The following is a 953634-nucleotide window of genomic DNA, read 5'->3' as shown; positions in this document are numbered from 1 at the left end:
TGTAGGAAAGTGTCAAAAGCCTTACTGAAGTCAAGGTAGACCACATCCACAGCCTCACGACCATGCTGGGAGAGGGGATGGGGAGAGATGGGGTCAGGGTTGGGGTTGGGGACAGGAACAGGGCTGGGAACAGCAGCGGGAGTGGGGATGGGAACGGGGCAGGGTGATGGAGCTGGGAGCCAGGACTGGAGCCAGGAGCAGAGCTGCAGGTGGAGCCGGGACTTCAGCCGGTGAGGGGGATGAGAATGGAGCTCTCCATATACACGTATAACCCTCCAGTCCTACCAGTACAAAAGCCGGATGGTTTGTACCTAGTGCAAGACCCGAGAAAGGTTAATGAGATAACACAAAAACGCCACCCTGTGGTTCCTAACTCTTACACTCTGATGAGTAAAGTTCTTTATGAGCACGAGTGGTTCAGTGTTATGGATTTAAACGATGCCTTTTGGGCATGCCCACTGGATCCTGAAAGTTGGGATATTTTTGCATTTGAATGGGAAAGCCCAGAAACAGGGTGGTACATACATATGGGGTGGTACATACATTTGGAAAAATTTGGGAAGGAAGGGGTTTAATAAATAGCAAGGGAAAGGAATTGGTCCATGAAGAATTAATTAGAAAAATTTTGGAAAATCTAGTACTACCAGAAGAGATTGCTGTGGTGCATGTGAGAAGACATCAAAAAATAAACTCCCTAGTTGAATGGGGAAACAGAATTGCAGATGAAAATGCTAAAGAATCAGCCTTGCAATTAGAAGTAGAAATGAAGCTGCTTCTTTTACCTGAAATAAAACCTCCACCTGAAAACCAAATATTCAGTGAAAAAGAAATCAAAGCCTTCAAGGAGCTAGGAACAAAGGAAGCAGAAGGACGGTGAGCTCTCCCTGATGGCAGAGAAATGGTAAATAAACAAATAACAAGGGAAATTTTAGCTGTTCTACATCAAGGAAGCCACTGGGGAGTCCAGGCGATGTGTGACTGTATTAAGAAAATATGTATGTGGAGGAATGTATACCCCAGCTAAGCAGGTCTGTAATAGTTGTATAACATGCCAACGAGTGAATAAGAAGGTTCTGTGGAAACAACCTCTGGGTGGACGGGAGCCAGGACTTTGACCTTTTCAGAGCATCCAAGTAGTTTTTACTGAATTACCTCAAGTGGGTAGACTTAAGTACTTGCTAGTGTTAATTGACCGTTTGTCAGGATGGGTGGAAGCTTTTCCTTCAGTATCAGCAACAGCTAGTGTGGTGATAAAGATAGTCCGGAAAAAATAATCCCTAGATATGGGATTGTTGAAAATATAGATTCAAATCAAGGAAGTCGTTTTACTTCATCTATTCTACAAGGATTAATGAGAACTGTGGGAATAAAATGGGAGTTTCATACTCCATGGCATCCTTCCTCCTTTCCTCCTCTGGGAAAGTGGAACAAATTAATCAGACGTTAAAGAAACAGCTGTCAAAACTGGTTTTAGAGACTAAACTTCCCTGGACAAAATGTTTACCTTTAGCTCTTCTCAGAATTCAGCCTGCTGCTAGGAAAGTTATAGGAGTTTGCTGCTGCTTCGTGGGAATGCACAATGTAAAGACAAGCTGCTTCCCGGATTTGCATGATGTGGGGGAGGAGGGGGGTGAGAGGAGCCAATTTATAGATTGATATTCAACGGAAAAGCATTGATTAGGGTATATGTGACCAGATGTAAGAAAGAGTGGTTTTGTGGGTTTTGCGAAGAGATGTTACATTGTATAGGAGGAAGGAATGTGGCGTTGAGATATGCTTGAAGTGGTAAGAAAGCTTCCCAGACAACCTTGTAAAACGCAGACAATAACCACGCTCCTTAGTGCAATTAAGCAAAAATCACGGTGTCAAGTCAGATAAGGGAAGAAATATTGCCACTTAACAAAGAAAAAAAAAAAAAAAAAGTCATGAAAAACTTGAAAAATAATAGGTAGCAACTGAGGTTGCCTGGCATTGCAATTTCAAATAAAAATGCTGCTTTGCTGAGATCCTTGCCTGAGCCTGTTATTGGATACGGAGCATTTCCCACAGGGGGTGCCACGTCCCTTTGCTTCGCAGAGGCCGCTCGGATGCTGTGCGTGGGATTTTTGCTGGAAGCAGCAGCGATAACGCAGGGCTGGTGCTGTGCTCGCACCCTCAAGGACTCTGCTGCTGCTCACATGGCTCCAGACACCCCTGGGCAGCTGAGCTCCACCAGGCTTTTCTCACTCCTCCTCAAAGGGCAGGGGAGGAAAATACAATGTAAAAAAAAAAAAAATAAAGAGAAACTCAGAGCTTGGATCAAGAAGCAGTTTAATGAAAGGAGAAGCAAGCAGAGGCCCCGCAGAAGCAAAAGGAGAAAATTCTTCTGTGCTTCCCCTCAGAGAGTGATTTTCAGCCATGGCTTGGGAAGCAGGGCCCCAGCAGCAGTGCTTGGGGGGGTACACATATTTCTGTGAGGAGAGTCCCCCTTCTCCTTGCCCACCTTGTAGTGCTGTGTGGGACATGCAGCAGGGAGCAGCCCTTTGGGGGGGAGGTTGGGTCATGGCCTTGCCACTGCCCCCTCCCCAGGCTATGGATTTGGGGGACCATGGGGGCTGCACCAATGCTGTTCTCACTCCAAGAGCACAGCACCATTGGGAGGGTGAGCTCTGTCCCAGTCAGACCCAGTAAAAGGGGACAGAGCTGGGTTCTGACCCCACAGCCCAGGGGGATATCCCATCCCACACTACCTCCTGCTCAGCCACAAAAGCAGGGGGAATGAGGGGGAGGAAGGGGATGCTTGGGGCTGTGTTCATCCTCCCAAGCCAGGCACATTGAGCTCTGCCTGCCTGGAAGTGGCCACCCACTGCTGGGAAGCACTGAATGAGCTCCTTGTTCTGCTCCGCTCACCCCCACAGCTCCTGCTTTACACCGTGATTACACTGTGACCTGGCTTTGTCTCCAGCCCGGAGCTCGGGTACTTCTCCCTTCCCCATCTCATGGTGGGGAGAGGTCGGTGAGCAGCAGGGGACACGGAGCTGCCTCCTGGGGCTGAGCCCCAAAAGGGGGGAGCTGGGGCTGGCTGCAGGGTGCTGGGCTCAGCCTGCCTCCAGGAGCATCCCCAGGGGCAGGGGGCTTGGGGTAGCCCCTAGCACAGAGGGAAATGGCTCCGCACAGATCAGGGCACCGCGGCACAGAGGAAAGACACCAGACACAGACCCAAGGACAGGGAATGCTTTTTATTCAGACCCACGGGAGAGGACGGGTGGGTCCGTAACAGACTTTTCCATTTCACAGACCATTTAACAGCACAGACAGCAGTGCACCCACTGCTACAGACCCACTGGGGGGGTCTTCAACTACATTTGTTCCCTGTACGAGCAGCACCGTTGTGAAGGTTTAATACTCCTCCCCTTCCTCCTCTCCCTCTCCTTCCACCGAGTCCACCCCCACCTCCTCGTAATCCTTCTCCAGGGCGGCCATGTCCTCCCTGGCCTCCGAGAACTCCCCCTCCTCCATGCCCTCCCCCACGTACCAGTGCACGAAGGCACGCTTGGCATACATCAGGTCGAACTTGTGGTCCAGGCGGGCCCAGGCCTCGGCGATGGCCGTGGTGTTGCTCAGCATGCAGACAGCACGCTGCACCTTGGCCAGGTCCCCCCCGGGCACCACCGTGGGAGGCTGGTAGTTGATGCCCACCTTGAAACCCGTCGGGCACCAGTCCACGAACTGGATGGTGCGCTTGGTCTTGATGGTGGCGATGGCGGCGTTGACGTCCTTGGGCACCACGTCCCCGCGGTACAGCAGGCAGCACGCCATGTACTTGCCGTGCCGCGGGTCGCACTTCACCATCTGGTTGGCTGGCTCGAAGCAGGCGTTGGTGATCTCGGCCACCGAGAGCTGCTCGTGGTAAGCCTTCTCGGCCGAGATGACGGGGGCGTAGGTGGCCAGGGGGAAGTGGATGCGCGGGTACGGCACCAGGTTGGTCTGGAACTCGGTCAGGTCAACGTTGAGGGCCCCGTCGAAGCGCAGGGAGGCCGTGATGGACGACACGATCTGGCCTATCAACCGGTTGAGGTTGGTGTAGGTGGGCCTCTCGATGTCCAGGTTCCTGCGGCAGATGTCGTAGATGGCCTCGTTGTCCACCATGAAGGCGCAGTCGGAGTGCTCCAGCGTGGTGTGGGTGGTGAGGATGGAGTTGTAGGGCTCCACCACGGCCGTGGAGACCTGCGGGGCCGGGTAGATGGAGAACTCCAGCTTGGACTTCTTGCCGTAGTCGACCGAGAGGCGCTCCATGAGCAGGGAGGTGAAGCCGGAGCCGGTGCCACCCCCGAAGCTGTGGAAGACCAGGAAGCCCTGCAGCCCCGTGCACTGGTCAGCCTGGAGGGAGAAACGGGGGGGGGGGGGGCATGATTAAGTTGGGCAGCAGCAGAGCTTGCTCCTTCCTCTCTTATGTTCTCTCACAATGACATTTGGGGGATTTCCAGAAGCAGAACACAAGCCACCAGGCCAGGGTGAGCCTGACTCCTGCTGTTGGAAACCTTTGGAGCAAAAATCCCCTGGGGAAGCCCCTCTGCCCCCAGAGGGTTTTTGGGGGGTGGGGGGGCACTCAGCCCATGGCTCTGCTGCCACCCCCACGCAGCCTCTGGGGCTCCCAACGCCGCTGAGTGCAGCTGGATGCGGCCGCAGCCAGAGCCGAGGAGGAACAAAGAAGGAATTGCAGAGCTCAGCACCGCCGGGCGCCTGGGGACGCGGCGCTGTGGAGCAGCTCCAACGCCCCAGCTGCGCCGCATCCCGCTGCCAGCCAATGGCAGCCGCTGCAGAGCAGGATTACCATTAATTAATATATTAAGTCTAAACACAGCCTGGCTAGTCCTGCAGGAAGGGCGAGACCCAGAACCGGAGCCTTTGTCCTCATCTCACCACCCACCGGTGCCCCCCGCGCAGCCCCCCCCCCGGCCATACCAGCTTGCGGATGCGGTCGAGCACCAGGTCGATGATCTCCTTGCCGATGGTGTAGTGCCCCCGCGCGTAGTTGTTGGCCGCATCCTCCTTGCCCGTGATCAGCTGCTCGGGGTGGAAGAGCTGCCGGTACGTCCCCGTGCGCACCTCATCTGCGGGACAGCACCACGCACCCCGTTAGCACCGGGCACCCCCTCGGCACCCACCGCCCCCCACCGCGGCTCCCTTTGCTCACCGATCACCGTGGGCTCCAGGTCCACGAAGACGGCCCGGGGCACGTGCTTGCCGGCCCCCGTCTCGCTGAAGAAGGTGTTGAAGGAGTCGTCCCCCCCGCCGATGGTCTTGTCGCTGGGCATCTGCCCGTCGGGCTGGATGCCGTGCTCCAGGCAGTACAGCTCCCAGCACGCATTGCCGATCTGCACGCCCGCTTGGCCCACGTGGATGGAGATGCACTCGCGCTGCGGGGACATTCATGGTGCTGCGTCACCCCCCGTGGCCTAGCTGAGCTCCCCCCTACACCCCACCCATGTCCCATTCCCCCCCTCCAGCTGCAGCCCCAGCCCATGCCCCCCTGGGATGCTGCCCCCCGGAGGGGCTGGTGCTGAGCTGCCCATGCCAGGATGGGGCCGGATCCTGCCCAGCCCCATCCTATTGTTCTGGGGGCTGCAGGGGGCTCAGCACCAGGGCCACACCCAGTGGGGGGGGGGGGACTCAGCACCGTCCTGCCCTGTGGGGCCGTGACCACACCCAGCGGGAGATGGGAGCCCCCAGGGTCACATCCTGCACTCCCCACCCCATGGGGACACTGCAACAGCCCATGTGGGCTGAGGGCTCAGCACCAGGGGCTCATCCTGCCCCGGGGGGTCCTCATTGAGCCAGGGACACGCCCAGGGCTGGACTGGGGACCCCATCCTGCCCCCAGTGCCACACCCAGTGTGGGACACGGTGCTCAGCACCCGGGGGGGGCTCATCCTACCCCTGCAACCAGGACCACACCCAGAACAGGCTGAGGGCTCCGCACCAGGGGCCCGATCCTGCCTAATTTAAGAGGGGCCACACCCAGAGGGGGCTCAGCACCGAGGGCCCGATCCTGCCCTGTTGGACCGGGGGGGGCTCAGCCCCAGCCAGGGGGGCTCCTATTGAGACCCATCCGCCACGAGCCACACCCGGGGGGGGGCTCAGCACCGGGAGCCCCCTTCTGCTCCCTTTAACGGGCCCCGGGGGTCCCATCCTGCCTCATTTAACCGCAGCCACGCCCAGTGCGAGCTCAGCACCGGGGGGGGGGGGCTCACCCTGTCCTATTTAACGGGATCCGGGGGGGTCCCATCCCGCCCCGTTCACCGGGAGCCGCACCCAGAGCGGGCTCAGCACCGGACAAAGGGCCCCGATCCTGCCCCGTTTAACGGGGACCGCGCCCCGAGCGGGCTCAGCACCGGCCGGGGGGGGCCTCATCCTGCCGGGGGGGCCTCATCCTGCCGGGGGGGGGCCTCATTACGGGCTCGGCAGCTCCGCCGGCTTCGGAAGGGGGGGGGGAACGGGAACAAAGGCGGCGGCTCGGGGGTCCCCGGCGGGGGCGCGCACGGCCCGGGCCGATCCCGATCCTGGCTCCGGTGTCCCCCCCCCCACCTCGGTCCGGTGCCCCCCCCCCCCCCGCGCTCACCATGGCGGCTGCTCGGCTCCGGGGCTTTCTCACAGCACGACGCTGAGGCGGTCGATGTAAGAGGCGCGGCGGAGCCGGCGGCTGGGAGCGGGGCTTTATAGGGCCGGGACGGGACGAGGGGGGGGGACCGGGGCGGGGCGGGGGGGGGAGGTGGCGATGGCGGCCATTGGAGGCGCGGGGATGAGGCAATGCCCCCCCCCCGGAGCCGCAGACAAAGCCGGGCGGGGCGGGGGGGGGAGGGGGGCAGGGGGCTGCGGCGGGTGCGGGAATGGAGGGGGGGGGACAAGGAGGGGGCAGCACGGCTCGTCGCGACGCTGCCCCCCCCCCCTCCTGGTCCCGGTCCTGTCCTGTCCTGCCGTGCCCCGGCCCTGCCCCGGGGGGGGGCATTTTCCGCCGTGCCCTGGTCCTGGTCATGTCCCCGGTGCGGTGTCACCAGCCGGGTGTCCCCGGGCCCCGGTGCCCAGCTATGGGGGTGGCCCCAGCCACGGCTTTGTCCCCAGCCCTGGGGTGTCCCTGTCCCCATCCATGTCCCTGTCCCCATCCCCGGCCGTGTCCCTGTCCCCATCCCCAGTCACATCCCTGTCCCCAACCCTGGCCGTGTCCCTATCCCCAGCCCTGGGGTGTCCCTGTCCCCATCCCGTCCCTGTCCCCGTCCCCATTCCCGGCCGTGTCCCAGTGCCCCGGTTCCCAGCCACGTCCCGGCCCCCGGTGCCGCCGTGGCCCCGTGCCCATCCCCGCTCCCTCCCAGCCGCCTCTTTGTGTGCCACCCCCGGGGGGGGCCCACCGAGAGGGGGGGGGGTCCTGGGACCGTTCCCAGACTCTGCCCCGGGAATGGCCCCGGCACCAAGTGGCAGCTGCTCTGCGGCAGCTGGTGGGGGGGGGGCACAGCTGGGACATCGGCCGCTCGCCCCCCCGAGCCCCCCCCGCCGTGCCACTGTCCCCCCCACCCAACCCCAGCGGTCCCTATGGGGTGGGGTACGGGGGGGGTGCCGGGGGTCGTCCTCCAGGGCTGGCCTCAGCTGCTGCAGGTGGAGCTGCCAGCATCGCCCCCCCCCCCCCCCCCCCGCGCTGAGAAATCACATTTTTTCTCTGCATTTCCCGCATTACGCGGATTTTTGGGCAGCTCCAGCTCCCTGTTCCCACGTCCCCGCCACCCTCCTGCCCCATGCTCTGCCCCCCCTCTCCCCCCCAAATTTTTTGGGGTGCTGCTAAACCAGGGCAGGGAGCAGGGAGGGGCTGGGGCTCCCCCCCCTGCCCCCTCCCCGGTAATATGGGGCTGCAGACAAAGAGGAGCCGCGATTTGGGCATCGCCCACTGGAACAAAGGCAGCCAGGCTGTGCCCCCCCCTTCCAAAGATTGGGCTCCCCCCGGGTTGTTCATGGGTGTTTGGTGCTCCATGGGGGTGGTCCTGTCCCCCCCCCCATGGGAAACGTGGTCCTGAGCCCCCCAACAGCTCCAGGCTGGTTTTTTTTTTTGGGGGGGGGCTCCCCTTCAATGCCTCCAAGCCGTGGGCAGGGGGGGGCTCAGCGGGGCGCTGGGTGGCTCGACCCCCCCCCAGGCGATGCAAGGTGAAGGGCGAAGGGTGCCGGGGGGGGGGGGGGGGATGTCCCCCTCCCAGACCCTTCCCATCATTAGGTATGGGAGGCCACTCGTCTCCGCGCCGACTGCTGCCAGGCAACTGGCCCTGGTGGCGGGGTTGCTAGGAGAGCGGGGGTGCTAGGACACGGGCTGGGACCCCCCGCTTGGGACCCCCCCCCCCCACATCCCCCTCCCCACATCCATCACCTTGCAGGGCTGGGGGTGCCTGGCGGGGTCGGGACCCCAAATCCCCCAGTGTTTTGCTGCAGGGGAGGGGGTGACCCCATCCCTGACCCCCCCACACACACTGCCTGCCCCCCCCTTTGCTGCAGTGAGGGGGGGGTGATACCATTCCTTTACCCCCCCCCCCATGGCATGGGGGGACCACCAGCCGTGGGCCCGACGCCCAGCCCTATGTGCACTGATTGAGGGGTAAGGGGGGGGCTGGCCCCTCTCACTGCTGTCCCCCAGCTCCCAGCCCCCCTCCCCAGTTCTCAGGGCCCCCCCCCAGGTCCCAGCCGCCCCCCCCGGCTGCTTCCCATCCGCCTGTGCTCTGTTGACTGTTGGTAGCAGCGCGGCAGCTCCTGGTGACTGTTGCTGGGCCCCCGCCGTGTTTGCAGCCCAGGAATGACCGAGCACAGAGGCCATGAGACCCCCCCGAACCCCCCCTCCACATCTGGGTGTCCCCATGGGGACCCCATGAGCCAGCCCCCCCTCAGCACCCAGCCCCGCTCCCCCCACCCAGTGCAGCCCGGAGCTGAGAAGCCAGCGCTGGCTCGGGGCCGGCTGAGGTTTCCAGCTCTGTGTGTCCCCCCCCCGTGCCGCCAGCCCCCCCCGGCTCTGTCTGTCCGTCTGTCTGTCCCCTGAGCATCGATGTGACGGGTTCGCTCAGACGGACGGACGGGGCTGCTCCTCGCCTGGGTGCAGGATGGGGCCCTGGGGTGGTGGGGGCATGGTGGGGGTGGGAGCACCCAGCCTGCCCCCCCCCTTCAAAGAGCTGGGTGTGGGGGGCCCCCCCTGAGCTGCTGGGGACCCCATCCCCATGGGGGGGCACAGTGTGTCCCCACAACCAAGGTGCTCCGTGCCCCCCCCCCCCAGCAGTGCTGGCACTACAAAGCCCCCAAGGGAGCCACAACAGAAAGGACACTGGGGGGGTGGGGGGGGTGAAAGGGGCAGGGGGGGCAGAGCTCGGGGGGGGGGGTCAGGAGACGAGGGGGGGGGCTGCAGGGCTGCAGCGGTGGCGGCGGGGGCTGCGTCTGCTGGGCGTGGGGAGGGGGCTGCAGCCGCGGCACCGCATTGCGGCAAAGCCTGGGATAAAGGCACGGGGAGGTGGCTGCGGGGGGGGAGCCGAGGGGGGAACCGGGGGGGGTCAGAGGGAACCGGGGGGGGAGCCAGGGTGGTGATGCCGCAGCTGGCACATCCCCATGGGGGGGGGGTTCCCATCTCAGGGGGCTCCGGTGGCGCTGGTTTCGAGGGTTGGGCAGCATGGGGGGCACTGGGTGCTCCGGCCCCATGCGTGAGACAGCACCAAAAATGGGGGGGGGGGGGGGCAACGGGGGGGACAGGGGGCACCCAGTGCATGGCACTGAGAAGAGGGGGCCGCGCACAGCCTTGGGGTGGGGCAGCACAGGGGGTCCCGGGGGGATGTGGGGGTCTGGCAGGGTCCCGCTGCTCTCAGGACCCTCCCTTGGGGTAGAAGGGGTGGGGGGCACGAGGCGGTGACCCCGCTGTAAACCCCAGCACGGTGGGCGGGGGGGGGCACAGGGGCTGCCGCGTCCCCGGTCCCTGGGAATTTGACCCCGAACCGCGCCCGCCCCAGCCCAGGGCCAGACGCCGGGGTGCTGTAGGGCAGGGCGGGGGGGGTGGAAGCGTTGTGTGCCCCCTCCCCCCCGGCCCGCCCCACGGGAACGGCCCCGGAGGGAGCGCCCCGGGGGGCTGGCGGCGGAACAAAGGCGGCGGCGGCCGGGAGGCGGCGCGGGGGGGCCCCGAGGGGCTTCCCACGGGGGCGGGGGTGGGCCAGGGAACAAGTTCAAGGATGGAAGACCTCCTCCGAGGTCTCAGGCAGCCCAGTTGCATGATAACGACCCCAAAAAAGGCTGTCCGCGCAGGTAAAGGACCAGCAAGAACTGGTGTGGCTGCCCAAGTCTGAAAAAGGAAGGATCAGAAGTTCAGCAGCGAGGAAGACTCCTGGCCTTCATCAAAAGACCACCAGAGCACCCCGGACCACCACCCAAGGACACCAGTACGCATGCGAATAGGGGGCGGGATCTTATGGTAATGAGTCTTCGGATAACTCATGAATATGCAAAAGCCTTACTGGGATGAATCTGTATTTGTCCCACTCATAAGCACGCTGCCCGTAACCCGTGGTGCGCAAGCTGGGGGGAGTTATCCCCCCAAATTAATTTGGCACCCCCCCAGGTGGGACCCTCTCTGTCCGGCTGCGGGACCTGCTGAGGACGGGACTCCTCTGGGCGCCCCCGGGAGTTCTCGGGAGGACTCCCCTGCTCATTCAGATCACCCCAGGGACAGACAAGGACCATCACAGACGGATGGGGTATGTTGGAAAATGAGGGGATACCTGTAAGTCGTGAGGAGATGTCCTAGGCCAGGTAAAGAGGGGGATGCTGGTGCTCCCCCTGGGTAGGGAATTCCCATAAGGTAGTAGCAGGGTACGTGGTATATGGCATGTTCTGTGGAATTTATGAAATATCTATGAAATAAGATTTCATATGAAATCTGTGAAATAAGGGAGTAGCAGAATAAGGGCTGTGGAACAGTAATTTGGGTTCTCCTGGCTACAACAGCAGGAGCTGTGTGTGGCATTGCCCTAAGTATTGTCATCTGTTGTAGAAGTCCAGTATCGTGTATTAGCATTAGACTTATAAGGGTTGATAAAGATCTGAGGCAAACGGTTATTGGTTCATGATTCACAATACACACGAATTTGATTATTGTTCTAAGTGATATATTCTAGTATGAATAAGTGTAAGGGGCCTCTTTGTGTGATTGTGTGACTGTGCTGTGAGTGAGACGCAGCACCGCGACTCCACTATGCCACGAGGAATATGGCCAGAGAGGGATGAAGTGTAAGAGATTGAGAAAAGACATCATAATGGGAAGAATTTTGAGTGCTATCGATAAAAAGATCCCTCTGGGTTATATCTTGGCCCATTGGAAGGACATTGGTGGGCCACCTGGAGGAAATGTTAATCATGAGACCTTAATTAAGTATTGTAACCAGTGGTGGACATAATGGAGACAAAAAAAATCAGGGTCCAGACTGGGGAGACATTAATCTAATGTTGGGGGAGATGATGGAAACAGAAAAGCAGCTAATTCTTAAGACAGCCTGAGTTCATGTATGAGCTCAGATTGCCAATGGGACCACTAAGAGAACTGTAGACTATTGCATTACCCTGATCGACCCCCACTGAGACCCTAATCACCCCAGAAATTATAAACGGTTACACAAATACCAAAATCTGATTAAATTGGGAATTGAGAACTGATTCTGAAAGCTAAAAGTCATTCAACCCTGTATAGTATCCAACAAGGTCCGAAAGAAACCCCTAAGGAATTTTTGGATCAACTTTGAAATGCAATGAGAAAATATATCAGTTTGGACCTGGCTTCGGAAGACAAACAGAGTTTGTTAGAGAGAAGTTAAAGGTTAGTTTTAGCAATTTTAACCTTAAAAGTATTTGGTAAGGCAGTCTTTCAGGTATCGGGGTTATCTGATGCTTTTACCCAGGTATAAGGAGTCCGCCCTTTCTCTGACATTCTTTCTGCCACCTCATTAATCAGGAGCACTTGGAACAGTCCGTCCCACTCAGGTTGCAGCATTGATTCTCTCCGTGTCCATATCAGAACCCAATCTCCTGCTCGGAATGGATGGATCAAGGCTTCCGAAGGTGGGGTTTGAGCTAATGATCCACAGGTCCTGAGAGATGACAAAGAGGATGACAGCCCGAGTAATCCTTAAGAAAACAGTTATTAAGAAAAGCATCTTTTGTCTCAAATTGAGGTACTTCGTTCCCTTTGTCCAGGTACAGCAATCCAAATATTTCATGTGGTGAAACTCCCACATCTTTTCTTGGTGCAGTTTGAATTCGGAGAAGTGCCAAAGGTAAGCACTTTGTTTGGGGAAGCTGAGTTTCCAGAACTTAGTCAACTGCTTCTTTACTTTCTGATCCTCTCCACCCTTCTAGAAGAGGAAGGATGACCAGGAGCATAAAATTTCCACTTAATTCTTAGAGTCCACATTAGCCCTTGCAATATTTCTGACATAAAGTGATTTCCTTGATCAGAGTCAATATTTTCAACAGCTCCATACCTGGGAGTTATTTGTTCTAGAATTACTTTAGCTACTGTGTTCACACTGAAGGGAAAGCTTCCACCCACCCTGACAAATGATCCACCAAGACTAATAAGTGTTTAAATCTGCCTGCTCTAAGGAGTTCTGTAAAATCTACCTGTACATTTTGGAAGTGTTGAATTCCTGGTTCTCACCCCCTTTGGGCTGATTGCAGATAATTTTCCTATTTGCCTTTTGACATACTACATAACTCTGCAAATTTATTCAGCCAGAGTGTATATAGTCCTACACATAGGTATTGCCATAGCACAGCATCACACATTGCCTGAATTCCCCAATGACCCTCTTGATGTAAAACAGTTAATAGTTGCCTCATTAGCACTTTATTCAACGTTTCTCTCCCATCAGGGAGTATCTATTTTCCTTTGGACTTTGTGACTCCTAATTCCTTAAAAACCTCTTTCTCTTAAAACTTTTTAGTTCTTTTCAGTTTTGGGTATGGGTAGCTCAACAATTCCCTGAATCCTCTCTGGATTTATTTATTCTTCTAGATGCCCGAAATGCTTGACTTCTCTTTCTACGAATTTTAATTTATTATCCAATACTTTCAAGCCCCGTTTTCCCAGAAAGTTTAATAGCTTGTTAATGTTTTCTCCTGTCCTGACAGTAAAAGATCATCCCCGTATGGGAACAGTAACGCCTCCTCCAGAGGTTGGAGTTAATCCAAAATCTTTTCTAGAATTCACCCAAATAAATCAGTGACCCCCAGGTAAAATTGTCTGTATTGCTGCTTTCACCCCGTTTCAGGATCTTTCCTGAAAAAAGGCGAATATACCTGTGCTCTCAGCAAAGAGAGCCCCTCAAATCCCCCCCAAATTCCCCACCCGCGCCTCCCCTGACTTTCGAACCGGGGGCGGGGAGGGGCCTGGAGGGGCGGGGCCTGGAGGGGCGTGGTGGGCGTGGCCCCGCCCTCCCCGTGCCCTGCCCACCGAGGCCCCGCCCCCTCCATATAACGCGCGGCCCCGCGGGGCCCCCCCCGCGATCTTCTCACCGTGGCTCCCAGGCGACCGGCTAGTGAGCGACCATGGTGAGGAGGGGGGGCCGGGGAAGGGACCCCCCCCAGTGCCCCGAGTGGGGTCGGGCTCCGTGGGCTGCGGGCCCCCGCGTGCCTCCCGGTAGTGCGTGGGGCCGGGCCCCGAGGGGGGGCCGGGGTCTCGCGTGTCCCGCGTGGGTGCAGGGGCGCGGGGGCCGTGGGAGGCGCGGGGCCGGGCGTGGGGAGGGGGAGGCTGGGGCAGGGACCCCCGGAGGGGCTCGGTCCCCGTGGGCTGTCCCGGGGCTCCCGTCCCCTTGGTTTTGGGGCGCCCCGTGTGGGTTCTGGGTCTGCTCCCCCCTCCCGAGACTGCGCACCCTGGGGCTCCCCAGGTAGGGGGGAGCCCACCCCGAGAGCCCCCCTGTGGGGTGCGGGCTCCCTGGTGCTGGGAGCACTCCCCACGGGGGGCGGGGAGTCACGCGTGGGGGCAGCCCCCACGTTTCGCCCTGCTCTGCCGGGGGGGAAGCCGGATGGGACCCGAGGGAGGCTCCCGCTAGCATCGGGGCCGTGCTCCCAAAATCTTCGGAGTTTTCTCTCGCCCTGCCCCGAGCCGTGGAACCGGCACCGGTGGCGCCGCGGTGCTGCCGTGAGTCAGGGCTAAAAACGGGTAAAAGCCCTGCACCCAGCTCCCTCGGGTGGGCTGCAGCAGGGGGCAAACCGAATGAGCCCCCCAAACACCTCTCCTGCGCCCCGCAGCGCGAGTGCATCTCCATCCACGTGGGCCAAGCGGGCGTGCAGATCGGCAATGCGTGCTGGGAGCTGTACTGCCTGGAGCACGGCATCCAGCCCGACGGGCAGATGCCCAGCGACAAGACCATCGGCGGGGGGGACGACTCCTTCAACACCTTCTTCAGCGAGACGGGGGCCGGCAAGCACGTGCCGCGGGCCGTCTTCGTGGACCTGGAGCCCACGGTGATCGGTGAGCAAAGGGAGCCGGGGTGGGGGGCGGTGGGTGCCGAGGGGGTGCCCGGTGCTAACAGGGTGCGTGGTGCTGTCCCGCAGACGAGGTGCGCACGGGGACGTACCGGCAGCTCTTCCACCCCGAGCAGCTGATCACGGGCAAGGAGGATGCGGCCAACAACTACGCGCGGGGGCACTACACCATCGGCAAGGAGATCATCGACACCGTGCGCGACCGCATCCGCAAGCTGGTGAGGGGTCCCATGGGGTCTCTGGGGGTGGGTGCCCAGCCCCAGGTGGACCAGATACAATGGGAAGCGGGAGGAGGAGGCGATGAGCACGTCCTTCTCGCTCCATCAGCACGCTGGGATGCATCATTTGGGGAGAACACGTGGGGCTGCCCTGGGGGGGCTGGGACAGGGGAGACAGGTCCGGGCTGTCCCCTGGCTCCGGGCTGTCCCCTCCCCAACGCCTGCCCCAGGGCCCTGTCTGAGCCTGGTGCCAAGCCCGGCTGTGCTGTGGTCAGGACAGGAGGCTGGGACCCTGTGGGCAGTGCAGCCCTGGCGTGGGTGCTGGGGTGGGTGTGGTGGTTTTACATTGCTGGGCAGCTTGAACTCCACCACGGCCGCTCTCTCACTCCTCCTCCTCCTCAGAAGAGGAGGGGGAGAAGAAAAGGAAAGAAACAACTCATGGGGTGAGATAAGGATAATTTAATTAAAGGAAAAAATATGAAAAAAATAAAGGAAAAAGCAGGGCATCAACACATGGAGCTGTAGTTCAGGGGACAGACGTTTCCACAATAGCCCACCCCTCCCTTCTTCCTTTTCCCACCTTATATTGCTGAAAGAGACATCGTATGGCATAGAAAACCTTTGGTCGCTTTAGGACAGCTGCCCTGGTGATGTCCCCTCCCCACCTCTTGCCCATCCCCAGCCTGCTGGCTCTAGGGGGGGTTAGAGGGAGTCCTGATGCTGTGCCAGCACTGCTCAGCAGCAGACACAACACTGGGGGGACACCACTGCTGTTCTAGCTCCACGTGCAGAGCACAGCGCTGCATGGGCTGCTGCAGGGAAAGTTCACTCAGTCCCAGCCAGACCAGCACTGTGGGGCTGGTTGGACTGGTGCGGCTGCCCTGAGCTCTTTGAACCTCGGTTCCCACGCCGGGGCCAGCGCCGTGGTTAGCCGGACCTGCTGTGCCGCCGGCTCTGCCCTGGGTGCTCCTGGCACATCAAAGGCTGCACCACGCTGCCTGCGGGCTGGCTCCAGACACGAGGCTCCAGCTGCCTCTGTGCCAGGGCACGAAGCCATGGCTGACCTGCTCCAAACCCCTTCCATCTCTCCTCCTAGGCTGAGCAATGCACGGGGCTGCAGGGCTTCCTGGTCTTCCACAGCTTCGGGGGCGGCACCGGCTCCGGCTTCACCTCCCTGCTCATGGAGCGCCTCTCGGTCGACTACGGCAAGAAGTCCAAGCTGGAGTTCTCCATCTACCCGGCCCCGCAGGTCTCCACGGCCGTGGTGGAGCCCTACAACTCCATCCTCACCACCCACACCACGCTGGAGCACTCCGACTGCGCCTTCATGGTGGACAACGAGGCCATCTACGACATCTGCCGCAGGAACCTGGACATCGAGAGGCCCACCTACACCAACCTCAACCGGTTGATAGGCCAGATCGTGTCGTCCATCACGGCCTCCCTGCGCTTCGACGGGGCCCTCAACGTTGACCTGACCGAGTTCCAGACCAACCTGGTGCCGTACCCGCGCATCCACTTCCCCCTGGCCACCTACGCCCCCGTCATCTCGGCCGAGAAGGCTTACCACGAGCAGCTCTCGGTGGCCGAGATCACCAACGCCTGCTTCGAGCCGGCCAACCAGATGGTGAAGTGCGACCCGCGGCACGGCAAGTACATGGCGTGCTGCCTGCTGTACCGCGGGGACGTGGTGCCCAAGGACGTCAACGCCGCCATCGCCACCATCAAGACCAAGCGCACCATCCAGTTCGTGGACTGGTGCCCGACGGGTTTCAAGGTGGGCATCAACTACCAGCCTCCCACGGTGGTGCCCGGGGGGGACCTGGCCAAGGTGCAGCGTGCTGTCTGCATGCTGAGCAACACCACGGCCATCGCCGAGGCCTGGGCCCGCCTGGACCACAAGTTCGACCTGATGTATGCCAAGCGTGCCTTCGTGCACTGGTACGTGGGGGAGGGCATGGAGGAGGGGGAGTTCTCGGAGGCCAGGGAGGACATGGCCGCCCTGGAGAAGGATTACGAGGAGGTGGGGGCTGACAGCGTGGAGGGCGACGAGGAGGGGGAGTACTAGTGCCTTGTCTGTTCTGCCAGCTGCACCACGAGCTGTTCATTAAAAGCCCACCTTGCATCACCCTGCCTCTCTCGCTTATTGTCCCTACACACTCTGCGTCACGCTCACCTGGGCAGGACCCCCCAGGTGATGATATTTTGGGGGCTTCCTTGTGGGTTGGGGCTTTCCTGCAGGCTGGTGGGAGGCACCTTGGGTGGGTTACACGGTGCTGGGCTGTCTGCACAGCGCCTGGACTGGGGGCTGAGCCCTCGCCCGTGCCATACGGTGTCCCTGGGGCTCCCCGTAACCCTGCTGTGCTGCCACACGAGGGGGAGACCCTGGGGGTGACCCCTGGGGATGCTTGGAAGCCCCACGGTACCTCGCACCCTGCCCCTAATCGTGGCCGGGGCTGTCCCCAGATGCCCTCCAGCACCAGTCCTTGGTCCTCAGATGCCCTCCAGCATTGGTGCATGGGCGGGGAGCAGGATGCGGCCCTGAGCAGGGCTGGGTTAGCCCTGGGCACTGATGCAGACGGGCCCTACGTGGCGTCGCAGCTCCTGGGCTGCCTGGCGTCGCTCTGCGGAGCCTGGGGGGGCTGCTGGGCTTGGTGGGGAGCGGAGACCCCCCCCCGCAGCACCCGGCCGCTTCCCGTAAAGCACCGCCCTGCTGCAGCCATGCCCGGGAAGGGGGAGGGGGGGATGGAGGGGGGCCAAGGCCCGTTATTCAGCGCTGCCCCTGTGCATGGTGGCTCTGCAGAAGCCAAGTCACGGCCCCGGGGGGGGGGGGGGGGCGGACAGGGTGCCCCCTCCCTTGGCTGCTGGGGACACTGGGGACAGGGCCTGCAGCGCTCTGGGCAGGGGGCACCCAGCTGGGGGGGGGGGCTCTGCGGAGCCTTGCAGAAGTCCAAATGGGTCTCCCTTTGCAGCCCCACGTGGGGGGTGGCAGCAGTGTCCCCCCAGCCCCACCCCACACTATGTCAGGGACCCCCCCGCGATTCCTTCCCGTGCACCCCCCGGCACCTCTCCTGCACCCCCGCACCCCCGCTGCTCCCGGCCCCGCTCCCCGCGCATCCCCCCCCCCACACACCCGGTGCCATCGTTCCCCGCGCCCCCGGGGCGCTCCCCGCAGCCCGAGGCGGGGGCGGGCCGCGCTCCCCCCTCCCGCAACCCCGTCCTCTCGCTACCGGAGCCCCCCGGCGGGGCGGAGCAGCCTCCCGCTATAAACGACCGGAGCCTGGGGCCGCCGCCGCCTCCCCGCCGCTGCCATGGACCGAGGCGGCCGCGCCCCCCCCGCGCCCCGCCGCGCCCCCGGGGTCCCACCGGCCCCGGTCTCCGCCGCTCCCGGGCGCTTGGCGGAGGCGGCGGCCGCAAGGGGAGCGGAGCGGGCGGAGCTGGCGGCGCTCAACGATCGTTTCGCGGCGTTCCTGGAACGGGTGCGGGCGCTGGAGCGGCAGAACGGGGCCCTGCGCTCCGCCCTGGGCCGCGCCGCCGCCGCCGCCGCCCCCCGAGCCGCGGGGCTGGTGCAGGGCGAGCTCCGGGGGCTGCGGGACCGGCTGCAGCGCCTCGGCCGGGACCGCGATCGCCTCCAAGCCGAGCGCGACGGGCTGGCCGCCGAGCTGCGGGGGCTGCGGCAGCGGTGGGCGGTGGGACCGGCACCGGGGGGGAACCGGGGAACGGCCCGGGAGGGGCGGCGGTGGGGAGTGGGGGGCGAGGGGGGATGCGCCGGGGTGGGCACCGGGGGGTGAACCGGGATAGGGACCGGGGGGGGAACCGGGATGCGCTGGGTAGGGACCGGGAGTGTCCCGGTGACAGGGACGTGCGCCGGGATGGGGAGCTGGGGGTGCCCCAAGGAACATTGGGGTGGGCACCGGGGGGTGCCCCGGGACGCCCTGGAGAAGGCACCGGGATGGGGGTGATGGAGACACCCCGGGAGTGAAGTGGGGATGGGGACGGGGGGCGCCGGGGCTGTTGGGGAGGGGACCGGGGCACGCAGCGGGGTGCTCTGGGGGGAACCGGGGGTCTTTTGGGGAGGGTCCAGGGGGTGCAGCCGGTGTGCGCTGGGGAAAGCTGTGGGGATGCACGGGGGAGGCTGGGGGGGAGCGAGGGACTGCGGAAGGGTGGGGCCCAGGGCAGGGCGCAGGGTCCCCGCCTTGCAGGAGGGGACGCACTGGGAGCAAACTGGGACGAGCACTGGGAGGAGGTGGGGCCAGAGGTGGACCTGGGCCCCCCGGGGAGGAGCAGGTCCCAGTGAGGGATCCTATAGGGCTGCAATGGGGTGGGGGCCCTGCCCCAAGGCACTGCAACAGGGACCGGGGTGGGGGACCCCAGGGATCTGTGGGTTCTGCGGGGTGGGGGTGGGCCTGCCTGCAGCTGGGGGGTGCGAGGGGGGGACCTCAGGTTTGTGGGGCCCCTCTTCCTCCTCCTCTCCCATCCCCTGCACTGTGCAGGGGGACCCAGAGAGTGGCAGGCTCAGGGTGGGGGGTCTGCACCCCTTCCCCCTCCTTCCTTCTCACCGCTGCTGCCCCCCAGGCTGGAAGATGAGATGCAGAAGCGGGAGGATGCGGAGAAGAGCCTCGTGCTGTTCCGCAAGGTGAGCGGGTGGGGGTCCCCGTCCCCCACGCACCCCACACAGTCCTGAGCCTCTGTGCAAAGTCTTGGCGATGCACCGGGTGCCCCCCAAGGGAGGGGGGGACATGGTGGGGGTCCTGGGGGTCCCGTTCCTTTTGTATTCCCCTCGGCTTAGCCTGGACTCTCCTTGCAGGACGTGGACGACGCCACGCTGTCCCGCCTGGAGCTGGAGCGCAAAATTGAGCTGCTGATGGACGAGATCGGCTTCCTGAAGAAGCTGCACGAGGAGGTGGGGGCCAGGGCTGTGGGACGGCGAGGGAGGTGGGACGGGGGGATGCCGGCGTGACCTCCCACGTGCCGTGGCACCCCAGGAGCTGCGGGACCTGGAGGTGAGCGCGCAGAGCCAGCAGGCGGAGGTGCAGGTGGAGCTCCGGCAGCCGGACCTGACGGCCGCGCTGCGCGACATCCGCACCCAGTACGAGAGCATCGCCGTCAAGAACCTGCAGGAAGCCGAGGAGTGGTACAAGTCGAAGGTACCCGGGGACATGGGGGGGACACGGGGAGGGGGCGGGATGCCCCCGCAGCCCTGACACCCCCGCCCTGGTCCTCGCAGTTCGCCGATCTCTCAGACGCGGCCAACCGCAACCACGAGGCGCTGCGGCTGGCGAGGCAGGAGATGAACGAGTCCCGGCGGCAGATCCAGAGCCTCACCTGCGAGGTGGACGGGCTGAAGGGCATGGTGAGCACCTGGGGATACGGGGGGGGACACGCAGGGACCAGCCGCAGCCCCCTGCCGCCCCTTCTCCCCCCCTCCCCGCAGAACGAGGCGCTGCAGCGGCAGATGCGGGAGATGGAGGATGAGTTCGGGGTGGAGATCGGGAGCTACCAGGACGTGGTGGGGCGGCTGGAGCAGGAGATCCAGCACATGAAGGAGGAGATGGCGCGGCACCTGCGCGAGTACCAGGACCTGCTCAACATCAAGATGGCCCTGGACATCGAGATCGCCACGTACCGCAAGCTGCTGGAGGGCGAGGAGAGCCGGTGAGGGGCCGCGGTGGTCCCGCTGGGGAGGGCAGCACTCGGGCTGGGACACGAGGGAGGGAGCAGCACCCGTGGCCTCGTGTCCCTGTCGACGCTGGGAGCCCTACGGGGTGCAGCCATGCGAACCCTGGCCATAGAACAGGGTCACCCCCCACCCCGGTCACCCCCTTGTTACGGAATTTAACTGCTCCGCGCCTCGCTGCCGCGCTCGGAGAAGTGCCCTGAGAATTTCTCGCTGCACACACACAAAAAAACAAGGCCAGGCAGGGGAGCTGCCCCAGCCCTGCTGCCACCCGAGCTCCTCCCGCAGCCGAGGGCTCAGCATGGGACAGGGTCACCGCGACCCCCCCGCACCCCCCCTCACCCCCCTCTCCCTCCCCAGGGCCACCTTCCCCCCGCACCCCGCTGCCTCCTTCAGCACCAGAAGCTCAGGTGAGGGCTGGCCGGGCTGAGGGGGGGAGCCCACATTTGGGGGGACGGGGACCCCTGGAGGGTGCAGCTGCATCCTTTGGGGCCGTGCCCCCCCCCCCCCCAACCTGCACCCCGAGGTCCCGCTGGGGGGCTGACGGCTTCTCCATGCCCCAGTGCTTGAGCTGGAGCCGGTGCCGAGCCCCGTGCGGAGGATGCTGCTCATCAAAACCATCGAGACGAGGGACGGGCAGGTAAGCAACGGGGGGCTGAACCCCCCCCCGGTGTGGGAATGACCCCCCCGGTGCGGGGCTGACCCCCCAGATGTGGGGCTGACCCCCAAATTCTCCCCCCGCAGCAGGTGGTGACGGAGTCGCACAAGGAGCGAGCGGAGCCCAAATGAGGAGGGGGCTCCCGGTGCCTCCCCCCGGTGCTGCCCCCACCGACGGAGGCCAGAGTGGACCCCCCGGTGTGGGCCGGGGAGCGGGGCCGCCCCCCCGTGCCCCCCCCCCCCCGTATTTATCGCTGGTTCTCGCCCTCTGGTTCTCCCCGTGCCGCCGCCGCGGGCGGATTTTCCGTTGTACCGAGCGCGCCCCCCCCCACACCCCGCCCCGGTGCTGCCCCCCCCGGGGGTGGGCAGGGGACAGGGAGGCCCTGGGGGGGGCCGGGTGCTGCCCCCCCCGTCGTCCCCGTTCGCGCTTGAGCGGCAAATAAAGGCTGGAGCCCGGAGGCGGCGCTGTCGGTGGCGGTACCGGGGGTCGGCACCGGGACCGGGACCGGGGACCCTTCCCCATCGGTGTTACGCGGCCCCCCCGGGGGCGAGGAGAGCCGGGTCCTGGACCCCCCCGGGACGCCCCCGTTCCCCCCGGGACCCGCTCCGGCCTTGGGGCTGTCCCGAGGCTGCTCGGTTCCAGCCCGGGGATGGGGCTGGGGGCGGCACCGCTGCGACCCCAGCCCCAAATACCACCGGGTCCCCCCCCCCGGGGCTGCGGGGGGAGGGCGAGCACGGCCCGGCCAGCGCCCCCCCAACCCCACCCATCCCGGGGCATTTTTTTTTTTTTTGGGGGGGGGTCCTCAGCCCACCCCTAAGCCCCCCCTGCATCCTCAGCAAACACACGGAGCGGTGAAGGCAGGGGGGTGCCCCCCCCCGCAGGACCCAGGTGTTTGGGTGCTGCCCCCCCACCCCATAACTGTGCCCCCCCCCCCCGAGCCGTGCTGGCCCCTGTCCTGCCCGGTGAGCAGCGAAGCGGGGTCATGGGGGGGGAGGGGGGGCACGGGGGGGGGGTCAGACCCTGCCGGTGCCGCGGTCCCTTCCTGGGCCGGGGGCACCGCGGGGGGGGGGGCGCAGGGACCCCCACAAACCGCGGGGGGGCGCCCAAGCTGCACGGCCGGGTCCGCTCCTTCCCCAGGAGAGCGCATCCACGCTGCCAGCCCCCCCCCTCGAATGAAAGCAGCACCCCAGGTACGCCCCCTGCCGCCCCCCACACACACACGCTGCCTTGGGGGGGTCGTGCCGGGGCTCAGGACCCCCCCATGCCCCCCAGCCGCAGGCACTGAGCCCCCCAGAGCATCCTCCAACGTTGGTTTGTATGAGGGGGGGGTTAAGGGACAGGTGCCAGTGCTGCCCCCCCCCCCAAAAAAAAATCCCCCCCCCACTGTCTTGCCCTGGGGTGTCCAAAGGGAGCTTCTTCTGCATGCTCACCCCCCCCAGCCGCATGTGGGGCACCCACCAGGGGGGTGACAAAGTGGGGGGGGGGGCGAATGCAGCGCTGGCTCTGCCCAAGGCTCAGGTGGGGTGCTCTTGGGGGGGGGGGGGGGGGAGATGGACGGACCCTGGGTGAGGGGAGGGAGACCTGGGGTCAGAGGGGGAGCGGGGAGAGGGGCAGGGGGGACATTCCCTGGGGAGGTGGAGGGGACTGCGTGGGGCAGGGAGGTGGGGGGCACCCTGGGGTGCCCCCCCCATGCCGGGGGTGTCCCACGCAGAGCTGTTCGCTCAGGCTTTCCCCCCGCAGCGTGTGCCCCTGCTGCCGCAGGACCTTCCCAGCAGGATAGGTGCTCAGGAACCTTTGGGGTCCTGGTCCCCCTGTGTCCCCCCCCCCCCCCCTCACCTCCCCCAGGCCCCCTGCAAACACCCGGGGCAGCTGTGACCACGTCCACCCCCCCCCCGGGGCTGGGGGCTGCCCCCATGGGCACCCCCACGCTGCCAATAAACTCCTCTGTGCTGCACCTTGCTGGGGGGGTCTCTGTGGGTGCTGGGGGTGTTGGGAACCCCTGCCCTCCCCTGCACCCTTGGATGCTGTCCCTCCCGCCCCCTCTCCCCCCCCCCCCCCCAATGGCCAGGCAGTGCCCACGCTGGGGAGGCTCGGGGTTGTGGTGTGGGGGGGGGGGCATTTTGGGGCATCCTCCTGCCACCCTGGGGACCCCAAATGCTGCCAGGGCACGCAGTGGTCCCAGCGTGCTCCCCCCCCCAAAAAAAGTGTGCATGGTGAAGGGGGGGGGGGCCCTTCGCATCCCCGGGGGGGCCCTTCCCATCCAGCATGGCCCAAAGCTGCCCGTTCTCATCCTCGCCAGCAGCCCCAAATTTGTTACCAGCACGGTGGTGACGGGCAGATGGGGCCAGCACCGAGCAGGGGGGGGTCACTGCCCCCCCCCTCGGTCCCCAGTGTCCCCCCCCACGCTGTCCCCAGGAGGCAGCAGCCGCGTCTCCAAACCCAGCGTGGTTTATTGGGGGAACACGAGCCCAGCGATCAGCCGCAGGGTTTGGGGATGGGGGGCTCCGGGGGGGCAGACGGGAGAGCACTGGGCCCCCCCCCAGTCCCCCCAGTGTCCTTGGGGGTGCTGGCATGCGAGGGTGCGTGGAACACAATGGGGGGGGGGGGGAATCACAGGATTTGGGGGTGTGCTCGAGGGGCATTTACACCTGGGGGGGCTGCTGCGTGCACGCGGGTGTGCAGGGAGCCGCTGTGCGAGCGTGCACGCGGGTGTGCGCGGGGTGGGGGGCACGGGGGGGGGGCTGCGAGGTGTTTGTGCACATGGTGTGCGCGTGGGGCACCAAGCCGGGGGGGGGGAGGCGTGTGTGCGCGCGCATGGGGGGGATCCTCGTGGGTGTCCCATCACCCTGGGGACGTTTCGGGGCGCGGACAGGCCGGTGGGGGGGCCGTGCAGCAGAAAGTGCCCCCCCCCCCTGCACCACATCCTCGGGGGGGGGGGGGGGGGGGGGCTCAGTCGGGGTAGATGATGAAGCCCGAGAAGGTGCTGTACTTGTTGGTGTTGCCGCCGTGCACCTTGCCGCCGTCCAGCTTGACGCAGACCTCGTCGCCCACGTCCAGGTGCAGGATGACGCTGTTGCTGGCGTAGTCGTAGTTCTGGTCCGCGTCCTGCGCGATGGCGCTGGCCCGCACCTGGGGGTGCAGCACCCACCCCCCCCCCCCCGCGTCCCCGGTATAAGGAAGGGATCGGGAACAGGGTGCTGAGATGCTCCGTGCCCACCCACCCTCCCCGGCCCGCTTGAGGCCCCCCACCCCGGCCATCGCCACTCAAGGTCGTGCCGCACATCTGCGGCAGAACTGGGTGAGGGACCCCAGCATCGCCCCCCCCCGACCCCCCAGCAGCTGGCAGGGACAGTTTGCCCCCCCCCCACACAACCCAGGGTCCCCCAGGATGGGACAGCCCCGCAGTTGGGGCTGGGTCTCCCACCCTGCTTGGTCCCAAAGGGGGACAGAGAGCCCCGATGCCCCCAGGAGCCAGTGGCTGTCCCCTGCCCCGTGTTCCTCTTCCTGGGGGGGGGGGGGGGAAGAGGGTTTTGGGGGCACCCAGGGAGAGGGGGGCAGCTCCCAGCGGGGCGGCGGAGCTGGCATCGACCGCAGCAGATCGATGCTCGTTTATCCCATAATAAATGGAAAACGTCCGGGGCGAGGCGGGGAAGGGAGCTGCCGGCCGGGCTGTGAACAAAGGGACCAGGCGGGGGGGCACAACCGGTGCCCCCCCAGCGCTGGCCAGGCAACCAGGGGCATCCATCCTGGCTGGGGGGGCACAGCCGGTCCCCCCTGGCTGCAGGCAGACCCCGCTCCCTGCTGGCTCTGAGCCCCCCAGACCCGGGGGAGCACAAATCCCCTTCCCCATGGTGGGAGTACTGGGGATGGGGGGGGGGCACGGGTCTGGGGCTGCGGGTGCTGTGCTGCACCCCAGGGTGGCTCCAGTGGTCCAGGGAAAAGGGATGGGGGGGAAGAGGAATGGGATCGGGGGAATGGGATGGGTGGAGATGGGCGTGGGGGAATGGGGAAGAGGGAACGGGGACGGGAATCGGGAATCGGCGTGGGGAATGGGGGTGGAGGGCGTGGATGGGGGAAATGGAACGGGGGAAATGGGGTTGGGGGGAGCTGGGGGTGGGGGGAGCCCAGAGGGGGGAATGGGGTGGAGGAAGCAGGGTGAGGGGAAACCAGAAAGGGAGAACTGGGATGGGAGGAAACAAGATGAGAAAACCGAGAGAGGGGAACCGGGATGGAGAAGCGAGGAGAGCGAGCAGGGAGAGCGGGGATGGGGGCAGCCGGCAGCGGGAACGGGGCCGGGCAGGGGAAGGGACGGAGCAACAGGGCTGGAACAGGGCAAGGGGGCCGGCCGGGGGCGAGCGGGGCACCGGGGGGGAGCTGCCTGGGGGTCCCGGCCCCTACCTGCCCGTTCTTCATGAGGTCGGCCCACATGCTGGTGCCATCGCCGCCGCGCATGAGGACGTGGTAGGTGAAGAAGTAGATGCCGGGCAGGGGGCAGGTGAACTTCCCGCTCGACGGCTCGTAGTAGTTGCCCACGTTGGTCACCACGTCGTCGAAGCGCAGCACCTCGTAGCCCTCGTGGGGCTTCCGCAGCCCGGCGTAGAAAGCAATCTTGGGGCTGTAGAAGGAGGGGATGTACCCCCCGGGACCCGGACCCGGCGGTCCCGGTGGCCCTGGCCGGCCCGGTTCCCCCGGCGGTCCCCTCGGCCCCGGTGGCCCGGGGGGGCCCCGTACTCCGGCACGGCCCTTGCGCCCCGGCTCACCCTTGGCCCCCGGCAAGAAGGGTGGTGGGGAGGCGGGGGGCAGCTCGGGGCCGGGGTAGGGGTCGCAGACCATTCGGCAGCTGCCCAGCATCTCGTAGTGCGCGGCCGCCTTGGAGCTGTGCACCAGCAGCGGGATGGCCACCAGCAGCACCAGCACCATGGCCACGCCGACGGCCGCCCCGGCCACCCGCTTCCTGCGGCTCAGCCGGGAGGCGGCCAGCGCCAGAAGGTCCTCGTCGCCCTTGGGAGCGATGGTGGTGCCGGGGGGGCGGACGGCGCCCCGCCGCCCGCTGAGCCTCACGCCCCGGCGGGGACCGGGCTGGGAGAGGGGATGGGGAGGGACGGGGATGGGGACGGGGATGGGGATGGAGGCAGGGATGGGGACGGGGATGGGGAGAGCAGAGGGAATGGGGACAGGAACAGGGCTGGGGACAGGAATGGGAATAGGGACAGGAATGGGAATGGGGACGGGCACGGGACTGGGACCGAGGATAGGATCAGGAGCGGGGATGCGGCTGGGGCAGGGACTGGCGCTGGTGATGGAGCCGGGGCTGGCACCGGAGCCGGGACCGGAGCCGGGAGCAGAGCTGCGGGTGGAGCCGGGACTTCAGCCGGTGAAGGGGACGAGAGCGGAGCCGAGGATGGAACCGGGAGCGGAGCCACCGACGGAGCCGGGAGCGGAGCCGGGAGCCGGGACGGGGCTGGAGCCGGGAGTGGAGCCGGGGCTGGAGCCGGGAGCGGAGCTCCTGCTGCAACCAGGACCGGAGCCGGTGTCGGAGCCGGGACCGGAGCCGATGATGCAACCAGGACCGGAGCCGGTGCTGGAGCTGGTGATGTAACCGGAGCCGGGATGGAGCCGCCGCCGCCGCCGCGCCGCGCGGGGCAACTTCTCGCCAAGTTGCCCGGGAGCGGGACCCCCTCCCCCGGGAGCGCCCCCCCCGGGAGCGCCCCCCGCTGCCCCGCTCTCCCCGGTGCGCACCGGCGGCGGCGGGGCCGGGCAGCGCCTCCCGGGGCGGTTCCGGCGGGGCCGGGGCTGTCGGGGCGGCCCCAACCGGGCCCGGGGCCGCGCCTCCCGGTGTCCCCCCTCCCGGTTCCCGGTGGTCCCCGGCCCCCCCCGCATCCCTCCGGTGCCCTCCGGTACCTGCCGCCCGCGGCGCCGGGAGCCACGTGCCGGGACCGCCGCCCGCGCCGCGCCGCGCCCGCAGCCCCGCTCCGCCCGCCCCGCTCGACGGCACCGGGCACGGCGGGGGCGGGGGCGGCGGGGGGGGGGGACCAGAGCGAGAGGAGGGGGTGTCGAGTGTGCAGGGGGGAGGGTGCCCGGGGGGGCGCAGGAGGGGGTGAGAGTGAGCGTGCGGGGAGCTGCTGGTGCAGGGGTGCACGCGGGTGCGTGGCCGGGGTGCGCTGGGTGCAGGGGAGGTGCTGGGGCAGGGCTGGGGGGCTGCATGGGGGGGGGCACGCGTGTGTGTAAAGGGCTCAGCGCGTGTGTGCGTGGGGCTGTGTGTGTGCAAGCTGCGTGTGCAAGGAGCGTGTGTGTGCACGGAGCTGTGTGTGTGTTTGCAGAGAGCTGTGTGTGCAAGCAGCGTGTGTGTGCAAGCAGCGTGTGCATGTGTGGGGCTGCGTGTGTGCAAGCTGCGTGTGCAAGCAGCGTGTGTATGCACAGAGCTGTGTGTGTTTGCACAGAGCTGTGTGTGCAAGCAGCGTGTGCATGTGTGGGGCTGCGTGTGTGCAAGCAGCATGTGTGCACGCAGCGTGTGTGCAAGCAGCATTTGCGTGCCGAGAGCTCTGTGTGTGCAAGCAGCATGCGTGTGCGTGCTCAGGGCTCTCTCTGCACTGGTGCGTGTGCAAGGTGTGCGTGTGCAGGACATGAGCACACATTTGCCAGGGCCCTGCTGTGCGTGTGCACTCCTTGGTGTGCGTGAGACGGGTGCAGGGGTGTGAGCGTGCGTGGGCTCAGGGGCACGGCTGTGTGCACACTGCAGGGGGGCTTGGAGGGGGGGTCACGCAGCCCCACGCAGCCCCACGCAGCCCACTGGGGTCCCTGCGGGCAGGTGGCCACTGGCCCATTTTCAGGGTGCTTTTGGGGTGCCAGGGGGGGCACACTCAGCTGATCCCCAACCGCAGGGACTCGGGCAGAGCCCCCGCACCCCGGGGGGCTCCTGGGTCCCCCCGCTGCGGGCACAGCACAGGGGGCAGGATTCGTCCTGCAGCCCTCCGCAGCGGGGGCATGGGGGGAGCTGATTTACGGCTGCTCTTTTCAAACCCTGCCTGAATTTGCTCCTTTATGCAAAGCGAAGTCTCGCCCTCCGCGCTCGGGGAGCCGGGGCTGCTCCCCGCGGCCTCGCCGCTGCCTCTGCACTGCAATTAGAGAGAGGAGCGAGGTGCAGGGGGGGCAGCCCCGCACCCCCGTGCCAGGAGGGGCTCCGTTCCCCTTCGGTGTGCAGGGGCCACGCGTGTCCTTGCAGGGGCAGCATCTGTCCCTCCACATCCGTGTGCGCGTGCAGGGATGCGAGCTGTGTGTGTGTGTGCATGGGTGTGAGTGCATGCACTGTGCGTGTGCATGCGTGTGCATGCGTGTGAGCAGGCACCGTGCCTGTGCACACACGTGTGTGCGCGTGCACATTGCATGCTGGCGTGCGGGCGGTGGGAGATGCTCCCGCCGTAGCGCCCCGCGCGTAATTTATCCGTGCAGTTTTTAAATTTGCAGGCCTGGCCAGCTCCCTCCAAAGGGCGCCGATCCATCAGCCGGGATCTCGGATGGATTTATGGGCCCTTTATGCGGGGGATCAATGCAATCCTGAACCGCCCGGCGATGTTTGTGCAACAAATTACAGCGGCGGGAGCAGCTCCCCCGGCGGGGACGGGGTCCGGGCGCGATCGATTCTGCCCGAGCTGCTCCCCGGGGACGGGGACGCCGGAGTCCCACCGCCTCCGCCACCGCCACCCCCCTCCGCCGGCTGATCTTAATGAGCAGCAACAGTGAATTAATTAGCGAGGCTGCGAGGGGAAGCCCGAACGCTAATTAGCAAGCGCCAGGGGTTCGCGGGGACTGGGTGCCTGGCCAAAAGGTCCTCGCCCTGGGGACACGGGGGGACACTGGGGGGCCTGGATGCTCCTGGCCCTGCCTGGGTTCGGGGGGGGGGGGGCTGGCACCTGGTGCTGCACCCCAAGGGGGGCAGCTGCGGCCCCCAGCACCAGCTGGCAACGACAGCAAGAAAGGGGCGGGAGGGGAGAGCAAACACGGATGGTAAAAATAGAGGCGGCGGCGGAGAGAAAGGTCAGCCCCGGAGAGAGCGGCAGCAAGGAGCCGAGGGGGGGGGAACGGGGGGGTTCAGGGCCAGATCCTGCCCTCAGCTCCCAGCGGCCAAAGGAGGCGGCTGGGTTTGGGGGAGCTCAGCCCCATCCAGCCCCACAGTGGTGCTGAGCCCCACACCGGGTCCTGCAGGTGCCAGTGGCCGTGGTGGGGACATCCCGAGTCCCTCAGGGTGCACGGGGACACAGTGGCCGTGAGCCCCCACCCCACAAATGCCGCCTGCTGCTCTCGCTGCCCCCAGGCCGGATCAGGGACAACGCTGCCGGGGGCCATTGGGGGATGACGGGGATGGTGATGGACACGTCCTGGACCGCAGAGCCAGCAGCTCCGGGGACAAGAGCTGGGAGCACGGCGGGGACACCGCGGGGAGCCGAGCCCCCGGATGAGAGCCGGGGATGGCAGCGGCCGGCGGAGCGGCGGTGCCGGGGAGCAGAGCATGAATAAATGCATGAAGCCGCAGCCCCGGGGCCGCGAGCAGGGCCAGCAGTGCTGACAAGGGGGGGGCCTTGGTGCAATCGTCCGGCGGGCGCAAGCACGCAGTCACCATCTTCCTCCACAGCTCCTGAGCACCCATGGGCTCGTGCGGCGATGTGCGGCCCTGTGGGGTCGCATCCAGCCCCCGTGCCTGGTCCCCAAACCCCAGTGCTGGACGGTGCGTGCCCAGCACACGGTGCATGGTCCATGATGCGCTGCGAGCTGGAAGAGATGCACAGGGCATGGTCATTTTGTGTGGTGCACGGTCGTGGTGCGTGGTGCACGCTCATGGTCATGGTGCACGGTCATTGTGCGTGGTCCATGGTGCGTGACGCATGGCATACGGTGCACGGTCATGGTGCACGGTGCACGGCGCATGGCCGTGCATGGTCCATGGTGCAGGACGCACGGTGCATGGTCTTGGTGCACGGTGCACGGTGCACGGTCGTCGTGCACGGTCCGGTCCCAGAACCCGGCACACGGTGGCCGGGGGACGTCCCCGTTCCTCTCCCCGTGCCTTCGCCGCGGCGCTTCCCTCCCAATTACGGCGCCGCGCTGGGACCAGCAGACAAATTGGCGTGTCAGCGCCCGCCGCGCGGGCCGGGAGGGAGCCTTGTGCAAATGAATATAGATTGGCTGGAGGCGCCCGGGCGCCGCGCGCTCCATCCAGGGCATGTTTGCAATAAAGCCGGGCCGCCGGGCCGGGCCTAAATTGGATGAAAATTGTCCTTGAACGGCGACAATAAACCAGCAGCGGGAGGGGGGGCTGTGGCTGGGGGGGCTGCGGGGGGGATGCCCGGTGGTACCGTGGCTCAACAGGTCCCCAGGGCAGCAGGAGTGGCCGAGGTCACCTCGTTGTGTGGTGCCAGTGGGGAAAGTGTCACCCGCTGCCCGCATGGGGGGTCTGGCACTGTGTCCCCCCCCCCTCGGTGTGCTCCAGACCTGGCCAGGGCCCCCCCTGCACCTTGTCCCCGGTGCGCACCCATCCCTGATGTGCGCCCTGTCCCCATCGTGCGCCCTGTCCCCGGTGTCCCCAGCGTGCTCCCCGTGCCCCAGCACATCCTATACACCGGCATCCCCCTCCTGCTCCCCCCCCCCGCCCCCGGGCTCATTAGCATCTGCTGCTAATTGCTGATGAGGCGGCAGGGATGTTATTAATTGGGCATGGCCCCGGAGCAGCGCGGGGCTGGTGGCTGTGCAGGGCTCAAGACAGGGGGATTTAGGGACAGGGGGTGGGTGACACCAGGGGGGGCAGGGTGGGAGTCGTGCCCCCCCACCCCAAGGCAGCCACCTGGGCTCACCCACACCCCCTGCTCCATGGGGCTGGTGCCGGGGGGGGGTCCCAGCGAGGAGGGGGGGGGGCAGCAGCCGTCACCGCAGCGAGGGGACAAAGCGAGGGGATGTCCCTGGGGAGCCCGGGGGCTCCCAGCACGGGGAGGGGTTGGGGGGGGGGAATTCACAGCCCCCCCCCACGGCCCCCCCCTGGGCTGAGTCATCGCCGGGGCCGTCCATCACGGCATGGCAGCGCGTGCGGAGATGGATGGCTGCGGGCCGCCCCGGATTAATTCTCTGGACAAGCGGCATTTATTAAGGATTCCGGGGACGTCGGGCGGAGAAATCCATCCCGGCCAGGCGGCAATTAGGCAGCCGGCGGGGCGGGCGGCCGGGCCGTGGGGTCCCTCTCGCCGTCCCCCCCTCACCCCACGGTCCCCCTCCCCGCTCGCCGTGGGGTCCCCGGCGTCCCCGCGGTGGTCTCCGGCCGGGGGCTCGCCCCCATCCCCGGTGTCGCGCCCCACAGCGGGGGGCTCATTGCAGATTCGCCTCATGCCTACCTGAGCCGGGCGCTGACAAATAGACATTTAAATCAGACAATTAGCTGGCCTCCACCGCTGACATTTTTAATGTATTAATGTGCATCAACAGCTAATACATATAAAATTCCCCTAATAACAGCACTTGGGTAAAGGGGCTGCTCTGCAGCCCGGCGCTGGCAGTGATGTACGAGTCCGGAGGGACTCCGGCCCCGGAGTTTGCATTAATTACCAGCAAACTGACAAGGCAACGTGACATTCGGGACCGGCAACGGATGCCTTCCACCAGCCTTTCTCCGGGCGCGCGGCGCGGCTGCGTGTTCGGGGCGCGTGCACGCACACGCGTGTGCACCCCACAGGGTGTGGGATGAGCGGTGTTGGGGGGTGTAGGGGACGTGTGGGGGTCGCTGCTGGAGTTGGGGGCCTGCGTGGGGACCTGCGTGTGCGTGGGGACGTGAGCGGGTGTCGGGACACACGTGTGCAAGGGGACACGCGTGTGCAAAGGGACACGCGTGGGGACCAGAGCGGGTGGCCGGGAGCCTTCGGTCCCACTCAGGACCCAGCCCACAGGGGGCAGCCCCCCCCCCAGTTGGACGCCCCCCGAACGAGGCAATGACAAATGCTTCAATTAGCGGGAAGGCTCCGAAAATCGATGCCTTAAACGCCGGTGGCCCGGGCTGATCAATGGCTCCAATCACACCCAAAAACGGGCGTCGTGGTGGGGGGGGGGGGGGGGGGGGCACCCCGAATCCTGCTGCTGGGACACCCCCGGAGCCCCCAGCCCCAGAGGGGCCCCAGTTCCCAGTGCTGGGGGGGGGTTGGTGACGACACCAATGCCAGGAGCGGAAAGGGGGGGCCCCCCCTAAACCCCCCCAACCCCATCGACCGCCCAGCTCCATGCACACGAGAGCCAAATTTGACATTTTTAAATCCAGATACTTAAAGAAATCAATCCAGCAGGCGAGCCCCCCCCGCGTCCCCCCCCCTCCCCACTAGCATCGATCCCACGCCACAGCACGGTGGGAAGGGGGAGGTTGGGGGGGGGGGGCACACAGTTACCGGGGGAGGGGGCAGCTGGGAAAAGGGGGTGTCACGCCCTGGTCCTGCAGCCCCCCCTCCAGTGCATCACCCCCCCAAAAATCGCCCCCCCCCACCCCAACAAGGGCGCAGAGCAGCCAAGCGTGGGGCTGGCCCCGCTGGGAGCCGCTGTCAGGGAGGCAGCCAGGCGGGGTGGGCAGCGGGGGGGGGGGGGGCCGCTGTCAGCCCTGATGGGCAGCTGATGGGGGGGTTAAGGGGGGGCTGCAAGGTGGGGGGGGCAGCATCTCAGCCCCCTCCCCGCATCCTGGGGCTCCCCTGGGAGTCAGGAGCCCAGCATCCCCCCCCCATCCCCGAACCACGCTGAATTGAAGCGCAGGGGGGGTGCACCCGTGGGGAGGGGGGGGGGAATAAAAGGCGAGGAGGGGGTCACCGCTCCTGGCCCCCCCCCCGAGCCCGAGTCCTCGCTCAGGGAGCGACTGAGTCAACAGCGCGGCGGCGGGGGCCGTTAATAATGAATGAGCCCAAATTGGAGGCCGCAGCGGCTGAGCCGAGCAAACACGGCGGCGGAGGAAAAAAGGGGGGGGGGGGAAACTGGGGGGGGGCTGGAAAGGGGGGTTGGAAGATGCTGGGGGGGGGGGCACAGCCCCAGGAATGAGCGCAGATGAATTCAGGGGGTGAGGGGCTGGAGGAGGCACTGTGGGGTTGGGGGGGGCACTATGGGAATGGGGGGGCACCATGGGACTGGGGGGGCACCGTGGGACTGGGGGGGGCACCGTGGGACTGGGGGGCACCGTGGGTTTGTGGGGGGCACTGTGGGACTGGGGGAACACTGTGGGACGGGGGGGGCACTAAAGGATTGAGGGGGGTCCCCACCCCATGTCCCCCATTCCTGTGAGGGGGGGTCCCCACCCCATGCCCCCCATCCCTGCGGCGGCACCGCGGCTCTGCCCTTTGCCCAGCACCGTGGGGGGGCAAAGTCCATACCGGGGGGGGGGGGAGCGGAGCCACCCGTGAGCTCTGCGGGACCGCGGGCAGAGGTGGGTCTGGTGGGCTGGGGGGGGGACACATGGAACTGGGGGTGGGCGTGCAGGGGGCTGGTGGGATCAGGGGAACCCGTGTGGGTGCTGGGGAGTGGGTGTGTGGGACCCTGGGTGGGTGTGGGGGAGCTGGGGGGGGGCACAGGGGGGCTGGGTGGGTGTGAAGGGGCTCTGGGTGGGCACAGGGGGTCCTGGGGGGTCAAAAAGGGGTCCTGGGTGGGCACAAAGGGGTCCTGAGTGGGTCCTGGGGATCTTTGGGTGGGCACAGAGGGTCCTGGGTGGACACAGGGGGTCCTGAGTGGGTCCTGGGGATCCCTGGGTGGGTTCTGGGGATCTCTGAGTGGACACAGAGGGTCCTGGGTGGGCACAAAGGGGTCCTGGGTGGGCACAGGGCGTCCTGAGTGGGTCCTGGGGGTCTCTGGGTGGGTCTTGGGGATCACTGGGTGGGCAGAGATTGTTCTGGATGGGCACAGGGGGTCCTGGATGGGTAGAGGGGGTCCTGAGTGGGTCCTGGGGATCCCTTTGTGGGTACAGGGGATCTCTGGGTGGGCACAAAGGGATCCTGAGTGGATCCTGGGGATCTCTGGGTGGGCACAGGGGGCCGTGAGCAGGTACACAGCTCCTGGGTGGGCACCCACAAGCCCCGACTGGGCATGGGGAACGCAGAGGGGTCTGGCACTGGCTGGGAGCCCACGGGTGGGGGTCCCGGCATCCCTGAATACCCCCAACCTCCCTCTCCCTCCTCCCGCAGGACGCCGGATGGCGATGCCGTGAGCCCCACGGGGATGGGCAAGCGGCTGCTGGTGGCCTACGGGCTGTGGGCGCTGGGGGGGCCGCTGGGGCTGCACCACCTCTACCTGGGCCGCGACAGCCACGCGCTGCTCTGGATGCTGACGCTGGGCGGCTTCGGCGCCGGCTGGCTGGGGGATTTGTGGCACCTCCCCGGCTGGGTGGCCGCCGCCAACGGGGCCGGGACCCCGGGGCAGCGCGTGGGGAGCGTGCCGGCCCTGAGCGCCCTGCGGCTGGCGGGGCAGGTGGCGGTGGGGACATATTTCGGGCTGGCGGCGGCGCTGGCGCTGCCCTGGGTGCCGCAGTTGCTGGCACAACCGCTGGCCGTGGGGCTGGGGGTGCTGCTGGTGTCCTCGGTGGGCGACCAGGCCTCGGAAGCGCCCAGCATCCTCACCGCGGCCTTCCTCGCCTCCCTCCTCTTCCAGGGCCGGGTGCTGGCGGTGCTGCCCTCCAGTTTGGCCGCCAGCATCGCCGCCCAGCGCCACCGGCGCTATAAACGCCCCGGGGTGCCCCGGCCGCGGTTGCCGGCCCGGCTTTACCACCTGGGGCTGGCCTACTTGGCCTTCGCCGCCCCGCTCGCCTACGGCGTCCTCAGCGGTGCCGCCGGGGTGCTGGGCGCCCCGTTGCGTTGGCTCGGGGCCCTCCCGGCGCTGCCCCGCGCCGTCACCGAGCGGCTCCTGCTCCTGCCCCTGCGTGCCGGCCGCATCCTGGCCGAGCTGCTGGGTTTCGTCAGCCCCCAACCCAGCGGCTGGAGCGAGAGGAGGCAGCGAGCCCACAAGGTGCAGGACGCGGTGCTGGGGGTGTGGGGGGGTGAAGAAATTAAATAGGGGGGCACGGGGTCTGGATGGGGTGGCACGGGGTGCAAGAAGCTGGTATCGGGGTGGTTGGGGCTGAAGGGGTTGGCTCAGAGGCACGTGTGGCCCCCCCAGCATCCATCTCACCCCCAGGTCCTGGGCATCCCACCCGGCGCTGCCCCCGAGGACGTGCACAGGAGCTACCGGGAGCTGGTGAAGGTCTGGCACCCCGACCACAACCGGCACCGGGCCGAGGAGGCCGAGAGGCGTTTCATCGAGCTGCAGGAGGCCTACGAGGTGCTGGCGGGGCCCAGGAGGGCCGCGGGGGGGTGACGGGGTTGGCAGACCCCTGCCCGCGGAGACCAAAGGCTGAGGAAGGGGATTCTGTAACACGAGGATGGCTTCGGGCTGCTGCTGTTGTGTCTCTGCTTGGCGCGATGCGGTGCTGGGGCCGGCACCCTGCAAACCAGCACAGGGGGCGTCCATCAGCCAAGGGATGGATGGATGGATGGATGGGGGCTTGTGCAAACCTTTGCACCAGGATCTGTGCAAAACGTTGCACCAGGGGCTGTGCAAAACATTGCACTGGGGTTCGTGCAAACCATTGCATGAGGGTCTGTGCAAACTATTCCACCAGGTCTTGTGCAAAACATTGTGCCAGGGTCTGTGTAAACATTGCATGAGGGTCCGTGCAAACAATTGCATGAGGGTCTGTGCAAACCATTCCACCAGGGCTTGTGCAAAACATTGCACCAGGGCTTCTGCAAACCATTGCATCAGGGCTTGTGCAAAACATTGCATGAGGGTCTGTGCAAACCTTTGCACCAAGGGCTGTGCAAACCATTGCACCAGGGTCCGTCCAAATCATTGCACCAGGGTCTGTGCAAACCATTGCACCAGGGTCCATCCAAACCATTTAACTGGGGTTTGTGCAAATCATTGCAAGAGGATCTGTGCAAACCATTGCACCAGGATCTGTGCAAACTCTTGCACCAGGGTTTGTGCAAACCATTGTACCGGGGTTCGTGCAAATCATTGCATGAGGGTCTGTGCAAAACATTGCACAAGGGTCTGTGCAAAACATTGCACTGGGGTTCATGCAAACCATTGCAACAGGGTCTATGCAAACCATTGCACTAGGGTCTGTGCAAGCCTTTGCACTAAGGGCTGTGCAAACCACTGCACTGGGGTTCGTGCAAACCATTGCACCAGGGCTTGTGCAAAACACTGCATGAGGGTCTGTGCAAACCTTTGCACTAAGGGCTGTGCAAAACATTGCACCAGGATCCATCCAAACCATTGCACCAGGGTCTGTGCAAACCATTGCATCGGGGTTCGTGCAAACCACTGCATAAGGATCTGTGCACACCGTCGCACCAGGGCTCGTGCCAGGCGCTGCAGAGGGCTCCGCGCCCCACTGGGTGTCCGCAGCCAGGGCCTGACCCGGGCGGGGCCGTTGGTGGCGGCCCCGGGTCTCGAACCCGCGGCCTGTCGAGCTCCGACCTGGCCGCCCCGCCGCTCGTCACTTTCCGGAGCGCGCTCGGGCATTTCCGCCGCGGGGCGGAGGCTCTCGGCAGTTTCCGTCCACGTTCGGCGCCGGCCGCCCCGCCCCGCCCCGCCCCTCGAGAGAGCGGGGAGGCGGGGCGTCGCCACGGCCGGATCCGATTGGCTCTCGAAGGAAGTTGGTCACGCCCCTTGCGCGCGCGGTAGGCGGGAGAAGGCAGGACCCGCGCGCCCGCATTGGTTGTTGGGACCCCTCCCGCCCCGCGCGCCTAGAACCCCTCTCATTGGTCAGACACACTCGGCCCGCCCCCCGCCTCGCTTCCGATTGGCTACAACCGAAGGAAGGCGGGCTGAGCCGAGCCTCTCCCTCCTCCTCATTGGCTGTCACCCTCGAGGGGGCGGGAGCAGCGAGGCGGCCCCGAGGCGCTATTGGCTGCGGGGACGGTGCTCGCGTCCCGATTGGCTGGCGCGGCCTGAGGGCTCCTGCCGGGCCGCGGCCCCCGCCCCCCGCCCCGGTGCGCGGCGGCGGCGGCGGCCTCAGGCCCGGGGGGGGCGGCGGCGGCGGCGGCGGGGCTGGGAGCGCCCGGAGCCCCCGGGGCCGCGGCCGGTGAGTGCGGGGCGGCCGGGAGGGGGTCGGAGGCCGGGGGGGGGGTGTCCGGGAGCGGCACCGGGGGCACCGGGAGCGGTGCAGGCCCCGGGTGGGGGCGGGGAGGGGGCACCGGGGGGGGCTCCCCGCGGCCCGGCCCTCAGCGCTGCGCCGCTTCCGGTTGGGGGGAGCAGGGGGGGAAGCTCCCGGTGTCCCCCGTACTCCTCAGCCACCTCCCGGTGCCCCCCGGTCCCCTTCAAGCCCCCCCCCGTCTCCCCGGTCCCCTCCCGGTGCCCCCCGGGACCCCCCGGTTCCCCCCCGTTCCCCCCCATCCCTCCCTACTCCCCCTCTGCCCTCCCCGGCCTTCCCGTTTCCTGTCCCCGGTTCCTCTCCGGTGCCCCCCGGTCCCCTCCCGGTGTTCCCCGGTTCCCCCCCGCTCCCCCCGGTCCCCCCCCATCCCTCCCTACTCCCCCTCTGCCCTCCCCATCCCTCCCGTTCCCCATCCCCGGTTCCTCCCCGGTCCCCCCCGGTCTCCCCAGCCCCCTCCCGGTGCTCCCCGGCCTCCCCCTGTTCCTCCCCGGTCCCCCCCACCCCCCCCTCATCCCTCCCCGGTGCCCCTCTGCCCCCCCCATCCCTCCCATCCCCCATTCCCATTTCCTCCCAGTTCCCCCCAGTCCTCCCAGCCCAGCACGGAGCCGCTCCGATGCCCCCCATCCCGCAGGTGCCGTGGTTTATCCTCAAATTCCACCAATTATCATCAGGGCCCGTTTTTAATTACACCCTCACGCTTCTCCTCGGGCCGCCAGACCCGAGGTTTTGGGTAAGAAAAGGGGCAAAAAGGGCTCTCCGGGATCACGGCACCGGCCTGGCCCCGGGGGTTACGTCGGGGGAAGTTTTCGCCACTTTGGGTTGGGTTTTGAGAGCCGGCGTCTCCCTGCACATGCTGCTTGCTGCCTTCCCTTCCGAAATACTGCAATTTCTTCCTGTTTTTAGGTGATTTGGGTCAAAAGTGACTCCTGATCTAAAGGATGCGTTCACCCTCTTAGAGGTGAAACGGTTCTTAATGGTGAAGCCGACCCGGGATGTTCAGTGGTGCTGGGACTCGAGCAGAAAGCTGGCACGGGCGGTCCTAAATAGCCAAAACACCTCAAAACGCCTCAAAAGGACCCGGGGCGAGTTTTCCTGCAGCCCCGAGGGGCTCGCTGAGGCTTGGGGAAAAGGCAGGTGGGCTACGTGCCGAGCTTGGGGGCTGCGCACAGAAAGCAGCAGCGCTTGGCCGGAGCCTTTCCCTCCTGCCTCGTGCCCGCGGTGCTGTGCAAAGGACCCAAAAAACCCGACAGCAGCCCCCCGGGGCCAGTTTTTTTGGCTACCGAGCACGGAAAAACCGCGTTTATCGCGGGTAGGCACCGGGCGGGGTGCCGTGACGTCCCGGGAGCGGGTACGGGGCTGTTTTATCACCCCAAGTGCCCGGCCCTGCTTCCTTGCGCTGCCCGAGGAGGCCCAGCTCGCTCACGGAGGCGCGTGTGGGAGAGCTGCCGACGCTCGGCCGTGTGAGGATTTAAACAGAACGCAGGCAGCTCGTTATCTCTGAAGTTAGGTGCTCGGTTTGTTCCTGCACAAAATAAGTGGCCTCAGGAAATACTAAAAAAAAAAAAAACAAACCACCAGCAAACCACCACAAAACCCCCGAGCCTCGAGAGTGAGATCAAGAAACCGTTTTATTCGGTCCTCTGTACCGCACGGCTTCACGATCCTTGTTGGTGGAGGCGGCTTCGGGAAGCTGCTGGTCCTGATTTGGGGGGAAAAAGCCCAAGAATTGGCCATGTCGGGTTTGTTTTGTGTCGCTGGACACTTTGCAGCGCGGGGTGATAACGCGGAGAAGTTGGCTTGAGGTGACCGAGGTCTCTGATGCCCCGGAGAGGTGCACGGCTGTGGGTTGGCCTCTTCCGAATTTAACAGGAATTTGCTGAGGGGGAAACCCACAAAACTGAGTCTCGGGGTTCCCACGCTGAGCACGTTCCTGGATTTTTGGTGTAAATGTTGATTTTTTGGGGGGCATTTGCTGAAAACCGAGCGAATTCCCCCCTTGTGCTGTCTTACGGGGCTCTGGCACCGTCCTCTGGGCTCCCTGAAGATGGATTTCTGCTTGGGAGCGACGACACGTTGCAAGCAGAGCCACTGCTGGTGCTTAATGCGTTGTGTGCGCTCCCAGAGCCTCTTAACGAGCTCGATCACTAGGATTAAAATAGCGTGGCGAGGGACTGCTTAGCTCGGGAGCTAATTAGCCGGACGCTCCGCGCAGCGCGAGCCAGCCGGAGCCGGGCGCGAGGTGCACAGAGGGGCAGAGCCCTCCCAGGGAGCAGCTTTTTCCCCCAGAACGCCGGATTTCTCACCAAAACCACCGTGGAGCAACCCCCAGCCGCATTTCTCACCGCTCGTTTAATTTCCCTTTCCGACAGGGAGCTGCCGAGTGCGGCAAGTTGACGGGAATGACCCGTCTAGACGGAGCGGGAGCAGCCCGGAAAGCTGATGCCATGGGCGGGGTGCTTTAGAATCGGTTCTCCTTTGCCGTGCTGGCTGGGAAATCGGGGAGGACGTTTCCCCAAGCAGGTGGGACGTGTCGCTGCGTGCGTTTCCACGTCGGCTCGGCGAGGGGCCGGCCGTGGCGAGGGGTCCCGCAGCACCCGGGGGCTTCCTTCGCGCCCCGTCAGTGCTTTCCTTTCGCCCTGCAGGTCGGTTTCCTGCCGCCTTTGTGCTGCTCCTTCCCCGTTCCTGCGGCCCGACGCGAGCTTGCCGTTGCCTTGGCTGCGGGCTCGAGGTGAGCCCTGCGGACGCTCCGACTTGGGATGAATCCTCAGCCTTAATTGCATCACCGAGGAGTGAGGATGCGCCCTTAGATCCTCGCCAGATCTGTCCGAGGCTTTTTTGTTTCCCCAGCCTTTTGCTTTGCCCCGTTTGCGCGCAGGCAAGGCTTAGTCTGGAGCTTGCCAAAGGCTGGTTCGGAAGCTGCCGGCTGCTGCTTGTTTTCCCCCCCCTAAGACTTAATTACCGCTCGTTTTTCCCCTTTGAAGTGGGTAAAAGTGTATTTCCTGGGTGATAAGGCGCAGTAACTTCAGACAGTCGGAGATCTCCTGATAACTTCTGCTCTGGCAACTCTTTTTACAGCCGCTTTCAGCCTTTGAATGACTGAAGCTTTGCTTTTCCTTTGCTTTTTGGGGGACGGGCACACCAGCAGCCTGCAGGCGTCCCTTTCCTGAGCTGAGTTTGAGGGAGTTCACCTCTGCCAACACGGCGTTTTCTCCTTCTTTGTGCTCCCCTGCTCCCTCCTGGGTTAAAGCCCCCCTTCCTTCATTAAAAACAAACACAAAAAGTGCAATTATCAAGGAGGCTGGTTGCATGGGTGCGGTTTGCGGTGCGGGTCGTTGCCTTCGGGTGCTTTAAAAACTGCAAGTGATGGGCACAGAGAGCGTGGAGCTGCGGTGCTCAGACCTCCGGTGCCCCGAGCTCCCCGCAGCCCCTCCTGGCTTCACTGTGGGGCCCAGGACGCACCCGAGGCTCGCGACCGGAGGCCGAGCGCTTCCTGCCCGTGGCCACAAGCAGCAAATTTAAACCTGGCCGGGCGCACGACCCGGTGCACATCGGCAGCACCCGGTGGCCTTGGCCTGTGCCGGGTTTCCCCGGGTGCCCCGTCTTCTGGCACAGGATTTCAGGCAGTGTCAGAGGTGCCGTTTGGTGTCCCGAGGCAGCAAAAGAGCTGATGCTGTTTAACTCCCCGGGCTGGAGCAGGTAAAGAATTCTTCTGCAGCCTTTTTTGCACCGGCAGCGAGCATCTGCGGCCTCCCCGTCCTGTGCTCAGCTTGCCAGGGTTGCTGGCCGGGAATAACTTCTGAGCTCCCGTGTGTTTAAGAAAGGAAGGCTCCAGGTACACAAAAACCCTATTTTTAAATTAAAATAGGCTCAGCAGGTCCCTGCTGGTGAGCCGTGGGTGTTGGATGAGCGTCGCTGCGTTCCTCGGGGTCATAAACCGTGTCCTGAGGACGGCCCTAAAAAAATGATCCTGGCCGGGGCGGGTGGGAGTTGAGCTTCTAATTGTTCCTGGAGCAAATTAGGCGTGTGTTTCTCTCTCATCGTGTTCCCTGATGGCCCCACCAGCAGCGTACGAGGTCTCTCGGCCGCGTGCGCCTCGCAGCTTGGCACGGCCGGGCTGTGCCTTTCCCTCCTCGCCACGAAGGCGGCCGGGAGGCTTGGCGAGGAGGGGCTGCCTCCTTCCCGGAGCTGGGAAGCTCTCCATTGTTTCCTTACACCGAGTGGAGCGCCCCGGTGCTCTTTGTTTAACCTGTCAGCTCCCTTGGCGTGCGCCTGCCCTCGCTGCTTCCCCCCGGCTCCGCTCACCCTCACGGGTGAAGATCCGCGCCCGTAACGCCACGCAGAGCCGTCCCTGCAGCGTGGTTTTCCGCTGAAACCAGCGGGGAAAACGTGTGAGCTCTGCCTGTGTGCACGGGAGAGATCCGAGGCTGCCGTGGCACCGAGCCCAGGATCCGTGCTCCTGGTCCCCCTCGGCTCGTGGCTCTTCGTGAGCCCGGTGGTTGTGCGGTGCTCTTTGGGCTCTGAGCCCCCCAAATCTCCCTGGCCATAAGGTTTTCCTGGCGTCCCGGGGTGCTGCAGGAGCTCCGGGTGAAGCCTGTTGAAACCCTGCGAGTGTGTAGGGAGCTTGGTGCTTTGTGTTTGATGCTGCTTCTGCAGCGCCTGGTACAAAATACACTTATTTTTCCTCTGAAAAAGCATCAGCAGGATGATTTTGACAAGCTGAGAGACTTGGGGTACGCCTTTGGCTAGTTCAGCAGCAATTTCTTACTTCCTTTGTTGTGTGTTTTTTTTTTTTTTTCCTCCTTTTCCTACTCAGAACCCAAGAAGACCGACACCAACGGCAGCAGTCAGGCGGCGTGACAAGGAGCTGCTTTTCAGAGGAAGGAGCCGCGGTGCTCTGCTGGCCTGTCAGCACGATTCTGACAACTCCAGACCCTGCCTGCCCTCGCAGCTGGGATTTTGCCATCCCAAACCAGATATCTGCCGCTTCCCGCGTTGAAACAAGGCGGCGTGTGAATTGCAACTGCCAGCTACGGTACTCGAGGGCAAGGACTCTTTTTCTTTTTTTTTTTCTTCTCTCTCTTTTTTTTTTCTATTTTTCCCCCCCCGTCTTGTGTAGCTGGACGTTAGCGCAAACACGCCGAGATGTCTAAAAAGCAAAATCCGAAAGGTAAGATGCGTGCGGCTGTGGTGCAGTCAAAATGCCAATAAACAGCACGATTGATTCCGAAGTTATCAATTAGGGAAGGGGTTAATTGCTTTTGCTATGCTCCCTTCCAGGCTGCTAATGTCACTTGACAGCTTATTGTCACTCTCGTGGTGACACGGTGCAACCTGTTGGGTTTGCTGACATTTCTAGCAGCGTTTCAGGTGTCCAGCTGGACAGTTCTGTTGGTAATATTGCCGCGCCTCCGCTGTCAGAAAGCAGGAGAGAAAGATTTTCAGCGGCTGAGGAGTTGCAGAGCCAAACTTATTATTTTCTCCCCTCCTCCCTGGGGTCCCCAGCGGCGGCCGTGCGAGGCTTCCCCTCCCCGGCGTGCTCTCGGGGCGGCTGTGGGATTAAATCTGCCGAGCTTCACCCCGTCCCCTTCCTTTGCCGTTGCACGTTCAGAGGCAAAGCTGCATCGAGCAGCTTATTTCAGCGAGGGATCTCAGCTGCCACACGTGAAGCATTAATTCCAGGGAGCGCGGGGAGGGGTGGAGGGTTACGAGTTTCTTTTTATTTGAGCCGACTGCTAATTAATAATTTAAGGCGCACGGGTTTGACAATTCGTGTCCTCTGCCTCAGGAGAAGAGCTTTTGTTCTCTGTAGATTTCCTTTCTCCGAGCAGCTTTGGCGTAGCCGCGGTGCCTACCTGAGGAGCCCTGCTGTCCTCTGACAGCTAGACCCGGGCATGATTTGAAGCAATTAGCAGCAGTTATGGAAATTACAGCGCGGGGTGATTCTTGAACGGCTTTTAAAATGCTGTGTCTGTGGCTGTGCTTTCGGAAGCCTCGGTACAAGTCGTAACGAAATTGCCTTTTCCCAGCTGCTGGACGTGGAGCCCGGCAGCTGCTGGTGCTGAGCACACGGGGAGAGAAAATGCTCCTTGGGGGGCAGGGAGGAATTATTGCGGCCGGGCAGGGCAAGGGAAGAAGGTTCTGGGAGACTGCTGGGGAGGGACAGGGAGAGCTGCTGCCGTGCTGGGCCCGGCTTTGGGGTGCTCCTTTGCTGCTCACGGTGTCAGCGTGGTGCTGTGGTGTTTCCCAGCCCTCTGTGAGGGCCTGGGTTTGGGCAGGTGAGGATCGCCTCTTCGGTTGCTCTTTCTTCTGAAGGCAAAGCAAAAGCCGTGTGCTGCGTAAGAGAGGGCCGGAGAGAGGTGTTGAGAGGTGCAGAACGAGTTTGAGCCGTGGTAAATAATGCAGCAGGTTTGAAACCGAATCAAGAACCCACCTGCTGCTGCTGCCGCCTAGAAGAGCCCCGGCCCTTTGTGAACCCCTCAACTCATCAGAAGGGAAAACGCTTCAGCCTGCAGCCCAGGCGTGAAATCAGCCCTGTTCCAAACCCGTGTGCGCACCCACGCGTAGCTCCATCCCCTGGGCTGCGCCGGACGGCTCCTCTCAGCCCTCACCCACTCGGTAAGGGGCGATTCAGAAATTCGGAGGGCAGGTAGTCTCCGTGATGCCAGACTGCTCAATAAATATTTTTCCAGCGTCTGGGAGATCCGTTGGCTTAGTGATCCGCGGTTCCCAGCGCTTCTCTTCCCCCCCCTCCCAGTGCCAAGCGAGCGTGTTCCCTCTCATCCCCCCTTCCGACTCGATTAATTGATTTGAGTGAAAGCAGCACCGGGCTCGGGAATGACTGCTGACCCCGGGATACAAAGCAATCACATAAATCTTGTTTCCGGACATCAGCCCGCGGCTGTAGGCGTGCCAGGTGCCTGAACCGAGCGGCGCTCGCGCTCCTGCTCATCTGGATGCATCGCGGAGCCGTTTCGACGGATGAGAAATCGCCCTGTGTGAGTTTCGGAGAGGGGAAGGGTCTCTGGGATCGGTCGCTGGCAAAGGAGGTTTCAGCCAGAGCAGCGGGGAGCCTGCACGGCGGAGTGAGGAGTTCCCTTTGAATCCTTTGAATCTCCCCCTTTGTTTACCCGCACGACACTCGAGGAGGAGGAGAAGCTGTTTGGCACAACCTGGCTGCTCGCTGTGTGCTCAGCCCATGCCTGGAGGACTTGGGGCAAAACCCACAGAGCAGGAGATCTCCACGCCGCTCCGAGTCGTGCAGGGAACACGGAGCTGGACGTGGAGCACATTTTGTAACCCCATAAATCCCCTCCTGGCTTGTGAGGGGCTGATGCCGGGAGCCCGTGGGGGCTCTGGCCGCATCCCTCCGTCTCCAGGTTCAATTTGATTTTTCCATCCCCTGCGTGCGGATGGGAGCCAGGTGGGGAAGGGCAACGCGGGCAGGCTCCCCAAAACTGCCCCACTGCTCGTGTGCTGAAAGCAGAGGCGCTGCCCAGCCTCGTGCTCGGAGAGCCGCCCCACAGCGCGTTCAGCCTGTTGCAGGCAATCTTTGTTTTAATTCCTCGTTCAATTTTCCCCCTCTTCCAAGCCATCAGGCCTGTTGCGTGGGATGCAGCATGCGTTGGTGCATCACGGCGTCCTGCTTCTGTCCCTCTCAGGGGGGAGATCTCGGGGTTGCAGGTCCCCCTTGTGGCCCCGATCCCTTTCCTGTGTCAGGTTTGGACTCAAACACAGCGTGCATGCTTGGGCCCTTCAAACCGATCTGAGAAATTAAGCAGGGTTTCTTGCCTAGCAAAACCCTGCCGTGCAGCTGCCACCTCCTCGGGCTGCCTTTGCATCGCGTGGCGCTCTCTTTGGGCACTGAAATAGTTTCCACGGCAGCTGCTGGAGGCACCAAGCCCCGGTTTTTGAGTGGACCCTGGCAGCGAGCGATGACGGAGGCTGAGCAAAGGGAGTTCATCGGCCAAGCACAGCCCCTCGCGTGGCTCCGTGCGTTTTGGTGGCAGGGAGGGCTCGCAGATGCGCACGGTGGCGGCGTTTGTTCTCCTGGATGGTAAGAGCAGGCAGAGGTAGCTGTCAAGTCCTGCAGGAGACCTCATTTTTCTTTTGTTCTGCATCCCTGTAAAGCACGGCGTTAATTTCTACCCGGCAGGTGCTGGAACACTCGTAGTTTTGCTCAATTAGATGTCAACAAAACATATCGGTGGCAGCATCCCGAACTGATCCCAAGCAGACCGGTGTTGATTCCACCCCAGTTTCGTACTTATTGCCCTCAAATTCACGGGGAGAGAGCTTAGCCTTGGTTCCTCTGCCTGTTAGCAGGAGCTGTGCCACGTGAACAAAGAGCAGGGCGCAGGGACGGAGTTTTTAAGGAAAAGCAGCACGCTCCGGGCTGCCAAACACGAGCTGTGGAGCTCGAAGTGCAACGCCTGGAGCCTGGGAGCAGCAGAACCACAAACAGCTCCCACGGACGTGATCTTTTAAACAGTGTTTCTTTCGGAAATCCTGATTTACCTGTGTTTTGGGGTATTTTCATCTACGGATACGCCTGAAAGAGCAGGCCGGTGGAGCGAAGGGGTTCTACCTCGCCCTGAGCAGGAGGATGCTTCAGGTGCTTCGTGTTCCGTGGCAGAGCTGTGCCTGGCAGAGCCGGCATGGTTACCACCGACCTGAGAAGCTGCAGACCCCGTAAATATTTCCCAATTTAACCAAATCTCAGCTGCACTCCAGGCAGCGATGCTGGGGCTCCATGAGCCCGGCATCGCTCGGAGCAGGGCTTTCGGTGCTGCCGTAGCAAGGAGGCTTTGGGGGGCCACCACACTTGGCCCGTGTCTGCCCCAGGCTGTTCTGATTGCTGGCTGCCAAGAAGCAGAGCTTTCTGAGGGTGTAGCTGTAATTCTTGCACGTGTCTCGTGCAGGAAGGGCTAATTAGCAGAGTTGCAGGAGGAGCAGACTGAAAGAAGCCAGCAGCACGATATTGGGTAGGGTGGATTCCTCCTGGTGCCCTCGGTGTTCCTGTTGAGGAGGAACGATCAGGCCGAGAAATAGCACTGAAACGCAGCAGTAAAGGACGGGGGATGAATGATCTCTTGCCACCCCGCTTTTCTGGAGGATACAGCTGGGAACACAGAGGCAATTAAGGCCGTTAGCGTCGCCCCTGGAGTTTATCACATCAAATCACCGGGGTAGCACCGCGTGGTGCCGGCTTCGAGGAGCACAGCTCAGCCCGAGCAGCGGAGAGCCTCGACACGTCGGGCACAGTCAGAGCCCTGGCGGTGCTGAGGGGCTCTCTGTCCCCGCTAAGATGTTCATTCCCCAAATCCCAGAGCCACCAGTGGCAGCCAGGATGGTGTCGGCGAGGACGTGAGCGCTTTAAATTCCGTCTACTCTTGCAAGTAGCCGCTACCACGAGAGACCCGAGCGCCAGCAGCCCTTTTAATGATGCCTGGCAGTGCTCCTGGGCAATATCAAATGTATACGGCGTAGTCTCCGTTGCATAATTTTTGCATGATAAACGTTTTCTCACCAAGGAGGACTCGGGCCGTGGCGGAGCGATGGGGAGCTGGAGAGGCAGCTGGGAGCGCGGCGCTGACAGGTCCGGTGCCCTGGAAGACCGAGCGCAAGTAGAGATGTGGGAGGGATGGGATTGAGAAGGTGCTGCTGGGGGGAGCCAAGCTTCATCTTCCCTGGCACCTGGGTCCTCGGTGGACCACTCTGCGAGGAGGGTTCTGAAAAAAGATTGCGAATCCTCACTCGGCGATGGGAATCTGAAGGCCATTTACAAGATTAAGGGCTGCAAAGTTGGGAGCTCAAACTCCTGCGAGCTCCGGAAACTTGAGAAAATCTTGCTCATGGGGCTGCAGCGGGTGAGGATGGAGCGGGGAAGAATTTAACCGTTCATCTGTAGCCTTAATAAGAGCCTGACCTTTCCATCATGCTCACAATTCTGTCACTGTATTTGGAGGCATCGCGGTTTAAATGCTACATCAATGTCTGGGAACCGCGGGAGTCAATGGTGTGTCTCAACGCCACGTACGAGTTATTTAGGGGAGGTGAGGGAAGGAACGTGAATCAGCAGCTGGGTACAGCAGGCTGGGCTACGGCACAGGGCAGTGACCGGGCGAGCTGCCCTGTCCCTGCCGGTGGCCCTGTCCCCGGGCAGTCCCCGGAGCCACCGAGCATCTGCAGGAACCCGGCTGAGGAGCTCGGCAGGAGGACCCCGGCCTCGTGCCCGAGCTGGTGCCCTTGTAGGAAATCTGCCCTCGGTGCTCTGCGTGCATGGGAAGTCCCTGGAAAGGGCTGTAGGGGCTTGGAGCAGGAGGTGGGGCTGCTGGGGTGTCCACCCGTGATCTATTTTGTCCCTTTTTTTGTAGCAAACCTGAAATCTGGGCTGCGCAGACCTTTGGCAGCCAAATCCAGCGTGGGTCTGGGATCCCAGCCCCTCGTGGTGCTCTCTCGCAGCAGGGCCCGCGGATTTCGGCGACCTTTGCTCGCTGGCAGGGAGCAGAGCTGTTGGCGATGGCCGCCTCAATTGCGGGTCTCTTTTGGAAAAGAAGCATTACCTTGGAGATCGCAGCTGGCGGGGAGCGCGAGCGGCTGAATCTTCAACCCCATTTATCAGGCTGCTTGCCATTTGTACCTCCAGGTGGAGGAAATTGGTGAGCGCGCTGCTCCAAGGCTCTCGCGCTGAGGCTGTCATTAACTCTTTATTACTGGGCTCAGTAAAAGATTAATGCAGAAACAGGGGGGGTGGAACGGGTCGGCCTCAGCGAGGCTCTCTCGCGGGCCAGCCCTGCTGGGGCTTGTGTTTGTTGGCTCACGGCTCTGCCCCGTGGTTGGTGTCAGAGTTTTATTGGCTTCCTGAGGTCAGCGGGGCGTTGGCACGCTGGGTGCAGCCGGGATTACTTTGTGGCACCCCGGCTGGTGAAACAGAACCTGGTCCTGGAGCGAGGCTGGGACGTCACGGCTGGTTACCCTCCGGTAACAGGAGCGGCCCGCGGACGCTGTGCGCCTGTAGGATTTCAGCCTCCTCCCCGGCAAGGCAACCAGCCGGGGCTGACCTCGCTTCGTCTCCCTCCAAACGCCTCCTGGTGCCTGTTGTTCAGAAGACAGCCTCCCTCTCCTTTGTCTTCACAGATCCGTCTGGGTTTATTTTTGATGTGCAGTCCAACACCGTGATGGCCCAAGGAGGAACCTTTGAAAACATGAAGGAGAAGGTAAATGTGTCTGCCGAGACCTGAACTCGCCACGTGCTGTGGAAGAGCTCGTGAACGCTGTATCTTTATCTGCTCTCGGAGGTGAAATATGCTTCTGTCTGGGAGCTAACTGCAGTTCTGTCAAAAGCAAAATTTTATTCAGGCTAAATCGTCCCGGCACATTAAAGTTTTATAAGGAAGTCATCAGTTAAGGGTTTCAGACTGCTTGCAGAAGGGTCGCTGCAGGCACAGCGCGGGGGAAAGCGGGTGGTTTACGTGTCACCTCTTCCCTTCCCTCTAGATCAGCGCAGTGCGTGCCATCGTCCCCAACAGGAGCAACAACGAGATCGTCCTCGTGCTGCAGCACTTCGACAACTGCGTGGACAGAACGGTGCAGGCCTTCATGGAAGGTAACCGTGGTGGGTTTTTTGGCTGGCTTTGTGGCCTCGGGACTCGGACCTGCCCTGTCTGTGGACCTTTTTTGGGAAGCAACAGTGCTCGTGCAGCTGGGGCTGTGTGTAAGTGCCCCAGTTGGCAGGGAGCTCTTGGAGCTTCCCAGCACGCCCAAGTACAGGCTCTGCACAAAGGCAAGCAGCAGCCAATTCCTTCCCAATTTCTGGTGGTGTTTGTCCATCCGGGGGTCAAGGCAGAGAGAAGTACTCGATAGCTCGTTAGGTAATGGGTGTTAGGTGTGCAATCACAGAAACTCTTGCTCTTGTGTGCAAAACCAGGCATGTCTTCAGCTTCCAGAGTTGCTGTCTGTGCTTTGTGCTGTGTTAGATGGGTTTTCTGACCCTGCTGGTGATGCTGCCCCTCGCTTTGCTGCTCTTGTTGCTGTGCTGACCAGCACAGACAGCCACACGGAACCCATGGAGGCTTTGGGCATCCTGAGCTGGGGTCCCTGGCAGAGAAAGCTAGCGGGTGTCTGACCCCGACCTCGAGCTCAGAACTGCTCCTGCAGGGCTCTGAACACCCAAACCTGTGCTGTGACAGAGCCAAAGCAAGGATGTTTGTCTGGAAACAGCTGGCCTGTGTACTAAGGGTGTAGTCCTCTTCGGGCCAGAGCAAAAACGAAACCGATCCTTTTGTTACGTCAGCCAAGAGAACTGAAACTGCTGGGCGTAGGAAGTGTCACGGCTGGTGCCAGGTGTGGAGGTGCTTCCACGTGAAAGGGCTGGAGGCAGGTGCCTTGTCCACCGCTCACCTCTGCCTTTTTGTTTTAGGCAATGCCAGCGAAGTACTGAAAGAGTGGACTGTAACAGGCAAAAAAAAGGTAATGCCTTTAAATATACTTTACTAAGGTATTTATCTCCTCTTTTATTTTTTTTTTTTGAGGATGAGGGAGGGCATAAATCCAGGCTGCAGAGAACAGCAAGCATTCCTCATAATTTCAATGAGAAAAGAAAGCAGAGAACAAACGTGTATATTGATGGTAGCAGAGCAGACTCCCCGAGACGCTCACTAGGTTTTCAGGTGCCTCACCATTCAGGGCAATGATTTACACGGTAACTTCAGTGCAAGTTGTAAACATCATCGTCTCACCCCATTTGCATTCAATTTAGTTGTCAGGCACATTGTGGTGGGTGCAGCAGCGGAAAAAAGGCTTCGAGACTTACTGCCCTAGCGATAGCTTTTATTCTGCTGACCCTCCGCAGGACCCCTAATCCACACTCCCAGCCCCACGCTGAAGTAAATCTTTCTCAGGTCCCTTTATTTCCACAGAGCTCTGTAATTCACTGTTCGGATAGTCGTGCAGTTCCATTTTTCATCGGTAACCTTTGGAGCTGAACAGTTGCATTTAATGCTGAGGTCTGTGGAAATATATTTCTGTGTCATGTAAGCTTCCTCGCCTGTTTTGCCTAGTTCTCTGCTCAGACCCCTGTGAAACGGTTAAATAAAGATTTGCAAAGTTCCAGGACTTGATATTATAATGTCTAAATCCACCAGGGCAAGAATCAAATCGTAATTATTCAGAAGGGCTCCTTTGAATTCTTGAAAAGCACCAGAATGAAACGGGGAGGGAGAAACTGCGACTGCACAGCCACGTGCTGGGAAACGAGGGAATTTTTGTCAGAGCGAGGACTGGAATAAAAGAAAGTTCTGCCTGGCTGCCGCAGAAAGCTCTGGGAGCTCCCCCCGAGCGGTGCGGGGCTGCTGCGGGTTGTGGCCCCAAATCTCTCCCGTTGCCCATCGGTTACGCAGCCTTGGTCTCGCTGGCGCACCGCCAGAGAGGATAACGCATTCGTGTCGCGTTAATGCCCCCGTATCTGTCCTCATTGTGGAATAAATCCCTCCGACTGTTAATAGGATCAACAGCCAGGCTGGCCGAAAAAGCACTTAATTCAGCTACTTTCAGCCAGTAAGCATAAGCTTAATTTTCCCTTTAGGAATTAAGCTTAACGTGTTTTTGTTTTTTTTTTTCCTTTCTTTCCCCACTTTGTGGCATGGATGCCTAATCCTCAGAACAAGAAGAAGAAAACCAAACCGAAACCGCAAGCCGAGCCGAGCCCTGGCCTCGCAGACCCCGGGAAATTGGTGCCCACTGAAGAGGAGCCGTCGGCGGACTCGGAGCAGGGTGGGATTAACGGTTACCATGTGAACGGCTGCGCCCACGACACCGAGTCTGTGGACTCGCTCAGCGAACGTTTGGATGCGCTCTCGGTTGATGCCAGGGAGCTAGAGGATTGCGAGTCCGCCGCACCAGCCATGCCTGATAGAACAGGTCAGTCTCTGTAGGGTGCCGCAGGAGACGGGCACCGAGCGTTTAAAGAGCAGAGGGCTGCCTCTTGCCCGTTGGGTTCCTTTGTTTCGGGTCAGCTCTGGGTGCCGAGCTCTTTGGACGGCTCTTCAGGAGCGAGCAGCTCGCCTCGCTTTCTGCTTTCTGCTCGCTGTCGTAAAGAGGCGGTCAGGGCTCTGCTGTCCTCCTCGCGTTCCCCTGTAAACGAGTGTGCTTTTCTACAGCAGTGCCTGAGCTAGAGAATGGAATAGCAGGCTTTGACACAAAATCGCTCACCATGCATCCTTCCCAGAGCCCTTCATCTCTTAGACAGCGGCCTGAGCAGAGGAGCGCTAGCAGGTCTCTGTCCAGATCCACGGCGAGCACCTCGGCTCCTGCCTGCCTGCCCGGAGCGCGGCTGGACGACGTTCCCGTCTCACCTGCTAACAAGAAGCTCGGTAAGGCCCTGGGGGGGGTCTGCACCCTCTCCGGTGCCACGGCAGGTTGCTGCTGGCCAAATTCTCACCACCTCTTCCACGGTGTCGCTGGCAGATAGCGGTGAGGCGTGCTGGACTTTGATTTTAATGCAAGCTAACGTGCTTCGTATTATCTGGCCACCGACTCGCACTCTTCTCCTCTTCTCCCCTACGCACAGTGGGGAATCTTGACAGCAGTTTAGCTGTAGTGCCCGGGGCAGCAAACCCATGTGTGTGTGAGAAGCCGGGGAGGAGGCAGCCAGTCTCGCTGCATACGTTTAGCCCATTCTTCTGCGTGCTCCCTCACCGAGCCTTTAGGTTGTTTCTCATCTTTTGTGAGAATTTGTCACGAGGCCAGAAGTTTGGTCCGGCCCCGTTACAAGAAGTGACAGCCTCCTTCCACCACATTTTTTTTCCTCCTTTGAGTGCTTTCTCCACAGCTGAGTTCTTACAATAACAAGGGGGGACAGGAAGGACCTCAGAGACCCCGATTGTGCTCACAGTTATTATACTTAGCGCGGTGAGACGCGGTGGTGGTGGTTCACCTTGGTGCTGCACTCCAAAGCTGTAATGAGCAGTTGTTAATGGAGCTTGGCAGGGGGCAACTGCACTCCAGCAAGCTGCGGAGGGCTCGGGCAAGGTGCTGCGCCCTGATGGTGAGCTGAGACGCAGAGACTAACCCTGGCAGCAGAGAGCCAATCCTCTCGTCTCCTGGGCTGAGGAAATAACCTTCTGTACAGATTTAATTTTAGCTCCCGAGATACTTCTCTTCCCCAGGCAAAGAGCCGATTCACTCAGTGATGCTGTGTGCTGGTCTTGGGAGCTGAATTCGCTTCCCTTGTTTCCTGTCCCTAACACATGCAAGAAAAATCTCTATTTTTTCAGACAGGGTCTTCTGTGAAGCTCTTTTATTTATGATTGCAATGGCAAGCGTCCTGCAAGCAGGAGCACGCAGTAGAAGTTTATCATAACCTTATATTATTCCCTATTACCCAACACCTGATTTCTCCCATTTCCTCTTTGGCTGACTACTACAGGCTGACACATATTTTTTTTTGGCTGACACAACCTACTCGACGCACTTCTATACCTTATATGTACAATTTAATTTGACCAACTGTTAATTTCTCTGTTTCCTTTTCTTTTTCCTTCTTCTCTCGTGACTAGAGGGCCCGTGATTTTTGTTTTTACTGATTTTGTGCTGCTCATCCTGTTGTTCTTAGCTATCCTTATTTTGGGACAGTGGGACCTTCCCCTTATCTGCTTAACGTAACTCCCCACTGCTGTGCCACACAATCACTGTTGGATATGCAAAGTTAGTGGAATTTTCCACTGCAAAAACACCTTCTGTTGCAAAAACACCACTTGGTTTCTCACACACGGAAGCGGCTCAGAGATGCATTTGGTGTAAGTACGGTGGTAGGACAAGGAGTAATGGCTTTAAATTAAAAAAGGGTAGGCTTAGATTGGATATAAGGAAGAAATTCTATGATTCTCATCATGTATTTGAAAATGTGGCCATCTCTGCCCACTGAAGGAAATTCCACAAGCTCTGGAAGCTCTTTCCTAAGCAGGAAAATCTCTAGGGCCGCCCCTGCTGAACCTAGTGCCTTTGTGCTGGGGAAGGAAATTTTTAAAACCAAGCAGTGCACGGTGTTAAAATAAGAGGGAAAGCCATCTCTTGATTTATCCCTGGTGGGAGGATTTAGCAGTGTGATTGACACGGCTGTTTGAGCTCTCCCTGTCTCTTGGTAGGTTCTAATATTGAAAAATCAGTGAAGGATCTCCAGCGCTGCACCGTTTCACTGGCTCGGTACCGGGTGGTGGTGAAAGAGGAAATGGATGCTTCCATTAAGAAGATGAAGCAGGTCTTTGCTGAACTGCAGAGCAGGTAAGTAAAATGTAGGAACGGATCCAGATGTTGAGGATTAAGATCAATGGGTTTGGAATAGGACTTCAGCTTTCCAGTCAGCCTAATGGCATGCTGGTGTTTGCCTTGCTGGCCAAGCGCCGTTCTTCAGCGTCTGAGAGCTCAGCATGTTGTAAAGAATAAGCTGGAGTCTAAAGTCCTGTGCTCTGCAGTTTTTAGAAGCCTTCTTTGCAGGCAGCTTTGCCAGGCCTGCGTTTGAGCTGTCATCCCCCTTGTGCAGCAGGAGGCTAAAGCACCTTCGAGGCTTCGGTGTGTCCGTCCGGGTCCTTGACGATCTTTGGCACTGCTTTTGTCCGAGAGTTAACCTGGCACCATAAAGCCATCTTAGACACAGATAAGGCAAGGAACTCTCCAGATAACTGCTGGCTGCTAGGTGCTGGAAGGAGAGGTGTTGGGAGCAAAGAGTGCGGCAGCTTGCGTCTTTTTCAAAACAAACATTTATATTTGACGTCTTCAAATGAGGGTTCAATAGAACGTGGAAGAGCAGGATCCTTCCCAAGGCATAAATACACAATAAGGATCATTCTGTAGAGCATTACTTCTCCCTTTTTAAACCAAGCTCTTAATACTGGGCACGATGTTCCCTACGTGTGTAATCAGGTCTTTTTAATGAACGTTTTCATTGTTTTGGGTAAGTGCTTTAAGGTGATATTCCAAAAGTCCTAACATCAGATGCACTTGCTGTCCTGGCTGACTGAGTGTATTAGTGAGAAGTTGTTCTTCTTGGTTATACAAACGTGATTGCTTTTCGTGGAGAAGTATTCATAAGAAACTGCACAGAGAGTTCTCCTTGCCTGGAGTGAGTAATATTTGACAAGTAACTAAACCGCTGCTATCACGCCGAAGGATTAGAGACTTGGCAGACGTGCAAATCTGTGTCAAAAGCTATCTGTGTCTGTAAACTCTGTGGCCTCAGAGGCAAGAGTGTTTAGTGGTAGTGATGTAAAGATTGCCGAATTCTGAAGCCCTTCAGCGAACTTGGTTGTTCAGCCTGGGCTTTTTTTTTTTTCCTCCTGCGTGTACTTGTGTTGAACTTTGCTACCAGGAAGTGCTCTCCTGGAGCAGAATGCTGCCCGTGCATTTAAATTCAGCATGTGCTAAAAATAGTGACAAAGAGTGTTTATGGAAGACTTTTGAACTCAACAAAAGAGGTGAGAGGGAGAGGGAGAGGCAGGGTTGGTGGTGTCTGCGTGCCCTCCCCTCTGTTTTGATGCTTTCTAACACTTGTGGTCTCCGAGCCAAAGCTGGACGAGGAGCTCCCAGCCCCTCTCGTGCTCTGGAAAAGCTGTGGCAGGAGGGGATTTTCCCCGCTGATGGCTGAGAGATTTGTAGCCCTAACTCGGGTGTGTTCGTATTCATATCAGCCCCTGCTGATAGTGGCTGCCGAGTCACGACTGAGGCCGATTCAGCGTCACCGCCGCACGCAGTGGGTTCTGCTGGGTTTTATCGGCCTCCCAACCTTACAACATCACTAAAAACCCTCCCTTGCTTCGGAAAATGTCATTCTGCTGGTTACCGTGCCCGGCTCTGTATAAGCAATCCTCGCCCTTTGGCTTTGTGTTATCACCTGCAGAAGGCTTGCTTCACGTTCGGCGAGGTTAAAGACCCAAGTCCAGGCCCGCGGCGCTGCTCCCATAGGGCGGGCGGGCGAAGCAGGACGCGCGGTTCCGGGAGCCGGCCTGGCACGGGGCCACCGGGAGCCTTTTCCCCTGGCACGGGGCCACCAGGAACCTTCTGACAAACACCCAGCAAGGCACCGGCCCCACGCAGCCCATAGGCAGCCCTCTGCAGTTAGGGCATTCAGGAAAGATTCACCTTCCTTTTCCCGAAAGTGATGCAGCTGCCGGTGAGCTGAGACGTCATTTGTTCCGTCACAGCTTTCTTTTTTTTCTCTCCCCCCCCCCCACTCCTGACCCAGAGAACAATTAGTGGATTTTAAAACCCCGTGGCATAGGACGAGATCCAGCAGTGAAATCCTCTTGCTGAATCACTGCTCCGGCTGGCGTCCTACCAAAGGCAAACCTGATTTAAAGGCAGGTTTGTTCATCTGAAACAGGAAACATGAGAAGCAAAGCGGGGACCGTTCCAGCTCCTGTGTGTCACAGACGTAGCTCAGGTGTCCTTTTAACCAGCGAGGGCTCCGGGCTTCATCCCCTCGCCAGAAACACGCCGTGGTCAGACCTGCACCGAGGCCAGGCACACGAGACATCTCCGAAATCCACCCCGAGGGGCAGGGGTGGGTTTCCTGCTGTGCGAGGATTTATCATGCAATCATAGAGTGGTTTGTGTTAGAAGGGACCTCAGAGCCCATCTGATCCCAAGCTGCTGCCGTGGACGGGACCCCTCCCATGGACCTGCCCCCAGCCCCATCCAGCCTGGCCTTGGGCACTGCTGGGGATGGAGCAACCTGTTCCAGTGCCTCGCCACCCTCAGAGTGAAGAATTTCTTCCTTTTATCTAATGTAAGCCTGCCCTCTTTTACTTTAAAGCCATAACTCCTTTTCCTATCACCCCACCCCCTTACAGAGTCCCTCCCCAGCTTTCCTGCAGCCCTCTGGGCTGGGGGATGATGGGGTAACCTGAATGAGGGAGTCCCGACAGTCCCCAATTCCCAGAATATTTTTCCTGCAGGAAAAATATTTTCTTCTGGCAGGGAAAGCAGCAAATCAGAGCCCCCCCGAGCCTTTAGGGTGGGGTGGGTGAGCTCAGCGCTGCACACCGAGGTGGGCACGGGGCCGAGAGCCCCTCTCCTGGCGGCTGGGTCTGAGCCGAGCACTCAGCTTTATTTCATCTTCGGCAGCTCCTGGTTCATCTGCTGCCCCTCTTTCTTCCTCAGCTCCCTTTCTTTGAGCCCAGCCCTTCTGGCAGAGGCAGGTTTGTGTTCCTGTCCCGGGACAGAGCAGCGCGGAGCCGGGGGCAGGCGGTTGGGGCAGCGGGGAGCAGAAGCCCTGGGGGGGGCTTCTCGGGATGGAAGAGAGCCGGGGGCTGCTCTGAGTCACTCGTCACGCAAAGCTCGGGCTGAGCAACTTGACCTCTGTTCCTCAGCCAGCCCAACTGTAAAATTGGGTAAAGGCCTCCAGCTGAGCTCTGCTGAGTAAATTAAATTACAAAGGGACGCAGGCTGGAAGCTGTGCCGGGGTGCGTGTGGGTCTGCCTGCGGGAGGAAGCCCGAACCAGCCCCTGGAACGCAGGCACTGGCTCCCAGGGAGTGATGTGTGCTCAGGGAGGGGATGTTTATGGGGTGGGTAGCGTGGCCAGCCTGTTCCTGCACCCGGTTAATGGTCGTGGCCACGCTCGCACCCTTTCAACTGCAGCTCCAGGGGATTCCTGTGGTGATGTGGCCCCGGGCAGGCACCGGGGGCATCTCCCTGGACCCTGCCCTCGCTTCTGCTGTTGTGGAGCCAGGTCGAGCTGCGCTGGGGACGGCTGGAAACAAGGTGAAGCCTTATTAGCGTAGCTTTTGACACGCGCTGTTGTATTTGCGCAGTTGGGCTGAGAGTGCCTGACCTGGATCAGGCCCCTGCTGTGCTCCGAGCAGGAACAATTCCTGCCCTGAAAAGGCAGATGGACAGAGCGATAAATCAACAGAAGCCGCCAAATGTCAGAGCTGCTGTTCAGAGGGAATTGTTTAAATTGATCTCGCTTCCATCCTCTCTGACATGCAGAGGAGCGGGAGCCGCGGCTCGAGTTTGCATTTCAGCTGCCCTGTGGGTTCCCTTTCAGGCAGCCGCTAAAATAAATACTCTTCCCATCTTCAGGCAAACCTTTTCTCGCTGAAAAAGCCCGTGGCCTGCGCCAAAGGGCTGCCCCTGTGCTTTGCTGATATCGCCCTCGGTCTAATTCAGTGTCTGCACTGCAAGCAGCAGAAAGCTCACGCGTACAAGGCGAGCTTTGCTGTCACAGCGCCGTTCCCTCGCCCTCTCCCATCCCTCTCTGGGATGGGGGAGAGAATGAGAAGGAAATGAAAGGCTGTGGGTTGAGACAGAGGCAGTTTTTTAGGTCAAGAAAGGAAAATAATAATGGTAATAGTACTACTGCTAATAACGTGCACAAACAAGCGATGCACCATGCCATTGCTCACCACCCGGTCCCCCTAACCCAGCCAGCCCCCTATATTAATTCCCAGCCTGACCCCATAAGGTACGGAATGCCCCTTTGGCCAGTTTGGGGTCAGCTGCCCTGGGTCTGTCGCCCCCCCAGCTCCTTGCTGCACCCCCAGCCCGCTGGCAGGACAGCGAGGAGCTGAAACGTCCTTGGCTCGGTGCGAGCACTGCTCTGCCACAATTAAAACATCGGGGTGTTATCAAGGCTGTTCTCATCCTGAATCCCAAACACAGCACCGTGACAGCTGCTAGGGGGAAATTAACTCCCTCCTAGCCGAAACCAGGGCATATATTTAGAGACCAGGAACTGAAATGAACGTTACAGGCTGGGTGTTGAACATGTTGAAGCCGCTGGTGGTGGCCAAGGGGAGGTGAGCTGCAGCGATGCCGCCGGCACAGCTGAGGATTTGCTGTGGGAGGCGCAGTGCAGAAACATTTCCAGGGAAGGTGTGAGTGAGGGGTTGGATTCCTTACGGTGCAGAACAGCAGCCACCAGTACCTGGCTCTGGCCGGAGTGGGAGCACTGGTGTTTCCTCTCCCATTGTAACTCCGGTCACTTGGTGGGACCGGAGCCCTCCTCTTCAGGCTGCGAGCGAGGGTGTTGCAGAGCTCCCTGCCCTGCCCTGCCTTGCTGGCAGGCTCTCGGTCGCCCAAACGTGCTGAATTTGGTAGCTGCACGGCTCTGCTTGCACAAAGACTGCTGCTGTGACACCCGGGGGAATCACGGTCTCGTGGCAACGGACACGCTCGAGGCACGCGGAGCCTCCTGGCGAGGGGCGATGCTTCGCTGTGACCCCCTGGGTGCTCCCACCCTGGGTGAAAAACCCTTGGACCGTAAGAGGTGGGTGGTGGGCACTGCTCCCGGGTCAGCCCTGCAGCCTTTTGGGATCGGCAGCGTGCGCCCTGCCGTGAAGTGGGGCAGAGCACCCGAGCTGGGGATTCTGGACGCTTTTCTAGGTTTAATTAACTACCGAGGCTGTAAGAGTGAAGCAAGGCAACCAGGTGGCTTCACAGTGGCTGCTGTGGGGGAAGAGGTGCCTGAATACCCGGAGCCGAGGATCCCATCCTGCCCTGCTGGTCGGTGCCCTGAGCAACTCTCCCACGAGCTGCGCCCTCGCTTTGCTCTGTTAAAGTCCAGCGGCACGGCTGCCGTTCCCTCTGCCCTTGCCAAGTGGCTCTGACTTTACCGGAGTAAGGTGACCACGCACCCAGCTGAATTTGGGGAAGGCAGCGCCGTGCTCCGCGCTGACCAGAGCAAGTTTTGTGCCAGCAGAGCCTGCAGCACCGCTCGGAACAAAGCCGGGCTGGCAGCGGGCTCCTGCTGCCCTCTGTTGGTCTCTGCTCGCTGGCCAACAAACCCAGAAACCGCCACCGCTGCGCCTCTGCCGTAGGATCTGGTGTCCCCTTTGTTTGGTTACTAAATCCTTTTCCTTTCTCTGTTTTTTTCCCCAGCCTTATGGATCGCGAGGTGGCGTTGCTGGCTGAAATGGACAAAGTGAAAGCAGAAGCAAGTAAGGCTCCAGCTTTATTCCAGCACCCGGCGAGCTGCAGGTGCTGCTGCGCCCTAAAGAGGCAGCCCCCCGAGGAGCAGATTTTGGTTTATTTCCTGCTCACGTTGTTCTAAATACGGAGTGTGCTGCGCAGCCAGAACTTGCCCTGTACCTTGAGCTATCTGATCAGATTGTTTGCTGCCTGACATGGGTCACAGCCTACGTGCTCTGTGCCCCCGTTAGAGGGGGGGGATGAGCTGCACCCTTCTGACAGCCGTTGCTGAGCACTTTGGCATTTTGGGCAGCTGGAACGGGCTTTGTCAGCCTGCCTGGTGCCGTTAGGAAGCTCCACGGGGACACGGCACCAACCCCCTGAGTCCAGGAGGCCCCGGGGAAGTAGTTAGCATGGGGAGAGGAGCGAGGCAAAGCTGCTAAAGCTGCGTGTCGTGCCCGTCTCCGAGTCAGCTCCCAGCTCAGGTTCTGTCTGCGTCTGGAGACGCGAGTGGCTGCGGCGGGGGGAGCTGGGGCTGCTCTGCAGCTGGCACGGGGCTGTCCGTGGGGGCTGTGGGGCACCTGCTGCTTACCAATAAGGGGCTGGGGCTGCTCCGGTGTCGAACTGAGCTGCGATCTGTTCTGCAGTGGAAATCCTGGTGAGCCGACAGAGGAAAGCCGAGGCCCTGAAGAAGATGACTGATGTGGCGGTGCGGATGTCGGAGGAGCAGCTGGTCGAGCTCAGAGCTGACATAAAGGTGAGCTTCCCGCTCTGCTCCTGTCTGATCTAACCTGATCTAACTCTCACCCGAACACAGCACACTTTTTTTGTAACCTCCTGGGTTCTTGATGCTTCTGGGTGCAGTTCTGTGTTGTGTGCAAGGCTTTCCTGCTCTCCGTAGCATCCAAAAGCGTCACCAGCGCTCTGCATCCTCCTGTCTGCAGCCACGCAGCAGGGCCTGGGACCCTGCATCCCAAATCTTCACTCTTAGCATGTTTTGTGTTTATAAAATACTGACTTCAGCCAGCAAACGACCATCCAAACATTAACCCCGGTGCGTGCAGTTCAACCTTCAGCCATTGTGAACTGGCACAGGGGCCAGGAACGTGGCCAAGCTGCAGCTTTGTCCTCGGAGCAGTAGTGAAAACCTCCCGCTGGTGCAGGCTGACCTCTGCCTTTCCACCTAGCTCGGAGAGCCTGCCTGCTGTGCATGAGTTGCTTTTATATTCTGTAAAACACTTCTGCTCGCCGGCACACCAGCTCCTGTCACAAGAGGTCAGTGCGAAGTTGCGTGAAGGATCAATTAAACTCCGGCTTGAAAACCGAGCTGCTGTCACCTCTGTTCTCCTGCAGCACTCGCCCCTGTAGCAGGATTAGTGCAGCCGAGGAACCTGTTGCCTCTGAGCATCCAGAGCAGAGGCCTGCACAGCGCTGGCTGCAGACTGGAGCTGCTGTGAGGCTGCAGCTGGGCTCCCGGGGCCCGAGGAAGGCTGTTTGCATGGAGGAGAAAGTCATGCAGGATAAAAATCTGTTCATTGGTTTCCTTAAGTCCTTGTAGCCGCCTGCCTTCTCAGCCGAGGCTTTTCAAGCAGCTCAGATACCCGTTACTAGGCCAAAACAGGAGAGCTTTGTCTCCGTCTCCCATTCCTGTGCTCTGTAACTCGGTGCCCGGGCTGAATTAACGCGTTTTCTCTCTTTTCTCTGAAGCACTTCGTGAGCGAGAGGAAGTACGACGAGGAGCTGGGCAGGGTGGCGCGGTTCACCTGCGATCTGGACGTGCTGAAGAAGAGCATCGCCTCCTTCGGGCAAGGTGAGCGGGCTGGGAGCCACCAAAACTGCACGTCTGTCCCCAAAATGTAACAATGGGAGAGGAGTCGGCTGCGGGACAGCCCTCCCTTGCCTGGGGCTCTGTTCTCCTTCCTTTCCCTGTGAGCTGTGCCCCTTTAGGGTCCCCACAACAGAAGTTTAATCTTGCCACAAAAAGCTCTGTTGCTGTTCAAGCCTTCGGCTCCAGCCCCGAGCTGCCCCAGCAGCAGCTGGGGGGGGCGAGTGGTTGGGTTCCCGCGTGCAGAAGGCGAATTTTGGGCTATTTCTCTTCCAGTTTCTCATCCAAAGAACAGCTACTCCACCCGCTCCCGGTGCAGCTCTGTCACAGCCGTGCCCCTGAGCAGTCCCAGCGAGCCCTCTGCTCCCTCCAGCCCCGCCTGTGCCTCTGCCTCCGCCTCGAGCCTTACCGCAGCGAGCAAGAAACCCTCGGCCCCTGCAGAGGCAGCAGCGCTGGGGGCCACCAGCAGCCGCCCCCCCCAGCCTCCCCGAGAGGTACCCGCACCCCCAGGGCGGCTCCCTCTGTTTTGGGGGCACCGGAGCTGCCCCCGTCCGCCCTCGCTCACCCTCCCACCCTTTTCCCTTCCAGGCTGCTCCGGGGAACAGGCGCCCAGGAGCCACTTTCAGGTCCCAAGGCCAGCGCCACCCCGGTCCCCCCGCCGCCACCGGGAGACCCAGCGGGAACCGACACCGGAGCGGGCCGGGCCAGGCGCACGGAAAGCATCCGAACCCCCCGGGGGGCCAGCCCCTGGGCAGCCCCCGCCGGCCGCAGCCCCCGGAGCCCGGCCCCGTCCCCCCCAGCACGCACAGCGCGGGGCTGCCCCAGCGCAAGCCCCGAGCCAGCCGCCAGGAGGGAGCCAGCTCCTGAGGGCACCGCGCTCTCCCCTCCGGGCCGGCGAGGGAACAAGACTGTAGGAAGCTCCTAGCTAGAGTTGATACCGAAGGAAAGTTTACACTTCTCTGTTCTCAATGCCACGGTTCGGTTGGTTTTTTCTTTTCCTTCTCATCCCTTTTTCTTCCCCCCCTCCGTTGTCTGCCGTGTTCTCACGCCTGTGCTGCGCTGTCCCCCTGTGTTCAGCCCTCCCCACGCTCCCCTTTCTTCCACCTTTTCCTCTCCCCTCCGTAAATCCCTGTGGCTCCGACCCCACCATCGGCAGGGGGGGGGGCCCAACACAGCCCCCAGCCTCTTTTTATGTTTCCTGTGTGCCACCACTGGGGGCTCACCTCGGAGGAGCCCGTGGCAGCCCCGGCCTCGTGCTGGCAATGAGGCTGAGCGCTGCGAAACGGGGGCTGGAGGTGGTTTTGGGGGAGCCGGGGGCTGCATTTTGGGGGGTCTGGCAGAAATCCAGACCCCTGCCTTCAGGGCATGAGGGGGGGGACGCGCACCCAGTGTTTGCACCCTTCGCTCCTCTCTCTTCTTGTTATGTTTGGGGGGAAATCTCTTCATTTTATTCACTCCCCCCCTTCTCGCCTTCCCCTTCCTTCCGCGGCCTCTGTCCCTAAATTAAATTTATAGCAATATCAATTAGCAGAGCTAATCCTAGGCGATACCAGGTGGGAAGCGTGACGGGTCCTCCTTTAGCCTTGTTCGAATAAAGACGTTCACGTTCACCGCTGCTGTCCGTGCCGTGCTACCAAGGACGGGCCCCTCTGCCCCCCTCCCTCCCCCGTGTGACAGAACGGAGCCGGTCCCACCTCGGGGGGGCTTTATTGGGGCAGGGGGTGGTGCCGGGGGGGCTCTGGTGCCCATGGGGATGGCACCAATGTGAGGGGCTCCTGGCCAAAAGCTTTCCTGTTTTTTTTTTCCAGCCCCTGTTCCGATGGGATGTGTGAGTGCAGCGGCACTGGGAAGGGGATGGGGGGGCCCAGAGGGGGTTGGGGGGGATTGGGAGGAACCGGGCACACGCTGGGGGCTGGTGCTGCCCCCCCCGGGGCTGTAAATTCCCTTCCTGCCCCCCCCCGGGGCTGGCAAGTGGCAGGGGGGGGCTGCAGCCCCGGGATTGCCCCATTCCCTGGGAAAAGCCCCGGAGAGGGGAGCGGGGAGCCCCCTGCTGGCCTCCGCGGGGCAAGCAGCACCTCCAGGCTGCTCCTATGCAAATATATGCAAATTAGGCAGCGGGCACCCGCGGTGCCAATGGGGAGGGGTAAAAATAATTGAGGGGCACCACCCCTCCCCCCACAGCCCAGGAGCTCGGGGTCCTGTGTCCCCACCCCAGTGACAAACGCGGGCTGGAGTAAAACATTTTATTTCCTGCAGCCTCCAACCCCTGGGGGAGGCCGGGGGGACGCCCCCCAGCACCCGGTGTGGGGCCGGGGGGGCCGCACAGAGCAGCCCCCACCCCCTCCTCACTGCTGGGCCAGCTTGGCCGCCTCCGCCTTGATGAGCGCGATCAGGTCCTGGTTGATGAGGAAGACGAAGCGCAGGCTGGCGATCTGCAGGAGGGGAGGCAGGGGGTGAGTGAGCCCCCCCCGAGACCCCTGAGCGTCCCCCCCGGGACCCCTGAGCCCCCCCCACTGACCTCCACCACCGAGTTGTTGTTGAGTTTCCACTTGTTGCCCCCGAGCACGGGCCGCCCGTCGATGTAGATGGGGCGCCGGCCCTCGTTGGCGATGAAGAAATCCCCGTTGTTCTTCAGTTTGATGACCCCTGGAGGGGGGCAGCAGCGTGTGAGGGGGGAGCACACCCAGAAACCCCCCCCCCAAAAGCAGCCCGGCCCCGTTCCCACCTTGCTTGCGGGAGATCTTCCAGGCCGGGCCCTCCAGCGCCAGGTCCACGTCGATCTGGTTGTCCTTGGTGGCTCTGCCCAGCGTGATCTGGGGAGGGGGGAGCGAGGGGAGGCTGGGGGGGGGCTTCCGGGGGCTGGGGGGGGTTTCCCCTGGGGGGGGTTTCCCCTGGGGGGGGGGCTCAGCCCCGCACTCACCTCCCGGGAGCGCATGAGGTAGCGCACCATGCGGCCCCGCAGCACGGCCAGCGTCTGGCTGTCGAAGTCTGGGGAGCTCATGCCTGGGGGGGAGGAGGGGGAAGATTTTGGGGAGGGGGGAGCAGACGGATGGAAGGACGGACAGACAGATGGAGGGACGGACAGACAGATGGAAAAACCGGCTGCTCCCAGCTCTCACCCGTGATGCTGTCGACCAGCACCTGCCACTTGTGCAGCTCCTGCTCCAGCTGCCGGATCTCCCGCTTCTGGCGCCGGTCGGCCACGGTCAGCTCTGGGGAGAGAGGGAGAAGGGAGCTGGGGGGGGGCACCTGACCCCCAACGACCCCCACCAACCCCCCCCAGAGCTCCCCGTGCTGATTTGGCCCCCCCCCCCAGCTAATTTGGGCCACCCGGCAGCATGGCCAGGAGTGGGCTGCACTCACCGTGCTCCAGCACCTCATCCCGCACGTCCCTGCAGAAGAGAAGAGGCAGGATCAGACACGGCCCCCCCCCAGCACCCCTGCACCCCCCCAGCACCCTCCTCTGCCCCCCAGGACCCCCCCAAACCTCACTTCAGCTTGCTGTCATCCAGCATGTCCTCAGCGTCCGAGAAGTTGAGCACTTGGTCCCCTTTGGGCAGCGGCTGTACTGGAAGGCGCAGGAGGGGAGGGAGTGAGGGGGGCAGAGGTCGAGGGATTTTTGGGGGGTGTGGGGCACAGGGGGGGACACACGGGGCACGGGGGGGACGCGGGGCTCACCGGTCTGGTCGTCCAGCAGGTAGTACTGCTTCATGAGCTGCCAGTGCAGCTGCAGGGCCTTGGCTGTCCGCGAGGGGTAGAAGACGTCGGGGTGCTTGTGGAGGAGCTCCTGGAAGGTGTCGAGCGTGGGCTGGCTGCTCTGCAGGGGGGGACAAGGGACATGTGGCACCGAGGACGCCCCTCAAGAGGGGGAGATGCCAGCCTGGAGCCCCCCCAGCCCATAAGAAACCCCCCAGCCCTGCCGTCTCTTACCGATCCCACCTTGTTCAGCAGCTGCTCCTCGGCTTTGCTGAACAGCACCTTGCTCTGGATGGCGGCGATGGCCTCGGGGTGAAGCTGCCGCATGGCCTGGCAAGCCAGCCTTGGGGGGGGCGTGGGGGGCACAGAGTGAGAGCCCCTGCGGCCCCCGCTGCCCCCCCAAGGGGTGGCGCTGCCCCCCCAGGCCCGGCCCCGTGCTCACTTGGAGATGATGGGGTCGTAGAGCAGCGCGTACCAGCGCTCCTGGATCTCCCGCAGGTTGAAGCGGCAGCTGAACTTCACGCCCAAGTGCACCGAGGTGAGGTCGTTGGTCTGGGAAAGCCCCCAGGTGAGGGCACGGCTCCGCCGGGGGCTGCAGAACCCCCCCCACACCCCCTCCAGGACCCTGGGGAGAGAGCCGGGGCCGTTACCTGCAGCACGGCGTTGATGAGCAGGAGGTCATCGGCAGGTTTCCAGCGGCCCAGGTCCTTCGTCACCTGCAGGGGCTGCTTGCTCTTCTTCATCCGCTTGGCGAGGCCGGGGGTCGGGACGGGGCTGGGCGCCACGGGGGCGGACACGGACTTGGAGACCTGGGCGGGCAGTGAGGGGCGTTGGGGGTCTCTCCAAAAACCCCAGGTGGCCCGAAATGCCCCCCCGCTGCCTCCTCACCTTCTTCTTCTCGCTGGAGGAGGGCTCACTGCCCGAGCAGCGCCCCGGCTCCACGCCGCCGGCGCCCTTGGCCCGGCTGGAGGACTTGGCCAGGCTGCTCTCTACCAGCTCATCGTCGAATTTCTTCCTCTTGATGAACCTGGAGGGCACGAGGCGGCTCTGGCTCTGCCACCCCGTCCCCTTCCCGGGGCTGGATCCAGCCCTGTGCCCCCCTGACCCCCCCCCAGCCCCCCGGTACCCCGGTACCGTACCGTGAGGAGCTGCGGCGCTTCGGGATGGCGCCCGAGGCCTGGGCCAAGCCCCGTTTCTGCCCCGCCAGCGACTCCTCGTCCTCGGAGCGGCTCGCAGCGCCCGACGCCATCAGGTCGGGGGACAGCACCTCTGGGGGGGGGCAGGGGGAGACGGTCCGCGGCTGGAACCGGGAACCGGACCGGGAGGGAACCGGGGGGGAGCTCGGAGGGGCTCGGACCCGTTACAGGGGCTGGGGGGGGACCGGGGGAGACCGGGGAGGGGACAGGAGGTCGGGGGGGTCGGGGGGGTGCCGGGGGTGGATCGGGGGGGTGGGGGAGAACACGGGAGGGACCGGGGGGGGGGGCGGGGAACCGGGGAGGTGCCGGGGGGACCGGAGGAAACCGGGGAGGTCCCGGGGGGGCTCGGACGGGCTCGGACCCGTTACAGGGGCCGGGAAGGGACCCGGGGGGGAACATGCGAGGTCCTGGAGGGGGGGGCGGGGGGGTCCTGGGAGGGCCCGGGGGGGTCCTGAGGGGAACCGGGGAGGTCCCGGGGAGCACCGGAGGGAACCGGAGGGGACCGGGGGATCCTGGGGGGGCCAAGCGGGGTCCCGGGGGGATCCCGAGGGGATGAGGGGGTGCGAAGGGCACGGGGGGGCACCCGCGGGACCCCTCGGGCCGCGGCCCGGCCCCGCTCTCACCATCCCCGGGAGCGGCGGCGGCTCCGCGACGGCCTCGGCCTGGGCGCCTCCATGGACGGGCCGCTTTCGGGTGGCGGCGGAAGCGGTTCTGACGTCAGCCCAAAGGCCGCGCGTGTCGCCAGCCCGGCGCCATCTTGGGTCAGGGCGCCGCCATCTTGCTGGAGGGCAGGGCCGCGCCCCTGCTTTCCCCGAGGCGCTGTTGCCGATGGGGCCGACCGGGGGGGACGGGGACAGGCCCGGGGACAGGGGCACAGGGCCCCCGGTGTCCCCACAATGAGGGCTCCGCGCGGCCCCGGCAGATGACACGGCCGCACCCATCATGGCCGCTCCCAGAGCCCGCCGCCACACCCATCATGGCGGCGCCCACCCGGGCCGCTCCCCCGCCACACCCATCATGGCCGCTCCCAGCAGCCACATCCATCATGGCGGCGCCCACCAGAGCCACCCCCAACATGGCAGCGCTGCCCCCCCCCACACCCCCCCGCAGCCCGGGACCCCCCCCGGCTCCTCCCCGCTCCCCGCTGGGACCTGGGACCCCCGAACCCCGTCGGGAGGACCCGGGGGGGGCTCGAAGGGACGACACGGGGCGGGGTCGGGGGGGGCTGCTCCGTTTATTGGGTGGCATCGGGCGACGCTGGGCGCTGGGCAGGCCCCGGGGGCAGGGGCGGCCTCGTAGGAGGGGGCGCTGAGGGGTCCGGCTGGGCCCAGGGGGCTGAGGGGTCCTGGGGACGAGGCAGCCCCTTGGGGACACGCCAGCCCTTGGGGACAAGCCAACCCCCTGGGGACAAGCTATTCCTTGGGGACACGCCAGCCCCCTGGGGATGAGCCATCCCTTGGGGACAAGCCAACCCTCTGGGGACAAGTTATTCCTCTGGGGACACGCCAGCCCCTTGGGGACAAGCCAGCTTTTTGGGGACAAGCCAACCCTCTGGGATAAGCCAACCCCCTGGGGACACGCCAGCCCTTTGGGGATGAGCCATCCTTCTGGGGACACGCCATCCCCCTGGGATAAGCCAACCCTCTGGGGACGAGCCATCCCCTAGGGACAAGCCAGCCCCTCACAGGATGGGGCCATCCCTGTAGGGCCGAGCTGTCCCCTTGGGGACAAGCCATCCCCCTGGGGACAAGAGACAGCCTACAGCAGAGCCATCCCCGGGGCCCCTGTCCCACTGCGAGCAGTTCTGGGTGTGCCTGGCCGAGGCAGGCGAGCGCTGGCACACACACACACGTGTCCCCACGCGTTGCCAGAGGGTCCTTCCCTGGGGCACGGCCAACAGGGCCGAGGGGGGCTCCGTGTCCCGCGTCCCCCCGCTGGGGTTGGCGGCCCCAGGGCTACGCCGAGCTGGGGGTGACGTGCCCGTCGCTGGCCTCGCTCCAGTTCACGGCCCACTCCTTCCTCTGGATGGTGCCCATCTTCTCCTCGCGGTACTGCTGCCGCTCCTCCCGCGGGATCTTGACGGCGTGGTACTGCGGCACGGCCGGCGGCGCGTAGCGTGCCCGGCGGAAGAAACCAAGCTGCGGGGAGCAGGGGGTCAGCCCCAGGGGCTGGGGGCAGCCTCGGGGGGCTCAGCCCCACCGGGCGGCATGGGCAGGCAGGCGGGATCGGGTCCGGCTCCACATTCTCACAGCTCTGTGCTTCCCCCAGATGTCACCACGGGGGCATGCACGTTGCAGCGGCGCTGCAAACCCTCGCACGTCTGCGTGCCAGCACGGCACGGCCTGGCTCAGCACTGCAAACCCTGGCACGGCCATGCACCAGCAGCACCGCAGGCTCCTGCCCTGCCACCCCGCCGCTGCAAACCTTCATTTGGTGCTGCAAACCCTGGCACAGCCACACGCCAGCCCTGCAAATCCTCGCACACTCGTGCACCAGCACAGCAAACCTTGGCACAACCACGCGCCAGCACTGCAAACCCACACACACTCATGCAGCAGCACTGCAAACCCTCGCACAACCACGCACCAGCACTGCAAACCCTCGCTCCCTGCTGCCCTGACACTGCAAACCCTCTTTCTGCCCGCCCCACTGCTTCAAACCCTCGCACAGCTGCATGCAGACACCGCAAGCCCTCATCCCTTCGCCTGGGCACACTGCACTCCTTCGCACACCCGTGCAGGGGGGGCTGTGCGCCCGTGCGCACCCGTGCTGGCTGCTGCCGGCCCGGGGAGCCGGCCCCGCGTTACCGCTGGCCCTCCAGAGCCTGCTTGTCCGCCTCGGAGGGCTGCAGCCTCCGGCGGGCCCGGTAATAATTAGTGGTGTAGCGGGAGGTTTGGCTGCTCCGCTTGAAGAAGCCGCACTGGGGAGGAAGTGAGAAGGTGAGGCTGGGCACGGCACAGCACGGCACTGGGCATGGCATGGCACAGCAGTGCCCTGACACCACGGCACAGCATGGCACGGCGTAGCAGTGGCCCAGCAGCACGGCGTGGCATGGCACGGTACCAGTAGCATGGCACGGCCAGGGTTGTCCAGCATGGCACAGCACCCTCAGAGCACCCCGTGCCACAGGGAGGGGACACGTCCTGCCGCAGGGACCCCGTCCCCCTCGCTCACCTTCCAGAGGATGAAGACCAGCAGGGCCAGGACGAGGATGCCGGCCAGCACGGCCAGGAGGATGACCCACCAGGGCACGCCGCCGGCCACCGCCACCCCAGGGTCCAGGTAGATGGTGACGGGGATCTGGGGACGGCAGCGTGGGTCAGGGGGTGGCGGGGAGGGCGCCGGGTGCCGGGGGCGTGGGGTCAGACCTGCGTGGAGGCGTCCTTCAGCACCAGGTTCTTGATGGAGGAGGTCACCGAGACGCTGGCGCGCACGATCAGCTCCACCGAGGTGACGGCCAGGAACTCCTGCAGCGGGGGCACCACGGGGCAGGGCTTGTCCTTGTCCCCGTCCCCATCCCCGTCCCCTGTCCCCGTTCCCTTTTTACCTCCAGGAAGGTGCTGTTCCAGAGCCGCCCGCGGGCGGTGAGCACGGCGGCGCGCTCGAAGCTGTGCAGCGGGCAGCGGAACGCCAGGCAGCGTGCGGTGCCCTGGGCACAGTCCTGGGGGGACATGGGGGGGTCACAGCGTGGCCACGCACCCCAGGACCACCCCAGGACTAGGAGCACCCCATAAACATGAGCACCCCGATAGCAGGAGCACCCCAGCCCCGCTCACCAGTGTCACATTCTTTTTCCTTTCTGCAGGCGCTGGCACCCGCCAGGACCCCGCGGCGGGCGCTTCGGTGAGCTCAGTGTCCCCTGGTGGCTCCTGGGGGACAAAGGGCTGGCATGGAGAGGGGACAGCCCCCCCTGCGCCCACCGTCCCACTCCACCCCCCCGCCGTACCAGGGCCAGCAGTAGCGGGTTGGCAGCGGGGCTGCAGGACGCCCGCGGCCCCGGTGCCGCCGCCAGCTCCAGCTGCAGCGGGTACAGCAGCCACTTCCCATTGCTGATCTCGTGGGGCCACTGCAGCGTGAGGAAGGCCGAGCCCAGCGTCTTCAGCGACTGGCCCCGGTTGGAGACCTGAAGGGGATGGGGTGTGAATGGGAGCCGGGGGGGGGGGGGTGGTCGGGGGGCACGGCTGAAACCCACCCCAAAGCCCCCCAGACTCACCGTCACCTCGAAGCGCACGGCGCTGCCCACTTGGCTCTCCCGCCGCACCGCGCTCTCGCCCCGCACCACCCCGCCGAAAAAGAGCCGGGGGGGCACGGCCACGCTGCGGGGACACAGTGGGGGGGCTCAGGGGGATGTGGAGAGGAGGGGGGGGCCCCCCAGCCCCCACCCCGCTGCCACTCACCCCGTCACCGAGAGAGGCAGCTCGATGACCACGCGCGCCCGAGCCACCACCGGCTCCAGCCCCGGCTGCTCGCTGATCCTGGGGAAATTATGGGGGTCGTGGGGGGGGGGGCATCGCTCTGAGACCCCCCCAAGCCACCGGCGGAGCCCCCGCCACCCTCCCCAGCTCACGTGGACAGGGCCAGCTCCACCGCCAGGTCCGTGGTCTGGAGGGTGATGCCCAGGGTGCTGAGGATGAGGTAGAAACGCACCTGGGGGCACAGGGCGAGGGTTGGGGCCGGGGGTCCCGGGGGAGGTTGTTGGGGGGTGGGGGGGGGGCTCAGGGAGCTGCACCCACCTGGGCTCCACGTTTTAGGGGGTTCCCCAGCTCGCACTCCACCTGCGAGCCGTTCTGGTTGGCGAGGCAAACCACCGGCTTGTCCTGGGGGCAGAGAGCGGGGACCTGCTGCGGGCACTCCCCATCCCCAAACCCCCGGAACCAAACCACCCCAAACCCCAGCACCTCTGGGACCAGACCCATCCGAAACCCCAGCATCCCCAAGGACCAGACCCATCCCAAACCCCAGAAACTCTGAGACCAGCCCTATCCCAAACCCCAACGCCTTTGGGACCAGCCCCGTCCCAAACCCTAACACCTTTGGGACCAGTCCTGTCCCAAACACCAGCATGCCCAAGGACCAGACCCATCCAAAACCCCAACACCTCTAGGACCAGCCCCGTCCCAAACCCCAGAACCTCTGGGACTGGCCCCATCCCAAACCCCAGCATCCCCCCAGAACCAGCCCTGTCCCAAACCCCAGAACCTTTGGGACCAGCCCCGTCCCAATCCCCAGCATCCCCCAGTACCCTCCCTGTCCCAAACCTCAGCACCTCTGGGACCAGCCCCATCCCAAACCCCAGCATCCCCAAGGACCAGACCCATCTGAAACCCCAACACCTCTGGGACCAGCACCATCCCAAACCCCAACACCTTTGAGACCAGCCCCATCCCAAACCCCAGCATCCCCCAGTACCCTCCCTGTCCCAAACCCCAGCCCCCCAAAACTCCCCCCGCATCCATCCCCATCCCACCCCCTCAGCACCCTCAGGCCCATCCCCATCCCTCTGCACCCCTGCGCCCCCCAGGTCCATCCCCACGCACCCCCAAAGCCCCCCTCCCTCGCCCCCCCGCCCATCCCCTGCCGCACCGAGGGTGCCCGGCCGTCATAGGGGCGCACGGCGGAGTAGGGCAGCTCCTCGGGGAAGGTGGCGGTGAGCACGGCCTCGTGGGCATCGTCCCCGTCCCGCTGCGGCTCCGCGGGGTCCGAGGGCAGGTTGGTGACGTGGATCTCCAGGGCCACGTCCTTCTGGTCGCTCATGGCGAAGATGGCAGTGCCGTCCTCACCCCTGGGGGGGGTTGGGGGGACAACAGCCCCCAGTGAGCCCCCGCCGGGCGTCCCCTCCAACCCTTTGGGGTGAGGATGTGTGGGGTGGGGGGGGGGACGCCCACCTGGGCAGGGGCACGAAATCGGCGTCCCCCAGGCGGGCGCAGAACTGGAAGTGCAGCTGCAGGTTGCTCTGGCAGATTTTGTCGTCCCCGCAGCCCTGCTTCAGAAAGTGAACCTGCGGGGGGGGGGGACAGGGGACACACACAGCAGGCTCGGGGACACCTCGAGGGTGGCAGAACCCCCCCCCCCAAAGCTGGCCCCGAGCGGGACGGCTCCTCACCTCGGTGCGCTGGCTGCTGGGCTGCTGGGGGCTGAGCACGGGGGACAGGGGGGGCAGGGCGGCCCCCCGGCTGTGCCGCGTCGCCCCCCGGTTGTGCCGTGTGGCCCCCCGGCTGTGCCGTGCCGCCCCGGCCCCCTGGATGCCGTAGGCGAGGGTGACGGCGATGGGGCGCAGCTTGTCACGGATGCTGTCCTGGGGACAAGAGAGAGGGTGAGGGAGAGGGGGGACACGGGATGGGGACAGGGGGGGGGACAGGGATGGGGATGGGCTGGGAACAGGGATGGGGATGGGACAGGGATGGGACAGGGATGGGAAAAGGATGGGACAGGGACAAGGATAGGGACAGGGATGGCACAGGGATGGAACAGGGATGAGGATGGAATAAGGATGGCACAGGGATGAGGATGGGCTGGGGACAGGGATGGGGACAGGGATAGGACAGGGATGGGGATGGGATGGGGACAGGGATGAGGATGGGATGGGGATGGCACAGGCGTGGGAACAGGGACAGGGATGGGATGGAGACGGCACAGGGATGGAACAAAGACGGGGACAGGGATGGGGAAGAGGACAGGGGTGGGACAGAGTTGGCACAGGGATGAGGACAGGGAAGGGGAAGGGACAAGGATGGGGACAGGAGTGGGATAGGGATGGAGACGGGTTTGTGAATGGGATGGATTTGGTGACGAGGATGGGGACAGGGACGGGGACAGGATGGGGATGAGGACAGGGACATTGACGGGGACAGGGACGGGGACAAGGAGCCACCTGGAGCTGGAAGGTGGCTTTGACGCAGGTGCGGGCGTGCTGCCGGGGCAGCTCCACGGTGTCGGAGAACTGGTGCTCGGGGTCCGAGGGACGGCGGCCGAGGAAGGCGACGCGGGGGGCATGGCCCAGCCGCCGCCGCTCCGTGTCGGCATCGAACACGTACTCCAGCACTGGGGGCGGAGGGACGGGGCCGTGCCGGGGTCCCCCTCACCCCACAGGGGTCCCATCCCCTCTGTGGGGGACACGCAGCCCCCCAGGACCCCCCCAGCCACCCGTCCCCACTCACCGAGGCGGGGGCTGTAGCTGGCCGGGCTGGCCGTGTAGCTGAAGCAGGCTCGGATGTCCACGCTATAGGGCCGTGGGGCAGAAGTGGGGTGAGACGGGGGGTCCCAAAACCCCCCTCGCCCCCTCCCCGGCCACGTGGCACCCACCAGACGCCCTCCTGGTGCTGGCAGTTGCTCTGCTCCAGGTCGATGTTGGGGGGAACCAGAGAGACGTTCCTGGAGACGTGCACCACGGGGCGAGCCCTGCGGGGTGGGGGGAGCACGGTGGTGTCGGGATGGGACCCACTGGGGGCACCCCCACCGTGAGCAGCCCCTGCACGGGACCCCCCGGCTGTGCCGAGGGATGGGGGGAGCCTGAGGTGGGGGCGTGGGGGGAGCTGGGGAGGGGGGATGATGCTTAGGGACAGGGGATGCTGTGGGTTAGGGGATGCGCAGGGATGGGGGATGCTTGGGGTTATGGGGTGCTTGGGATCAGGGGATGGTTGGGGTTACATGATGCTTGGGGTTAGGGGATCCTTGGGGTTAGGGGATGTGCATGGATGGGGGATGCTCAGGGTTACAGGGTGCTTGGGATCGGGGGATGCTTGGGGTGAGGGCATGCTTGGGGTTAGGGGATCCTTGGGGTTAGGGAATGCACAGGTGTGGGGGATGCTCAGGGTTATGGGGTGCTTAGGATCAGGTGATGCTTGGGGTTAGGGGATGCTTGGGGTTAGGGGATGCACAAGGATGGGGGATGTCTTGGGTTAGGGGACCCTTGGGGTTAGGGGATGCTTGGGGTTAGGGGATGTGCATAGATGGGGGATGCTCAGGGTTATGGGGTGCTTGGGATCAGGGGATGCTCAGGGTTAGGGGATACTTGGGGTTAGGAGACGCTTAGGTTTATGGGATGATCGGGATCAGGATTTGCTCAGGGACAGGGGATGCTCGGGGATAGGGGCTGTTTGGGATCAGGGGCTGCTTGGGGATTTGGGCGCCCTGTTTGGGGCTGGGGGTGCCCGTGGCGGGCGCTCACCTGTACAGCACCACCGTGTCAGAGAGGGAGCCCACGAGCAGGTCGGGGTAGAGGTTCCCATCCACATCCAGCCCCCCCGAGAGCGCGTACCCAAAGGCTGTCACCCCCACGCCCTCCCCATCCAGGACCTGGGGACAAGGACGGCTGTGAGGCTGGGAACCGGCAGCGGGGGACACCGGGGAACTTCCCCCCCCCTCTGACCCCAATCCCTCACCTGCGCCGGCTTGGCCACGATGCCCAAGTTGCTGCCGTGGTAGATGTAAACCTTGCCAGCACCATCAAAGGGGGCTCCCACGGCCAGATCTGGAGGGGAAGAAGCGGTGAGGGGGGGGGACGCAGCAGCACCCGGGGACCCCAGAGCCCCCCCCCGAAGCGCCCCTCACCCTCGAAGCCGTCCTGGTTGAGGTCCCCGGCAGCGCCCAGGGCGATGCCGAACATGGAGCCGCGGGTGCCGTTGAGGCGCAGGGGGGCGGCGGCGTCCCAGTGCCCCGCCGGGTTGATGTAGACGTAGGCGGCCCCCCCGATCTCCTCCTTGCGCTCGAAGAAGTGGGGGGCCCCCACCACCAGGTCCATCCAGCTGCGGGCACGGCCACCGCGTCACCCCATTCTTGGGGCCACCGCGCACGGCGGCACCGCGGATCCCCGGCACCGTGGGCACCGCGGGCACCGTGGGTGCCCCCCAACCTTTAGTGCCCCCCCCCACCAGCCTCACCCATCGCTGTTGAGGTCCAGCACGGCCAGGGCGTAGCCGAAGGCGGAGGTGAGCTGCTCCCCCCGCAGCACGGCCTCGGGCACCAGGCGCTGGGCGCTGTCGCGGCGCAGGATGAGCACGGCGCCCGTGTGGTTGGCGCGGGGGGCGCCGCTCACGAAGCTCAGCTCCTGCCGCCGCGTCAGGCCCGCGCCCGAGTCCACCGAGAAACCTGCGGGTGGGGGCGTTTTTTTGTTCTTTTTTATTATTTTTTTGGCGTTGGGGGGGTTGATTTGTACCCGGCCCCCATCGCCGTGCCCCGCCCGGTGCCCTCTGTCCGTCTCCGTCTCTCTCTCTCTGCTCGGCTCCCCTGCGTGGCTGGGGGCTCTGGTGCTTTGGGGTGGGGGGGCACGGGGATGGGGATGGGGTTTGTGGGGGGGTCCTGCTCGGCTCGTGCCTCAGTTTCCCTGCTCTGTGCTCCATATTGTCTGTACTTGTGGGGGGGGTGGCAGAGGTGGGGGGTCCTGGGTCCTCTTCCATGGTGAAGATGGTGAGGGGGGGGTGAGGACCAGCCCCCTCCCTTCCCCGCATGGCCAGAAGGGAAGATTTTGGGCAGAGAAAGGAAGATTTTGGGGGCAGAGCAGCAAGACCTGGAGCGCCCAGATCTCCCTCCCCAGCGGATGCAGAGCCCCCAGGGCCTTGGGGACCCCCCACCCCTGACCCCATGCAGCAGTGGCAGCACCGGACCCCCCCCCAGCAGCACAGCCCAGCCCGTGCCCAGCCCCCCCAGCCCTGCCACAGCCCCCCCAGCCCCCAGGCACCCAGCAGGATGCAGCCCCCATGCACCCCCCATGCACCCCCCCCATGCAGAAACATCACCGGAGGGAAAAGCACAAGGACCTGGGATGCGGGGGGGCCACGCCAGGCTCAGCACTCAGGTGGGACCCCCTGGAATCCCCCCCCACACCCAGTGTCCTCCCCCCAAGCCTGGCGGTGCCCCCACCACAACCCCGGCACAGCGACAGGACACACGGCCACAGTCAGGGCATGGGGATGGGGGGGAGCTGGGGGGGGGGCACAGGCACCGCACGGACCCAAAAGGGTCCCGGGGGCTTTGGGGGGGGTGGCACAGGGCAGGGGGGCAGGTCACAGCCACGCGTGTGTTGGGTTGGGTGTGCAAGGGGCTGTGTGTGCACGCCTGGGTGTGCAGAGGGGGGGGGCACGGGGTGATGGGGGGGTGCAAAGCTGGGTGCGTGCACACGCGTGTGTCTGCGTGTGTCTGCGTGTGTCTGCGTGTGCCCAGAGGCTGCAGCAGCTCCGCTCTCCTCTGCTCTGCACAGACACGAGGGGGGGGGACACCAACACAACACGGCTCCGGGGAGGTGGCACACGGGGAGGAAGGGGGGGGGGTGGCTCCAAAGGGGGGTGGCACACGGGGCCGCGGCGGCGCCGCGTACGAACCCAAGTAGCTATTCTGGGGCACGTCGCCGGCCGCGCCGGGCACCTTCTCGTTGGGGTCGGGGCTTTTGTAGACCAGCTGGTCGGGGTCTGAGCTATCAACGTTTGTCACAAACAACAAACCTGCGCCCGGCGGGCCGAGAGAGAAAGAGAGGAGGGGGTCAGGGAGGGCGCCGGGGTCGGGGCAGGCTGGAGCCGGGCTGGGGGGGAGGACCGGGGGGCTCCCCACGCCGCGCCGGGCTCCGCCGTGCCCGTACCCAGGTAGCTGTTGGCGGGCACGGGGATGAGCGAGGGGTCCTGGTCCTTCTCGCCCCCCGCTTCGTAGGGGCCGTCGTCGTAGCGCAGCGGGTCGAGGGAGCTCTGGTTAAGCAGCTCCACGCGCAGGTTCCCTGCCAAACCGAGGAGGGGTCAGAGGGGCTGGGGGACCCTCCCGGGGACCGTCCTGCTGCGCCGGGGACAAGAGGGGTGCTGGAGATGTCGGCTGCCCCGCAGCGCTGCGAGCACGGGGGGGGGGTCCTGTCCCCATGGGGCATCCCAAAGCACGGGCACGCGGCCGTGAGCACGCACACAGCCCCACGGCTCACCCAGCACCCACACGTGCACCCCACACACACGCGTGTGCACCCACAGCGCACACACGCTCACCAGCACGTGTGTGCAAACCCAACCCACGTGGACACGCACCCCGCTCGCGCCCATCGCTGCGCTCGCACCCGCACGTCCCCCCCCGGGGCGCCTGCCCACGCTCACCCTTCCAGTTGTAGGTGCCGGGGGCCCCGAAGAGGATGTAGTGCTGGTCGGGGCTGAAGGCGGCGGCCAGGCCCTGCTGGCAGAAGCCGAAGCGGTCGTGGCCCTGCGGCCGCCCCTCGCAGAACTTCCACTCGCCGCCGTCCAGCTCGTCGCGCACCCGCAGGTCCTGGCTCAGCACGAAGCAGCGCCCGATCACGTCCCGCGTCTCCAGGGGCTGCCGCACCCGGTTCCGCGCCTCGTACAGGTGGGCGCAGGTCTGCGAGCAGGGGGGGGCGTCAGGAGGCACCCCCGACACCTCCCCGCTCCCCACCGGTGTCCCCCACATCCCCCCTCGCCGGGTGCTCACCACGATCTTGCCGCCGGCGCCCTGGCTCTTCACGCTCACCCCCAGCCACTGGTTCTCTTTGCTCTCTCTCTGCAGGTCAACTGGGAGGGTTTGGGGGGGGGAGGGCAGCGTCAGCACCGTCATCCCCGTCCCCCCCCATCCCCTCTGCCCCCTGCGTGGGGGGGGGGCCGAGCACCTCACCTCCCTCGTCGATGGGCACCCGCCAGCAGTCGGAGAGCTCGGGGGTCAGCGGGCAGGCGAAGAGCCCCCCGGTGCGGTTGGCGGCTTGGCTGGGCAGCGCCGGCGCCAGGGGGGCCCCCACCAGCAGCCTGTGGGGACGGGGAGCCCCCCGTCAGGGCACGGGCGTGTGGATCTGTGCCCCCCCCCCCCCTCCCAGCACTGCCAGCTTTGCACGCTCGCCCCCCCCAAGCCCCCCTCGCCGCGGCCCCCTGCCCGCCGCCCCCGCGCAGCTGTCCCCGCGCTCCCACCCCGATTTCACGGCTGCAGGCACCGCGTGTGCCCAGCTCGGTGCCACGGCCCCAGCACGGCTCTTCCCAGGCCTTGGAGCACCCCGGACCCCCCTGGTCCCATCCCCCTGACCCCCCCCAGCCCTCCCAGGTCCTTTGGGGAGGGGTCTCAGCCCCGTCCCGCTGTGTCCTGAGGAGCGCGGAGGTGGCGGCTCCCCTGTGACCATGGGGCACCCCCCCGGCCTGTCCCCAGGGGATGGTGGCCTCAAGACACAAAGGAGCCCCGGGAGGGGACGGAGAGGCAGAGCTGGTAAAAATAAACTGGAATTCACTCAAAATAACTCGGCAGCAACATGCCCAAAAAAGGAGGGAGCCAGGAGCAGGCACGGGCGCGTCCCCCCAACCCGGGCAGTGCCCGGTGTGCCCGGGCCAAGGCTCCAAGTAAGGAGCTCGGGGCTGAGGCTGCCCCGGGGAGATGCTGGGGCTGGGGGGACCGGAGGGGACGAGCAGGGGGACACCAGTGCCGGTGGCATGGCCGGTGCCGTGCCCGTGCTGTGCCCAGTGCCTGGTGCCATGCCCAGTGCCCGGTGCCATGCCCGGTGCCACGCATGGTGCCGTGCCCGTGCTGTGCCCAGTGCCATGCCCAGTTCCCGGTGCCGGTGCTCCGTGCCCGGTTCCCGGTGCCATGCCCGGTTCCCGGTGCTGGTGCCATGCCCGGTTCCCGGTGCTGTGCCCAGTGCCCAGCTCCCGGTGCCAATGCCATGCCCGGTTCCTGGTGCTGTGCCCGGCACCCAGTGCCAGTGCCATGCCCAGTTCCCGGTGCCGTGCCCAGTTCCCGGTGCCGTTCCCGGTTCCCGGTGCTGGTGCCGTGCCCGGTTCCCGGTGCCGCGGAGCACAGCACGATGCCAGCAGCTCCACAAGCACCTGCCGGGAGCTCGGCCACCGGGCAGGGCGCACCGAGGGCCCGGCGGCGCCAGGAATGTCGAGAGGGCGGCAGCGGGGGCCGGGCGGCTCCCACCGGCGCCACCGCGCTGGCGCCACCGGCCCCGACCGGGGGCGCACCGGGCAAGGGGTGGGGGGACAGCGGGACACCCAGGGGGGCTGCGGGACCCCCGGGGCTCCCCCCGCTCGGCTCCTCGCCTTCGTGCCCCCCCCCGGGGCCGGCGGCTCCCCTGGCACGCGGGTGGGCGTCCGGCGGCTCGGCACCGAGCGGGGCGCGGAGGCGGCGGGGACGGGGCTGGGGCTGGAGGGGGGGGGGTCCGGCGGCGGAACGCGCGTGTCCCCCCCACCCCATCCACCCTCCCCAGCACCCCGGGGCTCCCTCCCAGCACCCCGCTTCCCTCCGAATGACCCCGGGGCTGCTGGAAGCGGGGATGGGGAAGGGGACCGGGGGGTCCCCGGGGCGCAACACCCCCCCCCCCCCACCGGGCGCTCACCAGCTGGCCGGCTCGGGGCTGAGCTGCCGGTGCAGGGCCACCGAGAAACCGAAGAGGCTGCCCTTGGCGCCGTCCTTCAGCAGGGTGCTGCCCGCGTCCAGGTTGAAGGCGGCGCTGCCCAGCAGCGCCAGGCAAAGCCAGGGCAGCCACCGCGGCCCCGCCATGGCTCCCCGCTCCCCGCCGCTCCCCGCCGCTCCCCGCCGCTCCCCGCCGCTCCCGTCCGTTCCTCGCCGGCCGCTCCCCGCCGCTCCGGTCCGCCCCCCGCCCCTGCGGACCCGGCTGGCGGCCAGCGCGGCCCCCGCCCCGCGGCGAGTGACAGGCAAAGAAGGGGGGGGGTGGAGGGACACACACGGCACGGGGACAGGGCTGGGACAGTGCCCGGTGGCACCGGGAGAGTGCGCGGGGGACGCGCCGCGGGGATGCTGCAGCGCCGGGAGGGCGCAGCGGGGCGCACCGGGGGGGGGGCACAGCGCGGTGACACGGTGTGGGGACACTGCAGGGGGGCACCGTGGGGACACCACACGGTGACACAGCTTGGGGACAGGGCTGGGACACTGCACGGGGAGAGCACACGGGGACACGGCACGGGGGTGCTGCATGGGGACACGGCACCGGGACACACCGTGGGGACACCACGCGGGGACAGGGCACCGGGACACACCGTGGGGACACGGCACGGGGACACCCCACGGGGACACGCTGCCGTGACACCGCGTGGGGCTGCTGCAGTGGGCACGGAGCGGTGACACAGCACGGGGACATGGCACGGGGACATGGCACGGTGACACGGCGATGACACACCACGGTGACACAGAGCGGTGACATCGCACGGGGATGGCTCACCGGGACCCTACACCGGGACACAGCCCCCGGCCGCATGGGGGGGGGGGGCTGGGACCCCCCCAGTGCAGTGCCCAGCACCCCAAATCGCCCTACACAGCACCCCCCATCGCCCAGCACCCCATATCACACCGCATGCCCCCCCCCCTTTTCACCCCCCACATCACAGCCTGCCCCGTTACACTGCACCCCAGCACCCCCCCACTTTGCAACCCCCCTGGGTGGGGGGCACCCCTGGGTGGGGGGCACCCCCCCTCTAACAGCAGGAGTAGGACCCACACAGGGGGGTTGGAAGCGGGCAGGGGGTGCGCAGCGGGTTCAGGCCCCCCGGGAGCGAGCAGCCCCGTGCCCCCGCAGCAGCCCGGGGGGGGCAGTCATATTTTCCAGCCCCGGGGGCTATTTTTAACCATCGCCGCTCCCCCCCCAGGCCCGCGGAGATGGCTGGGAGTTGGCCGCGCTGCTCGGCCCTGCGGGAGCTGCGCTGACCTCTTCTTCCTCCTCCTCCTCCTCCTCCTCGCTGCTGGCCTGGGGGTGAGCTGGGGGAAGGACCCCCCCACCCCACAACTCCTGGCTGCCGTCCAGGTCCCCCCCCCCGAGCCTCCAAATCCCCTCCCGATGGCCTGGCCACCGTGGGAAAGAGGAGGCCACTTCCCGGGGAGGGCAGAGAATGGGAACGGGAATGGGAAAAGGAATGGGAAGAGGAATGTTAATGGGAATGGGAACGGGAACAGGAATGTTAATGGGAAGGGGGACGTTAATGGGAACAGGGACGTTAACGGGAACGGGAACATTAATGGGAATGGGAACAGGAATGTTAATGGGAATGGGAACAGGAACGGGAATGTTAATGGGAATGGGAACGGGAAGAGGAATGTTAATGGGAGTGGGAATGGGAACAGAAACGTTAATGGGAATGGGAACAGGAATGTTAGTGGGAACAGGAACGTTAATGGGAATGGGAATGTTAATGGGAACGGGAACAGGAATGTTAATGGGAGTGGGAATGGGAATGGGAACATTAATGGGAATGGGAACATTAATGGGATTGGGAACAGGGCTGCTCTGCACCAGCGCCCCCCCCGGCCCCCTGCCCACCCCTGGCTTCTGCCAGCCCCGGCCACCACTGCAGGAGGAAGAGGAGGAGGAGGAGGAGGAAGAGACCCCCCAGGGGCCCTTTTCTGCCCCCCCTGCACCCAGCCAGGCTCCCTCAGCCTCCCCCAGGCTCTCAGCCAGACCCCTATAGCACCCCCAGCCCCTATGGGTCCCTGTAGCCCCCCCTCAGCCAGACCCCTATGGCCACTACGGGCCCCCCAGGCCTCCACTTGGGACCCCACAGCCCCCACCCCAGGCCCCTGTGGGTCCCCACAGCCCCACCCCAACCCCTATAGGTTCCTTGGGCCCCTAAAGAGCCCAGTCAGACCCCTAGAGAGCTCCTTGGGCCCTATAGCCCTCCCTACAGTGCCCAGACGGACCCCCGTAGTGCTCCTTGGTCCCTGTAGCGGCCCATTCAGCCCCCTATAGTGCTCCTTGGGCCCCTATAGCACCCCCTCGGCCTCTATAGGGCCCCATCAGGCCCCCTATAGCGCCCTCTAGGGTGCTATGCCCCCTCCACACCCCTATAGCGCTCCTTGGGACCCTAGAGCACCCCCTGGGCCCCTACAGTGCCCCATTAGACCCCTATAGTGCTCCTTAGGCCCCTATAGCGCCCCCCCCCCGCCCGGTCCCTATAGTGCTCCTTAGCTCCTATAGGGTCCCTTCAGCCCCCTATAGTGCTCCTTGGGCCCCTATAGCAGCCAATCAGCTCCCTATAGCGCTCCTTGGCCTTTATAGGGCCCAATCAGGCCCTATAGCGCCCTCTAGGGTGCTATGCCCCCTGCACACCCCTATAGCGCTCCCTGGGCCCCTATAGCACCCACCTGGGCCCCTACAATGCCCAGTAAGACCCCTATAGCGCCCCTTGTCCCCTATAGCGCCCCCCCCCGCGGCCCCTATAGCCCTCCTTGTGCCCTTACAGCCTCCATCTGGGCCCCTACAGCGCCCCACCAGCTCCCTATAGCGCTCCTTGGGTCCCTATAAGCCCCCCCCACCCCCCTACAGCGTCCCCCCCCCCGCCCCTATAACGCTCCTTGGGTCCTTCTAGCACCCCACCAGCTCCCTGTAGCACCCCCTGGGCCCCTATAGGGTCCCATCAGACCCCTATAGCGCCCCTCCCGGCCCCTATAGCACTCCTTGGGTCCCTATAGGACCCCCAGCCCCCTATAACGCCCCCCCCCACACCCCTATAGCACTCCTCGTGCCCCTATAGCACCCACCTGGGCCTCTACAGCACCCAGTAAGACCCCTATAGTGCCCCTTGGCCCCTACAGCGCCCCCCCCGGCCCCTATAGTGCTCCTTGGGTCCCTATAGGACCCCCCAGCCCCCAGCCCCCTATAGCCCTCTATAGCCCCATATAGAGCCCCTATAGCCCCCCCCAGCCCCCTATAGAGCCCCCCCCAGCCCCTATAGGACCCCCAGGCCCCTATAGCCCCCTATAGCCCCACCCACCCCCCTATAGCGCCCCCCCCCAGGCCCCCGCCCCCCTCCCCTCAACTCCTCCCCGCTCCCGTCATGCCCCGCGGCGGGCCGGGCCGGGCCGGGGCGGGGCGGCGGTGACGTCATGACGCAGGGCGACGCACGGGGGGCCGCCATGCTGTCCCGGCTGCTGCGGGAGCACCAGGCGCGGCAGGGCGAGCGGCGCGAGCTGCAGGGTGAGCGTTACCATGGCAACCGCCCCGCCCACACACCCCCCCCCCCCCCGCGCCGCGCGCCCATTCGTCGGCCGCGCCGCCAGCCGCGCCGCCCCATTGGCCCGCGGCGCTGCCAATCGCGGAAGGGAGGAGGAGGGGGGGTCCGCGGCGGTGCCCTGGGGTGGAGGGGAGGGAAGCGGGGCGTGACGTCACGGCCGCGCGGGCGTGACGTCAGGCGGCGTGGCGCTGACGTCACGGCGCTGACGTCGCTTTCCCGCAGAGCGGCGCCGCAGGGAGGCGATCGCCGCCGCCACGCGCCTGACGGAGGCCCTGGTGGATCACCTGAACGTGGGGTGAGCAAGGGGACACCCCGGGACCCCCACCCCCAACCCGGGAACAGCCCCCCCATCACCCCCCAATAACACCCCCATCACCCCCCCATCATGACGTCATCCCCCCTTTAACCCTCATCACACCCCCCATTATCCATTAACCTCCATCAACCCCCATTGACCCCCCTCACCCCCCCATTACCCCCAATCACCCCTCACCCCCCGTTAACCCCCCCTTGACCCCCATTACCCCATGTCACCCATCACCCCCCGATTAACCCTCCCTCCCTCTTTGACCTCCATATCACCCATCACCCCCCATTGACCCCCATTAACCCCATATCCCCCATCACCCCCTGTTGACCCCATATCACCCCTTACCCCCCCATTGACCCCCATTAACCCCCCCCATTGACCCCGTATCACCCATCACCCCCCATTGACCCCCATCACCCCCTGTTGACCCCCATATCCCCCCTCACCTTTCATTGACCCCCATATCACCCCTCACCCCCATTAACCCCCCCATTACCCCCATATCCCCTATCACCCCTTGTTGACCCCCGTTGACCCCCATTACCCCCATATCCCCCATTATCTGCATATCCCATCACCCCCCATTAACCCCCCTCACCCTGTTGACCTCCATATCCCCCATCACCCCCCGTTGACCCCCATAACCCCCCCCATTACCCCCATATCCCCCCTCATCCCCCATTAACCCCCCATTGACCCCATTACCCCCATATCCTCCCTTTACCCCCCATTAACCCCCCCATTGACCCCCATATCCCCCATTACCCCCAATTAACCCCCCATTACCCCCATATCCCCTATTACCCCCCATTAACCCCCCATTACCCCCATATCACCCATTAACCCCCCCATTAACCCCATTAATCCCCCCATTGCACCCATTACCCCCATATCCCCCATTACCCCCCATTAACCCCCCCATTACCCCCATATCCCCTATCACGCCCCATTGACCCCCATGAACCCCCCATTAACCCCCCAATTGACCCCCATATCCCCCATTACCCCCATATCCCCTATCACCCCCCATTAACCCCCCATTACCCCCATATCCCCCATTTACCCCCCCATTAACCCCATTAACCCCCCCATATCCCCCCTTACCCCCATTAACCCCCCCATTACCCCCCCATATCCTCCCTTTACCCCCCGTTAACCCCCCCATTGACCCCCACATCCCCCATCACCCCCCACTAACGCCCCTCCCCCCTTATTTACCCCCCACACCCCAAATCTCCCCCCCCCGTAACCCCCCCCGACCCCGCAGGGTGGCCCAGGCCTACGTCAACCAGCGCAAGCTGGACCAGGAGGTGAAGACGCTGCAGGCGCAGGCGGCGCAGTTCGCCAAGCAGACGGGGCAGTGGATCACCATGGTGGAGAACTTCAACCAGGCCCTCAAGGTGGGTGCGGGACCCCCCCCGGGGACCCCCCCAACCCCTCTCCAGCATCACCTTGACCCCCCCCTTGTTTTTTTTTTTTTTTTACACCCCCCCAAACAGGAGATCGGGGACGTGGAGAACTGGGCGCGCAGCATCGAGCTGGACATGCGCACCATCGCCACGGCGCTGGAGTACGTCTACAAGGGGCAGCTGCAGCCCGCCTGCTCCTGAGCAACCCCCCCACACACATTTTACCCCCCCCCCCCCCAAACCGAATAAAGCCGCGGCGAGGGGCGGCGCGGCCCCGGCTGCCCCCCCTAAGCCCCCTCATCCTCTTTAAGGCTAAACCCGGCTCTGAGGCCCCTTTTTCTCCGGACAAAAGGCGCCTTCGGGGCGCTAATCCTCAAGGGATGGGGAAGGGGGGGGGTGGCAGCGGGTCCTGTGTCCCCCCCCCACAACCCCTTCAGGCCCCTATGGGGCCCCCAGGCACCGGCTTTGGCCCCAAGCCCCAGGGGAGGAGTGGCTGCAGCCGCCCCCCCCGGCTCAGACCAGCGCCGTCGCTGCTGCTGCCGCTGTGCCTGGAGCCCTCTGCCCCCAAAGGTAGGTGCCCCCCCCCCCGTACCCCCCCCCATGGGGCAGCTCAGCCCCTGTTTGCCCCCCCCCAAGCGCTGGGGACCCAGGGTGGATGCTGGCTGCTCCCCCTGACCCCATAGGGCACTTTAGGGGGGGTCCTGCCTTGGGGGGGCACCCTGGATCCCCCTGTCCCAACCCCATAGAGAGTTGTTTTTTTTTTTGGGGGGGGGGGGGGGGGGGGCAGCGTGGCACCACAAAGCCCCCATAAATAGGGCTGGGGGGGGCACAGCCCCATAGGGCTTCTATTTGGGGGGGTACAGGACACAGACAGGGCATGAGGGGCCCCTCTTTGTGGGTTGGGAGCCGGGGGGGGGGGCACGGGGGTGTCCCTGTGCTGGGCTGGGGCTGAGTTGGGGTGGGGGGAGCAGCTGGGACCCCCCCCCCAGATCACGGCCAAGTGCTGACCCCCTGCACCCAGCTAATCCCTGTCATGCTACAACCTCGGGGGGGGTCACTTAGAGCACTGGGGGGGGGGGCAGCGGGGCAGGGACCCCCCCCACGTACCCCAGGGCACTGGGACGTGGGGTGGGCACCGAGCCCAAACCCCCAGCACCCCCCTTTGCAATTTGGGGGGGGGGCTCTGACCCCATGGCACGGGGCAGGGCCCCCGGGGAGCGGTTTGATGGGGGTGGGGGCACAGCTTTGGGAATCTGTGCCCGGCCTCGGGGTGCAGGGATTGAATTTGGGGGGTTGGGGGGGGTTCCCCACAGGCCCCCCCCCCCCGTCCCTCCCCACCATGTGGCCGTACCTCTTGCTGGCGGCGCTGGCCTGGGCGCTTGGCTGGCTGGTGCGGGACCGGCGGCGGCTGCCGTGCGTGCAGGACAAGCACGTCTTCATCACCGGCTGCGACAGCGGTTTTGGCAACCTGCTGGCCCGGCGGCTGGCCCGGAGGGGCTACCGGGTGCTGGCAGCTTGCCTGACCCCAAAAGGGGCCGAGGGGTTGCAGCGGGGTTGCGCCGGGCACCTCCGCACCACCCTGCTGGACGTCACCCGCTCCGACAGCATCCGGCGCGCCGCAGAGTGGGTGCGGGAGGAGGTGGGCGAGAAAGGTGAGGATGGGGGGGGGGGGTTGGGGGGTAATATGGGGGGTGTTATGGGGTGTAGAGAGCTGCCGAGGTGTTATAGGGGAGGATAAGGGGGTCCTGGTGGGGTGTTATGGGGTGGGGAGAGGTGGTAAGGTGTTAAAAAGGAGGATGGGGGGGGCTTGGGGGAGTGTTATAGGTAAAGGAGAGCTGGTAAGGGGTTATAGGGGAGGATGGGGGGGGTGTTGTGGGGTGGGGAGAGCTGCTGAGGTGTTATAGGGGAGGATAATGGGGTCCTGGTGGGGTGTAATGGGGCAGGGAGAACTGGTAAGGTGTTATAGGGGAGGATGGGAGGGCCTGAGGGGATGTTATAGGTAAAGGAGAGCTGCCAAGGTGTTATAGGGGGGGATTGGAGGTCCTGGGGGGGGCAGGTTATGGGGCAGGGAGAGTCGGTAAGGTGTTATAGGGGAGGATAGGTGGGTCTGGGGGTGTTATAGGGCAGGCTGGGGGGGTCCTGGGGGGGTTGTTATGGGGTAGGGAGAGCTGGTAAGGTGTTGTAGGGGAGGATAAGGGGATTCCAGGGGGGGCTATGGGGAAGGGAGGGCTGATAAGATGTTATAGGGCAGGCTGGGGGAGTGTTATAGGGTGGGGAGAGCTGCCGGGTGCTATAGGGCAGTATAAGGGGGTCCTGGTGGGGTGTTATGGGGAAGAGAAAGCCAGTGAGGTGTTATAGGGTAGGCTTGGGGGTCCTGGAGGGGTGTTATAGGGCAGGCTGGGGGGGCTGGAGAGGTGCTATGGGGCAGGACAGGGTTGCAGCAGGGGATCTGACACGGGGCATTTACAGGCAGCGGGGCAGAACCCGGCTGCCCTCCCCTAGGGTGCCCTAAAGAAGGACGGGGGGGCTCTGGGGAGGGGACGGGGGGGCTGTGAAGCACCGGGGGGGGAGCATGAGAGCTGCTCCAGGGGCTGGGGTCCTGCAGGGCTGTTACGGGGCGAGGCTGGGGGCCCTGCTACAGCCACCCCTATCCCCCCCCACACACACCCCCCAGGGCTTTTCGGGCTGGTGAACAACGCGGGGGTGGCCAACCCCATCGGCCCCACCGAGTGGATGCGGATCGAGGATTACCGGCAGGTTTTGGCCGTCAACACTTTTGGGGCCATCGAGGTGACGCTGGCGCTGCTGCCGCTGCTGAAGCGGGCGCGGGGCCGCGTGGTCAACACCTCCAGCGTCCTCGGCCGCCTCTCCGCCAACGGCGGCGGCTACTGCCTCTCCAAATACTGCATCGAGGCCTTCTCCGACAGCCTCAGGTGGGTCCCCAACCCCGTGACCCCCCCCCAAACAGTCCCAGACCCCAAACCCGTCCCGGTCCCGTAATGGGGACCCGCATCGCCCGCAGGCGCGACATGCGGCACTTTGGGGTGAAGGTGAGCATCGTGGAGCCCGGCTTCTTCAGGACGGCCGTCACCGACCTGGGGGGCATCGAGGCGGCCCTGCGGGGGCTCTGGGAGCGCCTGGCCCCCGAAACGCGGCTCAGCTACGGCGAGGATTTCTTCCACAAGTGTGAGCAGGGGGCGGACAACGGCACGGGCTGGGGGGCACCTCCGTGCACCGGGGCGCACCAGAGCACACGGGACCCCGGCGGGCACACGGGACGTGCCTGGGGCTGACCCTAACCCCTTCCCCATCCCAAATTTCCCCCCCCCCCCCCCCCCAGACCTGAAGGTGCAGCGGCTCATCATGAACGTCATCTGCGACGCCGACCTGGGCAAGGTGACCGCCTGCATGGAGCACGCCCTGGGCGCCCGGCACCCGCGCACCCGCTACAGCGCGGGCTGGGACGCCAAGCTGCTCTGGCTGCCCGCCTCCTACCTGCCCGCCTGCCTCGTCGACTTGGCCTTGGCCCTCATCCTGCCCAAGCCGGCGCACAGCCAGCGCTAGGCGACCCCCCCTCGCCGGTGCCCCCCACCCCCCTGTGCTGCCAATAAAGCCCTCGCGCCGTGGCGCAGCGCCTTTCCGGCCGTATCGGGTGTCCCAGTGCCTCCCAGTTCCTTCCTGGCACCCTACTGGTGCTCTACAGCATCCTAATGGTGCCCTACAGCACCCTTACGAGGCGGCTGCTGCTTGGGGAGGGCACCACCTGGGGGTTAATCCCTCCCCCCCCCTCCCCAAATCCAGCCCCACAGCTTTAAGGAAGCTTTTTGTTTTATTTCCCCCCCCCCCCGCGCTGCCCCCCCCCCCCAGCCCTTGTTGGCACACAGCAAGGGGGAGTCCGGTGGCGGCGACCCCCACCATGGGGAAAGGGGGGGGGGGCAGGGGGGGGGGGTGTTTGGCACGTGGAGCCCCCCCCCAAGTGGGGGCCGCGGTGCCCACGCCGGGGGCTACATGACCTCGTAGCCGCTGCGGATGCCCTTCATCAGGCAGCAGGTGAAGATGATGCCCAGGATCTGCGAAGGGAGAGGGCGGGGGGGGGTTGGTCCCGGTGCCCCCCACCCTCCCCACAACTCACACACACCATGAGGGGGGGGGGGATCCCAGCCCCACACCCACCTCGAAGAAGGCAATGCCCAGCGCAACGGCGGCCACGATGAGGATGTTCTTCTTCATCCAGGCTTCCATAGCCGGCAGGCAGCCCTGGGGAGCAGAAAGGGGGGGGCTCAGGGGCTTGCATCCCCTTCTGGGGGGGGCTGAGCAGTGCCGGGGGGGGTCCTCACCTTCTCGTAGACCGTGGCGGGGCTGGGGTGCACGTTGCAGGTGGTGGTGTTGATGCGGCAGCAGGAGTGGGGCACGGTGTCGTTGGCCCTGAACTGCTCGATGGTGCCCCAGTCCGTGTAGTTGCTGGCTCCGCAGCAGTGGAACTGCAGGGGGGGGGCACAAAATAAGATGGGGGGGGCATAAAATAAACTGGGGGGGGGGCAAGAGCAGGGTCCCCCAGCCCGCGGGGAAGAGCTGCTCACGTCCTCCTGGAGCTTGTCCACCGCCTCGGTCAGCGGCTGGTCCTCGCCGTACTTGCGCATGGTGTCCCACAGCCCCTCCTCCAGCTTCGAGCGGACCTGGGGGGGGGGGACAAGACACACAGCCATGGGAGGGGGGGTCAGGACCCAGCTGGGGAGAGGGGGGGCACCTAACAGCAGCTCCACGCCCCCCTCCCCACCTTATCCTTGAAGACGTAGCCGGCGATGGCCGCGGCGATCTCCACCAGGAAGATGATGCTGAGCAGGACGGCGAACTGCGGGGGGGCAAAATCAACACGGGGTGGGGGTCAAGACCACCCTCGACCCCCCCCTACACCCTCCAACCCCCTTGCCCCCCCCCTCACCGTGGTGACCATGCAGTAGCTCTCCTTCCAGGCGCCGCAGCAGCCGAAGAAGGAGACGAAGAAGATGATGATGCCGACCACCAGGATGGCCACGGGGCTGCTGGCGGCGGGGGCGCTGCCCACCACCAGCGCCTTATTGAGGGCCACCTGCGCGTAGATGCCGATGGCCACCAGCGCCACGCCGCATACCTGGGGGGGACACACACACATAGCTTTGGGGGGGGGCACAGATTCCCTGCCACCCCCCCTACAGAGCCCCCAAGGGGGTCCGGTGCCGCCGAGCATCGCCCCGGGGTTGGAGGCTGCCCGCGGTGGGGACCCCATCGCTGGGTGTGTGTGTGGGGGGGGGGTTCAGTGGTAAGGGGGGGAGGGCTCAGTGGTAAGGGGGGGGCCACCACAGCCCGGGGGGGGCGCGTTGGCGGCTATCGGAAGCTCTGCTTCCGGCCACGGTGGAGGGGTGGAGGGGGGGGCCCTGACGCCAGCTCCGCAGCCGGGGAGGGGGGAGGGGGGGGGGGGGACGCGGCCGGATCTGGGGGTGGCCACGGGGACGGTTCCTGTGCCCCCCCCTCTCCAAAACCCAGGCAGAGCCAAGCGAGTGCCCCCCCCTCTCTGGAGCAGAGTGCAGCAGGACCGGCTCCATCCCCGTCCCGTCCCCCCCAGCTGGGCCCCCCCCGGCCACAGCTTCCCCGCCGAGGGGGGGGGGTCGGGCTCAGGCCCCCCCCCCCCCCCCCCCGCAGCCGCCGGCGCTGTTTGCTCGCTGGGTGTGGGTAAACAGAGCCGGCCCCGCCGCCCGCTGCACAAACACTCGGAGCTGCGGGGTCCGGGGGGGGGGGGGCTGGCGCCTGTGTCCCCCCCCCAAAAACAAAAAAAAACCTCTCCACCGCTGGCAAACGGCCGAGCCCCCCCCCCCTTGGCCCCGCGGGGTGACTCAGCCCAGCGCGATCCGGGTGGGACCGGGACGAGTCAGCCCCGGCCGCGGGGGGGGGGGCACGGGCCGGGCCGGGACAGGACGGGAGGTGCCCCCCCCCCCGCCCCCGCCGGCCGTTGGCCTCCTCGTGCCTCTTTCCTCACCCCGACTTCCCCAAACCCGCGCTCTGCGCCCCCCCCTTTTTCCCCCCCACAACCCCAAACCCCGCGTGGGGACCCCAGCCCGGAGGCAGCACCCGGTGGGGGGGGGACTTTCCCTGCACCCCCCCTCCCCCCCCACCTTCTCAGCCCCGTTGTGTCCGGGGGGGGGGGGGGGGGGGGTGACCCCGTCCCGATCCCGGTTTTTGGGCGGCCCCCACCAGGGCGCGCCTGCCCGGCCCTGCCCCGTTACCCCTGGAGCCTACTGACGACGGAACGGCCACGGTGCTGCCCGGACCCCCCCCCCGCACCCCCCCCGCCACCCCCTCCCGGTGCCCGTGACCCCAAGGGGGGGCTCTCGGGGATGGGACGGGGGGAGCGCAGCGAGGGGGCGGCGGCTGCTGCCCGCCGGGGTTCCGCTCGGTGCCCCCTCGGGGGGCTCGGTGGGGAAGATCCCCCCCCACCACCACCACCACCGTGCCCGGTACCCCCACACCCCTCACACCCCCCCGGCTCCCTGCCCGGCCCCCCCCCGGCCCCGCACTCACCCAGAAGATGAAGTTGAAGATGAAAACCAGAAACTTGACGCACTTCATGCCGCCCTCCAGCGCCATGGCGAGTCCTGCGCGAACCGGCACCTCGCAACCGGCCCCGCTCCCGGTGCCCCAACCCCAACCCCAACCTCACCGACCCGGGACCCTCCCCGGGACCCTCCCCGGGACCCCAAAGACCCCTCCCGGGACCCCGGGACCGTTTCACCCGCTCCGCTCCCGGTGCCGCCGCCCCCCCTCCCGGTGCCGGTGCCGCTCCCGGTGCCGGTCCCGGTGCCGGTCCCGGTGCCGCCGCCGCTCCCCCGCCCCGGGCGCTCACCGGCGCCGCTGCCGTCGGTGCGCCCTCGATCATGTGATGGGGCTGGCGCCAGTCAACAGGAAACCCCGGTCCCGCCCCGGTCCCCGCCCGGTCCCGCCCCGGTCCCCCCCGGTCCCGCCTCCCCACCCCCCCCCACCCCCGCGCCCCCCGGCCACGAGCGGCGCCGCCGGGACAGGACAGACACGGGGTGGGTGGGGGGGGTCACGGGACGGGACACGGAGCTTTTAATGAGCACGCGGGGACAAGGACACCGGGGGGGGCCCCCGAGCTCGCCCCCTGTCCCGCAGCCCCCAGGGTCCCCGCTGTCCCCTGTCCTGAGGTCTCGGTCACCGCCCCGTGGCACCGGGTCCCCGCTGTCCCCTGCCTTGGTTCCCAAAACCCCAAACCCTGCACCCTGGGGTCCCAAGCACCCCGGTGTCACCGCCCCAAACCCTTTGGTCCTCGCTGCCCCACGCTCTGGGGTCCCGGCCACCCTAAACCCTACTGCCCCCCCTAGGACCCCGCTGTCCCCACGTCCTGCACCCTGGGGTCCCGGCCACCCTGGTGGCACCGCTCTGCGTTCCTTGGTCCCCGCTGTCCCCTGCCTTGCACCCCAGGGTCCCTGGCCACCCCAGGTCCCTGCCACCCCCTGCCCTGCACCCTGTCCCCCCCCCGCACCCATGGGCTCACAGCCCGGGCACGGCCACCAGCGCATCCAGCACGGCCTCCAGGTGCTGGGGGTGCACGTAGGCCACCAGCCCCCCCCGGTTCGCCCAGCGCTCGGCCCCCACCACCCCCTCCGCAGGGCGGTTGTAGAGCAGCTCGGGGGGGGGACCGGTGTCACCCACCCGCCGTGCCCGCAGGGCCTCCGCCAGGGCCACCGTGCCCCCTCCCAGGGCCCGCAGGATGGCGTGGGGGGCGCAGGCGTCCCAGGCGAAGGTGCTGCCCTCGGAGAGGACGTAGGCGTCCGCCAGCCCCAGGATGACGCACAGCATCTTGTAGCCAGCACCGGCGGCAAAGCGGAGGCGGCCACCGCAGAGGGGGTCCAGGGCCGCCCGCACCCCCGGCCCCTCGGCCCGGCTCAGCACCACGCGGGGCGGGGGGCGCGGAGGCGGCGGGGGGCTCAGCGAGCACAGCCGGGTGTCCTGGTACGCGACGCCCCAGTGGTACCGGCCCTGCCACCTGCGGGGACGGGGACACGGGGTGAGCTCCGACGCCGCGTCCCGCAGCGTGGGTCTGTCTGCAGCAGGGGTAGGGGTGGGGGTCCGCGGTGCCCCCCCCGGTGGGCCGGTACCTGTGGGTGAGGGGGTCACGGCGGAAGAAGGGCTCGTTGATGACGCCCAGCACGGGGCAGCCAGAGCAGCGGTCGTAGGCCCCGATGAGCACCAGCGCCGAGCACAGCCCCGCGGGGGAGATGCCGTCGACGGGGACCACGTCCTCGCGCCCTCCGATGTACTCGTTGGTGGAGTCTGAGGGTGCAACCACAGCCGTCAGTGCTCAGCCACGGATCGGGGTGGGGGTCCCCAGCCCACCCCTGTGCCCCTCTCTCACCGATGGGGTCTATCCAGATGGCCAAGTCCCCGGGTGGGATGCTAAGGGCCACTCCATCCAGCGCCGCGTCCCCCAGCACCACGTCCCGGTGCGCGGCGGCTGCCAGCAGCTCGGCTGCCGCCTGCTCGGGGGCCAGCACGGAGCCCAGCAGCGCCGCGGTCTCGCCGACCGTGCCGCACACCCGCACCGCCACCGTCTCCCCTGCCGGCACCACGGCGGCGTCACCGAGGGCTGACCCTCAAGGGTGGTGGCGGTGGCGGTGGGGAGGTCCCGTGCCCGCTGCCCCCCGACTCACCCTGGGCATTGGTGAACTCGTTGGACTCCTCGCCGCCGATGTGGCCCTGCAGCTCGGGGAACTGCGGGCAGATCGGGTTCAGCGCGACCCCATCCGGTGCGGGGAACCCCCCTCGACCCCCCGGCGCATCCCCTACCTCCGTGCCCAGGTCGTGCTTGATGACCTCCTGGATGAGGACGTCCGCCAGCGTCTTGAAGTCCTGCAGGAACCGCCGGTTCTTGTCGGCGCCCGTCTTTTCAGCCACCAGGAGCTGGAAGAGGGGCTCCTCGTGCCGGCACAGCCGGGCGATGTCGGCCGCCTTCTCCGAGGCGCTCACCAGGGCCTTCAGCAGCCCCGCCATGCCTGGGGACGTGGAGCTCAGCGGGTGCCCACCACGGTCCCGCTCCGTCCCCCCGCGTGCCCCCACGGCACGGCCCCACGCATCCCCAGCCCCTAATTGCAGGGTGCCCAGGGCTGCATCCTGCCTGGCCTGGCAGCGTGTCCCCAGGGTGGGGACCGGGCTAAAATTAACGTGAGTGGCAGCCAGAGGCGCCCGCGGCACAGAGGTGGGGACGTGGCCGGGGACAGGCATGGGGATGGGGACGTGGACGAGGACGGGGATGGGGACAGGGACAGGGATGGGAACAGGGACAGGGACAGGGAAGGGGACAAGGATGTGAATAGGGATGGGGACGGGGATGGGGACATGAATGGGGACAGAGACGGGCACAGGAACAGGGACGGGGACAAGGATAGGAACAGGGACAGGGATGGGGACGGGGACGGGGACGGGGATGGGGTCATGGACGTGGGGCTCTGCCCCCCCAGCCAGGTCCCAGCTGCACCCGGGGTGAACGGGGCCGCACCCGGACCCCCCCGGTTCTCCCCCCCGCGGGAAGGGGCCACGCAGCGATACCCCCGGAACCGGGGAGGGGGGGGAGGCACTGTCCCGGGACCCCCCCGCGTGGGACCCTCCCCCGTTCCGAAGCCTTTCCCCGGTGCCCCCGCGGGGATCCCCCGCGCCCCTCCCGCTGCCGTTACCGGGCCCGGTGCCGCTCTCCGCTCCTCCGGGGGGGCCCCGCTCGGCGGCGCCGTTGGGGGGGGGCGGGGCCACCGGGACACGTCACGGAGCCGCCTTAACCCCCGCGGTTCCGCGCGGGACCCGGTGCCGCGGGGGGGGTCCCGCCGGGGGCTTCCCAGCGCCGCCGCCGCCGCCTCCGCTTCCCGCTCGCTTCCCCCCCGCGCCGCCCACCGGATGATGACGTCACGCCGGGCGGTGATGTCATCGCCGCGGGGAAACCCCGGGGACGGCGCCCGGCGGGGCGCTACCGGCGGCGCAGCCTCTCCGGGACCACCCCCCCACGGGCCCGACCCCGCCGGGGACGGAGGCTCCGAATCCCCGGGGGTGCGGCGGGGCCGTTTCCCCCCCCGGGCCGCGCGGTGGCGCCCTCCGCCCGGCGCTGAGCCGCGCTCCGGTTTTACCGGCGCCGGTGTGAACGCGGCCGCTCCGGAGCGGCTCCGCCGCGCCCCCTGGCGGGATGCGTCTGCGCCGCGCCGCCGCCGCGCAACCGGGACCGCGGGGCCGCGACCGGGACCGCGACCGGGGCCGCTCGCCCCGCACCGGGAGCGCCGCCGCCACCCACCGGGAACGGGACCCGGGGCGGGTCGGGGCCGGGGCAGCCCGGGAGGGGACTTTGGGGGGGGCTCGGGGAGGGGGCGCCGGGCGCGGCCGCGCCTCCCCCTTGCCCTCTCCATGGTTCTGATGGGGCCGGCACCGGGAGGGAGCGGCCGGGCCCCGCCCGCCCCGAGGGGTCCCGCCGGGAGCCGCCGCGCTGCCCGGGACCGGGCGGGGTGAGCCGTGCCGGGAGCCGCTGCCCGGGGCCGCCCGGGGCCGGTGTCCCGGTGTCCCGGTATGCGCCCCCCACTCCCGTTCCTCCCCCTCTTCCCCGGTGCGGGACCGGGCGGGGAGGGGGCGGGGAGGGGGGCGGGGGCGCGGCCCCGGGGCCGGTTGCGGTGGGGGGGGGGGGGGATGAGCACGATAAGGACCGGGAGGGGACCGGGGCCGGGGCGGGGGCGGCTGAGGACACGGCGCGGGAGGGGCCGGGGGCGCGGGGGCGCGCCCGGGGGGTCCCAACTCCCGGCAAGTGCGGCGGGGCCGGGCCGGGCGGGGCCGGGCGGGGGCCGGGCCGGGCCGGGCGGCGTGCGGGGCGCGGCGGGCCGTGCCCGGTGCGCGGGGGCCGGCGGCTCGCTGGTGACAAGCCCCTGCCAGAACCTCTTTTGTGCGCCCGCAGCCAATCAAGGCCGCTGACGACACACTTCACTTGGGATATAAAACCCCGGGGCCGCCGCCGCCGCTTTTTCTCCCCCCCCCCCCCGCGGCCCCTCGCCGCCCCGCTCCGCGCCCCGCCGCCGCCGCCGCCGCCGCCCCGCTCCGCGCCCCGCTCCGCGCCCCGCTCCGCCGGCCCGGGCCCGGCGCGCCGCGGCGGGGGCCGGCGGGGAAGGCCCCGGGATGGCCCCGGTGCTGCTGTGGCTGCTGGCGCTGGTCGCGGGGGGCCCGGCGGACGCGCAGCCCCCCGCCGCCGCCGCCGCCGAGCCCGCCTGCCCCGTGTGCCTGTGGCGGCGGCACAGCAAGGAGCTGCGGCTGGAGAGCATCAAGTCGCAGATCCTGAGCAAGCTGCGGCTGAAGGAAGCGCCCAACATCACCCGCGAGGTGGTGAACCAGCTGCTGCCCAAGGCGCCGCCGCTCCAGCAGATCCTCGACCTCCACGACTTCCAGGGCGACTCGCTGCAGCACGACGAGTACCTGGAGGAGGACGAGTACCACGCCACCACCGAGACCGTCATCAGCATGGCCCAGGAAAGTCAGTGCCGCCTTTGTTCCGGCCGCAAACTTCGCCGCCGGGCCCCCCCCGGCCTCTCCCCCCTCTCCCCGACCCCCCCGCTCCCCGCGGCCCCGGCTCCGCGCCTGTAACTTTCCGCGCCGCGCCGGGCACCGGCGCCCCCGGGGCTCCCGCTTCCCTCCCGGGGCTCCCCCGCCACCCCCGGGGCTCCCCCGCCTCCCGTCCCGCTCCCCCCGGGGCTCCCTGCACTCCCCCGGGGCTCCGCGGCTCCCTCCGGGGCTGCCCGGTTCCCCCCGGGATTCCCCGGCCTCCCCCGGTTCCCCCGGGTTTCCCCGCTCCTCCCGGGGCTCCCCGCACCCCCCGTTTCCCCCCGGCATCCCGGGGCCGCCCCGTGCCCAGCCCCGGGCACCGGCCCGCAGCCCCCAACCCGCCGGCCCCGGGACCGGCTCCGGGCAGCTCGGAGGTGGGGGGTTCGCGCACCTCGTGGGGCCATGGGGCTGGGGGGGCATCACGGGGACACTGGGGACACGGGGACGTTGGGGACATGGGGACAAGACAGCAGAGCCGGCAGCCACTTCAGGGCACTGGAACCAGGGACTGGGACCAGCTGCTGGGCACTGGGGCTCTGCACTGAGCACCAGGTACTGGGTGCTGGGGCTGGTGACTGGGTGCTGAGAGCAGGCACTCAGTGCTGGGACCAGGTACTGGGTACTGGGACTTAGCTTTGGGTGCTGGGACCAGTGAATGGATACTGGGACCAGTGACTGGGTGCTGGGACCAGTGACTGGGTGCTGGGACCAGGCACTGGGTGCTTGGACCGGGCACTGGGTGCTGGGACTGGGCACTGGGTGCTGGCAGCAGGTACCAGAACTGAGCACTGGGACCCAGCGATGGGGACTGGGACACGGGACTGGGACCTGACGCTGGCACTGGGCACCAGCACTTGACACTGGGACTCAGCACCGGTGCAGGGACCGGCCTCGGGGTGCCGGGCCCGTTTGTCCCCTGGCAGAGCAGCCCCAGGCCCCGCAGCTGGGGGACACCACGACACGGTGACGTCCCGGTCCCCAAGCCCCACGGGGACACCGGGTGCCAGCAGCGCCCTGCCGCAGCACGTGGCAGCAGGGTGACAGCGGGGTGGTGGCAGGGTGACAGCGGGGTGACAGCAGGGACTGCGCGGGGTCCCCACTGGGCTACGGGGATGGGACAGAGCGCGGGGGCTTCGCATCGCCGTGACATGGCTCCGTCTGTCCGTCCATCCATCCGTCCATCCGTGGGTGCCTGATGTGGGGAGGGGGCGCAGGGCTGGGGCCGTGCTGGTGCGGAGAGGTGCCGGGGGAGCGAGCGTCCCCCTGCTGAGTCCCGGCCCCGCTCCACCTGCTCCAGCCGTGGGTCGAGGCTGCCCGGGACCCCCGGGACCCCCGTGGCGGGGGCCGGGCCGGGCGGGGTGTGAAGGCCGAGCGGAAGGGAGGGAAGTGTGAGGCGCTCCCCTCCGCCAGCCCCCTGACGAATTTCCTTCCCAGGCATTAATAGACTCGGGCGGCTTTGAAATTTTATTACCCATAAAATTGACAACACGCTGGGGTTTTCCTCCCCGCTCCGCGTTAACGCTCACTCCCCCCCCCCCCGGCCCCCTCCTCCCCTTAACAGCTCGGGGGCCCCCAAAATAAATACCAGAGCGCGGCCCCTCCTCCCGGCGTGTGGAGGGGTCCCGCGGCCCCGGCCCCAGCCCCGCAGCCGGATGCGCCGCGGGGCCTGGCCTGCCCCGGCCGCTGCCCCGGCCCCTCGCCGCTCCGTTATTATTATGATTTTTCCTCCCTCTTTGCCTCCCCGTGGCAATTGTGTGGGTTTTTATGGTTCCTGAACAGAAGGAGGGAAAAGGCTTTATAGGCAGCAGAGCCATAAAGCTCTCGGGTTCCCCTCGCCCGCCCCGGCCGCCCCCCCCCACCCCCCGCCCGGGTTTAATCCAAAGCCACAACCCTCCACAGCCCTCACCCCCCCATTTTTTTTTTTTTTTTTTAACTGCAGAAGAAACCCGGGAAGGTTAATTGGGTCCTAAAACCATTTATGGGCTACCCCTGACCCCCGCGACCTCCGGGGTGGAGGCAGCTTAATGAGGGGCGATGGAGGCCGGGGCGCGGGGGGCTACAGCCCGCGGGCGGGGGGCCAGGGGGTGCCCGTGCCAGTGCTGCCACACCAGCACCGGGGCCGCTCAAGGTCAGGGGGGACCGGGGGCCGTGGGACGGGGCTGGTGGGGATGGAGGCACCGCCGGCACGTGGCCCGCTGCGGGGCGATGGGGTGTCCCTGGGGCGTTGCGGCAGGCGAGGGGTTAAGGGGACATTTTGGGGAGGGGGAGCCCCAAATCCCTCCGGGTGCCTCCGCAATGGGAACAAAGAGCGGGGCGGGGGGCTCGGGGCCGCCCCCCTCCCGGCACATACTCAGCTGTGACCGGTGTCCCGGTAACCTTTATCCCCCGTTGCCACAGCGACGGGCCGAGCATCCTGGCACCGCCGCAGCCCCGTGCCAGGAGCAGCGCGGCGTGGCAGAGCCGCTGCGGCCCCCCCGGCACCCTGAAGCCCCAACACCTGGGAAGCCGGGATGAGCCGGTGAGAGGCTCGGCCGCAGCTCCAGGGTCCTGCACCGGCTCCAGCGTTGGTGTCTCTCACCTGGAGACCCTACAAAAACACCCCCAGTGGAGCTGTCCTTGCCGCAGTCCAGCTGCGGCGAGCCTGGAGCCGACCCCGTGAATCCACCGAGGATCTCGGTGTGGGACCCTGGGGACCGAGAGCCCCTCGGGGCTGCCACCGGCACGTGCTGGGACAACGTCCCGCCAGCCACCGGTGGCGAAGCCGCCAGGGCTCGGGGGCACCGCGTGCCCTAGGGAGGGGATGGGGCAGCGCAGGGGGAACATGGTCGGGGCCGGTCCCAGGGGAGCGCGGGTTTAATAGGGGGCTTGTGCGCAGCAAATTGCTGGGAGGGGTTTGCGCGGCGAGCGCCCGCGGCCCCCCAGCCCCCTGTCACTTTGGTTTATGTGAGCCGCGGCGGGGGGGGAGCGCGCGGGCCACATGGCGGATGGATGGCATTCCCGGGGCTGCGGCCGGTGTCGTGACCCCGATGTGTTCGGGGAGGCCTCGCGCGCAGCAAATGGCCCCGCGCTGCAGCTGGGTGCTATTAAACCTGACCGGTGCGTGGCAGGGGGAGGGGGGCTGCTCGGGGAGGGCGGGGGGGGGGGGGGGGGGGGAAATTCCCAGCTCAATTTGACACAGATGTTTGGCGAGCGGGGAGGGCGGGCGCGGGGCCGCATCCACCCAGGGTGCTGCCGCGGGGCTGGGGGAGGGCGGCTGGGTGCTGGGGGTGCGGATGCTTGGGGGTTCCCGTCCCCAGGGAGGCCGCTCGCCCTCACCCCCATGCCCAAAAGCGTTGCCCAGGGCAGGGGTGGTGGTCCTGCCGTGGTCCCAGGGCGAAGCAGCCTCCCCAACAGCTCCAGGGCCCCTGCACTGCGCCAGGGCGAGCTCAGCACCGCGGGGCCCCTCTTGGCACTTTGCTGCGTGTCGAGCTGCCGCCCGCCGGGACTGCGGGCACACGGCGGGGGATGCTGCGGGTCTGCGGCCGGGGGACGTGCGGGGTCTCTGGTGGAGGCTGCTGCAGGTCTGTGGTCGGGGAGGCTGCGGGTCTCCACCCGGAGGAGGCTGCAGGGCTCCGTCTAGGGGCTGCTGCGGGTCTCCGGCTGTGGATGCTGCGGGTTTCCACCCGGGGGATGCTGCGGGTCCCTGACCGCGGGCAGCAGGAGGCCAGGGGATGCTGCAGCCCCGGCTGGTGGCTCTGCAGGTGCTCCAGGAGCAGAGCCCCCCGCCCCGCTCAGCCCGGCCCCGCGGCCCCGCAGGGGATCATGAATCCCCGGTGACACAGGGTCAGGGGGCAGCCCCGGGACCTTATTGCGAATCGAGGGGAAATGACCCCCGGGGGCGGCCTCTGACCCGACCTTCAACTCCTAATGACCGAGGAGGAGTTTACACCGGCCTGCGCGCGGGAGGCCTGGGGCAGGGGGGGCGCCCAGGGGTGCCGGGGGCTCGGTGGGGCGCAGCCGGGGCCGCCCCTGACCCGTCCTTCCTCCCGCAGCCGACCCCGTGGTGCAGATCGAGGGCAACCCCCACTGCTGCTTCTTCAACTTCAGCCCCAAGATCATGTTCACGAAGGTGGTGAAGGCGCAGCTGTGGGTGTACCTGCGGCCGGTGCAGCACACCTCCACCGTCTACCTGCAGATCCTCCGCCTCAAGCCGGTGACGGAGGAGGGCAGCCGCCACATCCGCATCCGCTCGCTCAAGATCGACCTCAACTCCCGCATCGGGCACTGGCAGAGCATCGACTTCAAGCACGTGCTGCAGAACTGGTTCAAGCAGCCGCAGAACAACTGGGGCATCGAGATCAACGCCTTCGACCCCAACGGCAACGACCTGGCCGTCACCTCGCTCGGCCCCGGGGCCGAAGGGCTGGTAGGTGCCCGCCGCGGGGATGGAGCCCCGGTGGGAGTTGGGGGGGACCCGGCCGGCTCCGGGGAGCTGGGGGGCAAAGGAGAGGAATGGGGATGGGTGTGGGTGGGGAGGGCAGCTCCATGGGGCTGGTGACAGCTCTGCGGGGATGATGACAGCTCCATGGGGATGGCTCTGGTTCCATGGGGGTGGTTCTGGCTCCATGGGGGTGGTTCTAGTTCTGTGGAGCTGGTTCTGGTTCCATGGGGATGATTTTAGCTCCATGGGGATAGTTCTGGTTCCGTGGGGATGGTTCTAGCTCCATGGGGATGGTTCTGGCTCCATGGGGGTGGTTCTGGCTCCATGGGAGTGGTTTTAGCTCCATGAAGATGATTTTAGCTCCATGGGGTGGTTTTAGCTCCATGGGGGTGGCTCTGACCCCATGGGGATGGTTCTGGCTCCATGGGACTGCTCCCAGCTCTGTGGGGACAATGACAGCTCCGTGGAGCTGGTTATGGCTCTGCTGGCTTCGTCACAGCTCCAAGGGGCTGCTCACAACTCCATGGGGACAGTGACAGCTCCACAGGGCTGGGGACAGCTCTGGGAGCTCCATGGGAGCTGGAGCAGTGGCACCACAGGGCTATGGGGCCTCAGGGCTATGGGGCTGAAGGGCTATAGGGCTGCAGCCAGGGCTGATGCTCCGCTCTCCCCCCAGCACCCCTTCATGGAGCTGCGGGTGCTGGAGAGCAACAAGCGCTCGCGGAGGAACCTGGGGCTGGACTGCGACGAGCACTCGACCGAGTCGCGCTGCTGCCGCTACCCGCTCACCGTCGACTTCGAGGCCTTCGGCTGGGACTGGATTATCGCCCCCAAGAGATACAAAGCCAACTACTGCTCGGGGCAGTGCGAGTACATGTTCATGCAGAAGTACCCGCACACCCACCTGGTGCAGCAGGCCAACCCCCGGGGCTCGGCGGGGCCCTGCTGCACCCCCACCAAGATGTCCCCCATCAACATGCTCTACTTCAACGACAAGCAGCAGATCATCTACGGCAAGATCCCGGGCATGGTGGTTGACAGATGTGGATGCTCTTAGACCCCCGCTGGTGCTGCCCCCTCCGCCCCGGGCCCCACGTCCAGCCAACAAACTCATCTTTTCTTCCACTTTTTTTTTTTGTTGTTGTTGTTATCGATTTTTTTTTTTTAAAGATACAAAGAACAAGCGTTGAAATTCCTTTGAATGTTGGGGAAAGAGAGCGAGAATAATAATAATAATAATAATAATAAAAAAAAAAAAATCCGGCAGAGAAACGCTGCACCAAACCTGCGCTTCGACATGCATTGTGCAATAAGCAGACCGACAGAGAAGGGAGGGGGCGGCCCCCCCAGCACCGCCACCGCCCCGGCACCGGCACCGGCACCACGCGGCTCCTCCACCGGACACCTCTGGCCCCAGGGGAGAGCAGAGGGGAGACGGCAGCGGCGCAGAGGATGAGTGGAGCCTGTGGGGATGGGGACGCGGCCGTGCGCCCGCGGCGAAGGCGACATCCAAGGCTGACAGCGGGGAAAAGGCTCCTGCCCCAGTTCCCCTCTCGGAGCGAGGACTGCAGGATCCAGCCCCGGGACGGCTCGGCCACGTGGGCGCAGGCGGCAGGTCCGGCCCGGGAGGAATCCGTCTCCCTCCTTTAATTTATTTATTTATTACGGACCCTCCTGGCCGGCGCTCTGCCATGGGACGCCCCAGGGTGCTGCCTCCTCCCCGCCTTCGCGCCACCATCGCCACGCCGGGCACCACGACAGCAGGGCCAGCGCAGCCCTCGAGGCCCCTGCGTGCCCCCAGCCCTGTGCCACCCACAGCTGGAGGGGTCCCGGCTGCCCCCCCCGGCCTACTGGAGCGGATCTGGCCCCAGCGGGACGCAGCCGGGGGGACTCAGGGGGACGCGGCCGGGGGGGCGGCCGCGGTGCGGGGTTATCTGGAGGCGGCACCGGCCAGAATTGGACGGAGGCTCTGGCTGGGGAGAAATTCCGCTTATGCGGCACATTCGCCTCCCCCTCTGCCCTCGATGTTTGGATTATTTTCGCATGAGAACAGGATCCTGCTTTCTCAAGAGTTCATCTGCCCCTGCTGCTCCGGCGTCTCCCCTCCGCGGCCGCAGTGATGCAACCGGCCCTGGCGCCAGGCGGCCGCCGGCCCCGCACCCCCCCTCCATCCCCCACGCACCGGGCACCCCCGCGCCCCCCGCCCCCGGACCCACGGGATGGAAGCCGCCGGCTCAGGGGCAGCACGAGGAAGACCCCGGACCTCGTCCCTAGCACTTATCCAAAGGGTGCCGGAGCGCCCTGGCCAGGCGCCGTGCCCCAGCCCTCCCACCCCCATTGCAGCACCATGGGGTGGGGGGCACGGGGAGAGACCCCCATCCCCGGCTGGGCCATCCCCATGCCCCACGCAGCACTTAGGGACAGCTCAGGGGTCGGATGCGCGCCCTGGCCAGAGGACTCGGGATGCTCAGCACTTGTCCCCCGCTCCATGTGCCCCCCAAGCGCTTACAAGGACGAGGCTGCCCCGGAGCCCCCCAAGCACTTAGGGCCCGGAGCGCGTGGGGTTCCCGGGGCTCAGCAGCCACTCTCCAGCCTCAGTGGCACGAGGGAGGTGGTGCAGGGCTGGATACAACCTGTGGGATCCGCCAGCGCTGACACCAACCTGGCTGCGGGGCAGGAGGTCGGTGCCGCAGCCCCAATCCCTGCTCTTCAGTGCCTTTGGGGGCTGCCAGCGCCGCCTCCGGAGCCGGCAGGGGGATGGGGGGAAGCAGCGTCCCGCAGCACCTGGGGGGCTTGTCCTGGAGAGGTGGCACTCAGAGGGCATTTTGCCAGTCCCCATCGTGGTTGCAGCCAGCACCCACCATCGTCACCTCGTCCCTCTGCGTACGACACCGCTGGATGTGGCCGCTGATTGAGGATGCGCTCGGGTGGAGCTGGGCGCCGGGAAAAAGCCAAAATCTGCTTCAGAGTGAACTGGAAAGGGTGCGGGGCCGAGCGTGCTCCAACGCTTGTCCACGGCTGTTGGAAGAGCCTCAAGCCCCGTGCAGCCACGTGCAACGCGCTCGGCACAACGCGGCTGCTCCCCGGGCACCGCTCACGGTGCTGCCCACGAGACACGGGGCGCAAAAGGTGGTGGCACCGGGGCGGCCAAGCCTGGAGCCACGCGAGGCAGTGGATGGGAACCACGGCCCCAAAACCCGGCCCCGCTCCCACAAAAGCCCCCGCGCCCACCGGGGTGCCGCGGCAGGCAGGTGGCGCCGGAGAAGAACTGGGACCAGTGCCCCGCGCTGACTGGTCCCAGCGCCGGACCGAGGGCAGCAGGCTGGGCGGCGCAGCCCCGGCAGTATGTTATTATTTACACTGTGTATTGTTACTGTGCGTAATGTCCTAGGTTATTTTTGTTCGTTTGTTCGTCGTTTCGTTCTGTTTTTTAATTGGGTGCGGGGGGACGCGGCGGCGACTTCGCGAGGGCGATGGCTCAGGACAGAGGCCACGGGAGGGAGGGGGGACGTGGCGGGTTCGAATCGCATGACCAAAAGGCCATTGGTGGTCGGGGGGGGGGGGATGTTTTTTAATCACATGACCAAACACAGCACTTGAACATCAAAAAATAAAAATAAATAAAAAAATATTTAAAAACAATACAAAACATAAATAAATCGGAGCATTCAGAGCTTTCAGCTCCCGTCCCGCACCGGGGGCTCTCACGTGCCTGGAGGTCCCAGCCCTGCTGCCAAACCAACGCGGGTGCCACAAGCCACCGCCGGTGCCACGGCACCTGGGGACAGCCCCGTCCCCACCAGCCTGCCACGGGCACCGGCGTTGCCATCCGGCGGCCACCGGAGGCTCGGCTTGGCCCGGAGGGCAGGAGCGAGCAGAGCCTCTGTGCTGAAATCCTGCATCAGGTGAGGGTCCCATTTGCACTACGGAAAGGAGAGGAGGAGGAGAGGCTGGGTACAGGATCCCCTGCGCCGTGCAGCCGAGGTGCTCCCACGCCTGCGCTTCCTCATCGCAGTTTTCCCTGTCCCCGTGCCACCAAATCCCCCGGGGATGGGGGCAGCACGAGGTTCCCCCAGCCGGGGCTCAGTCCCCTTCCTCGTGTTCTTGCCTACCTCAGGGGCTCCGGATGACACCCGAGGCTTTACTCGCAGCACCCATTTATTTTCTGCCCTGGGGACAGGCGGGCACGCTGCAGCCTCCTTAGGGACATGCTGCACCCCTGGGAGGAGGACGCAGCGTGGCCACCGCTCACCCGTGGGAGAATCGCGCACGGATGCGGCCGAGCAGGAACCGAAAGCAGTGGGCACGCCGGCGTCCCTGCAAAAAGTAAAATAAAATAATAATAATATTTTGGGAGAAGCGACAGAAAAGGCAAAAAAAAAAAAAAGCAAAAAAAAAGCTCAGTGATCGTCTCAGTTACCGTGTTGTATAAATCACGTTCGTTCTGTATCTTGCGTTAGTCTCTGGTGTATATGCTAACCGTTGCTTCTGTCCCAGTTCCTTCCTTTTTTTTTTTTTTTTTTTTTTTTAGACTTTTTGTACAATAAAAAAACTATATAGCCAAAAAGAAGAGAGGAAAAAAAAAAGGGAAAACTGCTGAGAAACGCGTTTCGCTTGGGTTCCTTGTCACCATGATCCCTCTGCACGGCGCCCACCAGGACCCCAGCTCCACACCCAGGGATGCTGCAGAGGGGGCCCACATGGCCAAACCCCCCACAGACCCAATTTTCCTGCAGGAGCCACCTCCCACCCCCCCAGTGCCACTCGCTGGTGGAGGCACAGGAGGCTGTGGGGAGACCCCATCCTCCAGGTCCTCGTCTCCCTGCCCCGTGCCGGGACCACCGCTGCCTCCCCGTCCCCGCTGGGCTCGGCTCCCATGCTGCGTCCCTGCGTCACCGCAGCCCTCCAGCACCGCGCGCCCCGTCCCGCAGCCCCCCCATGTCCTCCCTCGAGAGCCTCTGCCTCGATCCAGCGCCCCCAGCCTTGGCTGGCTCGGGAAATATGTTTCCTGATGCTTCTCATTTTTCCCACGCTCCCTGCTGCCGGCCGCGGAGCAGCGGATGAGAGGGGAAGAAATCCGCCCTAACGCCCGCGCCCCGCTCCGTCCTGGTGCCAGAAGCGCGTCTCCCCCCCTCTCCCCAAACCCTCCCCAAACATTTGCCTTTGTGCTTCAAAAACCACACTGAGAAACAGCCAGGCAGCACACAAACACCCCCAAAACCATCCGAATGGGTTGGGAAGAGGCGTCCCCATCCTGCCAGCGTGGCCCCGGCCTCTCCTCGCCCCAGCCCCGCTCCTCGGCGGCTTCGCCCCACGGAGGGGACGCCGAGCACGTGGGCGCCGGCGGCCTCCGCTGCCTCCGCTCCACGCTGTAAAGCTGAGATTTACAAGTGGCCGGAGGAGCCCAGAGCTGGGCAGCCTTTATGGAGCCTCATTAGGAGCTGCAGGTATGCCGAGAATGTCGCAGCTAATTACAGCTGGGCTCGGCGGGGGACAGGGGTGCGCAGCTGGGGGGGGCGCTGGGGTCGCCGGCCGCGGGGCCGGGACGGAGCCGCGAGGTTCTTGGCACGAGCGGGGCCCAGGCGCGAGGGCTCAGCTCCAGCACGGAGCCCCGGGGTCGGGCAGGTCCCAGGCCCCGGCGGCCCCGTGGAGCTGCGCCGCTTCCCGGCTCTCGCGCTCCCTGTGCCGGAGCCAAGGTCCCTTCCCAAAGGCCTGGGGATGCACTCGGGGGTTGCCGCGTGCCCCCGTCCTCGCTGCCCTGCTGCTCCCCGGCTCCGCTTGCTCCATCGGAGACTCCCTGAGCCCAGCCTGGTTGTAGGCAGCTTTAGGCAAGGCTGAGGTCCCGGCCATGCACAGGGCGCCAAAATCTGGGGAAGAAACCCACCCAGTCTCCTCTGGACCTGACTTTCCCATGGGTGAAGCTCCTGGAGGGCTCCAGGACCTGCACAATGGCACCGGCACCGAACCAGAGCCTGGGGTGTGATGTGTGGCACCAAACACTGGTGGCAGTGAGGTCCGGGGCACCCCCACACCCCCACCTGCCCGCTGCCCCCACGCGGGCACCGCGAGGTCCCGGCCCCCTTTGTTTGTTTGTTTCGGGGACGATGTCAAGAGTTTAACGAGCGCGCGCCTTTGTTCCGGTCACGTCTCCCCGAGGCTGCACCCCACATCAGCGGCTCCCCGGCCACCGGCTGACCTAGTTCCGAAACCCAGGGCAGGGCTGGGGCAGGGGGGGGGGAGAGAGGGACAAATTAGGACAGGGACGTGCAGGCGACCACCCACAGCTGCACCATGACATAATATGGCTCCCTAACCTTCCCCTCCGCTGCCTAACAAGACTGCCCGCACGCAGCATTCACAGTAATTAAACCATCAACAGGGAGCTTGGCTGGGATCCACCGACCTCGCCACGTCCCGGGGAGATGCCGGCGCGGGGCACGGCGCAGCGGCAGCACCGGGGGGACCGGGTGGCTCAGCCCTCGGCCACGGCACTCGGGGATGGGACTGCGGGGTCCTTGAGGTCCCTGAAGTGTCCCATGCTCAGGCACGGGGCGGTGAGTTCCTCATGCGGGGTGTTCCCCGTCCTTCCCTGTCCCCCAGCGGATGCATCCATGGAGCCTCCGCTGCAGCAGGGAAACCTCGGGGGGACGACGGCACCCACCGGCCCCGACACCTCGCCACCGCTCAGGAAGGGCAGCGCTTGGGTTCCTCGGGGCAAGGAGCGCAGAACCGGTGAGTCTGGAGAGGGAAAGCGAGGTCCTGGCACGGTGCAGGAACCCTCCTGCAGCCGTGGAGAGGCTCGGCCGTGGGCTCAGCCCCGCGCCCCCAGCCCCACGCAGGGGCTCACCGGCCCCACGGCAGCGCAGGTGGGGGGCAGCCCCTCCGCTCGCCCCTGCACACGCCGGGCTGCACTCTTTTGTCCCCTCATTTCCCTGAATTTAAACAAAAGACGCTTCCAACCCACCCAAGGAGGCCGCGGGGAGCAGAGCCGAGCGCCGCGGGGAGAAGGGGCGCTGGCACCGGCTCGGGACTGAGCCCCCCGCGCCCCGAGCCCCCACCTCCTCCGCGGCCCCCACACTGCGCAGCCCCACCGCTGCTCCCGCCCCCGGCCCCCCCAGGCCTGACCTATAGTCCCACTCGCATTTACAGCCCAAGCGTCTGCTGTGAAAAGTGACTTCATGCTGAATTTGGGCACTGCACGGCGTTACCAGCTCTCACGCTGCAAGCCCCGGCCCTCCTTTTCTTTCGCTCGCTTTCCCACACTTTCCCCCGCTCATTGTGTGCCCGCTGCTTTTTTTCTTCGCCTATTCAGCCCAAATTAGTCACGAGCAGCCCCCAGCTTGGAGAGGAAAAATAAATTAGGTGGTGTTTTAAACACAGTGTGATTGGAACGATTCTCCCCTGCACCCAGGAGGGGAAAGCCCGGCCTTTGAAAGATGCGGCGTCCTCCACCAACAGCCCCCGCGCACGGCCCCGGGAGCGGGCTGGGGACGCGGCCCCGCGGAGCTCACCGGGTTGCGGTGCCACGGCCACAGGAGGCTCAGCCCCGGCCAGGGGAGAGGATGGGGAGAAGCCGCACCCAGCCCCACACCACGGGGAAGGACGGCGTGGGACATGCAGCCAGGCACCAGGTCCCCGTCCCTGCTCCGGGAAGGGGACGGCACCGGGATCCCTGCGTTTGGTTCTCGGCGTGATGAGGTTGGAAGCCTGGAGAAGCAGCAGTGACGAAGCCTCGGATGCCAGGAGAGCTCTGCCTGCCCCTCCTCGCCTCTCTGACCACCCGTGGCTCCCGGCACCCACACCAGCAGCAAAGGGAAGCACTGGCCCTGCTGTCCTTACGCGCCTCGGTGGCTCTGGCTCCGCTACCACCGGGTGCCAGTCCCAAGTCCTGCCCCCGGCTGGAGCAGCAGGGTGGCTCCGGTGGGGCAAGAGGGGACGAGGAGCTGGGGCAGGCCGGGAGCAGGGGCCAGGAGCAGCTTTCTTCAGGGCCGTGGTGCACCAACATCTGTCTGTCTGTCCGTCTGTCCGTCGCAGCCCCATCCCTGCAGCACGCTCCGGCCCCGAGTCAAAGCGACAGACACCAGAATTGCCTTGGAGAAGCAGTTTTATTATGAAACCAAGAACGAAATGCAGTGTTTGCCCTGGCACACTACAAAACATCTCAAGCATATAACGAGCAGAAGGATCATGAGCCAAATAGAAAATACATCTTACAAAATCTGACATAAAAAAACCAAACCAAAACAAAACAAAACAGAATAAAGTTATTACATTAAATCGGGAAAGAGCAAGGGAGCTTTGATTCACTCAGCCATCGACAACCCAAGACACCACGACACCCGGACCCCGTGGCTTTTAGCTGCCCTTTGGGAAAGTAAACAAACGTCCAAGGTATTGCTTAGAGTCACTGAGGGCGCACACAGGCAGTCAGACTGCAGACATTAGTGGAACAGAAGCAGTTTGAAGACTTCTACGTTAAAAAATATATATATATTGCTTATTAAGAATCAGGTATAAGCCTCTGGAAAGCTCCATTTGTACACGCATCCGCTGTTCTCTGGCATCTTAAGGGACCAAGCATGGACAACGCAAACGCCTTTCCCAGAAAAGGTTACAGTCAGAAATAAAAATCCTACAACTTCAGTAAGACTCCAGACAACAGAAGGATTTCAGCCAAAATGCCCACCCAAAAACCCAAGCGGAGGCCTGGACCTCTGCTTATACCTGGGGCCGAGGTATCCGTGCGAGGGAAAGCACTGCACAAGGTGTAGCAGGAACGAACGCTTGCAACTGGAACTAATTCTCTGGGTACAAAGAAGGAAGAACGGGCACCGGGCGGCTGCTCTCGCTGCCACGGCGCTGCCGGTCCGACAGACACTGGCCTCGGGCTCTACTCTTCACCGCCGTGTGCCCACAGAAGCCACCCCGAGGAATTGCTCGTTACAGCCCCCTAGGAACGGAGGTGCCCTCTGAAACGCCGCAGCAACAGCGTGCGCTTAACAGGCTGCAGCAGCGCTGCCTTCCGTGGGACCTGGCCAAGGTTTTGCCCCACAACTTGACTGCAACGGCCCCGGGTAACGCAGAAGGAACTGCGTTGGATCAGAGATCTTCAGCCCTGAACGCAGGTCCTAGGGCAACAGCGGTGCCCTCCCACGCCCTTCGGCAGCTCGGAGAAGAGCGAGGCTTCTTCAGCCAGTGTGCGAGTCAGCCAGCTCGCCAGCTGCTCTGAAGCAAAGAGAGGAGAAAATGAAACCCAGCCTGAGAACACGCTCGGACAAAGGGATTCTGGCGTTGTGTTTAAGGAGAGAAATGTATCGCTGACCTTAGCGGGACCTGGAAAACGTGCGTGAAACGCCAGGAGCCCCAGAGGGCTTAACAAGGCCGGATAAATGAAGTGGTCAGGACGGGCTCTGTCTGCAAGCACGCTGCTACTTTTCCCTCCTCGTTTTAGGACACCGGTCTCGATCTAAGGTTAACCGGCAATTCCTGCCCTGACAATCCCCGCTGGCCTCACCCTGGGAAGGAAGGGTGAAAGGAAGGTGGAACTGCCCCGTGTGCTGGCTACCAAAGCGCAGCTCCTCCGTTTCTGAAAACACCAGACCAAATCCTTCCCTGCCGTGCAACCTGCCGGGGCGCAGAGCAGAGCCCACATCCCACGTCGTGCTCTCCCGACGAGGTGTCCTTGTCCCAGCCGCCGGGAAGAGACCGCGACACAGCCGAGCCTCGGGGCCCGTTTTCACAAGGTAAAGGAGGAGAGGACCAAGAGATGGAGGCAGCATCGAGACAGCAAACACCAAACACTTCCAACTGCTCCTCGCTCCAGCAGCAATTCCAGTGAATTCTTAACCTAGAGCCGTGCCAGAGACAGCCGGGGAAGGACCAGGCTGCAGGGCTTCGGGCTACCAAAGATGCAATAAGAACAGTTCCTTCTTTTTGCCCTACTTCTTTTTTTTTTTTTAAAAAAAAAACAACTTTGTAACTTGAAAGAGTAAGTAGCACAATCATACAACTATGGGGGGTTCCCTGTCTACTCATCACTAAAACCTAGAGGAACAGAGTGTGAGAGAAAGTGGGGGAAAGAGGAAGAGTATGCACGCACTCGAGGCACACTGCAAGTGGGGGGAAGCTAGGGAGGACCGGCATCAGACAATCCCAAAGCGCTCTGCTCTTTTCCTCTTCTTTGCCTGTAAAAAATAAATAAATAAATAAATAGAAGAAAATTCAAGACCAAGACCAGCGAACGAGTTCTTCTAAAGTCTCGCCCAACCTGGTGGAGGATTTCCTACCAGCCCGGCGTGGGTACGGCAGCTCCAGCCCCTTCCTGAGCGCGCCGACACAAAGCCCGTTGGAGGGGAGGTTTTGTACCGCGCTTGGCAGGGAGCTATGAAGGTTTTATTCTAACCCTGGGACAAAGAGAGCCCCCAAATCCAGTAGCAGAAATATACAGTGCCTGAGATACAGTGCTGCTGGAGTCACTTCATCTTGCTGGCAACGCGCTACAAAAGGGTTGAGCTGGGAACAATGCCTACTTTAGAGGCCTAGAAACCCTTCCAGGCAGTGGGGAGGTGGGAAATGTAAAAGGGCAAAGGGTTAACACTCGCCTATTCATGGAAAAGGTGAGAGGGACACACTAAAACGCATTAAATATACTATTGCGTCTCTCAGATATGCCTTTAAGCCGATACACGAGGGGCGTATAAATCTTAATTTTTAGCAGGATAAATAGCCCGGGGGCAACAGAAGCCCTAATCAAGAATCTCCAGGGGAAAGGTGCATTTGAGTGCACACAATACTAGTAAAAAGACCTTTTTGTTCCAGGCACAATCTCCAAGTGACCTAACGGAAAAGCATGGAATCCCTCAGCCCAGCCGCCCCCTCCGCGCGGGCCGCGGGGGCTCATTCTCCCATGCTCGGCAGCAGGCTGGGAACGCGCGGGGCGGCGCCTCGGCAGCGAGCTCAGAACGGCACAAAAAAGGCCCCCGAGCCCCACCTGGAGCGCCGAGAGGGCTCTCGGGGAGCACACCAAACCCGCTGCCGGTGTGCCCGACCCCGCAGCCACCTGGTTGAGTGGTTCCCGAGCCCCTGCAGCTCGTCCTGCCGCAGCCTCGTTTGTTAATGAGCGGGTCCCCGTCTGGAAGGAGCCCCCGTGCCCCCAGCATTGGGCAGCGCTCGATGCCTGCGCTAGGGAGGGTGGCTGCGAGCCCCCAGCTGCATGTGGGGCTCCCCACAGCTCACCGGGAGCTCCCCGTGTCAGAGGAGGACGAGCTCGCGTGTAGGGTGGCTCAGGACGATGTGAAAGCCTAAAACAGCACAGAAGTGCCCTGAGGTGGTTACAAATTTAAAAGATGGGCCAAACGCACAGAAGAGAGATCCGCCGAGGGGACGGAACAAAGCAGGGAGGAGAAAAGCTGGAAACGGGGTCAGGATCTCGGTCCTCATTATGCTCCGGGGTCTCTGGGGTTTTATTCTCAACGAGCAGAGGGCCCAGAAGCATCCAGGCCACGGGGAGCACAAGGAAGGGGAGCAGCAAGACGCCTGCGGCGGCCGCTGCCCATCCTCTCGGGAGGGGGATTTTACCTCTGTGTCCTCTGTAGCTCCAGCCCCGGCTGAACTCGTCACGATGCCGAACCGTTCCTTCCTCTTCTTCAGCTTCTCGTCTTCTTCGCTCTGGCACAAAGAAAAATGGAAATTTATTTTGCTGGCAAGGCCCCGAGGTACCCGTGTTTATGGTACTCCTCCCCCTGCGCCCAGAGCAGGACAGAGATGCCCAGGCTGAGCCAGATCTCGGCACAGGGTGCTCACCGTGGGGGCTCTGAGCACCAGTGTGATGCCCTGGGGCAGAGCAGACCCCAGGGGCTGGCCCTGGCTGATGTTTTTTTCAGGTGATCTCCCGCCTGCTGCACTCGATGCCCCTTCTCTTGGAAACGTTTCCATTTGGAGATGGAAGCTGGGCACTCACCCCATCTTCCCAAGTCCCATTTAATTTATTTCCAGCCTGAACGAGCAAAACCCCCACTGACATTTCCCAGAGCCTTCCCATCCCTGTTTTCTCGAGGTTCTCCAAAAAGCCCGGAGGCTTTTTTTTTTTTTTTTTTTTTTTTTTTTTTTTAATCTCTGCTGCCATCACCCACGCTGATGTCCTCATCAGCGCTAATAGCCCAAGCCATCATCGCCCTAAGAGCCTCACCGCATCCATTTTCTGTAGATTTATCCCCTCGCTCTGGCCTCTTCCAGGTTTCTGCAGCTAAGGCCGGCTGATTGCTGTGCTGCTGCTGCAGTTCCTCCTCCCTCCCCTGCCGTTAAGTGCATTTCACAGCCTCGCTCCCCGACCCTCATCTCGCCAGCCCGGCGGGCGCACGGCCTCCCGCGGCCGTTTCACCTCCTCGCAAACCGAGGGCTGCCAACGTCACCGCCCGGGCCTCCAGACGCACACAGGGTGCAACGAGGACCACAGGGGCGTCGTTTTAAGGAGAATTTTTAAAAACTGCCTCAAATCCCAGTGCTCCACCAGGATCAGCTGCGATTCCCTGCAGGGCTGAGGGACTGAACCGGACCTGGAGCCGCTTACAGCGCAGGGGGGAGCACAGCGAGCAGCGGGGTTTGGCCCTGGGTACAGCTTTGGTATGCGAAAGGTGTGATAGATGTTAGTAAATGTGATTTACCCCTAAAAGAGGAGTGGAAACAACCTGCCCACGTCGGCACCTGACACGAGGGACACCGAGGAGCCCAGCGGGGCTGACGCAGAGCGGGGCCGGGCACCCCGAGGCTCTCAGGAGCCCCAGCTCTGCAGGAGGCCACCAGTGGCCACGGTCCGGGTGGCACGCTGCCTTCCTCCTGCACATTCCCTTCCTCCCGCACGCTCCTTGAACAACCAAATCCTTGCCAAACAGCACTGCTGATGCTGCAGATCCCGCTGAGCCAGCGGTGTCCTCAGCTCACCTGCCCTCCTGCCTACCCCGCAGCCAGCTCCGGCTCTAACCCCACCTGCGTCCCCCCGCCGGGATCCTCAGCACCCGAGCACCGAGGGCCACGCTCGATGCCTCGGCCGGCCCCAGGGCTGTGGGTGAGCACCCGGGGGTGCCCGACCCAGCACCCTGCCCTCCTTGGGGCAGCGGCCCCAAAATCAGCGAGGCGCGAGGCTCGCGAACAAAGGGCACGGGGAGGGATCACCACCACGGGAGAAAGTTGCTCTCGGGAGCAGCGCAGCACGCGCCACGGCCACACAAAGGAAAACTCCAGCCCTGCCCTCGGCGGCGGCGAAACGGGGCCCTAAAAATCGCCGCCGGTGCCCGCGGGCCCCAAAGCTGCTTCGGCAAAGGCGAGCGCTGTGTCTTTAAAGGAGGCTCCCAGGGACCGCAGCGAGCTGTAGGGTTTTATTTATTTTTTCGGTGAGCCACCCCCGCCCCTCCGCCCCCGCCAGTGCCCTGCAGGGAAAGCACACAACGTCGCCCTAAATCAACACCGTCCTAATGATCTCGCTCACTTGACCCCCTAGCACGACAGTGTCAGATGCAAACACGCGTACAATAAACTTCACTCCATCTTTAGCTTCTCGCTGACAGGTTTTGATTCATGGGGTGCTGAAACCCATCTGAGGAAAATTACCTCTATCAAAACGCTGCTATCTCCGCATCTATCAACCCCTGGCAGTGCCCCGGGGCCGTGCTCCGGCGCGCAAATGGGCGCACCAGCATCTGCGGGGAAAGCTGACCTCTCTGGCAGGATGTCAGATTTATTTTCTAACCTTGCTATTTCTAGGCTTGTTCTCCCTGCGCTCACGCCACGATAGTTATTTTGTAGTTTGTCTACAGAACGGGGGTGGGGGGAAGGAGAGGAAGAAAGATTGTACCGAGGGACTCCACGGCCCGAAGCTAAAACCTCTCCCGAGGCTGGGGAGCAAGGGAGCGCTCCCGTGAGCATCGCGAGCTGCTGGCACGGCGCTGCCTGCAGCCCCAAGGCTTTCGTTTGGGGTCGTGGGCTCCATCTGTGGGAGCATCTCAAAGCGAGCAGGGCCACGAGGCGAGGAAGCGGGGCCACGAGGTGAGAAAGTGGGGCCACGAGGCGAGGAAGCGGGGTCACGAGGCGAGGAAGCAGGGCCACGAGGCGAGAAAGTGGGGCCACGAGGCGAGGAAGCACGGCCACGAGGCGAGGAAGTGGGGCTCAGTGCTGCTCTGAGCACCTCGGGCTTGCAGCAGCCCTGTGGTGAAGCGAGGCGAGCTGAGAAGCCCCCGGTGAGCCCATGAAAGGTCCCAGGGGCAGCTTGGGTGGCACAGCTCCGGCCAGCACCCATCGCACCCAGCTGTAGCCGCTCGGGTCATTTGTTCCCAAAAGCTGGAAGGATCCATTTAAACATTGGACCCCTTTAAACACTGGACCGTTCCCTCTCTCCTGGGAGAAGGCAGAAGTGCTGCGGCTGGTGCTGGAAGAGTTAATGCCAAAAGGCATTAATTCATGGTTTCCATGGTGCGCCGAGCAGCTCTGGCACTCACCGCTGCCCTGCGAGCGGAACAGATCCGCGCTTGGGGCAGGGAGAGCACAGCTGGTTACCTTTTCAAATGGCACAAGCTCCCCGAGCGCTCAGATCTCCTCTGCCCCCCGGGCTCAGCACGCCGCCAGCAACGCCCCGTGCGGAGGTGGCGCGGCAGCGGCGCTCCGCTGGGATGTTCTGCTCCACTCGCCTCCAGGACCCAAACTCGTCCCGAGGGGAAAGCCCCAGCGCCCGCCTCGTTCTTAGCGGGCAGGCCAAGGTTGATCCCAGATCACTTAAAAGCTTCTCGTTGCCTTTCGTGGTCAGGGCAAGGAGCGGGAGCGCTGCCCGCAGCCCCCAGCGCCTGTTTGGGCATTCGGGCTGCTAATAAATGATTCACCGGGAGCATCTCTGGTCTCTGCGCTGCACAAGGTGCTGCAGGGGATGAGGGCAGCGAGGCCCCTCCGTCTCTTAGCACGTCCTCCTCTGCGCTGGCAGCATCCAGGCTCGGGCACGCAGATCGCACAGCAGCTGCTCCATGCGTGCGCTGTGAAACGAGGCTTCGGGAGCAGCGCCCGGCTCATCGCAAGCACCCAGGCAGGGGAAAAATGAAGAACCAGCGTGGCTCTTCATGGAATATCCCGAGTTGGAAGGGACTCATAAGGATCAGCAAGTCCAGCTCCTCTTCGGGAGGCTCTGCACAGATTCAGAACAGGCAGGAACCAAGGGGAAGGTGAGGATGCACTGGAGATGCTCCACATGTCCACATACAGCCACCCTGCAGCGTGACCACAGCTCGCTGCTGTGGTTTGGGACCTGCCACGTACCAGGTAAGGCGACCACCTCCTCCAAAGGGGCACGGGGTGACTCCTTTGGTGCACCACCACCACGTCGGAACAGCCAGGCTGCTGCGAAATCCGCCCCCAGGCCAAGCTTCACGCTGCGCGGTCGGAGCGCTTCGCTCTGCGCAGATTAGAGCAGCCCCAGGAGAAAAGCGCTCTGAATCTGCAGATGAACCCTGGAGTGTCCTCATCACAAATGCGGGGAGAGAGAGAGAGAGAGAGAGACACGAGCCTCCTCCGTAATCACGCCCTCGGTGTTTTCATCCGCAGAGAAAGGCAGGGTGTGTGCCCACATGTGTGTGAGCCGGGCCCTTCTGGTCACTCTCCTGTATCTCGCTGCAGCATGACGGATGGCAGGATGAAAAGCAGAGCCCCGAGGCTTTCAGGCGATGGTAGATTAATGATGACATGGCCTTGACCTCCAAAAGGTAAAGGTTATGAAACACTCAAGGGTAACTGGGCTTCCAATTTCATACCCGGAGGGTGAATGACAGCAACTGATGGTTTTATTCTCAGAAACACTCCAATCCTAGGACGCGCAGCTGTCACCCACCACCTTTTTGAAATTCATCTCAACGTATTTATTCCTCCTGCTTCTTTCTCCGTGCAGGCTCTATCTGAGCGCTCCCAAGTCCTTCTGGAGCCTCCATCAGCCAGAGGCACGAGGCGATGGGGAAGCCAGAGCCAAACAGAAGCGCTCCACGCGCGGCTGGTGGCCCTTCCCACCTGGACCTGCGAAACTGCTTTCACAGGGGCCAGGGTTTGGAGCTCGCGGCAGTGGGACACGCGTTGAGACCAGCACGGACACTCACAGCCCCTCTCCAAAATAACGCCAGCACGAGGACTCCACGAGGCTCAAATATCCGACACAAGCTCCTATCCAGGTCCTTACACAAACAGCGCGTTGGAGAGACCCGTGATGCCGCCAGCACGAAGGGACAATTTCTAAAAATCGCAACTTGTTCAAAATTACACCACTTACGCAGATCCAAGGGCCTCAGTGCATGCCAGAAACATTAAGCACGGCTTTATCTGCAAGGAAAACAGATCCAAACCCCCAGTGCCAGAAGCACAACTCGGAAGCATCCCACTGACTGCCTCGCAGCAAGCCGAGGGCGACTGCAAGTTCCTCCTCCAAGCACGGCAGCATCCAGTGTAGCTGCTTCCCAGTGGCCTCGCAGGATTTACATGTTTTACACGTTTGCTGCTGCCTTTTCTGGAACTAGATTACAGAATTAGCCCACCACGTCACCTCAAGTTAAAGTAAAGCTTGATCTTCTGCCTTGCTTCACCTGTAAAAAGCTTTCTGTATCTGCCTGGGATACTGGTGTAGTGCAAAAACGAGCTGAAATCTAAGATCTTCATTAACAGAAGGAGATGGAAAAATTAACGGGCATCGGTTATTTGAAATGCTGTGCCCAGCTCTGGCTGTACACCGGAGAGGTCCCCATTTACTCATTCACACTAACGAAACTTGAGTGACTTGGTGGAGGGCTTCCTTACGGCACGACCTCGGTTCTCAGCAGCTTTTTCAGCTTTACCCAAGCTGAGGGCACCAAGCGGCTGCAGAGCTGGCTCCCGGCCCCTTCTTCCACCACCCAGCTCAGACAACAGGTCGGCAAGGCAGAAAATGCAGTGGTTTCCTGTACCTCGCGTTGAGCAGAGGGCAGGAGCTGGAACAGCCGGCAGTTCTGAGGTTTTCCTGTGTCAAGACAGCGCGGCTCTCACAGTTAGAAGTTTATGCTCGCCCCAAACGGGATCAGCGGGGGAGGAAGACAAAAAGTCACAGACAAGTGCTAAGAGTACACCTGCAGCTCTCCCAGCGCTTCAGTGCCGGAGTTGAAAAGCATTCTTCGACTTAGACGTCAGAGATGAAACAAACATGTCAGGAATGCCACATGGCAAAGTGAAGGAGACACACTTCAGGTGCACCACAAGGCAAAAGGCCTCGGAAGGGGCTTTTCATCTCTTTGCACCCGCTGAACGGCATCTTAAATATCATAAGGCACTTCCAGAGCCTCTTCCGTCCTGAAGTTCGCTCACCCCGGCGTGGGAAGGCTGCTCCACGGCCCCAGGTTTAGGAGCCTTACACCTGGCTCTGAGGGCAGAGGCCGGACAGGGTGAAAGCTGCTCGGCACCCCAGAAGAGTTTTCCCCCCGAAGAGTCCAGCTGTTATTAAAAAGGAGCAATCGGGCGATGACTGAACACGATTTGAATTGCACATTAGCCCCAGATTTAAAAAAAAAAAAAAAAAAATCCATTCTATTCAAACCCAACGAGCGCAAAAACGGCAACACCCCACGGCAGCGTTAACCCTTCCCCGGCAAGCAGGGGCTCGAGCCCACGCACCCCGGTGGGGCCACGCCGAGCACGCCACGACCTACCAGCGAGCCGAGAAGCCTCCCGTCGTGGCCAGGTGCTCACCACGGTCAGATTTACAAGGCAGAAGGAGGGGAAATTCCAGGGGGGTCGTGGAAGCTCAGTGCATGTGTGCCCGCCGTGGCTGCTGGCGGCACGCGGCACCGGAGTCGCGCACGCTCCTGCTCCTGGGGATCCCGCTGAACGCTGCCTGGTTTTGAGGCGAAGGCGATTTTATCTCCAGGATTTGCACACAGGCTCCAAGGGCTGGGAAGCCAGGCGAGTGCCTGCCGCTCCTCGCCCCGAGGGGAGAAGATTTTTTGGTAATAAGCGAGATCCTGGTTTGGAGAGAGAGCAAAGAGCTTCCTCCTGCTACCCGCAGGCTCCCAACACATCTGTGGTGACTTTGGGTCCTGCAGGCACACCAAGGTGCTGTGGGAGGGCAGTCAGGATGTGTGCGGGGCATCCTCATGGTCGGTGGCCAAGGCAGGGATGAGCAGCACGGCCCCACTTCCCTGGACTGTGGGCGAGGCAAGGACAAAACGCTGTGGAGACGTGCGGCACTGCTAGGTGAGATTTCAGGGCAGCAAGATCCCTACAGAAAGACCCAAGAGCAGCCAAAGCCCCTAACAGGACCACCTCGCCTGGGCAGCCAAGTTCCATGGCAAAGAAACAGATCTTTGGGGAAAACTAAGAAAAGGAAGCATGCAGACTGCCAGCCTCCATCCAGCACCTCCTAGAGCTGCTCTGAGAGGATGCTCCTCAATTCCCTGCGCTACATCTTCGGGCTTCTTGCAGCCAGAGGAGATAAAAGGCGGTAGCTAAAGGCACCCGGAAAGTACCTTACGTTTGATCTTTTATGGTCACTTAATTTGGTTTCTCCATTACTGCCGAAAGCTCGAGGTTCTAGCAGAGCTCGAAGGGCAATCTGGTGACAGCGCTGCCGCTCCGCAAATATTTGGCTCCAGCCCATCCCTAGGAGTTGTTAAATCTGCCCAGTTATTCCCCAGAACTCCGACCCGCAGCCAGCTGCGCTCCAAAAAGAAGCTGCTTTTGGCCCCGCGGGATGAGCTGGGCTGCTGGAGGGCCTAAGACCGTGGCCCACTGGTGCTGAGCAGGATTTCTGTGGTGCTGCTATAAGAAGCTCTGCGCCCCCACCGAAGGCTCAGCGCGGCGTCACCGCAGGGCCCAGCGCTGCTGCGGTGCTGAAAGAGCTTCGTTAATCTTCCGAGAGCAGAAGGAGCTGCTTGAGTTATCTTAATTAAATGGATTAGATGGAGAGGAGGGGATCCTCAGCAGAACTTCCCGAAGTTTAATTCAGCGGGAGACATTCCTCACGGTCCCCCTTCGCACCCTCTGCACACACACAGCGCACACACGCACTCCCCCGTGCATTTCACAGGGCTTTTTTTTTTTTTAATTTTAAGCTGTTTTTACTTTTGTCCTCGGCCGTGAAGAGGGGTTAAGGGGAAACCTGACTTTGTTTCCCTAGCTGCGATTCGAATGGGTTGTGGAGGGCCGGAGCGGGAGCCGGCTCTGCCATTCTTCCCTGGCTGCTCCTCCAAATTCCTGCAGCCAAATGGTTCAAGAGCCGCTGAATGGCACACATAATGACATCATTGATTGAACCATAATAGAAGGGAAAAGGGGGGGTGGGGAAAAGATGTATTTGTGTTACAGACAAAAGCTAAGTTCTGTTTCACAGCAGGGACCAATGAAGAACCAGATGACTGGACAGAGTGAGGTCAGAGAGTCCCCCCCAGCATTGTCTTCCCTTTGAGCGAGCCCTTCGCCACTCCCTGAAGGTTTGTTAGGGACGCAAATCCTTTTCAAACGGCACCAGGGATAAATACCAGATCAGGAGTCCTGCTGACCTCGCGCAGCTCTCTCGTCATTTATTTTTAAAATGACATCGTGGGTGTGTGTAAGTGCGCGTAAAGGGCCGGGGTGGGGGGAGCGCTGCGCAAGGGGCGATTGTAAACACCAAATTACTGCAAAGTTGGAGCCTGGCAGAAGCCAGAGGAGGCTGCAGGGACGCTGGGGGCTCTCCGCGTGCTGCAGGCACTGGGTTTGGCATTTCACAAGGGCCTTCTCTCCATCGGGACCGGGCTGGTTGAGCAATGTTTGTGCTCGTCCCCGCAGCACGGCAGGGAGCACGGAGGGCAGGCAGCTGCCAAGGTTGCGCTGGAAGCAATGTTCGGGGCTGCTTTGGGTGCTGGTTTCATGCCCTGCCTCGGCTCAGGCTAAAAATACCCCAGGGTTTCTATTGAGCTGCAGGAAGATAATGCAAACCGCAGAGCTAGCAGCTGTAGAAGGGCGCCCGATGCTCTCTCAGGCCCGGCCACAAAAGTTTCCAGCACAAAGAGGAAAGAGCGAAAGCGCCCAGACCCTGCACCAAACCGGGAGCGCTGCGCCTGTAGAGCTGGGGGAAGGCTCCGGGGTGGTTCTGCTCAGCACCTCCCGCTGCTCCCTCCTGCAGCACGAAGCCTCTGAGCCCCCTTACCCGTGCCCTGCGTTCCCGGGGGCACTGCCCACGCTGCGGGGCCGCGCCAGCCCTGCCTGCTGTAGTTTATCCACGAGGACAGCGAGAGTGGAGGGGCCAGCAGACTGAAGGTCAGCCGTCCGCGCAGCGCTGCCCTCGCCTTGCAAAGCCTCTGCTGGACAAAGCGGGGAGGCCGAGAATTAAAGCTCCTGGCAGGGAAGGAACAGAACCCAGAGCAGAGCAAGGAGGGAGAAGGGGAAGAGCACGACGTGCACGAGACCCGTGCCGCTGCTGCCCAGGCAGGTGAGGAAGCTGGAGGCAGGACCTGAAAGATGAGGCGAGCTCTCAGCCCCTCGGGCTGAACAAAAAACCTCCCTGCAGGCTTCCAGGGACGTGGCCAGAAGGCAGCAGTGTCTCTGCTGGAGCTGCCCGGGGCAGAGCTTTGCATTCCTGCACTGCTCTGTGCCTGCAGGCACACGGCCAACACAACACGGTGAAGTTCAGCTTCCACCTGGGCAGTGTGGCTGCCCGTTTGCTGCAGCGCTCCCGAGCCTCCTCGTACTTTGTGCAGCACCACCGAGCTTTGCACCTCGTGAACACGCTGCTTCCTGGTAGCTTGACTCAGTCACAACCACGGGAAGAGAGTAAAACCTTCCGAAGAGCAATGAGTACTATGCCACGAAAATAGCAAACACCTGTGGAGGCAGGAGACCTGGGTTTATCTCAAGGTTTTAAGATTTGCCTTGTTCGGAAGGGATGACAACCCCTCAGAGGGCGTCCCAGTCCAGTAACTGTGTGCCAAATTCACCTTTATTCCCCTGCATGGGAATCAAGCCGCACACAGCCAGCGGCTGCGAGCCTCAGCACCCACATCTGCCAGCTCCAAAGCCCTCCGGGACGTTTCTATGAGCTGGCAAGAGGAAAGAAAAGCAGAGCCCAGGGCAAGGAGGCCACCCTGAGAGCAACCAGGGTGAGAGTCAGCTGGCGTGGTGGGTGGCCACACTTGTTCTCAGCGATGAAGGCAAAGAGCAGCGGGACAGCAGAGCCTTTGAAGGCACCGGGCATCTCCCAACACAGACCGCGTGCGGACGCCGATGACCAGCAGCCTGCCAAACGTTCCTTGACAGCAGCTGACACGCAAACACCATTTCTCCAGAAAACACCTCTGAATATCTTCTCTGCTTGGCTGAGTTGTCAAGATCTTGTTCTCCCCAGTGCTTGCACGATGAAGAGGCCGTTTCTTTCTCCATGTGCAGCGACGGGAGCTGTTCGGGTCCGTGGCACGCACCTCTAGATGACCTTTAAGGTCCCTTCCAACCCAAACCATCCTCTGATTCCATGACCTCTAGCTCGTTAGGATTGCAATGAGATTCTTCCTTCCAGCAACAAACCCAGATGGTTTTTCTCCCCTGCGTACAGTCTAGAGTTATTGAGGGGCTGCAAGGGAAAAGGCTGGCTGGAGAGAAGTTCCCATTTGCCTTCTAGGAAAGCTGATACCGCTGCTTCCTTGCACAATCCCATCCCACGCCAGCAGGACCACCAGGGAGCAGGACTAGAAGCCACAGCCTCATCCCTCATCCCAGAGGGGACTATTGCACTGCCCTTGGCCACGGCGCGTCGGGCCAGCCAAGACCACCACCAAGCCCCTCCTGGGGAAGTGGTTGCTTTGTCTTCAATGAAAAACCCCAAAAGCAACAACATACAGGCCTGCCAAGACTTTACATTCGCCCTGTAACCTCAGATGTTTTTTTTCCATGGGGTTACAGCCCTGTGAAGGTTTGGGTCTGTTTTCAAGTGCACCAACAAGGCACGGGCTCATGCTGGCCCTGCACAGCCCAGTGCCCCCCTCTGCTCCCCCAGGCAGCTTCCCACACGCACCTTCGTCCCCAAAAGGTGACAGCCACACGGACGAGGGCTGGGATTAGGAAAACAACAACGCTGAGCCCAGCACGCTGCCCGGGAGGGCTGCCTGGGCACAGAACTGTTAAAAACCACCCAAAGCCCACCCGTGACACAAGGGGAGCAGCAAAACCCCCCCCTGCAGCAGGCGGCAGCGGTGCAGCTCCCTCCTGGGTGACCCCAGAGGGGGGGGGGGGCAGGGGCAGCAGAGGCTGGGCTGGCAGCACCCTTGTGCTAAAACGCCCGTGCCTGCCAGCACTATTCTTCACCTTGTCACTTCCCATTATCTTAAACCAACAGGGCTGCATTCAGCTGCTCGCCTTGGAAAACAGCGAGGGCGCTTCGCAGGGGCCGGGGGAAGGAGCGGAGCGGGCGGCGGGGCCGGCTGCACGCGGTGAGCGCGCGTGCGCAGAGCGGGCAGGGGTCCTGCCCCGGCCCTCCGGAGGCTGTAGAGGAACACGAGCTCTTCGAGGATTTCCACAAATCCTCACGGGGAGCAGCTGGAAGCCCTCCAGCAGTTACCTGCGAGAGCATTGAGGCTGGGGTGCCCCCAAACTGCTCTCTCCCTCCTGGAGCCCGAGGCTTGCCTTCCAACATGCAGTTACCCATCTGCAGTCAGCTTTGTTTAGCAAAAGCTACCGCAAAGAGAGGCACCGAACACCTCAGCCTTCCTCGGGCCGCCTGCTGATTAAGTCCTCTGTGAGCATTCCTGCAATTAGCACGGGCTAGCAGTTTTCTGGACAGTCTCCCTGCAGAACGCCAGCCCGTCAGCTTCGACGCCGCACGATTTTTGTACCAGGGTCTCTCTGACTTTGCTTCCACGCATTCGCGCGACTCTGGCTGCATTCTTTTATTCTGACCTACTTTCTACTTCCTGCAGGACTGCTGAAAAGTTTCTGTGACATGCAAAAAAACCCACACACGTGAGGTGTTTCAGAGGGCTTTGCTTTCAGTTCACTTTTTAAACCAGGACTATTTTTAATCTTCCCCCCGTGTAAATCCAGCTGCCTTAGTTACCACTAGTCCAACTCAGAGGGAGATTGAAAATCCTTTAAAAATTACCTAAAGCGGCTTTTTTAAATACCTAAAAATATTAAGGTTTAAAAAACTTAACGTCATGGGAATTTCAGGGCATGTAAAAGAGTCCTGAATGTGGCACCGGTCACAGCACACCAGCTCCTCCGTACCTGGCAGGCCGTGCTGCCTGTTCCATGCATCACAGCGATGCTATCGCAGAGAAAAACTTCTTGAAATTGTGTTTATAAAGGAGTGCCAAGTGCTACATAAACCCATCCCAACAGCAGGACTTGTAGCGTGGTCCTGAGGGGGAAGGACGCGTGGGCAACATCCAGACAAAGCGATCGACATCTCAGGAGAAGGCCTCCTTGGCCACCAAGGGGTCGCAGCACGCTGAAGATGTTTTTCTGGGCCATATTTTTATGTATTCTAATACATAAGAGGGAAAGAGGAATTAAAATGAAGACCACAAAGAGAAGGGCCTGGGTTACAACCCAGAGGAGACGGCACTCCTTCACTCCGTGCCCCAGCAGAGACTGCGTGGGGAGCAGAGAGGAGAACAACGGAGACATGGAGGTGACGACAGGCAGAAGTAGAGAGCTCAAGGAAAAAAATTATGCAGGGACACGTGGCCTTGCAGAGCTCCTGCTCTGCCTTCAGAGTGACAGCAAGACTCGTTTCTTGAGCACAAACCAGCCACGTAAGCCAGTTGTACATGGTGGCGCATGCATTTTTGAGAAGCACAACATCTGTCCTAGGAACAATCCCCGTCCACCAGGCCTTTCCCCTCCCTCCTTGCCAACATCAGCACTTCTCCCCACCACCACTCTCTGCTTCCTTGGTGGTTAATAGCTTCTCATCCGGGGTTGGCAGGGGGTGCTTGGAAAGATTGCTGGCAGAAAAATTATCCAGGAAAAGGATTCCTCCTCAGCACGTTATTATAAGCTTGCTGGAAGCCAAACAATTAAGGCAATTGTTTTCTCTCTCTCATTTAGATATTTTGTATACACACAAACTTTCTGCTGGTCGACTGACCCCTGCTCTGCTCCACCACCACACCAACGTCACGCAGTCAGCCTGCCAGCTCTCTCCGGCTAATCTCAGGCAGCGAGCGCAGCAGTTCTCATCTGCCCCACGTAAAACAAGCTCTCATTAACGAGAATTAAGGCAGCATTAATCCAGAACCCTGACCGACAGACGTATTAAAACACAAACTCCTCCTAGCCACGGGTCAGCACCTTTAGATCGGGGGGGATACTTCAGCACGCGGTACTGCTGCTGCTGCTCAGGACCCCAACTGCTCTCGCGACACGTCCCGAGGCTCGGTGCCCCAGCTGTGAATTGGAAGACCTGCAGCTGGGCGCAGAGAAGTTTTTCGAGGCGAGACACGGCTCAGGAGGCACGCTGCAAACAGAGAAACTCTCCACGTGGCCGCTCCTGACCAGCCCGCCCGAAAAGCCACCAAGGCGACGATGAGAAAAATGAGGCAAATCCCCCAAAGCGTTGGGAGAATTGGGTAATTCCCCTGAGATGATGGGAAAATCAGGCAATTCCCCCACGAGGATGGGGACACCGTGAGCACTCGTCCCCTCGGGGCAGGAGATCTGCAGGCAAGGAGCCTTTGTCTGCCCGCCGTCGAGGACGTGCACCGGGACTCCTGACTGGAGTGACCTTGGCGCAGCCGCGTCACCTCTCCGCCCGCAGCCCCGACCCGAGGAGGGTTAATCAGCTAATTGTTTGCGAGGCACTTGGAGACCTCCGCGTTAAAGGGGAGATAGAAAAGCCAATTATTTTGGTCATCTGCTCAGATTGGGAAAGGTATTTGATAACGTGATCCTAAAGGTGGCAAGCAGAGCTTTTATGTTATCCCAAGGGCTCTCGCTGTCCATTTGGTGCCAACGCTTCCCCGGCGGGAGACTTACGAGGCTATTTTATACATAAAGAGCGAGCCTTCCCCTCGGAGAAACGCTTCTGAACCACGACCACGACGCAGGCAGCTCCCTCTGCAGCATCCAACCCTGCATATAAAACACGCAGCTAAACACCCTCCCCTGGGGAGCGGCGAGTTGGAGTGTTACAGGGAGCAGCTGCCGTGGAGAGGGAACATTTACAAGTGTGGGGGGTTAAGTACAACTAACAGGAGTCAAGGGATGGTAGCTTCAGGTCAGAGCGTGCGCTTGAACAGGAGGCCTCGGAGGGGAGAGTTAGTGCTACGGGGAGATAAACGCTTGCTTGATTTATTTTAAAAATTAATTTGATGGCCTCGTGCTGCCTTGAGACAAACGAGCACCTGCCTCTGCGGCTCGAGCGGAGCCAACCTTTCTGTTCCGCCTGCTCTCCTCGCAGCAACCCGGGTCTTGCTTTCCCCTTCAGGCAGGGAGGAAGAGGATTTTAAACTTGAAAGATTTCTACGCTAGAGGGCTAACGGAGGGGGAAGGGGGGTTCAAAGCTACAGATGAGTTCACAGCCACTAACGCAGCTCTGTATTTGCTCCCTGCTCACAGCAGGCCTGAAATCCCCCTTAGCTACGATTCTCCCCCCCAGCATCCCTACCCCTCCCCAAACCAATTTGAATAGGAAATGAAGTGTGGCTCCGTGGAGACAATGGTTTATTGTAAAGTTTTTTGCTGCGACGCACGGTATAAAAACCTGCCAAGACACATGTAAACATTCGCAACTGCCAGGCTCCTCCGTAATGAAAAGCTATAAAGAACACCCAGGTGGGAAGCACAATACCACCAGCTAATTAAAGTAACCAATAATATTCCTCCCAGGAATGCAGGAGTGTGTTCCGCTCAGTGGGAGAAGCCACTTCTAAGCCCATGAACTCGGCTTCCTGGTGGAGCAAACAAAAAAAAAAAAAAAAAAAGAAAACAAAAAAAAGGACACGGCGCGGCGAGGCGGGCGCTGCTCCGCGGAGCGCGGGGCGCACAAAAAGCCGAGCGCGGGGCAGCCGGGGGCTGGAGCTGAGCTGCCGCGAGCTGAGCTCGTTGGGGAGCTGCTCAGGGAGCTCAGACCTCACGTTTTGTTTTTTTTTTCGGGTTTTTGGCGTGTGCAGGGGCCACGGGGCAGCTCCGGCACCCGGCTCCTTCCCCAAGCCCCAGCAGCACGAAGCTGCAGCCGCACAACCCCGCTGCGGGAAGGCCACAGCCATAAACATTGACAAGGCATATATCCCTCCTGAAAAATGGGAGCTCCTAGTGACAGGGTTAATGATGTTTGAGCAGCCTCTCACCCTGAGCTCCACATATCCCAGCGTTAATGCACTGGCCTCCTTCCCCCACCCCCAAAGGGACAGGAGAAGGAAGGGGGGGGGGGGGCGGGAAACAGCGACCTCCAATGCCAGATATTTTCTACATCAGTGAATTCCCAGGGCCGGTAGAATAAAGCAGAACGCTCAGAGATGGAGAAGCAGGCAGCAAAAAAGGTCAAATCCGTCCCCCCGAGGAGGAGAGGGGCTTATTTCGCGGGGCTGGAAGGAAGAGAAACCTCCCCTCGCTCTTACCCTTTCCAGCTGGAGAGGAGAGGTCTCCATGCCAACACCAGGCAGCTGTTAGGACCGGACAATCCTTCCTCACTCCCCACTATTTCTGAGCACTGCTGCGGCACGAGGGTCATTAAAGCCCGGAGGAGAAGGCCATTTGTGACCGGGCAGCGCGCGGGACGCTGCGCCGATCTCAGAGCACGCTGATCCTTCCCTGTCTCACCCAAACGCACCACCCTCAGCTTCTCCCCACCCTGCCACAGAAGCTGTGCAGGCAGGGAGGGCATTACCACGCCGCCAAGCACAGCATTCCCTGCACACACACACACCCCAAAGCCACCCGTCGGGCTGGAGGCCAAGTGCGGCTCCATCTCCTGCCCTGCCAACAGCTCCGACACACCGAGGTGCTACACACGAGGACCGGAGAGCCCACGGATTTCTCCCTGGCAAAATAAATAGCTTGAAGACCGAACTCACCCCCCTGCAAAGCTCATCTCATCAGTACTTCAGAGTTATTTGCTACCAGGGAGCTCCGGACTCCTCTTTGTGGAGCTCGTTACCTCGGTCTTTACAGACTCGGCTCCTACCCCAACCAGAAACGGGCGCTTACGCAGCGCGAGTCAAATGCCCGAAACCAAACCAATTTCACAGCCTGCCCACCAGCGTCAGTTCCCATGCTTTAAGACGAACAACTTTAAAATTCAACGCCTCTATCCACCCATCATAACTTCCTCAAAGCCGCGTTAAAAACGTCTCACACAAAACAAACCGAGGATGAGATAAGGAAGCGCCGCTGACAGAACTCCCCCGGGGCCTGGCGCCCACACGGCTGCATGAATAACAAGATGTAAAAGCAGCACGAGGGCTCTGAGCATCACCGGGTGCTATGGGATGGAGCACTGGGCTCCTCTGGAGGTGCAAGGAGTGTCCTGGAGGCCAGTGCACCTTACCTTCTTGGAGAGCGAAGAGACATTCAACCCAAATCTCTGAGCCCTTTCCTTTAATTTATCCATGTTGACCTATAAAGACACAGGAAACGATTTATGGTTTAAAATCACCACCACTCGAGTAGCAGCAGCAGCCCAAAGCTGGCCCGGTGGCTCAGAACACCCAAAAGGATAAACCCCAGGGTGGTGGCCCCCTCCTGAAGGAGCAGCTGCACCTGGTACTTGTCCTGTGGGAGTCCAGCCAACACAAACAAGAATTAAATGACCTCTCACGCAGACTTGCCCATACTCCTGGAAATTATCACTGCTCTCTGGCTGCCACAGGTTTAAGAGATCCTTGCTGCACCCTCGTTCTTCCCAAACTATGAAGTCACATCTGACCAGGTCCTGTGACCGAGCAGCTTGCCAGCAGAGCACCCAGCCTCGCTGGAATCTCCCAGAGAAGGGAGAGCCACCCTTACAGCTCTTGTCCCTAGCACCACAGCTGGGCACCGACTGCCAGGGAGAAATCCACAGCGTGAGCTCTGCAGAGGAAGCCCTGGTGCTGTTCTGCCCCTCAGACGTTCACGCAAAGTCTTTTATGCCCCTGGCACAAGAGAAACCCAGAACTCTGCCCCGGGACAGATCTTGGGGTGCCTTAACGCTGCTCCCCTCATCCTCAGGCCGGCACCAAGCCAGCTGCACCGTGCGACCACAGCTCTCAGCCACGCACACTCCGGTGCCTCCTGCTTCGACCTGGACAGCAGGCAAAGCAGCACTGGCACTGAAAATGGAGTAATTTACTACGGGTCATTCGTACTTTCCATTCCAGAAGCAGGATTCAAGCAATTCAAAGTCAAATAATGAAAACGAGGCATATGGAAAAAAAATCTGAGTATCCACCCACATTTCTGGCGTTTCATTCTGCGATCAGCTCACCTGAGAGCACTGTCACAGGAGGCAGCCAAATACTACAACGGGAGGGGAACCCACCCGAAGCACAACATGCAGGTGGGCCTCCCCACTGCCCCTCGCTCCGTGCTGTTCTCGGAGCATTTTGATGGTTCAGGTCACCCCTGCAGACGGGAACTTCTCTGCACAAACCACAACCCACGTGAGGAGCCTGAGCAGCGGTAACCCGTGAACAAGAAGCGTGTCTTACCGTAGGTTTGCTGTCTGCAGAGAGGCCTGAAACGAGGAGGGAAACAAAAAAAGAAAACCCAGTTAGAGAACAAGCAGCCAGAGCAGCATCCTATCTGACAAGAGGCGCGGTGGAGTCGGTGCTGCCAGGAGCACTTGCCCGGCACAGACTCGTAAAGAATTTCTGTCCCACTCTTCCCAGCTTTACCTCTGCTCTCCAAATTCTTTTCATCCCCAGGTCAGTTTTTCCCACCCACAGAACCACTGCCATCCTCCCACCTTGCAAAGAAAGCTCTGACAATTGAACCTGGCGTTTGAAAAGAAGCCCAAGGACGTTCGGCGCCCCGATCAGGGTTACCCCACACCTGGCTGGCGTCCTCCAGTTGGGTTGGGGAGTACAAGACGCTGACAGAAGTCTGAACTACCAAGAAAACCCCACCTGCATTTCATCCTGAGTCTACAATCCCTGCTCAGAGCTTCTGGGTGTGGGCAGGAAGAGGGACAGAGAGTGAAACAGCCTCCACCAGCTTTTTTTTTTCTCCCAGGAATAAATAAATATTTGCAGTGAGGTCACTCCATGAGTTAGTTCTGGTTCACCTTCTCACCTTTAGTCGAAACTGTGGCCAAACCAAACCTGCAGAAAGTAAACAGAGCTTAGTCAGACTCAGGCACACGTAAGGCAGGCAAGCATCTAACACGTCGAGCCTTAGCTTAACAAAGCAGTTTTCCCTTCAAATACTTTTCTCAGGTGTAATTCAGGCAAACAGGTTTGTGCACAAGAGCGACTGGAATCCAGTTATTGTTGCCTCCTGTAGCTACTGCAGCAACTCCTCCATTTACTGTGAACAGCAATTCCTCACTTACTTCAGAAAAACAGCTTCAGTGCCCAGAAAACTAGCTGGATCATCAGCACTGAGCCAGTTTGGCCTTCCCCTGCCCTGTCTCTCCAGCGTAACTTTAAGCAGCACTAGAAATTTCACTGGTACTGAGCACTCCAGTGTGACACAGCCCGGCTTTGACACGCGTGTCTCCTGGCTCACAAGGAGCATGACCTCTACACACGTCACAGCAAGTGTCTGCAGACCCTTGAGGAAATCCATCCAGTTTGTTCAGGCTGGAGGCAAATTCCACCTCCTCCTTCACGCTAAAAGCCACCTCCACATCACGCCAGCACAGCCTGCCACTGCCAGATGTGTCCCAAGAGGTCTCCTCCCGAGCTAAAGCAGGGAAGGCTCCGGGCGTGGACTCACCGAGCTGCACGCGCTGCCTTCTTGCTCTCCAGGCTCACGGGCACGTTGAAGCGTTCAGCCCTCTTCTGCATCCTCTGGAGGGAGAAAAGGAAAAAGAACCCAGTGAGAAGAGAGAAGATTTGAGGCGTACAGAAAGAAAGCAGGAAGAGGCACACGGGAAAGGCAGCGGATGGGTAATGCTTCCACGTGCCCTGCTGGGCCAGCAGCGTGTGGCCTGGGAAGGGAAAAATCCCCTCCTGTGCCTGCAGGTAATGGGGGAGCTGCTGCAGGCACCTGGAGCCATCCAGGAGGCCACCCCATAACCTCCTGGATGCATGCTTGACCAAAGGATGCTCTCCAAGTCCTAACGAGCTCGGTCCAAATAATAAAGGCACCTTTCAGAAAAAGGTGCAGCCGGCTGCAAGAGCAAACAGCTCCACTTCTGGGCTCTGTTTGCACAAGAAAAAGGGGTTTTATTGCCCTTTACTCAGGGAGCGCTCCCAGGACAGGACAGGAGGCGTGCCAGAGGAGAGCAGGGCCGGGGAGCTGACGGCAGCAGATGACTATTTGGAGGTGCTACGAGGCTGCAGCCAAGCTGAAGGCTGGTGTGCCAGCAGCAGGCGGGAGCGCTCCCCTTCCAGGGAAGCCCCTGTGCCAGGGGAGCAGCGCTCCTGGCACGCGCTGCAGAGGGAGCGGCTGCGCCGGCCCTCCCGGAGGCAGGGAGCAAGCAGGCGGCACAACCAGCTCGGCTGGCTCCCAAAAAAAAAGAGGCAAACAAGATTTCTTTGGCTATGCAAAAGGCCAAAGAAATATGCTAAGAGAAGAGATGGTGGGGGGGGTTTCAGGGACCTTATTTATTTGGCACAAGGTTTTTCATGAGACCGCCGCTATTCATGCTGTTGGCTCAGCCTCGCAAGCAGAGTTTGTCATCAGCAGCACAATTTGAGGCAAAATTCAGCTCTGTGGAAAGGATTCAGCCTACTGCAGGCAAGGCTTGCCTGGACCACAGCACACTGCCCAAGAAAGAGAAGCTCAGAGGTGTCAGAAGTGCAAGCGTTGCACCAACGAGCATTAAATCCCCTTAAAAGCTTAAGGGAAATATTTAACATTTCATTATTACACAAGGGCCCAGAAATGTGTTGGGTGCTTTAGAGGTTAGAGAAACAGATAGCATTTGAACGGAAACATTTACTTTAGCCGAAAGCACAGTGAGGAGTGCAATAAACATTTGCATCAAAACATAAATGTTTAGAGAAGACGGATTAGGAACACCACTCCTAATGGTGCCGGTACCAAAGAACTTTTTACTCGACTGAGAAAAGACAGACAGAAAAATAAAATCTGTTAGCGCTCAGCTCCAAACCAATTTCCCCATTCTGACACTCTGAAAACATCCGAAAGGAAGACTCGACCCGCTCCTGAAAGGGCTCTCCACCATGGAAAGGCCACCCCGGATCAGAGAAAGGCTCCCCCTACCCCAAAACCCTGCCTGAAGCTGATCCTAAAGGCCACAAGCAAGGCAGGGAGGTGCCACGGTTGGGTTGATGACGTCCTGACTTTGAGCTGAGCTCACATTTGCATTCACTTAACCCCGATGGGCTCCTTCCTGGGATTTGTCTCCCTGCTTCACAAAACCACGAACATCTCTTACAACTGCAGCAGCCAACATCACCGGCCACAGGTCTGAATCGTGCACTGTACGGGCAAACAATTCCCTTTTTTCTTCAAAAAAAATGTCTATATAATATAATTTTGCTGAAACCTATCCAATCCACACAACCCAAAAAAAAAAAAAAAAAAAGTGGTTTTCCTGTGAATAGGTTCCACGGAATTTGGGAGGAAAAACAAAAAACAAAAAACAAAGGACAAGAGTGCAATTTCAGCAGGTCTGCTTAATTGGTGCTTTACGCAGCTATGGCCACGGGCAGCCCCGAGCCCCAGGGGACACGGCTCCTCCAGCACCACGTCCAGCTCACACCAGGTACCACACTTCTCTTCCCTACTCCTCCAGCTGAGGTCCTAATCCTCCGCTTGCGCCATCGCCCCGGTTGCTGTGGAAATGGCCGTGTCCCAAACAGAAGATTAGGGCTCTGAAGTCGTGGCGAACAGCAGGGAGACAAGAACTGTGTTTTCCTACCGATTTCTTTCTCATGGAGCGTGAGCGGAAAACAAGGTGTGGGAGGGGGGATTAGGGAACCAGAATCAGGGTCTTGAAACCCGAAATTTCGCAAAGTTCTCCCAGAGGAATCGGCAGCTTCTGAGCGTGTTTGGCTGAAATAAGCCCAGCAAATCTCAGTGACAAAGTTCCAGGGGGAGATAAGGGCGATCTGTTAGCTCATCCCAGTGCCTCCCAGACTGATTGCGCCCTGCGGCCGCACCCTGGAAGCTTTGCAGCTTTGCCTGGCTGAAGCAATCGCCCTGAGGGATGGGGATGTGGCACAGGGGGGTGAGCCCTGCTGCAGAGCTTTTCGTGCTCCTGATAGCAGGAAGGGAAGCACAATTTATGTGCTAGAGTAATAACAGGGGCAGCTCGAGGCTTTAAAATCCAAATCTGGGGATGCTACGGGGCTACTACAGGGCTAAATCCACCTGGGAGCCACTTGGCCTGTCCCCAAGCTGGAAATATTGAGGTAGGGTCAGCGGTGGCTGGTGGCAGGCAAACGGCAGCCCCCAGCAAGGAAAGGGGCACGACCAGACAATTGAGAGAGGCATTCCTTAAAGCCCCATCAAAAACGGAACGTGCCACGGGGGCGCCACCCCGCTAGGTCAGCCCGCAGCCAGCGACCGGTCGTTAGTGTAAAATCAAGCCAAAAAAAGCAGGGTTACAGTGGAAACGCTGACACAGCCCCAGCAACGCACGGAAGAGCCTCCGAAGGAAGCGAGCGAGGAGGCCGACACCTCACAGCGAAGAGGATGGAGCAGCAGAAGGAAACCTTACCTCCATCTGCGAGATTTCTGAGGTTATTTTCACTACTTTCTTTTCTGTGTTCCTAGAGGTGTGGGGAAAGAGAGAGATCGGTCAGCAGGGCTCCCACTGGCTTCCTCTCGTGCCTCAGCAGGAGAGGGGTCGGGGTTCTCCTCCCAGCCACCCACCTCTGGCTCCCCACCACCCCCAAATTGCTGAGGGGCTGTTCCCAAACCGCCAGCAGCCCTTGTAGGGGCAGGCTGAGAGCCCAGGTACCAACGCTGGGGCACGAGGTCCATAAAACCTCTGCGTTTAGGGCACACAAGGAAACACAGAGCGGTGAAGGCGCAGCCACTGCTCCTCCTCCTAGCCAAATGAGCGCCTGGAGCACTCCTGAGCCCCTTCAGCAACGATGGGAAACGAGCCCCCAAAGAGCAAAAGACACAAGAGCCACCCTCAACACCCTCACCCGCTCCCAGCAAGGCTTGGAGAAGAATTATTTCTATTTATGGTGAGAGAAGCACCCTGTGACTGCAGCGGGTGCTGCAGAAGCTTCTCGAAACCTGGGGGGACAGCACAGCGAGAAGCCACAGACCCGCACGCCCAGGAACAACCTCCTGAAGGCTCTTAACAGCAACACTCGGCTCTTGTTAGAAGCCCAAAGCCTCGACTGCCTGCCCCGAGGAGCTTTATTCCTTTACGGCCCTGCAACACAAAGGCTCGTTCTGTTCTAGTTCATGGGACAGCCTCGGGCAGCTCTCCCCAGGTCAGCACCCGCACCCGGCCCGGGCTCCGTTTCAAACACACACTCCTGAACAATGAGCAGCTGACAACAGCGGGACCGGGAAAAAGCCCGCACGAAAATATAATGGAGGGGGCGTGCTCCGAGGTTTATGCTCCGAAAACAGAGCTCGGGCTCGAGGGGGAGGAAAACAAAAGAGCAAGAGACAAAGTTCGGAAGTTCCCAGGCTAAATGAAACATCCTCCTCCTCCTCCAAACAACTCCCATAAAACAGTGGGGCACAGCCAGCCTCATTAAGGCCTCCCATTTAGAGAAACGCGCTGCTTTTGTTCCAGATTCCCGGACAGGTTTCTCATTTTATGCCCTGAAAGGTAGTAATGGTTTAATAACACTTTCACAGGAAGCAATTCGGCCGGGGCCGGGCGCGCTCCCAGCGCAGCGCCGCGGGTGCAGGACGCCCCCTCCTGCCCGCACAGCACCACGGCCCCAGCACCCCAACCCAGCATTTGGGGTGCACCCAGCGCCCCATTACCACTCGGGGCTGAGGCTCCCTGCGAGCAGGGATGCCCAAAACCACGCGAGCTCCGAGCTGCTTTCAGCCCAAGCTCTGAGACTGGGCTGTGCCAAGCTCGCGCCACCACCCGCAGCCTCAGAAGCGACCCCAGGAGCTGCCCTCGCTGCGGGAGCTGCGACCCCTCCGGCCTCAGGGGGTCTCAGGAGGCTCACGAAGAACCCATAAATATTTGGAGGAGGGGGAGCACACCCTCCCACACACCCCTCGCCTTACAGCCACCCCCCCCAGGTTTGTTTTGGCCCCCGCAGAGAGGATAGTTACACGTCGGGCGATTTTACGGGAGGCTCCTCCGCTTTGACGGGCGGCTCCGCCGGCTTCTGCTCTTCTTCCTGCCGGGGAAGGAGTCGAGAGGAGGTCAGGAGGAGCCCAGCACCCCACAGGGAGGCTGTCAGGGCTCGTAACTCTGTGTTCTGTGGGGACGTGCCTCCATTTCAGCCCCCGAGGGCTCCTGTAACGTGTCACAGCAGCGGGGGACACTCCACATCCCCAGGGACAAGCACCCAGCTCCTGAGCACAAGCGGCTGCCTCATGGCTGAGGGAAGGGAAGGGAAGTGTGCTCCGAGCCCCCTTCCTCCTCCCCAGCCGTGCCTAACTCAGTCCACGAGGCACTACATGGAGTATTTCTCACCATAAATATTATATAATGGTAAATATTGTATCCAAACCCTGACAGGGTTTGAACAACACTGCTACAGACACGGATTTATTTATTTTTTTTAACACCCCAAAGCCAAGCCCTTAGCACAAGGCCCGGGCTTCGCAAGACTCAGGAAATAATTGGAATGAAGCCCTCGGGCTGGCAAGCAGGGCCAGCAAACACCCAAAGCACACGGCTCCCGATGTCTCGTGCTGCTCTAGGAAGGCTCAGTGCCCTTCTCCCACCGAATGTGTTTTGGGACACTGGGGAGAAGCTCCCAGGTGCTTCACACGTCCTCGTGGGGCCATGTGCTTGAACATCACCATCGACAAAAGCATGAGGTGACAGCACGGCTCCTGCTGAGCCCGGGCAGAATTCCCCCCTCCGAAGCAGCAGCCACGCACGGAGCCCACACGCACCTCCAAAGCCCAGCTTTTCACACACCCTGCACGCTGACGCAGCGACGCTGAGCCTTCAGCATCAGAACTGGGCAGTTTTGACCCCCCAGTGAGCCGCAGCAGTGCTTCCCAACGGTGCCTGGCAGCACTCGTTGCAAGGCAGCCTCCAGTTCTGCCCCCTCGTCCCAGCGCCCTCCCAGCTGGGCCCGGCACAGCGAAACCCAACACGGCCACCCAGAGGCCGCGTGCCGCCAGGCCAGCCCCAAATTTACCTCTATTTCTTCTCCCAGAACGTCTTCCTCATTGGCTTCTTCTTCAGCTGAAGGGGAAGAAAGAAACAGACTAATTAATGATGAAAATCACTCGATTAATATCTGGCCTCTCCGATAAGGCCACTGTGAGTGTTTGATTCACAAAATGAGGAGGGGAGAGGCAAAACCACAGCAACGTGCCCAAACAAAGCCCAACCCCAGGAGCTCTCTCGCCAATGCCAACCCCGAGCAGCAGCCACAGCCTGGGGGGGCTCTAGGAAGGAGCCCCCGTGCCCATGAGGGGGGTGAGGGGGGGCTGCGTCCGTACCGTGCTCCTCCAGGTAGGCCTGCAGCCGGTTGATGAGATCCTGCTTGTTCCCCTTCGCCTCCAGGCCGCGGGCCAGGCACTCCTGCTTCAGCTCTGCCAGCTGCGACGGGGGAAGCTCCGATTAATTAGCGGGCGTGATTAACGGGGGACGCAGCGAGGGGAGAATAATAACAAAAAAGGGGGAAAACGGCGCACAACCGAGGCAGGTTTTTAGCAGCCCCGCACGCTGAGCCCCCCCACCCCCGCCTTTGCTGCAGGCGCCCCGGTTGCCCCCGTTGCTCCCCGGGGCCTGGGGGTGCAGAACGGCCCGGGCGGCCTCAGGGCGGCGGGGAGGGACCCCGAACAGCCCGGGGGGGGCACCGGGGAGCGGCACCGGCACCGGGAGGCGGCGGCGGCTCCGCACACAGCCCCGTGTGCCTGCGAGCGCGGCACAGGCCGGGAACCGGGCCCCACCGAGCACCCCCAGGCCCCACCAGGCCCCACCGGGCTCCCAACCGGGGCCTCCCACAGGGCCCAGCGGCGGGAGGCGCTGCCCCAGGCCCGGTGACGACCCAGAGGCGGCGGCTGGAGCCTGAACCCATCGGCCCCGGGCCCCCCGAGTGCTGGCGGGGGTCAACGGCCCGGTAGCGGCCCGGTGGAGGCGGCGCGGGCCCCGCCGGTACCTTCAGCTTGTGGAGCTCCACGGGCTCCGCCGCCATCTTGCCGCCCCCTCAGGCCGCCGCCGCTGCCGCCGCCGGCCCCGCCCCCCGCCGGCAGCCCGCCGCCCAATCACGGCCGCGCTTCCTGGACCGGCGATTTCAAACTGCCGCCCAACACCGCTCCCGCCGATTGGAGGGCTGCCCCGCGGCGCCTGGCGCTCGCTGTTGGTTCTCCGGCGCGAGGGGGCGGGGAGGAGGTTCTGACGGACGGGCAGAGCGGCCAATGGAAGTGGAGGAACGGCGGGGAGCGGCCAATGGGGGTGGAGGGTCGGGAAAGCGGACTTCCTGGAGACGAGGCCGGGCCGGGGCCTGGCAACGGGGCCCGGGGCCCTGCGGAGCCGCCGGGTGAGGGGGGGGCGGGACCGGAGGGGGACCGGGAGGGGGGAGGGGAAGGGACCGGGGCTGTGGGGGCCGGGAATGGAAGCACCGGAGGGAGCGGGGCCTGGGGAACCGGGGGAAACCGGGGAACGGGGAGGCCGGGCCCGGGGAACCGGGAGGGGACCGGGGGGGTCCGGGAGGGGGGAGCGGGGGGCACCGGGGCTGTGGGGGCCGAGAATGGAAGCACCGGAGGGAGCGGGGCCTGGGGAACTGGGGGAACCGGGGACCGGGGAGGCTGAGCCCGGGGGAACCGGGACCGGGACCGGGACCGGGCCCCGCGGGGGTTTGCGATCGTTCCCCGGCCCCCCCGAGCCCCGGTGCCCGGTGCCCACCTCAGGGCAGTGCTGCCGTTCCCCTTTGGGCCCGCTGCTGAGCCCCGGGAGAGGAACCGGGAGCCACCCGGCAGCGGGCCCCAAACTGCGGGGATTTGGGGAAACGGCCCCAAAAGGCCGCTGAGAGCCCCGTGCCCACGGCAGGATGAACGTCGGCGTGGCGCACAGCGAGCTGAACCCCAACACGCGCGTGGCGAGCAGCCGCGGCAGCTGGCTGGCCTACGGGCTGGCGGTGGGCGCCCTGCACGTCGTCCTGCTCAGCGTCCCCGTCCTCAGCGTCCCCGTGGTCTGGACGCTCACCAACGTCCTGCACAACCTGGTGAGTCCCGGCCCCGCGCTGCCCGACCGGGGCTGCACCGGCACCGGGCACGGTTCGGTGTCCCTGGGCTATGGAAGGTGACGGCTACTGCGGGCACTGAAAAAAGGAGAGCACAGAAAGGGGGAATCTGGGGTGCTGGGTCCAGCTCTGGGCTTCCCGGTACAAAACAGACCGGGATCTCCTGGGAAGGGTCCAGCGGAGCCCACGAAGGTGATACGGGGCCTGGAGCATCTTCCCTAGGAGGAGAGGCTGAGAGACCTGGGGCTGTTCAGCCTTGGGAAGAGAAGACTGAGGGGGGATCTCATCAATGTGCTTAAATATGTGAAGCGTGGGAGACAGGGATTTGGCCAACCTCTTCTCAGAGGCCTGTGGGGACAGGACAAGAGGCAACGGCCACAAAATGGAGCCCAGGCAGTTCCGCACCAACAGGCGAAAGAAATTCTTCACAGAGAGGGTGCCGGAGCGCTGGGACAGGCTGCCCAGGGAGGCTGTGGGGTCTCCTTCTCTGGAGATATTCAAGGCCTGTCTGGAGGCCCACCTGGGCAGCCTGCTGTAGGGAGCTGCTTTGGCAGGGGGGTTGGTCCCGATGAGCTCTCTCCCCTTGCTCTGCCTCGTGTCCAGGAGCTCGCACAGCCTCGGAGCATCCTGAGCTGGGCTTCACTGACGTCCTCCCCCCCCAACACCCGCAGGTGATGTACTTGCTGCTGCACACAGTGAAGGGGACCCCGTTTGAAACCCCCGACCAGGGCAAGGATCGCCTCCTCACGCACTGGGAGCAGATCGACTACGGGCTGCAGTGCACCTCCTCGCGCAAGTTCCTCAGCATCTCCCCGGTGGTGCTGTGAGTGCCGCGCTAAACCGGGCAGAGAGGAGCCAGGCGGGGGGCTGAAGGGGGGCTTCCAGCGCTGCTGCCGGCACAGCTCAGCGCATTCAGCCCCTGCACAGACAGGTCCCAGGGGTTGGGAGGTTTTCCCAGCTGAGGCGCTGGGGTTTTGTACAGCAAACAGCAGCGAGCACCCCAAAAAATCCCCGCCCTGCCCCCGGGGAAGCAGGGCAGCGCAGAATAACCCGCGGGCTCCCTCTCTCCCCCCCCCAGGTACCTCCTCACCAGCTTCTACACCAAGTACGACCCCGCGCACTTCGTGATCAACACGGCCTCCCTGCTCAGCGTCCTCCTGCCCAAGCTGCCCCAGTTCCACGGCGTGCGGCTCTTCGGCATCAACAAGTACTGAGCCCCGCGCCCACCGCCCCCTGGGGCTGGGCGCACCAGCTCCTGCGTGCAGGGCTTCCCACGAGGGTTTTGGTAAGGTTCCTGCGTCTCCTGAGGGCTCCTCCTGCTTTGCTGGAGATGCGTGAGCTGGACGGAGCGAGCCGGGCACGTCGCACACACACCCCCCACACTCCCTTGTGACCCCGTGGCGGTGGGGAAACACCCACGAGGGGAGAACTGTCGACCAGTGGGAAGAGCAACCACCCTGTGCCTCCTTCATCCTCGTGTTTTGTCCAATTTGTCCAATTCCACCGTCATAAAGGCCGCACAGAGCAGAGCAACATCCTCACAGCACAGCCCCCAGCCAGGAGAACACCCGCAGCCACCCCACAGAGCGCCTGGAGCCAGCCCCCCGCCCCGCAGAGGAGAGGCACGCTTCTAAACCGTGCTTCAAGCTGGGAAAAGTGGTAAGAAAGAAGAGCACGGCCGTTAAACCCCAGCTGCTCACACCTGGGAGTACAGAGGGTGGCAGGACGCAGGCAGGGCTCTTTTACGTGACTTCATGTAAAAAGAAATCCAAATAAAAAACGGCTCCTGGTCCTCAGCATTAGGGGGAGGTGCCGAGTGTCTCTCAAACCGTGCAAAGCTGAGGCTGGAGAAGTAAAACCATCGCGGCTGAAAGCGTGCAGGGAGCCTGGCGGCGGTGCTGAGGACGGCTGCGCACCGTGAGCACAGCGCCCGCGCGCTGCAATCGCTGTATTAATAGAAAGGGGATGTGCGGGGTATAAACAGGGGTGAGCGAGCAAAAAGAAACTGGTTTAAATGCAGCACGGAAAGTGCTAGAAGCTGCCTGGCCCCAGAGCTGCTCTGCCCACGCCCCTCTGCTGCCCCGCAGGTGTTTTGGGGTGCGCGTGGAGGGAAGGGGCAGCAGCCCCCCTGCCATGGGCACCTGGGCTCCTACAACACCCCCTGAAGAGACCTGGGGGGGGTCGGTCCAGCACGGCCCCCGCTGTGCCCCCCTGGGGGTTCTGTGGCGTCGCTGCCTCCGCCGCAGTTCCTCCTGCTCACCCCAGCCCCACCAGCTCACAGTTAACTTCTAAACACACAGATTACCTTAAAAAAAAAATAGATTTTTTTTTATTTCAAAGAGCCCTTGTAGTGCCCGACAGAGCACGGCCTCCCCCCGCCCAGGGAGCACCCCCCCCAGCACCCGCGGGGCGCTCAGCGCTGGAAGGGGCGCCGCACCTTCTTGCGCCTCTTGTGCTTGGCGTCGCCCTTGGGGGCTCCCCCCTCGGTCCTCGGCGGAGCCCCGGCTGCAGCCGCGGCCCCCGGGGGGGCTGCGGGCGGGGGGGGCGACGGGAAGCCCCCGGGCATCGGTCCTGAGGTCCCCTGGAACACGCGGGTGAAGAAGTCCTGCAGGTCGGCGGCGGAGCTGGGGCTGCCCTTGGAGGCGCTCCTGTTGGCAGGAAGGCGGCGTCTGGGGGGGCTCCTGGGGGGGGCCAACAGCCCCCAGCCCCCCCAAACCCCTCCCACTCCACCCCCCAGCAGCAGCCAGGCCCCGGCGTCACTCCCCGCTGCCACCGGTCCCCGTCCCGCCACCAGCACTGACCTCTGCCGCCCGCCCGTGCTGGCGCTGCGCGCCCCGAAGGAGATGTGGTAGGGGACGCGGTGGGTGTCGGGGCAGATCCCCACGCGCTGGCAGCCGGCCCACTCTGCGGGGAGACACACGGCGTCACCGGGGGCTCGCCCTGACACCCCCGCGGGGCTGCAGGACGCGGCGGCGGCACCCACCGGTGATGTCGTAGACCTTGCCGTCCATCATGGCCAAGTAGGTGATCTTCAGCCCCAGCAGGCTGGACTCGGCCCAGAAGTCGCCCTCCTCGGCGGGGTGCAGCTGCCCGCACTCGGCGCAGTAGCGGGCGCTGAGCGGGTCGCGGTCCAGCTCGAACCTCCTGTGGGGCCGGCACCACGTCAGCCCCCGCCGGGGCAGCACCGCGGGCCCGGGACGGAGCCCACAGCCTGAACACCTCAACCCTGAGTGGGGTTGGGAGCCTCGGGACCTACTTGTGCTTGCCCTGGCACTTGCTGCACATCATGGTGTTCATGGCCTCCTTCAGGTCGTCCTGCAGCCTGCTCAGGAACTCGTTCACGGACCGGCTCAGCTCGCTCTCCGCCATCCGCTTCCTGCAGCCACCGCACAGGGAGAGAGACGGGGTCAGAGCCCAGCAGTGCGGGGCTGCACGAGACCCCTGTGGGGGGACGGGGCCACGGACCCGGTGCTCTCCCCGCTCCCCTGGCAGAATGACCCGGTGGGGCTCCAGGGCGTGAGGGCACCCCCGCAGCCCCCCGCCCGCCGCCCCAGCCCACTCACATCTCGTACTCCTTCCTCCTCTCGGGGTTGCTGACGATGTCCCAGGCCGCCCGCAGCACCTTGAAGGCCTCCTCCGCTCGCGGGTGCTCGTTCTTGTCCGGGTGGACCTGGGAGGCGCAGGGGGGGCTCAGCGCCGCGTCCCAGCGGGGCCGCAGCTCGCCGCCAGCCCCCGGCCCCCCGCTCACGCACCAGCACGGCCAGCCGGCGGTACGCCTTCTTCAGCTCGGCGTCCGATGCCGTCGCCTCCACGCCCAGCGCCTGGAAGGGGTTCAGCTCCTCCTCGGGCACCTCGGCCATGGCCAGCAGGCGGGCCACCTCCTCCCCGGAGCTGGCGGCCGGAGCCCCTCCGTCGAGGCCCGGCGCCGCGTCCCCCGGCCCGCAGCCTGTCCGTAACTCCCCGGGGGGAGCCCGCCACCTCCGCAGCCAGTCCCGGAGGCGCTGGCAAGTCCCGGCCACCCCGAGCAGCCCCCACGTCCTGCGGAGGCCGGTGGCGTCGAGGAACGCCGCGAGCCGGGTCCGGCCCAGCCTGGCCACACCGGCGGCCACGGCGCGCCAGCAGAGCCGCAGGCAGCCCAGCAGCAGCACAAGGAGCAGCAGCAGCAGCGCGCACAGCATCCACAGCAGCCGCCGCGCCACCTCCGCCCCAGCCCGCAGCCCCCGGGCCGCCCGCAGCCACCCGCTGCGAGCCCGCTGGCCCACGCGCCGGCCCCAGCTGCGCACGGTGCCCGGTGCCGAGCCCAGCTCCCCGGCGCCCAGGCGGCAGCAGGAGCAGAGCAGGCGGCCGCCGGCCTCCGCGCACAACCTCCGCGCCTGGCCCAGCGCCGCCTCCAGCAGCGCCTTCAGCCGGGCCAGCTCCTCCGTGCGGGCCCCGCGGCTCCGTTTCCTCGCCGGGCGCTGCCTCCGGCCGCCCTCCTCCTTCTCTTTCTCCTTCTCCTTGGGGGCCGAGCGCGGCCGCTGGCGTCGCCGGGGTCTCCGGGGTCCCTTCCCCGCGCACCCCGGGTCCTCTCCGGTTGCGTCCTCCTCGCCCTCCTCGGCCTCGCGGGGTGGTGGCGGTGGCGGACGGTGCTCGGTGGCGGCGCAGCGGGGGCAGGCGAGGCCGCAGGATCCGTCCCGGGCCCGGCACCGGCAGCAGCCCCCGGGACCGGTGGTGGAGCCGTCTCCGTCCCCGTCATCGTTGCCGTCGTCTTCAGTGGTGGCGGCCGCCGGTCGCAGGCCGCAGCTCCCGTTCCAGGCGGCGCTGCCCGGGGGGGCCCGGCCGCCTCCCCCCCCCCCCCCCCCCTCCTCCTCCTCCTCCTCCTCCTCCTGCCCCGGCCGCGGGCGGCTCCCGGTTCCCGCCGCCGCCCCCCTCGGCCTCGGCCGCTGCCCCGCGGCCCGGCGGGGGCTGAGCCATGGCGGCGGCCCCGGGAGTTAGGTCACCGCCATCGCCCCTGGGACCGGGAGCGGAGTCAGCGGGGCTGGGGGGGGAACCGAGGGGGAACCGGGGGGAACCGGGGAGGGTGGGGGGCGCTACCGGGGGTACCGGCGGGGGAAGCGGGGGCTGGGAGCGGCCGCGGGAGGCAGGCCCGGGGCGGCCCCCGGGGCCCCTTCGCGCTCCCCGAGCGGTGCCGGTGCCGGTGCCGGCGGGGGGGGGGTCTCCGCCTCCTCCCGCCCCCCCCCGGGTCCCTCGCGCGCCTCACTTCCGCCTTCCGCCCGCCCGCCGCCGCCGCCACGCTCGCTTCCGGGGGCGTGGCCAGGCCCGGTTGCGTCACCCGCGTTGGCACCGCCCCCTCAGCGAAGCCCCGCCCCCATTAACCCCTTCGGTGCCGGGCGCGGAGTCGCCGTCCCGAGCTGCCCCCGGGCGGGGCTGGGACCGGGACCGGGACCGGGGCCGGGCTGTCCCACGCGTGTCCGTGCCCCCAACGTGCCCGCGCTCCCCTTTTGTGCCCCTGCCCCACGGCAGGTCCCAGCCCCACGACGGGCTCTGTCCCCCACGCGTGTCCTCAAAACCACGCGTGTCCGTGTCCCCACACGTGTCCGTGTCCCCACGCGTGTCCCTATTCCCACGCGTGTCCATGTCCCTCGTGAGCTTCTACCCCCAGCGCGTGTCCGTGTCCCCCACGCGTGCCCCTGCCCCATCCCCACGCGTGTCCCCTCCCCACGCGTGTCCGTGTCCCGCGCGTGTCCCCGCCGCCCCCCCTCCCCGTGCCGTGCTCCCCTTCCCGCTCCCATCCCGGCCCCGCCGCGGCTCCCCCCGCCCCGCTCCCGCCCCCCGCCGCCCCCAGCCCCGGCCCCGGCCCCGCTCCCTGTCCCGCCCCGCACCGCCCCCGGCCCCGCTCCCAGCCCCGCTCCCGGTCCCGGTCCCGGTCCCGGCCGTGTTTGAGCCCCGCGGCCGGGCCGGGTCCCGCCGCCCCCGGAGCGGGTGAGTCCCGGGACGGGGCCCCCGCGCCCCCCGCCCCCCAGATGTGCGGGGCGGGGGGGAGTGGGAATCGGGGGAGGGGGGTACCGGGGGAGGGGGCTCCCCCCGCGCGCGTTTCCGCCGCCCCGGGGCCGGGGAGGGGGCAGCGGGGGGGGGGGGGATCCCGGCGCCCCCCAGCGTGGCCGCCCCGTGCGCCCCCAGCCCGGCGGGGATGGAGCCCGGAGCCCCCTCGGTGCCGCGCTGCCGCCTGGAGCCGCGGCCCCCCCTCGAGCCCGGCCCCGCCGCGCTCTGCGCCCTCGGCTGCCTCCTCGGCCTCGTCTGCGGAGGCTTCGGTGAGTGGGGGGCGCACGGGGGGGGGCCGCACGGTTGGGGGAGTCGAGCGGGGAGCGCCGTGGATGGGGTACGGGGGGCACGGGCAGAAAGGGGGCATCGGGGGACAAGGGGTGCTGTGGGGGGACGGGGCGCAGGGGATGCTGTGGGGCACAGCCCGGGGGGGCAGTTTGGGGAGGGGGCATGGCCAGAGGGGATGGCCCAGGGGGAACCGTGGGATGTGGGGGGGGGCACAGCAAGATGGGGACGTCACTGGGGACATGGCTGGGGGGGCACAGCAAGGTGGGATGGCACCAGGGACGCTGTGGGAGGTGGCCGGGGGGGCAGCAAGATGGGGATGTCACTGGGGTCACTGTGGGACGTGGCTGGGGGGGGCACTGCAAGATGGGGACATGAACGGGGACATGGTTGGGTGGGGGTGCACGGAAAAATGGGGATGTCACTGGGGACACTGTGGGAGGTGGCCGGGGGGGTACAGCAAGATGAGGACACCACGGGGGACACGGCTGGGGGGCACAGCAAGATGGGACAGCACGGGGGACACCGTGGGATGTGGTCGGGGGGGCACAGCAAGATGAGGATGTCACCAGGAATGCCATGGGATGTGGCTGGGGGGGGTACGGCAAGATGGGGATGTCACCGGGGACACTGTGAGACTTGTCCAGGGGGGCACGGCCGGAGGGGTGGCACCGTTTGCAGAGCCCCCCCCTCGCCCCCGTCAGGCTACCGCTGCTTCAAGGCCATCATGTTCCTGTCGGGGCTGCTGCTGGGCTCCGCCGTCATCTTCGCGCTGTGCTACAAGGAGCGGGTGCTGGAGACGCAGCTGAGCCTGGAGGTGAGCGCGGGCATCGCGCTGGGCATCGGGGCGCTGTGCGGGCTGCTGACGGCGCTGGTGCGCAGCGTGGGGCTCTTCACCACCGGGCTGCTGCTGGGGCTGCTGCTGGCCACGGCCGCGCTGGTGGCCACCGCGCCGCTGCTGCAGCCCCAGAGCCCCTGGGTGCCGGCGGGCGGCCTGCTGGGGCTGGCGCTGCTCTGCGCCCTGCTGGCCCTGCACTGGCAGAAGCCGCTGACCGTGCTGGCCACGGCCGTGTGCGGGGCGGCGGCGGTGGTGGTGTGCGCCGACTACGTGCTGGAGGCGCTGGCCCTGGTGCTCTACGTCTACGACCGGCTGCGGTTGGCGCCGCCGGCGCCGCTGTGCTGGTACAGCTGGGCCGTGCTGGGAGCCTGGCCCGCGCTCAGCGTCCTCGGAGTCCTCGTGCAGTGGAAGCTGACGGCCGGGGGCTGCTCCCGTAGCGATGGTGAGGGGGTGCGGGGGGGGGAAAGGGATGGAAATGGGGGTGGGAAGGGGGACGGGGATGGAAATGGGGGTGGGGATAGAGGTGGAAATGGGCACAGGAAGGGGAAAGGGATGGAAACAGGCAGGGGAAGGGGGATAGGGATGGAAATGGGGGTGGAAATGGGGATGGGGTTGGGATGGGATGGGGACTGGGATGGAAGTGGGCACAGGAATGGGCAGGGGAAGGGGGAGAGGGTTGGAGATAGGCATGGGGATGGGGATAGGGACAGAAATTGGATGGGGTTGGGATGGAAACGGGCACAGGAAGGGGAAAGGGATGGAAACAGGGATGGGATGGGGACTGGGATGGAAGTGGGCACAGGAAGGGGAATAGGATTGGAAATAGGCATGGGAATAGGGATAGGGACAGAAACGGGGATGAGGTTGGGATGGAAATGGGTGTGGGAAGAGGGACAGGGATGGAAGTGGGGTTTGGACAGGGACTGGGATGGAAATGGGCACAGGAATGGGCAGGGGAAGGGGGACAGAGATGGAAGTGGAGGTGTGGATAGGGATGGGGACTGGGATGGAAATGGGAATGGGGATGGAAGTGGGGACTGGGAAGAAAATGGACATGGAAATGGGCAGGAGGAGGGGGATAGGGATGGAAATGGGCACGGGAACGGGCAGGGTAAGGGGGATAGAGATGGAAGCAGACATGGGAATGGGAACAGAGATGGAATTGGGGATGGGAATGGGGACAGGAATGGGCAGGGGAACGGGGATAGGGATGGAAATGAGGATGGGGTTGGGATGGGGACTGGGATGGAATGGGATGGGGATAGAGATGGGAGCAGGCACCACGCTGGGATGTGCCCAGCTGGGAGGGTTGGGATGGGAAAAGAGGGGAGAAAGGGGGCACCAGGGCGATGGCAGAGGTGGGAGAGCCGGAGATGACAACGGGGAAGGGGACAGGGATGGCGATGGGACCGGCGAGGGGGGGGGGGGAAGCCACCAGGGTGGGGCCGGAGGTGGCCACGGGGACGCTGAGGGTGCCGGCGGGGGCCGGGGCTGAGCCCCCTCCCTGCTCAGCCATCCTCAGCCGGCGCCAGAAGCGGCTGCAGCTGCTGCGCATCCGGCAGAAGGAGGCCAAGCGCCGCCAGAGCCCGGCCCCCCCCGAGGGCACCTACCGCCGCAAGCCCCCCCCCGTCAAGCGCTACGCGGGCGACGTGCTGGCCCCGGTGAGCGCGCACCCACCTGGGGGGGGGGGGGTCGGGGCAGGAGGCACCCCAAAACCTCCCCCCCTGACACCCCCGTGTCGCTGTGTGTCCCCCCCCCCCCCCCCATGATCCCCCCAGAGCTACATCCGGAGCCTGCGGGACCGGCAGCTGGAGAGCGCGCCCCCCCCGGCCCCCCCGGGGCCCCCCGATGACGACTGCGGCTCCACCGTGCCCCTCACGGCCCCCCCGCCGCGCGGCCCCCCCTGAGCGGCCCCGGGGTCCCCACCGTCCGTGCCTTGGGGCGCTGCCCCCCCCCCATTTTGCTGTGCCTGTCCCGTAACCAGCCCCGTGCCCCCCCCCCCCGTGTCCGTCCCCCCACCCAGCAGTGCCTGCCTGGCCCCCGCGCCAGCCGAGACCTCGTACAAATAAAGGCCCTCGTTTATTTTTGCAGGACCTACCCAAACACTGTGCACACACCCCCACCCCAGGACGCTCCCCTCGAACAGAAAGATCTTGGGGGGGGGGGGGGGGGGGGGCAGGAAAAAGCAGCACTGAAATGGGGGGGGCGGGGGGGCTCTGGGGGGCTGCTGTACGGCTGCGCCTTGTCACATATTGGGGGGGGGGACACAGGTGGCAGGGACCCCCCCCACGGCCCCAGCTTTGAAAAAATGGGGGCAGGGAGCACTGAGCACCCCCCCAGGGCCCCCCCTTGTGCCCCCTGCCCTTCAGCAGCTCCCTGCACACTGACACCCACCCTGCCACGGCCCCCCCAGCACCCCCACCCCTTAAAACCCCATCCAGGAGCCCCCAGCCCCGCAGACCCTACAGACCACCCCTCCCCCGAGCCCCCCACGTCCCCCCCAGCCCCAGTACAAACCAGTCCAGTGAACTGGCACCACCCCAGCACCCCCCCCTGCAGGATCGCCCCAAACACAGCCCCATTCCCTGGGGGGGGGGGCACAACCCGGGCTTGGGGGGCACCGTGCCCATCCCGCTGCCCCTTCCCACGGGGACCAGAGCCACAGGAGCCCCCCCCCAACACATCCTGGGGGGGGGATGGGTTTTTTTGCGCGGTGCTGCTGGCGCTGTCCTTGTCCCCGAGGAGCGGCCGGAGGCGAGCACGGGGCCGCTGCCAGCCCCGGCCCCGCTGCCAGCATCACCCGGGAAATAGGGCACGGGGAGGGGGGGGGCACTGGAGGCCGGGTGACCCCGCTGTGACACCGCCTGGTGGGACACAAAGGCGGCTCTGTCCCAGCGCGCGGCCCCAACGGTGACGCCGGCACTGGCACGGCTGGGGGTGGAGGATGAGGAGGGTGAGGAAGAGCCCCCCTGCCCCCCCTCCCGTCCTCCTGTCCCCCCCCCAGGGGGCTGTGAGCAGGGAGAGGCAGAGCCCGCGCCCGGCGCCGCGTCACTACTGCAATTTTATTATTGCGTGGTGTTTAAAAACCAAGGGGGGGGGGGGGGGGCGGCAACACAGCACGGGGGGGGGGCTGGGGAAGGAGGAAAGGAAAAGCCACGGCCCCCGCCCCGCCCGCAGCACCACCGGCCCTGCGCCCCCCACCCCCGGTAAAATTAAAAAAAAAAAAAAAAAAAACAAAAAGGAGGAGAGAGGTGTCGGAGAGACGCCGAGTTCCTACCACCGATAGCTGGGAAATTAAACCGACAAAAAAACGACCAAAAAAAAAAAAAAACTGTTCTGGAAAAAAAAAAACAAAAAACGACACCGGAACAAACCCCAGGGGCCCGGCGCTCAGTGGGGGCACCCGGCCCTCGTGCGCCCCCCACCCCCCCCTGCTTCCCACCCCCCTCCGCAGCCCCTTACAAGTCCAGCTCCAGGTCCTGCAGCTCCTCCTCCAGGGCTTTCCGCCGGCCCAGCTTCTCCAGCTGCTCTTTGGTGGGCTGCTTGATCTCGCCGGAGTCGAGCCTCTGCTGCAGCTCCTCCACCTGCCGCAGCTTCTTCCTCAGGCTCTTGATCTTCTTGGCCTTCTCCGAGGCCGCTGCTTCGCCGTCGGCGGGGCCCTGGGCGCCGCAAGCCGGCTGCGGCGCGGCCCCCGGCGCGTCCCCCCCCAGGGAAACCTTCTCCAGCGAGTGGCTCAGTTCGTCCGTCTCCCGCTCGCCTTTCTCCTGCTGCTGCTTCCTCTTCTCCTTGCGTTTCAAGTTCCTTTTGGCCGCCTTGGACAGTCCGCTCTCGCCTCCCTCCGCCTTGCCGGGCTGCTTACCGGGCGGCGCGGCGGCCTCCAGGCTCAGCCCCGGGGGCAGCTCGGGTTTGCTCTTGAAGAATTTGACGTATTTGTTCTCGTACCTGCGCGGAAGGAGAGGCGCTGACCCCCGCCGAGCCGCGACCCTCGGACGCCTCCAGCCCGTTTCGGCCCCCGTCCTGCGCTCTGCCCCGGCCCCGCCGCCGTCCCCGGGCCCTTGGGGGGGTGGGGGGGGGGCTCCTGGCGGCGCAGCCGGCCCCGCGGGCGGCCGGATACGTACCGTGAGCGCGCGGCTTACGGGCTAAGGGGGGTCAGAATTGCTCGGGCACCTGGAAAGAGACCGAGACCCCGAGACGTAACCCGGCTGGGGCGCGCCGGGGGCGGGCTGGGGGCTCCTGGCTTCGCCGCGCTCCCCCGGGAGAAGGATGGGGGGGGTCAGGGCACGGCACGGCGCCACCGCCCGGGGACCCCCACCCTGGGATCCCCCCCTCCCCACGCTCCCGGTGCCCCCCCCCCGGTGCCACACTTACACCGGGACCTCCTCCTGCGGCACGTAGCCCTCCTTCACCCGCCGCTGCTTCCGCCAGGTGCCGTCGGGGCGCTGCGTGGAGGCGATGTACTTCCCTGCGGGGGGGGGCCGTGCTGTCGGTTGGGGGCCCCGGGAGACCACCGGGAGTCCCCCGGGACCCCCCCTTACCCCAGGAGCCCCCCGGATCCCCATCCCTTAGCCCCGGGAGCCCCCCATTCACCACCCCCCAGCCCCGGGGACCCCCTGGAACCCTCCCCCTGCTCCGGGAGCCCCCCCTGAAGCCCCCTCCCCGCTCCGGGAGCCCCCCGGTGCCCCCACCCCACCCCCGGGAGCCCCTCGGGCACCCCCTGTGCCCCGGGAGCCCACCGGGACCCCAGCCCAGAGACCCCCAGACCCCCCCATCCCCTGTGGGGAGCCCCCCGGGACCTCCCCCTCCCCCTGGAGCCCCCCACCCCGCCCCCCCCATCCCGGTGACCCCCCTCATGCCCCCGCCCCCCCTCCCCGGGAGCCCCTCGGGGCCCTCCCGGTGCCGGTGCGGCGCTGGGGGCACCCGTACAGCCGGTAACGGGCCGAAGGGAAGGGCAGGGCCCAGCCCCGGGGTGCCGGGGGAGGGCGGCGGGGCCGGGGGAGGGTCCCCGGGAGCACCGGGCCGGGCCGGGCCGCGCTCACCGGTCTCGTCAGTCACATAGGGAGTCGCCATCTTGCGAGCGCGACACACTTCCGGCCTCCGGGCCCCGCCCACCGGAAGTGGCGGCGGGGAGGGGAGGGAGGGGAACGGGAAGGGGAGGGGAGGGCGGGCGCCGCCGCCGCCATCTTGGTTTTAAAGGCGCCGCGCCCCGCTCGGGGGGAGGGAAAGGGGGGGAGAGGGAGGGGGGAACCGGGCCCCGCCCCGCCGTGACGGGGAAGGGGGGGGTGGGGGGAGGGGAACCGGGCCCGCCCCGTGCCCGCAGGCCCCTGAGGTTCACCCGGCGGCGCCCCCAAAACCGCCACCGCCGCACCGCGATAACGGCGGCGGGGGGGGGCCGGTACCGGGGGTGTGGGGGGGGAGGGGGCAGAGGCACCGGGGGGGGCCGTGCCCGTTATCCCCCCCCCCCCACCAGCCCCGGGGCAGGCAGGATGCGGCGCCGCCCGCCCCCGCGGGGATTTCCCCGGTGCTCCCCCCCCCGGGGCCGCCTCCCTCCCCCCCCCACGGGGGCGCCGCGATCCGGGGCCCCCCCCCCGGTTCCCCCCCGGTTCCCTCCGGTCCCCCCGCACCCGGGGGGGGGCCAGGAAGAAAGCACCGGGGCCTCAACCCACTGAGGGGGGGGGGCGAGCGGGGAAGGTGCGCCCCGAAGGGAGCACCGGGGGGGGGGCACCGGGGGGGCTCCACGGAGCCAGCAGTGAACGACGGCGGCCGTGGGGGGGGAAACCGGGAACCGGGTCCCTCCCCGCCGCCCTGCTCCCCCCCCGGGGGGGCCGTGGGGCTCCGGGGCTCCCCCCCCCCACGGGGCTCTCCCCCCCCCCCCCCCCCCGCCGCACGTGCGCCCGGTGCCGCCCCGCCCCGCCCCGCCGGGCCGTGATGTCAGCGGGGCCGGGGCCGGGCCGCGGCGGGAGCGCGGGCACCGGGACGGGGCTGAGCGGCGGAACCGGGACCTGAGCCCAGCCCGGCCCCGGCAGGTACCGGCACCGGCACCGGCACCGACGGGGCGGGCAGCGGTGGGATGGGCGGGGACCGGGTGGGACCGGGTGGGACGGAGTGTGGGGGGGAAACCGGGACCGGGACCGGGATGCGTCGCCCCCCGCCCGGGGGGAGCCGAACGGCATCGCGCGGACGGGAACCGGGAGGAACCGGGACGGGCACGGATCGGGAACGGGGCCGCCCGCGAGCACCGGGCGAGGAAACGGCGGCACCGGGTGAGGAACGGGAAGGAAGCGGCGCCGGGGGGGCACGGCCCGGCTGCAGCCCGGTGCCGCCGCTCCCCGCCCGGTTCCCGTTCCCGGCCCCGTTCCCGGCCCCGTTCCCGGCCCCGTTGCTCTCGGTGCAGCCCCCGGGCGCGGCGGGTTCCGGGACTCCGAGCTCCGCTCCCGGTCCCGTCCAGGAAACCGAGCACCGGGGGGTGCGCGGCGGAACCGAAAGGCCCCGCCGGGCAAAATGGGGTGTCGGGGCGGGGGGGTCCCCGCCGTGCATCCCGGCCCCGCCCGCCCCGGTGCTGGGCGCCGCCGCCTCCCACCTGCACGCCCCGGAGCCGTCCCGGGGCTCGGTGCCGCCCCCTACGGGACCGACGGCACCGGCACGGGCTGGGGGCGCCCCCCGGTGTCCCCCCCCCCCAAAACGGGGCAGCCTCGGGTGTGGGCGGCCCCGTTCATCCCGGTGGTGGCACCGGGAGGAGGAGCGGGGGGGGGGGGGGCTGCCCCGTGCCCCCCCCGCGGCCCCGCTCCGTGCCCGTTACTAAATAAGGGAAGCGGCCGCTGCGCCGGGGGGGGGTCCCGGGGGCTGCGCCCGGCCTCGGGGCTCCCCGGGGGGGAGTCCGGTGTTGGGGGGGGGGCGATGGGGGCCCGCAAAGCATCGTGACGCACCCAAGGGTGCTACAGGCGGGGGCGTTCGGGTCACGTTTGGGTCACATCTGGGGGGTTTTGGGGTGGGGGGTGCCGTGCGTGCCCCCCTCCGTCACCCCCAGCCCTGGGGGGGGTGGGGGCCGCCGTTACCGGCTGTGCCCCGGCCCCGTTTGCCGCCTGCTCCCCGGTGCCACGCAGGGGGCAAAGCTCAGCCTTCGCCCTCGGGGACGGCGCCGCCGCGGCTGGGCGGCCCACGGGTGGCACGGGTGTGGGCGTGGGGCTGGGGGGGACACCGGGGGCGAGCGTGCACCCATGGGTGGGTGGCACCTTTTGGCGAGCAGCACCCATGGGTGAGCAGCACCCGTCTGTGGGCAGCACCTTTGTGCAAGCAACACCCACGGGCGAGTGTGCACCCGTGGGCGAGCGTGCACCCATGGGTGGGTGGCACCTGTGGATGAGCAGCACCCATGGGCGAGTGTGCACCCGTGGGCAGGCAGCACCCATGGGCGGGTGTGCCCCCTTGGGGGGGGGGCCACCCACGTGCCAGCGTGCACCTGTGGGCGGCTGTCACCCGTGGGCGAGCAGCACCCATGGGTGAGCAGCACCCGTGGGCGAGCGCAGGAGCCGGATGCGCACCCCGCAGCGGGCCGCACGCAGCTGCGTTGGGGAAGCGTCTGCCCACGTTTTTTGTTGTTTTTTTTTTGTTTGTTTTTTTTTGTTTTTTTGTTTTTTTTTTGAGGGGGGGGGGGCACACGCACGTGCCCGGGCGCCGCCACCCACGTGCCCCCGCTCCCACCCACGGGTGCACCCGGCCGCCCGCGCGCCCTCCCCGCGGTGCCAGCGCCCGCCGTGCCGGCGCCTGGAGCCAGGCGCTGCCATGAATTAGTAATGGCCACGGCGGGGTGGGGAGGGCCCGGGGGGGGCCGCGCGAGGCCGGCGACGCCACGCTCAGCCCCGGGGCTGTGGCCAGGGTGGGGTGGGGGGGTGGCCGGTACCACCCCCCCCCCATCCTCATCATCCTCCCCACCCCCGGTAGCGGCAGTGGCTCGAAGCCGGTGGCTGTCCCCACGCTAAGGGTGGACCCCCCGCTCTGTGCCCCCCCCCCCATGGGGCTGTGCTGGGGCAAATGGTGGGGTGAGGGGCAGGGGGGTGAAAGGGGGGGGTCCCCGCTGTGCCCCCACCGCAGCCCTCGCCCCGCAGGCCAGCTGGCAGCCATGGAGGAGAGCCCGGAGTGGGGCACGCTGAGCCCCGAGGAGTTCGCCCACCTCCAGAAATACCTGGACTGTGAGTTTGGGGGGGGTGGGGGGGGGGACACAAACAAGGGTGGGGGGGGGTGGGTGCAGCACCCCCCCTGTGTGCACACACACCCCGGAGCGGCCTCACGCCCACGCCTCTGCCCCCAGACAGCAGCAAGAAGGTGCAGGACGTGCTGCAGGACTTCTACGGCGACGGGGCCCTGTCCCAGCACCTGCAGGGAGAGGTGGGTGCCGGGGGGGGGCTGGGGGCCGCACGCTGCCCCCCCCCCATGTTCCTACAACCCCTTTTCTTCCCCTTCCCAGTGCGTGGACTTCGAGGGCTTCAGGCTGTTCCTGCAGAGCTACCTGGAGGCGACCGACGTCCCCGAGGCGCTGTGCCGCCACCTCTTCATGTCCTTCCAGAGCACGGCCCCCGGGCAGCCGGGTGAGGGGCCGGGGGGAACCGGGGGGGGGGGACAGGGATGGACACCGAGGGGGGGGGCCACGGGGCTCAGCATCGTCCATCCCGGCAGGCAGCGGCCTCGTCTGCGTTAACGACGTCTCCTGCTACTTCTCGCTGCTGGAGGGAGGGCGCCCCGAGGACAAGCTGGAGTGTGAGTAGGGCCTGGGGGGGGGGGGGGGGGGGCAAGGGGGGGTGACCCCCGTCTCACCCCCTTGTGTCCCCCCCCCCCAGTCACCTTCAAGCTCTATGACAAGGATGGGAACGGGCTCCTGGACAGCTCGGTGAGTGGTGGGGGATCGGGGGGGTGGGCACAGGATGGGGAGCAGGGGGGCTCAGGATGGGGGGGCTCAGGATGGGGATCGGGGGGGGTCAGGATGGGCCCCCCCAGCCCTTTCCTGACGCTCGGTGCCGCAGGAGGTGGAGCGGATCATCACCCAGATGATGCGGGTGGCCCAGTACCTGGACTGGGACGTCACGGAGCTGAAGCCGGTGAGCGGGGCTGGGGTGCCAGGGGGGGGCTCCCCTTGACCCCTCGCATTCCCTGTCCCCCCCCCAGCTCATCCCCACGTCCCTCCCCCGCCCAGATCCTGCAGGAGATGATGCGGGAGATCGACTACGACGGCAGCGGGACGGTGTCGCTGGCCGAGTGGCTGCGCGGCGGCGTCACCAACATCCCCCTGCTGGTGCTGCTGGGCCTGGAGGTGGTGAGTGGGGGCTTGGGGGAGGCTGTGCCGGGACCCCCCCCAGGCAGCTCTGACCCCCCAGTTCCCTCGGTTGTCCCCAGCACATGAAGGACGACGGGCAGCACATGTGGCGCCTGAAGCACTTCAACCGCCCGGTGTACTGCAACGTGTGCGAGACGCTGCTGGTCGGGCTGCGCAAACAGGGGCTGTGCTGCACCTGTGAGCGGGACGGGGACGGGGTGGGGACCGGGATGGGATGAGGATGGGGTTGGGATCAGGATGGGGACTGGGATGGGATGGGGACGGATGGGGATGGGGACTGGATGGGGTTGGGATCAGGACAGGGACTGGGATGGAATGGGGACAGGAATGGGGTTAGGATCAGGACAAGGACTGGGATGGGATGGGGACAGGATGGGGTTGGGATCGGGACGGGGACTGGGATGGGATGGGGATGGGGACAGGATGGGGTTGGGATCAGGATGGGGACTGGGATGGGATGGGGACGGATGGGGATGGGGACTGGATGGGGTTGGGATCAGGACAGGGACTGGGATGGAATGGGGACAGGAATGGGGTTAGGATCAGGACAAGGACTGGGATGGGATGGGGACAGGATGGGGTTGGGATCGGGACGGGGACTGGGATGGGATGGGGATGGGGACAGGATGGGGTTGGGATCAGGATGGGGACTGGGATGGGGATGGGGATGGGATGTGGGTGCAGTGGGGACAGGGATGGTTGTGGGATGGGGATGGGGACAATGTTGGGATGGGGACAGGGACCTGGTAGGGGTAGGATGGGGATGGGGATGGGACAAGGACAAGATGGGGACAGGGACTGGGTGGTGTTGGGATGGGGACAGGGTTGGGATGGGGACAGGGACCTGATGGGGGTGGGATGGGGACAGGACTGGGATGGGGATGGGATGGGATGGGATGGGATGGGATGGGATGGGATGGGATGGGATGGGATGGGATGGGATGGGGGAGCAGTGGGGACAGGGGTGGTGGTGGGATGGGGATGGGACAGGGAGGGACTTATGGGGACAGGGTTGGGATGGGGACAGGGATGGGATGGGGATGAGATGGGGACAGGGACCAGGTGGTGTTGGGATGGGGATGGGGATGGGATGGGATGGGATGGGATGGGATGGGATGGGATGGGATGGGATGGGATGGGATGGGGGAGCAGTGGGGACAGGGGTTGTGGTGAGATGGGGATGAGAATGGGACCTGATGGGATAGGAGTGGGCCAGGGATGGGAATGGGACAGGGACCTGATGGGGACAGAATGGGGACAGGGACAGGATGAGGACAGGGACGGGATGGGGATGGGATGGGGACAGGGGCCAAGAGGTGTTGGGATGGGGACGGGATGGGACTGGGGGGGGCGCGGTGTAATTGGGGCCAGACCAGGCCCACCCCCAGTGCTCAGCCCCAGCTGTTGCGCGAGGCCCCGCCCCCTCCAGCTGTGCACGAGGCCCCGCCCACTTTGGGGGGCGGAGCCATCACACAAGCCCCACCCACCTCGAAGCCTATTGGCGCCCGGCTGGATGTGGCGGTGGTGTGAATGGCTGAGGGGGTGGGGACTTGCAGAGTGTGGGCGTGGCCTCTCTAAGCCCCACCCCCTCTTTTTTGGCCCCGCCCCCAGTCTGCAAGTTCACGGTCCACGAGCGCTGCGCCCGCAAAGCGCCCCCCAGCTGCATCAGCACCTACGCCAAGTCCCGCAAGGAGGCCGGCGTGAGTGGCGCCCGTCTGTCCGTCCGTCTGTCCATCCATCCGTCCGTCCGTACATCCACCTGTCCACCCATCCGTCCGTCCATCCGTCCGTCCATCTCCGTCCATCCGTCTGTCCATACATCCGTCCGTCTGTCCGTCCGTACATCCACCTGTCTGTCCGTCTGTCCATCCGTCTGTCCGTCCATCTGTCCATCCGCCCATTCCGTCCGTTCGTCTGTCCGTCCATCCGGTCTGTCTGTCCATATGTCCGTCCATCCATCCATCCATCCATCCATCCCGTCCACTCGTCCGTCTGTCTGTCCATTCTGTCCACCCTGTCCGTCTGTCTGTCCACCTGTCCATCTGTCCGTCACCCATCCGTCTGACCGTCCATCCTGTCTGTCTGTCCATTTGTCCATCCGTCCATCTGTTTGTCCATCCATCCGTCTGTCTGTCCACCCATCTGTCCATCCATCCCATCTGTCCGTCCATATGTCCATCTGTCCATCTATTCATCCATCCATCCATCCGTTTGTCTGTCCGTCCACCCATCCGTCCACCCCGTCCGTCCGTCCGTCCGTCCCCACCTGCCTGCCCCGTTGTCCTGCCCCATCTCATCATCCGCCCGTCCGTCTGTCCATTTGTCCCCCCGTCCATCTGCCCACCCCTCTGTCCGTCCATCCACCCCCCTCCCCGTCCGTCTGTCCGTCCGTACCCCCCCCATCCTTATCCCCCCCACCTGTCCTCCCACACCCTCCCTGTCCATCCCTAACCCCCCCGTGTCCATCTGTCCACCCGTACCCCCCCCACCCTATCCATCCTCATCCCCCGTGTCCGTCTGTCTGTCCGTACTCCCCCTGTCCGTCTGTCCGTCCATCCACGCTGCCCCCCCCCCCCCCCCCAGGTCCAGGCCCACGTCTGGGTGAAGGGCGGCTGCGAGGCCAGCAAGTGCGGCCGCTGCCAGAAGAAGATCAAAAGCTTCCAGAGCCTGACGGGGCTGCACTGCGTCTGGTGCCACCTCAAGGTGGGGGGGGGGACACTGGGGTAAGGGGGGGGGGCACGGGGGGGGCCGAAATTGGTCCCGACCCCGCGCCGTGCCCCCCAGATCCACGAGGAGTGCCTGGCCACCGTGCCCCCCGCCTGCGACTGCGGGCTGCTGCGGGACCACATCCTGCCCCCCTCCGCCATCTACCCCGTGGTGCTGGTGAGCCTGGGGCTGGGGGGGGGATTTGGAGGGGGGGGGACGTGGCCGTGACCCCCCCCGGGCGCTCGCAGGAGCGGCAGAACAGCCAGAAGGACGGGAGCGGGACGCCGGGGGAGGAGGGACCCCAGGTCTTCACCACCCCCGAGGGACAGGCGCTGCGGGTGAGCTGTGCCCCCCCCAAAAAAAAATATCCGTGTACCCCCCCAAATATCCCTGTGCCCCCCCTCCATGTCCGTGTCTCACCCCCCCACCCCGCAGGTCAGCCCCGTGCCCGACACCCACCCGCTCCTCGTCTTCGTCAACCCCAAGAGCGGAGGGAAGCAGGGGGAGAGGTGAGGGGCTTGGGGGGGCGCTGGGCTCACCCCTGACCCCCCCCCAAAGACAAAAAAAAGGAGAAGGGGGAGGCTGCCCCCCCCCCAGCCCCCCCAGCCCAGCGCCCCTCTCCCTCAGGGTGCTGCGGAAGCTCCAGTACCTGCTGAACCCGCGGCAGGTCTACAACCTGCAGCAAGGAGGACCCAACCCCGGGTGAGGAGGGGGCTGCGGTGGGTGCTGGGGGTGGGGGGGCAGCTTTGTCCTGACCCCCCCCACACACACCCTCAAATCCCCCTCCCCAGCCTCAATTTCTTCCGGGACGTGCCGGATTTCCGCATCCTGGTGTGCGGCGGGGACGGCACCGTGGGCTGGATCCTGGATGCCATCGGTGGGTCCGGCACCCCCCGGGTAGGGGTCAGAGGTGCCCGGGACCCCCCCCAAAACCCCCCCACAACATCCCCTGCCCCTCCTGACCACGCTTCTACCCCCCAGACAAGGCCAACCTGCCCCGGCGGCCCCCCGTGGCCGTGCTGCCCCTGGGGACCGGCAACGACCTGGCCCGGTGCCTGCGCTGGGGCGGAGGTGAGCGGGGAGCGAGGGGGGGGCCCCGTGTGCCCTTGTCCCCCCCCCCCACCATCCCTACCGTGTCCCCCCAAACCCCCAGGCTACGACGGGGAGAACCTGGTGAAGATCCTGAAGGACATCGAGGGCAGCAGCGTGGTGCAGATGGACCGCTGGCACCTCCGGGTGCTGCCCGCCAGCCCCGCCGAGGCGGGCGACCCGGTGCCCTACGAGATCATCAACAACTATTTCTCCATCGGGGTGGTGCGTGGGGGCTCTGTGGGGGTGGGCAGGGGGTTTATGGGCGGGGGGCACGGCCTCAGAACCCCCCCATGCCGTGCTCTGCGCCCCCCTCCCCAGGACGCCTCCATCGCGCACCGCTTCCACGTCATGCGGGAGAAATACCCCGAGAAGTTCAACAGCAGGTGGGCGCCGCGGGGTGGTCCACATGGGGGGGGCACGACCCCAAAACGTGCCCCCCACACCCTCCTAACACGCCGTGCCCCCCCCCCCAGGATGAAGAACAAGCTGTGGTACCTGGAGTTCGCCACCTCCGAGACCCTCTTCGCCACCTGCAAGAAGCTGAAGGAGTGCCTGAGCATCGAGGTGAGCCCCGGCCCCGCGTTAAAAAACAAAACAAAAACGAAAAAGCTAATATAGCAAATGGAAAAAACAAAGTTCTAACCGAAATATGAAATATAACACCAAATTCAAGCGTGACAAAAGCCAGAATACTGCTTGCAATATAGACCACTGACCGGGTCCTGGAGGGCATTGTGCACTCTTTGCCTCTGGTGATATGATTGGGTGTGACATTTTGGCCATTAAAGACAGGACTTGTCCAAGGGCTATTCACTATACATGAAGCATAACTTTAGTGGCTCCTTTCCTTTCCTTTCCTTTCCTTTCCTTTCCTTTCCTTTCCTTTCCTTTCCTTTCCTTTCCTTTCCTTTCCTTTCCTTTCCTTTCCTTTCCTTTCCTTTCCTTTCCTTTCCTTTCCTTTCCTTTCCTTTCCTTTCCTTTCCTTTCCTTTCCTTTCCTTTCCTTTTTCCTTTCCTTTCCTTTCCTTTCCTTTCCTTTCCTTTCCTTTCCTTTCCTTTCCTTTCCTTTCCTTTCCTTTCCTTTCCTTTCCTTTCCTTTCCTTTCCTTTCCTTTCCTTTCCTTTCCTTTCCTTTCCTTTCCTTTCCTTTCCTTTCCTTTCCTTTCCTTTCCTTTCCTTTCCTTTCCTTTCCTTTCCTTTCCTTTCCTTTCCTTTCCTTTCCTTTCCTTTCCTTTCCTTTCCTTTCCTTTCCTTTCCTTTCCTTTCCTTTCCTTTCCTTTCCTTTCCTTTCCTTTCCTTTCCTTTCCTTTCCTTTCCTTTCCTTTCCTTTCCTTTCCTTTCCTTTCCTTTCCTTTCCTTTCCTTTCCTTTCCTTCTTGATGATTATTTCTTTCTCAGACACGTGTATCTAAGACTGAAGTTGGAACCAAAGGGATTATTTATGACCATCTATAAAATGTTGCCCTGGGGACGGCACTGAGTCCACTTTCCCCACTCTAAGTCTTCAGAGTGTACTCAAGCCTATAATTCCTACGTATTCAAGTATAATCCCTATTATTTAAGAATTCCTGTTACATTAGGCAGGCAGGTTTAGCCACCTACTTATAAACACAGATCCAATCCCTATTTATTTCCAACAAATGGGATCTGCCAAAGAGATGGAAAGGAGGGTGCGGCACCACCATGCGCCCCCCACCCCACCCACCCTGCCCTGATGTCCGTGTGTCTGTCCCCCCCCCCCAGTGCTGCGGGACCCCCCTGGAGCTGCGGGGAGCGCTGGCGGGGGTGGCGGTGCTCAACATCCCCAGCATGCACGGAGGCTCCAACCTCTGGGGCGAGACCAAGCGGCCCCTGGGCGAGGCGAGGAGGGCGCCCGGCACCGAGCAGCCCCCGGCCATCACCGACGCCGAGACCCTCAAGACCTGCGTGCAGGGTGCGTGTAACGGGGTGGGGGGGTGAGGATGGCTCTCCCCCACCCTGGGGGCTGTCCTGAACCCCCCCACACACCGGTTCTGCCCCCCCCTAGATTTGAGTGACCAGCGGCTGGAGGTGGTGGGGCTGGAGGGGGTGCTGGAGATGGGGCAGATCTACACCGGGCTGAAGAGCGCGGGCACGCGGCTGGCCAAGTGCTCCGAGATCACCCTACGGTGAGCCTGGGGGGGCCAGGGGGGCTGGGGTGGGGGCGCGGGCTGTGCCCCCCCTGGGGGTCCGGGGCTCGGGTGCTAACCGAGGGGGGGCTGCTTCTTGCAGGACGCTGAAGCCTCTCCCCATGCAGATCGATGGAGAGCCCTGGATGCAGCCACCCTGCACCGTGCGTGGCCCCCACCCCGTGGGGCTGGTCCCCCCCCCAGCCCCCTCTGCGCCCCCCAGCCCCTCTGACCCCTCCCCAATTTCCCCACGCCCCCCAGCCCAGCCCTCGCTTTCTCCCTTGCAGATCAAGATCACCCACAAGAACCAGGCGCCGATGCTGATGGCCCCCCCCCCCGCGCTCCTCCAGCTTCTTCGGCCTCAAGAAGGGCCCCGTGGAGGCCTGAGGGGGGGCTGGAGCCCCCCCCCCCCCCCTCCTGCACTGCGCCCCAGGCGGGGCCCACGGACCAAAGCCCTGAGCAGGGGCAGGCACCTCGCTGCCCCCCCCCTCCCCAAAATTGCACCCACGGGGTGCTCCGGGGTGGGGGGCAGCTGGACGGACCCCCCAGGGGCATTTGGAGGGGGGCTGCGCCATGCCCCCCCCCCCCCAATATCCCTGTGTGCCGCCCCAGCTGGAGCCCCCCACCTGGCTCCCCCCTGTGCCCTATTTATTACCCCCCCCCCCCGCATTTCAAGTGCCTCTTGCAGTAAGAAAGCCGGCGGCCAGACGGGCGCTGGGCTGTGCCTCTCCTGGGGGGCTCAGCCCTGGCCCCCCCGCCCCCCCCCCATGCAACCAGACAAAGCAGGGGCAGAGCTGAGCCTTATTCGTGGCACCCAAGGCACGAGGCCCCCCCCGCGTCCTGGGGGCTCGGGCCAGGCGGGGGGGGCACAGTGCTGGTGATGGGGGGGGGGGGATCCCCGCAGCCCCTACACGGTGTTGGCGCGGAGCAGGGGGCTGCTCTCGCCGCTGGGGGCCCCCCCGAAAACCTGGCGCAGCAGCAGGCGGAGGGTGGCACCGGGGGGCAGCCAGCCCCGGGGGTGGGGGGCTGGGGGGGGCCGCGGCCAGCAGCGGGCTGTACTTCACTCGGCTGGGGGCAGAGAGGGGGTTAGCGGGGGGGGCTGGGGCTGGGGCTGAGCTCCCTGTGTTGCGGTGCCCCCTCCCCATTTTGCAGTGTCCCCCTATATGTGTGGGCCTCCTCATATTGAGGCGCCCCCTCCCCATTTTGGAGTGCCCCCCCACGTTGTGGTGCCCCTCATTTTGTAGTGCCCCCCCATATTGCAGTGTCCCCTCCCCATTTTGCAGTGCCCCCCCCATGTTGTGGTGCTCCCCATATTGCGGTGCCCCCCCAATATTGCAGTGCCCCCCCATGTTGCGGTGTCCCCTCCCCATTTTGCAGTGCCCCCCATATTCCAGTGCCCCCTCCCCATATTGCGGTGCCCCCCCAATATTGCAGTGCCCCCCCATTTTGCAGTGTCCCCCCAATATTGCAGTGTCCCCGCTGCATTTTGCAGTGCCCCCCATACTCCAGTGCCCCCTCCCCATTTTGCAGCCCCCCCCCCCACATTGCGGTGCCCCCCCCAGCCACGCTCACCGGTAGGTGTATGCAGCAGTGCCCAGCGCAGCGGCGATCAGCACCAGCCCCACGGTGAGCGTGGTCCTGCCGGCGGCCGGGGCAGCTCCTGGGGGCAGAGGCAGCTGAGCACCCCTGACCCCCCCAACCCCACCGCCTCCCCCCTCTCCGGTCCCGGTCCCGTTCCCACCTCCGACGGCCACGCGGGTGCTGGCCACGGCCAGCCCGTTGCCGTTGGCCAGGGAGACGTTGAGGCAGTAGAGGCCGGACTGGTTGAAGTCCTGGCGCAGCACCAGCTGGCAGCCGGGCGCCGGCGCCACGGCCGAGCACGTCTGCGACTGCGCCGTCTGGCACTCGGCGTCCGCCACCACGGTGCACACCTCCTCGGGCAGGCTGGTGGGGAGAGGGGAAGGGGTCGGTGGAGCCCCCCCCGGCACCCGGCACAGCCCCACGGTGTGGGTCCTGCGCTGCCCCCCCTGCTCGTGCTCATCGGTCCCGTGCCAGCCCTGGGCACTGCCTCCAAGCTGGCCCTAGCTCGCGGTTGTGGTCCCCACGCTGCCTCAACTCCGGGACATCGTGTCCGAGCCCCATGGCCTGGATGTGGTCCCCATGTGGTCCCCAGTTCCATACCAGTGTCCCCAGCCCATCCCCAGTTCCACACCAGGGTCCTCACCCTGTCCCCAGTTCCACACCAGGGTCCCCACCCCATTCCCAGCTCCAGACCAAGGTCCCCCCCATCCCCATCCTCTAACCTGGGTCCCGTTCATCCTCCCCGAGCCATCCCCAGCCCTGGCACCATCCCCACGCCATCCCCAGCTCCGGTGCGTTGTCCCCACGCCGTCCCCAGCTCCAGCCCCAGCCCCCAGCTGCCCTCACCTCCCCTCGCACGTCACCGTCAGCTCCACGCTGTTCCCGCTGCCCTCGGGCACCACGGGCACCACCTGCACGATGGCCACGCTCTCGACTCCCTCTGCAAGGGGACGTGGTGTCAGGGCAGGGCCGGCCCCTCCGGGTCCCCCCCCCCCGGTCCCCGGCACTCACGGACGATGTTGAGCTGGGCGGAGAAGGTGCCGTAGCGGTACAGGATGCAGCCCGTGGGCTCAGCCGCCGGCGCCTGGCGCTTCACCAGTGCCAGGGGCTCGCCGGGGGTGGCCGTGGCTCCATCCGTGGCTCCATCCGTGGCTCCTGCCGTGGCTCCTGCCGTGGCTCCTGCCGTGGCTCCCACTGTTGCTCCCACTGTGGCATCTTCTATGGATTCAGCTGTGCCCCCAGCTGTTGCTCCAGCTGTGGCTGCCACCACGTCCCCAGCCGTGTCCCCAGCTGTCACCGCGCCTGCAGGGGACCCCAGCAGAGAAACAGCTGGAGAAGGGCAGGAAGGGACCGAGCTGTCCCCTCACAGGACCCCCGAGACATGGCCCGGCCTCCCCTGCCCCACGGGTGCAGCACCCACCTGCAGCCACGGTTCCCCCCGCAGCCACGGTTCCCCCTGCAGCCGTGGGGGCCGCGGTGCCCAGCACGTCCCCAGCTGGGGACACAGAGGCGAGGAGCAGGGGCTCTGCAGCGGTGGCAGCAGGGTCCGTAACGGCTGCTGCGCCGGCCACCGCGGTGCTGAGCGCCAGGACAGGGACAGGCTCGGTAGCAGCAGGATCCGAAGGCGCAGCCACTGATGCCTCCACGGGCTCCACTAGCTCCCCAGAACCTGCGGGTGCTGAGGTGCCAGGTGCCGCAGCGGTTCCAGGCGCCACGGCGGTGCCGGATGCTGCAGCAGTGCCGGGTGCCGCGGCGGTGCCGGACCCCATAGCGGTGCCGGCGGTGGGACCCGCTGGCTGCGTGGCCGTGGGTCCCTCCGAGGGCGCCATCCCGGTGGTGGGGTCCACAACGGGGGGCACGGAGGTGCCGCAGGTGCTGAGCGGGATGGCCGCCTGCAGCACCAGGTGGGCGGTGAAGGACCCGGCCTCCAGGTAGGTGTGGGTGACGACGGCGCTGCGGGAGATGAGGGTGCCGCTCTGGTCCCCGAAATCCCAGGAGTAGGAGATGTCGGCGTCGCGCAGGTAGCGGCTGGGGTCGTGCAGCTGCACGCTGAAGGCCACGGGGTGGTTGCGCACAAAGCGCCCGTCGCCCACCGCCTCCATCTGCGACACGTCCACGGCCAAGGGCACCTGGTCTGGGGTCACGCAGGCGCCGTCAGCTCGGCTGGTGCCACCGCGTCGCCGTCGTCCCCGCTGCGTGCCCGGCACCTACCTGTGATGCTGAACTGGGTGCTGGCGCGGCCGATGGGGATGAACTTCTGGCTGCCGCGGTAGTGGTAGACGACCACCTCCATGGTGTAGGAGCCCAGGGCCACCCCGTCCGTCCCCACCGTCAGCTGCGACGTGGCGCCATCCACCACCTGCCAGTAGCGCCCTGCGGGGACAGCAGGGCTCAGGCACCAGCCACGGGGACACCGCAGTGCCGGGGAGCGGGGACACGGTGCTGGGGAACAGGGGCCTCACCCCACGTCCACCACACGTAGACAAATTTTTCACGTTTGCCCCAGGCGCTGCGGGGAAAGGGCTGCCCGTCGGGGAAGACGCCGTCCGAGCCCTCGGCCAGCTGCTCCGGGAAGACGGGGTCACCCTGCGTGACGCGGCTGCCTGCGGGGAGCAGACGCTGAGCTTGGCGCAGGGGCGGCCGCGGCCCCCACCGGGGACGGGGTGGGGGGCGTCAGGCGGGCGCTGACCGTTGACGGTGCAGTTCTGGCTCCACACCACGCGGCCGTCGGGCAGCGCCGTCTGCGTGCTGGGGAAGCGCAGGGCGATGGAGAAGGTGGCCTTGGCGCCCGCCATGGTGGGGGCGTCGTTGCTGATGTCGAAGGTGACGTCGCCGCCTGTCGGGCACGGGTTTTGGGGTGGCTCAGGGACCATCGCCACGGGCGGCGTCCCCGTGCCGCCCCGTACCCACCTCGCCAGCAGTCCCTCTGCCGCGCCGTCCCCTCCTGCCACGGCCGGTACAGCCCCGAGTTCCAGCTCCGGAACGCCGCCGGCCGCCCTCTCCACGTCTGGCTCCGGCCACGGCTCCGGCCACCGGCTCCTGCGGGGGGAGAAGGGCCGAGGACACGCGTGGCACCCTCGGGGCTCCCGGCAGGGCCCCCTTTCGGAGCCCCAGGGGGGACACGTGATGGGCTCAGGCTGCGGCGCGGGGCAAAGCCATCACATGGCGCTGGGCGCTGCCCAAAGCCCCTTCATGTGACTCTCAGCTGAGCCGGCCACAGCATGGGGCGAGCGCTCCCCCCGCGCCCCCCGCTTGGGGGTGGGCAGCCCCCGGCGCCCATCTCAGCCCCGTCCGCTGCAGCGTGGGGACCCCACGGGGACGCGCGAAGATGGGGACCCCCTGAGCAGCCCCTGTCCTGGGGGCTGCCCCCCACAGCGGGACGGGACCCCCGTGCTGGCAGGGGGGCACACCCAGTGCAGACCCCACCCTGGGGGGCCACAGGGGCTGATCCTGCTCCCTGCCTGCTCCAGCTGCAGCAGGCTCCCAGCACCATTCCCTCGCTGCTCGGGGGTCCCCAGGGTACCTCTTGCAGCCGGGACCACCCCACGGAGACCCCCGTTTCCATCGGGCCCCCGGCAGCTGCAGCCCCCGGCCCCACTTACGGTACTGCGCCGTGGCCAGGGCCAGGAGGGCCCCCAGCAGCGCGATGGCCCCGTGCACCCGCATGCTCCGGCCGCTCTCTTCTTGCCTCCTTGCGCTCAGGCTCCCGGGAGAGGCGAAGGCAGCGGCGGCGGGGGGATAAGAAGGGGTCTCCTTTGCATAGCCCCTCCCCGCAGGACGGCCCTGGCGGGGCTGCGGGTGGGCACGTGTGTGCACGTGTGTGCATGCGTGTGCACACGTGTGTCTATGCGGCCCCGCGCTTCCTCCTGGCCCAGTCACACGCTCCAGGACATGGCTCCGAACGGGCAGGCGGGGGCTCGGGGCGGGCTGGGACCCCTCCGGGGGGCTTGGGGCAGCTTCTCCCCTTGCCCCGTGGCTGCCACTGCCCCACGCTCGTGGCACCGCGGTGCCTGGGCCGGGTGCTGGGTGCAGCCGGGAGCTGGGATGTGGCCCCCAAGCCCCCCACGGGATGGGGCGCACCCACTTGGGACCCCCGTCTGCTTTGGGGTCGTCGCAGGTCTGTCCCCAGCACAGCCCAGGGCAGGACCTCGGGGTCCTGACAGTGCCCTGGGGTGGTGGTGGGGGGGAAATGGGACCACGTGTGTGGGGCTGTGTCCGTGGGGCCGTGTCCGTGGGGCCGTGGGTGTGACGTGGTGTCTGTGGGACTGTTTGTATGTGGTCTGTGTGTGACACGGTGTCCGGGGGACCCTGTACGTGACCCCGTGCCCATGGGGTCGTGTCCGTGGGGTGGTGCATGTGATAACACACCCATGGGCCCACGCCGTGGGGGCTGTGTGTGTGACCCCGTGCCCACGGGATGTGTCCGTGGGACCACACGTGTGACACGCTGTCTGTGGGGCTGTGTCCGTGGGGTCACGCGTGTGACGCTGTGACCGTGGGGTCATGTCTGTGACACCGTGTCCGTGGGGTCACGTGTGTGACGCCGTGTCCGTGGCATTGCGCCCACGGGGTCGTGGGGGTGACACCACGTCCGTGACACCGTGGCACCGTGCACACAGGACCGGGGGCGACCCCCGAGCCCCCCACCCAGCCGCGGTGCCGTGGGGGGGGGGAAGTGGGGGGGGACACGCGGTGGGGCCCCACCCGCTCGTCTCCTCCCGCTGTGCAGCGCCCCCCCGCGGCCGGCTCTTGCCCCTTTAAGGCATCTCCCGCGCCGCCCGCCCGCTCGGCCAATGGGGCGGCGCGGGGGGCGTGGCCGCGGAAGGCGGGAAGTGGCGGGGGCGGGGCCGGCCGCGTTGTGGCGCGCCGCGGGCGAGCGGCGGCCGCGATCGTTTCGCGCCCGGCCCGGGACCCCCCGGGAACCCCCCCCCCGGGACCGGGCCCCCCCGGGGCTGCCCCATGGAGAACTTCCAGAAGGTGGAGAAGATCGGGGAGGGCACCTACGGCGTCGTCTACAAGGCCCGGAACAAGGTCACGGGGGAGGTGGTGGCGCTGAAAAAGATCCGCCTGGACACGTGAGGGCACCGGGGGGGGTTACCGGCACCGGGGGGGGGGGGTTACCGGCACCTGGGGGGGGGCTCAGCTCGGTTGCCCCCGCAGGGAAACCGAGGGTGTCCCCAGCACGGCCATCCGGGAGATCTCGCTGCTGAAGGAGCTGAAGCACCCCAACATCGTCAAGTCAGAGGGGGGGGGCGCTAAGGGGGGGGGGGGGGAACGGAGATGGGGGGGGTCCCTGGGGGAAGGGAGGGACCGGGGAGGGGATGGGGGAGGTGGAGGTGGAGGAAGCGGGGGGGGGGGAGAGCCGGGGGGGAGGGGACACCGGGGACACCGGGGGGGGGGGTGTTGGGAGGGGGGATGCAGGGGAGGGGGTGGGATTTTGGGGGGGGGGCGCCGAGGGGGTGGGATGTGGAGTTGGGGGGGGGCACCAATGGGTCCTTGGCTGGGGGGGTGGCTGGGATCTGGGGGGGGGCAGTGCTGGAGGGTGGGGGGGGTGTGGAGGCTGGGGGGATCAATACTGGGGGACTGGGGGGGCAGTAGGGGGGTCTGGGGGCTGCGGGGGGGCAGTGGGGGGGGTCTGGGGGGGTGGGGGGGCAGTGGAGGGGATCTGGGGGCTTGGGGGGGGCAGTGGGGGGGTGTCTGGAGGCTGGGGGGATCAATACTGGGGGGCTGGGGGGGCAGTAGGGGGGGCTGGGGGCTTGGGGGGGCAGTGGGGGGGGTCTGGGGGCTGCGGGGGGGCAGTGGGGGGGGGTCTGGGGTCTTCGGGGGGCTCTACTGGGGATCTGGGGGGGGACAGTAGTGGGGGGGGGCTGGGATTTGGCAGTGGGGCAGTACCAGGGGCTGCAGGCTGTATGGGGGCAGTGCTGGGGGGGAGGGGAGCAGTACCAGGGGCTGGGTGCTGGGGGGGGGGGTCAGGGGGGTGGCGGTGCCAGCCCAGGCCCCCCCACACACACCCCCCTCCCAGGCTGCTGGACGTGATCCACACGGAGAACAAGCTGTACCTGGTCTTCGAGTTCCTGCACCAGGACCTGAAGAAATTCATGGACGACTCCTCCCTCGGCATCGCCCTGCCCCTCATCAAGGTGCGCGGGGGGCTTTTTGGGGGGGGGAATGGGACACGGTTAGGGGCAGGGGGAGGCGCTGACCCCCCCCCCTGTACCCCGCAGAGCTACCTGTTCCAGCTGCTGCAGGGCCTGGCCTTCTGCCACGCGCACCGCGTGCTGCACCGCGACCTCAAGCCCCAGAACCTGCTCATCAACGCCGACGGCGCCATCAAGCTGGCCGATTTCGGGCTGGCCCGAGCCTTCGGGGTGCCCCTGCGCACCTACACGCACGAGGTGGGCGCGGGGAAAAAGGGGGGGGGGGGGCGAGAAGGGGACGGCCCCGTGCCCACCGTGTGCGCCCCCCCTTCCTGTGTCCCCCGCCCCAGGTGGTGACGCTGTGGTACCGGCCCCCCGAAATCCTGCTGGGCTGCAAGTATTACTCCACCGCCGTGGATATCTGGAGCCTGGGCTGCATCTTCGCTGAGATGGTGAGGGGGGGTCCTGGGGGGGGCATGGTTGAAGGGGAGCAAAGCCACGACCCCCCCCGTGGCGGCAGCTGCCACCCATGGGTGTCCTCGCGTTGAGGTCGTGTCCTGGTGGCACCTCGGGGACGCCCTGGGATGTGCACTGGGGACACCAAGGGTGGGGGGATTGTGGTGGCACCCTGGGGACACTGAGGACTTGTCTTGGGGACACTGGGAATGTGCCCTGGGGACAGCAAGGGGGCTGTGGTGGCACCCTGGGGACACCAAGGGGGCAATGTGGTGGCACCCTAGGGACACCCCGGGCACCGGTGGCACCCTGGGGACACCATGCTCTGGTTTGGGGACACCCTGCAGACAAACCAGGATGTGCCTTGGGGACACTGTGGGCTCTGTGGTGGCACCCTTGGGACACCCTGGGGATACCAGGACCTACCCGAGGGACACCACAGGGACACCCAGGACCTACTCCAGGGTCCCCTGGGACCTACCCCAGGACGTGCCCAAGGGACACCCCAGGGACCCCCAGAACCTACCCCAAGGACACCCCAGGGACCCCCCAGAACACACCCCAGGGACCCCCAGGACCTACCCCATCCCCCCCATCCCCCTGTCCCACCCCCTTTACCCCCCCCCACCCCACCCCTGACATTTCCCCACGCGGGGCCGGCACCCGCCGCAGGCAGCGGGGCACAAAGGGGGCTGTGTGGACACCGGGATTGGGGGGGGGGCACGCGAACAACCGGCATCATGTGAATGAACCCCCAACCCCCGCCCCGCATCACGGGGCCGGTCACGAGTGGGGCGCGGGGCCGTTTGATCCCTGCCCTGCGGGGTCCCCTCACCCTAACCCCAACCCCTTCCCGGCGCCGAGCGCTCCCCCGTTGACCCCCAAACCCCCCCAATCCCCCCCCGTTGACCCCCAAACCCCCCCAGTCCCCCCCATTGACCCCCAAACCCCCCCAATCCCCCAATCCCCCTCGTTGACCCCCAATCCCCCCCGTTGACCCCCAAACCCCCCCAATCCTCCCCGTTGACTCCCAAACCCCCCTTAATTCCCCCCGTTGACCCCCAAAACCCCTCAAATCCCCCCCGTTGACCCCCAAGCCCCCCCCAATCCCCCTCGTTGACCCCCAAACCCCCCTCCAATCCCCCCCGTTGACCCCCAAAACCCCCCCAGTCCCCTCCGTTGACCCCCAAACCCCCCCCAATTCCCCCCGTTGACCCCCAAACCCCCCCAATCCTCCCCGTTGACCCCCAATCCTCCCCATTGACCCCCAATCCCCCACGTTGACCCCCAACCCCCCCCAATTCTCCCCGTTGACCCCCAAACCCCCCTTAATTCCCCCCGTTGACCCCCAAACCCCCCTCCAATCCCCCTCGTTGACCCCCAAAACCCCTCAAATCCCCCCCGTTGACCCCCAAGCCCCCCCCAATCCCCCTCGTTGACCCCCCAACCCCCCACAATCCCCCCCGTTGACCCCCAAACCCCCCCCCAATCCCCTCCATTGACCCCCAACCCCCCCCCAAAGGTGATGCGGCGGGCGCTGTTCCCGGGGGACTCGGAGATCGATCAGCTCTTCCGCATCTTCCGCACGCTGGGCACCCCGGACGAGGCCGCCTGGCCCGGCGTCACCGCGCTGCCCGACTACAAACCCACCTTCCCCCGCTGGGCGCGCCAGGACCTGGGCAAGTTGGTGCCGCCGCTGGACGAGGACGGCCACAAACTGCTGGCGGTGAGCCCCCAGCCCCCGGGGGGGGCACCTGGAAAAGCTCCGACCCCCCTCAATTCACCCCCATCCCATTTTTTTAATTTTTTAATTTTATTTATTTTTTTTTAATTTTTATTTTATTTTTATTTTTTTAATTTTTAATTTTTTTTTTTCAATTTTTATTTTTTTATTTTTTTTATTTTTTATTTTTCTATTTTTCTACTTTTTATTTATTTTTTTATTTTTTAATTTTTTAATTTTAATTTTTATTTTTTATTTTTATTATTTTTTATTTTTTTATATTTTATTTTATTATTTTTTTATTTATTTTTTTTTATTTTTCGCCCCCCCAGCAAATGCTGCACTATGACCCCAACAAGCGCATCTCGGCCAAGGCGGCGCTGCGCCACCCCTTCTTCCACGACGTCACCAAGGTGGTCCCCAACCTGCGGCTGTGAGCCTGGGGGGGGGGCTGGCCCCGTGTGTCCCCCCCCCCACCCCACAAGAACCCAGCGAGGAGCCCTCGGCCCCCACGTGCGGAGGTGACGGCGCCGGGACCCCCCCTACACGCTCTGGGACCCCCCCACACGCTCTGGGACCCCCCCCCAGCTCCCTGCTGGCCCCCCAAGGACTGCTCGGGGCAGAGCCCCCCCCCCTCAAGGACGCAGCCCCCCCGGAGAGGAGCCGCCCCCCCCCAGTGGCCCCCTCCTCACCCAGGCTCTCGGCACTTACGGCCCTGCTGGGGGGGCCCAGCGCCTTCACCTCCCCCTCCTCTTCCTCTCCCGTTCCCGCAGCGCGGTTTTTGGGGGGGGGAGCCCCCTGCGTTGTGTGCCCCCCCCCTCACCCGTTTTGTCGTGCCGCGGGGTTTCCTCACTGCCTTTTGTACCCGATAAAGCTCCGCGTGCAGCGCTGCCGCCTCTGCTCGGGAGGGTGGGGACACGGACATTGGGGGGGGGTCTGCGCCTTCCCCCCCTGCTGTGGGGGACCCCCCAGAATATGGGGCCCCCCCAACCCCCCTGTGTGTGCCCAGCCCCCCCATGTGTCTATAGGGCCGCTGCGTGGCCACCCCATATGTGCCCCATGGGCCCCACCCGCACCCCCCCCCCCCCCCAGGGCCCTACAGGCCCGTATGTGCCCCGCAGACCCCACAGGTCCTGTCTGTGCTCCTGAGTCCCTTTAAGGGCTTTGTCACCCCCCCCAGTTCCATACGTGTCCTGCAGGTCCCTATAGGGCCTACACATTCCCTGCAGTCACTGTAGGGCCCATACGTGCCCCCGCCCCGGTCTATAGGGCTTGTATGTTCCCCATGGTCCCTGTAGGGCCCTTATGTGCACCCAGGTCCCTGTAGGGTCCATCCACGTTCTCTGCAGTCCCTGTAGGGTCCATGTGTGCATTCATAGGGACCACACTCCCCCCAGAATCCCTAGAGGGCCCGTACATGACACTCAGTCCCTATAGGTTCCATATGTTCACCATAGTCCCTATAGGACTTATATGTGCCCTGCAGTCTCCATAGGTTCCACATGTCCCCCGAGTCATTATAGGGCCCATACACATTCCCAGGTCCCTGTAGGGCTCATACATCCTCTCAGGTAGGTCCATACAGGGCCCATACTGGTCCCTATAGGGCCCCTATGTGACCCCAAGGTCCTTAGGGAGTCTGTACAGGTTCCCAGGTTCCTATAGGGCTCATAAGTCCTCTCAGGTAGGTCCATACAGGGCCCATAACAGTCCCTATAGAGACCATATACAACACCAAGGTCCGTATAGGGCCCATACATGTCCCAGGTCCCCATAGGGCCTGTATGTCCCCCAAGGTGGGTCCCTACAGGGTCTATAGTGGTCTCTATAGGGCCCACACATCCACCCAGGTAGGTATATATAGGGCCCATATTGTCCCTATAGGCCCCATACATGACCCTAGGTCTCCACAGGGCCCATACACACCCCCAGCTCCCTATAGGGCTCATATGTCCTCTCAGGTAGGTCCATACAGGGCCCATGATGGTCCCTATAGAGACCATACGCAGCACTAAGGTCTGTATAGGGCCCCAGATCCCTATAGGGCCCATATGTCCCCCATGGTGAGTTCTTACAGAGTCTGTACTGATCCCTATAGATGACCCCGGTCCCTATAGGGCCTATACATATCCCCAGGTCCCTATAGGGCCCGTATATCCCCCTAGGTGGGTCCCTACAGAGTCCATACTGGTCCCTATAGGTCACCCTGGTCCCTATAGGGCCCATACACACCCCCGGGTCCCTATAGGGCCCATATGCCCCACAAGGCAGGTCCATACAGGGCCCGTACCAGTCCCTATAGGGCCCATTTGTGACCCCAGGTCCCCATAGGGCCCATACACGCCCCCAGGGCCCTACAGGGCCCCCATATCCCCCTGCTGTGTCCCTATAACGCCCACCCCGCCCCTATAGGGCCCCCACGACCCCCGGGGGGGGGGGGGGGGTCCCGAAGGCCCCCACGTGACCCCCGGTCCCCGCAGGCCCCCATTGGCTGCGCTGCGGTGGGCGGGGCCGCTGACGCTCCATCCTCAGCCCCGATTGGGCGAGCCGGGAGGAAGAGGCGGGTCCACCGCCCCGCCGCGCGGCGCTGATTGGCCGAGCCGGGCCGCGGTCCCGCCCCGGGCGGGGAGGGCGGGGCCCAGGCGCTGTTTGTGTGCTCGGGCCGCGACGGGAGCCGGGTCCGCCGCAGGTACCGGGGGGGGGGGGGGGAGGGGCTGGGCCGGGGCCGTGACCGGAACCGGAACCGGGAACCGGAACCGGAGAACCGGAACCGGAGAACCGGGGCCTGGCGCTGTCTCCGGGCCCGTTCTGGTGAGGCCGCGGCCGCCGCCGGGCCGGGGCGGGGACCCCCGGGGCCCTCCCGGTGCCGCCGCTCCCTGCCCGGCCCCGGGGGCTCCGTGACCCGGCGGTACCGGGGAGGTACCGGGGAGGTACCGGGGAGGGGGGTGCGGAGCGCGGCCGGTCCCCAGCGGGTCCCCCCTGAGCCACCGGGGCCGGTACCGGGGGGGCCGCCCCGGGAGGGCTCCGGTGGGGGCGGGCGGGGGGCGCTGCCCCGGTTCGGCGCTCGGTACCGGGGGCTCTGTGCGGCCCCCGGGCTGCCGGGGGTGTCCCGGAACCCCCCCCGGTGCTCCTCCGCCATGGGACCGGTGCTCCCGGTGCCCCCGGTGCGCGGCCGGGGGTTCCCGGCGGTAACCGGGCCCGGTGTACCGGGGGGGGCCGAGCCGTGCTCCCCGCTCCTCCCCCCGAGCCTCCGCCGGGCCCGCGGTTGGGCCACAGCGGGGCCGGGTGGCACCGGAAAGCCGTTACCCCGCGGGGCTGGCGCAACCCCGGGGCCCGCCGGGGGCTCCCGGTTCCCCGCCGGTGGAGCCCGGCCCCGGGAGGTGCCCGTGGGTGCCCCCGGTGGGCCCCGGGGCATCGCCGGTACCGGGAGCCGGGGGGTGCTGAGCCCCCGGGGGGTGCTGGGGGTGGGAGGGGGCACTCTGCGCCCCGCCAGCACCGGGGGGGAACGGGAACCGGAGGGGAACCGGTGCCTGGTGGTGTCCCCGGTGTTGGCTCTGCGCTGTCCCCGTCCTGCTGCCGGTTTGTAAATCCCTACCGGGGAACCGGAGAGCCCCGGGAGGGGATGGGATTGAGGGGGGGGGAGATTGGCCCTAAAGAAACCCCAAAGCTGGCTCAGCCAGGCCCCCGAGCTGCGGGGCTCCCCCGTGCAGTGACCCCTCGGTGTGTGCCGGGGACCCGCCAGCACCGGGGAGGAAACGGGGAGAAAACGGGAGGGGGAAAATTAAAAAAAATAATAAAAATCAAACCCAAAGCGGGCTGAGGAACTCGGAGGCCGGGCCGGGAGTTTGTGCAGCCCCTCCTTGGGGCGGGCAGGGAGGGAAGCAGCTGAGGAATCCGCGCTGCAGCCAGGGGGGAGCAGCCCGGCCTCCGGGAGCCGGGGTGGGGGGGAAGCTCCTGGGACCCCCCCCGGTGCCGGGATCACCCGCGAGGAGCCCGCGTTGGCTGCGGGAGCTGCTCCCCGTGGGGTGCGGGGTGTTTGCACCGTGCTGACGGCTCTGCTCTGCTCTGCTCTGCTCCCCTCGCAGCACTGCCCAGCGGATCCCAGCCCAGCGGATCCCAGCCCAGCGGATCCCAGCCCAGCGCCCCGCTCCGTGCCGCGGCGTCGCTGCCTTCCCCCCTTCGCAGGGCGCGCGGCGCAGCAGCAGCAGCAGCAGCAGCCCGGCCATGACCAGCAGAGGAGCCGCCAGGCCGAATGGGCAGGCCCAAGCTAGCAAAATCTGTCAGTTCAAGCTGGTGCTGCTGGGCGAGTCGGCGGTGGGGAAATCCAGCCTGGTGCTGCGCTTCGTCAAGGGGCAGTTCCACGAGTACCAGGAGAGCACCATCGGGGGTGAGTCGGCCGCGGCACCCGCCCGCGGGGCACGACGGCACCTGGGGGCCACGCACCGGGGACTCCGAGCTCCTGGAGCCGCTGTCTGTGTGCGTTTTGCCTCGCACCGGTTTTATTTCCTTCCCACACGAGCCAGCGTCGGGCTCTGAGCTCGTGCTGGCGGCTGCGAGCTGTGGATGAGCCACGCGAGCGCTTTTGGGGAGAGCCCCCCGCAGCCTCCTGGTGGGGCCAGGCTCTCAGCACAGTCCCCACGCCTCGGTTGTGGTCTCGCAGGGGTAATTCCGTGAGGCACAACGCAGCGCCTGGCAGGAGTCCTGCTCATCCCCCAAAAAGCCCCACCGCTCGTGTGGAGCAGCTCCGTACGCTCCTGGCAGTGTCTGAGGGGCTGTGGGCTCCCCCCACGCCCAACTCCACATCCCCCAAGGTCTGGGTGGGGGCAGGCAGGGCACTGGGGGTCTGCATCCCTCCCCCGGGGCCGTTTGGGGGCAGGCAGGGTGCTGGGGGGCGGCCGTTTGAAGCTAATTCTCTTCTCCCTGCCTCCCCCCAGCGGCGTTTCTCACACAATCCGTCTGCCTGGACGACACAACGGTGAAGTTTGAGATCTGGGACACGGCCGGCCAGGAGCGGTACCACAGCCTGGCCCCCATGTACTACCGGGGGGCGCAGGCGGCCATCGTGGTCTACGACATCACCAACCAGGTGAGCGCCCCGGGGCAGCGCCGCAGGCTGGGGGGGGGTCCTGGTGCCTCACCAGGGGGTCCCGGTGCCTGGTGGGGGGGGTCCCGGTGAGGTGCTGCCTCCAGACTCGGCCTCGAGCCCCCACCTCTGCTCGCAGGAAACGTTTGCACGGGCGAAGACATGGGTGAAGGAGCTGCAGAGACAAGCCAGCCCCAGCATCGTCATCGCCCTGGCTGGCAACAAGGCCGACCTGGCCAGCAAGCGCATGGTGGAGTACGAGGTGAGCGCCGCTCCCGGGCTCTTTGGGGTCGGGGACAGGGTCGGGGACGGGGCCGGTCCTGCCCGTGGCCGCCGACCCCTCAGCCGGGTGCCGGTGTCTGTTCCAGGAGGCGCAGGCCTACGCAGATGACAACAGCCTGCTGTTCATGGAGACGTCGGCCAAGACGGCGATGAACGTCAACGACCTCTTCCTGGCCATCGGTGAGGCTGGGGGGGCTGCAGGGGGGGGCCTATCCAGGCTGTGTGGGGCAGAGTCCTTGGGGGTCCTGCCCCACGGCGGCTCCGTGGCAGGGGGGAGCTCGGGGGGGCTTTTTCCTCCCTGCGAAGCATGAGGACAGCCGGGATCTGCCCGTGTGGGTGCATCCCCGTGGTGCTGAGCACCTCCTGACGCCCCCCCCGCCTGTCTGCCTCCCCCCCCCCAGCCAAGAAGCTGCCAAAGAGCGAGCCCCAGAGCACGAGCGGCGCGGCGGGGAGGAGCAGAGGCGTGGACCTTCACGAGCAGAGCCAGCAGAACAAGAGCCAGTGCTGTAGCAACTGAAGGGCGGCCGGCGGCAGCGCGGGCGAGGAAGAGCGAAGCCGTTAACGTGTCCCCCCCCCCCCTCCACCCCAGTCCTCCACACCCCCTCCGTACCGGCACACTGAGACCCGTCGGCAGCAGCCTCTCCCCCCCCCCCCACCCCGAGCTCCGTCTAACTGCACTTTTTAACGCTTCAGAGCCGCCGCCGCAGCCCCCGTTACCACCCGATGGCCTGGAACCAGCCGGGGACTTAACTTCCAGAACCGAACTCTCCTTCACTTTGTATCATAGGTGCAGAGAGCGACCTGACTCCCCTCCCGCCCCCCCCACCCTGCGCCCCCCCCCTCCCACCTCCCCTTTTGCTTTGGGAAATCCTGCTCGGTCCCTCGGGGACGCCAGGAGGCGGCCGCGGCGCCCTCAGACGTCGGCTTTGTGGTGAGGGGGGGTCCGGAGCAGCCCCCCGCGGAGCGGCGTTCCCGAGGGGGCTGCCGTGGGGTTATTTTTATTTTCTTTTTATTTTTTTTTTCCCCCTCTCTTCCCTCTTTTTTCTTCTGTTTCGCTGCTCGTGGGTGGGGGGATGAGGGGGGGGAGCTGCAGTGTCCTTACCTTCTTCCTCGGTGGCCTTTCTTTGCTGGAGGATCGGAAGTGCCTGGGAACCTGTCACAGGGGGAGGGGGGACACAGGGGAGCCCGCGGGGACCCCGAGCTCGCCCCCCCCGCACCCCCCGGTGGAGCCGTGCCCGTCCCCGCCACCCCCTCGGCGTCCCCCCGGTGATCCCGGCACGGTTGGGGGGTTTGGCACCCCCGCGCTTTGCCCGTCCCCACCCGGTTGGCACGGTCTCCCCCCCCCCCCACTGGGGGCACCGGGTGCTCCTCGGTTCCTTTCCTCCCGTTCCCCGGGGACTTTTCCCGGTGGGGGGGGGGGGTGACCCCGTGGCCGCCCCCGGTTGCGTGCGGCACCCTTGGGCTGGGGCCAGGCGCCCGCGGCCCCGTGGCCGTTGCCCTTTGCCTTGGCTCCCAGCCCAAAGCTGGCAGCAGGGGCACCCGGGGCTTGGGGGGGGGCATCCCCCAGACCCCCCCAGCACCCCCCACCCCCTCTCACCCCCCTGCACCCCCTTGTCCACCTCCCCCCCCCGGCACCCCCAGGCTCCCCCCCCCGGGCTGGCAGTGGGGTCCCGGGGATCCCCGGGGCTGCCTCCAGCCCCCGGAGCCCCCCCCCCACCAACCGGGCGCCCCCAGCCCCCCCCCCCCGGGGGTCGCTGCAGCTCCCCAGGGCCTCCCTCTCCTCCCCCCCCCCCCTTCCCCTTTTTTCTCCTCGCGTCTCCGGTTCGGTTCCTGCCGTGCCCCGGGAGGGGGGTGGGGGTTGGGGGGGGTTGCGCCGCCCCGGTGGCACCTCCCGAGCGCGGTCCCGGCCGCGGCTGCTGGCTTCGCGGTGTATTTAATGTAAGTAAAGGACAAAACCCACAAAAAAAAAATCAAAAAAAAACCAAAAAAAAAACCAACAAAAAAGGAAGAAAACCACCCAAAACGCTCCGTCTGCTCCCTGGGGGGGGCGGGGCGGGGGTGGGGCAGGGGAGGGGAGGGGGAGGGGGAGGGCGGCGGGGCCCCGGTACCGGAGCTGTTGGAACCGAGCCCGGCTCCGCATCCGGCAGCGCCCCGATAGCGCTTATCGGGGGCACCGGGCGGCGCCGCGCCCCGCCCCGCCCCGCCCGCTGCCGCGGCCCCTTTAAGGCGCGGCCCCCCCCCTCGCTGTTTGAGGGGGGGAAAGGGGCGTGGCCGGGGGGGGCGAGGCCCCGCCCCTCGCCCCTCTCTTAAAGCCGCAGAGCGCCCCGAGAGCCCCGGTGACGACGCAGGTGCGGGGAGGGGGGGGAGGAACCGGTACCGGGAGTAGGGGGGGGGGGGTGTGGGGGGTGTGGGGGGGTCGCCCGCACGGTCCCGGCCCCCGGGGGGCTCCCGGTGGCCGCGGGAGCCGCTCTCACGGCGCCGCTCTCCCCGCTCAGGTCCCGCCGCGATGCTGCTGCTCCGCGCCGTTACCGGGCGCAGGTAGGAACCGGGCTCGGGGGTCCCGGTGCCGCCCCCCCCCAACCTCCCGGGGGTCCCGGGTCGCCCTCAGCGCCGCTTTTCCCCCCTCCACCGCAGGCTCCCGCTGCCGCTGCCCCGCCGCGGCTGGTCCCGGACGGGCGCCGCCCGCTTCGCCGCCGGTAGCCCCGGCCCGGGGGGCACCGGGAGGGCGGCCCCGGTGCTGGCGGCGCTGCTGGGGCTCGGCGCCGTCCTGGCCTACGGAGACCGGAGGCGGAGGGTGAGGAACGGGGAGGGGGAGAACGGGACCGGGGGAGGGACGGGAGGAGGAAGGGGGGGGGCGGGAGGGAACCGGGCGCTCCTCGGTGCCTGGGCTGCCGGGACGGGGGGTGCCGGGGGGTCCCGGGGTGTCCCGGGGGTACCGGGATGTCCTGGGGGGACCCGGAGGTACTGGGATGTCCCGGGGGGTCCCAGGGGTACCAGGGTGTCCCGGGGGTACCGGGATGTCCCGGGGGGTCCCGGAGGTACCGGGATGTCCCAGGGGTACTGGGGGGTCCTGGGGGTACCGGGGGGCGCCGAGCTCCCGCTGACGGAGCCGGGGTCCCCCAGACCGCCCAGGCTGCCCAAGCCCCCCGGTACCCCCGGTACACGCGGGAGGAGGTGGGGCGGCACCGCACGCCCCAGGACCGGGTCTGGGTGACCCACGGCACCGACGTGTTCGACGTCACCGACTTCGTGGAGCTGCACCCGGGGGGCGCCGACAAAATCCTGCTGGCGGCCGGCGGGGCCCTGGAGCCCTTCTGGGCCCTCTACGCCGTCCACAGCCAGCCCCACGTCCTGGAGCTGCTGCGCGAGTACAAGGTGGGCGAGCTCAGCCCCGAGGAGGCGCCGCCGGCCGCCGCCGCCACCGGAGACCCCTTCGCCGGGGACCCCCCCCGGCACCCCGGGCTGCGCGTCAACAGCCAGAAGCCGTTCAACGCCGAGCCGCCGGCGGAGCTGCTGGCCGAGCGCTTCCTGACGCCCAACGAGCTCTTCTTCACCCGCAACCACCTGCCGGTACCGGCGGTGGACCCGGGCTCCTACCGGCTGCGGGTGGAGGGGCCGGGGGGCCGGGCGCTGTCGCTGTCGCTGCCGGAGCTGCGCAGCCGCTTCCCCAAGCACGAGGTGACGGCCACGCTGCAGTGCGCCGGGAACCGCCGGGCCGAGATGAGCCAGGTCCGCCCCGTCAAGGGGCTGCCGTGGGACATCGGGGCCATCAGCACGGCCCGCTGGGGGGGCGCGCGGCTGCGCGACGTCCTGCTGCACGCCGGCTTCGAGGAGGAGCGGGAGGGCGAGTGGCACGTCTGCTTCGAGGGGCTGGACGCCGACGCCGGGGGGGCCCCCTACGGCGCCTCCATCCCCTACGGCCGCGCCGTCAGCCCGGCCGCCGACGTGCTGCTGGCCTACGAGATGAACGGCGAGGAGCTGCCCCGCGACCACGGCTTCCCCGTGCGCGTGGTGGTGCCCGGCGTGGTGGGCGCCCGCAGCGTCAAGTGGCTGCGGCGGGTGGCCGTCAGCCCGGCCGAGAGCCCCAGCCACTGGCAGCAGAACGACTACAAGGGCTTCTCCCCCTGCGTGGACTGGGACACGGTGGACTACAAGACGGCGCCCGCCATCCAGGAGCTGCCGGTGCAGTCGGCCATCACCCACCCGCGCCCTGGGGCGGCGGTGCCGGCGGGGGAGCTGACGGTGAAGGGCTACGCCTGGAGCGGTGGCGGGCGGCCGGTGGTGCGGGTGGACGTCTCGCTGGACGGCGGGCGCACGTGGCGGGTGGCGCGGCTGGCGGGCGAGCGGCCCCCGCCGGAGCGAGCCTGGGCCTGGGTGCTGTGGGAGCTGCGGGCGCCGGTGGCGGCGGGCGCGGAGCTGGAGATCGTCTGCAAGGCGGTGGACGGCAGCTACAACGTGCAGCCCGACAGCGTGGCGCCCATCTGGAACCTGCGCGGGGTGCTCAGCAACGCCTGGCACCGCGTCCGCGTCTCCGTCCGCGACTGAGGGGGGCCCCGGCCCCGCCGCTCGCCCTCCCGCCGGCCCCGCTCGCGTGCGCGGCCCCGCTGCCGGCGGCTCGAAGGTCGGCCCTTTACGGCCCCCGACGTGTGAAAGTGGCTCCATAAAGATTGCGCAGCTTTTATGGACTCGCTGCTGCTTCCCGGGGCACGGCCGGGGCAGCGCCGCCGTAACGGGGCCGGGGATGGCCTCAGGGGACCCCGCAGAGCCCCTGTAGCCCCCAGCAGCCCCCCCGTAGCCCCCAGCAGCCCCCCCCATACCCCCAGCCCCCCGTTTCTCTGCCCAGATAGCCCAAGACCCCTGCCCTCCCCACACTGTCCCCTTGCCCCCCCTGGCCCTTTGGGACCCCAGGTCCTGCCGAGACCCCAGAGCCCCCCAAGGACCCCCCAGGCTCCCTGTCCCCCTCCAACTGCCTCTAAGCCCCCCCCGGGCTTCCCATGCTCAGGGGGGCTCCATGGAGCTCCCCAGTCCCTGTGGACCCCCCCGGTCCCTGCGGAGCCCCCCCAGTCTCCGTGGACCCCTCCCTGGCCCATGGACCCCCCCCGGTCCCTGTGGACCCCCCCCTCCGGTCCCGGGGGCTCGTTCCTGGTCCCTGTAGACCCCTTCTCAGTCCCCATGGACCCCTCCATTCCCCGTGGACCCCCCCCCAATTCCAGTGCCCCCCCTCCCCCCATTCCCGGGGGCTCCTTCCCGGTCCCCGTAGCCCCCCCCCCAGCCCCGTGAACCCCCCCCAGGTCCCCATGGCCCCCCCGTTCCCGGTGTCCTCCCCCTTTCCCCGCAGCTCCCGGGTGTTCCCTCAGCGTGCCCACCTCGGGCAGGGCGCGGGGGGGTCCCGGTAGCCCCGCTACCCCCCCCGCTACCCCCCCGCTACCCCCCCCCGGCGCCGCTTCCCCCCCCCCCCCATCCTCACCCATCGATGCTCGCTGCCTCTCGGCGATCGACTCCTCCCCCTGCCCCCCCTCCCCCAATCGATGCTCTCGGCGCTCGGCTGAGCCCCCCCGCTGCCGGCCCCGCTCCGGCCGCCCCCCGCCTCCCCCCCCCCCTTCACTCCACCGCCCCCCCCCCTCACCTCCCCTCTCCCCCCCCCCCTCCCCGGCTGCTCGGCGCTCGGCTGCTCGGCCTGGCTGCGCGCGGGGGCCGGAAGTGGCTCGGGGCCGCCGGGGGGGCCCGGGCCCTCCTCAGGTGAAGCCGCCGCCGATGGAGCCGCCGCCGCCACCGGGCCGCTGAGCCCCCCCCCCCCCCCCCCTTCCCCGTAACCCCCCCCTCCCGTCCTCCCTTCCCCCCCCGTCCCCGCTGCTGCTGCTGAGCCCCCCCCCCGTCGCGCACGGGTCGGGGGGGGCCGCCCCGAGCCCTGCCGGTGAGGAGGGGGGGGGGGAAACGGGGGGGGATGGGGGGGAACCGGGGGGAACCGGGGGGGCACCGGGGGGGTGTGGGGGGGTGGGAGGGAATGGGGAGGGTGGGGGGGGGCTGGGGATGAGGGGGGGGCTCCGGGGGGGTCCCGGCACCGGGGGGGAGTGGGAACCGGGGGGGGGTCCTGGTACCTGGGGGGGGTCCCGGTCCCGGTCCCGGTCGTGAGGCTCAAGGAAACGTGGGGCGGGGGGTTAGGGGGGTTTTGTGGGGGCTTTTTGGGGGGTCGCCCTCCCCCCCCAGCCCTCCGGTGCCGTTTTCCCGGGATGGGGCCGGGGGGGGCCACCCGGGGGTGCAGCCGCCGGTACCGGGGCTCACGGGGGGGGGCTGCGGGCACCGGGGCTGCCTCCTCCTCCTCCTCCTCCTCATCTTCAGCCTCATCCCGGTCCCGGGCCGGGGGGGCCACCCGTGAACAATGAGCAGCCCCCGGCCCGGGGTGGGGGCCACCGGCTGCTGCGGGGGCTTGGGGAGCGCTCCCGGAGTCGGTTGGGGTTGGGGTGGTTTGGGGCTGGGGCTGGGGTCGGGATCTCCCCCTTGTTCCTTTCCCCCCTTTCCCGGTGCAGCTTTTGGGAGCTGCTCACCCCCCCCCCCCCCCCCCCCGAGCCTCGTAGCGGTTTTTTGGAGCGCCGGGCGCGTGGGGAGCGGTTTTGTAACGCGCCGCTTGCAGGCGGGATGGGGCGAGGAGGTGGCACACCGGCACCGGGACGGTGGGACAGTGGGACGCAGCGCTCCGGGCAGCACACCCGTGTGTGGCCCCCCCGGTGCCAGACAGAGCCCCCCCGGCTGCCCCGCGGACCCATCCCGGTCCCTTCGGGCGGTTGTGCCGTGGGGTCTGTCCTTAGTTTGCTTCCTAATTGCCCTGAGCGCTGCTGCTGCTTGTCCCCGACCACGCTCTCGTTGGGGTTGCGGCGCCCTCGTCCTCCTGTACGGCTCCCCCGAGCCCTGGGGTGCTCCCTGGGTGCTCCCCGACTTCGTTCCGTGGCTCGACGCCTCCTGTGTTGTGAGTTCCCGACCCGTCCCGCTTGTACGCATCCTTGTGCTGCATCCATTCTGCTGCCGGGTTTTGTCCCCCTCAGCTGGGCAGCGGGGGCTCACGGAGACCCCAGCCCCGGTGCTTGTTCCCCACTCGCAGCTGTGGGATCAGCTCCCGGGGCAGCGACGTGCGCCCGTGTCCCGCGGGGCCCTGCAGGGCTCCGTGTGCGCCTCGGCTCCCCCGGCCACGGGGCAGGGCCGGCACCGGGCTTCCGAGAGCTGAAAAGGACTCCAGAGACCCCACGAAGGCATCAGGAGGAGATAGGGCACGGGGCACAGCACCACGAGGACGCCTCCCCTCCTGCCCCCGGTGCCGTGTAACCATCGGCGAGCTCCCCTCGTGCTGTTGGGCCATGGAACAGCAACGCTCAGACACGCAGCTCCTGTTTGTGGGGGTCGGCGCCTCCCTCCTGGGGTCTGCAAGAAGATTTCTGCCCGTCGGCCGGAGCAGGTGCTGCAGAAGGAACTTTTTTTCTCCCCCCTTTTGCTGCCAGGGGAGTCGGAGGAAACGCGGCTCGCCCTTTCATCTCTGGCAGGCTCGGCCGGGCTGTTGGTGGCGGTTATTTATTCGCGTTGCGGCGGTGCCTGGAGGGCACGACACGGATTGAGATGCTGAACAAAGAGGTGGGAAAAGCTGGCCCTGGGTTGGCTCTGAATTCAAACTTCGTCGGAGTCGCTGGGCCCCGGGAGCGTGTTTAAGCCCAGCGATTCCTCACCGTGCTGCTCCGCGCTGCTGTTCCCATCAAACCAAATCGTGTCGGTGGCCAGGCACGCTGCGCGTCCCGTCCTGTTGGCCTCAGGAGCACTTCCAGTGCGGGAGGAGCTTCTCCCATGCGGTGAAAATTAGAAAAAAGTAAATAAAAAAGGAGCATCTTTGAGCGGAGATGTGCTTGGTGCAGGCTGCTGGCCCTTGTTCTGATCGTGGATCCGAGGTTTGGATCCTCAGAGGGGTTTTTTCCTCTCCGTCCTGTTTCAGCAGGCGCTGGTCTCACCTAGGGCAGGAATCGCCGCCGTGCTGCTCGGCTCCTGCTCTGATCCCCCCATCGGGGTGCCGGGGGGCAGAGCGGTGTGAGTGGTTTGGTTTTGGGGTCTGTGAAGTTTTCCTTCCCGTCTCTAAAGCATCACCCAGACGTTCCCGGTGCCGGGCGGCGTTGTTTCGTGCCGGTGTAAACGCCCGAGGGGACTCGGGGTCTCGCCAGCCTCGGGAGGCTGCCGGCGGCCGCCCTTCCAGGCAGAGGACCGCGTGAAATCCGTAGGTTTTTTTTTTTTTTCAGCAGTGACACTTCATCTTCCCGAATGATAAATTCCAAAACACGGAAACAATGGGAGCTGCTTTCTAATGGATAAAACACGCCGCAGAGCCCCGCTCCCGGCCGGTTTGCTGCTGGCCGCGGGGCCACCGCTGCCACCAGGGCTCTGCCACCGCCTGGCCGCTGGGCTTTGAAGCCTCTCCAACGACACCAACTTTTCCCTCTTTTATTTTTTTTAAAGTTTTTTTTTGAGCAGCCGGTTCGTTCGGCGCGCTTCTGCTTGCAGCGAAGGTGGAAAAAAAGCCCTCATGTTGGAAAATCGGCCGCCGCTGGTGGAAACAAGGCTTTGGGAGACGAAACGGCGGGGACCTTTACAGGGCTTACTCATCCTGACCCCGAGGGAAGGCTTTGAGGTGCTCGCCCTGCGCCTTCCTCCTCCTCCTCCTCCTCGCCGTGGGTGCCGGGACGTTACCGGGGCTGAGCCCTGGGCCCCTCAACGTGGCTCCGGGCAGGGTTTGCGTTGGCCCCGCTGTTCAGGTGCTGATCCCAGTGCTCGGGGCTTGTCCTGGGTGTTCGGAGGTGGCTCGAGGGAGGAATCGAAGGGTGGCAGCGGGCTCTGCCTGGCTCCCCTGGGGGGCTCCGAGGGTCTCCTGCAGCACCGGGTGCTGGCACGGTGAGCAGAGCCCCGGTGCCTCCACTGCTGTTGGTGTCTTCCCTCTCTGCCAGCACGAAGGGTGTTCGCAAATTGCTTTGTGCGGAGACAGAGGGTGGTTTTATTTTAAACTGGGCTAGTTCTGAGGATTTTATTTCTTTTTTTTTTTTTTTTTTCCTTGAGCGTGGCCACTTGGGGAAAAGTCCCCGTTTCGGCAGGGAGGAGGGCGCCGAGCTGCTCCAGTTCCTGGAGAAGTCTGCGGGCAGCATGGCTTTGTCCCCAGCTTTCCACCCGGGTGGGGTGTGGGGTCCCCCCCGGGCTTCCCAGCCCTCCTGGGGCGCTTTTCCAAGGGGGAAGGCTCCCGGAGCAACGGGCACGGGGCCGTTCGCCGGCCGTAACCTTAATGGGACCGCTCGCGTGGGTAGGGAGCAGGAGTTGCAGAACCTGCTCCTTAACTCGGTTGCGTTCGGCTGATTATCAGCTGATTACTCGGAGGGAAATTAATTTCTCAGACCAACTCCTCGCTGCCCAGGTCCCCAGGGCTGCCCGCTGGCAGGAACAGGGGGCTCAGGGGCGATGCAGCGCGGTCCCCCGCGTCCTGCAAACCTCCGCCGAGGCTCATCCTCAGGGTGGTCGCTGGGCACCAGGTCCTGCTTTTTAATTTAGTGCGTTCTGGCTGCAGAACAGAAGAGAGCAAGGGCTTTGTAAATCAAATTGATTTTTGTTATCACGTTGCCTGCCCTTTGTGCAAAGCAGACGGATCTCTGAGCGTGTGCCTAGCTGCAGAGGAGCAGAATTACGGGGTCGGCAGAGAGAAAACTGCAGGATGCACCTGAAACCACAGCTACCGAGCAGCTCGGGGGGGACATCCCACCTGGAGCAACCTCACCGAGGGGGCGGAAGCAGAGCTCTGAAGCCCTGAGCGGGGCCGGTGCCATGGAGCCGCCACGCTGGGTGCTGCCGGGACGGGCACAGGGCAGCATGGCAAGAGCCTCTTATTCCTAATTAACACAGAACGAGCAGCCAGGCCCGGGGGTTAATTAGCCGAGGCTGTTGTGAGAAGCAGTTGTGGTTAAAATTCGGCTTTTATGGGGCTCCATGCGAGAGGGGCGACCAATTCCTTCCCCCTTGGAGGAGGCTTTGAGCTCCCCGGGAAAGGCTCCGCGCCCTTACCGGCCCTCTGCGGGGCCTGAGGAGTTTGTGCTGCTCCTCTCCTCGCGTCGCCGTTATTCCTCTTTTTTGGGGGATGATTCCTCTCTGCAAATTACCGCGTTTTTTAATTGTTCTCGGCAGCGAACGCTCCGCTTCGGGACGTGTCAGCTGCCAGTTACCGCGAGCGCGAACCGGCGAGGCTCGTGTTCTTAAAACTGCGCCCGTTGTGGTGTTTAAGCAGCCGAGGTAATTGGCGAACACGAGCCGTCTGGATGTATAAAACGTTCATTATCTCCGTGGGGTGCCGAGCAACAAAACACAAGGCAGATTTCCCTTTTATTTTAGCGCAGCCTTCGGAGGGGCTGTGGGTGCCGCTTGGCGGAGCGCCGCGTGCGGCTGTGCAGCCTCGCTGCCCCCAACCTCGCTGCTCTCGGTGACAAAATGAAGCCAAATGCGATCCCCACGTCCAAGGCTTCATCTCCCTCCCGTGGGCACCAGGATGTCCAGTGGATGCTCCCCACGGGCGAGGGAGAAGCGAGTTGTCCGTGCAAACTGCCCCGTGGCTGTTTGTCCATCTGGCCAGGCGCGTGTTGCACGGGTTTGGCTAGGAGCGAGCCCCATCGGGGCTGGTGAGAGGTCGGAGGGGATGGTGGTGACGTCCCGGTGGTGAAGCTTTGCTGGAGGAGCTCGGGGAGAGCGAGGTGGCTGCTGCGAGAGGCCACTCAGTGGGAGGAAGAGCACCCGAGGCACCTCCGGAGGCAAGCCCTGACTCAGCTCTGCTTTCTCTTTCAGCAAAGTACCTTAAGGATGGATATAGAAGACTGTAATGGCCGATCCTACATATCTGGTACGTCTGATCGTGGCATTTGCCACTTCTTTGGGCTTGCTAATGTTTTAAGGCGCTGGGTTTTGCCCTCTGGCTGTAAGCTGGCCTGGTTGCTTTGCCCCAGGCTGTGCTGTGGTGCTGAAGAGCCGTGGCTGGCGCGTGCCGTTGGGTGTCCGGGGTGTGCCAGTGCCCGTGGTGTAACAAACAGCTGACTGCAGAGTCGTGGCTGGCCAGCCCTCGTGCTGAACGTGTGCCTGTCTGTGTGTGTGTGTGTGTGTGTGTCTGCTGTTGGGGCGCTGTCGCTGAGCTGGCACGAGGCTGGAGGTGAGATTCAAGCTGGGCAGGAAGGAAATTTCCAGGGCTGAGGGCGCAATCCTGGGGCCGGGGCATCCGAGGGCTTTGCCCCCACTTCCCACTCCTGTACGGTCTCACTGCGCCCAGCTCAGGAGCGTGCGGGGGTCTTGAGTGTCGCAGGTGGTCTCAGCCGTGCCTTGCCTAGGAAAGCAAAAGCTGCTTTTTGGGGTTTGGGGGGGCTTTTTAGGGTTTGGTGCCCCGGGAGGATTGCTGCTTGCAGCGTGCCATCCCCTCGGTGCACTGGGCTGTGCTGGGACGTGTGGGGTTAGCGTACGGCCCGATGCAGGTCCAGAAGTCGTGCAGCCAGCAGCAGCCCAGCAGCAGCCCACGGGTCCCTGAGAGGCAGGAGGATGCAGGGATGGATCGCTCGGTGAGGATGGAAGTGAGGAGCTGAGGAGCATTATGAGGGAGGGAGAACCCCGGCTGCTCTAATGAGCGGTGGCTGGGCCTTAACAGAACCACACAGGGACCTTGCACAACGCCCAGCTGCATAAATCACCTCGGGTCCTGCCCGTCCCACAGTTCACCCTCACCTTTCTGTGAAGATTTCCCCCGGTCCCCAAAGGATCCACGCTTGGGTTTGGTGCTTGGCTCTCCTCAGAGCTGCTCCTGCTGCCATTCACTGGGTTTTTGGTCTCTGGGATGCCTCCGTTAAGTTAGGAAATGCTTCCCCTGCCGTGCTGGGGGGCTGCCCAGCTCACTTGTCTCTGATCTCCACCGAGCAGAGCCGCGTCCCCCCGGTGCTTGCACGGGGCTCGGATGCGCGCGGGTGAGCTCGGTGCCGTGCCGTTGGCAAAGCTTCAGCTTTGCTTTTCCCTTGGGAGCTTTGTGGGCGAGCTGCCCCCTTCCCTGCGCTCCTGGCAGCCCAGAAAGGAGGCGGCAGGAGAAGCCTTTCTGGACAGAACCTGCGTCCCTTCCCGGGGCTGGAAGTGCTGGGCTTCGAGTTCTGAGCGGCTCGTGGGGCTTGGAGGGGATGGGACCGGTTGCCGGATGGGTGAGAGGTGAGGAGAAGAGCCCCATGGGTTGTCCCCACCAGGGTCAGATCTTTTTTTTTCCCCCAACAGCCCTCGTTCACCTGGCCCAAAAGCAGGGCACCCCTGGGCCCAGCCACATGGGGCTGGGGTGGTCCTGGAGACGATCCGCTGCTCATTAGGGCCAGGGTCAGGGTCTGCTAATGAGCTGCTTTTTCAGTTGCTGAGCTGTGGGGCTGAAGCTACTGGAGGAAACGAACAGCAGAGCTCTCGAAACTTGTTTCTGCGAAATACGTTTAATTAAACGAGCTCTCTTTAAAAAAATAAAAAAATAAAAGTTGACGTTTGTCAAGTAGCGAGGTAACCGAAAGCCCGGAAATTCTTAAAGAAGGTGAAATCGGGTTTGTGTTGTTTTTTTTTTTGTTTTTTCTCCTGGTTTCAGTCCTTTACAGAAAATAACCCCGTTGTGAGAGGGCTCTGGTGGAGGCAGAGGCTTTACACAGAGGGGCAGGAGTGGGGTGGAGGTGGGCGAGAGCCCCCCGTGTGCCGCTGCCCCTCGCCCTCCCGGCACCGCAGCGTGTCCCCGGTGCCTGAGAACGGGGCCGAGCCCTCGAAGCTCCTCGGAGAACCGGGCAGTGGCCGGGCAGCCAGCCCGCCTCACACACCACGTGCAGCCTTCCCCTCCTTCTTGGAGCAAAGGGGACGCGGCCCCGGCGTTTCTGGAGCCTGAGAGGTCGTCAGAGAGGGGAATTGCTGCTGAACGCAGGCACCGCAGTCACACCTCTCCCGCAGGAGCCTCCCCGTGATTGGGGTCCCGGTGCCAAACCCTGGGAGAGCCCCGTCCCCTGCTGTGGGGTCAGCGCCCCCAAAACCTGTGGTTTAATTGCTGCCCATGGGGCAGGATGCAGCCGGTTTTCTGCCACGGGGCGAGGAGGTTCCTGGCCCCACAACACAGCTTTGGCACCGGGGAGGCTGTCAGCAGGATGAGGGGCGTCCTGGTGGGCTCAGCCCCGGTTTTGGGGAGGGCTGAGCGCTGTGATCAGCTCGGTTGTCCCCTGGTGCTGCCCTTCAGGAGCCGCTTTGGGATCTGGAGGAGGGAGCTGGGTGAGAGCCGAGCTCGGAGCAGGGAGCTGCGCATCCCACGAGGCTCAGGGGGAAATCATCATCCCATTTCTGGGCCTGGGGACCCCACCTTGGCACCCCCACCGACACAGGGGGGTCGGAGCCCAAGTGGCAGGAGGCTGCGGAGCCTGGCGTTGGGGGCGGCGCCGCTCTGTGGGCACCGGGGGCCCCTCTGGGTGACATTTGGGGTCCTGAGCCCGAGCGGCGCAGCCCGGCTTCCCGCTCGCCGTGCCGCCTGCCTGTAAAGCCCCGGCCGCGTCCCTGGCTTCCAGGAATCGGCTCTTCCTGGAAGGTGAGCGGCCGCGTCCTCCCTGCCAGGGAGGCGCCGACATGCACGCGCGGCCGCCGCTGTTTCCAAGGAGTTGGCTGCGGAAACGCTCGGGGGCTCTCCGGCAAGGTGGAATAACGCGAGTGGAACGGGAGCAGGGGAAGGATCCCGGCCTAACCCGGCGCTGATTCCGCTCGCTCTCGGCGTACGCAGCGGGGAAGGGGCGCAGGGGTGGGCACGGGGTGCCCGTGGGGGTCTCGAGTCTCTTTTGCAGGTAGGGAGAGAGGGAAGGGGAGCGCCCGAGCCCCCCTGGAGGCGTCTGGTGAGGTGTGCTCGGGGCGCAGCTCCCGATGTGCGGCACCGAGACCCCTCCGAGAGGCTCGGTCCCCAGCTGGAGCAGCTGCTGGGGGATCGGGCTGCAGGATGTGCCCCGTTCCCCTGCGACCAGCGCGGGGCCGTTCTCAGCAGGGCTCCTTGTTCAGCGGTCTCCTAACCTCGTCTCGCCTCCCTTTGGGGTGCTCATGGCTTGGACCGGCCGGCAGCAGCCCCACTCGAAGCCACCACAACCCCGGGAGGAGGGAAAACGTCCCCAAAGGGTGCCCTGGGGTGTGCGAAGGGGCACGGTGGCTGCCTGCCCGCGGGCGTTTGCCCCCGCTGCTCCCCGTGCCCAGCGGGGCTGACGAGCTCCACGGCCCCACAATCACCAGGCGATGGGATGAGCTGGGCTCGGAGCGCACCGAGGGAGCTGCTCCAGACGTGAGCCTTCAGAAATAACATTCCCAGCTGTGCCGCCGGAGACCGTGGAGCTTCTGCACTTTTCATCACGAAGCGCTTTGCCCTCCCCGTTCGTGCAGCGCGGCCGGGGCCACGGGGGGGGTGGGGGGGTGGTGGCAGCTCCTTGCGGGCAGCGTTGCCGCCGTGTTCGCAGCGTGAATGGGCAGGGGCCTGGCTCCAGGCACGCGCCGATGGTTGTGTCTGTGGCTGAGGGGTCCTGAAGGGTCCTCTCCGTCCGTGGCCCCTGCCCGAGGAGTGGGAAGGGGGCTGGGGGAAGAGGGCTCGGTTGGGTGAGGGCAAAGCAGGGCAGCCTCGGGCCTCGCTCACGTCTCTCCCCCTCCTCCCTGTTCCCAAAGGCAGCGGGGATTCCTCTCTGGAGAAGGAATTCAGCTCGGCCATCGTGGGACCCGCGGTGAGCACGCCCAACAGCCAGCACTCCTCCCCGAGCCGCTCGCTCAGTGGTGAGTACGCCGGCCCCGCGGCGAGCAGCCCGTGGTGTCCCCAGGCCTGACATAATTCTGGCTGCCCTCTGGGACGGGTTTCTTCTCCTTCCCCGTCTGCTGACTGAATTCTCTCTCTCTTTTTTTTTTTTTTTTTTTTTTTCTAAAGTGAATGAAACTGGTTTTTAGATTATATTTAAGAGCCGCCCTCAGTAAAATAGGTCTGACTGCAGAGCTGTCCCGGTCTGTCCCTCGTTATTCCTGGCACGCTGGTGGGAAATGGGATGTTCCTGCGGGTGAGTCCAGCAGGGCTGACAGAGACCGAGCCTGGAGAGAGGCTATTTACATCGCAGCCTTCTCAGGGCACCAGTCAAGTTTCCATGAGCCCTGCATGCTGCTAAGTAGTGTTGACGCACGAGGAGAAGGAGCGCTGAGACGAGATAAGTTGGCAAGTCCCGCTTTGAATCGTGCTCTGTGTGCAGGAGCGAGGGCCGGGCGGCTCTACCCGCTGACTCGCTAATGCCTGAAGACTGGCACTGCTTTGATCTCCCCTCTCTCCCAGCTCCTAGCAGATAATTGCGCCTTGCTTTTCCGTAGCAGAGGGGCTCCCCCGGGATTTATCCACGTGCTCTCCCAGCACTCGGTGGCTGGGACGTCTCGGTTCGGTCCCGGCGTTACAGGGTGGCTCGTTCTGAACCAGGATTAAAAAAAAAAACACAGCAAGTTTTCCGAAGGGGTAATGTGAATTACCTCTGTTCCCATTTTTTCCCCTTTTATTGCTTACTATTTATTTTGCATTTGCCCTATAAAAACGCTTCGAAGCCCTGCGAAGAAATTAAATCTCAGATTTTCCGCAGAGAACCGTTGAGAGAGAGATAAGGCAGCCTTTTCGCTCCATCAGAAGCAAAAGGAATCGAGCACGTGGACTGGCTGAAGGGACAATAACGAACCCTTCCCCTTTAACAGCAGGATGCTAGTGATGGTATTGCCTCTGATCTGACTTGACTTCACAGCTGGTTCATCCAGCAAGCATCGTGCCCCAGAGGAGCAAGAATATTATATAACCTGTTCTGCCAGCAGAGACTTCTCTCCAGCGAGACCGGACTCTGCATTGGTTCTGAAAGGAGAATTACAGAACAATAGTTGGCCTCCCTTCTTTGCCCAGGAAAAAAAATAAGTCCCTGGGGGAATGGGGAAAAAAAAAAAAAAAAAAGAAAGAAAGAAAAAGAAAATCAAAGTGCAGCAAACGTCAACTCATCCAGGCAGCTCCTGCCACCGAGAGAGGAGCTTTTCACTTCGTGTTTGTGCACGGAGGCGTCCGTTTGCGCTGGGGCTCCTGGATGCTCCCAGCGGAGCGTGGTGGCACCGGCCAACAAAGAAAGAAAGAAAAAGTTCTGCTTCCCCCAGGAATGCTTCAGCTGCGGAGCCTCCTCCCGGGCTGCAGCCAGCGGTGGCTTTGGCCAGTGGCTCGGCAGCCGGCCTGCGAGCTCCTCTGGTTGCCAAAGCGGGGTGTCCGCATAGCTGCCGTTGCTGAGAGCCTCTCCGGGAAGGCAGCATTGTCTGCGGGCAGCAGGGGAAGGAGGGCAGCGTGTGCCAGAATTCCTGGGCTCCTCACCCTGCAATAAACTCCCCGCGGTCTCGGATGAATCACTTCCATGCTGCTGCTCCTCGCTAATCCCCGCTCACGAAGCCGTACCTAGCTCCGAGGAAGAGCCGGGGCCCCACTGCGCCGGGGGCAGCGCGAAGGGGCCTTTCCCTCACCGAGCGGGCCCCCGGTTGCCCCTGGGGGTGCAGGAGGGCTCCCCGAGACGGAGACAGCAACGGCAACGGTGCTGGCACGCCGGTGATCGCACGGCCTCCCGGTAAGCAACGCCGAGCCCACCGGGAAGGATCATCCCCGCCTCAGCCGGTGCTGGAGTTGGTTCAGGGCCCCCTCCGCTTTTAAAGGTCAAACCCCGCGGCTGGGATCTTACCGAGGGTCTCCTGAACCCCCGTGGGGCTCTGCGGCGTGGAGCCAACCTCCCGTGCGCCCCGAGCCGCGGGTGCAAGCCCTCTGCCTCCCACAAAGAGCTGAACAAGCCCCAGGGGTCGCATCAGCATCGGATCTGGAAGCTTCTGGGATTTCTGTGCGGTTGTGCTCGGGCTGCTTGGTTCTCACGCCTGTCTCCACCAGGCAGCTTGGACGCCGTAATCTCCTTCCCTCCAGGCAGCAGAAGTCTCCTTTGTGTATATAAAGTTCAGCTTCCTCCAGCCCCCACAGTTCTCCTCTTAAGGGATTGGGAAGAGCCTCCTGCTTTAAATGGAAGAAATAAGAATCTGATATTTCAAGGGATTCTGTAAATATTTTGTTTAAGCCTGCGGGCTCAGTGCATTGCCATGTGGGTGACCTGGATTCGGTTTCTCTCCCGCACCGCCGCCAGCCTCCGGCCTGCCGGGACCAGCGCGAGGGGAGCAGGTAGCGGCCGTCCCGGAGCCTCCCGGGGGATTCCCTCCCGCGCTCGGGGAGGGAGGAAACTTCCCGATCCGATCGGTTAAGGGCTCGCTCTCCGAGCAGGCAGCTCCTCGCCGAGGGCACGGCGGCTGAAACGCGGCGTCGGGACGGAGGAGAGGAGCTGTCCTCCCCTCCCTGCGCCCTGCCCGCGCGGAGCCGTCGCCGTCCAGCAGCTGTCCTCTGGGGGCTGGTTTGATTTGTGGCATTCCACCGCGCATCGGAGCGGCCGGGAATGTAGGTCACGGCTGGCGCAGCCACCCCGGTGCCGCAGGAGGAAGGAAAGGTAGCGGCAGGAGGGGCCTTGCTGCGGCACGGCGCCGTCCCCGGGTGCTCCTCAGGCTCCGGCCCGCAGCAAGCAGGCGCTGGACGCGGTTCTCCTGCGCCTCCCAGCACCGTTCCCCTTGGCCTCGCTGCTGCTGCAGGGTCAGAAGCTCCCCGGGGTGGCTGCGTGGGGCCACCTCCAGCCCGTGGCTGTGGGACCTGTCCCCGGGGGCTGACATCGCCCCTGCCCAGTTCCCTGCTTTGTCACCCGAGCGCTCGGGGGCTCCTGGTGGCCAAGGGTTCTGCAGGTGGCTGCGCGCTCGCTTGCCGCTGTCCTCTTTGTGTCTGTGTTCTCCGTGTAAATCCCTGACGGATCCCAGGTCTTTAGGCAGAGATGGGAGCTTGGAACTGGAGGTTTGCTCTAGTGAGAGGGGATTTGCCGGCTCTAGGAGACTCGTGCTGGGCGCTCTCTGCCAGTAAATGTTGAGTCTTTACTGCTTCAGTGTCAAAATCTGGTGTCTTCTGCTTCCTCTGAAGTACTCGAACAGCACAAGTGCTTTTTCTTTCACCCTCTGTCTTTGAATACAGGGAACAAAATGTTGTTTTTTTTTTTTTTCTTTGGTTGGTTGCCTTACAGGGCAGGATGCAAAGCAGCAGTCCTTGGGGTGTGCAAACAAGTTGTCCAGCCCATAACCTCTCGTGATCTGTGCTCGATGTCTGTTCTTAAGTAGCCAACAGGACAAGAAGATGCGCGTTTGCCACAAACAAGGCACTTAGCGCATCAGCAGCATTTATTTTAGGAGTGAGCCTTGCCTAAGCCGTGCTCCCAGCCTCTTAAACTCCGGTTTTCTCCCCTGCCCTGACCGCGCTTTGTCCTTTTCTGCCTGCCCGCAGCAAACTCGATCAAGGTGGAGATGTACAGCGATGAGGAAGCCAGCCGGCTGCTGTCACAGGACGAGCGGATGCTGGAGAAGGAGGACAGCGTGATCGTGGAGGACTCGCTCTCGGAGCCCCTGGGCTACTGCGACGGGACGGGCCAGGAGCCGCACTCCCCGGGCGGCATCCGGCTGCCCAACGGCAAGCTGAAATGCGACATCTGCGGCATGGTGTGCATCGGCCCCAACGTGCTGATGGTGCACAAGCGCAGCCACACCGGTGAGCGGCGGCCCCGAGGCCGGCTGAGCGGGCAGGGACGGGCTCGAGGGGGGCTGCGGGTTCCTGAAACCGGGTGCCGAGCGCCCGTGGGCCACGGCAAAAGGTTTTGGAGCAGGGTTTCAGGCGCTCCTCCCGTCCCGCAGGTGAGCGGCCGTTCCACTGCAACCAGTGCGGAGCCTCCTTCACCCAGAAGGGAAACCTCCTGCGCCACATCAAGCTGCACTCCGGCGAGAAGCCCTTCAAATGTCCCTTCTGCAACTACGCCTGCCGCCGGCGGGACGCGCTCACCGGCCACCTGCGGACGCACTCCGGTGGGTGGCCGTGGATGGGAAGGGGAGGAAGAGGAGGAGGAGGAGGAGGAGGGAGGGGAGGAACACGCGGAGAGGGAGCAAAGCCAGGGGGCTGAGCCCAGCTCCTGACAGCCTGCGGGTTCCCGCGGCGTGGCCGAGGGCAGTGCCTGGGCCTTGGGGAGGTGGCTGGGGGCTGTGCTGGCTGTTGGGGGTGCCTGGGAGGCTTCGTGCTGCTGCCTGCCAGCAGTTCCTGGGGGTTATTGCATCTCTTTCTTGTAAAGATAAATGTTTAATAGATTTTATTGAGTCAAGATAGGTCCCACCCTTGGGTGTGCCCTGCCCCAGCGAAAACGAGCACCGAGGGGTTTTGTTTGTGCTGTTTTGACATTGTCCTTTAGAAATGTGACATTTGAGATGTGGTTTTCACCCTCGGGTTCCGTGATGTAACAGCTGGCTGGGGCCGCGGGTGGGAGTGAGGCGCGCCAGCGGCCCCCCTGCCTCGCCATCGCTTGCCCTTGATTTGCGCGCCCGCGCGCTTCTGCGGTGCTGCCGGGGCTTTTCGAGGTGCTGCCGGTGGCTTTGAACACCTGCGGCTCCCTCCTCGCATGGAAATGAGTGTCTCGTGCCCTTTCTTTAAGGGAAAACCGGCTGCTCCGATGAGCCCCTGCTCATTGCAGCTTGCTCGGAGCCCCGCAGCCCGCTCCCCCCTTGCAGCCCCCATTTTTTTTAGGGTTCTGCCCCGTGCCCCTTTCTGCAGGATGCGATGCTGCGGGTTTTAGCTCCTATCTGAATCTTCCCACTTCACAGCTTCTCTGGGGATTTATTTCCCCGCCCCTACACATCCAGGACCCTCCTGGAGGTGCAGGAGGGAAATTGGAGCAGTTTTGTCCCCGGAGCGTGGTGCCAGGGCTGGGAACGGGGCTGTTTGCTCTCACCTGGCGCCTGCGTGGGAGGAGGCTCGGGGCTTTTGCGGGAGCTTTCCGCCCGCTCTCTGTCGTCTCTGGACATCCCCTCTGCAAAGGGAAAAATCTGCTGCTGGGTGCAGGACCCTTTTGGTCCCGTGCCCAGTCCTGCAGCCCGCGCAGAACGCAGGTGGCGTTTCGATACCAAGGTGATGGGAAGAGTCTGTTCCTTCCTGGGGAAGGGCTGAGGTTAACGGCCTGGGGCTTTGCCAGTTTATGGGGACAAAAAGGCAGGGAAATCCTTTCCCTGGAATCCTTCCTTATCTTTAAGGGGAAAAAAAAAAAAAAAAGAAAGGCTCTGGTTGTTGGAGGCAAAAACCCTGCTGTCATCAACTCCGGAGAGCAAAGAGCGCCTGCGTCTCCTCCTGCCCTGCTCGGAGGCTGAGGAAAGCCAGACCCCGGTGACAGATCCCCACCACGCACGGGATGGATGAGCCCGGGGCAGTCAGCTCCATCCCTCCTCCTCCTCAGGCAGCGCCGCGTGCTCCTGGGAGGAGCTGCCGGGCTTTGGGCATCGCCCGACGGGCTCTGCGGGGGTTTGGGGCAGGGGAGGGCGCTGGGAATCGCCCCCTCCGCTGGACGGGCTCCAGCTCTGGAGCTGGAAGGCTCCTGGTTTCTGGAGGGGTCCCGCTAGGAAGGGGGTCATTTTTTGGTGCATTTAAACACTCCCCGTCCAAGGGCAGCGAGCTTGGGCTGTGGGTTCGGGGACTGAGCCCTGCTGGGGCTGAGGTCTTGCAGGGAGGATACGTGGGGCCGGCGAGACCGCGCTCGGAGCCCTGCCATGAGCTTGAGGGGCTTTCTGCCAGCTGACGAACATGCCTCCACGGACCCTGAGCCTGGCCTGGCACCAAGATTCGAGGCCGTTCCTGGGCCCCGTGGGATGAAATCCCCCCCCCCAGGCTGTGCTTGCCCCCTGCCTACGGCCTCGCAGGGCGCCCAGGGCTGGGCGCTCAGCGCCCCTGGTGCAGGCTCGGGGCTGCCCCAGCCTCTCCCCACTGCCAGGCACGGCAAGGGTGCCTGCGAGTCCTCGAGCCGAGAGAGACAGAAATGGGACAAGCCCTCGCAACATATCAACCAGCAATTAGTCTTTACTGGAGCTAATTATCGAGAAAACCTTCGCTTCATGTGGATTTCACAGGCAGAAGTCGAGCGGTTCCCCTGCCCGGGTGGAAGGCGGCGGGGCCGGCTCTCCCCTCCCTCTCCCCTCACCGAGGCGTCTGCGTCTCCTGCCGTCCCCACGGGGGACACGGCGGCTTTCATCTCGGAAGATGTGCCGTCCAAAAAAAGTGAGGTATTAAAATCCAGATCAAACGCACCGCGTGGCTCCGAAATAGATCAGAGGCTGCGGCCCCCCTGGGACGGCTGAGCCGAGCCGCTTGTCCCCGGGGACCCCTCTGCCTTTCAGCCCTCTCTGCAGCCCCCGAGCGAGCGATCCTGGGGCTCGCCGTGTGCTGCGGGCAGGAGTGTGGGGCTGCCAGGAGGGCGTTGTGAGCACGGGGTCGGGTGGTTTTGTTGGGGAGTAACGAGACCGAGACGTTTATTGAACCCTGACCGGTGAAACTGAGGTGGTTAATGAGAGAGGATGGAATCTGGGGCCGAGGCTCCAGCATCTGGGGCGTGGGGTTTGAGGAATCATCTCCTAGCGCAGGTTTGGGTGTTCTGCTTGGAGCCTAGCGGTGTCCTTGCCTCCCTTGGGACTGGAGTAAACCAATACTGGGTGGCTCTGTGACACACGGGGAGGGCCGGCAGGGGAGGTTTGTGCTTGCCAGCGGTTCCTCTGAGCCGATTTCCAACCTGGAGCTTCTGAGGGGAAACGTGCGACAGCTCCAGGACCTGCTGCGGCTCGGCCGGGCGGGCGGCACCACAACTCCCTCTGCAAATCCGGGTGCCGGAGCTGGGGCAACCGAGCGCTCCCCAGCAGCCCCAGAAGGTGCTTTTCAGAGGCAGTTAAAGGTTAAACCGCAAGCTGCAAAAAGGGCAAAAACAACCCTTAAAGCTGACGGGAACAGAAAGAGCCCGGTCTGGGCGGGCAGCGCGGCTGGGGCACGGGGGCTGGAGGGCTCCGAGGTGGCCGTCACCGCGCTGCTGCTCGCCCCTGACAGCGGCTCCCGTCCCGTGGTGGGGAGGAAGAGTTTGGCATTGCTCCTGGCACCACGGGGGGCTCATCCTTGCCCCTTCCCCCAGCCACACACTTGAGGATGCCTCCCCTCTCCGCGTAGGTGCTGCCCTAACACGCTCGATTCACAATCACCCGGCGAGCGGCACAAAACCCCGGTGTCAGCATCTGCGTTTCCCCGTCCCCATGCAGACGGTGACCCCGAGTCGTGCTGGGAACGCGGGCGGCTTCCAGAGCTGCTGCTGCCCCCCCCTTGGGAGGTGCCGTGGTTTGTGGCTGCGAGCGGCCCAACGCTGAAGGTGCTCAGCCCTCCGCGGAGCAGCGCCGGGCCCGCAGCACGTCGCGGCTGCTCTCCTTTGTCTGGCAGCCAGCGGGGCTGCCCGCCGACCTTGGGTGGCGGCGGCGATTTGCAGGCAGAAGTGAGAAAATGGGGAGAGACGAGAATGAAAATGCGTCTGACAGGCGGCTTCTCACGGCTCTGCGCGGCGGCCAGGCGCTGGCCGAGCGCTCAGCGGCGGATGGAGGGCGAAGAAATGCTCGGAGGCGGTCAGGAGGCCGGGGGGGTTTCCAGCTGCCCTCCCGAAACGCCGCCTTTGCCGTCGGGGTTTTACCCGGCGCTGCGCAACGTGGACGGGCAGCTGCCAGAAACCCGCGGCCCTGATGTCTGCGGGAGCAGAGCGCAGATAAAAGGCAGGTCAGAGGTGGCTGGCTGCAGCCGAGCGGCGCGGGTCTGATTTATTGTCACAGCCTCCATCCGTCAGGAGCCGTGCATCTTCCCCTGCTCTCTGGCAGGGAGCGTTGGAGGAGGAGGCAGGTCGTCTGCCCGGCTCGGCCCCTCCGTTTTGGAGTGACCAGGAGGAAAGCTGGGCTCGCTGCCGGGAGGTGGGGGTCTCCTTCCTGGCTCTGGAAATGGTTTTGAGCGTGCCGGAGAGCCGGAGGCACCCGGGCCCACGCTCTGCTGATGGTTTCGACAAAAATGCTTGCGCTCGAGGTGCCAGAGCAGGGCGGGTTTGGTGCTGGTGCCTTTCTGCACGGCACAGCTAGATGGGGCGCTGCGCCACCAGCTGCCCTGCCTGCAGCTTCCCTCACCTCCGGACTCCCTTCCAGCCCTTCCCGGGCTCTGGGGTGAGGTGGCTGAGGCGGCTCGGCGGCGATTTCTCCGTTCTCATGGCCAGGCTCTCGCTTTCGTGTTTTGCAGTCTCCTCCCCCACAGTCGGCAAGCCCTACAAGTGCAACTACTGCGGCCGCAGCTACAAGCAGCAGAGCACGCTGGAGGAGCACAAGGAGCGGTGCCACAACTACCTGCAGAGTCTGAACACTGAACCGCAGTCGCTGGCCAGCCAGCAAGGTCGGTACCGCGGCGTCTGGCAGCCCCGGTGGGCGCTGGGGGTGGGAGACCACGGGGTGGGCTCACCCCCAGCACCGTGTCTGCCCGCTGGGGCTCTGCTTCGGGCTCATCCTTCCCAGCAGAAAAGGGGGAGGCGGAGAGCCCAGAGCCCTGGGGCCGTGCCCCCGTGGTCGTGGGATGAAAGGCGCTATGCGTGCGTTGGTCGGAACAAGTGCAGAGAGTCACCTCCCTTCTCCGTCCCCGTGCTGGCAGCCAGGCAGGGCCAAACCCCCTGAGCAGACACGCTCCTGTCCCGCGATTCTAGTGCGAGGACTCCCCAAATGTTTTCCCTAAATAACAAAGCACAATTACACCGCTGTGATGTAGGGAATTTACCCTCGCGGGCAGGCTCCGTGCGGCTTGGAAGCGCGTTCCTGCTCCTCCACGGAGCCCGGTGATGGCTTCCTGCGCGTGCTGCGCTGGCGCAGGACCAAACCCGGTGCATTTCTGGCTCCTCGCCCTGCTGGAGCCAGACCTGATCCCGCCAGAGCCGCCGGGACTGGGGCGAGGTGTGTCGGGTAGGGCCGCGCAGAGGCGCAAAGCAGATGAGCTGGAACTGACGGCACGGGAAGGGAAAAGCCGCCTTCGCCAGCGGCAAAACGGGGCCGGTCCCTCCAGGACGGCTTGGAGAGGCAGCAGCAGAGGCGGCGAGGGTGCTTCAGCCCCTTGCATCGGCTCCTCTCGCCCTGGCGCAGCCTCGAGCCTCCGGCCGGGGCCGCAGGGTGCCCGTCCCCCTCGCCCCGTCCCCGCTTGCTGGCTGACCGGGTTCCCCTTGTCTTGCCAGGTGACGAGATGCGAGACCTGGAGATAGTGCCGGACTCCCTGCTTCACCCCTCGTCCGATCGGCCGACGTTTATTGACCGGCTGGCGAACAGCCTCACCAAACGGAAACGATCGACACCTCAGAAATTCGTGGGTAAGGGGCTGCCCCCTTGCTTCCCGGGCAGACAGGAGAGGAGGGCGAGGAGCAGCAGCCCCCCTGGCTGCTGGGGCCCCCACGGGCTCAGACTCTGCACTTGGGCACGCCGCTGCCGCTCGCATAGCGCCTTTCATCCCCACGGGGCTGTCCCTGGGCTGGGAGGGACGGGATGGGACCGGGACCGGGACCAGGACCGGGAGGGGGTCCCCGAGGCCGCCCCACCCGCTCTGACGCCGTCTCCTTCCTGCAGGGGAGAAGCAGATGCGATTCGCCCTCTCCGACCTCCCCTTCGACGTGAACGCCGGCTTCGAGAAGGACGTGGAGATGGTCTCGGCCCACCACCCCCTGGACCCCTCCTACGGCAGCTCCCTGTCCCTGATGGGAGGCGAGCACCTGCGCCCGCTCCGCCTGCCCCCCACAAACTGCATCTCGGAGGTCACCCCCGTCATCAGCTCCGTCTACACCCAGGTCCAACCCCTCCCGGGCCGCCTGGAGATGCCGGGGAGCCGGGAAGCCGCCGAGGGGCACGAGGACGTGGCGGACGGGGTGCAGGTGGTGTACCGGGGCCGGGAACCGGGCGTCGTTTCGCCCAGCAACGGCTGCCAGGACTCGACGGACACGGAGAGCAACCACGAGGAGCGGACGTCGCAGCTGCCGGCGGGGAACTGCGCCAGCAGCCGCCAGAGCCCAGCCTACGCCAAAGAGGACCCCAAGGTGCCGGAGGGGCCCCCGGCCGCCCGCTCCACGCCCAGCTCAGCCAAAGACGCCCTGCGCGTGGTCAACGAGGACGGGGAGCAGATCAGGGCCTTCAAGTGCGAGCACTGCCGCATCCTCTTCCTCGACCACGTCATGTTCACCATCCACATGGGCTGCCACGGCTTCAGAGACCCTTTCGAATGCAACATCTGTGGCTACCACAGCCAGGACCGGTACGAGTTCTCCTCCCACATAGTGCGGGGCGAGCATAAAGTCGGCTAAACCCCCCCCAATCCCAAACCCCGAGCCCCCCACCCCCAGCCCGACCCCACTCCTCCTCTGTCTCTAGCTCAGCCCCTCCACCCTTAGGGCATGGAACTGTTGGTTTTTCTTTTATACTCCTTTGCACTGACTTTGGCTACAAAAATATTTAAAAAAAAAATAATCAATAACTAAAAAAAAAAAAAAAAAAAAAAAACCAACCCCGGAGAGGGGGAGCTCTTAACAATTTGCCTTTTTATAAATGGAGTTATTTAAATATTAACGGACTTTTTTGTGCTTTCCCCTCCCTCCACCTCCCTCCGTTATTTATTGAGCTGCTTAGTTTCTCTTTTTATAACTTTTTCCACCCCCAAAAAGTCTCGCTTGAATTTCTGAGACTGGTCCCACCCCCCCACCCCCCCCTCAACACCCCATCCCGGCCCCGTGGCCGGACCCAACCTCACACTAGGTGCTAAAACCCCCCCCGGGCTGCCCCGCTCCGGCCGCTCCTGCCCTGGGGGTGCCGGGGGGGGGCTCATCATGGGTTTAACACCGGGGCGGGGGCAAAACCAGGACCCCCTCCTCCCGGCGGGAGCTTTTTCGGCCCCCCACCCCGAGCCCAGCCCCGTCCCGGGGGGCTCGGGGTCACTCCGAGAAATGAAGGAAAACCAGAGCCCGGTGGGGCCGGGGCGAAGGCTCCGCTCTCCCTGCGGTTCCCTCCTCTTCCTCGCTGCCCCGGCGTCCCAGCTCGAGGGGCCCTGGGGGGGGGGGAGCTGCGTTTTTGGGGGCGATAACCAAAAACGGCGAGCAGGGGGGGCGCCGAGGCCCCCCCAGGCACCGAGGTCGCTCAGCAGCAGCTCGCCAGACTGCTCTCCTGAGGTCGAAACCAAAGGCTGTTCTTTTTTCTACGAAAACAAACAAAACCACCTCACGAGTCGGCAACACCTGTTGCCCCGATTTGTTCTTTTTTTTTTTTCTTATTTTTTTTCTCATTTTTTCTTTTTTCCTTCTCTTTTCTTGCTTTTCCGTCGGTGGTGTTCGTGTCCGGGACGGCGGCACCACGGGGACAGCTCCGCGGAGCCCCCCCGGGACGAAGCTTCCCCAGCTTCGGGGCTTCAGGGGGCAGCCGCCTTTGGGGGGCTTCGGGGGGCTCAGGAGGGGCACTCGGTGCCGTCACCCCCTCCCCGCCGTGCCCCCCGTCCCCAAAAGGGGCTTCAGAAGCAGAGCCAGGAGCTCGGCCGCCCCCGAGCTCGGCCTTTTTCTTTCCGTCTCTTTTTCTTTTACCCGTAAGAGAGTCTAAGACAAATGTAGGAATTTTTGTAAACCTCCAGGTCGCTTTACTCCTGTAAATATCTATATTTTTTAATCAGATGTATGAAGAACAAAACGATGATGTGCAATACCCCGCCCCTCCCGGCTACGGCCGCTCCTTCCTTTCCCGACGAGTTTTCAGTTTGTAGAGCGTTCATGATGGATTTGCTGTCGTCTCGGTTTCCCCCTTTTTTGTGAGGTTAGACTCGCTTTTGGACAAAAAAAACACCTCCCCCCCCACCCCCACCCCCCCGAGCTCTTACCGCAGCAGCTTTTTGTATCTGTAAGATATTGTAAGTACCTATTTGTGTAATGGAGATCTACTACTGTAAGTTTTGTACTGTACTGGCTGAAGGTCTGTTATAAATAAACCGGAGTAATTTAACGCCCCCCCCCCCAGACACATCGCTCCTGGGGGGCTGGGGTTGGGGCTGGGGGGGTGCTGGGGCTGGGGGGCAGGACCAGGGGGTCCCTCTGGGGTCCCTCAGGGGGCTGTGGGGGGAGCACAGGACCCTTGGGGCTTCCCCCCCCCAACAAAGGGGGGCTTGGGGGTGGCTCCCCCCAGGCTGGGGGCTTTTAGGGGGGTGGGGCCCCCCCAGGCTGGGAGCCCCCCCAGGCTGGGGGCTTTTAGGGGGGTGGGGGACCCCCAGGCTGGGGGCTTTTAGGGGGTCGAGGGACCCCCAGGTTTGGGGGTTGGGGGGCTCAGTGCAGGGGGCTGTGGGGGGCGCAGGGCTCCACGGGGGGGGAGAGCCCCGAGGGTCCTGTGCCCCCCCCCAGCAGGAATGGGGGCTTAGGGGGGTGGGGGGCTCCCTGGGGTGGGGTTTGGGGGTCTCGGTGCAGGGGGCTGGGGATTGAGGGGTCCCTGGGGAGGGGGGTGCAGGACCCTTGGGGTTCCCCCCCCGAATTGGGGCTCAGGGGGGTGAACTTGGGGTCGGGGGGCTCCCAGGTTTGGGGGGGGGCTCAGGGACGTGGGAACCCCCAGGTTTTGGGGGGTTGGGGGGGGACTCGGGGCTCTCCCTGCCCATCTGGGGGGGGGGTTGGGGGCTCCTGGGCCCCCCCCGAGGGCTGGGGTAGGCGCAGGTCACGTGACCCCCCCCCCGGAACCTCCCCCCCTCCTTCCGCATCCCCAGGACTACATTTCCCAGCGTGCCCCGCGCCGCGACCGCGCTCTCACCACGCGGCGCGCGCGGAGTCTCACCACCCCCCACGCACCGCGCGAACCCTTCCGCCGCGCCCAGAACAAAAAGTAGTCCCGGCCCCTCCCCCGCCTCCCCGCCGCACCGGAACCTCGGAACCCCCCAGAACACCCCGGAACACCCCAGACCCTGCCGACAGGGCCGAGCCGAGGGGCAGAGAGGGGCTCGGAGGGGCCGGGCCGGGCGCGGGGCCGCGGCGGGGCCGCTTCCGGGCGGAGGGATCCGTATATAAGGGCGGCGGCGCGGCGGCCGGGCCCTCTTTCGCCGCCCCGGCAGCGAGATGGTGAGGGCGGCGCGGCCGGGGGGGGCTGGGGGGCTCCGGGGGGGCTCTGAGGGCACCGGGGGGGGCATCGGGAGGGGCAGGGGGCGGCATCGGGAGGGGCAGGGGGCGGCCGGGGGGCGGGGAGGGCCTGGGGGGTCCGGGGGGAGCCGGAGCGGACCGAGGGGGGGGGCCCTGAGGGCCGCGTGTGGGGCACAGGAGGCCGCGGGGGGGCTGGGGAGGGGTCCTGGGGGGTAAGGGGGGAGGTGGGGGGGGCGGGGGGGGGTCGTGGGGTGATGGGGGGTAACAGGGGGGTTGTGGGGGCTCCATAGGGCGAGGGGTGCAGCGGGGGGCCGGGGGCGTTTGGGGGTGGGGGGGGTCCATGAGGGGCGGGGGGGATCTGGGGCAGGGGTCGATGAGGGGGGGGGATTCCTATGGGGGAGGAGGGGTTATGGGGTGGGGGGGATGTGGGGGGGTGGTCTTATGGGGCAGGAGGGGATGGGGGGCTTCCTGTGGGGCTGGGGGGGTCACTATGGGGTGGGGGGGGGCCCTGTGGGGTAGGTAGGGTTCTGGGATTGGGGGGCTCCCGGTGGGGTGGGGGGGGGCCGTATGGGTTAGGGGGGATGTGGGGTTGGGGGTCCCTGTGGGGCTGGGGGGAATATGGGGTTGGGGGGCAGAACGGGGCTGTGGGGGCACCGCTGGGGTGCGGGGGGGGACTCAGGGGGTCGCAGGCTCCGGGCTTCATCCCCTGCCCTGCCCTCGCAGACCAAGAAGAGGAGGAACAACGGCCGGGCCAAGAAGGGCCGCGGCCATGTCCAGCCCATCCGGTGCACCAACTGCGCCCGCTGCGTCCCCAAGGACAAGGCCATCAAGAAGTTTGTCATCAGGAACATCGTCGAGGCCGCGGCGGTCAGGGACATCTCGGAGGCCAGCGTCTTCGACTGTAAGGGCAGCGGGGCGGGCGCTGGGGGGTGTCCCTGTGACATGGTTCCTCCCGCCCAGTAACGGGCCCGACCCCAGTCCCAGCGGGCGGCTGCGGTGCCAGCAGCCGGGCACTGTCAGCACCTGCAGGTTCTGTGTCCCCCCCTCATCACAGCCCCACAACTGCCTCTCGTCTTCTGCACAGGGATGGGATGCGGTCATAAAATAGAACAGAATGGCCTGGGTTGGAGAGAACCTCAAAACTCACCCAGCTCCAGCCCCCTGCCACAGGCAGCGATGCCACCCGCTAGGTCAGGGTGCTCAGGACCTCATCCAGCCTGGTCCTGAGCACCTCCGGGGTTGGGGCATCCCCAGCCTCTCTGGGCAGCCTGTTCCAGCGCCCCACTGCCCTCTGAGGGAAGAATTTCCTCCTATCCTCTGATCTAAATCTCCCCTCTTTTGGTTTAAAACCATTCCCCCTTGCCCTGTCAACGTCCAGCTGAGCACAGAGTCGCCCCCCAGCTTTTTATAAGTCCCTCGGCCCCCCTTGGGCATTTTCTGGGGGGATCAGAGCTGGGGTTGACCCCCTCTGTCCCCCCCCAGCCTACGTCCTGCCCAAGCTGTACGTGAAGCTGCATTACTGCGTCAGCTGCGCCATCCACAGCAAGGTGGTGAGGAACCGCTCGCGGGAGGCGCGCAAGGACCGGACCCCCCCGCCCCGCTTCAGGCCGGCGGTACGTATCGGGGGGCGTCGGGAGGGTGGCCCCAAACGGGGGGGGGTTTGGGGAATGCCCCCCCTGCATCTCGCTGACGCTCCCTTTTCTCTTGCAGGGCGCAGCCCCGCGACCTCCCCCCAAGCCCATGTAAGGAGAATGCAGCTGGAAACGTCCCCAGGCTGAAAATGTCCCCGAGTGCAGCCTGAATAAAGGACTTGGCTCCAAACCTGGCTCTGTGCCTGTCGGGCTGGGGGGGTGGGGGGGGGCCGCGAGTCTCTATGGGGTCAGCACGGGTGTTTGGGGGGGATCCACGGGGTGTTCTGGGGGGGGGCTTCTACCCCCCTCCTCATGAGGGGGGTCCTGGTCTCGCTCCAGAGATGTGCAGAGGGTGGGGGGCTGCAGAGTGCCCCTGGTAGTGAGTCCGGGGGGGTGGTGCTGGGTCCCCCACCCAGTCCTGCAGGTGGCTGGGGAGGTGTTGGGGTGTGTGTTGGGTCGGGGGGGGGACGCCCCCGGTAGCCCCTGCCCCTGTGGGGCTGCTCGGGGAGGGAGGGGGCCGCGTCTGCCCCAGGGGCTTCTCCCTGGGTCCAGCCCGGGGGGGGGCAGCGCCCCGACCCCCAGCAGGGCCGGGCTTTGCCGGGGGGGGGCTGCAGCTGGACCAGCCTCTGCCGGAGGGGACCTGGGGGGGGACCGAGCGGGGTCTGGGGGCTACGGCAGAGCCGAGCCGCCCCTGCTCCCCCCCCCCATGGGTCCCGGGGGTGTCTCCGCCGCTCCGGGCCGGGCTGTCCCGGGGATGGGTGCCCCGCCGCCCCCGCCCCGCCCCGGCTCCGCCCCGCCCGGTCCCGGTCCCTGCCCCGGCCCCGGCCCGCCCCGGCGGCCCCGCGCCAGGTGCATTCCCCCCGCCGCGCCCGGGCACGCCGCAGCCCGCCGGGCCCCGCTCCGCCGCTCCGCCGAGAGGCGCCGAGGATGGCCCGGCCCCGGCCCCGGGCGCCGCCGCCGCCGCTGCTGCTGCTGCTGCTGCTGCTGCTCCGCGCCCCGGCACCGGGCACCGGGCAGGCAGGTGGGCACCGGGCACCGGGAGCGCTCGGGGGCACCGGGCAGCTCGGGGACACCGGGGCGCACGAGAGGAGCGGGGAGCTGGGGGGGACCGGGGCGTGCGGAGGGAGCGGGAGCTCGGGGCGCCGGGGCCGGGGAGGGCACCGGGAGCGCTCGGGGGCACCGGGGTGCGGTGGAACCGGGAGTGCCCGGGAGGGTCCCGGCAGCGGCGGGGACGGGGCTGGTTCGCGCTACCGGGTACTGGGGGGGTCCCGGAGCAAACGGGTGGGAAAGCGGACCCGGGGGTGCGGCCGGTGCCGGCAGCCCCCAGAGCCCCCTTCCCCGGGACCCCCACCCCGTGCCCGGTGCCCCGACCCGGGGGGAGCCTCGGCCCCGCTGTGTGCGCCCAGGGGGGCTCCAGTCCCGGCACAACGCGCGGGGCTCTCCCCGTGCCCCCGTCCCGTCCCTCCCGGCACCGAGCCCCCCCCGCGGTGCAGGCACCTGCGCCCCCCGCAGCTGCCGGGGCTATTTCGGGCCGTGCCGGGATCCGGCCCGGGGTGGGGGCGGCACAGCCGGAGCCCCCCGGGACCCCCCGGCCCCGCCGCTGCGGGAGGGTTGGGGCGCAGCTCCCGGAAGGATCGGGCCGCCTGGGAGTTGTTTTTCAACCCCAAAAGGAAAACACCGAGGGCAGGACGCGAAGGTGGGGCCGGGCGCGGCGGTGGCGAACGTGCGAGGTGTGCGCGGTGCCCGCAGCCCCGTGGCGGCACCGGCACCGGCACCGGCCATGTGCCGCCGGCCCTGCCCCGGGCTGCTCCCGCACGACGGCCGCGGTGCCGCGAGGACCGGGGGGCTCTCCGGGACCGGGGGGCTCTCCGGGACCGGGGGGCTCTCTGGGACCGGGGGGCTCTCCAGGACCGGGCGCGCACCAGCACCGGGTGCCGGCTCCCCGGGGTGCCGCGGGCGGCTCCCGCTTGGGGACCCCGCGGTGCCGGTCCCGGGGTGCGCAGCGCCGGCTCCGCGCCCCCCTCCGACCCCACCCGCAGCCCCCCGGTCCCGGCTCAGAGCCCGGCTTTGTTCGGAGCCGGGATCCGGCCCCCCGGCAGCGGCCGCCCCCGCGCACACAGCCCCCTTTGTGCCGCCCGCGGGACCGGGGGCAGGAGGTCGGGGTCCCCGGTCCCCTCCCCGCCTCCCCCAGCCCCCAGCGGCGGGGCCGGGCCCCGGTGCTATTCCTGGCGGGGGGCCGGGGGGCCGCGGAGGCACGCGGGCAGATAGCAGCGGCGTGCCGGAGCTGCCGGCGGGGCCCGCGCTGATAACGCCCGGCGGGGCCGGCGCCAGCCCCCTCCCCGCCGCGGGCAGGTGCACGCGGGGGTCCCGGCCCGAGGGGGGCCCGTCCTGGGTCACCCCCCCCCAGCACCGCACGTCCCCGGCCCCCCGCTGCCCCCCGGGGCCGGCTCTGCGCCTGGGCACCCATCTCAGCCCCCCCCCCAGCGTTGGGTTGGGGGTCCCAGCCCCTGCCTTGGCCCTGCCCCTCCCCGGGCCGTCGGGGCTGGGGCCGTGCCCCCACGCAGCTGGGACCTTTTTATAGCCCCTTCCCTATGGAAATAGCTCTGCTGGCGGGGGGAGGCGCGGGGCTGCTGCGGGGGGGGGGCCCCGCGCCCCTTCCTGCGCCTGCACCGAGCTGCCCGTTCTCTGCACCCCTCCCCCCGGGGGGGCGCGGGCCCTTATCGGCCCCCGCGCTGGCCCAGACAAAGCTGCCATTGACCGCCCCGCGCCCCCCCCCGCGGGGCCTGAGTCACGTCTGGGCCCGGGCTGAGCCCCCCGGGGGTGCGGGGCCCCCCCCCTCCCGCCGCGTTTCGGGGGGCTCGGCTCCCCCCGTCCCGCTCTCCACAATCGCCCCTTTGTGCGGCCGCGGGGAGGGGGCCGCATCCTGCCCCGCGCACAAAGGGGCCCTGTCTGCCCCGGCGCGGGGGGGCAGGGGGGGGCCGGGGAATCATTAACCCCAGAGCCGAGGTTTTGGGGGGGGGGGGCCGGGCCAGGGCCCCTCGGTGCCCGCAGGGATTTCGGGGGGGCCGGGCCGGGAGTCCGAAGTCCGGGCGTCGCGGGAGCGCCGGGAGGGGGGGGCCCTGCCCGCGGCACCCGCCTTGCGCAACCCTTGCCCGGCCGGTTCGGGCGCTGCGCAGGGGAGGGCGGGGACGCCGGGGGGGGGGGGACGGGGACACCGAGGGGGGGGCACCACCATGGAGGGGACGGGAGCACCCTGAGGGCATCTCCATGACCTGCATGGGGGGGGCACCGTGGGGGGAGTGAAGGGGTCGTGGGTAGGGTGGGAGGGACGGGGGTAAGGCGACAGGACACTGGGGGGGGGACATGGCAATTGGGGGGGCACGGCCACTGGGGGTGGGAGAGGGACCCCGTGGGGGACATGTCCAGGGGAGACACGGATGTGGCCATCGGGTGGGGAATGTGGCCAGCACCGGGGGGGTCGTGGCCAGCACTGGGGGGGTCATGGCCAGCACTGGGGGGGTCATGGCCAGCACTGGGGGGCACAGGGGGTGCCCGGTGGTGCCCGCCCGTCCCCACAGGGCACCCAAATGTCCCCACCCGCAGTGTGCGCGGGGACGCTGAACGGGCTGAGCGTGACGGGAGACGCGCAGCACCAGTACCAGACGCTGCACAAGATGTACAACAACTGCGAGATCGTCATGGGCAACCTGGAGATCGTCCTCATCGACCACACGCAGGACCTCTCCTTCCTGCAGGTGAGGGGGGGGGGCGCAGGCACGGGCCCCCTCCCGCCCGCCGGCCGTGGGGGCTCACTGGTCCCCGTCCCGTCCCCGCAGACCATCCGGGAGGTGACGGGCTACATCCTGATCGCCATGAACGTCTTCGCCTCGCTGCCGCTGCAGAACCTGCGCGTCATCCGCGGCACCCAGTTCTACGAGGAGAAGTACGCGCTCTTCGTGCTGCTCAACTACAACCCCAACACCACGCACGCCCTGCGCCAGCTCGGCCTCAACCAGCTCACAGGTGGGACCCGTGGTCCCCGTCCCAGAGCCGCGTTGTGCCCCCGTGGTCCCCGTCCTGGAGCTGCACCGGGCCCCCCTAGTCCCCGTCCCCTTGTGGTGGTGCCCCCTGGTCCCCAACCCATTACAGTGCTGACCCCCCATGGTCCTCTGTCCCCATCCCATTGTGGTGCCATTCCCCACTGCCCCCTGGTCCCCATCCCATTGTGGTGATGTCCCCTGGTCCCCATCCCATTGCAGTGCCATCCCCTGCTGTCCCCAGTCCCCATCCCATTGCGGTGCCATCCCCTCTCGCTCCCCACACTGCGCACCCCGATCCCGCTCTGAGCCCCCTGGGGCTGTACCCCCCTCCTAGTTTCCCCCCCCTCCCTGATAGCCCCCCCGGTGCGGGGCAGAGCTGGGGGGGCACAGCCCCAGCGCCCACATCCACTCCCCGCAGAGATCCTGGCCGGTGGCGTCTACATCGAGAAGAACGAGCAGCTCTGCCACGTGGACACGGTGGAGTGGCGGGACATCATGCGGGACCCCCGGCTGGAGCCTGTGGTGGGGGACAACGGCAGGGCATGTGCGTGGGGGGGGCACGGGGGGCTGGGGGGGGTCCCACACCCCGGGCTGATCCCCCTGCGCTTCCCACAGGCGCCCCGTGCCACGAGAGCTGCGGTGGGCACTGCTGGGGGCCCGGCCCCGAGGACTGCCAGAAATGTGGGTACCGGGGGTCTGGGGGGGTTTGGGGGGGGTCCCGGCCCGGGTCCCGCTCACCCCCTCCCTCCCCGCAGTGACCAAGACCATCTGCGCCCCCCAGTGCAACGGGCGCTGCTTCGGGCGGGCGCCCAACGAGTGCTGCCACGAGGAGTGCGCGGGGGGCTGCACCGGCCCCCGGCAGACACACTGCTTTGTACGTGGGGGCTGCGTGGCTGTCCGTCCGTCTGTCCCCCCCCCCCGCATGTCTGTCTGTCCGTCTGTCCCCCTGCATGTCTGTCCATCCACCCGCGTGTCCGTCCGTCTGCGCGTGGATGGGGAGGGGCCTCGCCTGCGTGCCCCTGGGGTGGGCATGGGGCAAGGCTTCCCATGGGGGGCGGGGGAGCTCTGTCCGTCTGTCCGTCTGTCCGTGCGTCTGTCTGTCCACGTGTCTGCTGCTCTGTCTGTCCGTCAGTCTGCCTGTGCGTGTCTGTCCGTGTGTCCATCAGTGTTCTCCATCCTTCTGTCTGTCTGTGGGGAGGGAGCTGATCCACGCGCCCTGGTGTCTGTCCCCAGTGTCCGTCTGTCCGTGCTCCCCAGTGTCCTTCTGTCCACCTGTGCGCCCCGGTGTCCTTCCATCCGTCTGTATGCCCCAATGTCTGTCCCCAGTGTCCATCTGTCTGCCCGTGTACCCCGGTGTCCTTCTGTCTGTCTGTGCACCCTGGTGTCAGTCCCCGGTGTCCGTCCATCTGTCCATGCGCCCCGGTGTCCGTCTGTCTGTCCGCGCCCCGACGGCCCCGTTGCTGTCCCCGCAGGCGTGCCGGCACTTCAATGACAGCGGGGCGTGCGTGCCGCTGTGCCCCCAGCCCCTCATCTACAACAAGCTGACCTTCCAGCTGGAGCCCAACCCCGACACCAAGTACCAGTACGGGGGCATCTGCGTCCGGAGCTGCCCGCGTGAGCAGGGCGCCGGGGGGGTGCCGGGGAGGGGGGAGGGCTCTAAGGGGGGCTGGGGTCTAACCATGAGCCCCCCCCTGTCCCCGCAGATAATTTCGTGGTGGATCAGAGCTCCTGCGTGCGCGCCTGCCCCAACGACAAGATGGAAGTGGAGAAGAACGGGCTGAAGATGTGCGAACCCTGCTCGGGGCTGTGCCCCAAGGGTACGGGGAGGGGGCTGCGGGGCTGGGGGGGGTGCAGGGGGGGGGCAGGACGGGCCCTGACCCTCCCCATCCCGCAGCCTGCGAGGGCACGGGGGCCGGCAGCAAGTACCAGACCGTGGACTCCAGCAACATCGACACCTTCGTGAACTGCACCAAGATCCTGGGCAACCTGGATTTCCTCATCACCGGCCTGGAGGGGTGAGCGGGGGGGGGCACGGGGGGAGGTCAAGGGGTCTGGGGGGCTCGGCCCCCGCTCAGGCTGACGGCTGTGGCCCCGCAGGGATCCCTGGCGCAACATCTCGGCGCTGGACCCCGAGAAGCTGAACGTGTTCCGGACGGTGCGGGAGATCACGGGTGAGGCGCGGGGCTGCCGGGGGGTGTGAGGCTGCTGGGGGGGTGCGGGACCCCCCCTTGAGCCCGGCCCGGCCTCCCCCAGGGTACCTCAACATCCAGTCCTGGCCCAAGCACATGCACAACTTCAGCGTCTTCTCCAACCTGGTCACCATCGGGGGACGGAGCCTCTACAAGTGAGTGCCCGGCCCCATGGCCCCCGACACATCCCCTGTCCCCTGTGCCCCCCATCCCTGTGCCCCCCATCCCTGCGCCCCCCATTCCTGTGCCCCCCATCGTTCTCTGTCCCTGAATCCCTTATCTGTGCATCCTCCATCACCCCCTGGCTGTTCCCTATTCCCACATCCCATTATTCTCACCTGTCCCTGTGCCCCCCCCCCCATCATTCTCTGTCCCTGAATTCCTCATCTGCATGCCCTCTGTCACCCCCTGACTGTTCCCCATTCCCACATCCCGTTATTTTCCCCCATCCCTGTGCCCCCCCATCATTCCCCGTCCCTACATCCCTCATCTGCACCCTCCTCCATCACCCCCCCATCTGTTCCCCATTCCCCCATCCCATTATTTTCCCCCAATTCCCCCATCCCGTTACTTTCCCCCATTCCCCCATCCCATTATTTTCCTGCATCCCCCCCATCATTCCTGCCCCTACATCCCTCACCTGCACATCCCCATTCCCCCATCCCATTATTTTCCCCCACCCCTGCACCCTCCCATTATTCCCTGTCCCTCCATCCTTCATCTGCACCTCCTCCATCACCCCCCGGCTGTTCCCCGTTCCCCCATCCCGTTACCTTCCCCTGCTCCCCCATCCCCTAATTTCCCCCCCGTGCCCCCATCCCCTTATTTCCCCCCATCCCCCTGACTCCCGGCCCCGCAGCCGGGGCTTCTCGCTGCTCATCATGAAGAACGAGAACGTGACGTCCCTGGGGCTGCGCTCGCTGCGGGAGGTGAGCGCGGGCCGGGTGTACATCACCGAGAACCGGCGCCTCTGCTACCTGCACACCGTGCAGTGGGCAGCGCTCAGCCGCCGCCGCGCCGACCTGGACATCAAGAACAACAAACCCCGCAGCAAGTGCCGTGAGTCGGGGCCCGCCCGTGTCCCCTGCCCCCCGGGATGGACGAACGGGGGAAATTTGGGGGTGACTGGGGGGCCTGGGGCCCTGCGCTGAGCCCCGTTCCCCCACAGAGCAAGAGGGGAAGGTGTGCGACCCGCTGTGCTCCGCCGATGGGTGCTGGGGTCCCGGCCCCGAGCAGTGCCTGTCCTGCCAGCACTACAGCCGCCGCGGCGTCTGCGTGGCCTCCTGCCACTTCACCGAGGGGTGAGGAGCAGCCAGGGGTGGGCACCGGGGTGGGCACCAGGGGGGGGATCAACCCCAGGGGTGGGACACCAGGGAGGGCACTGGGATGGGATCAACCCTACAGGAGGGTACCGGGGTGGGATTAACCCCAGGGGATGGACCCTGGGGTGGGCACGGGAGTGGGATCAACCCTACAGGAGGGTGCCGGGGTGGGCACCAGGGTGGGATCAATCCCAGGGGACAGCACCCAGCGTGGGCACTGGGGTGAGATCAATCCTACAGGAGGGCACTGGGGTGGGATTGACCTCAGGATGGGCACTGGGGTGGGATCAATCCCGGGGGATGGACCCTGGGGTGGACATGGTGGTGGGATCAACCCTACAGGAGGGTGCCGGATTGGGCACCGGGGTGGGATCAACCCCAGGGGACAGACCCCAGGGTGGGCACTGGGGTGAGATCAACCCTACAAGAGGGCACTGGGGTGGGCACTGGGGTGGGACAGACCCCACGGAGGGCACTGGGGCTGGCAGGACACCAGGGTGGGCTGGTGGCACCGACCCCGGGGTGCTGGGGTGGGCTCGCTGGCGACCCTCACCCTGTCCCCCCCGCAGGGAGACGCGGGAGTTTGCCCACGGGACTGAGTGCTTCGAGTGCCACCCCGAGTGCGAGCTCATCGAGGGCGGCATCACCTGCAACGGCTCGGTACGGCTGCGCCCAGGGACCCGCAGTGGGGGCGTCCCCGAGGGTCCCCGACGCTTTCTCACCCCCCCCTCACCCACCCCACAGGGTGCCGATACCTGCACCCGCTGCGCCCACTACCGGGACGGGCCCCACTGCGTGGAGAGCTGCCCCGAGGGCATCCTGGGCGAGCGCGGCCCCATCTACAAGTACCCGGACGCCAGCCGCGAGTGCCGGCCCTGCCACGAGAACTGCACCCGGGGGTGCGTGGGGGCCTGGGGGGGATGGTTGGGGGGTGCCGTGGGGGTGCACGGGTCTCATCCCTGCTCTGCCCCTGCAGGTGTGTGGGGCCGCTGCTGCGGGACTGCCTGGGGGACGCCCTGCCCAGCTCCAGGTACCAGGGGGACTGGGGGGACTGGGAGGGGACTGGGGGGCCCTGGGGTCGCGGTGTTGTGCCGTGCTGTGCCACACCAAGCGTGGAGCTGTGTGGCCCGGGGCTGTTTTGTGCCACGCCATGCCGTGCTGTGCCATGGCACACTGAGTTGTGCTGCACCGTGCTGTGCCATGCTGCCCCGTGCCATGTCAAACCAAGCTGTGCCATGCTGCTCCATGCCGTGCTGTGCCAAGCCGTGCCATGCTGCACTGTGCCATGTCACACTGAGCTGTGCCACGCTGTGCTGAGCCGTGCCCTGCTGTGCTTTGCCGAGCTCTGCTGCACTGTGCCATGCCGTGCTGTGCTGCACTGTGCTGTGCCATGCCCTGGTACGTCGTGCTGTGCCATGCTGTGCTGTGCCATGCTGCCCTGTGCCATGCTGCACCATGCCATGTCACACCGAGCTGTGCCACGCTGTGCTGTGCTGTACTGAGCTGTGCCATGTTGTGCTGTGCTGAATTGTGCCATGCCGTGCTGTGCCATGCTGTGCTGAATTGTGCTGTGCCATACTGCACCGTGCCACATCACACCAAGCTGCTCTGTGCCGTGCTGCTCCATGCTGCGCCGCACTGCTCAGGGACTTTCCCTGCCCATGTGGGTGCTCGGGGCAACCCCCCGGTGCCCTCCTGTAGGGTTGATCCCACCCTGGTGCCCCCCCGTGGGGCTGGGGCATCGCCCCCACACCGGGGATGACCGTGGGAAGCGCGTGGGGCACGGCAGCAGCCAGAGCTGAGCCCCATCCCCCCGTGCCCAGGAAAGCCCCCACGGTGATCGCGGTGCTGGTGGTCAGCGGGCTCTTCCTCTCCTGCTCCTGCTTCCTCCTCTCCCTGCTGTACTGGCGCGGCAAGAAGATCCAGAAGAAGCGGGCGATGCGGCGCTACCTGGAGAGGGGAGAGGTGAGCGGGAGGGCGGGGGGAGACAATGGGTGTGGGGGCTTTGCCCTTTTCCATCCCTGTCCTTTTCTGCCTCTGTCCACCCCCATCCACGGTGTCCATCCCTGAGACCCATCCTCACCCCTGTTTGCTTCCATCCCCCTCGGCCCCGTCCCTGCCTCTCGGTCCACTCCTCTCCATCTCCATCCCCGTCTCCGTCCTGCCCGGGGCAGAGCCTGGAGCCGCTGGACCCCAGTGAGAAGGCCAACAAGGTGCTGGCCCGCATCTTCAAGGAGACGGAGCTGAAGCGCCTGAAGGTGCTGGGCTCCGGCGTGTTCGGGACCGTGCACAAGGTGAGAGGGGGGCTTGGCCCGGGGGGGGCAGCGGGGGCCGGGCACGGCGCTCACCGGGGCGTCCCTGTTCCCGCAGGGCATCTGGATCCCGGACGGGGACTCCATCAAGATCCCGGTGAGCATCAAGGTGATCCAGGACTGGAGCGGGCAGCAGTCCTTCCACGCCGTCACCGACGTAAGTCGGGGGGGGCTGCAGCCGATCCCCTCCACGGGCCGGATCCTGCCCCGGGCGCATCTCACGGAGCCCCCCCCTCACCTTGCACCCCCCCCAGCACATGCTGGCCATCGGCAGCCTGGACCATGCCTACATCGTGCGGCTGCTGGGCATCTGCCCCGGCCCCCAGCTGCAGCTGGTGACCCAGCTCCTGCCGCTGGGCTCCCTCCTCGACTACGTCCGCAAGAACCGCGACGGCATCAGCCCCCAGCTGCTGCTCAACTGGTGCGTGCAGGTGGCCAAGGTGAGTGCCCCGGGGTTGGGGGTGCCCCCCATCTCCCCTTGGTGTGTCGCCCCCCCTCGAGCCCCCAGCCCCGCTGACGCCGCCCCGCAGGGGATGTACTACCTGGAGGAGCACCGCATGGTGCACCGCAACCTGGCCGCCCGCAACGTGCTGCTCAAGTCGCCCAGCCAGGCCCAGGTGGCCGACTTCGGCATCGCCGACCTCCTGTACCCCGACGACAAGAAGTATTTCTACAACGAGGTCAAGGTGGGCACCTGGCGGGGACTCTGTGGCCCCCGTGTCTGCTGTGCCGTGGGGCACCCCCTTTGTGTGTGTCTCCAAACCCCTGTGCCATGGGGCACCCTCCTTCTGTGTCCCCGAATCCCCTGTGCCACGGGACACCCCCACGCCATGGGTCCCCAAATTCCCTGTGCCACAGAGCATCCCCTTTCTGTGTTCCCAAAACCCCTGTGCCATGGGGCACCCCCACTCCATGGGACCCCAAGACCCCCTGTGCCACAGGGCATCCCCTTTCTGTGTCCCCAAAACCCCTGTGCCATGGGACACCCCACTCCCTGTGTCCCCCAAACCCCTGTGCAATGGGACATCCCCCCTTCTGTGTCCCCAAATCCCCTGTGCCACAGTGCACCCCCACTCCATGGGTCCCCAAATTCCCTGTGCCACAGGGCAGCCCCTTTCTGTGTCCCCAAAACCCCTGTGCCACACTCCATGTGTCCCCAAACCCCCTGTGCCATGGGACATCCCCCCTTCTGTGTTCCCAAAACCTCCGTGCCACAGTGCACCCCTGTTCCATGTGTCCCCAAATCCCCTGTGCCACGGGGCACCCCCCTTTGTGTGTGTCCCCAAATCCCCTGTGCCATGGGACACCCCTATTCCATATGTCCCCAAATTCCCTGTACCACAGGGCACACCCTTTCTGTGCCCCCAACCCCCCTGTGCCATGGGGCAACCCCCTCCACATGTCCCCAGCAGGACAGGACACCCCATCCCCTCCATTCCCCTGCACCGTGGGCTGTCCCCTCCCTGTCCCCATGTCCCCTGTGTCCCCCCAGCCCCTCACCCACCCGTGCCCCCTCCCCGACCCCACTGTCCCCGCAGACGCCCATCAAGTGGATGGCGCTGGAGAGCATCCACTTCGGGAAGTACACGCACCAGAGCGACGTCTGGAGCTACGGTGAGCACGGGCGCCCCGCCGCCCCCCTCCCCGGCCCCCCGCCACCCCAAGGGGCTCACGGGGGGGGCCGTCCCCGCAGGGGTGACGCTCTGGGAGATGATGACCTTCGGGGCCGAGCCCTACGCCGGGATCCGGCTGGCCGAGGTGCCCGACCTGCTGGAGAAGGGCGAGCGCCTCTCGCAGCCCCAGATCTGCACCATTGACGTCTACATGGTGATGGTCAAGTGTGAGTAGGGGGCTCGGCCGGCTGCTGGGGGGGGTCCCAGATCGCTGCCCACCCCTTTGTCCTGCTCTGAACCCCTGCTGTGCCCCCCCCCCAGGCTGGATGATCGACGAGAACATCCGCCCCACCTTCAAGGAGCTGGCCAACGAGTTCACCCGCATGGCCCGCGACCCCCCTCGCTACCTGGTGATCAAGGTGAGCACGGACCCCCCCAGACCCCTCCCCAAGACCCCCCCAGCTCTCTTCCCGCGGCCCCTCACGCCCCCGTCCCGCAGCAGGAGAGCGGGGCCGCGCCGCCCGCCGAGCCCCCCACCCTCAGCGACAAGGAGCTGGACGAGATGGAGACGCTGGAGCTGGAGGAGGAGGAGCTGGACGCATCCTTCGGCCTCGCCGCCGGCCTCTACCCCCCCCGGCCACGGGGCAGCTGCACCCGGGTGAGCCCCCCCCCCGTGCCCCCCACCCCAAATGCCCCCAATGGGGTCCAGCTGCGCTGGGGCTGGGTCCTGGGGCGCTGCCCCATGGCCCCCCCTCATCCCCCATCCTCTTCCTCGCCCCCCTGGGACCCCAGCCCCATTTCCACAGTGGGGGGGGGCCCCCAACCCTGTGCCCCGTCCCCGCGCCCCCAGCTCGGTGCCAGCCCCCCCCCCCGTGTCCCCTCGCAGAGCCCCAGCCTGCTGAGCCCCCCCGCCGGGTACATCCCCATGAACCAGCCCAGCCTGGGCAGCAGCCGCCAGGTACCGGGGGGGGGGCAAAGGGGTGACCATGGGGGGGGGGGGGGAAGGGATGATAATGGGGGGGGGTGGAAAGGTGACCGTGGGGGGGCAAATAGATGACAAGGGGGGGGCGAAAGGATGAAAATGGGGGGGCAAAGGGGTGAAAATGGGGGGGCAAAGGGATTGCCATGGTGGGGGGGGGCAAAGTGATGACAATAGGGGGGGAAGGGATGGCTGTTGGGGTGGGAGGAAGAGGTGACCATAGAGGGGGCAAATAGATGATGATGGGGGGGGCAGAAGGATGACAGTGGGGGAAAAGGGGTGGCAATGGGGGGGCACAGGGATGACAAGGGGGGGGCAAATGGGTGACAGTGGGGGGGACGACAAAGGGATAACAATGGAGGGGGGAGAGGTGACCATAGAGGGGGCAAATAGATGATGATGGGGGGGGCAAAAGGATGACAATGGGGGCCAAAAGGGGTAAAAATGGGGGGGCAACGGGATGATGGGGAGGGGACACAAAGGGATGGGATAAAAGGGGTGACCCCAGTGGGCAGAGGAGCTGGAGCTCTGGGGTCAGAGCGGGGGCCGTGGGGTCACCCTGGGGTGGCCGTGGGGTGTCCGTGGCGGCCCCCCCATCACCCCCGTGTCCCCCCCCCCACCCCCCCAGGGCACGGTGACCCGGCTGCCTCGGCGCAGCCGCCAGGAGTCCGTGGGGCGCACGGTGTCGGAGTCGTCGGAGGGCCGGGGGACGGCGTCGGAGCTGGACCTGGCGGAGGGGCTGTCGCTGGCGGGGAGCCTGTGCCGCAGCCTGCGCTCGCGGGGGGACAGCGCCTACCTGTCCCACAGGGAGAGCTTCCCCCCCCCGCCCCCCAGCTCCGAGGGCAGCGAGGAGGACGCCAACGGATACGTCACCCCCAGCTGCGCCGGGAGGGGTGAGGGGCACGGACCCCCGGGGGGGGGTCTTGACATGGCGGGGGAGTGGGGAGGGGGTGTGCTTGGAGGGTGGGGGTGTCCTGACCCCATGGGTGGGGGGCTCCTGGTCTCGTGGGTGGGGGGCTCAGCAATGGGATTGGGTTATGGGGACCCATCCTTGTAGGGCTGGGGCTGGGGGGGCCTCCAGCACTATGGGGGGGGTCTCCTGACCCCATGGGTGGGGGTCTCCTGTCCCTATGGGTGGGGGTCTTGCCAACAGCCTTAGGTTAATGGGACCCATCCTTGTAGGGCTGGGGCTGGGGGGGCCTCCAGCACTATGGGGGGGGGTCTCCTGACCCAGGGGTTGGGGTCTCAGCAACACCTTTAGGTTAAGGGGATCTGTCCCTGTAGGGCTGGGGCTGGGGGGTGTCCCGTCCCCTTGGGTGGGGGTCTCAGCAACACTTATGGGTTATGGGGACCTGTCCTTGCAGGGCTGGGGTTGGGGGGGTCTCCTGTCCCCATGGGTGGGGGGGTCTCCTGACCCAGGGGTGGGGGTCTTGCCAACAGCTTTAGGTCATGGGGACCTATCCCTGTAGGTCTGGGACTTGGGGGGTCTCCTGTCCCCTTGGGTGGGGGTCTCAGCAATGGCTTTAGCTTATGGGGAACCATCGTTGTAGGGCTGGGGGGTCCCCCAGTACTATGGGTGGGGGTCTCCTGTCCCCATGGGTGGGGGTCTCCTGTCCCCATGGGTGGGGGTCTTGCCACTGACCTTAGGTTAAGGGGACCCATCCTTGTAGGGCTGGGGCTGGGGGGGCCCCCAGTGCTATGGGTGGGGGACCCATGCTCGGCACCAGCCCCGGGATCAAAGCAGGGGCACCGAGGGTGGGATCTGGGGGGGGGGGTGGCTGCTTTCTGACCCCCTCCCACCCCCACAGACCCAGAGCCCGCCGGGGTCTTGCTGCCAGACGCGGAGGAGGAGTACGAGTACATGAACCGGCGCCCCGGGGCCCCCCCGGGAGCCCCCCCCCCGCCGCGGCCGGCCTCGCTGGAGGAGCTGGGCTACGAGTACATGGAGGTGGGCTCGGAGCCGGGTGCCCCCCCAGAACCCCCCCCCCAGGGCCGGGGGGAGGAGGAGGAGGACTACGAGTACATGAACAAGCAGCCGCGGCTCAGCCGCTCGCTGGGCAGCGTCGGGGGGGGGCCGGGACCCCGACACGAGGCTGGGCCCCCCCCGCCCCGGCACGACGGCTACACCGACATGCGGCCGGGGGAGACCCCCACCCCGGCCCCCGCCGAGGAGCAGGGCTACGAGGAGATGGAGGCCGTGCTGGCTCCTCGCGGCCCCCCCTGCCCCGGCTGCCGCGGCCCCCCCGGGCCGCCCCCCCCCGGCTGCATGAAGCCCCTGCGCAGCCTGGAGGCCTCGGACTGCGCCTTCGACAACCCTGACTACTGGCACAGCCGCCTCTTCGCCAAGGCGGACGCCCAGAGGACGTAGGGGGCCCCCCCGGACCCCCCCCCCCAGCTGTTTACACTGGATATGAAGGAGCCCCCCCAGCCCCTGCCGGGTGGGGGGCGGCAGCTGAAGCTCCCCGGGGGTCCCAAAGGGTGGGGAGGGGGTCAGGGGGGGGCTGATCCTGACCCCCAGCCCCAGGGGGAACGTGGGGGCCTGGGTGTGTGTCCCCCCCCCTTCTGCTCTGCCCAAGGGCCCCCCCCAAGCACTCCTCCCCCCCGCCCGTTCCAGGGTGGTCCCGGGTGCAGGACCCACGGCGTCTGCCCTGTCTGGGGGCAGGGGGCTCAGCTTTGGGGCCGTGACCCCCTCCTTTAGGTCTGGGGTCCCCCTTTTAGGCCATGATCCCACTTAGGGGCTGGGGTCCCCCTTTGGGTTTGGGGTCCCCCTTTGGGTTTTGGGTCCCCCTTTGTGGCTGTGACCCCCCCCTTTAGGTCTGGGGTCCCCTTTTGGGGCCGTGATCCCCCCTTAGGGTCTGGGGTCCCCCTTTGGGGCTGTGACCCCCCCCTCTAGATTTGGGGTCCCCTTTTGGGTCTGGGGTCCCCCTTTGGGGCCGGGGCCCCCTCAGCTGCCGCAGGCGGGACGTGTGGGCAGGACGGCCCCAGTTTGCCCCATTCCCTGCTGGAGCTGGGCGGGGGGTTGGGGGGGCACATTTTTGGGGTCCCCCCCTGCAGCACACCCCGGCCCGGCGGGCTGGGCTGGGGTGCCCATCCTTAGGGCCCCCGGTGGCGGCCAGGCCGGGGGTGTCGCCCCCCCCCCCGCTCCATGCACTCCGTGGGCTGCTTTCGGGCAGGGGTCGGGGTGCGAGCGGGACCCCCGCGACCCCCCCCGTTTGGAGCCGGTTCTGGTTTGAAAATGCACAATAAAGGCAAAGGGACACGGAGCGTGCTGGGCTATGGGGCTGGGGGGGGGGCATGGGGCTGGGGGGGGGCGTGGGGAAGGGGCTGGGGTATGGGGCAGGGGCCGGGGGGGTCTTGGGGCTGGGGATGGGGGGGGGTCCTGGGGCAAGGGCTGGGGTGGGGGCGTGGGGAAGGGGCTGGGGGCTTGGAATAGGGGCTGGGGGGGGTCGGCAAGGGCTGGGGGGGCGTGGGGAAGGGGCTGGGGGCTTGGAACAGGGGCTGGGGGGGGCAGGGGCTGGGGGTCCTGGGTCAGGGGCTGGGGCTTTGGGGGGGGGTCTTGGGGCAAGGGTTGGGGGTGGGGGGACAGGGATCGGGGTCCATGCAGGGGCTGGGGCTGTCCCCACGGGGCTGGGACCGGGGCCAGGGGAGGGGGCACCCGGGGACCCCCCCCTCGGGCAGCGCCCCCCGCCCGCCCCGCGCTGCCCCTGCCCTCGTCTCCCCCCGCCTCCACGCTCTGAACTACACTTCCCATCACCCCCCGCGCGCCGCTTCCTCCCCCATCTCTTCTCATCTCTCGCGAGAACCGCGGCGTCCCCTGGGAATCGGAGTCTCCGCGGCCGGCTGCGGGCCGGGGCCGTGCGCGCCGCGGGCGTTGCCGGGAGCTGTAGTCCGGGGGGCGGGGACTCGGCTTCCCAGCGTGCCTCGCGCGGAGCCCGCGCTCCTGCCCTGCTCGCGCGCTCGCGCTCGCGCTCCCCGGGGTCTCGGCGGCGGCGGGGGGGGGACGGGGACGGGGCCGGGACCGGGGGCGGCGGAGGCGGCCGGGGGCGGCTCCGACCATGTCGGGCGAGGAGGAGGCGGCCGAGCTGACGATCGCCGAGGACCTGGTGGTGACCAAGTACAAGATGGGGGGGGACATCGCCAACCGTGAGTGCTGGGCCGCGGGCGGCGGGGGGGGGGAACGGGAAAAGGGGGGGGGAAACGGGGAGTGGGGGAGGGGAGGGGGCAGCACCGGGGGTATTGGGAGGGGAGGGGGGGGACGGGGAAGGGGAACGGGGAGCGGGGGGGGAGGGCCTGGGGCGGGCGGCGCGGCCTAGTGCCCCCCCCCAGTCTGTCTGCCCCCGGTGGGGGAGGCGGGGGGAGAGCACGGAGCCCCCCGGGCGTTGTGGGGGGGCTGCGGGGTCCCGGGGGGGCCGCTCCCGGTGTTCCCGGTGCCCCCGGCCCGGCCGCGCTCGGCGGGCGCTGCCCGCACGTGGCCTCCGCGCCCCACGTGCAGCGGGGGGGGGGGGGGGGCAGGGCCCGGCGGGCTCCCCCCGGGAGGGGCGGGCGGGGGCAGCTCCGTGCGGCCCCCCCTGAACCGGGCTCCCCCCGGTGCCTCCGGTCTTTTGTTAAGGGATCGACCCCCCCTCACTCCCCCCCCCCGGACCGGGACCCCCCCCGGGGTCATTCCCCTCCCCCCCCCGGCTCGGTTTTCAAGGTTTCTTTTTGCTGCATCACCCCCGTTGCTCGCTGCCCCCCCCCGGGAGCTGCCGGCTGCTCCCCGTGCCCCCGGGACCGGCGGTGCTGGGGGGCTCCGGAGGCACCGTGCCCCCCCCGGGCTCCTCGGGGCGCCCTGGGATCGGGCTCGGGGGCATCGCTCAGGGCTCGGGGCCCTCCTGTTGGCCCCGTTCTGCTGCCCCAGGTGTCGGTACCGGGGGAGTAGAGCCCCCCCGTGGGACCGGAGCCGCTCCCTGGTGCCGTGGCACGCGGCCTTTAACACCGGCACCGGTTTGGCACGTGGAGCGGCCGCCCCGGCTGGCAGCCCGGCCCCGGTGTTTGTTTTAGCGGAGCTGGGGAAGGGCAGAGGGAACCGGGGCAAAAACATTCCCTGGCTGGCAGCGCCCCGGGCTCTTGGTGTGTCCCCGGGGCTGCGAGGGGCTCACGGCCCTACACGAGGCACCGGGGAAGGATGGAGCACGGTTACGGGGTGCTCCGTGCTCGCTGCTGCCCGGTTTGGTCCTGGATGCTCTGAGGAGCCCGGCTCTCTGCTCCTCTCCCCCCGGTGTTTGCCTTAACGCTGTCGTTTTCCCCCTCCCTGTGTCCTGCCATCCCCTAAACACCTCCCGTGCGGGAGCATTGTGCTTGGGAGCGTTCCCAAAACGTGTGGAGAGGTGGCCGAAAGCACCTGAAGGCATCGTGCAGGGGAAAACTTTGGGTTTGGCAGCGTTAAGGAACCGATAAGAGCCTGTCCCTGTAAACCCCTCCTCGGGTATTTGTGCAGCACGCGCCCCGTCGCTGACAGAAGCTCCCACAGAGGGGAAGCGCTTCCTGGAGCAAAACAGTGCACGGGGAGGCTGCGAGGACACCGGGACCTGAAAATAAATGTTAGTGTAAGCCTCGAGTCCTGGTGGAGCGCCCCGGCTTCACGAGGAGGAAGAGGGGAAGCAGCAGCTGGGGGCTGCGGGGAGCCTGCGGTGCCGTCGAGGTGCGTTGGCAGGGGGAGAACCACGGGGCCGTCCCGCAAAGCTCCGGGCACGCCGGAGCCGAGAGGCTGCCGGGACTCGTAGGCACCAGAAGACGTGCGAAGAAGGCAGCAAAACTCGCCCTGAGCTCCAGCGAGGCGTCCCCCGCGTCAGCTGGGCGCCGTGTCGGGGCGCAGAGCACGCGCCCTGCCTCAGAGCCGCGGTCCTGCAGCGTCAGGGCCCCGCGGGACGGGCTCCGGGCCCTCCGGTCCCACGCGCCCGCAGCGCTGGCCCCTGCCCCTTTGATGTGCTGCGCGTCTCGCCTCCCCGAGTCGTTTCCAAACCTGTTTCTGGAGCTCTGACTGGGCTGGAAGGAATGTGGCAGAGCGCTGTTCCTGCTCGGCTGCTTTCAGCCGGGCTCGCTGCGTGAGGCCGCGGCGCTTCACCCGTGCAAATCCCGACCCAGCTCTGTTTGCTCGCGCTCTTCAGGGCGAGGGCTGGGGAAAGGCAGCTCTCAAAAACACCAAATAAACGTTCAGACGGGTTCTTGGTGAAAAGCTGAGTGGAGAATGTCGCTCCCCACAAAAAACGGCTCCGTCTCTTGCCCCCGTGGCGCTCACTGGTACCGCTCTGAGGGCTCCGTGTCTGTTTCTCCGCAGGGGTCCTGCGTGCTGTGGTGGAAGCGGCCAGCTCGGGGGCATCGGTTCTGTGCTTGTGCGAGAAGGGAGACGCCATGATCATGGAGGAGACTGGCAAGATTTTCAAGAAGGAGAAAGAAATGAAAAAAGGTGAGGCCTGCTCCAACGCGGGCGCCTCGGTTTGGGCCCGGTGGGTGCCTGCTGTGAGGGGGCAGCGGGGCAGGAAGGGCTGCTGGTTGTTGTTAGAACTGGCCTGCTGCTCCCAGAGAGCCCCTCTCAGCCCTGCTCGCCCTGCTCACACCATCACCAGTGAGCCAGAGCTTCGTGTTATCTTGCTCCCCAAAATGAGGGGCACTGGGGTCAGCACTAACCTGGGAGCGGTGACGTGGTGCCACCTGAACGCCACCCAGCTCCCTGCATTGTGCTCTGGAGGCTTGGGGTCCCTTCTGCAAGTGTCTTGTTGCTGGGGATCTGTTTTATTTGGTGGGTGTCTGGGTGAAAGGAAGAGCTGGTGCAGGAACACACCACGTGCTGCAGTCCTGCTGCTTTGGGGCTGGAGGAGGATGCAACGGGGCATTTTACACAGCTTTAAAAGACCCTAAAACCTGTTCACACTGCACTGCATGAGGCCGCAGGACTTCACGGGGTATTTCTGTGTTTTCTCTTCACAGGTATTGCCTTCCCGACGAGTATATCAGTAAATAACTGCGTCTGTCACTTCTCCCCCTTGAAGAGCGACCAAGACTACATCCTCAAAGACGGAGACTTGGTCAAAATGTAAGCGTCTCGCTCAGGTTTCTCGTGAGTTGCCTGCTGGCATCAGGGCTTTGCTTTTTAATCCTGCTCGGTGCGTTAAGTACTTCCCCGACGTGACTAATTGCAGAATCTAATAGCTAGTCAAGCTTTTGAAACATGCCTGCGTCGGGGAATACTTGGAGGAGTCACACAAGTTTCCCCAGCCATTAGGCCCCACCTGTAATTAACTCTCTTTGTGTTGCAGCGACTTGGGAGTCCACGTGGATGGCTTCATAGCGAATGTAGCACACAGTTTTGTCATAGACGCCTCCAAGGTAGGTTTGTGTCACTCCTGCAGCTGCTGCCTGGTGTGCAGCCTAAAGGAGAGAGCAAAGAGCTGACGGTGGGGGCACCTGGTTCTACAGCAGAGCCTCGGGGAGGCGGCTGCTTGGGTTCCCGAAGGATCTGGTGTGAAAACGGAGCATTTTGGTAAACCCCTCGGTCCCCTGGAAGGCGAGGGCAGGCGCGTGGCCTCAGCAAGGTGACAAAGAGTTGGGGACAGACCAAACGCGGGCGGCGCTGCAGCGAGGTGCTGGGAGTGTCTGCCCTGCAAATGGAGGTGCTGCTGTGCGCTGGGCAGGTTTCCCTGCCCCCTCTGCTGGCCGCGCTGCTGCCGTCGCCTTCCCAAACCCGAGCACGGGGTGGGGATGAGTTCCCCGGCCCCAAACACCCGTCCCTGCCGCCTGCTTTTCCTGTCCGAGCGTGCCTGGGCACACCTGAGGCAGATTTTCTCACCTGGGGCTGAAGGCACCTGCTGGCACGGGTGGTTTTTGGCCCAGGCCTTCGGTCGGGTGTTCTGGAGGTGAGGCCAAGCCACGCTCCTGCAGCCGGCTGTGGGAGGCACGTGCGTGGAGCCATCACGTAGGCTTGGAGCAGGCTTTTAGCTGGAGTTTGGGGAGGAGAACAGCGGTGTGGGTCTTTGGAGTGGTTTTTCTCCTGTGGAGAGGACAGAAAAATTTCCTGAGATGCACTGGGAGCCTTTCCAGTCCCTGTCCCCGGCTACACAAAAGACTCGTTCAGTCTTTGACAGCGATGAGCTTGTACGAGGGTGTTCGTGTTGAAATGCAACGAGAAATAATGGAGAAATTCAGCATGAAATAGGGGAGAGCCAGCGTGGTTGTGGCTGCTGCTCACCTGCTTTTTGAGCAGGGGAAGGACTGAAAACACAGCTGGAAGTCAGGAGCTCCCCCACCTCTGAGATCCCCCGCTCTGCTCGGGGGGGTGTTTGGTTACATGGAGGCTCTCCATCAGTCAGCAGCGCGTTTTTGCCAATAAGAGGTAAAAGAACTCAGCCCCAGGAGCCTTTATTTTCCCCTTCTTGCAGGAAAACCCTGTGTCAGGCCGTAAAGCTGATGTCATCAAGGCAGCTCACCTCTGTGCTGAGGCCGCTCTGCGCCTGGTGAAGCCTGGAAACCAGGTGAGCGACGGGGGGCTGCGGAAATGCAGCTCGGACGGGGCGAGGAGCTCCGGTCTGGGCACCACCTGCACCACACGGCCACTTTGGGTGGAAAAATAAAGGTTTCAGCCGAGCCTGCAGCAGATCCCCTGAACGGGGCTGCCTTAAACCTCCCACTGCGCCGCTCAGACGCCTCAGCGGCCGTGGGCGTTCTCCTCTTGTCGCCCTGTTGCTATTCCAGACGTGCCTGGGTTTCTCGTAGCTGCCGGTGTCATCTCCGAAAGGGAGGGCTTGTGAAAAGGCGCCGGGTGCAAGCAGGAGGCTGAGCTGACCTCGCGTTCCGTGCCATTTTTGTTGATACGGGGTTAAAAATGGAAGCCTGGCGCCGCTTCTCCTGTTTTCGGAGGTGTCAGGGCACCGCTCGGTTTATCACAGAGCGCTGTCAAGTGAGAAACCTGTCGTGGCCGTGCCTTGGATTTTATTCCCTTAATGTGTGTTTTCGTGTGTTCTTCATCCAGAATACACAAGTGACAGACACGTGGAACAAAATCGCCCACTCGTTTCACTGCACGCCGATCGAAGGTGAGGCCTGAGGGGCGGCCGAGGCAGGGGTAGGGGTGTTGTAATTAATTACACACGGCCGAGATCCCGAGCTGCCCCGTTGGGATCCTGGGAAGCCCACGCTGCCTGCAGGTCCTAGGCACGCCGCCTCCAAACGCAGCCGCCTTTGCTTAAAAATCGATTTCAAAACTTCCAAACTATCCACCTTCAAAACGCTCTGGATTTTTTTTTTTTTTCTTCCTCTGTCCTTTGTTTTTGGTTTTGCTCTGTTGTGAAAGATGCGTTAATCTAGGAACAGCAGCCGTGGGCTTCCCGGGCTGGTAGGTGCTGTCCTGGCTCGGGGACTTCCCGCTGACCTTGGGCAAATCGCTTGGCCCTCGGCTTCAGACTTGGCTGCTCGCAGTTCAATCCCCTTTAGAAAATGCACAAAAGAGCTCGTTTGTAACACGGGATCCGTTGCAAAAGATGCCCATAGAAGCGCAGGGTATGTAATTTCCTCCCTTGCAGCTCTGAACTGATCCATGTTTTCTTCACAGCCTTGATAACGAGCGGGGGGAAGGCGCTGGGGTGGCTCCTCGATGAAAGGAGAACGCTGGGCTCTTGTTTGAAAGGTGGCAAGAGCTGAGCTCGACACTTGGCACGTGCAGATGCTTTTCTGCTAGTTAGTGACATCACCAACAAGCGGTTTCCAGCCGCGATTAAATTAGCCCATTATTAGTTAAATTTCCTGAAATGCCAGAAAGCTGGTGCGTTCTTGCTCGCTTTGGCCCGGCCTCGGAAGGTCGCTGCCCCGTTCCCTGTGTGGGATGGCTTTGTGGGTCTCTGTGCTCTCTGCTCCTTGCTCTGAAAAACCGTGGCAGGAGCCGCAGCGAGGAGGCGGCTGCTCGCGCTGTCGAGGGAGTTGAAGCAGCCACTGTTTTGGAAACAGTCAAGAGCCGTAATTATCTAGGCACTGGCAGCAGCAGAAGGCCCCAGCTGATGAAAACAAACGGAGCTGCTGGTGGCTGGGCTCTCCTTTCCCTCTCCCCTCTCACCGATGGAGCTGTCCTTCCTGGACGAGACGTGTCCCGGGATGAGCAGAAAGGGAGAGCGAGTTGAGCCCCCAAATGTGCCCTGAGTGTGGTACAGCCAGCACTGAAAGGCTCCATTAATTTGACGTGTTTAAAAACACCCAGGAGTGTTAAAAATGTGTGCTCACGGGCTCAGCTCCAGCCCGTTATGAGTGGCTGGTGAGTTGGGCGCTTCACCGAGGAGCAGCGGTGCCAGGAGGGGTCCCCAGCTCCTGCGGGGCTCACAGGGGGTTTTGGGGAGCTCTGTGTCCGCTGACATGCAGGGACAGCCCCTGACCAGGTGAAGCTGAGGAGCTTTTACCACCCCAGGCGGTTTGTGTGGCTGTTTGCTGCACCCCAGAGCGTTGATAACGCCAGGCTCCAGCGCAGCTCGGAGGTGTTAATGGGTTCTCTTATCGCGGCAGGGATGCTGTCGCACCAGCTGAAGCAGCACGTGATCGATGGAGAGAAAACAATCATCCAGAACCCTACAGACCAGCAAAAGTGAGCATCACCTCGGGGGTTGCTGCTCCACGGTACCTGGGAGTGGCGTGGCTCGGGCTGGGGCTCCCATTTCTCACTTTTTGGCTGTGGGGTCAGGCGGGGAGGGTGTGTTTGCACGTGCTGGCTGCCTGCTGCTGCCACGGGGTTTAACCAGCAGGAAGAGCGCTCCCTGCACGAAGCCTGGCTTGAAGTCTGACCCAGGGAGGCAGACTTGGGGGTTGTTACCCCCCTGGCTTCTGTTCTACGTGAACGTGCAGCGTGTCTCCGGGTCTGGGGCTTGTCCTGAGAAGGAGAGGCTGCAAGGCACCGACCCGACGCTCCTCGCTGGCACCTGCGAGCATTCTTGGTTTCCGTCCAGTTTCTCGAAGGAGTCCCCAGGAGTTGCAGCCTGTGGCCTTAGAGGCTGCCAGCGAAGTAGCCAACTGTTGCTCGTGGTGGCCGTGGGTGCTCGTCCAGCAGGAAGCGTGCCAGGGCTGTCGCTTGTCTCGCAGAGGCTGCCAGGAGCCCACTGCGTGGTGGGGGCTGTCAGGAGCATCTCGGGGTGGCTTTGGACTGACGAGCTGGATGCGTCCTTCTGCTCCAGCAGCTTCTCCCCCACAGGGGTGCACTCAGGGCTGGGTCTCAGGCTGAATATTTAGAGTTTAGGGGCTTAAATCTAGCACTTGGCTCACAAGATCTGGGGTGTAGGGATGTACCGGGGGGCTCTTGGCCTGCTGGGACGTGACCACGAGCTCAAGGAGCTGGCACTGAATGTGGCGTCACCTCCCCTCTCTGGGGATGGAGCTCCTTGTCCTGGGCAGGAAGAGCACTGGCTTGCTGTTGTTTTTTCTCTGCCAGCCTGTTGCTGATCAGCTCTACGACCTGGGACAGAAATCTTTGACTTCTGTGCCAGCTTTTGCTCTTCTGGTCGGGGACCCGCTCACTTCGCAGCACCCTGGCGCTGCCTTGTGCTTGCAGACCCTCGCTGGCTAAGCCCAGCGTGGGCTTGTCGGAGGCACTGTGGCTGTGTGGGAGGTGTTCTCTTCCCTGTTTGCCACTTTTTGACTCACCAAACCTTTTTTTCATCCAGGAAGGACCACGAAAAAGCAGAATTTGAGGTCCACGAAGTTTATGCTGTCGATGTTCTTGTCAGCAGTGGAGAGGGAAAGGTGAGTCAGGTGCTCCCTGCCCGGAGTTCTCTGTGCACGTGGCTGGATTTGAGCACAGCCAGCGGTGCTGACAGCCCGATCCGTGTGGGGTCTCGCTCTGCTTCTCTTTGCATGTAGCTTTTTCCATCAAAAAAAAGTCAGGGCAGACTTTTACTATCAGCATCCTGGCCCGGGCAGTCCTCTGGCAGAGGAGCTGCTGCTCTGCCCCCTTCCCACTCGGCTCTGTTCGCATTTTCAGGCGAAGGACGCTGGGCAGAGAACTACGATTTACAAAAGGGACCCCTCCAAGCAGTATGGCTTGAAGATGAAAACCTCCCGTGCCTTTTTCAGCGAGGTGGAGAGGCGCTTTGATACTATGCCATTTACTCTCAGGTATTTGCTTTTATTCGTGACCTCCCCACGTGTGCGGAGTTGGATTCTGCGTGCTCTTACAGCCCCTGCTCTCGGTGTCCGTCACGGGGGGGTGGCAGCCTCTGCTGCTTTACGTTGGGGTTTGCTGTACTTGAGCCAAGCAGTGGGCGGAGGAAGGATGTTAGGGGCTTAAGCAGGAATCCCAGGCTCAGTCTGAGGATTGGAGAATCTCCTGTGCCCTGTGTGGCAGGCAGGGAGCCTGGAGTTGTGGCTAAAATAAAAGAGGAGTGAAAGCAGTGCCAGGGTGCAGCGTGAGGAGGGGAGGCAGCTCCAAGCAATTTTTACGTGTGATTAACTCTCAAAATAAGGAAGCAACGTCCACCTGACAGGCTCTCTTTGTCCTTAAATCCTTTTCCACTCTCAGAGGGCAGTAGTTCACCCGGCAGGTGCCTGCTCTCACCAACTGCAGCGCCGCCGGGGGAGACACAAGTGAAGGAAGTCCCCAGCCTGACCCCGAGGGCAACGCTGAAGCCTGCGGGGTGGGATCTGGCTCAGCTGTGGCTCCTTTTCCTCTGCAGGGCATTTGAGGATGAGAAGAAGGCCAGGATGGGGGTGGTGGAATGCGCCAAACACGAGCTGCTCCAGCCTTTCAATGTCCTCTACGAAAAGGAAGGTGAGTGCTGCCGGTGGGAGGGCTAGGGGCCGGCTGGGGGTGCCCACAGAGCCGACAACTGGTGGTCACTTCCCGAGGCTGGTGACACTGGGGCTGGCTTTGTGGTGGCACAAATGCCAGGGGTGCAATTCAAGAGCCCTGGCATCCGTCCTCCTGGAAAAACTTGCTCCCCGCTGGCTTCTGGGCCTTGTTTTGGAATCGTTCCAGCGAGGAGATGAAGTTTTTCATGGAGTGATTCCTGGGCAGGAGGAGAGGTTGCCAGCTGAAGCCCTCCGGTTGGTGTAGGGAGCAGGCTGGAGGGGCCATGGGGTGCTGCTGAGGTTTTGCCCTGGTCAGGGTTGGTCTGAGGAGCCCCCGCAGGGTGGTTTTGTAGCTGTGATGGTTTGGGAATGGAAAATGGGACAGGAACTGAAACAGCACCAACGTCTGCCCAAACAGCCAGCGGGTCAGGTGCCCGGGGGCTGGTAGTGATGCCCGTTTCTGCTTTGCAGGAGAGTTTGTTGCACAGTTCAAATTCACAGTGCTTTTAATGCCCAATGGCCCCATGAGGATAACAAGTGGCCCCTTCGAGCCTGAGCTCTACAAGTCGGAGTTTGAGGTGCAAGATGGAGAACTGAAGGTTAGTTTAAAAAAAAAAAAAGTTTTCTTTTAAATTCGTGGGTTGCCCTGTGTTTCTGCCCCTCGGGATGAAGGTGGGTACTAAAATCCAGGAGACTGGATGGAGAGGGGGTGAGCAGCAGCTTAAAAAAGGAAAAGCTCAGCCCCTGCAGCCAGGCTGCCGGCACGTCCGAAGGCAGCAGTAAGTCGTGGTGCAAATCAATGGCTCGTTGCAGCCCCGCAGCACCAGCAGAAATGTGTTTTAGCCCAGGCTGGGCTCTTATTTCCTGCATCGAACGCAGGCTTCAGCTCGTGGCAGCGGTGCCAGCCCCTTCCTAGGAGCTGCTGAGCAGCCCCGACAGCTGCCTCCAAGGCCTCGTGCCTCGGGGGAGCGCGGGGCTGCGGCATTCCCCGCTGCTGCTATGCCCGTTAGGACTTACCACCATTCCTTCGGGGGCTGGCGGCGCTCCTCCTGCTGTAAAGGCATTTAAAGCCCTTTATCTCCTGTCAAAAACAAAAAAAAATAGTTTGGCTTTCTAGTTTCTTACGTTTCCTTCCTGTCTCCAGGCCCTTCTACAAAGTTCTGCAAGCCGGAAGACCCAGAAAAAGAAGAAAAAGAAGGTAATTTGGTCACGCTTTGTGGGATTGCTGGCACCCAATCAGCAGCACCCAAACTTCACCAAGTTCCCGTGTGGTTGTGTTTCGGGCTCGCCTCAGTGCAGCGCTGAGAGAGCAGAGGCTGGTGTTCCCCTGCTGTGGGAAGAGGCACCCTCGAGGCACCCACGCCCTCTTTTCCTCCCAGTGAGGCTCCTCGGGTGGGCTCCCTCGCAGCTTTGTGGTCGCTCTGCCCCTCACCGGTGTCCCCAAACATGTCCCCGTCCTGACAGCTGCCCTGGGTTTGTTTCCGCAGGCCTCCAAGAACGCAGAGAATGCCACCACGGGAGAGACGGCGGAGGAGAACGAGGCTGGCGACTGAGGGGCTCCCGCTCCCTCCATGTAGCACCCACTTCACACACACACTCGCCCCTTTTCCCCCCCTCCCAAAAAAAAGAAAAAAGAAAAAAAAAAAAAGAAACAAAATCTAGCACTGTTTGTCTCTTACGACCAAACGACAAACAGTCTGGACTTCCCACTGACAACAACCAGCTCCTATTGACTTTGCCAATGAGGGAGGATTCTCTCAGCCACTTCAGACTACTTAAAAATAAAGCAGGAAAACAAAATGAGGAGTAAAAGCTAGTCTATATCCACTCTTTCTAACCTTTTATACTACTCATACTTAAAGAGGTGAACAGCTAAGCCGTTCCCAGGGAGAGGGAGTGCAGAGAGCTGCTTGCTTTCTCCTTCTGCCTTCTCCCTTTTTTTAATTTCTCCCTTTACAGATTTTATTGGAGGAAAAAAACAAAACAAAACTGATTACGCCCGAGAAAAAGTGACCTGTGTTTAGTGATATGGTACGCGCGTACGGTGTAAGGTGACCTGCCTCGCAGCGCTATCTCAGCTCCTCCCCAGCCGCGTAGGCATTTCTGTCTGTTACCTTGGGGCAGAGGATTTCTCACTTTCTTTTAGCCTCTAGATTGTACGTTTCTCATTGGAAAGCCACCAAATTTTGTGTCCCCTGTGAGACTGTAGGCTGTCCTGTCTACCGCGCTCTGTCTCTGCCTTGGTTTACGTATAAACGCTCTATTTTTTAATACACCGCTGTGGTGAGCTTGTTTTTAAATTGACTGCCCAACCTGAAAGGAAGCAAATCGGCATTCCCCACCTGACGGCTCTGCGGAGGGGCAGGAGGCAGGCGATCTGTTGGCCCCGGGGCCTGTGCCTGCTGCTCTCCACTTTGTTTAAATTCCCTGATGCCCTGGGGTGTTTTATTCTTCCTCGTGGCTGGTTTCCATGGCCCGTGAGTGCGTTCCACTCTTTTATGTGTGTTGGCTCCTGGAAGGACGTCCTGCCTGCACGCGCTCGTGGTGGCAGGAGGCAAGGGAAATGCTGCAGCAGACTCGGGCTTGAGTCCAGCCGGGGGTACCGCTCTTTTCTAGTGGGTCTTCTGTTCTTTTTTTAAAAAGAAAAAAAAAAAAAAAGCTGATTGAATTTCATGAATTTGAACGTGTGAGGTGTTTTTATGTACCAATACCTGCGGATCGGGTCTCTGCTCCCTCTCCTGGAGGTGATTTCGGGAAAATCCCAGCTCCCAGCCAGCGGCTGCCCCCGGGCTCCTCCGCAGGCACCGCTCTTCCTGCCGCCAGCTGGGGCCTGCCTCAGCGCCACACGTGCAGATACTACCAAAGCCAATAAAAGAATAAACGATGCGATAACTTTTTTTCCTGATTTTTCCACCTCTCTGCTCCTCTTCTCCCCCCTTCAGCTCCCTGGGGGCCCGGGGGCAGGTTGGGGAGGGGGAGGAACCCCAACCTCATTCCCCAGCAGGAATGTTTTAGGGTTTCTTTTGGGGTTTTTAAGCAATTTTCTCTCCCTCGCCTGCTGAGGGGGGGCGGCGGGCCCAACCTTTCACCTCAGCCCCCGCCCCAGGTCTGTGCACCTCTGGGGCTGGCTGGAGGTTTATTTAATTTTCTACTTTAAAAAAATAACGCTGAACCTCTTGATACAAGACAAGAACCCACCCAATTATTTAAAATGTGGGAAATCTCCCGAGAAGCCCCCCCCGCACCGCCTCTGTTCCCCAATAACCCCCTGACGGGTGTGGGGGGGGCGGTGGCTCTCTCCCGCCGTGCAAAATGGCGGCCGGCGCGCGGACTACATCTCCCGTCGTGCCCCGCGGGGCGTCCGCGCCTCCCGTCGTGCCCCGCGCAGGGGGCGGGGACTCGGCGCCCGCCTATAAATAGGCCCCGGCGGGGGCTCCAGGCCTCTCTCGGCCGCCGCCATTTTGTCGGCCGCCGCCGCCGCCCGCCTCCATCCGCCGCCATCCGCCGTTGGAGCCGCCGTTAACGCCGCCGCCGCCCGCCGGGACTGAGCGCGGCGGCCCCGCGCCGCCATGAGGGCCAAGGTGAGCGGCGGGGGGCGGCCGATGGCGCCTCGGAGCGCGACGCGGCCTCGGATGCGGCCTGGGGGGGGTGCTGGGGCTTGGGGGGGGGCTTTGGGTGCTGAGGGAGCGGGGCAGGGGCTGGGGGGGCTGGGCCGGGGGGGGTCTGGGTGCTGGGGGGGGGTGTCCCGAGGGGGGTCCCCAGGTGCCGGGGAAGGGGGGGGTCCCTGGGGGGGGTCCTGGGGGAGGGGTCCCTCAGTGCTGGGGGGTGCCGGGGAGGATGGTCCCCGAGGGGGTCCCTGGGTGCTGGGCAAGCCCTAAGGGGGGTCCTCTGGGTGCTGGGGGGTCCCTGAGGGGGGTGGGGGTCCCAGGTGCCGGGGATCCCTGGGTGGAGGGTCCTGGGGGGTTCCTCAGTGCTGGGGGGATGCCGGGGGGGATGGTCCCCGAGGGGTCCCTGGGGGGTGAGGGTGTCCTGAGGGGGTGGCAGCAGGGGATGGGCCCTGAGAGGGTCCCTGGGTGCCGGGCAGGCCCTGAGGGGGTCTCCATGGTGCTGGGGGATCGCTGAGGGGGTCCCGCGGTGCCGGGGGGGGTCTTTGGGTGCTCGGGGGGTGTCAGGGTGGGCAGGGTCCCGGGGAACCGGGGCTGTCTGTGGGGGATGTTCCGGTGCCCCTCTTGCAGCAGGACCAGGAGCGGGTGCAGGGCCCGGGGGTTGCTCGGGGCGCGTTGGGCTCAGGGGGTCGGAGGGGTCCGGGGGCTCCGCGGGGCTGTGTCAGGGGAACCCCGGGGGTGCCGGGTCCCGGCCGCGCTCACTCACCGGCTGCTCTCCTCTCTCCGCAGTGGCGCAAGAAGCGAATGCGCAGGTAGGTGGTGGAGGGGGGGCTCCCGGGGGGTGCTCCCCGCGGGGCCCCGGGCCTGGAGCTGCCCCTTCCGCGGGGCCGAGGCCCGGGAGGGGGGGGATCCCCGGCGGCACCGGCCCCGTGCCCGGTGTGCGAGCACCGCTCCGCGTCTGTCCCCTAGGCTGAAGCGCAAGAGGAGGAAGATGAGGCAGAGGTCCAAGTAGGCGCCGCGCCCGGCCCCGGAGCCCCGGAGCGGAGGAGCCGCGGGGGAGCAGCACGGGGAGCTGGCGGCGGGGCCGCGTGGGGACCGGGGCTGCGCTGTGTAACGGCCCCGGGGCCGCCAATAAAGCTTGGATGTGTTCGTTGGACGCGGGCTGCTGCTGCTGTTGGGGGGCGGGGGGGCGCCGGTAGGGACCGGGGGGCACCGGGGGCAGGGACTGGGCACCGGATCCCGGGTGCTGGGGCCACGTGGAGGAGCACGGGGGTGGCGGCGGGCGGGGCCCGGAGCGCTCCAGGCCGGGGCCGGTGCCGGGGGTGGGTTCGGGGCCGGGGGGCGGCGGAGCAGGGCCCGGGGGGGGGCCGCACCGGGCCGGCGGCGCGCGGCTGTGACGTCACGGAGCGGGAAGAGGAGCGCGAGCCCCGCGCGGCATGCCGGGAAGTGCCCCCTGAGGCTTGTTCCGGGTCGCCCCGGAAGCACCATAGAGCGCTTCCGGCCCGGCGCAGAGCGGCAGCCGGAAGGGGCCGCTCATTGTTGGCGCTGGAGGACCCGCGAGGAAGCCGCGAGCGGGTGAGTGCGGGGCCGGGCCGGGCCGCGCCGCACCGGGCGGGGCCGCTCCAACACCGGGGGCCGCCCCCGCGCCGCCCCCCGGGGCCTCGAGGCGGCCGCGGCCGCTCCGCTGTGAACCGGGCCCCCCCAGGCCGCGCTCCGGGCCTGCCCCGGGCCTGCGGGCGGTTGCCATGGTGACCCGGGGGGGGGGAACCGCGCCCCCACCGCCCCTCCCGGTGCGACCGGGCCCGGGCCCTGCGGGGCGTCACGGGCCGGCGGCCACGGTGCCCCGGCGGCTCCTGGGTCCCGTATAGGCCGCCCTCATGAGGGCACCGGCACCGGGCGGCGGCCGCGCGGGGCTGCCCGGGCTCTGCCGGTGACTCCCGGAGCCCCCCGGGGCCGCACCGGGCCGGGCCGCGCCGTCTCCTGCCCGCGGTGCCCGGGGCTACCGGGGGGTGGGGGCCACGGTGCCCCCCGGTGCCGCCGCCTTGCGCTCACCTTGCCCGCCCCCCTCCCTCCCTTCCTCCTTCCCGCAGTGCCCCGAGGCCGGCGGCCCCCGCGGCCAAGATGCCCGACCGGGACGGCTACAACAACGGCGGCGGCGGCGGCGATGAGGTGGGCGCCAACGCGGACGACATCTGCCGCGACTTCCTGCGCAACGTCTGCAAGCGGGGCAAGCGCTGCCGCTTCCGGCACCCCGACATCAGCGAGGTGACCAACCTGGGCGTGCGCAAGAACGAGTTCATCTTCTGCCACGACTTCCAGAACAAGGAGTGCGTGCGCCTCAACTGCCGCTTCATCCACGGCACCAAGGAGGACGAGGACTGCTACAAGAAGACGGGCGAGCTGCCCCCGCGCCTGCGGCAGAAGGTGGCCGCCGGCCTCGGCCTCTCCCCCGCCGACCTGCCCAACAGCAAGGAGGAGGTGCCCATCTGCAGGGACTTCTTGAAGGGCGACTGCCAGCGGGGCGCCAAGTGCAAGTTCCAGCACCTGCAGCGGGACTACGAGTACGAGGCGCGGGGCATGGCCGCCCGCGAGCAGGGCCTCGGCACCGCCGTGCGCCGCTACGACGCCATCTACGACCCCGACCGCTACGACGACCACGAGCCCGTGCTGAAGCGGCGGCGGGTGGACGGGCTGCACTTCGACACCTACGAGTACAGCTTCACCAGCCCGCGGACGGTGGAGTACCGGCTGCTGGAGGAGGAGAACATCATGCTGCGCAAGCGGGTGGAGGACCTGAAGAAGCAGGTGAACAACCTGATGGCCACCAACGAGGTGCTGCTGGAGCAGAACGCGCAGTTCCGCAACCAGGCCAAGGTGATGACGCTCAGCTCCACCGCCACGGCCACCGAGCAGACTCTGGCCCCCACCGTGGGCACCGTCACCAACTACAACCACAGCATCGCGCAGACGCACACCACGCTCAGCAGCCAGGCCCTGCAGCCCCGGCCCGTTTCCCAACAGGATTTGGTCGCCCCCGCCGGCGCCCAGGCAGCGCCCCCGGCCAACGCCGCCCCCCCCATGAACCCCGAAATCACGCCGCTCTCGGCCGCCCTGGCGCAGACCATTGCCCAGGGCATGGCCCCCCCGGTCTCCATGGCCCCGGTGGCCGTTTCGGTGGCCCCGGTGGCCGTTTCGATGGCGCAGCCGCTGGGGGGCATCACCATGAGCCACGCCACCACCCCCATGGTGACGTACCCCATCGCCTCGCAGAGCATGCGGATAACGGCCATGCCCCACTGACCCCCCCGCAGCGCCGCCCACCTCGGGGGGGGGCGAGGACAGGAGGCAAGCGGGAGCCGAGCCCCAGCGTGGGATGGAGAAACTGGGGGGGCTCGGGGGGGGGGGGCACAGGAAATGGGGTGCCCCCCCGGTGGGTGGCCACAGCCACCGTTAACCCCGAGCAGCTGCGCGTGGGCTTCAGCGTGGCGGCGAATTCAGGGAAATGGGGGTTAACGGGGGGGGGGGCACGGGGTGTGGGGGCCTCACGGTGACCCCAGCCCCTCTGCTGGCCCCCCCCAGGACAGAGGGACAGCCGCGAGGGGGGAGCCTTGCTCTGGACTCAGCCCCCAGCTCGGGGGGCTGTGAGCCCCAGCACCGGGGCTCGTGGCACGGCCGGGGGGGGCAGCACCCTGTCCTGGTGTTGTGCCCCCCCCCGGCCCGTGTAATGTTTTCGGCTATTAAAGGACGCGACCTGCGTGCGCTCTGCACCAACGTGGGAGTCAGTGGGGGGAGCAGGGCTGAGGGGGGGGGCAAAGAACCGAAAGGGGGGGGGCAGGACTTTGTTGGGGGGGGGGCAGGACCTTTTGGGGAGGGGGTTCAGGGCCTGGGGGGGGGTGTTCAGGGCCGGGGGGGGGCTCAGGACCCGGGGCTGCCCCCTCCCCGCAGGCCCTGAAGCCGCGGCCCCACGGGCGCTCCAAAAAAGGGCAAATGGCGATATGGGCAGGAATGCAAGAATTATGGCCGGGGGGGGCACGGGCGGGGTCCCGGGAGGGGAGAGATGGGGAGGGGAGGGGAGGGGAGGGGGGGAGCGGTGCGCCCCGAGAGCCCCGCCCCTTCCCCGCAGCGCCAATCAGCGCGCGGCACTCCGGTCCTTGGCGCCAATAGGGAGCGGGGGGCGTGTCCTGCGGGGAACGGGCGTGGTCTGTTGGAGGGCGTGGTTGTGGGCGTGGTCACCGACTGCCTGGGGGCGTGTCCAGCGGGAGGGCGTGGCCAGTGTTGGCGCGATGGAGCCGCGGGGCGCGGGTTCGGGTCCCGGTCCCGGCTCCGGTCCCGGCCCCGGTTTGGGCGCGGCGGCGCTGGCGGCGCTGGGCCGGCGGCTGCTGTGGGCGCTGCCCGCCTACGCCGCGGGGCTGCTGGGGCTGGGCGCGGGCGCGGTGCTGCTGGCGCTGGCTCTCTACGCCGGCTGGAGGCGGCGGCGGCGAGCCCGGCAGCGGGGGCTGAGCCTGGCCGCCCGCCTGCAGAGCGACGAGGAAGCGGCCGTGCGAGCCGCCGCCGCCGGGCTGGGAGCGGCCCGCGGGGAGCTGCCGGCCTGGGTAAGCGGGGACCGCCCGCGGGGACCGCCCGGAGACGCTGCCTGCGGCGGGAGGGCGGCGGCTGCGGCCCCGGGGCGGGGGGGCCGGTCCCGTTCCCGGTCCCGTTACGGTCCCGTTACGGTCCCGGTCCCGTTCCCGTCCCGGTTCCGTCCCCGTTCCTCTTCCCCTTCCTGGTCCCGGCCCCGGTCCCCTTCCCGTTCCTCATCCCGGTCCCTGTCCCCGTTCCTCATCCCCGTCCCGGTCCCTATCCTCATCCCCATCCCCTTCCCGTTCCCCTTCCCGTTCCCCATCCCCTTCCCGTTCCCCTTCCCGTTCCCCATCCCCTTCCTGGTCCCGGTCCCGTTCCCGTTCCCCTTCCCGGTCTCGTTTCCCCTCCCCGCATCTGCTGCGCTGCCCCCCCCCCCTCCCGTAGCCCCCCGCCGCATTGCACCACCCCCGCTCCGACCCCGATGTCCCCCCCCCGGTTCCGCTCCCCCCAGGACCCCGCTGCCTCCCCCCCCCCCAGCCCCACCCTGTGCCCCCCCCGGGGTGCCCGTGCCCGCAATCCGTTATCTCCCGCGGCTTCCGCCGTGCCGTGACTCACGGGGCTCGGGGGGGGGCCGCTTCCTGCCTGCCTGCAGCCTGGGGCGACCGCAGAGACCACATCCCCCCCCCGGGGGGGCTGGGGGGGGGCCGGGACCCCCCCATATGGCACCCAACGCGGTGCCCCCCACCCCGGGACCCCCTGAAGGAGCCGGGCATTGGGCACAGCCCGGGAGGGGGGGAGAAACTGAGGCACGGGGCTGGCGGTTACCGACCCCCCCGCGGCACCGGGGGCCTCATAAGGTGCCCCCCCCCCAGGTGAGCTTCCCGGACGTGGAGAGGGCAGAATGGCTGAACAAGGTGAGGAGCACGGCCCTGCAACACCACGGCCACCGCCGTCCGGCTGGGCGCTCATCCCCTCTGTCTGTCCGTCCCTCTGTCTGTCTGTCTGTCCATCTGTCCGTCTGTCTGTCTGTCCCTCCGTCCGTCCGTCCTGCAGGTCCTGGCCCAGGCCTGGCCGTTTTTCGGGCAGTACATGGAGAAGCTGCTGACGGAGAGCATCGCCCCGGCCATCCGCGCCTCCAACAGCCACCTGCAGACCTTCACCTTCACCAAGGTGGACATGGGCGAGAAGGTAGGAGGGGGCTGTCCCCCTGTCCCCTTGTCACCCCCGCTCCTCCCCCCCCCCACGGCCCCCCTCCCTCACCGCTGTCTCCGCAGCCCCTCCGGGTGCTGGGGGTCCGGGCGCACCCTGGCACCCACAAGAGGCAGATCCTGCTGGACCTCAACATCAGGTGAGCGGGCAGAGACCCCCCCCCGTAGCTGCTGGGGCTCCCCCTCGTTATTTGGGGGGGGCGGCAGGATGGGGGGGTCCTGCTAAGGCCCCCCCTCACCACGTCCCCTCTCCCCAGCTACGTGGGTGACGTCCAGATCGACGTGGAGGTGAAGAAATTCTTCTGCAAGGCGGGGGTGAAGGGCATGCAGGTGAGGGGGGGGGGCTGTTTTGGGGGCTGTGAGGTGGAGAGGGGGGGTCTGCATCTCAGCGCTGCCCCCCCCAGCTCCACGGGACGCTGCGGATCATCCTGGAGCCCCTCCTGGGGGACGTGCCCATCGTGGGGGCCCTCACCATGTTCTTCATCCGGCGCCCGGTGAGTGCCCCCTCCGGGGGGACCGACAGCCCCCAGCCCCCCAGACAGGATGGGGCTGGGGTCCCCCAACCCCTCTGCCCCCCCTCAACCCTTCTGACCCCCCCAAACCCCCTCTAACCCCCCCCAAAACCCCAGACCTTGGACATCAACTGGACGGGCATGACCAACCTGCTGGACATCCCGGGGCTCAGGTGAGCCCCAGTGCTACGGGGGGGGGGTTCCCAGCCCCCAGGGCCGTGCTAAATCATGTCCCCCCCCCCTCCCAAACCGTGTCCCCCCCCCAGCTCGGTGTCGGACACGATGATCATGGACACCATCGCCTCCTACCTCGTGCTGCCCAACCGCCTGCTGGTGCCGCTGGTGCCCGACCTGCACGAGGCCGCGCAGCTCCGCTGCCCCCTGCCCCGGGTACGGGCTGTGTGGGGGGGGTTTTTTGGGGTTTTTGGGGGGGTCCTGGCACCCATCTGACCCCCCCCCTTGCAGGGCGTGGTGCGCGTGCACCTCCTGGGTGCCCGGGAGCTGCGCAGCAAGGATCGGTTCATGGGGGGGCTGGTGGAGGGCAAGTCGGACCCCTACGCCGTGCTGCGCGTGGGCACCCAGCTCGTCACCAGCCGTGTGGTCCCCAACGAGCTCAACCCCACCTGGGACGAGGTCTACGAGGTGAGGACCCCCCCCCCGTGCCCCCAGCGCGGCCCCCTCCCCCACTGTGTTGGTGTGTGACCCCCCCACCCAAAATGTTGGGGGGCTGTGGGGACCCCTCTGTCCCAACCCCTGTGGGGTTGTGGTGTGTGTGGGGGGGTTTGGGTGGCCTCTGGTGGGTTTTGGGGGGTGGGAGCACCCCGAGGGGACCCCCCCGTGGTAATGCTGGGCCTAAGGACCCCCCCTACCTGTGCCCCCCCCCCTCAATTCACCCCGTCCCCCCCCAGTTCATCGTGCACGAGGTGCCGGGGCAGGAGATGGAGGTGGAGCTGTTCGACAAGGACCCCGACCAGGACGACCTCCTGGGCCGGTGAGGGGCTGGGGACCCCCGGGGCTGCAGCCCCCCCGCTACAAAAAAAAAAAACAACCCCCCCCCCCCAAAAAAATAAACCCACCAAACCCTGAGCTCACGGCCGCTCCCCTTCCCCCAGGATGAAGCTGGATTTCGGGGAGGTGCTGAAGGCCAGGGTGCTGGACGAGGTGAGGAGGGGGCTGCGGGTGGGATTTGGGGAGGGGGAGGGCACAGGGGGGGGCCGTGCTGACCCCACTGTGCCCCCCCCCCCCAGTGGTTCCCACTGCAGGAGGGGGGCCAGGGCCGGCTCCACCTGCGCCTGGAGTGGCTGACGCTGCTGTCCGACGCCTCCAAGCTGCCGGAGGTGAGGGGTTGAGGGGTGGGGGGGCCGGGGGGGGGCTCTGCCACGCTTAACGCCCCCCCCCCATCCCGCTGTGCCCCCCCCAGGTTTTGCAGAGGAACCGCACGATCACCGCCAAGCCCGACCCCCCCTCAGCAGCCATCCTGGTCGTGTACCTGGACCGGGCGCAGGAGCTGCCCGTGAGTGGGGGGGCTCTGGGGGGGGGGTCAGGGGGGAGTTAGGGGGGGCTATGAGGTGCCCCCTGACCCCCCCCCACCCCCCAAAAAAAATTCCCTGCAGATGAAGAAGCCGGGCAAGGAGCCCAACCCCGTGGTGCAGGTGTCGGTGCAGGACGTGACGAGGGAGAGCAAGGTGGGGGGGGGGCACAATGAGGCCCCCGGGGAGGGGAGGGGAGCTGGGGGGGGGGGCTGGGGGGGGTCCTCTCACATCGCACCCCCCCCCAGGTGGTCTACAACACGTGCTCCCCCGTCTGGGAGGACGCCTTCCGCTTCTTCCTGCACGACCCCGCCAACCAGGACGTGGACATCCAGGTGGATCCCAGCCCCCCCCAAAAAAATCTGCCCCCATTCCCCCCGTGCTACCCCCCCAAAACCCTGCCCCCCTTCCCCCCGTGCTTCCCCCAAATCCTGCCCCTATTCCCCGTGTGCCCCCAAAATCCTGTCTCCACTCCCTCCTGTGCTCCCCCCAAAATCCTTCCCCCAAATCCTGCCCCCATTCCTCCTGTGCCCCCCCCAAAATCCTGCCCCCATTCCCCCCATGCTGCCCCCAAATCCTGCCCCTATTCCCCTGTGTCCCCAAAATCCTGCCCCTGCTCCCTCCTGTGCTCCCCCCAAAATCCTTACCCCAAAATCCTGCCCCCACTCCCCCCCACACTCCCCCCAGACTCCTTCCCCCAAATCCTTCCCCCATCCCCCTGTGCCCCCCAAATCCCATCTCCATCCCCCCCACGCTCCCCCAAACTCCTCCCACTCCCCCAAAACCCTTCCCCTACACCCCATACCCCCCCCAAATCTTATCCCTACCCCCCCATGCCCCCCAAAACCCTTCCCCCAAATCCCCCCCTACCCCCCCGCGCCCCCCCCACATCCTTCCCTCTCCCCTCACTCTCCCCCTTCCCCACCCCACCCCCTTTTCCTCCCCGTTCCCCCTTTTCCCCCCCTTTCCCCTTTTTCTCCCTCTCACCCCTTTTTCTCCCCTCTCTCCCCGCGCCCCCCCCGTGCCCCCCCCGTGCCCCCCAGGTGAAGGACGACCCCCGGCAGGGCTCCCTGGGCTCCCTGTCCCTGCCCCTCTCTCGCCTGCTGCAGGCTCCGGAGCTGACCCTGGCGCAGCCGTTCCCCCTGCAGCACTCGGGGCCCTGCAGCCGCCTCTACATGAAGCTGGTCCTCAGGGTGAGGGGCTCGGGGGGGGGGGGGGGGGCTGGAGGAAAAAGGGGGGGGCCCTCCTCACCCCGCTGACCCCCCCCCCCTACGCCCGCAGGTTCTTTATCTGGACGCCCCCGAGGGTGGTGCCCCCCCCCCGCCGGGCACGTTGGAGGTCCCGGTGGGTGCCGATGGTGGCACCGGGAGCGCACGGCGGCCCAGTAAGGCCAGTCCGGACCCCCAGTTTGGCAGCGAGGTGGGGATGGGATGGGAATGGGGGGGGTGGGAAGGGGGGCAGGATGGAGCTGAGGGGCTGGGGGGGGTCTTTGGGGGGGGGGAGTGGGGCTGGGGGAATGGGGACAGGGTGTGGGGGGCAGGACCCCCATTGTGCCTGGTACCCCAAAACACCGTGTCCATGTCCCCATGTCCCCCTCCCCGTGTCCATGTCCCTGTCCCCGTGTGCCCCCCCCGTCCCCGTGTCCCCCCCCCAGGCCGTGCTGCGGATCCACCTGCTGGAGGCCGAGGACCTGGTGGCCAAGGACAACTTTTTGGGGGGGATGGTTCGGGGCCGCTCCGACCCCTACGCCAAGGTGCGCGTGGCCGGCCGGGCCTTCCGCAGCCGCGTGGTGAAGGAGGAGCTCAACCCCCGCTGGAACGAGATCTACGAGGTGTGGGGGGGGTCGGGGGGGGGTTGGGGGGGGCTGTGACCCCCCCCAGAGCACGGTTGTGGTGTTGGGGGGCCCCTCGGTGACCCCCTCCCCATCCCCAGGTGGTGGTGGACAACGTCCCGGGGCAGGACGTGGAGTTCGACCTCTTTGATAAGGACATTGATAAGGATGATTTCCTGGGCAGGTGGGTGCTGGGGGGGGGCTGGGGGGGTCTGGAGGAGCTGGGGGGGGGGCGCAGCAGCGGTGGGACCCCCCCTAACCCCCCCAATTTCTCCCCCCCCCCACCCTCCCCAGGTGCAAGGTGCCGCTGCGCCGGGTGCTGAGCAGCCGCTTCGTGGATGAGGTAGGAGAGGGGCTGGGGGGGGGCACGGGGGGAGGTGGGGGGGACACCTGGGGGGGGAGGGGGGCACACGGTGGGGGGGGGTCTCACCCTGCCTCTCCCTCCCCCCCCTCCCAGTGGCTGCCCCTGGAGGAGGTGAAGTCGGGGCGCCTGCACGTGCGGCTGGAGCGCCTGGAGCCGAGCCCCAGCGCCGCCCTCCTGGAGCAGGTACGGGGCTGGGGGGGGCACCGGGGGGGGGCCCTGAGCCGGGCCCATCCCCCCCCTCATCCTCACCCCCCCTCATCCTCACCCCCCCTCATCCTCACCCCCCCTCCCCATCTCCCCCGTCCCCCTTCCCGTGCACCCCCCCTGTCCCCATCCCCACCCTCACTGCCACCCCCCATCCTTCACTGCCCCCCCCACCCTCCCTGTGCCCCCCCCCATTCTGTGCCTGCCCCCCCCCTCCATGGTGCCCCCCCCCCAGGTGCTGCACACCAACAGCCTCCTGCAGCCCTCCCGGGGCGAGGAGCTCTCGGCCGCGCTGCTCTCCGTCTTCCTCGACCGCGCCGCCGACCTCCCGGTGAGTCCTGCCGGGGGCCTGACCCCCCCCCGGACCCCCCCGACCCCCCACCCCCCTCGGTGCCCCCCCCCCCCAACCGCTGTGTCCCCCCCCCCCAGCTCCGCAAGGGCTCCAAGCCGCCCGCCGCCTTCGCCAGCCTGGCCGTGCGCGACGTCTCCTTCAAAACCAAGGTGGGACGGGGGGTTTGGGGGGGTCCGGGGGGGTCTCAGTGGGTCTGGGGGGGTCTGGGGGTTCCTTGGGGGGGGGTTGCTGACTGCTTCTGCCCCCCCCCACCCCCCAGACCTGCGCCCCCAGTGCCGAGCCGGTGTGGGATGAAGGCTTCTCCTTCCTCATCAAGCGGCCCCACGTGGAGGTGCTGGAGCTGCAGGTGGGTGCCCCCCTCCCTGGGGGGGGAGTTTGGGGGGGGGGGGGTGAGTGGGATTGGGGGGGGGGTCTCTGAGCCGCTGTCGCCCACAGGTGAAGGACGAGGGGGGGCAGCCCCTGGGCTCGCTCAGCCTCCCCCTGCCCCAGCTGCTGGCGGCCGAGGCGCTGGCCCTGGACGGGTGGTTCCCCCTGGCCGGGGGGGGGCCCCGCAGCCAGGTCCTGCTGCGGGCACAGCTCGGGGTGAGTGGGGGCATTTTGGGGGTGTGGGGGGGGTGGGGGCACAGACAGCACCTTCCTCACCCCCCCCTGTCCCCTCTCGGCCCCCCCCCCCAGGTCCTGGTGTCGCAGCACTCGGGGGTGGGGGCCGGAGCTGCCCCCGTGCCGGGGGGGGACCCCGAGCCCCTGGAGGCGGCGGCGGGGCAGGAGGAGGAGAGCGGGGCCGGGGGGGGGACCCTGCGGCAGCGCCTGCCCCCGACAGAGAGGTAGGGCTGGGGGGGGGGGCAGGGGCACCCCTGGGACCGGGATGGGGCCGCTCAGAGCCTCAGCTTCTCCCCCCACCCTTTTGTGTCCCCCCGCCAAAGCCGCACGGAGCAGGAGCCGGGGGGGCCCCGCCTGCAGCTCACGCTCTGGTACCACGCTGACGAGCGCAAGCTGGTGGCCATCGTGCACGGCTGCAGGTAAGCACGGAGGGGGGGTTGCTCAGGGCAGGGACCCCCCCCCCCAGCACCGTCACCCCCCCCCCACACCGAAATACCCCCCCCAGGCAGCTGAAGGCGCTGTCCAAGGAGCTGCCCGACCCCTACGTGTCCCTGGTGCTGCTGCCCGACCGCAGCCGCGGCACCAAGAGGAAAACCGGCGTGCAGAGGAAGACCCTGAACCCCGACTTCAACGAGAGGTGACGGGGGGGGCCCCCTGGGCCGGGGGGGGGCTGCCCAGCCCGTCCTGGTGCTCCTCACCCCCCCCTGTGCCCCCTCCCCAGGTTCGAGTGGGACGTGCCCCCCGAGGAGGCCGCGCGGCGCAAGCTGGAGGCGCAGGTCAAAGCCACTGGGTCCTTCATGTCCCGGGAGAAGGAGGTGCTGGGGAAGGTAGGGGGGGGGCTGGGGGGATGTGGGGGGGTCGGGGAGGGGGGGTTGGGTGGGTTCAGGGGGGTGTGGGGGGGCACAGAGCCCCCCCTGAGCCCCTGCTCTCCCCCAGCTCCATCTGGACCTGGCGCAGGTGGATTTGTCGGAGGGAGGAACCCACTGGTGAGTGTGGTCGGGCTGGGGGGGTCCTGGGGGGGGGCAATGCCTTTATCTTCTGCCCCCCACCCCAATTTCATCCCCTCCATCTCTCCCCCCCCCCACAGGTATGAGCTGCGGGATGAGCGGAGCAGCCCCTAACGCGCCCCCCACCCCCTGCTCCCCACTGTGCCTGGGGCCATGCGAGGGGTGGGGGGCACTGGAGGGGGGGCTCATCCGGCTGCCCCCCCCCATCACGGCCCCCCCGCCTCGCCACTGACCAAAGAAGCCGGGGTGGGGGCCCTGCAGCCCCCCCACCCCCCCGCCTGCGCAGACTGTTATTTATGTCGTGCCTTTACCCACCGAGAAACCTCCCCCAGCACCCGGGGGGGGGGACGCAGGGGTCGTGTGTGCCCCCCCCCCCAACAAACTGCTGGGAGCTGCTTTTGTCAGAGCCGCCCTCACCGCTGCTGTGCCACCGCCGCGCCCCCCCCGCGCTGCCTTTGGGGGCTGCGACCCCCCCACGCTGCCCAGCAAATAAAGGAGGGAGGAGATGGGACGGCCGAGTCTTAATGGGGCCATGGGGTATGGGGGGGGGCACGGGGGGGGGGCTCTGTCCCATGGGTGTCCCCTGCTGGGGGGGGTCCCTACCTTGGTGCCACTTATGGGGTGCCAGCTTTGGGGGGGTGTCTTTGGGGTGTCCCCATGGTGGTGTCCCTCAGCGGGTGCCAGTATTGGGGTGTTCTCTGTGGGGGTGTCCTTTATGGGATGCCATCACCGGGATGGTTCCGGGGGGGGGTCCCCAGCTCCATGTCCCCATGGGGGTGTCCCTGGGGGGGTGCCATCACCGGGATATTCCCTCTTGGGGTGTCCTTTAGGGGATGCCACTGTTGGGATGTTCCCTGTTGGGGTGTCCCTTAGGGGATGGCAGCGTGGGGATGCTCCCCGTGGGGGTGTCCCCACCTTGGTGCCCCCCGTGGGGTGCTGCCCTTGGGGGGGGGCACTGTTGGGGGGTCCTTATCAGGGTGTCCCCCAGGGGGTGTCCCCCATGGGACCATCATTGGGGTGTCCCCATAGGGCTGCCCCCCACCCCCTATGGTTGGGGTGCCCCTCCCAGGGGGTGTCCCCCCCACCCTGACCCCCCCCCATCGGGAGGTGCCCCCGGCCCATCCCCCATTGGGGTCCCCCCCCCCCCGGGTGCCCCCCCCGGCCCCGCTCGTTGCCCATCTATAGGCAAAAAATCCCCCCCGGGAGAAGGGGCGTGGCCTCCCGTCGCCCCGCCCCCCTCATGCATAATGCATGAGCTCATTACCGCGCCGTGACGTCGGCGGCTCTCGGCCAATGGGCGCGCGGTGACGTCGGGGCCGTACAAAGGCGCCTCCCGGCGGCCGCGGCCCAGTGCGGGACCGGGACCGGGACCGGGAGGGGGGAACGGGACCAGGAGCGGGACCAGCACCGGGAGCGGCGCCGCCATGGTGGGGAGCGGGGCGGCACCGGGGGGGTTAACGGGGGATGGGGGGGGGGACCGGAACCGGGATGCGACGGGCGGGGGGCGGCGGGCACCGGGCGGGGGGGTGATGGTGATAGGGGGGTGATGGGGGGGTGGGCGTGGGGCGGGGGGGGGCACCGGGACCGGGAGCGGCACCGGGAGCGGGCTCGGGGCTGGCACCGGGCGGGGGGCCCCCGACGGCGCGGGCGGTGCCGGTGCCGGTGCGCGCTGACGGCCGCGCTCTCCCCCCCCCCGCAGTGCGACTTCTCGGAGGAGCAGACCGCCGGTGAGTGACCGGGACCACCGGGACCCCCCCGGGACCCCCCCGGACCCCCCCCCTCGAGGCCCGGCCCCGCCGCTCCCCGCGCTTCCTGCCCGCCGCCGCCCGGGCGGGTCCCGGGGCAAAGTCGCTGCGGGGCCGGGGCGGGGGCCGGGGCCGCACCCGGGGCTGGGGGGGGCTCTCGGGACCCGGGGGGGGGCTCCGGGCTCGGGGGGGGGACACCGGGGGCCGGGGGGGTTCCGGGGCCTCTTGAGCCATTTGCCCTTATATGGGCACGGCGCGGGGCCGGGCCGCGCATTCCTGCGGGGCGGGGCCGCCCCGGTGCGGGGGGGGGGGGGGCGGGAGGCGGCCCCGGCCCTTCCTGCACGGGAGGGGCCCCCCCGCGCTCCCGGAGCCCCCCCCCGCGCTCCCGGAGCCCCCCCCCGGCCGCTGGCGTCGGGTTCCCGACGGGAAACCGGACCCCGATGGGAAACGGGATCTGGGCTGGGGGGGGGCTGGGTGCAGGTGGTGGGGTCCTGGGGGTGCGGGGGTCCCGGGGGTGCGGGTGGGGGGGTCCCGTGGTGCCTGGCCCCATTGGTGCTGCTTACAGCATCCTAGAGCTGCAGCATCGCAGCGGTGTGGGGTATGGGGTCCCGGAGGTGCACGGGCCATAGGAGCAGGGTCTGTAGGAAGAGGTTATGGGGTCCTGTGCGTGCAGCATTCATAAGGGATATGGGGTCCCATCGATGCAGGGTCCCTAGGAGCAGGTTATGGGGTCCCAGAGGTGCAAGGTCCCTAGGAGCAGGTTATGGGGTCCTGTAGGTGCAGGTTATGGGGTCCCATAGGTGCCGGGTCCCTAAGAGTAGGTTATGGGGTCCCGTAGATGCAGGGTCCATAGCAGCAGGTTATGGGGTCCTGTATGTGCAGCAGGGTATGTGTTCTCCATAAGAACAAGTGATGGGGTCCTTTAGGTGCAGGTCATGGTGTCCCATAGGTGCAGGGTCCCCAGGAGCAGGTTACGGGGTTCTGCAGGTGCAGGGTCTGTAGGAACAGGTTATGGGGTCCTGTACATGCAGCATCCATAGGAGTAGGTTATGGGGTCCTGTAGATGCAGGTTACGGGGTCCCATAGGTGCAGGGTCCCTAGGGGCAGGTTCTGGGGTCTCGTAGGTGCAGGACGCTGCAGCACCGGCTCCCACGGGGTGCACGGTCCCGTGGGGGTGCCCGGCTCCCCCCTGACGCGGGCGCCCCGCAGAGTTCAAGGAGGCGTTCCAGCTCTTTGACCGCACCGGGGACGGGAAGATCCTGTACAGCCAGTGCGGGGACGTGATGCGGGCGCTGGGCCAGAACCCCACCAACGCCGAGGTCATGAAGGTGCTGGGCAACCCCAAGAGCGATGGTGAGTGCGCCCCCCCACCCTCCCCGTACACCCCCCGACCCCCCCGGGACCGCTGCCCCCGGCCCCCACCCACGGCGCTCCGTGTCCCCGCGCAGAGATGAACCTGAAGACGCTGAACTTCGAGCAGTTCCTGCCCATGATGCAGACCATCGCCAAGAACAAGGACCAGGGCTGCTTCGAGGACTACGTCGAGGGGCTGCGGGTCTTCGACAAGGAGGGCAACGGCACCGTCATGGGGGCCGAGATCCGCCACGTCCTCGTCACCCTGGGTGAGCACCCATCCCCCTCCCTGGTTCCCGGACCCCCCCCCCCTTCCCCAGTTTCCCCCAGGGCCACCCCGAGGTGACCCCGTCGCCATCCTGCAGGTGAGAAGATGACGGAGGAGGAGGTGGAGCAGCTGGTGGCCGGGCACGAGGACAGCAACGGCTGCATCAACTACGAAGGTGAGCGCCGGGCCGGTGGCCGGGGGTCCCCGGGGGGGGTCCCAGGGGGCTCAGCCCCGTTCCCAAGCCCTCCCTGACCATCATCTCCTTCCTTCCTCCCAGCGTTTGTGAGACACATCTTGTCAGGGTGAAGCCGCAGGGGTACGCCTCTTCCCATCCTCCGCTCCCCCTTCAGTTACTTACTTACCATTTTTTTCCTCCCTCTTTTTTTCCCTCATTTAATTTTTTTCTTCTTTTTTTTTTTTTTTACTTTTTGGGTGGAATTTTTTTTTTTTCTTTTTAAGCAAAGAAAAAAAAAAAAAAAAAAAAAAGCCTCCTGGTTTGCGCTCTCGCCCCCTTTCCCCCTCGGTGCAGCCCCTGCCCCCCCCGCATGCCCCTCTGCATGGAGCCGCAGCCGTGCCCGCCCGCGGGAGCCGCAGCGCCCGGTGCCGCCGCCTCTCCTCCTTCGTCTGCCTGGGGTCTGCTGCGGGCTCCTGCCTCTCTCCGGGACGAGGGCTGGGGGCGCGGAGCCCCCCCCTCACCCCGCTCTTTCTCCTCTCTCTGCAGAGCTGGTCCGGATGGTGCTGAGCGGCTGAAGACCTCCGAACCCCCCCCGTTCCCCCCACCCCACCCCCCGGTCTGGGTTTTGTGCCTTTCCCCCTTTTTTTTTTTTTTTTTTTTTTTTTCCTTTCCCATTGCCCCCCCCCAGCACTGCTGAGCTCCCCCCACGCCCCCCCCCACCGCTCCAGCCCCACCGGCTAAGTTATTGCTCCGCGAATAAAGAGGCGGCGGAGAGATGCTGCGTCCTTCAGCCTGTGTGTGACCCCCCCCAAGCAGCCCCCTGCCCCCCCCCCCACAAACCCTGCCACTCGAGGCCGTTTCTTCCCGCCCCGGGGACTTGGAATTTTATTTTTGTTATTTAAAAAAAAAAGGGAAGGGGGAGAGAGGGAGATTGGGGGAGTGGGGAGGGGTTGGGGGGGGGGGACAAAAACAGAAAAGGAGCTGGGGGGGGGTTGTTGGGGGAGGGGGGGAATGCCCAGTTGCCAGGTGGGATCGGAGCTGTCTCATAAATAGCCGGGGTGCAGCAGGGTCCCCGGCCCGCCCGGGGAGACCAACACTTAAATAAAATCCGGGACAATCATCATAAAAAAATACCAAAGCGGGGGGGTGGGGTGGGGGGGCTTCCTCTGGGGTCTTGCGGGGGCGGGAGGGGCCGGTCTCCCCGGGCCTGCGGCGGGGGGGCGCGGGGTGCAGCGTCCTCGGCCCCGGGGGGGGGCTCACTGCGTGGGGGGGACGGGGGTGGCCGTGCTGGGGCTGGGCGCGATGGGGTCCGTCTGCAGGGGGGGGCCTTGATCTGCACGGAGAGAAAAGGAAAGGAAAAAGGGGGGGGGGGGTGGTCACACCTGGGGGGCGACACAGGGAGGGGTGCGAGCGCACCGCGTAGCCCACCGCCCATGAGAAGGTTTGAGCGAGGCCCCCCCCACCCTGCTCCAGCCCGATGCGCATGGGTGTGGGGATCCCTCCCCGCCATGAGTGACCCCCCCCGACCCCCCCGAAGCCCCCCACCCCCCCAATGTCTCACCTGCGAGGAGGCCGGGGTTGGGAAGGAGGCTTCCCTGCACGGCGGCCACGATGGCGGGGCTGTGCGCGGCGGCCGAGCCCCCCGCGAGGTGCGGCAGGGCCAGGCCGGGTGGGTTAGGCGGGGGGGGCAGCCCCCCGGGCGGCATGCTGCTGGCCAGGGCCCCATGCAGCGGGAGGGCGGGCGGGTTAGCGGGGAAGGTGGCCCCGATGGACTCGGCTAGGGGGTTAGCCATGCTAAATGGGATGGCGGATGGAGGCAATCCGAAGGGCAGGGCCGCGGGCGCATTACCGGGCACGGCGGGGTGGCCGCTGCCACCGAGGCTCCCAGCCAGGCTCTGGGACGGCGGCTGCTGCCCGGGGAACGGCGCCGGGGCTGCGGGAGAGCAGGGAGACGTTAAGGGAAGGACTTTAGGATCACCTGGGCCAACCCTCCCCCTGCCACCAACGGCACCCAGGCAGCAGGTCCAGGCTTTCCTTGAACGTCCCCCAGGAACAGGGGCAGGGGCAGGGACACCCCCACCCTGTGCAGCCCGCTCCAACACCCCCCCACCCTCCCTAAAATCTGCCTCCTCATTCCCAACCCAAACCTTCCCCAGCACCACCTGAGGCCATTCCCTCTCCTCCCATCCCTCACCATCTGCAGCCCCCCCGCCCAGCTCCCCCCACCTTTCCTTCAGGTAGATGGCGAGAGCATGAAATTGGGGAATGGGGGGGGAAAACCATCAGGGCTGAGACCCCCCCCCAGCCACCCACCCACCCACCCCCTCGGCACCCCGCTCACCGTGCGGGATGGCCGGGCCAGGCTGCGGGGCGCCCGGCGGCGGGGGTGGCTGCGGCGGGGGGGCCCCGGGCAGCGGCTGCCCCCCGGGCTCAGCGGGGGCCACCATGGCGGGGGCGGGCGGCGCGCCCAGAGGGTGGGCGGCGGGGGCCAGGGGGGTGCCGGTGGCGGGCAGGGGCTGAGCCCCCGGCGGCAGGGGGGGCGGCTGCTGCTGCTGCTGCTGCTGCAGGTGCTGGAAGTGCTGCTGGCGGGCGCGCATCTCCGCGTACTTCAGCTGCTCCATGTGGAAGGCCTGGCGGTCCGCCAGCAGCTGCTGCCGCTGGTATTCCAGCTACGGGGAGGCACGGGGGGGGTCAGCAGAGGCTGCCAGGGTGTGTGTGGGGGGGATGCTCAAGGTCTGCGCCCTGCTCACCGCCTCGCGCTCCCGGTCCATGATGGTCTCGAGCTCCTCGAAGTGCCGCAGCTTGATCTCCAGCTTCTTCATCTGCGTCTCCACCAGCAGCGCCACCAGCGACTTGATCTTACGCTCCTCCACGGCCGCCAGGTGCTGAGGGGATGGGGTGGGGGTCAGCACCTGCAGGAAACCCCCCCCACACACACACACAGCCCCCCCCGAAAGCCCCCAACCCGCACCTTGGCCTTCACAGCAGCTGCAGCCAGCGCGGCGGCGGCAGCGGTGGAGAGGTTCCCCTCGCCGATGTCCCGCTCCACCTTCGCCTTGCGCTCGGCCTCGGGCTCCGGTGGCTCCTTGGGCACCTCGTCCTGCGCCTCCTTCGCCTCCTTCTCCTTCTCCAGGTCCCCTGCAGGGGACAGGGGTGGTCAGTGAGGTGTGGCTGGGGGGGTGCTCTGCACCTCCTGCCTGGCCAGGCCTCCTCTCACCTGTGCCATCGCTGTCGCCCTTGTCCGACTCCTTCTCACCCTCCAGCTCCTTGCCCTTCTCCTCCTCCTTCTTGGCCATGTCCCCCAGTTTCTCCTTCACCTCCTCCTCGGCGGTGCCATCCCGGGGCTCCTGGGGAAGGGACCAGACCCGGCTGTTTGCCCCCCCAATTTCCAACCTCCAGCAGGGCCCCACCCTGCGCCCCCAGCCCCGCTACCTTCGCCTCCTTCTTCTCCTCCGCCGGCTGCGCCTCTGCCCGCGCCTCCTCCGTGCCGCTCTCCTCTGGGGACACAGGCACAGGGTGAGCCCCCCCTGTGCCAAAACCCATTGCACAGAGCCCCCCCAGCACCCCCAGGCGGTACCTATCCGCTCGGGCTCGTCGGAGGTGGTGCCGGCGATGCCGCTGCTCTCCAGCCCGAACGCAGGGTCGGCTTTGCCCGTCACCTTGGCCGCCTCCTCCACCTTGCGGACGTGCGCCTCCACCAGCGCCGTGGGCACCTCCTCCTTCATCTTGGAGAACTCCTCTGCCAGAGCAGCGCGATGCCACCCATCAGCGGGGGGCTGAGCCCCCCCCCAAGAGCCAGCCCCGCTCCTTGGCACCGCACAGCCCCCCCGGAGGTGTGGGGGGGCTCGTCCCGTGTCCCATGTCCCAGCTCCCCATCACCGCCCGCGGCCCCACGCCGTGCTGCCCGTTCTCTGGCAGTGCTCGGCCCCCTCTTGCCTCCACCGCCCTGGGGGGGTTCTCGTGCCCCTAACGCCACGGCCGACGGCCCCCCCGGGCTCCGACCCCTGCGGGGACGCGGCCACATTACCCAGCGCCGACTTGGCGGCGGCGGAGGCGACACGGGGGTCGACGACGGAGGCCAGGAAGGCGACGGTGCTCATGACGGGGTTGCCGGACTGGCTGAAGGGGATGGGCTGGTAGGCCAGGGGCCCCAGGGACGCCTCCGAGTCCTCCAGGTAGGGGTCCTCGATGGGCAGCCGCAGGAAGTGCAGGATGCACTCATCCTGCGTCCGGCTGCCCACGTGCTCCGACACCTTGTTCCAGTCGTCCTTGTACATCTCCAGGGCCTACGGGGTGGGGCGGGGGGGCTCAGCGGGGCTGGGTGGCCCCGTTACCAACGCTCCCTCCTCCCCGGGACCCCTTCCCAGATCCCTGGCTCACCTCCAGCAGCAGCAGCGTCTCCTGCTCCGTCCACTCCCGCGTGGCGCTGGCGGCAGCTTTGCTCTGTGGGGGTGAAAGAGGGGGGTGAGCGGCGGGGTGGGGGCACAGGGAGGGAGCAGGGAAGGGGCCGGGGCCCCCACCTTGGAGGGGACGTTCTTCTTGGTGTACATGTCGGTGCGGAGGCCGAAGTTCTGCATGTCGGCCGGCTTCTCCTTGCTCTTGTCGGGGAAGTTCAGCATCTGCTGCGAGGCCGAGGTCTGCTGCTGGGGAGGAGAGGGGACGTTGGGGGCACGGCCGGGGGGGCGGCAGGCCCGAGAGGACGCAGCTCCCCCCCCCCCTCCCCATCCCCGTCCCTCCCTGGAGACGCCGCAGTGCCCCGTCTCGTCACGGTGTCCCCCCCGCGTCCCTGCTCCCCAGGGCAGGGCGGCATGCGGGGCGCGAGGGGGAGGAGGGAAGGAGCCTTCCTCGGCCAGCGGCGGGGGGACGGGCCCCATGCAGCCGCCTACCAGCTCCGGCTTCCCTTTCACCGTCTCGGTGACGAGGTCTTCGATCTCTTTGCTCTTGCGGCCCGTCTTGGCGTCGCCGTCGCTCTGCCGGCCCTGAGGCACAGACAAAGCTGTGCTCAGGCCCCCCCCCCCCCCAGCCCCGCTCAAAACCCCAACCCTAACCCCCCCAACACCCCCCCCCACGGGGACCGGGGAAGGCGGACGGGACGCGGAGGCGGCGGGGGACCCTCGTTGTGCACCCACCTGGGGCGTCTTGGGCTGCAGCGGCACCAGCCCCGAGGGGGTGTCGGCCAGGACGTGGAAATGAGAGGTGGGCGGGGGGCCCATGGGGGTGGGCCGGCTCTCGGCGTCCACCTGGTAGTTGATGAGGCCCCACTGCTCCAGGAAGGCGTGGACCCTGCAGAGGAGGAAAAAAGGGGAGTGTGTGGGGGGGGGGCTCAGAGGTTGGGGAGGGGGCGGCTGCCGCGGGCCGAGCCGCGTGCAGCGGGGGCCAAACGCACCGCATGATGGCACAGACGTCGCCCGCCAGGTTGCGGCGGCAGGCGGTGGAGGTGAGGTACTCCTGCGGGTTCAGGCGGTACGTGTCGATCATGAAGTTGCGGTAGGCCAGGTATCTGCGGCAGGGAGGGGGCCGTGAGCACGGCGTGGGGCCGGGGGGGCACGGAGGGACGGGGCAGGGGGGGCTCGGCCTCACATTTCGGGGGTCTTGGACTTGTTCTTGCCGTTGAAGAACTCGGGCAGGGCTCGGCGCTCGATGGCGTGGACGCTGCAAGGGGGAGGCACGGGGAGGGGCTGGCACCGCGCCGCCAGGCTGGCAGCGGGGCACCGGCCACGGCCTCGGGGCGCCCCGTACCTGTTGTAGTCGAACCAGGCGGCGTAGCTGGGGATGATGATGTGGTGGGTCTGCTCCGTCACGTTGTCCTCGTGCAGGTCGGGGTTCTTGGCCTGCTCCCCCTTGCTGCCGGTGCCGTTCTCCTCCTCGTCCTGCGGGACACGGGCGCCACGTGGGCAAAGGGCCCCGACCCCTCCTTCGCGCCCTCACCGAGCACGGGATGGGGATGGGGTCCACAGCATGGTTTGGGGTGGACGGGACCTTAAGGACCTGGTTTGAAGCCCCCCCTCCATGCACAGGGCCCCCTCCCACCAGCCCGGGCTGCCCACAACCCCGGCCAGCCTGGCCTCGAGCACTTGCCAGGAGGGGGCAGCCACAACCAGCTCCAGTAACAGATCCATTTCTCACACCTAACCCCCATCTAACCTTTCCTTTTGAAGCCATTTCCCCTCATCCTATCACTACAGACCTCGGGGAAAAGCCTTTTACCACCTTCCCTATAAGCCCCCTCCTGCAGGGCCCCCCCAGAGCTTTCTCTTCTCCAGGCTGCACAACCCCAGCCCCTCGTCAGAGGACAGCTGCTCCAGCCCCAGAAGCAGTTTTGTGGCCTTCCTCTGCACACCCTCTAATACGCCAGCAAACGGGGCCTTTTTGTCCCCAGAAAAGGCACAAAAGAGGTGACCATCCTACAGCGATGACCCTATTTCTGGAGTGGGGAGCATGGTCCTTGGAGAAGGGAAAAGGGTCCCTTGGGCAGGGAAAAGAGACCTCACGGGGCTGCTGTCACCGAGGGCTGGCACAGCCCTGTGGCCTCACCTTGCCGGCTGTCTCCATGCTCTCGTCCTCCTGCTCATCTGGAAGAGAGGACACGGGGGCAGTTTTGGGCACCGCCGGCGTGGCAGCACCAGGGACTGGCCGCAGCGCCCAGCCCGAGGGGCTCGGACTCACCCAGGTCTGTCATGGTGCCCCCCTTGACGGGCGCAGACTCCGAGTCCTTCTTGGTGTTGACTGCAGCAGAGGGAGGAGGCGCTGAGCGCTGGGGTGCTGGGACAGGCACGGCCCCGTGGGGACACTGCCGGCCCCGGCCCTGACCTGTTTTGGGCAGGGTGACCTCCTCCACGTTGGGGACGGGCGAGGGCTCGTCCATGTCCTTCGTCAGGTCCTCCTGCTCCTCCTCGCGGTGCCCGCGCTTGGACTTGTTGTAGGGGGTGGAGGGTCTGTGAAAGCCAGAGCCCCCCAGCCCCGTCAGCACCACAGCCGGGCTCCCACAGCCTCTGCCCTGGGGCTGAATCCGGCCCCGTTGCCCCCCCAGGCTCACCCCTTCTTAGCGTTCTTCTTTTTGGCCTCTGGGGTGGGCGAGGGCGAGGGCGAGCGCTTCCTCTTCTTGTAGTTGCCTCCCTTCTTGTCCCGCCGGTCCGAGTCAGGGCTGTTCACCTGTGGAGGACGCAGGGATCACGAGGCACAGGGCTGGGATCCCCACACTGCACCCCCAGGGCAGAGCCCCCTCCCCGTGCGTCCCCCGGGGGCAGCCGCCCCGCTCTGACCTCATCCGTCAGTGTCTTGGCCGAGATCTTCTTCCTGCGGGCCACGGGGCTCTTCTCGTCGGTCACCTCGTAGTCCTCCTCGTTCATCCACTCGTTGAAGGTGTCCGTGTCCAGGATCCACTTGGCATGGACCTGCGTGCGGGGCCCAGACAGATCGGTGACCCCCAGGGTGGGCAGGGGACGGGGGGGGGGTCCATCCACAGCCACCAGCTGGGCCTGGGGGTCCCCATCACCTTGCGGGGTTTCTCCGGTGTCGGGGCGTCCTCCACGGAGGCCTCGATCTCGTTGGCCGGGATCCAGGTGTCGTAGCTGCGGGTGCAGGGGCAGGGGGTGAGCGGGGGCGTCCCATCAGGCTGCGGCCACGTCCCCCAGCCCCAGCACGGAGCGGTGGCTCCCCGGGACCCCTCCGGGACCCCCTCACCTGTCGGGGTAGTAGCCCCAGTGCAGCAGCACCTGCTTGTCTCGCTTCATGACCGGCCGCACCCACTCCTCTGCAAGGCACAGGCAGAGGGCACGGTGCTGGGCACGGCCCCCACCACGGCTCCGACTGCCCCTGGGGGAGCTGCCCCGGTGGCCAGGCACAGCCCAGCCCCCAGCACTGCCCCCCCCGATGTTTCCCCATCAGTTCTGAGCCCCCCAGGCTCGCACCCACCTTCCTCCAGGTTCCCGGGGACGGGGCAGACGACGTGGGACGCGTTGCTCTTGTCCTCGGTCACGGTGCCCTGCAAGGAGGGGGGAGCACAGGGCTGAGCACCGCGACGCAGCCTCGGATGGGCCCCCCCCACCCCAGCGCTGCCACTGACCTGGTGCCTCTTGACGATGTCCTTCAGCTTGCTCAGCAGCTTGGGCTCAATCTCCTGGTGCAGGAAGATGTTGGGCCGGGCCAGGCAGTTGTTCTGGGGATGAAGAGCAAAGCGTTGAGCGGGATGGGGGCAGACTCGGGGGGGGGGGGATCTCCGGGGGAGGGGCTGGGAGGGGAAGCACCCCCTTACCTGCACCAGGGATTTCTCGATGGTCATGAACATCTCCACGTTGCGATCCATCCGCGAGGGATTCTGGAAATCGAAACGCCGCCTTATTGGAAGAAAAGAGCGACTCTCATGAAAGCCACAGCTCCGGTCTCCTCGTCAGCCAGCCGCAGCCTGCCTGGCGGGGGGGGGGGGCCTGAACCCCCCCCAGGGCTCCATGGCTGGTGGGGGGGACATCCCCCAGCACCTGCTCACAGAGGTGGGAGCCCTATGCACAGCCCAGCCCAGGCAGCCACCGAGCTGGGGCAACCCCCAGTGCTCCCACAGAGGGGATAAAAGCTCTGTCCCCCCCCTCACCCAGCCCCCACAGCTCCCACCCCAGCCCCCTCCCACTCCCAGCCCCCCCCAATGGGGCGCGGTGGGTGCTCACCATCCTTGGTCGCTCTTGAACTTATAGGCGGCTGCCAGGATGTGGCACAGGGCTCCCCCCGCCTTGAAATCCAAGAAGCATTTGATCTGTAACGGGAGGAGAGGGGTCGGGGGGGGTGCACGGGACAGCCCGGGGCACCGGGAGCTGTCACCGGTGCATCGGGGACGCCGGCCCTGGGTCACTGGGGCTGTGATGTGGATGCTGGGTTGGGGGCTGGGGGGGGGCTGCCAAAAAGCCCCCGTGCTGGGGGGCTGGCCCCGGGTCAGCGGGGCGCTGTCTGCGGTCTGGCGCTGTCCCAGGTGGGGGGCAGCTGCCAGGCAGGGCACGGCCCCGGGGTCAGCGGGGGGCTGGCCCCGGGCTGCTGGGGCACAGACCCTCAGCGGGGCATCGTCACCATGTGGGGCCAGGGTCCCTGCGTGGGGCCACGGTCCCTGCGTGGGGTTAGGGTCCCTGTACCTGGCACTGGCCATTCCAAGGCCATTGTCCCTGGGTTTCTGTCCCCAGGCCCCCGAGGCGCTGCCCCCGTTCCCGGTGTCGCCCCCCCGCCGTGGTGCTCCCAGGGGCAGGGGGGCACCGTCCCCACGTCCCCACATCCCCACATCCCGGTGTCCCCGTGTCCCCAGCCGCCCTCCCCGTGTCCCCGGGCCGCAGCCCACGGTCACGGAGGCGCCGTCCCCGTCCCCGCTGCCGGGGGGAGGCCGTGCCCGGGGGCTGAGGGAAGGGGCGGGGAGGTGTGGGGGGGGTCCCGGGCGGGGGGGGGCCGCCTTTGTGCGGCGGGGGCTCACCGGCAGCTTGGTGAGGGGCGCGTTGCTGACGTGCTTCCCGAACACCTCCTCCTGGAACTGCAGCAGCTGCACCACCAGGCTCGACAGCGACTTGTTGGTGGGGGGCTCGGCCTGGATGTACTGGGGGGGGGAAACGGGGGGGCGGGGGGGGGTGGTCACGGCCCCGCCGCGGGCCGCAGCCGGGGCCTCCCGCCGAGCCGGGCCCGGGGGGCGGCGGGGCCGTGACAGGCCGGGCCCGCGGCCGCCGCCCCCGCGCTACCTTCTTGTAGTTCTTGCCGAGCCACAGCCGCACGTTGTCGAACTGGCTGACGGTGTCCGAGGCCTCGTAGTACTTGACGTTGGGGCCGCCGTCCTTCTTCCGCACCGCCATCTTCCAGCGGGCCGGGCCGCTCCCCGCCGCGCCGCTCCCCGCCGCCACCACGGCCGCGCCGCGCCGGTAGCGCCGCCTGCTGGACGCAAAGTGCGTAGCGCTGCTGGGCGCAAAGTGCGTAGCTGCACCGCCGCCTGCTGGGCGTAAAGTGCGTAGCGCTGCCGGGCGCAAAGTGCGTAGCTGTACTGCCGCCTGCTGGGCGCAAACTACGTAGCGCTGTGCTGCCGCCTGCTGGGCGTAAAGTGCGTAGCGCTGCTGGGCGCAAAGTGCGTAGCTGTGCTGCCGCCTGCTGGGCGCAAAGTGCGTAGGGACGCACCACAGACTGCTGGACGTAAAGTGCGTAGCGCTGCTGGGCGTAAAGTGCGTAGCTGTGCTGCCGCCAGATGGACGTAAAGTACGTAGCTGTACCGCCGCCTGCTGGGCGTAAAGTGCGCAGCAGTGCTACCGCCTGCTGGGCGCAAAGTGCGTAGCACTGCTGGGCGGAAAGTGCGTAGCTGTACCGCCGCCTGCCGGGCGCAAAGTGCGTAGCTGTACTGCCGCCTACTGGACGTAAAGTGCGCAGGGGACGTACCGCCGCCTGCTGGGCGCAAAGTGCGTAGGGGATGTACTGCCCCCTGCTGGACGTAAAGTGCGTAGTGACTGCACCGCCCCCTACCGGCCGCAAAGTGCGTAGCGCTGCACTGCCTCCTACCGGACGCAAAGTGCGTAGAGCCTGCGCTGTCCCTTGCTGGACGCAAAGTGCGTAATGACTGTACGGAACCCTACCGGACGCAAAGTGCGTAGTGGCCGCCCGGAGCCCTACCGGCCGCAAAGTGCGCAGCCTTGCCCCGCCCCCTCCCGCTCCCCCCCCCCCCGCTCCGCGCCGCCGCTGCCCGCTCGGTACCGGCGCGGCCGCGGCGCCCCCTGCAGGGCCGTGTCCCGGCTGCGCCCCCTGCGGGCCCACGGGGGACAACGAGCGGGGACGGGGGGGGCGGGGGGGAGAGCCCCGGGGCGGCGTGGGGCGGATCGGGGGTCCCGGGGCCGGGGCCGGGGCCGGGCGGGGCCGGTTGGCGGCTCCGGGCCGGGTCTAGGCGGAGGGAGGCGGAGGGAGGCGCGGGAGTCACGGTGGCCGAGTGGTTAAGGCGTTGGACTCGAAATCCAATGGGGTTTCCCCGCACAGGTTCGAATCCTGTCCGTGACGCGAGCGCTGCTTTTGCGGGGGGGCCGCGAGCCCCGCGCCAACGGCACGGGGGGGGGGCTCGGGGACACCCGGGGGGGGGCTCCCACCCCCCCATCCCCTTTTTTTTAACGGAGGGGGCAACGGCGCCGAGATCAGGCCCTGGGGGGGGGGCTGGGGGGTTACCGGAGCCCAGCACGGGGGGGGGCAGCCCCCAGACCCCCGGGGGTGCCGGGGTCGGGGCAGGGGGAGCCCCCCCCCGGTAGGGGGCTGGGTGCGGAGTTTGGGACCCCCGGGAGCGGACGGAGACCCCGAGCCCACGGGTACAGCAACCAGAACGGCCTTTATTGGGGATGGGGCCCGGCCCTGCCCCCCCCGGCACGGGAGGAGAAAGGAGCGTAAAAAACCAACGAAATGGATGCAAATAAATTAAATTCCCAACAAGTAAACGAAACCAGGGGCTGAGGGGCCCGTCCGCGGTACTTCAAAAATGAAATAGGAGGGGGTTGGGGGGGTGGGGGGGGGGATACAAACAAGAAAAGGGCGAGAAGTACAAAAAAAAATACAGAACCACAATCACGAGTGTCCGCAAACACCAGCAACAGCGGAGGAAGCCGAGCTGAGCACCCATGGGTGGGGGCAGCGAGAGGGTGGGAGCCCCCCCGGGTGCCAGGGGGCTGCGGGATCACGGGGGGGCCAGGCTGGAGGAGAGCTGGAAGGGCAGGGCCCGGGGGGGCTGTGGGGGGCATGGGGGCAGCTCAGTCCATGCCCGGGGCAGGTTCTCCCCCCTCTGCCCCTCTCCCCGCCAGATTTGCCCCCCAGGTACGGCGTGGTCGGGGGGGGGCAGGAGGCCAGGCCAGCAGCACAGCAACAGGGACACTTCTGAGCACGGAGGAAAAAATGCGGAGAGGGAGATGAAGCCCGAGGAGGATCGAGGCAGCGGCTACGTGAGAGCTGCCGCCGTCCACAGCACCACAGCCACGGCACACGGAGCCAGGGGGGCAGTGTTCCCACCCCGGGGGGGGGCAGCAGTTATTTGGGGGAGGTTGCTCCTTCTCTCTTCCCCCCGAGAGCCACGGAATGGGGAACGCTGATCTGCAAGGGGCAAAGACGGATGGGCTGCACGGTGTGGTCGCTGCTGGGCCAAGTGTTTAAGTAGCATTTACCAGGGGCGTTTAATCATTTCGGCTGGGGAGCAAGAGGGTGGAGGGAGCGGTGCCCTAACAAACCGCGTCTGTGAGCGGGGGACCCCAGCGGCTGGGACCCGCTGCCCCCCAGTCTCTGCCTCGCCACCTTCCCCCTCCTCTCCCTCAGCAGCACGGAGCGTTTCTCTTCCCGAGTCCTTCAGATTTCCTCCACTCCGTGGGCGAAGATCATCACCAGTCCCGGCTCCAGCACCATGTCCTCGCCCATGTGCTGGTTCTCGCAGGCCATCACCACCACGGCCTGCTTGCCGGGGATGCGCTTGGCCACATAGTTCTCGTAGTAGCGCCGGTTCATCTGGCGCGTCTCCAGCGTGGCCAGGCCCTGCGGCCAGTTCCGCTCGTGGGCGTTCTCGATCAGCTCGTTGATGATGGACGTGGGGCAGCCGCTCTCCACCAGCGAGCGCTTGATGACAGCCTGCAGCACGGCATCCGGCGTGGAGATCATGCCGCCCCACCGCGTCACCCGGGCGGGCTGCAGGGAGTTCACCCACCTGGGGACAGACGTGGGGACAAAGCGTCAGCACCGCCGAAACCGAGGAGCTGCTCTGGCCCCGCTCTGCTCCGCCCTCAGGAGCTGGGTGGAGGGGGGTTGCCAGCTCCAATTCCCTCCGTTCTCACCCCAAAACGGGAGCCAGCTGCGGCATTCAGCTTTGTCGAGCCCTTTCTCCCTCCCAGGAGGGAGGGGAAGGACGGCTCAGATAAGGAGTTGCTTCCTCCTGCCTTTCTCAGAAGGAGGAAGGAATCTGGCAGCTTCCTGCTCCTGGACAGGATGCAGGTGGCAGAATAAAAAAGGTCAGGACCCGATTGTGCAAACAGCTCCTGCGCCGCTCCCCGGCACAAACACCCCAAAACTGCCCCTCGCCTCTGCGATGGGAAGGCACACGAAGAGTTTTCTTCTCTCACAGCTCCTTGGCCCCAGTGGGCCTCCCCTCCCCTGGCTGAGTCACAGCCAGCCCCCACCCGAGCCGCGGGAAGCAGCACTTACTCCAGGATTTCGTTGTATTCGATGGTCTCCTCCAGGTTCTGCAGGTTGGGGTTGACGCTGCGGATGGCTCGCATGTAGGCCTTGAGCAGCTGGATGTCCCGCTTCTGCGAGGGGAAGAACACGGCGGGGGTTGGGGCAGGCATCAGCGCTGCAGCTGGGGTCAGGAGAGCAGAGCCCAGCACTGCAGGGGGTTAAACTCGCCCCTGCCCCTCGGCTCAGCTCCCTCCCCGCAGCTGGAGGCTCTCAGTGTGCACGCTGTGCACAAGCTGCTTGTGGTGGCACAAAATCACTTGTGGTGCACAAACTGCTGCCCACGTGGCTGAGCCTGACCCTTCCCGGGGGGACACGAGCACTTGGGTCCCACCACGGGGTCGTCCTCAGCCCCCTCGGACCCACCTGCTCCGCCAGCTGGTGCTTGTGCTCTGCTGAGGTCTTCTCCAGCTCAGCGATCCTCGTCTGCTGCTGCTGCACCACGGACCTCAAATGCTTGATGCAGTTGTGGTTCGGCAGCTCATCTTTGGGCATTTCCAAGCTGCAGGGCGTTACAGAAAGGTGGAGGCCCCACATTAGGGAAAGTTACGCACCAGAGCACTTGGCACAAGCACGTCAACAACTTCCAGAACAAATCCGTCTCTGCAGACTTGCCAAGAGGCCCAGGAAGCCCGGGCAGGCAGGTTTAGGAGGGGAGGACCCCGGGAACAAACCTCCACCAGCCCAGCAGGCAGTGGGACTGCTCTCTCAGGTGATTGGGGTTTGGCAGCCATGGGCCTGACCCTGTCCAACTCCATCCTAGGAGATCCGATCGTCTCCGAGCCAGGAGCCAGCCACCACCCAGCTGGGTGCTTACAGCACGGGAGTGGGAAGGGTATCGGCACCGGGAGCACAGGGCAGAGCAGCCACCCACTGCTCCCAGATCTCAGAGACTCGTAGGAGGGAGCAGAGCTGATGCTGGAGCTTGTCCCGGGCTGGAAAGGCCCTGGGCAGGTTTACAAAGGCTCCAGCACCCAGTTTCCAGAAGCCAACCAACACCCGAGCCCCGGCGACAAGCCGAAGAGCTGAGGACTTTGAACCAGATTTAAAAGGAAACGGGTTTGGCTCAAAATCCTTCTGCAGTGCCTCGGCCTTCGCAGCCCTGCTGCCCCCAGGGCTCAGTGAGCACAGAGCAAAGGGGTGCGAAGAGCAGACCCAGGCTCCGTAACCATTTTTCCTTTTCCTTTCCTTTTCCCAAGGCTGTCACCGTCACTCTGCCCTTTCCCTGTCCTCCTGCACGGGCCATACGGAGGGAAGAGACCGCAGCACCGCGCCGCACCAGCACCTCGAGGCCATCCTCACCCGCATCCCTGCTCGCAAGTCACCGGGCGCTTTGGATTGTGCTCGCAGTCGTTGAGGTGAGACATCAGGTTGTCGAGCCGCACCACGGCCGTGCAGCCGAAAACAGCGTTGTCACAAGTGATCTGCAGCTTCGAGAGCATGTTCCGCATGATCCGCGGGACGGGGCGGAGGTGGGCGACCGTCACCACGCTGCGGTCCACGGGGCACGTCTGCTGCTGGGAGAACCACTGGGTGATGCAGGCATTGCAGAAGGCGTGCTCGCAGTGAGGAGCCTGCCGGGAGAGGAGCAGAGGAGAGCCCCGCGTCACTCAGACCTGGAGAAACGGGGGGCAGAGCCCAGGAATTTGCTGCCTTCAAGGCTGCTCAGGAGCGAGTCCTGAGCCCAGCTACAGAGGCAGCCCCTGCACAGCTCCAGGAGGCCGGTGCCCAACCGAGAGGCTGCTCGGTGTGTGTGAGAAAAGCCTGGGAACAGGGAGATTTAGGCAGCACGTTCTCAAAAGAAGATTTAAATAAATCTGGTTAAGCCAGGACTTTCCCTCCTGCGCGCCGGCCTGTGATCGTGTTCACATGCTGACACTCTTTTTTTTTTTTTTTTTTAATTTTTATTTAAATCAAAGCTTGTTCTGACACCACAGATCCCCATGGCTGGAAGGTGCCAGCACCACTTCAGCTCCGACAGGTCGCGGCTCTGCGCGCTCCAGCCCATGGGCACAGCTCGAGCCTCGCCACGCAGCCCTCGGCCTCGCCGGGATCCCCGCGGGGCAGCCCTGCACGAGTCACAGCTTCTGCGATTTGGGTCATTAGTGAGTCACGAAGCTGCAGCAAGCACGAGTTTCAGATCAGATTAGTCCTATTTGAATCCTTTTTATTTCTAATGAGGCTGGATTCATGCAGAGGGTGCCAAGCTGCTCGACACGGCCACGGCTCTGCTGCTGCAGGAACGCCTCTGGCAGAAAACGGAGCCTGAAGGGCAGGGCAGGGCCTGGGGCACTGAGTCCACGCAGAAGCTTTTGGCCCCGCTGCTGCTTCCTTACCCGTGCCGTTACCAGGACAGCGAAGGACCCACGGAGCTCAGCAGACGCTGTGCGTGGTGCCGTCCGTGTGTGTGTGGATCGAGACTTCCAGAAGCCTGGGGCTGCAATCGGAGGCTTTTCAGCAGCCACTGTCCGTGCTGAGATGTACACCTACCTGAACTGGCTCCTCCAGGACCCCGCTGCAGATGGGGCATATAAGGTCTTCATCAACATCCCCCTGGAACCGTGCTACATCATACCCCATTGCTCATCACCGACGCCAGAACCCTGCAGGGGGAGGAAGAATACGAGGGGTTAGGAGCTCACAACGTGCCCAAATCCCTGCCTTCTCCACCCAGTGCCGCAGACCTGGGCATGGCAGGAGCCCCCAGCCCCGTTGTGCTGCGCTGAACGCCCGTTCTGACGCACTGCTGGGGCTACATCTCCCCCCACACCTTACTTCTGAGCCCGCTGCAGCTTTCCTGCTGCTTGTGCTTCGTTTTGCACAGCCCTGCTCGGTGCGCAGAGGGGAAGGCAGCACCGAGGCAGCACGGGGACAGCCCTGAAAGCTGGGCACGGCGCTGGGCTGTCCCGGGTGGCAGAGGAACCGTGGGGACGGGGGCACTGCTGGCACCCGGCTGCCTGGTGACCTCGGCTGGGAGCCCCCCGCCCCACCACAGAGCTGTTGGGGGCACGCAGCAATGGGACCAGCAATGGGAGCAGCCCCACAGCCCCATCCCGGCCCCACAGCCCCATCCTGGCCCTGTTCTTTGCCCCCTCGTGCTGCCACGGAGCGACCTTGAGCTCTGCCCCACACACCGGCAGTTACGGCTCCTCTGCAGCTCGTCCCCAGGGCCCCACAGCTCCCCTCCCTCCCCTCCCGTCCCACCGACATCAAAGGCGGCAGAAAACGGTCGCGGCCACGCAGAGCCACAGCTCCACGTCCCCACCCCACCACAAAGGAGCCGCCAGCCAGGTGCACGGGGGGGACCGAGGAGGCTCCGAGGCTCTGCAGCCACCACGGCAGCGCCGCCGGCAGGAGCTCAGCGCGCTGGGGACCCCACCAGACCCCAGCCGAGGGGCTCAGGCGATGCCACGGCCCTGGGGAGCTGCTGGGGGACTGGAAGAGGGAGGACACGAAAAGGGGGGGGCACAGGTAATGGTCAGCCCTTGGGACCCCCCCCAGACATAAGGCGACAGAGCGGGGGCTTTAATCACCTCGCAGGGAGTCGGGGAGGCAGGTGAATTACCCCCCCCAGGGAAGTCAGCCCCGCTCGTGAGGGATTTTGCCCTTCCCCAGAGCGAGCACAGACAAAAGGCTCCTTTGAGAGGCTGGGGTGGGGAAGCCCCGGGGCAGTTTGCAGATAACAGGATCAACGGCTGCGGGCGGGAGGGAGAGCGGGTCCCCGAGGAGAGGATCGGCTGCTCCCCAACCTTCCCACGCCCCTGGGGGGGTGGATGCTGCTCCCCCCAGGAAAGGAGGGACCCAAATTCCTCTCCTCTCTTGGCGAGCTGCTCGCACTGCTCATCCCAGCGCCTCCGACACCTCCACGTGGGGTCAGAACCAAGTGGAAGGGCAGGTGGATGTGGAGGGCCCAGCACAGCTCCCCGCTGAGCCACTGCACCCCACAACCTGCTGCCCCCCACCCCCCCACCACCACCCATGGGGGGGGGACCACACAGTGCAGCTGGGGCTGCTCCACAGAACCCCAAATTTTAGGGATTGGAAGGGACCTTGGAGAACCCAGCCCAATCCCCCTGCTGGAGCAGGAACACCGGGATCAGGTCACACAGAAACACGTCCGGGGGGGTTGGGATGTCTGCAGAACCCCCGGGCAGCCCGTCCCCTGCTCTGCCACCCCCACCGTGAACAAGTTTTGTCCCACATTTAGGTGGAACCTCAGGGCACAGCACAGGGGGAGGAGAAGCAGCCAACCCCCCCCGATGGAGAGCCTCCAGCCCCTGCAGCTCAGCGCTCCACGCTCCGGGGTCACCACGGCTCTGAACCCTACGGAGCTCCACGAGGGGCCGTGCAGGGTCCAGGTGCCCACGGGGAGCTGCACGAGACCCTCACCAGCACGGCCACCACCGGCCCCAAGCATCCTCAGGGCCGTGCTTTCTTCAGCTCCAGCCTCCAGGCCTCTGATGCCCAGCCTGAGAAAGCTGGGCAGGATGCGGCCGCCTTCACATCCACTCGGGAAGAGGAGCAGAGGGCGAAACGCGGCCTCCTGAGATCCAGCCCTGCCATCTGCCAGACAGAAGCCCCAGCAAACCTTCCTCCAGCACGACGTCGGCACCTGCCCCAGCCTGGGAGCCTCCGAATTCTTCTCGTGCCTTGCCCCAGCGCTCCCCCTCCTGTGGGCTCGGCAAGGAGCGCAGGAGAGCTGGAAGCGTCGGCAAGGCTCGAGCAAGGAGGAGCTGGAAGCCCGGGCTCCTCCTGCTAGACCCAGAGGTGAGGCAGGGACCTGACCCCGGGCCATGGACTCATCCTTCCCGGGCTCAGCAACCTGCAGGACGGCCCCGGAGAAGGCAGCGGGTGGCTACCACCATGAGCAAGCCCGGCTTGCGCGGAGCTGCTCAGCACGAAGGATGATTCACGGGCTGCAGGGACCAGCACAAGGAGCTTCGGCACCGCTCCGCGAAGGGCCAACGCCAGGCCATGGAGCCAGAGCTCCTGCAGCACGGCCAAAACAAGACACGGCAGAGGAGTTGGCTGGGAAGCCAGACGAGCCCACCCTGAGAGCAAGGCGGTGACAGGCTGCTGCCTGTGATCACACCTGGCTGCAGATCGAGCTCCTGCCCTCGCCAAACGCGCGGCTCCTCGACCCCGGCACCAGCGGCCTCCCCGGGGCTGGGCAGGGAGCAGAGGCTGGGGACAGGACAGGGCTTTGGCCCGAATTACAGCAAAAGGCAGGGACCTTCCCCACGTCCCCCGCTGTCAGTCTGCCTCCTCAGCTCACCCCCTGCCCTGGGGGCTTCCCGTTCCGCACGCTGCCCAGCTCAGAGACCGACGGGATCAGAGAGGAGATCAACAAGTCAGAAGGACTCTGGTGTTCCTCACAGGTCCTTCAGGGCCCGCTCCTTCCCTTGAGGGAGGAAGAGGAGATGAAGAAGGCAGCTGGAAGGACCTGTGCTGCTCTGTCCCCCCCCGACACAGGGAAATGGGGGGGCTGCAGGGCAAGGCAGGCGTCGCCAATCCCCTGCTGTGGGTACAGGGCACCCATCCCCTCCAACCGTGGGGGGTTGGAGGCTGAGGAGGGAAGCCTGGGAAAGGCCAGCGCTGGCCAGAATCCCTCAAGAAAGGAAAAGCAAACAAAGGGCATGGGCCTCGATTTGCCCGTGCTGGGGGTCCCCAGCGCCCCTTTTCTTAGTGCCCCCCCCCAGCACATCACGGCCGCCAGGCACCATGGCAGCTCCGCAGCCGCGATTGCTCGCGAGAAACCTGTTCCGTGAGCAGCGTTTCCATCGCCCTTCCCAACCCCATCGGCTTCGGGAGCCAAAAGAAATCAAATGAGAACCAGAGAGCGAAGGGGAGGGGCAGGGAGGGGGAGAAAAGAGCCCAAGGATGGGGGGGGGGGGGGGGGGGCAGCTCCGTGGAGACACCGCTCCGGCGATCGTCCCGGCGCCGTGGGTGTCCCGGGGACCACCTGGGGTCCTCCCGGTCTCCCTGCCGCGAGGAAGCGCCGCGCATCCCCCGGGGGCTGTGGGGGTCCTGAGGCGGCCTTGCTGACACTGGGGGGTCTCCGAGGTGGGCTGGGAAGGTTCCAGAAAGCTTCAGGGAGGCAACGAAAGCAGCAGCTGGCTGCCAGCCCCCGCGGCTGCGGCTGGTGAGGGCGGCTCCTGCCCCCCGCTCACAGCACGGAGCGAGGCTGGGACGCTGCTGGTGGCACGGGGGAAGACCTGGGACATGGGGGCAGTGCGGGGGCTGCCCCGTCTGCTCCTGGCAGGGGGCTCCCGGCCCCAGCAGCTCCCTCATTGCCCGCTTTATGGCTGGGAGATGCAGGCTGGGGCAGGCACCGTCCTGGCACCAAAACAGGGCGCAGAGCCCAGTGGCAGAGGCACCGTCCCGTGCTCAGCACCGGTGACCCCGGGGAGGGAACTCAGCGGGCGCGGGGCCGGGTTTGTGGCACTGCCCCGACTGCGCCTCCACATCTCCGCAGCTCCCCCTTTTGTTTGTGTTTGGCTTGCCTGCACGGCTTCGTGGTTATCCCAGGAATTTCTGCCATCTACGAGCCACAAACTTACAAAATAAAATAAAATAAAATAAAACAAACGCTGGCAGAGAGGAGAGCGCACGGCTCTGCGGCCAGGGCAGCACCTGCCCGACCTGAGACCCCCAACAGGAGCCACCCGCTCTGCCTGCACGCCACGCGTGTAATTAACCTCCCGCTAATGACAGCGCAGAGCCCCTAATTGCTGCCGCAGCCGGCTCCCGGGGCACGTGCAGCTTGGGGCAACTCACGCCCCGCACGCAGGAATCCTCCGGTCCCCAAAGCTCCGTGTGGGGGACGAGGGAACGGCCACGGACAGAGCAGGAGTTGGGTGTGATTGATTTACACAACGCTAACGAGCGCCCCGATTCTCGCTTCCTAATCCTTCCGAGGATTATCCCCGCGCTTCCAGGGAATCACCAGGCTCGTGCAGGAACTCCGCGCTTCCCCGGCCTTCAGCAGGACCAGAACCTCGCTGCAGCACCCACACCTGGAGCAATCCACGTCCCCCGGGCCTGGAGCTTCTCACCCGTGGAGGTGTTCCCTTTGTCCGTGCAGGCGTTCCTTCGAAGCGTTTTATCCGCTCAGCAGAGGTTGCAGCGAGGGCTGGCTGCGATCCACGCGGGTTCAGTGCCTGCTGTTGTGATTCGAGAGGCCACAGGCGAAGCACACAGCGAGTAATGACTAACGTTTTTAATTAAAAGCCAAAAGCGTCGAGAGCACCAATCTCAGAGCTCTTTCCATAAAGATTTCTCCTCCTGCGTGGCTCTTCTCTGACACTGGTTTGTGTCCAAAGAGAAAAACATCCCAAAGGAAAACAAATCTGAGAAAAATATCCCTTCTTCCCCAAAATAAAGGAAGCTTTTGCCCAAATGCACACAGACAAACGAGATCAGAAGGGAGCGGGTCCAACCATCCTCCTCGGCTGTCTGAGAGCAGGAAAGCGCCTCGGCTGCCAGGCCCTGCCCCAAGATCCCACCTTGGGGTCGTGTTTTGTAGCTGGTGGAAGGACGGGGAGGTGCTGAGGGGCTCCTGATGCTCAGTCCCTACTGAACTGGGGCCACGCATACCCCGCAGAATCTCCTGATCCTGGCCAGCAGCACGGTGCTGGAGCACCCACAAAAAAAAATAACATGAAACGACCCAAAAAGCAAAGCCAGCTGGCAGCGCCTGCGAGCCGGGACCCTGCAAACCCAAAGCCACATCCAGAGAGAAGGAAAGCAGGAGGAAAACCTTTGGGAAGCAGCAGCCAGGGGCGCTCTGTCGGGGAGGCATCATCCGCACCCCCCGGGTCAGGCTCACCCATAAAACCAGCACCCAGCACCCAGCTGGTTTTATGGGGCCGGACGCAGCACCGAGGTGCCAGTGACCCGGCTGATCCTGCCAGCCCTGCAGCCCTGTAAAACACACCGGGAATCAGTGAGACTGTGCCTCAGAGCAGGCAGCTGGCTGAACCACTGCCACGGCTTCGAGAAGAAACCCCCTGTTACTTCAGGAACATCCAGGCCCTGCCTCCCACCCCGCTCCTGCTGCCTCCCTTCCCTCCTTCCCTCCCAGCCTGACTGAGCCCAGCCACGGCTCAGGAACCGGAGGCACCGCGCTGCCCCTCATGGGATCCCCAAGGGGCAGAAAGAGCAGGCAAAAACCCACGGGGAATGCCAGGAGAGCACCCAGAGCTCAGCACCTCGCTGTGTCGGGAAGGAAGGAGCCCTCGTGGCACATCTCCCCTGAGCCCTTCAGCAGGACGGGAGGGAGACCCGCGCCCCACCTCACTGCCCGGCAGGAGGAAGGGATGCACACAGGATGCGTGCAGACAGATCTCGGGCTTTGCTCCTCCTGCTGTGAGCTCTGAACGCCCTCCCCACTTCCCCACACGTCCCCTGGCCCGAGCTGCCTGCGACAGCAGCTCCTCCCTGCCGGCAGCCGGGGCAGGAGCCGCGCCAGGTCCCGAGGCTCGGGGTACAGCTCCTGCTGGAGGCTGCTCGCGCCACCAGCCGCCCTGGCACAGCCGGCTCTCCCCCGCTGTCGCTGGAGCTCTGACACATCCTGCAAACCCCACAGGTCACCGAGGAATGCGGCGCGGCTCGCTGCTGCAGCCCACGGCGTGTCTCCAGGCCAGAGGAAGAAGTCACCTCCGAAATCCCGGAGGCAGGAGCCCAACGTGCGCTGCGAGGCCCCACGCCTGCCTCCCGTCAGCAGGGGCGGCCGCCACCGCGAGCAGGACCCTGCGACCCCCAGACGTGGGGCAGCCACAGTGGGCTTCCCTTCGCCGGAGGGGTGGAAGGAGCCACGTGCTAACAGCGGGGACCTGACGCTTCGCTCTGAAGCGTTTGGATGCGAGAGGTCTCCTCACAGCTGGGGAACAACCCCACTTCGCAGCAGAACAGCGAGGACTCCTGCTGCCCCTCAGGAGCCCCCCAGGAGCCCCGGTGCCCCACGAGCTGGCCCCGCACCAAGCCCAGAGGAGGCCGGGAGCACCGAGCGGCGCGGGGCTCGCTTCCACCTGGAGCTGAGCAACTTTTGGAGGCCACTTTGCATCGCCTCCGGCTCCCTGCCAGCCTTCGCGATGCCTCCGCGCGCTCCGGGTCCTCCGGGAGGTTTTGTTAACGAAGCGCCTTCCCTGCGAGTCCCGGGGAAGCTGCCTCTGCGGAGGGCACGCTGGAAATTCCAGTGTCTGCCCGGCTCCTTGGGGAGCACCGCGTGAAAGCAGGGCTGCAGAGATCAGGCAGGGGCAGTTCTTTAAGCCAGTTTGGCAGGACTCTCGGAAACCTGTTATCCTCTGGAATTTAAGGAAGATCTTGCCGTTTCCCCGCAGACAAAGGCTCCTTAACGGCCTCAGAGCTCGAGGCGAGCCCTTTGAGCCTGCTCAAACCCTCGCACGGCCGGGATCTCGAAGCGGTGACCGGGTGAAGGCGCCAGAGCAGCGGCCGAGCAGCCTCCAGGCACGCAGACCCAGCGAGGCCTCTCTCGATACCAGAGCCGAAGCTTTCCAACGATCGAGACTCGAGCGATACCCACGGAGGGCAGCCCAAAGCCCTGCCCAGGAGGCGCCGTGCCATAAAAGCACCGACAGGACACCGACCGCTCACGTGCCTGAGGCTCCACGTGCACGGGGAGAAACTCGGCGCCCGCGCAAGGGGAGCAGAAAAGTGGGTGAAAAGCCACCCGATTTTTACCTTCCGCGGCAGAATTCCTCCCTAAGCAGTAAAGAGGCAGGGCCGGGGCTGGGTTACTCTTTGCAGGGAGCTGCTCCCAGTGGCCCATCTTTTCCCCTTCCTCCTCGTACAGCTCAAGCTGTCATTCTTCGAGGGCCAAGAGTCGCTGCCGCAGAGGAGTCACGAGGCCACGCGGGACGGATCTGGTCACGGGGAGAAAAAAAAAAAGAGAGAGGAAGGAGAAATGAGCAGGGTGAGAACAACGGGAAGGCTGCGCCCCTGCCTCCCAGCTCCGAGGCCCTCTCCCTCTGCGAGGGCCGGGCCTTTGGCCGCACAAAGGGACCGTTCCCCACGATGGGAAACCTGCGTTCCCAAAACACCTCTGCAACACTCCTACAATAACCCTAAAGCTCTGCAGAAACGATGAAAAGCCCGCACCACGACCCCGTGTGCCTCGGGCCGAGTCATGGATCCCCTCGAGAGGGTCGGGGAGGGCGCCCTGAGGGATTTCTCCCCCCTCTGCCCCCCTTTGTTTCACGGGGGAAGCCCGGGAGCCCCGATGGGGCCGGGAGCCCTCGCTCGTGGCTGCGAGCTGAGCGCCGCCACCGCCTCCCCGTGGCACCGCGCCGCGGAAATTCCAGCCCTGGGCCAAAACGCCGCTCGCCTCGGCCCCGAATGGAAGGGGATGGGGCTGGGGGGGGGGAGGCAGCCCGCGGGGCCGCCCCGTCCGCGGGCAGGGAGGGGAACGGCTGCCCGGGAGGTAGAGGCTCTGCTCTGCCCTTACGCAACGCCGCTAAAAATAACTCCCCAAATGCCACCTTCGCATCTCCTGACACAAATCCAAGGTTTTTTGGTTTTTTTGTGTGTGTTTTTTTTTTTTTTCGCACAACTCGCTGCTGCCAGCGGTGCGAGGGCTGGCGGCGGAGCTGGGGCTGGGGGAGCTGAGCAGCCCCCCCGGCAGCTCCCGGTGCCGTAGGGAGCGCGGTGCCCGGTGCTGGGCCTTTCCGCGGGCTGTGCTCAGCGGGGACCCGGCCACGAACGGGGAGGCCCCGGGGCTCACGGGGATGCCGGCCCCAAAGTCGCCGGTGTCCCCCGGCCCTCAGCCCGGCCCCAACACCCCCGTTCCTCCCCCCGTCCCCGTCCCTGCACCCGTTCCCCCCTCCCATCCCCCCACCGGCACCCGGTCCCGGCACCCCCGCACCCCATCCATCCCCGCAGCCCGGTGCCGGTTCCCGTTTGCCTCCGTGCATCCCGTTACCGGCACCCCCCCCCCTCACCCTCCCCACCCCCCACCCCCCCCGCTCCCCGGCCGTTCCCCTCCCCCCCCGTTCCCTGCCCCCTCCCCCCCCGTTCCGCGGAGCCCCCCGGCCGCTCCCCGCCGCCCTTTGTCCGCCCCGAGCCCCGGAACCCCCCCGGGAGCCGCGGGGCCCCCGCACCGGGAGGAGGCCGCGAAGCGATCGCAGCCCCCGGGTAGGCCCCGGCCTCGCTCCCGGCCCCCCCCCCGCGGCACAACCGGGCCCCGGAGCCCGCCCGGTGCCGGTACCGGGGCCTCGCCCCCCCCCCCCGCACCCCCCACGTACCGCCCGCACCGGGCCGGCTCCGGGACGCCGCGGGCTCGGGCCCGGCCGCGGCCGCCGCCTCCTGCCCCCGCCCGGCCCCGCCGCGCTGCGCCGCGGCCCCCGCCCCGCCGGAAGCGCCCGCCCCGCCGGAAGCGACGCTCTGGGAGCCCGGGGCCCGGAACTCGGTGGTCGGGGCGGCCCCCGCGGGTGGGAGGGGCGGGGGGAAGGCGGGGAGGGGGCGGGGTTTGCGGCGTCGCCCCGCCCTCAGTCCCGCCCTCTCCGCCTCGCCATTCGCTGTCCTCGCGGGACGTCCCCCGCCTCCCGCGCGCTGATTGGCTGCCGCCGGTGGCGGCCGCTCACTTCCGGGAATGCCCGCGGCGGCGGCGCTCGGGCAGGTCGGCGGCCGGCGGGGGCGGGGGCGGGGCGCGAGCGCCCCCCGGCGGCGGGGCGGGGGGGGGAGAGGCGGGAGGGGGGGGGGCGGGGCCGGGTCCCATCCCGGCAGCGCCGCCCCGGGGGGGGCCCGGTCCCGGTTACGGCGCCCGAGGGGCCCCGGGGTCCCGCTGCTGCTCCCGGTGCCCCCCCCGTGGCCGCGGGGCCGGCCCCACCGCCCCATCCCCGGTACCCCCCCGGTGCCCCCGGTTCCCCCCCTCACCCCGCTGCCGCCCCCCCGGTGCCCCGTGCCCATCCCCGGTGCCCCCCCCATCCTCCCGCACCCCCCCCGGCCCCATCCCCGGTACCCCCCAGCCCCCCGGTGCCCTCCCCACGGCCCCATCCCCGGTGCCGCCCCCTCGGTGTCCCCCCCCCGCCCTCCCGGTGCCCCCCTCGCCCCCCTGCCCCATCCCGACGTCCCCATCCCCGGTGCCACCTCCCCGGTGCCCCCCCTCGCCCCACTGCGGCCCCCCCGGTGCCCCGTCCCCATCTCCGGTGCCCCCCCAACCTCCCAGTTCCCCCCCCTACCCCCGGTGCCCCCCCCCGGTGTTCCCAATCCGGTGCCCCCCGGTGCCTCCCCCCCTCCCGTCCCCATCCCCGGTGCCCCCCTGTCCCCCCGGTGCCTCCCCCATTTACCCCCTCCCGGTCCATGGCCCCCCCATCCCCGGTGCCCCCCCCCGGTGCCCCCCCCGGTGACTCCCCCGTCCCCGCAGGGCCCCCGCCGGCACCATGAGCGCCGAGACGTTCGTGAAGGACATCAAACCGGGGCTGAAGAACCTCAACCTCATCTTCATCGTGCTGGAGACAGGTGGGGGCAGGGGTGGATACAGACCAGGGACCCCCCCGTACCCCCCAGGGGACCCCCCCCGCAAACTGACGGTGCCCCCCCCAGGCCGGGTGACGAAGACGAAGGACGGGCACGAGGTGCGGACGTGTAAGGTGGCCGACAAGACCGGCAGCATCAACATCTCGGTGTGGGACGACGTCGGGAACCTCATCCAGCCCGGGGACATCATCCGCCTCACCAAGGGGTACGGGACGGGGTTGGGGGGGGGCTGGGGGGGGTCCTGTCTGTGACCCCCCCCCCCCCATAAACACACCCCTCACGGCCCCGTCCCCGCAGCTACGCCTCGGTGTTCAAGGGCTGCCTGACGCTGTACACGGGGCGCGGCGGCGACCTGCAGAAGATCGGAGAGTAAGGAGGGGATTTGGGGGGTGGGGGGGTGGTTGGGGAGCTGGGGGGTCATGGGGGGGTTGCGGGGGTCCCACCGCCCCCCCCCCCGTGCCCGCAGGTTCTGCATGGTGTACTCCGAGGTGCCCAACTTCAGCGAGCCCAACCCCGAGTACGTGGCGCAGCAGTCGCAGAGCAAAGGCGTGAGTTGGGCTCGGGGATTTTGGGGAGGGGGGCAGGGGTGTTTGGGGGGGCTGGGGATGTTTGGGGGGGGGCAGAGATGTTTGGGGGGACCACCCCCAGCCTGGCCGCCCCCCAGGCTCCAGCACAGCCCCGTCTCCATCCCCGCAGGCCCAGAACGAGAGCTCCAGTCCGGCCGCCGCGCAGAGCAGCCAGGGCCCCCCCGCCGCACCCCCAGGTAGGGCAGCACAGCTCCCCCGGGGGTGCACCCCCCTGGCCATCAGCACCCCCCAATTCCCTCCCCACCTCCCCAATTCCCTTCCCACCCCCCAACCTCCGTGCTCTGCTTCCAGCCCCCGACAGCCAGAACGGGAACGGGCTGAGCCCGGGGGGCCCCGCGCACCCCCCCAGCGCCCCCGCGCACCCCCCCAGCGGCCGCATCACCCGCAGCCAGCCCGGACACCCCGGCACCGCCAGCGGCCCCGTCAGCAACGGCAAAGAGACGCGCAGGAGCGGCAAGAGATAACGGGCCCGGACCCCCCCAGCCCCCCACCCGTGGGCCCTGACGTGGGTCCCGGCCCCCCCAAGCTCCTGCCCCCCACCGGGGGCTCCCAGCCTCCGGTAGCCACTGGAGCGAGGACGCGGCCGCCCCCGCTCACCGGGGGACCCCTGCCCCGGGCTGGCCACGTGCAGAGTCCTGGGCACGAGGGGCTGAGCCGCTGGGCTCCCGCCCGCAGCCCCCGGGGGGGGGCACGGCCCTGCGCCCCCCCGCACCCGGCTGCCCCCCGTCTGGGGGCTCTGCTGGGGGCGTTAATAAAGGTGGAGCTCACGCCCGCGCCTCGCCTGCTCCCTGCCCGCGACGCCCACCCTGTGTGGGGGGGGGGCAGGCACCCGTTCGGGCCCTCCCCCCCCGCGGCCCCTCCCGGGGCTGGTTCTGTGCAGCGCCCGGTGACCGTTGGCCCCCCCGGTTTGGGCGCAGCACACGGCGCAACCGCGGGACGGGGACGGGGACGGGGACGGGGACGGGGGCCGGGCAGCGGCGTGTCCCCCGGCCCCCGCAGTCGGCACAGCGCGGCCCCCCCCCAAAAAAAAAACACTCCACGACACCAGGTGAGCCCCAGGGGTGGGGGACGAGACCCCCCCAAGGCAGCTGGGGGGGGTCCAGGCTGAGCCCATGCAGCACCCGGCAGGGTGAGGCCTCGCCGAGGGGTGGGGAAGGTTGGGGACCACGCACCCCATGGTGGTGCAGGGGGGGGGCACCCATGGGACCCCGTGCTGCAGGGGGGGGGGCGGTGGGTGCCAGGTCCCAGAGCTGGGGGGGGTTTCCTGCCCCCATGGCATCCGTGAGTCCTGGCTGGAAGGGGCGGACAAGCCCCGTGGCCCCCCCACCCCGTGCCCCCCCTGTGTCCCCATCCCTGCACCGTGGTTCCCCCCTCCCCAAATTGTCCCTTGGGGGGCTTGGGGGGGGGGGAGGCTCCTCCCTGGCAGCAGGGTGGGAGCTGGGCAGGGGGCAGAGCCATGCGGGGGGTGCTGGTGGGGACACGGGTGGGTTGTTTTTTTTGGGGGGGGGGCACGTGCCCTGCTGGGGGGCGGCCAGGCTCCCCCCGCCGTTATCGCCCCGTGCTGTCAAACATTAACTCCCGGCACAAACCTGCCCTGGTTGCAAAACCTCCCTCAAGGACAAGTGGCACCGGGTGTCCCCCCCCCCAGCACCATCACCCCCATCCCGGGGTGCCTGTCCCCATGGGGGGGGGATGTGCACAGGGCTGGCAGCTCGCTGCCCCCCCAAAAATCCCCCCATCCCATGGCCCTGGGTCCCGTGTGGGGACGCGTGGCCCCGAGCCGTGCCCCTGCTGCCTCCTGTTGCTTCCCAGCCGCCCCCACGGGCGCGCAGAGGGTGCGGAGGTGGGGTCCGGGGGGGGTCCCCAGGGGGGAAACTGAGCCCTAAGAATGCGGGGGGAGCCCCCCAGGGGGCTGGGGCCGCAGGGCTGGGTGCTGCCTGTCCCGGGGCTGGTGGCAGCATCGTGGGGGGGGGGGGATTTTGGGGGCACCTCTCCACAGAGCATCGCGGGCACCGCGTCCCCGTGGCGCAGCGCCCTGATTCCAGCCCCGATTCCAGCCCCGATTCCAGCCCTGTCCCCCCCCTAGGACCCCCTAGGACCCCCCAGGATCCGGCCCCGCCGCCTCCTGCCCCCCCCCCCTCCCCAATGGGCCCCGGCCGGGTGCTGGTGGGCTGCCTGTGGCTGCTGGCGCTGCGGGGGGGCCGGGGGGAGCCTTGGCCGTCGGCGCTGCCGGACACGGACACGGACACGGACACGGACACGGCGCAGGAGTCGGGCTACTACCTGCAGCAGCTCTTCAGGCAGTACGGCGCCAACGGCACGCTGCCCTTCAAGGGGCTGGCGCGGCTGCTGGGCAGCCTGGGGCTGGGCCGCGTGCAGGTGGTGCAGATCCAGCACGAGGAGCTGGGCCACGGCCACGTCAGCCACCTCGACCTGCTGGAGGTGCAGGAGGAGAAGCATCGCCACCGACACCCCGCCTGGGAGCACGGCGGTGGCAGCGGTGCCGCAACCGGGGGGCGCCCGCCCAGGTACCCCCCCCACCATTCGCCTCCTTCATCCCCACCCCGTCCCTCCTCTTCGGATCCGGGGCTCACCCCCTGCCCGCTCCCCGCAGCCCCGAGCCCCCCCGCACGGAGCCGCCGCCTGCCGCCGAGCCCCCCGGCCCCGGGGGTGCCCCTGGGGGCGGCGGGGGCCCCGTCCCACCCCGGTGGGAGCAGCCCGGCCTCAGCCTGCTGGGGAGGGTGCTGGGCTTGGACCACTCCGGCTACGACCACCCGCATGATGACGTGAGTGGGGCCGGGGGCTGCTCCCGGGGAGCCCCCGCTGCTCCCCGAGATGCTTCTTTCCCCCTCAAACCCCCCAGCCGCTCACCGCTGGGTTCTGCATCCCCCCCCCCCACACACACCCCGCAGTGCCTCAACGTGACCCAGCTGCTGGTGAATTTTGGGCTGGCCTCGGTGTCCCAGCTGACGCCCGAGCAGTTCACGCTGCTCTGCCCGGCCCTGCTCTACCAGATCGACAGCCGCGTCTGCATCCAGCACCACGATGAGGTGACGCTGCCTGCCCCGGGGGGGGGCCTGTGGCCAGGTAACCCCAACCCCTCCCTGGCCCCCCCAAGTCCTGCGTTGTCCATCCCCTGGCTCCCCCCTCCTGCATCCGGAGCCCTGGCTCCCCCTGACCTCTGCTCCCTCCATCCCCTGGTCCCCATCCCCTGGTCCCCATCCCTATCCCCATCCCCATCCCCTGGTCCCCATCCCCATTCCCTGCAGCCCCCCTCCCTGCACCCCCAGCCGCCCCCCCTCCTACCCCCACCCCCCCGATTTTCCCATTACACATTCCCAGTCCTGGGCTCCCCACCCCTGCACCCCCGAGGGTCCCCCCCCACCCTGCATCCACCCGTCCCCACATCCCCATGCCCACGCCGTGGCCGTGCCCATCTCCCCCCCCCCTCCCGCAGCGCTGGGCTGGGGGCTCCTGGCCGTCGCCTTCGTCAGCCTGCCGTCCGCCCTGGCCGTCGGCTTCGTCCCGCTGCTGAGCCGCGGCTTCTTCCGCTCGCTGCTGGCCTTCCTGGTGGCGCTGGCCGTGGGCACGCTCTGCGGGGACGCCCTGCTGCACCTCTGGCCCCACGTAGGTACCCCCCCGGTGTGGCGCGGGACCGCGGGCCGGGGCGTGCGGGTACCCTGAGCCCCGTCCCCCCCCCCGTGTCCAGGCCCAGGGGCGGCACCAGGAGACGCCAGGGGAGCCGTGGGCCATGGCGGTGCTGCAGGGGCTGGCGGTGCTGGGGGGCATCTACCTGCTCTTCGTGGTGGAGCTCCTCCTGGGGATGCTGCGGCGCGGTCGCGAGGCCACGGTGAGAGCCACGGGGGCCAAGAAGGGCACGGGGCTGCAGCCACGTCCCGGCTTCACTCCCGACACCTCCGCTCTTCCCCCAGCGACACCCCCCCGGAGAGGCCCCCGACGCGGCCACTGGGGTCCTGGCCCCGTCTCGCGGCGGTAAGGACCCCCCCTCACCCTCTTCAGCACCCAGGGACCCGGTCCCCGCACCCACCCCGTGCTTCTCCCACCGCAGGGGCTGAGCTGCGATGCCTGACGGCCCCCGACCCCGAGCTGGAGCCCAAACCCCACGGCCCCCCCCACGGACACTCCCACGGACACTCCCACGGCCCCGCACTGCCCCCCAGCCCCAGGGCCACTGACCTGGTGTGGATGGTGGTGCTGGGGGACGGCATCCACAACCTGACGGATGGGCTGGCCATCGGTGAGCGGCACGGGGACAGAGCACGGGGCTGCTGGAGCACCAGGGTGTGGGTGCACGGGGATGGGGGTGCATGGGGATGGGGACATGGGGTGCACAGGGACAGGGGTGCATGGAGATGGGGTGCACGGGGACAGAGGTGCACAGGGACAGGGTGCATGGAGACGGGATGCATGGAGACAGAGGTGCACAGGGGCATGGGGTGCATGGGGAAAGGGTTGCACAGAGACAAAAGCAGTGTACAGGGACAAAGGTGCATGGGGACATGGGGTACACTGGCACAGGAGAGGCAGGGATGCATAGGGACATTGGGTGCACGGGGACAGGGGTGCACAGGAAAAGGAGGACATGGGGTGCACAGGGATGGGGTGCATGGGGACGGATGCATGGGGACAGGGTGCACAGGGTATGGGGTGCACAGAGAAAGGAGGACATGGGGTACACAGGGACATGGGGTGCACGGGGATGGGTGCACAGGGACAGGGTGCATAGGGACAGGGATGCACAGGGACATAGGGTGCATGGGGACAGATGCTTGGGGACGGGTGCACGGGGACATGGGGTGCACAGGGACAGGGGTGCATGGAGATGGGGTGCACAGGGACAGAGGTGCACAGGGACATGGGGTGCACGGGGAAAGCAGTGCACGGGGACATAGGACACATGGGGACGTGCTCTCTTCCCGCAGGTGCTTCCTTCTCCCACAGCCTCTCCAGTGGCCTCAGCACAGCGCTGGCCGTGCTCTGCCACGAGCTGCCCCACGAGCTGGGTAAGTGCCTGCCCCCCGGCCCCCAGCACCCCCTCCCCAGCTCCCCAGCCCTGCCACCCACCCTCCTTGTGCCGCAGGTGACCTGGCGGTGCTGCTGCGGGCGGGCATGGCACCGCGCACCCTGCTGCTCCTCAACCTGCTCTCGGCCCTGCTCTCCTGCCTGGGGGCGGCGGCGGGGGCGGCCGTGGGGCAGAGCGCGGCGCACCTCACCCCATGGATCCTCACCGTCACCGCCGGCACCTTCCTCTACGTGGCCCTGGCCGACATGGTGAGGGGGCAGCCGGGGAGGGGGGCAGCGGGGCCGGGCCATGTCCCAGCCCCGCTGAGCCCCCTGCTCTGCCCCCAGCTCCCCGAGGTGCTGCGGGGTCCTGGCGAGGGCACCTGGGGCCACTTCGTCCTGCAGAACGCGGGGTTCCTGCTGGGCAGCGGCATCATGCTGGGCATCGCCCTGGCCGAGGGCCACGTCAGTGCCTGGTTACAGCCCTGACTGGGGGGGGTTTGGCCCCGCTCGCCCCCACCCCACCAACTGGAGAAGCGCGGCCGAGCTGGCGGGACCCTGAAACGCACCCCCAGGACCGGACTTTCTCCCCTCCACGTGAGACCGACGGTCCCGTCCCCCAGCCTGGAAGTTTGCAAAGCCGAAACGCCTGGAAACTGACCTGGGGGGTCTCCAGGCACGGTGCTGCCGGCCCCCAGCCCCTCGGACCCACCGGGAGGAGATGGGGGGGCTCAGCCCTGCCCCACAGCCCCTCCTGGGGACTGGGGTGCCCAGTGCGGGGTGGCCCCGAGGTGCTCGGCCCCCGGCTGTGGTGCCAAGGCCGAGCGCGTTCCCCCACCCTGAGCTCCCTGACCCAGCCCATACCGGAGGAAGGAAGACAGGAGCGGGGGAGTAGAAGCAATAGCATTTTAATAAACATAATTGATTCAAAGCCACAATATGAATAACAGGACTTGGTCGCAGCTTACATTGTATAAAATAGATCAAGTCTGAATGCTTTTTTCTTTTTCTTTTATTTTTTTTCCTTTTTTTTAATTTTTTTTTAATTTCTTTTTAGTTCTTTCCCCCCCCCCCCTCCCTCCCCAAAGGTGATGCAGGATTTCTGAAAATACAAGTATGGAACATCCGAGACAAAAGTAACCGCTCACTAGGCTCACGCGTGGGTAAGGACGAGGCCGACAGGATAGCGTCTGCGCTGCGGGGACGGATGGCTTGCTGGGCTGATTTCCTCGATCTCCCACCTATCCTCTAATGATCCCTAGAACCACGACGGGGCGGGGAGGGGGGGGGGTTGAACGGCTTCGTGTTTCCCTTGCACGAGTAGAAGGGATTTTGCTTGCTCGCTCTGATTTCCTCTGCCCAGAGACAAGTGCTTCGTTTCTCAGGACTGATTTCGGGGCTCTCTGGGGCGCCTGCTCTCAGGACAAGGGCGAGCAGCCAGCAAGCTCGAGGGGACATGGCTCAGAGTTTGCCCACCAAGGCACCCGGCACCTCGAGGCCACCGTGACAGCCCCAGGGGGATTTCATACTTTTAAAATTATTATTATTATTATTATTGTCTATTTTTAAATTGCACATCAAAACTCTACCCTACTTGCGGCGGGTCTCTGCGGGGCGGGCGCGCGGGGCCACATCTGGGAGCAGAGCCGGTCCCACCGCCTGCCCGGCCCCGCCAGGCAACGCGTTTGTGCTTTAAACCAGTGGTCGAAGGAAGAAGCACCTACAGAGGGAGGGGAGAAGCCTGGACCCTGGAGGGCACCGGGAGCGTCCCTCCAGCGAGGGCAGCGGCGCCTCGAGCTGCCGGCCTCGCCTCTCCCTCCCTGCCCAAGTTACAAAGGCATCCACGTTATGGGTCCCCAGCAAGAATGACTGCCAACGGAGGCCCTGCTGCTGACGAACAGCAGCACGGCTGCATGCTGGTTTTTGCTCAGCAGGTTCCACATTTCAGTGCACTGGAGGGGAAAAAAAAGGCCGGGGAGTTAAAGTAAAAAGTACCTTCAGAGGAGATGGAGCAGCTGCTACAAGCGAGGCGCACGCAGCGCCGGGCTGGGGCAGGCGATTTGCCCGGCGTGGACGCGGGCAGCACCCGCCCTCGCTCAGCGCCTTCCCGGCTGCGGGGCCCGGAGCAAGAAAGCGATTCTGCAGGTGTGCGCCCCAGCCCGCTTATTGCAAGAGGTAGGTGTGAACAGTGCAGAAAGACACAAATTAAAACAGCTCGGAGTTCCCTAACCACCTCGCAAACGTGCTCGGAGAGACTTTGCCCTCCCTGCGCTGCCTCTTCCCGCTGCAGCCCAAGCCAGGCGCAGGGTGCCGGTGCTGGGACACGGCCAGGAGCCAGCAGGGGACACGGGAGCGCCCCCCACCAGGCTCGTCTCGCTCCAGGGCATCTGTAAAGTGCGGGTGCCCCCGGGCACGTGGAGCAGCCAGGCCCCTTCCCCGGGAACAACACCCAAAGCTCCCCACGAAGGTCTCCGAAGCAGCCCCAAAACCAGTGCCAGGGGCTGTGCGTGGGGGGCAGCCCCCGGCCGACCAGACTGCGCGGTCGCACCGGTGCCACAGCACGCGCCCAGCCCCAGCCCTGCTCACCCTGCAGGCAGACTTCAGCCCCTGCCGAGGGCTCTATTGCTTTGGAGACGTCTGGGGAGCGGCACCGCCGAGCGCCCGCTCCCCATTTGGCACAGCCGTGGCCCGGCAGGGAGATGCTGAGCAAGCCCAGCTCACCCAAGACCTCCCCATGCCACTGCGGTCACCCCGGACGAGCCAAGGGCAGAGGAGCCACACAGCAGGGTGTTGCAGCAGCCAAGGTGCTGCAGCAGCAGGGCCCCAAAATGTGCCTGGAGGGATGGCCGCATGGCACAGCCCGGGGGGGCCGCGAGGCTCTGCTGGCTGCAGCGGGGAGCGAGGGCTCCAGCTCTTCCCTTATGCAGGACAGATGAGAAATGAAGCAAATCTTTCTAAACTCCCTTCCACGTACGTTGAGGAGAAAAACTAAAGGGGAAAACTGACCGGATGCCTTTAAAAGGATTCTGAAAGGGGTCTTGGAGGACTCACAAATCTGTAACGCTACGAAAGCCCCCAGTGAGACCCGTGGATCCACGCACCCAACGTCCCCTGGCCAGGCTGGGCAGCGCTGGGGCCAGGAGCCCTCTCAGCAGCACCACCAGATCCTCCCTGCTAACAACCACCATTTCTCAGCATCCAGCCCAAAATCCAGCTTGCTGCTTGCCACTCTGAGCATGCGCTCGGTCCCAGCCCAGGGCAGAGCCCAGCCTGGTGCCAGCGGCACCTACTGAGCGGTCCCAGGCACCAAGAGTTTGGGAAGAAGCTGGAAAGCCGCTGCCCTGCTGCCTTGGGGGTCTGGGAGGGGGAACACAGGCTCCAGGGAAGGACCAAGGGCTCAGGAACCCTCACGGGACGGCCGAGCCCAGGGAGCTGCCAGCGAGCGGCCCTGCAGCAAAGCATCACCTCCAGCCCCATTGCTGGAGCCAAGTGCTGTACGGAGCACGTACCAGGGCCACGAGAGCCTTTTGGGGCCGAGAAGGACAAGAGCTGGCCCCAAGCACCAGCCCCCTCCAAAGCACCTCCCAGCCTGCCCCCGGTCGCATCCCAGCGCGCGCGGGTCCGTAAATCCAGTGAAAGCAGCCGTTTTGGTTAGTACCTTCAAGTAGGAAAAAGGGTTCTCAGGCCCAGTGGTCAGGGCCGTTTGCTTTAATGCCCTCCAAACTCCGCAGCCCCCCCAGCCCCCTCCCCGACACCGCTCTCCTTTTCTGTTGGGGCGCCTCCGCACCCCCCCACCCCCCCTTCCCAAACTGGCCACTTCTCACATAGTGCAAAATTCAGGAACAGAACAAGGCCATCAGCAGCGAGACCCCCGGCCGCCCCCTCCCCGCCACCTAAGGAAGGGGAGCAGGGAGGGATCGGGGGGGCCCCCTGTGCCCCCAGCCCCACTCCCCAGCCAGGCACCGACCGGGCTCTCCCCGACCCAGTCCGTGCCTGCTTCCACGTCCTGGACCAGGCTCCTGGGGCAAGGACCAGACGGACAGATGGACAGACAGACAGCCCCTCACGGCTCCGGCCGCAGCAGCACGGCGCAGCCTGCGCCCCCCTCACCATGGGGCTCCGAGGACCCCCGGGAACCGAGCACGGAGCAGCAGAGAAAGCACAGGTTTGGTCTGGCCACCAGGAGCTCGCTCCTTACAGCTGCAGGGAAAAAATGAAGATAAGAGAGGAGGGAAGGAGCCCGGCAGCACGGGGCAGAGCCGAACCCACCCCGGGACGCGGCACACCGGCATCAGGGAAATCCACCGTCACGCACCGCCAGCTGGGCCAGAGGTTTCCATGCGTTTACTTTATTGTTTTCAAGTTGACGAACAATACCGATAAGACTGGATCAAGTAAGGCTATTTTCCTCTTTTTTTTTTTTTTTTCCTTCCTCCTTCTCCTTTGCATCGGAAGGGAGCTCAGACATCGCCCAGACACACGGGTCCGCACGCGACCCACCTGCACGCACACGCACGCGAGAACACCAAGACACAGAAGAGGAAGAGTCGTTTATACCTGACTGGTGATGAGGTCTGTCCTATCGTATTCAAAGAAATGTTTATGTGCATAATATACAGAGGTGCAGCATTTACACATAGGATATTGTAAAGACACAGAGCTTGCTACAGATGCCTTCAAGTCCTCAGGGACGCGTCCCCCTTCCCCACCCGCCCCATTTGGGGCCGGGTCTGACCCCGCTCCGGCACCACGAGGGCGTTGGGCTGAGCGGCGCGACTCGAAGCCGGCCGGAGCTGCCCCCCGTGCCCCCGGCCTCACGCGCCAGCAGCGGCGTACGTTACCCCGCGCTGCGCGGCTGCTCCTGCCGACGGGTCGCCCCGGGCGGGGGGGGCTCGTCCTTGCTGGGGGTTTTTTTTTTGCTCCTTTCGAGACGCGCCCGGTGCTGCTGAGCCCAGAAAAAAGTCAGCCGGGAGAAGAGGTTTGAACAGCTCCTTGCATCCTTGGAGAGAAACAAAGAAACAAACGAAACGAAACGAAACAAAAGAGGAAAGAAGGAAAAAAAAAAAAAAAAAAGAAAGAAAAAAACCCCAAACCGAACAATCCACGTGCTCATGCCAGTATTTCGAATGGAAGGGGTTGTTTTTTTTTTTTTCCTTTGGTTTCTTACTGAAGGCAAAGGTGAGAGCGGGCTTGCAGTCTGCACGGGTCGAACCCGACATTCACGGCTGGGGGGGACCCTGGGGGTCCCCTCCCTGTGGTCCCTGTGGCGGGGGGAGAGGAGCAGCCCCGGGGGCCCTCGCCGTGGAACTCGAATCGTTTTCAGGCTGCGGGGGGCGCGGGGGGAGCCCCCCAGCCCCGCCACACAACACAAAATCAAACCAAAAGGTTGTTTCTTGGGTCTTTGCGGTTTGTTCTTTGTTTTGGTTTCTCGGTTCTGACTAATACTTTGTCTCGCGTGCTCGGGGGAACCACGAGGGGCCCGCGGTATGCACAGGAGTCGCTACGACACTCAGAGTGTTCAAAAAGCAAACAGAACTTGTTCCTTTTTTTTTTTTTCTTTTTTTCTTTTTCATTTTTTCTTTTTTTTTTTTTTTTTCTTTTAGGAGATTTATCTTTGTTTTTAGTGCTACTTTCAGATCTGCCAGATTCCAGCCCCGGGATGTGGGTGGTGGGGCCAGGGACTGCGCATCTGCATCTCGCTTTTGGTCAAGGGCTCTGACTTCGTCGGGGACTGGGTCGGGGCAGGAGGGACGGGGCTGTTACATCTTCCTAAAGAAAATAAATCCAACTCGCCTGCAGCTCGGGAACAGCAACAACAACAAAAACACCAACCTTCTCCTCATCATCGTTAGGTTATTTTTGAACTCATTGAAGTGCCCGTCAAAGAATAAAGCCAATCGTAGCTTCCCTGGACTGCCCTCGTCAAGGAGGTTACATTCAGTGTTTGTCAGCAGTTTATATGGCTCAGTCGGACCGCAGCTCTCGCAGCCCGTTTGTCTAGCAATGGCAGTGCAAATACACCTTTTGAGTTGAAATGTATTTGTGCTGTTTTTTTTTTTTTTTTCTCTCTCAAAACACAACTTCCCTTTGTTCATTCATTCCCTAGAAACAAACTTCTTTTTTTTTTTTTTTTTAAATTAAAAATTAAAAGATAAAACCAAAGACACTCTCTTATCCCTTCCGCTCTTGCTGCTCTCTATCCCGTGGGATGCTAAAGGGAATCCAGACTCATGCTTTAACAAAAGTGCTTATTACTTGAAGCAAGTGCTTTGGACCAAGGGGGCGGAGAGAAACTTCCTTCTGGGGGGGGGGAACAGAGGGACGGGTGGTCCGGGGCCTGCTTATTCCAAACCAAGATGAACAGCTTTAGGGGGGGGGGAGCCGAAAAAAGTCACTGCTTGGTGAGAGCTACACCAAACGGATGCCGGGCGCCGAACAGAACGCGAAGCGGGAATGGTCCAACTTTGGCATAAAGGTCCGTGGGGGGGCTGGGGGAGCCCCCGCTGCCGCGCCGGGCACGGGGGCACCAAGTGCCGAGGCTGGGGAGGGAGGCGGGCAGGGCAGCGGAAGTTTCCCTCCATCCCTCTTTACAATGCACTAGGGAAACCATCACAAATCTCGTTTAGCAAAATAATGCATTATTACCAAACACTTTGATTATTACTTAAATTGTCAAGCTGTGCTGTCAAATGTATACAATACAGCGTTAAAGGAGAACAAGACTGGTACCTGCAAGGAAACTGGCCGCACTTCCCCCCCGCCCCCCGTGTCCCTCCCGTGTGTTCCCAGACCCCGGATGCGCTGCTGAAACCTCATTTCACTCCCTCCTCATCATCATCATTATTATTATTATTAATAAGACACAAGGGGAGGGGAGAAAAAAGTCCTCGCCAAGAGCAAAGAACACGCGTACGGAAAGCATGGTGCTGCAGAGAAGAAATGGAGAAGCCCTTACGGAGATCACATTGATTGTCTCGTCATAGTTTTAGTCGTCGCGTTGAGTGAAAGGTAACGCCTTGTAGCACGGAAAGAAGGCAAAAAGAAAAAAAAAGATTGGGTTTCTTCTCGTAAAAAAAAAAAAAAATGAAAACCACAATAACGCTCAGAAGAAAAAAAAAAAAAAAGAAGAGAGGGGAGAAGGAAAAGCAGCAAACTCCGTGTGCTCTGAGGAATTCTCTCACCCTGGCTACAGGAAAAAAGCTGCGAGCGGAGGGGACGTCGGCACCCGGCCCGCGGCAGCCCGAGCTCTGCCGCCGCCGTGCTCGGCCCGGCTCGGTGCCACCGGTGCCATCGGCCACGGGCGGGCTGCTCGGCCGCGCCGTGCGCCCGGGGGAGCGCGTTAGCCCTTGAAGACGACGGCTCAGGACTTTGGACCCATTTTCCCAGCCCGTGGCGGGAGGGCGATGGCCGGCAGCAAGGAGCCGGAGAGACAAAGCGATGCCGAAATCCCTCCCGGAACGGGAACGAGCTGCAAGAGGCAAGCGCGGGCTCGACGGCCATGTAAACAAGTCTCATTTTCCAGTTCTCCTCTGTAGAATACTGAAAAGGGTCTCCCAGAAGGACCTTTTTATTCAAGTTTCGTGAGCTCTGGTTCCGAACTGAGGTATTCGGTGCAGAAAGGTTAACACTTTCTTTCAAGCCGGAGGATCGGGGGTGAGTGGGGAGGGGTCGGCCGCCGAGCCCAGCACTGAGTGGGGGTGAAGGAGCGAAGCCCCTGCGGGAGCAGCACCACCGGCAGCACCCCGAGGTGCTGACAGCAAACCGGCCCCAGGTGGGGAGCAGCTCCTCCACGAGTCACAAAGAACAAAACGCAACCAAAAACGCTCTCATCACCCCCAGGCCGAGACCGGCGCCTCGTATTTGGTTCGGAGGGTTTGGCTTTGGTACAAGCAAGCCGCGGTGCGACGCCGGCCCCAAGGCCCGCCAACATAACGGCACCACAACGCCCTGCCCAGATCCACCTCCGTGCCACAACAACCGAGGATGGACGGAGCAATGAGCCGGGTCAGCGACCAAAACGCTTCTCCTAGCGCCACACAAGGCTCGCGCGTCCCCGGGCCGGGCGGTCGACCGACCGAGAGGCACCGGACGGACGGAGAGAGGAGGCTGGAGCCTCCCCCCGAGCCTCCTCCCTGCTCCCCTCCTGCCCGGAGGAGGCTTTTTGCCCTGTCAGCCCGTTCTCGATCTCTGCACCCCGGTCTTTGGCTTCGAACGGACTCGTGGTATGGAGAAAGAGCATTGGTTTTGCACATGGTACTGTTACAGTAATTCGGAAGGAAAAAAATAAAATAAATTGAAAAAAAAAAAAAATAATCCAAAACAGTGCAACATTCTCAAATGCTTCAAACCTGCATTATAAATATGATTTCTAAAATTAAAAAAAGAAAACCCAAAACAAAAAACAATGATCCCACATACACGCACGCTAGTAAAACCTGCCAGGATGCTGCATTAGAAAAATAAACACAGACTTACTTAGGGTTGTGAATAAGGACTTTGAAGTGCATTTTTTTTCCCTATTTAAAGGAACTAAAGGAACTAGAACTTTCAGATTTTTTTAGTGATTTTTGTTGTTTTTTTTTTTAAAGGTAAATGCTCATTTTTAAAGGTAAATGCTCATTTCTTTATAAATAACTCTTTTTTTTTTTTAAAAAAAAAAAAAAAAGCAACACTGACTTTCGCATGGAAACAGCCATGCAACAGAATCATAGAACAGAACATCATGAGCTGGAAAGGACCCCGAAGGATCGTCAGTCCAACTCCAGCACAGAGAACAAAAATCCAAAAAAGAATCGTTTCTTAGGATCCAACATTTTGCTGAGGAAAAAAAAAAAAAAAAAAAAAAAGAACAAAAAAACAACAGAATCCCTAAAGTGCCTGGTGGAGGGAGGGAGGTTCCAGCAGCGCATCCGCGGCGAGCAGCCCGCGGGGTTGGGCAGCAGCACCCGTTTTTGCATAAAAATGACAGCTGCCAAAAGGATATTTTAGTGTCCCAGGTACAGTAGATCTTGATTCAAGTGTTTGTATTGGAATCGAAGGATGAGCGTGAGAAAAGTGACTCAGAGAGAGGAGCAGTTACAGTGGCACTTGGCCAGGAGCCAGCGCCCACCCCAGCGGCTGCGAGGCCGTCCAGTTCCCAAATCCCCCCCAGACCCCACCAAGAGTTCAGGCTTCCCCCTCCCGGCCGGCAGCGGCGCGGGGACACCGCCACCCTCGAGGGCAGGGGACTGGGAAGATTTTGATCCACCCCAAAAGCTGGGAGCCAAATCCCCTTCCCAGGCCACCGGATGGTCCCAACCGGCTGCTTTTTTTTTTTTTCTTTTTTTAAATTTTTTGATTTTTTTTCGCATTTTGGTTCTCTCCGGCCAAGGAGCCAGCAGCAGCCCGGAGGCCACGCAGAGATGGGAGCGTGCGTTTGGAGGGGGGGGGGACTCACAGAGCAGCGCCGCCAACTGCTCGTCACGCCAATTAGCAGCTTCGGCACCGCACCGGCACCCCGGCAAGAAGAGGAAGAAGCGCTGAACTCTTGGTCTACCCGGCCACGCTAGAAGGCCTGCCCAGTCTTGTTCTCCTTTAAAGTGCCCTATATTTATAGAATTTCTAAATAAATATAATAAGATATTAGGTCACCCATAGTTTAAGCTACTCCGAGTAACAGCCGTCTAAGCCGATGGCATTGTGCCGGTCCTTGCTGTAGGGGCAGGTGCTGCCGTTGGGCAGGGCCCCGCAGGCCGCGGTTTTGGCTGCAATGCCGCAGTTCTTGAGGAGGTTGAAGCTGAAAGAGCTGATGGCGTCTTTAGGTGGGAAAGGCTTCATGGTGGAGAGGATAAGTGCCAGGCAGTCGGCTACGTCCTTGTTGGGAGCGCATGCCAAGGCTGGGGTATGACCTAGGACAGAGCCAGCGGTGAAGGCGGTGCCGGTGTGAGCCAGGGCTGCCCCCCCCGGGACCCCCAGCCCACGGCCCTGCTCCTGCCCCGCATGTGGATGGACCCACGCTGCTTGGGCCTTCAACAGCTCTAGGCCGTGCTGATTTCCAGACAAGTCTGGACCCTGAATTGGATTGCTTTGACTGGGGTGGGTTTTATCCCCTGCGTGGAGGGGCTGCAGCTTCCGTCTGCCTTTAGCTCTGAGGAGCTGCTTCTGGGCACCGGCAATCCTTGCAATTTCAGCGGCCGCTTTGAAGCGTGCCAGGATCAGCAGGAGACGAATTAAAAAAGCCTCAGAAGCCCTGGCAGCAGGGCAGACGTAATGATACTGCTCACAACTTAAAGCTATTCCAGCAGAGCAAAAACTCTGCTGGGAGAAAAAGCTTCTGGCTGCAACAAGCAGCTTCTGCCAACTCGCAAGTGAGTCAATAGCTTATCAGTGGCTCAGCCAGGGCTGGTTTTGTGCCTGCCCACACCTGACGGGCGAGACCGACAGCAACCAGAATGCACGGGGGTAAAAGATGTATCTGAAACCCCTGTGGGACCTGGAAACACTTTCCCCGGGGATGATGGCACACCAGCCTCCTCACCCAGGCTGGGAACGTGGAGCTCGGCCGCAGAAGGGATGGGAAATCCTCCCCGTGCCAGCCGAGCGCCTCGCCTGGCAGCCCCCGCGCCCCGAGACACCTCACAAGACCCGGCTACCCACGGGGGGCACGCACCTTCTTCATCCACAGCCAGCACGGTGGCACCTCTGCTGAGCAGGGCCTGGACGACGGCGGCCAGCCCGTTCCGCGCTGCGATGTGGAGCGGCCTGGGAGAGAGGAGGCAGCGGTCAGGGCACCGAGCAGGGGCAGCAGCCGGGCTCTGGCTCCACATGAGCAGCCAGATCGGCAGCAGGGCCACCCCCTGCACCACACACTGGGCAGGCACTCCAGGCACAAGTGCCCTCAGCTCTCACCACATGCACAAAGCCATAACACACCTCCTTCCACTCTCCCCTCTCCTCTTTCCCCTCTCGCCCATGCCTCACCCCCACCAGCCAGCCCTGTGTTTTTCCCTCACTGGTGCCAGCTGTCCAAATACTCACATCTGCAGAGCACTGTTACTTGCATTGATAAGGCCAAGGTCTTGGGTTTCCCCCAGGATCAACAAGGCACACTTTTCATGACCCTGGAAAGGAGAGAGAACTGTTTATAGCGCACGATCAGGAAGGCAGGGGTCGCAGATGGGACTCGGCTGCTGTCTGAGCAGAATATTCGACCCCCTGGGATTCAGAAGCATTCCCTGAACGTGTCCTTCTGGAACAGTTTACCACTTCTGAGGGCCTGAAAAGAGAGCTGCTGTCCCCTCCACCTCCTCCTTTGCAGCGTCTCTTTTTTCACACTGGGCACCCTGATCACAAACCTCCTGCTTCCCCCATGGATGACACCGAGCACAGAGAAGGGTCCACAGAGAAAGTACAGACCAGTGCTACAGACTAAGCTGCTTAAAACTGGATCAGGAGCATATGTACAGACCGAGACAGGCAGTCAGAGCAAGCCCAGGACCCTTGCCTCCACGCCAGCAGGGCAGGAGGCTCCCCCCATCGTGGTTTCAAAGCTGCAGGTGATGGTGACGGCAATCGCGGCTGTAAGCGGACGGCTCCTTACCTTGCTGCAGGCCAGGTGAAGAGCTGTGTTCTTGTTGACATCCAGCACAGTTATATTTGCTTTTGCTTGATACAGCAGGAACTCTGAAACAAGGAGGGACAGCTGCCATGGAGAAGGTGCCCAGCTCCCAAAGGACCCAGTGACAGAAGAGGCCCGGGGGGCTCACAACACACCCCAGGGAAAGCTGCTGCTCCATCAGGATGGTTGGCAGCCCTAGGAACAGCTCAAAACACCACATTCCCCACACAGTAAATCTTCCCCTCTCCCCAGGGAGGTGCCAGGTACTGAAGCAGGACACAGACCACGGTGCTGTGCTGCAGAAGCACGCTTCCCCAAGTGCCCGGGGAAGCACCCACCGACCACGTACCGACTGCTGCGGTGTGCCCGTTCTCTGAAGCCATCATGAGGGGAGTCCTCCCCAGCTTGTCAGTTGTGTCCACCTCAGCTTGGTGGCGCAGAAGCAGCTGTAAACCATGGATGTTGTCTGCAAAGGCAGCAGCGTGAAGGGGTGTCCTGGGAAGACAAGAGAGCGCGTAAAGAAGAGGGCCCAGCACCCACCCCAGCAACACCACCCAGGCCTACAGACACCAGAGTCCTCCCGTGCCACAGGAAGAGCAGGAACAGCAGGGATTGGACGTGGCCATTCCCTCCTGCAGCCACCCCATAGGGGCTCACACCCCAGGCAGACCCCGAGGCAGGTCAGGAAGCGGGGGTGCTGCTCCCCTGGCCGACCACACGCATGGTGGGAACCCCAAGGAGAGCTGCAGGAGTCACAGCCAGCAGCACTGGGGACAGGGGCGAGAGAGGGACAAGTCCGTGCTCACCTTCCTTTGGCATCTCTGCTATTAACAATCTTGGCACCTAATGCTTCCACCAGCATTTCAGCAGTGCCGTCCTGGTTGTTAATTCTGCAGCGGGGACGAGAAGGAAAGTTAGATCAGGGCTGAGCAGCATCAGCGTGTCTGCAGCGGGAGCAAGCAGCAAGCTCCTGCGGCACAGTAGTGCAAACAGGAGCTAGTCTGGAGCTGTCTGGGTAAAACACCCTTCATCCTTCTTGGTGCTGGTCAAGGAAACAGCACCGCGTTGGAGCAGCCTCACCCATCCCTCTGTCAGCCTCCTGCCCCTGGCAGCTCCCTCCAGCTGAAAGCCTGAGGGCATGGGAGCCTGGTACTCGACAGCCCCAGCCGTGCTGCGCAGACAATGAGATTGCTGCTTTACAGCTCCCGGGGGCCCTCCAGCAGTGCAGCGACCACCTCCCTGCCACAGGGGAGCTGGGACAAGCACATCGTGTGACCCAGAGCTGCTGCTGCCCAGAGAAGGGCCCCTGGTACGCAGGGCAGGGTTTGGAGCTCCTCCTTCTGCAGGCTCCTGCCCACTCAGACCCCATAACCCCTCTCCCACGTCACCTGGGTGAGAAGAACCCAGGGCAGGTCCCCGGTGCCACTTACACTGCACAGTGCAATGGAGTAAAGGGATTTCCTTCTAGGTACGCAAATGGATTGTGTTCAAGTAACAATTCAAGACAATCTTCATGCCCTGTGAGAAGAGAGGGACATAAACGCATCAGTGCCCAGCCTGCGATGGAACAAGAAGGCACCGAAGGCCTCTCCCGCTCTCCCCATGACCAGAGGGAGGCCCCAGGTACCATGGGGTGAAACTGCCCTAACACCATGGGGTGTAACTGAACAGGGGGCTGAGAGCGCCCCACTCCCCTCCACTGTGCACTGCCCCTGCCTGAGCAGAACGCCAGAGCAGAGCACAGCCAACGTAGCGAATCCTGCACAAGGGAGCACAGGAGCTCGGGACCAGAGTGCCCAAGCCCTCCCTTGCTCCAGCACAGGCAGCAGTTCTGTTTCCTCTCTGGCAGCAAAGCTGCTGCACCTCGGGAGGTTTATAACCCCACGCCTTCTCCTGAGGCCACACTCCTGGCTTCCCCTTGAAGCGCTGCGACACCCCCTCACGCTGCTGCATCAGTCCCCCCAGGGCGAGGGCCCAGTAATCCTATAAATCTGTCGGTCCTGGAGGAAGCAGCAGCAGCTATTCTGCAATGGCTGTTTTCATACTTCATTCCTTTAAGGAGCTTGGCAGAGGGAGCAGAACTCCCCACGCCCCTCCCTGGTTTGTGCTGTCTGAATTCACCAGGCTGAACTCAGCGCTGGGCTGACGGCCCCCAGAGCAGCAGGGGACAGAGGGACCAGAGGGACACCCTGGCTCTTCCTGGCAGTCGTTAACAGACACGAAGGCCGAGCCACCATCATCTTACCAGCTTGGCAGTGTCACTGGATTGCTCAGGGCACAGCCACCACGGAGAGAGAACAACCCCCACACGCTGCCCCAACCACACCCAAAGGCAGTTTTACTGCGTCCTTCTTTACAGCGCGTGTCCCAGAACACCACTAGAGCTTTTTGGTAGAATTCCCTCCTCCCCGTCGGTAGCCAAAGCAGAGCAGAGCTGGGAAGGGGCCCAGCCTGGGTCCTTACCGCTGTACGAAGCCCAGTGCATCGGTGAGTAACCGCTATAGTCCACCACAGAGTCCAGAGGGTCAGTAGAGAGGGCTGCCTGCAGCAGGGTCCTCAGGATTTCTAAGTGTCCGCATGCCGAAGCAAAGTGGATCGGGGTGCGGCCTTTGAAATCCCGACACAGAACGAAGGCATCGTGGTCCAGCAGGGCAGCCAGGCAGTCCTCACAGCCCGTCACAGCCTGTGGCCAGGAGAGAGGAGCAGGAGGTCAGACCTCCTCCTCCAACCCGTTAACGACAGAACCAGCCCCTTCTTCCACAGCTCCCTCCTCAAACACTGCGCTTCAGGAAGGGAAAAGGGGCACTTTCACTCAGGACTCTCACGGCAAACAGAAACCACCTCCTTGTCCTCCAAGCAGACCCCACGCAGGAGGCCCCCAAGCAGAAGCTGTGGGACTCCGGGCACCCAGAGATGCACTCACCCCTCGATGCAGCGCGGTCCTCCCCCTCTTGTCCGCTGCGTCGGCTGTGGAGCCCTTCTCCAGCAGGAGGTGGACACAGTCAACGTGGCCGTTCATGATCGCCAGCATCAGCGGGGTTCTGCACGGGGGGGAGAGGCAGCAGCAGGGAGAGTGGGCTGGGGCAATCAGCTGGGCTCCAGCGCTGCCCTCTCCTGCCCCCGCCACCCCACAGCACATCCCCGGAGAAACCCCGGCCGCACTCACTGGCCGTGGATGTCCATGACGTCGGTGATGTCTGCCCGCTCCCCGCTGTCTATCAGGAGGTGCAGGGAATCGGTGTTCCCGTTGGCAGCTGGGGAAGACAGGCGAGGAGAGGAGTCACACACACACACACACACACACACACGGCTGGGTTCCCTCTTTCCAGCCGCCGCCGCAAACCAAAGGAACGGGCTCGTGCTCAGCAGCCAGGCACACGTGGCTGAGCGAGCTCGTTACGGGGTTGCTAAGCTACAGCACTGATCAGCACGTGCACCGGCAGAGCTGCAAACACGTGCGTGCAGGAGCCGCCAGCATCCTCCCTGCTACCCACTGCTGGGCTGCTTGGACCCTTGGCTGCTCCGGCTCCAAGCATCGCCCTCAGCCTCATCCCTGCACAGCAGCCAGGTGAGGGGCACCCCCGGCACCCCCGGGCTCTGGCCACGCTCCCTCACCACCCCCGGCCCCGTCTGCCCTCCGTTACCTGCGGCGTGGAGAGGGGTCCACTTCCTCTTCCTCTCCTTCACCAGGGCGGACGCGCCGTGGCTGGTGAGCACCTCCACGCACTCCGTGGAGCCTCTCTCCGTGGCGAGGTACAGCGCCGTCCGCCCCTTGTGGTCCCGCACGTCGAGGTTCACGAGGGTTTCGGCAAGTGTCTTTAGGGCTTCACAGTGACCATTATAGGCCTGAGGACAAAGCAGGCGACGTCAAAGCAGTGCCCAGAGAGGCTGCAGCCAGGAGCCCCCGCGCCCCCGGGATGAGATCCTGATCTCCAGGTCCCTGCAGCCCATGCCCCCCGCCTGCACTCCCACCCCACGCAAAGCCCTTGCCCAGACACAGACGAGGGAGGTGGCTCCAAACAGCAGCAACCAGAAAGTCCTGGAAAGAACAAGGAGTTTAAAATATGAATCAAAGGGATTTTGCCCACTGGCCTGTGGGGAAAGCCAGTCCCAGGCTGCTGCCTCCTCTCCTCCTTCGCCCTGTGCAGCTCTGACAGATGCCCAGACCCAGCCCATGCTGCCAGGGAGCAGGCACCTCTCCAGGACACTGCGTGAACCCCAGCCCAGAGTCAAGTGCCCTCTGCTACCCTGGGGCCGGGCCAGCTGTACTTACAGCTAAGTGCAAAGGGCTGACTGGAATGGTGCTTTCCACATCCTCCAGGCAGTTAAAAGACATTTCCAGGAGCTGCAATGGCAAAACCATGAGGTCACAGGTGATCCCTGCAAACAATCTTGGAGGCTTTCACACACACCCTGTCCACCAGCGGGCTGCAGAGGCACTAAGGAGCAGCTCACCTGCTCCAGAACAGTTGGCATTTCAGGTCAGCACCTGCCTTAGCCTGGCTTTGGGCCCTATACAGACAGCCACGTCCCTGCTACCCAGAGGCCTCTCCCCTTCTCGTATGATTTCCTATACCCACATGGCTGTAAACAGAGCTACAAGGCTTTTTCTGTACTGCGAGAGCTCTTCCTTGGCACAAGCCTCCAGGTTTTCTTTTAAAATCCCAGCCTTGCTGTGTTGCCAGGGTTTTAAGCAAGACATCCACACGTCCCCCTTGCCAGGTAACAAGGCTCCTTTCTCTCAGGCCCAGGTCTTTCCTCTGTGCTATTCCCAGCACAAAGGCTCCCCACGAGTCCCTGAGGTTTTTCATTAAACCCATTTCCCTTCTGCCTGGGCAAACACTGCCACTGCACTGCCTGCAACGCACACAGTGACACTGCAGGGCTGGATGAGTCCCTTCTGAGGGACCTTCCCCATCTCCTGCCAGCCCAGAGGGTTTTCTCACTTACTCACCAGCTCAAGGTTCTGCCTGTTGCCGTACGCAGCTGCATAGTGGACAGCAGTATAGCCCTGCTTGTCCCGGAGGGATGGGTCAGCACCATTATCCAGCAAGAACTCTAAACAACTGCAACGAGCAAGAGAACGGGAGAATAAGAAAATGGGGAGATCAGAGAGGGAGAGCTTTGCAGGCCCCCCCACGATTTGATCCGCGAGCAGATGCTGTACAAATCCCTTCAAGGCATGGAGCACACGCACACCCCCTGGGGAACCTGGCAGTAGGACCAGAGCGATGGCCAGGTTTGCTCAAGAGATCAGCAAATGCTTCCTCCAACACGTCACTGCTCAGCTCAGAGCAGGCAGAAGCGAGGTTACTTCTAGCGGCCGCATGCAGGGCCCGGGGACAGGGTAAACAACAAACCACGGCCAGGCGGGGCTGGCAGCGACTCACAAGAACGCCTCCTTCAGCCTGGACTCCTTCAGCGGCTCCTCGTCAGTGTCATGGCTGTTTCCTGAATGAGTCTCTGCTCTGGAAGGTCAGGGGCCTGCATCAGTTCGCTGAGCATCCCCTCCTACTCATCCTCCTCTCCACAAGGCAGCAGAACATCCCCTCCCGCCTCGCACCAGCGCATCCAGCCCAGCGCCGAGACGCACTCACCTCCTGTACGTGTCCGAAGCAGCAGCATAGTGTAAGGGGGTACAGCCTTTACAGTCAGCCTCGTTAATACTGGCTCCTGCAGTGACCAGTGTCACCGTACACTGGTAGCTGCCGTTGGCAGCTGCGTAGTGCAGTGGAGTCCTGCAAAGGGGAAAGCAGAATGGGGCTTAGGGGCATTGCTTGGCACAGGGGGAGAAACCCTACAGGCACCACGGCAGGAGCCGGGGAACCAGCCCCCCCCAGCTGCTGAGCTGCACCCTGTGCTGGCTCGAGGCTTTGGGTCGGCTGCTCCTTCTGAAGAGCCAGAGCCCTTGGGGCATGAGGGGAGTTCAGAAAGCAGCATACGCAGGGGACCGAATCCAAAAAGCTCCCTGGAGGTGGTGTCGTGCCTCCTGCTAACAAGCCCAATCAACCAGCCTGCCCAGAGTCAGAGCTGGCATCCTCACTCCCTAAAGCCCAGCTCAGCCCCGCACCTTGCCGTAAGGCTTCAAACACCAAGTGCAGCAAAGGCCTTGGGAAGGTCCCAGCCCAAACCCAGCTCTTTCTGAGGCTGGAGGAATCACCTTGGCAAGGCTCCCAGCATGCTTACCTTCCAAATTTATCTCTCCTCCTCAAGTCAGCACCGCTGCTCAACAGCAAATTAAGACATTCAACGTTCCTGCAGGAGTTAGGGAGGGGAGTTAGACACAGAGGAGAAGGGAGCGCAGCAGAACACAGACTCCTCCTAGTTGCAGACAAGACAAGCTACACTTCTCGGGCACGCAGCCTGGATGTGCCGAAGCTCCATTCAGTCTGTCATCTCCAGGCAGCATAACAACCACAGCCATGGCTGGATGCTGCTCGTACAAAGCTCTTCCCTGCTCTCTAGTGAAATAACCCTTCCAGGCTTCCTGCCTCGCCAGCGCTACCCTGCACTGCGTGGAGCTCTCCGACAACCAGGCAATTACAGAGAGACATTTGCTGTGGCATTAGCGCAGCTGACGTACTGGATTTTATGCTACAAAAAAAAATAAATAAATAAAAAAATCTAGGATTTCTGGCTTCTGCGTCACTGCTTTGTTCCTGCTGCTAAGGCCGGGTGAGAGCGCTGCACGGCGAGGGCCGGGTCTGTCACCAGCTCCACGCAGCCGAGCAGGAGCGAGGTCCCTGGCAGGACGCTGCCCCTCTGCCGTGCCGCTGCGGCAGCGCTCGTTTGCAACACGCCGCGTGAAATCAAACTCCCTGGCACACAACACGAGGCATTTGCACAGCCAGCTAAATCCCCGCTGCTTTTCAGGCGACGGCTTGTGACCCCTTCACAAACAGCCAGCCGAGGAAGTGTTTTAGCCCCGTCTTAAAGAAGGGTAAACAGCCACAGAAGGGAGAGGCTGGGACACGTCGCAGCAGCAGAACAGGGCCAAACGGTTTCCCTCTCCATTCCTGGCTAGGAACCTGAGTCTCTGCTGCCTCCCACATCCACACACCGCACCCAGGGGTCTGCCAACCCTGGCCGAGCACTGCACTGGGCTGCTCGTGCCACGCGCTGCAGCGCACGGACAGAGAGCAGGGTCGGGGCTGGGGGCAGGCAGCGACGCTCCTGCCCCAACGCGGGACCGAAGCCCTGGGCACGGCTCACCCTCCAGAAGCAGCAGCGTGGAGGCAAGTCCTCCCAAGGTTGTCAGGTGTGTTGATATCGAAGCCTGCGGACAGCACGTGCTCGTTGCTCAGCGAGGAGACGATACTGTACAACTGACCTGCGGGAGGGGCAGGGGGTCAGGGGGCTGCGGGGGCTCTCCCCAGTGCCCCCCCCAGCAGGGGGGCAGCCGAGCCACTCACCTGAGGAAAGTAGCTTACGACAACAGTCTGAAAATCCAAAGAGAACAGCTAAGTGCAGAGGGAACATGTCGTGGATCCCACGCCTGCCAGGGGACGAGACGGGGTCAGCGTGGATCGATTCCGCATCCTCCAGCCCGGGGTGGGGGGAGAGGGTGGAATTGTTTCCTTACCTTGCAGTGTCAGCACCATTCGTCATCAAAGTACTAATTAGCAGCTCGTGGCCATATCTAGCAGCAACGTGGAGGGGGGTATTGCCGTATTTGTCAGCACAGTCAATCTCACTGCCTGGGAAGGGAAAGCCAAACGCTGGTGAGTGGATTCTGAATTCCAGCCCCAGGCAGCGACCCGGCTCCGAAGGGGACTCGAGCTGCAGCAGGGAGGGACGAACGAGCAGCCCTGCTCCGATGGCTGTGTCCCATCTCAGGGACACATTATTGCTGGTAACTTGAGGCCATTCTGCACTGTGCAGAACTGCAAACTGCTGTCTGTGCTGGGAGCCCGCGTGTATCCCGCCGGCACAGGCATTAGATCTCCCCCCGTCCCCAAGGAGAGGATGTGGTAGCCCCCCCAGGTCCCCAGCTGAACCCTTGGGGTGCCTGCCAAGTCCGCAGCCCTCTCACAGGAATATTGTCTTTCAGGCTGGACGCAGAGCAGGCACGTTCTTCGGCCCCAGCAGCTCTGACCTGGCTGGAATTTCAGTGCCCTGGTTTGCACTGCACTGCCCTTGGGAGCTCCTGTGACCTCCACCACCCTCACCAAGCACAGGGCCCTCCGCAGCAGCCCCAAGAGCACAGAAGTGAATTTGAGAGGTAATTACAGAGCTCTGAGACCCTCTGAGCAAACACCCAGGTGGAGGCAGGTGCTGAGCAGCACAGGATAAGGAGGGGGTAGCCCGAGGCTGAAGAAGAAGCCACTCACCATTCTGAATGAGGATCTGCGAACGCGTGAACCGCCCGTGGATGGCAGCCATGTGCAAGGGGCTCTTCCCTTCCTTACTCTGCAGAGAGCAGAAGCGAGGCTGAGGTCGCATCGGGCTCCTGCCACCACCCCAAGCTCGGCCCTGGGGCAGCAGGGCCCCGCGACCCCAGCCCAGGGCTCAGCCCCTCAGCACCAGACCTGAAAGTTGACGTCGGCCCCGTTGTTCACGAGGAGCTCCAGGCACAGGGCCCCGTTGGTGGAGACGGCAGCAAAGTGCAGAGGGGTGAAGCCCTTCTCGTTAGGCTGATTGACGTTGGCGCCGTAATTGACCAGCTCGTTGGCCACGGCATCTTGGCCCATGTAACAGGCGATGTGAAGTGCAGTGTTACCGAAGGAGTTCGGTTCGTCGATCTGCGGAAGCAGCAAACCCAGAGGATTTGGGGATTCAGGAGGGAAAAAAAAAGCAGCCAAGAAGCAGCCCGTGCTCCCAACACCCCCAACACTCTCTCCCATCTCTGGGCCAGCCTGCCCTGAGCCCCCCAAGCCCCCACACACGGGGCTCACCTCCACGCCCAGCCTCAGCAGGTGACGCACGACCTCGATCTGGCCGCTGGCTGCCGCCGTGTGCAGCAGGGTGTAGCCCTTCTTGTCCTTACACATCACGTCGGCTCCCCGGGCCACCAGCAGCTTCAGAACTTCCAAATGCCCTGTTTGAGAGATGGGGGTGAGAGCCGGGGTCCCCAGGGTGTGGGCACAGCGGCGCGGGGAGCACCGCCAGCCTCGGAGGCGAGGCCACAGACAACAAGGGAGAAGAAACCAGAGCGATGCCCGCAGGGAAAACCTACCCAGAAAAGCTGCCCAGTGGATGGGCTGGCGATCCTTCTTGTCGCAAGTACTCAGGCTGGCCCCTTTGTTTAACAGCAGGTTCACCATCTGGATGAGGAAAAGCAGTGAGGGGGGCAAGGCCGCCGCTCCCCCCGCTGGCCACGGCGAAGGCCGGACCCAGGAGGGGACCCACGCGGGGCCACGGCGCCCGAGCCCACGTCACCGACCTCGAGGTGGCCGCTGTGCACGGCGTGGTGCAGCGCCGTGCGGCCCGTGCGGTCCGCGACGTTGACAGTGCTCAGCAGGGGGATGATGGCCTCCACGCACTTGGTGGCCCGGTTGGCAGCGGCGACGTGCAGAGGCGTTTGCCAATACTTGTCGCGGGCATTGACGTCTGCCGAGTGCTTCAGGAGGAGGTGAAGTGCTTTCTGGCAGGACGAGAGGAAAGCACAGCTCTCACCCGGCCCCCTGGGACCTGCAGGAGCCCCCGGCAAGGTGAGGGGGAGCTGCAGCTCGGCCCATCTCCTGCTTCCAGCACACGCCGAGCTGCCCGGGTCCACAACAGCCCTGAGAGCCGGCACCGAAACTGCTCTGCACGCTCACAAGGCTTCTCCCTGAAGGGAAGGACTGGTTTTGCTTTTGTGTCCCCAATGACACTGGGGAGCCCGTGTACGGCTGTGGTTCAGCATGTTATCACAGAGAAAGGGGGAGAGGAAAAGACAGCGAAAAGACTCCAGGAATGAGCAGGGAGAAGGGAAAATAGCCCGGCTCAAACACCTGTGTGAACCCTCCAGCCCTCACGCAGGCTGCTGCAGCCCCGTCTGGCTGCTCCCAGTGCTCCCTCCAGGCTGGAGATCAGCACGAGGGACTCGAATGAGCCAGACTCGTCCCACCCCAGCACAGCAGCGAAACGTGGCTGCACAGGGGCAGTGGCACAGGAAAAAGAAGTCTGATTTAGCCATAAATGAGTGCTCATCCATGAGTCCGGAGATGTAACGCACCCAGGGGGACAACAACGTAACCCATTGACCTGTATTTTGTAATTATTTCCCCCTTTTGCTGGTAGAGGCTGCTTGCTGTAACCCCATTTCCCTCCCGAGGGGTCGCAGGCTGCCCACTTCCAGCAACCCAGGCTCCCAGCTCGGCTCTTCCCCAAGGGCACACTGCTCCCCTGCCTGCTGGGAGCAGCACGCCCAAGCTGCCAGGCAGCACGCACTGCCAGGGAGCAGGCTGCGAGGAGGAGAAGCCCTGAAGCACACTCCTGCAAAAGCCTCCCCTGGGTCCGAACCCCCACCAAGCACCCAGGGGAAGAACAGAGCGAGAGGCGGCTGCAGCGCCTCTGAGCTGGGGCTGAGGAGCAAGGAGCGTGCTGGAGCTCCAGCCTGACGGCCAAGCAGTCCCGGCTTGCTGAGCTCCCGTGCTCCAGCGACCCGCAGGAACTGTCCACACATGTTCAGAGCCCACAGCAAACGCCCTCAGCAGAGCTTTACGCGAACGTATTTCATCTCGTGTCTGCTGCCAATTAAGAGAATTCATGAAAGCAGCCGATGTGTGGTGACTTGCCCTGCTCGTAAGATTCAGGGCTTCTGATTGCCTGGCTCCAACGTGACCGCAGAGTTGCTCGCTCCCAAGTAGCTCAAAACAGGACAAAGTTAAGTGGGATGAAGTTAAGCCCACAGAAGCTAAATGTCGGGAAATCTTTCAAATGAGATCTGTTGGAATCAGCTCCCAAGAGACGGGGCGAGAGCCCCTCAAAGAAAAGTAAAGCTGGATTAGACAAAGCCCTTGGGAAAGGGGACAAGGCAGGGAGGAGGATGCTGTGCGGAAAATCCACACGTAGCTCCTGAAGGATGGAGGGAAGGGAACCAAGAGGATCCTCTCCAGTTCTCGTTTTCAGCCTCTGAATTACGAGTTCATCTCTCCGCTTCAACGAGAACACCCAGCCCAGCTGAAACCAGGCAAGATGGAAAGGGGAGAAGCACGGCCCCCTCCTCCTGTCAGCGCCCAGCGCCTCCACGCAAGGAGCCGATGAAGCCAGAGGCACAGCAGAGGGAACCTACCTCGTTACGAGAAGCCGCAGCGCGGTGTAATGGGGTGAGCCAGACAGTGTCCTTTGCGTTAACGTTAGCACCTGAGGAGGAACAAAAGGAGAGGGTCAGGGAACAGAGGTGACCAACTGCCCCTGCTCCACAGCAGGTCTGCGGCCACCTGAGACTCCTGCCGGGCACCAGCACCGGTTCTGCTGCACAAAGGGCCCCGTGCTGGGCTTTGGGTGAGCACCAGCCCCATGGAGTGCACGGGGAACAAGCTGTGCCCCTTGGAGACTGCGCCAGTGCGCTGCACAGGATGCAAGGCAGAGGAAAGAGACTGCATCTCCCAGGCTGCCGCTTCCCCACCGAGCCAAATAACCCCGGCAGAGACCCGGCACGCAGTTCTGCTCGTTGCTTTAATAAAAGACACTTGAGACACACAAAAACAACAACCCAAACCAGAGTATTTCAGGCTGGGAGCTGTGGGCACTGCGGGCTCTGTATTAGAAAGGAAAGCTGACAGATCACTGCCACCCCCGCTCCAGATTTGTGCCCAGCACTTAGGTCCAGTGACCCCAGAAGCCCCTGCCTTTTCCTGCTGGTGAGAACTCAATGCAGATGCATGCAAAAATCAGCACAGGGCATGGAACAGCATCCTGTGCTCTGCAGGAGGAGCTCCACATCCCCAGTCCTCTTTAAGGAGACCTCAGCAGAGCATTTCCCCAGGTCTCTCCTGGTCAGGGGCAGACAGGATTGTGCCAGGGAGGGCCGCGGTGCCCAGAGGCGCTGCAGGGCAGCAGACGAGGAGGCTCCTGGCTGTGCCCAAGCACGAGGCTGGAGGGAAACAAGGGGCAGCTTCACACAGGCAAAAACTCAGCCCAGCCCCTGGGTTTTGAGCTGGCCCCTCATCGTGAGCAGTGAAACCCCGGTCTCCCCTGAGCACCCTGCTGCTCCAGGCACCTCTGGGGTGCCCGTCCCTGCTGCAGCCTCCTCCAGCACCTCCTGACATTGGCCACCTCGCACACATCTCCCTCCTGGCTGGGTTCCCACCTCTGCTATTTCAGCTCCACGATGCTTCTCTGTCTGAACAAACCTCCTCGGATTATAACAACATTTCCTAATCTTCCCCTGGCTGCAGCCCCATTGACTTAACGAGGAGCACACGGCTGCTTGGATGGCGACCAAAAACGATGGCTCTGCACCCCGAGACGTGGAGGGGATCAGAAAGATGCCCCAAAAGTGCCCCAGCACTCGAGACGAGTGCCCCGAGTCCTGGCCCTTACCTGACAGTATGAGGAGCTCGAGGATTGCAACATCTCCTAGGTAGGCAGCAGCATGCAGCGGCGTTCGTCTTTCTTGGTCCTGAGCGGGGATGCAAGGAACAAAAGCTGCGATCAGCTCCGAGGGCCCGGGAGCTTTCACGGCGCAGTCCCTCCCCTGCTCCAGCCTGCCCCAGCAAACGCTGGGAGCACACGCAGACACCGTGGGGCATGGAAAATGGGGAAAACGGCTTAAAATTGGAAGCCTCCTCCGGACCTGCTGCCCTGCAGGACTCCACGGGTCCTTGCTCACGACCCGAGGTAAAAGCCCGGCTGCGCTCCGACAGTGCGCAGACCGTCCTGGCACTTTTATCCTCGGGCCAACAACAAAAAACCACTTAGAGTTACAGACAGCTCCTTCAGCTCCTGCTGAAGGGCAGGAAGGTGCCAAAGCCCCTCTCAGATCCTAGATTGGATTAGCTGAACAAAAAACACCTTTCACTTCTGTTTACTCAGGGCTGGGCCCTGGGTAACCTCTGCCTCGAGGCATTCGGTTCAGGCTTTCCTCGGGGAACATGCCACGTCCTAAAGCCGGGAAGCAAACAAGTAGAAAGCTGGAAGAGCTCAACCCATTTGGAGTCCCAGATTTTGAGCTGGGAGAAAAACAAAATAATCGTTTGACATCGAGTTACGAACTGTTTGGGACATGGTGCTGGTTTCATTTTTTTTTTTTTTTCAGCAAGTCGTGCTGGCACAGCCAGGCAGGAGGATGTGAAAGTGAAACCCAGCTGGCAGGTCAGCGAACAAGCAACAACATCTCTAAACCTGCACACAAGAAGGAAATTACGCGTTAACAATCGCGGTTTTATTCCTCCAGCAGCTGCAGAGAGCCCAGCAAAACAATCCCCACACTCTCTCCTCCCAGGAGAGGATGGAGTGCTGCCTGGTCCCTAACCCGAGCAGTCACGGAAAAAAAACCCTCGCGCTATCTCGTGTTGAGCTCAGAAGGGATCTGACCGCCAGCCTGGCGCGGTGGCAGTGCAGCACTGCCCTTACCTCCTCGTGACACCAGCCGGCACAGCACCGGCCCTGGACCTCACCGGCAGAGCCACGTGGATCGGGGAGCACCGACCCAGGCAGCCCGGCCAGGAGCGAGGCGCTGAACCGGGACGGACCCGGTGAGCCGGCACAGATGGCTGCCATGCGGAGCTCACGGCTCGGCGGTGTTTGGGCTGAGCGCGTGGCGCCTGCTGACCGGCAGCGGTCCAACTGTGCCACCGTGTCACCGAGACACGGGGGCCTGGCACGGCCGGGGCCGGCGAACCCACCTTGCGGCCGCGCTCCTCATCTGCATCTGCTGCTGTTTGTTAGCGGGAAGCCTGCAAAGCAGGTCGAGGGAACGCAGGCTAACGAGGCAGATGGGAATGTCCTCCCTGCTCCACAGCCTGGCCTTGTTCCGATAAACCACGCTCATCGTCACCAGCCTGGGGCTGACGCGGGTTGGCACCAGCCCGGCCGCTGGCCAGGACCTGGTGGGACTCGTCCCCGTGGCCACCGTGTGGGGAATCAGCAGGGTGCATGGTGAGGGGCAGCACCGGGCACGGGGTCCTGCCACCGGCCCCCCCAGGACGCGCTGTGCCCACGGGAACGAGCGTGGAAACCACCCCCAGCCACCAGGCTCGAGACAAACAACGCCTCCCCACACCCCTGAGGCTCGGTCCGCTTCGCTGACCAGCTCAAATCCTCCTTTCCCCTCTGGGCGACCTTATCATGAGACAGACCTCCTCCATCCACACCAAACAATTTGGGGTTGCTGTCCCAAAGGAGAGAAAGGTAAACTCGCAGTGTGACAGGGCTGAGCCTCCACGGAGCCCTCCCACACGCCCCACACCGCTTCCCAGCGATGCTCTGCGCTGCAGAAGGCTTTAGGAAGCTCCTGGGGAAGTACGGGAGCGCCGTTCTTCCACACAACCCATTTTACAGATGGCAAGATCAAGGCAAGGGGACAAAGCTGCAAAGCAAACGGCAGCTGAGCAAGCAGCAAAATGTGAAGTCTTGGCTTCAAAGCCCCAGCTCTGACCATCCTTGCAAAAAGAGCCCACCCCGATGGGGTGCAAGCCTCCCTCGTGCAGCCTGCACCCTCCCCTCTGACTGAAGAACCGAATCGCTGGGGGAAGGACGGGGAGGGGCAGCGGGGTGCAGGAGGGCCGAGAAGCACAGACAGCACGGCCGGGCAGCACTCACCAGGACGTTGATATTCTCCTTCTGATTCAGCAGCGACCGCACCTCCTCTACATCGCGGTTGAAGATGGCTTGGACCAGAGGAGGCTGCAAAGAGAAAGAGAAGCAGGTGGTGAAGGTGGCAGCACGCGGAGGATGCGGCAGGGCCGGGAGCTTGATGGGCTCTGCTGCACCAACGAGCTCCTCCGCCTGCTGCTGCCCAGGATGGGTCCGGTGGCCACATCCAGCACCCCTCGGGTGGCTGTGGCAGGACGCAGCTCCGACGGGCACAGCTCGCCTCCTGCCTTGCATTTTAAGCAAACGAGAAGTCGCTGCTTCTAAAATGACTCGGACAAACTGAAGGGGATTTAACGTCGATGGGGAACACAGAGGGGAGGGAGGCTGCAGCCAGAGCCGGCACAGCGAGGACGGCACCGGCATCACCAGCACCGGGAAGCCTGCACACATGGGCCCAAGACCCCTTGGCTTGCTCCTGCACCACAGAGGTCACTGAAAATATACCACGGGCTACGTGAGGAGCGGGGTTAAGTCCTTAGCAGCTCAGCCAGCACCAGGGACCAGTTTTCAAGCCAGTACAGGTAGTTTTCATGACATGGATGGCTGTTGGTTGGGGAAACAGGCCAAGGGATTGCTAGGAAAGCCTCCCCACTACCAGAGCCTAAGGAGCGGCACCGATCACAGAGCCAGTGTCCCAACCACAGCCTCCAGCAGCGTGCCCATGGCGCAGCTCAGTGCCCGTGCTGCAGAACCCACCACACAGCAGCGCCTGGGCACTGGGACCCCAGTCCCGCTCACAGCCTCGGCACCTTTCCTCCAAGCAGGCTGAAGCCTCCTGCTGCCAGCCAGGTCTTTGCAGACCGCACTCAGGCTTCCCGAGACGCAGCTGCGTGATGCCTCACACTCTCCTGCAGAAGGCCTCGTATTTATTGCCTCTCTCCTATCTTTTGAGAAACACCTGCAACGCTACGCTGGCTCCGACGCCACAAAGAGCCTGGCAGAGCCAAGCCTGGAGCTCATCCTGTTCGTTGCTGCTCACATCTCCGAGAAGTCACCTGGCAGGCCCTGGCAAAAAGGGCAGGCAAAGCTCCAGCCAAACTCCTCTCAAGCTGCACCGTGGGCTGCAGAACTGGCGTCCCAAGCAGCCAGCACCTCCTGCCACGTCCCCGGGCACGAGGGCTGCTGCCTGCACCCCGAGCATCACCTGAGAAGCCAGCACCTGGTTCTCATTCCCCAGCCCTACGAACAACATCATGACACCCCGAACTCTCCGGGGCAGAGGCTGTGGCCGCTCCAGACCCACGCAGCACCCACCATCACCACCCAGACGCCTCCCCGCAGCCCCTCACACCGCGACACGCAGCCGGTGGCCGCTGCTGGCCCCTCGTCTGCAGCGCCAGCACCAAACCGAGGAGCCCTGCAGGTCGCAGCCCGCCGGGGGAACGCCGCCGCCACCGCTCGCCCCGGCCAGCCCCGCGCCGCCCGCCCGCCGCACCAGCACAGCGACAGCGCTTAAACACGGGGAACACATCCCGGGTCAGAGGCAACGCGTGCGTCATTCCCCTGGAATGCAGCAGACTCAGCATCACTCGTTAGACATTAAAAATAATAATAATATAGAGAGATTTTGTTTTAAAAAAAGGAGGAAAGATTCGCAGATGGTAATTATGCCCTGAGCACTTCAGCGGCGCGCGGTTTGCAGCAGCGCTGGCTCTGACACACCCACCCCCCGTTCAGCGAGCCCAATGTTTGGGTAAATGACAAAAAATAACATAAAATAAAATACAGTTCCGTCCAAATCGCGCTCAGGGCCCCGGCCCCGGCCCCCCTGCACCCGCCAGGCGCGGGCTCAGCGCCGCCGGATCAACGCCGCCCCCGGGGCGAGGGGCAGGCACCGGGGACCCCCGGAGCCCGAACGGAGCCGCTTGGAGGCAAAACCGTGCGGGAGCGGCGGGCTCCGGCGGCCGGGCCCGGGGAAGCGGGGCCGAGCCCCGGCTGCGGGGGGTTCGGGGCCCGGGGCCGGGCCGCGGGCGAGGGCCACGTGCGGGCGCCGAGCGCCCCGGGGGGCGCCCCCGGTACCGGCTCCGTGCCCCGAGACCCCGGGCCGAGCCCCTCGGAGCCGGGTCCCGGCTGCAGGAGCCCGGGCGGCCCGCTCCTTCCCGGGGCCCCGCGCCGCAGGGCGGGCTGTCGAGCGCGGGGCCCGGCGGTGCGGGAGGAACGCGGCGGGGCCCCGAACCGAGCCGGGCCGGGCCCCGCAGGGTGGGAGCGGGCCCGGTGTGGGGGGCTCCGCGGTGGGGCCGAGCCCCGGGAACCGGGAGCCGCGGCCTGGGGCGGCGGCCGGGCCCGGTGCGGCGCGCGCTAGGCCGCGCATCCCCGGGCTCGCGTAGCGGCGCTGCCGGGCGCGGCGCGGGGCAGGGCGGGCGGGGGGCGGCGGCGGCGGCGGTACCTGGTCCGTGATGCTGAGAATCCCCATCTCGGGGCCGCCCTCAGCGCCCAGCTCCCGGCATCGGGCTCCGGCCGCGGCGGCTCCGCTCGGGCGGCTGGCGGGGCGGGGAGCGCCTGAGCCCGCCCACAGCACAGGGAGCGGCCGCCACCGGGCCGCAGCGCCGCCGCCGGCCGCCAGCACCGACAGCGGGGCCGGGGGGCGGCGGGACGGGGCCCCGCGGGAAGCCGAGGGGCGACGGGGACCGGAGACCCCCACCGCGGCGAGGCCGGCCCGGGGGTCGCGTCCCGCCCCGGTGCGTCCTCAAGGGGCTGGGGGGGTCCCTCCGGAGCAAACGGGCTCAGCCCGGTGCCCCCCCGGGGTTGGGGGTGAGCAGCACGGAGGGGACCCGGGGCTGCCACTGCCGGGTGCAGGGAGGACGGGGGAAGCCGGGGGGGTTTGTCTTGGCGTCGTCTTCCCAGGCCCGGTGGCCCCGAGCCAGCCCGCAGACACCCCCGGTCCCCTCCTGCCTCCAATTCGGTGGCTCAGGGGGGTTTTGCTATGGGGAGCCAGGCGCTGGTGGCTCCTGCACACGGGACGGTGGCTTCCCACGGTGACTTGCCCTGCAGACACTGCTGCTTCCCTGGGGTCAAGATCTGGTCTGGGGCTTCCACATCAAGAGGGCTGGATGCGCAGGCGGCAGGCAAGCAGCGTGCTCTTGCAAAGCCTTTGGAATGAGCTGCAAGGGGTTGAAGGCTCGCAGGTTGCTGGTAGGAGCTGTGCTCTCTCTGTCTCCAGTTCCCAGGGTAAAACCACCTGGAGCAGCCTCTCCTTGGCAGCAGCCCCCAAATACACTTGATCACTGCCTGCAAGGCCCCTAATTGGTAATTAGGGGCTGATTGTGTCAACAGGTGCTCTGCAAACCCTTTCTGCTGCTGCATTAATCACTGAGCTGTGCCCCATGCTCTGAACTGACCGCGGTCCATTACAAAGGCAGCTCTGCTTCTTCCATCACAAAGTGCTAAAACCCCGCTGAGATCTCATTGCCTGCAGCAGCAGGTGAGCACCCTGAGGTGCAGCCCTTGCTCCCAAAACACGGTGTCTGGAGAGCAGCCACGCACAGGGCCTGCTGTCCCCATCCCTGTCCCTGCAGCGCTGTGGTACCACTCACCTGCTGCCATTTTCACTGCTGCTCTTTGTGCCCCGTGCCTGCAAACACCGGGACAAAGCAAAGCGCATCCCACTGCGGGCTTGGTGACCTGCCTAAGGATCAACCCTAAAGCGAGGATTGTGTCCAACATCCCCCTTTCGCACCACACCTGGTGCAGCACAGCCGGCGGCTCTGTGCCATCGCACGGGGACACAGCTCTGCGGTGCTGGCCGGGCTCCATCCTGCCTGCCCTGGTGCTCTGCTGGGAGTGCCCGGGGACTCTCCCTGAAGCTGCCAGGAGGAGAACAGCTCCTGGGAGCAGGCGGAGGCAGCACAGCTCCTGCTCCCAGGAGGAGAACAGCTCCTGCTCCCGGGAGCAGCATGGAGTCGTGTCGGTGGCCTGCACCCACCGCAAACACAGCTTTAAGGGACGTGAACGTGGGTGCTGCTCACTGAGCCGGACCCTGCGGTTCTGCAGGTGTAGGGCGCTGCTGTCGCTGTGCCTGTGCCAGCAGCAGGCAGCGGGGGCACCTCGGGGCGCTGCAAATAACCCCAGGACGGAATCAGGTGGCCGGCCACGGGGACCCGGTCTCGTGACAGCCGCGGCAGCTCGGCGCGGGCCTGGGGAGCCGAGCTCGGAGGAGGAGGAGGAGGAGGAGGAGGCGGCGCGGGGGCTGCTGACGGTGGCCGGGCTATTTTTGTGCGTGCTGACCCCGCTGCGGCCAGGTGCTCCCCGAGCAAGGTGAAATGGCCGCGGGCAGCAGCTGCTGACATTTCCCATCGTGAAAAACGAGCCCGGGCAGCGGCGGGGCCGATCGGCGGCCGGGGAGGCGCCCGGTGCCCGCAGCCCCCGACCCCCGCTGCCCCCGGGGCCCCACGGGGAAGCCTCGGGGAGGAGAGGAAGGGTCCCAGCCGGGACTACATCTCCCGGCACCCCCCGCGCGGGGACCAGGACTACAACTCCCGTCGTGCCCCGCGCGGGAGGCGTTGCCGCCGCCCCGCCCCGCCGGGCCGTGACGCGCGCGGGCTCTATGGCGACGCGGTGACGTCACGGGCGGGGGTGAGAGGTCACGGAGGCGGCGGCGGCGCCGGTGCGAGGGCAGCGGAGCCGCGTCCCGGCCCCGGCCCCGGTCATGGCGGCCCGGCGGCTCCGCGGCGCCCTCCAGCTCGGGGCCCGGCACCGGCTGCGGGCCGCGGCGACCCCGCCCGGGAGGTGAGCGCCGGGCACCGGAGCCAAGGGAGCCCCGGCGGTGACCTCGGGGGCGGGCGGGGAACGATCGCGGCGCGGAGAGGCCCGGGGGGAGGAGGGGGGGGGGCGCAGCGGGAGCCGCGGGGCCGGAGGGCACCGGGGGGGAGCGGGGGCACCGGGGGGGAACCGGGACCGGGAGAGGGACGGGGAGAGGGACCGGGCCCCACCGGCACGGGGCGATCGGCACCGGGGGACGGCCCCGCTCCGGGCGGGGGAGGGCACCGGGGGCCGTGGGCGCCGCTCGGCCGAGCCCACCGGGAGCCGCCCCCGGTGCTCCCGGGGCCGGGGCGGGGCCAGGAGCCCCCCGCCGGGCCCGACCTTGGGGCAGCGCCGCCCGCGGGGCCGCGTCCCGGCGGCGGGTGCCAGGCCCGGGCCGGTGCCAGCGCCTGGGGCCGCCCCGGTGGCCGCTCCCGGTGCCCTGACCTCAGGACACCCCGCACCGGCCCCGCTGACCTCCACACCCGGCCCGCCGGGACCGGCACCGGCACCGGGCACCCGGAGGAACCTGCGGCTCCTGCGAGCCCGGCCGGGTGCAGCACCGCTGGCCCCGCTGCCGGCCGTGCCCGTGCCCCAACCCCGGTGGGGGAACCGTGCAGGTGAGCCCCGGGCCCGCGCGGCACCGGGCAGAGCGAGCAGCGGGCACGGCCCCGGGCTGGCGGCTATTCTGGGAGCTCGGGGGCTGCCAGGAGCCCCGGGTGACTCTCCTTGGCGCAGGAATGTCCCGCGGCTCCTGGGGGCAGCAGCCGGGACCTTTCCTCCCTCGGCCGCCGCTCCTGGGGGAGAGCTGGCGCGCCCCGCTCGCGGCCACGGCTAAAAATACCTGCGCTGCCCCGCGGCCGCTGGAGCGCTTCCAGCTGCGGCCGGTGCTGACCCCGCAGCTCCGCCGTGCCCGGGGCCTCGGTGCCCGCCCGGTGCTCGGAGGGGCTGGGGCCGGCTGCTGGGAGCCCAGGGCAGCGCCGCGGGAGGACCCCACGGCTGTACCGGCAGCGAGACGCCGGGCACGGGACCCCACCGGTGTTAGGGCTTGGCATCACCCTGGGAAGCCGGGAGCGTGGCCTCCCTTTGCACCGGGCACCGGCTGCGGCGCCCCGAGGGATGCAGCGGGGTCAAGGGGGGGACACGGAGAAGCCCCAGGCTGAGCCAGGCTCCTCACCGCCTCCGGTGCTGTGGCGCAGGGCTCGGGAGGGGCAGCGGGGGGTAACGGGCAGTTGTCCCCGCTCCGCTGGTCCGGATTAGGTGTCCCCGAGGTCAGGTTTCCCCTGCCTTCCTTCTCTTACGCAAGAGTGGCTCTGGCAGCAGCCCCGGACTCCGCACTTGGACTTCCCCGGCCTCTCCCCACTGCCCCGGGGTGGCAGGGATGGGGTTGGCCCTGAGCCCCCGACTCCCCTCACACACCCTGGAACTCCAGGAGGGGCAGGGGCAGCTCTGGACGGTGCCCGGCGTCCCCGGAGGGGCTGCCCCGCACGGCTCTTGGCTGCCCGGTGCCGTGTCCCCACCTAACTCCCACCTCCTGCCCAGGCACACGGTGCTGTGCGGCCTCCGGCTCGGCCGGCTGGTGAGCGGCACCGAGGGGGAGCCGCGGCGCCAGCCCAGCCGCTCCTTCCTCAACCTGGCCGGGTCCTTCACCAACAAGCGCAAGGAGTACTCGGAGCGGCGCATCATCGGGTAGGTGGCTGCGGGGCCCCCCCTGACCGTGGGGGCGCACGCCCCGGCCCCCCCCCAACCCCGCTGCAGCGCCCGCTCCGCCCGCAGGTACTCCATGCAGGAGATGTACGACGTGGTGTCCAACGTGGAGGACTACAAGAACTTCGTGCCCTGGTGCAAGAAGTCGGTGGTGGTCTCCAAGCGGTCCGGCCACGTCAAGGCGCAGCTGGAGGTGGGCTTCCCGCCCGTGCTGGAGCGCTACACCTCCATCGTCACCCTCGTCCGCCCCCACCTCGTCAAGGTGAGCGTGGCCGCGGTGTCCCCCCCCCTCAGCCCGGCCCCCTGCCCACCCCCCAGCCCCCCTGACCGGCTGCTCCCCCCCTCCCCAGGCCGTCTGCACGGACGGGCGCCTCTTCAACCACCTGGAGACCAACTGGCGCTTCAGCCCCGGCATCCCCGGCTACCCCCGCACCAGCACCGTGGATTTCTCGGTAAGACCCCGCTGCGGTGGGGTCCTGGCCCCGCGCCCCCCCCCCCCCGCCGGGCGCTCACGCTGCCTGCTCTCTGCTCGCCAGATCTCCTTCGAGTTTCGCTCCCTGCTGCACTCCCAGCTGGCCACCGTCTTCTTCGACGAGGTGGTCAAGCAGATGGTGGCAGCCTTCGAGCGCCGGGCAGCCAAGAACTTCGGTCCCGAGACCCGCATCCCCCGCGAGCTCATGTTCCACGAGGTCCACCAGCAGACGTGAGGGCAGCCCGGCTGCTGCGGACTGCGCCAGGGCCCCGGGGCCGCTCGCCCTGCCCACCCTCTTAAATATTTATTTGAGTGCATCTTTGCTGCCGTTGCCTCGACTTCCCTCCCAGCCTCGGGGGCGAGAGGTGATGCTCCTGCGAGCGCGGGGGCTGCTGTGAGCCCCCGGTCCCATCTCAACACCAGGGGAGCTGCGGCCCAGGGCCAGCCTCCCCCTGGTTGTGTAGCTGATTTTGGTTTTAAGTTTTGTTTTGTTTTAGTTCTTGGGAGCTCTTTTTTTTTTTTTTTTTTTTTTTTTTAAAAGAAAAAAAAAGAAAACTCTTTTTTGTTCCTCATAACTCCTCTGCAAGGCCAGAGGGTCCCAACCCCTCTGCAGGGGTGGAAATGCTCCTGGGGCAGCTCTGCCCGGGCCCTGCGGAGGAGGAAGGTTGGTGCTGGCGGTGGGGGGAGCCCGGCTGGATGCTGCTGGGGAACACCAGGGGCCAGGGCTTGCCGGGGGGGGGCCTGGCTGCCAGGAACCCCCCTGCCCCATCCCCTGGCTCTTCAGGAACAAAAGGGAAGGAGAAGGGTGCAGAGAGAGGAGGCGGCAGCTGGAGCAGAGCTGCTGCCGGCCCCTCGCCTGCAGCCGCCGCAGGGGGGGCCCCCAGCACGGCCCCCCCCGGGTCCGCAGGGAGCGGAGCCGAGCCCCCGGCAGCGCCCGCGCCACCGCCAGACCCGACGTCGCACATTTGCACAAGTCGCACGCACAGCGGGGGGGGATGGGGGGGCTTGCTCAGAACTTGCCCCCCCCCTCCCCCTCCTCCCCCAGCCCCTCGCAGCCCCCCAGCACCTGCCCCAGGGACCAGGACGGCCCCGGCCCGAGGCACCCCCTGCCCCCCCCGAGCTTCCCCTTACCTTCAGTGTGGAGGATCCAGCTCCAGCAGGCCCGAACACCCGCTGAGGGGGGGCCCACCGGGGGCCCCCTGAGCCCCCCCCCAACCCCAGGCTCCTCCCCCTCGCCCCCCCCCCAGTTCCATCCCCAGCACCGAGGGGATCGTGGCCTTGCTGCCCGAGGAAGGACTTCTACATGCCAATAAAGAGCATTTTCCAAGGGTGAGCCCGGCCTCCTGGTCTTCATTTAGGGGCTGCAGGGCTGGGAGGGGGGCACTGGGGTGGGGGGGGGACAGGCACTGAGCCCCCCAGGCCCTGAACCAGGCTCCTGCCTGGCACCCGCAGGCACCACAAGCCTCCTGCTGCTGGTTTGTAGCGCTCCTGGGGGGCCAAGCACCACCACGCCACCCCCAGTAGGGACAAATGGGGGCCAGGAATCCACAAAATGGGGGTGAGAACCAGCCCTGACCCCCCCCCAGCCCTACAAGAACAGCCCCAGGGTCAGGGTCCTGCACCCAGCAGGACGGCTGGCGGGCAGCAGCTGGGGCTTTGTTAATAAAAACATTTATTTTGCATTTTTTTGTTGTTTGTACAGAACCGCCCAAAGCCTGCGATGGGCCGGGGCTGGGCCAGCACGGGGAGAGGGGGGGGGCCCAGCTCCGGCTCCGGGGGCATCGGGCGTGGGGATTCACACAAACACGGGGGGGGCACGGGCCGGGGAGGAGTGTATCGAGGCCTTTCCAGGGAGAAAGGGGGGGCTGAGACATTCGTTCTTCACCAGCTGCCCCGAGGGCTTGAGCCCCACAGTGGGGGTTGCGGACAGGAGTCTGGACTGAACCCCTCTCGGGGGGGCACGGGGGGGGGGTTAAATGGCTGCGGTGGGGCAGCCCCACAGCCCTGCAGTGCCAGCCCCCCAGCAGCGGGGAGCCCGGGGGCTCCGTGTGCGTGGCGCTGGCCCAGGGCAGAGCCAACAAAGGGGCGACAGCCGGGAGGCTGGGGGGGGTCCAGGCCCGGAGGGGGGGCCCTGTGCCAGGGCAGGGAGGGGGCACAGGGCGGGTGGGACCCCCGGGGCTGCTTCTACCACCCCGCAGCCGGAGCGGGGTTCAGTGCTGAGTCCGTCCCGGGCCCGGAGGCGTCCTGGGGGGCGAGCAGCGAGCGCGGCCCCGTCCCCGTCCCTTCTTTACCCAGATTTGTAGCCCACGAGCTGCATCAGGCCCTTGGTGCTCATGGATTTGGGCCGCTCCAGGGGGAAGCCCAGCGCCCGGCTCCAGATGAGCTGCGAGAGGACGCCCAGGGCACGGGAGACCCCGAAGAGCACCGTGTAGTACTTCATCTCCTTCATGCCGTAGTACTGCGGGGGGAGAGTGGCGTTAGGGCTGGGCCCCGGGGGGGTGAGAGGGGAGCTTTTGGGGCAGGCCCAGCCCGAGGCTCACCTGCAGCAGGACCCCGCTGTGAGCGTCCACGTTGGGCCAGGGGTTCTTGGCCTTGCCCTGCTCCAGCAGCACGTTGGGGACGATCTTATAGAGCTGGGCCACCAGCTTGAACATGGGGTCCTTGGGCAGGTGCTTGAGGGCGAACTCCCGCTGGCAGGTGTAGCGGGGATCCGTCTTCCGCAGCACGGCGTGCCCGTAGCCCGGCACCACCTGCAAGGAGGGGGTCAGAGCCCGGCACGGCCCCGGCCCCTCGCCCCGGCCGGGCCGCACTCACCCTGCCCGAGTTGAGCGTGTTCCAGATGAAATCCCGCAGCTTCTCGTCCGACACCTCCTGGCCCAGCTCCTTCTGCAGGTCGGTGAGCCACAGCAGCACCTCCTGCGGGCATGGACAGCGGTCAGGGGGTGAGAACGGCGGGATGGACAGACAGACAGACAGACAGGCAGACGCAGGCAGAGCCACCTACCTGGTTGGCGAGGCCGTGCAGGGGCCCGGCCAGCCCGTTCATAGCAGCAGCGAAGGCGAGGTACGGGTCCGAGAGCGCGCTGCCGACCAGGTGGCTGGTGTGGGCGCTCACATTTCCCCCTTCGTGGTCGCTGCAGGGGCGAGGGGCTGCATTAGGTCTCCCACGCCCCCACCGAGGGACCCCACAGCCAGAGGAAAGCCCCCACAGCATTCTTCAGGTGGAGGGGCCAACAACCCCTCCCCACCACGCTCCCAGCCCAGCACGGCCCTGCCCCAGGGCTCTGCACCACGCACCCGGTGCCACCCTGGAGCAGCCCGGGCACATCCCAGGACCTTGTCCCATCCCTTGCCCCAGGGCAGGGCCAAGTCCCCGCCTGCTCCCTTCCCTGCCGCTCCCCGGTACCTGTGGATGGTGAGGTAGAGCCGCATCAGCTCGATGAACTGGGGGTCGGTGTAGCCCAGCATGTTGGTGAAGTTGTGGGACCAGTCCAGGTTGGGGTCGATGGCCCCGATGCTGCTGCCCTCGCGGTACAGGTTGCGGTAAATCTTCGCGGCGACGCAAGGCAGCTTGGCGATCAGGTCCATGGCATCCTCGTAGACAAACTGGGACAAACGGCGGTGAGATGGAGCTGGGGGACCGTGAGCCCCCGCCCCCAGCACCGCACCGAGACACCCGGCCCCCCCCGTACCTCCCAGTACTTGACCCGGTTGATGCCCTCAGCGTAGGCGCGGGCGAACTTGCTCTCGCTGTTGAGGGCAGTGATGGCGGCGCTGAGCTGGGACATGGGGTGCAGGTTGGTGGGGAAGTTGTCCAGCATCGTCACCACGTGGGAGGGCAGCGCGGCACGCTTGGCCCACTCGCGGGACACCCAGTTCACCTGCGGGGAAACGGGGCTGAGCCTGCGGGCTGGGGGGCTGCCAGCCCACCCCCCCTGGGACCCCAGCACGTTACCTGCTCCTGGGTGGGCACCTCTCCCGTCACCAGCAGCCAGAAGAGCCCCTCGGGCAGTGGCTCCTCGCCCCCCGCTGCTTTGGGCAGCAGCTTCTGGCACTCGGGGATGCTGTACCCGCGGAAGCGGATGCCCTGAAAGAGCCCAGAGCAAGCGTCGGCCGCTGCAGCGACACCCACGCGAGGCAGACACCTGAGCAGGGCAGAACCCTACCTCATCGGGATCCAGCACAGAGGTCTCGTATATCAGCCCCTTCATGCCCCTCATCCCGCCGTACACCTGGGGAAGGGCGGAGGGAGGACGTTACCCGCGGTGGCGCAGCCCGGCAGCCCCGCTGCGGCAGGACGCGGCCGCCCCCGCTCACCATGTCCACCGTGATCTGCCCGATGGCCGTGCTGCCGTGCTGCTGCCTGAAGTTCTTGATTTTCGCTTGCTCCTTGGGGATCATGTTTGCAAGGACGTCTTTCAGGTTCTGGGAAAGGGGAGGGAACCGTGAGCCCCGGTGCCTGTAGGGGGGCCGACCACACGCCCCTCAACCAGCTCCAGGAAGGGCTGACAGCCGCGGGGGCTGCTCTTACCGTGGCAGCGCTGGCGTGACGGGCGGCGAAGAGGACGCACGGCGCATTCTGCGGGAGAGCAGACACAGGGGCTGAGTTACCCCGGGTCCCGAGCGCCCGGTCTGCCCCATTCCGGGCAGGGTTTCAGCCAGGCGAGCGCAGCCCCAGTCCCGGAGCACAGCCCCAGCCCCGGCTCTCGGCAGCAGAGCCCAGCTCCTGCGGCAGGAGGAGCCCCGTGACTCCGGGAGATGGAGATCTCTCGTCTCGCAAGGACGCTGCGCCCTGCAGCCGGCGCCTTCCCCGCCCACCCGCGCCGAGATCAGACCCAGCAGGTTCAGCCAGGCACCGGGGGGAGGCCGGCGCGGGGCCTCGCTCATGCTCGTCACGTACGGCCCCGCTGCAGAGCGGGCTCCGCGCCCCTCCGCCGGCCGCCTCTCGCTTCCTACTCCCGGCACAGAGGAAGCGGCGGCACGTGGGAGCCGGTGCTGCCGGCAGAGCCCAGCCAGGCCGACATTACCGCAGGTTTCCTGTGCGGGGGCTCAGCATGGTGTGTCCCGGTGTGTCCCCCCCCTTTCTCCACCCCCCCCCCCCGCCAGCTCGGCAGGCATCCAGGGAAAGCCAAGCTTTGTTCCTTGCCCGCGCGCTCCCAACCGCGGGGACTCCGGCCGGGCAGGACGCCCTGACGCAGCCCGGCAGCGCCTCGGCCCCGGGCCGCCCTCGCCGCACCCTGCCCGCGGCGGGGACACCGGGGACACCGCACCCGACCCACGGCTGCCCCCGGGTCTCCCGGGCACCCTGCCCGCAGCAGCCCTCCAAGCAGGGGTGCCCCTGCCCTGGGGAGTCCCCAAACACCCCCCCCGGGTCTCCCGATGGGACGGGGCGTTCAGACCCGCTGTGGTGCCCAGGGCAGCCCCCAGGCTCCGGGGTCGGGACCCCCGTGCAGAGGGGGACCGGGTGCGGGGGCTGAGGGGGGGCTCTGTGCCCTGCATAACCCCAGGGCCCAGCCCCAGCAGTGCGGGGCCGGGCAGGTTTGCAGCTCTGGGCCTGGGCCAGGCCCCCCCCGGCACGGGGCCAGCCCCCCCCCCGGTGCGGGGCCGCTGCAGCAGAGGCAGATCATGACTCGCTTTTTCCACTGGCTCCCGGGGGGACCCGGTGGGGCTCGGTGCCGCATCAAACCCCACGTCCCGCAGCCCCAAGCCCCTCAGAAGCCCCCCAGCCCAGCGCAGGGGGGGGGCCCAGCCCCCCCAAGCACAGCTCGAGCCGCCCCGCACGGCTGCGCGAGGCAGCTGCAGGAACAGGCGGCAGCCGAGAAGGGAAAATGCCGCCGGGAACAATAGAGGCAGAACCAAGCCCAAGGTCAGGGCGGCTGCTGCGGGGCTCTCGCTCGGCCCCCCTGCGGGGAACGCACCCGGCCCTCAGCCCCCCCCCAGCCTGGGGGACCCACGGGACAGCCCCGGGCACCTCCGTGGGACACGAAGCCCCCCCGCAGGCTTTTAGGGCTGAACCTGCAGGGCCGTGTCCTGCAGCAGCAGGGGGTAGGGCCCCCCAAAACTCTCCTTGCCCCCCCCCCAGACCCTCTCTCCGTGCCCCCCATCGGGGTGTCAGCACCAGCACCGTCACCAGGCGGGTGTCGCAGCGTGAGGGCCGCGGTGCCCCTCACCTCTGTGCCTCCGGGGGGGTCCCGCTGCACCCCAGAGCCCCCCCCGGCACCGGGCTGGGGGCACCCGTGCGGCCGCAGCCCCGGCCCCGCCCGGGCCGAGCTGTCACAAGCTCAAGGTCACACGTGCGGGCGGCCGGGCTGGCGGCCACAGGCCCGCGGCTCCCGGCATCGCCCCCCCCGCCTGGGGAGGGGGCGGCCCCGGGGACCCCAACACCAGCCCCGGGGGGGGGGGGGAGAACCGGGGAGGTCCTCCGGTAGCACCGGGGAGCTGAGGGGTGTCCGGGGGGGGCTGAGCTGGGATCCACCGGGGTTTGGGGGGGGCTGGAGAACAGCGGGGGGGGGGGGGGAGGAGGAGGGGGGGGGGGGGGGGAGGAAGGCCGCGATGCCTCGGCTCAGGCCGTGAGGAGGATCCGGGCCGGGATTAGCGTGCAAAGCCAACGGCTTCACCCCGGCCCCGGGGAGGCCTCCCCCGTTGGGCAACGCTAATTAGGAAGCGCTAATTAGGGAGCGCCGAGGAAAGGCCGGGGCGCTGAGCAGCCCCCCCCTACCCCATCCCCCTCCCCCCACCACCACCACCACCCCGGGCGGGGCCGGGGCCAAGTCGGGCACCACAACACGGCGGCGGCGGGCCCAAAATAACGCCCGGTCGATAACGGCGCCCGTTACGAAACGGCGGGGCCGCGGCCAAGGCCAAGGCCGGGGGGGGGCACCGGGGGGGGCACCGGGCAGAGCCCCCCGCCCCCTGCTATCAGCGGAGCCCCCCCGGGAGCACGGAGCCGCCCCCTCCCCGTGCCCCCCCCCCCTCCCGGTGCCGCTCAGCGCCACGTGCCGCCGCCCCCGCGGCCCCTTTAAGGCGCCCCCCCCCCCAGCATCGCCCCTTTAAGAACGGGCCCCCCCCCACGGTCTTATCCCCCCCCCCCCCTCCCTCCCTTCCACCCCGCGGCGGCGGCGTCTCCCCTTTAAGGCGCGGCGGGGCCGGGGCGGGCGCCCTCACCTTGGGCCCGCGGAGGCGCGCGGCCGCCCGGCTGCCGGCGGCGAGGAGCGTCATGGCGGGACCGGGAGCGGGGCCGGGAGCGGGGCCGGAGCCGGGAGCGGGGCCGGGAGCGAGCGCTGAAGGCGGCGGCGGCGGCCGGGGGGTCCTCAGAACCGCGGGCGGGGCGGGGCGCGGCGCGGCGCAGGTTATTAGCATAGCCCCGCCCCCGCCCGCCCCCTCGCGGGGCCGAGCCGCTCGCCATTGGTGGGGACGTGCCGCGCGGGGCGGGGCCATGCAAATGAGGCGGCGGGGGGCCGGGCTATAGGTGGCTGCGGCGTTCGCCTGATCTGGGCGGGGGGAGGGTGGCGAGGCGGTGGGCCCCGCCCCGTGACGTCACCGAGCGCCTCGTGACGTCATCGAGCGCCGCGTGACGTCACACTCCCCGCCACAGCCGTTCGGGTGGCCCGGCAGCGCGAGGCCGCGGCGCGAGGCCGCCCTCTGATGTCAGCAGGCAGCCGGCCGTGACGTCACCGGGGCCGTGACGTCATCACAGCAGGAGGCGCCCAGCAAGCAATGGGAGCCAGGCTCCGTGATGACGTCACAGATCGGGCAGGGGGGAGGGGGCGGGGCTGGGCCCGGCCGGGGGTGACCCCAGGGCATTGCCCCGGGCGGTGGCACCAGGGGACACGGCCCTGGGCCGAGGTGACGCCGCGCGGCCGCGCCACCTGGGCTGAGCCCCTGGGCAGCACCCAAGGGTGCCGGGGCCCTGCGGCCACCCCGGGCCGGGTGACACGGGGCCAGGGGCTGCTCGGCACCAAGGCCAAGCAGCCGGGAGCCACGAGGAAGAGGAGCCCGAGTCACGGGAGGCACCGCAGGGACACTGCAGCACCCCCCGGTGCCACCCTCGGTGAACAGGGGCACCCTGGGGACACCCTGGGGACACCCCGTGCCCACCCTGGGGCCGCGCACCCACCCCCCGAAGGCACAGAGGGAGCGACACCTGCCCGTGCTGGGCCCCGTGGCTCGGCCGCCGCACGGCCCCGTTTATTGCCCTGCGACCGGGAGGGGGGCTCCCAGGATCTGGCCCTGGATGCCTGAGACCCCCAGGAGCCCCCGTGGCGCCCCGCGGCCCCCGGCAGCAGCAGAGGAGCCTCTGCCTGCGGCCTGCCCGGAGCCACGCTTCAGCCGCTGAAATGTTCCCAGACGAAGGAGGACGTGTCCCATCCCACCGTGCTGCAGCGGACGGGCAGCGAATAAATAGGATGAGAGAGCACCAGACAGGGAGAGGCGACGGCTGCACCCGGGGCAGGGCCGCCCGGCTCCCGGGGCAGCGGGGATGAGGTGAACCGAGAGGTCGGGGGCGTCCGGAGGGAGCCCGGCACCAGCAGAGGGGTCGGCACAGCCCGGGGCCGTCCACGTCACAGCTCGTCGTGCGGGATGTGCAGCGCGTGGTCGCACAGGTCTGCGGGGACAAAGGTGAGCGTGCTCAGGACACGGCACAGCCCCGTGCGCAGCCCCCGCCGGCGCCGGTTGCTGCCGTTAGCCTGGGCGAGCCATGCGCCGAGCGCCTGGGCCGTGACCCGCGCCGGGGACACCTGCACTTCCCCCTCGGTTCTGTGGTTAATGAGAAACGGAGGCGCTGCGCCGGCGCTTCCCCTGCGACCTGGGCGCCCCGGGAGCAGCCGACAGCGCTGCGTGGCCCCGCGGGACCGGGTGCTGCCACCGACACGTGTTTGGGGCACAGCAGGGCCCCACCCTGGTGCCACGGGGCAGGTACCGCGCCACGTTCATTAATAAAGGAAGCACAAAGGTCGCAGCGTGCCCTGACCCCGCTGTTTGCAGGCCAGAAATAGCACTGCGGGAAGGGAGACGCTGTGGGACGGGCGCCCGGCCATTGGCTGCGGGGGGAGCCCAGAGCCGGGGCAGCCAATGGAGCTGGTGGTGAAGCTGCCCTGGTTCTGCCCCAGGCAGCGCGCCAGCCCAGGCACAGCTCCCAAAAAAAGCTGCAGGCAGCTCCCTGAGGCGTGGGGCTGGCAGCACGGGGACCGACAGGCACGCTGCTCCGCAGGGCTGGGGGACGGCAGGATTTCAGGGAGAATCTGCGTGCCCTGAGCTCACGGGGCAGCTGCGGCTGCTCGGGGCATCAGAGCCATGGGGGAAACCCTCGGGCTCCAGAGCTTTGCCCCAGGAGCAGCCTGCAGAAGCCTGGCTGGAGCAGAAGGCTCCAAGCATGGAACTTGGAGAGGGACAGTCCTGAAACCTGCCCAGGGAGAGGGGAGCTTGGAGAGGGCTCTGAGCACCCCGAAGCACGCTCTGACAGCTGGAGAGCCCCAGCCCCAGGACGGCCCAGCCCAGCTCACCCGTCCGCTTGCTGCAGAGCCGGTCCTTGACATTGTCAGCCTCGTGGGACAGGAACTCGATCAACTCGTCCTCGTACTCCTCGGCAATGCTCTCACACTGCAATGGTAACCGTGGGGGTCAGACGACACCGACAGCGCCCACCTGGGGGCAGCCTCCTCTCCCCCAGCCCCAGGAGGAGCCAAAGGAAGCAGCCGGGAGCAGCTGGTGGGACCAGCTCCATCCCTAGAAGGGCTGCAGCTGCCACGTGGGGGGACCCATGGCCTAAGACATCCACCGAGCTGCGACAGCCACCCCGAGGACCCAATTCCCACACGCACCGCAAACTTCAGACTCGAAGCCACATCTCCATCGATTTTGACCCCCGAGAGGTCCATCTTGGTCCCATCGTGGGAGATGACGCGGACGTAACTTTTCCGGTGTGTGGACGGATCCACCTTCTCTCCGTATTCCTTCATCTTCTCGCACACCCGCTCCAGCAGCTCGGTCAGGTGCGCCTCCGAGCGGGCATAGGGCACCTGCGGGACGAGCATGAGAGCAGCGGGGTCAGGCCTTTGAGCACGACAGCAGAGCCAGAGTGCTGGGCCAGCACCTCCCCTGGGAGCCAGGGAGCTCCAGGAAAGGCTTGGATGTCCTGCGAGAAACACGGCTCAAAGCCACGCAGAGCCCTCAGCGTGGGCCCAATCCTTCCCTCATCTGCCCTGTTGTGCGGCTGCCGCCCCAGCCAGCTCCGCTCCCCCCATGGCCCCAACCCAGAGCCCCCCGGCAGCGAGGCAGCTGCCCGCCGGGATGCTTCCCACCTCCACAACCGACTGGCTGCCATCGGGGTTGATCCGGAACGAGCCCATCTGGATGGTTTTCCTGGGGTCCACCTGAGCAATCTCCCACTCCAGCTCATCCACCAGCGCCCGGCATGCTGCGGGAACGCGGACATCAACAGCCCAGAACCGACAGCATCAGCTGAGCCCCGGCCCCATCAGACGGTGGCGGGGAGGGACCGGTACAGCCCACGCAGGACAGCAGCCGTGCGGGGAGCGGGACCCAGCAGCCCTCTGGGGACACCCGGCTGCCCCCAGTTGGGGTGAGGGAGGGGAAGCAGCAGTCGTGCTGGGCGCTGAGCAGGTCCCAGATGCTGCTGAGCTGTCCCCCTCCCTCCTGTCCCATCTCTCCCATCCCATCCCGTTCCCTCCCATCCCGTCCTGTTTCCTCCTGTTCCGTTTACTCCCATCCCATTCCATTCTCCCGTTTCTCCTGTCCCGTCTCTCCCATCCCGTCCTGTTCCCTCCTGTCCTGTCTCTCCCATCCCATCTCCTTCTTTTCTTTATCTCCCATCCCGTTCCCTCCCATCCCGTCCCGTTTCCTCCTGTTCCGTTTACTCCCATCCCGTTCCACTCTCCCCCGTTCCATTCTCTCCCGTTCCTCCTCTCCCATCCCATCCCCTCCTGTCCCGTCTCTCCCTTCCCATCCCCTCTCCTGCTGTCCCGTGTCTCCCATCCCGTCCCGTTCCCTCCTGTTCCGTTTACTCCCATCCCGTTCCACTCTCTCCCGTTCTCTCCGTTCCCATCTCTCCCATCCCATCTCCTCCTTTCCCGTATCGCCCATCCCGTCCCGTTTCCTCCTGTTCCGTTTCCTCCCATCCCGTTCCTCCTGTCCCATCTCTCCCATCCCGTCCCGTTTTCTCCCTCCCGTCCCATTCCGTTCCCGTCCCTTCTCTCCCGTCCCACCCCCCCCGGTCCCGTCCCGTCCCGTCCCACCTCCGCAGTGCAGGTCCTGTCCCCGCCGGGCACACACCGCCGGCAGCAGCGCAGCCAAGGCCGCGGCGAGGCAGAGCGCGGCTGGGCCCCGGCCGCTCATCCTCGCTGCCCCCGGTCCCCCCCCGCCGCCCCGCACCGCCGGGGCCCGGCCGAGCCCGTTCGGCGCTGCCCCCCCGGGGCTGCCCGCGGCGGTGCCTGTCCCGGCGCCCCCCCTCGGCCCGGCCTCTGCGGGGGGAGGACGCTCGGGGAGGGGAGCGGCGGGGCCGGGCGGGGCGGCGGGGCCGGTTGGGGGCGCGGGGCCCGGTTGGTGGGGTCGCGGCGGGGCCGCTCGGCGCGCAGGCAGCGCCCGGGGCAGCCCGCGGAGAGCTCCGAGGGCCCCGACGGGGACAGGTCCCGGCCCGCGTGGCGATCGGCCCCGGGGGCGGGGCTTGGGGAGGACACGCCCCCTTCTCGGAGAGGGAACGCCCCCTTCTGATGCAGACCCCGCCCCTCCCAGCTGCCCGCCCATCCATTTGCTGGCCTCGCCCATCGCGCTGCTGGCCACGCCCCTCCCCTTTCAGCCACACCCCCGCTCCATGACCACGCCCCCTCCATTGGCCGGTCCCGCTGTCTTCCCACTGTTGGCCACGCCCCCCACCCGTTGACCCCACCCCTCCTTTAAAGAGCCACGCCCTCCCCCTACCAACCACGCCCCTCCCTTGGCCCGCCCCGCCCTCTCTCTGTGCTGGCCCCTCCCCTCCGCTGTTAGCCCCGCCCCTCCGCGTTGCAGGCCCCGCCCCCTCCCGGTCCCGGTCCCGGTCCCATCCCCGCAGCAAGGAAGAGGCGGCGCGGCAGGGCCCGAGGCTGCTTTATGGGGGGCGCCCGGGCCAGCGGGCGGGGGGGGGGGGGGGGAGCGGGGCCGCTTCCCGGGGCTGCCCCCTCCCGGGCCCACCGGGGCAGCCCCGCTGCTGGTTCCAGTCCCGAGGCGGCGGCGCTGGGGGCGTCCCGGTCACAGCGGCAGCACGGGGGGGAACACGGCGCCGTCTGCCGGAGACAAAGCGGGGTGAGGGGGCGCGGGGCGGGGGCCGAGGGGCGACGGGGGCTCCCGGGGCGCCTTACGCTTGGGGCTGCTCTGGCTGTCGGGCTCGGGCACCTTCCAGTCCAGCTTGCGGCCCTTCTCGTACAGCGCCTTCAGCACCTTGCGGAAGTCGTCGGGCTCGCTGCCGCCCTGGCTCAGCTCCAGGTACTTGCGGTAGAGCTGCAGCGCCGTGCGCGCGTCCTCGATGCTGTCGTGGGTCTCGCCCTGGATCTTCAGGTCTGGGGGAACAGAGCCCCCCCCCCCCGCCAGGCTCGGTCAGGGGGAGCAGAGCCCCCCACACCACCACCAACCCCCTCCTCGCGCTGAGGATGCCGCCACTAACCCAGGAAGTACCAGGCGAGGAAGCGCAGGGAAATCATCCTCTTCCTCGGGATGTGGAACAGGTAGACGGTGTCGATCACCTGGTCCTTGGGCACCTGCGGAGCACAGAGGGGGCTGCTAACGGCTGCACCCACGGGGGGCGAGCCCCAGGGTGACCGTGGGCCCCCAGAGCCTCCCCCAGCCCGTGGTCGGGGAGGGGGGCTCAGCGCTGTCACCATGAGGTTGATGACACGGAAATCCTTCTGCAGCCCGTGGCCCACGAACTTGACGCCCACGTCGATGAGGAAGCGCAGCTTCAGGTAGGTGGATTTGAGCGTGGTGAGGTGCTTGGAGGAGATCTTGGCGTCCAGGTCTCCGGGCTTGATCCCGGAGTACTGAGTCAGGTAATCCACCACCTGCAGAGACAGGGCCCGTGCTGGGGGACTGAGGGCTTCACCCCCTCCCCGTTTCCCCTGAGAGCATCCCAGGGAGGATGCTGACATTATTCTGGGTGCCCCTCCACCGAGTGGCAAAGCAGCCAGGCTGCGATAGCCCTGTAGGGCTGGGGAGCTGTGCAAAGCCAGGCAGCAGCCCCCTACCTGCTCCTGCGTGGAGATGTAGTCATCAATGAAGGGGACGCCCTCGTTAGGGCCCTGGCCGCGCACGCACGTGATCCTGGCCACCGACATCTGGCTGGGCTTGATGGTGGACTTGGTCCCATCGCTGCGCAGCTCAGCCTCCTCCTGCGACGGACGGGAGGAGAGCTCAGAGACCGGCAGCTCCTGCAGTGCCCGTGGGACCAGGGGCACCCCAAGGAGCTGCCCCCGCCCCGTTCCCTGCCCCCGGGAGGGACCCGACCTCGTTCAGCGTGACGAACTCGGCATCCAGCCCCACCAGGTCACCCGCCTGCGGCATCTCGCTCAGCATCAGGGGGATGAACGTGGCGTGACACTTGCGCTGCTTGCGAGCCAGCGAGGCCTCCGCCAGCAGCACGCTGGCTTCGATGGGGTTCTTGACTGCAGGAAAAGGGGAAGGGCGATCAGCTGGGAGCCCGTGGCACTGGCCGCACGGCCACTTCCACCCAGACACTCACTGACGAGGTTGTACTTGGCGTTGAGGTTCCTCCGGGCGTAGTAGAGGATCGCCGGCACCTTCCAGCTCATGTCAAACTGCACCGCCTCGCACTGTGGGGAGGGGGGGGCCGTGCAGGGACCTGCTCCCACCTCCAGCAGGAAACCCCCCGCACCCCAGCTCGACTCGAGGCCAGGGCAGACCCCGCTGCGCCCCAGGCACTCACCTTATCCACGGGCTCGATGAGGAAGTCATTGAAGAGATACCACTGCTGGTGCGTGACCCCCTGGCAAGAGACACTGCATCAGGGACCCTCCCCCACAGGCGAAGGCAATGACTCCTCTACCTCGTTACTGGGGAAAGAGGGGTGTGACAATGCCATGTGGGAACTCCCGCCCTTCCTGAGACACTGTGGGGAAACCCCCACTGGCCTGGGTGGTGACGAGCGTATGCGAAGCTCTCGGGCTTGGACGGGCACTCCATGGAGATGCAACAGATAACAGAGAGGGATGAAGTCTTGACATACTCTGGGAACTCCTGGTTTGAGCATCTCCACCAAATTAAAGAACTGCCCCGACCAACCCCCTTTCCTCTGGAAGATGAGGTCACAGCCCTTTTACCTGGAACCACAAGGGCAGGCTGGCAACGTGCCTGTGGGGGAGGAGGAACTAGCCCAAATAGGGGTGGGAAGAGCACTTCTTCAGCCCTCTCATCCCCATAAGGTGCCTGAGAAGCACTTGCCTGTTGAAAACTGCCTGACATCCTCAATAAATTGCACTCAAAGCCTTACTAAGAGACCTAGGAGTGGGTCAGTTAGACTACCCGCTCCCTAAGCGAGCTCTGGGCAAGATCTCCTGGGCAAGGCAGGGTGCCTGGGGCGCAGGGCTGCTCCCACAGGTCCCGCAGGGCTCCTCACCTCCTTCCGCTGGTGGTAGGTCTCTCCCACCTTGATGTGCCCCACCAGGCTGCCCCCTGTGCGGGAGTCCAGGATGTGGACAACGGTGGCCATGAGGTCATAGACGTACACTGAGTCGGGGTCATCGGACGGGCTGAGCTGCAGGAGGAACCAGCCCCGAGGGAAATGCCCGATCTGTCCTCCAGGCAGCTCCCAAACCTCCAGCCCAAACCCCCGCGCTCAGACGTGCAGAATTTTCCAGGCTGGCCATGCGTAAGCCACTGACGGCTCACCCGAGGTGTCTCCAAGTCAACCCCTTTATCTCTCGCCCACAGACACTCAGCAGAAAGCGGTTGTGAAGCAGTTCTGCTCCCGCAGCCCCACGTGCACGTGACCACGCAGCCCCAGGAGGATCTTGTCAGCCTTTACCTCATCGCTTTCACTCCAGTTGCAGACGTCTAGCTCCTTGTTCTTGGTCAGGCTCATCTTGATGGCGTGGGGGATCCAAATGTTCTTCAGTTCCTCCACAGAAGGATACGAATGCCCCGTGTCGGGGTTCCCCAGTTCCTTCCTGCAAGGAGAATCACAGAAGGCAGAGCGGGAGGGAGTCACGAGATGCCTCCTAGCCCAGATTCTCTGGGGGTAGGATCCGCACCACCCAAGCCACCCGTCAGCCAGCCTGTTCCTAAACCTTCCACGGGACAGACAGGGAGTGCCAGAGCTGCAGCACAGCTCCCAGCTGCCTAGAGCAGGGCCTTGGGAAAGGCAGCTGGCTACGTCAGCCAAAAAGGGCCAACGCGTGGTGCTGGGGCTTTTGTCAATCCGAAAAGGGATGGAGAACAAGGGCCAAGGGTTCACGGGGTTATCTCAACGCCGTGCTGTGCAGAGCACCCTTGCGGGATCAGTCTCAGAGCAGCAGTGAGACTGTTCCAGTTTAGGGCCCACAAGAACTACAGATAGGTAGATTATCAAATTCTCATTATGAAATGAGAAACGGCCCTGAATTCCCCAAGGCTGGGAGGAGCAATGCTCAGCTAGAGCCACCACCCCAGAACAGTCACCTACCACTCTCCAAGAGAGATTTCTTTGCCTTTGGTGATCTCAAAGCCTCCTCTCCTCATCATGGCTCTCTGAAACGCATACTGGCAACGAAACACAGGGAAGTGTCAGCATGGAGTGACAGGCCGGGCTCGGGAACACGTGGGTGACAGCCAGACCAGCAGCAGGGAAAAGACAGGGGCTGTAAAGTCAGCGACAGGGAAAAAGACAGCAAGGGAAACCCAACTGTCCACCGGCTCTGCTGGGCCCGTGCTCTGGGAAGCAGGCACCGCCTCGTTGCTCCTAGGTCCTAGGGGGCTGGGGGAATGAAAGTGTGATTCTACTGTAGTCCTGTCAGCTTTGCCACGGCAGGAGATCTTGGCTTTTCCGACTCCAAACGCACAGCTCGTGCTACAAGCATGACCAAATACCAGCATGTCCTCTGCAGATAAAGTACGGTGCTGCTTGGGTGGAGAGCAAGAGACTGTTAGAGACAGCGAGATCACAGGGAAAACACCTCCGCAGAACTGGACACGCAGCAAACCCTGTGCGCCAGGGAGAACAAGCCTGCTTCTGCCCCAAAGTGTCTCCCCCACCTCAGCCTGCGTCTTCCAGAAATCTGCTTCCTTGGAGCTGTTCACCTCACAGTTAATGACCAGGACGTCTGGCAGGCAGCGGATATTCCGGGTCTGAACCTGCAGAGAGAGCGGGAGATGGAAGCAGGGCAGCGCTGAGAGCCCTGGGGAGGCTCACAGCAGGATTTGGGACAGCCCGATCCTCTTCCCTCCCCCTCGCCTTTGCCTACAGCACCGCCTCCCTCCCCACAGGCTCCTGGCTGCTGGAGGTCAAATAAGGGAAACCGAGGCAGGGAGCAGGCTCCCGCATCCCCAGAGGCTGTCTCAGAACAGGTGTGCTTGGCTCCTGGGGGCTTCCCCCTGCCCCGGGGGTTTCAGCTGGGATCTGCATGACCCACAAGCCATGTTCCAGCACCGCGCAGCCCCAGCAGCCCAGGGAATACCCCGCGCCACGCCGGCTTGCAGGCCAGGCTAGGAGCGGAATCTCCTGCATCCGCTCAGGAGGTTCCCCACTGACTAATGGAGAAACTGCCCCCGCTCCGCCCGAGGCATGGGGCACTCACGCCCCTCTCCCACACCCCCTCGCAGCTCACGGAACGCCACGCGCTCCTGCTCCGCTCCCAGGCTCACCGTGGGCTGGTACTTCTCACAGTTCTCACACCAGGCCTGCGTGTTCTGCTCCAAGCAGATGCTTCGCTTTAAAATTTGGGCAAACTCGTAATCTTTGACTGGCTTTTCTGGAGGGAGAAAGGAGAATAACGTCACCTTCCAACACACAAATCTTTACCAATACAGCTCAGCCAAACCTCTGGGGTTTTCCTCATAACCACCAGGGAGAAGGTCAACCCCCAAATCTGCCTTTCTGTAGCCAAAAGCTCAGCTGGTTGGAGACCCAACGCTCGGCCTCGGCTGCCGGGCCTCCCACAGGCCAGACAACTGCAGGAGGTCATCACTGCAGGTGTCCCTCACCTGGAAAAATCACATCTCACCCACGCAGATAACGAGCCCTGCTCGGCTGCCCTGCCCCAGGGGAAAAGCAGCAGCGTGGCAGCTGCCAAGCCCTGCCCTGCCCTGCCCGTTACCGGTGCTCTCAGGGTAGGAGAGGGTGAAGAGCAGCGTGGAGGACACGCGGACGGTTTCCTTGCCGCAGCGACACATGCTGCAGTTCTCCATCTCGCAGCTGAACAGCTGCCCAATAACCGAGTCCCTCGAGGACCCAAAGCTGCTGGAAAATAAAATAAAATAAAATCTGGGTTAGCAGGATCCCAGCGATCCCTGCAGAGCAGGGCTGGGTGGTACGGGGGGCTGACCACTGGGGATCCACGCAGCCCTGCCTGCACAGGGCCTGGGAGGGACAGGGCTCAGATCCTGCTCTAGCCCACAGATCTGTGCGCTCCCCTGTGGCACCTGGAGCAGATGTAGGTGGCAAAAAAGCTCCTTCCTGATGGACAGATGGAGCCACTGACAGCCAGACCCCCTCCCCGCCCCCAGGCCAGGGAGTTACCTGCTGCCAGCCCCCCGATAGGCCTGCGGTCCCTCCTGCTCCTGGGTTTCCTGGTGCAGCTGAGTGAGGATGAAACGGTTCCAGCTCTGAATCAGCCGCCCCAGGTTCACCTTCCCTGTGGCTTCATCCGAGTCAGCCAGGATCAGCCCCAGCGCTGAAGCCTCTGGGATTGTGCGGAAAGCCCGCAGGAAGTTGCTTCCCTGAGGATGGGGCAAGAGCGGCACGTCACAGAGATCAAATGACAGGAGTTTCCACACTGGCTGATGCCATCTCCTGAGAACCCAGCACCACCCTGCTCCCCCATGCTCTCTCCCTGCTGCTTCACAGCACGCCTGGGCCAGCCGCTGACCTGGCAGGGGTCTCCTCGGGACAGGTCCAGCATGTGGAAGAGCAAGCCCAGCTCACAGCCCAGGCAGAACTCCTTCTGGCACAGGTGGTTCTGGACCAGGCAGCGGACCGGCTCCAAGAAATACAGCACCTGGCAGAGACGGGGCTGTCAGGAGCGGTCCCGGGGCTGCAGCAGCCTGGGCAGGGCCGGGCATCTCCCACCTGGATCATGCAGTTGCAGTAGGCATTGGGGATATGGGGCTCCAGGCCTGCAAACAGCGTCTTGTTGTAATGCTTGAAATCGAAATCTTCCAGCCCCAGCTTGGAGTATTTGATTGTGACCTGAGGAAAGACGCAACGTGCCAAACAAACGCCCTCCCGTGGCACAGGACACCTGCGAAATGTCTGTGTCTCCCCACACTGGTAAGCTGGTGCTTGGGCCCACCCCGGTTCTTTGCCAGCCCCCTCCCCGCCGTGGCCCTGGGAGGCTACTGGGAGCCCTGGGAGGCTACCTTCCTGTACTTCTTGGCCACCATGTAGAGGTGTGGCTCCTCTTCTCGCCCAATCGGGGACTCGGGCACTTGGCTGAAGCTGTCAAACTCATTGTCTGCCTCTTTTAACCGGTAGGGGATCTGCGAGGGGGAAGAGAAGGAAGAGCAGCTGAATCCTGAGGTGAAGCACCACGCCACGTACTGACACGAGCGACTCCTGGGCTTTCCTGCCTCCCCGAATGAGCAAAGGAATAAACCAGAAGGGAGTGGGGCCCTCCCTTAACCTGCACGAGGCCTCCACACCTTCCTCGTTACTAGGGACTTATCACTGGGGGAAACTACAGCAGCGCTGCGGGCAAGGACAAAACACAGCAGTGTTTTCCCAAGGACCAGGGACGTGCCCTAAACCTCCGGACCGGACAGCTCAAACCCTTCCTACCGCAGGGCGAGTTAGTGAGGGACCGGGCTTCTGGCCCGACAGGGGGACTCCAATGCCGAGCACTGGTTCACCCTCTGACACTGCAGGAGAGCTGTTGAGCCCAGACCACGCGTCTGCCTCCTGGCACATCCCCAGCCAGAGAACTGCCCCTCCCAGCCCTGTCCCGAGCCCTGCAGAAAGCTCCGAGGTCATTTAGCACGAGCAGGAGCCCCGTCCTTCCCCAGACTGCACCAAAAGGGTGCAAGTCCCAGAGGCAGCAAACCCCTGCCCCGACCTCAGGGCAGAACCCCCCCGAGTCCTGCGCAGCTGGGCCGTGGGATGCTCAGCACCCTCCTGAGAGCAGGTACCTGGTTGCGGAGCTTGGTCCTCGGGTTTGGGGCGTAGCCAATGAACCCCACCTTCTTCATGGTACGCAGAATCTCAGGATCTACTGGAGGGGCTCGCCTACAAAACATGCCAGCGCTCAGCGGCTGCTCCGTTTGGCAGCGTCGCTTCACAAGAACCTTGCTGGATGCACTCAGGGACCCAACGGTGGGACAGGACGGTTCCTCCCCCTCACTCACTGCCCCAGAACCTCTGGGTTCATTTTCTGCCACTACAAAGTACTTGGGCTCCATCAGAGAAGTGCCGAGCACAAGCGTTTAGGACAGGGCTCAGGCAGAGAGAAAAGAAAAGTGCTTCCACACGTGCAGAAGGAAGCCGGGGCCGAACCAGGATCTCCCCCCAGGACCGTGAAGCTTTCACCGTTCCCTGCTCCCTTCAGCCCTGCCCATCGGTTTTGCTGTGCGAGGGGGAACTCATCTCTCATCTCGTGTTTTGCCAGCCACGAGACGGGAAGCAGAGCCCAGCTCCTGCCCCCGGGGGGCGCCCAGCTGCCCCCAACCCCAGGCAGGAGAGGATCCCCGCTGGGACCGGCTTTCCCACTCTGTTTTTTTTTACTGGGAGAGACCGGCAGATTACCGGGGTGCGGGGGCCGAGTTGGCAGCGGGCCAGTCCGAGAGCAGCGTCTCGCTGGTGAGCGGCACGGGGATGAGCGAGAGCGGCACGAGGTCCTGGTTCCAGTCCAAGTGGGGCAGCGTGTCCACCATGCAGGGCAGGGCGAAGTCGGTCTCCCGGGAGTAGGCGTTGAAGGTGACCTCTGGGGAGTCGGCCCAGAGGTGGACGCATCCCTCCGAGTCGCCGAACGCCAGGGCCTGCTTGCTGGCCGAGACGTCGAAGGTCATGATGAGAGGCCCCACGGTGTTCACGTGGAAGATGTCGGCCGGGTTGGCGAGGCCGGTGGGCTCGCAGAACTGGCACTGACCTGCGAGGAGCAAAATGGCATCAGGGAGCAGGACGCCGTGACCCCAGCACAGCTCTCGCTTAGGGGAGCGCCTGGCTGGGCTCAGATCGCTCCGCCAGCTCCGTCCCGCAGGGGTTTGATGCTGAGAAGGGGCAGAGAGGAGGTGAGGGACGCGGCTTCGCCCACCTGTCTGGGAGATGATGGCCAGGCGGGAGGTGTAGGTGGGGATGAAGCGGAGGAAGAAGGGGTCGATGTGGACCTGCAGCGGGGTGGTGGCCCGCATCATGCGCAGGTCGTACACCTTCAGGAAGCGGTCGCAGGCCAGGCCGTTCATTCGGCTGGAGAAGCCGCAGGTCACCAGCAGGTTCCCGTGGACATCAAAGTCGGACAAGCTGCCTGAGTAGGCATCAAATTCGTGTTCCACCACAAACGTGCGTAGATCCCGCAAGGAGACCTGGGAGGGTAAGAGAGGGGTGCTGGGCGCGCAGCTGCCGGCCACCTGGGAGCCCTCTGAGCTCTGGGAAAAGCCAGAGACCGAATCCAGGGCACCCCATGGGGAACCCGAGCACCAGCGGGGCTGCCAGGCAGGATGGGGATGGCGTTACCTTCCCCGAGGTGTGCCCACAGAAAAAGAAGCGGTTTGATTGCCTCATGATGGTGATGCCGGGTACCTCCACGGTGTACTGGGAGGGACACAGAACAGGGGGTGAGCGGGGCTGAGCACCAGGACAGAGCACACGCAGGACGCGGTGCCCCAGGCCGCACCTTCTGCGTCTCCTGGACGGTGTTGAGGTCTATCTCTACCACGTGGTTCTGCAGCCCACCAACGAGCAGAGTGCTGCTGTCCGTGAGCAGGAGGCTGTGCATGTCCTCGGAGTCATCCATGCTGCAGAGGAGGAGAGAGGACAGAAGCTGGGACCTTCTCTACCGAGCTGGGACTGTCCCCTCTTTCCCAGCTGCCAGAGCAAAGCACTCACAGGTAGTCAAAAATGATGAGGCCCCCCCGTGACATGTACTTCAGGTTGGTTTTGGTCAGGAAGAGGACGCCGTTCTCCAGGCTCTGGATCTGCCGGATGTCATCACTGCTGTTCACTTGGAAGGACGAGTAGCGCTCCAGCGTCGGGCCGAAGAACGAGGTGGCATGGCCCTAAAAGCAGCCCGGGACAGGCTCATCAAGACCCAACCCCGGCTTTGGCTGGACGTGACACAACCAAACGCCCCTCTGCACCAGTCTTGGTCGAGGCAGGCTGGAGCCCGAAGGACTCCCTGCCTCTCTGTGTCCCCAGAACTACGGAAAATTGTTCAGACTTTTCCCTCGTAGGCAGACACGAGTAAAGAACCAAAAAGCTCCACTGTCCCAAGACGTCAGGGCAGTAAAGCTACTTGGGAAACACCTGCAGGCAATTTGGTAGACAAATAAGCCTGAGCATTTCCCGTGTTCCAGGACGCATCAGCCGCTTCCAGCCACAAACCCCCTGCATCTGCGCAGCACACCTCCCAGTTTCCAAGCCGACCTTTCCAGCTATGACTCAACCCAGCACCGCGCCGCTCTCCGCTTGCAACCAGCTTGTTGCAGCGTTCGGGTCTCAGGCTGTGACACCCGCAGAGGCACCCGCACTGCTGGCAGCCCCCTTGCACGCCTCGCTCCTCACAGCGGCCCCGAGGCACCTACCCCGTGGTTCCCAACCCACAGCATTTCTTCGTGCAGGTCAAAATGGGAGACGGAGACGGGGACGCCCACTTCGGAGACGGCGGTGTGCAGCTCGCTGTACATGCCCTCCACGATGTGCACCGAGTCCGGCACCGCGATGCCCTCCAAGGGCACCCCCTCGGCGTCCAGCTCCACGTTCTGCAGCAAGCTGGGGTTCAGGTGCGGGTCCAGGACGGGGTCGAGCGCGGGGTGGAGAGCGGGAGCATACTCGGCGAGGGAGGGGTCGAGCCCTTCAAAATTCATGGTGAAAACCGGCGGCTCCCTGCGAAGCAGAAAAGGAACTGAGCGGGTCGGCCAGAAACACCGAGGGCCCGGTTCCTAGAAGCGGCCGCACAGGCACGGTGACTCCGGCCGGTGGAAAAGGCGGCCGGAATCCCCGGTGAGCGCAAGGTGCGCCTCTGCCGGCCGCGGACACGGGCGGCACCGAGCCCACGCACGCAGCCGCCCCCGTGAAGTCCCCTCCCGGGACACACTCAGCGCCCCGTCACGGCCGGCGACCGCCTGGAGACGGGGCCGCGGCGCCCCGGGCCCGCCGACAGCAGCCCCGGGAGCCCCCGCGGGGAGCCGGGCCCCGGCCCCGGGCGGCCCCGGGCGGCCCCGGTGCGGCGCGGCGGGCCCGGGCCCGGCCTCCCAGGGAGCTCCGCACCGGGAGCCGCTCCCCCCCCCCCCCCGCAGCCCCGGGGCCGCAGCGGCCGTTCCGGGGGCCGCCGCCCGCCGTTACCGAGCAGCCCCCGGCGGAGCCCCGCCGGGCCGCCGCCACCGCCCCTCCCGCCGTCGCTATGGCAACCGCGCCCCCCGCTCTCCCGCCCGGAAGCCGCCCCGCCCCTCCCGTGAGGCCGGCGAGCCAATGGCAGCGCGGAGAGGCGGGCGGTGACCAATCAGCGCCAGGGGGAGGCGGGACGAGGCGGGCGGCCCGCCGGACGGCGCGGCGGAGGGGACACAAAGCCGCGGGCGGACGCGGCCTCGACGGCGCCGGGCCCTCGCCCGCCCCGCCCCGCCCCCGGGCCAGGCCGCGCCGCGACGGGGGGCTCGGGGTCACCACGGGGCCCTGCGGACCCCCCACGGACCCCCCACGGACCCCCGGGTGCTGCAGGAGCCGCAGCCCTGGCCCGTCCGACGGCCTCCCGCAGGGTCCCACGGGGTCCCGCAGGGTCCCACGCAGTTTCACAGTGTCCCGCAGTGTCCCACGGGGTCCTGTAGGGTCCCACGGGGTCCCCTGGTGTCACACATCGACCCCTGCCACCCCACGGGGTCCCATGTAGTGTCCCACGGTGCCCCACAGTGTCACACGCAGGGTCCCACAGTGTCCCACGGGGTCCTGCAGTGTCCCACGGGGCCACACGGAGCCATGCAGCATCCCACAGTGTCCCGCAGTGTCCCACACGGTGTCCCACAGTGTCCCACGGGGTCCTCTGGTGTCACACATAGACCCCTGCCACCCCACGGGGTCCCATACAGTGTCCCACAGTGTCACACACAGGGTCCCGCAGTGTCCCACGGGGTCCCACAGGGCCTCGTGTGGCCCCACTGTGTCCCACCCGTCCCACGGGGTCCCACACAGTGTCCCGCAGCGTCCCACGGGGTCCCACCGGGTCCCACGCAGTGCCACACACGGTGTCCTGCAGTGTCCCACGGGGTCCCCCGGTGTCACACACCGACCCCTGCCATCCCACGGGGTTCCCACGCCCCCCACCCCCCCGGCCCAGCACATCACCCCCCCCCCACTGCCCCCAGCCCGTGCCACAGCCGCTGTTCTCCCACCCCCTCCTCTCCCATCCCGGAGCCCCGCGGCCGGGCTCGGGGCTCCGGGGGGGGTCACGGAGGGGTCGGGCACCCGCCGAGCCCCGGGGCCGGTCCGCGGTGGGGGCGAGGGCCGGGGGCGCCGCTCCCGGGGAAGGCCGGGGGCAGCCCCGCCGGGCAGGGACCGGGAAGCGCCGGAGCCGCCCCGTCGGGGCCGCCGCGATTGCGGAGCCGCGGGCAGCACGGCCCCGCCCGCCGGGACCGGGGCTACCGGGGGTGCGGGGGGGCCAGGGCGGGGGTCACCGGGGGTCACCGGGGACCGGGGCAGCCCCGCCGGGGCACAGCAGAGCCGGGGCCGTCCCTGCAGATTCCCCGGGCGATCGGAGGGCACCGGGCGGGGCCGGTGGTGCCAAGGAACGGGGAGGGGGGAGCTGGGGGGCACCGGGTGAACACCGGGGGGCACCGTGGGGACACCGGGGGACACCAGGTGAACACTGGGGCGACAGCGGGAGTCGTCGGGTGAACACCGTGGGGACATCAGGGGACACCGGGGGACAGCGGGTGAACACCGTGGGGATACCGGGGGATACCGGAGGACACAGTGAGCCACCGTGAGCCACCGGGTGAGCACCGGGGGGACACCGGGGCCCCGCTCTGCGCTGCACCGCGCCCGTCCCGTCCCGTCCCGTCCCGGGCGGGGGCCGCAGGTGAGCCCGGGGCGGGAGCGGAGCGGGGCCCCGGGGTGCCCGGTGCCGCCGGGCGCGGAGCCACCAGGAACTGCCCCGGGTTTTCCTGCCCGTCCCGTCCCAGCGCGGGGCCGGGGCCGGGCGCGGCGGGGCGCAACTCGGGGACCCCGGCCCGGTATCGGTTCTGCTTTCGGGGGAGGCGGCGATTTCGCAGTAACGGGGGGCGGGTGCCACCTGCCCCGGGGATTCCCCACCTGCCGCCGCCGCCCCATAAGAGCCCGGTGGCGGCTCCGGTGGCGGCACCGTCTCGCCATGGCCCTGCTCCGTCTCCTCTGCCTCTGCCTCCCGGCTCTGCTGCTGCTGCTGCTGCCGGCGCCGCCGGTCTCTGCGGCTCCGGCCCCGGCCCCGACCCCGGGCACCGACTGGGCCGCCTGCAAGGACCTCTCCCGGGAGCTGTCGCGGCTGCTGGGGACGCTCAAGGAGCCGCACTCGGAGCTGGTGAGCGGCGGGGCTCGGCCGGGGCGCGGGGACCGGAGGAAGCGGGGGTCCCGGGGGATGCTCGAGGAACGGGGGGCCTGGAGGACACCCGGGGAAGGGGGAGGGCAGGCTGCCCCGGGAGGGGTCGGGGGGCACGGAGCCCCTGCTAACGCCCCTCTGCCAGAACCGGGTGCAGATTGCTGTGGAGGACCCCGAGGGGGATTGTGCCACCCGCATCCGCTGCAGTGATGCCTGCGACCCCCCCACGCTGGACACGAACAACACGGTACCGGGATGGGGGGGGCAGGGGGCTCGGGGGTGGGCTGGGAGGGCGGTGGCAGACCCTGAGGGGGCTCACGGGGCGTCCTTGGGGGTGGCCGGGACACAATGGCTCATCCCCAACGGGGCACGGGGATGTTCTGAGGATGTGCCTCAGGGTGTCTGGGGGTCCTGGGTGTTGCAGAGGTGCGTGGGGTTCCTGGGGTAGTGGGGAGGTGTCTGGGGGTCCTAGGGGTGATGCAGTGATGCCTGGGGGTCCTAGGGGTGGTGGGATGGTGCCTGGGAGTCCTAGGGGTGGTGGGGAGGTGTCTGGAGGTCCTGGGGTGGTGGGGAGGTCCTTGGGGGGTCCTAGGGGTGATGTGGAGGTGCCTGGGGGTCCTGGGGTTTTGCAGAGGGGCCTGGGGGTCCTAGGATGGTGGGGAGGTGTCTGGGGGACTCAGGGATGCTGGGGGTCCCCGAAGTGGCCAGGGGATGTGCCCAGGGGACCCAGGGGTGCTGGGGATGTGCCTGGGGATATTAGGGGCGCCAGAGATGTGCCCAGGGGTCACAAGCGTGCCTGGGGGTCTTGCGGGGAAGAAATGTGCCTGGAGGGACTTGGGGTTGCCGGGGATCTGGAGGGTTCCCAGGGGATGTGGTGGGAGGTCTCAGGGTGCCCAGGGATGCCCAGGATGGTCCCCGGGGGTCCCGGAGCTCTGGCCTCACCCCTACTCCTCCTCCCGCAGCGCTGCCTGCGCCGAATCCTGCAGGGGCTGCAGCACTACCGGGACCTGCTGGGCTCCGAGATCTTCAAAGACAACCGCCTGCCGCAGCTCGTGGCCACGCTGGACCGGCTGCTGGGGGTTGTGCAGGTGAGCGATGCAGCACTGCCCCTGCCCTGCGCCCGGGACAGCGGCACCCCCAGGTCCTGGGCCCGCTGACCCCCTTCTTCCCCTAGCAGGCACCCGGCCGCCCCTGCCAGGCTCCCACCACCCCAACCTGGGCCGAGCCGCTGCTGCCACAGCTGCGGCACCAAGCGCTCGAGCGGCTCCAGTCCTTCACCGCCGTCATGAGCCGCGTCTTCACCTACAGCGCCAGAACTCACTGACGCCGCCCGCCCTGGGCTCCCCCTTATTTATTCCCCCTCCTCCCTGAGGGGCTATTTATGTGCCGTGCTCCCTATTTATCTGGGGTATTTATGGGTTTCTAATAAAGGGCTGAACGATGAGGAGCTGCTGTCTGCTGCGGGGCTGAACCCAGGGCGGCCCCACAAAGCACCAGGGGCAGCTGGGGGGGGGAAAAGGGTTTATTTACAGGGGGAGATGGGGGGGTGGGGGAAAGTCACTGGAAATCACTGGCATCGATGTGGAGTGGGGGAAAGTCGGTGTCCACAGCAAAGAGGGAGCTGGCGGCAGGCAGGGCTGTGTCCTCGGGCTGTGGCAGGAAGGGGTCGCTGGGGTCCAGGAGCGCGGCGTTGCCTGCGGGACACAGGGGGGTCAGTGCTGCGGGACCCCCGTGGCCCCCAGCTCCCCCAGCCCCAGGCACTCACCCCCCAGCCTGGCGTCCATCTGCCCCAGCCCGCTGTCCATGTTGGGCATCAGCTCCACTGCCTCCAGCGTCTCCAGTGTCCCCGTGCCTGGATCCAGGTCTTGCTCCAGGCACTGCAGCAGCTCCTGCATGCCCGGGCCCTGTAGCACTGGCCCCAGGTCCTCCAGCCCCGCTGGCAGCAGCCCCTGATCGTCTGCGACTGGCAGTGGCTCTGCAGCGCCAGGGCCTGGCTGCGGCAGCCCCTGGTCCCCAGCTCCCACTTGTTGCAGCACCCCCGTGGCCCCGGGCGCTGATTGCAGCGTCCCCAGCACCCCGGGCACCACCTGCAGCGTCCCCAAGTTCCCTGCTCCCACCTGCAGCATCCCCTGGCCCTCGGGGATGAGCTGCAACAGCATCTGCGGCTCCACGGCCCCAGCTGCAACTTGCTGCATCCTTTGGTCCCCAGCCCCACCTTGCTGCAGCATCCCCGTACCCCCGGGCAGCACCTGCAGCGTCCCCAAGCTCCCTGCCCCCATCTGCACTGTCCCCTGGCCCTTGGGGATGAGCTGCAGCACCAGCTGCTGCTCCTGCACCCCGGTCCCTGCCTGCAGCATCTCCAAGCCCCCTGGGCCCACTTGTGGTGGTGCCTCTGGGCCCCAGGCCCCTGGCTGCAGCGTCCCTGGTCCCCTGGGGTGCTGCGTCCCCGGGCTCGCGGCCACCACCTGCAGCACCCCTGGGCTCACGGGCTGCAGTGTTCCTGGTCCCAGGGGCTGCTGCACCCCTGGGCTCCCGGCCACCACTGGCACCGTCCCCGGGCTGGTGGGCTGCACAAATCCCGGCCTGCTGGGCTGCAGCTGCAGCGTCTCCAGGTTTTCTGTGGCAACTACCAGCTCCTCTTCTGTCTGCCATGCCTCGTTGGCCTGCCTGCAGGGACACAGGGCAGGTCCGGGTCAAGGTCAGGGTTGGGACTGAGGGATGAGAGGGGCTTCCTCCCCCCGGGACCGAGCTGTCCCCTGCCTCACCTGGAGGACACGCGGATGAGGCGCTGTTTCAGGTATTCCTTCTTCTCCGTCAGGCTCCCTGGGGGCAGAGAGGAGAGTTTGGAGGGGGCGGCGGGGGCTCCGTCCGCACCGCGCCGAGCCGAGCCGTGCTGTGCCGTACCCTCCTGCCGCTGGCTGTAGTGGGGACCGAAGGCTTTGTCCCGGGGGGTGTCGGGGTACAGGAACAGGAGTGGGTTCTCGGGGATGTTCTCCTCGGCCAGCAGCTGGTAGTCGCGGATGATGTCGGGCAGCGCCAGGGAAGCCAGCTCCACCGAGGTGTAGGGAACCACGGCCCGGAAGGCAGGGCGCCCTGCGGGACGGGGCGCCGGGGGTCAGCGGAGGGGAGGCCCGAGGCCGGGGTGAGGGGGTTACCCCGGGGGGGGGAGAACACACTCACCGCTCTCGGGATGCTCCACCCAGGTGAAGGTGACCCCCCCCAGGACGCTCTCGCTGAAGCGAATCAGGAACGTCCCCGTCCGCTTCCCCTTCAGCAGCTTCTTCTCTTGCTTGCGGCTCACGAAGCCCAGGATGAGGCTGGGGGAGGTGTCGTCAGCCCCTGTGGCCCCCAGCCCCCCCGGCCCCCCAGCCCCAGCCCTACCCGTCCTTCCAGAGCTTCTTGAGGTGCTCCTGGAGCAGGCCCAGGATCCCGTCCAGCCAGGCCCAGAAGGAGAAGCCGGCGGCGCCGTCCTGTGGGAGTGGGTGTGTGAGTGGGGGCGCACAGAACCGGGGGGCACAGGACCTGGGGGCACAGGACCAGGGGGTGTGCAGGACCCAGGGGGTGTGCAGGACCGGGCGCTGCTCACCTTGGAGAACTTGGACCAGGTCAGGACGCTCTCTGGAGATGGCTTCGAGCCTTGGGGAGGTGAGAATGGGATGAGGCGGGGGGCACAGCTCCAGCCTGGGTGCTCAGCGGGGCTGGGGGGGCTGACGCCCGACCTTACCGAGCAGTTTCTCGGCCAGCATCTGGAGATGCTCCCGGCTCAGCCCCCGCTCGGCCACGCTCTCGAACTGCCAGCTCAGCACCTCGGCCAGCAAGGGCCAGGGCGCTGGGGGCGGCGTGGCGAAGAACTGCTGGTCCTGCAGGGATGGGGGATGAGGGAAACGGGGTAGAGATGAGGCTGAGGACAAGGCACGGGGCAGGGACAGGGGATAGATAAAGGAACAGGGCATGGGGTGGGACCGGGACCAGAACCAGGGACAAGGATGGGTTGGACAGGGATTGGGAACAGGAGCTCAGAACAGGACATGGGGACAGAGAGCGGGCCTGGAGCAGAGACAGGACACCGGGACACCAGGGTATAGGGAGATGGGGCTGGGAGGGAGACACGGGGATGGAGACAGTGGGGAGACAGCGTGGGGCCGCACGGGTCCCGCTTGCCTTGGGGTTGGGGCTGAGCATGTTGAACCACAGGATGGAGGCCCAGGCGCTGGAGAGCTGGTTGTTGCTGTTGGAGATGATGACGAAGGGCAGGGTGGAGGTCTGTGGGGGCAGCAGGAGGTCAGGCCGGGCGGTTCTTGGCCCCCCAGCCCTCCCCCCAGCCCCCTGCCCTCACCTCCAGCTGCATCTCCAGCCCGCAGTACGCGTACGCCAGCGTGAAGGTGATGCGATGCAGCTCCTCCGTCACGGCCAGGGGACCCTGCGCAGCCGGGGCACCGTGAGCCACCGGCCACCCTGCGCCCCCGCTGCCCCGTGACCCCGTACCCACCTCATTGCAGCCTTTGTTGCCCTTGCCCGACCCACTGATCTTCTGCTCCTTCAGCGTCTGCGGGGCAGGAGAGGGTCAGCGCGGGGCCTGGGGCAGGGGCTCGGGCCGGGGGCCTCTCCCGCTGCCCAGCCCCACGGGGACCCAGGTGGGGGGGCTCGTACCAGGTACTGGAAGTCGCAGATCAGCCCCTCCCGGGAGTTCTCCCCAGCCAGGAGGGTTTTGCTGCTCGAAGTCAGGATGTTGAACTTGCGAAACCTGGGGGTGGGGGGGAGAGAGGCCATGGGGGGGAAGCTGCCGGGACCCCTGGGGAAGCTGGGACCCTTGGGTGGGCACCAGCCTTGCCCACCACAGCTGGCGCTCGGCTCTCACCCTCGCGTCTTCGGAGGGTCCCTGCAAGAGACAACGCAGAGTCAGCGGGGTTGGGACCCCGGCCCACCCAGCGGGGCAGGGGCACCGGGGACTCCCCCCGGGCCGCACAGGAGCCCCCAGCGCGGTGGGCGCCGACCTGTCGATGTGGATCGTGGCCTCCATGCGGTGGTTGCGGTCGTGCAGGCGGACCAGCAGGCGGGCGCGGGTGCAGAACTTGCTGGCCGTGCGCAGCACCAGCGGCCGCTTGGGCGTGTTGGGCATGCTGGGCTGCTGCTCCACCACGAAGGCGCTGGGGGCGTGGGCAGGAGGCGGTCAGAGCAGCCCCCGGCCCCGGTTCCATCCCCCCCTCCCCGCTATCCCCACCTCTGCAGCAGGCAGGTGAGCTGCTCCCGCAGCCGCGTCTCCAGGAGGGGCGTCTCTGCCTGCAGCGGGTCCCGCTCGTAGGTCACCTTCTTCTGCAGCTCCCCCAGCGCCCGCAGCAGCTGCAGCAGCTGGAAGAGCCCCTCGCCCAGCCCCGTGAACCTGCGGGTGCCCCCCGGGAGTCAGTGGGGTCCGGCTGCCCCCCCTTTACCCCCCCCGGCCCGTCATTACCAGCCCTCCAGCTGCTGCAGGCGGGTGTCCACGGGGGCCCCCAGGCAGCTGCGCTGCTGCCGCTCCTGCCAGGCCTTCAGCTCCTGCTGCAGGAAGTCCCGCAGGGTCTCGCTGCGCCCCAGGAGCTGCTGCATCTGCGCCACCACCTCCTGCGGGGACACGCGCCCTGAGCGGGGGGCACGGAGCGGCTGCAGACCGCCCCCCCCCCCCAGCCCCGGGTCCAGCCCCAGCCCCCTCTCACCCGCCGCTGCCGGTCCAGGTTCAGCAGCTTGGCCTCGAGGGATTGGACCTGCCGCTTGTACTCAGCTTCATTAGTCTGGTCCTGGCCTGCGGGCAGTGGGGTGGGAGGGTTGGGGGGGGCGCAGGGCAGCACCAGCAACATCCCCCCCCCCCAGGGCGGGCAGGATCGGGCCCTACCTGGCAGGTAGTGCACCTTGTAGCAGAAGTCGAAGGCGTCCTGCAGGTCCTCCAGGTGCCGGAAGATGCGCTCGAACTCCTGGGGACAGAGGGTGTGAGGGTCCGGGCAGCCCCTGTGGGGCTGGGGGGGCTGGGGGGGTTGGGGGGGGGCTGTTACCTGCAGGGCTGTGTGGAACTCAGCCAGGCGCCGCTGGATCTCCTGCTCCCGGTCGCTCTTCAGGGGTGTGCTGGGCGCCGGGGCGGCCTCCCCCTGTGGAGGTCCGGGGGGCGTTGGGCACCGTTTGGCTCGAATCTGCCACCCGGGGGGGGCCCTGCTGCTTGGGGGGGGGCCCGTCCTACCTGCCCTGATGCCTGCCCCAGGCGCAGGATCCGCCGCTCCTCCTGCAGCAGGTTGGCCACCAGGTTGGCGAAGCTCTCGGGGCACTCCTCAAAAGCAGCCTGCGGGGAATGGGGCGGGGGGGGGGGGGGTCAGCAGGCATGGAGCCCCAACCCCGACCCCCCCCCAACCCCGCTGCCCACCTGGAGGTCCCGGCGCGCCTTGCGCAGGTTGTGCTTCAGCATGAAGTCCTCGTCGCCCAGCCCCAGGCTGCCCAGGCGCTCGTCCAGCAGCGCCAGCAAGGAGTGGAACAGCATCCGGGCGTGGGACGAGAGCGGCTCCGTCGCCTGCTGCCTGCGGGCACCGCAGCTCAGCGCCCGCGCCCCCAGCCCCAATTCGCCCTCCCCCCTCCGCCCCCCCGCCCCGTACCAGTCCTGGTCCTCGATCCAGGCGGCCAGGCACTGTCTCACCGCCATGGGCAGCGCGGCGGCGGCGTAGAGCTGGTGCACCTGCTCCAGGTGGGTGTTGGCCATGTTCTGCACCTCCTGCCACTGCGCCATGCTGCGGGGAGGGGGCGACAGGGGGTGGGGGGTGTCGGGGGGGGGGGACGGGAGGGTGTCAGGGCAGCCCCACGGACCCCCCGACGACAGCAGGGCCGGACGGGGGATGGATTGGGGAACTCATCGCCCACTCCCCCTGCACCCTCCTGCCCGACCCCTCCCGGTCCCCCTCCTCCTGGGACGCTCCCCCCCCCCAGCAGACCCCCCCAGGCCCCTTCCCCAGGCTCCTCGCTGCCCCCCCCCCCCAGCAGCAGCCCCGCAGGGACCCGCTCCCTAAAATGGGGCACGTGCCAGTGACCCCCACCCCGGACCCCCTCCTTTGCAAGGGAGCCCCCCGGGCACGCCCAGAGCCCCCCCGCAGGGGACAGCCCGCAGGGAACACCCCCGATCGGGACCCCCCCTGCAGGAGACACCCCCCAGTGGGGTCAGCCCCCGATCGGGACCACCCCCCCCGCAGGGGACACCCCCCCACGGGAACAACCCCCGATCGGGCCCCCCCACCCTTTCGGGACCCCCCCCCCCGCAGGATACACCCCCGGATCGGGCCCCCCCCGCAGGTGACACCCCCCGACCGCGACCCCCAACCGCAGGAGACCCCCCCAGTGGGGTCACCCCCGCCCGGGACCCCCACCCGACAGGGGACACCCCCGGATCGGAGCCCCCACCCCTTCGGGATCCCCCCCCCCACGGAAGGGGACCCCCCCCATGGGGTCACCCCCCGGTCGGGACCCCCCCCTCCCCCCTTTGGGACCCCCCCCAGCCCCGCTCCCACCTGGGCGCTCTCCGCGGCTCTCCCGGGGCAGGAAGGCACCGAAGCCACGCCCCCTTCTCCGCTCCGCGCCGTGATTGGCGGAGCGCGGCGGCGAGGCCACGCCCCTCGGCCGGCTGCTCATCGCGCGTTCCTGGGGGGCGGGCCGCTTCCCCGAAATGACGTCAGAGGGCGGGGCCGAGAGGGGGCGGGGCCAGACGGGACGGGCGGGGCCGAGGGGGCGGGGGCGGGGCCACGACGTGGGCGTGGCCAGCGGGGCGCGGGAGGAAATGGCGGGGCCGGGCGGGGCCGGGGGGGACCGGAGGGGGGGGGACGGCGGGGGGCAGCGCCGTGGGGCCGCCGGGGGGGGCCGGGGTCCCGCTGCTCACGGGGCCGGGTCGGGCCGGGCCGGGGTGACCCAGGGCAGGGCCGCCCCGCGGGGCCAAAGTCCCCGTGCCCCAGGGCAGGGCGGCCCCGCCGTGACCCGGGGCTGGGGACAGGGACACGGGACGGGGACAGGGGACAGGGAATAGGGTAGGGATGGGGACGGGATGGCAATGGGGACAGGGATGGAGATGGGGACAGGGACACGGACATGAGTGGGGATGGGGACAGGGGATGGCAATGGGGACAGGGGACAGGGGATAGGGACGGGAATGGGGATAGGGATGGGGTAGGGATAGGGATGGGGACATGGAAATGGGTGGGGATGGGGACAGGAATGAAGATAGGGACGGGGAAACAGATGGGGACAGGGGTAGGGACAGGGAAGGGGGTAGGGATAGGGACAGGGGACGGCAATAGGGACAGGGGCAGGGGATGGCAATGGGGGATGAGGGCAGAGGACAGGGATAGGGCAGGGATAGGGATGGGGACATGGAAGTGGATGGGGATGGGGATAGGGATTGGGACAGGGGCAGGGATGGGAATAGGGACAGGGGCAGGGATGGGAATAGGGACAAGGACAGGGGATGGCAATGGGGACAGGGGCAGGGTATGGGGGATAGGGACAGAGATGGGGCAGGGATGGGGGCAGGGGACAGGGATAGGGACAGGGACACAGAAATGGGTGGGGATGGGGACAGGAGATGGGAATGAGGACAGGGATGGGGATAGGAACGGGGATACGGATGGGGACAGGGATAGGAACAGGGACCCAGAGCCAGGCGCCCCACGGGGCCTTTATTCAGACGATGAGGACGGGGCCGCTGTAGGTCGTGGGGGCCGTCGGGGGCTCCCCTTCCGCCATGAAGTATCCGAAGAGCGCCCGCACCCCGGCCTTGAGCCCTGGCTGCAGCCCCAGCCCCAGCCCCATGGCCACGGGGCCGCCGGCACCGGCAGTGAGGGCGGCCAGGCCGGCGTAGCCCAGGTCCTGGGCCATCTCCAGGGCCCGCTCGGAGGCCAGGACCTCGCAGCCCTGGAAGGCGAAGTAGATGCTGGTGCCCAGGTTGTAGAACACGCTGACGCCTGGCACCCACTCCAGCACCCTGTGGGCCTCCCGCTCCCCCGGCGGGCTGCAGGCATCGTCCTCGCCGTCCCGCCGGGCCCGGGCTGCGCGGCGGCACCGAAAGGGCCAGGCACGGACCCCGCGGTGCCCCGGGGCCGGCACCCCATGCGGTGGGGGCGGTGGTGGGGTGCCAGCCCTGGGGCCGCAGGGCCCGGCCGGGTGCCCCAAGTGCACCAGGCTGAAGAGCAGGGGCAGGGCACGGGGGCTGGGGGTGTCGCGGAGCCTCGCCAGCCCCCGCAGCAGGGCGGTGGCCGCGGGCGTTCCCAGCTCCCGCTGCAGCCCCAGCACCGCGGCCTCGGCCTCGGCACCGCAGGCGGCTCCGCTCAGCGCCAGGGCCAGGGCGGCGCGGGCCAGGGCGCGGGGCCGCGGGGGGAGCCGCGAGAAGCCGGGCAGGGCCTCGGGGTGCAGGTCCCGGCAGGAGACCCCACGCCCCCGCAGCGCATGGGGGGGGGCGAGCTCTGCCAGCAGCCCCCGCGCATCCGCCTCCAGCGGGGTGGGCGCAGGGGTGCTGCCGCCCCCCAGGCCCAGGAGGAGGAGGAGGAGGAGGAGGAGGAAGGGCAGAGCCTGGGGCATGGCGGCAGCTCCAGGACGGGCTGTGGAGGCAGGAGAGGGGCAGAGCTGTCAGCCCCCTGCGGCTGCAGCCCCCCCGTACCCCCCCAGCCCCCCAGCTCACCCCCTCGAGGCCGCCGGTGTCCCCTCGCCCCTCTGCTGCTGCCGCCGCTGCTGCGGCCGAGCCCCCCCGTGGCCCGTTTATAGGCGCCGTTATCAGGAGCCGGTTGCAACACGCAGGGACAGGAGTGGGGCACAGGTCACCGCCGCGGGGACGGGGCCGCTCGCACGCCCGGCCCCCAGCCCCGCACCAGGCCCAGCCCAGAGTTGCAATCGTTTATTGGGTTTCTTTCCAGATATGAAAGGGATGGGGGGAAGGAAACGGAACAAAATATGGGAAAAAAGAAACTGGGGGAGAAAGGGAGACGGGGACAGAGGTGGGACATGGAGATCCACAGCCCGCTGTCACAGCACCCTTCAGAACAGCTTAAAATCCCGCAGCAAGGTGCCAGAGCTCTGCCCAGCTGCACCAGGGGAATGGTCGGGGCCCTCAGTCTTCCTCCTCCTCCTCCTCCTCCAGGCGCCGGGCACGCTTCCGCCTCCCTGCAGGCTGGGGGGCGTCGTCGGCCTCTGAGGGGGACGCCGGGGGGACTGGCTCAGCCCCTGCAGGGGGAGAAAGGGTCAGGGATGGGGCGGGACAGGGCATGGATAGGGGCAGGGACATGGGTTCAGCTCCAGGGGGGGTGATGGGGGAGGAAACCCCATGAGGGGAGCCCAGAGGAGATGGGGTCAGAGGGGCTGAGCCCACCTGGGCTTCCACCATCCTCATCCTCGCTGTCGAGCCGCCGCCGCCTCTTGCTGCCCGACTGCAGGGGGACGGAGACGGGCTCCTCACTGCAGCAGTGGGGACAGGGGTCAGGGGAGCCCGATGGCCCCGAGCCCTAGGGGGGGGCACTGGGAGAACCCAGGTGCCCGGTGCCCCCAGCCCAGCACGCGAGACCCTGGCCTCACCTCTCTGAGTCCGATCCGAGCGGGGCCGGCGGCTGCTCCGCTGCTGGGCACACGGAGAGGGGCTCCGAGGCTGCTCCTGCACCCCCAGCCTGATCCCGGAGCCCCCAGCCCAAATCCTCACCTGGAGCAGGAACCTGGGGGTGCCTGGGTGGCGCCGGCAGCTCCTCGGGGTGCTGGGGGAGCCCCTCGGGGTTGGGGCTGTGGTGGGCAAGGGAGGCGGCGGCGCGGCGCAGCTGCTGCGGGGTGAGGGTGGCGGGGATGCGCCAGAAGGATTCCTGGGGGGAGAAGGGAGACGCTGCGGGGCCGGGCCAGGCCTGGGGGGGACAGGGCCTGGGGGGACAGGGCCTGGGGGGACAGGGCCCTCACCTGCTCGTTAGCAGGGGGACGGAGCCCCAGCTCCCGTAGCAGGGCTCGGAAGCGCCGGTCCTCCATGGCATCCTCGTTCTCCTCCGAGAGAGGCACCAGGGGCACGGGGAAGGACAGGCCTGGGGGGGGGGGAGCGCTGTCAGCCCGGCCCCGTGCCCCAGCCCCCAACCCTGAGCCCTGACCCCGCTCACCCTCCTGCTCGCGGTCCCCGGCCGTCCTCCTCAGGCAGTTCTCCAGCCACCGCAGGGGCCCGGCCAGGCCTGGGGACAGGGGGGGCTCAGACAGGATCCGGCCCCTGCAGCCAAGCCCAACTCGGGGGGCTTAAACCTGAGGGGGGGGGCCCAAAGCCCCTCACCCCCACCCACCTTCCTGATGCAGAAGATTCACCAGGCCCTGCCCGGCCCCTTCCTCAGGCACCCAGTGCTCCTCTACGGGGTCGCTCTCTGCTTCCTCCTCCTCTTCTTCCTCCTCCTCTTCCTCCTCGCTGTCCCCCTCCTCTGCTGAGCTGTCCTGGGCTGACACCGCCAGGGCGTCCGCCTCGCCCTGCGGGGACCAGGGGGAGGTTTTGGGTGCCCGTGGTGGGGCAGCACCCTTGGGATGCCCCCCCCAGCCCTTCCCCAGCCCCCCTCCTGTACCAGCTCGGGGCCACGGCCCTTCCTCCGGCGCTTCTTGTGCAGCTCCTTGCGCTCCGCCACCAGCCCCAGCCCCAGCAGCTTCTCCACCACGCGGGCCCGCGACCGCCGCGCCGTCAGGTTCTTCATGATGTTCCCCAGGACGTCTGGGGGGAGGGGTCAGCAGGGACCGGACCCCCCCCATCCTACCCCAAAATCCCCCTTCTCACTCACCGTCTGAGCCCCTGAACTCCTCAAAGAGCCGCTCCAGCTCCTGCTCCTGCTCCTCCGTCCACAGCACGATGCGGGTGCCCTTCCTGGGGGTGGGGGGCACAGCCCTGGGTGCTCGCCCTGCGGGCGGGGTGCTGCCCCCGTCCCTGGGGGGCCCGGCTCACCTCTGCTGCGGGAAGTCCTTGGCGCTGTTGGCCAGCCCCAGCCTCACCAAATGCTTCACCACCTGCCTCCGCGTCCGCCCGGGCGCCGGCAGCTCGGCCAGGATGGCGGCGATGACGTCCTGGCCTGTGGGAGGGGAGAGGCTGCAGGGACAGAGCCCCCCCCCCAGGTCCCGCTGCCCCCCTGACGCCCCCCGTACCTTCCACTTCCTTGTACTTCCAGAACAGCTCCCGCAGCGCCTGCTCCTCCTGCGGGGTCCAGGCAGGAGCCCTGTGCGTGGCAGCCCTGGGCAGAGGTGGAGGAAAAGGGAGGGGAGGGGAGGTGAGGGAGGGCTGTGACCCCCTCCCCAGCCCCCCCATGCCGGCCCCACTCACCCCTCTCCCTCCTGCAGGGAGCTGTAGCCCTCGGTCATCTCGCGGACGGCCGTGGGGTTCTTCCAGAAGAGCAGCTCCACGAAGGCCTTCTTGTTGGTGGCCGCCAGCGCGAAGAACTTGCCCAGGATGAACTTGGCCAGGGCCACCAGCTCCTGGGGTGGGAAGGGAAAAGAAGGGAAGGGTTGGGGGGTCCCATGGGGGGCTGGGGGAGCGGGGTCGGGAGGGCAGGGCCCTGACCTGGTGGGCAGCAGCGCCGGGGTCATTGAGGAGGCGGTGGAAGAGGGTGAAGAGGGAGAGCTGGAAGAGCAGGGCCTCCATGCGCAGGTCGCGGGCCAGGCGGTGCAGCAGGCGGACGGCGCAGTGGTTGGTGCGGGCGCTGTTCTGGGCATAGCCCCGCAGCAGCAGGGCGCAGGCGCGGACCACGGGGGCGCAGGCAAACCTGGACCCCCCCCAGAGCTGGTGAGCGGGGCCGTGGCGGCTCCCCCTCTGCCCCCCAGCACCCCCTCAGGGCCAGGCCCCCCTCACCGCTTGAGGTAGTCCGTGAAGTTGAACTCCTTCTCCGCCACCTGCACCGTCTGCTCCTCCTCGTCCTCCTCCACCTCCTCTTCCTCGAGCTCCTCCGGCTCCTCGGCCTCAGGGGGCGCGTGCCCTGCGGGGGGAGCGGCGTTAAGGGGCGCAGAGCGTCTCCAGCCCAGGACCCCGCTGCCATGGGGGCAGGATCTGGCCACGGGACTCACGGGGCAGGGCAGCGAAGAAGATCTCCCGCAGCAGCTGGGTCTCCTCGGACGGCCCCGCGCCGGAGGGGCCAAACACGTCCCCTTCGGGCCACACTTCCCTGGAAGAGAGGGGCACAGAGCTGGCACCGGGGCCCTGCACCCTGCCCGGGCAGGGGCGGGTCTGGTGGGGGCCGGTACCTGGCGCAGCGGAGCAGCCGCAGGGCCTCGGGGGCCTGGGCATCCCGCAGGCAGCCCTGGATCCGCAGCAGAGCCTCCGCGCGCTGCTCCTCCACCGGCGTCTCCGAGGCAGCGTCGAAGGGCACCACGTCCTCGGGGAGGGGCACCTCGCCCTGGGGACGGGACTCGGTGTCACCCCGCGCCCCCACGGACACCCCGGGGGTGGCAGAGGGCCCGGATCCTTCCCCTACCTGCAGGCAGGCCTGGAGCTGCGGGGCCAGCCCTGCCCACAGCTCCTCCAGCTCGGCCGCGCTGGGCGGCTGCGGGGCGAGGGCTGCGGGCGCCCGCGGCTTCTTCTTCCTCCGCACGCGTTTGCTCTGGGAGGGGGACAAGAGGGAGAAGTCAGGAGGGGCCCCCACCCCTCCCCTGGCCCCCCCGGGTGCAGCCTCAGCCCACCTGCACCACGAGCCCCGTGCGGCCGCGGCAGAAGTGCTCCAGCATGCGCAGGAAGAGGTGCGCCGTCTCCACCAGGTCCCGCAGGAAGGCGCGCGGCTGCTTGGTCTCGTCAAACTTGCGGAACAGCGCGAGGAGGAGCTCGCGGTACTCCGTCAGGTAGAAGATGTTGTCTGGAAAATTCCCAGTGGGAGGTGGGAATCAGCGGGTGCTGGGGAGGGGGCGCAGCTGCTCCGGGGCCGGCCAGACAGACGGACTCACTCTTGATGACCTGGCTGCTGTCCCGCACCGCCGGCTCGGGGGAGCGGTCCATCTCCTGCACCGTCCGCAGCAGCTCCTGGTAAGCCTTCAGGGCCAGGTGCATCCTGAGGACGGGCAGCGTCAGGGCACAGCCCGGGGGGAGGCCCCGGCAGCGGGGAGGGGACGCGGCCCCCACCTGCGGGCCCAGGTCACCGCCTCCTTCTTGTCCATCAGCGCCATCTCGTAGTAGGTGGTGAGGTTCTGCTCGATGAAGTGGAAGGCGCGGACGCCCACCGTCTCCGACACCAGCTCGGGCCGAAAGCCCCGGCTGCGGTTGAAGGCCATGAAGAAGGCGGTGGCCCACAGGTAGTAGGTCTCGTCGTGCTGCTGAGCCTTCTCCCGCAGCAGCTGGTCCTGGGGGCACAGGGGGGGCTCAGCGTGGGGCTGCCCCGGGCAGGAGCCGGGCCCCCCCTTGCCCTCACCTTGACCAGCAGCATCAGGCGGTTGTAGCAGCCCTCCAGAAAGTCCTGGCAGAAGTGGCAGAGGAAGAGCCGCACGTTGCGGGCAGAGCGCCGCGAGGGTCCGGGATCGGGGGGGGCCTGGCGCCGCCGCGGCACCCGGCGCGGCTCCTTGCCCAGGTCGTGGCTGTAGCTCTGGAGCTGCGGGGACAAGAGAGGACAGCCTGACTCGTGTCCCCCCCTGGCACCTCCCGCCACGTCCCCCGCCCCGTACTCACGTTGTGCAGCCCCTTGTGGAAGACGACATCGTTGTCCCCGATGGCCTTCAGGCCCTGGATGACGTAGGAGCCGCGGAACCGGGAGTGCCTGGCGGGCACGGGATGAGCGGTGCCACCCCAGAGATGGGGTCCCAGCTCCCCCTGCAATGGGGTCCCAGCCCCTCCGGCCCCCTCCTCACCTGGACGGGCGCTGCAGCGCTCGGGCCCTCTTCTCCGCCAGCTCCCTCTGCCGCAGGGTCTCCAGCTCCCGCGTGTCCTCCCCGCGCTCAGCGGCCGCCTGCCCTTGCCCCAGCGCTGCCAGCTGCTCCGGGCTCTGTGGCAGAGCCGTCAGCGCTGCCCTGGGGGCTCTGGGGAGGGGGTCCCGGGTTCAACCCAGCTCACCTGGTCACGGAACATGAGGGAAATGATCTCGAGGACGTGCAGGGCCCATTGCTGCTCCGACTGGGCGCTGGCCAAGAACTTGAGCAGGTCATCCATCCCGCTGATGTGCAGCGCCCACAGCACCCGGTCGTGCACGCTGGCATCGCCGTCCACACCCTGGGGGGTGGCCAAAGTGTGTGGGGGGGGTCAGGACGTGGAATGCCAGGCCCTGGGGGGGAGCCCCCGCAGCCCCCAACCCGGTACCTGCTCCTCTGTGGGGTCCGGGGGCACGTGCAGCACGTTGCGCACCAGCAGCAGGATCCGCTCGATCAGCAGCGTGTCCTCCTCCTGCCGCTGCTCCCAGTCCTGCGGCAGCGCAGCCGTGAGGGCTCCTGGAGCCCCCCTGGGACCCCCCCAACCCCGCTGTGCCTGGGACTCACCAGCTGCAGCACGTCATAGAGCTTCTCGCTGAGCACCCCAAAAACTTTCTCACTGGCGAACGCCTGCAGAAAACCCTGTGTGAGCGTGGGGGGGGGGGTCTGGGCAGAGCCCCCCTGCCTTGGGGCTGCCCCGGGGACCCTGTGCCCGGCGTGCTCACCTCCTTGTAGGCCTGGAGGTAGGACAGCACCTGCAGAAAGTGGTGCCGGGCAGTGGCATCCGCCGGCACCTTGCCGAAGCAGAGCAGAGCCGGCTGCGTCAGGTTCACCATCAGCCTGTGAAAGGACCGGGGTGGGGGCGTGAGGCTCCTGCTGCTCCCAGGAGAGGGGGCATCTCAGGGGGGAGCCCCCCCGGGGGGGGGGGGCTGTCGGTACCTGACGACGGCGTCGAACAGCGCCTTGTCCTGCGGGTACTGCACCAGGAGGGGCAGGAGGTCGTTCTGCAGGATCTGCGCCGCCCCCAGCTGCTGCCGGACATCGCGGGTCTCGTCCTCGTGCCGCAGGTACCGGATCAGGTCCTTGACGCTCTCTGCGGGGGACGGGGCCGTGAGACCCCCGCCGCCCCCATGCCCCGCCGCGCCCCGCCGCCGCCCGCCGTACCCAGGCAGTCGGGCTCCCGGTGGTAGACGTCGCCCTCCAGGTAGCCCAGGGCGCTGCAGGTGGCCAGCAGCTCGCAGTTCATCATGTACCAGTCCATGCAGCGCGCAGCGGCACCGGGCAGCGGGAGCCTTCGGCAGGACCCCGAAGGAGAGCCCCGGGGGACACCCCCGGTGCGGCCGTCCCCGGTCCCGGGGCTCCGGGCGTGCTCGGGGCTCCCCCGGTGCCGGTGCCGGTCCCGAACCCGGACCCGGTCCCGGTCCCGGTGCCGAACCCGATCTCAATCCCGATCCCGGTGCTGATCCTGATCCCGATCCCGGTCCCGGTGCTGATCCCGGTGCCGATCCCAATCCCGATCCCGATCCCGATCCCGGTCCCGGCCCCGCCGCCCCCGCGGCTCCGTTACACAACCGCCCCAGTTCCCGCGGTGCGAGCCCCGCCCCACCCCACAGCTTCAAAGGGCAACGCCTCCCCGAGCTGACCGGTGGGGCCCTGCCTGCCCCCGCCACGAGTGGGCTCCACGGCAGCCCCTCCCTCGGTGGCAGGTCCCGGGCGGTGCCGGGCGCTGCGGGTCGCTGCGGGGCCCAGCGCCCCTCTTGGCACCCCGGTCCCGCAGGGTTCCACGTGTTCTATGGGCGCGGCGTTGCCCTTTTAACAGAGGCCCCGCCCCCGGGGCGGCCCCGCCTCCAGGGGCGGGGCATCCCCTGAGGCGCGGGAACGGCCGGCTCCCGCCAGCCCCCGCGCGGTTGCCGTGGCGACGCGGACCCGGCCCGGTCCCCCCGGTGCCGCGGTCCCCCCGCGCCCCAGTCCCCTGCGCATTGGTTCCGGGTCACCTTGGTTCCCCCCGGTTCCCCCGTGCCCCCCGGTGCCCCCCGGTTCCCTGTTCCACCCCCCTCCCTCCCCCTCGCCGGCCGAGATCGGTTACCAAAATAAAGCGCAGGTTTAATTCACCGAACACAGAACTCCCGCCGCGGCGGGGCAGAGCGGGGCAGCCCCGGCTCGGTACCAGCAACCCCGGCTGTACCGGGCGGTTCGGTCCCGGTCCCGGTGCCGGTGGCCGCCGCCGCCCGCCCGCTGCGCCGCACACACACGCACGCACCACACGCACCGCGGCGGCCCCGTCACTGCAAAGGCGCGGGTGGGTGCGGGGGTCCGGTACCGGCTCCCCCCCCGGGACCCGGCCTACAGCCCCTGCGTCTTCAGCTCCAGCGGCTCGGCGGGCGGCTCGGGCGGCGGCTCGGCGGCGGGCGGCTCTCCCTTGAGGACGGCCAGGCGCTCGGCCAGGCTGCGCGGCCGCGGGCACAGCGCGAACTCGTAGAGCAGCGCGGCCAGCACGGCACCCAGCAGCGGGCCGGCCCAGTACACCTGCGGGGGGGCGGCGTGGGAGCGGGCCCGGCCCCCCCCCGTGCCCCCCTCCCGGTCCCGAGGTTCCCCCCCTGGGCTCCGGTGCCGGCCCCAGGACGCCCACCCGTCGGGGCGTCTGCAGCCCCGGGGGCTCCCCGTGTCCTAATCCCGTGTCCTAAGCAAGGGGGGGGCCGGGACCTGTCCCCCAGGGGGTCTCCGGCAGCCCCCCCTGCTCAGAGGGGTTGCTGTGGGGGTCACGGGGCCAGGACGAGGCAGGGCCCCCCCTGCACTTACCCAGTGGTTGGTGAAGTTGCGGGTGATGACGGCGGGGGCAAAGGACCGTGCGGGGTTCATGCCGGCGCCCGTGTAGTGGATCTGGGGGGGGAAAGAGGGGGCGGTGGGGGGCCGGCTGGCTGCCCCCCGCCCCGTGGTGACGCCGCCGGGGTCCCCGGGTGTGAGGGGAGGGTAACGGGGAGGTCCCCGCCCTTACCCCGAAGAGGTGGCCGAGGGCGAGGGAGAAGCCGACGGGCAGCGCGGCCGAGCCTGGGCGCCCGTCGTGGCGGTCGTCGAAGCTGGCGAAGACGCAGAGGATGAACTGGGCGGTCAGCAGCAGCTCCACCACCGTGCCCTGGCCCGGGCCCACGCTGGGGTGCAGCTGCGGGGGAGAGGGGCTCAGCGCCCGCCGGCACCCGGAGCTGTTCCCACATCCCCCTCCCGGTGTCCCCCAACCCAGTGCCCCCTCCCGGTGCCCGATGCCGATCACCCCCCCACGCCATCCCAAACCCCCCAGCACCCCAAACCTCCCCGGTCTCCCATTACCCCCACACTACCCCAAACACCCCCGGGATCCCCGTTCCCTCACCCACAGCCCCAAACCCCAGCCACCCTGGACCCCCCCACCCTCTCCCACCCCTCTCACCGCGCTGAGGCCGAGGGTGCCGCGCATGGGGGCCGGTGTCACCCCATAGAGGACGCCAGCCCCGGCCAGGGCGCCCAGCAGCTGGGCCAGGAGGTAGCCCAGGGCGCGGGGCAGGGAGAGCTGCGAGGCCATCAGGAAGGCCAGCGTGATGGCCGGGTTGAGGTGCCCCCCGCTGACGTGCCCCAGCGCCTGCACCAGGGTGGCCTGGGCCAGCCCGAAGGCCAGGGCGGCCCCCAGGACGCCGTGGGGGCCCGGGGCCCAGCGCAGCGAAGCCCCCAGCCCCAGCAGGGCATAGAGGAGGCTGCCCAGGAACTCGGCCAGGACGGCCCTCCAGAAGGAGGACGAGCGCAGCTCCCGCATGGCCTGGCCCCGCTGCCCGCCACGGCCCCGCTCCCCTCCCGGGGGCCGCCCGCACCCACCTTTATACGCCCCCCCCAGCCGGCCCCGGGGGGTGGGACCCCACCGCCGCCACCCCCCCTTAACCAGTTCGCTGCCCTGGATAGGGGGTGGGTGAGGGGCTGTGCGGGACCCCAGTGCCCCCCCCGGGGCAACCCCACGCCCCCAGGAGAGCAGGGACCCCCCCGGAGCCGCACGCCCCCCACCCTGGGGCTGCTGTCCTGGGGGGCTGGCTCTGACCCACAGCTGCCCTCTGTGGGTCCTGGGGTCAACAACAGGCTTGAGGGGTGGGGGGCAGCACCGAGACCCCCCCCAGCCAGGTTTTGGGTGACACTGCAGGGGGGCAGCGCTGGGAGCCAGCCAACCCCAACCCCACATCTTGGGGGCTGGGGGTGCCCCCGGTTCAGCCCCACATCCCGGGGGCTGCGGCTGCCCCCCCCCCCCCCCCCGGGGGGGCCGTGGTGGCCCCCCCGCCCCGGCGCTGGTTATTCAGCCTGGCTTAGCGGGCGCTAAGCCCCCGGGCGGGGGGATTAGGGCCGGGCCTGGCCATTGGCGCCCGCAGGAATCTGCCGGGGCTGCAGAGGCTGCGACAAAAAGCTTTGCTGCGCTCAGCGCCCGGCACAGGACGGGAGCAGCCCCTGGCCCCCACCGTGGGGCACAGCTGGGGGGGGGTGAAGGGATGAAGGGAGGGCCCCCCCCCAGCGACCCCCAACCCCCCGGACCCCCCTAGCCCCACAGCACCACTCTGCACCCAGCTCTGGCCTCAAGCCGCCTTTAATCCCCATGGGGAAGGAGGTTGAGGGGAGGGGGTTCAAGGAGCGGGAGCCCCCCCCCGGTCCCCTTTTTCTGCTGGGGGCACCTCGTCCCCCTGCTGTGGGGGCTCAGGCTGCGTCCTGGCCCTGTTGGGTTGGAGGGGGACCCCTGGGGGGGGCGGTGGAGGGCGAGGAGGGGGTCGGGCTGGTGGCCTCCACCGGCGCCACATCCCGGCAGGCGAGGCAGGCGCCCAGCTTCTCCCGCGAGGCACCGGGGGCGAAGACGAACTCGTAGGAGAAGGCAGCCAGCACCGCGCCTGGCACCGGCCCCAGCCAGTACACCTGGGGGGGCCACGTCAGGGGGCACCCAAGGGTGGGGGAAGTGCTCGGGGGCTGCCAGGGGGATGTGGGAGCAGGGGTGCCCTAAGGGTGCCAGGGGATGCTGGGGCAATGGGGCAGGGGGGGCACACCAGGGATGGAGGCTGACTGGAGGGACCTGCTCTAAGGGTGAGGGCCCAGGGGGGGTCCCATGTTTGGGATGGGGACACCAGGGGGCCCTGCCCCAAGGCTGGGGACAGGGGGGACCTGTCCTGTGCTGGGGGGACCAGGGGGACCCAATCTGGGGGTGCAGCGGAGGGTGAGAGAAGAGCTCCCTGTCCTGGGGGGAGGATGGGGTGGGGGGCAGTTCCACGCTGCAGCCAGGGGCACCCATCCCCACAGCAGTGTCTTGAGGAAGGGGTGGGGGAGACGGGGCACAGCACCCAGGGGTGCCACCGACTCACCCAGTGGTCGTCCCAGATGCCGGTGACGATGGCGGGCCCCAGCGAGCGGGCTGGGTTCATGCTGCCCCCCGAGAACGGCCCCTGGGGGCAGGGGATCAGGGCTGGGCAGGAGGCCGGCAGCCCCACGGTTGAGGTGGGGGCACACGGGGGGGGTCCTTACCGTAGCCAGGGCACCGGCAGCCACAGCGCTGCCCAGGGCCAGCCCGGCGGGGCCGGCTGCCCGGTTGTTGGCGGTGGCGAAGGCGGCGAGCGCCAGCTGGAAGGTGGCGAAGGTCTCCCAGCCCCACGCCTGCCCCGCCGTCCCCGCCGCGCTCACCTGCAGCCACAGCCGAGCCTCAGCGCCTGCCGGCACCGGGATGGGGACGGGGACGGGCACGGGGACGGGGGGGATGCTCACCCTGGTGACCAGGCTGGCATCGTCTGGCAGCACCGAGCGCGCGGCGGCGGAGGCCAGCACGGCCCCGGTGCACTGGGCCAGGAGCCCGGCGGCCCCGCGCAGGGCGCTCAGCTTGCGGGTGCAGAGCAGCGCCAGCGTCAGCGCCGGGTTGGCCTGGGGGGCCCCGAGGGTGTGGGGCAGCGCCGCGGCCGCCAGACCCCCCGCCAGCGCCGGTGTCAGGGGGCTGGGGGTCGCCGATGCGCCCAGCACCACCCCCACGAAGATCAGCGTCGCCAGCGCCTCCGCCAGCACGGCCCGCCAGAAACAGGCGCTGCGCAGCTCCTGGGGGTGCCACGGAGAGGGGCGGGAGGTGACGGGGTGACAGGGTGACATGGTTATAGGGTGACATGGTCATGGGGTGACACGGTTATGGGGTGACATGGTGACAAGGTGACATGGTGATGGGGTGACAGGGTGATGGGTTGACATGGTGGTGGGATGACAGGGTGATGGAGTGACAGGGTGATGGGGGACGTTGGTGGTGGGGCACCATGGCAATAGGGTGCCGTGGTGACAGGGGACCTTGGTGACTGGTTGCCATGGCAACGGTGTGTCATGGTGACAGGGGACCTTGGTGGTGGGGTGCCATGGTGATGGGGGATCCCGGTGATGGGGTGCCATGGCAATAGGGCGCCATGGTGACGGGGGACCTTGGGGACTGGTTGCCATGGCGACGGTGTGTCATGGTGACAGGGGACCTTGGTGACGGGGTGCCATGGTGATGGGGTGCCATGGTGACAGGGCGCTATGGCAATGGGATGCCTGAGCCGTGGTGATGGGGGTCCTTGGCAATATGGCAACTGAGTCACCATGGCAACCAGAGCCCCCCCAGCAGGAGGGGGCTGCCATGGCAGCTGTGGGGTTGCTGAGCTGGGGTCAGGGTCAGGGCCACGGCTGGGGGCACATGGGGACCCCCAGGATGGGGTTAGGGGCTGAGACCTCAGAGCGGGGGTTGTGGGGCACGGCAGGGGCTGCCCACCCCCACCCCAGGACCCCACAGTCAGGGCTGGGGGGCAGGTGGGGGGCCGAGGGGTACCAGGACCTTACCTCCCTGATGGCCATGGCGCAGCTGCGGGGTGAGCGCAGAGGATGCCCGAGGCGGGGGCACCTCCCACCCCCCCCTTCCCACCCCCCCCCGGATTTAGGAGGGGGGGGAGACCCCACGCTCAGCACAGGGCATCACCGGAGCACAGGAGGGGGCTCCCCGTGGGGCACAGCCATGGATGGGGGGGGGGGGGCTGCAGGGGTCCTGGATGGGGCTGGGGCACCCCAAGGTGCTGTGGGTGCCATGGCAACGAGCCGGGGCACTTTGGGGGGTTGCCACGGTGACCGGTGCTCCATCCCCAAGGGAGAGATGAAAGGCAGGGATGAAAGGAGATGGGGGGGGGGGGAGTGAGGGGTGCTTATGGGGGGGGGGCAGCCCCAGCAGCAAACGGGGCCGCTCCCGCTCCCGCAGCGGCACCGGGGGGGTGCTGGGGACCCCTGTGCCGGGGGGCAGCCGGGAAGGCTCGGTGCTGGCGGCTGGGGGGGGGGCTGCAGCCCGTGCCCGCCGCTGCCCCCCAGCCCCTGCTGCCTGCTGGGGGGGGGTGGGGGGGGGCCGGGCCCCACGTCCCTGCCAGCTCAGCAGAGCGCGGCCCCGCACGTGGCGTGAGTCAGCGGGGTCGGTGCCCGAGGGCCTGGCTCAGCACGGCCCGGCCTGAAAGAGCCAGAACAATCCCTGCACAAAGGGGCGGACGGACACGGGGACGGACACGGGGACAGCGGGGTGGACGTGCGGTGGGCACCGTGCAGATGGGGCCTGGGGGGGATGGGGGGGGCAGCCCCATCGCCCCCATCGCCCCCCCCAGCCCCTCCATGGGGCACAGGCGCTGTGGGGAAGGGCCCCGGCGCCTGCCCTGCCCCCCCCAGGACCCCTCAGGCCCCCCAAAAGCCCCCCAGACCCCCCCATGCTCCCTGCCCCCCCCCCTCCCCGTCCTGCCCCCAGGAGCCCCCTTGAGGGGTGAGGGGAGGGGGCAGGGTACAGAGAGGGGCCAAAATGGCGGCGCCCAGCGCGGCTTCAGGCGCGGGGCGGGGCCTGTCCGGCGTCACGTGCCGGGGGAGGGCGGCACCAAGATGGCGGGCGTGCGGGAAGGGAGGGGGGGAGAAGGGGGGGCCACGTGACCGTCCCCTCCAAAATGGCCGCGCCCACGGCTCCGTGCGCCCGCCCCGCTGAGGCCTAATGGCGGCGGGCGGGCGGGCGGGGCCGGGCCGCCTTAAAGGGGCCGCGAGCCCCCAAAGGGGCTCAAACCCGAACCCTCTGCACCGGGAGAGCCCCGTACGGGCCTGGGGAGGGGGCACCGACCCCCTCCGTCCCCCCCCGAGCCCCGCGTTGAGCCCCGGTGGCGGCGCGGGGAGCGCGGGCGGCGGGCGCTAGGACCCGGGCGGCGGCGGGGCCCGCCCCGGAAGCGGCGTGACGTCACGCGGAGCCGCCCCGCCCCGCCCCGCCGCGCGCTCGGCGATGCTGCTCTCGGTGCCGCCGCGCCCCGGCCTGGCCGCGTTCGCCTGCAGCAAGGGGGGCAAAAAGGTAAAAAAACAACAAAATAACCCCAAAATAAACCCAGAACCGGGGGAGAGGGAGGGGGGGGGTGCGGGAGGGGCCTAACCCTGCCCCGCCTCCCCCCGGGGTGTGTGGGGGGGAAGGGACCGGGGGGGGTTAAACCGGCTCCGTGCCCCCCCCCCCCGGTTCCCAGCAGCCCTATGTGCCGCCGCCGCCAGCCATGGGCCCCCCCAGCCCCGGCCCCTGCCCCCCCGGGGGAGCGGGCGAGCAGCTGAGCAAGACCAACCTGTACATCCGCGGGCTGCACCCCGGCACCACCGACCAGGACCTGGTGAAGCTCTGCCAGCCGTGAGTGGGGCCGGGCAGGCCGCGGGTGCGTGCCTCCGGGGGCGGGGGGGGGGTCACCGGGGAGGGGAGGTGCAGGGGGTGACCCCCCCCCCGGTGTGTGTGTGTGTGCCCCGCAGGTACGGGAAGATCGTCTCCACCAAAGCCATCCTGGATAAGACGACCAATAAGTGCAAAGGTTTTCTTTTTTGGGGGGGTTTTGGGGTCGCTCCCCTCTTTTGGGGTCCCCCTCGGGGTTTGGGGGTCCCCCTTCTTGTTTATGGGGGCCCCCCCCAACTGCCTGTCCGTGCTTCTCCCCCCCCAAAAACCCTCCAGGCTACGGCTTCGTCGACTTTGACAGCCCCACGGCGGCCCAGAAGGCGGTGACAGCGCTGAAGGCCAGCGGGGTGCAGGCGCAGATGGCCAAGGTACGGGGTCCTGGAGCCCCCCTCCCCACTGCTCCCCCCATTCCGGGGTCATCCCGATCCCGTGCGACCCCCTGACCCCCCCCCCCCCCCCGTGTTTCCCATCGCAGCAACAGGAGCAGGACCCCACCAACCTCTACATCTCCAACCTGCCGCTGGGGGTGGACGAGCAGGAGCTGGAGGCGCTGCTGAAGCCCTTCGGGCAGGTGGTCTCCACCCGCATCCTGCGGGACCCCCACGGGGCCAGCCGCGGCGTCGGCTTCGCACGGTACGGGGCCGGGGCAGGGGTTGGGGGGGGGACCCAAAATAACGAAGGGGGTCGGGGGGGGGGCGCTGTGCGAGCCCTGGGACGCCCAGGAGGGTCTCGGGTGTTGCCCCCGCGCCCCAGCCCCGCTCCCCCCACCAGGATGGAGTCCACGGAGAAGTGCGAGGCCGTCATCACCCACTTCAACGGGAAGTACATCAAAACGCCCCCGGGGGTGCCAGGTAGGCCGAGGGGGGGGCAGAGAGGAGGGGGTCCCAGGCGGCGGGGGGGCCGGGTGGTGGCACTGTGACACTGACACCGCCCCCCCCCGCAGCCCCCCCGGACCCCCTGCTCTGCAAGTTCGCGGACGGGGGGCAGAAGAAGCGGCAGAGCCAGGGCAAGTTCGTGCCCAACGGGAGAGCCTGGGCCCGGGATGGCGATGCGGTGAGTGGGGGCCAGCAGGAGGGGGGTGGGCAATTTGGGATTAAAGGGGGGGTGCAGCAGGGTCTGCCTCCCGGCAGGGACCCCCCCCCATTGGGAGCGAAGGGGCCGTGGGGCAGCCCCAACCCTTCTGTCCCCCCCCCAGGGCACCGTGACCTTGGCCTACGACCCCACGACGGCGCTGCAGAACGGGTGGGTGCTCTGAGGGGCCGGTGGGAGGGGGGGCTGCTGGCTGGGCTGCACGCCCCCCACCCCCCCTAAACCCTCCCCGTGCTCCCCAGCTTCTACACCGCTCCCTACGGCCTGGCCCCCACCAGGATGATCGCGCCCACCGCCCTGGCCCCCTACCTGCCCTCGCCCGTCTCCTCCTACCAGGTACGTGGGGGCCCTGCGGGACGGGGGTGTCCCCACGGGTCTGTGGGGGGGTCCCTGTGGGGCCGGGCCCACCCCGGGGTCGTGCCCGCGGCCCCCCCTCACCGGCTGCTCCGCAGGTTCACAGCCCGGCCTGGATGCCCCCCTCCTACCTCGTGCAGCCCACGGTGAGCCCCCGGGGGGGGGGTGGGGGGTGGCGGAGCTGGGGCCCTGCCCCCACACCTGCCCCAGGCCACGCCCCCCCGTGACCCCGCCCACTTGCCTCCGAGGCCCCGCCCACTTTGACCCCCTGTGAGGGTGCCCACTTTGCCCCTTGGGCCCCGCCCACTTTGCCCATGCCCCCGCCCCCTGTGGCCGTTGCCCCGCCCCCGGTGCCCCAAGGCCACGCCCCCATCCCAGCCCCACCCATGGCCACGCCCCCAAACATTGGCCACGCCCCCACCCCTGTGCCCTGCCCTTCCCTCCGCCCCCTCCAAGTCCCCAGGTCGCCCCCTCCCCCCTGCCCCCCCCCTCCCCCCGCCCCCCCCCTCCCAAATGCCCCCCCCACTTCTCCCCCACCCCCCCCGTGCCCCCCCCTGACGGAGCCGTGCAGGGCGCGGTGCTGGCCCCCGCCGTGGACCACGCCGTCCCCCTCCAGCCCTCGGTGGTGGCCCCCCTGGCCCAGCAGCTCGGCCACCTCTCGCTGGGCAGCACGGGCACGGTAAGGACCCCCCCCCCCTCCTCCCCCACCCCCCCCACGTTGTGCCCCCCCCCAGCCCCCCAGCACCCTCCTGACCCCCCCATTTCATCCCGCCCCCCCCCAGTACGTGCCTGCCACCGCCCTGCCCGGAGCCTTCCTGCCGCCGTACCCCCCGGTGCCGCCCGCCATCCCCCTGGAGGTAAGCGCTGGGCACGGGGGGGGGGCTTTTTTGGGCCGGGGGGGGGGGTCCCGGCCCCCTCCCCACCGCCACCTCCCCGCAGGACGGCAGTGCCGCACCGAGCCACGGCCACGGCCCCGTGGAGTCGCCCTCCGAGCCCAGCGCCTTCCCCTACCCCTACCCCAAGTAGCAGTGGGGTGAGGGGGGGGGGGGGCGGTACCGAGGGACCCCCCCCACGCTGCTGCCGTCCCCCCCCCGGGGGTGGAGCCCCCCCCCCGGCTGCCAACTGCAGGCGATGTCGCCCCTTCCTCTGCTCCTCTTCCTCTGCAAGGGGGGGGGCCTGAAATGAGGGGCCCTGTGCTATGGGGGGGGGGCGGCCCCGCAGCTCCCGCAGTGTCTTTGCTGCCCCCCCCCCCACCCCGTAACCCGGGCAGCCCCCCCCTCGGAGGGCTTTTTTTCCTCCTGCATTTTATAAAAAACGAAAACATCAAAAAAAAAAAGAAAAAAAAAGAAAAAAAAAACGGAAAAACACCCCCCACCCCCGGGGGGGGGGGGCTGGGGCTCCCCAGCTGCAGCAGCCCTGCCCCCCCCCCCACCAACCTTGTGCTTCCACGGCCCGCAGCCCCCCGCCAGCCCCCCCCCTTGAGCTGCGGAGCCCCCCCCGTGCCTTCTGCTGCCCGGTCAGTGCCCCTGGCTCTGGGGGGGCATCGAGGGGGGCAGGAGAACAGTGACAAACCCCCCCCAAAACGCCCCCCCCCCACATAAAGTCCGGCTCCCCGGGCCCCAGCCCCCCAGCAGGCCGGGGGTGCTGCCCCTCCTCTGCCCCCCCCCCCCCCGCAGCCATTTCTGTCCCCGGGGGCCGGGGGCTGTGCATGTCCCCCCCCGCCCCTTGCCCCCAGCCCGGGGGGGGGCAGGACAAGTGCAATAACCCCCCCCCCCCCCCCCACTGCTTCTACTGGCGACGGGCGCCCCAAGGGCCAGCCAGGCACTTTAGACTCACCCTGCCCCCCCCCCCCCCCAATTTCCCCCCCCTCAGCCTCTCTGGGGGCCACCGAGCCCCCCCCTCCCGCCGTGCCCCCCCCGCTTGCGCAGCGACAATCAAGGGGGGGCCTGCGGGGGGGATGGGGATGGGGGGGGCGTCTCTTTTAACCAAAGATTAGGGGTGCTGAGCTGCCCCGGGCCCCCCCCCAGCGTTATTCACCCCCCCCCCGGGTCCGTCCGTCTGTCTGGGGGGGGGGGCAGCCCCCTCTCCCCCCCTGCCCCCCCCCACCCCCCTCAGCTTCCAGCTGTGGGGCTGGCCGTGCCCCCCCCCCCCCCCTCAGTGCCAGCTCTGCCCAGGGCTCCCCCGGTTCTTCCAGCCCCCCCCCAGCGCAGGGGGGGCCCCAGACCCCCTCCCTGCCCCCCCCCCCCGGGGCAGTGGGCTTCCCGGGCCCCCCCATGGGGCTGAGGGGCCCCCCCCGGCCAGCAGGGCCCCCCCTTTCCCCCCCCCGCCACACATCTACCTCACCCCACAGCTCGGCGTGTGCCCAGCCCAGGTTTTTTTGCCGGGGGGGGGGGGGGGGGTCATGGCCCTTTGCCCCCCCCCCAGGCTGGCAGCGCCCCCGGTTTCCAGCCATCACCCACCGCTCTCGTTGCTGCTAGCGCTGCCCCCCCTCGGGGTTGGGGGCCCCCCCCCAAGGAAGGAACCAAAGAGGGAGCCCTGCAGACGCCCCCCCCACCCCCCCGGGGGGGCCCTGGCGCTGAGCCCCCCCCCAAAACCCTATTTCTGGGGGGGGGGCTGAAGGGGATGGGGGAGTGGGGGGGGCAGGGGAGGAGGGGTGGGCGCTGGGGTCCCGCCTGCTGGAGGGGGGGGGGGTTGGGGGCCGAGATGCTGTGGCCCCCCCTCCCCCGCCCCAGGCCCCTCGCGCCCCCCCCCCTTTAATTTATACGTAGCGCATTTTGTACAGGTTTTTAAGTTGCTTTTTTTTAAGAATCTCGAGAGGTTTCTAGTTTTGTATTTCTTCCTCCTGCTTCCGCGCTCCGGCCGCCTCGCCCCCCCCCCCAACCCCCCCAGGACCCCTTTGCCCCCCCCCCTCCACCCCACACCCCCCCCCAGCTCCCCCTTCTTCCCTCCCCCCCCCTCCCCTCTTTTGGAGTTTTTTTTTTGTTTTCTTTTCTTTTTAAATAATAAAAAAAAAAAAAGGCGAGAAAAGCGACTGCCTCTGTCGTGTGTTGGGGGGGGGTCCCCGCCACCCAGGGCCCCCCCCAGAGACGGCTCAGACCAGGGGGTGTCTACCAAACGTGAGTTTTTTATTCTCGTAACGCGACACGCACGGTCCTACAGCTCGTGGGGACACCGACAGGCAACCGACAGGAGGGCGAGAGGCGGCGGAGGGGGGGGGGGGGGGCTTTGTTTTTTTTGTGTTTTTTTTTTTTAATTTTTTTATTTTTTTCCATTTTTTTTTTTTCTCCTTGAAACCTTATTAAAAATGAGATTGGTCCTAAAAATATAGAAAGAAATCAATTTAAATTCACCAAAAACCTGTACATTTATCAAAAAAGTCACTAAAACGACACGGCTGGTTATAGAAAAGGCGGCCGGGGGGGTAAGGGGGGGGGTGAGGGGGGGGGGGGCTGTGGGAAAACGCCCCCGGCCCCGAGCTGCCCCGGGGGGGGGGCGATGCAGAAAGGGGGTGGTAAAGGTGGGGGGGGGGGGGGGGGCAAAGGGGGGGGTGAACTTGAACTGAAGGAACACGAGAACGCTGCAGAGACTCCCGAGAACTTTCCCACGACGGAAAAAAACAAAAAAAAAACAAAAAAAAACAAAAAATAACCAAAAAACCAACAACAACAACAACAAAAAAAACCCTAAAAGCTGAGGGCTCCGAACCATGACCGAAAAGCAAACCCCAACAAAAGTTTGTTACAGCGCAGTTCTTTAGATAAAATATAAATATTTATGCGGCATAGAAAGTCAGTTCAAAGAGACTTCAAATCCACCTCTTGTCTCAAAGCAAAAAAATAAAAATCAAACCAAACGTTTCTGAGGTTTATCCGATAGAAAAAAGGCTACTTTGAAAGACGCGGGGGTAAGGGGGGGATGGGGGGGGCGGGGGGGGCGCGGCCGGGGCCCCCACCCTCCGCCCAGGTAGGTGAGTTGTGTTCAGTGCTCTGTGGGGGGGGGGGGAACGCGCCGGGGCCCCCCCAGCCCCGCCGGCCGCCGAACCCCAGAGCGAGTACCCGTAATATCCTGGCCGGCGGGGCTGGGGGGGCCCCCACCGTGGCCGCAGGACCCCGGCCCCCCCCCACCGTGTCACCACCCGGCGTGGCCATAAACCCCCCCCCCCCCCCCCAAATCCTAATTCCTGGTGGGGGGGGGCAGCAAACGCCCGCCTGAGGCTTCAAGTCCCTGCTTGGGGGGGGGGGGGGGGGATGGGGGGGGCCGGGCCCCCTCCCCACCTGGAGCTGCGGTAGCGTCCCTGAGGGGTCCCAATTTTGGGGGGGCGGGGGGGGGGCCTCGCAGAGGGGTCGGGGGTGGAGGGGGCCGGGGTCTTCCTGAGAAGTGGAGGCAGGGAAAGGGCCGCGGGGCCCCCCCCGCCCCCCCCCCATCCCCGTTTGGTCCCTGGAGCCAGGTGCGGGGGGGGGGCGAGAGGGGGGGGCAGCGCCCACCCCGGCGCAGCGGGCGGGGGTCCTACAGCAGAAGGGGTGCACCGGGGGGGGAAGGGGGGGGCCCTCCCGTAAAGTGTCTGCGCGGGGGGGGGTGGGGGGGGGTCCTGGCCGGGCCGGCGAGCAGGGGGGGGGCCGCGGGGGGGGGGGCTAAGTCCACTTTACTGGCCGTTAATGCATGTAGACGCTGCACAGGAGCGCTCGGACACATTCACTACGAACTATTGCTATTATTAAATATTCCCAGCGGGGATTATTTCGCTTTCCTCGTTTTTTGTTTTTGTTTTTTTCTTTTTTTTTTTTCTTTTTTTTTTTTTTTTCTTGTTTTGTTTTGGGGTGTGAGGGGGGGAGGGGGAAGGATACGGGGCGGGGGGGGTGGAGGTTGGGCTTGCTGCTGTTTTTAAATCGGAAAATAAAAATTTAAAAGAAAGAAAGAAAAAAACACCTCTTTTTTTTTTCTTTTTGGCTTACACAGTCTGTGAGTTGGTGGTGCTGGGGGGGGGGAGAGGGGGGGGCAAGGGAGGGATTTTGGTGGTGGTGGTCGGGGGGGGGGGGGTCCGGGCTGCGGGAGGGGGCCGGGCTGGGCCCCCCCCCAACCCCCTCCGCCCACCGGTGAGGGGGGGGGGCCCTGGGCAGCGGCCCCCAGCCCCCGCGGGGTTCAGCAGGCAGCGAGATGGGCTCCGGGCGGGGGGGGTCCCCGGGCCGGGGGGGGGTCGCTCACGGCCGTGCCGCGTGCTTTCCCTGATAAAATTCCTCCCACCGGCTCTCGAAGAACTTGCGCATGACGTGCCCGGCCTTGCCCACGTCCGAGTCGTCCTCGTTGAAGGTCTGGCAGTTGTCGAACACCAGCAGCGCGTCGGCCGCAAACTCCTCCGAGCTCGAGTACCTGCGGGAGGGGGGGGGTCAGGGATGGGGGGCGAGGAATAGGGGCCGGGGGAGGGGGGGGGGACACGGAGAGGGGGTGCCCCGCGCTCACCCGCCCCGCAGCAGCCGCGTGCGCATGGTGGCGAAGTCCATGGGGTTCTTGATGATCTTGCGGTAGCCGGGCACCAGGCGCGGGTTGACCGGCTCCAGGAAGGGCCACGCGTCCTCGTGCGACTCCATCTCCATCAGGATGATCCTGGGGAGGGAAGGAGGTGCTGGGGAGGGGGCCTGGGGGACGGTGTGCCCCCTCCCAACCCCGTGTCACCCCCAGCACTCACTCGCAGAAGGTCAGGTCGCTGGGCTGGCTCCGCAGCGTGGCGCCGCGCCGCTTGGCCGGGGACAGCCCCTCGGCGGCGTGGCGGGGCAGCGGCTGCCCCTCACGGCGGCGTGAGGCTGCCCGGCGCCGGGGGCTCTCCTCCTCCTCCGCCGAGCCCCCCCCCAGGAGGCGTCCCCGCTTCCGCTTCTTGCCTCGCCGGGGCGAGCTGGGGTCCCGGTACGCCTCCGCCTGTGGGGGGACCGGGAAGGGGTCACCGTGGGGGCAGAGCTGGGGGGTACCGCGTGAGCTGGAGGGGGTCCCAGTGCCCACCTGGGAGACGCAGACAGAGCAGAACCAGTCGCCCTCGGGCACCTCGGTCATCTTGGGCCGGTGGCAGTAGAGGTGGCAGCCGCGGTCGCAGCCGTCACACAGCAGCAGGTGCTCGTCGTCGTCCCCACGCCGACACACCAGGCAGGTCTGCGGGGTCCGGCGGGGGTGTCAGGGGTGCCACGGTGTGGGACCCCCCCCCAAATACCACCCCCTGGCAGGGCGCGGGCTCTCACCACTTTGTTGACCGACTTCTCCCAGGCGATGGATTTCTCCAGCTGGTAGATGCAGAGGGAGACCTGGGCCGCGCTGCGGCACCGCTCCAGCGTCTGCCGCCACGTCCGGACCCGGGGGGTGATCTCGTAGGCGCTGCGGGAGGAGGGACGGGGGGGGCTCAGCCGAGGCGTGGGGGTCCCGCTACCAGCCCCCACCCCGCACGGACAAGGGGCTCACATCTCGGTGGTGCCCAGGCTCAGCTCCTCGGGGCCGCTCAGCACGGCTTTCTCCACCACCACCTCGTGCAGGGGCCACAGCGGCTCCTTCAGGTAGCGCCGCTCCACGTTCTGCTCCAGCGCCGCCAGCCGCAGGACCGCCAGGTCCAGAGGGTTGTTGCGCTCGCGGCACAGCGGCAGCCCGTCCCGCCGGCTCCGGACCGTGATGTCCTCCAGGGGCTCCACCTTGTGCTCGCAGTACCGCAGGTCGTCCCGCGTGGAGTCGGGGCTGGGGCACGTCCAACCCTGCGGGAGAGAGGGGCTCAGGGAGGGCGCCCGGACCGAGGTCACCGCGCGGGCAGCCCCCGGCCCAGTGCCTACCCGGATCTGCAGGTCGGCCATCAGCACGCGCTGCTCCAGCTCCTCCACCCACTGCAGGATGGAGAGGTCGGTCTCGTAGGCCCTCTCCATCACCGACCACTGGGCCAGGGCTTCCTGAGACACGGCGGCACCGGCCGCCTCGGGGCGCAGGTGGAAGATGGGGTCTGGGGACAGAGGGGGAGGTTGGTGGGGGGGACGCAAAGCCAGGCCCGCGCCCTGGGCCAAGGGGGCAGCTCTTACCCGTGGTGGCACGCAGGCAGACCTCCCGCAGGTACTCCTTGTGCTTGGTGAGGTGCTTGTGGAGAGCCTTCTCCCGGATGCCCCGCGGGTGCAGCGCGCGAGCCACCGCCTCCAGCTGCTCGGGGTCCTGCAGCCACCACCAGCCGCTCTGCATCTCTGCAAGGCAGCACCACGCAGCTCAGCTCGGGGGCACCGGCACCCCCTCCCCACGGTCTCGCGTGGCAGAGCCGGCCCCAAAACCCAAGGGCTTTCCCTGGGGAGAAGCAAGGCCACAGCTCGGCCTGGGAGCCGGGACCTCTGGCATGGCTCTCACCAGGGGGAACGGGCTGCTCCGTCAGCTGGGTCAAGTACTTCTGCTCAATCTGCTTGAAGAACTTGGTCGGAGGCCGTCCTCGGCGCTTGGGCTGCCCCGGCACATCCTGGAGCTTCTCCAGGCTGCTCCGGTTCCTGGGGCAGGCGCCGTGGGCCTTGGCGCCAGCGTGGACCGGGGTGGAAGCGAGCAGGGGAGACGTGGGGTCATCAGCGGGGAGCCCGTTCAGCTGCAGGGGACAGAGCCCGTCAGACAAGGGGACAGCCCCGCACCTGCTCCTCGCCCCCCCACCCCAGCACCCCTCGGCCCCCTCCCCGTGCCCCAGCCATTGCGGTCAGCCCCGGGCACCCACCTGCCTGGCCGAGGCCTTGGGCTGCTCGCCCCGGGGCTGGCCGCGGGGCTGCGAGGTGGCGCGTGGAGAGGGCTCGGCTGAGGAGGTAGCGAGGGGGGGTCGGTTGTCACAGGGTGTCCGGGGCAGCAGGTTGAACCAGGGCCCCTGCTTTTCCACGGCCTCTGTGGTGCTCTCCTCCTCCGCCGTGGGGTCGGCCAGGGTCTCGAGCGGCTGGAGCCCCCCTTCCCCGTTGCTGGGGCTGCTGTCCGGGGTGAGGACCGAGTCCTTGAGCAGGGATGACTGAGTTTGGCTCAGCCAGGAGAGGAAGGCAGACTGGCTGAGGTCGTGCTGGCTCTGCCCCAGGGTCATCGGCTCCTCCAGGACCCCGTTGATGGGGGGGGATTTGGGCCTGCAGGGTGGGGGCGGCTCCTCCTTGCTCTTCCGCGGCAACTCCTTGCTCTTCCGTGGCCGCCCCCGGGCACGCGAGGCCGTGCAGTTCACCCGGCTGGGCACGGGCACAGGCACGGGCACGGGGACGGGGACGGGCAACTCCACGTCCATCGGCTCCTCCTTCACCGGCGCCACGTGGGAGGACGGCTTCTCCTCGGGGTGCTCCTCGGGAGCCGGATCAGCTGCTGTGAGGACAGCGGGAGGTGAAGGGGGGGGTGTGCAGCAGTGAGGGGGGGTCTGCAACGTGACCCCGGAGCCCAGTCCCAGCTCACCTTCTGCACCCTCCACGAAGATCCCTCCCAGGTGGGGCAGCACCCAGTACCGGCGCCGGTACCGGTCCTGGCCCAGCGAGGCCGCCCGCAGCGTCTGCGAGGAGTGGAGCAGCTTCTTGCGAAAAAACATCTGCCGCTGCGGGGAGAGTATGGGCGGTGAGGGACGGGCACCGGGGGACCCGCAGCACCGGGGAACCCGCAGCCCCTCCGCCACCCGCTCACCTTGGCCAGCTTCTCGATCTGCCGCTCGAGCTCGGGGACGCTGGAGGCGGACGTTTCGGCCTGGGGGAGGCAAGGGATCTGTCAGGGAGGCATCGGCAGGACCGGGAAGAGATCCCCGAAGGCCGCCCCAAACTGCTCCCCATTCCCGGTGGCCACATCCTCACCTCCTCGTCCCGGCGGGATTTGCGTCCTCGGCTCTCCTCCTCCTCCTCCAGCTCCAGGCTGGGCTCCTCCGTCAGGCGGGAGCTGCGCCTGCGCCGCCCATCATCCAGGCCGGTGATCTCCGACTCGGGGCGCCCCGTCTTCTTGGCCAGGGCCACCTTCAACCTGCCGAGACGCGGCGCAGCGTCCAGCACCCGCCTGCTCTCTGCCTCGCTCCCCGGCAAGCTGAGGCGTGCAGGCACCCGGCGGCACTGCAAGAACGCCCCAACCCTGCTCGAGCCCCAGGGGCGCGGAGGGGAAGGTTTTGGAGACCGCAGGCTGGAGGCAGCCACGTCCCAAGGCACAGCACCCACCTGCGCAGCCGGCCCTCGATGATCCACTTGCTCTTCCTGTAGTTGGCCATGCTCTCCAGGGTCTTGTCGATCTCGCTGCAAGGGGACGAGGGGCTCAGCTCCACGCAGCTCCGCGAGGAGGACAGCAGCAGAGCCCGCGTTCGCCCCGAGCCCGCACTCACTTGATGATGAGGGTGCTGCTGTTGAGCTCGTTCACCAGGAAGGCCAGGATGGCGGCCTTCTTGTCGGGGGGCAGCGCCTGGAAGGGCTTCGTGCGCAGCCCCTCGCACAGCTCGTCCTCCGCCCCGTACGCCGTCAGGAAGCAGCGCAGCACCTCGGAGACGGTGTCACGGTTCAGGCTGATCTCTGACACCTTCTCCCCCAGGATCTTCAGGGACTGGGGAGCAAGAAGGGGTGTTAGGGAGTGTGGGGGAGTCAGCAGGAAGGGAAAAAAAAAAAACAAACAGGGACACCAACAGCTGAGCTGGGAAAACCCAAGCTTGAGAGGGGGTGAGCCCAGGGGTGTCCCAGGATGAGGTTGGGAACTGGAGGGGCACGGGGGGAGGCAGGGGAGGCTGCAGCAAGGACAGCACCTCCCGGAGCACAGCACAGGAGCCTCGTGGGCACCAACAGCCCTGCTGCCTGCGTGTGACAGTGGACACAGGGACGGGGATGCAGCCGCTCACCTGGCAGTAGGGGGGCAGCCCGGGGTCGTAGAGCGCAGCCTGCAGCAGCCTCACCAGCAGGTCCTGCACCTCGCCCGCGCTGTCACCCACCCCCAGCAGCCCCTCCTGCAGCGTGCACAGGCTGGGCACGTCCTTGGCCGGGTCGAAGCCCAGGACCTTGCCGTAGCTCTGGAGGAACTCCACCACGGTCAGGCAGTTGGAGAAAGCGTGGCTGGGCAGGACGAGGCCCGGGATGCGGGAGAAGGCCGGCAGCGGCTGCAGGGCAGGAGAGGGGGCAGTCAGGGCACTTGAGGCACCAGCCGGATTATCTGCCCATGGGCTCGGCCCGGCTGGCTGCCCCCAGGTCTCGCTGCAAGGCCCAGCCCACCTGGTGGTCCCCCAGGCACATGTCCTCCGTGGGCTTCTTCATCTCCTCCAGGATGAGCTGCTGCCGCCGCCGCTCCTCCAGGCGCCGCTGGGCCAACAGGCCCTTGTCCACCTTGCGAGCCCCTTTGCCCTTCTTCTCCTTGGGCCGCACTTTTTCCTTGCCCTTCTCGGGTTTGCCCTTCTTCTCCTTGGCCTGAGAACAAAGCCCCGGGATCTGTGGGGATGGGGGCTCCACCTCCGCCCCCTCCATGGCCCCCACAGCCACCGCAGACTCACCTTGGACTTCTTCTTGGCTTCCTTTGCTTTGGGAGCTTTCGCTTCCTGCTTCTGCTTGTTTTTGGCCTGGGAGGGACAAGACCCAGCTCAGGGAGATGGCAGCTGACGGGGGGGGGCACAGCAGCAGCCCCCTGCCCCAGCCAGTGGGCACAGCTGGGGCCCACGGGGCTGCGGGACGTGGAGGACCCCCAGAACTGCCCCCAGCCCTCGCCCTGCCTTCTCCCCACAGCCACCCGTACCTTCCTCCTCATTTTCTTCTTGATCTTGCTCATTTTCAGCTTGTCCTCGTCACTGAGCACCTCTGCGAGGGCAGAGAAGGAGGCTGGCACCAGGGAATGGGTGCCAGGGCTGCAGCCCCCCTGCAGGGTGGGCTGTGAGGGGCAGCACCTGAGCTGGAGGGGCTGGGGAGGGGTACCTTGGGCTTCCAGCCTCTTCAGCAGCCGAGCGTCCGTCTTGCTCAGCAAATCGACCATCTTCACCTTGGGGGGCCGGCCCCGGCCGCGCTTCACGGCGGGCGTCTCCTTGGTCTTGGCCTTCTCCGCGTTGCGGGGACGCCCGCGCTTGCCTGTGATGGCCTGGATGCGGGACGGGATCTCCTCGGGGCTCAGCTTCACCCACTGCAGGCCCTGCGGGACACAAGGTGGTCACCCCTGGAGGGGACACCCCCACGGCCCCACGGTGCCACATCCCACAGAGCAGCCTGGGGTCCCACGGCCCGGCCCGGGTGCCCGGCGCACCTCCGGCGTGTCCCGCTCCTCGTAGAAGTCTCCAACCGGCATGCGGGGGCTGAAGCTGAAGTGCTCGCGGCGGACGTCCTGCACCACGTTCCTGCTCAGGTACTGGGGGCAGGAGGAGGAAGAGGAGGATGAAGGCCGTGAGGGTGCACGAGAGGAGGGGGCTCAGCGCTCCCGGCCCCCTGGCAAACAGCGCCTGCCCTCTGCAGCGGGGAACTCCGGCAGAGCTGGGGGCTGAGCAGGAGCTGGCCCCTACGGCAACGCTGCCCTCCCCCCCTCGCCGTACCTTGATCACCTCCGGGAACTGCTTCATCCTCTTCCCGCAGGGCCCGTAGTACCAGGTCTCTCCCTGCCAGCGGTGGTTCCCCTTCTTGATCCGCACCTCCCTCCTCCACCTGGGCACAGGAGCGCCTCAGTCGGGGCCCGGCACGGCCTCGGGGCCAAGCGGGGCCCTGTGGCCATGGGATGGAGGGATGGGGACAGGGCCACGTACCCGTGCTGCAGCGGGAAGCGCACCTCCTCCGGGGTGGCGATGCGCCTGCGGGGGGCATCCCCTGCGGGACAGAGGGGACCTGAGCTCGGCGAGCGCTGGCGGTGCGCTGGGCGCCCAGCCAAGGGGGGGGCTCTGTCCTCACCTCCCGCCGACACGCTGAGCGGGGCAGCCTCCTCGCTCTCGCCTTCTGGTGCAGCTGAAGCCTCCGTGCAGCTGTCAGCAGCCTCCTCCTCCTCCTCCTCCTCCTCCTCCTCTTCCTCCTCCTCTGCGGAGGGGGATGCGGACTCTGGCTCCAGTGGAGCGTCGTCGAGCTCCAGGGACCCCGACTCCTCCGGCCCCGCGTGGCTGCTGCTGTTCAGGTCTAGGCTGCTGTCTGCAGAGCCAAGGTCAGGGACGTCACCGTGAGCTCTGCTCCCTTCCTGCTCCGCCCATGGCAGCGGACAGCCCCCACCCGCCGAGCACGAGGACAGGGCTGTGCGTCCCCCTCCCCGTGGGCAGCCCGGGCAGCGTTTGGCCCCGCACCAGCTCCCCCCAGCACGCTCTGAGCTGGGGCTCCCCGGGCTCAGCACCGGGAGCTGCGGGGTCCCCGCACACCCGCGGCCCCGCACAAAGAGGCACCGCACGGCGGCTGGGTGGCCGTGCTCCCCCCGTGGCGGTGGCAGCCGGGGGGGCTCGTGGGGCCGTCCACGTACCGTGCAGGGCGGGCGGCGAGCCGGGGCTGGCGAGCAGCGGGGGGGCCGGCCGGCTGGCCGCCAGCAGGCTGAAGGGGCCGGCGGCGTGCAGGGGGGGGCTGGCGGAGCAGCGCAGGCTGGGCACGTCGGGGGGCTCCTCCAGGGGGGACTTGTCGCTCACCAGCTGCGAGTCGTCCATCGCGTAGAGGTCCCCAGTGCCTGGGTCTGGGGGGGGGATCAGCACCAGGACCTCGGTGGGGCCGCGCGCAGGGGGCCCCCCAGTGTCCGAGCACGTTGGGGGCACGCAAACCCACATCTCCGCTCCCGGGGGGGTGGCCGGACCCGCCGGGTGGAGATGGCCTTGGGGACGAACAAACCCCCCCCCCCCCCCCGGGGCCAAAAAGGCACCGGCAGAAGAGGGGTTAAGGGATTTCGGCAGCCCCCAGCCACGCCCCCTCCTTTGGGAAGCGGAGCCCAAAATGGCCGTGGTGGCGGTGGCGGTGATGTTCACCAGCGCGGAAGTTCAGGCGCTGAGTAACAGCTTCGTCACGGAGCTGGGAAGGGAAGGAAGGGAGCGCGGAGGAGGGCTGGCGCGGGAGGGACGCGGGCGCGGGCCCGCCCCTCGCCTGCCCAGGGCTGGCGCTGCTGGAGGAGGCAGCGCCGGAGGCCTCGGCCTCCACCATCGCCATCGGCCTCCGCCGTCGCCGTCGCCCGTGGGAGAGGGTCCCGCGCTGCCCCGAGGAGGTGGGATGGGAGCGGAGGCGGCCGCCCCATGCCGCTGGCCGGGAGCTGCCCGGCATGCACCCGGCCCCCAGACCCCAGTGCCGCAGCGGCCTCCCTACCTCTGTCCAGGGCCTCGAAGGGCTCCAGGGGGTCTTCGCTCAGGATGTGCGCGTCCTCCAGCGGGGCGGTGATGGGCGACGCGTCCCCCAGGCAGCCGCTGCCCACGTCGGGGGCCAGGACCGAGTCCTCCTGGCTCAGCGGCACCACGGCGGGGGCAGACCCGTTGTAGCTGCAGAGCTTCAAGTCTAAAGGGAGGAAGAGTCCGAAAGCAAACCCTGGGGCAGGAGGCTCTCAGGAACGGAGCCCGGGGCCCAGCCAGCCCTGCCCCGAAGGCGTCACGCGGCACGACCCGCTGCTCCTGCCCGACCCGCTGCTCCTGCCCTCATCCCCACGCCACGGCTGTTTGCTGCCCAGCCTCCTCCCGTCCCTCCCCACTGCCTCCCAGAGCCACGCTGCCACCAGTCCCTCCCAGTGCCCGTCCCGGGGTCTCTGCGGGATGCCAGCCCCCAGGGAGTCCCGTGGCGGGTGGGCGGCTGCAGGACCCTGGCTGCTGCCCGCCTCTGCAGGCGGCTGGGATCGCTGCTCTGCTGGCAGCGACACCACAGGCGACGCTCAGCCCAGCCTAACAAGATCCCAAAAGCTACTCCACACCACGAGAGGCCAAACCCCGGCGGGACTCATGGTGGGGGGTGAGGCCGGCCCTCCCCAGGGAGCAGAACGCCCAACGGGGCGGATCCCAAGCCAGGGCTCCTACCTGGCTGCGTGTCCTCCAGCTCCATGCTGCCCACCAGCCCGCCCCCGTTCTCCGCGATGGCCGGGGACAGCTCCTTGGCGGCCTCGGCATCGCCCTCGCCGGCGCCTGGCTCCTCCGGTGGCAGCGGGAAGGGAGGCTCGCCAGAGCCCAGCATGGGGGACGGCTGCGAGGCCGTGTAGAAGCTGGCCGGCCCGTTCGGCATCAGCTCAAAGTTCTGGTCGTGGAAGGAGTCATACAGCTCCTGAGAGTCAAAGTTCAGCCCCATGGAGCCGGGGGTGCCGTTGCCCCACAGCTCCTGCCCGGTGCCCCGCAGGTTGGCGCCGTGCCCCGGGGAGGCCGGCCGGGACCCCCCCGCCACGCCGTTGAGCGGGAACGGCGCGAGGCTGGGGAATGGGGCAGCGCTGGGGCTGCCGTCCTTGAGGCCGCCCGCGCCGGCCGGCTGGTACTGCGTGTAGTCCCAGAGGCAGTCGTAGGAGCGGAGGTGAGGCGTGCCCGAGGAATGCGTGCTGGAGGTGAAGGTCCCTGAAGTACTGGTGTGAGATACAGTAGAGAAGCCGTTGACATTCATGCCCCCGTTCAGACCTGCGGAGAGCGAGAGGGGAAGAGATGAATGCGTTAGCAGCACGGCAGGGACTTCCCAACATCCAGGCCACACGAGAGGGCTTGGGGACAGCCGGACCATGCCCCCCGCCCTGCCCCAGCACCAGCATCGCTGCGTGGAGCAGGCTGCTCCCTCCTGGCGTGGAGGAACCGACCCCGTGGTGCTGTGAGCAGCAGGAGGCGGGGGATTAGCCGAGTGCCTGGCAGGGCTGCGCAGGGATCAGCCGGCTGGCCAAATCCACGCACAGCCCCCGTTCTGGCCTGGCCGCTCTTTTCTAGGCCAAAGCGACCAAGGGTGTGTAGAGACCCCTCCAGCCCCCAGCCCCTATGTGACCAGAGTAAGCCCCTGAGGTTCACCCCCATCCCTGCTGCCCTGGGACTCCCCGGCATGGTGGGGATGCTCCAAAGGCTCCGTGGCCGAGGCTCCCTCCTCGTGCCAAGGACACGAAACCACGAGGGGGACAGTCAGGGCTGCGCTGCCCTGCCGAGCACACGCTCACCAGTGAGCCAACTGCCCCGTAACGAGGGCAGACGCCGTCACTGCAGCCTGGTGGGGGGACGCGGGGTGCCTGGGTGTGCGGTGGCACTTACTTTTCCCTTGCGGGGGGAAGCTGAGTGCAGCCCCGTTGGTGTACAGGCTGTCCCCTGAGGAAGGCGTGGGTTTCAGTCCTGAGGCAGTAGGTACGGAGGAAAGGCCCGGGAAGTTGAAATGGTTGTTTGTGTCCATGTCTGGGAGGGGAGAAGAGGCGCGGGGTTACACGCTGCCCGGCCACCCAGCGGGGCAGGGTGGGGGCCCCCACCCACGCGGGAGGCTCTGCCCCACGCCCTGCGCTCGTGCCTGGGCACAGCCGCTCCTCAAAGCCGGCGGCGCCATGCCCTGCAGGACGGGGCTGGGGCAGGGAGAGCCCCCGGCCGCCATCTGGCAGCAGCCAAAGCCCCCCCCGCTGCCCCCTCACCGAGCCCACGGTGCCGCCTCCGCGGCGAGCCGGCCCCAGGCCCAGCAGCGCTGCGTGCGCCGAGCTGCCACCTGCGTGAGCGCAGCTCGTCACCGCGCTCCCGTGTCCCCAGGGAAGGCTGTCACCGAGCAGGCTCGCCTGCTCCCCGCACGGGCTTCTTTCCATGCTGAACTCAGCTCTGCGCCGAGCCCCCACCTCCCCTGGGCTCCTGACCCGGGGCAGGAGCATGGCGTGAGGCACCGGCCCCCCCAGGTGGGTCCATGACCTTGTGGGGACACTGGGGGGGGCTGGGATTCCCCTGGGAACGCCGCGCTTCCCAGCAGACGGCGCCGCAGGGACGGCCAGTCCCCTCGCACCCCGTGTCCCCCCTGCCCGCAGCACGGCCCAGCGATGCCGCAGGGGGCACAGCCACGCCGCACGGAGCCCGTCCCCTCCCAAAACGCGGCTCCAGGGACGTCTGCGCATCAGCTGCTCCAGGCAGGATCTGGGCTGGCCTCGTTTCACAGCCGGGAGCTGGGGGCTCCGTGCCCTGCTGCCCCCAGCTCCTTGCCCTGAGCCAAGGAGCCGCAGTGGCTCTGTGGGCCCAGCCGATGAGATGGGACCCCTGGGACCCCCTGGGGGCCACAGTCGCCCACCCCACGGACACCAAACCCGAGAGCAGCCGAGGGCAGAGGCGGCGCTGGCTCCGCCATCCCCTCCGGAAGGGCCGTCGCTGCCACAAGCACGCGGCCTCGCAGCGCAGCCGTGTCGAAACCTGGCCGGGGATTTCATCACGGCTCAGCCTGCGCCGCCCGGGGCTCCAGCGGGGACGGAGCCCCCCTGGCCGCCGGGGACACCGGGCTGATTCATCCGCCCGAGAAACCCGTATGGGCGGTGACGCAGCTGCCGCGCGCATGGCGCTCCCGGGTGTCCCGGGTGTCCCCCCCCACAAGCGAGCCGGGATCAGATCCCGGCCCCACCACCCCCGGCTCAGCTCTGCCCCTGCCCGCGAGACCCTTCCCTGGGGAAGCCCGGCCAGAGGCCGATGAGAAGGAAGAAAAAAAGCCTTTCCGGCACCTCCCAGCATCTGATGCGCCGGCCGGCCGGGAAAGGCGCTGCGGGGCCGCGAGAGGTCAGAGGAGGCGGCCGGAGGTGCCAGAACCGGACAGGTGGCTGCTGCGGGCTGGGGCGAGCGCCAGCGCCGGGAGGGGGCCGAGTGGAGGCAACGAGGGGGGAGCGGAGCCAGGAGGGAGCGCGGCAGCCGAGAGGGCGGAATAAAAGCAGGGAGGACGGGGAAGCGATGGCAGCAGGCGCCAGGAGGCTGAAGGGCAGGGAAGGGAGCGGTGCTGAGCGGCGACGCCGTCCCCAGGAGGGGAGCGGGGCTCCGGCAGCGCCTGGCGCTGGGCACCAACGGCGTGCCCGGCGCTGGCACGGGGACACCGGGGCCTGTCCCGACCGGAGCCGCCCTCGGCACCTCCGGGAGCGGTGCCAGCACCCGGCCGCCCGCTGCCAGCCCTGGGTGCGGCGGGCAGAGGCCACCCGTCGCGGCCCTGCTGCAAACTGGGCCAGGCCGTAACCGGAGCCGTGCGGGCGAGGAGGGCGAAGGGCTGGCCGCGGGGATGCGCTGGCACCGGGGGCTGAGCCAGGCCCGGGCTGGACGGAGGCGGGGGCCGGGCCCGGTTCCCCCGGGGCTGGCGCAGCCGGTGCAGCAGGCACCGGTCAGTGTAGCTGTGAGCAAACCGGGCTGGGGGCCGTGAACCCACCGGGACCCGAAGCCCCCGGAGCGAGGGCTGCGAGCGGGCGGCGTTGCCAGCGGGGGCTCCCCGGGAGGATCCTCGGTGGCCCCGGGAGAGGAACCGGGAGCGAAGCGGCCGGGCCGGGGAGGACGTTTCAAAAACAAGGCGACGCAACCCCCGGCTGCCATTTCCCGGCCGCTTCCTGCAGCGGGGGGGGGCGGGGGGGGAACGGCCGGCACCGGGCGCTGAGCCGGGACCCCCGGCCCCGAGCTGCCCCCGCCGCGCCCCCCGGGGCGGCCCCGCTCCCACCCGCTGCTGGGGGGGGACCGGGCCGGGCTCCGGGGAGGAGGGGACGGGGGGGTACACCCGGGGACGCGCACCGGGCACCGGGACCGGCCCCGGGCTCTCCGCTGAGCCCCGCACCGGGGGAACCCGCACCGGGCACCGGCACCTCGGGGAGGGGGCACCGGGAGGAGGGGACCGGGAGGGGAGAGGGGGCGGCGGGGGGGGGCTCACCGGGCACCGGCGGCCTCGGCAGAGCCGGGATGCGGGCAGGGGCTCCCCGGGGCTCCCCACGGGTCCAGGACCGGGTCCCGCCTCCCCCCCCGTCCCCCCTCCCCCCTCCCGTTACCGGCCGTTACCGGCCGCCGCGGAGCGCTCCCCCCCGTCACCCCCACCCCACCGGCCCCGTTTTCCCCCCGGACCTGGCAGGCGGCGGTGCGGGCCCGGCGGGCGCCCCGGGCCCGGCTCAGGCGGCGCGGGGCGGGGGGAGGCGGCTCCGCATGGCGCGGGCCGGACCGGGCCGGGGCCGCCCCGAGCCGAGCCGAGCGGAGCCGAGCGGCGCAGGGCAGGAAGCGCCGCGCGCCGCCGGGCGGTCCTGGCCCCGCCCCCTCCGCGCCCACGTCACCGCCGCCGCGGTGGCGTCACCGGGGAGCGGCGCCGAGCGTCAGCGGGGGGGGCGGGGCCACGACCCACGTGGGGAGGGGGGGGGATCCCCGCCCCCGGCGGGGGGAATCCCCCCACGTGGGGCCGCCCCCGCTCCTCCCCCTCCCCCCCCCCCACCTGCAGTCGGGCCCCGGCCCCCGGCCCGGTCCTGGGGGGGCGCCCCCCAAGCTCGGGATCGCCCCCCCGGGATCCCCGCTGACGTCACGCGGCACCGGGGGGGCACCGGGGAGGTACCGGGGGGGCACCGAGGGGAACCGGGGGGCACCGGGGGGCCCTGCCCAGCGCGGCCACGGCACGAGGGGGGGCCCGGGGGGGCCCAGCACGTACCTGGGGGGCCGGAGGGGGCCCGGCGGTGCCAGCCCGGTGCCGGTGCCAGCTCCCGGTGCCGGTGCCCGCGGCCCCTCGTGATGGCAGCGGCCGCCCCCGCCCCCCCAGGACGCGCCGCCATTTAAAGGGGCCGCAGCGTTTTGCTGGGGGGGGGGTGCTGCTGGGAGCAGCTCCAGGCAGCGCCTGCGTCCCCCCCCTTCCCGTAACCCCCTCCCCGCAGGGATCCCCCCCCGGGATCCCTCCCGCCCCCCAGCACCCAGCTGCACTCCCCGGGCCGGGTCCCGGTGCCCCCCCCCGCAGGGTGTGACCGCGGCGGCAGGGAGGGCCCGGGCAGCCCCCCTGGGACCCCGCAGACAAAGCCCCATCTGGCAGGGCCGGCCGGGAGCTCTTTGTGCTGCAGGAGCCGGAGGGGGGGGAGGGGGCGGCCCCCCCGCTGCAGGCAGCTGCCAACCTCCCCCCCCCCTCCCCTCCGAGGCCCCAGGTGCGGGGGGGTCACCCCCAGCTGCTGCGGGCCCCCTGGTAGAGAAAGGCCCCGTGGGGCTGGGGGCAACAGATCCAACCCCCCCTGCACCCAGCTTGGCTCTGCCAGGCACTAGGATGGGGTGGGGGGGGGCACAAAGCCCCCACAGGGTTGGGGGGGGGGGTGGGAAGGGCAGCCCGGTCCCGCTGCCACCCCGGGCAGGGGGCTCACAGGGCTGCTGCCCCCGCCCCCTGGCACGCAGGGCCCCCGGGGCTGTTTTCACCAACGTTTTATTGGAAATTTTAAATACTTTTTTTTTTTGTGGGGGGGGGAATCCGGGGCGGAGGGGGGGGCGGCCCTGCTCACGCGTGCTCTTCGGCCAGCTTCTCCGCCTTGGCCACCGCCTCCTCGATGGGCCCCACCATGTAGAAGGCCTGCTCGGGGAGGTGGTCGTATTCACCTGGGGGGGGACACAGCCATCAGCGGGGGGGGGAACGGGCAGAGAGCCCAGCTCCTCCCCCCCCAGGAGTTCTGGGGGGGGCTGCCTCACCTGCCAGGATCTGCTTGAAGCCCTTGATGGTCTCCTTCAGCGGCACCAGCTTGCCCATGTGGCCGGTGAAGACCTCGGCCACCTGGAAGGGCTGCGACAAGAAGCGCTGGATCTTGCGCGCCCGCGCCACCGTCAGCTTGTCCTCCTCCGACAGCTCGTCCATGCCCAGGATGGCGATGATGTCCTGCAGGGACTTGTAGTCCTGCGGGGCGAGGCAAAGCGGGGTGGTGAGCGGCCAGGGCAGGGCTTCCTGCAACCCCCAGCCCCCCTCCCAGCCCCTTTCCCCGCGGGGGCTGCCCCGTCCCCCTCACCTGCAGGATCTTCTGCACGCCCCGGGCCACGTCGTAGTGCTCGGGCCCCACGATGTTGGGGTCCATGATGCGGGAGGTGGAGTCCAGCGGGTCCACAGCTGGGTAAATGCCCAGCTCGGCGATGGCGCGGGACAGCACGGTGGTGGCGTCCAAGTGGGCGAAGGTGGTGGCGGGGGCGGGGTCGGTCAAGTCATCGGCGGGCACGTAGATGGCCTGGGGGGGCAGAGGGGGCGGTGGGAGGGAGGTGGGGGCAGGGGGAGGTGACCCCCGCCTGGTGTACCCTGCTCCAGCGCTACCTGCACCGACGTGATGGAGCCCTTGCGCGTGGTGGTGATCCGCTCCTGCATGGTGCCCATGTCGGTGGCCAGTGTGGGCTGGTAGCCCACGGCAGAGGGGATTCTCCCCAGCAGAGCTGACACCTGGGGGGGAAAGGAGCTGCTGAGAGCCCTGGCGGTGCCCACAACGAGGGGTCCGGCGCCGCTGCAGGGCTGTGCCTGGCCCCTCCCCGGCTGCCTGGGCTCCAGCACCGACCTCTGAGCCAGCCTGGGTGAAGCGGAAGATGTTGTCGATGAAGAGCAGCACGTCCTGACCCTCCTGGTCCCTGAAGTACTCGGCCACCGTCAGTCCAGTCAGAGCCACTCTGGCGCGGGCGCCCGGGGGCTCGTTCATCTGCCCGTAGACCAGGGCGACCTGGGGGGGTGACAGAACCCAGCGTCAGCACGGGCGCCGCGCCGTTGGGACCCCCCCTCGCCCCCTGCAGGCCCCCCGCGCACCTTGGAAGTGGCGTCTTTCAGGTTGATGACCCCGGACTCGATCATCTCGTGGTACAAGTCGTTGCCCTCCCGGGTTCGCTCCCCGACTCCAGCGAACACCGAGTAACCGCCGTGAGCTTTGGCCACGTTGTTGATCAGCTCCATGATCAGCACAGTCTTGCCGACGCCAGCACCTCCGAATAAACCTGGGGGGAAAGGGTGTCCTCCTCAACCCAGAGCCCACCCAGCCACCCCGGGGATCTCCCTTCCCCCCTTTCCTCCTCAGATAATTAAGCGTTGCTTCAGCAAGCTCAGTAGAACGAAAGTCAAATTGTTCCTCATCAGCGAAGGAAGCTGCTGCACGGGGACTGCTCCCCAGCCCTGGGGTGGGCACGGGGCCCCCCCTCTCTGGGCGCTCCCTTTCCACCAGGTGCCACCTACCGATCTTGCCACCCTTGGCGTAGGGGGCCAGCAGGTCCACCACCTTGATCCCCGTCACCAGGATCTCCTGCTCAACGCTCATCTCCACGAACTCGGGGGCTTCGGCGTGGATAGCAGCAAACCTGCAGCGAGAGAGGAGAAAAGCTGAAACACAAATGCAGCAGGGACCTGCACAATCCAGCTGCGGGCAGCCTGGGGGTCTCTGAGCGCTTGAAAACTGCACGAGCCTGGCTGCTGCCAGGACCAGAGCCCCCCACCTCCAAACCCTGCGTGGCGCTGATCTGCAGTCCTGCAGCATCACTCACTGTTTCGTTGTGATGGGACCCCTCTCGTCGATGGGCTCCCCGATGACATTCATGATCCTGCCCAAGGTCTCAGGGCCCACGGGGATCCGGATGGGCGCGCCGGAGTCCAGCACCTTCTGTCCCCTCACCAGGCCTTCTGTCCCGTCCATGGCAATTGTGCGCACGGTGTTCTCCCCTGCCAAGGCCCAAGGACAGCGTTACCGCAGTGCCCTCGAGCTGACCCTGCAGGACAGCTGCTGCCATCTCCTCCCGGCCCTGCCAAGGTGGCGGTCAGCAGGAGGGAGGACTGCAAGGAGCGGGGCCAAGGAACAAAACGAGCAAAAGAAACACCGAAAAAAAGCCCAAGACAGACCCACCCCTCAGCTGCGGCGGGCCGCAGCCCCCCAGCAGCCATTTTCCTCCTCCTCAGACTGCAATGCGTGGCTTCAGCGAGCTCAGAAGAACGAAAGTCACCGAAATTCATCATCACGGGAGGCCCCCCCCAATACCGCACCCCCCCCGGGGCAGAACGGGCGGCCACTCACCCAGGTGCTGCGCCACCTCCAGCACCAGCCGGGTCTCCCTGCCCTGCACCTCCAGGGCGTTCAGGATGGGCGGCAGCCCCTCGTCGAACTGCACGTCCACCACGGCGCCGATGACGGCCACGATGCGCCCGGTGCTGGCGCCGGCCTTGGCGGCGGGGGCGGGCTGGGCCGCATAGCGGCGGCCTGCGGGGACAGGGGCGCGGGTCGGCGGGGGCCGCACCGGGGGGCAGGGGGCAGCGCCCCGGAGCCCCGCTCGGCGCCACGCGGCCCGGTGCAGCCCCCACGCGCCCCCCGCCCCGCCCCGGTAACGGCCCCGCGCCCCGCAGGCCCCGCAGGCCGCAAGGTGACCCCGCGGCGGTTCCCCACTCACGGCTGCCGGTGGCGGCGGCCGGGCCGGCCCCGCGGCTGAGGAGCAGCGGCAGGAGGCCGTTGGCCGGCCCGGCCCCGCGGCTCAGCCCCGGCCGGGCGGCGGCGGCGGCGGCGGCGGCGCAGCGACCCGCGAGCCCCAACATGGCGGCGCCGACTGAGCCCCTTCGCCCGCCCGCACGGCGCAGGCCTCCGAGGGGCGGGGCGTCTGCCACGCGGCACCGCCCGCCGCGCGCGCTCATTGGGCGGAGGCAGACCCGCGCCCGCCGTGCCCTCGCTCCCATTGGCCGAGCTCGCCGTCGCTCCCGCTCTCCGCTTCTTCGCCATTGGGCCGCGCGTCGGTCGCTCTGGAGACTCACGGCGCTGATTGGGCGCTGCTAGAAGGGCGGAAGGGGCGGGCGCGGAGCGCACGTGCCCCGCCCGTGTCCTTGGGCGGGCGCGGTGACCGCGGCCTCGCGCCCCCAGCCCCCCCCCCCCCCCTCCCCGGCGCCATCTTGGAGCGCCCCGTGAGGCAGGAGGCCAGGCCAGGCGTGGAGTCTTCAACAGTTTATTAGAAAGAATGCAGACAATAAAAAAATCCCCGCTGCTCTGAACACAAACTGAGGTTGTTTTTGTCTCGTTTTGCCACAAGCCGCTCGCACCAACCACTGCCGGCGGCTGCCACCTTCCCCTCAGCAGGCGCTGTTTGGTCCCCACGCCCAGAGCAGGGGGCTGGGCACTGCCTCTGAACACGCAACTAGCGATTAAATACCCAACAAAGCCAATTTTGTTTCCTTTTTAATAAAAACATTAGTGGAACACACCTGAAGACACCACAGAGGTATTGCGCATCACCTGTTACATTTTGTGACCCAATTAGCTAACGGTGGTTTCAGCCAGTTTTTGTTCCAGGTACAAGCTTAATTTTGGATCTACCTGCAGGCCACAGAGGGGGGGAAAACGCCAATTTACCGCTCGACGTAAATTCCGAATTCTCCCGTTGTAATTACATCTGCTACGAGGCAAGGAGGCTCTGTAAACTTTATTGCAACTGCTCTGTATCGATTGCCTACACCTCAATTGGGTTTTGGAAGTCTGGAAAACGGTTCATGCATAACATTATTGCCTCTCGTGGCTTAAGACTGCCCCGCACAATGGTACACACCTACCATCAGTGAAGCCATTTAAAATGGACTGAAAATGGGTTAAAGGATGCAATATCTCCCTTTAGGGCTATCAACTCAGGAATTCTTATCTCAATTATGAAATGTGATGAAGTTCTTTCCCCAAACCCTGAAGACAACAGTTTTTCTTACTCCAGATCTGGCATTTCTAGAGGGTAAAAAAAAAAAAAGTTAATGTTTTTTTTTTTCTTTAAAAAAATAAGCTCCCAGGAGCCCCATTATAGCACACGGAACACAAAGGAATACAGCCCTTGAACAAGACAGGCATAACGCAGTTTAGGGTTTCTGACCTCCCCACTGCTGGCACTCAGTGTGGAGCTGGTTCCTTGCACATCCGATCTCCGTACAGCCCCTGCTGTGTGAGTGCAGAACCCACACAAACCAGGCCAGCGCCGTGAGCGCTAAAGCTCCGTGTTGGTGACGGCTGCTTTTACAGCCAAAGCCTCACCAGGACTGCAGCAGCCTGGGAAGGTCAAACTAATATTTCATGCTGGAGCGCTAAGGCTTTCACTAGATTATATCGTCTCATGCTGCTGGAGCAAGGCACTGGCATTAGCTGGCAGCCCGGATTTAGCAAGACTGACAGGACAGCACATCTGCTGGCTCTGCACAGCTCCCTCAACTACCAGCCCCCGGACTGTTGCACAGGTGCAGAAAAACACAAATGCCAACTTACTTTCATCATCACTGTCTGGTGAGTCCTGGAAAGAAAAAACAACATTAACTGGAGCCGACTGAGCTTGGAGGCACTTTCAAAGCTCAGTGTAGCAAGCACGCCGTCAGTAAGCGTATTTCAAGGGACTGCAGGACACACTTTGGTTAAGCTTTACCAGTACAAAAACAGACTTGTAATAACCAATAATCTCTGCAGAAAAGTATGACGCCGAGCTGCCCAGGACACTGCAAGCCTCGATCCAGCTACTCAAGGGGATTTTGCCAGGCTACATCACTTACCCAAAGTTTGGCACTCTGTGCTATTAACTGCACTGAAGTGGGGAATGTAAATTCAACCTCAGCACGTAGCAGTGAACGTGCAGAGCCCTTAGCCAGCCCTACACACGTTTACTGCAAAGCACTTACATCATCTGCCCCATCTACTTCTGGTAGGTCTACGTCGTCATCTCCACCCATGTTGTTCATCATCTGCTCAAGAAAGATAATAGCCACGTTATACGGAGGGGAGCCAACTCCAATCATTAGGGGAACAATAACAATCTATAAATAGCTTGAAATTGCTATAAACAGCCACCTGCTGCTTTGACAAATCTTGCTGCACCTAAGCAAAAATTACCAGGTGAAGAGGCAAGAAACTTTACACTGATTTAGTGCCGAGATGTGCAATGGGACCAGCATTTGTTTCATATTTGGTAATGAGCACACACCGACCATCTCAGTGCAGTGCCAACAGCTCACACAGCATGGGCTCAAGCAGCTGGAGTCTGCTCCAGAGCTGAGGTGCTTTTTCCTGCCCTGGGCTCTCATTTGTGAGCACTGCGCTCTCTACACCTGTACAGTCAGCTTTCACACTGCACTTATTAGACAAACTGGAGCAAGCCAGTGCAGCACGGCTGCTACTCACACACAGCCAGCTATGCTCCATGACACCATCAATTATTTTTATAAATTAAGTTAATTTTGCTCCAAGCAACATTGTCCAGGTGGCACCAAGTGGGAAACCAAGAGCTGTGCCTCAGCTAACTGGCAGAGCTTGCCCTGAGAGCAACAGCCAAGAAAGCAGGAGGAAGAGCAGGCCAAGGAGTATGACTCCCTGTAGCTGTCACCCTTTGCCCACACACCACCCAAAAGAAAACCCAATCCTCCAGGTATTCATCTTCCTATACCTCGGAAAAGCGATCAAAATTGGACATGTCTTCATCTGAATCATCTTCCCAGTCTTTCCAGTTGTTGAAATCCACGCTGAGCCAGTTGAGCTGTACATCAACATAAGATGTTATTGAGAGAGAAGCAAGAAATGAACTGTTACTACTCAAAGTCCCTTAGAACTGCCATTCTGATCAGGAGCATGGCAAATGAGCCATTAACTGCTACGTAATTTAAACACGACCCAAAATAAAAATAAAATAGGGGAGACATCAGCCACTGCTCTGGCCATCAAAGAGCCCAAACCCACCTTTGCCCTCTCTTTCGTTAGCCTTGGCCATGCCTGACCAGATTCTCCTTTTCGTAAACAACACAAGATAGATCTGTCTGTTCTTTTATGCTTTGATTCCTGGAAGAAGGGGGGAAAAAAAAGCAAGCATCTGTTAGTATTAACAATCACTAACATTGTGGTGACACACTGTTGTTAGATTCATTTCTTTTAAGCTATCAACTTATTCTTTGGCTCAAAAATACTGCCTGCTCTTTAAGCTACGACCAGTACTGCAAACAAGTTGTTCCTCAGACTGTAAGAACACGCTTAAACTCAGATACAGGGAAGCACCTTTGGATGGCTGTAAGGTGATGCAGTATTTGTCAGAGTAACTCCCGTTATGAACAGATCTATACAAATTCAATACCCAATGGTATGCTTTTAGTCAGAACACCACTGCACATCAAACCATCACAAAATGGAGCCAGGCGGAGCGGCACCAGTTCTGTTTGGGACTGCCTGAACGTAACTCGGGCAGTTTTATAGCACCCCTTACTGCCTGCACACATGGACAGGGGGTGACAGCGACTATCATCAGAACTGGAAGCCGTTCAGATGCCACCTGTCAAGCAACAACCAACGAATCCCGCCTGAGCAGCACAGTTTGCTGCAGAAGGGTGGGTGGTGTGCAGCAGAAGGAGCTGAGCATTCTGGACACAGCAGTAAGAGAAGAATGCAGAGGATACTCACATTTGGATCAATATTATTAAAAAGGTCGATTTCGTTTAAATGTTTAAAGTTATCACTTCCTCCAAGACAACTGTTAAGAGAAAACAAACACATAATTAGCAGGAAATGTCTTACAGCACAAACATACTTCAATAATATAGAATAAACATAGAATCTTTAAGAATAAAATCTAATCAGCATCAGCACAGCTTTGGGGCACCCTTGTGCCTTTCAGCTTCGTGGAGGCCCAAGTTACACTCACCTGAACGTAAGTTTGGATTTTTCAAAATTTACATTAACGTCTTTACTGTCTTCAACGCAAAATTCAATAAAGACGTAGTCCCTTCGGTCGTACCACTTCGCAGAAGCGGGCTGCCTGCAAACAGACCGGTCAGAAGAAATTCAGATTAGGATTTGTATCTTTTCCCAGTATTTAACAGATTAAAGCCTCAGCCTTCTGCCGCCAGGTAAGCTTCACTTTACCTTACGTTTCTCCTGATATGCAGCTATAGAGCAGTTTGAGTTTTAGTACGTGTAGAGAACGTTAACTAAAGGACTTCCACCTGTTCTCGGAAGTGCCACAAGCTTACAATTAACAATCTTTTAAAATTTGTTTAAGGCACAAGGGCTGGAGAGGAGATGGAACATTCAGGAACTTTACCAGGACCAAAACCCAGCTGAGATCACCGCTGTGAAGCAGGAGGAATCGCTGCTCTGACCCTCGCTACTGCGTCCTACAGACACGGACTCCAACGCCGAGCTGGCTGCCATCCGAGGCTCCCACTCCTGGCTTCCCCCAGGCATCAGAACGAGCCGCAGCCCATCCACGGCACGAGAAACGCCCCTGAGCAGCTGCGTTCACCGTTCAGCAGCAACCACTCACCCGCCAGACAAATGGCGACGCTCGAGCGCGGCCATCCCGGCCCCAGCCGCAGGCTCCGGCTGCTTCCCCTCCTTCCCCGGCCGCTGGAGCCCAGCCCTGAGCTCAGCGTCCACATTCCAGGGCCGAGCAAGCGGCGCCCAGCGGGAGCTGCTGTTGCTAAGCCACAGGCGATCGCGGACGCTCTCGCGCCCCGGCCGCGTTCCAGCGCCGCGCGACCCGGGCTGGAATTTCACAGCCAAGGCGTTGCCAAGCCAGGACCGACTGCGCTCACCTGGGCGCTCAGCGCAGCCGCACGGAGCTGGAGGAGCCGAGCACCGGGACGCCGGGAACGCTCCCGGCCCTGCTGCAGGGCGGGGACGTTTGGGCTGCGAGCGGTGCAGCCCGAGAGCAGAATTACCTTTCCAGAACATTCCAGGTGACACCGCTAAGCCTCCAGAACAGCTTTGGACGCACCTGCTGTCAGCAGATTCAGCCCTCAGATACGGGGCTCAGCCACGCTGCGACAGGTCGGGTTAAACTCGCGCCTCCCCGGGGACGCTCAGGACCAGCGGCAGCTCCGCTGCTCGCAGCGTGCATGGAGAGCAGCTGAAAGCTGCAGCTTGTCCTGAACAGGGCAAAAAGGTGACGGGGTCACAGCTGCTGTGGTTTAGCTGCAGAAGGAGTGCCAGGAGGAAGGGCTTTCAGAGAGAAAAGCAGATGCTGAAGTCCCCTCGGCCATCAAACAACGGCACCAGAGGAAATCCACCCACCTGGCGGTCCTCGCACCACTTGTAAGACTCCGCTGGTTTCATCCTCACAGGGAAATGCTCCTGCCTGCAGCTATGAGCGCCTGATCCCAGCCAGGAAGCCAGCCCTCAGAGCGGGCAGTTCTGAGCACAGCCCTCGCCTCCCAGCAAGCCGCTGCCCCTAGGGGCGAAATCCTCTCTCCCCTTTAGCAGTACTTTTAAGAAATACTGCGGGAGCCACCGATTTATTCAGATAAAGGTCAACGGCAGCAGCAGTTTCCTCACTAGGGTATTGAGTCCTTACTGGAGACAAGTTTCCTCTTCTCCTGGGCAATGCAGGGCTCTTCGAGGAAGGGTGAGGCCATGTCCAACTTGCTCAGCCCTCCCAGCTGCTCTGTGCCTCCTCATGCCCCCCAGACCCAAACTGCTGCGCCTGGGCACCAGCAGAGGATGAATCCTGCTGCTCACAACGTGGTACGTTGCTCAGACGTGCTGCTAGCAGAACAGAAATTGCGGTGTCCCTGCTAGCGATGGTGCCGGGGGCTTTTGTGCACGGCATCAACACTTCGCGAGTGTTTCCCAGCGTCAATGGAGACGTCCCCGGCCTTCCCGGGGGGAGCTGCACGCATTCCTCAGCCGTGTCGCTTCGGTGTGGCCGTGACCTTGATTTCTTGCCAGGCTCAGGCGTGCCGAGGCAGCGCTCACTCGACTTCCAAACCCTTTATGAGCTACCCTAGAGCTGAAGGAAGCTCGCGGGCATCGAAGCCACACAAAGAGGGATGAAACCAGAGAGTTTAGCTGAACAGAAGCCGAGCTTCTAACAGCAAACTTTGGTTGCCTCCCAGGCATGCAGTGCCTCCCACCCTGCAGGCGGTGACTGCATCACGCACAGAACCAGTCAGCCCAGTCCTTCCATCCAGTTCTTCTCCCCTCCTGCAGTGGGTTTACTGGCAAGGTTTTGGTAGCAGGGGGGCCACGGGTGGATGCAGAAAGGCCCCAGGATGGAGAAGGGCCCTGCCGCTGGCCAGAGCCGAGCCAGTAAGGGATGTTGTTTGTGCCTCTGTGAGAGCAGAGTGAAGAAAGGGAAAAAAAACTGCTGGGAGAGTGAAAGGAATGAGAAAAAGCCTTGCAGGTGCCAAGGTCAGAGAAGAAGGAGGCGGAGAGGTGCTCCAGGCAGGCAGCAGAAGTGCCCCGCAGCCTGTGGAGAGGCCCCGGTGCAGGAGGCTGTCCCCCTGCACCCACGGGTCCCGCATGGAGCAGATCTCCACGCTGCAGCCCGTGAAGGAGCCCACGCAGGAGGAGGTGACCTGGCAGGAGCTGCCGCCTGTGGGGGACCCGTGCCGGAGCTGAGAGCTCCTGAGGGATGGACCCCGTGGCACAGAGCCAAACCTGGAGCAGTTCCTAGCTCCCTACTCTGAGTCTGTTTTGCCCGTCACGATAACTGTTGACCGATCTCCCCATCCTTACCTCAGTTCTCGAGCCCTTTGCACCGTATTTTCTCCCCCTTTCTCTTTGAGGAAGAGAAAGAGCGACCGTGGTGGAACTCGGCTGCCCACCCCAGTAAAACCACCGCACCTCCCATCCCCTCCCCCCAAACGGAGGACGGACGCTGCCTCCAGCCGCCTGACGAGGTGCTTTTAATTGTGACTTCGCATCCAGAGCGGCGCAGGCCACGTGAGAGCTGCCACCAGGAGGGGTGGATGGGACGAGTCTCACCCAGCCGATTCGCCTCGCTGCTTACACCGAGAGGAGGCCACCGCACACGCCGAGGCCGATGGCGAGGAGCACACGTGCTCAGCGCCCTTCGGAGAGGTGCTTCCCCCACGCCCACACAAAACCCTGCTCTGTTCTCTCACCGGCACAGAGAGACACCAGCCGGGCTTCCAGACAGAGTCGTTTGTTAGGCGGGGAGCCCCGCACTTCCTCCTTCCCGCTCAGCTGCGCTGCTCGCATGGGACCGGAATAAATTAATTTCCCATTCCCTCCGCCCTGTGCCAGCAGCAGCAGCTCCAGCACGCAGCCCGACCGCGCAGCGCAGGGCCACGGAACGAGGCCCCGCGCCCCGTAAGGACTTGTCCCAACTACTCCTGCTGCCACCCGCAGGTTTTGGGGCACTTCCTAAACAGCCGCAGCCACCGTGCACCTGTATTTAACACCTCCACCGGCTGTCACTTCCAGGGGACACCACGATGACACCACGGACCGGCGCTCTCTTCCCCGGGGCCGAGAAGCCCTGGACGCGCCGTCCCTTTCCCCAGCCCGGCGGCGGGCGCAGAAGCAGAGGTCCTCGCATCCTGTACCCACGGGCTGAACCACAAGTCCTGCTGCTTGCTGCTCGAGGCCGTTCGAGAAGTTTCCAGACCTGCCCACGTGCTTTTCCTCGTCCGTTCTGCGGGCTGCGACCCACCGGAGCTCAGCCTTCTATCCCGGAAAGCATCCGGACGGCTCCTACAGCACTCGGCTGCCCAACGAGATTTTCACCCTCAGACAGGATTACGAGAAAAGCCATTTAGCTCTACAGGTGGCAGCAAGAATTTTGGTTTACGTAACTAGTTTTGCTTTCGTTTTCGTACCCCAGCAAATGCGGTGCTTTTTTTTTTTTTCTTTTTTTCTAAAAAAAGCAATGGTTTCAGGATGATGTATTCTGCAAACGCTACGTGAAGAGCTCCAGCTTCGTTACTTTCCTCTCGCTTTCAGTCACGTTAATGGGGAGCAGCCCCGGACACGGAGTTTCAGAAGGGCTGCGGAGAGGTAAAAGCCTCACCAGCGACAAGGCGGCAAAAAGCTCACGTGTGCTGCTCCCCGGGGCGGCAAACGCTTCCCTCGGTGCTTTGGGCAGAGTGAGACCAGCTCAGGAGCGCGCCGCCGTTCTCGTGGCTTAAATCACCGCGGAGTTCTCGGGAAATTCAGGCGTAGTTTTAGGGAAATTCAGCGGGGAAAGCTGCCGGGAGCCGGGCGGGCGGCGCGCCTCCTCCTCGCTGCTTTCGTTTCGCTCCGAGCCACGGCCACGCCGCGCTGCTCGGCTCCTCCACCGCTCCCCGACGGCCCCCGGTGCTGCCCTGGGCCACCGGAGCGGCGGCTCCCGCCCGGGGCCGGTGCCCCGCTACCCCCGGGGGCCTCTCCCTCGGTGCCCGCTTTAACATCGCAACGGGGAAACCGCGCGGGCGGCTCCTCTCCGCCGCCCCCCCGCCGCTCACCGCGAGCCCCGCGCGTTCCCCCGGCCCCGCTCGGCCCCCCCGGTGCCGGCCCCGGCTCCACCCTGCCCCGCGGCCCCCCCCGGGCGGCTCCGCCCCGGCCCCATTCATTGCCCGCCGCCGGTGCCGGTGCCCCGAGGAGCGCTGCGGGCAGCTCCCGCCCGCCCCACGGCGCCTCCGGCGGGGCCCGGCCCGGGGCCACGCGGCGGGGCCCGGCCAAGGTCACTGCGCGGCGCCTCCCCCCCCCCCTTCCCCTCCCGTCCCCTCCCTTCCCCTCCCGCCGCCACCGGCGAGGCCGCGGCCTCCTCCCGGCGCCCTCCCGCGGGCCTCACATGGCGAATGGCGGCGGCGGCTGGCGCTCCTCGGAGGGACGGGGGGAGCCCGGCGGGCGGACAACCGGGGCTGCTCCGGTGCTGGCGGCGGCGGCGGAGGGGCGGGGGCGGGGCCGGGGTCGTGGCCGGGGCCGGTCGGGGCTCGGGGGCTCCGCTGCGGGTCGGGGCTCGGCGCGGCCTCGCTCCCACAATGCCCCGCGCGCTCCGGCGGCGGCGGCGCCCAGCGCTGGTGACGCAGCAAAAACCCCGCCGCGCCGCCTCCCGCCGCTGCGCATGCGCGCGGCCCGCCCGCCGCCGGCCCCCCCCCGCGCCCCGCCCCTCGCCGCGCGCGCGGGCTCCCGCTCCCTCCCGCTCCCTCCTCCCTTCTAGCAGCTTCTCGGCGCGCAGGCGCCTTGCGCGCCGCTCCCCCCCTCCGAGAGGGGGCGGGGCCGGCGGTTGCCAAGGCGACGGAGGGGCGGGGGGCGGTTGCCGTGGAGACGGGGAGGTCGGCGGTTGCCATGGCGACGGGGGCGGCCTGGGCCTAGGCCTTAGGCCTGGCTCTAGGCCCTGCTCTAGGCCCGGCGGGGCCCCGCTGCCTCCCCCCAGGGCCGGGCTCCCCCCGCAGCCGCCGGTTCTGCCCCCGCCGTTCATTCGCTGCTCCCCTGCCCGGCCCCGTGCCTCCTGCTGAGGCCCAGGGGGCAGCGGGGCCGTGGGAGGCCCCCAGGCAGCGCCCTGTGGAGCCACGGCCCCGCGCCTCCTGCCCCGCTCCCCTCTCACGGGCCGTGGGTCCCCACCGAGAGGCCACGACCGGACCCCCGGGGCCTCCCCCCGAGGCTCTGGACCAGGCGTGAGAAAGGAAACGGGGTGCGGGCAGGTGCTCTTCCGCCCCGGCAGGACACGCCGGGGGTATCGGGGCCGGGATCTCCCCGAGAGGAAGGCTCCACCCTGGGGCCTCAGCTAGCAGGGAAGGGCCGGCAGCAAGGCCAAAAGCGAGGGGGGGAAAGGGTTTCACCAACAATAAGCCACAACTTTTATTAATGGATAGAAATAGTACAAATTTTAAATTTAGTTGCATTTTACTTTTCTCTGAAACACCAAAAAAGGCTCCTCCCTGCTGATGGCTACATCGTCAACTCCTGCGGAGAGAAAGAGGAGTCAGGAGCCAGGTCCCAGCCCCCCCACGCCCCCTGCCCTGCCCCGCACAACCCCAAGCTCTCGCTCTGCTTGTCCCCGCAGGAACGCCGTGCCGTGGCGGTACACATGCGTCTCCCACCCAGGGAATCCCACTTCCAACCCCGCTCCCTCCCCAGCCCCCCAGATTTCCGGGCCGCCGACACTCACCATTATAGCATTTACAATATCGTTACTGTTGTTCTTCAGGGCACGGACTGCCTTCGCTCGGGACACGTTCGCCTGAGACATGACCAGCTCAATGTCTTTCACCTCCACACCGGTTTCGTCAACCTGAGGAGACAGAGCCCGGGGCTGACTGAGCTGAACGCAGTTTGCTCCGTGCCCGGCAGAGGAAAATGGGATCGCGTGGATCGGGGTCACTCCTGCTCAGGCCCCAGGAAGCTTTGGGGCAAGCCCCAGCCCTGCAGACACTCCTCTGGCAGGGACTGGGACCAGACCCTCCGGGGTAAGCCCCCGCACCTCCTTTTGTCCCCAAGGCAAGGGAAAGGAAAGAAAACCTCGTGTCTTAACACCACCTCTGGGGGCAGCTGGGGAGGAGGCTCAGGCGGGACTGGCAGGTAACACCACGAGCCTGCAAATCCAACCCCTGCCTCCGGAGCTCCCCGGGGCACCTCTGGGCTGGCGCCCGGCCCCACAATGCTACACAGGGAGGGCTCACCTCTTCTTCCTCGCTCTCCTCCTGCACAGTGGGGGTCTGTGTGTTCTCCTGGATGTTTGAGACAGCTTCTCCCTGCACTTTGAACTTCTCGGCGGCTGCCAGCTGGGCCTGCTGGGACAGGTCTTCGATCTGCAGGAGGGAAGGAGCGTGAGTGAGGCCAGCCCTGCGCGGCGGGGGCGAGCCAGCCCTCGCAGCTCAGCAGCCGGCCACGCGGCCAGCTCACCTTCGCTTCGCCGAAGACTATGTAGGTGTCTGAGGCTGGGCTCTTGTACACGTCTGGCTTTGTGATGACGAAGAGGATGTTCTTGGATTTCCGGATGGTGACCCTGGTGACTCCTGTGACCTGGCGAAGGCCCAGCTTAGACATTGCCTGGAAAACAAGCGAGGAAGGGAATGAGGCGAGGAGCTCCTGAGGCAGCTCAGCCCCGCTCATCTGCTGCCCAGGGGCCCCGTCCAGCAACCGCAGCCCTCATGCACAGGGCAGCGTGCGTTTTGGAGCTGCCCACGGGCGTTATTTTCAACTGACGCGGCGCTGGGAGCCTGGGGGGGGGGGGAGCACTCGCCCCCAATGTCCAGCACAGGTCCACGCCACGACCCGGAGCCACTCCAGCTGCAAGGACTGTGGCTGTGACCAGGGGCATTCCCCAGCCTCGGGGCATAACGAGGGCGGAAAATCATGCAAAAATCTCCTGCTGTGGTGCCAGGGCAGGAGGAGAGGGGCTGCTGTCCGCAGCAGGTTTGTGAGGTGAGCACCCAAACACCCAGGGACCTGAGCCAAGCCCGACCCTGAGCCGAGCCCGGGCTGTTTGCTGCAGACAGCTCTGGCCCGTCCGCCTCCCACCTCACCTTCCGTGCTTTCTTTTCACTCCGGCTCTGTTTTGCTTTGCTGACGGGTTCTTCATCTATTTCAGCCGCTGCTGCAAGCTGCGAGGAGAGCAAACGAGAGGGAGCGGTGACAACCCTGCGGCGGTGCTGGGGGCTCTGCCCCGGCCGGGCACGTGTCCCTCCTCCTCCCTACCTGCGCCTGCTGTGTCGTGGCCTGTGTGGAGTCTTGCTCTTCGAGCTCTGGGACGGATTCATCGCTGTCAGACTCTGTTCCGGACCCTACCGAAAGAAATGTGTCAGCTTCCCCGCTCAGAACCCTGCACGGGGCAGCAGGAGGGCCTGGGGACACACGGAGCCGCGCTGCCTCGGCGTGAGCAGCGCCGCTGGTGCCGTGAGGTGCTGGCACAGCCACAAGTTCCACCCCAGCTGCATTTCATCCAGCGGGGTTGAGCAATACCTGGCGGGAGGCGCCCTCCCTGCAAACGCAGCAGGACAGCACCGGGCACGAGCTGCCTCCTCCCGGCACTCACTGCATGGAAACTCCCCGAGAGCGGCCAAAAAACCCGCGCCAGGGCCGTGCCCCGTGGGGCTCCCCGGTGCCTGGGGGCTCACTGCAACACCGAGGCCCCGGGTTCAAGGACGAGCACCCGGCAGCAGCACCCCTCGGGGCTCCTGGCTCTGTGGGAGCTGACGACGCGGCGAGCAAACGAGCCCCAGCTCACCACGTGCTCGGGGCTGAATGCCCGGGAAGCCCCGGGGGCCGTCAGCTCCCGCAGCGCGCGATCCCCTCGCACACCACGGCATGGATTTTTTTGATCTGCAACGTGGCAGCGCCCAGAGCAGAACCGGGCACCTCCAGCCCACGGGGCAGGCTGAGCACCACGCTCTCATGCAGCTGTTACCTCAATTCCATCCTGTTTCCTTCTCGGGGAGGGGTCTCTGCATCCCGGGCCGCACCGAGCCCGCAGCAAAGGCCTGCGCAGGCTGCGGGGGGGACACCTGGGGGCCGCCAGCGGTCCGGGGCCCCCCTCAGCACACAGCAGACACAAGCACGCGGCTCCCCGCGGGGTTTGAGCGTGAAGCCAGCTCAGGCAGCAGCCGCCACGCCCGCACGCAGGCCACACCGTGCTCCGTGCCCCACAACACGCCGTTAGTGCCGCCGCACTGGGCCGGCAGCGCCCCGCGGGCAGCCTTGGGCTCAATCCTGCCTCCGCCGTGCCACGGGGGTCCCGCGGGGGGGGGTGAGGGGAGGGGGTTAGTATCTGGTGGGCAGCCAGTGACACTCCATGCACACACAACCGGGGCCGGCTGATACCCTTGTCGTTCCTCAGCACGGGCGGCTTGGCTGCGGGAGCCGGGGGGGCCGCAGCGGGGGCCGCGGGGGCTCGGGGGGAGAGGTCCACCAGGACGGGCTGCAGCGGCGGCTCGGCAGCGGGCGCCTCGGGGGGGAGCAGGGGGGGCAGGTCGTCGTCGTCGTCGTCCTCCACGGTGGCTTTCGCGGGAGTTTTGGCCGGGGGGGGGCGCGGGGCCGGCTTGCTGGCCTTAGCCGGGGGGGGCTGCTTCTTGCCGGGGGCAGCAGTCGGCACAGGGGAGGCGGGGGGGGCCAGGTTGCCCCCCGGTGCGGCAGCGGGGGGGTTGGCTTCTGGTTTTGGGGGCGCGGGGGCGGCGCGATCGGCCGGAGGCTTTGGGGGGGCAGCAGAAGCAGGAGGCTGAGTGCCGGGAGCTGCTTTGGCTGCCGGGGGGGCAGGGGGGGCCGTGGGGCTCTTGGGAGGCGCTTTGGCTGCAGGAGCTGGGGCAGCAGGGGCAGAGGGAGCAGCGGGGGCAGCGGCCGGGCTCTTGGGGGGCTTCTTGCCCGCAGGGGGGGCGGCCGGAGCTGGGGCAGCTGCAGGAGCTGGGGCACTGGGGGCAGCTGGGGCAGCAGCCGGGCTCTTGGGGGGCTTTTTGGCTGCAGGGGGGGCAGCCGGAGCTGGGGCAGGGGGGGCAGGAGCAGCGCTCTTGGGGGGAGTTTTGGCTGCCGGGGGGGCAGGGGCAGGGAGCGGGCTCTTGGGAGCTGATTCGGCCGCAGGGGGGGCAGCTGCAGCCGGGGATGCTGCAGGAGCTGGGGCAGGGGGGGCGGCAGCGGGGCCCTTTGGGGGCTTTTTGGCTGCAGGGGGGGCGGCTGGAGCAGCCCCTGGTGGTGTGACAGGAGGGGGGGTGGCAGGGGGGGCATCGGCTGGGCCCTCGGGAGCCACTTTGGCTGCAGGGGGGGCGGCCGGAGCTGGGGGGGCCGCAGTAGGGGGGCTTGAGGGAGGAGATTTGGGGGCAGCAGGGGCTGGGGGGGCAGCAGGAGGTGGTGTGGCAGGAGGGGGGCTCGAGGGAGATTTGGGGGCAGCAGGGGCTGGGGGGGCAGGGAGCGGGCTCGCAGGAGCCGGGGGGGCTGCAGGGGCTGGGGGGGCATTGAGAGGGCTCAGAGGAGCAGGGGGGGCCACAGGAGGTGGTGCGGCAGTAGGGGGGCTCGAGAGAGGAGATTTGGGGGCGGCAGGGGCTGGGGGGGCAGGGAGTGGGCTCGCAGGGGCTGGGGGGGCAGCAGGGGCCGGGGGGGCACCGAGAGGGCTGAGAGAAGCAGGGGGGGCTGCAGGAGGGGTGGCTGGTGCTGCTGACACGGGCACGGCCGGTGGGAAGCCGGCAGGAGCAGCGGGCACAGCGACCCCCGGAGCCGCCGGCAGTGCTGGGGGGGGCACGGCAGCGGCTGGGGGGGTTTGGGGCTGGGCGGCGGCACCGGGGTCGGGGCTCCCGGGAGGTGCCGGGGCTGCGGGGGCTGCCAGGGCAGGGCCCCCAGGCTGGGCGCCGGCCCCCGGAGCTGCCGGGGGCAGCAGAGGGACGGGGGCTGCGGGCAGTGGGCCCTGGGGGGCCGCAGAGGGGCTCCCGGGGGCCCCCCCAGGTGGTAGCAGTGGGACCAGCGCCATGGGGGCTGCCAGGAAGATGGGGGGGCACGGGGGGGTGGCCAGGGGAGGCTGGGGGGCGGCAGGAGGCAGCGGCACCGCTGGGGCCGGGAAGGGGCAGACGGGGGGAGCGCCCGGGCTCTGGGTACAGAGCGAGGGGGCCCCCACGGGACAGGGGGGGGTGGGGGCAAGAGCAGCTGGGGCTGCCCCAGGGCTGAGGGGAGGGGCGGGGGCAGGAGAGGGGCGAGGGGCTGAGGCCATGGAGGCTCCTACAGGGCTGGGGGGGGCAGCGGGGGGGCTGAGAGCTGCTGGAGGACGGACGGGGCTCGGTGGGGACGGCCCCACAGTGGGGGGGGACACCGGGGGGGGGAGTCCCGGGGCCACGGGGCCGAGCGGGACAGCGGCGGCAGGGCCTGGGGAGCCCGGGGCCGGAGGGGGGGAATTAAGGGGAAGGGGCAAGGCTGGGGCGGGGAGCTGGGGGGGCACGGAGGAGACGGGAAATGCCGCGGCGGGGACCACGGGGGGGGACAGGGGGGCCGGGGCCGGCTCCCCGGGGGCAGCCTGGGCAGCGGGGCCGGGGGCTGAGGGCAGAGGAGCGAGGAGAAGAGCTGAGGGAGAGAAACAGAGCGCTGCTGTCAGAGCGGGGCGGCCCCGCGGGCCCGGGGGGACCCCGCGGGGCAGGGACGGGGACAGGGCCCCCCCGCCAGCCCCCGGCCTCACCGGGGGGGGGGGGGGGGGCGGCCAAAACCCAGCCCCGGCCTTCGGGGAGCTGCGGGGTCAGGGGCAGCCCAGGAATGTCGGAGTGCGTGGGGCTGCTTCGGGGGGTTGGGGGACGCCCCGGCACCGTGCGGGGCTCACACGGGGCGGCCCCGGGCACCGGGAGCTGAGGGGTGAGGACGGGGAATGGGGGCAGGGCCCCCCCAGCTCGCAGACAGCCCCCGCCCCGCGCCCCGCAGGCAGGGCAGGGCCGGGCGGCGCTGGGCGGGCCCGGTGGGACCAGCAGCACCGGTCAGGGGAGCAGAACCAGCCCCGCGGGGGGGGCCGGGCCCCCAGCAGGAGGAGGATTTGGCACTTGGTGTCCCAGCCCGGCTCACACAGCCCCAAATTTCCCCCCCCCGCACCCCCCCAGGGGTGCCTCTCACCGCGTCCAGGAGGAAGGAGCCGCGCTGGGGCTGTGCAAACGCTTCCCCAGTTACCCCGGGGCCACTCGGGGGTCCCAATCCTCACCCCCCCGCTGCCCCCCCCGCAGGGAAGGCTCCAAGCAGCCCCCTCCGTGCGCGGGGCCCCCTCCTTTGCCGTCCCCCCCCGGGGGCACCACGCGCGGTCCCCGCAGGGCAGCCGGACCCCCGGGGGTCTCCCGGTGACCGCCAGCCCCCCGTGGCGGGGCAGAGGCCGCTGCCCCTGTCCCATGTCACTGCCCAGGGACAGCCCCCGGTGACGGTGTCACCAGCCGAGCCGTGCTCGTGGCCGCCTTCCCCCGGCCTCACCGCGCTCCGTGAGGCTGAGAGGGAGAAACGGGGATGGAGACGGGGAGCTCGGTGTCCCCCCGGCACCGCTGCCGCCCCCCAAGCCTGCTCCCGGCGGCAGGAGGCGGTGACGGGGGCTCCCCGCCCGCACCCCCGGGCCCCGCAGCTTCTCCCACGGCCCCCAGATCCCCCCCACCCGCGGCAGGGCCCCCTCTGCCCCTCGGTTGCCGGGGCCGGGGCACGGTGTCACGCAGCACATCCCCGAGACGGCCCCGCGCCGTGCTGCCGGGATGGGCCCCGCTCACCGTCAGCGGCCCCCTCGCGTCTTCCCCACCTCGATGTGAGAATCGGCCCCGAAAGCACCGAGCGGGGCTGTCGCGACACCTCCCCGGGTACCGGGGCACGACACGGGGCTGGCGACGAGAGCCTCCCGTACCCACACCCGGTGCCGCGGCACTCACCGCGGTCCCGGCCCCAAAACCCCCCCCGAGAGGCCCCGGCTGGGCTCAGGCAGCGCCCGCAGCCACCGGCACGGCCCCGAGCACGGCCCCGCAGCGCTGCCGCCCCCCCCCCGTTCATCCCGGTTCGTCCCCGGCCCCCCCCCGCCGCGCTCACCTGTCTCAGCCTGCGGCTGCGGCAGCTCCTGCTCCGTGGCCGGGACGGTTTCTGTGGCTTCTCCAGGCATCGCTGCGCCCACCGGGGAAAGCAAAACGGCACCGGGCTCGCGGCGGCACCGGGACCCGCCCGGGGGGGGGCCGCCGGGAGCTCCCCCTGCCCGCACCACCGGCGCTCGGCCCCCCCGGCAGCCCCCGGAGGCCTCCCGGTACCGGCGGCTCCGCTCCGCCGCCCCCCCCAGGCCCCTCCCGGCCCCCGCCGGTCCCCCCCGGTCCCCTCCCGGTCGCCCCCGGTCCCGTCGCCCCCCTCCCCACCGCCTCCCGGGTGCCCCCGGCGGCCTCGGCCCCGCCGCCATCGCCCCTCCCGCGCCCTCCCCTCGGGCCCCGGTGCCCCGCGGGGGCGGATGGCGGCGGATGGCGGCGGCAGCGCTCACCGTGCGGGGAGCGGGGCCCAAGATGGCGGCGGAAAGAGACCGAGCGGCTGGCGGCGCGACTTCCGGAAGGGCCGAGCGCTTCCGGGACACGGGGCAGCGCCCCCACCCCCGCCCGGCCCCGGGGCCGCGCACAAAGGTTCCGGGGCACGGACGGTCCGGGGGGGGGAGCGGGAATGGGGCCCTGGGGGGGTCCCGGGGGGTCCCGGGGGTCCCACCCCAGCCCCATGGTGGGAGGGCGGCCCAGGGAGGCAGGCACGCGGCTGACCAAAATTTTTTTAATCGAAAACGGGGTAGAAAACGTTCAAAAAATACAAAAGGCGAAAACAGGGTAAAAAAAAAGGTACAAAAAATACAAAAGGCACAAACTGCGGCGGTCGGAAGGGAGCCGGGGAAATCGGCCGGGGGGTGTCAGGGCCCTGCCCCACGGCACCGGGCCCCCACGGGCGGCAGGCAGGTCCCTCGCTGGCCCCACGGCAAGGACGGGGGCTGCCACCGCGCTCCCCAGCAGCGTCAGAAATCACCTTGCAGGTCTGGGAAGGGGAGAAACGAGGAGTTTTACAGAAAAAGAGCAGAGCCACAGGGCCCCTCCAGGTCCCCAGGCTGGCTGTTTTTCCTCCCGGCGCTTACCACTTCGCTGGAGCCGCTCCCCCCTCCGGGCTCGCTCCATCTCCTCCAGGAACTGCTCGAAGACCCGCACGTACGGCGCCAGGCTCGTCCTCTTGTAGTCTGCAGGAGCAGAGGGGGCTGAGCAGGAGCAGGAGCCCGCCGCTGGGGTGGGGACCCCCCCACGTCCCGGCCGCGGCCCCCCTCACCCCGCACACGCCGCTTTGGCTCCGTCTCTCCGCCGTCCTCCTGCTCCCCGTCATCGCCGGCCGCGTCCAGCTCGTGGCACAGGGAGCTGCGGGCGATATTGGGACGTGGCAGGGGCTGCTGGCAGAGCCAGGACCCACCCGGGGACCCCCTCTGCTGGCCCACCTGATGGTGGGGACGGCAAATGGGTCGAACTGGTCCAGCCTCTGCAGATCCAGCGGCACCGAGATGCGGCCTGCAAGAAAGGGGAGTCGCTGCCGGAGGTGGCCGGCCCCACGTCCCGGCCCTGCAGGCGGCCAGACTGACCTGTTTTGGGGTGGACACTGAAGGGGCTCTTCAGCAAGTGCCCGACGCCTTTGCTGACGTTGATATCAAGGCGCGGGAAGCAGTACTGCAGCATGATCTCCCAGTCTGCGTAGCATGGTGCGCTCTTCCCGGTGCTTGCTGCCCGCTGCAGGGACGGGGGGGGGGGTCAGGGGGTAGCCACAGGGGCTGCAGCACCCACCCCTCACCCTATTACAGCCCCTTGGGAGCTCACCCGCGTCCGCTCCATCCTGCCCTTCAGCAGCTCCCAGCGCTGCACCGAGTCTCGCTTCTTGGGGAAGTCGCCCTGCAGCTGCTCGCGGTGCTGTGCCCGGCGGTTAAGGCTGATCGCAGCTGCTGCCAGCCCCACTCCCCTGTGCGGACCCTCCCCTGGCCCCGAGCCGCTGCGGGAAGGATATCCTCCGGGACGAGGGCCAGCACCTTGTCCCAGCGCTCCGGGCTGCCCAGGATGTCCTGGCCCACCAGCGCGTACTCCTCGAAGTATTTCTCCACCACGTTCACCGACCGCCTGCAGAGGAGGAGCGGGGAGAGGCTCAGCGCCCCGTGGCCGGCAGCTGCGGGGCCGGGCAGGCGCGTCCCCACCGACCTGATGAAGGGGTGGATGGGCTCCGAGAGGTTCACTTTCTTCACGGTCTCTGCTCCACCCTGGGAGGACAGCGGTGCTCAGCGCGGGCGAGGCGGGCAGGGCTGCCCGGTCCCCACGCACCCACCTTCACCAGCGTCAGGTACTCCACGGCAGCCGCGCGCAGTGCCGGGGACCACTTCCGCACCGCGTCGTCGCACACCCAGCAGTGGACGCCTCTCCGGCCCGAGTACACCCACAGGCGGTGCTTCATGCCCAGGTCCTCTGCGGGGGGAACAGCCGGGCTGCGGGAGCGTGCTGGCACGGGTGGCACTACAGCCCCGCCGGGAGAACCCCCTGGGTGCCAGCTCTGCTCCCGCTCCAGCCCCGCAGCAGCTCCCCCAGCCCCCTCTTCAGGGCATCGCTGCAAGGGGCAGCAGGGTCTGGATGCGTCCCCGATGCACGGCAGGGGCTGTGGGGTTCCCGGGATCCCTCACCCACGAGCGCGCGGTCAATGACGCGAACAGCGATGGTCATCAGGGTCCAGCACTTGGAGCAGATCTCGGCCGAGCTGGGGGCAGAGCGCAGCAGGTCAGGCGGGCGCTGCGGCCGTGCCGTGCCCCTCCCCAACTATTCCACCTTGTTGGGGCCGGGGCCACGCTGCCAGCGCCCCCGGTAACCTGCAGCACGTCCGGACGTCGTCGTAGTCCGTCATGTCGATGTCGAAGACCAGCTCCTTCTCCACGGGCTGGAAGGCCCCCAGGTGCACCGTGTTGTGCTGGCTGGGCTGCGGGGCACGACCGGCTCAGCCCCGGCGGGGGGCACAGAGGGGGGGCCGGCGTCCTCCCGCAGCCCCCGGCCGGTCGGGGAGCCCGGTGGGAGCGGGGTTTGGGGTGTCGAAGGGGAGGTTGGATGTGGTGCTGGGGGACATGGTTTAGGGGGTGACGGTGGCTGCAGGGGACGGTCGGACCCGGTGATGCTGGGGGGCTTCTCCCCCCCTCAATGACCCTGCTTTGGGGGTTTTGGGGTTGTGCGACTCACCCGGTGGGAGTAGACGGCCCCGATGTCGATCTTGTAGGGGTTCATCTTCTGCAGCTCCCGCTCCAGCTCCTGGGGGCTGCCGAAGGACTGGAAGCGCACGTAGACATCGTCCCGCAGCGTGAAGGAGAACTCCCGCAGCTGGAAGCAGTTCTTCGCCGCTGGAAGGGGGGGGGGGGGGGCACGGACGGGGTTGGCGGGGAGGGGGGACCGGCACGGAGCGACCCCCGCCCCGTTCCCCCCGTTCCCCCCGCCCCCCCCCGGGCCCAGCCCCGCCGGCCCCGTCCTGCCCGCGCCCCCCCCGCCGCTCACCGCCGCCGTAACCGAGCCAGCGGCCGTAGGCGCCGTGCGGGAAGAGGCGGCGGTAAAACACCGGGAGCAGCTCGGGCAGCGCCGCCGGCTCGAACCGCGCCATGGCGCCGGGCGGCGGGCGGGAAGCGGCGGCACCGCCTGAGCCCGGGGGCCGCCGGGAGCTGGGGGGCGGCACCGCCAGGGCGGGGGGGGCACGGAACGGAACGGGACGGGACGGGACGGAGCGGGGGGGATGGCACGGGATGGCACGGGGGGGGCTCGGGGGGGCTCGGGGGGGCAGGGCACCCGGCACAGACCGGGCACTGCCGCCTGATACGGCTCGGCTCGGTTCGGGAACGGGTGCGTGAACACCCGACATAGCCCGGACCGGCTCGGCTCGGCACGGCACGGCCGGGCGCTGCAAGGTCTGTCCCAGTCCCGTCCAGCACGGCTCGGCTCGGCTCGGTTCGGGAACGGCCGCTCGAGCACCTGATATATCCCGGACCGGCTCGGCACGGCACGGCCGGGCACGTCCCAGTCCCGTCCAGCACGGCACAGCTCGGCTCGGTTCGGGAACGGGCACTGCAGAGCCTGACACGGCCCAGAACGGCACGGAACAGCACGGCTGGGCACTGCCAAGCCCACCCCAGTCCTGCACGGCTCGGCTCGGCTCGGCTCGGCACCTCCCAGAGGGGCACGGGCAGGGCACGGGGCTGCAGCGAGCCCCGGCGGCCGGGGAGGGCCAGGGGGGGCTCGGGGCGCCCCGGGGAGCTCAGCCCCTGGCTCCGCCCGCGGTCATTGCCCGGTCCCGGGGGTCCAAGGTCGGTGTGGGCCTGATCCAGTGCTTGCGGCTGCAGCAGCGCCTTCCCCGCTCGCCCCCCGAGCGTCCCCGCTCCGCTCGCTGAGCCCTGAACTCCTACCCGGGATGGGGCCGTGGCTGTGGTTGTGGCTGGTGGCGGTGCTGGCGGGGCTGTTGTGGCTGCGGCACTGGCACCGGGAGCGTCAGACGGTGCCCGGCCTCTCGGAGAAGTTCGTGCTGATCACGGGCTGCGACTCGGGCTTCGGCAGCCTGCTGGCACGGCAGCTGGATGCGCGGGGGCTGCGGGTGCTGGCGGGCTGCCTGACGGAGCCGGGGGCCGCCAGGCTGCGGGCGGCCACCTCGCAGCGCCTGCAGACCGTCCTCCTGGACGTCACCTCCAGCGCCAGCATCGCCGCCGCCACCGCCTGGGTGCGGGAGCGCGTGGGTGACCAAGGTAGGACGGGGGGACACGGCTGGGGCTGGGGGCACAGCAAGGGGGCAGAGAGCCTGTGTCACCCCATCCCCTCCCCAGGGCTCTGGGGGCTGGTGAACAATGCTGGGATCTTCCACCCGGTTGGCCCCAACGAGTGGCTGAGCAAGGACGACTTTGTCAAGGTGCTGAACGTCAACCTGGTCGGCCTCATCGAGGTGACGCTGAGCTTCCTGCCCCTGGTGCGCAGAGCCCGGGGCCGGGTGGTCAATGTGGCGAGCATGGTGGGGCGCATTGCCCTGGTGGGAGGGGGGTACTGCCCCTCCAAGTACGGCGTGGAGGCCTTCTCCGACAGCCTCAGGTACCCCCAGTCCCAGCCCCCTGTCCCTCTCCCAGCCCCAATCCCCGCTGCACTGCGCTCACTGCTGCCTTCCAGGCGCGAGCTCCTGGATTTCGGGGTGAAGGTGTCCATCATTGAGCCTGGCTGCTTTGGGACCAACATCCTGGACTCTGCCGAGGCGAAGCAGAGCATCGTGCGGGCGTGGGACCGCGCGCCCAGCGAGGTCAAGCAGGAGTACGGGCAGCAGTACTTCCAGGCCTGTGAGTGCGGGTGCCAGGGGCTCCAGGGGGCTGTGGCTGGGATCCTGCGGCAGGGGAAGGAAAACAAAACACTCTGCCCTGACTGGGTTAAATCTCAGCGTGGCACGGGGCGCCCAGCCAGCTCCTGCTTCTCTCTTCCCCTCTGCAGACAACAGCAATTTTCAGCATTTCATCACCACAGCCAACCCCAAGCTCTCCCTTGTCACCAACGCCATGGAGCACGCGCTGACGGCCAAGTACCCGCGCACTCGCTACGGGTGCGGTCTGGATGCCAGACTCTTCTACATCCCCCTGTCCTACCTGCCCAGCGCCTGGGCTGACCGCCTGCTCGCCACCAGGAGCACCTTGTAGTGTGCTAAGGGCACAGCCGGTGCCCGGCACGGTGCTGCTCATGGCCCCCCCGGCATCAGGCGTGTCCCAGGCCCCGCTGGCTCCAGTCGGTTGTTGACGGTTGCACCCATTTCATAGAAAGCAACACTGCCCCGAGTGTCTTCGTGTGTTGCGTAGCCACTGTCGCTGCCTCGCCCCCGCCCACTGCTCTTTGCTCTCGGGGGTTTTGCGCTGCACAAAGCAGCAAGGAACAGGGGCAGCCTGGTTCGCCAGGAGGGAAGGGGAGGACAGGGGCATCCCTGGGGATGGGGTGAGGCATCAAACACTGCCAGGCAGAGGAACGACCACAGGGACTGGGAGGACTGGGAGGGACTGAAGCTCCTTCCTGGCCCCAGAAGACCCCAGTGCTGTGCTCGCCCCGCTCTTGGGGCAACACAGCTCAGCCCTCGCTGGCCCCAGGCTCCACAGGGGCTGTCCCCCGCTCCCCTCTGATGCCCTCTGTGTGCAGGGGGAGCAGCCAGGGGGCTGCATCAGGCAGGGGGGAGGACAGGTCCGTGGGGTGCCTGTGTGGGCGCAGACCCAGCCAAAACCCCAAGGACCAAAGACAAAAGCTGCAGCAGGACGTGCTGCAGCCCCGTGCCAACAACAGGCTGCCCCTGGGCTGGTTTGCAAGGGGGCAGGGGGGAGGCTCAGCGATGCCGCGGGGAGTGCAGGAATGATTTGTGGGCACTGTCTGTGCAGGCGTGTGCCTACAAGCTCAGCGCAGCTTCTTGCTGCTCTCCAGCTCTGGTTCCCAGAGCCACCAGATGCCCGTGATAAAAGCAGAAGTGAGCGGCGTTAGGAAACGCAGCGCCTGCTCCTTCAGGCTCCTTCCGTAATGCTGCCGTAAGACGCGGCCCAGGGCAGTGCCTGCAGCGAGACGCCTCCAGCACGCCCCAGCTGCCGACACCAGAACGGGGCAGGCAACCACCACACTCCTGCCCAGGACCCAGCCTGGAAAGGGACGCACCGTGGGGCTGAGTCCCCTGCCTGTGCCTCCCCAGGCTCGGCTGCAGCCTCAGCCACTGGCACAGCGCCGTGTGCCCCTGATCCGGCCCCACCACCGGCACTGATTTACCGAGCCCTGCAGGGCTGGGCAGGTCCAAGGTCGGTGTGGGCCTGATCCAGTGCTTGCGGCTGCAGCAGTGCCTGCTCCCACTCACCCCCCGAGCGTCTCCGCTCCGCTCGCTGAGCCCTGAACTCCTGCCCGGGATGGGGCCGTGGCTGTGGCTGGTGGCGGTGCTGGCGGGGCTGTTGTGGCTGCGGCGCTGGCACCGGGAGCGTCAGACGGTGCCCGGCCTCTCGGAGAAGTTCGTGCTGATCACGGGCTGCGACTCGGGCTTCGGCAGCCTGCTGGCACGGCAGCTGGACGCGCGGGGGCTGCGGGTGCTGGCGGGCTGCCTGACGGAGCCGGGGGCCACCAGGCTGCGGGCAGCCACCTCGCAGCGCCTGCAGACCGTCCTCCTGGACGTCACCTCCAGCGCCAGCATCGCCGCCGCCACCGCCTGGGTGCGGGAGCGCGTGGGTGACCGAGGTAGGACGGGGGGACACAGCTGGGGCTGGGGGCACAGCAAGGGGGCAGAGAGCCTGTGTCACCCCATCCCCTCCCCAGGGCTCTGGGGGCTGGTGAACAACGCCGGGATCGCTATCCCCACTGCCCCCAACGAGTGGCTGAGCAAGGACGACTTTGTCAAGGTGCTGAACGTCAACCTGGTCGGCCTCATTGAGGTGACGCTGAGCTTCCTGCCCCTGGTGCGCAGAGCCCGGGGCCGGGTGGTCAATGTGGCGAGCGTGATGGGCCGGATCGCCTTCTTCGGCGGGGGGTACTGCCCCTCCAAGTACGGCGTGGAGGCCTTCTCCGACAGCCTCCGGTAAGTCCACGTGCAGAGCCTGCTGCTGGTTCTTCAGGCTGCTTCGCTTCTCTGACAGAGCCTTCATCTGCGCAGACCCCTTCCTCTGCCACCCCTAGCAAGCACATGTGGGCTTGTTGGAGCTGCTGCCACCAGATGCACGAGGAGGGCCTTTGGGGACGCAGCGCCCACCCACACGGTGTGCTGCCCACTGCTGGCAGCCTCCGCTCTGGTTCAGCCCAGAACATGCGGAGGCAGCCCAAGGGAGGGGATGGTGAAGGATGTGGCAGGGCTTTGATTTCGTTCCCCCGGATACTGGATCTGCTTGGCTGCAGGGGAGGCTGCTGGCTGCAGGCTGACACCACCTGCCTGGGCAGGGAACCTCCTGCTTGGACCTTGCCCCTGCTCCAGATCCCGGGGGAACGTCCCCGAGGTCTGTGCTGACCCCATCCCATCCAGGCTCTGCAAACATTTGCTCACGAACCGCCTTGGACGCGTGCTGGGGCTGGCATGGGGTGTGCTGGCGTGTTCAGGATCCCCCCACAGTCCCCTGTCACGAGGCTGCCGTGCATCCTGCGCGGCCCCGTGCTGGCTGCCGGAATCTGGTCCCACGGGGCTCGGACCCTTCCAGGCTTGAGATGTGCCACTTCGGGGTGAAGGTCAGCATCATCGAGCCAGGCTACTTCAAGACAGCAATCAACAGCGCTGAGAACCTAGAGAAGTGTTTTCTTAGCACCTGGGAGAAGGTCTCGGATGAAACGAAAGCAGGCTACGGGGAGAATTACTTGAAGGACTGTAAGTACACCACCTCGAAGCTAAAGCCACGGTCCTCCCTCCCCGAAGCCAAAGCCCACCCCGGGGCAGCAGGGTGTCCAGCCGCCCTGAGAGCCAGTGGAGCCATTCAGTTGCCTTTGGCACGAGGCTCAGCACCCGCCCGGCCCCTTCTGCCTCTGCAGTTCTGGCAGGAGCCAAGAAGATGCACAAGAGGTGCAACTCCAACCTCTCGCTGGTCACGGACTGCATGGAGCACGCGCTGACCAGCCGCTACCCGCGCGCCCGCTACTCGGCCGGCTGGGACGCCAAGCTGCTCTACATCCCCCTCAGCTACCTGCCCTCCTCCCTCGCCGACGTGATCCTGACCTGGTCCTACCCCAAACCTGACCAGAAAGCCTGAGGTCGCTGCAGACAGCAGCAGCCAGGGGCTGAGATCTGGCATCGCCCCGCAGCTGAAGCCGTGCGGAGAAGTTCCTAAATTCCTAGCTCGGCCTACATCCTGCAACTCGCTGTCACCTGCTAGCAAACAGGTTTGCTGCTGAATAAAGACAATATTCTCTTCCCTTCACGGCAGGGCTTTTCTTTTTAGCTGTGTCCCCTCCCTCAGACAGCGCACCGAGGCCATGCCCCTGCCTGCACCAGGAGAGACAGGACAGAGGTGTTGGCACAGCTGTGTGAGCCTCTCCGCCTGCACCAGCCCCTGCTCACTTCACTGTGCCCTGGTGCTGGGGACACCCAGGTGCCACGAGATGCAGCAGCCAGCTCCGTGCTCCACGGGCAGAGGGGCTGGGAAAGGGACTGAGCACTGCAGCGGGCAGCCAGGGGAGCCCCCAGCCCCGCTTTGCTGCTCTGAGCTCACCCCAGCCCCTTCGCTGCTTGCCCCGAGTAAAGGGGACAAAGCAGCCGCCCCAAGGCTTCTGAGCTGGGCAAACTCAGCCCAGCACTGTGTCCAGAAGGGTCCAAGCTAGCTCTGCCAGCACAGGCAGCTACCGGAGGCCAAAGCAGAGCTCCCAGCACGTGGATCTGTGCAAGATGAAGCAGTGAATTGCAATTAAGAAATGGAGTTTTATCACGGGAGCTGGTGCAATCCAGCCTCTTCTGCAATTCGGGTTTCTGGCTCTTCCCCCAGCTGCTGCTCAATACCTGGGCTGGGGCTGGTGCACACCAGCCTCTATTTATACAGCCCCCACACCAGGATGGGCTGCGACAGACCTTCACTGAGTGGGACCAGAGCAGCACAGGACCTGCCCAGGTAACCCCGGGGTTGGGGCCGCAGCGTTCACAAGGGGCAGCTCCTCTGGCTGGGTCAGGCACATCTGGAGGGAGGTTCAGGAAGGGTCAGACACAGCTGGCTCAAGGGCATCCAAACACTGCTATGGCAGGAGCTTGCTCTGAGGGGGAGGTGAGGTGGGCTCTGCTCTGAAGGTCCCCAGCCCATCGTGCTGCTGCAGGGACAGTGGCAGAGCGGCGTCACGATCAGGGGGAGGACAGCAAGGCTCCACCAAAAACATGTCCTTGGTGCTTCTTAGTCACACTGAGGACAAAAGCTCGTGTGTAAGAGGGCCAGAAGGAAACAGCCACCGAGTGCTGAGCAGAACGGGTGGTTGGGGTCCGAGGGAGATGCGGGGGCCAGGTAGGACAGAGAGCCTTGAACCCGTACCTGCTGCGAGTGTGCCCACCCGAGGAGCACTGGCTGCAACAGGCTCCCACGGGCAGCAGCCAGCCGGGAAGTGCAGGGCCTCACACCTGAAATCCAAAGACCACCCAGCACCAGGGAAAAGCCCCTAAGGCTTCGTACTCAGGAGAGCCGTCCGATGGCTGAAACTAACAGCTCCCGAGGCGCAGCAGCAGCTGCTCCAACCCAGACGCCACCAGTCCCTGACCGCTCCCCAGGACCCAGCCTTCACCCCAGGGCAGCACACGGGACACTGCCTCTTCCTTCCCCCAGAGCCGAGCTCCAGCAAGGATGTGGCTGTGGCTGGCGGCGGTGCTGGCGGGGCTGTTGTGGCTGCGGCGCTGGCACCGGGAGCGTCAGACGGTGCCCGGCCTCTCGGAGAAGTTTGTGCTGATCACGGGCTGCGACTCGGGCTTCGGCAGCCTGCTGGCACGGCAGCTGGATGCGCGGGGGCTGCGGGTGCTGGCGGGCTGCCTGACGGAGCTGGGGGCCGCCAGGCTGCGGGCGGCCACCTCGCAGCGCTTGCAGACCGTCCTCCTGGACGTCACCTCCAGCGCCAGCATCGCCGCCGCCACCACCTGGGTGCGGGAGCGCGTGGGTGACCGAGGTAGGACGGGGGGACACGGCTGGGGCTGGGAGCACGGCAAGGGGGCAGAGAGCCTGTGTCACCCCATCCCCTCCCCAGGGCTCTGGGGGCTGGTGAACAACGCCGGGATCGCTATCCCCTCTGCCCCCAATGAGTGGCTGAGCAAGGACGACTTTGTCAAGGTGCTGGACGTCAACCTGGTCGGCCTCATTGAGGTGACGCTGAGCTTCCTGCCCCTGGTGCGCAGAGCCCGGGGCCGGGTGGTCAACGTGGCGAGCGTGATGGGCCGGATCGCCTTCTTCGGCGGGGGGTACTGCCCCTCCAAGTACGGCGTGGAGGCCTTCTCCGACAGCCTCAGGTATGGGGGAGGCCAGCCTCATCCCACTAGGGGCTCCCATGTGCTGGGCAGCTGTGCCCTGCTTTCCCCATGTGGGGCTTTGAGTTGTGCCCAGCTGCCTCCCATCCCCGCAGCTGAGATGAGCATTGAGCCACGGGGAGGGTTTGTGAAAGATGTCCCTGTGGGTTGGGAAACTTGGGCAAGGCTGAAGCCAGCGGTTGTGCAAGCAGAGAAGGGTTTTGAGGAACCACAGGGAGAGGCGAGGGCTCCCCAGCTGCCACCTGGGGAACAGAGAGGTGTCAGTGGGGTCCCCATTGCCTCGCAATGCCTGGTCCCTGGGGTGCTGATGGCCCCCTCCCCGGCCAGGCGTGAGATGCGCCCCTTTGGGGTGCAGATCTCCATCATCGAACCCGGTGGCTTCCAGACGGGGATGACCGACCCCGGGGGGCTGGTGAAGGCCTTGCAGCACCTCTGGGAGAGGCTCCCAGCAGAGATCCAGGCAGCCTACGGCCCCCACTACCTGGAGACCTGTGAGTACCCCCTCTCCCCAGCCCTCACACCCCCGGGGCTGTGCTGCTGACCCCCATTTGTCCCCCCCAGATGCCCGGTACATGGCCCTGCTGCACCGCTTGAGCAGCTCCCACCTGTGCATCGTCACCGGCTGCATGGAGCACGCGCTGCTCGCCCGCTGCCCCCGCAGCCGCTACACGGCCGGCTGGGACGCCCAGCTCGCCTTCCTGCCGCTCAGCTACTGCCCGGCCTGGCTCTCCGACACCATCAGCGCTTTTTTCCTGCCCATCCCAGCCGGGGGGACACCTGCACGCCCCTGAGACGTGTGTCTCTGTCCGTGTTACGCTGCTCAATAAAGCTGGTGGGAAGGGGGCTTCCCATGGAGAGCTCCATCCTCAGAGCTGGGGATGCAGTCCTGGGCCACCCGCTCTGCTCAAGGCACACCCAAGTTTTTCCCAGAGCAGCTGTGAGCATCAGGGCCGTGGAGACAGCTCTGCCCCGACAGCCCTGCGGGGGTCCTGCAGCGTCCTTTTGGGCAGCAGCAGCCTTCCTCGGCTCTCCCACCTCCCCAGACACCAGACCCCAAGGACACCTCGCACAGCTTGGTGTGTGGGGTGCAGACACCGGTCCCCTGGCCACCAGCCGTGGCCTGCAGGGAGAACAACCCCAGTGCAGCCTCCCTCCAGGCTTTTATTTGGTTTTGGGGGGTATTTAGGGCCAAACGCTTACCCGCATGCCAGACCCACAGGCTCCAGAGCTGCCGCATGGTTCTGTAGTGCTCTGGGTGCCTTTATCCTTAGCTCACTACCTCCCTCAGCTGCTGAGAGCTGGCTGGGAGCACCCGGGCAGCCTTCTCAGTGTGCCCTTAAGCACAGGGGGAGAAATCCCCAGCCGCCAGCTCCCGGCTTCATCCGAGCAGTCAGGGACCGGCCCCATGCAAAGCCCCCAGAGGCACAGCCCCGCTGTCTGCAGGCTCCCCTGGCACCAAGTGGCTGTTGCTGGGTTTCGGCACATCAGCTGCGTGGGCGGTAACTCACATCTTTTATAACCCTAATTAAGGGCTGATTAGCGATGATCAGCTGGGAGACAAGCCCCTTAGGTTGTGCACTTGCCTGCAGGGTAAGAGCAGCGTTACCAGCAGCCTGGCTCCCACCCACCCGAGTCCCACGGTGCTTCTCCCTCGGGTGCAAGAGCAGGACAGCGCCGGGGCGAGAAGCCGGACAGGGAGCAGCCTGCACGGCACCACGTCCCTGCACATCCCCAGGGGCTGCAGAGCACAGTGACGATGCTGGGCAGCACTGGGAGAACGGCTGGTCCCAGAGCAGCCCTGCCTGCAGCCGGCAACCATGAAGTACAAATGCCACGGGAATTTTGGGCCCAGATTCAGCCCCGTGGGGTAAAAGCTCCAGCGGGGCTTCAAGTCTCTCGAGTGCCGGTGCCCCAGGGACACCCCCCCCCAGCTGAGCTCCCCCAGCTGCCCCTCCCGCCCTGCCCTGAGCCCTGGAGCGGTGCCTTTCCGGAGAGGAAGCGGCCTCTTATCCCATTTATCTCCAAACAAATGGGAGAAGCAGGCCCCTGGAGAGGGTGGGGGCCCCTTGGGCTCGCTGCAGACAGTCACGTTTGGGTGCCGGTGGCCTTGAAGCATCCCAGCAGAGATCGGGAGTAGCCAAGCTGCCTGCCCCAGCATGTGTCCTGCTCCCAGCAGCACAGCTGGCTTGGAAATGCCACCAGCTCCTGCAGCTGGAAGTCCTGGCTGGGATCGGGCAGCCCTAAAATGCCCCAGGAAAGCCTTAGGTCCCTCGGGTTGCTCTTGATCCAGCCCCTGCAGGGTCACCTGTGTCACTCAGTCCTTCCTGCTGCGTGTACCAATGCTTTTGCTCTTCACAGACAGGTCTGGTCTTTACACAGAATCACACAGAATTGTCTAGGTTGGAAGAGACCTCGAGATCACCCAGTCCAACCTTTGACCTAACACTAACAAGTCCTCCACTAAACCATATCACTAAGTTCAACATCTAAACGTCTTTTAAAGACCTCTAAGGATGGTGACTCCACCACTTCCCTGGGCAGCCCATTCCAATGTCTAACAACCCTTTCGGTAAAGAAGTTTTTTCTAACATCCAACCTAAACCTCCCCTGGCACAACTTAAGCCCATTCCCCCTCGTCCTGTCACCAGGCATGTGGGAGAACAGACCAACCCCCACCTCGCTACAGCCTCCCTTGAGGTACCTCTAGAGAGCGATAAGGTCACCCCTGAGCCTCCTCTTCTCCAGGCTGAACAAGCCCAGCTCCCTCAGCTGCTCCTCGTAGGACTTGTTCTCCAGACCCCTCACCAGCTTCGTCGCCCTTCTCTGGACTCGCTCGAGCACCTCGATGTCCTTCTTGTAGCGAGGGGCCCAAAACTGAACACAGTACTCAAGGTGCGGCCTCACCAGAGCTGAGTACAGGGATACAAGTCCTGTTCCAAGTACAAGTCCTTCCCTAAGCCCTTGGGAAATAAAATGCCAAGACAAGGAGCTTGCCAGCCCACAGTGCATAGTGTTTGTGCCATCAAAGCTGGATCACATGCGCCAGTCTTAGAATCTGAGGGAGATGAAAACAAATAAATGCCCCCGAGGCCCTCATGCTGGTGCCTGGCCCTGCAGGGCAGAGCACCGCGGCTGCAGCTGGGCAGGACAGAGTCCAGGGGCTGTTGGGGCTGGACCAGCTTCTCACCCCCTCACCCCCTCAGCATCAGCCCCTGCTGGCCGTGGCTGCAGTGTGTGGCCTGCATCCAATTCCTGCCTTTCCCATGGGCTTGCAGAGGGCAGTAACTCCCCTCAGCTCACCTCCTCTCGCCTCAGTTTCATGATGTGTTTCATGGAAACAAAACCGCATCCCTGCCCTGCTGGGAAGGTGCAGCCACAGCAAAGGATGAGCCTCCCGGCCCATGGCACAGCATGGCATCCCTGTGCCAGCTGCGGGGTAAAGTGAACCCCACGGTGCTGGGGGTGAGACCAAAACCCCGAGTTCCCCTTTGCAAACAGAGGCTGGGACCCTGTGGGGCCGGGGTACCTGCTCGCTGGGGTCGCTGGCGACTGGCCTGTTGTTGTGCAAGGGCCGACTTATCAGTGCCGTATGCTTCCCTGTTCCAGCCGTGCCTTCCTTCCGAGCCGATTGTTGATCACAATGTCTTGTCTGCACTTGAAAAGGAGATTTCCTGCAATTGTTTTGCAGGACTTGCAGCTCGATGCAAAACGTTCTGCCTATCAGCCCCCTCCCCAGCATAGGGGCAAGGCTAAAGCCCCCTCCCTTCCCCTGCAAAACTGCCAGGCAATCATGTTGGGTTGATTAATTGCTGCCTGGCCAGAGGTGTTGCTGTGGAGATAGCCATCTGCAGCGAATTCCGACAACTGAGGAGGAATCGCGACTCCAGCTGCCCCCAAGCCTAAAATCCTGGCTCAGAGGCAGTGCCCTGGGGGATGTGGCTGCTCTGCCCCCTCAGCAGTATGCTGTGTCCCCAGTGTGCTGATTTTGGGCTCTTTCCCCAAAGGAAAGCCTGAGGGCCCCTGAGCAATGCCTCAGGGACAGGCACGCACATTCCCCCTAACCCACCCTAACCCTCAGGGCTCCCAGCTGATTCATTTTCCCCCTGCCCACAGCACCAGCGAGCCCTGGGCAGGATCAGGCCCATAGCTTGGTGGCTGCCAGGTCCTTCATGGAGCAGGCAGCAGGTGAGGTGGCTCTGAAGCACCCACGGAGCCTCTCTGGTGCTGATGCTGGCACCTTCCTGAGGCTCCCCTTCCCCAGCACACCGTGACCTCAGGTGCATGCCAAGCCAGGGGGCTGGAAGCCACATCTGACATCCCCTCGCGCTGGGCTGTCTCAGGATATCGGGCTGCCATGGTCATTTCCTGCTGGGGAGGATCCCGGAGCCCACCCCGAGCCCTACAGCAGCTGCATCCCTGCATTCCCAGACAAACGCCATCCGCCGTGCCGCGAGGATCGCCCCGTGCAGCTGCTCCGCATGCCCACCGGTGAGCCAGTGCGCCTCGTGCCCCTCTCCCACCGCTGCCTCAGGATTCAAAAGCCCCGGGCACAGCTAGGCTCCAGTCCCATGGGCTTCTTGCCAAAGCTTTCAGGAGGGTGACAGTGCCTGGGCAGGGCTGGGGCTGGTGCTCTGGGGGCTCTGGTTGTGGTGCGTGGAGCTCCTCGTGGTGCCATGGGGTACCCCAGTGCAGTGATGCACTCGGCATTCCCAGGGATGGGTCCTCTTGGGATTTTTGCAACAGGGTCCATGGCACCTTTGCCATGCAGCTGCAGCCATGCTGGGATCCACAGGCTTTCATGCTTGTGGCAATAAAAGGATGCTGTTACATTTCCCTTAAGTTCATAGTTTTGGTACCTACTTGGAGCCCCGAGGGGATCCAGTGCAGTGCGCGGCAGGGAGGAGCGAGGGAGCGTTCTGATCTGGGCTGCACAGCACCTGCACACCACAGTGGGGGCACAGCTGCTGCTGTGGTTTCCTGCATGCTTCGTGGTCCTGACCACGGCACCAGGGTGCACCTCTGCGTGTAAGGGCAGGGCGGCAGCAGCGGGGATCCCACCAGCTCTGCGCCGGGGGAACCTGAGTGCGGGAGGCGTGGAGGCAGCTGCAGGGAGCAGCAGGGGAGGCTCCCAGGCTTGCAGCCCCCATGCCCACGCTGATGTTGCTGAGCCTCGGGGCTTGCAGGTGCCCTGACTGGGTCCTTGTCTCTGCCACCTGCCAGTCCCCAGCACCGTGTGCCCCAGGGTACGGCCACTGCTGGCTGTGGTCCAACAGGGATGGAAGTGGGAACACAGCTGGGGGACTGGGAGGCTGCTGCTTGCGGCTGGCGATGTGAGGTTAACGTTCAATGCTGATGCAGCATCTTTGGAGGGATGATGTAGGAATTCACCCATCGGAATAAAATTCCATAGGATTAAAAAAAAATACATATGTACTTCCAGAACCTCCCCCAGTGACTGAACTTTGCCAGGAGAGACCAGCTAATTCTTCTCTATTTTGCAGCTGCCCCACTCTGTGCAGCCGCTTAGATTTTCTATCTGAGTTTCCCTTTTGATCTTTTCTTATGTCTAAATGAAAACTCCTGCCCCTTATAAATAGGATTATTTTATTTTATTATTTTATTATTTTTTTTTGGGGGGGGAGGGATCTCTAGCATCTCTCAGTGCAAAGAGGCAGAGGGATATAAAGCAAGACCTGGTGAGCAAGTCTCCAGACAAGCTTAATTCAAGCAAGTCTCATAGTGTGACACCCACAGCTAGGTCTTTGTGAGACCCCTGTGTCCCATTCCCTGGTGCTGCAATTCAGTCATCATTTGGGATGGCCAAGAGCAGAAATTGAAGTCACCAAGAAGCTGAGCGTGCGGATGCTTCCCAGCTCTAGCGCCCGGCAGGGGGAGGACTCCCAGCGTGGCTGCAGCTCTCTGCCCCTACCAAAGGGCTCCGCAGTTCATTGCTCTCCCTTTCTTTGCAGCTACCAGAATGGCTGAGATGACCGCTGCCCCCAGTGAAGCGCCCACTCTCCCGAATGAGTATGGGGACTACCACAACTGGTCTGAGCTGTTCCACCTCTTCAACTACACCTACACGTTCTGCGAGTTCAGCCTGGATGAGAATGTCAAGCGCGTCGTCCTCTTCATCCTTTACCTGGTCATCTTCGTGGTGGGCTTGGTGGAGAACCTCCTCGTCATCTGGGTCAACTGGCAGACACGGGGCAACAAGAGCTTGGTGAACCTCTACATCATCAACATGGCCATCGCCGACCTCGGCGTGCTGCTCTCGCTGCCCATCTGGATGCTGGAGGTGATGCTGGATTACACCTGGCTCTGGGGCAGCTTCCTCTGCCGCTTCACGCACTACTTCTACTTCGCCAACATGTATGCCAGCATCTTGTTTCTCACCTGCCTGAGCGTGGATCGCTACGTGTCCCTGACGAGCTCCTCCCTCTTCTGGCGTAAGCACCAGCACCGGGCACGCCGCATCATCTGCGCCTGCAGCTGGGTCCTGGCAGCAGCCATCCCCTTCCTGGAGGTCGCTCACATGCAGCTGGTCAACACCGGAGAGCCCATCTGCATCTTCATGGCCCCCTTCGAGACCTATGATGAGTGGGCGCTGGCAGTCAGCTTGGCCACCACCACCATTGGGTTCCTCATCCCCTTCCCCATCATCACCGTTTTCAACGTCCTGACGGCCAGGTTCCTGAAGCGCACCAAGCCGGAGAGCAGGAAGCACTGTCTGCTCATCTACGCCTACATCATCGTGTTCCTCATCAGCTGGCTGCCCTTCCACGTCACGCTCACGCTGCTCACCCTTGACGGCAACCACATCATCCTCCACTGCACGTTCGCTCACTTCCTCTACTTCTTCTACGACATCATAGACTGCTTCACCCTGCTCCACTGCGTGATCAACCCAATCCTCTACAATTTCCTAAGCAAAAACTTCCGCAGCAAGCTCATCTCTGCCGTGGTGAAATACATCCCCAAAGACCTAGCCGGCCAGAAAGGTGCAGACAACTCCTCCTCCACCACGCAGCACTCCATAGTCATCACGAAGGACAACAACCCGCCCAATTAAGCGGGATGTTGGACTGCCCGCTCATGGCTGGCCCCAGGGGGGTGGCCAGCTCCCTGGGCTCACTGCGGTCAGTAAGGTTATTTTCCCTGGTGCTAAGCAGACACTTTGCTTTTAAACAACACTTCTTGGCTGGCCACCTACTGTGATCTGAAGGCAAGGGCAAAGTGCCAGGCATGAAATGAGATGGTGCAGGGAGCTGCAGACACATCGCCTCTGATGTGCTGCCCTATTGGATCTGTTTAGCTAACGAAAGAATAAGAGAAAGAGATATTTCCTGTTTTCCGAACACTTGTACTCTGTCTGCTCTGAAACCTGCTCACAAACCCAGTGCTGGGACCTGACTCCAGCAGCCCCCAATCTTCCCCACAGCCATGTAGGGTGGGGAACATGCTGCCCTCTTCCTTTAGCCCAGGGTTTTCTACAGCCCCTACTTTCACTTACCTGTGTGCTCTGGGCATATCCTGCTGCAAAGGTATGGGATGAACGCTGCCCTTCTGCTCTGATGCTTTCCCGAGCAGGAACAAGATGAAATTCATGCCTTTGAAAGACAAACCTACCCTCGCAGCACCTGGCAGGGAGCTGAAAGCCTGATTTTACAGAAATGAAGGCAACAAAACCCAGAGGTGCTGAGCATGACACAGAGCTGAGCTTTAACGAGGGGAGGAACCATTCAACATCGGCAACTCATTGAGAGCGATTGTTCAAACCCAGCAGTAAATTAGGGACAAGTAGAACTGGGTTTCACTGCGCAAGTCTGCCTTCAAACATGACTGGGGAGAATCGAGTTAGGGTTCCTGGTTTGCGTACTGCACCCAGCTCGTTAACACTGGTCTCCTTTAAAGCATCTCGTGTTGGGTTCCTCAGCCACTGGGCACCTTTCTAAGTACCGGCAGGCTCTGGCAGTCCTTGACACGCGCTCCCTCTCAATCAAAGTCGCATGGAAGGTGTGCACTGCGGCACTTCCATGTGCACACATCCTCAGAGTACGGGCTGCAAGAAAGTGGAGCATCTGGAGAAAGTTCCTCCTTGTCTGGCTTCTGCTCAGTCACATGCTGCAGGTCAAGCCCTGGGTAGGGGAAGGTGAAGGAGCAGCAGCCGCTGGAAGGGAATTAATAAATCTGGAGGCCTTGAGCTGCTTAAGAAACACATTTTTAAAAAAGCAAGGCATAAGCAAATTGGACAGGATGCTCGCCTCCAGCAGCGGAGGGCAGGATGTGCCGGGCTGACACGGACCCACGGTCACCGTGGGGCTGGCTGGGGGCCACTCCGCTCCCCCGCTGCACGCCCCAGGACTGCTGCGCAGAGATGTCCCTGCTCGCCTCCAGAAGGGGACCGGCCCAGGCAGGAAAAGACAAATCCTTCTCTGTCACAGAAATATTTGCTGAGCAGTCAGGGCAGAAGTCAGCCCCCCGACACGAGGGCAGCCCCTTTGGTAGGGGATGTGGAGGCAGCCGCCAGCTGAGCGCGGCTCCGGGCCCGACCCCTCTCGGGGCTTCCTTTGCTCGTGCCCTCTCCTTCTCACTGAAGAAACTGAAGATAAGCACACAATAGCAAGACATCTGATACATGACATAACCCGGACAGCACTATATTCCAGCTACTTAAACATGTACAACTTGGCATTTGACCTATTAAACTCTTGTTTTGTTTTAAAGAAAACTCTCCTAATGCATCTGCAACTTTGTGCACTGCAGCTCACAGCGCTGGAGGCCAGAGCAGCCTCACAACCTCCCCCCGGACAGCACGAGGCAGAATTATTTCACCCACAGCTTCACCCAGAGACCTGGCTCCAAAACCCTGCAGGTCCTGCAGCTCCCCTTGACTCCCTCCCAGCCTTCCCCTGTCCCCTCGTGGGAAGCTGTCCCAGCAGCACGTTCCTTTAGCACTTCCCAAATACCCGCTGCTCCTGGGCCTCCTCCCCAGCTTGAATTTGTACAGCACCTGCTCCTTGCACTGGCTATCTTTATAAAAAGAATTGTTATTATTTTCTTTTTTAACAGAGAAACAAGGCACAAGAGATCAACATTTTTCATTTTATTATTCTAAATAAAAACCACAATTTGTGCTGAACAATGGAGTATAAAAGAACCCGATGTACAACGATTTTAGACATCTACTATTTGGGGGGAAAGTTTACAAAATATACAAAACTTTACAGCAAATAGATAGTAAACACTTAAATATCAGGAGGTCAGTACCTACTATTAACTTAACAAAAAGGTTAGACAGCAATTCAACTTTTTTTTTTTTTCTTTCTTCTGCTTAATTATTTTGTTAAGAGACCCGGATCCTTCAAGAAAGGGGAGGACAAACCAGAACGGCGCGATGCATTGCAGGGGTCAGAGCAAGGCAGCTCCGAGCACCTTTCGCAGCGCCGTGGGGGCTGCTGGGGCCCCATCCCAGGCCTGGTGGGGCTGGCAGAGGGGCCATGTGGGGCCGGGCCCGATGTGGGGCACGCCATGCAGCCCCCCAGCCACAGGGGAGGAGAGCTCCCTCAGCCCCTCTCAGCCACGGCCCCGTCCCCACACTGCCTCCATAAACGAGAGCTCGCTGCCGATCGCAGGCAGCTTCTCGTGGGAATAATTCATGACCACACAGGGAAGAACCCAAGACACAAACATCAGGGACCTGAGCACTCTCTCCCCACCCACACACCAAAAGCAGCCGGCAGAAGATGGGGTGGGCTTTTGCTTTCCTGTCCCTGTGCTCAGAAGGGTGGGCTTGCTTTGCCCGCTACTGTTTCAGTGTAAAAGCTTCTCTTTTTGGTTTATGTGCACAAAAGGCTTTTGCTTCACAGCTTAGCTAGACACGGGGCTGCAGGCTGTTACCATGCACCAGTGCCCCGAGGCATCCCGAAGCTCATTGCAGCTCCTGGGGCATTTCAGGAGGGTCTCTAGGCTTTGAAGACTCGGCGGTCCCAAGCCTCCCTCACATCCTTCATAACAACCTCCAGAGCAGACCACGTCCGTTCCCCACACGCCAGGGCCCCGTCCACCAGCACGCCTCGCCACCATCAGGACAACGGAGGCGACCCTGTGCCCCAGCGAGCCCCCCGGCGACATGGTGCCAGCCCCCAGCACAGCTCCTGAGCTCTTCCCTTGGAGCCAGCAGGGTGGGCACGGCTCCTCGCTGCCGGGGGTCCTGCACCAAGGCCACGGGCAGCCCCCCACAACCAGCACTCAGGAAGCAGCTCCAGCTGACAGACACCTTCCCCATCTCCCGCACGAGCCACCTACCGTCTCAGTACCTATTCTCCTCTGTAAACATACTGCAGGCACCGAAGTGCCAAGCGGACAAGTCCCGTTAGGCACCTCCAGCAGGCAGTCAGCTGGCCCAAACCTGGCCAACATAACACAAACGGGGGAAAAGATGCGAACCCCTCAGCAGCCTCCTCTTCCCTTTTTCCTCCCAAGTGAGGTCGGCTCCTCTGCCTCTGCCCTGTGCAGACACCGAGGTGGGAGAAGGAGGGCGCGCCGGTGCTCCAGGTGTGGGAGCAGAGTTCCCCTGGAGGGGACCAGGGGGGAACAGGCAACGGGCCCAAAGGAGGCTGCTGCAGCCCACAGAGAGCTGGGATCGGTTTGGGAAGGACGGCATCCCACGGGAGGGACCCCGCGTGGAGCAGGGGAAGAGCGTGATGATGAAGGAGCAGCGGAGAGGAGGCATTGCAGGCTGACCACAGCCCCTGCTCCCCTGCACTGCCTGGGGGAGGAGGTAGAAGAGGGTGGATGGGAGGAAGGTGGTTTTAGTCTGCTTTTAGTTCTCTCTGTTCTATTGTTCTTAACTGGCAATAAATTAGTCTTCCCCAAGCCAAGGCTGTTTTGCCCATGACGGCAAGTGGAGGGAGATCTCCCTGTCCTTACCTCAACCCACACGTTTCAGCCTCCCCCCACCTTCTATTGCTACATAGCTCCTTCCACAGGACTTGGATGGGACTAAAGGAAGAGTTGCTTTTGATGGGGAAGGCTGTGACAGAAGTAAAATGACCCAGCTGGGTGGCCATCGTACCTCAGGAGACTGGTACAGGACAGGAGAGGATGGAGGCTGTGATCTCCTCGGATGCTACACGTTAATACTCACGAGGTGCTTTGCATCTTCCACGCGCTTTGCAGATGTGAGCCAGTAATCTTCAGCACACTCCAGGGAGGTAGGTCGGTACCACAAGTGTTACCACCCTCATTTTACAGATGAGGAAACTGAGGCAAAGAGGTGAAGTGACTTGCCCAAGGCCACAGTGGAGCGGGGGGAGCAATCCCCAGGAATTCCTAGCTCACGAACCACGCGTCCGGACCACGCTGGGCTGCGGGTTGCCCCTTCGAGCGGAGGGGGAAGCAGGGTGATCTCACAGGGTTTGCAAATCACTAGTTTTGTTTTGTAACAGCATATCTTTGCAGAAGCACAGGAGCCCAATTTACGACGACTGTAGCTTGAAAGCGCTTCCTGTTTGTGAGGTAGTATGAGTTACCTAAGGGCAGTTATAACTCACGCTGTGGTATTTGGAAAAATATGTTCCTCTCCACCTCTGCCCCACAGCAGGATAGCATGGGAACGAGCCGGTCCCACCCTTCCTGGTGTAAACACTGCCGGCAGGGCCGGGCCGGCCCCGGGAGCCCACGCTGCAGCACACGCGGCTCCCAGCGGCCACCCCAGCACGCGCCACGGTCACGGCGTCACGACAGAAGGTGAACGGACTCACATCGGCACCGACACCGTCCTGCAGCACTCGTCAGCGAGGAGACGCGTCTGGGATGCGGCAACCCACGGTGGCAGTGGTGGCAGCAGCAGGGGCCATGCCTCCGGCAGAGCTCCATCCTTCCCGACAACACCGACGGGGAGATAAGGCCACGGTTTTGTCTTGTGCTCGTGCGCCGGGACCACGCAGCCTCAGCAATGCTGCTCTTTGGCAGCTTCCAACACGACGCCCTGGGACGCAGCGAAGTGTCATCCCAGGAAGGGCTGCAAAACACCTCCTAGGAAGCAGCCGATCCCTCAGCACGGAGCCTCTGCCCTGCCTCGCTCGGCCATTCCTCCACGGGACCTCTCTGCTCGCAGCACCCATCCCCGCCGAGCAGCCCTCTGTTCGGGCTGCTCCCTGCCACGAGGTGGCCGGCTCCTTCCTTTCCCTTTGTCCAAAAACGGGGTCTTTGAAGATGGCAGCAGCATCGTGGGCACGGCAGCAACGTGCCCAGAGCCCCCAGCCGCCCTCCGTCGCCTGCCCCTGGCATCCCGCCTCACTGCCTGCTCATTTCCCCTGCAGCGGAGCCACGGTGGCAAGGCCGATCCTGTGACACAGACTCTCCTCACAATAGCAGCAGAACCCCAGTGATGCCTAGAACAAGTCTTTGTTTTCCTGTCTTTTTTCTTTTTCTTCAAGTCCAGCACCATCCTGCTCTAGCTCTGTCCCTCTCTACTGAGGTCAGGTGTCAAAATATCTTAGCAGCATCAGTTTGTGGGTAAGCTCAAACTGAGGGTTAGCCTAGTCAAGTGGGCTGAAAGGTTTAAAAAAAAAATCTAGATTCAAAACCTAGTGAGAAATGCTAAAAACACAAAACTCATTGGCCTCTAACAGGATCAGAGGTAAGTAAACACGATGGACTTCTCAGAAACAGTGATGTAGCTTACGTGCTGTTGATTTGTACAATGCCAATCTAAAACGCCCTAGGAAGGCCAAAAATTTAAAAAAAAAAAAATAAAAATAATAAAAATAGAAAAGGAGGATTCCATCCATGACGCCTGACCATTAAATAAAATAAGCGACGTTTCTCCACAGCTTCTGTCGCGAGCATTTGCTCCTTTGCTGGCCCTGCCCTGCCTCACCCCATCAGCTGTCCGCATTTTTCTCCGCATCTTTGGAATGGATAATGTACATGAAAGTCTGCTCAATGGTGAAGTCCGGGGGGAGGCTGCCTTTGTGCACCCCTATGTGCTTGCTCATGAGGTTGAGCGTGGAGCTGTAGTGGCCGCACACGGTGCAGCGGTACATGAGGGCCCCTGAGTGCGTCCGCAGGTGGCACTTGATGGTGGAGCGGCCGCGAAAGAACTTGTGGCACACCTTGCACTGGTAGGGCTTCTCCCCGGTGTGAATCCTCCGGTGGTAGTTGAACTCGCTGGTGTGGGCAAACCTCTTCCCGCAGACCTTGCAGCTGTACTTACTGTTGCCTGGCTGGCTCTGCAGTGCCAGGTCTTCGCTCAGGAACTCCTCGGGCAGCTTCCTCTTCTGCAGGCCCTGCGGCTGGAGCCGGTCACCGAAGCTGGGTCGGATGTCCAGGCCGCCGCCGCACTTGTGCTGGCTGACGTGGTAGCGGTACGCTGCCTCCAGCTTGAAGCTCTGCCCGCAGAAGTGGCAGCGGAAAAGGGCCTCCTCCACGTTCTGGTGGACGGCCAGGTGCTTCTCCAGGAGGTGCCGGTCCACAAAGCTGTTGGCGCAAACGGAGCAGGAGAAGACCGAGATCCCCAAGTGAGACAGGGCGTGCCACATCAGGCTGCAGAGGCTCAGGTGCCTCTGATCGCAAACGCCGCACGTCTGGCTTTTCAGGTTCACGTGGTCCAGGATGTGGTTGCGGACGGTGTGGAAGTCTTTGGCCAAAGGCTTCCCGCAGGCAGCGCACGCCAGCTCCGAGCCGGACCCCCCGCCAAACGCGCCGACCTTCCCCGGCAGCGGGTCGCTGGGGTGGACGATGACGTTGTTGTCGAACACCCCTTCTCTGCGGTGCAGGGTGAGCTGCCACTGGGTGAAGAACTTGGTCTCACACATGTCGCAGGAGAAGAGGAAGATGCCAATGTGGGACAAAACGTGAGTGACCCTGGAGTTCCGGTCCTGGAAGTGGGTTTCGCAGACCTTGCAGTTCCCGGTCAGCAGGTCAACGTGATCTCTGGCGTGCTGGCGGATCAGCTGGATGTTGGGCTCCAGCACCTTCTTGCACACCTGGCAGGGCATGGCCTTGCTATCCCGGCTGTCGTTCTCAAAGGCCAGCTCTTCCTCGCTGTCGTCGCTCAGCTCAATGACTTCTTCTGACGGGCCCAGCTCCTCGCTGGCATCTTCGAAGTGCAGTTCGTCCTCGCCCAAATCTTCCAGCTGAAGCTCATCCATCTGCACAAAGCCCTGCTCTTTGGAGTGGTTGCTGTTGCTGGGACAGGAGTTGCTTCCCGTGGAGATGTCCAGGGAAGCGTCGGTGGTGAAGAAGCCGCCCTTGCTGTAGTCACCGTTGCTCTGGACTTTATACTGCTGGCAGGAGCTCGTGGTGGTTTGAACGACGACGTTCACGCTGCCCAGGCTGGGCTGGGCTGCCATGCTCACGGCAGGAGCGAATTGCTCCACATCTGGTTCCTGCTCCGTCTTGGGAGGCTGCTGCTGCTGCATCAGGGCGAGGGCCTGGCTGCCTTCGCTCGCGTTATTCCTGTCGTCCTCCTTGTAGCTGCCCACTGCCTCCCCATGCAGGATGTAACCGCGCTCGGGGCCGAAATGCTCCCCGCCGCTCCGGATTTCCCCCAGCGAATGGTTCTGCTCGGAGGAGGCGCTGCTCAGAGGACCCGACCGGCCTTCGCCCATGGCCAGGGAGGGCTGCTTGGGGATGGCCGAGCTCTCCAAGTCGGGGAAGGTCGAGTGGCAGGCCTGCAGCAGGTCCTCCATGCCCAGCCGCTCCGCCACCTCGTAAATGACGCCCACGTTGATCAGGTCTGTGAAGAGCTCGGAGGTGTACACGAAGCTGAGGATCTTCTCGAAGTTGGCCGGGGTGATGAAGTCCACGACGTAGGTCCGAGCGGCGTCCAGCCCCGTGTTCAGAAAGAGGTTCTGGAAGTAGCCCGCGGCGCAGGCCAGGACGGCCTTGTGCGCGGCGAAGGAGCGGGTGCCCACCAAGATGGTGACGTCGCACATGGTCTCGGAGAGCCTGCACTTGTTGAGTTCCTTCAGCAGGTTGTTGGGGTGGTTGGTGCTGTGCAGCTTGATCCTCATGCCCATCTTAGCAGCTGCTTGGGGGTCCCTGTCCTGCTCAGCTGCTTCTTCACGCCCTCATCAGCCGCAGGAGGTGCTTGGCATCCAGAAAGTGGCAGGGCAAGGGGCTCTGCGGAGAGGAAAACGTGAAAACTTTAACACCTTTACAGCCAGAGAGGTGTCGCGGCAGTCTTACCTCAAACACCCCCCCCTCCTGACAAGCGACTGGGAACCAGCTCCTGAGGTGGAGGCGAACGGAGCCCCTCTCGTATCAGCAAATAAAAGAAAAAAGCCGCCGGCTCTGCCAGCGATGCCCCAAGGCTCCTGCTGTGTCCTGGGCACCGCGCTCGGCTCCGCCGCTCACAGAGTGCTGGGGGGGGGGCTCACCTCCAGGCCTCTCCAACACCGCTGCCTCGCAGACCCCTGCCCGCCGCCCACCTTCAGGTCTCCCCCGCACCCACGGGGGCGCTTTGGAGAGGTCTCGCCCCCCACCGCAGCGCTGGGCCCCCTGTGGGCCACCTCCCGGCCCATCCTGCAGCCCCCAGCCTGGCCACCTCCCCCCTGCTCACGAGCCCCCAGCCCACCCTCAGCACCCAGGGCACCGAAAGCCCCCGACACGTGGGGACATGAAGGGGAACTGGCCGAAGCGCGTCTCAAAAGCCCGGTTTGCTGAGGGGGTCCCACACCAGCGCCCTGGTGCCAGCTTCCATAGCACAGAAAAGGGGGGGGCAGGCTGGGGGGTGCTCGGCTGGGGTGTGCCTGGAGCCCCCTGCCCACCCTGGGGCGGGTGGGGGGGTCTGCGGGTGCAGGAGGAGCCGAGGAAGTGTGCCCCCCACCCTGGGGTGCTGGGGGGGGTCTGTGGGTGCAGGGGGAGCCGAGGATGGGTCCCCCCCAATCCGGGGTGCTGGGGGGGGGGGAAGAGAGGAAGAGACCGGGCAATGGGGGGAGGAGGAGGGGGGCGAGGGGAGGGGGGCACGGATCTGCCACCGAGGGAATGGGAACCGGGGGGGGAGACACCGGGGGGGGGGGCACCAAGCAGCCCCGAATTGGCCACGCTGCCGCGATTTCGGGTGGGGGAGACCACGTGGGGGGGGGTCAGGGGGGAACCCGTGGGGGGGGGGACACCGAGGGGGGGTCAGAAAGAGAGGAAGGGGGGGGGTCAGAAAAGTGAGGGGGGGTAGAAAGCGAGGGGGGGCAACGGGAATGGGGGGGGGGGGCGAGGGGAGCCGGGGACCGAGGGGGGCGGCGCGGCCCCGGGGGGTGGGGGGGTGGGGGTGTGGGGGGTGGCCCCGGGGGGGTCGGCCCCGGGGTTGGGGGGGGCGGCCCCGGTGGGGGGGGGGCTCCTTACCCGCCCGGCGCCCCGCACCATCGCCGCTCGCTCACACAAAGGCGCCGCCCCGCCCTCCGCCGGCCGCCGCCGCGACGAGCGCCCGCGCCGGCCGCCACCGGAGCCGCCTTCCGCCGCCCGGCCCCGCCGTCGGGGCCACAGCGCCGCCACGGCCCGGAGGGGAACTGCGGGGGAGGGGGGGGGGGGACACGGGGCCGGGGGGGGTTAACGGGGCTGGAACGGCGCGGGGATGGGAGGTGGGGGCGGCCAAGGGAACATTGGGGGTGACGTCGAGGGGAGATGGGGCAGGTGGAGATGTGGGGATGTGGGGGGGGAGGTGTGTGTGGGGGTCGCTGTAGCCCATGAGCAGCCCCCCCCCGTGTGTCCTCCCCGCCCAGCGTCCTCCCCGTCTCCTCCCCGTGTCCCTCCCGGGGCCGCCCCGGGCCCGTCGGGTCCCGTCGAGGCGCAGCGGAGGCACAGAGCGAGCCAGGGCGAGGGGCGATGTTTGGGTTCTGGTGCCCGTACAGCGCGGACGGCAGCGCGGCCCCGCTCCCGCCCCCAGCCCCGCTCCCGTCCCGGTCCCGGCCCCGCTCCCGGTCTCGGCCCCGGCCCCGACGGGCTCCCACGACGGCTCCGCAGTCGCTGCTCGCCTCCGTGCCCTGCTGGCCCCGCAGCCGCCGCCCGCTCCGAGGCGCCAGGACACGGCCCCCGGAGCCCCCCCAGCGATGCCCGGGACGGAGCCCGGCGGGGGGGTCCCGGCGCCGCCGCCCCCCGGTCCCTCCTCACGCCGCCCGGCGCTGGGACCCGGCGGCTCTGGGGCCGTCCGGGGGGGACCCTGGGGAGCAGGGGGGCTGCGGTCCCCCCGCCGCCCTACCGGGCTCCGCCATCCGCTTCCCCATGAGCCCCACGAAGAAGTCGTGCATGTCCCCTGCGGAGAGAGCCCGGCGTCAGCTCCCACCGGGCCCGGCCCCGCTCCGTGCCCGCACCGGGGCCCCCCCTCGGCCGCCCCTGAGGGGCTGGCACCGTCCGGGAGCGGAGCGGAGCGGACTTACGCTTCTGGGGAGACGCCAGCGCCGGGGAACCTGGAAGAGAAGCGGGAGGCTGAGCGCTGCCGTCGGGGCGGGGTCCGGGACCGGGACCGGGACCGGGAGCGCCCCCCCGGCTCTCACCGGCGTCCTCCTCCCGCAGCAGCTGCAGCAGGGCGGCGAATGCGGCTCCGGGGCCGCCGCGGGCTCTCCAGGGCAGCACCGGGAGCAGCGGCTCGGGGCCGGGGCCGTTCTGCGGGGAAGCGGAGGGGTGAGCGCGGGCGGGGGCCGCCCGGTGCCTCCCCGACGGCCGCCCCGACGGCTCGGCCCTACCTGGGAGCGGAGCGCGGGGCCCGGCGGCGGGGCGGCGGCGAAGCGGGCGAGGGCGAGCGGCAGGGCCAGGGCGAGCAGGGCGAGCACCGCGCGGCTCCGCATCCTCGCCGGGGCGGGCGACCTGCGGGAGGGGTCAGCAGCGGCCGGGGTCGCCCCTCGCCCCCTGGACGGCGCGGACCGGGGCAAGGTTTTGGGAGGGGAAAGCAGCGGAACGAGAGATGGGGACCCGGGGGCAGCCGGCGTTGCCGGAGCAGTCGAGCAAACGCTCCCCAGCCCTTTCCAGCTGGGGGGGCTGCGGCACGGTGGGGGCATAAGAAAAACGGGTGGGGGGGCAAGGGGGACACGGTGGGGGGCTGCAGTGCAAGAGATGTACTGCAGAGGTGCTGGGGGGGCTGGGGAGGAGAGAGAATGGCTGCAGTGCAGAGCTGGGGGTCCTGTGCCAGGACTCGGTCCCATTGTGCCGGGTTTGTGCCGCCACACGCCAGCTGGGGTGGTGGAAATGCAGGCAGGATGGAGCACGGACACGCAGAGATCACAGGCACCCACTCAGCCTTGCACACGTTCACAGACACCCACAGCAACACGCACACACCCTCCGACAGCCACAGCCCCCCAGGAAGGTCCCAGCCCCAGGCTTCCAGCGACCCCCCCAAGCCCTCCCCACCTTCCTTCACCCCTCTCTCCTCCCAGCCCAGCTCTTGCTGCAGCTTCCAGCTCCCTTTCACCTTCCCCCAGCCCACGCTGGGCAAGGAGCGGAGGCAGCGGCCTCTCCAGGAGACCCCAGGGTACCTGGCACGGGTTTCGGGGACCTGCTCAGCCCTCAGCTGCAGTGCGGGCAGCGCGTCCCTCGCCTCTGGTGGCTGCGGAGCGGCGAGAGGCAGTGGGCAGCGGCCGCAGGCTGTGCCGATGGCTCTCGGGCACGCTCAGCCTGGAGGTGAAGCACCCCAGCGCTGTCAGCCGCGCGGAGCTAAATAAGGGGCCCTGCCCGTGGCACGGCGTGGGTGGGCGAGAGGAGAGCCGCCAATGGGGGCCGCGGGGGGTGGCACCCCCACCCTGCAGCTCAACGCCCACGCAGGCACCGTGACACCCGTTACACGCACAGTCACACCGCGGCCCAAGCGCGCCCACGTGGGCTTGCCAGCTCCCCGCCACGTCGTGCCGCCGCGGGGTACGGGGCCAGCACGCAGCCAGCGCCGTGCCCACGCACCCCCGGCCCTGCACACGTCATGCATGCGGTGGGACACGCTTCCGAAGACGCCACAGCCTGTTGGCACGTGTGTGCACACCAGTCCTTGTCTCCAGAGTGCTGCCACACTGGCAGAGCCACCAGTGAGTGCTTTGGCTGTGCAGGCAGGCTCCGGGAGGGCTCACGGTGCAGTGGGTCATGGCTGAGCTCCTGGGATGCACACACAGGTGTGTGCAAGGACACGGGCCGCATGGCATGCACAGAGGTGCACAGGCACTCTCTTCCTGAGCAGCCCACCCGTGCCTCCTGTCCTGTCCTGGGGCTCTCCCCACCTGCCCGTTCCTGGTCCTGTGCTGTCTGTGTCCAGCACACCCACCTCCAGGGGTCCCAGCAGCCCTAGATCCAACCCCATGTGTGGCCGTGTTCCCCAAGCCCCTCTGTGACCAGGATGATGGGGGCTTGGCCCCTCCAAGCACGGCCCAGCTCTGCCTCCAGGCTCGATCCTGCTCCCCCCAGCACTGGAGGGAGCAGCCTCCCACAACCAAACCCCCCACAACCAAATGCCCCACAGCCGAGCCGAGATGGAGAGGGCGATGGGGGGAAGCCGATGGGATGGGAAGGACCGGAGGGAGCCCAGCTCTGGCAACCAGCACGAGCCACGGATGCCAGCCCTCAACAGGCGGCTGTGGCAGCCCCACGGGAGGGGAGGCGGCAGCGGGAGCGCGGTGGCTCACGTGGCACCACAGCCCGGGGCAGGGCAGCATCTGCAGTGCCGGGGATGTTAATTAAATCGGAGCCTGGCCAGAGACAGCCTAATTAATTAATAACACCTACTTGTGTGGTGCCAAGCAGCCGCGAAAAGCAGCGGTGCCCCGGGCTTGTTTACGGCTCTGGCCCCTCTCCATGCATGGGAGGGGGGGGGTCCCTGCGCTGGGAGGTGGCACAGCCCCTGCGGGGCACGGGGAGCGCGGCGAGCCCTCGGAGGCACCCCCGTGCACACACGTGCCCCCTGCATGTGCACGCACTGCCCAAGTGCCCCGGCACGCGTGCCCGCACATGCAGCCCGTGCACAGCAAAGCGCGCCGCTCGCTCCAGGCCCACCTGGGAGCTGCTGCTGCTGCCGCCGTGACGGGGAGTTGTCAGCTCTCGAAGTTAACGCGGGTGACGTGTGGGGACAGGAAAAAAATCCCTCTCCCGGAGCTTTGACGCGTGCAGGAGAGAAAAGGCAGTGAGGGGAAGGGGGGGGCACGGAGCTGCACAGGGACCTGCGGGAGCAGGGCTGCAGCAGGGACGTGCGGTGGCTCCTTGGTGTCCCCCCGCATGGCTCTGGCCGTGGTCTCAGTCCCCGAAGGTGGCTCCAGCGTGGGAGCAACGGGGGCTCTGCACTGACGGGGGGTCCCGTGGGGGGTCCTGCAGAGGGGCAGGCTGACCGCAGGAGGGGTGGGAGACAGGGGGGTGGGAGACGGGGGTGGTAAGCGCAGGCGGGAAGGCGCCAGGGACCTCACGTGCCAGCTGCCTGCGGCCGGCCAGAAATTGCGGCTGCAGCCGAGCGAGCCTCCTTCCCACTTAATGGGAAAAGTGGCCGCAATTTGGGGCCTTTCCAATCACCGCTGAGCCGAGCGCTCGCCGCAATCAGGCGGCAGGAAAGGCGAGGGGCTGGGGGGGCTCCGTCCCTGGGCTGGGCTGTGCCCACCCCCCCCAGCACTGCGCTGCCGCATCCTGGGTCCCCCCCGTGCCGCAAACAGGGCCACGTCCCCAGGACACCACCCGTGTGCAGACACCAGAAAACACATTTAATGGGGCTGTGGTAGTTCTGCTGCTGGGCCCAGTGGGGTGGGGGCGATGCAGGGAGGGGAGGTGCCCGGTGGGCAGGGGGGGCTCTCAGTGGACCAGGACCTCCATCTTGTGGCTGCCCCGCTTCTTGCAGACGGGGATGTCGTCGTTGCTGCCCTTGGCCGACTCCACCACGGTGATGGCCACGTCGCCCTTCTGGAAGCGGGTGGAGAACCTGGGGGGGGGGGGGGGCGAGGGGGCGGGGCTTAGGGGGGGACACACCCTGCCCCACCCCTCCCCTCTTGCCCAATCAGCTGCCTCCGATCCTGCCCCACCCAGAGCCCCACCCCATGTACCCCACCCACCCAAGCCCCACCCACCCCACCCACCCAAGCCACACCCCCCTCTGGCCCCACCCCGGCCCCGCCCGTACTGGTCTGTGATGTGCAGGGCCAGGGCCTGGGAGGTGGCGGCCATCAGGGTCTGGTGCAGGCGCGTGATGAGCTCGATGAGGTGGCTGCTGACCAGCAGGAGGTCGCCCTTGTTCCCCGCCGTGGAGGTCTGCAGGGTGAGGGGGGGGGGTCAGTGCCACCTGGACCCCCCCCGACCCCAGCCGGCCCCCCGGCAGCACGGTACCTCCTTGAGGTGCAGGGCCAGCAGGCCGTCGGAGAAGCGGGTGACGGAGACGCTGCGGATGTCGCTCAGGCTGAGCACGGTCTTGGGCTGCGCAGCCTTGGGGTCGGCCAGGACCAGGTGCTCGGTGGTCAGCAGCAGCAGGCGCGGCACCGTCTGTGGGTATTGGTGGTGAGCGTGGCCCTGCAGCCCCCCCAGCACGGCGGGGACGGGGACGGGGCTCACCTTGCCGTTGGCTCTGTTCACCTTCATCACGCTTTCAGCCATCACCAGCTTGTCCTTGGCCACGGCGTGGAGCTTCTGGTACTTGGGGTTCTGCGTCAGCCCCAGGTACTCGCCCTGGAAGGGCTGCTGCAGGCTGGGGACAGGGGCCATCAGCCGGTGCCACCCCCGCACCCCCCTCCCCAGCCCCAAGCCCCCCAGCGAGGCGGCACCTCTTGCTGTAGAGCGTCTTCTTGTCCTTGAAGAGCTCGCTGGCGCAGAGCTTGGCCTGCAGCAGGGCTTTCCGCTGCGGTGTCAGCTGGTCCCGGTACTTCTTGCACTGCAAAGGGACGGGGACGATGCAGTGCCGCTGGTGCAGAGGGACACGGGGAGCACACAGCCCCCCCCGTTCCCAATGCGCCCACCTTCCAGTGGTAGAAGATGTTCTTCAGCTCCTGGTTCGCGCCCGCCAGGAACTTGTAGGGCGCCGGGGGCCAGGTCCGGTCCTGCACCGACATCGGCGGGAGGTTCTTCTGCAGCCCCACGAGGAACTTCTGCACCTGGGGGGTGGAATGGTGGTGGGTGGGGAGGTCCCCTGGCCCAGCCCCACAGCTGGGGGGCAGGAAGGCGCCGAGCCCCCTCTCCCCCTGCCCTGCTCACCAGCCGCCGGTAGATGAAGTTGGCCAGGCGCGTGCTGGCGTCGGAGCGGAAATATCTCCGGTACATCCTGCGGACCTGTGGGGAGGCGGCCGTCAGCGCGGGCACCGGGACCTCGCCACCGCATCCCCCCCATTCCACAGGTCCCCTTGGGATGAGTCTACATTCCCCCCTCCCCAACCTTCTCCCCCCCATTTTGGCCCTGCATGGACAGGACAGCTGCCCCAGCCCGACAGGGTGGGCCAGGGCAGACAGACAGACAGCCCTGGGTGCAGCGGACGGACAGCAGGACAGAGCAGCTCACAGGCATGCGGCCCCGTGGGGGGGCTGGCCCCGTTACCTTGTACCCTTTCCAGTAAGCAGAAATGGTGCTGGCGGCCAGGTGGCGGTGGCGCTGGACCTTCAGCTCCCGGAGGAGCCTGCGAGACTGCAGCGGGACAGTCAGAGCCCAAAGGAGCCCAGAGGTGGAGGGAGAAACACCAACACACATAGGGAGCGAGAGGGAGAGAAAGGCAGGAGAGGAGGAAGGAGAGACGGAGAGAGATGGGATGAGCCTGGTCCCCCAGGGCATGGCAGAGCCGCGGAGCCCCCCACGCCCCCACCACGTGCCCCCTGCCCCTGCCCGTGCTGGGAGAGCCGCCGGCCCCGGAGCACGGCCCCAAGAGCCCGCAGGGTGCCCAGCCCTCACCTTCCAGCCCCGTGCGTATGCCTGGAGGAGCAGCACCGACCGCTTCATCTGCTTGTACTTGTTCTTTTGCTGCAGGGGGGAGTGTGGGGGCGGCAGGGTGAGCAGGGGGGCTCTCACCTGGGGACCCTACCCCTGTGCCCAGCCTGGGCTTCGCTTTCCAGGCTGGCTGCTGGGGGTGCAGACCGCTCCCCCCTGCCACATCTCCCCTTCTCGGGAGGAAGACTGGGAGGGCGCAGTGCAGCCAGGACCCCTGCCTGCCCCCTCCTCACCGCGTGGCCCCGGAACCAGGCGGAGATGATGATCTGGCTCTTGCGCATCAGCTGGTACTGGGTCCGGCACCGCCAGCCCCGAAACATCTTCTGGATGAGGGTGGCGAGCTCATTTATGCGCTCCTGGCGCCGCTTCTCCAGGTCGAAGAGCTGCAGAAAGTGAGGGCGAGCTGCAGGGAGCCTCTGGGGGCTGCAACATCACCCAGGAGCCCCCTCAATGCGCTCGGGGCTCACAGCAGGGCAAGGGGTCTGTGGGGCAGGTCCCCACCCTGCATCAGACCCTGCCCTGCACTGGGTCCCCCTCTGTCTGGACTCACAGTGCGTGGTGAGCGGATGAAGATCTTGGTGTAGCCGTAAGCCAGCTCCTCCGGGGGGAACTTCAGTTCTGACAGCAGCACCTCAGTCCCCTCCCTGCACAATGAGGGCACGAGGCTGCTCAGACCTCTCCACCCCACAGCTGTGGGGCTGTGGGATGCGCCTCCGGTCCGATGCCCCCCATACCTGTCGCTGCCCGACCAGCGGGGCCAGGTCTTGGTGCCCAGCATCTTGTAGCGCTGCAGAAAGGGGTTGTAGAGCTGGCGGAAGGCGTAGCCCGCCCGCCGCACCCGCACGTTCTCCATCAGCCCCAGGTAGCGGATCTGCGCCAGCACCAGCTCCGGCGTGAAGAGCATCGCTGTTTTGGTGTCGTTGGGCTTGATGCACCTGCAGGAGGGTGGCGGTGGGCACAGGGGGGCTCCCACCACGTGTCTGGTGTGCGGGGTCCCCCCAGGGCCGGTACCTGATGTAGTTGGGGTTCTTGGAGTAGAGGTTCTTCATCAGTGTCGCCACCGAGTTCTTGAACTGGAAGCCGGCGGTGGGAGGCAGCTTGAGGGAGACTTTCTGGGGGTCACCCTCAGGGAAGAGGGAGCGCAGCAGCGTGTGCCGGGCGGCCCACATGGCCTGCGACAGGTCGCGGAACAGCAGGTCGTTGTTCTTCTCAATGAAGCCCGTCACGTTGTAGGTCACCTGGGTGCAGGAGAAGGGTCAGCGCCAGGGGTCCTGCCACCCCTGTGGGCAGGGGAGCACTCAGGGAGGAGAGAGCGGGCAACAGAGGAAGGCACCGCAGCCTCTGCCCCAGCCCAGCCCCGCAGGCAGCTCCCACGCAAAACTGGGAAGAAGACCGGGGTGCCCAGGCTGCACCCAGGGACGGGGCTGTGGGTGCCCGTGGGTGCCGCAGACCTTGCCAGCGTAGTGGTGGATGCGGAAGCAGCGCTGAGGCAGGCTGAGGTCCGTGACGTGCTTGGCGTTCTGCGTCTCCTTGCTCTCGTAGTGCTTGTGGGTGGCGAAGAGCTGGTTCAGCTTGGTGACGAAGGTGTCCTCGTTCACCACGCCGGGCCGCAGGCACTCCTCGTCCAGCATGGCCAGGATCCCGCACTTGCTCTGCGCATTGGTGGACAGTGTCAGCCCCAGCCCACGCTGTGCCCAGCGCCAAAAAACGCCGCCAGCACAGACCGGGGGCTCCATCAAACCACCCCAGCCGGGGTCCACACCAGGCTCAGCCCCAGCTTGCATAAGGTACAAGGGAGGGGAGCTGGGACCCCGACCCGGACCCCCCACATGTTGGTGGGAAGCAACTCACGTTCTCGATCAGGTCGCAGATGATGCCATTATCAAAAAACTCCACCGGTGTCCACTTGATGCCCTGGGAGCAGATGGGGGTCAGACACGTGAACCCCTGGACACACACTGCGTGGATCCTGCCCCACAGACACCCCCCAGCTGATGTGGGGCAGGAACCGGATGTCCGATTGTGGGGACAGGGATCCCGAATCCCTCCCTGCCTTCCTGCTATTGAGTCCTCTCCCGGCAGGGAGCGGGGTGAGGAAGGGACGTGCTGTGGAGCCGTCTACGGCACTTCCCCATCCCCGTCCCACTGAGGCTCCTCAGGGCCACATCCAGCCTGAGTGACATGAGCCAGGGGTACCTCTCGGACGTATTCCTCCTGCTCCTCCTTCAGGGTCATCAGGATGAAGATCTGCTGCAGCTTCTCATTGCAGTAGTTGATGATGAACTGCTCAAAGCCATTGTCCTGCAAGAGAAGGGCCCCGAGTGGCAGGTCCGTGCTGGAGCCCCCAGCCCTGCCCCACGCTCCCCCCAGCAGCAGGAGGGGCCCAGGTGGGTCCTGCCGCTCACCTGGAAGATCTCGAAGCCGTAGATGTCCAGGACGCCCATCACCTTCCTCTGCTTGCCCGGCTTCACCTGGGAGATGGCGGGGTGCTGAGCCACGTCCCAGCCCCGGCTGGGCAGGGGAGGGGGCCCGGGGGGGGGACAGTGCCCAGCGCTCACCTGGATGCTGGTGTTGATGCGGTTCACCAGCCAGTCGAAGAGGCGGCTGTAGATGTTCTTGGCCAGCGCGTCCCGGCAGTAGTAGCCCTGGGGTGAGGGGAGCAGGGCTCGCAGCAGATTCCCGGGGGAGCTCCCAGGGTGCGAGCCCACAGCGGGGGGGTGACGGGGCAGGGGGAGAGGTGCCGCTCACCTGGGAGACACTGAGGGCGGTGAGCACGGTCTCATCCCGTGCCTTCACGGTGCGGGAGCACAGCGCCTGCTCCAGCGTGCCAGGGTCCAGCTTGATCAGCTCGCAGATCTCGTGCAGCTCTGTGTGGGGCTGGGGCTGAGTGGGGGGGCCCATCCTAACCCATCCTGTCCCATCCCGTCCCGTCCCAGGTCCTACCCCGCGGCTCGGCGATGCTGCAGGCCTCCATCCCGCTGGCCTGGTAGCAGCTGCTCAGCTCCACGTTGCCCAGCTTGAGCACCACGGCCGTCACTTCCAGCAGCGCCGTCACCTCGGCGGGCGAGAAGCCGATGACCGCCATGGCATCCTGGGCACGGGCAGAGGCAGCTCAGGGGATGGGGACGGCCCCAGGGCATTTGGGGGTGGGGGTGTCACGGTTTCCCAGCCCCCGTGCTTCCCCAGCGGTACCTGCATGGCACGGAAGTTGGCTGCGTCGTCCATGCCAGGCAGGCTGGATTTCTCCCGGTTCAGGTAGCCGTAGTGCTGGGAGCCCTGGCGGAGCTTCAGCTGCTCTGGGGGGGGGCAGAGGGGGCTCAGCCACAGCCCCCCCAAGCCCCTGACATCCCCTTCCCCCGAGCCCCCCGTGCTGGGGGCCCAGACCTACGGAGCAGCTGTGCCGAGCCGCCGGCCAGGAGCTGGTAGAAGATGTGGAAGTTCCTCTCGCCCTTGGTGTGCCGGACGATGCGGGATTTCTCCAGCAGGTCTGCAGGGAGGGGTGAGCGTCACCGTGGCACGGGGCCGGGACCCCAGGTCAGGGGGGGGGGGGGCAGTCAGTCAGTACTCACAGTTGCTGATGACCCCTCCCAGGGGCTCGCCCTTGAAGTCGAACTCCACGTCCATGTACTTGCCCTGAGGGACGGGGCTGGGGTCAGGGCCGGGGACCCCGCAGAGAGCGGCAGCCCTGCTCCCGCGCCCCCAGACCCGCTCCCCGCCACCCCCTGCCAGGTCACTCACGAAGCGGGAGGAGTTGTCGTTGCGGATGGTTTTGGCGTTTCCAAAGGCTGCAGGAGAAGGACAGGGAAATGCAGCAGTGGTCCGGGGGGGTCGGGGAGGCTGAGCCGAGCCCCGGGATGGGTGCAGGGTGCGAGGCGCTTACCCTCCAGCACGGGGTTGGACTGCAGGAGCTGCTCCTTCACCTTGTCCACCTCCTCTCCTTTGCTGCACACAGCTGCCACGTAGGACATCACCAGCTTGCTGGCCTCTGCAGGAGAGGGGCCATCGGCACCAGGACCGTGCTTGCCCGTCCCACCGCCCCCTTGCAGCCCCGCAAGGCCCCGCTGGGCGCCCAGCCCCTACCTGTCTTGCCAGCCCCGCTTTCACCAGTGATGAGGATACACTGGTCCCGGTCCCGGTCCCGCAGGGAGCGGTAGGCATCATCCGCGATGGCATAGCTGGGGGTGAGCAGGGGTCAGAAGGGGGCTGGGGAGAACCCAGGGACCTTCAAGGGGTGCTGAGAACCCCGGCTGTGGCTGTGGGGCTGCCCTGAGTTGACTCCCCCAGCCCCCAAAGCCTTGGGACCACTGTGCAGGTGAAGCCCTTAGTGGGACTGAGGAGGGTGCCTGGTGCTCACATGTGGGGCTTCACGGCGAAGAAGTTGCAGTTGTTGTACTCCTGCACCTTCTCGGGGGTGTAGATGGGCAGGGGCCGGTAGGGGTTGACCGAGATCACCACATCCCCGATGTACGTCTGCGGGCAAGCGGGACGGCGCGTGAGCACGCACAGCCGGCAGGACCCAGCCGGGACCCCGGCGCTCCCCTCCCACCCCAGCACGGCCCCCCACAGCCCCCCGGCCCACAACCCAGCCCCCGCGGCCCCGTCCCGATGCCCACGTAGATGTCGCTGCGGCGGAAGCGCTCCTGCAGGGTGCGGAGCAGCGACTCCTCGGTGAGCGGGTCCAGCAGCACCAGGTCCCCGACGGCCTCGGCGTCCAGCAGCGTGGTGGTGGCTTCCATGGCCGGGTGGCTCCGGGGCACCTGGGGCAGAGCAGGTGGGGGCTGCGGACCCTTCCCCAAAACGCCGCCGGATCTCAGCAGCCCCAGCACCAGGTGCTCCTTTGTGGGGTCTGGGGGGGGGTCGCAGGACGCCCGGCTCCTGCCCACCGGTGCTGGGGAAGCGAGGAGCCCGGCCAGGAAGCCGGGACACCTGGGTCCTATTCTTGTGGCAGGGATGAATTCAGCCTCCGCTTCCTCCCTCCTTCCTGGCAGGGGGGAACCGGGGGCGGGCAGGGGCCGGGCCGGGGGCTGGGGGCGCTCCGCACCCCGGGGCTGTTCCGACCCCGCTCCACCCAGCCCCAGGCTCCGCACCCCGGCGACCTTCAGCCCCGCTTTACCTTTCCCTTTCCAGGGCTGTAAACCCAGCCCCGCTGCCGGGGCCCGGGGAAAGTTCACGGGCGGCGAGGTGGGGAAGGGGCGAAGGGGGCGAGGGAGCCCCCCCAAACCGGGAGCAGCCTCCCGGGAGGACGGGAGCGGCCGGGACGAGGCTCCGCAGCCTCCCCCCAGACCGGGCGCCGGGCACGGCCCCCCCCCCCAGCGCTGCTGGCTGCGGGACCCCCGGGGCGAGAACCGGGCTTGTGGGGAGGGACTCGGAGAAAAGCCCCCTCCCCACACACACAGACCCCCTCCCGCAGCCCCGGGGCAGCCCCGCGGTGCCGGTTCCCGGGGCTCCCCCCCACGCCGGTGACCCCTGGGGACGCGAAGCCCCCCGAGATGTGGGGTGGGGGACCGGGGTGCTGCCCCCCAGCCCCATCTCCGGGGGATGCGAAGGGGCCGGGGACTCACCTCCCGCGGGCAGAGCACCGGCTGCTGGAGCTGCCGAGCCGGGGCTGCTCCAGATCCCGGTGCTGGGGCTTGGCCCCGGCCGGCCCACGGGGGGGCGGGGGCCCAGGGCCCTCCCCCGGGCACAGAGCCCGGCCGAGGGCAGGGAAACTGAGGCACGCAGCACCCCAAAGCCACCGGGCCCCTTTCTCAGGGTCCCAGCCCACTGCTGTGCTGTCCCCCGTACTCATGCAGGAACAGGGAGAGAAATTTAATTGTGGTCAGGCAAACAAAGGGAGCTTCCTCCCGGGGCTCCGGGAAACGGGGGCAAGGTACGGAGCTGGCAGGAACCCGGCTTCTCCCGGGGTGAAGGCACCCGAACGGAGCCAGCAGTGCAGGGGTGCTGCCTCCAGTCCCCCCTCCTCATCCCCAGGCACTGGGCAATGTCCTGGGCCAAGCCAGCTCCCACGGGTGGAGGGGCCAGGGCAGAGGAAGGGTGCTAGGAGATAAATAAAGGAGGCTCATTATTAAGAAAACATACCTTTATTAAAAAATATACTCAGTTGTCAACCTGCATTAAGCACACCAAGGGGACAGAGGGAGGCATCAGCAGAGGCTGCTCACACAGGGGTAGAGCTCAGTGCTGAAGCAGAGCGAACCTAGGCCAGAAGTAAATCAACAGCATAAGCAGGGGCAGCAGCCCTGGGCAGTAAGGCTACGGGAGGGCAGGCTTATTGCAAAGAAATTGTGGCATAAAGACCACACAGACACCGGGGCTCTCTTAGGATCAGTAACTGCTGCTACATTATCGATGACATAACTTCAACTTCTCCTTGTTGAGAGGCTCCCTTCTTGCACCCTTCACTCTGCAGCAGTACTTTTTCACTATTCTTTGGTCAAAAACTTTGCCTGACAGCAAACACCCAGCAAAGTCCACGTCTTAACGGCAAGGCATCTCCTGAACCGCCCTTCTTTGTTCCTTCTAGACACTTTACATTCCTCCTGGCCTCATCGTTGAGTCCGACGTTATCACCAACCGTGGAGCTTGTTGACCCCCATGGCCACACTCCCACAAGAAGTTGCATAGATTTGGGCACCCCCCGCCAGATCTCTGCTTCATCCAGGCTTCTTCACCAGGCCTCCTGCCCTGCGCTGGCCGTGAGAGAAGCTTGGTGGGGACGGGACTGAAAGCAGCAGCGTGACAGCTCCTGCACCCCCCGGTACAGGCCCCTTGTGGGTGCGCTCCCAGGTGCTGCTGCAGGAGCACGCAGGCGCCCGGTGCTGCCTGGCACCAGGTTGAAAGGGCACAGGAGCATCGGCACCCGCTGGGCAGGGTGCAGGAGGCACGGCTGTACCGGGAGAAGGGGAGGCTGAGCCAGCACCCGCGAGGTGCTGGGGGCAACCTGCAGGGCACCGGGCCTCACACCCAGCTCTGCGACACGCACATGGAGCCCCCTGCCCATGGAGCTGGGGCTCTGCCCAGGAAGCACTGGGGGATTTTTGGTAGCTGCAGGGGATTATGACAAGTTAGAGGCACAGCCTGAGCAGCTGCAGCCCTCGGGCACCTTTGGTAAGCACGAGGAGGAGGAGCAGCTGCCCCCGGGTGTGCTCGCCCCACACCACAGCCTTGCAGCGGGCAGGTGCTGAGCACGCAGGTAGCGGCAGGATGGGTCCAAAGTTCCTTTATGAACGTGTCTCCTGCAGGCATCTGCACGCGAGCTGGACCTTTTGTTCCATCCCCGCCCTGAAAGGTGGAGACGCCCTGGCAGAGGGGGGGGGAGAGGGGCTCCCCCCTGCCAGCCACAGCACGGGGGCTCAGCGCACACAGGAGGCAGCTCAGTACCGAGGCCTGGGAAGGTCCCTGCCCCTCCCAGGTGTGCACCAGGAGGCACGCAAGGGTGGCTCCAGTCCAGCTCAACTCCAGCCCAGTGTCCTACACCTCGGCAGCAGCACAGACCCCATGGTCAAGGACCGGCCCCGTGCAACCCTCTGCCAACGAGAGCTGCGATGACAAGAGCTTTGATGCTGGAACTGCCTGGGAAAAACGAGGGTGCCAACTCCCCGTATCCTCCTACCAGCCTGGCTCTGCTGCAGGGCTCACAGGAGCCCCGCTTGGGGTGGGATCAGAGGTGCTGGGCACAGACAACACCAGCTGTCCCCTGTAAACATGGCTTTGGGCACCACAGGTGTCAGGGAAGCAGGGTGACTCCAGCAGTTCTGCCCCTGGCCCTCTTGGGTCTGGGGCAGCTGACCTCAATCAGCATCCAGGCGGCTGTAGGACAGGGAGCAATTCCTGTAGTCTGCATCAGAGTCATCTTCCTCCTCCTCCTCAAACAGCTGCTCCTCAAATAAGCTGCCACCCAAGCCATACTCCTGCTCGTGGAAAGAAATCTCTCTGGAGGTGAGGTGAGAGGCGCCGCCCACGAAGTCAGCAAACCTGGGAAGAAGCCACCAAGACACGACTGTGCCATCACGAGTGGCCTGTGAGGCCAGGCGTGCAGGGAGCTGGGGGTGTGGGGTTTCAGTGCTCTGGGACGCCACACCACGGGCAGAGCCACAGCACAGAGGCTGGGCCAGGGCTGGAGCCGCACGCCCTGCTTCCACACAGCGCCCCGCTTACACGCGGTGGGGATCTTCTGCGCCTTCGCAGCCAGAGGTGGCAGCACAGAGCGGCTCAGGGCTTTCAGAAGCACCCAGATGAGGTCTCCTGACGGCACGGTGACGGGACGTTACCTCTTGGGAGACTGGATGCGGGAGACTGCGGTCCAGGCAGAGAAATCCGGGCTTCTGCAATAGTTTCGAAGCTCCTCAAGGGCCTTGCGTGTCTCCACCTCGCCCTGGATGCGGTACTCCTCCTCGGTCAGCAGGCGGGGGGGGCTGGGTCCCAGCCGGGCGCTCTGCGCTTTCCTGCCAGCAGCACAGCACCAGTTACTGCCCTCCCAGCCCGCACAGGGCGCCCAGTGCAGTCCAGACCCCAGGGAGCTGGGCCAAGAGGCAGCAGTGGGCTGGAGCAGAGCTCGTGGCTCCCCACTCCCAAGGGAGGCTCCCACACACGAGGAGCGCGGCGCTGCCCCACAACAACCCGGGGAGGAGGGGCACAGCCCCCCAGCGTACCCACCCCAGCCCCAAAAACCACCAAAAATGCCCCAGTTCTGCAGCACGGGCTCCAGCCAGCAGCTCACCTGGCCCAAGCAAGGGCTGGGGTGCAAGCGCTCACCTGTAGGCAGCGTAGGCCCACTGAAGGGGGTGGTCGAGGTGCTTGGTGCAGATGGCTATGAGCACCAAGGCCAAAGCCACGGGGCGGATCTGGATGCCCGAGTACATCAGCAGCAGGCCCAGGAGCTGCAGGGTCCAGGAGAGCAGGTTGATGCTGCGCTCGTTCTCCAGGGGGCCGTACCGGTAGCACACACCAAAGCTCACCAAGCCCACCAGCAGCATGTAACCTGCAGGGGAGCAGAGGGATCGGGAGCTGGGGCACTGCCCCGGCGCTGGGATTTGCCTCTCAGGAGCAGAAGCACAACGTCTGCAGCAACACGGGGGGCAGGAAGCCCCAGCGCTCCCCAGCAATGAGCCGAGGCTCTGGTAGGAGCCGCAAGAACCGGAGAGCTGGCAGGTCTGAGGGGCCCACGCTTACAGAGCAGGTACTGCCAGTAGGACTTGCAGATCTCCTGTAGGTTCTTGAAGACGAGCTGAAGCAGGTACAGGGAAAAGGACCAGCCTCCTACCAGAAGGAAGTAAACAGGACTTTTCTAGGAAGAGAGACGGGAGAATCAAGAGGAGCTGTTGGTAGAGGGTACCCGTGCCTGCCTCCCCCTGACTACCGAGCCTTGCTCCAGGCAGAGCCGGACCCACAGCCCGGCACCCCGAGGCCACAAAACCCCACACGCTCACCAGAACAGGCGTGCTGGTGTAGAAAGGGCTGCTGCGAGCAACCCCGCCCCCAGCCAGCCTCACGCTCTCACCTTGGGCATGGCCTTGGACATGACGTAGAAGACGATGAGCAGCGAGGCCAGCAAGCCAACGCTTATCCCGGCTGAGTAGTAGAAGAGCTGGCTCCTGTGGAGATCACACGTGCACAAAGTGTTTAACAGCTTTTGGCACGCCCATGCGCAAACACCCACTAGGAGCGACCCCCAGGAACCTGCAGGCTGCGAGGCCAGCCAGGCACTGCACACCCCAGCACCTGGTGCCACGAGAAAGGCACCGCGCATCCTGGGAAGGGTGAGGGGAATGGTACAGAGCCCCACAGAGCCACCCCTGGGGCAGGCCTGGCGTCCCCTGGGCAGGCAGAGGGAGGCAGACGGGGATCCTCTGCCTTCTGCAGCACGCAGACAAGAGCTGCTCTGCAAATCCAGCACATCTCAGCCCCCAGCTCACAGGGGAGAGGAGGGGACTCACCGGCTCAGCACATCCCCACAGAAGAACAACAACAGGCCCAGGAAGAAAACCAGGAAGAGTTTAGGGTCAAATCCTGGGAAGAGAAAAAACACAGGTTGGGAGAAACCCTGGCAGGGCACCCTCAGTGCAAACTCCACCCCAACACACCAACAACGAGTGGGGAGAGGCGGTGCTCAAGGAAAGCTTCCGAAAAGCCCCCTGTGTCTGTAACTCTGTGCCCTCTGTTCTGCACCCTGAGGACTAAGGCAGGCCTCCCCTGAGGGCCCCCTTCCCTTTGCCGCGGGGACCGGCCCTGCTGGCCCTCACAGCAGGACCGTGCCTGGTCCTCGCTGCCCCTCCGTGGTGCCAGCGCTCGACCCCACTGCCCTGCGGCAGAGCAGACGTACGCCGGGACAGCACGACGCAGTACACGGTGTCGGCCTCCAGCGCCTCGACCTTCAGGCAGGTTTTGTTGCCGTAGAGATCCACGTCGATGCTGGTGTCGTTCAGCTTCTCCTTCAGGAAGGAGAAGAGGAAATTCCACACTCTGAACTTCTCCAGCTCCCTCAGCTCCTCCTCGCTGTCCACCTGGGTGACTCGGATGCCCCGGCTGCTGTTGATGCGGATCTGCACACAGGGGGGGGAAGCGCATGGGGGCACCGCTGGGGCTGGGCCAGGTTCTGCCGGGCGGGGGCGAAGACCTGCCCCCCCCTCCCCTCTCACCTGCACCCGTGTCCAGATGTCGTGCCACTGCGGGGCGCGCGTGTTGGCGTAGCAGAAGCGGTGGGAGGCAGACCAGTAGCAGGCGTGGGTCTCACGCAGCTCGATCACGGTCTCCGCCGCACCTTCAGGACGAGGGGCAGAGCAACGGGCGCTCAGCAGCGCGGACACAGCGCCGGGCATCGGCCCCCGCCCACAGCAGGACCCCCCCAAGTCCCTCCAAGACCCCCCCGACTCCCTGAGAGCCATCTGAAGACCCCCCCCCGACCCCAGGGATCCCCCATTCCCCAAGGAACCCCCCCCAAACCTCCCCCAGCCCCCCGAGCCCCCCCCCCGGGCCCCTCAAGACCCCCGTGGACTCCCCCAGGCCCCCGGGACCCCCCCGGGAACCCCCGGGACCCCCTCCCCGACACCCCCGGCCCCCCCGCCCCTCCAGGCCCCGGGACCCTCCGAAGGCCGCCCCCCGCCGCCCCCCCACCCCGGTGCCGCCCCCCCCACCGGTCACGGCCCCCTCGTCCTGGCGCTGACCCCGCCCCCCGCCCGGTGCCGCCGCCCCCAGCAGCAGCAGCGCCGCCAGGAGCCGCCGGGCCCAGGCCGCGTTCGTCCGTCCCGCCATGGCCCGGCCGCGCCACCGGCTTCCGCTTCCGCCCGCACGTCCCGCCCCCCTCGCCTGACGTCACAGCGCACTGACAGCTGCCCGGGCCTATGGGAAGGCCGCTGCGGCCTCGCCCAGCCCCCTGCCTCCCACGGGGATGACTGACGGGGCTCTCAGCCTATCAGCGCAGCGTGGGCTTAGCCCCGCCTTCCCGTTGCTAAGGCCGCCACCAGCGGCCAGAGCGGGCGGGCGGGGCCCCGCCTAGCGTCGAGCACCGCCTTAGCAACGGCTCTGACAGACACTCGCTGCAGCCAATCAGCGCGCAGCCCGGCCCGGCGGCGCGCTCCCGCCCCTCTCTTTTGATTGACGAGCGGCTCCACCTATCAGGGGGCGACACCACGGTGGCTGGGTCGGGGGGCCCGGAGCTTCCCCGGGGCCGCCCCCCCCCGGGACCCCCCCCGCCCCCATCCCCCCCCCCGAGACCCCCGGGACCCCCCCGGTCCCCCCGTGCCCGGCCCCTGCCGCCCCCCGGTTCCCTCCCCCCTCCCCCAGTGGCTGCCTCCGAGTGGGGGTGGGGGGGGAGCACCCTGCCCATCCCCCCCCCATCCCCGGGACCCCCCCGCGGTGCCCCCCCGGGACCGGAGGGCGTCGGTACCGGGACCCCCCCCACACCCCTCGAGGGGGCGCCCGGTGCTCGGCTCCGTTCCCCTCCTCCCTCCCTCCCCCCCCCCCCCAAGGCAGGGGAGGGGGCGGCGGGGGCCGGGGGCGGGGAGCGGGCTCCGGGGGCCCCCCCCGGGCCGTGGGCGGCGGAGCCGGGAAGCGGCGGGGCCGTGGGCGGAGGATGTGCGTCAGCCGGGGGCAGCGGCGGGCCTGGGAACGGCCCCCCCGCTCCGGACGCCCGGGCCCGGGGGTGGGGGAGCTTTGGGAGGGGCGGGGGGGGCCCTGAGGGTCCGGAGCGGGACCCCCCGGGAGGGGCGCTGAGCCCCCCGCTGCCCCCCGCCGGTCCCGGTCCCCCCCCTCCCCCCGGGGAAGGAGGCAGCGGGGGCGGCTGGCGCCAGCCGAGCTGTAAATAAATAGCGGCGAGGTGGGGGGGGCCGGGGGGGCCGCGACCCTCCCTTGGGGTGCAGGCGGCGGGGGGCTGCAGGATTTCACCCCCTACCGTCCCCAAAATCCTGTCCCTCCGCTCCCCATCTCCCCCCGCCGGGACGGGACCCGCGGGGGGGTTCACCCCGGAGCCCACCGACGGCACCGGGCGCCTCCCGCTGCCCCGGGGACCGAGCCCCCCCCCGCGCCGGGTGGGTGCGGGGCTGCCAGGACGGGGCAGCAGCGCCCCGGAGCATCTCCGGGGCGCGCCCGGTTGCCGCAGGAACCGGAGATGCTGCGAGTGCAGCCCCCCCTTGCTGCTGGCCCTGCGGGACCCCATGGCCGGGGGACTGAAGGGGGGGACCCCCCGCATCCTCCGGGCACAGCGGGGGTCCCCCGGGCGCGGCAGGCACCGGGTGCGGGGTGCGCCCCGCGAGCACCGGCCGCCTCGAGCAGCGCCCGCTCGGGACACCGGCCCCGGTTCCCCGCTGCTCCGCCGCCACCGGCTCTCCCCGGCCTCGGCGAGGAGCTACCGGGGGTCCCCGCGCTGCTCTCCGTGGGGTGCGGGACCCCCGGACCAGCCGTGCGCCCTGGGCGCAGCCGGTCCCCGGTCCCCTCGGTGCCACCGTGCGCCCTGGGCGCAGCCGGTCCCCTCGGTCCCCCCGGTCCCTGGGGGGTGCCGGTACCGGTTCCGCGGCTCCCTCCCGCGGCCCCCCCGCCGCGGCCGCCCTCGCAGCGCTCAGCGGGGGCGGCAGCCGCGGGATCCGCCCCCGGGGCCTCCCACGCCGCGGCGCAGCCGGGGCCGCTGCTATTTCACGGTACCGCCCGTGTGGGCGGCGCGCAGAAGCGGCGCGGCGCGGCGGAGTGAGCGCGCACGGCTCGGCCGCGGGACCCCCGAGCCCCCCCCCCGGGTCCCAGAGCTCCCGGCACCCCCGGTATCCCCGGCCCGCAGCGGAGCGCGGCCCCCGGAGCCCCCGCGCCCCTGCCCATGCCCTGCGGTTCTCTCCGGGACGCACGGGCGTAGCGGCCGGAGCCGGCTCCAGCCCGCGGTGAGCGACCGGGGGGCGGGGGGGGGGAGCTGGGGGCGGCGGGGGGGGGCTCGGGGCACCGGGAGGGTCGGAGCGAGCGGGGGGGGTCGGGGAGCGGTAGAGGAGGGAGGGGACGCTGGGGTCTGGGGATGGGGAGGGCTGTGACAGCCCCGGGTACGTGTCCTGCCCCACGCGGGGGTCCTGGGGGGGGCTGCTGGCGGCAGGAGGGGGGGTTCGTGGGGTGCTGGGCACGGCCCCGGGAGGGAAAACGGGGGTGGGGGGGTGACCCCGGGCCTGGCCCCTGCCCCACTTGTGTCCGTGTTGTGTCTGGGGAGCTGTGGCCATGGGGTCTGACCTGGCCCGGGGGGCAGGGGGGGCCTGGTGGGGTCTGTGGAGTGCCCCACTGCGCCCCCTCCCTCTGGGGTGTGCCCCCAGCCCGGGGCCCGCCAGGCACCCAGGTCAAAGGGTGTGGGGTGTGCTTCTCCTGCGAGCTTGACCTGCGGGCCGTGGGTGTCCGTCTGTCCCTCCTGGCCCCGGCGTGACGCTGTCCGTCCCGCAGGCTCGCCATGGCCGTGCCCCGCACACTGGGGGAGCTGCAGCTGTACCGGGTGCTGCAACGCGCCAACCTGCTGGGCTACTACGAGACCTTCATCCAGCAAGGGGGGGACGACGTGCAGCAGCTCTGCGAGGCGGGCGAGGAGGAGTTCCTGGAGATCATGGCGCTGGTGGGCATGGCCACCAAGCCCCTGCACGTCCGCCGCCTCCAGAAGGCCCTGCGTGAGTGGGCCTCCAACCCGGGGCTCTTCAGCCAGCCCGTCTCGGCCGTGCCCGTCAGCAGCATCCCCCTCTTCAAGCTCTCCGAGGCCAGCGGGCGCAAATCGCTCAGCAATGGGCACGCCAGCCCCAGCGAGGCCACGGGCAAGGGGGGCAGCAGCACAGGGACGCCCCCGGCCCGCAGCCCCACGGATCCGGGGGAGAAGCTGTCACCCTCGGCGGCGCCACCGTGGCCGGGGAGGAGCACCCCGGAGTCGGAGGGTGGCGGGGATGAAGAGCCGGGGGGCCCCCCCTTCTCCCCAGGCGGGAGCAGCGGCGAGCAGCCAGTGGGCACTGAGGCGTTGGAGCCGGAGCTGGTGCAGACGGTGGCGGAGAGCGTGGAGCGGCTCCTGCAGAGCTGCCCCCGGGGCGGCGACGCCGAGCTGCGGGCACTCATGAAGCTCAACAAGAAGCTGGCCAAAGCCGTGGGGCACATCTTCCAGCTGGAGGATGGCGACCGGCACAAGGAGGAGGAGATCCGTCGGCACAGCGCTATCTATGGTCGTGGTGAGGCCCGGCGCCGTGAAGGCAAGCAGCTCACCCTGCATGAGGTGAGGGTCCGGGCTCAAATGCACCGGGAGAACACCGGCCCCGGTGCATGGGGAGGGGGCTGGGGTGGCTCTGGGGCTGGCTGTGTCCCTGGTAGGAGGCTGGGGTGGGGGCTCCACCACGCAGGGGTGCAGGAAGCCGAGGTCGGCTCCTGTCCAGGCGGTCTCTGCCTGCCCGGAGCCTGTGGTGCCATTTGCTGAGGGTCCTGCTGGTGCCGCCGGCTCCGTTCCTGCTGACACCCGGGCCTCTGCCCACAGCTGATCATCAACGAGGCGGCCGCCCAGTTCTGCCTGCGGGACAACTCGCTGCTGCTGCGGCGCGTCGAGCTCTTCTCGCTCTCGCGGCAGGTCGCGCGGGAGAGCACCTACCTGTCCTCGCTCAAGGTGGCCAGGTGAGCCCAGTGTCCTCAGGGGAGCTTGGGGGGGGGCAGCTGTCACCCCCCTGCCCACGCATGGGGTTTCCTCCCGAGCCCCCGACTGCCCTCGTGGGAGCTGCACCAGGACCGGTGCTTCCGGACGGGGGTGGGAGCCCGCAGCCCCCGCAGCCACGTGGCCGCGAGTTCCCCTTTCCCTTGCTCAGGCTGTTTCTGCCTGACCTCGGAGGTGCTGGGGGTGGCCAGGGGGGGGCGGAAAGCACAGCACTCGGGGTGGGGATGGGGATACAGCTGGGGGTTAACGGGGGAGTGCCTCATCCCTTGCACCCTTCCCCCAGGAGGCCCCTGCCGGCGCCGTGCTGGCTGCTGCGGCCGCACTGCTGCTTTCCCTTCGCTCTCGGGTCACTCCTCGCTTTCACCCCCCCCCCCCCCGGCTCCATCTGCTCTGAGGCCCCGCTCTGCTCTGCGCCGTCCCGCGGCACCACCCTGCCCGGGCGGCCTCCTACGCCCGCCGTCACGGCTGGCGCTGCCCACAGAGCGTGGCAGGGGGCCGGGCGGGCATGCACAGCGCGGGGCCCCTGCGCGGCCGCCCCCGCGCCTGACGCAGCCCTTTCTGCTCCCTCCCACGCAGGACGCAGCCCGAGGAGAGCGGAGCCTCCGTGGCCAAGCGGCTCAAGCAGGAGGTGGGTGCGTGCCCGGGGCGGACGCCCCCATGCATGGGGTGGGGTGCAGGCACCGGGGGAGAGGGGGGGGGGTGCACGCGCATGCACGGGGGTGTTTGTGCATGTGCATGCGTGCACACCTGCGAGCGTGGGTGGGTGATCGCCCACGCGTGGGTGTGACCGCGCGGCGTGCTCAGGGCTGCCTGCGCCAGCTCGGGCAGGCGCCGAGGGGCGAGGGCTGGTGGTGCTGTGGAGCCCCCTCCCTCAACCCCCCCCCCCCAGAGGGATGGGGCCTGGCTGCAGTGCCCTGTGCTCAGCTGCACCTTTCTGGCAGGTGGGCGAGCAGAGCCGCCCTGAGCCCCTGCAGCTGCCCGTGGAGCCCCACACGGCCCCGTACCGTGCCAGCCTGGAGGAGGATGCGGCCAGCCTCTCCGGGGAGAGCCTCGACAGCCACTTGCAGGGTGAGCGGGGGCTCCAACTGGCACACCCTGGGGGGCAGGTGGCAGCCGGAACCCCCCAGCCCCTGACGCTGACCCTCGTCCCCCTCCTTGCAGCAGCGGGGGCCTGTCCCCGGCTGACGCCACCGCCCAGCGTGGCCCCCGACGTGCCCCTTGGCCTCCCCCCGCACGGGCTCTGGAGCCGCCACATCCTCCAGCAGACGCTGATGGACGAGGGGCTGCGCCTGGCCCGCCTGGTCTCGCACGAGCGCGTGGGGCGGCTCAGCCCCTGCCTGCCTGGGAAGCCCCCGGGACCAGGTGAGGCCCTGGGGGCTGTGGGAGGGGGTCTGGGGAGCTCGGGGCAGGGGGGCGGTCGGTGTGGGGACGGAGGGAGCTGTCCCCCCCCTTTCTACGGTACCCTGACTCTCCCCCTCTCCCTGCAGAGTTCGAGGACGGGCTGGCAGAGCGGGGCCCCCCGCCTCCCCCCGAGCCCCCCCGTGGCACCATCAAGGTGGAGCAGGAGACCAGCCGGCAGTGAGGCGCCCGGCGGGAGCCCCGCAGCCCCCCCGCCACCACTAACGAAGCAATAACGGGCAGGGGGCTGGGTGCCAGCAGTGCTGTGAGCGCAAGGTGCCGGAGGGGGCTCGGCCGCAGCCCCCCCCCCCCCATTTCCCATCCCCTCCCGCACGGACGCTCTGGTTACCTCAGCCGCAGCGGGACGCTCCCCGCAGCAGCAATACCCTCGCCCCCCGCCGCCCCCCCCAGGGGCTGGGGCAGCCCGCGATGGACTCGAGCCTGCTGTACAGACCCCACACAGGGCCCCCCCGCACCCGCCTGCTGCCGGCTTCCCCCACCCTGACCCGGGGGCAGCCACATCGCGTCCCCCCCGGCCCCGGCACCGCGTGGGGACACGCGCTGTGCCACCGCCGCCACGTGCGCCCACGTCAGCCCGGCCGCCCACGGCGGTGCCGGCGCGCGCAGCTCCACGCGCCCCCGCAGCGCCCCCGCAGCGCCCCCGCAGCGCCCCCGCAGCGCCCCCACGCTCCAGCCGCCGGCGCCCCCGCAGCAAGCACGTGCGAGCGCTCTGTGTGCACGCACTGCAACCCCCCCCTTGCCCCCCCCTGCATGCACGCATCTCTGCTGTAAATACACTCCCCACAGGCCCCCCCGATGGTGCCCCCCCTCCCTGCACATGCCCAAGCACACGCGCGCTCCCCCTGTACGCCCCCCCCCCCCCAACATTTGTCTGTGCGTGGTCTGAGTGCTGGGGGGGTCACACAGGAGCCCCCCCCCTCCAGCACCAAGCAGAAGGTGTTTGACGGGCGCTGGGGTCTTGCTGCCCCCCCCCCCTCCTTTTCTGCAAGCCATGCCCAGCCCCCGGGTCCCCCCCCCGTTAGGACTGTGTGGTGTCTTTTTAGAGCATTAGCGACTCTTCCTTTGTAACGTGTACAGTAGATTATTTATTTTGTTATTTTGGAATAAAACTTTATTTTATGGCTTATCTTCCTGCCCCCACTCCCCCAGGCTCCCCTCTCCCTGCCTTGACCCTCCTCCAGGCTGGGGGGGGGGGGGGGGGCACAGGGCAGCTCACAAACCCCACAGCAGGTGCCAGGCCCGGGTGGACAAGGGGCTCGTGCCCCCAGCTGGGCTGGTGCGGGGGGGGTCCCTTTCCCCCCCCGGAGTGCTGGGCAGGCGCATTCGGCCCCCCCGGTTCCCACTGCCGCCTCTCGCCCCCGCAGCTGACTCATCCCGGCCCCCGCAGGGGGCTGAGCCCGGCAGCGTGGGCTGGGGGCACCGAGCTTGGCGGCGAGGCTGGGGGCACCCCCACGCGGGTCGGGGCCCCCCGCTGGCAGCGGCAAGGGCAGGCAGCGGCTCCGTGCTCCAAAGTGCAGCGTATACACAGGTTGGGGGGGGACAGGGTGTCACCCGAAGTGCTGCCTCCCCCCGGAAAATTCCCTCCCCTCCCCTGCCAGAGTTTGCAAACCCGGCGCAAATCGCGTCAAGTCCAGGAGCCCAGACGAGGCTGGGTCGGGGCTCACAGTCCCACGGCCCCCGCAGCCCCCTCACGCGTGCCCCGGCCGGACGCTGTCATCCCACCGGGACTCCCCCAGCCCCCAGCACGAAGCGTTGGGGCTGGGGTATCCGCTGCGCTGCATGGGGGGTGTGAAAGGGGGGCAGAGCGCGGGGCTCTCCAGGGACATCTCCTGTAGGAACTGGTCGAACTCCGAGCTGGGCGGCAGGTCCATGCTGGGCGCCATCCTGGGGGAGAGCGGGAGCAGCGTGACCCAGGGCAGCCCCCCCAGGCCCCCCTCAGCCCCCCGGTGCTTACCACCTTGGGGAGCTCTGCAGCGGCGCATCCATCGGCGTGAACGGGGCCAGCTCGGGCATCTCCTCATCCCGCGGCTCCGGCGAGGGGCCTCCGGGCAGCAGCTGGGAGGCCTCCCCAGGCATGTACTGGTGGGTCATAAAGCTCCTGGGGGGCAAAAGGGGGAAAGGGGGCTGATGGAGGGGTCACCTCCCTCCCCCAGGGTGCTTGGCAGCCCCAGGATGCAGGAGAGAAGTGCTTGGTTTGGAGGCTGGAGCGCATCTCCTCATGGGCAACACCAGCTGGGCAGAGCACCCCCCATGTGCATGCCCTGGGACCAGGGGAAGGGGGGGGGCAGGGCAGGGTGCCCCCCTCCAGCCACGCTCTTACATAGGGTTCCTGAAGGCAAGGTCTTGGCAGCGGGGCAGCGCAGGGTCCATGACCATGGACGATGAGAGCATCGGTGAGGTGCTGTGGGGAGGAGCAGGAGCATTTTGGGGAAGGGGAGGAGGAAACACAGCCCAGCCATGCCGGGGGGAGGTGGGGGGTCCAATGTGTCCCCACCCCAATTGTGGTACTGCTCCTACCTGGGGAAGGAGGACCCCATGCCCTCGGGGACCATCATGTTCATGTTGCTCTCACCCGCGGGGTAGCTGGACATGGGCTGGGAGCAGAAGGGAGCAGGGGGGCTGCGAGTGCAGATGGGGGGGGGCAGCAGGTGAGGGCGTCCTCCAGGGCAGCCCCCTCCCCTCCCAGCACGTGCCCAGAGAGCTGCCCCTGCCCCTGGGCGGGCACTCACCAGATGGGGCTGAGCACCGACTGCAGGTTCTCGGGGCGCAGCTCTTGCTGCAGCACAGGCAGGCTGAACATCTGAGCCTGGGGGGGCTCGGGCCCCCCCCCTGCAGTGCTCTGGGGCTGCTGGTCCCTGTAGAGGCACACCGACCCCCTCAGCACAGGCAGGACTCCTGCACTGCAGGGTCCAGTCTACAAGGAGGCGTGTGTGCAAGCCAGCACTTGCTGGGGGCGTTGACATCAGGGTGGGATTCACGTGGAGCAGGGCTCTGCTGCGGCTCAAGCTCCCCGGGGGGGGATTCCTCGCTCATGAGCACCTCCCCATTTCCCCATTTCCCCCAGACAGAAACCCCCCTGGCCCAGCAGCGATGCTCAGGCTGGCCGCTATCACCTGCCCGTGCACACACCTCCATTGGGGCTCGCCGACAGCCTCCTGCACCCACCCACCTCTCGCTTTCCACCGTCATCTTGATGGCAGTGGAGACGTAGCCGCGGCCGTCCTTGCCCGTCTGTTCTTCTGCGGGGAGAGAAGCAGCCGTGAGCCACCGCCCCGCGTGGGACGATGCAGCGCCAGCCTTGGCAGCAGGACCCTGCACCCAAATCCCTCTGCCCCTCTCGCAGCCCCCCCTGCTTCTCCCCACAGCCTTGCAGCCCCGAGGCCGGGGCCCCTCCGCTCCCCCCACTCACTGTTGTAGTGGCTGCCAAATGCCTGGTCCTTGGGGGTGTTGGGGTAAAGGTTGCGGAGCTGCCCCAGGTCCCGGATGCGGTCGCCGAGGGATCGGATGGACAGGTCCTTGGCGGAGAAGGGCTGGATGTTCTCCACCTGGCTGGAGCCTGCGGGTGACACGGCACGGGGCTCCACTGCCTGCCCCCCCGTAACGCCCAGTGTCCCCACACCGCGGTGACCTCGCTCTCCCCTCGGCGGTGCTGGCAGCAGCCCCCGTGCCCCCGTCTCACCGTCCTTGCCCCGAATGACGTGAGCGATGGTGACGCCTCCGATCTCCGAGTCACTGAAGCGGAGCAGGAAGGTCCCGTCAGGCTCTGTGCTCAGGAGCTTGCAGACGTACTGCTTGCTGATGAAGCCGATGATAAGCCTGGAGGAAAGGGCAGACGGACAGCGTGCCAGTGCCAGGATAGGACCCAGCACTCCCTGCGTCTGGTCCTGGAGGAGCTGTGAACACCCCACTCGGCCTCTCCGGCACCCACCTGTCTGACCAGTAACTTTTGAGGCATCTCTTGGTGAGGTCGAGGACTCCGTCAAACCACTGCCAGAAGGTGAATCCCCGGCCAGGCAGGATCTCCTGGGGAATGAGAGGGGTGTGAGGCTCCCCAGGGCCATGCTGGCCCCTGCCCACCCCGGCCAGCCCTCCCAGTAACCTTGTTGAACTGGGCCCAGGAGACACTGCGGCTCTGGAAGTCCTCCAGGCTGGCACTGTGGTCGTTGAAGATCTTCTGGGCCAGGAAGAAGTAGTGCTCCTTGAGAAGCCCCTTGGTGGTCTGCACCTCTGCCATGAACTTCAGGTTCAGGGTATCGCACATCTTCTCCCACGGCACCCGCTCGGCCACCACAAAGGGCACGCGGTCCTACAGCGGGGCCAGACAGCATCAGGACAGCATCGGGACAGCGCCCACTGCCCCAGCCCAGCCCTGGAGTCTCCTCGTCCTGGAGCCGGACCCAGCCCTGGCACCCCAGCAGGTCCTCCCTCACCCCAGCCCCTCCCCACAGCCCTCCCTCGCGGCACTCACGATCTCCGAGAAGGCGTTGTCCCACAGCACGGTGGCTTTGGCGTTGTTGTCCTGGTTCCCGTGGACAATGACCACGATGGGCAGAGACAGGACCTGGGCACGGGGCGCCCTCCCCTCAGCCCGGGCTCAGCCTCCCACAGCCCTGAGGCTGCCCCAGGGCCATCCCAGCCCAGACCAGGGCTGCGAGGGGTGGCAGGACCCGGGTGCCTGAGGGAGGCTCGGTGCTGCCAAGGAGAGGGGCCGGTACCTGGAGCTGCACAGTGAGGTTGCTGGGGCTCAGGGCCACGGTGGTGCTGAACAGGACGGCACATTTCTCCTCTGTCACCGACTCGGACCCCTTCCGCTCGCAGCGCTTTATCTTCTTCAGCAGCTAGGGAGGGGAGAGCCAAGCGTCACCCCCAGGCAACCAACAGCCCTGAGACACCCCCCAAGCCCTCCTGGGGTCCTCCCAACATCCCAGCACAGCCCCAAGCCTGTCCCGGGGCCGCTGTACAGCTCCTGGCCAGCAGCACTCACCACGTTCTTGAAGTTGGCGCAGCAGGTCCCGCTGGTGGGGTTGGTCTCCAGGGCCACCACATTGTGCATGATCTCCCCTGTGCTCTCGCTGGGCAGAGGCGGGGGTCAGGGCAGCGCAGCGGGGGCGCAGCCCCCTCACCCCCGCGCTGGCCGGCCGCTCACCTCAGGGTGTTGCCGTAGGCGCTGAGCGCCAGCTCCCGCGCCTGCTTCTCCGTCACCATGTCGGCCCGCACCATGTAGGGCTTGGTGGATGCCTTCAGCAGCTGGGGGCCCAGCAGGAACCGGACGCTCGCCTGGAACTTGGTCTGGGTCTTCAGCACCTGCGGGGGCTGTTTCTCCACCAGGAAGGAGCTGGGGGAACAAGGGGTGACAGCGGTGACGAGGGCAGCCAGCTCTGCCACCGGCCTCTGCAGATCCACCTTCTGCCCCCGCAGCGCCCGCCCTGTCCATTACCTCTTGACCAGGCTGGATAAAACCTCGTTGAAGCGCTCCAGGAGCCGGGGCAGCAGCTCGGGCCCCAGATCTGTGCTCGCTGCCATCACCTGCTGGTGCAGCTGGAAATAAACCTCGACCAGGCTCTCACACCTGTGAGGAAATTGTGGGGAAAGAGCGCCCTGAGCCAAAACAGGGCCACAGCAATCCTGGAGCCCCTCAGGCCAGCAGGGTCCCCGTTCCCAGGGGAGAAGACGGGGCAGGAGGGTTGCTGCGGGTCCCCCATTGCCACCCCACCTCTTCTGCAGCGGCGCTAGGTTCTCCTCGAACAGCGCCCCGTTTCCTGCCAGCTGCTGCTGCCTCTTCCAAATCTGGATCCTCTTCAGGACCTGCTGCTTGGCCACCTCCAGCTCTTTCGTGGCCTCCAGGATCAGGGTGGGCAGCTCCTGGGGGGCAGCACCAGCCACGGGGCTCTGCTTGGCACCATGCCCCCGGCAGAGCCTGCAGCCCCGCACTGGCCCCGTGCCCCCCCCGAACTGCTTCGTGCTCCTCAGCCCTGTCTCCCCCCGGCAGGATTGCCGCCTTGCCCCGCTGCCCCAGCCCCACTCACGCTCTCTGGAGCTTTCGGTTCTGTCTTCAGCTGTGGGTTCAGCGGCAGAGAGGCTGGGGAGGATGGAGCGGGGCGGCCCCGTTAGCACAGGACTGCACCCGCACGGCGCTGCCGTTCTCCGCCGTGCCCCATGGTCGGATCCATCCCGCCCTGGCCCCTCACCTGCGGAGCCGTCCCGCAGCTGCGAGCCGCGCTCCCGCAGCGCCTGGATCTCGTGGACACGGTGCTGCAGCCGCTGCAGGCCCAGGCTGAACTTGAGCTCCTCCTGCCGCCGGTGGAAGCTGAGGGGCAGGTGGCGGTCCTGGGGTGAGGAGAGTGGGGTGAGCGGGGTGTGGGGACGGCCCGGCCATGGGTTGCCCCAGTGGGGGGCAGGAGCCACGCACCCTCTTAAGCACGGCGGCCTTCTCGCCCTCCAGGATCGCCTTCAGGACAGCCACCAGCCGCAGCGGGTCCCGCCGGTACGTGCTCTGGGGGGAGCAAGGCCCTGGGTGTTAGCAGGGCAGGACGCGCGCCCCGCCGCTCCCAGCCCATCCCGTTCACGTGTTTCGGGCCCCCAGCCCAACACGATGGGCGCTGAGCCAGTCTCTGTGGTTTCACGGCCAGCCATGTGGAAGAGGCTGTGGCTGGCACGCTTTTGTGACATAACCAATTTCCAGCTTTACAACCAGTTTAAAACTTTAAAAAGTTAAAAATTTAAAAACTTTTCCAGTTTTAAACCATGCATGAAAAATATGAAGCAACTTTACATGAAACCCAAACCCCCATTCCTTATTTCTGCGAGCATCCCCTCAAGAGGCACCAGCCCTACACCTGGCGAAGACGTTCCCGGCCACCCCTGGCCCGGGTGAATCAGCGCTTTCCACCAAGCCCAGGCAGAGGAATTTCCCGGCTGGCTCCAGCTCCCCGCACCCTGCGCCAGCTCCTCCGGCCTTCGCACATTTCCCAAATTAGCTACTTCCCTAAACAGCAACGGCGAACCGCTGGACGGCGCGCTGGGCGGCTTCCCCTGCGGGCCGGGCGGCAGCTCCGCGGCACGCCCCTGGCCCCCTGCGCCCACCCGGCGGCCCCGCAGCAGCGCCAGCCCTGCCAGCACCGGGGTTTAGGGGACCAAAGCCCTGGGTTTGGTGTCCCGAGACGCTGTGGCAGCCCAGAGCTGTACCCTCACTGCGTCACAGCCCCATCCCGAAGCACCCCCCAGAGAGGGGCCGTGCCTGCCCCAGCTGCTTCCTCGGCCACGTTCGTCTTGAGCAAGAGCACCCAGCTCCCACCGCCCGCAGCCCATGCTCCCACCCAGCGCACTCCCACAACAAAGGGCTCGGAAGGGAAAAGGGTTTGCTGTTACGGGATGAGGAAAAATGGGAGGAGGGAGGCTCTTCTTGAGTAACTTAAATTGGGGAAAAAAAAAAAAAAAGAGCTGAAACATCTGCATATTTTCAAAAGCCAGCAGCAACATTGTTCATGAAAGTCACCCAGTTCCCCAGAAGTTATGACTAAAACTGACCCCTTCCCAAATGTTGTATATTACCAAAAAAGCAGGGTTTTCAACCGGGCTCTGGGCACGAGCACCGTTCAGCCCTTACTCTAAGAGCTCCACTGGCAGGAGAGAGAGTGGAAGGGTTAATCTGCAATCACAGAGGGAGGAAGAGAGACAGAGAGCAATTCACAGAGGTCTCAGTAAACAGAGAAAGAGCCCAGAAAAAGAAACCCAGTGTACACATGCACATGCGGCAGGAGGAAACACGGCACAAAACACCGCATGGAGGAAGGAGAAATCAAACGCTCGAGCAGAAAATGGGGAACATGTGGTGAGGAGGCTGCACGAGTGCCAACGTGCTCGGGGGGTCCCTGCAGGGGCAGCTCCTGGGTGCCAAGGGGCTGCAGGGATGTGCCCCACGAGTGGAAGCTGCGGCGGCTGGCGGGCAGGGGGGAACCGTGGCCATGAAGGGCCTGAGTGCTGTGACGAGCTGGGGGCTGGCCCCGGCACACGGATGAGCTCCCCCGTCCTGCCGAAGTGCCCACAAAACCCCACCGCCGGCACCGAGTCCGCACAAGTCACCCAAGGCTCCAGCCTCAAGAGGGGACTGGCTCAGAGCATCAGCCCCTTCGGTGGTGTTTGATGCAGCAAACCCAAGGCATGACAACAACCCTGCCTCCCGTGGTTCCTAGCTGCCATCCCGGCGGGACATGGCCCTCAGGGCCCCGCGCCCGGCCCCCTGCGCACCTCAATGTTGCTGACTTGCTGGAGGATCTGGCACTGCTGCCCATCGCTGCTGGCGGCACTGCGAAGCTTCTCCAGCATGGCCGAGAGCATCCCGCTGGCCACGCTGGTGCAGAAGGCGTCGGAGCCATTGATGAACTCCCTGGGGAGAAGGGGAGAAGGCCGGGTGGGCACGAAGCCTCTGCCCTCCCTGCGAGCACGCACTGGGGAGGAAGGGAACACCGGTGCTTCCGCTGTCCTGGCACGTCACCCAGCGCCGGCTGGACTTCTGGGGGAAATTTGCCACCTTACAGCTGTGAGCGAGGCTGAACGGCACTCAGAGAGATCACGAGGTTCATCAGAGAGGACGTCACCTCCTGAAACCTCTCCCACACACACACCCAGCTGCCACCCACCCTCTGCTGTGCTCCCCCACCACGGGGCCTGGAGCAGCCCCTCACCCGCTGCTGCGGCGCAGTCCCATGTGGCCAAGCCCCCTTGTGTCAAATTTCCTGCCCTTTTGCAACCTGGTCATGGTGCTGTGCAGAGGAGAAACAGTTCCTGAGGCCACTCCTGGGGACGCCTGGGTGAGACCGTGACACTGCTAATTAACCCACTGCTATTTCCATGTTCTAGGCACAAAGCAGGGGTGCTGGCCAGGCTGTGCTTGTTATTGCCACTGCGAATGCAGCACTGAGTCAGTCCAGACCCTGCTAGGGCGCTGAGGGCACCAACAGACCCCGACCAGCCTCACCTGACATTGCACCCTCTGCCCAGGCCCAGGAGCTCCCCTCCCATCCAGATCGGGGCGCTCAGCCCCACCACGAGCTGCGCCACCAGCGCATCCATCTCTGGCCCCATCTCCTCTTGCTCCCGCACGGATGCACAGGGCGCCCTCACTTACCTCACCTGGGGCCGTGGACGGAACCCGGCACCGACACCCACACGTTCAGACACTGGCCAGGCCGGGACCCCCTTGGCTGGGGGCTCAGCCCTCCCTGAGGGCAGCTGGATGCTCCCCTGCCATATCCCGGGCACGTGGGAGCGGTGAGGGAGAGCAATGCCCCGTGGGGCAGCCGGGGACTCACCAGGGCTGGTTCTCCAGCCAGTCAGCCAGGAGGCAGCGCAGGCTGCGGGGAAACTCTGCGAAGAGGCTGCTGAACTCCTCCGGCGGCATGTGGGAGACGATGTTCCAGAGGGACATCTTGGGAACCGTTACCTGCAGGGAAATGGGAGGTGAATGGGGAGAAGGGGGACACTGCGGGCACCCCACAACCCTGTCCTCTGCACGGCTGGGCTGGGCTATCCCCCGGTCCTGAAGGCTCCTTCGAGCACTGCTGCCCCGTCCCTCCGCCGTCTGAACCTGCTGCTTGGCACGGCCGGGGCTGCGCGGAGAGGAGGAGCAGGAAGCACCCATCCCTGATCATCCCTCTTGGGCAATCCTGGCAGGCTGGCAGCCCACTCGTGCCTCAGTTTCCTGCAATTCTGGGGAATCCCTGCTCCTCCTCCATGGGCACAGGGACGCATGGGGTGGCAGGCAGCACTACTGAGCTCGGCGCAGGAGAGATGGCAAAGCTGCCAGGAGCAAGAAGAGCGCGAAGCCCCAGCACCTGCTGAAACGGCTCTGCTGCGGTGCTTTCAGGAACAAGACACAGCCCTGACCCCCAGCCCTGCAGAAGCGAGGCGGCCAAGCTGCTCCCCAAAACCTCCCCAGCCACCCCCCCAGGGAAAACACCTTCCCAGGGCATGCCTCAGCCACCACACAAACCGGTCTCCAGATTCCATGGAAAGCAAGGAGAGGGCTCGATGACAGGAGACAGGAAACACCATGGGGAAGACCGGGGGGCTCCCACCACCCCCAAGCTGGGCTTCGCAACCCCAACGGCGCCTCCCTGGCACAGACGCGCCCTGCGCCCTCCAGCAGCGCCTGAAGCCTGCGGACTTCACCCCGCCTCCGCAGCCCAGCCTCCCGGGCTGCTTCCCAAGATCCTGCTCCCGTCCTCCCCGCCACCCTCGCGTCCTCCATCCCACGGCCCCGCCGCAGAGCCCGCTCCCCTCGCCGGGCTGAGGAGCCGCTGCGTCACCCGGCCCAGACGCACCTCACTCCTGGGTGCCCCTCACCCGGCCGGGGTGGAGACCGGATCCTGCAGCAGGACGCGAGGCCGCGGCCCTCGGAGGACCGGGAGCCTGCAGGCCGCGGGCCAGGGCGTCTTGCTGGGGCCGAGAGCAAACAGCCGAGCGAGGGGGAGGCGTCACGTGCGCCCGCGGGCCGGCTGCTCTCCCCAGCGGGTCCTTTCCGCGCGGCAAGAGCCAAGGCGCAGGGAGGAGGTGGAGCCGCCGGAGACTCTGAGAAACCATGCGGAGGGAAGGGAGCCAACGTCACTAGGGCAACATTGCAGAGTGCAAAACAACCGTGGCCTGCTGCCGGCCGCCAAGCGAGGCCGCTCGCCCCCGCCTTCGATCCTGGGGCCACAACGCACTGGGGCCGGGCAAGGGGAGCCCCCGAGGTGCTCGAGCCCCCAGGATCCCACACCGATCGGAGGAGCAACCCTGTTGTGTGCCGTGCCTGGGTCTCCCAGCAGTGAATTTGCTCCTGACTCTGCTGGCACAAACCCACCCCAATGATTTACTGCGGGGATTGACAGATCCTGCAGGGATCAACGGCTGGGGAAATGTACCCAGCGCTCACCAGGCAGCTCAGCCCCGCTCAGGGCACCTGCTGCAGCTGGGGCTGGGGCCTCTCCACCGCTTGCTCGGCCGGGAAAACCCACCAGCAGCTGCTGCTTCCCCTCGCCACCCCCCACGGACCCTGCAAGGCAGGGACCAGGAGAGGTCGGAGCTGTTGGTGCGCAGGGAATGGAGGCAGGAGGAAAGAGCAGTCCCTCATCCTGTGATCCTCGGAGGCCCAGTCGCCGTCCCCCTCCCTCGTTAAAACCTGTATTTCTGCTTAGCGCCGGGAGGCAGCTGCTGGCTTGTACACAGCAACCTGGAGCGTGAGCTGGGCATGCCTGAATTTGCTGCGAGGCTGCAGGAGGCACCGCGCTCCTCCTCGTCCCCACCAGCCCAGGGCCGGCTTGGAGGAGCTCGCGGCAGGGGACGGCCCCGTCCCCTCCTGGCGTCAATCGCTGCAGCTCCTCGAGCCCAGCCGTGCAGCGCTTCCTTCCCGTCCTCGCTGCAGTTTCCATAACTCCGTGTTTTCCTCCTCAGCTCCTACTGCACAACAGCCTTTCCCTGCCAAGCCTGTGCTCCTGTAACAATACCCTGGCTGGGGCTGAGGTTTCCTTGAGAAGGGCCGGCGTGCCCAGCGCCCCGGTTTCCTGCACTTCGCGGTACCAGCTGGCGCTTGGTGGCCCACGTGGTGTTTGCCCTATCAACATATCTGCAGCGCCGAGAAGAGGAAGCACTGCGGCAGGCCCCAGGACGCAGACCCAGGCCTCAGGACGAGGCCACCCCTCCTGCGGGTCGGGGACGCTGCCTCGTCCCCTGGGCAAAGCAGCCACCGCCGCAGCTCCTAGCACCGGGCCAGCAGCCCTGCAACTCGCCCGGACGACAGGCGCAGCTCCCAGCTCCGCGGGCAACGTGCCCACGCCGCCGCAGATGCACAAATCCCCCTCTAGCGGGGCTCCGTGCCCCCAAAAAGGCAGAGGTTTGGAGGCAGCCCCGGACAGGGCCCCCTCCTGTGGGGCTGGGCCGTTTGCGTGCGGGGCTGGGAGCTGCTGCCTCGGAAAACCCCACGGCCGCGAGGCGCCTCCGGCTCAATGGCGGGGCAGGATATGGCGCAGGGGGGCAGCTCCGCCCCGAGCCCCCTCTTCCTACCTCCCCACCCCGCTGGGCTTCGTCCTCGGTGGCGGCAGGGACGCGGTGCTAGGTCAGGCAGGACGGACCGTGGCACCGAAGGGGGATCGCTGACCTCCCCGCTCCCCAGCATGGGCTTTCTGCTCGCTCTGTGGGCAGTGGGAAGCCACGTCCACGTCCCAGAAGTGAGAGCAGCCAAGCATCCCACCACTGGCACCCGTCCACCGCTGGCACCTCATGAGAGCAGCACCCACCTCTTGGAGCCACCTCTTTGCTGTGTGAGGGGAAACGGGGCTGGGAGGGACCCTGCAAGGGACCCAGCTCCCCTCCACCCCCCGATCCCTCAGCACACGTCCCCCATGGGGCCAGGCCCTGCCAGGGGCCAACTGGGGGCAGAGCTGGTGGCTGGCGGACACACGCAGTCCCCTGCCCTCTGCAAGGTGCAGCTGAGATTTCCCTGGGACTTTCTCAGGGACAGACGCTCAGATTTTCCAGTGCTTGAAGTTCAGGACACCTGGCTCTGCCACCAGCCTCCCTCCCACGTCCCCACGGGGGACGCAGCCTGCTGCTGTCACCGCCTTTGTCACGCCTCAGTTTCCCCGTGCTGCTGTTCGCTGTCCAAGGTGAGGATGCAGAACCTCGCAGCACGGATGGGACGCAGCGCAGAGGATGCTGCAGAGGCAATGGGGTGGCAAGGACCGGCCGGAGCCCTCTGCCCTCCCACAGCGAAAGCCCTCCTGGTTCAGAGAGAGAAGAGCAGGGCTTTCCCCAGCTGACCCGGCCCCAGTGTGACTCACAGCGTGGGGAATCCGGGCAGGATCAGGCCCTCAGCTCCCACCCCTGGGGACATGCCACAGCCCGTGCCCCCGGAGGTCCCTGCCAGGCGCCCTGGGGCCGTGCTCGGGCGCTTTCGCTTTGCCCCACGCACCCTCCGCCCCCAGACGGGGTGCCAGCGGCCCGGTCCGTAGGCGCTGTTGGCAGCCGTCCACGTTGGACTTTGGGCCTGGCAGCCCCGCCAAGCACGGGCCGAGCTTCCAGCTGCCTTGGGGCTGCCAAACACCCGCAGGGACCCCGGTGCTGCTGCCCGGCCCCGGCCCCATCCCCTCCTGCAGGAGCAGCGGGCTGGGCTCCGGTGGGCTCACCCCGGGGGGGGGGGGGCTCTGCAGGCCCCCGGTTCCCCGTCCTGCACCCCCCCGGAGCGGGCAGGCACCTGCAGCGCCCAGCAGCAGCCCCGGCCGCCTCTGCTGGCACCGGGGGCTGAAAACCCGCCGGGTTTTCCTGCGGGGAGCCCCGCTCCGGACGGTGCCGTCCCGCAGGCCCCGGGGTGGGCACTGGGAGCCCGCGGGGCTGCACGGCGTGCGGGCACCGGGGACCGGGGCAACCCCCGACAGCCCCGTTACCCCCCCCAGACCCCCCCCCCCAAAGGAACGGGGACTTACCGGAGGGCGCTGCCTCCCTGCCCCCGTTACCGGCCCGGGGAAGGCCCCGTTACCGGGCCGCGTCCCGCCGCCAGCCGCCGACTTCCCCCTTCCCCGGGCCCGGCCCCCGCCGCCTCCTTCCGGCCCGGGGCTTCCACGGCCCCGCTCCCGCCGCCAGCCCCGTGGGGGGGCCCCGAGCCGCGCTCGCCCCTTCCCGTTCGGGCCCGGCCCCGCCCGGTGCCCCCGGGCCCGCGGAGCCGGCGGCCCCCGCGGCCTCTCCCGGGGGTCTCCCCGGTGCCGCCCCCCCCCCCCCCAAGTCCCGTCCCGTCCCGTCCCGTCCCCCCCCCGGTGCCGTTACCTCGCGGAGCCGCCGCTCCGGGCCGGGCCGGGCCGGGCCGCGGGGCCCTCAGTCCATGGCGCTGCGGCTGCGGGCGCGGCCGGGCCGGGCTCCCGGGGCTGGCCCCGCTCCGGCGGAAAGCGCCGAGCGCCAGGAAGAGGGAGGAGACGCGCGGGGGTGCGCGGGGGGGCCCCGCCGGCCCCGGCCCCGGCCCCGCTTCCCCCCCGGTCCCCGCCGTCCTCCCCCCCGGGTCCCCACGTTCCCCCCCCGGTCCCCGCCGTTCCCCCCCACCCCTCCCGGTCCCGTTGCGTTGCCCCCCCCCCCTCCAAAAGGGCCGCCCCGCACCTGCCCCACATCGCGCTGCCCCCCCCAGCCTGCCCCATACCGGGGCTCCGCCACCGTGCAGCCCCCCCGCACCCCCCCCCCCCGTACCGGCAACCAGGAACCTGCCCCCCCCCCCCCGAGCTGCGCACCCGTTCGGTGGCTGAACGCGCCCGGGGCCCGGCCCCGGTTTGCAGCCGTGTCCCGGAGCTTGAGGCCCGCGGCCGGGCCCGGGAGCTGCCCGGAGCTGTGAGCGAGGCCCGGGGGCTGTCCCCGCCCGGGGGGGTCCCGGTGCACCGGGGGCTGTTTGTGCCCCGTGGGCCGCTCGGTTCCTGCCCCCCCCCGGTGGGTGCGGAGCCGCCCCGGGGCCGCCAGGGGGCGCTGCCGCACCGGGGTCCCGCCGCAGGGCCCCGGTACCGGCCCCGGGAGGGGGGCCGGGGGGGGACCTGGGGGGCTGCCCCCCCACTGCTGGGACGGGACCCCCCGGGACCCCCCGGGACACGCCGTGCTTCGGGTCCCCCGGGGAACCGAGCCCAAGGCCCGGCCGTGCCCCGGGCACCGGTGGCAGCACCCGTAGGGCTCTGGGGGTGTCGGGGGGCACCGGGCTTCCCCTGCCTGGCTGGGGGCCGGGGGGGGCCCTGAACGAACCGACCGGTGCTGAGCACACGGGACCCGGGGCTGGGTGCGTGGGAGGAATCCTGGCAGAGCGTGGCCATGGCCCTGCTGTCCCGGCCACCTCCGTTTGCAGGGGTTTGCACAACCCGCGGGGCTTTGTGCTGTGCCCCCCCACCCCGGGCACCGCTGGCCTCTCTGCGGGGACGGCGTCCCGGGAACATCTGGGGAGGGAGAACATCTTCCTCCCAAACACCTGGCACAGCACTGCCTTGGCTGGGCCCCTCCCGGCTGGCTCCTGTCCGCTTTCCCCCCCCAAGCCCTCTGCCAGCACTGCCTCACTGGGGCGGGGGCAGGTGTATGATGGCATCGTTGTAACTGCTGACGTCATTGTTGTAACGGGTGATGTCATCCGGGGGGGGCGCAGGCACCTCCTGCCACGGAGAGGCTGCAGGGTGGGTGCCGGTGCTGCCCTGGCCCCTGTGGCACCCGGACTCGGCACTGTGCAGCAGCGGCGTGGCGAGGAGAACGAGGGCACAGCTCTGGCATCACGGCTCTGACATCACGGCTCTGACATCACGGCTCTGACATCACGGCTCTGGCTCTGACATCAGAACCACAGCCACGGTGGTCGGGGAGGGATGGGGCACTGCCCCAGGGGGGGCTGAAGGAATGCACCTGCAGCCGGTGAAGGAGGGATGGGGTTGGGGCAGCCCCGCTCTCACTGGGGTTGGGGGGTCCATGCTGCCCCCCAGCCCCATAGCCTGGGTGGGTCCCCAGGGCCTCGGCAGCGTTGCAAACATTGGCAGTGTGTTTGCCACCCCAACCGGCCCAAAATGCAGATCACGGTGACGGAGACTCTTGGTAACAAACATCTGAGGCAGGGATGAGACGTTCCCTGCGGAGAAAAGGATGTTTGGGTAAGGTGAGAGGAACACCGTGGCTGTTTTGGGGCTGGAGCTGCTGCCCCTGGCCCCCCGTGGTAGGTGGGTGGGCTCGTGGAGCATCCCCCTGCCAGGAGCTGGCACTGAGCCCAAGCACGGCTCCAACCATGAGCCACATGCACAGGACCCAACACTGGATGAGCAAAATATGGCCTGGCCCCGGCAGGACCCTGCTGCTGGGACCCCACTGCCAGGACCCTGGGCTGGGGGTCACGGCCTGGGACCACGGCCTCATGCTGTGGGGTGGGGGTGGCGGGCAGCACTTGTACCGTATCCATACCATGTCCATCCCTATGCCACATCCCTGTCCCCCATACCCATGGCCCTGCTGATACCATACCCAAGTCCATACCTACACCACACCCATACCATTCCTACACCATACCTACACCGTGTCCATACCCATCCCCACACCATGACCGTACCTCTATCCATACCCATTCCCATACCATACAATGCCCATACCTATACTGATACCATACCCATACCTCTGCCCGTACCTATTCCCATACCATACCACACCATACCATACCCATCCCTGTACCATGCCCATACCTACTCCCATAGTACACCCATACCTATTCCCATACCGTACCATACCATACTACAGGTATACCATACCATACCCATACCCGTACCCGTATCATGCCCATACCTATTTCCATACTGTACCGTACCATACCGCACCACACCATACCCACACCCGTACCATGCCCATACCCATTCCCATACCATACCCATACCTGTACCATGCCCATACCTATTCCCATACCATACCATGTCCATACCCATTCCCATACCTACACCATGCCCCTACCTATACTGATACCATACCCATACCTAAGCCCATACCTATTCCCATACCATACCACAGCCATACCCATACCCATACCCATACCCGTACCCATACCCATACCCATACCCATACCCATACCCATACCCATACTGTACCATACCCTACCCTACCAATACCCATACCCGTACCATGCCCATACCTATTCCCATACCGTACCACACCATACCCACACCCGTACGTTGCCCATCCCCATTCCCACTCCCATACTATACCCATACCTATTCCCACCCCGAGCCCATCCCCATCCCCATCCCCCCCCCCCCATCCCCATCCCGGTACCTGCCCCCCTCCATCCCCGCCCCCCCCCGGGGGGGCGCAGCCCGGGCACCTCCCGCGCATGCGTGCCCGCCGCGTCGGACCCCCCCCCCCCCCCTTCCCCCCATCCCTCCCCCCTTCCCCCCAATTCCCCCCCCCCTCGCGGCGGCTCGAGCCCGGTGACGTCAGGCGGGCGGCGGCGCGCGCTCCATCCCCCGGCGGCGGCGGCGGCGGCGCGCGCAGCCCCCCCCCCCGCCCCCGCCCCGCAGCCCCCGGCGCCGCCGCCGCCCAGGGCCGGAGGGTCCCGGTTCCCCCCCCCCCCACCCCAGCCCCCTCCCCTCCGGTCCCGGCCCGGCCCCCCCCCGCCCCGCCCGGCCCGGCCCTCCCCTCCCCTGCCCGCCCCCGCCCTCCCGCGCCCCCTCCCTCCGCGGATGTCGGTGCGCGGGCCCGGGACGCGCCGCCCCGCGGGCAGCACGGCGTGAGGAACCGGGAGCCGCCGGGAGCCGCCGGCATGGGGCCGCTGCTGCTGCCCCTCGCTGGGTGCCTGCTGGCCCTGCTGGCCGCCCCCGCCGCACGCGCCCTCGAAGGTGAGTGCGGGGCCGCGGGGGGCGGCACGGCCCGGTGCGGTCCGGTGTGGCTCGGTTCGGCCCCGTGTGGCTCAGTTCGGCCCGGTTCGGCCCCGCCACGGCTCCCCCCGGGGCTGCGGAGCGCTCCCACCCCGGGCCCCGGCCCTCGCCGCCGCCGCGCTGCGGAGCGGGGCCGCCCGCCGGGATTGGGGGCGCGGGGCTGGGGCCGGGGCCGGGGCCGGGGGGGCTCCGCCGTGGGGGCTGCGCTCGGGCCCGGGCCGCTGACGGCGCCCTCAGGACCCGGGGGGCTCGGGGCTGGGGCCGGGGGGCGCGGGGGGCCGAGACCAGAGCGGGGCTGGGGCCGGGGCTGGGGTCGGGACCGGGACCGGGGTCGAAGCGGGGCTGGGGCCGGTCCCGGCCGCTGCAGTCGCGGCGCTTCCCCCGGCGGCCCCGCTGCGACAAAGCGGAGCGGCCCCGCGGGTCCCCGCTTCTGCGGAGAAAATAAAGGGACCCCCCCCCCATCCCCCCCATCCTACAGCAGGCGTCCTCCTCCCCTTCCCGATCCCCCCCCGGGAACTTCCCTCAGCTCCCCCCGCTTCTATTCCCCTGACGCCCCCTCCACCCCCCCATTTTCCCTCTGCCAGCGGCAGGGGCTGCCCTGCGGTGACAGCGCGGCCCCCCCGGCCCTTGCGTAACGGGGCCGGTAACGGGGCTGGCCGCTGGCCCCGGGGCCGTCCAGCCCCGCACCGAGCGGCTCCTTTTCAAGCTGCGCACGTCTCGCCCCTGCCGGGATCGATCTGCTCGCCCCGTTCCTCTGCAGCCTCCCCGTACCGGGGGCTCGGGGCCGGCAGCTCGGCCAGCGGGGAGCCACCGGCGGAGAAGTTCCTGGAGATGTTTTAATGTGTGGGGTGGGAGGCTGATTTTTTTTTTTTTTAATCTTTTTTTTTTTTTTTTTTTCCCCCTTAAAAGCCCGGAGATTTGGGGTTTTGAGTTGGCTTGCGCAGCTTTCCGCTTACGGGTTCCCTCCAGCCCAGATGGGAAGGGCCTGGCGAAGGCGGCAGCCTGGAGCGTTTTATCGATGGGGGGGATCTGGGGGAAGGTTTCGCTGTCCCCTTTTAGCACCCACCTCGGCACCAAGCTGCTGGCGCTCGGTGCCGTGGCAGAGACAGCAGCGTCCAACCCATGGCCAGTGCTGCGGGGGGGGGGGCCGGAGCCCCTGGCCTCCCCCCGCCCTGCTGGAGCTCCAGGCACCCAAATCACGTCCCTCGGAGGGAGGTGGCGATGCCGCTTGTGTCCCCAGCTCTGCTGACACCCGTGCGGGGTTGCTGCAGCCACTGGCACTGAGCTGCCCTCTCCCCGTAGGCAGGGAGTGCACCGGGGTTTGCTGCTCGGCCTCTCCCCTTTTTGGGGGCACCCGGCACCGTGGAGGCATCGTCCCCCCTTGGTTGGGGTTCGAAGCAGCCGGCGGATCCCGAAGTTGGTGGGGGCGGGAGGGACAGGCATCAGTCATTGCATAAGCTGCGTTGCCTTTGGAAACGAGGCTGCAGCAGCGATGATGAGCTCGAGGGAAGTTCCTCCATCCTCTCCTCCACCCCGATGACTTGGAACGGGGTGAAAGCCAGCACGGGAACGCCCCCTCACCGGGTGGCTGGCGGTGGGCTCCTGCTGCGGGGTGCCGTGCCTTGCCGACCCCACAAAGCCACATGCAGCTGGCACGGCGTCCTTCAGAGCTCTGTGGGCAGGAGTTGCCCCGGTCCAGGGATGGGGCTTGGGGAGGAGGCTTCAAAACCCCAGTCCCCCTCCCCCTCGGCAGTGCGGCGGCGGGGCTGCCTTGGCTTGCGACCCCCAAAGCCACTGCCTTGGGTTGTGACGCTGAAAATGTTAATTTGTTCCTGTCTTTGGCTGCAGAAGAGAGGGGAGACAAAGTCCAGCCGGCGGGGATGGTGGAGGAGCTCTTCCAGCGGGACAAAGGGCAGCGGCGCACGGCTCTGATCTGCCGGAGCGCTCTTCCCATCTGGCGGGGCGGCGGTGCGCTCCCCGGGTCCCGATGCTGCTTTGGGAATACCTGTGGTTGAGGGTGGCCGAGGTGTTTCGGTGCAGCCCTTCCCCCTCAGCAGTCCAGGTCTTGTGCACGCAGGTGCCATCTCCCCGGGCAGGGACGGGTTTTCCAGGAGCCAGGCTGGGTCTGGGAACTGTTGGGGGGTGGCTGTCGGGGCTGGTGCTGCCTTTGCCACACAAAGGAATGGTGCTAACAGGGGGGAGCCTGCTCAGCTCCATGCAGATGTGGGCAGGGGGTGTCTGTGGGGTGCTGAGGGCAGGGTGCTGGCCCGTATTGTGCCCAGGTGCTCCGCTCTCGTGTCATCTCTGTGTTCCTGCAAGCTGTGTGCCCACGTATCGCTGCAGTCCCTGTGGGAGCAGCACAACCGTGGCTCCTGTCCTGCCTTCTCCTTCTCCGGTGCCGTGTGCTGGTGCTGAGGGGGTCCAGAGCATCCTCAGCAGCGCTGGGCGTTTCTGGGGTAAAACCAAGGCGCTGCCTCCTTGTTGCTTCCTCGGCATCCCGGCCCCAGTTTGTGCTCCGCTTCTGAGCGCGGTGCTGGAAGGTGCCAGGGCTGCTCCTGTCGGCTGTTGTTGCACTTCCTCCTGCATCAAGAACTGGTTGGGCCAATGGAGGGCAAACCACCCAAGTCTTCCCCGTTCCTCAAAGGCTTTGGCACCCAGGGCTGCCTCTTCCTGGAGGAGAGCTGGCGAGGCTTTCGAGTTAATTGGTTCCTCTTTGCCACCAGCCCGTACTTGATCCACAGCTGCTGGCTGCCTCCTGCCTGGCACAGGACGGGCACAGCCTCATCTTTTCGGCATCCCTGGGCCAGGAGGGAGGTGCGGGTGGCATGGCTGTGGGTGGCGGGGGCACGGGACTGCTGGTGAAGGGACGGCTTCGAGCTGGGACAGCTTTTGTGTCTCTGGCTCTTGCAGCCGGATTAGGATGAGCCTTGCAGTCCTGTGTGATTGGCAAGGTGTGGATGTGGGGAGAAGCCAAACTGTCTCGATATAGCTTTGCAGGAGTGACTCACTCCCCAGGAACCTGGCAGAGAGAAGGGCTGGGGAGAGAAGCACAGATGCTTTCTCACTTAGCGAGGGAGGCTCGTCTGGGGCGGGGGGGGGGGGGGTCTTAGCGACCCAGTGCTGGTTTTGGAGCTGGCTGCAAGGCAGGGTGGGACGATGCCTCCACCCCAGCGCTGTCCTCGTCCTGCCTGCCTGGCACCGCCCTGGTAGGAGCAGGCTCCTTACGAGCCTGGAGCTGCCCGTGTCTGCGGCCGCGATGTGCATGGAGGGTGCTGGGGTCCAGCACGGGTCTGTCACCATCCAGCTGTGGGCACCGTGCTCCTTGCTGTGCCCAGAGGGTGCCAGCGTTTGGCACGGGTCCGTCACTGGCCAGCTGTGGGCACCGCGCTCGTTGGCAGAGCCAGCAAACAGTGGCAGCAGCGCAGCACCCATCCTGGGATGTGGGGACTTCCCCTTGCAGAAACAATGGCTGATAAGCAGGGGCAAGCCAAGGGGAAAAAAAAAAAGTGCAAAACTGCTGCTCTGCGGTGTCCCCAGAACCACGGTCCTTCTCTGGAGCTCAGCGCTGGGGGACAGGGTGCAGGCAGGAGCTGGCAGCTTGCCCAGGGGTCAGGAGGTGCCCACGGACGGAGCCGTTCCACTGTGGGGCCCTTGGAGGGCAGGAGGACACCGGGATGTGGTGCTGGTGGTGGTGTGGCCCGAGCGAGGCTGCTCACTTTCCTGTGGGGCTGTTTGGGAAGGCACCGCGAGGGGCTGTGCTCGGCTGCCTCCTTGTTGGGGAGGGTGGAGGGGACCCCAGCCACCGGAGGGCTGCAATAACATCCCAGTTAGCTCCTGGTGTTTCCTGTGGCTGAGCTGAGCAGGGAGAGACAGGGCTGGGAGGGAACGAGGGGCAGAGCCCTTGGACAGAAGGGATCCTGGCTCTTGGAGAAAGAGGGAACATCCCTGTGGGTTTTGGAGGTGAATGTGCCAGCCTCAGAGGAGTGCTGGGCACGCGGGACATCTGCAAAGCAACCTTTGGCATTGGCTTCCTCGTGTGGTGCTGCTGGGGGGATCCTGAGCGAGGGCCCTGCTGTGCCCCATGTGGGGAAGCATCTGCCCGGCGCCTTCCTGCAGGGGATGAACGCCAGCGTGCACAATGCTGTGGCCCCTTGTGCAGGTGCTGGACCTGGGTCTGCAACTGACTCGCGGGGATTTTGCTTGCACCTTTGGGGTAAGTTCCCGAGCCTGCTGCGGGTGATTGTTCAGCAGGGCTTTGGCCAGGTCAGGCTGCCCGCTGCCGTCCCGTGCAGGGCACATGCGCCTCCACACGCCCCCTTGGCCCTGGGAAGAGGGTGCAAGGGGATGCTTCCCGTAACAACCGCTCCGGGGAGGGCGGCACAGCCCAGAGCACTGTGGTCACTGTGAGCTGGGCTGAGTCGGCACTATCGATGTGACAGCAACCAGCGGGCAAGACCGTGGCCTTGTCATGGGGCAGGAGGTTCCTCTTCCATGTGCTGAAAAGATTTCGATTCCTTGATGCGTGTCGAGCACCTCATTTAACCGCTAACCCACAGGCAAGTCCTGGCTGCGCTCCCAGAGCCCACTGCTCTGTCTGTGCCGTGCGCCTCGGCACAGTGCAAAGTCATCGTGCTCCCAGTTTTCCCCAGCAAGTCGCAGAGCTTGGCTGAAATGCCTGGGTGTGTAGGAGCTGTCTGAAGCCCCACGGAGAAGTCGGGAAGAATCCAGCAATCCCAGGATTGGGAAATGGGCTCCTCGGAGATTGCGCCTGCTCCTCGTCGCGGCGGTGCGCGGCTGACTCAGCCTGTGAGCGGTGAACGCATCTAACCCGTTTCCTTCCTGTGGGCTCTACGCTTTGCCAAGCAGACAAGGCTCTCGTTGTGCTGGGATTGAATTTTTATCTCCGCCGCCTTCTGGATTGGGCATTCTGGCTCCATCCCTGTTGATGTCCTCTCCGCGCGTGGCTGCCAGGAGATGGGGCGTAGGTCCCCGGTTCATGGCCTGTTCCCCTCTGCTGCCGCTGCGCATGCTGTGTGCCCGGAGTCCTGCTGGGCGCTGTAAATTAAGAATCCGCTATCCCCGAGGGGGAGGAGATGTGTTTTTCTGAACCCCATTGACATCTAAGCCACGTGCCCAAAGCTGGTGAAGGTCAGCAAGCGGCATTGTGTTCTGGGGGCACATCCAGTGCCGGCCTGGCGATGCTGTGCCGGCTGCCCACTGGCGGTGCTGTGAGCGTGGCCCCTGTCTTCTCCTCTCCTTGGTGGGGTCCCACAGCTGCAGGCAATGCTGGGTTGGGGGCCAGTACCGTGTCTGGCACCTGCGGAGGTCTCATGTCTGTGCCATCTTTGGTGGCATTCCCAAGCGAGCGTCAAGGCTGTCTGCACAGAGATGCGCTTTCCTCTCCTTCATATTTCGCAAGCCAGTGCGAGACCAACTTGCAGTTATTTACAGACCAGTTTTTGCTGTTGACTTAACTTTTCAGTCACTTACATTTAATGTACCTTGGCAGCCCGTCCTGCCAGCGGCAAGCAGCAGCAGCAAATATTTTCAGCCTTTTCTAATTCAGCTCGAACTTCTTGTTTTCTTCGCTCCGCGCCTCTTATTTTAAGAAGGAAAAATGCTGGGTGGGTTGCGAGGACTGTTTTGCTGGATCTTATTCCGTTGTGTGAGGTTGCTTTCCCCAGTGCAGTCCATCCATCTCTGGTGCTAAATATAGGCTTACTGTGTCCTTTCTTAGCCAAGGAAGCCAAGCAGACGAAAGCTACAATCACGCGGATGCTTTGCAGGGTTAGAGACAGTCCCAGCAAGCCTGAAGCTCAGGCTCACGGGGTGGGCACTGTGGGGCTGGGCAGGACCCTGCTGGTGGCCCAGAGGTCGTGAGGGATCCTGGGGGTACCTTGCTGTGGGTGCTGTGGGAGTGATGGGTGGCCTCATCTGCTGTGGGAGGGGGAGAGCAGGTCTGTGATTTCTTCCAAATTGTGGACTGAGGCATCTGAATGTGAGTTGCAGGTGACTGGGGAAGTGTCTAATTGAGCTGGAAGTTTCATTTAATTGTCTGTACTAATTAGCCTCCTGCAAGATGCCGTTTCTCTAAATGAAAAGGCAGCACTGCAAGTGGCGAGGGTGAGCGTGCGTTTCTGGGTCGTGGCTGGGCACATGGGGCCATGACTGGCAGGTGAAGGGCAAAGAAATCCGCGGCAGACGATTAGCTTCAGGAACGTGGGCTGCGGAGGGAGACGGACTGATTGCTTTCCTTTTGGAGTTGCTGCTGGATTCAGGGCCGTGATTTCCATCCCTTAGTGAATGAATCGAGGTTTTCTATCAAGGGTGAATCAAGTGCCTTCCGAGCCCTCGTATTGCTGCTCCTCTGCCTCAGCCTTGCTGAGATGTGGCTAGGTTTTGTTTTCTGCGGGCTGCCAGGCAAATTGTTATTTTAATCTGCCTAGAGCTTTGAAACGCATCAATCTAGTCCATTTACTTAATATGGTGCAGCTCTTTGTTTGCAGGCGCCGCTACAGACGTCTGAGCGCAGGGACCCGGCGCTCATTGGATCACAGCAGCTCATTGTATCTGATGAACAGTCAAGTGTACCTCTGCCTCTCTCAGTTTGCTGGCACGACAGGCCACGCTGGAGTAGTCATGGTGCTGTAGCGGTTAATCAGTCTCCTTGGGGCTAATTGTGACTTGGTTTCCCTCGTCTCTGCTTTCCTGCACCCAGGTCAGGACCCTTCTGGCATCTTGGTTGTACGCTTCAGCCCACGGGGTTCTGCGAGTTTCTGTTCGTGCCGTGCTCAGAATTTGTTGAAGGCTTTGAGTATCTTGAACTTAAAAAATAAATAAATAAAAATGGAAGAAGGTTCAAAGGCTTTTGCTGTGAAGGGTAAAGCTGTGACACCGGGTAGGAATAGTGACCACGCACCTTGCTCCTGTCCTGCAGCAATGCTGCTCTGCAGAGCCCAGACCTTGCCTGCTTGTTGTGGGGTTGCCGCTGGGCACCCGGCACGTGTGGTCGCTCAGAGCAGCCTCACCTGGGGCCGAGCACAGGGCCTGGATCCTGGGTGTGTGGCCAGGAGGGAGCCGGAGCCCTCGTGCACGCCGGCTGAGCAGCTCCAGCTCTAGGAGCACGCTGGGGAAGGAGCCGGGCTGTGAATGGCTTCCTCCCCCGGCCTGCTGCCTTCTGTTGTAGTGCTTTTTTTATTGTTTGGAAAAGGAAGCAGTTGGCTTTAATACTTCCTACAGCGACAGCGCTTCCAAAGGCCTGCACGGAAGCTGCGGGGCGTAGGGGCTCAGACACCTTCCTGCCCAGGCAGCGGAGGGCAGGCGCCATCCATGGCCTCCCAGGGCAGCAGCGGGGGGGCTGGGCTGTGTCCGTCTGTCCGTCCTTGGGGCCAGCTCCAGCTTTTGCCCCAGAGCAGGGCACCGGGGCGTCTGAGGTTATTTCCAAGCAGGGGAGTTTCCTCCCTGCCTCCCGAAAGCATGAATGGAGGGATCTGTGGTGCTGCCTTCATCAGTGCCGTGGGGACACGCGGCCCCGGTTGTGGCTGTGGGGCTGGCCGGGAGGTGGGTGAGATCCTGCTCCGCTCCGTGTCACCCCGCGCGGCCGCGGCAAGGTTCCGCTTCCTGCCGGAGCCTGTCCAGATGGGTTCACTCAAGTGTCTCCTCTCGTGGCCTGGAGCGGGTTTTCCCTGCGGAATTTGGAGCCCAGCACTGCACTCGTGAGTTTGGTTTTCTCTTCTGCGGCTGCCTGATGCCAGCATCCCTCCCAAACCTGCCCTGCCCCGTGTTCTTTCAGCTTCTCTGAAATTTCAAAGCTCCTTTTTCTGCAGCTTGCAGAAGGTAGGAACGGGCACACCAGGTCCAAGCACCATGGAGTGTCCAGGCTGCTGCAGGCAAGCAGTTAGTTGGTCATAGCTGTGCTGGTAGAGATGCCAAAGGGGCAGGATAATGTCTGGGACACAAAATCAGACCAGACATAACTGTACCAGATTCCTCTTTAATCATTTTTGCCAGTTATAAACAGATGGGACACTCCACCATGCCAAAGATTTTGTTTTTTCCCTCCACCTCTCAAGACCCAGCCCAGTGGCTGCATTCCCGGGGGTGCCCCTAGGGGCACGGGGATTCTGCCCGCCCCACGCTGCCCTTGTCCTTGGCCCGAGCTGCGTGCAGGGACGCGGCCGGGTTACTCTGCAATTTGCACAGCTGATCGGAGCTGCCTTTTGCCAGCAGAAGCAACAAGCTCGGGTATTGTGCGGCGACCCTGGGACACAGCGTCGGGGTTCTTTGTTGTTGTTGGATTTTATTTTTTTTCCCCTCCCCTCCCTGCTCGAGCTCGGAGCTCGCTGTTTGGGTGGTAGCTGCGGCTCGCAGGGCCGTGCAGTGCTCTTGGCACGGTGGCTCGGCCGTGGCCCGGCCCGGGTGTCTGGGCTGCAGCGCTGCGGTGGGGGAACGGCGGCGCCCGGCCGGCACGGTGGTGGCGAGGAGCGGGAGCGGGGCCAGCTCCTGCGCGGGGCGGCCGAGGAGCGGCGCAGGCGGGGGCTGCGCTGTGGGGAGGCGACGGGCCTGGAGCCCTGCTGCTGGCCGTGTCCCTTCCGCCTCAGGTAGAGGCGCTGCCTGCCCTCGCCTTGCCGGCGTTTGGATGTGCGAAGCGCTTGGTTGGCATGGCTGACTCGGTTCCTCCGGGGCCTGACCTGGGGTAATCCTCCTCCAGGAACATGGGGAAGTGGCGTCGGCCCGTGGAGGCTGCTGTCTGTGTGCGGCACGGCGCCGTGGGCACTTGGTGGTGTGGAGGGGGATGATGCAGCACTCAGCAAAGCCACGGTGCGATGTGGCATCCTGTTAGCATGCTCTTGAGGAAACCCCAAGTGTTCCCCGATCCTGCACCGCCGCATCTGAGGTGCGCCCTTGTGGCCTGTTCAGCACGCTGTGCCTGAAAGGTGCCGCTCAGGGGAGGCCTGAGCCAGGGGATGCTTCCCCACCCCGCTTTGGAGGCCGCGTTTTTGTTCCAAGTCTGCTATCACTGGGCGAGCAGGTCGGGTTTGCTTTTGGGGTGTGTTCCTCCTAGACAGGCTCCAGCTCCCATGAGGCAAGGAGGGGATGGGTCAGGGGAGTTTTTCCCAGCCTCCCTGTAGGTATGGCCACGTTTGAGCAGGTCACAGCCAAATCCCAGCTTGGGCAGAGCAGCTGGAGATGCTGTCCGCGTGGAGCAGGAGGGCTTACAGTATTGCTGTGCTTCCCTGTGCTGTTTCCTTCAGCAGGAGCCTGAGGTTTTCCTGGGGAGACCTTGAAATAGTAGCTGGTGCCACGGTGGCTTCATGACCTTGTCCCCCTGAGCTGCAGGAGGTGTTTGCTCCCCAAAACAATGGGGCTCATGGAAGCCACCCGGCAGCTTGTGCAGATGATGGAGCTGGGTCTGTTCACCCTATTCCTCCTAGTGCAGGGGACATGCATGGGGCAGGGGTCTGGTGTTTCCCAGCGCTGGCTGGGGTGGGAGTCCCTGTTCTCATGGCACAGCCTGGTCTGGACTTGTACTGGTGACCACCCCAGGGATGCTTACAGGTCTGTCCATCCCCGGACCCATGGGTGTCACAAGTGTCGGCAGGCTGAGTCGCCCCCGGAGCAGCAGGACCGGGAGACGGCGTTCACATGGACAGGTGGACCTGAATTCAGAGTAGCTCCCTGAGCGGCACTCTCCTCTTGGGAATAAAAGTCCCTTTATGCTGGAATAATTAGTGTACTCAGAGCACGCTAATTATTCTGGGATAAAAGTGACTTTTATTCCGACAGAGTGTCCTCTCAAAGGGCCCTTTCTGCCCGCTCCCGGTTCACAATAGCTATTCTGGTCCGTTTCCCCATTTTAGACAAAGTCCTTATTTGCAAAGCCAGCGAAATTGAGTTGACTAATGAATTAAGGCCAATGGTTTTGGCCTGGCTCCAGCACTTTTAGAGCCTTGGCTGGCTGATGCCCGTCCCAGGCCGAATGCAGTTGAGCACCCTGCTGCCCAGCGCAGCCCCCCGCCTGCTGCCGGCCCCTTCGCCTCACACAGCCCTGGGCTCTGTCAGTTAGCTCCTTGCAGAGTCCTGCCCTGTGATTCAGCTATCCAGATGAAATGCCTATTAATCTATAATGTGCAATTGCTTTATTGCACAATGCAGGCAGGTCTCTGGGGGAAGCGTTATCAGCTTTAGCCACAAGCCATAAATAACTGCCTCCGGTGCAGAACACTATATTCTGTTTGGGTTCCAAACTGCCAATGGTATAAACATCCTACTTCTTATTGCTAGAATAAATAAAGGGAATAAAACCTTCCGAGCAGGTAGAGGAGGCAGGGGATGTTCTGGGTCTGGGGGGGACGGACATCGTGCACAGCATCCATAGTATCTGGCTGGGTCTCCTGCCCCAGATCAATGCCCCTCCCTCACCCCTCTGCCTCGTGTGGGGAGGGGAAGGGGCAGCCCCCCCCCAGAAGGGGTGGCTGCCAGCCAGGCACGGCTGCAGCCCCTCCAACCGAACCAAGAGGAATTAAGCCCCTTTCTCTTGGCTGCAAATGCTTTTTTTTTTTTTTTTTCTTTTCTCTTTTTCTTGTTTTCATTTAAATTGCAGATAAGCTGCAAAAAGAGGAAAAAAGGAGGAAAAAAAAAAAGCACGATTCTTTCTTGAAACACCCTCTGCTGCGTGGCTGGAGCCTGCCCCTTCTGCCCCTCCCCACCACATTTTGTATGATCAAGCTTTTTTTTTTTTTTTTTTTTTTTTTTTCCCTCCAATTCTGAAAATGCCATGGATTCATTTCATCTGGTTTCATCTCCTGCCATTTTTTAGCTCATTCTTCTAAGGATCAATCTGTGGGTCTGGAGGCAGAAGGGGGGGGCCGGGGGGGGAGTCTCACTCCAGCACAGATCTCTCTGCTTCTGAATTTGGTTTAAAATGCAAATTCCACCCCCCCTTTTTTTAATGCATTTTGTCTGAAGGCAGCTGAGCTGCCCGGAGCCTGGGGAGCAGGAGCAGGAGGGGAAGGGGCTGGGCTGGCGGGGGGAGCGCATTCCTCCCAGCGCGTCCAGATTTCCTGATGCGTGTTAGCATTTAAATCGTCTCCCCCTGGATCTGTTTGAAGTCAGGTGACCGCGGTGCGCCGAGATGAAAGGAGCCCTTGGAAGTCGCAATATGATTTTATTCCCCTTCCCCCTCTCCCTGCTGGGGATGGCCGCTTTTGGCCATCTCCGTTTCTGTCCTCCCTAATGGGGAGCCAGCCCGGCCCCTGCTGCCACCCCTCATTGTTCCTTCTCCTGCTCCACATTCCCCTCTCATCCTTTGTCTGAATCGATAAAGGAATAACGGGCAGGGGATGGGGTGGTGGCTGCCATGGGCCCACTCTGGCTCATCCCTTGGCTGCTCCTCGGCCTCTTGCCCCAGCGGTGGCCATGGGGCCGAGGCCTGGCTGGGAGCTGGGGCCTGGAGGTGGGTGGTGGGGGCAGCTGGGGTCCCGGCACCCTTGGGCTGCTCCCTCTGTGCCCTCCTGTGGGCGATGGGAGCGTGCACAGAGCATGGTCTCTGTGCGAAGGGTCCAGGCCAGCCTCTGGGAGCAGCCGGGGCATGGGCCAGGCACTCTGTGTCTGAGGGCTGCTTCGAGGCCTTGAAGCACCCTCGGTACGTGAGCATCCCCCGTGTTGCCTCGAGGCAGTCGGCAGGCATGAGCCAGAGGCGAAAAATCCACAAAAGCTCGCAGCACGCTTCAGGGGATGCTCGAAGCACGTGCCTGAAGATGATGGTCCACCAGTTCTCTGCTTGGATGGGATTTTCGGGGTGGTTTTCAGCTCCTTGCTGTATCTAAAAGCTGTCCGGGTCTGAGGAGGCCGGCTCAAAGATGCCTTCCGACGTTCTTCGCCCTCAGCCAACTCTTTCCCAGCGACAGATGCGCGTGTTTCTTACGAATGGTGTTTTGCTTCCGTTCAAACCTCTCTTGCAAAGCTGAGGCAGGCTTTTCTTTTCAAAATTGTCCTTTTATAAAACAACAACAACAAAAAAAACACCCCCCCCAAAAAAAACAACAAAAAAAACAGAGTTAATGCCTTGTGATTTAGACGCAATAGGCAGACTTGAAAGGAAAAGGGAAAAAATGCGTATTTTAAAGTCAATATTTACTTAGCAATTGAACCAGCCCCTCCCCCTCCAACCCAAATAAGTTCCAAACAGCGCATACCTGCGGCTTCTCCAAATGGGAATAGCTCGGAGTGCGAACAGCAACGTCATTCATGGAAATAGCAGCTCCGATGGAGCAGCGGGTCTGGTTTGAATCTTCTCATATGAGGGGGCCAGATGGAAGAATTGCAAAAATGCATTTGAACTGTTTAGAGATCTTGTATTTAAATGCAAACCAAACAAATAAGCCTCCCCCCCCTTGAAAAAATGTGACTGCAAGATCTAAGTTTTGTTATTTTAAATGTCTCTATTATCCTGTCTAGTTTTTCAGAGCCAAAGGACCTGACAAATTTACTTTAGCCATGAGCTTGCAAATTCTGCATGCTGTGTGCAGAAATGCCTGAGTGGCCGGGGAATATCACAGCCCTTCTGGGCTCTGCTCTCCCTGTTTGTGATTTTATTTTTATTTTTATTTTATTTTATTTTATTTTATTTTATTTTATTTTATTTTATTTTATTTTATTTTATTTTATTTTATTTTATTTTATTTTATTTTATTTTATTTTATTTTATTTTATTTTATTTTATTTTATTTTTTGTCATTGGCCTTATGGCTTTGTAACAAAGCTCTGGTCCCTGCATTCAAGGCATCATGAAGGAATCGAGGTGTGCGCGTGCCTCAGTGTTTTACCTTTTCTCTCCATGCCTGTCTGTCTTCAGGCTACAGAGAAATTCTGAAGAATTTTAAGAGTCCTGACAACACAAAAAATGAATAAATCACTCTCCCCTCGCCCCGAAACTTGAGAACAAGGAATGGATGACGTGGGGGAGATTGTAGAGAAAAACGAAAGCATAGAATAACTGATTTTTATGTTCAGTTAATAGGACAACTTGGAAAGTCTTTCAGTTTGGCATCGTGGCCTTGCGTGCTGGGGCCCTGGAGGAGTCATGCGAGGTGCATGCGCCCAATCGTTGTTTTGGGAAAGCAGCCTCTAAACTGCGCTGTCCTCTGGCCAAGCGACATCTGGAGAGTTAAACTGAGAGGGAGGGACTCTGCGGGGATGGAGATGGGATTGTAAACTGTGCTCCAGTGCCCCCTCGGCAAAGCCTCAGTGCCAGTGCTGGTGAGGACCGGGGCTGGACTGAAGCACAAATGATGCCACCTTTCATCCCACACGCACCAGGATGCTGGGGCTTTTCCATCCCTCCCTTCTCCAGAGGTTCAATAATTTTGTGCCAGACTTCTGCCCTCCAGAACAACCTTGCAGGTTTTTGTGTCGCTGTGACAAAGCTCCCAAGGGCGATGTTCGGGGATCTTGAAGCATCCCAGTGGTAGTGTTGGTGGCAGCTGTAGCCAGCCCTGAGTGAGCAGGGGGTCTGGCAGGGAGATTTGAAGGCTCAGCTGGTTTATGTCACCGCTTTTTGGTCCCGAGCTGCTGGGGCTCGGTACCCGGATGGAGTTTGCAAGCCTGACGTGCGTCCTGGAGCAGGGTTCAGAGCGAGCGCAGCTCTGCGTGCGCAGCGCAGGAGATGTGTGTTTTGGCAGGCTTGGACATTGCGCGAGACCGTATATGCTAGCATGGAGGGGAGGGGAGTAGCTGGGGAACAGAGACCTATGAGGAATGTGGAGTGGATTTATTCTCCCCCCCCCAAGAACATCTGTTTTGCAAATCATGCTCATTCCAGTCCATATTTATTGCCAGTGCTGTTTCCTTTGCGAAGTAACAGCCAGCCACCTCCTCCAAGGAGAGGAGCAGGAATTGGGTTGAGTAGAAAAGTATGGCTTGCTTAAGGAGGAAGTTCTTCAACTTTTTTTGTAGTTTACTTCCAGTTTATCTAGGTTTTTATGCCATAGTCATCTGTGCGCTGAAGGTAATTTGGCTTCTACTCAAGGTGAGGACCTTCTGTTCACCAGCCTCTCAGAACAGTCCATTTAAAGTAGAAGTGTTGATTTCTTGCTTTAGGCAAAGATGAAACGTGTTTTGCTGTGTGGTTTTTTTGCTAACACTTAAAAATTTTTTTTTCTAAACCCACTGCATGTCTACATGAAGCCCTCTGGCTGCCTACGTTGTGGTGCTGACTTCGTCTGCCCTCATCATTGAGGCAGCGAGAGGTGCCGCCGGGGTCCGGGTCCTCTCCTGCCCCAACAGACCCTGCTGCCGCTCCGCTTCCCTGCTGGGACGGCCGCCCCCAGCCCTCCCTAGAGAAGAAGGGAGCCCTTTTTTGTACCGAAATAACCATTTGCTGTTTTGAGTACAATTTTTTTTCCCCTTCTGTCCCTTTTGAATTATTTTTAAGCGAGGATCTCTCCCCTGACTGCTAAAGAGGCAAATGTTTTCCGTGGAAGGCTTTTGCAGCTGTCCTGGCCCTGCAGTCTGAGCTGGCCATTGTACACTGCATGAAGGCTTCTTTATTCTCCTACCCAAAGTTGGAGCTCCTCTCTCCGCTGAGATTGCCGCTTCTGCTGATGCAGCCGCCTGGCTTTCAAAAAGAAACTTGGCTCATTGTGAACGATGCATTAACAGACACCTTCTCTAATTGTCCACCTGGCATTTAGGCATCTTGACACTCATTTTGGAGGCTATTTAGCTCACTAGGAACATGCTGTGCAAGAACAGAAAGTGCGTTTTGTTACCAAGAAGCTTGGAGAGCTAGTGGCTGAAAAGGGAAGCAATCTTCTTTCTTCTCCTTGTGTAGAGCCACCAGCAGTGGTGCAGTCTTGTGCTGCCAAGGCGATCCTTGCTTCTGTGAGTGACGGTGGGGACAGTCTGAGCTCCGAGCCCAGTTCAGGCACATCTTTGTGGCAGGTTAACGCCACCCGTGGCGGCAAGGTGCAGTGAGACTGTTCCCTGGGGCTCGCCTGTGCTGGGGAAGCACCTTTTTTCCCTGTAGCTGACTTAGCTGGAGACCTGCACGTGCACTGCCACGTCTGGGAAGAGGCAGGTGCGAGCCAAGTACGTGTCTACAGGGGTGGCATTCCTGACGGCAAACCATGACACATGTGAAGCCTGACACAAAAAAAAAAAAAAAAAAAGCATATGAGCACTGTTTTAGTGCTTGGAAGAAATCCCACATGTTCTGCTCCTGCGTAGGGGAGCTGTTGCAAGCAGCAGGAGAACTTGCTCTCCTTCAGTCTGTCTAACCACAGCCAGTCCGTGAGACGGAGCTGGTCTGGAAGATTTAGGTGCTGGTAGCTAAGGATGACGTCTTCGGAAGAGGGGCTCATGTTCCGTGCTGCTGGTGAGCATCTCTGTTCCAGGACGGGTGTCTCTAGTGCAAAATAAACCAGCTGCATCAAGATCCTGCCCTGGGCCTGGCTTCATCTCCTGTGTAGACACAAACCTGGGGGACTTTGAGCAGCTGGGGGGCAGCAGGAGTGTGGGTGCTGGGCAGGAGGCTTGGAGCCGCTTGCCAGGGGCCTGCCCTCGTAAACCAGCTCCTGCTCTCCTCGGAGGGAGGAGGAAGGCGAGAGCTGGAGCTGGGCTCGGCTGAGGGCCGTTGCGGTGCGTGCGTGCGGCGGTAGGTCACGTTGTGGCTGCTGGAAACCTCGGGGGATGAGGGAGAGCAGGAAATCCAAGGGAGTGTCGGTTCTTTGCTGTGGTTTTCTTAATGAATCTTGCATTGGGTAAACTTGCGGCTCGGAGATGGGGGAGGAAGCTCAGCTCCTCCAGGAAGAGGGGGTGGCAGAGCTGGCCCTGGTGGGGACGCGGCCCCCGGGGCTGAGGTGCGGGTGCCAGGCTCGGGGTGCTTGTGGGGACCCTGAGCGGGCAGCGGGTGCCTGGCAGGGTGCAGCCCCTTTTGCTTTGGGTCTGACCTGTCCCTGGGGTCGAGAGGAAATGGCCCCTTGGTGACCATGGGCTCCGTAGTGGGGCTGGCACTGGCTGTGCCCGGCAGGAGGGGTCGCTCCTGCAGCCAGCGGTCCCGTGTTTCATATCTGTCAGCCTGAGCACCTGGGACAAACGGCCCTGCGGGATGCCCTGCTGTCCTGTCCCACACTACTGGGTCCTGCAGGAGGAACAGGAGGGACTTGGCTTTAAGCTGGTCATCTTCGGAATGGTGTTGGGATCGGAGGGCTTGGCATCGGCTCAGAGCTGTGGGTGTTTCATCCATTTTGATATATCCAGTCTCCATCTTGATTGCACTGAACTCTGTGTCATGGTATCGAGCGTCTCCGTCTAACAGCAGTTCCAACACTTCTGATGCTGTTGAGACCTGAGCAAAGGCAGGTTTGCAGGAGACAATACCTTTCAATCAAACCAATCAGGCATTTCTGGAGAAAGCAGACAAGTTTTGGGGCAAACAGAGCCCCTTTGTGGGTCTAGGCAATAACTGGAGTAGTCACAGGGTGCAAGGGCAGATGGGAGAGTTTCCCCTCCTTTAGGAACCAGGGTTTGGGTAGGGGATGGGGCTCTTCCTCCCCATCCCTCCCTGGCCCTTCTTCCTCCCCAGCAGCACAGATGGAGCAAAAAGGCTGCTGAGCAGGAAGGAGGGAGGCATCTCCTGTTCCTAACACAGGTCGGCGAGGAATCTCTGCGCCTCCTCTGGTCCGTCAGGAGCCTGAGAGTGAGCTGGGTCATGAAATGCATGAAACGAGCAGTAGCGCTGCTGGGTGCGTGGCCGTGCTGCTGCCTGCTGCAGCCGCCTGGAAACATGCAGAGACCCCCCCTCGCCATGGGCTGTGCGTGAGGTGACAGGGATCCATGGAGAGGGGAGCTGAGCAGAAGACAGGGGACGACACCAGATACCTGTTGTGGGAATTATGCGTGTTGTGCTGCCTTCTCCTTTAACAAACATTCAGGGTTACGTTTGGTCGGGTTTTCAAGATTTCCTCCCTCCCCGAGGGCTCGGGCTTGCTGTTTTATAACAAAAGCTGCAGTCAGCGTGGAGGTGTTTGCTGCAAAGAGCTGAGTCTCTCGGGAGAACGCGACATGCCAAGAGACTGGCGAGGAGGTGGGGAGGGCTGGCGCCGCCGGCGCACGGTGTGGCTCTGCGGGGGGCTCGGGGATGGAGCTGGGGCTTTGCGCTTTGACCTTCTCGCCTGCAGCAACCACCTGCACTTTTGCCGCCCGCCCTGCCTTGTGATGCTTTCCAAGCTGCCTGGCTCTGCTCGTGCTGCGTGCGTGTGTTTTATTTGTACAAATACATACGCGTTTTTCTTTTTAAAGTTTGGTGCTGTCACAGCCAGCTGTGGATTAGCCAAGAAAGAACTTTCTTTCAGCCTCTGCTGTCCAGAGAAACGAAGCCCGGCAGGGCTGGGGGGAAGGAAGCTCCCCTCTGGTTTCTTTCCTTTCTGATCGTGGTCTGTGCACGGAGGAACGGGTCTCTGCCGGCAGGGGTGGGTTGGGGCAGTTGTCGTCCCTGTCCCGGTGTGTGGCTGGTGGCTGGGGTGCAGGCGAGGAGGCGATGGGTGCCTGCGGCCCTTGCACCCGCACGAACAGGCAGCACCTGTGCTGCTGCTGCTCGATTTGAGAACATTCCTTTCTAATTTGCTCTCGTTTGGGTTTTCTCATTTTTTTCCCTTTCTTTTTTTACTGTCTAGCATAGAAAATAAAGCGCCTTTGGCTCCCAGGAGCTAATTCATCCAAGTTAAATGATCTTTAAAATCTGTTAGTGCATCATGGATCTCAGTTCCTGTTTTCTCGCAGTGTAATTAATGTTTCAGTTTAAATTTTCTCCTTTCCTTAGGGGCGAGGTTGATGGATCTGATGCCAGGCTAAAACTTTCACTGAGCCATTAGTAAGAAATCAAACTAAAAGCAATCTAGTCCTTAATTTAAATTTTTATTTTTTATTTTTTTTTAAATAACTTGTCTTTGGGAAGAAACTGATCATGTTTATTATCGTTATTTCTTTTCTCATCCAGCACCGAAGACATGTAGCCCTAAACAGTTTGCATGCAAAGATCAGATTACGTGCATATCTAAGGGCTGGCGCTGTGACGGGGAAAAGGATTGTCCCGATGGCTCGGATGAATCACCTGATATATGTATGTATGACTTTCCTTCCTAATAATTTTCTTTGCGTTTTGCTCCATTCGCTCTTTCACTGCACGGTCGTTCGAGGGTCCTGAACAGGCGTCATCGCACCGCTGCTCTACCTCCGCTCACGCTTTCCAGTAGCGCACGAGTTCCCGGCGCCCTGGGGGTGGGACAGCGGGTGCTGCTTACTGCTGGAATTCAATCCGTCCATCTGTCTGTCTGTCTGCCATTCATCTCCCTAGCTGCTGCCCCCCGATGCCTCTTGCTCTGGGGGCTGTGACCCATCGCATTGCAATGGTTTCCTGGGACCTGGGCACCGCTGGGTTCGGTTTCCATCCAAATGGGTTTGAGTGAGGAAAGCCCGGGCTCCTGAAGGCAGGGGTGCTGCAAGCACCTCGCTGTGAGGGGCGAGGTGGCGGCGGTGCCCTGTGTTTCCCCTGGCCTTGTGGTGGTGGTGGTGAGCATGGGGAGGGGGCTTGGGACCCCAGGATGGGGGAGCGGGACCTGTCTGTGCCCGCTGGGCAGCGGTGGCTTCAGCAGATGTTGCCGCTCGCTCCAGCTGAGGTCAAAGCCCAGGTGCTGGTGTCCAGCATTGGAGGAAGCCAGGAGCTGCCTCTCGACGGCGAGTGAAGGCGCCTTGTCCTCCCCCAGCTGCCGCTGCACTTGGTGTAAAGGTTTCTTCCGAAGCAGGCTCTGGTTCGGCGCTGGAGTTATTTGTTTCTTAAGGCGAAATGATGCAACCGTCCCCTCCGTGGGAGGGATGAGGGGGCTGGGATGGGCTGTCTGGCTCCAGTCAATCAGCAGCCCTGGAAAATTACTGCAGGAAGACTTGGAGGCCTTTCCCAGTGCTGGAAGAAATCCGTCCTGATTGACGTATTCCGCTAGCTGTGCATGCCTGTGCCCTGTTTAACCGTGCTCTCTTTATCCATCTGGATAGGTAGATGGACAGCCTGGATGCTTTTTTCCAGCTCTTACCTTTTTTCCCTCTTTCTTCACCGCAAGAGCGGCGCTGGTGCGTGCTGGTGGAGCCACCTCCCTGTTTGCTGCCTTCCCTTGGGAGGCTGGAAGGCAACGGTGTCCTCCTCCGCCACCAGGCTTTGAAGCCCCAGGAGCTGCTGCCCCCTGGGACCCCCACTCCTGGGCTCTCCGAGCTGTGCAGACCCCTCGGCAGGAGCACTGCAGCGGCTGCTCTGCAGGAACGGAGCACAGGATGTTGCTGCCCACTGGCTCCACGCTGCATGGGTGGGGGCATCGTGCCAGGCGCAAATCAAGGACCAACGTGTCCTCTCCTCTCACAGCGTCACGGGATGGTCCAGGAATCTCCTCCGTGTCTGTCTTAGCACACTAGGCTGCAAAACCTGATTTTGCAGCAGAAAATTCAGTTTAGAGACTGAATCTATAGCCATGCCCTGCTGCCTCAGCAGTGACTGTGCGACGCGCTGCCGAGGCTTGGCGAGGTGCGTTGGCTTTTCCCTGCACCCGGCAGGACTCGGGGAGGTTGGGGCAGTCCCGGGCTGCTGTATGGTGCTGGCTGGGCAGTGCTTGGCGCTGAGCTTCCACGTCTGGCCCGGAGCCTGTGCCCGTCTGCCCCTTTCCCATGGGCAGGGGCATGAAGGGAGGCTCCTGCCTGGGCTTGTGCAAGCACAGCCCGACCTGCCGGCACATGCAGGGCGGAGGGCCCGGTATCTATGGGATTGCCAGGCAAGCTTTTCTCACGCTGCTTTGGCACCAGGGCTTCCAGAAGGCTCTCATCCTCCTTATCTTTTTGGCAGAGAGAGAATGACTTTTATTACTATTATTTAATCTCCCTCTTTTTTTTTTTTTTTTTTTTTTTAAACCCAGGCTGCAAACACTGCTTTTACACACTGCTTGGCATACCCTTTCGTACCCTGGCAGTGAGGCAGGGTTATTTACATTGCAGTAATGTACTCATGTCAGAGTCTCTTGAAATGCTGTCTATTATGTGAAAGGTTTTCCTCTCTGGGGAATCCTTTTAAGTATTTGCTGGCTTTGCTCACGTGTTAGCTGAGCATAGGAAGAGTTCCCTTTTTAAGCTCAGTGGCTGCACTTGTGTCCATGCAAGTGGCTTGAGCTGATTCTTACCCCGTTGTTTTTTCATTCCACCGTGCTTTCTTGGGGAAAAACTTGGACAAGAGCCTCCGTCCAGTTGAAAATCAAAGGAGATGAAGAGCTTTGAGAAATGAATTTGTGGTGGCTGAGCTATGACTGTCATCTGGCTGCTTCATCCCCACTTGGCCTCATGCCTGGGCCTCTCTCAGCCCCTGTGGGATGTCCTGGGGCAGCCTGGCGGTGTTTGCCCGCACGCTGACACCACCGAGCTGCAGGCATGCTTCTCCTCTCCGGCTTGGCAGCAGCGCTTTTCCTGCAGACACATCAGGACCCACAGTCTTCAAAGCCACCTGGATGTTCGTGAGGATCTGGCATCTCACGGCTCATCAGTTTGGGTATTGAGGAGGTCTTAAGGCACTCGGCTCCCCGCTCTCGCCCGGTGCTTGGTGTGGTGCTGGCGCAGCCGCCCCATGTGGAGCCCTTGCTGGGAGCCCTTCGCAGTCGCTGCCCGGTGGCTGCCGGCCCTTGGAGATGCTCTCGCCTCCTCCTTTCCTGCCTGGGTCCAGGGAGTGGTCGGTGTGGGTGTCTGGAAATGCCACTCAAACAGGAAGACGTGCCAAGGCTTTTCCAGAGGAGTGAGAATTGGGGCTGAGCAGATCCAGGGGTCTCTCCAAAGCTGCCAGGTCTCTGCCTTACAGAAAGCCCCTTCTCAAGCAGGCTGTCCATGCAGGGTCTTGTGAGCCCAGATGGGGCATCGCAGCCACTCTGCCCCTCCTGAACCCCATCCTGTCACTGTGAAAGTGCCATCCCCAGCCACAGGGCTCATTTCCCAACTGCCCCGCTGCGATGCAGTCCTGAGGCAGCGGGGTCGGTGCTGAGCTGCACGGTTTCATGCTGGTCCACCATGGTTTGTGTGGCTGCAAGGAGATCGGGCAAGAGAACTCGCAGCAGGGAGGATGCAGCAGCGCTTTATCTAGGTGCTTCTGGCATGGTCTTCTGAAATAAAACCAAGGGAGAGGACCCAAGGGAGCTGCCCTCCATCCAGGTGGCACGAGCAGGACCTGCCCTCACCGGGTCATGCTCCCATCTGCTCCCTTGCAGCTTTCCCCACTTCACGTTTCTTTGGGCCATTGCCAAGTCAATTACAGCTTGTATTTACAGGGGAAAGAATTGCTTTTCTTTTCTTTCTTTTTTTTTTTTTTCTTCCTTTTTTTTTTTCTTTCCAAGTGGCTTTTAGAGGTTAAAAATTCCTGTCTAATTCAGCTCCTTGGGGTGTACCACAAGCTTGTCACATGTAATAAATTGGCTCATTTATTAGTGAGCCAACACAGTCAAAAGCAAACAAAGTGGCTTGTAGATTAATCCTGCCCTGTTTGTGATAAGTAGTTTGATTCAGGCTCTTTGCTGGCAAATAATGGACACGGCAGATCAGTTTTGACTGATGAACTGTGCACTTTATTTCAGTGCCTTCATTCTTTTGGCCCGCTTATTGACACTACTCAATTAACCCTTAATTTGCAATTACTTGGTGCCTAGATAGCGCTGCGGTTCAGCCCCCTTGGAGAAGTGAAAGCCCTGCAGCAGCATCTCGGGAGGGTTCCTCCTGGAAGGGGTCTGTTGGGTGCTGCTGTGCCCTGGGGACAGGGAGAAGCGCCGTGCCGATGGCTGCGGTGAGCCTCAGACCCACATTCCCATCTCAAGCACCTCGGATCCCCATCCCGAGGAGCCCACCTCCCCGGTGCAGAGTGAGTCGGTTAACAGGAATCATACTGCACTGTGTCGGGAAAGCAGTCCACGTGCGTGGGGAGCCATCTGGCAGCTGGAGCTCTCCGTGTTTCCATTCTTTGGGCACCTCTTGTGCAAGAAAAGGCATGTTATTCAATAAAAAAAGGGCATGTTATTCAATACGCCCAGAGTTAGTCACTTTGCACGAAACGGACAAAAGCAGGATGAAGTTTTTCACCACGGCGAGTTGGGAACTTTCCACCAGGAGCCGTGGTGGTGTGCTCACGGCGAGAGGCTTTCGCGGGCTCCTCCTGGTGTGGGAGCAGTGCCCTGCCTGCCTCCGCGGGAGCAGAAGCCGCGGTGCTTTTCCTGCTGGACTTTATTTCTGCAAAGAATTTGGTTCATTTGGGAAGGGCAGAGGGGGGGTAAAAACCCAGCCCACTCTGTCTGCTTGGCAAGGAACCACTTGCTGATTCTTCGCTGGGGAGGCTGGAGGGCTGTGCAGGGGCTTCCTCGTGCTCTGCAGCGCGGGGAGGCTGGGGCCCTCTGCCGTGTTCTGGGAGGGAAATGCAAGAACTCACCTGTCCTGGATGCTTTGAAGGAAAAGGGGAAGCTGTTGTGTGCTGCCGGCCTGTGGCTGAGGCTCAGCTGCGGGGAATCAGCCTGAGAGAAGCCCCACACACTTTGTCTCCAGTTAGGCAGTGCTGAAAACACAGGTTGTGGTGGCAGAGAGAGTGGAAATGGGGCTTGGAGGAGAAGCTCGGCCACAGCCCTGGTAGCTGGCGGGGCAGAGGGGAAGGGGCAGGGTCGCTCCTGGTGCCAGGGGCTGGCAGTGTCCCGTGGGCTCTCCACAAGCACAGGAGAGCGCATGTGGTCCTCGCTTTACAGCACGTGTTGGTAGCCCCAGGGCTGGGGTTAAAGGCACACTCGGCATAACTCGGCAGCTTGCAGGAAGTAAAACTGAGCGGCCGGCAGCGAGCAGCGTGGCGCAGGTCACCGTGGGTGGTGGGGATCCGCGGCTGCACGGCCGGACCCCGGCAGTGTTCCTGGCGAGGGAGAGCTCCAGCGTATTTAGGACACGCTGCACCAGCAGGGCTACCTGAGGCTCAGATGAAGGTGGCTGCTGGTCTAAATAGTTGTTTAAAATGGGACCAGGCCTGGACGGGAAGCTCAGCACGTGCTCGGGTGCCCTTGCTGGGTCAGCCTGGCTCCTCGCCTGCTGCGGGAGGACGTGGTGCCCCGTGGGGAGCCGCTCACGGCACTGTGGCTGCTGCCTGTGAGGCTGGAGTGCTGTGTGTCCTGCTGCTGGGAAGGCACGGCAGAAATAGCTGCTGTCTCCCTGTAAAATGGGATTTCACTATTTTTCTTGCGTGCTGCTGTTGACCCAGTCGAGCTACGCTCTTGGCTCTGGTAAGAGCTGTTGAAGATTTCCTTGTTCAGCCCTAAAACCCAGAGAGGTTTGGGGACAGGGACACTAGGAGAGCCCTTGCAAGGGGCCAGGCTTTCAGAGCTCTCCAGTCCACGTGTCACAAGCCCACGCTGTTTTGGGGCACAGCCACGCGCTGCTCCCTGAGGCAGCTGCCTCCCTGCCTGGGGTGAAGTGGGGCTGGAACCGAGACACTGGGGGAGCTTTTAGCAGGGCTTCGGGATATTACTTGTTTTATGATATGTTTTGTTGTTTGTCTTAATGCCGTGCTTCTTTTCTGAGAAGCTTAAAAATAAAGCCGTGCTTCCTTTGTAATTTTTCTAGTTAATAATGGAGATTAAGTCTCCTTGTATCGTGTAACCCCGGTTCTTAATGGCCCCCTGCGTGCTTGCCAGTTGAGACAAAGTCTGTTGGCATCTGCGGGCATGCTTTGGGCACCCGGGGGATGGGGACCCGCTGTGCTCGGTGCTGTCTGGGCACCGCCTGGCCCCAGGTGCTCTCGGTGCTCCGGCAGCAAGGGGGACCCTGGGGAGGTGGGGGTGAGCTCCCAGGGTTCAAAACGGGGAGCTTGCGAGTGCCTTGGGGGTGCCTCGCTGGCTCGGCACGTCCCAGCACCTGTGGGTGCCCGAGGACTGGCTGTGGAGGCTTGCAGGGTGCTCATCTCCTTGGCTGGGCTCGCTGGGTCTGGGTGAGGGCTCCCCTTCCACTCTGGCTGCTTGGGGGTCCGCTGTTTGGCAGGCTGCGTGCTGTGATGGACAAGGGAAAGCTTACCCGAGGGGTCGTGCTTTTCCTCCTGAACAGCTGTGCCTGCAGCAGTACCGCTTGCTTTGAAAGGGAAACGCAGTGCTTGTCCACGAGCTTCCTCTAGGCAAGAGCTGGGGGTGTCGGAGCAGAGCAGAGCCTGGCGTGGGCAAGTGGGGCTGTTTTTGTCCCAGACAGTCATGGGAGCTGGAATGATTTGGGGCCGGTCGGCAACTTTGGGTGCTGCTTTTACTCTGCGTGGTGACAGTTGAGCGTTTTGCTGTCTTGCAGGTCCTCAGAGCAAGGTGTCGCGATGCCAGCCCAACGAACACAACTGCCTGGGCACAGAGCTGTGCATACACATGAGCAAACTGTGCAACGGACTCCATGACTGCTTCGATGGCTCGGACGAGGGGCCGCACTGTCGGGGTAGGTGTCTGGGGGATGGCGAGGGTCCGCTCCCCAGCTACCCTCTGTGGACACACAGGACTTGTTGGAAGGTGGGCTGGGTCACGAAACACCTCCCTGGCCTCCTTTCCTTCTCCACCGTGGTGAGAGTCACGGGGTCCGTGTTTTTTTGTTTGGGGTGAGTCCCCATGTGCAGCCTCAGGTATGTCTCCTTGGTGCTTTGTGTAACTGCTTTGCTCCAGTGCCAACGCGCTCGCGTGCTCCCCTCTCCCAGCTACAGGCAGCCAGTGTAGGGGTAGCTGAGTGCTTGCTGGCAGCTAGCAGGGCCAGAGATTATCCAGAGCCGCTTGCAAGTAAATGCCCATCATTCCTGAGCCTGCAGGCCATTAAATAGCTGCATTGTCTCCTGGGTTTAAAAGCTTGGAGAGTTCGGATTCTGGTTCAGATAAAAGATACTGGTATGTTTTTTTCCTTCTTTCCAGGAGCTTTGTTCCACCTCCTGGCCAGTCCCTGGTTGCTAATCCTGTTGGGAAACTCTCCCAAAATCAATGTGCATTGGCTGCCTAGTGCACAGCTTAGCCGCACAGAAACACGTGTCCTGGGCTGACCCCAGAGCTGGGTCTCGGCTCTGGGCGAGCAGCGTGCCTTCTGCCCAGCCCCGTCCCTTCCCCAGGCAGAGGGCTTTGCTGGGCCGAGCTTCCATCACTCCCAGCCTGATACTGGGCTTGGGATGCTCAGCCATGAGTGGCTCCCTCCTGCCCTGGCCCTGAGCTGGGAGCTCCTCTGCTGCTGGGGCTGGCTGGTGCCGCCTGGGGCAGCGCTGGCAGGAGCAATACAGGGGTGTTCGTGCTGCTCTGCACACCCCGAACATTGATATTTAGCTAATAGGTCTCACTGGTTATTTGGGATCTGTTTTTTCACGGTGGGGCAGCATGTGGCCCACGTGCACCAGGCAGGAGCTGGGTGCTGGCAGCCCTGTGTCGCTGCTCGCAGCTTGGGGCACGCTGCGGGCCCCAATTCTCGCTCATGTTTGCGTCGGGTGCCGAGGTCCCCCGTGCCCGCAGCTGGCAGGGAGGCATTTCTTTGCTGCTGATCCCAAACCTCATACCAGCCCCCACCTGCCTTTGCTCCAGGTTTAGGGAGAGGTGCTGCTAATCTGGCCCCGAGGATGATTATCCAGGAGATGAAGGCAGCAATTGGAGCAGGCGTGAAGTGAGAAGCGTGCGCTGCTGCGGTGCGAGGCACTGCCCCAAACGCTGCCTGCGTCCAGCCAAGGCCATTCCTGGAAGGGTCTGGAAGGGCAAGTGTGTGGGGAGGGGGCTGGAGGCAGCCGGGGCTGGCACCTGAGGCTGCTCTCCTGCACGGGGGCAGTGAAGAGCTCAGCCTTGCTGCTGCGCAAAGACTCGGAGCATGTCCCAAGGCGTCACCCGTGTCCTGCTGCTCCGGCGGCCGTGCTGCAGACCCTCCAGCTCCGCTCCTCGCTGCGGGCTGGGGGCCCCATGTACCCACAGGATGTGGGGCACTCGGGGCGGCAGCTGCTGAACCCGTGATGCCTCTGCTGTAATGTTGCCTGCCAGCAAGTGCTGCCCAGCCGCGCACGCTGGGAGCAGTCTCTGCGGAAAGGAGGCTGCGGAGCCTCTCCAGAGGTCGGGGTGGAGCTGAGGCTGGCTGGGCCCTGGCAAATGCGTTCATCCTGCATCCGATAGCAGGGTGTGGAGCTTGTCAGGCCTGAACGAGGAGCCCCAGGCCCTGCTGCTGGTTCATGCTCTGGCCTGCTGGATAATCACGGCTCATCCTGTTCCCCTCACTGCCCTTTGCACCTGGCCTCTCTGCCCTGAGGTCTTTTGCTGATAAACGTGAGCTTCCTCTGCGCTCAGGAGGTTTGTCCCGCGGAGCCCCATCTGCAGAACTGGGGAGCCTCTGCTGCCCTTGCAAAAACCCGTAGGAGATGGAAATGCAATTAGAGCCTTTGTGCTGAAACTCCCTCCATTGTCTTCCCTGCCCTCTCCGCTTAAGACCCTGCATTCTTGAGTTTTTTTTTTCTTTTTTTGTTGGATGCATGTGATGCTTTAGTGAGGAGATAAGAATCTGAAATGAATAGCTGGGCTTGCCAAAGCTGATAAACCTTGTAAACAAGTCAGCTGGGCCCTGCCTGCCCTATTAAACGATTACACATGCAAGGGGCAACATTTCCAGTCGGTCATTTTGGCCCTCGGTGCTAGCAGAGGAGGAAGATCTCTCCTGCAGCCAGCAAAGGCCCCCCCGGGCCCCAAGCACAGAGAGGAGCCTCTGCGGCTGTAGCCTTGTAGGGCTGTGTGTCCCCCCCGCAGCACTGCCACTTCAACCCCAGCAGCCTGAGGGCTCCCAGCGCTGCGTGTCGGGGACTCTGGCTGAAGGTGGCTGCTCGTGAAACTTCCCATCTGGATGTGGCCCCGGGAGGAGGAGGAGATGCAGGGGGGTGAGAGAGAAGAAAGGGGGGGATCTGCAGGGGCAGGCCGCTGGGATTCGGAGGGCTCGGTGGGGAGCTGGTCCTGGCTAGGCTGGGCAGGGGTCTGGGTGTGGAAGCTTCACAGCTGAAGTGGCCAGGGCAGGACAGGTACAGTCACCCAGCTGTGGGACCTTGTCTGCAAATCCCGCAAGGGCTGGGGAGGAGCGGGGCTCAGAATCTGAATTCCTGTACCTCGGGACAGCCTCCAGACAGCAGCGTTTGGGCAGGCTGGGAGGTGATGGGGGCCACGGAAAGGCAGAGCAGAGTTGCTGAACGTGGAGAAGCCACGGGACGTCCCTTGGCATGCGAGCGCAGCACCCGAGCTCTGCTCCTCCTGCTAATGGGGATGTGGAAAGGGCCGAATTGTCCTGGTCTGCAGAGGCGCGTGGTTGGGCGGCTGCAGGCGCACTCTGTTTTTTCCCCTCTGCAAGCAGATTTGCTAGGACCCAAGTTCAGCGCCCTCTGAGCACCAAAATGACTGGGTTAGGCAGGGTGAGCAGAGAAAATAAAACCCAGTGCAAGCCGTCCCCCCAGACAAAGAGGCCTTTGTGGGCTGATGCACTCTTGTCTGGCACGGCGAGCATCCCTTCTGCTGGGAAAGCTTGCCCTAGCCCTGTGTTGGTTGGGCTGCGGTAGCCTCTCACTGCTGCTGGCATTAAGGGGCGAGCTGGGGCAGCCGTGCTCTTGTCCCACTGTGACACAGAGGGGTTGGGCACCCTGCTTGTCCCCCCTCAGGCCTGGTGGCAAAGGAGCCAGCTAGCACTGCACATCCCCTCCCCAGAGACCCCCAGCAGGCTAACGAGGCCTGGCACTAAATAACCTTGAGACATTGGAAGCTGCCGTGTGTTGGTGGAGCAAGGCAGAAGCTGCCGAGGCCATCCAGCAGCCCTGGCCTGCTTCATGTGTTGGGAGCACTGGGAGATGTGAAGGCTTCGTGGGTGCTTTTAAACAGAAATTATGCCATGGGGAGCAGCGAGCCAGGCAGCCGTGTCTGTCCTCCAGCCTCTGCAGGCCTCTGGGCACTCCAAGGTGTCCACTCCAAGGTGTCGCTGCCTGCGGCGAGGCTGGGCCGGGTGCAGGGCTCTGGCACGTGTGGCCGCTTGCACCTCTGACCCTCTCTCCTCTCCATCCCCTCTCTCCTCAGAGCAATTAGCAAATTGCACGGCCCTGGCCTGCCAGCACCACTGTGTGCCGACGCTGAGTGGTCCGGCCTGCTACTGCAACAACTCCTTCCAGCTGGCTGAGGACAGGAGGAGCTGCAAAGGTGGGTGCCGGTGCCGCGCTCCTGGGGCTGCGGTTGCTCCTGGGTCTTGGCAAAGTGGCCAAAGGGATCTGGGGTTCACTGGGGGGCTCAGCAGTCTCTGATCTGTAGAGGTCAATAGGACAGGGCTCTGATCGTCTCCCTTCAGCTGCAGGACTGTTCAGTGAATCCTGAGAAATATTGGAAGGGAGTGAGGACGTGGCTTTGTGTGGTCAGAGAGGCCGTCGCTGCACTGGTGTGCACTGCTGTCCGTGCCTTGGGAAGGATGCTGGAAAACAGCAGGGGGTCAAAGGGAGTGATCAGATCCACGCAATGCCTAGAAACAAGTCTTGAAATGAGAGGTTTCTGCTGCTCCATCGTTCGTTTATCTGAGCAGGGGTGAAAAGGGGACTTTTAACAGCTCCTGCATGCACCTCTAGGGGTAAGAGCTTTCTGATGGAGACAGCTCTTTCATCTAGCAGAAGAAAGAGCAGCATGCGAGCTGGGGGTTTGGAAGCTGAAGATTAGAGAAATTCAGACTAGAAATTCGCTGTGACGGTCCTTCTGCTTTCTGCATGTTGCTGGACTTCCTTGCAGAACGTATCCTTCCCTTGCATGGCAGCTAAGGAAAGATGCTGGTCCAAACCTTGTTTTTTTGTCTTCTTTTCCAGACTTCGATGAGTGCACTGTCTATGGGACCTGCAGCCAGACCTGCACCAACACAGAGGGTTCCTACACGTGCAGCTGTGTTGAAGGATACCTCTTGCAGCCTGATAACAGATCCTGCAAAGCCAAGAATGGTAAGATCCTGGACGAGAGAAGTGTGTTGTCTCTGGATAGCTCTGAAAAACATTGCCTCCTGCTGTAGGTGTGCCCCTGCCCCACTTCTTTGCTTTAAGCCGCTCTTCCCTGAGTACAACCGGTGCTGCCACCTTTCCTCTTGCACATGTTGGGCTGTGTGCCACAGCACTGCTTCTGCGGGAGCAGAAGGGCCAGGCTGTGTGCTGATCACACCATCACAGAATCATCTCGGTTGGAGGAGACCTCCAAGATCACCCAGTCCAACCTCTGACCTAACACTAACCAGTCCTCCACTGAACCATATCACTGAGCTCTACATCTAAACGTCTTTTAAAGACCTCTAAGGATGGTGACTCAACCATCCCTGGGCAGCCAATTCCAATGCCTCACAACCCTCTTGGTAAAGAAGTTTTTTCTAACATCCAACCTAAACCTCCCCTGGCGCAACTTAAGCCCATTTCCCCTCGTCCTGTCACCAGGCATGTGGGAGAACAGACCAACCCCCACCTTGCTACAGCCTCTTGAGGTACCTATAGAGAGCGATAAGGTCGCCCCTGAGCCTCCTTTTCTCCAGGCTGAACAAGCCCAGCTCCCTCAGCCGCTCCTCATAGGACTTGTTCTCCAGGCCCCTCACCAGCTTTGTTGCCCTTCTCTGGACTCGCTCGAGCACCTCCATGTCCTTCTTGTAGCAAGGGGCCCAAAACTGAACACAGTACTTAAGGTGTGGCTTGATGTGGTGCTGCAGCCACAAGCTGTGGTGCCTGGCCATGACCCCCCTTCTCCTCTCCAGAGCCCGTCGACCGCCCTCCTGTGCTGCTCATCGCCAACTCCCAGAACATCCTGGCCACCTACCTGAGCGGGGCCCCCGTGCCCAACATCACCCCCACCAGTGCCAAGCAGACCACGGCCATGGACTTCAACTACGTCGAAGACACGGTGTGCTGGGTGCACGTGGGCGACAGTGCCTCCCAAACCATCCTCAAGTGTGCCAAGATCCCCAACCTGAAGGGCTTTGTGGAAGAGCGCTCCATCAACATCTCCCTCAGCCTGCACCGTGAGTGCCCAATCCCCTCCAAAGCTTGCTCCCACTCCTTGTGACCTGAGAGTCCCAAGGGGGCGTTTCAGTGGGAGGTAGCCTCCTGCAGGGCCAGGCACCTGGCCTTTGGCACAGACTTTTCCTCTTTATTCTCCTTTAACCTTCGGCTTTCCTTTTCCTTCCCTCTTATTATTCCTAGCAAGTCTCAGGGCTTCTTTGTGCAAGTGTATAACACAAAATGATATGGTGAGGAGTGGAGGTGATACCTGCATAGGGGGGATGGGGCCAGCAGTTCTCCCTGCTTCCTCTTTTGGTTTTGGCGCTGTGTTCTTCTTGCCAAAGTGGGCTTTGGTCTCCTGTCCCTCGGTAGGGATTGAGACCAAAATCCTGACCCAGAAGTGCCAAATCCCAACCAGTCCCGCGGCCGGGTGAGTTGCTGGCAGCTGGTGGCAGATGGTTGGTTCTGTTTGTGTAGCCCAGGCTGTGATGAGTGCGGTTACAGCACAGCCTCCTGTTTGGGCTTGCTGGTCCCAGTTCAGCAGTCAGGCAGGGGAAGGAAAGCTGCTTGCTGGGATTTCGGTGCTCTTTGACTCAGGCCCTCTAGAAAATGGAGGGGAGACGAGTATGTGGGTGCGTGCCCCCGTCTGCTCTCCTGAGAGCCCTGTGGGCATCGTGGCAGAAAGCTGCAGGCTTCCCAGGCCCTTCCTTTGTGTGCCCTCGTGTGCGCGTGGTGCAGGGCAGGTGGGATTGGAAGAGAAGCTGTGGAGGTGGCTGAGTGTCGTAGCTGTGCAGCCGGGATGTGGAAACGGCCCCTCGCTGTTTTCCTGTCACTGATTTCATCCTCTGAAACCACAGACTGAGGCAGCTAGGGTGGGATTTTGGTGTTTTCAGGGCATCACCATCTGGTTCTGGAGCCCTTGGCTTCCCTGGTGTAATCCTCCCATTGTATTTTACCTCTTAAAACCAGGAGTGCTTTCAGACGGCGGCTGCCTGATGCAATAAGGATCCCCATCCTTCGAAACGAGGGCGCTTTCACCTGATGAGCAATAGCTAGCGTAGCAAATTAGATGAACATGTACAGACGGGTCTCTGCAAACCAACAGAAGTCTCCGACGGGTCCATGGGCGAGGGCGTTTCTCTGCCCCCGGCAGCGTCACAGTGGCCCAGCCAGGATGGGCAGAAGGGGCCAAATCCTGGCTGTGCTTGGGGTGCACGGGGCTGCTGGGGACCGGCCCATGCCACCTCTGGGCCCTGGCTGAGCTGGGGCTCGGCGTGCTCCGGCCGCTGTGCCGCACGGAGGGTGTGCGTGGCACGGTGCATTTAGGCTTGCGCTGTGTATTTTTAGGGCAGTGTGTATTTTTAGGGAGCGGCCTCACCCTTTGCTCTTACAGGCGATAGCCTGAAATTAGGCAGGACAGGGCTGGGCTTTGCTTTCTGTTCCCCCCCAGTGGTTTGAGGTCTGCTTTTGTGTGCTCCTCCTGCTTCTCTTAAGGCTTCCTCAAGATGAGATTGGTCTCTCCCCTTGGTTCACAGGAGGGTCCTGTGGGGTTTCTTCCAGGGTGTTAGGGTTTTCATTTCCTGCAGCTGTGGCTGGTGGCCAGGAACCACGGGCACAGGGGACAACGACTGTGGCCCTGTCCTCCAGTTTATTGCCTCGGTCTGGGTTGCTGCAGTCTCCCTGCGTGATCTGGGTCGGGTCCCATGGAGGAGTGCACATCACCGGCATGAAGGCTTGCCGTGGCCTCTCAACTGCCTGCAGACTTGATCTAATGATCTGGCAAGGGGGAGCTGGGTGCCCCAGCCATGCTGCTGGGGCAGAGGCTGTGTCTGGAAGGCAGGCTCACCATCCCTGACAGCGAGCAGCCTCCCTGGCTCGTCCTGAAGCCCCTGAGGTGCTCTCGCTTGGCTTTGGACTGCAGGAGGTTAACGGTGTGGGCAGCAGAAGAGGGCTGGGATTGTGCTCAAACTGAGGGAGCTGCAGAGGGAGAGAGAACTTCTAGACCAAGAGGCAGGCAGCGAGGCAGGACCGGAGCCACAATGCCTGCTCTGCTGCCCCTCTGCCGTGCCTGAGTGGGGGCTTTGGGGCAGTGGTCCTGGCTGCTGTGGCTCCAGGAGGTTATTAACCTTCTGCGGACAGCCTTTTAATTGTGGACAAGAGGGGAAGGTAGCTCGTAATAAGACCGTGTTCAAGTCCAAACAAGAAAAGGTGCTTTGCTTTGCTTGTCCTCCTGATGTTGTTACAGTTTAGAGTAGGAAGAGGGGAATTCAGCTCGCCTGGATGAGAAAACTCCTGCTTTTGCCCTGGATTGAAGGGAAGAGTCCCCTTTGCAGGAAGGAGGGTGGCAGCAGCTCCTGCACGCTGTCCCCACTGCTGGTGTGTGGTGGGTGCCTGCACGTGAGCTGCAGAGGCTCTCTGTGAGGTTACATGACAATAGGGTCACTCCTCCAGCGTGCAGGTGTGAAACCACCTCAGGTTTGGGTTGCTGAACCGTTTGGCTCCGATTTTGTTGGTTCTGATTTTCAGACAACTGTTGGCCATCCTCCCTGCCCCGGGTCCCAAGCCTGGGTTGGATTTTGGGGGGTTCTGATGAGGAGATAACGTCACTCTCCTGCTTCTCCCTGTTGGGACACTGAAGAGACCTGTCAATCCAATTAGTGGATTCTCTCTTTATTTGCTGCTTTATGACATTTATCTACTAACAGCAGGAGCCAGACTTCCCTGGTGCCTGCTGCTAATGTGGCTTGAGTTGGCATCTGATGGGGAAAGACTGATGCTAAAGGGCTGAAAATGAGCAGCCCCCAGCTGTCACCGGTAAGTCTGGGATGGTGAAATGTCACAGCCCAGTTCTGATAGGAGCTGTGCTTCCATGCCTTTTTGTCCCCTCTCCATTCCTGCGGAGAGATTAGTGTCACTTGTGTTGTGGGAGATGTGTTAAATGAGTACTATTAACAGGGCTTGGCAAGACCCACTGAATACTGAAGCTTTGCTTTTCCCCAGTTCCTTGCACTGCTAAACCCTTTCTTCTATCACAAACCTTGAGTATTGATGCACTTTTCCATGGTGGCTGTCCCTTGGTTCCCAAAGACGTGCAGCCCAGGGACGTTTCTCACAGGCAGTGATTTTCTCAGTTGATTTGAGGCGTCCTGTTCCCTGCCCCCACATCTCTTCCAGGAGCATGCTAAAAATCAGAGGCTGGTGAAGTCTTCCACCCCTTTCTCTAAGAGAAAGCAAAAAAAAAAAAAAAAGTAACAAAAAAAACCTCATTTTGGAACTGAGTTATTTCTCTCTGCATCAGTCCGTGCTGTCTGCGGCAGGCAGAAGCCCCGGGCACCTCTGTGCGCAGGAGCTGCAGGATGCGGTGGGCTCGGTGGCAGTGCCGGCACCGGAGGCTGTGCTGCAAGTGGGAAGTGATCCCTGGCTTGTGTTGCAAAGCAGCAAAACCCACAGCGGGGAAAGGGTGGGGGACTCATGCTCCCTTATCGCAGCAGGAATTTGGCTCTGTTCCCCGCCCCCCTCTTTGCAGGGAGCTCAAAGGCAGCACCTTTGCATCCAGACACCGTGGGACTGCCGGGGTCTGGGGTCTGCAGTCAGCACCCCTGGGCACGTGCAGCCCCTGCCCTTGGTCCTCCTTCGCCCTTGGGTCTGTAGGACCGCGGGGCTGAGAATGGGGAATGAGCTCTTCTCTGAGCTGTGCAAGAAGGGCCTCGTCCTTCCTGCCAATGCTGAATCGCAAAAAGGGGAACTTGTTTCTTCTTTCCTCCCTTTCCGCTTTCTCTCTTTCTCTCTCTCCTCCTCTCTGTGTGAAAATTCCAGTCCTGTTTCTAATCAGGGAAAATCCTGGCAGGCACCGAATATATGCTCACATTCAAGGACAAAAAGGAGTGTGTGTTGGTGTGTGCAGGGGAAGAGCTGCTCTCTGCAGCTTGCAGAGGTTTTCCCCTGCTGCTCAGACAGACAGTCGGCCCAGTGTCTGCTCGGACTGCTGGCCTTCCCCGAGCTGAGCCGGCTGCTGGGAGCGGAGCTGCGGGGAGCTGGGACCCCGTGAGGGGGCTGCTCCCCAGCGGAGCCCCCTCAGTCCCCAGGGAGCCCTGGGGGCAGTTCCCTCCACCAGTACTTCCATCCCTGTCCTGGCCCTGTTATGTTTTGGGGTTCCCCTTGCTGGGGCACGGGTCTGCTCCTGGCCATCCCCTGCCACCAGCCGTGCCCCCGGTGCTGCGCCTGCTGTCTGGCCGCTGGCACCAGGCTCTGCAGCGCTCTCAGGCTTCGTCCCCAGCTCCTGCCGGCCACGCGGGGCTCGGTTCCCTCTGCGGCTGCAGGCTCATAGGGTTCATTTCAGAGCAAGACTTGACCCCAGTTAGGCCCTGTCCTCCCCGGCTGCCCTGCAGATGCTGGGTGGAGGCTCGGGTGCCGCGGGTCTCCTGCAGACCCACCTCGGTTGGCAGCTAATCCCCGACCCTCCGGGGACCTGCTGGTCCCGTGCGTTTTCTCAACCAGATTTCAGCCTCCACGTGTTTCCTGAGACAATGTTCTCATTTGTTTGGAGTGGGCCTTCCAAGGAATTTCAAAGCAAAACAAAACAAAACAAAATCTGCTTTCAGGCTTTCACGTTGCTAAACCCCCGCTGGGTGAGCGGCAGGCTGGCCACAGGGAGCCGCGCTGCGCTCCAGCCGCCCTCTTCCCTTTCCCCGGCCACTGCTCTCCAGCCTCTGCTGCTGCAGAGGCCCGTGGAGGTTTGCTGTGAGACCTCTCCCACCGCCCCCCCTCGCTGCTGGTCCTGCCACCTGTGCTCCCATCCTGGGGCTGCTTTTTGGAAAGCGCCCGGTGCGTTCGCAGCTGCTTGCACCAGTCTCTGAGTCCTTCAGACCTCCCGGGCTGGCCGTTTGGCTGGCTCGCTGCAGGGTCACCAAAGGGATGACCCTGTGTGTGTGCTCGGTGTGCTTGGGCTTGAGGTTGGGTTGGGGTGACCTTAAATCAGATCCATGCCTCAGTTCTTTATGGGTGAAATGAGAAAGGCAAAATCTGTCCCCGCAGAGAGCTGGGGATCGAGGCACGTGGTCCTGCAAGGAGCAGTCCTTCAGGGTGTGTAAAGGCCGCCGTTAATTGGCAGCAGCTTGACCCAGCCTTTCAGCATCCCAGGCTTTTATTGTGAGCGCTGCGATTGCCGCGTTAAAGCCTCAGTTCCCAGAGTGGTGCGATCAAGTGATACTCGGCTTTCAAGAAAGGAAAGAGTTCGTTGCTTTTACTATGGAAAAATACTAGAAAACACGTGTCAGGAGACCAAAAGCAGAGTTTCTCAATGGATCTCCTGGTGGTTCCTCCCTTCCTTGTTCTCTCCCTTTCTTTCTCTCCCCACTTCTCAAACAACTCCTGACTTTTTGCATGGTACCGGTAGCTCCGCAGTGCCAGGGTTCCTTGTCCTGAATGCATTTATTGTGCTGTGAGATCCCTGGTGCCAGTACAGCTCAATTTGTGGCTCTGGAGCTGGAGGTGCCTGAGCCTTGCTCCCCTCGGAGTGCAGGGGAGGTGGCGGCGGCTTTGCCGGCGTCCCCGCAGAAGCCGGGATGGGTCCGGGCCAGCCGTGCCCGCGGCTGCGCCGGTGGGGTCTGCGGGCTGGTGTCCAGGAATGTCGGCTGCCTGGCGGGACGCGGCCAGGGTTGCTGGGAAAAGGCTGCGGAGCCTTTTCTTGATTTATTATTTCTTGTTTTAAAGTTTGTTGTTTTCTTTGTCTTTTATAAAACAAGCCCCCAGGAAGGGGTTTGAAATAGTGGGACATTTGATCCCGAGTGCATTATAAACCTTAAATGATAACAATCTGGCCATTATTAAAATACCTTCCTGGGCAGCATCTATCTAAACAAGCATGTCTAGGAGGTTGTTTTCATTGACTCCATTTCAGCCCTGTTACTCGTAATGACCTGTTCTGTTGCCAATAAGCAGAAAAGCTGTAGGGTTTGGGACAAATTGATTTCAGGGAGATGTTGGTCTACAGAGAAATCCAAGTACTTTTCTTTCCCCACTTTGCATGGAAAGCTATTTTTCTTCCTTTCTGCCTCGCTCTAGCCAAGAAAGAGGCTCTGATGTGAACTTCTTTGGCAAGAAAGAGGGATGATTGGTAATTTCATCTGCTGATTCCTTTCTTGCTTGCTTTTTAACTGTTGATGACTGCTCTCATAGCAGTAACTCACGAGAGCCAGGGACGTGATCTCCTTCTCCTGCTTTACCTGATGTGGGTTCTTGGGCCAGGGTGCTTGCTCCCACCCGTCGGCTCTTTGTGCTGGGGGGGGATGAAGGCTGCGGTGGTTTCAGGCAGCCCCTTTGCTTGGTGCCTGCCCGGATTTTTCAGCATGGATGCAGATGTGGGGTGGGCAGGGTGCAGGAGCTGGGGGAGATGGGTCCCCCACGGTGGGGTTGCTGCGAGGGGCTGGGCTGCTGACTTGCAGAGGCACCGACAGCTCCCTGGGGCCGAGCAGGACTCTGCTCTTTGCACTTCAATTCCTCTTTGTGTTTCCTGCATGAGAGACAGGAACTGAGGCTTGGAGAGGGCTGAGCAGGGCCTCGGCGATGCCCAAAAGCAGCGTGGGGCTGGGGGCAGTACAGGGCTGCCAGCAGAGCCCCCAGCAGAGGGGCTCAGCGTGCCCCCACGCCGGGGAAGGGGCAGATCTTTGGCTGTGCTGGGTCCCCGAGGGCTGCGGGTAGCAGCCCCATGCCACGGTGGCACCCTGGGGGGGGGATGCAGGGGACAGTTCGGGGGGGTTGGGCTCTGCTGCTGGCTCCCTTCCTTGCAGAGCTGTGGAGAGGGGCTCCCTGCGCTCCCCCCATCCTCGGGCAGCGTCCGTGTGCTCTGCCAAGTGAGGTCCTTTTCCTGGCTGGGAGCCTGCTGTGAGTTCTGGTTAAACGGGCCGCATTAAGTTTTCATTATGCAAAGGAAAAAAAAAAAAAAAAAAAGAAAAAGAAAAAAAAAAAGGGGGAGGAGGAAGAGGAAGCAAAAGTGCTTCAGGTTACGCAAGAGCCTGGTCTCGAGGGGCACTGCCTTGTTAGGCGGCTGTCAAAGCCTCGTGCGGGGCAGCCGCGGGAGGAAGGCTCCAGCCTGTGCCGCCTCCTGCGCGCATCGTGCACGGCTGCTGCTGCTGGAGAAGGGCCGGGGTCTGACCGTGCTGGGGGCAGCAGCTGCCCACCCCGGTCCTGTCCCTCCCCGCTTCCCACGCGGCTCCCGCTGCCCTCCTGTCCCCCTCCGGCAGCGGCAAGGTGCTGCTCAGCACGGGCCGAGCCCTGTTTCCACGTTACTGAAGATTAAAGGGCGAAATTAATTCCCCCGGTAATTGGGATCCTCTTGTGCACGGAGACGTGTTTGAGCTGAAGTGGCAGGGGGCATGTTTCCTCCTGCAAACGTCCGTCTGTCCTGCGCTGCCGCTGCTGCGCTCTGCTGGGACCGCCCCGCCTGCAGCTGTCCCTGTCTCAGCTTTCTCGTCCCTTGTCCCCTTGCCCTCCCCAAAGCACCCCGATAAAGCTCCCGCGGGTTCTCACTGCCCTCTCCTTGCAGCCAGAAGCAGGCCGAGCAGCCTGTCCCTCGGCCGGCCTCTGCTGAATGCTTCTGTTGGTGGAATCGCCTCATTAAGGAACAGTAATTAAAGTCCCTTGGCTGTCCTCTGCAGCTGAGACAGAGCTTGCCCCAGCTCTGGTCTCGCTCTTCCCACTTCCAGTGCTGCAGCTGGGAAAGGGGGGAGCAGGCTGGGGTCTGGGGAAGAGCCCTGGAGCTGGGGAAGGCAACAGAGGAGGCAGGAGGGGGCCGCCACCCCTGGGGGGGGGCAGTGCAGCTCGTGGGGAGCGCGAGGCTCATGCAGGCACGCGGTGCATGCATGGAGGCCGCAAGCATCCCTCTGCACGCCGAGTCAGACATCCTGGACGTGGGCCACAGGCTCCCACCCAGCAGTTTCTCCTCTGAGCTAAACAGCTTAACGGAGTTTTTTTTTTTTTTTTTTTTTTTTAGTATATTTATTTTTTTTAGCTTGGTTTTCTAAGGAGACCAGGCTGACGTGATGGTGCTGGCTGTACCCGCCGGTGTCTGTCCTGTCCGCAGCGCCTCCTCCTCACTCGCAGGCTGGCAGCCGATGGCAGCTTCTGCTGCAGGGGCTGAGCCATACCCTGCAGCCCGAGGGGGGGGTGTTTAGCTGACCCCAAGCCAAAAACCAGCTGCCCGGCACTGGCGCAGGGGCACGGAGGGACCCCAGCCCCCTGGGGATGCGTGGTGGGACCCAGCCGTCCCCATCCCTGCTGGCCGCGGGAGGCGGATGCCCTGAGGGGCCCGAGTTTGTCTTTGTGCCTGTCCTGTTAGCACACTTTAATTAAGGAAAATTGTCCCCAGGAGCAGTGTTTATCCACAGAGCAGTTTGCCATTACAGAGAGCGTCTTGTTCTCCGGGGCAGAGGATGTGTGTGGAGGGAAGAGACAGAAATTCCTTCAGATTATGGTATTATGTAAATGTATCAAACGGATCATTCCCTATAAAAAAGAAAGTAGGAAACCAACGTATTTGAGCAGCCCTGGGGACTGCATTCCTGACGAGCCTTCGTTCCTCTTCTGGAGGCGTTTTTGAACTGAAACATTTGGCGACTTTTCCAAGCTTTTTCCTCGGCAGCAGTGTGCTGGGGGCTCCCTGTGTGCGGTGGCAGCCACGCCGGCACGGCTGGGTGCTGGAGGCAGCCCTGTCCCATCTCCTGGGCTGCTCAGGCATCCTGGGTGCGACTCCTGTCCCCGCTGTGGGCTGCTCTGCTCACCGCAGCTGTAGCTGAACTCGTCTGGTTTTCCTTCAGAGGGACAGTCCATACCACCAAAGCATTGAAAGCAAAATATGTAGGTTGTTTTCAGGAGATGAATTTGGACCTAAAAAACAACATGCGAGTAGCAGCAGCAGAGCTCGGTTGAGCTCCTCGATGTGTGCTGGGGTAAAGTAGAAATGCAACTCGTCAGACAGGTGAGCGAGGGGCTTGTATGATTGACCTTTTGTTGGAGGGTGGCGATGCTTTCAGCTGCCCCAAAGGGGGAGACTGGCAAGGGAGAGCTCCCCAGCAGAACTGGGACCTTTCCTGAGCAATTCCTGCCGTGTCCTGCTCCAGCTGCCCCTTTTAGCAGTAGTCAAGAAGCAGGATTTCTTCCAGAGCTCTGCAGCACTTCGCCTCTTACACGCTTAAAAGTGTAAGAGTTAGGGTGAGCCTGACTTGCACGCATCTTAATTGCAGCTGTTCCAGAATTGTGTCGAAATCCATGTTTTAGTCTGAGACAAGATTGCATGTTTCCTTCCTCCTTGTGTCAGACCATAATTGATGTATTTGCAGAGTGCACAACAACTGATTCATGCAGAGGAAAGTTATGTGCTGGGTCAGCAAAGCTAGTTCCCCAAAAAACCCACAGTCTTACAGTGCTTGACTTGCTGTGGGGTAAATCAGATATTCCAGGGCTTGGGTTAAGGAAGGGAGAGCCTCCGGCAGGAGCTCCGGGGATGGCTGCTCTGGCAGTGAACCGCGTGTGCCAAGGAGCTCTTTGTGCAGGACAGGATGCTCCCAGCCCCACTGAGCACAGGATGAGGTTGGGATTGGGGGCAGGAGAAGGGTTTTGCTGGGAAGACTTGTAAGGGTTGGCGGGGCCAAGGACAGAAGTCCTAACAACTCCCCTTCAGCATGTCCCTTTCCTGGCTGGGACCAGTGTTGCCCTTCAGCCTCATCCTTGGGCACAGGTCAGGTATTCCTGCCGTGCTCCCTGAGCTGCAGCAGGGTCTCAGTGCGCTGTCGGAGGCTGGGCTGGAAGCGACCTTCGGCCCAATGTGAAGAGCCACTGCTGGTATCCCTGTGCCATGATGGCTGCAGAGGTTGCTTCAGCTTTCTTCTTCCACTGATCATGGGAAGGGAAATAAGTCAAATCTGAGCCCAGTGCCACGCAGATTATTTTGTGGCAGGGACTTCAGCAAGTGCTTGGTCAGGGTCAGCGTGAAACCAGGAAACATCTGCGCAGGGTTGGTTTTGGAGCTTGCTGAAGTTGCCAGCCCACCATCGTTGAGCAACGTGCCACTGACGAACTTCTTGGGGCTGCCTTCCCTCTGTCCTCCCTCTCTGTGCCCCCTCCCTAAAAGGAACCCAGCGGGCAGAGTCCCCTCCGGCATCCGGCCCCGCACCAGCCGCGTTTGTGGCCAGCGCTTCTGAGTGGGGCCAGCTGGCATGGGCCGCAGCGATCCGGCCCTAATGAGGTTAGTTAGCTTCTTCCAGGAAAAGCCTTTAAAGTTCACATCCCTTCTTCTCTGTCCCCCAAGCTCCTTTTCAAACGCTAGCAAATAAATAAATCTTAGCAAATGATTTTTGCATGTTGCAATTGTTTGCAACACCCAGCGCCGATTGAGCAAGGAGGGAGACTTGAGTCTCGGCCGGGGGCCGGGAGATGCCCTCGTAGGCAGCATCCCTCTGCCACTGGGAGCTGCAGGCAGGAGAGGACGGGGGGGCTGCCCTCACCTTGTTCCTCCTCTGATCCCTGAGCTGGGTCACTGAGAGGGCTTTGGCTGGGGCAGCTCCTGGTCCCCCCTGTCTGGCAGGGGATGGCGGGGGTGAGGAGAAAGCCCCGACCTTCTCAGCCTGCCCCCCCTCCCCGAACTGTAGTGAACTGGGGAGAGCTCTCTGCATGTTAACGCTGGGGGTGAAAATTGACATTTGCTCAATTTGCTTCCACTGAAAGTTCAAAAGGAAAACCAGGTTTATCTGAGGCTACAAGAAAGAAATTATGATGATGATGATAATAATAATAATAATAGCAACAACTGATTCCTGCAAAGGAGGTGGGGGGAGGGAGGGAGGGATAGAGAGCAGGGAGAGGGAGCAATTTGAAAAACAAAAGCCTTTGAGGAGCGTAATGCTTTCCAGCTGCAAAAATACAGCCTGGGAGAAGAGCAAGTGCTTGCGTCACCTCCAGCTTCAAGCCCGCGGCCCGGCCCCGCTGCCCGCCCCGGCGATGCCCAGCTCCAAGCAGGGGCCAGGCTGGGAGCTGAGCAAGGACCCCCCCCACTGGGCTGGCAGCGCTGTGCTGGAGCCAGGCATTGCTGCTCCTGGTGTCCCCTTGTTCCCCGGGGTCCCCGGTGGCAGCCGTGCTGGGGACAGGCATTGCCAGAGCGTCCCGGGAACGTGAAAGGGGCTGCGGGCCCTGAGGAACGAGCGGTTTGCAGTCTGCAGCTGGTTCTGGATGTGTTCCCGAGTTGTGTTCAGCCTTTGGATGCCATGCTTGTGAGCTTCCTCCCAGCTGGAGGAGCTGGAGACGAGCTCGAGCTCGGCTGGGAGCGCTCGGTGAGGTGGCAGCAGCCCCGTTCTGGAGGGAGAACAAAAACGGGGTCTGAGTGCGCTGGGTTCTGCCAGACGGCAGCTCCTGGCTGGGGGGGGGGCAAGGAGGGTGGCGAGGAGAGGCCAAATCCCCATTGCTGGAAGGATTTGCCATCAAACGGCCCATGAATCCAGCCCCTGGGAGAACCTGAGGGAGGAGGGCTTCTGGTGGGCTGGGCTGGGCGCCCGCAGGTGCCGGGACTGGGGCCAGGACTGCGCCGTCCCACGGGGTCCTCACCGCCCCCCCCCCGGCTGTCCTGTGACTCTGACTCAGCGCTGCGCGAGCTTCAGCCAGCAGCTGATTTTTGGGGAATTTTTGCGAGTCCCGTCGGTGAAGCGTTCCTGGCCCTGGCAGCGCTGCGTGCGTGTCGCTGCCGCCCCCTCCTCTCATCAGAGGCCGGTGAATCAGGGCCGTGGGTGGAGGAGGAGGGGGCTGGTTGGCGTGGGGAAGACGAGAGGGGCCCCGGCACCCAGGGGGCAGAATGCAGCCCTTGCCCACCCTGCACCACGTCCCCAGCCCAGCTCCAGCCCTTGGGGCAGCGGCTCCTACTGCCCTGGGCTCCCTGTGGCCCCGGGGGGCATCACCTCCACCCCGGCCCCACTCATCACTCCCTGCACATTGGGCTCTCCGCGTGCCTTTGGCGTAGCTGCTTTGGTGCTAATTCCTGAGCTCTGACTGTTTCCACTTATTTTTATGAGATAAATCAGGCTGGGTGATAGTGGCGGGACACAGCGAGCCTCGCCTTTCCGCTCGGTCATCAGTGCACAGCCCTGGCCCCAGGGTGCGTGATTGCCAGAGAGACATCCCTGTCCCCAGGGCCAGGGCTTGGCCTGAAGAGCTGAATGGGGTGTGCAGCAGTGGGAGCTGGCCCGGGTAGCTCAGGGCTTGGGGTTAGGGTTGACAGGGCACCCACAAAACCCCTGGGTGTTCATGAGCTCGGCGCTCGTCAGCAGCTGGGCAGCGCCTCGTGGTGCTAAAGCAGGGAAGGGCTTGATGTAATCAGGCTGAATCGTGCAAGCAGGGGGAGTTGGGGGCATTGCAAAACGTCCTGGCTTGATTCATGTTTTCCCTCCCTCTGCGCTCTGGAGCTTCTGCACTAGTTAATAATTCAGCAGTGTCTGGCCCTGCTCCTCTGGGGCTGTCTGGGTCCCAGCGCCGCGGGGCAGTCGCGGCGCAGGGCCGCGGACACCTCAGCCCTGGCCCTGCTCTGCCTTGCAGGTGGCCAGGGACAGCAGCACGGTGTTGCTGGTCGGGGCAAGTGGCCCTGGGGTCCTCTCCAGCCAAAAGCACTGGGGGACAAAGCCCCCACTTTCCCCAGAGTACCCGGGAGCTGCAGCTCTCGCTCTGTCTGTGGGACAGGGCCAGCAGGGAAGGGGAGCCGAGCAGCGTGCAGCAGCACCCTGCTTACAGGCAAAGAATTTGGGTGCATCAGGTTTATCCGATTTAACAGGCTTTTGCTGGTTTAATTAAATACTTAAACTCGGCGTGCCAAATGCCATCACTCACCTGCTCCAGGGCTCGGGGCGACTTTGCAATGCCGGATTACCGCTGCCTGCTCCTCACCTGAGCAGGGCCTTACCTGCTGCTGCTCTTGGTCTTGACGCTGCAGTTTGTGCTCTTCTTCCTGCTGTGCTAGTTGATTCTGCTGCCTTCATCCTCGGGAGGACCTTTCCCTGCTGCCTGGCCAGCATTCCTGCAGGGATCCCTGTGCAGCCGCATGCTGCATCGCTGGTAGCGCAGACGCTGGCAGCAGCAGTGCTGCCCTGTGGTGGCAGGTCCCCAGGAGGGACAGCGGGTGCAGTGGAGGGGACAGGTTGCCGCACTGATCCAAGACTTCACGGTGGAGCAGACCCTTCCCCTTCCAGGTGCAGCCTGGGCCAGTGGGCACAGCCTGGGCAACAGTGAGCCCGAGGGGGCTGCTCTCAGCTCTGCTGCTGCCATGCAGGGTGAGCAGGGCCAGGGCCCTGGTGTGCTCACAGCTTCTTCGTGCCTCACGTGTGCTCACTCCTCAGCTATATCCATGCTTGAGATGCCTGCTGGGCTGGGAGGTGATCAGGGAGCCTGCCAGGGCTCTTCCTGGGCTTCTTCTCCCTCCCTGTCTCCCTAACCTCTCTTTGCCTCTCTTCTCCCATGGCCCAGATGTGGAGCAGATGGCTATCGACTGGCTGACGGGCAACTTCTACTTTGTGGATGACATCGACGACAGGATCTTTGTCTGCAACAAGAACGGAGTCACTTGCGTCACGCTGCTGGACCTGGAGCTGTACAACCCCAAAGGGATAGCGCTAGACCCAGCGATGGGGTAAGAGCTGCTTGCCGGCTGGGAGGGTCGGTGTTGCTGCAGCCCTGCAGAGGTGGAGCAAGCTGGGGGGGACGAGCTCCCATGCCGTCCGGTGGGCAGCAGGGGTGCCGCTGAAGAAGCAACTCACCCCCATGAGGGTCCCTCCGGGCTTTAGCTCTGCCTGAATTCAGCATTTCCCTTGGCTGAGATCAGGGCTGTGTGCTGTAGGATGGCTGTGACAGCAGTTTTAAGCAGCCCACTAGTAGCAGCTGGATTTGGAGAGGGTTTAGTCCTTAGAAGGGGTCAGAGCAGCCTGTCTGCTCGGCTGACACTGCACAGGGGACAGTGCTGGACAGGTGCAGCACTGGGGGATGTCAGCATCTAACCTGAGTCTTGTAATTAACTGTCCTTGGTGAGCAAGTGTGTTGTCCTTGCCTCTGGGGCTGCTGGCATCTCCTGTCACCATGCCTGCGTCCAGAAGCCCCTCTGCAGGGCACCTCTGCTCCACCTGCCCAGGGCAGTGGGCTTGGCTTCGCTCGCTCCAACAGGACGTCCCCGGTAGGGATGTGCCTGGTGGCCACACTCAGGACGAGCCACCACTTCCAGCTCATGGCTGAGTGATCCCAGCTGTTCCTGGCTTTCGGGAACCGAGCTGTGTCAGATGCTTGCCTGGACTGAGCGGCTCCCTTGGGTCTCTTTATGCGGGGTGCTGCAGTCAGGGAGCATCACTCTCACAGCTGCCTTTGCAAAATCTGTGTGGGGAGGCTGCGATGCCGAATCACCGGAGAGGCTCAGGGTGTGCATGGCAGCTGCTGAAATGCTGCTCTCGGGTGCACGACGCCCAAGTAGATGAGCTGGGTTGTGTTTTAACACGTCAGCTGGTGGAGGGCCCTGGACTTCATCCTGGTGACTCCAGGAGGTCTCAGTTCAAGCACCGGCTGCCTGTCTCAGCATCTCTGCCCAGGTTGCTGCAGCTCCTCAGAGCTCCTAGGGCTGCCACGCCTGGCAGCTGTTGGCAGCAGCCATGTGAGGGGTGCTCGGTGTCTGCTGAGCCAGGCACAGGCTCGCCTGCATTGCCCCAGTGCTTGCCTGTGCCCAAATGTGCCTGCATGAACACAAAGGTGCAGCAGTGGATAGGACGCGTGCTTGGGGAGTCGTGCTTGCACGTGTGGATGGCTGGGAGCCTGTGTGCATGGTCCCGTGAGCGTGCAAACCTATGTTCGAATGCAAGCCCACATCTGCAAGTGTGGACGCGTGCTGTCTGCATGTCTGCATCCTCTCTTTCTCTGGACTGGAGGTGGCATCCAGGCTCTGAGCTCCCCTCTCTGCCTTCCTCATGCAGCAAGGTGTTCTTCACGGACTACGGGCAGATCCCCAAGGTGGAGCGCTGCGACATGGATGGGCAGAACCGCACCAAGCTGGTGGACAGCAAGATCGTCTTCCCCCACGGCATCACCTTGGACTTGGTGAACCGGCTCGTGTACTGGGCTGACGCCTACCTGGACTACATCGAGGTGGTGGACTACGAAGGCAAGAACAGACATACCATCATCCAGGGCATCCTGGTGAGTGGGGCCAGAGGCAGGTTGGGACTGGGGGCTTTACTGCAGAGTGTGCTGGAGGGACACCTGAGCTTAGCCTGCCAGGAGCAGTGGTTCATGAGCTTTGCCTGCTCATTTCAGCAAATAAAAGCTGTGAGCAGCAGGTCCTGCACTACCTGACTGCCAAGCCCCATCCCCTGCCCTAAAGGCGGCGGGGAGTGAGAGCCATAGGGCAGGAATTCAGGGGCTTCAAATACCTTGGAGCCAGGTTCTTGCATCTCCTAAATTCCTCATGGGTGTCTGCATGGTGCCTTCCAGATCGAACACCTCTACGGGCTGACCGTCTTTGAGAACTACCTCTATGCCACCAACTCAGACAACGCCAATGCCCAGCAGAAAACCAGCGTCATCCGGGTCAACCGCTTCAACAGCACCGAGTACCAGGTGGTGACGAGGGTGGACAAGGGAGGAGCACTGCACATCTACCACCAGCGGCGGCAGCCCACAGGTGGGAGCCCCGACCTGGGAAAAGCAGCTTCTTGGACCCTGAAAGGCACCAAAGGGGGAGAAATGGGATGCAGAGGCCCCTGGTTGAGCCGTGGCCTCTCTGGTACAACAAGTGGGGTCACCATCCCTCTCCCTGGGCAGAAGGGGTGTTCAGGTGTCAGCGGTGGCTGCGTTGGAGCAGTTTCCCATGGCACAGCGCTGCCTCTGTGTGTGGCTGCTGTGCTGGGGGCTGGTGTGAGGCTGTGGGGGTGTTCTGGGGACAAGCTGCACCTCCTTAATTTCCGATGGGGCAGATTCACTTCCCCAAGCTAGAAACTCATTTCTGCTGCGCCCAGTTAGCTTGATGTCCAGCTCCCATGCCCATGCTGGATCAAAATCCCCAGCCGTGAGCCCTGGACACGCCTGGCCCTTATGGGTGCCGCTGCTCCATGAGAGCGAGCAGTCCACGCCTCGCTGCATAGGGGAGACAGCAGGATGGAGAGGGGCTGGCTCAGAGCAGCCCCCGCTCTTCCTACTGCCCTCTCCAGGAGCAAAGCCTTGCCACAGAGCAGGTGTCCTGGCTCACAACTCGATGTAAGCCCGTCCCCTTCCCACATCTGAGGGGAGCCCGGGAGCTGCGCTCCCACTTGTGCCTCGTTCACTTGACCGCATTTCCTTGCCGCACAGGTTGGCGGGGCGGCTCTTCCTCCAGGCTTGCCCCTTCCTGGGAACCCGGGCTCAGGGGCTGCATCAGCCCTGCAGGCTGGGCTGGGCTCCGGCACTGCTGGGGAGGCTGCTGGAGCTGCCTGCATGGGCAGAGCGCTGGGTAGGCTGCGGCGCACCAGGATGGGGACAGGGAGCTCACGATCAGCAGCTCCGCAGGGGCGGAGGCAGCGGCTGCCGGGCACGGCCGTGGTCTGCGGAGACGTGTGAAGCTGCTGCCTGCAGCAGCCTCCTGGGCGAGGGCAGAGCCTGGGGCTCCTGCTCCGGAGGCAGCAGCGCTGGGCCGAGTGCCTCTGGGCTGCCACCCGCCCTGGGGTGCCCCCCACCACCACCATCTCCTCCCCGAGCTAGAAATGAGAGCTGTCCCCAAGGGCTGGCCGGGCGGCGCGGTGTGATTGATTGATCACGTCGCGCTAGAGAGCAAAGGGAAATGGGAGCAGATGCAGCATCTTGAAATATTAATGGCTGCCTTCTCCAGTGCTGCGTGCTTTCTGTCCCCGCTGGTGCGTTCACCCTTTGACGGGGCATTGTGCTCCTGGACACCAGGAGATTGCAGGGGAGTTAAAAGGCTTTGGTGCTGCAGACATCACCCCCTCCCCTGCTCACATCCTTCCCCATTTGTCTGCTCCACCCCCAGCACCTTCCTGTAGTTAAATCAATTTACATGTTTAAAATCCTCTTAGTGTCTGCAGCCTGCTTGGCATTTTCCAGAATATAAAACTAATCAGGAGATTTCTGCACGGGGAATGGGTGTGCTTTGGGAGGTTCTGGGCCAGGCGCGTGCTGTCCCTGGCCCTGGGGCCCCATGGGGACATGTCCCACCAGCAGCCCATGCAGCTGGAAGGCTCAATGCTGGCAGGGGCAGCACAGAGGCAGTGTGGCCCAGCAGTTACAGCAGTGTGCTGGGACACGGGGTGCTGCTTTCTGCTCCTCCCTGATCCAGATTCTGGGGCAGGCCCTTTCCTGTCTCTGCCCTGTGCCATGCTCAGCTCCTGGCTGCGAGGGGGCTCCCCAAGCCCAGAGCCACCAGACAAGGACAAGGCTGTCCTTGTGCTGCTTTGATGGTCTCCAAGACGGTAAATGCACCCCTGAACCCATCCACTGCTCTCTCTCCATGTAGTGAGGAGCCATGCCTGTGAGCCGGACCAGTTTGGCAAGCCGGGGGGCTGCTCAGATATCTGCCTGCTGGGGAACAGCCACAAGACTCGCACCTGCCGGTGCCGCTCCGGGTTCAGCCTGGGTAGTGACGGGAAGTCCTGCAAAAGTGAGTCCTGCCCTGCGCCGGAGAGCCGCGAAGGAAGGGGGAGAGGAGGGCAAGCGGCTGCCCCACGCTGCTCGAGGGAGGGACCGGGTGGGCAGGGGGCACGCAGGGCCCAGAGCGAGCAGAGCTTTTTGATTCCTTCCCCCCTGGCTGCTCGCCCCTGCCCTGCCAGGTTGGGCTGGTGGTGATGGTGCTGCCCCCCTGTCTCTGCAGAGCCCGAGCACGAGTTGTTCCTGGTGTACGGGAAGGGGCGTCCCGGCATCATCCGCGGGATGGACATGGGGGCCAAGGTGCCGGATGAGCACATGATCCCCATCGAGAACCTCATGAACCCCCGAGCACTGGACTTCCACGCTGAGACCGGTTTCATCTATTTCGCCGACACCACCAGCTACCTCATCGGGCGCCAGAAGATCGATGGCACGGAGCGAGAAACCATCCTGAAGGACGGTGCGTGGCCGAGGGGCACAGCCTGCACCCTCACCGGTGTGTGACCAGGCTCTGGGAGCTGGCAGCAGCTGCCGTTAGTGCATCTTCTCACACAATGGCAGTGCTTTTGTCTGCTCACCTGCATATTTGAGCCTTAAAACTAAGGTTTGGAGCTGTTTGGGTTTGTCTGCAGGCTGATATTGAGAGCATGGGCTCCAGCAGCAGTGTGTGAGGGACTCCTGGGCTGTGGCTCATGCCAGGCACAGACATCCCCTGCCCCCCCAGACCCACCCTCACCCCTTCCAAGGCAAAGATGAGGAAGGGGTGGAGGATCCTCAGCGCAGGTCCCTAGGGCTGATCTCTCCCACTTTGCCCAATGAATTCCTTTTTCGGCAAACAGACCAAGGATGCTCCTGAATTCACCTTTCCTCAGCCCGGTTCCCTTGGCTCCAGCACCTCTGGAGGAGCTGCGTGCCCTGGGCAGGGGGCTGTGTTGTCCCCTGTTGGTGTGAGCTGGAGTCGGGCAGTGATGAGTGCATTGTTCATTTTATGGGGCCATCGCTTCCACTCCTTGTCTTCCTGCTGTTGCCTAACTCATGCTCCTGCTTTTCCCCAAAGGCATCCACAATGTGGAAGGGATCGCTGTGGACTGGATGGGGAACAATCTGTACTGGACTGACGATGGCCCCAAGAAGACCATCAGCGTGGCTCGGCTGGAGAAGGCCGCCCAGACGCGGAAGACGCTGATAGAGGGGAAGATGACGCACCCCCGAGCGATCGTGGTGGACCCCCTGAATGGGTGCGTGGGCAGGCAGGGCTTGCGGGGGGCAGATGGCCACGGCGGGGAGGACCCCCTGGATCTGCAGCTCTGCACACTCGCGGTGTGTCCCTGAGCCCACGGGTGCTTGTGGTTGCTCCCAAGCTGTGACAACGGGGCCACGCAGGGCAGGAGCTCCTGGAGCAGCGATGGCAACAGCTCCTCCAGCCCAGAGGCTGCTCTGGCCACAGGGGACCAGGAGCTCTCCTGCTTACCCACCTCTCCCAGCTGCCCCATTCCTTCTTCCCCATCTCCCATCCCTTCTCTTGCCATCTCTTTCACAACTGGGTCTCCTCTGGTGTGCTGCCAGTAGCAGCAGCATTGCTGTGGGTGGGAGGCCACTGAGCTGCTGTGTTGGGCTGGGGTCTGTGTGGCCGTAAGCATGGGGGAGGTCTCTGGCATCGGTTACAGCTTAGCATCTGTTGCAGGTGGATGTACTGGACAGACTGGGAGGAGGATCCCAAGGACAGCAAGAGGGGCAAGATCGAGCGAGCCTGGATGGATGGTTCTAACCGCAACATCTTCATCACCTCCAAGACCGTCCTGTGGCCCAACGGGCTCAGCCTGGACATCCCGGCCAAGATCCTCTACTGGGTGGATGCTTTCTACGACCGCATCGAGATGGTCTACCTCAATGGCACAGAGCGGAAGGCAAGTGGAGGCCCCACAGGCTCTTGGTCGCTGATTTCCTTGGGGCAGGGGATGTGGGCAGTCCAGCTTCATCTGGCTGTGTTTGCTGCGGGTCTGCTCAGCAGGAGGCTGGTTGCATTCAGCCGTGCTCGCCTGCTGCCTGTCCCATCCTCTGCCCTTTCTCTGCCCCGTCCCTTCTGTCCCACCCTGCGGGGCTGCCCCGAGCATCCTACCAGCTGATGACAAGTCTCTGCCTCCCTGCACATGCAGATCGTGTATGAGGGACCTGAGCTGAACCATGCCTTCGGGCTGTGCCACTACAGCAGCTTCCTCTTCTGGACCGAGTACCGCAGCGGCAGCATCTACCGGCTGGACCAGGCCTCCAAAGTGGTCAGCCTGCTCCGGAACGAGCGCCCACCCATCTTCGAGATCCGGATGTACGATGCGCAGCAGCAGCAAGGTGCTGGAGCCGCCTCTGCCTGGCTCCGGGGGGCCCTGCAGTGAACAAGGGGTCTGGAAGAGGAATGGGACTGGAACAGGGCCTGAGGAAGTGCCCCATCCAAATTGCCTCCCACCTCCTTTTGCTTCCTCATGGTCATGTCCCTGGCACCCCATCTTTCTGTAAACACAGTGATTGCTCTTCTCATGCCCTTCCCTCCTTTCCTCTCCTCTTTCTTCCCTCCCTCCCTCCCAGGCCTCCTGTCTGGCTCAGCCAGGCTTTGCATCCCGTGAGGGTCCCCAGTGCCTTGTGCGGCCAGATGAATTGGGGTGTCCATCTGGGTTCCAGCTGTGGGGGGTCCTGGGGATCTGGGTCAGCAGAGTCACCTGAATGAAGTCCCTCTCTGCTGGCCCAGGCAGCTGCTCACCCCAGCCTTGCCTCCGCAGTGGGCTCCAACAAGTGCCGCGTGAACAACGGAGGCTGCAGCAGCTTGTGCCTGGCCACCCCCCGGGGCCGTCAGTGTGCCTGTGCCGAGGACCAGATCCTGGGAGTGGACTCTGTCACCTGCCAGGGTAGGGCTGCCCGAGGGCCTGGCTCCCGCTGGGGCATCCCCTTCCTGGAGGGGTGGATGGGGACGTGGGGTCTGCAGCTCCGTGCGGTGGGGACTGGATCGAGAAGGTGGATCAGGAGGAGCCTGCGGGCGAGTGGTGCTACCTGCTCGTGGTCCTCCTCTTGTAGCATGGCACTAGGACAGCAGCCTCCCCCAGGAAGCACGTGGAAGCCCCTGGTGGGGATTGCTGCACAGAGGTCGGGCAGCGGTGTCTGTTGGGTGGGTTTGCTCTGCTGCGAGCTTGGAGCAGAGCCAGGCTCACGATGGGGAGCCTGGGCTGGGCTTTGCCAGCTCAAGTGAGCAGGGAGAAGCTCTGCTAACAGCACGCCCGTGCCTGCAGGCTCACCCAGGGTTGTCCCCCTCCATCAGGCTGCGTCCTGTTGTTGTGTGCTCCGGGGCCAGTGCTCGTGGGCACAAGTGTTTCTGGAAGCTCCTGGGGCTGTGGGGCAGTCATGCAGGCAGTATGGGGATGCAGGACTGTCCCCACTGCCCCATCCCCCTACACTTCAGCCAGTCACTTGATTAAAATCCTCTCCCCCTTTGCTTTTCCCTTCCAGCCAACCCATCCTACATCCCCCCTCCGCAGTGCCAGCCTGGGGAATTTGCCTGCAAGAACAACCGCTGCATCCAGGAGCGCTGGAAATGCGATGGGGACAACGACTGCCTGGACAACAGCGATGAAGCCCCCGAGCTCTGCCGTGCGTAGCCGCCTCCTGCGTGGTGGGAGAGCGCAGTCTGTCTCAGATTTTTTCCTCCACAAGACGTGGAGGAGGAGCGGGGCTGGGAGGGAGCAGGGCAGGTCCTGAGCACGTGTCTCCCTTGCAGACCAGCACACGTGCCCCTCAGACCGCTTCAAGTGCAAGAACAACCGCTGCATCCCCAACCGCTGGCTCTGCGATGGTGACAATGACTGTGGGAACAATGAGGACGAGTCCAACTCCACCTGCTCGGGTGAGGAGCCTGGCAGATCCTCAAGGAGCAGGGGCAGAGCCAAGCCTTTGCTGTTCCCCTTGCACTGTGGGGCTGAGGTTTTAGAGCCACATGCGGGGCTCTCTGCTGCCCACCTTGCAGAGGGTTTGGCGGCTGTGCCTTGCGGGAGACCCTCTGGAGTTTGTTCCCCACCTTTCGCCCAGCACCCCAAGGCACTGCCAGCTGTTATAGCTCTGTCCATCTCGCCCTGTACCAGCTCGGACCTGCTCTCCCAACCAGTTCTCCTGTGCCAGTGGGCGCTGCATTCCCATCTCCTGGACTTGTGACCTGGACGATGACTGCGGGGACCGCTCCGATGAGTCTGCTTCGTGTGGTGAGCTGGGGAAGGAAGCACAGGTCCCTCTGGGAAGGCCACAGGGCTGGGCGCGAGCAAGGGCGTCTGATCATGCTCATCATGCCTCTCCCTCCTCCGCAGCCTACCCGACCTGCTTCCCCTTGACGCAGTTCACCTGCAACAATGGGCGCTGCATAAACATCAACTGGCGCTGTGACAATGGTAAGGACCGGGCACCCGAGCTGGGAAAGGGGCGAGATCAGACGCAGGGGTGCCAGCCTGGCCGTGGCGCTGTTCGGCTAGCCTCTGACTGCAGGGGCCGCTCCCCAGCCTGCTGCTAACCACCAGAGCCCTGGCTGCGAGGGAGGAGGTGTTAGCTGCAGCCGTGAGTGAGTCCTGCAGCACCGGGACCCGCGTCTCCTTGGCTGCCCCTGGGGGAATGGGTGTTGCAGGAGCAGCCTGGCAGGGATCACTTCAGCAGGCCTTGGCACTCATTGTGGGGTGCCCTAAACTCTGTGCCCCGCTGCTCCAGGCCTGTGCTGGCGGCAGGGCTGAGCTGGGTCCCACAGCCCCAGGAAGGCACAAGAGGTCTCCCAGGAAGCTCAGGTCTGCCCTTGCTTCTGGGGCCAGGGCTAGGAGAAAGGGTTTGCCCCAAGGCCGCCCTCCTTCCCCACAGGTTTAGTTTGATCTTCCTAACAGCTCTGCATTGTTAGGTTTAATTAGTGGCTTCAGAGAGGCATGTTTAGAACTGCGGAGTGCACTTACAGGGGGTTAGCGGGGAGCCGCAGGATGCGAGCAAGCCTCTCCCTGGGTCCTCATGAGCAGGTGGCCTCGTCCCCCGGGTCAGCCACTCCCACGAAGGGGCCACGGGTTTCCCGGAATCCACAAGTGCTTGCAGTCAGCAGCTTGCAAAAGCGACGGCCTTGGCACGGAGCACCGCTGGGCAGCAGAGCTGAGAGCCGGCCTCGGCCAGGTGCCATGCACCCACAGGGCAGGAGCTGCAGTGACAAGGGGGCTGCTCCCAGGCCCCCTGCACCTTCTGCTGCTTCTGATCTGCCCTCGCCAGCAGCCCGGCGTGCCTGCGCAGCATCTGTGTGTCCCTTTCCGTGTCGGTGTTCCCGTCCGGTGTCTCTGTGCTGCTCTCTGTGCGTGTGCCGTGTCGTGTTGTTTTGTTTGTCATTGTGCCCACTCTCCTGTCTTGGTTGGTTCTGTGTTTCAGAAAAAGATTGTGGGGATGGCTCTGACGAAAAGAACTGTCCAAAGCCTACCGGTTAGTGCATAGATCAACATGCACCAGACCCCAACCTGGTCCCAATGCAGCCCCCCAAACCTGCCCCCTCCGGAGTGCTGCCAGCCCCCTGGGGCTGGTTCTGCAGACGGTGGCAGCGGCCCTTGCACTCCAGCAGAGGGAAAGTGGATGGTGGGCAGGGTGCCTCCTGGCTCACCCCGCTCAGTGGGTTGGGAACTCCTGCTAGAGGGAGCCCAGAGAGGTCAGGGTCTGGAGCTGCAGGAGCTGGGCTGCCTGGCAAAGCCACAACGCAGCCCCCGGGGCCATCGTTCCCATGTGGGGCAGCATGGGCTGAGCACCCTGTCCAGGGGGAGGCAAAGACCCTCTGCTGAGCTCAGGTGGGCATCTGCCACAGAGCAGAGCCCCCTGGTACTTCCAGAGCCCCCCAGTACTGCCAACAAGCTGGGCCAGCCCATGCCCCCACTCTGGTGGCCCTGGCAGCCCAGGCAGTTCAGGGCAGGGCATCAGGGCCACATTGCCAGTGTGACAGCAGTGTCAGGATGAATCTCCCACCTGCCCCTCAGCTGGGATTCCTTGCAGGCAAGCTGACATCCCACAATTGGCAGTACCAGCCCCGTTTCCCCACGGGTGCACCCTGTATGGGGGTGCTCCACTCCCCACACTCCCCCCAGGCTCCGCTCCCCACTCTGGAGCGGAGCGGCCCCCGTTGGCGCTGGGTTCCCTCCCAGCCTCCCCAGGTACATGGCTGATCTATGCAGTTTCTGTGTTTCATTTTCTTTGTGAGCTGCTGGTGCTGTGGCTGCGCCTGGTGAGCATGTTGGGGGGGCCAGGGGGTGGCTGGAGGACGGGCGGGCACCGGGGGCTCTCCATTCAGATCCTGCAACCAGTGCCGGAAGGGCTGCCCATCGCCCTGCGTCTGTCTGTCTGTCTGTCTGTCTGTCGGCGTGCTCTGTCTGAGCCCTGCTGTTCCCCGCTTCCCCCAGCCGCCTCCTCTAGCGGGGGTCTCTGCCTTTCTCCCCTCGCTGTGCCTCCGCCAGCCCTCCCCCGGGGGTCCGGGTGCTCGCTGAGCCCCTTTCCCCTCCCTTCTCTCTGCAGACAACGACTGCGGGGACAACAGCGACGAGGCAGGCTGCAGCCACTCCTGCTCCAGCAACCAGTTCAAGTGCAACAGCGGGCGCTGCATCCCCGTGCACTGGACGTGCGATGGGGACAACGACTGTGGGGACTACAGTGATGAAACTCATGCCAACTGCACCAACCAGGGTGAGCCCCCCTGGCCACGATGGGGCTGGGCTGCACCTTTGCTGTTGGCCTGCTGTGGCCCCGTGTCCCTGCTTTGGTGGATGCAGGCAGGACTGCCCCTTTCCCGGCTGTACCTGGGGAAAGGGGAGGTGGGGAAAGATGTCCCACGGCACCAGCTCTGCTGTCCTTGTGCCTGGAGAGCCCTGGGCACAGCCCCCTGCTCCCCAGTAGGGAACCCTGCAGCTTCTGCCCCCCGCTGGGTGCCCACAAACCCCTCCCGCACCCCTGGGTGCCCCCATTGCTGCCGAGTGGCTGGCCCCGCTCCTGCGCCCCAAGCCCTCCTGGTTCCCAATTCCTCTGGGCGAAGGCAGTGAGTGGGGCATTGCCTCCCACCAGCCACACGCCCGCCCGGGGGCTGCCACACTGACGAGTTCCAGTGCCGGCTGGACGGGCTCTGCATCCCCATGCGCTGGCGCTGCGACGGCGACACGGACTGCATGGACTCCAGCGACGAGAAGAACTGCGAGGGGGTCACCCACGTCTGCGACCCCAACGTAAAGTTTGGCTGCAAGGATTCAGGTGAGAGGGCAACTGCAGAGCTTCTGCTGAACGCAGCAGGAGCTGGGGCCCCCTCTGGGCTTGGTGACACTGAGGACAGGGGAGACAGAGTGGTGCCAACCGTAGGGACTGCGGGCACCTTGAAATGCTGCCTCCCCCATGTCTGATCGTTGCTTTTCTTGCTTTGCCAGCCCGCTGCATCAGCAAGGCCTGGGTGTGTGATGGGGACAGCGACTGTGAGGACAACTCGGACGAGGAGAACTGTGAGTCGCTGGTGTGCAAACCTCCCTCGCACACCTGTGCCAACAACACCTCCATCTGCCTGCCCCCCGAGAAGCTCTGCGATGGGTCCGACGACTGCGGAGATGGCTCCGACGAGGGCGAGCTCTGCGGTGAGCTGGGGCTGGGATGCGGGGGCTTCCCCAGCTGGGAGCGGGGACAAGGACCTAACAAGCGTGTCCTCTCCCCACAGACCAGTGCTCCTTGAACAATGGTGGCTGCAGCCACAACTGCACCGTGGCCCCTGGTGAGGGCATCGTGTGCTCCTGTCCCCTGGGGATGGAGCTGGGCGCAGACAACAAGACCTGCCAGATCCAGAGTTACTGCGCCAAGCACCTCAAGTGCAGCCAGAAGTGTGAGCAGGACAAGTACAATGTCAAGTGCTCCTGCTACGAGGGCTGGATGCTGGAGCCTGATGGCGAGAGCTGCCGCAGTCTCGGTGGGTGCTGGTGGGATCAGGTACAGGCGGGCTGCAGGGGCTCACAGGCTTGTCCCCCCCACCCCTGCTCACGCGGGGCTGGTCCTGGGGGATCTGTGCAGCTCTGGCTGTGTGCCCAGGGGATTTTAAGTAGGGAATTTACGTGTGCCCTTGCTGGCCTTGTTCGTGCAGTGCTCACCCAGGAGCTGGGGGGATAGGAGGGGTTAGTGGCACAAGAAAGCTCTGTTCTGGTGCCTGGGGAGATCAGCACAGCGGGGGGGGGTGGGGAGATCGTCCCAAGCTCGAGGAAGCGAGGGAAAAGGGGGGTGAGAGCCTGTGTGAGGCTGGGGTCAGCATGTGGTGGCTCTGGTTTGTGCTGGGGGTCTGTGGTGGGCTGAACAGGGCTGTGGGGAGGAGTGCATGGGGGCAACTTTGGCTGGGTCAGCCAGGGGCTGCAGGTGGTCCCACAGCAGGCACCGGGGCTGGGGACAGCTTCTGCCTGCAGGTGTGGGGATCGTTGGTCCCACTCAGTTCCTGACTTGTCCATGTCCCGTTCTGAGCCTGCCCTGTTCTCCCCAGACCCCTTCAAGCCATTCATTATATTCTCCAACCGCCACGAGATCCGCCGCATTGACCTGCACCGGGGTGACTACAGCGTCCTGGTCCCTGGGCTGCGCAACACCATCGCCCTGGACTTCCACCTCAACCAGAGCTCGCTGTACTGGACTGATGTGGTGGAGGACAAGATCTACAGGGGAAAGCTGCTTGAGAATGGGGGTGTGTAGCCCTTGGGGGCGTACAGCGTGCTTGCATGGGCTGGGTGGGTGGAAGGAGAAGCAGGCGTGCGTTTCTGGGGTAGGCTCCCAGTGGTGCAGCTGTGGGAGCCCCCAGCCCTTGTAACAATCCCTTTCTGCTCTCCAAAGCCACTCATTATGTAGGAGTCAATTAGCATTCCCAACGCTTCCCTAGCAGTAATTACAGCCCAGCACAAAGCCCGGGCCCCCACCCTGTTCGTGCTTTCTGATGGTGCTGTGAGGATTCCTGGTGGGGATGGCAGCCAGAGCCCAGCCTATGGACCATGGGTGTGGAGCTGAGCCCCGGGGGTTCAGGGCCAGCTGGGGGAAGATGTAGATGTCAGCTGTGTCCCCCACTATCAGCCCTGGTTGAGCTGAGGGGGGACCTGCTCAGGACGAGGGAGGGCTGGGGAGGAGGCCCCCAGCCTCAGCCCTCCTGGTGCTGTTCCCTGTAGCGCTGACCAGCTTCGAGGTGGTGATCCAGTACGGGCTGGCCACCCCCGAGGGCCTGGCTGTGGACTGGATCGCTGGCAATATCTACTGGGTGGAGAGCAACCTGGACCAGATTGAGGTGGCCAAGCTGGATGGCACCATGCGGACCACGCTGCTGGCTGGGGACATCGAGCATCCTCGTGCCATCGCCCTGGACCCCCGCTATGGGTAAGGCAGGAGGGGACATTGGGCAGCTCACCCCACCTCTCGCTGGGGAGGCAGAGCTCGGTGCTCCCACATCCCCACGCTGACCGTCCCCACTCGGTGTCCCCCCAGGATCCTCTTCTGGACAGACTGGGACGCCAGCCTGCCCCGCATCGAGGCTGCCTCCATGAGCGGTGCGGGCCGGCGCACCATCCACAAGGAGACAGGCTCGGGGGGCTGGCCCAACGGACTCACCGTGGACTACCTGGAGAAGCGCATCCTCTGGATCGATGCCAGGTCAGACCAGGACACCCGTGTCCAGCCGCCTCAGCTCTGCCCTGGCTCCCAAAGGCTTCTCTGCCTCTGTCCCCTCCCTGTCCCCTCCGTGTCCCTGTCCCCTCCACATCCCTCCCGGCTCTGGCAGCTTCCCAATGGTTTCTGTGTTGTTCTGCCATTTGGCTTCTGGGCTCGGAGCAAAAGCCTTTGCTCTGTGGGGTCTGCTCATGTCTGTGACATTTTCCAGCCTTTGCTCTGGGTTTCCTGCACTGCAGGGGCTGCAGTCCCTGGTGTAACTCGGTGGTTGTCCTCCTCTGCAGCATTATGCAGAGCAGAGAAGGAGGCTGCTTAGATTCCGTGGATTGTGGCTGTTCCATTAAAAACCTGGGCCTGGGGACCCTTGCCCAGCTGTCTGCCAGGTCTCACGCCTTGTCCCCCCCTCCCTGTCTCTGCTGGGCACAGGTCAGATGCCATCTACTCAGCCCTGTACGATGGGACAGGGCACATCGAGGTGCTGCGGGGACATGAGTACCTGTCGCACCCCTTTGCCGTCACCCTCTATGGGGGCGAGGTCTACTGGACCGACTGGCGCACCAACACGCTGGCCAAGGCCAACAAATGGACAGGACACAACGTCACGGTGGTGCAGAGGACCAACACGCAGCCGTTCGACCTGCAGGTGTACCACCCCTCCCGGCAGCCCCTGGGTGAGGCCTGGCAGGGGAGCGGCAGCGGTGCTATGGCCAAGGAGCTCTGCGGGGAGACCCTCGCGAATGGCGGCCCTGGTGGCACGGACACTGCTGACTTTTTGTCCCTTTCGCAGCTCCTAACCCCTGTGAAGCCAACGGGGGCAAAGGGCCCTGCTCCCACCTCTGCCTCATCAACTACAACCGTACACTGTCCTGTGCCTGCCCTCACCTCATGAAGCTGGACAAGGACAACGTGACCTGCTACGGTAGGGATGTGCCCAGGACTCCCAGCGGGGTCTGGGTGGGAGCAGGACATGCCAGTGCTTTGGACCAGCTGTGCAGAGCAGACTGAGGTCCCACCACAGCCCCATCTCGCTTCTTTCCCCAGAGTTTAAGAAGTTCCTGCTGTACGCACGGCAGATGGAGATCCGGGGTGTGGACATTGACAACCCCTACTACAACTACATCATCTCCTTCACGGTGCCTGACATCGATAACGTCACGGTGGTGGACTATGATGCCCTGGAGCAGCGCATTTACTGGTCTGATGTGCGCACCCAGACCATCAAGAGAGCCTTCATCAATGGCACTGGCGTGGAGACTGTTGTCTCAGCAGGTGGGCATGGGAGATCGCTGCCCTGCGCAGCTGCTCTGGAGGCTTTGGGTCCATGAAACCGGCCTTCCTCTTCAGCCTGAGCACTGTCCCATCCCCATTCTCACAACTAACCTGTCTCCCTTCCTGTTGTCTTTCAGACCTGCCCAACGCTCATGGCCTCTCTGTGGATTGGGTTTCCAGAAACCTCTTCTGGACCAGCTACGATGCCAACAAAAAGCAAATCAACGTCGCCCGTCTGGATGGCTCCTTCAAGAACGCAGTGATCCAGGGGCTGGACAAGCCCCACTGCCTGGTGGTTCACCCCCTCAGAGGGTAGGTCTCACCCCACAGCGGTGGTGGGGAGCACTGGGTGGTGGCATGCAGCGCCAGCAGCCCGGGGTTTTAGCTGAGAATGTCAAAGGACAGGGTGTACGTGCAGGCACACGTGTGAGTGCGCCTGACAGTGCACGTGCATGGTGTGGAGGAGAGAACAGGTTGTGCTTCGTGTGTGTCAGTGCGTGTAGGAGGTGTGAGAGGAGGAGATGGGGCTGCAGCTTAGGAGGTGTGCGTCTGCCGGGGTGTGGGAAGGAGCGGGCTACACTCCAGTACACACAAGTGTGTGTAGGAGAGCCGACGTGAGGAACAGGCAGTGGATACATGTGCACCTGTGTGTGTGTGCTAGTCTGGGCGTGCACGAGAGAGTACTGGTTGCAGCACTGTGCTCCGTGCCAGGCTTTGCAGGGCTGGGCTGTGTGTGTGACCCGGCTCCATCCCAGGCACGGCACCAGGGACAAGGCCATCAGCCTGCCTGAGCTCCTGGGAGTCCGGCGAGCACACTGGGGTGGTGGGTGCTGGTGGGGCTGGGTTGGGGAGGCTGGGAGAGTGGAGTTCTTAGTGGACAGAGGTGTGGGCCGTCTCTTTGGGCTCGACCCAGCACGCTTACTGTTCCCTCCCTGCTGTAGGAAACTCTACTGGACAGATGGGGACAACATCAGCGTGGCCAACATGGATGGCAGCAACCGCACGCTGCTCTTCACCAACCAGAAGGGGCCCGTTGGTACGGATGTCTCACGGCCCTGCATGCACCCCCTCTGCTCTGCATCATCCTCCCGGACAGCCACAGTCCTTTCGTGTCTTTTTGACGCCGAGGCTCCCTTGCTTTCCAGGCCTGGCCATTGACTACCCAGAGAGCAAGCTGTATTGGATCAGCTCTGGCAACGGCACCATCAACAGATGCAACCTGGATGGCAGCAACCTGGAGGTGATCGAGTCTGTGAAGAGTCAGCTGAGCAAGGCGACCGCGCTGGCCATCATGGGTGAGAGCTGGCAGCATGTTAGGGTGGTTCACGAAGCCCTTGCCCGTTCTCCTGGCCCTGCCCGAGCACAGGCTGTGTGCTGCCACCTCCAGCAGCTGCGGAGGGGCTGCAGCTCCATTAAAGGCTGGGCTCAGCCCCCTCCTTCCATGCCATCACATGTAAATCTGCGTAGAGTCACGGCTCTGCCCTGCTAGGGGAAGAGCTCTTCTGCTTGGGAAGGAGGGGACGAGGACAGCTGCTGCATCTTCCTGCCTCCCCTCCTCCCAGGGGACAAGCTGTGGTGGGCTGACCAGGCCTCGGAGAGGATGGGCACCTGCAACAAGAAGGATGGGACGGAGGTGACTGTGCTGCGCAACAGCACCACGTTGGTGATGCACATGAAGGTGTACGACGAGAGCATCCAGCAGGGTGAGCGCATGTTCCTGGTGGAGAGCCCACGGTGCTGGGGATAGGCTCAGAGCCCCCGTGTCTCAGCACTGGCCACTGCACCCAGCCCCACACCAGCCCTTACCCTTCTTTCTCTCCGTGATAGCCGGGACCAACCCCTGCAGCATGAATAACGGCGACTGCTCGCAGCTTTGCCTCCCCACTTCGGAGACCTCCCGGTCCTGCATGTGCACTGCTGGCTATAGTCTGAAAAGTGGACAGCAGTCCTGTGAAGGTGAGCACACCCGTCCCATCCCTGTGTCCCTCCTTGGAGCAGAGCCCCTGTGGCTCTACCAGCACGTCACAGGGCCGAGCTGCTCACAGGACAGGCACCGAGGCTCATGTGCTGCATGAGGGGTGATAAAACACCTCATCCAGCACCAGCTGCGAGGTGGGAGCTGAAGCAGAAGCTCTCAAAGGGGAGATGAAATGCTTGCTGTTGGTGCTGGGGTTGGGTCACTGAAGTCGCCGGGCTGCCCAGTCCCAATCCTCAGCCCCACTGCAGTCCCCCCCCCGGTGCAGTCTCCCTGCCCCGACGGGAGCAAACGGCTTCTCCCAGTTGCTTCCTGCAGCGCTTGCCCTGCAGTTCCCAAATCTCTGCCCAATTTGCCACTGTCACTTTCAGGAGGAAAGAGCCCCCCCTGCGCCCTGTTTGCTGCCAGGGCCTCTCAAAGGCTGTTTGTGTGCAAAATGTTCTTGGTCTTTTTGAACGGGGCTGGCGAAGTTGCCGCACCATCTGGGTCAGGGCAGGGACTGCATAACAAACGCTGCCCTGACCCAAATGCGGCACAGAGCCTTTGCCAGCGCTCAGCTGGAGGCGGCTCTGGGAGGAGTCCTGGCTGCACTTGTGCCAACGCTGTCCCGCAACGGGTCAGCACCCCATAAAGAGGCTTTGGTGGGGATCAGCAACCCTTAAATAGGCCCCTCCTGAACTTGCAGCCTCCAAGTAGCTGCTAGGCAGGACCTTGCTGGGTCAGAGCCCTGTTCAGAGTGAAGCCGGGAAGGGCTTTGCTGCTGTTTCCCTTCTCCTGCCCAGCAGTCCCGAGCCTCGTTTCTGGCTACATCAATTCTCGGTTCTTTCCTGCAGTATTTTCAATCCCTTCCCCTGCCTGTTGTGTTGGTGAGAACCATCCCATCCCGGTCAGGGGAGGATAGCCTTTTCCTCCATAAGTTCATCCTGCTCAGTCCCCTCTCAGGCAGAGACCCAAGCATCCCTCCATCATGCGTAACCAGGGCGCTGCAGAGCTCTTGTAGCACGCCCGAGCTGCAGCAACGTGTGCAGGTGCTTGGTGTCCAGCAGTGCTGCTCCGCTGGTCCGTCTGCTGTCCTGGGCCATCTGCCCGGGATGGGGATGCCAGGCACTGCCGTAGTGCCAGGGTGGAGCCCTTGCACCGGCCCTGCTGGGTGTTTGCTCCTCCGTGGTGCTGCAGTCGTGTGGTTTTCCATGAGCTGTGGCTGCCCCTTGAAGGACTGTGTCTGTTGGTGGGACGTTCACTGTCCCTGTCTCTGTTGCAGGTGTTGGCTCCTTCCTCCTGTATTCGGTCCACGAGGGGATCCGTGGCATTCCCCTGGACCCCAACGACAAGTCGGATGCCCTCGTGCCTGTGTCGGGGACCTCACTGGCTGTGGGGATTGACTTCCACGCAGGTGACGTGTGATCTGAAAGTGGGACACTGGGGCTTGCCTCTGCTGTGGGGGCCAACCAAGGACTTGAGAGGTTGGGGCAGGGCAGGAGGGTGGTCGCCAGGTGCCAGTATGGCAGCACCTGCCCCAGAGCATGTCCTGGGGGGGCTCAGGTCCCCATGCTGGAGCTGTGGGGTGCAGCTCAGCCCAGGTCTGTGCTGTCCTTGGGCAGTCCCAAGGCGGTCGCTGATAGGAGACCTTCCACCTGGCCCCCCTCAGAGAATGACACCATATACTGGGTGGACATGGGGCTGAGCACCATCAGCCGAGCCAAGAGGGACCAGACGTGGCGGGAGGACGTAGTCACCAATGGCATCGGCCGCGTCGAGGGCATCGCTGTGGACTGGATCGCAGGTGAGGGGGGTGGGCAGGCAGGGAGGGAGTGGTGGGGGAGCGGGAGGCATGAGGTGCTCACTGACCCTTTCTGCAGGAAACATCTACTGGACAGACCAGGGTTTCGACGTCATTGAGGTGGCCAGGCTGAACGGGTCCTTCCGCTACGTGGTGATCTCCCAGGGGCTGGACAAGCCGCGGGCCATCACGGTCCACCCGGAGAAGGGGTGAGGGACTGCGCAAAGCCGCCTGGAGGGGGCTGCTGGGGAGGGCTGGGGACGTGCTGGGACCCCTGCCACTCCTCCTGAGACACCTTGGGGGTTTGCATGCAGCAGAGAACCAGGACTCATGGGTCTCCTGCCTTGCGCCGCACCAAGGAGATACAAATCCCTCAGGTCTCCCTGCCCCTTCAGCAACGTGCTGAGCTTGCTTCCTAGCAGCACCCCTTGACCTCGTGGGTGCCAGGCACCTCAGAAAACATGAGTGGAGCCTCCCCAGGATGGCTCTGGCTTTGGGCAGTGTCGCTGAGAGAGGAGAGGGAAGGGGAAGGACGGAGAACAGTGCCTTAAGTGCCTGGCACGCGGGGCTGGTTCCTGGGCTGCATCCAGCCATAATGCAGCGCTCCTTCCCCAGCACAGTGCGGGCAGTGAGTCCTTGGTGTCCAGGAGGCTGGCTGGTCACCAGGGGACTGTGTTTAGGCCCTGGCATGGAGGAGGGAGGGAGAGAGGTGTTTCGTCCAAGGCTGCCACTGCTGGCCGGCCGTGTGATCACGTCCCTGTCACCCTCCCACAGGTACCTGTTCTGGACAGAGTGGGGGCAGTACCCCCGCATCGAGCGGTCCCGCCTGGATGGGACCGAGCGCATGGTGCTGGTCAACGTCAGCATCAGCTGGCCCAACGGGATATCCGTCGACTATGAGGTACGGCAGCCATCCAGAGCCGACCCAGGGCCTGGCGAGGATTGCTCAGGGCCTGCAGGAAGGGTCTCAGCAGCTGGGCCTCTGGGGGACCTGGCTGCCCTCCCCAGGGTGCTGGAGGCTCCTCTCTAGCATAAGGGAAATGGTCCAGGGTGGTCTTCCAAACCCTAGGGCCTTCTGCCAGGTGCGGTGGGAGGTGTAGAGCGTGTCTTAGGGTCTGTGCCCTTGTGTTGCTGACTGGGCTGGTTCCTCAGGATGGGAAGCTGTACTGGTGCGATGCCCGGACCGACAAGATTGAGCGAATTGACCTGGAGACGGGAGAAAACCGTGAGGTTGTCCTGTCCAGCAACAACATGGACATGTTCTCGGTGTCTGTCTTTGAGGACTACATTTACTGGAGTGACAGGTATGGCTCCTGGCTGGCCCCGTGGTGCTGGGGGTGCTCTGGGCACTGGCTTCACAAGGCAGACAAGGGGAACTGGGGATGCTGGGGGGCAGGTTCGGAGCAGAGCCCCACGTCACTTGCTCAGCGACTCTCTCCTTTTTTAGGACTCATGCAAACGGCTCCATTAAAAGAGGCAGCAAGGACAATGCTACTGAATCGGTGTCCCTGCGGACGGGGATCGGTGTGCAGCTCAAGGACATCAAAGTCTTCAACCGGGCCAGGCAGAAGGGTAGGTCAGGGAGCTGAGTGCCCTGCTGCAGCACCGCTCAGCACCCGCTGCTGCCTGGGCTGGGTACAGCAGGCAGATGCGAGGTGGGAGAAAGAAACAAACAGGCTGCTGTGTCCTCGAGAAAGGGCATGTGGAAGAAAAATGCAGTGGGCTGAGCCCTCTTCACCTGCTTCCTCTGGGAGCAGGGGCAGAGGTGCAAAGCTGCTGAGTGGGAACTCGGGTGGAGTGGGAAGTCCTGCAGAAAAGGATTTAGGGGTCCTGATGGATGAGAAGCTGGACGTGAGCTGGCAGCGTGCGCTTGCAGCCTGGAAGGCTGACTGTATCCTGGGCTGCATCAACAGAGGGAAGGGCAGCAGGGAGAGGGAAGTGATTGTTCCCCTCTACTCTGCACCTGGAGCACTGCGTGCAGGCCTGGGGCCCCCAGCACAAGAAGGATGTGGAGCTCTTGGAACAGGTCCAGAGGAGGGCCACTAAGATGATCAGAGGGCTGGAGCACCTCTCCTCTGCAGAAAGGTTGAGGGAACTGGGCTTGTTTAGCTTGGAGAAGAGAAGGTTCCAGGGAGACCTCATTGCGGCCTTCCAGTACTTGAAGGGAACATATAAACAGGACAAGGAACACCTGTCTATATGTGTTAATAGTGATAGGACACGGGGGAATGGTTTTAAACTAAGACAGGGGAAATTTAGTTTAGATATTAGGAGGAAGTTTTTTGCTCAGAGGGTGGTGAGGCACTGGAACAGGTTGCCCAGAGAGGCTGTGGATGCCCCATCCCTGGAGGCATTCAAGGCCAGGCTGGATGTGGCTCTGGACAGCCTGCTCTAGTGGTTGGCAACCCTGTCCAGAGCAGCGGGGTTGCAACTAGATGATCTTTAAGGTCCTTTTCAACCCAGGCCATTCTGTGATTCTGTGATCTCCCTCACAGTCCTCTGAGCTCCCCTCTCTTCTGCCCAGGCACCAACATCTGTGCCCAGAACAACGGGGGCTGCCAGCAGCTCTGCCTGTTTCGGGGTGGGGGGCAGCGGACGTGCGCCTGTGCCCACGGCATGCTGTCTGAGGACGGCGTGAGCTGCCGGGACTACGACGGCTACCTGCTGTACTCGGAGCGCACCATCCTCAAGAGCATCCACCTGTCGGATGAGAACAACCTCAACGCGCCCATCAAGCCCTTCGAGGATGCAGAGCACATGAAGAACGTCATCGCCCTGGCCTTCGACTACCGTTACGGCTCCAAGGGCAGCAACCGCATCTTCTACAGCGACATCCACTTCGGCAACATCCAGCAGATCAATGACGACGGCACGGGACGCAAGACCATTGTGGAGAGTGAGTGTCCCAGGGCATCTGCCCTCAGACCCCTTTTCTGCTTTCTCCTGAACACCCTCTTACTTCACCCAAGCATTTGTTTTCCTGTTCATGTTCCTTGGTGCTTTTGAGAGGTATTTTGAGTGACGGTTGTTAAGAGTTCAGATGGGAAATTTTCTACTGGAGCCTGTAGAAGTGGCAGCAGCCTCTTCTGTGGTAGAGGACGTGGATGCAAGGAGCAGTTGCAGAGCTTGTTCTGGCAAGGAAAGCATATCACGAGGCTTAGGCGTGCATGTGGGTGTGCTTTGCTCTAGAAACAAGACACTGCAGCAAATCTGGGATCTGCTCTATGTTTGCACTTCACTTCCAAGACAGACCCATCAAGGCTGAGCAAACCTTGCCACAGCCTGGCCCTGTCTTCACCTCAAAGCCCTTGGTTTGCACTTGATTAGTTTTATTGGCTCCTACAGCTGTTGAAAAGACTGTCTGTTGCTCTGCATCGCTAGGGAAAACCTCCAGCAAGGGTTATAAATGTGCTCACTAATGACTGTATTTACATTTGGCACTCGAGATAGCTTTTATTACTGAGATCAGGAGAGCAGGTCCCGTCTTTTGTAGCCGGTTCATTAAGCCTTTTGTTGATCATTAATGGGGAGGAAGGATGGGTGTGCAGTTCAAGTTTATCTCGTCACCTCTGGGCCTCGGTTCTCCCGTCCCTAGCAGTGGGAGCAGACACTGTGAGTGAGTTTCTGAGCACCGCAGCATCGGATTGCAGGGAGAAGGAGACCGGAAGCAAGGCCAGCCCCTGTGGGCAAGACGGGTAGAGCCCTGGCTTGAAAGCCAAGCTGAAGTCTTTGTTTCAACATAGGTGAATGTTCCTCAGCCTTCTGACAAGGAGATGTAGCTACCTGATCTGTAGCAAAGCTCTGCTCAGGAGTCTCCTGAAGCCTTCTGGGACCTTGGTTCACTTGCATGTCCAACCACCAGCCCAGTCCTGCTGAGTTCCCTCTTTATTGCCCTGCGCTGTTGCACTGGTGCAGTGCTAACAAGCAGCCAGTGCCTCTGAGGGATTTTTTGGGGTGTAATGAAAAGCAGTAAGTCCAGGCTGCCACATCTGAGCATCATGGTTGGCACTGGCTGCGTGGAAGGAGCCTTGCAGGAGCAAGGGGCTGGAGGCAGTCCTGGGCCAGAGGCTCACCCTTGCCTGTCCTCTCCCCCTGCAGATGTGGGCTCGGTGGAGGGGCTGGCATACCACCGCGGCTGGGACACACTGTACTGGACGAGCTACACCACCTCCACCATCACCCGCCACACCGTGGATCAGAGCCGCCTGGGGGCTTTCGAGAGGGAGACGGTGATCACCATGTCAGGAGACGATCACCCCCGTGCCTTTGTGCTGGATGAGTGTCAGAAGTGAGTGGTGGCGTCACCCCAGCCGGGTCTGTCAGCCCCCAGGGTCCGCGTGGCCCCGAGGACCCCTGCAGGTCCAGGGACCCAGACCCCTCCTGCAGGACAGGCGCTGGCTCCCAGCAGGGCACATCAGACCCCAGGAAAGAAAGGCCCTGTCCCTCCCTGCATATCCCAGTACAGGGAGTACCGCGCTGTCCAGCTGGTGATTGTGTCTTCGTTCATCCCCCTCCTACCCCCTCTATGTGGGGATAATGTCCCCATCTATCCCAAAGCCCCTGGAAACCCCTAGGCAGCAGGGGGGCGGGTTGAGCCGAACATGTGGCAGAGAGCTGAGGTTTGCAAAGGTGTTCTGTGTCCCTTCTCTTCCAGCCTGATGTTCTGGACCAACTGGAACGAGCAGCACCCCAGCATCATGCGTGCCACCCTGTCTGGTTCCAATGTCCTCATAATCATTGACCAGGACATACGGACACCCAATGGGCTGGCCATTGACCACAGGGCTGAGAAGATCTACTTCTCTGACGCCACTCTGGATAAAATCGAGCGCTGTGAATATGATGGCTCCCATCGCCACGTGAGTCCAGACCTGCCAGGGATTGGGGATGAGGGTGAAGGGTGCTGGAGCGGTCGGGGCAGTGCTGGGGTTTGTCCTGTAGCCAGGTTCCTTCGTGCTCATATTTTGCCGATGTCTGGCAGGTGATCCTGAAATCGGAGCCCGTGCACCCCTTTGGCCTGGCTGTCTATGGCGATTACATCTTCTGGACAGACTGGGTGCGCAGGGCTGTGCAGCGAGCTAACAAGTACGTGGGCACTGACATGAAACTTCTGCGCGTGGACATCCCCCAGCAGCCCATGGGCATCATCGCCGTGGCCAATGACACCGACAGCTGTAAGGACACCCCACACCCTACCCGTCACCCCCTGGCCTCGCCACTGTGTGCCCGTTTGCTGCCTCTGCCCCTACAAGCCTCAGGCCTCTGCCCCCCTCCCCTGCACTTCTCATCCCCCTGCCAAACAGCTCTGCATCTCCACCCCTTCTGTCCTGTGACTGTCCCTTGTTGACCCTCATGCCCGAGGCATGTCCATCTCCAAGCCCAGTGCAGGCTGGAGAGGGAATTTTCCCCACGAGTGCCTTTCCTAGAACATCCTCCTTGTAAGCTCTGGGGAGACTGGCTGCCCCCAAACACGTGCATCCCCCCATAGCCCCATTTGAAGGGCCCAGGGAGGAGCCCGCACCTTTCCTATCCCCCAGCAGGAAGGACAAGGGGAAGGGACTGCTGAGGCTGTCCCTGGTGTGACTGCTCTGTCTCTCCTAGGTGAGCTGTCCCCGTGCAGGGTGAACAACAGTGGCTGTCAGGACCTCTGCCTGCTGACACCCAAAGGACATGTCAACTGCTCCTGCCGTGGCGAGCGCGTCCTGCAGGAGGATTTCACCTGCAAAGGTGGAGGGGAGGTGGAAGCTGGCAGCTGGTGGGATGGGAAGGGGTGGAGGAAGAGGGGCCCTGCTCCTCCTGGCAGAGCTGACTCTCCTCGCACTCTCCTCAGCTCTGAACTCCACCTGCAACATGCATGATGAGTTTGAGTGTGGCAACGGCGACTGCATCGACTTCAGCCGGACCTGCGATGGCGTGGTCCACTGCAAGGACAAGTCAGACGAGAAGCAGTCCTACTGCAGTAAGGTTCCTCCTCTTGCTGCTTTGCTCGTACACATGCATGCGCACAGGCACCCTGCTCGAGCTGTCAGCTCCACCAGGCAAAGAGTGCTGGGGCTCCTGGGTGCCGTGGATGGGCGTCTTCTCGTGTCTCTCTGGTGCTCTTCATCCCTTTTGCCCTCCCAAGGCTGGGACCAGCCAGGCTTTAAGGGCTCCAGAACTTTCTTCTGAGGGCAGGGGGGCACAGGTGGAGAGGGGGACACCTGGAGCCATCCTGGTGGGGTTTACAGCAACCTTATTCTGACAGCAACCCTTGCTCTGCAGCCGGAGGATCTCTGCTGGGCAAAGGCCAAGCTTAACCCAGTGATGTTGCCAGGACAGCGCAAGGGAATCTGTTTCCTAATCATGCTTGTGCAGTTTCTCCTCTGCTGAAGGTCCCAAGTCACTGACAAGCCCAGCCGCTCTGGCTCTCCCTTGGTGCTCACCATCCTTTCTCTCTCGCAGGCAGCCGCAAGTGCAAGAAGGGCTACCTGCACTGCATGAACGGGCGCTGCATCGCCAGCCGCTACTGGTGCAACGGCGTGGATGACTGCGGGGACAACTCGGACGAAGTGCCCTGCAACAGTAAGCAGGCTGCCTGGCTCCCTGCCAGGGCTCCGTCAGCTGTCTGGGACAGGGACAGAGGCGTCGGGAAAGGGTTACCTTCAGCTTGACAGGATCAGAGCAGAGCTGGGGCTTGATGGAGAGTCGAGGTCTAAGTCATACTTCCACTGCACCGCTTTGTCAGATTCATTCCCTGATAGCTGGGAGGAAGAACTCCCATAAACGGCAGCGCAACGCCCAGAGCTATGTGAAAATAGTGGTTTGATATCTGGGGAGAACACGAGGCAGAGGCAAGGTGCAGCATCACTGCTCACCACTTCTGCACTCCTGAGAAAAGGGCACACAAGCACACCAAGGGCAGCATCCGTTCGGAGCTGCAGCTTTGTAGGAGCCTGTGCTTGCTTTAGAACTGCCTGCAGAGGTTATGCTCATCTCTGAGCCTGCCCAGGCCTGCTAGCGAAAGGCCAGCTCAGCAGACGAGTTCAGATGTGGCAGGTGGAGTTTGTGAGCCAGAAGGGAGCCAGGTCTCCATCAAGAGGGGACATAGACCTGGGAGTGCAGGATCGATGGTCTGTGGCTGTGCTGGGCAGGGTGTGTGCGTGCACGCCTGCAGTGAGCGTGGAGTGGGGTGGCTGTGCATGCTGGGTCCCCATCCCAGCCTCATCTTCTGTGGGGGCTTCCCCCTCATTGCAGAAACCAGCTGTGCTGCTACCGAGTTCCGCTGCCGGGATGGGACCTGCATTGGGAATTCAAGCCGCTGCAACCAGTTCATCGACTGTGAGGACGCTTCGGATGAAATGAACTGCAGTGAGTGCCCTGACTGTGCCCTGTTGTTCCTGCTGCCTCCCCAGCTCTGGCCTGCTGTCGCTTCTTTGGAGATGCTTCCACCCTCTGGGTCTGTGGGCTGGGGTGCCGGGGCCCTGTATTGCCTTGTGGTCTACAGGAAAGGTGCTGAGTCAGGGCAGGAGTGAGCTCCTGATTCCCACCCACCAGTAGAGGCTTGCCCAGATTATCCCCTCTGCTGGGAGCCACCCTAGTCCCTGTCACTTCAGCCCACCTGCATGCTGCTCAGCCTCTCACCACCCCACAGCCATCAGAAGAGCCTTGCGAGGTGCCAAGAGCCAGTGTTGTTCCAGCAGCTCGGGGCTCTGAGCCGGGGGTCAGAGGATACCCAGTGCCAATGTGGGGCACACAGGGCTTATGCTGGCAGCAGGAGCTGGAGCTGAGGGCCGTCAGCAGGGCTTGTGTTGTGCTTTCTTGCAGCCGCCACTGACTGCAGTGGCTACTTCAAGCTGGGGGTGAAGGGGACCACGTTCCAGAAGTGCGAACACACCTCCCTGTGCTATGCACCAAGCTGGGTGTGCGACGGAGCAAACGACTGTGGAGACTACTCAGACGAGCGCAACTGCCCCGGTGAGAGCAGTGGGGCAAGGAGTGGGGAGTGCAGGCTGGGCTCCGGCCCCAGATGCGGGCGTCTCACGGTTTCTCCAGCCAGATGCTCCCTTTGGGGTCCCACCAGGCAGCAGGGGCTTGTGCCACCATGCTTATGGACGTTTTCTTCCCAAACCAGGTGGGAGGGAACCCAAATGTCCAGCCAATTACTTTGCCTGCCCAAGCGGGAGGTGCATCCCCATGACTTGGACTTGTGACAAAGAGGACGACTGCGAGAATGGAGAAGACGAGACTCACTGCAGTGAGCGGCAGGGTGGGGAGAGCAAGGGTCTCTGGGGCTGTTGCATGGGGTGGCAAGAGCAGGCACAGCAGACGGGGAAGCAGGAACCTCTCCTCTCTCCAAGATCCCTTGGCCAAGAACCAGATTCCAGATTCTTCCTCTTTGTGGTCTTATTCCACAAGCACAGACTTAACCGTGACCAAAACAAATGTCCTTGCACGTTTCTTTGCTCAGCAGATGCATGTATCCATAGTGACTTTAAGGGTGCCCAGTTACAGCTCATTTGAGTGATGTTTTTTGTTCCAACCTCCCTAAACAAACCTCCAACAATACCCAGGAACTGGGAACCCGCCCCCCCTCCAGCTCCAGAGCAGGGAATCCCACATCAGTCCTGCCCCAGCGTGGTGTGGGGGCACTGACAGGTCTGGGCAGCAGGATTGCCAGCACCAGCTCTAGCACCCAGCTGGCTCAGCCTGGCCACGTGCTGCTGCTGTGTCCATCCTGCTGCATTGCCCCAGCTCTGAGCCCCTCCTCTCCTCTCCCAGACAAGTTCTGCTACCCCGTGCAGTTCGAATGCAACAACCACCGCTGCATCTCCAAGCTCTGGGTGTGTGATGGGGCAGATGACTGTGGGGATGGCTCCGACGAGGACAGCCGCTGCCGTGAGTCTCTCCAACCCCTGCTCTGACCTCCCCGTCCCTGCCCACCATGTTGCCCCGTCCCTGAGCACTCCCACCTCTGCCGTTCCTTCTCCCACACCTGCCCTCCCGCTCCATGATCCTCGCTGCTCTCCTGGATTCCCTGCTTTGGGGCACCCTGGAACATGAGGGCACATAGCCCAAGAGCGCAGGCCCTCCAGCAGCTTTCTTCCCACTTGTCCCTTCTCCAGGGCTGACAACCTGCAGCACAGGATCCTTCCAGTGCCCGGGCAGCTATGTCTGCGTGCCAGAGCGCTGGCTCTGTGATGGAGACAAGGACTGTGCAGATGGAGCTGACGAGACCCTCGCTGCTGGCTGCTGTGAGTCCTCAGATGACTGCGTGCATGGTGGGGCCAGGGATGGAGCTGGGGAGGAGCACAGCTGCCTTGGGGGCTCAACCCCACCACCTGGGGCTGAGGGAGCAGCATGGCCTGCCCCTAGGGCTGCCGGAGGTGTGGGGAGCAGGGGCTGACAGCGGTGCCTCGTTGCAGTGTACAACAACACGTGTGATGAACGGGAGTTCATGTGCGGGAACCGCCAGTGCATTCCCAAGCACTTTGTCTGTGACCACGACGACGACTGCGGCGATGGCTCGGACGAGTCTCCAGAGTGCGGTAGGTGTCACAGAGTGGAGTGGGGGGATGTGAGCAGAGGGAGCGGGCAGATGCAGTGCCGGACAGCCACAGGAGAGCTGCCTTCTCCCCAGCCGCCCTGCAACGCACCTGCCCTGGTGCTGCATGTTTTTTGGAGAGGTCCAAAGCCACCCGCTTGGCCTCCTCCTTGTCCCAGTGCTGCTCCCCTATCCCCAGGCGAGCTGAGGGTTTGGGCACCCATGCTGCGGCTGTGCAGTGCCCTGCTCGCTGCTGACTGGCTCAGAGTGGTGGGGGACGCCTCCTGAGCCCGCTGTCACCTGCAGAGTACCCGACCTGTGGCCCCCATGAGTTTCGCTGTGCCAACGGCCGCTGCCTCAGCAACAGCCAGTGGGAGTGCGATGGCGAGTTCGACTGCCACGACCACTCGGATGAGGCGCCCAAGAACCCACGCTGCAGCAGCCCAGGTACCTGCAGGGGCCGGGGCTGGGGGAGCGGGGCTGCCCAGCTGCTCGTGCTTACGACTGCTTTTGCCTCTCTGCCCACTGCAGAGAACAAGTGCAACGACTCCTTCTTCCTGTGCAAGAACGGGAAATGCATCCCAGAGGCTCTGCTTTGCGACAACAACAATGACTGCGCGGACGGCTCGGATGAGCTCAACTGCTTCATCAATGAGTGCCTCAACAAGAAGATGAGTGGCTGTTCCCAGGAGTGTGAGGACCTCAAGATTGGGTACAAGGTAGGGGCCCGCTGGCCGGGTTGGGCAGCTGGAGCTGGAGCAATGCTCCCATGCTCCCTGCTTCCTCCACGGCCCTTGTAGCATGAGCATTGCTTCTGCCCTGCACCGCAGTGCACACGTGTGCACTTTCAGCTTGCGTCTGCGCGTGCTGTTCTGCCCGTGCCTGTGCCCATTTGTCCTGTGAGGTGCCCCTCGCCCCTGGCTGTGGCTAACAGCTCCTGGTTGCCTCCTGCAGTGCAGATGCCGTCCTGGGTTCCGGCTGAAGGATGACGGGAAGACGTGCATTGACATCGATGAGTGCTCCACCACCTACCCCTGCAGCCAGAAGTGCATCAACACTCTGGGCAGCTTCAAGTGCCTATGCATAGAGGGCTACAAGCTCAAACCTGACAACCCCACCAGCTGTAAAGCTGTCACAGGTGAGCGGGGTTTAGAGGCAGGGATGCTGTTGTGGCAGCAGCGGGATGCTGCAAGCACTGGAGTTGGTCGCAGTGCTCTGGAGGTGAAGCAGCTGCACCTGCCTCGTGGAGGAGAGCCAGGACACGCAGGGCACAGGGGGAAGCGGCTCCGTGTGCCTGCCCTTGTGCCACTGGCTCACCCCTGATGCATCTCCTGATCCCCCGTGCAGATGAAGAGCCCTTCCTCATCTTTGCCAACCGGTACTACCTTCGGAAGCTCAACCTGGACGGCTCCAACTACACACTGCTCAAGCAGGTGCGGAGCAGGAGGGGGGCACCAGCCTGCGGGGCTGGGGTCTGCAGCTGGGGCTTGGAGGGGGTCCAGCACACACAAAATCTCCCAGCCCGCGAGTCTGGGCTCCTGCCTTCCTGCACTGATAACGGGCCCTGTATAAACAATGGCTCTCGCTGTGAATATACACGGGGTCCTGTGTAAACAGCAGCTCTTCAGTAGCAGACCTTTATAAGGCAGGGTCTACACAAGTCTGTGGGTGCTTTTAACTTTGCTCAGGGACTGGGAGCTGTGGCTGGGGGCTCACTAAAGCCCCTGACACCCTGTGCTAGCAGGTGGAATGGTTTCAGTGCTTTTCCCTTCCTCCCAGGGCCTGAACAACGCAGTGGCTCTGGATTTTGACTATCGGGAGCAGATGATCTACTGGACAGACGTCACCACGCAGGGCAGCATGATCCGCCGCATGCACATCAATGGCAGCAATGTTCAGGTGGGGGACAGAGGCAGCCCCCACGCTGCAGCTCCCTCCCTGTTCCCTGTAGGGGCCCAGGTTGGCCGCAGTGTCACCAGGGAAGGGGACACAAACCCTGTCATAGGGTCACCACAGGTTCCTACAAGGTTCACACATGTTCTTACAAGACCTCCACAGGATGTTTTGCAGCACCATCCCAATCAGATGGGCTCTGTGCTGCCCCAAAGCAGTGGTCAGGGAGGGGTTGGGGGAAGAAAGGAGCGAAGAAAGGGAACTGAGCAGGAGCCGTGCGCTGGGGAATGGGGATGTTGTGGCCATTCCTGGCCCAGGGAAGGACCTGGTTCTGCCTGTCCAGGCCCTACTTCTCCATTTTCACTCGACAGGTTCTTCACCGCACTGGCCTCAGTAACCCCGATGGGCTGGCAGTGGACTGGGTGGGAGGCAACCTGTACTGGTGTGACAAAGGTCGGGACACCATCGAAGTGTCCAAGCTCAACGGCGCCTACCGCACGGTGCTGGTGAACTCGGGCCTGCGCGAGCCCCGGGCGCTGGTGGTGGACGTGCAGAACGGGTGAGAGCCTCCGGGACCTTCCCCTCTACCCAGGGCTGGGGCTAGGGGCCTCTCTGCCACCTTGTTGCTGGGGCCAGGGCCTTCTCTCCTGTCCTCCAGGACACCTGGCTGCTTCTCCCTCCCCGGCACCCCCATGCCCACGCGACAGGCAGAGCGTGACCACTGCTCTGGCTTGTGCAGGACTCAACCTTGCTCTGCTCTTCTCTTTCCCTCCCAGTTACCTGTACTGGACGGACTGGGGTGACCACTCCCTGATTGGGAAGATTGGCATGGATGGCACCAACCGCAGCGTCATTGTTGACACCAAGATAACGTGGCCCAACGGCCTCACCCTCGACTACATCAACAGTCGGATCTATTGGGCTGATGCACGGGAGGACTACATTGAGTTTGCCAGCCTCGACGGCTCCAACAGGCACACGGGTGAGAGCTGGGGCTCCTCTGGGCCCTCGGGGGATGTTAGGATTGGGCTTGGGGGTGTGGAGTCAGGATTCTGGAGTGGGGTCCCCACTTCCAGCAGCTCCTCCATGCATTTAAGCAAGTGAAAGCGTTTGCCCCCTAGCAGAGCTGACCCTGCGGAGAGGCTGTGCTGTGTGGGGCTGTGGGCACAGTGGGAGGGCTGGGGGCAGCCCCTTGCTGAGCCCACCCTCTCCCCCTTACAGTGCTGAGCCAGGACATCCCGCACATCTTCGCCCTCACCCTCTTTGAGGATTTCATTTACTGGACTGACTGGGAGACCAAATCCATCAACCGAGCCCACAAGACTACGGGTGCCAACAAGACCCTGCTGATCAGCACGCTGCACCGCCCCATGGACATCCACATCTACCACCCGTACCGCCAGCCCGACGGTGAGCCGCAGGCATGAGGGGGTGCGGGGGGGCCCTGGCTCTGCAGAGGAGCCCGGGGCAGCAGCGCAGGAGGGCCAGGGCAGGGCACAGGGTGCAAATGGAGACCAGGGGCTGCCAAGCTAGGAGAGGGGGTGCAAAAAAGGGATGTGTGTGGTGAGGAGGGGCTGACAGCTGGGGGGTTGTGCACCATTCGGGTCCTCCCCCTTGTTCTGACCTGCAGTTCTTTCCCTGCCATCTCCCCAGTTCCCAACCACCCCTGCAAGACCAACAATGCAGGCTGCAGCAACCTCTGCCTCCTCTCGCCGGGCGGGGGGCACAAATGTGCTTGTCCCACCAACTTCTACTTGGGCAGCGATGGCAAGACCTGCGTCTCCAACTGCACAGCCAGCCAGGTAACAACCAGCCTGCCTGTGGAGATGTCCCCATGGCAAGCGTGTGCCTGGGCTTGCACACACATTGCTCTTGCGAGGTTTTCTATCTTGCTCCAGCAGCAGCAGCAGCTGCGGCTCCGTGCGAGCACTGGTGCAGGCTCCGTGCATCGGGTGGTGGCATTGCACATGCCTTCTCCTGGTGTGGGCAACACCTCCCTCCTGTGGCACTTCCCAGCACATACAGACTGCAGCTCCTGGGGTGTCCGAGGGGAGGGAGGCAGCTCTGGAAGGACGCTGCCTGTCCGCCGTCCTCCCCAAACCCCAGAGGCTGTGGAGGGTGGACTCGGGGTGGAGAGCTTAGGACAGCTTGGGGCACTGAGGTACAGGAGTGTCTGGGAAGGGATGGCACGGAGGTCAGGGCCCTTGGCAGAGGGGGTGCCCTGGGGACAATGCCACCTGGGGCCTCCGTTCCTGTCTGGGGTCAACATCTGAGCTGCTTTCACAAGCTTGTTCCTCTTTCGCAGTTTGTCTGCAAGAATGACAAATGCATCCCTTTCTGGTGGAAATGCGACACCGAGGACGACTGCGGGGACCGTTCGGATGAGCCTGAGGACTGCCGTGAGTGCTGAGGGGGCTGCAGGCAGCCCACCACGTCCCAGCTCCCTGGCTGTGCTACCTGGCCCTTTGAGGGCACTAACAGCCCCACAGCACCTCCGTGCCAGCCAGAGCAGCCGGGCTCTGCTTCCACAACTGGTCCTTGAAAACCCTGCTGCTGTCCTGGCTGAGGGACAGCACTGGCGAAGGGGAAGATTACCCTGTTAATGGAGCCTGGAGCATAAAAATTCACTTTCCCTGCCTAAGGTGTAGCCCGATGGGAGACAGCAGCCAGCTGCTGCTCACTTTGCAGCCATCAGGGCCCAGCGTTCTGCATGCTGGTTGCTGAGTTCTTGCAAAGGGACCCAAAGGGGAAAGAGGGGGAGGTTAAGGTTTGCCCTGAAGATGTTCCCCAGAGATGTTTCACCCCGTCCTCCTCTCCCCACAGCTGAGTTCAAGTGCAGACCAGGGCAGTTCCAGTGCTCCACTGGGATCTGCACCAACCCAGCCTTCATCTGTGATGGAGACAATGACTGCCAGGACAACTCGGACGAGGCCAACTGTGGTAGGTTCCCCACCCCACCTCGTGGTCCTCAAACCCCAGCAGGGCTGCAGCACCCCATTAGAGCAGAGATGCTGGCTCTGCTTCTGATGGTGCGACCTCTCTTCCCAGATATCCACGTGTGTCTGCCCAGCCAGTTCAAATGCACCAACACCAACCGCTGCATCCCCGGCATTTTCCGCTGCAACGGTCAGGATAACTGTGGTGACGGCGAGGACGAGAAGGACTGCCGTGAGTGGGGAGCTGTTTAGCCTTTAGGATGGGGAACCTACATGGGGCAGGGGTGAGGAGTGCTGCATCAGATCTGTGTCTTGGGGTGTTGCCTTTACCAGCAGAGTGGCTTTCTGGGTGATCCTACCCCTGGGCATGGAGCTTTGTCCTTACCCTGCTCTGCTTAGAGTTTCTGACCACTGTCACCCTGCAGCCCCTACTGACGCTGCTATGTGCTAGTAGAAACCAAATCCTTACCTCCCTCAGAGTGTCAAGTTCAGTATTTGCCATGGCTTTGCACTGAGCCTTCTGCACGGCTGAGGGATCTTGTTGCTTCCCTGCCTTATCTCCCTGCAGCTGCTCTGTCCCAAGGAGCAGTGGAGCCCTTTGGGGCCATCAGAAGGCATTTTTCCCCATCCCTCCTGTGCACATGGTCACCAAGGAGGCCTGGGTGCTTTGCTTTGATTCCTAGAGCATCTGTGTGCCTCTCTGCACTGTGGGGTGGTTTTTGTGGGGTAGTGGCTGGCAGAGCCCTGCCTGCCCTCTGCCTCTCCTGATTCTGCCTCTCCCCTTGCAGCGGAGGTGACCTGTGCCCCCAACCAGTTCCAGTGTGCCATCACCAAGCGCTGCATCCCCCGTGTCTGGGTGTGTGACCGGGACAACGACTGCGTGGATGGCTCCGATGAACCCGCCAATTGCAGTAAGCAGCCTGCGGGCAGAGGGCTGGGTGGCTCCAGGCACTAGGAGCTCCGCTGTGGCCCGTCGCCTGTGTGCATCTGCCTGCGGGAGCTGGGTCCCTGCTCAGTCCCAGCAGAGCTGCAGGTGCTGTGGGCAGTGGGTGATGTGGCTCTGCCTGGATCTGTCCCATCGAGATGTTCCTCTCAGAGGGACTGCGTCAACGGGTGGCATCCTGCCCCGTCTGTACCATGCAGGGGTGCTGCACGCAGCTCCGGGCTGCAGGGACGAGGCGTTCGGGAAGGAAATGTGACTGGGCAGTGCCGATGCCATCTCCCCTCCCCATATGCATGTCATCTTGTTTCTCCCCCCAGCACAAATGACTTGTGGTGTGGATGAATTCCGGTGCAAGGACTCGGGCAGGTGCATCCCAGCGCGCTGGAAGTGTGACGGGGAGGATGACTGTGGGGATGGGTCCGATGAGCCTAAGGAGGAATGCGGTGAGCAAGGGCCGGGGAGACCAACCCTTAGGGTGCCTCGTGTCCTCCCATTCCTGATTGCCCTGGGTGTTGGGGACATTTTATCTATTCATTTTCCTAAATTGTGTGGGCGAGGCTGGGTCGGAGGGAGGCTTCTGGTGTGGCTGCCCAGCAGCGAGCAGCGCTGCCTGCCCTGCTAACAGGCACACCTGCTCCCGTTTGTGCAAGTGGGTGATGCTGATGCCTGTCCCTATTTCCCCCAGATGAACGCACCTGCGAGCCCTACCAGTTCCGCTGCAAGAACAACCGCTGCGTGCCAGGGCGCTGGCAGTGCGACTATGACAACGACTGCGGGGACAACTCGGATGAGGAGAGCTGCAGTACGTGCCACTCACCAACTTTCGCTAGCCCTGCAGAGGGGGCAGTGCAGGTCCCCCCAGCCCTCTACCTGCTAGTGACCCAGCTGCCACATGGGGAGAGAGCCATGGCCTGGCTGGGGGCTGGTACCTGGGGAGCCCTGGGAGCAGCCTTCTGCCCTTGGGTGGAAGCCTTCTGGCCCCACAGGTCTGGATAATTTGGTCCCGGGTGCTCCTTGCTGCACTGGGGAGAGGCCAGAAGTGGCAGCAGGTGAAAGGCATGGGGCGAAGCTCAGCACCCTCTTGGGGTGGCAGTGTCCTGCCCATCGTGTGGTCACACTCGCCTGCTGGACATCACCGTGGTGGAGCAGGGCTGGCTGTGGAGCAGCTTGGCTTTATGCCATCACCTTGTGCTTTGGCTCCAGCTTGGCAGGCAGTGCCCATTGAGGTGGTTTGCGAACACCCTGCCCTCTTGAGGGGAGATGTGGTCTGTCTGGGACAGTCTGGACCCAAACCACAAACCTGGTCTAACGGTGCAGGAAGACAGCAGGTTTGGAGAAGCTGTGGCTGCCCCTTAATGAGCAGCAGCCACTTGTTTTTTGAGCTGTGCCAGCGCTGTCCTGTTGAGCAGCAGGGGACCGTGACTGTCTGTGGGGGTGACACAGTCCTTGGGGTGCTGTGGGCAGCCAGGAACCCCGTCCCTTCCCTCCAGAGCCCAGTGGGACAGCACTGGGGTCTGCAGATGGCCCCGTGGGCCCTGGCAGACCCAGCCCCCTCTTCTGCCACCCCAGGCCACCCACACGTTCCTGTCTCCCTGAAGCCTCTAGGCTGTATTTTTTTTTTTCTTTTTTTGTTGCTTTCACGTCGTGTTTTTGAGTTTGTGCCATTTCACTTCATCTTATGTTTTTCTCCATTTTCACACTGTCGTTATGGGGCGCTCAGAGGTAGGTTCCTGCCAAAATCTTTTAATTCCATGTGCAGCCTCTTTCAAATAAAATGAAGACAGTAAGTTCCAGGTGAGGGCAGAGGGGTTAGGACTGAACCAATCCAGGTGGATTTACAGAGCATCAGCACCAGCACATCCCTCCACTGGTTCCGTGGGCAGGATGGGTCCAGTCCTGCTCCCTGGCACCACTGGGACCCACGCATGGCTTGTTCTTGGCCCCAAAACCTGTGCCCGTCTGCCCCCCTCTACTCTGCCTGTACACCCCCTGCCCCTAAATCTGCTCCTATCGGCTTCTGCTCTCCCAGCCTGCTGGGATGTCTGCCCTGACGCGTCCCGCACCACTGGGGAGGGGACAGGTCCCAAGAGCCATCCCTGGCAGGACACCGCACTGTGCCGTGGTCCTGCAGATCAGCTCGGTGCCAGCTGCCGGCCCAGTGGGGTGCTCTGTCCCCACCACCCTGCGAAGTGGCTGCACAGGCATGCGGGCTCTGCCAGGCCTGGCCAGGGCTCCGCTGTGTCCCCTCCTGCAGCAGCGCCCTGGGGGGAATGGTGTGAGGACCAGGCACGGCAGGGAGCTGCCACGGCCGGGTCTGTGTAGCTGTGGCGTTTCCCCTGTGGACCCCATTCCCTGCAGGGAGCCCTGGGCTGGAGCTGGGCAGGGGTCTTGGCTCTGCTCATTGACTGCGTGCCCACCCTCTCCCCAGTGCCATGGCACCAAAGAGTTTTCCTATCGTCCCGTTCCCCCCCCGACAGTCAGCTAGGGTGCCCTGCCACCCCTGCAGCCTGTGCTCAGGGGCACTCCCCCTTCTTGTCTGTCCCCAGCACCTCGGCCCTGCTCAGAGAGCGAGTTCTCGTGTGCCAATGGCCGCTGCATCGCAGGCAGGTGGAAGTGCGACGGGGACCACGACTGCGCGGATGGCTCCGATGAGGTATGGTGCTGGGGGCGGGCTCTCTGCCGGCACCCCCAACTCCCTGCCTGCATCTGGGAGCGGGGCCACATCCTCCGGATCTGCCTCTGCCACTGGTCCCCCTCACGTTGCGAGGCATCCCCAGTACCTGGAGAGCCGGGGTCTGAGGGCCTGCTCCTGGCTGCAGCCACGGGGCAGGAGCCTGCCACGGTGCGGGCTGTCCCTGCTGACTGCTGTCCCCTGCCTTTCCGCTGCAGAAAGACTGCACACCGCGCTGCGAGTTTGACCAGTTCCAGTGCAAGAACGGGCACTGCATCCCCATGCGCTGGCGCTGTGATGCTGACGCCGACTGCATGGATGGCACTGACGAGGAAGACTGTGGCACTGGAGGTAAGGGTAGTGCTGCGCCGCTCCTCCTGCCCCCTTTGCTGGTCGTGCCCCCCACCCTGTGCCCCATATCCCTGTGGGGTGGTCGCAAGGCCTGTGACGGGGCTGCTGTCTGACCATGCTGTGGCTGTGGGGTTGGCAGCAGCAGTGCAGGAGCAGTATAGGTTGGCCATCACAGCAGGGTCCTGTCAAACACCAGATCTCCCCTCGGTGCTGGTGCCAGCACCACTAAGCCCAGTTCCAGTGGGGCGGGGGGGTCAGACATGTACGCAGCCCCCTCAGGGTTCCCAGCTGTGCTGGAAGCAGGAGGGGCAGCACCCGGACACTGCCGGCTCATGTGCGGCTTCCTTCCTGCCCCGTGCTGTCCTGCAGTTCGCACCTGCCCCCTGGACGAGTTCCAGTGCAACAACACGCTGTGCAAGCCCCTGGCCTGGAAGTGCGATGGGGAGGATGACTGTGGGGATAACTCAGACGAAAACCCCGAGGAATGCTGTGAGTGATGTTGCCTTGCCTTTCCCCGCTCCTGGTGTGTGGTCGCCCTGGCACCCGCCGGCCAGTGAAGGGAGGCATTGCTGGAGCTGGCTCGCTGCTGCAGGCACCCCGAGGGGCTTGGGCACCTCTCCTTGTCACCTCCAGCTGTGCCAGGAGGACAGGGTTGGGGGGAGGCTCTGCTCCAGAGCAGCCTTGCAGAGAGCTGGGGCTGGGGGAGGACAGGGCAGAGAGGCTGAGCCTTCCCGCAGCGCGGGCCGGCGACGGATGGTTGTCTTTGCTTCAGTCTCTTTGCTTTAGTCTCTGGAGCCTGCTCGCACCTGTGGGACAGGCCACTCTGGGATCGGGCAGAGGCCGAGCAGCAGCTTGTGACAAGTGTGACAGCCTGGCTATGGCGTCTCCTTTCACCGTCACCGTTTGTTTCTGTTTGCTGGTGCAGTGAAATTCCAGTGTCCCCCCAACAGACCGTTCCGCTGCAAGAACGACCGGGTATGTCTGTGGATCGGTCGACAGTGCGACGGCATTGACAACTGTGGAGACAACACGGATGAGAAGGACTGTGGTGAGTGCGGACTGGGTTGGCTGCTGTCCTCGGGCTGGTCCTCGCAGGGCCCTGGCTTCAACCCAGGCGATAGTGTTTGCTTCACCCCCCTCCTTCTTCCAAAAATCGGGAGGCGAGCGCTAGCATCCTGGGACCCTGCCCCGGCCACTCTCATCCCGTCACACCTGTGGGGCCGGGTGCCCAGGGCCGCAGAGTGTCACAGCTGCTGCCTGTGCTCCCACAGAGTCCCCCACGGCCAAGCCCAAGAGCTGCAGCCAGGACAAGAACGAGTTCCTGTGTGAGAACAAAAAGTGCATCAGCGCCAACCTCCGCTGCAACTTCTTTGATGACTGCGGAGATGGCTCAGATGAGAAGTCCTGCTCCCACGGTGCGTGGGTAGCTGGGGGTGCCGAGGGGGAATGCGAGGGGAGCTGTGGGGTGGTGGGTGCTGACCGCGTCTCCCACCACAGATCACAAGTCGTACGACTGCATGACCAACACCACCATGTGTGGAGATGAGGCCCAGTGCATCCAGTCGCAGCCCACCTCGTACTGCACATGCCGCAGAGGCTTTCAGAAGGTGCCAGACAAGAATTCCTGTCAAGGTACTTCCACCACTGCTGGGGAGCACTTGAGGTCTGGCTGTTGGGTTTACGGCTGGCTTTCACCCCTAAGATGCCCCTTAATATCCCTGGAGTGGCGGGGGTGTCAGGAACGGTGTCCTTGGGGCACTGGGGGAGAGATGGGGTCTCTGAGTCCTGCTAGCCCAGCACAGCTCCCAGAGAGGGCCTGAACCTGGCCTTGCTTGGAAACACCCTCCTGGTCCTCCCATGACCCCTAACTTCCCTCTGCCCAGATGTCAATGAGTGCCTGCACTTCGGGACCTGCTCCCAGCTCTGCAACAACACCAAAGGCTCCCATGTCTGCAGCTGCGCCAAGAACTTCATGAAGACTGACAACATGTGCAAGGCAGAAGGTTGGGGCTTGCACAAATCCTGAGCATGTCTTTATGTCTTCCAGCCCCCATTCCCTCTCCTTCTCCCCCGTATTCTCTGCCTCTTGGGGAGAATCCATCCCATCCTTCCTCCCAGGATGCTCAGCCTGGCCCTGTCAGGGGTCTCCTGTCCGTCTGTTTTTGCTAAAGGGGTGCTGAGAGACCCAGTCCCATGCCCCACTGTAGAGCCGGGCTGGCCCCAGGCTCCTGGTCCTGCACTAACAGCTCCTCCCTCGCAGGCTCAGAGCACCAAATCCTCTACATCGCGGATGACAACAAGATCCGGAGCATGTACCCCTTCAACCCCAACTCTGCCTACGAGCCGGCCTTCCAGGGTGATGAGAACGTGCGCATCGATGCCATGGACATCTACGTCAAGGGCAACAAAATCTACTGGACCAACTGGCACACGGGCAGGATCTCGTACTGCGAGCTGCCGGCCTCCTCGGCCGCCTCCACTGCTTCCAACCGCAACCGGCGCCAGATCGATGGTGGCGTCACCCACCTGAATGTGAGCTCTGTCCGCGCGTGGCAGGAGGCACGTGGCCAGGCTGCTGGGGTCCGGCCCTGACCCCTTCCTCCTTTCTGCCCTTCCCAGATCTCTGGGCTGAAGATGCCACGGGGTATTGCCATCGACTGGGTTGCTGGGAACATCTACTGGACGGACTCTGGGCGGGATGTCATTGAAGTGGCACAGATGAAAGGCGAGAATCGCAAGACGCTGATTTCAGGCATGATCGATGAGCCGCACGCCATCGTAGTTGACCCGCTTAGGGGGTGAGACTCGAGCCCTTTCTCACTTCCTCTCTACTCTGTCCTTGCCCCAGTCCCTTACCAATAAGCCCTCCGTGGTAGAAACTTCCTGTGCCCCATTGGTAGCGTGAGTTGTATCTGGAGTCGGCTAGCCCCTCAAGGATGGCGTTGGGAGAAGGCTGAGGATTTCTCCTCTGATGGGCTGTTGGACTGTTTTGCTCTTTCCCTCCTTACTCCTCCAATGAGAATGACCGGCCTGTGTCCTTCACAGGACCATGTACTGGTCAGACTGGGGCAATCACCCCAAGATTGAGACGGCCGCTATGGATGGGACACTGCGCGAGACCCTGGTGCAAGACAACATCCAGTGGCCAACAGGTGAATAAAAATGGGTACCAGGAGGGGCACAAGGGGTGGTAAGGGCCTTGGCATACAGCAGGGGGACACAGCTGAGCCCTGTGACTGGCGTGGATAGGGCATGAAGGCACAGCAGGGTGTTGGATGGCTCTGCTGGCCAGCAGGGGCTTGGGGTGGGCTACGGGCTTGTCCCTCACTGGGGTGTGTTTGCACCAGGCCTGGCCGTGGACTACCACAACGAGCGGCTGTACTGGGCTGACGCCAAGCTCTCCGTCATCGGCAGCATCCGGCTCAACGGCACTGACCCCGTTGTGGCCATTGACAACAAGAAAGGTGAGCAGCGCCCCGAGACGCCCTGGAGCAGCAGGGAAGAGGCTGACCTGGCCAAGGTCGATGTCCCTGGCTTGGGGTCCCACGAGGCTCCCTGGGGGCCCATGACCTGGCTTGTGACCTGGCTTGGAGCAGGACAATCCCCTAGCACTGATCAGGGATGCTCAGCAAACAGTAGTGAGCACAGATCTTACTCGTTAAACGCTCCACAGCAGGACCAGAGTCTGTTGTGACACTGCTGTTCCCCCCGCTGCCCGCCTTGTACAGGGTGGGAGGCCCTAGCCCAAAATCCATCCAAAATCCATCATCCCTGTCCAAGGCAGCGACTGGCCAGCTGTGCTGTCAGCTCCTGAGCCACCTCTTACTGCTCGTGTCCTCTCTTCGCTTCCCCAGGGCTGAGCCATCCCTTCAGCATTGACATCTTTGAGGACTACATCTATGGTGTCACCTACATCAACAACCGCATCTTCAAGATCCACAAGTTCGGGCACAAGTCTGTCACCAACCTGACGTCAGGCCTCAATCACGCCACCGACGTTGTGCTCTACCACCAGTACAAGCAGCCGGAGGGTGCGTGTCGGGCCCGAGGCCCTTGGTCTGGGGCAGGATGCGTCCTTTCTGGCACAGAAAGGACAAGGGGAGCACTGGCAGAGGACTCAGCATTTGTTGAGCAGTTTACAAGGCCAGGGTGGGAGAATGGGGGCCCTTTGGTTGGCAAAGCAGGGGGTTCACGTGGGACAGGGGTTACCCAGGCGCACTGGAAAGCTGTCGGTTGGTGACCTGAAGGCACTGGGAGATGGGGTGAAACGGGGCTTGGGCAGCTGTGCGGTGCCACCGGGTGTCCTCAGGCCGCTGGCTCAGCAGGGGCTGTTTGCCAGGAGGGTGCCAGGACAGCTTGCCGTGCCTCAGCCCACGTCGTCCCTTCTGTCCTCCCCACAGTGACCAACCCTTGCGACCGTAAGAAGTGCGAGTGGCTCTGTCTGCTGAGTCCCAGCGGCCCCGTCTGCACCTGCCCCAACGGCAAGCGCCTGGACAACGGCACCTGCGTGGTCATCCCCTCGCCCACCGCCTCTGCCGTCGGTAAGTGGTCCCACGGGCCAGGAGGAGGCTGGGGGCTGCCCCAGGGCGGCACAGCACGGCCCCACTCACCTCCCACCCTCGCCCCCAGTGCCCACCACCGACACCTGCGACCTGGTGTGCCTGAACGGGGGCAGCTGCTTCCTCAATGCCCGCAAGCAGGCCAAGTGCCGGTGCCAGCCGCGCTACAACGGCGAGAAGTGCCAGATCAACCAGTGCTGGGACTACTGCCAGAACGGGGGCATGTGCGCTGCCTCCCCGTCAGGTGAGGGCTGCTGCGGGGGCCGGGCTGGTCCTGGGTGGACGGGCCAGTGGAGCAGCGCCCTGACAGCTCTTCTTCTCAGGCATGCCAACCTGTCGCTGTCCCACTGGCTTCACGGGGCCCCGGTGCAACCAGCAAGTGTGCACTGACTACTGCCTCAACAACGGCAGCTGCACGGTCAACCAGGGCAACCAGCCCAACTGCCGCTGCCTGCCCTCCTTCATCGGGGACCGCTGCCAGTACCGTGAGTGCTGCTCGCGAGGGCGGCTGGGGACAGCACCCGGGAATTGGGACTGCTGGGCACCGCTCTCCTGAGGAACGCTCTCCAGGGGTTGTGGGGCGGTGGGGTGCTCTGTGGGAGAGCAGGGTGGTGAGCAGCCTTGCAGTCGGTCTCAGGGGGGCCAGCGTGGGGCTGCTCCCCACCCACCCTGGCCCTACTATCCCCTGCAGGGCAGTGCTTCGACTACTGTGAGAACGAGGGTGTGTGCCAGATGACGGCCAGCGGCGTCAAGCAGTGCCGCTGCCCCCCGCAGTTCGAGGGCGCCCAGTGCCAGGAGAACAAATGCTCCCGCTGCCAGGAGGGCAAGTGCAGCATCAACAAGCAGAACGGAGAAGTGTCCTGCATGTACGTGCCAGGGCTGTTGAACTCAAAGGAGGGAGAGGGGTTGGGTGGGCACGGAGACCCAAGAAGGAACTTGTATCCTGTGGCTGGATCATCTGGGCACGGCCATGGCAGCGAGGTGCTGGTTCAGTAATTGAGGTCTGGCTGTGGAAGGGCAGCTCAGATCAGTGGGAGCCCTCAGGGTGATGGGACGCAGTGGTGGAGGGGTCTGCCCAGGCCCATCCTGGTGACCCAGCAGCCATGGGCATGGCACAGCACGGCCCTGCGCGGTGCCAGTGGGATGAGCCAGAAGAGTCCAGGGCACTGTGGGGCAGGTGCAGGGCAGAGGGGAGCTTGTGGGTGCCTGCGTGCTGATCCGCTCTGCCCCACAGCTGCCCTGATGGCAAGATAGCGCCCAGCTGCCTGACCTGTGATGACTACTGCATGCACGGCGGGACCTGCTCCATCAGCGACAAAACACAGCTGCCCGAGTGCCTGTAAGCAGAGCTGGGGGCTGGCCACGGTGCTTATTGGGGCTATGAGTGAGCCCCAAGGTCTCCAGGGAGGGTGAAGGATTGTTTTCTTGCCCCCTAAGCACAGGGAGCACATGACTGACAGACCCCAATCTGTGCCCCCCCCCCCTTTCCATCCACCCCTTGACCCACAGGTCTGTGCCCCACCTCTCCCCCCAATCCCCCCGCATGATGTCCTGCCCCCCGCTAACCCCGCTGCTCTCCCCACGTTCTCAGGTGCCCGGTGGGGATGACTGGGACGCGCTGCGAGGATTTCATCGTCAGCGAGCAGCAGAGCAACCGTACGTACAGCATGCCCTGCCGCGGGAGGCTCAGCCCCAGTGTCGGGGTCGGGAAGAGAAGCCTGTGCCCCCCTCCCAGCTTGGGGGGGTGCTCCTGAGCCCCATTCTCCGGGTGGGGATGGGGTGCTCCTGCTCCAACTCTGACCCATGGGGAGGGTGTCAGCTGCCACACACCTTGACCAGCACCCCCACCCCTTGTCCCGCAGGAACGGCCTCCATCATCATCCCCATCCTGCTGCTGCTGATCCTCCTCACCGTGGTGGCTTTTGTCTGGTACAAGTGGAGGATTAAGGGGTGAGTCGGGGCACTCCAGGGGTCCTGGGGGAATGTTACTGAGCTGAGATGGAAATCCCCGTGGCAAGGCTTGAAAAAGCCTTGGCTGCGTGGGACAAACAAGCAGGAGGGGCTGCTGGGGGGATCTAGGCCCCTTTCCTGCACCTTGCTCCCTGACCCCGTGTTTTGTGCCCTCCCCAGCGCCAAGGGCTTCCAGCACCAGCGGATGACGAACGGTGCCATGAACGTGGAGATCGGGAACCCCACCTACAAGATGTACGAGGGGGAGCCCGACGACGACGTGGGGGAGCTGCTGGACGCCGACTTTGCCCTGGACCCTGACAAGGTGCGGAGCAGGGTCTGCGTGGCTCAGAAAGGCCCTTGGGTGTGCAAGGCCAGCCCGAGGCAGGGCTGAGAGGGGGCTGCCCTCTGTGCAGAGGAGGTTGGGGGGCTCGGGGGCAGTTTGGGGACGGATGGTGACAGCCACAGCCTTGGCAGTGCCACACCACACAGCGCTGCTGCCAGTTCAGGCTTGCACCGAGGCCGTTGTGCCTGGCACCCTGGGGCGACGGTCCCCTCTGGGACCAGCTGTGCTGGGGAGGGGGTGTCTGTGCCCCCTCCTGACCTGCGCCCCATTCCTCTCCGCAGCCCACCAACTTCACCAACCCCGTCTACGCCACGCTGTACATGGGTGCCCACAACAGCCGCAACTCGCTGGCCAGCACAGACGAGAAGCGGGAGCTGCTGTCGCGGGGCGCAGACGATGACCTGGCGGACCCCCTGGCGTAGGGACGGCGCGGGGGCGAGGGGCCGCTGCTGGCCTGGCACAGACACCCATGGTGGAGGGGAGGGGGGGGGGCGGGCAGGGGGCGGGGGGGAGCCGAGAGCCACTGTATAAATGTACAAATGAAGGATTATTACTTTTCTATGTGAGCAGTATTATTACCTGTATATTCCCCAGTACCTGGCCTCAGCGCCTCTTCGTTGCCAGATCCGGCTTTGGTTTATTTGAAATTTCTTGACATCGGGGGCCCCCCCCTCCCTTCCCCCGCTACCCCCTGTGTCCCCCCCCTTCCCCGCACGGGCTACGGCAGCGGGCTTGGCGCAAAGGTCGCGGTGCCGGGACGAGGACGGCCAAGGACGAGCTCGCGGGGCCACCGCCACGAGGGCTGGCGGCGGACGGGGCAACCGCCGCAGGCGGCGAGGGCAGAGCGGGGCCCACGCCCACCCCAGCTCTCGGCTCCAGTCCCCCCCCACCCGCAGCCCCCCTGAGACCCCCTCTTTGCCCACCCCCCCCACGCTGCTCCCCTTTCCCCCCTTTCTCTCCGCTGCTCCCCAGCATCTCGGCCCCTTCTGGCTCTGCCCGACTGTTACAGGGGGACGGGGACGAAGCCCCCCCAGCCCCGCTGTGGCGCAGGGTCCCCCACCTCGCTCTGGCACCACCCCCACCTCGCCTGCTCTCCGACATGCACATTTTTTAACAGGAAAAAGAAAAAAAAAAAAACATAAAAAAAAAACAAACAAAACATGGAAATGACCTAGCTTTTATAGTAGAAATAAATAAACGCATGTGGGGGGAGGGCAGGGGGCAACCCCATCCTTTTATTGGGGGGAAATGTTTTAATAATTTTTGCTGGATTACTTTACAACTAAACAAAACAGATATTGTTATAAATAAAATTTGTAAAAACTGATGCGCAGGCTCCTGGTTGGTGGAAATGGGGGGGGGGGGGGAGTCGGGGGGACTGCGGGCACATCCTGCCGGGGCTGTGGCTGCGGGGGGGGGGAGGAGGGAGGGAAGGGGACTCGTGTGTGCCCCCCCGCTGCTTGAATGGGGGTCCCCGCTGCCGGGGGGGGTCCCAGCTCCCCGAGCCCCCCGGCGGGGCGCTGCGCCCCCCTCCTGCCGCCAGGTGGCGCCGCCGCCCTCGGGAACGGAGCTGGGGGGGGGAGAAATTGGGGGGAGCTGCGTGCCCCCCCCCCAGCGTTTGCAGCCCCCTGTGCAGACCTTCCCCCCTATCCCACCTTATTCTCCCCCCCCCCGATCCTCGCGGATCCTTCACTCCCCCCCCACGCGTGGGGAGCGGAGCAGGACAGAGGCGGCCGCGGCCCCCTCCCGGCCCCCCCCCGGCTCCGCCGCTGCCTTTGAAGGCCCCGAGCCCCGCTACAGGATCCGGCGCGGCCCGACCCTCAGATCTATTTCCATCCCGGCTCTTTGTTCACTTATCGGTTTCTTGTATCTCCTCCAGAGGTTTTTTTTTTTTTTTGTCCCCCGTTCCCCCCCCTTTTTTTTTTCTTCTTTTTCTTCCAATTTAATGCATATATATTTTTTAGCCCTTCGCTCGTCTCCCCTCGCCTTGCCCCTGCCCTTCCACAGCTCTTAGGGCTGTTACTTGGGTGGGAGAAGGGCTGGGGGGGGGGGGGGGGCTAGGGCCCTGCCTGAGACCCCTGGTGAGACTCCCGGGGGGGCACAGGCGAGGCTCCCAGGAGCAGGACAGGGGCTGGGGTCGGCCCCACGCAGCCCCCATCCACCCCAACCCCCCCCTTGGCCGGGGGGGCGAGGCAGGGGGCGAAAGCAGCATCCAGGGGACAGCACAGGGGTGCCCGGGGGGGGGGTCTGCTGTGGGGTCACAGGAGGAGATGGTGCTGGGGGGGTCCGAGGATGGACCCGAGGCAGGGCGAGGGCCTGGGAGCCCCAGTAGAGTGCTGGGTGCCCCCTGCCCAGGGCTGCTGGGTGGGGGGGCTGGCGAGGCTGGGGGGCTGCTAAAGGGAACGTATGGGGCTGGCGGGGGGCTGCATGGGGTGGGGGGGGTGCATGGGGTGCTGCCAGCAAGGCCACGCAGCCCAGGCTCAGGACCCTCTCCTGCCGCACCAGCGCTGCCCTCGCCTTTCTCTGGCGCTCGCCTTCATTCCGCTCCCTCTCCCTGTTCCTTGTTTCCCCTTTACCTTTTATTCATTTTGTCTCCACACGTACACGCGTTCCTGCAATGTCCCCCTCCATGTCCCCCCCCCCCAGCAGCCTGCGCTTGCCCCCCAGCCCTGCTGGTACCAAAGCCCCTGCCGGTGGCTTCCCGGGGAAGACAAGGAGATAATAACAGCGCTCACAGTGAGCGCAGCAATAACGGGCAGTGGGAGTGCTGGAGGGGGGTCCCTGCAGAGCTGGGGGGGGGAGGCGAGAACACCTGGGGGACCCTCTGTGAGCCTCGAGACCCCCAGAACCATGAGCACATGCGTGTGCAACTGCGTGCGTGGGTGCACATGCATGCACATCTGTATGGACGTGTGTGCACATGCATGCGCACCTGCATGCACATGTGTGCAAATCTGCGGGCACACGTGTGTCCAGCTGCAAGCACACGCGTGCACATCTGCGTGCACACACGGACTCACGCATGCAACATGGGATTCAACACGGGGCCTGTGGCCAGCCTGCAACGCTGGGGGGGGGGGTTGCAAAGGCTGCGGGGGGGGGCTTTGCACGCTCCAGGGTGTGCACGGCCCGGGGTGGCCGCGTGCTGGCACCCTGGGGGTGCAGGGGGGCTCCTGGGGGCTGTCCCCCCCCAACACTCCCTCCCGTAGGGGGGTCCCCATCCCTGCTGGGGGCTGGGGGGGGGCGAGAAGGGCGGGGGGGGTAGGCAGAAGGGAGGTGAGCAGGGGGGAGGTGGAGAGAGGGGTTACGCACGACCCCCCCCCCGCACCACCCCATGCGGTGACCCCCCCCCGGGAGAGCCTCTGGGGTGGCTTGGGGGGCACCGGAGCTGCTCCCCCCTCCCCGGGGCTGCTGCTGCCGCCCCTCGGTGCCGGTGCCGGTGCCGGTGCCCCCCCCCCTCCCGGGGCGAGGGGGGGGGTTGGGGGGGGGGGGGGGGCCGGGATTGGCGCTGCGCCGCGGAGGCGCCGCCCGGCCCCAGCAAGTCTCCAACTTTCTTCCCGCCGCCCCTCGCCGCCGCCGCCGCCCTCCCGGAGCCCCGGAGCCCCGGCGAGCCCCGCGATGCTCCGGTGCCGCCTGCCCCTGCTCGGGCCCTGGCTGCTGCTGCAGGTACCGGGCGGCAAAGTTGCTGCCTCCGCGGGGGGGGGGGTGGGGATAAGGGCGGGGGGGGGAGATATTGCCGGTGGGGAGCGGTGGGGGCTTTAACCGGGGAGGGTGACGCGTGATGCTCGGGAGGGGGTAAAATTTTGGGGAGAGGGAGAAAATTCTGGGGAGGAAGGGAATTTTGGGGGGGGGGGGGGGGGGTTGAGAAATTCTGGGGAGGGGGGGTAAAATTTGGGGGAGGGGGAATCCTGGCGCCGGGGGTGCAATTCGGGCCCGGGGGGGGGCCGTGCGGTCACGGGAGGGGTCGGGCGGTCACCGGGATTTCGGATAGTTACGGGGGGGTTGGGGGGGGGGCAATCACGGCGGGGGGGTGTTGCAAGGAGGGGAATAAGAGAGTTGTGCGGCGGGGGGGGGGGCACCGGGTAGGGATTGCACATCGGGGGGGTCCAGCTCGCCCCAAGTTGGAGAGGGCTCGAGGCTGTCCCGGGCTCCGCGCTCGGACCCCGGGCGGAGTTGGGGCCGGGGGGGAGTCGGGGGGGGGAGGGGGGAGGCAGCGGTCGGTCCCGCCACCGTGAATTCACCCCCCCGGGCCCCCCCCGCCCCGCTGCAAAGCGCGAAAGGCGCCGTCTGGCAGGTGCGGGGGGGGCAGCAAGACACGCGAGACGGAGCCGGGCGTAAGCGTGGGGGCGGCCACGCGTGGGGGGGTCGTGTTCACCCCCCCCCCCAGCACGCCGTGGGGTGCTCATGGGGGCAGTGGGGCGCGATCTTGCAGCGGGGGGAGGGATAAAGACCCCCCCCTCCCCCCGGGGACAGGGGGTGCAGGGGTCCCCCCCCAGCAGGCATGGGGGGGGGCGAGTGGTGACAGCACCCGCAGCGGGGACACCTCGGTCCTGTCCAGCTCCAGCTGCATCTCAGCCCCCACCTGTACTGGGGGGGGGGGGCAAATTCCTCCTCCCCCCCCAGCTGGGGCATCTCCCTCAGACTCTGCCCCTTTTCCTGCCTGAGGAGGGGTTGCAAATTCAGCGCCCCCCCACCAGCACTGTGATGCTTGCAGCGATATCCCGTGTCCTGAGAACTGGGAGCCCCCCTCCCCCTGAAGCTGCTCACCCCTGGGTGCCCCCCCCCGGCACCCCCCCTCTGCACCCGGCTGTGCTCTCCCCCCGCTGCAGGGCTTGGGGCTCGAAGCCACCTCTGGATCCGGTGGTCATGAAGAGGGGAGGGGGGAGGGTGATTTGTGCCCCCCCAGCCCTGCCGTGAGGAGGGGGGGGTGCAGGCTGAGTGCCCAGCGGCTCTGATTTCCTGACACTCCATTTTTACTTTCCGTGTTTCATGAATAAAATCAAACGAGTCAATTCCCTCCCGGGAATTGGATGCACATCAGGGACCCCCCCCACACACATAACCCTACCCCCCAGGCAAAGGCTCCCGCAACTTGTCTCTCGCTGGTGTGCTCTTTCCCTGCACGTATATATATATAAATGTATAGAGAGAGCCATGTGTGTGTCTGCGTGTGGGGGTGGCTCTGTGTGACCCCCCCCCCTCCCCGTGTCCATCTAACGCAGAGCATCTGTCGGTGCTGGAGCTGCTTCAAGACAAATGGTTTTGTTTTGATGAAATCAGGAGCAGGGCGCTGCCCCTGTCCCCCCTCCCTGCCCGCAAACACCAGAATGGGGCTGAGGGGGGGGGGGGGGCACTAGGATGGGGGGGGGATGAGGTGTGGGGCCCGTCTTATGGGGTGGGTGCGCAGGTGTGGGAGCCTCTCGCCTCATGCGGAATAACCCAGGAGGCACACGAGCCCCCGGACCCTCAGTGTTGCATGGGGTGGGTTGCAAAAAGGGGCTGGGGGCTGCAGGGTGCATCCCCACCCCGAGGGGCACAAGGCAAGGAGGTGCCCCCCCCACACACCCCTGCTGCCCTCTGGGCCCATTGGGGAGAAAGTTTTCAGCCCTCGCTGGGTGCAGCCAGCAGCCTGGTGGGTGGGGGTCCTGCTTGTGGCCCCCCCTTGCTGCCACCCTGGAACCCAGCACCCTGCATCTCCACTGGGGGGTGGCAAAAGCAGCTGCAGCCCCCCATGGGGGAGGCACATGGTGTGTGGTGGGGTGTGCTCGCTGCATACCTGGGGCACCCCAGCCCCACTTCGGGTCTTCATGAGCACTCTTGGTGCAGAAAGGACGGACACGGACCCCTGGGGTGCCCCCCTGCCCCCCCCACCAAGTGCCTGTGTGTCCCTGCCGGGGGTCTGTCCGTCTGCATCTACCCACTGGGGTAGTGGCTGTGCTCACCCAGCCTGGTGTGGGCCTGTCTCTGCAGGTTGTCCCTGTCCCCCCCCCCAACAAGCCATGGCCCTTTGGGGCTGCTTCCCTCCGGGATTTGCCTTCTCCTTCCCCCTGCCTGGGAGCAGGACGGGGCAGGTGGGAGCGCTGCTGCCCCACACCCCCCCGGTCATCGTCCTCCTTCCACCTTTTGTGGGAAGCACCTTCATGTCCATGCATTGGATTTTTTTTCTGGGCATTGGGTGTTAAATTTGGGGGGTCCTTGGCAGTGGGAGAAACCGTGCGGGATGGGCTGGGCAGAGCTCTCGGGTGCTTCCTGCGGCCGTCCTTGGGCTCCGGAAAGAAGCAGCCGTCATTTTGCAGAGGAAAAGTGCCTGTCCGGCAGCCTCCTGGGGTGCCAGCCCCAGCTACAAACCGATCCGTGGGCAGGAACAGGAATGTTGGGGACAGCTGGGACGCCCGGGTCCCCGCTCTGGCTGTGGAGGGGTGGCTGGGTGCCGGCGTCCCCATGCCCCTGCCTGGCTGTGTGCACCCCGTGCCTTGGTTTCCCTCCTTCCCCGTGAGCCGCGAGGCACCTGGAGCGCTGCCATCAGGTTTTTCCTTCCCGGATTAACCCTTCCCATGAAAATCCTGCCTTGTGGGGCTGGTGGCCGTGCTGGCAGCGAGGCCGGTGCAGGGGGTGCTCTGGGAAACTCACCCCGTTGCAGTCCCTTCCCCTTGCTGTCACCCGAGAGCTGTCACACAGCCACGGGGCTGTGGGCTGACAGATGGCCTTGGCGGTAAGCAGATGCTGACAGCCCTTTTGGTGCAAGGACATCCCCAACTCCCCCCCCCCAAACCCCTTCCCCCAGCTCTTATTAATTTCACCCTTCTGTGGCTCAGGGAAGCACTCCTCCTCCCCCCCCCCCCCATTTCCTCCCTCCAGTTTGTTTCTTAAGCCAAAAACAGCCGGATAGCAGGCTTCAGAGAGCACCTTTCCAAGTGGGGTGTGAGGCATCCCCCCCCCACCTTTAATTTTGGGACTGTGTAGGGAAGAGCTTATGCAGGTGTTGCCGTTGGCGTCAAGCAGCCTGTGCTCGCGGTCCCCTCGCTTGCTGGGTGACTCACCCCTTCCCCAGCAGCCGCAGCATCAAGGGAGGGAAGAGGGAATTTTGGGGAGGGCGTGAGACAGCTCTGGGGACGTGAACCTGGGCCCCCAGGGCCCTGCGGCAGCTTTGCTGGAGAGGTGGCTGCAGATCGTGGGGAGTGGGATGCGGGACCCTCCTGTCCCAATGGGGCCGGGCACGGGGCTGCCAGCAGCTGGGGGGTGCGGGGGGCGGGGGGATGGCACCATTCCCATCAGGTGCTGGCAAAGGGGGGAAGGTGCCGTAGTCCCCCCGTGCCAGGAGTATTGGCCACGCGTGCTTTTGGCTGGCAAGGTCCCGCTCGCACCCAGCATGGGCGTTTTCCCACCCGAAGTGCTGTCCCATGTGTCTTGGCTTAGGACTGGGTCAGGGGCTTGGCTGAGACCCAGCAAACTCAATTCACCCCCAGCTCCAAGACACTGAGAGCCCCTCGCCATGGCTGCGCGGGGACAGCCAGCGCTGGGACACCCCCATTTCCCCCCAACCCCCCCCGGGGTCAGGTCCGGGAGCCTCCTGCTGCCTCCCCTCTCCCTGCAGCCTCCGCAGCACCGGGTGAGGCTGAAGGACAGAAATGGGGACGGGGCAGGGGGACAGTGCCGGGGGCCCTGAGAGCTGCAGGGGCCGGTGCCGCACGGCTCCGTGCAGCTCCCGCGGCTCCCCCGAGCTGACTGTCTTTGCAGCGGGTGTTGTGTGCTCAGCATGGCTGAGCTAATCTATCGCCAAACAAACACGCGCTGTTATTCCGAAAGAAGGTTTCCAAGCGACTCATTTCCCTTTTTTTAATAACTCTTCCCAGTGGTGCCCTTTGCACCCTGAGCTGGGAGATTCAATAAGGCTGGAGCCTGGAGCGTGGCGCTGCTCAGCCTCCTGCTGAGGGGGGGCTAGTAGCAGTTGGGGGGGGCGGCACCCTTGGGTGCCCCCCAGCCAGACCCATTCCTGTTCAGCTGCCTTGTTTTGGTTGAGGGGTCTGCTTTATTGCTTTCCCTCCCTCCCCGCCTTGTTTCTAATTGCCACTCATCTGCAGGGTGCTGGCGTGGGAGCAGGGGACCCAGGCTGAGGCACCCACGGCACCTTCCTGCCACAGCATCCCTCCCCGAACACCGCTGGCTTTCCACTAATCACACCCAGACCAATTAACACTCCCAGATTAATGATTTATACCCCCACCCTCCAGCATCGACACCTCCCTGGGAGCTCATCCCAGGGCACTGAAGCCCTCACGGGCAGTGGCACAACCGGGGGGGGGAGGCAATGGCATGCCAAGACCCCGGTGTGCCGAGACCCCGGCAGCGCCAGCCTCCTGCCCCCCCGCCTGCCCTGGCCGAGCTCCAGCATCTTTGAAGAGCTGCCTGGCTCAGCCTTCGCGCTCGGGCGCTGAAGGTAAATGGCCCAGGAAAGATGAAGCTTCCTCTCCAGCCGCTTGGATTGCTACTGAAGAAATAATCACGTCCCTGTGCCCGTGTTCCCCCCGCCCTCCCTGCTTTTTTTTTTCTTTCTTTCTTTTTTTTTTTTTTTTTCCTGATCACTGTTGCAAAAGGAAAGTCATTGTGGAAATGAGCGCCCAGCCTGCAGAAATGATCGGCTGCAAAGAGCCTGCGGGGACCTGCACTTGGAGTGGGATTAATTTTCCCCTCCCCAAATTAATCCCCCCCCCCCCCCCCAGCCCTTGTTCCTTGGACAGGGGCTGCCTGCTGCTGCAGCCCGGTGTGCAGCAGCCCGCTCACTGCTTTTGCCGTGGCTGGCAGCACGGGGGCAAGGAGCCTCTGAATTCTCCTCCGCCAATTCTCCTGGCACCAGCAGAGGCACCTCCAGCCTCGGCTCCTCGTGGGGCGCAGCGATGCTTTGCATCCCTTCGCCTTACACCTGCTTGAGGCCGACAGCCTGGGCTGGTCAGGGGGTGGAAATCAGTCTGAATCCAGCCCCAAGGGGCACAGAGGGGCTCTCGGAGGACAGGGGGCTGCCCCGCTGCTTTGGGTGGGACTGCCCGAGGGTCTCCCAGCGGGTTGGCATCGACCACTGATACCGGGGAGGATGTGGAGGGGTGGGCGGCTGTGCCCTGCTGCTGCTCCGCCCAAGGAGAATAAATCCTGGGTGGCCCTGGGAAAGCAGTGGGTGGCGGACAGGGGGGCACCGAGCCCCCTGCCGTGTCTGCATCCCCACCAAGGGGACCTCGAGTTTGCCCCCCCTCCACGCTGACCTTTGCGCAGGACCCGTCTCATGGGGAGGGGGGTGCGGAGCAGCGGGGGGAAGGGGCTGGAAATGCAATTTATGATCCCGCCTGATAAGATCTTATAAAATTTCCCGGGCACACTCGAAATTACATTTCCATAGCTCAGGAGAAGCGATCTCCTCGCACGCCGATACCTGCCACTTTTATGGCTACATTTATTGCAATAATAAAGTGAAATGGTGAGGCAAGGGGGGGGGGGGGGGAACAGGCCAGGGGGGAGGCAGCTGGGCAGAATCGGGGGCTGAGTCCCTGTGGGCCTGGGAGCCCTCTGCTTTGGGGGACATGGGGGATGCCGCCCCCTTTTTGCAGCCCCTTGAAGGGCCTCTCCCGCTGAAGAACCAGGGCAGCTCCGGGGGGGTCAGGCAGGGCAGGAGCCAGGGAAAATGAGGGAGAGCCACGAGGGGGCACTTGGGCATCCTGGCTGGGCCTCGCTGGCTCACCGGGGATGCTCAGATGACTGCCTCAGTTTCCCTGCGTGCCATCCGGACCGGCTGACCGCGCCCTTGTAACATGCCCCGGCGCCTTGTTTCCCCCCTCCTGATCCCTGGAAGCTTGTCCTGAGCCCCCGATGTTGTGTGGCCCCCCCTCTCCTTGTGCCCCCCAGTGCTGCCGTCCCCCCCCAGCACTGAACCCCTGCTGGGTGCCATCTCCATCGCCTCTGAGCCCCTCGGCACTGCAGCTCCGTCCCTCCCCGCCACCCTCTCGCCAGCTCCTTGGTGCGCGGCCGCCTGCGCCCCCCTCTCCCCCTTCCTGCTCCGTTTATCTCCTCATTTTCTCATTCATTCTCTTTTCTTCCTTGAGTCCAATGAGTCACACAAGCCCTGAATCCTTTGCCTTGTTCTGTCTCCTCCCTTCTATTATATATTTTCCTTTGCTCTTAACAGCACTTTTCTTTTCCACCCGGGGTGGGGGGAGGATGGGGGTGTACATTTTTCCCTTCTTCCCCCCCCCAGCCACATACCAGCTCCTGTCTCACCAAGAAGCCCTTAAAAATAATAAATAAATAAAACAGCAGCTGAGAAAAGAAAAGGCAGGAAACGAATGACAGGGAAAAGGAACCAAAACGAAAGAAAGAAGAAGAAGAGGAAAAAAAAAAAAAAAAAGTCCTACTCGGGCTATGAAATATTTATTAGCCAGCGCGTGCCGAGCGCGTTAATAAAGCCGCAGCATTTGCATATGTGCTCCGTCTGTGAGCGGAGAGGTGTCTGCTTGGGGGCGAGCGGAGAGGTGGCGGTGGGAGGCAGCCCTCTCCCGGCCCTGCGAGGCATCGGGCACGCTGCCGGCCCCGCGGGGCGTCGGGCACCTTCGTCACCGGCTGTGGGGGTGAGGCCACCGCGGGCCACGTAGTGGGAGCTGGGCGCTGCCTCGCGGGTACCTGCAGCTGCAGCCAGGGCGGGTGGTGTCAGCAGTGGCTTTGGCTCTGGGAGCTGCTCTGGGCTCTTTCCCCAGTGGTGAGCCCACCGGCAAGCCCACCGGCCTTCCTGCTGCCTGTGGGTCCTGTGCCCTGTGCCCTCCCAGCCAGAAATGAGGCAGAGGCCGGGGTCTGGTGCGGCCATCAGCTGCATGCACTGAGCTCATGTCCAGGACAGCTTGTCTACCATTGCTTTTCTTTGCAGGCGTGTGCTGAGATGTCCCCCCCCAGCCTGCCCAGTGCCCTGCAGCCCTCACCGATGTCCCCTCCCCATGCATACCCTGCTCGGCTGCGCACCCCTGCAGCCCCCTGGCTCCCCTCACGCTGTCCCTGTGCCCTTGAGCTCTCACTGCTGGCGGAGCAGCAGCCTCCAGCACAGGCTCCTTCTTCCTCAGCAGCAGGGACACAGAGCTGGGCTGGGTTTCAGCTTGCGGGTGCCCACACCACTGGCCCTAGCCCGGGGGTGCCAGCAGCAGGCTGACTCCTTGCGCTCACACCGAGGAGCTGCTGCTGCACGTGGGTGCTCGTTGGCTGCCTTCTGTGCACCCACGAGGCTTGGGTGAGCCACGGCTGTGCTCTGGGGCACTCAGCGTGCAGCAACGTGACCGCTCTCACCCTGGGGGGCACACAAACACACGCACCGAGGGGCGGTGGCTCACTGGCAAAGCACAGCCGCAGAGCCTCACTTCGTGTGTGCGTGTGTAACTGTGCACGTGTGCGCACAGAGATGCACCTAAGGGTGTGCAGGGCACGTGAAGCCATTCGGGCACACTCAGCAGGATGTGTGCACGCCAGCAGCCGCAGGCATTTGTTGCGCTCGTCTACACCCTCGGTGCAGGTGCGCGCTGGGATGTGCTGGCGCTGGGAGACATCTTGACGCACACCTGTTGGCACCCGCAGACGTGCGCAGCGCGCACAGACACGGGCACCCGCACGCCTCCTCTGCTCCCTCCCCACCCACAGCTGCTGGGTGTGCGTTGCACGCCCCTGCACGCACAGGTGCATGCTCGGGTGCCTCTCTGCAGCCCGGCAGAGCCTGCCGCGGCACCGCGGCACCCTGCCACCGCATTAGCACCCGCGCAGCGCCCGCGAGATAAATGGGAGCTGTCAGAAGCACCTTGTTTGCTGCTAACCTTTGGAAATGCCACACCGCCCCAGGCTGCGCCGCGCGGGGGGGAGCGGGCCCGCAGGGATTGTCGCTCACCACCTCCAATTAATCTCTTTGCACTAACGAAGGCAGTAGGGTGACAGGGGGGAGACCGGCTTGACCCCGGGCCCACAGGGAGAGCTGGGGAGCCCGACCCACAGAGCAGTGCCTGCTCAGCTGACGCCCCTCCAAGACTGGGGTCAGGATGGCCGCAGGGCTGTCAGAGGGGTCCAGGACCACTGGGGTGGGAGCCTGTGCCTCAAGGTTGTACCGCATTTGACAGGGCCCCAATCTTGGGGTGCTGCTGCAGGGGCACTGGAGCTCATCCCCCCCCTGTCCCCAGCAGTCCCCCCTGCATTGATCTGCTCCCCTCCGCCAAGGTGACCGCGTGTCTCAGGGGAGCTGCTGACGGTGCTTGGCTTTGCCAGCAAATGGGATGTGAGCGGCCATCACGGCCGGCCCTGACAAGCCAAATTGATGCCGGCACCGAGAGCCTTCCCAGTCCCTCCGCAGCCGCCCCCAGCCCTTCCCGCATCCTTGCCCGGTTGCTTTTGCACATGTAAAACCTAACACGGGGGCCTGCAGACACGTGGCGAATGCACAGAAAAGTGCACAGGGAGCTCGGGAGCAGCAGCAGTGTGTAACGCTGTCGGAGGGTAACGAGCAGATGCAGTAGCACACGCGTGAATAACAGCGAAACCAAAGCGACCCCGGGCCACGTGCATGCGTGGCGTGCCGCAGCTGGGGCCGCCGCGGCGGGACGAGGCCCTTTCCCCTTCCCCCCCCCCGCCTACATCCATCCCAAAGGCTCATGTGCACGTGTGCGCATGCTGCACCCCACCACTAACAAGCAGAAACATTAATATTTAAAGCGAGGTGTGCGTGGGACCTGCCCTGAATGCTGACAGCACCGGCAGGGTGCAGAGGGGTGACCTTGGCTCCCCTCGGCCGCTGCTGTGGAAGATGCTCGCTATGGCCTGGCTCTACCACAGCAGGCTCTGAGCCCCCCCCCCCAGCCCACTTTGCCCCCCCGGCCAGGGGAGCTGCACCAGAGGGACTGCGGGCAGAAGGGGTCTGCGCTGCGCTTGTGCCGCAATCGATAGCCCTGGCTGCGTCGGCAGTGGCAGCCCTGCTCTGCTATTCCCTTTCATCCCTGGCTCCCCCAACATCCCAGGTTCCTGAGGAGGGAATGAGGGCTTGGGGGGGGATGGCAGCCTGGTCCCCACCTGGAGCAGCTGTGGGATGAGCTGGGGGGCCCAGAATTTCCCCACTGCATCCCATCACTTCCCTGTACCCAGCGCATCGCCATCACACCCCCTCTCATTGAGGAGGTGAATTGGAAAGGGAAACTGAGGCAGGGGGAGGAGGCCTTGGTGGAGAGAACCCAGGCATCCTGGCTCTCAGCTCTAAATGGAAGGGGAGTGCAGAGCTGAGAAACCTCCAGAAAGGCTTGCGGGGCTTGGACGATGCGTGGCTACGTGCAGGCCCCCACGGGTGCAGCCCCCACACTGCCCCTGGCCCCCCTCTGAAGGTTCAGGTGGGTTTGGGGCCATACGTAAGGTGCTGCCCCCCCACCCCTCCCCTTCCAGTGCTCATTCCATGGTGACTGATTCTCTGCACAGCACAGGGAGGAGGCCACTGTCCCCACGGGGTGACACGGGGGCACCCAGGGCTGATGGATATGTGCTAGCAGGGAATTAACGGTGGGAGGGCAGCTGGGGTGGAGGGGAAGCGGGCCCCTGCTGGGCCCTGCTGGGCCATGCCCATCCCGAAATGGCTCTCTGCCAGCTGGAGGGGGCTGGGGGCTGCCCTTCTCCCCCCTCCCCCAGTTCCCTCTCCATCTCACGGTCCTGCCGCGCTCCCTCCCTCTCTCCCTGGCTGGTAACGGCACCCGGCTTTGAAGCTGCGTTGAAATATAGATAAGGGCGAACGCGGCAGCCGTGCTCAAAGAGAGATTGGAGAGGGAGCCAGGGGGATGGCCGGGCCAAGCGGGGGCCTGCGGGGATGCTCGGCGCAGCCTCACACCACAGTGCAACCCCTGTCCACCCGGGCTCAGACCTCGCAGACTCATCTCCTGCCCTGCCCACAGACCCAGGGCTCAGCGCCCCCCGCCCGGGGCTCCCCTCACCCAGCTCCCCACGCAGGGGCTCATCCATCGGCCAGTCCTGTGCACTCCTGGCAGCGTGGCGCAGGCGAGACCCGGCACATCAGGGCAGATTTATGGGCTCAGCCCAGCACAAGCAGCAGGAAGGGGATCAGGCAGCGGAGCCAAGAGGTGGCAGTGCCCAGCCTGTGCCATCCTTCACGGTGGCCAGCTGAGACATGACCGCATGCACAGCCCCAGGTGGCTGCAGGGAGTGTGGGGACACTGGGGTTTGTCCCTCCCTGGTGGGGGCCCATGGGAGGTGCACACAAGGCGTGCAGCAGTGCTGAGCCGTGCTGGTGCTGTTGCAGGACTGCGGTGCCAGGATGAGACCCCAGCAGCCTCCCCCTCACACACCTTAGCCCTTCCAGCTGGCGCTTCCACTCACTGTCCTCCTCCTCCTCCTCCCCACATCCCCTTCGGGAAACAGGTCACTGTCCAGATCAAAACCTGCCAGCACAGCCCAGCACCTGCCAGCTCGCAGCGACAGTGATTGACGAGGCCGGGGCGGCAGGAGCAGCGTTGTGTGCACCGGGAGCAGCTGGCAGGGCGCGAGGGGCACGCCAGGTGCCAAGCCAGGAGCAGCCAGCGTGAGGGACAGGGGGCAGGCAGGACGGGCTCAGATGAGAGGGATGTTCAGACACGGGAGATGCTCGGACATGGGAAATGCTCAGACATGGCACATTGGAGATGGGGGCCCAGGGTAAGGAGACGCCAGGTCGCTGCCTTGCTTTGCCATGGCAGGCGAGGTGCTGACCTTCCTCACCCTGCTGGGAGCCTGTGCCTGGGGCCCTGGTCCCATGGTGGTGCTGGTGCAGGGATGTTTTAGCTCTAGCTTTGCTCCCCCCTTCCACTGCCCATCTTTTCTGCTTTAGATTCAGGTTCCCTCCCCTGGCAGAATACAGAAAGTGCCCTCCCAGCAGGGCGAGGGGGACCTGCTTGTTCTTTACGTGTGCCCCTCTGCAAACAATGCACCTCACTCTTCATCTGCGTCCGCCCCGGTGCAATTATCCTGGAGGGCGGAGCAGCCACTGAGCAGCCTGGCGGGAGTCTCTGTAATTTCAGCTGCAGATCAGAGGCGCTGGGTAATGCAATTAGGCTTCCCTGGCAGGCGGTGCGGGGCTCCGCTGCCTCCCCCTCTCTGTGCATGCTGCTGCCCCTCATCCCCCTGTTTTAATAGGCTCAGATAAAGCGGGGCAGGCAATAACAAATTGCCCAGCGTCCTGCTTCTTCCCATCACAGGGATGTGGGTGATGCTGGGGAATCAGCCCTGGCTGCTTCTATGTGTCTGGTGAAGGCTGGTGCAGGGGGATGTGGGCAGTGTGAAGCCCTGCTTGGACCTGGACTTGGCTGGGGCATGGTGGACAGGAGGGGCCCTGGGAGCAGGATGGGTGCAGGAGGGATGCACGGTGCAGGAGGAGAGCACATTGTAGGAAGGATGCACGGTGCAGGAGGGATGCATGGTTCAGGAGGGCATCGTGCAGGAGGGATGCAGGGTGCAGGAGCGATGCATGGTGCACGAGGAGGGCACAGTGCAGGAGGGATGCACGTGTGGGGCCAGGCAGGAGGATGATGGAGGGGTGGCAGCACACAGTCGTGCAGCCTCTGCCCTCTTTCCCCAGACTGTGTGCGCTGAGGGCCACATCGCCAAGACCCTCGGGTACCTGGAGCTGGGCACCTCTGGCCTCCTCAAGGATGTCCCCTATGGCACCCTAAAGCCCCCGATGCTCGACCCCGGGCGGCTGATGCCAGCTGAGCTCCCCCGGGGCGCCGGGCAGCCCCTCGGTGCAGCGCAGAGCCCTTGGGACTGGCAGAAGAACGGGACGGCCGGGGAGCTGCTGAGCCCCCGTGCCCGGCGCAAGCCCTCGCTCAAGTCCAGCCGCACCAAGAAGATCTTCGGCTGGGGCGACTTCTACTTCAACATCAAGACGCTCAAGTTCAGCCTGCTGGTGACGGGGAAGATCGTGGACCACATCAACGGGACCTTCAGCGTCTATTTCCGCCACAACTCCTCCAGCCTGGGCAACGTCTCGGTCAGCATCGTGCCCCCCTCCAAGGCGGTGGGCTTCGAGGTACTGGTGCCGGCGCCCCCGCCGCCCCCTCGCCTGCCCCCCCAGCAGAGCACCCTGCCCGAGGGGCGCCCGGCCAAGGCCCTCAACTGCCACGTGGAGTACGAGAAGACCAACCGGGCGCGGAAGAACAAGCCCTGCCTCTACGACCCCTCCAAGGTGTGCTTCACCGAGCACACGCAGAGCCACGCCGCCTGGCTCTGCGCCAAGCCCTTCAAGGTCATCTGCATCTTCATCTCCTTCCTCAGCATCGACTACAAGCTGGTGCAGAAGGTCTGCCCCGACTCCAACTTCCAGCACGAGAAGCCCTACTTCGGCTGACGGCCGGGGAGCACCGAGGCGGGTGGGGAGGGGGCTCCTGCACCCCTCCTCCACCCCCCCCCACGGGAATCTGGGGGCTGCCTCCCCGCTGCCACCCCATTGTGGCCGGGCTCAGCCCCGCACGTGGGCTCTGTCCCGGCAGGTCCCGGGCTCGGTGCCCACGTCTGGGGGCAGCCGGGCTGTGTGTACGCGGTGACACCCCCCCGGGGGGGTCTCCGGTTTGGGGGGGTGGGGGGGGCAGCACCCCGAGACACCCCCCGGAGCCCCGCCCGTCGGGAGCGCCCTGCCAGCACCCGCAGTCCCCCGGGGGCCGTGGAGAGGGGGTTCGAGGGGGCGGGGGTCCCGGCCCGGCTCCGGAGGGGGCTTCTTGGGAATTTTTTTTTTTTTTAAAGAAAAATGAAAACGGAGAAAAAAAAAAATAAGAAAAAAAAATATATAAAAGTAAAATGACAAAAATAAAAAGGAAAAAAAAAATGGAAAAGGCTCCGTGCGGCGTGCCGAGCGGCCGATGAGGGGGGGAAAGCCGGAGGGGTGGGGGGGGGGGGGCTCCGATCCCGGGACCACCCCCTCCCCCCCCACGGTGGGAGGGGGCCCAGACCCCGGGTCCCGGCGTGCCCCGCGGTACCGGCAGCCCCGCGCCCCGCCCCCCCGGGAGGCGGGGCAGGGACCGGGGACGGCACCGGGACCCGGCCGGGACCCGCCTGCAGCCGGCCGCGATGTGGCCTCTGCGCCTGGGCACGGTGAGACGGGGGGGGGGGCACGGTCCCCTCGGTGTCTCGGTGCCCGCAGGGAGGTCCCGGTGCTCGGGGGGGGGGGGCGGGGGGTCCTGATGGCCGGGCCCGGTGCTCGTGGGGGGGCCCAGTACAGGTGTGGGGGGGCAGGTGTCGGTGTGGGGGGGGTCCCGGTGTCTGGGGGGGATGGGGGGCGATGTCGGGGGTGGGGCGGTGCCGGGGGGTGGGGGGGGGTTGTTCACGGTGCTCCCGGTTTCCGCAGGGCTCCCGGTGCCTGCGGGGGCTCCCGGTGCTCGGGGGGGTCCTGGTGCACGTGGAGGTCCCGATGCTCGGGGGGGTCCCGCTGCCCGCAGGGGAGTTGCGGTGCCCACGGAAGGGGGGGGGGCTCCCGGTGCTTGTGGGGGTCCCGCTGCCTGCAGGGGGTCCCGGTACGCCCCGCCCCGCCCCCTCCGCCCCCCATTTTCCTCTCGTCCCTCTCAGCCGTGCCCTTTACCCCCCCACACTCCCCCTACTCCACCCCCCTGCCCCGTGCCCCCCCCTCGCGACCTTCGCGTCCATCCCAAAGTCCCCGGTCGCGGTGCCGACCCCGGGGGCAGCCGCCGCCGCCGCCGGCCTTGGCCCCTGCCCGACGGGGCGGGACGGGGGCGGCTCCACGCTGTGCCCCGCGCCGGGGGGGGGCCGCGGCCCGGCGGGTGATGCAATGGGGCGGCGGTGGTTACATCACCCGGCACCGGGACGGGGCCGCACATGTGCGTGGGGACCCCCCTGGGCATGAAGCCGTCGGTGGGGAACGGGGCTGGGGGTGCTCGGGGTCCCCCCCCCCCCCCCCGAGCACACGTGCTGGGCTCCCCCAGGATCCGTGGGGCCCCCCCCGGCTGACCCTGTGGCTCTGCCGGTTGCTGTTGTGCACTGAGGGGTCCTGGGGTCCCGGTCCCCAGGGGCTGGGGGTCCATCTGTCCTAGCATCCATCTGTCCTGGTGGCCCCCCCCCATCCCACCAGGTGCCCACGTGTACGCACGTGCAGCTCTCCTGCACGCGCCCTCGTGTACTCGCAGCAGGTTTTGCTGCTGTTGCTGCTGCTCCTTCACCAGAGCTGCTCAAGCTCTGGCTATGGGCTGGGGTAGCTCCGGGAGGGGGGGTCCCACTTGCCCACACCCACCTTGTGGGGTGCCAGCGGGAGCCAGAGCACCGGGGTCCTGCTCCTCGTGCTGCTGCTCACAGCTCCAGGGGTGCTTAGGGGGTATCGGGGCCTGGCAGCTGCCCATGAGGGGTGGCAACCTCTGAGCCCCCCCCCGTCCCACACAGGCTCTGCAGCGATGCGCCCAGCTGGGTGCTGGCAGCTGGCGAGCGCAGCATGGCACAGCCGCGGCAGCAGCCGTCGGGCACCTGCCTGGCTGGACGGGGCAGGAGAGCCTTGCCGAGAGCGACCCCGAGATGTGGTCCCTGGTCCAGAAGGAGAAGGATCGGCAGTGCCGAGGGCTGGAGCTCATCGCCTCTGAGGTGGAGTAGGGGGTCTGAGGCGGGATAGGGGGCGCTGGGAGCGGGGACGGCAGTGGTCCGTCTCCCATGAGCTGTGGCAGCCCAACTCTGAGCCTCTTCGTCCCCAGAATTTCTGCAGCCGGGCAGCTCTCGAGGCCCTGGGCTCCTGCCTCAACAACAAGTACTCAGAGGGGTACCCAGGCAAGAGGTAAAGGGGAGTCACGGGCTCTGGGCTTGGCCGGGGGGTGCTGGCAGCTTCAGGGGTCCTCCTGCAGTCGGTATTCAGCTGCAGGAAGGGTTGCAGGGACCCCAGGGCCAGCAGGGGTGTACAGAAGGGAAGCTCTCCTCTCCCCCAAGGTCCCCAGTGGGGTTTGCAGATGGGGATACCCTATAACCACCTCCTCCCCCCCCCCCCAGGTACTACGGGGGAGCTGAGGTGGTGGACCAAATCGAGCTGCTGTGCGAGCAGCGGGCTCTGGAGGCGTTTGACCTGGACCCTGCCCGCTGGGGCGTGAATGTTCAGCCCTACTCAGGGTCTCCGGCCAACTTTGCAGCCTACACAGCCCTGCTGCAGCCCCACGACCGCCTGATGGGGCTGGACCTGCCTGACGGGGGCCAGTAGGTGTCGGGGTGAGGCAGCTGGGAGTCTGCACCCCTTGGGGGGGTCCCAGCCTCAACCTGCACCTCTGCCTTCTCCCACAGCCTCACGCACGGGTACATGTCAGATATCAAGAGGATCTCAGCCACGTCCATCTTCTTTGAGTCCATGCCCTACAAGCTCGATGTGAGTCAGGGGGTGGCTGGCTGAGCCCCAGCAGTGCCCCTGGGGTGCCCTAGCACCCCGCCATCCCCTGTCCCACTGCCCCCATGTGCTATGTCCTCATGTTGTGTGATGCTCTGCGGGCTCTCAGCCACGCCATGCTCAGAGCTGCAAGGGGAGGTGTGTGTCTGTCATCTCTCTGTCTGTCCATCCCTTGCAGCCAGCCACAGGGCTGATCGACTACGACCAGCTGGAGGTGACGGCGCGGCTCTTCCGTCCTCGCCTTGTCATCGCTGGCACCAGTGCGTACGCCCGCCTCATCGACTACGCTCGCATGAAGAAGGTGCGGGGAGGCGGCGCGGTGCCACGGGGACAGGAGCCCTCGCTGCCTGGGTGCAGGCGCACCGCAGGGATGGGGCCAGTCCCTGACTGCCACGTCCCCAGGTGTGCGAGGAGGTGAAGGCGTACCTGCTGGCGGACATGGCACACATCAGCGGGCTGGTGGCTGCCAAGGCCATCCCGTCGCCCTTTGAGCACGCGGACCTGGTGACCAGCACCACGCACAAGACCCTGCGTGGTGCCAGGTGAGGCCGCATCCCACTGCCATTCCTTGCGAAGGCTCCAGCGCCCAGTGGGGGTGCAAAGCAGTTTGATTTTCATGCTCTGTCTGGGGGCAGCCCCCAGACCTGGGGCAGGAGGGAGGACACCCGGCAGGCCCAGAGCAGCGTGGTGATGGTGCTGGTGCTGCACTGGTGCAGAGGGGCCGGGCTGTGCTGGGAGGAGCAGTGCCATGCTTTCTTGCCCACAGGTCAGGCCTCATCTTCTATCGCAAGGGTGTGCGCTCGGTGGATAAGAAGACTGGCAAGGAGACACTCTATGATCTGGAGGACAGGATCAACTTCGCCGTCTTCCCCTCCCTGCAAGGGGGGCCTCACAACCACGCCATCGCTGCCGTAGCTGTGGCCCTCAAGCAGGTCTGCGGGGGGAGGATCCAGGGCTGGGCTGGGCTGTGCCAGGCCCCATGCTGATGGATGCGGTCTGTCCCCCCCCCAGGCCAGCTCTCCTGCGTTCCGCCAGTACTGCCAGCAGGTGCTGAAGAACGCCAAAGCCATGGCACAGGCGCTGCTGCAGCGCGGGTACACCCTGGTGTCAGGTAGTGCCTCTGTCCTGGCCGCGGGGGACAAGGGGAAGGGGGCTGAGGGTGCAGGGCAGGGCTCTGGAGGTGGCACAGAGGGAGCGGGGCTGCAGGGGATAGGGGCTGTCACCACTCACCTTGTGTCCCTTGCTCCCCAGGTGGCACCGACAACCACCTGGTGCTGGTGGACCTGCGGCCCAAGGGCATCGATGGTGCCCGGGCTGAGCGGGTCCTGGAGCTCGTTTCCATCACGGCCAACAAGAACACGTGCCCGGGGGACAAGAGCGCGCTCACGCCGGGAGGGCTGCGCCTGGGTGAGGGACAGGCCTTGTTCTGGGAAGGAGATTCCTGCCCCCACCCAGCTCCTTCCCTGGGGAGGGGTCCCCAGGTTGTCGTCTCTCCAGGATGTCTCCCTTCCCCTTCACCCCTCTTTGAGGACCCCTTATGGGAAGGGGTCTGGGAGTACTTCAGGGACCTTAGGAACAGCTTGGTGGGTTTGGCTCCTGCTGGGTGTACCCCTTGGTGCAGCTCACAGCCCTGACGTGTCCGTGTCCCTAGGGGCCCCTGCGCTGACCTCCCGCCACTTCCGCGAGGAGGATTTCCAGAAAGTGGTGGGATTCATCGATGAAGGCATAGCGCTGGCCCTGGATGTCAAGAGCAAAACCAGTGAGTTAGCAGGGCCCTGGGCTGTGGCTGCGAGTGGGCACCTCTGTTTGGGGCAGGATGGGGCTGCTGTGCCCCCCCATGCCCCTCTCACCTGCTCCTCCCTCTCCCTTCTGCACCCAGGCAAGCTCCAGGAGTTCAAGACCTTTTTGCTGCAGGATGTGGAGACGCAGCGGCGCTTGGCAGAGCTGCGCCAGCGCGTGGAGACCTTTGCTCGTGCCTTCCCCATGCCTGGCTTCAGTGACCGCTGAGGGGGGGGGTTCTTGCCTCTCCTGCCAGGCCTGGACTCTGGGGCGAGGGGGAGCCGAACCCATCCCATGCATTCCCTGCTCTCCTTCGTCCCCACCAGCACCTCTGGGGCTGGGCACCTCCTCTCCCTGGGTGCCCCCCCATCTTGCTCAGTATTAGGGTATAGAGACCAACCAACCCCCGTGGGGTGGGACGGGACCAATCCTGGCTCCAGCCTCCTCCCTTCTGCCCGAGGAAGTCTTGCAATTTTCCATGGGGGGTACGCTAATAAAAGTGGGGGCAGAGCCTGCCTGCCTGGAGGTGTGTGGGCTGCGCTGAGCTGGGGCTGGAGACGGGGGGAGGACGCGGCCGATGGCATCCCCAGGCCCCCATCAGAACCAGACACGGTCCCAGTGCCCCCCAGTACCCCTCCCTGTGCCCCTCGTGCCACAGGGTGTGAGGACAGTGGCAGCACCCGCGGTCCTGGCATGGCTGGAGGTGGCGGAGCCTCGACAGCTCCCCTGCTGCCAGCCCTAGGCACGTCCCGCTCGTCGCTTCCTAAAATCCTGGCCTTTAATTCTCCTTCTTGGCCAAACCAAACAGCACCAGACAGGCCCCCCCTGCCCGTGGCAAAGGCCAGGCCGTGCCGTGTGGCACGTAGGCCCCGGGGCGGGGAACAGGCGCGTGCATGCAGTGCATCTGGTTGTGTTCGACTCCCCCCTCCAGCCCTCCTCTTTTTTCCTCCCCAGATCTGGCTTCCTGTGGCCTCCCCTGGGCCAGGACCCTCGCGGGGGAGCTCCGGGGGCACCCCTGGAGCGTGGGAGAGAGGAAGCGCGGCGCTGCGGGGTCAGGGCTGGGAACCGCGGCTTCCAGCGGGACGCAAGCCCCCGGCCCTTGCAGGGCACGGGGTGTTGGGCTGCTCCTGTGTTGGTGGGCCTGGGAAGCCACGAGCCATCCTCCTCGCTCCCCTCAGCGATTTGTTTTATTACCGGTCTACGTGTTTGATGCAGATGGGGCTGGCGGGAGAGGTGGTGCAAGCAGCAGCTGCTGCAGGGCAGGCCGGGGGGGGGCCTGGAGTGAGGGGGCTTGGTGCAGGGGTCCAGCCTGGTGCTGGGGCTGTTGTGGAGCAGGGCAGCGGTGCTGGGGGGGGGCTGCAGAAGGTGCTGGGGGGGCTGGCACAAGGCAGCAGCTCAGAAGCTGGGCCGGTCCTTCTTGAGGCTCTTGTAGTCGGTGGAAACTGCCATGAACTGGAAAGCGGAGGAGTATGAGCAGGGGTGGGGGCATTCAAGGGCTTGTGCCCCCCTGCCTCCGTCCCAGGGTTCATTCTGTTCCCCCCTCTTCCCCAAGCACAGCGTGGTGCTGGTCCCTGAAAGGTGCCCATGCCCCCTCCCCAGAGAGCCAGGCCCCCCAGTTCACCCCAGTGCTCACTTTATACTGGTCCGTGGGGCCCAGCTTATTCCAGGGTTCAGGATTATTTTTTCGGTCCCAGCTGCAAGAAGCAATGGGGCTGTCAGCACCTGTAAGGGGAGGGGTAGGGCCCCACAGACACCCCCTCCCCATTTCACCCCCATAGGTGCCTCCAGCCCTATCTCTGTGCAGGGCTAATCCTGGACACCATCGTTGCATCTGCTGTGCCGGCGGGTCGGGGGCTCCGGCTGGCTTCTGACCAAGGAGGAAACGTTCTGTCCTGTCCCAGGGGGGTTGCAGAAGGCCAGCAGAGCCGTGGGATGGGACCCTGGAGAAAGCAGCTCCTGTCCTCTCCCTCCTTCCCTCCCTCCCTCCCTCCCCCTGCAATCCGCTGGTGTTGGCCAAGAGCAGAATTTTCCATCTTGGAAGATGCGTGTGCTGGGGCAGGGAGGGGGGAGCTGTGCTGTGATTGCAGACCCCTGGAGCTGTTTAGTGGCATTAATGTGCTAGGCGGGCTGCTGTTGTTTTATCCCCCCCCCTTGACAAACAGGCGCACACCCCTGCGCTTCCACCATCAAAGACAAGGTGCCTGGATCTGCTAATTGCTGAGCTAAGTACCCTGGGCAGCTGGCATCAAATTAAATCAATGAGCGTTTTACCCGGAGCAAACAAATATTAGATAGGCATTAGACAGCGTGGGGCTGCAGGGACCATGGGCCACTCAGTTATAAGGGGAAAAAAAAAAAAAAAAACGCCTTGCACGCTGCAGCGTGCCTGCCTTTCCCTATGCCAATCCATCCAGCCTCTGTTCCTCATCAATCTATCCTTACACCTCGTCTTCCTCCCCTTCGCCATTCGTCCTTGCACGGTTTTTTATCTGCCTAGCCACCCCTCCAACCTTGTGCCCCAGCCCTTCAGCAGCCAGCTGTCCCGCTGTTTTCACAGCCCTCTCTGGCCCTCTGTCAATCCATCCAGCCCCACGCCGGCTGTCTGGCTGTCCGTCTGTCCATCCATCAGTTGCACGCTGCTGTTATCTGCCTCGTCACTCCTGCGCCCACCCTGCTCTCTGCCCTTCCTCGGAGCGTGCCCGTCTCCCGCTCCCCTCCCTGCGTCCCCCAGATGCCGGTGCCATTCCTGGAGCTGCAGGGCTGGAGGGGGCCTTGAGGCACCCCCAAGCAGGGGCAGGGCAGGCAGTGCCTCGGCTTCCCTTGTCCCTTGGTGCTGCTGGTCTGTGCCCACCCCTCAGAGCCCCCCACAGAGGTTTTTGAGCAGGGGAGAGCACCTTGCAGACCCCAGCGCTGTGCTGGGTGCATGGTGCATGTGGGCTGCGTGCCAGCACCCCCATACCTGACGTCCGGGCTGTACAGGGCCAGCCTGAGCAAGTACAGCACAGCGCTGCCCAGTCCAACGCTGATGAAGCCAATGAGGGGAACGAGCTGCAGAGAGAGAGAGAGAAATGAAAAATACCCCAATAAAATGAATATTTATCAGGCCGACTGGAGAGTGAAAGGGAGAGCTGACACACTGGGAGATTTACAGGGGAAATATGGCAGAGCAATCCTGTAGCTGGGCTGCAGTACACAGTGTAGCTGTCAGCTTGAGTGACTGAATTAAAAGAGGGAGAGAAAAATCGGCTCATGTTGGAGAGGAATTGGGTTTAGAATGAGAAATTACTTCCCCACTGCCGGCCCGGCCCCACGCTCACTGGCATAGCTGAGGGTACCTGCATCTAGCTGGTGGTGCCCCCCAGGACATGGGGTCCATTTGGTCTGCAGGCAGAGTGTGGACCCCCACCCCAGCAAGCTACCCCCCCTCCGCAGGTCCAGCACCCAGTGTCCTCCTGTCCCATGTCCCTGCCAAGCACAGGACAGCTGGGGCTGCATCCCCTGCTGCTGCTGAGGTGCTGCATTCACTGCACTGTGCTGCTGGGTGCAAGGCAGGGCTCTGAGAAGCGGTAACAGCACGGGGGGGGGACACTCATCTACCCCCTTGGTACTGCCTTGGCCACCATGGTGGGGGTCCCTGCGAGCAGTCCCCCCCCCAAGGCAGGGCTTTCATCTCACCACTGCAGGGTGAGCAGCTCCATCTCCTTGTCTCCACTCCCCCCTCCTCGCGCTGCCAATCCCCGGTGCCCAGGGGGACGCGGCCTCAATCGGAGCTGAGACGCAGCAGCTCTGACCTCCCCCAAATTGCTGTGGCCCCCGCGCCAGGGAAGACGGTCGGAGTGTAATGAACCTCCCGCCAACCTGTGCCCCTGGGAAGGCAAACACAGCCGGCGCCTCGCCGTGCCCATTAGTGGCAGCGCGGGAGCGGGGGCCGGTGGTGCACAGCGAGCGCCTCGCGCTCAGCGCAGTTTGCATTGCCAGCACCTGAGCTCTTGGGTTATATCCGCAGTGCTGTTTGGCAGCTCGAGCTCTCAGCAAGTGTCTCCGAACCCCCACCCACCCACCCACTGTGTGGTGACTCAGTTTCCCCACCTGGATGAGGCTGGGGGGTTGGTGGGGGGGGGCTCCAAAACACAAAAAGCAGGATCCGGCTGAACCTCCCTGGGCTGTTCTCCACCAAGCACCCCCACAGGGAAGGTGTCTTGTGGGGAAGGCACCTTGACATAAAATGTCTCCCACTCCCCACAGGCTCCCTCCCTGCCCCTCAGTCCTATCTGGCCACCCCGCATCCTTCCCAATGCCCCTGCATGGCCCACACCCTGCTCTGCAGCGCCAAAGCCCAAGCCAAGCAGCACGCCGTGCTCTCGCCCGGCAGATGCCGGTGCCGATTCGGGAGGTTAGAGGCATCAGCAGATAATGATCTTTTGCGCTGTGTGCGGCCAGGTGCCAAGAGGATCTGGCAGTAGCCACTACCCAGCCGCGCCGGCTAATCAAGAAGAACTCCACAGCGCCGGGAATTGCAGTGTCTGTTGGAGGAGACTCGGGGCGACGGATCCGTCTCACCATCTGCTGCTGACACCTTCTGGGTAATTAATGCCTGGGAAGAATTAAAGGTAGGGGGAGCAGCGGGACCAGGCATGCGGCAGGCAAGGGGGCTACTGAGTTCTGGGAACAGCCTCCTCCATTCACACGGAAATAAATAAGACGTTACACGTCTGACCTTAAGCATACAGAGCATTAAAATGCTGCTTGTGGGCATTTATCTGTGGGGCTGAGCTGCCCAGGAATGTTTGCCCCTTAACCCTAATGGTGGGAGCTGCAGATGGCCAGGTCCAGGGTAAGGCACATGTGCCCCAGGACCTCAGGCACCCCCCAGCCCTGTCACAGCCACCACCCGCACCTCGCCGTGAGCCTGTGGAGAGCCAGAGCCAGCACTGACAGAGCAGGGACCTGGCCCTCATCCCACCTCACTGGCTGCAAAAGCAGCGGGAAGGAGAAAGCAAATGTGTGCAGGTGCCAGGTGAGGCGAGGGCACTGGGCTGAGCAGCTCGTGCCAGGGGTTCATCACACCAGCCCCAGTGCCTGCGGCAAGTTCGCGTGCAAAGGCGAGCAGCCGGAGTGATGCCCGGTGGTGTGGGCAGTGTGCCCGTGGTACTTGTCCTGCCAGCGCTCCTGTACCTCACCAGCACCAGGCTCCTTGGGCTCGGCAAGGCCGTGGGTCACCGCCAGGCGGGTGGGCAGTGGGGGGCTCTGCTGCAAGGTGGGAGCCCTGATATACCTGCCCGGGTGGTCGCGTGTGAAGAATGACGTCTCAGAAACTGCCACAGCAACTTCTGCTGGCACCAGCCCTGCGGGACGGCTGCAGGTGCTTCAGGCACGGGCATCCAGGCCCACCGCCCCTCACACACGCTGCTCGGGGACCCTGCTGCGCCCCCTCAAGCCATGCGCAAATCTCTGCCTGACAGCTGCAGGCACCACAGCGGGGCATGAGCAGAAAAGCCCCAAATCCCTGTCCTGCAGCTGTGCTGCAAAGTTGGCACAAGAGCCCTGGCCCTTGCTGCACACCCGTGCTCTCGCAGCAGTTGCAGAATCACCCGGGCATCCTCCAGCATGGGAGAGGCCCCAGCCTCCCGCGCCTCCTGCCTGGCCGCCAGCCTCTTAGCACCGGAGCCGGCCTGGTGCTCAGCCACGGCTCATCATCCTTTCCAGCCTGGCAGCTCTGCCTCCCCACAAACCCAGCTGCCAAGCGCTTACGTGACTTTCAGCCCGGCACCGGCAGCTCATCAACCCTGCGTGGGTCACCAGCCCCTGGCAGGATGCAGGGAGGACACCGGGGACCCTCTGGCAGGGGCAAGAGCCCTGCCATGGGGGGGACCTTCCTGGCAGGGTGGGGGCACACAACTGTGGTCCTCTTGGAGGATCTGGAAGGTTTTGGTGGCAGGGAATGGGGAAGGCTGGAAGGACAGGAGCTGGCACATCAAACCAGGATCAAAGTGGCTGTGTGGGGGCTGGCCAGCAGCACGCTGAAGCTTCCATTCCCACCCCCTTCCAAAGACCCCCCCCCAGAGCAGGGAGCAGCTCCCTCTGTCCACCCATGCAACTGCCAGTGAGTGAGGCTGGATACAAACGCCTCCATGCGCACAAAGCCCAGCCCTGCTGCACCCCAACGGTGCTGGACGTGGGTGGCTCACGTGGGGGGCACGGGCAGGACCCCCCAGCACCTGTGGGGTGCTGCAGGAGCCAGGCGGGCCAAGTGCAAGGCGGCAGCAAGCGAGCGGGGGGGGACAGCCCTGGGATGGCATGGGGAGGGCAGAGGGGGCTGAGAAGAGGCTTGGGGTGGAAGCGGAGCTGGAGGAGAGAGCAGTGGGTGGAGGAGGAATAAGGGATAAGGGGAGAAGGGTGAAGGTAGGCGCAGGGCACACATCCCAGGGGAGGGAAGGGAGAGATGGAGGGGTAATGGCGAAGGGGTCTGGGAGTGGGCGAGGGGCAGAAGAATGCAGGGAATCCGGCCAGAGGGGTGATGGGGGACTCACTCCGGGGTGCCTCTTGACGTGCCGGGAGAACATGGCTCCGAGCAGGGGGCCCTTCATGGCAAGGGAGCGGGGCCGGAGGTCTGGCTGTGGTGCGAGGCTCTGAGTGCTGGCCGAGGCTGGAGGAGGGCAGGACACACGGGGAGGCGTCTGCAGCAGGGCTGGGAGGGACGGGGCGGGACGGGGATCCCGGCCCAGGGGCAGCAAGCTGGAAGCGGGCAGCTGAGCATCCACTGTGGAGCCCCAGCCATGCTCTGCCCCTTCCAGCAACTCCTGTGCTGAGCTGCCACCACTGGGTTAGCGACCAGCTGTGGGTCTGGGTTCTCCACAGCACCCCCTGGATGCCCCCCCCCCAGCACTTGTGCCTCAGTTTCCCTGTCTGGATGAGGGGCCAGCCCCTCTCCTCCACACACAAAGCCCTCCCAGGTTGCTCGGCACCTTTCTGCTAGGGCGAAAGATGAGTTGTGTGATTTGTTATGACAACTTCTCCGATGTTTGCGGCCTCCCCTCAGCACCCCCCGCCACCCTCCCCTTTATGATAAATGACATAACACCCAATTTACATTTAGCAATGCAAATCTCCCTGGCAGTAACAGATGCTGCTGTGCATATGGAAACCAGCTATTTGTACCCATTGGCTCTTAACAAAAGACTGGGGAGATTGGCGGAGCAGGCAGCCCAGCGCAGCAGGCAGGGACGTCGCATCCATCCCCACAGCCGCTGGCCGCATCCTGCCCTGCAGCAGCCGAGCCCCATGGCTCCTCGGGGCACAGAGCGCGTGGCAGTGCCCCTTCTGCATTTGATGGGCACGGGCTGATCCCTGATATGCACCCCCTTCTGCGGGGGGCCAGCACCCCCATATCGCCCCAGCCCAGCCTTGGCTGGTGCACGCACAGAGCTCTGCTGCCACCCCTCCACACAGCCCAGCTCCGCCGCGTCCACTTCATCCTCACCTCCTTTCTCTCAGCAAAGTCTAAGAGGACAAAGGGGAGAAACTTCTCCGGAGCGTGTGGAAATAAATAAACAAGACCTGAATCGCAGCCAGCAGCGCCGTGTTGAGGCCTTTGTTGATATAATTAGAGTTTTGAAATGGGATTGATTAAGTGCCACTCCCCAAGACAGAGTGCATCCTGCCCTCGGCAGAGGAGCGCTTGCGTCCTTCGCTGCCTTCCTCTGCCAGCGACTGCCGCGGTGCAGGGACGGTGGCATGGGGTGCATGCGTGTGCAGGGTTGGGGCAGAGCTTTGCGGGAGCATTTGTGATGGGGCACGTGCCCACATGTTGCAAGGGTGATCCCGCAGGCACCACCAGGATCCCCTTGGCAGGGGGGAGGCACTCAGCGGGGTGTCAAGCAGGCAGGTAGCAGCATTAGGATGCCGGTGGGTCCTGGCCCTATCAGAGCCAGGCCTGCTCTGGAGCACCCCGCAAGCTCCGAGCTCCCTGCAGACAAGCCCAGGACTTCCCCTGGAGAAGCAGTGGGATTCCCTGCCTGCAAAGCCCAGCTGCCTCCATGCTCATTAATGATTATAATTAAGAGACCATTTAATTCTGTGCCGCACTTCCCTCTTCTATGGTGATTAGAGCTCGTGCCCTGCTGCTCAGGCACTCTCCTGGGCACCGCGAACCCACCCCTGTGACAGCGGCCATCTCAAGGGGCTCAGCCCTGCCGAGTGCTGGGAGGATGCCAGCACGCCTCCCCCCCTTACCCCCCCCAGGAGGGAGACACCATCAATCCAAGCAGATAGAAACCTTTTGAGCTCTTCATGGCTACTTCTGCCTGGCACCACGCGGAGCGGAAGGGTCGGAGCTTTGAGGGGGGGGGGACCAAGCCCTCAAATACTTCCTCGAGAGACAAGAATTACAGCCCCCGACCTCAGCGAGCAGGCACATGCAGGGACACACACCTGCAGATGCAGAGCTGCACGGACGTGCTCTCACACCTACATGTGCACAGACCCCCCCCCCCCCCAGCCTGTGCTGCTGCACGCACCCATCTGTGTGCACACGTTTGTGCACAGACACATGCACAACCCCTGCCCTGATCCCAACAGATGTGCATGGCCACAGGGACACTTACACACCTTTATGGGCAGGACGTAGGCTTGCACATGCACCAACACACAATCCCACGTGTGCCAGTGCAGTCCCAGACCCTATATAAGGGCCCTCCAGTATGGCCCAGTCAGGGTAAGCAGCTGACAGACAAACATGGTGGGGGGAGCGGAGGGAGCCGCCAGGCCTTGGTGCTGCTGCTCGCAGCTGCTGTGGCGGGTATTTTACAGCCACTCCAAAAATATTATTCAAGATGAAGGAGAATCACGGCTGCTGCGAGCGAGCGCAGGGCCGTTGCGGGGAATTTATCATCCCGAATTGGGTGCCCCCCCTGCAACGCCGCGGTGATGAAGTGCTTCATTAATGGGAGATGCTGCAGCTCGGGGCTGAACGTGCCTGCACCTGAGCGTGCTGTTTCCTCCAGCTCCCAGCCTTGGCACTCAGCCCCCGCTGTCCCCGCATGCCTCCCCCAGCACCCAGCCAGCTCCACACCCCCTCCCCACCCCACAGCCTCCTCACTGCCCCCTGGCCCCACACCTGGCCCCCATTTATTGCTCCCCAGGCAGACACCCAGACCCTGCAAGGAGCAGACCCCAGACGTCCTGTGGGGGTGACACAGAGTTGCACCCCCTCCAAGAATAGAGTCATAGCCCTCTGATAATTAGGCCTGTCCCCTTTTTAGGGGGCTGGATGGAGCCACATCGTGCTGCTCGTGCCAAAGCTGTAAATCTCCCTGGCTTTTGGCCGGGGCGCAATGGAAACCATCATAAAAAATTCATATCATCTAAAGCAAACAAACAATAAACAAACAGCCAATAATTAAATGGTGAATTAACGGGATATATTTCATAGCCCCACAGAGGCGTGCTGTAGGACAAGCCTCAGCACAGGCAGAAGGGGCTGGGTGCTGGGGGTCCCAGACCCTTGCAGGGAGAGGAGGTGGCCAGGGGGACAGGGACAGGAACAGGTTGAGGGGACTGGCAAGGGGGTGTTTTGGGGAGGGGGGGGGAAGGGGCTGAAGGAGCAGCTCCACAAAGGGCATCACCACCAGCACTGCTGAGACATGTCGCGATGGATTGCACAGACAGATAATGGTGGGGCAACCTCACCCCTTCCTTCCTGCCATGCTGGGATTGTCCCACATCTCCTCCTGTTGTGTGTGATGTCATGCCCATGCCGTGATGTCACTGATCGCTATGACATCATGCCCCCCCCCTTTCTTGCTCCCCTACGTGCTTGCCCTGGCTGCAGCGTGCCTCTGAGCACGCCTGTCTGCCAGCACCCAGGGCTGGCCCCGGTGCCATCCATCACCCAACACAGGCACACATCATTTATAGCTGGCACCTTCATTTACAGGGCTATTATCATCCTAATTCCCCCCATTAATCACAGGGCACTGCGTGATGAGCACCAGGAAAGCCGATTCCTGACCCACAACTGCTGCAGGATTGGGGGCACCACCCTCATAATTTGGGACCCCAAATCCCCCGAGATACTACAAGTGACAGCTGAGACAAACCCTCTCCTTGTCCCCAGAGATCCAGCCATGGGCCTGCAGGGTGCAGCTGGGGTGCTGAGGGGCATCCGGCACCGCAGGCAGGGGCTCCAGGATGGCAGCGGGCAGGTTGCCGCTTCCGTGGCTGCTGGAGGCGTTTCCTAGAACCGACCCTGCAATTAACCACCGCCTTGGCCTTGTCCTGCAACATCGATTTTTATTTTCTTTTCATTTATTTATTTATTTTTTTTTCCGTAATTCTCTGAAGAAAAGCCCAAGCCCAGAGCTGTGATTTCCAAAGCCTGTTTTATAAATAACTGGGGTCGCCAGCTGCCAATTGCTGTAACGCCACCTTGATACAATTTAATAAGCATAATAGCCTCTTCCTTCATCGTGACAAAGACACTGGTGGGGACAGAGCTGTGCCCATCAGCGGCGCACGCGGCCGAAGTGTGCACGTTCGTGCTGAACGTGCCCGGCTGATGCACGGGGACACGCGTGTGCCCAACCTGAGATGCGGGACCGTGGCACGGGCACGACCCCAACCCCTGCACCCCTCAGGCGTGCGCCCCGGGGCCGCGTGCTCTTGCACGAGCAGCCCACGCGTGTCCGCGCCCCCGCTGCCCGCCGTGGGGCGTCCCGGGCCCGTCGGGAGTCCTGCGGCGCCCTCTCGTGGCGCACAGCTCCAAGGACCCGACCCTCCCCCCCCGGTCCCCCCTTTGGTCCCCCCCCCAGCCCCACTGAGTGATGCCAGCGACGCCCAAATCAATTCCCATCCCCGCCAGGACACGGCACGAAGGCGACAAATCACGGCTGCTGCTCCGCAGCCCCAGCACCTCATTTTTCTTGTTGAACTCCATAATAAGAAATCAATGGCAGACGCTGTGCTCCTGATGCGTCTCTGCCGGGACGGGTGGCGTTGGGTTGTTGAAAACCCCCTTCCCCCCTCCCCCCCTCGTTCTCAGGTCCCCCTGCCAACCCCAAGATCTGGCGGGGCACAGAGTAGGCGTCCCGTTCTTTCCAGGACCCCCCCACCCTTCCCCTGGCTGCCTCAGGGCTCCTTGCACCCATGCGCCCTGGGTGCATTTGGTGCTGCGTGCAATGCACGGGGCTGAGCCAGCTCCTGCCAGCAGAGCAGAGCCCTGGGCAGTGCTTCGGGCAGGTGCACCCCATCCTGCTGCAGCCTTTAGGGTGCCTCTGGGTCCCTGAAATATCTTGGAGTGTGGGGGGGGCAAACCCCCACCTTCAGGGTCTGCCTGGCACACAGACACCCACCTGGATCCTCACCCATCCCCACATCTCCAGCCAGGCAGGTGGGAAGCACCCAGGCATCCTGTGGGTGTAAATCGGGGTGGTGGTGGTGCAGAACTGGGGGGGGGGGGGAGACTCAGGGTTGGGGGGTGCAGAGCTGCTGTCACATGGCAGCTCCAGCAGCTGCAGAAGGGCCTGGGCTGGGGAGAGCCGCTCCAATTAGCTGTAATCGCGCTTCCCCGCGGTGCCTGACACCGAAAAACCTACATAATTACCAGCAGCGACAGGGAAGGCAGGACCAGGCGCTCGTGCTTAATTGAGTGTTTACAGCCCTGTGGATGGGCGGGGGGGTGGTGGTGGCAATAACAGCTCTATAGAAAAGCTGCACCCCCTCCCCAAACCAGCCATAGATGTCCGGGGGGGGGGGGGCAGCAACGAAAGGCTGCTCTGTTCCTGCTCCCCTCCCCAGGGTGCCTCCGTCCCTGTCCCCCAGTAGCCCCCACCACTGCTGCAGAGCTCGTGGTTGACTTGCAAATGTGGCCGCAGGAGATGGAGGTCTCGCTCCTGTCAGCCAGACTGAAATCCCGTGGGCCAGCAATGGGGTCACCACGACCAGACGTGCCCCAGCAGACAGGGACGGGGCAGGGGACGCAGCTGCCACGGGTCTGGGACAATCCCAGATTGACGGCCCTGCTTTGGGGGCTGGAAGGCGTGCGGCAGGCGGGGATGACCTGTGGAGCAGAGGCAGACACCAGCTCCCATCCTGCAGCTGCCTGGACGACGCCAGCCTGCCCACGCCGTGCCGCCCCCAGCCCCAGCAGACAAAGCTCCTGCCCAGCTGTTTTTGCCTGGTTAATTTTTCATGAGCGTGCTGATAATTCTGCTCATTGCGCTGCCACGGACCCCATACCAATGAGCCGCAGTGCTCCCCCAGGCCCGGCAGCGCCAGAATTGGGGACGGCTGGGACTGGAATTTGCTGACGGGGGCATGGCCTGGGCTCCCCCCGCTGTGCCCACTCCCTGCCAGACCGGGGGCTCCACGAGAACACTCCTGCACGGCAAGCACAGGGGCCACACGCATGCAGATGTGTAAGGAACCATGCACAGAAGTAGGTGTGCGAGGACTCACACGGAGCCATGCATGGCCATGTGTGCACGGGAGCATGCTGATATGAGTATGTGTGCGTGTATATCACACACCTGTCTGTTGTCCCCCCTGGGGTCTTGCAGCATCTCCCACCCTGGAGATGCAGGAACCGGCCCCTTCGTGCCCTTCGCACTCCTGCCGTTGCCTGAAACCAGGCGTGGGATGGGGCAGTGGGGTCAGACGAGCACTGCTCTCCCTGTTCTGCAGCCAGGAACAGCCATGGGATGGGGGGGTGGGGGGGGGGAATGCACCAACCCCCCCTGCACCCAGGAAGGGCGCGGGGTTGACCCCAGGCATCTGAGCCCTGTGCTGGGGTCTTGTGGGGCCAGGACAGGGGCGTGGGGCAGAGCCCCAGGGAGGGCACGGGGGCACGTGGGGGGCAGACAGCTTTCTACCATACCAAGCCCTGCCCTGCCTGTCCGTCTGCCACTTTCTGATGTGCCCAACTAGAATCACTAATTCCAATGAACCCAGGCTAGATTAATTTTAATTTCCCCATGCAAATCAGTGCTAATTAGGATGGATTTAGTTCACATCACAGGGGCTGTGGGGACGGAAGCTGCATACGGTCGTCGCTCCCCAGCTGGGCTTTGGGGTGTTTCAGCCTCATCTGAGGACTGGGGAGGACAGACCCCACGGTCTGGAGGTCAGGGCTGGGGGCAGCCGGGGGGGGCAGGTGCTGCTCTGAAATACCAGGTCCCACTGATGGTGCTCAGCACCCCCACACCAGCCAGAATCCTTCTGCCAGCCCTCGTCAGGGACTTCCCCCAGCTGGAGGCAAATCTGTGCCCCCCTGCAACTCATCGCTGCCCTTGGTTAATGCCCAGGTGGATTTTACTGTGCCACTGAGGTCATGAGCAAAACTGATGGGGCAAACACGAGTTTGGGACCTCTGGATTGGGCCCACCAGGGGCTGTGAACAAGGAGCCGCCAGCTTGCATGACTCTGAGTTAGGCAGCAAAGTGGGGTGGCTGGGGGTCTCTGGGGACCCCCTCCTCACCAGCGTCCTATTCCATGCAGACCCAGAGCTCCTTGGCGGGCTGCAGGGCCTGCAGCAGGCGTGAGCTGCTCCCAGCAGGACCAGATCTTCCCTGGACGCCTGGGGTCTGCTCTGCTGCAGGCAGTGGGGCAGGGGGCAGCGCATTGTCCCCTCCAGCTTGTTCAGATTCTTCCTGTGCCTTCTGCCTTGCCAAATATTTAACTAATTAACACTGTCTGCAGGCTCCTGTTTACGCAGCTTGTTGTTGAGCCGAGGAGGACTCCCGGATGCCTCAGAGCACAGAGGGTGCAAATTGCAGCCAGGACCATGGGTGTGAGGCTCAGCCTCCAGTCCTCTCACCTGGTCTCTCCCCACCTTGGAGAGCCCCCACACTGCCTGGAGCAGCCTGTGCCGGCACCCTGCGCACCCGGAGCAGGGATGGGGGAAGGCACCTCCCGGCTGCATCCCACAGCCCTGGCTTTACTCCATCTCCCCCTCAGCAGGGCGTTCTCAGTCCTAGCAGCCTTTTTGCCAGACCCCAGGTGAGGAAAAGCAGTGCAAGTGGCCCCTCCATGGTTCCCTGTCTCCAGGGGGTGCAGCCTCACCCCCTGGGCTGGGGGAAAACAGCATCAGGATGCCCCAGTCCTATCAGCTCCAGCATGGTGGACATGGGTGGCAGAGTAGGAACCGGTGCTCCCAGTGGTGGGTGACTGGGGGCTTAGCTGGGGGGCATAGCATGGGGCAGAGGTGGGGGCTGAGGGGGGCAGCAGAATGAGCCCTGCCAGGGACCACCGTGCAAACACCCAAGCCGTCTAGGCAGGCTGAGGCCAGAGCGGCTGCGACAAACAGCCAGAGGCAGCGCCTGCCTCCTGCCCTCATTAAATCCCCCCTAACGAGCTCAGCACCAAGCCCTGGGGCCTGGCTGGACTCAGAGCCGGTCATTACTGCTGACAAGGAGCTGTCAGAGTGGAGCTGCGGCCCCCAACCTCCCCCCTGCACAGGAGCACAGCCAGGGGACACCCCAGGGCAGGGAGCACCCCAGAGCCGGAGACACCCCTCCCTTTGGAGACCAACAGGGTCCCCACAGCCCTCAATGACACAGGTCCTGCGCGGGTCGGGGCACTCAGGTAGCAGAGGGCCTGGGGGGGGAGGGGGGATGGTTCTGCCCCAACAGCACAGTTGGGCTTGGGGGACACCAGGAAAGGAGGGACAGGAGAAAACCCCAAGGAGAGGTGTTGGGCTGGGTGGGAGGCAGCAGGGTCTGGGCTCTGTCCCCAAGCAGAAGGGGGTTTTGGGCAGAAGAGCAAGGCTGTGGGGCAGGGCTGCTGCTCACCACTGGATTTTCCTCTCCATCCTCCTCTCCCTGGACTCGCTGGGAGTGGGGGAGATGCAGGCGGCTGCCTAGCGCAGCGCGCCCTGCTCAAATCTCACAGCGGAGCTGCTCCTTCCTGGGAGCACCCTGGCACAGATAAGGAGCCCGGGGTGATCCCTGGGGCACGTTTAATCTGGGACAGGACAGTTACTGGATAAATACCATAAATATGTAAATTGCATTTATGCTGATTTATGGCAGGGTGCGTGTGTGGCAGGTGGGGGGGGGGAGGGCAGGTGGGGAGGGGAGATGAGACAGTTTGGTTTAGTTTAATGCTTTTTTTTTTTCTGCCTTAGGATTGAGAACAATCCTCTGATCATCGCATCAGCCCAGCTGGAGGAGAAGGTTCAGGCAGAGCCACACAGGCGGGGGGCGCTGGGGGCCAGGCCTCCTGCATGGGGACAAGCAGTGGACAGGCTGTGGGGTGCCCACGCAGCCCTGGGACCCCCGCTTCCAGCTGTGCTGCCTGGGGCTTGCTGCCTGCAGGACTGTGCACTGGGGCCCCAGCCCCTCCCTGCTGGTGCTGCTCTCCTGGGGTGATGTATGGATCCAGCACGAGAGCAGCGGTACCTCAATTAATTTTGAGCCTTGCAAGGACTCCTGACCTTTTGTGAGACATACAGAGAAATTGAGGTGATTAATCTAGCAGGTCAGGGTGGCTCCTCCACTCTGACATTCCCCACGTGACACATGGGGTGGGGTGGGGAGCAGACCCCCTTCGTATAACCCAGCTGCAGAGGGTTTAGCAGTGGGACACTGGCTGTCCCCCCACCAGCAGAGTCACTGCCCCTGTGTGTCACAGCTGGGTCACAACCAGGCTGCAAGCTAATGGGGAGCACGAGCACACCCTGACCTTGTGCCTTGCAGCCACAGTGTGTTACGAGCACGCAGACCGGTGTGTGCAGCCAGTGGGTGAGCATGGCATGCATGGTCACCTGGCAGCGTCCATCCCTCCCACGCAGGATGGCCGTGGCACTCAGCCCCTTGCCCCATTAGGTGCCAACAGCCCCCCAGCCCTCCCCTCCTCTGCCTGCATCGCTCTTGCCAGGGACCTGCACCCCTGGGCCCGGAGCGGCTGCAGGGAGCACCTGGACAGCCAGGATGCACATGTGGTGCTGGGGGGGGAATCACCTTTTAATTTCATATTAACTGCTGATCAATCCAATTAGATCCTGCATGTAATGAAGGCCATCTGCTTGGGAGGTGGGGCCCCAGCTCTGCCTCCCCACCCCAAAACGTGCGCAGCCTCCCGGGAAGTCCATGGCTGCTGGCAGGGAAGGGGCCTGGGGGTAGGTTGGGGGGGCAATGAAAAGGGTTTTACCCAATTTTCCAGATGACTCTAATTAAGTTGTTCTCTTCAGCTGTTAAATTAGCTGGAGCCCTACCCCTTCCCTGGGTGGCTCCCCCCTTCTCCTCCCTACTTCCCAGATGCAGCAAATCAGCTTCCAGCCCTCCTCAGCACCCCCCTGCGGGGCCCTGCAAATAAATAAATAGACAGTCCCAGTAAAATTAACCATATGAGAAGCTGCAAATGAGGTGGAAAATTTTAATGGTTCCGCATTTAAAAGCTGCCTGGCAGAGAGGAGATGAGCAGGGAGGAAACAGTCCTGGAGGCTATGTGCTGCCCCCAGGCATGCTGTGGTGTGTGGCACCCCGCACCCCCCCTCCCTTTTCATCATTCCCTTCTGCCTATGGGCCTCCAGTATACCCAGTACACCTCCCAGCTGGCTCCTGAGACACTCGTACTGGGGGACAGGGTGTCTGTGCCCGATACCAACCTGGCCCCAGCCTGCTGGGTAACAAGGAACAAATGCCCCTGGGGCTGGGGGCTGTCACCCCCTCCTGGGGGTCCAATGCTGAGCTCTGGGGTGCAGGAACTGAGGGACGGCGGTGCCTTGCTTTGGGGCTGCTTCCAGCAGTGGTGGTGAAGCTGCAGGCAGTGAGGGCCCTGCTGCGTGACCTGGGACCCCTGCAGACATAGGAGTGGGGGGCAGCGGTGGGGTCTTGGGGAGCCCCTTGGGGGGCAGCACGGAGGCTGCTTTGCCCTTGGACCCTTGCATGAACGCTCCCCGCAGCACTGGGCTGGGGCTACTTTGCGAGACACCACGAGGGGGCACCACTGCAGCTGAGCTTTTTTGCATAGATTTGCATACATTTGCATTCATATGCATGGAGGAACGTCGTGCAGCAGCAGCGCCCCCCCTCAGCCCAGAGGCAAGGCCGGGGCAGCTGCATGGGGCCCGCTGAGGCTGGTGCTGGGAGCCCTGCCAAGGGGCCCCAGTGGCCCTGTCCCCATCCCCGTCCCCATGGGTACTGTGACCTCGGTGGGCCCTGCCCCAGTCCTCGCAGTGGAACCCCGAGTGCTGCCCTCGCAAGGGGCCGAGGCTGCGGGGGCCTGGATGGAGCCCCCCTGTCCGCTGTCCTGGGCGGGCACCTGTTCCTGGCTCGGTGCTCGCCCCATGGTTCCAAGGACTTGACCCGTCCCTGGCACTGTCACCTGTCACCCACAGCCCCTATTCGGGCCCCGCTGGGCCCACTGCCAGCACTCGGCCCCAGCCCTGTGCAGGCCGGGGGAACATGGGGCCCCTGCCGAGGCTGGGCCAGCTCAGTGCACGCGTGGAGCACCCTTGGGTGCCAGGGTTCCACCAGAGGAGCTGGGGGCAGAGGGGGCCTGTGTGGGCGAGGCCTGGGGGAGGCTGGGCCGAAGTTCCAGGCACACACGCGAGGCAGGAACGTGCCGCACAGAGTGTCACGCATGGGCTGTGCAGGAAAGCATCACTGCAGCCCCTTCCGCAGCAGCACTGTGGTGACCCCCCCCTCTCAAGGACGTTCAAAGCGGGGAGGGCTCAGGAGCAGACATGTATTGCCAAAACACAGAATTACACAGTCCAGAGCACTGGGACAGAACCCCACTGACACCCCCAAGTCATCCACCACCCAAGGCACAGGAGCTGGGTGGCATCCAAGCAGCCCCCTCCTCACACCCAGGGTCTCTGCAGGCACCAAAAGCCCCAGAGGGGAACAGCCCCAGAGTGGCACCTCCCGTGCCCCTGGCCTGCCCAGTCCTGGTGGAGACGGTCCCCACCGAAGGCCCCATCACCACAGGCATCAGGGACAGGGTGCCAGCCATCCCTGCCTGGCTCCGCAGCTCCCTGCAGCCAGGGTCCATCCGTCCCCCCAGCTGGGGGGCCCCGGGATGCTGCCCTGCTCAGATCTCCTGCAGGAAGTCCACGGGGAAGAGCCCCACTTTGCGGCCGGTGTAGACTTTTACGTAACCGTTCACCTCCTCACCTTTCTGCACCACGATCTGGGGGGGAAAGGGGTGTGGGTGAGGTGCGTGGGCCCTGGTCAGCAGGGGAAGGGGGTGACCCCCAGGAAGAGGGGGACAACAGAAAGGGTCCAGTACAGGGTGCTGGGGGAGACAGACATCGAGGGAGGGGGGCAGTTAATGAAAGGGGGCTGGGGCAGAGATGGGGGGCTCAAAAAGCACTGGTTGTGACCACCTGGTCCTGCCTCACCTGATCCTTCTTGAGCGTGATCTGCCCAATTTCCCGGTTGCCCACGAAGGAGCGAGTCACCTTGTGCACCCGCTCGCCAGCCCGCACCCGGATGATGAAGTTCGGGGGGAAGTAGCCAATTTTTTCACCAATCTTCCCCTGAAAGAAGTCCACGGATGGATGTCAGGCAGGGGTTGGAGTCAATCTATAAGACCCCCAGATACCCTCAGCCTGCAGATTGTGCGTTGATTAAAACACAGCAAATTTAGGGGTCTGTGCCCTTGGAGTGCAATTTGCACCTCCAGTCGAGCTCTCCCTTTTCTTTAAGCTCTGCATGTCTTCTCTCTGTGTCTGCAGGATATCAGCCTTACCCGCCACCACTCCTCATTGGAGTCATCAACCACCGTGATCTTCTCCCCTGGCCTGCAAAGGGAAGGAAGGGCTTGGTGTGAGGGGGGCTGGGACCACTCTGCTATGGGAGAAAAGGAAAATTGCTCTTCCCGTGGCACAGACTCTTAGGGCTCCATGTGGAGGATGCACACAGCTCACGGACTCATGGACAGGTCCTGTACATGAGCAGCTCAGCCTCAAGTCTGGGGTGCAATAAATCAGCGGAACCATAAAAGACAAACACCAGCAACCTTAGAAATGAGGCTTGTGCCCAAAACCTGGGAGCTGGGAGAGCTGGCTCAGTGAGAGCCAGGGCTCCCCCTCGATGCTTTACCCATATGGGCAGAAAATCCACAAAACCTACACCAGAGCCAGCATGGCTCTAAATTCTGCCCTCATTAAGTGGCTGAACCCTCTGGGCTCCGAGAACCTCACTGTTGAGGTGATGGCATCTCCCCCTCCCCACTGGACAGCCCTTCCCCCCATCACTCCCGTGCCCACCGTGTGGCTGCGAACTCACGGGAAATCCAGGTCATCTTTCTCCAAGGCTTTGAAGCGATAAAGCGCCACAAAATAGTGAGACTGTAGATAGCCACCACGCATCCCCGGCTGGGGCTTCTTGTTCTTGGAGAGCAAGAAAGGGGGGTTCAGGGCTACAGGGAGACTGGGCACAGCCCCAGGGAGCCCAGCAGGGAGGGCTCAGAGCCTTTGGGGTGTAGGGTGAGGATGATGCATACCTTATCATCTGTCGTGCTCTTCTCAGCCTTCTTGTCCCCTTCAGAAGTGCCTGGAAATGGGAGGGGAGTGGTGGTGGTGACATTTCTCCTGCTGCTGCCACCCCACCCATGGCACCAGCCTCGTCTCCAGGACCTCTTATGCTCAGGAGATCCAAGACCTGAACTGGAGACCCCCTGTCTGCAGGGCAGATCCCACCCTGGGGGGGCCCCTTCTGTACAGTCCTCCCCGCAGCTCCTTCCCTGTCCCATGCACTCACCGCCCTCCGTTTTGCCCCCTTCTGGTTTTGTGGCCTCGGGTTCCTCATCCATCATCGCAGCCAAAGGCTGCAAGGCAGAGAGCAGTCAGTGGGCAGGGAGCTCCGGGTGGCACTGGGGCACAGGCTGCGGGGCCAGGACCCTCGTGCCTTTGGGGTGACAGCTCAGCCCTGCACTCACATTTTTCTTGTCATCCTGCCCTTTCTTGCGCTCCTTGTTGGCCATAATGACGCCTGTCCGGAGGGTCTCGAACACAGGGTCACTCCTGTTGGCTGCTGCTGGGGCACAGACACTGTGAGAGGGGTTTGGCCACGGGATGTGAGGAGAGGGGGACAGCCCCGGCATGGGGACACTACTTACAGAGCATCTCCTTGACACAGGCGTACTGCTGGTCACTGTACAGGGGTGAGCTGTACGCCCGGCGAAACCCTGGGGGCTAGGAGTGGGAGGGGGGTCAGAGCATCGCCACCACCCAGACCCATGAGGGCTCGGCGGTGGACATGGTGCCTGGAGGTAGCTCAGGGTGCTGGGCAACCCCTCAGAACCAGGAGGGCAGGGGGGTGATGGGGTGACGGCACCCAGGCTATGGCTGCAGGGACCCAGCCGCTCGCTCCCCACTGTGGTGCTGGGGTTTTCCCTGCGGGGAGGCGCCGTGAGCCCAGGGCTGGGGGGAGCACTCACGATTTTACCGAAGCAGCGTTGCATCTCCACGTAGGACTGGCAGTGGTGGTGGATGTTCGTTTTGCAGTTCTTGCACCTCAGGCCGAACTTGTTGTTGACTGGCCGTGGGGGGGTGGCGGGGGGGAAAGGAGAGGCAACGTGACACTGCAGCTGTGGGAACGGCTGGGCTCGGGCCCTCGCCAGCCTTGGCCCCCAGCCCTCGCCCTGCCCGCGGCCCCCAGCCCGAGCACCCGTGGGACTCACGGACGATCATGCGGGCACAAACGTCACAGAACTTGGGCTTTTTGAAGTAATGATCCTTGAACTTGTGGGGTTTGTCATTGACAAGTTTCTGGGGCTCAGGAGGGGGCTCAGGCTCCTCCTCCTCTTCCTCCTCTTCCTCCTCCTCGTAGATGTAGTAGATGGGTCCCCCTGAGGGGCTGACAAGCTCCCCATTGGGCTGCGGATCTGGCGCCACCTCCTCCTTGGGTTTTCGCTGGAAAAGTTGCTTCAGCTTCTGTAGCTGCTGGGACAGGAGAGGATGCATTGTGCACTGTGGGTGCAGAGGCGAGGAAGGCAGGCAGAAAAGCTGGTGCCCGGCTCTCTGCTCCCATGCTCTGACCTAGAGACCCCTTCTTCCCCCCTAGGTGGGGGTAAATCCAGGAACCCTGGGGCAGAAATGCTGGGAGGATGGGGTCCTTCTCCCAGCCCAGTGAGGTCCCCAAAAAAGGAGCAGCTGTGAGTCTGTGGGGATGCAGCGCTCCAAACTGGCAAATGGCCATCTAGAGCCCCACTTGCCTTGGGGCCTGGTAGGCATTCCTGATCCCACAAAGGGTCCTGCATTCCCAAGCCCACAAAGGCTCCTGCAGCTGCTGCAGGGACTGTGCTAGGAAGCTGGCTTCCCCCCACCTGCCCAAGCTGTCCTGCAGGTACCCACTTACCCGGCTCTTGGGTTTCCCACCTGAAGCGGGTGAAGCTGGCGGCTCTGGCACTTCCTTCTCTGTCATACTACCGGGGAAAACAGAGACACGGTGTTGGCTAGGGCTGGCCCCACTGCAGGTCCCTGGAGGGAGCAGGAACAGCCAGACCTTGCTGGATGGGGAGCATCCCCCGAGGCAGTGTCATCTCCTGCCACCCTGCCTGCCCCAGGAAGGGGCCACCTTTGCTGGGGACAAGTCCCAGGGGCCCTGCTGCAGAGACTGGAGAGCAGCAGGCGCTGCTCCCAGCCCAGCGCACGCAGCACCGCTGCTCGCAGGCTCAGAGACACAGTGCCAAGTGCTGTGAGCCAGACCCTGGGCTACCTGCATGCGTCACTTCTGCCCAGACATCTCCATCTCACAATTAAACTGCAAACGGTGCCACTCTTGGCCCCCTGTGACAGGCGTGCATGTTTCACTGTCCGACATCATGGCACAGCCCTGCTTTCTCCTCCCCAGCAGCCCAGTGCTACCAAGGGGATGGGATCTCTCCTGCATCCCCCCAAAACATTCCTGATTCCATCTCTGACAGCCAGCCCACCATCTGCACAGCCCCTCCACCCAGACATCACCATGTTTGGTGCTACCTAACCCCGGGCTCCCACATACCCCCATGGAAACCCCCCAGGATGACCATTAAGGAAACAGCGATGGGGGCTGGGGAGTCCTGGGGCAAGGGGTGCTGCTGGAGCCAAGGGGCCCCGGGGCCTTGCAGTGACGTGTGTGGGGTGGGGGAGGGCTTGGGGGGGGTCAGTGGCCACGAGGAAGGGGAGCTGTGCACTTACGCCGTGTTCGGAGCTCACGTCCCGCGACGAAAAACCCTGCAAGGGGTGGCCGGTGTCAGAGCCTTTGCTGGCTGCGGAGCCCCCAGCCCAATGTGCTGGGTGCGCAGGGAGGGGGGCAGCCGCCCCAGTCCCGTGGAGAGCGGGAGTGACAGGCCAGAGGGGAGCCGACAGCTGAGCGCTGGCGGAGGCTGACGCCGAGAAATTGGAGCCCATGCGCGAGCCGGGAGGGGAGCGGGGTGGAGGAGCCGCTGGCTATTTGCGTTGGTGGGTTGCTGGGCGTCACAGCGGCCCACCCACCCCCTGGCACGGGGCAGCCACAGAGCCAGGGCACGTCAAGTACTCCACCAGCCCCACTGCCTCATTTGTTGCTGCATTCAATGCCCCTGCAGCTGGGAGAGGGAAAGGAAAGCGGGGCAGCAGTGGGTACCGGGCTCTGGTGGCTGTCCCGGGCAGCAAACCCTGCTGGTCTGCTCTCCGCTGGGACAGAAACGTGCACAGGGAACCCACTGCTGCCTGTGCTGGGTTCTGTGGTCCTGGAGCTGAACCCCAGTGCCAGAGGTCCTGGACCTCTGTCCCCGAGAGGCTGTGGGTGGCCCTGGAGCATGGGTTGGAGCCCAGCCCTTCCAGGTAGCTTTTACCTCTCCACCTGCTTGTGAAGGTAGTGTCCAAGTGTGGCAAGAGGCTCCAGCTGCTGCGTGCAGTGCCATGGTGAGGTTGGTACCAGCCCAACTCCTGTACATGCAGGGCAGGAGGGTTGCATCTAGCAGCTCAAGGGCTTCTCCCATTTAATCCTGGTGCCCCCTGGCAGGGAATACAGCCGGGGACACCCCAAATGCCATCCCACACAGCTGCGTGGGGCCCAGCTGCTGGGAAAAGAGGCTATGAACATCCAAAAGGGGGACCCAGACCCAGGTCAAAGGGTGCAGTGCTCCTTTCCCAGTCTCAGCTCCCAGCCTTGGCAAGGCCACAAGCCCTTGCACACACCAAGCACCAAGCATGGGGCAGGACCGGGGCAGGAACACACCCTCCTGAAAGCCAGGGAGCTCATTCTGCTCTCTGGCTGTCATCTTACCTCAAAGAAGCAAACAGAAAACCCCTAGCACTGGTACTGACAGAGAATGGTAAAACAGCGTTAAAGTGATGGACAAGTTTTCTTTTTATATTTAAAAACAACCTCCCCCCAAACAAAAACAAAAATACCCCCCAAAATAATAACCAGATTAAATAAAATGTGCAGTGAACATACCAATCAACACCTGTATGTGCAGTTCAACACAGTGCTTAACAAAACAATATACACAGGGTAAGGTGGGTGGGCATGGGCGTCACTCCAAAAAAAAAAAAATCAATTTCTTGTCTCTTAATTAAGTCCATATAAATATATCCAGGAAGGAGGGCGAGAAGAAGGGAGGGCAGAAAGGAGGAGAGAAGGCAGAGGGAAGTGCCTGCAGTCCAGTGTGCTCTGTGCCCATGCATGAGCCCTACTGTGAGCTGGCACGTTCCAGCACTCGCAAGTCGTAGTTCTTTTTGGCCACACGCAGCTTGAAGCGGCTGAGGGAGTTGTTGAGGCGGAGGGAGGCATTCTGGGCAGCCAGCGGGCTGGGGAACACGGCCACGATGGTGTATAAGGCAGCAAGGTCAGTGTGTCTGCTGTTCTCTGGAGTCCCGTTGCTGTCCCCGCCAACCCCATCTCCGCGACGCCCCTGAGTCTCTTTGAGCCACTGGATTTTGGCACCAGCCATCGCAAGCTGGGTAAAGAGCTTGTCAGCCTCTGTCCGTGTGATGCCCTCAGGCAGGTCCGTCACCTCCAGCACTCGGCCCAGCACTGCGATGGAAAGACAAGCACATGTCAGCAGCTGCGGTTCTAGAGTGGCAACAGCACGGAGGGATCTGATGCCTCACCAGCTCTGGGGTTGGAGCGGTCGGTCTCTACCTCGCCCATGAAAGCAGAGCTTTGCTAAGCTGCCCCCACAACAGAAATGTATTTTTTGAAGCCAGTCACTTCTTCCCCCTCAAGCCGCCCCTACCAGCCTGGTCCCTGCAATGCCCCATCCTGACCCTTGCTAGTCCCCTGGAGTCAGCTCCAAGAGGAGACTGCTACTTCCCAGGGCTCCAGCAACACCAAGTCCTCCTCGCTTCCTTTGTCTGGGCTTGGCTTTTCAGTTAGGGCTTTCCCAGGTGTCCTGCCCCACCTTCCCACCCTCTGCCCTGGCAGGGAGGACAGGCTGCACCCGCAGACAGATGGCTGTTGCACCTTGACATATGCAGACCCTGAACGTGACTTTGCCCACTGTGCTTCCCCCACAGGGAGCAGGATCCCCTTGTGTACCCAGGCCAGCGTCGTGCCAAACTCTCTGCCTCTGTCCTGTGGTACCCAAACACTTCTGCTGCCTCCTGGCTCCAGCCCTGGCTTTTGGGCTTAGCGGAGGGCTGGCTGAATGGATTCTTTGCTAATATTAACATGGCATGTAATGAACATGCCAGCTGCAGGGAGGGGGGACAGCTCTCCAGGCAAGCTGCTCTTAAAGGGCCCCCTGCAACCGGCTGTGCTTGCTGGTGACGAGGAGGGGATGTGGGGGACACATCTGGAGCCTCCAGAGAGCCCGTGCAAACTGCCTGCCCTACAGGCCAGGCTCACACCCAGCCAGCAAGGCTTGCACAACTGGGGGGAGAAGCCAGACTCCTTCTGGCTTGACACAAGCAATTGGGGACTCCTGGGAGGGAAACAGGAGGGAAATGGTCCTTCCCTCCACTCCTGGAAGATCCCAAAGCTCTTCATAGAGATGAGGGCTTTGCAGCTCCTGGCCCCACTGGGAAACTGGCACATTAGAGGGAAGGGGTGCTTGGGAGGATAATGGTGGGAACAAGGTATCAGAGGTCTGGGCAGTTGCTGTCTGCTGACAGAGGAAAAAACCCTGAGTTCTGCCTGCCAGCCCCACCTGCTCCATCATTTCAACCCTCATGGGGGCCATCAATAGGGCCCAGGTGACCTGGTGCTCATTCCTGCCTTTCAAATAGTTTTTCCCCTCTCTTCCGCAAAAGCTTTGATCGGTGTAGGCAGCGTTCACTGCAACCTGAGCAACCCTTGTCCCCTCACCTCCCTCTGGACACAGCTGAGAGAGACTGAGCATCCCCACATGCCCCAGTCAGGCCTCACATGGGCTGTGGGGTGTGCGTGGGGAGGTGGTGGGGGCAGGAACTGGTCTGTGGGATGCTTGTGTGGGCAGAGGGGGCATCTGGGATCTCTGCCAATGCCACCTACACCCCGTGCAGGAGGGACCAGGCAGAGGGCAAAAGGGGAATTGCTCAAGGAAGGTCACTTGCCTACATCACTTGTCCCAAGGTCAGTGGATGCTGACTTGAGGGCGTGCCTCTTGCTCCGGTTTCCATGTTTCATTCCAGTCTGTCCCTTAAAGAATAAAAACAGCAGCACGTCACCCGAGGAGAAATGGTGGCCTCACAGTGCATCCCAGGGCAGCGGGTGGGCAAGACCAAATGTGACTAGGGGGAATGGAGACACCTGGGTGAAACCTGCACCACTGGCACCTTTGTAGTGGCACTGTGCTTCTGAGGTTAGAGGAGACCAGGACACAGCCTTGGTTCCAGGACACTCCCAAGGACCTGGGGCTTACAATGCTTCTAGGCAAAGCCAGGGACAAGGTGAAATTCTAAGCCCAGTGTGGTCTGTGGGGGGGGTCTTGCTCTGCTCCCACAGCAGTGAAAAGGATGGATGGGGGTCAGCCCCCGTTTTACCTGGTGTGTATTGTAGTTGGGCTGGTTGTGGAGCAGTGGTGGGGGACAGATAGACAAATTATACTGCAGCGGCTGGCCCAGCAACGAGTAACGCCCATCACCTACAAAATTTGAAGCAAATATTGGTAGGTGTCTAAAGAAATCACAGGAAGGACCCACCCCTGTGCTGTTCCCACTCTTTTCCCTTACCTTGTGCTGGACCCATGGGCCGGGGGAACTGTGTGAGGACTGGGAGGGAGCTCAGCCCCGTGCAGACGCTGTTGAGGTTGGTGACAGGAGACGGCGTCGGGGACTGCGTGGGCGACGTGATGGGGCTGTTCAGCTGGGTGCTGGCCTGCAGGAGGGAGAGGGTCAGACACTCCCAGTGCTTGTGACCAGTCCCGATCCTGTCTCACCACCGTGGGATGAGCCCACCCCCTTCTCCCAGCCCACGCACACAGCATAGATGCCGGCGTCCTCTTTCTCCCACCAGGCTGCTCCCAAAAGATGAGCCGCCTTCCTCCCAGTCCTCTCAATACCTGAGCACTGGTGTCTGGGTTGTACAGGTCTCCTGGCTTCTGCCCCCGCTGGTCCAGGCTGTAGTACTTACAGTGGCTCCACTGCACCACAGGGGCGTTCTGGGGGGGCTGGGGGCCATTGGGTACATTCAGCTGCATCACAACCACGCCAGGGCCTGATGGAGACACCCCTGGGGAGAGAGGACAGCAGCAGTATTGCCCAGGCTCTGCACACTGCTGCTGCTCGCTGTGGAAGAAGAGGCAGCAACTGCAGCCTTGCACTCTTCCCAATAACACCTCTGCCTCACTCTCTCCTTCACCATTCCTGCCTGCCCAGGTGGATGAAGAGAGGCCCTACTAGAACCCTGCCAAGATCTCTGATATCATGCCTTACATCAGAGAGATGACTTTTTATCCAGGAAAAATGCAAGAAGAGGGGACGAGCCGAAGACAACTTGTGTGACCTCTCTGAGCATCACAACACAACCCCAGGCAAAGGATCTGACCCCAGAGCTGGGCGCAGAGCCCAAGTGTTCTGGTTCCAGCTCCAGCTCTTGCAGTAATTCACCAGGCCCCACCTCACACCCCTGCAGCTGGGACAGGATGCAGGGATCCAGCTCTGTCACCCCATGAGCTGCCCCGGTGACACTAAGCCCTGCTGCCAGCAGAGGGAGTCTGCAGCCCACAGCAACTCGCTATGGCTCCTACCCTACCTGCCAAGGTTTGGGGACACCAGGCACAGGCCAGCATCAGCCTGTGAAGCCAAATCACTTTGCCACATCCTGAGGACTCACAGTGAGCCATGGGACGGGTAGCAGTAAGAGAGACTGGTCTATGAACTGGCAGCCCCTACACCCCTTTTGCCCCTGAAACCTGATCCAACCCAGGCAGAATTGATGCCAACCCTGACTGGGGACCCCTCTTACCTGAATACTGCTGCTGCATCTGTGGGGGGCTGCAGGGCGAGGGGGACTGTGGCATCTGGTACTGTTCAGAGCCGGGCGGCTGAAGGAACCCCACCGAAGGGCTGTGAAGCAGAAAGTGCTCTGAGAAGCTGCAGAGGATGGGGAAGAACCAGCAGGACTGTATGCAGAAGCAGCCCCCTCAGTACATGAGAAGCTGGAAAGACAGCTGCCTCTGGGGGAGCAGCACTGCATCCTGCAGGGCAGCTGTGCCCAGGAACCACTGGCTAGGGGATTTAGCACAGGGCAAGCTGAAGAGACATTTATGGTGCCCTACCACCTCCCCTAGCTGCAGGAGTAGGACGTGGGACCCTTTTGGCAGCAGGGTCTCCCTCCCCATGGCAGGCCAGAGATACAGAAGCTCTACCTGGTGCCATTCTGCTGGGCAGTTGGGATGACGCTGTAGTAGATGGGTACACCCCCAGCCTGAAGCCCCCCCTGTACGGACTGGCTGGCCGGTACGAGCACTGGCTGCTGGAAGGGCTGCTGGACCACACTCTGGGACTCGTTGGCCACGGGAACCTGTGCAGGGAGGAGAGAAGCAGCTGTCTGGAATGTAGCAGGGAGAATTGACCCCAAAGAGACGCCACTGAGGTCCATACAAGGTACAAGAGATACCAGGCAGTTGTCTACTGCTGTCCGGAGCAATCTTGCCCAGGAAAGGGCAGCCTCTCTCAGCTCTTCTTGGAACACAGTGGCTAAGGGTGCGGCACGCAGTCCTTCTCAAGAGCTGCCCTACACTGGTTCAAATGTGAACATGTCCCCCACCCTAGCTGGCAAACACGCATGATCTTCTCAAGACGAACATGCCTGACTCTGGCTCCGTCCCTTGCAGCAGGGCGCTGCAAGGCCTGCAGAGCTGAGGTCCCCTCCCCAGCAGCCCCTCACTGAAAAGCAACCGATGCCTACCTGGTATGAAGGCAGTGGAGTGTACTGGACCATCAGACCTTGCATCTGGCTCCCCATACTGTTCCTCTGGCTGCTGAGGAGGCTCGGGGGCTGTGCCTGCTGCACTCCCATCATATTCTGCATCTGGCCCCCCATACTGTTCCTCTGGCTGTTGAGGAGCCCCCCGGGGGGCTGTGCCTGCTGCACTCCCATTACACCTTGGTATGTTTGCTGCTGGTTGGACATCATTGGCTGTAAACCTGTCAGAAGAACATTTAAATGGAGCAGTTTTGCAGCTGGCCAAGGTAGGCAGCCTGTGACTTGGCGTATGAGAGGTGAAATCCTGCTTCGGCCCCTTCTCTTACTAAACAGTGAGAAAAGGGCTTCCCTCCTGGAAGATGTTAAAAGAGCTGAAGGAAGCTCCTGGCAGCACCCTGCAGCACCTCAGTGTAGGCTACGTGCTGAGAGGGAGAGAAAAGAAAGCCCCTGCAGCCAGGCCAAGTTTCAGCTTTGCTTTGCACTGTCAAGAGGCACTCTCTAGCCAGCAAATCCAGCAAAGAGTGGCAGAAGAGCACCTTAGGACAAGGAAGAGTGCCGGAACCCAGACAGTGCAAGGGAGATCCTTAAGAGCCAAGGGAGTGCCAGGGAAGGGAAACATGCTGCTCCCTCCCCCCTTCCATCCCCATCCCTTACCAGGTTGCTGGGTTTGCTGGGGGAGCTGCTGCGTGCGCTGGGAGCTGTAGGCCACTGGGTGACTGAGAGATCGGTATTGCTGGCTGGAGTTTGGGTACTGCCCAGGAGGGTAGTAAGAAACCTGAATCTATCAAAAAAAAAACACAACCAAAAACAAACAAACAAACAAAAAAAAACAACATGGTGATGAGAACATAAGAAGAAGTGGGACCAAGAAAGCTGGACCCTCAGGACCAGTTTTCTCTCTCACCTGGCCTGACTTCTGCTGAAAAAAATACCAATCAGGGCTTTGGCTCTGGCCAGATGATGGCTCCTCAGGGAACTGCAGCCCCTGCCCGCTCCTCCCAAGCCTGCACTTCCAAGCTTTTCCCAGCAGTGCAAGAGCACAGTAGGCACAATTCTCACCATAGCTCAGGGGAACAATCCTAGAGCCATAATGTCCTGCGAGACCCCAAAGAGAGCTTAGAGGTGTCAGTCCTGAATCTGGTCACTGTCCCTCCCCCAGTCTGAGCCAGAAATGGACAGAGGGCTCCCCAGGCAAGTGCCTTGTGAGCTCAGAGTGACAAGGGGGCAGAAATCATACTGAGCCTAGCAAGGGAGCATGTGGCCAAGTGCTTTGACCCCTCTGTATCGATCCAACACAAAGAAGCAGCAGAAAAAGAGGGGGCCCGCTCCCAGGAAACCATTTATTCTCTTGCCTGTTCCCCAGCAGCCCCTTGCCTGACAGATTTGTGCTGAGGGGCACATCCCCTCTGGGTTCACATGTCTCCTTACTTGCTGGGGAGGCTGCATGTAGCCCTGGGGCTGCAGCACCTGCTGCGTGGGGGCCGTGTGCCCTGAGGCGGAGTAGTTGGAGGTGGGAATGGGCTGCCCAGGAGTCGCCATGATGAACCCAGTCTGCTGCGGGTGCTGGGAGATGAGGGATGACTGGAACATAGCAGAGGAAGGATCCGGTGCTTCTGTAGAGCCCTGCCGGCTGAGGCTGATCTGCCCAAAGGGGTTGCTGAGTTCGTCAGCCTGCATTGGGGATAAGCGGGAAGGATGGAGGAGGACAGCATGTAGGACGACAGCAAGTAGGACATGGCTCTACCAAGTAGGTGGCAGACGCCTTCTCCCAACTCTGTGTGCAGGGACTCTCCCAGGAAAAATCCCCAGAACTGAGCCACAGACCACGAGCGTACTGCAGGACGGGGACAGGGGTACGTGGGCTGCTGGGGAGCCCAGAAGCTCAGCAGACACTGGTGCCATACATGGCCCCACACAGGCAGGAGTGGCCCCAGCCCAGATGCTGTGTCTGCAGGGCACACCATGCCACACAGAACGCGTCATTCCCAACAAGACAACACAGGGGCTGACCATGAACTGCAGGGCAGCAGCGGCCCCTGGACCCCAGTGCTGGGCACAAGCAGCTCTTCCCAGTGGAACTCTGGGCTTGGCACTTACTCTTCCCCAGCCTCTTTCTAAGACCAGACACTCCAGCAGTGCCCGGCACTGGTGGGTCCCACAGCCTCTGGCATCCCACTGCAGCGCAGGGCCTCCCTGAATCCCAAACCCACTGGGTGCAGTGTCTGTGACATACCTGATTAGCAAAAGCTCATACAACACAAACACAGCACACGAGTACAACAGAGGCAGTGCAGAAGAGGAAATGGGATTTATACCAGGTTGTACTGCTGGGGTGGAGAGACTGGCAAGAGGACTTGGGGGCAGGAGCTTGGAGAATACTGAACAGGCTGCAGCGCTGGGACCGGCTGAGACCAGCAGAGAAGGGAGCAGAGGAGAGAGATTTGGGTTGGAGAAGGTAGGGGGGATGGGGAGGAAGGATAGGAGGAAGGAGAGAAAGAAGGAACAACAAGGTTAGTCAACTGAGCCAATTGCCAACACACAGAAGTGGGCATTGCAGAGGGTTGGAAAGCACGGAGAGCAGAATGGGAGAGCATTCATCTCTCTGTGAAGACACACAGCCTGGCCAGTTGCTTTGTGGAAGCTGTGACAGCTGACTGTGTTCACAAAGCAGGTCTTGCCTGGCATGAACATGACATGAGTTTACAAAGGTCAGCTACGGCCAACAGCAGCAGGAGAGTCATTTCCCCCCAGCACAACCTTTGTGCCTCTCCCACTCCACTGCCCACTTATGTATGGCACTGACTGCCAGCTTTCTCTGCCGTGCTTCTTGGCCTCCCTTACCAGTACCCCTGTGCTTCACTCTTGCCTTCTGCAGGGGCCCCTCTCACCGTATTGCTGGGAGGACCTGCTGATGCCTGTTCACGATGTGCTTTGGGCAATGGACCTGTGATGGTCAGCACTGGGCTGGTTTTTTGAGCATCTGATTTGCCCTTTGGTGAAACAGAAGGTGCGTGCACATGGAGAACAGTGCATCTGCACGCTTTTCACCAACAGTGAAATAAACAAAAAAAACGTGTTTCCAGGAGCTAAACAATTAAGAGAACAGCCAAACAGCGGAAGACAGAAAAAAATGGCCCAGCAAGATGGAGTGGTCCTGCACAAGTTCCAGAAAACCACTGTGTGTTCAAATCACCCACTCAGGGCACTGCTCTGCTAGCTTTAGCACTGGACTCTGGCTACACCTCAGGGAGTCACCTTATCTATAGAACTGAGATGTTGCCTTTGAGTTTCAGTATCCTCTGCAAACAGATCCACATCCCTGGAGTCGGTCTAAGGGCCCAAGAACTACAGCCTCTCTCCATCCTCACTCAGTTGGCAGATGACAGCAAAGGACATGGAGAAAAACAGATCTGTTAGCATCATCTGCAGTTAAAGGTACTTGAAGAGGCTTGCTTCCTCACACCAAATCCCACTGAAAACATTTGTACTTTACTGTACGCACCACTCTAAGCATGAGGGATCCTTTCTGGTGCATCATTTATAAAACTCACAGGCAGGTTGAGGTCCAGCACCTCAACTGGGGCACTGAGGACACTTCCCACACATATTACCCAGCTCTGCACCTATTCAGCACAAGGCAGCTTTGCTATCCCAATGTGCCAGCTCTTGTGCTGTGGTTTCTTACAGCCTTCGGAACTAAGTATGTAAGGACGACAGCCACAACTGCTTTCTCTAGGGTTCCATCTTCATAAATAGCCCCACAAGGCACTGGAACATAACTTGGGTTTAACCTGGGGAGGGTCTGGAGAATACACCCAGGCCCAGGCCCAGGTCTGCCTCTCTGCAGGACATCAGGTGGCTAGCCATGGGGTCTCAGCACTGAGGAGCTCAAACCCAGCTGCCGTTTGTGCCATTCCCTACTAGGAGAGCAGCCAGTCCCGGAGTGCAACTCTGCCGCTCACCAAAGGGCTACAGATGCCTTGCTAGGAGGGCTGTTGGCAAGTTGAGATGTCATGCATCATTTTCAGACACAGCAAGGCTCCCTGAACTTCCCCTACTCTGCCTCCAGCTCAGAGGGGCTGTTGCTCCCTAACAGGGAGCAAGTGTGAGTGCTCCCAAACCCCGCTGGGCAAATATGAGTCCAGAGCATCCTGGGTATGTATCGGCTCTGCTGGTAGTGGCGTGCCTAAGGAGTCCACTGAGCCCTGGGTACAGTGCAGCAACTCACCTGCGATATCATGTGGTTGCTCATGGCTGGCTGCTGCTGGGGTGCTGGTGGTAGTCCTTGTGGCTGTGGTGGTGGCTGTTGGGGTGGTGGCGGTTGAGACTGCTGGGATGTGCAGGGAAGGAGGCCACGGCTGGGCTGTGAAGAAGGGGGTTGGCTGCATGCTTCAGGGGCACCTAGTACCAGACCTTGAACAGAGAAAGGCACAGCAGGGTTGGTACCTATGAGAGAGAAGTCACGATTCATTGCCTGGGGTAGGGGTAGGAAGTGGAGGGGGGGATGGATCCTGGCACTCCCTCCTGTACTGCATCCAGATCGCGTTGGCTGCTGTGCAAAAGGGAGCTTCCTTCTAAAAAGAACAGGGTGAGCGGGCTGCAGGCTAAGTCACTAGTTTGCCTCACAGCAAACCAAGGTATTTTGAACCTTGGGGGATCCTCAGGTGTCCTCTTCCCTGACCCCAACCTAGCACCCTCACTGCACAGGGAGAGCCTGTGACCCCACTCCTCACAGATCTTCCCCTCTAGACCCTTCACTATCTTCATAACCCTCCTTTGGACACTCTCTAAGAGTTTTCAGTCTTTTTTATATGAAACTGCACACAGTACTCAAGATAAGGCTGCATCAGTGCAGAGCAGAGTGGGACAATCCCCTCCTTTGGCCAGCTTGCAGTGCTGAGCTTGAGGCACCCCAGGGTATGGTTTGCCCTTTTGGCTGCCTGGGCACACTGTTGACTTGTATTCAACTGGATGTCTACCACAACCCCCAGATCCCTTTCTGCAGGGCTGCCCTCCAGCCTCTTGCCCCCAGTCTGTACACGCAGCCAGGGTTGCCCTGTCCCAGGTGCAGAATCTGGCACTGGCTCTTGTTAAAACTCATGCAGTTGGTAACTCGCCAGCCCTCTAATTTGTCAAGATCTCTCTGCAAGACCTCTCTCTACCCCTGAAGAAGTCAACAGCTCCTCCCAATTTAGTGTCATACGCATACTTACTTCGTATGCCTTCAAGTCCTGCATCCAAGTAATTTAAGAAAACATTAAAGAGAACTGGCCCTAAAATGGAGCCCCAGGGAACTCCACTAGTGACTGTCTGCCAGCCTGACATAATTCCATTTGCTGATACTCTTTGAACCTGACTGTCAGCCAACTGTACACCCAACGTATTATATTATATTTATATAATATATTTAATTATTATATATTTTATATAATATATTTAGATAATATATTTATATATATTATTATTATATATTAAATATATTATATTTATCTAGTTGTATGCTGGACATTTTGTCCGGAAGGATGTCCTGTTTTGTCTGTGAAGAAGACTCTAGAAATGCCATGGGACTTCTACTGGGAAGAGAAACCTGGCTGGTAGCAGCAGTGCCTGACTGGTAGAAATGAGAGGTTACTAAATGAGGGAGCTGCTGGACATACTCATTTCAACTCAGTGGCATAGACTAGTCTGTGGAAAGAAGCTAGAGAGCTGTTCTCAGTCACAGCTCAGTTCTGCAGCCAGGCAAGGCCCCTGCTTGGATGCTAATGCGCTGTTGAGATTTGTCCAAGTGCTCACCCAGTGCAGAGGGGATCGAAGGAATCCATTAAATGGCGATACAGACCTAGCACGTGCACACCCTTTGAGCAAAGGAAAGGGGGGTGGCAGCGGTGTTTGAAAGCAATTCCTTCCCTTGGTAGGAAAAATTGTTAGGAAGGATCGTGACACACGCTGCAAGGCACCCAGCTGGGAAGTGCTCTCCTCACTGTTTCAGTGTTACTTCCAGAAATAAAAGGTCTTTGAAACTACTGCTCGAAGCCCTGTAGCTGTTACTTAACTAATTCTGCCTCTGATCTACTGCATTTCAACAGCTAATCTTCAGGCATTCTGCTAAGGAAGCCTGTATCATCAGCCACATGGGGCGAAGAAGGAAACATTTTGCTCACAGTTGCCCAAGGGCTGAATGCTGACATGGGAAAAGAGCCCCAAAGCCTGAGGCACTTCCTCCTGCACAGAACAAACACAGAGGATATGGTGTTTTTTTTTTTTTCTTTCTAGTGAAAATTCAGCTCCCCCCTCCCCGGGCATTTCTAATCACTCGCCATTATATTAAGCCTGAAGAGCAATTGGCTTCTGTTCTCAAGGGAGACCTGGAAGAAAAATATAGAAAGAATGAAAACCCAGATTTTTTTCTGCTTTGCTTTGCACGTGGCTGAGACAAATCTTCAAATAACTGCTCCCATCAGCTGATGAATCAGTCTTGGAGGTGGTTGCAATAATCAGAGTAAGCACAGCCCTGAGCACAATGGAAACAGAGTCCCAGGAGATGATGTAGCTACCTTCAAACTGCAAGATGAATGTCTGGCTTTCAAAGCCAGCCTGGGTGCTAGAACAGCAGCCTGGCTGCCTTTTAGATCCACCCCTTTATTTGGACAGATTCTTATGAAACAGTCTCATCACCCACAAGCACCAATTTGCTTCCTCTCCCCATAAAATGCTGGACAGCTCTCAAGCATTTGGGGACCCGTTGCCTACCAGTGAGAATGGAGGAAAGCAGACAGTGAGACAGCACTGGGTTCTGCTCACTGATATTGCACAGCAAGTGTAACCAGCTACCTTGCTTATCACCAGATCATTCAAATGAGAGCAAAGACCTGTGAGGCCTCTGCCACAAGTGACCTTCACAAGCAGTTAGTTGTAAATAAAGGACTCTGCTCCCCACTGTCAGTGCCAAGAGCACTGCACGTCCTCTCAAGGAGCTGTTGCCAGTTACAGGTTACTGGTGAAGTCCCACCACACCATTCTCCACACGGGCTGTGCTTTGCGCTATCTGGATGGAAAAGAACTGATCTGAAGCAGGCAAAGAGACTTCTGACCCTAACTCCCTTTGGTGTTCCTGAAACCTTGAGCTGTATTCAAGAGCTCTTCAAGAGCTGCAGGCCCAGCACCCTGCTGTTATGTTTGCTCTCAGGAGCAGGGTGAATCATTTTGGGGGAACATTGTAGGCAGATACCACTGAACACAGCCTTTACGTGATGAGACTGTATGTCTGATGAGACAAGCTAATTGGTAATGCCATTCCCTGGACCTCCTTTGCTGGAAAGCAAGGAAAAGTGCCAGATGGTTCATCCTGAGTAAGTCTTACGGCTGTGAGGGATTGTGGGGAGGAGAAAGAAATGGGAACATAACTTGCAGCTCAGCAGGGGAGAGAAAATAACAGAAGATTGGTAGCTTGAGTCCCAGGGCGTGGGACTGCATAACTTTTGCTTTGGATAACTCTGCTAAAGGGAAGTAAGTAATCTAACGGTGAGTATTGAAAAAGCAAAGGGTAAGCCAATTGGCATATCCCTGCCTGGGTACCAAACATGTTCAGATGATGTCAACCATGTCCCATTTTAACCAGTCACTGACCACAATAGCATCATGAGCCCCATCCATCCAACCCATGTCTGCTAGGTGCCCTTTGGCAGCAGGCAGACGGGGGAACCAATCCAGTACCTGCCCGGGATGTTCTGCTGGCAGTGCTGCCTTTGGTACTCCCGATGCTGTCCCCCCGCGTCAGGATGGAGATGCCACTGAAGCTGCTGGCTTTGGTGACGGGCGGTCGCAGGTTGCGGATGGAACCATCTGAGTCTGTGCTGCTCCACGGCCGAGGCTCCAGCGACTTTATCTCGCTCTCTGTGCTGCTCTGGCGGCTGCCTGAGGCCCGGTTCAAACTGTCCCGGTTGCCCCTGCAGAGACCAGCAGAGTTAGACAACACCTCCAGCAGAAAGGGGCAGGAGCAGGACCCACCGGTGCTGCATCCTAGCTCTCACACCAGGGTGGTGACCCCAGCCAGCAGCTGGCTCTGTGAGACAGCACACGGGCACCGCGTACAGAAATCTGACAGCAAACAAACAGCCTGTCTTGGGCATGCACCGTGAGGACCCAGACACTGCTGATCTTCCTTGGTGTGTGCTGAGAGCTGGCTGCTGCCTCTTTTTCCTAACCAGATGCCAGCGAGGGTCAGAGCATGATCCCTTGCTAAAGCCCTCCTTGTCTCAGAACAGAGAGCTTTACAGAGGCCTCGAGACAAGGATGATCTTGCAAGACCATTTTCTGCATTTCTGCACCAGTCCTCGTAAGGCTCCCTGCCCAGCTGGAACATGCCAGGATATCACTGGACTCAGGGCTGCACTCCCAGGGATCAGCCCCCCCTTAGTTCCCAGCCAGGTCTGGCCAGAACAGGATTTATGGAGCATCAGCAAAGCACTCTGAACAGCGAGCCTGGTTTACCAGCCCAGCTAAGGGATATATGCATGGGTTCCTGAGCCTCCACTGAGGAGGAATGGTGAGGAAGGCAACACTGGAAGAGATGCTCATGTAAAGCCGCACACTGAGCCGGGCAGCAGCTCCAAGCGACTGTGGAAAGAAAAAGACAAGCTGGGAAGAAACTTCTAAGGTGATGTCCTGGGCTGCTGGGAATGTGTGAGAACAAAAGAGAATACCTGGCCTGGCAAAGTGCAATGTTTATATCACTAAACAGGTGAAGGAATTGGACTATGCAGCTTCACAGCCCAAATCACAGGTGACCTAACAAGCATCACAGTTAAGCTTGGACTCTCTTCAACCTAAACCCTGAAGGCTGCTTCTGAGGATGTTCAGAGAGGTTTGGGGGGAGAAGGGGCATGTCATGGCTGACTTCTGAAACCCAGAACCCTCTCAAGTTGATTGCTGCTAACCTAGTTGCATAGTGATTCTGCTTTTTCTATGTCTGAATGCTCTTCAGACTCTAGGCACACTACCATACCCTTGTTCTCTGAGAGCACTGCTCTGGCAGCTTCACCCATGCCTTTCTTTCCAAAAGCCTTATTACAGCCTGTTTCCAAGTTTGTCCACCAGCAGAGAGCTCTCTGCAATCAGATCTGTGGTTCAGAACTGTTAATACAGGACTTACAAGCGAGTGAAAGAGGCAGCTGTATTTACTCTGAACGCTGGGCTTTGAGGGAGGTAAGCGTCTGCAGTTCGACAAGACACCAGCTCCAAGCATCACCACTGACGGAACCCCAATCTCTTCAAGAGCGTGGTCTGTCTCTGTCATCTCAAAATGAGCCTGAGGCCCACACAGGCTCCCTCTCCCCACCAGAGGAACCACAAGGAAAGTAAGTTAATCAGTCTCTGTAGAGACTGGGCACAACAGACAGGAAAGCTCTTAGCAGAGCCCTGACTGCAGCTTGGCTTCTCCTACAGCTGCAATCACATCAGCAATTGTTGTTCTGCCACTTGCTGGGTGCCTTTTTCTACAGCCCCATGTCTGATCTGAAAACGGTGTCCTGCCTTCAGCACTACCGCCACCAGCAGGCTCCAGCACAGCATCCCTGTAACTGTGCTGAGGACACTTCATTTTCCACTACAGCATTCCTCCAAAGGCAGCCAGAGACACAGGAAGGCTGAGAGAAGCAAAGCTGTTCCTTGCTTATATCCTTTTGTCCTGTTTGCGGACATGCTTCATCTCCAGAGCTCTGACTATTAAACAAGAGGGCAGTGGGCACGAGGGTCTCTCCATTTTCATTCTATTCTTTTATCCATGTAGCATCGACAGCCTCCACTGCCAGGCGGAGGGCTGTGCAAAGTGGCTCTTCAGGCTAAGTCCATCCTTCCAGCCTTCTCAGCCACAGAAAAACTACTTAATAGGGAAATGCTGCTCAAACATGTTCCCATTGCCCTCTGCAACATGCTCCGGTTGAAATGGATGCCTGAGATGCTTCACTGCCACCATTAAGTCATCCAGCTGTTATGATCAGGGGACTGAGGACAACTCCACCGTATCTGGTTGCTGACCCTGTCACAAGGGCAGGAGCTCTTCTACACCTCTGGGAAACAAGAGGCAGAATAGTTTGAAAACTATTGAAATCCTCTGGCTTTCCCCTTCCTTCCTGCCATTCCCACCTTGCACTGCTCCATTTTAATTGATCAATTGGCAAAAAAGGACTTGGAAATTGATGTTGCAAAAAATACAACTTCAATAACTTCACAAGCAGCCGTGCATGGAGCAAACTTACTCAGCAGGACAACGTACAAAATAAATCACAGAGATACCAAAAAATCTGCCTCCGTTTGTGAGAACTAGAAGAAAAGCCTTCTTTGGAGATTCTGTCGGTTAACATCAGAGAAAAGCATCATTATAGAGTCATGCAGTCCTCCACAGAGAAAGCCAGAGATACAGAAGGTGTCTGCTAAATAGTACTAACCTGCTGTCAGTGAGATATCCATTCTGGCCAGTCTGGAAGCACGGAAAAGACATGGAGATGGGAAGGAAAGAAAAGGGAGACTTAATAACTTCGAAAGCAACAAACCCAGGCAATTTCAAAGCAAAGAGGAGCAAAGCACTAACGGTATGGGACTCAGACACAATTTGTGTTGTGCACTAGTTGCGTGGTCACCCAGGAGTCTTGCTGAGCCTTCTGCACCTCAGATCCCATTTGGCTGTCCATCCAGGCCAACTAGAAGCCTTTCCCAATACCTGTGACCCTCAGATCTCTCAGGATTTTCCAAATCTGAGTCCTCAAATCTCTACCTCATTGCTCAAAGGCAGTGCTGATGGTTGCTTTGTCAGTGGAACAATCAAGGAAGGCCAGACATACAAGTGTCCTTACTTGCAGGCAGTTATCAGAGCCATGAAAAACAGTCAGAGGACTCAGCCCAGTCCACCTTGTGAGAGCCAGCCCTGCCTCTGCGAGTCAGATGCAAAACTCTGGCTCTGCCCATGAACACGGAGAAAAGGTACGTATATAACCACCCAGTGTCGTGTCAATATGGGACAGCACCTGCTCTACTCCAGGACTATCAGCAGAGCTGCTTACTAGCGTGTCTGGGTGGCTTTGAGTCTATCTACAAGACAACTCTGTGACTACCATCGGCTTGAGAGTATAGCTGAAACCTGATGACTTGAGGAGGGACTCAGCACAGTGGCTGCTTGAACATCCTCCTTGGCCTGGCACATGGCAATTCCCTTTAGGACAAAGGAAAGAATCGTCCCCCAGAAACTCAGAGCAGCAGGCAAGGAGCTGGACTTTAAACTTGACCCACAGCAGATCAGTACTTGGAATTGTCCCACATCCATGCATTTGCCACTTGGCACAGCACAGAGAGCTGCCTCCAGCTGGCAGACAGCACTCAGCATAGCAGGTGGAGCACAGCAGCTTCTCTGAGCCAGATGTGAGTGAGGAACACAGCTCTGCCTTAGAGGAATTCGACAAAGGGACCAGACTTCTCAAGCAAACAATAACCAAGCTGGACATTTTGTAAGAAGAAAATTCAGCATGCTCTCTATATTCATCCTATAAAGGCACAGAGCCCTGCCAGACACTCTAGGGCCAGCACTGCTTGCTCAAGAAATTGAAGCAGCAGTACTGGAGAGAAGCTGGGATAGAAGGCTGCTGCTCCTGTTAGGTTCATTGATTGACTTGTTAGTCATTCCAGAAATGCCACTGCTTTATCTTATAATCTTGCTGGACAGCAAGGAGCAAACCTGCCTCCTCTGTCAGTCCCCACACACTTCTACTGCCAGGTGAAACAGGCAATTTAGGGAAGGAGCAGACTGGGGAGTGCAGGTGTTGTTCCTCTTTCTCAGTGTCCTAGGTATCTTTGTTAGGAGCTGGAATTCACTGGTAGGTACCAGGAACAGTGTGAAATTTGTAGAAAAGGCAATGCTGAGATCTGACCTCTTAGAATATTCAAGGACACCTTCTGATACAAAGTTCCAGGAAGGTACCTGGCAAGTAAGTCATCCATGCTTACCTCTCGTGCAAATATCCGCTCCCTGACCCGCTGATACTCTTCCTCTCGCTCTTCTATAGATTTGCTCCTTCTCCCATCCTGCAAGGGGAGTCTGATCTGAAGGGACAAACACAGCTCAGCGGGTCAGCAGTTGCCAATGGCAGCAGAGGGTGTAGTCAGCTGCTGATACTTCTACATAGCAGTGTAAGTGGATGTGGATTGTGGAGTACGTGCATGATGCCTGGATGCAACGACACAGCCCTTGCCTTTGAACGTACCTCCTGGACACCTATGTCTAGGGATGAACGTCCTGGAAGACTCAGTGCACTCCACCTCCTGTATCACAACAACCTTCCTCCTGATGCAGAGGACTGGCAGTGCTGCTGAGCGCAAAAACTAGAACGTTTCACTTTGCTGATGGTTTCCTTCCAGCAGCACTGCGAGGTCCTGATGACTTCACAGCTTGACTTGCTGCAAGCCCCAGTGAGAGATGGGAAAGACACTTGGCAATGCTCAGCTCTGGGACTTTTCCAAGGAAACCTTAGCAAAGGCTTTCACCTTAAAGTCTGGCCCAGCCACCAGTCAATATTCAGGATATAGAAAGGTACCCCGCATAGAACCCCCACAAATTCTTTCTGTTTTTCTACAGGATTTTGTTAAGTTTTCAGAATATATCTAGATGCTGTTGTTTGTGTAGGGTTCTGCTGCTGTTTGGGTAGGGAAGCTTCTATCAAAGGTTTCTGCAGGACACCCAAGAGGAGTTTACAGTCATCCTCATCTTAGAAAAGTCTAATCTGACTTTCACAAAGTGTGCAGGTAACTCATTGCCATCTCTTACCTGATTATCATCTCGGTCCATGCTGGTATCATCTCGTTTTAGGATAAACCTCTGCGGGAACTCTGCATTCTTCTCATCTTTGATGTGCTCAGAGAACCTCTGCTCAGGGCTGCAGGAAGAACCAGCTCTTATTAGAAGGGTGAAAATGGGTGTAGAACTGTCTCCATAAAACCACTGCCTTGTAGGGACCGGGGAACAGATGTTTGTTGTGTTAAATCTCCTCTGTCTAACAGCAATGAGAGCCCCTAACCCTTCTCTGGGAACTAAAGAGAGCTGGAAAGTGCTTGCAGATACATACACTGGGGACTGGAAGTGCAGGATTCTTTGGGCCCTTCCAGAGAAGGAACAAGCCCATCTTATGGAGGCATTAAATGTGGTGGAAAATTCATTCTGCTCTGGACCATGCCAGGGCTCTTGTAGCGAATGGAAGGGCAAGGGCAAGGGCAAGGAGTGCTAGCCCACTTGTCCTCTCTCCCTCCCCCTTACATGCGTGTGTTACTCGTCTTGTTGATAATGACCGCCTTCCCGGTTTGGTCAACGTTATGGTCCATGCCGAAGTAGGCAGCTACCCGGTGCAGCAGCATCCTGTGGTACGAGGTCATCTGAGGAAACTTCTTAAACTGATTGCTGAGAACAGGGAAGAAAGCATTACAATTTAGAAGGCTTTGAAACAGACAGTGATAATCAGACACCAAAACAGAGAGGGAAAGGAGAGGCCACAGAGGCCTTGAGCAGATCCCAGATCAGATCACACCACCCATTTGAAGCAGTCAGCACTCAAGCACTGCTTCTTACACTGAGCATCAACGTGGGCTTACAGCTCTCTGCCAGACAGAACTGGGCTGATTCAAGGTCTCAAGCTGAACAGGCCATTTCTGAAACCAGATCATCTTTTGCAAAAATGCACATGCTTATTTCTAAGCAGAAACAGGAGCCAGAATTAGTATGTACAGTGACTTTTCTGATCCTATTAGACAAAGAATTCTGCAAGCCCTGCTGCAGACACCTATTCTATTGTAGCTTGAATATTATGTTCAGTTTTGGACCCCTCAGCAAAAGAAAAATACTGAGTTACTCAAGTATGTGCAGAGAACAACAACAAAGCTGGTGCAGGGACTAGAAAATAAGATTTACAAGGACTGACTGAGGGAACTGAAGGTGTTTAGTCTGGAGAAGAGGAGGCTGAGAGAAGACCTTATTGCTCTCTACAACCACCTGAAAGGAGGTTGCAGCGAGGAGGGTATTGGTCTCTTTTCTAAGGTGACAAGTGATAGGATGCGAGGAAACAGTCTTGAGTTGCACCAGGGAAGGTTCAGATTGGATATTAAGAAGAATTTCTTCATGGAGAGAGTCATCAAGCATTGGAATGGGCTGTCCAGGGAAGTGGTGGAGACTTCCTTCTTGGGGGCATTTAAGAGGTGTGTGGATAGGGCAGTAAGGGACATGATTAGTGATGGGACTCGACAGGTCTGTCTGATGGTTGGACTTGGTATCTCAAAGATCTTTTGCAACTTAGATGACTCCATGATTCTATTCTATTCCACATTCACGGGCAAGGGAAGGTGGAAGATGTCTGAGAGAACAGTGTGTCCAAAAGACAGACTCTTCTGGGTGACCAAGCTCCTAAACTGCAAGTTACAAACCTCTTTTGCTTAACACAAACTTGAAGATCACTTACTTGTTATCACTAATAAATTCCAGAATCTCCTGTTCTAACTTTAGCAGCATCATTCTATCCCTGTCAAAAAAAGAAAAAGGAAAAAGTCACCTTTAGAGATAGTGAAGCACAGCTTCCTCTGCGTGGTACCCGCCAGGAGCAATCAACAGTATTAACTGAGCTTTACACATCCTCCACAGCAATGAACTAAAAAGCTCTGTATTTTTGCCTATATAGTAAATTAATTGCCAGATTTTTTTTCCAGTTTAGAGTTCTTGTTTTCATAATAATTTTTTTGTGCTTGGCTTTTGGTAATACCAAATCTCTGCTCTGCTGGAAGCTCCAGTGGTAGAGACTCCAGCTTTGCTATTCTTATGCCAGCATTCAGCTTCATGATGTTTATTACTGACATGGGAGCAGTTCCTTTGCAGGCTAATATTTGGCAGTCATTTTTGTAAAGGGTTTTAAGGCAATCCAGATTACTTCCTGCTTGCATTCAAACAAATTCCTCTTCCTCTTTCTCTGTCTCCATAATATATGGGCACGTTTTGATTGACTGCAGTACATGAAGTTGCAGTTGTGTTTTTTGTTTCCACACTGCTCCAGCAAGACTCTCTGAATACCAAAAAGTAAAACACACTTTCAAGTACTTTCCACAGTCGCTGCTTCCCTCTCCTCCCAAGATACATGCAGACATACACACAAACATCATGAGTTTAGGGTCAATTAGAGAAGCATTGGTCACCAGGTACTCCCTCCCTTCATTCCATCAGCAAGTTCTTTTACTGACTAGGGACCTACCTCGGGTTTTTTTTCAGTGTATTTACTAAAAATTCATGTAAATCTATTCCAGTGGAGTCTGTATATTCCTGGCTGGAATCTGAAACAACAATAGCAGCAGAACAAATTAACAAAACACTGCAATAGAAGAATAGGTTGAAGGGAAGAGGTACGTGTCTCAGCAATGACTCACTACATGCATGAGGATGATGTCCCCACACGGCTGCTGCAGGAAATTCAGCCTCATTACCAGCACTGACCATTCACAGCAGGCAGTGAGGAAGAAAGGCCCATCCTGTTACCGCACTGATTGGGTTGAGACCTGCATCACCTTGGCTAAAGTCCAGCTTCTAGCACAGAATCTGAACGCGACCTTGAGGTCAAGTCTCTTGATCTGAGAAATGGGGACTGCATTCCTTGCCTCTGTGGGCAGCAGGAGGACCAGAAAGCTATGTACAGGGCACTACGAGCACAAGACCCCATAAGGAGGATGCCAAAGAGATGGAGAACACAGTTCACAAAGGGAAACCTTGCCCCTGAAGCCTGTTCAGAGCACATTCCAACCACTCAGAGCACATTGAGGGATAGTCCAGACAGTTACAGGAGGCCCCTGCAAGTGTAATATATCGTGCTTTTGTAGAAATAAGCAACTTCCGCACCTTTGATTCTGCAAGCTACTTAACTGAAGAGCCCCGCTGGCCCGGTTCTTCCCCTTTCCTCACACCCTTTTTAATTTTAGAAGTAACTGCAGAAAAAAACAGTAAATCAGTAACTGTATCTGCACTGGTGCAGGCACGCCCTCTGTGCAAAGATTTAAGGTGCAATTTGCTCAACAGATCAAATGTGCATCTTTTAGCCATTTCTGTGCCCCAAAATCAAACACACAGGATCATACAGCACAAACTTAGCTCACCTCCTTGCAACCTCACATCTTGGCACCGGTGGCAGGTTTTCAGAAAAGCAAAACTAAACTGAAACCAGGAGCCTATGCAGTGGCTCTTCCTAGTTTTGCACCTGCACATCTAAAAAGCCACCACACCACTCTAAAGGCACAGGAAGCCTGCAAGTCTGTTGGGGCACATGACAATCCAGAGAAACCCTTGCCCTCCCTCACCATGCTTTGCTCCAGAAAGGATGTGATAAAGATGACACATTCCTGTACAGTCATCAGCAGAGATAACCCCTCTGCTTCCAGCAACTGCACCCCTGGCCAGCAGAATCCCCAAAGTGGGTAAGACCAGACTCGCTCTGTCCATAAAAGCACCTGACCTCGAGACAGCATTTTCCTTGGTGCCTTGTCTTTATTCTTGTCTTTTTCTTCTTTCTCAGCCCCATCTTTCGTGGACTTTTCCTCTTCCTTGTCAGAAGGGCAGCTAACGTGCAACTGAATGATGTCCTGGAACAAAACAAACCAGGCTGGTCTGAGTCACTTGGACCCTCCCTGGAATCACTGCCATGGTTAGAGATGTTGGCAGCTGAGAAAGGCATTAGGGAAAGGCAGGAGTTTCAGGTAGCAGATCCAAGGTATTTCATAATTATCCAAATTCTGAGAGCAGACAAAGCAGTCTCTCTCTCCCCATCCTCCTCCCAATGAGAAACTTTCAGCAGGATCTGATGGGACTCAACAGTATTTCCCACTGCTGAAAACCTGCCTTGCCTGGATCAGCTCAGGATCTAAGTCTCGTGCTTCTCTGCTCGAGGCTGATAAAACTATTACACTTTGATTACCCGAGGTGAGTTAGGTCTTGCACCATTACAAGGGATTCCTTGTAAGACAAGGATTGTGACTGTATGCATACAAGCAGTGCTCACGAGCACGACCGCTTCCTTCAAAACCTGGGAACTCGTGGGAACTTATTGGCGCTCAGAGGTACAAGCACAGTGTAAGACATCACCTCCAGCATGAAGGGGATTTTCTCGTCTTCTACAATCCAGTTTGTCTGAGTTTAGGCCTACCTGGGACTCCAGCAGGCCATCTACAAAGGGGCTAGATGATTCTTCACATACAGCCAAACTTCTGACCAGCTTAAGCTTTGAATTAGACTGGAAAAGGAAAAGAAAGAGTGCAGTTAAGACATCTAAGTCAGAAAGCACACTTAAAAGTTCATGCTGCTGCATTACAAAGCCACTCCTGCAGTCAGTGTTGATTAAACTGCTGAAAAGGAGGAGTACTAAACCAGGTCTTTGCAACAAATAGGAACATGCGCATGCTTGGAGCCCTAGAGTGAACCAGTTATTTTGTTCCTTTGGTCTGTGATTAGGATTTGAACCAAGCAACTTATAGGTGGGAAAGCCTTAATTCATGCATTCGTTGGCCTCTTCAGCCAGAGCAATCCTAGCTCCTCCCCTCCTTGCCAGATAAGAATCAAAACCATTCAGAAAGGATACAGCTGAAACCAACTATCTTCTTTTCTAAGATGTGAAGTGAGAATTGTTACTGTTCTTAATTACAAGGCTGTCATCCCATTTACATCTTGCCTGTCTGACCTGATGCCTTTGGTTATTTTGGGTAATATAGTAGTGCTTTGAGAAAAAGTTTAAAATTAAACCTGCACTTTCTGGACTGTTGGCAAGCTGACTCACTTGGGTGACAAACGGGAAAAAACATTATCGTTCAGTCACATGGGAATCCAGGCAGGATTGGCAATATGGGGTGCCTGAGGTGCACAGACACATTCTGCCTTATGCATGGAAAGGGCAGGAATTGGAATCGCAGCCTGTTTGTGTGCTGCACAGTGTCCTGGCTTCTAAGACCAAACAGAACCACTAGAATACTTTTTCTGCACACCCTGTAGGTCATAAAAGCAGCACATTGTTTTCATACATTACCTTAATTAAAACCAGACATATCCATTACTACAAATTTAACTGGTCTCCCCTCTCTCCCGTGCCTCAGTGCATAACATGTCTTCATTTGGGTTTGAATTTTGGGAAAGAGGGGGAAAAAAAAAGGAGAAAGAGGAAAAAGAGAGACCTTCACCCTCCCAATCACAGTTTTAAAATCAAGCCCTGAACAACCTCATAGCTGACCCTGTTTTGTTTTGGAGGTTGCTCTAAATGAATCCTAGCTGGACTAGATGGATGCCTGAATTATGCTGTGTTTTATAATTGCCAGTTCTGGAAAATTCACAGCCACTTTTGGTAACCTGGCTCAGTAGTTACTGTTGAATTCAAATTTTGCAAATAAAAACAGAGGTTAACACTAGGAAAGTTAAAGAATAAAAAGAACCCAATGGCTGCATTTTACCCTCAGATTTTGCCTTAAAAAACATTCTAGAACAATGGTGTCCTGGTGCTTGTTACTAGCAGAAATTTCAGATATGCTAACTTGCATATGGCATCATTGTAAGAGCAAATGCAGTATTCCTTGAAGAAACAGGGCTCTAGGTGAAACCAGACAGTTACACTTTAACTCTTTTTTTAACAAGAGGGTGTAACAGGCAAGTGTGCTGCCCTGTCCCTCCGATGAAATCTCCAGATTTCCTTTCTGGCATTTCAGAGTCTGAGGAGGGCACCAGTGTGGTTGTTAGGAGCAGCAAATAGTTCCTCCATGGGCAAGTGTGTGTTAAAGAGGAACATTCATGCTCCAGTGGGTGGAAAGGCACCATCCTGAACCATGCTGATTAAAATACACATGCTGTGTGTTGATTACGGAGACAGAGAAGACTTGAGAGAACTGTTTTAGGGCTGTGATCGTGGCTTGGCTCAGAATGGACAGAGCAAGAAAGGGATGGCAGCATATCCCATACCTTGGCTCTTTTTCTGGCATGTCCGTGACTTGATGTCCGCCTCTGTAGAGAAAGAACAGAGAAGGCAAGAAGCTTAATATGAATGTAGACAGAAAAGGTATTTGTTGTTTGAGGCAGCACAACACTGAGCGTGTAAAATGACTCTGAAGAAAATCTCTACCCGGCAGCAGTGAAAAGTTGTGCAAACGGGAAGACCTGGAAAGCTGAGCTGTCCCGTCAGCCTCCAGGTGAGCAAAACCTGCTTAAGAAACTTCACGTGGATCAGCCCCACGTGGATCTGTTACTGGAAGAACCAGCACAACAGAATGATCACAGGACACGCGTGTGAAGGTGCACAACGCAATTCTAAGTGGAAAAATTAGGAGTCTTCTACCAGTCCTGAGACGGGAAGGAGACTTTAGCATGGTGGATCATGATGGAGATGCTGCTGCTCTGATTCAGATGGAGTCATTGGTTATTGCTGCCTTCTAAGGAACCTTTCCCCACTACCACAAAGCAACCAAAGTCGGCTCCTTCTGAGCCTCACTGGCGCCTGCCCAAGCAGTGGCTGACCAAACCCGGCAGCAGCCACCACCTTTAAATGCAGAAGCATTCAGCAGGTTGAGGAGAGTGGGCATTTCTTCAAGCTCCACGCTAAGCTGAAAGAACACGTGACAGGACAGCAAAGCAGCAGGGAAGAGTGCCAGCACTCTCCAAATAATGCTTGCACATTTTTTTTTCCCCCTTGCTGAAATGAAACCCCAAAACATTCATTTCCTTTTTGGGCATTTTTTAGCAGCAGCAAAGCAATGGCCAAGCAGCATTCCCGAAACTGAGCTCTCACTGGGATGCCTCCATTTCACATTAAGTCATTAAATCATCTTTAGGTCAAAGAAAGGAGGTTATAGACAAGGGGCTGGAATCTGGGGACTGAGTACAGTGCCCTCAGGAGCACACCGGTCTCATTTTCTCCCTGGCTCCAAGAACATTTAGATTATTCCATCCAAAGCAGAACGGATTCAGTCAAAGAGAGCAGCCTGTGAAATACACTGTCTGTACAGCGTGGTATCACCTTGGGACATGGTAGTAGAGGCTCAGGCCCCGTTCAGAAGGGGTGGAAACTGGCTCGTGTTTGCCCCTAAAGGGGTCGCAGCTCCGCAAGCTGTCAGAGATTGCCCCTGGTCTGCATGCTTACCTGAGATTCCTGACGCACGCTGATCTCCTCCCCATCCTTCTCCACCTCCTCCTTGCTCAGTGACCTGGATACACATTTGGTTTTGTTCACAGATTCCTCGACCACTTTTTTTTCAGACTCCTTCATTATTTCCAGAGACTCCTGCGTTGTGTTGCTATTTGACATCTTCAGAGCCCTACAACGTAGCAGTGGGCACCTGCCAGAAGAGGTGACAGAATGGGTAGAAGGGGGTCAGGTGGTGGAGAGGTTTCCATCATAGCGCTAACTCTTGCACATACAGGTTGTAACTTTCTTGTAACTCATCTGGTGTACTCCAAACCGAGCATCCTAACGACAGCCCCCCCCCCACTCATCCCCTGGGAGGCAGCCCCTGCTTCGAGGAGACCTTGCAGGAGCTCCACTATATTTCCCAAGACTCTGAAGACATCAGCAGGGCTGAGCAAAGACCCTGAGATATGCAGAGGTCACTACCCTGCCCTTTAAGTTCTTTGATGTGAGGGAGAGGCTAAGGGTAGAGCTCCTGCTAACAAACACACAGAAGCAGAGAATCCAGAAGGTGAAATAAACTCAAGCAACAGGAGGATGGGTGCTCTGTCCCGGGACAAGCAACAACAACAACAAATTGGCATTCTTTTTTCCAAATCCCAGCCCAGTCCGTCTTGCAATTGGTCACATCTTCAGTGAGAAAACAGGCTTGTACCAAAGACATAACTCTGGTTCTTCCTGGGAAACAAAGTGACACCTGATGCCTTCTGCCTATGGTTAGCTACTTCAGTCAAAGCGGAAGCCAACGTTAAGAGGAAAACATAATGCTTCCTTATGAAGTTATGGTTAATTGCATCCCTTTGATTAGCAGGAACGCAGCCAGCCCCTGCAAGGAGTGAGCAGAAGCAGATGAGGCAGGTGCCCCTGCCTGACGGCAGCGTTATCAGGAGGAATGGACACGACACATACCCGCTCCTCACATCAACTCCAGCACCGAGAACCACGCTTGTGGAGACGGTGACAGCGCAGGGCCCAGTGCCCGTGGGGTGACAGATGAAGGGGCTGGGAAAGGGAAAGATGAAGGCAGGCCCCCTGAGACAGGACTCCAGAAAGGAAAGTAGAAGCCTGAATTTCAGAGAGGCTCGAACAAAAGGCCTGAGCACTGGAGAACACAGCTGATGTTTATCAACTTGTTTTATTAATTGCTTTGGCAGAACAAGGCTGAAAGAGCATCAGATTTCACAAAGATTTATTAACTTTTGGCTCCGCATGGGAACTCCTAATATTCATTAACTAATTCAACCTCACTCCCTTTTAATTTGTGAGAATGCTGAACATAAAATGTGTTTTACTTTTAGAGCAGCTACTGGAATAATTTCCAGTTCCAGCCACTGAAAGCTGGAGTGCAAGCAACTGCTTACAGCTCATGGATTCCTAGGGTGATTGGAAACCAACTCCTTGAGGCATCTGGGGTAGATGTTGTCATGGATGACACCACCGCATGTCACAGGCAAACCCGCCTGGCAGAAACCACAGCATCGTCCAGAGAGAGCGCCTGGGAATCCTTGGCCCTGGATCCCGTGCTTGATCTAAGCGAGGAGATGAGACAGGACACGGAGAAATGGAGGAAGCCGTAGGCGCCTGAGCCTTCTTTCACACCTACCATCTCCAATGTCAGGCTTATGATGAGCTAAAGGCTCATAGCTGCCTCATAGCTGCTCCAGCAGTAAGACTCGCTGCTGTCAGCTCAGAGTCGCAGGTGGGAGAACGGGGAAAGGAAAAAGTTACTTAACCCAAGGCTGTGATGAGTCGGCAGCACCTTCAGGGTGTGTGGGAAGAAACCCTGGTGACCCCAAAAGATGGATGGAAAAGGGTGCAGAGAAAGCAAGGAATGCCGCAGGGCTGAAGCTGATGAGGTTGCACTGTCTGCTTTATGGACAGGGCTCGTGCATTTCAAGGCAGACACCGAACTGCAGGAGGCTGACTGGGGAGACCACGGGCACGATTACAGCAAGGGGACACATCCCCACCCTGTAATAAAACGAGCTATTTCTCACTAGCCTGGAAATTCACGTGCACCCATTTCAGAGCAGAATGCTGATGAGAAGCACAGCATTAATTCCACAAGCAACTTTCTATGTCAAACATCTGAAAGTGCTGAGGACACCAGCGGCCAGACAGCTCCCTCTTCACCTGCGTGACACGAGTAAGCACAAATAACTGGGCAAGACTCCCGTGCTCGCTGCGGCGCTGAGCCAGGCTGCTTCAGCCCCGTGTCGCATCGCTACCTGAAGTGCCCAATTCAAGCTGAAGCCTCCTGACAGAAACCAGCAGCCACCCATGGCTGGTGCAGAAAAGAAACCGTAGCGACAGGCTGCTGATTTTAGTCCGGCACAGGCCCCGCTGCAGGTTCTTGTGCTGCATGGATCATTTGTTGCTCCCTGCCCCTTCCTGGCACGGCCCCGCGGCACACGGTATGGCACCACCGCCGATCCTGTTAGCAGACGTTCCTGGAGCAACCCTTCAGGAAGGGGCTTCCCTCTGGAGTCACTCTGTCCTCCTCTAGCTGCGAGGGTCTGCTCTTTGCCTCGAGCATGGCCAGGAGAAACCGCCAGCATCTGCAGCAAGCAGAGCATGAGGACAGGGAGCCCCTGCCTGAGGGCACTGCTCTCTGCTGCCATGCCTCTGACAGAAACCGGGGCAGAAGAGGAAAAGGAGTGCTTGCTTGACAGGCATGTCAGGCTCCTCGTGCAGGGCAAAAAGGAGGATTGCTACCCTGGACTTTTGGAGAGCCAACATTGACCTCTTCCAGGACCTACTTGGGGGTATCTCATGGGCTAGGTTGCTAGAAGGCAAGGGTGCATGTGAGAGCTGGGCTACATTTAAACAGCACTTCTTCCATGCTCAGGATCGGTGTATCCCTAAGAGTAGGAAATCGGGGAAGGGGGGCAGGAAACCTGCATGGATGAGCAAGGAACTCATCGATAAGATCAAAAGGAAGAGGAAGGTTTATGAAATGTGGAAAAAAGACCTGTCCTCTTAGGAGGTGTATAGAAGTGTTGCCAGGGCCTGCAGGGATGCGACAAGGAAGGCTAAAGCCCACCTAGAGATGAGGCTTGCAAAAGAGATAAAAGATAATAAGAAGGCTTTTTTTAAAGTAAAAAAAGGAAGACTAGGGATAATGTGGGTCCCTTGCTGAACAAGGGGGGTGTCCTGGTAATGGGAGACGCTGAGAAGGCGGAGATACTGAATGCTTTTTTTGCTTCAGTCTTTGCTTCAAGGACTCCCCCCCCAGGACTCCTCGACCCTGGAGGGAGGAGAAAGAGTCTGGGAAGTGGAGATCTCCCCCCTTGTTGACAAGGGAGTGGTTCGGGAGCATCTGAGTGGGCTCAACGCACACAGATCCATGGGTCCCGATGGGATGCATCCATGTGTGCTAAGGGAGTTGATTGCCAAACCACTCTATCATCTTTGAAAGGTCCTGGAGAACAGCAGAGGTGCCTGAAGATCAGAGGATAGCCAATGTCACTCCGGTCTTCAAGAAGGGCAAGAAGGAGGATCCGGGAAACTACAGGCCAGTCAGTCTCACCTCTGTCCCTGGAAAGGTGTTGGAACAGCTTGCTCTGGATGCCATCCCCAAGCAATTGGAAGAAGGTTACAAGGAGTAGTCAGCATCGATTTACCAAGGGAAAGTCGTGCTTGGTCACCTCGTTGCCTTCTATGATGGCATCACCAGCTGGGTAGATGAGGGGAGAGCAGTGGATGCTGCTAGCAAAGCTGAGAAAGTGTGGGATAGAGGAGTGGACAGTAAGGTGGGTTGAGAACTGGCTGACTGGCCAAGCTCAGAGGGTGGTGATCGGCGGCGCAGAGTCTGGCTGGAGATCTGTGACTAGCAGTGTTCCCAGGGGTGGGTGCTGGGTCCAGTCTTGTTCAACATCTTCATCGACGACCTTGATGAGGGAATAGTGTCCACCCTCAGCAAATATGCCAATGACACAAAGCTGGGAGGAGTGGCTGACACACCAGAAGGCTGTGCTGCCATTCAGTGAGACCTGGACCAGCTGGAGAGAAGGGCAGGGAGAACCCAAATGACGTTTAATAAGTGCAAGTGTAGAGTCCTGCACCTGGGAAGGAACACCCACATGTATCAGTACAGGCTGGGGGATGACCTGCTGGAGAGCAGCTCTGTGGAGAAGGTCCTGGGGGTCTTGGTGGATGACAGGTTGGCCATACTGTGCCCATACTGAGTGCTGTGTCCAGCTCCGGGCTCCCTGGTACAAAAAAGACAGCGATCTCCTGGAAAGAGTCCAGCGGAGGGCCACAAAGATGATACGGGGCCTGGAGCATCTTCCCTATGAGGAAAGGCTGAGAGACCTGGGTCTGTTCAGCCTGGAGAAGAGAAGACTGAGAGGGGATCTTAATAATGTTTATAAATATGTGAAGTGTGGGAGACAGAGGAATTTGGCCAACCTCTTTTCAGAGGTCTGTGGGGACAGGACAAGAGGCAATGGCCACAAAATGGAGCACAGGCAGTTCCGCACCAACACGCGAAAGAACTTCTTCATGGTGAGGTGACGGAGCACTGGAACAGGCTGCCCAGGGAGGCTGTGGAGTCTCCTTCTCTGGAGATATTCAAGACCAATCTGGATGCCTACCTGGGCAGCCTGCTGTAGGGAACCTGCTTTGGCAGGGGGGTTGGACCCGATGACCTCTTGAGGTCCCTTCCAACCCCTACAATTCTGTGATTCCGTAATTTCTACCCCCACATCAGGCACCTCAGAAGGCACTCAGAATTCAAGCAGGGCAATGGGATCTTTTCTCATCATACTGCAATGCAACTTCAGCATCACAAGGGAAAAAATCATCAGTTTTCCTCACCCCAAAAGAAGACTCGGAGACACTGAATAGATATTTGTACACTGCCCCCTCCCGAGAAACCTTCTGTCCCTGACAGCAGCGCTCCAAAAATTCAAGGAAGAGGTGTTGCGTGCTGCTAGTGCTTCTCAATTGCAATGCCTGCAAGAAGAGGTTTCCTTTCTGTGTGAATGAATCAGCCCTGCTCCCCCAGGACAACCGTGGGATGCAGCGAGGGGGCGGCAGACACGAGCTGCAGTGACAGACAGCAGCTTGCAGGGGAAGGGGAAGTTCAGAGGGCTTGGTGGGGTGGGCGGGACAGAGCCAAGCTTTGCCAGGGAGATGAAAAGATTACGTAGATGCAGCATCAGGGAAGCCACAAAATCTGGGTCAGAGCAGAGACCAACAGAGCCACAGAAAGCGAGGGAGCTGCCGCTGGGTTTTGCTTGGGGTCTGGCGGCTGGCAGAGCCAGCAGGTGAGTTGCGGTGCCAAGCACCACGTGCCAAGGCCAGTCCGAGGGCAGCGATGAGGGATTTCCATCCTCACCTCCACCCTGAAAGGGGAACGCTGAACTCTACTTCCACTGCCTCCTGGCTACGTGCAGCCTGCAGCTGCCAAGCCGTGACAACGCAAGCAGCAGCTGGTCCTGGTTAGGCAGGAATGGAAGCAAGAGACTTCTGCATTTATGGTGGAATGGGTCCAGAAGCAGTGCTGATGAAGGTCAGAAAGCCTACAGCCAGCTAACCCTCTTCCTGGCCTTGCTTCTCTGAGCACAGACGTTGCTGCGAGCTAAATGAGAGTGTAAAGGCGGCATACGGCTGCTTGACTGCAGTCCGGCACTGCAGGACAGAGGCACCCAAGGGAGCTTCTCCCACTCCACAAGAGGGTTAAGCTACCTCTGGTCTTGGAAAAAAGGAAAATAAGCAAGAGCGAGCCCCACTCTCTCAGTTCCTGCCCAACCCACGGGCGCAGGGTCAAGCCCGCATGCTTACAGGCTTCGCCACGTGCTTCAGAGATGAGAGGTTTGACTCATATCCCCCTACCTCTTCCCTGGGGGGGGGGGGGGGTTCATCTTTGTTTTCTGAGGCTCATTCCATAGGGAATAGGGAGTCTTAGGGAATAGGTCCAGCCCAAGCCATCTCCACAGGCCATATGAACGCGACACGGAGCTCCCACGCTGGGGAAGGAAGGTTTCTCGCTGCCAGCAAGAAACCCCGACGCAGCCCCCAGAGGCTCAGCTCTCCCCGTCCTTGCGCTGGTTCTAAACACGAAGGCAGCACGCTTAGAAACAAACCAGATCCAATCGCAACGCTGAGCAGAGCTGAAGCGCTCCGAGGACTCAGAAATAAACACCCTGAGGCTGGTGACTCACTGGTGGGCACGACAGTCCCCGCCAGCGCGGATGGATGGCCCGAGTCATTCTCAGCCCCGGGGAGCTGGGCAGGAAAGGCTGGGCATGAAGAGCTAGCCAAGGTGCTGCTGGAAACCGAAGGCAGAGAACCTGGGGGAAGGGGGGGGGAGCAAAGACACTGTTCTAGCACCCACCCCGGGCTTGCTGAGCCCCGACCAGCACCGAGAACCTCCCGGAGGGTAAACTGAGGCGGCTCAGCCGAGGCCGCTCTCCTGCTGGGCTCGCTCATTGGCTCCAGGTCACCCAATGAGAAGCGCGGCTCCGTGGCAACCAGCGCTGTCACCAAGAGCAACCAGCCAGCGCCGGGGGTGAGCCAGGGCCCCCCAGCGCAGCGGCTGCCCTAGGAGGGGGCTGTGCCTTCAGGGCATTGAATCCCCCCCCCCCAGCCTCTGTCCTCCTCCTTCCCTGGGCAGCCAGGGAAGTTTCCGTAGCATCGAGGTGTGCTCCTGGCTGCGGCAGGAGGTTGTTAGGAGGAAAAAAAAAAAAAAAAAAAAAAGGCTTTGCTAGCAGGACCCGCAAAGGCTGTGCAGCTGCTGAAACATCACCTGCCAGGGCTGCTCGGCCAAACCAAAGCCCCCAGCTTTTTCTTTTTATTGGTGAAGGGGGATGCCCAGCAGCCCCCCAAGAGGCTGGAGCCTCAGTTCAAAAACAAAATGGTGAAGGGGCTTTCACCCCCCCCCCCCTCACAAGGAAGGGCTGTGGTGAGGAGGAGACTTGCTCTGGGAGAAGGTCCCAAAGCCTTAACCAGGAACAAGCAGAAGCTGCGACCACCTCAGCTGAGGGAGCAGCTGCTCCAGAGCTTTCTCCACTAGCTGCGGCGTGGGGCTTCAGTCTTCACCCCCTTACAGCTCCCCCTAAAACAAAGCAAGATGCACACACCGAAATGCAGGAGGGCCAGCTGTATTTGGCTGCACAGCGCACAGGCTCCCTGTGCTTAGTCACCGCTTCAAGTCTTAATCTCCACCCCCACATTACATCAAAGAGGTGAAACTGTGATGCAGATGGAAGGTTTGGACTTCAGGTGGAAAGTAGGCGGGGGGGGAAATAGCCTCATGTGAACCAGGAGGCAGGAAATGCAGGTGAGACAAAACCCTCTAGGTTATTCTGCAGGATATCAGCACGTTCCAACTAACTCCAAGGTGGGTTAGAAGATGCCAGCTGAGGGGCCTTCAACCCCAGACCAGGAGAAAACTTGGCTGCTGAGCAAACGCCTGCAGCAGCTTAATGCACCGTGGGCCCTCCTGGCTCTTCTGGTGGCAGGAGAACCCGGCTGCTAGAGGAGAATTGTCCCGTGGGGACCTGTGCCCGCACCTCTGCAGGTCTGTGGTAGTCAAGGCTGTCCCACGGACCAGAGCCCTGGGAAGAGGCCAGAGTTTGCTTAAGCCCCACATCACTTCCAAGGCCTTGGAAGGGCCGCTCACCAGCCTCCACCATTATCACCAGGGCAGCACTTCCCAGGTATGTGGTATGTGCGTGGATTGCGTTACACATAATAATTCAGACCACCAGAGATAACTCCAGGAAAATAAAGTTAGCTTGTTACCTCCCCAGATCAATAAAAACACTAACATCAGGACAGGTGTCAGCCTGCTATTCCTGTCATCTGAGTGTGACACAGCTGTTGGCAGGGCTGCCAAAATACTCTTCCTGCAATATACAGGCATCCGATGTGCTTGAACAAGATCTGCTCTGGCACCTGAGTGCTGCAGCCCTTGGGACTGGGCAGGGCAGACACCTACCCCACCGCACTCAGGAGCTGCTACTGAAATGCTTCCTTCCTATAGATGCAATGGAGTAGTTTTCACTGAAAAGGAGTATTTCAGCAGAAGACTGAACAAAACCCACCACTTAAACAAAAGCACGAGGCAGGCCAGCAGCAGCGAAGACAGCGCACAGCAGAGGCAATTGCCTGCCATGCAGCTGAGCTCCAGGCAGGAAGAGGGCTCCACCACGCAACTTCTGCCGCTACCAACAATTAGGGGAAAAAAAAGCCAGTTTGACTGAAGGCCCGGCTGCTTTTCATCTCACAATCTCCACAGGAAGAACAGCACCAGGGGCTGAGACTGAAAGTTCATCGGATCATTTAAGGGGAGCACCGCAGTGCCCTGGGCAGGCAGCACACGGAAGAAAGGCAGAGTCCTGGGAGCAGAAGAGAAGTTCTCTCTTCCCCGTGAGGGAAGGAAACAGAAGATACTATTGAGCTGTGTTCTGAAACATGAATAAGCCCAGCCACCTACCCAATGCCCCCCCACACTCCACAGGGGACTCTGCGGTTTTTAATCTGGCACCTGCCACATTGAGATCCGGCTCCTTGTGGAACGAAAAACTCAAGGTTGAACACTTTGCGCTTGTCTCAGGAAAGAATAATTAAATGCAGAACAATCTGCTTCTTCCCCCTGCAGATTCCAGATGTTCTCACTCAAGACAGGTCTTTGCTTCATACCCCGAATGGCCACTCTTTGCTGCGTGCAACTGGAATTGCGTTTCAGTGGCAAAGAAGAGGTAACTACCATTTGTAGCTTTGAGCTCCTTCAGGAGGGGAGAAGAGGGACCCAGTGTGTCCGGCCACACCAGGCGCAAAGCTCGGAAACACCCAGGTCACATGAACCAGCACGGAGGGGAGAAATATCAGTTCATTAACAGATTCTCTTCATTTGCCAAGAATACAAAGGTGGCAAAGCCTACTGCCCCACCTAGTCAGCTGAGGGATGAGGGGGCTCACAGCCAAAGAAAAGCAGCAGGGAAGGATTCTCCTCCTCCCCCCCCCACCCCACCCATAAACCAAAACTGCTGATGGGGTGCAGGAGCAGCAGGAAGAGTTGTCACGCACTTGATGGGTAACTCCAACGTAGAGCTGAGGGATGCATTCAGAGAATCCAGCTCGATTACCTGCAATATTCAGGCCCTTTCTTTTCACTCCCAAAGCAGCCTATATGCTACACAAGATGAGAGCTCCACTCTAATTTCTGCTGTAAAAAGCTGATGACACAAAGATGGCAATCAATGGATTCATGCACTCTGCAGACATCCTGGGGAAGATAATTCAGTTCAGAGCTGAAGCCAGAGGCTGTAAAGATCCCCAGATCACCCACAAAGCCTCCCCCTACCCTGACTGTGCTTACTGCTCAACTTTTTTGCTTTAAAAAGGAAACATGCACCAAAAAATGGTGGTGCTGGGGAGGGATCTCATGAAGATGCAACCAGGCAATCGAGACAAGTTTTCAGACCCTCAAGAGCCCTAGATGGAAATGCCAGACTCCATCACCAAACCGGTACATTCCTGGCTGCTCTACAGCACTTTGGGGTGCAAAAATTTCTTAAGCACTTGAACTCAATGGGTAAAATTTGCTTACACTTAATTTGCAGGTGTGGAAGAGGTGACGCAGAGAATTCCTGCTGCAGTTCTTAGATGCCCATATCCCTAGGGGGCATCATCCCATGACAGGTTGGACAGAGGAGAAAGGAACCTACTGCACAAACACCTTGGGAGAGTTTGCAAAGAAATGAATTCAAGTGATACTGAAGAAAGTGGGGGGTTTAAACAGTCTCAGAGGCTTAAAAGTTGTCTTAGCCCAAAGTTGACAGCAATGGCAGCCATCTTCAATCTTTCTGCTCTCCCCTCTGTTAGTCTAAGGAAATACTGTTTATTTAATGAGTAAAAAAGAAACAAACAAAAACAAACAAAAAAAAAAGAAAACAACAGTGATGCTGTTCTTCTTTTCCTTTTCAGTTTATTTTGGGAGCTGCAGTGAAGCCATGTGAGAACCCTCTCACCCCTTTGTTTATAAAATCTGGGGGAGAAAAAAAAAGCCGATAGTTAAAAGAGTGAAAGGACCACAGAAGCCATCAATATAAACATTTCTTGAGAAGGCAGGGATCAAATTCAATCCAAATGTACATTTACAGTGCTGGAAATGTTTGTGGGCTCGCCGAGGGTCCCTAGGCAGGATGGTGAGAAAAAGACAAGAAATCTGAGACGAGAATCCCCTGTCAGAGAGTTCCCTTCTCCATTTCACACCGGTCTTCCCTTCCCCATCACGAGCTATTCCTGTATTCATCCAAAGACCAGGGAACTGCTCCCATGACGTCAAAGCAGTTTCCCAGCAACAATTAATGAGGGCTGTCCACCACAGGGGTTTCCTGAAAAGCTAGCAAGGAATTATCCACCTACTTTCTACAGCGTCAAGATGCAACAGGACAGCAGAGAACAGGAATTTCTGTTAACCCTGCCGGGGCTCAGAAGCAGGACTCTGGCTCAGTTCCCACTGCCACACGTCACAAATCTTTTGGAGAGCCCCTGATGGAATTCCTGCCAAACACACGCTCGCAGTGAGCTATCACATCAGGCAGGCAACGCATGCAGCTGCAGGAGGTGGCACCCAGGCTCAGGAGAGATGTGTGACGTGAGAAAGAAACCCCTTACCCTCTTGCCTGCACACTCCTCACGTGCCTTGCCCGTGCCAATCAGAAGCAGAAGCCTAAACATTAGGAAGCTGGCTGAGAGCAAGGTATTCCCCCGTGCAGCTTGCCATCCTCAAGCTGACCTGGGCTGGCAAAGCAGATCCTCGAACTTTACAACCAGACCTCAATCATTCCAGCTCCTCGCAAGCCTCCTTGGAAGGAGGGTTTCTCTCACTCTCCTTTCGGTTTTCAAGGCTGATGCTCCTGCTTATTAGCATGCAGGTAGAGGATCCTGAGGCATCTGAGACACTCAACAGCCAACAGGTATGGAGCAAATACAGACGCTGTGGCTGCTTTCCATGTTAGACCCAAATTGATATGATCATCAGTCAAGGGCGGGGAATGATATTACAAGTCGACACCGTGTTTTGGCTGCCAGCTGTGAGAGTTGGACTTGACAGCGAAGCAGGAGTCTGAAGGGCAGGTGAGGTATTCACCTTCCCACTTACCTACGCCCAAGCCTTCAGCAAAAGGAACTCAAGTGTTGCTGCTGCTTGCAGGTCCTCAAGCTACAGGTGATGCTTCCAATTATTAAAAAAAAAAAAAAAAAAAAAAAAAAAAAAGCATTTTCAAGAGATGAAGGGAAATGAAACAGGTCCAATGCACCAAAATAAAGATCTTGCAGTACTGTAACTGGCTAACACACCACAACCAAGAAAACCAGTTCCTAGCACTAAATATCAGACAAAGGACACATTTCTAGTCTTTTGTTTCTTAAGCAAGACTGCATGATGAGCATGTGTGAGAAGGAGGTAAATGGAATCCAAACTCCTGATTCCACTAAAGCCAAATCCAATTTATTGAGAGGTTTTCAAATAAAAGATGGGGTTAATATCTACATGTGAATACAGATACAGCATATGTAGTCCCACAGAACACTAAATTGCATGAACTAAGCTAAAAATTTTATGTGGCACATAGCCAATTAACAAGTAGTCCACTTGTGTTATCAACTAGCCAGCTTCAAGCAAGTAAAGCCTTTAAAATATAACCTGGCAGAACAGCAGGGAATATTTTGTCTGTGTAAAATGACCAGAAACTACCCAGGAGCAAGCTGCATAACCACCAAGCCGAGACTCAGGGAGTACCCATGAGACCGTCACGGGGAACTCCTTAATGACATGGAAGAGTACAGTGTGCTTATCAGGGATTCCCCCATCTCCTGGAGGTGCCTTCTCAGCATCACAAAAAGAGGAAGGAGAAAGCTCAGCGTATGTTAGCAAGTCCTGAATGGCTCAGAGAGCCACATACTCATTTTAGTACGGCATCTTTTTAAATTAACCCCATCAAACAGCAGAAATGCAGTCACTTACCAGAGATGAATGATGTCAGGTCCCCATCCCTGAAACGCCTGCATTTATACCTATGCTGTATTTTGCACGGTGGGGGTGAGGGGAGAGGAAAAGAAAAGTCTCTGGTCAATCTTTCTCAAGCCCAAAATAATTGGAGACCTTAATTCCAAAAATAAACTCACCCTGGTGGTTCTGTACTCTCAGCAGGTCATCTATTTCCTAATCTCGATGGAGACTTCATTGCCACAACCCATTTGAGAGGAATTTTGCCAAGGTAATTTTGCTTCTTAGAAGACCCCGCCAGCTCTCACCCCTGAATGAAATGCTAGCAAATCTTTGCTGCTGCTACAGCAAGCTAATTGCTCTGACAAGCAGCTCTGAAGCAAAGCAGAGCCCAGCTGTTCAGAGGGATGTCATAAAGAGCTCTGCCAATAGCCACATGCACACCCCCCTCCTGCTCTCATTCAAATACTTCAATGGAACTGCCTCCGCAAAGCCCTGAGAAGGCTTTAAAGACACAGCAGCCTTGTTCTGCCAGGCACCGGAGCAACACAAATGTACGTGAAGGAGCAGAGAAGGGATAGCACAGTAAGCCTAACCATCTTCCAGCAGGATTCAAGTGCACCGATGACACTTTGGGGAACCCCTGACACATACCGAGGTAGGTTACAGGCGGCCTTGATTCACTGCTACCGTTGGTGCCATGAACATTTCCGAGGGGTCAGCTTTTTTAATGCTTCCATTTCAATGCAGTTATTCTTTCTTGCTTGTTTAGTCAGTATTTAATCGCTAATAAGACAGGAAATGGGAAATGCAAATGACCCTAGAGAGGTTTTAAACGACTTGCTTAAACTTTCCCCAGAAAGGGGTTTTCCATCCCAGACCCGAAGACCGTGCAGACATGCAGGCTGCAGTCAGGTCCGCTCACCACGGATCACAGCTTGCTCTCAAGCACCCGGGGCAGCTCAGCAGGGACAGGGACAGTCCCTGCAACACCCTGACCCTCACCAGGCTGCCGAGTCACCTCTTGGGTTATGGAGACCTGACTACAGCTCTAAACACCGGTCTAGCAGCAGTCGCCCACCTCAAGCTCTCCTCCTTCATGTCAGTGGTTCCCACCCCAGGCGAGGTGCAGCCAGGGCTGGAGGGAACATGCTCCTGCAGGACCTCGCCAACTTCACGTGTGACCAGGTCAGGCAGCAGCTGGCCTCAAGGAGCCTCCTCACTCAGGAGCAGAGCGAGGAGCAGCAGGGCTCACCTGGCAGCCGTCTGCAGACAAAGGAGGTGAAGATCAGCCCCAGGCTCAAGGAGGTAGACAGACTCAAGTGAGACAGCTACAAGGTGGTCGGGAGGCAGTTGGAACTGACAGCTTCCATTAAAAGCAGAACCAGCCATGAAGGAGCGTAGTGCTCTGCTCGTAAACCCTCTTCAGGACTTGTCTCTACCGCTTTTTCCTAAGTTAATACAGTTTCTTCTAAATGATGCCCCGCCACAGGCAAAAAAACCCAAAAACAACAGTCCAATGCTTTTTAAAAAAGAACAGTAACAGACAGCAGAAACCCAACACATTTCAGCTCCATGGTAAACTAAGTTTCTAGCCTGCACAGCACCTAAATTTCAGTGTATACATGAGATTGTCTTCGTCGTTTCAAAGCCTCCTGAGCCAAGTCTGCCATGCCTGGGCACAGAGCAGATGCCTTCTTCGCGCTGAAGCTACTGTGATGCTGCCTGCAGGCAGCAGCTCCCTGCCCACAGCAATACTGACACTCTGAGAGGTGTCCTCATGGCTAACAACAGAAGAGAAAGCAATGAGAGAGAGGCAAGACAAAGAGGAGGTAATGAGACAACAGTCACTCGTGATGCTCTGTTTTCAAGAGAACAGCCACAATTACTCGGTCCCTGCATTGGCAAAACACAAAGGCTTCATAGATATTATGAGATCTCCCCATCAGGTGTGAAACAAAGAACTGAAGTTGATGCCTTCTGTTCCTGGCCACTTCAAGATTTCTTTTCTCCCAGCTCTGATCTTTTAAAATGAAGGCATCCGTCCAAGGAAACAAAACAACAACGATCTCCCAAGCTCTTTGGGAAATACCCATTGCTGTCTGAGCTGTGCAAGCTTGCAGGACGAGGGCCGTCAGCTGAGCTCATGGGCTCTGCTAGGAGTGCAACTCCTCGGCCTGCTGCACAGCCAGCACTGAGAGGTAGCGCGTGGCCGTCTCTGCACCCGCTCCATGACTGCTCAGCAGAAGCCAGGCTGGATGTTCCCATCTCCCTGGCAGAAAGCCTGTGCTTGGAGGGACTCTGCAGCACCTGAACCCAGCAAAGCTGTAAGACTTGGAGATCAGACGAGCAACTTGACATCAGGGGATTTTCCCCACGTTTAACTTGTCTATTTTGGGGTTGTTTCTTCCTGTCTCCCAGCACTCAACCAATCCCCTGCAGTTTCAGACCTGAAGTCCATAGCCCTAAAAAAGCTCCAGCAGCTACTCTGCAAATGAAGAAGCAACAGAGGAACACAGGTCTGCAAGCAGTGCTCCAGCATGCCTGCAGGGATCCAGCAGGCCAAGGATCTTGGCTCCACAGAGAGAACCTTACAATCTCCACTGAACCTCGTGAAAGCAAACCAAAAGCTCTATTTTGCTAAGGCACGTCTATGGTCTGATGCATACTGACTCAGGGTTGTTAAGGACAGGCAGGTGCCCTCTGCTCTGGAAGTCTGCAGTCGCAAGATCAGTACTGTAAAAGGAGGCAGCTTTAGATGCTGTTCTTCCCTATCAGGTCTTCCGATGCTGTTCTTCCCACCTACCAGCTCTTCCTATTTTCCAAATACCCCAGCCTCCTGCTTCAACCCTGTTGTCAGCTCTTAACAGCGCTGTTAAAGCAGCATGAAAAGAAGCTCTATAATCTGAGTCTGAAAACCTGGTCTCTAGCACTTAGAGGCCTGGCAGATGGCTAAGCAAGAACAGATTCCAGAGCAAGAAAAGCCTTCCAGCTCTAGGACACAAGCACCTGCCCCAGACAGCAGACACAGCCTCCTGGGGGCTCAGCCAGCCCTTCCAGAAATCACAGCCCGTTATTAATGTGGGTTGGCAGCATTTTGCCTTCAAGAAGCAAGCATGTGAGAGGATTTCCTAAGCTGTATCTCTCTCCTCAGATGGGGAGACAGCATATCCTGGGTGGGAGGATGAGGAGAAGGAAGTGTGAGTCAGCCTCACCAGCAGCCTCGGCTGCCGCAGACTGGATAAAGCCCTACCGAGACTTTGCTGCCTTCTGCCTTCCGCACCTGAGAGTCGTTTGCTCAGGTACCGTGTGTGCATGCAGCAAAACTAGGTCAGGGAAAGCGGGGCACAGAAAAGATGCCGCAGCTCTGGGTGTTGCCTGTGCTCGCAGCTTGCAGGGAAGCTGCTTATGCCGAACGCGGTAACGTCGCGGAGCAAACGCCAGCAACACGAGCACAGAACAACAGCTCGACACGTTACCTCCCTCTCTGGCAGACATGTACCAAGTGAGCCTACGCTCCACTTTTCCCAGGCCAGCTTCTGCTGAGAGAAGACTCGTCAATTAGGTAGCGGATATAATCTCATCACGAGGTAGGGAGGGGAGAAAAAACACCTCCAGACTTGTGACACGGAACCGGTGGGATGGCATCGCTGCAAACCCACAGCAGCGGCCCTGGACAGGGCTCCCCCCTGTGACAGACATGCTCCAGGCAGCATCGGGAACTGACAGCAGCTGCAAGGGGAGAAGAGCATCGCCGATGGCCTGGGCGCATCGTGTACCCACCTGGACCAGAACACCCCTTCCCGGAGAGGGGGAGCAGCGCTGCGTGGCGGTGGGGGAGGAAGGCAGTGCTTGGGAGGCTGGAGGGCTGCATCACGGACTGCTCTTCGGGTTGGAACTGACCTCGGTCGCTGCAGCAGGCTGCAAGAGGAGAGGTTTCCAGACCTGGGTGCCTAACATGAACCAAGTGCTGCCGGGTACACACCAAGCATCTGAGCTAGGGGACCAGCTCGAGCAGGCAGACACCACCAACAACTGCACGTGACAAGGAAAAAAAAAAATCTTCCATGAGTCCTCCAGGCCACAGGGTTGCCTTTTTCTTTTCTTTTTTTTTTCTTTTTTTTTAAATGCAGGAGCATGCATGCAGCAAAAAAGATTTCTTGGTGTTTGGAGCCAGGAAGTGGGAAGGATGAGAACTGCAGCGCATTGCTGATAGCAGCTACCTCCTCTAACACGCCCCAAGAAAATAGCTCCATGGGCAGCCAGAAGCAGAGCCACAGAAAAATTGAAAGTGGAGGCCAGCAGAATCCCTGCAGCTGGGACTGAAGGATGGATGTGCTGCTCTTAGCCTTTTTCAGGGGGCTCATGAACAGAAGGGAAACAGAACAGCCAGAATTCCTAACTGAAGTCCGACAACCAGCACATATTTCTTATAGGGCCCAAGGTTTCTACAGAAGAGACCACAATAAGGGAGTGAGTGGCAGAGTGAAAAAAAATAAAGAATGCCCTGCAGAGCAGAGGAGAGGCCACCCTCCAAATTCCCCTCAAGTCAGAATCATGAGCGGTTGACACTTCTGAGAGGGGCAAGGAAACCCAGGCTTTTAGGAACTTCGAATGGCTTCTGTACCAAATGGGAAACAAATCCAAATTGGGGCCAACGAATAAGGATCCAAGAGGTAAGGCCTGCCCTATCCTCAGCTCACCCCACTGCTGGAAACCCACTTCCCTCCAGGTGCTGCACAAACACCAGCAGGCAGAGTAAAGGCACACACCACTCTTACACACCCAGGACCCTAAAGCAGTGCAAGGACAGGGTGGAGCTCCTGAAGGTACAATAAACAATAAGGAACATTTGGAGAGGCTTTCTTGGCCTAGGAGAAGAATTCAGAAAATAGACTGTATGTAGATAGTAGATCGTCCCCTGCCTAACTGCTTCTAGAAACGTGCTCCAGACATGTGAGGTCCAAGGTCCAGGGCTCTGGAGGCAGGGAGGGAGGCCAGGAAGGCAGCAGCAGTGTGGCTCTTTCCTCCAACAAGATCCTTCCCTCCTGTCGCCTGTGTTCAAGGAGGGCATCCTCCTCCTCCCCAGCTCCATTTGGAAGAAAGTTCAGAAGCAGCAGGTATGGAAAGCAGCTAAACCCATCGGCTCTGATGGACAAAAAGTCAAAGGGGTATCAGAGATGGAGGAAGGGGGAGAAAAATGATAGCAGGAGAAAATACCAATGCTGAGAGAACCTCAAGGAAAGTCAGAGGAAGGGAAGAGTTCAGTTTAGTGAGTAGCTGGAAAAATCCTTCCGAGATGAAACATCCTGCCCTCCAGCTCCTCTTAAAGTCAGTACTGCCATCTCTGCTGGAAAAGGGTCCCTGTACCATGCATGGCAGAGAAAACAGAAGTCTTAAATTAAAAAACAAAAAACACAATTTTCCCTAAGAAAAAAAGTAATAATAAAAAATCCACCCCACCACCAAGCAGCTTTAAGCCAGCCTCAGCCATGCCCAGTCTCTGATGCTGTTTTCTCCTCTGCCCTTGTGTGCCCAGAGGAGTTTTCTTCCCAGGCTGAAGCCAGTCTCCAGGCATTAAAAAGGAAAATTGTTATATGATTTTATTTTTTATGTTCTTAAAAAAGGGACCTTCCATTCAAATCCGGCTCAGCTGAGGATGTGTTATCATGGCAACCATCCCCTCCCTGTCTACCCCAGCGAGGAGAGCATTAAGCACACAGCTCTGAACGATCCTGCGCTAGCACACGGACTGCAGCCAAGCCCCACTACCCCGCACAGCCCCTCCAAGCCGAGGCCAGTGTGATTTGACATGAACCAGATCTGTCAATGGCCCAAGACAGACACGTGGGCAATCATGAGCAGTGGAAAAGACGTAGCACACTCCATTCAGCTCCAAACACTGATAAATAATTCAGGAAGAGAAATGCCGCAATACAGAGCAGAGCACGGTTTAAAAATAGAACATGTGCTGATGCCAGAGGAACGGAGGGAGAGAAAAGCAGAGAGGTGGCATGAACTAAAGCCTGCGTGGCAACAAGCCGGGGGCTGGCGGGCGCTGCAGCCCCCTAGCTCAATACGCTGATCCCAGCAGATGTTTATTTGCTCACCCTTTCAATTAGGAATCCCAAACTATTATTCACATGGCAACAGCAAGCAGGGCTACCCCTTCTGGATCGCAGCCCTGCAACGATGCACGTACCCAAGAAAAAGAGAAAAAGCCTTCACGCTGGAAAGCCCGCGGCGAGGACAGGACTGAGGCGTGCCTGGCGGACACCAGCGATGCTCAGCTTTATGCGGTCCGGCGCTCTCTGTGGGGTGCAGGTAGATGCTGGAGGCTTTTCTCTAGGCAGCCAGTCTCCTAAATTCAGCCGCCTTGCGTTCAGATGCTTCCACTCATCCTACGTACCATCCATCACTAGCCAACTGTCCCATGTTTGACGCACTTTTTTGTGACACACTGTGCAGCATCACCACCACCGCCACCCTTTTAGGGTGAAAGAGCTCAAGAAGCCCCTACCTTGTCTCCAAACTCCACCTTCCTTCCCGCACTGGTAACCGCGCAGTAAAACGCCCCTTTGCGCTGACTTAGCGCATTCACCTGTCCCAGCACATCTGCAATTTAGGTGCCACCTGCACTTTCCTTTTTCACAACAGAAGCAATTTAAGTCATACCAGAAACATCATTATCAGATTAAAGAATTTCCCCTTCCAGCTGCAGACCCAAACACATTTCATTTACTGTCAGCTATGAAGAAGCCTTGGTCACAGACAGGGTCCCTTTATCCCGCTTTGCCACAGGCAGCTCTCCAGAAAAGAGGGGCCACTCCAGGCTCTGCAGAACCTGTGAAATACTCTGACAGATGGCTGCTTTTTTCTCTCCTCAGAGTTTCAAAAAATAACACCAAAAAGACACCCATCTCTCCCTGTCTCCTCACGAAGGCGAACATCATCGGTTTCCCAAGTATTTATAAAGCAGGAAGCTGCCATTAACAAGAAAAAGCAGATTTTTATAGGGAAAAATAATATGCTATCATGTACAGCTAATTCAAAACCTAATAAATCTGTAGGCAGAAGCAGCTTACTGTAAATATTTCAGTTCTTCCCCCCCCCCCGAATATCCAAAAAAATTGAAAGCATAAAAAATGAGTGAAAAAAAAAGTTAAAAGGCCACTGTGAGGAAGTTCAAAGACAGACCCAGATGACTACTTGTAAAAAACCTCAGTCTTAAACAGGAAGTCATAAACAAACGGCCCCTTAGGTTCAAGCAAAGATCTCCCAAATTGTATTTTGCCCTGAATTTGAGCTGAAGTGAACAAAGCCATATTGCTCAGCCTTAATCAATGGAGCACTGCAATGCAGAGTTCACCTGCTTCTCTGAAATGCAATATTCATGGAAATCCTGCCTAAAACTAAGCACACTGCCTTCCTGGCCCCTTCACCTTACCACAAGTTCCACAATCGCATTTCTCTTGAGCCATAAAGCTGGAAAGGGGCTTTAAGGGGAGGGAAACAGCCATGAGCTCATCACAGCTGAAGAATTATTGAATCATTAACATTGGAAATCAAGATCATCTTTAAGATCATCTGGTCCAACCATAACCCTGCTGCTACCAACATCACCCACTAAACCACATCCCCAAGCACCACCTCCAACTTTTCCATGAACACCCCCAGGGACGGTGACACCACTGCCTCCCTGGGCAGCCCGTTCCAACTCCTGACTGCTCTTTCTGAGCAGAAACATCTCCTGATTTCTAACCTAAACCTCCCCTGGCACAACTTGAGGCCCTTCCCTCACGTCCTATTGATGTTTACCTGCAAGAAGAGGCTGAACCCCAGCTCCCCACACCTTCCTTTCGGGTAGTGGTAGAGAGCAATGAGGTCTCCCCTGAGCCTCCTCTTCTCCAGACTAAACAACCCCAGTTCCCTCAGCTGTTCCTCACAGAATGGCTCGGGTTGGAAGGGGCCTCATGCATCACACAGTTTCAGCCCCCCTGCCATAGACAGGGATGTCACCCTCTAGATCAGGTTGCCCAAGGCCTCATCTAACCTGGCCTTGAACGCCTCCAGGGATGGGGCATCCACCATTTCTTCCAGCACCTCACCACCTCTGAATGACAAATTTCCTCCTAACCCCTAAACTCCCCCCTTTTAATCCAAAACCCTTCCCCCTTATCCCATCAGTATCTACCTGAGTAAAGAGTCCTCCTTCATCCTTTTTATAAGACCCCTAAGAGCTGGGATCTCCTTCAGCAGGCCACTGAAGTGCCCCCACTCTTGACAAAACCACACCCCGCCACTTCCAGCAGGCAGGCCCCAGCGACCTGCATTCACGAGGCAAACCCACTGCTGGCATGTTGGGTCTGACATCAAACCAAACTCCCTGCCCCACCTCAGTCAGAGAGGAGGCTTTCATAACCCTATTCCATGATTTTCCTGGGTTATTTTTAGCCACCAACGCTGCTGTGGGGTTTCTTTCTGCAGCATACCACCACACAATTCCTCGAGGAGTTGTTGCAAAGTGCTCCCTCCCCAAAATCACTGTGTTTTACTAGACTATGGGATCCAGACCCAAAATTATTATAGAAAGTAAGAGCAACAGACCGTGGCCTACCAAGGGCATGGGAGTTTAAATAGGTTTAAATTCTGGGAAGTTCGTAACCCTGGCAGATGCCAGGCCTAGAGCAAAGGCTCCTCTTCTAAGCAGGAAACCAATCTGATGGGACACAAGCACGCAACTCGAGAGTGGAAGCTGCAAATCCCTTCTCATCGTGCAGCCGATCCCCTTCCCCATGAGGATGACCACGGCTTCCTAAAGCAGGCAGACGGAGGAGATGCTTTTCTAGCAGAGCTTCTCCTCCTGAACCGCTCCCCAAAAATATATTTAGAATTTGGTAACTGTCCAGTCTACAGCTTTGTGCCTGTCGTTAAAGTGAGAATCTCACATGTAACTTTGAGGTTATATTTTAAATTAAGGATATGTTTGATGGAGAAAATAAAATAAAAGCAGGCAGTAATCATTCTTCAAAGTGAGTTCAGAAGAAGCCTCATGTTATCCTATTTTTCTACATAAGTAATGAAGCAAGTATTGTATCACATCAATAGCAGCAATGGGCATTTCCCAGGCAGCCACAAAACTCAAAAGCCATGTCCTCAAAAGCACATGAAACTGGAGCCAAGAAAAATAAGCTCAGTCAATTAAAAAAAAACAACAAAAAAACAAACACCACACACACACAAAAGCACCAAACAAAAGAAAACAAAAAAACAAAGAACAGCAAAACAGCAGAACAGCATTTTCACCTTCAGCAGAGCCAGGTACCCTGCTCACTTCAACAGGAGCCGCAGGGCTGTGCCCTGCAGTTCCAGCAGGATGAATCTTAAAGATTCCCAGGTTTGAGCTCTCTGTCCACAACTAGTAGGGTTGTGAGATGTTGTTCTTTGCTGGGCCAAGCCGAAAGGCTTTGCAACACCTCCCAGCCACAAGCCATAAGGCTTTCCAAGATCAACTCGATCATAACTTGCTGTTATCAGAATGCTTTTGAGGGAGGGAGGGTAGTTAAAGCTTACACAATTATGCCAACAGTATTTGCGTTTGTATCATATTTGTCCGACTCACATTTGAACACACTGGATCCAGTGAAGGTACTCTGACAGAACAGTTAAAACCTCAAAAAAAGCCTTCTGACAGTTGACCAGCTAGAGAGAGCCTATTAATGCTCCCACTAGTGGCCAGACAGACTCATGAGATCAATCCCTAGCACAGAATCCCTCCGCACAACACCGATCGTTAAGGAGCCAGGCTGACCAGTTCTGCTGCTGACCCAACAGTTCATTTGTTCTTACAATTATGTTGGCACAACCCTGAACACAGAGTCAGCGATAGGTCAGAGGTTTCATTTTCGGAGCAGCTCTAAGAAGAGCTCCTACCACAAGCAGCAGCTGTATCAGATGAAGCCCATTTGTACCAATATGAGCACAGCATCAGGCGAGAGTGCGGAGTTGCTTTCACTCTACCAGCAGAGCAAAGCCAGACTGCTCAGGCTGCTAAAAGCCCGCACAAACATTGCGGCTGAAAGCTGATATATCTGCCACTTTCCCAGATTCAGGGAGCTACGTGCTGGGGAGGCTACCTCCAAAAGGTGCCCAATGCCCAGGGCTTCACATACGCCCAGAGAGCCTGCTACTGTCAGCCCCGTGCCCCTGCTCAAAGGAGCCCAGACCATCTCAGTCCCGGGTCCAAACCTGACACGGGGGAACAATACAGCTCGGAGCAGACACTCAGCTTTTGGGCTTCTGTAATTTTAAAGGTGGAAAGAAGCTTTACGGTTTGAACAACCTCACCCAGCTGCAGGCACAGGATCTAGACCACCCCTCTGCATTTTCCCCATGTTCTAGATCTTCATTCTGCTTCCTTCCTTTCTTTCCTAGTGAGAAGCCACGACAGGAGGAGTGGGCTCCGAAGCACCTGCTTGTCTTGGTTTGGCCATGGGGAAAGAGACAGGGCAGGATCCTATTTTCTAATAGGCAGCATACCTGAAGCTTCCCCAAAGAGGTCAGTCTCTGAGATACAGGGAACACCTTCCATAATAAAGCAGTTCTTGTGTCTAAACTCAGCTCAGAAGAAATTAGTTTCTCAAAGAAAAGGATGTCAAAGCAATATAAGAATTTTATAACTTCATTAAAAAAATATATAAGAGAGCTGGCATAAAGAGTAGGCTGCATCTGCCTACACTCAATAATCATCACAGAAATTCACTGGGAGGCAGCAGTGACTCAGTCTGCACTACACAAAGACAGCTTGTGCTCGCAATACATAATGAAACTGGGCTTTATAGACGACCATAAATCTGCATGCGCCCCATTGACAACACACATGCAAGGGAATCCCAGCACTGACAGACATGGGCTTGGAATTATCAGCCCTTCCTCTTGCTGCTACCCTAATAGATGATCTCAAAGCTTTCCCCCACCTCCTCCCACACTAGGAGATGGATTTCATAGAATCACAGAATGGCTCGTGTTGGAAAGGACCTCAAAGATTATCTTATTCCAGCCCCCTTGCCATGGGCAGAGATGCCACCCTCTAGATCAGGTTGCCCAGGGCCTCATCTAACCTGTCCTTGAACACCTCCAGGGATGGGGCACCCACAACCTCTCTGGGCAACCTGTTCCAGCACCTCACCACCTCTGAGTGAAGAGTTTCCTCGGAACCTCTGATCTAAATCTCCCCTCATTTAGTTCAAAACTATTCCCCCTTGTCCTGTCAATATCTGACTGAGAGCAAAGAGTTGCTCTCCATCGTTTTGATGAGCCTCCTTTAAGTACTGAAAGGTTGCAATGAGGTCCCCCAGAGCCTTCTCTTCCGGAAGCTGAACACCCCCAGCTCTCTCAGCCTTTCTTTACAGGAGAGGTGCTCCACCCCCAGATCATTTTTGTGGCCCTCCTCTGGGCCCGCTCTAATAGCCCCACATCCTTCTTGTGCTGGGGGCTCCAGACCTGGGTACAGCACTCCAAATGAGGCCTCCAAGAGCAGAGTAGAGGGGGACAATCAACTCCTTCCCCTGCTGGCCACCCCTCTCTTGATGCAGCCCAGGATGCAGTTGGCCTTCTGGGCTGCAAGCATGCATGGCCAGCTCATATGGAGCTTTTCATCCATCAGAACCCCCAAGTCCTTCTCTGCAGGGCTGCTCTTACTGAGTTCTTCACCCAGTCTATCCACATGTCCAGGATTGCCCCTAGATTTCCCCTATAGAAGTGCTGTGTTGCAGCCACTGCTCATGCCACCAGGAGGCCACGCGCAGCTGTACCGACGCAGCCAACAAGCCCTGGTACTCTGACTCCTGCTTCCTTTCTGAACAGCAGCCATAGTTCCCCTTTTTACAAAGGGACAATAACAATCCAAACAGTAAGAAGACAGACAAAAAGCTGAAGTGCCCAAGTCAAAACACACGGAGAGCCTTGCACGCTAGCAGCCCATTGAGATCGCCCAGGTCTGACAGCAGCATGGCTCCACACCTGCTTTTTGGACGGGAGGGTCCAAGCTGCAAAACTCCTGTGATATGATTCAGAAGGAAGACATGACATCGAGTCCGAGTGATCAGTACAACCTCTCGCCTGAAACCAAGCTGTTGGACAGCTGGCACTGGGAACAGACATGTACATTGTTCTGCTTGTGTGTTGAATTTCGATTGAATAAAACCAGTTGGGCAGCAGATGAGAGCTTCTATGAGGCTACCTCCCTCCTCTACTGCTTGGGGAGACTGCATATTGTCTACCTGGATACTCGCTGAAGTCCCCAGAGATCTGTTTTGCCACAGCTCTACTTGGGCTAAATTTAGCAGAATAATGGAAGTTGTTGGGAGGTACGCAATTGATTTAGGTATCTGCACTTTAATGCTGCCAGGCAGCTCGTCCCTGCATGACCCCAAAGTATCCGGAAAGAAAGGACATCCCAGTAAACATCAGGACACGCACTGGACTATCAGTGGATCTAGGAGCTGATGATCCACATTACAAGACCGCCAGGAGCTTGAATTGGCCAAGTCTCTACAATGGTGCCAAAGCAGGCGTGGAACACAACACTGTTTGGATGTTGTAATAATCCATTGCTACGTTATGGAACAATGCTGAGCAGCAACATCTCTTTTGCCAGCACTTTTGCTTGTTAAACAAGTCAAAAGTATTTTGAATGCCTTATGACTGCTGAACGTAAGAGTGGTAGTAAGTCTCTGCTGCTTGTTGTCCATAGTCACCGTGCTTGGTCCTCAGAGCTGGGGTACCTCAGCAGAGATACAAAGCAAAACTTCTTTGATACCAGAAGGTACAGAGTGGCATTAATTACCTCTAATTCACAACCCACAGGTAAGCCAGAGAGCTAGCCTTCAGTTGTTGATAAAAAAAAAAAATATAATTGCAAACACCCTTTCTACCTTATCTGAAGTACTGGAAAGGATCAGCTCAAATGAACATCTACACTGATGTAAACCAGGCAAAACTAGCTGCTTGCTGGGGACAGAGACTATCCAAACACCAACTCTTTGTACTCCATTGCAGAGAGGAAAGGAACCTACAAATTAGAGCAGCTCTAAACTTCCTCCCACAGCCCGACCTCCAGCAACAGTGCAGACACGGCTCTGCCAGCTGGAGGTGCTGCACCCACCCGTGAGGTCCATCAAAACCAGTGGCACCCAACACAGGGCACCCAGATATCCAGGGCTGTCAGCACCTCTGCAAGAAAGAAACTATGGTAGGCTACCAAAAATACAGAGCATCAAAATAAGCGTATCGCTCTAAAAGAGCCTATTTCACTCACATTAGCTTCCAGAAATGTACACTTCAAAAAAACTGCAACAGGCACGTGGAAAAGCTACCAGCAAATGCAGCCATTCGGTCATATCTGGCCCCAGGAAGAGGAAGCCGTGATAACAGCTCACTCAGGCACAGGTGGTGATCGAAGAGCAGGACTCTGGGCTCTTCTCAAGTACAGTCGCTTCAGTGCCATGCTACGAGCTCCTGAACAGTATGGCAGCACCACTCACTCACCTCATCTCCCAGGGCAACTGCTGTTCCTAAGGAACTGGAATCCTCAGGCGAAAGAAACCAGGAGAAGGACAGCATGTTATTATTAGATCGGTATCGACATAAGCTGGAAACAGAATCCAAACCCCAAACTAACCATTCTACCTATTCGAAACTTCAGCCTCAGTTAGCAAGCCGCAAGCACAGCATCAGCTGAAGCACCCCTCTCACTCGCCATGGACCCAGGAGCATCAATCATCACTGCCACTTATTTCTCTGACCTCTCCAAGTCTTTAAGATATGCTACCCTTTAAGATGCACTACCAAAACACGTAATTAAAGAAAAAAAAAAAAGAAAACGAAAAAGATCCAGACCAAAGGTAAGAGTCATTTGGGTTACAGCACTTACTTCCTCCCAGGATTACACTTCCCTGCCAGGGCTATGTCAACAGCAAAGAGACACAGATGCCTTCTGCCTTTTATTAGGTTTAGGGGCTGAAAAACAAGTTGTAAGTTCTGACCCTGCAGCTGCCTCTTCTCAAAAAAGAAAAAAATAAATCAAGTGCTTCAATTAGCATTGATATAGTTGAAGCTTACCATTAAGTGATACATAATGAGGTGAAATACACCGTGTATGTGAATATATACTAGCAAACATCTGTGCTGGGACTACCTTGATGCATTCTTCACACTTTTCAAACAACTCTTTGCATGACAGATTCACACTTCTCAAACAACCCATTTCGGCATGAAAGCATTCTCTGTTCCCCCACCTGATTCTACACAGGAATTACGCCATGACAAAATGACTTGGAGTTAACATTTCTCCAGCACACTAATTCCTTTCTTTATCTGTCACCATCTACCACAGAAAGAAAGACAAGAAATAAAATTTAAAGTAGATAGATGGGAATGCTGGAACACAGCAGGTGAAATTCAAGCTCCACTTTAATCAGAGAAAGCTTTGGCTCATACATCGCCTTTACAAATAACTGGAGAGCAGGGTAGTGTAGCTGAAGACAACAGAAAAATGTTTAAGCACTGAACGGAAGGTAAGTCTGGAACCAATCCTTCAGGTTATTATTACTATTTCATTAAGTGGGTGATTTATACACCTTCCCCCTGAAAACAGAGCTTTAGAATAGAAACACTGACACAATCTTAAATTTAGCAACACAAATGGCATCACTACTATAAGGGGAACTTGATGCATCTGCACTCTGACAAGAGGATAGGATATCAGGGGCAGAACAAGAGGCGCTGCAGAATGCCTGGAGGAAGGGGTTTAGGGATCTGGTGTGGGCACGCCGCCCTGCTCTGCTCCTCAGGCATCCCTCAACAAGTGAGCCTGCCTGTCCCCTGACCAACTCCTGGCCGTTCTCCTTCCCCTCTAATTCAGTTGACCCCTCTATTCTATCCAAGCTTTTTTCAAGGCTTGTTGGAGACAACCTGAGACAACTACAACTGGGACAGGCAGAAGCGATGAGTACTCCTTCAGCTGCTATGAGACCGAGCGATGCTGCTGCCCCTTTCTCCTGGCACTGCCTCCTCCAAGCTGTGGCAGAATCCCAGATCCTTACGCAAGCGTTTCCCAGCCACAGAGGAAGTGACTGCACGTCATTTTGTAAGTTCTCTGGGACTTCGCTTGCTTTCTGTATAAATCCACGTTACTTTAGGAAGTGTTAGTTTACTCACAGCCCTCAGCTTTTGCATGTCTTGTTTTAGTTGAGTAAAGTCATGCGAGTTGAACTCAACAGGTGACATAACGCCTGATGTTAGCCACATCAGCGCAGTTTCAGACACGTGCAGTGCCCCCCTCCAAGCCTCGTTTGCTGGGTCTAGCCCCTCCTCATCACACAAGCCCCAAAACCACACAAAACACTATGCTGTTCAAACCAGCTGCATCACGTTTCTAGTTTGGTGCGGCACAGTGCAGTCAAAATACCCTGGGACTGCTCTCGGCCACAAGACGACCTCGAAAACTTAAGCCCAATGTAAACAACTGTAAACCACTCACCTAGCAGTGAGTCTGCAGGAAGCCTGGAGCAACTGTTTGAGAAATGCAGTACTTGCACCAAGAATGGATTAACTTTAATTGTCAGCATAGCATATAGTCCTGCACTCCACAGAGCAGGCTGCTGAAAAAACCCCTAGGTAATGCTGGGCCCAGAAAATCTGAGCTCACTTAATGAAAGCACCACGCCTGGGTAAATCAGATTGTGGCTGAGACCCCAAGAGACCCCTCCAAATGAGGATATGGACAGACTGGCTTCCTCTGCCACCTCATCAAGAGACGATCCACAGGTATGTAATTCTACAGCTGCAGCTCACAGATGTGAGAGGACACAGGCTGCTGCAAGATGCATTACGTCCTGGCAAGCAGCACCTGCTTCTTCTAGCCCAACATCTAGTACCCTGGGGGACCGCAGATCTTGCCCCAAAACAGCAAGCCACGATGAAGATGCCTAGTGAGAAATCAAAGGAAATGAGTTCCTTTAATTTCACTCCACCGAACATCCTACCAACCTAGAGACCTGACGCTCACAGGTCAGGCAGCCGAATCTCAATGCAGCACTTGACTAACTCCATCTCTGGATGGAGAGAAGCCTAGTTACAGCTACACCACAGAATATAGCTTCTCAGTTTTGGTCTGAGGAAGGTGTGAGCAATCAAGGCCATTAAGATTCACCAAAGATGAAGACGGTGCTACAAACCGAAGTCTGATATTGTTAAATCACTCCAGGTTTCATCACGCTCGTGCTATGCGGGTAGCTCGAACTGGCCCTCAGGAACCACTGGGGCAAAACTGCAAAGCCTGATGGCTAGGGGGTCAGTTGGCTCCAGATCCTACTCACCTCCAGGGCACCAGTCCCCAGTCAGTCCCCACTCCTGAGCAGGGGGAGAGATCAGAGAACGGACCATATCCAAGTGATGTTTCTCCTTCACAACTGGCATGAGTTGAGTTGGGAGTCTTAATCCAGCTCCTCAAAAGCCAGGTGGCTGTCTCCAGCAAAGCATCATCACTGCAAGCAACCTGTTGAGATCCATCCTCACTTGTGCAATCCCTGGAGTCTGAAGTAATGGTTTACTATCCAGTGAAGCTGCCATCAAACATCACACTGTGCCAGCTTGGTGGACAGAGAAAAAAATAATCAGTCTGATGTCTTTCCTCATCATCCAGACTGTCAAAAATACCCTCATATTTGTAAATATACACATACACACATACTGGAATAAGCTTCCGAAGTTTCTGTGTACATAGAATCCATCCTTATATTCCAAAGAAACAGGAATGAACAGGAGGAAATCTTTCGAAATAAATGTTTAATAGCGCACTGAAAATACAAAGAGCTGTGGATGGGAGAAGCGAGACCCTAAGAGAACATCTGTTGGGGAAAACAATTCACCAAGCCAACTGCAAACTACTGAATTGTCATTCAGTAAGGCAGGAAGATTACTACAGGTATCCTTGGTACGGTTTAATGGAGAATTTCTAGCTTGAATTCAAGGAGAAGGACACAGAGGTTATGCCAGTCAGCCTTAACAGCCTACAGGAATCAAACAGGACAGAAGAACGGAGCGTAAGGAATTGGAACTACCTGAAGCTACTACAGGGAACCAGACCCCCAGGTCTCAAAGGGAGATGGAGAACAGGTCGAAGCAAGAGATGAGGTGAGATTCTCAGCAAGTACCAGTGAGAGAAAACCAAACTGAGACCAGCCACACATGGAATTTCTTTGCATGCTGTCAGCGGGAAAAGGAACACCAAGACAGAGACTTGGAATCAGCAAGGGCACAGCATTTTGATCTGTACACGGGCAGGCGTTTGCTTTTGACGAGCAGATGAGGTGCTACAACACACTCCCATTGCTCCTCATGCAGATAGAAGAAAATAATTCTTGTACAGGGCAATGGCACGGGATATCTGTGGACTATGTCCTGCTCTCCTCTCGAGTATTTTCTTTGTAACACCAGCCAGTGTCCCCAGCACAGCTGGCAGGTAAGGGCAGCTCTGCTGCTGGTATTCCCCAGGTTTTAAAGCAGCGGCCACAGAACTCTGCCAAAGGGTTTCCCTCCCTTTTGCTACCGTTAGGATATAGTTCTTCAGCCTATCCTTTGTTTGGTGATAAACAGACACCAAAGCTTGGCAATGTTTCCAGCTCCCCAAGCACGTTATCTTCCTTTACCAACACTTCTTTTCAGTACCCTTCTCCCGCTTTTTAAACTTTGACTTTGCTCCAAAACTGAAGACAGACAGGAATCTGCATCTACTCAGCAACACGTGCAGGATTAAGGCTAGCTTTGTGTTTCCAGCTCCCGTCATGTCTGAATCCTCTTCAGCTGTGGTTCAGATTCTAATGGATCACTTTGAACAAACAGAGGCTGCAAAAGCAGCAGAAGCAATAATAAACTCAGGGTTTCTTTCTATTCACAATTCCAGCCGCATCCTTGAGCTCTAGGGAAAATAAAGCCTTATCCTGGACAGTTGGAAGCTCTGCACTTGAGCAGCTTCTGCCAGAGGCTGGCTCCGTGTTCCTGACACTGGAGCTCATTACCTTACAAACCCTACTACTAAGGCACGTCTACTTAAGATATCAGCATAAATGATTAGAATTTCCACCCCCCCCCGCCCCGACCTCTTTTGACAGCACTGAAGCCTCATAAAAGACAGAAAAGTATACAGAGAGCAGGCAGGGCAGAAGCAGTTGAGCTCAGGCCAGTTCAGATTCTCCACAGCCTAACAGCTGGTCAGTAACAGAGCGATCCATAATAAAAGTGAAGCAGAAACCCATTAGGGCTTGCAGACCTCCCTCAATAAACCAGTCATCAACTGGCTAGAGCCTTCCCTATCGACAAGGTGTTGGCACAGGTTGGATTCTCTTCTGAAAGGCACGCACCCTTCCTGGGGCTTCTGAAAGAGACATTATCAAGCCCCTTATAAAACCAGAGACCAGTGCAGCAGCATAGACCCAGGCTCAGCTTCTTAAAACAAGAAGAGAGAGGCCAGAAAGAACAATAACTGGAAAAGGTTGCCATCAATTGAAGATATAATACAGAATGTGAGGAACGGGATGAAAAAGCGGTTCACAAAATGGGGGACAGAAGAGAGGTAGCAACCCCCCCGTCACATCCATTTCCACAGCACACGAGGAGCTCGGGGGGACCCCGCTCCAAACAGCTGAAGGGGCCCCCCGGGAACAACAGCAACTTACCTGGGAGCCTCGGCGCCAGAACAGTGCCCGGCCCCGACACCTGGCCACAAGCACCAAGCTCCAACGCTTCCCAGCCAAAAGCACAGCGAGGATTTACGCCCGCCGCACGACAGAGAACACGGGGCCACAGAAATCCCCCCGAGCACCCCCCTCAGCACCCCCGGAGCCCCCCGGCTCCCCGTGGCCCTGCCCTGGCGGCGGGGGGGGGGGGGGGGGTTTCCAGGGCCGCGTGTCCAGGCGAAGGCTCCGCCGCTGCGGGCCCGGGTCCCCTCCCCGCGCTCCCGGGGCACCCGCGGCCATGGCGGCGCCGGGCCCCGCTCACCTGTTGCTGCTCCGCCTCAACGGGGCGCGGGGCCAGGCAGAGCCGGTGCTCCGCCGCCTGCTCCCGGTGGCGGGGACCCGGCAGGGACCGGGAGGGCGCCGCCGGGGCTCGCCCTGGAGGCCGGAGACACGCGGCCGGGCCGGTCCCGGGGGCAGCGAGCGGGTAAGCGGCCCGGCGCCCCGACGGCTCCCAGCCCGGTCTCGGTGCCGGTGTCGGCCCCGGCCCCGCTCCCTGCCTCGCTCCGTTCCCAGCCCCTGCCCCGGTCTCGCTCCCGGTTCCGTTCCCGGCCTCCCGCCTCCCCCCGTCCACCCCGCACTCACCGGGCCGGGCCGGGCCCTGCGCCGCCGGGCCGGGGCCGGGGCCGGGGCCGGGGCCGGGGCCGGGGCCGCCGCCGCCGCCACCCCGGGGCCGGGCCTGGGCCAGCGCGGGCCGCCCGGGCGGGGCGGCGGAGCGGGAGGGGGGCGCGGGGCGAGCGGCGCGGGGGAGGCGGGGAGGGACCGGAACGGGAAGGGAGGGGGAGGGGCGGGCGGAGGGGAGGAGGGAGGGGAGGGGCAGGGCAGGGCAGGGGAGGGAAGGGAAGGGAAGGGAAGGAGGGCGGGCCCCAGGCGCGCTGCGTCACCGCTCCGTGCGTATTGCGTCACCGCGGCGCGCCCGCCGGGCCGCCGTTGTCATGGCAACCGGGGGACGGAGGCGCCCCCTGGTGCGGGGGAGGCCTGGAGGGGGCGGGGCCCCACATGAGGAGGGGGCGGGGTTCGGAGCGGGGGGCGGGGCTGCGCTTCCGGACTCCGCCCCCTCGCGCCTGTAGGCCCCGCCCCCCTCCGGGCTGGGGGCGGGCCCCACGCGAGGGCAGACCCCCCCCTGCCCCCCCGGTGTACCCGGGGGTCTCCGCGCTGCCCAGAGCCCCCCTGGCTGCCCAGGACCCCCCCTTCAGCTGCCCAGGCATCCCCCTCCTCTGCCCACAGCCCCCCCTGGCTGCCCAGCGAGAGCTCCCCGCAGCTTCCCAGGAGCCCCCCCCACTGCTCCGGGTCCCCCCGGCTGCCCACGACCCCCCCCCCAGCTGCCCAAGAGCCCCCCCCTCGTCTGCCCTGAGCCACCCCCGCCCCCGTCCAGGGATGCCCCCTGGCTGCCCAGGATCTCCCCCAGATTCCGTGAGCACCCCCCCGCTGCCCCCCCCCAGCTGCCCAGCAGCCCCACACCACGGGGACCTCCCCCATCTGCCCTCAGCACCCGTGGAGACCCCCACTCACAGGTGGGCTGCCACAGCTTGGGGACCCCCTCAGCAGTACCCCAGGGCACCGGCCCGGTGCCCCCCATTCACAGCTCCAAACCCCAGCTCCAAGCGGGCACCGGTGCCCCGGGTGCATGGGCGAGCACCCACTGCTCGAGTCCACCTTAACCCTGGGGAGAGCAGCACCCGCGGCTGCCCCGTGCCCAGGAAAGGCTCCTGTGGGATCACAGGGGCGTTTATCTTGCCCGGGATCAGCCAATATTTGCGGTCACATCGGGAAAACAAGCCCTTCCTGCCGGCTGCAGCACCACTGCCCTACCGCCGCTCTCCCGGCACCAGCTCTGCTGTCCCGGTTTGACTTGGGTTTATCGGGACGGTTCGAGGAACCTGGTGTGCTGGGACCCCCGAATTGTCAGCTGCCGGCACCGGGGATGACGGCCACGGTGGCTTTCCTGCTCCTGAGCCTTCTGAGGATGGCAGCCGCCAAGGGAGTGTGGTGCCCAGCCTGCGGGCTGGCGGCCCTGGCCCCCGCCACGCAGCGGGACATCCTCATCGCGCTGGCGAAGCAGAGCATCCTCTCCAAGCTCCGCTTGCCAGACAGGCCCAACATCACCCAGCCCACGTCCCGGGGGGCCCTGCTGACCGCTCTGCGCAGGATGCGGGTGCAGCGCACCGACGCGCCCGTCGCCCCAGGGGTGCTCCGTGCCGGCAGCGTCCCTCACCCACCCCCTGTGCCGGGCGTGCAGCACTACGAGATCCTGAGCTTTGCCGAGTCAGGTGTGTGCAGAACCCCCGGACCCTGTGGGCGTGGTGGGACGGGACCCCACGGGTGGGGGGCATGGTGGGATGCGGGGAAGGTGCTGAGAGGTTTTTTTTCCTGGGCACAGGTACCTTGAGAGCCCTGCACAGGGGCACTGAGCGCCTGCAGGCACTAAGGGGCTGGCACCGGGACGCTCCATGGACAGAACCTTTGCACCCACGTCCCCAGCTTGCCCCGAGCAGCCACCCCTCACCACGGGGAGGGGAAGCACCGTGGAGACCCTGGGGCCCCTCTCAGTGATTTGTGGGGGCAAGGGGATGGGTGGGAGCAAGGACAGGCTGCGGGGTCTCGTTAAGTTGTCCGTTTCTCTTGGACCTTCCCCGCTTGTGCTAGAGGTGGGTGGGTCAGGTAGCCAGGTTAATCAAAGTGTGATTTCAGGCCCCGGTTCCCCAGAAGTTCATCATCCGTGGAGTCAATTCCAAAGCCCATCTGCTCCCTGCAGTGTTTTTCCTAACCAAAGTGGTGGGCTGCCACGTGGCGCTCTGGAATCGGCTGCCTTCCTGGGTAGAGAGAGCTCCACAAAACATGCTCAGGGGTCCTTTACAGGCATCACTGGAAAAGCGGGGTCCTGTACCCCCACTCCCAGGCAAATGCAGCCTTTGGAAAGAGGCAGAATAGGCCCTGCACCCTGCAGACCATTCTCCCAAGCTGTCACTGCCCAGACCAAGCTGCTGTTCAGTGAGGTGCTGGGGGGAACACGCACCCCTTGCAGGCCTTTGTGTGTTTTGCATGGCTGCTGTGGGATATTGGGGGCTTGCTTTGTCCTTGAATACCTCTGGGAACAATGCTCCTCCATGGCACATTGTGTTCCTGCACATGAGGGCAATGTGGAGATGTCTCCCAGCTCAGCAGAACATCTGCTGGAAACGAAGGAGCAGGCATGAGCCACGGGTCCAACCTCTTGCCCTGCTGTGCTGTGCCAGACCGCAGAGGAGGGCATTCATTGCTCCCCCTCCTTTGTGAGGAAGCCTGGCAACCCCAAAATGCTGCTGCTGCTGAGTGGGACGTGCAGGAGCCAGCGGTGGTTCCAGCCATGGAAAGTAGAGGTGGTGCCGGCGGTGCGAGTTGGCGTGACCGCCTTAAATCCAGGGCTGGTTTACACAGCCAGATAACCTTCTCCAAAACTCTCAGCAGCTTCCCTGACAAGGGGGATCTCGGGGCAGAGAAGGTGGAGCCAGGCCACATTGCTGCATTAAGCACCAGGCCCAGGTGCTGCTACTTCAGAGCAGCGGCAGAAGGAGAAGCAGAGCAGTGCTGGAAAGTGAGGGCCCCTTGACACCCCCCATGTCCTGCTTCCCACTCCCTGGTTTAGACGTGCTTCCCATCTGCTCTGCTTTGGTGCTCCCAGGCTGGGAGACCCTCCTCCCCGCCACCTCCTGACTCTGCTTTTGGTCCTGTGCGCAGGGTCCTCTACTTCCCGCAGAACTCTCCTGCATTTCCACTTCACCCAGGAGCTGGGTGAGGGCACCGAGATCCTGCAAGCCAACCTCTACCTGTTCTGGGCATCCCCTGGCCCTGGGACGCACCAGGTCACGGTGAAGCTTTTGCAGCCAGACCTGACGGGGCTGAACATGACCATGGTCAGCAAGACGTTGCTGGAGGTGCAGAGGGCTGGCTGGGCCACGCTGGATGTGGGCCAAGCTGTCCAGAGCCTCTTCAGCCAAGGGAGCAGGAGGCTGACGGTGGAGCTGGAAATGGTTGAGGACTCCGGGCCTCCCCTTCTGGCTGGCCACAGCGATTCCCACTGGCCGTTTGTGGCAGCCCAGGCCCGGGACAGGACGCCCCATCGGGTCCAGCGACGCGGCATTGACTGCAGCGGGGACTCGCGGATGTGCTGCCGCAAGGAATTCTTCGTGGACTTCAAGGAGATCGGCTGGGAGGACTGGATCATCCAGCCAGAGGGATATCACATGAACTACTGTGCAGGGCTCTGCCCTTTGCACATGGCTGGGATCCCTGGCCTTGCTGCCTCCTTCCACACAGCCGTCCTCAACCTCATCAAAGCCAACAACGCAGATGCAGCCGTGGACTCCTGCTGCGTGCCCACACAGCGTCGCCCCCTCTCCCTGCTCTACTATGACCGGGACAGCAACATCGTCAAGACTGACATCCCCGACATGATCGTTGATGCCTGCGGCTGTACCTAACCTGCCACCGGAGGAGGCCTGGGGGCAAGATGGGTGCTGTGCGGGACTCCTCCTCCTCCCAGCTCCTCCTTGGCAGCGCAAGAGCTGGAGAGCTGCTGCCAGGCATGAGCCCTGCCAAGGCATTTTCTCCTCCCGAGGCTGAAGCATCAGGGCGGTGCTGAATCTGCAAGTCCTCTCTGCCCTTGCCTCCTGCACACCTCTTTCCCCTTTCAGATCTGCCCACGGATTCCTCTCAACCCCTGTGCCATGGCCTCTCAGCCCCGCTCCTGCTGGAATCCAGACCTTCCTGCCCAACTCCCTTGCTGAGCACCCTGATCTGGGGTGGCCCAGGGCAGCCCAGCCTCCCCACCGCTGCTCCCCCAACCCAGGCCATGTTGTGGTGCTGCAACTTGAACGTGCGGTCCTCTGGTCATGGGCATCAGCCAGGCCACCTCCTGCTACTGGGGGAGCTGAGGAGCTGAGAATAAGCTGGGAGCCGGCGAGGTGAGAGAGGAGAGAGATGCTGCAGAGCCCCATGCAGCAGCTGGACGTGAGGTTGTTAGGGGTGAGGGAGGGGGAACTGGTGCTATTGGGAGGAAAGTGTCAATAAATGACTCCCAGCCATAGCGTGTGCATGTCCATGGGTGCACATGCCTGTGCCCTGCCATCAGCCAGCTCATCTTCCCTCTGCCCCCAGGCCGCAAGTTGATGGATATGCCCTAGTGCAGACAGACCCACGATGGCACAAAACCAACCCATGCTGCCATGCACAGTCCCCTTCTGAACACCTGCCTGGCCATAAAAGCCAGGCAGTGGGGCTGGGCACCTGCTGCTGGGACTCGCCATGCCCAGAGGCTGTAATCCTGCTGGCCCCCACAGCTCTCAGGCTCCCTTGGCTGCCTTTCCTGGGGAGTGCAGAATCCCTGTCCTATCTCAACCAGATCCAGAGCACGGGGTGGGACCCCAGCTATGGGGTGTTTGTGATTCCCACCAGGGAAGGCACCATTTGGCCAAATGTCCCATTCCACCAAAACCATCTGCATTTGGCCATTATTGTCCCAATTCAGGATGAAACGGAGCAACACTTCTCTCTTAAAGTGCATGGAGACGGCCAGAGCCACGATTTCCATGAAGCCCAGGCTTGCCTACAGCCCCACACCAGTTCCCTTCCCGGGAGCAGCCTCTTGGCACATCTCTGGCCTCTGGCCTCATGGCTGCCCGCCCTGCCCCGTGCCAACCTGGCTGGCAGCGCCGTGGGACACGTTGGTGCCGTGAGAGCCGGGGGCAAAGGGCGGCTTTGACACATTGGCCCCGTTATGTAATCTTGCGTTCGGGTTTCTCCACTGCTCCACACGTGTCCCCCGTGTGCGAGGGCCGAGAGGACAGGGAGAGGGTGCTGCAGTGGGAGAGGGCAGCTCGTGGGGGCAGACCCCGGGGAGGTGTGCGCAGCCAGCTGGGACAGAGCAGAGCCACCACAGCCCTGGGATCAGCCACACAGGCATGGACCCCACCACCCCAGCAGCTGGAGACAACCGAACCGAGGGGGAAGAGGAGCAGTGGAGGGAGGGGGGACCAGGCTGAGGTGGTCAGGGCTGTGAGCGGCCCTGTCTGGAGCCAGAGTTGGGTTGCAGGCTGTTTCAGAGCACCCGTGGTGCTGCAAGCAGAGATGGAACAGACACGAGCAGGAAACAGTGCTTGCCTGTGGGACTCACATCCTCTCACTGAGCTGCTGGGGCAGGGACCCGCATCTCCCCATCAGGTCGCAGGAGCATGGTTCCCAGGCCCCAGTGTCTCCGGGGTACAGCCCTGAAGGGTTCTTGCTGACCCAGCTGCTGCACGGGCAGGGTGGAAGACTCGGGGATCAATACTGTCTGGGACCCAAGGCCAGTTGCGCAAACCCAAAGAGGATTTGATGTTTGTTTTTTTGTTTTCTGATTTTTTTTTCCCTCCTTTTTCAATGCCTCTTTTCACTGCCTGTATTTATTTAACAAACAGCTTTTCTGGGGCCAGTGCTGAGCTCTCTAGGCTGCAGCATGCTGGGGCAGAAAGGGGCTGAGCTGCAGGGCAGGAGATGTTGGCTGCAGTCCTGTGGCCCTGCAGCTGCCTGGGCTCAGAGATGCATGAACCAAAGACCCTCGGCCAAGCTCTGAGGTACCACGAACCTTTTGTGAGGTTGGGGTGCTCTTGGTTCCCCTCCTTGACCCAGCAACATACTCCCCATGGGGCTCAGAGCAGAGAGGACTGGCATGCATTGCCACGCAGTAGCCCCCTCTCCAGCTCAGCTCCTGTTCCCCAGCTCTGCCCTTTGCTGGGCTGCACGTGTGCTTTGGACACGGCAGGTGGGGTCTGCCTGCCAGCCCTGTGGGACTGCTGCCTACCCCCTGGGTCCAAAAGTTGTCCCCGTGCCAACTCCTGCTACTGGGGTGCGGTGGCCCATGGTGACGGTGGGGTCCTGCTGGTTGGGGGGACCTGGGTAACCCCTGGCAGCTCCCCTGAGAGGGTCCCTGGCACCCGAGGCCCTTCCCTGCCCCTGACAGTTTGAGCCCAGGGCAGAATGCATTGTCCTAGGGGTTTGCCAGCCACCTGACCACATTTTCCCCAACCTCTTCAAGTCAGAGGTTCCCCAGCTGAGCAGGGCTTGGGGCCCGCACCCCATGCTCTCCTTCCCATGCATGCAGGCTGCCCCCCTCTCTGGGCACACAGTATGGCCAGGTGCAGCCCACGGCCCTGTCCCCATGTGAGGGTGACCAAGGCTGGGGGATCCCCCAGTGGCAGCACCATAGGGTGAGCTCTCCCTGCAGCTGGGGGGTGGCAGAGGACAGAAGTCCCCATCCCTGTCTCTCTCTGCAGCCAGGCCCCAGTGCACACGAGGATCCCCCCACCCACCCCTGAGGCCGGTGGTCCTGGCAGCACCCGTGTGTTTAAAGCCACTGACTGGGCCTCACCACAGCCCCAACATTTTGCAAGTCTATTCCTCCTCTGCAAAAGAAACCTTGGTATGAGCATGGTCGCAGAGTAGCGTCCAGCCAGGGAGCAGAACAGAAACCCCAAGGGCAGCAGGGTGAAGCTTCCCAGGCTGGCAGGGGAGACGAGGGGCACGAGGGGGACGCTCACACTGCCGGGGCCCCTCGCCCCATGGTCCGACACTGAGCTCCTGCCGGGGCTCCCCGTCCACAGGTGGGTCTTTGGAGGAGGTATCTTCAGCAGGCAAGCCCAGGTGCCTCGAGGCCTTGCTGTGCCCGTCCTGCTGCTTCCTGGGGGCACAAACCCAGCAGGAGCCCCTTCCCTGCAGCCCCCCCCCCCCCAAGGCTGGCCCAGCACCGCAAAGGCCGTGCAGCCAGCCTCGACCCAGCATGGGCGCTGTGCCCTTGGGCTGTGCCAAGCCCTGTGCAGAGGTGCCGTCCCCCCGCGTCTCCGCTCTGCTGAGGGGATGCGCGGCTGCGGCCGGTGGCTCCTGCAAGGAGCCTTTGCCAGTATCAACAGACCCTGAAGCAAAGGGCCAGGCGCGCCACGCCAGCTGGGTGTCTCTTGGCAGCACCCGGCTCCCAGGGGAGGGGTGGGAATTCCTGAAAGCCTCCGGCGTTGCCTTGAAAAAGTTTAATCTTTAATTTGCCGTCTCACACGGGCACTTGCCAGCCCGCGGCGCTGGCTCGGAGGCACCGGGGGAGCCTCGAGCCTCGCCGGGGCCTCTCGGGCGCTGTTCGGGCCCGCGCCGAGCCCCCGGGAGCCCCCGGGAGTCCCCGGGAGCCCCTTCCCCCGCGACCGGACCCCGGCCGCCGCCGGGAGGCGCCCGCGGGCCGCGAGAGGCTAGGCCGTTACCGGGGGTCCGGGTCCGGTCCCTCCCGCTCGCCCCTCGGCCCCGGGGGGGGACCCGGCAGTGAGGGAACGGGGGCCGCCGAGCCCCGGCCCCAGGCCCTGGTGTTGCTGGACCCGGCTCTTCCCGGCCCCGCTGGCAGGGCCGCAGCCCTGGGGTGCCAGTCTGGTGCAGGCCCTCAAGCCTGGGGCACTGTCATACAATCATTAAGGTCATTAAGGTTGGAAAAGGCCTCCCAGATCATCTGGTCCAACCGTCCCCCTACCACCGATATCACCCACTAAACCGTGTCCCCAAGCACCGGCTCCAACCTTTCCTTAAACACTCCCAGGGATGGTGACGCCACCACCTCCCTGGGCAGCCTGTTCCAAAGTGTGACTGCTCTTTCTGAGAAGAAATGTCTCCTAATTCCTAACCTAAACCTCCCTTGGCGCAAGTTGAGGCTGTCCCCCTGCCCTTTTCCAGCAGATGCCTTTGGAACCCATTTCAGGACTCGCTGCGATGCCTTGAGCCACCAGCCCTGCTGGTGCTGCCCCGAGCCCCCAGCCTGGGCACTGGCTTGCAGCCTGTGGGGAGAAAGCTTCTCTGTGATGGAGCCACGGTCCCAGACCCACGGTCCTGGCTCGATTTGGCAATTCCTTGGCCGGGATCAGTGGGCAGAGCCGTGCAGAAACAGGCACAACTACAGGAGCCATGTTCAGGCACCTGTGCGTGAGCTCCTGGGGGTGTCCCTGCCTACCGCAGCCATTTGGCACCTGTAGGTCAGGTTGGCAGGTGCCACCCTTGCCCCACCGGACACGAGGTCAGAGGCCCAGAAGCCATGTGTGCAGTGAGTGCTGGGCCCGGGGGGACCTGGGCAGGTATTTTGGTCAGGCTGGTCCCTTGTCTTTGCTTTCTGGGAACTGCTTAATCAACAACACACTTACGCAATGGGTGCAAGAACCGCTCACAGCTCTGTGCTGACCCCTGGCCTAGATCTGGCAGTCCAGAGTGTAGGAGGGGGCACGTGGCTGCAGTGCGAGGGATTGGGGCAGATTGGATGCTCTTGCTAAACTAGAGGGAAATGGGTGCTTATGGGGGCAGCTGCATGGTGTCGGCTAGTCCTGAAGGATCCTGGTAGGTTCAAAGGGATTCATCCCTTTGGGGACATCTTGCTCCCCAGCCTGGAAAGGAAGGTGGGTTAGAAAGCAATTCACTCTCTTTGCCCAACTCTTTTCCTCCCCTGTTCCATGCTGTGCCACAGCCCTGACTGTGGCTCTGTGGATCTGGCAGGGAAGGAGGAATTCAGGAAGGCATTGTGCCTCAGTTTCCCTTTCCTGTGTATGTGAAGAAGTGGTGTGGTGGCTGGGAGGTGGTGGTGACACAGAGGCTTCAATGATCCCCTGGTCTGTGGCCACCTGCCTAGTACCTGAGCCAGTGTCTCCCAGTGGGACAGTGGGGATGTCTGCATGTGGGGACTGTCAGACACAGCGTCCCAGTTCCCACCATGAGCTGAAGGCAGCAGCAGCCTGACCCTGCAGGGAATTAAACCTGTCCTGACAGCCCCAAAGGAAATGCTCCACTTCCAGCAAGGTACATGAGGTGCACGTGAGAGCGTGTCCATGAACTGAGCGTGTGCCCTAGCATGTGGGAGGCAGACTGAGCGCATGTGTGCAAGGGAGCATGCAGCTGGCTATGTACTGCAGAGCAACCTGTGTAAGCGAGTGCGTGCAACAAAGCAGGCATGGTTGTGGGCATATGCATGTGTGCAGACAGGGGAACTTGCTGACGTGTGCTTTGTGTGCAAGCAGGAGTGACAGCATCACATGTATGAGAGTCTGTGCTTCACCAGTGCACTTGTGTCAGAGCCTGGATGGAAGCAGCACACACACAGCCCTGCTGGTACCCAGGCAGTGCTGGCTGCCTGCTGCCTGTGGCCATGGCTCACAGCCCCTGTGGGAGCCGTGCTCCCAGGCCACGCTGTGCCCACTCTTTCCTCCCTGTTGACATTCCTGGGCTATTCTGGGAGCTGCCAGCAGGCTCAGCCAGCTGAGAACTTTGCCCCTTGCACTGTGGTTGCATCATCTCCGGTGGGTGCTTTTTCCCAGACAGCCCACTCTGTTTACACGTCACCTCTGTGCTTGGCCAGAGGCAGGGGCTCTGTGTGGTCAAGACCTTGGAGTCAGTGCTGCATGGCACAGTGGGTGCAGGACATGGCTGAAGGCCTGGCTGGGTTTCAGGTTCCCAGTGCACCCTGTGGGTTCCCTGCTCTGGCAGAAGGGTGCTGGGCTCTCTTGCTGCCCCTGCAACATCTCACCTTGAACCAGTTTTGAGTGGTTTCTACAAGACTGTGCCCTGCACTCAGGCTGTGCACCCTGCTCAGAGCACAGCACCTGGGGCTTGGAATCTGAAGACCATTGTCATGTTGCTGTGACACTCTCTGCCACCTCGTTTAGCTGCAGTACATACAGACATCCATTTAGATTTGTGGGGAGGGGGGTTGCACATCATGCATCTGCCCTGCCCTGCGGCTGGCTCTGCCCACTCTGTCCTGGGGTGAGTCTGAAGAAAAGAAGGGGTTGTGTCTTGCAGTAGACTAGATGATCTTCAGAGGTCCCTTCCAACCTCAGACATTCTGTGAAAAGGCTGAGACCACCCCGACCCCAGCTCATCACATGGTGAGGATGCAAAAGCCCAGAGATGTGAGCAGTGCCCAGGAGCTGCAGGAGTTGTTCTGGGCACCGTGCAGGGTGCTCGGTCAGCAATGAACCACCCTGGCCCTGCTGCGGTGGCTGCAGGGTGTGTGGGGAACAATGCCCAGGGCGTGGGGACAGGTCTGTGGGCTCTGGGAGCAGGCAGGTGGCGCTGGGATCAGTCCTGCAGAAACACCACTCCTCCACCTGGGCAGGATTCACCCCAGCCCTCACTTGCAGATTTTGGGCCATGCAGAGGAGCTCAGCACCCTGGACCCCTGGGGGGGGGGGGCTGGCCGGATCCCTTGGCACCCCGGGCAGACAGTGGGGTGAGCTGCAGGTGTGCAGATCCAAAGTTCCTATAGGGTGTGCAACCCCCTTGTGCACACTCAAGACCCCCGTGCACACCCCCCTCTGCGTGCAGCCACTCGTGTCTGGCCCCCGCGGTACCCTCCGCGGGTCGGGGGCTGGAGCCGCCCCCCCCGGGAGCCCCGCAGCCGACCCGGGAACCCCTCTCGACGGGACGAGACGGGACGGGACGGGCGTCCCGGTGCTCTCGAAGCCCCTTCCCTTACACCACAAGGCATCGTCCCCCCCCTTACCCCTTCCGCGGGGGGGGGCTAATCCCGGTAATCCCCCGCCCCGGCCGCAGCCCGACGGGACGGGCAGGTGAGCCGGCCAATGGCGGGGGGACACCGGGCCCGCCCCCGGCTGCAGGTGCCCAAAGCGGGCGGGCGGCTCCGCACCACTCGTGGTCCCGTCCCGTCCCATCCCGGTCCCGGTCCCGGTCCCGGTCCCGGTCCCGGTCCCGGTCCCGGTCCCATCGGTGCCGATGGCTACGCGGGGCGCGGGTCCGTGGCTGCTGCTGGCGGCGGTGCTGTGCGCGGCGGCGGAGCCCCGGTGCCCGTCGTGCGGTGCCGGTGCGGAGCGGCGGCTGCTGGAGGAGGCGGCCAAGCGGCAGCTCCTGGAGAAGCTGCGGCTCCGGGAACGGCCGAGGCTCGCCCACGCCGTGCCCCGAGCCGCCGTGGCCCGCGCCGTGCGGCGCCTGCAAGCGGCCGGTGCTCGCCGGGGCCCCGACGCCGAGGAGCGGGGCTACGAGATCATCAGCTTCGCCGAGCCAGGTGGGTGCCAGGGCTCTCCGGGGAACCGTAGCGATCCCCGGGGGGTTCAGCCCAGCTGCCGAGGAGCAGGCATCCCGGCTGGGCTGCGCCCGGTGGCGGGCCGCGGAAGGTCCCCGGGTCGGCGCAACCCCCAGGGGCACGGAGCCCCCAGTCCTGGGGCTGGTCCCTGTCTGGGGGAGCCCCGGGAGGGTGCGCAGCCTGCGACCCTCGGGGGGCTGCGGAGCCGCTGCTGGCCACCCACTTGCGGCGAGATAGGGGTCCCAGAGCCAATGGGAACGGGATTGTTCCTTCGGGCACCTGCTGTGTGCCGGAGGGCTCCCGGAGCTGCTGGTGATGCGTTGGCTGCTCAGGTCCTTGTGCCTGTAGTGCTGCAGTGCCTGGCCCCTTCCTGACGACCAGGGGCAGCCCAGGGTGCCCAGGTAGTGGGACTGGGGGCGCTGCAGGGACCCTCCAGCCTTGCCCTGTGTGGCAAAGGAAGGACCAGGTGAGAGCAGGTCCCTGTTGCCTCCTTCTGTGTCCTTTCTGCCAGGCAGGGTGGGACAGTCCCTCATTGCACACACACACATGCAGCCTTTCCACGCAGCATCCCCAGGGAAGGGAGGGATAGACCCTGTGTGGAGGAAAGGAGTTTTATAGGTCTTCCCCAAAAAGAAGCCAGAAGATCAGCCCTAATGATGCTGCTGCAGCCTCACCTGCCCCAGCATTCTCCTTCAGCATTCACCTTCTTTCTCCTTTCTCCCTTCAGAGCCCACGTCTCCCTCTGGCATGGGGCTGCAGTTCCAGTTCACTCACACACAGGACCAGGACGTTCACATCCTGCAAGCTCAACTTTGGCTCTACCTGCAAGTTCCCCGAGACTTGGTAGCCAACCTTACCCTGAGCATCTTCCTGGCTGGTGGGGATGGTGACACGGTGGGGGGAAATCGCATGTTGCTGAGTGAGCGTCGACTGAGCGCCAAAGGCAGCGGCTGGCGCACCTTCTCCCTCATGCCTGCCCTGCGGAGTTTCTTTAGGGGAGAACGCAGGACCCTGCGGCTGGAACTGGAAAGCCGTGGGGACAGGGGTGATGTGGTGGCCACAGTCAATGCCACCCATTCCCACCAGCCCTTCTTGGTGGCCGAGGCAAAGGTGCGGGAGCCGGGACACCGTGTGGCCAAGCGCAGCCTCCGCTGCAGCCAGAATTCCAACCTCTGCTGTCGCAAAGACTACTACGTGGATTTCCGCGACATTGGTTGGAACGACTGGATCATTAAGCCTGAGGGCTACCAGATAAACTACTGTGTAGGTCAGTGCCCTCTGCACGTGGCAGGCAGCCCTGGGATGGCATCTTCCTTCCATACAGCCGTCTTCAACCTCGTCAAAGCTAACAACATCCAGGCATCGGGGCACTCCTGCTGTGTGCCCACGCGACGCCGGCCTCTCTCCGTCCTCTACTTTGATCGCAATAGCAACATTGTCAAGACTGACATTCCTGACATGATTGTTGATGCCTGTGGCTGTAGCTAGGGCTAGGGGAGCACTTCTGGGTTCCCCCTCCTCCAGGACTGTCTTTCTGGTGGGGACTGCGTGGAGAGAAGCTCCCTCGGGCTGCAGGCTGACTGCCGTGCAATGGGGAGCATGGTGTGGGATGGGGAATGGGTCTGTTCCCTCAAAGCAGAGAAACTTGGGGGGACAAGAGGCAGTCCTGCTTTTTTCCCCCACTATAGCAAATCTTGCATCAAATCTGTGCTATTGTTGGGGACAGGGGAGTGAGGCACAATTAAGAGGCCGGAAAGCGGAGGATGAAGGGTATGGCTTTGCGAAGGACCCCAAAACCACAACGGAAAGATGCAGTCCTCTGCTCCCAGAAGGATGTGCAGCTGTGAAGGATGGCCTTGCTTCCTGGCCAGGTCCCATGCACTTCCCCCCTCATTCCCCTGGGCTTTGAACTTTTCTTCCCTGCTGCCCACCCCACCACTCAGGTTTCTTCCAGCCCTGTGCCTCCTTACAGGGAGGTCTGAGTCAGACTTTGCCTTTAAGGCTGTATTCAAGGTGCAGTTTTTTTTTTTTTTTTTTTTTTTTTTTGTACCTCTAGTTTTGCAGCTATTAGTACTTTATCATAGAGGTTTCTGCAGCAATTGGGACGCCCTGGTGCTCTGTCCTGTCTACCCACATCTCTATTGAAGATCCTACTCTGCCTTTGTCTTCCTGGTGCTCATGTATGCAATGCACCTATGTGCTCTGTGCTTTTAATTTATTTCAGTACTTTGGTGCAGCTTTCCCAAATAAATGGGTGGAAACACAATGTCCAGGCTCTGACTGCTTTCTCCTGGCACCACCAGGGTGAGGGAAATGATCCTATTTGGCCAGAAGGTCCAACCCCTGGCCCTGGGCTTGCTCAGCCCTGCTCTGGCTCTGGCTGGGAGCATGTTGGGTGCTGGGGGTGCTGGAGCAGTGCATGGGCTGTAAAATGCTGCAACTGGGGGCAGCACCACTGTGTTGGGAGGCAAGTGGGCCTTTGTTGCTTCTGGGGCTCCCTGAGTGCTATGGGGTGTTGGACACAGACTGTGAGCAGGGCTGTGCAGGGGGCTCTTCCCCCATGAGTGCCTGTGGCAGATGAGAGCAGGGCAGGGGCTGGGAACCATATAGCATCTCACTGTGGGGACTAAAGGAGGGTGGCCTGTAGTGTGAGCATCACAGGAACAATTTCCCAGCAGAGTAGGTAGAGTTGAGGGGCCATACCCCCCCCCCCCAAAAAAAAAAAAAGCTGTTTTCCACGCAGATCAAACCTGGGAGACGCTCAACGTAGCACAAGTCTGGGAGGATGACCTCAGATGGCAAGCCACAGCCTCCCCCCCCCAAAATCCTGTGACCCCACTGCAAATACCAGAAACCCAGACCCTAATCACTTCTCACTGACCCCCTGCAATTGCACCCAACCCAGTTCCCTCTTGTAGCCACCCTAAATGCTAGCCAGTGACCCTGCTCTCAACCCATAGTAGCCAGTCACAGGGGCTGGTGATGCACAAGCTGGTGGCTGATGGGAGGTCTCCTGTGCAATTCGGGATGGGGTGGGGTCCTGGAGTGGAAGGCAGCGCCCCCTGCTCATCCCCCCAGGATCTCACATGGCTAGCCTGGGTCCTTGTTGTGCAAGCACCTGCTCAAAGCTCAGTTTGGGGCTGTTTTATCTGGGAACAAACCCACTTGATCTCCCAGGTTGGCCCTGTGCTGTGCCCTGCAAGTGGACAAAGGGCAGCTTTCATCAGCCAGCTGCAGTGGGCAGCCCCCAGGCTGTGGGGCAGCATGGCCATGGCCAACACTCCTCAAAATATCCTCACCCGTGGGAAAGAGCTGACAACCCCTGCAGGATGCTTCAACCCTGCAGGCTCTCCAACAGCCCCAGTGGGCTTGCTGCTCACAAGGTGGTGCCCCTCAGTATTGTCTGTGCTTCCCCAAGAGCACATGCTGCCATACAGAGGCCAGGAGAAGCAGATGTGGGCTCCAGGTAAGCGCACGGGGACACACGTGAAGATTTTGAGGTCTCCCTTCTCCCTCCTTGTACCAGTGCTATGGCTTTAGCTAGCACAGTTGATGGGGGATGCTGTCCCGCAGGGATGCCAGGTATCCGGTTTTGCTTTGCCAGCAGCACAGTGCCCTCCTCGCAGCCCTGAACGCATGCATCCCTTGGGGGGTGTGTGTGTGGATGCTGACTCACTGACACACTGACACGCTGACCCGCCAGCCCAGAGGCAAGGTGCTGAGCTGGCTGCAGGGGTACCATTAAGTCTTTAATCCTGCTGATCATCTGGCCCTGCTCTGAGCCGCTTTAACTTTCCTAAGCAGGAGGCCGAGATTAACTGTGGGGTGGGGGACATGGCAGGGTTGAGATCTGGTGGCCGAGAGCTGCAGGGGGGATCCAGGTACCCACCCCTTCCACCAAGAGGGCTCAGCACTGGTGTCAAAACTGACCTGGGCTTGTGTGGCCACACGAGTCACCCCTGGGGAAGGGGTGGGTGGCTTTGGGCAAGTCCTGAGGAGGAAGGATGTGTAGGGCCATGGAAGTGTGGGCGGGCAGGGCTGGCCCCATGCGGTGCCCAGGCCAGGGTAGGTCTTTCCTGACAGCTTAGCCAGGGTCACTCAGCTCAGAAGCAAAGCTGCTGAGCGGCTTACGCATATTACAAAACTGGCAGGCAGGCAACGCCTCTCACCTGCACCCACCACCTTGGCCCTATCTCAGGGTTGCTGCTCTGGGACTCAATGCTCCACAGCAGTCCAAGGGCACCTGAGGACCCAGATGGTGCCAGGGGGCTGAGGAGCAAGAGCAGTGTACAGGCACTGCCACCTTCCCTTCATGCTGGGACCTCCCTGGGCCACCACTGCTCACCCCTCACTGGGCTGGTGGCAGTGGGCAGGAAAAGGTCTGGGGCCATGCGTGGACAGTGGAGAGGGAAACTGATGCAAGGAGTGGTCTTTTATGAGCATGGCTGGGAAATGATGTGTCTCCTGAAGTCTCTCTTTCATGCTGTCCTCTCCATGTTGTTCCTCTGCTCTGGGGGTCCCATGCAGTCAGCGCAGAGAGCATCTTCCAGAGCTGTGGCCACATGTTGTGCCGGAAAGCTGCTCCTGTGACATGCTGGATACCAGTGCGTGATGACATGCGGGGGCACTGGGAGGACGTGCTAATGCCAAGGAACACAGAGTGCCCACAGTTGGGGTAATCCTGCTAAGAGGCTCTGAGGTCAGGCTGGGAGCATGGCAGAGCTCCCGTCACCTTCGAGGCTTGCACTGGACATGGGCAGCATTGTCCTGGAGAGTGGGACAGAGCTGGCTGCAGCTGGGGACAGCTGAGACCCAGTGCAGAGTAGGAGTGAGCATGTGCCCACCCTACGACATGCCTAGGTCTCATTTCAGGAGACTGAGTACATGTGGGTGCTCTGAGCATGCCGTCCTCCCTGCAGGATGCCTTGGGCCTGGAGCTCCTGAATGGGCTCTCCAGGCAGGGGCTCCACAGCTTTGCACCTTCACAGCAGGACTAGGGGAAACAGGGCAGGGGCAGAGCTGCAGGAGGGAGCAGGGACCCCAGGCACAAGCATGTTTGGGGGGTGGGAGGGACCAACCTGTGTCCCCCCCTGTGCCCTGCTGGCATTTACACACGCTGTCACGTTCTGGCTGGGAGCAGGTGGGCAAAGGCCACTTTCCCTGAAATAGCCTCTTGCACCTAGGGTCAGCGTTGAATCACTGTGGCAACCCGCCGGCACAGTGGGGACTGACCTTCGGTGTAAAAACAAATAGCAAGGGAAAGCAGTGCTGCCAGGTGAGAAATTCACTTCCGTCTCATTGCCCCCACCCCTCTGCAACCCCAGCAGCCCCTGGGTCCTGTTTCTAGCTCTCACTCAAGCACCCTCATCCCCTCCTCAGTGCAGGCACCACCGCTGTGCAACGCTTCCCTGGTGTGCGTCCGGACCTGGCTACATGCAGACCCCATGTGCTGGATGAGGCTGAGCTGGGCTGCGCTGTGCTGGGGAAGGGGCCAGCTGCACAGACCTCTTTTGGGACATGGGAGCCATCTGAGGTAGGGGGCAGAATGTTTCGCAGCCCCCCGAGCTGCAACAGCCCCGACTCTCTGCTTGCCTCTTTTGCTCTGTGGTGTGAGACTTGACTTTGCCCCTGCAAGGATGTACAGCCGTGATGGTGACTGGGGGGTGTATGCAAATGAAAATCACCAACTGGGCACCATCAAGGTGATCTCTGCCCCCACCAGTGTATGTCACCCTCACCCCTCCACCACCGGTACCCCAGGAACAGTCAATGCAGTGGGAAAACTTCTGGGTGACGACTAGGAGGCTCAACTGCAGGCACTGGTGCTGCCTGAACTGCTGGGATGGGGCAGCCAGGCTATGGGCCATGCAACCAGGTGGCCAGGGAAGCTTCTGGGCTGGGAGAAGGCTGGGTGAGCCACAGACGTTGTGGCCAGATGAGGGGGGGAGACATCATGGCAGCCCTGGGGGGATTGCTGGCCACCTTGGCAGCTCCCAGGATGGGGAGGCAGGCAGATTTCCAGGTGGGAATGAGGGGTGTATTCTCTGAAGCAGCTGAACAGTGCCCACTGCAAAGGCTGGAGGGATGAAAGAGGTCATGGAGCATCGTTGCTGGAGGTAAGGTGATGCCAGGATGCAGCCTGCACCCAGCATCTCTGGGTCTTTGGGCAGAGACATAGGGCACTGCAACCCCTGGGAGGCCTGGGGAGAAAGGCTGGGTTTCCAGCTCTGCCCAGCTGCTCCCCCACAGTGGGACCCTGGTGGGAAGGGTAATGCGGGGGCTCCACAGGCCAGGAGTGCCCCAGCTGCAGCCTCACAAAATGGGCAAAGGCGGACGAGGCTCCTCGGCTGGAGGAAGAGCCCCCGCCCCGCTGCCCCACTCGTTGGACTCCTTGCACCTCCACGTAGGGGCCAGAGGAGCCCCCAGCCCCCCGTACTCCGCAGCCCCGTGATGGTCCGGGAACGCAGCCCCCTTCCCTCGAGAGGGCCACCTCTCGAAATGCCACCAGGGGTCGCTGCCCCGCGCCCCCCCCCGCCCCAGGTGCTGAGGCGGGAGTGGTCTGTGCACCCCCTCGGCATGCCCGGGGGATGCCCAGCTGCAGTGGCCCGGGCGGTCCCTGACTGCGGCTCTGCCGTGCCCAGCCGTGCCACCTCCCCGGCCACAGCGGTGACCCCAGAGGACGCAGGGTCACACGTGCTGCTTCCCTGCTCAGCCTCATGCCCTGCGGTGTCCCTGCCACAGGCCTCTGCCAGACCACTGCAGCCCTCCAGACTGCACAGGACACGGAGACTGCCAAGCGCAGTCCCAGCGGTTCCCCCCAAAACCACGAAGCAATTCGGGGCGTCCCCGGCAGCAGAGGAGCTTGCTGCAGTCACAGCTGCCTTTTGGCCTGCTGAGGCTCCCCTGGGGTGGATGGGGCTGCTCCTGTGGGGCTGCAGCTCCGGTGCTGGGGATGGCAGCGTCCGCGCGGCTGCTGCTGCACCCATGCTCTGTCTGGAGCCCAGCAGTGCCTGGGCGAGGTGCAATGCTGAGCCCTCGCTGTCCTGCTGGAAGGTGTCGGTTTGAGGTGTCACCCTTCTGTCTGCTCCCTTCCTTGGAGGGTGGACCTCTCCGGGCCGGGCTGATAGGTGTTGGCACCCTGGTGTGCCGCCTCACCAGGTCCAGGTTGGGCGTTAGGCATGTTGGCTGCTGGTGCTGCGTCCTGCATGTGCATGTGCTCTGTGTGCAGGTGTGTGCTGTGCGTGCAAGCGTGTGTTTATACATGCAAAAGCATGGGGGTGTGCTTCTGTGCACAAGGGTGTCCATGCACGTGACCCTCTGCTTGTCCCCAGTGTGCACATACCAAAGTGCCTGCACAGATGCGTGCAGGCTGCACTTCTGTAGAATCATTGAATAATTAAGGTTGGAAAAGCCCTCCAAGATCATCTGGTCCAACCATCCCCCTACCACCAATGTTACCCACTAAACCATGTCCCTAAGCACCACCTCCAACTTTTCCGTGAACACCCCCAGAGACAGTGACTCCACCGCCTCCCCAGGCAACCCATTCCAACGCCTGACTGCTCTTTCTGAGAAGAAATGTCTCCTAATTTCCAACCTAGACCTCCCCTGGTGCAACTTGAGGCGCACATGAAGGCATGTGGGTGCACATGCCCTGTGTGTGTGAGCCATGTGTGTGCTCAGCCACACATGCACACTTGCAACTGTGAGTTTGCATTGGCGCATGTGTGTGTGCATGAACTCGTGTGTGCATGGACTCCTGTGCATTGCTGCACGTGCACGCCACCGCATGTACACGCCTGCAACTGTGTGTTTGCATTGGTACCTGTGTGTGTGCACCAACTGGTGTGCACAGACTCATGTGCACACAAACTTGTGTGTGCACAAACTTGTGTGTGCATGGATTTGTGTGAGCACAGACTTGTTTGTGCACAGATTCGTGTGTGCATGGACTCGTGTGCACGGACTCGTGTGCATGCAGGGTACCGGCTTCATGGGGTGCATGGCCGTGCGCGCGCAGGGCCGCCCTGCGAGGCTGTGCTCCTGCGGGGCGCGCCGGGGCCTCGCGCGTGTGCAAGCCCCGTGGCGGGCGCGCGTGCCCCGCGTGCGCGCGTGTGCACGATCCAGCCCGGGTTTTCGGAGTGGCTGGGACCGGCGGCACTCCCGGCCGGGGTCTCCGTCCCGAGCGGGCTCGGCGCCGCCGCCGCCCGACTTGGCGGAGCGGCTCCCCGGCGCCCCGCGACTTTTACCGGGACGCGCCGCCCCCGCGGGGCTCCGGCAACTTGCTCCGGCCGCCCGGGGAGGAGCGGGAGCGCGGCCGGGGAAGTGCTGGGGAAAGAAGGGGGTAGGGGCCGCCCCGTCCCGTCCCGAGCCCGGGACGCCCCTGGATGTGCCGCTGCTCGCCGGCCCCGAGCCGCAGCCGGGAGAAGGGGGAGCGTGGACCGGCGGGGGCCGCTCGGAGGTAGGAGCCGCCGGGGCCGTCGGGGGTGCTGGGGCCGTGGGCTCGGTTCGCTGGAGGTGCCGCGGGACCGGACGGCGCCGGATCCCCCGGGGGACCCCCGCCGGGCTTCCCGCACGGGGCACGGGGGCCGAGCCGGGGGGTCGCACCGTGCTGGGAAGCGGCCGGGGCCGAGCCGGGCCGTGCGGTACCGTGCGGCCAGCGGAGCTCCCCGGGCTCGCCGTGCTCCCGAACACGTCCAGGGGAGCTTGCACCCGCTCCCACGCCCTCACGGCCCCACCAGGCTTCATGCACCGGCTGGGAGGGCCCGCTCTGCCTGGCCACCCAAGCTCTGGGTGGCCTGAGGAAGGGGATGCAGGGTTCCCGCAGCCCTGTCTGTGGGTGCTCTGCTGCTGCCCGGTCGAGGGTGTTGGGCTGGGAGCAGCGGCCGGGTGGAACTTTCTGCCCCAGCCCGAGTGACGCAGCAGCTGCGGGAAGCTTCCAGGACGCGCAGGAACCACGAGCAGGGCCACCCGCATCGCTGCTGAGAGCTCCCGGCCAGCCAGAGCCTTCTTGCCCCGGGTGTGGTGGTGTAAGTGGGGGGTTCCTGCAGACACCTTTTGGGCCTCTGCAGCCCCGGCATGGCAAGGAAGGAGTTGGCTGGCCTGGCCCACTCAGCGCGGAGTGTTCTGGGCACCCTGGGCAAGGCTCCAAGGGGAGAATTGTCTGGTGCTGAGCCAAGGGGGCGCAGGGGCTCCCCTGGCAGCCTGCCGGGCTGTGTGGGCAGCATCTTGCTGGGGTGAGGCCTGGGGACACTTAAGGAGCCTCCCAGAACCTGCAGCAGAACACCCAGGCCCCGGCACACTTGGCCTTCTGAGCCCTTGTCCCGCAGACCCTGAAGCATCGCTTTTGCCCTCCCTGTGTGGCCCACAGAAGTGGCCAAAGAAGTGTCATGTGCCCAGGGAAATCCCTCTGGTTCTGCAGGGAGGGCAGAGCTGCTTTTTCACATCACTTGTGGAGCACCTGGGGTCCTTGTCTGTGCACATTCTTAATGTCCGTCAGTCCTCCTGCGCAGGGACTGCTGGTGGCTTCGGTACTCAGAGAGATGGGACTGGGGGCAGGTGTGTTGGGTGAGGGACCTCAGCCCCAAGTCCCCCTGCAGCTAAGGACAGGCCTGAGCTCCGGCGGGTGGTTCCAGGCATCTCTGGTGCCTCACTGGTTGCCAGCCCTTTTGCCCCCCTGCTAAAGGCTCCGGGACCACTGGGTTCAGGCGTCGGCTCCGTGTCAAACCCTGGCTGGGATCAGGAGTCCAGGGCTGGCAGAGGAAGCTGCCCAGGGCTGGACATGGTGCAGAGGAGCGGGAGGGAACCAGCCTCCTCGCCTGCGTGAGAGGCACCTGAGCAGGACATTGTAAGACTTGATCAGCCCAGCCTGCAGCTGAGTGTGAGCTAGCTGAACGTGTTTGGGCATAGGGCCACCTTTCTGGGGTTTAAACAGAATTCCCTGCAAGGCTGCCCACGTTTCTCCAAGCCCTCGGTGAGCCAGGGGCTCAGGGATGCTGAAGGCAGAGGAAATGTTTCTCCAGAGAACTGTGTTGTGGTGCCCTGGGTCAGGCCCTGCACACACAGATGAGGTCCAGATGGTCCCTAAGCAGAATGGGGGGGACTCAGCACGACAGCGACAGTCTGATGGTTGCACCTCTCCTACGAGGATGGAGAGGCAGGCGGCTGGGCCTGAGTGGGACTGGATGTCTGGGGCGTTTGCAATGCCATGTTTGGAGTCTGGAAAACTAGAAGATATTCCAGCCACAGCCAGGATCCTGTGCCCAGTTGTGGGGGCCCCTCAGAAGCAGCTGGACGCCCAGACACCAGAGTTATCCCCCACCCCGCTTTGTGCCCAAACCTGAGCTGATGGATGCAGCTTCCTGAGGGAGGAGAGCACAGGGTTTTGGTGCAGGGGCAGACTGGGGGGGGAAGGGAGAAGGGAGCAGACGGAAGTTTCTCCTTTGGAAACTCAGACCTGGGAAAACTTTTCCCTGTACAGCTCAGTCTGCTGTCTCCAGCCGAGGCAGGGGCTGCTTCTGTGGTGGACAGGGGATGATGGCAAAGGCACCTACTGTCCTTTCTGTGCTGTTGTGGGTGTCTGAAGCTGGTTTATTGATGTGTGTGTCCCTGCGTTACGCTAGCTGGGTTGGCCCATGCCCTCCCTTGAGCCTTTTCCAGTGCACATAGCATCGATGTCATTCATCAAGGCAAGGGGGTCAGCTGGAGGTTCAGACCCTGGGAAGGATCCACACCAGATCTCCTTGTGCCTGGCAGGACCCACCAGCTCTGGAGCTACTGAGGATCCTAGCACCTCTGAAGAGGTGCCACATCCCTAGCAGGACCCCTTGCACACCCTCGTGCGTGTGCCAGCCCAGCTCCCACTGTGTGCACCGTGCTCTTGAGCTCCCAGCAATGCTCACAAGTGGGCTCCGGAGGCCCTCAGGGCATTTGCCTGTCTCCATCTCCCTGGTTGCTCTGCAGGGAGGGTTGTGTCTCCCCTCCCCGTACCAGGGTCTTTTCTGTCAAAAAGGTGAGCAGAAAATCGGGAGCAGGTTTGGAGTAGAAGGCCACCAGACCCCCGTGGCTGGTGTAGTTGGAGGGGGGGCAGTGAGCTGTGTTTGGCAGTACTGGAGCTGGCTGAGATCTCCCCGGAGCAGGGAGGTTTCTGTCTGGGGGTGTGAGTCAGCTTGGACACCTTGTGACGTGTGTTGTCGCGTCGGTGCAGCCCGGGAGGGGGGTGTTGAGCTCAGGCTCGGAGGGGATTTGCAGTTCACTTCTGGAGAGTGCGGAGAGTGGGTGGGTGGGTGGGCGGGAGCCATGAGGGCCCTTCCCGTGCAAAGGAGGGATGCTGTCAGGGACACACTACGTCTCGGAACACCAGCTGCAAGGCTGGGGTGGCTGGCCAGCTCGTGTTCCCTGGCCAATGCGATTCTCCCCACCACTTCAGTGTGCTGTACAAGCGTGTACAGCCTTGCACATCCATGCACCTGTACATGTAGGCGCCCTCGTATGTACACATGCTCACATATGCATGTGGACATATGTGCACCTATACACACATTCCCACACGTGATGTGACTTTCACTAAAGGGTATTTGTGTTGATTTCTTGCCTTCCTTCTACAGTGGGCCTGTCCTTGTCTATCTCTACTGACATACTGGAAGAGGGAATCCTCTAATGCCCAGTAGTTGGTGAGAATGAGAGTTCCTGCACCCAGAGCATTCCCTGCAGCATGTATGAATCTGTGTGTCTGCATGCACACCTACGGATGCATGTATCAAGGGGCCTATTTGTGTATGTATATACCTGTACATGTGTGCACATTTATCTGCCTGGTCAGTCTCTTGTATCCCTGGGACTGGAGTCTCTTTGTCTGTATGCCTCAGTTTCTCATGATATCTTCTGGTGTTTATCAAACCCAGTGATGTGAGAACTACCAAGGATGCACTGGGTGGGTTCTTGGTAAGGACTGAGAAAAATCCCATCCTACAGAAATCCTTACAGGAACACGGCAACTGTACCCCTCCTGTCCCCTGTCCTTATGGCACATCAGAACCCTTCAGAAGCTGCAGAATAACAAGGCGAACAGCTGATAAAATAGCTGCCACAGATTGGGAACAAGCAGCAAAAACACAGAGTCAGGTTTCAGCTTTGCTGCATCCGGGTCTGAGGCTGGTGCGTGTGTGTGTGCTTCCAGATGTAGTGCAAGCACACATCCATTTCCCACCCCTTCTTGAATTCTTGCCCCTGATCTTGGGGCAAGAAAGCAAAGCCCTGTCTGGTGGTGGAGAGCATGGCTCTGAGCTGTGGGGTTGCCATGGGCAGAGTGGGGCTCTGCTCAAGGAATGGGAAGAGCAGGGGTCTGCGCCACTCACCTCCAACAGTGGCAGATACGTTGGGAGAGACAAACATGCCCCAGCTTTTGGGTATGGCAGGAGGACCCCTCCCCCCCCACCCCCCAGCAGGGGTCTCCTGCTCCAAAGAAGGAGTAACTTCTGCTTCTTAAATGCCCAAGTGCTGAGCTTACCTTACTCCACCGCTCAACAAGCAGCTTACAGCTTAAAGGGCACTACTGATGTGTATTTAATGCTTTAATGACTGCTGAAGATGTCCTGGACATCCTCCTGTCCCATTCTGAGGAATCCTGCAGGATGGAACTGTTGGGATGGGAACAAGCTCGATGTGAACTTCACTGGCTGCAGTAGGAGAACAGATGACAGCGTGTCTGAGTGCCTGCCATGTCCTACCTTACCTCCCTTGGGAAGGCAAGGTTTCCTGTGCTGCTGCCCCTATTCTAGGTGTGTCCCTTAGTGTAATGCACAAGCGTTGTGGGCTGTGGGGTGATGCCCTGATGCTATGGGAAGGAGTTGTGCCTGGCAGGGTCTCTTACAGCTATGACTCAGAGCTGGGCTTTTATGGGTCCCACATGTTCAATTTTGCTGTTTCCCTCCAGCACTGGGAAGGGAAGAGGGAAGTATAAAAATTCCTTATAGCAGCTGCTGCCATGTCTGCACCCTCCTTACCCTCACCCCAAAACCTTGGCCCCACCCAGACCCCAGCCCAATGAAGGCAGGGGCCAGGGAAGTGGCTTTATGGGAGCAATTTGCAGGGGTAGTGTGCACTGGGGGCCAAAGCAAACAACATACGAGCCCATGACAATTGCCTGCCTGCCCCAGGACCACCTATCAAGCGTCACTGCTCCTGCCCAGCTTGCTGTGGCTTCCTGACTTGCTCGGCTTGTGGTTGAGGGCCGGTAGCCCCTGTGTTACCGGGGAATGCAGAGCTCAGAGCTCCCACCTGCAGCCTTCCTCTGCTGCCTGCCTGTACCCTGGGATACACCAGAGACTGGGCAGCCAGGGCTGTACCCCAGCTGGCCTCTCCTCCCAGAGCACACATGTGTTAGCATGTGTTAATGTGTCTGGAGGCACGTCGGAGCATGATCAGGAATGGGTGTGGATGCATGTAGGAGTGAGGGGCTGGATTTTTTGCTCCCCCCCCCTTGCCCCCTGCACCCCCCGCTGAGACATGGCGTACGGGTGGTGGTGTACTGTGGCTTGCATAAGGCTGTGCTGCTGGAGGGATGGGTGGGCTGGGGAGGGACCTCTGGCCCTTTCTGGAAGTGGTGCAAAGGGCAGAGAAGAATTTTGGCATGGGTTGGGGAGTGGGGATGTGTTATGTTTTCTGAAGGCTAGAGAGGGAAGGAGGGAGAAATGAGCAGAGGATGTCCCACGTCTGTCCTGGCACAGATGTCTCTGCCCCTTTCCCTCCACACATACATAGCCTTTCCCCAGAGCTGGTTCCTTCTCTGCCTCATCTTCTCCAGGCAAAGGACCACCTTGGAATGAGCTTGGCAGCCCACACCAGCATGGGATCGCGACCCTGCATCGTCCCCTTTCAGACCCCCTGAACCTGAAGCAATGTGCTTTGTGGCAGCTGCGGTCCTGGGCAGATTAGCTGCCCCTTGCAGGGGTGTCTGGGCTCTCCCTAAAGGCCTGGCCTAACCGCGAGGTCGGATGCAGAGTAAGGCAGCTGAGCGGGAGGTCTGCACGTCAGTTTTGCTGGAGACAGAGATGAGAAAGCATGTGGGGCCAGGGCATGCAGCTCCCCCAGTGCAGACAAGCCTGGCCCCAGTTCAGTCCCAGAGCAGGGAAAGGGGGCTTCTCCCAGAAGGGAATTTCGCCCCTTTTGCCCCACTGTCGATGGCATTTGCCCATTCCCAGCAGCACAGTGGCACATGGAAAGGCTGTATGGCATGGAGGAGATGCAGTAGCTGGGGAGGAGTGTGTTAACCTTGCCAGATGCTGCCCTGGGAGGCATCTGGGACATGTCCCCTTGGTCCTGGACTGTTGCTGGCATGAGGGAGTGTTGGTTCCCTGGCAGCCCTCTCTCTCCCAGCCTTGCTGCTGGCTTGTGTGTGCTGCAGCTCAGCCTGGCCCTCTGCTGCGTTCCCCTTCTGTGTCTGCAGAACTGCTCCGGTGGTGGCTCCATGTGAACTGCTGCCCCAGCGTGGGAGGGCAGATCTTAGGGCAGATCAATGTTTTTCATAAAACCCTCTAGGGTTAAACCAATTGGGCATGTGGCTGACCTTGAGGTCACAAGACAGTGGAGAGGAGGGCTGCAGTGTGCAGGCAAGGGCTCTGTGCCCACCCTGTCCCAGGGCTGGAGCCAACCTCAGCAGGGTGGGATGTCTACCCCCTCTCCTGGGTGGTGCAGCGGTGATCTGGGGCATCTCCATGCCTGAGGCCCTGCTGCTCTGCTGGAACCCTCTGTCTGCCTCTCTCTGCTCTGGCCCTCCCTTGTTCTCTCACACAGTGAAAGTTTGGGGTGACTGGGCCTGCAAACACATGGCAGCTCCCCTTCAGTAGCTGAGTGGTAGCTCAGCTCAGTAGCGTTGTGGCTCCCAACATGCGTGCATGTGTGGACAGACATGCACAAGCACGCGTGCAAATGTGCGTGCAAACACATACATGTATGAGTGCTTGCACACAAGCACCTCCCTCAACCATACACAGAAACAAAAATCCCTCCCCACATGTGCAAACGCAGATGGCCAAACCTGTGTGTTCATACAGGCAGACACACTTACAGGAGCACAGATGCCCCCACTCATACACACACAGAGCCCTCCCCCAGGCCCCCCACGCTGGGGGCTGTGCTGGGAGGGTTGATGGATTGTGCCACACACAGCTCAGCGCTGCGCTGCTGGTCTATCGGCTGGGATCTCGGCTGCATGGGCTAATCCAGCCCTGACATCACATTCCTCCACAGTGGGACTCCGGGGCTGTTAACCCTGCCAGGGCTGGGCCTGGGACAGGAGATGCTGGGGTCAGTGCTGAGGCGCAGAGGGATGCCCACCACCCTCGTGTGCTGGGTCGGGTGGGAGCCCCCCGCTGTGGCGAGTGGTGCAGGCTGGGCACCTTTTGAGCCTTGGCGCCCTGCGAGGTGAGAGCTAGGGGGGTTTGCCCTGCTGTGGGGCTATGGTGGGACACACAACCCTCCTCCTCCTCCTCTTCCTCCCCTCCTCTTGCCGCCAGGTTTCCTAAGGGTGTGTGGTTGCCCTGCCTGTCTCTCCCTCCTTCTCCTGAGTCTGCGTCTGCTCCACCACCCATAGGTGCAGGCATCCCGACTGTCATCCTGCGGTGCAAGCTCACCACGTCTCCCCTCCCTCTCTGCTTATTCCCCCTTCTCTGTATCCTTCCCACCCCCATTCCCCAGTGTCCTCAGCAAACTGGAGCCAGATGACAGATATCAGACGTGTTTGCAGGAAATAAAGAGGGGGGGTGGGTGGTGGTGGCCAGTCCGACCCCCTCCTGCGCGGCGTTTCTGCATCTGGAGCCAGCCTTGCTTCAACTGCTCCTGCTGCTGGCTGTGCTCCTTGTTTTCTTGGCAGAGAGGAGGAGGAATGTGTTTCAGTTTGAGTTTCTTGGCAGGAGGAGACCGAGGGAAGATTCCCCTCAATCCCGGCTGCGCCTGGCTCTCAAATTTATGCCCATAGGCTGCAACTTGGGTGGGCCGTGGCGGTGTGCGGCAGGCGGGGGAGGCGAGCGCGGTGGTGGGGGAGCCGCAGACCGGCGCCTATTGGCTCCCCGCGCCCCCGGCCCCCTCCAGCTTCCCCAGCTTGGGGGCCACCAGGACGCAGGGAGCCCCTGCAGACGGGCTGTGGGGAGCATCCTGCAGCTGGGACCCACAGGCCCCGAGCACTTTCTCCCTTGCGTACCTCCCCCTGTCCCATGTTGGTGCTTAGCCGGGTGAACGTGGGGGATTGGAGAGAGCTGTGCCGCTGCCGTTGTGCCTGCCTGGCATCCGCCTGCCTTAGGTTGCCCCCAGTGGGGAGACCCCAGCCCTTGCCAGGCAGGGTCTGCTCTCCAAAGCCCTCCCTGTTGTCCAGGCTCAGGAAGGAGAGGCTGTCTTGGCATGGCAGGACCATGAGCCTCCTTCTGTACTTAGGGAATGGGGGTGATAGGGACCAGAACCCCACCGAGCCGCTCCTAGTTCTGCATGGTGGGTGCTGCAGGGGAGCAGAGAGGATGGTGCACTTGACCTGGTAGCTATGGGGTGGGAGCAATGTGGCTTGTGCTGCTTGCCTGCATGTTCCCCATGTGTGGCGGTATGCTTTGTATGCATGTGCTCTGTGTGCCCACATGTTCTGCGCATGCTTATGCAAACCTGTGCACACACGTGTGTTGTCTGTGTGTGCTATATGTGTGCATATGCAGCTTTGTGTGTGTTCCATTGGACATGTGTTCTCTAGGTCTGTGTGTGCATAAGTATGTGCGCACTGTGTATTGCTCAGATGCTGTGCGCATGGAGTTTGTGTGGCAGTCGCTCTGCACATGTGCGTACATATGTGTGTGTGTGTGCACGTGTGTGCATGCAGGTGCAGGGCTCTAGCTGGTGCTGGGCTTGGCAGGGGCTGGCACAGCAGGGTACAGCAGGCTGGACAAGGCTGACAGCGCACAAGGTAGATACTATATCACAGAGGCTATGGGTGAATTAACTGCTTTCCTGGAAGCAGTAGATGCTCCACAGATAGTGCCCCATCCTGCCAGGACTCAGGAAGGGAGGAGCACTATAGGTCACGTCAGGCTGCATCCCCAGCCCAGGTGAGTGGGGAGGGGGCTGTAGGCTCATGGCCCAGGGCAGAGCCCACCATTCCATTGCTGCTGCAGCAGGTGGCTGTGCCCATCTGGACAGCCATAGCCCTTCTCCACTTTGGACTGGAGTGACTGCATATAATTACTGTGCTATACGGTGGCAACCTGCCTGTTCTCATACAGAGCAAGGAGCTGGTGGGGTAAGACTATGGATCTGGGGCAACCTGGGGTAGCCCAGATGATGGTTCTTGGGAGGTGGAGGCAGGAAATATTGGCACCAGACCCACATCAGTTCCCAGCTCCACACAGGGGCTGGCTTGAGGAGGTCTCTTGAGCCCCCACTGCTCTAAATTGTACCAGAAGGAGGCAAAGTGGTCCCCAGCACTTCAGCTTGTCTCCCCGGCCACAGGAGCTCCCAGAGGTGCCAGGAGGGATCCAGGACAGTTGTATCCCGTATGAGACCCGAGTGTTCTTCCATGCAGGCAGAAGTCCAGAGACAAAAGTAGCACAGGTCTGCACGTGTATGTATGTGTATATACTTATATGCATATGTATTTGCAGTTATGTGTGAACACACTCATGTGTGCAGGTATCATGTGTGTAAGCATACATACTATGTCTGCACATGCTTGTGTATCTGCATGTATGAGAATGAGTGTGTATGTGCTCTTGTGTGCTCATGGCTACATGTATCTGTGTATATATGTGGATGAATGCGTGTGCATACCTGCACGTGAGCCTCTATGGATACATGTAAATGTGTGTTTGTGCACCTGTGACTATCTGTGTGCATGCACAAAGTGCTGGGGGCATCTGGGAGTCAAATTTTAATGAGGGACCTGTGAGCCCTCCCTTTGTTTAATGCTGTGGCTGGGGTAGGGGCAGCATTGGGGGTGTCCCCTAGAGCTAATCCCCCAGTCTTTGCTGCAAGGCCTGGGTCCAGCAGGCAGGTAAGAGGCCCTCCCTCTTTCCCCCTCACCGTCCTTTCCTACTCATCTCTTTCCCTTTCCTGCCCCCAGCACCACCACCACCTTCCTGGGTACTCCCGCCCCCTATGCCTGCCCCGCTGCTCCCCCCCCCCCTCCATTCTTCCTGGCTGACACTCTCACAAAGCCCCAAGACAAGCTTTCAAAGGGGCAACTCATGCGGAAGAATTGCTGCCCCCCTCACCCCCCGCATGCTCCAAATGCAACCCAGCACTTTCCCAGCAGGGTGAGGGGCTCCCACTCCCCCAGACCCCTTGTTTGGGGCAATTCCCTTGGTCTCTCAAAGGGGAAGGCTGAGGATGCAGGAAGCGTTGTTCCTGGTGCCACCCACGAGTGCCTCTTCCTTCCAGAGCTTCTGTCCTTCATGCAAGCCCACGGGGGTCTTGGGGCAGGACGGGGACCATGGTTAGGGATGGAGCTTTGGGCTGGGATCAGGGTGTAGAGGCCGAGGCCACGGGTGGAGGTCTGACTGCGGGCAGGGCCAGGTGGGGAGGCAGGTGGAAATGAGACCTGGGCACCAGGCAGGGACCCACAAGCAGGGATGCAATAGTGGGCTGGGCTGAGCCCTGTAGGCAGGGGTGGGATACGTGGGTGGGACAGGGCAGGGTTTTGACCTGCAGGCAGGGTGTGGACCTGCTGGCAAGGCAGGGCTGGGTGTAACTTACAGATATGGCAGGGACCCATGAGCAGGGAAGAGCAGGATGCCAGCTCGGGTCCTTTGGCCAAGAATGGCTTTACCCGTCTGTGCCTTAGTTTCCTGTTTTGGCAGTTAGGGCTTGCAATTTTTACATCTATATGCAAGTTTGGCTGTGGATGTTTGTGCAGGTGTCTGGGTGCACAGACGTGTATTTCATCCCTTTTGCAATGGACACTGTGCAGGCCTTGGGACACTTGCTCGGACAGGTTGCTCTTCGTACAGCATCAAGCATGAGGCCACCTTGCTAATTCAGTAACTGGGAATCCTTGTGATGTGGGATGACCACAGGGCACCCTGTGGCAATATCACTGCTTGTGCCGAGCTGTCAAGGGTGGCCTTGTACTGGCCAATGCACTGATTCTGTCAAGACAGTCTAAGAGAATTGGTGTTGTTCAGCCTGGAGAAGGCTTTGAGGAGGCCTTATAGCGGCCTTCCAGTACATAAAGGGGGATACAGAAAAGCTGGGGAGGGACCCCTTTATTGTGGAATGTAGTGATAAGACGAGGTAATGGCTTTAATTTAAAAGGGCAGCACCCCCAGGCCCCAGGACATCCTTTTGCCTTGGGCTGGGTACACAGGTCTGTGTCAGGACCTGGTGAAGTGGTGGGATAGCAGTGGCTAGCACTGATTGCTGTGCACCCCAGGCAGGTGGGTGCGGGGCCATGACAGGGAGACTTCAGCCCGTGGGCAGGTTGCAGGTGGCCGTGGGCTGGGGGGAGACAGGAGCATGGGCCTCGGGAGGCTACAGCCATGGCAGGGTGTGGCTGGTGGTCCTACTGCCATGGCTGTGCGGCACGACAGCATCCCCTGCCAGGCACAAGTCTGCTCCAGCTGCCACACGGAGCCCACCAGGGTGCAGGCTGCGGGGCACTTGGAGGTGCAGGGCTTGTGGTTAGGGGGCCATCTGCCCACCGTTGTCCTCCTCAGGCCCTGACCGGCGCCGGCCCCTCGGTGAGGACCAGATGTGCTCCTGAGCCTGGCCAGGCCCCATTGCGACATGTTCAACCCTGTCAACTCCCCAACCAACGGCTACGCTGAGCGCTGCTGCCTGCACCCACTCCACGGACTGGCCACGGGTGCCCCAGGGCCGCAAGGTCGGTTGCAGCTCCCTCATCCTGGCCAGTGGCTGGGCCTGGGCAGTGCCTGGCATGAGCACGAGGGGCACCTGCCTTCAGTTTCAGTCTTTGGGTTCAGGGACACTCCAGGGATTTCCTTTTCCCCTTGTGCCCTCCACCCTAATATGTCTTCCTGTCTGTCTTATCCTTTCGACCAGGACTTGATTTCCCCTTATGCCACCAGTCAAACCTCATGAGTGGTCACCATGGCTATGGGCTGGTGCCAGGAACTGAGCACCCAGGTGGTGGTGATGGTAAGTTTCTCATCTAGGGGGGTGTGGGACAGGTAGAGTAGTTTAACAATGAGTTTACCAGGAGTGAAGATGTGTGTGCTGAAAGGCTCAGACAGTGTTGGGGGCAGTGATTACAGAGGAAGAGGCTGCTGGGGCTTAATGTACCTTTCCTGGAACAGTGGCACCTGTGTGAACAGGAAAATTTGTGATGGCTTGTACAGGGGCAGGTGTTGACCAAGGGGATCAGGTGCTTTTCTTCGGGTGGTATTGGTTGTAGAAGGGAGTAGGTGTGTGTCAAGGGTTTCAGGTACCCCCTAGGAACATTGATGTGCTAGGTAGGGAGGGGGGATACTTTTGTGCTTTGTCGCAATCTAGAGCCAGCAACACTCAGGGGACTCCTCCAGTCTCCAAAGAACCATGCTTGTGTCCTTGGGGGTGACTTCAGCCTTCTAGGACCCATGCTAAGAGGATTGCCCCCCACTCTCTGCTGCCGTCCCAGGCTCATGGTTCTCAACAACCCGCGGTGCAGGCAAGCTGGGCAAGAAGCGGACACTGTCCATCTCACCCCTGTCAGACTCTAGTGTTGACCTGCAGACGGTAATCCGCACCTCACCCAACTCCCTCGTTGCGTTCATCAACTCCCGTTGTGCCTCCACCAGCAGCTCCTATGGCCACCTCTCCATCAGCACCATCAGGTGGGCACCAGAGTTAACCCTGTTGGCATGCACACAGCCTCTCAGTATGGGAGCCTGAATGCTGATGCCCAGTTTGGGGAGTCCATGGGACCAGGGCCAAAGAAGGTGGGAACAGTTAGCCCAGAGTGGGAGGGCAAGGGGAACTGGTGGGATAGTGCAGGACTGGCTGGGAGTGCAGACACCTTGGATCCTTGTCTCAAAAGGACTAAATTTCCCTCCTCTGCTGGTGTCATCTGCTCATCATCTTGCTTTTTGCAGTCCATCACTGGGGTACCAGAGTCCACCAGGGCAACCAAAGGGCCAAGGGCACCTGTTCAGCCACACCCCGCCCCTACCACCATGTGCCTCCCACGAACACCTGTCCACCCGCCCAGGGCTCCTGCACCATGCGCCAACTCGTGGGACCCTCAAACACTGCCAGGTAAGTGGTCCCCAGGGGATGCCATGCATCCTGTGTAAGAGGTAGCCAGTGGGCATCCCAGTGCTGACTGCTTTCCAATTTCCCCCATCATGGTAGCAGCTAAAGTTGGAGAGGAGCCTGAGTAGTCCTCTGACAGCCAAACACCCAGAGGAGAGATCCGAAGGTGACATCTCCAGCCCAGCCTCCATAGGCACCCAGGTACTCCCCAGGCCTTGGGAACCCCCTACCTCCCAAGGGGTCTACACTCTTCCTCCATGCCACTCCCAGTAACAGTGAACACAGAGAGTCATATCTGGGAGTGCTCACCTGGCTCTGTACCCCCAGGACCCCTTGTTGGGGATGCTTGACGTGCGGGAAGATCTGGAGAAAGAGGATGGGAAACCTGAGTCCGAGACTGTCTATGAAACCAATTGCTACTGGGATGGCTGTGCCAAAGAATTTGACACTCAGGAGCAGCTGGTGCATGTGAGTTAGGTCCTGCCTGGGCATCTCCTGTCCCAGAATCTGTGCCTAGGCTACTGGCTGCTGTCACACTTTATCAACCCATCACTCCTTCTCAGACTGTCCTATGCTGGGACAGCCCTCGCCCCCCAGCCCCCACCACCTCAAGAACTCACCACACAAGTGAGTGGTGGAAGTTGCTTCTAGGGAGGGAGGGAGATGCAGCCTCCTCTTCCCTGTGGCAAGTTTTTCATGGTCCTCCCATACCCTAGGGTAAACAACCGGTCTGGCCTTCCTCACTCCTGGGTTAGCTCTTCTGAACTACTAGTGCATCCAGACTTCCTCCTTTGCTCTCCGTGTCTCCCTCCAGACAGTCCAAATCTCCTGTATCACCCTTCTCACCATCTTGACCCCTATGTCTTGTCTTGGTCCTCCCAAAATAGCCCCCATCTCCAGTATCCCCTACCTCCTTCAGACAGCATCTGACCATTCTGTATTCCTGTAGTGTCTTGAGTCTCCACCAGCCACCCCAGTCCCTCTATATCACATTTCTCTCATGATACTCTCTTAAGATATCTGTATCCCCCTGACCCTTCATGCCCTCCCCAGCACCCCTAGTGATTCCCTTCTCTCCCCAGCACATCAACAACGAGCATATCCATGGGGAGAAGAAAGAGTTTGTATGCCACTGGGCAGCATGTTCCCGGGAGCAGAGGCCCTTCAAGGCTCAGTACATGTTGGTGGTACACATGCGACGTCACACAGGCGAGAAACCTCACAAATGCACGGTGAGATGGAATGGGCCTTTGCAAAGCCTGGGCTAAGCTGTGGTGCCTTGCATCAGGCAAAGCTCAGGGCAGGGTGCAGGCTGCCCTGAGTTGGTATATGGTATTGAGGGGGATATGTGGTGGGGAAGGGAAAATGAGGTGGGATGGACAAGGTGGTCAGGAGCATGGTAGTACGTGATAGAATATGTTTCATGTGTGGCAGGCCAGAGCCCCTGTGATCAATGGCATGGCACAGATGCACATGAGATAAAGGGGTATTTAGCAGGTTGGGTACACCATGGGTAAGTGGCTGGTGCATAGTGAGGTGGCCTGACATAGGCCAGAAGGGTAAAGGGCTGTGCAGTGGCCTCAGGACATACACCTGCAGGAGTGCAGGTGTGTTATGTGTGGGAGGTGTGGTAAGTGTCTGGCAGGTGTGCTGTGGGCATGGAGTATGGGGGTGACGTGGTACTGGGTCTGTTGAAGGTGTGTGGCATGTTTTACTCTGCTTGCCTGCACAGTTCGAGGGCTGCAACAAAGCCTACTCACGCCTGGAAAACCTCAAGACACACCTGCGCTCACACACGGGTGAGAAACCTTATGTGTGTGAACACGAGGGCTGTAACAAGGCCTTCTCCAATGCTTCTGACCGAGCCAAACATCAAAACCGCACCCACTCCAACGAGGTACATAGCCATTTGTGGCTCTTTGCACCCCTTGGGGCTCCCCTTGTGCCACCCTATTAGTCTTGTACCTTGCATCCCTGTTTTTTTTTTTTTTTCTCTGTGCCCCAACTCCCTCCTTGCCTGCTCTTATAAAGTATGCACCCCCTGTTCCCTTCCTACCTCACTTGCACTCCCACCAGGGTCCCTCTACCCTTGCCCTACTTCTGTGGAGCACTGTCCTTGTATCTTTCCTCAGAGCTTCTTATGACCCCTTCCAAGGTTCTCCTGTAACACCTGACATGCCCCCCTCCAAGGAGATTCAACTTCTTTGACAAATTCCCACCCTCTCTTCCTTCAGCTCTCAGGTCTACTGGAGGGACTGGGAGGAGTCTCTGGTTTATAGAATTAGAATATAATAGAATAGAACAGAACAGAACAGAATAGTTCAGTGGGAAGGGACCTACAGAGGTGCTCTAGTCCAACTGAGTTAACACCCTTCCTCCACCATGCCTACCTTTCTTCTCTGATAGAAGCCCTATGTGTGCAAAATCCCGGGCTGCACCAAGCGCTACACAGACCCCAGTTCCCTGCGCAAACATGTGAAGACGGTGCACGGCCCTGATGCCCATGTCACTAAGAAGCACCGAGGTGATATGGTGCCAGGCCGTGTACTGCCAGCTCCCAGTGGCCCCCCAGACGTGAAGCAGGAGAGAGATACAAATGGCCCCACTGAGGCCCGGAAGGATGACAGCAAGCTCTTGGTGCCTGACTTGGCCTCGGTAAGGAGCTGGGGATGTGGTGACGGAGGGAGGCCTGGCCAGCACTGTTGGAGGAGTCAGTTTGCATGGTAGGGAAGACATCTCCAGATCTGGCAGGGTGGGGGTTTCCAATCTGCATTAAGTTTGTAGTGGATATCTGACTCCCCTTTTTCCTTGGTTAATATTGTGGGTCCCCCCCAGAAGCCGCAGCCCAGCCCAGGTGGGCAGTCATCATGCAGCAGTGACCACTCACCTCTCGGCAGCACCACCAACAACGACAGTGGGGTGGAGATGACGGGCAATGCAGGCGGAAGCTACGAGGATCTGTCCACATTGGAGGATGTGGTGCCTGGTGAGACCATGGGCACCTCAGGGCTCATGGCCCTCCACAAGCTAGAGAATCTTCGCATTGACAAACTGAAGCAGATGAGGAAACCATCAGCTACCAAGGGCCTGAATTTGCCAGTCATCTCAGGAGCTGGTGAGACTGGGGTTCCCTCCCACCTGGATGTGGGGCCAGCCCTGCGGGCACTGTGTTGAGGGAGGTCTGGTTTGCAGCCAGAGAGGTGGTGGACCCTCACGTCTGGGGCTCTGCCCCATCCTTTACCCTTCTTTACTGCTACCATTTGAATCTACTTCCCATCCTAGCAGGCACTAAGCATGGAAGAGGCCATATCCTAGTACTGGAGATGGCTGCCTGTTCCTCTTCTGGGTTCCCCGCTCTAACTCCTCCTCTTCTCTTTTCAGGCCTGCCTGGGGAGGTGTCTGGGATCTCTGTGCCACCACCAGCTGCCTCGCACCGCCGCATCACAGAGCTGTCAGTATCAGAGATGGGCATGCCGCTGAACGAGCGCCGGAGCAGTGCCACCAGTACTGTAAGCTCAGCCTACACCGTCAGCCGGCGCTCTTCTGTGGCGTCCCCATATCTGGCTGGACCATGTCTGGGTGGTGAGACAGGGACAATGCCTGGTGGGGCATGCCTGGCAAATGGCTATGACCCCATCTCTCCAGATGAGTCACGACGCTCCAGCGATGCCAGTCACTGTGGAGGGTTGCCAGGCGTGGGCAGCCTCACGCCAGCCCAGCGCTATCGTCTCAAAGCCAAATATGCTGCAGCCACAGGTGCCCCCCCGCCAACCCCGCTGCCCAGCATGGAGCGGGTGGGCATGGGTGGCCATAGCAGCTTACCTGGGGACTACCTCAAGCCAGCAATGCCCCCCTTCCTCATGAATGGTTTGCTGAGAAAGCATGGTTCCAATGACTACCCTGGCTATGCAGGCAGCATTCACCCTCACCTGGTGCCTGGGAATGGTGTGCGGCGGGCCAGTGACCCTGCCCGGACAGCAGCCAACCCTCATGCTGTACCCAAGGTGCATCGTTTTAAGAGCATGGGTAACGTGAATGTGTCAGGGGCAGGCAGAGCTGTCCTGCAGCCCTTGGGTGGTTCTGATGCTAACCTTCAGCGCTATGTCTTCTCTCCACACCCACCCAGCATCAGTGAAAATGTCTTCCTGGAGAGTGTAAGCATTGAGGGCCCTGGCCCAGGCACAGAGTCTGGCTTGCTAGAAATGGATGAGTATTCGAACTACCTGGAGGAAAGCTTCCCATGCCAGGGGACAGGTGTGGAGCTCCAGTGTGAAGGCCTGTATGGCAGTGCTCACCGGACCATGGGGGGTATGCAACTGAACCCAGGTGGGCATGGGGATATGGAGGAGGGATTGCTTCAGTCTGAGTTCTCCCTCCCTCAGTGCCAGATGAACCAGCATTTTTCGAGCATGCGTGCTGGCAGTGGGACCGTGTCAGCTCCTTGGGAGGAACCTCACCAAGGCAATCTGGAGATGAGTTCCGGGCAGCCAAGTGTGAGTGCCTCTGCTACTGCCATGTCTGGGGCACACTGTCACCATCAAAGTACTCAGTACCCACTACCCAGTTCTTGTGTGCAGCAACCCAAACTTGTGAGCTCGTGTCAGGACAGTGGATTTTCTGAGGGGCACCGGCTTAACCGACTGCAGATCAAATCGGAGCAGTGTTACTCATCACCTGCCCCACCACTTGGTCCCTGCCAGAACGTCAAGCCTACTGCGCCCATACAGCCTCCTGTGTCATTTGGCCAAGCCATGAATGCAGTATCCAGTGGTTATCGGTCTGAGGAACGGGCACCTGTCAGCTACATGGGCATGTTGAGCCCGGGGGGTAGAAGAGCCCACACCCCCACCTTGCAGGCCAAAGAAGTGATGGTCCGTAGCTATGTGCAGGCCCAGCAGGCTCTGATGTGGGGTGAACAGTTACCCTCCAAGGGAGGGGAGGCTGGCATGGGGGTGGGCAGTGAACCTGGGCAGTACCATGCCATGCAAGCACCACTGTACCTCAGCCCCAAATACTCTGGTTACCAAGCCAAACCAGATCACCTGCAGGGTCTGGCAGAGACCCACCACCTCATAAACCCCCAGTGCTTCAACCCTGAGATGGTGCCACACCCACCTGGTGGCCCTAAACCACCAGGTCACCAAAACAGCCTCAACTATGTAAGTAATCTGGCTGAGCCAAATCACTCCTATGAGGGAGTGGAAGCCAGCTCCCGGCGAGTGCTTCGCTTGCCCCCTGTCCGCCCCACACCTGAAGGGCCCAACAATACCCTGCTATATTACCCAGGCCAGGACACACACCTGCAGGTGGGCAAAGGTGGGCATAAGCTGCTGGATCAAACAGCAGCAAGCTGCGGGGGTCCTGGGCATTATGGTGGGAGTTCAGAAAGCCTCAAAGGTAGCTCATATTACTACCTAGATTCAGGGGAGCAGGTGTCCAACAGCCTGGACTCGCTGGACCTGGAGAACACGCACCTTGACTTTGCTGCCATTGTGGAGGATTCAGAGACACCTGCACTGCTGCCTGGATCCCCAAGCCCTGCTGGTGGCCTCCTGCTTCCGTCATCTGGTAGTGCCAACATGGCTGTGGGTGACATGAGCTCTATGTTGAGCACTCTGGCAGGGGAGAGCCATTTCCTCAACTCCCTGTCCTAACTAGGAGGTACCAATCGTCAGGTGGGCATGTCTGCAACAAGGGGGCCCAAACTTCATTTGGGTAGAGGCATGGAATCCGTCCAGTGCCTCAGGTTTATGACTGGGGGTTAGGGTGGGGAAGTAGGGAGAAACACCCCTCCAGTCTTTCCCTTGTCAGGTCTGTGGGTGTAAGGCACAGGGGAAGGATGTTGCTGGGTCCCAGACACAGCTGCAACCCTGATCATGTCAGTCACCTCTGGAGTTGGGGAACTGTTTTTACTGAGTCCTTCTATTTCAGTTCCACCTTTCTCTGCATCTGCTGGCCCTCTGGATAAAGTGGTCCTGCGCAGTCATAACATTGAAACCAAAGAGTTCCATGCTCCCCATCCCTGCAGGCAGCCCCCCTCCATATGTTCCCATTGCCCCCTTATATCCCTATTTTTTTGTGACTCCCCCTCTACCCCCTCTTGCTTGGCAAGTTCCCCTCCCTCCCCTCGTCCCCCCCCTTCTCCTGTCTTGCTCAAAGATGGGAGAAGGGGCAGGCAATTCATCATAAGGATGGGGCGTATGTGTGTGTATGTGGGGGGGAGGGGGATGGGCTCAGGATGCCTGGTGCTGCCTGTGCCACTCTGTACATAGTGTGCATATGTGTATGTCTTTGTCTCCCCTGTGGGTATTATCCCATTTTTTCTTTTGTTTGAAAAACAGCAGTTCCCTCTGTCCCCATTAAACCCTTTCTCAGGGGAGCGTGAGATGTGTGCCTCTTTATCCCTGCAGTCAGGCTCCAAGCTTGACCCATGTGCTAGGTGCTTTACAGCTCTCTCCGGCACCCCTTTCCCTCTGCTGGGACCACAACCAATTTGTACCAAGCCCTGTAGAAGCCTTTTGGAGTGGGGTTCCAGCCATAGTGTGTGCTGCACAGGCCACCCACACAGCAGTTCTCACTGCAGGGTTGCGGGAAGGAAAGGGCAGTGCTGCTCTAAGTTACACACCTGTTGGCATCGTGCAAAATCACCAGCAGAAGCACACCAAGACCCACACACACTGAGATACAAGATATGGCTTAGTGCTTCTGGGGCTATGCCTGGATCTCTGAGGGTTTTCCTTCATACCATCCTTGAATGTATGGGGGGTGGGGTGGGAAGGAAGGGGGGGAAGGCATCTCCAGGCTCTTCCATAGACACTGGGGGGCTACCTTGACACCTCTAGTGCTGCTGTGAGCTGTGGGACTCTTTACAGGGTCTCTGGGACTGTCTGAATGCATAGCGTCTCTGTGTGGCCTTTAGATGTCTCTAAGCTGCCATGTGTTTTCCAGCATTATTTCTGAGTGCTGTGCTTTTTCTGCAACCTGTCTGGGCTCCTGGGGGCTCTTCCTAAGGCCCCGTAAAGCACACACAGTGTCTTCAGGGCAGCACTGGGCTTTTCAAACCTATAAACGGGGTGGTTTAGGCCATCCTAGTGTCTCTGGGGCTGTTCCAAGGTTGTTAGCACACCACTTGGGCTGTTCTCCAGGTCTCTGGATGTCTTTGAACTGCTGGAGCTGCTTGAGGTGTGCTGGAGCTTTCTTCACAGAATCACAGAATCACAGAATTTTCTAGGTTGGAAGAGACCTCAAGGTCATCGAGTCCAACCTCCAACCTAACGCTAACAGCCCTCCACTAAACCATATCCCTAAGCTCTACATCTAAGCGTCTTTTGAAGACTTCCAGGGATGGTGACTCCACCACTTCCCTGGGCAGCCTGTTCCAGTGCCAGTTCTTAGTTATCCCAAGTCTGCCACAAATTTTCCAGGCCTCTGGCACCTCGAAGCCATGCTCAAGAGTTTATTTCCTGGGCCTGTTCTTAGATTGACTGGAGCTCTTTCAGAGTTTGAAGGCATCCTGTCAGAGTTATGGGAGCTGTCTGTGAGTTTCCAGGGGCTATGGGGTCTTTACAGCTATTGTAGATCCTCAGGGGCTATGGGCTCCAGTTCCTTATGAATGTAGGAGCTTCCTCTGGGGTCATCTGCTGGGCACTGGTGAGGGTACACCTGTGATACCATGTCAAGATCCGGACTCCACGGTACAAGCAAGACATGGGTATACCTGGAAGGAGTTCAATGAACATGGGGCCAAAGCGGCTTATGACAGGGTCAGACCCTTTGTGAAAAGGGGCTTCACTAAGGGAAGCGTGGGGGGCTGTCATGCAAGTAAGTAACAAGTAATTAATTTTGAATCTATTCAGATTGGATATTAAGAGAAGGTTCTTCACTGAGAGAGTGGCTGTTCGAGCACTAGAGCAGCCTCCCCGGAGAAGTGGTCACAGCACCAAGCCTGCCGGACTTTCAGCACGGTTTTAACAAAAGTCTCATATACGCAGTTTGATTTTTGGGTGGTCCTTGTTGGAGCCTTGAGGGTGGTGGCTCTGAGCTCGCCTCTGCCGCCTGGTGACCGAAAGGCATTCCTGCGACGCCGGCGGAGGCCCAACAGAACAGCTACGCGAGGTTCACTGCTGCCTCCCGGTGGCCGCGAGGGGACATTGCAGTGCCACCGCACAGGCTCAGGGTTAGAGGTAAGGGTTATGTGTTAGCATTGGTAGGGTTAGGGTTACGGGGCACTGGAATGAGTCTAAAGTAGCACAGAGAGCACTGGAGAGTCCTCAAGGCCTTCAGGGAGCACTGGACTACTTTGGGAGTCTCTGGGAGGCCTCCTAGAACTGCAAGGCTTTCAGGGGGAGCTAGAGCGCACTAAGAATCCAAGGGAGGCATCTGGTATTAACTGGGAGGCCTTTGGGACATCCAGAGGACACTGGAGAGCCATGCAAAGTCTCTAGCTGGTAGTAGGGGAGTATCACAGAGCCCTGGGAGGCCTACAGCATTGCAGAACTCTATGAGGCACCCAAAGGACACTAGGTTACAGTAAGCCACCCTGGGAGGCCTCCAGGGTGCCATACGAGTCCCCTAGGTGTCCAAGAGAGCACTGGGGGAAATGGGAGGCCTCTAGAATGCCCTGGGAGGCTTCTAGGCGGTGCTAGGACACATTATAAAGTCCTGTGAGATCCCCAAGGGGTGCTAGACTACACTGGAAGGGCCTGGGTGCACTGGGAGGCCTCTAGTTCTCTCTAGAGCGTATTGGGAGTCTGGGAAGCCTGCTATTGCATTAGAGACAACTGGGGATCATAGGAGGCCTCTAGTGTGCACCAGGAAAATTTTAGGGCACCTTAGAATACACTGGAGGGAACTGTGGGATGTCCAGGAGGGACTATAGCACAGTAACTGTCTCTGGGAGGACTCCAGTTCTAACTAGGAGGACTCTAGAGTCTGCTGTGGTGATGTTGATTTGTGGAAGAACTCTATAACTGAAAGCAAATAAGTTATAAAGTAGGTATGTGTTTTATTTCAGTGCCAGCTGTGTGCGGGATAGTTCCCAAAGGCATGCACACCTTAACACGGCAACTTGCTTTGGTTATATGCAGTAAAAAGTTAACATATGCATGAAGTTTCCCAATATGCCTATACATATTCATAACATATCCCCGCTTTGTATTAAAATTAGCTCCAAGAAGACATTTCCATGAACTCCTCCCATCTGTGCGTGCACAGTGCCTTCTGGTGGTGGTCGTTGAGGATTGTTGGGATGAAGTCTGCTAACTCCTCTTCATCACCAGTAGTTGACCCTCTGCCTTTGTACAGACTCAGCTGCTCCTTGGCTCTTGTCCAAACCACAAGGTTGGTCTCAGCTGGTTTTTGAGACAGGTTCCCCATTTTTGTCAGGAAACATCTTCTGTGAGGGGCCCCGAGACTCCTTGTTTTGGTTAATTTGCACAGTAGTTAGCAAAGACACTCAGCAATATCTATTTTAAAGCGATTAAGCAAGCCCCCATTCTTTCATTCCTGGCTTTAATAATTATGAAAGCGACTGGGAGTGCACTGGAGGCCCTGGGAGGACTCTAGAGTGCACCGTGAGTCTTCTATGGGACACTGGAACACACTGTAGAGCCCCATGAGTTCTCCAGGAGGCACTGGAGAACGCAGGATTGCCCTGAGAGGTTTCCTGGGAGTGTTAAGACTCCACTGGAGTGGAGGCCCTAGAAATCTTCAGGGTGCAATGGGAGGCCTATAGTGCTCTCTACAGTGCAGCGGGAAGCCTTCAAAAGTCTGCAGGGGGTACTAGAGAGTACTGGGAACCCTGGGAGGCATGTAGAGTTCCCTGGGAAAACACTAGGGGATACTAGAGCACACTCGAGCAACTTTTCAGGCCTCCAGGGGTCTTAGAGTACAATGGAGAGATCTACAAGGTCTCCAGAGGGCCTTAGGGCAGACTAAGTAGGATGTGGGAGCATTCCAATGGGTGCACAACTCTACTGGGAGACCCTGGGAGATTCTATAGGGCACTGTGAGAGGCTTCTAGTGCTCTCTGGAGTACAGGATGCTATCTAGGGCATCCAAGGGGAGAGCAAACATCCCTGTGAGTCTTCTAGCAGATAATACAGCACATGGGGTGGGGTGGCAGAAGAACTCTAGAGTAGGCCTTTTTGGCCTCCTCCTCCTACTCCTCCTGTTTGGCCTTTAGGGTGAGAGAGGATGCTCCTAGGAAACCCTAGAGTGGACTGGAGTGCCTTGGAAGGCCTCCAGGTCATCCTAGAGGACACTGGGGGTCACTGGGAGACTTTCGGGGGAGCTAGAGGGCACTCGCCCCTGGTAGACCTGCAGAAGATCTAGAGTACAGCAGAGGACCATGGGAGGCCTCCAGTGTGCCTGAGAGTGCACTAGAGAGCTTCCGAGGCCTCCAGAGGCCGCAGGATTCCAGGAAGTGTTACAGGGAGGCCTCTAGGGTGCAAGAGTAGGTTCCTAGGGCACCCGAGAGTGCACTGGAGTGACCTGGGATGACTCTATGGCATCCTAGAAGGCACTGGGAGTCACTAGGAGGTTTTCACGGGCATTTAAAAGGTACTGGGTGGCCCTGGTATATGTCTGGAGGATCAAGAGTGCAGCAAAGAACCATGGGTGGCCTCCAGCATGCCTGAGAGTGCACTAGAGAACCCTGTGAGTATTCTAGAAAGCAGAAGATAGAAGGAAGAGTCCCTCTGTGGACTCTAGGGTGCAAAAGTAGGTTCGTAGGGTACCCGAGATTGCACTGGAGAACCGTGAGAGGCTTCTAGAACATTCTAGAGGACACAGGGTGACACTGGAATGCTTTCAGGGGGAAGCTGGAGGGCACTGGGAGGCCTTGGTAGAATTGCTGAGTATCTCATGTACAACGAAGAAATATGGGAGGCCTACAGTTTGCCTGGAAGTACACTAGAGAGTAATGTGGCCTCCAGATGCCAGTAGATTCAAGTAAGAGTCCCTAACAAACCTAACACTAATACTAACCCTAACCTGAATTAGGACCCTGACAAAATAGGTATGTTGCCAGCTTCTCCCATCAAAAAGTGCTCCGAATGGAAACCTTTGGGTAGACCTGAACTCCCTTGCGGGGCCTTTATACAACCCCACACACAACAGGACTGTACTTTTTTTTTTTTTTGTTTTGTTTTGTTTTGTTTTGTTTTGTTTTGTTTCACTCAAAACACTAACAACCCTAACCCTCATATGACCCTAACCCTAACCCTAACCCTAACTCTAACCCTAAGCCTAAACCTAACCCTAACACTGAAACCTAACCCTAAACCCTAACCCTATCCCTACCCCTAACCTTAACCCTAAACCTACCCCTAACCCTAATACTAACCCTAAACATAACCCTAAACCTAACCCTAACCGTAACAGCCCCTAACACTAACCCTAAAACTAACATTAATTCTAACCCTAATACTAACCCCTAATCCTAACCCTACACATAACCCCTAACTCTAACCCCAGCACTAACTCTAACCCTAATCCTAACAGTAACCTAACAGTAATCCTAACCCTAACAACGAAGCTAACCCCAAGCCTAAACCTAAGCCTAAATCTAACCCTAAACAGAACCCCAACCCTACCCATAATCCTAATACTAATCCTAACCCTAACCCAAACCCTACCCCTAACCCTAAACCTAACCCTGAAAGCTAACACTAACCCTAACAGTAACCCTTATCCATAACCCTAGCACTAACCCTAACTCTTAACCCTACCCCTACCCCTAACCCTAATTACGAAGCTAACCCTAAGCCTAGCCCTATCCCCAACCCTAAGCCTAAAACCTACTCCCAACCGTAAGCCTAAAAACTAAGCCTAAAACCTAAGCCTAAAACCTAACCCCAACCCTAACCCCAGCCCTAACCCAACCCTAACCCAACTCTAAACCCAAACCTAACATGAACGCTAAACCTAACACCAAGAGAGCTAGGAGAGAAAAAGCAGAGTCCTGTTCTGTGTGGGGTTGCATAAAGGTTCCCAAAGAGAGTTCAGGTCTACACTCTCCAAACACTAAAAACCCTAAACAAAACTCTAATTATGACCCTAACAGAACATGTACGTCACCAATTTCTTCCATCAAAAAGTGCTCCACATAGAAGACTTTGAGTAGACCTGAACTCCCTTTGGAAGCCTTTCCGCAACCCCCCACACAAAAGGAAACTGATCTCCACCTGGACATTGACCATAACTCTGACTGACACCATCCCACCAGTTCTTTATCTTCCTAATACTCCATCCTTCAAATCCCTGTCTCCCTAATTTAGAGACAGTGATGTCATGGAGGACAGTGTCACATGCTTTGCTGTGCTCCAGGTAGATGATGTCAGTTGCTCTGCCCCTGTCTACAAATGTTGTAACCCCATCATAAAAGGCTACCAGATTTGTCAGGCATGATCTGCTCTTACTGAAGCCACATTGGTTGTCATCAGTCACCTCCTTATTTTCTATGGGCCTTAGCACAGTTTCCAGGAGGATCTGCTCCATGATCTTACCAGGCGCAGAGGTGAGACTGACTGGTCTGTAGTTCTTGGGTCTTCCTTTTTCCCTTTTTTAAAATGAGGATTATGGTTCCCCTCTTCCATTCAGTAGGTGCTTTGACGGACTTCTCGGATATGATGGACAATGGTTTAGCAAGTCCACCGGTTCCCTCAGGACCCATGGATGTAGCTCATCAGGTCCCATAGACTTGTGCACCTTCAAGTTCCTTAGACAGTCTTGAATCTGACCTTCTACACTGGGCAGTTCTTTATCCTCCCAGTCCCTGTCTTTGCCTTCTGGGACTTGGGCAGGGTGAATGGAGAACTTGCTGAACTGTGCTTTCTCTCTTTTCAAACAACCCTAAACCTAACCCTAACTGTAACCCTAAAAACGAGGCATGTCGCCAGTTTCTCCCATCAAAAAGTGCTCCCATCGGAAGCCTTTGGGTAGACCTGAACTCCCTTTTGGAGCCTTTATGCAACACCATACAGAACAGGACTCTGCACTTTCTCTCTCTCCAAACACTAATGACCCAAATCCTAACCTTAATTGCGACCCTAAGAAAACACATATATCGCAAATGTCTCCCATCAAAAAGTGCTCCCAGTGGAGGCCTTTGAGTAGACCTGAACTCCCTTTGGGAGCCTTTACACATCCCCACATAAAACGGGACACTGCACTGTCTGTCTTTCCAAACAACCGTAACATTACCACTAATCGTAACTCTAACCATAACCCTAACTATGACCCTAAAAAACATGTACGTTGCCAGTTTCTCACATCAAAAAGTGCAGTACATAACCCCATATACAACAGGACCAGCCTTCTGCAGTCCACACTGAGGATGGATTCTGACCCCTGAGAATTGAGTCAAGGGGCTAATAGTATGTGTGTTGCGTGGTGTTTGGCAGGGGGAGGTTGTCCAGCAGGGCGCGGTGAGGTTGGAGTCCATACAGCAGAGAGGGCTGTTCAGGATTGGTAGGTTTGGTTTGGAAGAGTGTGTGGCATCCTTCCTGTGTGAAGGGACTGAGTGTTGGGCAGGAACGTTCTAGCTCCTATTTTTTTTTACAATGTGGTTTGTGTAGTCTGTGTTCCATCTCTTATACTGCCCTTTTTCAGATCTTGGTATCCTCCGTGTTGTTTGAGCTCAGTGAGCACCAGGGTGGCCATCCTGAGGCTCTACAGTGTGTTGCTTTGTGAGCTTAGTGCCAGCCTTTGTTGAGGATGGATCCAGACCTGTAAGAGTTAAGTCAAAGGGCAAATGCTATGGTTATGCAGGTGGTTGGTTAGGGGGAGGTGGGGATTTGCCCAGTAAGGCGAGGGGTGGTCAGTGCATCAGAGAGGGTGGTCCTGAACTTGCAGAAGGCTGTGTGGCCTCCTTCCTGTGTGATGTGAGCATCCTCTGGGCAGGGCAGTCCCAGCCTGTGTCTCTTCTTTGGTGTAGTCTGTGCTGTGTCTTTAACCATCCCCATCCCAGGCCTCAGTATCCTTCTTGTTCACTGAGTTCAATGAGCACGTGGGTAGTTGTCCCAAGGGTCTTGAATGTTTCTGCTCCTCACCTTTGTGCCAGCTGAGCAATTCTTGTCTTGTCATAGAAGCCTGAAGCACAGCCTTGCCTGTCTTGTTCTGCGTGGTGACTATTAGTGTGATCAAGCAAGAGTCTTTATGTTCCTTATGTTCTTTTTATACACTTTTTTTTCCAGATGCTTTCCTTTGAAAATCCTGCAACCCCCCTTTACAGTCCTTTGGTAACTTTGTCTTGTCATTTGCTGATCTTTGTCTTGACGTATGTCTTGGGCTGGTATGTGCCTTATTGCAACCTCCTGAACCTGTGCCTGGTTCTGGTCATCTGTTACTTTTCTTTTCCCCTGGTCCTCGTTGTGGTCTTTGCTCTTATCTCCTCTTGTTATTTACCTATGCCTCAGTCACCAATGACTCTCATCCTCCACATCTCTCTTGTCTTCCAGAACTCCCTTCTTTGATTCTCACATGGTCACGAGTCCTTTATCTATGTACATTGCTAGTTAAACCTACTTTTCCTATATGATTACATATCCCACAGTTTTGCAATGCAGATATCTTTGGGCATTCACCTTTGATCTGGGTTGTGTCATCAGCTCTTCTTAATGGTGATTTTTTACAGGTTTTTTTTTTTTTTTTTTTTTTTTTTTTTTTTTTTTTGGTATTGAAGATGCAAAGCGTCAGTCTGCACCAGAGGTGTATTGGGCCAGGTGAGGTATGAACAGCTTGCTGAAGGAGCAGGCGTGTTTGAGGTGTGACCCTGTCACTAAAGTCAAAAAGCATCCCTTCTTGTTTTGCTTTTACAGGTGGCAGAGCTGGCTCATGAGGGCAGATGGAGGGTTTGGCCTTGGGACGGGTGAGCAGTTGTGGTAATGGAAAGTTTTGGTGCAGGTGAGCTATGGCATGTGGATGCTTTCAGTCTGTTCTTCTTCTGTACTTCTTACCCCCATCCCTTTTTAAAAATAAATAAATAAATAAATAAATAAATAAAAGGCATCTCACACAGTCTCAGAGGGATAAAGCCATATGCTGAAGAGCAGTGTGAGACTCAGATTTGATGTAAGGTTGGGCAGGAGGAGAAGAGTGGTATGTTGGCTTCTGAGAACTGCAGTCAGTTTACTTCCCATTACTCTGGTGCTGTGGCCTGTGCTGGCTGTGTTACCTGTCTTCAGTAGTAGAGCAGGTCAGTTGACTACTGTTTTGCTTCTGAGGAGGGTTTGCATTGGAAGAAGTTTGGCTGGCATGCTAATCTATTTCTGCAGGTGAAGAGGAGCCACGTGCCTTTAGCAATGTCCTGGCTAGCCTTTGTGTTCCTTGTTGAGGATGGAACCTGCCTCCCAGCATTCCCAAGCTAAGCTGGGGAGGCAAATGCTAAGTTTGGGTTGGGGTTGTGAATGGACACACAGGGCAAGGGTATGTGCTTTTAAGTCACTGCAGCAGATGAGGCCTTTCAGGAATAGTCATGGTCAGGCAGAGGGAAGGTATGCGGGGGCTCTGTCAGGTACAGTGTGAGCATGTGCCAGGCAGGGCGGTTCCAGCTTGGTGTCTGTGTTCTATGTTGTCTGTGCTGTACTGTCGTGGTTTAACCCGGCTGGCAGCTAAACACCACACAGCCGTTCGCTCACCCTCCCCCCTCCCTCTCTGGGACGGGGGAGAGAAATGGAAAGTGAAGCCCATGAGTTGAGATAAAGACAGTTTAATAAGACAGGAAAATAATAATAACAATAATAATAATAGTAAAATTATGATAATAGTACTACTACTAATAATGTGTACACACAAGTGATGCACAATGCAATTGCTCACCACCCACTGACCGATGCCCAGCCTAACCCCAAGCAGTCCGGCCCCCTCCCCTGGCTAGCCACCCCTATATATTGTTTAGCATGACGTCAGATGGTATGGAATACCCCTTTGGCTAGTTTGGGTCACCTGTCCTGGGTCTGTCCCCTCCCAGCTCTTGCTGCAACCCCCAGCCTGCCCGTTGGCAGGACAGAGCAAGAAGCTGAGACATCCTTGGCTTAGTATAAGCACTGCTCTGCAACAATTAAAACATCATGGTGTTATCAGCACTCTTCTCATCCTAAGCCAAAACACAGCATTCTACCAGCTATTCGTAGAGCTTAGGGATATGGTTTAGTGGAGGGCTGTTAGCGTTAGGTTGGAGGTTGGACTCGATGACCTTGAGGTCTCTTCCAACCTAGAAAATTCTGTGATTCTGTGATTCTGTGATTCTACTAGGAAGAAAATTAACTCTGTTCTAACTGAAACCAGGACATATACTATAGTCTTCATTTCCTGTTTCTCTTATATTCTTATATTTCTTATATATTCTTATATTTTTTATATTATTATATCTCCTGTTGCTCTTCATATCCTGTTGCTGTACTATAGTCTTCATTTTCTGGTGCTCTGGCCCTGCAGAAGCCATTCTGAGGGTGTTGAACACATCACCTCATGGGAATAATGCCAGTTGAGCAGTTCTTGTCTTGCAGTGGGAGCTTAAAGAGCTCATTTCTTCTGTGTGTGTAATTTTTTTTGTACCATTAATGTTTCCTGATATGATCATATGTTACGTGCTCCTTGGGTCTTTTTATCCTCCTTGCTTTTTGCACTGGACTGACTAGATAGGCAACTTGGTAGCCAAGCCAAAGGTCCTAAATGCTTGTGTCATCATCTCAAGGCTGATTGAGCGATTCTTGTCTTGTAGTCAGAACTTAAAACGTGGATCTGTTTCAGGTCTTGGGCATCATATTTCGTTTCAGATTGTATCCATTGCCATCCTCACTGTTGTGGAAGTCATCTGGGCTGTATCAGGAGCTCTTGAGTATTCATTATCAAAGCATGGGATTTGCACTCCATTCATCCAGTTTCTTGTTGTAAATCCGTGCTTTTTATGCCTCCATCATTCCAATTTTTGGTGGTTGGTTTCAGTCACAGGTCATGGCATTTGAGTCTCTCCCTGGGTCTGCTGCAGAGCATCTTTGCTGACTTGTCACCGTAGGGCCTCCTTCTGGGAGTCATTCTTCTGGCACCTGGTGTTCTCCTGTGTTTTGTTTGTGATATTTGTAGCATGCCTGTGTGTGTGTTTGGCCTGGAGCTATCCTGCCTGGCAGTTAGTGATGATAGGTAATGTGGTGGTCCAATGACATCCGGTCTGTCTCTGGGCAAGCACTCAAGGGCAGCTGGCATGGTCATCTCTGTGGTGTTTGGCAGATGTGGAGGGGGAGACTTGAGCTGCTTGCAAGCAGCTGTTTGCAAGTGCTTGAATAGAGGATGTTGAATGTTGAAAAGATTCGTTGTTGAATCTTAAAAGCTTGCAGATGTGGAGTTTTGTAGGCTTTTTTTTTTTAATTTATTTTTAGGGAAGAATGAAGAACTTGTTGGCAGGAAACAAGGCAAAGATAAGCAAAAAAGGCCTAAATACTGTCCAACAGCAGGTCGAAGTCCAGAAAGGTAAAAAGTTTAACCTTCTCTTCCTCGTTGCCTTCATCCTGAAAGCCCCCTGCCCATGACCACCAGGCTGCATTGCGCAGGCGCAACCAGAAGGAGCTAAGGGCGGGGAGTATGGAAATGAGTACTCGGAAGAGGTCCACCTTTTTGGGGAAAATAATGAATATGTATTAGAGCTCATGGAACATATAACAGTATATATGTATAAAATTGTGAGGGACGACTGGGCAGGTGCGCACTTTTTTGAGGGAAGCTATTCCCAGTGCTCCTGGTGTACCACAATAAAGTATACCTACTTTACAACCCTATGGTTGTGGAGTCTTTTCTGTGTGTCACAGGGACCTTCTTAGGGACAGGGGGCCATGGAGCACCTGGTCCAGGTCCAGACTGTGCTCCTGCAGGTAACTCCTGCTCTTCAGCATTAGCCTGGGCTATGTGGTGGGGCCTGACAAGTGTCCATATCCTGTGTTGACCTATAGGAGTGGGAGGAGCTGGCAAAGGGACAAAATGCCATTTCCTGGCTGTAGTGAGTGTCCCCTGAGGTGCTCTGTGCCCATGAGCCTACACCCAGGTTCCCCTGCAGCAGCTGGGATGGCCAGGATGCCTCCTGTGGCATGTTTACCCAATGCCAAGGTCACAATCCCATGCACAAATACAGGCTTGGCAGAGAATGAATTGAGAGCAGCCCTTATGAGAAGGATCTGGGGGTGAGAATCTTAGAATCATTAGGGTTGGAAGACTCATCCAAGATCATCTGGTCTAACCATTCTCCTAGCACCAATATCACCCACTAAACCATGTCCCTAAGCATCACGTCCAACCTTTCCTTAAACATCCCCAGGGTTGGTGATTTTACCACCTCCATCGGCAACCCATTCCAGTGCTTAACTACTCTTAACTACTCTTTCTGAGAATAAATTTCTCCTAATTTCCAACCTAAACCTCCCCTGGCTCAACCTGAGGCCATTCCATCATGTCCTATTGCTAATTATCTGTGAGATGAGGCTGACTTCCAGGTCCCCACAACTTTGTTGTAGTTGTAGAGAGCAATAAGATAGGTGTAGAGAGCAACAAGACCTCCCCTGAGCCTCCTCTTCTCCAGACTAAACAACCACACTTCCCTCAGCCGCTCCTCATAGGATTTGTGTTCCAGAACACAACAGAAGCTTGAAAAGAGCCAGCAATGTGCACTTGCAGCCCAGGAAGTCCACCGTACCCTGGGCGTCATCAAAAGAAGCGTGGCCAGCAGTTCAAGGGAGGTGATTCTCCCCCTCTACTTTGCTCTCCTGAGACCCCACCTGCTGTACTGCATCCAGGTCTGGATCCCCCAGCACAAGAAAGACGTGGACATATTAGAACGAGTCCAGAGGAGGTGCACAAAGATGATCACGGGGCTGGAGCACCTCCCCTGTGAAGACAGGCTGAGAGACTTGGGGTTGTTCAGCCTAGAGAAGGCTCTAGGGGGACCTTAGCATCTTTTTGGTACCTAAAATGGCCTACAGGAAAGTTGGAGAGGGACTGTTTGTCAAGGGGTGTAGTGATAGCACAAGGAATAATGGCTTCAAACTAAAAGAGGGTAGATTTAGATTCAATACAAGGAAGAAATTCTTTACTGAGGGTGTAGTGAGGCACTGGAAGAGGTTGCCCAGAGAAGTTGTAGATGCCCCATCCCTGGAAGTGTTTAAGGCCAAGTCAGATGGAACTTGGAGCAACCTGGTCTAGTGGAAGGTGTCCCTGCCCATGGCAAGGGGTGTTAGGATTAGATGATCTTTAAGGTCCCTTCCAACCCAAGCCATTCTATGATTCTATGAATTTTCATCACAGTTATGCAACTTGGTGAAGGTGCTATTAACTGTTTACAACAGGCTAGCAGCAGCTGAACCATTGATCAAAGGAAGAAGTGTAAACTTACATGCGCCAACAACTGTTCTCAAGCCTATTCTTGGTAGTAAACCACTACCTTTACAGGCAGCAACTACGACCACTGTGGGCACTGTACATCCATCACTGTGTAGCTATGGATGGCTTGCCTAGGCAGACTGGAGTTACCAAAGTCACACAACCTGTAGTAATGCACACTGACTGTGCAGAGCCTCCTATCCAGGAGGTCCTGAATTCAACCCGTCATCTAGACAGTGTCTGGTTTACTGACAGGATACAGGGTAAATTCCAAGGAATGGCTGCTGCTGTCTCTGTAGCAGATGAACTTGTCACAACTGAATGAACAGAAGGTTCTGTTCATTCACAACTGAATGAACATATAGTTCTATATATAGGGCCATATAGTTCTAGCTCTTAAAAATGGTTATTGCTCTGTCTGAGGGACTGCCTGCTGGAAACCGGAGCAACAATTTTCTCAGAAGAACCTCCTTTTGTAATTGTTTTTTTCTTGCAGCTAACATACCTGTGCCTCTAGGGTCAAGGTAGATTCCCCATCCCATTTTCTCATGTTGTCTCCAAGGTCACACAGGTAAAACCACTGGGTGGCATGTGGTGTGTACCCACTATATCCCCTTTCTTGAGCAAACGGACACTTAACTCCTGATAGATGAGACACTGCTTTGTACACGTGGGGAGGAAGATATATTCTCTTTAAGTTGATGGACCTCTTGGTAGTTTCTCCATAGACAAGACACAAGCCCATAGGGAAGAAAAGACACTTCCTTCCTACTGCTTGAGTTGCCTAGCCAATTCATCCACCATGGGTTCCTCTTGGTCTTTCCAGGTCATTACTGCCAATGAGCTGGCATATGATGATGGTGTGCTCTGTACAAACTTCCACCACATGGCTCATGTGGACTTGACTTGATTTGGATCTTTGGATATCTGTTCATTGTCTATGTTACCATAAATCATCTCCAGCATAGCTAATTCCCTCAGGTACTGCATACCCCTCTTTCTGGTCATCCACTTGCCTGGCTGAAATAGACGATCTTCCTTGAAGGGATACCTTTTCTTCATGCCTGACAGGAGTCACCTCCAGAGGGTGAAGACTTGTGCTCCTTTTGCTTTATCAATGCCCCCTTCCCTAGTGAGGGAACTCAGCTGCCTGGCTTTCCTGCCCTCTGATTCAAGGCTACTGGCCCTGTTATCCCAGTGTCAGGGTAGCCAGGTGGCAATGTGCTCACCTGGACAATGGCTGAAATCTTTTTGCATATCTTGCATTGCACTCTGAGCTAGGGATTGGATGGTTACAGCTACTTCTATGATGTCTTTTTCTTCTGCCTCCATTTCTCATGATGGCCCTACTTCATAGTAGCTTGCCTTGTCTTCTTCCTCCTTCCTTGCCTGAGTAAGGAGTTTCTTTCCTTACTAAACAAGCTGTCTTTCGCATATCCGTTGTTTCATCTTGTGTATAGTGGTAGCTGATACTGGCTCTTGCTGGTTCTCTGTCCAAGCCATGGGGCCTGTCACATGGGTGGGAGTGGCTGCAGGGGCTGGAGTTCCTGCAGGGTGTGTTGCAGAATTTGATGTGACTGCAGAGACTGTCACAGGGGTTGAAGTGGTTGTAGGGCCTGTTGCAGTGGTTGGAGTTGACTGTGATTCAGTAAGACCAGGCCAAGCCAAAGTCATCTGTGGCTTTTTGGAATTGCCAGGGTGCTGACATGTCTTTTGGTATGTCAAAGTTTTGAAGAGCTATTGTAACTAGCCTGGAGGAGAAAGGGAAGGAAAAGGGAGGAATGAAGTAGTGGGGAAAAGTGTCCTCCCTTGTCTCCTGGACAGATTGGCTCCCAGAGGAGAAAAAGTAAAGAGTGTAATTATTAATAGTTTCCAATAAATGATTCCTGAAGTACAGAAGTGATTAATGACATAATTTTATTGTATCATTAGCCAGTGATACACTGTACAGCAAAATAATAACCTTAAACCACCACTCAGAAATGATAAACAGCACAACACATACAGTAAGTAATGTGCTATACAACACAATTCTGCACAGCTTTCCAGCTGCTCTGCCCCAAGCCTGATGTTGCATGGGGTTGTTGTGGCCAAAGTGCAGGACCCAGAACTTAGCCATGTTGAACCTCATCCCAGTGGCCCATCAATCCAACCTGTCCAGGTTCTGCTGCAGAGCCTTCCTACCCTCTGGCAGATCGACACTTCTCCCAGTTTGGTGTTGTCTGCCAACTTACTGAGGGTGCACTCAATTCCCTCATCCAAATAATTGATAAAAATATTAAACACAAACCTTAACACAAACCCCTGGGTAACACTGCTCATGACCGGTCACCAGTTGGATTTCACTCCATTCACCGCCACTCTCTGGGTCTGCCCATCCAATTGTTAATCTAGCAAAGAGTGTACCTGTCCAAGCCATGGGCTGCCAGCTTCTTCGGAATACATTGGGAGACTGTGTCAAAGGCTTTGCTGAAGTCTAGGTAGACTACATCAACTGCCTTTCCCTCATCCATCAGGTAGGTTACCCGGTCGTAGCAGGAGATGAGGTTGGTTAGGCAGGACTTGCCTTTCATGAACTCATGATGGCTGATCCTGATCCCCTGGCTGTCTTGTGTATGCTATGTGATTGCAGTCAAGATGATCTGTTCCATAACCTTCCCTTGCACCAAAGTCAGGCTGACAGGCCTGTAGTTCCCCGGATCCTCCTTATGACCGTTCTTATAGATGGGTGGCACGTCTCCAGTAGTCTCGGACCTCTCTGATTAACTGTGACCACTGATAGATGATGGAAAGTAGTCATGGAAAGTAGTAGCTCGGCAACCATGTCCACCAGCTCCCTCAGCATACTCAGGTGGATCCCATCTGGCCCCATGGACTTGTGACAGTCCAGGTGAAGTTTCCACCTGAATTGTGGGCGTTATTCTGCTCCCTGTCCCAGACTTCCAGGTTGGGAGGCTGATTACCACAAAGATAAGTGGTCTGACTAGTAAAGGCAGATGTAGATAAGGCATTGAGAATCTCAGCCTTTTCCTTATCCTCAGTAGTCTTGTTCCCCACCTCATCCAGTAAGGGATGGAGATTCTCCTTGGCCCTCCTCTTACCATTAACAGATTTGTAAAAACATTTTTTGTTATCTTTTACCACAGTGGCCAGGTTGAGCTCATGCTGGGATTTAGCCTTTCTGATTTCTTTTTCCCTAAATATGCTACCAACTTCCTTGTATGCTCCTTGAGTTGCCTGTCCCTTCTTCCACTGTACAGAAACTCTGTTTTTTCTCCCTGGGTCTCAGCAAAAGTTCCCTGTTCAGCCATGTCAGTCTTCTTCTCCACCAGCTCTTCAGTCCCCACACACAAGGAGAGCCTGCTCCTGTGACATGAAGACTTCCTTCTGGAGAACCATCCGGCCTTCCTGAATCCCTCTGCCCTTCAGGATGCACTCCCAAGGAACCCTCCCTATCACTGCTCTGAACAGTTCAAAGTGTGTCCCCCCAGAAGTCTAAGGTGGCAATTTTACTGACACTCCTCCTGACTTCACCAAGAATAAAGAACTGTACCATTTCATGGTCACTCTGCTCAAGACAGTGCCTGACCACCACATTTCCCACCAATCTTCTGTTTGTGAACAGCAGGTCTAGTGGGGCATCCCCCCCAGGTTGACTCACTAACCAGCCGAGTCAGGAAGCTGACTTTCACACACTCCAGAAACCTCCTAGACTGCTTCCTCTGGGCTGTATTGTATTTCCAGCCATTGTCCACCATGAGAACAAGTGCTGGTGATTGCGTGACTTCCACCAACGGCTTGAAGAATGACTCATCCATCTTGTCATCCTGGTTTGTCAGTCTATAACAGACCCCCACCAGAATGTCCTCCTTGTTGGCCAACCCCCTGATTCTCACCCATAGGGACTTGACCTTATCATTCCCAGCCCCAAGTCCTACAACATCAAAACACTATAATTGCTTCCTCAGGCTCATCTCTATCAAGCTTTATTTCATCCCTGCCCCACTTTATACCTCGTTTAAAGCCCTCTCAGCAAGTCCTGCCAGGTCCTGAGCTAGGATCTGTTTCCCACTTTGAAACAGTTGGAACCTATCTGAAGCCATCAGACCAGGTGCTGAATAAACCACCCCATGGTCAAAACCCCCCACATTCCTGTGAAGGCACCAACTTCTCAGCCTTCACAATTTATCAGCTGGGTTTTCTGGGCCCTCTCAATATCCCTCCCTACCACTGGAGGGATAGAGGAAAACACCACCTGTACTCCTACTCCATCAACTAAGCACCCCAATTCCCTGAAATCCCTTTTGATAGCCATCAGGCTTCTTTCGGTGATTTCATCGCTGTGAGCCTGAATTATCTGTAAGGGATAGGTGAACCAGGCCAGGATGTTTCCGGGTAATCTCCATGACCCGGGTCCTAGGGAGGCAGCAGATTCCCCAACAGGTAGGGTCTGGCCGACATATAGGGCCTTCTGTTCTCCTCAGAAGGGTGTCGTGGTTTAACCCAGTGTGGTGGTTCCACTCAAGTGGGCAGCCGAGCTCCACCACAACTGCTCTCTCACTCCCCCTCCTCAAAGAGGAACGGGGAGAAAATACGATGAAAAGGGCTTAAAGGTTGAGATAAGGACAAGGAGATCATGTAGTAATTATTGTAATGGGCAAAACAGACTCAGCATAGGGAGACAGTAAGATTTATTGCTTATTACTAACAAGCTAGCGAAGGGAGAAACAAAGGAAAGAAACCAAAAGCACCTTCCCCTCCCACCCACCCTCTTCCATCTCCTCACCCTGAGCGGCGCAAGGGAACGGGGGAATGGGGGTTATGGTCAGTCTACAGCGCTTCTTCTCTGCCACTCCTTCTCGGTCATTCTCATCCCCTGTGCTGTGGGGTCCCTCCCACAGGATGCAGTCCTTGATGAACTGATCCGGCGTGGGCTTCCCACAGGCAGCAGCTCTTCAAGAACTGCTCCAGATATGGGTCCGTACCACGGGGTCCATCCCTCAGGAGCAAACTGCTCCAACCTGGCTCCCCCACAGGCAGCAGCACTCACTCCTGCTTGGCCTCCTCTCCATGGGCTACAGGTCTGGACCGAAATCTGCTCCAGAAGGGGTCTTCCACAGGCAGCAGCCTCCATTGGTGCAGGTCCACCTGCTCCACCATGGTCTTCTCCATGGTCTGCAGAGTGGAACCCTGCTCTACCGTGGTACTCCATGGGCTGCAGGGGGACATCCTGCTTCACCATGGTCCTCACCACAGGCTTCAGGGGACTTCTGCTCCATGCCTGGAGCACCTCTCCCCCTCCTTCTTCACTGACCTTGGTGCCTGCAATGCTGTTCCTCACTCCTCTCACTCTCCCAGCTGCTGTGTGGTGCAGCATTTTTCCCTGTCTTAAATATGCTCTCACAGAGGCAGAAAACAGCATTGCTTATTGGCTCGTCTCTGGTCAACAGTGGGGCCCTTACCAAACGTGGGACAACTTCTAGATCCTTCTCATAGAAGCCACCCCTATGGCTCCCTGCTACCAAAACCTTGCCACGTAAACCCACTACACCCGTCCGGCAGCTAAACACCATGCTCACCCTTCCCCCTCCTTCTCTGGGATGGGGGAGAGAAACGGGAAAGTGAAGCCTGTGAGTTGAGATAAAGGCAGTTTATTAAGACAGAAAAATAATATCAATAATAATAATAACAATAATGATGATAATAGTACTACTACTAATAATGTGTGCGAAACAAGTGATGCACAATGCAACTGCTCACCACCTGCTGACTGATGCCCAGCCTAACTCCGAGCAGTCCGGCCCTCCTCCCCCTGGCTAGCCACCCCTATATATTGTTTAGCATGATGTCAGATGGTATGGAATATCCCTTTGGCCAGTTTGGGTCAGCTGTCTTGGGTCTGTCCCCTCCCAGCTCTTGCTGCACCCCCAGCCTGCCTGTTGGCAGGACAGAGTGAGAAGCTGAAATGTCCTTGGCTTGGTGTAAGCACTGCTCTGCAACAATTAAAACATTGTTATCATTAAAAAAAAATAAATTAAATTGAATTAAAGCATGTTATCAGCACTCTTCTCATCCTAAGCCAAAACATAGCACTCTACCAGCTACTAGGAAGAAAATTAACTCTGTCCTAACTGAAGTCAGGACATATATCCACCTCTTATTCCATACCATTTATGTCATGCTTGGGTTACACTCTTTTTCATACATTCTAATTAATCACCTTTTTCATCTAGGGTATATAGTAATCATGGTAGTGATGACATACAGTATTATATAATAATTAACATAATACAATTCAACTCATGGGCTATTCTCACCCAATATTAAATCCCCTTGAGGTACACACCAGACCTCTCCATTCTTTTGCATTACCAACCAAGTGCATCCCTTTTCCCCCTGTACTTGGCTCTGGTGAGGCCGCACCTCGAGTACTGTGTTCAGTTTTGGGCCCCTCGCTACAAGAAGGACATGGAGGTGCTTGAGCGGGTGCAGAGAAGGGCGACAAAGCTGGTGAGGGGCCTGGAGAACAAGTCCTACGAGGAGCAGCTGAGGGAGCTGGGCTTGTTCAGCCTGGAGAAAAGGAGGCTCAGGGGCGACCTTATCGCTCTCTATAGGTACCTCAAAGGAGGCTGTAGCGAGGTGGGGGTTGGTCTGTTCTCCCATGTGCCTGGTGACAGGACGAGGGGGAATGGGCTTAAGTTGCGCCAGGGGAGTTTTAGGTTGGATGTTAGGAAGAACTTCTTTACTGAAAGGGTTGTTAGACATTGGAACAGGCTGCCCAGGGAAGTGGTGGAGTCACCATCCCTGGAAGTCTTTAAAAGACGTTTAGATGTAGAGCTTAGGGATATGGTTTAGTGGGGACTGCTAGCGTTAGGTCAGAGGTTGGACTCGATGATCTTGAGGTCTCTTCCAACCTAGAAATTCTGTGATTCTGTGATCCAGGTCCCAGAGCAAAAGCAATTCCACAAATGGGCAGGAGTATCCCTGACTGTTTTACCCAGCATATTTCTTATGTGCACTACAGGAACTTTATCCCCATCTACAGTATTTAACAGGTTTGATTGGGCAGGTCCAGCTCGGTTGGCAGATTCCTTAGTGTTGACTAACCAGGTGGCCTTTGCCAAATGTGTATCCCAATTTTTTTTATGTCCCAGCACCCATTGCTTTCAGTGTAGTCTTTAACAGTCCATTGTATCGTTCAACTTTCCCGGAGGCTGGTGCATGATAGGGGATGTGATACACCCACTCAATACCATGCTCTTTGGCCCAAGTGTCTATAAGGTTGTTTTGGAAATGTGTCCCATTGTCTGACTCAATTCTTTTTGGGGTGCCATGTTGCCATAGGACTTGCTTTTCAAGGCCCAGGATGGTGTTCTGGGAGGTGGCATGGGGCACAGGATATGTTTCCAGCCATCCGGTGGTTGCTTCCAACATTCTAAGTACATGGCACTTGCCATTGCGGGTTTGAGGGAGTGTGATGTAATCAATCTGCCAGGCCTCTCCATATTTATATTTCAGCCATCGTCCTCCATACCAAAGAGGCTTTGACCGTTTGGCTTGCTTGATTGCAGCACATGTTTCACAGTCATGAATAACCTGTGCTATAGTGTCCATGGTCAGGTCCACCCCTCAATCACGAGCCCACCTGTATGTTTCATTTCTACCTTGATGGCCTGAGGTGTCATGGGCCCATCGGGCTATAAATAATTCACCTTTATGTTGCTAGTCCAGGTCCACCTGAGCCACTTCAATCTTAGCAGCCTGATCCACCTGCTGGTTGTTTTGATGTACTTCAGTAGCCCGATTCTTGGGCACATGAGCATCTACGTGGCGTACTTTCACAGCCAGGTTCTCCACCCGAGCAGCAATATCTTGCCACAATGCAGCAGCCCAGATGGGTTTGCCCCTGCGCTGCCAGTTGTTTTGCTTCCATTGCTGTAACCACCCCCACAGGGCATTTGCTACCATCCATGAATCGGTGTAGAGATAGAGCACTGGCCACTTTTCCCGTTTGGCAATGTCTAAAGCCAGATGAATAGCTGTCACTTCTGCAAACTGACCCAATTCACCTTCTCCTGCAGCAGCTTCTGCAACTCGTCGTGTAGGACTCCATACAGCAGCCTTCCATCTCCGATGCTTTCCCACAATACAACAGGACCCATCAGTGAACAGGGTATATTTCTTCTCATTCTCTGGTAGCTTGTTGTACAGTGGGGCTTCGTCAGCATGGACCACCTCCTCCTCTGATGATATCCCAGAGTATTTGCCTTCTGGCCAGTCCATAATCACTTCCAAGAATGCTGGGTGACTGGGGTTTCCTATTCGAGCCCGCTGAGTAATCAGTGCAACCCACTTGCTCAATGTAACATCAGTTGCATGATGTGTAGAGGGGCCCCTTCCTTTGAACATCCAGCCTAGTACTAGCAGTTGGGGTGCCAGGAGGAGCTGTGCTTCCATACCGACCACTTCCAAAGCAGATCAAACTCCATATGCTGCCAATATCTCCTTTTTGGTTGGAGTGTAGTGGGCCTCAGATCCTCTGTACCCCCGACTCCAAACCCCAAGGGTCAACCTTGAGTTTCTGCAGGTTCTTTCTGCCAGAGGCTCCAGGTGGGGCCGTTCTCCCTGGCTGCGGTGTAGAGCACATTCTTTACATCTGGCCCCGATTGGACTCGCCCAAGGGCTGCTGCATGAACTATTTCCTGCTTAATTTGTTCAAAGTGACACAAATCACTGTAACGTGCTGGGGTCTGGCCCATGCCTATCGAGCTGCAATTGATGCTGCTATCAACCTAGTGACAGACCCTGCGGCCACTCCAAGTCCTGTGACAGGCCCAATGGCCACTCCAACCCCTACGATGGATCCTGCAGATGTTCCAGCTCCTGCAGCTGCTCCAGCTCCAGCTCCTGCAGCTGTTCCAGCTCCAGCTCCTGTGGCTGGGTCAGAGAAATGAACTAGCAGTGCAAGTTGCCCCTGCAGAGGATATTCCAACCCATGTGGCAGGTCAGAGAAGCGAGCTGTAGCAGTGCAAGTTGCCCCTGTAGTCATGGTGAAAAAAATGGTATAGAGATTCAGGTCATTTTGAACGCAGAGAGTCTTCTGCTAAGTCTAGGTATAGAGAAGATGATGCTGGGCCATCGGGGATTCAGGAGGAGGAAGATGAGGATGCCGAAAAATCAACAGTAACTACCCAAAACCTATACCAGCATGAGCTATGGGATGTGTGAAAAGATTTTGGTCGCTACATAGGTGAGCAGCTTGTCACCTGGCTGCTCCGGTGCTGGGACACTGGAGCCAATTGTATGGAATTAGAGGGCAGGGAAGCCAGGTGGCTGGGATGCAGGTGCTATCTCTGCCACCCTCTGTTGGAAGCAGCAGGTCTTTTTGGGCTGGCACTTGGTCTGGGTTACCACAGACTTTTTGGTGAGAGCTTTCAGCCTAATGGAGACCATGGCCACATTTGTTGCCAGGTAGGCAGCTGATAGGTGAGCTGGTCTCCTGAGTTGGGAGGTATATTCTGCCCCGTCTGCTTATCACCCAGGGCCATATCTTATGCAGGATGTGCTGGCCAGGTCTTTCTGTTCCTCTTCTTGATCTCAGCAGAGTTTTTGATCACACCATCATGTCCTATGACTGCTGCATTGCCATCTGCAAACCCCTGCACTATGGGACCCTCGTGTGCAGTACAGCTTGTGTCAGGATGTTAGCAGCTGCCTGGGGCAGTGAGTTTCTCAGTGCTGTGCTGCACACTGCCATACATTTGTGCTTCCACTCTGCCAAGGCAATGCTGTGGACCAGTTCATCTGTTAAATCCCCCAGACCCTCAAGCTCTCCTGCTCAGACTCTTAACTCAGGTAATTTGGGCTTATTGTGGTTAGTGGCTGTTTAACCTTTCCTTGCTTTGTTGTCAGCGTGCAGTCCAATGTGCAGATTTTCAGGACAGTTCTGAGGGCAACCTCTGAGCAGGGTGAGATGAGGTTAGAGCACGTAACAAGGGTTTCGGGTGTTTTCAGGTTAGGGTTTAGGGATTGGAGCTCACCTTTCAGGGTTAGGAACAGGCTTGCGGGGAGGGTTTACTGTTCTGCCTGTGATGTCTGGTCAGTGTTTTGAGGATGGGCTAGCTTTGTGGGTTAGGGTTTAATTTAGGGCTGGGGTGAGGGCTAGGTTTAAGGCCAGCATTTTCATGTGAGGGGTAAGGGCTAGGGATTAATGAGAACAAGTGGGTAAGAGTAAGGGTAAGAGACTGCAGGTTTGGGTTTGGGCTTCAAGGTAAGCTTTGAGGTGCTAGGGATTAGAACAGTGGGTTCCTGTTAGGCTGAGGGGTTGCATTTAGCATCAGATTAGAGCTTAAGGTTAGTGGTTATAAATAGGGAAATGGCCTAACACAAATGTTTTCATAGTCAGTGATGCAGCAGCAACAATATTACCTGAATGCCTTTTATATTTTAAAGTCTTTCCTCTCTGTTGGTCACTGTGGTGATTTTACTCAGGTGGGCAGCCGAGTTCCACCACGGCCGCTCTCTCACTCCACCTCCTCAAAGAGGAAAGGGGAGAAAATACGACAAAAACAGCTCAAGGTTTGACATAAGAATGACTTAATTAAAGGGAAAAGGGAGAGGAAAAGGAAAGGAAAAAAAAAAAAAGCAAGGGCCACGCAGAAGCATAGAGAGAAAGAAAAGCGGTTTCTCTCTACTTCCCGTTAATGAGTGATGTTTGGCCACGTCTTGGGAAGCAGGGCCTCAATACGTGTAGCGGTTGTTTGGGAGGACAGACGCTTCCACCACAAGAACTCCCCATCTCCTTCCCCCTTCCCACCTTTTATTGCTGAGTGTGATATCATATGGCATGGAATATCCCTTTGGTCGGTTTAGGTCAGCTGCCCTGGTGATGTCCCCTCCCCATCACTTGCCCACCCCAGCCTGCTGGCTCTTGGGAGCTTGGAGGGAGTCCTGATGTACTGCTAGCATTGCACGGCAATAGACACAACACTGGTGTGATACCAGTGCTGTTCTAGCTACACGTGCAGAGCACAGCACTCTGTGGGCTGCTGCAGGGAGAGGTGACTCCATCCCAGTCAGACCAGCACAGTCACAGAAATGACCTTTAGTGGGATGTAAAAGGACACATGCTGTAGAAAGCCCCCGCACTAAGGGAAATGAGAGCCCACTGCTTAATGAGGTGGGTGAACCTCATGAAGTTCAACAAAGGCAAGGTCCTGCACCTAGGGGGGAATAACCCCAAGCACCAGTACAGGCTGGGGGCTGACCTGCTGAAGAACAGCCCTGCAAAGAAGGACCTGGGGGTCCTGGAGGACAGCAGGCTGACCATCAGTCAACAATGTGCCCTTGTGGCCAAGAGGGACAATGGTATCCTGGGGTGCGTTCAGAAGAGTGTTGCCAAAAGGTCAAGGAATGTGATCCTCCCCTCTGCTCAGCCCTGGGGAGGCATCACCTGGAGTCCTGTGTCCAGTTCTGGGCTCCCCAGTATAAGAGGAACATGGAACTCCTGGAGTGAGTCCAGTGGAGGGATACAAAGATGATTAAGGGCTTGGAGCATCTCTCATACAAAGAAAGGCTGAGAGAGCTGGGTCTGTTTAGCTTGGAGAAGACTGAGAGGGAATCTTATCAATGTGTACAAATATCTGAAGAGAGGGTGTCAAGAGGAAGGGGCTGCACTCTTTTTGGGGGTGCCACATTTCTTTACTGTAAGGATGACAAAGCACTGTAACAGGTTATCCAGAGAGGTTGTGGAGTCTCCTTCTTTGGAGATATTCAAAAACATGACAGGTTGTTGGTCAGGGTAGCAAATGTGCAGCTTATAAGTCTGGATGTGCACAAGAACAATCGAATCCCCACCTGCTCAATGTTCCTATCAAGGAACATTGGAAGAACCTGAAAGACCACCGGTAGAAGCAAATGAGAATACTTACTTTCAGGAATCCTGGAGTTCTGGGAAATAGTGTGGATAAGTTGTGGGTGCCTCTTTTTTTTTTTTTAATATAATGGATATATAGGTTTACGTTATATACAGCCACTGCAGCCTGAACAGTTCAGCACACACACTAAGTGGAGCCATCCCCTGCACGTTCGGCGCTGCAATGAAAGAACGCCTGCTTTCTGACACTCCGATTTGCATCTCAGAGAGTTTCTTTGACTGACTTTTACAGTAACAGGTGGGCCTGCGCCCAGATGCGACACTGGCCGCACTGGGAATGGGGATAATGGGGTTCTGGGAGCACTGGCATCAGGACATAGGCACTAGAAGGGACACAATGGGGATTGCACGATGGGGACAAGGTAGTCCTGGAAGCACTGGGAATGGGGATAATGTGTGCACTGGGATGAAACTGGTGAGGACAGTGGGAGCACTGAGATCATGACAATAGGGAACTGGGATGGGGCTGAGAACACCCATAGGTGGCCCTGGAGTACACTGAGACATACTGGGACACAGTGGGCCCTGCTGCAACCCCAATGCTGCATGCCCCCCCCCCCCCCCAAACACTTCGTGCACCCCTACCCCACTCAAACTCCCGCCGAAATGACCCCGCCCCATAAAGGCCCCCCATTCACTCTGTGTGACGCAGGGCAGTGCTAGGCACAGCTTTATTCCTCCTTTTTGTGGGGCAGCACATACAGAGCCTCCCCAAGAAGAGGGATACTGTGGGGGAGGGGGACTTCATTGGGGGCATTCGCGTGCACCCCCATGCCCCATGGCACAGGGGTGAGTAGCTTCCATGGGGGCGGTCCAGTGCTATGCAGGGGGAGCTGCGACCTGGAAAAAGCAGAGGGGTGTTACCTGGGTGGCTGGCACTGCGGGATGGGGTGGCTGGGCTGGGGAAATGACCTGGTGCCTTGGCTCCCAGCCTGGCCCCTGCAGGTAAACTATAGGGCAGGGGGGCATTTATTGTGCCCCAAGCACTGTGCTCCGTCCCACAGCCCACCCACGCTTTGCCCTAGAGCCCCACACTCCACTCCGTAATTCTCCCCTCCATCCACTTTTCCGCCTAACCCCGCTCCACACTCACTCTACTCCACCTCCCCATGCGCTGCTGTACCCACTATGGGGCTTGGGCTTCCATGTGCCCCACAGCAGGGTCCGGTCACTTTACCTGGGTCTTCTCACAGTGGGGGGGATCTCAGGTAGCTCAGCTCCAGCCGTGGAGTGATGTGGGGCAGGAGGCAGAGCAGTGCCAGCAGCAGCACCAGTAGCAGGTGTGGGAGGAGCCTGCAGGGGCACTCAGTGGTCTGGGGGGAGATCTGGGGGGTGCAGTGCCCCTCCAAACCTCCCGGGCTTTTCCTGACCTGCAGTGTGGGGTGCTGTGGGACCCCCACTTACCACCATGTGCGCCGGCAGTTCTGGTTTACACACTGGGCTGGCTGTGGGGAACATGGTGATTGAGGGGGCGGTGATATGGCCGTTCCTCCTCTGCCCCCCGCTTGACATTTTCTGGGGGAAAAGATGTGATTCTGATGATTCCTACCTCCCTCCACGGCTCTGTGCTAAGCAGCTGTGCCTCGGGCTCTGGGGCTCGCCTGTGGGAGGAAGAGGCTGGGGGGCTGGAAACTGGGGCAGTGATTGGCATCGAGGGGGTGGCGGTGATGGGCACTGGGGGATGCGGGGAGGGCTGGAAAGTGGGGGTGGGGGGAAATGGGCAGTATGGGCAAGGGGTAGATGGGAATTCTGGGGGACCCAAAGCACCATGTGCCCTCACTCCAAGCCAGTGCAGGTTTGCAGGGGCCACACTTGTGTCCACGGTCTTTGCATGCCCACATTTTATTACAATTCTACCCATTTTTTTCCCTCCCATCTTCCTACTCCTTAAGATTCTGACCGCCCCGATTTCTAGCATGCAGCCCCAAAAAGCAGCTGGCGGCCGTCTGCCCTGACCTCCGCCTCACAAATAGGTATGGCGATTGAGGCTGAGCTAGAAGAAAGGATGAAAACGCAGATTTGGGAGTTTATAGGGGCATTTTCAGCCAGTGAGAGCCCTGTGTCCCCCCGAGTACCCACAGCACCTACGTGGCCAAAGCCTCCAGTGTCTGCCTCAGCAGTCTGTGGAGGCTGCTGATCTCCACTTGTAGCTCCTTGAGTTTGGGGGAAGAAAAAGACTTTGTTAAGCTTTCTCCCATTTCTCCTCTCCATTTTGCTGGATTTGGGGACTTTGTGGGGGCCATGCCCACACAGCGCCCTCGTAGTGCTGCAAAGCCTCCATCAGGTCCTGCATGCCACACATCATCTGCAGAACTGGGGGGAACAGCAACAAATTTGGGGTGCCGGTGGTGACTCCCATCCCTTTGGAGCCCTGGGGAGCCTTTTCACTTGAGGAGAGGGATCATGTTGCTCACCTTGGCGAAGGCCGATTGTAGCAGGACACCACAGCAACGCAGCAGGGCTGGAGGCTGTGGCCACATTGGCCTCCACAGATGGGCATAATGGGGGAGGGGCCGCCAGCCTCATGCGTTGTCCCCCCCCAGCTGAGGGAGCTGGTTTGTTAGCATGTGACAAGGCTCGGCTGCCTCTTACCTGCAGGATGGCATCCTTCTGTGCCTCTGGTGCCTGCAGATTCTCTTTTCTTCCCTTGGCCTCAGCGAGCAGCACTGAGTTCTGCTCCAGAGGAAAGTGGGTTGATACCCAGTGAGATTGGACTGAAGGCTGCTGGTGGTGCATTGGGGTGAGGGCACAGTGCTGCGGGGCACCCCTGGTTCTTTGTTCCCATCCTCACCGTCTGCTGAAGGCCGGTGACTTCCTCCAGAAGGCCATGCTGCTCCCTTTCCTGGAAGGGAAAAACTGTGCCATTAAGTTGCTGGGGGCAGCCCCATAATTTGCGGGGTTCAGCCCACTAGTTGGGGGGCATGCAACTGGAGGCTGCACACCACCAGGTCTGGCCCTGCTGAGGCCAACACAGCCTCACTGCCGAAGGCAGGGCAAAGGCCAGCGACCAGCAGCCAGGAGTCACCGCATCACCTTGGCATTGTTTTAAGAGGAAAAAAAGGGAAAATGAGCAACAGCAACAGAGTTGGGGGGCACTCACCAGACGCTGATTTTGTTCTATCAGGCCTCTCTTCTCCTCCTGGAGCTGTCTCACCTCATCCTCCAAGTCCTCCAGCTTTTGGCTGGATGCCCAGCCGTGCTCCAATGCCTGATGGGCCCTGCAAGAGACAGATGGCCGCTGGTAGTCACCCGGCAGCACTGCTGCAGAGACGCATCTGCAGCTTCCCACATGTCCCTGTCCCCTGTTCCCAGCACCTATGAGCGCCCCCTGAACGGTGGAGCTGCTCCGTCAGCTTTGCCACCTCCTCAGCCAGCTGGGCATTCAGCTCCTCAGCTGACTCCAGGGCACAGCGCAATGTGGCGTTCTGGCTGGCCAAGTGCTGGTTGGAGCGCTCCAGCTCCTCCTGGACACTCCTGGTGTCCCTGCAGTGAGATGAGGCTCATTAGCACCACTGAGGTGTGTTTTGAGAGCCCGATGATGCCAGTACCTACAAGGTCACGCTCTCTCTTTCGCCGCCATAGCCCTCAAGATCCAATGTGGCTGTGAGCACGCGAGGTCCTGGGAGAGTAGAGAGAGATGGGAATCTGCATCCATGGAGCCCCAGCAACAAAACCACAGTGCCACTGATGCTGTGAGCGTCTGTGAATCTGCCCCACCGCTCTGAATTGCTGCACCACACCTCCAATTGCTGCCTCATGTCTCATAGTTTCGCTACTCTCCACCCCACACTGTGGCATTCTGGCTGTACATGGGGTGGCTCAGTTGTTTGTGTGCGACTGCGTTTTCCACCAAAGCCCACACCCCGTGCACAGGAAAGAAGGAGGTGTTGCTCAGCTGGGGCTTTGAATTAGCAGTACTGCCAGCAGGCGCAGCATGGTTGGAATGGGCACTGATCTTTTTTCCGGTGCGGACACCTACCAGCTGTTACATCCAGCTCCTCAGCAGGCTGCGAGGCCCTGGAGAAAGAAAACCGTTGAAGCGTTGGTGGGAATCAGTGAGATGGGCACGTGGCACGGCGATGCTCTGCCACAATTCCCACCGGTGCTCTTGAACCAATTGGTGTCAGGGCATGGAGTCATAATTCCAGTATTTGGCTCCTGAAATGCCACTGTTGGGGCACAGAAATGCAATCCCATTATCTAGCTCCAGAAACGCCCAGTGTTGGGCTGCAGAGCCCGAATTCCCACGTTGCGACAGGTGTTGCAGGCGCAGAGCTGAAATGCCCACATTTAGCTTGAAATGCTAATGTGTCAAGGCACAGAGCCATAATTCCACTGTATGCTCCAGGCACACCCAGTGTCTGGGCGTGGAGCTGTAATGTCGCCATTTGAAGCACTGCCCCCGCTCGCCTCTTTTTCCCCAAGCGCTCACCTGTCCTGCTGACAGTGGGCGATCCACTCACGCATGACAGTGCGGAAGGTGGGCAGATCCAGGGCTACCCCTGCTGCCGTCAGCTCCAGCATCTGCCTGAGCTCCTGCAGCTGCTGCTCCTCGCCGCTACGCCCCGTCACGGCCTGCAGGTACTCCACGATGCGCCAGGCTGGCACCGCGCCTGCCATCAGAGGCAAAGCTCACCACATGCCCCGCATCTGTTGGGCAGCGCGCGCATCCACCGGGCTGCCTGTGCATCCACCCATTGGGCTCCAGCCCCCCGCGTATGTTCCCGTGACATCCCCCAGGTTCCGCGCGCCATTCAGAAGGTGGAAACAGGCACCACAGAGTGAGAAGGAGGCCACGGGGTGGAATCAGGGTCCCGGCGCTGCTACCTGTCTGCTCTGCGTCACAGGCAGCAAAGGCGCAGTCCAGCAGGGACTCCTCCAACCAGCCACCCTCGGCCTCGGCTGTGGGAGGGCAACAAGAGAGGTTACGGGGCCTGACGGGGTGCTGCCGGGCACGGCACGATGCCATGTGCACCTTTGAGGCCATGCTGGGGCCACCTCATTCTCTGGGGGGCCGCCTGACGCCCCTCTGGGCAGCAGGCAGTATGTACTTGCTGCGCTTTCTCTGCTCTCCATGCCCTCCCGGCACTGAGGGGACCCCAAGGCTTCTCCTCACAGCTGCGAGGGAACAGGCGCGAGCCCCGCCCACTTCCCGCCCTATCGGGGAAGGGGGCGTGGCTACTCTCAGCCCCCTCCCGCCACAGCCCAGCCAGGGCTTGGAGAAGGGCACCAGCAATGTGCTGAGCTTGCGAGGCCTCGGGCCTCTCTCTGGCCTGCTTGGGCTGAGCTTCTCCGCAGCACTGGGAGGCTTGGTTTCTCCTTTCTTTAATTGGAACAGCAGTCCCTCTACTGAGGAGGTGGCAAGCATCAACTGATAGAATGGACTGGGTTGGAAGGGACCTTCTAATTCCACCCCCCCTGCCACAGCCAGGGACACCTTCCACTACATCAGCTTGCTCAAAGCCCCATCCAACCTGGCTTTGAACACTTTCTGGGAAGGTGCATCCACAGTTTCTCTGGGCAACCTCTTCCTAGGACTCACCACCGTGATAAGAAAAGAATTTCTTCCTCATACGTCATCCTTTAAAATTCAAACCATTGCTCCTTGTTCTGTCATCACCCCTTCAAGCTGCTGAATGGTCCACCCTGACACACAGGAAGAAAGCAAAGTGGCTGGAGGCTGGCACAAACGCGAAAGTAACTCCTGACCAAAATCAACAGGAGAAGGAGACAGACTGGGACTGCTTCCCAGCCTCAAAGGCTTGGTTGTTCTGTACAGGAGAAACTCGTTACGGTTTGTGTGTTTAGGCAATGGGAGGGGATCGTGGGGCAAGCTCCTGGCTAGACAGAGGGTCTAAGTCCAGCTGCTGGGGGGGGATCCATATTGTAGGTGTGTCTGTGTAGGTGTATGTTTTCCTGGAAAATACCCTAATATACAAAGAGCCAAACATTCATTCACTGTGATCCCGGTTTTTGCTTGCTTTGTAGTATCACTGAGTGTTTCAGAGATGGTTCTTACAGTAATTCCTACCTGGGTTGGAAATTCCACTAAACAAATAACCTCCTTTAGTGCCTGTAGTGTACTGACACTCCTCACAATGTTACCTTATGAGAGTCACCACCATCACGGTGAGTCATCTGCACCCAACCATGAACAGGTGACAAAATGGAGCTTCAGTGCAGGGGGACCTTGGGAATCTCCAGCCTTCAGCCAAAAGAAACCTCCTGAAGTTGGCAAGGAGCAGTGGCCAGTGCTGCATGTGGGGCAGAATACCATCAGGGCAGGGCTGGGCCTGAGCAGCTGAGGGGGGACCCCGGGGAGAAGGGCCTGTGTGCTACGAGGACACCATAGGAGCCAGTGGGACATGCTGACAGGGAGCAAGGCCAGTTCCTTATGGGGCTGCATTAGGGGCAGCAGGGTCCCCCTCGACTCAGTGGCCCTGCATATGTCAGCCACTCTACAATGGTGTTTGTTCACACTTGGGGTATCATGCACAAGACAGGCATCCCACAGTCACTCCCAGGACAAGCCATAGTAGAACAAGTCCACTGCACAATAAAGAACCTGCTAGCAAAACAGAAACGGGGAGACTCAAGAGACACCACAGAATAGGTTAGCTAAAGTAATCTATGTTATGAATCATTTAACACTACCTTTTCAACATGAAGAGATACCACCCATTATTAATCATTTTAAGACAATGGAATCGGGACTAACATCAGTTAAAACAGGAAAAGTGATGGTGATGATGCGAAACTTGGATACCGGGGGGTGGGAAGGACTGTACGAGCTGATAACATGGTGGTGAGGGTATGCTTGTATCTCCACAGGACAAGGACCACAATGGGTACCAGCCCGTGGCGTGCGGCCTTGGTTAGGATCACCACCCTCCTCCACCTCTGCAATTTTGGTGCTGCATGGGTCTCAATCCATATATACATATCACCACTCTGAGCAGGGTGAGATGAGGTTAGAGCACGTAACAAGGGTTTCGGGTGTTTTCAGGTTAGGGTTTAGGGATTGGAGCTCACCTTTCAGGGTTAGGAACAGGCTTGCGGGGAGGGTTTACTGTTCTGCCTGTGATGTCTGGTCAGTGTTTTGAGGATGGGCTAGCTTTGTGGGTTAGGGTTTAATTTAGGGCTGGGGTGAGGGCTAGGTTTAAGGCCAGCATTTTCATGTGAGGGGTAAGGGCTAGGGATTAATGAGAACAAGTGGGTAAGAGTAAGGGTAAGAGACTGCAGGTTTGGGTTTGGGCTTCAAGGTAAGCTTTGAGGTGCTAGGGATTAGAACAGTGGGTTCCTGTTAGGCTGAGGGGTTGCATTTAGCATCAGATTAGAGCTTAAGGTTAGTGGTTATAAATAGGGAAATGGCCTAACACAAATGTTTTCATAGTCAGTGATGCAGCAGCAACAATATTACCTGAATGCCTTTTATATTTTAAAGTCTTTCCTCTCTGTTGGTCACTGTGGTGATTTTACTCAGGTGGGCAGCCGAGTTCCACCATGGCCGCTCTCTCACTCCACCTCCTCAAAGAGGAAAGGGGAGAAAATACGACAAAAACAGCTCAAGGTTTGACATAAGAATGACTTAATTAAAGGGAAAAGGGAGAGGAAAAGGAAAGGAAAAAAAAAAAAAGCAAGGGCCACGCAGAAGCATAGAGAGAAAGAAAAGCGGTTTCTCTCTACTTCCCGTTAATGAGTGATGTTTGGCCACGTCTTGGGAAGCAGGGCCTCAATACGTGTAGCGGTTGTTTGGGAGGACAGACGCTTCCACCACAAGAACTCCCCATCTCCTTCCCCCTTCCCACCTTTTATTGCTGAGTGTGATATCATATGGCATGGAATATCCCTTTGGTCGGTTTAGGTCAGCTGCCCTGGTGATGTCCCCTCCCCATCACTTGCCCACCCCAGCCTGCTGGCTCTTGGGAGCTTGGAGGGAGTCCTGATGTACTGCTAGCATTGCACGGCAATAGACACAACACTGGTGTGATACCAGTGCTGTTCTAGCTACACGTGCAGAGCACAGCACTCTGTGGGCTGCTGCAGGGAGAGGTGACTCCATCCCAGTCAGACCAGCACAGTCACAGAAATGACCTTTAGTGGGATGTAAAAGGACACATGCTGTAGAAAGCCCCCGCACTAAGGGAAATGAGAGCCCACTGCTTAATGAGGTGGGTGAACCTCATGAAGTTCAACAAAGGCAAGGTCCTGCACCTAGGGGGGAATAACCCCAAGCACCAGTACAGGCTGGGGGCTGACCTGCTGAAGAACAGCCCTGCAAAGAAGGACCTGGGGGTCCTGGAGGACAGCAGGCTGACCATCAGTCAACAATGTGCCCTTGTGGCCAAGAGGGACAATGGTATCCTGGGGTGCGTTCAGAAGAGTGTTGCCAAAAGGTCAAGGAATGTGATCCTCCCCTCTGCTCAGCCCTGGGGAGGCATCACCTGGAGTCCTGTGTCCAGTTCTGGGCTCCCCAGTATAAGAGGAACATGGAACTCCTGGAGTGAGTCCAGTGGAGGGAACAAAGATGATTAAGGGCTTGGAGCATCTCTCATACAAAGAAAGGCTGAGAGAGCTGGGTCTGTTTAGCTTGGAGAAGACTGAGAGGGAATCTTATCAATGTGTACAAATATCTGAAGAGAGGGTGTCAAGAGGAAGGGGCTGCACTCTTTTTGGGGGTGCCACATTTCTTTACTGTAAGGATGACAGAGCACTGTAACAGGTTATCCAGAGAGGTTGTGGAGTCTCCTTCTTTGGAGATATTCAAAAACATGACAGGTTGTTGGTCAGGGTAGCAAATGTGCAGCTTATAAGTCTGGATGTGCACAAGAACAATCGAATCCCCACCTGCTCAATGTTCCTATCAAGGAACATTGGAAGAACCTGAAAGACCACCGGTAGAAGCAAATGAGAATACTTACTTTCAGGAATCCTGGAGTTCTGGGAAATAGTGTGGATAAGTTGTGGGTGCCTCTTTTTTTTTTTTTAATATAATGGATATGTAGGTTTACGTTATATACAGCCACTGCAGCCTGAACAGTTCAGCACACACACTAAGTGGAGCCATCCCCTGCACGTTCGGCGCTGCAATGAAAGAACGCCTGCTTTCTGACACTCCGATTTGCATCTCAGAGAGTTTCTTTGACTGACTTTTACAGTAACAGGTGGGCCTGCGCCCAGATGCGACACTGGCCGCACTGGGAATGGGGATAATGGGGTTCTGGGAGCACTGGCATCAGGACATAGGCACTAGAAGGGACACAATGGGGATTGCACGATGGGGACAAGGTAGTCCTGGAAGCACTGGGAATGGGGATAATGTGTGCACTGGGATGAAACTGGTGAGGACAGTGGGAGCACTGAGATCATGACAATAGGGAACTGGGATGGGGCTGAGAACACCCATAGGTGGCCCTGGAGTACACTGAGACATACTGGGACACAGTGGGCCCTGCTGCAACCCCAATGCTGCATGCCCTTCGTGCACCCCTACCCCACTCAAACTCCCGCCCAAATGACCCCCCCCCATAAAGGCCCCCCATTCACTCTGTGTGACGCAGGGCAGTGCTAGGCACAGCTTTATTCCTCCTTTTTGTGGGGCAGCACATACAGAGCCTCCCCAAGAAGAGGGATATTGTGGGGGAGGGGGACTTCATTGGGGGCATTCGCGTGCACCCCCATGCCCCATGGCACAGGGGTGAGTAGCTTCCATGGGGGCGGTCCAGTGCTATGCAGGGGGAGCTGCGACCTGGAAAAAGCAGAGGGGTGTTACCTGGGTGGCTGGCACTGCGGGATGGGGTGGCTGGGCTGGGGAAATGACCTGGTGCCTTGGCTCCCAGCCTGGCCCCTGCAGGTAAACTATAGGGCAGGGGGGCATTTATTGTGCCCCAAGCACTGTGCTCCGTCCCACAGCCCACCCACGCTTTGCCCTAGAGCCCCACACTCCACTCCGTAATTCTCCCCTCCATCCACTTTTCCGCCTAACCCCGCTCCACACTCACTCTACTCCACCTCCCCATGCGCTGCTGTACCCACTATGGGGCTTGGGCTTCCATGTGCCCCACAGCAGGGTCCGGTCACTTTACCTGGGTCTTCTCACAGTGGGGGGGATCTCAGGTAGCTCAGCTCCAGCCGTGGAGTGATGTGGGGCAGGAGGCAGAGCAGTGCCAGCAGCAGCACCAGTAGCAGGTGTGGGAGGAGCCTGCAGGGGCACTCAGTGGTCTGGGGGGAGATCTGGGGGGTGCAGTGCCCCTCCAAACCTCCCGGGCTTTTCCTGACCTGCAGTGTGGGGTGCTGTGGGACCCCCACTTACCACCATGTGCGCCGGCAGTTCTGGTTTACACACTGGGCTGGCTGTGGGGAACATGGTGATTGAGGGGGCGGTGATATGGCCGTTCCTCCTCTGCCCCCCGCTTGACATTTTCTGGGGGAAAAGATGTGATTCTGATGATTCCTACCTCCCTCCACGGCTCTGTGCTAAGCAGCTGTGCCTCGGGCTCTGGGGCTCGCCTGTGGGAGGAAGAGGCTGGGGGGCTGGAAACTGGGGCAGTGATTGGCATCGAGGGGGTGGCGGTGATGGGCACTGGGGGATGCGGGGAGGGCTGGAAAGTGGGGGTGGGGGGAAATGGGCAGTATGGGCAAGGGGTAGATGGGAATTCTGGGGGACCCAAAGCACCATGTGCCCTCACTCCAAGCCAGTGCAGGTTTGCAGGGGCCACACTTGTGTCCACGGTCTTTGCATGCCCACATTTTATTACAATTCTACCCATTTTTTTCCCTCCCATCTTCCTACTCCTTAAGATTCTGACCGCCCCGATTTCTAGCATGCAGCCCCAAAAAGCAGCTGGCGGCCGTCTGCCCTGACCTCCGCCTCACAAATAGGTATGGCGATTGAGGCTGAGCTAGAAGAAAGGATGAAAACGCAGATTTGGGAGTTTATAGGGGCATTTTCAGCCAGTGAGAGCCCTGTGTCCCCCCGAGTACCCACAGCACCTACGTGGCCAAAGCCTCCAGTGTCTGCCTCAGCAGTCTGTGGAGGCTGCTGATCTCCACTTGTAGCTCCTTGAGTTTGGGGGAAGAAAAAGACTTTGTTAAGCTTTCTCCCATTTCTCCTCTCCATTTTGCTGGATTTGGGGACTTTGTGGGGGCCATGCCCACACAGCGCCCTCGTAGTGCTGCAAAGCCTCCATCAGGTCCTGCATGCCACACATCATCTGCAGAACTGGGGGGAACAGCAACAAATTTGGGGTGCCGGTGGTGACTCCCATCCCTTTGGAGCCCTGGGGAGCCTTTTCACTTGAGGAGAGGGATCATGTTGCTCACCTTGGCGAAGGCCGATTGTAGCAGGACACCACAGCAACGCAGCAGGGCTGGAGGCTGTGGCCACATTGGCCTCCACAGATGGGCATAATGGGGGAGGGGCCGCCAGCCTCATGCGTTGTCCCCCCCCAGCTGAGGGAGCTGGTTTGTTAGCATGTGACAAGGCTCGGCTGCCTCTTACCTGCAGGATGGCATCCTTCTGTGCCTCTGGTGCCTGCAGATTCTCTTTTCTTCCCTTGGCCTCAGCGAGCAGCACTGAGTTCTGCTCCAGAGGAAAGTGGGTTGATACCCAGTGAGATTGGACTGAAGGCTGCTGGTGGTGCATTGGGGTGAGGGCACAGTGCTGCGGGGCACCCCTGGTTCTTTGTTCCCATCCTCACCGTCTGCTGAAGGCCGGTGACTTCCTCCAGAAGGCCATGCTGCTCCCTTTCCTGGAAGGGAAAAACTGTGCCATTAAGTTGCTGGGGGCAGCCCCATAATTTGCGGGGTTCAGCCCACTAGTTGGGGGGCATGCAACTGGAGGCTGCACACCACCAGGTCTGGCCCTGCTGAGGCCAACACAGCCTCACTGCCGAAGGCAGGGCAAAGGCCAGCGACCAGCAGCCAGGAGTCACCGCATCACCTTGGCATTGTTTTAAGAGGAAAAAAAGGGAAAATGAGCAACAGCAACAGAGTTGGGGGGCACTCACCAGACGCTGATTTTGTTCTATCAGGCCTCTCTTCTCCTCCTGGAGCTGTCTCACCTCATCCTCCAAGTCCTCCAGCTTTTGGCTGGATGCCCAGCCGTGCTCCAATGCCTGATGGGCCCTGCAAGAGACAGATGGCCGCTGGTAGTCACCCGGCAGCACTGCTGCAGAGACGCATCTGCAGCTTCCCACATGTCCCTGTCCCCTGTTCCCAGCACCTATGAGCGCCCCCTGAACGGTGGAGCTGCTCCGTCAGCTTTGCCACCTCCTCAGCCAGCTGGGCATTCAGCTCCTCAGCTGACTCCAGGGCACAGCGCAATGTGGCGTTCTGGCTGGCCAAGTGCTGGTTGGAGCGCTCCAGCTCCTCCTGGACACTCCTGGTGTCCCTGCAGTGAGATGAGGCTCATTAGCACCACTGAGGTGTGTTTTGAGAGCCCGATGATGCCAGTACCTACAAGGTCACGCTCTCTCTTTCGCCGCCATAGCCCTCAAGATCCAATGTGGCTGTGAGCACGCGAGGTCCTGGGAGAGTAGAGAGAGATGGGAATCTGCATCCATGGAGCCCCAGCAACAAAACCACAGTGCCACTGATGCTGTGAGCGTCTGTGAATCTGCCCCACCGCTCTGAATTGCTGCACCACACCTCCAATTGCTGCCTCATGTCTCATAGTTTCGCTACTCTCCACCCCACACTGTGGCATTCTGGCTGTACATGGGGTGGCTCAGTTGTTTGTGTGCGACTGCGTTTTCCACCAAAGCCCACACCCCGTGCACAGGAAAGAAGGAGGTGTTGCTCAGCTGGGGCTTTGAATTAGCAGTACTGCCAGCAGGCGCAGCATGGTTGGAATGGGCACTGATCTTTTTTCCGGTGCGGACACCTACCAGCTGTTACATCCAGCTCCTCAGCAGGCTGCGAGGCCCTGGAGAAAGAAAACCGTTGAAGCGTTGGTGGGAATCAGTGAGATGGGCACGTGGCACGGCGATGCTCTGCCACAATTCCCACCGGTGCTCTTGAACCAATTGGTGTCAGGGCATGGAGTCATAATTCCAGTATTTGGCTCCTGAAATGCCACTGTTGGGGCACAGAAATGCAATCCCATTATCTAGCTCCAGAAACGCCCAGTGTTGGGCTGCAGAGCCCGAATTCCCACGTTGCGACAGGTGTTGCAGGCGCAGAGCTGAAATGCCCACATTTAGCTTGAAATGCTAATGTGTCAAGGCACAGAGCCATAATTCCACTGTATGCTCCAGGCACACCCAGTGTCTGGGCGTGGAGCTGTAATGTCGCCATTTGAAGCACTGCCCCCGCTCGCCTCTTTTTCCCCAAGCGCTCACCTGTCCTGCTGACAGTGGGCGATCCACTCACGCATGACAGTGCGGAAGGTGGGCAGATCCAGGGCTACCCCTGCTGCCGTCAGCTCCAGCATCTGCCTGAGCTCCTGCAGCTGCTGCTCCTCGCCGCTACGCCCCGTCACGGCCTGCAGGTACTCCACGATGCGCCAGGCTGGCACCGCGCCTGCCATCAGAGGCAAAGCTCACCACATGCCCCGCATCTGTTGGGCAGCGCGCGCATCCACCGGGCTGCCTGTGCATCCACCCATTGGGCTCCAGCCCCCCGCGTATGTTCCCGTGACATCCCCCAGGTTCCGCGCGCCATTCAGAAGGTGGAAACAGGCACCACAGAGTGAGAAGGAGGCCACGGGGTGGAATCAGGGTCCCGGCGCTGCTACCTGTCTGCTCTGCGTCACAGGCAGCAAAGGCGCAGTCCAGCAGGGACTCCTCCAACCAGCCACCCTCGGCCTCGGCTGTGGGAGGGCAACAAGAGAGGTTACGGGGCCTGACGGGGTGCTGCCGGGCACGGCACGATGCCATGTGCACCTTTGAGGCCATGCTGGGGCCACCTCATTCTCTGGGGGGCCGCCTGACGCCCCTCTGGGCAGCAGGCAGTATGTACTTGCTGCGCTTTCTCTGCTCTCCATGCCCTCCCGGCACTGAGGGGACCCCAAGGCTTCTCCTCACAGCTGCGAGGGAACAGGCGCGAGCCCCGCCCACTTCCCGCCCTATCGGGGAAGGGGGCGTGGCTACTCTCAGCCCCCTCCCGCCACAGCCCAGCCAGGGCTTGGAGAAGGGCACCAGCAATGTGCTGAGCTTGCGAGGCCTCGGGCCTCTCTCTGGCCTGCTTGGGCTGAGCTTCTCCGCAGCACTGGGAGGCTTGGTTTCTCCTTTCTTTAATTGGAACAGCAGTCCCTCTACTGAGGAGGTGGCAAGCATCAACTGATAGAATGGACTGGGTTGGAAGGGACCTTCTAATTCCACCCCCCCTGCCACAGCCAGGGACACCTTCCACTACATCAGCTTGCTCAAAGCCCCATCCAACCTGGCTTTGAACACTTTCTGGGAAGGTGCATCCACAGTTTCTCTGGGCAACCTCTTCCTAGGACTCACCACCGTGATAAGAAAAGAATTTCTTCCTCATACGTCATCCTTTAAAATTCAAACCATTGCTCCTTGTTCTGTCATCACCCCTTCAAGCTGCTGAATGGTCCACCCTGACACACAGGAAGAAAGCAAAGTGGCTGGAGGCTGGCACAAACGCGAAAGTAACTCCTGACCAAAATCAACAGGAGAAGGAGACAGACTGGGACTGCTTCCCAGCCTCAAAGGCTTGGTTGTTCTGTACAGGAGAAACTCGTTACGGTTTGTGTGTTTAGGCAATGGGAGGGGATCGTGGGGCAAGCTCCTGGCTAGACAGAGGGTCTAAGTCCAGCTGCTGGGGGGGGATCCATATTGTAGGTGTGTCTGTGTAGGTGTATGTTTTCCTGGAAAATACCCTAATATACAAAGAGCCAAACATTCATTCACTGTGATCCCGGTTTTTGCTTGCTTTGTAGTATCACTGAGTGTTTCAGAGATGGTTCTTACAGTAATTCCTACCTGGGTTGGAAATTCCACTAAACAAATAACCTCCTTTAGTGCCTGTAGTGTACTGACACTCCTCACAATGTTACCTTATGAGAGTCACCACCATCACGGTGAGTCATCTGCACCCAACCATGAACAGGTGACAAAATGGAGCTTCAGTGCAGGGGGACCTTGGGAATCTCCAGCCTTCAGCCAAAAGAAACCTCCTGAAGTTGGCAAGGAGCAGTGGCCAGTGCTGCATGTGGGGCAGAATACCATCAGGGCAGGGCTGGGCCTGAGCAGCTGAGGGGGGACCCCGGGGAGAAGGGCCTGTGTGCTACGAGGACACCATAGGAGCCAGTGGGACATGCTGACAGGGAGCAAGGCCAGTTCCTTATGGGGCTGCATTAGGGGCAGCAGGGTCCCCCTCGACTCAGTGGCCCTGCATATGTCAGCCACTCTACAATGGTGTTTGTTCACACTTGGGGTATCATGCACAAGACAGGCATCCCACAGTCACTCCCAGGACAAGCCATAGTAGAACAAGTCCACTGCACAATAAAGAACCTGCTAGCAAAACAGAAACGGGGAGACTCAAGAGACACCACAGAATAGGTTAGCTAAAGTAATCTATGTTATGAATCATTTAACACTACCTTTTCAACATGAAGAGATACCACCCATTATTAATCATTTTAAGACAATGGAATCGGGACTAACATCAGTTAAAACAGGAAAAGTGATGGTGATGATGCAAAACTTGGATACCGGGGGGTGGGAAGGACTGTACGAGCTGATAACATGGTGGTGAGGGTATGCTTGTATCTCCACAGGACAAGGACCACAATGGGTACCAGCCCGTGGCGTGCGGCCTTGGTTAGGATCACCACCCTCCTCCACCTCTGCAATTTTGGTGCTGCATGGGTCTCAATCCATATATACATATCACCACTCTGAGCAGGGTGAGATGAGGTTAGAGCACGTAACAAGGGTTTCGGGTGTTTTCAGGTTAGGGTTTAGGGATTGGAGCTCACCTTTCAGGGTTAGGAACAGGCTTGCGGGGAGGGTTTACTGTTCTGCCTGTGATGTCTGGTCAGTGTTTTGAGGATGGGCTAGCTTTGTGGGTTAGGGTTTAATTTAGGGCTGGGGTGAGGGCTAGGTTTAAGGCCAGCATTTTCATGTGAGGGGTAAGGGCTAGGGATTAATGAGAACAAGTGGGTAAGAGTAAGGGTAAGAGACTGCAGGTTTGGGTTTGGGCTTCAAGGTAAGCTTTGAGGTGCTAGGGATTAGAACAGTGGGTTCCTGTTAGGCTGAGGGGTTGCATTTAGCATCAGATTAGAGCTTAAGGTTAGTGGTTATAAATAGGGAAATGGCCTAACACAAATGTTTTCATAGTCAGTGATGCAGCAGCAACAATATTACCTGAATGCCTTTTATATTTTAAAGTCTTTCCTCTCTGTTGGTCACTGTGGTGATTTTACTCAGGTGGGCAGCCGAGTTCCACCATGGCCGCTCTCTCACTCCACCTCCTCAAAGAGGAAAGGGGAGAAAATACGACAAAAACAGCTCAAGGTTTGACATAAGAATGACTTAATTAAAGGGAAAAGGGAGAGGAAAAGGAAAGGAAAAAAAAAAAAAGCAAGGGCCACGCAGAAGCATAGAGAGAAAGAAAAGCGGTTTCTCTCTACTTCCCGTTAATGAGTGATGTTTGGCCACGTCTTGGGAAGCAGGGCCTCAATACGTGTAGCGGTTGTTTGGGAGGACAGACGCTTCCACCACAAGAACTCCCCATCTCCTTCCCCCTTCCCACCTTTTATTGCTGAGTGTGATATCATATGGCATGGAATATCCCTTTGGTCGGTTTAGGTCAGCTGCCCTGGTGATGTCCCCTCCCCATCACTTGCCCACCCCAGCCTGCTGGCTCTTGGGAGCTTGGAGGGAGTCCTGATGTACTGCTAGCATTGCACGGCAATAGACACAACACTGGTGTGATACCAGTGCTGTTCTAGCTACACGTGCAGAGCACAGCACTCTGTGGGCTGCTGCAGGGAGAGGTGACTCCATCCCAGTCAGACCAGCACAGTCACAGAAATGACCTTTAGTGGGATGTAAAAGGACACATGCTGTAGAAAGCCCCCGCACTAAGGGAAATGAGAGCCCACTGCTTAATGAGGTGGGTGAACCTCATGAAGTTCAACAAAGGCAAGGTCCTGCACCTAGGGGGGAATAACCCCAAGCACCAGTACAGGCTGGGGGCTGACCTGCTGAAGAACAGCCCTGCAAAGAAGGACCTGGGGGTCCTGGAGGACAGCAGGCTGACCATCAGTCAACAATGTGCCCTTGTGGCCAAGAGGGACAATGGTATCCTGGGGTGCGTTCAGAAGAGTGTTGCCAAAAGGTCAAGGAATGTGATCCTCCCCTCTGCTCAGCCCTGGGGAGGCATCACCTGGAGTCCTGTGTCCAGTTCTGGGCTCCCCAGTATAAGAGGAACATGGAACTCCTGGAGTGAGTCCAGTGGAGGGATACAAAGATGATTAAGGGCTTGGAGCATCTCTCATACAAAGAAAGGCTGAGAGAGCTGGGTCTGTTTAGCTTGGAGAAGACTGAGAGGGAATCTTATCAATGTGTACAAATATCTGAAGAGAGGGTGTCAAGAGGAAGGGGCTGCACTCTTTTTGGGGGTGCCACATTTCTTTACTGTAAGGATGACAGAGCACTGTAACAGGTTATCCAGAGAGGTTGTGGAGTCTCCTTCTTTGGAGATATTCAAAAACATGACAGGTTGTTGGTCAGGGTAGCAAATGTGCAGCTTATAAGTCTGGATGTGCACAAGAACAATCGAATCCCCACCTGCTCAATGTTCCTATCAAGGAACATTGGAAGAACCTGAAAGACCACCGGTAGAAGCAAATGAGAATACTTACTTTCAGGAATCCTGGAGTTCTGGGAAATAGTGTGGATAAGTTGTGGGTGCCTCTTTTTTTTTTTTTAATATAATGGATATGTAGGTTTACGTTATATACAGCCACTGCAGCCTGAACAGTTCAGCACACACACTAAGTGGAGCCATCCCCTGCACGTTCGGCGCTGCAATGAAAGAACGCCTGCTTTCTGACACTCCGATTTGCATCTCAGAGAGTTTCTTTGACTGACTTTTACAGTAACAGGTGGGCCTGCGCCCAGATGCGACACTGGCCGCACTGGGAATGGGGATAATGGGGTTCTGGGAGCACTGGCATCAGGACATAGGCACTAGAAGGGACACAATGGGGATTGCACGATGGGGACAAGGTAGTCCTGGAAGCACTGGGAATGGGGATAATGTGTGCACTGGGATGAAACTGGTGAGGACAGTGGGAGCACTGAGATCATGACAATAGGGAACTGGGATGGGGCTGAGAACACCCATAGGTGGCCCTGGAGTACACTGAGACATACTGGGACACAGTGGGCCCTGCTGCAACCCCAATGCTGCATGCCCTTCGTGCACCCCTACCCCACTCAAACTCCCGCCCAAATGACCCCCCCCCATAAAGGCCCCCCATTCACTCTGTGTGACGCAGGGCAGTGCTAGGCACAGCTTTATTCCTCCTTTTTGTGGGGCAGCACATACAGAGCCTCCCCAAGAAGAGGGATACTGTGGGGGAGGGGGACTTCATTGGGGGCATTCGCGTGCACCCCCATGCCCCATGGCACAGGGGTGAGTAGCTTCCATGGGGGCGGTCCAGTGCTATGCAGGGGGAGCTGCGACCTGGAAAAAGCAGAGGGGTGTTACCTGGGTGGCTGGCACTGCGGGATGGGGTGGCTGGGCTGGGGAAATGACCTGGTGCCTTGGCTCCCAGCCTGGCCCCTGCAGGTAAACTATAGGGCAGGGGGGCATTTATTGTGCCCCAAGCACTGTGCTCCGTCCCACAGCCCACCCACGCTTTGCCCTAGAGCCCCACACTCCACTCCGTAATTCTCCCCTCCATCCACTTTTCCGCCTAACCCCGCTCCACACTCACTCTACTCCACCTCCCCATGCGCTGCTGTACCCACTATGGGGCTTGGGCTTCCATGTGCCCCACAGCAGGGTCCGGTCACTTTACCTGGGTCTTCTCACAGTGGGGGGGATCTCAGGTAGCTCAGCTCCAGCCGTGGAGTGATGTGGGGCAGGAGGCAGAGCAGTGCCAGCAGCAGCACCAGTAGCAGGTGTGGGAGGAGCCTGCAGGGGCACTCAGTGGTCTGGGGGGAGATCTGGGGGGTGCAGTGCCCCTCCAAACCTCCCGGGCTTTTCCTGACCTGCAGTGTGGGGTGCTGTGGGACCCCCACTTACCACCATGTGCGCCGGCAGTTCTGGTTTACACACTGGGCTGGCTGTGGGGAACATGGTGATTGAGGGGGCGGTGATATGGCCGTTCCTCCTCTGCCCCCCGCTTGACATTTTCTGGGGGAAAAGATGTGATTCTGATGATTCCTACCTCCCTCCACGGCTCTGTGCTAAGCAGCTGTGCCTCGGGCTCTGGGGCTCGCCTGTGGGAGGAAGAGGCTGGGGGGCTGGAAACTGGGGCAGTGATTGGCATCGAGGGGGTGGCGGTGATGGGCACTGGGGGATGCGGGGAGGGCTGGAAAGTGGGGGTGGGGGGAAATGGGCAGTATGGGCAAGGGGTAGATGGGAATTCTGGGGGACCCAAAGCACCATGTGCCCTCACTCCAAGCCAGTGCAGGTTTGCAGGGGCCACACTTGTGTCCACGGTCTTTGCATGCCCACATTTTATTACAATTCTACCCATTTTTTTCCCTCCCATCTTCCTACTCCTTAAGATTCTGACCGCCCCGATTTCTAGCATGCAGCCCCAAAAAGCAGCTGGCGGCCGTCTGCCCTGACCTCCGCCTCACAAATAGGTATGGCGATTGAGGCTGAGCTAGAAGAAAGGATGAAAACGCAGATTTGGGAGTTTATAGGGGCATTTTCAGCCAGTGAGAGCCCTGTGTCCCCCCGAGTACCCACAGCACCTACGTGGCCAAAGCCTCCAGTGTCTGCCTCAGCAGTCTGTGGAGGCTGCTGATCTCCACTTGTAGCTCCTTGAGTTTGGGGGAAGAAAAAGACTTTGTTAAGCTTTCTCCCATTTCTCCTCTCCATTTTGCTGGATTTGGGGACTTTGTGGGGGCCATGCCCACACAGCGCCCTCGTAGTGCTGCAAAGCCTCCATCAGGTCCTGCATGCCACACATCATCTGCAGAACTGGGGGGAACAGCAACAAATTTGGGGTGCCGGTGGTGACTCCCATCCCTTTGGAGCCCTGGGGAGCCTTTTCACTTGAGGAGAGGGATCATGTTGCTCACCTTGGCGAAGGCCGATTGTAGCAGGACACCACAGCAACGCAGCAGGGCTGGAGGCTGTGGCCACATTGGCCTCCACAGATGGGCATAATGGGGGAGGGGCCGCCAGCCTCATGCGTTGTCCCCCCCCAGCTGAGGGAGCTGGTTTGTTAGCATGTGACAAGGCTCGGCTGCCTCTTACCTGCAGGATGGCATCCTTCTGTGCCTCTGGTGCCTGCAGATTCTCTTTTCTTCCCTTGGCCTCAGCGAGCAGCACTGAGTTCTGCTCCAGAGGAAAGTGGGTTGATACCCAGTGAGATTGGACTGAAGGCTGCTGGTGGTGCATTGGGGTGAGGGCACAGTGCTGCGGGGCACCCCTGGTTCTTTGTTCCCATCCTCACCGTCTGCTGAAGGCCGGTGACTTCCTCCAGAAGGCCATGCTGCTCCCTTTCCTGGAAGGGAAAAACTGTGCCATTAAGTTGCTGGGGGCAGCCCCATAATTTGCGGGGTTCAGCCCACTAGTTGGGGGGCATGCAACTGGAGGCTGCACACCACCAGGTCTGGCCCTGCTGAGGCCAACACAGCCTCACTGCCGAAGGCAGGGCAAAGGCCAGCGACCAGCAGCCAGGAGTCACCGCATCACCTTGGCATTGTTTTAAGAGGAAAAAAAGGGAAAATGAGCAACAGCAACAGAGTTGGGGGGCACTCACCAGACGCTGATTTTGTTCTATCAGGCCTCTCTTCTCCTCCTGGAGCTGTCTCACCTCATCCTCCAAGTCCTCCAGCTTTTGGCTGGATGCCCAGCCGTGCTCCAATGCCTGATGGGCCCTGCAAGAGACAGATGGCCGCTGGTAGTCACCCGGCAGCACTGCTGCAGAGACGCATCTGCAGCTTCCCACATGTCCCTGTCCCCTGTTCCCAGCACCTATGAGCGCCCCCTGAACGGTGGAGCTGCTCCGTCAGCTTTGCCACCTCCTCAGCCAGCTGGGCATTCAGCTCCTCAGCTGACTGCAGGGCACAGCGCAATGTGGCGTTCTGGCTGGCCAAGTGCTGGTTGGAGCGCTCCAGCTCCTCCTGGACACTCCTGGTGTCCCTGCAGTGAGATGAGGCTCATTAGCACCACTGAGGTGTGTTTTGAGAGCCCGATGATGCCAGTACCTACAAGGTCACGCTCTCTCTTTCGCCGCCATAGCCCTCAAGATCCAATGTGGCTGTGAGCACGCGAGGTCCTGGGAGAGTAGAGAGAGATGGGAATCTGCATCCATGGAGCCCCAGCAACAAAACCACAGTGCCACTGATGCTGTGAGCGTCTGTGAATCTGCCCCACCGCTCTGAATTGCTGCACCACACCTCCAATTGCTGCCTCATGTCTCATAGTTTCGCTACTCTCCACCCCACACTGTGGCATTCTGGCTGTACATGGGGTGGCTCAGTTGTTTGTGTGCGACTGCGTTTTCCACCAAAGCCCACACCCCGTGCACAGGAAAGAAGGAGGTGTTGCTCAGCTGGGGCTTTGAATTAGCAGTACTGCCAGCAGGCGCAGCATGGTTGGAATGGGCACTGATCTTTTTTCCGGTGCGGACACCTACCAGCTGTTACATCCAGCTCCTCAGCAGGCTGCGAGGCCCTGGAGAAAGAAAACCGTTGAAGCGTTGGTGGGAATCAGTGAGATGGGCACGTGGCACGGCGATGCTCTGCCACAATTCCCACCGGTGCTCTTGAACCAATTGGTGTCAGGGCATGGAGTCATAATTCCAGTATTTGGCTCCTGAAATGCCACTGTTGGGGCACAGAAATGCAATCCCATTATCTAGCTCCAGAAACGCCCAGTGTTGGGCTGCAGAGCCCGAATTCCCACGTTGCGACAGGTGTTGCAGGCGCAGAGCTGAAATGCCCACATTTAGCTTGAAATGCTAATGTGTCAAGGCACAGAGCCATAATTCCACTGTATGCTCCAGGCACACCCAGTGTCTGGGCGTGGAGCTGTAATGTCGCCATTTGAAGCACTGCCCCCGCTCGCCTCTTTTTCCCCAAGCGCTCACCTGTCCTGCTGACAGTGGGCGATCCACTCACGCATGACAGTGCGGAAGGTGGGCAGATCCAGGGCTACCCCTGCTGCCGTCAGCTCCAGCATCTGCCTGAGCTCCTGCAGCTGCTGCTCCTCGCCGCTACGCCCCGTCACGGCCTGCAGGTACTCCACGATGCGCCAGGCTGGCACCGCGCCTGCCATCAGAGGCAAAGCTCACCACATGCCCCGCATCTGTTGGGCAGCGCGCGCATCCACCGGGCTGCCTGTGCATCCACCCATTGGGCTCCAGCCCCCCGCGTATGTTCCCGTGACATCCCCCAGGTTCCGCGCGCCATTCAGAAGGTGGAAACAGGCACCACAGAGTGAGAAGGAGGCCACGGGGTGGAATCAGGGTCCCGGCGCTGCTACCTGTCTGCTCTGCGTCACAGGCAGCAAAGGCGCAGTCCAGCAGGGACTCCTCCAACCAGCCACCCTCGGCCTCGGCTGTGGGAGGGCAACAAGAGAGGTTACGGGGCCTGACGGGGTGCTGCCGGGCACGGCACGATGCCATGTGCACCTTTGAGGCCATGCTGGGGCCACCTCATTCTCTGGGGGGCCGCCTGACGCCCCTCTGGGCAGCAGGCAGTATGTACTTGCTGCGCTTTCTCTGCTCTCCATGCCCTCCCGGCACTGAGGGGACCCCAAGGCTTCTCCTCACAGCTGCGAGGGAACAGGCGCGAGCCCCGCCCACTTCCCGCCCTATCGGGGAAGGGGGCGTGGCTACTCTCAGCCCCCTCCCGCCACAGCCCAGCCAGGGCTTGGAGAAGGGCACCAGCAATGTGCTGAGCTTGCGAGGCCTCGGGCCTCTCTCTGGCCTGCTTGGGCTGAGCTTCTCCGCAGCACTGGGAGGCTTGGTTTCTCCTTTCTTTAATTGGAACAGCAGTCCCTCTACTGAGGAGGTGGCAAGCATCAACTGATAGAATGGACTGGGTTGGAAGGGACCTTCTAATTCCACCCCCCCTGCCACAGCCAGGGACACCTTCCACTACATCAGCTTGCTCAAAGCCCCATCCAACCTGGCTTTGAACACTTTCTGGGAAGGTGCATCCACAGTTTCTCTGGGCAACCTCTTCCTAGGACTCACCACCGTGATAAGAAAAGAATTTCTTCCTCATACGTCATCCTTTAAAATTCAAACCATTGCTCCTTGTTCTGTCATCACCCCTTCAAGCTGCTGAATGGTCCACCCTGACACACAGGAAGAAAGCAAAGTGGCTGGAGGCTGGCACAAACGCGAAAGTAACTCCTGACCAAAATCAACAGGAGAAGGAGACAGACTGGGACTGCTTCCCAGCCTCAAAGGCTTGGTTGTTCTGTACAGGAGAAACTCGTTACGGTTTGTGTGTTTAGGCAATGGGAGGGGATCGTGGGGCAAGCTCCTGGCTAGACAGAGGGTCTAAGTCCAGCTGCTGGGGGGGGATCCATATTGTAGGTGTGTCTGTGTAGGTGTATGTTTTCCTGGAAAATACCCTAATATACAAAGAGCCAAACATTCATTCACTGTGATCCCGGTTTTTGCTTGCTTTGTAGTATCACTGAGTGTTTCAGAGATGGTTCTTACAGTAATTCCTACCTGGGTTGGAAATTCCACTAAACAAATAACCTCCTTTAGTGCCTGTAGTGTACTGACACTCCTCACAATGTTACCTTATGAGAGTCACCACCATCACGGTGAGTCATCTGCACCCAACCATGAACAGGTGACAAAATGGAGCTTCAGTGCAGGGGGACCTTGGGAATCTCCAGCCTTCAGCCAAAAGAAACCTCCTGAAGTTGGCAAGGAGCAGTGGCCAGTGCTGCATGTGGGGCAGAATACCATCAGGGCAGGGCTGGGCCTGAGCAGCTGAGGGGGGACCCCGGGGAGAAGGGCCTGTGTGCTACGAGGACACCATAGGAGCCAGTGGGACATGCTGACAGGGAGCAAGGCCAGTTCCTTATGGGGCTGCATTAGGGGCAGCAGGGTCCCCCTCGACTCAGTGGCCCTGCATATGTCAGCCACTCTACAATGGTGTTTGTTCACACTTGGGGTATCATGCACAAGACAGGCATCCCACAGTCACTCCCAGGACAAGCCATAGTAGAACAAGTCCACTGCACAATAAAGAACCTGCTAGCAAAACAGAAACGGGGAGACTCAAGAGACACCACAGAATAGGTTAGCTAAAGTAATCTATGTTATGAATCATTTAACACTACCTTTTCAACATGAAGAGATACCACCCATTATTAATCATTTTAAGACAATGGAATCGGGACTAACATCAGTTAAAACAGGAAAAGTGATGGTGATGATGCGAAACTTGGATACCGGGGGGTGGGAAGGACTGTACGAGCTGATAACATGGTGGTGAGGGTATGCTTGTATCTCCACAGGACAAGGACCACAATGGGTACCAGCCCGTGGCGTGCGGCCTTGGTTAGGATCACCACCCTCCTCCACCTCTGCAATTTTGGTGCTGCATGGGTCTCAATCCATATATACATATCACCACTCTGAGCAGGGTGAGATGAGGTTAGAGCACGTAACAAGGGTTTCGGGTGTTTTCAGGTTAGGGTTTAGGGATTGGAGCTCACCTTTCAGGGTTAGGAACAGGCTTGCGGGGAGGGTTTACTGTTCTGCCTGTGATGTCTGGTCAGTGTTTTGAGGATGGGCTAGCTTTGTGGGTTAGGGTTTAATTTAGGGCTGGGGTGAGGGCTAGGTTTAAGGCCAGCATTTTCATGTGAGGGGTAAGGGCTAGGGATTAATGAGAACAAGTGGGTAAGAGTAAGGGTAAGAGACTGCAGGTTTGGGTTTGGGCTTCAAGGTAAGCTTTGAGGTGCTAGGGATTAGAACAGTGGGTTCCTGTTAGGCTGAGGGGTTGCATTTAGCATCAGATTAGAGCTTAAGGTTAGTGGTTATAAATAGGGAAATGGCCTAACACAAATGTTTTCATAGTCAGTGATGCAGCAGCAACAATATTACCTGAATGCCTTTTATATTTTAAAGTCTTTCCTCTCTGTTGGTCACTGTGGTGATTTTACTCAGGTGGGCAGCCGAGTTCCACCATGGCCGCTCTCTCACTCCACCTCCTCAAAGAGGAAAGGGGAGAAAATACGACAAAAACAGCTCAAGGTTTGACATAAGAATGACTTAATTAAAGGGAAAAGGGAGAGGAAAAGGAAAGGAAAAAAAAAAAAAGCAAGGGCCACGCAGAAGCATAGAGAGAAAGAAAAGCGGTTTCTCTCTACTTCCCGTTAATGAGTGATGTTTGGCCACGTCTTGGGAAGCAGGGCCTCAATACGTGTAGCGGTTGTTTGGGAGGACAGACGCTTCCACCACAAGAACTCCCCATCTCCTTCCCCCTTCCCACCTTTTATTGCTGAGTGTGATATCATATGGCATGGAATATCCCTTTGGTCGGTTTAGGTCAGCTGCCCTGGTGATGTCCCCTCCCCATCACTTGCCCACCCCAGCCTGCTGGCTCTTGGGAGCTTGGAGGGAGTCCTGATGTACTGCTAGCATTGCACGGCAATAGACACAACACTGGTGTGATACCAGTGCTGTTCTAGCTACACGTGCAGAGCACAGCACTCTGTGGGCTGCTGCAGGGAGAGGTGACTCCATCCCAGTCAGACCAGCACAGTCACAGAAATGACCTTTAGTGGGATGTAAAAGGACACATGCTGTAGAAAGCCCCCGCACTAAGGGAAATGAGAGCCCACTGCTTAATGAGGTGGGTGAACCTCATGAAGTTCAACAAAGGCAAGGTCCTGCACCTAGGGGGGAATAACCCCAAGCACCAGTACAGGCTGGGGGCTGACCTGCTGAAGAACAGCCCTGCAAAGAAGGACCTGGGGGTCCTGGAGGACAGCAGGCTGACCATCAGTCAACAATGTGCCCTTGTGGCCAAGAGGGACAATGGTATCCTGGGGTGCGTTCAGAAGAGTGTTGCCAAAAGGTCAAGGAATGTGATCCTCCCCTCTGCTCAGCCCTGGGGAGGCATCACCTGGAGTCCTGTGTCCAGTTCTGGGCTCCCCAGTATAAGAGGAACATGGAACTCCTGGAGTGAGTCCAGTGGAGGGATACAAAGATGATTAAGGGCTTGGAGCATCTCTCATACAAAGAAAGGCTGAGAGAGCTGGGTCTGTTTAGCTTGGAGAAGACTGAGAGGGAATCTTATCAATGTGTACAAATATCTGAAGAGAGGGTGTCAAGAGGAAGGGGCTGCACTCTTTTTGGGGGTGCCACATTTCTTTACTGTAAGGATGACAGAGCACTGTAACAGGTTATCCAGAGAGGTTGTGGAGTCTCCTTCTTTGGAGATATTCAAAAACATGACAGGTTGTTGGTCAGGGTAGCAAATGTGCAGCTTATAAGTCTGGATGTGCACAAGAACAATCGAATCCCCACCTGCTCAATGTTCCTATCAAGGAACATTGGAAGAACCTGAAAGACCACCGGTAGAAGCAAATGAGAATACTTACTTTCAGGAATCCTGGAGTTCTGGGAAATAGTGTGGATAAGTTGTGGGTGCCTCTTTTTTTTTTTTTTAATATAATGGATATGTAGGTTTACGTTATATACAGCCACTGCAGCCTGAACAGTTCAGCACACACACTAAGTGGAGCCATCCCCTGCACGTTCGGCGCTGCAATGAAAGAACGCCTGCTTTCTGACACTCCGATTTGCATCTCAGAGAGTTTCTTTGACTGACTTTTACAGTAACAGGTGGGCCTGCGCCCAGATGCGACACTGGCCGCACTGGGAATGGGGATAATGGGGTTCTGGGAGCACTGGCATCAGGACATAGGCACTAGAAGGGACACAATGGGGATTGCACGATGGGGACAAGGTAGTCCTGGAAGCACTGGGAATGGGGATAATGTGTGCACTGGGATGAAACTGGTGAGGACAGTGGGAGCACTGAGATCATGACAATAGGGAACTGGGATGGGGCTGAGAACACCCATAGGTGGCCCTGGAGTACACTGAGACATACTGGGACACAGTGGGCCCTGCTGCAACCCCAATGCTGCATGCCCTTCGTGCACCCCTACCCCACTCAAACTCCCGCCCAAATGACCCCCCCCCATAAAGGCCCCCCATTCACTCTGTGTGACGCAGGGCAGTGCTAGGCACAGCTTTATTCCTCCTTTTTGTGGGGCAGCACATACAGAGCCTCCCCAAGAAGAGGGATACTGTGGGGGAGGGGGACTTCATTGGGGGCATTCGCGTGCACCCCCATGCCCCATGGCACAGGGGTGAGTAGCTTCCATGGGGGCGGTCCAGTGCTATGCAGGGGGAGCTGCGACCTGGAAAAAGCAGAGGGGTGTTACCTGGGTGGCTGGCACTGCGGGATGGGGTGGCTGGGCTGGGGAAATGACCTGGTGCCTTGGCTCCCAGCCTGGCCCCTGCAGGTAAACTATAGGGCAGGGGGGCATTTATTGTGCCCCAAGCACTGTGCTCCGTCCCACAGCCCACCCACGCTTTGCCCTAGAGCCCCACACTCCACTCCGTAATTCTCCCCTCCATCCACTTTTCCGCCTAACCCCGCTCCACACTCACTCTACTCCACCTCCCCATGCGCTGCTGTACCCACTATGGGGCTTGGGCTTCCATGTGCCCCACAGCAGGGTCCGGTCACTTTACCTGGGTCTTCTCACAGTGGGGGGGATCTCAGGTAGCTCAGCTCCAGCCGTGGAGTGATGTGGGGCAGGAGGCAGAGCAGTGCCAGCAGCAGCACCAGTAGCAGGTGTGGGAGGAGCCTGCAGGGGCACTCAGTGGTCTGGGGGGAGATCTGGGGGGTGCAGTGCCCCTCCAAACCTCCCGGGCTTTTCCTGACCTGCAGTGTGGGGTGCTGTGGGACCCCCACTTACCACCATGTGCGCCGGCAGTTCTGGTTTACACACTGGGCTGGCTGTGGGGAACATGGTGATTGAGGGGGCGGTGATATGGCCGTTCCTCCTCTGCCCCCCGCTTGACATTTTCTGGGGGAAAAGATGTGATTCTGATGATTCCTACCTCCCTCCACGGCTCTGTGCTAAGCAGCTGTGCCTCGGGCTCTGGGGCTCGCCTGTGGGAGGAAGAGGCTGGGGGGCTGGAAACTGGGGCAGTGATTGGCATCGAGGGGGTGGCGGTGATGGGCACTGGGGGATGCGGGGAGGGCTGGAAAGTGGGGGTGGGGGGAAATGGGCAGTATGGGCAAGGGGTAGATGGGAATTCTGGGGGACCCAAAGCACCATGTGCCCTCACTCCAAGCCAGTGCAGGTTTGCAGGGGCCACACTTGTGTCCACGGTCTTTGCATGCCCACATTTTATTACAATTCTACCCATTTTTTTCCCTCCCATCTTCCTACTCCTTAAGATTCTGACCGCCCCGATTTCTAGCATGCAGCCCCAAAAAGCAGCTGGCGGCCGTCTGCCCTGACCTCCGCCTCACAAATAGGTATGGCGATTGAGGCTGAGCTAGAAGAAAGGATGAAAACGCAGATTTGGGAGTTTATAGGGGCATTTTCAGCCAGTGAGAGCCCTGTGTCCCCCCGAGTACCCACAGCACCTACGTGGCCAAAGCCTCCAGTGTCTGCCTCAGCAGTCTGTGGAGGCTGCTGATCTCCACTTGTAGCTCCTTGAGTTTGGGGGAAGAAAAAGACTTTGTTAAGCTTTCTCCCATTTCTCCTCTCCATTTTGCTGGATTTGGGGACTTTGTGGGGGCCATGCCCACACAGCGCCCTCGTAGTGCTGCAAAGCCTCCATCAGGTCCTGCATGCCACACATCATCTGCAGAACTGGGGGGAACAGCAACAAATTTGGGGTGCCGGTGGTGACTCCCATCCCTTTGGAGCCCTGGGGAGCCTTTTCACTTGAGGAGAGGGATCATGTTGCTCACCTTGGCGAAGGCCGATTGTAGCAGGACACCACAGCAACGCAGCAGGGCTGGAGGCTGTGGCCACATTGGCCTCCACAGATGGGCATAATGGGGGAGGGGCCGCCAGCCTCATGCGTTGTCCCCCCCCAGCTGAGGGAGCTGGTTTGTTAGCATGTGACAAGGCTCGGCTGCCTCTTACCTGCAGGATGGCATCCTTCTGTGCCTCTGGTGCCTGCAGATTCTCTTTTCTTCCCTTGGCCTCAGCGAGCAGCACTGAGTTCTGCTCCAGAGGAAAGTGGGTTGATACCCAGTGAGATTGGACTGAAGGCTGCTGGTGGTGCATTGGGGTGAGGGCACAGTGCTGCGGGGCACCCCTGGTTCTTTGTTCCCATCCTCACCGTCTGCTGAAGGCCGGTGACTTCCTCCAGAAGGCCATGCTGCTCCCTTTCCTGGAAGGGAAAAACTGTGCCATTAAGTTGCTGGGGGCAGCCCCATAATTTGCGGGGTTCAGCCCACTAGTTGGGGGGCATGCAACTGGAGGCTGCACACCACCAGGTCTGGCCCTGCTGAGGCCAACACAGCCTCACTGCCGAAGGCAGGGCAAAGGCCAGCGACCAGCAGCCAGGAGTCACCGCATCACCTTGGCATTGTTTTAAGAGGAAAAAAAGGGAAAATGAGCAACAGCAACAGAGTTGGGGGGCACTCACCAGACGCTGATTTTGTTCTATCAGGCCTCTCTTCTCCTCCTGGAGCTGTCTCACCTCATCCTCCAAGTCCTCCAGCTTTTGGCTGGATGCCCAGCCGTGCTCCAATGCCTGATGGGCCCTGCAAGAGACAGATGGCCGCTGGTAGTCACCCGGCAGCACTGCTGCAGAGACGCATCTGCAGCTTCCCACATGTCCCTGTCCCCTGTTCCCAGCACCTATGAGCGCCCCCTGAACGGTGGAGCTGCTCCGTCAGCTTTGCCACCTCCTCAGCCAGCTGGGCATTCAGCTCCTCAGCTGACTGCAGGGCACAGCGCAATGTGGCGTTCTGGCTGGCCAAGTGCTGGTTGGAGCGCTCCAGCTCCTCCTGGACACTCCTGGTGTCCCTGCAGTGAGATGAGGCTCATTAGCACCACTGAGGTGTGTTTTGAGAGCCCGATGATGCCAGTACCTACAAGGTCACGCTCTCTCTTTCGCCGCCATAGCCCTCAAGATCCAATGTGGCTGTGAGCACGCGAGGTCCTGGGAGAGTAGAGAGAGATGGGAATCTGCATCCATGGAGCCCCAGCAACAAAACCACAGTGCCACTGATGCTGTGAGCGTCTGTGAATCTGCCCCACCGCTCTGAATTGCTGCACCACACCTCCAATTGCTGCCTCATGTCTCATAGTTTCGCTACTCTCCACCCCACACTGTGGCATTCTGGCTGTACATGGGGTGGCTCAGTTGTTTGTGTGCGACTGCGTTTTCCACCAAAGCCCACACCCCGTGCACAGGAAAGAAGGAGGTGTTGCTCAGCTGGGGCTTTGAATTAGCAGTACTGCCAGCAGGCGCAGCATGGTTGGAATGGGCACTGATCTTTTTTCCGGTGCGGACACCTACCAGCTGTTACATCCAGCTCCTCAGCAGGCTGCGAGGCCCTGGAGAAAGAAAACCGTTGAAGCGTTGGTGGGAATCAGTGAGATGGGCACGTGGCACGGCGATGCTCTGCCACAATTCCCACCGGTGCTCTTGAACCAATTGGTGTCAGGGCATGGAGTCATAATTCCAGTATTTGGCTCCTGAAATGCCACTGTTGGGGCACAGAAATGCAATCCCATTATCTAGCTCCAGAAACGCCCAGTGTTGGGCTGCAGAGCCCGAATTCCCACGTTGCGACAGGTGTTGCAGGCGCAGAGCTGAAATGCCCACATTTAGCTTGAAATGCTAATGTGTCAAGGCACAGAGCCATAATTCCACTGTATGCTCCAGGCACACCCAGTGTCTGGGCGTGGAGCTGTAATGTCGCCATTTGAAGCACTGCCCCCGCTCGCCTCTTTTTCCCCAAGCGCTCACCTGTCCTGCTGACAGTGGGCGATCCACTCACGCATGACAGTGCGGAAGGTGGGCAGATCCAGGGCTACCCCTGCTGCCGTCAGCTCCAGCATCTGCCTGAGCTCCTGCAGCTGCTGCTCCTCGCCGCTACGCCCCGTCACGGCCTGCAGGTACTCCACGATGCGCCAGGCTGGCACCGCGCCTGCCATCAGAGGCAAAGCTCACCACATGCCCCGCATCTGTTGGGCAGCGCGCGCATCCACCGGGCTGCCTGTGCATCCACCCATTGGGCTCCAGCCCCCCGCGTATGTTCCCGTGACATCCCCCAGGTTCCGCGCGCCATTCAGAAGGTGGAAACAGGCACCACAGAGTGAGAAGGAGGCCACGGGGTGGAATCAGGGTCCCGGCGCTGCTACCTGTCTGCTCTGCGTCACAGGCAGCAAAGGCGCAGTCCAGCAGGGACTCCTCCAACCAGCCACCCTCGGCCTCGGCTGTGGGAGGGCAACAAGAGAGGTTACGGGGCCTGACGGGGTGCTGCCGGGCACGGCACGATGCCATGTGCACCTTTGAGGCCATGCTGGGGCCACCTCATTCTCTGGGGGGCCGCCTGACGCCCCTCTGGGCAGCAGGCAGTATGTACTTGCTGCGCTTTCTCTGCTCTCCATGCCCTCCCGGCACTGAGGGGACCCCAAGGCTTCTCCTCACAGCTGCGAGGGAACAGGCGCGAGCCCCGCCCACTTCCCGCCCTATCGGGGAAGGGGGCGTGGCTACTCTCAGCCCCCTCCCGCCACAGCCCAGCCAGGGCTTGGAGAAGGGCACCAGCAATGTGCTGAGCTTGCGAGGCCTCGGGCCTCTCTCTGGCCTGCTTGGGCTGAGCTTCTCCGCAGCACTGGGAGGCTTGGTTTCTCCTTTCTTTAATTGGAACAGCAGTCCCTCTACTGAGGAGGTGGCAAGCATCAACTGATAGAATGGACTGGGTTGGAAGGGACCTTCTAATTCCACCCCCCCTGCCACAGCCAGGGACACCTTCCACTACATCAGCTTGCTCAAAGCCCCATCCAACCTGGCTTTGAACACTTTCTGGGAAGGTGCATCCACAGTTTCTCTGGGCAACCTCTTCCTAGGACTCACCACCGTGATAAGAAAAGAATTTCTTCCTCATACGTCATCCTTTAAAATTCAAACCATTGCTCCTTGTTCTGTCATCACCCCTTCAAGCTGCTGAATGGTCCACCCTGACACACAGGAAGAAAGCAAAGTGGCTGGAGGCTGGCACAAACGTGAAAGTAACTCCTGACCAAAATCAACAGGAGAAGGAGACAGACTGGGACTGCTTCCCAGCCTCAAAGGCTTGGTTGTTCTGTACAGGAGAAACTCGTTACGGTTTGTGTGTTTAGGCAATGGGAGGGGATCGTGGGGCAAGCTCCTGGCTAGACAGAGGGTCTAAGTCCAGCTGCTGGGGGGGGATCCATATTGTAGGTGTGTCTGTGTAGGTGTATGTTTTCCTGGAAAATACCCTAATATACAAAGAGCCAAACATTCATTCACTGTGATCCCGGTTTTTGCTTGCTTTGTAGTATCACTGAGTGTTTCAGAGATGGTTCTTACAGTAATTCCTACCTGGGTTGGAAATTCCACTAAACAAATAACCTCCTTTAGTGCCTGTAGTGTACTGACACTCCTCACAATGTTACCTTATGAGAGTCACCACCATCACGGTGAGTCATCTGCACCCAACCATGAACAGGTGACAAAATGGAGCTTCAGTGCAGGGGGACCTTGGGAATCTCCAGCCTTCAGCCAAAAGAAACCTCCTGAAGTTGGCAAGGAGCAGTGGCCAGTGCTGCATGTGGGGCAGAATACCATCAGGGCAGGGCTGGGCCTGAGCAGCTGAGGGGGGACCCCGGGGAGAAGGGCCTGTGTGCTACGAGGACACCATAGGAGCCAGTGGGACATGCTGACAGGGAGCAAGGCCAGTTCCTTATGGGGCTGCATTAGGGGCAGCAGGGTCCCCCTCGACTCAGTGGCCCTGCATATGTCAGCCACTCTACAATGGTGTTTGTTCACACTTGGGGTATCATGCACAAGACAGGCATCCCACAGTCACTCCCAGGACAAGCCATAGTAGAACAAGTCCACTGCACAATAAAGAACCTGCTAGCAAAACAGAAACGGGGAGACTCAAGAGACACCACAGAATAGGTTAGCTAAAGTAATCTATGTTATGAATCATTTAACACTACCTTTTCAACATGAAGAGATACCACCCATTATTAATCATTTTAAGACAATGGAATCGGGACTAACATCAGTTAAAACAGGAAAAGTGATGGTGATGATGCGAAACTTGGATACCGGGGGGTGGGAAGGACTGTACGAGCTGATAACATGGTGGTGAGGGTATGCTTGTATCTCCACAGGACAAGGACCACAATGGGTACCAGCCCGTGGCGTGCGGCCTTGGTTAGGATCACCACCCTCCTCCACCTCTGCAATTTTGGTGCTGCATGGGTCTCAATCCATATATACATATCACCACTCTGAGCAGGGTGAGATGAGGTTAGAGCACGTAACAAGGGTTTCGGGTGTTTTCAGGTTAGGGTTTAGGGATTGGAGCTCACCTTTCAGGGTTAGGAACAGGCTTGCGGGGAGGGTTTACTGTTCTGCCTGTGATGTCTGGTCAGTGTTTTGAGGATGGGCTAGCTTTGTGGGTTAGGGTTTAATTTAGGGCTGGGGTGAGGGCTAGGTTTAAGGCCAGCATTTTCATGTGAGGGGTAAGGGCTAGGGATTAATGAGAACAAGTGGGTAAGAGTAAGGGTAAGAGACTGCAGGTTTGGGTTTGGGCTTCAAGGTAAGCTTTGAGGTGCTAGGGATTAGAACAGTGGGTTCCTGTTAGGCTGAGGGGTTGCATTTAGCATCAGATTAGAGCTTAAGGTTAGTGGTTATAAATAGGGAAATGGCCTAACACAAATGTTTTCATAGTCAGTGATGCAGCAGCAACAATATTACCTGAATGCCTTTTATATTTTAAAGTCTTTCCTCTCTGTTGGTCACTGTGGTGATTTTACTCAGGTGGGCAGCCGAGTTCCACCATGGCCGCTCTCTCACTCCACCTCCTCAAAGAGGAAAGGGGAGAAAATACGACAAAAACAGCTCAAGGTTTGACATAAGAATGACTTAATTAAAGGGAAAAGGGAGAGGAAAAGGAAAGGAAAAAAAAAAAAAGCAAGGGCCACGCAGAAGCATAGAGAGAAAGAAAAGCGGTTTCTCTCTACTTCCCGTTAATGAGTGATGTTTGGCCACGTCTTGGGAAGCAGGGCCTCAATACGTGTAGCGGTTGTTTGGGAGGACAGACGCTTCCACCACAAGAACTCCCCATCTCCTTCCCCCTTCCCACCTTTTATTGCTGAGTGTGATATCATATGGCATGGAATATCCCTTTGGTCGGTTTAGGTCAGCTGCCCTGGTGATGTCCCCTCCCCATCACTTGCCCACCCCAGCCTGCTGGCTCTTGGGAGCTTGGAGGGAGTCCTGATGTACTGCTAGCATTGCACGGCAATAGACACAACACTGGTGTGATACCAGTGCTGTTCTAGCTACACGTGCAGAGCACAGCACTCTGTGGGCTGCTGCAGGGAGAGGTGACTCCATCCCAGTCAGACCAGCACAGTCACAGAAATGACCTTTAGTGGGATGTAAAAGGACACATGCTGTAGAAAGCCCCCGCACTAAGGGAAATGAGAGCCCACTGCTTAATGAGGTGGGTGAACCTCATGAAGTTCAACAAAGGCAAGGTCCTGCACCTAGGGGGGAATAACCCCAAGCACCAGTACAGGCTGGGGGCTGACCTGCTGAAGAACAGCCCTGCAAAGAAGGACCTGGGGGTCCTGGAGGACAGCAGGCTGACCATCAGTCAACAATGTGCCCTTGTGGCCAAGAGGGACAATGGTATCCTGGGGTGCGTTCAGAAGAGTGTTGCCAAAAGGTCAAGGAATGTGATCCTCCCCTCTGCTCAGCCCTGGGGAGGCATCACCTGGAGTCCTGTGTCCAGTTCTGGGCTCCCCAGTATAAGAGGAACATGGAACTCCTGGAGTGAGTCCAGTGGAGGGATACAAAGATGATTAAGGGCTTGGAGCATCTCTCATACAAAGAAAGGCTGAGAGAGCTGGGTCTGTTTAGCTTGGAGAAGACTGAGAGGGAATCTTATCAATGTGTACAAATATCTGAAGAGAGGGTGTCAAGAGGAAGGGGCTGCACTCTTTTTGGGGGTGCCACATTTCTTTACTGTAAGGATGACAGAGCACTGTAACAGGTTATCCAGAGAGGTTGTGGAGTCTCCTTCTTTGGAGATATTCAAAAACATGACAGGTTGTTGGTCAGGGTAGCAAATGTGCAGCTTATAAGTCTGGATGTGCACAAGAACAATCGAATCCCCACCTGCTCAATGTTCCTATCAAGGAACATTGGAAGAACCTGAAAGACCACCGGTAGAAGCAAATGAGAATACTTACTTTCAGGAATCCTGGAGTTCTGGGAAATAGTGTGGATAAGTTGTGGGTGCCTCTTTTTTTTTTTTAATATAATGGATATGTAGGTTTACGTTATATACAGCCACTGCAGCCTGAACAGTTCAGCACACACACTAAGTGGAGCCATCCCCTGCACGTTCGGCGCTGCAATGAAAGAACGCCTGCTTTCTGACACTCCGATTTGCATCTCAGAGAGTTTCTTTGACTGACTTTTACAGTAACAGGTGGGCCTGCGCCCAGATGCGACACTGGCTGCACTGGGAATGGGGATAATGGGGTTCTGGGAGCACTGGCATCAGGACATAGGCACTAGAAGGGACACAATGGGGATTGCACGATGGGGACAAGGTAGTCCTGGAAGCACTGGGAATGGGGATAATGTGTGCACTGGGATGAAACTGGTGAGGACAGTGGGAGCACTGAGATCATGACAATAGGGAACTGGGATGGGGCTGAGAACACCCATAGGTGGCCCTGGAGTACACTGAGACATACTGGGACACAGTGGGCCCTGCTGCAACCCCAATGCTGCATGCCCTTCGTGCACCCCTACCCCACTCAAACTCCCGCCCAAATGACCCCCCCCCATAAAGGCCCCCCATTCACTCTGTGTGACGCAGGGCAGTGCTAGGCACAGCTTTATTCCTCCTTTTTGTGGGGCAGCACATACAGAGCCTCCCCAAGAAGAGGGATACTGTGGGGGAGGGGGACTTCATTGGGGGCATTCGCGTGCACCCCCATGCCCCATGGCACAGGGGTGAGTAGCTTCCATGGGGGCGGTCCAGTGCTATGCAGGGGGAGCTGCGACCTGGAAAAAGCAGAGGGGTGTTACCTGGGTGGCTGGCACTGCGGGATGGGGTGGCTGGGCTGGGGAAATGACCTGGTGCCTTGGCTCCCAGCCTGGCCCCTGCAGGTAAACTATAGGGCAGGGGGGCATTTATTGTGCCCCAAGCACTGTGCTCCGTCCCACAGCCCACCCACGCTTTGCCCTAGAGCCCCACACTCCACTCCGTAATTCTCCCCTCCATCCACTTTTCCGCCTAACCCCGCTCCACACTCACTCTACTCCACCTCCCCATGCGCTGCTGTACCCACTATGGGGCTTGGGCTTCCATGTGCCCCACAGCAGGGTCCGGTCACTTTACCTGGGTCTTCTCACAGTGGGGGGGATCTCAGGTAGCTCAGCTCCAGCCGTGGAGTGATGTGGGGCAGGAGGCAGAGCAGTGCCAGCAGCAGCACCAGTAGCAGGTGTGGGAGGAGCCTGCAGGGGCACTCAGTGGTCTGGGGGGAGATCTGGGGGGTGCAGTGCCCCTCCAAACCTCCCGGGCTTTTCCTGACCTGCAGTGTGGGGTGCTGTGGGACCCCCACTTACCACCATGTGCGCCGGCAGTTCTGGTTTACACACTGGGCTGGCTGTGGGGAACATGGTGATTGAGGGGGCGGTGATATGGCCGTTCCTCCTCTGCCCCCCGCTTGACATTTTCTGGGGGAAAAGATGTGATTCTGATGATTCCTACCTCCCTCCACGGCTCTGTGCTAAGCAGCTGTGCCTCGGGCTCTGGGGCTCGCCTGTGGGAGGAAGAGGCTGGGGGGCTGGAAACTGGGGCAGTGATTGGCATCGAGGGGGTGGCGGTGATGGGCACTGGGGGATGCGGGGAGGGCTGGAAAGTGGGGGTGGGGGGAAATGGGCAGTATGGGCAAGGGGTAGATGGGAATTCTGGGGGACCCAAAGCACCATGTGCCCTCACTCCAAGCCAGTGCAGGTTTGCAGGGGCCACACTTGTGTCCACGGTCTTTGCATGCCCACATTTTATTACAATTCTACCCATTTTTTTCCCTCCCATCTTCCTACTCCTTAAGATTCTGACCGCCCCGATTTCTAGCATGCAGCCCCAAAAAGCAGCTGGCGGCCGTCTGCCCTGACCTCCGCCTCACAAATAGGTATGGCGATTGAGGCTGAGCTAGAAGAAAGGATGAAAACGCAGATTTGGGAGTTTATAGGGGCATTTTCAGCCAGTGAGAGCCCTGTGTCCCCCCGAGTACCCACAGCACCTACGTGGCCAAAGCCTCCAGTGTCTGCCTCAGCAGTCTGTGGAGGCTGCTGATCTCCACTTGTAGCTCCTTGAGTTTGGGGGAAGAAAAAGACTTTGTTAAGCTTTCTCCCATTTCTCCTCTCCATTTTGCTGGATTTGGGGACTTTGTGGGGGCCATGCCCACACAGCGCCCTCGTAGTGCTGCAAAGCCTCCATCAGGTCCTGCATGCCACACATCATCTGCAGAACTGGGGGGAACAGCAACAAATTTGGGGTGCCGGTGGTGACTCCCATCCCTTTGGAGCCCTGGGGAGCCTTTTCACTTGAGGAGAGGGATCATGTTGCTCACCTTGGCGAAGGCCGATTGTAGCAGGACACCACAGCAACGCAGCAGGGCTGGAGGCTGTGGCCACATTGGCCTCCACAGATGGGCATAATGGGGGAGGGGCCGCCAGCCTCATGCGTTGTCCCCCCCCAGCTGAGGGAGCTGGTTTGTTAGCATGTGACAAGGCTCGGCTGCCTCTTACCTGCAGGATGGCATCCTTCTGTGCCTCTGGTGCCTGCAGATTCTCTTTTCTTCCCTTGGCCTCAGCGAGCAGCACTGAGTTCTGCTCCAGAGGAAAGTGGGTTGATACCCAGTGAGATTGGACTGAAGGCTGCTGGTGGTGCATTGGGGTGAGGGCACAGTGCTGCGGGGCACCCCTGGTTCTTTGTTCCCATCCTCACCGTCTGCTGAAGGCCGGTGACTTCCTCCAGAAGGCCATGCTGCTCCCTTTCCTGGAAGGGAAAAACTGTGCCATTAAGTTGCTGGGGGCAGCCCCATAATTTGCGGGGTTCAGCCCACTAGTTGGGGGGCATGCAACTGGAGGCTGCACACCACCAGGTCTGGCCCTGCTGAGGCCAACACAGCCTCACTGCCGAAGGCAGGGCAAAGGCCAGCGACCAGCAGCCAGGAGTCACCGCATCACCTTGGCATTGTTTTAAGAGGAAAAAAAGGGAAAATGAGCAACAGCAACAGAGTTGGGGGGCACTCACCAGACGCTGATTTTGTTCTATCAGGCCTCTCTTCTCCTCCTGGAGCTGTCTCACCTCATCCTCCAAGTCCTCCAGCTTTTGGCTGGATGCCCAGCCGTGCTCCAATGCCTGATGGGCCCTGCAAGAGACAGATGGCCGCTGGTAGTCACCCGGCAGCACTGCTGCAGAGACGCATCTGCAGCTTCCCACATGTCCCTGTCCCCTGTTCCCAGCACCTATGAGCGCCCCCTGAACGGTGGAGCTGCTCCGTCAGCTTTGCCACCTCCTCAGCCAGCTGGGCATTCAGCTCCTCAGCTGACTGCAGGGCACAGCGCAATGTGGCGTTCTGGCTGGCCAAGTGCTGGTTGGAGCGCTCCAGCTCCTCCTGGACACTCCTGGTGTCCCTGCAGTGAGATGAGGCTCATTAGCACCACTGAGGTGTGTTTTGAGAGCCCGATGATGCCAGTACCTACAAGGTCACGCTCTCTCTTTCGCCGCCATAGCCCTCAAGATCCAATGTGGCTGTGAGCACGCGAGGTCCTGGGAGAGTAGAGAGAGATGGGAATCTGCATCCATGGAGCCCCAGCAACAAAACCACAGTGCCACTGATGCTGTGAGCGTCTGTGAATCTGCCCCACCGCTCTGAATTGCTGCACCACACCTCCAATTGCTGCCTCATGTCTCATAGTTTCGCTACTCTCCACCCCACACTGTGGCATTCTGGCTGTACATGGGGTGGCTCAGTTGTTTGTGTGCGACTGCGTTTTCCACCAAAGCCCACACCCCGTGCACAGGAAAGAAGGAGGTGTTGCTCAGCTGGGGCTTTGAATTAGCAGTACTGCCAGCAGGCGCAGCATGGTTGGAATGGGCACTGATCTTTTTTCCGGTGCGGACACCTACCAGCTGTTACATCCAGCTCCTCAGCAGGCTGCGAGGCCCTGGAGAAAGAAAACCGTTGAAGCGTTGGTGGGAATCAGTGAGATGGGCACGTGGCACGGCGATGCTCTGCCACAATTCCCACCGGTGCTCTTGAACCAATTGGTGTCAGGGCATGGAGTCATAATTCCAGTATTTGGCTCCTGAAATGCCACTGTTGGGGCACAGAAATGCAATCCCATTATCTAGCTCCAGAAACGCCCAGTGTTGGGCTGCAGAGCCCGAATTCCCACGTTGCGACAGGTGTTGCAGGCGCAGAGCTGAAATGCCCACATTTAGCTTGAAATGCTAATGTGTCAAGGCACAGAGCCATAATTCCACTGTATGCTCCAGGCACACCCAGTGTCTGGGCGTGGAGCTGTAATGTCGCCATTTGAAGCACTGCCCCCGCTCGCCTCTTTTTCCCCAAGCGCTCACCTGTCCTGCTGACAGTGGGCGATCCACTCACGCATGACAGTGCGGAAGGTGGGCAGATCCAGGGCTACCCCTGCTGCCGTCAGCTCCAGCATCTGCCTGAGCTCCTGCAGCTGCTGCTCCTCGCCGCTACGCCCCGTCACGGCCTGCAGGTACTCCACGATGCGCCAGGCTGGCACCGCGCCTGCCATCAGAGGCAAAGCTCACCACATGCCCCGCATCTGTTGGGCAGCGCGCGCATCCACCGGGCTGCCTGTGCATCCACCCATTGGGCTCCAGCCCCCCGCGTATGTTCCCGTGACATCCCCCAGGTTCCGCGCGCCATTCAGAAGGTGGAAACAGGCACCACAGAGTGAGAAGGAGGCCACGGGGTGGAATCAGGGTCCCGGCGCTGCTACCTGTCTGCTCTGCGTCACAGGCAGCAAAGGCGCAGTCCAGCAGGGACTCCTCCAACCAGCCACCCTCGGCCTCGGCTGTGGGAGGGCAACAAGAGAGGTTACGGGGCCTGACGGGGTGCTGCCGGGCACGGCACGATGCCATGTGCACCTTTGAGGCCATGCTGGGGCCACCTCATTCTCTGGGGGGCCGCCTGACGCCCCTCTGGGCAGCAGGCAGTATGTACTTGCTGCGCTTTCTCTGCTCTCCATGCCCTCCCGGCACTGAGGGGACCCCAAGGCTTCTCCTCACAGCTGCGAGGGAACAGGCGCGAGCCCCGCCCACTTCCCGCCCTATCGGGGAAGGGGGCGTGGCTACTCTCAGCCCCCTCCCGCCACAGCCCAGCCAGGGCTTGGAGAAGGGCACCAGCAATGTGCTGAGCTTGCGAGGCCTCGGGCCTCTCTCTGGCCTGCTTGGGCTGAGCTTCTCCGCAGCACTGGGAGGCTTGGTTTCTCCTTTCTTTAATTGGAACAGCAGTCCCTCTACTGAGGAGGTGGCAAGCATCAACTGATAGAATGGACTGGGTTGGAAGGGACCTTCTAATTCCACCCCCCCTGCCACAGCCAGGGACACCTTCCACTACATCAGCTTGCTCAAAGCCCCATCCAACCTGGCTTTGAACACTTTCTGGGAAGGTGCATCCACAGTTTCTCTGGGCAACCTCTTCCTAGGACTCACCACCGTGATAAGAAAAGAATTTCTTCCTCATACGTCATCCTTTAAAATTCAAACCATTGCTCCTTGTTCTGTCATCACCCCTTCAAGCTGCTGAATGGTCCACCCTGACACACAGGAAGAAAGCAAAGTGGCTGGAGGCTGGCACAAACGCGAAAGTAACTCCTGACCAAAATCAACAGGAGAAGGAGACAGACTGGGACTGCTTCCCAGCCTCAAAGGCTTGGTTGTTCTGTACAGGAGAAACTCGTTACGGTTTGTGTGTTTAGGCAATGGGAGGGGATCGTGGGGCAAGCTCCTGGCTAGACAGAGGGTCTAAGTCCAGCTGCTGGGGGGGGATCCATATTGTAGGTGTGTCTGTGTAGGTGTATGTTTTCCTGGAAAATACCCTAATATACAAAGAGCCAAACATTCATTCACTGTGATCCCGGTTTTTGCTTGCTTTGTAGTATCACTGAGTGTTTCAGAGATGGTTCTTACAGTAATTCCTACCTGGGTTGGAAATTCCACTAAACAAATAACCTCCTTTAGTGCCTGTAGTGTACTGACACTCCTCACAATGTTACCTTATGAGAGTCACCACCATCACGGTGAGTCATCTGCACCCAACCATGAACAGGTGACAAAATGGAGCTTCAGTGCAGGGGGACCTTGGGAATCTCCAGCCTTCAGCCAAAAGAAACCTCCTGAAGTTGGCAAGGAGCAGTGGCCAGTGCTGCATGTGGGGCAGAATACCATCAGGGCAGGGCTGGACCTGAGCAGCTGAGGGGGGACCCCGGGGAGAAGGGCCTGTGTGCTACGAGGACACCATAGGAGCCAGTGGGACATGCTGACAGGGAGCAAGGCCAGTTCCTTATGGGGCTGCATTAGGGGCAGCAGGGTCCCCCTCGACTCAGTGGCCCTGCATATGTCAGCCACTCTACAATGGTGTTTGTTCACACTTGGGGTATCATGCACAAGACAGGCATCCCACAGTCACTCCCAGGACAAGCCATAGTAGAACAAGTCCACTGCACAATAAAGAACCTGCTAGCAAAACAGAAACGGGGAGACTCAAGAGACACCACAGAATAGGTTAGCTAAAGTAATCTATGTTATGAATCATTTAACACTACCTTTTCAACATGAAGAGATACCACCCATTATTAATCATTTTAAGACAATGGAATCGGGACTAACATCAGTTAAAACAGGAAAAGTGATGGTGATGATGCGAAACTTGGATACCGGGGGGTGGGAAGGACTGTACGAGCTGATAACATGGTGGTGAGGGTATGCTTGTATCTCCACAGGACAAGGACCACAATGGGTACCAGCCCGTGGCGTGCGGCCTTGGTTAGGATCACCACCCTCCTCCACCTCTGCAATTTTGGTGCTGCATGGGTCTCAATCCATATATACATATCACCACTCTGAGCAGGGTGAGATGAGGTTAGAGCACGTAACAAGGGTTTCGGGTGTTTTCAGGTTAGGGTTTAGGGATTGGAGCTCACCTTTCAGGGTTAGGAACAGGCTTGCGGGGAGGGTTTACTGTTCTGCCTGTGATGTCTGGTCAGTGTTTTGAGGATGGGCTAGCTTTGTGGGTTAGGGTTTAATTTAGGGCTGGGGTGAGGGCTAGGTTTAAGGCCAGCATTTTCATGTGAGGGGTAAGGGCTAGGGATTAATGAGAACAAGTGGGTAAGAGTAAGGGTAAGAGACTGCAGGTTTGGGTTTGGGCTTCAAGGTAAGCTTTGAGGTGCTAGGGATTAGAACAGTGGGTTCCTGTTAGGCTGAGGGGTTGCATTTAGCATCAGATTAGAGCTTAAGGTTAGTGGTTATAAATAGGGAAATGGCCTAACACAAATGTTTTCATAGTCAGTGATGCAGCAGCAACAATATTACCTGAACGCCTTTTATATTTTAAAGTCTTTCCTCTCTGTTGGTCACTGTGGTGATTTTACTCAGGTGGGCAGCCGAGTTCCACCATGGCCGCTCTCTCACTCCACCTCCTCAAAGAGGAAAGGGGAGAAAATACGACAAAAACAGCTCAAGGTTTGACATAAGAATGACTTAATTAAAGGGAAAAGGGAGAGGAAAAGGAAAGGAAAAAAAAAAAAGCAAGGGCCACGCAGAAGCATAGAGAGAAAGAAAAGCGGTTTCTCTCTACTTCCCGTTAATGAGTGATGTTTGGCCACGTCTTGGGAAGCAGGGCCTCAATACGTGTAGCGGTTGTTTGGGAGGACAGACGCTTCCACCACAAGAACTCCCCATCTCCTTCCCCCTTCCCACCTTTTATTGCTGAGTGTGATATCATATGGCATGGAATATCCCTTTGGTCGGTTTAGGTCAGCTGCCCTGGTGATGTCCCCTCCCCATCACTTGCCCACCCCAGCCTGCTGGCTCTTGGGAGCTTGGAGGGAGTCCTGATGTACTGCTAGCATTGCACGGCAATAGACACAACACTGGTGTGATACCAGTGCTGTTCTAGCTACACGTGCAGAGCACAGCACTCTGTGGGCTGCTGCAGGGAGAGGTGACTCCATCCCAGTCAGACCAGCACAGTCACAGAAATGACCTTTAGTGGGATGTAAAAGGACACATGCTGTAGAAAGCCCCCGCACTAAGGGAAATGAGAGCCCACTGCTTAATGAGGTGGGTGAACCTCATGAAGTTCAACAAAGGCAAGGTCCTGCACCTAGGGGGGAATAACCCCAAGCACCAGTACAGGCTGGGGGCTGACCTGCTGAAGAACAGCCCTGCAAAGAAGGACCTGGGGGTCCTGGAGGACAGCAGGCTGACCATCAGTCAACAATGTGCCCTTGTGGCCAAGAGGGACAATGGTATCCTGGGGTGCGTTCAGAAGAGTGTTGCCAAAAGGTCAAGGAATGTGATCCTCCCCTCTGCTCAGCCCTGGGGAGGCATCACCTGGAGTCCTGTGTCCAGTTCTGGGCTCCCCAGTATAAGAGGAACATGGAACTCCTGGAGTGAGTCCAGTGGAGGGATACAAAGATGATTAAGGGCTTGGAGCATCTCTCATACAAAGAAAGGCTGAGAGAGCTGGGTCTGTTTAGCTTGGAGAAGACTGAGAGGGAATCTTATCAATGTGTACAAATATCTGAAGAGAGGGTGTCAAGAGGAAGGGGCTGCACTCTTTTTGGGGGTGCCACATTTCTTTACTGTAAGGATGACAGAGCACTGTAACAGGTTATCCAGAGAGGTTGTGGAGTCTCCTTCTTTGGAGATATTCAAAAACATGACAGGTTGTTGGTCAGGGTAGCAAATGTGCAGCTTATAAGTCTGGATGTGCACAAGAACAATCGAATCCCCACCTGCTCAATGTTCCTATCAAGGAACATTGGAAGAACCTGAAAGACCACCGGTAGAAGCAAATGAGAATACTTACTTTCAGGAATCCTGGAGTTCTGGGAAATAGTGTGGATAAGTTGTGGGTGCCTCTTTTTTTTTTTTTAATATAATGGATATGTAGGTTTACGTTATATACAGCCACTGCAGCCTGAACAGTTCAGCACACACACTAAGTGGAGCCATCCCCTGCACGTTCGGCGCTGCAATGAAAGAACGCCTGCTTTCTGACACTCCGATTTGCATCTCAGAGAGTTTCTTTGACTGACTTTTACAGTAACAGGTGGGCCTGCGCCCAGATGCGACACTGGCTGCACTGGGAATGGGGATAATGGGGTTCTGGGAGCACTGGCATCAGGACATAGGCACTAGAAGGGACACAATGGGGATTGCACGATGGGGACAAGGTAGTCCTGGAAGCACTGGGAATGGGGATAATGTGTGCACTGGGATGAAACTGGTGAGGACAGTGGGAGCACTGAGATCATGACAATAGGGAACTGGGATGGGGCTGAGAACACCCATAGGTGGCCCTGGAGTACACTGAGACATACTGGGACACAGTGGGCCCTGCTGCAACCCCAATGCTGCATGCCCCCCCCCCCCCCAAACACTTCGTGCACCCCTACCCCACTCAAACTCCCGCCCAAATGACCCCCCCCCATAAAGGCCCCCCATTCACTCTGTGTGACGCAGGGCAGTGCTAGGCACAGCTTTATTCCTCCTTTTTGTGGGGCAGCACATACAGAGCCTCCCCAAGAAGAGGGATACTGTGGGGGAGGGGGGCTTCATTGGGGGCATTCGCGTGCACCCCCATGCCCCATGGCACAGGGGTGAGTAGCTTCCATGGGGGCGGTCCAGTGCTATGCAGGGGGAGCTGCAACCTGGAAAAAGCAGAGGGGTGTTACCTGGGTGGCTGGCACTGCGGGATGGGGTGGCTGGGCTGGGGAAATGACCTGGTGCCTTGGCTCCCAGCCTGGCCCCTGCAGGTAAACTATAGGGCAGGGGGGCATTTATTGTGCCCCAAGCACTGTGCTCCGTCCCACAGCCCACCCACGCTTTGCCCTAGAGCCCCACACTCCACTCCGTAATTCTCCCCTCCATCCACTTTTCCGCCTAACCCCGCTCCACACTCACTCTACTCCACCTCCCCATGCGCTGCTGTACCCACTATGGGGCTTGGGCTTCCATGTGCCCCACAGCAGGGTCCGGTCACTTTACCTGGGTCTTCTCACAGTGGGGGGGATCTCAGGTAGCTCAGCTCCAGCCGTGGAGTGATGTGGGGCAGGAGGCAGAGCAGTGCCAGCAGCAGCACCAGTAGCAGGTGTGGGAGGAGCCTGCAGGGGCACTCAGTGGTCTGGGGGGAGATCTGGGGGGTGCAGTGCCCCTCCAAACCTCCCGGGCTTTTCCTGACCTGCAGTGTGGGGTGCTGTGGGACCCCCACTTACCACCATGTGCGCCGGCAGTTCTGGTTTACACACTGGGCTGGCTGTGGGGAACATGGTGATTGAGGGGGCGGTGATATGGCCGTTCCTCCTCTGCCCCCCGCTTGACATTTTCTGGGGGAAAAGATGTGATTCTGATGATTCCTACCTCCCTCCACGGCTCTGTGCTAAGCAGCTGTGCCTCGGGCTCTGGGGCTCGCCTGTGGGAGGAAGAGGCTGGGGGGCTGGAAACTGGGGCAGTGATTGGCATCGAGGGGGTGGCGGTGATGGGCACTGGGGGATGCGGGGAGGGCTGGAAAGTGGGGGTGGGGGGAAATGGGCAGTATGGGCAAGGGGTAGATGGGAATTCTGGGGGACCCAAAGCACCATGTGCCCTCACTCCAAGCCAGTGCAGGTTTGCAGGGGCCACACTTGTGTCCACGGTCTTTGCATGCCCACATTTTATTACAATTCTACCCATTTTTTTCCCTCCCATCTTCCTACTCCTTAAGATTCTGACCGCCCCGATTTCTAGCATGCAGCCCCAAAAAGCAGCTGGCGGCCGTCTGCCCTGACCTCCGCCTCACAAATAGGTATGGCGATTGAGGCTGAGCTAGAAGAAAGGATGAAAACGCAGATTTGGGAGTTTATAGGGGCATTTTCAGCCAGTGAGAGCCCTGTGTCCCCCCGAGTACCCACAGCACCTACGTGGCCAAAGCCTCCAGTGTCTGCCTCAGCAGTCTGTGGAGGCTGCTGATCTCCACTTGTAGCTCCTTGAGTTTGGGGGAAGAAAAAGACTTTGTTAAGCTTTCTCCCATTTCTCCTCTCCATTTTGCTGGATTTGGGGACTTTGTGGGGGCCATGCCCACACAGCGCCCTCGTAGTGCTGCAAAGCCTCCATCAGGTCCTGCATGCCACACATCATCTGCAGAACTGGGGGGAACAGCAACAAATTTGGGGTGCCGGTGGTGACTCCCATCCCTTTGGAGCCCTGGGGAGCCTTTTCACTTGAGGAGAGGGATCATGTTGCTCACCTTGGCGAAGGCCGATTGTAGCAGGACACCACAGCAACGCAGCAGGGCTGGAGGCTGTGGCCACATTGGCCTCCACAGATGGGCATAATGGGGGAGGGGCCGCCAGCCTCATGCGTTGTCCCCCCCCAGCTGAGGGAGCTGGTTTGTTAGCATGTGACAAGGCTCGGCTGCCTCTTACCTGCAGGATGGCATCCTTCTGTGCCTCTGGTGCCTGCAGATTCTCTTTTCTTCCCTTGGCCTCAGCGAGCAGCACTGAGTTCTGCTCCAGAGGAAAGTGGGTTGATACCCAGTGAGATTGGACTGAAGGCTGCTGGTGGTGCATTGGGGTGAGGGCACAGTGCTGCGGGGCACCCCTGGTTCTTTGTTCCCATCCTCACCGTCTGCTGAAGGCCGGTGACTTCCTCCAGAAGGCCATGCTGCTCCCTTTCCTGGAAGGGAAAAACTGTGCCATTAAGTTGCTGGGGGCAGCCCCATAATTTGCGGGGTTCAGCCCACTAGTTGGGGGGCATGCAACTGGAGGCTGCACACCACCAGGTCTGGCCCTGCTGAGGCCAACACAGCCTCACTGCCGAAGGCAGGGCAAAGGCCAGCGACCAGCAGCCAGGAGTCACCGCATCACCTTGGCATTGTTTTAAGAGGAAAAAAAGGGAAAATGAGCAACAGCAACAGAGTTGGGGGGCACTCACCAGACGCTGATTTTGTTCTATCAGGCCTCTCTTCTCCTCCTGGAGCTGTCTCACCTCATCCTCCAAGTCCTCCAGCTTTTGGCTGGATGCCCAGCCGTGCTCCAATGCCTGATGGGCCCTGCAAGAGACAGATGGCCGCTGGTAGTCACCCGGCAGCACTGCTGCAGAGACGCATCTGCAGCTTCCCACATGTCCCTGTCCCCTGTTCCCAGCACCTATGAGCGCCCCCTGAACGGTGGAGCTGCTCCGTCAGCTTTGCCACCTCCTCAGCCAGCTGGGCATTCAGCTCCTCAGCTGACTGCAGGGCACAGCGCAATGTGGCGTTCTGGCTGGCCAAGTGCTGGTTGGAGCGCTCCAGCTCCTCCTGGACACTCCTGGTGTCCCTGCAGTGAGATGAGGCTCATTAGCACCACTGAGGTGTGTTTTGAGAGCCCGATGATGCCAGTACCTACAAGGTCACGCTCTCTCTTTCGCCGCCATAGCCCTCAAGATCCAATGTGGCTGTGAGCACGCGAGGTCCTGGGAGAGTAGAGAGAGATGGGAATCTGCATCCATGGAGCCCCAGCAACAAAACCACAGTGCCACTGATGCTGTGAGCGTCTGTGAATCTGCCCCACCGCTCTGAATTGCTGCACCACACCTCCAATTGCTGCCTCATGTCTCATAGTTTCGCTACTCTCCACCCCACACTGTGGCATTCTGGCTGTACATGGGGTGGCTCAGTTGTTTGTGTGCGACTGCGTTTTCCACCAAAGCCCACACCCCGTGCACAGGAAAGAAGGAGGTGTTGCTCAGCTGGGGCTTTGAATTAGCAGTACTGCCAGCAGGCGCAGCATGGTTGGAATGGGCACTGATCTTTTTTCCGGTGCGGACACCTACCAGCTGTTACATCCAGCTCCTCAGCAGGCTGCGAGGCCCTGGAGAAAGAAAACCGTTGAAGCGTTGGTGGGAATCAGTGAGATGGGCACGTGGCACGGCGATGCTCTGCCACAATTCCCACCGGTGCTCTTGAACCAATTGGTGTCAGGGCATGGAGTCATAATTCCAGTATTTGGCTCCTGAAATGCCACTGTTGGGGCACAGAAATGCAATCCCATTATCTAGCTCCAGAAACGCCCAGTGTTGGGCTGCAGAGCCCGAATTCCCACGTTGCGACAGGTGTTGCAGGCGCAGAGCTGAAATGCCCACATTTAGCTTGAAATGCTAATGTGTCAAGGCACAGAGCCATAATTCCACTGTATGCTCCAGGCACACCCAGTGTCTGGGCGTGGAGCTGTAATGTCGCCATTTGAAGCACTGCCCCCGCTCGCCTCTTTTTCCCCAAGCGCTCACCTGTCCTGCTGACAGTGGGCGATCCACTCACGCATGACAGTGCGGAAGGTGGGCAGATCCAGGGCTACCCCTGCTGCCGTCAGCTCCAGCATCTGCCTGAGCTCCTGCAGCTGCTGCTCCTCGCCGCTACGCCCCGTCACGGCCTGCAGGTACTCCACGATGCGCCAGGCTGGCACCGCGCCTGCCATCAGAGGCAAAGCTCACCACATGCCCCGCATCTGTTGGGCAGCGCGCGCATCCACCGGGCTGCCTGTGCATCCACCCATTGGGCTCCAGCCCCCCGCGTATGTTCCCGTGACATCCCCCAGGTTCCGCGCGCCATTCAGAAGGTGGAAACAGGCACCACAGAGTGAGAAGGAGGCCACGGGGTGGAATCAGGGTCCCGGCGCTGCTACCTGTCTGCTCTGCGTCACAGGCAGCAAAGGCGCAGTCCAGCAGGGACTCCTCCAACCAGCCACCCTCGGCCTCGGCTGTGGGAGGGCAACAAGAGAGGTTACGGGGCCTGACGGGGTGCTGCCGGGCACGGCACGATGCCATGTGCACCTTTGAGGCCATGCTGGGGCCACCTCATTCTCTGGGGGGCCGCCTGACGCCCCTCTGGGCAGCAGGCAGTATGTACTTGCTGCGCCTTCTCTGCTCTCCATGCCCTCCCGGCACTGAGGGGACCCCAAGGCTTCTCCTCACAGCTGAGGGAACAGGCGCGAGCCCCGCCCACTTCCCGCCCTATCGGGGAAGGGGGCGTGGCTACTCTCAGCCCCCTCCCGCCACAGCCCAGCCAGGGCTTGGAGAAGGGCACCAGCAATGTGCTGAGCTTGCGAGGCCTCGGGCCTCTCTCTGGCCTGCTTGGGCTGAGCTTCTCCGCAGCACTGGGAGGCTTGGTTTCTCCTTTCTTTAATTGGAACAGCAGTCCCTCTACTGAGGAGGTGGCAAGCATCAACTGATAGAATGGACTGGGTTGGAAGGGACCTTCTAATTCCACCCCCCCTGCCACAGCCAGGGACACCTTCCACTACATCAGCTTGCTCAAAGCCCCATCCAACCTGGCTTTGAACACTTTCTGGGAAGGTGCATCCACAGTTTCTCTGGGCAACCTCTTCCTAGGACTCACCACCGTGATAAGAAAAGAATTTCTTCCTCATACGTCATCCTTTAAAATTCAAACCATTGCTCCTTGTTCTGTCATCACCCCTTCAAGCTGCTGAATGGTCCACCCTGACACACAGGAAGAAAGCAAAGTGGCTGGAGGCTGGCACAAACGCGAAAGTAACTCCTGACCAAAATCAACAGGAGAAGGAGACAGACTGGGACTGCTTCCCAGCCTCAAAGGCTTGGTTGTTCTGTACAGGAGAAACTCGTTACGGTTTGTGTGTTTAGGCAATGGGAGGGGATCGTGGGGCAAGCTCCTGGCTAGACAGAGGGTCTAAGTCCAGCTGCTGGGGGGGGATCCATATTGTAGGTGTGTCTGTGTAGGTGTATGTTTTCCTGGAAAATACCCTAATATACAAAGAGCCAAACATTCATTCACTGTGATCCCGGTTTTTGCTTGCTTTGTAGTATCACTGAGTGTTTCAGAGATGGTTCTTACAGTAATTCCTACCTGGGTTGGAAATTCCACTAAACAAATAACCTCCTTTAGTGCCTGTAGTGTACTGACACTCCTCACAATGTTACCTTATGAGAGTCACCACCATCACGGTGAGTCATCTGCACCCAACCATGAACAGGTGACAAAATGGAGCTTCAGTGCAGGGGGACCTTGGGAATCTCCAGCCTTCAGCCAAAAGAAACCTCCTGAAGTTGGCAAGGAGCAGTGGCCAGTGCTGCATGTGGGGCAGAATACCATCAGGGCAGGGCTGGACCTGAGCAGCTGAGGGGGGACCCCGGGGAGAAGGGCCTGTGTGCTACGAGGACACCATAGGAGCCAGTGGGACATGCTGACAGGGAGCAAGGCCAGTTCCTTATGGGGCTGCATTAGGGGCAGCAGGGTCCCCCTCGACTCAGTGGCCCTGCATATGTCAGCCACTCTACAATGGTGTTTGTTCACACTTGGGGTATCATGCACAAGACAGGCATCCCACAGTCACTCCCAGGACAAGCCATAGTAGAACAAGTCCACTGCACAATAAAGAACCTGCTAGCAAAACAGAAACGGGGAGACTCAAGAGACACCACAGAATAGGTTAGCTAAAGTAATCTATGTTATGAATCATTTAACACTACCTTTTCAACATGAAGAGATACCACCCATTATTAATCATTTTAAGACAATGGAATCGGGACTAACATCAGTTAAAACAGGAAAAGTGATGGTGATGATGCGAAACTTGGATACCGGGGGGTGGGAAGGACTGTACGAGCTGATAACATGGTGGTGAGGGTATGCTTGTATCTCCACAGGACAAGGACCACAATGGGTACCAGCCCGTGGCGTGCGGCCTTGGTTAGGATCACCACCCTCCTCCACCTCTGCAATTTTGGTGCTGCATGGGTCTCAATCCATATATACATATCACCACTCTGAGCAGGGTGAGATGAGGTTAGAGCACGTAACAAGGGTTTCGGGTGTTTTCAGGTTAGGGTTTAGGGATTGGAGCTCACCTTTCAGGGTTAGGAACAGGCTTGCGGGGAGGGTTTACTGTTCTGCCTGTGATGTCTGGTCAGTGTTTTGAGGATGGGCTAGCTTTGTGGGTTAGGGTTTAATTTAGGGCTGGGGTGAGGGCTAGGTTTAAGGCCAGCATTTTCATGTGAGGGGTAAGGGCTAGGGATTAATGAGAACAAGTGGGTAAGAGTAAGGGTAAGAGACTGCAGGTTTGGGTTTGGGCTTCAAGGTAAGCTTTGAGGTGCTAGGGATTAGAACAGTGGGTTCCTGTTAGGCTGAGGGGTTGCATTTAGCATCAGATTAGAGCTTAAGGTTAGTGGTTATAAATAGGGAAATGGCCTAACACAAATGTTTTCATAGTCAGTGATGCAGCAGCAACAATATTACCTGAACGCCTTTTATATTTTAAAGTCTTTCCTCTCTGTTGGTCACTGTGGTGATTTTACTCAGGTGGGCAGCCGAGTTCCACCATGGCCGCTCTCTCACTCCACCTCCTCAAAGAGGAAAGGGGAGAAAATACGACAAAAACAGCTCAAGGTTTGACATAAGAATGACTTAATTAAAGGGAAAAGGGAGAGGAAAAGGAAAGGAAAAAAAAAAAAGCAAGGGCCACGCAGAAGCATAGAGAGAAAGAAAAGCGGTTTCTCTCTACTTCCCGTTAATGAGTGATGTTTGGCCACGTCTTGGGAAGCAGGGCCTCAATACGTGTAGCGGTTGTTTGGGAGGACAGACGCTTCCACCACAAGAACTCCCCATCTCCTTCCCCCTTCCCACCTTTTATTGCTGAGTGTGATATCATATGGCATGGAATATCCCTTTGGTCGGTTTAGGTCAGCTGCCCTGGTGATGTCCCCTCCCCATCACTTGCCCACCCCAGCCTGCTGGCTCTTGGGAGCTTGGAGGGAGTCCTGATGTACTGCTAGCATTGCACGGCAATAGACACAACACTGGTGTGATACCAGTGCTGTTCTAGCTACACGTGCAGAGCACAGCACTCTGTGGGCTGCTGCAGGGAGAGGTGACTCCATCCCAGTCAGACCAGCACAGTCACAGAAATGACCTTTAGTGGGATGTAAAAGGACACATGCTGTAGAAAGCCCCCGCACTAAGGGAAATGAGAGCCCACTGCTTAATGAGGTGGGTGAACCTCATGAAGTTCAACAAAGGCAAGGTCCTGCACCTAGGGGGGAATAACCCCAAGCACCAGTACAGGCTGGGGGCTGACCTGCTGAAGAACAGCCCTGCAAAGAAGGACCTGGGGGTCCTGGAGGACAGCAGGCTGACCATCAGTCAACAATGTGCCCTTGTGGCCAAGAGGGACAATGGTATCCTGGGGTGCGTTCAGAAGAGTGTTGCCAAAAGGTCAAGGAATGTGATCCTCCCCTCTGCTCAGCCCTGGGGAGGCATCACCTGGAGTCCTGTGTCCAGTTCTGGGCTCCCCAGTATAAGAGGAACATGGAACTCCTGGAGTGAGTCCAGTGGAGGGATACAAAGATGATTAAGGGCTTGGAGCATCTCTCATACAAAGAAAGGCTGAGAGAGCTGGGTCTGTTTAGCTTGGAGAAGACTGAGAGGGAATCTTATCAATGTGTACAAATATCTGAAGAGAGGGTGTCAAGAGGAAGGGGCTGCACTCTTTTTGGGGGTGCCACATTTCTTTACTGTAAGGATGACAGAGCACTGTAACAGGTTATCCAGAGAGGTTGTGGAGTCTCCTTCTTTGGAGATATTCAAAAACATGACAGGTTGTTGGTCAGGGTAGCAAATGTGCAGCTTATAAGTCTGGATGTGCACAAGAACAATCGAATCCCCACCTGCTCAATGTTCCTATCAAGGAACATTGGAAGAACCTGAAAGACCACCGGTAGAAGCAAATGAGAATACTTACTTTCAGGAATCCTGGAGTTCTGGGAAATAGTGTGGATAAGTTGTGGGTGCCTCTTTTTTTTTTTTTAATATAATGGATATGTAGGTTTACGTTATATACAGCCACTGCAGCCTGAACAGTTCAGCACACACACTAAGTGGAGCCATCCCCTGCACGTTCGGCGCTGCAATGAAAGAACGCCTGCTTTCTGACACTCCGATTTGCATCTCAGAGAGTTTCTTTGACTGACTTTTACAGTAACAGGTGGGCCTGCGCCCAGATGCGACACTGGCCGCACTGGGAATGGGGATAATGGGGTTCTGGGAGCACTGGCATCAGGACATAGGCACTAGAAGGGACACAATGGGGATTGCACGATGGGGACAAGGTAGTCCTGGAAGCACTGGGAATGGGGATAATGTGTGCACTGGGATGAAACTGGTGAGGACAGTGGGAGCACTGAGATCATGACAATAGGGAACTGGGATGGGGCTGAGAACACCCATAGGTGGCCCTGGAGTACACTGAGACATACTGGGACACAGTGGGCCCTGCTGCAACCCCAATGCTGCATGCCCTTCGTGCACCCCTACCCCACTCAAACTCCCGCCCAAATGACCCCCCCCCATAAAGGCCCCCCATTCACTCTGTGTGACGCAGGGCAGTGCTAGGCACAGCTTTATTCCTCCTTTTTGTGGGGCAGCACATACAGAGCCTCCCCAAGAAGAGGGATACTGTGGGGGAGGGGGACTTCATTGGGGGCATTCGCGTGCACCCCCATGCCCCATGGCACAGGGGTGAGTAGCTTCCATGGGGGCGGTCCAGTGCTATGCAGGGGGAGCTGCGACCTGGAAAAAGCAGAGGGGTGTTACCTGGGTGGCTGGCACTGCGGGATGGGGTGGCTGGGCTGGGGAAATGACCTGGTGCCTTGGCTCCCAGCCTGGCCCCTGCAGGTAAACTATAGGGCAGGGGGGCATTTATTGTGCCCCAAGCACTGTGCTCCGTCCCACAGCCCACCCACGCTTTGCCCTAGAGCCCCACACTCCACTCCGTAATTCTCCCCTCCATCCACTTTTCCGCCTAACCCCGCTCCACACTCACTCTACTCCACCTCCCCATGCGCTGCTGTACCCACTATGGGGCTTGGGCTTCCATGTGCCCCACAGCAGGGTCCGGTCACTTTACCTGGGTCTTCTCACAGTGGGGGGGATCTCAGGTAGCTCAGCTCCAGCCGTGGAGTGATGTGGGGCAGGAGGCAGAGCAGTGCCAGCAGCAGCACCAGTAGCAGGTGTGGGAGGAGCCTGCAGGGGCACTCAGTGGTCTGGGGGGAGATCTGGGGGGTGCAGTGCCCCTCCAAACCTCCCGGGCTTTTCCTGACCTGCAGTGTGGGGTGCTGTGGGACCCCCACTTACCACCATGTGCGCCGGCAGTTCTGGTTTACACACTGGGCTGGCTGTGGGGAACATGGTGATTGAGGGGGCGGTGATATGGCCGTTCCTCCTCTGCCCCCCGCTTGACATTTTCTGGGGGAAAAGATGTGATTCTGATGATTCCTACCTCCCTCCACGGCTCTGTGCTAAGCAGCTGTGCCTCGGGCTCTGGGGCTCGCCTGTGGGAGGAAGAGGCTGGGGGGCTGGAAACTGGGGCAGTGATTGGCATCGAGGGGGTGGCGGTGATGGGCACTGGGGGATGCGGGGAGGGCTGGAAAGTGGGGGTGGGGGGAAATGGGCAGTATGGGCAAGGGGTAGATGGGAATTCTGGGGGACCCAAAGCACCATGTGCCCTCACTCCAAGCCAGTGCAGGTTTGCAGGGGCCACACTTGTGTCCACGGTCTTTGCATGCCCACATTTTATTACAATTCTACCCATTTTTTTCCCTCCCATCTTCCTACTCCTTAAGATTCTGACCGCCCCGATTTCTAGCATGCAGCCCCAAAAAGCAGCTGGCGGCCGTCTGCCCTGACCTCCGCCTCACAAATAGGTATGGCGATTGAGGCTGAGCTAGAAGAAAGGATGAAAACGCAGATTTGGGAGTTTATAGGGGCATTTTCAGCCAGTGAGAGCCCTGTGTCCCCCCGAGTACCCACAGCACCTATGTGGCCAAAGCCTCCAGTGTCTGCCTCAGCAGTCTGTGGAGGCTGCTGATCTCCACTTGTAGCTCCTTGAGTTTGGGGGAAGAAAAAGACTTTGTTAAGCTTTCTCCCATTTCTCCTCTCCATTTTGCTGGATTTGGGGACTTTGTGGGGGCCATGCCCACACAGCGCCCTCGTAGTGCTGCAAAGCCTCCATCAGGTCCTGCATGCCACACATCATCTGCAGAACTGGGGGGAACAGCAACAAATTTGGGGTGCCGGTGGTGACTCCCATCCCTTTGGAGCCCTGGGGAGCCTTTTCACTTGAGGAGAGGGATCATGTTGCTCACCTTGGCGAAGGCCGATTGTAGCAGGACACCACAGCAACGCAGCAGGGCTGGAGGCTGTGGCCACATTGGCCTCCACAGATGGGCATAATGGGGGAGGGGCCGCCAGCCTCATGCGTTGTCCCCCCCCAGCTGAGGGAGCTGGTTTGTTAGCATGTGACAAGGCTCGGCTGCCTCTTACCTGCAGGATGGCATCCTTCTGTGCCTCTGGTGCCTGCAGATTCTCTTTTCTTCCCTTGGCCTCAGCGAGCAGCACTGAGTTCTGCTCCAGAGGAAAGTGGGTTGATACCCAGTGAGATTGGACTGAAGGCTGCTGGTGGTGCATTGGGGTGAGGGCACAGTGCTGCGGGGCACCCCTGGTTCTTTGTTCCCATCCTCACCGTCTGCTGAAGGCCGGTGACTTCCTCCAGAAGGCCATGCTGCTCCCTTTCCTGGAAGGGAAAAACTGTGCCATTAAGTTGCTGGGGGCAGCCCCATAATTTGCGGGGTTCAGCCCACTAGTTGGGGGGCATGCAACTGGAGGCTGCACACCACCAGGTCTGGCCCTGCTGAGGCCAACACAGCCTCACTGCCGAAGGCAGGGCAAAGGCCAGCGACCAGCAGCCAGGAGTCACCGCATCACCTTGGCATTGTTTTAAGAGGAAAAAAAGGGAAAATGAGCAACAGCAACAGAGTTGGGGGGCACTCACCAGACGCTGATTTTGTTCTATCAGGCCTCTCTTCTCCTCCTGGAGCTGTCTCACCTCATCCTCCAAGTCCTCCAGCTTTTGGCTGGATGCCCAGCCGTGCTCCAATGCCTGATGGGCCCTGCAAGAGACAGATGGCCGCTGGTAGTCACCCGGCAGCACTGCTGCAGAGACGCATCTGCAGCTTCCCACATGTCCCTGTCCCCTGTTCCCAGCACCTATGAGCGCCCCCTGAACGGTGGAGCTGCTCCGTCAGCTTTGCCACCTCCTCAGCCAGCTGGGCATTCAGCTCCTCAGCTGACTCCAGGGCACAGCGCAATGTGGCGTTCTGGCTGGCCAAGTGCTGGTTGGAGCACTCCAGCTCCTCCTGGACACTCCTGGTGTCCCTGCAGTGAGATGAGGCTCATTAGCACCACTGAGGTGTGTTTTGAGAGCCCGATGATGCCAGTACCTACAAGGTCACGCTCTCTCTTTCGCCGCCATAGCCCTCAAGATCCAATGTGGCTGTGAGCACGCGAGGTCCTGGGAGAGTAGAGAGAGATGGGAATCTGCATCCATGGAGCCCCAGCAACAAAACCACAGTGCCACTGATGCTGTGAGCGTCTGTGAATCTGCCCCACCGCTCTGAATTGCTGCACCACACCTCCAATTGCTGCCTCATGTCTCATAGTTTCGCTACTCTCCACCCCACACTGTGGCATTCTGGCTGTACATGGGGTGGCTCAGTTGTTTGTGTGCGACTGCGTTTTCCACCAAAGCCCACACCCCGTGCACAGGAAAGAAGGAGGTGTTGCTCAGCTGGGGCTTTGAATTAGCAGTACTGCCAGCAGGCGCAGCATGGTTGGAATGGGCACTGATCTTTTTTCCGGTGCGGACACCTACCAGCTGTTACATCCAGCTCCTCAGCAGGCTGCGAGGCCCTGGAGAAAGAAAACCGTTGAAGCGTTGGTGGGAATCAGTGAGATGGGCACGTGGCACGGCGATGCTCTGCCACAATTCCCACCGGTGCTCTTGAACCAATTGGTGTCAGGGCATGGAGTCATAATTCCAGTATTTGGCTCCTGAAATGCCACTGTTGGGGCACAGAAATGCAATCCCATTATCTAGCTCCAGAAACGCCCAGTGTTGGGCTGCAGAGCCCGAATTCCCACGTTGCGACAGGTGTTGCAGGCGCAGAGCTGAAATGCCCACATTTAGCTTGAAATGCTAATGTGTCAAGGCACAGAGCCATAATTCCACTGTATGCTCCAGGCACACCCAGTGTCTGGGCGTGGAGCTGTAATGTCGCCATTTGAAGCACTGCCCCCGCTCGCCTCTTTTTCCCCAAGCGCTCACCTGTCCTGCTGACAGTGGGCGATCCACTCACGCATGACAGTGCGGAAGGTGGGCAGATCCAGGGCTACCCCTGCTGCCGTCAGCTCCAGCATCTGCCTGAGCTCCTGCAGCTGCTGCTCCTCGCCGCTACGCCCCGTCACGGCCTGCAGGTACTCCACGATGCGCCAGGCTGGCACCGCGCCTGCCATCAGAGGCAAAGCTCACCACATGCCCCGCATCTGTTGGGCAGCGCGCGCATCCACCGGGCTGCCTGTGCATCCACCCATTGGGCTCCAGCCCCCCGCGTATGTTCCCGTGACATCCCCCAGGTTCCGCGCGCCATTCAGAAGGTGGAAACAGGCACCACAGAGTGAGAAGGAGGCCACGGGGTGGAATCAGGGTCCCGGCGCTGCTACCTGTCTGCTCTGCGTCACAGGCAGCAAAGGCGCAGTCCAGCAGGGACTCCTCCAACCAGCCACCCTCGGCCTCGGCTGTGGGAGGGCAACAAGAGAGGTTACGGGGCCTGACGGGGTGCTGCCGGGCACGGCACGATGCCATGTGCACCTTTGAGGCCATGCTGGGGCCACCTCATTCTCTGGGGGGCCGCCTGACGCCCCTCTGGGCAGCAGGCAGTATGTACTTGCTGCGCCTTCTCTGCTCTCCATGCCCTCCCGGCACTGAGGGGACCCCAAGGCTTCTCCTCACAGCTGAGGGAACAGGCGCGAGCCCCGCCCACTTCCCGCCCTATCGGGGAAGGGGGCGTGGCTACTCTCAGCCCCCTCCCGCCACAGCCCAGCCAGGGCTTGGAGAAGGGCACCAGCAATGTGCTGAGCTTGCGAGGCCTCGGGCCTCTCTCTGGCCTGCTTGGGCTGAGCTTCTCCGCAGCACTGGGAGGCTTGGTTTCTCCTTTCTTTAATTGGAACAGCAGTCCCTCTACTGAGGAGGTGGCAAGCATCAACTGATAGAATGGACTGGGTTGGAAGGGACCTTCTAATTCCACCCCCCCTGCCACAGCCAGGGACACCTTCCACTACATCAGCTTGCTCAAAGCCCCATCCAACCTGGCTTTGAACACTTTCTGGGAAGGTGCATCCACAGTTTCTCTGGGCAACCTCTTCCTAGGACTCACCACCGTGATAAGAAAAGAATTTCTTCCTCATACGTCATCCTTTAAAATTCAAACCATTGCTCCTTGTTCTGTCATCACCCCTTCAAGCTGCTGAATGGTCCACCCTGACACACAGGAAGAAAGCAAAGTGGCTGGAGGCTGGCACAAACGCGAAAGTAACTCCTGACCAAAATCAACAGGAGAAGGAGACAGACTGGGACTGCTTCCCAGCCTCAAAGGCTTGGTTGTTCTGTACAGGAGAAACTCGTTACGGTTTGTGTGTTTAGGCAATGGGAGGGGATCGTGGGGCAAGCTCCTGGCTAGACAGAGGGTCTAAGTCCAGCTGCTGGGGGGGGGATCCATATTGTAGGTGTGTCTGTGTAGGTGTATGTTTTCCTGGAAAATACCCTAATATACAAAGAGCCAAACATTCATTCACTGTGATCCCGGTTTTTGCTTGCTTTGTAGTATCACTGAGTGTTTCAGAGATGGTTCTTACAGTAATTCCTACCTGGGTTGGAAATTCCACTAAACAAATAACCTCCTTTAGTGCCTGTAGTGTACTGACACTCCTCACAATGTTACCTTATGAGAGTCACCACCATCACGGTGAGTCATCTGCACCCAACCATGAACAGGTGACAAAATGGAGCTTCAGTGCAGGGGGACCTTGGGAATCTCCAGCCTTCAGCCAAAAGAAACCTCCTGAAGTTGGCAAGGAGCAGTGGCCAGTGCTGCATGTGGGGCAGAATACCATCAGGGCAGGGCTGGACCTGAGCAGCTGAGGGGGGACCCCGGGGAGAAGGGCCTGTGTGCTACGAGGACACCATAGGAGCCAGTGGGACATGCTGACAGGGAGCAAGGCCAGTTCCTTATGGGGCTGCATTAGGGGCAGCAGGGTCCCCCTCGACTCAGTGGCCCTGCATATGTCAGCCACTCTACAATGGTGTTTGTTCACACTTGGGGTATCATGCACAAGACAGGCATCCCACAGTCACTCCCAGGACAAGCCATAGTAGAACAAGTCCACTGCACAATAAAGAACCTGCTAGCAAAACAGAAACGGGGAGACTCAAGAGACACCACAGAATAGGTTAGCTAAAGTAATCTATGTTATGAATCATTTAACACTACCTTTTCAACATGAAGAGATACCACCCATTATTAATCATTTTAAGACAATGGAATCGGGACTAACATCAGTTAAAACAGGAAAAGTGATGGTGATGATGCGAAACTTGGATACCGGGGGGTGGGAAGGACTGTACGAGCTGATAACATGGTGGTGAGGGTATGCTTGTATCTCCACAGGACAAGGACCACAATGGGTACCAGCCCGTGGCGTGCGGCCTTGGTTAGGATCACCACCCTCCTCCACCTCTGCAATTTTGGTGCTGCATGGGTCTCAATCCATATATACATATCACCACTCTGAGCAGGGTGAGATGAGGTTAGAGCACGTAACAAGGGTTTCGGGTGTTTTCAGGTTAGGGTTTAGGGATTGGAGCTCACCTTTCAGGGTTAGGAACAGGCTTGCGGGGAGGGTTTACTGTTCTGCCTGTGATGTCTGGTCAGTGTTTTGAGGATGGGCTAGCTTTGTGGGTTAGGGTTTAATTTAGGGCTGGGGTGAGGGCTAGGTTTAAGGCCAGCATTTTCATGTGAGGGGTAAGGGCTAGGGATTAATGAGAACAAGTGGGTAAGAGTAAGGGTAAGAGACTGCAGGTTTGGGTTTGGGCTTCAAGGTAAGCTTTGAGGTGCTAGGGATTAGAACAGTGGGTTCCTGTTAGGCTGAGGGGTTGCATTTAGCATCAGATTAGAGCTTAAGGTTAGTGGTTATAAATAGGGAAATGGCCTAACACAAATGTTTTCATAGTCAGTGATGCAGCAGCAACAATATTACCTGAATGCCTTTTATATTTTAAAGTCTTTCCTCTCTGTTGGTCACTGTGGTGATTTTACTCAGGTGGGCAGCCGAGTTCCACCATGGCCGCTCTCTCACTCCACCTCCTCAAAGAGGAAAGGGGAGAAAATACGACAAAAACAGCTCAAGGTTTGACATAAGAATGACTTAATTAAAGGGAAAAGGGAGAGGAAAAGGAAAGGAAAAAAAAAAAAGCAAGGGCCACGCAGAAGCATAGAGAGAAAGAAAAGCGGTTTCTCTCTACTTCCCGTTAATGAGTGATGTTTGGCCACGTCTTGGGAAGCAGGGCCTCAATACGTGTAGCGGTTGTTTGGGAGGACAGACGCTTCCACCACAAGAACTCCCCATCTCCTTCCCCCTTCCCACCTTTTATTGCTGAGTGTGATATCATATGGCATGGAATATCCCTTTGGTCGGTTTAGGTCAGCTGCCCTGGTGATGTCCCCTCCCCATCACTTGCCCACCCCAGCCTGCTGGCTCTTGGGAGCTTGGAGGGAGTCCTGATGTACTGCTAGCATTGCAGTCAGTGGGACATGCTGACAGGGAGCAAGGCCAGTTCCTTATGGGGCTGCATTAGGGGCAGCAGGGTCCCCCTCGACTCAGTGCTACTGTGGCTATCTCTGGAGCAGTGTGGCCCAGGACTCAGTTCCAGGTTTTAGAGAAGTGCAGAAAAACTGGAGAGTGTGGAGGGGAGGTCTGCCAAAGTGGGCTTCAGGGCTTGAAGCACATGAGATGGAGAGGTTTAGAGACCTGGCCTCCTTTGGCCCTGTGGCATGGAGGCTCCAAGCAGCAGACAAGTATGCAGAGACTGCTTGAGAAGTGCTTTCAGACATATAGGTGCTTTTCCTCCTACTAGTAAAGAGCATGAGAAAGAATGAATATCACAAAATGCAGCTGGGGGCATTGAGACTGAGGTGGAGAAAGGTTTATTGAAGGACAGAGGTCACCCAGAGCCCCCGGCTTTGTGTTTCATGGATTACTGAGGGCAGATCACAGAATCACAGAATCACAGAATTTCCTAGGTTGGAAGAGACCTCAAGGTCATCGAGTCCAACCTCCAACCTAACGCTAACAGCCCTCCACTAAACCATATGCCTAAGCTCTACATCTAAACGTCTTTTGAAGACTTCCAGGGATGGTGACTCCACCACTTCCCTGGGCAGCCTGTTCCAGTGTAATGGAGAGACATTAGTCAAGGCTGGAATATGGGTGACCCATTCGGTGATAAACTAGAGCAGATTGATATGGCAGTGCACTAATGGTAACCAGGCTAGAGTAAGAGGAAGTGGGAACCAATAGGAAGTTTCTAGGCTCGGACGGGCCTATAGAGAGCTACGCCTGATCAAAAGGAATGCACCAATCAGAAGTCTGTAACTATGCCTGCTAGCCACATGCAGCAGGTGTAGCTGGCTCAGAAGCTATATAATGTCTTGCATTGGAAAAATAAAGGGTCTCCAGTTCTCAACTATCTTGGAGCCCATGTCATCATTCCCTTCAAACAGTAACCCCAATGTGATAAGGGGAAGAGCAATGCTGCATGAGTGTCTGAAGGGAACCCAGCCGAACGAATCAAGCTCACAGCCAGACTGCAGCTTCAACCCCGGGACATCGCCTGAAGGACAGGTGAGCGGCTGGGCATTAACAGTGGGAGCAAATCTTTCAGCAGCAGAAGAGGCTATAGTAAAATTATTAACACAACTATTAATAAAAAGGGGTGTAAAATATGACCCATGTAAGATAAAGCTACTATTGAAGTTTTTGCAAAATCAAGGGGTTCCCTCGATGGCCTCAGCTGTATTTGATGTAAAGACTTGGGAACAAGTGGGGGAGAAAGTGTGGGAGGCAGCATCAAGTGGGGATACAACTGCCGCTGAAGGTATGACCACGTGGTGCCTGGTAATGGAGACTTTAAGGGCATGGCAGGTGGAAAAGAAGGTATAGAACGCCGCTGCCCAGACGATCCTGACAGTAGCTCCATGATCAGAGTCTGATAAGCTACCAGAGCAGGACAATTTAATAGTTTTTGGGGATGATCAAAAGGAGAGTTGCGGAACCACACTGCTAAGCCCTATTCTGTGAACCCCCTCGGCTCCCACGTTGCTCCCCTTAACAACACCTCCTTGGGAGCTCGACTTTTTGATCCACAGGAACGACGGGAGCAGGTGCACCGGGAAGCATTAAGAGATGGGGACCCAATAAGTACGGTTTGCCTGCTACAAGTGCGTGCCAATGAGTATAGCGCCTTTCAATGGAATCTAATTAAAGAATTAAGAAAGATTGTGACTACGTACGGGTTGCACGCACCATTTACTCAGTTGTTGTTAGAGAATGTCATGACTGGTCAATTGTTGGTGCCTTACGACTGTCGCCAGATTGCTGCAATGATTCTAACCCCAACGCAGAAGTTGCTATGGGAACAAAAATGGAGAGAGGACTGAGAAACGGCTGCCTTACAAAATCTGGAGAGACTGTCTGGCGACACTCTTATGGGAGCCAGGATCCCACAACTCATGGGGACTGAGCCGTTGCTGGACCTGAGATTGCACGCTAGGCTCAATGATGCCATCCTGTGGCAGTCTGCGTCTCTGGCTCTCCAGGCAATGTTGAAATTACCTGAAGTAGGAAAACCTGAACCCTCATTTATGAGTATTAGACAACAAATAAGCGAACCGTACATGCAATTTATTGATAGATTGTGGGATGCTGTAGATAAACAGATCGACAATTGTGAGGCAAAAGAGGCATTGATGCTAAAATTAGCTGTAGAAAACGGGAACACGGATTGTGAAAAGATACTCCAAGCATTACCAGTTAATACTACGTTAGTGCAGATGATAGAAGCATGTAACCGAGTTGTATCAGTGGAGTACCACACTGCCGCCTTAGCTGGAGCCTTTGCGGCAGCGCTCCAAATCGGAAGAAAATGTTGTTTTCGCTGCCAAGCTACAGGACATATTGCTGTCGAATGTCCCCAGCGGGGCATGGGGGGAGGCTGTGGTAACTCTGCTTCCCCCTCTGCTTGTCCCCGGTGTGGAAAAGAGTGGCACTGGGCTAGCCAGTGCTGTTCAAAATATAACACAGAAGGTTGACCCCTGCATCCACGGCAGGGAAATGGGAGGTGGAGTGTGGGGTGAGGCCGCGCAACTACACAAGTGCCCCGGTCCTCGACTGTGGTTGGGCTGTCCTCACAGGACCTGCCTCATGTAATGATGACAGCCGGACCACAACCACAGCAAAGCACTGCTCCAATGGCCCCCTGAAATACATCATCATGGACTCCCTCACTGCCAAAACCTGAGAAAGCGCCTGCTTGGATGTCTCCACAGTAGAGGACTGCACCCTTTGGAATACTTGGGTTTGCAAAATAATGCTGAACGTTAAGGAACCAATAGGTAAAGGATATAGCGCGCTCCTGTTGGGATGGTCAAGTACCACCTTAACAGGACTTTTTGTACTGCCTGGAGTTATTGATGCTGATTATGAAGGGATTATACAAGCCATGGCATGGACTCCCTCACTACTGGTACTCATGCCAAAGCGTACCAGAATTGCCAGGTTGATATTATTTAAAGCAACAGTTCCCCAAGCAGAACAGTGCAAGCAACATGACGGGGGCTTTGTGTCAACAGGACGCCCGTCAGTCTTCTGGGAACGACCATTGCCACCAAAAGACCTATATTGACCCTGACACTACATCACCCAACCGCCAACCATCCGAATGCCCCAGTCATGGTGTTAATGGACACAGGGGCGGATGTAACAGTAATAGCCCTAAAGGACTGGCCCAGCGGATGGCCGTTGCATTCAACTGCAAAACACCTTATGGGGGTAGGTGGAGTTGCCAATACTTACCAGAGTAAATATATGCTTACCATTAAGACTCACAAAGGTTCGGCATACCACGTTCGGCCATATGCTGCCCCAATACCTGCAGCATTGATAATCAAACCTTAGCACCATTGTTTGAACTTTTGAAGGGGGACACAGACATTAATGCACCCCAAAAGATGACTAATGTGGCCAGAATGGCTTTAAGCAAAGTTGAGGAAAAAATTTCAGCCCGACAATGACAACAACGTGCAGAAGACTTACACATTCAACTTTGTGTATGCAACCAGGACCCGCAACCCTTAGCGATCATCGCACGATGGGATTCTGCCGCAGCAAATCCAGTATTGTTACTAGAACGGGTGTTCTTACCACATCAACCTACTAAGACATTCACGACCTGCACTGAAATGTTTGCAGCCTTAATTAAGAAGGGCAGAGAACTTATCGTAGAGATAGCCGGAGAGGAACCAAAAAGCACTGTTATTCCAATAGTTAAGGACTACCTTGGCTGGTGCCTCCAGAATAGCATTGAGCTACAAGCAGCCCTTTTGGGCTTTGATGGTCAACTAGATATACACCTCCCATCTCATAAAATGTTCACCTTTTATAATAATGTGCAACTTGGGGTTAAACCCTTATATAGATGGCACCCTGTCCAAGGATAAACTGTATTCATTGATGGGTCAGGGCAAACAGGAAAAGCTGTATTTACACGGGAACAAGGAGGCCAATGGCACCATATAATAGTGGAGCATTCAAGGCTCCCCCCAAATAGTGGAATTACATGCAATAATAACGGCATTTAAACAATGGCATCAGGTGCAAGTGAATATTGTGTCAGATTCACAATATGTGGTGGCAGTGGTACAACGAATTGAACGATCTTGCTGAGGCAATCAGCTTCGGGGCAGACGCATTCTGCAGTGCAGCAGGGGATTGGACAGGCAGGGCTGTCTTTTCTGGCATCGAGCCCACGTGAGGGAACCGCCAGGACCTGGCAGCCCTCACAAGGGAGGCTGACGAGGCATAGCTAAAGCCAGCAGCGCCCCTTCCCTGGCTGTTCAAAAGCTGCCCCTAGGGAGTGCGAGTGACCAGGAGCGCGGCAACCAGGATGGGCAAACAGGACGTGGTGCATCAGCAGGGAGTGGCGCAGCAGTTCGCGCAGGCAGGGCAAGCAGGCAGGGCAGAGCGTTTCCCCCCTGTCCATACAAGCAACTCCTCTAACGGTGGTCTACTGCTAGCTCAGCTGCAATGGTCTCCACCAGGCATAGTTCTCTCTCTAGGAAGTCTGTACACACCCAGAGTGACTACCCGCTCAAAACTGCGGCAGTTCAGGTCTCCGGATGCAGGGAGTGCCTGAGCCTGTTGCTACCACCTGCGGGGGGCAGAGAGACTGTGTGCGTGAGGTGCGAGCAGGTGGATGACCTGGTCTGCCTGGTGGCAGAGCTCAAGGAGGAGGTGGAGAGGTTGAGGGATATCAGGGAGTGTGAGCAGGAGATAAACTTGTGGAGCAACTCCTTGCAGGGCCTGAAGGACAGGTACTGGAGTGAGACACCACAAATGGGAGTGGAGCCCTTGCTCTGTTGCTGTCGGGCAGAGGGAGGGGACCTAGGAGTTGAGGAGGAATGGAAACAGGTCCCTGCTCGACATCGCAGGTGATGCCCCCCCCCCCCCCACCGGCCCCACCTTCCCAGGTGCCCTTACAGAACAGGTTTGAGGCCCTGGAGCTTGAGAGACCGGTAGGTGAGGAAGAGTTAGTACCCAGGAGGATGCCTAGGGTGAGGAAGTCGACTCCACACCTCAGGACTGCCTCCACCAAGACAGAAAGAAGGGTGATTGTTGTGGGCGACTCCCTTCTCAGGGGAACAGAGGGCCCTATTAGTTGAACTGACCCTATCTATAGGGAAGTCTGCTGCCTCCCTGGGGCCAGGGTCAGGGACATTGCCAAGAAGCTTCCCAACCTGTTTCGCCCTCTGACTATTATCCTCTTTTGATAGTCCAGGCTGGCAGTGATGGCATTGAAGAGAGAAGCCTGAAGACTATCAAACGGGACTTTAGGGGGCTGGGACGGTTAGTGGATGGAGTGGGAGTACAGGTGGTGTTTTCGTTTATCCCTATGGTGGCAGGGAGGAGTACAGAGAGGACACAGAAAGCCCACCCGATAAACACATGGCTCAGAGGCTAGTGCCAACTCAATTTTTTTTAATTTTTTTTTTACCATGGGGCACTTTACTTGGCACCTGGTCTGATGGCCACAGACGGGTCCCTATCTCTAAGGGGAAAACGGATCCTAGGCCAGGAGCTGGCAGGGCTCATTGGGAGGCTGGTCCAGTGGGCTGAGGTCTTACTCTATGGAGTTCAACAAGGCCAAGTGCCGGGTCCTGAACCTAGGGTGCAATAACCCCAAGCAGAGCTACAGGCTGGGAGATGAGTGGTTAGAAAGCCGCCTGGCGGAGAAGGACCTGGGAGTATTGATTGATAATCGGCTAAATATGAGCCAGCAGTGTGCTCAGGTGGCCAAGAAGGCCAACAGCATCCTGGCTTGTATAAGAAGCAGTGTGGCCAGCAGGGCTAGGGAAGCGATTGTCCCCCTGTACTCAGCTCTGGTGAGGCTGTACCTCGAGTACTGTGTTCAGTTTTGGGCCCCTTGCTACAAGAAGGACAATGAGGTGCTCGAGTGAGTCCAGAGAGGGGCGACAAAGCTGGTGAGGGGTCTGGAGAACAAGTCCTATGAGGAGCGGCTGAGGGAGCTGGGCTTGTTCAGCCTGGAGAAGACGAGGTTCACGGGCGACCTTATCGCTCTCTATAAGTACATTAAAGGAGGTTGCAGTGAGGTGGGGGTTGGTCTATTCTCCCATGTGCCTGGTGACAGGATGAGGAGGAACAGGCTAAAGTTGCACCATGGGTGTTTTAGGTTGGAAGGAAGAACTTCTTTACTGAGAGGGTTGTTAGGCATTGGAATGGGCTGCCCAGGGAAGTGGTGGAGTCACCATCCCTGGAGGTCTTTAAAAGACGTTTAGATGTTGAACTTAGTGATGTGGCTTAGTGGAGGACTTGTTAGTGTTAAGTCAGAGGTTGGACTCGATGATCTTGAGGTCTCTTCCAACCTAGATAATTCTGAGATTCTGTGATCTCAAATCAGGCACATTCAAAATGAGGCACTATTTGAAAAATTCAAGGAATTGCTATTCCTTGTCAAGCAACATACCCATCCATACTGCATAATTCATATTAGGAGTCATACCACCTTACTGTTTTTTTTTTTTTTTTTTTTTTTTTTTTTTTTTACAGAAGGGAATGCCCAAGCTGATCTGCTAGCTAATGTGGCATTGCAAGTCCTGGTACCAAATACACTATCTCAGGCTCGTTTGTCACACCAATTCTTTCACCAGGCAGAAGAGTATTATCCAGGCAATTTGCCATCCCTATAGCAGAGGCAAAACTTATAGTTCAAACCTACCCAGATTGTCAACAGCCATCAGGCCCACTGACTACCGTCAGTTCCAGGGGCCTCTCCTCCCTGCAGATTTGGCAAACCAATGTTACTCACATTCCCAAATTTGGAAGGTTAAAATATGTTCATGTATCCATAGACATCTTTTCACATGCAATCTGGGCCACGGCAATGGCAGGTGAGACTGGCCCCCACGTCCAAGCATGTTTTCGTGCAGCCTTTGCCGCCCTTGGTATCCCAAAAGAAATAAAAACAGATAATGGCCCTGCATATGTCAGCCACTCTACAATGGTGTTTGTTCACACTTGGGGTATCATGCACAAGACAGGCATCCCACAGTCACTCCCAGGACAAGCCATAGTAGAACAAGTCCACTGCACAATAAAGAACCTGCTAGCAAAACAGAAACGGGGAGACTCAAGAGACACCACAGAATAGGTTAGCTAAAGTAATCTATGTTATGAATCATTTAACACTACCTTTTCAACATGAAGAGATACCACCCATTATTAATCATTTTAAGACAATGGAATCGGGACTAACATCAGTTAAAACAGGAAAAGTGATGGTGATGATGCGAAACTTGGATACCGGGGGGTGGGAAGGACTGTACGAGCTGATAACATGGTGGTGAGGGTATGCTTGTATCTCCACAGGACAAGGACCACAATGGGTACCAGCCCGTGGCGTGCGGCCTTGGTTAGGATCACCACCCTCCTCCACCTCTGCAATTTTGGTGCTGCATGGGTCTCAATCCAGACCAGACGAAACATTTGGGTCACCCTCACCAACATGATGGGACAGGACCACATGTGTCTCTTGATGGCCAGTGTGGGCAACCCGTTCACGACCTGCTTGGTCGGGATTCCACTATCAGATAACGAGCTTACAGTTTTGGTCAACAGTATGGGAATAGGGGCATTCCTTATGGCAAGGTGGAATGCCTCCGATACAGGAAATGCCTCTATGGAGGCAATGAACAACTGGGATGGTTGGGCTGCCAACTTGCAGATAGCCCCATTCTCCTAATCCTCAAGCTCTCCTGGTCAGAATCCTACCTATGGGAAATTCCAATTACTACTGCTAGTGCTTTTCTACTGTGTAGATGTTTTGTTTTGATTGTTCTATCCTATGGGCAGATCTTCAGGGCCATGCTGAGGATTCCCTCACAGCAGGGACAGCACAAAGCCTTTTCCACATGCGTCCCTCCCTTGACTGTGGTCTCTCTGAATGTCAGCACAGTCATGTTTTCCCACCTGAAGCCCCTCTACAACTCTTTCCCTTCCTTGGACCTGGTGGTGGCAGTTCTGTACTTGGTGCTGCCTCCAGCAGTGAACCCCCTCATCTACAGCATGAAGAACCAGGATCTCAAGGATGCTGTGCAGAAACTGATAACTGGCTATATTTCATAAGCAACAAACTGCCTGCCTTGCAAATCCCTCTTAAGAGTTCTCATGATAAGCAAAGCCTGTCTTATGTTCTTTTGATGTTGTCACATCAGAATGCACGCAAGAAAGAGAGTCCAAAGAGGCTCCTCGCTCTGCCAGGCCAGGCACCTCTGAGCACCCCATGGTCACAGAAGAGCTGTGTGAGGCAGTCATTGGCAGGGCCCCCACCAGCTGGCTCTGCCCCCCCAGCCTGACCAGCACGGCTCTGCAGAGTGCCCGTGGGGCACCAGAGCCCCCTCACTCTGTAGAGCAGCACCACCAGCTGGGGCTGTGGGCAGCATGGTGAGGTGCTGCAGCAGTGGCTGGCCAGGCCAACACAGATGTGCTCACCTGGGAGAGGCTCCCTGGGAGATGGAATGTCCTGAGAGAAGAGCAGGGCCTTGTCTGCGTCCACGGGAGACACGGGAACAGAAACCCTTTGCTGCTGCTGCTGCCAACAGGCACATTGTATGCACGAGGAGAAAGGAACATGAGTGAGCACAAACACCATCAGCTACCCCTAGGGGTGTCACGAAGTCCAGTGGGACAGACAGCATCTTGAGCTCCCTTCATCCTGAGAGTAACAACCACAGAGATCTGCCGAATAGTACAGAATAGTTCAGTTGGAAGGCACCTTCGGAGACCATCTAGTCCAAAGTGCAAGACCTGAATACAACTCTGGGATGTGCTTCCTTGAATCCCCGAGGTCTCTGTGCCCATTCCTCATGCTGTGGGGCATCTCAGAGGAGGGCAGTGCAGAGCGATGCACTGGCAGTGCAGAGGGACCCTGAAAATGCTGCAGCGAACTGTGTGTATTCAAGGCAGGGACTTGTGTCTCTGAACAGCCCTGTGTGTATGAGCAGTGCACGAGGCCAGCTCAGATGTGGGCACTTCACAGAGCCCTGACATTTCTCTGGGTGGAACTCCAGTAATTACCCCCAGTGTTCCCATGAGATTTCTGTCACCCTCCTTGCACAGGTTCATTGCAAATGCCCCACTCTGCTATGTCACACTACCCTGCCTTTCTGGACTGGTGGTGACAGGCAATTGCTTTCTGAGAAGCGCCAGCTCCCCTATTCTGAATTTAAAACAGCAATCTGTCCTCCTTCTTCCACTCTGGATACTCCTATTTGAAGTGACTGGGTTGGCCACACTTAAAACATCTTCTAAAAGCCTATCCCTGCTAGGATTTAAGCTGCAACACAGGTAACTTTCCTTGCCTGTCATTCCCCTCCTAAACATTCTCCAGTGAATAACATACTCAAAATTGACATTTCCCTACAGGAACACAAATTAGGCCTTAGAAATGGATTTGACTGTTTTGCTTGTTCTGTAGGGTCCTCAGTTAAAGATTTTGTTTCTTAAAAAAAACAACAACTTATTAAAACTTCTAAACTCTGCTGGTAGGGAGGGGGGAAGAGAGAGTTCACGTAACGTATTTATGCTTGTCCCACTGGAACCTCCCTAAGAGGATCCACAATTAGTGTTAGTACTGTGACTGTCAGGGAAGGCAAAATTCTCAATATGTCTTCAACTTTGTTCTAATTCTTGCCAGAGCCTAGAGTGTGCTCCTTCTCCAGGGACAGCATCAATTGCAGTCCCTGTCTCCCCTCCTGGAGCAGCTGCTGCTGCCTCTGGTGCAATATTAGGATTATAGGGAGCATAACTTGATTCCTCCTCTGAAAAAGGAGTCTTATTGTTTACATATAAATTTAAAGCCTGAATTTTCATCAGACCTGCATTTTGGCCAAAATACTGAAGTTCTTCTACTGGCTTTTTAATCCAGACAATTACCCAATATCTTTTTTTTTTTTTTAATTATTTTTTATTTTTAAATATTTTTCCCTAGTTTTTGGGTTGTTTTGCCAAATCCTTGGCATTCTTCCCAAAGGACTATCTTTAGGCACAATCCTGGGGTCTCCACCCCCACCCTGCTGACTCTTGGAACCCATCTCTTAATACCCATCTCTTCCTGACGTGCTGCTGTGGACTTTACCACCCACAGGGTACTACATAACTTCCCCTAGGATTAGGACAGAGGTGGGGTGTACTGCTGAGCACCTCACTGTGCTTGGGGTACCATACACCTCAGGGCCCAAACCCCCAAGACTCTCTTTCACTCATCTCTCATTTGCTTTGTCCATCTCTGGCTGTGCCCCTTGCGGGACTATGGAACTATGGGTTGGTGTGGTGTAATTGCCTGAAGTAACTAGGAAAATAAAACTAACATTCACATTTTTTAAGGAAAATGTACAGCATTGAAGAGGCTTTCAGGGTAGGGCATAGCTGCATTACCTGAGCGTTCCCTAGGCTCCCAACCTTAGATGCTATTGCGCTGGGGAAACTTGGTGTGCTAGCCCTAAGGAATAGTACGGAGCGTAGAGTGGAGTGGAGACACCACGGCTAGGCTCTGTAACCAGGTGGGGACTTGATTGTTCTTGTGCACACCAAGACCGATAAGCTGCACTTTTTGCCACCCTGAGCCAAGGACCTGTCATGTTCTGACAAATGCTGTACCCTAGTGTACTTTTTGCTCATTATAATGTCATTATAATACCAAAACACACCTCCATCCCAAAAGCTACCTGCCTCCAAGGTGCGACCACCCCTCACTGAGCATGCGCTGTGAATTTCTCAGAGCCTATTACTTTAAACGGAGATGGGAGAACTTTTCACCAATCATAACTAAGATATGCTTGACTAGAGTCACTCAAGCTCCACCTAAAAGATAGAAAATAATATAAATTGGCCCAAGAAAGAGGGGATGTCAGGGAAGATACCACCGTCAGGGGAGATACCAACCCGAGGAAATACAACTTCCTTAGGACCTCCTGACTCCTGGGATCAGTCGATGGGCTGAGCCTCTCTTCCCCCCCCATTGGGACGCCTTTGGGTGAGATCTGAATACTTGCTTATAAATCTCTCTAGAGTCTTTGATCTTTTTAACACGTTTATTTCTAGGCTGTGCACCTATAACACCTGAATATTTCATGCATGATAGCTTGCTTTTGCAGACAGTCACTATCGCTGGCAGTCCAAAAGAACCTGATTATCTGTTGCTGTAATAAACCATACGTGATTGCATTGTGATAGCTCTCATTAAATGCAACTAGGGTAAGGGTGGTTATCCGTGATAGTTCAGTGTTCTGAATCCAACTAGACCCCCAGGCGGTTAATGTGTTGTTGGTGAATGTCTGAACAGACCCCCAGAGGGTTAATGCGTTGTTGGTGAATGTCTGACTGGACCCCCGGACGGTTAACGCGTTGTTGGTGAATGTCCAACTGGTTCAGTACCCTGAATCCGACCGGGCCTGTAACGGTTAATCAGCTACACCCCTTAACGCGACAGCTGGGACTCCACACTCGCTTGGCACTAAAAGTGCATCTCATTCACACTGCACACAAGAGTCTCCCTGAACCCACCCCGAGGCAATATATGGTAAAGTTTGCCTTACCTTGGTCCACGCATGGAATTCCTGGTCCAGGTTATCAGCTGTAATCCCTGTGCCTGTGCTGTGTTGGGGCTGTGTCCAGGCTGTGTCCTGGCTGTGCCCATGCTGCATCTAGGCTGGCCTCCATTCACCCCAGTGCTTCACAGAGCTTGTCTTCAGATTAACAGTCTTGGTCCTTTGTCAGCCATCCTGAGACAATCCACCACCCCCAACAGGCCTGCTGAAATCAGTGGGGAGCACCATCCTATCTGTGGTGCCAAGAACTCTTTGGTAGGCGACAAGATCCTGGACGAGCCCCCAAATTGTGAGAAAAATCTCAATAATTTTCTTCAGACAGGATCTTCTGTGAAGCTTTTTTATTCATAATTGCAATGGCGGGCATCCTGCAAGCAGGAGGGATGGTAAAAGTTTATCATAACGTTATATTTCCTATTACCCAACACCAGATTTCTCCCTTAATTCCTAACTGGTTGAGTGCTACAGGTTCACAACCTACTTGATGCACTTCTATACCATATATTGTATAATATAATTTGACCATCCATTAATTTCTCCTTTTTCTTTCTTCTCTCGTGACTAGAGGGCCCATGAGTTCTGTTTTTACTGATTTAATACTGCTCATCCTGTTTTTCTTCGTTATCCTCCTTATTTTGGGACAGTAGGACCTTCCCCTTATCTACTTTACATATTTCCCACTGCTATGCTGCACAACGATTTTTGAGTATGCAAGGTTAGTGGAACTTTCCACTGCAAAAACACCTTTATTGAAAAACAAACAAACAAACAAAAAAAACCAAACAACTTTGTTTCTCACATTGTGTCTCTTAAATCTGTTGTACTTTAGGGGCCAGGGTGGCCTGAAATCCACACATCACCTGCCTCCCCAACGAAGGAAACAAAGACATGCTAAAGCAGTTCATCCTGGAGAAGTCAAAAGCTGCCTAGTGCCTTGGGAGCCACGACCTCTGAAGAAAACTCACTGCAGCCAAGTAATGATTTAGGCCTCCTTGATGCCAACTGTTCATCGTACAGGACAAGGCAAAGCAGGGAAATCTTTTAGGGGTATGTAAAACAGTGAAGGCACTCAATTCAGTTTTAGAATGCAGGCATCCTGTAATTGTGGTGCTGGACGCACAGGGGATCACTCTACCTAGTGTGTGTGTCAAATAGTTCAAGCTGTAGGTGTTACATGTAATCAAAACATATATAATCAATGGATATCTAAGAAATAATTAACATATTATTCATACTATTTCCTGGAAATCATTAAAGTATGTGAATATCTATGACATACATATATGCACATTTGCTTTTCCAGGTGGTCTTTCAGGGGTTTCTGCTGGTTGTCAAGAGTCTACCTCAATGTGTACCCATTGAAAAAATCAAAGGTGATGCGGTGACTCCTGGCTGCTAGCCGATAGCATTTGTCCTGCCTTTGGCAGTGAGGCTGCGTTGGCCTCAGCAGGGCCAGACCTGGTGGTGTGCAGCCTCCAGTTGCATGCCCCCCAACTAGTGGGCTGAACCCCGCAAATTATGGGGCTGCCCCCAGCAACTTAATGGCACAGTTTTTCCCTTCCAGGAAAGGGAGCAGCATGGCCTTCTGGAGGAAGTCACCGGCCTTCAGCAGACGGTGAGGATGGGAACAAAGAACCAGGGGTGCCCCGCAGCACTGTGCCCTCACCCCAATGCACCACCAGCAGCCTTCAGTCCAATCTCACTGGATATCAACCCACTTTCCTCTGGAGCAGAACTCAGTGCTGCTCGCTGAGGCCAAGGGAAGAAAAGAGAATCTGCAGGCACCAGAGGCACAGAAGGATGCCATCCTGCAGGTAAGAGGCAGCCGAGCCTTGTCACATGCTAACAAACCAGCTCCCTCAGCTGGGGGGGGACAACGCATGAGGCTGGCGGCCCCTCCCCCATTATGCCCATCTGTGGAGGCCAATGTGGCCACAGCCTCCAGCCCTGCTGCGTTGCTGTGGTGTCCTGCCACAATCGGCCTTCGCCAAGGTGAGCAACATGATCCCTCTCCTCAAGTGAAAAGGCTCCCCAGGGCTCCAAAGGGATGGGAGTCACCACCGGCACCCCAAATTTGTTGCTGTTCCCCCCAGTTCTGCAGATGATGTGTGGCATGCAGGACCTGATGGAGGCTTTGCAGCACTACGAGGGCGCTGTGTGGGCATGGCCCCCACAAAGTCCCCAAATCCAGCAAAATGGAGAGGAGAAATGGGAGAAAGCTTAACAAAGTCTTTTTCTTCCCCCAAACTCAAGGAGCTACAAGTGGAGATCAGCAGCCTCCACAGACTGCTGAGGCAGACACTGGAGGCTTTGGCCACGTAGGTGCTGTGGGTACTCGGGGGGACACAGGGCTCTCACTGGCTGAAAATGCCCCTATAAACTCCCAAATCTGCGTTTTCATCCTTTCTTCTAGCTCAGCCTCAATCGCCATACCTATTTGTGAGGCGGAGGTCAGGGCAGACGGCCGCCAGCTGCTTTTTGGGGCTGCATGCTAGAAATCGGGGCGGTCAGAATCTTAAGGAGTAGGAAGATGGGAGGGAAAAAAATGGGTAGAATTGTAATAAAATGTGGGCATGCAAAGACCGTGGACACAAGTGTGGCCCCTGCAAACCTGCACTGGCTTGGAGTGAGGGCACATGGTGCTTTGGGTCCCCCAGAATTCCCATCTACCCCTTGCCCATACTGCCCATTTCCCCCCACCCCCACTTTCCAGCCCTCCCCGCATCCCCCAGTGCCCATCACCGCCACCCCCTCGATGCCAATCACTGCCCCAGTTTCCAGCCCCCCAGCCTCTTCCTCCCACAGGTGAGCCCCAGAGCCTGAGGCACAGCTGCTTAGCACAGAGCCGTGGAGGGAGGTAGGAATCATCAGAATCACATCTTTTCCCCCAGAAAATGTCAAGCGGGGGGCAGAGGAGGAACGGCCATATCACCGCCCCCTCAATCACCATGTTCCCCACAGCCAGCCCAGTGTGCAAACCAGAACTGCCGGCGCACATGGTGGTAAGTGGGGGTCCCACAGCACCCCACACTGCAGGTCAGGAAAAGCCCGGGAGGTTTGGAGGGGCACTGCACCCCCCAGATCTCCCCCCAGACCACTGAGTGCCCCTGCAGGCTCCTCCCACACCTGCTACTGGTGCTGCTGCTGGCACTGCTCTGCCTCCTGCCCCACATCACTCCACGGCTGGAGCTGAGCTACCTGAGATCCCCCCCACTGTGAGAAGACCCAGGTAAAGTGACCGGACCCTGCTGTGGGGCACATGGAAGCCCAAGCCCCATAGTGGGTACAGCAGCGCATGGGGAGGTGGAGTAGAGTGAGTGTGGAGCGGGGTTAGGCGGAAAAGTGGATGGAGGGGAGAATTACGGAGTGGAGTGTGGGGCTCTAGGGCAAAGCGTGGGTGGGCTGTGGGACGGAGCACAGTGCTTGGGGCACAATAAATGCCCCCCTGCCCTATAGTTTACCTGCAGGGGCCAGGCTGGAAGCCAAGGCACCAGGTCATTTCCCCAGCCCAGCCACCCCATCCTGCAGTGCCAGACACCCAGGTAACACCCCTCTACTTTTTCCAGGTCGCAGCTCCCCCTGCATAGCACTGGACCGCCCCCATGGAAGCTACTCACCCCTGTGCCGTGGGGCATGGGGGTGCACGCGAATGCCCCCAATGAAGCCCCCCTCCCCCACAGTACCCCACTTCTGAGGGAGGCTCTGTATGTGCTGCCCCACAAAAAGGAGGAATAAAGCTGTGCCTAGCACTGCCCTGCGTCACACAGAGTGAATGGCGGGCCTTTGTGGGCCTTTCTACCTTTTCCTCACCTACAGCTCTCTCAAGCTCCAGGGCCTCAAGTCTGTTCTGTAAGGGTACCTGGGAAGGTGGGGCCGGTGGGGGGGGGGCATCACCTGCGTTGTCGAGCAGGGACCTGTTTCCATTCCTCCTCAACTCCTAGGTCCCCTCCCTCTGCCCGACAGCAACAGAGCAAAGGCTTCACTCCCATTTGTGGTGTCTCACCCCAGTACCTGTCCTTCAGGCCCTGCAAGGAGTTGCTCCACAAGTTTATCTCCTGCTCACACTCCCTGATATCCCTCAACCTCTCCACCTCCTCCTTGAGCTCTGCCACCAGGCAGACCAGGTCATCCACCTGCTCGCACCTCACGCACACAGTCTCTCTGCCCCCCGCAGGTGGTAGCAACAGGCTCAGGCACTCCCTGCATCCAGAGACCTGAACTGCCGCAGTTTTGAGCAGGTAGTCAGTCTGGGTATGTACAGACTTCCTAGAGAGGGCACTGTGCCTGGTGGAGACCATTGCAGCTGAGCTAGCGGTAACGTGCTGTTAGAGGAGTTGCTTGTATGGACAGGGGGGAAACGCTCTGCCCTGCCTGCTTGCCCTGCCTGCGCGAACTGCTGCGCCACTCCCTACTGATGCACCACGTCCTGTTTGCCCATCCTGGTTGCCGCGCTCCTGGTCACTCGCACTCCCTATGGGCAGCTTTTGAACGGCTGGGGAGGGGGCACTGCTAACTCTGCCTATGCCTCGTCAGCCTCCCTTGTGAGGGCTGCCGGGTCCTGGCGGTTCCCTCATGTGGGCTTGATGCCGGAGAAAATAGCCCTGCCTGTCCGATCCCCTGCTACGCTACAGAACTCGTCTGCCTGGGAGCCGATTGCCTCAGCAAGGGGCTGCCTCTTGAGATGACCTGGCCCATCTCCTGACCCATGGGGTGCTTTAGGCTGTAAAGAGAATCAAAACCAAGCCTCTGATTGGGGTAATTTCACTTTCCATGCCACAAGACAGTGCAGATGGAGGTTGCTAAGAGCTTCCAAGCTCTCTACAGCAAGGTTAGGACCTCAGAAATTGAAACTGTAGATAAAGGTATTGTCTTAGTGCACATCACAGACAAACTTGGCCTGCTTTGTGTGATTTAACCAGTCTGGCATGTCTCTTTTGGCATTTCTGGGTTTAAAAAAACCCTAAAATGTAGAACTCTCAAACACACATAAACACACAGACAGGAAAGAGGGATATGAGATACAACTTGGATCTCAGGGCAGTGCTGTCTCAGAGCTCTGATCATTAAATGACAGCAAAGACACGAAAGGCTGAGATCAAGAAGGAGGGAGGGGGGATGTTTGGAATGATGGCATTTGTCTTCTCAAGACACCATTATGTGTGATGAGTCCCACTTTCCTGAATGTGGCTGAACAGCTGTCTGCTGATGGAAAAAAAGCAGATGATGTTGAGCAATGTTGTGGCTAAACCACAGCAAAGGCCAAGTGCATGGTCCTACAGCTGGGTCAGGGCAATCCCAAACATTAATTTGATCTGGTCAATGAGTGGATTGGGAGCTGCCCTGCAGAGAAGGATTTGGAAGTATTGCTGGAGAAAAATCTCAACATGAACCAGAAATGTGAGCTTGCAGCCCAGAAAGCCAGTAGGATACTGGGCTGCATCAAAAGAATCATGGTCAGCAGGTCAAGGGAGGTGATTCTGGAGTAGTGTATTTAGCTCTGCCCCCCCCAGCAAAAGAATTACATGGGCCTGTTTGAGTGGGTCCAGAGTAGGGCCACAAGTATGATGAGAGGGCTGAAGGGCCTCTCCTGTGAAGAGAGGGTGAGAGAGCTGGGGTTGTTCAGCTTGGAGAAGAGAAGGCTCCAGGAAGACCTTAGAGTAGCCTTCCAGCCTTCCAGTACCTAAACGGAGCTACAGAAAAGCTGGAGAAGGACTCTATCAGGGAATGTACTGATAGGACAGGGGGTAAAGGTCTTAAACAGAAAAGAAGTAGATTTTGCTTAGGCATTAGGAAAACATTATTTACCACCCTCTTTACCATCCTTATGAATAAATGCAGATAGTATAAAATGTTCACTGAAATCATTCATTCCATGATATAGGCTCCATCTGTCCATTCCACGTCCATTCCATGGTGGTTGGTCAGGACAGGAGAGGCGGCATGTTGTGTTGAATTTTGGGGCATGAAAGCCAGCTTGGGTCACTTATGTACTTGCATGGTTTCTTGTGAGACTCAACTTCTTTTGGTTTGGGTGCTTCCTGCTATACAATTTTCTATAGCGTGCAACTCCAATTGTGGGTTGCAGCAGTTTAAAGGTCTATCTGTTACAATCTCAAACCCTTGTTCTTTTGGACTACGGCATTGAGTTTACATTGCCTTAAACTCTCCCATTTCCCCTTCTCCAGCGTGAACATCCTCACAAGAGACAGACCTATCAGGTCTACCCACTCCTGTGTGTCCTTATCTGAGGACAACAGTCAGGTCAGGGTTCAGAATTCTCCAGTATAGCCTTTTCCACAGCCACGGAGTCTTCAGGATGTAACTCCCCCAGCACGGGCTTATTGAGAGGTCACAGTGCCTTACACTTAAGCTCACCCTGGGGTTTCAACGTGGCCAGTACAACAGCATAGGAGCAGAACCAGTGCCTTGGCCATCTGCCACCTCAGGCTCATGGTCATTGCTCTTGTCCAGCTGTTCCCAAGCACAGCAGAATAAGCCGATGAGGAGGGCAGTAAATGGTAAAAGCAAAAAGAGGCCACAAACAAGCACTCAATTCTAATATATAGTAACATATAGTCTCTGTACACTAATATACAGTAATAGCACAGGAACCTGCCAATTAATAGGCAAAGAGATATAAGAGCTAGAAATTCAGTCTAGCACATTCCTGTCAAATCTGTCTTATCTTCATCCCTTGAGCCCCAACTAGGAAGCCAAAAATAACATCAGTGGTTTAACACTGCTAGGCAGCTAAGCACTAGAAAGCTGCTTTCTCCCTCCCCTGCAGTAGAATGGTGAAGAGAATCACAAAAGTGAAAGTGAGAAAACTCAAGGTTTGAGATGAATACGGCTTAAAAGGTAAAGCACGAACTGTATGTGCAAGCAAAGCAAATTATATCATTCATTGATTCCTTCCTATCAGCAGGTCAGCTGTGTCCAGGAAAGAAGGGCTTCAACATGTGTAATGGTTACTTTGGAAGATAAATGCCATAAATCCCAAACTCTCCCCCTTCACCCCTCCTTCTTTCCACCAACCTTTAATGCTGAGCATGATGCCATACAGTGGGGAATATCTCAGTGGTCAGTCTGGGTCAGCTATCCTGGCTGTGCCGCCTCCCAGCTTCCTGTGCAATCCCAAACTACTCACTGACAGGGCAGCATGAGAAGACCTTGACTCTGTGTAAGCACTGCTCAGCAACCAAAGAATCTGTGTGTTATCAATGTGAGTTTCATCCAAAAAGTACGTGCAGGCAATGCAAATTAAATAATTCACTGACTCCTTCCTTGCACCCAAGGGTGCGGAGGGAGTTGGTGGATGTGATTGCTACATGGCTTACAATCATCTATCTGCAGTCATGGTCAACCAGAGAGGTCCCAGATGACTGGAGACTTCCTAATGTGACACCCATCTATAAGAAGGGTCGTAAGGAGGACCCGGGGAACTACAGACCTGTCAGCTGGACCTCAGTGCCAGGAAAGGTGATGGAACAGGTCATCTTGAATGCAATCACACAGCACATGCGGGACAACCGGGGGATCAGGCAAAGTCAGCATGGGTTCATGAAAGGCAAGTGCTGCCTGACCAACCTCATCTCCTTCTATGACAAGCTAACCCTCCTGGTGGATGAGGGAAAGGCTGTTGACGTAGTCTACCTAGACTTCAGCAAGGCCTTTGACACAGTCTCCCATAGTGTTCTCCTGGAGGAGCCAGAGGCCTATGGCTAGGACAGGTACACTCTTTGCTGGGCTAAAAGCTTGCTGGATGGCTGGGCCCAGAGAGTAGTGGTGAAGGAGTGAAATCCAGCTGGTGACTGGTCACCAGTGGTGTTCCCCCGGGGTCAGTGTTGGGCCCATCCTCTTTAATATCTTTATTGATGATTTGGATGAAGGAATTGAGTGCACCCTCAGTACGTCTGCAGATGACACTATGCAATGAGTTTCAACATCACTAAGTGCTGGGTCCTGCACTTTGGCCACAACAACCTCATGCAATGCTACAGGCTTGGGGCAGAGTGGCTCGAAAGCTGTACAGAGGAAAGGAATCTGGGGACTCTCACCCACAAAGAATATTCTGATCTGCTGCCAATTCTATAGAGGAGCTCCATGCATCTTGGCAGATACTTCACATGGAGGGCAGCCCCCTGTTTGTGAGCCAAAGGACACAAGTGGAAACTCCAGTGTGAGATGCCTCATATTCAGGCACCGCCTGCTTCTACTGGATAGAGATGAGACAATCCGTGGTTCGCTGTAGCCCTGAGAAGTGGTCACTTCCTTATAAGCACTAGGTCTGTCGGAGATGCCATCAGGGGTGCCTGTTAAGTACCAGCTATGAATAGCCAGAGCTGTCCTGTGGGTCCTGTACTGCCCGTGTCAGCTGCATGCTCCAGTAGTGCTGGGCATTGCTGGCATCTCAGGTAGCACTGCAGGTGTGGAATTGGCTATTAGATGGAGCAGCTGCCCTGAATTTGGTTAGGCAATGTAGGGATGTCCGTGAGACAACTGTACTTACAGTCATTGGAGATGGAGGGAAAACTAGATGGAAAGGAAGGAGAAAGAAAAAAAGGTTTCCTTGTGGCACAGGACTCAAATTGGTCAGGTGGATACCTCTACTTGAACTGAGGACAGAGGAATCCCAGATCCTGTTGGGCTAGGGCAGGCATGAGAGGGATCTGAGCCCCCTTCTACACCCAGGACAACAAAACCAGCATGAATTGCTTTGACTGAGTCAGCTGAATCAATTCTTTCAGCACAGAGTTAAAGGAGATTGTTCCCTGTCCCTGTCTGGGTGTCCCATCTAAAAGCAGAACAGAGAATAGTGATTCTTGTGCTGATTTTTTTTTATCCTTATATGAGAAATGAGCCTGCTGTGAAGACGTGTGTGTGCCCAGGTGAGGAAGGGAATCCCAGGGGAGCCACCTCAGCTGTGGCACCAGGGTGGAGCACAGCCTTGTTACAGGGCAAGCTGTGAATTGACCCTGACCACAAGATCCCTGCTCATGGAGCAGTTGGTGCTGTGCTGTACTGTGCTGCAGGGCTGGTGTAGCCTTCCAGGCTGTGCTGGGCTGCCCAGACCCCTTGGCCACAGGACAACCTCAGCAGCTGCTTTCAGCAGAGGGGTTCTCAGGGGAACATGGTTTGTGCCTGACTGCAGAACTGGTGAACAGAGTGGCTTTCCCATAAGGAAATCCTATAAAGCTAAAATGACCAAAATTAGAGAATCCCTTCTGTGCATGTTGCATATGAGTCAGAGGCCCATTCAATGCTCCACCAGCATTCCTGGGCTTCCCAGCACTTAAAGGGATGTGAGATGGTCTACAGTACTTTCTCCTTATAGTCTTAGGTCTAAGAGCATTTAAATGATACATTAGAGAGTCTGAATGCCTTTTTTCCTAGGATCATAAAGAAGCAGCACTCTCTGGCCAAAAACCATTCATTGCAGTCTTACATGCAGGTCCTAAGGTCCCATGGACTCTTGAGGGTGCAGTTTGCAACATAACCACTGACTTTATCCCCACCACCACCTGTTGTACCCCTGCAGAGTCCTGCCTTAAGGCACAAAGTGCAGGAACACCTTGCTGTTGAGAGCTGCGGCCATGTGGGAATGTCCATGACACAGCAGCGATTACAGTCAAGCCACCACAAATTTCACCAGATGTTTGCATCTGAACAGCTCCTGCCTGTCCTCTGTCTCCACTAAGGAGCATTAGTAGCTCACTAATTAGCATTAGTGAGGTACCTCACATGCAGGTACCCATGTGGTGGATACATGAATTGAGGCCAGGGGAATCCCAGCTGCTGTGAGTCTGGGGCAGACATGGGAGGGAGCTGAGTCCCCTTCTAGCCCCTGGACTAAAACCCAGCATGAGATGCCTTGACTGACTCTGCTGAATCAGTAAAACCGCTGTATTGGACTTCTGGAGGGCTGACTTTGAGCTGCTCAGGACACTGGTTGGTAGAGTCCCTTGGGAGGCGGTTCTGAAGGGCAGAGGAGTCCAGGAAGGCTGGGCGCTCTTCAAGAGGGAAATCTTAATGGCGCAGGAACGGTCTGTCCCCACGTGCCCAAAGACGAGCTGGCGGGGAAGACCGGCCTGGCTGAACAGAGAATTGTGGCTTAAGCTTAGGAGAAAAAAGAGGGTTTATAATCTTTGGAAAAGTGGGCAGGCCACTAGGGAGGACTATAAGGATGTTGCAAGGCTGTGCAGGGACAAAATTAGAAAGGCCAACGCTCATCTGGAGCTCAATCTGGCTACTGCCGTTAAAGATAACAAAAAATGTTTTTATAAATACATCAACACAAAAAGGAGGACTAAGGAGAATCTCCATCCTTTACTGGATGCGGGGGGAAACTTAGTTACAAGAAATGAGGAAAAGGTGGAGGTGCTTAATGCCTTCTTTGCCTCAGTCTTTAGCGGCAATACCGGTTGATCTCTGGATACCCAGTACCCTGAGCTGATGGAAGGGGATGGGGAGCAGGATGTGGCCCTCACTATCCACGAAGAAATGGTTGGTGACCTGCTACGGCACTTAGATGTGCACAAGTCGATGGGGCCGGATGGGATCCACCCAAGGGTACTGAGAGAACTGGTGGATGAGCTGGCAAAGCCACTTTCCATCATTTGTCAACAGTCCTGGCTATCGGGGGAGGCCCCAGTCGACTGGCAGCTAGCAAACGTGACGCCCATCTACAAGAAGGGCCGGAGGACTGACCCGGGAAACTACAGGCCTGTCAGTTTGACCTCAGTGCCAGAGAAGCTCATGGAGCAGATTATCTTGAGAGTCATCATGCAGAACTTGCAGGGCAAGCAGGCGATCAGGCCCAGGCAGCATGGGTTTATGAAAGGCAGGTCATGCCTGACGAACCTGATCTCCTTCTATGACAGAGTGACGCGCTGGGTGGATGAGGGAAAGGCTGTGGATGTGGTCTACCTTGACTTCAGCAAGGCTTTTGACACCATTTCCCACAGCATTCTCCTCAAGAAACTGGCTGCTCTTGGCTTGGACTGGCGCACGCCTCGTTGGGTTAGAAACTGGCTGGATAGCCGGGCCCAAAGAGTCGTGGTAAATGGAGCCAAGTCCAGTTGGAGGCCAGTCACTAGTGGCGTTCCCCAGGGCTTGGTGCTGGGGCTGGTCCTCTTTAATATCTTCATCGATGATCTGGACGAGGGCATTGAGTGCACCCTCAGTAAGTTTGCAGATGACTCCAAGCTAAGTGTGTATGTCGATCTGCTCGAGGGTAGGAAGGCTCTGCAGGGGGATCTGGATAGGCTGCACTGATGGGCTGAGGTCAACTGCATGAAGTTTAACAAGGCCAAATGCCGGGTCCTGCACCTGGGGCGCAATAACCCCAAGCAGAGCTACAGGCTGGGAGATGAGTGGTTGGAGAGCTGCCAGGCAGAGAAGGACCTGGGAGTATTGGTGGATAGTCGGCTGAATATGAGCCAGCAGTGTGCTCAGGTGGCCAAGAAGGCCAACAGCATCCTGGCTTGTATCAGGAACAGTGTGACCAGCAGGGCTAGGGAGGTGATTGTCCCCCTGTACTTGGCTCTTGTGAGGCTGCACCTCGAGTACTCTGTTCAGTACTGTGTGCCCAGAGGACGGAAGGAACCTCAGGGATTCCTTCAGGCTGTTTCCCAGCAGGTTCCCCTACGGCCATGTAGAGGGAGCCTGGTGGGGGACAGAGCAAGGGAGGCCTTGGGCTGGGCCTCTGCTGATGAGCTGGGCTGGGCTCCTGGGCCCAAGGGGAGCTCCTGGCAAGTGGGCAGAGCTGCAGGGAGACAGCTCTGCCCAGGAGCAGCTCTTCTGCATAGCGCAGCAGGGCTGGGGGCACTGCCTGCAGAGACACAGTGCTTAAAGGCAGGCAGAAGTGGCAGGATGCACAGCGCTCACTGGGGGAGAACACTTCCCAGCCCTGAACCCGGTAAGTCTCTGGCTGGAGGGCAATGCAGCCACAGTTCCTGGAGGAAGGAGAAGCTGGGGGTACAGGCAGGGGTGCCCAGGGCTGTGGTGCAGAGCAGGGTCCCTGCTGTGTCCCAGGGGCTGTGTGCTGGGGCAGGGCCTCTGCTGCCTGCCAGTCTCAGAACTCAGCCTGCCAGGGGAGCTGCCCAGGGCACTGTGGGGAATGTACTCGTTTCTGCTCGCATAATTTTCTTCCTAGTATCTGGCTTGGGGCTGATGTTTTGTGGGTTTAGGATGAGAACAATGCTGATAACACATTGATATTTTAATTGTTGCAGACCAGTTGCTACGCCAAACCAATGAACTTTGAGCTTCTCATACCACCCTGGCGGGAAGGAGGCAGGGGGTGCACAAGAAGCTGGGAGGGGACAGCTCCAGGACCATTGACTCTAACTGGCCAAAGGGATATTCACATGGCGTCATGCTGAACTGTGAAACTGTGGAAGTTGTCTGGAGTTTTGGGAGGGGTGCTGCTGCTGCTCAGGGTCCGACTGTACATCGAACAGCAGGTGGTGAGCAATTGCATAACTGTAATTTTCCATGCATATTATTGTTGTTATTATCACTTCATTTTCTGTCCTATTAGAATCTTTCTCTCCACTCACGAGATTTTTACCCTTCTTTCGATTCTCTCCCCCATGCCAGTGTGGGGGTTGAGGGGAGTGTGTGAAGGCAGTACGGTGCTTGGCTGCCTGTTGGGTTAAACCAAAGCAGGGGAAAAGCTGCAGGTGGAAGGAGCCACCTCTGGCAGAGCCAAGTCCTTCTGCTGTCAGGAAGGTGCAGCATGCGGCAGGGCTGCTCACGGCCCCACATCTTAACCAGGGCAGCGGCAGGGGAAGTTTTTCACGAGGCAGAGATTTCCTGAGCTGTTTTCAGTTTCCACGTCTGAGGGGGGAGGAGGGGGAAGGGATGGAGCAAGAAATAGAAAAGGATCTGTCAAGTTTGAGCACATCTCTCAGACTCCTGAACTGTACACTTGATAGTTCATGAACTGAATGAAAATTCTGGGAGTACAGCAGGGAGAGGGTCTTTTCCTGTCTCTGCAGATCTCCATACACACAGGCAGCAGATGTCCAACAGCAGCTCCATCACAGAGTTCCTCCTACTGGCATTCGCAGACACACGGGAGTTGCAGCTCCTGCACTTTGGGCTCTTCCTGGGCATCTACCTGGCTGCCCTCCTGGGCAACGGCCTCATCCTCACCGCTGTAGCCTGCGACCACTGCCTCCACACCCCCATGTACTTCTTCCTCCTCAACCTCGCTCTCCTTGACCTGGGCTGCATCTCCACCACTCTCCCCAAAGCCATGGCCAATTCCCTGTGGGACACCAGGGCCATTTCCTACTCAGGATGTGCTGCACAGTTCTTTTTTTTCCTGTTCTTATTTTCAGGAGAATATTCTTTTCTAACCATCATGGCTTATGACCGTTACATTGCCATCTGCAGGCCCCTGCACTATGGGACCCTCCTGGACAGCAGAGCTTGTGCCCAGATGGCAGCAGCTGCCTGGGGCAGTGGGGTTCTCAATGCTTTGCTGCTCACTGCCAATACATTTTCACTGCCCCTCTGTGAAGGCAATGCTGTGGACCAGTTCTTCTGTGAAGTTCCTGAGATCCTCAAGCTCTCCTGCTCACACTTCTACTTCAGGGAAGTTTGGGTTGCCATGGTTGGTGTCTCTTTAGCATCTGGCTGTTTTGTTTTCATTCTTTTTTCTTATGTTCAGATCTTCAGGGCTGTGCTGAGGATGCCCTCTGAGCAGGGACGGCACAAAGCCTTTTCTATGTGCCTCCCTCACTTGGTTGTAGTCTCCCTGTTTGTCATCACTGGAATTTTTGCCTATCTGAAGCCCCCCATCATTTCCTACCCAGTCCTGGATCTGGTGGTGGCAGTTCTGTACTCAGTGATGCCTCCAGCTCTGAACCCCCTCATCTACAGCATGAGGAACAGGGAGCTCAAGTGTGCTGTTAGGAAAGTGATTTCATGGATGTTTGTGAATATTGGTAAATTTCCCCTATTTTTCCAAAAGTGATTTCCTGGATACTTGTTTCATTATCATTATTGGGTTTTGTTTGATTGTTTGTTTTTAATCTTGAGCGTCATTCCACTCTTTCATTTCTTAGAAAAATGTTTTTTATTTATCACCATATCCACTGAGGAATAAAGCTGCTCTGTTTAATCTGAACATCATTTGCCTCCCTGTATTTCACCACTTACTGTCTCTTAGTATCTGTCTAATAAAAAGGTATCTCCTCAGTATACTGCCCGAAATCCTGCCTCTTCTTTCAAAGCTAATGCCAACAACATGGCTGAGCAGTGCGGTGGTTTCAAACTGATGGGCAGCTGAACTCCACCACACCACTCTTTCACCCCTCCTCCTCCACGTAAAAGATGGAGAAAATAGAATAAAAAATGCCTTCAGGGTTCATTCGAGGTACAGGCAGAGCACTCACCTATGGCAGTCATGGGTGAATCAGACTCAGTGTAGGGTGATTAAGACAATTTATTGAGTGTTACTACAAGACTCCTCCATGGGCTGCAGTGTGGAGATCTGCTCTGCCATGGGACCCACAGGCTGCAGGGGAACAGCCTGCTCCACCATGGGCCTCAGGGGATCTGCCCTGCTCCATGTGGGACAGCCATGGCTATGTACCTCAGGGGATCTTCTGCTCCAGCACCTGGAACACCTCCAGCCTTCCTTCTGCAGTGAACTTCTGCAGACTGGTGTCTGCAAGATTCTTTCTCACTCTTCACTTCTAGCTGCTGCTGTGCAGCATTTTTTTTTTCCCTTTCTTCTGTGTGTGCTCAGGCAGGTTCAACCAGCATCACTAATTGGCTCTGCTCTGGCCAGCTGTAGTTCCCTTCTGGAGTTAGCTGGAACTAGCTCTTATTTATCATGGGGAAGCTTCTGAACTCTTCTTGCAGAACAGTGAGTTTGGCCTCTGCTACCCAAACATTGCAACATAAGCCCAGTGCAAGCAGCTGCAACCCAAAAGACCTTCGGCTCCATGGATCTGGGAGAAAAAAATCTCATTACCATGCTGTGAGTTATGAGAGACAGTGGATAGGATTTAGGAGTTGCATATTGGTGTCTGGTGGTTTTACAGATGGTGAATGGTCATTGAAGTACATAGCCGTGGATGTCCCACATTGAGCAAGACAGAGGACATCCTCCAGGACACAAATGTGGAGCTGTATGTGTTGCCTCTCTCCATGCTACCCCAGCCCAAGAGACAACATCGATTGGCTGCCTGGATGTCTGCTCCCCGAGCAGGGACACCAGAGATGGACATGACGTGTCTAGCTCAAGCGCCAATTTATTGCTGTGTAGCATAGCTTCTTATACCCATACACGTGACTGCCCTAGATCCCTGTGACCCTTTGCTCCACCCACAGTCCCTCCCAATTCTCCTCTCACAGTATGGAGAGCTTAAGAGTTTTCCATGGGCAGCATGTACCCAGGGTGGGCAGTGACTGGCACCCCACAAAGTGAGAGATCGCCCAAGGTGGAGCCATCCATAGAGATACTGCCAAATTAAGATACCACAGGGAAACAAGGAATCCAAAATTCCTGTGGGATTATGTGGGGAACTAGCATGAACAAGAGAGGGAGGATGGAGAGGGATTAATGTCACCCTCAAGGAAATATCATCAGCTGGATCGAAAAAAAGACACCTGGAAACCCCTCAAGTCCTTGGAAATGTTCCCTAGTCTTTCTGAGCATCTGTCACAGCCACTGACCCCAGTGCAGGACATTAGCAGCAGGGATCCCAACCCAGCTGGGTCTACTTCCCACCCTGTGCAGCGCAGCCAGCATGCAGTCACCTCTTGGGCACCACAGCCTGCTTGGTCTGCTCATAACACCACTAGCTCAGGGCCCTGTGCGTAGCATTGGAATGGGGCTGGAAACATCTGGAGAGGTGAAATGAGGGACGAGGAGAGATCAGATGGGAGCTGACCTTTTCTGGAAGTTGTCTCAAATACTGGTGTTCACCTAAAACAAGATAAGGTCTTGCCTGTGGGTACCCTAAAGCGTGCTCATCAGGCAGAGCCACAAGTCCACAGTTTCCTGGTGCTGCAATAGGCTCCACTAGGGAAGTGGCTGAAGAAGGACTGGTGCCCTCTACTCCACATTGCTTATCTACATAATTCTTCCTCAAGGGTGGCATTGATAGCAAGTCTGGAGTCCTGTATCAGGGCTTCCACTGATGGAAGCATGGCCTAGCATCCATATCAGTTTTCTACTGTTCCTCAGTCTGAGTCCAGCACATGTGCATGAGAAAGTCTCCCCCAACCTGTGTGCTGAACATTAGCCCAAAAGCCATCAGCAAGTCCTCAGCTTGGGTCCACCCCGAGGACTGGAGTGCATCTGTGCCCACAGGAAGGATGAGCCCTCTCCTTGGGCCTGTCCATGGCTAGATGCTTTTGGATGTGCCACAGGAAAGCACAGGGAGCATATTGATAACAGACTAATGCCCCTTTCACCACCTCTGTGTCTGTGGGAATGACAGAAAATATCCCTCAGTCCTGAGATCCAGCCCAGCTTCTTCTTGCATCAGGAACCTGGAGAAATTCTCTCAGAATTTCTAACACTCTTGTGCACACAGGTAAATACACACGTACATGCACAAACACATACTCTCATAAATACACAGATGTGCACACAAGGCATGGACACAGCTGACAACACACAGAGCAACTCCAACAGGGAACAGCACCTTCACAGCCACTACACCACCACTACCAGCACACACAGAGCCATGAGCAACACACCTGGCCCCATCCCATTCCCCACCTCAGCCTGATCTGCTCTGAAGGTCACCAGTGCTCCACACATGACTTGAAGCACTTACCCATGGACACAGATGCACCCACGGCTATGTGGTTCCATGATTGTATGATTCACCCCCAACATGCCCTGGGGCTTACCACACTCAGACAGCAAATAGCTAGCAACAGAGCTGAATAAGAAGGCAGGACAGTGATCAGGCACAGGGCCTGACCAGACCAGCCCTGACCAGCCCCATATCTACATGTAGCTGGCCCCTTGCATCCCTCTCCCCTCCTCTTCCACAGGATTCTTCCTCCTCAGGACACTTTAATCCCTTCCTTTCTTACATGCAGTTCCATGCTCAATTATTAGTTCCCACCAATTACATTTTCCCCCATTGATTCCTTGTTTGCTATACCTGTACCCTCATTTGGTAATTCAGATACTATTGCCTACATCATCTGGGCCTCTAACAGGAAAGAGAGCGTGACATGTCACAGATTTCCTCTGTGCCAGGGTGAGGAGTGGCATGAACAGTCCAGGAAGGTAGTGTTTTGTGGTTAATGGGCTCCCTGCAGGACAGAAAAACATCCTTTTATGGCTACAGGCCTGAGTATTGCCTATGATTTTTTTAAGCATTTCAAACATTTCACTTCAATTGGCACACTTCAATCAGATGAAATGATTGAACATTTCTAATACAATGTTTGAGTTGTCCCATAACATCATTTTTTTTTTCCTGGATGCATATTACAGCAAGAGAAAAAATACCAATCTTTTCTTGTACTTGCATTGCCAGAACTCTGTCTCTTATGCACTTCACTTCAACTCCCTAGTCTTTCTGGTATTTCCACCTGGCCTTACGAAACAGACCATGTTGGAAGTAACCTTTCCAGCAGACTGTCTGGAAATGTGCATTTTCCATCCTTCTCCAGCCTCCCTCTCCCTTACTCTTAGATCATTTGGATACCTTTCACCAACCTAGTTGGTTCTCAGAACTTGAGGGAGCTTCAAGCTTGCCCATATTTCAGTTTTCTTTCTCATCACCCCTACAGCCAACTCTGTAATTGCATTTCTATTCATCTTTCCCTACCTATGTCAAACATTTATTGTATTGTCATCACTTGTGGACAGTGCACCTCATTGTAGGCAACTTGGATTTGGCTCACTGTTGAGGACCATGGAGTTTGTTTGTTGTTAAATGTTAACAACAACAACATAAACTGTGCCTGTGTGCAGCCAGTTTTCTGAGGAAAGGAGGTGGGAGTTGGTGCAAAGGAGCTGTAACATCCAGTTACAGACTTTAGTGTAGAAGTCTGGTGTAAGGAAAAGTGATGTAAGTAAGTCCCAGCTGGTTGATGAGAGAAGTGGGGATGGAGAAGTTAGCACCTGGTTGTCTATACGGATTGGGACTTCAGGGCACTGCTTTTGCTATCCATCCAGTCCTCCTTATGAGACACATTTTATCAATGTCAACAGGTGAATGCTGCTATCACTTCTCAAACCTGAAGAATAATGGAAAAAAAATGGTTACATGTGGAAAATGTTATTTTGGGATGTGCTCATTGAAAACTTCCTCTTTAAGTGCACTCTTTAAACCTCACTAATTAACTGTACAAGTCTGAAAGACTAGATGAAAATGGCTCAATGGCAATGAGCCCCATGGTGCATTTAGTGCTAAGTCCATGAATCTCAGGTAGCAAGAAGAGAATGATGTAACTGCTGGAGAAGTTAAAGTCAGAAGGAAACTTTGAAGTGTCTGGGAGTATTAATGGGCCCCAGCGAGGGTCATTACTGACAAAGCCTCCCTATGGACTTGTTACAGCAGACAATTGGAGGCCATGATTGCAGGTAGGCAAAGGCATTGTGCAGGAGACTCAGATGCTGAGTAAAGGCCTTGGTTTGTTTGGTGAAGCAGAAAGGCCAAGCCCTGGCCCTCAGCCCCTAGGAAGAGAGGTCCTGTCCATCATAGTTGGCTCAGGGCTCTTCCTGGGGCGGTGGGATGTGGGGGTGTGTGATGCTGTGTCAAGGACAATGCTATGACACCTCCTGGACTCTCCACTGGGTTGCAAAGAGGCAACAAGGCCCCATTGTCATGAGCACAGCGTGTCTACTCATGAGCCTCAGTAGCAGAGACAACTTCCATAGCCAAAGGGACAAAGACCTTGGTTCTGCTGGGGTCTTCCAGCTTTCCCAGTGCTCTTGATCTCCACCGCAGGCTGTCCAATGCTGTCCTTCTCCTGCCAGCTTTTCCCTGCAGGCTGCATGCACCCACTTCACTTCTTCTTGCTCTCATCCAGGCATTTCCTTACTTTCACTGATGTCTGCCCACCCTCCCTGACTGTTCCTTGAAACACAAAGGCATGGGCTGATCACAGACTCCTTCTGGGTGACCTCTGGCACCACAGCACTACCCTTTCAGTGACATTTCCTCCTTCTCATGCCCACTCTTCACATTCCAAGCAGGACTTTGTGGCTGTTTTGGCTCTTTGCTGCTGTTTCCCAAGACCATAGAAAGCTCCATGATCCCCAAAACACCCTTCAAGCAGGTTTCCCAACCCATCAGCCTTCTGGAGCCCTATGATCCGACAGGACAGAAGAAACCTCACCAGGATATTCAAAGCAACATGCCTGCAGCTGGCCTTCCAGCTTCTCAGGGAGATGTAACCAAGTTGTGTGCCTGTTACTGTCCCACCATGTGCTCTGGCAGAAGGGACGTGAAAACCCACAACCAAGGCCTCTTTCTGCATGGGGCCTATCAGGCTCTCAGACAGAGGGCATCTTACAATCAGTGTGCCAAGCAAGTGCCTTCTGCTGCCTGTTTCAGGAAGAGGTCACCTCACAGGCCCTGTGCCCAGCCATGTTACTGCTGCTGGCCTGTCAGCTCCAGAGGCAGAGGTGACCAGATGCTTCATACTGGAGTTTCTGAGGCACAACAGACCTCTAATAACATACCCACTTAGCAACTTGGTTGTGGGCCAGGACCAGACCAGATAAAAATTAAGCTTCTTACATGAAATTTATCAAGTTTCTACTTTCTACTGCTGCTTCAAACATGGAAACATTCTTCACAGCATCTACTGTGTTCATAGTAACAACAGATGCATGTGAGAAATACCTCAATATCTTTCTCAGACAGGGTCTTCTGTGAAGCTATTTCATTTGTGATTGCCATGGTGGGCGGCCTACAAGCAGGAGCCCCCAGCGAATGTATATCATTACATTATATTCCCTATTATCCAACGCTTAATTCCTCATAGGCTGCATACTACAGGTTAACAAGTGACTCAATGCTTATTACTATACCATATATATACAAATTTATTTGATCAACCATTAATTTCTCCTTTTTTTTTTTTTTTTTCTTCTCTCATTACCAGAGGTCCTATGATTCTTTGTTTTTACTGATTTTGCACTACCTTTTTGTTTTGAATTGAAGTAACTCATTCCCTTTGAGGTAACTCATTCCCTTTGCCCAGATATTGCAATCCAAATAATATTTCATATGGTGAAACTCCCACATCTTTTTTTGGTGCAGTTTGAATTTGGAGAAGTGCCAAAAGTAAGCACTTGGTTCAGGTGAGCCAAGTTTCCAGAACTTAGTAAATTGCTTCTTTGCTGTCTGATCCGCTTTATCCTTCCAGAAAAGGAAAGATGCCAAGGAGTGTGAAATTCCCATTTAATTCCTAGAACTCACATTAGCCCTTGCAATATTTGTGCTGTAAAGGGACTTCCTTGATCAGAGTCAATATTTTCAATGATTCCATGTCAGGGAATTATCTGTTGTAGAATTACCTTAGCTACCATGCTCTCAGTAGCAGATACTGAAGGGAAAGCTTCCACCCAACTTGACAAATGATCAACCAAGACTAATAAGTATTTAAATCTACCTACTCTAGGAAGTTTTGTAAAATCTACCTGTATACTTTGGAAGGATTGAATTCCTTGTTCTTGCCCCCCACTTTGGGCTGACTGCAGATAATTTTCCTATTTACCTTTTGACGTATTACACAACTCCTGCATACTTGTTTAGCCAGAGTATATACATGTATATGGTATAGTAATAAGCATTGAGTCGTTTGAACCTGTAGTACTCAGCCAAAGAGGAAAGGGGAGGAACCAAGCATCGGGTAATTGCGAATATAAGATTATGATATACTTTTGTTGGGCACTCCTGCTTGCAGGACACTTGCCATTGCAATCACAAATAAAATAGGTTCACAGAAGACCCTGTCTGAGAAAATTATTGAGGTAAGCAGAGATTATTGAGGTAAGCAGAGAGCAAAATGAATGATATTCACAGTGTACCAGGTAGTGAGGCAGATGGTTGGAGATAGAGGAAGAAAACTTTCAGGGGGAGTCGGGCCTAGGATGGAAGGCAGAGGAAGAGAGACAAAGGTATGGCAGGCAAGGAAAGCTACCTGTGTTGCAGCCTAAATCCTAGCAGGGACAGGCTTTGAAAAGATGTTTTAAGTGTGTCCAGGACGGCCATTTCAAATAGGAGTATCCGGGGTGGAAGAAGGAGAGATTGCTGTTACAAATTCAGAATAGGGGAGTAGTGGCTTCTCAGGAAGCTAGTCCCACTGAGAGCCCCTGATAAATGAAAAAGGGCTCAAGGGTTGAGATGAGGACAGGATGATCACTCTACTATTATCGCCACGGGTAAAACAGACAACATAGGGAGATTAATAAAATTTATTACCCATTGCTGAGGGGCTGGAGCAGTGAGAAACAAAGAAACAAGCTGGGGGCACTTTCCCCCATCCACCTCCTCCCCACCCTTAGTGGATTAGGAGTGGGGACTGCGGTCAGTCTGTGGTGCTTCATTTCCACCACTCCTTCATGGTTGCTCTCTCTCCTGCTCCAGCACGGGGTCCCTCCTGTGGGGTGCTGACCTTCCTGGGATGGTCCTGTGGGGGTTTCTCCATGGGCAGCAATTCTTTGGGAGCTGCTCCGGGTGTAGGTCTGTGCTGCGGGGTCCATCTGTCAGGAGTGGTTTCCTTCAGCTTGGGACCCCCATGGGCAGCAGAACTCCCTTGCTCACCTGATCCTGCATGGGCTCCTCTCCACGGGCTGCAGTGTGTAGATCTGCTCCACCATGGTACACCGTAGGCTGTATGAGGGACAGCCTGCTCCACCATGGGCATCTCCTCAGGCCACAGGGCAGGTTTTGGCTGTGGCACCTGGAACACCTCCTCTCGTTCCGTCTTCACTGACCTTGGTTTCACTGACCTTGGTGTCTGCAGGAAGGCTTCTCACTCCTTGCTCTCCCAGCTGCTCTTGTGCAGCGGTGTTTGTTTGTTTGTTTGTTTGTTTGTTTTCTTGGATGTGCTCTCGCAGAGGCACAAACTGCATTGCTCAAGGCTTGGCTATGGGCAGCAGTGGGCCCCTTTGGAGCTGGCTGAAGCTGGACCTTATCTAACATGGGGCAGCTCCTGGATTTTTCTCACAGATGCCACCACTGCAGCTCCCCTCCCCCATTGCCCCCCCATCCCCCCAGAATGTTGCCACGAAATCCCAATACACTGAGGCAGCTAGGTCATTGCTGGCCTGTAAAGTATCAAGGCTTAAATTAACTAATGAATCCCTAAAGGTGATGGGGGTAGAAGGGACTGGAGTAACAGTGCTACTTTTTGGGGACGTCAAGCTGAGACTAGGGATTAGATGATCACTGGACAATTATTGTACATGTATGTACCCGAGGCAGGGACTAACTTGTTGGGAAGGGGGTTGATGATGAAGTTGGGCTTTCAAATAGTAAATTGTTAGACTGGAATAACGGTGTTATTAATGGTGTGTTCTCAGGCCCTGGAAGCAAAGATTTATTTGCCTTTGAGTGGGAAGACCCTGAAATGGGGCAGAAGCAACAATACAGATGGACAGTTTTAACTCAGGTGTTTACAGCGCCACCAAATTTATTTGGGCAAGTTCTAGAACAAATTTTGGAGCAATTCCAACATCCGGAGGAGGTGTTGCTGTTATAATATGTGGATGATGTTTTATTGTGAGGACAGGAGAAAACCGTTGTGAAGGAAGTCACTAACATGCTATTAACTTTCTGGGAACAGAGGGCTTGAGAGTATCGAAAAATAAATTACAACATGTGGAAAGAGAAGTCAAGTGTTTAGGGCATCTAGTGAAAAAGAGAAAGAGGTTTTTAAGGAAATAGGAGCTATGGAGTCTGAAGGAAAATGGATACTTCCTGATGGGAAGGAAATGATGGGTAAAGTGCTAATGAGGCAAATATTAACTGTTGTACATCAAAGAAGTCATTGGAGAATTTAAGCAATATGTGATGCTTTCCTATATAAATAGAAATGTGCAGGAACATACATGTATATTTGATCAACCATTACTTTCTCTCTTTTTTTTTTTTTTTCTTCTCCTTCTTCTCTCATTACTGGAGGTCTCATGATTTTTTGTTTTTACTGATTTTGCCCTGCTTGTTCTGATCTGCAGTTCAGGAATTTGGCAGCAGAGGGCAAATCAACCCGCAAAATGCCCTCACAAACCAAGGTTCTGGGCATAATTCTCCTGTAGTCTTTAATTGTTATGGGGATAATTAAGGAGAGGCCAGGAGTCTCCTTAAAGTGAAAGAATTCAATAATAATAATAAACCTTCAAGGAAAGTATTTCTTCTTTCTGCTATATTTGCTTTCTTCTTCTTCTATATTTGTTTGCCTACAGATTAAGTGATATCAGCAATCTCCAACTGATATTGATCCTGAATGTCTTCTAAGGGACTCTGAGCATTTAGGGAAATCAAGACACTTTCTGCTAGGCACTCCATGCAGTCTTAATCCCTACCCTCCAGCCCCACCCTTTCCTTCATCAGCCACCCGGAACTGACAGCTGCTGTGACAAGCTCTGATATTTTTTCCACTAGCATTGCATTGGAATGTTTTTAATCCCCTTGGCAATTCCCACCTGATTTCCTTGGAGAATGAGCTGCATACAGACACAGAAGGTAGTCATAACTGACAGCAATGAAAAACAAAAGGCATAGTTCAGTAAAAAAATAAAGACACTCTTTAGTGTATATTAAGATCATGTTACTTCCAATTATTTCCAGTGAAGAATGTGAGAGGAATAGAAAACATATTTTTTTTTGTGTGTGTGTCAAAAACAAATTTTAAGACCCCTCCCAAAACACTCCCTGCCCAGGACTGCATTTCCTGATATTCACTGTTTGTACATAGAATCACAGAACTGAAGGGGTTGGAAGGGACCTCGAAAGATCATCAGGTCCAACCCCCCTGCCAAAGCAGGTTCCGCAGAGCAGGCTGCCCAGGTAGGTGTCCAGACAGGCCTTGAATATCTCCAGAGAAGGAGACCCCACAACCTCCCTGGGCAGCCTGTTCCAGTGCTCCATCACCCTCACTGTGAAGAAGTTCTTTTGCATGTTGGTGCGGAACTTCCTGTGCTCTGTCTTGTGACCATTACTCCTTGTCCTGTCCCCGCAAACCACTGAAAAGAGGTCGGCTGTCCTGGTTTCAGTTAGAACAGAATTAATTTTCTTCCTAGTAGCTGGTGGAATGCTGTGTTTTGGCTTAGGATGAGAAGAGTGCTGATAACACCCCGATGTTTTAATTGTTGCAGAGCAGTGCTTATACCAAGCCAAGGACATCTCAGCCTTTCGCTCTGTCCTGCCAACAGGCAGGCTGGGGGTGCAGTAAGAGCTGGGAGGGGACAGACCCAGGACAGGTTACCCAAACTAGCCAAAGGGGTATTCCATACCATCTGACGTCATGCTAAACAATATATAGGGGTGGCTAGCCGGGGGGAGGGGGCCGGACTGCTCGGGGTTAGGCTGGGCATCGGTCAGCGGGTGGTGAGCAATTGCATTGTGCATCACTTGTTTGTACATATTATTATTACTTTCCTATTATCACCATTGTATCATTATTATTATTATTATTATTTTGTTATTATTATTTTCCTGTCTTATTAAACTGTCTTTATCTCAACTCACGGGCTTCACTTTCCATTTCTCTCCCCCGTCCCAGAGAGGGAGGGGGGAGGGTGAGAGAACGGCTGCATGGTGTTTAGCTGCCAGCCAGGTTAAACCACGACATCGGCCAAATCCCTCTGTCTCCCACACCTTGGATATTTATACACATTGATGAGATTTCCCTCTCAGTCTTCTTTTCTCCAGGCTGAATAGACCCAAGTCTCTCAGCCTTTCCTCATAAAGAAGATGCTCCAGGCCCTGTATCATCTTTGTGGCCCTCCGCTGACTCTTTCCAGGAGATCGCTGTCTTTTTTTTACTGGGGAGCCCAGAACTGGACACAGTACTCCAGGTGAGGCCTGACCAGGGCAGAGTAGAGGGGGAAGGTCACCTCCCTTGACCTACTGGCCACACTCCTTTTAATGCACGCCAGGATCCCATTGGTCCTCTTGGCCATGAGGGCACACTGCTGGCTCAAGGTCAACCTGTCATCCACCAGGATCTCCAGGACCTTCTCCTCAGAGCTGCTCTCCAGCAGGTCATCCCCCAGCCTGTACTGATACATGTGGGTGTTCCTTCCCAGGTGCAGGACTCTACACTTGCACTTATTAAACGTCATTTGGGTTCTCCCTGCCCTTCTCTCCAGCTGGTCCAGGTCTCACTGAATGGCAGCACAGCCTTCTGGTGTATCAGCCACTCCTCCCAGCTTTGTGTCATTGGCATATTTGCTGAGGGTGGACACTATTCCCTCATCAAGGTCGTTGATGAAGATGTTGAACAAGACTGGACCCAGCACCCACCCCTGGGAACACTGCTAGTCACAGATCTCCAGCCAGACTCTGCGCCGCCGATCACCACCCTCTGAGCTTGGCCAGTCAGCCAGTTCTCAACCCACCTTACTGTCCACTCCTCTATCCCACACTTTCTCAGCTTTGCTAGCAGCATCCACTGCTCTCCCCTCATCTACCCAGCTGGTGATGCCATCATAGAAGGCAACGAGGTGACCAAGCACGACTTTCCCTTGGTAAATCGATGCTGACTACTCCTCGTAACCTTCTTGTCTTCCAATTGCTTGGGGATGGCATCCAGAGCAAGCTGTTCCAACACCTTTCCAGGGACAGAGGTGAGACTGACTGGCCTGTAGTTTCCCGGATCCTCCTTCTTGCCCTTCTTGAAGACCGGAGTGACATTGGCTATCCTCTGATCTTCAGGCACCTCTGCTGTTCTCCAGGACCTTTCAAAGATGATAGAGTGGTTTGGCAATCAACTCCCTTAGCACACATGGATGCATCCCATCGGGACCCATGGATCTGTGTGCGTTGAGCCCACTCAGATGCTCCCGAACCACTCCCTTGTCAACAAGGCGGGAGATCTCCACTTCCCAGACTCTTTCTCCTCCCTCCAGGGTCGAGGAGTCCTGGGGGGGGAGTCCTTGAAGCAAAGACTGAAGCAAAAAAAGCATTCAGTATCTCCGCCTTCTCAGCATCTCCCATTACCAGGACACCCCCCTTGTTCAGCAAGGGACCCACATTATCCCTAGTCTTCCTTTTACTGTTTACATACTTTAAAAAAAGCCTTCTTATTATCTTTTATCTCTTTTGCAAGCCTCATCTCTAGGTGGGCTTTAGCCTTCCTTGTCGCATCCCTGCAGGCCCTGGCAACACTTCTATACACCTCCTAAGAGGACAGGTCTTTTTTCCACATTTCATAAACCTTCCTCTTCCTTTTGATCTTATCGATGAGTTCCTTGCTCATCCATGCAGGTTTCCTGCCCCCCTTCCCCGATTTCCTACTCTTAGGGATACACCGATCCTGAGCATGGAAGAAGTGCTGTTTAAATGTAGCCCAGCTCTCACATGCACCCTTGCCTTCTAGCAACCTAGCCCATGAGATACTCCCAAGTAGGTCCCGGAAGAGGTCGAAGTTGGCTCTCCGAAAATGTGAGTCACATGCTGAAATCCTGAGCTCTCTTGATTTAGGAAGGGAAGCCAAGAGACAAAATGAATGAAATACTCTAATTTTCAAAATTTTTAGTCTTGTCTATTAATACTCATCCACATTTGCAGCCATTCCCACAAACATATTACTTCCCAACACTTTAAGTAGAGAAGCTGTGTTCCCAGGTGTTGCAGGAAGAACGGCCAAAAACACGACAGACACCAGTATGGTCAGATCATGCTCTCCCTTTATTACCCAAATAGCCTGACTTTTATAGCAAACGTAACAGGGGCGGATAGTGTCTCACACAAGATTATTGGTTAAAAGCACTCAGACAAACAACTGCAAGAAAACACTGTCATGGGAAGTTCTCAGAGTCGTCCTGGTAGCTTGGTTTGCTCAGCTGCAGCAAGTCATGGCCTCCTTGCAGCTCCTCAAAAATCCCTCAACACCCAGGACATGTATGTTTGGCACATTACACATCTACATCTCAGATCTAGATGGAGTATAGAGCAATGAAGGTTAAGGAGGTTAGATAGATCCTTCTTTTTTTCTCTTTTTTTTCAAATAATGGCCATACCTGCTAGGACTTCCCTTATGTTCCTTCCTGTTTATGAGCCAGCCAAATCACTATAGAGTGAAGAATTTCATATCAATTTGCTCTCCAAGTGCCAGACTCCAAGCAATATCCAAAAAGATCCAGAGCACAGCCTAAGCAAGAGGCCCAGAGCAGAGCTGAGAAAGGCAAATGTGAATCCTATCTTGCATGAAGGCAAGAAGGAAGACATGGGAAACTGGAGGCCAGATGGCCTCTTGTCAGTTCCTGGGAAGGTGATGGAGCAGCTAATACTGCAAAACATTTCCAAGCACATTGAGGACAACAAAGTGATCAGGAGTGGTCAATATGGTTTCACCAAGGTTTTCTTACGACTTACGAACTTGATAGCTTTCTCCAGTGAAAAGAGCGCCTTAGTAAATGAGAGGAGAGAAGGTGATATTGTCTGCCTTGTCTTCAGAAAGGCTCTTGACATTTCTCTCATAAGATCCTGATAGAGAAGCTGATGATGTCTGGGCAGAATGAGGAGGCAGTGAGGTGAACTGAAAAGTGCCTGGACAGCTGGGCTCACAGCCCTGTGTCACATAGTCTAGGTGGAGGTCAGTCATGAGCAGAGCAATGTGGGGTCAATATTGCATCCTTTCAGACCTCAACCATTTTGTAATTTTGTGATCCTGTGATATCCTTTCTGGCAAATCAGAATTCCTGGACATCTCCCTAAAGTGCCAGGGCACTGATGTGTGCAGTGTGTAGAAGAGAAGGAGTAACTGGAGTTCTGTGTGTGGTTACAGAGGTCTCATTTTGGATAGCAGAGATGGTGTGACAGCCCATAACAGGAGTGCAGCCAGGGCTGGACAGACTTGTGAGGCACAGAGTGGGAAGAGACATTTCTATAGGAGAGCAGCGGCAATGCAAGGAGCTCTTCCCTGGTGTTGTTGATGAGAGTTCATGGGTCTGAATGAGCAGGCAGACCAACATGGGTGACCTTGTAGTTGCTGTCACCTAGAGACCTCCTGTGAGGAAGAAGCAGCAGGTATGGCCTTCCTCAGAAAACTGAAAAATGCCTCATGTTTGCAGATGCCATTCCTCTCAGGGGAAGTTGAAACAACCACATTTCTGCTAGAATACCAGCACAGCAGGGAACAAGCCACCTAACAGGTTTCTCTAGGTCATCAATGTTAAATTTATGAGCATTATTATTCTTAGGCCAGCCAAAGCCCTCCTGGAGTTGAATCTGGCAAGGGACATGAAGAACTAGTTAGTTACAAGAGATGAGGAAAAGGCGGAGGTGCTCAATGCCTTCTTTGCCTCAGTCTTTAGCGGCAATACCGGATGTTCTCTGGATACTCAGTACCCTGAGCTGGTGGAAGGGGATGGGGAGCAGGATGTGGCCCTCATTATCCATGAAGAACTGGTTGGTGACCTGCTACGGCACTTAGGTGTGCACAAGTCGATGGGGCCGGATGGGATCCACCCAAGGGTACTGAGGGAACTGGCAGAGGAGCTGGCCAAGCCACTGTCCACCATTTATCAGCAGTCCTGGCTATCGGGGGAGGTCCCAATCGACTGGCGGCTAGCAAACGTGACGCCCATCTACAAGAAGGGCTGGAGGGCAGACCCGGGAAACTACAGGTCTGTCAGTTTGACCTCAGTGCCAGGGAAGCTCATGGAGCAGATCCTCCTGAGAGTCATCATGCAGCACTTGCAGGGCAAGCAGGCGATCAGGCCCAGTCAGCATGGCTTTATGAAAGGCAGGTCATGCCTGACGAACCTGATCTCCTTCTATGACAGAGTGACGCGCTGGGTGGATGAGGGAAAGGCTGTGGATGTGGTCTACCTTGACTTCAGCAAGGCTTTTGACACCGTCTCCCACAGCATTCTCCTCAAGAAACTGGCTGCTCTTGGCTTGGACTGGCGCACACTTCGTTGGGTTAGAAACTGGCTGGATAGCCGGGCCCAAAGAGTCGTGGTAAATGGAGCCAAGTCCAGTTGGAGGCCAGTCACTAGTGGCGTTCCCCAGGGCTCGGTGCTGGGGCCGGTCCTCTTTAATATCTTCATTGATGATCTGGACGAGGGCATCGAGTGCACCCTCAGTAAGTTCGCAGATGACACCAAGTTAGGTGCGTGTGTCGATCTGCTTGAGGGTAGGAAAGCTCTGCAGGAGGATCTGGACAGGCTGCACCGATGGGCTGAGGTCAACTGCATGAAGTTCAACAAGGCCAAGTGCCGGGTCCTGCACCTGGGGCGCAATAACCCCAAGCAGAGCTACAGGCTGGGAGAGGAATGGTTGGAGAGCTGCCAGGCAGAGAAGGACCTGGGAGTGATGGTGGATAGTCGGCTGAATATGAGCCAGCAGTGTGCTCAGGTGGCCAAGAAGGCCAACGGCATCCTGGCTTGTATCAGGAACGGTGTGACCAGCAGGGCTAGGGAGGTGATCGTCCCCCTGTACTCAGCTCTGGTGAGGCCGCACCTCGAGTACTGTGTTCAGTTTTGGGCCCCTCGCTACAAGAAGGACATGGAGGTGCTTGAGTGGGTCCAGAGAAGGGCGACAAAGCTGGTGAGGGGCCTGGAGAACAAGTCCTACAAGGAGCGGCTGAGGGAGCTGGGCTTGTTCAGCCTGGAGAAGAGGAGGCTCAGGGGCGACCTTATCGCTCTTTATAGGTACCTCAAGGGAGGCTGTAGCGAGGTGGGGGTTGGCCTGTTCTCCCATGTGCCTGGTGACAGGATGAGGGGGAATGGGCTTAAGTTGAGCCAGGGGAGTTTTAGGTTAGATGTTAGGAAGAACTTCTTCACTGAAAGGGTTGTGAGGCATTGGAACAGGCTGCCCAGGGAAGTGGTGGAGTCACCATCCCTGGAGGTCTTCAAAAGACGTTTAGATGTAGAGCTTAGGGAAATGGTTTAATGGGGACTGTTAGCGTTAGGTCAGAGGTTGGACTCGATGACCTTGAGGTCTCTTCCAACCTAGAAAATTCTGTGATTCTGTGAACAAGAAGAAAGACTTCTACAAGAAGTGAATCAGTACATCAGCAGTGAAAGGAAGGCTAGGGAAAATGCAGACCCGCTGCTAAATGAAGGGAGGGCACTGGTGGCAAAGGACATAGAGAGAGTTGAGGCACTGCTCACTGCCCTCCTTGCCACACTTTCCAGCCTTGTTGTCTGGAATGGCAAGTCCGTGACATCCATGAGAGGGGTTTTCACAGAATCACAGAATCACAGAATTTCCTAGGTTGGAAGAGACCTCAAGGTCATCGAGTCCAACCTCCAACCTAACGCTAACAGCCCTCCACTAAACCATATCCCTAAGCTCTACATCCAAACGTCTTTTGAAGACTTCCAAGGATGGTGACTCCACCACTTCCCTGGGCAGCCTGTTCCAGTGCCTCACAACCCTTTCAGTGAAGAAGTTCTTCCTAACATCTAGCCTAAAACTCCCCTGGCTCAACTTAAACCCATTCCCCCTCGTCCTGTCACCAGGCACGTGGGAGAACAGGCCAACCCCCACCTCGTTAGACAAAGACAAGGCAGCCCAAGACTTTTCTCTAGTACTCAGTGAGACAGTGGGCATCAAATGAAACATTGGTAATACCATCTGAACACAGGAAAGCACTTCTGTACTGTGACTTTGGTTGATGCGTGGTACAGGTTGCTCAGAGAAGTTGTGGAAGCTACATCCCTGGAGGTAGTCAGAACCCATTTGGATATGGAGCTGCTCAGGCTGATCCTGCTTGGGGTTGGCCTAGGCAACCTCCAGAGCTTCCTTCCAACCTCAAACGTTCTGTAGTTTTGTGATACCTGGCAGTATTTCTGAGAACTTTTCTGTGGTACCTTAAATCAGTCTGAGTCCTGGTGCCCATGGAACAGAGCCTGCTTTTAGGATGACTTCACTCACTAGGTAACCCTGATGAGCAGAGATTACAAAAGCAGGCAATGTCTCAACCCACAGCAGTGTTCCCAGCCACTGGGTCCACTGGGCAGCACCTTACTCCTTGGGGATTATGAGATGGAAGGAATCTTTGGAGGTCTTGTCCTGCCCTCAGATGGAGTAACTTGACAGATCACGTTGGACTGTGCTTGGTTCAGCTCTCAAGTTCAGAGATGATTTTTTTTTTCCTTAGCCTCATTTGAAATTTAAAATTTCCAGTGGTGAGCAGAGAAGCCCTCCAGAAGCTCCTTTCCACACCCAGGAAGAGAATAATGCACCCAGAAGTGCTCCTGAGAGAGGTTGGGACACAGGATGGGAGGCACTGTGAGCTGCGGTTCCAGATGCAGATGCTCAGCCCTGGCTTTGGGGTCTCCCAGCAGATGCAGCCAGTGCCCGCAACACCCAGAGCCCCCCAGCCTTGTGAGCAGCACTGAGTCCTGTCCTGATCTTTGAGAGCTGCTCTGGCTGCAGAGGGGCTGCCAGGAGCACTGGGACTGGTGCTGCCCACCCTCACATCTTGCCCCAGGTGTCTCTTGGTCCATGGGGCCATTGCTGTGACTGAGAGGAGAAGCCGGCCTGGCTGGGACCTGGGGCCTGGCAGTAGTTTGGGGGTGGTGGCCTTGTGGGAACTTGCTGCAGTGTTGTGGCTCCTGTCCACAGGCTTGTCTCTGGGCTGGCCCAGCATCACTGACCCACACACAGCCACGGATCCCAACAGGGGGAAGGAGCCAGACATTTCCAAGACCAGCTCCCACCTGGGATTTTGTACTTTCCCTTTGGTTGATGCCACCAATACTGAGCTTTAAATGAAAAGCTCAGCCATCAGGAAGTTAAAAAGCCCCATTTAATTTATATACAGCTATTACTTTGCTATGAGAAAGTCCACACTGATACACACTTTTAAACAGGCTTGGAGGGGCTTCATCTGACACAATGCATGTTCATTCCTCAATAGCTGTGGTAGGAGTGAAAATATTGGGGGGAATGAAAAGCAGTAGCACAAACAGTTAAAAATAATGAAATATGAAAACAAGACAAAATATAATTGATAATGGAAAAGAAAGAAACACAAAGTTTGAATGGGATATACAGGGGGTCACCTGTGGAGAGATATGGGACATTTATGATTCCTGAAAAATGTCCATAAAAGCACTTTCACAATAGCATCCTTTAGTGCTTGCATCCTCATGCTGTAGATGAGGGGATTCAGTGCTGGGGGAACCACAGAGTAAAAACTGCCACCACCAGGTCCAGGGCTGGGGAAAAGATAGAAGGGGGCTTCAGGTAGACAAACATGCCAGTGATGATTAACAAAGATACCACGACCAAATGAGGGACACATGTAGAAAAGGCTTTGTGCTGTCCCTGCTCAGCGGGCATCCTTAGCACAGCCCTGAATATCTGAACAAAGGAAAGAACAATGAAAACAAACCAACCTAAAACCAGAAAACTACTAAATGTGAGAAGTCCAAGATCCCTATGGTAGGAATGTGAGCAGGAGAGCTTGTGGATCTGGGGGATTTCGCAGAAGAACTCGTCCACAGCATTGCCTCGGCAGAAGGGCAGTGAAAATGATTGGTTGTGTGGAGCAGAGCACTGAGAATCCCACTACCTTGTGCCATTTTGACACAAGCTCTGCTGCCAAGGAGGATCCTGCAGTGCAGGGGCTTGCAGATGGCAAGGTAGTGGTCATAGGCCATGATGGTGAGAAGAGAATAGTCTGATGACATCAAAAATACAAACAGAAATTCATGTGCAACGCATCCTGAGTAGGAAATGGCCCTGGTGTCCCAGAGGGAATTGGCCATGGCTTTGGGGATAGTGGTGGAGATGCAGCCCAGGTCAAGGAGAGCGAGGTTGAGGAGGAAGAAGTACTTGAGGGTGTGGAGGCAGTTGTCACAGGCTATGGCTGTGAGGATGAAGCCATTGCTGAGGAGGGCAGCCAGGTACACGCCCTGGAAGAGGGAGAAGTGCAAGAGCTGCAGCTTCCATGTGTCTGCAAATGCCAGGAGGCAGAACTCTGTGATGGAGCTGCTGTTGAACACATGCTGCCTGTTGGGTATGGAGATCTGTACATGTAGTAAAAGACAATGACATGTTAGGACAGGTTTCTCTGAGTGAACCCTATGCCATTCCTTTTAGACCTCCCCCTGCCATACTCAAATGCTTTTTGTTTCTCTGCTGGAATCTTTCATTTAGCTCCATGACATGAGCTTCATTTTCAAGGTTCAGTCTGGAATGAGGAGCAAGGGCCTTTGCTGCTGGTCTCATGATGGAATCAGTCCTGACCCAGTGCAGGGAGTACACAGGAACATAGCAGGAGGGCAAGGTTTTATTTTCAGATTTTGTCATATGAAATCCCTTCTTACACAAAAGGGAATACAATCACAGAATGGCTTGGGTTGGAAGATACCTTACAGATAATTTAGTTCCAAACACCTTGCCATGGGCAGGGATGCTACCCACTAGATCAGGATGTCCAGGACCTCATCCAACCTGGTCCTGAACACCTCTAGGAATAGGACATTCACAACCTATCTGGCCAGTATGTTTCAGTACCTCGCCTCCCTCTGAGTGAAAAATTTCCTCCAAATCTCTAATATAAATCTTGCCTCTTTTAGTTTAAAACCTTGTCCCTGATCTTGTCATTATCTGATTGATCAAAAAGTAGCTCCCCATCTTTTTTATAAGACCCCTTTAAGAACGGAAAAGCTGCAGTGAGGTCACCCTGCTCAGCCCCAGCTCTCACAGCCTTTCTTCGAAGGAGAGGTGCTCCAGCATGCTGATCATCTTCATGTCAGCATGTTAACATCTACATTCTGGTGCTAACTAATGTAGTTGGCAGAAAGGAGTTTTAGGGGCAGTTTTTTATACACATTCTCTTCCAACTCTTCACACCCAAACAGTATTCTCTGAAGCCAGAAATCCTGAGCATTTCTGCTGCACTTACAGTGAATGGCTGTGAGACCTGAGAGGCAAAGGGATTCCCCCTGTGGCTCAGAGCAGAGTGAGGGAGCTGGCTGGACTTGTCCCCAGCTGCCTGAGTTTTTGGAGATGGACGGCAATTAAACTTATATTACCCTGAAAAGAAACCAGATGCTGTTGAGAACAGATGAATCCACTGCTGATCTGTCAATGCCCAGCCTTTCTCAAGGTACCTGAACAAGGTCTCAGAACCACACCTCTAGTCAAGGACACCAATCATTCATTTCACCAACCCAACAGTTGAATGTAGCATCTCTCTGCTTCTTCCCCGGGTTTCAAATAACACAGAGATATTATGGAAAAGATTTACATCATGCAGAACATCTCACAGATCAAAAGGACATGCTAAATGACCTGATGGTCTTTCACAATGGTAAAGTCAGCTCTCTCACCAGCCTCACAGACCACAACCCCAGGCAGCTGACCTCCTCTGCAGCTGTAGCACAGGTGGAAATGGGGAAGAGGCTGGAGAGATGCACCTCTGCTCTGCTGGAGCTCTGCCTGCAGAAGACATGCTCCATGCCTTGGACCCATGGCCATGAGGGCAGAGGCTCTTCTGGGTGGGAGAGGAGGCAAGGGGGCATGCTCAGAGGAAGGGGTCTGCACTGAAAGGAAAAAATATGGACTTTTCTGATGAATTCTCCCTCTGACGAGATTTCTTATAAACTATCCCCTCATTCCTTGATCATATCCCTGATGCCCGAAGGTTTAACTTCTGGGAGCTGTTTTCCTATCGTTTTCCTGTTTCTGCTCACAGCCTCATCCAAATCTGTGCACAGAAATCTTTGCCCTTCATAAACCTGCCAGTATGCAAGAGACTGCCTAGGTACTTGTGCATCCTTGCAGGTGGAAAACTGTCAGAAAGCCCAGATGGGTTCAGCAAAGTTGATGTTTCTTTCAATATGAAGACGAGAAGGTACAAAATATGTACCTAATATGTACCTAGTATGAAGATATGAAGGCACATTTGGGGTAGCTCACAAACATACCGATCATCAAAATTACAGTTCAGGAGTCTCAGCAATGTGCTCATATTTACAGCTCCTATTCCATTTCTTCCTGCTTCGGCTCCCATCCAGTAGAGTAGGTAACTGAAAAGAGGGCAGAAAATCCCTGTTTTGACCTTACTTGCTTAGAAAAATTGCTTAGGAAATGCCCTTGATGTACAATGGAACTGTGAGCAGGCTGCCCCAGGCAGCAGCCTCCCGACAGCAGCAAGACCCTGCCCTGCCGGGGGGAGCTCCTTCGACCTGCAGCTTCTACCCACAGTGCCCTGGGCAGCTCCCCGGGCAGGCTGAGTTCTGAGACTGGCAGGCAGCAGAGGCCCTGCCCCAGCACACAGCCCCTGGGACACAGCAGGGACCCTGCTCTGCACCACAGCCCTGGGCACCCCTGCCTGTACCCCCAGCTTCTCCTTCCTCCAGGAACTGTGGCTGCACTGCCCTCCAGCCAGAGACTTACCGGGTTCAGGGCTGGGAAGTGTTCTCCCCCAGTGAGCGCTGTGCATCCTGCCACTTCTGCCTGCCTTTAAGCACTGTGTCTCTGCAGGCAGTGCCCCCAGCCCTGCTGCGCTATGCAGAAGAGCTGCTCCTGGGCAGAGCTGTCTCCCTGAAGCTCTGCCCACTTGCCAGGAGCTCCCCTTGGGCCCAGGAGCCCGGCCCAGCTCATCAGCAGAGGCCCAGCCCAAGGCCTCCCTTGCTCTGTCCCCCACCAGGCTCCCTCTACATGGCCGTGGGGCTGTAGGGGAACCTGCTGGGAAACAGCCTGAAGGAATCCCTGAGGTTCCTTCCGTCCTCTGGGCACACACACTTCTTCACAGCAGGCTCATTTCAATTAGTGAAAAAAATAATCATCTGTAACAATCACCTCTTCTCATCCCAGTTGATGATGGGACACACAGACATGGTCATGGAAGTAACTCCTTTAACCCCCTGCTTAAGGAAGGCATTCAGCAGAGTCACTCTAGGCATCTCATCCTGGGTTTTTGTCCTGGGGCTAGAATGGGACCCACCTCCCTCCCATGCCTGACAGAAACCCATAGGACCTGGGATTTCTCTGCATGCAATTTAGGTGTGCATAACATGGGCGATGCATGGAAAAGACTCCACAACCATAGGGTTGTAAAGTAGGTATACTTTATCAGATCAAGCTATTCCAAAATATCGAAAGGCAGTCAGGTGGGGCAGAAGGCTGGCCTGGCTGACCAGGGATCTTCTACTGGTGCTTAGACGGAAAAAGAAAGTGTACGACTGCTGGAAGGAGGGTCAGGTGATGAGGAAGGAATACAGGGATGCTCTTTGTGTTTGTAGGGAGAAAATTCGTGGGGCCAAAGCCCAACTAGAGTTGAAGCTGGCCATGTCTGTGGGAGACAATAAAAAAGTTTTTTTTTTTTAGATACATTAACAGAAAAAGGAGAACCAAAAAAAAAAATAGGTCCACTACTTGACGGGTAAGGTCTCCTCACAGACAATGACATAGGCAAAGCAAAGACGTTTAATGCCTTTTTCACCTCTGTCTTCAATGATGATGATGGGCTTCAGGACCCTGGGTGCCCTGAGCAGGAGGACCATGATGGTGGGAATGACAAACTCCCAACCGACCCTGAACGTGTGCGGGATTTGCTTCTCCACCTGGATCCATACAAGTCCATGGATCCGGATGGGATCCATCCTAGGGTGCTTAAAGAGCTGGCTGATGTCACCTCTCTCAATTATTTTTCAATGATCTTGGGAATCTGGAGAGGTCCCAGTAGACTGGAAGCTGGCAAATGTTGTCTCAGTTTTCAAGAAGGGTAAGAAAGACCCTAGCAATTACAGGTCTGTCAGTCTCATGTCAGTGCCTGGTAAAATTATGGAGAAGATTATCCTTGAAGTTATTGAGACACACCTGGGGGACAATGCAGTCATTGGTCCCAGTTCATGAGGGGTAGGGCCTGCTTAACAAATTCGATTTCCTTTTATGATAAGATCACCCATCTAGTTGACCAAGGGAAACCAGCTGATGTGATATTTTGGGACTTCAGCAAGGCTTTTGACACGGTTTCCCATAGGATCCTACTGGACAAAATGTCCAGCATACAACTTAACAAAAACATCATACGATGGGTGAGCAATTGGCTGACGGGCAGGGCTCAAAGGGTTGTGGTAAATGGGGCCACATCTGGCTGGCGGATGGTCACTAGTGGGGTCCCTCAAGGCTCCATTTTAGGGCCAGTCCTCTTCAATGTCTTTATAAATGATTTGGAGGTAGGACTAGAAGGTGTTTTGAGCAAATTTGCCAATGACACCAAACTTGGAGGAGTTGCGGACTCTGATGAGGGTGGAAAGGCTTTGCAAAGAGATCTAGACAGATTGGAGAGCTGGGCGATCACCAACCACATGAAGTTTAACAAAAGAAAGTGCCGGGTCCTGCACCTGGGACGGGGCAACCCTGGCTATACGTACAGACTTTTTGATGAGATGCTGGAGAGCAGCCCTGGAGAGAGGGATCTGGGGGTTGTGAGGAATGTTTTAACAATTCGTGTCCATAAAGAACAATTCTGTTTGAATCCTGTCTGCCTCTGGGCCCTGCACTGGCAATTCAATTCTTGAACCACAGCTGCAGTGTGTCCCAGTCTCCCCCTCATTCTAGTCAATTTATCACTTCTTAAAGTTATGAACCTGTTTGCTTTTGTTATTCCGGACTTCTGTTTCTAACACTGCTATAGATGTGTCTGTGAATGGCTGGGGAAGAATGTTTTAATTACTCGTGAAGCGTCAAATAAGAAAGCTGTTTGTGTTTGATGTCTGGGAGTTTCAGAACAACTGATAACAACTAGTGACTGTTATGGGATACTATGCGGATCTTTGGTATCTGGTTAGGGGGGGCCGAGAGATAAAGAGGAAGGAGAAAGAAGCTGAAGGGCGGCTGGGAGACAAGACTTGAAGAAGATGTTCCATAAACTTGGGATGGTGCCCAGTAAGTACAAAGGGGGAGAGGAAGACTGCGAGCCTTCAGCATGGAAGACCCCTAGAGACCCCCAGAAGAGACCCCAGAGGAGACTGCGCATGCTCCAGTAGGAGGGACTGCACCCCGGAAGCTAATTTTAATAATCTATTTTTTTAGAAGTAGTAATGAATATGTATTAGTCTAGGAGCATAAAAATCAGCTGCTTGATGTAACTGGTGTGCGTCCTGGTGGAGCGGAGACTCCCGGTGCACCCAGCACTGTTTGCTTACCTCTATTCCTTTATATTCTTTCAATAAATCCTATTTTTTTATTTAATCCTAATTTGAATCCTGAGCCATTTATAACAGGGTTGTGGTTGACAACAAGTTGAATATGAGCCAGCAGTGCGCCCTGGCAGCCAGGAAGGCCAACCGTATCCTGGGGTGCATCAAGCACAGCATTGCTAGTCGGTCGAGGGAGGTGATTGTCCTGCTCTACTCTGCGCTGGTGCAGCCTCACCTCGAGTACTGTGTGCAGTTCTGGGCACCACAGTACAAGAAGGACATTAAACTGTTGGAGAGTGTTCAGAGGAGGGCAACGAAGATGGTGAAGGGCCTAGAGGGGAAGATGTATGAGGAGTGGCTGAGGGCACTGGGCCTGTTCAGCCTGGAGAAGAGGAGGCTGACGGGGGACCTCATCGAGGTCTACAACTTCCTCGTGGTGGGGAGTGGAGAGGCAGGTGACCTATTCTCTGTAAACACCAGTGACAGGACCTGCAGGTATGGTGTTAAGCTGAGGCAGAGGAAGTTTAGATGGACATCAGGAAGAGGTTCTTCACCAAGAGGGTGGTTGCACACTGGAACAGGCTCCCCAGGGACGTGGTCACTGCACCAAGCCCGTCTGAATTTAAAAAGCGCTTGGACTGTGCACTTAGTCACATGGTCTAAACTTTTGGGCAGACCTGTGCGGTGCCAGGAGTTGGACTTGATGATCCTTATGGGTCCCTTCCAACTCAGGATATTCTATGATCCCATGATTTATTGCGGTGCACTGGGTGCACTGGGAATAGGTTCCTTCAAAAAGTGCAGACCTGCCTGGTCATCTCTCACAATTTCATACATGTATACTGTTATATGTTACATGAGCTCTAATACATATTCATTAATTTCCCCCAAAAGGTGGACCTCTTCCAAGTACTCATTTCCATACTCCCCGCCCTTAGCTCCTTCCGGTTGTGCCTGCACAGTGTAGCCCAGTGCTCGTGGGCAGGGGTCTTTCAGGATGAAGGCAACAAGGAAGAGGAGGTTAAACTTTTTACCTTTCTGGACTTTGACCTGCTGTTGGACAGTATTTAGAAGTTTTGTGTTTATCTTTGCCTTGTTTCCTGCCAACAAGTTGTTCATCCTTCCCTGACAAGATGTTTGTTCTTCCCTCATCCATTGGCCTTGAGTGATATCTTCGTTTTTACATCTGCTTCTAGTAAGGTTCACATCTACATCCCTATAATTAGGATATTTGTAGGTTCTCATCCACATCCCCGATAATTAGGATATTTTACCGTATATATGGCTAAATATTAATTTGGATAAGTTTTAGCACCTTCCCCATCTCCATTCCCCCCTTTTCTTCTAAATTAAGTAAATTCTTTTACTTACTACTTATTCTTGGCCTCCTCTCTATACCTATTTGTAAGCACATATTCCTCTGAAAGATTGTAATATTAGGCAAATAAGTATTCTGAAAAATAACAGAACCACACGCGTAGTAAGCAATTGTTTTAACCATGTCAAATTTGGTAACCAATGGGTTAGTTTTTCTGATAATTCAGTAAACGCAAGGGAGGTGTCATCTCGTGACACCTCATGCAATAAGTGAGTATGTTTCCGCATCTCCTTTAAATCAGTTTCTACTCTTTGGAATTGATCAATATATGTACAGAAACTCTGATTTATTACAGTGCACACTCCCCCTTCCTTTGCTGTTAATAAATCTAATGCCATTCAGTTTTGTAAAACCACCTTATGGAGAGATGAGACTTCTACCTGTAGTGCTTTTATTGCATCTGTGGTGGAATTCTTTATCTGTTCTAATTCAGCTGAAATATTTACTATTGCCTTTTCCAATTAGCTTACTCCTAAACTAGGAATTAATCATCTAATGAAACTATGGTATCCTGTAGGCTTTTCTACCAAAGGATTCGGTGGGATTTCTCGAGTTATGCGTTTCCATGGGGACCTTAAGATTCCCGTAGGTACTGCAGGCCCATTATAAAAAGAATTTGGAGATGCCAAATGTAAACATACAATGTGGAGGCGCTCTGGAAGATGGGGCAGAAGAAGAGTGAGCCTTCTGGTCCCATGGGTGGGATAACACCTGAGATTACCCCAGGATTAATGGTAAACAATTGGAATAATATCCCTTCTAGGCGGGGTAGGGATTAAAGTAAAATATAATACGTCAATGTGCTGGAGTTTGAAGTGGTAAACAGGTTTGAGGAAACCACATTTACTGGTCTGTATTTGGGTCTTTTGAGGGTTGGCTTGTCAGGATGATTGGTTCGGAAACTCGACCCAGTTTTTACCCTCAAAAAGAAAAAGGAGGGGATGGGAGGATAGGAGGTGCAACTCGGGAATTAGAGATCCCAGCCCCACTGCCTCCCTATATTCCACCACCACCATTTGCAGCCCCTTTGACTCCTGGGTTTCCTAACCCGCGACCCCAGGGAGATGCCAATAGTGATTCTGACTCTAACACTCAGGGACCAGTATCTAGGATTCAGGCAAAAGCCAACAAACAGCAGCCTGAGAAATGAAAGAGGGGGTTGCATTTACTCATAGAGACAGCAAAGGGTGGACCACAACGGGAAGGGCAGAAAGGAGTCAACTATAGGAAAGGGTTGACCTGTTTTTACTGCAATAAGAGAGGTCATATGAAAAGAGAGTGTCAATGAAAAATAAAGAATGAAAAGAAGTGTCAGGAAGACTAGGGGAGTCAGGGGCCCTGTTTGCTGGGGACCCGGAAAAAGCCTGTTATATATGGAGTGGTAATTCGTGTCGAGAAAACGGTTGATATTAAAAAAGAAAGGGGAGATTTGGGAATGCGGCCATGGGGGTTGGAAAGCCCCGTGGTTGAGATAACATTAGACTCTTAATGATGAGGCCATCAGGAATATAAAACAGTTTAGAGGGAACAAAGACGGGTGATTCAGGAGACTCCATGCAGTCTCCAGTTTCTTGTTCTCCGGATGGTTCTCTTGTTCTCCAGCCATTAAGGCATAGATGTTTCTGGGTGTTTGCTGTTGTTGTTACATTCAAAGTTGTCTGACCAATGAAAAGTTGTTTGGAAAAGAACTGCTGTGGAGAGAAGGGTGTAAGAGGGGAGCCTGCCATTAAGATAAAAAACAAGGCAGCACGATGAAGTTACATCAATAAAGAAGCAGGAAAAAGAAGTGAAGAGGAACAGGCTGGCAGAATGGAGACCAGGACGGGAGCAGGCACATTGATTGCCTCACGAAGACAGGTTCGGCCAGACTCAGCAAACCGCTCAGAGAAGCTCGTACAGAAAGTCGCTGGAAATAGGCGCACCGGAGCTGGAGAGAAGCTCGAGCTGAGAGAAGCAGACCTGTGCACGCAACTGCCTCTCGCTGGTAAGCAGTTGCGCATTATGGGGAATCATACTTCCTTAGGAACAAAGACTGTCCTGGTAACCTTACAGCTTATTCTCCTTATTAACAATTGGACAGTTTATGAGCCTGAAATATGGGACCAAACTGAGGTCAAGGTGTGGGACTCTGCAACTAAAAACAAGGTTGCAGTGGGATTGCTCGGCACCTGGCGAGCAATATCTGAGGCCTTGAAGAGCCATGTGGAGCCACAATCACAAATGTGTGGCTTGCCAGATAGTGAGGGAGCTGTGGGCTCCTTTACTGATCCGACTGCTACGCCATGGCCATGGGCCCCTCTGCTACTACAGCCATCAAAGGCCTTTGCTGTTATGCCCCCTGTTGACCTGAACGTGCCTTTTGATCCAGGCCTGTTGGCCTTGAAAAGGAGATGGATATGCTTTTCTTCGATCTGGGAAGAACAGGATACATAAGGCCTGAAGACTGAGTTGCTTGACAACTTAAAGCAAGACATATTGTTCAATGGAAAATGGAGACTTGTATGTAATCAAGAAAAGGAGTGGAAAATGGAGACTGTTGAGTCATGGAACTTGGAGGATTGTTTGTTACCTTTTCTGATCGTACATATGTATAGGCATACTTGCATTTAGTATGTAAAGCAATGTTCTGTATATTTAGAATGTTTGATGTTTGTGTGTGCGTCTTGGTGGAGCGTAGACTCCCTGCAAACCCAGCGCTGTTTACTTGCCTTTTATACCTTTTAGAAATACTTATTTCATAAATATTACAAAATTCAGATTGAGTTGAGACCTCATTTATAACACCAAGATATAAAAAGGGACCCTGGCGGGGGTGAGGTGTGCGCCGTTGGCGGAGCAGAGACTCCCCGGCCGCCCAGTGCTGTTTTTATTGCTGTTTGCTTACTTAATAAATTCCTTTATATGATTAATACAATGCTCTCTGAAAATTAATTAAGGGGGCAACTTATAACACCAGACATCCCCCTATACAATGACCCTTCCAATTAGCTGGTAAATTCTTCCTTGCCCTCCCATCACCACATAGCCATCATACCCTATTCATTAATTTGCACCCACTTTCCGAAGATCCGTCCACTCCAGAGTCCTTATCTAGGTCTCATGCTTCTTAGATAGTAATATTACAAAACGACCTTAAATTGGCTAGATTATATTCACCTACATTTGCCGTTTTTGAACAGTCAGGTTCCTGACCAAAACTAAGCCCCAGATCACGCAAGATCTTTTGTTCACTGCTATCATTGTCCCCATTACATCGACTTTTAACAGTAACATTTCCCCATGCTTGTAAAGTAAATTTTGGTCCCTCAGGGAGGGTATAATTTACCCTTTCCATTCCCCAACATTTAGAGGACCACATCTGATTATTATATAATGCATTAGTCTAATTTCCTGAGGGTATCCCATATATCGGAATTTTCATATTGCCCCTCGGGAGTGCAGTACGTATCCAACAGTCAGATAAATTTAAGGATCGGGCCACTCTTTTGGTTATGTTTACATACAAGTTTTCCTTTCATGCTTGAGCTGATACAATAATTGCAAAGAAAGCCCCAAATCTATACATGTTGCCTTTTCAATTTCAACTTATTTGGTCCCGTCATCTCAAGTGTCCATGGACCTTTTGTTGACTTCTTGATTCTCGTGTGGTGAATCCAAGCAGGTTGTTCTTTAATTTTTACTGAGGTGTATGACATAAGCAGCACCTGAAAGGGTCCTTCCCATTGGGGTTCTGGAGTCTTTTCTGCAAGATACTTTACATATATATAATCTTCAGGTTGTACATTGTGTATAGGTCTATCCAAACCCCTACTCTGGGTTCCAGATACATATTTTCCTATTTTGTCTAGTTGTTTCCCTAATGTCAGCATATGGGAGGTCATAATTTCGTCTCCTGCTTGTGCAGACATCCCCTTCTGTATTCTGTAGAGTCATCCATACAGGATTTCAAAAGGGCTCGTTCCCTCCTTTACTCTTGGCCTTATTCGTCTGCGTAAGAGAGCCAGAGGAAGAGACAGAGGCCAGGCCAGATTAGCTTCCTGTCTCAACTTTACAATCTGTTGTTTGATCAAGTGGTTCATCTTTTCTACCTGGCCACTTGACTGAGGTCGGTATGAGGTATGAAGTTGCCAGTCTATACCTAGACAGTGGGTGATTTGTTGCACTATTCTTGAAATTAAATGTGGTCCCCTGTCAGAGGATATAGTAGCTGGTACCCCAAAACCTGGTATTATTTCCTGTATAAATATTATTACCACCTCCCTAGCCTTGGCTATTCTGGTAGGAAACGCCTCTGGCCAACCTGAAAGGGTGTCAGTTAATACCAACATATATTGGTACCTCCCTTTTCTTGGGAGTTCCAAAAAATCAATCTGCCATTGTTGTCCAGGCCCTTCCTCTTTCCAATTTAGCCTATCTCTAATTTTGGAGTATTTTTGGGATTAGTCTGGAGGCAAAGGTCACACTGCTGAGTCACTTGTCTCACAGTGGTATATAGATTCCTTGCTACAATTTCTCTGATCAAATGTTTATATAAGGCTTCTGCACCCCAATGCCTCTTTCTATGTTCCTCTCATCATATAAGAGGAAATAATTATTTTCCCTTGGGAGGTAAGAGCCCACCCACCCTTCCTTATTATAGGAACCTTCTAGATCAGTAATTAATTTCTGATCTTCCTTTGTATATTTAGGCTTACCTTCTAGGGAGATTTGCCCATCGGGGACCAGAGCCCCTTCTGTTCTTACCTGCTTTTAGCTGCCTGTTTTGCCTCTCTGTCTGCCAGCTCATTTCCTCTTTACAATTCTGAGTTTACTTTCTGGTTTGCTTTGATGTGCATGATTGCCACTTTCTCAGGGAGCTGAACTGCTTCCAACATCTTTTGGAATCTCTTCTCTTTCCAAGTCACTCCATGCTCTTGTACAACCCCAAAGGCATATTTTAAGTCTGTATAGATATTCTTGGTTTTGCCTTGGGCCAATTCCAACACGTGGGTCAGAGCAATTATTTCCACCTTTTGTGCAGAAGTGTTTGCAGGTAAAGGCCCGGAGTCTATTACCTCTTTGCAAGTGGTAACTGCATACCCAGCATGTCGTTTTCCGCTGATGACGTTGCTTCTCCCATCAGTGAACCACTTTTCTGTGTTTTCCATAGGACTTAGATCCATTAGGTCTTTCATGTCTGGATGGCATGAATATATCGCTTCGATGCTTTCCAGGCAGTCGTGATGCACTGGTTCCCCTGTGTTCCCACTGAAAAAGGAATCTGGATTGACAATGTTACTGACTACAGTTTCCACATCATCCTGTTCTACCATTGTAGCCTGATATTTCAAAAATCTTTCTGGGGAGAGGCAATGTCCACCTTTTGCTTCCAGTACTGCAGATACCATATGGGACACTAACATAGTCATTTTCTAGCCTAATGTGAATTTTCAGGCCTTCTAGATGTACTCCTTTAGTACTATGGCCGCAACCACTCACAAGCATCCAGGCCACCCTTTGCAGTTGTGTTCAATTGTTTGGAAAAATAGGCAACTGCTCTATGGTATGGGCCCATTTTACCATATATGCAGCTAAATATTAATTCAGATAAATTTTAGCATCTTCCCTATCTCATTAGCATCTTCCCTGTCTCAGGATGACTGTGCCATGGTGAGACGTGTTTCCAGTGGGCCGTCTACCAGACACAGTAATGAATACTATGAGAAGGACTAGAGGGGTCCTGCTTCCAGCCAGGGGAAAGTGGGGAGGAAAGGAACAATCAGGTTTACTGGATTGTGTATATTTAATGGCCTGGCACATCAGACCCACAAATGTATCAGGCTCTACTGGACATCGGTGCACAGTGTACCTAATGCCATCAAGCTAAAAAGAGGTAGAACCCACCTGTATTTCTGGAGTGACAGAGGGATCCCAAGAGTTGACTGTATTGGAGGCTGAAGTGAGTCTAACTGGGAAGGAATGGCAAAAGAACCCCATTGGGACTAGCCCGGAGGCTATGTGCATCCTTGGCATAGACTACTTCAGGAGAGGGTACTTCAAAGGTCCAAAAGGGCACCACCGGTGGGGCTTTGGCATAGGTGCCTTGGAGACAGAGAACATTAAAGAGTTGTCTACCTTACCTTGCTTGGTCTTCCACAGAGTCCTTCTGTTGTGAGTTTGCTGAGGGCTGAAGAACAACAGGTGCCAGTGGCTGCCATGGTGGCGCACCTGAGGCAGCGTCATGCTAACCGAGACTCCCTGATTGCCATCTATGAGCTGGTTCATTGACTGGAGACCCAGTGTGTAGATGTAGAACTTAGTAGCAAGGTTTAGTGATCGACTTGTCAGTACTAAGTTAAAGTTGCATGATCTGGGTTACACATCCTTGAGTAGTGTAAGGCACAATGCAATTCTTTTTGCCTTCTGCATCTATAGCACAGGAAGTATGACTTTGCCCTACTCTACTGACTGGACAGGTCTTTTCACATTACTCAATTTAGTTTTCCATAGCTGGAAGGGGACAATTTCCCAAAAGAGGCCAAGCTCATGGGTACAGCTACAGCCACTTGAAGATATATTTTATTTAGTTTTCATCCTGAGTTTTCCACAGAAGACCCAAGATAGTCTACTAAGATTCAGGCTGAATTTCTCAGGTTCCAATGGTCATTCCAACTTATTTATTTATTTATTTATTTTTAATTTAATTTAATTTAATTTAATTTAATTTAATATTTTATTTTATTTCCCCCCCCCCCCCAAAGAATCCCTGACTTATCTTATAAAGGGCTTCATGTGCTGTGCTGTGCTGTGCTGTGGTTACAGGGATGAAGACTACTGCTGGCAGTGGAGTTGTCAGACCTCCAGAGTCTGCTTTTCCTCCCAATGCGGCTCTCCAGAGAAGTCACCCTAGATCTATAGCAAAAGGGGAATGATGCTCAAAATTGAAATGCAGCAAAATTTACCCTTTAAAATGAGAAAAGATTTGTATTAGGTGTTTTTTGAAATGTCCTTCCTTAACTATACCATATAAGCTCTGCAGTTAGCTGTACAAGCCATGAAGGTGTGATGAAAACTATGGAAGAGATGTTAGGAGTTTCTTCATTTGAATGAGTTCTGCCATGTATTTTGGTGCTGAGTATATGAAGATCAGGTATTGAGAGGAGAATGATGCAGTTGCTTGGAGGCCGTGATTACAGACAGGCAAAGGCACTGTGCTGAGAAAGGTCTTGGTTGGTTTTAGTGAAGCAGAAGGACCAAGGCCTGGCTGCATATACTGGGAGGGCAGATCCTGCACCCCATACCTGGCTTAGGGCTCTTCCTGGGGACTGTGGGATGTGGTGGGCAGTGTGATGCCATGAGAAGAACACGATTAAAACATGACTGTTTTAAGTCAGTGTTACAGCAGAATCAAAATTGCCTGAACCTTCTAACCTCACAGAAATCATTAATTTCTGCTAGCCAAGCTCCTCTTCCCTCCCTCAAATCTCACATCTCTCCTGGCTAGGCTTCTCCTGACTACCCCATATCAGTTATCATCTTAGGGCAGTTTTCTGATGGCTTTCATGATCTCAAAGTATTTGTCTCATCTCTGTTGTCTACTCCATTCCTGAGACAGATGCAGCACCTAAGCCAGGATAGAAAAGGCTGTAGGAGCACCCTGTACAATGTGCCCAGCAGCTCTTTTACCCCCCCAAAATTTTGTTTCCTGCCTCCAACTTTTGGATATAGAATGGATCTTGTGCACCCAGGGTATCTATTTCCAAACCCTCATGTAGGCTTCAGTTTGCCTGGGCATCTTGGAGGCAGTGGCCACTTCTGTGTAGAAAACTGAAAGCAGTCCTGAAGGATGACTTCAGGCAAAAGCTGAAACCTCTGACATGACAACACCTATCCAAGACCTCTTTCTCTATGGGGCTTACCCGGTACTTAGAAAGAGCGGATGTCACAAACTGCATGCACAGCAAGTTACTTCTGCTTGCCTTTCAGGCACATTCTCAGATGTGAGCCTAAAGGCACAGATCCCAGACAGGAGTCAAGGGATGACCTGTTGGCTACTTCAGAAAGAAGTCACTTCAAAGGCCGTTTAACAGCCATTCACTTCCTACAGGACTTAAGAATTTCTGAGGCACCACTGAACTCATAATACCACACCTAAAAATCACCCCCTTTTGGCCCAGGACCTGCCCAGCTAGAAGTAAGCTGGTTGTGATCCTTCAAGCCCATGGCACTGCTGCTGAACTCCCAGCCTCTCTGCTGCATGGGAGCCAGTTCCATGCCAGTCCAGTGAGGTGCTAGGGCAGGAGGGACCTTGCAGTCAGTGTTCCAGCCCCGTGCCTGTTGGCGGTCTCTCAGCTCCTTGCGCGCAGAGAGGATCACACTCACATCCAGAAGCCATGTGCTGAAGCTGTCCTAGAAGACACTCAGGGAAGTGCCCTCCCAGCCCCAGCCCCAGCCCCATCTGGTGGTGCTGCTCTGCAGAGAGAGGGGGCTGTGGTACCCGGGACAAGGGGGCACTCTGCAGGGCTGTGCTGGGCAGGCTGGGAGGCAGAACCAGCTCATGGGGTCACTGCCATTGCCCCAGGGCTGCAACGAATCACTCACCAGACTCCTTTGCTGGGGCTGCTGCATGCCCTGGGGCAGCAGAGCTCTCCTCTGCCTGCTCACGCCAGATTAAGCACTTGAACTCTGGTCAGTCCACCTTGGACAGGCTCACACTCTTTTGGCTCCATTCACTGCTGTCTCCTGGGCTCACGCTGCCCCTGCAGATGTCCCCACATGCTCTGCACACACCACTCTTGCTCATAGGTCCCACATGTCTCTCCAATCCTTCTCTCTTCCCCCGCAGTAGTGGCACCTCACCACAGCAGGTTGGTGCATCTCCAGGCTCAGGGGTCTTTCCAGAGGGCCTGCTGAGCACAGCCTAGCCATCCCTCACTGTGGGCAAGCCCCTTCTCCCAGGCTGAGGCACACATGCAAGATGGACACTTCTCCATCAGCCCTGCTTCATGCAGGGCTCTTCAGCCCAGTCCCAGTCCTCGTCGTCCTACTCCACCCCCAGACATCTGCTAAAGCCCTGAAATTCCTTGTTTCTCACAGCCAATACACAAGTCTTTCTCCTGGCCTTCCCCACTGCCCAGCATTGCCTCAGCTGGTACTCAGTAGCATGGTCCTCAGCAATAAATATTGGGATTATCTTTTGAAGACAGGGTAGAAATTTCTCTGAGGCTGTCTGCAGAGACTATTAAGTAATGCATATTCATTATTTTGGGGGGTTGATTTATTTTTGAAAATAAGCACAAGGCTGGAAAATAAACACAAATGCTTGGCCAGATCATGGGGAGTGTCTAAGAGCACAAAAGACAGGTGAGTACAGCTCCATATCTGGCTCTCGGTCTTGGTTCTGCCCTTGGTCCCTCACAGACCACCCTAGTACTTTCAGCCTGCGTCCTTCACTCCATGACGAACCCCAGAATACAGAAGAGCAACCCCTTGGCTCTATTCCTGATAGCAAGCATTTGGAGAAGGTGTTGAGACTTATGGATTTGCCTTGAGCAGCCCCTTTTGTTACTGTGGTGCCAGCAGGGAGGCCAGCTATGACCCAGAGCTGCACATTGCCTGCTGCCTCCTGCAGCCACAGGGCTGTCACCGTTGAGACAACAGGACTGTCATCAAGGTATATGAGACCTCAGGGCTAACCCAAACAGAAGAGCACAACATTGCCACGTCCTGCTGCTGGCCATGGCCATGGCTCCAGGGAAGCAGTAGCCCTGACCCGAAGGCAGCAGAAAGGCAGAGCCCAGTGGGCAGTGAAGGGCAGCCCCGAGGGCCACCAGAGCTGCTCCTCCATATGGCAGCTGGGCTCTTGGCCCTGAGCGCGTCTTGCACGCTGGGGCTGCTCCCCCAGCTCTAGAGGAGATGGGAAGAGATGCCAGGTGAGATCAAGGAATTTCTGATAGCTTCCTCATTGGGTTTATCTACACAGGAAGCAGTGTTAGATCAGGAAATAATTAACCTGTAAGAGGCTAAGAATAATTTTATATAAATCAGAAAAGCATATACAGGAAATAATAGTACAGATAGATAATATTTAAAAAGTATGTAATTTTTTTCAGAGTACATCTGGCATTTCTGATTATAGGCATACTATTATAGGCGAATACGCTGAAGAATTGTGTATTCTACCAGTGTCCTCACTGCATCCCTTAGTTCCTGGTTTCTCATGCTGTAGATGAGAGGGTTCACTGCTGGAGGCACCACCGAGTACAGAACTGCCACCACCAGGTCCAGGTATGGGGAAGAGATGGAGGAGGGCTTCAGGTAGGCAAACATGGCAGTGCTGGTAAACAGGGAGACCACGGCCAGGTGAGGGAGGCACATGGAAAAGGCTTTGTGCTGGCCCTGCTCAGAGGGGACCCTCAGCACTACCCTGAAGATCTGAATATAGGAAATAACAATGAAAACAGAACAACCAAATAATACAGAAATACTAAATACAACTACTCCAAATTCCCTGAGGTAGGCACCTGAGCAGGAGAGCTTGAGGATCTGGGGGATTTCACAGAAGAACTGGTCCACAGCATTGCCTTGGCAGAGGGGCAGGGAAAATGTGTTGGCTGTGTGCAGGACAGCATTGAGAAAGCCACTGCCCCAGGCAGCTGCTGCCATCTGGGCACAAGCTCTGCTGCCTAGGAGGCTCCCGTAGTGCAGGGGCTTGCAGATGGCAACGTAGCGGTCATAGGCCATGACGGTGAGGAGGGAATACTCTGCTACCACAAAGAAGAGTGAAAAGAGGATTTGTGCAGCACATCCTTCATAGGAGATGGCCCTGGTGTCCCACAGGGAATTGGCCATGGCTTTGGGCAGAGTGGTGGAGATGGACCCAAGGTCAAGGAGGGCGAGGTTGAGGAGGAAGAAGTACATGGGGGTGTGGAGGCGGTGGTCGCAGGCTACAGTGGTGAGGATGAGGCCGTTGCCCAGGAGGGCAGCCAGGTAGATGCCCAGGAAGAGCGCTAAGTGCAGGAGCTGCAGCTCCCGCGTGTCTGCGAACGCCAGCAAGAGGAATTCACTCACAGAGCTGCTGTTGGCCATTTGCTGTTTCTGGGCGTGGGGTCCTGCTGAAGGAACAGAAAAACACTGATAGTTTACAACAGAGTTTTCTTGGAAAAAAATATTTCAATTTTTCATGTAAGCCTCTATTTCTCATTTCAGAGGAAAACTCATCACATTTCTCATTTAATCCCTCCCAAACAAATCTCCACTTCCGTTCAGACTTTTGGCAGGTTCCTTTCATGACTTCTGACTGATGCTGCTTACGGGTTTCACTGAGAGCACGGACTCTGTGTGGGCTTTGCGGGAGTCAGCCCTGCCCCAAAGCAAGTTCATATGGTGATTTCTATTTGTCTCTTTCATTCTAGCTGCTCCACCACACCTGAAGGTTGTTTATGAGGCATAAATCCTAAGCATTTCTACTGTACTTAAGTAAACCTTGTGGATCATCAAAGGGACGTTGTCCTTAGTGCAGTGTCCTTTAGAGAGCACATCCAGTCTGTCTGTCAGTCATAGTGTCAACTGTCCTGTGCTGGTGTCTCTTTGGAGAGAAGAATCCAGTCTCAAAGCACACATTTCCAGACACCTCACCCTGTACTCCCCTTTTCCCAAGCACACTGAGGGCTCACTCCAAGTGCATGTGAAACCCCCATCCCCAGCCAGCCTGGGAACAAGAACAGCAGCAGCATGACCAGGTGGAAAAGCCAGGAGGAATGCCAGCGTGCTGCTGCCAGGGGAGGCAAGGCCAGGGAGTGACAGACGGACACTCAGCAGACCCTCCTGTGCTGCAGCTCTGCCTGCAGAGGAGGCAGCTCATGCTCATTGCAAATGCTTTGTGCTCTGCTTTGGCCTGCAGACACCTCCCAAAGACAGGAGGTTTGTAGCTCCTAAAGATCAGCTTAGACCAAACCTTAGAGGACCACAATGTGATGTTGGTGCTGTCTGTGAGATGAGGCTTGGGAAGGTACGTTACACATTTCACCACTGACAGACTGATTTCTCAGTGCAATACTCCAGGAGTTTCAGTCTCCTGTACAAATCTGACAATTCATTACCACAAAACCTGCTCCCCTCCACAGCAGGAATGTGAAAGCACAGATGGCAGAAAAAGCCTTACCCTTCAGATAAATCAAGGCTCGATCTTCCTCTTGAAACGCCCCCTCATAATGTCATTTTCTAAAGCACTGCATAACCAGAGAGAACCATCTGGACATATGTTATATCAGCCATCGGATGTGCCAGATGTAGAAGACCTCTTTGGCAACTGCACCTGCATTGCCCTGCTGCCAGAGACTCACGGTGTCAAGAGCATGCAGATCTGTCCTGCCACACACTGCCCTCTGTTGTTGTGCTCCTCACTGCCTCCAAGCCCTCTCTCCTTCTCTCCTCTCCCTGTGCCACCTGCACTCAGAGCCCCCAGCCCTGCTGTGCTGTGCAGAGGAGCTGCTCCTGGGCAGAGCTGTCTCTCTGCACCGCTGCCCGCTTGCCAGGAGCTCCCCTTGAGCCTAGGAGACTGGCCATCTCAACAGCACAGCACCCAACCATGGCATCACAGAATCATAGAATATCCCGAGTTGGAAAGAACCCATAAGGATCATTGAGTCCAACTCCTGATTGCTTGCTCTGTGCCATTGCGCTCCCTCGAGGTGTCCCCAAGGCCTCAGGGATGACAGTTCCTTAAATCTCTCCTGGGGTGTGGTGTTTGAAACAGACTGAAGTCATCACTGACTGCTTCTCTCTGTAGATGTCAGAGACTGATTTTTTTAAAGTGTGATTTGTGCTGTTGGAGTGTGGTTGTCAAACATGTTGTGCTTTAACCTGTCAGGCACCTCAGCGCCACACAGATGTTAGCTCACACCCACCCCCCAAAAAAGATAATGGGTTGAAATAAAGACAGTTTAAAAGGACAGAAAATGAATATGAAAATGAAATGAATATGAAAATGAAATACTACTAATAAATACTAAGAAATTTAATTTTTATTATTATTGTATGTATAAAGGAAGTGATGCACAATGCAATTGCTCATCACACACTGACCGCTCGCTGCTCAACCTTTCCCCCAGCACGGGTCCCCCTGAACCTGGACAGCCTACATTAGGATCTCCTATGCAGGTCCCTTGACCTTACTTTGTTTTAGGGCAATACAAGTTTTCAGAAGGATTTGGAACATTTGCTTCCCTTTCTCAAATACTTCTTCTGCTGTGCTACCCCACGTAGCGATGTCATCAAGGTATTGCAGGTGTTCAGGAGCTTCCCCCTTTTCTAGAGCAGTCCGGATCAGCTCATGGCAAATGGTAGGGCTGTGTTTCCAGCCCTGGGCCAGTCAATTCCAGGTGGACAGGATGACCTAGCATGTGAAAGCAAAGTGGGGTCTTCACACTGCTGCCAGAGGGATGGAGAAAAATGCATTAGCAATATTAATTGTGGCATAGCGCTTGGCTGCCTTTGACTCCAGTTTGTACTGAATGAAGTTCTAGCATGCCCGGCACAGCAGCACTCAGCGCTGGTGTGATTTCATTCAGGCCACAAAAGTCCAACGTTATCTTCCACTCACCAGTAGAATTTTGCACTATCCATATGAGACTATTAAAGGGTGAGCAAGTGTTGCTGATCATTCCTTGGCTCTCCAGTCAATGAACCAGCTCATGCATGAGAATCAGGGAGTCTCTGTTATTGCAATATTGCCTCAGGCGCACTGTTGTGGTAGCGATTGGCACCTGCCGTTCATTGGCCATCAGCACCTCCACAGCAGCAGGGTCCTGTGAGAGCGTGGGCAAGGTAGACGACTGTTTCCTGTCCTCCTGTCCTCCAAGGCAGCTGTGCCATAAGCCCACCAATACCCTTGTGGACCTTTGAAGTACCCTCTCCTGAAGTAGTCTATGCCAAGGTTGCACAGAGCCTCCAGGCCAGTCCCAATGGGTTGCATTTGCCACTCCTTCCCAGTTGGACTCACTTCAGCCTGGGTTTGATGTGCCAGGCCAATAATCTTCAAAGTCGATTTGAGGATTGTCCCCTTTTGTCACTGATTGTCCCCTTCCTCCCCCTGGCTGGAGGCTGGGTCCCTCCAGTCCTGCTCATAGTATTAATTACGCTGTTGGGAGGACTGCCGCTAGAAACTGGAGCAGCAATTTTCTCAGAAGAACCACTTTTTGCCAATGTTATTTCCTTGCACTTCATGTATGCTTCCTTGCCTCTAGTGTGGAGGTAGATTTTTTGCACCCCAATTTCTCATGACCTTTCCATGGTCACACAGTCAAAACCACAGGGTGACACATAGTATGCACCCACTATATGAATTTTATTGATGCTTACACCTGATAGTTGAGGTATTGGTTAGTGCAGGTGAAGAAGAAGATGTATTCTCTTGTAGTTCTTGCACCTCATGAGAAAGTTTCTCTCAAGACGAAATGTAGGCCCATAGGGAAGAAGAGAGACTTTGTAATGCCATAGTTGCAAATTCTTCCACTGTGGGTTCCTCTTGGTCTTCCCAGGTCATTACTGCCAATGAGCTGGCATATGATGATGGTGTGCTCTGTACAAACTTCTGTCATATGGGTCGTGTGCACTTGACTTCACCTGGATCTCTGGATAGCTCTTTGTTGTCTAGGTTCCTACAAATCGCCTTCAGCATTGTTAATTCCCTCAGGTACTGGATATCCCTCAGCATGTTGGTCCACTTTCCTGGTTGACATACAAGACCTTTCTTGAAAGGATACCTTTCCTTCAGGCATGACAGGATTAAGTTCCCTTTGTCAGTCACCCCTTCCCTAGATTGGGATTTTGGCTGCTTGGCTTCCTTGTCCTCTAATTCCAGGCTATTGGTTCCTTTCTCCGAGAACTGGAGCAGCCAGGTGACAATGTGCTCACTGAGATAATGGCTGAAATCTGTTCCCATACCTTCTAGCTTACCCTGGGAAAGGGATCACTTGGTTTCTGATGTTTATTTGATCTCTTCTTCCTTGTTCTCCTGCTTCCATGATGGCCCAGCTTTAGAGAAACCTGCCTCATCTTCTTCCTCCTTTCTTGTCCAGGTAGGAGTTTCTTTCCTTTCTAAAGAAAAACTGACTTCCACACCCATTGTTTTCTCTTGCATAAAGAGGCAACCAATACTGACACAGATTGGTTCTCTGGCCCAGCTATGGGGTCCATCTTAGGGACTGGAGTGGCTGCAGGGCCCAACACAGGAGTTGTTCTGGCTACAGGGTCTTTCAGAGGAGTTGGAGTGGCTGTAGGGCCTATTGCAGGTTTTGGAGTAGCTATAGGGTCTATCACAGGGGTCAGTTTGAATTTACAGAATCACAGAATTGTCTAGGTTGGAAGAGACCTCAAGATCATCGAGTCCACCTCTGACCTAACACTAACAAGTCCTCCACTAAACCATATCGCTAAGTTCAACATCTAAACGTCTTTTAAAGACCTCCAGGGATGGTGACTGGGCAGCCCATTCCAATGCCTAACAACCCTCTCAGTAAAGAAGTTCTTTCTAATATCCAGCCTAAAACTCCCCTGGCGCAACTTTAGCCTGTTCCCCCTTGTCCTGTCACCAGGCACAAGGGAGAACAGACCAACCACCACCTCGCTACAGCCTCCTTTAATGTACTTATAAAGAGTGATAAGGTCACCCCTGAGCCTCCTTTTCTCCAGGCTGAACAAACCCAGCTCCCTCAGCCACTCCTCGTAGGACTTGTTCTCCAGGCCCCTCACCAGCTTCGTTGCCCTTCTGTGGACTTGCTCGAGCACCTCATTGTCCTTCTTGTAGCGAGGGGCCCAAAACTGAACAAAAAACTGTACTCGAGGTGCGGCCTCACCAGAGCCGAGTACAGGGGGATGATCACTTCCCTAGCCCTGCTGTCCACACTGCTTCTTATGCAAGCCAGGATGCTGTTGGCCTTTTTGGGCACCTGAGCACACTGCTGGCTCATATTCAGCCGACTATCCACCAATACTCCCAGGTCCTTCTCCACCTGGCAGCTTTCCAACCATTCCTTTCCCAGCCTGTAGCTCTGCCTGGGGTTATTGAGCCCCAGGTGCAGGACCTGGCATTTGGCCTTGTTGAACTTCATGCAGTTGACCTCAGCCCATCGGTGCAGCCTATCCAGATCCTCCTGCAGAGCCTTCCTACCCTCAAGCAGATCGACACACGCACCTAACTTAGGCCCATCTCAGGAGCTGGAATGCCTGCAAGGCCTGTTGCAGGGTTTGAAGTGGCTGCTGGGCCCTTCACAAGGGTTGGACTGGCTGATGAACCTGTCGCATGGGTTGGCGTGAGTCTGCAGGAAGTCACAACAGCTGGGGAGGTGTTGACTGTGGCTTGTTAAGCATAGGTCAAGGTCCAGCACATTGCATTGATATGTGTCTGGAAATGCCAGGGTAATAACACCACTTTCTCAAGCATTTCACTTTTTTTTTTTTTTTTTTTAAAGGATTCTGCACTTTCTCAGAGGTGAAGTTCCAAAGCAGTGGAGGTACCCACTGCTCTAGGTGCCTGCCCATATTCTCCCACACTCCCTGCCAGTCCTAACTCTCCTGACTCTAGGCAGATCTCTGGATAGCATTCTTAAGTGATTGTTTGACATAAACAAAAGCTGAAACACATTCAGGAGACATAACAATAGGAACATGCTGGTTTGACCGTCTGGTTTGACCATATTCAAAAATTTGAAGAGCTATTGTAACTAGCCTGGAGGAGAAGGGGGAGGTGAAGGAGGAAGAGAGAGTGAACCAGTGGGTAAAAGTGTCTTCCTCTTGTCTCCTCCATGGTTTGGTTTCCTGAGGAGAAAAGGTCAAGAGTGTAATTCTTAGTAGTTCCTGAGAGATGGTTCCCAAGGTATGGAGGTAATGGCAATGCTAAGTACAAGTACCAGATTAGTTTAATGACCAGGAATTTTACCATATCAAAAGCCAGTGTTACACTATACATCAAAAGAATAAACTTAACCAGCCATCAGAAAAGACAAACAGCATGGCAGGAGATACATACAGTATGTAATGTTCTATACAACACAATTCTGAAATCTTGCACAACAGACCTGAGATTAATAAATAAATAAATAAATAATCATCTTTGTGATCAGCAACTATTAAAATCAAATAATGCTTATAATTTTAATTATAAGCATTTATATTATATATATTATATTATATATATTATATTATAAATGCTTATAATTATAAGCATTTAATTTTTTTAATTAGCTTTCTTTTAACATGCTGTGGTCAGATCTGTCATTGGCTCAAACTTTGTGCTCCATGTTGGGCACCAGAAAGAGTGTGGTTTAACCCGGCAGGCAGATAAGCACCACGCAGCCATTCACTCACACACACACCCTGCTACACCCCCAGTGGATGTAGAAAAGAATGAGGAGGGGGAAAAAATATATATATATATTTTTAAAAATAAAAATAAAAATCATGGGTCGAGATAATGACAGTTTAATAGGACAGAAAAGGAAGACAAATAATACAAGCAATGATGCTGATGATCATGATGATGATTGCCTGTCCCGAAGCAGTGGTAGCCCTACCCTGGCCAGCCACCCATATTGATTGTTCAGCATGACATCGTGTGGTATGGAACATCCCTTTGGCCACTTTGGGTCAGCTGTCCTGTTTCTGTCCCCACCAGCTTCTCAGGCACCCCCAGCAATCCACTGCTAGGCAACAACTAAACCATCAGCGTGTAATCAGCATTCTTCTAATGCTAAATCAAAAACACAGCATCATACCAGCTACTAGAAGGAAAATTAACTCAACCCTAGACAACATCAGGACACCCATAGACTAAGGGCATGATATCTCTCTGTGTATATCAAAAGAGAAAAGGTGGTGGTGATTAATCGGAAAGTACTGAGGCTGAGCATGCTGCAGATGGTATAGAATGGGATGGATATTGTCCTCGTTTTGGCTGGGACAGACTTAATTTTCTTCCTATTAACTGGGATGGTGCTGTGTTTTTGTGTATAGGACGCAGTTCCAGACAAAATAACAGCATGCATGATGTGAGATATGTTCATCTGATTCGTGTCAGTACGGAACAATGCTAGGGCCACATTGTATGATGAATGTGACTTTCTGTCTTACATACCCTAGTAGTAGTAATGAATATGTATTAGCCTAGGAGCATAAAAATCAGCTACTTGATGTAACTGGTGTGTGTCTTGGTGGAGCAGAGACTCCCAGTGCACCCAGCGCTGTTTGCTTACCTCTATTCCTTTAATAAATTGTAAACTTTGATTATAGTTCTATTTTGAAGACTGACCCATTTATTACAATGAGAAGGAAGAACTGAAGAAGTGGAATTGGGCAGCCTTCCATTCCCTACCCTTCTCTGAGTCTGTGCTGCAATTCCATTCAACTACATACTCCTGTATTGGCTCAACTGTCTTGCAATTCCTGCTGCTGTTATCTTGTGAGAGACAGCATAATCAGGGTGAGCCATCTGCATGCAGACATTAACAGCTGACAGAATGCAGCGTCAGTCCAGGGGAACCTTGAGAAACTGCAGGACTTTGCCTACAGAAACCTGTTGATATTTGCATGCAGAAGAGCCTAGTCCTGCACCGGAGGAAGAGGAACCCCACACATGAGGGCAGACTGGGACCCTACAGAGTGAGCAATGCCCAGGACGAAGAGTGCCTGGGCACCACGAGGGATGCCACACAAGCTGTGGTGCTGCTCACCAGGAACCAGGCCAGCTTCCTAAAGAGCTGCCTTGCAAGGAACAGCTACCAAGCAAATCTGAGTTACCAGACAACTCAGATCTGGTGTGGCACCACATGGTCAAGGGTTTACAGCCAGCAGGAAAAAAGTTGCAGGTCTGGGAGTCCGTAGGACTGCCTGGTGTGGAGAGGAACAAGGACTTTGGCAAGGCTGAAAGTCCCAACAAGAGTGTGATCTTTGTGTCCATGGCTCTGGTTGTTGTCTCTTCCACTGACATTCACAAGGAGACAGCCTATTGTTAAAGCACAAGGGCCTCATTGCCTCCTTACCCCTCTCTACCGATGACCAGGCAGGGGTTGTACCATTCTCCTTCGCTTGGCCATGCACATCCCCATCTCCTACTGCCCCAGTAAGAGGCCTGAGCAAGGTGTGAAGGGAAAGGATCTCCCTTCCCAGGGAATGGGGGTCAAGGCCTGGCCCTTGTGCTTGGTGAAACACATCAGGTTTTCCTACACGTCAGTGACACCTTCACATTGCCTTTGTCTACTTGTCCTCACTGCCTCCAATGCTCTTCTAAACAAGGCTGTATCAGTGCTGTCCCTCAGGGGGACACTGCATAAAACTTGCACCTGACAGGGCGACAAAAATGGTGATGGGCCTAGAGGGGAAGATGTATGAGGAGCGGCTGAGGTCACTGGGCCTGTTCATCCTGGAGAAGAGGAGGCTGAGGGGGGACCTCATCAATGTCTACACTTCATTGCGAGGGGGAGTGGAGAGGCAGGTGACCTATTCTCTGTAAATACCAGTGATAGAACCCATGGGAATGGTGTTAAGCTGAGGCAGAGGAAGTTTAGGCTTGACATCAGGAAGAGGTTCTTCACCGAAAGGTTGGTTGGACACTGGAACAGGCTCCCCAGCAAAGCAGTCACTTCACCAAGCCTGTCTGAATTTAAAAAGCAATTGGACTGTGCACTTAGTCACATGGTCTAAACTTTTGGGTAGACCTGTGCGGTGCCAGGAGTTGGATCCAGGAGTTAGACTTGATGTGCCAGGGAAGCTCATGGAGCAGATTATCTTGAGAGTCATCATGCAGAACTTGCAGGGCAAGCAGGCAATCAGGCCCAGGCAGCATGGGTTTATGAAAGGCAGGTCCTGCTTGACGAACCTGATCTCCTTCTATGACAAAGTGACGTGCTTGGTGAATGAGGGAAAGGCTGTGGATGTGGTCTACCTTGACTTCAGCAAGGCTTTTGACACCATTTCCCACAGCATTCTCCTCAAGAAACTGGCTGCTCTTGGCTTGGACTGACGCACGCTTTGTTGGGTTAGAAACTGGCTGGATAGCCGGGCCCAAAGAGTCGTGGTAAATGGAGCCAAGTCCAGTTGGAGGCCAGTCACTAGTGGTGTTCCCCAGGGCGTCCCCCCCATCTTCATCGATGACCTGGATGAGGGCATTGAGTGCACCCTCAGTAAGTTTGCAGATGACTCCAAGCTATGCGCGTGTGTCGATCTGCTCGAGGGTAGGAAGGCTTTGCAGGGGGATCTGGATAGGCTGCACCGATGGGCTGAGGTCAACTGCATGAAGTTTAACAAGGCCAAGTGCCGGGTCCTGCACCTGGGGCGCAATAACCCCAAGCAGAGCTACAGGCTGGGAGAGGAATGGTTGGAGAGCTGCCAGGCAGAGAAGGACCTGGGAGTATTGGTGGATAGTCGGCTGAATATGAGCCAGCAGTGTGCTCAGGTGGCCAAGAAGGCCAACAGCATCCTGGCTTGTATCAGGAACAGTGTGACCAGCAGGGCTAGGGAGGTGATCGTCCCCCTGTACTCGGCTCTGGTGAGGCCGCACCTCAAGTACTGTGTTCAGTTTTGGGCCCCTCGCTACAAGAAGGACAATGAGGTGCTCGAGCAAGTCCAGAGAAGGGCGACGAAGCTGGTGAGGGGCCTGGAGAACAAGTCCTACGAGGAGCGGCTGAGGGAGCTGGGTTTGTTCAGCCTGGAGAAGAGGAGGCTCAGGGGTGACCTTATCGCTCTCTATAGGTACCTCAAGGGAGGCTGTAGCGAGGTGGGGGTTGGTTTGTTCTCCCATGTGCCTGGTGACAGGACGAGGGGGAATGGGCTTAAGTTGTGCCAGGGGAGTTTTAGGTTAGATGTTAGGAAGAACTTCTTTACTGAAAGGGTTGTGAGGCATTGGAACAGGCTGCCCAGGGAAGTGGTGGAGTCACCATCCCTGGAAGTCTTCAAAAGACATTTAGATGTAGAGCTTAGGGATATGGTTTAGTGGGGACTCCTAGCGTTAGGTCAGAGGTTGGACTCGATGATCTTGAGGTCTCTTCCAACCTAGAAATTCTGTGATTCTGTGATCCCTCCCCAAATGTCCTGATATTTCATGGGCTCATTGAGCTACAAACAGATCACTCTAACGTCCCCAGTCCAAGTCTACCTGAGCCACCAATTTTTGAAGCTCGATCCACCTCTTCGTTGTTCTGATGTTCTTCAGTAGCACGACTCTTGGGCATGTGGGCATCTACATGATGTACCTTTAGGTCCAGGTTTTCTACCTGGGCGGAAATATCTTGCCACAGGGTAGCAGCCCAGATAGGTTTTCCTCTGTGCTGCCAGTTGCTCTGTTTCCATTGCTGCAACCACCCCCACAGGGCATTTGCCACCATCAATGAGTCAGTGTAGATATACAGAACTGGCCGTTTTTTTTCTTTCGGCAGTCTTGATTCAAAGATCGAAGCCGAAATTCCTTTAAGTGGTATATTCTTTATTGCAGCGCTGGATGCACGGGGGATCTCTCCACCTATCGTGCATACCCAAAGCAAAAAGCAGTCTTGAATTTATACAATCAATCTATCAATATTCTACAAGCACCTATACATATGCATTACCTATCCCCGCCTTCCCTCGCCTCTCATGCTAATTAGCCTTTTGGCACCTTGCGCCTGCGTAGAGCCTTCCAAGAATTGTGGGCAGGGGTCTTTGGGACGTGGGCAGGGGTCTCTGGGAGGAAGACCCCGAGTCTTCCTCACAGTGTACTTTTCACCTTTGGTCAGGAATCTGCTGAATTGGCATGTTTCTTAATTGCGAGAGCTGGTTGTTGCCAATTCTTCCGTTTGTTGTATCTTTATAATGAATTCCAATGTCCAGTTTTGAGATTTATAGTCCTTACGTTTGTTTCTCTGTCCGTCTGCCGCTTCCTTATCATGAGTTTCAGTGTCTTGTTTCGAGATATACAGTCCATGTCTGGGGATTGTCCTTGCCTCCCCAATGCCTCCCCAATACCTCCTTAATCAATCCCCCCTTTTCTTTTCCCATGCAAATTCTTTTGCATCAGATACTTTCATTATTTACAGTAACACAACAAAGCAGGCATCTAAACAACATGCACACAAATATTCCTAACACTACTAATGTGATTAGAGCAATGAACACTTGTCTCAACCATTGGAAATTGGGCAACCAGGAGGTTAACTTATTCCATATTTCACTAAAACTCCACGAAAGATCATCTTTACTGATCTCATGTAGGACCCTTGTCTGCTTCCATATTTCTTTCAGGTCGGTAGAGATCCTTCCACTCTGATCTACATACACACAACAACTTGTATTTATTACTGTACAGACTCCCCCTTTTCTGGAAAATCTAGTAAATTCTTTTATTTAATACGGAAATTTTCTTTCCCAATCATTATGATATGTACCCCTCAATACCTTACCATGCACATTTGTCAAGGAGGCTAACATGGACATTCGTTGTAACAATTTCCAATTCCAAACAAGTAATACAAAAGACAATATTAAACTTATACCAACTAATATCAATTGTTCAATTACAAGATGTCTGATTTCCCACATAAGTAGTATCCGTATTTATACAATGCTGTTTTCCCATACCCCTAGGTGGGTTACACCTTTGTACACATACATAGTAAGATTCCAACAGCACAAAGCTACTCACTTCTAGTTCCAAAACTTCTTCATATTTTTGACCCCAAGATGTGTTTTCCCACAAATTAGTCCAAGATAAGTTTGCAGGCAAGGGAATCCCGATTAACGATACACCCTTATTCCCATGCTGTGGCAGATGGGTGCATACCCAACAGTTCGTCTTATTAGTTACTTGAGAAATTGTTTGTATTAAGGTCAGGTGTAAGTTCTCATCCCAAGTTGCCCACCCCGAATCTGAGAACCGCACCCCTGCAATCATTAGGATCTGGAAAACCGTAATTTTGTTGGTCCAATTGGAGTGGTGGTCTATATCCTCGCCGGGACCTTCTTCACCCTTGAATTGTGGATCCAAGCTGCTTGCTTCTTAATCTTAATGGCAGTGTGTGTTGTCAGTAATACTTGGTATGGTCCCATCCACTTTCCTTCCATTTTTCCTGTAGGGGTTGTCCTGAAAAAGTCTTCATATATATATAATTCCCGAGCTTAAAGGGGTGGATTGGTTGATCCAACCCTCTAGCCCTGGTCCCTAAAACAAATTTATGTACTTTATTTAATTGTTTCTGAAGTTCAGTTATATAAGCATATAAATATTCTGATCCTAACTGCGTTAGGTCCTCTCCACTAAATAGAAATTGCTATGGCCTTCCATATAAGATTTTGAAGGGACTCAAATTCCCTTTTATTCTAGGTTTAACTCTAATTCCAAGTAATGCTAAAGGGAGGGATTGAGGCCATGACAAATTAGCTTCTTATCCAATTTTAGCTATTTATTGTTTAATTAAATGGTTCATTTTTTCTACCTGTCCACTTGCCTGTGGTCTATAAGGAGTATGCAGTTGCCAATCTATCTTTAGAATCTTACTTATCTGTTCTACCACTTGTGCACAAAAATGTGAAACTCTATCAGAAGACATTGCTCCTAGAATCCCAAAGCATGGTATTATTTCATTTAACAAGACTTTAACCACTTCTCTTGCTTTGTTTGTTCGACAGGGAAAGGCTTCAGGCCTTCCTGAAAACGTGTCAGTCAGAACCAGTAATAATGATACCCCCCTTTTCTAGGGAGTTCTGAAAAATCAATTTGCCACTGTTGCCCCGAATAATTTCCTTTACCGATTATTCCAAATTTTATTCTATCCTTGGTATTGGGGTTATTGTGTAAGCAAATGCTACATTGTTGAGTTACTTGTTTTATCATATCGTCCCACTAATGTCTGACTCAGGCTCTTATGCAGTGTGCCAGCTCCCCAATGCGTTTTATTGTGTTCTGTAAGAACTATGGGCCATGTTTTCATTTTACCTTTCAAATCTTCAATTAATTTTAAGTCTTCTTTTGTATAATTTGGATATAGTTTGGATTTTACCGTCTGGTATCAAAGACAATGCCTTCACCTCAGTTATTTCAGCTGCCTGCTTAGCCTCTGCCAATCGATTTCCAATTTCAAAATCGGTGTTCCCCTTTTGGTGTCCCTGACAATGCATGATAGCTACCTTTTCTGGTTGTTTTACAGCCTCTAACAATTTTAAAATTTCTTCAGCATACTTTGTGTTTTCACTGAGCGGTCAGCAATCCATGTTCTTTCCGAATTGCTCCATGAGCATGTACCACGCCGAATGTATATTTAGAATCTGTCCAAATATTTACCCTTTTTCCCGCTGCCAGTTCCAATGCTCCCGTGAGAGCAACTATCTCCGCCTTTTGAGCTGATGTTCCAGGGGGTAAAGGCTTAGACTCGATTACCTGCTGAGTAGTTGTTATAGCATATCCAACTTTACGTTGTCTTTGCATAACAAAACTGCTTCCATCCGCGAACCAAGTTTCTTCCGCATCTTCCATGGGCTCCTCCTTAAGGTCTGGTCGGCTGGAATACACAGTCTCTATAGTTTCTAAACAATCGTGAATCACAGGTTGTGCCGGAGCATCACTAAGAAAAGAGGCTAGATTCACAATATTAGTTATCACAATTTCCACGTTGTCCTGTTCTACCAATATTGCTTGATATTTCAAAATCATCAATTCTTGTTTAAGTTGTTTAAAGACTTTTTGTGCTTCTCCAGTCCAGACTAACTTTGACTGGTTAATCTTTATCAATTCACATAGAGGCTTTACCAATAGTCCATAATTATAAATCCAAAGGCGACACCAACCTGTCATTCCTAAAAAGGTTTGTAGCTCCTTTACCATTTGAGGTTCTGGAGTCTGGCAAATGACTTCCTTATGTTCAGTTCCTAGTTCTCGTTGTCCTTCCGAAATTTCAAATCCCAGATAGGTCACACTTTGTTGAGCCAGCTGGACTTTCTGTCAAGAGACTTGATATCCATTTAAACCCAGAAAATTGAGACGACTTATAGTCCATTGAATACAACTCCCTTTAGTCTCGGTAGCTATTAAGAGATCATCTACACATTGTAACAAAGCACCTTCAGTGTCCGGAGGCATCCATGTTTCGAGTTCCCTTGCTAATTGGTTTCCAAAAATAGTGGGGCTATTCTTGAATCCTTGAGGTAGTAATGTCCACGTAAGCTGCGTCTTTCTGCCTGAATCGGGATTTTCCCATTCAAAGGCAAATAGGTTTTGGCTTTCTGTGGCTAAGCCTAGGCAGAAGAAGGCATCTTTTAAATCCAGTACGGTAAACCAGACTTGACTATTCTTTAATTTAGTCAGCAAAGTATAAGGGTTTGCCACTACTGGATGTATATCCTCAGTGATTTTATTTATGGCCCTCAAATCCTGAACTAGCCTATAGCTTTTTCATCTGCCTTTTTAATTGGCAATATGGGTGCATTGTATTCTGATTCGCATTCAATCAATAATCCATACTGTAAAAATTTATTAATTATCTCTTTAATTCCTTTCCTATCTTCTATCCTCAAAGGATATTACTTAACCTTAATGGGTTTCTCTCCTGGCTTTAATTTAATAATTATTAAGGTCACATTTTTACCTCTTTCAGGGGTTTCAGTAGCCCAAACTCCTGGACATACTTGATCTGTGATCTCTAAAGGTATTTCACTTTTAGGGTCAGTTTGTATTAGTGCCAAACTTAACACATTTGTTAGTTGTTCTTCTCCTATACTTAATTCCATTTTCCCTTTTTCAAAGACAATTTCTGCTCCTACTTGCTCTAATAAATCTCTACCTAAGAGTGCCCATGAGGAGCTAGGCATATATAAAAATCTGTGTATGCCCCATTGTTTCCCTAACTTGTACTTCAAAGGTTCACAAAAATAAGCCTTTTCGGTTACACCTTGTCCTGGTTTCAGTTAGAACAGAGTTAATTTTCTTCCTAGTAGCTGGTAGAATGCTATGTTTTGGCTTAGGATGAGAAGAGTGCTGATAACACCCCGATGTTTTAATTGTTGCAGAGCAGTGCTTATACCAAGCCAAGGACACCTCAGCCTTTTGCTCTGTCCTGCCAACAGGCAGGCTGGGGTGCAGCAAGAGCTGGGAGGGGACAGACCCAGGACAGGTGACCCGAACTAGCCAAAGGGGTATTCCATACCATCTGATGTCAGGCTAAACAATATATAGGGGTGGCTAGCCGGGGGGAGGGGGCCGGACTGCTCGGGGTTAGGCTGGGCATCGGTCAGCGGGTGGTGAGCAATTGCATTGTGCATCACTTGTTTGTACACATTATTAGTAGTGGTACTATTATCATCATTGTATTATTATTATTATTATTATTATTATTATTATTATTATTATTATTTTATTTTGTCTTATTAAACTGTCTTTATCTCAACTCACGGGCTTCAGTTTCCATTTCTCTCCCCCGTCCCAGAGAGGGAGGGGGAGGGTGAGCGAACAGCTGCGTGGTGTTTAGCTGCCGGCTGGGTTAAACCACGACACACCTTTTACCCTAACATAATAATTCTGTGAAGGCATTAATGCCTGATTTAGAACTGAATACGTTGCCCCATATCAATAAGAAATTTCACTTCCATTCCTCCCCTAGCTTCATTATAACCAGTGGAGGATCCGCTAGGGTAGATTCCCCAGGTCCCCGTTATTCCTGTTGAAATCAGGGGTCAATTACCCTAGGAAAAGGCTAGTCAATTTATCCTCCGAAGCCAGGTCCAAACCATTTTGTTTTATTTATTTATTTATTTATTTATTTTCATTACATTTCAGAGTTGGTCCAAAAATTCCATAGGGGTTTCTTTTAGACCTTGTTGGAAGCATATTCTCAATTCCCAATTCATCCAGGTTTTAGTATTTACTTAACCGTTCATAATTTTCAGGATGATTCGGGTCTTAGTGGGGGTCGGTCAGGGGAATGCAATTGTCCACAGTTCCCTGAGCAGTCCCATCGGCAATCTGAGCTCGCACATGAACTCAGGTTGTTTTAAGAGTTAACTGGTTTTCTGTTTCTGTGACAACTCTCTCAGACCCATTGTGGTCCCTTTGCCCTAAAGGGCTAACACCCGGGATTTTAAGATCTCTGCCTCGGGCAGAGGCAGAACTATTAACATTCCTACATCCTCTTTCCCTGCTCATTCAACTTCAAACACCTTTAACACTTTCAACAACCCTTTTAACACTTCCTTTATCTTTCTCCAGCCTGTACTTCTCTAATGCCATCATCAAAGGCTCAGTCAGGGGCCAACTTAATTCCGTACCTTTTCCCACCAAGATGCTGAAACATCAGTATACAACATTTCATCCTGTTCTGCTTCTCAAAAAACAACATTAACTGTAGCAAAATATTATAGTTTAAAGTTCCATTTAGGGGCCACTTTTCTCCACATTCCAGCTTATAAAGCGGCCACCACTGATTACGATATTTTATCAATGTTTTCCTGTTCACACTTCCACCGGCAGATCCTCCAATATCCTTCCAATGACTCAAAATACAACCCAGCACACTTTTCTTAGGAATTTCACTGCTTACTCGCCCCCCCATTTTCCAGTTTACACTTTCAGAATACACGTGTTACTTACAAAAGTGTATCACAAAAATGTATCACTCACAAAATTACAGGCACGCAATATCTTTCAGTAGCGATGTCACAAAGCTACTATTACCAGCAATATTGCTAAAATCACAATAACAATAGTCAGAGTCAAATTCCACATGCGATAAGTCAGAAAACCGAACTGTGTAACACCGTAACGATATCTCTCTTATAACAATGCCACGAACCTACTATTACCACCAGAAAAATAGCCAAAATCACAGTAACAATAACCAAAGTTAAATACCATACTCCATGAGTCAGAAAACCGAAATAGTCAACACAATTCCAGATGGACCTTAAAGCGAGCTCTTTCCTTAAGGTCCCCAAATATACTTATGGTGCTTACCACAAAGTATATACCAAACACTGCCTCGCAGAAGATCACCTTCTGACTTACAGACAGTTCCAGATACAGATGGACCCCAAGGTCCCCAGATATACTTGTGGTACTAACCACAAAGTATATACCAAATACTGTCCTGCAGAAGTCACCTTCCGACTTACTGGACAGTGCCAGATGACCGGTCTACCAGAAAACCAAACCAGAATAAAGAATATACTCACTTACAATGATGGGGTCCTTGTCTGCCTCCGCAGTGATCCGGTGAGTCGAGGAGTCCCTCCGGGAAATCCCGGGGGTACCCTAGGGAGTCCTGTCCCCAGCGGGTCCTGCGGTCCGGCAGAGAGGTTGTCCCATCTGGGGTGCCAGATTGATTCAAAGATCGAAGCCGAAATTCCTTTAAGTGGTATATTCTTTATTGCAGCGCTGGATGCACGGGGGATCTCTCCACCTATCGTGCATACCCAAAGCAAAAAGCAGTCTTGAATTTATACAATCAATCTATCAATATTCTACAAGCACCTATACATATGCATTACCTATCCCCGCCTTCCCTCGCCTCTCATGCTAATTAGCCTTTTGGCACCTTGCGCCTGCGTAGAGCCTTCCAAGAATTGTGGGCAGGGGTCTTTGGGACGTGGGCAGGGGTCTCTGGGAGGAAGACCCCGAGTCTTCCTCACAGTGTACTTTTCACCTTTGGTCAGGAATCTGCTGAATTGGCATGTTTCTTAATTGCGAGAGCTGGTTGTTGCCAATTCTTCCGTTTGTTGTATCTTTATAATGAATTCCAATGTCCAGTTTTGAGATTTATAGTCCTTACGTTTGTTTCTCTGTCCGTCTGCCGCTTCCTTATCATGAGTTTCAGTGTCTTGTTTCGAGATATACAGTCCATGTCTGGGGATTGTCCTTGCCTCCCCAATGCCTCCCCAATACCTCCTTAATCAGTCTCTAGGGCCAATTGTATGGTTTTCACTTCTGCATACTGACTCAACTCACCTTCCCCTTCCATGGCCTCGACAACTTGTGTGGGACTCCACACAGCAGCTTTCCATTTCCAATGTCTCCTACCACACAGCAGGATCCATCAGTGAACAACACATACTGCTTTCTGTCTTCTGACAACTCATTATATGGTAGTGCCTCTTCAGCACGAGTTACCTCTTCTGTTGGTACTCCGAAATCCCTGCCCTCCAGCCAGTCCATGATCTCTTCCAGGATTCCTGGGTGGTTAGGCATGACCATTTGAGCCCACTGTGTAGTTAACACTACCCACTTACTCCACATAGCATCAGATGCATAGTGTGTAGTGGGAATTTTCCCTTTGAACATCCAATGTAACACAGGTAACCATGGGGCCAAGAGGAGCTGTGCTTCTGTACACACAGCTTCTGAAGCTGCTTGAACCTCCTCATATGCTGTTAGTATCTCCTTTTCAGTTGGGGTGTAATTGGCTTCTGATCCTCGATAACCCCAGCTCCAGAACCCCATAGGTCAACCTCAAGTTTCTCCTGGGGTTTTCTGTCAAGGGCTCCAGGTAAGGCCATGTTCCCCAGCTGTAGTGTAAAGTATGTTTTTCACAGCTGGTCTGGTATGGACAGGCCCAAGGGCTACTGAATGGGATACTTCTTGTTTGATTTGTTCAAAGGCCTGTTGTTGCTCAGGGCCCCACTCGAAACAGTTACTTTTTCAAGTCACTTGATATAGAGGACTCACAAACTGACTGTAGCCTGGAACATGTATTCTCCAGAATCCCACAAGGCCTAGGAAAGCTTGTGTTTCTATTTCAGTAGTTGGTGGAGACATGGCCATTATTTTGTTGATAACATCCATCGGAATATGGCAATATCCATCCTGCTATTTTACCCCCAAGAATTGGATTTCCTGTGCAGGTCCCTTGACCTTACTCTGTTTAATGGCAAAACCAGATTTCAGAAGAATTTGGATTATTTTCTTCCCTTTCACAAAAACTCCTTCTGCAGTGTTGCCCCACACAAGGATGTTATCTATGTAGTGCAGGTGTTCAGGAGCTCCCCCTTGTTCCAGTGCAGACTGGATCTGTCCATGGCAAATGGTAGAGCTGTATTTCCACCCCTGGGGCAGTCAATTCCAGGTGTACCAGATGCCCCTCCAAGTGAAAGTAAACTGTGGTCTGCATGCTGCTGCCAAAGGGATGGAGAAAAATGCATTAGCAATTGTGGTATACCAATTTGGCTGCCTTCGTCTCCATTTTGGTATTGGAGTTCTAGCATGTCTGGTACTGCAGCACTCAGCAGTGGTGTGACTTTGTTCAGGCCGTGATAGTCCACTGTTAGCCTCCACTCGCCATTAGACTTTCACACTGGACATATGGAACTATTAAAAGGTGAGCAAGTCTTGCTGATCACTCCTTGGCTCTCCAACTGTAGTGGATTTACATGGCAAGGTTTTGGTAGCAGGGGGCCATAGGGGTAGCTTCTGTGAGAAGAATCGAGAAGTTTCCCCACGTTAGGTAAGGGCCCCACTGCTTACCAGAGCCAAGCCAATAAGCGATGTTGTTTGTACCTCTGTGAGAGCATATTTAAGATGGAAAAAAAAAAAAAAAAAAAAAAAACGCTGCTCTACACAGCAGCTGGGAGAGTAAGAGGAGTGAGAAACAGCCTTGCAGGCACGAACATCAGTGAAGAAGGAGGTGGAGAGGTGCTCCAGGTGCAAGAGCAGAAGTCCCCTGTGGCCCATGGCAAGGACCAGAGGGAGGGTGAGCAGGGAGGGCCCCCCGCCCATAAGAACAAATCCTCTAATGGCTGTCTTCCACTAGCTAGGCCACAATGGTCTACACCAGGCAGAGAGCTCTCCCTAAGAAGTTTGTATCCACCCAGACTGACTGCCGGCTCAAAAATGCAGCAGTTCAGGTCTCTGGATGAAGGGAGTGCCTGAGCCTGTTGCTGCCCTCTGAGGGCAGCAGAGACACTGTGTGTGTGAGGTGCAAGCAGGTAGATGACCTGGTCAGCCTGGTGGCAGAGCTCAAGGAGGAGGTGGAGAGGTTGAGGGCCATCAGGGAGTGTGAGCAGGAGACTGGTGGAGCAACTCCCTGCCAGGCCTGAAGGAGAGGTACATTCTAGATCCATATCTGGTGGGTAGGAAAAGCACTTTTGGGTTGGTGCAGAGCTGCTGGGCACGTTGTGCAGGCTGCTCCTAGACTCCTTTGTACCTTTTCCCCTCCCGACTACAACACCTCTTCTGTCTCAGGATTGGAGTAGCTGTCAGAGGTGAGACATACTCTGAGATCATGAAAACCATCAGAATGGTGCCCTGTAGAAGATGACTGACATGGGGAGGTCAGGAGAAGCCTGGAGAGGAGAATTGTGTGATCTGGGGGAGAGAAGAGGGGCTTGGCCATCAAAAAGTAACAATGTTGAAAAGGTGAGGGGGTTCAGGTAATATTGATGCTGCTGCAACTCTGACTCTGAAAACGTTCCCTTTAGACTCTTACTGTATTTCTAACCCCTAACTGCTACTCCTCAATTTGACTGTAATCCACTACCCTCCTGCTGTACCTCAAACCTTCCCTTGAAGCCAAAGCTCAAACCATAAGCCTTTACCGTTAACCTCCCTCTCACCCTAATCCTTGTCCTTTTCACTAGGATAGAAATACTCTATTTATCCTTAGCACTCAGGCCAGCCCTAAACAAAACCCTATCCCAAAAAACTTTCCCATACCCTAAATATGGACCTAAACACCCTAAGCCTGTGTGCTATGCCTAACCCAGGAAAGCTCTAATCCCTAAGCCTGGTTTCTGGGATCTAAAACCCTCACTTTCATTTCCTCTCCTACGTTTAACTTAAGCTGTTTGCCTTCTTGGTAGGAATCGTAAAGTTGCTGAGCAATCGTAAAGAATGCAGTCATGCATCTGGTTGCTCAGAGAAGCTGTGGTTGTCCCATCCTTTGAGGTGTTCAAATGATGTGTTTGGGGAGAGCAAAATGATGCGTTTCCAAATTTTGCTCACAGAGGGCTGTGGTTCCAAAAAGCCATGGGGACACAGCCCCAGGAAGACCTCCTTTGGATCTTTCACCACCTCCAGGAGCACTCTGCACCATTACATAAAGACTCAGACCAGGACATCCCTTTTTGCATTGCCCCATGCCATATTCCCTTTAGCCTGTGCAGAGCTCAAGCAGAGCAGCAGAGCCTCACAAAGACTATTTCTTCAGCCTGCTCTTTACGTAAATTTGGAGAAAAGCCCAAGCACAAAACACCAGCAGTAAGGAAATCCACATTTATTACACAGCTGGAACATGGGATATGCCATGCCATACCATACTGATATATAAGGACAATACATACATGTACAAAGGTCTGTGTGTAAGCCATATTGATTCTATGCCACCAAGAAGTGGAGTGAATGCACATATTCTGGAACTTTAACAGGTTGCACAATCCAACCTCGAAATTCTGTGATTCTGTGATTCTGTGACATGCGGAATCTTATTTCAGCCAAAAGACTACTGATTGAGTCATCTTCTTCAGGATATCTTTGAGCTCCTGGTTTCTCATGCTGTATATGAGAGGGTTCACTGCTGGAGGCACCACCGAGTACAGAACTGCCACCACCAGGTTCAGGGATGGGGAAGAGATGGAAGGGGGCTTCAGGTAGGCAAAGATTGCAGTGCAGATAAACAGGGAGACAACAGCCAGGTGAGGGAGGCACGTGGAAAAGGTTTTATGCCTTCCCTGCTGTGAGGGAATCCTCAGCACAGCCCTGAAGATCTGCACATAGGACACCACAATGAAAACAAAATAACCAAAGGCTAAACAAACACCAGCCACAACCACTCCAACTTCCCTGAGGTAGGCATCTGAGCAGGAAAGCTTGAGGATCTGGGGGATTTCACAGAAGAACTGGTCCAGGGCATTGCCATGGCAAAGTGGTAATGAAAATGTAGTGGCAGTGTGCAGCACAGAATAAATAAAACCACTGCCCCACGCAGCTGCTGCCATCTGGGCACAAATTCTGCTGCCTAGGAGGCTCCCGTAGTGCAGGGGCTTGCAGATGGCAACGTAGCGGTCATAGGCCATGACAGTGAGAAGAGAAAACTCTGCTGAAATGAAATAGAGTAGCAGAAAGACCTGTGCAGCACATCCTGCGAAAGAAATGGCCCTGTTATCCTGGAGGAAATTGGCCATGGCTTTGGGCAGAGTAGTGGAGATGCAGCCCAGGTCGAGGAGGGCGAGGTTGAGGAGGAAGAAGTACATGGGGGTGTGGAGGCGGTGGTCACAGGCTATGGCAGTGAGGATGAGGCCGTTGCCCAGGAGGGCAGCCAGGTAGATGCCCAGGAAGAGCGCGAAGTGCAGGAGCTGCAGCTCCCGTGTGTCTGCAAATGCCAGCAGGAGGAACTCGCTCACTGAGCTGATGTTGGGCATTTGTTCCCTCTGGGCATGAGGACCTTTTGAAGGATGAAAAGGTTCTGACAGGTTAGGAGAGATGTCTCTGAGAAGAGCCTCAGCCATTACCTATAGAATCCCGACTCCCTCGGTTGCTTGAGGAAGAAGCCAGCTCTTTCCCCAACCATAACAACTATGTGAGATGATAATTGACAAATTTAAATTGATATCTGGCACTTAGTTCCAGTGAAGATACCTCCATTGAACGTCCCTGTGAATTAGGTCCAGGATAGTGCTGACCTGTATGAGCATCACATAAGCAGACAGTAAGAGCACCTGGGACAGGCGGAGAAACAAAGAAGAATTCTGTGATGTTCCGAAGAAATGAAGCAAGAAGAGAAAGGCAGGCATGTATGACATAAAGCCTTCTCCCTACCCAGCTTTGCCTTCCACCTCACAGTTAGCACCACTGCAAGACTGGTGATGTCAGCTTCTTTGCTGCACGCCACACTGCGGTACAATTCACCTCTTCTCTCCAGGAGGTGCAGATGCTGAGGGGTTTACTTCTGGCCTGGGCCACGAGGCAGCAGAGAAAAGGGCTGTGCTGGGTGGGAAAGGAAACTGGGGCTTTGCTCTGGGGAAGGCACCTGTAATGCAGGAGAGGGCAGAGAGCTTTCTGAATCCTCCTTCCACGGCGTTTCTGAATCCATTTACCTCTCATTCTGTATGTGTGTCTCTGTTTGCAGATGCCCCAGCTGGGAACTGTCTCTGTCCACACATCTCTTCTCTATCCATGCTCACAGACCCAATCTGACTTGCTGTGTGCTCAGCTCTGCCCTGCAGACTCCTCTTGGGTACAGGGAAAGGTCTGGAGACATTGCTCTGTTTGCTGGTCCTAATGAACAAAATACCTAGAGGAGAAAATAGAACAGGATCAGACTATAATCAGAGACGAGTGGAGGGACTTTCAGAGGCTCTGCACCAACCTATGTATCTTAGTGTAATGCTCTAGTAGTGTCAGTCTCCTAGACAAATATAACCACACCATTAGTATGCAATCTGCCGCGTCACTGAAGCTGGAAAATGGAGACAGAGACACCTAAAGGGTGTCTATTAACAGTAGTCTCTGTCTTGAATTTCTACTTGAAAAGTCCCCTGTGCAATGCCTTGGGGTGGTGTGGGGCTGTGAGCAGTCAGCCCCAGGCAGCAGGCAGCAGGCCCCTGCCCTGCCCTGCTGGGGGGGGGCTCCTTCCACCCACAGCTTCTCCCCAGAGCCCCTGGGGAGGCTGAATGCTGAACCTGGCAGGCAGCAGAGGCCCTGCCCCAGCACACAGGCCCTGGGGCACAGCAGGGATCCTGCTCTGTACCACAGCCATGGGCACCCCTGCAGGTGCCCTGCAACACCTTCTCCTCCACACTGCACAAGCCACGAGAGACATCCTGGCAGCTCCTGGACAGGCAGAGACGTCCCAGATCCAGGAGCCCCTTCCAGGAACCTCCCCTGCACTGTCCAGCAGCCAGAGACTTACTGTGTGCACAGCTATGAAGGTTTCTCCTGCACTGAGCTCTCCTCTGCCCAGACCCTCCAGGCTGCCTGGAATCCCTTTCTGCCCAGGTGCCTGCGGTCCAAGCCCCCAGCCCTGCTGCACTGTGCAGAGGAGCTGCTCCTGGGCAGAGCTGTCTCTCTGCACCAGGACCCTCTTGCCAGGAGCCCTCTCTGTCCAGCTCACCAGCAGAGACCCAGCCTAAGGCATTGTAATGACCTCTCTGGTGGCTTTGGTGATGAGCCCACGAACCTCAGGCACTGAGAGACAATTGAAGACGTCTCTCAAGAAGTCCGAGTCAGAGGCAAGTTTCCTGCAGTGTCCCCCTGAGGGACAGCACTGAAATAGCCTCCCTTGGAGCTTGTTAGAGCAGAGCATTGGAGGCAGTGAGGACAAGTAGACAAAGACAATGCGAAGGTGACACTGATATGTAGGAAAGTTGAATGTGTTTCACCAAGCACAAGGGCCAGGCCTTGACTCCCATCCCCTGGGAAGGGAGATCCTTTCCCTTCACACATTGCTCAAGCCTCTTCCTGGGGCAGTAGGAGACAGCGATTTCTTTCTCTTCATGTCCAGTCTCAACATCCTGAAGTCAACTTGGTGGCATCATTTCTGTGTCATGCCATTTTCCCCTAGAAAGGAAAGTAGCTCCAAAACCACCCATCAGGCAGTCTCAGGCTACTTTTGCTCTGCTTGGAGACTCTGTGCAACTGGGCCAGAGAAACCTAGGTGTCTCAGCCACTCTACACAGGGCAGGTGCTTTAGGCCCTGAATCCCATCTTGGCAGAACTTCTCTGGGCACTGTCCTGAACCCCACTAAAATGAGGAGCTACACTCTGGGACTGCCCAGAGAAGTTGTGAATGCCCTGTCGCTGGAGGTGTTCAAGGCAAGGTTGGATGGGGCTTTCAGCAACCTGGTCTAGTTGAAGGTGTCTCTGCCTATGGCATGTGAGTTGGAATTATGTGATCTTTAAGGTCCTTTCATACCAAACTGTTCTGTATAAATATGAAGCACGGCACCATACCAGCTACTAGGAAGAAAAATTAACTCTATCGCAGCCAAAACTAGAACAATAACCACCCCTCTTTCCATACCATATGTAATACACAATAAATGTTTGTTCATTGTCTTTTGTGTTATAAAAACAAGGAGTTCCGTTTGAGGAGCGGGAGTTGCGAAAGCTCCCTGCTGAAGTAAGGAGCTGTATAATACTTGGCTAGACACTATGAAAATTCTTTTGCTTAATGTAACAAAAAAGAGAACCCCCTCCCCTTCTCTCCTTCTGCATCTCAGTTGCCTCTTTTGTTCAAAGACAATGCTGCAAAGCTCATGTAACCATCTCCTGATAAGTTGCTAAACTAGTGTATCAACATCCTGCCTTCCTGTCTCACGCTGGGCCAACATGACCAATTAAAAAAAGAAGTTGAACCACAACGCTGAGGAAGACTACGGTCTTCATCTTCACAACCAACAGAGGGACAGAGACGACCCCCTAGCAACAGTGCGCGCAGTCGCAGAATATACCAGGATGTGCTGCGTAATCCCGGAATTACCAAAATACAAAAAGGGACCCTGGCGGGGGTGAGGTGCACGCCGTTGGTGGAGCTGAGACTCCCCGGCCGCCCAGCGCTGTTTTGCTTGCTGTTGCTTACTCAATGAATTCCTTTCTATTATTAATGCAATGCTCTCTGAAAATTAATTAAGGGGACAACTTATAACACCATATACATCATTCAAATTACTTTATAAGTATTTATATTAATAACAATTATATTGTTATTCTAATTAATTATTATCATCATAATTTTATTATTGATATATTAATAACATATCAACATTAATATATTATTAACCGTAATAAATAATTAATAATATTAATAAATTTAACGAAAGTTGATTTATTTAATAAAATTAAATAAAATTAATTAATTACAAATAAAATAATAAATATAATATTAATGAATAGTACATTATTTTTATTTTTTTATTATTATTATTATCATTATCATTATTATCATTATTATTATCATTATCATTATCATTATTATCATTATTATCATTATTATTACTAAGTTATGATAGGATAAAACAGTTGGACTTGATGATCCTTATGGGTCCCTTCCAATTCGGGATATTCTATGATTCTATGATTCTATGAAAATTATTGCCGCCTCCATAACTCAGGAACCATCTCTTCATCTCTTAGAAACTATTAATAATTACACTCTTTTACACTCTTTGCCTTTTATTCTCAAGGAGTAAATATATAGGAGTAAATATATTTATAGGAGTAAATATAGGAGTAAATATATTTATAAATATATATAAATGTATATAAATATATACAGGGCAGTGGGGGATGCTTTCTTTCAATTCTTCACTCTTCACTTCTCCTTCACCTCCCCCTTCTCCTCCAGGCTAATAACAAGAGCTTTTCAAAGCTTTGAATATCCTTGGGATGGTAAAACCAGCATATTCCTATTGTGATGTTTCCTGAATGTGTTTCAGGTTTTGTTTAAATTTAATCAACTACTTAAGCATGCCATCCAGAGATCTGTCCATAGCCAGGAGAGCTAGGAATGGCAGGGAGTGTGGGAGGATATGGGCAGGCATCTAGAGCAGTGGGCATCTCCAGTGCTCTGGAACTTCACTTCTGAGAATGTGCAGAATCCAAAAAAAATAAAATAAAACACCTGTGAATTGCTTGAAAAAAGTGTGTCATCACCCTGGCAATTCCAAAGAGACACAAATCACTGCAATGTGCTGGGCCTTGACATATGCTTAACAAACCACAATCAACACCTCCCAACCCGTGACTTTTCCTGCAGGCACACACCAGCCCCTGTGACAGGTTCATCAGCCAGTCCAACCCTTGTGAAGGGCCCAGCAGCCACTGCAAGCCCTGCAACAGGCCCTGCAGGCACTAAAGATCCTGAGATAGGCCCAAAGTTAAACCAACCCCTGTGATAGACCCTATAGCCACTCCAAAACCTGTGTTGGGCCCTGCAGCCACTCCAACTCCTCTGAAAGACCCTGTAGCCAGAACAACTCCTGTGTTGGGCCCTGCCCATCCTTCAGAGGAGAAGAAACTCCTACCTACACAAGGAAGGAGTAGGAAAATGTTGAGGGCCATCACCAAAGAAGGGCCATCATGGAAGCAGGAGAACAAGGAAGAAGAGATCAAATAAACATCAGAAACCAAGTGATCCCTTTCCCAGGGTAAGCTAGAAGGTATGGGAACAGATTTCAGCCATTATCTCAGTGAGCACATTGTCACCTGGCTGCTCCAGTTCTCGGAGAAAGGAACCAATAGCCTGGAATTAGAGGACAAGGAAGCCAAGCAGCCAAAATCCCAATCTAGGGAAGGGGTGACTGACAAAGGGAACTTAATCCTGTCATGCCTGAAGGAAAGGTATCCTTTCAAGAAAGGTCTTGTATGTCAACCAGGAAAGTGGACCAACATGCTGAGGGATATCCAGTACCTGAGGGAATTAACAATGCTGAAGGCGATTTGTAGGAACCTAGACAACAAAGAGCTATCCAGAGATCCAGGTGAAGTCAAGTGCACACGACCCATATGACAGAAGTTTGTACAGAGCACACCATCATCATATGCCAGCTCATTGGCAGTAATGACCTGGGAAGACCAAGAGGAACCCACAGTGGAAGAATTTGCAACTATGGCATTACAAAGTCTCTCTTCTTCCCTATGGGCCTACATTTCGTCTTGAGAGAAACTTTCTCATGAGGTGCAAGAACTACAAGAGAATACATCTTCTTCTTCACCTGCACTAACCAATACCTCAACTATCAGGTGTAAGCATCAATAAAATTCATATAGTGGGTGCATACTATGTGTCACCCTGTGGTTTTGACTGTGTGACCATGGAAAGGTCATGAGAAATTGGGGTGCAAAAAATCTACCTCCACACTAGAGGCAAGGAAGCATACATGAAGTGCAAGGAAATAACATTGGCAAAAAGTGGTTCTTCTGAGAAAATTGCTGCTCCAGTTTCTAGCGGCAGTCCTCCCAACAGCGTAATTAATACTATGAGCAGGACTGGAGGGACCCAGCCTCCAGCCAGGGGGAGGAAGGGGACAATCAGTGACAAAAGGGGACAATCCTCAAATCGACTTTGAAGATTATTGGCCTGGCACATCAAACCCAGGCTGAAGTGAGTCCAACTGGGAAGGAGTGGCAAATGCAACCCATTGGGACTGGCCTGGAGGCTCTGTGCAACCTTGGCATAGACTACTTCAGGAGAGGGTACTTCAAAGGTCCACAAGGGTATTGGTGGGCTTATGGCACAGCTGCCTTGGAGGACAGGAGGACAGGAAACAGTCGTCTACCTTGCCCACGCTCTCACAGGACCCTGCTGCTGTGGAGGTGCTGATGGCCAATGAACGGCAGGTGCCAATCGCTACCACAACAGTGCGCCTGAGGCAATATTGCAATAACAGAGACTCCCTGATTCTCATGCATGAGCTGGTTCATTGACTGGAGAGCCAAGGAATGATCAGCAACACTTGCTCACCCTTTAATAGTCTCATATGGATAGTGCAAAATTCTACTGGTGAGTGGAAGATAACGTTGGACTTTTGTGGCCTGAATGAAATCACACCAGCGCTGAGTGCTGCTGTGCCGGGCATGCTAGAACTTCATTCAGTACAAACTGGAGTCAAAGGCAGCCAAGCGCTATGCCACAATTAATATTGCTAATGCATTTTTCTCCATCCCTCTGGCAGCAGTGTGAAGACCCCACTTTGCTTTCACATGCTAGGTCATCCTGTCCACCTGGAATTGACTGGCCCAGGGCTGGAAACACAGCCCTACCATTTGCCATGAGCTGATCCGGACTGCTCTAGAAAAGGGGGAAGCTCCTGAACACCTGCAATACCTTGATGACATCGCTACGTGGGGTAGCACAGCAGAAGAAGTATTTGAGAAAGGGAAGCAAATGTTCCAAATCCTTCTGAAAACTTGTATTGCCCTAAAACAAAGTAAGGTCAAGGGACCTGCATAGGAGATCCTAATGTAGGCTGTCCAGGTTCAGGGGGACCCGTGCTGGGGGAAAGGTTGAGCAGCGAGCGGTCAGTGTGTGATGAGCAATTGCATTGTGCATCACTTCCTTTATACATACAATAATAATAAAAATTAAATTTCTTAGTATTTATTAGTAGTATTTCATTTTCATATTCATTTCATTTTCATATTCATTTTCTGTCCTTTTAAACTGTCTTTATTTCAACCCATTATCTTTTTTGGGGGGTGGGTGTGAGCTAACATCTGTGTGGCGCTGAGGTGCCTGACAGGTTAAAGCACAACATGTTTGACAACCACACTCCAACAGCACAAATCACACTTTAAAAAAATCAGTCTCTGACATCTACAGAGAGAAGCAGTCAGTGATGACTTCAGTCTGTTTCAAACACCACACCCCAGGAGAGATTTAAGGAACTGTCATCCCTGAGGCCTTGGGGACACCTCGAGGGAGCGCAATGGCACAGAGCAAGCAATCAGGAGTTGGACTCAATGATCCTTATGGGTTCTTTCCAACTCGGGATATTCTATGATTCTGTGATGCCATGGTTGGGTGCTGTGCTGTTGAGATGGCCAGTCTCCTAGGCTCAAGGGGAGCTCCTGGCAAGCGGGCAGCGGTGCAGAGAGACAGCTCTGCCCAGGAGCAGCTCCTCTGCACAGCACAGCAGGGCTGGGGGCTCTGAGTGCAGGTGGCACAGGGAGAGGAGAGAAGGAGAGAGGGCTTGGAGGCAGTGAGGAGCACAACAACAGAGGGCAGTGTGTGGCAGGACAGATCTGCATGCTCTTGACACCGTGAGTCTCTGGCAGCAGGGCAATGCAGGTGCAGTTGCCAAAGAGGTCTTCTACATCTGGCACATCCGATGGCTGATATAACATATGTCCAGATGGTTCTCTCTGGTTATGCAGTGCTTTAGAAAATGACATTATGAGGGGGCGTTTCAAGAGGAAGATCGAGCCTTGATTTATCTGAAGGGTAAGGCTTTTTCTGCCATCTGTGCTTTCACATTCCTGCTGTGGAGGGGAGCAGGTTTTGTGGTAATGAATTGTCAGATTTGTACAGGAGACTGAAACTCCTGGAGTATTGCACTGAGAAATCAGTCTGTCAGTGGTGAAATGTGTAACGTACCTTCCCAAGCCTCATCTCACAGACAGCACCAACATCACATTGTGGTCCTCTAAGGTTTGGTCTAAGCTGATCTTTAGGAGCTACAAACCTCCTGTCTTTGGGAGGTGTCTGCAGGCCAAAGCAGAGCACAAAGCATTTGCAATGAGCATGAGCTGCCTCCTCTGCAGGCAGAGCTGCAGCACAGGAGGGTCTGCTGAGTGTCCGTCTGTCACTCCCTGGCCTTGCCTCCCCTGGCAGCAGCACGCTGGCATTCCTCCTGGCTTTTCCACCTGGTCATGCTGCTGCTGTTCTTGTTCCCAGGCTGGCTGGGGATGGGGGTTTCACATGCACTTGGAGTGAGCCCTCAGTGTGCTTGGGAAAAGGGGAGTACAGGGTGAGGTGTCTGGAAATGTGTGCTTTGAGACTGGATTCTTCTCTCCAAAGAGACACCAGCACAGGACAGTTGACACTATGACTGACAGACAGACTGGATGTGCTCTCTAAAGGACACTGCACTAAGGACAACGTCCCTTTGATGATCCACAAGGTTTACTTAAGTACAGTAGAAATGCTTAGGATTTATGCCTCATAAACAACCTTCAGGTGTGGTGGAGCAGCTAGAATGAAAGAGACAAATAGAAATCACCATATGAACTTGCTTTGGGGCAGGGCTGACTCCCGCAAAGCCCACACAGAGTCCGTGCTCTCAGTGAAACCCGTAAGCAGCATCAGTCAGAAGTCATGAAAGGAACCTGCCAAAAGTCTGAACGGAAGTGGAGATTTGTTTGGGAGGGATTAAATGAGAAATGTGATGAGTTTTCCTCTGAAATGAGAAATAGAGGCTTACATGAAAAATTGAAATATTTTTTTCCAAGAAAACTCTGTTGTAAACTATCAGTGTTTTTCTGTTCCTTCAGCAGGACCCCACGCCCAGAAACAGCAAATGGCCAACAGCAGCTCTGTGAGTGAATTCCTCTTGCTGGCGTTCGCAGACACGCGGGAGCTGCAGCTCCTGCACTTAGCGCTCTTCCTGGGCATCTACCTGGCTGCCCTCCTGGGCAACGGCCTCATCCTCACCACTGTAGCCTGCGACCACCGCCTCCACACCCCCATGTACTTCTTCCTCCTCAACCTCGCCCTCCTTGACCTTGGGTCCATCTCCACCACTCTGCCCAAAGCCATGGCCAATTCCCTGTGGGACACCAGGGCCATCTCCTATGAAGGATGTGCTGCACAAATCCTCTTTTCACTCTTCTTGGTTGGAGCAGAGTATTCCCTCCTCACCGTCATGGCCTATGACCGCTACGTTGCCATCTGCAAGCCCCTGCACTACGGGAGCCTCCTAGGCAGCAGAGCTTGTGCCCAGATGGCAGCAGCTGCCTGGGGCAGTGGCTTTCTCAATGCTGTCCTGCACACAGCCAACACATTTTCCCTGCCCCTCTGCCAAGGCAATGCTGTGGACCAGTTCTTCTGTGAAATCCCCCAGATCCTCAAGCTCTCCTGCTCAGATGCGTATCTCAGGGAAGCTGGATTAATTGTATTCAGTGTTTCTGTGTTATTTGGTTGTTCTGTTTTCATTGTTATTTCCTATATTCAGATCTTCAGGGTAGTGCTGAGGGTCCCCTCTGAGCAGGGCCAGCACAAAGCCTTTTCCACGTGCCTCCCTCACATGGCCGTGGTCTCCCTGTTTATCAGCACTGCCATGTTTGCCTACCTGAAGCCCTCCTCCATCTCTTCCCCATACCTGGACCTGGTGGTGGCAGTTCTGTACTCGGTGGTGCCTCCAGCAGTGAACCCTCTCATCTACAGCATGAGAAACCAGGAACTAAGGGATGCAATGCGGACACTGGTAGAATACACAATTCTTCAGCATATTCGCCTATAATAATATGCCGATAATCAGAAATCCCTGCTTTTCTCAGAAAGTTTTTACATATTTTTATTATTATCTATCTGTACTATTATTTTCTCTCTATATATATATTTTTCTGATTTATAAAATATTATCCTTAGCCTCCTACAGGTTAATTATTTTCTGATGGAACATTGCTTCCTGTGTAGATAAACTCAACAAGGATGTCATTGGAAATTCAGTGGTCTCTTGTGCCATCTCTTTTCATCTACTCTGGAGCTGGGGGAGCAGCCCCAGCATGCAGGACGGGCTCAGGGCCAAGAGCCCGGCTGCCACATGGAGGAGTAGCTCTGGTGGCCCTCAGGGCTGCCCCTCACTGCCCGCTGGACTCTGCATCTCTGCTGCCTTTGGGTTGGGGCTGCTGCTTCCCTGGAGCCATGGCCATGGCCAGCAGCAGGACATGGCCTTTTTGCTACTGCTCTCTTTTGGCTTCCACTTTGTTTCTTTGTGCTCTTGTATCCGTGTTGCTCTTGAGGTCTCATATGCCTTGCTGACAGTCCTGTGGTCTCTGCAGTGACATCCCTGTGGCTGCAGGCAGCAGCAGGTAATGTGAAGCCGTGGGTCACAGCTGGCCTCCCTGATAGAACCACAGAAACAAAAGGGGCTGCTCAAGGCAAACCCAGAAGCATCAATACCTCCTCCAAATGTGTCATCAGGAATAGCGCCAAGGGATTGCTCCCTGCTCTTCTGTATTCTGGGGTTTGTCATGGAGTGAAGGACACAGGCTGAGAGTACTAGGGTGGTCTGTGAGGGACCAAGGGCAGGACATAGAGCTACCTTTATTACAGCACTTACCAAAGCAGACAACAACTGGTCTTGGACTCATCTGCATGGGAATGTGCCCCTGCTTTGGGGCTGATGGCTGATGCCAGCCAGGAGAGGCAACTGGATCTGCCAGGAAATGTCAGGGGAGCCAAGTGATGTGCTCAGTGAATAGAACCTCATAAAATGAGTGACCATCCAAAGAATCTGTTAGGGGGAAAAGCATATTTGAGGGGTCTAGGGGCTAAGGAAGGCTCTGCAATGCCAGGGCAGGCACTGAAGAGCCAGCAGATGAAGGCATATAAGACTGCAGAATAATTGAGCCTATTTAAAGCCTTGTGGGCCAGATCTGGTCATCCTTCAGGGCTGCTTTCATTTTTCTACACAAAGGGGGCCACTGCCTCCAAGATGCCTGTGGGAACACGAAGCATGCATAAAGGCCTGCAAAAAGTTACCCTGGGTCTGTAGGAGCCATTCTGGAACCAAATCTTGTAGGCAGGATGCACACTTCAGCTGCTGGGCACATTGTGCAGGGTGCTGCTACAGGCCTTTGTGTCCTTCTCCATGCTGGCTTAGGAGCTGCTTCTTTCTCAGGAACAGAATAGCCAATAGAGGTTAGTCAGATACTCTGAGTTCATGAAAGCCATCAGAAAGCTGTCCCTAAGAAGATAACTGATATTGGGAAGTCAGGAGAAGCCTGGCTAGGAGAGATATGAGATTTGAGGGAGGATAGGAAAACCTGGACAGCAGAAACTAATGATTTTGAAGAAGTAAGAATGTTCAGGTAATGTTGATCCTGCAGTAAAGCTGATTTAAAGCAGTCATGTGAGGGCTTTGCCCTATTTTAACCTGTAACATTAATACTTAAACCTAAATGCTACTTCACACCCTGATGGGAATACACTGCACTAGTGTTTGACCACAATATCCCTTGAAGCCAAAAGTAGTCCGTAGCCCCACTACATTATCTTTACTCTCTTGCTCACCCTGATCCCTGCCCATAACACTACTTTTAAAATGCTCTATTTAGCCCTAGACTTCTTGCAGATCTAAACAAAACCCTAAAACAAAGAACTTGCACATACCCTACCCACAGACCTGACACCCCAAGCAGAACAATAAACCCTCCCACTAAACCTTTGATTATTCTCTAACATAGAAATGTGAACCCTAATCCCTAATCCCATACTTGAACAACACCCATGCCCCTGTTCCTGTGCTTCAACCTTCTCACCTTCAACCCTTTTCCTAACCCATAACTTTAGGTGCTTGGCCCCCTAGGGCAAGGCATGAATCTTCGGGTTGCTATGCAGTCACATGGCATTCAAAGCTGAATGTGAGGGGCCATGGATCTGGTCAGCTTGTAGGCCACAAGGAGGAGATGGGTGGGAATGCTCCAATGAGCTCAGCTCTGCCTCAGGATCTCATGCACCAGCAGGAGGAATGTGACTGTGGTGGTGACTGTGAGGTCACTTCTGTCTCCGAAGTTGATAGGGCAGCAGCAGGAATGCATCATGGAAAGGGACTGTGAGGTCACTTCCATCTGGACTAGCTGCCTGGTCACCCTTGACTTTCACCTGAGATCTGTACTTTTCAGCTGACATGTCCCAGTGGTCCTGGTAGTCCAGCAGAAGGCACCTGGTTGGCACGCTGACTGTGGGATCCCCTCTGCCTACATGACCAGGAGGACCCATGTAGAAAGAAGGCCCCAATATGGGTTGTCATGTCCCTTATGCTTGTGTATATGACTGGACAGCAGGAAGCACAAGGCTTTGGTGTGTCTAGCCAAGAAGCTGCAAGGCCAACAGCAGGCGCATGGCTTGGAAGATGCTGGTGACTTGTGTCTGGTTGGCTGACAGGCTGCAAGAAGGCTGATGGGTTGGGATGTCTACTTTAGGAGTGGTTTCCACCCTGATGAACATTTCTTTGGCAGTAAGAAAGAGCAGGAGTGAAAAACTGCTACAAAGTGCACCTTGGAAGGTTGGCACTGGACAGAGGGATGAAGAAACATCCCTCAAAGAGTAGTGCTATGGTACCAGAGGTCACCTGAAGAGTGTCCATGATAAGACCCTGTTTTTATGTTTCAAGGAAAAGCTGGTGAGGGTTGATGAGACATTAGTGAAATGATGGAAATGCTGGGATGAGAGCAAGGTGGTGAACAGAGATGGGTGTCTGCAGTCTTCAAGGAGATAGGGCAAAGTATAAGACAGCATAGTAAAGCCTGCAGAGAAGGCAGAGGGTGCTGGCAAGAATGGAAGGTCCCAACAGCCCTGACATTTTTGTCCCCTTTGCTAGAGCTTATGAGTAGATGAGATATAGTCATTGCAATGGAGACTCACTGCAACCTTGCAACCCTGTGCAGAGGCAGAGAGGTGTCATGCCACTGTTCTTCTCTGGCATCACACTGCCCACCACATCCCACAGACCCCCAGGAAGAGCCCTAAGCCAGGCATAGGGTGCAGGATCTGCCCTCCCAGTATGTGCGGCCAGGCCTTGGTCCTTCTGCTTCACTAAAACCAACCAAGACCTTTTTCAGCACAGTGCCTTTGCCTGTCTGTAATCATGGCCTCCAATTAGCTGCTCTAACAAGTCCCTGAGGAGGCTGTCTTAGTAATAGCCATCAGAGGGGCCCATTAATACTCCAAGTCACTTCAACTTTTCCTTCTGGCTTTACTTTCTCAAGCAATTGCATCATTCTCCTCTCAATACCTGAGCTTCATATACTCAGCACCAAAATACACTGCGGAACTCATTAAAATGAAGAAACTCCTAACATCTCTTCCATAATTTTCTTCAAGACATCAAGAATTCTTCAGCTAATTTGGGAGCTTTCATGTTGTAGTTAAGGAAGAAGATATCAAAAAGCACTAATAAAATATTTTCTCATTTTAAAGGGAGAATTTTGTTGCATTTCAGTTTGGAGCATCATTCTCTAAGTGATATTGATCCTGGGTGTCTCCTTTGGAGATTTGCATAGGGAGGAAAAGCAGACACTTGAGGTCTGACGCTGCATGGACAACCTTGCTCCTCACCACCCCAGCCCTGCCATTTCTCTTACTGGCCACCAGGTAATTGCTTCTCATTTCCTTACAACAGACTTCACTCAAGGCTGCAGCTGGATGTTACAGCCCCTTTGCACCAACTCCTACCTGCTTTACTACGAGACCTGGCAGCACACAGATGCAGAAGTTTTTTTCCTATTTCCAACCAAAGAACAGGAAAACATGCAGCAATTAAAACAAAAACAAAACAAAACAAAACAAAACAAACAACAACAAAAAACAAGCTCTTCATCTTGTATGCCTTCTGTGAGGTTTACCTTCCCAACAGGATGATTGATAGGATGTTCTAAAAGATGAGGTTCCTGCTAAGGAAACAATTAGACAGACTACTGACAGATGGGCAAGCTGGGCTGCTTCTAACTCAAAGCTCAAAGCAGCAACTGGGTCAGTGAGAGTGGTCTGAATGATCAAAGAATAAGGGGAGGGCAAACCAGGAGAATCATGGGAAGTGCATAGGTCCAGACAGGCAGCTGGAAAGGGGACATCCAACATGGACTGTTTCATCAACATAGATGCAAGTACCTGGCTGATGAAGGAGCACATCATGATAGATAAAGCGATGACAATGCAAGTACAGGTGAACACCAGTATTTATTTTCCTGTGATGAATTTACATCCTGACAATTCACATTTTTTCATGGTAGAAACTACACTGTGTGACATTTTATAGAAGGGATTGAATCTTCTGAAGTGATGAGTAGTTGCTCTATTAGTTAAGTACCAAAGAAATTACTGGGTATTGAGGCAGAGCTTTTCTGTCTGACCATAAGCAATCAGGAAAAAGCATGAGAGACCCCATTGTATTTGAGATAATTCCCTGGATTTGCAGTTGTCAGAAAGGACCTGCAGGAGACCAGAGCCTTTTGGGGGATTCAGGTGGAGGTAGGAGTTCCCAGGGAAACTCCACTGCCAGCAGTGCTCTTTATCCGTGCAATTATAGTCCAGCCCAGAACACAAACCCCTTCAAGGACACACCCCTTCTTCAGTGAATTCCTGAGACTGACCCAAAGTTGAAATGGCCATTGGGAACCCAAGATACTCTCCTTTGTTTCTACTAGACAGCTGAACATCCATTTACCATCCTGGGTCATCTGCGGCAAATTCAGTCTGCAAGACTCCAGAACAGGACACTTCAAATGGCTGAAACAGAACCCATCAGCTTGCCCCACTTTGGGAAATCATCCCCTTCGAACTATGAGTATGAAAATGAAAAATGTAAAATGACTCATCAGGTCAATGCACAGAGTAAAGAAAAGTCATATATATTGTGCTGTAGTGGTAGAAGGCAAAAAAGCACTGCATTGTGCCTCAGACTAATCAAGGAGACATAATTTAGTTCATTCACAAGATAAAGAAAAACACTCTAAGTGGAGTGAACAATGTTGATTTGTGGCCTAAAATGAAAAAGGATGTTGATCACTGGTGAAGGAACTGTCCCTTTGTGCCATCACCAGTGCAAATTACACAAGAACTACATCACACAAAGTAACCTGTCCCACCCTGGCCCTGTCACCCTATGAGGCTGGGGAGAGGAAAGTGACAGCCAAGAGATGCATTTGGGTGTGAAAGGTGGGGCCCAGAAGAGACAAGGAGTCGAGGCAGTGGGTAGGGGAGTCCAGGAGAAGCAGCCCAAGGGGTGGTGCTGCTTGTGAGGACACGCTTGTGCCAGCAGCGTGAGTGGGCTGCAGCTGTGCACAGGTGAGGGGAGGCCAGGAAGCGCATGCCAAGAGCACTCCTGCCAGCAGGGACAAGGCTGGGGTCAGGGGCAAAGGGAGAGGCAGGCCCAGGGCAGAGGGTTGCAAGGGCGCTGCTGATCTCCCTGCCCCTGCAGAAGCCACACTAGCCCTCAGCAGATGTGCTGGCTGGCACGCACAGGGAGGTCCTGGTGTCCATCAGAGAGCAACAAGAAGTGCGCTGGAGAGGGCCAGGGCGAGGTGGGTGGCAGAGCCCCATGCAGGAGCTGGCTGGGGGTCCCCTCTGCTGCAGCCACTGCACGGAGCATGGCAGGAAGAGGGCAGACAGGGCTTGTGGCCATGGGGCAGAGCCTAGCCCTGGACTCTCCATGACCACCTTGCAGGTCCTGGTGATGTGCGGAAAAGACTCCACAGCCATAGGGTTGTAAAGTAGGTATACTTTATTGCGGTGCACCGGGCGCACTGGGAATAGGTTCCCTCAAAAAGGTGCGCACCTGCCTGGTCGGCTCTCACAACTTTATACATGTACATGAATACTGTGACATATTACATGAGCTCTAATACATATTCATTAATTTCCCCCAAAAGGTGGACCTCTTCCAAGTACTCATTTCCATACTCCCCGCCCTTAGCTCCTTTCGGTTGCGCCTGCACAGTGTAGCCCAGTGCTCGTGGGCAGGGGTCTTTCAGGATGAAGGCAACGAGGAAGAGGAGGTTAAACTTTTTACCTTTCTGGACTTTGACCTGCTGTTGGACAGTATTTAGAAGTTTTGTGTTTATCTTTGCCTTGTTTCCTGGCAACAAGTTGTTCATCCTTTCCTAATGAGTTGTTCGTCCTTCTCTCATCCATTGGCCTTGAGTGATATCTTCGTTTTTACATCTGCTTCTCACAAGGTTCTCATCTACATCCCTATAATTACGATGTTTTTAGGTTCTCATTCATATCCCTGATAATTAGGATACTTTACCATATATGTGGCTAAATACTAATTCGGATAAGTTTTAGTATCTTCCCCATCTCACTGACAGGCTGCAGTGAGGGAATGAATGCTCTGCGCCCCATTCCTGCTCTGCCCAGACCAGCAAGGGCCCAGAGCGGCCTCCTCTCCCCTGCCCCTGCAGCTCTAGGTTCCCTTTGTGCAACCCTGGCTCTGCAGCACCAAGCCCTGCTGGGAGCCCTCCACTGCATGTTCCCACCACTCCATGACACTGCTGTTGCCCTCTGCCGGGCACTGCCCAGCCCAGCCCAGCCCAGCGCCTGCCCACCTCTCCCCACCTCCCTGCCCTCTCCCCAGCCCTGCCCAGCAGACCAGGCTAAGCTGGCCCCAGGGCAATGCCCACCGCAGGCTGATGCAGGGCTCTGAGCACGACCACCACAGCCCCAGCCCCTCGCAAGGCACTGTAACTGCTGGGACAAAGGTGGCTCTGGCTCCCCATCAGCCCCTGGGCTGAGGCCAGCCATGGCTCAGGAGATGGAGGTCTGTGAAGCTGCAGGACCCTTGCTCTCTTGCATGGGAGATCCCCAGCACAGAGTGCCTGTGACCTGCAGGGCCAGTCCCGCTCCCCAGGCCTGCACAAGAGACCTGGCTCAGGCACAGAGCAGCCTGCCCCATGCACAGAGCAGCCTGCCCCAGGCACAGAGCAGCGTGCCCCGAGCAGGTGCCTGCACGAAGACCTTTCTCCTTTACCCATGTGCACAGGCCGAGAAATGCTGCCCTGCGCTTCCCCAGGACCATCCCAGTTCCCAGGGAGCCTTGCCCAGGGCAGTGTGTCCATGCTGCCTGGCTGGCCATTGCTCCTTCTCTGCCCATACTCCATGCAGGGATCCGAGCTGGCAGTGCTGCTGTGCAGAGACAGGGACTGTGGTGCCCTGGGACCTCTGGAGGAGTCCCCCCTGCCCGTGCTGCTCAGGGTGGGCAGCAGACCCAACTCTGTGGAGATCTCTGCTGCTGAGCCCTTTTCCATCTGCCCTGATGGCTCAGCAGCACAGGGCAGTGTTTGGCAAGGCCATGGGGTGTCTCTAAGGGCACAAAGTGCTGGCGAGTGCTGCACAAGACCTAGCCCATGAAGCCTCAGAGATGTTGGGTATCAATTACTCTGCAGTCTTATGGCCCCTCTGCTGGTGGTTCGTCAATGTCTCTCCTGGCATTGCAGAGCCTTCCTTATCAATATCAGATCCTCCTTATCTTATTCCTCAGATTCACCTTTTCCTTTACAGGACTCTTCTTTGGAAGGTCACTCATTTTACGAGCTTCTATTAACTCATATTCACCCACTCCTCACTGTATGTTACCTGTGGCAAGCTCCAGACCTCTCCTGGCAGCTCTAGTGTACTCTCCCAGCAGGCATCACCAATCAGCAAAGGGCACAGTCCCATGCAGACAGGTCCAAGACCAGCTGTTGTCTGCTTTGGTAAGTGCTGTCATAAAGGACACTCTTAGTCCAGCCCTATATCCCTCACAGACCACCCTGTGACTTTAGAATGGTGTGTTTCACTCTGTGAAGAACCTCAGAAAACAGAAGAGCAGGGAGCAACCCCTTGGCTCTATTCCTGGCAGCAGCTTTGGAAGAGGGGTCCAGGCTTCTGCATTTGCACCGAGCAGCCCTTTTTGTTTCTGCGGTTTTATCAGGGATGCCAGCTGTGACCCAGGGCTGCACATTGCCTTCTGCTGCCTGCAGCCACAGGGATGCCACTCAGAGACCACAGGACTGTCACCAAGGTACACGAGACCTTAAGGATAATATAAAAAACTAGAACACAAGAGAACAATGTGGAAACCAGAAGAGAGCAGCAGCAAAAAGGCCACATCCTGCTGCTGGCCATGGCCATGGCTCCAGGGAAGCAGCAGCCCGGACCCAAAGGCAGCAGAGAGGCAGAGCCCAGAGGGCAGTGAGGTGTAGCCCCGAGGGCCACTGGGGCTGCTCCTCCAAGTGGCAGCTGGGCTTTTGACTCTGAGCCCCTCCAGCGTGCTGGGGCTGCTCCCCCAGCTCTAGAGGAGATGGGAAGAGATGGCACTGGAGATCAATGAATTTATGATGACTTCCTTATCCAGTTTATCTACACATGAAGCCTGGTTCTATTGGTAAATCGTTAACAAGTAGGAGGCCAGAAATAATATTTACATAAGAAAAAATATAGGAAATAATAATACAGACAAATATTGAGAAAAAATATTGTGAGATTTTCTGAGAAAAAAACTAGGATTTCTGCTTTTAGGCATATTATTATGGGTGAATACGCCGAAGAATTGTATATTCTACCAGTGTCCTCACTGCATCCCTTAGTTCCTGGTTCCTCATGCTATAGATGAGGGGGTTCACCGCTGGAGGTACCACCGAGTACAGAAAAGACACCACCAGGTCCAGGTATGGGGAGGAGATAGAGGGTGGCTTCAGGTAGGAACACATGCCAGTGCTGACCATCAGGGAGACCACAGCAAGGTGAGGGAGGCACGTGGAAAAGGCTTTGTGACGTCCCTGCTCAGAGGGCATCCTCAGTACGGCCCTGAGGATCTGAATATAGGAAATAACAATGAAAACAGAACAACCAAATAATACAGAAATACTAAATACAACTACTCCAAATTCCCTGAGGTAGGCACCTGAGCAGGAGAGCTTGAGGATCTGGGGGATTTCACAGAAGAACTGGTCCACAGCATTGCCTTGGCAGAGGGGCAGGGAAAATGTGTTGGCTGTGTGCAGGACAGCATTGAGAAAGCCACTGCCCCAGGCAGCTGCTGCCATCTGGGCACAAGCTCTGCTGCCTAGGAGGCTCCCGTAGTGCAGGGGCTTGCAGATGGCAACGTAGCGGTCATAGGCCATGACGGTGAGGAGGAAGTACTCTGCTACCACCAAGAATACTAAAAAGAGGATTTGTGCAGCACATCCTTCATAGGAGATGGCCCTGGTGTCCCACAGGGAATTGGCCATGGCTTTGGGCAGAGTGGTGGAGATGCATCCCAGGTCAAGGAGGGCGAGGTTGAGGAGGAAGAAGTACATGGGGGTGTGGAGGCGCTGGTCACAGGCTACGGAGGTGAGGATGAGGCCGTTGCCCAGGAGGGCAGCCAGGTAGATGCCCAGGAAGAGCGCGAAGTGCAGGAGCTGCAGCTCCCGTGTGTCTGCAAATGCCAGCAGGAGAAACTCACTCACAGAGCTGCTGTTGGGCATTTATTGACATTGGTCATAGTTTTCTTTTGAATAGGAAAAGACAGAAAATTGTTAGAACAGACTTCCCTCAGGAAAACCTATTGCAAGTTTAGAGCACCCCCAGCCCAAGCCTTTCTCTGTTGGAGAACCTTTCATTAGCATTCTTGCTTGAGCTCCAGGTGGTGCTGGCTGAGAGCACCACTGGAAGGTGGGGCTAATTTGGGCTGCAAAGTAGTCCTTATGCAGCAAGAGGGAAGGAGGAACATGGGTGAAACTAAAATTCAGTCCACAGGTCTGAATTTTCCACCGCTCTAAGTTTTTTTTTTTTTTTTTTTGCAAATATATCATCTGAATGGAGAGTACAGTTGCTGACATTTTCTTTGCTTGATTTTAACCCAGTTACCCCTGTAATGCTTACTTATTGGATTCTTGAACTCCCTGACAGTTCATGCGAAAACTTGGTGAAATCTATTGTGTGCCAGGAGGCAAAGGGACTGTTCTTTGCTGAAGAATGAGCAGAGCAGCTCTGCCTACCAGCCCTGTTCGCAGCTATGCTGTGTCACACCCTTGTGAGCTGTAGGACCATCCCAGTCAGGTGTTTTCCTGAGAAGTAGCTGGAGACAGCTGAGAGCAGAGAAGCTCCAGTCCAAGTGCAGCTGGACAGAACGCTCACCATATCTCCAGGTATATCTCCAAGCCAGACAGAGCTGGGGAGCTTCTTATCATTTGGGCTCTGCCTGCTGTGCTGGCCATGCCTGCCCCACAGCCCATGGATTGCAGGGGAGAGAGGAGGCCAGGGAGGGGCTGCTCCAGGGGAAGGTGTCTGCACTGCAGGGCTTGGCTCTGAGGTGCCTGAATCCCCCCTGCCACAGCATTTCTGGCAACAGCTCCTTCTAGCCACCTGCCCCTCTCTCTGCTCCTGCAGCTGTCTCTGCTGGGAGTTGCTGCTCTGCGCCCACCCCTTCTTTCCCCCTGCCCGTGCTCACAGACCCCATCCCACACAGCTGAGCTCAGCACTGCCCTGCAGCACCCTGCCTCCAACAGGGCCCTGCCAAAGGGCACCTCCATGGCTGCAGGAGCTACGGGGCAGCTGACAGAGAGCCCAACATGGCCAGCCAGGGCAGGGTGTTTTGCGCTGACCAGGGGCACCTGGCTTAGGGCACTCCATGGGGCTTCTGCCAGACTTCCTCACTTTGCAGTGCAATCCAGCAGAAGTCTTAAAGCCTACTGCATTTCCCACTGTCCTCTCAGAAACAAGACCCAGGAGGAGACCCTTCCAGGACCTGCACCTGCGTGGCCCTGCAGCCAGAGACTTACTGTTTCAAGGGCTGTGGAGATTTCTCCTCCGGTCAGCTCTCAGCATCCTCCCTCTCCCAACCCCTCTCTCCTTATCTCCTCTTCCTGTGCCACCTGTAGTCGGAGCCCCCAGCCCTGCTGTACTGTGCAGAGGAGCTGCTCCTACGCAGAACTGTCTCTGCACCAGGGGCCTTTATGAGTTTTCTCTGTCTCAGGAGCCCAGCCCAGCTCACCAGCAGAAACCCAGCCCAAGGCATTGTGATCACCCCTCTGGTGGCTTTGGTGATGAGCCCATGAATCTCATGCACTGAAAGACAATTGAAGAAATCTCTCAAGAAGTCCAAGTCAGATGCAGGTTTCCTGCAGTGTCTCCCTGAGGGCCAGCATTGATATAGCTTCCCTTGGAGCTTGTTAGAGCAGAGCATTGGAGGCAGTGAGGACAAGTAGACAAAGGCAGTGTGAAAGTGACACTGGTGTTCAGGTTTTCCTACACATCAGTGTCACAGCTTGTCAGCTTGTCAGCTTGTTGTGCTACACCAAGCACAAGGGCCAGGCCTTGACCCCCATCCCCTGGGAAGGGAGATCCTTTCCCTTCACACATTGCTCAGGGCTCTTCCTGGGGCAGCAGGAGATGGGGATGTGCATTGCCAAGTGCAGGAGAATGGTACGATCCCTGCCTGGTTCATGGGTAGGGGCGAGGAGGCAATGAATCCCTGTGCTTTAACAATAAGCTGTCTCCTCATAGGCCTCAGTGCAGAGACAGCAGCCATAGCTACAGGCACAAAGACCTCGGTCCTGTTGGGACTCTCAGTCTTTCCAATGTCCTTGCTCCTTTCCACACTAGGTTGTCCTAGGGATTCCCAGACCTGAACCTCTTCTGGATGGCTGCAGACCCCTCTCCATGTCGTGTCACGCTGGATCTGAGTTGAGTTGGTTAAATCAGATTTTCTTGGTGGCTTTGCTCCTCATAAGGCAGCTCTGTAGGAAGCTGGCCTAGTTCCTGGTGAGCAGGTACCACTGCTCGAATAGCATCCCTCGTGGTGCCCAGGCCCTCCTCCTTCTGGGCACTGCTCACTCAGCAGGGTACCAGTCTGCCCTGATGTGTGGGGTTACTCTTCCTCTGTTGCAGGACTAGGCTCTTCTCCTTGTAAATATCAAGATGTTCCTGTAGGCAAAATCCTGCAGTGTCTCCTGCACTGAACACTCCTGCAGTGTTTCCCCACACTGATGCTCCATTCTGCCATCTGTTAATGTCTGCAGGCAGAAGGTTCAACCTTTGTGTGATTGTGCTATCTCTGACAAGATAGCAGCATCAGAAGTTGCAGGAAAGTTTGGATAATACAGGAGTAACCAGTTGAATGGAATTGCAGCACAGAATCATAGAAGAGTAGGGGATGGAAGGCTACCAGCCTCCACCTGTGCTTCCTTCTCATGTCTACTGTATTTTTTTTTTTTTTCTGGAGCTGTGTCATAAATGTTGTGAGGCTCTGCAGGGATGAATTTAGACCAAAGTCCAACTGGAGCTCAATCCGGCTATTACTGACAAAGAAAATAAAAACTGTTTATTTATATATATATACTTTAAATAAAGGAGCATTAATGAGACTCTTCATCTTTTATTGGATATGGGGGGAAATCTACTGACAAGAGGTGAGGTAAAGGAATGAGGTTAATGCCTTCTTTGCTTCAGTCTTTAGGAGCAAGACTAGTTGTTACCATGGTACTCAGCCCCCAAAGCTGATAGATAGGGACATGGAGTGGGCAATGGGGGGGACACTTCCTCTCTGACACTTTCTCTCTTCTTCACTCTCCCTTTCTCCTTCACTTCCCGCTTCTCCTCCAGGCTAATTACAATAGCTCTTCAAAGGTTTGAATATTCTTAGGATGATCAAACCAGCATGTTCCTAGTGGTATCGCTCCTGAATGTTTTAGGTTTTGTTTAAGGTCAAACAATGACTTAAGAATGCCATCCAGAGATCTGTCTGGAGGCAGGAGATTTCAGAGTGGCATTACTGAACATTGCTCAGTGATTGGAAGTAGAGAATAATTATTATTTTTTTCTCTTCTCTTCTCTTCTCTTCTCTTCTCTTCTCTTCTCTTCTCTTCTCTTCTCTTCTCTTCTCTTCTCTTCTCTTCTCTTCTCTTCTCTTCTCTTCTCTTCTCTTCTCTTCTCTTCTTTTCTCTTCTTTTCTTTTCTTTTCTTTTCTTTTCTTTTCTTTTCTTTTCTTTTCTTTTCTTTTCTTTTCTTCCCTCTTCCTTTTCCTTTTTAATTAAATGATCCTTTTCTCACAGAATCATAGAATGGTTGAAGTTGGAATGGAGCTGCAGAGATCATCTAATCCAACATCCCTGCTCAAACAGGGTCACCTAGAGCATGTTACACAGGATCTCATACAGACCAGTTCTGAGTATCTCCAAAGAAGGAAACTCCATGCCCACCACCGTGCCCAAGGTCCCACTGGGGTCACTGGCAGGAGTCTGCCCCCGCACCCAGGGGCCTGTGGGGGGTTGCTGGAGGGGTTCTGCTGCCATGCTCGGGGGCCCACCAGTAGTAGCTGGCGGTGGTCTGCCACCCCGTCTCGGGGCCCACTGGGGGGCACCGATGGTGGTCTGCTGCTGTGCCAGTGTGCCAGCCGAGGGGTTGACAGCGGGGGTCCACTGCTGTGCCCCAGGGCCTGATGGGGGTCGCCAGCTGGGGTCCGCTGCCATGCCCGGTGGCCCAAAGGGGGTCGCTGGAGGAGATGCTGTGAGGAGCCCAGGGACCAGCTGAGGGTTGCTGTAGGGGGTTCGCCACCACTTCTGGGAGCCTGTCGGGGGTTGCTGGCAGGGGTCCACCACTGCACCCAGAGTCTGCTGAGGGTCACCAGAGGGGGTCCGCCACCATGCCTGGGGGCCCATCACAGGTCACCAGAGTGGGTCTGATGCCGCTCTGGATGGCCTGCTGGGGGTCACTGGCAGAGGTGCGGCGAGGTGCCCAGGGACCTGCTGGGGGTCACTGGCAGGGGTCTGCTGACATGCCAGGGGCCTGCTGGGGATCGCTGGCGGGTGTGTGCCGAACTGCCCGGGGACCCTCTGGGGGGATTGCTGGTGGGGGTCCACTGCCGAACCTGAGGATCTGCCGGGAGTCACTGGCGGGGGGCTGCCGCTGGGCCCGGAGGCCCATTGAGGGTCGCCAGAGGGGGTGAAGCAGCCAGGGTACCGCAGAGGGTCAGTGGTGGGGGTCCACTGAGGCACCCGGGGTCCTGCTGGGGGTCACTGGAGGGATTGCACCTAGGCTCCCCGGTGACCCAATGGGGGTCGCATGAGAGGGTATGCCGCCACGCCCAGTGGCCCGCCGGGGGTCTCTGACTGAGGTGCAGCAATGCGCCCAGGAACCCGCTATGTGTCATTGGCGGGGGTGCGCTAAGGCACTCAGGGACCCACTGGGGGGTTCCGGCAGGGGTCTGCCGCTGCTTTCTGAAGTCCTGCTGGGGAACTCCGGTGGGAGTCCACCCCTGTGCATGGGGCCTGCCAGGGTTCGCCAGCAGGGGTCCATGGCCGTGCTCGGAGGCCCTCCAGAGGTCACCAGCGGGGGTCCACCGACGCGCCCGGGGGCCTGCCACGTGTTGCCAGCTGGGGTCTGCTGCTACACCCAGGGACCTGCTGAGGTTCGCTGGGTGGGGTCCGCTGCCATGCCAAGGGACCTGCCAAGGGTCACCGGCAGTGGTGTGCTGAGGCGCCCAAGCCCAGCAGGGGTCATGAGAGGGGGTGTGCTAGGGAGCCTAGGGTCCCGCTGGGGGTTGCCAGAGAGGTTGTGCCAAGGCATGAGGGAGCCTGCCGGGAGTAGCCTGAAGGCATGTGCTGAGGCACCTAGAGATCCACCGGGGGTCACCAGAGGGGGTGGCCCGATGGGGATTGTCAGCAGGGGTCTGCAGCCACGCCCAGGGGCCCAGCAGGAGTCACCGGAGGGGGTGTGCCAAGGCAGCAGTGGACCAGCTGAGGGTTACCAGCAGGGGTGTGCTGAGGCGCCTGGGGACCCGCTGGGGCTCACCAGAGGGGGTGCGCCAAGGCACCAGGGGGCCCGCTGGGGGTTGACGGCAGGGGTGTGCTGCCACACCTGGGATCTGCTGGGGGTCACCAGAGGGGGTGTGCCGAGACACCTAGGAATGCACTGGAGGTTGCTGGCTGGGTTCCATTGCTGCGCCTAGGGACCCACTGGGTGTTGTCGGTGGAGGTGTGCAGAGGCGCCTAGGGACCCGCCAGGGGTTGCTGGAGGGGGTCTGCAATTGTGCCCACAGGCCCATCGGAGGTCACCAGAGGGGGTGTGCTGAGGCACCAGGGGACCGGCCAGGGGTCGCCGGCGTGGGTGCGCCGCCATGGCTGGGGTCCCACAGGGGCTTGCCGGAGGGGGTGTGCTGAGGTGCCTTGTGGCCTGCTGGGGGTCACTGGAGGGGGGTTTGCTGCCGTGCCCGGTGGCCCGTTGGGGGTTGTTGGCGGGGGTGTGCCGAGGCACCTGGGGTCCCACCAGGGGTCGCCAGAGGGGTTGTGCCAAGCCACCCAGGGGCCCTCCGGTGGTCTCCAGAGGGGGTGTGCTGAGATGCCTAGGGACCTGCTGGGGCTCACAGGCAGGGGTGTGTTGCAGCGATGTGGGTTGCCAGCTAGGGTTCACTGCTGCACCCGGGGACCCGCCAGGGGCCGCCAGTGGGGGTGTGCTGAGGTGCCTGGTGATACACTGGGGGCGCCGGGTGTCATCCACCACCGCACCCTGGGGCCCGCCGGGGGTTGCCTGTGGGTGTACGCTGAGGCAGCAGGGGGGGTCTGCTGGGGGTCTCCAGAGGGGGTGTGCCGAGGCACCAAGGGACCAGCTGAGGGTCGCTGGAGGGGGTGCACCACTGCACCCCGGGGCCCACCTGGGGTCGTCAGCAGGGCTGTGCTGAGGTGCCCAGGGACCTGCACGGGCTTGCAAGAAGGGGCGTGTCGAAGCACCCGGGGGCCTGCCCAGTGTCACCTGGTGCCTAGCAACACCCACTGGGGGTTGCTGGCTGGGGTCTGCTGCCGCACCAAGGGACCCACCGGGGGTCGCCAGAGCGAGGTGTGCTGAGGTGCCTAGGGACCCACTGGGGGTCACCAGAGGAGGGGGTGCCACTGTGCCCAGAGGACTGCGGGAGTCATTGGCGGGGGTGTTCCAAAGTGCCCGGGGGCCCACTGGGGTTCCCTGGCGAGTGTCCACCACCATGCCCAGGTGCCCACCAGGGGGCGTCAGCTGGGGTGCGCCGACACACCAAGGGACTTGCTGGATGTGAGATATGTTCATCTGATTCATGCCAGTATGGAACAATGCTAGGGCCGCATGGTATGATGAATGTGACCTTCTGTCTTACATACCCTTGTATAACCACAAGTCTAAGAAAAACAGAGTGGTTAATATATATAGTTCTTGTATCTTGCAAAGGAATATTTTAGCATTTCGTGTCAATAGAGAGCTTGAAGGGAAATGTATTTGTAGACTTTTCCTTGAAATCTCTGATATCTGGGGGGGTTTCAGAATAACTGCTAACTATTATGACTATTGCATGGGACACTATGCAAGTCATAAGTCATAAAAGACAAAGCTTGTAGGGGACGCTGCACAAGTCTCTGACATACAGCCAAGTTGGACAAAGGAGAAGGACAACAGGGAGGAAGACTATGAGCCTTCAGCATGAGAGACCCCCAGAGGGACCACCGGAGACTGATACGCATGCTCCAGTAGGAGGGTTTGGATTCCGGAAACTAACCAGGGGTTGTTGGCGGGATGTGATGAGGCCCATGGAGGCCCGTTGCCGGTCGCCATCTGGGGTCCACTGCCACGCCCAGAGACCCGCAGGGGGTTGCCGCATGGGGTTGCTGGCGTGGGTGTAACGAGGCACAGCGGGGCCGGCCCGGGTTTGCCACTGGGTGTCCACCACAATACCTAAGGGCCTGCCAGGGGTTACTGGCGGGGGTCAGCCGCACCTGGGGACCCACTGCTGGTCGTCAGAGGGGGTGCGCTGAGGTACCTATGGACCTGCCAGGACACCTGAGGGAGTACACTGCCCCCTTCTAAGGGCCTGCCAGGGATCTCAGGAAGGGGTGTACTATGCGCCCAGGGACTCGTTGAGGGTTGCCAGCTGGGGTCCGCTGCTGTGCCCGGAGTCCCACCGTGGGTCGTCGTCGGGGGTGTGCATGGGTGCGGCAATGTATCCCAGCCAGTGACCCCCAGTGGGACCCCAGGTACCTTGGTGCTCCCCCTCTGATGCCCCCCTAGCAGGTCGATAGGCACCTCAGCGCACCCCCATCGGCAAACCCCGGCTGGTCCCAGTGCACGGCGGCAGACCCCAGCTGGTGACACCTGGTGGGCCCCAGGGCACAGTGGCGGATCCTAGCCAGCTATCCCCTGTGGGCACCTGGGCGTGGTGGAGGACTCCAGCTGGCGATCTGTGGTAGGTCCATGGGCACCTCGGCACACCCCCTCCGGCAACCCCTGGCAGGGCCCTGGGTGTGGCAGCAGACCCCCTCCGGTGACCCTTGGCATGTCTCTAGGCACCTCTGCATATCCCCTCCAGCGAACCCCCGGTAGCTTTGGAACACCCCTGCCGGCAAACCCCAGTGGCTCCCTGGGCATGCTAGTGGACCCCAGCCTGTGACGCTCAGTGGGCTCCTGGGTACGGCGGCACACCCCCACCGGCGACACCTGTCGGACCCCTGGATGCTTCGGCACACCCCTGCTGACTATCCCCGGTGGGTACCCGAGTGCCTTGGCACAACCCCTCCGGCAACCCCAGGCTGGTCCCAGGGCATGGCGGCAGACCCCAGCTGGCGACCCCTGGTGGGTCTCTAGGCGCCTCAGCACAGCCATGATGACGATCCATTGCGAGTCTTCGGGCGTGGCAGCGGACCCCAGCTGGCAACCCCCAGTGGACCCCCAGGTGCGTCGGACTACCCCCTCCAGCAACCCCCATCAGGTTCCAGGGCGGGGCTGAGGATCCCTGCCAGTGACAACCTGGCGGGCCCCTGGGCGCCTAGGCATACCCCGTCTGGTGACCCCTGGCGGGCCCCAGGGCACAGTGGCGCACCCCATCTGGTGACCCCCAGTGGGCCCTCAGGCACCTTGGCACATTCCCACCGGTGATCCCTGGTGGGTCCCTGGGTGCTTTGGCACACCCATGCTGGCAACCACCAGCGGGACCCAGGTGTGGCAGCAGACACAAGCCTGCAACCCCTGGCAAGCTCCCGGGCTCCTCAGCACACCCCTGCCAGTGATCTGCTGAGGGTCCATAGGTGTGGGGGCAGACTCCAGCCAGTGACACCCAGTGGGACCCCAGGCATGGCAATGGACCCCAGCTGGTGATCCCTGGCGGGCCCCCAGTTGCCTCGGCACACCCCCTCTGGCAACCCTCTGCGGGCCCCCGGGCAGGGCAGTGCAACCCCTCTGGCGACCCCCACTGCCAAGACAAATGGGCAAGGTCCCATTTGTCTTGCATGCTCAGTGCACGAGTTTAGGGGTCCCCGTACGTTGAAGGCTTACATCTGAGAAGTCCTACATGGCTCCACCTGCATTACTGATTCTTTTTGCCAGCAGGCAGTGGCAGAAAATCCTGTGAAACGGCAGACATCTCCCCAAACCATTTTCTCAATAACAGAAGCAGTGCGAACTGTGTGGGAAACCACAAGTGAAAACGGCAGAAAAATACACCCCACATTGTCTCAGGTAGGAAATAACTGCCCTGAGCAACATGCCCTTTCCAGGATGAACCCAACATACCCAAGGCCTTAGGGGGCAGGCAGAAAAGGAACCCAAGACTCTTAGTATGTCTCCTGAGAATTGCGACTTTCTTTTACTCCATGTCTTCTGGGCTCAGGATGAGGCAGAAGTATAATTAATTCCTTCTCCATCTCTCTGGAAAGAGTTTTTCTCCTATCTGTGACAAAGGAGAAAGATGTTATGATCGTGGGAGTCATTACACAAAGCCACACACGGTGAATTCACTATTACAGTTAAGATCATTTTTAATCAAAAACACCTCGGCCACAATGTTTCCACTGCAAACATAGCGCTGCACAAAAGTTCAACTCAAGATATAGGAAAAGGCAAGCTAAAAGGACGAATGAAGTGACCAAAGGCATCTGCAACAACCATCTAGTAGATGGTTGTCCACAGCCCTCAGATTTAATGGTCGTCTTTCCTGATGACTGAATCCTGGAAGAACAGAAAAGATGCACAACATGTCCACAACTTCTGAGGAGACTACTGAAAATAAAAACAACAACAAAAAAATAGAAACAGCAAGTGGCTAGTACACCAGTTTTGTTAACAGAGTAACATTAACATACTAAAAATTTCCATGATCTATGTAGCCCCAAGGCAGTGCTGGGTACATCCACTGATATTAATAGGGTGGCACAATGTCAGAGAGAGTTAATAGACAAGGTACACCTGAGGTGCACAGATTGCATATTCCAGGCGACAAAAAAAGCACAGCTTGGCACCCAGTTTGGATCAGCTTGCATATGAGTCTGCTGATACGTGAGTACTCCTACTGTTCTTCCAGAAGTAGACAGACTGTTACTCATTCCTCAGTAGAGCTGAGGCTCTGTAAGGCTTTGCTTTTTTTCTTCCCTCACTCCCCCTCTATTTCCAAGCTTAAACTTACAGACAGCTGCAAGCTGCACCTCCCGGCGCGCAAGGCCCGGCCCCGGCCTGGGGAAAGACCGGCCGCGCGCCCCGGAGCCCACGTGGCCGCCCGGCGCCGCAGAACTACAGCTCTTAGCATGCCTCGGGACGGAGCAGTCCAGCCAACCCGGAGGGGAGCTGGCCAAACGCACACAACCGCACCTCCATCCACCGCCCTCTCCGCTCCCCCCGCCGCCGGCTCCTGCCTCCCGCCTCCTTCTCCCCCAGCCCCCCGAAGCCCCGCGCAGTGCAGACCCCGCCGCACGCCCGGTGCGGTCCAGCGCGGCGCCGCCCCCGCTCCGCACAAGGGCCATCTCCACAGAAGCTGCCGACCACATGGCGCCCCGACCGCCCGCCGCCTCGCTCCTTCCCGGCCCAGCCCGGCCCGGCCCGCACTGGGGCGCCACCGACCACTAACCGTGTCGCGGAACCGCGCCTCGGTGCCCCAGGTGGTGTTTTGGAGCCCTGGGGAGATGCTTGGGTTCTCCACTCAGATGTAGGAGTGTGGTGGGGAGATTCTTGGGTGTTATAAATTAGACCACACAATTTACTGGTCTATTGAAATTATTTTATTAATCAAGTAAGCAGACACAAGCAAAACAGTGCTGGGCGGCTGGGGAGTCTCCGCTCCACCACGGCACGCAACTTCCCTTTCCAGTGTTGCTGTTTTATAGCAGTTGAATTCCGGCTTATCAGGACTTGTTGAACTGGCTGAGGCTGCGCAGTCTATTGTTGAGAGGGGGGTCGTTATTCCTCTGCTTCGTGTTCAGGTGGGGGAAGTGAAGCGGCAAAAAGGATGTCTTGTGGTAAGGAATTTCACAGAGTCTGGTTTCACTCAAGGATGTTTACCCAACACCCCCTCCTGGTATCTGCTTAATCCTCCCCCTTTATCAAGGCCATTAAATTGTACAACCTTATCTCCTCAGCAGATTCTCCAAGTTCCTCAAAGATAATGAACAAACCCCCACTAATTTATCACATTGGGTGCTCCAGTGAGGTGCTTGGGTGTTCCAGGGAGGTGTTTCTGTGCTGCAGGGAGAACCTTTGGTGACAGGGGCAGAACCTTGTGTGATCAGGGGGTAGCTTTGTGTGCTCCAGGGAGGCTTTTCTTCTGCCCTACAGGTATGCTTATGTACTGCAGGGAGATGCTTGTGTACCCTGGGAAGCCAACTGTATGCCCAGGCACCCAGGGATATTCCTGAGGAGCCAAGCATCAGCCTAGGGAACGCAGGCATCTTCCTGAGTCACTCCAGCATCACCACTGAGTACCCATTGAGTACCATCTCTCAGAAAACACCAAGATCTTCCTGGGTTGATGTGCCCATGCATACGCTTATGTGCACAGAGGAGATGCCTGAGTGCCCTTGAAAATGCTTTTCAGCTCCTGTGGAATGCTCAAGACTGTAATACACCATAAATGTTTGTTCATTGTCTTTTATATTATAAAAACAAGGAGTTCTGTTTGAGGAGCGGGAGTTGCGAAATCTCCCTGCTGAAGTAAGGAGCTGTATAATGCTTGGCTAGACACTATGAAAATTCTTTTGCTTAATGTAACAAAAAAGAGAACCCCCTCCCCTTCTCTCCTTCTGCATCTCAATTGCCTCTTTTGTTCAAAGACAATGCTGCAAAGCTCATGTAACCATCTCCTGATAAGTTGCTAAACTAGTGTATCAATATCCTGCCTTCCTGTCTCACGCTGAGGCCAACACGACCAAATAAAAAAAGAAGTTGAACCACAACGCAGAGGAAGACTACGGTCTTCATCTTCACGACCACCAGAGGGACAGAGACGACTCCCTAGCAACAGTGCACGCTGTCCTGGTTTCAGTTAGAACAGAGTTAATTTTCTTCCTAGTAGCTGGTAGAATGCTATGTTTTGGCTTAGGATAAGAGGGCTGATAACACCCTGATGTTTTAATTGTTGCAGAGCAGTGCTTATACTAAGCCAAGGACATCTCAGCTTCTTGCTCTGTCCTGCCAACAGGCAGGCTGGGGGTGCAGCAAGAGCTGGGAGAGGATAGACCCAGGACAGGTGACCCAAACTAGCCAAAGGGGTATTCCATACCATCTGACGTCATGCTAAACAATATATAGGGGTGGCTAGTCGGGGGAGGGGGCCGGACTGCTCGGGGTTAGGCTGGGCATCGGTCAGCGGGTGGTGAGCAATTGCATTGTGCATCACTTGTTTGTACACATTATTATTAGTAGTACTATTATCATCATTGTATTATTGTTATTGTTATTGTTATTGTTATTATTATATTGTTATATTAGCTGCTGGCCAGGTTAAACCACGACACACGCGGTCACAGAATATACCAGGATATGCTGCGTAATCCCGGAATTACCAAGATACAAAAAGGGACCCTGGCGGGGGTGAGGTGCGCGCTGTTGGTGGAGCAGAGACTCCCTAGCCGCCCAGCGCTGTTTTGCTTGCTGTTTGCTTACTCAATAAATTCCTTTCTATGGTTAATACAATGCTCTCTGAAAAATTAATTAAGGGGGCAACTTATAACAAAGACCTTAAACTATTTGTGGTTGTGTGCCCTGTAGTGATGCTTGGCTGCTCCAGGGAGATGCCTGGAGCCTTCAGGGACATGCAGGGTACCTTGGATTGGTCCTTGGCATGGTTCAGAAACATGCTGGGGACCCTGTGGGAGATTCTATGATCCCCCAAGGAAATACTTAGGTGTCTCAAGAAGTTGTCTGAGTGTTCAGGAAGGTGCTTGGGTGCCCTGGAGGGATGTTTGGGTGCTGCTGAAAGGTGCTTGGATACCTGAAGGAGATGCTTCTGTGTCCTGGGGAGATATTTGATTGCTCCAGGGGGATGTTTGAGTGTTGTGCAGAGATGCTTGGTGCCTCAAGAGAGGTGCTTGTTTCTCTTGGGAAGATGATTGGGTGCCATGTGGAAATGCCTGGCTACCCCAAGGAGGTCCTTGGCTCCTCCAGAAAGATGCTTGTCTACCCTTTGGATGAGTCTGGGTGCTCTAAAGACATGCCCGAGTGCCCCAGAGACATGTGGTGTGCCAGGCCAAGGGGCTTCAGGAGTCCATGGAGGTTTGTGAGTGACCCAGGAAGATCACTGGGCATCCCAGGGAGATGTGTGTCTTCTCCTGGGATGCGTTCGATGGCTTTAGGGAGGTGCTCGGAAGCTCCAAGGATATTTGTGTATGCCCTGTGAAGATGCTGGGTTGCCTGTGAGTGATGCTTTTGTGTGCCATGGAGGTACTCACTTGCTCCAAGCTCCAATCACTGAGATGATTGGATCCCACAATCATCTCAGCCAGGTACCGAGGCATTTCCAAGGGAACTCAAGCATCCCCAGAATATATTGATATCTTGCTTTGGCTACTAAGCATCTCCCTTTGGTAACCAGGTCCATGCTGTGAGAAGCCAGGCATTTCTGCTGCACACACAACCATTTCCCTGGAGAAACCTCCTGAGGCACTCAAAATCTCCCTAGGGCACCCAAGCACCTCTTTTGAGTTCCCAAGCATATCCCCAAGAACTGGAAAAAAACCTCCTTGGATGACAAAAGCCTTTTGTAACAGCACAGAAGCATCTTCCTGGAGCACGGAAGGACCTTTGTGGCGCACCCAAACCTTCCCAGTCATCCAAACAATCCCCTCGTGCTCCAAAGCACATCCCTTGAAATACAAAATTCAAGCCAGGGAACCCAAGTACATCCTGATGTCATCACGACAGGGCACAAAAGCATCTCCTTGGAGACATCAAGCCCCTATCTAGAGCATTCAAGAATCTACCCTAGATAAGAAGAATATCCTTCAAGCACCCAAGCATCTCCATACTTCTATCTAATACTTTCTTGGAAGACCCAAGCACCTCTCTGTGGAAGAGTAGCATCAGCCGTGGGCACCCAAGCATCTCCATGGGGCACCCAAGAAAATCCTTGCAGGACCCAAGCATCTCCACACAGCAATGAAGTACCCCCTTGGAGAAACCACACAAGCATCTCTCTGGGGAACACAAGCATCTTCCTAGAGGACCCAAGGATCTCTCTGGAATCCCCAAGCATTTTTCCAGGGCACACTAGCATTTCCTCATTTGAGCCAAGCAACCTTCCTTGAGCACATGAGCAACTTTCTGGAGCACCCAAGCATCACCCCAGAGCATCCATGCACTTTTGTGGGACACCCAGGTTCCTGCCATTGATGACAAACATGTCCCAGGGCACACAACCACTATTTTGGGAACCCAAGAAATTCCCAGATCACACAAGCATCTCCCAGAGGCACCCAAGTAGATTCTGAGAACATCCAAGCATCTATTTGGAGCAATAAAGCACTCACTGGGTCACCCAGGTATGTCCCTGGAGCACCCAAATGTGCCCCCAGGGCACCCAGGCATCTCCTATGAGCATTGTAACATCTCCCCAGGGCACACGAGCACCTCTTGGTACAAAGGTTGCCCTGGACACCCAAGCCTTGACACAGAACTCAGAAGCATCTCCCTGGATGCCTACCCCGTCTCCCTTGGACACCTACCTGAGCAGCCTGCTCTAAGGAACCTGCTTTGGCAGGGGGGTTGGACCCAATGATCTCTCGAGGTCCTTTCTAACCCCTTCAATTCTGTGATTCTGTGATTCCCCAAGGTACACAAGCACCTCGAGGGACAGCTGAGATCCCCCATGGGGACCTCCAGCACCTCTCCATGGTTCACAAATACCTCCCTGGAGTACACAGATATGTCTCTGGAAACACAATGCATCTCCACAGAGCACCCAAGGCTTTCTCTGGAGCACTAGGAACGTCCCTGGAGTGTAAAAGGGGCACCCAAGAACCTCCCTAAGGTACATAAACATATCCCTGGGGGGTACTAACATCTCCCTGGTGCACCTGGTTTTGTCCTGGTCATGCAAGGTTCTCCCATGGTCACCCAAGCTCCTCCCTGGAACCTCAATGGAGTCCCCAAGAATCTCCCCACTGCACTCCAACATCGGAGTGGAAAACCCAGGAATCTCCTCAGGGCTCCAAAACACCACCTGGAGCACAGAAGCATCTCATGGGAGCTTGTCAGCTGTCTTGGACCCTGTCACCTAGATCATATCTTAATATGAGAAATACCAGATCTGCCCATTCTGGAAGGTACCACAACAGAACCTGGTCATAGAGGTCATCTTCAAGCATGTAGAGGATATGCTGACCAAGAGTAGTCAGCATGGATTCCCCAAGGGGAAATCATGATTAACCAACCTGATAGCCTTCTATGATGAGAAGACTAGCTGGGTAGATGAGGAGAGAGCGCTGGATGTGGTCTACCTTGACTTCAGCAAGGCTTTTGACGCTCTTTCCCATAACATCCTCATAGACAAGCTGAGGAAGCACGGCCTAGCTGAGTGGACAGTGAGGTCGATTGATAATTGGGTGGATGGCAGAGCTCAGAGGGTTGTGCTCAGTGGTGTAGAGTCTGGTTGGAGACCTGTAGCTACTGTTTTCCCCCAGGAGTCAGTGCTGGTTCCAGTCTTGTTCAGCTTATTCATCAATGACCTCCATTTCTGTTGGCTCTGTATCAGAATCTGCCTTTGTCCCAGCAGCTGTGGTGCCTTGCGAGGGGCTGGGGCTGTGGTGGCCATTCCTGAGCTCTGTACCAGCCTGTGGCAAGGCAACTGTGAGCACAGCGGCCACGAGCCCTGCCTACCCTCCTCCTGCCACACTCCATCAGGCAGCTGCAGCAGAAGGGACTCACAGCCAGCCCCTGGCTGGGCTCTGCCACCTGCCTCTCCAGTGACATTCCTGCTGCCTTGGGGTGCTCTGCGAGGCACTGGGTGACCTCACAAGGCCTGCTGGCCCAAACATCTCCTGCAGGGCATCCAGCACAGCACCAGGGACCATCAGGGATGGAGAGCAGAGCTGCTGTGCTCAGTCTTCACCAAGGGACAGTCCCTTTGCCTCCTGGTGCCCACTGGAATTCACTGGGAGTGCACAGAAAATGTTGGGGAGTAAAACCATCCAATACCTCTCGTAAGTGTTATAGCGGTAATAGGGATAAAACAAAGGAAACAAAATCCACGCAGCTCTACCTCTGTATTCAGATGAGTTTTTTGCAACAACACTGCAGAGCTCATGGATCTGATGAGTGGACTGAATGTAATTTGCCCTCATGTTTCTGCCTCCCTCCTGCAGCACACAGCAGCCCCTATTCCCAGTGCCACTCTCTGCTAGCACCAGCCACAGCTCAAGCAAGAGAGATGCATAAATGTTCTCCTGCAAAGAGAGAGGCTCTATTTGGGGGTGCTCTAAGACTTGAAGTAGGTTATCCTGAGAGAAGTCTGGTCAAACTTTGTTCTAATTTCTTCTCTTCACAGATGACATTGAAATTGGGAAAATGCCCAACATCAGCTCTGTGAGTGAGTTTCTCCTGCTGGCATTCGCAGACACATGGGAGCTGCAGCTCCTGCCCTTCGCGCTCTTCCTGGGCATCTACCTGGCTGCCCTCCTGGGCAACGGCCTCATCCTCACTGCCATAGCCTGCGACCACCGCCTGCACACCCCCATGTACTTCTTCCTCCTCAACCTCGCCCTCCTTGACCTGGGATGCATCTCCACCACTCTGCCCAAAGCCATGGCCAATGCCCTCTGGGACTCCAAGGCTATCTCCTATAAAGGATGTGCTACACAGGTCTTCTTTTTTGTCTTCTTCTTTGGTTCAGAGTATTGTCTTCTCACTGTCATGGCCAACGACCGCTACGTTGCCATCTGCAAGCCCCTGCACTATGGGAACCTCTTGGGAAACAGAGTTTGTGTCCAGATGGCAGCAGCTGCCTGGGGCAGTGGCTTTCTCCATGGTGTCCTGCACACAGCCAGTACATTTTCCCTGCCCCTCTGCCAAGGCAATGCTGTGGACCAGTTCTTCTGTGAAATCCCCCAGATCCTCAAGCTCTCCTGCTCAGGTGTATGTACCTCAGGGAAGTTGTGGCACTTGTTTGTAGTGTTTTTTTTTTAGGCTTTGGTTGTTTTATTTTCATTGTTGTGTCCTATGTGCAGATCTTCAGGGCTGTGCTGAGGATGCCCTCTGAGCAGTGCCGGCACAAAGCCTTTTCCACGTGCCTCCCTCACCTGGTCATGGGCTCTCTGTTTATCAGCACTGTCATGTTTGCCCACCTGAAGCCTCCGTCTCCTTCCCATCCTTGGACTTGGTGGTGGCAGTTCTGTACACGGTGGTGCCTCCAGCAGTGAACCCCCTCATTTACAGCATGAGAAACCAGGAGCTGAAGGATGCTTTGAGGAAACTGATGCCTTGATGTTCTTCAAAATCAATATACTTCTCTTCATCTTATGCTTATGACTGATAATGTAACACATTACAGGCACAAGGATTATTCTGTTGTTTTTGTGGTCATTTTTATTATTCTGCAGGGCAGTGGCGGCAGCTCAGGGCTATGTAAAAATTGGGTTCCATGGGGAAAGGTTGCCACAGTGGCTGTCTAGGCCAGCACAGATGTGCTCATCTGAGAAATGTTCCTTGGGAGATAGGCTGTCACTGGAGAAGAGCAGGGCCACCTGTGTGTGCAGGGGAAACATGGGAAGAGAAACCTTTTGTTGCTGGTGCCAGCAGACACATCATATGCATGTGGAGAGATGAATACAAGCACAAAGTCCATCAGCTATTCCTACAAGTCTCATGAAGACCAGTGGTGCAGATAGTGTCATGAGACCAAGTAATGTCCCCTGGGAAGCCACCTGAAGGCAGTTCTGGGATGTGCTTCCTTGAGTGACATGCTTAGTAGATGAGGTAAAGGTTGTGGATGTGGTCTACCTTGATTTCAGTAAGACTTTTGACTGCATTTCCCATAGTATTTTCCTGACAAAACTAGCTGCTCATGGCTTGGACTGGCATACACTTTGTTTGGTTAGAAACTGGTTGGGTAGCCAGGCCCAAAGAGTCGTGGTGAATGGAGTTAAATCCAGTTGGAGGCCAGTCACTAGTGGAGTCCTCCAGGGCTCAGTACTGGGGCCAGTTTTCTTTAATATTTTTATTGATGATCTGGATGAGGGGATCAAGTGCACCCTCAGTAAGTTTGCAGATGACAGCAAACCAAGTGTGTATGTCAATCTGCTTGAAGGTAGGAAGGCTCTGCAGGAGGATCTGGATAGGCTGGACTGATGGGCTGAAGCAAACTGTATGAAGTTCAAAAAGGCCAAGTGTCGGGTCCTGCACCTGGGGCGCAACAACTCCAAGCAGAGCTACAGGCTGGGAGATGAGTAGTTAGAAAGCTGCCTGGCGGAGAAGGACCTGGGAGTATTGGCCCTGCTAGGCCAGCAGAAGGCACCTGCTTGGCATGCTGACTGTGGGATTCCCTCTTCCTCCATACCCAGGAGGACCCAGACAGAAAGAAGGCACCAAGATGGGTTGTCCTGTCCCTTCTGCTTGAGTCCATGACTGGACAGCAGGAGCCACAAGGCTTGGGTGTGTCTAACCACAAAGCTGCAAGGCCAGCAGCAGGCCCATGGCTTGGAAGATGCTGGTGAGGTGACTTGTGTCTGGTTGGCTGCCAGGCCGCAAGGAGCCTGATGGGTTGGGATACCTTTTAGGAGTGGTTTCCACTCTTATGGAGTGTTCTTTGGTGGTAGGAAAGAGCAGGAGAGAAAAAACTGCCACATAGTGCACCTTGGAAGGTTGGCACTGGCTGCAAGGAGGAAAAAATGTCAAAGGGTTGTACTGTGGTGACAGAGGTCACCCACAGAGTATTTGTGATCAGACCATGGCTTTGTGTTTCAAGGAACACCTGATGAAGTTTGACAAGACATGGGTGAGGTGATGGAAACGCCGGGATGAGAGATCGGTGGTGAACAGAGATGGGTGTCTGCAGACTTCATGGAAATAGGGCAAAGTGTGGGGCAGCATAGGAAAGACTGGAGAGGACAAAGAGATAGGTGCTAACAAGAAGGATATTTTTGTCCCCTTGGCTAGAGCTTGTGAGGATATGAAATACAGTCACTGCAATGGGGCCTCATTGCTTTCTTGTGACCCTGTGCAGAGGCTGGGAGATGTGATACCATTGCAATTCCTGTTGCATCACACTGCTCACCACATCCCACAGACCCACAGGAAGAGCCCTGAGCCAGACATGGGGGTGCAGGATCTTCTCTCCCAGTGGCTGGGGTCAGGCCTTGGATCTTTTGCTTAACCAAAACAAACCAAGACTTTACTCAGCACAGTGCTTTGCCTGTCTGTAATCCTGGCCTCCAATTATCTGCCCTAACAAGTCCCTGGGGAGGCTTTGTTAGTGGCTTTCAGTGGGGCCCATTAATACTCCAAGTCACTTCAACTTTTTCTCCTGACTTACTTAAGCAGTTACATCACTCTCCGCTCAACACCTGAGCTTCATAGACTCAGCACCAAAATACACCATGGAACTCATTAAAATGAAGAAAATCATAACATCTCTTCCATAGTTTTCTTCAAGCCTTCATGCCTGTGGGTAGTTAGGGTCTGGCGGCTGGAAGATGTCGCACTGTACGGAAAGGTGGAGCCCCTCCCTTGATGGGCAGTAGCATGTGGTCTGTGACGTAAGCAAGTGGAAGTGACGTTATGGGCCTCAGCTATATAACGCCATGTGACTCGACAATAAACGCCATTTGACATCCACCACATTGGTGTCTGTGAGCCGATGGACCGAGCGGCCTGGGGTTGGTCGCCATGCCGTTCCTGAACCAGGTCGCCACTGCCCCCTGAAGGCAACAAGTGGTGCCGAAACCCGGGAAAACTCCTGGATTCGGGCGAACAGCAGCTGGAGCAGCGGGACCAGCTTGGCGGGGAGGATGCTCCCGGACCAACAAGGAAGATGGAAATCCTTGTGAAGGTCGTATCAAAATTATGGAAGCTATGGGGTGGGTCAGCTGAGTAAGCCAGGGGCGCCGGTGGGGAACCAGAGTCTGAGGATATTTGGGAGAGACCACCGCCATCTGTGCCCCAATACGGCGCCGAACTAGAAGACGAAGGGTGGGGCGAAGATGAATCTGGTGGGAACAGGGAAGAAGTGCTAGGTTTAACTAACACGTGCAAATGGGTGGAGGAGAACGAGAAAGAGAACGGCTGTGGGGGCGACCCGGGAGGAGGTAGAAGCGCGAGAGAGGGGCAGAGAGCCTATCGGAATGTCCATCCGAAAAAATGCTCTTGTGGGGCAAACGCCTCACTGAGCAGAAGGTGGGGCGAGCCATGAGGGAGAGAGTGGCCCACCCGAAAGAGTAGTGGGCAGGGCCAGAGCAGAGAGCGACCCGCCCCCAAGGGTGGTGGGCGGGGCCAGAACTCAACAGGAGGGTACCGGAACTCGGAGGTGACTAGTCAGTTGAGCTCCGACTCTGGATCAGATACCAATTCAAATTCGGAGGAGAAGGAGGAAATGGAGACAGATAGCAAAAATATCCCCATCCGAAATAAAGCAACACCACGAGGGGCAGAAATTCCTCTCATGGATTGGAAGAAAATTAAGATTGCGTGCGCCAACTGGGCCCCATCGGCCACGCTAGCGTTCCCAGTCTGGGTGACGGACGGGGGACAGAGCGTCCACTCACCAATAAACCCTAAGTATGTACAAGCGATTGCTAAAGCCATTGTGGATAAAGGGCTTAATTCTGCAATGGTCTCCGCCCTCATAGATGGTGTTTTCGGGGGAGACGACATGCTCCTGTTTGATATAAAACAAACTTGTAGACTGATCTTTGATGGGGGGGGGGGGATGATCATTTTTAAACAAGAATTGGAGGACAACTGTACAAGACAACTGGCCCAAGTAACTGGGGCAGATCACCCACTATATGGCTCTAGCCTGCAGCGGCTAATGGGTACGGACCCAACAATGATCACCCCCCAGGTGCAAGTCCAGGGCCTGCAGACCCATGAAGTTATGGCAACTACTCGTGCAGCCAGAGAAGCTCCAAACAGCCAACGCCCCAACTTCCAGTGGAAAATGCTGCCTCAAGGAATGATCAACTCGCCTACTATCTGCCAGATCACAGTGGATCGGGCGCTGGCGCCAGTTCGGCGCAGTGACCCGACCGCAACTATCATCCAATACATGGACGATATCCTGATCGCCGCACCGTCAGGAAGTCAAGTGGACCAGCTAGTGTCAACAGTCTCAGAAACTCTAAAAACAAACAGGTTTGAAATCGCGAGCGCGAAAATTCTCGAGCACTAGAAGAAGGCCCATCAGTTATAGTTAGAAACGAGCTGGGAGAATGGGAACAAGGGTGGAAATTAGTTCTGACAGGGTGAGGGTATGCTGCAGTCAAAAAAGATGGCAGGGTCAAATGGTGTCCGCTTAAGTCCATCAAACTGGACCTTCAGAACAAAACTAATGAAAACTGAGTTTCTGTTCACAGGAACGAATCATCGGACACCCCCATAATCTGTATACCACGGTGACAAGAGAAGCCAATAAGTTGGCAAGCGTCCTGTCTACGCCTGAGAGTTCCACACTGGCAGAATCCAGACAACAGCGAAGCAGCCTCTATGGGTGGGGGGCTGCGATGCCTTTGTGTGATCTTATCTTTGGACCTTGTATACTAAATAAGCTTGTGTTGTTTGTTGGAAGCCAGTTAGAGAAAGTTTACATTATGTTGGTAGAACACCAGCAACTGCTTTAAGAGTGTATTTACTCAGGGTTACCAGTTACCTCCTAGTTTTCTCCTGGTTATTGTGCCTTATGTTTTTAATTTAAGTTATGATGTCTACCTCTTAAGATTGTTATCGGAATTGTTTTTTAGATCGTTATATTTTAGCTAATTTGGTTGTGCATAGGGAGGGGGGAAATGTGGGTAGTTAGGGTCTGGCGGCCGGAAGATGTCGCGCTGTACGGAAAGGTGGAGCCCCTCCCTTGATGGGCAGTAGCATGTGGTCTGTGACGTAAGCAAGTGGAAGTGACGTTATGGGCCTCAGCTATATAACGCCATGTGACTCGACAATAAACGCCATTTGACATCCACCACATTGGTGTCTGTGAGCCGATGGACCGAGCGGCCTGGGGTTGGTCGCCGTGCCGTTCCTGAGCCAGGTCGCCACTGCCCCCTGAAGGCAACACATGCCTTATAGAGCTAAGTCTAACAATTATAGGGCTAACTACTAGAAAATAAAGCAAAGAATTTACACCTTGCTCTACAGTGTTTTTGGATGAGTTGCTTGTAACAACACTGCAAAGCTCATTGATCTGATAAGTGGATTGCACTTGAGTTTCCCCCACGTTCCTGCTTTCCTTCTGCTGCACAGCAGGAAGGACTCCTCTGCAGCCCAAAGCAGCCCCTGCTCCCAGTGCCACTCTCAGTCAGCCCCAGCCACAGCTCAAGCAAGAGAGCTGCAGAAAGGTTTTCCTGCAAAGAGAGAGGCTTGAGCTGGAGGGTGCTCTTAGACTTGAAATAGGTTTTCCTCAGAGAGGTTTTCTGATTTTGCTCTACATACTCCTCCTTAACAGAAAACTGTGTTCAATGTCAGACAATGCCCAACAGCAGCTCTGTGAGTGAGTTCCTCCTGCTGGCATTCGCAGTCACACGGGAGCTGCAGCTCCTGCACTTCGCGCTCTTCCTGGGCATCTACCTGGCTGCCCTCCTGGGCAACGGACTCATCCTCACCGCCGTAGCCTGCGACCACCGCCTGCACACACCCATGTACTTCTTCCTCCTCAACCTCGCTCTCCTTGACCTGGGCTGCATCCCCACCACTCTGCCCAAAGCCATGGCCAATTCCCTCTGAGACACCAGGACCATCTCCTATCAAGGGTGTGCTGCACAGGTCTTTATATTTGTCATCTTGATTACAGCAGAGTTTTATATTCTCACCATCATGGCCAACGACTGCTACGTTGCCATCTGCAAGCCCCTGCATTACGGGAGCCTCCTGGGCAGCAGAGCTTGTGCCACCATGGTAGCAGCTGCCTGTGGCAGTGGCTTTGTCCATGGTGTCCTGCACACAGCCAACATATTTTCCCTGCCCCTCTGCCAAGGCAATGCTGTGGACCAGTTCTTCTGTGAAATCCCCCAGATCCTCAAGCTTTCCTGCTCAAATGCCGACATCAGAGAATTTGAGCTACTTGTTTTCAGTTTTTCTTTATTCTTCGGTTCTTTTGTTTTCATTGTGTTATCCTATGTGCAGATCTTCAGGGCAGTGCTGAAGATGCCCTCTGAGTAGTGCCGGCACAAAGCCTTTTCCACGTGCCTCCCTCACCTGGCCGTGGTCTCCCTCTTTGTCAGCACTGTCCTGTTTGCCCACTTGACGTCCCCCTCCATCTCTTTCCCATCCCTTGATCTTGTGGTGACAGTTCTGTACTCGGTGGTGTCTCCAGCAGTGAACCCCATCATCTACAGCATGAGAAAACAGGAGCTCAAGGATGCCTTGAGGAAACTGATGACCTGGTAAGACCTGATAATCTTTAAAAAAAAAAAAAGCCCATTGTCTTCTGCATATGACTCATAAAGCATTGCAGGAACAAGGTTATCTTTTGGTCATTTTTCATACTCTGGAGAGTGCCATGACAAGCTCAGAGCTGTGGGGTGTATGGGCAGGGGGTTCAGCAATGACTGAGCAGGCCATTGCTCATTGCTCACTTGCTCTTCGGGGGATAGGATTTCCCAGAAGAGCAGGGCCTGCTGTATGTGCATGGAAGACATGGAAAGAGAAACCCAATGCTGGTGACAGCAGGCACATCATATGCGTGTGGAGAGATGAACACAAAGGAGCACAAAGGCCATCAGCTATTCCTAGAAGTCTCATGAAGGCCAGCTGGGCAGATAGTGTCACAAGACCAAGTAACATTCCCTGGGAAGCCACCTGAAGGCAGCTCTGGGATGTGCTTCCTTGAACGTCTCTGTGCCCATTCCTCATGCCTTGGGGTATCTCAGAGGAGGGCAGAGCAGGGCAAGGCACCGCAGGGCTGAGGTGCCTCCCAGCCTCTGGCAGTGGCTGCAGGAGCCACAGGGACACTGCAGGCATTGCAGTGCACTGCCTGTGGATGTGCAAGGCAGGGACCTGTGTCTCTCAACAGCCCCATGTGTATGAGGAGCATGGGAGGCCAGCTCAGACATAGGCACCTCACAGAGCCCTGATGCTGCCCTGTGTGACTCCAGAAACAACCCCTGTTGTCCCTGTGAGATTTCTGTCATGCCTCTTGCACAGATTCAATGCACATGCTCCTCTTCTCCATGTCACACTACCATGACTTTCTGGACTGGGCTGTCAGAGGTTTGGCTCAGAGATTTCTGGGGACTTGGAAAAGGCAGGCATCAAAAGCATCTTATGGAATGACAGTAAATAAATAATTAAATAAAAGGACGAGGAGAATTGCAACTGTCACCTCTGCTCCTGCTGACATGATGGGGAAAGTCCTGCCACAGCCATCTTCAGGTATGTGGCATAAAAAATAAAGAAATTGCTGAAGCAGTAGGGAAGGGGAAAGAAGGCGATGTGGTGAACCTGGACTTTATCAAGGCCTTTGCCATGGTCTTCTGGAGTCTCCCTTTAGCCAGACTGGTGATATTTGGACTGAAGAAAGGGATGATGACGTGAGGGGGAGGGTGGCTGGACATTAGTAGTACAAAGTCCTCCTGCCAGCCAGATACCAGCAGCATCCCTCAGTGATGGGCACTTGGTTCAACACCATTGACCCTCTTTGTTATCTCCCTTTATGATGACACGGAGCACATTTTCACCTCAATTGTGGCTGATGCCAAGCTAGGAGGAGTCCTTGAGCAACTTCACCTTGCTCAGAGCACAACACTATGTGGGCTGCTGCAGGGCAAGTTAACACCATCCCTGTCAGATCCAGTACAACCAGACACTCGATTGCCATGCCGACTGTGAGATCCCCTACATACCCAGTAGGACCCTTACAGGAAGAAGACCTGGCTATAGGTTGTCATGTTCCTTCTTGGTGGTAAGGAACTGGACAGGCTTGAGAGGTTGCTTGCAGGAACCTCATGAGACTCCCACCTGCTCTCATGAGACACCACCTGGAGTACTGTGTTCAGCTCTGGGGCTCCCAATACAAGAATGACTTGAAGCTATTAGAGTGAGTCCAGACAAGGACCACAAGGATGATCAAGGGGCTGGAGCACCTCTCCTATTAAAACAGGCTGAGGGAGTTGGTGTTGTTCAGCCTGGAGAAGGCTCTGAGGAGACCTTATAGCATCCATCCAGTACTTAAAGTGGGCCAACAGAAAAGCTGGGGAGAGACTTTTACTCAGGGTGTGCACTGATAGGACAAAGGGAATGGCTTTAAACTTAAAGAATTTAGAGTGGGTAGTCAGATGAAATTCTTGATTTGGAGGTGAGGCACTGGAACTGGTGCTGTGGGTCCAGAGGTCACCCAGAGGGAGTTTGGATCAGCCCACACCCTTGTGTTTGAAGGAACAGCTGGCGGGAGTGGAGAGGCATCATGGAAATCATGGCAATACCGGAGTGAGAGCAAGGTGGGGAAGAGAAGTGCCTGTCTGCAGCCTTCAGAGAGGTGTGGGACAGCATAGGAAAGTCTGCAGAGGAGAAGGCAGAGGGCTTTGACAAGAATGGAAGGCCACAGCAGCACTGACACCTTTGTCCCCTTGGCCATGGCTTATGAGGAGATGTGTTATACTTGCAATAAATGACTGAGTCCCAAATAGGATTGCAATTAAAGTTTACAATTTATTAAAGGAATAGAGGCAAGGAAACAGCACTGGGTGTGCCGGGAGTCTCTGATCCACCAAGACGCACACCTATTACATCAGGTGGCTGGTTTTTATGCTCCTAGGCTAATACATATTCTATACCACTTTTTGGAAAAGGCAGGGTTATTATAATTAGTTTCCCGGGATCCAAACCACCCCATGTGCGCATGCGTATCGGTCTCCAGTGGTTCCTCTGAGGGGTCGCTCGTATTGAATGCTCATAGTCTTCCTTCCAGGCTTTGTCCTTCGATTGTTCTTCATCTTCCCCCCTTCTTCTTATTTGGTCATATCTTAGCTGGATATCAGAGACCCGTGCTGCGCCACATGCAATAGTTAGCAGTTATTTTGAAACCCCTTTGTTCTCTTATCCCAGATATCAGAGACTTGTCCCATACAAAAGTCAGCAGTTTTTGGAAACTCCTTTGTTCTCTTATCCCCTAGACCCGAGTCTCACGATTTACCCTTCAAACCCTCTATTGACACAAACTTCTAGACTCTATTTCACTTAGACGTGTGGTTATCCAAGGGTATGTAAGACAGAAGGTCACATTCATCATACCATGCAGCCCTAGCATTGTTCCATATTGACACGAGTCAGATGAACATATTTCACATACTCGTGGCATTCGGACAATGTATTCTCCTTTCAACCATGTGAAAATGCTGGATGGTGTCATAATACTGTCCTTCACATGATATTATGGGCATCGTCCCCTACCCCACAGACGCCAGGAAGAGCCCTGAGTGAGACATGGAGGTGCTGGGGGTGCGGGATCTCCCCTCCCAGTGGCTGGGGTCAGGCCTTGGCCTTCTGCTTCAGCAAAACAAACCAAGACTTTTCTCAGCACAGTGCCTTTACCTGTCTGTAATCAGGGCCTCTAGTTATCTGCTGTAACAGTTCCCATGCGAGGCTTTCATAGTAACAGACTAGAATGGCCAACAGAGTGTAGAGAATAGAGCAGTCTAATACTATGGAATAGAGTAGCCAGCAGAGGTGAGACAGGTACTTTGATATAATGAAAGCCATCAGAAAGCTGATCCCAGTTAGATGACTGATATGGGGAGGTCAAGAGTAACCTGGCCAGGACAGATGTGAGATTTGGGGGAAGGAAGAGAAAAGAGGAGGAGCTCAGAAGCTTACCTTTGCAGAGGTAAGAGGGTTCATGTAATGTTGAGGCTGCTGTAACACTGACTTCAGTCTTGTAGGGCCTATAAACTATTTTCAACAGTAACAATAATCCCTCAACCTAAACATTACTGTCGTGGTTCCGCTCGAGTGGGCAGCCGAGCTCCACCACAGCCGCTCTCTCACTCCCCCTCCTCAAAGAGGAATGGGGAGAAAATATGTGAAAAGGGCTCAAGGATTGAGATAAGGACGAGAAAATCACGCAATAATTATTGTAACGGGCAAAACAGACTCGGCATAAGGAGATAGTAAGATTTATTGCCTACAACTAACAAGCGAGAGAAGTGAGAAAACAAAGGAAAAAAAAACCAAAAGCACCTTCCCCCCCCATCCACCCTCTTCCACCTCCTCCCCCCGAGCGGCGCAGGGGAACGGGGAATGGGGGTTCTGGTCAGTCTACAGCACTTCTTCTCTGCCGCTCCTTCTCGGTCACTCTCGTCCCCTGTGCTGTGGGGTCCCACCCACGGGATGCAGTCCTTGATGAACTGATCCGGCGTGGGCTTCCCACAGGCAGCAGCTCTTCCAGAACTGCTCCAGATATGGGTCCGTACCACGGGGTCCATCCCTCAGGAGAAAACTGCTCCAACCTGGCTCCCCTACGGGCAGCAGCTCCTGCCAGATCACCTGCTCCTGCGTGGGCTCCTCTCCACGGGCTACAGGTCCGGCCCGGAATCTGCTCCGGCAGGGGTCTTCCACAGGCGGCAGCCTCCGTCAGTGCAGGGCCACCTGCTCCACCGTGGTCTCCTCCACGGGCTGCAGCGTGGAACCCTGCTCCACCGTGGTACTCCATGGGCTGCAGGGGGACATCCTGCTTCACCATGGTCCTCACCACAGGCCGCAGGGGACTTCTGCTCCGGCGCCTGGAGCACCTCTCCCCCTCCTTCCACACTGACCTTGGTGCAAGGCTGTTCTCCCACTCCCTTGACTCTCCCGGCTGCTGTGTGGCGCAGCGTTTTTTCCCTGTCTTAAATATGCTCTCACAGAGGCGCAAAACAACATCGCTTATTGGCTCGGATCTGGAAAACAATGGGGCCCTTCCCAAACATAGGGCAGCTTCTAGATCTTTCTCACAGAAACCACCCCTATGGCTCCCTGCTACCAAAACCTTGCCACGTAAACCCACTACATTCCACCCCTCGCCTCTGTTAAAAGCATATTTAAGACTACTCACAACATACTCTCACTTTACAATTATCACAACAACCTTCACAAACTTCACTTACATCAAAAAGAAAAAGAATTCACCACACCAAAATAAACATAACATCATCACAGCACCGACAAGGTGGACATTTTACACACACACCACCCCTCGTCCCTTCACCACACTAACATCTCACAGTTACTGCTTTCTTAAATTCTTCACAACTTGTACATTCCTAACAATCATCCTGCACATATTTTTGCCCGTTACTTCTACTAACTATCATCCTTATCTCAAATTCCTTGAGCCCCACGTTGGGCGCCAAAAAAGACTGTCGTGGTTCCGCTCGAGTGGGCAGCCGAGCTCCACCACAGCCGCTCTCTCACTCCCCCTCCTCAAAGAGGAATGGGGAGAAAATATGTGAAAAGGGCTCAAGGATTGAGATAAGGACGAGAAAATCACGCAATAATTATTGTAACGGGCAAAACAGACTCGGCATAAGGAGATAGTAAGATTTATTGCCTACAACTAACAAGCGAGAGAAGTGAGAAAACAAAGGAAAAAAAAACCAAAAGCACCTTCCCCCCCCATCCACCCTCTTCCACCTCCTCCCCCCGAGCGGCGCAGGGGAACGGGGAATGGGGGTTCTGGTCAGTCTACAGCACTTCTTCTCTGCCGCTCCTTCTCGGTCACTCTCGTCCCCTGTGCTGTGGGGTCCCACCCACGGGATGCAGTCCTTGATGAACTGATCCGGCGTGGGCTTCCCACAGGCAGCAGCTCTTCCAGAACTGCTCCAGATATGGGTCCGTACCACGGGGTCCATCCCTCAGGAGAAAACTGCTCCAACCTGGCTCCCCTACGGGCAGCAGCTCCTGCCAGATCACCTGCTCCTGCGTGGGCTCCTCTCCACGGGCTACAGGTCCGGCCCGGAATCTGCTCCGGCAGGGGTCTTCCACAGGCGGCAGCCTCCGTCAGTGCAGGGCCACCTGCTCCACCGTGGTCTCCTCCACGGGCTGCAGCGTGGAACCCTGCTCCACCGTGGTACTCCATGGGCTGCAGGGGGACATCCTGCTTCACCATGGTCCTCACCACAGGCCGCAGGGGACTTCTGCTCCGGCGCCTGGAGCACCTCTCCCCCTCCTTCCACACTGACCTTGGTGCAAGGCTGTTCTCCCACTCCCTTGACTCTCCCGGCTGCTGTGTGGCGCAGCGTTTTTTCCCTGTCTTAAATATGCTCTCACAGAGGCGCAAAACAACATCGCTTATTGGCTCGGATCTGGAAAACAATGGGGCCCTTCCCAAACATAGGGCAGCTTCTAGATCTTTCTCACAGAAACCACCCCTATGGCTCCCTGCTACCAAAACCTTGCCACGTAAACCCACTACAATTACACAAACACCCTGACAGGATTCCACTATTGTAATGCAGAAATCAAAGTACCACCTGAAGAAAAACTCAGCCCATAGCCCCTTTCCCTTACATTTACTATCTTGCTCACCCGAATCACTGCCCCTAACACTAACATTAAATTGCTCTATTTCATCCTAGACTTCTTGACAGATGTAAACAAAACCCTTAAGCATAATGTGTGCCCATACCCTAATCAGAGACCTGACACCACAAGCAGAACACAAAACGCTCTATCTAAAACTTTGCTTAATCTATAACCCAGAAAGGTCAAATCTAGTCCCTAGGAGACAAGAGAGAGGTCAGCTCTACCTCAGGATCTCCTGCCCCAGCAGGAGGAATGTGACTGTGGCAGGAACTGTGAGGTCACTTCTGCCTCTGCAGTGGATAGGACAGCAGCAGGAACGTGTCACAGAAAGGGAGTGTGAGGTCACTTCTGTCTGAAGCTGACAGGTCACCCTTGCCTTCTCCCTGGGATCTGTACTTTTGTGCGGACATCTGCCAGTGGCCCTGGAAGGCCAGCAGACGGCACCTGGTTGTCATACTGACTGTGGGATTCCCTCTTCCTCCATACCCAGGAGGACCCAGACAGAAAGAAGGCACCAAGATGGGTTGTCCTGTCCCTTCTGCTTGAGTCCATGACTGGACAGCAGGAGCCACAAGGCTTGGGTGTGTCTAACCACAAAGCTGCAAGGCCAGCAGTAGGCCCATGGCTTGGAAGATGCTGGTGAGGTGACTTGTGTCTGGTTGGCTGCCAGGCCGCAAGAGCCTGATGGGTTGAGATGCCTCTTCAGGAGTGGTTTCCACCCTGATGGAGCTTCCTTTGATATTAGCAAAGAAGAGGAGAGAATAAGCTGCCACAGAATGCAATGTGGAAGGTTGGCACTGGCCTCAACGAGGAAGAAATGCTGGGATGAGAGCAAGGTGGTAAACAGAGACGGGTTTCTGCAGACTTAAAGAAAATAGGGCAAAGTGTGGGACAGCATTGGAAAGCTTGCAGAGGAGAAGGCAGAGGGTGCTGGCAAGAATGGAAAGCCCCAACAGCCCTGAATTTTTTTCCCCTTGTCTAGAGCTTATGAGGTGATGAGATGTAGTCATTGCAGTGGGGCCTCCTTCCTTCCTTGCAATCCTTGCAGAGGCTGGAAGGTGTCATTTCAGTGTTCTTCTCATGGCATCACACTGCCCAGAACATCCCACAGATCGCCAGGAAGAGCCCTGAGCCAGACATGGGGTACAAGATCTCCCCTCCAGTAGCTGGTGGCAGGCCTTGAATCTTCTGCTTCACTAAAAGAAGCCAAGACATTTCTCAGCATAGCGCTTTGTCTGTCTGTAATCATGGCCTCCAATTATCTGTCCTAGCAAGGCCCTGGGGAGGCTTCGTTAGTAACAGCCCTCAGTGGAGCCCATTAATACTCCAAGTCACTTCAACTTTTGTGCCTCCTGACTTGACTTGCTCAAGCGGTTACATCACTCTCCTCTCAGTACCTGAGCTTCATAGACTGAGCACCAAAATACACCATGGACCTCATTAAAATGAAGAAACTCCTAACATTTCTACCACAATTTTCTTAAAGACTTCAGGATTTGTTCAGCTAATTGCAGAGCTTGCATGATGTAGTTAAAGAAGAAGATTTCAAAAAGCACCTAATAAAAACTTCTTGTTTCAAAGTCTGAATTTTGCTGCATTTCAGTTTTGAGCATTATTCTCCTATTGCTGTTCATCCAGGGTGACTTCTTTGGAGACCTCTATCAGGAGGAAAAGCAGAGTCTGGAGGTCTTACACCTCCACTGCCAGCAGTGGTCTTTGTCCCTGTAACTGCAGCCCAGCCCAGCACATGAAACCCTTTCTAAGACAAGTCAGTTGTACTTTGGGAACAAAATAAATAATAAAATAAAATAAAATAAAATAAAATAAAATAAAATAAAATAAAATAAAATAAAATAAAATAAAATAAAATAATAATAAAATTGAAATAACCATTGGAATCTGAGAAATTCAGCTTGAATATTAGTAAACACCTGGACATCCATGGTCTCTCATGGGTCTTCTGTGGAAAACTCTGGAAGAAAAGTAAAGAAAATATTTCTTCAAGTGGCTGTAGTTGTACCTACAAGCTAGGCCTCTTTTGGCAAATTGTCCCCTTCCAGTCACAGAAACATAAACTGAGTAATGTGAAAAGACCTGCCCAGTCAACAGAGTAGGGCAAAGTCACGCTTCCTGTGCTATAGATGCAGAAGGCAAAAAGAATTGCATTGTGCCTCACACTACTCAAGGACGTGTAAACCAGGTCATGCATCTTTACCTTAGTACTGACAAGTCCATCACTAAACCACGCTACCAAGTTCTACAACTACACCTTGGCTCTCCAGTCAATGAACCAGCTAATGGATGGCAATCAGGGAGTCCCGGTTAGCATGATGCTGCCTCAGGTGCGCCACCATGGTAGCCATTGGCACCTGCTGTTCTTCAACCCTCAGCAAACCCACAACAGAAGGATTCTGTGGAAGGCCAAGCAAGGTAGACAACTGTTTAAGATCCTCCATCTCAAAGGCAGGTATGCCAAAGCCCCAGCAGTAGTGCCCTCTTGGAACTTTGAATTTCCCTCTCCTGAAACAGTCTATGCTGAGAATGCACAGGCCAGTCCCAATGGGGTGTTTTTGCCATTCCTTCCCAGTTAGACTCCCTTCAGCCTCCAGACAGTTAACTGCTGGGATCCCCTTGTCACTCCAGAAATACAGGTGGGTTCTACCTCTTTAAGTCTTGATGGCATTAGGGTACACTGTGCACTGGTGTCCAGTAGAGCCTGACACATTTGTGGGTGTGATGTGCCAGGCCATTAAACATACACAGTCCAGTAAACTCGATTGTTCAGAAACACCAGTAGAAGCATCCCGAGGGGTGGTGCTGCTGGTGAGGACACGTTTGTGCCAGCAGCATGAGTGGGCAGCAGCTGTGTGCAGGCAAGGGGAGGCCAGGAAGCGCATACCAAGAGCACTCCTGCCAGCAGAGACAAGGCCGGGCCGAGGCCAAGGAGAGAGGCAGGCCCAGGGCAGGGGACTTCAAGAGCCATGCTGAGCTCCCTGCCCCAGCAGCAGCCGCACTGGCCCTCAGCAGATGTGCTGGATGGCACGCACGGGGAGGTGCTGGCATGCATCAGAGAGCAGTAAGGAGGGCGCTGGAGAGGGCCGGGGCGAGGTGGGTGGCAGAGCCCCATGCAGGGGCTGGCTGGGGGTCCCCTCTGCTGCAGCCACCGCACGAAGTATGGCAGGAGGAGGGCAGGCAGGGCTCATGGCCACGGGGCAGATCCTGGCCCTGGACGCTCTGTGAGCACCTTGCAGCTCCTGACAGGCTGCAGTGAGGTGCCCCTCAGCCTTCCCTCCTGTGCTCCCAGGGCACATGGCTGCCTCCTGCCCAGCTCACTGCCCTCCAAGAACATCCGACAGTGCTGCTTCCCAAGCTGGGCCTTGCCCAGCGTTAGTCCCCTGCAGGGGCAGAAAATGGCCCTTGTCTTCATGGCTTTTCATGGTGTTCCTTTTGGTACATGCTCTTCTCATCCTTTATCTCTTTTACTGAATAAAGAGGCCTAGGAGAACTTTTTGGTACAGAGTACTACAGAAAAAAACATCGAGTCCCTCAGCCACATCTCTGCTTTTCCTCCACATTGCAGCTGGTTTCTTCATTCTACAACCTCTGCTGTACCTGAAGAGAAATTATGAGAAACAAGACTCACAGAAAATGACTACCTGCTGGTTATTTTATTTGGTTAATTACAAAGCTTACCAGCACCTGTAAATGAGGTCTTTGGGTTAAAAAAACAAGAAAGACAACAACAACAAAAGGTTGAAGAAATGAGATGGAGAAAAATATTTTTATTGGACTAGTATTGCAAAGAATGAAAGCAATTTTGAAATACATGAACAAAGCTGTTTCTGCCTTGTCCAGGTTTATGTGAGGAAGATGTGCAGGTACCTCATTGATGGGGAAATAGTGCAGATTAGAATAACATCCTCAGTGCCTCCTTTAGCTCCTTGTTCCTCGTGCTGTAGGTGAGGGTTTCACTGCCGGAGGCAACACCGAGTATAGAAGTGAAACTGCCAGGCCCAGGGATAGGGAGGTGGTGGAGGGAGGCTTCAGGTAGGCAACCATGGCAGTGATGCTATGCAGGGAGACCACGGCCAGGTGAGGGAGGCATGTGGAAAAGGCTTTGTGCTGGCCCTGCTCAGAAGGCATCCTCAGCACAGCCCTGACGACCTGCACATAGGACAGAGCACAATGAAAACAAAACAACCAAATGCTAAAAAGACACTGAACGCAAGTACCCCAACTTCCCTGAGGTAGGGATCTGAGCTGGAGGGCTTGAGTTGAGCTTTGAGGAGAGCCTGAGGAGAGCTTTGACTCAAAACAGAGCACTTTGACATGAAACAGCACATCTTTACACTTGCTGAGCACTCTTCTCAGCACTCTTCTCATCCTAATCCAAAACATAGTACCCTTCCACCTACTAGGAGGAAAATGAACTCTGTCCTAACTGAAACCAGGACAAGGGTGCACTCTATTCCATCATCCAGGCCACTGACAAATAACTTGAACAGGACTGGACTCAGTGTAGGTCCCTGGGAGACACTGCTGGCTACAGGCCTTCAACTAGACTCTGTTCCACTAAGCACGACCCTCTGAACTCTGCCATCCAGCCAGCTCACATCCCACCTCACCGACCACTCCTCCATCTCACACTTCCTGAGCTAGCCTATGAGGATGTTATGGGAGACAGTGCTGAAAGCCTTGCTGAAGTCAAAGTAGACAACATCTGCTGCTCTCCCCTCACCCACTCAGCTAGTCATTCCATCATAGAAGCCTGTCAAGTTGGTGAAGCATGGTTTCCCTTGGTGAACCTATGCTGACTACTCCTGATCACCTTCTTCTCTTCCACATGCTGGAGATGACCTCCAGGATGAGCTGTTCCATTGCCTTTCCAGGGATGGAGGTGAGGCTGACCAGCCTGTAGTTGCCTGGGTCCTCCTTCTTGCCCTTGTTGAAGACCAGTATGACATGAGCTTTCTTCCAGTCTTCAGGCAGCTCTCCTGTTCTCCATGACCTTTCAAAAATGATTGGCCAGCAGTAACATCTGCCAGCTCCCTCAGAACTCATGGATGTATCCCATCAGGGTCCATGGATCTGTGGCTGTCAGGTTTGCCTAAGAGATCTCTGACCTGATCCTCTTCAACCAAGGGAAAGTCCTCGTTTCTCCAGATTTCCTCCCTTGTCCTGAAGGCCAGAGATTCTGAAGGGCTGCTCTTAGCAGTGAAGACTGAAGCAAAGAAGGCATTCAGTAATTCTGCCTTCTCTGCATCCTTTGTCACCAGGTCACCCACCTCGTTAAGCAGTTGGCCCACATTTTCCTTCCTCTTCCTTCTGCTATTGATATATTTGAAAAAGACCTTTTCTCAGGCAATGTCCCTATATTCTTCCCAAGTGGCTTGTCCCTTTTTTCCACATTATGTATACATCCTTCTTCCATTTAAGTCACTCCAGGATCTCCTTGATCATTCAAGCACGTCTCCTGCCCTCTTTGACATTTTGCTCACAGGAATACATAGTTTTTGAGCTTGCAGGACTTGGGGGTCAGTGCGCTATCGCTGCTGGTGCACCATTGTGGCAGCCATCAGCACCTGCTCTTCAGCTCTTAGCAACCCCACAACAGAAGGGTCCTGTGTGAGACCAGGCAAGGTAGACAACTATTTGATGTTCTCTATATTCATGGCAGTTATGCCAACAGAACTATGGTACTCTTTTGTTTAGTTGTTTGCCCTTGGAAAAAGCCAGAAACGCAGTCTGGAGGCATATCATTAGGGTTACCCAATGATGTTCACATTACTCAAGAGCTATCATGACCAGCCCGAAAGAAAGAAGGGGAAGGTGCCATGCCTTGTTCCCTCCACCAAGTGGATTCATGAGCGTCGTACCAGTAACACCTCAAATAATATTTATTGGTGCAGATTTAGGGAAAGCATCACAAGCCCATATTTGCTTTCTTAGTGGTAACTTAGTAGTTTCTTGCAATATGTAGTTGCTTTACAGGGAAGGGTTATACTGGGTCTGGCTGGAATGTTAACTTTCCCTGCAGCAGCCCATACAGTGCTGTGCTCTGTACTTCTACACACTGCTGGAACAGCAGTGTTATCACACCAGTGTTGTGTCTACTGCTGAGCAGTGCTGGCACAGCATCGGGCCTCTTTCTAACACTCCTAGGGGGTGGGCAAAAAGTGAGAAGAGAAACATCACCAGGGCAGCCGACCTCAACCAACCAAAGGGATATTCCATACCATATGATGTCACACTCAGGGGGTGTCGAGAGGCAGGAGACCTTTTCTCCATTAACACCAGTGACAGGACCCGCGGGAACGGGGTTAAGCTGAGGCAGGGGAAATTTAGGCTTGACATCAGGAGGGGGTTCTTCACAGAGAGGGTGGTTGCACACTGGAACAGGCTCCCCAGGGAAGTGGTCACTGCACTGAGCCTGTCTGAATTTAAGAAGAGATTGGACTGTGCACTTAGTCACATGGTCTGAACTTTTGGGTAGACCTGTGCGGTGTCAAGAGTTGGACTTGATGATCCTTAAGGGTCCCTTCCAACTCAGGATATTCTATGATTCTATGATTCAGCAATAAAAGGTGGAAACAGGAAGAAGAGGGGAGGGGTGGGATCTCATTGTGAAAATGTCAGTCCTCCTCCTGAACACCGGCTACATGTGTTGTGGCCCTGCTTCAAGGACGTGGTCAAGCATCGCTCATTTGTGGGAAGTAGAGAGTAATTTCTTTCCTCTGCACTTCCACATAGACTTCATCTGTTTTATTTGTTTGTCTTCCTCCCTTTTCCTTTCCCTTTTTATTTCCCTTTAGTTAAATTGTTTAGTTCATAACAATCTTTCTTTAATTATTATTATTATTTCCCTTTAATTAAATTATCCTTATCTCAACCCATGAGTTGTTCTTTGCTTTACTTCTCCCCCTCCTCATCTAAAGAGGGAGAGTGAGAGAGCGGTTGTGGTGTTTAGCAGCCCAGCACGGTAAAACCACCACAAGGGTTTGTAGCAATTTGTAATACAGACATTCATGAAAACAGAGCAACGAGGTGTCCGTGTCCTTGTGTACTATGGAATCCTACCAACCTACTGCTGTGATCCATGGGCGACCTGACCCTCCTAGGTCCTGACTGTTGATACTGTGATGCCCTTGGAGAGGTCCTCAGAGCTGCAGAAGCAACCACGGACCTGGGGCTTGGTGACATCCCTTTGCTGCAGAGAACAGACTCAACCACAGGGGCTGGACGCTTCAGATGCTGGAGTGACAAGAAACTGTCTTTTTTTCTGCTCAGGTCTGCTGCCTCCTCACACACAGCCAGGCCTGTGGCTCATCTCCCTGTGGAGGACAAGGAGGCAAAGCTCTGCTGGTGCCCAAGTAAGAGAGAAATACTCCACCTGTGGAAGGGCTGGGCTGGCAGGGAAGTGGCACAGGACAGGCACTGGTCTCTTTCTTCTATTGCCACTCAGGGAGGCTTGAGACCGCAGGTCAGTGTCCATACTGCCCACAGGTGCCTGCAGTCCTGTATCCTGAGATCCATCTGGTCTCCTTCTGTACATAACATTTTTACTTTGTTTCTCACAGTTTGGGGGCTGCATTGGTGGACCTGGAACATGGCACTGAAAGGCTGTGTCTCCCACCGTGTTTTTTTTTGGTGAGTTTTTCCCATTGCAGCAGCAGAGCAGCAGCTAATTGCTCCTGGAAGAAAACTGAAACAGCTTCTTCAGTGCATGTTTGAGCTCCTGGTTCCTCATGCTGTAGATGAGGGGGTTCACTGCTGGAGGTACCACCAAGTACAGAACTGCCACCGCAAAGTCCAAGTATAGGGAGGAGGTGGCGGGGGGCTTCACACCGGCAAACACAATAGTACTGACAAACAGGGAGACTACCACAAGGTGAGGGAGGCATGTGGAAAAGGCTTTGTGCAAGCCCTGCTCAGCAGGGATCCTAAGCACGGCCCTGAAGATCTGCACATAGGATAACACAATGAAAACAAAACAGCCAGCACCTAAACAAAAGCTAAATGCAATACACCCAACTTCCCTGAGGTAGGCATCTGAGCAGGAGAGCTTGAGGATCTGGGGGATTTCACAGAAGAACTGGTCCACAGCATTGCCTTGGCAGAGGGGCAGGGAAAATGTACTGGCTGTGTGCAGGACACCATGGAGAAAGCCACTGCCCCAGGCAGCTGCTGCCATCTGGGCACAAGCTCTGCTGCCCAAGAGGCTCCCATAGTGCAGGGGCTTGCTGATGGCAACATAGCGGTCATAGGCCATGGCGGTGAGAACATAAAATTCTGCTGTAATCAGGAAGACTAATAGAAAGACCTGGGCAGCACACCCTTGATAGGAGATGGTCCTGGTGTCCCACAGAGAATTGGTCATGGCTTTGGGCAGAGTGGTGGAGATGCAGCCCAGGTCAAGGAGGGCAAGGTTGAGGAGGAAGAAGTACATGGGGGTGTGCAGGTGGTGGTCACAGGCTATGGCGGTGAGGATGAGGCCGTTGCCCAGGAGTGCAGCCAGGTAGATGCCCAGGAAGAGCATGAAGTGCAGGAGCTGCAGCTCCCGCGTGTCTGCGAATGCCAGCAGGAGGAACTCACTCACAGAGCTGATGTTGGGCATTTGCGGGTTCTGGACATGGACACTGCCGAATGAGAAAAATAAATAAATAAATAAATAAATAAATAAATAAATAAATAAATAAATAAGGAGTGTTAGGAGTAAAGTCTGTGAGAAAAATTCAGTTAATTCCCAGTTAAAGCCTTACATTTCCTGTTTCCAAGAGGACCTTTGTGTCTCTCCCTGTCTGGAGTCCTGCTGTGTGCTTGCTGAGTGTCCTGTACACTGCAGCCTCCTCTCCCCATCAGCTCCCAGTGAGCCTGCTCTGCTGCATTCGAGGTTCCAGGAAGGAAGGTTCCTGGGAAGTGGCTCCCTCTGTTGAGTGAGGGGCATTTGGCTGTGTGACTCTGTGTGCGTCTTCCCTGTTCAATACCCAGGAGGCAAAATCAGCAGGTGGATCGTGCATGTCTGGCAGGGAGCATCTCCTCCTGCTTCACCCGTCGTGCACAGCACTCCTTGTCAGAATCAGACACCACCAGCTGCCACGCTGGGGAAGGGGGAGAAGCAGGCATGGGCAGGCAGGGCAGACCCAACCCAGTGCAGAAGCTGCAGTGTTGGTAAGGTAGAGCCTGTCCTCACAGACCTGTGCCATCTGGCTGGCACAGCCAGGAGAGGGACAAGAGCTCTGGAGTGGAAGAAACATTTGGAATATGCTCCTTGTCATATGGTAGGAATTTGGGGGTAGGACCTCTGTGGAGCCAGGAGTTGGACTCAATGATCCTTGTGGGTCCCTTTCAACTCGGGATATTCTATGATTCTGTGATTCTGTGCCTTCTTCCATGGAGGAAGGTGGAAGGGGCCTGCAGCAAATGTGTCTACTTACACAGAGATTTAGGGTTCAGACACCCCATATTTTCAGCCCATAGGTTATATATGCCATGATAGAAACTGTGAAGGAGTTTCTGGGGAAGAGATGAGACCAGGGGCTGCTGCAAGGAAGGTGCCTGCACTGCAGGGAATGGCAGGGAGGGAGCAGCTCCCTCTCACTGCCTGCCAATGTCCCTGCTGCCTGCAGCTGTCCTGTCAACAGCTCTTTGTCTGTCCCCATGTCTCCTCCTGTCCATGCTCACAGACCCCATCCCATCCTCTGTGTGCCCAACTCTGTCCTGCAGACACCTCCTGGGGATGGGGACAGCTCTGGGGACATCCCCCTCTCAGTAGGTCCTAAAGAACAGTTCTGAAAAGCCCTGGAGCAGTCTGTAAGGAGAGAGAAGGGAAGGGACACTCTCAGGTTTGTCACTAACTTGTTTATGTCTCATTCCAATGCAATAGGAAGCTCCGTTACCTGTGCAAACACAACCATTATCTTAACACAGAGCCTACCCCACAATCAGACTATGAAAGCACAGGCAGAGAATGCAGAAAGAGCCTTCTCTTTGCGGGCAACACCTGCCCTGCCCTTCCTCTGCTCAAGCCCCTGGGCAGCTCGTCAGGCAGGCTGAGTGCTGTGTCTGGCAGGCAGCAGAGACCATGCCCCGGCACACAGCCCCTGGGGCACAGCAGGGACCCTGCTCTGCACCACAGCCCTGGGCACCCCTGCAGCTGCCCTGAAGCACCTTCTCCTCCACACCGCACAAGCCACATGAGACATCCTGGCAGCTCCTGGACAGGCATAGACATCCCGCATCCAGAAGCCTTTTCCAGGAACCTCCCCTGCACTGTCCTGCAACCAGATACTTACCGTGGGCAGAGATGTGAAGGTTTCTCCTGCACTGAGCTCTCCTCTGCGTGCACCCTCCAGGCTGCCTGGAATCCCTTTCTGCCTGGGTGCCTGTGGTCAGAGCCCCCAGCCCTGCTGCGCTGTGCAGAGGAACTGCTCCTGGGCAGAGCTGTCTCTGCACCAGGGCCCTCTTGCCAGGAGCTCTCTCTGTCCCAGGAGACTGGCCCAGCTCAGCAGCACAGGCCCAGCCCAAGGCATTGGAATCACCCCTCTGGGGCTTTGCTGATGAGCCCACAAACCTCAGGCACTCAGAGACAATTGAAGACATCTCTCCAGAAGTCCAAGTCAGATGCAAGTTTCCTGCAGTGTCCCCCTGAGGGCCAGCACTGACACAGCCTCTCTTGGAGCTTGTTAGAGCAGAACACTGGAGGCAGTGAGGACAAGGAGACAAAGGCAATGTGAAGGTGACACTGAGGTGTAGACAAAGTGGATGCGTTTCACCAAGCACCAGGGCCAGGCCTTGACCTTCAGCCTCTGTGAAGGGAGATCCCTTCCCTTCACACACTGCTCAGGGCTCTTCCTGGGGCAGTAGGAGATGGGGATGTGCATTGTCAAGTGCAGGAGAATGGTACGACCCCTTCCAGGTTCATGGGTGGGGACAAGGAGACAATGAAGCCCTGGTGCTTTAGCAATAAGCCGTCTCCTCATAAGCCTCAGTGACAGAGGCAACAGCCATAGCCATGTACACAAAGACTTTAGTTCTGTTCAGACTTTCAGCCTTCCATAGCCCTTGCTTCTCTCCAAACCAGGATATCACAGAATCACAGAATCACAGGATTTCTAGGTTGGAAGAGACCTCAAGATCATCGAGTCCAACCTCTGACCTAACACTAACAGTCCCCACTAAACCATATCCCTAAGCTCTACATCTAAACACCTTTTAAATACTTCCAGGGATGGTGACTCCACCACTTCCTTGGGCAGCCTGTTCCAATGTCTAACAACCCTTTCGGTAAAGAAGTTCTTTCTAACATCCAACCTAAAACTCCCCTGGCGCAACTTAAGCCCATTCCCCCTCGTCCTGTCACCAGGCACGTGGGAGAACAGACCAACCCCCACCTCGCTACAGCATCCTTTGATGTATCTGTAGAGAGCAATAAGGTCGCCCCTGAGCCTCCTTTTCTCCAGGCTGAACAAGCCCAGCTCCCTCAGCCGCTCCTCGTAGGACTTGTTCTCCAGACCCCTCACCAGCTTCGTCGTCCTTCTCTGGACCCGCTCAAGCACCTTGATGTCCTTCTTGTAGCGAGAAACTGAACACAGTACTCGAGGTGCGGCCTCACCAGAGCCGAGTACAGGGGGATGATCACCTCCCTAGCTCTGCTGGCCACACTGTTTCTTATGCAAGCCAGGATGCTGTTGGCCTTCTTGGCCACCTGAGCACACTGCTGGCTCATATTCAGCCGACTATCAACCATCACTCCCAGGTTCTTCTCTGCCTGGCAGCTCTCCAACCACTCATCTCCCAGCCTGTAGCTCTGCTTGGGGTTTTTGTGCCCCAGGTGGAGGACCCGGCACTTGGCCTTGTTAAACTTCATGCAGTTGGCCTCAGCCCATCGGTGCGGCCTGTTAGAAATGGCTCAGGATTCAAATTAAGATTAAATAAAAAAATAGGATTTATTAAAAGAATAGAGGTAAGCAAACAGCTCTGGGTGCACCAGGAGTCTCCGCTCTACCAGGACGCACACCAGTTACATCAAGTAGCTGATTTTTATGCTCCTAGACTAATACATATTCATTACTACTTCTAAAAAAAACAGGTTATTATAATTAGCTTCCGGGGTCCAGTCCCTCCTACTGGAGCATGCGCATCAGTCTCCGGTGGCCCCTCTGGGGGTCTCTAGGGGTCTTTCATGCTGAAGGCTCATAGTCTTCCTCTCCAAGTTTTTTTCTCGTCCTTCCCCTTTGTACTCCCTTGGTACCGTATCAAGTTTATAGAACATCCCCTGCAGGTCTTGTCTCCTAGCCGTCCTTCAGCTTCTTTTTTTTCTTCTTCTTAATCTCTTGGCCACCTAGCCAGATATCAGAGGCCTGCATAGTATCCCATAACACTCACTGGTTGTTATCAGTTGTTCTGAAACCCCCAGACATCAAAGACTTCATACAAACACAAATAGCTTTCTTATTGACACTTCACGAGTAATTAAAACATTCCTCACCAGCCATTCACAGGGACAGTCACACCTATAGCCGTGTTAAATTAATCTCCAATAAGACAAAAAAAAAGGCTGTAACTGTTAGAAATAGAAGTTCGGAATAACAAAAGCAAACAGGTTCATAAATTTGAGGAGTATTTTCTGAAGACTTGATAAATTGACTAGAATGAGGGGGAGACTGGGACACACTGCATCTGTGGTTCAAGAATTAAATTGCCAATGCAGGGCCCAGAGGCAGACAAGACTGTTCTTTATGGACACAAATTGTTAAAACATTCCTAACAAGCCTATCCAGATCCTCCTGCAGAGCCTTCCTACCCTCAAGCAGATTGACACACGCACCTAGCTTGGTGTCATCTGCAAACTTACTGAGGGTGCACTCAATGCCCTCGTCCAGATCATTGATGAAGATATTAAAGAGGACCGGCCCCAGCACCGAGCCCTGGGGAATGCCACTAGTGACTGGCCTCCAACTGGATTTGACTCCATTTACCACGACTCTTTGGGCCCGGCTATCCAGCCAGTTTCTAACCCAACAAAGTGTACGCCACGAGCAGCCAGTTTCTTGAGGAGAATGCTGTGGGAAATGGTGTCAAAAGCCTTGCTGAAGTCAAGGTAGACCACATCCACAGCCTTTCCCTCATCCACCAAGTGTGTCACTTTGTCATAGAAGGAGATCAGGTTCGTCAAGCAGGACCTGCCTTTCATAAACCCATGCTGACTGGGACTCCCAGTAGGGACTCCCAGACCTGTACCTCTTTACCGGATAGCTGTAAGCACTTTTCCATGTGGTGTCCGCTTGATTTGAGCTTAGTCTGATAACTCAGATCTTCTTGGTGGCCATGCTCTTTGTAAGGCAGCTCTGCAGGAAGTTGGCCTGGTACCTAGTGGGCAGGCACCACTGCTCCTATGGTATCCCTCGTGGTGCCCAAACCCTCCTCCTCCTGGACACTGCTCACTTAGCAAGGTCCCAGTCAGCCCTGATGTGTGGGGTTCCTCTTCCTCTGGTGCAGGACTGGGCTCTTCTTCTTCTTTAAATGTCAAGAGGTTTCCCTAGGCAAAATCCTACAGTTTCTCAAGGTCCTCCCACACTGATGCTCCATTCTGTCAGCCATTCATGTCTTCAGGCAGTTGGTTCAACCTTCGTGTGGTTGTGCTATCCCTGACAAGACAGCAGTACCAGGAGTTACAGGAACATTTGGGTAATAGAGGAGTAACCAGTTAAATGGAATTGCAGCACAGATTCACAGATGGGCAGGGGATGGAAGGCTGCCAAGTTCCACTTCTTCTGTGTTTCCTTCTCATGCATGTTGTCAGTTTGTCTGGGGCTGTGTCCTGAATGTTATGGGGCTGTGCAGGTCAAAATTAAAAGGGCTAAAGCCCAGCTGGAATTCAGTCTGTCTGTTACTGTCGAAGACAATAAAACTGTTCATATAAACACTTTAAATAAGGGAGGATTAAGGAGAATCATCATCCTTTATTGGATGTGGTGGGAAACCTGGTGACAAGAGATGAGGTAAAGGCAGAGGTACTTAATGCCTTCTTTGTCTCAGGCTCTAGCCGCATGACCAGTTCTTCCCCCAAACATTTCTTCCTCCTCATGGCCTGTGCCAACCTTCTAGGGTGGTCTGTGTCATTTTTTTTTTTTTCTCTCTTGCTCCTTCCTACTATCAAATAAAGCTTCCTACTATCAAAGAAAGGGTGGAAACCACTCCTGAAGTAGGCATCCCAACCCACCAGGCTCCTTGCGGCCTGGCAGACAACCAGACACGTGTCACCTCAGCAGCATCTTCCAAGCCAAGGGCCTGCTGCTGGCCTTGCAGCTTCGTGGCTAGACACACCCAAGCCTTGTGGCTCCTGCTCTCCAGTCATGGACTCAAGCAGAATCACAGAATCACAGAATCACAGAATTTCTAGGTTGGAAGAGACCTCAAGATCATCGAGTCCAACCTCTGACCTAACGCTAAGGGACAGGACAACCTATCTTGGTGCCTTCTTTCTGTCTGGGTCCTCCTGGGTTTGTAGGCAGAGGGGATCCCACAGTCAGCATGCCAAGCAGGTGCCTTCTGTTGGCCTAGCAGGGCCACTGGAGATGTCCGCACAAAAGTACAGATCCCAGGGAGAAGTCAAGCTACTTCAGACAGAAGTGACCTCACACTCCCTTTCTGTGACATGTTCCTGCTGCTGTCCTATCCACTGCAGAGACAGAAGTGACCTCACAGTCCCTGCCACAGTCACATTCCTCCTGCTGGAGCAGGAGATCCTGAGGCAGAGCTTACCTCCCTCTACTCTCCTAGGGACTAGATTTTACCTTTCTGTGTTTTATGGATTAAGCAAATTTTAGATGGAGTAGATACAGTGTTTGATGTTCTGCTTGTGGTGTCAGGTCTCTGATTAGGGTATGTGCAAGCATTATTGTTTAGGGTTATGTTTAGGTCTGGCAAGAAGTCTAGGCTTAAACAGAGCAATTTAATGTTAGTGTTAGGGTCAATGATTAGGGTGAGAAAGAGAGTAAATGTAGGGGAAAGGGGCTAAGGGGCTATGGGCTGAGTTTTTCTTCAGGTGATACTTTGATTTCTGCATTACAATAGTGGAGTCCTGTCAGGGTGTTTGTGTAATGTTTAGGTTGAGGGATTATTGTTACAGTTGAAAATAATGTAAGGACCATACAAGACTGTTTGAAGTCAGTTTTATAGCAGCATCAACATTACATGAACCCTCTTACCTCTCCAAAGGTAAGCTTCAAAGCTCCTCTTCCCTTCCTCTTCTCTCCCAAAAATCTCACATCTGTCCTGGCCAGGCTACTCCCGACCTCCCCATATCAGTCATCTAACTGGGATCAGCTTTCTGATGGCTTCACTGTATCAGAGTATCTGTCTTACCTTCGTTGGCTGCTCTATTCTGTAGTATTACAATACTCTATACGCTATACTCTGTTGGCTATTCTAGTCTGTTACTATGAAAGTCTCCTTTTTTGTCTGCCCTTTTTTGTTTGGGCAGCTAATGGGAGGCCATGATTACAGACAGGTAAAGGCACTGTGCTGAGAAAAGTCTTGGTTTGTTTTGCTGAAGCAGAAGGCCAAGGCCTGACCCCAGCCACTGGGAGGGGAGATCCTGCACCCCCAGCACCTCCATGTCTCACTCAGGGCTCTTCCTGGCGTCTGTGGGGTAGGGGAAGATGCCCATAGTATCATGCAAAGGACAATGTTATGACATCTTCCGGTGTTTGCACAGGGTTGAAAGGAGAATACTTGGTCCCAATGCCATGAGTATAACACATTTCCTCATAAGCCATGGCCAAGGGGACAAAGGTGTCAGTGCTGCTGTGGCCTTCCATTCTTGTCAGAGCCCTCTGCCTACCCCTCTGCAGGCTTTCCTATGCTGTCCCACACTTCTCTGAAGGTTGCAGACAGGCACTTCTCTTCCCCACCTTGCTCTCACTCCGGTATTCCCATGATTTCACGGATGCCTCTCCACTCTCACCAGCTGTTCCTTGTTCCACAAGGGTGTGGGCTGATCCAAACTCCCTCTGGGTGACCCCTAGACCACATGGCTGGCTCATGTTCAGCCGAGCATCCATCAACACTCCCAGGTCCTTTTCCTTTTCACAGTCTTCCAGCCACTCTGCCCCAAGCCTATAGCATTGCATGGAGTTATTGTGGCCAAAGTGCAGAACCCAGCACTTGGCCTTCTTAAAACTCACCCCATTCACCTCAACCCAGCAGTTCAGCCTATCCAGATCCCTCTGAAGGGCCACCTACAGATCCTCAGGCAGATCAACACTACCTCCCAACTTGGCGTCATCTGCAGAATTACTGAGGATACACTTAATCTCCTCATCTAGGTCATCAATAAAGGCATTAAAGAAGATAGGTCCCAGTACCAACCCCTGTGGGATGCCACTTGTAACAGGATGCCAGCTGGACTAACCAAAAATCTTGGTTAAAACCTTTGAGGAGAGCCTTTATGGGCTTTGTATGAACAATGATGGCAGTGTCACAGATAATCATACAAACATGGGATCATAGGATCATAGAATCATAGAATGGTTTGGGTTGGAAGGAACCTTAAAGATCGTCTTATTCCAACCGCCCTGCCATGGGCAGGGACACCTCCTACTAGACCTGGTTGCTCAAAACTGTTAGGCCGCAGCAGAAGGAACAAATGTAGCCGACTCCATATCAGTGGTATAGCATAGTTCTCTTCTATTGTCCAGATAGCGCATATTTATACAGATTGTTATAATTATGCCTATTAGTCACTTACTGATTGGCTAAGCCTAAAAGGTTATTTTAGTTTGTGTTCCCCCTACTTGCGGTTACATACGGACATAGCTTCCTCATATTTCTGGCAGTTGTTTTCCCCTTAGAAACCTCCTCTTCGAGATAAGGACATTCTTTCTTTGCCGCGTAGGCACCTTTGTCACTTCTCTCGGTACTTTTCCACTCCTCAGTTATGCTAACTGAGGCCTATTCTTAAAACAAACTCTGGTCAAACAATTGCTCTGTGGATACATGTCCATGTCCCACAGACCAATTCCCAACACAAAACTCGTTCCAACCTGTCCTTGAACACTTCCAAGGATGGGACATTCACAGCTTTTCCAGGCAACCTGTTCCAGTGCCTCACCATCCTCAGAGGAAAGAATTTCTTCCATATATCTAATTTAAACCTACCCTCTTCTAGTTTAAAGTCATTACTCCTTGTCCTATCACTACACTCCCAGACAAAGACTGTCTCCCCAGCTTTCCTGTAGGTCTTCTTTAAGTACTGCAAGGTTGCTCTAAGGTTTATCCGGTGCTAAGTAGTACCAGTTCTCTCAGCATGCCTTCATAGCAGACATGCTCCAGCCTCTTGATCATCTTTGTGGCCCTCCTCTGGACTCGTTCAAATAATTCCATGTATTCGAAATGCCATGTTAAACCACAGCAGTCTTTTTGGCACCCGGTGTGGGGCACGAAGGGTTGAGATAATGACAGATCTTACCAGAGAGTGCTAAAATCAAGTTGTTATAAGCATTAGACCAGTTTAATAGTTGCTGATCACAGTGTCGATGTTTTGGATCTCAGGTCTGTTGGGCTTGTTTTCAGAAATGTGTTGTATAGCACATTACTTGCTGCATGTGTTCCTGCTGTGCTGTTTATCATTTCTGGGGCTGGTTTAAAGGTAGTTTGCTATGTTGTGTAATGCTGGCTTATGAGTCTGTAAAATCACTGGTCATGTGACAAATCTGTTATTTGTACTGAGCATTGCCATCACCTCCATACCTCAGGAACCATCACTCAGAAACTATTAAGCATTACACTCTTGACTTTTTTGCTTTAGGCAGCCAGTCTAGGGGGAGAAAAGGGAGGGACACTTCTCCACTTATTCACTCTCCCTTTCTCCTTCACCTCCCCTTTCTCCTCCAGGCTAATTACACTAGCTCTGCAAGGCTTTGAATATCCTTGGGATGGTCCTCTTGTTAATTGTTTTTCAGCTTTTGTTTAAGGATAAACAACTCTTTAAGAATGCCCTCCAGAGATCTGCCCCAAGGCAGGAGAGTTAGGAGTGGCAGAGAGCATGGGAGGATATGGGCAGGCACCTAGAGCAGTGGGCACCTCCAATGCTTTGGAACTTCACCCCAGAGCAAGTGCAGAATCCTTAAAGCTGTAGAAATGCTTGAAAAGGAGGTGTTATCACCTTGGCAATTCCAAAGGAACACAAATCACTGGAATGTGCTGGGACTCAGTCTGTGCTCACTGAGCCTCAGTCAGTGCCACTCCAACCCCAGGGACAGGCCCCAGGTCTAGTCTGGAGACTAGACCAGACCCCCAGGTCTGATCTTGCTAGGTCAGAGCACCAACCTGTGCCAGGATCCGTTGCCTCTATATGCAGGAGAAAACAATGGATGTGAAAATCAGGCTCCTAAGAATGGAAAAGAACTACTACCCAGAAAAGAAAGGAGGGAGAAGAACGTTGATCTATGAAACCTTGACATAGACTTCCCCACGAGAGGGTACTTCAAAGATCCAAAAGGGTACAGGTGGGATTTTGGGATAGCTTCCTTGGGGACAGCGGATATTAAAGAGTTGTCTACCTTGCCTAGTCTCTGGGAGGAACCTTCCACCTGTGGAGTTGTTGAAGGTCAAAGAAGAGCAGGTGCAGATGCTTACCACAATGTTCTACCAGGGGACAGGCTGGACATCAGTCAGTACTGAGCAATTTCACTGTGCTTAACTTGCTTTGTACATAAACAAACAAACAACAAACAAACAAATAAACAAACAAACAAACAAAACCAGAAATACTACTACTACTATTACTACTATTACTAAAACTGCCCTTACCTCAACACATCATCATTTGGGAGGGTTGGTGTGAGCTAACTGCTGTGTGGTGCTGAGCTGCCCACCAGGTTGAAGCACAGCATATTTGACAATCTCAGTCTAAAAGCACAAATCACCCTTGTAAAAGTCATCTCTCCTGTGTTCAGAGAAGGGCAGTTGGTGATGACTTCGGTCTGCTTCAAACACCACACCCCAGCAGAGACCCTGCTGCCCGCAGGAGATGTCAGCCCTGAGGCCTTGGGGACACCTCAAGGGAGCCCAAGGGCACAGAGCAAGCGATGCCATGGTCGGGTGCTGTGCTGCCGAGCTCGGCTGGGCTCCTGGGACAGAGAGAGCTCCTGGCAAGCGGGCAGCGCTGCAGAGAGACAGCTGTGCCCAGGAGCAGCTCCTCTGCACAGCACAGCAGGGCTGGGGGCTCTGACTGCAGGTGGCACAGGGAGAGGAGAGAAGGAGAGAGGGCTTGGAGGCAGTGAGGAGCGCAACAACAGAGGGCAGCGTGTGGCAGGACACAACTGCAGGCTCTTGACACCGTGAGTCTCTGGCAGCAGGGCCATGCAGGTGGGGTTGCCAGAGGAGTCTTCTACAGCTGGCACATCAGATGGCTGATAGCATCTGTCAGGATGGGTCTCTCTGCTTCTCCAGCGAGGAGTAGAAGATGCTTTAGAGAATGGCATTTCTGGTTGGATTGTTCAAGAGGAAGACCAAAGCAGGGTCTACCTGAAAGGCAAGACTTTGTCTGTAGCCTGTGCTTGAAGAATCCTGCAGTGGAGGGGAGGCAGGTTTCATGGTAATTTGTTGTCAGGATTGTACTGGAGACTGAGACTCCTAGAGCATGGCACTGAGATATCGGTATGGAAGCAATGAACTTCATAGAGTCCCTTCAGCTACCTCACCTTAAATACATCACCAAGATCATATTTGTGTTCCCCTCAGGTTTTAACTGATCTGACACTGACCTGGCTTCTGGAAGGAACATGGGCAGGCGGTGAGAGGGAGCTGCTGCCAGAAATGCTGTACGAGGGAGGGCTCAGGCACCTCTCTGCCATCTTCTGCAGGGCAGGCGCCTTCCCTGGGACACCCCCTGCTCCTCTCTCCCACCAGCATGGCCTCTGCCCTCAAGCCCCCAGTGTCCCCAGCAGGAGCTGCCTCCTCTGCAGGCAGGGGTGCAGCACAGGAGGGTCTGCTGAGTGTCCGGCTGTCCCTCCCTGGCCTTGTCTCCCATGGCAGCAGCACGCTGACATTCCTGCTGACTTCTCCACCTAGCCATACTGCTGCTGATCTTGTTTCTAGACTGCTTGGTGATGGGGGTTTCACATACCCACAGAGTGAGCCCTTGGTGTGCTTGGGAGAAGAGGAGTATGGGGACAGGGTGGGGGGTGTGGAGATGTGCACTTTGTGTCTGGATTCTTCTGCTCTCAACAGTATGCCGGTTATTTTTAGGTTAAGTCTAATTGTCCTGTAGATCAAAGAGATAACAGCAGAAGAGACTAGCACTGACAGTCAGACTGGCTATCCCCTTTGAAGGAGTCTGCACTAAAAGAACAGTCCCTTTGTATGTGAGAATCCACAAGGTTTCCTATGGAATGCAGCAAGAATATAAATATATTCAAAAAAGGAATCCTCACAGCCCTGCTCTGCAGTTGGGTGAATTGGGAGCAAAAATGTGAATAATCTTCTGATATCAGGAATGAATTGAATCTGAATTACCGTATGTTCCCCTTTACCACTTGCTGTAGAGGAGGACTCCTGCATTGACTAGAGCAGAGCCTCCTGACCCCATGGACATCCTCAGACAGCATCAGTCAGAACTCATGAAAAGGACCTGCCAAATGTCTGCTTGACAGCCCAAAAAGGAATTAGATCTTGTCAGATAATTCTGTTTTATTTTCTTACTCCCTTCTTCCCACCCATGCCCAGAACCAGACAAATGTCCAACAGCAGCACTGTGAGCGAGTTCCTCCTGCTGGCATTCACAGACATGCGGGAGCTGCAGCTCCTGCACTTCATGCTCTTCCTGGGCATCTACCTGGCTGCCCTCCTGGGCAACGGACTCATCCTCACCGCTGTAGCCTGTAACCATCGTCTCCAGAGCCCATGTACTTCTTCCTCCTCAACCTCGCCCTCCTTGACCTGGGATGCATCTCCACCACTCTGCCCAAAGCCATGGCCAATGCCCTATGGGAAAATAGGGCCATCTCCTATCAAGGGTGTGCTGCACAGGTCTTGTTTTTTGTTTTCTTGGTTGGAGCAGAGTATTTCCTCCTCACAGTCATGGCCTATGATCGCTATGTTGCCATCTGCAAGCCCCTGCACTATGGGAGCCTCTTGGGCAGCAGAGCTTGTGCCACCATGGCAGCAGCTGCCTGGGGCAGTGGCTTTCTCAATGCTGTCCTGCACACGGCCAACACATTTTCCCTGCCCCTCTGCCAAGGCAATGCTGTGGACCAGTTCTTCTGTGAAATCCCCCAGATCCTCAAGCTCTCCTGCTCAGATGCCTACCTCAGGGAGGTTGCGCTTCTTGTAGTTAGTCTCTGTTTAGCATTTGCGTGTTTTGTTTTCATTGTGTTGTCCTATGCGCAGATCTTCAGGGCTGTACTGAGGATGCCCTCTGAGCAGGGCCAGCACAAAGCCTTTTCCACATGCCTCCCTCACCTAGCTGTGGTCTCTCTGACTCTCAGCACTGCCTTGATTGCCTACCTGAAGCCCCCCTCCATCTCTTCCCCATCCCTGGACTTGGTGGTGTCATTTCTGTACTCGGTGGTGCCTCCAGCAGTGAACCCCCTCATCTACAGCATGAAGAACCAGGAGCTCAAGGACACCTTGTGGAAACTCATTGGATACATGCTTCTTTGGCATCAATAGTGTGCCTATAATATTAAATGGACACACAGGTTATCTGAACAATCTCTTAGTACATTAGCTTGCAATTCTTTTATTATTATTAATATTATCTCTTAAAATCGTGATTTTGATTGAATTCTATTCATGGCATCCTGTCTATTATTATTTTTTAAATGTATCACCCAATCGTTTTATATACCTACAGAACTAGGCTTTCTGTGTGGATAAAGAGAATAAAGAATCCATGAGAACTTCATTGGTCTCAGATGCTATCTCTTCCCATCTCCTCTGGAGCTGCTGCCATGCAGAGGAGCAGCCCCAGTGGACCTTGAGACTGCCCTTCACTGCCCGCTGGGCTCTGCCTTTCTGCTGCCTTTGGGTCGGGGCTGCTGCTTCCCTGGAGCCATGGCCATGGCCAGCAGCAGGATGTTGCCTTTTCACTGCTGCTCTCTTTTGGCTTTCATGTTGTTCTCTTGAGCTCTTGTACTTGACTAAGCCCTTAGGTCTCATGTACCTTGGTGAAAGTCCTGTTGTCTCTGCAGTGGCATCTCTGCCACATCTCTGCTTCTTGCAAAGCTGGTGTCAGGAATATATGAATATACCCAAGAAGCTGCTTGCTTGTCCTGGTTTCAGCTAGGATAGAGTTAATTTTCCTCCTAGCAACTGGTAGGGTATTGTGTTTGGGATTTAAGATGAGAATAATGTTGATAACACACTGATGTTTTAATTGTTGCAGAGCAGTGCTTATACCAAGCCAAGAGCTTCTCGCTCTGTCCTGCCAGTGGGCAGGCTGGGGGTGCAGCAGGAGCTGGGAGGGGACAGACCCAGGACAGCTGACCCAAACTGCCCAAAGGGGTATTCCATACCATCTGACATCATGCTAAACAATATATAGGGGTGTCTAGCCAGGGTCGGGGGGGTGGCCGCTCGGGGTTAGGCTGGGCATCGGTCAGCAGGTGGTGAGCAATTTCATTGCGCATCACTTGTTTTGTACACATTATTATTAGTAGTACTATTATCATTTTTTTCTGTCCTGATAACTGTTTCTATCTCAACCCACAGGCTTCATTTTCCTGTTTCTCTCCCCCATCCCAGAGAGGGAGCAGGAGGGTGACTGAATGGCTGTGTGGTGTTTAGCTGCCAGCTGGATTAAACCACAACAGTGTGAGACACAGCCTTTCACTGCCAGGTACCAGGTCAACCAATGCTGGCCCCAAACTGCGAGGGAAAAAAAAAAATAAAAAAAAAAATAAAAATGTTACATACAGAAGATGTATCTTGAGGATACAAAACTGCACTTGTGGGCAGTACAGACACTGACCTGTGGTCTCAAGGCTCCCTGGGTGGGGTGAGGGGAGAGCAGAGGATGTTGCCTACTTTGACTTCAGCAAGGCTTTCAACACTGTGTCCCATAACATCCTCACAGATAAGCTCAGGAAGTGTGGGATGGACAAGTATTCAGTGAGGTGGATTGTGAGTTGGCTAGATGGCAGAGTTCAGAGTGTTGTGCTTAGTGTAGTGGAGCTGAGTCTAGTTGGAGGCCTGTAGCCCGCAGTGTCCCCCAGGGACCTACACTGAGTCCAGTCCTGTTCAACTTATACACACAAAGCTGGGAGAAAGACCTGGACTGGCTGGAGAGATGGGCAGGAAGAAACCAAATGAGGTTTAACAAGAGCAAGTGTAGAGTCCTGCACCTGGGAAGGAACAACCCAAAGTAGCAGTACAGGCTGGGGGACGACCTGCTGGAGAGGAGCTCTGCGAGAAGGACCTGGGTGTCCCGGTTCATGACATGTTGACCATGAGCCAGCAGTGTGCCCTGGTGGCCAAGAGGACTAATGGGATACTGGCGTGCATTAAAAGGAGCGTGGCCAGCAGGTCAAGGGAGGTGATCCTTCCCCTCTACCCTGACCTGGTCAGGCCTCACCTGGAGTACTGTGTCCAGTTCTGGGCTCCCCAGTACAAGAAAACCAGGGATCTCCTGGAAAGAGTCCAGCGGAGGGCCACAAAGGTGATACAGGACCTTCCCTGGGACACCCTCTGCTCTCCTCTCTCACCAGCACAGCCTCTGCCCTCAAGCCCTCAATGTCCCCAGCAGGAGCTGCCTCCTCTGCAGGCAGAGCTGCAGCACAGAAGGGTCTGCTGAGTGTCCGGCTGTCCCTCCCTGGCCTTGTCTCCCATGGCAGCAGCACGCTGACATTCCTGCTGACTTCTCCACCTGGCCATGCTGCTGTTGTTCTTGTTCCCAGGCTGGCTGGGGATGGGAGTTTCACATGCCCATGGAGTGAGCCCTCAGTGTGCTTGGGGGAAGGGGAGTATGGAGACAGGGTGGGGAGTGTGGAGATGGGCACTTTAAGCCTGGATTCCTTTGCTCCCAGCAGTGTCCAGGTTCTGTAGGCACTGGAACAAGCACCGCAGGGAAGCGGTCACAGCACTGAGGCTGTCAGAATTCAAGAAACATTTGGACAACCCTCTCAAGTACATGGACCAATATTTGGGAGTTAATGTACAGATTTGGGGGTGGGATTTGAGGATCCTTGTGGAAACCTTCCAAGTCAGGATATTCTATGATTCTATGGCTCTATGAACCTGTTGGCTAACCTTCCAAGGTACACATTGTGGAAATTTTTTTATCTCCTGCTCTTTCCTAGTACTAAAGAAAGCTCCATCAGGGTGGAAACCACTGCTGAAGTAGGTATCCCAACCCATCAGCCTTCTTGTGGCCTGTCAGCCAACCAGACACAAGTCACCTCAGCAGCATCTCCCAAGCCATGGGCCTGCTGCTGGCCTTGCAGCTTCTTGGCTAGACACACCCAAGCCTTGAGTCCATGACTGGCCTCCTGCTGTCCAGTCATGGACTCAAGCAGAAGGGACAGGACTACCCATATTGGGGCCTTCTTTCTGTCTGGGTCCTCCTGGGTCTGGAGGCAGAGGGGATCCCACAGTCAGCATGCCAAGCAGGTGCCTTCTGCTAGCCTAGCAGGGCCACTGGCACATGTCGGCCAAAATGTCCGACACCCATGTCGAAGCCAAGGGTGACCTGTCAGCTAGTCCAGATGGAAGTGACCTCATAGGCCCTTTCTGTGACATGTTGCTGCTGCTGCCCTATCAACTGCAGAGACAGAAGTGACCTCACAGTCACTGCCACGGTCACATTCCTCCTGCTGGGGCAGGAGATCCTGAGGCAGAGTTGAGGTCATCAGAGCATTTCCTCTCATCTCCTCCTTGTCGCCTACAAGCAGATCAAATCCACGGCCCCTCACATTCATCTTTGAATGCCATGTGACTGCATGGAGTGGGTTTACGTGGTAAGGTTTTGGTAGTGGGGGGCCATAGAGGTGGCTTTGGTGAAAAGGATCCAGAAGCTGCTCCATGTTAGATAAGGGCCCCACTGCTGGCCAGAACTGGGCCAATAAGCAACATTGTTTGCACCTCTGCGAGAGCATATTTAAACAGAAAAAAAAAAAAAAAAAACAAAAAAACAAAAACCAAAAACTGTTGCAGAACAGCAGCTGGGAGAGAGAGACGAGTGAGAAACAGCCTTGCAGGTGCTAAGGTCAGTGAAGAAGGAGGGGGAGACATGCTCCATGTCCTGGAGCAGAAGTCCCCTGCAGCCTGTGATGAGGACCATGGTGAAGCAGGCTGACCCCTTCAACCTGTAGAGGAGACCATGGTGGACCTGCACTGACAGAGGTTGTAGTCTGTGGAGGACCCTTGCCAGAGCAGATTCCAGGCCGGACCTGTAGCCCATGGAGAGGAGCCCACGCAGGAGCAGGTGACCTGGCAGGAGCTGCTGCCCTGGCAGGAGCTGCTGCCCATGGGGGACCCAGGTTGAAGCAGTTTGCTCCTGAGAGATGGGCCACATGATATGGAGCAGTTCTTGATGTCTTGCCTCCTGACCTCCCCAAATGTGTCCTCATATTTGGGGCAGCTTTTCAAACATTTCTATGACCTGCAAGGACCTGTCTCCCTGCATGGGGATGGTCAGTTTCTGAGACAGAAGTGACATCTTAGTGGGATGGAAGGACACGGCATGCTGTAGGCAGGCCCTGCACAGCATGCTTAGCAGCCCTGCACAGACCCTGAGGGGCCTAGCCTCAGTTCATGCCTCCCAGCTTGTGCTCCAGAAGGGCTCCCCTAGGTCCTGTGTCACTTTTCCCACCTGGGTCCCTCAGCTACCCAAGGAAATCTTGGAGGCAGTGTCCACCTCTGACTGGAAAACTGAAACCAGACATTAAAATAGATTGAGGAAACAGTTCAAAGCTGTGCAGAAAAGGAATGCTTTCTTGAACAATAGTTTTATGCAAACATTTAGGAAAATACATTTTATATAAACACACATTTACCAAAACACATTTCCCAACAATGCTAATGCTTCTTTCTTTTTTTCCTCTTTTTTTTTTTTTTTTTTTTTTTTTTTCCCTCCATTTCTTCTGTCCTCGAAGAGCACTCTGAGGGAGAGTCATTGAATTAAAGAATAATGCATGTTTAAAAGACTGAGATTGAGAAATACAGAATCACAGAATCACAGAATTTCTAGGTTGGAAGAGACCTCAAGATCATCGAGTCCAACCTCTGACCTAACACTAACAGTCCCCACTAAACCATATCCCTAAGCTCTACATCTAAACACCTTTTAAAGACTTCCAGGGATGGTGACTCCACCACTTCCTTGGGCAGCCTGTTCCAATGTCTAACAGCCCTTTCGGTAAAGAAATTCTTTCTAACATCCAACCTAAAACTCCCCTGGCGCAACTTAAGCCCATTCCCCCTCGTCCTGTCACCAGGCACGTGGGAGAACAGACCAACCCCCACCTCTCTACAGCCTCCTTTAAGGTATCTGTAAAGAGCAATAAGGTTGCCCCTGAGCCTCCTTTTCTCCAGGCTGAACAAGCCCAGCTCCCTCAGCTGCCCCTTGTAGGACTTTTTCTCCAGGCCCCTCACCAGCTTCGTCGCCTTTCTCTGGACCCACTCAAGCACCTCGATGTCCTTCTTGTAGCAAGGGACCCAAAACTGAACACAGTACTTGAGGTGCGGCCTCACCAGAGCCGAGTACAGGGGGATGATCACCTCCCTAGCCCTGCTGGTCACACTGTACGCTCCATGCCATCTTGAAGGGAGATAACAAAGAGTGTCAACAGTGTTGGCCCATGTGCCCATCACTGAGGGATGCTGCTGGTAACTGGCTGGCAGGAGGACTTTGTACCACTGATGTCCAGACACCTTGTCCCCGAAAACATCATCCCCTTCTTCAGTCCAAATATCACCAGTGTGGCTAAAGGGAACCCCAGGAAACCATGGCAAAGGCCTTGCTAAAGTGCAGGTTCACCTCGTTCCCTTCTTTCCCCTCCCCTTCTGTTTCAGCAGTTCCTTTGGTTCCTCCAACTGCATGAAGATGGCTGCGGCAGGACTTTCCCTATCACATTCCCAGGGTTAGAGGTGACAATTGCAGTTCTGCCAATCCTTTTTCTTGCCCTCCCTGAAGAAGCATTTGATGCCCACATTTTTCAAGTCCCCAGAAATTGCACTGGTCCAAATGCCTGACAGCCCGGTCCAGAAAGGCAGGGTAGTGTGACATAGCAGAGAAGGGCATCTGCAATGAACCCGGTCCAGCCCATCCAGGTCCTTCTGCAGAGCCTTCCTACCCTTGAGCAGGTCGACACACACACCTAACTTGTTGTCGCCTGCATACTTACTGAGGGTGCACTCTAACCCCTCATCCAGATCATTGGTAAAGATATTAAAGAGAACCGACCTTAGTTCTGAGCCCTGGGGGACTCCACTAGTGACTGGCCTCCAACTGGATTTAACTTCATTCACCACGACTCTTTGGGCCCAGCTATCCAGCCAATTTTTAACCCAACGAAGTGTACACCAGTTCAAGCTTTGAGCAGCCAGTTTCTTCAGAAGAATGCTGTGGGAAGAAGTGTCAAAAGTCTTACTGAAATCAAGGTAGACCACATCCACAGCCTTTCCTTAATTCACTTGGTCATAGAAGGAGATCAGGTTTGATCAGGTTCATCAAGCAGGACCTGCCTTTCATAAACCCATGCTGACTGGGCCTAATCACCTGGTTGCCCTGTAAGTACTGCGTGATGACACTCAAGATAATCTGCTCCATGAGCTTCCCTGGCCCTGAGGTCAAACTAACAGGCCTATAGTTTCCCAGGTCTACCCTCTGGGCCTTCTTGTAGATGGGCATCATATTTGCTAGTCACTGGGACCTCCACTGACAGCCAGGAGTGCTGATAAATGATGGAAAGTGGCTTGGCCAGCTCTTCCTTCAGTTCTCTCAGTACCCTCAGGTGTATGAGTCCCCTCAGTACCCATCTGGCCCCATCAACTTGCATACATCTAAGTGCTGTAGTATGTTGCCAACCATTTCCTCATGGATTAGGAGGGCGATGTTCTGCTCCCCATCCCCTTCCACCAGCTCAGAGTATGGAGTATCCAGAGAACAACTGGTCTTGCCACTAAAGACTGAGGCAAAGAAGGCATTAAGCACCTCAACCTTTTCCTCATCTCTTGTCACTAAGTTTTCCCCTGCATCCAGTAAAGGATGGAGATTCTCCTTAGTCCTCCTTTTTGTTTTATGTATTTATAAAAATATTTTCTGTTACCTTTAACAGCAGTAGCCAGATTGAGCTCCAGATGAGCTTTGCCCTTTCTAATTTTGTCCCTTCACAGCCTTACAACATCCTTATTGTCCTCCTGAGTGGCCCGCCCTCTTTTCCAAATGTCATAGAGTCCCTGCCTTGCACACCCACAGGCAGTGCACTGCAGCACTTGCAGGTTCTGTCTGGCTCCTGTAGCCACTGCCAGAGGCTGGGAGGCACCTCAGTCGTGTGGTGCCTTTCCCTGCTCTGCCCTTCTCTGAGATGCCCCAGGACATGAGGAATGGGCATAGGGATGTTGGTTCAAGGAAGCACATCCCAGAGCTGCACTCAGGTGGCTTCCTAGGGTATGTTACTTGGCCTCATGACACTATCTGCCTCACTGGCCTTCATGAGTCTTGTAGGAATAGCTGATGGCCTTTGTGCTCCTTCATGTTCATCTCTCCATGTGCATACGATATGGCGGCTGGCAGCAGCAGCAAAGGGTTTCTCTTCCCATACCTCCCCTGCACACAGACAGGGAGTTGGTCTTCTCCTGAGACATACAGTCTCCCAGGCAGCAATTCACAGGTAAGTACCTCTGTGCTGGCCTGGACAGCCACAGCTGTACCCCTTCACCATGCAACTCCCATTTCATACAGCCCCAAGATGGTGCTGCTCTGCAGAGTATTAAAAATGTCCAAAAAAAACCCCACCAGAATTCACCTTGTGCCTGAAATGCATTACATTATCAGTCATGTGCAGAGGACGAAGGGCAATTTCTTGATTCTGAAACACAACAATGCATCAGTTTCCTCAAGGCATCCTTGAGCTCCTGGTTCCTCATGCTGTAGATGATGGGGTTCACAGCTGGAGGCACCACCGAGTACAGAAATGACACCACCAAGTCCAGGGATGGGGAAGAGATGGAGGGGGGCTTCAAGTGGGCAAACATGACAGTGCTGAGAAACAGGGAGACCACAGCCAGGTGAGGGAGGCACATGGAAAAGGCTTTGTGCAAGCCCTGCTCAGAAGGCATCCTAAGCACTGCCTTGAAGATCTGCACATAGGACAGCACAATGAAAACAAAACATACAATGGTTAAAGAGGCACTAAACATGATAAGCCGACCTTCCCTGAGGTAGGCATCTGAGCAGGAGAGCTTGAGGATCTGGGGGATTTCACAGAAGAACTGGTCCACAACATTGCCTTGGCAGAGGGGCAGGGAAAATGTACTGGCTGTGTGCAGGACAGCATTGAGAAAGCCACTGCCCCAGACAGCTGCTGCCATGGTGGCACAAGCTCTGCTGCCCAGGAGGCTCCCGTAGTACAGGGGCTGGCAGATGGCAACGTAGCGGTCATAGGCCGTGGTGATGAGAAGAGAATACTCTGAACCAAAGAAGAAGACTAAAAAGAACACCTGTGCAACACAACCTTCATAGGAGATAACTCTTGTGTCCCAGAGGGAATTAGCCATGGCTTTGGGCAGAGTGGTGGAGATGGATCCCAGGTCAAGGAGGGCGAGGTTGAGGAGGAAGAAGTACATGGTGGTGTGGAGGCGGTGGTCGCAGGCTACGGCGGTGAGGATGAGTCCGTTGCCCAGGAGGGCAGCCAGGTAGATGCCCAGGAAGAGCGCGAAGTGCAGGAGCTGCAGCTCCCGCTTGTCTGTGAATGCCAGCAGGAGGAACTCACTCACAGAGCTGATGTTGGGCATTTGCTCTTTCTAGGCTTGGGGTCCTGCTCAAGGAACAGAAAGACGATGTTTATTAATAATAGAATTACATGAGAAATAGGTTTTCCATTTCTCATTTAAGACTCCAAACATGCTAACTCACTTCCAAGAAGACATTTGGCAGATCCCTTTCTTGCATTTGGATTGATGCTGCCTGAGGCTGTCCTTTGGAGCAGATGACTCTGCTCTGGGCAGTGCAGGCCAGACCCTGTCCTACACCAATAGGTAAAGAAGATAGGTGGACCTGTAACTTTTCTTCTAGCTTACCCACCACTTATGTGGAGAGTCTCTAAGGCAGAAATCCTGCACATTTCTCCTTCATTGCAAGTGAAATACTGTGGATCCTGTGGATCCTCTCCATGGTTTCAGTTGATCTGTTCTGCAGGCCAACTGCAAACGTAGGTTCACCCAAGAAGAACATGAACACTGCTGAGGGTAGAAGAAGCCAGGCTCAAAGTGCACATCTCCTGACCCCTCACCCTGTCCCTGTACTCACCTTCCCCCAAGCACACTGAGGGCTCATTCCACATGCATGTGAAACCCCCATCCCCAGCCAGCCTGCAAACAAGAATAGCAGCAGCACAGCCAAGTGGAGAAGCCAGGAGGAATGCCAGCGTGCTGCTGCAAGGGGAGGCAAGGCCAGACAGACGGACAGCCGGACACTCAGCAGACCCTCCTGTGCTGCAGCTCTGCCTGCAGAGGAGGCAGCTCCTGCTCATTGCAATTGATCTGTGCTCACCTCAAGCTGGCAGACACCTCCCAAAGACAGTGCACTGGGCATTGGAGAGTTGCAGCTCCTAAAGATCGCCTAGGATAAAACCTGAGAGGACTGCTATGATGATGTTGGTGCAGTCCATGCGCTGAGGTGTGGGAAGGGATTTTATGAAGTTCATTAATGACATATTGATCCATCACTGCAATGCTCTAGGAGTCTCAGTCTCCAGTACAATCCTGACAACCCATTACCATGAAACCTGCCTCCCCTCCACTGCAGGATTCTTCAAGCACAGGCTACAGACGAAGTCTTGCCTTTCAGGTAGACCCTGCCTTGGTCTTCCTCTTGAACAATCTAGGTGGAAGGGGATGGGGAGCAGGATGTGGCCCTCACTATCCATGAAGAACTGGTTGGTGACCTGCTACGGCACTTGGATGTGCACAAGTCGATGGGGCTGGATGGGATCCACCCGAGGGTACTGAGAGAACTGGCAGAGGAGCTGGCCAAGCCACTATCCATCATTTATCAGCAGTCCTGGCTATTGGGGGAGGTCCCAGTTGACTGGTGGCTAGCAAACGTGACGCTCATCTACAAGAAGGGCCGGAGGGCAGACCCGGGAAACTACAGGCCTGTCAGTTTGACCTCAGTGCCAGGGAAGCTCATGGAGAAGATTCTCTTGAGAGTCATCACGCAGCACTTGCAGGACAAGCAGGCGATCAGGCCCAGTCAGCATGGGTTTATGAAAGGCAGGACCTGCTTTACGAACCAGATCTCCTTCTATGACAAAGTGACACACTTGGTGGATGAGGGAAAGGCTGTGGATGTGGTCTACCTTGACTTCAGCAAGGCTTTTGACACCGTCTCCCACAGCATTCTCCTCAAGAAACTGGCTGCTCTTGGCTTGGACTGGCACACGCTTCGTTGGGTTAGAAACTGGCTGGATAGCCGGGCCCAAAGAGTCATGGTAAATGGAGTCAAATCCAGTTGGAGGCCAGTCACTAGTGGCATTCCCCAGGGCTCGGTGCTGGGGCCGGTCCTCTTTAATATCTTCATCAATGATCTGGACGAGGGCATTGAGTGCACCCTCAGTAAGTTTGCAGATGATACCAAGTTAGGTGCGTGTGTCGATCTGCTTGAGGGTAGGAAGGCTCTGCAGGAAGATCTGGATAGGTTGCACCGATGGGCTGAGGCCAACTGCATGAAGTTTAACAAGGCCAAGTGCCGGGTCCTCCACCTGGGATGCAATAACCCCAAGCAGAGCTACAGGCTGCGAGAGGAGTGGTTGGAGAGCTGCTAGGCAGAGAAGGACCTGGGAGTATTGGTGGATAGTCGGCTGAATATGAGCCAGCAGTGTGCTCAGGTGGCCAAGAAGGCCAACAGCATCCTGGCTTGTATCAGGAAGTGTGACCAGCAGGGCTAGGGAGGTGATCGTCCCCCTGTACTCGGCTCTGGTGAGGCCGCACCTCGAGTACTGTGTTCAGTTTTGGGCCCCTTGCTACAAGAAGGACATGGAGGTGCTTGAGCGGGTCCAGAGAAGGGCGACGAAGCTGGTGAGGGGCCTGGAGAAAAAGTCCTATGAGGAGCGGCTGAGGGAGCTGGGCTTGTTCAGCCTGGAGAAAAGGAGGCTCAGGGGCAACCTTATTGCTCTTTACACATGCCTTAAAGGAGGCTGTAGAGAGGTGGGGGTTGGTCTATTCTCCCACGTGCCTGGTGACAGGACGAGGGGGAATGGGCTTAAGTTGCGCCAGGGGAGTTTTAGGTTGGATGTTAGAAAGAATTTCTTTACCGAAAGGGCTGTTAGACATTGGAACAGGCTGCCCAGGGAAGTGGTGGAGTCACCATCCCTGGAAGTCTTTAAAAGGTGTTTAGATGTAGAGCTTAGGGATATGGTTTAGTGGGGACTGTTAGTGTTAGGTCAGAGGTTGGACTCGATGATCTTGAGGTCTCTTCCAACCTAGAAATTCTGTCATTCTGTGATTCTGTGAAATGCCATTCTCTAAAGCATCTTCTACTCCTCGCTGGAGAAGCAGAGAGACCCATCCTGACAGATGCTATCAGCCATCTGATGTGCCAGCTGTAGAAGACCCCTCTGGCAACCCCACCTGCATTGCCCTGCTGCCAGAGACTCACGGTGTCAAGAGCCTGCAGTTGTGTCCTGCCACACGCTGCCCTCTGTTGTTGCGCTCCTCACTGCCTCCAAGCCCTCTCTCCTTCTCTCCTCTCCCTGTGCCACCTGCGGTCAGAGCTCCCAGCCCTTCTGCACTGTGCAGAGGAGCTGCTCCTGGGCACAGCTGTCTCTCTGCAGCGCTGCCCGCTTGCCAGGAGCTCCCCTTGGGCCCAGGAGCCCGGCCCAGCTCAGCGGCACAGTGTGCATGGTTTTCCCTATGGGCCTGCATAGGGAAGACCATAGCATCACTTGCTCTGTGCCATTGGGCTGCCTCCGCAAGGCCTCAGGGCTGACAGCTCCCAAAGGCAGCAGGGTCTCTCCTGGGTTGTGGTGTTTTAGGCAGACTGAAGTTATCACTGACTGCTCCTGTCTGAACAGGGGAGAGACTGATTTTAGAAATGCGATTTTTTCTACTAATGTTTGGTTGTCAAACTTGTGCTTTAACCTGTCGGGCATCTAAGCAACACAGCGATGTTAGCTCACACCCACCACCACTTATTTGTTGAAATATAGACAATTTAGAAGGATAGAAAATGAAATATAAGATTAACTGACACAATAACAATAAATAATAATACATTTTATTATGATGATTATGACATGCATAAAGCAAATGATGCACAATACAATTGCTCATCACCCACTGACCAATGCCCAGCCTGTCTCAATGCAGCAGTCCCCCAGAACCTGGCCAGCCTGGTCTAGGATCTCCTGTGCAGGTCCCTTGACCTTTCTTTGGTTTAGGGCAATACAAGCTTTCAGAATGCTCAGTCCCAAAATAGGATTATAATCAAAGTTTACAATTTATTAAAGGAATAGAGCTAAGCAAACAGCTCTGGGTGCGTCGGGAGTCTCCGCTCCACCTAGACGCACACCAGTTACATCAAGTAGCTGATTTTTATGCTCCTAGGCTAATACATATTCATTACTACTTCTAAAAAAATCCAGGTTATTATAATTAGCTTCCGGGTTCCAAACCCTCCTACTGGAGCATGCGCATCAGTCTCCAGTGGTCCTCCTGGGGGTCTTTCATGCTGAAGGCTCATAGTCTTCCTCTCAGGTTTTTTTTCTTGTCCTTCCCCTTTGTACTCCTTGGCAGCATGTCAAAAGATTACACAGCGTCCCCTGCAAGTTTTGTCTTCTAGCCATCCTTCAGCTTCTTTCTTTCTTCTCCTTAATCTCCTGTTCACCTGGCCAGATATCAGGATCTTGCATAGTGTCCCATTCAGAAGTCATAACAGTTACTAGTTGTTAGCAGTTGTTCTGAAACCCCCAGACATCAGAGACTTCAAAGAAAGAACATACAAATACAAATAGCTCTCTATTGACACTTCACGTGTTGTTAAAACATTCCTCACAGGCCATTCACAGGGACACTCCAGTCACATCTATAGCAATGCTAAATCAACCACAAAGAAGGCAAAAAGGCTGTAACTGTTAGGATTAAGAGTTCGGAATAATAAAAGCAAATAGGCTCATGGATTTGAGGAATATTTCTGAAGATTTGATAAATTGACTATAATGAGGGGGAGACTGGGACACTGGGAGGAAAAGGAAGAAACCACATCTGTGGAAGAATTAAATTGCCAGTGCAGGACCCAGAGACAGACAGAACTGCTCTCTATTGACACAAATTGTTAAAATATTCCTTTGCAAGGTACAATAACTATATACATTAACCATTCTGTTTTTCTTAGACTTGTGGTTATACAAGGGTATGTAAGACAGAAGGTCACATTCATCATACCATACGGCCCTAGCACCATTCCATACTGACACAAATCAGACGAACATATATCACACAGAAGGATTTGGAACATTTGCTTCCCTTTCTCAAAAACTTCTGCTGTGTTGCCCCATGTGATGATGACATCAGTATGTTGGAGGTGTTCAGGAGCTTCCCCATGGTCCAGGGCAGTCTGGATCAGCCCATGGAAAAAGTAGGGCTGTGCTTCCAGCCCTGGGACACCAGATTCCAGGTAGACAGGACAACCCTCCATGTGAAAGCAAAGTGTTGCCTTCACACTGCTGCCAAAGGGATGGAGAAAAATGCATTAACAATATTAATTGTGGCATAGCACTTGGCTGCCTTTGACTGCAGTTCATACTGAATGAAGTTCTAGCATGCCTGGTACAGCAGCACTCAGTGGTGGTGGGACTTCATTCAGGCCACAGAAGTGCACCGTTATCTTCCACTCACCATTAGAATTTTGCAATGTCCATATTAGACTATCAAAATTTGAGTAAGTGTTGCTGATCACTCCTTGGCTCTCCAGTCAATGAACCAGCTCATAGATGGGAATCAGGGAGTCTCTGTTAATGCAATACTGCCTCAGGTGCACTGTTGTGGTAGCGATTGGCACCCGCTGATCCTTGGCCACCAGCAACTCCAC

General features: G+C 60.0%; 83 protein-coding genes, 7 long non-coding RNA genes and 1 pseudogene across 189 annotated transcripts; 45 read left to right on the top strand and 46 right to left on the bottom strand.

Moving 5' to 3' along the window:
- Positions 1-3203: 3203 nt before the first annotated feature.
- Positions 3204-6705, bottom strand: LOC311424656 (tubulin alpha-1A chain). Its single transcript, XM_084499986.1, has 4 exons — positions 6602-6705; positions 5177-5399; positions 4945-5093; positions 3204-4359 (listed from the first exon to the last, which is right to left on the bottom strand). The coding sequence occupies exons 1-4, from the start codon at positions 6602-6604 to the stop codon at positions 3379-3381; spliced, it is 1356 nt and encodes a 451-aa protein (XP_084356112.1). The 5' UTR covers positions 6605-6705; the 3' UTR covers positions 3204-3378.
- Positions 6706-10225: 3520 nt separating this feature from the next.
- Positions 10226-12319, top strand: LOC311424670. Of its 2 annotated transcripts, none has more exons than XR_014686153.1 (2): positions 10226-10421; positions 10601-12319. It is a non-coding gene; the product is annotated as an uncharacterized lncRNA (long non-coding RNA). The 2 variants fall into 2 exon arrangements; XR_014686154.1 differs by having other exon boundaries at positions 10226-10453.
- Positions 12320-13484: 1165 nt separating this feature from the next.
- Positions 13485-16866, top strand: LOC311424648 (tubulin alpha-1C chain-like). The gene is made up of 4 exons (XM_084499975.1): positions 13485-13584; positions 14284-14506; positions 14590-14738; positions 15835-16866. Exons 1-4 carry the CDS (start codon positions 13582-13584, stop codon positions 16804-16806), a joined length of 1347 nt encoding a protein of 448 aa, XP_084356101.1. The 5' UTR covers positions 13485-13581; the 3' UTR covers positions 16807-16866.
- Positions 16867-18049: 1183 nt separating this feature from the next.
- Positions 18050-21528, top strand: PRPH (peripherin; the record flags this gene model as incomplete). The annotated part of the gene is made up of 9 exons (XM_084499983.1): positions 18050-18420; positions 19314-19374; positions 19546-19641; positions 19724-19885; positions 19966-20091; positions 20173-20393; positions 20776-20825; positions 20979-21055; positions 21160-21528. The coding sequence occupies 9 exons, from the start codon at positions 18050-18052 to the stop codon at positions 21202-21204; spliced, it is 1209 nt and encodes a 402-aa protein (XP_084356109.1). The 3' UTR covers positions 21205-21528.
- A 2410-nt stretch (positions 21529-23938) lies between these two features.
- C1QL4 (complement C1q like 4) lies at positions 23939-26754 on the bottom strand. Its single transcript, XM_084499989.1, has 2 exons — positions 25472-26754; positions 23939-24202 (listed from the first exon to the last, which is right to left on the bottom strand). Exons 1-2 carry the CDS (start codon positions 25991-25993, stop codon positions 24023-24025), a joined length of 702 nt encoding a protein of 233 aa, XP_084356115.1. The 5' UTR covers positions 25994-26754; the 3' UTR covers positions 23939-24022.
- A 6705-nt stretch (positions 26755-33459) lies between these two features.
- DNAJC22 (DnaJ heat shock protein family (Hsp40) member C22) lies at positions 33460-35493 on the top strand. Its single transcript, XM_084499859.1, has 3 exons — positions 33460-33503; positions 34255-35071; positions 35240-35493. The coding sequence occupies exons 2-3, from the start codon at positions 34289-34291 to the stop codon at positions 35417-35419; spliced, it is 963 nt and encodes a 320-aa protein (XP_084355985.1). The 5' UTR covers positions 33460-33503; positions 34255-34288; the 3' UTR covers positions 35420-35493.
- Positions 35494-37082: 1589 nt separating this feature from the next.
- On the top strand, positions 37083-62601 carry SPATS2 (spermatogenesis associated serine rich 2). Of its 3 annotated transcripts, none has more exons than XM_084499961.1 (13): positions 37083-37196; positions 42079-42432; positions 48402-48481; positions 48762-48870; positions 49684-49733; positions 50924-51182; positions 51425-51634; positions 53408-53543; positions 59137-59195; positions 59814-59923; positions 60874-60976; positions 61268-61485; positions 61580-62601. In XM_084499961.1, the coding sequence occupies exons 2-13, from the start codon at positions 42408-42410 to the stop codon at positions 61856-61858; spliced, it is 1638 nt and encodes a 545-aa protein (XP_084356087.1). In that variant the 5' UTR covers positions 37083-37196; positions 42079-42407; the 3' UTR covers positions 61859-62601. The 3 variants fall into 3 exon arrangements, with proteins under 3 accessions (XP_084356087.1, XP_084356086.1, XP_084356088.1); XM_084499960.1 differs by having other exon boundaries at positions 51422-51634; XM_084499962.1 differs by lacking the exons at positions 37083-37196; positions 42079-42432 and adding an exon at positions 48189-48270 and having other exon boundaries at positions 51422-51634.
- Positions 62602-63220: 619 nt separating this feature from the next.
- On the bottom strand, positions 63221-66658 carry MCRS1 (microspherule protein 1). Its single transcript, XM_084499959.1, has 14 exons — positions 66507-66658; positions 65827-65956; positions 65576-65714; positions 65338-65496; positions 65130-65239; positions 64922-65030; positions 64670-64808; positions 64484-64559; positions 64355-64383; positions 64111-64203; positions 63912-63994; positions 63717-63804; positions 63510-63637; positions 63221-63423 (listed from the first exon to the last, which is right to left on the bottom strand). Exons 2-14 carry the CDS (start codon positions 65934-65936, stop codon positions 63337-63339), a joined length of 1350 nt encoding a protein of 449 aa, XP_084356085.1. The 5' UTR covers positions 65937-65956; positions 66507-66658; the 3' UTR covers positions 63221-63336.
- A 439-nt stretch (positions 66659-67097) lies between these two features.
- On the bottom strand, positions 67098-79373 carry ITGA7 (integrin subunit alpha 7). 5 transcript variants are annotated; one of them, XM_084499955.1, is made up of 27 exons: positions 79175-79372; positions 77473-77600; positions 77293-77372; positions 76947-77202; positions 76454-76585; positions 76200-76319; positions 74763-74970; positions 74434-74627; positions 74265-74353; positions 74051-74178; positions 73186-73281; positions 73041-73102; positions 72755-72924; positions 72109-72178; positions 71987-72066; positions 71769-71881; positions 71467-71665; positions 70617-70700; positions 70451-70530; positions 70281-70358; positions 70097-70199; positions 69830-70006; positions 69660-69752; positions 69431-69544; positions 69252-69350; positions 69058-69183; positions 67098-68021 (listed from the first exon to the last, which is right to left on the bottom strand). In XM_084499955.1, exons 1-27 carry the CDS (start codon positions 79336-79338, stop codon positions 67839-67841), a joined length of 3426 nt encoding a protein of 1141 aa, XP_084356081.1. In that variant the 5' UTR covers positions 79339-79372; the 3' UTR covers positions 67098-67838. The 5 variants fall into 5 exon arrangements, with proteins under 5 accessions (XP_084356081.1, XP_084356080.1, XP_084356083.1 ...); XM_084499956.1 differs by adding an exon at positions 68648-68803 and having other exon boundaries at positions 67889-68021; positions 71987-72178; positions 79175-79373; XM_084499954.1 differs by having other exon boundaries at positions 71987-72178.
- LOC311424639 lies at positions 79355-82157 on the top strand. Its single transcript, XR_014686141.1, has 3 exons — positions 79355-79493; positions 80442-80545; positions 81070-82157. It is a non-coding gene; the product is annotated as an uncharacterized lncRNA (long non-coding RNA).
- A 493-nt stretch (positions 82158-82650) lies between these two features.
- BLOC1S1 (biogenesis of lysosomal organelles complex 1 subunit 1) lies at positions 82651-84835 on the top strand. Its single transcript, XM_084499759.1, has 4 exons — positions 82651-82762; positions 83022-83094; positions 84377-84509; positions 84609-84835. The coding sequence occupies exons 1-4, from the start codon at positions 82672-82674 to the stop codon at positions 84717-84719; spliced, it is 408 nt and encodes a 135-aa protein (XP_084355885.1). The 5' UTR covers positions 82651-82671; the 3' UTR covers positions 84720-84835.
- A 1022-nt stretch (positions 84836-85857) lies between these two features.
- Positions 85858-88163, top strand: RDH5 (retinol dehydrogenase 5; the record flags this gene model as incomplete). Its single annotated transcript, XM_084499952.1, has 4 exons — positions 85858-86170; positions 87193-87451; positions 87541-87704; positions 87859-88163. The coding sequence occupies 4 exons, from the start codon at positions 85858-85860 to the stop codon at positions 88080-88082; spliced, it is 960 nt and encodes a 319-aa protein (XP_084356078.1). The 3' UTR covers positions 88083-88163.
- A 192-nt stretch (positions 88164-88355) lies between these two features.
- Positions 88356-91475, bottom strand: CD63 (CD63 molecule). The gene is made up of 8 exons (XM_084499953.1): positions 91396-91475; positions 91074-91147; positions 89461-89649; positions 89296-89370; positions 89099-89194; positions 88856-88999; positions 88692-88775; positions 88356-88588 (listed from the first exon to the last, which is right to left on the bottom strand). Exons 2-8 carry the CDS (start codon positions 91137-91139, stop codon positions 88523-88525), a joined length of 720 nt encoding a protein of 239 aa, XP_084356079.1. The 5' UTR covers positions 91140-91147; positions 91396-91475; the 3' UTR covers positions 88356-88522.
- A 585-nt stretch (positions 91476-92060) lies between these two features.
- INPP1 (inositol polyphosphate-1-phosphatase) lies at positions 92061-94451 on the bottom strand (the record flags this gene model as incomplete). Its single annotated transcript, XM_084500222.1, has 6 exons — positions 94241-94451; positions 93357-93562; positions 93221-93281; positions 92926-93126; positions 92669-92843; positions 92061-92556 (listed from the first exon to the last, which is right to left on the bottom strand). The coding sequence occupies exons 2-6, from the start codon at positions 93558-93560 to the stop codon at positions 92061-92063; spliced, it is 1137 nt and encodes a 378-aa protein (XP_084356348.1). The 5' UTR covers positions 93561-93562; positions 94241-94451.
- A 954-nt stretch (positions 94452-95405) lies between these two features.
- Positions 95406-104207, top strand: GDF11 (growth differentiation factor 11). The gene is made up of 3 exons (XM_084499951.1): positions 95406-96060; positions 100160-100533; positions 101225-104207. Exons 1-3 carry the CDS (start codon positions 95709-95711, stop codon positions 101603-101605), a joined length of 1107 nt encoding a protein of 368 aa, XP_084356077.1. The 5' UTR covers positions 95406-95708; the 3' UTR covers positions 101606-104207.
- LOC311424633 lies at positions 103210-105094 on the bottom strand. Its single transcript, XR_014686139.1, has 2 exons — positions 104661-105094; positions 103210-104471 (listed from the first exon to the last, which is right to left on the bottom strand). It is a non-coding gene; the product is annotated as an uncharacterized lncRNA (long non-coding RNA).
- Positions 105095-108634: 3540 nt separating this feature from the next.
- Positions 108635-137065, bottom strand: SARNP (SAP domain containing ribonucleoprotein). 4 transcript variants are annotated; one of them, XM_084499947.1, is made up of 11 exons: positions 136890-137065; positions 136228-136327; positions 135921-135967; positions 134875-134942; positions 133331-133382; positions 130414-130487; positions 129769-129797; positions 129186-129211; positions 128048-128116; positions 112126-112215; positions 108635-110732 (listed from the first exon to the last, which is right to left on the bottom strand). In XM_084499947.1, the coding sequence occupies exons 1-11, from the start codon at positions 136923-136925 to the stop codon at positions 110691-110693; spliced, it is 633 nt and encodes a 210-aa protein (XP_084356073.1). In that variant the 5' UTR covers positions 136926-137065; the 3' UTR covers positions 108635-110690. The 4 variants fall into 4 exon arrangements, 3 of the variants coding, with proteins under 3 accessions (XP_084356073.1, XP_084356074.1, XP_084356075.1); XR_014686137.1 differs by lacking the exon at positions 108635-110732 and adding an exon at positions 122776-124042 and having other exon boundaries at positions 112120-122649; XM_084499948.1 differs by lacking the exon at positions 128048-128116 and having other exon boundaries at positions 136890-137064.
- A 68-nt stretch (positions 137066-137133) lies between these two features.
- On the top strand, positions 137134-139774 carry ORMDL2 (ORMDL sphingolipid biosynthesis regulator 2). Its single transcript, XM_084499950.1, has 4 exons — positions 137134-137270; positions 137780-137954; positions 138644-138795; positions 139051-139774. Exons 1-4 carry the CDS (start codon positions 137149-137151, stop codon positions 139184-139186), a joined length of 585 nt encoding a protein of 194 aa, XP_084356076.1. The 5' UTR covers positions 137134-137148; the 3' UTR covers positions 139187-139774.
- A 499-nt stretch (positions 139775-140273) lies between these two features.
- On the bottom strand, positions 140274-142942 carry DNAJC14 (DnaJ heat shock protein family (Hsp40) member C14; the record flags this gene model as incomplete). Its single annotated transcript, XM_084499946.1, has 6 exons — positions 140274-140620; positions 140774-140876; positions 140956-141116; positions 141229-141348; positions 141536-141642; positions 141725-142942. Coding segments are annotated over 6 exons (1944 nt in total), but the record flags the coding sequence as incomplete, so codon positions are not given.
- A 902-nt stretch (positions 142943-143844) lies between these two features.
- LOC311424627 (transmembrane protein 198-like) lies at positions 143845-147209 on the top strand. The gene is made up of 5 exons (XM_084499945.1): positions 143845-143933; positions 144132-144262; positions 144983-145558; positions 146629-146777; positions 146895-147209. Exons 2-5 carry the CDS (start codon positions 144142-144144, stop codon positions 147021-147023), a joined length of 975 nt encoding a protein of 324 aa, XP_084356071.1. The 5' UTR covers positions 143845-143933; positions 144132-144141; the 3' UTR covers positions 147024-147209.
- A 949-nt stretch (positions 147210-148158) lies between these two features.
- On the bottom strand, positions 148159-150295 carry PYM1 (PYM homolog 1, exon junction complex associated factor). The gene is made up of 3 exons (XM_084499943.1): positions 150153-150295; positions 149485-149578; positions 148159-149058 (listed from the first exon to the last, which is right to left on the bottom strand). The coding sequence occupies exons 1-3, from the start codon at positions 150181-150183 to the stop codon at positions 148575-148577; spliced, it is 609 nt and encodes a 202-aa protein (XP_084356069.1). The 5' UTR covers positions 150184-150295; the 3' UTR covers positions 148159-148574.
- A 612-nt stretch (positions 150296-150907) lies between these two features.
- On the top strand, positions 150908-160895 carry DGKA (diacylglycerol kinase alpha). The gene is given in 25 exon segments (XM_084499930.1): positions 150908-151139; positions 153219-153302; positions 153422-153498; positions 153578-153698; positions 153787-153867; positions 153948-153997; positions 154131-154205; positions 154301-154420; positions 154501-154618; positions 156053-156141; positions 157025-157144; positions 157226-157324; positions 157396-157485; positions 157583-157656; positions 157775-157849; positions 157939-158024; positions 158129-158218; positions 158301-158461; positions 158558-158622; positions 158713-158803; positions 159980-160169; positions 160263-160383; positions 160487-160547; positions 160671-160712; positions 160714-160895. Coding segments are annotated over 24 exon segments (2223 nt in total). The 5' UTR covers positions 150908-151139; positions 153219-153232; the 3' UTR covers positions 160771-160895.
- Positions 160896-161242: 347 nt separating this feature from the next.
- On the bottom strand, positions 161243-165739 carry PMEL (premelanosome protein). Its single transcript, XM_084499931.1, is given in 12 exon segments — positions 161243-161416; positions 161418-161451; positions 161956-162043; positions 162125-162327; positions 162811-162904; positions 162976-163266; positions 163385-164098; positions 164176-164337; positions 164427-164567; positions 164654-164800; positions 164875-165003; positions 165567-165739. Coding segments are annotated over 12 exon segments (2193 nt in total). The 5' UTR covers positions 165631-165739; the 3' UTR covers positions 161243-161290.
- Positions 165740-166810: 1071 nt separating this feature from the next.
- On the top strand, positions 166811-171165 carry CDK2 (cyclin dependent kinase 2). Of its 2 annotated transcripts, XM_084499941.1 has the most exons (7): positions 166813-167039; positions 167125-167202; positions 167987-168104; positions 168189-168359; positions 168452-168553; positions 170080-170283; positions 170613-171165. In XM_084499941.1, the coding sequence occupies exons 1-7, from the start codon at positions 166924-166926 to the stop codon at positions 170715-170717; spliced, it is 894 nt and encodes a 297-aa protein (XP_084356067.1). In that variant the 5' UTR covers positions 166813-166923; the 3' UTR covers positions 170718-171165. The 2 variants fall into 2 exon arrangements, with proteins under 2 accessions (XP_084356068.1, XP_084356067.1); XM_084499942.1 differs by lacking the exon at positions 167125-167202 and having other exon boundaries at positions 166811-167039.
- Positions 171166-174374: 3209 nt separating this feature from the next.
- Positions 174375-176187, top strand: RAB5B (RAB5B, member RAS oncogene family). Its single transcript, XM_084499944.1, has 5 exons — positions 174375-174667; positions 175215-175366; positions 175503-175625; positions 175732-175825; positions 176047-176187. Exons 1-5 carry the CDS (start codon positions 174505-174507, stop codon positions 176160-176162), a joined length of 648 nt encoding a protein of 215 aa, XP_084356070.1. The 5' UTR covers positions 174375-174504; the 3' UTR covers positions 176163-176187.
- Positions 176188-177878: 1691 nt separating this feature from the next.
- SUOX (sulfite oxidase) lies at positions 177879-180324 on the top strand. The gene is made up of 4 exons (XM_084499932.1): positions 177879-177993; positions 178141-178183; positions 178280-178439; positions 178769-180324. The coding sequence occupies exons 2-4, from the start codon at positions 178152-178154 to the stop codon at positions 180188-180190; spliced, it is 1614 nt and encodes a 537-aa protein (XP_084356058.1). The 5' UTR covers positions 177879-177993; positions 178141-178151; the 3' UTR covers positions 180191-180324.
- Positions 180325-181477: 1153 nt separating this feature from the next.
- Positions 181478-202684, top strand: IKZF4 (IKAROS family zinc finger 4). 8 transcript variants are annotated; one of them, XM_084499934.1, is made up of 8 exons: positions 181478-181559; positions 186488-186542; positions 190367-190471; positions 194097-194357; positions 194501-194668; positions 198924-199073; positions 199897-200028; positions 200282-202684. In XM_084499934.1, the coding sequence occupies exons 2-8, from the start codon at positions 186503-186505 to the stop codon at positions 201007-201009; spliced, it is 1584 nt and encodes a 527-aa protein (XP_084356060.1). In that variant the 5' UTR covers positions 181478-181559; positions 186488-186502; the 3' UTR covers positions 201010-202684. The 8 variants fall into 8 exon arrangements, with proteins under 8 accessions (XP_084356060.1, XP_084356063.1, XP_084356059.1 ...); XM_084499935.1 differs by lacking the exon at positions 181478-181559 and adding an exon at positions 190620-190746 and having other exon boundaries at positions 186512-186542; XM_084499933.1 differs by lacking the exon at positions 181478-181559 and having other exon boundaries at positions 182220-186542.
- A 954-nt stretch (positions 202685-203638) lies between these two features.
- On the top strand, positions 203639-205617 carry RPS26 (ribosomal protein S26). The gene is made up of 4 exons (XM_084499929.1): positions 203639-203778; positions 204520-204697; positions 205279-205409; positions 205507-205617. Exons 1-4 carry the CDS (start codon positions 203776-203778, stop codon positions 205540-205542), a joined length of 348 nt encoding a protein of 115 aa, XP_084356055.1. The 5' UTR covers positions 203639-203775; the 3' UTR covers positions 205543-205617.
- Positions 205618-206284: 667 nt separating this feature from the next.
- ERBB3 (erb-b2 receptor tyrosine kinase 3) lies at positions 206285-221145 on the top strand. 2 transcript variants are annotated; one of them, XM_084499928.1, is made up of 28 exons: positions 206285-206448; positions 209031-209182; positions 209264-209450; positions 209886-210011; positions 210083-210148; positions 210223-210341; positions 210940-211081; positions 211171-211284; positions 211362-211482; positions 211565-211638; positions 211721-211811; positions 212516-212715; positions 212825-212957; positions 213548-213638; positions 213723-213877; positions 213955-214008; positions 214802-214943; positions 215153-215272; positions 215349-215447; positions 215545-215730; positions 215821-215976; positions 216829-216904; positions 216984-217130; positions 217225-217322; positions 217406-217561; positions 217790-217861; positions 218511-218775; positions 219691-221145. In XM_084499928.1, the coding sequence occupies exons 1-28, from the start codon at positions 206355-206357 to the stop codon at positions 220248-220250; spliced, it is 3996 nt and encodes a 1331-aa protein (XP_084356054.1). In that variant the 5' UTR covers positions 206285-206354; the 3' UTR covers positions 220251-221145. The 2 variants fall into 2 exon arrangements, with proteins under 2 accessions (XP_084356054.1, XP_084356053.1); XM_084499927.1 differs by having other exon boundaries at positions 217403-217561.
- A 737-nt stretch (positions 221146-221882) lies between these two features.
- PA2G4 (proliferation-associated 2G4) lies at positions 221883-233351 on the top strand. Its single transcript, XM_084499926.1, has 13 exons — positions 221883-222025; positions 224199-224327; positions 224849-224954; positions 225178-225247; positions 226297-226389; positions 226887-226950; positions 228404-228482; positions 229552-229630; positions 229869-230002; positions 230560-230654; positions 231146-231273; positions 231819-231872; positions 232162-233351. Exons 1-13 carry the CDS (start codon positions 221938-221940, stop codon positions 232225-232227), a joined length of 1185 nt encoding a protein of 394 aa, XP_084356052.1. The 5' UTR covers positions 221883-221937; the 3' UTR covers positions 232228-233351.
- A 764-nt stretch (positions 233352-234115) lies between these two features.
- LOC311424615 lies at positions 234116-235435 on the top strand. Its single transcript, XR_014686135.1, has 3 exons — positions 234116-234255; positions 235069-235091; positions 235249-235435. It is a non-coding gene; the product is annotated as an uncharacterized lncRNA (long non-coding RNA).
- Positions 235436-235737: 302 nt separating this feature from the next.
- On the top strand, positions 235738-238046 carry ZC3H10 (zinc finger CCCH-type containing 10). Its single transcript, XM_084500211.1, has 2 exons — positions 235738-235854; positions 236370-238046. Exon 2 carries the CDS (start codon positions 236401-236403, stop codon positions 237577-237579), a length of 1179 nt encoding a protein of 392 aa, XP_084356337.1. The 5' UTR covers positions 235738-235854; positions 236370-236400; the 3' UTR covers positions 237580-238046.
- Positions 238047-238547: 501 nt separating this feature from the next.
- Positions 238548-246952, top strand: ESYT1 (extended synaptotagmin 1). Its single transcript, XM_084499925.1, has 31 exons — positions 238548-238871; positions 239712-239753; positions 239893-240027; positions 240114-240187; positions 240305-240377; positions 240452-240541; positions 240677-240732; positions 240826-240949; positions 241025-241201; positions 241468-241550; positions 241672-241720; positions 241807-241896; positions 241980-242072; positions 242173-242244; positions 242337-242423; positions 243132-243281; positions 243370-243507; positions 243743-243919; positions 244021-244103; positions 244214-244262; positions 244377-244466; positions 244723-244818; positions 244917-244988; positions 245099-245185; positions 245275-245421; positions 245515-245663; positions 245763-245858; positions 245945-246076; positions 246161-246266; positions 246376-246425; positions 246527-246952. The coding sequence occupies exons 1-31, from the start codon at positions 238563-238565 to the stop codon at positions 246558-246560; spliced, it is 3210 nt and encodes a 1069-aa protein (XP_084356051.1). The 5' UTR covers positions 238548-238562; the 3' UTR covers positions 246561-246952.
- A 796-nt stretch (positions 246953-247748) lies between these two features.
- Positions 247749-250761, top strand: MYL6 (myosin light chain 6). 3 transcript variants are annotated; one of them, XM_084499924.1, is made up of 7 exons: positions 247749-247873; positions 248146-248173; positions 249401-249544; positions 249640-249813; positions 249910-249987; positions 250090-250128; positions 250534-250761. In XM_084499924.1, the coding sequence occupies exons 1-6, from the start codon at positions 247871-247873 to the stop codon at positions 250116-250118; spliced, it is 456 nt and encodes a 151-aa protein (XP_084356050.1). In that variant the 5' UTR covers positions 247749-247870; the 3' UTR covers positions 250119-250128; positions 250534-250761. The 3 variants fall into 3 exon arrangements, with proteins under 3 accessions (XP_084356050.1, XP_084356049.1, XP_084356048.1); XM_084499923.1 differs by lacking the exon at positions 250090-250128; XM_084499922.1 differs by lacking the exon at positions 250090-250128 and having other exon boundaries at positions 249910-250012; positions 250716-250761.
- Positions 250762-251124: 363 nt separating this feature from the next.
- On the bottom strand, positions 251125-259865 carry SMARCC2 (SWI/SNF related BAF chromatin remodeling complex subunit C2). 3 transcript variants are annotated; one of them, XM_084499919.1, is made up of 29 exons: positions 259692-259865; positions 259433-259552; positions 258648-258733; positions 258242-258323; positions 258053-258145; positions 257902-257971; positions 257671-257740; positions 257483-257558; positions 257250-257381; positions 257024-257139; positions 256798-256922; positions 256654-256713; positions 256522-256559; positions 255727-255857; positions 255568-255639; positions 255374-255487; positions 255117-255270; positions 254874-254966; positions 254508-254627; positions 254368-254430; positions 254015-254273; positions 253565-253726; positions 253420-253484; positions 253205-253334; positions 252959-253125; positions 252738-252872; positions 252329-252656; positions 251549-251920; positions 251125-251320 (listed from the first exon to the last, which is right to left on the bottom strand). In XM_084499919.1, exons 1-29 carry the CDS (start codon positions 259800-259802, stop codon positions 251244-251246), a joined length of 3621 nt encoding a protein of 1206 aa, XP_084356045.1. In that variant the 5' UTR covers positions 259803-259865; the 3' UTR covers positions 251125-251243. The 3 variants fall into 3 exon arrangements, with proteins under 3 accessions (XP_084356045.1, XP_084356046.1, XP_084356047.1); XM_084499920.1 differs by lacking the exon at positions 254874-254966 and having other exon boundaries at positions 254508-254630; positions 259692-259864; XM_084499921.1 differs by lacking the exon at positions 254874-254966 and having other exon boundaries at positions 251126-251320; positions 259692-259864.
- A 2243-nt stretch (positions 259866-262108) lies between these two features.
- On the bottom strand, positions 262109-274581 carry RNF41 (ring finger protein 41). Its single transcript, XM_084499918.1, has 7 exons — positions 274440-274581; positions 272881-273062; positions 265669-265781; positions 264481-264752; positions 263545-263680; positions 263149-263252; positions 262109-262654 (listed from the first exon to the last, which is right to left on the bottom strand). The coding sequence occupies exons 3-7, from the start codon at positions 265756-265758 to the stop codon at positions 262303-262305; spliced, it is 954 nt and encodes a 317-aa protein (XP_084356044.1). The 5' UTR covers positions 265759-265781; positions 272881-273062; positions 274440-274581; the 3' UTR covers positions 262109-262302.
- A 119-nt stretch (positions 274582-274700) lies between these two features.
- Positions 274701-277031, top strand: NABP2 (nucleic acid binding protein 2). 2 transcript variants are annotated; one of them, XM_084499916.1, is made up of 7 exons: positions 274701-274813; positions 275561-275655; positions 275740-275878; positions 275971-276042; positions 276140-276221; positions 276370-276436; positions 276552-277031. In XM_084499916.1, exons 2-7 carry the CDS (start codon positions 275577-275579, stop codon positions 276722-276724), a joined length of 612 nt encoding a protein of 203 aa, XP_084356042.1. In that variant the 5' UTR covers positions 274701-274813; positions 275561-275576; the 3' UTR covers positions 276725-277031. The 2 variants fall into 2 exon arrangements, with proteins under 2 accessions (XP_084356042.1, XP_084356043.1); XM_084499917.1 differs by lacking the exon at positions 274701-274813 and adding an exon at positions 274909-275036.
- A 128-nt stretch (positions 277032-277159) lies between these two features.
- SLC39A5 (solute carrier family 39 member 5) lies at positions 277160-290990 on the top strand. 3 transcript variants are annotated; one of them, XM_084499913.1, is made up of 11 exons: positions 277160-277308; positions 278318-278788; positions 278875-279046; positions 279173-279347; positions 279718-279887; positions 279970-280110; positions 280193-280253; positions 280330-280518; positions 281204-281284; positions 281362-281552; positions 281631-290990. In XM_084499913.1, exons 2-11 carry the CDS (start codon positions 278406-278408, stop codon positions 281769-281771), a joined length of 1704 nt encoding a protein of 567 aa, XP_084356039.1. In that variant the 5' UTR covers positions 277160-277308; positions 278318-278405; the 3' UTR covers positions 281772-290990. The 3 variants fall into 3 exon arrangements, with proteins under 3 accessions (XP_084356039.1, XP_084356041.1, XP_084356040.1); XM_084499915.1 differs by having other exon boundaries at positions 277161-277308; positions 278306-278788; XM_084499914.1 differs by having other exon boundaries at positions 277182-277308; positions 278347-278788.
- Positions 282175-310113, bottom strand: ANKRD52 (ankyrin repeat domain 52). The gene is made up of 28 exons (XM_084499912.1): positions 310007-310113; positions 307567-307650; positions 305347-305425; positions 304094-304164; positions 302261-302461; positions 302054-302141; positions 301773-301915; positions 301407-301619; positions 301209-301287; positions 300461-300575; positions 300291-300373; positions 300091-300208; positions 299065-299133; positions 298476-298616; positions 298269-298346; positions 297833-297944; positions 297152-297223; positions 296523-296724; positions 296045-296132; positions 295802-295919; positions 295342-295561; positions 294309-294396; positions 293685-293768; positions 293228-293373; positions 292861-292943; positions 292299-292381; positions 291931-292022; positions 282175-291169 (listed from the first exon to the last, which is right to left on the bottom strand). Exons 1-28 carry the CDS (start codon positions 310031-310033, stop codon positions 290925-290927), a joined length of 3222 nt encoding a protein of 1073 aa, XP_084356038.1. The 5' UTR covers positions 310034-310113; the 3' UTR covers positions 282175-290924.
- A 2084-nt stretch (positions 310114-312197) lies between these two features.
- COQ10A (coenzyme Q10A) lies at positions 312198-315100 on the top strand. The gene is made up of 5 exons (XM_084499911.1): positions 312198-312345; positions 313900-314046; positions 314134-314326; positions 314415-314516; positions 314601-315100. The coding sequence occupies exons 1-5, from the start codon at positions 312266-312268 to the stop codon at positions 314769-314771; spliced, it is 693 nt and encodes a 230-aa protein (XP_084356037.1). The 5' UTR covers positions 312198-312265; the 3' UTR covers positions 314772-315100.
- Positions 315101-316191: 1091 nt separating this feature from the next.
- Positions 316192-321868, bottom strand: CS (citrate synthase). The gene is made up of 11 exons (XM_084499910.1): positions 321701-321868; positions 319068-319115; positions 318854-318961; positions 318703-318768; positions 318492-318623; positions 318229-318417; positions 317943-318142; positions 317541-317670; positions 317351-317452; positions 317077-317286; positions 316192-316994 (listed from the first exon to the last, which is right to left on the bottom strand). Exons 1-11 carry the CDS (start codon positions 321752-321754, stop codon positions 316824-316826), a joined length of 1410 nt encoding a protein of 469 aa, XP_084356036.1. The 5' UTR covers positions 321755-321868; the 3' UTR covers positions 316192-316823.
- An 818-nt stretch (positions 321869-322686) lies between these two features.
- Positions 322687-326335, bottom strand: CNPY2 (canopy FGF signaling regulator 2). Its single transcript, XM_084499909.1, has 5 exons — positions 325792-326335; positions 324838-324953; positions 324358-324555; positions 324040-324136; positions 322687-323141 (listed from the first exon to the last, which is right to left on the bottom strand). Exons 1-5 carry the CDS (start codon positions 326318-326320, stop codon positions 323098-323100), a joined length of 984 nt encoding a protein of 327 aa, XP_084356035.1. The 5' UTR covers positions 326321-326335; the 3' UTR covers positions 322687-323097.
- A 286-nt stretch (positions 326336-326621) lies between these two features.
- On the bottom strand, positions 326622-337290 carry PAN2 (poly(A) specific ribonuclease subunit PAN2). Of its 2 annotated transcripts, none has more exons than XM_084499907.1 (26): positions 337224-337290; positions 336464-336764; positions 335769-335938; positions 335557-335677; positions 335397-335474; positions 334978-335245; positions 334470-334812; positions 333857-333953; positions 333092-333211; positions 332802-332921; positions 332602-332730; positions 332253-332452; positions 331831-331973; positions 331379-331485; positions 330770-330868; positions 330201-330277; positions 329565-329706; positions 329157-329294; positions 328467-328526; positions 328263-328353; positions 328028-328185; positions 327769-327912; positions 327406-327585; positions 327192-327285; positions 326890-327087; positions 326622-326814 (listed from the first exon to the last, which is right to left on the bottom strand). In XM_084499907.1, the coding sequence occupies exons 2-26, from the start codon at positions 336743-336745 to the stop codon at positions 326780-326782; spliced, it is 3594 nt and encodes a 1197-aa protein (XP_084356033.1). In that variant the 5' UTR covers positions 336746-336764; positions 337224-337290; the 3' UTR covers positions 326622-326779. The 2 variants fall into 2 exon arrangements, with proteins under 2 accessions (XP_084356033.1, XP_084356034.1); XM_084499908.1 differs by having other exon boundaries at positions 331831-331970.
- Positions 332863-333359, top strand: LOC311424603. Its single transcript, XR_014686133.1, has 2 exons — positions 332863-333002; positions 333207-333359. It is a non-coding gene; the product is annotated as an uncharacterized lncRNA (long non-coding RNA).
- Positions 337291-339147: 1857 nt separating the features above from the next.
- Positions 339148-340872, top strand: IL23A (interleukin 23 subunit alpha). Its single transcript, XM_084499906.1, has 4 exons — positions 339148-339426; positions 339590-339691; positions 340407-340532; positions 340619-340872. Exons 1-4 carry the CDS (start codon positions 339241-339243, stop codon positions 340766-340768), a joined length of 564 nt encoding a protein of 187 aa, XP_084356032.1. The 5' UTR covers positions 339148-339240; the 3' UTR covers positions 340769-340872.
- Positions 340873-340948: 76 nt separating this feature from the next.
- On the bottom strand, positions 340949-347074 carry STAT2 (signal transducer and activator of transcription 2). Of its 2 annotated transcripts, XM_084499905.1 has the most exons (23): positions 346959-347074; positions 346056-346187; positions 345830-345980; positions 345650-345748; positions 345468-345560; positions 345311-345389; positions 345135-345220; positions 344894-345042; positions 344666-344824; positions 344439-344591; positions 344303-344323; positions 344095-344188; positions 343934-343990; positions 343781-343864; positions 343606-343707; positions 343169-343304; positions 343031-343080; positions 342826-342914; positions 342625-342761; positions 342349-342537; positions 342210-342267; positions 341210-342111; positions 340949-341138 (listed from the first exon to the last, which is right to left on the bottom strand). In XM_084499905.1, the coding sequence occupies exons 2-23, from the start codon at positions 346184-346186 to the stop codon at positions 341002-341004; spliced, it is 3156 nt and encodes a 1051-aa protein (XP_084356031.1). In that variant the 5' UTR covers position 346187; positions 346959-347074; the 3' UTR covers positions 340949-341001. The 2 variants fall into 2 exon arrangements, with proteins under 2 accessions (XP_084356031.1, XP_084356030.1); XM_084499904.1 differs by having other exon boundaries at positions 343781-343990.
- A 1021-nt stretch (positions 347075-348095) lies between these two features.
- Positions 348096-349238, bottom strand: APOF (apolipoprotein F). Its single transcript, XM_084499900.1, has 2 exons — positions 349115-349238; positions 348096-349034 (listed from the first exon to the last, which is right to left on the bottom strand). Exon 2 carries the CDS (start codon positions 349012-349014, stop codon positions 348121-348123), a length of 894 nt encoding a protein of 297 aa, XP_084356026.1. The 5' UTR covers positions 349015-349034; positions 349115-349238; the 3' UTR covers positions 348096-348120.
- Positions 349232-355871, bottom strand: TIMELESS (timeless circadian regulator). Of its 3 annotated transcripts, none has more exons than XM_084499894.1 (29): positions 355465-355871; positions 355240-355393; positions 355026-355140; positions 354868-354930; positions 354692-354793; positions 354449-354604; positions 354247-354380; positions 354068-354155; positions 353814-353990; positions 353528-353745; positions 353353-353456; positions 353095-353264; positions 352890-353015; positions 352660-352811; positions 352483-352580; positions 352271-352394; positions 351983-352184; positions 351746-351897; positions 351571-351656; positions 351374-351497; positions 351213-351295; positions 351003-351145; positions 350733-350910; positions 350559-350627; positions 350368-350486; positions 350123-350276; positions 350002-350044; positions 349799-349884; positions 349232-349653 (listed from the first exon to the last, which is right to left on the bottom strand). In XM_084499894.1, the coding sequence occupies exons 1-29, from the start codon at positions 355559-355561 to the stop codon at positions 349541-349543; spliced, it is 3630 nt and encodes a 1209-aa protein (XP_084356020.1). In that variant the 5' UTR covers positions 355562-355871; the 3' UTR covers positions 349232-349540. The 3 variants fall into 3 exon arrangements, with proteins under 3 accessions (XP_084356020.1, XP_084356021.1, XP_084356019.1); XM_084499895.1 differs by having other exon boundaries at positions 350002-350041; XM_084499893.1 differs by having other exon boundaries at positions 350002-350276.
- Positions 355872-356418: 547 nt separating this feature from the next.
- LOC311424805 (lens fiber major intrinsic protein) lies at positions 356419-358084 on the bottom strand (the record flags this gene model as incomplete). The annotated part of the gene is made up of 4 exons (XM_084500213.1): positions 356419-356826; positions 357100-357180; positions 357296-357460; positions 357725-358084. The coding sequence occupies 4 exons, from the start codon at positions 358082-358084 to the stop codon at positions 356644-356646; spliced, it is 789 nt and encodes a 262-aa protein (XP_084356339.1). The 3' UTR covers positions 356419-356643.
- Positions 358085-358876: 792 nt separating this feature from the next.
- LOC311424803 (aquaporin-2-like) lies at positions 358877-361348 on the bottom strand. The gene is made up of 4 exons (XM_084500212.1): positions 360052-361348; positions 359815-359970; positions 359655-359735; positions 358877-359214 (listed from the first exon to the last, which is right to left on the bottom strand). The coding sequence occupies exons 1-4, from the start codon at positions 360421-360423 to the stop codon at positions 359002-359004; spliced, it is 822 nt and encodes a 273-aa protein (XP_084356338.1). The 5' UTR covers positions 360424-361348; the 3' UTR covers positions 358877-359001.
- Positions 361349-362322: 974 nt separating this feature from the next.
- RBMS2 (RNA binding motif single stranded interacting protein 2) lies at positions 362323-367277 on the top strand. Of its 3 annotated transcripts, none has more exons than XM_084499899.1 (13): positions 362323-362653; positions 362820-362974; positions 363091-363149; positions 363287-363378; positions 363486-363643; positions 363782-363861; positions 363954-364063; positions 364206-364252; positions 364342-364435; positions 364552-364599; positions 365070-365132; positions 365236-365310; positions 365393-367277. In XM_084499899.1, exons 1-13 carry the CDS (start codon positions 362588-362590, stop codon positions 365477-365479), a joined length of 1134 nt encoding a protein of 377 aa, XP_084356025.1. In that variant the 5' UTR covers positions 362323-362587; the 3' UTR covers positions 365480-367277. The 3 variants fall into 3 exon arrangements, with proteins under 3 accessions (XP_084356025.1, XP_084356024.1, XP_084356023.1); XM_084499898.1 differs by having other exon boundaries at positions 362328-362653; positions 362823-362974; positions 365025-365132; XM_084499897.1 differs by having other exon boundaries at positions 362328-362653; positions 365025-365132.
- A 2087-nt stretch (positions 367278-369364) lies between these two features.
- On the bottom strand, positions 369365-379664 carry BAZ2A (bromodomain adjacent to zinc finger domain 2A). 2 transcript variants are annotated; one of them, XM_084499891.1, is made up of 28 exons: positions 379527-379664; positions 378336-378917; positions 377641-377826; positions 376820-377023; positions 376270-376500; positions 376128-376188; positions 375921-376029; positions 375638-375739; positions 375316-375526; positions 375140-375201; positions 374901-374966; positions 374626-374838; positions 374259-374513; positions 373755-373969; positions 373594-373668; positions 373243-373405; positions 373079-373138; positions 372857-372992; positions 372156-372769; positions 371807-372032; positions 371494-371649; positions 371254-371417; positions 370895-371178; positions 370678-370810; positions 370445-370591; positions 370137-370363; positions 369911-370054; positions 369365-369820 (listed from the first exon to the last, which is right to left on the bottom strand). In XM_084499891.1, exons 1-28 carry the CDS (start codon positions 379660-379662, stop codon positions 369652-369654), a joined length of 5331 nt encoding a protein of 1776 aa, XP_084356017.1. In that variant the 5' UTR covers positions 379663-379664; the 3' UTR covers positions 369365-369651. The 2 variants fall into 2 exon arrangements, with proteins under 2 accessions (XP_084356017.1, XP_084356018.1); XM_084499892.1 differs by having other exon boundaries at positions 374626-374817.
- A 3948-nt stretch (positions 379665-383612) lies between these two features.
- ATP5F1B (ATP synthase F1 subunit beta) lies at positions 383613-386766 on the bottom strand. Its single transcript, XM_084499896.1, has 10 exons — positions 386592-386766; positions 386222-386404; positions 385698-385872; positions 385393-385514; positions 384973-385157; positions 384731-384889; positions 384496-384618; positions 384200-384412; positions 383889-384090; positions 383613-383798 (listed from the first exon to the last, which is right to left on the bottom strand). The coding sequence occupies exons 1-10, from the start codon at positions 386731-386733 to the stop codon at positions 383701-383703; spliced, it is 1602 nt and encodes a 533-aa protein (XP_084356022.1). The 5' UTR covers positions 386734-386766; the 3' UTR covers positions 383613-383700.
- Positions 386767-387351: 585 nt separating this feature from the next.
- On the bottom strand, positions 387352-395995 carry PTGES3 (prostaglandin E synthase 3). Of its 2 annotated transcripts, none has more exons than XM_084499889.1 (8): positions 395706-395995; positions 390834-390947; positions 390593-390662; positions 389882-389980; positions 389592-389681; positions 388831-388893; positions 388427-388451; positions 387352-387898 (listed from the first exon to the last, which is right to left on the bottom strand). In XM_084499889.1, exons 1-8 carry the CDS (start codon positions 395978-395980, stop codon positions 387879-387881), a joined length of 756 nt encoding a protein of 251 aa, XP_084356015.1. In that variant the 5' UTR covers positions 395981-395995; the 3' UTR covers positions 387352-387878. The 2 variants fall into 2 exon arrangements, with proteins under 2 accessions (XP_084356015.1, XP_084356016.1); XM_084499890.1 differs by lacking the exon at positions 395706-395995 and adding an exon at positions 391233-394305.
- A 695-nt stretch (positions 395996-396690) lies between these two features.
- On the bottom strand, positions 396691-403900 carry NACA (nascent polypeptide associated complex subunit alpha). 2 transcript variants are annotated; one of them, XM_084499886.1, is made up of 9 exons: positions 403797-403856; positions 403364-403435; positions 399677-401890; positions 398555-398640; positions 398383-398460; positions 397760-397906; positions 397537-397665; positions 397026-397148; positions 396691-396820 (listed from the first exon to the last, which is right to left on the bottom strand). In XM_084499886.1, the coding sequence occupies exons 2-9, from the start codon at positions 403431-403433 to the stop codon at positions 396806-396808; spliced, it is 2862 nt and encodes a 953-aa protein (XP_084356012.1). In that variant the 5' UTR covers positions 403434-403435; positions 403797-403856; the 3' UTR covers positions 396691-396805. The 2 variants fall into 2 exon arrangements, with proteins under 2 accessions (XP_084356012.1, XP_084356013.1); XM_084499887.1 differs by lacking the exon at positions 399677-401890 and having other exon boundaries at positions 403797-403900.
- A 159-nt stretch (positions 403901-404059) lies between these two features.
- On the bottom strand, positions 404060-406971 carry PRIM1 (DNA primase subunit 1). Its single transcript, XM_084499888.1, has 13 exons — positions 406843-406971; positions 406534-406691; positions 406173-406279; positions 405990-406063; positions 405641-405777; positions 405517-405575; positions 405327-405438; positions 405145-405234; positions 404913-405057; positions 404772-404841; positions 404609-404694; positions 404424-404522; positions 404060-404326 (listed from the first exon to the last, which is right to left on the bottom strand). The coding sequence occupies exons 1-13, from the start codon at positions 406943-406945 to the stop codon at positions 404307-404309; spliced, it is 1260 nt and encodes a 419-aa protein (XP_084356014.1). The 5' UTR covers positions 406946-406971; the 3' UTR covers positions 404060-404306.
- A 638-nt stretch (positions 406972-407609) lies between these two features.
- LOC311424589 (17-beta-hydroxysteroid dehydrogenase type 6-like) lies at positions 407610-409144 on the top strand. The gene is made up of 4 exons (XM_084499885.1): positions 407610-408074; positions 408153-408411; positions 408487-408650; positions 408799-409144. The coding sequence occupies exons 1-4, from the start codon at positions 407747-407749 to the stop codon at positions 408999-409001; spliced, it is 954 nt and encodes a 317-aa protein (XP_084356011.1). The 5' UTR covers positions 407610-407746; the 3' UTR covers positions 409002-409144.
- Positions 409145-409651: 507 nt separating this feature from the next.
- LOC311424588 (retinol dehydrogenase 16-like) lies at positions 409652-412211 on the top strand. The gene is made up of 4 exons (XM_084499884.1): positions 409652-410553; positions 410632-410890; positions 411501-411664; positions 411826-412211. Exons 1-4 carry the CDS (start codon positions 410232-410234, stop codon positions 412041-412043), a joined length of 963 nt encoding a protein of 320 aa, XP_084356010.1. The 5' UTR covers positions 409652-410231; the 3' UTR covers positions 412044-412211.
- Positions 412212-413511: 1300 nt separating this feature from the next.
- Positions 413512-416896, top strand: LOC311424587 (retinol dehydrogenase 16-like). 3 transcript variants are annotated; one of them, XM_084499882.1, is made up of 4 exons: positions 413512-413925; positions 414004-414262; positions 414608-414771; positions 414842-415134. In XM_084499882.1, exons 1-4 carry the CDS (start codon positions 413610-413612, stop codon positions 415069-415071), a joined length of 969 nt encoding a protein of 322 aa, XP_084356008.1. In that variant the 5' UTR covers positions 413512-413609; the 3' UTR covers positions 415072-415134. The 3 variants fall into 3 exon arrangements, with proteins under 3 accessions (XP_084356008.1, XP_084356009.1, XP_084356007.1); XM_084499883.1 differs by lacking the exon at positions 414842-415134 and adding an exon at positions 416639-416896 and having other exon boundaries at positions 413512-414262; XM_084499881.1 differs by having other exon boundaries at positions 413512-414262.
- Positions 416897-417598: 702 nt separating this feature from the next.
- Positions 417599-423422, top strand: ACKR5 (atypical chemokine receptor 5). Its single transcript, XM_084499880.1, has 2 exons — positions 417599-418768; positions 420250-423422. Exons 1-2 carry the CDS (start codon positions 418759-418761, stop codon positions 421350-421352), a joined length of 1113 nt encoding a protein of 370 aa, XP_084356006.1. The 5' UTR covers positions 417599-418758; the 3' UTR covers positions 421353-423422.
- Positions 422817-430716, bottom strand: ZBTB39 (zinc finger and BTB domain containing 39). Its single transcript, XM_084499879.1, has 2 exons — positions 430631-430716; positions 422817-429412 (listed from the first exon to the last, which is right to left on the bottom strand). The coding sequence occupies exon 2, from the start codon at positions 429307-429309 to the stop codon at positions 427171-427173; it is 2139 nt and encodes a 712-aa protein (XP_084356005.1). The 5' UTR covers positions 429310-429412; positions 430631-430716; the 3' UTR covers positions 422817-427170.
- LOC311424550 (uncharacterized protein) lies at positions 430662-432069 on the bottom strand (the record flags this gene model as incomplete). Its single annotated transcript, XM_084499843.1, has 3 exons — positions 430662-431444; positions 431484-431537; positions 431662-432069. 3 exons carry the CDS (start codon positions 432067-432069, stop codon positions 430662-430664), a joined length of 1245 nt encoding a protein of 414 aa, XP_084355969.1.
- A 2856-nt stretch (positions 432070-434925) lies between these two features.
- Positions 434926-442816, bottom strand: MYO1A (myosin IA). The gene is made up of 28 exons (XM_084500218.1): positions 442703-442816; positions 441755-441898; positions 441496-441611; positions 441222-441316; positions 441022-441126; positions 440880-440926; positions 440711-440774; positions 440530-440628; positions 440334-440437; positions 440085-440232; positions 439890-440008; positions 439700-439786; positions 439547-439612; positions 439338-439442; positions 438993-439055; positions 438593-438793; positions 438153-438379; positions 437876-438076; positions 437692-437785; positions 437375-437524; positions 437106-437174; positions 436421-436495; positions 436186-436320; positions 435994-436100; positions 435785-435917; positions 435563-435715; positions 435360-435487; positions 434926-435161 (listed from the first exon to the last, which is right to left on the bottom strand). The coding sequence occupies exons 2-28, from the start codon at positions 441875-441877 to the stop codon at positions 435035-435037; spliced, it is 3141 nt and encodes a 1046-aa protein (XP_084356344.1). The 5' UTR covers positions 441878-441898; positions 442703-442816; the 3' UTR covers positions 434926-435034.
- A 386-nt stretch (positions 442817-443202) lies between these two features.
- On the bottom strand, positions 443203-448416 carry NEMP1 (nuclear envelope integral membrane protein 1). 2 transcript variants are annotated; one of them, XM_084500205.1, is made up of 9 exons: positions 448304-448416; positions 447779-447900; positions 447463-447682; positions 447077-447149; positions 446641-446734; positions 446313-446427; positions 445896-446121; positions 445412-445585; positions 443203-445115 (listed from the first exon to the last, which is right to left on the bottom strand). In XM_084500205.1, the coding sequence occupies exons 1-9, from the start codon at positions 448389-448391 to the stop codon at positions 444932-444934; spliced, it is 1296 nt and encodes a 431-aa protein (XP_084356331.1). In that variant the 5' UTR covers positions 448392-448416; the 3' UTR covers positions 443203-444931. The 2 variants fall into 2 exon arrangements, with proteins under 2 accessions (XP_084356331.1, XP_084356330.1); XM_084500204.1 differs by having other exon boundaries at positions 448274-448406.
- Positions 448417-449837: 1421 nt separating this feature from the next.
- Positions 449838-454816, top strand: NAB2 (NGFI-A binding protein 2). The gene is made up of 7 exons (XM_084499878.1): positions 449838-450502; positions 451041-451845; positions 452101-452234; positions 452848-452899; positions 453213-453339; positions 453433-453633; positions 453759-454816. Exons 2-7 carry the CDS (start codon positions 451048-451050, stop codon positions 453851-453853), a joined length of 1407 nt encoding a protein of 468 aa, XP_084356004.1. The 5' UTR covers positions 449838-450502; positions 451041-451047; the 3' UTR covers positions 453854-454816.
- Positions 454752-468065, bottom strand: STAT6 (signal transducer and activator of transcription 6). Of its 5 annotated transcripts, XM_084499874.1 has the most exons (23): positions 467485-467617; positions 464013-464259; positions 463002-463132; positions 461938-462076; positions 460100-460183; positions 459879-460017; positions 459717-459769; positions 459404-459552; positions 459128-459259; positions 458837-459025; positions 458675-458762; positions 458406-458528; positions 458159-458251; positions 457790-457996; positions 457619-457713; positions 457370-457506; positions 457100-457246; positions 456860-456929; positions 456420-456545; positions 456208-456309; positions 456011-456091; positions 455645-455788; positions 454752-455574 (listed from the first exon to the last, which is right to left on the bottom strand). In XM_084499874.1, the coding sequence occupies exons 3-23, from the start codon at positions 463115-463117 to the stop codon at positions 455379-455381; spliced, it is 2610 nt and encodes an 869-aa protein (XP_084356000.1). In that variant the 5' UTR covers positions 463118-463132; positions 464013-464259; positions 467485-467617; the 3' UTR covers positions 454752-455378. The 5 variants fall into 5 exon arrangements, with proteins under 5 accessions (XP_084356000.1, XP_084356003.1, XP_084355999.1 ...); XM_084499877.1 differs by lacking the exons at positions 464013-464259; positions 467485-467617 and adding an exon at positions 467937-468065; XM_084499873.1 differs by lacking the exon at positions 464013-464259 and having other exon boundaries at positions 467485-467632.
- Positions 468066-470870: 2805 nt separating this feature from the next.
- On the top strand, positions 470871-559967 carry LRP1 (LDL receptor related protein 1). 2 transcript variants are annotated; one of them, XM_084499868.1, is made up of 89 exons: positions 470871-471038; positions 489076-489198; positions 495444-495581; positions 499193-499312; positions 499960-500088; positions 500880-501143; positions 514618-514780; positions 516102-516324; positions 516619-516808; positions 518630-518773; positions 518984-519220; positions 519818-519998; positions 520445-520667; positions 520917-521106; positions 521532-521657; positions 522253-522393; positions 522521-522646; positions 522882-522998; positions 523101-523181; positions 525304-525471; positions 525847-526029; positions 526200-526400; positions 526481-526726; positions 527285-527482; positions 527955-528159; positions 528268-528432; positions 528874-529118; positions 529235-529366; positions 529489-529716; positions 529854-530028; positions 530658-530752; positions 530862-531011; positions 531279-531419; positions 531544-531672; positions 532953-533084; positions 533340-533474; positions 533551-533680; positions 534246-534372; positions 534624-534775; positions 534919-535043; positions 535996-536367; positions 537570-537759; positions 538126-538330; positions 538453-538645; positions 539073-539198; positions 539302-539430; positions 539913-540032; positions 540705-540818; positions 541275-541424; positions 541582-541716; positions 542229-542345; positions 542573-542701; positions 542873-542995; positions 543298-543438; positions 543523-543710; positions 543946-544129; positions 544339-544424; positions 544771-544890; positions 545256-545443; positions 545661-545866; positions 546106-546294; positions 546538-546686; positions 547190-547283; positions 547708-547824; positions 547933-548052; positions 548609-548731; positions 549081-549206; positions 549449-549565; positions 551310-551416; positions 551653-551785; positions 552155-552274; positions 552711-552833; positions 553057-553200; positions 553283-553417; positions 553669-553788; positions 554046-554317; positions 554405-554583; positions 554831-554937; positions 555133-555249; positions 555640-555816; positions 556186-556326; positions 556415-556588; positions 556668-556829; positions 557036-557210; positions 557579-557683; positions 557936-558000; positions 558207-558294; positions 558475-558619; positions 558922-559967. In XM_084499868.1, the coding sequence occupies exons 1-89, from the start codon at positions 470963-470965 to the stop codon at positions 559060-559062; spliced, it is 13635 nt and encodes a 4544-aa protein (XP_084355994.1). In that variant the 5' UTR covers positions 470871-470962; the 3' UTR covers positions 559063-559967. The 2 variants fall into 2 exon arrangements, with proteins under 2 accessions (XP_084355994.1, XP_084355995.1); XM_084499869.1 differs by having other exon boundaries at positions 470872-471038; positions 541582-541704.
- Positions 559968-562217: 2250 nt separating this feature from the next.
- NXPH4 (neurexophilin 4) lies at positions 562218-575317 on the top strand. Of its 2 annotated transcripts, none has more exons than XM_084499866.1 (2): positions 562218-562306; positions 574251-575317. In XM_084499866.1, the coding sequence occupies exons 1-2, from the start codon at positions 562259-562261 to the stop codon at positions 575016-575018; spliced, it is 816 nt and encodes a 271-aa protein (XP_084355992.1). In that variant the 5' UTR covers positions 562218-562258; the 3' UTR covers positions 575019-575317. The 2 variants fall into 2 exon arrangements, with proteins under 2 accessions (XP_084355992.1, XP_084355993.1); XM_084499867.1 differs by lacking the exon at positions 562218-562306 and adding an exon at positions 565506-565559.
- Positions 575318-575603: 286 nt separating this feature from the next.
- SHMT2 (serine hydroxymethyltransferase 2) lies at positions 575604-580334 on the top strand. The gene is made up of 12 exons (XM_084499864.1): positions 575604-575758; positions 577055-577249; positions 577357-577436; positions 577646-577846; positions 577931-578012; positions 578209-578331; positions 578433-578572; positions 578797-578962; positions 579042-579141; positions 579282-579437; positions 579682-579789; positions 579910-580334. Exons 1-12 carry the CDS (start codon positions 575735-575737, stop codon positions 580035-580037), a joined length of 1503 nt encoding a protein of 500 aa, XP_084355990.1. The 5' UTR covers positions 575604-575734; the 3' UTR covers positions 580038-580334.
- A 644-nt stretch (positions 580335-580978) lies between these two features.
- On the bottom strand, positions 580979-586487 carry NDUFA4L2 (NDUFA4 mitochondrial complex associated like 2). The gene is made up of 4 exons (XM_084499865.1): positions 586340-586487; positions 582769-582857; positions 581443-581503; positions 580979-581261 (listed from the first exon to the last, which is right to left on the bottom strand). The coding sequence occupies exons 1-4, from the start codon at positions 586394-586396 to the stop codon at positions 581205-581207; spliced, it is 264 nt and encodes an 87-aa protein (XP_084355991.1). The 5' UTR covers positions 586397-586487; the 3' UTR covers positions 580979-581204.
- Positions 586488-597477: 10990 nt separating this feature from the next.
- Positions 597478-602942, bottom strand: STAC3 (SH3 and cysteine rich domain 3). Of its 2 annotated transcripts, none has more exons than XM_084499745.1 (12): positions 601933-602942; positions 601112-601178; positions 600435-600696; positions 600192-600289; positions 599871-599946; positions 599691-599785; positions 599513-599579; positions 599256-599305; positions 599039-599142; positions 598500-598551; positions 598150-598287; positions 597478-597938 (listed from the first exon to the last, which is right to left on the bottom strand). In XM_084499745.1, exons 2-12 carry the CDS (start codon positions 601175-601177, stop codon positions 597840-597842), a joined length of 1107 nt encoding a protein of 368 aa, XP_084355871.1. In that variant the 5' UTR covers position 601178; positions 601933-602942; the 3' UTR covers positions 597478-597839. The 2 variants fall into 2 exon arrangements, with proteins under 2 accessions (XP_084355871.1, XP_084355872.1); XM_084499746.1 differs by having other exon boundaries at positions 600435-600693.
- Positions 602943-603070: 128 nt separating this feature from the next.
- On the bottom strand, positions 603071-659795 carry R3HDM2 (R3H domain containing 2). Of its 9 annotated transcripts, XM_084499736.1 has the most exons (26): positions 659629-659765; positions 656629-656901; positions 639404-639475; positions 628243-628438; positions 627069-627110; positions 625276-625362; positions 624589-624715; positions 623341-623419; positions 622561-622620; positions 621369-621509; positions 620883-620991; positions 620066-620161; positions 618517-618548; positions 615785-616017; positions 612300-612484; positions 610387-610476; positions 609500-609742; positions 608726-608852; positions 608054-608292; positions 607512-607666; positions 607109-607209; positions 606204-606373; positions 605875-606019; positions 605686-605786; positions 605257-605341; positions 603071-603757 (listed from the first exon to the last, which is right to left on the bottom strand). In XM_084499736.1, the coding sequence occupies exons 4-26, from the start codon at positions 628405-628407 to the stop codon at positions 603414-603416; spliced, it is 3156 nt and encodes a 1051-aa protein (XP_084355862.1). In that variant the 5' UTR covers positions 628408-628438; positions 639404-639475; positions 656629-656901; positions 659629-659765; the 3' UTR covers positions 603071-603413. The 9 variants fall into 9 exon arrangements, with proteins under 9 accessions (XP_084355862.1, XP_084355861.1, XP_084355860.1 ...); XM_084499735.1 differs by lacking the exon at positions 639404-639475; XM_084499734.1 differs by lacking the exons at positions 639404-639475; positions 656629-656901; positions 659629-659765 and adding exons at positions 640268-640322; positions 640429-640587.
- Positions 659796-660591: 796 nt separating this feature from the next.
- LOC311424808 (inhibin beta C chain-like) lies at positions 660592-664221 on the top strand. Its single transcript, XM_084500216.1, has 2 exons — positions 660592-661313; positions 662761-664221. Exons 1-2 carry the CDS (start codon positions 660671-660673, stop codon positions 663501-663503), a joined length of 1386 nt encoding a protein of 461 aa, XP_084356342.1. The 5' UTR covers positions 660592-660670; the 3' UTR covers positions 663504-664221.
- A 6531-nt stretch (positions 664222-670752) lies between these two features.
- LOC311424533 (inhibin beta E chain-like) lies at positions 670753-673373 on the top strand. Its single transcript, XM_084499819.1, has 2 exons — positions 670753-671089; positions 671835-673373. Exons 1-2 carry the CDS (start codon positions 670801-670803, stop codon positions 672593-672595), a joined length of 1050 nt encoding a protein of 349 aa, XP_084355945.1. The 5' UTR covers positions 670753-670800; the 3' UTR covers positions 672596-673373.
- Positions 673374-679307: 5934 nt separating this feature from the next.
- GLI1 (GLI family zinc finger 1) lies at positions 679308-698695 on the top strand. Of its 3 annotated transcripts, none has more exons than XM_084499862.1 (12): positions 679308-679568; positions 690793-690959; positions 691139-691234; positions 691743-691908; positions 692167-692329; positions 692426-692527; positions 692654-692794; positions 693409-693558; positions 694059-694223; positions 694733-694981; positions 695162-695441; positions 695708-698695. In XM_084499862.1, exons 2-12 carry the CDS (start codon positions 690863-690865, stop codon positions 697978-697980), a joined length of 3882 nt encoding a protein of 1293 aa, XP_084355988.1. In that variant the 5' UTR covers positions 679308-679568; positions 690793-690862; the 3' UTR covers positions 697981-698695. The 3 variants fall into 3 exon arrangements, with proteins under 3 accessions (XP_084355988.1, XP_084355987.1, XP_084355986.1); XM_084499861.1 differs by having other exon boundaries at positions 691713-691908; positions 692429-692527; XM_084499860.1 differs by having other exon boundaries at positions 691713-691908.
- Positions 698696-724283: 25588 nt separating this feature from the next.
- Positions 724284-729886, bottom strand: LOC311424518 (protein KASH5-like). Of its 11 annotated transcripts, XM_084499776.1 has the most exons (13): positions 728678-728808; positions 728454-728528; positions 728059-728239; positions 727606-727643; positions 727179-727245; positions 726942-727109; positions 726727-726844; positions 726418-726468; positions 726219-726299; positions 725715-725779; positions 725031-725141; positions 724804-724919; positions 724284-724466 (listed from the first exon to the last, which is right to left on the bottom strand). In XM_084499776.1, exons 1-12 carry the CDS (start codon positions 728700-728702, stop codon positions 724814-724816), a joined length of 1086 nt encoding a protein of 361 aa, XP_084355902.1. In that variant the 5' UTR covers positions 728703-728808; the 3' UTR covers positions 724284-724466; positions 724804-724813. The 11 variants fall into 11 exon arrangements, with proteins under 11 accessions (XP_084355902.1, XP_084355896.1, XP_084355898.1 ...); XM_084499770.1 differs by lacking the exons at positions 725715-725779; positions 728678-728808 and adding an exon at positions 729169-729886; XM_084499772.1 differs by lacking the exon at positions 724804-724919.
- Positions 729887-733191: 3305 nt separating this feature from the next.
- LOC311424520 (protein KASH5-like) lies at positions 733192-737716 on the bottom strand. Of its 7 annotated transcripts, XM_084499787.1 has the most exons (13): positions 737586-737716; positions 737362-737436; positions 736967-737147; positions 736514-736551; positions 736087-736153; positions 735850-736017; positions 735635-735752; positions 735326-735376; positions 735127-735207; positions 734623-734687; positions 733939-734049; positions 733712-733827; positions 733192-733374 (listed from the first exon to the last, which is right to left on the bottom strand). In XM_084499787.1, the coding sequence occupies exons 1-12, from the start codon at positions 737608-737610 to the stop codon at positions 733722-733724; spliced, it is 1086 nt and encodes a 361-aa protein (XP_084355913.1). In that variant the 5' UTR covers positions 737611-737716; the 3' UTR covers positions 733192-733374; positions 733712-733721. The 7 variants fall into 7 exon arrangements, 5 of the variants coding, with proteins under 5 accessions (XP_084355913.1, XP_084355912.1, XP_084355911.1 ...); XM_084499786.1 differs by having other exon boundaries at positions 737362-737668; XM_084499785.1 differs by having other exon boundaries at positions 733192-733827; positions 737362-737668.
- A 4382-nt stretch (positions 737717-742098) lies between these two features.
- On the bottom strand, positions 742099-747703 carry LOC311424521 (protein KASH5-like). 6 transcript variants are annotated; one of them, XM_084499790.1, is made up of 13 exons: positions 746986-747703; positions 746271-746345; positions 745876-746056; positions 745423-745460; positions 744996-745062; positions 744759-744926; positions 744544-744661; positions 744235-744285; positions 744036-744116; positions 743532-743596; positions 742848-742958; positions 742621-742736; positions 742099-742283 (listed from the first exon to the last, which is right to left on the bottom strand). In XM_084499790.1, the coding sequence occupies exons 1-12, from the start codon at positions 747014-747016 to the stop codon at positions 742631-742633; spliced, it is 1092 nt and encodes a 363-aa protein (XP_084355916.1). In that variant the 5' UTR covers positions 747017-747703; the 3' UTR covers positions 742099-742283; positions 742621-742630. The 6 variants fall into 6 exon arrangements, 4 of the variants coding, with proteins under 4 accessions (XP_084355916.1, XP_084355917.1, XP_084355915.1 ...); XM_084499791.1 differs by lacking the exon at positions 746986-747703 and adding an exon at positions 746495-746625; XM_084499789.1 differs by lacking the exons at positions 743532-743596; positions 744759-744926; positions 746986-747703 and having other exon boundaries at positions 746271-746577.
- Positions 746643-755535, bottom strand: LOC311424523 (protein KASH5-like). 6 transcript variants are annotated; one of them, XM_084499799.1, is made up of 13 exons: positions 755405-755535; positions 755181-755255; positions 754786-754966; positions 754333-754370; positions 753906-753972; positions 753669-753836; positions 753454-753571; positions 753145-753195; positions 752946-753026; positions 752442-752506; positions 751758-751868; positions 751531-751646; positions 746643-747089 (listed from the first exon to the last, which is right to left on the bottom strand). In XM_084499799.1, exons 1-12 carry the CDS (start codon positions 755427-755429, stop codon positions 751541-751543), a joined length of 1086 nt encoding a protein of 361 aa, XP_084355925.1. In that variant the 5' UTR covers positions 755430-755535; the 3' UTR covers positions 746643-747089; positions 751531-751540. The 6 variants fall into 6 exon arrangements, 4 of the variants coding, with proteins under 4 accessions (XP_084355925.1, XP_084355924.1, XP_084355923.1 ...); XM_084499798.1 differs by lacking the exon at positions 746643-747089 and adding an exon at positions 751009-751193; XM_084499797.1 differs by lacking the exons at positions 746643-747089; positions 752442-752506; positions 753669-753836 and adding an exon at positions 751009-751193 and having other exon boundaries at positions 755181-755487.
- Positions 755536-759916: 4381 nt separating this feature from the next.
- Positions 759917-765692, bottom strand: LOC311424522 (protein KASH5-like). Of its 6 annotated transcripts, none has more exons than XM_084499794.1 (13): positions 764804-765692; positions 764089-764163; positions 763694-763874; positions 763241-763278; positions 762814-762880; positions 762577-762744; positions 762362-762479; positions 762053-762103; positions 761854-761934; positions 761350-761414; positions 760666-760776; positions 760439-760554; positions 759917-760101 (listed from the first exon to the last, which is right to left on the bottom strand). In XM_084499794.1, the coding sequence occupies exons 1-12, from the start codon at positions 764832-764834 to the stop codon at positions 760449-760451; spliced, it is 1092 nt and encodes a 363-aa protein (XP_084355920.1). In that variant the 5' UTR covers positions 764835-765692; the 3' UTR covers positions 759917-760101; positions 760439-760448. The 6 variants fall into 6 exon arrangements, 4 of the variants coding, with proteins under 4 accessions (XP_084355920.1, XP_084355921.1, XP_084355919.1 ...); XM_084499795.1 differs by lacking the exon at positions 764804-765692 and adding an exon at positions 764313-764443; XM_084499793.1 differs by lacking the exons at positions 761350-761414; positions 762577-762744; positions 764804-765692 and having other exon boundaries at positions 764089-764395.
- A 3148-nt stretch (positions 765693-768840) lies between these two features.
- On the bottom strand, positions 768841-774615 carry LOC311424524 (protein KASH5-like). 5 transcript variants are annotated; one of them, XM_084499801.1, is made up of 13 exons: positions 773238-773331; positions 773014-773088; positions 772619-772799; positions 772166-772203; positions 771739-771805; positions 771502-771669; positions 771287-771404; positions 770978-771028; positions 770779-770859; positions 770275-770339; positions 769591-769701; positions 769364-769479; positions 768841-769026 (listed from the first exon to the last, which is right to left on the bottom strand). In XM_084499801.1, the coding sequence occupies exons 1-12, from the start codon at positions 773260-773262 to the stop codon at positions 769374-769376; spliced, it is 1086 nt and encodes a 361-aa protein (XP_084355927.1). In that variant the 5' UTR covers positions 773263-773331; the 3' UTR covers positions 768841-769026; positions 769364-769373. The 5 variants fall into 5 exon arrangements, 4 of the variants coding, with proteins under 4 accessions (XP_084355927.1, XP_084355929.1, XP_084355928.1 ...); XM_084499803.1 differs by lacking the exons at positions 768841-769026; positions 769364-769479; positions 771502-771669; positions 773238-773331 and adding an exon at positions 773727-774615 and having other exon boundaries at positions 769597-770859; XR_014686122.1 differs by lacking the exons at positions 768841-769026; positions 769364-769479; positions 771502-771669 and having other exon boundaries at positions 769618-769701; positions 770275-770859; positions 773014-773303.
- On the bottom strand, positions 773384-783513 carry LOC311424519 (protein KASH5-like). Of its 8 annotated transcripts, XR_014686113.1 has the most exons (13): positions 782144-783513; positions 781920-781994; positions 781525-781705; positions 781072-781109; positions 780645-780711; positions 780408-780575; positions 780193-780310; positions 779884-779934; positions 779685-779765; positions 779177-779245; positions 778497-778607; positions 778270-778385; positions 777747-777932 (listed from the first exon to the last, which is right to left on the bottom strand). XR_014686113.1 is itself a non-coding variant. In XM_084499778.1 (12 exons), exons 1-12 carry the CDS (start codon positions 782166-782168, stop codon positions 773809-773811), a joined length of 1053 nt encoding a protein of 350 aa, XP_084355904.1. In that variant the 5' UTR covers positions 782169-783513; the 3' UTR covers positions 773384-773808. The 8 variants fall into 8 exon arrangements, 7 of the variants coding, with proteins under 7 accessions (XP_084355904.1, XP_084355909.1, XP_084355905.1 ...); XM_084499778.1 differs by lacking the exons at positions 777747-777932; positions 779177-779245 and adding an exon at positions 773384-773830; XM_084499783.1 differs by lacking the exons at positions 779177-779245; positions 780408-780575 and having other exon boundaries at positions 782091-783513.
- Positions 783514-785053: 1540 nt separating this feature from the next.
- Positions 785054-789170, top strand: LOC311424540. Its single transcript, XR_014686131.1, has 2 exons — positions 785054-786155; positions 786680-789170. It is a non-coding gene; the product is annotated as an uncharacterized lncRNA (long non-coding RNA).
- An 8360-nt stretch (positions 789171-797530) lies between these two features.
- On the top strand, positions 797531-800464 carry LOC311424801. The gene is made up of 3 exons (XR_014686200.1): positions 797531-797758; positions 798276-798326; positions 798445-800464. It is a non-coding gene; the product is annotated as an uncharacterized lncRNA (long non-coding RNA).
- A 9153-nt stretch (positions 800465-809617) lies between these two features.
- Positions 809618-810825, top strand: LOC311424513 (olfactory receptor 14C36-like). Its single transcript, XM_084499758.1, has one exon. The coding sequence runs from the start codon at positions 809736-809738 to the stop codon at positions 810693-810695; it is 960 nt and encodes a 319-aa protein (XP_084355884.1). The 5' UTR covers positions 809618-809735; the 3' UTR covers positions 810696-810825.
- A 35673-nt stretch (positions 810826-846498) lies between these two features.
- Positions 846499-847440, bottom strand: LOC311424549 (olfactory receptor 14A16-like; the record flags this gene model as incomplete). Its single annotated transcript, XM_084499842.1, has 1 exon — positions 846499-847440. One exon carries the CDS (start codon positions 847438-847440, stop codon positions 846499-846501), a length of 942 nt encoding a protein of 313 aa, XP_084355968.1.
- Positions 847441-868773: 21333 nt separating this feature from the next.
- LOC311424548 (olfactory receptor 14J1-like) lies at positions 868774-869709 on the bottom strand (the record flags this gene model as incomplete). The annotated part of the gene is made up of 2 exons (XM_084499841.1): positions 868774-869055; positions 869416-869709. 2 exons carry the CDS (start codon positions 869707-869709, stop codon positions 868774-868776), a joined length of 576 nt encoding a protein of 191 aa, XP_084355967.1.
- An 8580-nt stretch (positions 869710-878289) lies between these two features.
- On the top strand, positions 878290-879246 carry LOC311424547 (olfactory receptor 14J1-like; the record flags this gene model as incomplete). Its single annotated transcript, XM_084499840.1, has 1 exon — positions 878290-879246. Exon 1 carries the CDS (start codon positions 878305-878307, stop codon positions 879244-879246), a length of 942 nt encoding a protein of 313 aa, XP_084355966.1. The 5' UTR covers positions 878290-878304.
- Positions 879247-888004: 8758 nt separating this feature from the next.
- On the bottom strand, positions 888005-948341 carry LOC311424539 (olfactory receptor 14C36-like; the record flags this gene model as incomplete). Of its 2 annotated transcripts, XM_084499828.1 has the most annotated exons (3): positions 888005-888304; positions 888394-888651; positions 948023-948341. In XM_084499828.1, the coding sequence occupies 3 exons, from the start codon at positions 948339-948341 to the stop codon at positions 888273-888275; spliced, it is 609 nt and encodes a 202-aa protein (XP_084355954.1). In that variant the 3' UTR covers positions 888005-888272. The 2 variants fall into 2 exon arrangements, 1 of the variants encoding a protein (XP_084355954.1); XR_014686130.1 differs by lacking the exons at positions 888394-888651; positions 948023-948341 and adding an exon at positions 889356-889494.
- Positions 926065-926997, bottom strand: LOC311424546 (olfactory receptor 14C36-like; the record flags this gene model as incomplete). Its single annotated transcript, XM_084499839.1, has 1 exon — positions 926065-926997. The coding sequence occupies one exon, from the start codon at positions 926995-926997 to the stop codon at positions 926065-926067; it is 933 nt and encodes a 310-aa protein (XP_084355965.1).
- On the top strand, positions 939124-940058 carry LOC311424503 (olfactory receptor 14A16-like; annotated as a pseudogene). The gene has a single exon. The product of its transcript is annotated as an olfactory receptor 14A16-like (transcript).
- Positions 948342-953634: the final 5293 nt, after the last annotated feature.

The sequence above is a fragment of the Aythya ferina genome (genome assembly GCF_964211825.1).
Source record: "Aythya ferina genome assembly, chromosome: 28".
Classification (NCBI taxonomy): domain Eukaryota; kingdom Metazoa; phylum Chordata; class Aves; order Anseriformes; family Anatidae; genus Aythya; species Aythya ferina.
The sequence above is the reverse complement of the archived record's forward strand: the minus strand, read 5'-3'. Positions and strand labels throughout refer to the sequence as shown.

What these genes read in the sequence shown, in the direction of transcription:
- LOC311424656 (XM_084499986.1), bottom strand. An exon ending in CCTGGAGCCCACGGTGATCG is followed by an intron (nt 5,094 to 5,176) that starts GTGAGCAAAGGG and finishes GCTGTCCCGCAG; the next exon opens with ATGAGGTGCGCACGGGGACG. An exon ending in TCGACCGCATCCGCAAGCTG is followed by an intron (nt 4,360 to 4,944) that starts GTATGGCCGGGG and finishes TTCTCCCTCCAG; the next exon opens with GCTGACCAGTGCACGGGGCT.
- LOC311424648 (XM_084499975.1), top strand. An exon ending in CCTGGAGCCCACGGTGATCG is followed by an intron (nt 14,507 to 14,589) that starts GTGAGCAAAGGG and finishes GCTGTCCCGCAG; the next exon opens with ACGAGGTGCGCACGGGGACG. An exon ending in GCGACCGCATCCGCAAGCTG is followed by an intron (nt 14,739 to 15,834) that starts GTGAGGGGTCCC and finishes CTCTCCTCCTAG; the next exon opens with GCTGAGCAATGCACGGGGCT.
- C1QL4 (XM_084499989.1), bottom strand. Translation starts at nt 25,993, where the DNA reads ATGGTGCTGGTGCTGCTGGTGGCCATCCCGCTGCTGGTGCACAGCTCC. An exon ending in ACCTCATGAAGAACGGGCAG is followed by an intron (nt 24,203 to 25,471) that starts GTAGGGGCCGGG and finishes CTGCACCCCCAG; the next exon opens with GTGCGGGCCAGCGCCATCGC.
- DNAJC22 (XM_084499859.1), top strand. Translation starts at nt 34,289, where the DNA reads ATGGGCAAGCGGCTGCTGGTGGCCTACGGGCTGTGGGCGCTGGGGGGG. An exon ending in GGAGGCAGCGAGCCCACAAG is followed by an intron (nt 35,072 to 35,239) that starts GTGCAGGACGCG and finishes TCTCACCCCCAG; the next exon opens with GTCCTGGGCATCCCACCCGG.
- SPATS2 (XM_084499960.1), top strand. Translation starts at nt 42,408, where the DNA reads ATGTCTAAAAAGCAAAATCCGAAAG. An exon ending in GGTGCAGGCCTTCATGGAAG is followed by an intron (nt 48,871 to 49,683) that starts GTAACCGTGGTG and finishes TTTTTGTTTTAG; the next exon opens with GCAATGCCAGCGAAGTACTG. An exon ending in CATCGCCTCCTTCGGGCAAG is followed by an intron (nt 60,977 to 61,267) that starts GTGAGCGGGCTG and finishes TTTCTCTTCCAG; the next exon opens with TTTCTCATCCAAAGAACAGC.
- MCRS1 (XM_084499959.1), bottom strand. Translation starts at nt 65,936, where the DNA reads ATGGCGTCGGGCGCTGCGAGCCGCTCCGAGGACGAGGAGTCGCTGGCG. An exon ending in ACCTCATGCGCTCCCGGGAG is followed by an intron (nt 63,805 to 63,911) that starts GTGAGTGCGGGG and finishes CCCCCTCCCCAG; the next exon opens with ATCACGCTGGGCAGAGCCAC. An exon ending in GAAGATCTCCCGCAAGCAAG is followed by an intron (nt 63,638 to 63,716) that starts GTGGGAACGGGG and finishes GCCCCCCTCCAG; the next exon opens with GGGTCATCAAACTGAAGAAC.
- ITGA7 (XM_084499954.1), bottom strand. Translation starts at nt 79,338, where the DNA reads ATGGCGGGGCCGCGGTGGCTGCCCTGGCTTTGCCTGGCGCTGCTGGGC. An exon ending in GGTGCCCATCGACGAGGGAG is followed by an intron (nt 77,373 to 77,472) that starts GTGAGGTGCTCG and finishes AAACCCTCCCAG; the next exon opens with TTGACCTGCAGAGAGAGAGC. An exon ending in CGGCACCTACAACTGGAAGG is followed by an intron (nt 76,586 to 76,946) that starts GTGAGCGTGGGC and finishes TCGGTTTGGCAG; the next exon opens with GGAACCTGCGCGTGGAGCTG.
- BLOC1S1 (XM_084499759.1), top strand. Translation starts at nt 82,672, where the DNA reads ATGACGCAGGGCGACGCACGGGGGGCCGCCATGCTGTCCCGGCTGCTG. An exon ending in CGAGCGGCGCGAGCTGCAGG is followed by an intron (nt 82,763 to 83,021) that starts GTGAGCGTTACC and finishes GCTTTCCCGCAG; the next exon opens with AGCGGCGCCGCAGGGAGGCG. An exon ending in GTGGATCACCTGAACGTGGG is followed by an intron (nt 83,095 to 84,376) that starts GTGAGCAAGGGG and finishes CCGACCCCGCAG; the next exon opens with GGTGGCCCAGGCCTACGTCA.
- CD63 (XM_084499953.1), bottom strand. Translation starts at nt 91,139, where the DNA reads ATGGCGCTGGAGGGCGGCATGAAGTGCGTCAAGTTTCTGGTTTTCATC. An exon ending in TGGACAAGCTCCAGGAGGAC is followed by an intron (nt 89,000 to 89,098) that starts GTGAGCAGCTCT and finishes CCCCCCCTGCAG; the next exon opens with TTCCACTGCTGCGGAGCCAG. An exon ending in TGGGCATTGCCTTCTTCGAG is followed by an intron (nt 88,589 to 88,691) that starts GTGGGTGTGGGG and finishes CTCCCTTCGCAG; the next exon opens with ATCCTGGGCATCATCTTCAC.
- GDF11 (XM_084499951.1), top strand. Translation starts at nt 95,709, where the DNA reads ATGGCCCCGGTGCTGCTGTGGCTGCTGGCGCTGGTCGCGGGGGGCCCG. An exon ending in CATCAGCATGGCCCAGGAAA is followed by an intron (nt 96,061 to 100,159) that starts GTCAGTGCCGCC and finishes TTCCTCCCGCAG; the next exon opens with CCGACCCCGTGGTGCAGATC. An exon ending in GCCCCGGGGCCGAAGGGCTG is followed by an intron (nt 100,534 to 101,224) that starts GTAGGTGCCCGC and finishes CTCTCCCCCCAG; the next exon opens with CACCCCTTCATGGAGCTGCG.
- SARNP (XM_084499947.1), bottom strand. Translation starts at nt 136,925, where the DNA reads ATGGCGGCGGAGCCCGTGGAGCTCCACAAGCTGAAG. An exon ending in CAGAAATCTCGCAGATGGAG is followed by an intron (nt 130,488 to 133,330) that starts GTAAGGTTTCCT and finishes TTCTCCCTCCAG; the next exon opens with AGGATGCAGAAGAGGGCTGA. An exon ending in AAGGCAGCGCGTGCAGCTCG is followed by an intron (nt 129,798 to 130,413) that starts GTGAGTCCACGC and finishes TACTTTCTGCAG; the next exon opens with GTTTGGTTTGGCCACAGTTT.
- ORMDL2 (XM_084499950.1), top strand. Translation starts at nt 137,149, where the DNA reads ATGGAAGTGGAGGAACGGCGGGGAGCGGCCAATGGGGGTGGAGGGTCG. An exon ending in CCAACGTCCTGCACAACCTG is followed by an intron (nt 137,955 to 138,643) that starts GTGAGTCCCGGC and finishes CAACACCCGCAG; the next exon opens with GTGATGTACTTGCTGCTGCA. An exon ending in AGCATCTCCCCGGTGGTGCT is followed by an intron (nt 138,796 to 139,050) that starts GTGAGTGCCGCG and finishes TCCCCCCCCCAG; the next exon opens with GTACCTCCTCACCAGCTTCT.
- LOC311424627 (XM_084499945.1), top strand. Translation starts at nt 144,142, where the DNA reads ATGGAGCCCGGAGCCCCCTCGGTGCCGCGCTGCCGCCTGGAGCCGCGG. An exon ending in CCTCGTCTGCGGAGGCTTCG is followed by an intron (nt 144,263 to 144,982) that starts GTGAGTGGGGGG and finishes CGCCCCCGTCAG; the next exon opens with GCTACCGCTGCTTCAAGGCC. An exon ending in GGGCTGCTCCCGTAGCGATG is followed by an intron (nt 145,559 to 146,628) that starts GTGAGGGGGTGC and finishes CTCCCTGCTCAG; the next exon opens with CCATCCTCAGCCGGCGCCAG.
- PYM1 (XM_084499943.1), bottom strand. Translation starts at nt 150,183, where the DNA reads ATGGCGACTCCCTATGTGACTGACGAGACCG. An exon ending in CTATGTGACTGACGAGACCG is followed by an intron (nt 149,579 to 150,152) that starts GTGAGCGCGGCC and finishes CCCCCCCCGCAG; the next exon opens with GGAAGTACATCGCCTCCACG. An exon ending in CCGCAGGAGGAGGTCCCGGT is followed by an intron (nt 149,059 to 149,484) that starts GTAAGTGTGGCA and finishes CCTTCCGCGCAG; the next exon opens with GTACGAGAACAAATACGTCA.
- CDK2 (XM_084499941.1), top strand. Translation starts at nt 166,924, where the DNA reads ATGGAGAACTTCCAGAAGGTGGAGAAGATCGGGGAGGGCACCTACGGC. An exon ending in GCTGCATCTTCGCTGAGATG is followed by an intron (nt 168,554 to 170,079) that starts GTGAGGGGGGGT and finishes CCCCCCCCAAAG; the next exon opens with GTGATGCGGCGGGCGCTGTT. An exon ending in ACGGCCACAAACTGCTGGCG is followed by an intron (nt 170,284 to 170,612) that starts GTGAGCCCCCAG and finishes TCGCCCCCCCAG; the next exon opens with CAAATGCTGCACTATGACCC.
- RAB5B (XM_084499944.1), top strand. Translation starts at nt 174,505, where the DNA reads ATGACCAGCAGAGGAGCCGCCAGGCCGAATGGGCAGGCCCAAGCTAGC. An exon ending in CCAGGAGAGCACCATCGGGG is followed by an intron (nt 174,668 to 175,214) that starts GTGAGTCGGCCG and finishes GCCTCCCCCCAG; the next exon opens with CGGCGTTTCTCACACAATCC. An exon ending in CGACCTCTTCCTGGCCATCG is followed by an intron (nt 175,826 to 176,046) that starts GTGAGGCTGGGG and finishes CCCCCCCCCCAG; the next exon opens with CCAAGAAGCTGCCAAAGAGC.
- SUOX (XM_084499932.1), top strand. Translation starts at nt 178,152, where the DNA reads ATGCTGCTGCTCCGCGCCGTTACCGGGCGCAG. An exon ending in CGCGCCGTTACCGGGCGCAG is followed by an intron (nt 178,184 to 178,279) that starts GTAGGAACCGGG and finishes CCTCCACCGCAG; the next exon opens with GCTCCCGCTGCCGCTGCCCC. An exon ending in ACGGAGACCGGAGGCGGAGG is followed by an intron (nt 178,440 to 178,768) that starts GTGAGGAACGGG and finishes GGGGTCCCCCAG; the next exon opens with ACCGCCCAGGCTGCCCAAGC.
- IKZF4 (XM_084499934.1), top strand. Translation starts at nt 186,503, where the DNA reads ATGGATATAGAAGACTGTAATGGCCGATCCTACATATCTG. An exon ending in GCACAAGCGCAGCCACACCG is followed by an intron (nt 194,358 to 194,500) that starts GTGAGCGGCGGC and finishes CCCGTCCCGCAG; the next exon opens with GTGAGCGGCCGTTCCACTGC. An exon ending in GTCGCTGGCCAGCCAGCAAG is followed by an intron (nt 199,074 to 199,896) that starts GTCGGTACCGCG and finishes TTGTCTTGCCAG; the next exon opens with GTGACGAGATGCGAGACCTG.
- RPS26 (XM_084499929.1), top strand. An exon ending in GGAGGCCAGCGTCTTCGACT is followed by an intron (nt 204,698 to 205,278) that starts GTAAGGGCAGCG and finishes GTCCCCCCCCAG; the next exon opens with CCTACGTCCTGCCCAAGCTG. An exon ending in CGCCCCGCTTCAGGCCGGCG is followed by an intron (nt 205,410 to 205,506) that starts GTACGTATCGGG and finishes TTTCTCTTGCAG; the next exon opens with GGCGCAGCCCCGCGACCTCC.
- ERBB3 (XM_084499927.1), top strand. Translation starts at nt 206,355, where the DNA reads ATGGCCCGGCCCCGGCCCCGGGCGCCGCCGCCGCCGCTGCTGCTGCTG. An exon ending in GGGGGACGGAGCCTCTACAA is followed by an intron (nt 211,812 to 212,515) that starts GTGAGTGCCCGG and finishes CCGGCCCCGCAG; the next exon opens with CCGGGGCTTCTCGCTGCTCA. An exon ending in GCTACCTGGAGAGGGGAGAG is followed by an intron (nt 214,944 to 215,152) that starts GTGAGCGGGAGG and finishes TGCCCGGGGCAG; the next exon opens with AGCCTGGAGCCGCTGGACCC.
- PA2G4 (XM_084499926.1), top strand. Translation starts at nt 221,938, where the DNA reads ATGTCGGGCGAGGAGGAGGCGGCCGAGCTGACGATCGCCGAGGACCTG. An exon ending in TGTCCTCTACGAAAAGGAAG is followed by an intron (nt 230,655 to 231,145) that starts GTGAGTGCTGCC and finishes TCTGCTTTGCAG; the next exon opens with GAGAGTTTGTTGCACAGTTC. An exon ending in AGAAAAAGAAGAAAAAGAAG is followed by an intron (nt 231,873 to 232,161) that starts GTAATTTGGTCA and finishes TTGTTTCCGCAG; the next exon opens with GCCTCCAAGAACGCAGAGAA.
- ZC3H10 (XM_084500211.1), top strand. Translation starts at nt 236,401, where the DNA reads ATGCCCGACCGGGACGGCTACAACAACGGCGGCGGCGGCGGCGATGAG.
- ESYT1 (XM_084499925.1), top strand. Translation starts at nt 238,563, where the DNA reads ATGGAGCCGCGGGGCGCGGGTTCGGGTCCCGGTCCCGGCTCCGGTCCC. An exon ending in GCTGGAACGAGATCTACGAG is followed by an intron (nt 243,920 to 244,020) that starts GTGTGGGGGGGG and finishes CCCCATCCCCAG; the next exon opens with GTGGTGGTGGACAACGTCCC. An exon ending in AAGGATGATTTCCTGGGCAG is followed by an intron (nt 244,104 to 244,213) that starts GTGGGTGCTGGG and finishes CACCCTCCCCAG; the next exon opens with GTGCAAGGTGCCGCTGCGCC.
- MYL6 (XM_084499922.1), top strand. An exon ending in GGGCAACCCCAAGAGCGATG is followed by an intron (nt 249,545 to 249,639) that starts GTGAGTGCGCCC and finishes GTCCCCGCGCAG; the next exon opens with AGATGAACCTGAAGACGCTG. An exon ending in CCACGTCCTCGTCACCCTGG is followed by an intron (nt 249,814 to 249,909) that starts GTGAGCACCCAT and finishes GCCATCCTGCAG; the next exon opens with GTGAGAAGATGACGGAGGAG.
- SMARCC2 (XM_084499919.1), bottom strand. Translation starts at nt 259,802, where the DNA reads ATGGCGGTGCGGAAGAAGGACGGCGGCCCCAACGTCAAGTACTACGAG. An exon ending in CCAAGACACTGACGGATGAG is followed by an intron (nt 257,140 to 257,249) that starts GTCAGAGCGGGG and finishes CGTCCTCCACAG; the next exon opens with GTGAACAGCCCTGACTCGGA. An exon ending in GGTCACCCTGCCCAAAACAG is followed by an intron (nt 256,714 to 256,797) that starts GTCAGGGCCGGG and finishes CCTCTGCTGCAG; the next exon opens with TCAACACCAAGAAGGACTCG.
- RNF41 (XM_084499918.1), bottom strand. Translation starts at nt 265,758, where the DNA reads ATGGGGTATGATGTAGCACGGTTCCAGGGGGATGTTGATGAAGACCTT. An exon ending in ACTTGCGAGCAGGGATGCGG is followed by an intron (nt 263,681 to 264,480) that starts GTGAGGATGGCC and finishes AACGCCCTGCAG; the next exon opens with CTTGGAAATGCCCAAAGATG. An exon ending in GAATACAACGAAATCCTGGA is followed by an intron (nt 262,655 to 263,148) that starts GTAAGTGCTGCT and finishes GTCTGTCCCCAG; the next exon opens with GTGGGTGAACTCCCTGCAGC.
- NABP2 (XM_084499916.1), top strand. Translation starts at nt 275,577, where the DNA reads ATGAGCGCCGAGACGTTCGTGAAGGACATCAAACCGGGGCTGAAGAAC. An exon ending in GACCTGCAGAAGATCGGAGA is followed by an intron (nt 276,043 to 276,139) that starts GTAAGGAGGGGA and finishes CCGTGCCCGCAG; the next exon opens with GTTCTGCATGGTGTACTCCG. An exon ending in CCCCCCCGCCGCACCCCCAG is followed by an intron (nt 276,437 to 276,551) that starts GTAGGGCAGCAC and finishes CTCTGCTTCCAG; the next exon opens with CCCCCGACAGCCAGAACGGG.
- SLC39A5 (XM_084499913.1), top strand. Translation starts at nt 278,406, where the DNA reads ATGGGCCCCGGCCGGGTGCTGGTGGGCTGCCTGTGGCTGCTGGCGCTG. An exon ending in GGCGCGGTCGCGAGGCCACG is followed by an intron (nt 280,111 to 280,192) that starts GTGAGAGCCACG and finishes CTCTTCCCCCAG; the next exon opens with CGACACCCCCCCGGAGAGGC. An exon ending in GACGGATGGGCTGGCCATCG is followed by an intron (nt 280,519 to 281,203) that starts GTGAGCGGCACG and finishes CTCTTCCCGCAG; the next exon opens with GTGCTTCCTTCTCCCACAGC.
- ANKRD52 (XM_084499912.1), bottom strand. Translation starts at nt 310,033, where the DNA reads ATGGGGATTCTCAGCATCACGGACCAG. An exon ending in TTCTCAGCATCACGGACCAG is followed by an intron (nt 307,651 to 310,006) that starts GTACCGCCGCCG and finishes TTCTCTTTGCAG; the next exon opens with CCTCCTCTGGTCCAAGCCAT. An exon ending in GTCATGGACATCCACGGCCA is followed by an intron (nt 295,920 to 296,044) that starts GTGAGTGCGGCC and finishes CCCCCCGTGCAG; the next exon opens with AACCCCGCTGATGCTGGCGA.
- COQ10A (XM_084499911.1), top strand. Translation starts at nt 312,266, where the DNA reads ATGGCGGCCCGGCGGCTCCGCGGCGCCCTCCAGCTCGGGGCCCGGCAC. An exon ending in GCGGCGACCCCGCCCGGGAG is followed by an intron (nt 312,346 to 313,899) that starts GTGAGCGCCGGG and finishes CCTCCTGCCCAG; the next exon opens with GCACACGGTGCTGTGCGGCC. An exon ending in CCAGCACCGTGGATTTCTCG is followed by an intron (nt 314,517 to 314,600) that starts GTAAGACCCCGC and finishes TCTGCTCGCCAG; the next exon opens with ATCTCCTTCGAGTTTCGCTC.
- CS (XM_084499910.1), bottom strand. Translation starts at nt 321,754, where the DNA reads ATGACGCTCCTCGCCGCCGGCAGCCGGGCGGCCGCGCGCCTCCGCGGG. An exon ending in GGCAGATCACGGTGGACATG is followed by an intron (nt 318,769 to 318,853) that starts GTGAGCGGGGGC and finishes GCCCTTCCCCAG; the next exon opens with GTGTACGGCGGGATGAGGGG. An exon ending in CTCTACCTCACCATCCACAG is followed by an intron (nt 317,671 to 317,942) that starts GTACCGGGGAGC and finishes TCGCCCCTGCAG; the next exon opens with CGACCACGAAGGGGGAAATG.
- CNPY2 (XM_084499909.1), bottom strand. Translation starts at nt 326,320, where the DNA reads ATGGGCGAGGCCAGCAAATGGATGGGCGGGCAGCTGGGAGGGGCGGGG. An exon ending in ACAGGACCTGCACTGCGGAG is followed by an intron (nt 324,954 to 325,791) that starts GTGGGACGGGAC and finishes GCGTTCCCGCAG; the next exon opens with CATGCCGGGCGCTGGTGGAT. An exon ending in GCAGCCAGTCGGTTGTGGAG is followed by an intron (nt 324,556 to 324,837) that starts GTGGGAAGCATC and finishes CTCGTCCCGCAG; the next exon opens with GTGCCCTATGCCCGCTCGGA.
- PAN2 (XM_084499907.1), bottom strand. Translation starts at nt 336,745, where the DNA reads ATGAATTTTGAAGGGCTCGACCCCTCCCTCGCCGAGTATGCTCCCGCT. An exon ending in AACTCGGCCCCCGCACCCCG is followed by an intron (nt 333,954 to 334,469) that starts GTAATCTGCCGG and finishes CATGTTTTGTAG; the next exon opens with GCGAGCCCCTCCAGTAGATC. An exon ending in GTGAGAAGTACCAGCCCACG is followed by an intron (nt 330,869 to 331,378) that starts GTGAGCCTGGGA and finishes CTCTCTCTGCAG; the next exon opens with GTTCAGACCCGGAATATCCG.
- IL23A (XM_084499906.1), top strand. Translation starts at nt 339,241, where the DNA reads ATGGCCCTGCTCCGTCTCCTCTGCCTCTGCCTCCCGGCTCTGCTGCTG. An exon ending in AGGAGCCGCACTCGGAGCTG is followed by an intron (nt 339,427 to 339,589) that starts GTGAGCGGCGGG and finishes CCCCTCTGCCAG; the next exon opens with AACCGGGTGCAGATTGCTGT. An exon ending in GGCTGCTGGGGGTTGTGCAG is followed by an intron (nt 340,533 to 340,618) that starts GTGAGCGATGCA and finishes TTCTTCCCCTAG; the next exon opens with CAGGCACCCGGCCGCCCCTG.
- STAT2 (XM_084499904.1), bottom strand. Translation starts at nt 346,186, where the DNA reads ATGGCGCAGTGGCAGGAGGTGCAGAACATGGCCAACACCCACCTGGAG. An exon ending in CAAGGTGCACTACCTGCCAG is followed by an intron (nt 345,221 to 345,310) that starts GTAGGGCCCGAT and finishes CACTGCCCGCAG; the next exon opens with GCCAGGACCAGACTAATGAA. An exon ending in ACCTGGACCGGCAGCGGCGG is followed by an intron (nt 345,043 to 345,134) that starts GTGAGAGGGGGC and finishes GTGTCCCCGCAG; the next exon opens with GAGGTGGTGGCGCAGATGCA.
- APOF (XM_084499900.1), bottom strand. Translation starts at nt 349,014, where the DNA reads ATGCCCCAGGCTCTGCCCTTCCTCCTCCTCCTCCTCCTCCTCCTCCTG.
- TIMELESS (XM_084499893.1), bottom strand. Translation starts at nt 355,561, where the DNA reads ATGGACTGGTACATGATGAACTGCGAGCTGCTGGCCACCTGCAGCGCC. An exon ending in GCCTGATGCTGCTGGTCAAG is followed by an intron (nt 353,746 to 353,813) that starts GTGAGGGCAAGG and finishes CTGTGCCCCCAG; the next exon opens with GACCAGCTGCTGCGGGAGAA. An exon ending in TGAGGATGGTGGAAGCCCAG is followed by an intron (nt 349,654 to 349,798) that starts GTGGGCTCAGCC and finishes CTCCCCCTGCAG; the next exon opens with GGGCTGAGCCAGTCCCCCCG.
- LOC311424803 (XM_084500212.1), bottom strand. Translation starts at nt 360,423, where the DNA reads ATGTCACCCTGTCACCCCGTCACCTCCCGCCCCTCTCCGTGGCACCCC. An exon ending in ATGCCAGCCTGGTCACCAGG is followed by an intron (nt 359,971 to 360,051) that starts GTGAGCATCCCC and finishes CTGTGGCTGCAG; the next exon opens with GTGAGCGCGGCGGGGACGGC. An exon ending in GCATCTGGGACGACCACTGG is followed by an intron (nt 359,215 to 359,654) that starts GTGAGTCGGTGG and finishes TGGCCCCCCCAG; the next exon opens with GTGTACTGGCTGGGGCCGGT.
- RBMS2 (XM_084499897.1), top strand. Translation starts at nt 362,588, where the DNA reads ATGCTGCTCTCGGTGCCGCCGCGCCCCGGCCTGGCCGCGTTCGCCTGC. An exon ending in AACGCCCCCGGGGGTGCCAG is followed by an intron (nt 363,862 to 363,953) that starts GTAGGCCGAGGG and finishes CCCCCCCCGCAG; the next exon opens with CCCCCCCGGACCCCCTGCTC. An exon ending in GGGCCCGGGATGGCGATGCG is followed by an intron (nt 364,064 to 364,205) that starts GTGAGTGGGGGC and finishes TCCCCCCCCCAG; the next exon opens with GGCACCGTGACCTTGGCCTA.
- BAZ2A (XM_084499891.1), bottom strand. Translation starts at nt 379,662, where the DNA reads ATGGACACAAACAACCATTTCAACTTCCCGGGCCTTTCCTCCGTACCT. An exon ending in GCTCAGCGTGTCGGCGGGAG is followed by an intron (nt 376,189 to 376,269) that starts GTGAGGACAGAG and finishes TCTGTCCCGCAG; the next exon opens with GGGATGCCCCCCGCAGGCGC. An exon ending in ACGCGGCTGCTGCGGGGCGG is followed by an intron (nt 369,821 to 369,910) that starts GTGAGCGCGGGG and finishes CCCCTCCCGCAG; the next exon opens with GTACTCGAGCTCGGAGGAGT.
- ATP5F1B (XM_084499896.1), bottom strand. Translation starts at nt 386,733, where the DNA reads ATGTTGGGGCTCGCGGGTCGCTGCGCCGCCGCCGCCGCCGCCGCCGCC. An exon ending in GGCCGCCGCCACCGGCAGCC is followed by an intron (nt 386,405 to 386,591) that starts GTGAGTGGGGAA and finishes CTGTCCCCGCAG; the next exon opens with GCCGCCGCTATGCGGCCCAG. An exon ending in GGAGGTGGCGCAGCACCTGG is followed by an intron (nt 385,873 to 386,221) that starts GTGAGTGGCCGC and finishes GGGCCTTGGCAG; the next exon opens with GGGAGAACACCGTGCGCACA.
- PTGES3 (XM_084499889.1), bottom strand. Translation starts at nt 395,980, where the DNA reads ATGCGCAGCGGCGGGAGGCGGCGCGGCGGGGTTTTTGCTGCGTCACCA. An exon ending in TTAATAATATTGATCCAAAT is followed by an intron (nt 389,981 to 390,592) that starts GTGAGTATCCTC and finishes CCCTTCTTCCAG; the next exon opens with GAATCAAAGCATAAAAGAAC. An exon ending in ATTTTGATCGCTTTTCCGAG is followed by an intron (nt 388,894 to 389,591) that starts GTATAGGAAGAT and finishes TTTCTTGAGCAG; the next exon opens with ATGATGAACAACATGGGTGG.
- NACA (XM_084499886.1), bottom strand. Translation starts at nt 403,433, where the DNA reads ATGCCTGGAGAAGCCACAGAAACCGTCCCGGCCACGGAGCAGGAGCTG. An exon ending in CCACGACACAGCAGGCGCAG is followed by an intron (nt 398,461 to 398,554) that starts GTAGGGAGGAGG and finishes CTCTCCTCGCAG; the next exon opens with CTTGCAGCAGCGGCTGAAAT. An exon ending in TAGTCTTCGGCGAAGCGAAG is followed by an intron (nt 397,666 to 397,759) that starts GTGAGCTGGCCG and finishes TCCCTCCTGCAG; the next exon opens with ATCGAAGACCTGTCCCAGCA.
- PRIM1 (XM_084499888.1), bottom strand. Translation starts at nt 406,945, where the DNA reads ATGGCGCGGTTCGAGCCGGCGGCGCTGCCCGAGCTGCTCCCGGTGTTT. An exon ending in AGTACCTGACGCTGGTGAAG is followed by an intron (nt 405,576 to 405,640) that starts GTGGGTGCGTGG and finishes CTGTCCTCCCAG; the next exon opens with GGTGGAGCAGAGACCGTGAA. An exon ending in TGGCCCTCGTCCCGGAGGAT is followed by an intron (nt 405,235 to 405,326) that starts ATCCTTCCCGCA and finishes CGCCGGGCACAG; the next exon opens with CACCGCGAGCAGCTGCAGGG.
- LOC311424589 (XM_084499885.1), top strand. Translation starts at nt 407,747, where the DNA reads ATGGGGCCGTGGCTGTGGTTGTGGCTGGTGGCGGTGCTGGCGGGGCTG. An exon ending in GCCTTCTCCGACAGCCTCAG is followed by an intron (nt 408,412 to 408,486) that starts GTACCCCCAGTC and finishes GCTGCCTTCCAG; the next exon opens with GCGCGAGCTCCTGGATTTCG. An exon ending in GCAGCAGTACTTCCAGGCCT is followed by an intron (nt 408,651 to 408,798) that starts GTGAGTGCGGGT and finishes TCCCCTCTGCAG; the next exon opens with ACAACAGCAATTTTCAGCAT.
- LOC311424588 (XM_084499884.1), top strand. Translation starts at nt 410,232, where the DNA reads ATGGGGCCGTGGCTGTGGCTGGTGGCGGTGCTGGCGGGGCTGTTGTGG. An exon ending in GGAGCGCGTGGGTGACCGAG is followed by an intron (nt 410,554 to 410,631) that starts GTAGGACGGGGG and finishes TCCCCTCCCCAG; the next exon opens with GGCTCTGGGGGCTGGTGAAC. An exon ending in GCCTTCTCCGACAGCCTCCG is followed by an intron (nt 410,891 to 411,500) that starts GTAAGTCCACGT and finishes GGACCCTTCCAG; the next exon opens with GCTTGAGATGTGCCACTTCG.
- LOC311424587 (XM_084499881.1), top strand. Translation starts at nt 413,610, where the DNA reads ATGTGGCTGTGGCTGGCGGCGGTGCTGGCGGGGCTGTTGTGGCTGCGG. An exon ending in GCCTTCTCCGACAGCCTCAG is followed by an intron (nt 414,263 to 414,607) that starts GTATGGGGGAGG and finishes CTCCCCGGCCAG; the next exon opens with GCGTGAGATGCGCCCCTTTG. An exon ending in CCCCCACTACCTGGAGACCT is followed by an intron (nt 414,772 to 414,841) that starts GTGAGTACCCCC and finishes TGTCCCCCCCAG; the next exon opens with ATGCCCGGTACATGGCCCTG.
- ZBTB39 (XM_084499879.1), bottom strand. Translation starts at nt 429,309, where the DNA reads ATGGGCATGAGGATCAAGCTGCACAGCACCAACCACCCCAACAACCTG.
- MYO1A (XM_084500218.1), bottom strand. Translation starts at nt 441,877, where the DNA reads ATGGAAGCCACCACCACGCTGCTGGACGCCGAGGCCGTCGGGGACCTG. An exon ending in AAGCGGGGCTGGCAAGACAG is followed by an intron (nt 441,127 to 441,221) that starts GTAGGGGCTGGG and finishes CCTCTCCTGCAG; the next exon opens with AGGCCAGCAAGCTGGTGATG. An exon ending in GCCCTGCACATCACAGACCA is followed by an intron (nt 435,162 to 435,359) that starts GTACGGGCGGGG and finishes CCCCCCCCCCAG; the next exon opens with GTTCTCCACCCGCTTCCAGA.
- NEMP1 (XM_084500204.1), bottom strand. Translation starts at nt 448,391, where the DNA reads ATGGCGGGACGGACGAACGCGGCCTGGGCCCGGCGGCTCCTGGCGGCG. An exon ending in CTGCGTCGTGCTGTCCCGGC is followed by an intron (nt 447,150 to 447,462) that starts GTACGTCTGCTC and finishes TTCTCTTCCCAG; the next exon opens with GATTTGACCCTAAACTCTTC. An exon ending in CTACTGGCAGTACCTGCTCT is followed by an intron (nt 446,122 to 446,312) that starts GTAAGCGTGGGC and finishes GCTCCCCTGCAG; the next exon opens with GTTACATGCTGCTGGTGGGC.
- NAB2 (XM_084499878.1), top strand. Translation starts at nt 451,048, where the DNA reads ATGGCCGTGCCCCGCACACTGGGGGAGCTGCAGCTGTACCGGGTGCTG. An exon ending in AGCAGCTCACCCTGCATGAG is followed by an intron (nt 451,846 to 452,100) that starts GTGAGGGTCCGG and finishes CTCTGCCCACAG; the next exon opens with CTGATCATCAACGAGGCGGC. An exon ending in CCAAGCGGCTCAAGCAGGAG is followed by an intron (nt 452,900 to 453,212) that starts GTGGGTGCGTGC and finishes CCTTTCTGGCAG; the next exon opens with GTGGGCGAGCAGAGCCGCCC.
- STAT6 (XM_084499877.1), bottom strand. Translation starts at nt 463,117, where the DNA reads ATGTCCCTCTGGAACATCGTCTCCCACATGCCGCCGGAGGAGTTCAGC. An exon ending in ACCTCACTGTGCAGCTCCAG is followed by an intron (nt 458,252 to 458,405) that starts GTACCGGCCCCT and finishes CCCCGTGCCCAG; the next exon opens with GTCCTGTCTCTGCCCATCGT. An exon ending in CGTCATTCGGGGCAAGGACG is followed by an intron (nt 457,247 to 457,369) that starts GTGAGACGGGGG and finishes TGTCACCCGCAG; the next exon opens with GCTCCAGCCAGGTGGAGAAC.
- LRP1 (XM_084499868.1), top strand. Translation starts at nt 470,963, where the DNA reads ATGGGGCCGCTGCTGCTGCCCCTCGCTGGGTGCCTGCTGGCCCTGCTG. An exon ending in GGACAACGTGACCTGCTACG is followed by an intron (nt 529,367 to 529,488) that starts GTAGGGATGTGC and finishes TTCTTTCCCCAG; the next exon opens with AGTTTAAGAAGTTCCTGCTG. An exon ending in CAACCGGGCCAGGCAGAAGG is followed by an intron (nt 535,044 to 535,995) that starts GTAGGTCAGGGA and finishes TCTTCTGCCCAG; the next exon opens with GCACCAACATCTGTGCCCAG.
- NXPH4 (XM_084499866.1), top strand. Translation starts at nt 562,259, where the DNA reads ATGCTCCGGTGCCGCCTGCCCCTGCTCGGGCCCTGGCTGCTGCTGCAG. An exon ending in GGCCCTGGCTGCTGCTGCAG is followed by an intron (nt 562,307 to 574,250) that starts GTACCGGGCGGC and finishes CTCTTTCCCCAG; the next exon opens with ACTGTGTGCGCTGAGGGCCA.
- SHMT2 (XM_084499864.1), top strand. Translation starts at nt 575,735, where the DNA reads ATGTGGCCTCTGCGCCTGGGCACG. An exon ending in GAGGGGTACCCAGGCAAGAG is followed by an intron (nt 577,437 to 577,645) that starts GTAAAGGGGAGT and finishes CCCCCCCCCCAG; the next exon opens with GTACTACGGGGGAGCTGAGG. An exon ending in GGATGTCAAGAGCAAAACCA is followed by an intron (nt 579,790 to 579,909) that starts GTGAGTTAGCAG and finishes TTCTGCACCCAG; the next exon opens with GCAAGCTCCAGGAGTTCAAG.
- NDUFA4L2 (XM_084499865.1), bottom strand. Translation starts at nt 586,396, where the DNA reads ATGAAGGGCCCCCTGCTCGGAGCCATGTTCTCCCGGCACGTCAAGAGG. An exon ending in ACGTCAAGAGGCACCCCGGA is followed by an intron (nt 582,858 to 586,339) that starts GTGAGTCCCCCA and finishes CTCTCTCTGCAG; the next exon opens with CTCGTTCCCCTCATTGGCTT. An exon ending in CTGTACAGCCCGGACGTCAG is followed by an intron (nt 581,504 to 582,768) that starts GTATGGGGGTGC and finishes TGCTTCTTGCAG; the next exon opens with CTGGGACCGAAAAAATAATC.
- STAC3 (XM_084499745.1), bottom strand. Translation starts at nt 601,177, where the DNA reads ATGACAGAGAAGGAAGTGCCAGAGCCGCCAGCTTCACCCGCTTCAGGT. An exon ending in AGGGGGCAAAACGGAGGGCG is followed by an intron (nt 599,306 to 599,512) that starts GTGAGTGCATGG and finishes TCCCATTTCCAG; the next exon opens with GCACTTCTGAAGGGGACAAG. An exon ending in CCAATGAGGAGTGGTGGCGG is followed by an intron (nt 598,288 to 598,499) that starts GTAAGGCTGATA and finishes GACTTCTTTCAG; the next exon opens with GGGAAGATTGGTGAAAAAAT.
- R3HDM2 (XM_084499734.1), bottom strand. Translation starts at nt 640,311, where the DNA reads ATGCAGGCGTTTCAGGGATGGGGACCTGACATCATTCATCTCTG. An exon ending in CCTGACATCATTCATCTCTG is followed by an intron (nt 628,439 to 640,267) that starts GTAAGTGACTGC and finishes CTCTTCTGGCAG; the next exon opens with GTGCCCACTGCTACGTTGTA. An exon ending in GCCCAGCAGAATGGCACCAG is followed by an intron (nt 607,210 to 607,511) that starts GTAGAGCTTCTG and finishes TCTGCTTCACAG; the next exon opens with CCCTTCGGTGGGGTTCCTTC.
- LOC311424808 (XM_084500216.1), top strand. Translation starts at nt 660,671, where the DNA reads ATGGGCGAGCACCCACTGCTCGAGTCCACCTTAACCCTGGGGAGAGCA. An exon ending in CCTGAGCTTTGCCGAGTCAG is followed by an intron (nt 661,314 to 662,760) that starts GTGTGTGCAGAA and finishes TCCTGTGCGCAG; the next exon opens with GGTCCTCTACTTCCCGCAGA.
- LOC311424533 (XM_084499819.1), top strand. Translation starts at nt 670,801, where the DNA reads ATGGCTACGCGGGGCGCGGGTCCGTGGCTGCTGCTGGCGGCGGTGCTG. An exon ending in CATCAGCTTCGCCGAGCCAG is followed by an intron (nt 671,090 to 671,834) that starts GTGGGTGCCAGG and finishes TTCTCCCTTCAG; the next exon opens with AGCCCACGTCTCCCTCTGGC.
- GLI1 (XM_084499860.1), top strand. Translation starts at nt 690,863, where the DNA reads ATGTTCAACCCTGTCAACTCCCCAACCAACGGCTACGCTGAGCGCTGC. An exon ending in CTCAGGAGCAGCTGGTGCAT is followed by an intron (nt 692,795 to 693,408) that starts GTGAGTTAGGTC and finishes TTCTCTCCCCAG; the next exon opens with CACATCAACAACGAGCATAT. An exon ending in TGGTGCCTGACTTGGCCTCG is followed by an intron (nt 694,982 to 695,161) that starts GTAAGGAGCTGG and finishes GGTCCCCCCCAG; the next exon opens with AAGCCGCAGCCCAGCCCAGG.
- LOC311424518 (XM_084499766.1), bottom strand. Translation starts at nt 728,613, where the DNA reads ATGGCCTCAAAGGTGCACATGGCATCGTGCCGTGCCCGGCAGCACCCC. An exon ending in TAGAACAAAATCAGCGTCTG is followed by an intron (nt 726,469 to 726,726) that starts GTGAGTGCCCCC and finishes TTTCCCTTCCAG; the next exon opens with GAAAGGGAGCAGCATGGCCT. An exon ending in AGAAGGATGCCATCCTGCAG is followed by an intron (nt 725,142 to 726,218) that starts GTAAGAGGCAGC and finishes CTTTTCCCCCAG; the next exon opens with AAAATGTCAAGCGGGGGGCA.
- LOC311424520 (XM_084499784.1), bottom strand. Translation starts at nt 737,521, where the DNA reads ATGGCCTCAAAGGTGCACATGGCATCGTGCCGTGCCCGGCAGCACCCC. An exon ending in CTGTGACGCAGAGCAGACAG is followed by an intron (nt 737,148 to 737,361) that starts GTAGCAGCGCCG and finishes CTCTGATGGCAG; the next exon opens with GCGCGGTGCCAGCCTGGCGC. An exon ending in CGTTCAGGGGGCGCTCATAG is followed by an intron (nt 735,753 to 735,849) that starts GTGCTGGGAACA and finishes TGTCTCTTGCAG; the next exon opens with GGCCCATCAGGCATTGGAGC.
- LOC311424521 (XM_084499790.1), bottom strand. Translation starts at nt 747,016, where the DNA reads ATGAGGAAGAAATTCTTTTCTTATCACGGTG. An exon ending in GGAGCTGGATGTAACAGCTG is followed by an intron (nt 745,063 to 745,422) that starts GTAGGTGTCCGC and finishes CTACTCTCCCAG; the next exon opens with GACCTCGCGTGCTCACAGCC. An exon ending in CGTTCAGGGGGCGCTCATAG is followed by an intron (nt 744,662 to 744,758) that starts GTGCTGGGAACA and finishes TGTCTCTTGCAG; the next exon opens with GGCCCATCAGGCATTGGAGC.
- LOC311424523 (XM_084499797.1), bottom strand. Translation starts at nt 755,340, where the DNA reads ATGGCCTCAAAGGTGCACATGGCATCGTGCCGTGCCCGGCAGCACCCC. An exon ending in GCCCACTGTCAGCAGGACAG is followed by an intron (nt 754,371 to 754,785) that starts GTGAGCGCTTGG and finishes TTCTTTCTCCAG; the next exon opens with GGCCTCGCAGCCTGCTGAGG. An exon ending in TAGAACAAAATCAGCGTCTG is followed by an intron (nt 753,196 to 753,453) that starts GTGAGTGCCCCC and finishes TTTCCCTTCCAG; the next exon opens with GAAAGGGAGCAGCATGGCCT.
- LOC311424522 (XM_084499794.1), bottom strand. Translation starts at nt 764,834, where the DNA reads ATGAGGAAGAAATTCTTTTCTTATCACGGTG. An exon ending in CGTTCAGGGGGCGCTCATAG is followed by an intron (nt 762,480 to 762,576) that starts GTGCTGGGAACA and finishes TGTCTCTTGCAG; the next exon opens with GGCCCATCAGGCATTGGAGC. An exon ending in TCACCGGCCTTCAGCAGACG is followed by an intron (nt 761,935 to 762,052) that starts GTGAGGATGGGA and finishes CCTCTGGAGCAG; the next exon opens with AACTCAGTGCTGCTCGCTGA.
- LOC311424524 (XM_084499801.1), bottom strand. Translation starts at nt 773,262, where the DNA reads ATGGAGAGCAGAGAAGGCGCAGCAA. An exon ending in GAAAGAGAGAGCGTGACCTT is followed by an intron (nt 771,670 to 771,738) that starts GTAGGTACTGGC and finishes ATCTCACTGCAG; the next exon opens with GGACACCAGGAGTGTCCAGG. An exon ending in TAGAACAAAATCAGCGTCTG is followed by an intron (nt 771,029 to 771,286) that starts GTGAGTGCCCCC and finishes TTTCCCTTCCAG; the next exon opens with GAAAGGGAGCAGCATGGCCT.
- LOC311424519 (XM_084499777.1), bottom strand. Translation starts at nt 782,079, where the DNA reads ATGGCCTCAAAGGTGCACATGGCATCGTGCCGTGCCCGGCAGCACCCC. An exon ending in AACTGCCGGCGCACATGGTG is followed by an intron (nt 778,386 to 778,496) that starts GTAAGTGGGGGT and finishes GTGCCCCTGCAG; the next exon opens with GCTCCTCCCACACCTGCTAC. An exon ending in CCCACTGTGAGAAGACCCAG is followed by an intron (nt 777,933 to 778,269) that starts GTAAAGTGACCG and finishes TGCTTTTTCCAG; the next exon opens with GTCGCAGCTCCCCCTGCATA.
- LOC311424513 (XM_084499758.1), top strand. Translation starts at nt 809,736, where the DNA reads ATGTCCAACAGCAGCTCCATCACAGAGTTCCTCCTACTGGCATTCGCA.